Source organism: Suillus paluster (genome assembly GCF_016628075.1).
Source record: "Suillus paluster strain FC165 chromosome Unknown EDB91scaffold_11, whole genome shotgun sequence".
NCBI lineage: Eukaryota > Fungi > Basidiomycota > Agaricomycetes > Boletales > Suillaceae > Suillus > Suillus paluster.
The window spans coordinates 1-857,570 of record NW_024537571.1 but is presented as its reverse complement, the minus strand read 5'-3'; the positions used below and the strand labels follow the sequence as shown (position 1 = coordinate 857,570).

Below are 857,570 nucleotides of genomic sequence, written 5' to 3'. Positions count from 1 at the left end.
CATGCCCTCCGCCGGATTAAAATCCATCAAGCAGATGGCAGCGTGGTCGTTGACCAAGCTCATGCAATCGCCTGGCTAGTGGTAAGTTTCTGATTCCCGATGTTCTAATTTGCTCACCGACCCTTCACAGTCCACTGCCCTTCAGCAACATGGAAGAAATGCCTCGGTCATCTCACCGTTGCTGCTGTCTGCTGCGGCCGAGGTCAGAGCGACCATGAACCAAGGCATCGCCCCACAGTGGGCTCAGGTGCAGGATAATGATACTCGGATGGAGTCCCACCCTTTCTTCCCGAAGACCGTCGGATATGGTGAGTCGGCGGTCATTCTGTCTGTCTTCACAGCTCAACGTCTTGACAGTGGCAGGAGGCACACCCGAATCTGCACCTCAAGTCGCCCCAGCTCCAGCTCCAGCTCCAGCCCCAGCTCCAGCCCCTGCACCAATGTTGGTCCCTCCGATCGAATCGCTCCCTACCGCTGGGCACCAGCACAATCTTCTTGTGCCTGGCACGATGACCGGCAAGGGCAAACAGCCTGCCCGCAGGACTCGGAGATCCCGAGAGGACAGCCCAAGCGCTGAGACGGGCCGGAAGAAGTGCAAGGTCTCAAGGCCCTTGTCAAAAGCCTTGGTCTCCGACACCGAGGATGAGGACGGTCAGCCAGGAGGCACCATTGTGGTTGTAAAGCTGGCTGGTCCGCCAAAGTCCAAGGTAAGCACTTCGGTGAATTCAATATCGACACCATCGCTGACTCATGGACAGGGCGTGACCAAAGGCGTCAAGAAGGTGAGATTTACCTTTGCCCACCAGCGATCACCCCTCAACAATTCTCAGACACATGCCGAGGACACCATTGGTCGCATGCCGGTGAAGGGCAAAGGAAAGGAGAAGGGCAAGGAAGTTGCCAAGCCCATTAGAGGGCGCCCACTAGCCAAGGCCAATGCTGGGGCCAAGACTGTGAGTTTTTATCTCTGCTCGGTCACTGAGTACTCACCGTGTGATAGTATGATCCACCTTGCAAGAGGTGTGTTGACGAGCCTTGCCTTGTCATTATCGGCAAGAAAGGGCAGGTCATGAGGTCCTGCGCCAAATGCAGCCTCATGAAGGTGAAGTGCGACCGACCAATGTCGGTCAATTCCGACACTCCTGCGCCGATGGCACACCCAAGGACCAGGGCTGCACTGGCCTCCAAGAAGGTTCCCCCGACGGCAACCCCAAGGTCCAAGTCCAATGGTCTGCTCAGGAGAACCAGAGCAACCTCATGGGCACGTCCACCGACTCCCATCTTGGAGTCTGAAGAGGAAGCTGTCAAGGGTACCGGTAAGCAATCATTTTTTTTATGATAATGTCCTCTAACCTTTGCTTCTAGATGTGTCCATCACAGGTGATGATGATGCCGACATGGAGCCTGCTGCTGATGCCCTGGCTGAGCCCGCAGCAGATGACAAGATTGTTGTCGATGAGCCTCGGGTCATCGCATCTGCGGATGACTTCCCCACCAATCATTGGGTGGAGCCCCACTCCGATGACTTCGTCATTCCGACGGCAGCTCCTGCGGCCGGAGATGTTTCCCTCCCTTTGGCATCTCTCCCACCTGACCATCAGCGCCATCCATGAATGTGTGGTTTCCCTGGCTGCTAAGGTCACTGCCATGGAAGTCGCCAACCAGAATACCCTTGCCAGGGTCGATGCGGTGCAGCAGGACTGCAAAACCCGGATCTCCTCGATGCGTGCGGAGCTTTCCTCCATGCAGTTCGATCTCGGCACCACTGTCAGCCTCGTCAATGGCCTGACCAGCCTGGTGGAGAAGCTTCAGGAGGCACAGACTGTTGCCAACCCATCCTTCCCACCACCAATGATGAGCAACTTCGGTGCTACCTCGGCCACCCCACAGATGCAAGCGATGGGCATCAGGTACTTGAACAGTGTGTACAGCCCTTCGGTTGCTACCTCGGCATCTGCTGCAGGCCCTTCGGCGTCTCACCCTTTTGGTCGCCTTGACATGCACGGTGACACATTCACATCTGGCCAAGCGTCCTCGGTGTCAGCACATGCCGGTCCTTCATCCGCTCCTGCTGTAGTTGGACCCTGTTCTGCTGGAACATCACCTGCTTCGGCCGCAAAGTCTCTCCCCTGATCATTCGGCTCAATACATAGTTGTACATAGAGCATGCGTCCGTCAGCAGAATTACCCCAGTATATCACGGACTTGTATTATTCACTTTCAAATGCAATTGTTTGGCCATTGATTCCATGTATATTCACTCTCTTTCCTGTGATATAAGTACTGACAGCAAGTTGGCAGAGTGTATCTCGGTCATGTGTTGCAGTTGGCACAGTATCCTTCAGTTTCTTGTCTTTTCAGAATTGACCGATTTATACTCCATATGACCGATCGCCCGATCTCGGTCACTGCATCACGCATGCCGATGAGATTCCACGCAACTGAAACTTCACCAACTCGTACAATTCACCGATATCTTCTTGCCATCGTCTTCAGCTCAGCAGTCCTCCCCTCATCGCACCGCCGCTTCCACGAATGGAGCCAATGGCAACCATTCTGGCACTCCTATGCCAGATGGCCACTCGGTCAGGCTGATCGCCCCACCCAATGGCATCACCGCCACGACTCTCAATGGCACAGCACATCAACCGACAGACGTGCAGATGTCACCTCCTGCGGAACCTCCCCAGTCCAATCAGACTGGCTCACCAGCGTGTCTCAAGGCTGAGTCTCAGCACATTCTGGTATCTGTCCCACTCAGTAGTTACCACATCCCTATGAATGGCTATGCCACCCTGCCTAATGGCACCATCATGCAGGTGCCGCGACCGCCAAATGGCTTCATGCAGCAATGTCTTCTGACTGAGTCATATTTGACCGAGTCGTATTTACCCGAGTGTCTTTTGACCGAGTCATATTTACCCGAGTGTCTCTTGACCGAGTGTCTTTTAACCAAGTCATATTTGACCAAGTCGTATTTACCCAAGTGTCTTTTGACCAAGTCATATTTGACCGAGTCGTATTTACCTGAATGTCTCTTGACTGAGTGTCTTTTGACCAAGTCATATTTGACCGAGTCGTATTTACCCAAGTGTCTCTTGACCGAGTGTCTTTTGACCAAGTCATATTTGACCGAGTTGTATTTATCCAAGTGTCTTTTGACCAAGTCATATTTGACCAAGTCGTATTTATCCAAATGTCTCTTGACCGAGTGTCTTTTGACCGAGTCATATTTAACTGAGGTGCTCTTAGCATGTATCTTATGCATTGGATCCTGGTAGATCCCTCATCCATCATATTTGACCGAATGTCTGTTGACCGAGTTGTATTTGACCGAGTGTATTTGACCGGGGTGGTCTTGGCATTTATATTATGGAGCGATTCCTGGTAATCCCTCATCCATCATATTTGACCGAATGTCCTTTGACCGAGGTGGTCTTGGCATGTATATTATGGAAGCTAGTCTATGAACACTTTCGGCCCATCTGTATATATCAGTACCACTGCCCACTCGACCCACTTGTTTCCATCATACATATATATATAGCTCTTGTATATTGCCTATCAAATGCAATAGCAAACTCCACACTTTGGACTATCGGCCCACCTGTTGGTATCAGGTACATACTTCATACACTACCTACCAAAATCAATAGAAAAGTCTACACTTATCTACACTACATACTATGGGCCCACTGTTTGTATCAGATACACACTTGAGACCGGCCCACCTGTCGGTATCAGGTACATACTTCATACACTACCTACCAAAGTCAATAGAAAAGTCTACACTTATCTACTACACCACATACTATGGGCCCCCTGTTTGTATCAGATACACACTTGAGACTGGCCCACCTGTATTTAACACAAAGATACATTGATGGGCCCACGTCGGGTGGCCTGTGTAGAACAGGGATATTTCAACCTCGGCTGTATGTTTTATACAAGGGTAAAGTGACTGCAGTATGTGTGTCACTGTGCTGCCCTTTGTCTCGCCACTGCCCTCCCACAGCGACATCCACTACACTCGTACCTGCAGCACATCGCCAAGTACCAGAACACCTCCCATCACCATTCATCCCTTCACAATCTCACAGCTACCTACCAACTCCTCTCCAAGAACATTGAAATGATTGACCCCATTAACAGATCAGACAAACACTGACCCAATGTGTATCACTCCCACATTGCTAGAGAGGAAAAGGACGCTATCAAGGAGCAGAAAGAATTACTGGACAAAGTACAAGTGTTCACAGACAGCTTGGGACACAACAGAGGAATAGGAGCAGGCGGCAGTTCTGATATGAGAAGGACAAGCCCCACGCATCTTAAAGTACCACCTTGGCTCGGATCAAAAGCACACCATCTATGAGGCGGAAGTAGTTGGCCTCTCACTTGCAACGAAGCTCATTGCTATGGAAAGGAACATGACATACCCAGCATCAATCTTTGTAGACAATCAAGCGGCCATACAATATGGTGAGAGTCAGTACATGAACTCAGGCAGTTACTTAGTAAAACATTTCTGCACCTTAACAGTGCAGCTAGCTAATCGCAGAAACACTTGTGATCTCAACTTTGACCTCACAATAAGATGGATCCCAGGACACAAGGGAGTGGCAGGCAATGAGCTAGCGGATAAAGCAGCGAAGGAAGCAGCAGAAGGAGAGAGAAAGTCAAGCGCACATGAACATCTACCATCCTTCCTCCAACTCGGCAAACTCCCAGACAGCATCTCAGACCTGAACACCAGATGGTCAGAAACCTGGAAGAAATCACCCTGCTACACATGGGCATCAACCATTGACCCCAGCATGCCGTCCAACAAATTCATTAAGCTCATTGCCACTCTTCCTAGACGTCAGACCAGTATCATCACCCAACTGTGGACCCGCCACTCCCCCCTCAACCAGCATCTTCATTGCATAGGGAAAAGTGACTCCCTTCACTGCCTGTTCTGCCCAGAAATAGTAGAAACCGTCCCCCACTTCCTATTCAACTGCCTGTCAATACACAAGAGAACGCCACATCCTCTCAAATGCCCTATGCCACAAAGCAACCTCACTCACCTACCTACTTACCTCCAATGACGACACAGTCAGACTGCTCATGCGATATGAAAATGGCATAGGAAGATTTAAAACCACATTTGGTGAGATCCCAGAAACATAATCCTGTACGTAACTTAAGCACACTTCATATATCAACAGGAAAACAAACACAAATAGTTAACACACCAAGCAAATAGACCTCCAAGACTAGAGGGAAAGACTAGCGCTGGCCGCTAAGTCAATGTAGAAGAAGAGAGGTGAAAGGAGAGCATTTTGGACAAGCAGACACCAGGATCGAAGCTGTGACCAAGCCAAAGTCTTGCACAACATCTCACCAATACCCTCCCCAAGCAACTCATTAACTACATCATTCCCTCTGTATGAAATTGGTGTCGGCCCTTGCCCAACAACATACCAACAGAGTACGCATACTAGTATATCCACTCAACAAACATAGATTACCACAAATACGTACAATAGTGTAGTGGGAGTAAGCCCCCCATGTATAGGGTTATGTCCGACATAGGGTCATCAACCCCAAAGGACAATAAACATGGATTTTTTTTAAAAAACAAAAGTTTGTGGCTGAGCTCAAGGAATTCTGCACATATACAACCCATCGTTAGCAAGAACAATTTCAATACAGAGGAAAATATATATTAGCATGTTTGATATCTGATGCAATAATATTCTTCACAGAAAAACCATCCGTGGCAGCGTCAACACCAACTAAAAAGGAGTCAGCTTATCCAAGAAAGTAGACAACGATTCGACTTACAACAACAGCCAATGTCAAGAAATATGGCATTGGGGCACTCGCGACCAAGCTTTAGGATATGTTCATATACTGCGAAATTTGATAAGTTCAAACTGAGCACATTTCCTTTGAATGTGTCAATGCATAAATTAATTATTCACATACTGAAGAAAAACAAATGCATGGACACATGGGTATAGTGCAACCTTGCAGTAGCAGAGCATTATATAACCTACTGTGAGGTCCTCTGGGAATGATTTGCAATGTATGCTTTCGCTTGAACTTCCAGGATATGCCTTTTCAAGTCTTCATCATCATCAATACCAATTTGCGTCTTGAAGAATGCAGCTTGTTCAGCAGACAGACTGTAGAGGCTGGTGTCTACTGTTGGGAATGATGTGGATGTTATGTCGCCCAACAACAAATCCTTGTGTATAGAAGTGCCCTCCATCATGATGGGATGCAGTTTGTCCTGAGGTAGCATTTTAAGGCGACTGACTCTGAGGGTCTTCAGGGTTCTCCCGGCATCAAGAAAACATCCCAGGTCAAGTCTGTTGATATATGATTCCCCACTTCTGATGGGCGATGCACTGCAAGGCTGCGCAATCGAGTAAATAACTTGCAGTGAAAATTGGTATTCAATTAGTTAGACTGCATTCCTACCAGTTCCTGAACTAGCCTGAACTGCGAAGGTGTGCTGACACGAGAGGTGCAGGCAATGACTCCAAGTGATATACAGTCAATCGGACACTACCATGGTGGTCAATGCAAATGACTAGCTGCATATGGAGATTGCCCCACACAAAACTTTAAGTACTAGTTGCCAACGGGATAGTTGGCTGCCTACTGTGATGATTGAATATTGATCCCAGGGATGCTGTCTTTGGGCATCTGGTTCAGGTCAAACTGTGCCTTTGCTACCCTTGCCCTCGTGATGTGCACTGAAGACATTGTCATAGCACCCTGCTGGAGAGTAAAAGCCATATCTGCAGTGGTCGACCAGTCAGCCTTCTTCACAAAGTGAATATATGGAAGTCTCGCGTGTGCGACGAGGTGTCGTTTTTGATATACGCATACCTTACATTGCAATCTGTCAGAAACTATGGGTTATGAGAGAGAACTGGGGTTAGTGTAAGTGCCCAAATGCATGCAGGTGAATATGGTGTGAATGGTAGGGCCGCCATCAAGGTTTCCCTACTACCTGAACCACCTTCTTGGATTCACCCTAGCCTCTAGGAAACACTTGGTCACAGTATCTGTGATGCAGGTCAGTTCAGGAAATCATCCACTTTGTCGTTTTCTTGTTTACATTATCCACCATGGATCAATGAGTGTCACGGGACTCTATAGACATTGGTGTAAGTAGGTCAAGACTGTCATCCCTTAACCATTACACCAAAAGGCAGTGATAATGAAAGCTCATGCTTCATTATCTTGGACAGTATTTATGCTGATTATGGGAACTCAGGTAAGCCACCGGGCTCACAATTGGACAGGTAAATTATTGAGCAGATGGTATAGGGGTTGTGACTGAAAAAAACACCCTCAAATTTCAAATTCAGTCTCTCAATCGAAGGCATTCAGGCGCAAGCTGCTACCAGAATCCACAAGAACATGACACCTGCGGCACGTACGGCGCTAAGCACCACACTGCTGCATACATGCAAGGTAGACGACCCTAATTTCTACCATTACACTAACTGCAACTGCCAAGGGCATGCTTCCTGGAGCAGGGAATGCCCAACTTTCATCGAAAAGTGGGAAAACTACAAAAGACTCAACACCTTCGGCAACTACGGATGACAGCAGCAAGAAGAGGGCTGGCAATGCCAAGACAACAACAGCAACCCAACCCCAACCCCAATTCCAACCCCAACAACACCACAGTACTCAGAAACCAAGCTTGTGTCATGGACAACTGGCTACACCCTTCACAACCCCACATCAACACACCTGCACACCCCACGTCAACACACCCGCACACACCTCCACCACCCACTCATCACTCCTCAAACCACCCATCAAACCACTCCCCTTTGGTTCCCACCTGACTCCTCATCAAGTTTGAAATGCTAACACAGGCAGTCCCCCCACCTCAAGTGTTGACTGATCCAATACAACCGTAATGAACACCCTGAGTACAGATTTCAAATTTTGGCAGTAAAATTCATGCAAATCTTCCAATGCCTGGGAATACATGCCCAAGAACATCAACCCGACGATTGACTTCATATGCATTCAAGAACCCTATCTCAACCCAGTCAGCCTAGTCAATGCCTTAAACCTTTGCCATTACTGGGACATACACCCTGCCCTTGGGCCATGCCCATGTCAAACTTGAGCATGAAGAACTGAACTGATTCAACCTACTTCCACAGCTCTTCATCCCACTCCTTCATCAGTAAACTACTAAACCTTGCACAGTGTTTGCTAATTTTCACAGCTCTCACAGCACCACAGAACCTCACAAAACTCGGCAATGCTGATGTAAGTCATTGTTCAACTTGTCGAAAATTTCGGAAGTCTTTGTTCTACACTTCAACTCTTAACTTCTACCTGCACCACTGCCATCCTTCAAGTAAGTCTTTTATTTTCTTTATTTTCTTATTACTGCTTGCTTATGTTTACCTTAACCACCCTCTCCCACTCTCTTGGCACAGTTGGCAGACTCAGCACTAACTACTTTGACCTTAGTTGATCTGTTCTCCAGCACTGATGGGCCTTGCGCCCTCTCCTCTTGTGCTGTCTCTCATGCTTGTATGCCCCATCTCTCGTGTTCCCGTGCCCTGTTTCTCGCTTGTCTCTCATGCCCCATCTCTCGCCCTGTCTCTCTCGCCCCTTGTGATCTCTTGCCCCGTCTCTTGCCCGTCTCTCATACCCCATCTCTCGCCTGTCTTCTCACCCCATCTTTCGCCCGTCTCCCGTGCCCCATCATGCCCCATCTCTTGCCCATCTTTCTCGCCACTCGAAGGTGTGTTTTTTTATGTATGTATGTATGTATGTATGTACATTACTTACTAGTATTTTCATGCTTGTTTTGTGTTTGCGCTTGTTCGTTCGTGGCACGCACAATACTAACAACTTGTCTTTATGACAGTGCTATCATGACAATGACAGCGACTCAACAACATGACACGACTATGACTATGATGACAACCCGTTCTCTCACACTCTTGCACTTTGATTATCTCACATCCTTACTCACTGTTTGTATTGATGAGTCCAGTAGAGTAGTTGCTTCTTTTGCAATCCATTTGTTTAAATTTAATTTTACATGTTTGACTTGAGTTAATATAAAAATGAAAAAAGCGATTTCTAATATGTTTGGGAAGGTTCTGTGTAACTAGAGGGCTACTGTGGAGCTCTGGGAAGCTCTGTACAGAGCTGTACAGAGATGGGCCTGTTTGTGACAGTGGGACCAAGCTGTGGCTCTGGTGAACTGTACAGCTCTGGGAAGCTCTGTACAGAGCTGTACAGAGATGGGCCTGTTTGTGACAGTGGGACCAAGCTGTGGCTCTGGTGAACTGTACAGCTCTGTACAGACCATTGTGGTTTACTGATGTTCATGGTCCTGCTAGACTAACCCAAAGAGCATATGAATACGAACTATGACGCCAGTGAGTCATATGGTTAAATACGGAAACTATGAGTCATACTTACACAGTGAGGCCCATCGTTGCAGTGTATGCAGTCTTTATGGACTGAGCATAAGAAAGGACAATTGTCAGGGTCACTGGCGGGTATTGATGCTGTAGATATTGATGCTGTCAAACAATGGTGAGGACAAAGGAGAAACACATTGTTTGTAAAGATGTGATATGGGATCAAATAGATCTGAAGGGCAAGTAGGAAGACGGCTTACTTTTATATGCTGTATATTGTTACTATCCCTTACGGTCTATTCGTGATGGACCATCATTTCATGAGTCACACTTTTTGCGGTGAATTTTGTGACATACAGTTACACCATGTGACAAGCCATCACATTTCCATGCCAAAAACACCTGGGTTACCCAATAAGTAAGCCTTATTATACTGGGTGATTCGAGCGCCTCACCAACTATTACATAGCTTAGTTGCATTAAATCCCAACACCAGCATTAAACCCTGCCCTAAATAATGTGCAAGTGATTTCTCTAAGGCTTGTGCCAGAACCAAAATGGGTAAGCAAGGCTTTGTTCCCACACCATGGACAACATTCCTTGCATTGCCAAAATCTTCGTGCTTGCTGTGGGCAACAGCTGAGCTCAATAACTGCTGTATTTTACAGCATTTTCTTGTAGTTTTTTTTGTTGTACTATGTAATTATACATTCAATAACATCCATTTCGCATTTCCAAGCTCTAGTTACTACAAATTAAGTGTATATTAATGTAAAGTGAGTTCAGGTGAGCGGCACACAAAGTGGGAGCTAGTAGAATAAATATATCTCAGGCTCAATGAAAAGACCTAAGTAAGAGCGGGTAAAGTACCTAGTAGAATAAATATCTAATGGTATGTTAGCTCTGTAGAATAACACTAAAAATATATGAGACTTACATCTCAGGCTCTATGAAAAGACCTGAGATGTTCTAACGACTCGACCAGTCCTTTATAGTATGGATAGGATAGATAAGTAAATGATAAGTAAATTGTCTATTACTTAGAGATAGACATTCCAATATTGACGAGCCTCGGCCAACATCAACGCATCGCCTCGTCATACTCACTGGTTGCGCTCGTACTGTTTCACTCTCATTTTCTACAGGTCCGTCTTCTGTTTCCTTCGTTTCACCGGATTCCAACACTCCCCCTTGAGCACAAGGCTCTAAGCTCATCCAAGCATGTAGCTTCTGGAGGCGGGGATGGGGTAATGCGTTGGTGAATGTGTCTGTGACATTATCTTCCGTTGGGCAGTACTCGAGTGCAAATGTGCCGTTCTTGACATGCGCATGGACAAAGTGGTATCATAAGTCAATATGCTTGGTATGCGAATGAAACTTGTTGTTTGATGCGAGAGCTATTGCAGCTTGGTTATTGCAATATACGGGGGTGGGAAGTTCAACTGGTCCATAGAGTTCATCAAGGAGTAGCTGTAAGTAGAGCACTTCTCGTGCTACTGTCGTAAGCACAATATACTCAGCTTCTGCGGTTGACAGCACTATCAGCGGCTGTTTGCATGTGCTCCATGCTACGGGTCCTCCATTTAGCATAACAACATAGCCTGACATCAAGTGTCTGTGCGGCTGGGATGCCCAGTCTGCATCAACATATGCTTTGATCCCAGCATCTGTGCCTCCTAGGATGAGTCCAAGATTGGCTGTACCTTTAAGGTACCGAAAGACGCGTTTGTTGGCTTCCCAGTGCACTTGTCTGGGGTTGCACATGAATTGAGATAACGTAGCTACCGAGAATGCGATATCGGGGCGAGTACTGGTTGCAGCGTACATCAGGGACCCTATGGACCGCTGGTACAGTACATCTTGCATGGCTTCGTGTTCGGCGTGTGTTGCAGGGCACTGATCTGCTGACAGGACTGTTCCTACATCCATAGGCATTTGCGCAGTTTTCGCATCGGTAAGGTAGAACCATTCAAGGATAGTGTCAATATACGCTCGTTGAGAAAGAGTGATGGTCCGTGCCTCGCGGTCGCATTCGACCTTAAGTCCTAGAAGCCAATTAAGTTCTCCCAGGTCCGATATCTCGAAATGATCGTGGAGTTGGGCTTTGAAGTGCTCAATATGGCTGAGATGGTTAGACGTGACCGCCATGTCATCCACCGATACAGTGACGACCATGTGCTGGGTTGGGGAACGCTTGAAGTACACAGCTTGATTGACTTGTGAGCATGTGAATCCTATCTTCACAAATACCCCGGCTAACTCTTCCGCCCATTCAAATCCGGCTTGCTTCAATCCTGGCAAACTCCATTTCAACTTCAACACCTTTCTCTCATCTCCGTCCTTCAAGTACCCTGGTGGCGCCTGCATGAAGATCTCCTCTTTAATGTCCGCGTAGAGGTAAGCGCTCTTTATATCAACTTGGTGGATTTCCCAATCCTGCTGGGCGGCCATTGTAAGGACGGCGCGGATCATTGACATGTTGGATGTGGGCATGAAAGTGTCGAAATAATCAATGCCATATTGCTGACGCTGCCCATTAGCTACCAACCATACTCGCAGCTTCAATTTCTTGCCTCCAGGACCTCTCTTTGTTGCCAGGATGTAATGGCAGGGTATAAGGTTAGTGCGGGGAGGTGCATCTACTATTTCCCATGTTCCCAGCTTCTCCAACTGACTTATCTCATAGTCTATTGCTTCTTGCCATTCAACCGCATCTGGGCCATTGAGGGCTTGTTGGAGGGTCAGTTCAGGTTCTGCTGCGGCCGCAGCATATTCGTCTGCTAGGTCTGCTTCTGCAGGGTGGAAGACCAAGGATGCACTCTCCCCCTGGTGCAGGGTGGCGTAATATCCAGGCAGAGGTCGTGAGTGGGTTGCTCTGGGTGCTGGCGGCGGTTCGAGTTGTCGAGGTGCTTTGGGCGGTGTGGAGAATGGTTGGGGCACGACATTCTGGATGTTACTGTTGGTAGGAGCTGCTGGTGGCATTCTGGACTCCCCCTCATCCGGTATGTCTGCTGCCACAGTCACACTCACTGGGCTGAAACTGATGTTTCTCTCAATCGACACTCGCCTCTTCCCTGGCCAGTATACTCGATAGGCCTTGCTCTCCTCATCCACCCTGACAAACAGTCCTTCCTCAGCCCTAGTGTCCAACTTCCCTCCAGTCGTTATGTGAACAAACATGGTGCATCTGAATTTGTGGGCCTGCGAGAGTGATGGACGTCGTCCATGGACCAAGTCAAAAGGGGTGTGGTCTGGAATAGCATGCGAAGGTAAGTGATTCTTTAGCCAAGTGGTGTAGTTAACCGCCTCTATCCAGAGGAAGTTCGGGAGATCACGGGCAAGGAGCATAGCATGTGCTAGCTCTACAAGCGTGCAGTTGAGGCGCTCAACCACTCTGTTCTGTTGTGGTGAGTCATGCACCATTAACTGCCGCTGAATCCCCTCTTCCTTCAGGTACTTGTCAAATTCTCGACTCAAGTACTCTCCCCCGCAGTCAGACCTGAGGGTCTTGACGTGCATCCCATCGCGTTGTTGCAACAACCAGGCTTCATATGCCTTGAATGTCTCTAGTGCGTTGCTCTTGTGCGTGAGGAAGCTGACCTTAGTCTGCCGAGTAAAGTCATCAGTAAATGTCATATAATAAAGGCTACCACCCAGCCTCTCAGTTCTGGCTGGACCCCACAGGTCCGTGTGGATGACCTCACTGTACGTCTTTGCTCGACTCTCAGATTCCTTCGGGAATGGCTTATGCGTCGCTTTAGCCTTAGCGCATGTGTCGCAGAACTCCTGGCTTGGAGTTCAGGTCTAGGTTGACACCGTTGATTAGGTTTGAGAGACATGTCCTAGCATTCGGTGCAGCTCATAGACAGTAAGTTTTGTTCATGCGATGTTAGCATGGTGCTGATGCCGTCCAGCGACACTATAGAGACCCATGATCTGGGGGATTGTGGCGATAACGCTACACTTGGGGGCAGGCGACAAAATCTTGCACATCTTGTCCTCAAAATGGACGGCTGAACCTCCCATGGTGATCCTGTTAGTCGAGATGAGTGTGAAGGCCATCTTGGGACTATATAACACATCTTTGAGAGTGACCCAAGTGCAGTCTTTGCTGTTTGGTAAGTCCAACACGACATCTCCCTTGCCTATAGCGCTAATGGTGGATCCATTGGCCATATGCACGTCCTGTGCCTCTATGGGGACATAGTTGGTGAACTTGGACCGATCCGGGCAGAAGTGAGATGTGGCACCTGAATCAATGATGGCGCTGCGTTGCTCTATGGGGATGTTCAATTCCTTGGCTATGCTAGCCAAGTTAGACGTTGCAAACATGAAGTTCTCTGGTGGCATAGGTTCGGAGGTCGCTGCATTAGCTCCCTCCTTAGATGAACGGCTACCTTTCTTCTGGCATTGCTGATTTGGCCCTTGGCCCTCTTTGCCCCCTCCAGGTCTCCAGCAGTCACTTTTATAGTGTCCTTTATGATCGCAGTTGAAACATGTTACATCTGCGCCAGCTTGGTTCATTCCTGAGGGCTTACGGCCCTTCCCAGGTCTGTTCTTGGCCATCAGTGCTGCATTCGACCCTTTCTTGGATGTTTGATGGTCCGTGAGGAGACGATGCTCATATTCCTCGCTGATGACGGTGATAAGTTCATTGGGGGTGAGTGCCTTCTGCGTGATCTTTGCAGCGGCATTAATGGAGGATAGGAGGGGTCTATAGGATTTGGGGAGCAAGCCGAGTAGGATTGTGTGGAAATTACAATCCTCTATCGCCGAGCCCATGCCTGCCAGGGATTCACGCAGTCTCAGGAGTTCCAAGAAATGGGCTTTGACATCACCATTCTCTTCGCACCTTAAGTCCTGCAGCCTGCGGCGGAGGTCAATCTGGACCAACTTGGTCTTACCCTCATGGATATGGCAGATTTCCTCCCAAATCTTCGAGGCATCTTCGAGCTTCTGAATGCGCAGTAAGAGATGATCTGTGATTGTGCTGAAGATTTGCTGCTTCACAAGTGAGTCCTTTTGCAAATATTCATCTATTTTCTTCTCTATCTCCTCGATCTCCACTGGCATAGGCGTCGAGCCATCTGGCTTCTTGATGGTGCTTGTCGTCGGGTCAATACTATATTGTACTGGTCTCATGGCACGGCCGTCTGCATGTCGCATCATACCTCTAGCACTGATCGCAGTCAACATGTGTTCCTTGTAGGTAATCCAATTGCTGCCATCTTCGGCAAGCTTGGGGATGTTGAATAGCGCAGAAGTGGTGCTGGGGAGCGAAGATTCCATGGCCATGTCAGGGCTCATAACCTAAAGTGAGTTCAGGCGAGCAGCACACAAAGCGGGAGCTAGTAGAATAAATATATCTCAGGCTCAATGAAAAGACCTAAGTAAGAGCGGGTAAAGTACCTAGTAGAATAAATATCTAATGGTATGTTAGCTCTGTAGAATAACACGTAAAATATATGAGACTTACATCTCAGGCTCTATGAAAAGACCTGAGATGTTCTAACGACTCGACCAGTCCTTTATAGTACAGATAGGATAGATAAGTAAATGATAAGTAAATTGTCCGTTACTTAGAGATAGACATTCCAATATTGACGAGCCTCGGCCAACATCAACATGTTGCCTTTTCGTACTCACTGGTTGCACTTGTACTGTTTCACTCTCATCTTCTACGGTCCGTCTTCTGTTTCCTTCGTTTCACCAGATTCCAACATAGTGTACGGGTGCTGCAGAGGTACAATGGCACCTCCACCTCCATCTATAGGTCCCAGAGCATTGCTTCCTGGTCAGAAACATTCCAATTAATGATAAGAACATTCTCATATAGTAAAAAATGCGATATATAATAACCTAGGTACTGAGAAGGACATTCTGAGGGTTGAAATGGAGGTAGGAGGGGGGAAGAGGAGGATTATACAACCCCAAGCACCAGAGAATCATCTACAGAGGTCCTATGGACATCCTCAAGTAAGGGGGGAGTCAGTAGAGGGTGATAGAGTTGCAAAAAATGCGAGAAAGGCAGGAGGTTGACTGTGGGTAACACAAAAGTCATCAGGAAAACCACCGGCTGCTTTTTTGACTTATTTTACTTAATGTCACTTAATTTCTGAGGGATGAAACTTAGAACATCGCTTTTTACACTTAATAGACTTTCTGAAAAGTGAATTCAGGGAGTGCTCAATTCACAAGTTGCGACCATTCAAAAAGCGGCAAAAGTTGTATTCAGTCTAATAAGTACTACAGAAAAGTGAATTCAGGGAGTGCTCAAATTCACAAGTCACAACCATTCAAAAAGTGGTAAAAGTTCAAGTTGTATTCAGTCTAATAGTAAGTACTACACGAGCCTCATCTGGGTTCTGTTTTCGGGGGGTGTCAGTGCTGAGTTTTGATGAGTGAACGGGTGGAGTTGGTGATGAGTTCTGGCTGGATCATTCATCAGCAGGGTTCCTAGTAGTGGTATGTGTGCTTGTGGTTCATGGTGATCCAGAAGGACCGCACTATGGGAAAGCGGCGGTGCTCATTGTCTGAAAAAAGAAATTGTCGGGAAACACCGATAATCAAGTTGCAAGTATGAATAATAGTACAAGTTCAGACCATCCACTCACCTACAAACCTATACATCGCAAACTTGATTGTGACTAAGATGGGCCCTCAGGATGCTGTCAGTGGCCCACACATTGTGTAGATTGCGGATCACTGACACATTCAATAGATATTGGTCTGAATTCTGACTCTTTTGCCACCAACAAAACCACAGATCTATTGCGGACAAGGGCGAAGGTGGTCTGTCATGGTGGATTGGCCAGACGTGCCAGCGGATGTGAAGGATCAGCCAAACGTGCGAGCAGATGAGGCGGTTGGGCAAGGTGTGGTGAGGGTGGGGTTATGGAGGAGGCTAAGAGGGTTTTTGAGCCGTTGGAATCAAGCATTGCTCGAATGTATCCATGGTGTGGCATAATCCTTGAGCTGCCACAGACTGGACAAGGTATGAGGGTATATCTCATGTACAGCAGATTGGGGATTTACCTTTTCATGTTAGAACATGTTGCCGGGCGTCATGAAATGACTCGGCTTGCTGTATAAATTAGCGCTATATGAAAATGTGAACATCTGACAGTCGACGATGAGCGTGATCTTGACTGAGGGCGTTCTCAACAATAAGACAGGGCACACATAAGATTCGGAGCTGCAAACTACAGCAGGCGCGCAATATCCCTTATAGAGGGCATGTGGATGAAATTGGCGGGTGTAACAAGGCCGCACAGGTGCGGATCATATTCTTCGGGATGTGGGTGGATACCGCCCTGTTCGGATCATATTCTTCGGGATGGTGGGTGGGTACTGCTGCATGGTAGATTAGGGGAGTGGATGGACGGATCTGGCGAGTATAACAAGGCTGCCCCTGTTCGAATCATATTCTTTGGGATGGTGGGTGGGTACCGCTGCATGGTGGATTAGGGGAGCGGATGGACAGATCTGGCGAGTATAACAAGGCCGCCCCTGTTCGGATCATATTCTTCGGGATGGTGGGTGGGTACCACTGCATAGGGGATGCATGGGTGGATGAGGGGGCACGAATGAATCTGGCAAGCATAACAAGGTCGCACCTGTGTGGATCATATTCTTCTGTGAGGTGGTAAATGAGTACCACTGTGTGACAGCATCAAAAGAGTGTCTGTAGTTGGCCTTTGAGTACTTATTTGAGTCCGAGTCAAACAGTCCTACCTAAGATGCGATCTCGAATGCATGATGATCTGCAAACTTGTTTATATAGAATGCTCAGAAAGCATCATAGGAGTCATAGTGTTTGAGGTTCTGTGGGATGGCATGTGTTCCGTAGATTGGGATGAGGTGTGCGGCGCGGTAAATAGAATCAATATGAATGATTCCAACTGATGGAGAATGGTCAATATCATATGAAGGTTGTGCTATCCACATCCCAGTGTCCTTGTCGGGTCTATCATCATCAGCTTTGTTGAACCAATGCACCACAGTGCATGGGTATGAAACTGCTTTGAACATCAAAGAGAAAAAACACATCACACGTGCTATGTCCATCCCCCTCATCCCTTTGACACCTGCATCTGTGTTCACAAACACACAGTCATATCGCGGTGCCTCGTTTCTCCAAAGAGGACAAGCACAAATATGCTCCTGGTGCATGCCACCAATCCCGCTGCGGTCGCTAGGCGCATAGAATGTCGAAGACGCAGAGTTGAAGACTTGAATTTTGCCATCAAATTGAGGACAACTTGCAAGTGGGACTTCAGAGGGAGACCGCTGGTCATCTGGGTTGACTTGTTCGAATAGGAATCGGTGGAGGAGGTTGTAGAGATGGGGGATAGTGAGTTCTGCAGATAAGTCAGGTACAGTTCATGCACGTGTGCGTTCTGCGCAATGTTGAAAATCAAATAAGGTCTTCGCAGTCAAATATGAGCTGGCTTATGGGGTGTTTTTGCCAACTGAACATGGGCCTGCACCAGTGTTGGGCCGTCGATAATTTCACCCTCTTCATCGTTGCCCTGTATAGTGACGTTGAGGTCGGGGAGTGGCAGAATGCTATTCTCGTTGGGTTGGTCGGGCTGGTCGGCATTAGGCTCTGTATTTAACCGCAACCGCTCTAGTATATATTTCAAGTGAATAATAAAGATGATAGCGCTAAAGAAACTCACTTAATGCTCAAAGTGTTTCCAACAGACAGGTGCCATTCAGCATCCCATGGCTCTTGAAATCAATGTGTGAGGCCGCAAGTTTATCAAGACGCTGGTTTGTCACCAGCATTTGACCAAGGGCTTTGTAGCGACTTGAGCGCCTCCATGGTTCCTTTACGGCTTTAATGTGCTTTGTCTTGGTGATTGAGGAACAAAGACCATTGGGTGCACCAAACTGTCAGATAAGGAGGATGTAATGGGAACAAGAGTGTTGTTGAGGGAGGGAGAATGTGAGAACGACACCCATGGACTCAAAGATCTTCCTGTAATGATGGAATCGGTTGAGAGCATCCTGGATTTGAACCAGTGTGGATTCCATGATGATATTACACCATACAAGATAGCAGAATTCAAGAAATGCATGAAATGTGCGGACCACGTCCATTGGGACGTGACCTTCAATGGCAGGTAGATAAACCTGAACTGTTGTTAGTCTGGCAGTCACAATGTCCTAGAAATAATGTTGAATATACCTTCATAAGCGCTTTTGAATCATCGCCGGTCCATTGTTTGAATCCTCGACCTTGTGGAAAATGTCAAAGACCTGAGAATGAAGCAACCACAGCGATTCTTCCATGACATGAGCTTTGAAACATTGAATTTAGACAAAAGGACGTACCTTCAATCTATATTGTCTTGGATTTTCTCTGCTCCTTTCTTTCTGTGCACATGGTGCAGATATGTTCCAACCCACTCAACTAAATGATCCTTGAAGGTCCCCTTGATCAATTGATGTAGGAGGTCCAGCGTGATAAGTTCGTGAATATCAGCTCAAGGGAAGTCATTTGTAAATGGTTAGGAGGGATTAAATACTATGAACTGCAGTTCTATGAGAAGATGCATGACTTATGACGAGGTCATTTATGATCCCATACTCGTCCCACACACGATTGTGACACAACGACTCAGAGTCCAAACTTTTGCAGTGTGACATACACCTGTATATCAACAATGGTAAGGCGAAAGGTACATTACAATTACTGCTAGGAACATACCTTGGACACCAAGAGCGCACTATACACACTAATAGAACCTGCTCTTCATAATCTGCAATATATGGCCCAAGTCCATAGATTACACACCAATAGTGCCCATCACCAAAGCGCACAACCTCTGGTTTGGTCATGCTGGGTCTTAGGTTTGTAAGAATCTTTGAGATAGACGAATGAAAGAGTTGCCAGCAATATTTCCGATATTTTGGGCAGGAGGCATGCTCCTTCGTAGCTGCTCCACTGTAGTTAGCACAGAACAATAGTAATAGGATGAAGATTACTTTTTGCATAGCTAGGAAGCCAATGATGGCAACAGCGTCACAATGTGCACGCCGGACATTATTACAAACATTCCCGATTGATACATACAGTGGATAGTAATCGTTGGCGCCAATTGCCACTGAAACTGTCGTCTTGTCGCTTCCGAGTATAACCGGAACAAAGGTCAAGCCAGTTGTATCTGGATCTTTGGAAATAATATCCTACCAAATATCGTCAGCATGTATAGCCACATAAAACAAGAAAAGAGAAATACCCCTTGGTTCCAGGCCCAGTCGCTGGACATGAAGTCCTGCCATTGGCATTCATTGCTGTCAGTCGAGAACTCATGGTAGGGCTGGTAGTCCATCTCTGTGGCATAGTCTGGGTTTGCCAACATGTTCCAAATGACCTCATGGGGGTCTCGATACCAAATGTCATGAGATTGACCCATCCACAATGGTACATTGTGTTCCGGCTTCTCCCCATGTACTGGACCCTGAAATATTGCCATTTGACATCACCCACCAGTGTACTGTCAATGGTTTTATGTAAATCACGGCAGTCCGCAAACGGCGGCTTGTCATTATGTTTCAGGAGGGTTGCAGCCCAAAGATCCAATAAGACATTGATGTCCCCGGCAGACATCTGGTTGCATGTGTACAGGAATTTGGCAGTCTCAAATTCAACACGATCCCGGTATGGAGTCCAGTCATCAGGCGATTTGCTTGGAGGTGGCATTGGGAATGCTCCATCTTCAAGGAATTGACCTGTCGCATCACAAGGACAAGCTTGTGTAAATACCCACGTTAATTGCAACTAGCTGGAAAAGGACCAAGAAATGTACCATTTAGTTTTGGGTGATAGTTGCGGTATAATGTATCACCCGGCCCCACAAACTGCATGTCCAGATTATCAGGCTCATCAAGAGCCTGACCCGCGCCAAATAAGCCTGCGGAGAAGTCATCATGTCCTGCGAGGAAGTTGTTGTGTGGTTCTTCGGGTTCGTCTTCGACTGTAGCAGTATGCAAGACACTGGTGGTAGGAGCTGATATGAATGTTGGGTGTGAAGCATTCCAGTGCTTTTTGCACCCTGCCTGAGTCTTGAAGTAGCGGTTGTTACGAACTCAGTTGGTTCCGCACTAGATACCCGCAAGGAGCACCGATCTAGTGTTGCGAAGAGTTTCAAGGTAAGACTACTAGACGGAGAGTCTAGTAGAAGACGGTGTAAATGTGATAGAAGCGATGAAGCTTGCTATCTAGCTTTCGTGCTATCCCTCTATCCTGAGGCTTTAGGCGTGATACTGAGTAGATTCAAGTTAAGGACTACTACAGCGTACGGAGTCCTTTATATACGAAAAGCAGAAGATACCGGTTGAACGGTAAGGGTCAAGGGTAGTACCGACAATGCGGTAAGGGCATAGGGTATGAGTCAGAGATAATGGATAAACCAGATAAGCAGTGCGAGAATGATCAGCCAGTATGGATAAGCTGAGTGAACGGTAAGATGGAAGTCGCTTTAGCGGCTGCGAGCGGTAATGAAAAGATAGGCAAAAGAGAATAAGCTGGTCCAAGGGGTTTACGTAACGTCCCTGTAACATCACCTCCCGTTCTAAGGGTGAAGTCACCTGGCTTCATGCGTCAAGGCGGGCATCGTCTAAGAAAACATCGTCGACGTCTAAACCTTCGATCTCATTAACTTCAAGCCGACGGTCATCTTCGTCGTCATGGTCAGGGATAATGCCCTGGCGGGCATCATAAAAGCATTCAAGACGCGCGAGTTGCGCGTGGAAGTTAGGGTCGGAACGACTGCGACAAAGAATAGTGCGTCCGTTAAGATGTGGGCAGTATGAGGTGAAATGTCCTGGGGTGAAGACCCCGCAGATACGACAGAAGTACTGATGGCAATGACGATGTCTATGGCCATATCGTTTGCAGCAGCGGCAGATGAAGTTGGCGGGGTGGGTCTGCTCTGTTTCAATAGCTTCGAATTTGGCATGATGGATACGATCTGCGGTAGTAGTCATGACTCTTTCTGGTTCCCCTGTTTCGACAGTTGGGCGCTATGCCATGGAAGATAGGAGGGTATTTAACTGATAACGGTAGACCAAGCGAAAGGAGCATGGTGGTTCCACGGTTACGGCGATTTTGTTTACTGGGGGAGGTGGTACGGCCAGTTGGTTTGGGGACATGTAATGGTTTTCGTTCAGGAGTTTTCGGAGTAGGAGGTGGGGAGTAATGCATGATGGACGGTGTGGCAGTTCCATCTGCTTCTAAGAAATCTCCTTCAAACTCGCTTTCTTCAGCGATGAGATTAGGTAAGTTTTCTGCTTCAGGGGGTTCTGGAGTTTCAGCATGGGGTTCTGTGGGTATGAATGGTGCCAGTTCAATGTTTTCTTCATCAAGAATGCTCGGTTGGATAGGGGATGGTGTGGGTTGTGCTACAAATTCACCGTTGTTGATCTGATCAACAAGTTTGCTGAACTTTTTCGTGGCTAGGAGTGTCATGACAGTGTTTTGATTTTGGTTTGTGCGTAGCGAAGGGATACTGTCCCGAATGTTCCACATTTGCACTCCTGCATGTTGACGATGCAGGCGGTGAGGGTATCTGCGGTTCTGAATGCTGCAATGAGTTCGAAGAGGATAGGGTCGTTGCGGGCGATGATGAGGTTGTCGATTTCTATAGCATAATGGCTGTCTAGGATGAGTGCCTCCCAGAGGGCTTTGTCTTCGTTCATGGGTGTGAGATGAGGGTGGGAGGCAAAGAAGTTGGAGTCGTTTGATGAGTTGGACATGTTTGTTGGTTGCAGAATTGTCTTCTTAGTTCTTGCTAGCGAGTTTTCTTTTATACGTTGTCAGGATGTCGGATGAATTAGCCAAATCTGACTCGGTTTGCCAAGAGTTGTCCGATTCGGGATATCCTTTCCACGATACAAGGTATCAGCAGCAATTACCCATTCCTTTATGGGCAAGTATTGCTTCTATTTCGTATTCTTCTTCGCCGTTGATTACATCAGGTGGTGGTTCTTCGTAGTTCGGGCCGTGAACGTCGGTTTCGTGATAGGAGGATAGTTTGGAAGCGTGGAATGTGGAGTGAACTCTCCAGGTTTCCGGAAGTTTGATCTTGAATGTGATTGGTGATAAAACTTCTTCTATGGTGAACGGTCCGTATCTTTTCGGTGCGAGTTTCTTTGATGGGAGTTTTGTTAATAGATGAGCTGCGGATAGCCAGACCTTATCCCCTTTCTTCTATGGGGTGTACTTTCTTCCCTGCATTCTTTCTCCCATTCATTGTTGGGCAAGGGCGTGGCATGCCAGTGCTTCTTCCCGGATCTTTCCAAGGTGTTTCAGTCGTTTTTCTACTGCTGGTACCGAAGTTGCGGGGAACACCTGGGGTAGGCTTTTTGGTTCATATCCCATCATTAGGGCGAAGGGTGATGTATTTCTGGCGGAATGTTTCCTTGAGTTGTGGATGAATTCGGCCATCGGCAGATGTTGTGACCATTCGGCGGGGGTGGTGCGGCAGTAGATTCTGAGGTAAGTTTCTAGTTCCTGGTTAAGTCGTTCTGTTTGTCCATCTGTCTGTGGATGATAGGCTGTAGAGAGGGCTACTTGGTAATCCAGGATCCGTCCTAGTTCTTTGGCAAATTTGGAAGCGAATTGTGGTCCTCTGTCGGAGATGATTTTGTCATAGAGACCGAAGCGTGTGAACACCTTTTTAAAGAAAAGGTTGGCAACACCTTCTGCAGTAATGGTTTTCTTGCATGGACACAGAATTGCCCCCTTCATTAGGCCATGGTCGACCACGACCATAACAGAGTCGAAGCCATGGGACAGGGGAAGATCAGTGATGAGGTCAACGGAGACCTGCTCAAAGGGGCAGGTAGCAACGGAGGGGATTGGCATCAGAGGTGGGGTGATGGGGTGAGTGTCGGACTTCATTTGTTGGCAGATGGCGCACCCAGCAACATAGTTTCGGATGTAAGTGCCCATACCAGGCCACCAATAAGCTTTCTTGACATTCCATTCGGTGATAGTGCGGCCGGGATGGCCCGCGGTAAGGTGATCATGGTGGAGAGCCAGGACTTTCCAGCGAAGATCGGCCGGTACGTAGGCCCGGTCTTTATAAAACAGTACACCATCGGTGAAGGCCCAATCGGAGAGGGCAGATTTGATGGGTGGCGCACAGATACCGCTCAAAGCCTGGAGGGCGGTCTGGATGGTGGAGTCAGGTGCAGACTCGGTAAGGGATTTAAACTGGTGCGCGAGCACGCCATCGACCAGGTGGATGAAGAGGGAGTCTGGGAGTATGGTCACATTGGTGTTATCAGGGTCGCCAACGACATGGTCTGGTCGTCGTGACAGGGCGTCAGGGGTGGCAAGCTTTGCGCCAGGGACATGGTGGAAGACGAGGTCAAATTCACTAAGAGTAAGCTGCCACCGGGCTTGGCGACATGTCAACTGTTGCACCGATCGGAAGTAGAGGAGATTTTTATGGTTGGTGAAGACAATAACAGGGTGGGGGTTGCCTTCCAAGAAGTGTCTCCAACTTTTGAGCATGCGTATGACAGCTAAGAGCTCACGGTCGTAAATCTGATAATTGCATTCGGCGGCATTGAATGATTGGGATAAGTACCTGCAAGGGTGGTAGGCGCCATTTTCATCGGTCTGTAATAACACAGTGCCAGTGGCGAAGAGCGATGCATCAGTGGCAAGGGCAAATTGTCTGGTTGCGTCGGGGTTACGGAGCACAGGTTCCGTGAGGAAACTGTGTTTGAGTTTGTCAAAGGCGTTTTGGCAATGATCTGTCCAGTGAAAGGGTTGATCTTTCTTTGTTAGATCAATCATGGGTCGTGCGATATCCGAGTAATGAGCAATGAAGTGTCGGTAGAAGTTACAGAATCCGAGGAATGATCGCACGTCTTTGACAGTAGTTGGCATTTGCCACTGACTGATCCCTTCCAATTTGGCGGTGTCCATTGAAACTTTGCCCGGGCGGATGATCATCCCAAGGTATTCTACTTCTTGGGCGTCAAATGTACATTTCTCTGGTTTGAGGAATAATGTTTCGGTGCGTAGTTTTTGCAGGATGATTTTCGTTCGGCTTTGGTTTTCTTCTAGTGTGTCTGAAAAGATGAGTATGTCATCCATGTAGACAATCAGCCATCCAGCATCAATTTCATGCTTAAACGTCTCATTCATGTAGGCTTGGAATGTCGCAGGCGAGTTGCATAATCCGAAGAACATGACTTTTGGCTCAAATAGACCAAATGATGTGGAGAAGGTGGCTTTCCATTGATCGTCGGGGTGAATCAGGATATTATTATATCCAGACCAAATGTCCATTTTGGTGAAGTATTTGGCGTCTTTGAGTTTTGCGATCAAAGGGGGAATCAGTGGAAGTGGGTAAGCATTTTTGACTGTCCAGTCATTGAGGTAGCGATAATCCTGGCAGGGGCGGAGGGTTCCTCCTTTCTTTCCCACAAAGAAGAAGCCACTTGATTGTGGCGACGTGGATGGTTGGATAAAGTCTTTTGTGAGTTGTTCGTCGAGAAAGGCTTTTACTGCTTCAGTTTCTTTTGGGGAGAGGGGGTACATGCGGGTAGATTTCGGGACAAATCCAGGTTTTGTTTCGATACGATGATCTACGAGGTGTCGGCTTGGGGGGAGTTGGTTTAATCCGTCTTTGGCGAAGATATCCCGGAATTTGTGGAGGTATTCGGGAACGAGTTCTTCGAAGGTTTTCTTGACTTTTTCCTGGACGTCCTTCATCGTGAATTCTTGTGCTTTGTTACTGGTTTTCTGGGTTTCCTCAAGTTGTTCATGCAGGGATTGGGAGAGGATCCAGGTGTTCCACAATGATTCTGGTCTGCCGAGTTTTCTGATTTCTTGATAGGATGTTCCATCCCGTACCAGCGGGGAATCAGTGTCTAGGTTTTCGATCATTCAGATGGTTGTACCATCAAATGAATATTCAACTAGGACTTCATCATCTTCCAACTGGTAGGTGGAAACATCGGTGACTGGTTCAGCAAGATTAACTCATCCGAGCCAGGTATCCTCGAAATTGTCAAATATGGGGTCTGCTGGTTTATTCTTTTCTGTGGTTGCCTTTTTCTTTCATCGCCGTTTTTCTGCTATTTCTTCTAAAGCGTATTTTGAACCTTTGGGTAATTTCTTTAAAGGGGAGAAATCTTCAGGAGGTTCATCAGTTACGGTTGTTTTTCGAATCGGGGGAAATCTGTAAGGTTCTGCTCCGTTCGCCTGTCTTTCGTCATTGATCATTTGTTCGATTTCTGTCGATCGTTTTGTCCGTGTTAAAGAGATGGTATCGTTCTTCCAATCAATTTCTGGTTGCATGGCGGAAAGCCACGGCTTTCCGAGGAGGATGTCATCATTCCTGGATAGTTTCGTGATATTGAAATTTCCAAGCATGCATTGTTGGTCGATTTTGACTGCGAGGGTGCAGTAGTGCGTTACCCTTCCTGCAGTAGAGTTGCTTCCATCAACTGTTCGTATGTGGAAGGGGTCAGTGAGGGGGTAGGTGCTGATTTTATTTTTTCGGACGAAGAGGTGATCGACGAACGATCCTCCTGCTCCAGAGTCGATTATGGCAGTGGTGGCAATGGTTTTTGCGTACTTGGTAGAAAAAAGCATGATGGGAATGCGGAATTCATTGGATTTTCCAATGGCTTTAGTATACAGTACACAAGTAGAAGGTGCTGACATTGCGACAGTCCTTCGGTTTAAAAATCCATTCCTTTGGCCACTGAGATCTCCTTGGCTCGTATCTTGGCTACGGTGTAGGGAGTATCCCTACGCTAGGCTCGTATCCACTGTTTTTCCGTCCATCCGGCATCCATCCACATCCTATCCATTCCATCCGATACTCATCCGCTTTTCGGATGACATGCGGATACCTTCGGATCTCCTCCTATAGCTTGCGCATCCGCTGCATCCGTCCTGTTCACATCCATTCTACCTCATTGGTACGTACTCACACGCATTTTCTTGTTACTGACTGAACACAGACATATCCTCTCACACTCCAGTATTTTTCGGATAGCTTATGGCATGGTCTAGACTCGCTACCTATATCTCTATGTTCCTTGAAAATACTGTACCCTATAAGCATGGAGGTTTTCGAAAAATACTTACTTCATGTAACTTCCTCCCACTTTTCCTGCACCTTACCAGAAGGTCACTTTGACTTATACCCACTATCCATCTAACCTTTAATGAACTTCCTTTGACTTTGATTCGCATCCCGTCCGATCCGCAAGTGCCATCCGCTCCATCCGACGAATCTGTACATTTCGCATCCTATCCGTTTCATCCGCTTTTGTGGATCTTTCATCCTATAGGGTCGCTTTAGACAGAGACTAGTATTCCCCAGTAGCAATCCCCTTAAGGGTCGAACGCACTTGTTCCCAAGCAAGGCAGCAGGCAGCAAAGACCCAACTGTGTAGTAGATTGATTTCACTCTGCTGCACTTGTTGTACCCACAACGGGCATTTCTTCATCATCATCTTCATCATCAAGCTGGGTAATCCCAGACTGTCCCTTTTCCTCCTTCTCAGGCATGGTCTGCCTGCTTTTCAACGCTCCTCGTTTAGGGTGGAATCTTGGGTCATTGGCCCTATGTCCTGCTTTCTTGCAAGTGAAACAGAGTCCTTCCCTGAAGCATTTCTGCCTTTCTTCATCCATGCGGTCAATGTCCATTGCGTTTGGGTCTCTGGCTTCTCTTTTGGGAGGAGTGTATCGGGGGTTCCCAGTTCTTTTTTGGAATCCCCCGTTGTTTCGTCCTTCCCTTGCGGTGATAGCCAACAGCTGTTGGTGGTTGTTGTCTAGGTCAACCACTTTCTTCAAGAGTTTTTCAAATGTTTCGATGTCGCTGTTGTTGATCAGGAGTCTCCAGCGGAGTTTCTTGTCCAGGCCATCCAAAAAGAATTGGCGTAGTGCACCGTTATCGGTGATTCCTCCTCTCGTGGTGAGTTGTCAGAATGAGGCGAGGTATTCTCCAAGAGAATGGGTTTGCTTGAGATTCCTCATCTCCGTAATGGCTGCTCCCACGGAGTCTACTTCTTTGAATGCCTTCTTGAAGTCTTCAAGGAAGTCTTCAAGCTTGCCATATTTTGCCGTGTTGGTTGCATCTTGGGTGTGTTCCATAAAGTCGTCTGCCCAGGTGGTGGCTGCTCCCTTTGTCATGTATGACAGATAGAGGATGATTTTTTTCTTATCATCGTCGTAGATCTTTTCGTTGACATCAATGTAGGCGGTGATAGATCTTATCCATCGTCCGGCGTCTTTTCTATCTCCAGAGAATTCGGTGGGTGTACCGATCCGTATTTCTACGGGTTTGGCAGTGGTTCCTGATCCAGACATTGCTGGGTGGATAAGCGGGGGAATGGGTGGTCTAGGTGGGGGGTTTGTTCTTCATGGAGAGGGAAGTGGGCGAAAGTCTTCATATTCTGATTCGACGTCTTCTGACGCAGATGATGGGTCAGATGGTGTGGGAGCTCTTTCCCAAGTGTGATGAGGTCTTCTCGATGCTATCTTTTCTGGTCAATGGTACGCTCTCACGATGGAGAGACTGTTCGGGGTAGAAACTTGAATCTTATGTTACGAACTCAGTTGGTTCCGCACTAGATACCCGCAAGGAGCACCGATCTAGTGTTGCGAAGAGTTTCAAGGTAAGACTACTAGACAGAGAGTCTAGTAGAAGATGGTGTAAATGTGATAGAAGTGATGAAGCTTGCTATCTAGCTTTCGTGCTATCCCTCTATCCTGAGGCTTTAGGCGTGATACTGAGTAGATTCAAGTTAAGGACTACTACAGCGTACAGAGTCCTTTATATATGAAAAGCAGAAGATACCGGTTGAATGGTAAGGGTCAAAGGTAGTACCGACAATGCGATAAGGGCATAGGGTATGAGTCAGAGATAACGGATAAACCAGATAAGCAGTGCGAGAATGATCAGCCAGTATGGATAAGCCGAGTGAACGGTAAGATGGAAGTCGCTTTAGCGGCTGCGAGCGGTAATGAAAAGATAGGCAAAAGAGAATAAGCTGGTCCTGAGGGGTTTACGTAACGTCCCTGTAACAGCGGTCACATTTTAAGTACCCACATGGAATCTGAAGGGCACTGTGGTCCCTGTGAGCAGCCTTGGGCATCCTATGGTAGCCAAGTCGAAGAGCTGGTCGAAAACACGTGATAACACTAAGTTCAACTGTACTGTGTAACAAAGTCTGATTAGTGTGTGTACACCAGTCGGTACTTGTTTGGGAGCTTACGAGTTTTTCCAACTTCCAAGCCCGCCTTTCTCACTCCAGCAAAAGTTTTGCCCTTCATCTAACTTCCCAAGTCATAAACTCATCTCCTCAGTCATGTCTACCCAAGACACTCCCTGTTGCACCCGTCCATCAAATGCAACCGCTCGGCCTGGCCAGATAGTGCTTGACGCAAAGATCAAGAGGTGTACCAAGGCACAAAAGGCCGCCAACTGACCTTACCCTCAAGGAAGCACAGGAAGCACAGGAAGCACAGGTCCAAAAAGGGTTGGAGCGCTTAGCTGGTATGCAAAATGAGATGGAGAAAGTGCAGGAAGAATTACTCAACAAAAAGGCGATCCCTGTTTGGCCCAAGCCAAGGGCTCGTAAGGCGACTAAACCTGTAGTAAGGAGTGGTGATGATCATACTGACAACATGATGGAGGCTGATGAGGCAAACGACCTCCAGGAGGCTGTCGAGACCATGGAGGCTGTCGAGAACATGGAGGATGGAACCACAGGAGCAAAAAAGAGGAAGGTAACAAAGAAAGGCAGAAAGCCGCTGATAAAGGACGCTATCAGTAACATGCAGAAGAAGATCAACGAAGCACCATCAAAATTGGAAGGTGACACTGATAACGCCAATAATGTAGCACGTGTATCTGATGGGAAAGATACAGCCAGCACCATAAGGCTTCCTTTCTCTCACCATCTGATGTTACTTCTCACTGAATCAACATTGTATTTCCTCAATCTCACTTCCAGTTTCAATGCTACCACTCAGAAATTCGCATTGGGTGGCCAGGTGACCAATTGGATTTCAGGCAGTCAAGCCCAGAAAATCAGAAGCCCATGTCCTGCGCATCCAGCATTTCATTTTCAACTTGAGTGCCTCCAACATCAATTTTCTCACAAGGCACTGCCTCCACTGCAGCAACTTCGGATGCACAGGTCCCAATTCGCAAGCCTGTGGTTCCTGTTGCAGAAGCCCTCATTGGCGACTTTGCAGATGATATTGATGATACGTTGGAGTGCAAGGCCACTATTGCGCAAGGCAAGGGGAAATCGAAGGTGATCAGCTACTGTTTGATCATTGGTATCCGCGCGCTAATTATTTGCTTTGCAGGTGGCCTCGATATTCGAAGATAATGTGGACTTTGACAAGCCTAATGCTCCGGTAGGGTATGAGCCGGATGATGATTCTGTGACTTCATTTACAGAACAGGAATGGTACTTGCAGGGGCCTCAGGCTCCATTCACGCAGATCGACAATCACAGGATCCTCAAGCAGAAAGCTAGCGTGGATGACGTCTTAGATGAAGAACAGGAATAGGGCTCACAGGGGCCTCAGGCTCCATTCACGCAGATTGACAATCGCAGGACCCTCAAGCGGAAAGCTAGCGTGGATGACGTCTTAGATGACGACGAGGAGTCTATGGTTTCTGACTGGTCCATGGATATTGAAGGCCCCGATTTTGAAGACACATTCAAGCCTGAGCCCAAGCCTGAGCCTCCAGTGGTAGTGAAGAAGGAGAAAGATCCGTGCATGACATTTTCAGTAAGGACTCTGAATATAATCGCACTCACTCTGACACTCACACAGACATCGGTATCGGTTGTGACTTCTGTCGCTGACAGCAAATCACCTGCTCCCAAAAAAATCAAAGTCGGGGCACCCACTGCATGTGCCCATGGCACTCCCACCATCAAACGCCAGCTCAATGTGGACACTGTGCCGGAGAACATGAAACCTTGTAGTGCATATTGTAACGTTGATTTACCTGCCACGATGCAGGTAGATCAACGCTGGGCAAAGAAATATCTTCCTACCGCCATGTTATGGGCTGGAAGTTATGAAGATCTCTGGACTATCCCAGACGACATTCTTCTCCTTCATGCGCAGCTAATTTTTAACGCAGTATACAAGGAGCTCAACATCACTATTGTTCATGGTAGTGTGATTCATTCCCTCGTAAGTTCACTATTTTATATCGAGCTTTACTGACTGTACTCGTAATTAGACTGCGCAGCGAATTTCTGAATGGCGCAGCAACTTCAGCTCAATGGGCCTGGTCATTATTGTGGACTTTTTGTCATGAAACTCTGACTGCGATTCTGTTCAACTTGCCGCTTACCTTCTCGCAGACTATGCATTCCTATTCGAGGACCCTGACAAGCCAAGTCCCCTCACAACATACCGTTCTCCCTTCATATTACAGCTGTTGGGCACAGCGCATCTTAATGCCATCAGTGGGTATGTTGAGGTTCCCAACCTCGACACACACGCACTTGCAACAGGTGCCACCAAGATGTCGGGTGTTATTGCTATCTGTGCTGCAGCTGTAAGTTTGATTTTATGATGGTTTAATTCACATTTATTGTTTTTTTAGATCGAGCGTGCCCTGGGAATGTTCACAAACAAGAATTTGAAAGCCAAAGATATCTTGGTGTCCAGTGCGAGAGGCAAACTTGTCATCAAACTACTGAAAGTCCTCAACAAGGTCACCGGGAAGATGACTAATGCCCCATTTTTGTTTTCAGCAGCTCGCTGGGCCAAAGTCACCACATCATTCATCAAATCTATCTCGAGCAAGCCTGCTGGGTATGTAGAGACCACAGTACAGATGGCACATGCTTGTACTGCCTTAAATGATGCCATTGAATCACAGCAGGACTCACTTAACGACGACGAGTCGGAGGACGATGAGTGCGCTATGCTTTGTAAGTACTTGTCATTTCGGTTTCATCCAACTGACATTCATCATTGTAGGATGTTGTCTCTTCTACACCGCCGGTGGAATCCCGCTGTTGTATCATCATTTTCGCTGCCATTTTTTCCCCCACATGTCCACCATTTTTCCTGTACCCCCAGCTGGCTCTCGACTTTTTATATTAGAGAGTCTCCTTAATTTTATGCTTTTTCGTGTATGCCCCCTTTTTTATGAAAGGCTTGTGCCACTTTATCTGGTTTTTTAAGTGCAATAAGTGTGAAATAAGCGAAAATTCAGAGATGGAGTGGGCTTAATTAAGTGGTTCATGCTTTTTCACTCAAATGACTTAATGGTACTTTTCACGTCATTAAGTGACGAATTAAGTTAGAAAAGGAACCGGTGGTTTTCCTTATGAAACCTAAGGTAGCTACTCCCCAAGGAAGGGGACACACAAGTGGTGTTCAGAGAACATACCTGAACTCTCTTGGAGTAATATGAGCTGGTACTATGGGCAGTAAAATGAGTATTAGAGACACAGTAAAAAAATGAACTGAAAACATGAAAAATAAAGAGGATGCATACCAAGTGGTTCAGAGCGCAGCTCTGCTGCATACAATAGTGTAGAGAGTGCCCTTAGTCCACTAAGAGCAATAGTACTTATCAGGATAGGGAGGATAACAGGTCAGAAACAGAATTGGTCAAAAAAGCGAACCATGAGACTCACCAAGGCAAGGGAGGGATCACCATGTGTACCAAGGTAAAAATAAGGTCACAACCCGGTGGAAAACACCCTAGGATGTTATTATATCAAGGGGTAAGTGATATGAACAAGGTTTGGGCGAGTAAGAAAGAAAATAAGTTCAACAGGGGTGAAACCCACTCACCTTGTCAATACAGAAGGCCTGGAGATATATATTGACCAAGAGGTGTCAGAATAGTGTAGAATAGACCTGGAAATGTTAGCACAGCGGGTTTCAAGACAAACCAGTGAGTTGTGGTCGAGTTAGAGGGTAAATGAGTGGTTGAATGTCTAGTTGAACTTTGGTACACATAAGGCAACTGCACAGTATATTGCAAACTGCCCCTTAACCTCCATTTTCACTGTAACTCAACCACAACTCATTAATATGTATTGAAACTTGCTGTGCTAACATTTCTAGGTGTATTCTACTTATCTATGACTTCACTAGGTTATTATATACCTCCAAGGGCTTCTGTATTGGCAAGGTGAGTGATTTTCACCATGCTGAGCTTATTTCTTTGTAACTCGCCTTCACCTTGTCCATAGCACTTTGCCTCTGATATAATAGCACTCTAGGATGTCCTTCATCATAATATGACCATAGTTTCCCTTGGTACATATGCTAGGAACCTCCCTTGCCCTGATGAGTCCCATGGTTCGCATTTTTGGACATTTTTTGTTTCTGACCTGTTCTCCTCTCCATCCTCACAAGTCCTGCTGCTCTCAGTGGACTAGGGGAACTCTCTGCACTATGCAATACATCAGAACTGCGCTCTATACTCCTTGGTAAGTGTCTTCTTTATTTTTCATGTTTTCAGTTCTTTTTTCAGTATGTCTCTAATGCTCATTTTCTCGCCCATTGTACCAGCTCATATGACTAAAATAGAGTCTAGATATGCTCTATGAACACCGCTTGTGTGTCCCCTTTATTGGTGAGTAGCTACCTTAGGTTTTGTTGACCTGGAGTCAGCCCCCTGCCTTGGTCGCATTTTTTGCAACCCTGGCACCCTCTACTGACTCTCTCCTTACTTGAGAATGTATATAGGACTTCTATTGACGATTATATGATGCTCAGTGCAATATATTTCCTCTCCTCCTCTCTCCTACCCCCATTTCCCCCCTCAGAACGCCCTCCATAACACCTAGGTATTTTTATTTCGCATTTTATACTATAGAGGAATGATCTTATGGTTAAATCGAGTATTTTCGACCAGGGAGTAACACTCTGGGGCCTCTAGGTGAGGAGGAGGAGTCACTGTACCCTTTGCAGCCTTCACACATTCATATACACTTATTTTGTGGTCATTAGGGCTTTAAAATGCGAGATCAATGTTATTTAATGTATTACTACATAGTACAGTAAAAAAAATACAAGGAAATGTAGTGAAATACTGCAGTAGTTGAGCTCGCTGTGGGCAACAGCGAGCATGAAGGTTTCGGAAATGTGTGGAGTGCTGTCCGCAGTGTGGGAACAAAGTGTCGCTTACCCGTTTCAGTACATACAATACTTAACAGTTAGTAGTAAGTAATACAGTATTTAGCACAACACCCTGGGGTGACAATGCATTAACCATTATGATAGTAAGACAATGGTGATGCATGAAGGCTTACTACTTGTAACGCATAATCATGCATCAAGCCATTACACATTGTAAGACAGTCACCCGTAGGACACTCAGCACCCAGTACTTCTGAATTGGTCCTCGATCGGAAGGACCGGTGATGACAAGAATCGATCATGATGATGAGAAGTACCTTCCCCTCATAGGTACAGTTAGAAGAAGCATTTCCCCGCATTTCCATACAAAATAGACTGTCCGTGCAAAACATATATTCCGTGCAAAACATATAATCCGTGCCAAATAAATGTATGGTGTACATTACATCTCGGGGAGAGGCGGCGCTGAGAGATCCAGGAGGTCAGCATCATCATCTGAGTCTATGTTTGAGAGAGCTCTGTCAGATGATAAAAAGGGAGACCATAAGATCTGGAAATGATCCATAAACACCCAGCGAATGCTTGCCTGCTTGGTAGCATAAGCGCGGACGCCCTCAAGACACTCTACGTCCATCTCAGTATGCCAATGCCCCTGCTCAACCCACCAGTTGGCCTGCCACTCAAAAAACTTGAGAACACATCACATTTCCTCATGGAGTAGCTCGACCTCCTCGGCCCACCGCATCATGCGAGCTCGCGCTTTGCACCATTCCACCCTCACACCTATGATATATGTTAGTTAATCCTGTGATTCCAAACATTGCAACTCACCTTCGTCATCTGTGCCATCCCCATTACTATCCACGCCAGTCATGGTCCAAATCCATGTCAACTTCCGTCTCCCTTGCCCAGGCATGATATCCGGATCAATCAGTGGTCGTATATCATCGGGGTGCAGTGACCGAAGGCCACCTTGCCACCCCACCTTTCCAAGTTGTCGTGCCAGGGTATTTAATGCATCCCATGCAGCATGGTACCTTGCAGTGCATGCGGCTTGTCATCCAAGGACACGTTCCAAGGCATTCTGAGCCCTCGTATTTGCACCCTGCCCGCACACCCACACCTTCTTGTATGTCAGGAGTGATGAACATATACGTAGACATTGACGGAGCTCTTGTAGTGCGTTGTGTGCCTGGGCCAGGTGGAGTTCCCACTCGTAAAGTCGGAGGTGGGTGGGACATGGACGATTTTTGATAGCCAAAGGGAGCCAGAGCTTTGAGTCCTCTGCACACTCAATCACAGAGGTTGACGAGGTCGAAGTTGAGGTGGAGAGGATGCTCTGCACGATAGGCATGTACAGCGCTTGTGCTGTGCGCCACGACTCGATCTTGCGATGTAACACATTTCTCTGGCACTGCAACTTCCCTCTCTGTGTGTCTGTCACATGATTACTGAGACCCTTCGCAAACCTAGCGACCCGTCGTCTGTAAAATCCCTCAGCTTCATAATCAGGAGACAAATGCATGGAACTCACTGATCTTCTTCTAAGTCCAGCCCCAAGCCAATCAAAACCGCTGCTGAGACCTCAGGATGCAGCGATACATCTGCACCGCTTTCGAGTTCCCGACCCTCCAGTTCTGCTAGCCTCAGATGAGCGCCAGCCTGGGTGATTGCTAAAAATAAGTTAGCTCCTTCATTCACAAGTCTCGTAGCAGACACGTACCAACTGACTTCACCTCAAACGGATTTGGGATGCTCGTATTGGTTGGATTAGCCTCCCACTGTTCTACCTTGGCTTCCCAGGTTGTGCGATGTTGTTCAGTGATGGCTGTGTTGAGTTCTTCGAAGGCCACTTGGAAGCCAGCCTTCTCCCGCATTGCTTCTTTCATCTTATGTAGCAAGCTTGCACCTGAAAGTAGTTAGAGCTGCATCTTCGGGGGACGACAACCACTTACCTAGATTGACAACCTTTTTCCAATTCCAGTCTCCGAAGTGATTGTCCAAAGTGTCCCGTCGACTGCCCGGGCCCATCTCTTTTGTACTAGATGCCACAGGGTTGATATTAGACCATCCGCGCTCCGGAGCCTTGCCATCAGTGCGCCCAACCCAATGAGACCAGTTGAAAGAAAAAGATGTCTGACATTTTGCGATATGCATGGGAAGGTGGAACTTAGGGACAAAGAAGCGGATGTCTTTGGAAGTGTGATCAAGGTGGTAATCTTCTGGAAGTGTTGCCATTCTAGACCAGAGATGTTTGTGCCATTGGCACGCAATATCATATGATATGTTGAGAACTTCCACAGAGCGGTGGCTGTAAGGTCGAAAAGAACAAAAAATCCATATTAATATATCTGAGGTTGGTAAGTCAGTGATGCGAATACGCGAACATTGAAACAGTACATACCTCTTGCCTTTCTGCAAGTCACCCACACCAGTTAGGAAGTTTCATGTTATGGCGCGCACAATCGATTGTGCCAAGTCCTGTAGCTGCCAGGCCCTTCGATGACTTGGACTCTGCCATGTTCACCGCGTTGTGACTAGCGCATGAGCTTTTCTGCATTACATCCCATTAACATGAGCTTCTATGTAAGTTAAAAATTGAATACGCACCTCCTGGGTCTCCATGCCATGATCGTTCAGATATGACCGGTATGCAGTCTCGTCGACAAAATAACTCCACCCATTTGATAAGCTGGGATCCACGGTGTCTTTCGAGACTATCCATCTCTTGAGCCGAAAGTTAGCGTCGATGGTGAAAAATGAAGTGTACAACCATCTAGAGACATCAAGAAGTTGTTGACATAAATTAAGTAAGTATGTACCTCCTTGCTTTCGAAGCAAGTGTCCAATCATCCAGGGATGTTCTTCCCAGATTGAGGACAAGCTGGACATAATACCGAACAATCACCCTGCTGCGTGGCAGCGATGCCAGATGGGTCGTGTCCACGGGCAGCTCGCTTCAACATCTTGAGATGCTGAAATTCATGCACCATGCGCATGAATGCCTCATAATGGTCATTCCGCTTCAAAAGACCAGTATTGTCAGTCAAGCAAACCAAGGAGTGATAGAACTCGTAGGCAGAAACCTTCGATTCGAATGATAAAATGTGAAATTGACGGAGCACACGAAAAGTAGCCACGGTTCTCGGGTCGCTGGTTGTCGCAGGGAACCATCTGACATGTAAGAGTTGTTGAACGTGGGATTGCGCTTTATCACACCCGCAAAAGTCTATGGCGACAGGATGGATAGCTAGGGTGTCAACCAGAATAAAATCGTTGTTGTAGGCTCAAGTAGGAAGCAGACATGAGTCGCCAACCTTGTGACCAAGTTGGATGCGAAGACCGAGATCTTTGAGGGTTACGCTTTGAAAATAGGCACTGTTCCATTTCTGTGTTCCCATCAATCATGGGCAGCATCTCGATCGAGAAAAACACTCACCTCCACACGATGCACTGGTGAATGAGCATGAGCATAAATAATGCACGCTTGACATAATAAATCAGGGGCAAAACAATCTTTGCAGCGGTACAAGCCGACATTCATCCTGCAGGACCTGCATAAGTCGGACAAAGAATCATGGCCTCTTCCATCGTGACAGAGCATTTCAAGAAGGAACAGTTCACGGCCATGGTCTATCCAGCAATGGAGAGGATTATCCTAGAAAGGGTAAGTATGTGCAAGGCAAGTGGGAAGTTCTGCACGAACAGCAGGTGTGCGATCACGCTTGGCCTGATCTCCTATGTCCGCTTCAAGTGGTGTGTCTTCATCCATCGGAGAGTGATCATAATAGGGATGATCATAGTCGCTGATGTTAGTGCCGAGATCAGTTGCGACACAGGAGGGTACCTGAATCTTTGAAGACAGTCTGGCGAGATGTTAAAAGACCACGTGACAGGGAGGAAAATTTCACACTCTCGTGAGCAGAGGGCACACTAGATGAAGGAAGGACTACATATTCATTGAAACAAGATTGCATGCGCCCACACCCGCTACCACGACCAAGCTTGACGCCACATTGTCCACGTCCGCGTCCACAACCACGACTGTTAACTTCACGGAATGTCCAAGGCAGCATCCCGACTGGAACGACAGTTACTTCTGGTGGGGGTGGGACGGGTGGGACAGTTGGGATGGGTGGGATGGGTGGGACAGCTGGAACATCGCTGGAGCTTGACATCGTAGGGGAGGTCTTCTATGTCGTATCTGATGCAAGTGGGGCTGTCAGAGCAATGAGCATAAGGAATTGTAAGGGGGATCACTTACTGTACTTTAGGATCCTCCAGTGCGGGCTGTCGGAGCAATGAGCGTAAGGAATCGTAAGGAGGATCACTTACTGTACTTTGGGATCCTCTAAGTCTTATGTAGTGCGAGAACTGTGCTCGGCAGAGTTTGTCAACGTGAGTGTGATATAAGATGCGATTGAAACGAGATTTTACTTACCACTAGCCACCAAGCCCCTTCACACTTAGCATCATCCAGTCCTGTTCCCTCTTGCACCCCCATTCAATTAAAATGAAAGTTTTTCCTATGCTCATCAAGGAACAGACCTTCAGTTTGTCTGAATTGGTTACTGCGGTCGAGCTTCTGCATGATCAGCTTAGTAAGCCAGTGTAATAATACTTGCAGGTCAACACGCTGAAATCATTTTCAGCCCTCAAGGCGGCCCACAGTCAGGCTGATCCTGAGGCTGACCTGCCTGAACAGGTAGCGGAAGCGATTGCAGTCGGTTATTGCCCCACTTGTGTTTTTCGTGCTCACACACACACTTGTTATGTGTGTGAGGCTCAGATTCAGCATGGAGGTGTGTCTCAAGGAGGTAAGTGCTTACTTCCTCAGCTTTGACAGTTTCTAATGGAGGATGCCAGACAAGGTGCAGAGTGCCTGGACCTCTGTGAGCAGTTTAAGCTCCTTGAACACCACCATTGATGTTGGACCAGCTGGTGACACTGCTGCCAACACTGTGGTACCTAACGCGACTCCAGGCACTGTGACTCCAGGCACTGCGACTCCAGCCATTGCCACTACAACGGCTCATGGAAGCACTTCAGCTTCTGCCCGCTGGTACGTTATTACCGTCAGGCGGGAGACTGGTGTTTTTCAAGGATGGTATGTATCCTGTTCATTCATTCTAGCAGACTCACTAATTTTCTTATAGGCATAACGTGCATTCCCATGTCATTGGTGTGCCTGGTGCTTGCTTTGGATGGTACTCCTCTCATGCGAGTGCTGATGAGGCATATGCACAGGCTCTTCAAGATGGTACCGTGCAGGAGTTGCCAGTCTAATAAGCCCTTCTGATACCTACCATATGTATATACAAATTATGTACCCACTTGTACTCATCCTATGTGTGTTTTGCAAGTTTCTTGCCCAATAATGATGGTATATGCCCCATACATTCCAAAATTCAGAAATGTAAGCATCAGGCAGATTGAAATTGGTTGATGGTTGGTTGACGGCGCATGTTTTCACCGTTCATAGATGATTCTTATAATGGCAGCTGCACTGGATCACACGAATCAAGACTGACATTATTTCTATTGTAGACCTGTAGGATTTTTACCTGAATATGTGGTGAGGAGTGTGTTCAGATGTCAGGACAAAGTATGCTGTCAATTGACATTGGTGGGTTTAAGTCCTATAAAAGTCAGACGAAAATTACCGGTTGCAAAGCCCAAATCTGACCAACATTGACAGTCACAAGAATTTTGTTCTACTTCCGTTGTCATCCTCATGTATGGGTCGACCGAAACTGTATCATACTCCTGAAGAATGTAGAGAAGCCAAACGAATGCATGGACATTCATATTATGCACAGTATGTAAATATACACTTGTAGTTGATACTTGGTACGGGCTATGACACAGCTGATATTCTCACCTCAATCTCACAGGCATCAGTCTATCATTAATTTGAAGCGCAAATCCAGATATCACTCTCAACGGGCCAGGCAGGACAAGGGGAATGTTTCACTGAGCCCATCTTCAATGGCGTGAGTGACTCGAATCTCCTCATAAGTGCATTCCATTCTGAGCGCTTTTAAGGGATGGCGCACAGGATTCAAGTACCTCTGAATGTACCTCTGAACGTGATGTATCTATCAGTGGCGGACCGACGAATAAAACGCACCACAAGCAAGATTGTTTGACGACTTATCTTGGAGGCCAACCTCGTGAAGTTATTGGTGGCCTGTTGCTGGAGTACTTGGACACCAAGTCGTCAGAGAAACTTCAGGCGGTCATAGGAGTGATAGATGAGATATTCGTCAAGACTCAGCAGGTGGAAAATGACTTACTTGTGCAGGGAATTAGTACTGGCAAAAGGTATGCCAAGGTCAGTCTTGCCACAAAAACTGTCAAGGGCGTGCTCTCTGTGCTGGAGGATGTGTTATGTGATGTTCTGGTGGACGATACAGACTTGCGAGAGAAGTATAACAGTAACGGATTCTTATTTCAACAGCTATGGAACTAGCGCTCATCTACATATCACTTAATCACACTTGTTCATTGTTGCCAAGCATCAGCAAGTCCGGTGCGATAGGGTACTTCACACAACGACCATCATCTGTCCCACAACACCCCGAACGACCGTACATCGAATGAGCACATCTCACATTCAGCCATGCCCACCCCAACCAACTCAACAATGTCTAAAATCCACCATCATCAACTGTCAGCTCTCCAATCGGGCGATGGGTTGTGGTGGCTCACCTCTCCACGTGCTTTTTCTGCTGAACACAGCTCCTTCTTTTGATCTTTGGTCAGCTCCAAGTTCGACTCCCAGTCAGCAGGTCAGCTCTAAGTCCACCTCCTGCTGGTCAGGCCACAGTACGTCTCCGGGGCATTAACCACACATGCTGTTCGCGTGTTGGCTGCCACATGTTTGACATCTACTCAATTGCATCAGGCCAAGTTCTGGAGCGGGCATCAAACATACCTCCAAGTCTTTTTTGTGTGTGAGCAGGAGTGTGAAGTGCCTGAGTGAAGGTAGAGATTGAGTCGTGTTGATTGTAATGCATGACTTTGATACATTTCCTTCTTTCAGAGAACTCATTCGAATCAAGTGGGATTCACCTGCTGTTTCCATCCCGTGCTCATCGCCTCCCTTATTTGAATCAAGCGGGATTCACCTCCCGCGCTCATCGCCTCCAGGATTCACCTCCTACCTGTCACTCTTTCCATCCTGCACTCACTGCCTCCAATGACTCGAACATTTGAAGCACTAACGTCTCCAGCTCAACGTGCCTTTCTTGCTGAATGGTATGATGAATTCTCTCACACTGCTGCGAGCTGCTATGATGAGTTCTTTGAATCTATTTATGAGGCTTGGTTCACTTGGTGGCCTGAGTGCGATATGTACCTTGCCGGTATCATTTACCAGGGTGGGGAGCTGAAGATTAGCAGGTTGGGGGAGGCCATAATCCAGGCGCGGATACCAAAACTGCCGAGAGGTGTGGTTCAGATGTACTTGTACTGTAGTCCAGACTGTTGCTCATTTATTTGCAGTTGATCCAGAACTATTTCGTGTGCAGAAAGGCAGCCCACATTCGACAGTGCTTTTTCACCGCTAGACATATTCAAGCTCATGTAGATATACAGTGAGTGTTGCGGTTGTGTTCAGTGCGCAGTGCAGCGAATGACCTGCACAACAGCGGCCTCGGAGATGGAGAAACTACTTGGTGATGTGGCTGGATGCCAAAATTGCTTCTTTGTATGTAGATAGATGTTTGAAAGAGATCCTCATTTTGACAGCGAAGTATTTACATGGATACCGGTAATGTCACTAAAATAATGCATTAAATGTTATGTGCGGGTCTCCTGGTACACGAACCCCCTCCCCTCCCCCCAACACACTCTGCGGCCTGCTGACAGTGTGCTGTCCTTGACACAATGGCGCCCAAAAAGTGGACCTACTTGCGAGCAAGAAGCAGTCCTGCAGTCTTTGTCAGCTGATTATCGGACATGCATACCTTCGAAGAATTACTCACAGTTCTGGCCGAAGATCAACCAGAAATTCTTCGCTGAATGGCTGATCCACAAACAATTTTTCCCCGACGTCGAGAATGAGAATGATCTAACTGATGAACAAAAGGAGGTGATTAAGGAGCCACTGAAACAGCGAAAATTTGTGCATACCATTGTTACATTAACAAAGTCTTTGCTGACCACTAGTCGCAGCAAATCATGTGCTGGTATCGCTGGCAAACAAATCCAACGCTGTCTTGCGCATTCGGGCGGATCCAGGGGGGTCCTCAGCATTGAAGAAGTACTTGTAGGAGGCAAGAAAACAAAGGGACCACGGGCACTGAAGGAAGTGGAGGTTTACTCCCAAATGTACTATGCGGACAACGTCAAGCAGTCAGCCGACGAGGTGATTGCAAAGGGAAACATCACCTCTCATGGTTCCAAGCTCCTTGTACGTCGTGAGATCACCGCGGAGAAATACAAGGCAGAGTCGAGCACTGTAAAGGACAGAGTTAGGAAGAAGCACAAATTGTTGTGCAAGAAGTTTAGGAAAGCTCGCAAGATTGCGAGAGCCAAGATAAGGGAAGAGGTAGACGATGAGACAAAGATGAGGTATGTACCTTTGGTCAGGATATTCACCGCTAAATTGACAAGTGGACAGGGCAATCCACTGAGCTTCCGGGTGTGTTAGATCGCATATTCCAACACCTAAGCCACATGATGGGAGGATGGAAATTCTCGGTCCTCATGGGTGGCTGTGATACTGTTCATCAATTGATCAATTGATTGATTTGAAACAGTTACCACCTTGGAGAATGCACTACAGGAGGGCAATTCTCAGACTTGTATGATAGATATGGCAAGGTGCTTAGGGCATATGCGAGGTTTGCAGAGAAAAGTGTTGGTAAGTGGTGTGGGAGTCATATGAAGATTGCGAGACCTACTAACATTAAATGCAACTGTTAAGAGTATGAAGAAACTCTACCGGCTGTTGAGCAGGACAATGCCAGTGACCTTGATGATGACTCAGATGAGTCAAGCGAGGATGACTCTAGCAGTGAGGTTGGTGAGAGAGAGAGAGATGAGGTCGCTGAGACGGTAGGAGACGATGTTGGAACTGTGGGAGAGTCAGACTCTTAGGAATCACTTTATCAGCTGAAGGACTGGATTCCTGACAACTTTAATGCATCACAGCCAAATGGTGTGCAGGAGGTAAGCTCAGCCTCCATTACTAATAATACACATGACTAACATTGTTTATTCCTCTAGCATGAACCACGCACTGATGGTATTGACTATGACAGTCTTCAACGTGCCGACTACAACGCTGCATTGGCTCTTCTTGAGACATCTCTGAAAGACCTAGGTATGTATGACACACCTGAGCATGGAGACCGGTGACTTACAGTCGCCCATTGTTCCTCCAGGGGGATGTGAAGTGCTGATCCCTCCATCTGATGCGTCTGTGTCTCAGCCATCTCAGCCAGCCCCGTTGATCCCTGTGTCTGCATCCCAGCCAGCCCCGGTGATCCCTGTGCCTCCCTCTCCTGCGATCCCTGTGCCTCAGGCCTCCTATGCCTCCCTCTCCTGTGATCCCTGTGCCTCAGCCTCCTACGCCTCCCTCTCCTGCGATCCCTGCACCTCAGCCTCCTACGCCTCCCTCTTCTGCGTCTCAGCCAGCCCCAGTGATCCCTGAATTTGCGTCCCAGCCAGCCCTGGTGATCCCTGCACCTCAGCCTCCTATACCTCCCTCTCCTGCGTCTGCGTTCCCAGCCAGGCCCAGTGATCTCTGCGCCTCAGCCAGCCCCAGTGATCCCTGCACCTCAGCCTCCTATGCCTCAACCTCCCACACTTCCTACTAATCCTGCATCTCAGCCAGCCCCTGCTCCTCTTCCAGAGGATGATCAACCTGTTCAACGTACTGGTAGGGCATGCCCATCAGTCCCTTTTAACCGGTGCGAACTTGACAATGTCATTGGTGGAAACTCAAAACAGGGCAGCAAGCACAAAGGCGAGGATGTAATTCATGGGTCTAAAAAGTCAAAGACTTTGTAGCATATTTACTTCAATTGGAAGTATCGTACTTTGTGTATAATGAATTTAATTTTGTTAATAACCTCTGGATCATGGTGCACGTATGGACTTCCCAACATTCTGACTCTCGCCACTCTTGGTTGGAGGACTTGAAAAAAATTTGGGCACACAGGAAATGCTGTTGTCACAATACTATGGACTTCGTCAATTTTCAGACGTTCGGGAAATGCCAAGTACAAACTTGTGTTATTTAATGATAGAGCTCAGGAATGAAGGTATGGGGTATACGTAGCCAGGTCAAACTTTGATGTCGAAGCCAGGTACAGGAAGCCCCAATATTTAATAGTCCCAAAGGTAAGGGGTAACGGAAGCCTGCTCACCTTTTTGTATGGCTGTATTAGGCAATTATGGTAGCACCCCGAGCTGGAGCGCTAATGCATTAACACTCCCCTTTTTGTATGGCCAAATTGGGCAAATAGAAGCACCCCGGTGAGCTAGAGCGCTAATGCATGCGCTAATGCATTAGCGCTCCCCTTTTTGTATGGCCAAATTGGGCAAATAGAAGCACCCCGGTGAGCTAGAGCGCTAATGCATCACTGATGCATTAGGAATTTGCAAAGATTCACCAGCGTGCCTCAAAAGGTGCAGTAACTGTTCATGCATCATGATTGTCTTACAAATGTAATACAATCATGCATGAATATCACACTATGGGCTGTATTTAGGGCGAGGTTTAATGCTGGTGTTGGGATATAACGCAACTAAGCTATGTAATAGTTAGCGAGGCGCTCGATCACCCAGTATAATAAGGCTTACTTATTGGGTAACCCAGGTGGCCAAAAAGTGTGACTCACGAAATGGAGGCTCATCACGAATAGACCGTAACCGATAGTATTCAGGGCGATGTAGGAAGAACCTATCCACCTTCTCAAATAGATGATATCTGTAATACCAGATTGCCACCTAAGATCTTGAAGCAAGGTCAAATGCCAGCTCGAATCCGCTGTCGAGAACGCACGTTTCTTTTTCACGTCATCTCTATGACGCCTGGATTCCTGACGCATCAACTTGCAGCTCAACATCATAAAATTTGCTCAACTCCACCCGATATCTATAGCTTGTTGGGCGCACATCACTGACGGGTTGTGCACTCCCTAACATCTTATATCGCCTCTACACACTGTCACGACTCTGCAGCAGCAGGAGACTATATCGTTTACGGCTGGATTACTTCCGACAGGAGGTATCCCCGGCATAACATGCAGCTAAACGAGAATTGCAACAGTTTTCGAAAGGATATGACTGTTGAAATCGACTGTCACGATGGCATGTGTAAGTGCGAAGACGGAAAAATAATTGATTAATTTGTGGTTCGACCTGTGTCCAGTCAGGTTCCGCGCATTTTGCTCGTCAGCACGCGATTAATGGCTGCGTATAATATTCCCTTCACTGTACCCAGCGGCTCCGATGCAAACCCTCCGTTACTTACCCCATTCTAGCAGCTTCGCCCCGTTGCTGTGACACCCGGACGCATCATCAAAATGTTGCATAAATGAGCTATAGTATCTTTGTACGATGGCCAGATACGACCTGGCCTCGATGACTCGGAACCCAATGCCCACGTCATTGAGAAGTATACCGTGAACTCTATCGTACAACTTCGGCTTTTGGGAGTGACTCACCTTCCAATTTAAACCTCCACGTCCACAAAACTCGCAGTACCCGTCTTTATTCGCAGTGCAGCGCATCTTCTGGCTTTTGTCCATGCCCGACCAGAAAGGGCAAGCAAGTCCCTGGCAAATGACTATCGGACCGCAGTCCCAGAAAACGACCACTGGGAAGGTCGTGCACTTGTCGACTTCCAGGAAACTAAGACCTCAGACCCACACCCATGTGCGAGGACTCGAATAGTGCAGGTTCGGGACGAGCTGTCGGGGAGACTTTGTATTAGAACCGCCCGGAGCTGTCCTTCGCAGGATCTGAGGTTGCGGAAGGACTGCATGACGAATTACATTGGTGGATTTTGTTTGAGGGAGATATTGCATACCAAGTTAGTTGGTGTTATAGGATATAAGCGCAACAGAGTCATTTGCAGATAATTGGCATATTACCCCTGATTATTCTTATGTAGCATATGCTCAATTGATCCGCTTGTGCGGCACCCCGTGGAACACGTCCTATGCTCGAACTCCGAACCTGTTCAGATCGTGAGCGCGTAGAGTGAAAACAATACGACCAACAGGTTCCTCGGATATCCAGTAAGAAACCAAGATAAGAGTCTAAGGGTGGAAAACACATAGGTCACAGCCCACAAGTCGTCATCTAGACCTGGACGGATTCTAGTGGCCACGTCAGACAAGAAATTCATGTGTGCGATATGTCCTGATATGCATGTCGGAAATCACACGGAAGGAACATCGACCGCGAGACAGTTCTGGACGCACGTGCGGAGACTGACTGGCTTCTCCTTCTGTGACGAAACGGATCCGCGCTCGACCTTCGTCTGTATCTGGAATTGAACCACCGTGTGCGGCGGTCCGTCGCATGTTCGTCCGCTGAGCGCCCTCCCAGCCGTTGGGATGACTCAAGACAAATTCGATGCTGGTCTCGACATGGTGCCACAAGGTCTGGCCGTTGGCATGCGTGTCAATGATAAAACTCTTCGTGCAGCGGAAGAGACAAACAAGGAAGTCTCCAAAAACATCGACGGGAGTTTCATGGCGTAGCAGCGACCGGAGGCGAAGCTTACCGGTAGGAGTGTTAAATTTTGATCAATAATTGCAGGCAGGAAGGACTGAACGCACACAGTTCCGGTTGTATCCATTCCTCGTTTTGGGTTGGGGAAGAAGAGGGGTACCGCTGTGGTGGGGCCCCAACAATTTGAACTTGACAGCGTGCAAAGGCGATATGAGATGTTAGGGGGTACACAACCCGGCAGTGATGTGCGCCCACTGACAAACTATATCGGGTTGAGTTGAGCAATTTTTGTGATGTTAAGCTGCAAGTTGATGCGTGAGTTGTAGCTGAAAAATCCAGGCGTCATAGAGATGACGTGAAAAAGCTGTGACAGGAAACGTTGTGTTTTCCTGACAGCGGATTCAAGCTGGTATTGACCTTGCTTCAAGATCTTAGGTGGCAATCTGCTGGCATTGCAGTCTTCCGACAACAATATTCAGCACATAAAAGCAAACCATTTTCCTACTGTCTCCTTCAAATTTATTTGATCCATATCACATCCTCACAAGCTTGCAATGCGTTTATCCTTTGTCCTCGCCGTTTTTGCTGCTTTGACAGCATCAATATCTGCCAGTGACTCTCAGGCTGACAGTGAACAACCTTGTTTTATGTGCTGGGGTGGTTGTCCTTTCATGTGCTTGTCCCATAAAGACTGCGATCACTGCGATGATGGGCCTACTTGCGTGAGTATGAGTAGTTTGCATATTTAACCACATGACTCACCGGCGTCGTAGTCCTTCTTCATATGCTCTATGGGTAAATAGTCTCGCAGGATCATGAAGGAGTGAGATGAAGAGCCGCCAGAGGTAAGTGTTAGCGCCAGTGAAGCGGGCTACACATGTGACATGCCTGCAGGTTGAATCAGTTCAGTTCAGTTCTTCTTGCTCAAGTTTGACATGGGGATGGAAAAAGGGCAGAGTACTACCGTGACTAGTACAGTGTACATATATGTTTGAAGGTGTTGACAATCGTGTGTCGTGGAAAGTTAGATTATTACTATACAGTGTCACTGACCAAGGGACAGCAACTCCCCCTAGGCCGCAATTTTGATCCAAGAGTCACGCGAATTGGTTCCGAGGGATCAAACGTTTCGTCCTTACATATATTAGATGTGTGTAAGGATTACACATCGTTTACTGCCGGAAGTTGCCGAATTAGCGCTCACCTCAACCACCACCGCCGCAGCTCACCACCGCCGTCAACCAGCAAGTCCCCGTCTTCAATCTACCGCCAATTCTTCGTCACTACCAATTCGTTCGACCCTTAGCACCCTTTTCTCGTCATTATCACCCTATTCACGGTCATTACAGTCTGGACTTTGTATATAATTCTATATCTCTCTCGTCACTTCGTCAAATACCATACCCGTTTATATCGCCACTCACTTAATCCTTTCGTACCCTCTGTCTCTCCATTCTACTCTAACGTGTCAGGTGTGACACCACTCCCTTCAGCGTCTGTTGTCACATAATCAATTCTGCATAGCCATACCCCGACTTGCACATTAAAACTCCGGTACCGGCTTATACCGAGCAGCATACACATTAACAACGTAACATGTCCGTTGAAAACGGATTGGTGCGAAATGCGCGAGTCCGCATCACCACTCTTCATCGCAGATTTGTTGAGGTTCAGATTCCTCATACCGGAGAGATACATTGCTTGCCTCGGATCACGTTCACTTTCAATCCAGCACGTTCAAGCTGGACTGTAAATCGCAAACAGTTTCCTCTGCGACCTGCCTATGCAACGACATTCAACGGATGTCAAGGGCTGACGCTAGAGAAAGCCGTGCTTGACTTGCGCACAGATTCGTTCGCACACGGATAGCTATACACAGCGCTATCGAGAGTGCGATGTCGATGAGACATTCGATCGCTATTCGGAAGGGAGAAAGAGGAAAAGACAACGGCAAACGTAGTGTACAGACATCTCTTATTGTGATTGACGGTCGAAAACGTCCGAAGGTGTAAGGAGCACTTGTACACAGTATTTTTCAACTTCAATCAAATTTCAGTACTTCAGTTATGTACCGTACTGGCTCAAATTTTAGTAACGTTTGTACATTGCTTACTAATTACAATGGCTGCGCTCGGACTTGGTCATTTCCGAGTCGCAACTCAACAACGGTGAGGACAAAGGAGAAACGCATTGTTTGTGAAGATGTGATATGGGATCAAATAGATCTGAAGGGCGAGTAGGAAGACGGCTTACTTTTATATGCTGAATGTTGTTATTCAGGGCGATGTATGAAGAACCTATTCACCCTCTCAAATAGATGATGTCTGTAACACCAGATTGCCACCTAGGATCTTGAAGCAAGGTCAAATGCCAGCTCGAATCCGCTGTCGGGAACATTCTGCAGGTTTCTTTTTCACGTCATCTCTATGACGCCTGGATTACTGACGCATCAACTTGCAGCTCAACATCATAAAATTTGCTCAACTCCACCCGATATCTATAGCTTGTTGGGCGCACATCACTGTCGGGTTGTGCACTCCTTAACATCTTATATCGCCTCTGCACGCTGTCACGACTCTGCAGCAGCAGGAGACTATATCGTTTACGGCTGGATTACTTCCGACAGGAGGCATCCCCGGCGTATCATGCAGCTAAACGAGAATTGCAACAGTTTTCGAAAGGATATCACTGTTGAAATTGGCTATCACGATGGTATGTGTAAGTGCGAAGATGGAAAAATAATTGATTAATTTGTGGTTCGATCTGTGTCCGGTCAGGTTCTGCGCATTTTGCTCGTCAGCACGCGATTAATGGCTGCGTATAATATTCCCTTCACCCAGCGGCTCCGACGCAAACCCTCCATTACTTACCCCATCCTGGCTAGCTTCGCCCCGTTGCTGTGACACCCGGACGCATCATCAAATTGTTGCATAAATGAGCTATAGTATCTTTGTACGATGGCCAGATCCGATTCATTCGACCTGACCTCGATGACTCGGAACCCAATGCCCACGTCATTGAGAAGTACACCGTGAACTCTATCGTACAACTTCGGCTTTTGGGAGTGACTCACCTTCCAATTTAAACCTCTACGTCCACAAAACTCGCAGTACCCGTCTTTATTCGCAGTGCAGCGCATCTTCTGACTTTTGTCCATGCCCGAACAGAAAGGGCAAGCAAGTCCCTGGCAAATGACTATCGAATCGCAGTCCCAGAAAACGACCACTGGGAAGGTCGTGCACTTGTCGACTTCCAGGAAACTAAGACCTCAGACCCACACCCATGTGCGAGGACTCGAATAGTGCAGGTTCGGGACGAGCTGTCGGGGAGATTTTGTATTAGAACCGCCCAAAGCTGTTCTTCGCAGGATCCGAGGTTGCGGAAGGACTGCATGACGAATTACATTGGTGGATTTTGTTTGAGGGAGATACACGAATCGAGACGAAGGTCCGAGGAGATATTGCATACCAAGTTATAGGATATAAGCGCAACAGAGTCATTTACAGATAATTGGCATCTTACCCCTAATTATTCTTATGTAGCATATGCTCAATCGATCCACTTATGTGACAGCCCATGGAACACGTCCTATACTTGAACTCCGGACCTGTTCAGATCGTGAGCGCGTAGAGTGAAAACAATACAACCAACAGATTCCTCGGATATCCAGTAAGGAACCAAGATAAGAGTCCAAGGGTCGAAAACGCATGGGTCATAGCCCACAAGTCGTCATCTATGCCTGGACGAATTCTAGTGGCCACGTCAGACAAGAAGCGAATGTGCGCGATATGTCCTGATGTGCATGTCGGAAATCACACGGAAGGAACATCGGCCGCGAGACAGTTCTGGACGCACGTGCGGAGACTGGCTTCTCCTTCTGTGATGAAACGGATCCGCGCTTTGACCTTCGTCTGTATCTGGAATTGAACCACCGTGTGCGGCGGCCCGTCGCATGTTCGTCTGCTGAGCGCCCTCCCAGCCGTTGGGATGACTCAAGACAAATTCCTTCGTTCAGCGGAAGAGATAAACAAGGAAGTCTCCAAAAACATCGACGGGGGTTTTATGGCGTAGCAGCGGCCGGAGGCGAAGCTTACCGGTAGGTGTATTAATTTTTTATCAATGCTTACAGGCAGGAAGGAATGGACACATACAGTTCCAGTTGTATCCATTCCTCGTCTTGGGTTGGGGGAGAAGAGGGGGAGCTACTCGATCGAGGGTAAACCTTAATTCTCGACAAAACCTTAATATATGAGATACCTCACGGTACCGCTGTGGTGGGGCCCCAACAATTTGAACTTGACAGCGTGCAAAGGCGATACGAGATGTTAGGGCGTACACAACCCGGCAGTGATGTGCGCCCACTGACAAGCTATATCGGGTTGAGTTGAGCAATTTTTGTGATGTTAAGCTGCAAGTTGATGCGTGAGTTATAGCTGAAAAATTCAGGCGTCATAGAGATGAAGTGAAAAAGCTATGACAGGAAACGTTGTGTTTTCCTGACAGCGGATTCAAGCTGGTATTGACCTTGCTTCAAGATATTAGGTGGCAATTTGCTGGTATTGCAGTCTTCCGACAACAATGTTCAGCACATAAAAGCAAGCCGTTTTCCTACTGTCCCCTTCAATTTTATTTGATCCCATATCACTCCTCACAAACTTGCAATGCGTTTATCCTTTGTCCTCGCCGTTTTTGCTGCTTTGACAGCATCAATATCTGCCAGTGACTCTCAGGCTGACAGTGAAGAATATTGTTTTCTGTGCTTGAATGGTTGTCCTTTTTTGTGCTTGTACCATAAAGACTGCGATCACTGCGCTGATGGGCATACTTGTGTGAGTATGAGTAGTTTGCATATTTAACTACATGACTCACCGGCGTCGTAGTACTTCATGGTATGCTCTCCGAGTACATAGTCTCGCAGGACATGAAGGAGTGGGATGAAGAGTCGCCGGAGGTAAGTGTTAGCGCTAGTGAAGTGGGCTACATATGTGACATGCCTGCAGGTTGAATCAGTTCAGTTCTTCCTGCTCAAGTTTGACATTGGGATGGAAAAAGTGCAGAGTACTACCGTGACTAGTACAGTGTACACTGTACATATATGTTTGAAGGTGTTGACAATCGTGTGTCGTGGAAAGTTAGATGATTATTACTATATATGCATACATACTTGGACATGTAGCACCCGGGCCGGCGGTTACAACTTTCAAGAAGCGTTGTATATGGCATCCGATGAAGTCGCACAGCGTTTATCGATATCCATCAAGCTGCGGCATTCATTTATGCACTTAGTGGACAACTTGGAACGAGATGGGCTCATGGGGTATTGCTTTGCATTTGCACATGCTGTACAGTGACTGCAGTCCATCTGCAATGCACAACCTCATGCTCGTCTCCCATATGCGTGGCACTGAGACCTTATCTCTGGATGCTTTGCATCTGAACAATCTTATCGGTAACGCGTTCAACTACGATGTACAAGCGCTTGTCCGTCGGACTGTCAGTTTTCTAGTACTTATCAATCCGGATAATCTGCAACTTTTGAATAGCTGCTCAACAACTTCATATTTTCCCTCGAGAATTTACTGGTGGGCCCTCACTACTGGTGCTGGTGCTTCGGCGATGTCTTTACAGTTGACGTGACCTACCCAGCCCTGGGCCCCTCTCCCCGAGGCCCCAAGTTTTCTTGATGTGGTCACTGAGCAATGAGCACTGGTCGTACCCTTCTCTCTTCTGGTGCGAGCCTGTCTCTTTATCTCCCACTCGCAGTCATTGTTGACCGCCACACCAATGGCGACCGTGCCAGTAACGATGTAATTGGCACCCCTCGATATTACCGATCGCTCCATGCTGTTTGAGGCGCTCCACATCATTTTAATACGTCTTGATTCTGTAACCATAGTCTCAGAAGCGCGTCAAAGACCTGTTGAAACGCCAGATGATGGAGATGAAAAGCAAACGACGGAGACCCAAAGCCAGGCGGACGCCCTTCTGGCCTCGTAAGTCTCCTTCTCTGGTTAGAGAATGACAAGTCTAACGTGCATCTGCAGCAGCCAACTATTTCCCATCAGGCTGCACAACTCCAAACTTTCTGAACATACGGCTATTATATGGCCGAACATTCCAGGTCTTCGGTCAGACCGCCCAACAACCACGAGTTAATGAATATGAACGGTAAATCATACACCCACACATACATGATTTTGTTTTGATATCCCGTTAGCCCCGATGGCAATATATATAAGTAGTCGCCGCGTTGGAACTCCCAAACCATGGCCATCTTGGGCTCGATGAGAGTTGGAGAATGGTTGCCATACACCTCGGGTGCCATCTTTACTAGATGATCATTGCCGTCACCGTTCAACTTGGCCACTTTTTATCGACTGCATTGCTATACAATAAAATACTATAGGAGAGGACTCGCAGACTAGTGGTACACGGACATTCAGAGAGATTCAGAGCAGTGGGTGACGTGGAGACAGGTCTTGAGTTGATTCTCCCTGTCCTCCACTCCAACAAGTTGGATGATGCTCACTGAACTATGGCTATATTATATTTGAATCTTTCCCTAGTAGCATCATCGTACATGTACACTCTCAAATCGACTACAATGTTTACCTACAATCTCATCACTGACCATGTCATCACGAAGAATTGCATCCCGTGAATCGCAACTTCAACTAACTCCGTTTCTACCTTAACACTGCCCTTCTCGAACACCTCTCCATCCCACAAAGAGGACCAAGTCTGGGGAGAATGTGCGAATAACTGATGCACAGACCCCGATATCTTGGGAGTTACGATGCCTGTTTCGAGAGTTCCGACCTGTTCACCGCAAATAACGGAACCTGGCTGCGCAGATAAAAGACCCGCCAGTGCCCTTGCAAGGTGCAATTGTTTCTCCTCGCTGAATAGATGGAAGAACTTGGCAGCATTTATTGCGCTAATGCGCCCATGAAGGGGGTTGAGGGATTTCAACGAGGACAAATCGATAGCCGGGGCGGAAGAGACATCATCCGACCGCTCAGCTATGCAGAGAAATGCTGGATCGAAGACATCTCCAGGAAGGAAGCTCCCGGGGTAAGAAGCTGGTGTCGTTCTGAAAAGTTCGTGGCTTAGCTCGAGGAACCCTGTATATGAGCACGCATGATTAACAAGAATGATTCACAGAGGAAGCGAATTACCGTTGTTGATATCAGATGCAATGATGTTTTTCGCAGGAAAACCGTCCATCGCAGCCTTTCTGGCGTCGACACCGACTAGAAAGGAGTCAAGCTTGTCCAGGAAAGTAGATGACAGTGATTTAACGTACAACAACAACCAATGTCGAGTAATATGGCGTCAGGGCGCTCGCGACCAAGCTTGAGGATATGTTCATACACAGCGAAACGCGATAATTCCAAACTGAGCACAAGTTCCTTGTTATGTGCCAATGCATAAATTTACCGCTCACATACCGAAGAAAGACAAATCCATGAATACAAGGATATGTTGCGAGCTTTCAGTGGCAAAGGGTTATATAACTTATCGCGCGATCCTCTGGGAATTACTCGCCTCGTACGCTTTCGCTTGAACTTCCAGAATATGTCTTTTCAAGTCTTCATCGTCATCGATACCGGTTTGCGCCTTGAAGAATGCAGCTTCTTCGGAAGACAGACTGTAGAGGTTGGTGTCCACTGCTGGGATCGACGCGGTGTGAAATGTTACGTCGCCCAGCGATACTATGGAGTCCTCGTGCACAGCAGCGCCCTCCATCTTGATGGGATGCAATTTGTGCTGCTGCAGCATTCCACTTCCTTTTAACCACGACTGTCATCTTGAAACTTCTCCGGTCATTAAGAAAAAGTCCGGTGCCGTATAATTTGGCCTTTCTGAATACGAGTGAGGGTGCACAAGCGAGCAGGCAATCGCAATGACTCGCACTACAAGTCAGCAGTTCCTTGATTGGATTAGGTCCCTACCGGTCGCTGAGCCGCAAAGCCGTACTAACGCAAGATTAAGAGCATAAGTCACACCAGGCATGTTCCGCTTTTGAAGCTAAGACTAGGAGATGGAAAGTCCGCAGTCAATCAGGCGCTGCCGTCAAGCTGCCATGGTGATCGGTGCAAATGACTAGCATAGTATGGAGGTTGCCCTGACTAAAGCCTTTAAGGACTAATGCTATTAGCAAGACAGTTGGCTTGCTTGCTCACCGCAATGATTGATCCACAGTAATGCTGTCCTTGGTCGTCTAGTGAGGTCGGGTTGCGCCTTCGTTATACTCGTCCTCGACATCGTAGTATGCATCCAAGATAATATTGTCATAGTGCCTCACCGACAAACAGAGTTGATATCTGCAGCCTTGTTCACTAAGTGAATATGCGGAAGTCTACTGTGCTTCTGTTCACAACTTTGTGTGACGAGTTGTCGTTTGTAGACATGCGTGCGTCGGGTACAGGAAGCACCTCCTTCGAGGTGGCGCAATAGATCTCTTACATTGCAAGTCGGCAGGAACTATGGGTTACAAGAGAGGACGAGGGATTAATCTAAATGTCCGAACGCAGGCGGGTGAATGAGGTTCTATTGAGGCTTCCCGCGGGTCCAAGATGTAGGTGGTGCAGGGAATCATCCAAGGATCTGAGTCTTCGTCTTTTTCTTCTTCTTCGAGTTATGATTGAATGACCGCCATGAATCAACACGGGTTTCACGGGATTCTATGGACAAGTATTGGATAATGAATCATGAAAACGGTTATGACTGAAAAAATCACAGAACGTACCTTCCCATGATTTATCCTCCTCGGCTTTACGTTTCTTTGTAGCAACTTCTTCTTCCTTTTTCCGCGCTTCCAGTCCCTCGTTCGCAAGGTTCATCTTGATCGCTCTGCAAAAATTCCAACCCATTATAACCGCAAGCTCAACGGCGAAGAAAAGTCACTCACTTCCTCCGCCTAACCTCCTCCTCGATTAATAAGTCCTTCACCTTTGCGCGCAGCTGCACCTTGAAGGATGGGACAAGCCCTCGAAGTTTCGGATCATCATCCTGCGTGCTCGTAGAGAAACCGTGACTGCGGAGGAGCTGTAGACGCGCCTCTGCAATTGTGGCGTCGAGTGCTTCGCGCTTAGCAGTGTCGGATAGCTCAGATTCAGCCTGGGCCAAGAGTGAGAATGGGAATCCCGGAAGTATACCCAACAATAAAGTGATGTGCGAAGAAAGTTGACGTTCAAACTTCCATTGGAGATGAAAGAGTATTTTGAGTAACGGAAGATGATACACAAATGAACTCAGTAAGAAGTCGTGAATGGGAATATGAGGAGGTAATGATCATGAAAGGAAGAGAAACGCACCTTCTTGAGAAGGTCGAATGCATCTGGAGCACGAGCGTGGGGGGTCTTGTCAGGATGGATGACTGGGTACGGAACAACGTACGCATGCACAAATCCACCAGACAAGAAGTGATGCCACGGTTCAAGGTCAACCAGAATCACCAAACGAACAACCATAATTACGAAGGCGCAAATCCGTTAGCTATGTTCAATGAAGTGGAGAACAGGTGAAGCGAGACCGCTCACAGAGAGATAACTGTCGGTATCTGCGCTTGATTCCCTCGGGCTTTGAAGACTCGTCTATGTCGAGAATATCATATGGGCTGCGTTACAATGCTAAATGACCGATCAAATGGAACAGGTAGCCACGTACTTGAGCTTGAACGCCTTGAGAATTCGCTCGACCTCGAGCTCACGTTGGAAGGCAGATGCCTCCCGAGAGAGTAGCTGCTCTATATCAGTATCGCTTGTCGAAGTGGGCGTCTTCGAGCTAGAAGGTGTTGATGTTCCTGTCGACATTTGGGCGTCGTCGTCGTTGTCGTGGACGTTCCCGAATCCTTCGAAGACTCAGAAGGGTCACGTGTTTGCTCAATTATCGGAAGCGGAAATGTCTTGCTCACCATCTTGGACATTGACGGCGATGTCCTTCAAGTTGTTTGTGCCTCTCTTGAAGGCAGGCTGTAAGCCTCAGTTGGTGGGCGTGTTTTGTATGAGTCATTTTTGTCACACTTAACTTTTCATAGTCTGCTCATTACCACCCGGACGCATTCCTCCGATGCAGTTCATTAAGCCATTCATTGCACACCGTCAACAGTACTCATTTCGTAACCCGTGTTGGTAAAAGCGCACTCTCATGGTCGCCATCACGCACCCTACTTTGGCGAAAAATGACCACCAATTCACATCCCAGGAAACCTTTGAACACTAATTCACGTGCCCCACCATATGCATCTCGACAGTCAGTATACGCCGCCCGGAATCGTAATCTACTGATGTACTCCTCTGCAGTCGTACGCTCCCCCCAATTTATTGTCTTTATCTCTCATCTCATCTCTCTCCGACAGATTGTATTCGCAGTAGGCGTGACTTATGCTGCAGTCCCCCTGTACCGGATGTTCTGCGCAGCCACTGGCTTTGCCGGCACCCCAAACGTCGGTACAGGCCGGTTCGAACCCACGCGCCTGGTTCCTGTTGACGGAGCACGTCGCATTAAAGTTCATTTCAATGCTGACCGTGCTGAAGCGCTACCGTGGGCTTTTACTCCACAGCAGAAGTTCGTGACGGTACTTCCCGGAGAGACTAGTCTTGCTTTCTACAAGGCAAAGAATGAGAGCAGCAAGGACATAATTGGAATCGCCACGTACAATGTTACGCCTGATCGAGTGAGTACTGCACTAGATGTCAGAAGTCAGCAGCTATTGATGCTTGATTGTGCAGATCGCACCGTACTTTTCGAAAGTGGAGTGCTTCTGCTTTGAGGAGCAGAAATTGCTTGCAGGAGAGGAAGTTGATATGCCACTCCTTTTTTTCATAGATAAAGACATTCTTGATGACCCTGCGTGTAGGGGTATTGATGATGTGGTTCTCTCGTATACGTTCTTCAGGTGCGTTTTCTCAGTTGCCTGTCAGATTTAACAATCTCAATGACTGATTGTATAGAGCCCGGCGTAACGCTCAAGGCCATCTTGAGCCAGATGCAAGTGACAAGGACGTTCAAAACTCTCTTGGGTTCGGAGATTACGAGATGGCACCGCGTGCAGAAATCCGGAATGCGCGTCCAGGAAGGAGCTCGTGAATTATGCTCGATGTGATTAAGTTCCACAGAGCAGAGCAAGCCCCCTTCGCACTCCTTTGTATATCTATTCTACAGCATACCTACCAGTACTTGTCCGGACGGAACGCACCTTCCCCTGGATAACTCCAAGCAACCTATTATCCGCAAGTCCAGCACACATCTTGCGACATTGCAAGTGCAATGGTCAGACTTGTGGTCTTTAGTAATCAAAGTTATACATACACCCTGATCGGTATGTATTTTCATGTATCTTTTCAGCTGAAGTACGTGATCATTTTTTGTATGCACGTGTGCGAATTAACCTCAGTCCACATGAACCGTAGGCATGATGTGGCATGACTTGGTTGTCGGTACCCAACAGTGTATGCACTCTGCGTTGGGGTATATTGCCGATATTCTACCATTGTATTTTTAGCTTGCCCTATAGCGTCGGACAGTTCGATTTGGACTTCATGCTTTCACCCTGCCGTGGGCCTCCTGAGTATGCACGGCTGACATGCTACGTTCCAACAACCCGCGCACGTTATTTACGTTTGCTCAGTCGGTGATCCTTCTCCGAGACTAGCGCAAAAGAGTCAAATAATTCGCGTTAGTTGCAACAGCCGCACAAAGGATACACAACCAACCATGTCAATATCCAGATACTTCGTTCCAGAAGACTACTGTCGTGAGCAGATGAGCAGTCTGACGAGGGTGATTTGTTAAAGCCAGCAACTGCCGGGCTAACAGAAGACGTGCACTGTAAACGCGTCCTCGTGTGGATGTTGGTCTACGCGTTTCCAATGTTCCCGACCAGCAAGACTCCTGGCTGGTACAATTGACGTCCTGTCAACTCCTCAGGCCTCAGTCATTGAAGTTGAATTTGAAACATGGTGATGACGATCCGTTTCGGCGGTGACATGTTTCTTTCTGAATGTGATCTGACCGCGGGTCGTATTTATCCATAGAATTAAGTGCTACTGCACAAATATCTGCTGTCACAGCTAGACTGGAGACTAATATTAGACAATTGATAGTCAATCGGCACCCTGAGAAGCATGAAGTACCGCGGCATTTTCCTTATACATTCCAGTACGCTCTTGCCGGTAGACATCGTCACTGTGTCGGCTTTGACCAGCACATCTTCATAAGTACCGGCTTCAGCTATAAGTAAGTTTGCACTTGTCCCCATCTCTACATGAACGGCGTCCGCAGAGTACTCAGGACTACTAGTCTTCGCGCGAACTTGCGCTCATGCTCGAATCCTCCGACCCTCGCGTCTACGGCAGTACATCATAATCATCGGTTCCTCTATACCCGTGCTTTCTCAACTTCTGTAGACGTAGAACCTTCAGAGGCACCGAAGCACAAGCCAAAAGCCAGTACACCACTTCGTCGTAGTGCCTCTGCATCGATACCCATTCGCTCTAACCCGACACCTACTAGAAGTTCTATCAAGCCTGTTTTCACTCTTTCAACAGCAGAACGCTACCTATTGTCAAGATTGCGGTCCCGTCTTCCGGATGCTCAGACATTGCACGATGCCTGGTGGGTTCCAAGCTGGGGCGACGGGGGTGAAATTTTTGTCTTCTCGAATGGAAGTTTTGTGTGCTGGGGTCTTGGAGAGGAAGAAGCGCGGCGTTTTGCACGAGAAGTCCTCGCACCTAGTGAAGTTGGACGGTTAAAGGATCCAGAAACGGAGGAACTGGAATTTGTAACCGACCCGACAGAGTGGGTATTCAGTTCAAGCCCTCAAGCCCAACGGTAGTACTTACCCCCCTCCCAGAAAAACTCGAATACAAGGAGATTTAATTATACTTGGGCGGGTAGCACCACTCGAGTGCTCTGAAAACGCTCCTGCCGTACCACCAGTTTCTCCTGCACTCCCTGCAGATACCCTGTTGGCGCGATATACATTCTCCCAAGCACTATCACGTTCTACAGCACTTTCAGTTCTTGAAGAGTCACTTGAGGACTATCTCTCATCTGTGGCACTCCTCCCACACTCCCTCGAGAAAACGGGAAAGCCTGGTCTGAGCAGGGAAGCCCTTATCAAGAAGCTTGGAGCGCTCATGAAGTTCCGCCAAGGCCTTAACCTCAACAGGGAGAACTTCTCTGACACTCCAGACTTGTACTGGACCGAGCCTGGATTAGAAGGTGGGCGTAGCTCTCATGAATCCTCATTGACTCTAACATGGTTTGAAGGTTTCTTCAAATCGATGACGACCGCTCTCGAGGTGAAAGCTAGGACTAACGCGGTCAATGAAAAAATTACCTATGCCACAGAGGTGATACTCTCGACATGGAACCATTCATGAAACTAACCACCCTCAATTAACCAACCCAGGTGCAGTCAACTCTCCGTCAGCTACTTACGGAAGTACGTTATCTGATTCCAAACATTGTGGGCTGATGTTGACCTTTCTGTAGTCATCCACCCATCGGATGGAACTTGTTATCATCGCCCTTATTGCTGTAGAAGTTGTCATCGTACGTACCTCCGATGGTCATTCCATGTTTTCTATATTCATCTCTTGCACCTTCCCATATCAGGCTCTAATAAGGGACGGCCCTGAGCTCTGGCAAATGACTTTTGGCTCTCCTCATGTTGAACCAGTGGCTCATTCATAGGCAAATTAGATTCCGGTACCAACTTGACAGGAACGTTTCACAATCTGTGGGTGCTGTTCTGAATTCAGACTCATCATTCATGTTGACCAGTTAGGCATAGAGCTCAGTCAACCTTGCATCGCATTATCTACCCTACTCAACACTCACAAGCTGACACATATTTATCATTCTCCACTCAATCTACACTGTTACTTGTTTCCGAGCTTCCTGGGGGATGGGACAGAAATGCGAGTGTCGAAACTGCCTACTCGCTCACGTGACTCGCTCGGATCAATCTCTACGTTTTCAGAACGAGGCTCGATGAAGCATACGAAAAGTTTCGGTTGGCTGTGAATGTGATTAATGTAGCGTGACCGTTTAACCGGAAGTCACTTACATTGCCAACCCCGACGTAAACATCCGGTCGAGTCCTTGGACTCCCCTAATCAGACCATTAGAAGGAAGACAGTCGTTCATTCCAAATAATGCGCAACATTGCCAAAATGCAGTTACTTAAATTCTGCATTCAAGGCCTGAAGGAGAATGTTTTCCTGACGTAAATACCTTTCTGGGAGAAGTCCGCCTGCTCATTGTGTGGCGTTAATGTTTCCTGACTGACTACTAATCATGGATGGACGGCAGTGAGTACTCACTGCTACTTCACTGCAGTAGTGACTTGACATGAACGCTCGTGAACTCATTGGACAGGATTTTATTACGATGTTCTGAATTCTGACATAAGCATTCCGACATTCATGTTGACCGGATAGGCATATAGAACTGAGCCAACCTACAATATGTATTACACTAAGTACTCAACACTTACAAGCTTAATTACACACGTATATGTATCGAATGGTCATTCACCACTCAATCTTCACCGTTACGTCGCTTGCCATTTGTGTGGGGGCATGAAATTGCGAGCGTAGGAGTCGCCTATTCGCCCCTGTTACTCGCACGAATCAATCTCTCTGCGTTTGCAGAGCGAGGCTCGATGGAGTATGCGAAAGGTTTCGGTCGACTGTCGACGTGATTAATGTTGCGTGGCCGTTCGACTGGAGTCACTCACATTGATAACGCTAACCCCGCTGTAAACTCGGGCTTCACATCGATTTCACATCCAGTCGAGTCCTTCCTCTTCCTAATGCGCAATGTTGCCAAACTGGAGACAATGGAGGCCCAAATGCTCTGATCTGCAACATACAGTCCGGGACACTTCCGTCTGTCATATAGAGACCTTGAACATCAGTATTGAGCGGGAAAACAATTAAGCGCGGCGCACCGTCCAAAACCAAAGTAGGGGGATGTGATACCTTGAAGAAGTTCTCCGGTAGGTGACAGATGCCGTTCTGGTTTGTAGCTCATTGGATCCGGGAATCGTGTTTCGTCATGTGTCATCGCCCTGTTAACAGTCAAACCAACTTGCAAACCGAACCTGCGTAAGGCTTACCAAATGTTTGCAACAACATTGACGCCTGGAGATAAGTGTCGGTGCAATAGTCGGTGTCATAGATTGTATTCACACCTTTTGGGATGTAATATCCATTGTAGATATCGCTTGTACTCGTAGCATGCGGAAGGGCTTATGCATCTTATGAGCTCTTGGAAGCACAATTGCTTTTGTCTTGACTCACCCTTCGGAATTATCGGTTGCCACCGTAGAGTCTCGAGATACACTGCTTCGACATAGGGAAGCCTTTCTCGATCACTGAAGTCAGGGAGACGGCTGTTGCCAACCACTCGATCGATTTCTTCTTGCGCCTGGAAGAAAATTGCTCCAGCGAAAAGGGAGGTACATGTTCATGGACTGGACGAACCTTGATCTGAACCTCTGGATGAAGGACCATGACAAGTAAAAACATGGTCAAAACGGAGTCGGTCTGACGAGAGACACGTATTTGTGACTGAGAAACCAGAACATCTTAGACTTACAGATTCTGCTCCACCTTTGGTACATCTTTCCTGTGAGTATCATATCTCGCTGCGATTGTAAATAAACGCACCCAAGAATACAGTGGCAGCAACTGCCTTAATTGTCTCTTCGTCTTCAACGGTGACAGTGTTGTCCTTGGTCGCATATCTGCCCCAAAGATCCCTTACGAGGGAATGTCGCGTCGTGCCACCAGCCTGGGCTTGGAGTATGAGAAAGGGAACATCTGTCACAGAATAACATTACCATTTCAACTTTCACATACTCTACAGGATCGTTCAGAATGTCATGAGCAAGACCGCGGCACTCTCCAGCCCGGCGCTTGTACATCCCCCCAGGAAGCCATGACGGGATGTGTTGCACTAGGGAGATGAAGTTAGTGAAACTGTGGCACATCCAGGAAAGACTCACAAAATGGTATCGCTCCGGTCAATGCAGCGCCCTCGGGTGAGAGTGCCCTGAAAAAGATATTGATGAAACGTTCGACCTTGGTCACAAACGGATCTTCGGCCGGCGCAGGATCGTAACCGTATGTGATAGCCATGATAATTGCCACTGCTAACCTACGCAAAATAGTTATTCACGCTGAATGGAGAGTATTCGCGAGTGCGTACGTTTTTGAATGCGCAGAAAACTGAGTTGGGGAAGCAATGAGATTCTCCAGGAATTGGTGAACTTTTTGAAGCTGCATGGACTGATATTCGCGACAGGCTTCCTTGCTGAATCCTACGTGGTACATCTTCCGGTCTGCAACCAGATAATTCAAAAGTCGAATCATCGCAGTCAAACCGAAACTAACGTTGCCGCCATCGGTGCCCATAGGGTAACAATCCGGTGGTGAAATCCATCCCGAACCTGTGGGTAATTAGTGTTATTGAGGAAGAGCACAGTGATAAATGTTGACGTGCAGCACACTCGTGGAGACATATGGTCTTTCGGAATACACTCCGGAACGTTGGTCCATAAGAGTGTGCGCAAGCTCCTCAGAACTGATAATAATAAACTCCTGTCCGAGGATACTCAAATAGACAATATCGCCTTCGCACAGCGCATCATTGAGTCACGTCTTAGACCACACAACTGAGGCGTACCATGTTTCTTTGCCCAGTCGGTATATGATAACCAAGGCTTGGAAACATTGATGTCAAGCAGATTCCCGAGGATCGGCAGACCCTTCGGTCCTGGGGGGAGTGGCAAGCCCTTCCGTTGCCTCCGTTGCCTCCAGACACGGATGGAGACAGACAGCAGTAATAAAAATGTAGAGAATATCAGGAGCTCCGGTATTGTTAACATTTGTGAAGCGTTGGGGGTGGGAGTGCGTTGTAGGTCTCTCCGCAAGGTTAGGGTGTCGCTTTTAAAGATGGAGGAACAACAAAACCATTTCCTTTGGTTCATCGTGCCTCTGCATTCGCTAGTGGAAACCTTGAGGCTCCCGTTGTTGGATCGTCAAAGAAGTACGAATTAAGCAAACGTTTCAGAATAAAATTTTGAAAGACGAACTCATGTGTGGGGTAAGACATTAATTGCCCCCGCCGCGCGTTAAGGAGCATCAGATCATGCCAAAAGTCGTACACATGTCCTTCGCTAGTACTAGTGAGATAGTTCAGCTGGGAGTCATTATAATTCTTGTTTCACCCAAGCGGTTATAGTCCTGTCCATTCCGAAGGAGGTTTTCTTGGCGAGAACAAGTTCACTTGACGTTGACGAAGTCCACCGCTCATCGCGTGGGGCGATGTTTTATGCAAAGAATATGAGCAGTCATTTGGGCGCGTGCGAGGCTCCTAAAACACGTTCCTGTCATGGGGGCGTTAACGCTACATAGAGGCTGAGGCTCCTTGGTACCGCGTATGCAAACTTTTGGGTTTCGAGCGGGGCAGCCCGCACATGATTATCATTAGTTCGAACGCCACAATCTTTCATCATACGCTGTCAGTAATATGATGGGCAAGGCTCCCGATTGACTAGATCATAGATGGATGGCGAACCTTGATCTTCGCTCAAAGCATCAACGAAGGCTTTTAAATCTACACCATGATGTACCCGCTAAAGCCCGGCGGAGATTACTTCCTAAACGAGTCAATCACCGTAAGTCAACTTAAATCAGTACACCTAAACCTTACAGTTGATAGCAGATAACAATGCAGCCGTAGTACAAACTAGGTTAGTAACACTAAACCGTATAATCATTCGTCTCGTCCTGTAACGTCTCCTGCCAGATCGCGATGAGCACAGCACACCGGCACATGTGTCCATATTCTCATGCGCCGTGTATGGATGAGAGCGTTCGAACCTGAGAGGAATTCTGCAGAAACCGGGGGTAACTAACAGTGGGAGGATGTGAAGAGATCGAAACACAGGCCTGCCAATTTGTGGTTTTACTTGATTTCGTTGTGAAGGGCGCTGGTTTTCATCAGGAGCCTTCAGGTTTACACCGCTGCAAAGTGTCGTGTAAACGAGATATTTGATTTTTTTCGCCATCCTGCACCTCATGTATCTAAACAAACAGCTTCAGGGGATTTGAGCTTCCATAGGGAGATTATGTACGTCAATTGCACCCTACATTCTGCGTTCGAGTCCGACAAACGAAGGCGTGATAATAACTACGCCATCAAGATATTGATCGAACTCATCGTCTCTTGGAGGGAGGTTCATCCATAAAGTCCTCCTGCCGCTTTCCTCTTCGATCCAAAGCCAAAAGCCACCTTCGTCCGCTCCGAGGGCACAGGAGCACCAGTTTGTGTTGGTGTATCTGCAGCTGACGATATGCGCGAAAAACCTGGCTTCATAGCTGGGGGTGAATTCGATCCACCAGCGGGTATAACGGACGAAAAGCCTGATGGCGCAGGACTTTGTGAATTGAGGTGCGACTGCAGGTGTGGCGCTGGTAGCGTCATGAAACCAGTGGACTCGAGTAATTGTGCACCGCCGGCCTTCCCTAAGTCCTTCTTCTTGCTCTTTGCCTTTTCAGTTTTGCCTTTTGAAAGCGGCTGAGGGTCCAAGAATTCTGTCGCTTGAGGGACAGCACTATAAGGAGCGCAATCAGCGAAGGCAACAATGGGACAGACAAAGGATGAACGTACCCTCTATTACCCACAGACAGTACGAAGTGAGCTTGACCAGTTTTCTCCTGGCGGATCTGGAAGGCACGATTCATACTAAGCGGGGTATCACCACTTGCCATAGCTGCTTGTTTCTTCTCCTCGGCAATTTTCTTCAGCCTCTTCTCCGTCTTCATCTTCCCAGAGCCCTTGCCATGGAATTTGTGGGACAACGCTTTCCATGACTCCTTCGGGGTCAACACACGACCATACTCATCGTAATAAACAATCTCGACGTCAGGCTTGTAGTCCTTGAACAGCTCCAGCTGCGCGCGGGCCTCTTGTTGTTCTCGAAGTCGGTTCTCGTATTCTCGAGTTGCTTGGTCCTTGTTGCCACTGCGAGACTGTAGGCGATCCGTTTCGCGTTGGGCCTGTCGATGACGATATTCGGCGAGGAATCGATCCCTATGTAACTGAACATCCTCTCGCGCAGTTTGATCTGCCGATGGCATCGCCAATACACCCTGCTGCCGGAGAAGTGAAAGGGTGGCCGCCATACCAGAGCCAAAAGACTTTTCTCCTAACGTCCCGACCTCGTCATCGTCGCCAGCTGCGGCATTCTTCTCCTCTGCTTCAGTGACGTCTTCCATCATATCCTCGTACTCCTCTTCTTTAACAACTTCACCAGCTTCAATTTCGTCGAGAGCCTCATCGCCTGCAGCCACTGAAAGGTCGCGAGAGGGCGATATATGTTTAGCAGAGGTGGGCTCTATTGACGCCTCTGCCGGCTCCGTCTTCACCGCAGTCTGGTTAAACGAGATAGCCCGAACAAATTCTGAGGTATCGTCGAATGTCAAACCGTTGGCGTCGCCGTCTTCTGTGTCGTCTATTTCTATAATATCATTTGCTTGACTCGATTGCTCTCGATTGCGCTCTTCTGCGACTAAAAAGACAGTTACTCCAAGCCCTCAGAAGTAAGCGGTCCGGCTTACCTTTACGAGCAATCTCTTCCGGAGAGAGCTTCTTGCGTTTGTGGAGCTTCGCTCTTCGGGATCGAGCAAGGGCAGCTTGTAGCTCATCGTCATCGACAAAGTTGGCGTCTAACTCACGTGACCTAGGTACAACCGGTTTCTCATCAACCTCCATGACATTCTCATCGCCATCAATGGGGGCACGACGTGATGAACGTTTCGTTTTGGTCTAATGAGTGTGAATGACGAGTCAGATCAACCATAGGGTTAAAAAGGCAATTAATGCTTACCTTTGGTTTCTTGAAACCCACATCTCCTTCTTGTAGGTAATCACGCGTTTCCAGATTTTCTGGACAGATGATGTCAAAAAAAGGCATGAGGCAAAGTCAAGATGAAACATACTGGCATAATCTATTGATAGCAGAGCTTTGTTCACGCTTGCTAGTTCTTGTTTCACCTGAGCGCCATTGATTGTGGTAGACGTAACAGAACTGCCCAAACGGAAATCCTGAAACGTAGGCAAGGGATTAGTTGTAAGCTCACGTTCTGGATGAAATACGTACAGTTTCCCGAGTACCTTCAATATCCTCATCATATTTCGCCAGAATTGATCGCTTCATTCCGGCCTTGCCTTCCGAAAATTCGTCATCGTCATAGCCAGTGTAATCCCGTCTTTTAATCTTCAGCTCATTATTCTTGCGGTCGCGTTCCTCTTCGGCCATCTCAACATTCTGAAGTTCGTCCTCTGGATGGGTAAAATTTTAAACGGAAGGGTTGTAGTAAGAGTTGCAGTGAACGCACCTTCATTATCAAGAACGCGGCTGTCTTTCAATGTAAGTATACGGGCATCTCCTTCTCCAAGGTCTTCGAAGTCGTGGCTGACTTTGAGGCCAACCAAGTCCTCTGCAGATAGACTATCAGGCAAGTTGCTCTCAATAATACAGAAACTACACGCACTTTCTGTATACTCGTCACCCTGAAAGGCTTTGTCCAAGTTCTCTAACTCCTGTTGCCTTTTCCTCGCCAGCTCCTTGTCACGCTTCTTGGCTTTCTTGATCCATTTCAGGGTATCTTCTGTATCGCCTTCGGGGTCACCAAGCGTTGCACCTTTGAGGGAGGCATGGAGCTCTCGTCTGTTCCTCACCCTGTGGTTGCAAAAAATGAGCAACGACAGAGGATAGAGCCAGGATAAAGGGACTCACTTCGCTATCCGGTCAAATATTTGCCTGGAAAAGAAAAACGTCAATCAGAACAAGTCGTATACTCAGAAACGAACCATGTAAATACTTTGTTTCTCTCTCTTTCACCTCCCGCTCGCGCTGCTTTGCATAGTTATCCTCGGCTTGCTTCTCTTTGTCGTTGGCTGGTGCGGAGTCATCCGTAAGGGGCTTGAGACCGAGAGAGATACGGATCTTGTTTGTCTCCTCGAGACTAATACTTTCCTCCATAGACATTGTAGTTGAGAATGACGAGAACTGGGTGTGCACTTGTGACTTTGCGCTGCTTCATTAGTCATTGGCATGGGTTTTGCGTGGAAAAAGCTTTCTCAATTTGGTCTATACTGTGCCTAAATAGGAAATGGATCACTCACCCTTGATTTCTGATTTCCAGCACTACTTCAGACTATCTTATCTGCGTAGAACGATAGAAAATGATCCTGACTATCATAATATCAAATTTTTGTAATTTTAGAGAAGTGTTGTGTATGTCCATGAATATTTTGCTAGAGGGTCTCAATACCAGTATAGTGGGTCAGTCAATGCTAGCAAACCCACCCCACAAGCTCATGCAATTATTCTTGGTGGAGATCTTGTCAGACAGGATTCGAATTGATTCAGGTATATAGTTTTTTGTGAAGGAGGAGGCGAGGGCATAGTAGAGTGCTTAGGATACGTGGAAATCATACTTTTAGGCGTGACTTTGAGCACTTATTTCATGCCAACCTTGAGAAGTTCTTGACAGTTCAGCTCAAAATTTTGGGACAGTGACCTTTCGACTACGCTCTATGCGATGGCGAAAACAGCAAGTTAATAGCTACTGTGGTTTGCGAGAAAAACGCCGGGTGACCCACTACTGGGTGTGACCCGTAGCTTACTCAGCCACAATAAGTTATGTACGTTTTTGTTTTTTAGTTCACGTGATCTAGAGGTTGGTAGACCACTAACCGTACGGCGTAGAGACAACACGTTGCAAGCTCTTTCAAGGGTGCACAATCCAATAGTCCACGATACGGTATCCGATGACCCTCAAGCATAGCAAGGTTCCTGCCCACACGGCGATTTCCGAGTACTGAAGAATTTCAATCTTGGTGTTGCTCCTGGAGAGCTCTGGAGAGTCGTTCCTTCTAATGAAGTGTTCCTGGCGGTTTTCTGTCATATCGATTTCATTTTGTTACATGTGTCAATCGCATAACAACCAGGGTCCATAAGTCTGGGGTTACGGACTCAGTACTGTAGTAGAGGCGTACATCCTTACTGTCTATGACTGAAACGAGTTTCGTGTGCTAGATCGATTTTATATATACTCGCGAATCCTGGACCAGGTTCTGTCGGCCGATCTCCCGCGTTTTGTCCTACAGTGTATACGAACCCCGCTGAGATGTGACGGCATGCATATCCCCGCCGAAATTCGACCCGTCATGAGTGCAGCTGTTAGAGGGTACGAAAGTCGGAACTTTCATGATCCTGGTTCTAAATTCCATGCCAATTTGAAACAATCATATCCAAGCACAACCCAAGTAATTTCCTTGTACCTGCTATAGCCTGCTATGGGTTCGGTTGTAACATAATCATCTTCTGAAGCCTCCGTAATAACAACAGCCGAGCTCCCACAAGGCTCCCAAGGCACAATATCCTTGAAGCCCGAGTTCTTTTAAGTTTACCTCTTCATTCTTTTACCTTTTCTTCATTCGTTCCCTTTTTCCCCTTTTCTCCAGGCTTCATGTCTGTATCGCTGGACTACCGTATTCCAGCTCTTGCTGTCATATCTGTGATAGCATATAACCTCGTCAGCTCGTGGTCAAGTAAGAAGAGAAACCCACAAGGGCTTCCCCTCCCTCCAGGTCCAAAGCCACTGCCATTAGTGGGTAATGTCCTTGGTCTCAAGATTGATGAGCCATGGGTCACATACACCCAATGGGGTGCTACGTACGGTAAGACATTGGTCATGGTCTTGCATACTAATCCTCATCACCCATTTAAAGGCGGTTTGGTGTACTCTCGTTTGCTTAACCAAGAAATCATTGTGATTAACACTGAGAAAGTCGCGAGGGACCTGTTAGAGAGGCGCTCCAACAACTACTCTGACAGACCTGGTATAATGCGCCTGACCAACGACTTGTATGTTTAAAATCCCACATCTAATTTTCAGCCTTATCGAATCACGAGTCAGTTTCGGGTGGTCGTTCAATTCAGTTATGGTCGGGTATGGTGATCGTTGGAGGCTCCACCGACGATTGTTCCACCAAGCATTCCGCCCAGAAGCATCTTTTGCGTATCAGCCAATGCAGCTTCGCAAGGCGCGAGAGCTGTTGACCAACTTGTTCGAAGACCCAGTAAACTGGAGGGCGCATGTACAAACGTAGGAATGCTGATCCGGTCACTATTGTTTCGATGCTGATTTCCCAGATTAGGCACTCAGCCTCGATTATTATGTCTGTCGTGTACGGTTACGAAACTGCCCCGAGGGATGATCCTATCATCTCTACTGTTGAAAGAGCTGTCAAATTAGCGGTGTCTTCTATCACACCCGAGGTTGCTGCCTTCCTTGGTGCATTCCCATTTCGTGAGCTCCTTTGCTCTTTGTTGCGATCATTCGATATCTCATAGTTATCCAGTGCAGCACATTCCGCCTTGGTTCCCTGGAGCTTCATTCAAGCGGACAGCAGTCTTGTCCACCAGGTATGCTGAGGACATGATTGAAGCGCCATTTCTCTACGTTGAGAAGAACATGGTGGGTCCAAACATCTCTTACCTCTAATCGTTTATCTCGTCTTATATGAATTAGGCGTCAGGTTCGGCATCCCCATCTATGGTCGCTGACTCTTTGAGAAGAGCCGAGGATGAGAACGTGTCCGAGACGTATGTAAAGGCCATCAAAGAGTCTGCCGTAACTGCCTTTGCGGGTATGTTGATGCCCTCAATTTTTCTGTGCCAATCTCTCATACTATTGTTTCCTCCTCAGCTGCTTCGGAGACAGTAAGTCATGCCGTAGTCGTCGCTTACGAGGATGTCGTTAACAGGTTTCCTCTCAGACCGCCTCGACTATGTTTATTTTCGTCCTGGCGATGCTCCAAAACCCGGAGGTACAAGCCCGCGCGCAGGCCGAAATCGATTCTGTGGTCGGTTCGGTCAGGCTGCCGAATTTCGAGGACAGACCATCAATGCCATATGTTGAAGCTGTTCTCCGCGAAGTTCTCCGGTGGCACCCCGCTGTACCATTAAGTTCGTATCGTAGAAAACTATGTCGTCAGTGCCGGACTAAACATGAATGGCACAGGCGTTCCCCATGCTGCCACTAATAGTGACATCTATAATGGATATTTCATCCCACAAGGTGCGACACGTTTTAATAACTTTCGCTTCTCGATTGACACGCGGCAGGCGCTACGATTATAACCAACACATGGTGAGCATTTACAAAGCGATTAACCTTTGTCACGTTCTTGCCACTGATCAGTTACCAAAGGGCAATCACACGCAACGAAGCCAAGTACCCCAACCCAGAAGAATTTAAGCCTGAGCGCTTCTTCGGTGCCGACGGCGAGTTGAACGACGACACCATGAGCTATGCCTTTGGTGCGGGTCGCCGAATCTGTCAGTCTCTCGCAAAAATCTATCATGCTTCCTTGTAATCCTAACATCTCAAAGGCGTCGGGCGATATATCGCGGATGCATCTGTCTGGTCTGCGATGGTTTCGGTCCTCGCTCTCTTTGATATCAAGAAATGCAAAGACGAGCAAGGCAACGATATCAATGTAAATCCGAAATTTACTGCGGGCGTTACTTCGTAAGGTTCTTTTTTCGTGTGGATTTTTTATTCTGATACCTTCTTAGCCACCCTTTGCCCTTCCCTTGTCACATTGTCCCCCGAAGCAAAGGATTTAGCCCAGAAAAGCTGGCTGAGATGTTCTAAGGTTCGGTCGTCACGATATCTGGTTATGTTTGTCATCTTGCAGGCTTCTCTCTTTCTTGGACGTCCTCCATATCAAGATATGTTTTCGTATTTTACTTTACAAACACAGTCGCTCTTTGTTATACGTGTCCTGCTATTCATCTCTCGCTATCCGTTCCAACCGCACTCGTTTATTTCTACTCTCTTGGGACGTTCTCCCCTCAGTCTCTCAATCGAAGACTGTTATCCATCAGTATTTACCCACCCACCCACTTCCCTTCCTGACTATAGCTTCCCAAAGTTTCTCCCGTCTCGCTATCGTCTATGCTATTGTTGTAGTATTTGGTTTCTCAATCGAAGATTGAGCGTTTTCCCGTCTCTAGTCTGAGCCTATCTCCTCCATAGCTTTCCAACCCCATAAATTTCAATGCTAACGATATCTGACGTCCGCTCGTCACGAGGATACATTCATGAAGCACAAACACGTCTTGGAAATGATCATACAAACACCACTTCGCAATCAACTACATAGTATCAAGCCATGATGACCTTACCCTCACCAGCGGTGGTGCGACTGATAGAACTAGAGATGTCGGGACAGGATACGCTATCTGGAACGAAGCTCTTCTTAGGCAATCCTATAGGCCAGACAGGGACTCGTGGGACGGAGCCAGGGTGAACCCCACCGATTTCAGCAGCAGAGAAATCGCAAGGACTGGAGTTGCATGAAGCCGAAAGCGACCTTGCGTGCGACGTGACACAAGAAGAGGAAGACGTGTGTCCAGCCAGACTTGCAGTGAAGAGACCTGACGGCGACCAATCTGAAACGGAGGAGATCGGTGACGCAGGGGGTGTGGACGAAGCGAGTTTCTTGAAGTTGCGTCCTCCATGTCCCGGGATACGCGTGCCGTGGCTGGGACGAAGCGTGAAGACCTCTCGAATGACGGGATCGTAGACTACGGTCGAGATCTTGGCTGCGAACCTCGGTTTCTCCTGCCGCTTGGTTTCATGGGCAAGATCACTGGTGGAATAGCATTCCACGTTGACGTGCGGGGAGCTGGCATAGACGGAGAAGTCGAATAGATCGGCTGCAGATGCGATGGAGGGGACACCGTGGAAGTATGGAGCAAAGTACATGCTGCCTCGGTCGCCGAATGGAGAAGCGAACCGGTTCTCTCCTGCACCCTGCGAATAAGAGCAGTTTGGGCGGGTAGGCGAGAAAGATTGTTTTCCTTGAGGAGAGCTGGTCCATACTTTGAGGGAAGCGGATGACAGGGACGTTGACAGATCTGTATCATAGGGACTCGGAAGTGAGTTCTTGCCGGAGTGAATCTGTGTGTCAAAGACTGGCGGCCAAGAGCTGCGGGACACAGATTCATGGGAATGCTTCGGGAGTGCGTAGGACGAGGGAGGAGAAAATGAAGGCATAGGCAACTGCGAACGAACGGATAGGGGATGAGACAGTCGCGGAGATCCCCGGAGATTGACGACGTTACAACGACCAAGCTCTGGGTCGCTGGAGTTTGTAGACGATGGGATCTCTTGGTCAGTAATCCTGCATCTGGCGTCTTCAAGCCGCCGGAGGACGACATTCTGCGGCAGCACGAAAGGCTTCAACCGGTTCGGCTTCTGGGATGAGACAAGTTGAACGAAAGTAGAGAAGCTCTGGCCTTCGGTTCTTGGTGTATCGGTCTCAGCCGCTCGCTTTCCACGAGAAAAGAGGCTGAAGAACGAGTGAAACAGTCCTGTAATGAATGTCAAGGATTTGTGAATGAAGAGGACAAATATGTGCGGAATGGAAGACATATTCGCGAGCGCTGACGAGTAAGGACAGTGGCGGACTTGTTCACGAAGGACTTGGTGGTTAGGTCGCAAAGGGTGCAGCAGCTAGTACTTACTGTCACCGGCATATAAGTACTATTGCAGTACGGCGGCTGACATGTCGGGGAGTGTCAGCCTCCCATGCATTTCGTAGGCGGGCGAAGTTGGCTGGATTCAGAGACCACCGTGACTGCGTTCTAGGTCATTCAATAATAACAATAACAAGAGAAAGACCAATGCTTGGATAAGTTCCCTGCGCCACCTACTTAGTAAAGTTGTTGACCTTCTTCTCCTTTCGACTTCAGTATATAAACGCAGTGACTAGTAAGCACACATTAAGCATTGATGTGACTGTGTGACGAAGGCCCAGGCGTAGGCTCGTGACCAGCCTCTACTAGAATGACTTAATCATAGACACCAAATAGGACACCTGCCTTCATCTTCTGCTACACGCCATCAGATCTACGAGTCACATCTACCCGACAACATCAACTACGCCGCCTCATTTAGATCGTCTGTACATACCGATAGCTTTGAATAGGACGACCTCGTTCGCTTTCCCATATCTGTAAGTTCAAATAAGTATGTTTACCTCGGGTATGTATCTGGAGGGAATGCTGCATGAGCAAGGAAAGTATTCAGGTTCAATGTGATGTTATGTAACATTCTAAATTGCCTCTGCTTTTTCGTAGTAAACGAATTTGGGTCTGTGCGAATGAACTCGAACTCGATGTTGCATTCACCGATGCATTCACCCTCTCTATCGTGAAGGACGACCAAAATCCCAAGTTGCGGCACCGTGACAGTCTTACGAGTGATCGCGCGTCGTCCCCAAAACGCGTCTCGACTCTCGACTCTCTCGTCTTTCTAACTTGAATTCTACAGGGTTCGCGTTCATTCACTGTATGCTACCGCAAAATGGTTCCGCAGTGACGGCCGACAAATTGCGCTACTGATAAAAACCGGTGTGTGTGCAGTGCACACTGCAGTCAAATACTCTCCACGAGGCGACGACTCGGAGTTCGCGAGCGGCGGCTCAGATGAGATAATCCACTTATGTTCAAAGGACAGCAAACTGCTCATCGAGATCAGGGGCGATTAGGTGACGTCGTTATGTCGGTCGATTGATGGGGAGGACCTCGTCGTTCTTCGAGGACCTACCAACGCCATCACATCCCTTCGGAAGTCATTCTCTCCTGATGTCAAGAAAGTCAACCATTCTTCTCGTAGAGAAAGGCATCTTCTCGGAGTATCGCAGGCAGAGAAGCGACAACACGGATGTCTCGATTGGTCAGGTGATTGTTCCCGTCATTCTATCCGATTTAACATATAGTGAATGGCTCCTAAAGAGAGTTATAATGGAGCTGTAGAAGAGTCTGGTCTGTATTTGTCTATTCCTTGACTACGCATACAGAACTGCATTTACCCTCGCCCGCCTCATAGTGATAACTAGAACCTAGCGATTTGGCAGAGGGAGGAAATGAACATTTGTGTTGACACCTGAGATCTGAGACCGAACGGACAGGGATCATAGTCTTGGGAATGTTCGTCAGATCGTGACCTTCAACATAGTTCTCCATCCCCGTTTTAACACGAATCATAGGCCCGTTTTCACGATAGAGAGAATGCATCCGTACGGACCTAAACTAATGGGTGATCCACTCATGATCACTAGACGAACGGTTGTGTCGTGTGCAATTCCGGAGACTAAGTCACGACGGATCTAAGGTCGCTACCGAATGTTTGCGCTTCAATTCAATCATCATGGAGTCCTCGAGCGTTCACGATAAATTCGCTGGCAGAGTCCCCTGGTGATCAGCCAACAATTTCTAGTCGATCAGCTTACTATTATTAGAAGAAACGGCCAGCTCCGACGTTCTTCTACAAGTATGGCGAAGGGAGAATCAGTCAAGAAGTCTTTGCGCGTCGTCACTTGCTAGTTGGCTTACGGCTTCGCTGATATGTCTGGACGCAGAAGATGATGAACCGGTATCGAGATGTAAAACTCCGCTCGTCCTTCATTATGGAGAGAGTGATCTAGCATCGAGTACAGATGAACTGGTAGTACATGAGTCCATCATATGTGGGATTAGCTTGACCGATTCGTGTTAGAGACTCGCCAAATACATATTTGTGTACTGTGTCGCCTGGCCATTGACGTTGCTCGCCTTTATTACGACGGGATACTGTATTGCATGCGGCACTTTGAGCGGTTATTTGTACCCAAGAAATAAGTTGACTCACCTGACACGGCAGCACTATTCCAAAGGTTTTATCGTCATCTCCAGCTTTGCGTGCAGGGTGCCGTGGCGGTCTACATATATGGTTTTGCTACAGGAAACACGGTCAGTTTGGCAAGGGAAGAGTCACGCCGAAGGGACCTTGAGGGAGAATACTTACTCATCCATCGGCCAATCACCCAACCCGCACCAAATACTACTGGTAGACTTGCCGGGGTATCTTCGCGTTCTGTGTATCAGCCAACAAGGGAAAAAGGGATAGTCCATACGCATAATAAAAACCGTCAGTAAGTCTGCTTCCGAACGAGTCGGATCAATAAACCTACCCGTTAGGTACAAGCGCGCACGATGAAGTCATTTCTAGCCTTGAAGGTGCCGGGGTCACGCAACCAGGCAACCTTCTGCGGGCCTCTATCACGAACACAGCGGCTGGATTGACTGGAAGGCTATGCTCAGAAAGACCATACTCAACGCGCCACATCCCCTCCGGCGCCACATAAAAGCGCAACACCCATATACGTCCTGCAGGAAATGGCACGTTCGTATCAGTGTGAGGACCAGGCTAAAAGACATGGGCCACGTACCCGCGGCAACAAATTCCACGGCCAATTCCTGTGTAATGCGTAGGCGGGTCTGGAACATCCTGAAGCGGAAAGAAGCCACGAATTGGTTGTTGCCAATCACGTCATACGAATCCACGGACGCATTATCATCGAAGGTTTGGGGTTTGATATGCATCGTGGAGGAGCAAAGGAGAAAGGGGTCGAGGCGAGTCGGTTCATTGGAGAAAATAGGGGCCTGCCAAGCATTAATATTCCGTCGTCACAGAGAGAGAAATGCGGAGGCAGCATCGTCATTGACGCTGCCTGTCAACGCGGATGACAAGCACCCGGTGTTCATGCGAAGCGATGTAAGAAACATGGACGCGAACCACGGCCGAAAACAGTGTCGAAAGGATCCTCAAGGGCTGAACACCCGATCGACATAGTCTGAAGCCATCAGAATACACAGATGGGGTGTTATCAGCCCACGGGGGTTAATGTCATTGCGATCATCGTAGTGTACCGGCTGTCCGGCCCAGGATTCCCGATGAATGTAGTGCATTGGGAAGCGCGGGTATCGTGAACGCTCGACGACTCGCAGTGCAAGCTCCAGATGAACGGAGTTCGGAGATTGACGGAGAGGATGATGTGGTGGCCTTTGGGGGAACCGTGGTGGGCGTGGTGGGTGAAATAGACCTAAGTGAGAGAGAGTTGAGTGTGGGTAAAGGAAGGAACAGGGAGAAACATGCCTGGCCCTAAGCGCTTCACCATGAAAACCAGACGATAGCTATGGTATCCAATGCATTTCCACGCTTGTCTTCAGTGCGCAAAGTCGATTCTGAAGCGAGCGCGTTGGAGATCGCGACTATTGATTGGGCGGAGTGTGCGTACATGAGCGGGGTGGAGTCATAGAGGAATGAGTAAGAGAATCTAGGGTTCGTGCGGCCCAGGACCTCTCCTGCAATAGCTAATTGCCAATCGCCCAGCGGCTTCAAGAGCACTAGCCACTCTCAGCAGAGTTGTCGGATCTTGGGATGACGGTCCGGTTAGTTTAGCTTTCCAAACAACTGTGTAACACCATCTTGGACGGGTGTTCCTACATAAGTAGGGAACCAAATGTTAATGGGGCGGCCTCGCAGCTTTTAAAGCACTGGATCAGTTGGAACTTCTCGAATCGATTCGAAAGCATAGATTCAATCCTTCAAATCCCAGGCTCTTATTATATCCCCTTTGACCCCGTCAAATGACAATGAAATTTGCTACTCCAGAGAAAAGAGTCACTTTGCAACATGCAGCATGAATGCCGATGTAGCGCGGACTTGGGAGGGCCAAGTCAGTCGTGAATGTCACGATGTGAATCAAGGGTGTAAGTGACCGAGAGTCAACGGCACAAACCTGATATGTGTTTGGAGCAGCCTGGCAATAATCAGCCATCCATTCCCTGGCGTATTTGAATTACGACACTTGCTTCCAGCCAAATTATAAGGTTATGGAAACCTATTTGTAAATCCAACCTCATAGTTAATGTATTCCAATGTCCTGATCTGATATTGTCACATCCCAAGTGTGTACTGCATGAACACATTCTAGTGTGATCAAGTTAAAGCTGTCGGTAATCTGAAAACAAAGCACCTTCTAGTCTCCCGTAGGCAGAGATCGTCCCATTGATCATCCCAAAAGATATCTCACTTACGCCAGAGTTCGACAATACCCCAATGGTAAGTTTAGCTCCAAGACTGCCCCAGTTCGCAGTCATATGGCCGGGATGAGGTGCTCGAGCTACTGGAGGTAGGCTCTCGTGTCCCCGCGAGGAGGAGAAGCATTTGGAAGTCGACATCAAACAACAAAATTTAGACTAGCCTTTGAGGACATGTTGTATTTCCGCCAACGTACGTGGTGCACAATACATCAGCGAATGCGAGACGTAATTCCCATGATATGCTCGAAGTAGTCCAACAGTAGGACGATAGGGCCGTATCGTCATCTCCAGCTTTGCATGTAGCGTGTTATCGCAGTCTACATTTATAGTATTGCTACAGCAACAAAGTCAGTTCAGGTCACAAAACACGTTGACGGATAGAAACACCACTACGAGCACATCCGGCGACACGAATAGAGCAGAGGAAGAGTCAAGGGAGAACTTACGCAAGTCCAAGATAGTATCAGGCAGAGAATCAACTTCGTGTGTCCCAAACCCTCTTCTGCAACAGTTAGTTGGTGATTCAATGGCCATTCTCAGCGGAGGTGTGGGGCAGCGTCGTCGGATCTTGGGATGGTCCGAGTGGTTTTTCACTACAACTGTGGCACATTCCTTTCAGTGCTTGGATTGAAGAAAGGAAAATATGGCTGATACGGATGTAGAAAATTGCATCACAACAGAGAGGTGAGTAGTAACGACGTGCTATGACCAAATACCGTGATGGTCACACCCCCGGGCGTTCTGTCGCCCACGCTGAGCAAGGAAAGCTGTTGGCCATTCGGGATGTCTGGTGTGCTCATGGTGTCCCCGAGCCCGCAACGAGCATGGCCTCGTAGAGACATGGAAGAGTTGCATCGTGTAATACTGTATTGTATGTACCACATACTAGGAAGTTATTTGGCAAAAGCTTTCAATCCAAACAACCCTTGCAATGGTATATTTCACACGGCTTATGTTTGAGCAGTGTTATAATTTTCAAAGTGTTTTACTCGACTGACATTTTGTCATCCCGTTCTGAACAAGGACTGTACAAGGATATCTTCTGCGTTGAACGTTGATCATTGATCCCGTTCGAACTGTTGAACTGAGTCACGCCTTCATGATCAATGTAAAGCGGCTCTAGTTGTACGGATTCGAACACTTAGTACACAAACAAAAACTCGAACGAAAACTTTAAAGACGACTCAAGAAATCTACTTGAGGTACCAGGGAGGTCATGAACATGGCTATTGGGGATGTGTAGCTGAATGTGGTGTCGGTTCGTGTACTACTGGTTGTAAGAGGCATAACCAAGAGGATCCGAGGCGTAAATTGATGATAGCGAAGGCGTCGGGTAAATGCGGGGTTGTGGGGGAGGATGAAAAGGCTTGGATGATGTACGACAGACAAGTATTACCTCGGCCGTGATGAAATGAATAGCTGCTTAGTCGAAGGAATCATAGACTATCTGCGTATGCATATGGATCGTCAAGGGAAAAACGAAACCCGTTCAGAGATCCCCGGTCTTGAAGAAAAAGATACAGTTACAATATTTCTACGATCCTGACTCCGCTCATGATGTTGGGAATAGAAGTCACGTCTTTGACTTGTGCGATAATACTATAATCTGATGCAATCCTCGTGTATTCTCCGTTAGGCTGTCGTGTTAGTAAAAATGCCCCGAACGGCTGCCCAAGGCGAACCATCAGTCGCAAGGCTCGCGAGTGAGATTCTGAATCATCCAGCTCTTCTTCTATAAGAGAACCGCCGGGTGAGTCGTCTAACGGAGACTCGGGCTCGGACCACTCTTCAAAGCTCTCCGCATCGTCTCCAAGGGCAGGCAGCTCTGCAAAATCAGGCAGCTCGAGGAGACGACTGTCCCATGGACGGACAAGTAAGAATGTCTGCCGAGTAGGCTTTGCCCGCGAGAACTGAACCAACGACTCTTTCGTGGTGATCAGCAGGTTGTCAAGCCCGTCTGCCTTCACTCCATACGTGAAGCGGGTCTCTTGGGCTGGGCCACTTTTCCGTCTGAGTTCCGTGACACGGAATGCGATGCAAGGCAGATGCAGTCTGCAGTTCGCGAAGCGAGGGGTGCTTGTATTGTCAAGCTGGTCATAAAGTTTTACAGCCAATTCCACAGCCACGGTGTTTTGCAGCGAAATGACCGCGGTCTGGATTTCGTCTTCAGACAAAGATGGGAGGGTGCATGGTGGAGTTGCGTATGAGGAAATGTTGGCTGGAAGACAACTGTTGAACGTGGATGGTTGTCCGACCCAGTCGAGGGCAGTGATGTCGCCCGACTGAGCCACGATCTCCTGCAGGAGCCGCCCGACCGCATTTTGCCTATTCTCGCCATAATTGATAGGAAGTCGGACACCGAAAATGCCAAACAATGAGTATGCAATATCTTCTGGCCTAGTGGTGACGCGCGCAGACACCCATTGGAGTATATCTCGGGCGTCTCTCATCCCGGGTTGGAAGGCAACGAGGGCGCGTGCTTCTATGCCCGTTGCACTCTCCAACTCGTGCATGATCTCGACAGATTCTTTGTGGTTGGGGGAGTGGTCGTTGAGATATGGTGTCCAATCCTGTTGGTAGAATCGAATGACTTTAGGAGCTAGGAATTCCGGGACGGTCCATCCTCGGGTATTCCAAGTGCTCTTTGCCAGCGCGCCAGACGTGGACGAAGGCGAAACATCAGACAGGTAGACAGTCGTGAGCGCTGAATGATGATACCAGGCAAACATGGAATCCAGTGATGTTTGGACCTCGATATTGTTCGTCTGGTCGATGCAACACGAATCCATCCACGCCCAGTGATACTCCGCCTTACGAGCAATTTCGCAGAGTGACTGCAACTTCGCGAGACCGCCGGCCGGGTTCAACTCGTATATGTCCTTGTCCTTGACGTCATGCAGCAATGGCTCCGTCCCTTCCCACCTATGCGATAGCATGGTGCACCGGAAGTATGTCGCCACCACTTCTGTCATGTGCTCCATTCCGAGGTTAGGGTGCTTCATCGTCGATACCAGAAGCTCCTTGTACTCTGTTCTTGTTTCGAAGGCGCCAATCTGCGCTTCTCGGTCACATAAGAGTCCGGTGGCGGTGTTAAGTAGACGCAGCGGGGTAAGATTGAGTTGAATGTGGACGACCTTTCGAATGGCACTTGCTGCTTCGGAGAGACTGACATACTGTTCGCGTAGCTCTGCGGAAAGAGTTGAGTGTCGTGATATACGGGTTACTTAGAGCTTACTTCGTATTTGCGTGTCGGTAGCACTCTCCAATTTCAAGATCATCATTTCCAAGGCCTCAATGGCTTCATCGTAGCGCTGGGCTGCGTGAAGCGCTGTATGCTTCAATTCGTATCCAACGTGAGACGAAGGATTAAGTTCAATGACCTATGTATCGCCCAAGTGAGCATTGGCTACAAAACGGCAGATGTCATCGAACCTTTTGCGCATCGAGAACGGCATCGTCCCATAGCATTTTTTGCGACTTTGCCCTACTACGGTTTGCAAAGATAATGTCGTTTGCAAAATCTAGGTCGATAATCACTGAATACAGCTCGATGGCCCTGTCATAGTCACTTGCAGCGAGCGCTGCGTCTCCGTTGGCAAGACAAAGTACTCTACACTCTTGCGTGAAAGCTGAGTGAAATACGGGTGAGGATTCTAGCTTGCGGGATATTCACAAAAACTTACCAGTGGACCAGTCGAAGCAGCTGGCCTTCGTAGGTTCGTCGCTCATATCCATCATGTATTGATGTGATTCGAGGGCTTCTCGGAGTCTCCCTGCCCGGAGGAGGGCATCAGCATCGGTTCTGGTTTGCAATTTGCCATAATCTCTCGAGGTCCAACCCGAATAGCTATAAAAGCACGCGATTAGGGCATGAAAAGCGGGTTCGGTTATATCACATCAACGTACCACCACCAAGTCCTTGTACACAAAATGAATGATCCGACCCTGACAAAAAAGCGCTGGACTGGAATAGCGGCAGTGAAGTGGTCTGCAGGCTTCGTCGTGCCGCGAGCCATTCAAGGCACTGGTTCCGAGCTGAACACGTAGGATAGGCCTGACGCCGATCAGAAATCAGTTTCAATGCATGAAACCTTGTACTCGATTAAGGTACTCACTTCCACGACACGATACGCGAGAGTATTGTCATCTGGGCAGGCTGCAGCCAGCTGTTGGACAAGCTGCATTGCCTCCTGATGTTGATCTGCACCAAATAGTGCGATGACCTGGAAATCCGCGATGAAATAGGGAGTATGCGAGAAAAAAAATCAACATACCTGAATCAAGAGAAGAAAATGGATGATTTTTGACTCTTCGTTCGTGAACATGAATGCGATGTTAAATGCTGTCCTCGCGTCTTGGACCTGCCCTTTTCCGCATAGGGCGATGCCCTTGGAGATATAACCTATCAAGGAGGGTTGAATGGCGACGGACTATATCACAAAAGAAGTTAGTGGTTCGAAGGGAACGATGATGAGTCGGTCTATTTCACCTTGGTGGCATCTTCAAGCGCGTGGTCGTAGTCGTGTTTTCGCGCCATGATGAATGAACGATTGGCAAACGAGGTGTAGTCGCATTCATCGGCGTTGATCTCCTGTGTGAATACCTCTTCAGCGGTAGACAAGTCCCCCGCGATGCATGCATCATGGGCGGTTGCATTGACAGAGAGGATCTGTGACATGAAGCATGCTCGGAATTGCATCATCAGAGTCAGGGACAGAGACATGCCTTTGAATTTACGTCCTTGGGTGCCTCCCACTGTGAGATCATGTTATCATAACCTCCGCTGAGGATGTGCATGCCGTTCATGGAGAAAGTGACGCAGTACGTTGCAGAGGAGTGTTGGAAGATGGCGATGGTTTGTCGATCTGAGAGACGCCAGAGACGAGCATGAGTGTCATCAGATGAGGAGGCGACGTGGGTGCCCGCAGGATGAATGGCAATGGCACGGACACAGTGAGTGTGGCCCTTCCAGGGATCACCGACCTGCGTCCAAGTAGATGTATCCCACTCCCGTATGGTAGGATCGTTTCTATCGCCCCCCGAGAGAAGGCGTTTGCCATCGGGCGTCCACGCGAGTGAAAATTGGTTTGATGTGTGATCCTTGAAGCGTTCCCGTGTGCTTGAATTATAAATTTCGATACCGTTGGATGTTGCGATGGCAAGATGTTTGCCGGACGGCGAATACCGAACACACCAGACGAAGCCACTACATTGGATTGGATTTCCTTGAGGCTGCCATGTTTTGGTGTTCCAAAGCTTCGTCATTTGGTCAAATGAACCAGTGGCTAGCACCGTACCATCGGGTGAAAAGTCCAAAGTGTAGATCGAAGTGGAGTGGGCTTTGATAGGTTGGTTGAGAGATTCCCCAGTTTCTCCGTGCCAGGCGATGATCTCTCCGTTCTCATCACCGCTTGCTATCATTTGCCCGTTTCGTGATACTGCCAATCCCCACACCCCGCTGCTATGCCCCTCCATCTTCTTCAACACTGCACCTGTCTTCACGTCCCACAGACGAAGCGTCTTGTCGGGCGAGCTCGTGATCATTCGTCGTTTATCGGGGAACACTGCTGCACCCCATATGAAGGATGTATGATCTTTAAATGTTCGAATGGGTGTGGTGCTTGGGATGAGTTGCGACATTTTACTAGAAGTTGATGATGATGTTGATGTCGAGGTAGACTTGGGTGGAGGGTTGTGGGTTTATTGCTGATGCAAAGGTGGTGTACCATGCGTTTGATGCTGTTTCACTGTATTAACCTGCCTCGTGTTTCCGTAGACGCTCAGGGCATGAGGGTTTGCCTCCATTAACTGCTGCAAAAATACTATTTATGTCTTCCTGGACGACATCGACATAACACGCGGTGCCTTCATACTTCGGTTCGATGTATCTCTCCACACCTTCCAAAATGCATCGTCTTGCATTCAATTGTGATAGTCCAGTCAGTACCTTCTCGACTTTCGAATAGGGCTGGCAGTGCTTATGCTTCATCAGTGTCGCGGGGGCCGTCTGCTCTGGATGACCGCATGAATAATACATCTTGTATGGGTTATTTTCCCTCGTTCTCGTCTTATGCGGAAAGGCTTCTGCTTCGCGATGCACCAAGTCAAAACCCAGATAAAAACGTCCAGACGATTTACGACGAGCTCCCATCACATACATCGACAACCACGAGGTTCTCTGGCTCCACTTTCTATCTCACGATTGATTAATTGCCTTTCGCTGGAGTTTGGAAATCAGTCAACACGTACGATCTCATAAACAACTCCAGATGTCGGGGACACACTATTCAGAGAATTTCAGACGGTCGCAAAGAGTATATTCCGAGGCTGGTGTTGGTATAGCATGTATTTACCGAGGCAAAATGATGATCTGGACGGGCCTAGGTCTTGTGAGACCGTTTGATAAGGACCCAATTACAGGTATCGCGATCGTGGGTCGAATTCGGCCACACCTCTGATTTATGCTGGATTATCATGATAAGCTAGGTCTACTTTGCCTCAGATTATCCTTGCTGTCTCCCTTGGAACGGGTTCTGATTAGTTTCTCATTCCCGCAGTGAATATTGACCTTGCTTTGCAAAGTGATATTCTGTTCCACGCCAAATCGCCAGCCTGACTCGAAGTAGACCTTCAATGAAGTTCACGGGTAATCAAGTTATAGTCGGACTGTACGAACTAAGTTCTCAAGATCTTAGGTGGCAATCTGCTGGCATTGCAGATACCATCTGTTCGAAAGGGGATTTCAGGTGGATAGGTTCTTCCTACATCGCTATAAAGAACAATATTCAGCATATAAAAGCAAGCCGTCTTCCTACTGTCCCTTCAGATTTATTTAATCCCATACCATATCCTCACAAACAATGCGTGTCTCCTTCGTCCTCGCCGTCGTTGCCGCTTTAACAGCATCAATATCTGCAGCATCAATACCTGCGAGTGACCCTGATACTGAAAAATGTCACAAATATTGCAACTTAGGTGACTGCTGCCCTGGGCAGAAATGCGTGCCGCAGGGCTACCTTCTGTGGGTGAGTATGAGTAGGTTTCGTCCTAGATTAACCATATGACTCACCGGCGTGGCAGGTTGTCTTAATATGTGTGACTGAGTGAGTGGCATGTCGCGACAGTGAACTACAGTGAGTCGTGTTTCTGCTTTCGCATCTGTGCATTATGGTTGATCGCACGACGCATGAGTTACTAGCAGCGAATTATAGGGTCCTCCCAGGCGTGAAAGAAGTGGATTCATATAGACTTATTTTGTATATTTGAGAGAGAATGGAGAGAAAATGACAACTCAATGAGACGTTGAGAACGTGACGTGACAACTTCGAAGTGTAATATGATAGGGGAGGGTAAGTTATTATCGAATGGGGAGTGAAAACGAATGCTGACATGTACTTCGTGTGGACGACTCGGACGGACAGGTCAGGAGAACTTGTTTGAACTTATGTTTTTTAAAGGGCGCTGGGTAGTGGCTTTGATGAGGATGTCAAGAATTGATTGACCACCCCTGAACACGATCTTCTTCATCTCTTCGTCAGAGGTTTGGAATTCACGAATGTGACTTCCTTCAAGGTAGTATAGTAGGATGCGTACTCGGGGTCCATGAAGGGAATAACGAAGCCGATGACCCTCAAGAAGGCGCAAGACCCTTGCAGCGGTGCAGTGATATCGAAGATGGAGCAAGACGGCGCGAGCCATCATCATTGCAATCTGTTGCACGATCCGGATGCCGGTATGCCGCGCCCGCCACAACTTTTACTGCTGGTCTGTTTCGTCCACTCCTTAAGAATTTGTGAACGTACGAACGGGTGAAGTTAGAGATAGATGGGCAGATGGCCGCACCAGAAACTCGAACGCCTGTCCAACAAATGTTGCTGGAGGGCGCAGTCATTTGAAGCAAGACACCGACACCGTAAGCCTCCGACTCGTTCTATTTGCTCCACAGCACCTGTAAGTATTGCAAGTTGGCAAATGTACGCAGCGCTTTTTATAGCATTCCAACGCTCTGGATACCAAGGTCCTTTGTGACAATGCACCGGTCTTTTTCCCTCCCCTTTCCGCCCTCAAATGCCTTCATTAATGACTCCTGCCCCTCGTCGATCCTGTAAAAAAGGACGGAGGATTGGGTATTGCTTGATGATATAAGATTATAATTACCATTTCACAGAATGCGCAGATTTCTCCAGCACGACTTTAACAGTTGTCCACGAAAATCGGACCAAGGATGGAAAACCGAAAGTAGGGTCGAGTGAGTTCTTTATCCAACTTTGAGTTTTTGGATCTGCGATTGCGTTCAGCAAGAAGACAGAATTTTGTGCAACTCAAGTAACTGACCTGATGGATAGCCACTCCCGAATTCTCTGTTCCACTCCTCTTTTCGAGCTTTCCTAACCGTACTGCCGTCTTCTTCGATTAGTTCTTCGAAGGTCCAACCATCCACACACGCATCCCTTGTCACCTTTGCTGCCACACTAGCTGCTCCCACGATCTTGAACTTTGAATCTGCTTTCGTTGTTACGGTGAAACCGATTCCCGGGAATTGGGAAGAAAGATAGGCTTCATAAGTAGTCGTGTTTCCCAGAGCATCCACATATACCTAATCAAAGGGTGATTTAGTATTCATTCGAAAACGCAGAGTTCATGCTAACCTCGGACAACTGGAGCCCACTCTGAAGAACTTCACGTATGAGCAATACAGTTGCATCCTGTGATTGTTTGTTGAGATTCGTCGGTGGAACTCTCAACATCCCAGCCGATATGGCTTGCGGACTAGTCACCATAAGAAGTCTCGCAAAAGATAGAAGATGTATGCATACCTGATGACTCGGACAGACCATCCGAGATTCTGAGGATCAGAATTAAGGACGCCCAACAATTGAGCTCGCTTTTCCGATGTGAGTGTTTTTGAGTCTGGTAGAAGACATGGCTCGCGTCATGATGCAATTGGGCGCTTGAGATATGCTCACCAGCAAAGCCAAGCTTCTCTAAGTCGGTCTTCCAAGATGCAGGACAATAGGCAACACCATAAACGAGTGGCCCAAGTACAGGGCCACGACCAGCCTCATCTACACCAAGGATGTATGGCCCTGCTGCTGTGGGCGTTGGAGAATGGTAAGTATACGAGTTTGTGAGAGGACTTGATGGTCCAGGTGCTGAGGGAATAACAGAACCAGAAGGGGACATGCTTTGCACTGTTTTGTACAAGTCTTGTAAGTATCTTAACCAAATATTAACTCCTTAGATGCTTCCACAAGTCGAAGGTCACAAGAAGAGCGTGTTTACGCGTTATTTCTACTTGTTGATCTTTCTTTGGCTAGTAGTCCCCCCAATATTTGCGCGTAACGCGCCATCCTTCATTCCGCATCTAGCAGGTACCGGTACGCTGTAGCCACTAAAAAGAAATCCTCATAGGAAGACTATTCACGATCGATATTCAGTCGCCGCCGTTTGGAAGCCCTCCCCCCCCATTAAGTTTCAAACCATCCATATAATTTACATTCTGATGTTCAGTCTACTAATGGTTATATTGTGCATCCTGCTACCAAAGTCTATTGTGCATGTTTGATTTACTACGACACAATCAGAAATCACCCTTCTCCTGGAGGGTGCTTTTGGCGCGTTCTTGTGCTACAAAAGTCGTGCTTCAGGGCATTGCATGCTGCAAAAGATTATGCAACGCACCTGAATGCTTGGCCTTTTGCTTGTCAACCTCGTCCATTCCCTTAGTCTCTGCAATGCGGTCAATGAAGCCACCGGTCAGCGCCGCTCTACAAAGGGTTGTTTATTTCAGAGAAGTTCGAAACCATTTACATAATAATACTCACAACATTTCGACGGCCTTCGCATGGTTTGCGGGTTTTCCGTTAGCCTGGACGTGCTTCTCGTACGCTTTAGCAGCCTAAGGTGTGATCGGTGATGATGTCATGTTTAACAAACGCAAAAGACAAACCTCGTATGCCGCGGCGGAGGCAATGAGCTCGTGGCTCAGCTTGGCGGTGTGTCCACCAGTCACCTACACATCGTTGAGACGAGCGGTCAACCTAATACACCACTTCAGCTTACCTGTGCATGTGCTTGAGCCTCTGGAGAGTCGTGCGTGAACCACATAGTGTTTGTATAAAATGGGGGAAGTTCAATATAAGATGGAATAGGGAGAGTTGATCAAGAGGTGACGCCTTTTATACTAGCAGCATTGGCGGTGAGGTTATTTCAATGCGATGATATCACCGTGACACTGGTGGAGTGTGCGCCCCTGAGTTTTTTGGCGCCACAAATTGCGGACACTGTCCCCGCAGGTGCGTTTAACTTACAAGCCTGTCCGGCTGTTGCAATTTCTTTGGCCATAGTAGTCAGTTCCGCCAGCCATGATCAGGCCTTCTTCGGACTGCCGCCCACCATTAGGATGGACAGACCCTACAGTGGCGGCACGAAAAAAAGTATCTTTCCTTCTTTCTTGACCACAATTTCAAATGTTCTGGGCTACTCCTCTCTCTTCCCGATCAATGAACCGCATCGACGAATCGGACAGCACTGAAAAGTAAAAACCGCACTCCAATCGGCAAAAATTATTATGCGCCGCAGCGTATCATAGATTGGAGAGGATAAATGGGAACAGCTATTTTGATAGCAAAAACTGTGCCGCAGCTCCTTGGAGTCCAAAGGCGTCATCGACCTACGTCACCAGTATGTGCCTGTCAGTCTCATTCCTAGGAGCCGGGAACATTACCCTACCTTTCCGATTAGTATGGGAGGGTTTTATCGGATCGAAACGTTCTGACACCTGTCAGATTCTTGCTCACGAGTATGACGCAATTATTATTGAACGCCTATCGCAGGAAGTTTTATCGCTCTCTGTAAGGGCGAAAACAACCTGCCTTAACTGAAAGCAGAATGCGCTAGTAAAGGTAAGAGTTGTCATACGAACTGTTTCTCTTAGAGTGAGGGAATGCTCCAAAAGATGTCATCATGCATATGAAAGGCACGATGTGCACCTGTATGATGTGGGTGTGCTCGTTGTATGACGGAGACTCTATTGATAGAGATACGAGTCCGTCTTTTCTTCAAGCCGGGACTAGCGCTTCCAATTGAGGTTCAATTGGCGACCCCGTCCATCGACGGATAAGAAATATGAGAGCTGAACACAAAGTGAGCGAATACGAAATGATGCTACAAAAGTACCATCGTGGGTGGTAGGAAAGCCGTTTGAAACAAATTGTTGCCAGCAGAGTTTAGATACTTCTCAAGAATATGTTGAAGACCTCGTGGTAGTGAAGCAATGCGATTTAATGCTTGTCCAATCCGACTTGGACGTCGATGAGGCCCGGCATTTTCCGGACAATAGTCAGCGTTCGAATTCCTCACGCTTGCCATACCCGCTAATGCCATGGCACCTGGAAAGCCAGCCAAAGCTATCAGAATCAAGGTTCCGCGCCATGGTGCTCAAAGGATAGGCGCGAAATTCTCCGCGCATGTCGAAGCGCTGGCTAGGAAAGAGAAAACGCGCGTTGCCACTCACCAGCCCAACTATGACTCGAATAATGGGTTAGCTCAGGCTATTGTGAGTGCCATGTTACTTACACCAGGACTCTAACATTAGGAGGGCATTCAGGAGTCTGCATCGGACTGGAATTCATTGCTTATTACAGCTCGTGCTGAACGTGGACCACAGTGGGATGTTGGAACTCAACAGTGCGTCGTCTAGCTATGTCGTATTCAGAGGGAATTGAAAACTGTTCAGGTTTCTTGTGGACCAAGGGTCTGATCTCTACTATGACTCATCTCCACTGATGGAGTACCAGAAACGACAACGCGAGGAGGAACATGCCGCCGCTCGAACCTCAATGCAGCCTCCCGAATTTCGTGCACATGATCCTTCTCGTATCACTCGAAATCACTCGAACTCCTCAAATCATAACTATCCATATGTATCACAGAGCATGCCTCAAGTGACTCCACGTCATCCTAATCTTGGGGGATACTCGAACGTTCCATTTAACGGTATTTCACCCGGTCACTTCTACGGCACTGGAGTGGATGGGGCTTCCCCTGCGAGGATGGGTATGAGAGACAGCATGGGTGCCAGCATGTCCCCAGATGTGAGGAGGAGGTCAGCAAGAGGCATACCAGATGATGGATTCATTCAGCTGCATGGACCATGATCGCACGAAACCATTGATTCCCGCGTATGTTATTCAGTGCTATGTATATCATCCTTGTTCCTGCTGAAGTTACTACTTCCTAGTTCTACATTTCGTCTATTGCACCACTCGGCGTAAATTGACTACCCATGCATTATTTCACTCGAGCCATTTGTGTTGTCACAATTTCTCTTGCTCCGCCCTCCCAGTCTTCCCACGAAATAGCCAAAATCGCAGTGTCTCTTCTAGGCCCTTCCAGCAGATCGTTTTTCCTAGGTGTCTTTCCGAGTGTCTTCCCGACAGGCAACACCCTCACCCATATCATAGTCCCTTCGTGTTTGAGCCCCATGCGAGCAGCAAGTCTCAGGGATGCGTCATTGTCCGGATGCGCGTACCAATGTACTCTTCTTAACCCCAACCCGGATTCCGACTGGGATGGGCATGGCATGGAAAAGCAGTACTTGAGGAGTGCTCCCACTGCATGCGTTGCGATGTGTCTGCTGAAATGCGAGCAGAATACACAACACCCCAATCTCCACTGACAGGTTCGTCGGTGAATAATCCAGGAGTGCAATTGTCCCTGCGAGCTTTCCTCCCCACTCCGGATTTTCCGGGTCTGTGGTGGTCCTGTCGATGATCGCAAAGAGGATGGAGTACGGGTTCTGGCGCACGAAACCGTCCATGAACAGCAGATATGATCCAGGTTCTTCCATTCCTGGAAAGGGATAATAACGGTAGAAGTGTGTAGGGTCTGATATGGCTGCATGGTATTTTTCAGCGTGAATGGATGGGATGAATGGTGTTAGCCTCAGACGCAGGGTCTCCAGCTGAGTGGAGTCGAGCGGAAAGGCGACGTTGATGTCGTAGGGGACGGGACCGTAAAGCTTCTAAGCAGGCTTCGCGGGAGGGGGGGGGGTTCATAGGCATTGGCATACGCCATGTGAAAAAGATGGGGAATTCGAAAACACCTCGGGTCATGATGAATCGAATCCCGAGTCATAATATCACTTCCCCGGTCCGCTGTTCCGTCTTGCCCGGGCGCCAGATCGTAGCGGGGCTTGGGGTGAACGACATGAAAGCATTAAGTACTCATGCTTTAATTCACAAAGTACACCCAATTCTGAGTCTGACGAATCTGCCACCCCTTTTTTCTCTGGATATCAAGGTGTTGATTGCGACTTGACCCAAGTCCAGACAATTGGATTTGTATCAAACCTAAGATCCCCCAGTGATCTTCCATACCTCCATACCACCCTCGCCTCCGATGCCCGCTACATCCCCTACCCCGGTCCACCGCGAAGATCTCCATCCCATTCCACACCCTGAAGCTGGCCACAGTGCCTTCTGTGCTCCGCAGGTCCCACAGCCGTGCAGCGCCGTCATAAGCACCAGTTACTACCTGCTACTTGCCACTTTCAAATGGATGCAGCGAGGTTTCCATCAGCGAAATCGAGAAACGGTCGTTCGGGGACGTTCTGGTGGGTGAAGTATTCGGGTGGGTTCACACAGCGTAAATACAGGGCTTACAATCGGATCAATACGCACACCGCTCCCGACATCCCGGGTTCGCACCGTCGAGTCGAAACGGCAGCTGCATGCCTTACCTTTGGCAGGGTCTCCGTCAGCAAACAGTGCCTTTGATACGCGTGCAGTGTGCGATTTTAGCACTGCCATTGGTGCTTTCCTGTTTTGTATTTGCAGGGGCTGTCTTATGCCTGCTTTTGTTATTGCCTGTGGTTACTTGGTGGTCATCGGGAATTGAGGTGTCCCAAGATACCGACGAAGCCGTCCCACGAAGAGGTGCGGGAGTGCGAACTAGATATGGAGGATAGAGGGCTGATGTGTAGATCTATGGAAACGACAGTGGGAGATATAAGACACGCGGTGAGGTCATATTCTAGAATTCTGCTGTGAAGACGCGACGCAGACAAAAGTTATGAGTGCTTGATGCATGGAGGTGTCGAGGTCGGGATTTTGGAAATAGTCGAAGAAACGTAGGTGGCCGTCGTATGATGCTGTTACAGAGTGACAATATGTATAATCAGTTGAGCAGATGGACCGCAAAGTGTACACTAGCGGAACGTACTGCCTCGGTTATTCCACATGCTACTGAGGACATCCAATCTCAGACATAAGAGAGCTCTCGAAATACTCGATCTCCATTGACCAACTCACGTATCTTCCTGTTGTGATGTCATGATCAGTCTGTTTCTCAAACATCTTGGTCACTTCACTCGCTCTCCGACACCCCCTAAATATCTCGCCATGGACAAGGAAGTAATAGGTTTGGGGAGGTCCTTTGATGATGAGATGGGAGGGCTGGTAGAATCGGTATCATAAATATCGATGCCATGGTTAACAGTCACGGACGAACTTCACGGTAATATCTCGTACAGATGATATTGTTGTGCCATTATCGTAACTATAATGGTAGAACCCACTCAGCTGCTCTGCAATTTCCGTTCGTCGTCGTCGGTGACCGACACCAAAGTTGTTTATACACTCATCTGATGACGTACATAATTGCCTAATACTGTAACGATGTACCTTCTCGTCATCTCAACAACGCGAACAAGATCGACCCTTCCAATCAACGAACTTTTAATAATAATACTCACAACGGACACAGACTGACACTCGTTCACGAGCATTGGTTAGTGATGTGCTCTAAACGTGTCATTTCCATCTAATGCATGCATTAGCAAAGGTGATGCCGCAGCCCAGTTCAAAGAAAGCACCAACTCCGGTGCGAACCGCGGCTCCCTTTGCTCCGCACGAAGCCATGGTCGCCTCGCAGCAAGGTCACATAGAAAACTTAGTGCAGAAGAATCGGACACTGGAACACACCATCAAGAAGCTACACGATGAACGCGATATCGAACAAACTCGCGCCAAGGACACCGTCAGTTTCATAAAACAACAGTGGCGAGCGGAGCAAAAGGAGTGGCACGCTGGTTGCGATGCCTTGCAGGCGTGCCATAGGATTGCTCACCTCAGGACGGCATGTGCTTTGGACGACGAACGAATTGCGGTGCTCAAAGAGCGCGAAATTGCACGGCGCGAGAGGCTTGCGCGTATACAAAGGGATTATAAGATCACCATGTTCCAGGCTAGGGAGGCAGAACTAGAGAGTCAAATAGAGGACCTCCAGGCAGATCTCGACTATCAAGCGGCTCAAACGGAGCATTCGTTTAAATCTCGCGATGAGCAGTACCAGAAGACTATTCTCGACCTACGCGCAAGACACGCGACGCTTTCATCTGAGTTGAAGCTGAAGTCGGACGAAATTGTAGCAGCTCACAAGCAACGCGAAGATGTCGAGGTCTGCTCATTCAGCGTCAATATTCTTATCAGTGACCGGTGGTCTAACATAGTCGTAGGATCAACTGCGCCGACTCCGGGAATCACAAGCAGATGCAGACGCGACTACTGTTACAAATGTCTCCAAACTATCTCGGATAACCGTGCAACGTGATGGTCTACAAGCGAGGGTAACTCAACTCGAGCGGGAGCTTGAGGAACACAAGGACAATGCTACTAAGTTGCAACGTCAACTTGACAATTGGCAGGGTTTGAAAAAAGGCGACGATGCGGACCTGGAGGTATTACGCAAGAAGAAAGTCGAATTGGAAGTTCAAGTAAGGGAAGCGAAAGCAGACGCCGAACGATTTGAGAAAGCATACGAGAAAGAGAAAGGTCGAGTTACTAAACTTAAGGATGTCCTTAGTGACTGGAAGGTCAAATTTTCTCTACTTGTCAGTTCAGTAAACTGATTATTTGTAGACCGAAGCCGAAGAGCAGCAAACGTGTCGGAATCAGGCAGAGGATGAGGCTAAAGATGCGAAGAAGGCGGCGGAAAAGCTTGAGCAAGAGATATCAGACTTGAAGGCTCAGCTAACTGCTGCGCTCAAACCATCCGCTGCTCCAAAGGTAAAGAAAATTTTCATGCGCCTATGCCATGTCTTAACGCGTAATATTTCCAGAGCAAGAGAACATCTCCTATTATCCCTGTGTTACCAGAGGAGGAGGCTAACCAAAAGCGCCCGAAAGCAAAACCAGTCAAGCGCTCGAAGGCAGCTGACAGTGATTCTGTTGAGTTGGTTGAACCTTCTGCCAAAGCAAAGGGGAAACGGAAGGCATCTCAGGAAGACAGTGCCGATGAAAAACCTGCAGCAGAGAAACCAAAGCGTGCACGAGCAAAGAAAGTCAACGCCGGCGCCCCAAAGGAGAAGGCACCAAAGAAAGCCACCCTTGAATCCGAAGCCAAGAACCAGAAGAAAGCTACCGAGTCCTCACAACCAAAGGCATCAAAATCCGCTGCGGCTGCGGATAGTACCGCAGAAGACGAGCAAGATCCTGCACCCAAGAAGAAGAAGCGGAAGCTCAATGTAGGCATCTTCCCTTCTGCGCAGCAACAGCCTCCGATGTTTCAGTGGGATCAGGTGCGTTATACTAAACTTTCTCTAGTCGATGGGTTCGCTGAAACTTCGGGTTTCACCCCGCAGGGTGGAACCGGCCTGGGCATCCCTACCGAGCTCTCACCGGTAAAGGATGCGCATGTCCCCCGACGATTGCATCCATCAAGCTCAGGGCCAAGTTTCAACCAAACTCGCGGATGAAATCTGTCTCGGGGTGGGTGAGCGGCCGCATCGCTAAAGTCTTTGCTGTGATCGATGAATGTTGTGCTTCTACTTGGTTCTTCTCGGTGAGAAGTGACAGGCAAAACAGTGCGCTCGTTGCCATCAAGCTAGCTTTTATACACTACATACTATAATCCCCACGAACAAGAGCCTTCATTGATTGTACATCTACATATAAGCCATATGTATGATATTCTTCTCCTATTCAGGACGACAATAATTAGTCCTTTTCATGATATTTCACCCTTACAGAACAAGCACATGGATTTCTTCGATCGGCTGGTACTCATCTGCTCATGAGGTTATCAAATGCATTTATATATGTGGCGATCTGTACGGTTGAAGTGTAAATAATATTGTGGTGAGGAGAAAGGACTCGGAAAGAAGAAAAAAAAAAAAATTGTCGCCACATCATGAAACTCCTCTCAACGTGGATATTCGTGATTAGAGTGATTAAAGAGGCTCTGCACTGCTATAGACCATCCTGCGATAGATATACACGTCTCCTCATCCCATCGGTGAGCGGAACGCTTCCTGGAATGAGTGGTGAAAGGTGGTCAGGTAAACGGTGAAGAGAACAAGCTTACACAGCTTCGAGGAAATTTATAGGCTTCGGAAGGTGCCGGTGCCAAACTTGTTACAAGTACAAATCTTGAGGTTGGGACGTCCGACCAGCGTGTTCAATGGACTCATATATTATGTACTTTATCCGCCTTTCGACGAGCATCTACCGCCAGTTCAGGTATTGGTTAGACTGTTTCCTACTCAAATGGGTGCCCTCATCCCTCCCAACAATGCAACTTGGGCCTAATGGAAGCTCTCAGAATCCTACGATGGTGAGTTTTCAGTTGGTAAATTGCAGGCTGAAATCCAAACTGGGTCCTTCAAGGTACAATTTTTCACCTGGGATGCCCGGCACCCAGACATGAGCTGGTGGGAACATCTTGCGAAAGAAGCCCCGCAGTTGGCCGCACTGGGGTTTACGCAGATCTGGCTCCCTCCGCCAAACAAAGCAATGGAACCGGTGAGAGTCAGTGGCTCTGATGATATATTCACAACCCAATCGTGTCTTGCTATGATTGCTATAGACGGGTCGTGGATATGATGCTTATGATTTGGTACGGTGTCTCGTAACTCTTGTTTCAACACTCCTCTATACAGACATTTGTGTAGTGGGATCTTGGCGAATTCGACCAGAAAGGCTCCGTTACAACAAGGTGGGGAACAAAGGAAGAACTTCTGAGAGCTTGTGATGCTGCAAGGCAATGCGATATGAACGTCATCATTGATGCGGTTCTCAATGTAAGGGTGTTGAGTATACCTCAGAGTCTGCGCTCACACTCAGTCGTGCACGGTAAGCACAAACTCGGTGCAGACAGACAAGAAACCTTTCCTGCTGTACGCGTCGATCCATTAAACCGGCTGAAGGATATTGAGAACGAGAGACCAGTCAAGGTGTGATTCTCCTTGCCTGTTTTTGAGACCTCATCAATATCACGCATAGGGCTGGACTGCCTTTGATTTTGCTGGACGGCTTGGGAAGGTAAATTCAGCACACTAAGATTTCATCGGCTAGAGCTCAATATACAAACCAGTATAGTAGCATGCAGTGGAATTTCAATCATTTTACGGGTCAGTCCGTGTTGGCACTCTTTTCGCTTTTATAACTGAAATTACCTAAGGGTTGGACTGGGATGAGCTCGCGCAAACCAAAGGTGTATTCCGCATTTCATCAGAAAGGCACAAAGGCTGGTCAAAATGGGTAGACAATGAGAATGGGAACTATGATTATCTCCTTGGAATTGATGTTCGTCGGTCCGGTTCATTGAAGCGCTCAACTAATCATCTACCTGGTAATCGTAGATTGATCACCGTCACCCTGAAGTGCAAAACGACCTATTTTCGTGGGCCTCGTGGATCCTTGACGTATGTCTTGTCTCCATCATTTCTCAAGCGGTTTATTAAGATCGCTTTAGACCACAGGTGCCTGCGGATTTAGACTGGATGCTATTAAACACATGGACCGCAGATTCCTTCTTGAGTTTGTAAGCGGAATCTTGTCTTCATTCAATCCATGTGGTAACAAAGCCGCTTTACTATTGAAGATTCAAAGAAGTCGAAACCACCATGGCAGGAAGCAGTTATTTGCGGTGTCGGAGTACTGGTCAGCGAAGTAGGTTCGTCCTTGAATCCGTGGATTACAGGCCCCTGAATGAGAGCAGCTTGCACCTTCTAATCCCATATGTTCGGGCTTTCCGTGGCCAGGTGTGCACCTCCATGATACCACTGACTCGTGGCTTAATGGCGACAGACCTCCTTTTTTGACGTTCCACTACATGAGAACTTTTTCAGAGCAAGCAAAGCAGGTGCTTCATACGACTTGAGGACCATTCTAGACGGTTCTCTGGTGAAGTTAAGGCCAGGAGATGCTGTTACTTTTGTTGACAATCACGAGTGAGTGCTGGAACTGGATATTTATTGTTCCACGAGTGACTATTTCTGCCGATAGCACGGTAAGCAAATGTTTGCATGATCGCACATCATTTGGCCAATAATTGTATCAGCAAGTCGGCCAGTCTCTGGAGAGCTGGGTAAGCGGTATGACACTTCTCCGTAGCTTCCGAGTAAGTAACTTCGATTAGGTGGACACCAACTTCAAAGCTCAAGCATACGCTCTCATCCTATTGCGATGTCACGGATATCCGTATGTGTCATTTCGCACAACGTCGACCCTAACACGAGCGTCTTGGCAGATGTGTTTTCTATGGTGACCTGTATCCCAATGACGAGTGCTTTGACGAGGGCACCTCCCGAACTCTGAAACAGTTACTGCTTGCGCGGAAGTCGTTCGCATATGGGCCTATGGTAGATTACTTCGAGCACAGAAACTGCATTGGATTCGTGCGCATGGGCGATTCCAATCATGCTGGATGTGCAGTCGTGCTCAGTAATGACCCGAAGTGAGAACCTTCATGTCTTTTGGATAGACTCGTCTGCTAAACCATTTCCTCAAGGCTGGATCTATCTACGTCCAAAGTTAGAATGAACGTTGGCTCGGTAAGTCTTCATGTGGAATTATAGCTATAACTAATTTCTCGTATTCTTTAGCATCATGGAACAACGTTCCGCAGCTTGTTTGATGGCAACCGAACCGTTCCAATTGACCATGACGGTTGGGGAGCGTTTCCTTCTTCGGAAGATGGTGTTGAGATCTGGATCAAAACTGGAAAACATCAATAGCCAATATAAGTCAATCGATGTTCCAGGATACTGCGGGGACAGTGCGGTTCTCAGAAACCGTATGGCATCAATGACATTGTTTTGGTTGACTGGGACGGTTCAAGTGACTCCCAGAATCGTAAATTGCGCAGTGAAATACAGTATCGTGATGGTGGTTCCTCGTTTATCTAAATGCAATAGCAGATTCTTCTGACTGTGATTCGAGACGCGAATGTGATCCTAGAACACTACTCCGGACTCCACTGCGTCCCTGAAGTTCCAAATAGTTGTCTGGGCCGTCTTTCTCTAGACGGGGTGATCTAAGGTATGGTGATATACTGGACAAATCCACAGCAGCTTCACCCCTTCGTTCTGTGACATGCCGAGGGAGTTTTACGCCGTCAAATAAAGCGGCAGTTTCTTCAAGAGTACGACCTGAAAAAGAGTCCAGAGCCGTTCGACAAGGTAAAAGCAATGAAGTCACCTCTCGTCTCGACAATGAATACCATCACAAACAATAGCTCCAGGGCGAGCCATCCACAGTAAACAAGGTACTTTGCGAGATATTTAACGATCAATAACTTGAGCAAGTTCGAGCGACTCACGTATTTCCAACCCATGGAGTCGAGCGCCCACGGATTGACGAACACGTTAAAGCGTTGGTAAGATAGGCCGAAAAGTTCTGTGCAGGACGTTAGACAGTGTTCAGAGACAAAACACAAAAGGTGCAACCATAATTGCAAGCCCCTTGGCACGAATATTGTAAGGCAAGATCTCGAGCGTATACGATACAAGCATCGGCGTATACGCGAAGTCATAGAAGAAGAAGAACATAAAAATGAGCGACACAGTAGCTGTGCGAGCTTATCAACCACACGTGCATATAACAAGGTTTCGAACTTGCCGCTCGCAGCTGCAATATTTCCGGACTGGGTGAAAAGAGCGGTGGTAACTGTCCACATAGAGAAGACTGATCAGATAATATATTAAGCGAAACCTTTGATCAACACCATATAATAGTACTGACCGATCAGCATGCCAATGTTTGAAATCAGGAAAAGTTTCCTTCTGCCTAACTTGTCCACGAGCATTGTGCCCAATAGAGCACTGCTGAAATTGAAAAGCTATACAAACAGGATCAGTGTACATTCCAGCTTCTGAGAAGCCATGGATGAACCTGCAGACCGCCGTTAATGAGTGCTTTTGTCCGAGTCGTGGTTATGCCGCTGTTGAACCTTTAGCTCATATACTACCGCGACGACCTTGAGAACGTACACCCCCTCCAAGACAATGTTAATATAAGCGGAGACTAGACCATTGCCGCTGGAAGGAACATCAACTCCTGTGATGGACTAGAACAAGGTAGCCAAACCTCCATTGTGAGAATATTGCAATCGATATAATGATAAACATGCGCCGTCTATTGCCTGGAGTTGCAAAGCACGTCAGGTAGGATGATTTGAAAGTAATCTCTCGTTCAAGGTTTAAAGCATGTCGGATTTGGGCCATCTCGAAGGCTACTAGGTGGTCATGTTCGTCTCCCCCATCCGCATGATAGTGAGCGAGGATATGCGCAGCTTGCGATTCCTGTGAGAAACAAGAACAGAAATGCTTAAAATTGATCTACGGGAAAATTTCCTCATGAAAACTCACCAAACCTTTAGCCACTAGAAATCGAGGACTTTCCGGAATGAACCTAAACGCGATGAAGGATACTAAATCAAATTGAGCAAGTCACGAGCCAAGAGTTCCGACCATATTAACACCATTTGAATGACAGGAACAACAGCTTGGAAGAGTACAGGGACTCTCCATGACCATTCCGATGCCCCCGCTTGATTATAAGCGCCAACGCAGATCCAAGCCGCTGCAATACATGTGAGAAACCAAATCTGTGATGCTGATTGTCACATACAGATAATGCTGCCAAAATACCACATTGAATTGTATAGAGAAGTCAATTTCCCGCGCTTAACTGGGATTAGAAGCAACGAACGAAGGACGAGGTGATTTGACACACATGCGTTGGATAGCTAACTTCGCTGATGAGCAACGGAGCAGCGTTGATGGAGAAAGCTAAGCCTAAGCCAACTACAAAAAGGAAATGAGCATCCGAATGATTCCTTGAATGGGCGTCTTACTGAGCACACGAGCACCAATGAACATTTGCACGGTGGTCGATAAGGCTTGCGTGAGGACACCAGCTAGCATGATGGTCGCCCCGATGAACACAGTTGCTCGTCGTCCTAGCAAGTCAGACACATAAGGGAGAAAATGGAATTCCCTGAAGCCAATATGAGCTGGAAGTCATTTCAATGCACTGCTACAGCTTACGCTGAGGGCGCCAATGCCTTGGGCAGAATTTATGAGGCCTAGTAATCATGAATAGAGTGTTACAGGAAATGCAGGACTGCCTACCCAAGGTTTTCCCCTGCGGAGTATGAAAGTATTCTTGCCATCCGGGCAAAATCTGCAGACCTAAGGGAAGGTGAACCGACCATCCACGATAGTGAATGCTCACGACCGACCATTTAGTAACTGACGAATCAAGACCGTTCAGTGCTGATGATAGTAGTGGTAATATCAAACAGATATTTAGAACCAGGAGGCCTGCTCGCCGACATTGTCAAGCACATTATTTGTTCGACGCGCTTGACCAAGTTCGTACCACGATTCTTCCACCACGGCTCTTGATGAATGAAGTCAGGAATCGTCCATTCCGGGACTGCCATCAGATGGAAGGGTGAAGACGTTAAGTTAATGGGCAATTGAGGGGGGACGAGAAGGTGATTGGGTCTCATTTGCGGTGTGGCAAAAAGTTATAAGGTATAGGTGTTCTGGCACACTTGCCATGACATGTCACTCACTTTTGAGCTTCCGATCAACCGCAAGGTTCCCGTACCTTTGAAGCCAACTCGAAGGCTTGGCCATGATCGTACTTGGGGAAAATAGAGATGAAATTTCGCAGTTTGGTACATTTCTGCCAGAAGGAAAGACGTGGCGAGAGCGAAGGGCCTCGGCGAGTAGGCCGCGGCCCAAAAATCGATCATTAATACGCACCCCTGTGCAGTAAAATGTTTGTTAGATCGAGATATCGATGACAACTTGAAGTCGTAATTGTTCGTGCGCTTGAAAGTTTACCCCATCCCCCGGGGCGTATTCTTGTGTTTATTCTCACTATGATGCTAATTGCGCCAACTTAGCGCTTATTACATACGCTCCAACTTTTAGACTCTCGCACTCTCGCAACCACAAATTTTCCGGAAGACATGAATGGCCCAGACAAGCCAGACACTGTGGCCCAGTCTGAGACAAAGTACTAGTGATTATCGATCATTATCGATCGTTTATCACGAGGTTTGGGCCTATTAAATAAAATAATTACATATCTAGATTCATTCTCTCGGTGCCGCACTGACAACTTATCCACTGGCAACAGAAGGAACCACATCTGATAGGCAAGTTCCGCGATATGAGACATCGTCGACTGACCAAGCTTACGAAGCAACGTTTAGATCTTAGTAAGCGTTTCCCCCAATATCCCCGTGTGACGACTACAAAGCTTGCTTCGTGGCGGCTGCGGCTCTCTCAAAAGCTTCTTACCCTAGGAGCCTCGGTGGGCTCAAGTGGATTTCAAATTCTTTGCGAACTTTTACTTTTTTATCGACTAACTGTGGTGCGTGGTAGTCAGTGTTCACTTATCAACAGGCGCGAAAAAGTTGGGTGGACACTGAATAATAACTGTATCCTATCGATATTAATGACGTGACCACGGGCCGCACTGGCAGCAACTCCTGATCATGAGGTCGAGGCTGCAAGTCGCTGGCCTCGGAGCCCGATAGCCAGCTTCTGCCCCTCTGTGCCTTCTTGTCCCCATAAAAGATGAGACGACTATCTTCCTTATTTCAAGGTCTGACTACAGGAGACTATCTTGTCCCCATCCAACATATTGATAATCAACAGTAGCGACGGCAACTGGTCCAGTCAGCAGTTTTACAACTCCCCACCAAACTCGCCACTAAACGCTTCAGATGATTCTTTGAATTCGGTGTTGCTCTACCACACATTTTTATAGGTAGTGCAGAAAGATTCCATGATTTTTCTCGAGCTGTGCATATGATATTGGCCCTTAGTTCAAAAACAGAAGTTCGCGGCAACGCCCGAACTATCACTATCGCGGCGTTAAGTATCATTGCCTACTACTATTAACTTATAAGTTATGTTGTGGTCGTCGCTCCGTCCAGCAATCGCCTCCCTGATTCTTGGACGGAGTAGCTTCTTCCATCGCATCCAATGCCGTATATTCGACTGCTCTCGCGAAATCACCGCAGACCCTCACATTGGACCTGAACACCATCTCTAATGTCATTAACGAAGTACCTGACTTCAAAGCATTCATTAACAACCCGACACTATCTGCCAAAGATCGCTCTTCGGGTCTTGTTGCCGTATATGCTCGTTCAGAAAGCTGCAGTCCGAAGGAGTCCTGTCTCCGAGATAACCAAAAATATGTTTGCTGTCCTTTCGGATAATGGTAGACGTGGAGAGACGCAAGGTGCGATCGAGAGTTTCAACGAGTTGGTTTCAAAATATAAGGGAGAATTGGAGGTGGTTGTCACGTCTGCTGCTCCGCTGCTTAAGGATGTTTCCTCCTGGCTGGAGACCATCCTCGAGCAGTCTCAGGCAGCTCAACAGGCAAAGTCACTGAAGATCACAAATAAGGTACTTCGAATTTGTGATCCTTTCAAGCGGCTTCTGATACGTTTCAGGTCAACCCTTCGGTTCTTGGTGGTATTATTGTTGATTTCGGCGATAAGAGCATTGACCTGAGTGTCTCGTCGCGTGTCAATAAGCTCAACAATATTCTGCAGCGTATGTTTTACTCGTCTCTGTGTAATTTGGCGTCTGATCCCCGCACAAAATCGGTATAAATGTATACACGTCGCTGATGCGATGTGAGTACTTTGCCGAATAGAGCATGCTACAACGCTAGATAGTTACAGAAACAATAGATCTCTTGCAGCCCATGGCTCAGCGGCTCTGTATGTTCAAGAACATCGCATTCGACGCGTCTGTTTTTTTTTTACGTCTCCATTGCCACGCAGCGCAAGGTGACCATCCACGCAGATGTTCTCATAGGCAGAGGCCGACATCTCAGGCGACCACTCCCAACACCCGACCGATCATACAGGGCAACATATTCTCTGAGCCGTGTCCATTCCACATCCGGGGTGGTCTCGCGGTCGAGAAGCGTTTCTGCATTTGCCCCGACGAACAATTGTTACGAGGTCGTTCGTGTTGCGTTCGCCTATATCAAGTACCCTATCCCCCTGTTCACATTTCGGCTCACCCCTGCACACTAGCACCTTTGAAATATTTAACCGAAAGGAAGTTCCAGGGTGGCGGAAATGTAGCTGCTCATATTGTATCCAGAATACATGGTTACACCCTACCGAAGGGCGCAATATCGTACGATCAGCTACAAGCTCGACCGTGAAGTTTGCTTGCTAACCTACTACTGGAACTCTATGCAGCGAGACATGATACCAAAGGACACCAACTTCCATACTCATGTGTGTAATCGTCAAAATGCGACCATTCCTAGAGATGCAATCATTCAAGTACTCTTAGCAGCTTATATAGATTCGTAAGTAGTTAGTTTCGCAGGTTGACCGTTGAAGAGCGTGACGGCGCAACAGAATGAGATCGTGATGGTGCAACAGATGCAGAACGTGATGGGGCATAGTCATCCTCAGAGATGACCGGTTCATCTTCGTCGGTACGATGACCACTCTCGCTGTGCACGAAATATGCAGGTTCACTATAGACAGAATTAGAGATGTCACCGATCTTAAGGATTTTCACGTGCTACTTGGTATGGCAGTCGAACTCAGCAGATGTAAGAAAAAACACATGTTTAGGCTCTGCCCTTCCACTAAGTAGCGACAGGTCGGCGCGGGGAAACAGAGGACCGTGGATCATATTTCCACCTCGAACACGGCAAGGGTCGACAAATTCGTGACTTCGATGCTTCCTCGAAAACACCGTGGATTCCTTCACCGTCTTCACGCACTACAATGTGCACGTTCATAAGGATTAGCCCACATTCTAATGCAAATTTCACCAGATACGTACAATCTTAGGTAGCAATCTACTGATATCGCAGATATCATCTGGTCGCAAGGGAATTTCAGGTAGATAGGTTCTTCCTACATCGCAATGAAGAACAATATAAGCAAGCCGTCTTCTATTGTCCCCTTCAGATTTAGTTCATCCCACATCAGATCCTCACAAACAATGCGTCTCTGCTTTGACATTGCCGTTGTTGCTGCCTTGACAACATCGATATCTGTAGCTGCCAGCGATCCTGCCATTGCAAAAAAATTGTCCTTACGCGTGCGCGTTTCAAAAAGACTGCGCAAAATGCCCTACGAAGCCAGTATGTGTGAGTATGACTAGTTTGAGTCCTGCATTTAACCACACGACTCACCGATGTGGTAGAACCTCTTTGCATGCAATCCAAGTTGAACTAGTGTGGCAGTGAATCGTGTTTCTGCTTTCACATCGGTGCAGTATGGTTGATGGGACCGACGCGTGAGTTAGTAGTAGAGACTTAGGGGAGGACTCGGATGTGCTAGCTTCGCTGTCCTCGAGATCATGCAGGCGTGAAAGAAGTGGATATATAGCAGATACTTACTTTGTATGTCTGAGACAGAATGGAGAGCTGCTCAACACCGAGAAGTTAAGAACGTGACATGATACTACCTTCGAAGCTGGGGTGATGAATGAGAAAAACGTGATGTTATGTGGACGACTCAGGCGATAAGTAAGTGCAAGTGCACACATGCACAGCTTGGTGTGCGCTTGAGTGCATTGTATTTAAGCTTTTGAAGAAGCCAGGGAAAGATTGTTCAAAATGAGATCTTCGCAAGCCTTTTTCTAGATTGTACTGCTCATGCAGAAGTTAAACGCGCATCTTGCGATCGTGCCAGTGACGGTGATCATATGATAAAAAAAAAGAACGTTGGATGGCCCTAAGCTTGTTAGTATTACGTATGACAAATATTCCAAACGCTGGTAAAGAGGCGTGCTGTCTAAACTAGGACGAAACAGGAGGAAGAGATCACGAAACAGCGGGTCCAGGGGTTCCCGGAGGGCTGTTGGTATTCCAGGTATATCCAATATTTGGCGAGGTTTTTGCCGAAGCAGTCGGCCCGTCCGGACTCTTCCGGAGTCGTAGTACCGTTTTAGTCAAGATAAAACTGATGCATTTAAGCATGTTCATTTAAGCTTCCAACAGCAGTTGAGCTCGAGCAGGAGCGAGTCTGAGTCACTGCTCCACAGTATCAGACTGGTCTCAGAGCGAGTGAAACGACACTTGTAATGATGATGCAGCAAACGCCAAGATATAGCAGAGATAAATCATTCGGATCGTACGAAACACTGCACTACAACAGCAACGCGTATCCGAAGAGGCAGGAATGTCTCAAGGAACAAAAACGAGCGAATGAATGAGAAGGCATCATTCAATCAAAAGATATAAGAGCAATAGGCACGTAAGCCCAACGGTCGCACGAGGGAATATAAACGTCAGTGAGTAAACTCCAAATACTCCTAAAAGAAGACAGCTTAATGTACGATGTAGATGTCGCAGGTGAAATGATTAGCAAAAAAAAAAAAGCCATGAATGTCTCTGGAAGTCCATCGACTGGTATCCGTCTTTTGAGTTCAGAGGGGATCTAGAAAAGAAGGGCAGCAACAGCAACACCGACGACACCAGCAGCGCCAACGCGGATGACGTTGGCAGAGGCAGCACCGGAACTCGTCGAAGGTGAAGCGGCAGTGGACGTAGAACCACCGCTGGCAGTACTGCGGAAGGGATGTGATGTCAGGTCACGTTACAACTTGACAACAAGATCAACTTACCTGGTGGTCGTGGTATGAGAAGTGGTGGTAGCACCGGCCGCGGTAGTACCGGCTGGAGTAGTAGCACTAGTTGCAACGGTCGGGCCAGGGGCAACTGGGAAATGAACCATCAGCGGCGAATTGTTAAATTATACACAATAAGATACGTACGCGACGTGGTGTTAAGGCATGAAGTTGAAGCTATGCCAAGGTTAAGCCCGAAGCAACCGATCAACAAGGTCAACTGAAACACGCACATCCAGGGTTCACAGTGAAAGGTGCAGTTTGGGCGACTAAACCAGCGCTGTCGCGAAGGGTGAGACCAAGAGACGTCCCGGTGGCAATGTTACAGGTCCATGTCACTGAGGTGCTGTTTTGCTGTCCCAAGTTCTCAAGAGCAGCGCCATTGGGAGTCGCGCCTGGCAGGATACTGAAAAGTGGCATTAAGTAAGATAGTAGACACACATGGAACAAAGTTATTACCTCTGTGTAAGAGGGGGAAAAATCACCGCGAATCAATGGCTGACAACAAACCATGTTAATGGGAAGACACTGACCAAGAAATAAGGAGCTAGATCACGGTCAGACATGAAAGAGCGTGGAAAATGCATATTTGAATAACTCACCAGTTCCACCCGACCACGAGATGAGAGTGGGCTCGCACTCAACAACATTGGAACTGTTCCAAAAAAGCAATAAGACTTTGGACAGCCCAAGGTGAACACGAGTGAAATGACTTACGGAGTGTTGATTGTGAACTGGGCGAGAGCACCAGCAATGAAGAATACGAGGGAGGTAACAGAAGTCTTCATTGTGAGCTTGTCGTTGATGCACACGGTTACTAACTACGCGGGGGGAAAGAGAGTTGAACTGCGTGGAAAAAAGTTGTTAGTATTCGTATTTATTTGCCCGACTCTGTTTATTTACATCATCCTTCCAAACACGCCACGCCAACCCCACTGGTACAATATAATAGTAGCATATATTGAACGTTAACTAGCCTAGCCTACGTAGCCTACACTTGCGAAACTCTTCCTGAACCCAAGGCCTCCATTGATTTCTGTCGGGCAACACCATCATAACTTTGAATTTTCGTTTTTTTGTGCATTGACAACATTCGGCGTTCGTTGAATCGTTGTTCGGAACACTGCTACTCACGTAAAAATACGTCAGTTACCATCTGATTCGTCGTTCCGCAGTTCCTGAGTAGTGCGTCAGTGTTGTGGTCATGATAAGTACTGCACCCCGTCATTTCTCACCAGCTGGTCCTTCATTATCTTGTTAATCTTCCCGCACGATGCGCACGCGTGTCACCAACCCATAATGGTCGCTCACCCATTTGCCGTTCCCAATCGCTTCACCCATCCCTATTCTCTCTGGCTCTTCCACAATGAAGCCCTCTTGTCTGGTAGAGAGCACCTTGTCTAACCGGCCAGGCGCATACTCCTCCAGAGGCTGGTATCCCCAGGTAAAACCATCTTCGTCGTCATCACCTCCCTCCCATGCATCGTAAAGCCCGGCGTCCTCCGTGATCGTCTCGTCAGTGGGCACGATAGCATTCATATCCCCTGCAACAATGCCCCCGAGGAGTCCTCTCGCATGCAATGCGTTTCCGACGAGTTTTAATTGCCTGGGGCGTGCCTTGGCCCCGCTTGGTAAGGATTCGAGATGCGTGTTTGCAACGCGCAGGGTCACGATGCCTGCTGATAGGCGAGGTTCGTCCTCGTGAGCTGGGATGCTCAATTTAATATCAACGAATATGGCATTGCGATACATCTCAGAGTTGCTGAATGTGATGGTGGAGGCATTGACCACGGGAATTGTGCGGGAGACTAGCGTGACATTTCCATAGAATGCTTGCTCTGGCCACTTGTCCGGGCCAGTGGGAACAACTATGAAACACCGTCGCACCCACTCGGCATTGAGGATCTGCGTGAAAACTGACGCGTGTACCTCCTGCAAAAGGATGCAGCATGGTTCAGGTCGTTCGCTGGTGGTCCCGCAGCGGAGAACGCGGTGCTGTATGTAGGAGAGGGCAGCAAGGAGCCGCTTCTTCTTCTCGGAACTTTGGAAGTCGAGGTTCCATGTCACGAGGCGGATGGAAGACGGTAGGGGCTCCCTTACGCCTTTGGCGCAGTTAGAAGTCTGAGCCCATCGCTTCTTGCGAGATGAATAGCGCACTGCACGAAGCGGTACTTGGGCATCTGCCTCTGGCTCATGCCGCACACGCACTCTCACTGGCAGGGGAGGCGACTCTTCTGCCTCCGTATCATAGAAGTCGGAGGGCGGGGAAGGTATGAACGATTCATCGTTATCAGACATCGCTGATCGAGGACGATATAAGATAGATGGTCGGCACGTCTCAACGAGATGGTGTGCTACGCGATATTTAAGATGCAGGAAATGTCGAGTGCTTCAGCGTGATCAGCAGGAGAGACATGCAACGATAACAATTTAAGGAATAATAAGTAGCCACACAATCCATGATATGATCGGTTGTGGATCCGTCCTCGAGGCTCCTCGAGGCCGGTTTTATTTCTCCGACGACAAGTGTAACGTGTCCATAATAAGTTCAAACCTGCTGAAAGTGAACCTGCTTTCCTGTTTTAGTTCATCACCCGGCGTCTAAGTTAACGGTCTAACTAATTAGGATGATGACGTGGGTAGTGGAAATCACCGCAGCCTGGATTGGAGGCCCACGGAGGCCACGGGGGCAGTATTCCCGGCCAGTGGACGTGAAACTCAGATTATATAGATGCGGCATACAGATTAACAAAATGTGTGGGTCCTTCACTCTTACGATATGATCAAACGTGCAAACGTCAAAGCTCAGCCGTAGCTCTACCGATGACACTCTCAACCTTCTCCTGTGCCTCCTCCAGCTTTTGAACAACAAATGCGCTCAGGACGTTGGCCTTTATCTTAATCTCATCGAGCTTAGCAGGTGATATCGTGCGCTTGCTGAGAATAGAAGCGAGGCTGATAAGGAGATAATCGGTCCATGATCAGTTGAACGCCCACAGGTACGGCGAGTGGCTTACCGCTTAGATTCCTTCTCGATATAGGACTCACGGTCGTTTACGACCTTCTCCATAATACGGATGTAGTGTTTTGCCGTCTCGCCGAGCGATCCAGAGAGCGTCAAAGCTTCCTTGTAAATGTAAGCACGAGCGTCACCAGCAGCGCCCAAGAATTTCTGGGCAAGGGTATCAAGTTCGGCAATACGACCGGCCTAAACTTGTTCAGCTAATGTTTGGTTACCGGTTTGCACATGACTTACCTCATCGTTAAGACCGCCGCCAACGGCGCGCTGAGTTCCACAGCGCTCGTTGAGGAAAGCAACGAAGGCTTGTTCAGTGCGCGGGCCTTCATAGGCCTCAACTTCCTTTCCGCCACGAGGGAAGAACTTAATGGTAGGGTAAGATGACACTCCGTAGCGACCAGCAATCTCCTTGTTTGGTTGTGCATCGGCGTCAATGTTGGCAACAACGCACTGCAGAAGAGCAATGCTGAGGTGAAACAATAAGTAGATCATCGGATAGTACGCACGTTGCTCTCTGGTTTGAAGTCAATTGCAACTTGTGTGCATGTGTCAGGAAAATTAGCAGATGAATAAAGATTAATGCTATACCTTGTTCATAAATTGGCTTGAGGCTCTTGCAATGTCCGCACCATGGCGCGGTGAATGTGACAAGAACGTCTTTTGTTTCGTCCAATGCAACGTTATCGAAGGTATGAACGTCAAGGATCAAAGTTTCAGGGGGTGGTGGGGGCTTGATGTTCGATTTCACACCAGACTTCGTGGTGATGCTGAAAGAATACATTAGCACGGACAGAGCCCATAAATATGGTGAACACACAAAGAAGCAAGGGCATCAAAGTCGCGGCCGCCATCGTAAGGCTCGATATTGCCATTCGCGTCGAACCACTTCAAAGCTGCACTCAACTACTGAGTATGATATTGATGGAAAATTCATATGGGAACTTACTGGGGTATCCAGTGACACCGTATTTTTGCCCCAAAGGTTTGCCGACGCCATCAGCGTCGACTTTGGCGACAACCACTTTGTCCTTTGCGTGTGCAAAGGCATCTGCAAGCTGCTCGTACGTGGGTGCGAGGTTCTAGAGTGACCGTAAGTGCTTGCTCTCGTGATATTACAGGGGCACATGCCTTGCAGTGACCACTGTGGCAAGGTGTGTTCATCAACGAGCGTTCACATGAGAGTACACGACGTACCACCAAGGGGCAAAGCTAGAAACGGAAGTTCAGGAAAGGAGTTTTTGTTTAGGATGTACCGCGCCGAACTCACAATTCAACTAAACCAGGCTTCCCCTTGCCGATTTCACTGTCAAAATTGTCCGGGTTGAGTTCCACAACGTTAGAGGCACTGACGCCAGCCAACAGTCCCGCGAAAAGAAGCGACAATGACAACCTCATGATGTTTGGACAATATGAAAAACCTGGAGAGGCGACGTGGAGTTTCGAGTTTAAATTTAAGCACAAGAACCACTGGATGCTATTGCCTTAGTCAGCGGCTGTTCTACTGTAGATAACCACGTGGCTATTATCTTTTCGTTATCATCCGAGTCTTTCGCTATATTGCTCAGCTTTACTCAGCCGGAGATTTCTCAGCAAATTACAGCCATCTCCTCCAAAACTACGCCGACCACATCATCCAGAGGCTGTCGATGGCGGCACCTCACGAAACAGAAGACTATATTGAAGAGGAAGAAGGGGACGTGTTCATCGACTCGGGCGATGTCCTTGCAGAAGTTCCCGATGACGGCGACCATCTTATGGACGAGGATGAAGAAGCAGAGGACGGGGTTGGCAATCTTCCATCTGGGGATTCCGATGTGAAGGACAACTCGCTGCAGCACTTCACCACTCACAATGGCTCTGTATTTACTATATCATGTCATCCCACGGAACCGCTTGCAGTCTCCGGGGGGGAAGATGATCTTGGATACATATGGGATATCACGGATGGAGAAGTTATTGTGAAGTTGACTGGACACACGGATAGCGTATCCAGTGCGTCTTTCAGCTCCGACGGTCAGATGATCGCGACTGGAGGGATGGATGGAAAGGTGAGGATATGGAGAAGAGTTGGCACAGTGAACTTCAGAAATTGGGAGTTCTTGACTGAGCTTCAGGGTCCAGATGAAGTGATTGTAAGTGTATCGGTGTGCCCCGTCGATCATATTGACATACTGACAAGAATTCAGTGGCTACGCTGGCATCCCCGCGGAACAATTTTACTTGCAGGTTCCAACGATTCTACAGTTTGGTTGTGGCAATGTGTGTAAAATATATACCAGCCGCCCCTCGATCTACTGACGTAAATAGTGCCATCAGGAAATACCATGCAGGTATTCGCCGGACACAGTGGTCCAGTTCAATGTGGCGAGTTTACGCCTGACGGTATGTCCGATATTTTGGAGCCAAATAAAATAGCATCAACTTCTCGTTTCACCAGGCAAGCGGGTAGTTACCGCCTCTGAGGATGGAACTCTCATATATTGGGATCCGCGATCGCCAACGCCAATATTCAAACTTTCACCACAGGACGCCCGTTTTGATCTCGAGAACATTACATCCCTTGCAATTAATGCCTCTTCTACGCTCGCAGTTGTTGGTGGCACGTCGGGGAGTGTGCGTATAGTAAGTCTCAGCAAGGGTGAAGTCGTCGGCGCCCTTGGGGGACACGCTGAGGGGGAGAGCGTTGAAGCTGTGCAATTTGTCGATCTCACGGGAACGGGAAACAGTCCTGGTGTTGTAGTCACTGGGGGGACTGATGGAAAAGCGTGTGTATGGGACCTCACCACAATGAGACTCCGCGCAACTCTCGAGCATCAGGTAAATTGACGTTTGTATTGGAAGGCTGCTGCTGACACTCTGCAAGGACGCAGTAACTTCACTGTTAGCTCACCCGGCACCAAAAAGTCACTTGATAGTGTCAGCGTCCGCAGACAATACGCTCCGCACGTGGGATGCTCGCACTGGCACACTAGTCAAGGAGCACACTGGGCACCATGGTCCTATACTCAGCGCATCCCTGGGACTCCAAGGTTCGGTGGTTGTTAGCGGTGGGGATGATTCGGCTTGCCTAGTTTTCACCACGGAAGTCGACGAGTCGGGATAGGGGGTCACATTTACGAAGGACCTGCCACACAGCGGCACCATTTAAACGCATGTCACTAGAACGATACCTCGTACTATCCAGTGGGACTTACAAAGTGTTCGAGATTTGCAATATTGCTTTGAGAAGTGTGGTGGGGACGTACGAGGCTTCACTTCACATCGTCACTCGTAGGCAGACCAAATAGAAGTAAAATAATCGTTCCTTCAGGAATATTTATACAGGCGAACGCGGCCGCGGTCTGATCGGATAGAGGGCAGACGGCTCTTCGGCTGCGGATTATCCTAAGAGGGTCCCGGGGTGCAGGGCCCTATTTTGCTGCCTGCTGGAGGATATCTGCAACACCCTCTTGTCCGTAAAGAGCATGCCTTTGCTAGATATGCTTTTAGATAACCTTCACTCAAGCAGCATAAATCACCTACCTGAGTGCTGCAAGCTCCTTTGTCTTCCATCCATCCATCACGAATCTGCGAGCTCCATATTCCTTTGCCCATTGATGCCAGTGGTCCTTGCATGGTGATGTAGCATGAATGATCACAGTTTTTGAGCTTCCCATCAAAGCGGGAGCAGGGAAACGAGCTATAGTGCCAGCATCAGTCCGACGGCGCCCAAATATCATCAAGGGCTTCGAGAGGTTCACAGTCATACTCTGTATGGATTGTAACACCATTTTCGTCTAATAAGAAGTACCAAGGATCACAAGTGTAAAGAGCAACAGGCTTCGCTACTTGTAGTCGCTGGAGGAGGATGTAAACCAGGAACATTAATGACTTACCTACGAATAACGACATCAAGCACAAAATTATCATTTGCGTCATGAATAGCCAATATATTGGCCTACCTATCCCAGGCTGTTCTATAATGATATAGGCTGGGTTCCTCCACTTCCGAGTTATCTTGGCATTTGACTCGATGTAACCAAGCGCGGTGTCATACAAGTAGTCGACTTTGGACATCCAAAGCTACACGTCGCAATGCCGTCGTGTTATTTTGAAGGTCGATAAAGGTGTACGAATGTGCACTATCGATGCTGAGTCCTGACAATGTCCGTGTTTTTGACTGGCTTTCCCCACATGTCAACTCGTAGAGCCTCCAATGCCATCTGGGTAAACTCTCATCCTGTTTCGCATGGTGCTTTTTGCGCAAGGCGCACCGACAGTGATGTACGCGTCAACCTTTTGATCACATTATCAGCAGTACACTCTTCTTAACTTTGGGAACCACTCACGTTGTACATGATAAAAGCATCAGAATTAATACCTATGAATTCGACTTCTCTAATTACTGCTTAATCAGTTCCTGGGGGATGCTGATTTCCATGGTCTTGCTGGGAACGAAGGTGCCTTTGCGGGGGTCCGAGTCGTCTTCGTGAAATAAGCAGTTGAGTTGGATTGTGTCGGACATGTTTGATAGTCAATGAGCATGTCGAGTTCGAAAGAGATTTTACTAGTAGGAGTTCCGAGTACGAAATAAAGTTGAACAATAGTTTTTACTCCTAGTACTTTCCAGGATTGCCGCAGTCTGAGGTGCCACACATCGTGACCATCGAGCTGCGACTACCCACGATAACGTCCAGATTGTCACAACTCTCATCTGATCCTTTCCACTCACCTTTATACCATCTAACGTGATAGTCCAGGTGTTTATATTTGACGGACATGTATAACGGCTTCCAAGCTGAGACGTCTAACAACCCATTCTTGAATGATGCTGCACCCGCACATGCCCGCTTCCCCGATATCTCTGCATCGACCCTTCCCTCGTCGCCGACGCCACCGCAGGTGGGCTACCAGTCCTATGATGCTGGTTATCAGCAACAATCCCAGTTCCAACAGCAACAAATTCCACAGTTTCAAGGACAGACGCCCTATAACCAACCACAGCAATATCAACAGAACCAGTATGCGTCTACGTCTTACGGTTTGGGGTATGTAAATTGTGCATAGTATGTACTGTGCCGCAGGCTGATGTTATACTTCTCTTCTATGTCTCATCAGGCAACTCGGCCCACAGCCGACCGGCATGCCTTTTCAACCGTCTAGTCCTTTTGGACAACAGCTAGCGCCTCAAATAGACTTCCATCAGCCTTACCAGCAATACCCTAATGGGTACCAGAACCAGTATGCTCAGCAGCAGCAATACGGAGGTTTCCAAGGTGGCTACCAGCCTCAGCAGCAACCCCCAACTTCAAGTTACCTCTCTGAGTTCGACCCATACGCCGCCCCGCGTCCCTCGCCTTCACATAATAGGTCCCAGTCCCAGCCCACCAACCTTGCAAGCCAGAATCCCGGCGGTGCGATGCACCCTCGGGATTATATCCGCCAGCATAAATCAGAATTGGAGGCTTGGGATCCTTATACGTGGAAGCAGATGTCCAACGCCTGTGATGCACTCAGCGCAGCCTGGCTTGCACGCAAGCAAGAGGCAGAGAGGATGGTGCAGCAGATGGGTGGAAACAGCGAACCCGGTCTGTTTGACCCAACTGGCTATCAGGCGTATGGCAGTGAAGTTCAGAAGTGGAAGAAGGTAATTGCTTCCTCATCGAATGCTTTGGACTTGCTCACCCACTCCTCCAGATCGTGAAAGAAGCTAACTCGAATCATGGTAATATCTGCCGCCTACTGCGAGTATTGCTAGTATTCATGCTGCACTTTCTGCAGATACCATTGCAGCCTCTGCGTTCCAGCTGAAAGAGGTTCACTCCTCTTATAGACAATCAGGAGATGCTGTGAGCAAGCGACGCGTGCGCGAGTCCTGCAATGCTGCACTGACGAACTTGCCCGACTGGCCTGCACCATTAAATGCTAATCAGCCTTGGTAGATTTTCTCCACCTCACTATGGAATTATCAAAGGGATTTATGTTTTGGAACATTACGATCATTTACACATCATGCTGTTGTATTTCTAAATGTTGTATATCTTGAAGCTGCTAAGGTTGTTCATACTTTAACGATCTATTCTGGCGAACGGTTCTTAGCCCAAATACTGGGAACGTGAAAATCTTGATCCACTCCACAAAATCTACATAGACGCTGTCAGCCCACCTCGGCACCTCTATTGAATTTAGTACTAGTTTTACAAGAATATCTACCTCGCTCATCTTATAATGGTAATTAATGTTCATGCAACTTGGATCGGCAGCCCCATCGCAATTCGTGCAATAGGCTCTTTCACATCCGCATCGACACCCAAGCCAACGTATCCGGTGTTCGGCTTGTCCTTGACAAAGTCGGGAGGGTTGATGCCCGCGAGGAACGTCTCTGCTTGTTTCTTGACGTACTCGGTATTCATGGGCGTCTGTGGGACAGCGCCAATGTACATCACTGAAATACATCGGTTTGCATTGGGGTGATCCATAGATTCAAAATACAGAGCGTACCTGCTGAATCTCCGGTACCGGTGTGCTCTTCCTCGACGGAGTGCACGACATCCTGCGGGTAGCACTCGTATATGAAATGATGGAATGTGACAAAAGAACAACGTACGCAGTGCCAGAAAACCATATCTCCCGGGTTGACCTTGGGTACGGACGTCATTGTCTTCTCGAGCATGAGGTGCGGGTGCTGCTCTGGCGTCGGGCGCGGGCCAGTGAACCCGTTTTCCAGGACTAAGATACCGGGGAAGTCGGGGGTTGAGATGTCTTCCGATGAAGTCAGCTTGAGCTAATACTGTTCAAATAAGCAGACGTACCAAACACCCAGCTCTCTGGCTTGAGAATATCCTCCGAGTCGAGCGGGACGGTGGGGCGGAAGAATGGGCGTAGAATGGTGTACGCATTTGAGAGCATGAGGTCAGGGAACACCCGGAGCGTCCCCTGTGTCGGAGCAGCCTCGCTGAAATTATGACCACGTCAGGTTCGCTTTGCGGATAGGACAAAATTCCCGTGGGATACAAACCTCATGGCCAACCAGCCCTGGAAGGACCTAAATATCGTCGCCTAAAAATGAAGATTAGGTAGCCATACTTAGAGGGCGCAAGGGACCCCTACTTGTCCTGGTCTACCGTATAACGAGCTCCGGGCATCCAGACGACCCTCAAGCTCATACGGATCATGCGCGCGCCAGTTACCACTGAGAATATCAGCATAGCATTTACGGAAGCTTTCATCCTCCCAGCGCTCAATTGCACCACCTTGCATAAGCTCAGCTATTCCAAAGTTAAACGATTTTTGTATCTTGCAACGCACCATCGACGTGAGGCGGGAAATTGGTCCATCCTGGGCCAGGATGGCGAATACGGAATCGATCGGCATACACGAGGGGAACGCTAAGGTCAACACCCTCAAGCGGCTTGCCTGACTTGACGTGGTACAGGTTGTTTAGCCATGCGGAAGCTTTGAGGACATTTGGGTGTGCGCGAGCTTGCACTTGCGAACGCGTCCAACTAGTAGAGTGATCTTAACATCTTTCAAAAATTATTGAAGAACGTGCTTACTAAAGCATGAAGAATTGCTTGTCCTGCTCGGGGAATCCTGTTTGCCGAATCAATAACTTATTACTCGGATCATTTAATCCATACCTTGAATATGGGGATTGGCTTTGATGAAGTCTTCGAGGGCAGCCTTCCACCCGAGAGCTTCACCATCATCGACAACGTCCTTGATCACGACGGTACCCTTGCGCCGAATGATATTGATTTGCTCAGCAGAGAGTGTAGCAAGGTCCTTGTACTGGACTTGGGGGATATACTGTGTATACGGTCAACTTGCATAAGAGCAGGGATATAATGGATGCTCACATCCGGGCCAGCTTCTGCAATATCTGTAGTACGCCTGTCAAGCTCTTGGAGGAGATCCTTCCAGGATTCTGTAAGACGCTGCTCATAGTCGGGCGTAGCCTCGACGATCTGGCGCTTCAAGTCAACAAATCGCTCTGGCCAAGGAATACTCTGCATCTTGCTGCGGATAATGTAGAAGCTTGTAACAAAGACAGCTTTTGAAAGTGACCTCGAGCTTATATCCCTTTCATGATATGGGATGCTCGTGCTAATTATTGATAACGGACCATTTACAACGTCACGGGGACATATCGGGGTATTCTCGGTGCATTAACCTATAACTGGGTGCACCGGGCGAGGAGGATGAGTGGGGCACGGGATTACAGGACGCTATAACGTGCGGCCCGCTAGGCCATAAGTTAATCCGACATCAAGGTGCTGCACCTCACCATTCAATATTCATGGAGCAAGACATGCGTATCACTCCGGAGGGCTGTACAACATTAGTCACGGGCACCGAGCAGAAGCGCAGCTGAGGCGCTTGTGCAACGGCAAATTAATATGCACCTAGGTGATTTTACCCGAACATTAAACCGTCATACAAATGAGGTCCCTATCATCTGAGGACGTTCAATTTAGTTTCACGACACAAGAATGTGTGTTCCCTTGTTGGACGAGGACTCGGAGGACCAGCTTGAAAGTCGAACTCCGACTGTACTCAGAACTGTGCCACGTGATCACATGTTTGGTGGCTACAGCCTTAGGGGGCACGCCAAAGACAAGTCGTTGTGTCTTGTTCACCACTACAAACGCCACGAAAATGAAGTAGAATGCATCGGGCTCTGCTTATTTCAGAAGTCCTCTTGGACATATTCACGCATTTCAACCAAATTGCATCGTCATCTGCCGAATTGTCTCCCACATCCCTTAAGTCCCTTGAGGCACTTGCAACTTGTGCAAGGACGTGTAAAACTTTCCATGAGCCCGCAACGGATTGGCTTTGGGCTAACATGGATGGGATAGAACCACTGCTAGGCTGTGTACCGAGGCTCCATCAGATGATATACGTTGGCGACGCAAATGCAAGTGCAGACTCGTTATGCGGTATCCTTATGCTCATCTCTTTTCGTCCATTATCACACAAACCACCTAAACCAACTGTTGTTGCTCTGTACTCAAGGGCATCACTTCTGTTCCCAAGACATCAAACCGTTATCTGAGCACGAGGCCCGCCAATTTTTGCGTTATGCGGCCCGTGTGCGCTCAATGCATGTATTCACCTACGAATATATCCACCTTCCCGCGGTTCTTCCTATCGAGACATAGTTCTCAAGACTGCCGTAATTATCCTGGCTGGAACGACGTACAAATATCAGATACTTGCATCTCTTCCTGCCTCCTACGCTGCGTCATTGTTTTCCAGCCAACTTGCCTTTCGATTTGAAATTCATTGTGACCCGCTGTGCTGTCCTGAAGAGCTTATCCGTCGTGATCTGTCATTACACTGCAGATTACTTGTCCCGCTATCTGACGCCATCTATTCATGCAATACTCTCGCAACTCTTGATTGTCCACCGCCGAACTTGGTAGCATGGGAACATCTCTCAACCTCCCTACCCTTCTCAAAGTGGTGATTCGGGGGTTGGAGGGAGACGTCGAAGGTAAAGTCCTTTGCCCGTTGGACAATTTCGTACCTTTCCTCAACGTCAAGGATCTGCGGTTCAGAAGTGCCATGGATGTTATCACGGTCCATGCGACACTCTGAATTTTTCTCGCTACAAGTGTTCTCGACAACCGGTGATTTGTCTTGGGAAGAAGCTGAGCAGCTTTGCCATGCACTGTCACGGTGCAAAGTAATCCAGACTCTTCAATATATTAAAATCGAATCTTTTAGTGACCACTCAAGCAACTATGCGACGGTTACACACATTCTTTGTTTCGTACAGCTGCGTCCTGTTAATTGCTCCATCTACCTTGACAACTACCTTCTTTTGAAAGCCATGTCAAGTTGGCCGCACATCCAAACTCTGCAATTAGAGGGCCTGGCACATCTTCGTCCACCTACCGTTACATTTCGCGGATCATTCGCAGTACTCCGTCGATGCCCCCGCTTGCAAGAGCTGCAAATATCGGTGGATGGTGCGAATATCGACATCGACCCTATAGCCGAGTCATTTCAACATACCACCCTGCGCATATTGAAGTTGACATCCTCTCATGTAGCTGATGTTGAAGCTGTTGCTCGTATCATTTTTTACATGCTCCTTTGCTTAACCCGAATTACCTACAACGACTGCAGTTCAAGCCTGTTGGCAGTGACTGCCGAAGTATATCGGCACCTCAAATCGTTTGCGGTTCTCTACACCAACGGTTTTCAATTGCCTTTTGAAGAGGAGAGAAGGGGATCCAAAAGAAAAGCCAGGAGGGTCGACAGATTATCTACGTATCTCGTGCCTACTTAGCAACAAGGGAGTACGTTCGGATCTGGGGTGACTGCACGTCCGGACTGGACAGACACTGGACAGTCGATATCGGCAAGCGTGGCAGTACTCTATGTTCAAGCTTACGACGAGACTACAAAATTGTAAGTACTTCAGTCATATTTTATGTATTCAAATGTTTGAGATCCCCTCTATTCCAAGTTCTCCATTGTTCGAGCGACAGTGGAATTTTCAGAAGTAAGCACATTGATCAACTCAGCAACAAACTACTAGCAACTCGCGCATCGTGCCATCAACCACTGCGCCGATGGGAAAGCAGAAACGCGACTCACTGATACACTAGTAGCCAATGCATCCAAGGAGGGACTACCAGTAGTACCATGCCGGTGAGTCATGTGGTCAAATCCAGGTCACAAACTACTCATACTCACACATTTATGCCAGTCACCAGTCTTTGCATTCGCCAGCATGCAAGCAAAAGAGAGGTCATTTCTTGCTGTCAAAGCAGCGACAACGCCGAGGACAAAGGAGAAACACGTTATTTGTGAGGATGTGATGTGGGATCAAATAAATCCGAATGGGACAGTAGGAAGACCACTTGCTTTTATATACTGAATATTGTTATTCATGGCGATGTAGGAAGAACCTATCCACCCTTTCGAACTGATGATATCCGTAATGCCCATTGCCACCTAAGATCTTGAAGCAAGGTCAATGCCAGCTCGAATCCGTTGTCAGGGACCGACGAGGAGCCTGAGAGTGTATAAAAAGCTACGTTAATGAGATCTGACGAACTTTAGGTGACGATTGTATTTTGTCTTTTTCGTCAATAAAACTATGATTCGCAGTCACTGAGGGAAGTGGTGATATTGAATACCAGTGTCAATTGACACGGACCTGGCGACAGATCTCAATGCAAATTTCACATGGACACCTCCACTGGCAAGCCAAAGCCAGGTCGACGACGAACTGGAGGGGCCGGAAAGCTCAACAGAGGATGAGGTTGCAGCTGCCTTTGACGAGATTGAGCAACGCATTGCGGAATTCCTATCAGCTATTGATCCCCAGCTGGAAGGGTACGAGATCTTGGCGGAAAAGGCGTACGACATCACAGAGCTGGAACAGGTTGACAAAGGGATTATCCCCGCAGCTTTCGCAGATGATGTTCAGCAGGTGGGATCTGACTCAGAGGATGGTTTGTCATGGGATGTGCAGTCTCTGTTGACCATGAAGGGTATCTCGTCGATGTAATAATCAGTAGTAGTATGCAATGTGTCTGGGAGTTTTGCCAAGTTTTGCCAGTGCGCCAATTGCCAGTTGTGCCGGCAATTGGTCACAACTCAGCTCAAAGTAGTTTGGTGAGCGCGGATGTACATACTAGTACACAATATTATGAAAGTAGTCATTATTGCAGTATATAGAGCCGTGAGGGTATACAGATGGACCTGACAATTTTAACGACGCGTAATTCCAAATGACACAAAGGGATCAACCAACACGTACCTTGTACCCCAACGGAGTGACGCCAAGTTCAAGCTGTGGTATAGAACGATATTCCACAGCCTCGACAGTTGTGAAACCATCGGTGAGCTCGAGACGCAAAATAGCTCTCGGATATTTTGGGACTGGGCCCTCATCCTCTTCTGCATCCTCTTGACCCTCCCTCACAAGGCCGGCTAAGTCCGCTCGATCCACGCGATTCTGCCTCACGTTCATCAAGCTAAATGCAGTGTGGGCAACGTCGCTGATGGCACGAATTTCTACGAGACAGGGAGGACCTGAAACGCGACCTCTTTTGATGGCATGGATGTCTTGCGGGAGACCAGTATTTGGCAGGGTCGAGTCTGCGAGGCTAGACTGAAAAAAACTAAGTTACATGTGATTTAAACTGGGGAAAGTCTGTTGTAGAGGTTGGAGAAAGGGAGTAGGAGTCCGCAATCCATGAACAACAGTCACGAAGCCAAACCTGCGGGTGAATAAATATTAATGGAAAGGTAAATGCAAACCATTGATTGATAGTTTAGTGGACGAGGATGTTGTTCATTGATCCATTTAACGACGTTTGCAGGTGCGGCGGGTTCACCCATTATGATTAAGAAGCAATCATTGAATCAATACGCGTGTCAAATCATTTTATAATTGAGTCACGTGTACGAGAATATTGACTTTGCTCACCGCCGCGACTGGCATGATCTCAAGGACATCGTTAGGCGGCCGTATACCACTCTGATACCGCCCGAAGTTATCCCTGTTCATCGTCTCATCGAGGTGTGCTGGGTTGAGCACGATGGCAAAACTGCCGAGGTTACCCGCGCCAGACCTCCGGAAGACACTGGACCGCTACGGGCCGCCCACTTGCAGTCCAGTCAGCCTTTTCTGCGTGAAGACGAGGCACGTGGCCGCTCTCTCTTTGACGTCAGCTACGCGAAACGCGTTCAATGGGCAGATGACCTCGAGAAAGGCATCGGTCGCATTTGCCAGCGCAAACTCCATGGTATGTCCTTCCATTAATCCAACGCAAATTAATCCAACCCACCCTGCCTGCAGAATTGGATACTTGCTCGCCACACAACTGGCTAGACGATAATATTTGGACGACCTACGCCTACCTCTCATGGCGTGCCTCACTCCTCATTAATTCCAACTGGTGGCTACATTCATTAATGATTCCTCCGTACCCGAATCCATTCTGTGCGGTGACACTGCATCAGGTATAGAGCCCTGGCAGGTGCGCCGGGCCGCGTGTATACTGCATCGCGTCCTCGACTGGCGCGCCCGCATGCCCAACCAGCATCCGGACCCTGATACCACCCGCACCGGTGTCTGGCTTCTCACTAATACCTGTCGCTTGCCAAGAGCTGGAGCGAATCCCCTTGCAACCAGGAATCCGGTATCTGAGCATGTCTAGGACGTCACGCTCATGTTATGTGATTTTGTGTATACCGTAAGAGTCTGTGAGGATGATCGGACACCGTTGCCTGTACAGACCACTGAAAGCCATATACGTGCGGTAGCACTGGATGTCATCAACAGAATAGAGGCCGGGGAAAGCGCTGTACCGATTGGCGTCTTGACGTCGGATGACAGACCGTTGGACAGAGGTCAGTATGCTCTATATTTTCTTTCTGCGTAGTTGCATTCTTCGTCTTCTTTGTTGCTGGTTCGGTTACTAATTAACACATCTCCAACAGAACTATCAACACCTGCTCTCCCTTTCACCCACAATGCCTCCACCCTCCGCGCAGTTGATGAGTCTATCATGGCTCTCTCTTTCGACCACTACACCGCCATGCCATGGGATTACCCAACCCCTACCTCGCTGAGTTCTTCCCAATCCTCTCGAGCAAGCGTCCCAGCATTAGACTCCGACGCAGAATTCCACGCACATCTCCACAACATCCGCTCCCCTCCCCAAGCTCGGAACATATGGTTCGACAAGTGCCTGACCCTATCACAGGAACGCAATACGCGTACTGGTGCAATGGGCGAACAAACTCCTGTCGATGCGTTAGTGCCCAGCATCGTCTTTGAATACAGTGTTGCTGCTGGTATCGACACCTCAACATTCTCAGAGCCTGTGCCACTCCCTCTTACTTTAGAAGAAACTCGTTTGAGAGACGATGGTGAAAAGGGATGGACTCATTTGGATTGGGTGACCGACAAGCGGATTGAATCCCAAGTTAGAGAAGCGGAAGGACGGGCTCAGGCCTTAATTGATAACTCTGAGGCAGGGGATTTGGAGTTCGGGGAACATGGCGCTGATTGGATTAGCAATGGTGAGTTTGCGATTCCATATCATTTTTCTGGTGTTTTTCCCCTTTTGGAGTTGTTTTTTTTGCGGGTCTTGTGTTGTGGTGGACGTTTGAATCTTATATCGGTGAAGCTCGAGATTTTCCCCCTGCTGTGTCCCTTCTTTCCTCCGCCGCAAAGGTCACTAACCATTTCGCTATCAGCCCGCCTCCCACCTGACGCCTACACCCAACTTGCAATTCAACTCGCCTGGTACCGCTCACGCGGGATCCTCACAGCGACCTACGAGACCGCGCTCACGCGCATGTTCAATGCTGGCCGTACAGAGTGCGTGAGGAGTGTGAGTGTGGAAGGGCTAGATTTTGTGCAGGCTGCCAAGGAATGGGAACGTGGAGCTGGTTGTGTGGCGGAGGGAGGCCAACGTGAGGTGGAGGTGAATGAATTTTATACGCTAATATTGGCAAATGAATTTTATACGCTAATATTGGCAAAGGGACTTATGGATTTCTTCCTTATCTCCCTCTCCATGTGGTCTACTACGTTCGACCCACTAATCAGCCCCGCGTACTTCTTCCCCTCCTCTAGCGTGCCATCCAGACGCACAGGCGCACGAGGGAAGCTGCAACCGGACGTGGAATCGATAAGCACTTATTAGGGCTGAAACTGATGCTAGAAGGGCTCGCTGTGGATGCATCCACATCCGCTTCCTCCTCGGATTCTCCCTCGAGCTCAAGCACCACCTTCACTTCGGCAATACCCCCGCAAAAACAGACGCACCCTCTCTTCACCGACCCGCTTTTCTCTCGCTCTCAGGAGTGGAAACTCAGTACCAGTGGCTTGAGCGCTGGATACAACTTCCGAGGAACGGGCTTTGGATCACCCTGGGAGGATGGTTATGGGATTAATTGTGAGCATGAATTGTCTCTTTCAGAATCGCTTTGCAGGGTCGTCGAACATTAGCGGGGGTTGTACATGGTTTATCGTCTGCGTTCGTTGTTAATGTCGATGTCACCGCCGGTTGACCAGGTCGACCGACGTCGGCTCATTTCTGAATTTTTACGTTCACGCTTTCCCTTGACACCTACCGCAAGCTCACACTCACCCCTCACAGACCTCATAGCACCGAATCGCATCACATTCTGCGTCGAGTCCAGATTTTCATCCCCGCTCACCTCCGCGAACAAATTCAAGGAGTATATCGCGGATACAATCCTGGATATGTGGGCGATCTACGAGGCTGGAGAGCTCGAATTGACAGGTGGAAAGAATGAGTCAGTGGGTGGGGTAGAAACGCGGGCGCAGGCCCGATTATGATCCTGATGGCGTGGATCGAGGTCCGTGCCTTGGCTTATGAACGCGAGGGCCTGTTACTGATGGTGATTGATTGACCGCAGATAATCACTTGCGATCGGATAACATGCCGATTCATCAGAAGCTTGTCGAACATTCCACGAATTCTACACGATTTATAAATTGGATGTCTATGTCGTGACTTGTCCCCGCACAACTATACCTACTTATCGCATACCGCGCCATTCACCACTGTGACTCAATTGAAACGAGATTTCAATCCAAGAAAAACTTTAAAAACATGGATATCGTACAAGGTATTGTACAACCAACTGCATCACCGCGAAACCACCCAGTTCAGATTCATCACCTCCGTTAGTAACCTTTCGAATGGCAACTTTGCCTTCGGAAGCCCGTCTACATATCAATCCTCTCCAACTCATCCCTCTCCACCCAGTGGTTATCATAGTATTCTAACAGGCTCCCAACGAGGGATTCACAGCCTGCCCGTTTCATGAACTTCTGGCTCGTACAGATGATCATACCTTTTTTGCACCGAGTAAGCATGACATTAGTCCGGCGCAAATCAGCGAGGAATCCGAGCGCCGTAGACCGCACGAGTGAGATCACGATGTAATCCTCTTCATTACCTGCCGTGAATGAACCACGAACAGTAAGTGTGATGGTCACAATTTGTGTCACTAGACAAACCTTGAAACGAGTCAACATTGAAACACTTATTCTCCCAATCGAGCTCATGGGCTTTCAACCCATCTTCGATTGTGCTCCGCTGAGCATCATAAGGTGTGATGATCCGGAAGTGCTTCTTCTTCGCTTGCAACATGGTAGCAATGCAGATGATAGTTTGGCACTCTCCAAGGTTCTGTGCACGAGTGACGAGATTGATCAACTGCAAATGACTGAAAGGACATGACTCACCTTCCAGCTAGTTCCATGGGGCTGTTCCTCGCTGGGAATGTTGATAAAATGACAAGCCATCCTCTCATTTGTGATGGGGTGTTGTGGGTTTGACTCCAGTAGGCTATCATATATAGCAGCAGAGATGAACCCCCCAATTTGAGGGGGCATCCTGTCTACAATAAACACAATAAAATCAAGAACAGGGAGGTAATTAGAGGAAAACTTACATTGGGTATTGAGGAATATTGCGTGATCCTTGAGATGCTTGACCTCAAAGATGCTCTTGAGGTCCTGGATATCCTCCTGACCATAGGGTGGCACTGAAAATGTCAGAATGTGCAATGACATGCAGGGGAAAGACTTACATTGTTTGTCATCACCAATAAAACAAACCTTTCTAATGGTGGTGTGGGAGGTAAAGAGAGGAATGTAGTCACCAATCTCAATTTGAGATGCTTCATCAATGACAAGCATCCTCAGGGGTGCAGCAATAAAACCTCCATTCTTTCGAAACATGTAAGATGAGAGCATGGAAAGGGTACAGAGGATAACCGGACAGTTGTAGAGGTGCTTTTGAAGCAAACCTGGTGTGGCAAAGTCCTCGGAGATAATGATATTCGCCCGAATCCTAGCATAGAGGTGCTCATGCCTAGAGTATGTTAGTGTGCCTAGATTTGCATCCAAGAGTGAAAGGACTCACCAATATTCAAAAAACTCCTTTGAGACAAGAAGCTTCCATTTAGTCAAGCCAAAGTCAGCTAGTTTCTCGGCAATGTTCTTGACAGCAACATTGGACTGAGCAACAAGCCAGATGCCAGAGAGTCCACCGGCAATGGCAGTCTGAACAAAAGAGGCAATAACAGTGGTCTTACCAGTTCCAGGGGGTCCCTGGATGATAGTAACTCGTTCATCATCCAACTGCTGGAGCATCTGCTTCACAGCTTTGGTCTGGGATGAATTAAGGGGACGACTGACATGGTCAGCCCGGAATTTGACAGGAACTGCATCCTTCATTTCCTCCGTCCAGCTAGGGGGCCATTGGAAGTCATCCTTTGGAGAGGAATAGAAAATAAGCTGGACCCATGGGTTCTCGTGCTCGAGGTTGATGAGACCTTGGAGGATCTCAAGAACCTTCTGAGCACGCTGGGTCTCAGCCTGGGTAGGGTCATCACGGCCAATGATCTTGATTGTGCCGATGATCTTGCCAGCGAGGCTGAGATTGGTGGTGCCAGTAGCGAGTTGGGCGGCGCGACCCTGAGACTTGGCAACCTGACCATTGACAGTGAAGCCCCGCCCCGGGCCGTGACCCTCGCCAATTTCAATTAAGGCACGCTAATAAAATTAGGCGTGAGGTAAGGCACGGCGCGCGAATGACATACCTGTTGTTGACCCTTTCGAAGTTTGTCCTGGTATCGGTCTGGTTGGGCGTGGATTTTGTGGGTCTGGTCATCGACGGAAGTGGTGAACTCGCGCGTGACCTCCGTCGGCTTCTTCTGCTCGAGCTGGTATGAATCCTTCCAGCTCTTAGAGAGGAACTCTAGTGCCTGTGATTGTGATCAGTGCCGTCATTCGCGCAGAAAGCGGTGACTTACCTCGTCAGAAAGTCGAAAGGTGTCCACTGGGGGCACTTGCGCCAAACGGTCTTCCATCGAGGAGAGCTGCGAGATATAGTGTGCAATCCATGCACGAAGTGCAATCCATGGATGAAGTGCATGTAGAGTAGTTAACTTCTTAGCGGGGTGAGATTCGCTGATGGTATCATTGCAAAATGCAGTGTTGATATTATCATCATATACGTGGTGAAGATCACCGACGGCCTGTTTAACAGTAGCGAGCGGAGCGCGTGTTAGCTTCGGTCCTGCGCACTGCATATCAATCGCATTTGCGATTCGAAGGCCGAGCGTCTGAGAGAGCGCAAGGGCGATGGGAGCGATATTGAATGCATATAAAAACCCGGCGGTGCGGCGGAGGAGATTATCGGATAAAAACAGCCGAGCGGCGGTGTTGTCCACCTCACTGGCGGGTGTGGCAGGCTTTCCATCGTGTTCGTTGCCCTTGGTGAGACTGGTCTTCTTCAACACGAATTCGATAATGATAATCGTGGACGTGTCGGCGATGGCAAGCATCGCGAGCTCTCCAGTGGATGAATATGCGCCAGCAAGGCCAAGGGCACGTCCCTCGTTCCTTTCTAGCAGAGCGCGTAACTGATCTTGTTCTTCGATCAAGTCTGATTCAGAAATAATGTGGGCCGTCAACGTTCCGCTGTCGACTTGCACAAGATTTTGATAGAGCAGCCTTGTTGCTGAGGGCATGATGGCTTTGAAGGGTGATGTTGGTGAGTGGCAATGTGTAACGAATAAAGTGCGACTCGATTGGAATTCTGCAACGAGGCGGAAGAAGCCTCATGACTACGGGCGCTTGCTGAAGGCTGGAATTTCGAAGCAGTCCTCGTGGTTCCTTGTTCTCAGTCCCTTTGAGCGGCCTTCCGAGAGTATCATTGTCTATCGGAATCACAATCTCCCCGCGCCGCTTTTGCTTTGTCCAATGTCGTCACCCACACTCTTATAGAACCTCCTTACTATCTCCAGCTCTTTGTCTAGCTCCAGAACTCCAGTGGGAGGATCAAACAGTTTTTCACAGATTGTCGGCCTCGACTCGCCGCGTCCAATTTATTCTGTTATGCGCGCTGTTTGGCTCATCATCGATCAGCCTGAACCGTATCCGTTGTCTCCCTAACATAGATTAGTCGAAGGAAGATAGTTGTTCCTTTGTGTAGCGTGTATCTGGCATTCACTGTTATAGCAGATCGATTCCCTGATGTTGACGTGTCTATCTGACTACATGCGCTCCGCCTGTCATGTGCGCATTAAGCTCCTATCCGACTGGCATAATCATACGATATGGAGAACATACCCGCAGCTGAGCTCAACGCCAACGCATATAATCATGTCGAGCTCTCCCTCGACTATACGGTATTCTCAATCCCAGTGCTCGTCAATAGCTGCCAGACTGGCAGCAGTGTCCAACCATCGGCTCTGCCCACACCTTCTAAGCGTCGGTGCGCCGTATATAATGTGACTCGCCGTCACGATTGTGGATATCATATTACTACCTCGGAAGGCTTCAGTCTCTCGAAGTAGCGATGGACTTCTTGACGGGTGGTCAGTGTCAGACCTTAGCACCGAAGTAGCCTCCGTGGAGGTTAACGCTGACTGTCCTGTGAGCATCGAGCGCGCATAATACAATTTCCCATATGCATATGTACAGAGCTAGAACCAGTCTTTGCTATGTAGACCGTGACGTACAGCATGTACATACATCTATTACCATATAATAGTACAAAATGCAGTGCAATACACAAGAGTGATCCAGTCCCTGTCAGAAGATCATCCAAGAAGTACAATGTAAATAGTCCACGTTAGTTCAATTTTAAGATGCCATTGATAACGTCACGAGCATCCAGCCACGCCTCTGGGCCCATGGTAGCAACAAGCCGTCCGACCAGCGTGGCTGCTGCTTCACCCTTCGTCACGAAATCACGACTCGTGCAAATGATCATGCTTTCCTTGCAGCGCGTCAGCATGACGTTCGTCCTGCGCACGTTCTTCAAGAACCCTATGCCCTTGGAACGGACTAAAGACACGATGATGTGATCTTCTTCGTTTCCTGGGGCGAACGTCAGCCAGATCCTGTAGCATGTCAAGAAACAACTTGCCTTGGAAGGAGTCCACGTTGAAACACTTATCTGCCCAAGGGAGCTCTGCTAATTTAAGCTGCTTTTCGATTTCCGTCCTCTGAGCGTCGTACGGGGTGAGGATCCTGTACTGCTTGCCCTGCTTCACGTATATACGGGCGAGGTGGATAATCACGGCTATCTCTTGTATGTTCTGATGCAAAAGACGTGAGGCTGACATATCACGATTGCGCGGGGGATAAGCGTACTATCCAGCTGTGTCCCGCTTTCTTCTGCTGGCCCCGTTTGACATCCAGGAAATGACATACTGTCTTGCTGAAGTTACCGTGCGAGGTCTTCAATTTATTGGCGTATACATGATGGGAAATGAAGTTGCCAATGACAACTGGCATCCGGTCTGGATATCAAGTTGAGATGATGACGAAGAGATAAGGTCAAGATAAGAGCTTACACTGGGTATTCAAAAAGTGCGCCCGCTTTCGGAGGTGAGGGAACTCGAAAATACTTTGTAGCTTCCCAAAGTCATCTTGGCCGTATGGCGCCACTAATATCTAAGTCAGTACAGGTCGATGGAACAAATACCCGGGTCTCACGTTGCTTGTCATCACCGATGAACACCATCTTCTGGAGGCTGTGCTGGAAACGCTGAAGCAGCGGCAGGTAGTCTCCTACTTCGATCTGACTTGCCTCGTCGAATATCACGGTTTGTACCGGGACGACAGCAGTAATGAATTCGATACGCAGATTAGACATCATACTCAACGTGCAAAGTATGACTCTTGCGTCGAGCAAAAGGCGGGAATCACCAGCGATGTCGTCACTGATCTCGTCGGATCGTATAAAGCAATGTTCCAGTCGCTCGTAGAGGTGTTCATGCCTATAATACGAAACTTCAGGACGACAGGGAGCCGAGGAAGGTGCGACATACCAGTCATAATGAAAATCATAGGATACAAGAAGTTTGAATTCACGGAAGCCAACCTTGTCAAGCTTTTCTGCGATATTCTTGACAGCGACGTTCGAATGCGCCACAAGCCAAACCGTACTCTCCATATCGCCAGTCTTGATGATACTGTCGACACTAGCCGCTATGACTGTTGTTTTGCCAGTGCCAGGAGGACCCTGAATAAGCACCATACGGTCCTTGTTCGCTTGCGAAAGAATTCGCTCCACTGCTATGTGCTGTGAGGGGTTCAATGAACCGCTCGGATAGTACACGAACGGCGCGCTGCGAGTTTTCTGAGGAGCCGGCCATGGGACGTTTAACGTCGGTGCCCAGATACTACAGAAGAATGGATGTTCGGTGAATGTGATGGTGCCTTGAAGCACCTTTAGCACTACATCTTCTTTGTATGATTCAGCGGGTGTTAGGTCTCCTTTCCCGATAGTGGTCACGGAGAGAACCTTCCCCGAAGCTTGTACACCACTATTGTTAACGATAATCTGAGCCTGTTTTCCTTTTGGTTGCAATGCGCGACCAGTGATCGTTGATTTCTTATCTCCGACCAGCGTTTCGATGCGGACGACCTGTCAGTTCGAACATTTAGAGTTGGTGGCATGACGTCTCGTGAATTTACACACCTGATCGCTACCCCTCATGATACGAGTACGGAAGTGAGTGCACTCGAGATTGACGCTACCCTTCTTGGACTGGAAGTCTGCTTTAACATTGTTGACGACTTTCGTCGGCTTCGAAGACTCCAAAACTTCAGCGTCACGAGAGATCTTTGCCAGGGCACTCAGATGCTACATTGTGAATTAGAGGAAGAGGATATGTCGAAGACGTGACGAAGATTACATACAAGATCTGGCATTGTGTCTGTAGCGATTCGAGATAGGGCAGCATATCTCTTCGTCATGCGAGGAAGTGTGGCAGCGCGACATGCTGCCCAAGCCTGGAGCACCACGTCGTTCGTTGCCGCATGCCCTCCTCTATGACCGAAGAGGGTTTTCACGTTGGCCTTCTGAAGTAAGGTCTCGCCTCCCAAGGCGTCCATAATTGCCTGGAGGGAGCGCCGGCCGCTCTTAGTATTAGACACCGACAGGATGTCAACTGCAGCATTGATCCGAAGCGAAAGGTCCAGGAAGAGACCAAGTGCGATCCTGTCTATCCTGTACCCATAGAGTTTGATGACAGCGTCGCATAGAATTTGGTCTTGTATAAGGGTGCGTCCTCGGGAAACCGGAGGCTGTTCTTCTTGGGCTTTCTTCTTCTTCTTCCGCTGCGGATTCGATTTTTTCGAAGGAAAAAAGTGGACGACGAGCGCTCGAGTGAGCGTTGCAAATGCCAGACACGAAATAGTACAGTCAGTGCGATACGTGGCTGCCACTCCTACGGCGCGGCCTTGAGTTGAGTTGATAAAGCGCTGCAAGGCTGGAAGAGAAACGCTGTGCTCGTCAACGTCTTCGACAAGTATGGGATCATGATCAGCATTATAGATGTTCTGTTGGAGAGTGATGATCGTATGTGACATGACAGGAAGAGACAATAGGGAGTAAACGCACGATGCCAATGCGTCGAAAGGGAGGAGGAAGCAACGTGGTTCATAGCCACGGCTATTTATTGTTGGATGAGCGTCTACTATCAATGAATGGGAATCGGCGTTTACAGCAAGCCAGTGAAAGGGGGGCGAGAGCTAAGCTGTGTAAGAACGAAGCACGCTGGATCTGGGGTACTTTGTGTGTCCAGTATCCCACTTACTACTAGTTTCTAGAAATTCAGCGCTATTCAGTTTTGTATGGGCGACCAGATCGCATGCAATGCCAGGTATGACATTAAACAACAGCGAGAAATTGAGAAAGCAATCGAGGCGGTGATAGGTTTTCTCAAGAAACGCGGCAATCGCATTACAGCTGATCAAATTCCGCATAGCCACACCAGCTCTCTTCCTTCACTTCCTCATGGCAACCCCAGTTATTGTTGGTGTAAGGGCTATCACAGCTACCCTCGTGCGTAGTGGGATTATTGGCAAACGGGCAGTAGATCAATGGGTGAAGGGTGGTTTTAAAGCGAAGATAGATCGCAAGGAGGCTATTGCAATCCTTGGGCTCAAGTTCGCAGTTTCAGCACATTCTATAGTGTTGTTGGCAATACTACGCCATTGCGCCGCGCCAGTTTTGGCACTCTGGCAATTGCCGGCAAACTCGGAGCTATATGTTTTTACCGTGTGTTGAACTGTATCATTTGTACCGTCCTGTCGTGCATACCCCCTGCACTTGGGACATCTTAAAATGCTTGACGAAAAGCATCCTGGTGGCCGCCCACCAACCAGAATCATCACCGATAACTTCACGGAACTGGCCATCCTGTCCGACGAAAACATGCACACTCGGAACAATGGTGGAATTGTTGCTAAGATAATCATCAGTTGATGAAAATCAGTGTCGCTGGGCGACACTGAATCGCTCATTGACAAACAATGAATTTGATGCTAGAGCGAAGATCAGTGTCAGAGTGAAAATCAATGTCTGATCGAAATTCACTGTCATAGTAGGATTCAAATTTCCAAGATTCGGTGTCGCACATTATATCTTCCAGGTAACAGGCATGTGGTAAAAATTTGACATGAAAATATATTACAGTCCATAACTATGGTAGTGAAGTTTGGAGACCGAATCCTCGGAGTGCCGTAGAGTTCTGCAGTGTCTGGTGGGTCTTCGCTGGTAATGTGGTCTGTGTAAGGATAGTAAGTTATCCACGTCACGGAGCCAGAAGAACTCAGAGGGAAACACTTACCCTGACCATCTCGAGACACATCTCATCTGGAGCAAGCGCCGTTTTGAGGGACTCGTTGCTGGACTTGGTTCTTGACAGGTGATACCGTCGACATCGCGATAGTACTTTTCCGAGTCAGCTATGGAGGCGGCGACGATAATATCGCAATCATAATTTTCCGGGCTAACAGTGTAGATGGTAAGAGTGCCACAGCTGTAGCTGACACTGAGGAGACAATGTTCGGGGGCTTGAGGTCAAGTTTAAAGCGGAGAAGGCAGATCTGGTGTTCAGTCAAACCACTACCTTGGACGTGGCTGAACAACTAGTTGACTTACCTCCAGCCCTAATAAAACCTTCAGAATAACATCAGGCATTTTAGAGTGAGTATATGCGCGTATATGCGTCAAATTCTCTGCGAGTATGAGAAGAGAATCAAAACTTAGCAGCTTACCTTACGTGGCTTGGGTTGCGCACGTCCCGGAGGTGCAGCTTGAGCTCTGGGAAAATTGGCCAAGCAGAGCAATTTGTACTCATGTGCCAGCATGCTTGTGCAATCTGCAAGGCGGACCGCAGTTCTCTCGTGCTGGTAGTCCTTGGAGACGGTGGAGCAAGAAATCGCCATCTGACGAGTCCTTTGTTGATGCGTTATTTGTGGCATCACGTGACATTGAGTTACTCGAATGCTAAGTCTAAGGACTCTATGTAACAGGTGCCAGCATGCAACGCTTTGAACATTAGTGCCCCATATTGAGTATTTTCCTCTATTAAAGGACCTCTATTACCCAAGCAGCGGTGAAATTTGTCGAGACTCCAAGAATGACCATATTGGCCAAGTCAGCAAAGGACAACTCGTTGTGCCATGGCCCATCATGCATCAACCGCAACGCGGTGGCAATGCGAAAGCAGAAACGCGACTCGCTGTCCCGATGTGCCGCTCAGGATGCTAGCTCATCGGACTAGGAAGTATTGCAGAACTTGTACCGGCAGGCTATTAGCATTACAAGGCGCAAGGGGTGAGTACTTGAGTAACGTCTGTCTCGTCGGTGTTGAGCAGTTATTCTCTCTCCATCACTGTCTCGGATACACAAAATAAGTCTGTTATATGTATCCGCTTCTTTCACGCCTGGATGCTCTCGAGGACTCGAAGCTAGCAGATCCGAGTCCTCCTTTAAGGGTAGAGAGACTGCAGGCTTGGTTAAGACAAGTACTAATGTCAGTAGCTGAGCGGCGCGTATAACAACTGAAACGATCACTTAAGGAAGGCATGAATGCATGACGTCAGCCTGGTAGCTTACGTACGTATGCACATATGTTCATCTCGCCTTAGACACGTCTTCTCCTTAGCTTGTACCTACCGTCGTCGTCGTCATCCGCAATCCAGAACGTGGTTCTGTTTAGCTTCGCGTGTCTTTTCAGTGTTTCTCGTCGTTGGCCACGGCTTGTTTCCACAAGGGTAAGTCTGGCAGCCTGGCCAGGACGGGATGCTGGTGAGGTCGGCGAGGTATCCGAGCGTCGCAGAGGATGTACGGGGCATCCAGAGGATCAAGGGGAGACCGGTGAGGGTCGAGGGAGGCGCTGCAGGAGGATTCTGGATAAAGCCAGGCATAAGTGTTAGGTATGTGCTATATTAGAACATCGGCGAGGCCGGGTCTCTTAGACCATTAACTCTAACATAATAACACCGTCTGAGACCCTTTAAATAGTTCGGAGAAGTGCTGCCTGAGGTGCGGGGGTAATCGAAGGTCGTGGTGTCATCGAGAACTTCTATGTTCAAGCTTACGACGAGACTACAAAACTGCGTCGTACACGTCATATTGTATGTATTCAAGTGTCCGAGATTTCCCCTATTCCAATATCTCCATTGCTCGAGCGGCAGTGAAATAGCAAGCGCATTGATCAACTCAGCAACAAACTACTAGTAACTGACGGGTCGTGCCATCAACCATACTGCACCGACATGAAAGCAGAAACACGACTCACTGTAGTTCACCATCACGACACGCCACTGGCTTAGGACATACACATATCAGCGCCATATATCTACCACGCCGGTGAGCCATGTGGTTAAATTCAAACTACTCATAGTACTCACACTGGGTCTGCATTGCGTCCCAACGCAGCACACTTGCAAATAATGGCAATATAAAGGACATTTTACGCCAGTGGCAGGGTCAATGGCAGGTATTGACGCTGCAGATATTGATGCCACCAAAGCAGTAACGACGGCGAGGACAAAGTAGAAACGCATCGCTTGTGAGGATGTGATATGGGATCAAATAAATCTGAAGGGGACAGTAGGAAGACAACTTGCTTTTATGTGCTGAATATTGTTCTTCATGGCGATGTAGGAAGAACATATCTGCCTGAAATCCCCCCTTCTTCTGCCGACGAACTTCGACTGAATTGTCATTAATATTGGTAGAATGGCAGCACCGGTTCTACCAACAACACCATATGAATACCGGCAGTACTGGTGTTGATATATTAGGCGGAACTTGGCAGAACTCCACGCAGCAAGTCCAGAACCTATTTCCCAGTAGCTGTGCCGGCAGAACTAGCCTCCCCTAGCCAGACCCAATAGAAGGAAGATAAGAACTGACTTCAATGGTTCTGCCCCACTAACCGGCGACCCCTGCAATATGTAGCCGAGCCACGTCTTGCCACTTCAGCGCTGTAACCTTCGTGCCTGGCACTCGCCGCTGTGCGCGACAGCGAATTTGAGTACATCAGGAAATTACGCATTCACTACCATTTGGAAGGCTTCCAGATGCTACGGACGGGCAATGAAGTTATCTCACTATATGTTCGACGCGAGCCCCAGCAGCATTATACAGGTTGATTATAGCCCCGCGCGAGTCCTTCAATATGCGTGTGTTATGAATTATCATGTGTCTAATCTTCGATTGAAGCTAGTGAGCAGTGAGTATCGTTGCAGGAATCATGGCGAAACCTATGACACTATACCCTCGTGTCTGTCTTCCTTAGGTTTTCTATTCGAAATCCTGATCCAATAGCTGTCCTTCTTCGAGCGTAAAATCAAATCAATGACTATCTTCCTTCGAGGGGAGACTAGGAGGGGGCTGGTGTCACAGACCAAGAATTAAAATGAATAATTTTTCGCGTTATCAGTCCAATGCTCGCTCGGAAAAAAATAGGTTGAATGCTGCAGGTTCTGAGTTGAACGCTTCAGCGTTAGCTGTAGGTGCCACGTGATCATATTGTGTTTGGTGATGTTTCATCGATGCGAAATTCTTTCCAAGGCTACTTTTCAAATGTTGTCGCCATCGATATCAACGTTGAGCTCGACATTTTCCAGTTTGCTTTAGAAATGATCTGATGCTTGTGAGCCGAACTACTTGGAGTACTTGACAATTGACCTAATATCGCGTTGCTTATCCAGTCATAACCCTGAACACGATTACCTCGTGTCATCTGGAGTTATCCGATATTCATCGCAGCCTTGTTAAGGTGTCCCTCCCCCTAAATTTCGCCTCCCATTAACTCACACAACCTGTGCAACAGCATGTTTGAAGATGACGAAGACTCTCTCTTTGGCTCGCCGCCCCCGTCTCCAGTTAGAGGTAGGTCACCAGCGTTACCAGCTCAAGCAGCCCAAGAGAGGGGCACAGGCATAACACAAAATGTGGGGACCATTGCACTTCCTGGTTCCCATATGTCATGTTCTGAACTACCAGCCGAACTACCAGCCTTGCCGTTTGGTGGCTTTAGCACTCGCGAGCTTCCTCCCTCACATGCCCTGCCACTGCAGCTAGCGCAAAATAGCTTGCATTTGACGCAATCGCCTCGTGTTGCGTCATCAGGAGCTCCTTCGGTATCTCGTCCCTCTTCGAGGGCTGCGGGAAAACGGAAAATAACCAAATCAACATCTTCCATACCCCGTCCTCCGCCCCCTCCCATTCCGCTCCCAGGTCCAGATGAGCCGGTGCCTTCTAATTTCTTGCGGAACCAGGAAGCATTATTGGGCATAGCGGGCCTCGTCGGGAACGTGAAGCCCACCAGCCTTCCACAACAACGGGGGTCTACGCCTTCCAATCCAATCATTGTCGAGGAATTGGACCCAACGCGCGTCGCACAGTTCTCTCACCTGCCTTATTTCGATCCTAGTCAACTCCCTCCTCTCAACGGAGAAGATGCCATCACAACCCTCATGAGACAGAAAAGTATATCTCCCGTGTTATCAAGCATCTTGAAACTCCTGGGAAATTCTCCAGCTGCGTCTACATATCCATCATCTACCCATCATCACCCATCTTCGCCCCCATGCAGTGTGCCCACCACGACCGGTCCACCCCCGTTGAAACGTCGCAAACTCACAAGCGTCCCTGCTGGTGCGGTGGACTGGGACGTGCCCTATCCATTTCCTGAAGGTGAGGGGCCTGAGGCATATCACGCTACATGGGAGCGGGAACGGGCGAGGCATCTGATTACACAACTCTTGGAGTCGATCAAGACTGTATCCGATCCATCTCCGATTGATGTCGATCAGGTTCCACATTCTTCGCAGTTATCCATACACACCTCTGAATCCTCGAGATGCACGCTGTCACCATCTCCTGCATCACCTACAACTACCAATACCTTTCAGCATATAATTCCCGACTGCACCATTGATCCTGCACTTCTTGCCATTTCAATTCCACCATCAGCCACATACAATTCACTTTCCCAGCTTCCCGCACTCGTTCACTCTCCATTCACATCCACTGATTCGTCTGATGGAGCCCTCACCCCACCTGCATATAGTGACCAAGGTATATTGTTTCATAGTAGTTGGATCGCTAAATTTGCTCACCTGTTTCACGCGAATGGTGTAGATTCAGTGGCCGCTGCCAAAATGTTACTGCAGTTCGCTGCTAAACCTCCACCACCATCCTCTGCACCCTCACACATATACATCCCGCCGACAACACACACGCCATATCCTCAGGCTGGCCCATCTCATTTCTCGTCATTGCAACCATCATCTACTCAAGTTTCTCGCGCATCGTCTGTTCAATCCACACACAAATCGACCCCTACCGTTTCTCGTCGCGCTGGCGTCAAGGCGATTCATAAAGAAGATATTCTCCAGAAGGCACGGGAACGTCGGCGACAAATTGTCGGAGAGATTGAGCGTGCAAAGGTGGAGTTATGGGAGACGAGTGTTGAGGGAGGGGTGTTGGGCCATTTGATGAAGGATCCAACGCTGTCTTGATATTGGCTGGGTACTTACGATATTCGATGTGTATTGCGGCAAGTAATACATGAGTTCTGTTACTGCTCATGTGAGCTGGCATGGTGCATTTTCGGCGAACTAACTCTACACCTTCTCTACGTGATGGCCTAAACACATTTCCAGCCTCAGTATTTGGCACTCTTCCTGAACGACCACACGTCACTAATCAATGAATGCAGGGAGTTTTTGTGCCACGTGATCCCAACGCGTCGCGTTCGGCGACGTAAACACACCTCAACAAAGGTTCTGCACACCGCGAACGTTGTCACTGCTGCCTTCGGTGCACACGACCGTCGCCACCACAAAATCGCAATGGCGCCCGCTCGCAACCCTCAGCTCGATCAAGAAAAAGAGGAATATCGCGCTAGCATCGCCGAGGCCCTCCAGGAAGACGAAGACCCGCTCGCTGCCTACGACGATTTTGTCAAATGGACCATACAACAGTATTCTGCAGATGACATAACATCCGGTCTCCTTGAGCTGCTGGAGGAGAGCACGAGACGGTTCAAGGATGATCTGAGGTACAAGGGCGATCTCAGATATCTGAAACTCTGGTCGGCGTATGCGAAGCAAGTCGAGAGACCGACCATAATTTACTCATATCTCGTAAAGCACGACATCGGATGCGTGTATGCACTACTCTATGAAGAGTATGCTGGGGCACTGGAAAAGGAGGGAAGGTGAGTGGCTTGTATGCCGGAACGTGTAGTGCGAGTTGGGTGAACCATTTATCTGCATGATCTAGACACACCGAGGCGGACAAGGTGTTCCGTATCGGGATCACCCGTAATGCTCGTCCAATCGAGAGGCTGAAGAAACGTTATCGCGATTTCCAAGGCAACCCTTCCTCGTCCAAACCCACACCCATCACCTCCAAACCAAGTGGGTCCAAAGAAATCGATGCTCTTCGCAGGAATCCTTTCAAAAACTACGATCCGCAACCCTCATCGTCCTCGAGTACTTCAAACCCATCATCATCCTCTAAATCTAGTGCTCCACAAGCTTCCTCATCAAGTCCTAGAGCTCATGGTCGTTATGCCCCGATGCTCGCTCCTCCTGTCCCAGGGAGGCGCCCAGAGAAGCTACGCTTCAATCTCTCACTGCTTTTCACTGAGGATGGTGTCGAATACAGCGCTGCTGAAGTGCGCGCACGCTCCATGGGACTTCTCAACAAGAAGTGGGGCTCACTTCCGCCTTCAGAATCACGCGACTCCATCCGAGTGAACTTCAACGACGACGGCACACGAAGCACACAGAACATGGGGTACGGGAAGCGCAAGAGCATGGTGACTGTAGGAGAGCCAACAGTCACGATCAATACGAAAGAGGCGCTGGCAGATGTGTTTGGAATGTATAACTCCCCAGATAAGACCGTCAAACGGATGGTACCTGGGAGCAAGCATGCGCCAGTGAAGAGGATTGAGCCCATGACACCTGCAACAAGACAATCACCACCTGCTGTCCATGTGGAGAACGAGAACGCTAAGACACCGGGTAAGTGCATATTCATTTTGTCCTTGGGGCTCATTTGTAGTTCTATTCTTGAAAGGTGCATTCAAGCCCTTCGTGGACGAGAACGCAAATCGCAAGGACAATAGTACTCCTGCAGCAAAGGTACGCATACACTGATTTTTCTCATTCGATGCTAAATCTGCTGGTAGTTCAAACCATTTGTGGACGAACCCCCAAAACAAACATTCGTCACTCCTGACATGGGTCGGCGTGCTCTCACAACAAAGGACAGCACTCCCGCTGCCTCTTTCAAACCTTCCACCTCCCTCAAAGCCATCTCCGAAGAAAACTCGGGGCGAGAAAACGAGAATGTCAAACACAATGTTTTCTCGCGCGTGTTCACCCCTGTATCTCAGAAAGAGCCCTTCACCCGACCCAACTCACAAGGGACGAAGGCTAGCCCTCTAAATGAGAACGCAAGTGTCTTTCAACCTCCTGCTTCCAAGTCGGAGGCAGCGCCATTCGTTGCATTCGTCGACTCCAAAACGCCATTCAAGGTCTTCAGTCGCCCACCATCGCATGAAGGGAGTGAGAATGCAGGGCACGTCTTCACCCCGAAGCCGAGCACGTTCAAAGCATTCGTGGATAACAATGCCGTTGTCACGTCTGAAGACCAAGTGGAACATAATGTTCCTCTAGCGCCAGAGACACCGGCGTCCGAGACCTACACTGATGAATCCAGTGAACCCGCAGATGACCCTCAGCAGAACTTCTCCTCGAGCGACGAGCCTTTTGAGGATGGTTATATCGAGGCAGAAGCCGATGTACCCTTTTCTTCATCATCAAGCATCAGCGACCAATTCGAAGAAGAGTATGAGGAGGAGCTACCGCAGCCTCTTGGAGGTCGCTTCGGCAGGATTAACGTGATGACGCCCATCACGGAACGTACCTTTGAGTTTAGCACTCGCGGGTTCCCTACGCCGGGTGAGAATGGTGCAGTCGAGGCTGCAGAACGTCTCGCCGCAGAGCTGAGAGAGGAAGACGAACGTGAGCGAGGATACGTGCACGACGGGGACGAGTCGGACTCATCATTCGCTTCCTATGACCGTCCAGGACCGGTCCCGCAATACCACCCAGCAGAACTGGAAGTGATCGAGGAGCGCACGGGGACGCTCAGTCTCTCAGACGCTCTAGCAGTAGTGTCTGCCTTCAGACCATCAAATCCATGCAATCCCTTCGACCCTGCAATCATGTCCACGCTGCTTTCCATCCTGCCTGCAGACGAAGATTTCCACGACCTGCGAGGACAGGACTCAGGTATGTTCGAGGGTCTGCAGAAGTTCGCGGCCAAGAAGAGCAGGCGAGGGAGCGGCTCAAGCCCCAAGGGGTTCGATGACGATGCGTTTATGGTCACCCTAGAAGGAAAGAGACTGAAAGTGGTGGATAAACTGGGAGAAGGCGGTTTCGGGGCAGTATTTGCAGCTCGAGATGTTTCGTCCAAGAACGAAGATGACGAAGACGAAGACTTCGATGAGGAGGACGAAGACGAGGACAGTGCTTCATTGCTTGCCCTCAAAGTCGTGAAGCCTCGGAACCTATGGGAATTCCACGTCCTACGCAGAATCCACCGCACACTCCCCGAGCCACTCCGCCGCTCCCTCGTCCTACCGTATACCCTCTACGCGTATCGCGACGAAAGCCACCTGCTTATGCAGCTATGCCCACAAGGCACCTTACTCGACATCGTCAACCGTGCTGGCACTACTGGTATCTCGCAGCAAGGGGCATGCCTTGATGAGCTGCTTGTCATGTTTTTCACTATCGAGATCATGCGCTTCCTCGAAGGAATGCACAGCGCAGGCTTCATCCACGGTGATCTCAAGATCGATAACTGCCTTCTACGTCTCGAAGACGTCCCAGGCGGAGCATCTGCCCTCTCAAGCCTATACCAGCCCTCTGGTGATTGTGGCTGGAAATACAAGGGCATTAAAGTCATCGATTTCGGGCGAACACTGGACACGTCCCTCTTTCCTCACAACCAACAGTTTACGGGTGATTGGCCAACAGATGCACGAGATTGCTTTGAGCTAAGAGAGCACCGCCCCTGGACATATCAGACCGACTACTTTGGTCTCGCTGGCATCATCTACTGCATGCTGTTCGGCAAATACATCGAAACGTCATCCATCACGCCCCAACCCCCTTACAAGATCACGACGCCGTTTAAGCGCTACTGGCAGAATAACTTATGGATGAAACTATTCGATCTCTTGCTTAATCCTGGCCTCGTGCGTCCGGATGGCAAGTTGCCCCTGTGCGAGGAGCTTGTTGATATCAGACATGAAATGGAGGGTTGGTTGCAGCACCATTGCAATCGGAGTAGCAACACGCTCAAGGGGCTATTAAAAAAGATCGAGCTTTCAGTATACACTCAGTAGCATCTTACTTACTTCACCCATGATTCGTATGTTCATAGTTTAGCTGTTCATTCACGTTTCTGTATACATACTCTGACTCAAGTACTCAGTTGTCGGTCCGCATCATCAATTTATGATAACTCGGTATGCATTCGACATTTTTGGCTTTGCGCCAATCAGCTTAAGGTGCTTATAAGCAGACCTCAGCCAACCTCAGCGAACACTGATTTAACGGCTTCTTTCGCGCTTGCAACCTAAATGGCTCTGTTTTATGATGGTTACATATCTTATTGGAAGCCGATGATGTTGATGGCGCAGGAGAAGGCTTGTTACCAAGGCTGGCGCAGCGCCCTGGTGTTTGCGAGCGCCCAACGAGCGCCTGGTGAGATGCAAGCATTCTGTCCTCGGACCGCAGTCCCTCATCTAGAAGACCAAAACCGGACCGGACACTCGATGGACGCGTTTGTCTTCCTCGTTCATACCGCTATCGTCAACGTTCATTCTTCTCCTCTGCTATATGAGAATTGTTTATAGCACCGTGTTGAAAGAATCAAATTGAAATAAACCTACGGCGCCTCAGACATACATTCAATATTTCGCTAGTAATACGCTGAGCCTTACGCTCCTTCTCCTTATAGTCAGCAGCCGTCCGATCCAACTTAGTGGTGTAAACCTCCCAATCATAAGAAGTAGTGACGCCGAACATTTGCTCGTTGGCCGCGAATTGATCCTAAGATATGTTAGCGCTCGAGCCCAGGCCAAAGGTAGCCTCATCGCCGGCACTCTCGTGATGCGTCGCTGTCGGAGGCGGAGAGGTTGCAGCAGCAGATGGCTGCCAAGCTTGTATAGGTCCCGTTCGCAGACTTGTTCTTGTTGATATCCGCATCTGTTCGAAAAGCTAGTGCACAGGAAGTATCGAGGTCAGCATCAAAGATTTGGTGGAATCAACTTCCTGTTGGGGAACAGGAAGCTGATATGGTGTACTCACAGTCGCCATTGAGAACCAGTATCTTAGCGTCAGCAGGACCAGACTGCCAATTATCGATGTCTTTGAGGGTAACACCGGCGATATCACCCTCATACCGTTGAGCAGTTTCGGTGGTCAGGGTGATAGTTGTGCCCTAAAAATATAACGTTTGCCGCGAAGCATATCGCCCATCGCGAGGCAGTGGCAGACACGGAACTCGTCACGTATCCGCGGGGCCTGTGTTTCCTTCCCTGTATTCAGTTCACGCATTTCCAATACGACGGAACGACTGTCTTCCTTCTATGGGTTTGGCTATGGGAGACTACGCATTTCCCCGTGTTCAGCCCACGTATCACAGACCATAGAACCGTCTTCCACGTATTCAAACGACAGCGACAGGAACCGGCACCAGGAGAACCAATAAGAATAGTCCTAAGCTGTTGAGCGGGAGTCTTCCGAGGTGGAACGACAACCTTTGCTTTCTCCTAGAGCGCGTGAATTTCTCGTTTATTTGTGCTACGAGGTACTTGAGGTACTCGAGCTCATCGAGTCTGCCAAGGGTGCCATTTTGGGCTTGCAGTCGAGGAGGAACTTGAGGAAATTCGAAGACGTAAAATTCGAGATGGGCGCTCCCTGTCTTGTTATCTCGTTCTTATCCTTGATCAATCGTGTTCTGTAGAGGAAGGAGAGTAAGTATGCATGCGCGCTGCGGTGTGGGTTTCTGATGCAATGATAGTCGCACATCAAGCTTAAGTTTCATATCAATACTTACAATTTTGAGTTTTGAGTTTTTCCTTCGTGGTGTCATCGAGGGCTTCTACGTTTATGTACAACGAGACTACAAAACTGCGTCATTCATTGGTCGTACATAACATATTTTTAATATAAGTCGCGAAAGGCCACATCCGTGGCAGTGCCCGCTACCCTTTTCTTTTTTTGGGGGGGGTATGTTCTTTCCGATTTTGATTTTGAGTCGTTGTAATTAATGTTGGGATTGTTGTTTCCAAACGAGTCTGTCGTTCTAATGCCAATCAAGATTATTGGTGTTACAAGAATATTAGAGATACAGTTGAATGCACTATTTCAAGAAACATTGATAACAGTGATTACGGACACAGGAGCGAGAAAGAGCTGATAGTACAAAGATTGCAAGCGGCTGTCATTTTAAAGTTGTCAGTCATTTGGTACGGGACTTTTCTGAATCTTAAAGTCGGTCAGTGCTGTTGATGATCCTGCTCCGCATTTTTCAGTGGTCGAAAGCGTACCAATCACGACCTAGGACGACCGTGACCGGCAAGGTATCGCGAAGTGCGAACGGAAAATCAGTAGAGAACCGAATATCTCCTTCGAGCAAAGTCACAAGAGCCCGAAACACACCCTCTCGAGAACGAGCGAGTGCATGAGAATTCAAGAAAGACACAGAGAGTAGAGAAATTTGAGAAGAGTCGTCTCGTGCAACAGATACATTTATACCCTTAACCAAAAATGACATAAAGAATCTATCCATGAAACAAAAGACGACAAAATCGAGATGTGAGAAAAAACCACTGAATATATCCACATTGCACCGCCACTGCAAATCCTCGCTTTTTTTCTCTTTTCCACGTCCACAAATACCCAGCTACCTAAAGGTAGCGGGAATAGACATTTTCTCTATTCCATTGCGCGAGTGGCAGTGAAAATTTTCAGAAGCAAGCACGTTGAAAGTTGAAACTACTAGTAACTCGCGCGTTGTGCCATCAACCACTGCACCGATGTGAAAGCAAAAACACGACTCACTCGTGAGCTGCCGTCGCCCCAGCACATAAAGAAGTACTACAACGCCGGTGGGTCATGTGGTTAAATCCAGGACGCAAACTATTCATACTCACGCATCCATAGTACAGGTCACAGCCTTTGCACTCTCTCATATGCACGCAAAAGAAAGGACAGCTCTCACTGGCAGCATCACTGGCAGATATTGATGTTGTCAAAGCAGCAACAACAGCGAGAACAGAGGAGAAACGCATTGTTTGTGAGGGTGACTCGGTGTGGGATGAAATAAGTCTGAAGGGGAGAGTAGGAAGCCGACTTGCTTTTATATGCTAAATATCGTTCTTCATGGCGATGTAGGGAACCTGATATCTACAATGCCACCTAATTAAGATATTGAGAACTTGGTTCATACAGACGGGTCCGACCGTAACTTGATTACTCCAAGGTCTACTGGCAATTTTAGCGCGAAACAAAAAGTCACCTTGCGGAGCAAGGTCAATGCCAGCTCGAATCTGTCGTCAGGGGCCGACGAGAAGAGTGTATAAAAAGCTACGTGAACTGCCGAGTTCTAAGTCTATCCTCAAAGGGAACAGCTCCGAGTTATGTTCCTTCCTTCAATCATCCCTTCGACGCTGATCATGATCCTACTAAGTGCTGTCTTCCTTCGCAACCCTCACATCCCCAAATTTCCATACTTATGATGGCCATCACCTTCGCTCTTGCGGCGGGCGTTTGAAACATGGCCCTGTCTTTAGTCTCATCTTGTTAATGACAAATTTATCCTGCATCTCCTCTCTCCCTTCTATCACTTCGCAACTTACACCAAGACACTGGATGTCCTTTCGTGCATCGGTGTGCACTACCTCAGCACAATTTCAAAACCATCAAAGATCAAGTCTATCATCAAACAGAGTATGCATGTACTGTGGCACGAGCTCAACTCAAATCTCCATCTCGTCGAGACGGCCAGCATCTACGCTCTCGTTGTGGGACAGCCCATACATGGCACTCTCTTTAGACTCTATCCCTTACGTCGAAGACGACGTTCATCTCTAGACTTTATAATATATTCTCCTATCTCTCTATCTCCGTCACGGCCTGTATTTTACAACACTCTGAATTGTACACCAGTCGGTGTGCACTACCCCAGCTTATGGGGTCGATGACTCGATGACCTCCATCTCACCCAGTTATCTTCAGAATTAATTAAAATTTGCACTCCTCTCACCTTCTCGTCAATTTTCGTCCCCGTCACGAAAGTGACATCTTAATGCTCCAAGAAGTCCAGTATCCATGCCGTACTTCTTGTGGGTGGTCGGAGCACAGCGCCCCTTTAGAGTCCGTCCTTTGCATCTCAGATCTCATCCATGATGTTTATATCTGAGTCGGGACATATATTCCAGATCGTGTTCCGTTTCTTTTCTCCTTCCGCAGGACTCGTGCACAACCCACATCGTCGGATATATCATCCGTTATGCGACGCAGATCGGAAAGGCATGATTCAAATCGTTTGAAGGCACGATAACAATCGTACCAGTCATCAGAGAACTCCTGAGTCTACCCAGGGTACTTTACGTCGATTACGGCGTTTTACATAGCACGGCTCATCACATCACATTATACTTGACCGCGCTCGGCGCTTGCCGACACGGACTGTCGAAATATAGACAGAATGTGATTCATCAAACAACTCGAATGAATTTGACTACATCAATGCTTATCCCAGACATATCGGACGGCGCATACACCGTCATGGTCACCATCCAGACTCCTCCCAATAATATCATCGCATTCCATACACAATACCTCATCGATCCAGACTTAAGAGCGTTTGACGCGTCTGTCAAATAATCCACACCGAGCTCTCGACGAGACTTGACTACTGCACTACCCATTTGTCAGGCCTCTTCTTAGGCACCTCCAAGTGAGCGCAATGAAATGTCATATCCAACGTGGTTAGCCTGCTTAGACAGGACTGGAGAGTCCCTTCTCCAACTCGCGGATGCGAGCCCTTAATAACCCTCACAAGCCGCTTCGGCTTTTCTACGCGAGACACACCCTCCTTCGCTCAGGCTTATGCTCGAAGTTTCACGGTGAGTTTCCCCTTGCTCTCGTTCATCACCCGCTTGAGCACGGTTTTCAGTGAACATTTGCAGGGCGGCTCGCTGAGACTTGATGTCAACATCCTGCTCCTTTGCCAATTGGAACGCTGCGAGTCAAGGTCGACTTCTTCACACTCACGATTGGTATTACCCCAGTCGAGGTCGGGTTTTTTTGCCCTTGTCCTTCATGGAGGGACCTTCTCCCCTGGATTCAACACTGTCCTGGGAGGTGAGGAAACTAAGGACGCGTTCCCTAGCCTCAATTCTGTTTCAGTTAGTTTCCGTCAACTGATTCTCGGTTCCTAGCAGGCTTATGATAGAGGTATAACGCCTCTCTTCCGCTGTGTATTTTCAAAGCACACATCTGCCAATTTATGTCCAGCTACACCAACATGCTGCGGGTTTGTTGACAGTTTGTTGTCAGCTGTGCCAAGGCAAGCCTAACAGTGGTCTCTTCGAAGCTACGATACTCGCCAGACAGCACTGAATCACCTGCGTCAAAATATTTATCAAAGGATGTGTCATAAATCCTGTCCAGAACTTCTGGTGATGCTCCGTCAAGCGCCTCTTTTACGGATCCTATGATCACACCTTCCTCACACCTCTCGTCAACGGAGCGCATCAAAAGCTGTCATCAAAATCCTCCGAGATGGCCTGTATTAGTATCCTCGACTTCCAACGCATCGAGGGAAGCATCACGAAAGGCTTGGATGATGGAGGATTGGTCCATTGATTTTGCAAGTGTAGATCGCGTCGCGTCACGTCAATAGTGAAAATTATATTGTTTATTTTGTATTCTATGCTACAGCTTGAAAAAACCTGGTTTTTTCATTCGCTAAAGGTCACGTTATCCTGCGAATCTGCTCGACCTCCAAATTCAAAGCCAGTTTTACCAGTCCGTGTATCGACGGCTTGCCTCGTAGGTTTAACAGGACTGGTCACGAGTCTAAGTGAGAACGGTTCCGACTCTTACTGAAAAAGATCGAGCTTTCAGTGCACACTCGGTAGTATCTCGCTTCACCCACGATTCGTATGTTCATAGTTTAGCTATCCGCTCACGTTTCTATCCACATACCCTGACGCCATATCCCTCAAGTACTCAGTTCTCAGTCCACACATCAATTAATGCCAGAGATGATAGCTACAACATGAACCCAGAGGTCATCTGAGCTGTGAAACACAACAACAATGGCACAACTGCATGGAGACAGCGAACAACAGATAGCGAAAAGAAAAGATACGGACTCCATGCTACTCGTCACTCAATCATGCGTGGCCTACACCGCCCATTTGTGGAGGAGCCGGGCCAGCTTCGTATGGGTGGGGAGGACCATTCGGTCCTGCAGGCGGCATCATCATAGGGTAAGGGACGGCGTGTTGTACTGCAAGAAGAGTCCATCATCAGTCACAGCAAACCTGAGATTTGATCAGCACGTACATTGTGGGCTTTGGTGGTAGTATGCATGCGCGTGTGCGGGGATTGGAGTAGGCGGCATAGATGGGCGTGGGCCGGCACCGTTGGGTGGAGGAGGGTACGTGCCAGGTGGTGGTTGCATGTATTGCGGCGCTATGACGGATAGGTAAGCCTCAAGTCAGAGAGAAGCCAGGATGAATACGCACGAGGCATCTGGGGCATAGGCGATGCAGCGTACATGGCTGTAGGGCATCATTAGTCATAGTCCACACAGCAGGAAACCCTCCACTCACGTTGGCCATTCGGTGGCATCCCTGGTGGATACGCCATTGGTTGCATGAAAGGTGTTGATACATATGCACCAGGTGGGGGAGGCGCCATGCCAGGCATCATAGCCTGGGCAACATTTGAGCAGGATTCCATATACGGATTATAGATATACACACCTGTCCAGGGTAATAAGGGTAGTAGTAAACACGTTGTTCTCCGCTGTCTTCGTATACAGGGTGGGAGACGGGTGGCGGACCGGGTGGCGCAATGTGGACGGGTTGCTGAGGTGATTGGTGTTGCAGGGGAGGGAACATATTGATGTAGCGCTTGCCACTGTAAGGCCAGATAGCAGCTGCAATGGCGAGTTATCAGATTGTATCCTTAACGAGAGGGTGCGGCACGAACTAATTTGATTCGCTTCCACAACTTTGTTGTGCTTGAATGGGTTGAAATCATCCTTGATATGAATCGCTCCCTTCTTGATGACCTTGGTGCCAAAGAACGGATTGGGAGTGGGAGGAGACTAGGGGCTAGGTTAATCCATCATCCGCATTCAGAAACCAAATGATTCACCGATTCAGCAGGCTTAGTCTTCGGTGACGCAGAAGCCGACGTGGAACTCGGAATCGGAGATGTAGGACCCTATTCACACAGACGCAAACATCAAGTCAGTAACACGGGATCCGAAATCCAGCAGCCAGTATTACAGGAGTAAAAGCATTTGCCTTTGGATTGGGCCTGAACGACGAGGCATTCGCGTTGAGCCGGTTTGCGGTGCTAGTGGGCGACATGGGCACGGCAGCGCCGTTCGTGTGGGTCGCCGCGGCAGGCAACGGTGTGGTTGAGCGCTTGGAGCCTTTGAACGGGGGGATGGGCTGTATATACATACTAACCGAGGTCTTCTTGGCGAGCTCAGCGGGCTTCGTAGCGGTAGGTTTAGCGACAGAGGTAGAGGTACCAGCGACAGGTGCCTTTGCGACGGCAGGCGCAGCAGTAGGCTTAGAGGCAATGGGGGTGATCTTGTTAGAGGTGGAGATTGGCATGCGAGAGGCGCTGGGAGAGGGATTGAGAGTAGCGGTGACGCCGATAGCCCGAGCGGTCGTCGAGGCTGCATCCTGCGAGGCCTTCTCGCGAATCTGTCGCTGTTTATCCTCATCCTTGGCAAGAATAGGAACCAAATCATCCGGGATGGGCTTGTTCAGCTACATGGACCTCGATAGTCGAAACCAATGACGAGAGAAACACCACAACACTGACCTTGAATGTCTGGCTGAACTTCAGCAACTCAGCCTTCCGTTTGTCCATCTCACTCTTGACGAGCGCCTGCTTCTTTTGCGTCAAGCGCTGCCTCTCATTCGTCACAAAGTCACGGAACGCCGGCAATGGATCCGCCGGGGGCTATCATCGACCACAGCAAGGGCAAAAGAAGTGATCGTCAGCAACTCATCAGTCTCGACCGATCACAGGTAAAGCATCGCATCACAGCAATTCGAATTGAAACGAACAGATCAAGATCGAATATAATTCATGACAGATACATACCTTATTAGAAGCCGACGATGTTGATGGCGCAGGAGAAGGGGACTTGACAGCAGGAGGCGCCACGTCCTTTGCAGCAACAGGAGTACCGTCAGGACCATTGACAGATAATTTAGGAACATCAGTTTTCGAAGGCGGACTTGTTCCTAAAGCTGGTACACCGCCCTGGTATTTGCGAGCGCCTGGTGGAATGTAAGCATTCTGCCCTCGGACCACAGCCCCATATCTAGAAGAATGCTGTCAGCCAAAACCGGACCAGACACCCGATAGACGCACTTGTCTTCCTCGTTCACACCGCTATCGTCAACGTTCAAGTTCCTCTCCTCTGCTATATGAGGATTGTTTATAGCGCCCTGTTGAAAGAATTATCTCAGATTAAAATAAACCTACGGCGCCTCAGACATACGCTCAGTATTTCGCTAGCAATACGCTGAGCCTTACGCTCCTTCTCCTTATAGTCAGCAGCCGTCCGATCCAACTTAGTGGTGTAAACCTCCTCATCATAAGAAGTAGTGACGCCGAACATTTGCTCATTAGCCGCGAATTGATCCCAAGATATGTTAGCGCTTGAGCCCGGGCCAAAGGTAACCTCGTCGCCGGCACTCTCGTGATGCGTGACTGTCGGAGGCGGAGAGGTTGCGACAGGAGCTGGCTGCCAAGCTTGTAGTTCCCGTTCACGGACTGACTTATTCTTGCTGATATCCGCATCTGTTCGGAAGGCTAGTGCACAGAAAGTACCGAGATCAGCATCGAAGATTTGGTAGAATCAACTTCCTGTGGCAGAGCAGGAAGCTGATATGATGCACTCACAGTCGCCATTGGGCACCGGTATCTTAGCGTCAGCAGGACCAGACTGCCAAGTGTCGATGTTAGTGGAGGCGATGAAAAATGACTCCTTGAGTGGTGCGCCAGGCTTGGATATCTCTTTGACATCCTTGAGGGTAACCCCGGCGATATCACCCTCACCAGTAGTAGATGCTATGACACCCTCATACCGTTGAGCAGTTTTGGTGGTCAGGGTGATAGTTGTGCCCTAAAAATATAACGTTGGTGGACATATTCCTGGCACAAGAAGAGTGAAAACACACGGTAAGACCAGAAAGAATATGAAGAGGGCGCTCCTGCACGGGGTCATGAATGCGAGAGCCATTAGTCTGAGCACCTAGTGGTGGGAAGCCCCCCTGATTAGCTGAAGGAGGAAGACGCGCGGGATTGTTGGCAGGCGAGAAAGTAGGAGAAGCCCTAGCACCGGTCTGCCAAGCACCGGGACGGCTGAATGAAGAAGGGGTAAGGGATGCATTGGCTTGTTGTAAAAGTTATGATAGACTGACCGAGGAGGATCTGCCATTCCCTTCCCTCTTGCTTTAGGCTGGCGAGCGGTAGTTGCCATTTGTGAATCCGTAAAAAAGGAGAAAAAGCAATGAAAACAGGAAATAAAGTGAGAAGAGCTATGAAATGCAGCAGACAGATAGCGAGTAGGACGCGACTAAAGGCCGGCTTGGGAGTTGTTTCGACCTAAGCTCTGCTAGCAGGTTTTGTTTAGAAAAGAAAAACAGAAAGTAAGAAAAAATATATGCCTGCAGGTCTAGAAACTGGCAGAGGGGAAAAGACAAGCTGGCCAGAGGCTGCAACGTCGGAAACGGCGTCGACGGTGAGTCGTCAGTTCAAGAGTCGCTTTCAATACCAATTCCTTGAAACCCAATACAACATCTAACCCGCGGGAAGAATGCTTCCTTAGTTCCCCGGATACCCTAATCTTTTTAATCCAATACATAATTAATCTCAAACATCTTCCAGTCCAACTATCCCTGCCATACCACAGCATCATCTCTATTCAATCACCTCCTCCATCTCCGACTCGAATCATCAATTTCTCCTCGATGATCAGTCTCCCGCCCCCAACACAGCACACCCGGAGTTTGAATATCGTTCTCGGGGTCCTTGCCACGAGTTACAGGCACAGACCAAATGCTCTCTTGAAGCACAGGAACAGCAGTAGTTGATCCATGCACACAACGTGCTGTACGAGATTCACCATACAGATAACACCAGAACGCCATAAAGTGAAACGGACAGAGAGCACCCCGGCTCGCCGAGCGGAACCATTTTGATCCATCGCGACAGCGATCATTTCTCATGACGTGTCGCAAACCTGGATAAATAGTGAGTGATCACGGAAACGTCCATTGCGAAGACATACCGCACGAGTATAGTCGGTGTCGGGTGCAATGTCAATGAACTCGTTAGCGGGCTGCGTCGAACGCGTGCTCATAAAATACCTCGTCCAAAACTCACGGTCCAGACTTTCCACCGAGGGACCCTGAAAAGCGCGAGGGGTCCACAGCCTGGGTTTCAGGGTGTGACCGTTCCCTGACCGTTATCCCTGAGGCAACCTATCGAAAGGCCGCCAAGAGAGTCAAACTCCTGCTGTGACTGGATAGCCATCGGCCAAGCTGAAAGCGAGAACCCAAAGTCCTAGAGAGATAGCCATAACCGCCGACCTCGACATACAGGCTACGCTGAAAACGAACTTTCAAGGATATCAGTGAACCAAACATGCAGTGACCAGATAGAAGGAATGAGTGTGAAGAACAAACAGCAGCACCAGAGTTGCATCCACTTTGAAACAGGATCAACCCAAAGATAGAGAGACATTGCGTAATGGCACAGGCGTGCATGTCAATATATGGAATTTGGCTTGTTAAATGACGCCTTCGAAAAAGCCTCATGGCCTGAGGATGGTCCAGAAGACGCGAAGCTCGTTACGGACGTTCTTGAATCCATGGTCCTGCTACAATGGTATGCACGTTGCCTATATGGAGCCGAACACTAGGTCTCCAAACAATTAGCCAATGCTTGATATCGGAAGCGAAAGATACGGTTAGCTAGAGCGATCCAGTCCCAAAGCGGCGCAGGAGATGTAACTTTGAGAGCACTTTCACGGAACAAGGAGGTCCTACCAGCGGAGTACACAGCCGCTATGTCATTTCCCGTATAAACGCAATCAGAAATAAATCCTGCGCACTTAGAATCCCAAGGTGGCTTCTAAGAACCACGTGGAGGCAGAAGCGACGGTCGGGCTCCTGCCTGGGACTCCGAGATGGACCTTCTGCAAGGAGAGCTTCCGTGTTCTTCGATGGAAATCCAGCATCCAGAACTTTGAACGAACGAGCTAACCAAGGATACCGCTAGCCGCAAAACTTGCAGATATTTACACTATCCACGTAGATCCTGAGTAAAAACTCAGTCTTCTGACAGGATTCAAGTTTTTGTTCGCGTTTGTGCCCACGTCAAACATGACATGATGCATAAAACCGACAGGAATGTGATATGCCACATGTCAGTTCGTGCCCGAGGATGTCTGTCGCCGAGGAACATACACTGGAGGAAGAGCGGTCCGAGAAAATAGGTGGTAGACAGACAGGCTGAACCCTTGAACAGAATGGGTGGAACAGATTACTGCTACCTTCTGTGGGCGACCGGCGGTTGCCACTGCACTGTTACGCTGCAAGAAAAATAAATTCGCGCAGTGATCACATTTGAATGATCGACATCTACTACTCACCAGAGTCACTAGTCACTGATAGACTTGAAGCTTAAGGTAATGGAGTTTCCACGAATTTTTCTGGTGGTGTGGAAGAGAATCTACCGGTCGATGAGTCCTCGGACGTGGCTGAATGACATATTTCCGGTTCGTCATTGAATATTGAATCTCCATATGCGTGGGGGACCTTACAAGTGACTATCGACGTCGGGTAGGACGATAGAACTGTTCAGACGTTCAAATCTGTTTTGGGGACTCGAGAGCCTGTGGCACAATCTGATCATCACAGATGCCTCTTGACCAAACTGACAAAGACCATCAATTGTAAACATTTTAGGACGCGTAGTCTCACAGTGTTATGGAGAACGACCCCGCATGGACCCATTTTATTTCTGCCTTCTGCCACATATATCTATACATAACACCATTTGAGTGTGGAAGCAATTGCGACACGTCAGACGACTTCACCAGTCGCTGGCATCGCCAGCGACACGGAAGTTTCAGGAAGTTTCATCGGTTCATGTTCCGGATGAGGTTGAACGTTCAAGATCATACTCCAGTGAATAGGATGATTGCGGGAGACTCCAATGATACAAGGGTATTACCTATTCAATTGTTATTCCTAATCAGTAGCGGCACAACCCAATCCCATCCCCATCAGATTCAGCCCTTCAATATTCAATATCGACTTGGTGACGACGGAACATGCAGCTCTATTCTTGACTTCAGCGGGTCCAATGATCCTATACCCCACGGCGGGGTGCACTCGCAAACCCCATGACCTCTTAACATACGGGTGCTGAAACATGTTACACGCTGAACTTCATTCGCCGCGAGAGCTCAAGCCAATGGCGATATAGCATCTGTTGCGACTCACTCAACTCTGTCGAGAAGCCTCCTCGGAAGAAGGTCTTCGAACTTGCGGAACCAACTGTATCAGGGAACATACGTCGATCTTCAAATTCATAGCCGAAACTTTCAAACTTGGTCAAATCAGATTTGATCGATTGACACCTGCTACGTTGCGCTGCTTCCGGCGCTAGATACGAGTAAATACGTCTACCTGTATTTCTGAGTCTAGATCTGGTATAGCGGTCTTCACCTGGAATGGTAGTTTTGGCCTCATGGGTTTGAACTTTGCCCTGGCGTTAAAAGGCCTCGTCACATCCCTCCCCAGCTTTCCAAACCTCCCTCTTCCAAAGTTCCAACCATGTCACCTTCGAAAATCCATCTGAGCGAAATTGCGACAAGGCCTCGCTGGATGACCTCCTGGGAGAGGCTCAGACACAAGGAGGCACACTGGCTCGTAGAAATGATCGCAGAAATGGCATGCGCTCCTTTCTTTTCTGATATTGTCTGACTGACGTGCCACGAGTAGATGGGGGTGTTTCTCTACGTCTATGCAGGTCAGTTCACTTGACTAGAATTTTGACCCCCCCACTCATTTATTCTCGTTTGATGTGTAGGTCTTGGAGCCACCGCTGCATTCGTCGTCGGAACTCTCATCGGGAGCAATGGGTTAGGATGCAAGTCTCTACCTTTTTTTCGAGAATTTTGTCTTTGACGACCCCGCAGCGTTATATACTATTGGCTTCGCTTACGCCATGGGCATCGTGTTTGCGGTTTCGCTCTGTGGTGCGACGTCAGGAGGCCATTTCAACCCAGCCGTCACAATTTCCTCTGTAATTTTCCGAGACTTTCCCATGCGGAAAGCAGCGAGGTCCGTGATAGTCGCAACACCATGCCCGTCAACGCCGCTGATACATGATTTAGATATATCTTTGCACAGATTTTGTCAGGTTACCTCACCTGCTTGATCGTCTATGTCCAATGGAAAGATTTGCTTTTGGTACGTAGAGGACTTGGAATATGCTCAGTATTTGGATATCTTACCCCTCGAAGGTTGCAGAGAAAGTTCTCATTGAAAAAGGCCTGTATGACACCGTGATGTTCTCGAGCAGTGGCCCAGCTGGTGTGTTCGGCTTCTTTGTCGCCCCTGGGACGAACCTACACCGCGTGTTCATGAATGAATTTGTCACTGTAAGTATTTGATATTTAACTCCCAAGGGCACGCACGAGTTCATCTAACTGTCACCCTTCAGGACTTCGTCCTCGGCCTGGTCATTTGGGGCTGCCTTGACCCCACAAACCACATGATTCCGCCAGCAGCCGCACCTTGGCTCATCGGAATGGCGTAGTACGTACCACGACCGCACCTCCTGAACATATTAACGCATCTCCTCAGCGCCGTTGCCGCCTGGGGGTATTCGCCCACCTCAGGCAAGCCCTGATCATATTTGCGCATTATTATCATCTGACTTTGCAGTACAGTCGCCACTAACACTGCTCGTGACCTTGGTGGACGCCTCATGGCCATGACCATCTGGGGATCCAAAGCCTCAGGAGGAACATATGCAGCCATTGCCGCGCTGACGAATATCCCAGCGACGATTTGTGCTGCGCTGGTATATGAGCTATTCTTGGGCTCTGCAACGCGGAGTAAGTATTATCCCCTCACAGGTCATGCAATGCTGACTGTCGGTTGCAGCACTTACACCGCACCATATCAATTTCCTCCGTGCTCACAAGCACTACTACGAGGACAATAAGATCGCCCCATACGGGTACCTCGATGTGCTTGATATGCGACGTGGCCAATCGGAATCCTTCCAGTCCGACATGGACGAGAAAGTGCGAGAGGGTCGTACCGAGGAAGTGGAAGTATCTGGAGGCCGCGTTTAGTAACGATATGAGCAATGAGGAGCTCGGAACGCCTGAGGCTTTCGTACGTACTATGACGTTCATGCCCTTGTTTTGTATGACCGGTGATCAGTTTCGAATTCTGGTAAAGTTAGCTTTACAAATACGAGCCATCCCGATATTCAGCATGTACCCCCCTAATTCATGATGATTGCCGTACGAAGCATCCGGAAGGGTCACTTCAGAGACACATTTTAGATGCAGGTGCAACACGCAGTGCATGATCCGGCAACCAGGAAAAACCTCTGGAATCTGTAAAATGCGCTCGTCAGCAAAATGGTCCTCAAGTCGTTGTACTTGGCAATATCTGCCGAGCTATGTGAGTGAGGGACCATAGAATATCAGCGAGTACCATGGCACAATTTGTGATCGCGAATGGCCAACGAATGGCAGCACTAAGTTTATTGTATACTAGATGAAAGTTAGACAATAAGAAATCATATAAATTGACCAGCTCGGTGTCGGTTGAACTACTCAGTGTGGCTTGGAATGAAACACGCAGTTTAGACGAGGCAGGGTATCAGGATGCATCTTGTTGATCTACAGCTTCGCGAGCATAGCAGGCTCATCCGAAACTTTAACAACTCTAGATTGGGGTATCAGCCATTTGTACATAACGAGGCAAAGGCCAAGGAGAAGATACGCACAACTTTCCTGAATTTGCCCCAGAGAAGAGCATAGTTAGCGCATTGGGAGCATTCTGGAGTCCTTCCACAACATGGAATTTGCGCTTGATCGATCCATCAATCAATCCAGTTGCTATTTCCTGGATGGCCTGAGGATACTGCTTAACATAGTCGAAACTTGTGAAGAAAGTCAGTATGTCATATGACATGGTCCCACTCGCACGCACACAATAAAACCTTGTATCTTGGCACGTTGTGAGATTAGGTTCAGATACTGCATGAGACCTTTGGGCTGTTGAGCATCTAGTACACAAATGAGCCTCCGAATACATGAATTTTGTTAAAATACTCACTATACTGGGAGATAGCCCCTGCATTTTCACATCAAAGTAAGTCCTTTCTCCTGTAGAAGTGAGATCACGGACCACACAGAACAACCCTTGCATTTTGCTTCAACCTCGAGAGCGCTAAATCAAGCATCTCGCCTCCAACATTGTCGAAGTAGACATCTAGATACCCAACAGCCTTAACGAAATCCTTACGGAACGTAGGGCTTTTGTAATTGAGCACTTTGTCCACGCCTAACTCGTTCTCGAGCCAGGCGCACTTGTCTGTTGTGCCTGCGATGGCAACCACGCGTGCGCCTGCTCGCTTTCCGAGCTGGCAGACGAGAGAACCGACTGCACCAGCAGCACCGGATACGACTAATGTTTCACCAGCCTTCAGCTGACCAACTTCGTGAAGGCCCTATAACCTAATCAGTACGCTGAGACATGGGGCAGGAGCGGAACGGACAAAGTAAGCAGTCATGCCTGTCAGTCGTACTATGTCAGACGCACTAGGACGCATGCATAGTAGTAAGAAGACAGACCTGGCATCCCCAAAGTGTTCAAGAAGTCGAGGGACGTTGTTCCCGGTGGTGGCCTGTGATTCATAATGGTATAAAAGCAGAATACTGATGAGAAGCAAATCTCACGAGATCTTCTCCAACGAGTTGTCGTTCACAACCACATATTCTGTCCATCCTGCGTGTAACATAAGGAGTCAGGACGGGGATGGGAGAAAAGAGCCATTCTCGCAGACGCACCAAACGTCCCATGAACCAGGTCCCCCTTTTTGAACTTGCTCCCCTCGCCCACGCTCATTACAACACCAAGCCCAAGCCCGCGCATCACCTCCCCGATTTTCACAGGAGGGAGGTAGCTTCGCTTATCGTTGAGCCATCCACGCATGGCAGGATCAAGTGAGAGGTATGTCACTTGGACTAGAGCTTGATTCTTGCCGACATGGAGTCCATCGAACGCCTGGGTCTTAGACTCGAAGGTATTTGGGAGAATGTCTGCGATGGGGCGTTCGCGAAGGACAATCTGGCTAAAGGTTTTGGGTAGCATGGCGCCAATACGAGGTGAATTATGGTGGTTAGGAAGCAGAGAGCGCGTCACAATCTGTCAACGTGTCCTTGAGACCGTCATCATACTTATACATAACACCAGGCATAAGATTTTAGCCGGTTGGGGTTGGCTCACTGAATCACAGTATTTCCTTCCCTCCCGGGCGCACCGGTAGTATTTATAAGTATTACTAACTGTATAGCATCCTACAATATCAAAGTACATACATCGACAGTACATTAGTAACAAGTCCGCGTGAGACACGAGCTACTCGTAATTGCGATACTGAATCATGAGCGGTGAACTTTCGGGGCGGGAAGAAGGCCTAATAGTCCAAACGTGAGTGCATAAATGCCTGATGCTGAAACACAAAACTGAGATCACGGATGTAATCAGACTGATTGATGCTGAGCTCACCCCCTACTACTCCTTCTAGATATCCCAAACTAGACCACCTCCCGAGGGTAAAGGACAGAAGTGACCAGCCAACCAAGATCGCAACGGTCAATATTGGGATGACAGAAGAGAGTATCCCCGAGTCTCGCCAAGACTGGTACTGAGACGTTATCGATTATGTATGATGAAGTTGCTGCAATGAAAATAACTCACGTCTGGTTCGAGGCCGTGTATCCACGGTACAAGGAGAACGTAGAGAAAAAGTATGATCACAAGTGCTTCCAAACCAGTGGAAGCAAGGGCAAACAGTCTGGATTACGCGTGAATATTTATTGAGAAAACTGTCGATGGATGCCCACCTTGCCAACCCTTCTACATCTTGTCTGGTTAACAACTCCAGAAAGACGCGATGGGTATTGAATGCATACGTGATCACAGCTCCGGGGATGATAAACTTGAGCTGACGAACGGTATGGTTTGAAATCGATCTCCCGATAGATTTTATCCGGGGGATAGTCATTATGGTGTTAACAGGATACATGAAATCACATGCCAGCCCTAAACTATGATCGGGGCGGTATTCGGAAGCATTCTAGCTGAAAGTTGTCAAGTCACGTTCTTAACGTCCCATTGATCAGTCTCCTTGATACAAGTCTCGACCATATATATGTATCCTCGTCTTTCACGCCTGGATGCTCTCGATGATATCGAAGCTAGCAGATCCAATTCAGAGTCCTCCCCTATGACTCGCTACTAGTAACTCACTCGTCGTGCCATCAGCCATACTGCGCCGACGTGAAAGCACACTATTCAGAGCATATCAATAATTGCTACCACATCGGTGAGTCATGTGGTTAAATACAGGACACAAACTACTCATACACACGCAGGTTTTCTTCAAAGTGCAGCCTTTGCAGTCTTCATCATGATGGCACAAGTAACAAAATTCACTGGCAGCTACAGATATTGATGCTGTCAAAGCAACAGCAACAGCGAGGATAAAGGAGAAACACATTGTTTGTGAGGATGCGATATGAGATTTAATAAATCTGAAGGGAACAGTAGGAAGACGGCTTGCTTTTATATGCTGAATTTATTCTTCATAGCGATGTAGGAAGAACCTATCTACCTGATGATATTTGCAATGCCAGTAGAACGCCACCTAAAATTGTACGTACCTAGTGACATTTGCACTAGAATGTGGGCCGACTTTACGACCGTGCATATTTGCAGTGAGTAACGAGTGCCCTGTTACTGTTCCAGAATACTTCAGTTCCACAACTTGAAGCCCAAAGAATTGGACACCATATCATAATCGAGTGTTTGACTCGGAGTTGTGCTCGGAGATCCTGTTTCTAAATTAAAAAATGTGTCAGTAGTAGAAGTGGTCGAACAAATTTAACAGACTACAATTACCTGCCAGTGGTGGTGGCCGAGCTAAATCTACTTCCGGGCTGAGTGTATCACTATCAACGTGACTAGTAGATTTGCGACAGTGTTTTCGAGGTTTACTAGTAGCAAAGTCCTCCAACAGTGTGATTCCACTTTTGCAGACCGAATGGTGTACATAACCAATGTCGATATCAGCATCCTCCAATTTCCTCTCAGCTTCTGTAGCCTCGAACTCATAGAGTTTCCCAAGTGCAACATTCTGCTTGAGAACGGAGTCTGCGAGTGTCTTCTCTGCCAGGCAAACATCTCGCTGTGCTTGGGTCACATTCAAAACAAGCTGGGCCTTGAATTCCTCGCTAGCCCAGGTGTCATTGGAGTTAGTAGATTCCTGGGCAACATTATCATTTGAATCCTGAGCATGTATGGGTACCGTTGAACTTGCATTATTGCTGTCTTCACAGTCAGAGTTTGGCTCCGTTGTTATCGGGAATATAGGTGATGGGAGTTTTTTGTCCACGTTCAACCTACTAGTAGTAGAACGCACAACAATTGGTGTGGTCAAGTGACACAATAATGCAGGGGATTGGTTTCACAGAGCACCAATAGCCCTGGGAGTTCCAATGCGCTTCCAGTTAGGGTGCGAGATGCCTTGCATAGTAGTAGTGGGTACTGGGATAGTAGTAGATGTATGTTGAGCCTGAGCCTGATAGATGGACAAGGATGGGGTGTGGTGAATGGTCAATGGGTGCAATTGAATGGATGATGTGCTGTTCACAACTGGTCTATCTGTGCTCAGGTTGGAGACCTTAGGGGAAGGTCCTGCTAGTAGTATTGACTTTGGTGGTACCAGCACAAGTGTTCTGTGAATTGCTTCAAGTTGTGTTGGATGGGTCTGGGATTCATCATGATGTGAGTGTCTTCGATCGAGTGAAATCCCTCTAAGAGACGAGGCTGTCACAAGTTGGGCACTGGAGGACATTCAAGACTCTTTCAAGTTGTGCTGTTAACAAATTTTCCTGAGTCACGCCAACTCAGTGGTTAAATGTGATGTGACAAATTAGGTATACTGCTAGTACACGAATATCATGGTACATTCAGCGAGAAACATCCATAGTACTACGCGTGTGGTATCTAGATGAGTAGTAGTATGTTTTGTGTGGTCCTAGAAGTACAAGAACAAATGCGACATGAATGACAACAATGAGGAGATCAACAAGATAGTGAATTCAAACTTGAAGAGCAGCGCAACAGAACAAGCAAAGATGGAACTAAGTATGAGTACCAATCATGTAAATTGTCAGTGTTAGAGGAAATCAAGTCTAACGACAGACACTCACCTCAATGATCGACACGGCAAGAGCCTACTAATGACCCTTCCCCTTCCCATTCCCATTTGCCTTCTTCTTTGGTTTCGCCTTAGACTCTTCATGCTTTTCCTCAGGCTGGATCTTCGACTTCTTTGCTGAGCGCTCTGGCTGCACATCAAGCGATAACCCAGCAGAGGAAGAGACCATTGCATCAGATGAGGAAGTCATTGCACCAGATGAGGAAGTTGTTGGAATTGACGAGAATGAAGTACTTGTCAGTTGGGTGCTGGAGTCTGAGGATTGAACATCGACGTGCGTTGTCTTACACTTGTCGTATTTGTGGTTGCGCCAATCCAAGTAGCAGCAATAAGCTGTGAGGTATATCATGGAAGAGATAGAGTTGAGAGCCGCCATCCAAACAGGCTTGAAAACAGGATGGGAATCATGCACACTCTGAATTGCAGCCTCCTCAAGTGCCATACCCTCCATCAACGATATGATATACCCCTTCAAACTCTCAGCAGTGTCACTCAACATCCATTCAATGTCATCCATCTGCAACATAGGGTAAAGGGTCTGCAGGGGGCGAGTTGATATCAGAAAGTAGTACTACTAATAAGATGAATATACATGCACCCCCTCTGCGAATGTAGCAGCGTTCTTGTTGTTAAAATCAAAGCGACCATCTGTGCCATGCTTATACACAGTGTAGTGGACCTCAGAGATATTGATCCAGATGTGAGACTTGAGCTCCACCAATCCAAACCTCAAGCTCTTCTTGATATGGGGAGGGATGAACTCCTCATAATCCAATGCGGGAGCTGAGTGAAGTTGTTGGGCAGGGATGTTCTCTTCTTTTGGCTGGTGCCATTTAGCTCGCTCTTTGAAGGATATGATGAGAGCATAATCAATGTCTTGATGACCGTCACATGTGATGCTCAGCTTGCGCACCATGCAGTTCATATCTGAGGAAAGCCTGCATTCTCCAACCCATTTGGAAACTGGCTTTGCTATCACCATCTCATCTGACTCCATATCCTCCGGTGGTTGTGCTGTGACAGTAAGGTGTAGGTCTGGAATGTTCGTGGAGTCCTTGTTTTGGATATGGTGATTGAGGTGCATAGTGATGTTGATCAGGAGTTTGTCGTAAGGGATGGCTTCCGTGAACTTGTTGATGGCCTTTGCAAGGTGTGCAGCTGGTTGTTTGTGGATGGGAAGGGGGGGCATGATATGAAGATCTTGAGTATCCACAAAGTAGACAAATCTGTAGTAAGAGATGGGATGTGGTCAGTGTATTAATACAACTCAATTACTACTCTGAGGTTCACTTTGCTCTGACTTCGAAATCTCGCTCTTCTGATGTAAATGCTACCACTGCTGCATATTCTGCAGGCATAATATCGGCGATGACCTCAGATCATGGTAAAGATTAATCTATGACAAGTATAAATCAGCCTACAATTGTATTGGCTTGAGGATGTTGAAGTGCTTCAAGGACGACTGCACAGTGGTCTTTGTAATGATGAATGGTTAGGAAGAAGATTGGTAGGTAATAAGCAATCTGAGAAATACTAACCTAAGCTTAAAGAACCTTGATTATCCAAGTCTGTAAATTGAATGTTGAGTCTTGTCTTTATTGCTGTCTTAAGGTCTTCAAGAACTTGCTTGTCATAAAGTTCTGTGTCTGTTGGTACATGATGGTGCAAGGAACATGGGGTTTTTTTGACTTGTTCTTGTTGTACACATGGAGGAGGGGGGATCAAGTTGTGTGATGGTGATTTTGGGAGCCAAGACTTTGAACTCTTTGAGAACTTAGAATAAATAACTGGAAGAGCCATGATTGTGCTGGTGACAGGCATTGAGAGAGAGGTATGATGACAACAACCAGTGGCCTGCCAATCAGGGCCTGCCCAACTGACATTTAGATTTAGTCAGCTGAAAGCCATGTGCCTGAGGTAGCGCTGTACATCACTACACAGTGGATCCTTGCAGGATAGCGTACATTCCATGATGCTACAGTAATGTATAGTGATATATAGTGCCATACACTGAGTGCATAGAGCTGAACCATTGATATATTACTTTAACACAATTGAAAAACTACTACTACGACTCAGAGTTTGAGATAGCATAGTAGAAGTCCTTGTCAATGTATTTGTTCAAGAAGAACATCTGAGCAAAATGAGCACTATTTTCTGCTGTTAGACGTGAATTGGCAACACAGCCAAAGCAGGGGATAATGTGAGCCAGAGAATGAAGTTGATCTAGTGGGAGGATGTCACCAAAAGGAGTCCCTGCTGATTGCATTGCACGCTTTAAAACATGCATTTGCATTGTGTGTTCTAGTAAGTTGCCATGTTGCTGAGGCATGACATCCAACCGTTGAACATACATAAGGAAACGTGCAGCCCAAGAGGCACTACTAGTACTAGTTCCTTGTGGAGGAAGTGGTTGCATGATAAGGTGCACCTCAACAACAGCATGGCCTGCAAGTTGCTCAGACGTCAAACTTGGATATAATATACAAATGAACATTTGAAAAACATACCTTTAAGCCCACTAGTGGGCCATTGTTCACGTCTGGTGTCATCAACAGTGAAAATAGCAGCATCGTAGTGGCCATGCTTCCAAGTTGCGCTCGGGGAGATGCGTTGACCATGAGAGCAGGAGGAATGATCGATGGGGTATGGTACGATGCCTGCTGCACACGCACTTTGAACCAGACCATAAGGTCATCAAATGGAAGAGGTGCATCGGATGGTACTCGGTGTTGTCCCCCCAGCAAGTGGAATTTCTGAGCTGTAGTACCCTCTCGTTGAATATAGTTAGTGAGTGCTCCCTGCAAGTCAGGTAGAGATAGTTTTTCAGCAATGACATTGACTGGTATGCATCGTATGGAAGGATCAAAATTGAGGTGAATTGCTGTTGCACCGACCACGAATGTGCGGAGAGGTCTGGCTGCTTTGATGTCCAAAGAGACTTGCTCTGCCTTCCTGAAAAAATTGGTCACAACATGCTTTGGCCCCCAGAGATCATCCAAAACTGTCTGCAAATGAGCTTCATCAATATATGCCAGTGGACCTTCATCTGAGTCATGATGTTCAGAATCAGCATCCATCATTTGAGAAGCGGAGGCTTCAAGTTGTGACTGTGATTCTGACTGAGCGGTTATTGATGTCATGATCTGAAAGTTTCGACACTTTTCTTGGCGATCAAGAAACCGGCATATTTGAGCATCATAATTGATGTTGTTGGTGGAATCTGCAGGATCCTTGATAAGGGTGATGTGAGCATGCTCGGTGGTGTCGGCAGACCACTGCAAGAGAGAACCAACTTGACATATACTGGGCATGACACTCTGCATCAACTCCAGTTTGGGTATATGCCAGTTGTTGAGGACCTGTTTGTTCTTGGCACCTTGACACGTGCTGCAAGCAATTATATCTTGCTTGTGTTCATGGAATTCCTCGAGGGCACCCAGAATCTTTTGACAATGTGCTTGGTTGATCATTGTCGCTTGTGATAAGTAGCGAAAATCCATCAGCGCATGAATAGCTATGACAACGCCATGGGGGGCTGCATCTGCAATGAGAGCAACAATATAATGTTGCATGTCACGCTGGGCTCTTCCAGTGACTTGTTTAAGCTTTGAAATACCACAATGGAAGCGTCGGAACATCATGAGTGGCTGTAAAATGGAGAAGCGAAAGTCTAGTTCCTGCTCACCAACAGCTGCGAGACACCACTTAACATCATGGTCATAGAACTCATGGTGCCAGTAATGCAGGGATCCTGGAGTCAAAAACAGATGTGGATCTGCAAGTGGCCAATTGCGCCAGAATGGCTGGGCTACACCGCTCAGGCGGAAGGTGGCACATGCATTGAAGTAGCCTTCAACATCAAGGGGATCACAATTGATGCTTGAAAGCTGGCTGAGAGTCGTTTAGCTGTTCAAGGGGGGTGTTGGAAGGTGTCTCTGAAATTTTTGTACATAGTCATAGTTACTGGCGAGGTCTTTCCTTGAACACATGCGAGCATGCATGCCTCGGGTGTATCGACAATGTATGAGGCTAAGGGGGTAAAATAATATCTGAGGTTCCCAAGTGGGTCTGACATCATCCGCCCGATGCGTGCAGCTTGCTTGAGTGGCTCCAGCACAATATCTAGACATTGGTGGACTAAGCGGGCTTCGAGAACACTCTGCATCCACTTCACCAGATGCAAAAATTCAGCAATTGGAAGCAGCGCTGTCAGGAGGAAAGCATGGGAGGATGCCTTATTTCGAGTCGCCATCTTGATATTGGCAGGGCTGATCAGGAGTGGGTGAGCAACACGTCCACCAGTCATGTTGGTAATGTTGGTTTTATTGGAGGAAAGGATGACACCTAACAATGTTGCACCATCCAGAAATTGTGACTATGACAGGGTGTGAGACTTAGTAAAACGAGCTTGGAGATTGTTGATACTGTAGAGTACATACCTGCATTGACCATGCTGTGTCCCCCATCACCCATTCACTGTAAACTCATGATGTACGTTCCGCTGTATCATACACACGCTGAGGTGTGAGATCTATTTTGTTTGCAAAGAGCAGGTGGCTAAAAAGCGATTCGATGCAATCCAACAGATTGTGCCAGTAAAGATGTAGAGGTTTCTTTGTTGGGTGAGTCGTCGAGATGATGTGGTACTGCCACTTTGGAACAGAAGGCAGCAGCTCAGAATGACCACGTAACTCCTTGGCAGTACGAAAGGGGAGGGGCAATGCTTTAACCTTAGAAGAAATCAGCACTTGTGACAGCAACACACTCGCTAACTCAAGATGTACTAGTTCCAGCCCCAGGAACTCATCTATGGCTGCCATACTTAATGACGAGCACAGGAGAAAACTGCCGAGCTCCCAATCCTGACGGGATGCAAATAGATAGTACAAATTGTCTTCGTGATGTACTGCATAGGGATCCATGTTAAACCTATCTAGAAAGGTCTGGCCACGCTGATATACCTTCGCAGCATCCCTGAAATGCTTGATGTAAGGCTTCTCTGAAGCTTGGCTGCCCAAAGGCTCTTCAATGGACCCTGGCAGGTCATTCTCCAAGCCCACCATGCCTCTGTCATGGCCATAGAAATAGCCCGAGTCACTCATGCTGCAGTGAGCATCCACCTTTTCCCCACTGTCAACTTGAACTTGAAAGTTCATTAGGGAATCTTGAAAAGGACTTGGTGTTCTGGAATGATGAGGGTCAGATGACGACTCAGATGAGTCGGGAGTTGCGTGCTGGTCCACCAACTGTGAGTTTTGCAAAATTTGCACTGCACTCTCAAGCTGATCAATCCATCGTAGGCAGGATGTAAGGGGCTGGCTCAGGTGTTGCGAAACTGCCTGAGCACTCTTAAATTGTTTCAAACAGTTAGGGCAGTTGGCTGCCATTGAGTGGGGACGGAGGTACTACTAGTACTACTAGTAACATCCAAGTCAGCCACTGGAGTGTACTACTAGTACGTGATTGGTACGTAACATTAACACGCTGGTACAACTCGGACTCGGATACTACTACTACTTAGTAATTAAACATCGTACAGCCACATTTAAGTTCGATTTGCAGGTTCGATTTCTCTGTCATTCATCTAGTCGTGTGCTACCATGGGCTGACAGAAAAAGCAACGAGTCGGAGCCACATTGGTTCAAGTTGTCAAATCAGATGGCATCGATGACGATGAACCAGCGACATTGGTCCAACCTCCCCATCACCATACAAACCGACCTGGCACTGGCGCTGGAGGAAGGAATTCTCAGCTAGAGAAGATCGGGAATGCTATCCAGACTCCAGCCAGAGCACCTGGCAAATCAAATGTTCGGAATGTTGTTGTTCCCATTGATGAGCCCGAAAATGTGATGGCTCCGCTAGTGACAAAGAAGAAGGGGAGAGGAAAAGTGGCACCTTGCCAGCTTGAGAGTAACTTGAGTGTAATAGTAAGTACCCGCCTGGTCAATGTTCATTTCTCAGCACTAATATCTAGTATTCAGCAGGAGGCATCCGAGTCAGGCCCCACTGCCACAGGCCCCACACCTGCTCTACACATCACGGACCAAGGAAGGTTTGGATTTTAGGATCATCCAATTCCCTCAGCATATGTTGGTTCCAAACCGCTCCAGTCCCATCAAACAGATCTTCAGCCTGACTTGACAATATCTCCTGCCCAGCCCTATGTCCATGATCGCAGTACCTCTCAGGGTGCTTCTCACAGTACTTCTCATGGTGCTTCTTGTGGTGCTTCTTGCAGCGTCTCTCATGGCACCTCTCTTCATGACACTTAGGCTGATGGAATCAGAATTCCAGCCATCCAGCATCCCGTTGTTTCTTGTGACATTCATCAGTCTGTCAACACTCGTATTGTTTCTCACAAAGTTCCTTGGTCTGTCAGCGACCAATGCTCAGGCTCATCTATTCCCATTATCAACTCTGCCATTCAGCGTGAGCCATTGACCACCATAACACCCCATCACACCATTTCTCATACTCCTCCTGCTTTTGGTTCTTCCACTAGCCAAAACATGTTTGTTGATGGAACTGAAGAAGGTAACAAAGAGGCGAATCATGATGAAGAAGTGGATGTTGAAGAGGATGACATATCTAACAAGGGTGGAGATTTTGCAGAAGACGACATCAATAATAACAATACGGACTATGACTCGGAGCAGGATGTTCACAGGAGTGATGACATCATGCCAGCCCCTCAGACCACAATAATCAAACCTACCCTAGCAACAACCAAGTCAGATGCCCTGCACAAGTACCTGATTGAGGTGCATATTTGCAAGACGAGGATTATGACGACACGGGAGTGGCTGACATGGACCATGATCATCGGAATGATCGCACCACTAGCAGGAAGGGTAGAGACCAGAACATCAATGTAGCTCAGGTGCCAATGCGAGCGAGCCTGCAGAGCACTAACCAACGAGCTCCAGGTCATTCGGGCACTCCAGTAGTAGTTGTAAGCACTCACCCATTTTGTCACTGTGTATTGACACCTTTTTCAGCCTAATATTGATTATGATATCCTCCAGGCTCACCACACGAAAAACCGGCGGCCATGTTCTCCATCCCCATCGTATTTGAACAGTGTATGAAATCGCCACCCAAAGACTAAGCGTGCTCGCACAAGCAACTCCCTGTCAAGTGATGACTCCAATGACCAGCAGGACGACTTGGAAGATCTTGATGAGATCAAGAATACTGGGAAGCGCCGCCGCACCAAGAAAGCAAAGGGTACTGCTACTAATTGCAATGCAACTAATGTCGGGTTCTACCTGCCACTCTGGCAAAAACTTCTTGACCACACAAAGGCTAATTTCAGACTTCATCTCACTATTTCCGTCCCGTTTCCCAAAAAAGAGGAGTCCATCGGTAATACCGGAGTCTGCAGTGAAGTGATTGCAGAAGCAATTGTACAATGGCAAGAGCAGAAACACAAGCTTGAGAAAGGTATTTCCCCTTCTCTAACTACAATATTGCTACCCACTGACACGCCTACAAAGGTTTCTACCCTGAGTTCAAAACGGGGATGGCTACTGTGGTAGGTACTCTAAGTTGTTCTCACACATCAAGAAAAACTATATCTCTATATAGAGGACCATCCTCTATATAGCCCCGATAGCACACCACAGCTCTATACAGTCTATGGCAAGCTATCACAGCACTATAGACCAGTATAGACATCATGAAAGTCTATATATTACCATAAAGTTTGGTAAGTGTATTTAGAAGTAAAACATTTCAACAACTATAGACCCCAGTAGACCATGGGAACTTTTTTCGATGAAAACCAAAGTTGTAGTCCTTGTCTAGGGAAGTCTATCCATAGTCTAATGACTTCAATAGGTTAAGATCCTAGTGAGTTATAAGGAAAATACTCGAAATTGAAGGGTTCAAGAAAGCAACTTGACCATGGGAACTTTTTTCGATTAAATCAAAGTTGTAGTCCTTGTCAAGGGAAGTCTATCCATAGTCTAATGACTTCAATAGGTCAAGATCTTAGTGAGTTATAAGGAAAATACTTGGAATTGAAGGGTTCAAAAGTGTTAAGGTACACCTTATTTATGTAAGCAAAAATGCGAAAATTCACCTTATGTGTATTCAAAATCCTAATGCTAACAGTCAATTTCATTGTCTTTTTCTTACTGTCATAATCCTAGTCCTATTAACCAAAAACTCGAAAATTCACCAAGTCTTGTGTTGTGGCTTTGTTTGGCACTGCTTATGTAAGCAAAAATGCGGTCAACCAACAAGTCTTTTCCCATTCTTTCCTTCCCCCCCCACTGCCCCCTCATTAGATTATCTTCCATATTTTTCTTACAATTTTCGAGTTTTTGCCTCTCTTCTCTTCTTCTTGCTTCTCTATCCTTCTCTTGGTGTTGATGTTGTTGGTGCTGGTACTGGTGCTGGTGCTTTGAACTCTGGTAAGTCTCCCTCCATAATTTTCGCATTTTTGACTATTTGACTAATCTTTTTTCTAACCCTCTCCTTCTAGCTCTCTTCCCTCCTGCTCCTCCTCCCCCCAACTATTTTCGCATTTTTGACCATTTGGCAAGTCTTTTCTCTGACTCTCACTTCCTCCTGTCTGATCCTCTCCTTCTAGCTCCCTTCCCTCCTCTTCCCTCAAGAATTTTCGCAATTTTCACTATTTGGTAAGTCTTTCTTTTTTTTGTATTCATCTTTCCTCTCTGATTCTTCCTTCTAGTTCTCTTGCCTCTTCCTCCTGTAATTTTCACATTTTTGCCTGTTTTGTAGTTATTAGTTTACATGTATTGTAGTAGTTGAAATATAATTTGGAATTTTCGCTTTTTTTTAATTTTGAGAACACTATCATGGCAACAAACAGCTATTAAGAGAAATTTTTGCTTTGTGTTTTGAGCTATAATAGCTACAATAGTTGTGGTATGTTCCACCCAGCTATAGCAACTTTAATAGAGCTATATAGCACTATACACTGGTGTAGTAAGCCTGCACAATTGGGCACTTGGCTATACGAGCTATAGGGCTATGGAGTCTGTATAGCAGTCTATAGCGCTATGGGTGGCTATATAGCCTTACCACATTTTCCTGATGCATATGTCACTACGTCGTGCGGATCCAGGTTTTCAATGACACCATGACATTCCGCAGCAAGATCAAGTAGATTGTGCTAACCATTGTTCCGATGACATATGATCTAGCACTTGGCATTAGTGGGAATACAATCAATAGTGTCAAACTCAAGGCAGCCGCTTTGCTACAGAAAGCAATGTATTTGCGTGGCCATCCTGATGCTGAGGTATGTTCTTCGTTGTCTTCGATAATCAATTCTAAATATTTAGTAGGGCCATGCATCTAACTTTGCGAATGTTGTGATCTGCATCGTTTGCCATAGGTCATTTTATGACAATGATTTCAAATCACTGAAGCAATTCACCAAATTTCAGAAGACCATTCCGCCCCCAGCGCTCTTCCTCGTTGGGACTATCGTGAGTATTCCTGTAGCATGCTCACAGCGCGTTTACTGATTTCTACTAAGATTTGTAATGTGATTTATATCTACAGCAAATATGGCCAGGTAAATGGTGCCAAGCAGACACCCATTGAGGATTCAGAGACTTCCTATGACCGCATTTCGATGTTGTTCAACCGCACGAACAGACATGAGTATCACGGACTGAAACTACGTCAAATGCTCAAAGCTTGGGCATTGGAAGGCATGTAAGTCTTTCCACATGATTTTCGACAAAAGTAGCAGTATATTGACCATCGAGTTAGAAATGCACATGGCACTGGCCTTAGTACTAACGAAGGTGACAACGGCTGTTCTGAGTGGGACATTGATTTGGATTAGTTTTATATACTTACTACTACTACTACTATCACTGTTTTGCAGCATCATTTGAATAGAATCATCATTGACTTTGGTATTAATCCACATGCAAAATTCAGAATAATTGCTATATTAAAAGTACTGCTATGAAACACCATATGCTGCTGTATAACACTACATCGCAGGTTTGTACTACACAGTGTCATACAGCGCTACAGCGTCACACAGCGCTACAGTGTTGTGCAGGGTTGTACGATCCGGCAGTAGCTGTGCCGAACTGCACAGCATGACACATCTGAAGCACATGCTGTGGCTCGGCTGCACATGGGGGGACTTCCCTGTGAGCCCTGTGCAGTGCCACATACCCCATTTTGGTTTTGCTGATGTGGGCTTCTTCAGAAGCTTCCATGCCATTGAGACAGTGAGCTCTGTTGATGCCTCCCCCTTCTTAGCCGCCCCATGTATAAATGCATCAGTCTTGGATTTCCACTTAGCAATTGGAAATGCATGCTCTGAGACCGTCTCCTTGCCCATAGCTTTGTTGAAGGTCTTCAACGTCTTGAGACAAGCTCTCCATGCAGTGATTGGCAGCCCTGAGTTATCCTCATGGTCGATAGTGACAGTATTATCAGCAAGAAGAGAGAAAGCACATTCAAGCTACAGATACAAAAATTAGTAGGTGACAATCCACTTATGATTGACTTACTGAAACAGCACACAACCCCAATGCCCCAACAAAACCGTGTTTAATTAAACCATCAGTGTTGAGAACAGTGACATCAGCATGTCCTAGAATTCAAGAAAGATGCGTGGTCATGAGAAGTTCCTGGACAAACACAGAGTGGAAGGTTGCTGACTTGTCGATGTTGTCAGGGTTAGGGTATAAGAACACATAGTGCACAAGAAGGAGTTCTGCAAGTTCTGCTGGCATTGAGTCTTGATTGGAGGCACAAAAATCAATTGCGATGACAAGTGCTGTAGACCTGAAGTTGCTACGCCATTCGCCAACACATTGTGTGACCTGTAACATATCAGTAGCATCCCCCAAATAAAATAGTAACACAGACAACACCAAAAACGGACCCAGATGTAGTGACATTGTAGCGAATATCTAGATAGACAACCTTGAAAATTTCTTTGCATGCCATGAGCAACTTAGCATCAGCGATAACCCAGAGTTCCTCTTGTGCGCTGAGCCACAGAAAGACTGTCAGTAAAAAGACTTGAGCCCATTTTCCATCCTCATGACAGCCTGGCAGGAGGTCTGTGTTCAAATATGACAAACGCACCTTTGATACTGATTCTACCCAGGTGCCAGGCAATGCAGTCAATGTTCCCTCAGATTTAATGTTGCCCTCGAGTTTGGCATTTTTCTTGAGCTTCACCTTCTTTGAGGGAGGAAGAGGAGTCTTGTGAGTGGTGGTAGTGACTGAAGTCAGTAGTGAAAAAACAAAGAAAATAACGGAGGGAGATACAGAAGCTGTAGTGCATCTAACTTGAGTATTCTGACCCACTGGCTCAGGCTTGATATCAGCATCTGATTCATCATTTGGGCCATCAACCTCCATAAGGTCATCATCTGTGTTTGGAAACTCAGAGATCTCACTCTCAGAGAACTTGATGACCTCAGCGAGCTTCTTCCTCTTTGTGTTGGATATGGCTTGGGGTTGCATCGAAGGTGGTGGCATCAAATCCTGATTCTTCAGGCCAGGTGGAGTGCTGGGTGGTGGCATCAAGGTGCGATTCTTCAAGCAGGGTTGAGTGCTTGGTGGTGGTTCAAAGTCAGGATCGGTGCTAGTAGATAAAATACTAATGGTAGACTAGATTCAAATCAGCCTAAGAGGTGCAAACCTGCAAATCACAATTGAAAAAATTCACTCACCATCACTGGTTGTTTACCCTGACTCTTCAACATAAGTGCCACTACCTCCCGTTCAAGTGTTTTATCCAAGTCCTCATCTCCAAAAGCTCCAACAAGATCTTCAGTATCATCTGCTTTGCTGCTAGGAGGGGGAGGTGCACATGAACTGCCGGAGGTCCTCTTCAATACTTCAGAAAAAATTGTGGGTGGCAGTTGAGTGGCACTCGCAAGTGATCCTTGCTGGGAACTTAATGTCTCAGGCTTAATGTGTGTCCTTGTCATATCCCATACCTCCAGATCCGGAATTCCAGATCTACTTCATTAAAGTCCGGTCCTCCGTCTTACTATTCCGCCTGGTGCTCCGCCTTCATCTCCGCACTCACCCCTAACTCCTTTTAGATTAGCTATTGCTCTGGTTACCGGTTATGTTCTTTCTGCTATGCTTATTGATCCGTCCATTCCTACTTCATTTCTGACTTCACTGCTTTGATCCACTACACTTAGTAATAGACTTTCCACATGCTTCGTACATAGCCCTTACCTTTGCTGACTGATTTACTTACATGTTACCTACAGTATATAAACCCCTGTAATACTCTGGAACTCCTCAGTTCAAATATCATCTTAGTTCTGCTCATTCCTGCAATCTCCGGACTTGAGTCTCACCTCTTGTCCACCTCCGAGTCTTAGGGGTTAAACCTTAGGACTACTTCTCCGGCTCTACCTTAGGGTAGTCTAACCTCTGTTCAGTTTCTACTCCGGACTTCTGTAGTAGCCTTACTCTGTCCCCACATAGTCTTCCAGAGTTCTGCCAAACTCCCCCGACTTCTGTCCTCTGGAATTCCCCGGACTTCCGTCAGACTTCCCCTCTGTCCCCCGGAAATTAAGGGCACATACTCGGGTAAGGGGCGCAGCACACAAGCTGAAGCCGAAGCCCTTTGAGTAACCTCTCCCTTGAGCATGACCTTAACAGTCCTCCAGCTTTGAATGTGGCCACCTAGACTAGATTTTGTTCTAGATGCCTAGGTGAAATTGAGAAAATATAGAGTAGATTCAGTGAGCATAAACATCATCATAACAATTTGAGAGAAACATGCATGATAACGAGTTGCCTTTCTCATTGTTTGCATGTGCATTGTTGACATCTGCATCAATATTCTCTCTAACAGTTGAGATAGCCACCTTAAGTGTCTGTTTCCTTGACTTCTGCTTTGTACCACCTGGAATTCCAATATTGCTATGACCCAATGACTCATCTTCATCGAAAATCTGATCCTTCAAGCTTAATGTCTCACCAGGACCATCCATATTGCCAATGGTATACTGGCAACCTGCTAAGGAAAAAGGTTCCTCTGAGTGGCTGGTATGTGGCTGGTGGCCCTTTGGTGATGGTCGCAGTTTGACTGCCTTGGGCTTTTCAGTAGCTTGAGTCTGTGTAGCTTCCATCCGGACTTGCATTTCTGCCAGTCTGGTGAGCCCTGCCAGGGCATCCACTTCCTTTTGTGCCCTGGCTGCTGTCAAGCGGTCATCATCTGCTTGTTTTTCAGCTTTGGTGCGTCATTTTGGTTGTGCGTCAAGAACGATCTGACTAGGATGGGTTGTAGCATTTTTAGCATGTGTGCAATGAGAAGCCATGACAAGCGGTGACTCAATGAAAAGAAGGGCAGGACCAGGATGCACAGGCTGAGTTGTACTAGTGTGTGGGTGGTAGAAAGGAAAACAACTACACGGAATGGAAATTTGTAAGTGGCACCCTGTTTTGTCCAGAATGCATTAACCCTTAGCACTAAGCGCTTTTTGAACCTTAGTAGTCTTCGAACATCTCAGCTTCACTCCTGGCCATGTCACTACCTGTGATAATTCTCCTCCCGATGCCCAAACAGCAATCCTGCTGATGCTTCCTCCTGATGCCCAAAATACACTATCTGTGATGCTCAAACAGCAATCCTGCTGACACTTCCTCCCAACACCCAAACAGCAATCCTACTGACGCTTCCTCCTGACACCAAAAATACACTATCTGCCCCAACACCCAGATAACAATCCTCCTGATGCTGAAACTATGCCTGATACTATCCCTCGCACTCAGATTCAGCGCAGGGATTTTAACGCCTTGCAACTCCCATGTGGACATGCAGGGTGCAAGCAGTTTTTCAAGACAGGTTCAGGGTGCACAAAACATATCTTGTCAGCCCATCCTGTGATATCTTCCCCACCACCAGAGCAGGACATCAACATCAATGTCCCAGATGTCCTGTTGCAAGAACTTGAAAATTGGTACAACGGTCAAGATTTCCCCCTCCCACCTGATGACAAGGAACATGACTTTGGGCATGGTCATGATCACCATGCTGACGGGCTGAGGTCTTCCCCCTGCCTGATGTTGATACTGAGTTCTTTGGGCACAGAAACCATTTTTTTCGCAACTATCACACCCAACTCAATGGTTTGTTTTCATATCTCTCATTAAGTTAGCTACTAACATGGCTTACAGGACGTCCATGTGACGCCCATGGTCGTTTTCTCGATGATAATGTGCTGCCGCCATCTCATAAACCTCAATCTCCAAATGACTGGATGCCATTCTGTTAAGACCGTGCTCAGGGGTAAGACAGATCTGAGGGGCTTGGCTTCAGCTCGTGTGCTGCGCCCCTTACCCAAGTACATGCCCCTAATTTCGGAATGTAGTCCGACACAAGTTCTATGAGTTCTGACAGGACGTTGGAACGGGGGTCCTCTGAAGGAGGACTGATGGACTACTAGGTGAGCACAGGAAAGTCAGGCGGGGTTGTTCCACCCAACAGGAGAGAGGTCAAAGGCTACCGCAGTCAGAACCAACAGTAGAAGTGGAGCGGAACGAAGGGGACAGATGTAGCAGGGTGCTGGGATTAGTTCTGACATGTGGGAAAGGCAGCCGATGTGCGGGGAGTCAGAGGAACAGAGGAACAGAGGAACAGAGGAACAGAGGAACAGAGGAACAGAGGAACAGAGGAACAGAGGAACAGAGGAACAGAGGAGCAGGGAAGTGGCCGGCCTAGGGAGTCAATCCCCTAGGTCAGCAAACAGGTGTTTGACTCAGGTTAAGCCTAAGTCAAAGGACAGAAGAGCAGGGCTTAGAAAAGGTAATATTCAGACTGAGTATCTACAGACAAATTTACATAGGTTTATATACTCTAAGTAATGAGCATAGCATAGCAGAAAGCTATGTGCCGAGTGTACAGGATTACAAGAGGATGACTGAGACATACAAGAATATGGCTTGGAGAACAGTATGTACACAATGGTGTGGGTACAACAAGTGCAGCAGAGAGAAATTGGTCTACTACACAGTTGGGTCTTTGCTGCCTGCTGCCTCACTTGAGAACAAGCACGTTTGACCCTTAAGGGGATTGCTACTGGGGAGTACTAGTCTCTGTCTAAACGACCTTAATCAACCCTACCGCAAGTAGGATGAGGATCCGCAAAAATGCAGAACAAGCGGAACAAGTGCAGAACAAGCGGAACAAGCGGAACCCGAGCGGAACTCAAGCGGAATGGAAGGGAATGAAATGGAACTCAAACGGATACAATGCGGAACGTACAGATTCGTTGGAACTCGCAGGCGAAGTTGAAGGAAGTATATCACGAGGTTAGATTGATAGTGGGCATAAGTCAAAGTGGTCCTCTAGTAAGGTGAAGGAAAAGTGGGAAGGTAAAAGATGGGATTTGATAAAATACACCCAAGCCCTGAGTACCACTACTTAAAGGGAAGATTATTTTCAAGGAACACTGAGGTACAGGTAGTAAGTCTCTCAGGAAGCGGAAGTGAAGGCAGGCAGTGCACATGGGCGCAATACTCCGGAATAGGGGTCCGTGCCATAAGGGCATGTGTCAATTTGATCTGGATAATGTTAGGAACAATGGGAAGAGAGATACAGCGTACCAATGGACCTGGAAGGATGGGGACAGGACATGCGAAGGTTGTCCGATGATGTGTGGGAATATCGGTTAGTGCGGGCGGGTTCCGAAGGATGCGCGGGAATGTGGAACCCATTGGATGATGCGCGTGAAATGCGGAATGTGCGGAATATGCGGAACTGATGTGAGGCAATGCAGAAAGGACGGGGTTTTACACCTACAGTGGGGGAATTCCCCACAATGGATCAATAATCACTTGGGTATAGGGATTACTGGTGATCCAAAAGGCGGAACTATGATACTAAATGGGGATAGGACCAGTTGAGTGGTTCCTAGTCTAGGTGTGGACTGGTGAGGCAGTCAGGTGGACTAATCATCAGGTGGGGCAACATAAGCGGAACTGAAGGAACTGAGCAGGTCAGAAAAGCGGAGGGAGTAGGAATAGGATCAGGCGGACTGATAGGGCGGAGGAGCGGAACTCCAGATAGGGTTGGATGGAAAGGGTATAGTGTCAGAGGGAATAGGGGTAGTGTCAGAGGAGTGGAACAGAGTTGGGCGGAGGTAGCAGGTCTAGTCCTGCTGAGATGCACTTTGTGCATTGTTGGAAAAGGAGGGATGGAGTGGACGGGGAAACAGGAGGTCGGAACAGGGGTGGGGATGTTCACAGGTGGTATTGGAGGTGCTCAGATCCGGTATATGACACATTCCATAACCACACTGAATTTGAAACTGCCAATTTGTTCTACACTCAGAACCCAACACCTGCCTGGAAAATTGATGTGCACCTTGCCTTATGGGCGTCTACCTTGCTCAAACATGGTGATGCACCACCCTTCGCAGACCATCGAGATCTCTATGCAACGATTGATGCAATACCATTGGGAGAGGTCAAGTGGGAGAGTTTCTTGTGCTTGTATACAGGTGAGAAGCCTGAGGGTACTTATCCGCCCTGGATGGATGGTGCCTTTGATGTATGGTACTGAGATCCACATCAAGTGGTCCACAACATGCTAGCAAACCCCAATTTCACACATGAGATGGACTTTTGACCTTATCAAGAGTACTTGACCTTAGGAGAGGAGCGCTGCTATGGAGACTTCATGTCTGCTGACTGGGCATGGGATCAAGCAGTACGTACATGTCCATTGCTATGAATACTCTAGGTATCTAATGTATTATACTAGGACACCATTTCTGAGGATCCAGATACAATGGGCACCACCTTTGTTCCTGTCATCCTCAGAAGTGACAAAATGACAGTCTCTGTAGGAACCGGGAACAACAAATATTACCCGCTCTATCTGTCCATTGGGAACATCCACAACAACATCCAGTGTGTGCACCAGAATGCAGTTGCAGTCATTGGCTTTCTTGTCATGTGTCATATCCCGTACCTCCGGATCCGGAATTCCAGATCTACTTCATTAAAGTCCGGTCCTCCGTCTTACTATTCCGCCTGGTGCTCCGCCTTCATCTCCGCACTCACCCCTAACTCCTTTTAGATTAGCTATTGCTCTGGTTACCGGTTATGTTCTTTCTGCTATGCTTATTGATCCGTCCATTCCTACTTCATTTCTGACTTCACTGCTTTGATCCACTACACTTAGTAATAGACTTTCCACATGCTTCGTACATAGCCATTACCTTTGCTGACTGATTTACTTACATGTTACCTACAGTATATAAACCCCTGTAATACTCTGGAACTCCTCAGTTCAAATATCATCTTAGTTCTGCTCATTCCTGCAATCTCTGGACTTGAGTCTCATCTCTTGTCCACCTCTGAGTCTTAGGGGTTAAACCTTAGGACTACTTCTCCGGCTCTACCTTAGGGTAGTCTAACCTCTGTTCAGTTTCTACTCCGGACTCCTGTAGTAGCCTCACTTTATCCCCCATATAAACCTTCCGGAGTTCCGCCGAACTCCACCGACACTAAGTCCTCCAGAATTCCCCAGACTTCTGTTGGACTTCCCCTCTGTCCCCCAGAAATTAAAGGGCATGTACTCGGGTAAGGGGCGCAGCGCACGAGCTGAAGCCAAAGCCCTTTGAGTAATCTCTCCCTTGAGCACGACCTTAACACCATGCCAAAGAGTGAGTCAAATAGCTTCTTGTATTATGCAACATACTGATGACCTAGTAGCTACGAAAGAGCATGCAAGTGACCAACACTTCCAAAAATTCCACCGCCAGTTGTTTCATTCTTCACTTTCTAAGATTCTTGAAAGACTTAGGCCCAGAATGATGAAACCTGAGGTTGCAAAATTCGGCAATGGGCATTTCTGGCACGTCATCTATGGCCTTGGACCTTACATTGCTGACTGTGAAGAACAAGTTCTGCTGGCGTGTATTGTGTGATGCTGGTGTCCATGGTGATTGGCTCTTTTTTGCTTCTATATCTTTGACTTATGGTATATTCAAGATGTATGGCACCAAATCATGATCTTGATGCAGCCGGCGCACTTCCTCAATGTCAAGAGTACAGTTATCAATTGGTACTTGAGATGTGAAATTGAAAAATGAAGTACTGTACTTTTACAACACTTTATAAAAGCCCTGTTATATTTTTCCTACCAAGTAGTATATGTCAAAATTACATATCTGAAGTTTCAGAGAAAAATATACAACCATTTGTGTATGTCATTCAAAACGGTGAGGGGACCTCTTTTTTGCCCATTATCACTCCATGATACACGTGACTCATTAGCTAATCTTTGCTTATTGAACATTAGCAAAATTGTTATCAGTTGCTCACTCCGTCTCACCAGTGGTCTCCTTGCATCGATATTGAGTCCATTGATAGTGTTAATGGTCCAGTCTACACCAAGCTCATTCCCCACAACATTATCATGCTAACTGACAAGTTTCAAATGGTAATGTGTCTCAATATTCTTCAATTGACACTAATACTGATACAGTGCATGTACAAAGATTCTTGACTGCTGCCGTGGACCTGCCGGCTGCCTCAACATGTTGGGTTTATGAGGGTAAGTGTCCATTAACTAGTCTTCATCACTGGCATCTGAAATGCCATCAAGATCAAAGCTTTCCCCACCACTAGATACTGCATCCTCCTTGCATGCCACATTCAGTGCTGGCCTTGGAATAGGGCCATGCAACTTTCCCAAGACCGGTTTTGCCTCGCTGAATTTCCACCCCTCTGCCTTTGCCCTCAACTTATCCTTGTTCCAGTTCTCCAATGCAGTGTGGTACTGTGCTCTTTGGTCCTTGTTCTCTGTCTTGCGCTCATCTTCAAGATGTTTCCACACTGCCAGTCCTTTGGCCCTCTTCTCACGTTCTTCTTTCCTTGTCTTCTTCTCGGAGACACACTTTTTCTGCTCCTGTTCAAATTCAACAACTTTCTCATAGAACTCATCACCAGAAAGGAAACACAGCAAACTGTCGCCCATCAACTTTCCTTTCTCCTTCCCTTTTCACTTTTTTGCTTCCTGATTTGCAAGCTGTCCACGAAGGACCTTGCAATACCTCTCATTCAGGATATTCATGGCCTGAAGCTCGAGGACACGGCACTTTAGTGTAATGTTGGTGGCTTCTGTGTCGTGGAGCAATGCAAGCAGTAAAATCTCATTCAAGGTCTTTAGTTTGATGGTGAAAGGGTGTTTTTTTTTTATGGGGGAGATAAGGTGGGTAGTATTGTGTTCCAGTTGTGTCTCCAAAGTCAAGGGGACCGATGAGACGAGCCCTGACAATGAGGTCTCTTGTAGTTTTCCAATCAAGGACTCGATCTTGGATTGCATGGTTGTCACAGGTTGTCAAATACATGTTGCTGCAGCTTCATGTCATATCCCATACCTCCAGATCCGGAATTCCAGATCTACTTCATTAAAGTCCGGTCCTCCGTCTTACTATTCTGCCCAGCACTTCACCTTCATCTCCGCACTCACCCCTAACTCCTTTTAGATTAGCTATTGCTCCAGTTACTGGTTATGTCCTATTCCGCTATGCTTACTGATCTGTCCATTCTTACTTCATTTCCAACTTCACTGCTTTGATCCATTATACTTACTAATAGACTTTCCACATGCTTCGTACATAGCCCTTACCTTTGCTGACTGATTTACTTACATGTTACCTACAGTATATAAACCCCTGTAATACTCTGGAACTCCTCAGTTCAAATATCATCTTAGTTCTGCTCATTCCTGCAATCTCCGGACTTGAGTCTCACCTCTTGTCCACCTCCGAGTCTTAGGGGTTAAACCTTAGGACTACTTCTCCGGCTCTACCTTAGGGTAGTCTAACCTCTGTTCAGTTTCTACTCCGGACTTCTGTAGTAGCCTTACTCCGTCCCCACATAAGTCTTCCAGAGTTCCGCCGAACTCCACTGACTTCTGTCCTCTGGAATTCCCCAGACTTCTGTCAGACTTCCCCTCTGTCCCCCAGAAATTAAGGGCACATACTCAGGTAAGGGGCGCAGCGCACGAGCTGAAGCTGAAGCCCTTTAAGTGACCTCTTCCTTGAGCACGACCTTAACACTTCAGTGTTGTCGCCATCATCTCCATGGTTGTCATGTTTTGTTGACAGCTTCCCAAGAAGGTCTGCAACAATTCTCACGGGTGTCAATGGCATGATAGGAAGCTGACCCTCGCATGATGTTTCCTTACTAGGGGCCATCATCTCATTAGTGATGACATCTCAGTCGAATGGCGAGATACCAGTCTTCTGAAATGCAGTGTGAATAAGGTCTGGTGTGAGTGCACGAAGGTGAGCCCATCCATAAATTGACAAGAAGTTACTTTTTGTAACACCTTCTCCTTTTGTTCACTCCCACGTATCTCTTTCCTCACTCCAGTGACTCTTCAAGACTGCGAAAACAACCACATCTAAACCCTGATAGACATGTGTTGCATGTGCAGGATAGCATATCACGTGGATGTGATGGGCATGTGCATATTGGAGGAATCCTCTGGTATAGTGTGAATTGTGTCCATTGACGATGAGGAGACAATCGTGACCATCTACCTTGTCCTTGGTGCATCTATTGAAGTCTTGGATCCATGCTACACCAATCTCACCATCAGTCCAGCCTTTCTTCAAATATCCAAGGCTATCATCATCATCAGGTAAGGCTTATTCATTCACGCTGACAAGGACTACTCATGATGCATGTGCAGGTTATCTTGCTTCCATTTGACTTGGTATGCATTGCCTTTGAAGATGACTGCGGGAGAACTTGATGTTCTGTCGGCACATATTGTGACGATAACAGTCACGTTTTCCTTGCTTCCAGTTCTTTGCTGATACTGTGGCCCAGGTTTATGGCTCCCGATGACTTGTTCACCCTCGCCTGATTGTGGTGAGATCCCAATCTCGTCAACTGCATGTATGCAATCCTTGGCAATGTCATATTGGTCCAGAACACCCTCCAAGAGATCAAACCATGCCTTGTTTGTGTTCTCATTGACTGCGTGACCACATTTTGAGTTGAGCGGAGCTGACCATGATGTTTTCAAGTGTTTGGAGTGCTTTTCAGTGAAGCGGTGTGTCCAACACTTTCCAACCCCAGAAAGTCATTACCGAGGCGAGCACAGCATATTTCGTCAATGTGTTCTTGAAGTCATCGGTGACTAAGTGGAAATCCTCAATTATCTATCTCTTCTATGTATGCAAGTACTTGCTTGGTCTCTTCTTCAGAGAGCCATGACTTTGCAGCATTCATCTCTGCTAGTGACCTCTTGCCAGCTGTGAGGCGTGCAAGTGTGGTATGAGACAGCTTGATGTAGTTGCCTGTTGCCTCGAAATTCATTCATTCAAAGTCTTTGGCAATAGTCCGTAATCCACGATGTTTTATACCTGGCATTTTTGCCAACTCAGCACAGTATGCAGAGACTGCTTTGGACATGAGATCATCATGAGCCTCGCGAGCATCTTGCTGTTTTTTTGTGGCCAATTTCACTCGACCAGGCATTGTAGTAGAGTGGCAAGAGGTTTTGCAGACTGTGTAGTTACTGTCGAGCAGAAGACACACATGAACTGTGTCTTGAACTGTGTCTTGGCACTCTGAACAGTGGCGGAATTTGAAGTAGCTTACACCACCTAAGATCTACAGCACTGGGAACCTGCTGTGGATATATGTCAATAATACTTGTGAATGTGTATACAGCAGGCCTTCGATGTTCCAGGGCAAGCATAATTATGTCAAATGAGTTAGGGCTCGAGTGAGATTGTGCTGCAAAACCCAACTCAACTTTGGCCAAACAGCAGCCACACTTGCCAACACACTTTTCTTCACCACACACTTAATTCTCAATGTTGAACAGCTTAAATACTTGCCAATACAGTTATTATAGTTTTGTGTGCCATCACACTGTTGAATATTGAACACAATAGAATTTAAATTTTGAAAGACCTAAAACTAAGACTTCAGACAGTACAAACACACATCTTGAGTAAGAATTTGCAAATGAAGTTTAGGCAAAATTTGATGCCATGCAAGAGGCAAGGTCAATGAAGCTTATGGAGGTATTATTGAGGCCATAAAGTGAATTGTGGATGTGCGAGATGCATTTTGTATCATGGAGTGATAGTGTCTCAAGGACCGATTGATAACTGTATACAGAAGAACTTGTTGATGTGGGGACATATTTGGAACTGTGGGATGAGTTTGGAGTTGTAGCGGATCTTGTCATATGTCTTCTCATTTTTATCTTCTTTCTTGTTCTCACTACAATTTATATCCACAGCCATTCACTAACAATTTTCCTTGTGCTGATATTTGCCAGCTGATTGCACCCAACATCTTACATCAGCTCATTAAAGGCACATTCAAGGACCATCTCATGGACTGGGTCCATAAGTATCTCATACAAATGCATGGAGCACGTGACACGCAACACATCTTGGATGTCATTGATCATAGGTATGTTCATTTTGTATCTCATTTCTAATGTCTAATTCCGGCTCTACCTTCAATAGAATTGCTATTGTTGCCCCTTTTGCAGGCCTGAGACATTTCCTGTAAGGGCATGGCTTCAAGCAATGGACCAGAGATGATTCAAAAGTGCTTGTGAAGGTACGTGTCCCTTTACTTTTCACCTTAACAAAGCTAAAATCTATCAGGTTTATATTGCAGCCATTGAGGGACACGTCCCAGTGGATATCATATGCACATTCCATGCATTTCTCGAATTCTGTTCCATTGTATGGAAGAATGCTATAACCGAGCACACACTGGAGAAACTGCAAGATGCTGTTTCCCATTTCCATCATTATCACAAGATTTTCCTGGAAAGTGATACTATATCTACATTCTCTCTACTGTGACAACACTCTGTCTCTCATTACCTGCAGCTCATCTGACTCTTTGGCGCTCCAAATGGACTCTGCTTGTCTATTACAGAGAGCAAACACATTAAGGCTGTTAAAGGTCCGTGGAGGCAATCAAGCAAATATCAAGCGCTCAGTCAAATGCTTGTCACAAATCAACGGCTTGATAAACTTGCTGCCGCATGAGTTGACTTCACCAGCCATGGGATGTTAAATGGAACTTGCCTTTCAGCAGCCCTTGAAGCCCTTTGTAAGTTCTAAACCTATTTTCAGCTGCTTGAAAGCTAATTTTTAATCCCATAAGTACAACAAGATGGACCAAGTCACCATGCACCTGCTAATGATGCAATGGATAATGCTCAAGACGAAAACCTCAACACATCTGTTCCTGAAGATGATATTGACGGTGTGGATCATGGCCCAACAATTCTGCAAGCACATATGCAATTAGCACGAACCACATGCAAGTATATTCCCTCATTTTTGTGTGTCAATGTCTGATTTGATTTCGCATGCAGAGATGAAGTGTGCACACACCGTTTTGGCTCTCGCTGAAGAGCTGAATAACCCCCATCTACCTGAGATGGTCCACCACTTTCTCTTTCAACAGACATGTCTGGATGATCCACGAGATGCATCAGAAATTCCTATTGCAGGATGCCCTCAATATGAGGGCAAAATATTGGTATTCAACTCTGCATGCTCTCGGTTCTATGCCCCAAGCGACCTAAGTGGGATCGGTGGAATGTGTATCGAGCACATTCATACTTGTCCCATGTGGTGGAACGAGGCCCCTTATTATGACTGTGTTTTCGTCAATATTGGGTCAGAAGATGTGGGCATTCAAGGACTCAAAGTTGCAAGGATTTGCGCGTTCTTCTCATTCAATTATGGAGGAATAACTTACCCATTGTGGGGAATTCCCCCACTGTAGGTGTAAAACCCCGTCCTTTCCACATCATCTCACATCAGTTCCGCATATTCCGCACATTCCGCATTTCCCGCACATCATCCGATGCGTTCCACATTCCTGCACATCCTTCAGAACCCGCCTGCACTATCCAATATTCCTGCGCATCATCAGACAACCTTCGCATGTCCTGTCCCCATCCTTCCAGGTCCATTGGTATGCTGTATCTCTCTTCCCATTGTTCCTAATGTTACCTGGATCACACTGACACATGCCCTTATGGCACGGACCCCTATTCCGGAGTATTGTGCCCATGTGCACTACCTGCCTTCACTTCCGCTTCCTGAGAGACTTACTACCTGTACCTCAGTGTTCCTTGAAAATAATCTTCCCTTTGATGTAGTGGTACTTAGGGCTTGGGTGTTTTTTATCAAATCCCATCTTTTACCTTCCCACTTTTCCTTCACCTTACTAGAGGACCACTTTGACTTATGCCCACTATCAATCTAACCTTGTGATATACTTCCTTCGACTTGACCTGCAAGTTCCGACAACTCCTTACATTCCACATGGTATCCAGTTGAGTTCCACTTCATTCTGTTCCATTCCGCTTGGGTTCCGCTTGAGTCCCACTTGTTCTGCTTGAGTTCCGCTAGTTCCGCTTGTTCCGCATTTTTGCAGATCCTCATCCTACCTGCGGTAGGGTTGAATAGGGTCGCTTAGACAGAGATTAGCACTCCCCAGTAGCAATCCCCTTTAGGGTTGAATGTGCTTGTTCTCAAGTGAGGCAGTAGGCAGCAAAGACCCAACTTTGTAGTAGATCAATTTCTCTCCACTGCACTTGTTGTACCCACACCGTGCACTGTTGTGCACTGGTTCAATATCATTGGAGACTCGCCTGATGAAGATACTGGTATGTGGATGGTCCGTCCGGCCTGCAGCACTAACAATGCACCTATCTACAACATCATACATGTTGATTTGATCTATTGTGCGGCTCACCTTATTCCTGTCTATGGCAGACGATTTCTTCACCACGGTATCAATCTACATAACTCATATGACAGTTTTTGTACATTCTATGTCAATAAATATGCTGATCATCATGCTTTCAAGCTCGCATCATAGACATTTGCACTTATCTTTGTCACTTTAATCTAATTAATCGCATTTTTGAGCCTTATCATCTTTTTCCCCTTGGACAACTTGAAAGAGCTTAAGCTAAGTAACTCTTTGACTGACTTGTTGTGCCTTGGCGCGCATTTGCGAAGTTGCCTGAAAACTAAAGCTTAAATAAGCTGCTCAAAGTCAAATAAGGAATCTTGGGTTTTGCTGATGCATTCAGTGCCCTGTCATATGCATTAGTAGCAGGTGCCCACATCATAGACTGCCAACCCACAACACTTCCCCTGCCGCTCACAATCGTGGACAACTCAGAATGCCATGCCCGAGCCTCATCATATAGTTCTCTGGCCGGAGCACTCAATTTTGATGGGGTCTAGACTTTGCAAAAGATACGAGAAAAAATCATTATTACCACAGTAGCAAGTTAGTAGTAAATAAATTATCAAGATTAATAGCACAAAAATATTGAAGGAGGCAGCATTGCACATGACAAGGATAACATAGATGGGGACACTGATCTGCTATTAATGCATACAACAGGGCACTGAATATGCTGATTCGTGCTGGTGATGGCGGTCTGTGGAGCGAGAATGACAGGAACTCATCCATATCATTTGAGGTTGCAACTACTGGCTCTGACTCGCCATGTGCACATTGTACTGTCAGCATCGTGACAGCATGTGCCATAGAAGGCTGTGGGGGTGTGCCTCTCAATGTTTCAATTATCTACTAAAGACTATGGCGACATCTACTTATCTTTCGCAGACAGCTGGATTTTTTGCCGATGTATCTGTGGTGAGTAATGAGTTGTGGGCCTTCAGGGATGATCTAATAAACAAGTATAATCTCAGTCTCTTGAAAGAAGCTCGTCTAACAAGCTATGTACCTAATAAACAAGTATACTAGGGACTCGTTAGTTGTGTTCTTGTTAAGGTCATGCTCAAGGGAGAGGTTACTCAAAGGGCTTTGGCTTCAGCTCGTGCGCTGCGCCCCTTACCCGAGTACGTGCCCTTTAATTTCCGGGGGACAGAGGGGAAGTCCAACAGAAGTCCGGGGAATTCCGGAGGACTTAGTGTCGGTGGAGTTCGGCGGAACTCCGGAAGGTTATACTGGGATGGAGTAAGGCTACTATGGAAGTCTGGAGTAGAAACTGAACAGAGGTTAGACTACCCTAGGGTAGAGCCAGAGAAGTAGTCCTAAGGTTTAACCCCTAAGACTCAGAGGTGGACAAGAGATGAGACTCAAGTCCAGAGATTGCAGGAATGAGCAGAACTAAGATGATATTTGAACTGAGGAGTTCTGGAGTATTACAGGGGTTTATATACTGTAGGTAACATGTAAGTAAATCAGTCAGCAAAGGTAAGGGCTATGTATGAAGCATGTGGAAAGTCTATTACTAAGTGTAGTGGATCAAAGCAGTGAAGTCGGAAATGAAGTAGGAATGGATGGATCAATAAGCATAGCGGAAAGAACATAACTGGTAACCAGAGCAATAGCTAATCTAAAAGGAGTTAGGGGTGAGTGCGGAGATGAAGGCGGAGCGCCGGGCGGAATAGTAAGACGGAGGAACGGACTTCAATGAAGTAGATCCGGAATTCTGGATCCGGAGGTACGGGATATGACAGTTCTAATCAATATGTAGAGACTATTAACTCACATCTCAGTCTCTTGAAAGAAGCTGATATGTGCTCATGCTACTGCTGGCATTCTTATACTAAACTGGATAGAAATGAAATATATCAAATGAATAGGTAAGTTATTGCAGGACATGAGCTGACGTCAACACATCGCTTGTCAATGTCCTTTTTGGCTTGGGCTTGGACCACCTGTCACTCTCCCTCCTCAACCATTTCGGATCTGTTGGTCTTCTTTGTCTCTGATCGCTTGGATTGTTCGGACTCCAACACTCCCTCTCAAGCGCAAGCCAGGGACATTTGCCCTCATAGCTTTTGCAGGCGCGGTTGAGGTAGAGCCTTTGTGAATGCATTGGCAACATTATGATCGGTCAGGCAGTAGAAGAGTTGAAAAGTCCCATTCTTAATGTGGGAATGGATGAAGTGATACCATAGGTCGATGTGTTTGGTTTACAATTGGAATTTGCCATTTGACACAAGTGCAATTGCTGCTTGATTGTCGCAGAAGATGGGGGTAGGGAGTGGCATTGGTTCATGGAGTTCTCCAATGAGCAACTGAAAGTAAAGTACCTCTTGTGCAACACTCATCAATGCGATATACTCAGCCTCAGCTGTAGATAAAGTGATCAGTGGTTGCTTTCATGCACTCCATGCTATGGGACTGCCATTTAGCATGACAATATATCCAGACATCGAGTGTCTGTGAGGTTGTGATGCCCAGTCAGTGTCGACAAATGCCTCAATACCTCTGTCCGTGGAACCAAGGGGGAGCTCAAAATCTGCAGTTCCCTTCAGGTAACACAACACTCACTTGGTGGCCTCCCAGTGGGTCCTACCAGGGTTGTGCATGAACTGCAACAGGGTGGCAATGGCGAATGTGATGTCAGGTCGTATGCTGGTGGCTGCATACATGAGGGATCCAATGGCTCATTGGTAAGGTACATTGTGCATCGCCTCTAGCTGTGCTGCTGTGCCAGGAGACTGATTGATAGATAGGATGACACCAGCTTCCATTAGGTTAACGTGTTTTTTGCATCCCCTAGGTAGAACTGTTCGACTATGGTGTTCACATATGCCTTTTGGGAGAGAGTCAAGGTACATGCTTCGCAATCTCTCGTTACCTTGAGTCCTAACAACCAGTTAAGCTCCCCTAGGTCCGATATCTTGAAGAATTTGAGTAGCTGCGCCTTAAAGCGCTTGATGTGGGAGATATGGTTGGTGGTGATGGCTATATCATCAACAATGATTCTTGACACATGACACACACAAGAGCCTGCAACAGAACATTCATCCAGTTAAGCTGGTACTTGTTAAGGTCTGCACAGTAGAATAAATTGAAAACATACCTTAACAAACGTATCACACAGCTTCAGAAGCTCGTGTTCAAGGTCATTCACTCCACAACAAAACTCCTGCCTGCATGGCACAACATCTTTCAAGAACAGCAAAGGCCAGTTACCAACATCCCATGAGATGTGGCAACATGCTGGAATTCCATGTTTGACATGCTTGCATATGTCTTGAAACACCAAAAAGCAGTCAATGGGATCACACAGCAAAGAGACTCAGGTTTGAGAGATCTCAAGCTGTCGGATCATGAGTGGTTAATCATAGACCAGCTGTGAGACATTCTGAAGATGCATGGCATGTAGATGTAGCTCATTGTTTACTAATGAACCAAAATGGAACCCTAACCAGATTCTCAAAGATGCAACAATGTTTTTCTTGCAGTCAACACCCAATCTCCCTACCATCATTCCAGCAATGGATTTAATGGACGAAAAGTTCACAATGTATTCTAAGAACATTAACTATCAGCCCTCAATTTGTGCTGCCATTGGACTTGCTAAAAAACATTGGATTGCTACTATCAACTCACAGACCATTCTGAAGTGTACCACATTGCTATGGGTAAGTCCACTATTTGGAGTTCAAGTAGTCTTGCTCATGCTCTGGAAGTGAGTTAGTCATTATTGTCATTCATGTTGATGACTATACCATTGCAGCATCTTCAATTGATGCCATTGCAAAACTCAAAGACCAGATCCAAGTGCACATCAAGATCACTGATCTTGGGGAACTCCACTGGTTACTTGGGATAGAAGTATCACATAACTGCAACAAGACTATGCAGCTATGTGCCACATCCCATATTGCAAAGCCATTGGATCATTGATGTACACTTCTCTTGGTACTTGACCTGACATTTCCTATGCAGTCACATGACAACAAATTGGCAATCACTCTAACTAAAGACCATCAGTATCACACCTGTACAAAACACATTGACATCAGATTCCATTTCATCCATTGGGTTATCGAAGAAGAAAAGCTCAGACTCATCTTTTGCCCTACTATCAACATGATCACTAACACACTCACCAAAGTGTTACCATTGCCAAAGGTCAAGCATTTCACATCTCAACTGGGACTCCACACAGCTTGAGGGGGAGTGTTGGAAATGAGCAAGCGCACTCACAGTCGAGGCATACCATTGTTTGACCTTGTTCTTGTTCATTATGTCAGGCAATTTGTATGTTTCTTTTATCCACTCTTGTTATTCTCTTTTTATTGTACCTACTGAATCTATTGACCACATGGTGTTATAGGAAAGCCCGGCTTTCCCAACAGTGCACTTGATAGGGTCAATCCCGTGTCCGCTTTATGGAGCACCGAGACGATGGAAGACTGAATGGAGGCTGTCCATCCAGAATGACTGACTGAAGATTCAATGAAGAAGCTAGAGTCGTATATCACAAGTGAAGATCAAGTTAGAGAATACATGGTCTAACTACTGTGGTATATATAGGTATCGTCCTATGAGTTCAGGGTAGGCTTGGGTAGCCAGAAAGCGTCCCAACTAGGTAAGTGTCTATGTGAGTCATAAGGACTCAGAGATAAGAGTACCGGTTCAACGGTAAGGGTGCAGGGTATGGTACCAGCACAGCGGTAGGTGTCCAAGTCAGATAACGCTATCTGTCATGATAAGTGATAGGATAAATGATAGTCAGTACCGGTGTATCGGTAGGGGCGATAAGGGAGAAGCGTGCGGCTTCTATTGATCCCGGTCTAGGTCGGTTCCAGAGCTGTCCTACTCTAACAGCTGTCATGCTGTGCTCTGCAGTTTAGTCACGTGCCGGTGATGTCATCTGTCACATGTTGTGATGCAGTTGTGATGGCGATGTTTGGCGGAGACGATAGGGGTCTGAGAGTCCCTGTAACACATGGGCCAACACCATATATTCTTGGTCACAGTCTCAGTTACTTAATTTGTTCATACAATATCATCTCATCTATTTAGATAGCCACAGACTCGGACTGTCACCTCAGATGTTTGCCTTTGCACACACAATCTGAGGTAAGATACCTAGCTTCTACTTACATTCACCTATACTCACTTCTCATAGAGAGTCTGTTTGATCTAGACCTGCATAATTCTATTAACCTTTTAAACTGAAGCCATGAGAACAACAGCCACAGATATCCTGGACAACCATGCTAACCTCCTACTGATTCCACTACTCCTTCAGAATATCTGTCACCACACCACCCTCCATCTTGCCACCCTCCCACAACAACATCCACTGCATGCACACCTGCAGCACATCACCAAATATCAAAATACCACCTATCATCACTCATCTCTTCACAACCTCACAGCCACCTACCAAATCTTCTCCAAGAACATTTAAATGATTGATCCTATCAGCAGATCAGACGAGTATCAACCCAATGCCCACTGCACTCACATTGCTAGAGAGAAAAAGGACACTATCAAGGAGCAGAAAGAATTAACGGACAAAGTACAAGTGTTCACAGATGGATTGGGACATAATGGAGGAATAGGAGCAGCAGCAGTTCTGATATGAGAAGGACAAGCCCCATGTACCCTAAAGTACCACCTCAGCTCAGATCAAAAGCATACAGTCTACAAGGTGGAAGTAGTTGACCTCTCACTTGCAGCAAAGCTCATTGCTATGGAAAGGAACATGATCTACCCGGCATCAATCTTCATAGATGACCAGGCAGCTATACAATCCAGTGAGAGTCAGTACATGAAATCAGGCAGTTACTTAGTAGAACACTTCTGCACCCTAACAGAGCAGCTAGCCAAATGCAGAAATGTTTGGGGTCTCAACTTCAACAAGATGGATCCCAGGACACAAGGGAGTAGCAGGCAATGAGTTAGCAAATAAAGTGGCAAAGGAAGCAGCAGAAGGAGAGAGAAAGTCAAGTTCATGAGAATGCCTACCATCCTTCCTCCAACTCAACAAACTCCCAGACAGCATCTCAGCCCTAAAACAATGGCACAAATCAGACCTGAACATCAAGTGGTCAAAGACCTGGAAGAAATCACCTTGCTATGCACACACATCAACCATTGACTCCAGTGTGCTGTCCAACAAGTTTATCAAGCTTGTCACCACCCTTCCTAGACACCAGACCCACACGACCCAGTCAGCTTCCGCATCTGCTCCTATGGCTCCGCTTGACCGCCTTGTCAGTTGCCTTCCGCATCATCCATTCTACTGTAAATCCTCTTGCCCCATTTAGATATATACTTTCCCCATTTGCACTTAGTACTTACTTCCTGGATCACCGGTACTTCCTATAACCACTCAACTAACTGATCCGACGCGTACATATTGATATCCACTCTGACTTATGTTTTTCACCTGTATTCACTTACAAATTGTATACTTGGTACATAGCCTCCTACCAAGGACTAACCAGTCACTGCCTCCTACTTAGAAGTATATAAAACATATCCTGTACTTAGCTACACCCCAGTCTTAATATTACTTGTCTTCCCGCTGTCTCTACTAGTGGGAATTCTCCATAGGACTTTGCTCCCTCTCCAGACACAAGTATACCTTGTTGTCACCTCTGACCCTCTGCTCCGACTTTAAGAGCCGCGCTCTAAAGTGTTCGCTCTTACTTCTCTGACTTCCCCTGTTGTTCCCCTTGCTCCCCTCTGTTCCAATAAGCTTCCTCCACCTTCTCCACTCCACTCCTAGTCAGATTACCACTAGCAACACTTACCTCCCGACCCACCAAAGTGGACCAAAGTGGTCCACTCATCCTATCATTGGACATTGTCAGATCTGCTCCAAATTCAGGGCATGTACTTGGCTAAGGGTGCAGCGCAAGAGCTGAAGCCAAGCCCCAACCCTTCCGCTTCTTCATTCGAGCACGGTCTCTAACACCTACACCGCAAAGTGAATTCACTCACCTACTGTTAAGGTCGTGCTCAAGGGAAAGGTAACTCAAAGGGCTTGGCTTCAGCTTGTGCACTGCACCCCTTACCTGAGTATGTGCCCTTAATTTCCAAGAGGCAGAGGGGAAGTCCGATGGAAGTCTGGGTAAGTCCGAAGGTCAGACACAGAGGGAGTTTGGCAGAACTCCGGAAGGCTAGGAGCAAATAGAGTAAGACTACTTCAGACAAGTCTGGAGTAGAAATGGAACAGAGGTAGACTACCCTAAGGTAGAGCCAGAGATGTAGTCTTAAGGATTAGCCCTAAGACTCAGAGGTGGACAAGAGATCAGACTCAAGTCCGGAGAAGCAGGAATGAGCAGAACTAAGATGAGAGTCAGAGGTACAGTCAAAGGAATCAATCCTAAGACTCAGAGATTGACAAGAGACAAAGCTCAAGTCCAGAGATGCAGGAATGAGCAGGAATTATGGTGATATTCAAACTGAGGAGGTACCAGAGTATTACAGGAGTTTATATACTGTAGATATCATGTAAGTAATCAGTCAGCAAAGTAAAAGCTATGCCCGAAGCATACAGAAAGTCTATTAGTAAGTGTACAACGGATCAAAGAAATGAAGTCGGAAATGAAGTGCAGACGGACAGATCAGTAAGCAAAGCAGAAAGGTGTACAACCAGTAGCTGGAGAGCAGTATTCTAAAAGGAGATAGGTGTGAGTCTGAAGATGAAAGCAGAGCGCCAGGCGGACAACAGGATGGAAACCTGGACTTTCATAGGGAAGAATCTGGACTTCTGGAACTGGAGGTATAGGATATAGTGTCAGAGAAAATAGGGGTAGTGTCAGAGGAGCAGAATAGAGTCGGGTGGAGGTAGCAGGGCTAGTCCTGCTGAGATGCACTTTGTGCATTGTCGGAGAAGGAGGGATAGAGCGGATAGGGAAACAGTGGGTCGGACTAGTGGTAGGTGTCATATCCTGTACCTCCAGATCCGGAATTCCAGATCTCCCCTACTAAAGTCCAGTTCTCCATCCTGTTGTCCGCCCAGCGCTCCGCCTTCATCTCCATACTCGCAACTATCTCCTTTTAGAATAACTGTTCTCTGGCCACCGGTTATGTTCTCTCTGCTTTGCTTACTGATCCGTCCATTTGTACTTCATTTCCAACTTCACTGCTTTGATCCATTATACACTTACTAATAGACTTTCCACATGCTTCAGACATAGCTTTTACTTTGCTGACTGATTTACTTACATGATACCTAGAGTATATAAACTCCTGTAATACTCCGGTACTCCTTAGTTCGAATATCACCTTAATTCCTACTCATTCCTGCATCTCCGGACTTGAGTTTTGTCTCTTGTCAATCTCCGAGTCTTAGGATTGATTCCTTCCACTGTACCTCTGACTCTCACCTTAATTCCTGCTCATTCCTGCATCTCCAGACTTGAGCTTTGTCTCTCGTCAATCTCTGAGTCTTAGGATTGATTCCTTTCACTGTACCTCTGACTCTCACCTTAATTCCTGCTCATTCCTGTATCTCCGGACTTAAGCTTTGTCTCTTGTCAATCTCCGAGTCTTAGGATTGATTCCTTTGACTGTACCTCCGACTCTCATCTCAGTTCTCCTCATTCCTGCTTCTCTGGACTTGAGTCTGATCTCTTGTCCATCTCCGAGTCTTAGGGTTAAACCTTTAGACTATAAACTCCAGCTCTACCTTAGGGTAGTCTAACTCTGTTCCGTTTCTACTCCGGACTTGTCCGTAGTAGTCTTACTCTATTCGTCCCTAGCCTTCCAGAGTTCCGCTGAACTCCCCTGCGTCTGACCACCAGACTTACCTGGACTTCCGTCGGACTTCCCCTCTGCCTCTTGGAAACCAAGGGCACATACTCAGGTAAGGGGCGCAGCACACAAGCTGAAGCCGAAGCCCTTTGAGTTACCTTTCCCTTGAGCACGACCTTAACAGTAGGGATGTTCACAGGTGGTATTGGAGGTGCTTGGATCCGGTATATGACACCTACCTACTAACCTCCAACAATACAATCAGCCCACTCATGCAATATGTTAACAGCACGGGAAGATTTAAACCTATGTTTGGTGAGATATCAGTCACATAAATTGTACATGACTTAAGCACACTTCATATGTCAACATGAAACACATGCACATAAGCAACACATCAAGTAAATAACACTCTGAGACTGAAGGGAAAGATTAGCACTGGTTGCTCAGTCACTGTAGAAGAAGAGAGGTAAAAGGAGTACATGCTAGACAACAGGCACCAGGATTGAAGCCATGACTAAGCCAAGCCACACACAACACTTGATCGATACCCTCCTCAAACAACTCATTAACTACATCATTCCCTCTGTATGAAATCAGTGTTGGCCTTTGCCCAACAACATGCTGATGGAGTATACATATATCCACTCAACACAGATAAATCATCACAAATTTGTACAATAGTGTAGCGGGAGTAAGCCCCCCATGTATAGGATTATGTCCGACATAGGATCCTCGACCCCAAAGGACAATAAAATGGATATATATATATATATTAAAAAAGAAAGAAACTACGAAAAAATACATGAAAATGAAGTTATACTGGAGCCCACTGTTGCCCACAGTGAGCACGAACGTTTCGGCAACGTGCAGAAGCGGTCGGAGAGCGTTGCTTATGTAGCTTACCCAATTCGGTTTCACAGCCTCAAGGGATTTGGTGATTTGGGACAGTGTATTACTAAAACCGAGCCTATGAATAGTAGGTACGGCACGTAACAAACCACTATAGTAAGGCTTACTTATTGGGAAACCCAGGTGCCATTGAACAGTCTCCTCGATACAAGTCTCGATCATATGTATCCTCATCTTTCACGCCTGGATGCTCTCGATGACATCGAAGCTAGCAGATCCAATTCAGAGTCCTCCCCTATAACTCGCTACTAGTAACTCACTCGTCGTGCCATCAGCCATACTGCGCCGACGTGAAAGCACACTATTCAGAGCATATCCATATTTGCTACCACACCGGTGAGTCATGTGGTTAAATACAGGACACAAATTACTCATACTCACGCAGGTTTTCTTCAAAGTGCAGCTTTTGCAGTCGTCATTATGCCGGCACAAGTAACAAGTTTCACTGGTAGCGTCACTGGCAGCTACAGATACTGATGCTGTCAAAGCAGCAGCAACGGCGAGGATAAAGAAGAAACGCATTGTTTGTGAGGATGTGATATGGGATTCAATAAATCTGAAGGGGACAGTAGGAAGACGCCTTGCTTTTATATGCTGAATTTGTTCTTCATGGCGATGTAGGAAGAACCTATCTACCTGAAATCCCTTTTCGAACAGATGATATCTGCAATGCCAGTAGAACGCCACCTAAAATTGTACGTATTCAGTGACATTTGCACTGGAATGCGGGCTGACTTTACGAACGTGCACATTTGCAGTGTGCAGAGACGGTCAAGGAATCCACGACGTTTTCGCCGAAGTATTGGACTTACGAATTGTCGACCCTTTCCGTGTTCGATATGGTGCTATACTAGAGGTGACGACACGATTCCACAGTGGATTTTACGCCACGCAGGTGCAGCCCTGAACACGAGCGAACGCCGCGCCGATCCATGGTCCTCCGTTTCTCCAGAGGATTATGCGTTCTCCGCGCTGACCTGTCGCTCCTCAACCGAAGTGCAGAGCCTAAAGATGGTGTTTTTCTTACGTCCGCTGAGTCGACTGCGATTAATATTGGGGAACGACCAAGTAGTATGTGAAAATTCCTAGGACAGGTGACATCTTCAATTCTCTAATGAACCTGCATCTATCGTGTACGGCGAGAGCGGCCATCGTGCCGACAAAGATGAACCGGACGTCTCTGAGGATAACATAGCCCATCGCGTCCTGGATCTGTTGCACCATCACGATCTCATTCTATTGCGCCGTCACGCTCTTGAATTTGATATTCGTTGTCCTTGGATGACTTCAATGTGTCCGAACGGTTTGTCACAAGACTCAATAAGCTGCCTAACTCCACGCTGCGTGACGCGCTGAGAAAGATACATCCCGAAAGTACACCTGATATGAGCGGACGATCAAAAAACCGGTATGCTCGTGCGTTCTACTTTGTTTCTCAACTTACCTGCGTTCTTCTTGGCCTCGATGATGCATTGTTTGTGCAGCATTGTTCTTGACTTCGCGCCTTATATCATGCAAGGCTTGGAATCGACAGAACAACCTGAAGGATGATCTGAAAGACGTGATCCACATGCACAGAATCACTTTGCAACGTCTCACAACTTATTCTAATGCTTATCAAATCCTGTACTTACCCAGACTTGGAACCGCCCGATTTCACTGATAGTTCCAGTTCAGTGTCATTTTCTTTCTAATATTACATCCTGTACTTACCGTAACACGATTTGAATTGTCCACTTTGCTTGAATGAATCAAACGAGTTGGGGATGGGTACCGCCGCTAGTCGAGGAGCCTCGGCCTTGTCTGTCCGAAAACCCAAAAAGCTGTGCACCTCGGCTGCTTCCGCTTGGGTGCTGGGTGTCGACTGTGGACGTGCTTTTCGAGACGCAAAAAGATAACATATACATGTCTGTCCTTCTACGAAGAGCATATCGGCTGGCCGAGGAACGAGACCGAGCGGCGGTATGCTCCCTGCCCTGTGTCAGGGTGCACACTGGCAGTGTACGTGCTTATGCAACACATGAAGTTGAATTTCAAAAAATCAATAGGTACCAAGTGTAATCTCGATAAATTTTGCTTGAAGCTGGCATTATAATTATACCAATCGGAGTTGGGGACTTGGTGCCGGTCCACACAATATGAGTAGGTACATTTCCGCCACCCTGGAAGTTCCTTTTGGTTAAATATTTTAAAGGTGCTCTGCGCATGATCGCAATGGTTATAGTCTGATAGAAGATATAATGTGCAGGGATGAGTCGAAGTGTGAACAGGGGGACAGGGTACCTTCTATAAGCGAACGCAACATGAACGACCGCGTAATAATTGTTCGTTGGGGCAAATGCAGAAACGCTTCTCGACCGCGAGACTACCGCAGATGTTGAGGGGACACGGCTCAGAGAATATGTTTCCCTGTATGATCGGTCGGGTGTGGGAAGTGGTCCGAGTCGTCGGTCTCTGCCTATGAGAACACCTGCGTGGATGGTCATCTTGCACTGCGCGGCAGTGGACATGGAAAAAACAGACACGTCGAATGCGGTGTTCTTGCACACACGGAACCGCTGAGAGCCATGAGCTGCAAGAGATCTTTGTTTCTGTAACTATCTAGCGTTATAGCATTCTTATCTGGCAAAGTAAGAAAAGGCTCGCATCGCATGAGCGACGTGTAGCTCTTGTCGGAGTGTTGCGTCTGCGCAAGACTCAACACAAGTGGGTAGAGCCTTCGCGCGAAGCGTCGAGAGTTTCGCAGAAGTAGATGATACGGGTCAGCTCATCAAGGACAGTAATGTCAGGACAAAGGCAACGCACGGTTCTGAATACCGAAGGGACGCATCTTACCGTTGTTGGTAAAGGAGATGTGCATATTCCCCAAGTCTAAAATAACCTCTCTGAACCTCCACAAACATCGCGATGTATCCGATTACCTTGTTCTCCGTGTCAAATACAGTTACCTTAGTAGACGCATCACTGTCTCCCCCTCCCACAACTGCCGCAAGCTCACGCGTAGCAGATGATGTCTCTGGAACCGTCGAGGGTGATGAGATAACTATCACATAGTTACAGTTGGTTGTGGATGGATGATATGTACTGTGGAAGGCAAAGCATCAGCTCCCAGCACATAAGCTCGTACCAACAACCTACCTTCGTATGCATACGGGGGCTCCCTCCCCTGAGACCATACGCATACACTGCCTCGTCTCTCGTAGCACGACGTTCTCAGCAAGCCAATCCATCACCTACATCCGATGTCGTGCAGCAGGATGCTAGACCCTCCACTCCCTTTTCCGAACACGTGGCACGAGTATACCGAGTTCGTCGTCACAATGAACAGATACAAGTTGTGATTCAGGTATCGGTGTTAGTGGGAGGTTCTCGGGGCCGGTGATGGGTTCAGAGGAAGATTCATGGATGGTGCATGTCTTAGGGGAGATGTGGTAGGAGATTGTGTCTGATCCAACTACCTGTGAAGCAGCACCGTCCCGTTGGCCAATACGATGGCAAGGACAGTAGCGTAGAAGAAAGTGCAAAACAAGAGACCTAAATATCCAAGCTCACCAAATGAAACTCGAACACAGTGAACTACTCACTAGATAGGGCTTAGACTTATTGCAATGCTGAACCTTGGCAGATCTCAACAAAACTGGTTCATGGTTTCTCTTGTCCGTCTTCCCAAGGTCCCAAGTCGACAGCAAACTATCTCGTACCACGTCCTCCTCACTAATAGTCACCAACACACGAAGTATTCCTCTCCGCCGTGTGCGTTATCCGTTCTCTGACACTCGTGCGACTCAGCTCTCGATACAGAATCCCTGTTTAGAATGTGCACACAGCCATGAACATCCGCAATGAGCAACCCAGCACTGGAGGAGACGATGGTGGTAGTTTCTGAGGCGTTTTTGAAAATGTCGGGTGAGCTAGCAAGGTCGTGGTCAATGGACGTCCTTCGATGAGGGGGTACTCCCCTTCCAGATTATGTAGGTCAGATTCAGAATCAACGTATCCTTACCATCATACATTGATTCAAGTGGCTCTCACATTTCTCGGGCACCCACGCTACTCGAACAACATAGGTTCCTGCCTGGCGACCGTTCCACATGGCGACTCACTGTGTTGGCCTCAATTTACATTCGAGGTATGACCCATCCAAGTTTTCCTGCAAATTCTCATTGCCGGCAGCCACCAGCAACCTTGTTCGTCATCGAGACCATCTATTTCTTCTGAGAGGGTCGTTTCTTAAGCTGTAAGCCTATCACTGGCAGTATATTATCCATTGTGTTGTGTTCAGCTGACCGAGATATGAGTCCCACCATTGGGCACAATATTAATGTCACCTTATTATACTCTACACGCCCTCAGGCTATGCATGGTTTGTGATTATATTTTGCAAATAGTTTTCAAAGTCCGAGATAATTTATTCCGCATTGTTTTGCCTACGGATACTAGTCATCCGATATTCAGTAACTGCCCTCCCCAAACTATGATCGGAGCAGTATTCGGAAGCATTCTAGCTCAGTACAAATTGAAACTTTATCGATGTCGCTGTGGTTCAGGACTAGCTATGGACGGTATGGTATCCTTCACTGAAATTCGCCGTCTGTCAAATATGGCTAAAGGTGACCCTCTAGGAAATGCGGTGCGGGGGAACCGTCTAAACGATGCAGTCCTACCGCAATCATTGTTTCTGCGTAATTGATACTAGGCTGTTCACGGTTACGTGTGGACTTCGTACGGTCGACGTCCGCATCTCATACTGCCGTATACTGTATACGGTACGGTGAATAGCCCTAAATGATACTTCTCGTTTCTTAACAAACACGTCAAAGTGCAAAGTCTGGAGCTTAAGGCCACATCTCATTACTCCTGAGGTCCTCGGGAGTCCACAATTGTAATGGGTCTAGACTCCAGCTGGGCGCTCCCAGGCTCTTTCATCCGTGGTCCAGACCACCGGCGAGCAGTGATGAGGGACTTGTAGATACCGGCATTGGGCATAACGAACCAACCTGTCTTTGCTTCCGGTGTGTGCTATGTCCAGAAAGGATCACACCGCCTGATGCACTTACGTACCAGAGCAGAATAGTATTATTCCGGTACAATTACTCACTTCACTCTTCGCGAGTAATACACATGAAATGACACCTTAGAACGCCGGGAGAACTGCTATCGCGATGTTCTTGTGCCTTTTCATCATAGACTTTGCAACAGCTTTCAATCCTCCGGTACGATTTTAGCACGGCCTAGGCTGGTCTATTTTCTCGCAAGGGCGTCTTCGTTGCCTGAACTATGTGATTTACCCCGCTGACGTTATACACAGAGCTTTCCCTACAGCAACTGCACAACACGACAGCAGAAGCAATGGATATGCCTTCGCACATCCATCTCGAGATCCAGCCCCCGACCTGGACCATCAACATACTAATAAGCATAATCTTGCTGTAAAAGTTGTAACTTTGCTCGGGGTCTAGACTCCTTGGGCGCTTAGTCCAACAAATGAGTGCAGGGGTGTGATGAATGGTAACAAAACTTGTTTTGCCCCGCTTCTCTTATTGCTGCTTTGGCTTTCGGTTTTATTTTTCCTGTCTAGTTCTAGATCCATGGCCCACGAATGGTCTGGGCCAATGGGCCATTGTCGCGAATGTGGTGTATTTATCCATCAAATTCTTTCTGACATTCCGTCAGCGGGGGGAAACTGCGAATGTATGTATAATTTAACTACCTATGGGCTTTAATAAGTTCCCTCCGCAGCAGTTATTGGTCCCACACGCCATCGAGACATTCGGGAACTCTGTCTGGCTGCGGAAGTCATAGTTGCATTTCTCCTATCTGTATAAAAGTGTTCCAGACTTTTGGTTTCTTCACCCATTTCTTCATCTTCTGCGCGATGACGTTCCAGCGTAAAACTGTTACATCATCTCAAAACACGATTTTTCCTACTCCCCAGCTTATATCTCCTGCGCTTGCAAGAGACTTGGAGGACTGCAGGAAGACCTCTCTGAATCTAGTAAGTAGTCATGATGTTGAAATCCGCAGTTGCTTACTCTACCTCCTTCTAATAGCTCATGGCATTTCTAGCGTCAGTTCAATTGTGATGGTTGATTCCTGACGCTCCCACCAACAACGTGCTATCTCTGCAGCCTTCAGTCGATCACAGGATCTGGAGGCCTTACAGTGGCTACCCTCACGCTAATGCTATACACCATCAGTCTACACATCGCTACTAGCGTGGGCGCTTCTCATGTAAGGCGTTTCACGTCGTTCTTGCGCGCACAGCACCTAACACCAATCCCCACAGCAGCTCGGAGCGGTTATTTTTGGAATTTTGCATGTCATCCCAGCAGTTGGAATTTTTGCGGTGATGTCGGTGGAGTTGGCGTTTGCAGTCAAATCACCGGCAATGGCGATTTTAATCGTCATATTTTGTTTCCTTCCCACCATGGTTGCTATCTTTCAGTGCCTCCGCATGCGTTGCATGAAGGTAATCATGGATCAGCTCCCGATGGCCATCCCCGGGGACCTCCCGTCAGAAGAACCATCCATAGCGAGATTAGAGCTCACTATCTCTGCATAGTTCATTCCCCTTCCTTTCTTGATTTACCCCCTCCCCACCGGGAGGATCATACCCTCGATTACTTCTACGATCTGAACGACTCATACAAAGTAAATGCTTCAATAGTGATTTATAGATACATCCCTTGGCTATGTGAATAGTACATCTAACAAAACAGCATTATGTAGCATAACTTATCCTCTTCCACTAGTACCGATACACCAGTCGCTTACATATCCCACTCATCCCATATACCTTCCATCGGCGTGGTCGTCATCGGTGTCTGTGCAGAGCTGAATTCTGCGGTTTGAACAAGTTCTATTATCTTGTCACTGACTCCATCCTTGTCGTCCTTGGTCCCACGCATCGCCACGAGCAGCGTGTCATCGACCGGGTAAGATTTCAGGTTCGTGTGTAGCAATAGGCGAATGTCATTCCCTTCAATGACTTGGTCAAGCCTGCCCGTAGAGAGGCTCCGAATTTCAATGAACTCAGAGGAGAACAGCAGCACGTGAGACCCGCGATGGGCAAAAGACATAGCCTTCGTCTCCCAGCGGATAAACCCGCCTTTCCGAGAGGGAACGCCGTGCTTCGTGATGTAGCATCCGAGAGCTATGGAGGTACAATGAACGATAGTCACAATTCCAATGAAAAAGACTTACTGTCATAAACGACCAATATTTCGCCCGATTCGGTCCGAATTAAGCCGAGGGGCTTAGACTCCTCGCAGCGAGTCTTCAGGTTGGCCATGTCTGTGTTGGAAGTTGCACCGCTGAAGTCCGGGACAACCGAGACCATCTGTTTGGATGTGCTATGATGTTACATTAATAGAGCATACAGGACGAGTAATGAGCGGCATACTTGGTAGGATCAGCAATCACAATACCCTTCTCTGTGCTTATCGCAATTGTCTTGGCCAGTGGGGTAACAGAGTAGGCATCTTTTGGCACGTACAATGCCTGGATCGAAATATTGAGTATACGAAGCACTGATAATTATATCGACTCACTTCGCCGAACGGTCTAAATGATGATATAGGACCCTGAAAGCCTCCTCGTGACGGAGTGCGGCGAAGGTCAGAAAGGTTGCAGGCCTCCAATGCATGCACGGTAATTTGAAAGAATGATTTAAGAGCATAAACAACTGGTCAGAGATGTGAGTCCCCAGGTGCCATGTGAGTTAGGTTAAATCATACTGATTGTTCGCTGTTTTATGCGTCCTGCACAACAGAATAAGACGGTGCCATCTCCCCCTGCAATTTTCTCCAATGAAGCGTCCAAGCTACTTGGCGGGGCCTGATACATTGCGACTCTAGCGAGAAGATCCAAGGAATAGGCGAGCAGATAGCTCTCATGATGCACGATGAACTTATTGAATTCTTGTAACACTATGATCGAGGAAGGATTGCCGTACGACAATATCCTGCGGAAGTCTGGAGGCGAAGATCAGCGACACAGCAAGAATAATGTGTAAGCGATTCATACTGATATCGCCCTTTGAGCCAACATATATTCCAGTTGCGCAGCCGACCGCCATGAGCTTCTTTCCGCCGGCAGCAGCTAGACAAATTATCGACTGTGAACAATTGTCCACGAGAAAAGGGAACGAGGTCGCATACTAAAAGATACAGCATTGACAACCCTCCCTGATGCTTGAGATCCAAAGCCGCGGGAAGTGTGAGCTCCTGGTGACCGGAAAGTGCCATCATCAACAAGTTGCGGTGCAAACCACTAATCGCATGGTTGAATACGAGCATATCGTAATTATGGATGTACACACCTTGTTTGCATCTCGTCGCACATCATCTATTCCCTTGGCCTCAACAAGGGCATCCCGCCACTTCTGTCTCACCGACTCGGTCGGCGCGTACAGAGTATACCGCCGCACCAATTTGTCTGCGGAATGATAAACAGTGAATGGATATATAGATTTGTATTGCGCGCGTAAGCTGTCCAAGATCCCTCCTTCCTCAGACCGTTCCTTCCTACTTTCTGGCTGTGCTTCGAAGCTTCCTAGTTTGAGATATTCTAAGGGTATAGGCTACAGAAAAAAGTACACCCCAAATGTGAATGAAATCGGCGACAAGCGACTGGATGGCCTTACTCTAGACATAATGTAGCGCTTCATTATTCCTCCCGCCCCTTGCTCCTCTTTAGTGAGCAACACTGCGATTGATCGGTGATTTCAAGTCGAACGAGAGGCAAACAGAAGACTTACGATAGTTATCGAGTAGAGCAACGAATAGATCATTCCATGGATGCCAGTCCATTTCGGACTTGGACCTTCGTGCGAGGGGGCCAGAGTACACCAGTGACCGACTTTCGTCATACCAATCCAAATCCTGCACTCGATCAGCACAAGAACGAAAGGATGCTCACGTAACGTACAATTATTTCTCCCTTGGGCATCACTAAGCTTTCACAGACATTCCAATATTTTACTCTATTCTCTGCAGCTGCAATACCAGGTTGAGTGCTCTTGAGGAAGTCGCTCAAGATGCTTAACAGAAGCGGCAGGTCTTCAAGATCTGGATGGCCTGGCTCCGTGATCTTCTGAATATGCTCGAGGATCAGATTCAGGCGTGGGAGGCGAGTCACTGGTCGGGAAAGGAAGGTGATCATATCGCGCTTGCGCACCCGAGGATCTTGAGAACATCGTTGCATGAACGCTTGATAGTTTTTATTGCGACTAAGTTCAGTGCGGTGCCGCTCTTCTGCAAGTGGATAATGTTTGATGTAGGATTCGTACTCCCCTTGGAACTGAAAACAGGCTAAAAGACATTAAAGGTGAGCTATTGAGTATATTGCTCGCCAACTCACTTTCAAGAACAATGTCAGTCACGCTCTGTATTAGCGGATGCTGATCCAATTGGCGTTCAAAGAGCGCAGCCAGCATATGCTCATGGTGCACTAAGATCCGATCCAAATTCCAAAATACCTCTTGAACAAAGGGACGTAACTTGTCGGGAGCGATGACAGGGGGGTTGGCGAACTTCAAAGGCTCGATGAAAACCTGTGACAACATGTTAGCTGAATTCCAATTTCGCAGCAGCAGATATCACCTCCGTCACAAGTTTGAGATCTTCCACGTAGTTTCTTTCTGACTTGAAAACCTCGAACAGAACTGATTGCCGCTCGACCTCTTTTTTACCGAGTGCTTCCTGTGCCTCGTGAGGAACCAGTCTGTGCCATTCTTCATCCTTTTCTGCTAATTGACCGGCTTGAAATCGTCTTAAGCCCTCCTCGGATTGAAGGCTGTTTCTTATCGATGACTATTTCATTGAAAAAAATATCCCGGTACTCACGAAACATTGGATAGTTCCCGAGTCAGCTGATTTACTTGCGTGTCCCACTGTGGAGGGCATCAGAATACGTCATCGTTGGCGTGATATTTCACACCGTACATCGTCTTCCGGAAGGTAATCCATGGATGAAGCCGAGTCTGGTGTTAACGGGGTAAAGGGGGCACTAGTCGCATAGTCTCTACTCTGTGGCAGAGAGCCATGACCGTCATCAGACTTGGTGGGACGGTGGCGGGGTGAATTTGGGCGAAGGGTCGTTCTTTGAGAGGCGAATCGATGTATCTCCGGCTGAGGGAAAGATATAGCGGGGTGTACTGGTTCGTAGGCACTTCGAGCGCGACTGCGCGATCGTGGTTCACCTGGTCTGAGATTCGGATATTGGGCTGTAGGAGTACGATCCCATGGATTAGATAGGTCTCCGGATGGTGCACTGAGTTCAAATTCGTATGGGTATGCTTGTTGTGGGCTAGGGTTGACTGGAAGGACTCGCTCCAGGGGGGATCGTAACATATGGATGGGGTCGGTAATTATGCATAAGCAATGTGATCGCCGAACAACGTTAAGTGATTTGATCAAGTCCTACAAGGAAATTGTGAATTATAGATAAAACAAAGTCGAGTTTCAGAAGAAAATAACAGCAAGTTCTAATGCTGCACACCAAGCAAGGTTTCCCTATGTGAATGAAATTATATCACGTGACCGGTCACATAGAGGTTGTGTTCCGAAACCGGTGTCCGGGTCTACTCATAATTGTTCATCTTCCGGCTTAGAGATCACGATGGGATGAACCAATACGACCAGTCGTTATTCAATCATACAGTCTTCATACATAATGTACACGTCATACAAGATACCATGGAGTGAATGAAATCAGTAACATAAAAACGCTTTCAATAGTAGTGAGCATGTGTTAACCACCCACCGCCACTGCACTTCTTCGAACGACTCCCGCATTTCTTCCCCTTATCAAAACCCCTCCTTGTCTGCCTCCCAGAGCGCTTCCGCCCACCGCGCATCTTACACACCTCCCATTTCTCCCTCGACTCAGCCCAGATTTGCTCCATGTCCTCTGCGATCTCCTTGGCTTTCCCGCTGGCACGTGAAGCTCGGTTCACGAGAGCCTCCCCAGTGTCATAAAGCCATTTAGCCCCTTGATCCTTGAGCTCCCTTGCACGACGCTGCGCATGCTCATTACGGGCATTAAAAGCATCCCTGATGACCTCAAGGTCCGGAGCTCTTTGCTCAAATTGCGCTGTCGAATATTCGATGAGCGCATTGGTTTGGGCAATCATGACATGAGCTTGTCGGGAAATGGCTTGGACGAGGGAATCGAGAGCGTCGATAATATCTTGCATCTCAGCATTGACAGCAGCGAGAACAGCAGGCGCATATGCGTCCACGAATTTGGGCAGAGAGTCCTGCAGGAAACTCAAGCCAAGAGTAGAGGCTGTAAGTGCGGACGAAGACGCAGTTGGCACTGCCTCTTCCACATGAGGCTGTGAGGATGACATGCTAGGAATGACAGAGAGCGACTTGGTGCTTCCTTCCAAAGACACGAGGGAAGAAGTTGGACGGAGGATGACATCCTTGGAAAGCTTCAACTTCTCCGAAAAGGAAGACGCGCAGCGGAACCCCGATGTAGGGGTTTCCTTAGAGATAGAAACCGACGTAGAGTCTGGGTTGAACACTGACAGGGCGAAGTCTTTCAGAGAAGACTGGATCGAGATTGCTGTTGACTCAGTCTTTGCTGGAATCGATTCATATGAATGATTAATGACAGGGTGAAGGAGTGCCCAAAGGAATGGTGTTGAAGCGGCCGGTGCCATGGTGGTGACAGGGGTTGGGGTAACTATAGGCGTAGTACCACGGAATGTGGATCCTACCACGACGCCGAGCACAAGCGACACCATGGTAAATCTTGAACCCAAGAAATAGACATGGTGAGTTACAACAGTTGTCAATAACGCAAGGACGTACATCGTCAGAGTATGCGGCGAATTAATCGAGATCTTGACCGGTTTCTTCCTATCGCGAGATGAGATGCGATCGAAGGCGCGATACGCTCGATATGGATGAAGATTTTCAATCACATCGGCGTTCACAACGCATGGAGCAACTTCGTCGTTCAGTCGAAGGACCCTGTCACTAGGGACATTAAATAAGTCCCACTTCTCCTGCGCAGAATTGCGTATCGCATCCTCAGACTGTAGACCGTCTATAGTGCAAGGAACCGGAACAAGGACAGGAAGATACGATGTATGCTCCGGGAGCTGCAGAGGTGAAGATGGAAGGAAAACAATAGCCAAACTTGGGTGATCTGTGGAAAAATCGGCTATTGGCTACAGGGCGTTGCAATTAATCTTCAGGTGAAAAGGTGAATCAGACCTACATCTTCCCTGTCACTTTGAGTCGAGTTGGTCCGGTCGATAATTGTGACAACGCGAGGGTAAAACAGGCTCCGGTCCGTTCTACCCTCGATATTAAGTTGCCGAACAGCGCCGTTCATCTCCTCGACAGGTGTGGCAATGGTGAGACGAGCACCACGAACAGCTTTCTCGAGAAGTTTGGACACAAGGGACCATTTACGTGAATGATGGGACCCGTAGAGGAAAACATTCAGGTCAGAATTGAGTAAGGCGGGCACTGCATCATCAATGGTTATGGGCGCTGGAGAGCTCTCAGGCGTGTGAGACAAGTCTGGTGCCTCCGGTTCCGTGACATCGGAGTCTGGGTCAGCAAAAGTGACACCAGAGGAAAGTGATAATATGTCCTCGAAGGAAGTGTTGGAGAGTTCTTCATGCGAGCTGGTGATGGGATCTGGGAAGGATAGGCGTAAATCGCGCGATGAAGTAATCACTGTGGATGCGTGAACCGAGCTTGAACGAGAGGAGCTCAGAGTACTGATCATGCTCTGATCTAGACCCTCTTTAACTCGCTGCTCCTCTGTAGCATCGTCACCATCTTCGTCAGTCAGAGTAGTAAAGGAGCTTCGGTTGAAGGCGACTGGAGAGCTAGACGGGCGGACGACATCGGGTACAAGACCCTCGTCAGCACTGTCTTCAATTAAGCCTTCCCAAGCATCAACATCTCCGTCTCTTGAGCTTCCGTAGCTAATTGATGAGCGTCTTGACCTTGAACGGGAAGATGTTCGTCCTTGATCTGTCCCCCTGGACGAATAGATCGAGTCACTGTCAGACTCACGGCCACTAGCGACATCGAGCCACTCAGAGTCAGATAAGCTTTCTACTTCAGAAAGTGCCGAGCTGTCAGTTGGTTCATGTGTGTGTGCAGGCGAGTGCTTGGGTTGTATGGGATCCATGGTGATCGTTCAATTGAAAGGGGTGCAGGGCTTTTATAACGCCTGATTGGCTCTATTTGAGTGAAGTAGGCAGGCCACTCTCACGCAGCATGCGGCTGCGGGCTTACATACAAATCATATGGTTATCAAATTCCTCGTTCAAGTTGCCGATACTTAGTATTGCTTAGAGGCAAGCACCCCGGACTATGAGTCTGCTATGTAGCGCTGATAACTCTGCCAGGACGTATTGATTGCAATTTTCTTATGTCTGACTCAGTTGAGGACATTCTATCTTTTTGACACAGGCCCGGGTGAGTCATATGTTCTGTGATTCTGCTAGCGGCGGACACGTTGAATATGCATGGCGAAACACGTAGACGTGTCGTGGCTTGCATACTATAGGATCCGCAGTCTGGCATGTCTGGCACAAATCAGTCATTTACTTTGACTTGCCGTCAGATCTCCCAGGGGATGTCGTCGCCACTTCGTTCTCAAGCAATGAACTACGTGAGCAAGTGAAGAGCTCCCAATTTTTATCCAATGTATCGTTTCCTGATGCGATGCATTCTTGAACTGCAAATACTTCCAGGCGCAAAATGGTTGATTAGTTTTCAAGTTGAACGAAGCTCGCGGATGACGACTGTGAGTCTCTGGTCATTGCATGATATCAGCCATGCTGCGATCATCTATCAACCACAATTCCGCGGTTGCATCTTATTACATGCTTCCCGTGATAGGAAATCACGATTGCAGTTGGCGGGAGAATTTATGGTTACGAGCAAGTTTGGAGCTCACTTTTTCGCTGGAGGATCGTGCTGGAAACGCAACCCCGAAAACTGGGTTTCTTCGGGGACTCAAAATATGCGGAGATGTCGTGACTATTATTTTCATCCGATCTCAAGACAATGGCATGGAATGGGAGACGCGATTGTTGTACTTCAATACATGTACGCGCGCTGGGGTTGTTATTACTGGGCTCGATCGCGTGAGTCTAATACTTCCTCGGGCAAACGCTAACGGTTACTGTCAGTTTCAGTCTAATTCGTCATTTATGTTCTTCCCTGAGCATTTCGGGTTTCTCGCACCCAGTCAACCTCGAAATTTTATGTTGTAATTACCAAATATTGACCGCCTTGGTGAATTCGGGGAATAGAGGCTAACATTCCCCCTCCAGTGTCCTGGCTCAAGGATGAGCTTGCTGCCGTTTGCCCTGGGGGTTTCCACTTTTTTGGTCTTAATCACACATCAGAAACCCAGATGTTCATGTTTCGGGACATGATGAACTCAGGATCGTCGTTTTCTCCGACCTCGCACGCTAGCCAAGTCAAGGTTGGCAGCAGTGGATGCCGTGCAGTATGGAGGAGTGAATATGTCGAGGGCTGCACGTTGAAGAAGTTTTCCACTGCACGCATCATGTGTAGACAGGTGTTTTCAGACACCACAACGACTTTGATACCTTTATTCTCTGGCCTGCCGTTCAATCCACAAGATTGCCAGTTGCATGCATTCGACGAGGTCTCATGTCGGTCTTTCCTGGTTCGTCAGGGCAGATGTTTGCATTGGATTATTGAACAGACGTCTCTACTATTTTATTTGAGTCCATACTTATTACTCGCCGTGTTCTATTTACATGGCCCCCTGTGCAAATGACGAGAAGTTGGCTTATACGTAAGTCACGTGATGGGTTGGCAGTCATAAATTTACACTGCCACTATAATCGTGATCAGCTAGTCACAACACGGGGCATTGGCAAGGCTTGCAACGTTTGCTTTCGACCGTTTGCATTCTGGGACGACCTGCTCATCTTACAAAAATCTCTTGCTTTCATTCATTCTGCTCGTGTTCCAAACCAATTGACCGCGAGCATCCGGAGCGTGCCGTGTCTGTTAGGCGACGGCTACCGCAATGGAGGAAGAAATTCACCGTTATGTGGAGGCAATTCGTATCGCGTCAGAACCCTCGCAAGGTCATCTGCACCAGCAGGCCTTTGAGTACCTATCTAATCTCCGCCAAAATGCGAATGAAACGTGGCGACTGGCCTTGACAGCGTTCACGGACATGACCTCGGAGGGTCGTAAATACCCCGAATCAGTCAGGTTCTATTCTTTACGCTTGCTAGATGAGTTCTTTGACAATCGGTAAGTGCTTATGATTTTATCCAGTAGGAAAGGACTCCACTTGATCGTGTTGAGAATATTAATTATGACCACACCCCTTATTTTGCATAAATTGAAGTTTGGATGGCTCTGATCTGTCGCTCACATTACAGGTTTGAACCTCTTGATGAAGACTCATTTCGTACTCTGCAACAGTCCCTCGTATCTTATGTACAAACTGAATATGTCTATGGCTCGGCTGAATCTAATGCACCATGTATGAGCTCATCATACATCGATCCTTTTAGAAACATTCACAATGACTTGCAGATCTTCGCAACAAGTTTTCGCATACACTCACATTATTCTTCCTATGCACATATGTCGAACAGTGGGCAACATTCTTCACCGATCTTTTCTCTCTCATCCGTCTCCCGGAGTCTTCATCCCAGCCACAATTTAATCGCCACGTGTCACTTCTCCTTTTCCACATCATAACAGAAATATCTGGTGAAGTCGCAGACCAAACGATCAAGTCTGCGAGGACATTTAACCCCGTTCGGCATACACGAGACTCTCGCGTCAGGGATGCAGTTCGAGAGCGAGATGCACCGTTGATCAATGAAGCGGTATTGACGATCATTGTCGATAGCACGGAACGAATGGCAGCGCTCAGAAAAACGACGACATCTTCGCCGGAGCTTTCCGAGGCTTTAGAAATTGTCGATTGGGGCATCAGGACGTTTGGATCGTACGCAGGTATGTGATTAGTTGTGACATATGACTCCGCGCTGATAATGATGAAAGGGTGGATTGATATCAATCTGACTGTCACCCCAGTCACTATACCTCTCTTGTTTTCACTGCTCCCGGACCCTAATCTTGGCATTCGTCTTGCCACGTCAACGGCCTTGCTGCGCATTGTAGCAAAGGGTCTCAAGGAACCGGAAGACAAGCTGCAGCTCATCAAGGTATTGGCCCTCGGACAAGTTATTGACGTGCTCGAATCAAAAACACGCGCGGAACAAGTCGCCCGAGGATCCAACGAAGATGAAGGAGAAGAAGTCTTACCGAGAGGCACTCGGCCGTCTGCTGAATGTCCTTAGGCCTTGAGCTGTCAAAATTGACTGATGTAGTAAGTCTCCTTCAGAGTCTTTGGCACTTCGACAGACTTATCATTTTGCCCAGGAATCTGAAAAACCTGAGGTTGCGGCCGAAGCTGCGCGTCTATTGGAGCAGATTTTACCCGTCATGTTGCGATTTATGTCAGATAAATATGATGACACATGCTCGACAGTGTTTCCCTTGCTGCAGGCAGTCCTCGCAAGCGTGAGTCAATCTTTACCCTGACGAACCCTGCAGCGCAACTCATCGCTGATTCAGTACAAACGCGTCCGGAAAGTATCCACGGATTTACTTGAAGAATCGAAACGATCATTCCTTGTGTCTCTGCTCCAAGTCATTATGCAGAAGATGAAGTGGGATGACGAGGAAGATCCTAACGACTTGGACGACGATGATTATACTGCATTTGAAACGCTCCGCAAGGTTGCTTCATACATCACTTGCAGCTTCTAGTCCACGTTGACTTTCTTTACAGGACCTCAGATCGTCGATGGATGCCGTGTTCACGATTGACCAAGACCTTGTCACCAATGCGCTCAGAACACTGTCCGTACAGACCTTGTCCGCCTATCGCAGTGGGATATCGCTGAATTGGAATGACGCTGAACTAGCGGTCTATCTCGTGTACATCTTCGGCGAGATCGTTAAAAGTAAGGGTATATTTCCGTGGCTACTCAAATCCCTTTTCTCATAACTCAATTTCACAGTCGGAGGAAAGGGCCGCGCGGCCTTTTGCGTCGCTCCCCTCGTGCCAAAAGAGAAACGCCGCGAAGTAGATTATTCTGAATATCCACTGACCCCTCATGGGGAGATGCTACTGGCCCTGGTGCAGAGTGGTATATCTGCATTCCCTCACCGCTTAGTAGCCATGCAATTCTTCGAAACCGTGGCCCGTTATGGGGATTTCTTCAAGATCCGCAAAGAGTGCATTATGCCGACACTTGAGGCCATTGTTGATGCTCGGTAAGCACGAAGCGACATGCGGCGGTGTTCCGGTACTGACGTGTACTGGGTTAGAGGGCTTCATAATCCAGACAACACGGTTCGATCACGAACATATTATCTTTTCCATCGGTTCATCAAAGAAGGCAGAAACGACATTTCCGATGAACTTGCGGTCAACCTCGTGCAAGGCATCAGGGATTTGCTGACCATCCAAGTAGACTTACCGACTCTTGATAGTCCGGACGATGATCTCTTATCGGAGACGATAAAGAACCCTGGCTTGTTCGACTCACAGCTCTATTTGTTTGAGACTTTGGGCACGCTTATATCTTTGGTGTCGAAATCTCCTGATCAGCAAGCTAGCATGTTACTCTCCATTGTGACACCGCTGCTAGACGAGCTTTCCTCGAATTTACCAGCAGCACGAGGGGGGAAGGATGCCATTCCAATCCTTCGCATCCACCATAGTATCATGGCACTCGGCAATGTTGCGAAAGGATTTCCAGATTATCCTTCTCCAGTGCCAGAGGGATATTCTCTTCCATCATTAGACGTGTTTCGGCAGGTTGCGCAGGCTATTTTGGCATGTCTGGAGGCTATGAACATTTTCAAAGACGTTCGTGACGCAGTAAGTCGGCGTTTCGTTCTTGACACATCCGGGGCTGATTATCTGCAGACACGACATGCGTTTGCGCGAATCATTGCCACGACAGGCTCCAGTGTCACTCACTTAATCCCACCTTTGATGGCCAACCTTCTTGCACAGTTCGAACCCTCCGAACTCGTTGACTTCATGAACTTCATTGGGTTATTGATACACAAGCTTCAGGTGAGGATTGTGCTCTAGCTTGTACATTCATACCTGACTTTATGCCGACAGGGCGACCTTTTCAATGTTCTGGATGAGCTCATTGGACCTCTAAGCGCTCACATCACCCAGCTTCTCGTTCAACCTGTTACAGGCACTGACGACAGTGTTGCACATGCAGAAACTAAGCGTGCCTATCTGACGTTGTTGACCAACATCATGTCATCCGATCTTCATGACATTTTTATCTCTGATCGTAAGCTTCCCTGTGACTGCTGTGGGTTGGTCCTCACATTTGTATAGGCAACAAAGCCACTTTCGAACCCCTGTTAATCAGCATGAGTCGCTTGGCAGAGGATATCTTGGACTCGACCAGCCAGAAATCAGCTTTTGCATTCTTTGGCCGCTGTGTTCAGGTCTGGTGCCGACCAGCTACAGCAGGTGGCGGTCAAGCACCCCAGGGTGTACCAGGCTTTGAGCGATTCGTCTATGAGCGTCTCGTTCCCACAGCCTTCGTGGTGCTTTCATCACCCCAGTTTAATATCAAGGATGGGCAAATGATGGTTGTATGTACCAGTGAAGTGTTTGTCGCTAGTTTCATCTCATCTAACATCTGGTTTAGGTTCTACTGGAAATTGGCAATTTCCTTCAGATGGTCTGCAAAACTAGAGGGCAAGAAGCACAGGAATTCTTTTTGTCCGCGTTCCTTCCTTCACAAGGTTGGCCATCAGATACCGCCATGGAGTTCACGGGTAAACTTCGAGACCTTGATAATAAGGCTTTTCGGAAGTACTTTGCTGATTTCGTTCGTTCATCTCGATCGCAGGCATCCTCATAGCATTTCCGGGCAGTTTTTCTTTCTTGTCCAATTGTTACAATAATTACATCCGCATTTATCACAAGAATAAAAACCGTACATGCAGTTCTGAATTCATGGATACTACGGGAAAGTTGGTTGTGTGATGTTTGGCAACAGCTTCTGATTTCAATAGAGGCAAACATTACCGACTAGTTGGTCTTCCTTCTATGGTCTGCCTCGGGGAGACTACTGTGACATCATTACTACTTCTCGAATGATGGCTTCTAGTGGGTCACGAACCTTTGCATGGAGGGAATCTACTGAGCTAGTTGATTGTCAGCACGACGCACGGTGAAGACAAAAATCGTGCGTGTTACGTTCTGCCAGTCATGCATTCCTGATAACGAATCTTGATAGAAACCACCCCGCAAAGTAAGCGATCTGTGCGACGAAGGCTGCTGGCAGTTGATAAGCAATCTCAGCACGAATCAGAAGTATCATTGGATGAAACTTGGTCCCGCCTCTCGACGAACATCCGTGAAATCTACAACCAGAATGCATCAAACCTTTCATTTGAGGAGAACTATCGCTACGCCTACAATATGGTGCTGTACAAGAATGGTGCCGTCTTATACAAGGGGGTCTGCCAGCTGGTGGCGGAGAACATTGACAGGTTAGCACAAAGCGAAATCATTCCTGCTTTCCCCAGTGGCAGCAGCAAGGATCCTGTGCAGCAAAGCCAAGAAGGAGAGTCGCTACTGAGGGCTCTCAGACGTGTATGGGACGATCATACTGGGAATATGTCGAAGCTTCGAGATATTCTCAAGTACATGGTGAGCATTCAACCGTGGTGTTCATTTACAACTCACGCAGAAGCGTCCATAGGATCGCGTCTATACAAAGGCTAATGATGTCCCAGAAATATGGGACGCTGGCCTAGATCTCTTTTTGAAGCACATCATACGACCCCCAATACAGGACCACATCAGCTCCGCAGTGCTTAGCTTGATCCAAATTGAACGTGACGGATATGTCATCAGCCGCTCTGCGGTGAAGGAGTGCGTCGACGTCCTTCTGCAGCTGAGCATCGATCATGACGGCAAAACCGTCTACAAGCGAGATCTAGAACCAGCAGTGCTAACAGCAAGCGAAACCTTCTACTCCGCTGAAGGTAAACGTCTTCTGGAAACGTGTGATGCATCAGAGTATCTGCGAAGAGTACGTCTTCTATTCACTCAAATAATTCAGGTTACCCTTATGGTGTGCAGGTCGAGGAACGTCTCGATTCGGAACAAGCACGAACATATCATTACCTCTACTCCCACACTGGTGTTCCTCTCCGAAAGATTCTCGAGCGCCATTTATTGACACATAATCTTTCGACTGTCATTAGTATGCCCAATTCCGGCCTCGATGTCATGGTAGACCTCGATAAATTTGGCGACCTCAACCGTCTGTACCGTCTGTTTATCATGGTTCCTAGTGGAATGCCCACCTTAAAGAGGTCATTCAAGGATTCGATTTTACGGAGAGGAAGAGAGATCAATCTTGCTTCCACGAGTCTTGACACTGGCCAAGACATGGACGATGGGGATCTTAATGACGCTGAAATCACGAAAGGAAAAGACAAGGGTCAGGGTCGCGGTGCTACTGGGCTTCCAACATTGACACTGGCCCTCAAATGGGTACAGAATGTGCTCGATCTGAAGGATAAATTCGACTGCGTTTGGACGCAGGCATTCGAGAGTAACAGGGAGGTGGAGAGCTCATTAAATGAGGTCGGTGTTCTGTTCTGTCGTCCCTGTGTATCCTAACGAGGGTCACAAGGCATTCGAAGACTTTATCAATCTAAACGAGAAGGCACCAGAGTACATCTCGCTCTTTATCGATGAAAACCTTAAGAAGGGCCTCAAAGGCGTCAGTGATCCAACTCACAATTCTTGTGCTTGCTGATTCTGTTTAAAGAAAACCGATATGGAGGTCGATGCTGTCCTGGATAAGACCATCACGGTTTTCCGGTACATCACGGAGAAGGATGCTTTCGAACGATACTACAAGAATCATCTCGCCAAACGGCTGCTACTTGGCAGGTCGGTCTCCGATGACGCTGAAAGAGGCATGCTGGCGAAACTCAAAGTTGAGTGCGGGTACCAATTCACTCAAAAGCTGGAAGGCATGTTCCACGATATGAAGATATCCACTGATACCATGCAAGCCTACCGCAAGTACCTTGAAGGTGTCTCAGTAGGTGTCATGACTCCGCGTTTTTTGTGTTTATGTAATGGACTCTTAGGCACCTGAAGTGGAGATCTCTGTGACTGTGATGACGTCGACTTTCTGGCCGATGTCTCATTCTAGTGCATCTTGCATTTTCCCTGAAGTTTTAACCAGGGCTTGCAAGTCATTCGAGCATTTCTATTTTTCTCGCCACTCAGGACGACGCCTCGCATGGCAACCCTCACTCGGAAACGCCGACATCCGTGTTCAATTTAAGAACAGGAAGCACGATGTTAACGTGTCGACATTTGCACTCGTGATCTTGCTGCTTTTCGAGGATTTGACAGAGGATGAGTTCCTTACATACGAGGTTGGAGTCCTTACTAGCTTAAGATGCTCCGTTTCATCTGATGCTCCCATCAGGAACTAAAAACGGCTACTTCAATCCCAGATATCGAGCTTCAACGCCATCTACAATCCCTAGCCTGTGCGAAATTCAAGATCCTTAAGAAACATCCCCCCGGACGAGATGTTCATCCATCGGACTCGTTTTCCTTCAATAGTGATTTCACATGCCCAATGCAAAAGATCAAAATAAGCACGATATCCGCCAAGGTGGAAACCAACAAAGAGCGGAAAGAAACTCGCCATCGTATCGAAGAGGAAAGACACCATCAAATTGAGGTGAGGTTCACATCCACCCTCGTCATATTTCCTAGACTCTGACGACCACTGTCTCTTAGGCGTGCATTGTTCGCATCATGAAAGATAGAAAACACTTGACTCATAACGACCTCGTCAATGAAGTGACTCGACAACTTGCCTCTCGATTCCAGCCGAACCCTCAGAATATCAAGAAACGAATTGAAGGATTAATCGATGTGGGTACTGTTACTCGTTTACCTTACATGATTTTAATAATTTACATCCAACGCAGCGAGAGTATCTTGAACGCTGTGATGATCGCAAATCGTATAATTATCTTGTACGTGTTTGTCACCTGTCCATACGTGTTCCCATCTCACCATTGCTATTCAGGCATGAGCCATGAATTCACCATGTTCTGCAACTATTCTACGCGCCGTCATAAATAATGGTTCATGACAAATAATATGTGCAATTGCTGAGTGATGGGTCAACATTCAAATATTCTAGGTTGGCCTCAGCCTCTTCTGACTTCAGAGGCCAGGCGGAACAGTCAACACCATGACAGTCTCACTTGCGCGCATATCTTTGCATTTATAAATTCATTGCTACATACTACTACTTGACAAAGCAATACGCAGGCTCTGAAGGAAAACACGACCAAAGAGTAACCCTTGGAAAGGTGCCCTTCGGAGACTTTGGTCCTGGGTTAATTGATTTGAAGGTAACATCATGGGATTAAACCCATGAACATGCACGTCCTCGCAATCTACACCAAAACGTGATGCAATGCCCGCCTACGAGCATACTCATCACGATGGCTGCATGCCAAGGCACATGGAAAAACTAGCTGAAAAGTCTTCAGCACAATTGCACACCCCCAGGAAGTCTCAACTTACTGATGGCCAGCTTGAAAAGGCTGCCACAACTGCCGCAGACGAAGCAAACTCACTTCATCCATTATAAGCCCCAAGTCCACTGCAAAATTTATGAGATTTGCCAAAGATACCAACAATAGACCAACCTCGATGCAGACAAGGGGATACTCTGCCTGACTCATCTTCCAAAGACAATCCTGGCTACCAAACGCTATCCTAACACCCGGTCTTCCGTGGCGTAGGGACTAGCACTAAAACGACGGCTTTACAAGAACAAGTACTGAGTGAGACATTCAGTTAAAGTACAAAGAATACGACCAACCTCGTCCATGCCGAAGGGGTCCGGAACCGAAGAAAACCAAAACCGCATCCAGGCTCTCTTATATGCAGCGCGACCTTAGGGCAGGTCATGCACAGCACCGCAACGCTTGATTTGGCAGGTGATAATCTACTTTCACGCAAACTAACAAGCTCTCGGAAAAAGATAAATTACGACAAATTTGCCATTTATCCAAGAAATCTATAGCTCATCTCTATCGCGGTGACTTGATCCATAAAATGCCTCGGCGAGTTCTATGAAATGCAGTCAAGACCATGAACGATAGGGTTGGAAATCACTCACTTTGCCGAATATCTGAGCTGAGCTCAACAGGTAACACAACATTGTACTCTATAAAAAGGTCGCCGAAATTGTCTGTCTGATGCAGGGGCATCCCCTCGCCTTCTATAGTTTGAACATAACCTGCGATGAAGTTGAATACCACCCTGATAAATTAAGCGAATAAATGAGAGCAGCTTACTAGGTTGGGTCACTCCCTGGCGATTTATCTCGACGACGTGACCGTCGAGATGCGTGATATTACGTTGGAATCCGAGGAGTGCCTACAATTTAAGCAGGAACATAAGCTGTCGAAGAGGGACAATGTCAACAAAGCTTACCTCGTCAACGCCAATGGTCTCCCGCCAGTACAGGCTGCTCTCCTTCCGCGACCAGGCACCTTTGTCCTTCCTACTTCGCACTCTCAAAACAACGTCGCCAGCCTCCCAGTCTGGGTTCTCATCTCCCTCTCCCTCAAACACGACATCAAACCCTTCTGGTGTACCTGGTTGCAACTCCAGAGTATAGTGTTGTGTATGCTCGACCACCTTCTCTCCTTTACAGTGTGGACATAGTTTCTTGATGACTCTTCCCCGGCCACCGCAATCGTTACATGTCGACTGCGACTGTGCAAACATGCCGGGAAATATTTGCTGTTTGAAGGTTTTCACGCCGTGTCCACCACATCCTGAACAAGTATGGATGTCGCCGTCTGAAGCAGCGCCTGAGCCGCGACAGTGATCACAAAGTATCTTTTTCCTCATCGTAAACTGTTAAGGGTGAAGCGTCAATCCACTAGTGTAGCAACACGGAAGGTCAAGACAAACGTCAATATTGGCACCCATATACCTGCATAACTCATGAGTTAACCGTCGCAGAGACGTAAGGATACGAGCTTACATATCTGCGAGTGAAACCTCGAATTCAATGAGAGCAGTCTGTCCACGGCGCACTTGTTGCTGTGTATTGACTGCTTACTGATCAGCGCAAAGAGGCAGTGGCAAGGAATCACAAAACCCACAGGCACCACCGAAGACGTTGGAAAATATGTCGAAAGGATTGGCATGATGCTGTTGTCCACCTTCGTGCGCCCTCAATCCTTCCTAAACGAAAAAGGTGCGTGTTCATATCCATAATAATTTGTAGTGAGTCGATGATAGACTCACTTCACCATGCCTGTCATAAATTTGGCGTTTCTAAAATCATGAGTGGACATCAAGAAATACTTGAGAATTGTGCATACCGTGGAGTCTGAAAGGACTTCATATGCTGATGGAATACCATGAGGATACCATTCTATGGAAGTGTGTATAACTCGATTTACCATGAGCAATGTCAACGAACTTGTCCTCCGCCCCTGGATCTGTATTTTTGTCAGGGTGATACTTCCTGCTCAGGCGCTTGTACGCTTTGCGGATATCCTGCTCCGATGCATGTTTGGACACTGAAACCAGGTATATCAGTCAGACGGGCTAGTCCAAACCAGTTGGTACACGCCTTGGACTGACGCTCAAGAACTTTGTAGAGATCGGCTGCGCTAACAAGAACAGCAAAAAGCAGCCATAGAATGGCTACGTTTGACACCCAGTGCATTACGAACCAAGGTATTTAGGGAGAGGCGGGACTGAAGGCAGATGATTTGCAGCTGCCAGCAGGTCATATATTTTGCGGAACACGTATATCGCTCACTCACGTGACAAATAACCGACTTTCCTTTTCTAGTGTACCACTTCCAAGTTGCACTCAAATTTGGCTGCATTTGCTGTACGAAGCGTCCAAGAGCTTTGTCCAGCGGGTAGACTAATGCTGCGACGACGAGCACGAGCTGTTGCGCGCGATATTAACCGCACGTCTTCTCCACGAACCTACTCGCAAAACGTACCACAATATCATCCAAAAGTCAGAGGTCACCTGCATTCGTCTCGTACCTCCTGCAGTCTGCTGACCAGCATGTTCCAGCTATTCCATTTGCGTTTTCAAAAGAGGCTGCCATCAGACATGTTGGTTTAGCAGCTTCCGTAGGTTGCTTATTCCGCAACTTCCTTGGGTCGCTCGGTGCAAAGTATATCGGCGGAAACTTCCAGCCAATTCAACCCATCCGCATTCAACCAGTCTACTTTCCTGCTTGGTTCTTGGATTCAGAAGTCGAGTCATACATGAATGATGGGGATAGTGAGCGACAGGTATATTCAAGTCCTTCCTGCTACATTCATTTTACGCTGAGCCTTGCAGCGAACTGTCACCGCGTATTTTAATAACTGGTACACTAGTTCATTTATTAAGTTTCTCTGTAACTGATCATGTCCATATAGTTACTTACCGGGTGCGATATCTCTACAGCAGGCATACCAGCGAGGTTGATCACTTTCACAAGGCGCTGCATTTGACCTCCTCGGGAGGCTTGCTCTCCGAAATGACCAAGTCGAACCTAGTCTAGCTGTCCCATTTTCTCAGAGCCTTATCCATCAACACGGTTCTGACGTTGTATGTATGCCATACACTATCAATCCGCTCGACGTCATTAGTCGTGCACGGACCTCGTCCTTCACCTCTGATGAAGATGTGCGTTCTGAGCTACGGTTCATAAAAACCAATATAGTATGTCCTCTCCGATAATGTGTCCTTTTTTCCTTCTCACCCCAGGACAGGAAGCCACCTATCCCGTCCTAATTCCGCTTTACCTGGCGCAATTTCCAATGGTTCCGCCGTTTGAGTCTTCAACGTTCGTCATAGAGGCATACAGTCAACCCGTAAGTCTTTTAAGAATCGCGCTCGATACTGTTGACATCATCTTATGTACAAGGGCCGGTTTTTCATCCAAGTTGCTCAAACCCCCGAAGTATCAGAGGAGGACCGGTTCGACTTGGAGAAATACATCGGTTACGACTTCTTGTTTTTAGGCGATGCTCCATCATCCCATGCGGAGACCCGCGTCCTCGCTCCCGACTTCGATAAAAACGCATCTGCGAATGTTGCATCGTGGTTTGACAGGCTATTTAGCGAGCCTGGTGGTGCAGAGAAGCTGGTACATCCGGATGGGGCAGTAGGTGTTAACGCGCATATGGATGACCCCAGGGTACGTGAGTGGACTGCTGAGGAGGTCAACCCGGTTCGGCAGTGGATGAATCAGGGGCAAGCGATCGTGCAACTGAAAGATGTGGTCAAGGTTTGTTCTGAACACCAGTGTATACCTGTCGCGTGCTCATTCATAATTAGAATCTTACTTCCATCGAGAACCAGATGCAAAGTGGTGCTGTGGAGGTGACCCAATGGCCGCCGCCCCCAGAGTCAGAACCCAAGCAGGGAATAGAGATCGTCACTGCTGGCTTGGAGGCTTTCATTAAGTCAGAGCTCTCAAAGCTCGAAATGCTGGAGCAGACCCGTGCCGATACGGCGCCAGAGTGGTGGCGACAAAGAGAGGAGACCAAACATCAACCCGGCGGAAGCGAACCTATGTAGTACTTACGTATCGTCGATGTCCAACACGCAGATGTTAGCGCATCAGTCCTTGAGACTTTACGGATTCATAATTTACGGAGAAATAAAATCAAGTCCATTAAATAACGGAGGTATAGTACTAGTCAACCTTCCTTGCCCATTTTCTACCTGAAGGTGACGCGGTATGACGCGGTACAGGAGACTTTGGAGTAACGACAACATCAACTCTTCCCTGCCTCTCCGATGCCCAGTCTTCCTTTTCCTTCTCGCTGAGTGCTCCAATCTGCGTCTTTCCAAAGTCTTCTTTGTGGTCACTACCCCAGTACAACCACATCTGCGCACCGAGCACAATGTTGAGAAGGAGGGCAAGGGCAAAGCCAGCAGTGACGATGAGATCACCGACTTCGGTGGCGGTGGTGAACAAACGAGCAAGACAACCCGCGATTTGTGAAACGACAGCGAACGCAGAGAGCTGACCCGTGGAGCGGGCACGTGCGTTCTGCATGATTTGGGGGAGTTTGGAAAAGAGGGATAGTGGCAACGTGGCCATTTGCAGCAGAGACAGGATATCTTTAGGGAGAACATACAGCGTGACGACGGATGCGACGGAAGCTGCGCTGGCGATTGCCAGTCGTGGGCCAGTGGCCTGTACATTTCGAAGTGATGGAGGCGGGAAGTAGATGATTAGGAGAGTAATTATGGTATTCTGTATAGTAAGGAATAGATTCTCGCCGTATGTCGAGAATGGGAACTCATTTTGGTATGAGTATGCAGCCGTAATAGCATATGCGAGTGTTTCAAGAACGTATGCGGGTAAGGAGAGACCGCGAGCGGAGCGCCCGTTAAGAACTGGCATGTCATAAGCACCTAACGAGTTGAAGGCGCTCGACAGACTCACTCAGCATTAACTGGGGAACTTTCATGATAGAGCCTCCAACTACGATACCAATACCCAAGCCCTTGGAGAGCGAGTACTTGAGACAATTCACGTCCCCGACATTGAGGTTCTCGACCAGCGAGGAATAACATTTCTGCAACATATTAAGACTACCCCCGGCGACTGAAACTACAAAAACAACATACCTCACCAATTATTGAGATTCCAAGGTCTGATATAAATTTGGGCAAGTTTTGCGTAATTGCAGTCATGGTGAACAATTGAGGCGGTGGACAAGAGTCAAGCCTCACGAATAATCGCAGTTCGTTACACCTGTGGTGGCTATGCAGTTTCCTGTTTGAGCGACCGTAAAATTTCTGGTCTACAAGCCTCAAGGACCGTACATACCACCATGGCGGAATACGATCTATCAAAAACGATAATACCCTACCTGGATCGCCATCTGGCGTTCCCGTTGTTGGCTCATCTCGTCGAAACTTCGTTGTTCCCGGTCGAGCAGGTTCAAGCAGCGCAGTATGAACTTGCAAAGGGCACGAACATGCTGGATTACGCAGTCAGCTTGTTTGAGCAGCTGCACCCTGACGAGGAGATCCCTGAAGGTGCGTCATCATGTTGCAAGTTACATCAGTGTCGATTTATATGTGCCCGATCTTCCAGAGTTCTCGGGGAAGCGAGAGAAGGCTGTCTCAACAAATGAGCGCCTACAGCTGGAAGCTCAAGCCGTCCTTGATGTGATCGAGAACCCAGATGTTGCACAGGCACTGCGTCAAGATAAAAATCAGAATCTGCAGTACCTCAAAGATAACTACAACGTACGTTCTCGCCTACCGTTGACCGTTTGCAACATATTTACGTTTCATATAGCTCACCCTCGAACAAATCACTGCTTTATACAACTTTGGGCAGTTCCAATATACCTACGGCAACTACAGCGGTGCTGCAGACTATCTGTATCACTTCCGTGTACTTTCAACCGATAACGATCTCAACACTTCTGCCCACTGGGGTAAACTTGCTTCCGACATCCTCACTGGAAAATGGGAGACAGCTCTCGAAGAGTTGAATACCCTACGTGACGTCGTTGACTCACGCTCACCTTCAACACTCTTGACGGCATCTGCCGAGCCCGCAGCCCTTACGCAACTCCATTCACGGACATGGCTCGTTCACTGGTCTCTATTTGTTTACTTCAACCACCCTCAGGGTCGGACACTCCTCCTCGAGACCTTCCTCTCCCCCACTTACCTTAACACCATCCAAACTTCTTGTCCCTGGATCCTTCGATACATCGCCACCGCTGCCATCCTCTCTCGCAAGTCTGCTGCAGGTGGGACAGCTGCTTCTTCGCGTGTGAGACACTCGATACGCGAGATCGTCAAGGTCATCCAGACGGAAGAGTACCAATATCAGGATCCTGTTACATCGTTCCTGAAAGAGCTTTACGTCGAATTTGACTTTGAGGCCGCACAGCGGGAACTGACGCTTGCGGACCGTGTTGTCGGGGATGATTTCTTCCTTGGAGAGTTCAGAGAGGAGTTCCTCGATAATGCACGCTACCTGATTAGCGAGGCATACTGCCGTATACACCAACGCATCGATATTGGGTAAGTGAGGCATGTGTTTCACATTATTTTATTCTCAACCACGTGCTCAGCGACCTCTCGGAACGTCTTAATCTCTCACGAGATGAAGGCGAGAAGTGGATCGTCAACCTCATCCGCGAAACTCGTATGGGAGCGGAAGCGAAGATCGACCTCGAAAAGGTGCGGATCCCATTTCGGTGTCACTTAATAACGTCGTACTGGAGAGTTCATTCACTGATCGTCATCTTCTTTATAGAATGTCATCGAGATCCACCGCTCCCCATTGCCAGTATATCAATCTGTTATCGAGAAGACACGTGGTTTGGCGTTCCGGACGCAGGCTTTGGGTACTGGTATGCTCCACAGCCCGCAGCAGCCACAACAGACCCAGCCACAACCTGCTGTTGTTGAGGGAGCTCGGTGATCAGAGCTTATCTGTACTTGTACGTGCTTCATGGGTAGCTTCTCGCTACTCAAAAATCACCACTGTCGTATTCTTTGGCGACATCTTACGGTTGTAGATGTATCCTGTCTTCATACTTGCCCTGTTGTCCACTTGGTTTTGGTAGACATGTTCCGATCAATCTATCTATCAAGGTAAACTTGGAACGACTGCATACTCCGTATCGATATAACCAATCTATTTGTCTTTCCCGAGATGTGTGGCACTCCTCCAGCACCTGTATTTTGTCAGCACCGATATCATAGGGTGAGATAAGCAGGTGAACCCACAAGATCTCATAGCTTGTTGAGACGACGTGCTCTTGACCACCATATGCGACATTGCATCCCCCCTGTCAGGAACTCAGACATCATGAGATAGGTAGAATGAGAATACGCACAAGATGTTCTCCTGTCTTACCAGGAACCCAGGTCTGCCCCACGCGAGCCCGTGCATGATACAAATTCGTCCCATCCTCTTCATAACCCCCAGCAACAGGATACCGCCCTTGAGGGATACGACCTAGACTCGTACAGACCCATTCCATAGCATCAGGGTCAAATGGCAGAAGATCATACCGCCCCTGATGCTCTACCTCAGTGCCAGCGTATGGCACGCGGCAGGGAAACGGAAGATGAGGCGCGATCTTGCAGGGATGGACAGAGCTTTGGAAGATTGCAGATCCGATGAAGACTGGAGAAACGCCGTCTCCATCGTAGCATGGGGGTGCTCTGGTGGATCTGAGATCAGGGATGCGAGAGTTGAGCTGCAGCGGGATTCGGATGCCTGAGGGAGGCGGACGGGGGGTCGGGGTCATTGGAGTCGGATACGGCGGTGGTGGACCTCTGTCTGTCTTGTAGTCTTCTTCCATTGCGCTTGCAGGATATGAGTCCAGTCGATGTACTAGATAACGTCGCTGCGGGATTAAGTCGCGGTGAATAGTGTCTCCGTCACAGCACTGAATCAGCTGGGCGCTTGGGATTTAGGAAATTGGGTTGACACGCTGGCCGGCGCTCTGAGGCTCTGACGTATTGGCATTACATATTACAGTCTTGTCCGTAGATTAATATGTACAAGCGATCCGCTCGCCTGCGGACGGTGCGGCCTACTCGAATCTTTCTATCTACATATTGTAAGAAGGGTGTATACATCAGCCACATCCTCTCCCTCATTCGTGGATGACCTTTACAGCAGTAGTGAGGAATAAACTACGTTCCCCGTCTGTCTTTCTTCACTCGTTGCTGTAGCGCCAATGTACAGCCATTGTGCTCATTGCTGAGACGTAGAACATGGTCCTGCGAGAGCGCTGCTTTGAATTTCTCCCAAAGAGGCATGGCGGGATACAACAATACCGTGAAAAGAGCAGGAGGATGCCATGACAATTGAGAGAGAAAGGGTACGAAAACAGTGCAGCTACGGAGGAAAGGAGAACTGTTGACAGGGGCTCGATCACTTGAAACTGGATGCGGCCAAGATGGTGTAAGAACAGCGTCAGCAATAGAAACTCAAGTGGAACACACGCCCAAGTCAAAGGGGTCATGTGAAGCACGTACATGGCGGCTACGCGAATTGGTTCCGTGGGATCAAACGCCCCGTTCTTACAATAGTAGGCTAAATAGTAGGCTATTAGCAGCGAGGACTGTCCTCAGTCCCGCCTGACGGGCGGCGACCTTAGATCTCAGCTTGCCAGCCTTGCCTAATCGAATCTTGAATTCTTTCCAGCTGTCGATGGCACAAATTTTTGCCTGTGATGGGCGCTGGTAAAGGGGCAGTGAATATAAATTTAAAGGGGGTGAGTACAGGATGGGGGGAGGCAAGACCCGGCAAGTAAAATACTGGACTCATCTACATCTACCATCTATCTACATATCGTACATGTAAGGACGGAGCGTGTGGAAGCAATTCGTGTCGACACCATGTGCGCACCTGTAAAAAGACTGGACCAATAACATTGTATCAAAACAGCCGAGAAAAATACAAGAACTGGAAAACGGATATGACATGAAGACCCTCACATGATTTCACGAAGACCTGGAGAGCTTCAAGTTCAGACGAGGATGCCAAAGTGACAAGGTCATTGCAACTTACCGTAAGCTACAAATACGCTGAGACGATCTGTCGAGCATCCGGACCAGGAACCACCTGGACTATGCCACCGGCACAGGCGGGAGACTTCCTAATATGGTCTTGTACGACATCATTCCGTGCCATGATAAGTGTGCATCGCGAGCATCTGGACTGAATACCGAGATGCTTCGCGACGTGCCTCGGGATGCTTGCGATCTTCAGAGGTCCTGCCCTGGAGCACGAACTCCATCGGCACTCGACCTCTTTGACGTTGCACGCGACGCCGTGGTGTCGCCGGAGATGTGAGATAATCTCTTTGGGAGCGCCTTCAATAAACATAGCGCAAGGAGAATGTCCATCGTTCCAGGCACAACGATAGACTATGGGGGTGTCTTCGGCGGAGCAGCGCGCTTTCACAGCGGTGCTGGTCTCCACATCTATGATAAGGGCGTCGTGAGGGCTCGTAGAATGGCATGGACAGTTATGCAGAAAGCATCTGGGAGAACGCGACGCGTGAACAACGGGTCAAATGTCCATAAGTGAAGTCCTTTACCTGGATAATGAAGGATATTCCTGATGTGGAAATTCGGGTAGTAGGATGGGTGGTAAGAACGAACAGTCGGGGAAAGCGTTCATGGCTAGATACTACTGTGACCCTTGAGTGGAGAATAAGGCTTGAGAGATATGGGTCTCGGTGACATCCTCCTCTTTTGTATGCTCCATAGATTAAACCCTGTATCAGCTGCCAGCTGAAAACCTAACGAACGATTTGCCAAAAGTGCCTATGGAAAGCAACGTTTAGATCGCTCTGGGGTAAGCCTGTGGCTGCATTTTTAAAAATAATTACAAATCCGTACTATAGTGAAGGTGGGAATCCATCCGAACCTGAGCCAAGTTGCCAAATATCTGATTGGCGGGCAAGTGTGATAGACATCAGTCGGCTACTAAACCTTTGGCTTCCGTGACCAAAAGTTTAAATGGACACTGCGTCCATTTGGTTTGGAAGTAGCCAATCAGGTTTCCTGGGTAAATGAACCATTTGGTAAATGAACAGTGAGCGCTGCGTCCAGTTGGTTTGGAAGTAGCTAGTAAATGAACCATTTGGTAAATGAACAGTGAACGCTGCGTCCAGTTGGTTTGGAAGTAGCTAATCAGGTTTCCCGGGCAAACGGACAATACTTTTTATAAGTTTCCCGAACTTGAGCTTTTCAAGTATCTTATTGGCGGGCAAGTGTGATAGGATAGGGTCTACGAACACTGGGCGCCCATTGGTTGCATCGAGGACTGTCGGGAAACTTATAAAAAGTATTGTCCGTTTACCCAGGAAACCTGATTGGCTACTTCCAAACCAAATGGACGCAGCGTTCACTGTTCATTTACCAAATGGTTCATTTACCCAGGAAACCTGATTGGCTACTTCCAAACCAACTGGACGCAGTGTCCATTTAAACTTTTGGTCACGGAAGCCAAAGGTTTAGTAGCCGACTGATGTCTATCACACTTGCCCGCCAATCAGATATTTGGCAACTTGGCTCAGGTTCGGATGGATTCCCACCTTCACTATAGTACGGATTCGTAATTATTTTTAAAAATGAGGCCACAGGCTTACCCCAGAGCGATCTAAACGTTGCTTTCCATAGGCACTTTTGGCAAATCGTTCGTTAGGTTTTCAGCTGGCAGCTGATACAGGGTTTAATCTATGGAGCATACAAAAGAGGAGGATGTCACCGAGACCCATATCTCTCAAGCCTTATTCTCCACTCAAGGGTCACAGTAGTATCTAGCCATGAACGCTTTCCCCGACTGTTCGTTCTTACCACCCATCCTACTACCCGAATTTCCACATCAGGAATATCCTTCATTATCCAGGTAAAGGACTTCACTTATGGACATTTGACCCGTTGTTCACGCGTTACGTTCTCCCAGATGCTTTCTGCATGACTGTCCATGCCATTCTACGAGCCCTCACGACGCTCTTATCATAAATGTGGAGACCAGTACCGCTATGAATGCGCGCTGCTCCGCCGAAGATACCCCCATAGTCTATCGTTGTGCCTGGAACGATGAACATTCTCCTTGCGCTATGTTTATTGAAGGCGCTCCCAAAGAGATTCTCTCACATCTCCGGCGACACCACGGCGTCGCTTGCAACGTCAAAGAGGTCGAGTGCCGATGGAGTTCATGCTCCAGGGCAGGACCTCTGAAGATCGCAAGCATCCCGAGGCACGTCGCGAAGCATCTCGGCATTCAGTCCAGATGCTCGCGATGCACACTTATCATGGCACGGAATGATGTCGTACAAGACCATATTAGGAAGTCTCCCGCCTGTGCCGGTGGCATAGTCCAGGTGGTTCCTGGTCCGGATGCTCGACAGATCGTGTCAGCGTATTTGTAGCTTACGGTAAGTTGCAATGACCTGTCACTTTGGCATCCTCGTCTGAACTTGAAACTCTCCAGGTCTTCGTGAAATCATGAGAGGGTCTTCATGTCATATCCGTTTTCCAGTTCTTGTATTTTTCTCGGCTGTTTTGATACAATGTTATTGGTCTAGTCTTTTACCACCCCCTCCCCTTTATTCACGCCCAATCATGTACGAGCAAACTTCCCTATTTTCATGTAATCGCTTAGAAAAGTACGCACTTTTCGGAGGCTATATGAGTGCTCTCAAGGCTGAGAGTCCATCATCCTCCAGAGCTCAACTATGAATCTAGAACATTGCTACTCACAGTCATGTGACCCCCGTCATCGATGTTTTACCATTTGCTTTGTTGGTGGGGGAGCCAGTTCTTGGGACTCCCAATCAGCGGAAGACAGCGTCGGTATACTAGCAATCTGTTTCCGAGCGCCTGTCCTTAGCGGTGACGCTGGTACTTCGTGAGATTCATCGGAAGCGTTGTCACGGATCGATAGAGACGCCATGTTCCGATGGAGGAGTCTATGGCACGCAGTCAGCGAAGCAATGATTATGTAAGGGTGGCTGTACCTTGTTTCTCGACTGCGCGCACTGCTCCATATCTTGCATGCTTCCTTGAAGTTAGTCAAAATACCGGCCATATCATTGTAAAACTGTTAGAAAATCAACTTGATATCCACGAGACTGGGCTGCTGGTAACTCACCTTCAGCCCTTCGTCTAGATTCCGAATGATTTCTCTATAATGAGAATACGCGAAGTCAAGAAATTGAAGGGCATGTTCTCGATCCTTGACGGCAGGGTCTTCTTTCCTAGACTGAATGAAAGCGTCATTTGTGGACTTGGAGATTTTCAGGAATTAGTGGGAACGGAGCATTGACTAAAATGACCTTAATCGACGCAATAATCTCCACTTGTTTTTTCCGCCCCTCGGTCAGACCTTGGATAAATTTATCGTACTTGGCCAGTTCATTGTCTGAAACATCTTCAAACATAGCAGCGCTCATTTCTGTCCCGTGTTCTAACCTTGCCGCTGCCGTCAGCACCTTTGACCGTATGTCGTCGCTTTCCGCTCGTCTTTGGGCACGGACAACAAGGTCGTCTCGAGTGCGACGAATATCATCCAGAGACTCTAGTAAGCCACGCAGGGTGCGAGCGTGGATTTGAGTTTGACTAGTTGACACCGCCTTTCCTGCCATAGAGACTGTCGATGACGGCACCAAAGCTTCGAGCTCATCCTGTGCACTGGGGTTAGCATGTACTTATGCACAGTTGAGTCCTGTCTGCACCTCGTCGCGAGTAAGCTCGGTTATTTGATCTTCCCATTCCTCCCATTTTCTCCGCACGAGTTCGTCGCTTTCTGCTGCCTGAGTGAGGATGGACCGATACCGTTGTTGCTTCATGACAAGCTCTTGGTTCGCTTCATGAGATGGAGGGCGGTTCATTTGCATCTCTCTGCGTGCAGCTTCATCCTCAGAAGCCTCGCTGTCTAGAATGTCCATAGCCTAGAGATCCGTCCCATAAAAGATAATCTAGACGTATGCAGAAAAGACAATACCTCGTCGAGTATGGCGAGTACGTGTCGAGAGAGTCGCTGGACGTCGTCGATATAGACATCGATCTTTGTGGGCCCTTGCTCTAGACGTATTTCTTCAGCTTTCTTCAAGAGAGATGGGGGCAGCCCGACAGGACGTTCCAAGGCTTCCAATGATGACGGCAAGTTCAGAGATTGGAGCATCCTGCATTTGGTCAATTCGGGAATAGTGAAAAAGAAGCGCATCTGACTTATCGGCTTCATCGTTGAAATTCTGGGCTGGTTCAAGAATTTTCTCTTGAAGTAAATTTCCCTTGTTGTCATTGTATATATCTGAGTTGATCGATCAGCATGAGGAGTCATATCATCGCTTAACCTTGACTCACTGATAGCTTCCCGAGCACCCCATCCGAGCATCTCACCAAAGATTATGTTGTCATTTCCGATCACACTTTTGGGGTCTTGCAGCCCAGGTGGAATGATGCTCTGGACCATTGATACTTCTTGAATCGCCAGGATACCAGAAGGTGCGGGAACGTTCTGATGATATATCAGATCATTGTCTCTTTCGGCACGTGCGAGATTTTTCTGCACGGCGTCAAGTAATGACTGAAATGAGATGTCAAACACGGCGATTCCATAAGGCGCAGGACGGGAATGAACCTTGACATCTTCTAGGACTGCTTGAGCAACCCCAGCACGTTTACCGATGTTGAATCCCTTTTTAGCATCCGCTTCCGCAATCATTAGACGTTGTATCTCGTCACCGTACCTGTGAAAGTTTCAGAAAGGAAGGGACGCGTCATCTGTCACCAACCTGGAGGCCTCGAGCTCGTCGATACTTTTCCTGAATTGTGATGCTGCATTGAAATGATGTTGCTTTGTATCCAGGTGAGGAATCCAATTCTATTCGCTTAGGTCAATACACGCGGTAGAAGCCATGAGATTATGCTTACAGATGGTAAGGCATCACGGCTGTCCGCGGCGGCCAGGCGGATCGAAAGTAAGGAAGTGCTGTAGAGAGACGAAACTTTGGCCGCTAATTTTGCAATCAGGCCATTCTTGTAATGATCTAAGCCACTGATCAGATCTCTAGAATGTTTTAAGGGGAAATATTACCAGTGACGGCACGCTGCCAGACACATTCCTGGGCTTGAGCCAACATAAGCCATTCTAGACTTTTTACAAAATCTTCGGTCAGGTCGGAAGGCGTGTTTTCTGGGTCTACTAAGGGACCGAGTTTCGGTAGTGCTGACGTCGACAGGAAGGCCAAGACACCAGCGGCATTCTTCAGGTGCAGCATGAGGTAATTGTCATCTTCCAATCGCTTAACTTGCCTGATAATAAGCACTTGCACGCTTTAGGCCATCTTGACTGGATCTATCTTCGGAGGCGGCTAATTGGGAATATAGCGCTGCTATATTGAACAGGACTGAAGTCCGTTCAAATTCTATACTCCTCAGGGTCACGGGGAGGGTGGACAAGCTCGAAGAAAACGCATGTGCGTATGAAAATTCCAGATTGATCTAGGGTTGTCAGTACTGCGTAAAAAGAAGCATGAAGTTGACGACGAACGTCGGACGGTAATTTGGCTAGAATGAACACAAGTTGAGCGTGATAACTGCTTCTGGTCAGATTGCTCGTCGGGATGAGGTGGTGCACTCACTTTAACGCGGAGTTGACACGGTCAGCATGTAATACGCCCCCTGTGCCGACATCCCGCAGTGACTTCCATTGATTTATGTCACGAATATACGCATCCGGGTGATCTTCTGTATGATTTCGAATGTAATCGCGAGCGGCAGTAGGTATCGGGCACGAATACGTCTTCTTGAAAGGAATGCTGAGGTGGTTTGGCATAATGGATGCCCTATGTCCTCGTGGAGAAACTCTGAGGGATGGATTCGAAGAGATTCGAAGTCAATCAAAAGTCAATTGAATTATAGAGATCGTCACAAGTTCTAGTCAACGTGCTCTGATGCCCGTGTCTGTCAAGGGCTTGTGCAGTGTTGGCGGCTTGGTCGCGAATAACACGTGACAAGCAATACTTGCGGGGAACTTCCGAAATGGATATGTCCGAGCCTTCCTCACTACTCAGCGCTGCGGCTCGGCGAAAAAGCAGGAACGACTTCTTTTCAAGGTCTGACTACGGGAGACTAATACCCAACCAGGTACCAGCAACAAGGCAGCACAAGAACAACAGTGGTCTGATTCAGAAGTTCAAGTCCAGGCAGAATTAGCACTAGAACTCTTCGGAACTGCGCAGTGACTTCGCCGTTTCCTTTATCTTTACGACTCCATTGCGTCCCACTGTGACCGTTAATGCTTCGATCTTAGCTTCAGGCCCAGGTTCGCGTCTTATCTTAAATGAGTCAAGATTCTCAGCGATCATGGTCTCATTCGGCATCACCCCACTGATCAGAGCGTCGTATCACGGTTTATATGGATCTTATCGCACCACGTTTGCAGCTTGATGCAAGCGGTCACGCGAAATGATGAAGTTGTGTGATTCGTAATACTTCACATTTGGCACACATCGATTTAATAAGAGCAAGTTTTTATCTGACGCTTTATGCTTCTTTTTGAGCTGATATTATTGGCAGGTGCGGTCGTGCATCTTCAGTATGGGCTCTGAAGGTGGAATTCTACCGTTTCCCCAATTATTTCATTATTTCACTGACCCGAAAGGTTATAGATTATCGTGGCCTGGTTTGGTCCTGCGCTTCGGAGATGTATAGGTACCTTTGACCCCCTTTCTAGTCTTCAGGGAGCTCCAAATGTCTCGCCAAAATGCTCAACCCCACGAACGTCCTGAAAATGGCAGACGCGAAGAATTCATAAGTAGAAGTTAGTTGTCTATTCACTTTTCCTTGACTTTGTTGAGTATCGATAGAATCGAAATGGCTCTGTTGAAGTGCGCATTTGCGCAAACTTCTGGGTTGTGGGTTTCATCATTGGCGGCCTACAATTCGTTCGGATGATCAATTTGTTTTGGCCAAGTATCCAAATCTCTATTGATGCTTGTTTTAGCTCGCAGGCTGGGGATATGAAGTAGAATTTACCTCCCCAAGTGGGCAGCCACGACACGACTTTTTCAGGCCCACCGATGTTCGTTGCGGATGACTTAGGCATGTGGTGTGAGGGCATCTCACAGCATTATACTTTCCATTTCTGTCCATTGAAAGAGCCTTAGACTTCTTGTGCCCCCTACTATACATGTACCAGAACCTTCAATTCTCAAACCATTCATTGCAGCGATCAGAGCGGAAAATTGGCTAAGCCCAATACCTCAGAAAACCTGTTAGGCCATCACATGGCTACCATGAGTAAGGTGTCGGTCGGATATTCGGAGACGACTCTGGAGTCTGCACTGACATTTTGCGACCGCGTTCATGTTTGACATGCGGCCCAACAATGGAGGTGATTGGTTTAATTTAATGGGTAACACCAGGTGAAATTCGACTTTATTACCAGACTTTTTTTTAAAAAAAAAATACAGTTTATTGTCGTCTTGGGGCAACGCCCGATGTTGACAGTACCACAGACCTGACAGATTGGATCTTCCTTGTGCAGCCGAAAATCTTAAAAGAGGGTTCCGGACGCACAGTGACTTTACACAAAACGATGGTTCATCGTACCTATCGCAACTTCCTATCGAGCTCCTCGCCTCAGCCGCTTTAAGGGTGCTTTGCACATCCTACATCATCTTTCAAGTATGCGGCGGAAGAAAGCGAGTCTGCCTCTATTATCCACATGATAATATACATGGATACGTGCACACACATGGATACGTATACGACGCATGACGCGGCCCTAGCGCTGAGCAGTCACGTCAGTACTTCAGTACTTACGTCTCTGATCCTAAGCACTAGTACTAGTCAGTGTTGTTACTAACCCTGGACCGTTAAAAGGAGTTCATAGTACCCTGTTATCACTCGGACCTTACTCGGTTCCTACAATCTACATTAACAAAGGAGTGATGCATATGTGACCTGTTAGCATTCCTAAATAGATCGGCTCTCTATGTTTCAGAAAGCATGTTACCATTCGACTGACGTTATTTAGTAAAGGTTGGACCCCGCAAACTGTGTCGGAGAAAGGCCAAAGAAAGGCACGATTTTTATTTTTATTTTATTTTTTTCATTTATTATCGTCTTTATTGTCCTACTTGTCGAGCTCGCGGTCTTTGTGCGCAGCGTCCTCGACCTTTTTCTCCAATCCTAGTGCCCGTGAATGCCGCCATCTCTCTGCATCCTGCCTACAACCCTTGACATGAATCCTGCTCCTGCTCCTTCCTGCAGCCTGGCTAGGCCGTCGCCGCCGGTAATTTTTTTCGGAACAGCGCATCACGACCGGTAAACCAAAGACATGAAAATTTAAGTTGGTTCACAATTAAAATTTTATGATATGTAAAGAACAGAATACTGTCAAGGAAAGGCTACACCACACACCCAATTTCTGGAAGACTGTATGGGAGAGGGTGGGACACGAGGATGAGGAAGCTAAATTGGTGTATGGGGAAGTGCTGTCCAAAGGAATACGCTCAATCATGAGCGTCGGTGCGGTGACTCCAGTCGAGGTCTATCCGTCGGTACTGATGTCCGTAGGCTGTAGAAAGTGAAAGCGCGCGGAGGGGTTTGAGGCAGCAGCGGTGGTTTCTGTTGGAGGCGTCAGAGCTGGTATTGGTCGGGTAGCTCGGCGCTGGACGTTTAAGGGAGTGATGCGAACGTGGCAGAACAGCGCAGAATGGGTATGCGCGAGGGCGGCGAACTTGGACTTAAGAATGACGAGGAAATATGCTTACCGAGCGGTGGTTGAGGTCTTTGCCACTGATATAATTGATGCGTTCAGGGACTTGTGTTTCCCACCCTATTGGGAGCCGATCTACTTCAGAATGCTAGTAACAGGGCACACTCATCAATTAACTACCATTTATGTAACCCCGTTGACCCCACATCTATCTTTGAACTCGTCTTGAGACAGTGCACACCATACTTTTTCTGGTATTTATGACTCTCGGAGATGCGGGCTGGTAGTCCTCTCCACCAATGACAGCGCTCGCTTAAGGTTGACGAAAGCTAGGGAAAGCTTCAAATTGTCAACGTAAAGGGAGGCTCTCTCAGGTGCAGTTACTTCGCGGTTAATTCCAGGCGGGACACCATCTATAACCTATTTGGTTATAACCCGGGTTACTAGCAGCACTGGTACTAATCGTCGGAGTTCGACAAACCATTACAAATAAGGCAATTATTCACTCAGCGTTTGCTCAGCGTTAACTGACCCATGCAGCTAAGAGCCTCACCAGCTGGCAAAGTAGAAAAAGAAAAACGGAAGGACTAGTAAGACTGCGAAAAGGGTCATAAGACTGGGAAAGCCTGAGTCATACTGGATCATGGTTGTGGCTGACCATGATGCAGGATCCAGGTCACAGTCTTGAGTGGTATCGACGTACCACGTGGAGTGGCTGTCAATGGCTGTGTACGTTGGCTTTCGCTTCGCAAAGATGCATGGATGTAGTGTTGGGAAGATGCGTGTTGGGCGTTCTTGCAAAACGGTGACACTCGACAAATGCGGTGGAGTATCCGAAACACGCGCACCCGAAACAACACCATGAAGTTGGTAGGGCCGCCATCAGTGTTTGAACCTGTCGAAAAACTATCGTTAAACGATCCCTGACATTCCCTGTTTGGTATAATTTCAGGTGAACTGAATTGATTTCTATTGAGATCTAACACTAAAACTACGTGAAATTTCAGCCGCTGTTGCTGACATTTTCCCTGACAGATCGGTGAAACAAAGAGTACATACTTGCCGGCATGTCCAGCTGTCTGGATCCAGGGATTTCAAAATTCCCGCCGGATCACGAATCTAGTTAGTGGGGCCTTGCAAACTCTTAATTGCCGACCTCGTGGAGTGGAACGAAGTGCACCCCGACTGGCTTGGTCCGCATCGCTTCAAGTCTACCGAAGTATACATAATTTCCACTTCATTTCGTTTCGGTTCACCTCAAGGCTGGCAAATACTAATCTACACCAATACCGCATTTTTGTCGAAGGAATCATCTAGTACGAATATAGTAATTAGCAACTAAAGTAAATACATCGGCAAAAGGTAAATCCACGCGTCCAGTACAAGAAACCTACGCTGAGACTATCTGCCGAGCTCCTAAGGCAGGAACCAGCTGGACCGCAGCGTCAGCACAGCCAGGAAGCCTTCTAATATGGGCTCGAACGACGTCATCACGAGCCATGACAAGTTCACACCCCGTGCACCTGAAGTGGATACCCAGATGTTTCAAGATGTGCCTCGAGATACTCCCCATCTTCAAAGGTCCGTCTGCCGAACATGAACTCCAACGGCATTCGAGATTCTCGTTGGCATTGTGCGAGATACCATGGTGTTGTCGGAGATGGGAGAGAATGTCTATGGGTGTAGCTTCAATGAACAAGCCGCAAGGAGAATGTTCGCTGTCCCAGGTACACTGATAGACTAGGATCTCTACCGCAGCGTGGCGAGCTTTAACGGCAGTGCTAGCCTCAACGTTTATGACGACGGCATCCGGGGGGCTCGTAGAATCGCATGGGCAGTGGGGCAAGGGACATCTGGGAGAACCGCATGTGAATATTGGGATAAATGTCCACAAGACAGTCCCTTACCTGGAGAACATCATGGTGAGATGAATACTGTAGCGGGGGGAGGGGTTTAGATGGATGAAATTGACATATCGAGTTCAGTTTATATTACTTCGAGTATCGGGGCAGCAATTACTTAGCACGGGCGCTGCAAGCATGCATGACGTAAGAGGGGGGGCTCATCATGGCATATACACGGAGGTTCAAGAAATTAAAGCCCCGTTGAATATCACTGCAGAGATTGAAGAAAGAGCAACGTCCTTGGGTTGGCTCATATTGTTTCTTGGGCCGATTTTGAGCTAAGCCTAGTGCGATTTAACTTTGCGTAATTAGATGTCTCGTGATAGTCAGAGCAGCTAGATTGAGTTCATGGTTCGTCACAGAAGGTCAGGCCGTCGGCGGAAAAGTTCAAAGGGCTCACATTTTCCAGCGCGTGGTGGCGTCATTCAGTAAGACCGCCGGCAAAGTGAAATCACAGCGGTCATGATTCGGCTGCCAACATGATAATGAGTAGCCTGAGACCAAGGTTATTGATATGCACTTATGTAATGAATCAAGGGCATCACTTACTTGGCATGTAGGACTCCAAGTGTAGTGTAGACCTAAGACGAGTCAGGTCGATCAAGAGATGACGATACGGCCTTTCCCATCTCGTGTTTCCTGGAATATCTTTTAGAACGTCCTTTTAATGGCGCTTGACCCTAGATTTATAATTGTCATAAGGGTTTACCGGCATGCCTGCCCCCAGCAACGACCCTGTGGCTCTCCCGCAGCACGATTGCATGCTACCTGCGATGAAGGCAGCGCGGCGTCATCGCGGTGAGAGGACTGACATACATGACAACCCCTCATTGGAGAGAAAGACACTGCAAAGCTGCACCAGAAAGTCACATGAGAACTCGTTTCAAACAAACCATACACAGTGTACGCAACAATAAATTTGTGTGGCTCGCAGAGGCATCCCATAATGTGGTCGCGGAAGCCAAGCGAGTATAAAGAAAGCGTTTATAATTAACAACGGTCATGTATTTTTTGTCACAATCGCCGTGTTGTAAATCGTCATGAAGGTATGAGGGTCGGCGAAAGAACTTTAATTCCAGTGTTAGCACGGCGCACTGTCAACATTAACGCCCCAAAACACAAGAAGACACTGCTCCGGTTCACTCGAATGCAATAATACGTCCACCGATCATTGATTGATCACAGGGGGAGTTTCCTCATGTCGATGGCAAAGAACATCCTGCGAGTCCACTCCGCTGAGCGGCATGTCACCAGCGGGATGTGCCCAAGAACCGTCTGCGTATGGTATACGAGGAGAACCTGCCAATTTCCGCACACCTCGAGTGACGAAGCACAGCGGTAATCGAACAATCCTTGACGGTCGACGGATGACGTTTGGGTTCCAGACCATTTGGATGAGCCGAAAAAAAGTTCCCGCCAGGAGAAAAAAAAGTTCCTGGCCGGAAGTCAGTGCGGCTGCGCGTGGCTAGCTGCACGCAATGTTTACAACTTTTGGTTTGATCGAGGGAAAGAAAGCGGAAGTGAAATTCAGTTTGACGCCAGACTCATCGGGTGACTGAGGAGACTATGGTCAAGGCTTGAACGCTCATCACCGTCATAATCAGGTGAGGCCCTTCTGTACGGTATGAGCAGTATTTTGGGTGCAATACAGATGACCTACCTCTGTTAAGATCTGATGCGAAAGATGGGAAACGTGTTGTTCTAAATCAACACAAGATGTGAAACAGGTTATGAACATTGTACGACCTACAAACCTCGAGGCACTAGTACTGTCGTACACCACGTTGTTGTGTATAGTACAACAAGGGCTGATCACGATGTTCAGTCTCTTTCTGCTTAGTCAAGTCTGAATGCCCCCGGACACCTATGTAACTAGTGCCGCTGCCAATTGTTACTCTCTTAATTTACCAAGCCAGTGAAAGTTACTAGTTAATATTTTAATGGTTGTGAAACCCGTTTGACAAGGTATGTGTAATCTGCGAGGGCCGAATGGTCTACTTTGGGCCTGCAAAAGAGGCGCGCCGGTGTTTCACGGACATGGGTTATAAACCCTGCCAAAGACGACATCTGACTCATTTCCTTCTTTCTTGTAAGTACGCGACGCTGTAATTACCCTCATCATAACCTGAGATTTCCCAGTCACTGATCCAGATACAAGCACTCTGTTTGAAGGGACAATACCCAGAACGGTTGAGGAGATGGTAGGTTACTTTGTTTGCGTCCTCGCTAGGCCAAGCTAACCGTCAGTTGACCGTTCACTATTGCGACATCTATGTGGGCAAACCGGATGCCAGTCAGGGCGGTAATAGTCTGCCGTGTTCAAACAACCGCCCGCCACGACTCGTTATGTAGTAGGCATATGGCCAAGCCTCTACTAAGCTGACCACTTCGCCCTGCGCAGGTTCTGTCACGTGGTATTTCCCTTCTCGGGCAGTCGCTCTACCACCCCGAACGTCTGTTTGCTGTGTTGACTGTGATCCTATTATTACTGTACATCATCCTTCCTTTCAACCTTCATGCCTTGTCGAATGGAAGCACCTAGCGCTATGTATCAATGGTGTTACTAGCACATGATTTGTTGGGTTGAACTCCATTGCCATCGAGTCTTTGTTCTTTTGGTTAACTAATGTATCTTGACTAGATCTATCTTCGGAGGCAGCTAATTGAGAATATAGCACTACTATGTTGAACAAGACTGAAGCCCGCTCAAACTCAATACTCCTCAGGGTCACAGGCAGGGAGGACGGGCTCGAAGTAAACGTATGTGCGTATGAAAATTCCAGATTGATCTGGGGTTGTCAGTGCTGCGTAAGAAGAAACACGAAATTGGCAACTGACGTCGGACAATAATTTGGCTAGAGTGAATACGAGTTGAGTGTGATAGCTGCTTCTGGTCAGATTATTCGTCGGGATGAGGTGGCGGACGCGGAGTCGATACGGTCAGCACAGTGCCGATATCCCGCAACGACTTTCACTCAGTCGTAAGGAGCAATCCTTGCTACCCAAAACGATAAGGAAAGGTCATAGCACTACAAAGTCACCGGACGTCCCACAGTCATTGATCGAGCTGAGCGAGACATTGAATATGGAAGCTTTCCCACATGAAATCCAAATTTGATTGATGTTACGAATATATTCATCTGCCAGTGGGTGATCTGAGAGGCAGTAGGTACGGGCATGAATACGTCTTGAACGGAATGCCGAGTTGGTTTGGCATTCTGAAAGAAAGGATGCCCTATGGAGACTCGGGAGACCCTGAGGGGATCAACTACCTCACGGTGTTGGTGGATTGAACGTAGATCGAGTTCTCGTCGCGATTGGCACGTGACCAACGCATGCCGTGTTCCTGGCAAGTAAGTATCTCTTCGACTCGGGCCAGATGGGCACTAGCTCAACAAGACAGTACGAGACCAACAGTGGTCTGAATTTCAAGTCCAAGCAAGCATATTGGCACTGAACCCCTTTCAAACCTTGCAGTGGAAGTCACCAATTCCACAATATTAAGATCCTTGTTACACGTTGGCCTCCCGGTGGATCGGCCAGCACTGCGCTCTCGAGGAGAAGGAGGTCTTGGCTGTTCGTGGTAGTGGTGTTAGTTCAATACGTGTGTCTGTTGTCGTGACCCTTGGCACCGCTGGGCTTCTGCCACCTCTCGCTCTGCTCCTGACTCTGCTCTGCTCGCCTCTCCTGTTCCTGTCTGCTCCTTCCTGATCTGACCTGCTGGCACGTCCCGCCGGAACGCCCCGTTACACCGGATCAACAGGCTACGGATTGTCGTGACCTGGTTTGATCCAGCGCTTCAAGGGCCGTATATGGACCTTTGACCCCCCTGGTCTCCAGAGAGCTCTCGAACCGCAGAATAAATGTCTCGCCAACATGATGAACTTTATGAACGTCCTGAGCAAGGCGGTGTTGAAGAATTTGTAAGTATAAGATAGCTTTCTGTCCATTTAATCTTAACTTTATTGACTATCGGTAGAATCAAAACGACGCTGTTGAAGTGCGCATCCGTGCAAACTTCTGGGCAGTAGGCTTCGTAATCGGCGGCCTACAGTTTTTTTTCGTATGGTCAGTTCGTTTTAACTTTTGGCCCGATATCCAAATTTATATTGACATCTGTTTTGGCTTGCAGGGTGGGATATGGAGTGGAGTTTTCATCTCCAAGTGAGCAACGGCAACGCGACATCTTCGGACCCATGGATGTTCGTCGCGCATGACTTGAGTATGTAACGTGAGGGCATGTCACAGCCGTAGACCTTTCCTACGCCATGCCTACTGTACATGTACCCTGAGCCTTTCTCGAATCATTCATCGCTAGCGATCAGAGCGGAATCGTGATATGATTGGTCAAGGTATAGACCGATATCTCGGACAACGGGTCATCGCATGTACCGTCTTGAGTAAGGTGTCGGTGGAGTATTCGTCGTCGTCGATGCGGCTCTGCACGGACATTGCCCAGAATCGCCAATCTCAATATCCGTTTTCCCCGCAAGATGAGTCTCCCCTAACGACATGTTGCCTTACCACACCACTGATCGGCTTAATAAAAGGGTAAAACTTAACCTTGTCACAGCCTGCCAATCTTCTTTGTGCAACCGAAATGTTGAACCTTAAAGGAGGATTCCGGGTACAGCGCTTTACGCAAAATGATGTGTTCACCATACCTATTGCAACTTGCTGTTGAGCCCCTCACCTCACTGACCTCAAGGGCGCTTCGCACATGACACTCATCTCAAACACGAGGTGGAAGAGAACAAGTCCACCTCCACTGTCCTATACATGAATACGCACAGGTATATACGTACACGATACATATGCATGATGCATGATGCGGATCCAGCCATGCGCCTAGGCAGTTCGAAGTTAATGTTAGTACTTTACGTAGTAATTATAGTATGTGTATAGTAATTAGCGACTAAAGCACATCGTTGGCTAAAAGTTAGATCCACGTGTCCAGTACAAAAAACTTACGTCGACACTATTTGCTGAGCTCCTGGGCCAGGAACCAGCTCGACCACAGCGTCAGCACAATCAGAAAGGCCTCTAATGTGGGCTCGAACCACATCCTCACGAGCCATAAGTTCACATCGTGAGCACCTGAACTGGATACCCAGGTGCCTCGAGACATGCCTCGCAATACTACCCATCTTCAAAGGTCTGCCCACCGAACACGAACTCCAAAGGCACTTGAGGTCTTCATCGGCTTTTTGCACGATACCATGACGTTCTCGGAGATGGGAGATGACGTCTCTGGAAGTACCTTCAATGTACATTCCGCAGGGAGAATGTTCGGCGTCCCAGTCGCAGTGATACACTATGGTTTCTACCGCAGCATCGAGCGCTTTAACGGCAGTGCTTGGATCAACGTCTATGACGAGGGCGTCCTGCGGGCTCGCGGAATCGCATGGGCAGTGAGGCAAGAAGCATCTAGAGAATGATACGTGAATGTCGGGATAGACGTCCGCAAGACAGTTCCTTTACCTGGAGAACATCATGGTTAGATGAGTGCTGAGACGGGAGACTTTAGGTAGAACCGATGTGTCGAACTCAATTTATATCGAGACAGCAAATACTTCGTGGGAGGGTCACACTGTGCGCAGTGGATGGCGTAATGGAGGAGGCTAATCGGCACATGTTCACGGAAGTTCAAGAGAGCCAGATTCCGATTAATACCGCTGCAGAGGTCGTGAAAACATCGATCATTATTCGTCTACTCACAGAGTTCTAGTAGGCCTAGTTTTGCCTTGTGTAATTAAAATCGGGTGTCCGATGGCACCCAGATCTGAGCGCATGCTGCGTGAAAGAAGATCACATAGTAGATGGAAAAGTTGGAAGGGGTACTTGATATTTCACGTAGCACCGGTGGCGTTCGATAATCCAAGATCTGCCAAAGATGAGGATGAGTACTGGCCAAGCTTACCGTGACCCGGATCTGATACGTAGTTATGTAATGAAGCATGATGGATCAAACGTGGCGCGATTTCTTATTTGGCATCTAAAATTCCGATTCCAGTATACCTGAGGTCAAGAGACAGCGGCGATCATCCTTCCCCGGCTCATTTTCCCCCTGGTATCTGTTTTAGAAGGTGCCATCAGGTAATGGCTCTTGACCCTAGACTTACAATTGTCGTAGTTGGTGACGATTTTCTCTATTCCACAGGATTTCCCTATCCCTGCTCCAGGAACCAGTAACGACCTGTGGCTTTTCGGCGGGGTCATTGTTTGTCACCCGGAGATGAAGGCAGCGCGTTATCATCGCAGTGACGGGACTGGTATGGTCCATTCATATTCAATGTCATCCCCTCATTGGAGAGTTACGAAAAACACCTGACGAAAGCATACTAGAAAGTAATATGAGAACTCCTATCACAAAGAGGATCATGTCACAGTACACGCAACAATGATTGTGTGGATATGCGCTATGATCGCAGAAATGAAGCGAGTTAAAAGAAAGAGTTGATATTTAAGTATCAGACAACTTGAAGTATACCGTAAATATTTGTTTGTCACAAGCTGATTTGCGATCAATAGGGTCAGCGAAAGGACATTTACTTCCAGTGTTAGCACAGCGCCACGTCCGAGCCGATACTAACGTCCGCGAACACCAGATTGTGACACTGCTCCGGTTCACTCGAACACATCATTACGCCTGCCAAATTGCCGAGAGTGGATTGACCACGAGGGTCGGAGTTCCTCAGTGATGATGACAAATGACATCCTGTGGGCTGGCAGTGTGTTACCCGCGGGATGTGCCCGATTGACTCAGGCAGGGCAAGAACTGTTCCCGTATGGTACGCCAGGTAAACCTGCCTATTTCCACGCACGTCGAGTGACGTCGTAGGCGCGGCCGTAATCAAACAATCCTAAGCGATCGATGAATGACGTGTGGGTTGCGAACGATTTTAATGAACTGAAGAATGTTAAGTGTGGCTGCGCATTGTTACTAGTTAGAAGCCCATAACTTTTTAGAGCTTGTGAATTGATGGAAGGAAAGAGAACGGCAGTGGACTTGAGATTGACGCCAGGCTCATCGCGCAACCGAGGAAATTATGATCACGGCTCAACTCCCAGTAACGGTCGGACATGGGGTATTCCGCGCATCACGCAATAATGACGTTGTGTAGCTCGGAGGAATATCGTCGTGGAAGCCAAACGAGTATAAAGAAAGCGTTGGCATAGTCGCCTTGCAACGTCCTGTTTTGTAAAAATCGTCATAGATGTGCGATGGCCAGAAAAAAAGATCTTCAGTAAAAGTATGTCACAGTTGTGTGCCAAAATTGCAACGTGTTTTGTAAATCGTATGTAGAGGGTCAGCGAAACCACTTTCACTTCCGGTGCTAGCCTGTATTGGCATCCGCGAACACCAGAACACACTGCTCTGATTGACTCGAACGCATCAATACGTTTACCGGTTCTTGATTGACCACGAGGGGAGTTCCTCATATTGGTGGCAAATGATATCCTGTGTATCCGCTTCCCTGAGCGCGTGTCAGCAATGGGATGTGCCCCGAAATCATGTGGTATGACCCATTCGTGGTCGAAGAATGACCTTTTAGTTGCAGACCGCAGACCGTTTTAATAAACGGAAGAATGTTCTCGCCGGAGATCCTGCGTTTCCGTGGTGCAGCTGCGGCTGCGCGGTGCTAGAATTAGAGCTTATGAGTTGATCGAGGGAGAAATCGGCAGTGGGATTAAGTTTGATGCCAGACTCGTTGCGCACTAAGGAGATTCTGATCAAGGCTCGACATTCAATTTGGAGCGTGAATCAGATGATCAGGCAAGCGTCTGTGTAAGGCACTGAGCGATATTTTAGGTGCGACACAGATGGCATACCTCTGTCAAGGTCTGATGCGAAACCTGTTGTTCTAAATCAGTAAAAGATGTATGAAACGTTGTAGGACCAACAAACCTCGAGGCACTGTCGTGCACGTTGTAGAGGTCGGCACTGGCTGGTCGATTATTTTAGTAATTTTGCGCCACCTAGAAGATATTCTCAGCGTTTTGTTGGTCTTGCCACAGCTGCAGTTGTATTGCGCGCCGCATTGGCGGTATCTCTTCGTCTCCCCTCATTGCCTTCTTCCCCGCTTTTTCTTTCTTTTGTTGATACCCACAAATTTTCGATATCCAACAGGCTTTTTTTTTTGTTGCCAGGCTGCGCCGGTGATAGCTCAGGAAATCTATTAGGAAACCTCTGGCTTTTCCATCACAACACCCTCTAGTGGGTAGACTTCAAAGTCTATCCACGTCCTCGCTTCACGATTCAAGATCAACCCCCTTTTCCTCAACTTATCATGTCTTATGTCGATCAACCAAACTCCCCTGGCGCTGCTATGGGGAGGAGGCTCACGAACAGGAACACCAACCGCTATAGCGTGACCGCCCTTTTCAGCATGGCAGCAGAGCAGGATGTGGAAGTGGAGGATGATCTTGCTAGAGGTGCGTCGCAGCCATCGTATCTTACAAGTTCGTATTTCGAACGGCTCGCAAACAGCACAAAAACGCCTTCGTGACCTCAAAGGCAAGATATCCGCCCAGTCCAAGAAAAACTTTGTGCTCGAACGTGATGTCCGTTACCTCGACTCTCGCATCGCTCTCCTTATTCAGAATCGTATGGCCGCTGATGAGGTCCGTTCTCTCGTGCTATGTTGGATTGTACATTTCGGCTCACCTACATGGATTAGCAACGTGAAGTGGAACGGACGCTGGAGGAAGTGGATCCAACCGAAGGCCATTACCCCGACGATCGAAAATTGCAACAGTACTCCAACCTTTTCTTCCTTCTCCAGTCCGAACCCCGTCACATCGCTGCACTATGCCGACTTGTCAGCTTGTCAGAGATCGACACTCTCTTGCAGACGGTGATGTTCACTCTGTATGGAAACCAATACGAGAGTCGCGAAGAGCATCTTCTTTTAACGATGTTCCAGTCAGTGTTGTCCGCGCAGTTTGAAACAGCAACCGAATTTGGGTCGCTACTGCGTGCTAACACTCCCGTGTCGCGGATGATGACTACTTATACCCGACGAGGTCCTGGGCAAAGTTACCTCAAGGGGGTGCTGGCAGAACGCATCAATAGCTTGATTGAACACAAAGACTTGAACCTTGAGATCAATCCTGTCAAGGTGAGCCATGGCGGGTGCCGAGAGGTATGCCAACATCCCTGACGAGTACACAGGTGTACGAGCAAATGATAAATCAAATAGAAGAAGAAACAGGTACACTACCACCTAACCTACCTCGTGGAGTTCCGCCAGAGGTCGCCGCCGAGAATGCCGATGTTCAGGCTATCATTGCACCACGGCTTACAATGCTAATGGAAATCGCGAATAGCTTCCTCGTAACCATAATAGAAAGTATGGAAAGTGTGCCTTATGGTATTCGATGGATCTGCAAACAGATCCGAAGTTTGACCCGGGTCCGTTCGCTTGCATCCTCCCCTTCATTTAATGCTAATTCTCCGGTGTGTCACAGCGAAAGTACCCCGAGGCAACCGATTACGCTATTTGCTCATTGATAGGAGGCTTCTTCTTCCTACGATTCATCAACCCTGCTATTGTCACTCCCCAAGCATATATGCTCGTCGAAGGCGTCCCGGCTAAACACCCTCGCCGGACACTGACGCTGGTATGTAACCATTTTAGGGCTTCCGTTTTTCATCGTCGTAATTTCCATTATTAGATTGCGAAGATGCTGCAAAACCTTGCAAACAAGCCCTCGTATGCGAAGGAGATCTACATGATCACGCTGAACCCCTTTGTAGAAAACAATAAAGCGCGAATCAACCAATTCCTCAATAACCTCTGCGAAGTCGGGGATTTCTATGACACTCTTGAAGTACGTTCGAACATGCCAAATGCGTCGATGCCAGCTAACGTTTTGTCCTAGATGGACCAGTACATGGCTCTATCCAAGAAAGACCTGATGATCCACATTACCATGAACGAGTTATACAACACCCACTCTTTAATCCTACAGCACGTCGAAACTCTCGTAAGTATACCTCAATTATTGTCCTACTGGTTCCTGACGCGGCTGTGCGCCAGTCCCCAAACGACAAGCAACATTTACGTATATTGACTGATGAACTCGGACCCGCTCCATCACAAGTTCCACGCAAGGAGAACCGTGCCATCGAGCTGAATCTGTACAGCCGCTGGGAAACGCCTGTACAGGATATCCAGAGTGCTCTGATGGATTCGGTGTCAACGAGCGACATGCTGTACATGGAAACCAAGTCTATTCTTGTACAGCTCATCCGTTCCATACCGCACGCCGCCGAAAAGCGGCCGTACAACCTGGCTGCAATTGCTGAACGGGCGGCTACGACGAAGGATGCAATGCTCGTACGCAAAGGCATTAAAGTCAAGGAAATGCTTCGTGAATTGGAGGAGCAAAAGATCATCGAGGCGACGGATGGCTATAAGCTCATGCAGGATGAGGTTGCTGCTGAGCTCGCTCACCTTGGCAATTTGCGGGAGAAGGTGGTATTAGAAACGAAGTCGTTGGAAGCGGTCTACAAAACAATCTGCGACCATAACGCTTACTTGCGCTCTCAACTTGAGCAATACAAGGCATACCTCCAGAACGTTCGTCTGACCGCGTCGAAGGACAAGGGCAGCACGACTGGAGTGGGTGTCGTGACGGTTGGAGGCAAAGAGAGGAAACCGTCGAAATCTGCGGTTCTTGGCCCTTATCGCTTTACGCATGCACAACTCGAGAAGGAGGGGATCATCGTGGAAAGCAATGTTCCGGATAACCGGTACGTTGTTCCTCGGTCGCTTGATATGGCGTTCTGAGGTGCTTTTAGTCGACCTAACATCTACTTCAATATCACATCACCCACGCCGGGGACATTCATCATTTCATTGCACTACAAGGGTCGGGAGAAAGCCATTCTTGAAATGGATCTCAAGATTGACGACCTATTGGAGAAGGTTAGTTCCTCCTTCCAGATACACCATACCGATGCTCACATTGTCAACAGCAAAAAGACAACAAACACTTGCTGGATTTAGAGTACGTTCAGTTGAACGTACCGAAAGTCCTAGCGCTACTGAAAAAGGTGTTTGCCAAGCGGTGACATGATGGTTCGATTCTACCTATCTTTAAAACATTCATCTTTATATGTTCTATCCATTCCTGTGATACCACCTGTGACGCTCATTACAGTACCCCCCCTAGTTTCTCTTTTACTCTCGTCTATATGGCTTCTTCGTGTCACCACTCCGTGACTCTTTCAATTTCTTTCGGATGTATCACTTCGTGTAGTTATGTGTATGTCTGAACCACTGTTGTTCTATTCTGTAGACTTTGGTTTCGAAGGCTAAACATGTGACGTCAAAACAATTGTGCGTGAGGTTTATAACGGTATGGATAATCGATTCTAGGAGAATCAAAGATCAGGTTATCGTACCCGAGACCTCGTTCTTGGTTCTACTACATCGGCGTATGAATAACAGCAACCTGTACTTGAGCGGTGAAACATCTTGCGGAGTACTGTAACTATAGTCCGGACTCAACATAAGGACTTGGCCACCAATACTGCTATGAGAAGACTAGAAGCTTCTAAGTCAGTGCTACTAAAGAGAAAAAAGACGCAACCCACCTGGGGCCACTGCTTTCAAATGAGCTATGACCGTGACGCCACCATGAAGGGTCCTTGAGAGAGGCATCTCCAGCAGCATACTCGCTAAATCTTCCCAATTGCATATGTCATAAACTGCCCCGATTTTGAATGGGTCAAACTCGGCCTTCTCATTGTCCGATGGCATCTCCAGCCTTAATCCGACGACGGGACGACCCAAAGCAAGAGAGCAGCTGTTGATGATCAACTCGAAGTTGTCGAGCGCGCTACAGCAAACACATATGGAACTGCCTGGTAGAGAAATTAAGATCCGTTTGTCGCGTCTAGACTCTAGCTGCGAAATAGGAATGGGTCCTGGGTCTGCCTGCCATGATGGTCGGGGAGAGACGTTGGCAAGTAGGCAGCAGGCGTTTCATATTCCGAGTCCCGATAGTCTAAGTGTTGTCGGCATGCCGCCGGGCCTGATCCAGCCTTTCTCATCATTTCGTTATTCCTTTCTTCGGCCCTCCTTCCCACTTTTTTGGACTTTGAGTGCCCGAATGTCACTGTCGTAGACTCATCGGTACCTTGAAGAGCGCATAATGATTTGGTTTGCGACGGTTATTCTATTCCTTAGCTTTGACCCGCAGTTCAAAAATGCTCTCGCGGCTACCTTGAATCTTCCAAGTACATCCTTGCAGGGTGGTCCTGGACCTGCTATGCTTGCTGGACAGGCGTCAAATTCAACTGCACTCAACGCCTTTGGAATCTCACCGGTATCCCTCGCCAGCGATGGGTGAGTTTGCATCCCAAATATTCCTATGTTTTACTGGACCATGGCGCTAGGACATACTACGTTGTTCTCCAGGTTGGCCAAATCAGCTTCCGTGCTGCGCTCGACACAGGTATGAAACGTGCTTCTTTGACAAATTCCATGTAAAATCGTGTTACAGGTTCTGCAGATTTCTGGCTTACTTCGACGGAGTGCACTACCAGCACATGCACGTCTGTGCCAAGATACCCTCTCACTTATGCTAGTCCCACTTTTGTGTCCATCAACAATAATAAGACCACTTTCAACGTTGACTACGCTGATGGGACCGGTATGCGATGATCCGCTCATCCCACTCCGATGCTGATGGTAGCAAGGTGCATCTGGGTTCGTTGCTAGAGAGACTGCAGAGGTTGCAAATGTGACGGTCGCAGATCAGGCATTCGGTAAGCCTCGTCTTCAGTCTCGAAACATTCTACGTTTACATCTCTACAGGCGTTGTGACAAATTCTAATATTACGCTGGTCGACGAGGTCAGCGGTATCCTCGGCTTAGGGTTTCCAAGACAGTCAGAGATATCTACGAGCGCTACGAACGGTATGTTATCCGATGCGCAGCGTTGTGGGCGCAGCCTCACAGATTTGGTTCTCCTTGTGCATGTTCTAGCCACGCCGTTTTTTTCGACCTTGGCTCAGCAAGGCATACTGGACTATCCACTTTTTGGACTAAGTCTTACGAGAAACGCTACTGGAACGCTTACCCTCGGTTAGTCTCCGCCGGGTGCCTGACTTACATACGATGCTCATGTCCTTGTGTTGAACAGGGGCTATTGATGTATCTGTCGCGCAAAACCTCAGCCAGGTCGTATGGAATGAGGTCGTGCCGTTCTCTCCGGTTGGTACGCAAACCAATACATCTGGTTACTTCTACTGGGCGATCCCTCTGAGCAGTTTCAGCGGTAAGGCATTCGATGTTGCATTCATGATGTGAAATGATATTGACTTCTTGCAAGGTCAATGTGACTCAGTACACTCCCCAACCAACCTACCCTGGCCCAACTGGCAATACGTCGGTTGCTCTTTTGGATGTGTAAGTGATCGATGACATATCTACATGTGTACTTAGGTCTCTGCCACAGCGGCACTCCAGGACTGTATGGCCCATATCAAGATGTCAGCTCCCGAGTTTCTTGTCAAATGGCTCGTTTTCATGTTCTTCTAGGTAATACGACTGTACAGTTCGTTTCCCAGTAGCCGCCTAGTTGACGACAGTAAGTTATAACATTATCGTGATTCTGCTCGAGTTGACAAAGTGGCGGCAAAGGCGGTCAATGGGTCATCCCTTGCGATTCTTCAGCAACCATGTCCTTCAGCTTTGGGTGACTAGCGGTTGATTAAATAAGTCATGTACGCCGCTAAAACCTATCTTCCAGGGAAGGAAATTCGTTTGTTTTGGAACCTACCGATTACATCATTGGCCCAGCTGAGGGGAACCCGGACCTCTGTCTATCTTGGCCTAAAGCTTCACCTCCCAGTGCCGATGGAGTCGACTGGTTATTAGGTACGATAATCTACGGTATAATTCCTGTTGCTCAATATTACTGACTGGTTTACTTGTCCAGGAACCCCATTTTTGCGGACTGTCTACTCAATATGGAGGTATGTTTAACTCCTTGATATCTTTTCAGACAAATTTCATCAGCTGTTTATGCAGTTACGGCATCGACTACCAGGAACCCCCGATGATTGGTCTATATCCCCGCAACAATGCCTCAGCACCTGTACAACCTTATGCGGTCGTCCAATCCTCCCTTTCGTCCGAGTCTGCGACAGTTGCTACCACCCTACCTAACTATCCCCTCTCTACACCCTCCTACACGACGCCTTCATACGCATTTAATACTTCAGTCCCAGCAGTCTATGGCGAGATCGTACAATCAGAGCTCGCGACGAGCACATACAGTCCCCTCATAGGAACACTAGCCGTTAACGCCACCGCCCTCCCTCAGGTATCTGGTGCATACACCTTACTTGTTACGAATTCGAACGGTGCAGTGGTGACGTCGACATATCACGTCTCACAACCGTCAGTTGCACTGGGCGTACCCCCTGGGTGGAGTAGTGCTGCTGCCTCTCTGAGCGTTCCTGGGGCGGGGCTGGCTATTTCGATGGTGATCGCTCTTGTCGCTGGCACATGGATTCTATAAGGATTTTTGCATATATCATTTGTTTTGCAACGTCGCTTTGTACTCTGGTGTTACACCGTGGACGCCGATTTCTTGCCGCGCACAGACTATGTACTGTTCTGACTATTCATTACATCCCTTTCTTGGACATTACAGACTCTTCATAGCGTAGTACTTCTTTGTCTCATCTTGAACTTTGTCTGTTGTAGATAGCAAAATCTAATCCTTGTCACAACAGATATTGATACGATCGGGTATATTAGTGTGGCAGTCTAAGTCTTGGTGCTCATGAATCTCTGCCTACCCAGAGAGAATCTCCCCTGGGAGTACTGCACACAGAACAGGCGAGGTGTCGTGGCTCGTTGGCTCTGTATGACGATATCAAATGAATTCCATCGATCTGAAACTCATCACGGAAGGAAACGCACAATGTACATACAAGGCAGTTCCAACCACCCGGCTTATCTTCTGTCTTATCAGGTCTTGGAGCACTGGAAGTCTGTAATTTCTTAGTTACGGATACCTCGTCATCATCCACACGCCGATGCTTGCCGGGTCGGGTCGATGAACCGGGCTCTGCATTGGTAAACTGAGCAGCTCCGGGGATTTTGATTTTGTGAATGTTGTATGAATCCCCGGTAGTTCCTCCGGGGAGTTTGAAGTCCTCTGAAAAATCATATTTTTCTGCCTTCATTTCGTCGAGTTCTTGTCCTCCGACAGATTCAAGCATGGTTCTTCGACGGTCTTGGTCTGTTTCCAGTGATCCATAATAAGACTCGCTTTCTGAATCTGTTGTAGGTTCAATCTTCAGGCGCGAAGAGGATGCTGACGCTGAAGAGGCAAATGCGGCTGAAACGGAATACAAATATAATTCATCTGATGGAGTTGAACGGGAGGAAAATGACAAACCTTTGAGGGTCTGCATACGTCCCTCAGCAGCAAGTGCACGTTTTTCCCGTGCACGTTTACTAACCAACCATGAGTTCTCAACTTCTCAGCCATTGGAAACGTGAAACACTCACCTTCCGGCTTTCTTCCTAAATCCCGTGCCCGCTTCTTTCTTCTCGCCGATTGCACCCTCGTTCAGTGCCTTTCCCCCTGAGCCGAATGCATTAGCATTGGTGATCCTGGATCCGGCCTTACGTTTCTTTTCGGATTGGACACCAGTGTGCACAGAGGGCCCGTTAAATTTTGTAGTCCTTTTACGTCGTTGGTAAGAAGCAGGTCGGGCGCGTGAATGAGCTCCGCCACACTATTCACACTATCTAAGAGGCATAGATGAGAAAATGGAGGATGACTGACCATGTATTCAGGAAGGTCGCCCATTCCGATGCCTTTGCCAGCTATTGTCGCGGAATCTGCCAATCTGGTCCCGGAGGACCAATAGCCTGTAGACATGTGAGGCATATGGAAGAAAGGCTGCGTTGTGGTGCGTACCGTCGCCGTAATAGCCTTTGTTTTGCAGGGCACGGACGTCATTGCGCAGCTGTCGCCACAGGGCTTGGAAAGCAGGCCCATGATTCATGTGCTATGTCGCGTGTCAGGGTATCGAATAGTTGCAAATGGGATATGGCTGACCTTTATGTGGGCGAGCTAACGCGAGAAACGCGTCTAGTGTCAATGAGTCTGTCATACAAGTCGCGAAGGGATACTCACTTCATGGCACAATGTGCTCATGAGCCAGTGAATGGGCACAAATGAGCCGCTAGCAGACTTCAAAACCAGTTCTGTATCAATACCATCAGTAGAACTCTTGAGGACGTTCCGAACGTGGCTAGTGCGCGTACCAATGGTCTCTCCATTGCTCCAATTCCGCCCGGCAAACACTCGGTTGTACTCGTACTAGACAGTCTTGACGTAGTATTCCCAGCCTAGTGACACTAGAAGCACTCGGATACGCACCTCCTCGAGACTGTTCACGGTGAAACCGTGCTCCTTCATGACGGGTCTCACCTGCGCGGCCAGCGCCCGCATAAGCTGCCGAGCGTCGTCCTCGAGAGTGGCATCGACCATAGGCAGAACTGAGACAAAGTTGATGTGCGGATTCGGGTTAGCTTCGCGCTCGTTGATGCGGACGTGGACCATGATGCGTGCCCAAGTACTTGCCAATATTGTAGTGGATGAATATCAGGAGGCGTTTTACTTATAAGGTACATAGCACAAATAAATAGTTTGTCGCAGTTTGGATCATGACCACCACGACGTTACCCAAGAGATCACATTCTCTATTACCCCGCCGACTTCCGACTCGATTATGCTCTGCTGGTCTTCCTTTCGAAGCTCTTCTTGTAGCTCCACACGAACGTACGCAAGTCTGTTCAGTTCACGGATGCTGTTCAGTCGCTCCATTTCCTGAGTTCTGGCGTTGTCCTCTTCTAGGCGACGCAACCGCTGCTCCTTCTGTTCCTGTTCGACGGCCAATTTTTCCCTTTCTTTTCTCTCCATCTCTAGCTGTTCTTGCAGAGCGTCTACAACACGTCCTTGCTCCTGGTGCCTCTCCTCTATCGCACTGATCCGAGCCTCTAGCCTCTCCTTGGCGGCTTTGAACTCTGCCTCAAGCCGCTCCTTGTTGCCTTGTAACTTCAATATCTGCTCGTGCTTACTCTGAATCTCATCCTTAAGTTCCTCCTTCGTTTCTTGGTCCTTGTCTCGGATCGCCGCCTCCATATCTCTGCGCAACTGAGCCACTACTTCTTCGTGATACTCTCTCTGCTCATTCAGAACTCGTGTCAGCTCAAATCCTGCAGAGGTCTGTACGATATTCTTCTGCTCGTTGACCAGCTCCTTTTGAATGAGCAGCGTGGCAGGTTGGTTATGAATCAGGTATCGTAGAATGCGGTGCGTCGATTCTCGCGTGCCCTCATGTCTCAACATCCGCGCACCCTTGTTCAGGACAGCTTTGAAGAAATTAGTCTCTAACTCCTTCTCCCTCATCTCCCCGATGTCAGGAGCGACTTCACTCCACATGTTCGTTACTATCAACACGTTTCGCAGCGTGGACTCCCCACAGAGCTCTCGGAACATCTTGAAATTTCGTTTATTTGTTCCTCCCATCCGGAAATCTGATATGCGGTGCATGTATACGATGCCAGCAAGTTTGGCACCATGTTCATATCTGTATCGTTTAGATCAGACCAGGAAAATGCATGATAACGGATGACAGACGTCTGTGAGAGGTATGCTCCTATCATTGCTAAGATGTCCGTATCACTACGGCTGGTATCATCGAAGCCGGGAGTGTCGATCAACGTGACTTGCCGGCCGTTGAGCTCAAAAGGTTTCGTTGCTTGCACCTCACTGGTGCAACTTTCGAGACCCTTTCCGACTGCAAAGTCAGACCCGCTGGCTTCATTAATGACTGAGAGCGGTCGTCATTAGCGGTTTCCTTTGATAATTTTTCGCTTTCGCTGACGCACATGTCGTCTTGCCGCTTCCAGAGGGCCCCATGATGCTGCAAATATAAGGTCAAGAAGAGATCCGAGGGATATAGTCGGTGCATACGCTATTCTGATGCTCAGTGCCTTAGTCATGATTAATGTATGGAGGTAAGACAGAGGAGGGCTATTGCGCATCCAAGACAACCACCTTGTCTGGCTTATGAACCTTCTGAAACATCGTCCTCACCGAATCCATGCTGCAGTCGAGACACCGCCGGATCAATATGGCACGTGCTATAGAAGCGTGATGAGGGGGAAAAGGCCGAGCTTCGATGGGCTTTCTCTCTAACATTGAGATGTTGAAGACCATGTCATGAGCTCGAGTATGTAGCTGTTGCTCGAAATTATGTTTGCATTCGGTCAACATTCGGTGCTGCAGTTCTGTACTCAACTGCTTCGAGTCCCACGTAGTACAGTTATTGTGATTCCAACATGTACCATCAGGTGCTGCTCTCACTGTCACGTTCATTCATATAGGTCAATGTACAGCGGGTTTAAAACCTGTCTCGAAGATGCTTGAAGTAAGACCTTTGTCTTATATCTGTGTGGGTATTTATACTTGTGTGCCAATTGACTTGCTGTCGCAGGCGGCGCCAACCTGCGAGGGTCTATTACCACAGCCGTCCAACGATGTCATCCTTGTGAATCAGGCCTCAGGTTCAGATCTTGATTCTCCAGGTCGTGTGAGTTATTATGGTGCAAAAGACGAAATGTTGCTGCTGTCCTTGGGTCCGTTGATGTCGCAGGGAACCACCCGTGGCGAAGCAGTTGTTTGACATGCGTTTGGGGTGTTTCGCAACCGCAGAAGTCTACATCTATTCCATTCGTGTCTATCAGCACAAAGCCATCATTGAAAGCCTGCTGTGGGAGGATGCATCGTTGACCGATAGGATGCCCAAGTTGAACGCGAAGGCCTAATGTCTTCAAGGGGGTAACCTCCAAGAGCATGCCGTTCCACTTCTGCACGCGAATTAATATATTTGCATTTTTGTCTATAATATCACAGACCTGGATGCGATGGGTGGGAGACCGGACATGATTTGCTAGTGTGCATGTAGCGCAGTACAGCTGCATGTCATCAAAATCCTGACATCTGAATTGTCCAGGATCAGTGCAACAGCCGCCTGGACTGCACTACACCAAACCTCCTATGGTCCAAACCATGTGTAATACGATATATTGACTTCAAATATACTATACCTGACAGCTTCAGGTGACTGTAAGTCATCATACCTGTCTATGTACTAAAAACTCGAAAATTAGTGTGCAACTGTAAGATTGAGCATTGTACATTGATGCAAGAAAGCTAGAATCACTGCATATACATATGTACACCATTACACACTTGACCTATTATACTTGAAGACTGTCAAGTATAGTATATTTGAAGTCAATATATCATATTACACATAGTTTGGACCATAGGCTAGGTTTGGTGTAGTGCAGTATGACATGTTTTTATGTTTCTCTATATGTTTTCGCAAATTTTCCCACGCAGTTCCTATGTTATATTGCTTCTACAACACTTAGCTCATGGCTCTACATCCTGCGCTTGTAGTTCTAGTATTTCAGCAGTGTCTCTTGTTGAAGTCCGGATCGAAGTCCGAGCAGGAGATGTCAGAGTGAGACATTACGAGTGCTAGCCAACTGCGCAACCTACAACGAAGTGACGTCGGTCCGAGAATCTAATAAGTGACTGTCTATTTCCTATGTTACACTTTATTACTTATCACTATGCTAACCACCTTAAAACTACGAGTTGTCAGGAACATCTCAGTCCCCGCTTTACGTTACAACTAGAGCTAACATACCCATAGATATATTTTCTTATCAGGTACTACTATAGTGGTACTACCCGGTGAGTCCGTTTCCCGAGACTGAGATATATATTTTCTTATCAGCTCCCGTATCTAAGCCTCTCATCGCGAGATCTCTCACATATTACAACTGTCTGATTATAATATATCATGTTTGATCTGTGCAGAAGAGCTTATCAGTGAAAATAGGAGATACACGGTATCTAATATCTAATATATGTAAGGACGAAACGTTTGATCCCGCGGAACCAATTCGCGTGACTCTCCTGTCTGTGCTCCACATGAGCTCCACACGCTGTCCGATTTGCTTGAGCACTCGCTATCGTTGTGCGCTCGGCAGTCTCCTATTTGCGTGGGCGGTTCGCTCATCTGCGTGTCTCTACTCCTCCTTTTGCAATTGCACGTCACCGAGCTCCACATGCGATCGCACGTTTCTCTCCTAACTGTATTCCTCTGCTTTTACCACCATGGCGTCTGCATGCTCATTTCACAGCGTCGTTGGTATTCAAAATGCTACTCGTTATGCTTTGGAGTAGCATTTTGAATCGCAGAGTTGTCGAAGTTCAGATTCCTCATACCGGAGAGATACATTGCTTGCCTCGGATCACGTTCACCTTCAATCCAGCACGTTCAAGCTGGACTGTAATTCGCAAACAGTTTCCTCTGCGACCTGCTTATGCGATGACATTCAACGGATGTCAAGGGCTAACGCTAGAGAAAGCTGTGCTTGACTTGCGCACAGATTCGTAAACGTTGTATACAGACATCTCTTATTGTGATTGACGATGGAAAACGCCCGAAGGTGTAAGGAACGCTTGTATATCATTAATCTGCAGTATCTACGACTGATCCTGGCTGGGAAAAGGCATAATAGGCATGCTACTACAGATAGATAACTGTTCTGGATAATTTAAAAGGATATAAGTATCACAAAATGCGAAAATCATCTGTGGTGTACCAGGGGGAGACATTAGCCTGTATAGAAGGTTACTGTCAGTCTAGTGGTGCGGCTAACTGATTTATATACTCTAGATATACATAGTAATAAGCCCCCTACATTTCCTGAGGGCCAAAGTCCCAGAGAAAAAATTCCCAGGGGGGTGTATCAGCTGGAGGAGGTAGTGATACTAAACAGCAGGGACTGGTCCTACTGCTTAGCACTTCTGATATGTTATATATACTATATATTAGATGCTAGGTACCATATCTACTTGATGATATACCAATTTCCGAAAAAATGCGAACCAATTTAAGTTGCTAGGGGGGTAAACTATAGATCTTGATATAGAGCACTACAGAGGGTGAAACAAGCGGCAAAATGGCAATGAATATATGTTAGATGTGCTTAGGAATCATCCCCTTACCATCCTACAGCGCTATACCTGCAGGAAAAGTATTCCCAGGGATTGAACCAGCAGGAGGAGGGGGTTTTACTACACAACACAGCCGCAGAGAATATCGGTGGAATGTGATGTATCAATCGTTGAAGCAGCACTCCAATGGTACTAATGTATGACAAACCGCTGATGTATCAGTCCACATTTTCCATCTTAGCGCATTCATGTATCGCCATCTTGTGACAGCTACCGTATCATTAATGTATCATTCTCACAACATGGACTCCCGTGGTGGGGGAGTCAGTCACAAGTCAACTCGCAATGCAATACAGGTATTTTGCAATGACCGTGATATTCTAGATTGTGTTGCTCCGATAGTAGTAATGCAGCCTCCGAGGAAGACGAAGAAGTGTCCGAGGAAGATGAAGAAGGTGAACTCCCGTTCGAGGAAAACGAAGAAGGTGGACCGTCCGAGTCTGCCATTGATGAAGGAGTTGAATCAGAGATGGACGAGTATGGTTATGGTGCACTAGATCAGGAAGAGGACAACACTGACAACGAAGCTGATGATCGAGATGATGGCAGCGACGACGAAGACGACGAAGTTGATGATGACCTGGGACCTGAGGATGGAGAAGACGAGAACGACGAGGAGCTCGAGGGGTATGGAGAACTTTGATTCATTTGTATTCATGCAGCGACTCTGAGAAAAATAGTCAACAGTCAAGCAATAATTCCTTGCATACATACGAGTAGTTCACATGACTGGTGTAATACACACGTGCGTCCTGCCAGGCCATACCAGATAGCTATAAGGCTGTCGACATCCGTACAAGTGAGCACAATGCTGGTGTATAATGATAAGACTCGCGCCAGTCTGGTGTTCCATTGCAAGTCTACCGCCATGTCATACCTGACCAATATTAGTCGTACGTGATCATGTAAGTATTGCAAGCTCTCACCTGACCATACACGTTTTAGTTTTATTGATGCTTCGCAAGGCGATAAGCATATTACTGCACGCCAAATTGCCAATAGCCTTGCTTCACAAGGTAACGAAGTTATGGTCGGACCGTCTGTATGAGCAAAGTTCTCAAAATATTGGGTGGCGATCTGCTGGCATTGTAGATATAATATGTTCGAAAGGGGTTTTCGGGTATAGATCCTTCCTATATCTCCATGAAGAACAACATTCAGCACATAAAAGCAAGCCGTCTTCCTACTGTCTCGTTCAGATTCATTCGATCCCATATCACACACTCACAGACAATGCGTTTCTCCGTTATCCTCGCCGTTGCTGCTGCTTTGACAGCACAAATATCTGCCAGTGACGCTGACAGCGAGGGCTGTCCTATCGTTTGCTGGCATACTCGTGATTGCAGCACCCACTGCACTTTTTACCCGCAGTACACATGCGTGAGTATGAGTAGTTTGCGTCCTGGATTTAACCACACGACTCACCGGCTTGGTAGTTCCTCTTTTTTTGCGTCGGCTACTAAGTGTGGCAGTGAGTCGTGTTTCTGCTTTCACATCGGTGCGGTTGTTGATGGCAAGACGCGTGAATTACTAGTAGTTTGTTGCGGAGTTGATAAACATGCTTCCTTCTGAACGAATTTGACTTCCGCTCGAGTAAAGAAGATCTTGGAATAGAGGAAATCTCAAGTACTTGAATGCTTAGGATATGACCAAAGTACTTACGACACAGTTTTGTAGTCTCGTTATCAGCACCCTATTGAATAGTGGTATATATAGAAAATCGTCGTTGTCAATTTGCGAAAGCTCAAGATCCAGAAATGGCACTTGTGGGAGTAGTATGTCATGAAAGTCGATGCGAGTTACAAGGGAGGATTCGGATCCGCTAACTTCGATGTCCTGGGAACTCAAGAGCGTCCAGACGCGAAAGAAGTGCATACATATAGCAGACTTATAGTGTATGTCTGAGACGGAATGAAGAGAGAAAATGACCGCTCAACACTGACGAGGCAGGCGTTAAGAACGTTGAAGAATGTGAGTATGAGTAGTTTGCTTTGCATCCTGGATTCGTTTCTCAAATACTCACCACTTGTGCCCTGTAATACAAATAGCCCCGGGCTGGTACAAAGTTCTGCAATACTTCTAGTCCTTCGGAAGAGACGGGGTGGCGTACGATAGTCCAGAAAGAGTTGTGGCTAGTTATTTCCGAAACGGGTAGATAGGCCCCTATAGTGGGAGCGCCACTACTGAAGTTATCATTCATTAACTGGAGTTGCCGCAATGCTCTCTTGACGTCAATGATGGAGATGCGGGTGAGACGTATCATTCAACAATAAATGTATCTAATGGGCTCCCGAACGAGACTTGGAGCTGTAAGAGCAAAAGATGGCAGCAAAGGATTGCGTCAAATTCCCTTTCCGGGAGCTTGATGGGAGTCCCCTTCTCTTGCGCCTTATATATTGGATGACGCAACTTCAATCGAGTTTAATTTTTCCTTTACACAAATCTAATTGGCCGATACTTTAGACTTCTCCACGTGCGGGCCTACCCAGGGTCTATCCCATTGCCATTGTGGCACGCGCTCCGGGCGCTCTCGGCAGGACGCACATACTGAGCAATCTCTGTCTGAGCGGAGATTCTTTCCTTTTCTTAGTGCGCGCGGGCAATTAGGAGGTCATCGCCTCTTCTCATTTGCCTGTCGTCGCACTAGGTATGTAGACGGACGATTTTCCTATTTACCTCTTCTCACTTGCCTGTCGTCACTCTACCTGTTTCTTTTCGTCACCCTCCCTTAGTGTTTTCCCTGCCCTTGACTTATTTCACGCAGCTTATTTCACGCGCGTTCGCGCATCCTAGGCCTCGATTTATCTCTATCTACGTGACGGTCTTCACTGCTTTGTCCTTAGCTAGTTCGTCTATTCATCGGATTTCCCCGGACTCGCGTCCGGGAAAATCCTCTTGCTGGCTAATCCTCGTAGCCTGCGCTTCCGCGAGGCAAAGTGAGACCAATTAGCCACGACTACAACCACTACTCATAGAAACAGGAGACTCGAACAAACACTTACATCCCTAACAAGCATTGTTGGTAACGGTCGCAGATCAGGCATTCGGTAAGCCTCGTCTTCAGTCTCGGAACCTTCTACGTTTACATCTCTGCAGGCGTTGTGACAAATTCTAATATTACGCTGGTCGACGAGGTCAGCGGTATCCTCGGCTTAGGGTTTCAGAGACAGTCAGAGATATCTGCGAGCGCCACGAACGGTATGTTATTCGGTGCGCAGCCTCACAGATTTAGTCCTCCCTGTGCATGTTCTAGCCACGTCGTTTTGTTCGACCTTGGCTCAGCAAGGCATACTGGAATATCCACTTTTTGGGCTAAGTCTTACGAGAAACGCTACTGGAACGCTTACCCTTGGGCAGTCTCCACCGGGTGCCTGACTTACATACGATACTCATGTCGTTGTGTTGAACAGGGGCTATTGATGTATCTGTCGCGCAAAACCTCAGCCAGGTCGTGCCGTTCTCTCCGGTTTGTACGCAAACCAATACATCTGGCTACTTCTACTGGGCGATCCCTCTGAGCAGTTTCGCGGTAAGGCATTTGAACTCGCATTCATGATGTGGAATGATATTGACCTCTTGCAATGTCAATGTAACTTAGTACACTCCCCAACCAACCTACCCTTGTCCAACTGGCAATACGTTCTATTGGATGTGTAAGTGATCGATGACGTATCTATATGTGTACTTAGGTCTCTGCCACAGCGGCACTCCAGGACTGTATGGCCCATATCAAGATGTCAGCTCCCGAGTTTCTTGTCAAATGACTCGTTTTCATGTTCTTCCAGGTAATACGACTGTACATTTCGTTTCTCAGTAGCCGCATAGTTGACGACAGTAAGTTATAGTATTATCGTTGATACTGCTCGAGTTGACAAAGTGGCGGCAAAGGCGGCCAATGGGTCATCCCTTGCGATTTTGGTGTTACACCGTGTGGACGCCAATTTCTTGCCGCGCACAGACTATGTACTGTTCTGACTATTCGTTACGTCCCTTTCTCGGACATTACAAACTCTTCATAGCGTAGTACTTTGTCTGTGGTAGATAGCAAAATCTAATCCTTGTCACAACAGATTCCCGCTACGTAAGTAGTGGGTTTTTCCGTGCCATGGCCGTTTGGACCTCATTGACCAAATTTTTTGGTGAAAAACGCATTTCACTTCAAAATGGTGATTCGTTCACATGATCATATGACATTCTTTCTAATCCACATGTGTGGTCTGTGCGTATTATGTAGATCTTCCTTATTGTCGCCTACTATGTCTTTTGTCTGTCACAAAGTCCTTGGATCTTTTGCTGATGTTCCTGCTCTTATTCGTGTCAACAGTGCGAGTTCTGATTCCACCGTGTCCTTGCCTTTCCTGCACAATTGCAATGTGCCGCATTCTGTTTTCACACATAATGGGGTGGTTGTGGAGTCTAGTTCTGGTCCGGCACGTGTTCCTACATTGATGGTTGGTATAATTCTTGGCAGACCTTTCGCTCCATTTATCTGAATGGGTGCGACGTTGAACTTGGTCATGATTGGCTTTCATTTGTGAATGCGAGGTTCGATGGCTCTCGCTTTCTTCGACCTTCGGAGATGGATTTAGCGCAGCTTTCTGTTGGTCATACTTGGAATGTTCAGCCTGGAGGTGTGTGTTTTTCTAAATCATGTTGATATAGCTGAATTAATTTTTTAGACGATCTGTTTACTTGTTCATCCGCTATTCAAGCAGAATCATGTTTAGCTACCCAAGCGGGTTCATTGTCTGTTACCCAAGCGGGTTCATCATCTGTCACCCAAGCGGGTGTATCCTCATCAAATGATAATGGTCATGATGTGGATAATTTTTTTGATGGATATGAAAAATTATGAAGACCAGCTCTGAGTGCATTGGCGACCGCTCATGGACTTTCGGTACCTGCAAATTTGTCTATCGAAGAACTTAGAGAGATGATCTCTCATCATGTTGGTACTGGACTTTGTTCTTCTTCTTCACAAGCATTCGAAGGGTGTGGTTCACTGCGTGAACAATTAGGCATCGATTGTAAAGACGAAGGAGAGGTGCTTTCTGGCAGAATCGCATTTTTGACAGTTGTGTTGAATAATATGAAGCAACGTCCTTTAGAACGACTACTAAAAGCAAACGGAGTTGGATTTGAACCTGGATTAAAAACGGGACAACTACGTCACACATTGAAAAACATATCCAGTCCCTATGAAAAGCGAAGTCGAAATCCTCCAATAAAAATCAGACAGAAGCTCAACAGAATGATTGCAAAAATCATCATCAACAACTTTGTCGTGAATGGCCCCAGATTCTGTCGTCGGAATTGAAGCGTCATTTAGTGCAGATGTTTAGAGATGAAACTTCTTCTGAAAATCTGGCCATGTTTATGTGAGCGTCCTGCGCTGAAAGTGTCTTATGTTCGGAACATACATTACTATCTCTGGATGATTTTGATTCATCTCTTTTGTGCAGACCTGACCGACAAAATGATCAGCATATGTCAGATGATTATTTTGACAGAGACTGTCCTCTTCCTCGAATTCTGTTTGCAGATTTGAATAATCCGCTTAGTGATTTACTGCTTGAACTGTCTGGAGTGAAACCATGTAGTGATGGAAAATATCAACTATCTCTCTGCAGTGTATGCCACAAGAAGCTTGTGAAGGGAAAATGACCTGCTCTCAGTCTCGTGAACCGCACTTTTTTAGGAGACGTACCTGATGAATTGAAGGATTTGACGGTTATTGAGGAAGCTATGATTGCTCATTGTTGTGTGAAGTGCTGGATCATTCAGCTCAAGGAAGAAAACCAAAACCTGCAACTTTCAACTAATCAGTGCGGAATGAAAGGCCATATAATTATTTACCCTCAGCGTCCGGAAGGTATTGCTGCTATCTTGCCTCCAGCAGTCAATGACATTATCACTCTGATCTGTGTCATATTTGTTGGTTCAAATCCGCCGTCTCAAGCATGGCTTCAGGAAAAGGCCAAACCTTTAATAGCGCGAAGAGAAAAAGTGCGTGCCGCATTAGTTTGGTTAAAGAAACACAATTGGTTGTACAAGGACATTACCATTGATCACGCTGTATTAGATTCGATGGAAGAGGAGACATTGATGCCCTTTCATGTGGATCATATTCTACCTAATGATGTGCGTGAATCCTTGACCTCGAGATATGATGCAGACGAAGTGGTTCAATTAGAAGACTCACTCAATTGGTGTCACATTCTGTCGAATCTCAATCAATTTTTGAGAGTTTTGTGGTCACTGATGTCGATGGTCATGTGTCTGCGAATGAGTTGCGAGCAGTGGCAGTTCGTCATATAAAGAATAAGGGTGGTGGATATGTCCAAATCCCTCATGACCCTGAACATGTTAATGATTTTTTTCAGCCAGATCTGTTCCCAATGATCTATCCTACCTTATTTCTGTATGGTTTAGGAGGATTCGAAGATCACTTACGTTCCGAACCTTTGTCTATCAAGAGACATGTCAAACACTTGTTTAACCTGGCTGATCGTCACTTTCAGGAACATTATTCCTTTTTGTTCACTGCATTTAACATTTTACAATGACGGAAAATTCTGCTACATACCTCTTTAAAGGTAAAGTGAGACACCTTCCCGTCCATAGCTACTAACCTTGCCGCTGTATCACCATGGGCTGTGCATTGTGTCACAGAACACGTGGCTCGAGGGGATATAGTTTCTGCGAACAACAAGGATGAGAAAAGTGTTTTGTGCTTGATGAAGGAAGTACAAGTGATAACTTCAAATGTGCCAGGTTCTGCACATGCGAGAGCAAACATGCGAAATGAAATTCGTGGTTTAATGTGTGATTGAGGCTTACTGAGTTTCTATATCATGATCAACCCAGCAGACGTATAAAATCCTCTTGTTAAATTTCTCGCTGGCAATGAAATAGATATTGACAATCTCTTACCAGAACAAGTGCCGAATTTCCATGATCAATCCATTCTCATCACTCGAAATCCTGCTATTGCAGCCAAGTTCTTCAATATCTATATGAAAACATTCATTAAATGCCTTCTGCGATTTGAAGGAAAAGGTGTGGACCTTAATGAGGGAGTACTTGGCGTTGTTAGTGTGTATTATGGGTGTGTTGAGGCTCAAGGCCGAGGAACATTGCATTGCCATATGATGATATGGTTGGAAGGAGGTCTGAACCCTAACAAAATTAAAGACTGCATATTAAAAAACGACGAACAAAATTTTAAAGAACAACTTCTCCGATATCTAGAAGACACCATCACTACTTGCATTCTGGAATATCCAGAGGGAGATTTGTCTATGCATCTAGACAAAGGTCCCCATCCTTGTTCTACCCGAGGAGTCAATTTTCGGAATGTTGAAGATAACACACTGCAGATGATGTGTGAAAAAGACATGCATTTTCTTGCTAAAAATGTCAGACTCACCGACATTCAAAAACATGTTGGAAATACTGGAAAGGCCCACCAGAACTGAAGGAATGTCGTGTTGATCTAGATGAGAAAAATGTGCATCCGATAAGCTTCATGGATCCAGACATGGGCGAGATTACTTTGAAGTGTTTAGATGGTCTCGTGAACCATTTCAACGCGACAATACTGGAAGCTGTGAGATGCAACATGGATATAAAGTTCATTGGGTCTGGACCAGCTGCGAAAGCAATACTGTATTATATCACCGACTACATAACTAAATCTCAATTGAAGACTCACGTTGCATTAGCTGCTATGGAAACTGCAATACACAAACTAGAAGAGTACAATCCAAATGATGAATGCACACTACGAGCTAAGAAAATGCTGCAAAAATGTGTGCATTCAATGATTTCTCATCAGTAACTGTCTGCTCAACAAGTTTGTTCATACCTCATGGATTTTGAGGACCATTTCACAAGTCATGAATACCGTAATCTATATTGGACGAATTTTGAGAACTTTGTAGAAGAATGCAATCTGAGCCCCGAGTGCAACCAGCCATCAGATACCATGAAAGTGACTGACAACAATGAAAACGATACAGAAAAGACAATGGATTCAGCTGACAAGGATTCAGATCTGCAGCAAAAAAATGTCGAAGGATCCCTAGACGACGATGAGATCTATGTTGAACAACTTCAAAATGACAAAATTCGGATCGACAGTGATAACTTTGGGAATCTCGTACCGAAAGCTGCTCAAGTTATGGACTACCTTCACAGAGACAAGAAGTTTAACAACATATGTGTATGGGATTTCGTGGCTCAGGTAGACAAAGTGAAAAACAACAGGAAAAGTAAGAAATTGCAGGCTGATGACATAGACAGTGATGATGATGATGACGACGAAGATGATCTTGAAGAAGCCATGAATAATAATGAATTCAACAAAAACTTGCACATTGAAGAATCACCAATGACACTGGCAGAAACACGTCAACCTCTTCCAAAACAAGATATCCCTCAATCTCATTCAAAAACTCGGCCTTTTGGAGAGCTACAAGCTGGACACTATGAATTGTGAACTCATTTTTTGCAAGTAAGACGGCAGGAAAATCAACGCATACCTGTACCCATGGGACCTCGCATGCCTCATCGAGATCAAGCACCCGTATATCCTAAATATTGTCGCTTGATGCTCATTCTTTTTAAACCTTGGAGATCTGTCTCTGATCTTAAGCGAGGTACTCAGTCATGGACTGAAGCATTTAACATCTTCCAGCGCACATGTTCGAACACCATGACTTCGATCTTGAACAATATGCAGATATTGCATGAATGTAAAGACAGCCGTGACGACCATTTTGCAAACCGTCAACTTCGTCATAAATGAGCAGGGATATCTACCGAAATAATTAGCCACAGTGGTGCTTCTCATGAAGATGACATCTTTGCAGAAAATACAGACGAGGACATACTCACGCACTTAGAATCCATGGACTCCTGTCGTTCTATACGTCAATCCATGATGAACGACAACTTAATTTGTTGCTTACATCACATGGATGCATGCTGGTTTTTCGAAACTCTCTCACATGCTTCATTCCCAGATGATCCTATGCATAATGAAGCAGAGAATATTCAGACTGCAGAAGAGAACATTCAAGATACCTCACAAGAGAACAATTGGTGTGACTGTTATGAAACAAGACAGATGAAATGGAAGAAAAAACAAGTCATTGATGATTCTACTAAATCATGTCCACCTGCCAACAAAAACATGCCATTGATGACAATTGAAACACTTCAATCGAGACCATTTGAATCACATGAGATCCTTGTTCCTGATATTCAAAGCCATACTCACCCGATAGATCCATATCGTGATGTCAAAAGTTCACATGTTGCCAAAGAATGGACCTTAAACGACGATCAGGCCCGAGCATTCAAAATAATAGCAGAACATAGTCGTCTGAACAATTCTGAGCCATTAAGGATGTTTATTGGAGGATCAGCAGGAACAGGGAAGTCAAGAGTCATCAATGCTTTGAAAGATTTCTTCGTTAGATGAAACCAAGCATGACGGTTCAGACTTGCCTCGTATATGGGAGTAGCCACTCGAAATATTTCTGGTATGACTCTACATGCATCTCTTCTGTTAAATCAAAGATGTTCGTCAAATGCAAATACCCAGACAAAACGGGACCTCACTGTGATGTGGGAAGGAATCAATTACTTATTCATAGATGAGGTGTCCATGATTAGCTGCGACTTTCTAACTAAGATTCACAATGCACTAGTAGATGCAAAGGGGAATACTGCACCTTTTGGAGGAATTAACGTCATTTTTGCAGGAGACTTTGCCCAACTTTCTCCTGTAAGCAGAAAACAATTGTACGCTCATCTCAATACTCGACACTGTGGAACAACACAAGGTCAGAAGAATATATTTGGAAAATTGCTTTGGCTCTCTGTAAAAACCGTTGTACTATTAAAAACGGTGATGCATCAATCAGGTACTGAGAACGTACAATTCGTTGAATTTCTTTCATGACTCCGTCAAGGCAAATGTACGCAAGACAATTACTGACTTTTGCAATCCAGAATAATCACCGCTGGCGCTAGTCAGAAAAACAACTGCGAATGGAAAGATGCTCCTATCATTGTGTGTGATAATGAAAGTAAAAACAAACTGAATATCAGAATGACGATGGCATTCGCACAAAGGACTGGACGCACCCTGCATTGGTACTACTGTACGGATAAACATCGAGGCAAGATACTACGTGACAAGGCTCTTGTGAAAAACTACAGTGTTTAAATTCCAGAAAAACAAACATGCACCTTGGTAAGATTCTGTTGGTTATTGAAATGCCAATTCTTGTCTCCCAAAACTTTGACATTGAAGGCGGAATTGTCAATGAGAGTACTTAAAAAAGTTAGATACTCACTCAATGATGAAGGTCAACGAGTCTTGAGATCCTGCATTGTAGAAATCAATCATTCTTCAGATGAAGCGCTCCCAAATTTGTCCCCACACCAAATCCCAATAATCGAAGACTCCATAGAGCTCAAATTCACCCATCCAAACTCCAAGAAGACATGTCGAATCATGCGGACACAAGTACCAGTCCTTCCAGGCTTTGTGATTACCACTCATAAATCGCAAGGACAGACACTTGAAAAAATCATTGTTGATCTCGGTTCTAAATGGTGTCGAGGCGCCGAAAAGCCGTATGTAATGGTTTCGTGTGCAACATCTTTACAGAGTTTATTTGTTCTTCGCCCTTTCAATTACAACATAATATGCTCTCACCCTTCACAGGACGTCTGACAGGAAATGCTTCAATTAGATGTACTAGATCTCAATACCATCTTAAACACACCATACACGAGTGAAGAACAACAACAGCAAGCACGGAAAAAATTTCCTACCTTGTCCATGTCTATCACAGAAGATGAACCATGTGCTCAAGAACACCCAGCCGACACATTAGAAAACCTACAAGAGGCTATCGCATTCATCAAAAACACAGCAGGCACCCAAGCCAGGATAACACAACCATCCTTTCATCGAAAGAAAAGAAAGCACGTTGAAATTGACGAGAGTGAAGCAAGTGCACAGGTACCTCAACCTGCGCACATTCCTCCACAATGTACTAAATGTCGTAGGACGTCCTGATTGCTGACAAACTCAATATTTGTCAGTGACAGCACAAGCATTTGACAATGATGCATTGTAATGTGTGTCATACCCTTGTAATCTTTAACTCTGTTTATTTAAAGGCAGGTTCAGTACACTTGGAACCCCTAACTCCATAACTCAATCCACCACCATGTCATCACCCAATATCGAAGTGAAATGTTTTTCACAACGCGTTGCCGATGGTATATACGACCATGTTGCTGATGCTGTAACAAATCTTGGGAAGGACGGCTTAGGTGAGGCCGATTTTGGCATTGATTGGACCACCACTGTGCAAGACAACTACAGTGGGACCAACTGGTCTTATGTCAACACAAAGGACGGTCATCCATTCAGAACCAACATTGTTGGCCAAATCACTACTTCAGCGTGCGGCACCAAACATTCCACCAAAGGCACACACTTCACAAAAAAGGTATGTCTGACCTTTGCTACTGTATCAACATGATCTGACACTTGAAATGAGAACATGGCACTGAGTGACTCAGACACCGTCAAATGGAAATGGGCGCTTTCCAAACCCACACTCAGCTCGCCAAATCTAACCAACATTTGGGAGAATCAGCTAACATCCATCGAAGACTGGATCACCAAGGAAAAAAAGAGAGCAGTGACAGTCAGTTCTAAACAAAATGCTGCGACAAAAACTAATCAACTCCACAGGGTTCGAAAATAAACACGTGCATTGCCAAAAGCTCGAAAGACCTCCAATACGTGGACCTGATCATGTTGACATTGCAATGCATCTATGAGGTAAGCAATGAAACTACATATTCTACTTTGACAAAAACTTACCGCCTCTCACAGAAGCCAGAAGGCAACAACACTAATCAGGATATCACACCTCGATGAACAAAGCAGAAAAACGCGAACGAAGACAGCATGGCAGGACAGCAAAGCACGATGGCGTCCACGAGCTCCATAGTGAGCTCAAACACGACCTTGGACGTGCCGACACCTACTGCGGATAAAGGTATTCATGATCCTCACGCTCCTGCAGAAAAGCCACTCATTTGAGAATAGTCAGTCCAGGAGCATTATACGACCCAAGAATCCCACCTGACTACCGCAGGATGTATTTTCAGCTGCGACAGAACAAACTGAAGCAGCTGAATATCTATGAAACGGCTGAAAACGGTCTCAAACTCATACCTATGCACGAAACTTACTCGAAATTGAGACCAGGAATGCTCGTACTTGCCGTCTGCGATGCTCATGTATACAATATGGTACAGAACAGCCAGCTGACCAGGGTGCATACAAAACAGCGTCGTACGAAAAAAATACTAACGAACCCTTTCAGACTTTCCAACTCAGGATGCAAGCCATGAAGGTCCTCAATCCTTCAGATGAACCTGTCGAAGAACGCTTGATCCCCATCCTTTCCACAACCTCCGTTGAAATGTCTAAAGACGACTCTGCCATCGCTGGGTTCTCTACATTTGATGTCGCCATCAGCCCCGCCAAAAAAACGAAGCAAAATGGACAAAAGCACAGAGGAGGGAAAGGTAAAGAGAAGTTGGACTGACCATCTCTTCCTTTCATGACTCGAAGAAAACACCCAAAAAAACGACCTCTAGTGATCCACATTGACTTGAACCTTTTCACCATCCGCTTGTATTTGTCGCCTGCATCTTACGGTTGCGAATCGTCTGCATTAATCTTGACTTGTGCTTGCACTGGCCTCTGTCTCGTTGTAACACTTGCCTTCATCTCACGTCTGATCTAGGTTGCGACTCGTTGAGTTTGATCTTAGCTTGTACTTATATTTGAGTTGGGTTTATCTCTTTGTGACTTGTCTGCATTGATCTTGACTGATTGTACTTATATTTATAGCATGTAGCACTCGCCTTCATCTCAGTTTTGCGATCTTGACTTGTACTTATATTTGTAGCACTTAAAGTCTGGGTTGGATTGATCTTGTAGCTGTAGCACTTAGTGATGTGCATGGCCCGGCTTGAGGCCCTGGGCTGACCCAAGCCGGGCCCAAATAAGCTGGGCCCAGCCCAGGCCTAAGTCATGGCCTGAGGAAGGCTTGGGCCTGGGCTTGGGTTTCAAAAAGCCTGAGCTGCGGCTTTGGCATGTTCTCACTGGAGGTACATTTCCCGACTCTATTTTTGTCTTTCTAAGCTTCTGACTCCCATCACCTTTATCAGCTTCGACTCGAATCGCCTTTATCAGCTTCGACCTTCGACTCGAATGGTCCACATGTCACAGTGAGTTGCTATGCTTGTGCTTCGGTTGGTCAACATTACTCACATTGCAGTCAAAAAGCCTGCACTGTCCAACATATCCAGCAATCTATCCTCTTTCAAGGCCTTATTTCTTGTCTGTTGCTACGAAAAAGCCATGGTGAGTCGCCAGCACTATGTCCTGTGCTTTGTGAGCTTGACATAACTCACTCAAACCCAGATCTCAGTTGCGCAAATCAATATTTTTGGTAAATTGCGCACCCAGTACTATCTTTCAATCAATTTATGTTGGTATCAATGGTATGTGTCCCTCTAACATCCCTACCTGCTACCCACCCATGACAAACCCAAATGCCAAGCACCGTGTTGAACGTCCCATACACAAAACAAAACCTACAGCCGCCCTTCTTCAGCATGCCGAGAAGGCAGCACTGCCATCCCAAACCAAGGCGATTAATGAGTTCCACGCTGCGGAGGCTGCTAAACGTGCTGCTGAACATACCTCCACTTCATCCCCTACCGAAACCACACAATCTCCATCCACCTCTCCCATACCATCAGCGCCGTCTGCTGTTAACACCCAAAAAAGGGTTCACCCTGAAGACTCTGACAGGGAATCTAGTGATGACGAGCATGAAAACACACGTACTAATCCCAAGCCTCGAAAGCAGCACAAATCAGCTGCTGTTCCAACTGAACCAGAATTGGTTGATGCTGACGGTATTCTAATCGACATCGATGTTCAATCTCTCACGGAACCAGTGCCGACGTGAGAAGCCAAAACTGCTGACATTGATGCGTTCTTTGGTGCTACCTTTGATCATGCAGGGGCCAATGGGAAGGTGAAAAAGCACAGGAAGTGCAAAACGTGCCCGTAAGTCTGCTCACTTGTAGTAATACACGCTGATGCATGCTCAATAGGAAAGCATGTATTCTTGTTAATGAAATATCTACCCTCCATCGTCATGCTGAGGCAAAGTTCTCTGGCAAATATCGGAAATGGGCCAAAGAACATTTGTTCGAGTTGATGCTTCCTGGTGATGTCAAGGCCCGCAAGGATGATGTGGCACAGCAGAGCATTGACGCGCATCTGACTGAGTGGAAGCTTGCTGAGCGAGTAGTTTCATACTCAGATAAGTCGTTCAAACAGGCTGCAATTGAGTGGCTTGTGGCCACTGACCAGGTGCTACATCTCTCTTCCTATGGAATTGAATTGATGTCTCTTTGTGTAGCCAATTCAAACACTTGAGCATCCAAAGTTCAAGGAAATGATTGATGTTGCTGCTTGAGCAACCAACGGTGTCAAAATTCCAGGCAGGAAGGCAACTTGTGTGGAGATAATGAGAACATTCAAAACTCATCTTACGGGGCTCAGGAACACACTCAATGTAAGTAATATTTATGATATTGCTCTATCTACTCAACTAATGTAGACCAATGTAGGGCGCGACTGTTAAGGGCGCCATCAATACTACCTGTGACGCATGGCAGGCCGAAAATACTGACGGTTACTTTGCTGTCACAGGATATTGGATTGAAGAGAAGATTACCATGCAATGGGAACTCGAAAGTGTGCTGCTCAGATTCACTCAAGTCAATAATGCCCACACAGGCAAGCGTCTTGGTGGTGCTTTGTTTAAAATCCTCAATCGTGTTGGTGTCATGCACAAGGTAAGTTTGGTTTACTGCAAGTATATTTAGTAGCCTTATAAATCACTCTAGCTTGGACATGTCACTTGCGACAACGCCGCAAACAATGGTACCACCCTACAGCAATTTGCAAGGCTATATGAGGCTAAGTACGACGAGGAGTTTCCCTGGCACCAGCGGAAAATAAAGTACGTGCTTATGATCATTTCTTATTTAATGAAATCACTCATGTGACAATCTCAATAGCTGCCTAGCTCATGTTATCAATATTGCGACACAGACCTTGATCAGCTCGTACAGCAAGTCCCCTCATTACAACCTGCATGACCCAAAAGCTCACGAGCCATCCAATCAAGACGAAATCGGCCTCGTTCGTAGCATCTGCATTAAGGAACATTCATCTGCAAAGCGAAAGGAATTGTACTGGAATGTTCAAACCAAGGGAGGTGTGTCCCAGCCAACGCAGCTGTTAATCGACATGAAGGTTTGGTGGTCCTCGACTTATATTATGCTCAACCGTGCAGAGATGAATAAGGAACATGTCGACACTTTCATATATGAGATGGGTCGTCAAGAGCGTGATTTGGTTAGACACGCGAAGATTGACTTTCTGCAGCTGTCAGAAGTTGAATGGATGCATGTTGGGCAGTTTGCCGATCTTCTCTCAGTATGTTAATTTCTATTTATTTGAAGTTCACTACTTATCTAGGTTTTACAGTACGCTGATGTGGCCCAACAAGCTTTCTCATCCAAATGAGGTTCAACCTTACACTTGGCAATTCCGGCACTTGAAACTCTCTATAAGGCTTGGTCATCACATGCAGAAAGGTCAAAGTATGCGCAGTTCACTCCCGCACTCAAACATGCCGCAGCAAAAATGGATGAGTATTATGAGAAGACAACGCACTCTGCTGCATATGTATTGTCAATGTGTATGTTGTTTATTTTTTCATGAATGACTGCAAGTCTGACATTTGCACTTCAGTACTCAACCCCACAGGGAAAATGGCATATTTCAAGAAACATTGGCCAGAGGACCTGCATGATGACGTGCTTTCTACTGTGGAGACAGTGGTGAGTCATATTTTTTTTGTCGGTGTCAAGTTAATCTAAATGTGCTACTACTAGTTTAAAGCCCGTTATCTTGAGTTGAACCGAGTGACATCATCGACATCACAGCACGCAACTAAGCCAAGCAGAGCTGGCACTCTCAAGAAGTTAATTCGCAAAGTCCTCAGTGACTCCAAGGATGATTCGTCAACCAACCCAGTGCCTACTTCAACTGGTGACCCAACAAGACCATGGAGGGCTGAATTTTTGGCCTACCTCGAGACGGTTGAAGCAGCTCTGTCATCTGGCATGTCTACCATTCAATGGTGGGGTGTATGTATTTTTTCGCTACTCAAAAATTTCACGCTAATAATAATCTTGCTTAAGATCAATGCGCAGAGGTACCCTGTTTGGGCATCACTTGCACGGGATTATCTGTCTGTCATGTCGTCATCGGTCTCGAGTGAGCAGATGTTCTCACAAGGTGGCATCACCATCACCAAACGATGCAACCGGCTTAAGGCTGACATTGTCGAAGCACTCCAGTGTGTGAAATGTGCACTATGACACGATCTTCTGTTCCGGGAGCCTGAACCATTGTCTCTTGTTGAGTTAGAGTACCTGGACGACAATGATGAAGAAGTGGAAGCGGATGCAGAGACTGGTGACATTGTGGATGAAGAAGGTTGGGACATTTTACTTTTGGGTGATGATGATGAGGACGTGTTGGATGTTGAGATGGACATTTAGACACATTGTAATCATGCTATTGCTTGTCACTACTAGCCTACACTAATGCTAAAGTAGTCTCAAGCATCTGTTTGCTTATAAAAGCTGTGGCCTGGTTGGGCCCAAGCCCCGGCTTTGGGCCAGCTTGGGCTCACGGCCTAGGCTCAGAATTTTGTGAGCCTAAAGCCCCTCAAAGCCGAGCCTAAGCTGGGGCTTTGAGCCTAAGCCGGGCCAGAACATCACTAGTAGCACTTGTGAAAAAATTGATTTACGCTATGGCTCCAAAAAAGCGACTGTAGCGGGCCCTGCCGCGTGTGGCCTTATGCGTTATATTGATATGATCGGGTATACTAGTGTGGCAGTCTAAGTCTTGGTGCTCATGAATCTCTGCCTACCCAGAGAGAATCTCCCCTGGGAGCACTGTACACAAAACAGGCGAGGTGTTGTGGCTCGTTGGCTCTGTATGACAATATCAAATGAATTCCATCGATCTGAAACTCATTGCGAAGGAAACACACAATGTACACACAAGGCAGTTCCAACCACCAGGCTTATCTTCTGTCTTATTCCCGCTAACTTAGTTAGTGGGTTTTACAGGGTGAACTGGATTTCCACTAATTTTTCACTTTTATTGAATCGGGGTCGAAAATCTCATTTGCGGTGCTGTGGTGGTGTCCTCGACCTTTCTCAGCTCCCCTAGTAAAGGTGTGATCGATCGATGCACAAATAAAGACCATGTTGGTGTTTCGCCCTCCTTTCATGCTCAACGCTTTATCCTCGCCATGCAATCGTTCATCGGTCACTTCCCGGTTTCAGTGTCTTTCGATGGCGCACTTTTGAACACCCTAGTGTCAGTGGGTGTTGGTATTTCATTTGGCTGTCCGGTCGTCAGTTCTACGTTCACGGCTGTTCTGACAACAACCTATGAGGGACGGCCCCTAAGCACTGACGTGTTATTTGAGGTGGCCGCGGTGCTGCACGATGATGTGGTCATCGGTTCAGATTGGTTAGCTGCTTGGAGACAAGTAGGCCGTTTTGATCGTCAAGTGGCATGGCATTCCTCACGGCTCCTGGAAGTCGGTGAGTCTTCAAGATCCAAAAGGATATTCGCATACACTGGCTTCTTTAGAATTCTCGCCTCAGTTAGAGTCCTCTGCAGCCCTTGAAGTTTATCCTCATTCGGGAGGTGTTTTAAACCATTCGTCCCACGACAGGATTGTGCATGAATTTCGTTCTTGTTCTCCATCTTTGCTTTCTGCGAATGCAGGTCCTATTGAAAGTTCTTCAGAGGCAGGCGTAGTTTTGGCTTCATGTGCTCATTCAGAGTCCATTCTGCGTGATGTTGTTCTGGGCTCCTGTATTTTGGGAGTGCGTGCTTCGATTTTTGCTCCTGATTATTCTTCTTTGCATCATCAATGTAACCTTCATGGTTTGGAATGCGCACTACCTTCTCATATTTCCACTTTATGGGGCCTGTTAGTCATTCACATTCTCATGGGTGAGTGTGCGACAGGTGAACATCAACCTGGTCATGCGGACGATATTGCATGTCAACATATTCATTCAGGGTTTCTGTTAGCACATGAAATCACTGCCTATGTTATTGACAAACTGCTAACAGCTCCACCTGATGTTATGATGGTTGATAAGCTGTGCGCGGTAGCCGATGCTACTGGCCTTGAAGAAGCCCATACTTCCAGTTCACTGCATTGGTCTCGACACAAGTCGGTTAGTATCATCGAGACAAAGCACTTCATGCTCGCACTTCGAAAACAATATTGACTCTTTTTACTAGTTCCAAGCATCTCTCAAGAGGCGCGTTGCAAGCTATTGCTCTGTGCCACTCGTTGTCTTCAGAAGGGAATCACGATGTGTTGTTGGATAGGATTTTGGATCATGTGTCGAAAGGTCTGTGTGTCATGCACACAGAAAATGCCAGAGGTACTTGCAAAGACGTCATTGCTCAACATTGTGATCCTTCGTTAACTAGCAATCCTTCAAAAGATGGTAACTCCGGCCAAGATGTGATTTACCAGGCGCAGTTGACCTTGTTGGAATTTGCGCAGAAGAACAGTACACGGAAATCTCTAATTCGCTTGTTACATGTTCATAGCATTGAATTTGATCTGGATGATAGCCTGGGTCAAGGATCACTCTGAGATGCAATCAGAAGACGACCATGGAGGTATTGATCCAGACACTGACGAGGAAAAAGACCTTCATAAGAAGCCTGCAAAAGTCAAGGGTAAGTGAAACATCAGCAAATCCCCGAGTTCCTTCTCGTCCCTTATATTACTTAAGTTATTGATATTGTGGGTCTCGGAGGAGGTACGTCTTACCTTGCCCTATGTGCCGCATTACATTGCAGCACCTCCTACGAAGGAAAATTGTCTGTACAGAGTCTTCTGCTCACACAGAACACTGACATATGCATTGACAGTGGAGTATGCTGACCTTGCGATCATCGACATTTCGAAAGCCGTCACTGAAGAAAGTCGCGCAGGGCTCGCAATTGAATTAAGGGAGGCCCTCCTCAACAATGGGTTCTTCTATGTCATTAACCATGGGTATTCGAAAGCCCAAGTGAGCCAATTCTCTCATACCATGCAGATTTTTCAATCATACCTCGACCCAGACAGCTCGCATGTTTGACATTGCAGACGTACCCTTCTCAGCCATCACTGATGAGGAGAAGTAAACTTATGTTTCAACATGGAGAGAAACTGGGTCAGTCCAAGGATATACATTACTGCAGTACACGGTACGTAGCAGTTGTGCGTTTTATTCATGCAAATCAATTGAATTCAGGATATCGACAGTAGAGTGCGTGACCAGCTTGAACAATACTCCACATCAGGAAAACTCTCCTGGGCTAAATTTGTGTAATCTTGAAAGTTCATATAATTTTTCTTAATCACTCATATTTAGAAACAAAGTTGATAACAATGTAGCGGCAATATGAAATTGTTTTGCAACAGAAGAGAATTAGTGAGTATTAACTGAATATCGAGAAAGTATGTCTATCAATGTATGAGTTGACCCAAAACATGTTACAGTCCTCGAGAACGGTCTCGCTCGTCCATTCTCGTGGAGCCAAGTCTCCAAACTTCGGAATAAGGTGGATACTACGCATGATATCCACAGTCCATTGAGAGCGAGAGTGTTCAGAGGCGTCACCTTCAGCTTCAAAGTAAGCAGAGTAGTCAAACTGAGAGTAAGAGCGGTCAGAACCTTCAGCTTCAAACTAACCAAACTAACCAAAGAAATTGGCAAACCTTGGGATGCCCTGACTCAGGTGCGAAATTTTCGGTGGTTTCATTGACTGGATTTGGGTTTGTTTGGGAGCGTGAATTCCTGTAGAGTGCTTGACATCGGGAGTCACGGCTCTTTGCAAGATGCTGGCTAAGGCCAGTGACAGTGAAATTGTTACGGCCACATGCTGGGCATGTCTGGAGGCTCATACTAAAGAAAACGAGTGAATAAGTGGGTGAAAGCAGAAGAGGGTAAGCCTGAGGTAATCGTTTGAGAGTGCTAACCCACCTAGTAAAGTCAAGTCAGGGACAGACTGTGTCCGAGATGCGTGTGGCTGTACTACAAAATTTAGTGGCCTCCATTCCGAAACTCAAAATTATTTTACTCTTACCTCCATCACACTCCCTACCAGTCTCTGTCAATCACACTCCCTACCAGTCCCCAACAATCACACTCCCTGGCAGTCCGAATTTTCCGCTCTCTACTTTTTTTTTTAGTAATTCAAGTCCCAACTGAACGAGTTAAAATGACTGCACCTCAGAGTAAGTGCCTGTAAAGACAAGCACAGACACTGTCTCAAAGGACCTCCATAGAGTTGGAAACACTGGCACGTGGTGCAAAAACGAGGGCTTTGGAGAATGCAGGTGAGTGAGAGACTCTGGTGCCGACCGCTTATCTGCTGCTGATAGGAAATGAGCGACAGAGGTGAGAACTGTTGAATTTAAATAAGTTTTTTTTATCACTGTCCTTGATGCATTAGACTCCGACCTGGGGTGATGTTGGACGCAATCAAAGAACATCTTCAAGTAGATGAGCTGTATGCTTTACAGCTCGGTGCCTTGGTGAGTTGATTCAGTTGCAGCGCTTACCCAGGATATTTCTAATTGTCCTTAATTTATCTGAGGTGGATGCACGCATCCCAATAATGCGCTGCGAGCTGAAAGACGACGCTTGCACAAACATCGATGGCTACTTCCGCCTTGGGCACAAGGACTTCGCAAAGGCGAAAACATTGACAGAAAAGCTAGTTTACATCTATGCTATGAAGTTCGATGTGAGTCCTTTACACTTTCTCTGGCTGTCGCTGATAGTTGTACCTCTTTTTCATGTCAACAATAATGCCACACCCATCAGGAACAGGCCCTACCAGGGTGAACTCCTCATATTGTTGATATCTAACCACACAGGATACAGGCAGAAAGATACATCCATATGGCTAATAATCCTAAAAGTCCAATACATCCTTAGGTCTAGTTATCCACTCTAGAATACATCCGTTCTGTCTAGTTATCCACTCTAGAATATATCCATTCTGTATAGTTATCGATCAGCCAACCTACCGAACTTCTCAGTGCTCTCGGAAGGGTGGCCGTCCATCCCCGGTGAACATATTATTTTATTTTATATATCTTGCAATCTTGTTTTGTCGTCAGCAATCTCGCGATCTCTCCAGGTACCATATCACTAGGTACCATATCACTATTTAGGTTCTGAGATCAAGAAGCGCATCAATTAACATTTCACAATCACGGTACAATCACGGTACAGAAATGCTATTATTCTTCGGGTCCCTCGATATACTCACAAGGAGGCGCATCCAAAGAGACCCCTTCGACATCGTCAGCAGTTGAATCATCCAAATTTGAGGCCACAAGTTGCGGGACTCTCTTCCAATGTTCCGCAAAAGCTGCTAATAAAGCTCGTCGGATGTGAGCCTGGCGGCGAGCATACACAATCACGCCCTCCTTTTCCTTGGGTTGTTCAACAGTCGGTAGGGTTGCACACGACTCCCAGTAGTCTCCCTGCCATGTGAGAAAGGCTAGAATACGTCGCATTTCTTCTAATAAGAGCTGGACTTCCTCCAACCACCTATTACGATGTGCTCGGGCTTTGCACCATTCGACACGAAGCGCTGATGTAGTTCAGCATACGACAACAAAAAAGCGAGATCAAACAACTTACAGTCTTGGAGTCCCTCACTGTCATCAGAAGAAATTCTGTGAGTTAACCAAATCCACGACATAATTGCCGTGCCTTAAGTCTGTTGTCCGAAGTCCCCTTGTCTGTTGTCCGAAGTCCCCTATTGGTCTGAGATGTGCCTTCTTCAGAGGCTGCAATTTGTGCTCCCATCCTGTCCGATCAAGGTGACAAGCTAAGGAGAGAAGTGCCTCACGAGCACTTGTATACTTAGCATGGCTCAGCATAAGACGTTCCTCAACTACATCCATAGTTTTGCGTGCGCGGGTGTTGGGCCCTTGTCCACGTAGATGCTGGACCTTGAACTGATACAGCTGACGGCGCAGTCGAATATGCGAACGACACTCGTTCAGAGAATCAGTAGCTTGGGCAAAATGTAGGGACCATTCTGTTTCCAGGAGTGTCTTGTTGCATGGCACGGTATCACATATCTCGGAAGGCAGAAGCAATTGAAAGTCTTCTGCCTTTCCAGAGGTAAGATCTGGGACTGGACAGCCGCTGTCATCACTGTTGATGCCAGTTGGGAGGATTGCAGAGATTCGGAGGTTTGGAATCATTGGCATGTAGAGTTTTTGAATGTCGGTCCACGCGTCTAGGTGACGTTGCAGTACATTCCTTCGAGTTAAGACCTTAGTCCTCTGGATATCGGTTGCGTGCTGACCGAGCGTGAAGGAATCAACACGCAAACGGCGTCTAAGATAATTCAGTAGCGCTCTACAAGAGATTTGAAAAATGACTTACTGGGCATCTTCGAGGTCAATTCCAGTGCTAATGAGAACACTGCAGGTAACCTCGCTGTGGAGTGATATTGCTGACCCATCTTCCAACTCGTTTGCGTCCCGTTGTGCTAACTCTAACCGCACAGATGCCTGGGTCATTGCTGTGTAGTTGTGAGCAATAGCTCAGCATCATGAAGAACAACTCACCGCCAACTCTGGGCTGGAATGGATTACACTGCGAGCAGTCCATCTCCCAGGCTTCAATCTCTGTCCTCCATGCAGCGAGGGAAGCGGCTCCTACTTCAGAGTCATTGATAGAGCTCTCAAGTTCCCAGAGAGCAAGACGGTGCTCCTTCTCAGCGACGATGGCTTCCGTTATTTTTCATAGCATAGTTTTACCTTTTAAAGATGAGACTGGTCAGTACAATAATGTCAACATACTACACCAACACTCACCGAGAGCCGTAATCTTCTTCCAGTTCCAATCAGAGAACTGGTCGTTGAGTGTGTCGCGTTGGGCTCCAGGACCCATTTCCTTTGTACTGCCAGCCACGCGATTGATGTTTGCCCATCCACGCTCAGGTGCTTCTCCGTCAGTCCGTCCTACCCCTGGAGTCCAATTGAATGAGAATTGAGTCTGGCAGGATTCGATGTGTGCAGCGATATGGAACTTCGGCACAAAAAAATTAATGGTCTTGCCTTCTCAATTGAACTGAAGATGAGGTGGTAGCGTGGGCAAGCGATCCCACAATTTTTTGTGCCACTGGCATGCGATATCGTACGAAAAGTTGATTGTCGACAGGGTAGAGAATCTGGCGAGAGCAGAGAAAACAAGATAGTCCATATTCAAGTATCTATGATGATGTGAGTTATACAGACAGCGTGTACCCGATGATTCAACTTACTTTTCGCCTTTCTGTAAGTCACCAACGCCATTAGCTAACTTCATATCGTGGCGTGCACAATCCACGGTGCCCACGCCAGTCGCAGCAAGTCCCCTTGATGACTTCGTATCCGCGAGATTAACTGCATTATGGCTAACACAGTTACTTTTCTGTCAGGTGTAGAATAGTTGTCAGACTCAAAGAAGGAGAATAAAAGATATCTAAGAGCGCACCTCTTGAAGAGTTTCACCATTGGTGCGCAGGTACCGCTTATATTTGCTCTCTTCGACGAAATAGCCCCATCCTTTGCTAAGGCCAGGATCTCGTCGATCGGTCGACACCATCCAGCACTTGAGTCGAAAGTTGGCGTCTATAGCAAGAAAAAGTGCGTACTTCCATCTAGCTATTCATCAGTGAATTCATTGCGTTGTGATAAGGGAACGTGCGCACTGCTGATTTGGAGATGAAGTTTCCCAATTAGTAGGAAGGTTTTTCCCTACATGCGGGCAGGCAGGGCAGAGAACAGCCAGATCTCTGTCTTCAGTGGAATCTATTCCTGCAGGATGGTGGCCACGACCTGAACGTTTGAGCGCTTTGATGTTTCTCCACTCACGGACTATCCTTAGAAACACTGAATAGCGATCCTGACCTTCTGCGTAAGCATATTTGAATATATGATATCACAGAATACACCTACATGAATTGGCATGATTCCTGTGTTGTCAGTCCACCGCGCCAAGCTATGATAGAATTCAAAGGCGGATACCTTAGACTCGAAGGAAAGTATGTGAAAGAACTCCAAGACAGCAAATGTTGCCGCTGTTCTTGGGTCAGTCACTGTGGCAGGGAACAAGCGCGCACGGAGTAGTTGTTTGAAATGCAAAACTTCATGCTCACATCCGCAAAAATCGAGTCCTGTTGAATGCACACCATGGACATCAATAATCACGAAATTATTGCCAAATGCAGGCGATGGTTTGCGACAAGTGGTACCGGGGGGGTGTCCAAGTTGGATGCGCAGGCCCATAGATTTCAATGAAACAGGGTGGAAAAACCCACTCCTCCATTCCTATTTCTCATTAATATTATAATTGGAGAACAAAAGGAACATGCACCTTAATTCTATGGAGCGGGGAGTTAAGGTGCGATTTAACGGTGCATGACCGACATGAAAGATTGACAGAGAAACAATCCTGACACCGAAACACGGCATCCGCTGCACCACACACACATGGGGTGTCTGAATCCTCGCCTCTTCCCTCAAGTCGTAGAAATTCAGTCATGTACGTCTGACGTTCGTCCAGCCAAAGGGAGACGGGATCGTCCTACAAACAATCAACGACAGCATCATCTTTGTAACACCGGAGACTTACTCCTGCAGTTCTCCCACGTCCCTTTTTGGCCATTGGTGTCTCAGCGTCGTCCACCTCATATGCAGGGTCAAAGTGTTCCATCTCGTTCCAAGGATCATCTTCAGTGGGCATGGTAGGGTTATCGGCAGGCACAGTGTGAAAAGTTTCGTCCTCCTTCTCAGGCAGGCTGGCAGGAATGTAAGAAGTTCAAAGTGCAAGTTGGCCGCTAGGCTGCAAACTGAATATGCGATGCCTGTCAACATGATTTGAGGACTGATTGGTGTCGGGCAGTGTATGTCTGACGAGTTTTGGACGTTTAGAAGGACGGCCAGTGCGTCCAGACTGTGACATGGCTAGTGCTGCCTCTCTAAGCATCAACACATCAAATTTGACTACTAGGGTAGATTAGTGATACATCTAGTGGCACATATGCCAACATACATACCATATGCGCTGTTGGCAAATCCTAGAAGCTTGTTAAGAAGCACAAACGATGTATCGCCATGGACAATTGAAACTGACCTAAAATACCAGAGCAATGCAACTCTGCTTGTGCATTCCTCCCATAATCACAGATAACGGTATGTAGTATGAGCTGTATACCGATATTCAGGCCAGAGCTCATAGTGGTTCCTAGATGTCCAAGAGGTGGCAGCCCACACAGGAACAGCATGCATGGCTGATGCCCCACTTGACCAAATGGCAAGTGATCAGGTTTGATGCTGAACCTGCGTACTTGATGCTGATTCATAAGGAGTGGCTGGAGAATTGGCCTGAGGAAGATGCTGTGTGGCCTGGTCGTCCTATAGAGCAGAACACGTTGAGTGAAGACAAGAAGTCGGAGCTGTGTGTAGCCGAAAAGGAACGTAAATATGTGAGTTGTCAATACTATTCATAGCCTCTCAGAGTTATAATGACTGCGCACCTGATACAGACCCTAAAATCCTGGCTGACCTGGGCATGGCTTAATCCAAGATGCGCTTGTTCTATGTACAGGTGCTCATGGTGCATATTCCCTGTGCCAGATTTATCGGACTTTATTTGTGCTCGTCTTATTGCTATAGATCAAGAGTGACATGTACATATGATATTTACAATATAGTCTGTCTGCTACCAACGAAGCCGGTGTAAATTTAAGCTTGTGAAATAACAATAACTTAATGAAGCCGGTGTAAATTTAAGCTTGTAAAATAACAATAACTTAGAGACTTTGCGGTCAGCACATACAGTAAAAGACCTATAAAAGTCCAACGACACATGAACCAAAAATGGCGTACATGATCATTAACCTTTCTCAACCAAATTCCAAACTCCCCTTACAAATATACATACTGTTTGCACCACAATCACTACACTAGATCTGCCGACATGGGCAGACCAAAGCTTTACAAAACTGCCGAAGAGCTCCGGGAAGCAAAACGAATGCACAGACAAGCATACTATGCACGGTGCAAATTTATTTTGATACTGGAGGCTTTAACTCATTTCACACCAGAAACAAGAACACAATTAGTACAAAAATGAAAGCAAGATATCATGCCCAGGCTAGCACATCTTCCACCATGTAGGTCTTCCTTTTATCTCTGAAATATACACAATTGAACTGCCAGCATTCAGGAACAGCTCAGACCAATCATCCCCAGATCAAAAACACACTGTGTATGCTCAGCACTCATCTCTCACATCTCTTGCAATCTACTGACAAACACTCGGACGTACAGGAAAAAAAATCGCCTCTTAACCTACTTAGGTGCTTCACCTCACAACACACTTGACGCACTGTATACCGAGTATCTGGAGACGCGCTGCTCAGACAACATCCGCGATGTAATGGGCATTGTTCAGGAGATTTTATGGGAGCTCAAAGAGATCAAAGAGACTATGTCAAGAGCGAGAATTACGGGCCGAAGGTATAGTAATGCGCAGGACAACTCTAAACAGGCTGCAGAGGTACTGTCGGCCCTCGAGGATTTATTCTCCTGTGTGATGGTCGAGGACATGGATCTAAGACAATGGTATGCACATAAACACTTCCTGTTTCAGAGTCTTTAGGAGATCTCTGCGTATTTACTAGTACTTTCAATTTTGACACGAAGCTTAGTATATTGTGTAGCTGTATGATACTATCATAGTGTCCATGCATGGGACATTGGTCTCAATTTTACACTACATTTCAATATTCATTTCGCTTACTGCAACCTAAACGCCCAGTCTTGTCGATCAGCGCGTCAATTAACGTTAATGTATGTATCTAATTGATCTCATTGTATGCCGAGATGACTTAATGTTGAAATCATGAAAATAGATGGCGCCTTGTAAATGGACAACATCCGAGCAGGAGGTGTGGCTTGAACCGTGGTACCAAAAGTTCGCCGAAAAGCAGAGTGACAAGAGTAGAAACCACAAAAACTTCTTCACGGACCTTTATGAAAAATGGTTCGAGGAATTTCCGGAGCCTCGACCAAATCATATCACCAAATTGGGGCCGTTAACACTGGAAGAACACAACAACGCAACTGACATACGAAAAGCTGTAAGTTTCATTGAAATTGTCACCGACAACACTAAGAATGTTCGATAGAAATTACATACGTGATTTAAAAATAATTTCAGCGGTTCAAAGGTGGGGCGACAGGCAAAAGCCAATGCCAACGACGTCTTTGATGCTGTGGTGCGGAAAATAACTGAATGTGAAAAACCTACACAAATGCTTCAGGAACACGAAGCATACTCCAAGTTGTACTATGCTGATCATGTTCAGAAATCCATCCAAGAGACGCTGAAGGTCGCACAAGCAACACAATCACTCACCAATGGTCAGCGAGTAGCGCTTGTGAAAAAAGAGACTGCTGCTCTGTATGCAGGTGAGTCCGAGGATATCAAGGCTAAGGTGAAGGAGTATATCCACGCACAGAAGGAAGAGCGTGGTAAGGAAAAAGCTGAGCCTTGGAGTGATGAAGATCAGCAGCAGTACATCCTGCTCAAGTTCACTGCATAGTAGTATCACCTAACACGAACAAAGGAATCTTACCAAACTGGCCACCGTCGCAAATCAATTCCTAAAAGGCCTCGCTGATGCGACCGGCCTATCCTTCAGCCTTCTTGTTGGGGGTCCATCTGTCGAGCTAGGTGGAATGATTGATGTCTGGAGGTATGTTCTACATTAGAAACTCAAAAACTCGAGAGCCAAAATGACACTCACCTGGGCAGCTTCCACGTCGGGATGACGAAGCTGGGCAACAATTTTAGCCAGGCTTACCCTAAGTTCAAGAGTGAGATAGTGGGCCCGTTCCGAGACTATCTGTATCGTGTGTATCGTAAGTGTTATTTCTTATCAGACACCTTGGACAAAAAGGCTTACCGTTTTGCTAACAGCGGAGGCTGCAGCACTCAAAGACCGGAAGATGGGGGGAGCAAGCAGCTCCAGTTCATTGTGGGGAGACAGCTTGAATCAACCGTCATATCCTGTGTCAGATATGATGGACGAGCTGTCCAACCAGGATACATCTTTGTCAGGCACATTTCGATTACCGGATCTATCCGAGTTTCCTTCTTCGTCAAATGGCCCGGATTTATCCAAGTTTCTGCCTTCATCAAATGGCCCTGGGTCTCCTACACCCTTCAGCTCTCACAATGTTCTCTCTGGCGACAATCAACAAGACTGGCCGCTGTCTGATGACCTCGACGACTTCCTCGAGACATTGGCCCAGAACCTGCCAATGTCGGCTGTTGACCACTTGATGTCACACGTTCCTCCTTCGCTTGAGGTGCCTTTCATTCCTGCGGTTCCGGCCGCAGCTGAAACACTCTGCAATCCCCTTCCTGCAGCTGAAACACTCTGCCATCCCCTTCCACCAGTTTCTCCCCGTTCTGTCCATGGTGTTTCTATTTCCACACCTGAGCCGTTTGATGGTGTGCCCTCAGCCAACTCACTTCCTAGTGGATTCACACACCCAACTGCACACCTCCCCGGAAACGCAGAGGAGCCCAACAGCGACAGGCCAGATGCACACCCTGCATCTTCAGTGGCAGAAGACCCTACAGAGGACTCGTGCCCTTCATCCATCCTGACCCGCACTCCCCCTTCAGCAGACTCATGCTCTCCATCCATCCCGACCCGCACTTCCTCTTCGGCAGACTCGTGCCCTCCATCCATCCCATCCCACACTTCCCCTTCGGCAAACATTGCGAATGAGGCTCAAGAAAACGAGGTTCAAACAGAGGCTCAAGCGGACGAGGGGAATGACAGCGGCGGACCCCGTAGAACAAGGTGCGCGCACATCCCATCTACACGCAACACCATCACCAACTCGATCGGCAACTCATTGAACCTGGCTTCAAAACACAGCCATGGTACTGATTCATCCACTCGTGTGGGCCAGCAAACAAAGTAAGTCTCTTCTTGTTTTTTAAACCTCTTGTGCTCATTATCTTGCACAGAAGACCAAGGGTGTGAGCTATACCGTCTGCTCAGTTTTTCCCATATTGGCTTTCTTGCGTCTGTTTTTTGTCGCTTTCATTTCCCTTCCATACTGCTTATTTTCATGTGGTGTTAATGTTGACGCGAAACCGTGTTTGAAATTTACAAGTACTAGTACTAATGCAAAAATGCTATTGAATTGCTATGGTTCTAGAAGACAATCTGTCGTGTATGGTGCCAACTGACTATAGAGACCAGCACTAAAGTAGTGAATGGGGAAGGCATCAACTCTGAGCTTGTGCGCACATGGACCTTGCCCGCTCTCGCATTATCTCAAGCAGTACCTTGCGCAGTCCCGAGTATTGCACAACTGGATAAAGGTTGATATTGAAGCTTCGCCGGTACTGATTTTGAACGGACTGCCTCACTATCTACATACCGAGCCACATCGTCGTGTGATCGCAGCGAGCTCAAAGTACTGCCCAAAGTATTACAAATTTTGAGAACTGGTAAGACAAAAAATCTTAAGACTCACAGATTTAGACAACATTGTGACGTGTTGGAGAATATTTTGGTGGGCGGACGCCAAAGAGCTGGAGGTAAGGAGTCATGAAACTCGTTCTCACGGTTGAAAAACACTTTGGAGAACAGCAAAGTCCCAGTGCAGTGAGCGTGTCAGCTGTATTGCTTCTTGACAACATTGTGACGTGTTGGAGAATATTTTGGTGGGCGGACGCCAAAGAGCTGGAGGTAAGGAGTCATGAAACTCATTCTCACGGTTGAAAAACACTTTGGAGAACAGCAAAGTCCCAGTGCAGTGAGCGTGTCAGCCGTATTGCTTCTTGACAGGTACAAGAAGCGATCCCATCGTCAGATCCAATCGCTGTTTGCTGATCCCATCAAGGAGAATGAGGGAGACGGGGCAACGGCAGGGTATAAACGGGGGTGAACTGCCAAATATCCATATGGAGCATTCAACCCCCCGTAAAACAGTGATTTATAAGCAAAGGAAGCCGGCAGCGCGATTCTCACGTAGGATATATCCTGGATACATCCGGTTGGATAGTGGATGACAATAGAAGAGTATGTATCGGACTTTTAGGACTATAGTCCACTTAGGATACATCTATATAACATCATCGGCTGCTAACCAGCTCTTTCATAGCTCAAGGGCCGTTGGCGTGAAATTCGCGTCACACTTTGTCGAAATTGCCAAGAACAAGTCGAAGCGTCCCGAAATTCCGATACCCTTCCTCGCACTGGTGGCAACAGCGGTAGTGTGCTTGTCTTTACTCTGTGAATATGCTGCTCAACTTTTCATAGGTTTATTCCGCTCTTTTATGGAAGTCGCTTGGTTCTCCAGGGAAGTTCAACTTCTCTGGAAACCAATTCAGCGAAGTTTACAGCTACCACGTCAAGTCCCTCGAACAGCTGAAGCACGACGCACCTGGAAAGTTCCATTATATGATGGCAGATATTTACAAGGCTGCACAGTGAGTGTTCTTAGTCCTCGATGCTCATTACTGACTTGTCACTTGGCTTACAGTAAGTTGAAACGCAATGGCGCTACTGGGGATCACATCGAGCTGAACGCCTTCGAACTGCTTGACCTTGAGGGTATGGAGGAAGACTAGTGACGGGAATCTGTTCTTTCGGTGTACCTATGTGATTCAAAGATTGTCGAGACTCGCGGCATTGATTGATATGTCTCTATTCCAGTCATTACTAGCTATTACATACCCTTTTCTAATCAAAAACTAATTTGTTCATGTAATGCTGTCTGATGGCGGGGAAATTGGTGAACATTGTATGCCGAAATTTGAATGGATGGTCTCTCGAATGCTCGACAAATTAGTCAAATAGCTAATGGTTAGAAACATTTCTGTCAAAGTTTCTTGGGGTAACATAATCTATGCGATCCTTGAAATCAGTTGCTTTTTGAGTAATCCGTCAATAATTATCGATAATCACTGATATTTAGCCCAGGAGGGTTTTCCTGATGCAGTGAGCAGAATGCTTTCATTTTCGTTGACTCGCCCCACACCATTATAGCCAATCGCGATGTGACCGAGCGAAGACACCCAGAAGCCCTCCGTCCTCTTCTCCCAGAGATCCAAGAGTTTAACAAACACAATCACTTCAACATGTTGCATCCTATCCTGAGGTAAATGCCTATCGGTGTGCTCGGGATGTTTCTCTGATAGCATATTGTTTTCTCAGGCTTATTGCACACAGCCTCGAGCGGCCGGAAGATACGCTAGTGAACAACCATGACTATGACGCCGTCGGCGAGACAGCTGGTACATACGTTTCAAGCAGCTCATGCCGTCGCTGACTTATCGATCAGTCAGGTTCATCAAGTAGTGAGTTCTTCCTTGGATTTCTACTCTTCACAAGTTCATGTAGTTTAGCTACCCACGAACAGAGGAAGAAGAAATCGAAACAAAGAATGTCTGGCTGAGGGGACACACGGGTCAGTGACCTTGATCACGAAGAAAACATGTGCTTACAGAGTCACCAAGACTTGGGGAGCATTACGATTCTGTGGAGTCAGCCTGTCGCTGCACTGCAAATTCAGACCCGCGAAGGCGAATGGCGTTGGATCCGTCATCTGGAAAATGCACTTGTAGGTGGTCCCGTTCTATCTCTCGACTCATGACATAACGAGAGGCGTTACAAGTTGTCAACGCAGGTGATACAATGGAATTCCTTTCCGGCGGGTACTACAAGGGCACGATCCACCGCGTTGTGCAGCCCCCAGTGGACCAACGGAATTATACTCGCCTTGGAGTATTCTACTTTTCCATGCCTGACGACGATGTCAGGTTGGTGCCGATGGTCGAAAGCCCAGTCTTGAAGAGAGTGAGGATTCAGAGACGTTGCGACGACAGCGAGGCACCAACTATGGAACAATGGAGGAAAGCGAGGTCGAGGGCTTATGACCATTCAAAATTGAAGGGTGGAAATGAGAAGGGCATAGAAGACGAGATCATCGATGGGGTGGTAGTTAAGCATTACAACTGAAGCCTCAAGTTGTACTTGCAGTCTCACCATCCTTGGGCAACGAACATCTCCTCCGCGAGAATATATAAGGTCCAGTGCGAGAGGGCTAGCGAGTGTTAACACGAGGACGTCATCAAAGCCGCTGCGGAAGCGCGGTTCAATGCCAATAGCATGCGTCTATCTTGAGGTGTAGAAGAATGGGTGCAAGGTGCGAGTCGAGGACTCGGTGATGCTGCAAACATCTCAATTCGAATACAGAGTAGACAACAACACGAGCGAGAATGCGACAAGATAGCACAAGAGTAACATGGTAACCTACAAAACCTGAAGCAGCGAACGGAAGAGAATGGAATATCAACGACTTGGAGATCTGTACGAAATGAAAGCAATACGACATCATAGAACTACACACCGATATGCACGAAAACAATTTTCTGCTCCAGGGGTATTTTTTTCTTCACGGCGTTGGTAGCATAGTTGAGTGCCAGGGCTGCCCTTGTACAGTCAATGACGCCCTCCTTCTTGAACATATTCTCGTAAAAAGCTTTGACGACGTGTTCTGCGACAGCGTCGTCGACCCCCCAAAGAGTACCAATGACGCTCTTGAACCCGGAAAACTGCAGACCAGCAGCGAGGTGGATGACTTCGTCTGGTGTCTCCTCATCGCCGACGGCGGTATGACATGCCGATAAAAACGCAAATTCAGCCTGCGGAGCATCATTCTCCATGATGTCCAGCAGCGTGAGAGGTTTATCTCTCATTGCGAAACGTGAATTATAAGGCTGCTCACGGTCCTGCTTGCCGTGACAAGCGAGGTGCGCCCAGGTGTTGCATCGCAAAGCATCAAGTGCACCTGCCTGTGTAGCATCATCGCCAGAGAGAGTGGTGAACTTGACACTGGGGGGAATGAGTTTATGGACAAGCTCGAGCTCACCGTCGACAGCAGCGAGCACCGTGCCTTGCCCAGCACCTGGTTGACTTTGGCCAATCGCCACGAAGGACGGAGGGGCCACGCGGGTCTTCATCATCTGTCGAGACCTGATCAAAGCTGACAGTGTTGGCGTATACGAGCAGACATAAAGATCCTCCAGGTATGGTTCCTTCGTGCGAAAGGGGTGAGCTGCATGGAGAGGAAGGGATGTGAAGGCTGCTGTAGGACACAGCCATATTCGAGACCGGCGCCGCAGTTTCAAATCATGCTGGAGGACATTAACAATAGGTAGCATGATCACGTCCCATACTTTCCGCAAGAGTACTCGCAAATCCTTCCTCGGCTCCTCTGGGCCCATAAGAGCTGCGAGCCGTATCTCCCTGGCGAAGTCGTTCTTGAGCATCTCGAGATGTTCGAGAGTAACAGACGGGAAGTGAACATGGCGGGGCTCTCCTGATGTCGGGACAATAACAGCATTGCACGAGTAGCTGCTTGCGATGAGGATGATAACTGGGCCATGGCTCGCTGCCGCTTGCAAATCTTTGTACGAAGGTGGGAGCAGGAATCGTGAGAAATCTTGAACATTGCGAATTTTTGCCACCACAGCTTCCCATTTCTCCGTAAGTCTCCTGTACTCTCTTGCTGCTACATCAGCAGCAGCTCTGTCGGTGATGGCTGCAGAGCCCTGAGCAGCGGAAATGTGCTGACTGAGCTCCGAAAACTTGTGAGCCAGTTTCGGGTTTGCTGATTCGAGATCTTCAAGCGGAGTCTTAAGTCGGGAGGCCAGTGACCACTGCTGGCCACGGCCCTGCTCCGCCAGTTCGACGGCTTTTTGTAGGTCATGATGGCGCATGGCACACGAAGCGGCATCTACAGGGAGTGTTCTGGCATAACAGAAGGCAGCGGCAGCTTTGCGCCGCGAAGTGGTGGATGATCGTGTGGTGAGATGAGCATCAAGAAGCTCTAAAAATGTTGCGTAGGCTTCCAGTGCAGACTCATGATCATGCCCCTCCGCTACAACAGTCCAGTTAGATGCTGCAACAATGCGTTCCGGCAAGCCTGCAGTGGGATGTCTTGATGCCAGTCTGAAATTCTCCACTGCAAGTGACAAATCAGTAGAGCTGTGTTGCATCTCGTAGCGAGACAGATAGGCCTCCTGCAGCCATGTGTAGCTGGTGCATCTACCAGGGTGCAGCAGAGGCAAAGCCGCCAATGATTCTTGGCAGAGACTAATGGCTTCTTCAATATCTTCATTCTTCTGAGTTTGCTCGAAGCGAGAGCAGAGTGCCGAGCTCAAATTGAAAAGATTTTTATGGCGCTCTAGATCGTCATGTTGTGTTAACTGAAGGGATTCGCGATACAGATTTATGGCCTCGTTAAGATCCTCGCCGCCATCCAATTTGTCATATCTGATTTTGAGCGTGAGGGCAAGGTTGTTAAGTATGGTGTCACGACGTGGATGCCCAGGTGGGCACAATGCCAGTGCCTCGCGACGGAGGCTGATGGCTCTGTTGATGTCATCAATGTCACCATGTTCCTGGAAACGCGTGCGGAGGGCGCCCCCTAGGCTCGTTAATGAATCATGACGAGATTCATGCCCAACAGGGCACAGGTGCAGTGATTCTTCATGCAGAGAGATGACCTCGTCCAGATCATCAGGTCTGCCTTGGTGATTGAAGCGTTTCCAGATTGAAAGGGCTAGGTTATACAAGTAGCCATCACGGTCAGGGTGTCCCTTGGGGCACAGAGAAAGGGCTTCGCGACCAAGTTGTATACTCTCGTCTATCTCCTCTATGCTGCCCGATTGTCTGAAGGATGCGTCGAGTGCACCTGAGAGCTCAGTGAGGGCTCTTGGACGGCGGTGATGACCCAGAGGACATAACTCGAGCACGATTCGTCGAAGTTGGATGCCTTCATCAGATGTGTCCGTCGGAAGATTGTTGCACGCCGCGATCACATAATCGGCACCATTCTTCCCTACCGCGATGCTATGAAGATAGGTGCCCTCGGGACAGAAAGGCAGTAGCTCATGGTAGAGTCGGGCAGATTCGCGCATATCGGCGGTGGTACGTTGATTGCTATGGCGCCAGCGCAGCGCTTTCGTGAGGTGATAGAGAGATAGGGGATGATCGGGGTGGCCCTTCGGACGCGATGCAAGGGCGTCCCGGAATAGAGAGGTGGTAGAGTCAATATCTTGAAGATCCTTTCTAGTACAGCCTTTAAGGCGGGCCCACGAAAGGTTAGTGAGTGCGGCTGCATGGTCGGGATGGCCGACCGGACACCGGTCTAGAACCCCCTGAAATTGCTCCACAGCATCGTTCAGGTCAGAGACGCTCTTGCTGGTCACGTATTTGGTAAATCTCGTGTGTCCTGCATCCGTATCTCGAGCAGTCTCGCAGTCGATGATGGACTACAGTTTGCGTTCTATCAGAAAACGCCAACAATATAGAGGCTGAGTCACGCACATCAAACAGTTCACCGTCGTCGTTTTTGCAATCATTCACGGAAGTGGCCTTCAGCGTGAGAGAAGGACAGACGCCTCGAATGGGAGGGAAGGACATATCTACGACCAATAAGGAGATGTAGATTAATGTGAAGCAGATCACACACCGAATGGCTTGACTCCATGATCGAGGAGCTCATTCGAGAAGATACCAAGTTCTCCAATGAGTTCTCCCTGCCCTAGCATTCGACCGAGTTCAAAGGATGCACGGATCTCCAGTGATAATCTAGGTGACACATCTGTTGATCTGCAAGCTGACGATGAGTACTGTAATCGCGTCCGTGAGTCTCTGTGGAAGGCCTTACAAGGTCACGGTATTCCCCCAAGCTACGGAACTGTCGGATGATAGTACTCGGACAGCTGACTTCCAGCGTCTCGTCTCATCGAGTTTGATAGACACGTAAATGCCTGCAGGCATGCGAGTGGAAGGGACTTTAAGTTTTTTTCCGCCTACAACTGTGGATAAAGCGTGAAGACCATGAAACAGATCCCAAGGTCGTATGGAGCAGCTCACCTTCAAGTCTGATGCATTGGCCTTCCGAGCTACCGGACATGATGGCGTAATGAAGCAAATAACAAGAGATGGGGATGGGCTGAGTGGTGGGACAAGAAGGGGCGAATGGATATGGGGACTGTGGATGAAATTGAGGTGAGAGGGAGAAGATAAAGCGAGGGCATGCTGCACGTGTATTTCCATGCGGTCGATGGTTGTTCGGCACGATAGACGCTGGTCTAATTGCACTGAGCGCGGCTAAGACCAAACTAAGACGCAGACGGCTGCAGGAGACTCCGCTAATGAAGTGAGTTTATTCAAGAATCCAGCGCATTAAAGAAGGTCGCACTGGAACGAGAAGGAGACTGGGAAGAAAGGAGAGGGACAGAAGCCTGAGTAAGGGCAAAGAAGGAAGTGACGAGGGAAGGAGGAGACGAGGAGAGATCAGAAGGAGGAGGAAGGAGAGAAAGTGTATCATATTATACTAAGCCTGGACACCAAACGAGCCCACACGCACACCAAAACTCATCAAACGCGGACCGCTTGGCTATTCGTACTATACCTACATCCCTCACCCTGTTACAACACTCCCCAGCACAGCCCTAACAGGGCACCGCGTCTTAACAGCTCACTTTGTTTGTTGCGGTATATAAATATAGAATTTCTCTCTCTCTCTCCGCTAATGAAGTGGACAAATATTGTCGTGATGAGTCGTATCAGCAAAAGCGGCCTACGATGGGCCAGGATACTGGTACGGAGCAGTACTTTGCGACTCTCCCTCAATAAGAGTGGGGCACTCTCAGTTGTATCACTCATACTATCCATTTAGCGCACTATAACGCAAAACGTAGAATCCAGTTTATTTCATGGCGCTAACAATACGAACCATTCTATGCAAGTGTTGAGTTGATGCCATGGGAGAGAATGAACGAGAATCAGAGTGTCGTGAAAAGAAAGGCAATGGTTTGTGAGAGTATGACAGGTCGAAATTCCGTCGAATATAAGATGAGATAGCCTGACAGTACATGTACAACGAAAATGTGAACGTGAATGTGACTTGGAGAAAGCGTGGCCTAGGGACATAGGCGAGACTTTGAACATAGACAACCTGGGCGTCTAAAGTTCCTGAGGTACGAGAGAATATGGCGCTGGGTATTTATGGACGTGGATTTGCAGTGGCGGTGCAATGTGGATATATTCAGTGGTTGTTTCTCACGTCTCGATTTTGTCGTCTTTTGTTGTTAGCCTCATGGATAGATTCTTTATTCATTTATGGTTGAGGGTATAAACGTATCTGTTGCACGAGACGACTCTTCTCAAATTTCTCTACTCTCTGTGTCTTTCTTGAATTCTCATGTAGGTCGTGATTGGTACGCTTTCGACCACTGAAAAATGCGGAGCAGGATCATCAACTGCACTGACCGACTTTAAGATTGAGAAAAAGTCCCGTACCAAATGACTGACAACTTTAAATTTTAAAATGACAGCCGCTTGCAATCTTTGTACTATCAGCTCTTTCTCGCTCCTGTGACCGTAATCACTGTTATCAATGTTTCTTGAAATAGCGCATTCAACTGTATCTCTAATATTCTTGTAACACCAATAATCTTGATTGGCATTAGAACGACAGACTCGATTGGAAACAACAACCCCAACATTAATTACAACGACTCAAAATCAAAATCAGAAAGAACATACCCCCCCCAAAAAAAAAAAGAAAAAGGGTAGCGGGCACTGCCACGAATGTGGTCTTTCGCGACTTATCAGGTCTTGGAGCACTGGAAGTCCGTAATTTCTCAGTTACGGATACCTCTTCATCATCCACGCGCCGATGCTTGCCGGGTCGATGAACCGGGCTCTTCATTGGTAAACTGAGCAGCTCCGGGGATTTTGATTTTGTGAATGTTGCATGAATCACCGGTCGTTCCTCCAGGGAGTTTGAAGTCCTCTGAAAAATCAGATTTTGTGCCTTCATTTCGCCAAGTTCTTATCCTCCGACAGATTCAAGCATGGTTCTTCGACGGTCTTGGTCTATTTCCAGTGATGCATGATCAGGCTCGCTTTCTGAATCTGTTGTAAGTTCACTCTTCAGGCGCAAAGAGGATGCTGACGCTGAAGAGGCAAATGCGGCTGAAACGGAATACAAATATAATCCATCTGATGGAGCTGAACGGGAGGAAAGTGCCAAACCTTTGAGGGTCTGCATACGTCTCTCAGCAGCAAGTGTACGTTCTTCCCGTGCACGTTTACTAATCAACCATGAGTTCTCAGCCATTGGAAACGCGAAACACTCACCTTCCGGCTTTCTTCCCATAAATCCCGTGCCCGCTTCTTTCTTCTCGACGATTGCATCCTCGTTCAGTGCCTTTCCCCCGGAGCTGAATGCATTAGCATTGGTAATCCTGGATCCGGCTTTACGTTTCTTTTCAGATTGGACACCAGTGTGCACAGAGGGCCCACTAAATTTTGTAGTCCTTTTACGTTGTTGGTAGGAAGCAGGTCGGGCGCGTGAATGAGCTCCGCCACACTGTTCACACTATCAAAGAGGCATAGATGAGAAAATGGAGGATGACTGACCATGTATTCAGGAAGGTCGCCCATTCCGATGCCTTTGCCAGCTATTGTCGCGGAATCTGCCAATCTAGTCCCGAAAGACCAATAGCCTGTAGACATGTGAGGGATATGGAAGAAAGGCTGTGTTGTGGTGCGTACCGTCGCCGTAATAGCCTTTGTTTTGCAGGGCACGGACGTCATTGCGCAGCTGTCGCCACAGGGCTTGGAAAGCAGGCCCGTAATCCATGTGCTATGTCGCGTGTCAGGGTATCGAATAGTTGCAAATGGGTATGGCTGACCTTTATGTGGGCGAGCTAACGCGAGAAACGCGTCTAGTGTCAATGATGTGACGGGGCGTTCCGGCGGGACTTGCCAGCACATCAGATCAGGAAGGAGCAGACAGGGGCAAGAGAGGCGAGGAGAGCAGAGTCAGGAGCAGAGCGAGAGGTGGCAGAAGCCCAGCGGTGCCAGGGTCACGACAGCAGACATACGTATAACATAGTGGATCAAGCACAACCAGTATCACAACCAACACGACAACAGCAAGGTCTTCCTGAACGCAATGCTGGCCGGTCCAATGAGTCTGTAATACAAGTCGCGAAGGGATACTCACTTCATGGCACAATGTGCTCATGAGCCAGTGAATGGGCACAAATGAGCCGTTAGCAGACTTCAAAACCAGTTCTGCATCAATACCATCAGTAGAACTCTTAAGGACGTTCCGAACGTGGTAGTGTGCGTACCAATGGTCTCTCCATTGCTCCAATTTCGCCCGGCAAACACCCGGTTGTACTCGTACTAGACAGTCTTGACGTAGTATTCCCAACATAGTGACACTAGAAGCACTCGGATACGCACCTCCTCGAGACTGTTCACGGTGAAACCGTGCTCCTTCATTACGGGTCTCACCTGCGTGGCCAGCGCTCGCATAAGCTGCCGAGCGTCGTCCTCGAGAGTGGCATCGACCATAGGCAGAACTGAGACAAAGTTGATGGGCGGATTCGGGTTAGCTCCGCGCTCGTTGATGCGGACGTGGACCATGATGCGTGCCCAAGTACTTGCCAATATTGTAGTGGATGAATATCAGGAGGCGTTTTACTTATAAGGTACATAGCACAAATATATAGTTTGTCGCAGTTTGGATCATGACCACCACGACGTTATCCAAGAGATCACATTCTCTATTACCCCGCCGACTTCCGACTCGATTATGCTCTGCTGGTCTTCCTTTCGAAGCTCTTCTTGTAGCTCCACACGAACATACGCAAGTCTGTTCAGTTCACAGATGCTGTTCAGTCGCTCCATTTCCTGAGTTCTGGCGTTGTCCTCTTCTAGGCGACGCAACCGCTGCTCCTTCTGTTCCTGTTCGACGGCCATTTTTTCCCTTTCTTTTCTCTCCATCTCTAGCTGTTCTTGCAGAGCGTCTACAACACGTCCTTGCTCCTGGTGCCTCTCCTCTATCGCACTGATCCGAGCCTCTAGCCTCTCCTTGGCGGCTTTGAACTCTGCCTCAAGCCGCTCCTTGTCGCCTTGTAACTTCAGTATCTGCTCGTGCTTACTCTGGATCTCCTCCTTAAGTTCCTCCTTCGTTTCGTGGTCCTTGTCTCGGATCGCCGCCTCCATATCTCTGCGCAACTGAGCCACTACTTCTTCGTGATGCTCTCTCTGCTCATTCAGAACTCGTGTCAGCTCGAATCCTGCGGAGGTCTGTACGATATCCTTGTGCTCGTTGACCAGCTCCTTTTGAATGAGCAGCGTGGCAGGTTGGTTATGAATCAGGTATCGTAGAATGCGGTGCGTCGATTCTCGCGTGCCCTCATGTCTCAACATCCGCGCACCCTTGTCCAGGACCGCTTTGAAGAAATTAGTCTCCAGCTCCTTCTCCCTCATCTCCCCAATGTCAGGAGCGACTTCACTCCACATGTTCGTTGCGATCAACACGTTTCGCAGCGTGGACTCCCCACAGAGCTCTCGGAACATCTTGAAATTTCGTTTATTTGTTCCTCCCATCCGGAAACCTGATATGCGGTGCATGTATACGATGCCAGCAAGTTTGGCACCATGTTCGTATCTGTATCGTTTAGCTCAGACCAGGAAAATGCATGATAACGGATGACAGACGTCTGTGAGAGGTATGCTCCTATCATTGCTAAGATGTCCGTATCACTACGGCTGGTATCATCGAAGCCGGGAGTGTCGATCAACGTGACTTGCCGGCCGTTGAGCTCAAAAGGTTTCGTTGCTTGCACCTCACTGGTGCAACTTTCGAGACCCTTTCCGACTGCAAAGTCAGACCCGCTGGCTTCATTAATGACTGAGAGCGGTCGTCATTAGCGGTTTCCTTTGATAATTTTTCGCTTTCGCTGACGCACATGTCGTCTTGCCGCTTCCAGAGGGCCCCATGATACTGCAAATGTAAGGTCAAGAAGAGATCCGAGGGATATAGTCGGTTCATACGCTATTCTGATGCTCAGTGCCTTAGTCATGATCGATGTATGGAGGTGGGACAGAGGAGGGCTATTGCGCATCCAAGACAACCACCTTGTCTGGCTTATGAACCTTCTGAAACATCGTCCTCACCGAATCCATGCTGCAGTCGAGACACCGCCGGATCAATATGGCACGTGCTATAGAAGCGTGATGAGGGGAAAAAGGCCGAGCTTCGATGGGCTTTCTCTCTAATATTGAGAGGTTGAAGACCATGTCATGTGTAAGGGTATTATGTCCTCTACGCCCGGACCAACACTTCAGATCAAGGACGCTCGAAACCGGCCATGTGACTCAATGATGCGAAGAGCGTTACTCTTCGCATCCATGATCCGAGTCACGCGGATACAATCTTCCATTTCCTTTCATTATATCATACCTCATGCTCACATTACACAGTTCCCTATCTTTCCCGCTCAATTTTCGTTGTACCATGCGCTACGAATCCTTGTTCCGGCCTATTCGACTACTCGAAAACGTATATAAAGCGTTCATGTACTTTCGTATCCAGCAGCAAATTCTATATCCAGATCCCCGCTCCAAGCACAACCGCAAAGCCTCACAGAAAGTCTCCGTCTCAAATGTTTTCCTACTCGCCTCAATTACCTTTGCACTCGTCTCGTATCTACTTCGTTTCGTTCACAATTCCCTGCCGAACTCATACCCAGCCTTACACATGAGCTCGAGTATGTAGCTATTGCTCGAAATTATGTTTGCATTTGGTTTGCATTCGGTCAACATTCGGTGCCGCAATTCTGTACTGAGTTGCTTCTCCCACGCAGTACAGTTATTGTGATTTCAACATGTACCATCAGGTGCTGCTCTCACTGTCACATTCATTCATACAGGCCAATGTACAGCGGGTTTAGAACCTGTCTTGAAGATGCTTGAAGTAAGACCTTTGTTTTATATCTGTGTGGGTATTTATACCTGTGTGCTAATTGACTTGCTGTCGCAGGCGGCGCCAACCTGCGAGGGTCTATTACCACAGCCGTCCAACGATGCCATCCTTCTAAATCAGGCCTCAGGCCCAGATCTTGATTCTCCAGGTCGTGTGAGACCGTGCCAGAGTCACGGTGGATGGTGCAATCCCCGGCCACTGCATGGGGATCTACTCGGAACTCCTGGCCGTTGAGGCTTGCCACTGGGCCGGTCATATCAAATGCCAGTTCTCATGGTTTGGTGGCAGACCAATCTGGCATGCTACCTTTGAAGCCGCCGAGATAACGTTGACTGATAACTCTCGGCTGGCGAGTTCCAATCATGGCCGGTTGCTCTATGGGCGCTCCACGGGAACCCACAGCATCTGTATGCGCCTCTGGCCAACGTGTCGCCGGGCCATAAACCCATCACGCATCCTGGCTTGGAGTTACTCAATTGTTTCCGACAGTTAGCACGTCCAGTGGTATTCTCTTGTATTCAAGCGAGCGGCCTCGGACGCCACATCGTCGTGTTGGACGAGATACTGCATGCCTTTTTTACTCCAAGGAGCAACTGAACTGAAATAATGAACCGACCACTGGGATAATAAGATTATATATTCTACCTCGTGACCTAACCTCACACTAACCGGTGTCAGAGCGCCCTCAGAAGGTTTTAATTCCCCTTTGCCTTCATTATATGGACACGTCGAACGCGGCAAGCCAACCACCACACGTAGCTGCTCGTATAGGGCTTAATTACACGTCCATGGCCTCCATCTTCTCTCTAGAGCAAGGTATAAATCTCTTGATTGCAAGTCCAGACAACTCACAAGGCCTCCTCGAAAGTCCTGTCTTCAAAAGAAACACTCTCTGTTCCACCCTCATTTTTCCATCTTTCCAGGTTAACGAGGTACGCCGCGAACTTTTCCTTGGAGAACCGATATTAACACAACCTTCACTGAACCAGCTGCTGATTCAGTTCAACCCATACGGTCAAATTTGTTCGACACAATGGACTGCATTCCTGGTAGACCGACTTCATTCATTCGAGGGGGTGTGAAAAACATAAATTCCACTCGCTAAAGTACCCAGTGCGGTCAGCGAGTTTCCGCCGCGTGAATAGTCGTCTGCCCTGGCTGGGTTGCCAAAAGGTCACTGATGTCAGGTGGAATCACTCAATATTCGAGGCTTGAGAGGAGATTCTTGCTTGCACACGTAATTTTACTATATTTTGCGTCGTTGCATCGCTGATTACGGAGTGAATACCCCCATGGCTTGATTACTTATATGATCGGTTTTTGTAGTTTGTATGATTGAATGTTATGATGATGGCTAGCACGACCGCCCGACAGTCTGGAATTTGATCTCCAGGTCTGGTCATCTTTATTTTGGTCATGAGACTCAGATATAGGTCAGTCACTGGAAACTAGGTTCTAGACTTGCTGCCTCTGCCAAACCTGCTGGCAGAGCTCGGTAGTTCTGCCCACAACATTAGTACCGCCCGTATCTATTGGTATTATAGTGTTGTTGGTAAAATGCTGTCATTCAATTGCTGGCAGTAGGTCGGAGACCGTTGGCAGAAGTCGGTAGAAGTAACTGTGAATCATAGTTTTATGATCCAGTGTTGTTATTAACTCGTTACAAGGGTGATAACTTAACCCGGTTATAACCGATTAAGAGGTTAATTAAATGAATCTGCTGTTTTGGTAGGCTTTAGTAGGGTTAATACACCAGAAGTTATTTGGCGTTATATCAGGTTGGTCGGGGGTTCAGTGGTAAACTTTTAATCACTAAGGACTCAGAGGTGAGCTCTTTATCAAAAAACTTTTCAGTGATAGCTGAATCCGTATGTTTAAAGATGGCCTTTCTTCGCAAGGTGTTTGTCGGCACCAAGCAAAGTTTCGGCAACACCGGATAATCGATGTGCAGACGCGACCAAGGCATCTCGTTCCGACGCTGCATATGCTCTGCTTGACACTACTCGAAGTTGGATAATGCTTATATCCAAGTGTACTGGCAACAGCTGGGCCTCCAGCCTGATCTGAACCCTTGACTCTGGTTAGTATAGAATAGATTGATAATGCACTACTTATGTTCAGTTAGAAGTGGATGTTCCACATCCAGTACGCGTCCAATTGGTCCGTTGAGGTTAGATGGCATGAGTTTGGTTCCAGGACATGATAAACATGGAGAGTTTGTATGAGCTAATGCTGAGCTAGCTAATGTCACGCCCATCCGAGGATGCATCGACGGAGAGCCATAACACACTCAAGCTTAATGCAGGGATCACGCGAGCATGTCCGTCGAGCTCAGATTTGGCTCGAATGTGCCTATCAACAACTATAGCTACCGGCAACTACTCAGTCAATTAACGCCACTAACTCCGGTTATTTCGCGGTTAATTCCAGGCAGGATGTACCAGTTATAACCTATTAGAGCGTATTTGCAGCGCCCAAAATCAAAATCTCTTGGCCAAACAAGATAAACTTGTCGTTGCAAATACGATAACCCGGGTTAACGTTAACGTTACAGCTGTGTGCGAAACTAATGAAAATTTTAGGGCGCGCGTGACCAAAAGGGAAATCGATAGTCCCGGACACCTGGGGGACTTCCTGCAGCTCGTAAACAGTTTTCAGACAGTATTAGCTCTTCATACTGCATTTTCCACGCGTCATACACATATAACTCTATGGTAAATCAAAATAAAACCAATCCCGAAAGGCCAACAATTAAAATCCCGGCTAGACAGCCCCAAACTGCAGTTGTCGCTGTCGAACAGCGTAATGACGAATCACAAATCGTAGAACTCTTGTGCATCAAACGGACCTTCAACAGCACGTGTTGCAACATAGCCGTCTACCGTCATGGCAGCACATAGCGAATAGCGGTCTCCTCGAACAGATACATCACTAAGCTGTGCACGTTGTCCATAGGGTGCTCGTCCGTAACCCCACGCGTAAGTACGCTCGTTCTTGCTAGTTTCATCGAGGACGACAAACTCTGAGCCATCGCTGACGAGGTCATTCCGAAGACTATCTTTGAACGCTTGTTGACGGATATCATCACGTTCAGACGCAATCTTCTGAAGCATTTTGCGAGAGAGGCTAGCTTGATTGAGATTGCGTGATAAGGATGATGAGCTGATGATGATGTCGTGTTCGACTGCAAGCCACGTGCAAGCTTCATCGAGGAAAAGGTCTGAATCTTCGGCATAGAGGTCTTCGATCGCTGTCATGAGTGCTCGCGTGATCATTTGTGTGTGGCCGACGAGTGGAGAAGGGGGCCTAACAACAGTGCCGAGTTCTTCAAAGATCTTTCACCAACGAAAGCAGCTGGCCCGAGAAACACCGAGCACTTCGCAGAATCCAGATATCCTTGAGCTCCCAACCCTGATCCCAGAGGCTAAGTGCACATTCTTTCATATCTTTGCTTATTCGTCTGTTAACCATGTCGTATAGGGGATGGAACAAGGTAAAGGTTCGTCGTTTCGATATCTGCTGGCATCAAACGTCGTCTGAATGGCTTACAAGGGGATCTTCTTTTTGGTACGCGCGCCCAAAATTTTTCATGAATCTCATTAGTTTCGCACACAGTTGTAATAACAACACTAGTTTAATGTCTGATCATCACCAAAACACCATCAGATCTCGTCAATATAGCATTTTATACATTCTCCCGGTCGGCCCCAGATAGCGGATTCGAGCTGGCATTGACCTTGCTTTACAAGGTAATGGTCGGACTATCTGTATGAGCAAACTTCAGGTGGCAATCTGCTGGCAGATATAATCTGTTCGAAAGGGGTTTTCAGGTAGATGGATCTTCCAATATCGCCATGAAGAATAACATTCAGCATATAAAAGCAAGCCGTCTTCCTACTGTCCCGTTCAGATTCATTTGACCACATATCACACACTCACAGACAATGCGTCTCTCCGTTATCCTCGCTGTTGCTGCTGCTTTGACAGCACAAATATCTGCCAGTGACGCTGCCACCGACGCTGCCAGCAACGACTGTCCTATCTTTTGCACGCATGATATTGAATGCAAAGGCTGCGATGTTTACCCGCGCTATATATGCGTGAGTATGAGTAGTTTGCGTCCTGGATTTAGTCACATGACTCACCGACGTGGTAGTTCATCGGGGTCTGCCTCAGCTACTAGTGTGACAGTGAGTCGTGTTTCTGCTTTCATATCGGCGCAGTGGTTGATGGCACGACACGTGAGTTGCTAGTAGTTTGTTGCGGAGTTAATCAACGCGTTCGCTTCTGAACAACTTCAACTGCCGCTCAACCAATGGAGATCTTAGAAGTCTACGCTTGAATGCATGGGATATGACTGAAGTACTTACGACGCAGTTTTGTAGTCTTGTTATCGGTACCCCACTGAATAGTGGCATATATGGGAAATCGTCGTTGTCAATTTGCGAAAGCTCAAGATCCAGAAATGGCACTTGTGAGAGTAGTAGGTCATGAAAGTCGATGCGAGTCACAAGGGAGGATTCGGATTCACTAGTTTCGATGTCCTCGGCCCAAGAAAGCATCCAGGCGCGAAAGAAGTGTATACATATAGCAGAGACTTATTCGGCCCGGTGATTTCAGCATCTCGTCAGACGCTGTTGCAGACGATGGGAGTGGCAGTCCAGATGTTTCTGTAGTTGACTGTCTCTGTCAACTCTCGAGCTTGTTCGCATGCAGGTGGTTATACCCTTTCCGAAAATCATCGACCTTGAGTGGCTAACTTATGATTGTTTTTTCCCCGGGCATGTGGTATGTGTCACCATAGTCGGTTTCCTCGCGTTCAATAATGGCCTGGAGCATTCGATTGAAATATTCCTGAATGACGTCACCCGCGCAGAATGAACCTGGCTTTCCTATGACGTTAACAAGAGGTTGTTTGAGAATGGCGAGTTGAAGATCGGTGCCACATTTGAGCTCGATATTGTAGACGGTTTCGAGTAAGTAAGTCGTATATTTTGAGTGGCTGGACCCTGCGAATGTAAAGAGCATGATCTATAGTTAAAATTCAATTAGCGAGACGATCAGAGAGTTATACCGCAGCAGCATGCCTTGACCGTATTTCGTAGACACGCCCTACGTCGCCCTCAGCTACAGAATATGCAAACTCGGGCGACACCAAAGCATCACGGATGAATGCTATCGACTGAGCGAGAGCATGGTCACCCTTGAATGTTGTACTTGATTCTCGTGACGGCCATAGACTACCATGAGGGACGCCATTGCTCCATCACGACTCACTTCCTGCATGCGGTCTCAGCTTCGCGACAGAGCTTTGTTCTTTGGTCGTAGAATACATCAATGAGAACTCGTCATCTCCTTCTGTTAACCGCCCGTCCGCGTTACGTAGCCATGCATCAGTGATGGCTATATTACTGAGTAGTCTTGGTTTTCCCGCGTGCGGCGTGCCTGTGAGTTCGTCGAATTGGTTCATCCTTGTCGTCGCGGAGGCGGGATACATAATGCAGTAAGTCTGCAAGTATCCAGCTCAGATCCTTCAGCAAATCTAATACCGTATGAAGGTTGTCTCCTCGGTAAGATGCGCGAGGGCTGCGGAGTATGCGAACTCGCACAAGTGCATGGGTACTGGCACGAATGCGTTCGGAATGGGGAGGGGCGGTGTTATTGTCATGGGCACACTGCCTTCTGTTTCATCGAGCCGCACTACAAACTGCGACCAACAGCAAGCTGCCGCCGCCGCTGCTCCCAACAACCAGGAGGTTCCCCGTGTGCAACAGCAGCCTGGGACAGCCCAAAAGCACTCGTTCCCAGCAGCAGAAGTGGCAGCGGGAAGCAACAAAAAGGTACGCATCACTCGGGCACCTATCAATGCCGGACTGCTTCCCTGCTGTGCAGTTTGCCTCGGGAGGAACCCACACAGGACAATCGAGTGCGCGCTCACCCACATGTGGAATGGGAACCATGAAGCGTTCTCAGAGCGCATTACCAAGGCCTTGTGGACCAAAGATGGGAGACAGATATGCACCGCCTGGCAGCGGGACGAAGGATGCACAACGCCAAAGCACAACGCCAAGCACATGTGTTCAGGGTGCGGGGCTACCACTCATGGAGCCCAAAAATGTCCTCGAGCACAGAAAGCTGCACCCTCAGACGCCGTATAAAGCAGAGGCTTGGGAGCGCGAACTCCGACGCGCAGGACTTATCGATCGTTTTAGTAAGATACCAGAAGGTTTCCGTTCGGGCTTCAGAATAGATTTCCCACCTGTCCTCGCTGTACAAACCCCCCCAAATAAAGATTCAATTAACGAGTATCAGAACGAGTTCGATCTCATCATACAGAAAGAACTCGAAACAGGGAGATATGTAGGACCGTTCACGGCGGACTCCCTAGAGCAACTGATCGGTCCGTTCCAATCCTCCCCGCTTTCAATCATCCCAAAGCCGGGGAGACCCGGAAAATTCAGAATTGTCCAGAATTTCTCCTTCCCGCACTCAATCACAACAGATTTTCCAAGCCCATCCATTAACTCGTACATCGACGCTAACAACTTCCCAACAACTTGGGGAAAGTTCTCCATAATATATCAAATAATTGCCACGCTCCCCCCAGGGTCAGAGGCAGCCACGAGGGACGTCGCAGATGCCTACAGAACAGTACCCCTGCACCCGTCGCAGTGGCAAAGTGGGGTAGTACGAATCGCGGAAGACTCATTCTGTGTGGACACATGCACAGCATTTGGGGCTACCCCGTCAGTGGGCGTTTATGGCCACAGTCGCAGACGCTGGGGCAGAGATCTTCCGATACCACGGGATCGGCCCCCTCGACAAGTGGGTAGACGACCTATATCTTCTTCAGAATCTGTAGAGAGTACTTCGAAGAGTACAACCGAACGCGTGCCGCTTGGTCAGAAACTTTCGCCAGAGAAGGAATACACCAGTCAGGAAGCCACTTATGGTATGGAAAGATATGTCCGAACACCGGACAGCTTGAGGAACGCAGCAAGGACTGTGCTAATCCGCTAAAAGACTTATCAGAACACTCTCCCAGATCAGAGCATGATAGACAGTTCAACTGCTGCCTCCAAGACATTGACGAGGTATCAGAAGACATGGGCATCCTATGGAAGCTGATAAAAGATCAGCCGTTTCAACCGTCAACGATCTATACAGGTTGTCTCTGGGACATTAAGCTTAGAACGGTCTCACTAAGTTCAGAAAAAACTGACAAGTACCTCCTAACGATTCATGAATGGAGAAAGAGAAAAGCAGCACGTCCTACTCAACGTGCAAAAGCTATACGGCAAGCTATTACATACCTGCGCTGCAGTACCTCGAGGACGGGCATATTTAACAGGACTTGAAAGCATGCTGGCATTGTGCAGGAGCAAGCCGTTTCTCCCACACAGACCTGACAAAGGCATAGCCGAGGATCTGATGTGGTGGTCAGCACTGTTACAATCCTGGCGGAGCAACAAGGAACATATACCCATCACTCCTGCTCAGAGACCATCATGCATTTTCAGATGCTAGTTCGGGCATCGGGATTGGAATCGTCATCAGAGAGTTCTGGAGGGCTTGGAGACTCATACCAGGTTGGAAGACGCAGAACGGGAAACGAGATATCGGATGGGCTGAAGCAATCAGGATTTGAGTTCCTTATATACACTCTCGCCATTCTCCCTGGCTTTGACAGCAGCGTCCTCGTATGTGGGGACAACACAGGGATTCGTGGAAGGATGGTGGAAACGGCGTCACCGCAACACAGCCGTCAATGGCGTGTTTCGAAGAATCAATCAATTCTTACACGACTTACCCAACCGTCTCAAAATCACTACAGCCTACGTGGCCAGCACATCCAACCCAGCCTGACGAGCCATCCAGAGGCATCTACAGACCAAGCAGCCTACTTCTTCCCAGAATCCCCATTCCAGAGGAACTTAGCCCATTTGTCATTGACACCACCGAACCTCTCTCCCCTGCAGAAATCCGCCATCTGCACAATGGAAATTATTCCGCTCCAGCGACTAAGTTCATCAATCGAGCCTTCGTTAGACAACAAGCTGCAGAAAGAGCACTTGCCTCAAGGATTGAAGAAGACCACTTCATCAACAGCGCGCTCAGGGACGAATGATGCCAAACCTCGCTCCCGTTTCGGAGCAGTGTTACTGGCCACAAGCACGGTAGTGCCTACACCCCATGCCTACCAACAGAACCTCACCCCCCGCCCATGCGCCCTTCGCCTGCACTGTCTAGCATGAGATCGATTAAGATTATGGGTCCCAGCAGGGAATAGCTCTAGACAGTTAGAGCCGTCCGCAGAACCAACCACTCACCAAATCTCAGACGCGCAGCTCAATCGAATACTAGAAGTGATGGGGGTGTCATGGGTGCAAGCAATCAACCAAAGAGTTATATGGAGCAGGACTCCTTGTATTCCATGTCTACTGTGATTCGCAGAACATCATAGAAGAAAAGCGGTGTCCGATAGATTGGACACTGCTTCTCGAGTTCTTCTCGAGCTGTGCTGGATCATACTCGGGATCAGCGCTATCAAACTACGCAGCAGGGCTGAAAGCTTGGCACCTACTTACACGGCAAGGACTGGCAGATTCCCCATCCAGAACTGAAAGCCTGTGCTCGATGGAGCAACAAACCTCGCTCCCCAAACGTCAAAGAAACCAAAGAGAGTCCCTTTCACACCTGTTTTCATCACAGAAATACGTTCACATCTGGACCTTAACTCACCACTTGATGCCGCAGTTTTCGCATGCCTCACCACCACATTCTACTCCATTGCCAGACTGGGAGAATTCACCGTCAGCGCCATCAAAGATTTCAGCCCAAGAAAGCACATCACTGAGGGGAGGAGTATCAGAATCAGAAGACCACAATGGTCTTCCAGTCACGAAGTTTCGCCTACCGAGCACCAAGGTTTCTCCAATCGATGGAGAAGACACATACTAGGCAGCACAAGACGGGCCGTCAGACCCAAAGATGGCCCTGCAGAACCACTTCCTGTGTCAACCCAGCGGTCAACGAAGCGCACCTCTTTGCGTGGAAACATCCAAAAGGCACCCGCCCCCTATTGAAGAAGGAGTTCACCAAAAGAATCACTAGCGCAGCACAAGCAGCAGGCTTACCAGACCTCAAAGGTCACGGCTTGTGGATCGGCGGCACCTTAGAGTACCTACTCAGGGGAGTTCCTTTTGACATCGTCAAGTCTATGGGAAGATGGTCAGGAGACGCGTTCACACTGTACCTGAGAGACCACGCACTCATCTTAGCACCATACATCCAAGCAAAACCCTACCTCGAACCATTCACGCGCCATATGATGCCAGCAGTGCGCTAAAAAGCAAAAGTGAGTACACCTCCTAAAACCCGGGGCATCAAGCTTCGCTGTATGCGTCGCCGCACTCCTAACACATGGGAACACAGCTCACCTGACGCACAGGTTCGGACCCTTGTTTCGGGCCGTAAAAGCCCTGCCGGCCTTTCGCCCAAATACCCAACAAGTTCCTGAACTCCGACTTGATCCAGATGAACGAGTTCTCCCATAGTATTGAGTTTGATTGTAATCAAGCATTATTCTACCATTATCAAACTCACCAATCCTGCAAAGCGTCACTTAGCCGCTAACGCGCATAGACAGCAATTTTGCTCGGCACACTCTAAAATTAAAATTTTGATAGGAAATATAAACACGATTTCCACGGAGATTACGTAAATGTCCACTTTTGAGTTGAAATTAAAAAAGTCCCACATTACCGTCCCCAAATGCCTCCTCTGACCAAAAGGCAGAAACAAGCAAAGTGCTTCAATAATGCACTTATAGAAGACCTTTTAGAGGTCTACCTTGACCCAGATTAACTGCCAGAAGCAAATGACGAAAGTGATACTGACTCTAACTCCTCTGACTTAGACTATGGAACACTCTCATTCAGTCTCATTGATGAGGTAGAAGAGGTATCAGACAGCAACTCAGAGAGCATTTCAGAGTGCAAAGCATCTGTGGAAACTATGGTTAATATCACAGGAGAAAAGCAGAAGGAAAGAGAAGACATTCTCAATACACTGGCTGAGTTTGAGGCTGAGGAGACTATGCAGAGAAATGTGCACAAAGAGCAGTAGTATCTGCTTGAAAGTTTTGGGCAGGTATCATGGACTCAGTGAGTGATGTCAATTTCACACAGTCACCTATATTGAAGCATACACTTTCTTGGATACAGCAGCAGATAACAATGATGACAATGACAGTTTGGAGCCACCTCCTGTCATTGACATTGTCAACACTCTGATCATCAAAGCAAAGAAATTCAAATGATTCACCTCATTGATGCATTTGCATGCCCTCAAGCAATTCATTGAACTATGGGAGAAGTACAAGCATATTCCAAGAATTTGTGCACCCATGATAAAGGCCAATCATACTGTCGCAGTCTCCATTGGTAAAGGCCTGTACATGGCTTGAAAATTATGCACACTTTTGTATGCTGCCTCCAATGAGTGCTGGCAAGCACCATGCCCACCCATCTCTGCTTAATAATGAGTGGATTGCACAAGCCATATGTTGGTACCTGACAGTCCTTGCTGATGGAGAGGTGAGTTTGGGGCCAACAGCCATGAAATGTACAGATTGACTCAAAAATAATCATAGATAACACCACTGCTCCTGTCATATACCTGATCCGACTGCTCTGATATCAATATCCGCTCCGCCTTCCGACCACCTCTGCTCCATCCATCCTCCACTCCATCCAATCACAGTCTGCATCCGCTCCTACGCTTCCACTCAACTGCCCGACCGGTCACCTTCTAGAACATCTCCACTCAACTGGAACCTCTTTCCCCTTTTAGATATATACTTTCCCCTTTGGTACATAGACCCTTACTTCCAGATCACCGGTAACTCCTCTTACCGCTCGATTGGTGATCCGACGCATACATATTGATATCCGCTCCAACTTATGTCTTCGCCTGTGTAAGTACTTACAAACTATATCATTGGTACATAGCTTTACAACATAAGTCTCCTAATCACTGCCTCACACTTAGAAGTATATAACATATCCTGTACTTAGATATTTTCCCCAGTCTTAATATTACTTGTCTTCTTGCAGTTTCTACTTGTGAGAATTCTCAGTAGGACCCTGCCTCCTCCAGACACAAGTTTCATCTTGTTGTCACCTCCGACTTTCCGCTCCGACTTAGAGCCGTGCTCTAAGTCTCCCCCTTTACTTCTCTGCCCCTATCAATCATCCCCTTTGCTCCTATCCACCCTCCAGCCTTATCCTCCGCCTTCTCCGCTCCGCTCCTAGTCAGCCCACTGCTATTAGCACTTACCTCCCTGACCCTCCAAGCAGACCAAAGTGGTCCACTCGTCCTATTGTTGGACAACATTGGACCCGCTCCAAATTCAGGGCATGTTACGGCTGTGTTCTACTGAACTTCTTTTCTTCCTTTTCCCTTGATCCACGCTTACTACGCATGTCTCTTATCATGCTATATTTAGTTCAGTATTACTCAGACGCCTCATTGCTTACACATGTGCTTACTGATACATACCTATTATTATGTCATGCCCTGTACCCATACTACTATATAAACCATAGCTAGGTGACGCTGTTTCTTCAGCTTAACCTACACTGATTTTCCTTTGAACATTCTGACTTGATTCTAAGTCACCTCTTTGGTACTTAGCCTTACTTGACTTGGATGTTCTTAGACTTTGTCTAGAACATATCATAAGACCAACAGTCTTATTGTTGATTGTTTGCCTCCATTACACTTGGCATAACAGGGCACATACTCAGCTAAGGGCGCAGCACAAGAGCTGAAGCCAAGCCCCAACCCCTCTGCTTCTTGAGCCCGGCACGGTACCTAACAGCTCCTCATGAAACAAGTTAACACAGTAATCATTCTGTCACTTGGTCTTGATCTCAATGATCAAAAAATATCTGAGTCAACAGCATGGCACTGGCTAGTGAAACTTGGATACAAGCTGAAAGAAGTAAAAAAGGGTGTCTATGTTGATGGTCATGAGCATGAAGATGTGGTTGCTTACTGTCAAAATTTCCTGGAACAATTCACTGCAAATGAAAGGTAATGAGCATATTTTTTCACATCCATATCTTTGCTGATAAAGTCAACGACTGCAGTCATACCTACCAGGATGAGGACCTCGAACCAGTTGAACCAGTTCTTGCCCATGGAGAGAAGCTACATATACCCATAATGCATGACAAGTCAATCTTTTATGCCAACGACCTTTGACAACATGTGTACATTCATGACAGGAAGATGCCACTTCAAAAAAAAGGTCATGGGCATGCAATCCATGTCTCCAACTTTATTGTTGAGCAGACAGGGAGGCTCGTGCTATCAGAGGCTCAACTTCATCAAAATGCCACACTGCCTGAAAGTCAGTGACTGAAGCACACAGATGCCCATGAAATTATATACCCTGGAAAAAACCTATGACGGGTTTTGGACAAATGATGAGCTTATAGAACAAGTGCAGTCATGAATAATCATATGACTTGATTGGAGGAATGTACTTACAGTGCATTGAGGCGCAAAAAAACAATCCCGATTTTTGAACACATGTTTCCAAATGCTATTGCCGAGTTTACATTCAATCAATTGTCCACTCATGGAGCATTTGCAAAAATGCACTAAATGCAAGGAACATGAATGTCAAGCCAGGCAGTAAACAGAGAACAATGCATGACACCTGCATTCCAATGGACAATCCATGTCCAGGGCTTTGTGGATGGCATCAAACAATGAACTTTGCTGGTGACCTCACACCAGATCATCCTGACTTTGAGTTTTGTGGTCAGCCGAAGGGAATGTAGTGTGTGCTCAAGGAATGTAGCCTAATTTCAGTTTTGAAGGTGGCAAATGGAGGGAAGGCTGTTGGGGAGTGTCAGACATGCAAGTTGTTGTGGGAAGCTCAGGAAAAATTATGTCACAAGGTACAGGTGGCAACATTCACAGACAAGTGTGACGACTCTTTGACAATAATGTCCTAAAGCAATCAAACCAGGACTCAAACAACAAACAATAAGGGAAATGGAGAGGAGTCAACCAGAAGGTGAGTGATAGATGTCAAGTAGATTCCTACGGAAGGTACAAGAGGTTTAGACTAAGGAACTACTGACTACTGACTAGGTTTTATATACTATGAGAATCATGCATGGACCAAGACAAGAAAGGTAGTTCAAGGGTATAGGGTTTAGAAGAAGGAACATATAGATGGCAGTGGAAGATCTGAATCTTAATGGAAGAGAAGAGACGGAGATTAAATAGAAGATCTATCTGTGATCTTTAGATGGTGATCCAAGATCCAATGAGAGGAAGATTGATTGATGACTTGATTGGAGATGGAATTGGCGATGTGAAGGGAGAGATGTGGGTGTAGGGTACTGGTGCTTCTGTGACTAGTTGACAGGATGAAGGGTGATATATGTGACGTGCATGAAGAGGTGAAAGGGTCACACAACTTGGGCGCTTAGACTTAGACACCATGTTGAGGTAGGAAAAATGATTTGTTTGGGGAACTTGTGACATGCATGCTGACATTGTGCAGGAATCTTCATGTAACACCTGTTGCATGTGGAAGATGCTTGCAAATCAGCAAGACTTCAAAGATGAAAAGCCATACCTACAGCTCATCATTGAAGCAGCTTGTCATATACCGGATCTGAGCACCTCCAATACCACCTGTGAACATCCCTATCACTAGTCTGACCCCCTATTTCCCTGTCCGCTCCATCCCTCCTTCTCTGACAAATGCACAAAGTGCATCCCAGCAGGACTAGCCCTGCTACCTCCACCTGACTCTATTCCACTCCTCCGATACTACATCTATTTTCTCTGACACTATATCCCATACCTCCAGATCTGGAAGGCCAGATTCTCCCCTATGAAAGTCTGGGTTTCCTGTTGTCCACCTGGTGCTCCGCTTTCATCTCCAGACTCATACCTATCTCCTTTTTAGAATATTGCTCTCCAGCTACTGGTTGTACACCTTTCCGTTTTGCTTACTGATCTGTCTGTCTATTCTTCATTTCCGACATCTCTGGACTTGAGTCTGATCTCCTGTCCACCTCCGAGTCTTAGGGTTAATCCTTAAGACTATACCTCCAGCTCTACCTTAGGGTAGTCTACCTCTGTTCCATTTCTACTCTGGACTTGTCTGAAGTAGTCTTACTCTATTCGCTCCTAACCTTCTGGAGTTCCACTGAACTCCCCCCTGTGTCTGACCTCTGGACTTACCCAGACTTCCATCGGACTTCCCCTCTGCCTCTTGGAAATTAAGGGCATGTACTCGGGTAAGGGGCACAGCGCACAAGCTGAAGCCAAGCCCTTTGAGTTGCCTTTCCCTTGAGCACAACCTTAACATGGTTGGACACAAGTGTTGGTTTCTTCCAAAATTTCATTGCAAGCTGAATCCAATCAAGATGTACTGGGGATGGGTTAAAACTCATGTGTGCCACTTATCATATCACTGATCAACCAACTTGTGAATCACCAACTTTTTTCTCATAGATTTCTGGAGTGCTGCCAATGGGACATTCCTTACCATGAAACACCTTGTGCCTGAATTTCTTAATGCCTGTTCAATCAAAACAATACATGCATTTTTGTGAAAAAGTTAGTGGTACATGGGTGCTTACAGGTGCTAAACTATTTTACTATCTTAACAATTCTTTCTCACTTTTTTTTAGAAAAGGACTCAATGCATGTCAAGCTGAATTCGCTGTTAAGAAATACAAGTCAGCATCATTCATTGGTGTGGTCCTGAGTTAATGATGAGCCTTGGTATCCTTGTTGATTAAACAGGTAGTCCATGAACTCCAACAAGCTCCATATGAAGTTCACTTTTCAGTGACCAAATTTTCTACATCTTAGGTTTTTCAAAAAAATATTGAGATGGTCCTAATGTACTACTCTATTGCAGCCTGTCTGTAATATTTTGAAGGTGAAAGAGTACTTTATGGAGGTGTAGATAGGCTTGCAATTTTCAGGCTCACTAGTTGCTGGTTTTGAGTGACTCGCACTGTACAGTATAGGACTGGTCCTTTACCCACCCCCACTCCTTTACCCACCTCAGGTAAAACTCCTCATTTTATTTTATTTTTTTGTGTCAACACATAGAAAGGTATTAAAGATGTAATCCAAACTGACATTTCTACAGTATATGATAAAGAATTAATGTTGGTGATGTTGTGCATGACACAAATTGGTTAAATTTGCCATCTCTGTGAATTTTATGAAAGTTGTAGTAGCTTCAATGATTTTTTTGGGGCAAGACTAAATGGTAGGATATAAAGTATATAATTTGAATATCATTTCACCCTGCAACAGATTTCTGAAAGCCTGCTTTTTCGTGCTACAGAGTACATGGAGTGAACATAGGTAATTTATGAAGGTCTTATCTTGGTAAGTGTGTCCCACATCCCTGTCATGTGGTTCAGCTTTCCACATCTTGTGATCTTATCATTGCCTTTTTGAGTTGTTTTTGTTATGGCGCTGTGTGATGTGATGACTAAATTGACGTGGGTAAAGGACTGGTAAAGTCAAAGATAACACTGTTTTCACTGATCTTGTTAAGACCATGCTCAGGGGTAAGACGGAGTCTGAGGGGCTTGGCTTCAGCTTGTGTGCTGCACCCCTTACCTGAGTATGTGCCCCTAATTTCGGATTGTAGTCCGACATGAGTTCTACAAGCTCTGACAAGACATTGGAGCAGAGGTCCTCCGAAGGAGGACTAATGGACTACTAGATGAGCAAGGGAATGTCAGGTGGAGGTTGGTCCGCCTGACAAGGGAGAGGTGGAAGACTACTGTGGTCGGAGCTGACAGTAGGAGTGGAGTGGGAGAGACTGCTTGCATGAAGTCTGAAGCAGAACAGAGACAAGGAGGTCAGATGTACAAGAGTATTGGCCACAAGTCCGACGCATGGGAAAGGCAGCTGAGGCACAGGAAGTTGGACGAGTGGAGGAGGTGGCCGACCTAGGGAGTCAATCCCCTAGGCTGGCAAACAGGAATTGACTTGGGTTAAACCTAAGTCAAGAACAGAAGAGCAGGGCTTAGAAAAGGTAATATTCAGACTAAAGATCTACAGACAAATGTACATAAGTTTATATACTCTAAGTAAGTAGCATAGCATAGCAGAAGGCTATGTGCTGAGTGTACAGAATTATTTAGAAGATGACTGAGACATATGAGAAAGGGGCTCGGAGAACAGTATGTACGTGATGGATCAATAATCACTCTGGGTATAAGGATTACTGGTGATCCTAAAAGGAGGAACTATGATACTAAAAGGAGATAGGACCAGTTTAGTGGTTCTTAGTCTAGGGGTGGACCGGTGAGGCAGTCGGGCAGACCAATAGTCAGATGGAGCAACACGAGAGGAACTGGAGGAACCAAGTGGGCTGGAAAAGCAGGAGATGGTGGAGGGAGTAGGAGTAGGATTGAGTGGACCAATAGGGCAGGAGGAGCAGAGCTCCAGATAGTGTCAGATGGTAGGGATATGATGTTGGAGGAAATAGGGGTAGTGTCGGAGGAGCGGAGTGGAGTCAGGTGGAGGTAGTAGGGCTAGTCCTGCTGAGATGCACTTCATGCATTGTCAGAGAAGGAGGGATGGAGCAGACAGGGAAACAGGGGGTTGGACCAGTGGTGAGGATGTTTGCAGGTGGTACTGGAGGTGCTTGGATCCGGTATATGACAGATCTTCATACAACACACTAATGTTGTTGTTGATAGCTCTCAACATTGGTTCCATAGCATTTACATGTATATTGAAGTACCACCGTCTACTACAATTTTCGAAAAAATGACCTGTTGTGTGATGGGATGCATTTCAAAATGTGGTGGGTAAAGGACTGGTCCTATACTGTAAGCAACTTTTTGCACAAAGCATACTGGTAAAGAACTCTACAAAGTCAAAAAAATAGAAGCTACTTTTTTCAGTAGATCCCTCTACTCAAATGTGACTTATTCTCAACTTATTCTCAACTTTTTCACACTTTTTCTGCTTAAAAAGTATGATTGCATCTGTCATATACCTGATCCCACTGCTCCACCAATATTAATATCCGCTCCACCCAACATCCTACTTCCCCCATTATCCTACCACCTCCACTCTGTCCGCCCTCCACACAACTCAGTCAGCTTCCGCATCCGCTCCTACAGCTCCACTCGACTGCCTTGTCGGTTGCCCTCCACATCATCCATTCTACTGTAAATCCTCTTGCCCCATTTAGGTATATACTTTCCCCATTTGCATTTAGTACTTACTTCCTGGATCACCGGTACTTCCTATAACCGCTCAACTAACTGATCCAACGTGTACATATTGATATCCACCCCAACTTATGTTTTTCACCTGTGTTCACTTACAAATTGTATGCTTGGTACATAGCCTCCCACCAAGGACTAACCAGTCACTGCCTCCTACTTAGAAGTATATAAAACATATCCTGTACTTGTTACGCGAAACCTCTCAGATGAGATCTAGTGGCGCTCAACCCGCAAGGGGTGTTTGAAGTGTGGCCTTCAGCGCTAGCCCAGCAAGGAGCTTGCCTGTGCTTAGTCTGAGTAAGGGTTGAAGCCCTTACTTGTGTAGAGTTGATTGGAGTTTCTCAAGGATATGATCCAAGAGAACAGAGTTCAACTCAAGAGTATCATCTCAAGAGAAGATGGTTCGTTGTACAGAGGGAGTTCCCTTAGATAAGAGAAGTTCAGACCCAACAACAAGTATCAGATGAGAACCGAGTAGATTCAAGTTCAAGAATCTATCTACAAGAGAAGTGATATATATACATAAAGTGAGATACCGGTTGAACGGTAAGGGTACAGGGTAAGTGGAGGTATTACCGAAGTATCGGTAAGGGTCAAGGGTATGTATGAGTCACATACAGAAAAGGGTAAGTAGTACCAGTTGAACAGTAAGGGCAAAGGGCATGGGGAATCCCCATCAAAGAAAGAGAACTGGCATAGTGGTAAGGGCATAGGGTTCAGGAGAAGCCGCCGCTTCTCTGATCTAGGGGAAGAAGCAAGAGCTTCTCACATTTCAGGACAGTGGGATCAAAAGGAAAGAGATAGAAATAGAATTGTAACCATGGTCCAAGTCTAGATGAGTCTGAAGAATGAAATGACGTGTAACACTCATGTTACTGTAACAGTACTTAGCTACACCCCAGTCTTAATATTACTTGTCTTCCTGCAGTCTCTACTAGTGGGAATTCTCCATAGGACTTTGCTCTCTCTCTCCGGACACAAGTTTAACTTGTCAGCACCTCCGACCCTCCACTCTGACTTTAGAGCCACGCTCTAAAGTATTCACTCTTACTTCTCTGACTTCCCTTGTCATTCCCCTTGTTCCCTCCATTCCAATAAACTTCCTCTGCCTTCTCTGCTCTGCTCCTAGTTGGATTACCGCTAGCAGCTCTTACCTCCCGACCTGCCAAAGCAGACCTAAGTGGACCACTTGTCTTATCATCGGACATCGTCAGATCTGCTCCAAATTTGGGGCACGTACTCAACTAAGGGCGCAGCGCAAGAGCTGAAGCCAAGCCCTGACCCCTCCGCTTCTCCTTCCGAGCACGGTCTCTAACAGCATCAAAAAAAGTACAATACACCAACAAAAAAGTAGATGAAGTGTAGAAAAAGCAGACAAGCATAAGGGTGTAGACCAGCAGGAAGGTTCACAGTGAGTGATGCATAAATAGGCCTGTCCTCCATTCTTGCTTTCACTGCACCTCAGTCCTTGTTGTCATACACCTGTGAGCCAGCAACTTGTAAGTGAGCATGGGGACTGCATCTGTGTAAAAATCTGTTGCTGAAACCAAGGAGCTGTGATGAGGTCCATCAGATAATTGTGGTTGAGTTTATGTCATTCCAGTTTGCAACCCATCACATGAGTTCTCAGGGTTTGTGTTTGCGATGCACATTGTTCAAATTATTGTGATTGAGTTCACATTGTTCCTGTTTGTGGTTTATCACATGAGTTCTCAGGGTTCACATTCACAATGCATGTGTCATATACCTGATCCAACCGCTCCAATATTAATATCCACTCTGCCTTCTGACCACCTCCACTCCATCCATCCTCTGCTCCATCCAATCACAGTCTGCATCCGCCCCTACGCTTCTGCTCGACTGCCCAACTGGTCACCTTCTAGAACATCTCCACTCAACTGGAACCCCTTTCCCCTTTTAGATATATACTTTCCCCTTCAGTACATAGACCCTTACTTTCAGATCACCAGTAATTCCTCTTACCGCTCGATCACTGATCTGATGCGTACATATTGATATCCACTCCGACTTATGTCTTCGCCTGTGTAAGTACTTACAAATTATATCCTTGGTACATAGCTTTACAACATAGTTCTCCTAATCACTGCCTCACACTTAGAAGTATATAACATATCCTGTACTTAGATATTTTCCCCAGTCTTAATATTACTTGTCTTCTTGCAGCTTCTACTTGTGAGAATTCTCAGTAGGACCTTGCCTCCTCCAGGCACAAGTTTCATCTTGTTGTCACCTCTGACTTTCTGCTCCAACTTAGAGCCATGCTCTAAGTCTCCCCCTTTACTTCTCTGCCCCTATCAATCATCCCCTTTGCTCCTATCCACCCTCCGCCTTATCCTCCGCCTTCTCCGCTCCGCTCCTAGTCAGCCCGCTGCTATTAGCACTTACCTCCCGACCCTCCAAGTGGACCAAAGCAGTCCACTTGTCCTATCGTCGGACAACGTCAGACCCGCTCCAAATTTGGGGCACGTACTTGGCTAAGGGCACAGCACAAGAGCTGAAGCCAAGCCCCAACCCCTCCGCTTCTTAAGCCCAGCACGGTACCTAACAGCATGTCATTCAAGTTCATGTAAGTTCATGGTCCATCAAATGTTGTAGTCTGATTTCCTGCCCTTTTTCTGGGCTAGCATTTGTGTTGTCCACTTGGTCTTCTGGTTCTTCTGCGAGACAGATACTATTTAACTAGCTACAAGAGTAGAAAGTAAGCAAGTACTTAGAGGTAGAAGTGGTATACCAGTAAGGATTCAAACTTAAACAAATTGTTTGTATAGTTATTGGCAAACACCAATGCCAATTCAGGCTTAGCAGAATGCCTCTGTAATGTTTAATTGTTTGTCTTACATGTCGTTGACTCAAAGTCCTACCTTCACACTTAACTTAAGCAATCTGTCCTATCCTTCAGTTAATTCTGCTTGCAAAGTGTGTAACTTTTCTGTCTCTGGCTCTCACTCCCACTGTCTGCTGGTGCTATATCTCACTACCTCTACTAATATTCAGGACATCATTTATGTGGATATGAGTATGTTAATGCCACCTGGACTTGAAGGAGTACTAGGAAAGAATGGTGGCACTGGTGTGTGGGTTAGTCATGGACATTCAGAGCTGATGGGATGTGGTTAGATGCAGATGATGATGATGCTGGAGCCCTTGATGTTGCAACCATGCTCAGGTCATTGAGGAAGTTGAGGACTAGGACAGGAAACCATTCTCTTACACCAGGCATTACTTTGAACCTCAAGTAGATGCAGGCTGGGCATTGCATGAGGGGGAGACAAAATTTGAAAGGTAATCAAGAGGAAGAGGGCAAGGATCCATGGTTGCCCTTTGAAGATGACATAAGGAGTGTTCTCACTATAGGCCTATATCCCCATCATTCCCCATACTTGTCCAACTGCTCTACTCACATTTCAAGGCATTCTAGTCACCTTCCAGACAGTTGTGCTCATACCTGCACACTCCACATACCTGGTTCTGGTCTGCAACACACACACAACCCATTACAGTCACCCAGCTCATCCTACCATGTCCATCCATTGTCCAACTATCCCCATTGGTGCATTATTAGTTTTTTTTTGTCATCTTTGACCTCCTGCAGGTGTTTTACATATGTGTTCCCATACATGATGCTGGTAGAAGCTTATTACATACTGTCCTGCAGCACTCCCACTTGTGCATTCCAGTACCACCTACAGTGTTCCTATATCTTATAGACTACAATAAAAACCCATCACAGACTCACTATTACTTACTTCTCTACATCCCTTCCCTCTGAGTCAGTGTCTGGAGTCACTATCACTAGTTACATTGTTCTTTATCCTTGCACAATCAATTTCCATTCCTATTATCTTGTGTGAGTGATCGCAACCCTTAGCATGATTAACTTCTGGTAGTTCTTATAGTCTTTTACCTTGTTGCAAGTCCTGGAACAGATCCTGGCGTACTTTGCATAGTCCTGCATACCTTGTTGTACCCATTACCTAGTCTTGCCCATTACCCATCTACCTCGTATTATGCTATATGCACTCCACATTGGATCCACATCATACCACTGTCTTATCGCGCCATACCACACATCCACATCCTCCATCTGCAACTCATCCTTGTCCCACAACCCGTGCATAGCCACATCTTCAATCACAAGTCTATTCACTCTTATTCCCCTTCACACAAACACACAGAAGAGTATCTCTCAGTAGCAACCCCCTTGAGATGACTAGCAATACTCACCCTCAAAGGAACATCTAACTAGCTCACTAGTACCTACTTAGGATTCCTTTCTCACAATGCATAAGTGCTCAAATGTGCAGCAAGGGGATCAGGGATCTAAAGATGTCTGACTTACCAGGGAAGAGTGGGATTTGGCCCAGTGGTTCATCAAAAATCTTGGTCAGACATAGACTGATGAATTTTTGAAGTCACCAATAGTACATTGAGAGCATTGACTGAACTCACAATGTTGATGCTAGGACCAGATATGAAACTGCACAAAAGTCTCATTTCATAACAACTGCTCATTCTTGCAGAGGGTTGATGGGCTTCTACATGGACCAGGATGGAGTTTGTCAGAACCATGCCTAATGGGTAGGAAGGAGGTTATGGAGGGGCTTAGCTTCAGCTCATGCACTGTGCTCCTTAGGCAAGTATGGTGCCCTTAACTTTGAAGGACAGATAGAGGCAGCTGAAGATCAACTCTGACATGCTCTGACAGGGTATGGTTGCAGGGGACTATGTCTGATGCACTCTGACAGAGGTAAGACTACAAGGGACTAAGTCCAACGTAGAAAGTAATGCAAAGACTGTTGGAAGACAGAGGTAGAGGTCAGCAAAACTAGTCTTGAGGTTGGAATAGACAATGAGTAAAACTCAAGTCAAGTCAGAGGTTGTTAGGATAGGTTCAAGTCTATATTCATATTGTAGAAACACTACCAGAATACATGAGGATTATATACTACAGGGATCTTGGGCTATGTGGCACAGCATAGCAGAGTACAAAGTAATAACTAAAGGTACAACATACCATAGTGTACAACAGGTTAGATTGGAATGGAGAGTCAGATCATACAAGGTACCAGAACCAGACAGAAAGTGGAATGTACAAAGGGAGCTTATAATGGACTGATATGTACCTCATACCTTGATTGAGTCAAGGGTGGAGGAATGTACCTGACATTGGAGATACCAATTTAGAGGTGGAAGAGCATGGATGATGGCAGAGGACTATAATTGAAGGCAGAGTACTATGAATGAAGGCAGCATACACCAACTAAGGGTGGATGTCATATCCCATATTTCCAGACCTGGAATTCTGGATTCTCCCCTGTAAAAGCCTGGACTTCCGCCCTGTTCCCATCCAGCACTTCAATTTCATCTCCAGATTCACACCTATCTCCTATTAGATTACTGCTCTCCAGCTACCAGTTATACACCTTTCTGCCTTGCTTACTGATCCGTCTTTCTGCATTTCATTTCTGGCTTCATTTCTTTAATCCGTTGTATACTTACTAATAGATTTTTCATATGCTTTGGACATAGCTTTTCACTTTGCTGACTGATTACTTACTTGCTATCTACAGTATATAAACTCCTATAAAACTCAGGCTGTACTTCCTCAGTTCAAATATCATCTTAGTTCCTGCTCATTCCTGTTTCTCTGGACTTGAGCCTGTGTCATATCCCATACCTCCAGACCCAGAATTCCGGATTCTCCCCTATGAAAGTCTGGGTCTCCATCCTATTCTCTGTCCTGTTGTCTGCCTGGCGCTCCGCTTTCATCTCTGGACTCACACCTATCTCCTTTTAGAATACTGCTCTCCAGCTACTGGTTGTACACCTTTCCACTTTGCTTACTGATATGTCCGTCTGCAATTCATTTCTGACTTCATTTCTTTAATCCGTTGTATACTTACTGTTATGACTAACGTTCACCGAATGGTAAAGATCAGATCACAACCACTAGGACTCAGTCACAGATGACGATGAAACAAGATAGGATTGAGCGTGAACGTCTAAGTCTACTACAAGTGTAGAAACAAAGAGGTTAAGTCTAAGGAGTACTTACGCTAACTAACCTACTTTTATACATAACATTGAGTAGGAGATATCTGAGTCTGAAAGAAATCAGCCAATGAGAAAAGAGTCATATGATACTGCAGATGACTGAGCATGACGTCATGATATATAAGCAGATGAGTAAGACGGCAACTAAACAGAAACCCAAGATCCGACCGGTTCTTCTTTCGGAAGCGAGATTGTTCTAGCCCGTGGAGTAGGGGAGCCAATCGGAGATGTGATAGGTGAAGGTGTCACATGACCAGTTTGGGTACTGGAAGTAGCTGAAGGAAAACTGAGAAATGAAAAATGATTCATATTAGGAATTCGTGACATTACCCCCTTTCTAGGATGAGCGTCCTCGCGAATGTAAGATGGTCGGATATTTTTCTGTCTCCATTCAAGGAAATTCTTCACATCTTCTTCTGACTGCCATGTTGCTTCTTCTACTGCATATCCTTTCCATTTTACTAAATACTGCAACTTGCGTCTGTATAGGCGGCTTTGCAATATTTGCTCTGCTTCATATTCTGGGATTTGGTCAACAATCTCTGGAGGCGGACATGTTTGCGGCGGGCGGTCGACAAGTTGAGAGGTTTGATACGGGGTAAGTAGTGATACATGGAAGACCGGATGAATGCGATATTTACTGGGGAGTTTTAACTTGTAGTTTAGCTCACCAATCTTCTCTTCGATTTTGAATGGTCCAAGACAGCGGTCGGACAATTTTTGGCTTGGACGACATTGTTTGATGTTTGTCATGTCTAACCATACTTTGTCACCTGGTTTGAATCTTGGTGCGTCTTTTACCTTATGATCGTAAAAGTGCTTCATTCGATCGTTTGCTATTTCTAGCATCACCTTTGTCTCTTCTTGCATTTCCTTCATCTCAGCTAGTCTCTGATTGGCTTGGGGAATTGTGTTGGAAGAATTAGGGGAAATCGTGAACTCAGGATTATAGCCATAGAGACATTTGAATGGAGAATGTCCAGTAACCGTTATGGAATTGTTATGCGTGAATTCAGCAATTGGAAGCCAAGAAACCCAATCAGACTGACGATAGGATGTGAAGAGTCATAGATACTGTTTGACTTCTTGATTGACTCGTTCCATCTGTCTGTCAGTCTGTGGATGATATGCTGTCGACATGGACCACTTGGTTCCTAGTCTTTTTGAGACTTCCTGCATGAACTTGGACACAAATTGTGTTCCCCTATCTGAAATCACCTTCTTTGGTGTCCTGTGCAACTTCCATACATGATTGAGAAATAAGTCCGCTGATTTCCTTGGAATTTACATCCTTGGTGGTCGGAGCAAGATGTGTTTGCTTGGTAAAGCGGTCAACAACTACTAGAATACTGTCTTTTCCTTGGGAGATGGGTAGATCGACGATAAGGTCACAGCTAATGGTTTGCCATGGTCCTTCTGGAATTTTGTTTGGCTTCAAAGGCCCGTGGGGTTTCGACGGTAACACCTTCATTTGCTTGCATTGATCACATCCATCTACGTAGTCATTGACCCATTTCTGCATTTGAGGCCACCAGTAGTTCCGTGAGACAAGTTCAAGAGTTTTGGCACGTCCCATGTGTCCTGCTGCAGGCGAGTCATGGAAGATCTCTAGCACTGAGCGACGAATTTCCTTATTATTTGGAACGTAAACCAGTCCTCAGAACAAAATGAGTCCATCCTCCATATTTCACTCTTCCAATCCTCTTCTCAACTGTACAGGGGCCTTTTTCAGAGTTTCGATAGCATTTCAGACTTCTGGATCTAAATTGGTGCAGTTTCTGATATGCTTCAACAGCGATTGTTCCCCTTCTATCAGAATCTGACCTCTTTTTGCAGCTTTGATATGGAAAAACTTGGGTTTTAAAAGCATGCGATTGGAATTATCATTTTCTACCCCCCCTCTGTGGTCTGGCCTCCTGGACAGAGCATTGGAAGTGTCGTTAACCTTTCCCTGGTTTGTGTTGCAGAGTGAAGTTGTACTCTGCAAGGAACAAGGACCATCTCGCCTGTCTACGAGTTAACTTCTGGCTTGTCATGAAGTACTCGAGGTTTTTATGGTCCATCCAGATCTCTACCGGATGAGGTGTGCCCTGCACATAATGCCTCCACTCCTCCAATGCACGGATAATGGCTAAAAGTTCTTTGTCGTGAATGTCATAATTTCGCTCTGCATCCTGCATTGATTTGCTAAAAAAAAGGCCACTGGATGCCATAGTCCATCTTCTTCCAATTGAGAAAGTACACCACCAGTAGCGTAATTAGATGCGTCGCTCTCTATCTTCTGTTTCTTATTTGCATCTGGCATGACTAGCACTGGTGTGGAAGTGAAATTGTCTTTCAGAGTTTTGAAAGCCTTCTCTTGCTTGTCCGTCCATTCCCATGGTACATTCTTCCTGATGAGTTCATTCATGGGTCTGGCAATGTTTGAGAAACCGAGAATGAATCGACAATAAAAGTTCGCAAATCCCATGAATCATTGAATGTCCTTGACACAGGTAGGAGTGGGCCACATCAAACGTCCATTTTCGAAAAGAGCTTTGCACTGGAGAGCCAATCAATGAGATCTTGAGAACGAGGGAGAGGGTATGCATTTTGGATGGTTTTCTCATTCAACCTCCGATAGTCCATGACGGGTCTGAGCTTTCCATCCTTCTTAGCAACAAAGAAGAAAGGAGCTGCTACTGGAGATTCAGAATCTCTCAGTCGTCCCAAATCGTATTCTTGCTTCAACCATTTCTCACATGCTTCGTTTTCGGCGGGTGACAGGGGATATGCCTTCGCGTTAGGAGGAAGATCATTAGGATCTTTGAGGTCCACCTTGTGATCCCACTTTTTTGACTCAAGGAATTGAGTAGACTCTTCTTCAGAGAAGACCTTAAGGTAGTCATGGAGCCATTCTGGCACCATTTCTTCTACGGGCTTCTTTTCCTTCTTCTTCTTCTTCTCCTCCTGCTGCGCTAACTCTGATGTGACAGAGCTCTTGTACCTGATCCACACATTTCGTGATGAATCCTCATCCTCAACCTCCTCCATCTCAGGCACATTCTTGGTAGCTCTGTGTCCAACAGTAGTAGCAAGGTCCGATTGTTCTTCATCCTCAAGCCTGACATGTCCTCGCGATTCATGCAGAAAAGGTGATGAGTTGAAGCCTGTCGATTGACTCTGATGATGGGTAGAGGCTTCCTCAATACCCTCATCTTCATCATCTTCTGCTGGTATCAACTCGGGCAACACTGAAAGGATTGAAGAGTTCATGGCTCTTCGCTTCTTTGCCTTGGTCTTTTTGTCTTTGACCTTGGCTTCTTGACATTTTACCGGACAACGGTCTAATGCCACCCTTCCTGCATTCCAATTGATACTGGGATTGTGGTATCATAGCCAATCTATTCCAATGATGACATCATCAGTTCCTAGATCTGTGATCAGAAAGGCCACTTCTTCCTCATGATCCCCTATCAGTGAGCTTTAAATCTGCTGTAACTTGTAATCGGTCCGGCGGAATTGTCTGTTTCATCAATATTACAGGATTGACATTGCTCGCAACAACTGCTTGGTTTGGACTTGATTCTTTTTGACAAACTTTTCACTGATGAAGAGGTTTGTCGCTCCGCAGTCTACTAGAGCATTGACGGCTGCTTTCTTGTGTTTCCCTTCCAATGTAACTGGCAAGTAAAAATGATCTCGTTTATTCCCAGAATAAACTTCTGATACTTCTGCAAACATAATTGCCAAGTCACCAAGAATGGAAAAATGATTCTTCTGATCTAAGTTCGCAGTCAACTTTGATCTCCCTAAAAACCCTTTTGTTCCTCTTTCTTCACTGGGTTGTACATGCTGGAGAGGCAGATCCTCTTGTTGACGATGTGGTTAATATCTTCCAGTGTGAGCAGTTTCACAGCTGGAACTTCTTCTCCTTTGATGGCGCGGACAGCTGGTCCCTTTCCCTTGTCAAGAGGCTTTCCCGTGCAGTTACGAGCCATATGCCCATCTTCTCCACCACAGTAGCACTTGAATTCACATCCCGGTTGTCCTTGAGGTCGGGGTCTACCTCCTGTTCTGGTTGCATCAACGTCCATGGTGCTTCCTCCCTGTGACGTGGTCTTGGGTGCTCCTGCTGGTACGGGTGGTGCAGCAGCACCTTGCCAAGGTTGTCGGGGGGTGAAGTTCATCTTCCTCTCATCGTCTAGTTCCTCAAGGTTCTGCCCAATTAGGAGTGCCTCCCTGATCAATCCCTCCAGGGTGTCTTTTCTGTTAGGATGGATATTGGCCAAATAGTTTTTAACTCGTTGGTCCAATCCAAAGTGGAGTTTGCAGCATTAATTCGTAGTCAGAGAAGTGACAGAAAGCAAGTTTCTGATGAAAGATGGAAATATACTCTCCAATGGTACAATTGCCTTGTCGGAGAGCTTCCAACTCTCTTGCTGCCTTCTCCTCTTTGTTGACAACGGTCCACATGACTTTCATGTCTTTCTTAATGCTGTCATAGGACCCAGGGTGGCTGCTGAGAGCCATGGGGGTAATGCTTTCCGCCCATTTGGCTGCAGCGCTCCGACAGAAGGAAATGAGACAGGTGCATTTCTGTTGTTCTGTCGCTCCAGGGTAACCAGTGAAGTAGATGGCGAGCTGGGTGAGGAAGGTGTCGACATCAATGGAGTTTTTCTCGCCCGTGAAGTCCATTGGTTTCGCCATCTTGAGATCAGAGCCTGAAGTCCCAGATGTAGAGCCTGGGATCTTCATTGTAGACGAGCTCTGCAAAACCGTGATGGAGTTCTCTGCGATTGCAAAAGTGTTCTCCATGATCGTCACCCTGACCCTCAGGTCCGTGTTCTCGTCGTTGGCTATTACTAAACCGTCATTGAGGATGTTGATCTGCTCCTGCATGCGATCTATCAAGCATCTGGTGTAATCCCTTTCTTCTGTGACAATGGTGTTGATTGTGTCTGAAATGCTCTTGTGGGTGATGGTAGTCATCCCAGGCCCTGAGATGCCTTGCGGTGCAGAAGGGCCTTCGGTTGGGGTGGTGGATGATTCTACAGATGGAAATGGTGGGAGCCATCCCTGCGGCGCTGGAGAATGGATTGCGCTCCTGGGTGGAGTTGTTACTGGCTGTATCACTGCTGGTGCCATTGTTACTTCTATATCCTCTGAAGCGACAATCCCAGTTTCTCCTAGATTCTTGGACATGGAAGTAGGAGCAATGGGAATCCAAACAGGAAACATTGTTGTGTAATGTGTGAGCCCTAGCCTCGACTAGGCGGGATCTGTACAGCGGGGCAATGATGACAAAGGTGCGAATGCAATGTGTGTAGCGGTTCATCAACCTATGTAGAACTCGAGAGGAGTTCGCGAAGGACGTGGTGAACTTTTGGGTCTACTTTTAGCACCCTAGGTTCCTATTGTAAAGTATTTAGACTGTGAGAGGACAGTCGCGAGTGCCGTTCTGTTATGTAGAAAGCAGATATGTAGTGTACAGTTGGCAGGGTTTTGGGCCTAACTGCAGACGTGCGGAAACAGGACCTAAAAGTCACTGATCCTTATGAATTGGCGGCTCGTAGTAAGACGAGGGCCTGGTTCACTTCTACTAAAGAGTAATGTAAAGAGATTGATATAACAAAACGCGTCGGGGAATGGTGATTGAATTAAACGTAATCCGCAAGATAAATCTCAGCAGAATAGCACAGTGAAGTTTATTGAGAACGGCGACGTCCAAGATAAAGTTCGAGTTGGAGTGGTAAGAAGACTTAACCTAATGTTATGACTAATGTTCACTGAATGGTAAAGATCAGATCACAACCACTAGGACTCAGGTCACAGATGACGATGAAACAAGATAGGATTGAGCATGAACGTCTAAGTCTACTACAAGTGTAGAAACAAAGAGGTTAAGTCTAAGGAGTACTTACACTAACTAACCTACTTTTATACATAACATTGAGTAGGAGATATCTGAGTCTGAAAGAAATCAGCCAATGAGAAAAGAGTCGTATGATACTGCAGATGACTGAGCATGACGTCATGATATATAAGCAGATGAGTAAGACGGCAACTAAACAGAAACCCAAGATCCAACCGGTTCTTCTTTCGGAAGTGAGATTGTTCTAGCCCGTGGAGTAGGGGAGCCAATCAGAGATGCGATAGGTGAAGGTGTCATGTGACCAGTTTGGGTACTGGAAGTAGCCGAAGGAAAACTGAGAAATGAAAAATGATTCGTATTAGGAATTTGTGACACTTACTAATAGACTTTCCATATGCTTCAGGCATAGCTTTTACTTTGCTGACTGATTACTTATATGATACCTACAGTATATAAACTCCTGTAACACTCCAGTACCTCCTCAGTATGAATATCATCTTAGTTCCTGCTTCTCCGGACTTGAGTCTGATCTCTTGTCAACCTCCAAGTCTTAGGGTTATTCCTTAAGACTACATCTCCGGCTCTACCTTAGGGTAGTCTATCTCTGTTCCGTTTCTACTCCAGACTTGTCTGAAGTAGCCTTGCTCTATTCACTCCTAGCCTTCTGGAGTTCCACCAAACTCCCCCTGCATCTGACCTCCTGGACTTACCCAGACTTCCATCAGACTTTCCTTCTACCTCTCAGAAATTAAGGGCACATACTCGGGTAAGGGGTGCAGTGCATGAGCTGAAGCCAAGCCCTTTGGGTTACTCTTCCCTTGAGCACAACCTTAACAGCCTGACCTCTTGTCCACCTCCAAGTCTTCAGGTTTATTCCTTAAGACTATATCTCCGGCTCTACCTTAGGTGTTAGGTACCGTGCCAGCTCAAGAGGCAGAGGGGTCGGGGCTTGGCTTCAGCTCTTGTGCTGTGCCCTTAGCTGAGTACGTGCCCCAAATTTGAAGCGGGTCTGACGTTGTCCAACGATAGGACAAGTGGACTGCTTAGGTCCACTTTGAGGGTTGGGAGGTAAGAGCTACTAGCGGCAGACCAACTAGGAGCGGGGCAGAGAAGGCAGAGGATAACGGGGAGGGTGGAAAGGGGCTGGGGGAATGCTTGATAGGAGCAGAGGAGGCGGAGGGTAATGTGGAGGGCGGAAAGGAGCAGGGGGAATTCTTGATAGGGGCGGAGAAGTAAAGAGAAGACTTTAGAGCACGGCTCTAAGTCAGAGCAGAGGGTCAGAGGTGACAACAAGGTGAAACTTGTATCCAGAGGAGGCAAGGTCCTACTGAGAATTCTCACAAGTAGTAACTGCGAGAAGACAAGTAATATTAAGACTGCGGAAAATATCTAAGTACAGGATATGTTATATACTTCTAAGTATGAGGCAGTGATCAGGATAACTATGTTGCAAAGCTATGTACCAAGGATATAATTTGTAAGTACTTACACAGGCAAAGACATAAGTCGGAGTGGATATCAGTATATATGCGTCGGATCAGTGATCAAGCGATAATAGGAATTACCAGTGATCCGGAAGTAAGGGTCTATGTACCAAAGGGGAAAGTATATATCTAAAAGGGGAAAGAGGTCCAGTTGAATGGAGACATTATGGAAGGGGACCAGTTGAGTGGTTGAGCAGAAGCATAGAAGTGGAATGCGGACTGTGATTGGACAGAGCGGAGGATGGATGGAGCGGAGGTGGTCGGAAGGCGGAGTGGATATCAATATCAGAGTGGTCGGATCAGGTATATGACATTAGGGCAGTCTACCTCTGTTCTGTTTCTACTCCGGACTTGTCTGTAGTAGTCTTACTCTAGTTATTCCTAGTCCTCTGGAGTTCCGCTGAACTCCCCCTGTGTCTGACCTCCAGACTTACCCAGACTTCTGTCGGACTTTCCTCCTGCCTCTCAGAAATTAAGGGCACATACTCGGGTAAGGGGCACAGTGCACAAGCTGAAGCCAAGCCCTTTGAGTTATTCTCCCCTTGAGCATGACCTTAACAGTGGAGGAGACTTGTGTGGATCGTGGATATGACAGAGTTGTAGGAAGGTTACTGTACATGATAACCATGAGGATGAGAACAGAGCACCATTGCAAGAAGAGGTCAAACTCTGGAGCTGCAATCCTGTAGAGTGTGTCAAAGAGCTTATCAGAAACCCTTTCTTCAAGGTGGATATGGCCTACTCACCTGCCAGAGCATATACAGACCATGCAGGGCACCACTGCCAAAGAACTTCAAGTAACCCATATCCTTGTGAAGGTTCTGGCACATCCTCACCAGATAGTTGAAAAGATTGTGACAGCACATGGCACTGTTGATTTTCTCCCCACTCTGCAAACTTTCCTACGCAAGAGTCTCCCACACACCACCATTGTACCTGGTGTTCAAGACCATTTTGACGATTATTGTCAAGTGGTCATTGTGGCACCACCTGATCAACAGGTCAGCAACACACCAAAATGGTGGCACATTAGATCAAGGTCAGAAGTGGTAGCATCAGGCTGGAAGCCTGGTTGCACTGCTCAATTTAATATGGTGTTGATATCAGACGGGCTTCGGTCTTCACACTTATGCACTCTTGATGGTAATGTTTTTCTGATTTTTTTTGATGGTTGTATTTGATAGTGATCTGTTGCAGGTGTGTGAGTGGTTGTTATATACCGGATCTGAGCACCTCCAATACTACCTGTGAACATCCCTACCACTAGTCTGACCCCCTGTTTCCCCGTCCGCTCCATCCCTCCTTCTTTGACAATGCACAAAGTGCATCTCAGCAGGACTAGCCCTGCTACCTCCGCTCAACTCCGCTCCACTTCTCCGACACTATGTCCCATACCTCCAGATCCGGAAGTCTGGATTCTCCCCTACAGAAGTCCGGGTTTCCATCCTGTTGTCCGCCCGGCACTCCGCTTTCATCTCCGGACTCACACCTTTCCACTTTGCTTACTGATCTGTCTGTCTGCACTTCATTTCCGACTTCACTGCTTTGATCTGTTATGCACTTACTAATAGAATAGACTTTCCACATGCTTTGTACATAGCTTCTACTTTGCTGACTGATTTACTTACATGATATCTACAGTATATAAACTCCTGTAAAACTCCAGAACTCCTCAGTTCAAATATCATCTTAGTTCTGCTCATTCCTGCTTCTCTGGACTTGAGTCTCATCTCTTGTCTACCTCCGAGTCTTAGGGTTAAACCTCAGAACTAAATCTCCGGCTCTACCTTAGGGTAGTCTAAACTCTGTTCTGTTTCTACTCCAGACTTGTCCGTAGTAGCCTTACACTGTTCCCTCATAGCCTTCCGGAGTTCCGCTGAACTCCCCCGACGTCTGACCTCCAAACTTCCCCAGACTTCCTCTCTGCCCCTCGGAATTTAAGGGCACATACTCAGGTAAGGGGTGCAGTGCATGAGCTGAAGCCGAAGCCCTTTGAGTTGTCTTTCCCTTGAGCACAACCTTAACAGTGGCTCAAGTTCATGCTATATTTTCCCTTCCTCATCAGTTTGGCACATACTCCAGAGTCCTCACTTACATCAAGTGGTTCACACCTTTCAGACCACCAGACCCTTCCTCTCAATTGTGACAAGTCTCTCACTCGACACGCCAACTCCACTGCCATGCTGCTGTGATCCATGTCAATGAAATTGTACAACTGTGTCATCTGGTACTGAAGATAGGACAATCAGTAGATATGAAGTTGAGAAGTGGGAACACATATGAGGTAGCAAAGTGATTTCTATTTTAATGAGTTCATTGATGGTGAATTGTTTGGTGTGTCTGTCATAAATAGTTTGTAGATAGTAGTGTCATGTGGGTGCAACCTGTAGCTGCCAGTTGTTACCTGTAGCATGTAGTGAAGCTTTGGGTTATATAGCACTACATGGCTCAATATAGTGTAGTGTGTGCCTATATAGCACTACAGTGTTTATGAGTGCCTACACCGTGCTATATAGCTGCCACCAGGGCTATGGCAATATAGGGTTTTTCCTGATGCAACCAGTCCTAGAAACACCCCCAGTCCCTGAAACACTTTCTCTGTTACACTCAAACCCCTCATATTTCTGCCTCAAAATATGCATTATTGTCATATCCCGTACCTCCGGAACCGGAATTCCGGATCTACTTCATTAAAGTCCAGTCCTCTGTCTTACTATTCCGCCCGGCGCTCCGCCTTCATCTCCACACTCACCCCTAACTCCTTTTAGATTAGCTATTGCTCCGGTTACCAGTTATGTTCTTTCCACTATGCTTATTGATCCGTCCATTCCTACTTCATTTCCGACTTCACTGCTTTGATCCACTACACTTAGTAATAGACTTTCCACATGCTTTGTACATAGCCCTTACCTTTGCTGACTGATTTACTTACATGTTACCTACAGTATATAAACCCCTGTAATACTCCGGAACTCCTCAGTTTGAATATCATCTTAGTTCTGCTCATTCCTGCAATCTCCGGACTTGAGTCTCACCTCTTGTCCACCTCCAAGTCTTAGGGGTTAAACCTTAGGACTATTTCTCCAGCTCTACCTTAGGGTAGTCTAACCTCTGTTCAGTTTCTACTTCGGACTTCCGTAGTAGCCTTACTTTGTCCCCCGTATAAACCTTCCAGAGTTCCACCGAACTCCACCGACACTAAGTCCTCCAGAACTCCCCGGACTTCCGTCAGACTTCCCCTCTGTCCCCCGGAAATTAAAGGGCACATACTTGGGTAAGGGGCGCAGTGCACAAGCTGAAGCTGAAGCCCTTTGAGTAACCTCTCCCTTGAGCACGACCTTGTTAGGTACCATGCCGGCTCAAGAGGCAGAGGGGTCGGGGCTTGGCTTCAGCTCTTGCGCTGCGCCCTTAGCCAAGTACGTGCCCTGAATTTGGAGCAGATCCAATGTTGTCCGACGATAGGACAAGTGTACCGCTTAGGTCCGCTTTGAGGGTCGGGAAGTAAGAGTTGCTAGCGGCAGACCATCTAGGAGCGGAGCGGAGAAGGCGGGGAACGATGCAGAGGGTGGGTAGAAACCAGGGGGATGTTTGATAGGAGTGGAGATGGCAGAGGATAATGTAGAGGATAGGAAAAGGGGTGATAGGAGGATATTGATAGGGGCGGGGTAATAAGGGAAAGACTTAGAGCATGGCTCTAAGTCAAAGCGGAGGGTCGGAGGGTCAGAGGTGACAACAAGTTGAAACTTGTGTCCAGAGGAGGCAAGGTCCTACTGAGAATTCCCACAAGTAGTAACTGCGAGAAGACAAGTAATATTAAGACTAAGGAAAAATATCTAAGTACAGGATATGTTATATACTTCTATGTGAGGCAGTGATCAGGATAACTATGTAGTAAAGCTATGTACCAAGGATATAGTTTGTAAGTACTTTACATAGGTGAAGACATAAGTCAGAGCGGATATCAATATGTACGCGTCGGATCAGCGATCGGGCGGTAATAGGAATTACCGGTGATCCGGAAGTAAGAGTCTATGTACCGAAGGGGAAAGCATATATCTAAAAGGGGAAAGAGGTCCAGTTGAATGGAGAGGTTTTATGGAAGGGGACCGGTTGAGCGGTTGAGCGGAAGCATAGGGCGGAATGCGGGTTTTGTGATAGAGCGGAGTGGAGGATGGATGGGGCAGAGGGGGTCGGAAAGCGGAGCAGATATCAGTATCGGAGCAGTCGGATCTGGTATATGACAGACCTTAACAATTATGTATATACATGGCATTCTACCTTTCTGCAGCCCTAAGTCTGTGTGCAATTGGACATGAGGTTGTTTTATAATTCACAAGGTTTTGCAATTGAGAAGGAGCTTGTAAAATATAAATGACAAAATTATCACAAATATACATATGTGCATCCCTAGACATATTATCTGATTTAGAGGTAAGGTCCAAGTTTCTATTGCATATGTCTGCTTGCTAACAGAGTGTGTCCCTCGCATAAAATCATCAAGTTTATGCTGTTTCAAGTGGGAAGACGAGAACATAATATGTAACCCTAGATTAGGACTTCCTAATATGTTTCATCGAGTGGAGTTGCATGAAAAAGAGACCTCATGAATGTTGGCAGGCTAGCAATTGAATCACAACCTCTGTCTTTCTGAAACTTTGGTGGAGCATTTATGAGATGTATTTCAATCTAGGGAAATTATCATAATATCTAATTAATGTGTTGTGAGGGAGTGGTGAACAAAATACTGATTTTGTGTTTCAGGGACCGGTTGAAGACTGTATTCCTACGACTGTTGTGGGAATCACTGAACACCCTGCGGGCGTTGCCAACCCAATAAGAACGACTATATTTGTCTATATCTGGGAAAATTAAATTTCAGTAGACTTAGCATTGTCAGCAACACTGATCACAATGTTAATACCCGCAATGCCGGTATTCATTATTATTATATAGCATTGTTGGCAGAAGGCTGCCATTCTGCCAATGGTAGTAGGCTGCAGTAGGTTCGGAGGCCATTGGCAGAAGTCGGCAAAAGTCACCGTGAATCATTGACGAAAAATACAAAACACAACAGTCTAATCATCACCTAAACCTCATCAGATCTCAGTCAGCATGTAGCTTTTTACAAACTCTCCTCCTCGGTCCCTGACAGCGGATTCGAGCTGACATTGACCTTGCTTCACAAGGTGATAAGCATATTGTTTCACGCCAAATTGCCAATAGCCTTGCTTCACAAGGTAACGAAGTTATGGTTGGGCCGTCTGTATGAGCAAAGTTCTCAAAATATTAGGTGGCAATCTGCTGGCATTGTAGGATATAATCTGTTCGAAAGGGGTTTTCAGGTAGATGGATTCTTCCTACATCGCCACGAAGAACAACACTCAGCACATAAAAGCAAGCCGTCTTCCTACTGTCCCCTTCAGGTTTATTTGATCCCATACCACATCCTCACAAACAATGCATTTGTCATTTGTCCTCGCCGTCACTGCTTTGACAGTATCAATATCTGCCAGTGATGCTACCAGTGACGCTGCCAGTGATAAATGTCCTTACATTTGCCACCATGATCACGAATGCGAATTCTGCGGCAACAAGCACTATGGATGCGTCATCAGGAAAAAACCCTTTGACTACACGGAGCTACATAGTATGTGTATTAGCTGTAGCTCAATGTGTCAAGTCCTTACTACACACAGCTACATATTCACACGGCTAGCTACATAGTGCTACATATTCACACGGCTAGCTACATAGTGCTACATATTCACACGGCTAGCTACATAGCGCTACAGCCACTACTGTAGCAACCAGCTACAGGCACTATACCCTACTACAGACTAATACAGGTGCTATATAGTACAACAGGAGTAGCATATACAAGCTACAGCTAGCTACACAGTCCTACTACTATAGATCTATACATGCTACAGCTAGCTACACAGTCCTACTACTATAAATCACACTCGAACCAAAAACAAATGAAATCAATTATATTCAAGGTGCACAACCATGCATACACTCGCAAGAATCCAGCAGCCTCGTAAAACATTAACATTGACCATCACCGACTTGTCCATCTTCACTATCATCCCCTCACGCTTCCCGAGTCTCAAGTTCATACTCTCGTATTGCATCATCGAAAACCTCGTCTGCGAACCTATCAACATTCTCTCCTGTGCTGATCGGATTGACACCAGCATGGAACCTACCAATCAATATTAATTAGAATCACGATCCACACAAGTACCTAGACACTCACCGGGCGACGTCGAGAAGATTGTCAGTAATTCTACCCAGTAGTTTGTAGGCAGCCGTCCGCTCATCAAAAAGTCGCAAGGACTCGAGGTGCACCAGGTAGATGGGAGAATAAGTGATGGATGCGAATTTAATGTCTTCCCTCACTCCTGTGATCCACTCATCAATACAACATTCTATCTGTTAGAATTCAGCTGCCACGCCTAATATCAGATGGCTCGATGATACTGACCACTGTGAGTACAAGCGCCATCATCTTCACAGGCAAAGGCTCGAAGTATTCAGCATAGACTATGCCTTCGTCAACACGGTTCGCAAACCACATGTCATTTATCCCTGACTGGATTAAATCAGATTTGTATACGCCGGATTTCATTTCCCAATCCTATAACTTGCCTGGTCAGACAACAACTAACAAAGATCAAGCAGACATACCTTAAAAACAAAGGACGCCCCTTCCTTGAGTCGCTCGGCCAAGTTACGGTTTGCTTGAATCGCCCCGATAGACCGGCTTGCGCGGAAGCCGTAAAAGGTGGCTGTGAGACCCCAGCATTTTCGTCTTGAGTTCCCCGCGTACATGTGAGGTACGTCTCGTCATCTACACAGCAAACATAACATCAACCGGGGACACACAACGTGCTGATTGCTCACCATTTTCACTAATGAAGGCGTTAGTTGGACTGTAACTCCAGCCACAGCAGAACCCTCACGCCACGCACGCCTGGCTAGCTTAGTCTCGATGATGAGTGACTCGGGAAAAGGCGTTTGAGTGACGATTAGACACCGGTAAATGGATGTGGCCGTGGTGAGGACATCCTTAGTTATCTCGTCATAATCCCCGGCCCTCAATCGTCCGTTCGAACCTTTGATGATCTTGGGTATGGTTTCCTCAACGGTGTCCTCCTGTTTGAATCTGGGGACCTCCCAGATAGACATGGTACTTTCCTTATGGGTTTGGCTGCCATCGCTATCTTTGTCGTTGTCGTTGTCTTTGTTGTTGTTGTTGTTGTTGTTGTTGTTGTCACTGTCGCTGTCTTTGTCGCTGTCGTTGTCGCTGTTGTCGTCGTTGTCGCTGTTGTTGGCACTGTTGTTGGCGCTGGATGGGTGAACACGTAGAGAAGCTGCGTAAAGATAGTCAGTACAATTCCACCCCAGCTAAGATTGAGTACCTTTGTTCGAGTTGGTAATGGCCTTACTCGACTTTGTTGGTCCTAAGACGACAGGAGGTGTTTTGCTGGCACTAAATGTGAGAGCCCGCGGTGTCGGAGCTACCCTGCAATGCGAGAACTATTGTGTAATTGTGAGCACTTGAGTACGTGGAAGAATATGAACCTGACCATGGTGTCTTCGTCCTGGTCAATGTCGCTCAGCAGATCAGTGGGCTCAACTTCAAAGTCTTGAGGATTCGTCCGGTATTTAGTACGCAGCGCCTTTACTTTGTGCCTCTTCGCCTTGGCTTCTTCGGCTTTCTTACGGTCTGGACCTCGACGAGATTTTAAAACAGTTGAGTAGAGATAAGCCCAACATGCGTTAAGAAAAGACACAGAGTTGCTTACTTCGATAAGTTTCTTTTTCGGTTGGGCGACGGTGACGAACGCTTGCGGTGCGTCCAGCGGTGGATACCATCTCCGGCATAGGTCATGCTGGGCTTGCAAGATTGCCTGTTCCCTTCGAGAGGCGATATTTCCTGCCATGATTGAGGGTAGGAAGCAACAAAATCAAAACTGGAAAAAGTACCTTTTAAATACCCTTGCCACGGTGTGTGATCAACAGACCACATTGACTTCTGTTGATTTCGAAGTTAGAGTTTGCATCTGACCAAGCAAAGTCAACGCAACAGCATAAAAAGAGCGAGAAAACAATCGAAAACGAACACCCACACCAGACACTACCAAACGCACCAAAATGCCCCAATAGTAAGTGGCCAGCTCGTCAGAGACTCACCATGCATTGACCAAGGTCCCAGTTCGGTCTTCTCGGCACTCAGCGAAGATAAAGAAAATGTTCTTGAAGTCACCCAAAAGTGGGTTGCTCCGAGAAATGTCATGACCCGCGCTGACCATTGAGTAGGCTCGTACCTCCTCCAAGTCGGCCGTTCCATGTGGTCAAGGCTCCAGCGCGGGCTAAGGAGGTACCACGTCCTCCTGGTACACCAGAGCTTCATTTTCCATTGCAACCATTTCGTCAGACTCCAGGACCCATCATGGCTTCTCAGACTTACCTGCGAACCCTTGTCTTAGAACGCTGGGATGCGGAGATCAGGCGTTGTGATGACGCGTGCAAAGCACAACTCGCCGAACGCATCACAGGGCCAGTGACCTACCAGTCACTTATCCGAGAGTTGATAATTGGGCGCTGGTGCGCTGAGAAGCAGCGGTGCCAGGAGGCACGAAAAGTTCAACTATTGGAACTCCTCCTTGCAGCTCATGGTATTCACTACCCTGGTTTAGTCTGTAGCAGTTAGTCGGGGTTGAAAAGTGGTGTTAGTCAGGGTTAGTAACCTAGGCCAACAGGTATTTGAAATGAGAAAAAGTCCAACAGAAAAGCTATGCGAGGTGTTAGCACAAGAAGAATAAGTTAAAGACAGCGAAGGACGTCAACACCAGAAGGATAAGTTAAAGACAGCGAAGGTGGAGCAATAGAAAAGCCATGCGAAGCGTGAACAAGGTGGCGCAAGGCATTTGAAATGAGAAAAAGAGCAAAAGATAAGTCATGCGAGGCGTGAACTCAAGCAGAATATGCAAATGACAGCGAAGGACAAGAAAAAGATAAGCCATGCAAAGCATGAATGTAAGGAGGACGAGCAAAAGAAAAGCCATGCGAATCATGAACGAGCAAAAGATAAGCCATGCGAAGCGTGAATGAAAGGACGAGCAAAAGAAAAGCCATGCGAAGCGTGAATGTAAGAATGAGCAAAAGATAAGCCATGCGATGCGTGAACGAGGGGGCAAGGCGAACAAGAGCAATTGGGACCAGCGAGGCGAACAAGAGCAATTGGGACCTAACAAATGGAGTTGTGAGACAGCGAGGCGAACAAGGGCAATTGGGACTAACCAATGAAGGGTTAAGGCCTAGCAGAGTAGATGAGGGGAACAATCTAAAGGAAGAGGTCAAAAGGAAGTTGGATGGGGATTAATGATGACGCACAGTTATATCCGTGATTGCAGTCGGTGTTTGTAGTTGGTCATTACGTGCTGGTAAACAGGGTATTAGGATCTACATGGTGAAGTTTGCAACGACGAACCAATAATGTCTCACTGTACGTTTTGTGGTAAGGTAACATCTACGGCTGGGGGGCTCAAGAGGCATATCGTGGGGCATCCTGCATGCCGAAGGGAGTGGTTATCAATGATTGAAGACGCAGATGTGGAGGACTTCGACGCACCAGACACAGCACCAGGCGATGTTCACATGCGCTCGTCACCAGATGTGGACCACAACCCTACAGTTAGGAAAAATCGTCGGGTTACTGTCGAAGAAGTCGATGACGTGGACACAACATCACTCACCAATAATGGCCGGTATTTCGAAAACACAGCCAGGCGCGGGCTGGGCGCAGCACCAAGGGGAGACCGTGTTTGAAAGGTATAGGAAAGAGCAACACAAAGTGGGCGAAGAACCGTGGGCACCTTTTGAGAATGCGTGAGTGTTCAATCAGTGTGGCCAAGCATATACTGAAAAGACGACTCGCCAGAGAAGAGTGGAGTCTAGCCCAATGGCTAGTCAAAAATCTTGGCCAAACTCAGACCGATGAATTCCTGAAACTACCCATAGTATGTTCCAAGCGTTGATCAAAGATTTGAACTCACCATGTTGATATGTGTACTAGACTCAAAACCGCTCAAAACTTCCCTTTCACAACAATCGTTCGTTCTTGCAAAGGATTGATGAACTCCCGCATGGTCCAGCGTGGAGTTGTAATATGGTTACCGTGCGCGGTAATCGTGAGGACGAGAATGGAGAGTTATTGGAAGAACAAGTCGAACTATGGAGTCAAGATCCAGTTGAATGTGTGAAGGAGTTGATTGGGAACCCTTCTTTCCAGGCGGATATGGCCTATAACCCAGCCAGAGCTTTTTCAGATCCTGTGGGGGAGCATAGAGTTATTGATGAAATGTGGACGGCAGATTGGTGGGCGGAGAAACAGGTAAGCTTGTGCCATCGAGGAATAAAATGAACTGACCGGACTGACCTTTTGCTGTCATGGCGCAGAAAGCTTTACCTGATGGTGCCACAATAGCTCCCATCATTCTAGCATCTGACAAAACCTCGTTGTCCCAATTTCGAGGGGACAAGACTTCGTGGCCGGTGTATATGTCTATCGGCAACATTGCCAAAGCAAAAAGGCGTCAGGCGTCTGCACGAGCAACTGTGCTCATTGGGTACTTACCCGCAGGTAAACTCGACTGCTTTACTCCTGATGCACGCTCCTTAGCTGGGCATAGACTCTTCCATCATTGCATGAGTCTGCTTCTTCATCCTCTCATCGCCGCTGGAAATGATGGTGTGGATATGGTATGCGCAGACTCATGGATTCGACGTGTCTATCCGATTCTGGCCGCATATGTCGCAGATTTCCCGGAGCAGTGTTTGGTGTCCTGTTGTAAGGAGAATCGATGTCCGAAGTGCCTCATGGGAGCGAAGGAGCGAGGAGAGGTATTGGACTCAGAGATGCGTGATCCTGAGTCCACAAAAATTATATTGGAAAGGCGCAAGAACGGTCAGCACCCACCAGAATTCGAGGAGAATGGGCTATGCGCCATTTACAAACCGTTCTGGGCTGACATGCCTCACTCCGACATTTTCCTCGCATTCACACCGGATCTGTTGCACCAAATTCATAAAGGCGTGTTCAAGGATCACCTAGTTAAATGGTGTGTTGAGATTATCGGGGAGGAAGAAATGGACGCACGATTCAAGGCTATCCCTGACTATCCCGGACTTCGCCACTTCAAAAAGGGTATATCAACTGTGAAGCAATGGACGGGAAGTGAGCATAAAGAAATGCAAAGAGTTTTTATAGGCTTACTTGCTGGAGCAGTGCCTAGGTATGTGTGAGACGAGTCTTGATGATGCTTGTTGCTGAGCGCTGAGCCATGGCTGGCAGTCGGGTATTGGTGGTGGCGCGTTCAATTCTCGATTTCTCGTATTACGCTCAGCTGCAAATTCACACGGCCGATTCGCTTGAGGCTCTACAGGCTGCGTTGTCAGGATTTCACGCAAATAAGGATGTCCTCAAGGAACTCGCGATACGTGATCATTTCAATATACCCAAATTACACCAACTCACCCATTATGCCCAGTCCATTTCATTGTTTGGTGCAGCTGACAGGTTTAACACAGAACTCCCTGAGCGTTTGCATATAGATTTTGCAAAAGAGGCTTACCGTGCTAGCAATAAACGAGATTACAAGCAACAGATGGTTTTGTGGCTTCAACGCCAGGAAGCCGTCTTCTCACGCGGCAAATACATTGATTGGCTATTGCAAGAGCCTGCAGGTGGGACGGACTCGCGCTCGCACTCCGTTTCGGATTCAGATTCAGAATCGGACTCAAGGTTAGAAGAAGCAGAGGCTGCCATTACTCGTGCGACACCCGCAAATAAATTTGCAGCGACTCACATCCTCGCCAAGATACCTTCGCATCCACACCAATCCGTTCAAAATCTGGTCCACGCACATGGTGCAACAGATTTTCTCCCAGCTCTCCAATCATTCCTTGACACAAATCTCCCGAATAACACCATCGTTCCAGGCGTTCACGACCGTTTCGATATCTATAGTCAAGTCGTCATCGTGACACCACCTGCTTTTCAAGTTAGCGAGTTTTCAATGTCCAGCCGGGTTAGAGCAACACCAGAGAAACTTGCTTCAGGACGAAAACCTGGTATTCCTCCTCGATTCGACATGGCGTTGATATCGAATGGTCCTCACACTTCACACCTGCGTACTCTTGATGGTAAGCTTCATTCTGTGTTGGTTTGACGGCAACCTGATTATAGTCTGCTGCAGGTTTGCGAGTGGGTCAAGTCCGTGCTATATTCTCTCTCCCTCGTCAATTTGGCGAATACCGAAGAGCCCTAGCTTATGTAGAATGGTTCACACCTTTCCGAGCTCGTGACCCTTCATCTCGGATGCGACAAGTGTCGCGCTCGACACGCCAATTTCGCCGCAATGCGGCAGTCATTCATGTTGATGATATCGTGCGACCGTGCCATCTCATACCGAAGATGGGAGTGTCTGTGGCCCAGAGGTTGATAGGTGGGAATGCATATGAAGCAGCTAATGATTTTTATCTTAATGATTTTATCGACGGTGAAATGTTTTGTGCATCTGTTACAATTATTTAGAAATAACGATGTCATTGTATATTCAGTAGACCTGCAAATACTCGATGGTTGCGCTTGTAGGAACCCGGTAGCGCGGTGGTAAATTATGTAGTATCCTGTAGCTACATGTAGCACAGTATCAACTCTCGTAGCTACCTGTAGCTACCTGTAGCATAGTATTAACTCTCGTAGCTACCTGTAGCTCACTCGTAACTCCTGTAGCTACCTGTAGCTCACTCGTAACTCCTGTAGCTACCTGTAGCTACCTGTAGCACACTTATAACTCCGGTAGCTGTATGTAGCGTGGGTGTAGGATATATAGCGCTATATACCTCTATGTAGTCTAAATGGGGCCTATGTACCACTACAGTACGTATATAACTACCACCTTGACTACGACGATCTTGGTTTCTTCCTGATGGTGAGTATGAGTAGATTGCGTCCTGGATTTAACCACATGACTCACCGGCTTGGTAGTTCCTCTTTTTTTGCGTCGGCTACTAGTGTGGCAGTGAGTCGTGTTTCTGCTTTCACATCGGTGCGGTTGTTGATGGCACGACACGTGAGTTACTAGTAGTTTGTTGCGTAGTTGATCAACGTGCTTGCTTCTGAACGAATCTGACTCCCGCTCGAGTAATGAAGATCTTGGAATAGAGGAAATCTCAAGCACTTGAATGCTTAGGATATGACCAAAGTACTTACGACACAGTTTTGTAGTCTCGTTATCAGCACCCTATTGAATAGTGGTATATATGGAAAATCGTCGTTATCGATTTGCGAAAGCTCAAGATCCAGAAATGGCACTTGTGGGAGTAGTAGGTCATGAAAGTCGATGTGAGTTACAAGGGAGGATTCGGATCCGCTAGCTTCGATGTCCTCGGGCCTCGAGAGCATCCAGGCGCGAAAGAAGTGTATACATATAGCAGAGACTTATTGTGTGTCTCTGAGACAGAATGGAGAGAGAAAATGACTGCTCAACACCGACGATGCAAGCGTTAAGAACGTGGGGTGACACGAAATAAAAACGTTGAAGAATATTTGTGAGTATGAGTAGTTTGCTTTGCATCCTGGATTCATTGCTCAATTACTCACCCCTTGCGCCCTGTAATATTAATAGCCTGCCGGTACAAATTTCTGCAATACTCCTAGTCCTTCAATAGAGATGAGGTGGCGGACGATAGCCCGGAGAAAGAGTTGTGGCTAGTTATTTTCGAAACGGGTAGATAGGCCCCTATAGTAGGAGCGCCACTATTGAAGTTATCATTCATTAATCGCAATGATCTCTTGACATCGATGGTGGAGATGCGGGCGAGACATATTATTCAACAATAAATGTATCTAATGGGCTCCCGAACGAGACTCCGAGCTGTAAGAGCAAAAGATAATTGCGTCAAATTCCCTTTCCGGGAGCTTGACGGGAGCCCCTTTCTCTTGCGCCTTATAATGCGGTATTGGATTGGATGACGCACCTTCAACCACAACCACAACCACTACTCATAGAAACAGTAGACTCGAACAAACGCTTACATCCCTAACAAGCATTGTTGATATCTTCGCCAAGCAACATGCCTGGTCAGATAATCGCTCAGCCAAACCCTCCCCCGGACCCCTCTCATCTCCCCGACTCGGTTCGCGAGTATGCTGTTCAAATCAAAACGAGCAACGTCCTTACGGAGTCTGAACTCCGTGCGATTGAGAAGTTCAGGCGAGCAGTTAACTACATTGCTGCTGGTATGCAAATACCCTCAGAGCGTTGAAAACTTTTAAATGACGTCGATAGCGATGATTTTCTTGGAGAATAATGTCCTGCTTGAACGCCAGTTGACTTTTGATGATATCAAACCTAGACTTCTTGGCCATTGGGGTACTTGCCCTGGCTTAGTCTTAGTGTATGCGCACCTTAACAGGATCATTAAGAAGACCAATCTTGACTCTTTGCTGGTAGTCGGCCCAGGCGAGTTAAATTTCATTACCTTCGGTCACGGCCGTAATGCACCCCATTAGGCGCCCATAATCATGTTCCATACATGCCAATCACGTGATTGTGATGCATGCTCAGACATTTACTAACACCTTCTTTCAGGCCATGGAGCACCTGCCATCCTGGCGTCCTTATGGCTCGAAGACTCATTATCTCCCTTCTGGGAGCCTTACACACGTGATCGTGCTGGCTTGACAAGGCTCATCACAAAGTTTAGTGCGCCTGGAGGTTTCCCAAGGTTCGTCACATTCTGATTCCAGAGTCCTGACGCGTTGGCTTGGTCTTAGTATTATCTCACCATTTACCCTAGTCATATCAATGCCGAAACCCCTGGATCTATTCATGAAGGTGGTGAACTCGGTTATGCTCTCAGTGTCGCGTTTGGCGCTGTTATGGATAATCCTCATCTTGTCGTTACCTGCATTGTTGGTGACGGCGAGGCTGAGACCGGACCGACCGCCACTGCCTGGCATGGGTACAAGTTCATCGATCCCGCTGAATCTGGTGCCGTTCTCCCTATCGTGCACTTGAATGGGTTCAAGATTTCCGAACGTACCATTTACGGATGCATGGATGATAAAGAGCTCATAGCCTTGTTCAGGTCTGGGGTGAACTGTGATATGAATTCTTCAAGTCTAACTTGCTATTCAATTTAGTGGCTATGGTTATCAGGTCCGAATTGTCAGTGACTTGAAAAATATTGATCAAGATCTGGCCGCGTCTATGGAGTGGGCTCTGGCCGAAATATCCCGTATTCAGAAGGCAGCTCGCTCAGGGAAACCCATTGTGAAGCCGCGCTGGCCTGTTTTGATCCTTCGCACTCCCAAGGGCTGGTCATGTCCCAAGATGATGCATGGCGAGTTTATCGAGGGGTCGTTCCACTCACACCAAGTGCCGCTGCCGGAGGCGAAAACGTCACAGGAAGAGCTTCAAGCCCTTCAGGATTGGCTTCAGAGCTATGGTCCTCATGAGCTTTTTGCTACCCAAGGCGGGAGAGGCGTGGTGGATGGCGCTCCTATTGAAGAGGTGCTAAGCATCGTCCCTGACAAGAAAGATAAAAAGCTTGGTTGCAGGAAGGAAGCATATGCCGCCTTCCAGCCCATCCATGTTCCAGAATGGATCCATCTCGGGGTTCAAAAGGGGTCGCAGGCAAGTTGCATGAAGGTAGTTGGGACGCTGTTGAGGGATACGATTAAGGAGTATGTTTTTCAGCTACATGTCTAGCTCTTATTAATCATCCTCTAGGAATCCTACCACCTTCCGGATCTTCTCTCCTGACGAACTCGTGTCTAACAAGCTAGACGCTGTGTTTGATGTTACTGGACGCAATCTCCAGTGGGACGTTGCTTCCCGCGCTCAGGGCGGGCGCGTTATTGAAATTTTGTCTGAGCATACCTGCCAAGGCATGTTGCAAGGGTACACACTTACTGGCAGGACTGCGCTCTTCCCGAGCTATGAAGCCTTCCTTGGCATCGTACACACCATGATGGTGCAGTATAGCAAGTTCACGAAGATGGTCTGTTGATGTTCTAGATGGCTAACTAACACAGCTCATACATTCCCTCCCAGGCCCACGAGACTGATTGGAGACACGATGTTGGTTCCGTGAATTATCTCGAGACATCTACGTGGGCACGTCAGGAGCACAACGGCTTCTCTCATCAGAACCCGTCATTTATTGGTGCCGTACTCAATTTGAAGCCGGCGCTGGCGCGCGTGTACCTGCCGCCTGATGCAAATTGCTTCTTGTCCACGGTGGCCCATTGCTTGAGGGCGAAGAACTACGTGAACTTGATGGTTGGTAGCAAACAACCCACGCCCGTCTGGTTGAGCCCTAAGGAGGCGAACATGGTGAGGTGATCGCTCCTAATTCTTGCCCACATCTTGCTTATTGTCTGACAGCACTGCGTTGCGGGCGCGTCTATATGGAAGTTTGCAAGCGTCGACGATGGTGTAAACCCGGACGTGTAAGTATTTTACCTGCGGTGGTGCAACTTGGACTGATTTGACGTAACCAGCGTCCTTGTTGGCATCGGTGTCGAAGTGACATTCGAAGTTATAGCAGCTGCTGCGCTCCTTCGCAAGATGGCTCCCGCTCTGCGAGTGCGTGTCGTCAACGTAACTGACCTCATGATTCTCGGACCCCATGGCAGCCACCCGCATGCCCTGAACAACGATGATTTCGACACGCTTTTCACCAAGGACAAGAGTATCATCGTGAACTACCACGGATACCCCATCGAAGTGAAAGGTTTGATATTTGGTAGGCCAGCTGTGGACAGGATCACCATCGAGGGGTATCGTGAAGAGGGAACAACAACCTCTCCATTCGATGTGCGTCTCGTAGCAATCAGTTATTCCCATTTTTGACATAGCTTCGCCGCAGATGATGCTGTGCAATCAAACGTCTAGGTATCACATCGCCGCGGCCGCCATCCGGGCTGGTGCTCTTGTCAATCCGAAAGTTTCAACGGAGGCTCATGCGAAGGCAGCCTACATCATGCATATGGCCGCAAAGGACAAAGAGTACATCTTTGCTCACGGAACGGGTGAGTAATCGGCATCATTTTTCTTGCTCTCATTCCTGACACTGGATTCAGATCCTGAAGGCACCTTTGACACTCCCAAATTTAACTGAACACAACGCTTGACATGAATTTTCACCGGTCACCCGTGTATTATAGCTATGAGTTTGATTAATGTATCACTATCTGTATTTTCGCATCCTGTATTACTCGACGCCATGCATAAAATGCTTTCGGGCTCGCCGTGAACGCTCGATCGCTCGAATGTTCGAATAAGCAAAAAGCGACAGGCCTGGGACTCGAACCCAGAATCTCTAGCGATCACTAACCGGAAACTAGCGCGTTACCATTACGCCAACCCGCCATGCTTTCATCAACGACCTTGACGTTCATCACAGCCATCACGCTTTAAATTACCACGCCACCTCCGCCAGACTCATGCTCTTGGCTTAAACTGAATTGATCCTCGAACTGTACCTTTGCAATCTTCGCAGTTCCAATCGTTTTGAGACGTCATGTCATTCTTTGGGGCCAACACGGCAACGACGACAGCCGCGGCGCCCGCAGAAAAAGATATCGAAGTCCCGGAGCCGCCGTCTGACTCCATCTCTTCCCTAGCGTTCTCCCCTGCAGCTGACTATCTAGCTGTAGGAAGCTGGGACAATAATGTAAGTGGTTTAATATGTCTTTTGGACTAGGTTCGACGCGTAATCTATGTATCGATAGGTGCGTTTGTATGAAGTAGGCGCTGGAGGGCAAACTCAAGGCAAAGCAATGTATGGGCACCAAGGACCTGTGTTGAGTGTCTGCTGGAACAAGGTATGCCCGTACTCTTTTGATATCCACCTCACATGGCTGAATCGCCTCCAGGAGGGTAACAAAGTGATTTCGGGGGGTGCGGACAATGCCGCACGTATGTTTGATATCACGAATGGACAATCACAGCAGGTGGCACAGCACGATGCCCCTGTAAAGGTCGTGAAGTGGATCGAGACACCACAGGGTGGCATTCTGGCCACTGGCAGTTGGGATAAGACCGTCAAAGTGAGCCTCGTGCAGTTTTTGAGCCACGTGCATGTAACTCATGACGCTCGCCACCATAGTACTGGGATATGCGGTCGCCAACTCCTGTAGCCACCGTTCAACTTCCTGAGCGCTGCTACAGCATGGATGTACAATATCCGCTCATGGTAGTTGCCACGGCAGAGCGTCATATTCAAATTTTCAATCTCACAAACCCCAACACAGCATACAAAGTATGTTCACGAAGATGTACTTGGTGTCTACACGTGACTTATATCTGCCATTTAGACCATCATCTCTCCACTAAAGTGGCAAACACGTGTCGTTTCATGCTTCACCAGCTCCGCCAGCAGTGGGTTTGCTGTGGGCAGTGTGGAAGGTCGTGTTGCCATCCAGTACGTAATTCTCTCAGATAACTAGTTTTCAGACGCTCATAATTTCATAGATATGTCGAAGAGAAAGACAGCTCGTATGAGTAGTTCATGGTTCCCCTCATACCTCCACTCACGTGTTATACAGGAACAACTTCTCGTTCAAGTGCCATCGAAAAGACCAGACACCTAACGCCAAGGACCAGTCCCTCGTGTACGCCGTCAATGACATATCGTTCCATCCTGTGCATGGGACGTTCTCGACTTGTGGTAAGTCTTGAGTTCCATGTGGCTGGTCTCCAATAGTCTAATTCGGATAACCTAGGCTCTGATGGGACCATCCACTTCTGGGACAAAGATGCCCGCACACGACTAAAGAGTACTGCTATTCTGATTGCCGCCTTTTGGATGTACTAATCATACTTTCTTAGCTTTCGAAGCAGCCCCTGGGCCGATCAGTGCTACTACATTCAATCGCAATGGTACCATCTTCGCATACGCTGTTTCGTACGACTGGTCCAAGGGCCACAGCGGCATGACGCCAGGACACCCCAACAAACTCATGCTACATGCTTGCAAGGACGACGAGGTCAAGAGGCGACCAAAGAAGTAGTTGAGGCGACGGGATAGTTTTTGAGTTGACCTTTTGAGTAGTACGCTATCTACATCCATATGTCGATGTGTCGCATTAATAGCACAGCAGTTATGAGTTTTTGAGTATCTTCGTTGGCTTTCGAATTTATGGAACTTTGTCATGCGCTGGTAGCTGACTGCCGTACGAGCGCAAGCTTTAGCATCGTGGGATATGCACGCCACGTTATACGTACCCGAAGTTCCTCAGGACTGGTCTGCACGACCATGTACATCTGGTGTTCAGCTCGAAATCGTGGTGACTGACATACCCCCGAAGCCTACGGAGCACCGCATCAACATTATTTGACGATGACCTCTGAGACAACGACATAAGCACTGCTCCCCTGCACTGGACCAACGCAGTTGCGAGTTGAGAGTAGATGTCGACAGGGTCTTTAAGATGGAGGAAGTGGACTTGGCCCATGAATTCATGGAAGTTAATAAAGCTCTGAAGTTGAGGATCGGGCAAAATAACTCTTTACAAAATATTCCATTGATAGTCCAAGTGGTTTCAACGAAAAGGCAAGTATGTATGTAATGCAAAGACGACAGGTTATATGAAACGCATTAGCTTCAGCGAGTAGATGATCCATATGCAGCAGGCAAGGGATGCGTGACAGTCTATATTTGGATCATAAAATAGGTTGGCCGCGATCATCGTCTTCATGACTGCTTTTTGATCTCGAGCATAGGATCAAGGGACGACTCGGGCTGACGGTACGAACCACCGACACGATCTGCCCACGTAAAGTACTGGGTGGGGGTAAAAGGCGTTAGGAGATGATTATGAAAAAAGCATAAACGGTAATGCGTACCTGACCATAGTTCACCGTAAAATAGAGATGATGAAGTGTGTGATGGGCGGGTCCGTTTATCACCTTTTCGAGGGCGTGTCCGGTAACCATATCGGAGTCGTGAATCTAGTATTATTGACGTCAGAATGGTCCGATGAATCTGGTAATGCGAGGTACATACTAGAATGCTCCAACAATTGACAAAAACGAAGAGGCCGAGATATAAGCATCGATGAAGAGGAAATACGAATATGAAGACGTGATATGGGACAGATTGGAGGTACCCATCCACCGGGTGGAAAGCATGAGAGGCGAAGGGAGTTGGTACTATAAAAATAGTTAGGCGCACGAAGGTGGATATATGAGGCAGGGCAACATACTTATCCACTTGTGGTGAGGCTTGTGGAAAGTTTTATATATGCTAGGGTGATGCAATAGTCGATGCACCCAGTAAATTCCGTAGTCGGTGAAAAACAAGAAGCTAACAACACGTAATGAGTGGATATCGCAGTCGACACAAAAAACACTGACAAGGGTACTGATAGGCCAAGGTAGAGCCAACCATAGTCCTCTACACTGTCGTAGAGTCTGGAGTAACCCATGACCTCTGCTTGGAACCAAGGCAGGGTAAGAATGATCATCATGGGGAAGGCTCGTAGACTGCATTGTATCTCCTGCTTGACCTGGTTATCTAGAAAGCGTGGATGGCGCATCATGTCATGGTTGAAAATATATCTGTATGAAAGCCACGCGAACAAGAAATAGAGGCAGTGAATGCCAATGAAGGTGATTACGCTGAGAGAGATAATTTGTCTAGGAATGTAATCACGAGGCCAAGCAGACTGCGAAAAATACGGAACCGACGTGAAGTTTGCGGAAGTGGAAAGGTGTGCATATGGTGGGAGGCCTAGATGATCATTGAGAGGAAGTAGACGCGCCCATACTTTGTCGAGAAGATAGTCGTCTGCGAGGTGCAGAACAAGATCCATGGCGTCTAAAAAATAAAGAACAAACGGTCTTCTGCGCCTAAAATGCCACTTGACCTAATCAGCATGTACCGAGAACAAACCAAACTGTAGTTTGCTCAAACTTGTTATATACTACCTTGGCATCGAACCACTTTTTTACTACCACTGACCGACGGAATGACAAATCATCTAGAAATGGCTAATTTTAATTCATTCAAATTCTAACTCAGCGGCAACCGGAACCTAAATGCTGGCACTCTCTTCCAATGGATAGTAAGTATAACACTATTTGACAACAAGGGCGCTTAGCGCAGTGGTAGCGCGTATGCTTTGCACCAAGCATCCAATTTGTATAAGGTCCAGGGTTCAATCCCCTGAGCGTCCATTTTTTTTCTCTGGGTATTTTTGGCCACTTTTCACTTCCCTTTGCCCTTCCGTCTAGATTTCTGCTTCCAGAATCCAACCGATTGATCTAGACTACTGCACAACACAGCAACATTACATATGATCATACATGCATGGTAGTGGCGCGACTTCGAGACAGATTGGTACTACCATGAGCTGGCATGAGTATGCCAGCTCGTCCCGGTCGTGGTGACTGTGGGATCATTCCCGGAAATGCGGCGGGTGAGTCCCAGCTAACTATGGCACGTTTGGTGAGAAGGGGCTCACACCCTCTTGATAAGTAAGATTTCAAGAACCCGCGAAGCAAAACCACACGCATAGCAGTGCACGGAAGTCCGCAAACCCACACACGTTCCGCCGACGCTGGCTGTGTATACAAATACACGCGGCGATCCATTACTGTGGATTTGACGCGGCCACGTCCACGAGGAACCACCAAGGGTCGGCGGGGAACTACCGCATTCAGCATGTATTGTTCTTCTTGCGAGGTGCCATGGAACGTTGCCGCGTAATTCCCTCATGGCAGCGCCGTAGCAGCGATTCCTTCTTGTCGCCCACCCTAAATGCACGATCATGTGTTCAAGGTTCATCCGTACTCGTAGGACATTGACCATGCGTTTCATCTGAGTATCGTGTCTGGGTCATGCATGGGCACCGCCCTGCTGCGGCATGTCCATACTTAGTGCCACCTCGCTGCACTATCACGATCACAGTGCTGGAATGAAATGATCATTCTAGGCTGAGACCGATGAGCATGGCCTCCTCCTTGCGCCTTGACAATGCGACGAACACGTGTTGAACTGTAGGCTTCGTTGGTTCACGCAAACAATGCCTTTACTCCACTACACGATCTACAAAACCACGCATATCCAGCGTAGCACACGAAAACTACAGACACAGACATCAACTTCGACATCGGCATGGGTGGATGTCTCAGCTGCTTTAGTTCTTCCAGTCGTGGGTTGAAGAAACTCAGGGATCCCGAAGTAGCCCAGGTTGGTGCTGACCCGCAAACACGGGTTTCAGTGCCAGAGCTACGCCCAGTGTCGGAGCCACAGCCACAACCAGAGCCCAAGACCATTTACATAGCGTGCGTAGTCATCATCGAGATGTCGGGTGGTGATTAACCCATGGCCCACAGCGTAATGGGTGCGACGGGTAGTGGCAAAACAACGGTTTGGCAGTTCCCTGTACTCCAGTCGTCAATACTGATAAAGATAATAGTTTATCAACGTTGCATCTGGCTCAGGAATTGAGAGTCGGCATGGGGCTCGAGAGTTGTACGAATGAAGTACAGATGTCCCAACCGTTCCGGTTGGACGGAAAGCGCGTCGTTCTCGTCGATACACCTGGCTTCGATGACACGACGAAGAGCGACACCGACGTGCTAAAGATGATTGCTGCTTACTTGCAGACGATGTTCGTACTTGTCATTAACATTTTGGGTGGCCTAGTGCGCTGACGAATTGGCATTTAGGCACAAGCAAGAAAAACTTCTTTCTGGTGTCATCTATATGCACCGAATCTCTGACGTCAGAGTCGGAGGCACATCAAGACGTGATTTCACCATGTTCCAAGAGCTGTGCGGTAAAGAGGCATACAAGAACGTCCTCTTGGTCACAAACATGTGGGGCGAAGTAAACGAGGACCTCCTAGCGCGGGAACAAGAGCTGCGCGAAAAGGACATATTCTTCAAACCTATCCTCGACAACGGCGCTCTTCTCCTCCGCCACATGAACGATCAAGAAAGTGCGCACAAGCTCATTCGGAATCTGACTAAGATGGACCCCGTGGTGTTACGCATTCCAAAGCGAACTTGCAGCTGGGAACGACATCACTCAAACGGGTGCCTTTGCGCAGCTGAACCGCGAGCTCATGGAGCAAGCGGAGAGGAATCGTCAAGAACTGGAGAAGCTGCGAGTTGAACTGGAGGAGGCCGCTCAGGCGCAAGATGAGGAGACGCGCCTGGAGCTCCAGGAGGAGTCGGAGAAGATGGAGGCGGAACTTTTACGCATGCAAAACGAGGCTACCAGGTTAGCGTCCGAATATCAAGCAGAACTTCGGAGAATAGAAGAGGAGCTTCGTGTGCGTGCTGGGTAATTGGCGCAATTTAGTTGTCTTGGCGATCATTTGTCTGACGGATATTCCTGACCCCTTGCCCGTAGCATAGACTACAATTATGTTAGGAAAGTTACTTACCTATATCCATTGTTGTGTGACCGACAAAAACCCAGAAAATCAGATGTTCCTGAAGCTGTATTTTTTCAAACTATTTGCAATGTTTAAGGGCAGCCACCCAGCTTCACGGAGGCGCAACTCAAGAATGGAGTAACATTACGCTCAGCGAGGACGAAGCGAGGCCTGCTCCAGGTCCGATCAACATGCTCCCGGAGATCCATTCAGGTGATCTCGTCAAAGTAAGCTCCAAGCAACGAGGTAGGGCACGACATTCACTAGGCACCTTAGGGGCTGAGTCTTGAGGGTGGAAAAAAGTGGGTGCGCGATACGCCCGCAGGCGTATATAAACCATCGCGTTTCTCGCGTCATCCAAAGTGCCTGCACAACATATTGACTGTCCCATTATACAACTTTACACCCTCTTACATCGATCGAACATCTACTAATTACTGAGCTACAATGGCGAACCCAAACAGGGAAATAAGGATTGCGTGCGTACTTTCTGCGTCTTCGCGTTAACGCATTGACGCTCCTTCTAGCGTGATGGGTGCGACCGGCAGTGGTAAATCCACGGTATGTACAGTCTCTTTGCCCGGACCATGTGTTAATTATTCTCGTCGGACGCAGTTTATCAATAAGGCTAGCGGGTCGAGCCTTCCCGTCGGTCGTGGCCTCGAGAGTTGCACCAGCGAGGTGCGAACTTCACGGCCGTTCGTCGTCAGCGGACGTCTCGTCACTCTGATCGATACACCTGGGTTTGATGATACGTCCCGCAGCGACACGGACATTCTGACTATGATCGCCGCATATCTCTCCAAGACGTACGTGATTCCTGTGCAATGGATTTCCTCAGGCTAAGCGTTCCTCCAGGTACGAGCACGGCGCCAGGCTCGCAGGCGTCATCTACATGCACCGCATTTCCGACTTCAGGATGGGCGGGACGTCCAAGCGCAACTTCAAGATCTTCCGCGAGCTGTGCGGAGAGAGCTCCCTCAAAAACGTTCTCATCGTCACCAACATGTGGTCCGAGGTGAAACGCGAGATCGGCGAGGCCAGAGAGTCCGAGCTTGCGAGCAAGGACAAATTCTTTAAGCCTGTGCTCGAGAAGGGAGCTCGATTGCTCCGTCACGAGGGGTCCCTCGAGTCCGCACATACCATCCTCCGTTATCTGATCAACAGCCAACCGGCTACGCTCCGCATTCAACAAGAACTCGTCAACGAGCATAAGCCCATCGAGAAAACTGCAGCGGGCTCTGAGCTCAGACGCGCTCTCGACGAGCAAGCGGAAAACCACAAAGAGGAGATCCGTAATCTCCGAGTGGAGATGGAAACCGCCATGCGCGCCAAAGACGATGAGACGAGGGGCGAACTTCAAGAAGAGCTCGAGAAGAAGCAGCGGGAATGCTTGCGCATCGAGCAAACGGCTCAGCGTATGGCGGCTGAATTCGCTGCCGAACGCGCACGCCTTGAGGCTCGAATCCTGCAGATGGAAGACGTGCACCAGAAGCACCTCCAGACGCTGGAGGGACTTCAAGGTGAGGTAGCCAGAGTCCTGACTGAGAAGGAGCAGCAAGAATCCCTGCACATTCAAAAGCAGAACGAGATTCTTGCTGCCAAGCAGGCAGAGGATGAGCGACGAGCTCGCGAGTTGGAAGAAGAACGTAAGGCAAGAGCGCTAGCGGAAGAGAGTCACCAAATGCACCTCCAAAGTCTCCTGGAGGATATGGAGAAGACGCGCACCGCGAAAGAGATCGCCGACATTGCTCACGCCGAAGAAGTCCAACGGGAGCGCGAGAGGCTAGCAGCGCTAGAGGCTGAGCGACAGCGACAAAACTCTGCCATTGAAGCTGCGGAAAAAGAACGTGCTCGGGAGGAGAGGGAACGAGTGCGGCTACAAGAAGAGTTTGCACAGAGAGAGAGGGAATTAGAGGAAGTCAAGGCGTCTCACGCACAAAAGGAGGCCGAGAGTGCCGCAGCGAAGCAAGCTGAAGAGAGCGCACGAATCCTTCTCCTTGAACAGCAAGAGCTAGCACGACGACGTGAGGAAGAGTTGGCTCGAGTGCAACGGGAGACGGAAGAGGCGCACGCCACCCGAGAGCGCGAAGCTGCATTAGCTAGGAAGGCCGAAGAAGATGCACGCGCACGACTGCTCGCAGAGCAGCATGAAGCTAAACTACGCGAAGAAGAAGCTCACAGACAACAGCTTCAAGACGAGCTCCTGCGAGCTCAGCGAAAGATAGAGGAGGTCGCAATAGCCGAAGAGAAACGCAAGCAGGAGGAGGCAGCCGCCGCCAAGAAAGCCGAAGAAGACGCGAATTCACGTCTCGCGGAGCAACAAAAGTTGGCGAAGCAGCGCGAGGAGGAACAACAGAAGGCAGCGGAAGAACAAGTCGCACAAGCACGCAGAGAACTAGAGGAGTCGCAGGCAAGGGCAGAACGTGAAGCCGCTGCTGCTAGAGAGGTACAAGACTTAGAGCGTGCAAGACTCCTTGACGATTACCGAAGGCGAATGGAGGAAGAACTTTCTCGACTGAGACAGGCAGTTGCTCAATCGGAAGAGCAGAGCGCAACCCTAGCAGAACAAGCGCGTCAGCAAGAAGCAGCGGAAAGGAAGAAGAGCCAGCAGCTCGAGGAAGAACTGACAAAGGCGCGAGAGCGAGCTCAGGCGGCGAAGATAGACTACGAACGAAGATTGTCTGACGTTGAGGAGCGAAGCTCGCTCGAACACATCTCGCCCCAGCCAGCTGTTCTATTGCCGACTTTGCCATTCGTAGTATGGAAGGCAGCCGTGACGTGGTGGGGACTGACAAGGAAGTGAGTCTTGATCATGTCGCCCTGAGCTCTGCGATTAACCAGGTGCCGGCTCATTAACCTATTGAACTAACATGCATCATGTACGACACGTACTATTTTGTTACCTTACCTTCTGTATATATTTACCGTACACACTAGATTATCTTGGAATGGTTAGTATCTGGCCTATCGTGACGATGATGAGCTGCAGATGGCAAGTACATACTGTGTGCTACCGCCATGTCATTCAGGGTTCTGCCAGTGGAATGAGGCCTCGACGCCGCCCCGTAGTCAGCGAAAGTCAGGCGAAAAGATAATGGAATGCGAATGGAACTCCAGGAGATACGACTGCACACTGCAAAACGAGGCAACGAAATTAACATCCGAATATCAAGCAGAAAAGAAGAGGAACTCCATGCGCGTGCTGGCCCCTTGCCCAAAATTAGTATTATTGGACTACAATGATGCTAGGATTCTTACGAAAGGCACCCGTATATATATCCTACAATGGTGTATGACCGACAGAATCCCAGGTGATCAGCATCAGATTCCTGAAGCTGCGTTGTTCAGTTAAAGGACAGCCACCAAGCATCACGGAGACACAGCTCAAGAATGGACTGAGATTGCGCTCAGTGAGGACGAAGCGATGCTGCATCAAATTCTATCAACACACTCCCTAAGATCCCTTCAACGGTGATCTCGTCAAAATAAGCTCCAAGCAACGAGGTGGGGTGCAACATTCGTTAGGAACCTTAGGGCTGGGCCTCGAGGGTAAAAATCGTGCTGTTGCAAGAAGTGTCCCAAAGGCGTATTTAACCCCCATCTTCCTCGCATCATGCAAAGTGTCTGCACAATATATTAACCTGTACAACTGTACCTCCTCAGGTATCGATCAACACTTGCAAATTACTCGGCTACAATGGCGAACCCCAACATGAAATTCAGGATTGCGTACATACCTTCCATGTCTTCATGTTAACACATTTACACTCCTTCTAGCGTCATGGGTGCAACCGGCAGTGGCAAATCCACGGTATGCACATTCTCTTTGACCTGAACCATTAAGTTGATTATTCTCGTCAGACACAGTTTATCAATAAGGCTAGCGGATCGGACCTTCCCGTTGGTGATGAACTCGTCAACGAGCACAAGCCCATCGAGAAAACCGTTGCGGGCTCTGAGCTCAGACGCGCCCTCGATGAGCAAGTGGAAAACCACAAAGAGGATATCCGTAATCTCCGAGTGGAGATGGAAGCAGCTATGCGCGCCAAAGACGATGAGACAAGGGGCGAACTTCAAGAAGAGCTCGAGAAGAAGAAGCAGCAGGAATGCATGCGCATCGAGCAAATCTCTCAGCGTATGACAGCTGAATTCGCTTCCGAACGCGCACGCCTTGAGGCTCGAATCCTGCAGATGGAAGACGTGCACCAGAAGCACCTCCAGACACTGGAGGGCGTTCAAGGCGAGGTAGCTAGAGTCCTGGCTGAGAAGGAGCATCACATTCGCGAGTTGGAGGAAGAACGCAAGGCAAGAGCACTGGCGGAAGAGAGTCATCAGAGGCACCTCCAAAGTCTCCTAGAAGATGTGGAGAAGACACGCACCGCGAAAGAGATCGCCGACATTGCTCACGCCGAAGAAGTCCAGCAAGGGCGAGAGAGGGTAGCGGCACTAGAGACTTCGCAGCAGCGACAGAGCTCCACCATGGAAGCAGCGGAAAGGGAATGTCGAGGTCAAGAGCGGGTCAAAGTACTTGATGCAATTATGTCATCAATCCTAGCGGTGCTTTACCCCAACGGGAACGAGACTAGTACTCCCGTAGGGCCACACCTGATTTACCACGAAACCATGTCCCTTGATTCATGACAACAATATTATTGAGCGTTTCGATCAAGTTTCGATTCTCATCTTTGTCCGCAGCTCTTCGAGGGGTGGAACGGTTACCCACCCGCTGTACACCTTATAGACTCGACAGGCTATTCGACCATACAAACAGATGGCAGCTTCCATGGATAGGATCGCCCTTGGACATTTTAAAGATGTATTCGTGGGTAGTGAGTACTTATTCGTCTCCAGCTCTGACATTCTTGGTGCCTTGTAAGTCCTCACATTGATGGCGAGTCAAATGAATAGCTTACCAACTTTTACAGCGTCGACCTAAGATGAGCTAACTGCGCCCCGCTTGGTCGAGAAGCTGAAGATCCAATCACAGAAGAATGTCAGACAAGTGGCAGAGATTTGCGTACGTGTTGGTGGGCGAGTTCAAGGGTCTGTCCGTTCAAGAGGCAAAGCCCATTGCCTCGCCAACATTCACTTGGCCGGAGTATCAGTGTACTTCCCGTAAGAATAGAGAGCCCTCGCTTCTGACCGCTATTCGTTAGGATACTTTGCCTTTTCAACAGTGGCTCTGCCCTCTCCGCAAACTTGTGTGCAACCCTGGCGTACATTATTACCAATCTTGCGGCCAGCGTTGGCAGTTTTACTTATCGCCTTGGTCTACATCCTCGACAAAACGCTGCCCAAATATTGCAGCGTTCATCTTTCGCTCATCGGCGTCTTTACGAAGACGCTGCTTCTCTTCTTATGCCTATTGAGAGCCCAACCAGGTCAGGTGTCCTTGTACCTCGAATACTTACGCTTGTTGACTTGCTCGTGCAGGAAAACACGCTAGTAACTACGACATCTCCCGCTCTACTGGACAGACATCTTCTATGCCTAGAACCAACGGGACGCATGAAATTGCTGGACGAGCAAGTAAGGACGGCCTCATTTCCCCATATTTCTCCCATTCAATTTGATTCATCTTTAGTTCTGATGACCCCCAGAAACACTCCATTCCCATCTACCCTTGTCCATGCATCACCCTCGCTCATTTGTAGCACAATCAGACTCACAACTTCCCGCACGTACACACTCCAGCAACTGGATCTATTTCACAACTTTACAAGCTTCTTCTCTCTGTTGCAGTGTCCCCACTTTGTGGTTTTGTTGTAGATTCACGCACCACAGCTGGCGGACGGACCCTTGGCAAATTCGATTTGTTAATCTTATCGCTTGTGGAACCCGAAGTCACGTGACGACAACACGTGACTGAAACGGCGTTCGACAGTCTGTTTTATCAAAAGAGGAACTCCGTGTGCGTGGGTGAATGAGGCAATTCAATTGTCTTGGCGATCGTTTGCACACGGATATTCCTGACCCCTTGCCCATAGCATATCAGCATGATTGGACTACAATCATCTAGGATTCTTAGGAAAGGTAACCCGTATATACATCCTGCATCAGTGTGTAGCCGACAAAGCCCATGCATCAGCATCACATTCCTGAAGCTGTGTTGTTCAGTGAAAGGACAGCCACCAAACATCACGGAGACGCAGCTCAAGAATGGACTAAGATTGCGCTCAGTGAGGACGAAGCGATGCTGCATCAGGTTCTATCAACACGCTCCCTAAGATCCATTCAATGGTGATCTCGTCGAAATAAGCTCCAAGCAACGAGGTAGGGTGCAACATTCGCTAGGCACCTTGTGCCTCGAGGGGGAAAAAACGTGCTGTTGCAAGAAGTGTCCCGAAGGTGTATTTAACCCCCGTCCTCCTCGCATCATGCAAGGTGTCTGCACAACTTATCGACAGTGTCAGTATACGACTGCACCTCCTCTTGCTGCGGTCGACACCTGCTAAATTACTCAGCGACAATGGTGAACCTGAATATGGAAATAAGGATTGCGTACGTACCTTCAATGTCTTCAGGTTAACGCATTGACACTCCTTCTAGCGTGATGGGTGCAACTGGGAGTGGTAAATCCACGGTATGCACATTCTCTTTGCCATAAACCTCTATGTTAATTATTCTCGTCGGTCACAGTTTATCAATAAGGCTAGCGGATCGGACCTTCCCGTTGGTGATGGCCTCGAGAGTTGCACCAGCGAGGTGCGAACTTCACGACCGTTCGTCGTCGGCGGAAGTGTCGTGACCCTGATCGATACGCCTGGGTTTGATGATACATCCCGCACTGATACGGACATCTTGTCCATGATCGCCGCATATCTCTCCAAGACGTACGTGATTCCAGTGCTATGATTTCTTCTGGTTAAGTGTTTCTTCAGGTATGAGCACGGTGCCAGGCTCGCAGGCGTTATATATATGCACCGCATTTCCGACTTCAAGATGGGCGGGACGTCTAAGCGTAACTTTAAGATCTTCCGCGAGCTCTGCGGAGAGAGCTCCCTCAAAAACGTTCTCATCGTCACCAACATGTGGTCCGAGGTGAAACGCGAGATCGGCGAGGCCAGAGAGTCCGAGCTTGCGAGCAAGGACAAATTCTTTAAGCCTGTGCTCGAGAAGGGAGCTCGATTGCTCCGTCACGAGGGGTCCCTCGAGTCCGCACATACCATCCTCCGTTATCTGATCAACAGCCAACCGGCTACGCTCCGCATTCAACAAGAACTCGTCGACGAGCGTAAGTCCATCGAGAAAACTGCTGCGGGCTCTGAGCTCAGACGCGCCCTCGACGAACAAGCGGAAAACCACAAAGAGGAGATCCGTAATCTCCGAGTGGAGATGGAAGCCGCCATGCGCGCCAAAGACGATGAGACGAGGGGCGAACTTCAAGAAGAGCTCGAGAAGAAGAAGCAGGAATGTTTGCGCATCGAGCAAACGGCTCAGCGCATGGCAGCTGAATTCGCTGCCGAACGCGCACGCCTTGAGGCTCGAATCCTGCAGATGGAAGGCGAGCACCAGCAGCAACTCCAGACGCTGGAGAACCTTCAAGATGAGGTAGCCGCCAAACTACGCGAGGAAGAAACTCGCAGACAACAGCTTCAAGACGAGCTCCTATATGCTCGGCAAGAGATAGAGGAGGCTGCAAGATCTGAAGAGAGACGCAAGCAGGAGGAGGCAGCCGCCGCCAAGACAGCCGAAGAAGAGGCCAATTCACGTCTCGCGGAACAACAAAAGTTGGCGAAGCAGCGCGAGGAGGAGCAATGGAAGGCAACGGAGCAAGAGGTCGCACGAGCACGCAAAGAATTGGAGGAGGCGCAGGCACACGAGGGAGAACAACGGAAGGCAGCAGAGCAAGAAGTCGCACGAGCACGCGAAGAACTGAAGGAGGCGCATGCAAGGGCGGAACGCGAAGCCGCTGCTGCGAAGGAGGTACATGAATTAGAGCGCGCAAGACTCCTTGAAGAACTGAAGAAACGGGAAGAGGAGAACCGAAGGCGGATGGAGGAAGAACTCGCTCAGCTGAAACAGCTCGTCGCTCAATCGGAAGAGCAGAGCGCAAATCTAGCAGAACAAGCGCGTCAGAAAGAAGCAGCGGAAAAAAATAAGAGCCAGCAACTTGAGGAAGAATTGATGAAGGCGCGAGCTCAGGCGGCGAAGACTGACGATGAGGAGCGAAGCTCGCTGGAACGCGTCTCGCCCAAGCCAGATGTTCTATTGCCAACTTTGCCATTCGTAGTATGGAAGGCAGCCGTGAGGTGGTGGGGACTGACAAGGAAGTGAGTCTCGATCACGTCATCCTGGACTCTGCGATTAATCAGGTACTGCTCCATTAACTTACTATTGAGCTGACATTCGTCATGTACGACACGTACTAGTTCGTCTCCTTACCTTCTGTATATATTTACAGTACACATTAGATTGTCTAGTAGCTGGCCACTGTGACGATGACGAGGAGGAAACGCGAATGAAACTTGAGGAGATATCGGAGAAGATGTAGGCGGAACTTTTACGAGTGCACGCTGCAAAACGAGGTAACGAAGGTAGCATCCAAATATGTTGACCTGTGCGTTTACAACTTCAGCACACGATCTACCAAAACCACACATGATATCCAGTATAGCACACGAGAACCACAGAAGCCAACTTCGACGTCGGCATGGGTGGATGTATCAACTGCTTTGGTTCTTCTAGATGCACATCGAAGAAGCTCCAAAATACAGAGGTAGGCCAGGTTGATACTGAGCCACGGAGACGAGTTCCAGAGTCTGAGCCACAACTAGAGCCAGAAGTTGACATACCGTGCGTAGCCATCATTGAGATGTCGGGCGGTGATTAACCCATTGCCGTAGCGTAATGGGTGCCACGGGCAGCGGAAAAACAACGGCCTGTCAATTCCCTGTGCTGGTGGTCAACGGCCGCCAGTTAGTGTAAGTAACCTGCTTCCAGTGTTACCATGGGGCTTGGGGCGCGGGGCTTTCAAGCCTGAGACCTAGAGCGTCGAAGCTTCAAGTCGGCGTTAGACGCAGTTAAGTATAGGAAGACGAACGATCAAATGGCTTGGTCTTGCAGGATGTTAGAATATTGGGAGAACGTTCAGCTACAAACGTTCAGCCTGAAGTTCCACTTTTGAGATAAGTCCTGTTTGTAATTATGCCAATGTATTATACAGCTAATCATAAACAAATACTACCGTTTCTAAACCCAGAATTCTTTCGTGAGAGAACACTCTCTCGCCATCTCGAACTGCTCGTCGGTATGACAAACTAGCATCCTCATTCCTCCGTCACCCTTCCCGATATCCACAACAATATCATCGTCATCTTTGACTTGGGTATTCTTCGTCTCGTCAATTGCCGCAAACCCGAGGCACGCGACAGCTTCCCCGACAGCTCGTCTCAATTCAACGCTTCGTTCTCCCACACCCCCTGCAAAAACCAGCGCATCCACATCTCCACGGAGAGCCAGAAAGTAGGCCCCGGCAAAATGGAGGATGCGGTCTAACATGATGCGGAATGCCAGCGCATTTGGGTCTGCTGTGCGAGACATAGGATCAGAGAGTGCACTCATATCCGCCTTCTCCGTGATCGCCTTGAAGTCGGTTGTACCGGTGAGTGCCTTCCAGCCCGACTTGAAGTTGAGGATGTCCTCGGCCTGTCAAGAATGAGTTTCCAATCTTGCAAAAGAAAGGAGAGAATCGAACTTCTGTCACTTTAGTTTCCTTTGATAGGCTAGGGTCGTGGCTCATACAGGCTGGAGAACGACTGGTGTAGTGGAAAATTAGGCTCGCGTCTATGTCCCCAGCACGCGTGGCTCCAGGTAGCCCGCTGAGTGGGGTCAACCCCATAGTTGTGTCGATGGATTGGCCATTGCGGATGGCGCACATGGATGCCCCTGAACCAATGTGAAGAGTAATTATGTTTAGGGTATCGGGAGCCTGGGGACGTCAGCGTGTCACAATTGGACAACAAAATACCAGTTACCTTGCTGATCTGCGCAGCTACTGCCCGCAAGATGAACGCGTCTAGGAAGATATAGTTTCAGCGACCTTCAGCAATGACAGATGAGTGCATACAACTCAAACCATGAAAACCGTATTTCTTCAATCCTCTCTCTTTCGCTACTTGCTGATTGATCGCATAGGTAGCTACATGAGTCGGAAGATCCTTATGGAATGCACTGTCAAAAAATGCGATGGATTCCGCGTGCGGAAGGGCCCTAATGGCTGACTTAATGACGGAAAGAGCAGATCCATTGTGCCTACAGGCTTCGTAACGCAGTACTGAATGCAAGACGGGAGAGGACATACAAAGGAGCAAGGTCGGTCAGCCTTTCAATGTGGTGATAGGATTCTTCGGATATTATGACGGGGTTTGTGTAGTCACCACCATGCACTACACGATGTGCAATGTGCTTAATGTCAGTTGAGTCGACGCTCCCTTCTTCCCTGAGGCGATCCAGGAAATGCGTAAACGCCGATGCATGGTCACGGATGGAATCGACTTCTTCATTCAAAGACCTGTGTTGAAGTGCGACAGGACTAAACTTGAACTTGGCTGGAGGGGCAAATATGGATGATATGGATGAGGATAGGAGTAAAACTGGATTTGCAGCATTATTAGCAGAGCGGCGGAAAAGTGAAATCTTGAGCGACGACGAGCCAGCATTCACAGCTAACACGAGCGTCATGGTACTAGGTAACTGATTGTAAGTAACTCCAACCGACCTGCAGACTGCACGTTCAGAACGACGTCAGAACATGACCTAATACACGTGACCGCGTTTCCCCTTCTGCTGCTACTGGTAGTGATGCAGGATCGATCAATGGTAGTAGGATTGTAAGCGCCCATGTCGAACCATCGACGAAGATCCACAAAAACATTATTCAGACTCAAATACTGGAGAACTACAAATCTTGACGAGGTTATTTCTTCAGATGAATTATTTCCCCTCTACCACCGTCACCGGAGCTGCGCCCTTTTTGCCAAATCGCGAACAAGACCACCGATAGAACGCATTTTCATACCGGACCTTACGCGTGCGGTTCTAATCGTCCTAGCTCCAAGCTCTCATACGAAAAACAATTTTAAGCACCGGTTAGGAGCCTGCCCTGACTGCCCTCCAATGAGATGTTTGCGAAAGTCAAATCTGACGGGCCGCGTTTCGCATAGCATATCACACCATGTTGTACAGCCGTCGAACTCACTCAGCGACGCCCGAGGGGTTAGGCGGTTTTTCAGAGGTCGATTCACAGTCTACAAGGGTGCTGCAAACGCCTACGTCTACCGGTCGACTGCTGAGCCAACACATCTGATTATTGCAGCTCCTTCAGCCTACATTCAAACGTTGGAGTCAAGTATGTGTCTACTTACATACTTAGTATCATGTTCTTACGTTCGGTTTAAAGCTCGGGGCTAAACGCTCGTCCGAGGCGCCGCAGTGTCTATTGACAATTACTGTCTTCTTCTAGCCGCTCAAGCGTCATCATCCCCCAAGAGAGCGCCGACCGGTGTTCTAACACTTCATGTCTTTCACTCAAAAGTAATTCACTGAGAATTCGATATCCTTTTGCAGCCTTGCATGCACCTGATTTCCCTTCCGTTGCTTCTCCGAGGAACAATATCCTTATACACTTCTCCCGGTGCCGTGAAACACAGATTTGCTTCTCAGATCTTGTTCCCCTGACCAAGCTGCTACGGGTACAAACGAAATTCCAATATAGTGCGGCACGGAACTGATTGATATCTTCTTGCCAAGTGATAACGCAAAATTAGCTGCATGGCTTGATAGTCCTTATTTGTGACGCCATCAACCCGTGATCGATCATACACGAGGAGGATTGAATGTAATACTGTTTTATGCTACTGTCGGTGCCCGTCAATATCGTCTTCTTAGTCATTGGTGGATATCTCGAAGCTCCCGTGTGTTTTCAGTTATTTTTATTTTGATGGATGATCTACTGATTTGTGAGGGTTACTGAGATGCGGAGATAGAATTGTTTGTCTCGGTGGTTCCTCATCCGGTGCTATGGTTTTTATATTGGGACACTTGGATGCAACCGGTGGCCCTGACGAGTTTGGTGCATGATGCTACATGACGCCCTGAACATCACTTAGATTACTGATGTAAATATACAAGATAACCCCAAGAGAAAACTCGTCACTGCATAGAAATATCCGTGATAACGAGATGAGATGAATACATGATCAATAACTAGGCGGTGTAAGATAATCTGTCCAACTCTCAGGCATTCAAGTAGTTGGATTCCGTGGAGATAAGACGACCCGCAGGCTCCCTTTCGTGGCAACAAAATAATCCTTCAAGTCGCGTTCCCAGGAGTCTCGGTCGTATCCCTCAGCAAAGCTAAAGTTCAGTCGTTGCATCATCATACAAACTACCGTGCGCATTTCTTGACATGCGAGCTGCTTGCCAACGCAATTTGCGGGGCCAAATGAAAATGGGATAAAAGCCTTGGTATCGTGGACGATTGGGAATTTTTCGAGGCCTTTTGAATCAAATGATGAGAGCGCTGCTCGCTCTTCAGGTTTGAGCCACCGCTCCGGCCAGAAGGTGTCGGGTGAAGGAGAGAAGTTGCGAGGATCACGGTGAAGGGAATAAAAATGAACGAATGCGCTGGTACCATCGGGTAAGAAGCTACACCATGGAGTTAGATTCGCAAGGGTTGGTATATAAGTGATGGGCTTACTAAGGGCCGACAAACTTGCCGTCACCGCCTATCGGTACTCCGCGCTGACTTCCACCAAGAACGGGTGGGAAGAGCCGCAGAGTTTCGTTACTGGAAACCAGTATCAGCTGTCAGGAAGGTATTAAAAAAGAATCAAGCACGTGCATTACGGCATTCAGGTAACTCATTTGAGGGTGATGCACAGTAGAAAGTGAATCTTCGCCAGGAGGGAAAAATCTGTCGACCTCAGCTTGCAGCCGGAGGTATGTTTCTGGATTGCTCAGGAGCGACCAGAACAGAGAGCTTAGCGTGGTTGCTGTGGTATCAGACCCAGCTACTATAGCAAGGACCCCATCAGACGCCACTTCAGCAAAAGTTGGAGGAGAACTGTGACGTTCAAGCCCCGCCTCGTCAATCTGAGAACTGTCAATAAGGCTGGAAACCACGAGAAAATTTGAAATGATTACCAGATAGTGGAAGAGGTCTTTAGACTGAGAGCCTTGGGTACGCCTAAGCATAGCACGTTCTTGACAGAACATCCGGAATTTCTTGAGGTCCTCCCCAATTCCTGGCAGCTTGACATAGTATTTTCCGAGCCAAGGTAAGTGAGACAGAACCAAGGCAGTTCTTCAAGTAAAAATGTTTTAGTTTTCCATGTGGCAATACTGTCCTTCTCTTGTACTCACGGAAGTCCGCTTTCAAGCAAATGCCAAGTATTGTCCTTATCACCGTCGCGCAACATTTCTGATCCTCCGCCAAATCTGGGGAAATCGTTTAGTTCGATGAGAAACATCCAGACATAGTGGTACTCACGCCATGTCGCTCATGAAGTCAAACCTATGTCATTTGAGTCAGGAACAAAAAAGTAGAGAAGGGGGAATGCGCACGTGAAATGACTTATACACTGGGCAAGATTGACTGGCTTTGTCTGCTGCTCAAGCATCGTTACGAATTGTTGGACGCGCTTCCCAAGAATCTCTTCGTAGCCTTTCAGTGCGGCACAACTGAAAGCCCTGCCCCAAGGTTTTCTCCGCCGCGAGTGCTCTACAGGATCCCTCACCGAGATGAGTGCCCTGATTGCTGATTGCTCAGCCATGCGTCCGTCCCAGTCTGTGATTGTAAATTAAGCCCGGGCGCTACCTAATAGAGGCATCAAACCACTGACGAGGTCCTTTAGGCAACCCATTTGGGCCCATCAACGGAGCTATAGCATTGACGTCTCGTATTGATAGCTCATTAGGACCTAGTTTATAAAAGAAAAGGTTAGTGAGAAACAACCAATGATCATCGAGTTAATTGTCAACGCACCGATCCTGACAACGTCACCATACGTTTGGTGCAGCCTTGAGTAGTATTGGTGCTGCTTCCCATCGCGAGAGACCCATGCCATCCAGAATTTGGAGATACGGCATGGGATGGGGCCAGGATATCTCGCAAGTGGATGCCAGGGAGATAGACGGTACACTACCACGGAAACGATGATAGTAGAGTAATACAATAGACACACACAACCGAATGCGCGCATAAATATTGATGCGCTCGGCAAAAGCAGGGTCGTGAGCACAGCTGGAACTACGACAAGCAGCCCCAGATGTGAGAGCGGGCTGTCTGGTTCGTAACGTTTGAATACAAAATGACAGAGCTATCAACGACCCAGGGTCAGGGCGTGATATAGAATAGCGCGGGGTAGATTGGCCACTCACCAGGCCGGCGGCCACCACAACGGGAAGGGCAGCTTGCAGTGATAGGGCAGACATACTCGGGTTAATAGAGTATGTGGGCATTTGGACACATCTTATGAGCCGATATGTAACCTGTATTTAAGAGGCTGGCGAAATGTCGGAAATCGGGATCAAAAGAAGATTCGACATAATCTAGTGCACATATTGGCCAAGCATTAGATGGAGATTTTGACTCGCAGAAATCAACATCTAAACAGAGATGGCATGTCCGATGGAAATAGATAGCAAACACCCGGTAAGTCATCGGATATAGGTAGCATTTGGCCCCACAAGGTGCGGGTGGGAGTTCGATACTTAGTAGAACGGGTCGATCAAATGAAGATGGAGTAAGCTAACCTGTACGACAGGCAACATTATGGAACGTACGGGCAAAAATCGGTTAGGTTGAACGGTATTAGGCAAGCAAAGCCGCGGTAACGGAAAGCCACAAGTGCCGAGAAGATTGTAAGCTCACCTGAGTGATGTCCGTGGACTTAAGTTAATGTGCAGGGTTTCCAGGTCCTCGCGTGCCTGTGCCACCTTCCTACTAGGTTGGCTCTTCCGGGGGATCGCCATGAGCTGTGAGCTCATTTTGGTCCGGAACGATCACCTCTGCTGCAGAACAGGTGGAAACGATTGTTGCAGCCTCCTGCCTGTGGTAGGTCATTTAGTAATACGGATACCATTTTTCTACTGAGCGATACCTTTTTAGGTCTGGCACGGAATATGCCGCAACTCGGCTATTTTATGTACAAATGGTGTTTATCTTAAAACTTAGAGGCGGGGATGAAAGAGACGTATGTATGGGTACTTTGAACTAATGGGCGTTGCTATTGGAATTCAATCCGATATAATATCGTCAACCTGGGCTGCCAGGGTTCGGACCCTAGATATGGATCCTGTATTTCTAGATCTCAAGAGCCTATCAGCCTGAGGGATAGGCCGCCGAGCGACCAAGAGCCAAGAAACCGATTTTAACTAGTGACCTTCTGCCATTAATCATCGCAGTGACTGGCAAGCAGTGACGTCATTCTATAACGGGTGACCTCCCGCATGTGGATTGAGGGTAAAACCCGTCATCAAGACGTGTAATATGGCGAATATGGCGGCGGATAACAATGTGATAAATATTGCAGTGTTCCCTTCGCCGAATATGCGCTGGTACACCAGACGTGAGTACCGAACCGCATGAGATCATGAACGCTTATGCAACATTGTGGCAGTGGCAGAGTTACTGTTGTACGAATTGGAAGGGTAACAGAACAGAAGATTTCCCCTCGGCTCCGACAATATGCCTCGATCTTTGAAGGCCTCGAACATGCGGCCTGCGTGGGGGGGCCTGGAACTAGAATGACCCTGTGTGACTAAGTATGGAATTTATCGGATACCATTTCGGCTTATTGACGAGACAGTCAGGATGGGAAGCCTAACATATGAGACAAACTGCACCGCCCCAGATAGCCAAAATTGACTAGCCACGGTTTTGTGCCCTGATCTCTCCTGGGCTATAAACGCAAGCTCCGGAGGTGTCACCATCATAAACAGGCATCCCAGAAGCGTAGCATTGACGCAAGACCATGATGCCTGAAATTAAGAACAGACGCTCGACGGAATTTGGTCAGTTTTTCCATACAGAAGAGGAAACTCCTACTAACCAAGATTGACGGCAATATGTCTTCCTCAACCGCCCTGATAGTGCATCGTGGCATGCGGCGACAGGAACATAATACTAATCAGCGTAATCATATCTGCTGGTCGAGGTCCATCTGATAAGTGATAAGTCAGAATAATGAACTACACGAAGCGCTTACCAGACGCGAATAACGGTCAATGAAAGGGGGATTCCATGAAGGATGATCGCTCCATATCACATCATTCCATCGGATCAGGTTCTACCCCGTTTCCTGGATCGTCTCCGCTTCAATATTCATAAGTGGTACCCTGGACATGGTGTATCCTATATGGACCGTGGGCTTATCCGCTGAGTTGGCAGAGGAAGAAATCCGTGCAAAGCGCAGGGAAGAGCCTAGGGGGTTTCAGATCCGGGAAATAAAGCAACCAATGAATTTCCAACGGCGTTGTGATGTACCACCGAACTTTCCGAGGAGCAATAGTCATGATAAGCGGACGATTCTCGTAAGTGGGCTCCGGCATAATAATCAAATCATTCCTTTAGAGGGAGCGCCAGGGATCTTGAAGGTTCGCCACATTTCCATTTTTAAGGGGGAAAATGCGGTCGCAACGACGCAATACGCTGAACCCAATGTGACGCCGGAAAAAAGGTTCGTGTTTCAGTGAGGGAGCTGAACGTTCGGGGCCGCGGAGGACCCTGGAAAAGCTTACTGGATGTTGCGATGTGATCCAGTGGATATTGAACAATCAAACATTGGTTAGTAGACGCATTTTGTCTATCAAACTTAAAGCATAAAGATACGTATTTGATGCAGCGGGTCTGCGCGACTAGGTTCTCCTCGTGCGTGCCAAGGATGGCCCAACGAATCCAATTGGTAAAGAATGACAGTATGATTGTGGAACGTGATATGGCTGACCAACAGGCCAGAACGGTGAACCCTAAAGCAACGGATATAAAGAAACGAAGATCGTTGCCCGTTGGGGAAATGACAGGATATTATGATCTAGTCAGGGTTAATTCGGGGGACACTCCGAATGGAATAAGATGCCTACTTCCTGACAGCATAGATGTTTCTCCAGTAAGCAAGGAAATAATTCAGTTAAAGGCCTGGTCACACGTCCCGACCTGGAACATCTTGCAGACTTGACCCGCTCGATTTGACCAGAAAATACCCAGGGGGACAAGCGATGTCTCGGACATGGTGCGCAGCCAACGTTTTGGGTGACCGATCCATAATACAGTTTAACGATATGGTGTTTGCTGACTGCATGGATTGATTGAGCCCGGGTAGTGCTGTTGACAGCATCAGTACTAGCCTTTTTTCCTCTGAATTAAGTATACGACCATACACGATGTCGCGCCAACTCTATTCCACGCCAACCTGCGTTGATGGTGCGGAGACGTCTTGGAAGGCGAGGAGAAGACGAAATGAAGGGAGAGTGGGGATAACTAAAAGTTTAGCCAGTTTGTTCCAGCGAATCGCCGCGGTTTGCCAGCGAAGTCCGTATTATGCTTTGTAGTTGCGAATGTCTTCTGTTCATGCTCGCGCGACTTGTGAAAGCCTGTGAAAAGTAGTAGTACCAGGTACTACTGGACTATATGTAACAAAACTGCCGCGGAAGCAAAAGTCCGCGCGTTACGTCACAAGTCCCCGATATTCTCACGAGGTAACACTTTGGTTACAGGTCATACGCTGTTCAAACCACGTCTTGACGACCAAGTACTACGATTCACAAAAATGACCAACATTCTCCGTTTATTTTCAAAACATGCACGCTCATTGTCTAAAATTCCTACTCTAGCACTCAGGCGTTCTTTTCACTCGCCTTTCGTAGCGCTCAACTCCCCATTAACATCACCCGCTCCAAATGCGTCGCCAATGTCCGCATCATCCTACGAGAAACAGCATGACCATTCTCCTGAACCCCAAGTCTCGTCTGCTGGCACGCGCACTTACGTGGTCTCAGAGCCTGACCCAGCCAATACCCCTTATGCCGTGCCATCTGGTGCATATCCCACTACAGCACCTTATGTCAATTTCAAACCCACAGACCCACCCAACCCCGAGGGGAAATATAGCTCTAGTAGCGCGAGCCTTCCCCATTCTTTTACAACTCGCGCAGTTCCCAAAAATGCAGCTGGCGTTGGTGAGAGTGCCGCAGTGAGATATGGAGAATCACCCGGTGAAATGGGTCGCAGAGGGGGAAGCTATGGAGGGCTAGATTTGATGGATGAATCCAGCACACACAAGGGCCCCGCAGAACTTCCTGACAGAAATCCGTCCCCTGATTCGGACGTCGCCTTGCGTTGGTCTAAGTTAGGCGTTCAGGAGGCTTGGAAGGAGCGGAAATAGAATGTGGGGGCGTGCGGAGGAATGTCGCCATTCAGTCAGGCGATCGAACACGGTATCCAACTGCATTGACTTTTAATAATCTTGGAAGCTGTACGATAGTGTTATATATGGTTCTGCTGCAATGCGTTGTCTTGGAATTTGTTTTGAATGTATATTATTGCGTTGTTGTCGGGCTCCGGAATATGAATAGCTTGCGGATTCCTTCGCTTCGAGGAGATCTATACTGTCGGGTTATCAGATATCAGATTTCGAACGTGCTTTATTATATTAAAAAAATATTCCAGAAGAGCTACTCATAGCGCAGGATCGCCTTGTCCAGTCTCATCATACGGCAAACACCTGAATTGTCATCGACAATATGAACAACGATCATCCAACGCGGTATTTGATTCGTGCGCTCGAAAGCAACCAATATGTATTATTTCCCTCAACTTGGCCTGGCGATAGAAAGCTATCCCGCGGCGGAGTAGTTGGGCTAATGAATAACCTAAAAGAGTCTGTAGATAATACACATGGAAGCAATAAACAGGGAAATATCCGTCACCCAAGACCAGCCACAGGATCAGGCGGAAACTTGATGATGATGACTGTGACGAAATGAATATTTGAAACGATCGTGAGGGGTATGATGGCGGTGTGACGTGTTCGACCTGCGGAAACGGGAAAGCAACACGGAATCCCGAGGAGAAGCTTGCAAGATAGATAAGTATGTATGATAGCCATGATTGATAGATCGTGCACGTTGTCGTCAGAGTATCTACGTCCAATATACCTACAACCGGAGGATCAGATTAGTTGGAAATCAGCAGAACTTGTCTGGACAACTTGCCATTAAGCCGAAGAACCGCGGATAGCGACCAGCGCAGCACCATCCAGTGGTGGTTACTATGCCCGACAGCAAAACAGGCCGGATAAGAAGCCCTTCCGCTTAGGGTGCCTGTCATCATCCATGTCATCAACACCATGCCTTTGAGTCTCAAATGCAGTCATTCCACGCATCTGCCCAGCATCGCGGGTCAGGGTACCTGCAGTTGTATCCTCTCGCGAATTGGTCGGGTTTTTGGCGGCGTGAACCTGCGTGCCATAGAGGAACGAGTCTGAAGTGTCATTGCGCCCAGCGAAATTATTGCCATTGGTCACATTCGCAGCATGGGTGCCAGCAACAGGAGAATGCCTTCCATAACCGTTACTTGCCCGGTATCCCGAGGAAGTAGGCGCGGTGGCGTAAGGATGAGGAGGTGCGAGTCCCGAGGTCTCTCGGGGCGTCTGACTCGCGCGCCTGCTGGGAGCGATGGGCTGTACGCTGATATCAGCACGAGCGCTGGGGTCTCGGGTGCCGTGGCCTTCTCGGGTACCTGGACGTCTCGTGCTATTTTTAATGTGAGCAGGAGTAGGCGCGAGGACGAGAGGAGTAGAAGGCGCTGAGCCATCCGTAAGTTGCGCCCGTGGGCGGCGGGTTTCACGATGACGAGGTGTATGAGGTACGTTAGCAGTTGCGTGAGCCTGCGCTAGTAATGATGCAGGCGTCTGGAAAATATTGTGTTACGCTACACTTTGATAATAGGAATGAATTGCATACATTGCCGGCCTCCCAACCTTTACCGTTGTTGATTAACATCCAGTCAAAGATGCCATCATCCTGGTCGCCAATATTCTTCAACACTTTGGTGAAAAGTTCTCGGAGAAAGTCATAGTCAGGAGTTTCCTCAAAGCCGAGTTTGCGGACGTAGTTCATGTAAATTGCGAACTCCTCTGAATCAGTAAAGACAGATCAGTAAATCATGTTCTCTGGAGCGCATCTCAAAACGAAGCAAGCAAGCGCCACAACCACAACCCAGGCACTGGAGGATGATGAACTAGATGATGAACTAGACGAGAACTTACCGGGGAAACCCTCGCACAACTCTGCAATAGGTGTGGTCTGCTTCTTTTCACCGATCTTCTCATACTTCTGCTTGTTGGTTGCGGCCCGGAGGCCTTGCCAGGGAAGGCCGCCACGCAAGAAGTACATGAATACATGACCTAGTGATTCCAGGTCATCCCGGCGTGACTGCTCCCGGCCAAGATGCGTGTTGATCGACATGTACCGGGCAGTGCCTGAGAGGGACTTGCGTTCACGATAAGGAATGTGGACTTTCGTCTTGGGATCTCGGTAGTGCTTTGCCATACCAAAATCTACCAATGAAAGTTAGTGCGTTGCAACACAATTAACTGACGGAGATCTCCGCAAATTCAGGGACACGTGAATGCGATCGGAGGAGTAGAAGGACGTAAACTAGGAACAGGAGCGACGTGGAAAAAAACATACCAATGATGTGAATAGTGTTAGAGGTTTTCGTTCCAGGGACTCCGACAAGGAAATTGTCAGGCTTGATATCACGGTAAATGAGCGACTTGTCGTGGACGGACTGGATGCGAGATATCTAAAAAGGAGAGATGAACCACTGCAAAAGACCACGGAATGAATGAAGAAACAAAGAAAAAATTAACTACAAAAAATAACAATACTTGCCCGATGCATTTGAACAAACTTACCATCTGCTTGGCGGACATACATACAGTCTTAATGGTAAACTTCCGGCCACACATGTCAAAGAGATCCTCTAAATTTGGCCCTAGAAGGTCAATTACTAGGACATTGTGGAGTCCCTCCTGCCCAAAGTGGTGCACCTGGGGAACGCCGACTGATATGATAGATTAAGGTCGGGCGACGGAAATCACTGGCCATAGCACGTACCTGTACCATTCAGTGTTCGGTATGATCGAAATTCATCCCGTAATTGAGGAGCATCGGACTTTCGAGGTTCCTGTGTAATACGTCAAAATCAAGCCACGATCAGAAGCACCTCACTGCGAACGTACAAATTTGATGGCGACGGGTTGACTGGAAAGAAGCTTTGTGCCTGCAAGGAGCGGTGGTGAGTCAAAAGAACAAATGGCAAAGAACACCGGTAGTAAAATTTTGGTTTAAGGCAGCAAGTAAATAATTTCCGTTCTGACGCGATGCGCGGAGCTAAGTTGTTCTAGTTCCACTGGTACTAAGTAACCATGGTCATGATGATCGCCCACCGGCGAACTATGGACCGAAAAGCACCCTTCTACATGACATTGGCTGGTCGTAAGACGGGCGCTTAGAAGGTGGAGTGGCTTTTGGTATTAGACCATGCGACTCCAAATTTCTGGAAAAGTAGGAATAATTCCGGTGTACGATATACTGACCTTCAAATACAACACCGAATGAACCTTCACCAATCTTCTTCCCAACACGAAAGTGGTTTCCGACTATACCATTCGAAGTGGCAGTTTGAGAGTGGTGCCCCGAGGATGAGGCTATAACATGAGGGGTCGTCATCTGGATTTAAAGATTTTGAGGAAACACCAGTCCAGAAACGCAGAGGGAAGGGTCTAAGTGGGATGGACTGGCGTGCTTGTAAGGGACAAGGAGCGGATGCGAAAGAAAGCACCAACTAGCGGACTTTGAATTGCCTTATTTGTACTCGGCCGACACGTTCCTACCTTAACAGCGCCGGCGCGCGCTTCCAGCCTTGCTCCCTCTGCTACGACCGCAGTCGTTTACACGTTGCCTTACACGATGCAAGTTCTAAGTTGACAGTTTGCAGACCTTGCAAAATTCAATCGTATACTGAGAAGTGGGCATTTGTTTCGCGTTCTCCACTACTAAGCGCCAGCTCGAGCTCCGATATCAGACAGCAGGCAAATTTATTAGTTGAATCTCATGCAATCCTGCCTGTCGGTGGCCATATTTATCAGTGCCATGCACCACTTTCCAAGAAAAGGCTCGCAATGCGGTAGCCGGTCCATGACAGCATGTCTGATCATCGAAGTCAAGTGCGTTGTCGATGCCCGTGTTTCGACCATCGGCGTAAGGATCCGGGTCACGAACGCATGAACCACGGTATATTTTCCCCTGCATGCTGTTTTTACTCACCTTAGGAACACTTTCAAAGACGGGACCTGACGGCAGGCCCTTCATGGACGGAGCGTCACACGGAATGCAGTGGCCTACCATCTCGACTTTTCCGCAATGGGGGGAGCCTTATGAGCATTGAATCACATCAGGATCTAGCCGCAACATGTACTATCAGCTTCGCGGGAGCGTTCCAGATGCACTGGAGATGCTCCACGTATCATCAACTTCGCCGATCGAACATCTTCAACCTTCGAATCACGTGTCGGCCCCGTGCCCTCCTTTGATTATGATATATGCTCCCGCGAAGCATCCAGGACTCGTACACGTTTTTAATCTATCCAGTCTATCCACTCGGGTTCCCGGCGCCGCTGGTCAGTTCCCTCGGTCGATATACCAGATCATGTCTAGGCGACTATCCCGTCGCCCTTTGAGGCTGGTCGTTCGTTAAGGTTCATGTATTACAGCTAATGTCAAAACCCGAGGGAGATGGCACAAATATCTGATCTCCTTGATGAGCCAGGCCTGGGTGCATGGATGTTCTGCGCAGGCCATATTCAGTGACTTCTTGATACACAACGAACGTGACGACTACTTTACGTGCCGATATTTGTAGACCCACCCACATGCACAATCTCTCAATCGCAATCAAGGATATTTGTTTTCGCGGCCACGTCTAAGATCAGAAATCATCTTGGCATGCTGTGGCATGTCACCGAAGTCCCCGGGCGGCCATATTTTGGGATAATCATATGCGCTATGGTCACCCGGTGGACTAACATTTTCCATGGTTGTGAAAGTTGGATGCAAATAGATTAGCCATGTCAGTACTGGTAAGTCTGCAAACTGTCCTTCAGTGTCAAACTCAAAAGTCCTCTTCTTAACGTCATTGTCGATTCATTGTCGAAGACGTACTTCATTTGACAGCTACTAGGTAATCAGATATGCAGAACTGCCAAAGTAATCGTGATCTTTATCCGAGCTAACGTCACTCGCATTCTCCGAGGACTCTAGCACCAGAATCAATATGCTGAGTAGTACGAGCCCCACAAGAGCCGACAATCATACCCACACAGCTGTGTCATGGTCTAATCAAAGACTCGGATACTTACAGTTTATCATTTATCTCTAACCATGACCAGGAATATGCTAGTACACAATCAAGCACTGATAGAAGATGAGCTATATCTACTGGCCACTGAATATCATCATCTGATGTGCCACAGCAACTAGCGGCCACACGCCGTCAGCCCTCGCGTCTTCTTCGTATGCCTCCTTATGGCGCAGAATAAAGCTGTGTGTCACCGGCCACTTCGACGAGTCCCCATGATGGACGCCCCCACAAATAACGAACATTCCAACGGGGGCGCCAAGCCACATAATGTCATAGTCGATATGAGCTTCAGAGCCACTCAAAGGTAAGAGTTGCAAAGGGGGTAGGGAAAGGAGGGTTGCGGTTATGTCGAGCCGAGTACGCTTGATCGTGTCAAATGCTTAGGTACGAATATTTGGGCGTGATTGAGGGTACGATGGATGTCCGGAACGAACAACTTACGAGGTAATGGAGGGTGTAATTGAGGCAACTCGGGAGAGAAGCATTTTACTTCTCGATACGAGAAGCACGCATTACTAGAATACGCAGAAGCAAGACTTGCACGGTCCGAATCGAACGTCTGGAAATATCTTCGGAATCGAGTAGCGGCCCACGATAAGATTAAGATAATTCCGGTTGCAAATCCCAGGAACATAAGTTGGAAACACACCTTTCGAGATATTCCATCGTCATTTTGGAAATCTTTTCTTCTTCATCGGGTATTATCTCGATCATCGGAAAGGGGTTTGGAGGCTTGGACTGAGCGGGAACCTCTGCAGTCGGAGGATCGGGCTTAGGTGGTGCCTGAGGTTTAGAGCCTCCCGCAGGCGAGGATGATACAGATGGAGATGCTACATTCCTCCGTGGCCGTGGTGGGATAGGTAGTTTCTGTACATATGTGGATTGAGATACAACACCATCATCAGGACCAGTGACCGGAAGCGATACATGCGACTGCGAGCGGGAAGGTGTGTGGTGAAGAGAAACATGGCGCTGTTGGGCATTTGTTTGATGTGCGAGTGTAATTGTAGCAGCAAGATCGAGTTCTGGTTGCAAAGTGTCTGACCAAACTGGGACAACACTCTTCCTATCGGAATATGTTAAATGTTAACCACTTCATATCACATATGGAACTCACCAATCTACTATTATGCCATCATCTCTGCTAGGAATCAGTGTACGGTCCATCCAATGCAGTTCGACGTACCTGATAAGCAACTTTTCCGTTTGAAGTTTCAGACCCTCCATTTCACTTTGACACTTCTTAGCCCATGTCCTTCGATTCTGCTTGTGCCCAGGGTTCGAAGGCAAACAATTCAAAGGAAAGGGGGCAAAGCGCTTTGTCCCGGACACGACCAACTTTCGTTGGGGAGGCGGAGGGGATGGACTTTGTTCGCACTTCACCCTTACATCGTTATGATGGGCATCAGAATTCGAAGGCCTGCCAGCTGGTATGGATTGATCATCATAACGGGGGCGTTTCGGTGCCCTGTGACCTTCGGATGTCCACATCTTCGAGTCTAAAGAATATGTGGCAATCACCCAGGCTGACGCACAATATTTTCCTGGAAGACTACAGTGGCTACGTTGCAAGCTCCTTCAAATGTGGAGGGGCGGACTGAGAGGAGTTAGTTCTTCGGTACTGAAGAGATCGGACTTTACTCGGAAAATCCCGGGCACTGCTTTTAGCCTTTGTGCCAGTTCTCCTGACCTTTGCGATGCTGACTCCTTTATTCAAACTAGTAAAACCTAAAAGTTGGGGGCCTGAATGACGCTGCCACTGTAAACTATCCAACGTGCAGGTGTGTATTGAACTACGAGTGTTTTTTTTTAAGACAGGAAAGGAAATTTTGCTTACGTGCCTGCAAGTTGATTGGTCGAGGGTTTTGACACCTTCCTTTATTTTCATGGCGCCACGCACGGGAACAGTAACTGAATTCAATACCTGTAACGGGCACCTTGGGCAGTAGAGCACAAACTCGCCTAGGTTGTAACTTGTGCGAGGTAGAAGCGGCACACGTTTGCTGGTATCCCACCAATCACGCAATGGCAGCATGAGCGAAAATGGCATGAAAAATGCTCCAAGTTGGAGACCGTATGCCGCGTGCGTCTCCAGGGCCCGGATCACCAGCCAGGTCATAGTATTAATAGGTGGAATTAATATGAAAGATTCTCTAACTTCTCTTCATCGACATCGTCTACCAGCGTCTTCGTCAACGCCATGGCTGCAAAGAAGGTCCCCTTGAGTAGTGTCTCCCTCATCTTTGCGTACGTGATCTTGTTGATTGTTTTTCACCTTTAAATTGATAAGATCTTTCTCACAGTTGTGGAACTGCTCTGTTTTCTGACGGTATGAAAGTACAACGCATCTCTCTTCTATCATGAACTTGATTATTGTTCGCAGGTTATGCCAACAATGTCATTGGTGCTGGTAGGTGATGAATTCATGACTTGATGTGTCCATTTAATCAAGAATTCGACTGTCGTGCAGTCAATACTCGTGAGCGTTTATTGCCAAGAATTTCATTTCATTGAAGACTGAAGGCAAAATACAGTTTTAAAACGTATATACACCACTGGCATCACAACGAACTACAGCACCACACTCAGTAGTGTGGCCTTCGCAGGTGCGTTCCTGAGTCTTCTTCGTCGATTTGCAATTTATGCGTCACAGGCACCGTGGTGGGTATGCTCACCTTTGGCTACCTCTCAGATAAAGTTGGGCGCAAATTCGGTATGGTAAGTAGTTTTCGACTCTAATCAAGCAATCCACAGTTCTTACTCCCTGAACAGATGTACCGCAACTGGGATTGTTGCATTATTTTCTGGTCTCTCAGCGGCTTCGTCTGGTGCTAATCACAGTCTCGATGGCATGCTCGCTATGCTTATCGCATGCCGGTAAGTATGCCGGTCCGGTGATATATGCCACTCATTTTATTCATAATAGCTTCCTTCTTGGGATTGGCGTCGGCGCTGAATACCCCTGTGGTTCCGTATCTGCGTCTGAACAGTCCGAGGAAGATGGCATCGCAAAGAACACGCATCACCGATGGCTCGTGCTCGCAACGAGTGAGCTGATGTTCTGAAATGTCTTTATCACCAATAATCTGAAACACGCTCTGCTCAGACACCATGATCGATGTTGGATTCGTTGTTGGAGCATTCGTACCACTGGTACTTTTTTGGATGTCCGTACCGCCATTCACTTCCATATCTTGCAATCCATGACTAACAGTCACTACCAGATTCGGGGACAACCACCTCCGTGCCGTTTGGCGTCTCTCACTTGGGCTTGGTGTTATCCCTGCCGCCGCTGTCTTCATTTGGCGGCTGCGCATGGAAGAACCCACTCGTTACAAGCGCGATTCAATGAAGAATGTTCGTATCCCATACGGACTAGTCCTCAAAAGATACTGGCGTGGCTTGCTTGGCGTTTCACTCGCATGGTTCATCTATGACTTCATCACGTATGTCAACAACCGCGCACATGCATCCTAGCTAGTTCAAGTTGCTCACATATCTCCAGATACCCAGTACGCTGTCAGGCGCTCACGCAGTGCATTATTACTGATCATTTCTGTAGTTCGGACTTTACTCATCCACAATCACCAATACGTATGCATTTACAATTATTCTTTCTTGACACGAGTAGAATTTGACCATTTTGGCAGCGTTACCGGCGGCAACTCCTCCCTCTCCGTCGTCTTTGGTTGGTCTGTTGTGATCAAGTAAGCTTCCATTGCTCGTGATTCATGCTCTCTACTCACATGTGTCTTACAGCTTGTTCTACATCCCAGGTTAGTCTACTAGAAAACGATGAACTTGCAGAGCTCACATTCTGTCCGCAGGCACCGTTTTGGGCGCCTTCTTCGTTGATTATATGGGTCCCAAGACTACCATGGTGAGTAATATTAAGCACCTGTGAAGTCCTTTTCCAAAACACCCGTCAGATCACTGGTCTCATCGGACAAGCGATCATCGGCTTCATCATGAGTGGCCTTTATACTCAGCTGTCAAGCCATGTCGCTGCCTTTGCGGTATGTATATCTCTAGCACGAAGATAATCGATGCTGAACAGCGCATTAGGTGGTGTACGGCATCTTCCTGAGCTTCGGGGAGTTTGGTGCGTCGGGTTGCACACACACTCTTCGTCTTTTGACCTCATTTTACCTAGGTCCCGGAAACTGTGTTGGTGTATTGGCTGCAAAGTCCGGGCCAACTGCTGTGCGTGGCCAGTACTATGGTTTTGCTGCTGCTGTTGGAAAAGTCGGCGCGTTCGTCGGAACTTGGGGTATGGAACAATCCATACATTTTTCTTCGACGAGTGTACTGAGCGTTTCTCCTTATCAGTCTTCCCTGTCATCGTCGACGATTTCGGTGGCTCGAGTTCAGATAAAGGCAACACTGGCCCCTTCTGGATTGGCAGTGGTCTCGCCATTCTAAGCGCAATCATCGTGTTCTTCCTTGTAAAGCCCCTAGACCCCGACGGTATAAAGGAGGAGGATGCTAAGGTGCGCGATTGTCCCTCCTGTTGCCCGTGAAGTTTACACATCCCACGTAGTTCCGAGAATACCTCGAAGCGCACGGTTTCGACGTCTCACTCATGGGCCTTCCCGAAACTGAAACTGTATCATATTCTGATGAGAAAAAATCAGATTCAGTGGCCAAGGATTCGGATTCAGCAGTTAAGGTCACGGTTTAATTGTGGAACGGGCAATCTTGATGATATTTTACGTTTACGTTTGCGTACCATGATACTTTCTTACTCAGGACTTCTTGTACGAATACTTGCTGAATAACCTAAGATACATGGTCTTCAGAGATTCACACTGATATAATGATACGAGGAACACAATTCTTCCTGCTGAAAATGACGCGAATATGTTCTTTTCCAATTTTCATCAATGCCACTAGGTGATTGCTCAAGGGCATTTAGATTTATCATTAGCTTGGAGTTTCCTTGAGCAGCACGGTACAATCTGAAAATTCAACACTTCTGAAGAGCTCGAATCTAATTTACAGTAACTAGACGAGCGCATGATATCTGGCAAAGACGCAGATACGATGACATTACTGTATGTATGTATATTCATTTCAGAATTAGATCAGTCAAGATCAGTCGTGAATCATTCACGTCTCACCTTGACTGATCTAATTGACCTTGGATTCCTGATAGCCTTTGGCATAATTTTCTTGCATTTTCTTGCAGATTTAATGTTTTGCTCCTCTTCACGTTGACATTCTCTTTGTGCGTTGGACCTTCAACAGCATTTAGGATCCAGCGCACGAAGCGGTCGCCAAACGTTCATCATAGATGAGCGGCACTACATCGTATGGGCGGGATGTGAACTGCCCAGAATCAGCAACGACGGGCTATAGGCCACCAGCCTCGCGCTCGCGAGAGGGAAGGATGACATGCAATGAACAGATGGAATGGACAGATCTAATGGAACGAAACAGACATAACGGTATATTATATATGCTCACCTCTAGGACCTCTGCCACCTGCTGACTGTAACCTCCTCCTGCTCCACTACTCCCTACCCTTGCCCTACTGAGATGCAAAGGATGGACTCTAAAGGGGCGCTGTGCTCCGACTACCCATAGGAAGTGCGGCATGGATACCGGACTTCTTGCAGCATTAAGATGTCACTTTCATGACGGGGACGAAAATTGACGAGAAGGCGAGAGGAGTGCAAATTTTAATTAATTCTGAAAATAGCTGGGTGAGATGGAGGTCATCGAGTCATCGGCCCCATGAGCTAGGATAGTGCACACCGACTGGTGTACGATCCGGAGTGTTGTAAAATACAGGCCGTGACGGAGATAGAGAGATAGGAGAATATATTATAAAGTCTAGAGATGAACGTCGTCTTCGACGTAAGGGATAGGGTCTAAAGAGAGTGCCATGTATAGGCTGGCCCACAACGAGAGCGTAGATGTTGGCCGTCTCGACAAGATGGAGATTTGAGTTGAGCTGTGCCACAGTACATGCATGCTCTGTTTGATGATAGACTTGATTTTTGATGGTTTTGAAATTGTGTTGAGGTAGTGCACACCGATGCACGAAAGGACATCCAGTGTCTTAGTGTGCAAGTTGCAAAGTGATAGAAGGGAGAGAGGAGATGTAGGATAAATTCGTCATCGACGAGATGAGACTAAAGACAGGGCCATGTTTCAAACGCCTGCCGCAAGAGCGAAGGTGATGGTCATCATAAGTATGGAAATTTGAGGATGTGAGGGTTGCGAAGGAAGACAGCATTTAGTAGGATCATGATCAGCGTCGAAGGGATGATTGAAAGAAGGAACATAAGAGCTGTTCCCTTTGAGGGTAGACTTATTTTGGAGGGAACTCGGCAGTTCTGCCAGGACACCGGTATTCGTTGTGATAGTGTTGTTGGCAGAAGATCGTCACCTAAACCTCGTCGATCTCGTCAACGTAGCTTTTGATGCACTTTCCTCGTCGGCCCCTGACAACGGGTTCGAGTTAGTATTGACCTTGCTTCGTAAGGTGATGTTTTGTTCCACGCCAAGTAGACTTTGAAGTAATTAAGTTATGATCGGACCCGTCTGTATGAACCAAGTTCTCAAGGTCTTAATTAGGTGGAAATTGACCTGCTGGCATTGTAGATATCATCAGTTCGAAAGGGGATTTCAGGTGAATAGGTTCCCTACGTCACCATGAAGAACAATATTCAGCATATAAAAGCAAGTCGTCTTCCTACTGTCCCCTTCAGATTTATTTGATCCCATACCGAGTCACCCCCCACAAACAATGCGTTTCTCCATTGTTCTCGCTGTTGTTGCTGCTTTGACAGCATCAATATCTGCCAGTGATGCTGCCAGTGAGAGCTGTCCTTTCTTTTGCGTGCATAAGAGCTCGTGCAAAGGCTGTGACCCGGACTATTCATGCGTGAGTATTAGTTTGCGTCCTGGATTTAACCACATGACTCACTGGTGTGGTAGTTCTTCTTTATGTGCTACGGCAACCCATCTTCTTGAGTGAGTCGTGCTTCTGCTTTCACATCGGTGCAGCGGTTGATGGCACAACGCGCGAGTTACTAGTAGTTTCAACTTTCAACGTGCTTGCTTCTGAAAATTTTCACTGCCACTCACGCAATGGAGATATTGGAATAGAGAAAATCTCTATATTAAAAATATGTTATGTACGACCAATGAACGTTTGAACGATGCAGTTTTGTAGTCTCGTTGTAAGCTTACATAAACGTAGAAGCCCTCGATGACACCACGAAGGAAAATCTTAAATACTAAAAATGGTAAGTATTGATATGACGTAGTACTTGATAACTTAATGTGCGACTATTGGTGCCGGTTCGTGCCGCTGTCGTTTGAACACTTCTATGGTCTGTGATACGTGGGCTGAACACAGGGAAATGCGTAGTCTCCCGTAGCCAGACCAATAGAAGGAAGACAATCGTTCCGTCGTATTGGAAATGCGTGGACTGAATATGGGGAAGGAAACACAGGCCCCGCAGATACGTGACGAGTTCTGTGTCTGCCACTGCCTCGCGACGGGCGATATGCTTCGCGGCAAACGTTTTTATTTTTTAGGGCACAACTATCACCCTGACCACCAAAACTGCTCGACGGTATGAGGGTGTCATAGCATCTACCGCTGGTGTTACCCTCAAAGACATCGACAATTTGCAGTCTGATCCCGCTGACGCTAAGATACCGGTTCCCAATGGCGACTGCGAGTGCATCATATTAGCTTCCTTTCCCCAACAGGAAGCTGATTCCACCAAATCTTTGATGCTGATCTCGATACTTCCTGTGCGCTAGCTTTTCGAACAGATGCGGATATCAGCAAGAACAAGTTAGTCTGCGAACGGGACCTATACAAGCTTTGCAGTCATCGCTGCCGCAACCTCTCCGCCTCTAACAACGACGCATCGTGAGAGTGCCGGCGATGAGATTACCTTGACCCGGGCTCGAGCGCTAACACATCTTAGGATTAATTCGCGGCTGATGAGCAAATGTTCTGCGTCACTACTTCTTATGATGAGGTATACACCACTAAGTTGGATCGGACGGCTGCTGACTATAAGGAGATGGAGCGTAAGGCTCAGCGTATCTCTAGCGAAATATTGAGTGTATGTCTGAGACGCCGTAGGTTTGTTTTAATTTGATTCTTTCAACACGGCGCTATAAACTATCCTCATATGAACGAACGTTGATGATAGCGATGTGAACGGGGGAGACAAGTGCGTCCATCGAGTGTCCGGTCCGGTTTTGGTCTTCTAGATATGGTACTGCGGTCCGAGGACAAAATGTTTACATCCCACCGGGCGCTCACAAACACCAGGGTGCTGCGCCAGCCTTGGGAACAAGCCTTCTGCGCCATTAACATCATCGGCTTTCAATAATGTATGTAACCATCATAAAACAGAGCCAAGGCTTGGCGTCATTTAGGTTGCAAGCGTGAAAGAAGCCGTTAAATTGGTGTTCGCTGAGGTTGGCTGAGGCCTGCTTATAAGTACCTTAAGTCGGAATAAGCAAAGCAAAAAATGTCGAATGCGTACCGAGCTATCATTAATTGATGATGCGGACCGACAACTGAGTACTTAAGTCAGAGTATGTATACAGAAACGTGAACGAACAGCTAAACTATGAACATACGAATCATGGGTAAAGTAAGTAAGATGCTACCGAGTGTATACTGAAAGCTCGATCTTTTTTAATAGCCCCTTGAGCGTGTTGCTACTCCGATTGCAATGGTGCTGCAACCAACCCTTCATTTCATGTCTGATATCAACAAGCTCCTCGCACAGGGGCAACTTGCCATCCGGACGCACGAGGCAAGGATTAAGCAAGAGATCGAATAGCTTCATCCATAAGTTATTCCGCCAGTAGCGCTTAAACGGCGTCGTGATATTGTAAGGGGGTTGGGGCGTGATGGATGACGTTTCGATGTATTTGCCGAACAGCATGCAGTAGATGATGCCAACGAGACCAAAGTAGTCGGTCTGATATGTCCAAGGGCGATGCTCTCTTAGCTCAAAGCAATCTCGTGCGTCTGTTGGCCAATCACCCGTAGGCTGTTTGTTGTGAGGAAAGAGGGACATGTCGAGTGTTCGCCCGAAATTGATGACTTAAATGCCCTTGTATTTTCAGCCACCATCACCAGAGGGCTGGTATAGGGTTGAGAGGGCAGATGCTCCGCCTGGGACGTCTTCGAGACGTAGAAGGCAGTTGTCGATCTTGAGATGACCGTGGATGAAGCCTGCGCTGTGCATTCCTTCGAGGAAGCGCATAATCTCGATAGTGAAAAACATGACAAACAGCTCATCAAAACATACCCCTTGCTGCGAGATACCAGTAGTGCCAACACGGTTGACAATGTCGAGCAAGGTGCCTTGTGGGCATAGCTGCATAAGCAGGTGGTTTTCATCGCGATACGCGTAGAGGGCATACGGTAGGACGAGAACCCCCCCAGTGGATATTTTTCCGAGATTTCTATACCCTCTGACGAGTCTGATCTGGATTCAGAGTTTGAGGCCAAGAATCGTAGGACCACTTTCCGGATCATTTCGCCTTCTACTTTACAGGATGCTCACATGAGATCTAGCTCCTCGAACGAGATGGTAACAGGTGTGTGGTGTGTGGTGTGTGGATTTTGGGATTTCTATACAATGCTGGGGGAACCACGTGGTCATAGAAAGCCCCTCGAAGCAACCCATATTCTTCGAGGGTTGATTTTGCAAGATGCACCCACAGGCGAGGTCGGTTCTTCACCTGTCAAGTTGATATATCTGTTAGCTTATTTTTCTCTAGCATGGCCTACTTGCGATGGTGGACATTATAAAACAATATGCTAAGTTCTCTTCAGAGCTTGTCGACAAGCTAGCCACTGAGATCGATGCTTCTAGGAATGGGATAATGCATAACGGCGGGCTACAGGACATATTTGATTGGTTCGCGTGGTGCCTACATGCCATGGTAAACTCGGGACGACGTGTATTTTTCGGGTACTGATGCCCGAGTCAAGGATGACAAGCACAAGTATATTTTGCATTGGTTCGGCGATTGCTATGTGAAAGTCGCGTCAGGCACGGAAGTGTCCTTCCAGGATCGCTCCCAAGGTGGTATGGAGCTTCTGGACCTACGATTCATTGCATTGCATGCTGCGATAGCTCATGTCTTGCATATCAGTAGTGTGGCAGAAGTTCTGGACAGGATTATGACACATCCTTTGATAAATATTTTGATGCAGGTGATTTAGTGCTGTCTGGCAAAGCATTGTGGCTTCGAAGAGACCGCTGTCAGGCTTGCCTTGGCACAGCTCACAACAAATTATCATCAATCACCAACAAACCCTCAGCATGTTGGTGTAGCTGGACAGAAATTGGCGGATGAGTGCTTTGAAAATACGCAGCGGAAGAGAGGCGTTATACCTCTGTCATAAGCCTGCTAGGAACCGAGAATCAGTTGACGGAAGTCAACCGGAACAGAATTGAGGCTAGGGAACGTGTCCTTAGTTTCCTCGCCTCCCAGGACAGTGTCGAATCCAAGGGAGAAGGTCCCTCCATGAAGGACAAGGTCAAAAACCCGAGGTAATACCAATCCTGAGTATGAAGAAGTCGACCTTGACTCGTAGCGTTCCAGTTGGCAAAGGAGCAGGATGTTGATATCAAATCTCACCAAGCCGCCCTGCAAATGTTCACTGAGAACCGTGCTCAAGCGGATAGCTCGAGTGATGAACGAGAGCAAGGGGAAACTCACTGTGAAACTTCGGGCATAAGCGAAGGAGGGTGTGTCTCGCGTAGAAAAGTCGAAGCGGCTGGTAAGGGCTCGCATCCGCGAGTTGGAGAAGGGGCTCTCCAGTCCTAACCTATCTAAGTAGGCTAACCACATTGGATATAATATTGGATTGCGCTCAGAGGTGCCTAAGAAGAGGCCTGACAAATGGGTGGTGCAGTAGTCAAGTCTCGTCGAGAGCTCGGTGTGGATTATTTGACAGACGCGTCAAACGCTTTTAAGTCGGGATTGATGAGGTATTATGTATGAAATGCGATGATATTATTGGGAGGAGTCTAGATGATGACCACGACGGTGTATGCGCCGTCCGATATGTCTAGGATAAGCATTGAATATTGATGTATTCGAATTGTTTGATGAATCACATTCTGTCTATATTTCGACAGTCGTGTCGGCAAGCGCCGAGCGCGGTCAAGTATATTGATGTGTGATGTGATGAGCCGTACTATGCAATCTCGAGGGTCGAGAATTGCAAATTGGCGCAAGTGATGAATTGAACTTGAAGGAATCCGATAAGTACAGATAAAAATCGGGATGGTTACAACGCGAAGATACGGGCCATCAGCGAACTGATGAGCCGCAGATAAAGTCTTATATGACGATATATCGTCATATATAGAACTTCTTTCCTTTATATTGGAATATAAAGTCATATAAAGTCATGTAAAACACCGTAATCGACGTAAAGTACCCTGGGTAGACTCACGAGTTCTCTGATGGCCCCTGGTACGATTGTTATCGTGCCTTCAAACGATTTGAATCATGCCTTTCCGATCTGCGTCACATAACGGATGATATATCTGACGATGTGGGTTGTGCACGAGTCCTGCGGAAGGAGAGAAGAAATAAAACACGATCTGGAATATATGTCCCGGCTCAGATATAAACATCATGGATGAGATCCCGGCACTCCTTGCCACCTTGCCTGATGCGAGTATGTTAAATCTTGTTTCACGGCTGAGACTTGCCGATTTTGGGTTGCAGATTGACTCCGAAGAGGCAGCGCTCCGAGAGGTAGCTCGTCTTCTAATCCTAGTGGCAGTCTGGAAACATTGTCTCAAGGCTGAGTGAAATCAGGAAAGTGACCAAGATATGGTAGAGGAAGAACGTGCGACGGCGAAGAGGCTGCGTAAAAAGGAATGGTGGTGACATTTCCACCACCATGTTTTACGCGTTCTCCTTGCCTATTAATATTTGAAGATGATGGCTCAAGGGAATTGCGATCTCTCAGAGACTTTTCTAGGGAGACTACAATATCCTTGAGCAATCCAGTGCAATCTGAAAAATTCAATAGGAAGGAAACGTGCGAATAATGAAGCCTCTGAAGAGTTCAGGTGTATTGAGTATTTTACTGTAACTGGACGAGTCAATTGACAAAGATGCGCGCGGGTACGACGCCATTATTGCTGCATCGGATCTCCAGATGCTTTCCCTGACTTCGCAAGTTCATTCCTAGCCAAGCTATGCGTTGAGCACAAGTATCATCAAGACGAGGAGAACATCGCATACCGTAGCTGCACGCTGAACTCATCCTCGATGTCGTCATCGTCCCAATTATCCTCCCAAAGTTTATCCCCCGCTGACTTTGCGACGCCAGGCGCTGCGCCCTTCAAGTGCGCTATATCCGTACTGCGATCCTCCCAGTCTAGCAGACAACCACGATCAACATGCATCAATGACATGGATGATGAGACTGGATGGTCACCTGCAACTTGAAACTCTTCGAACTCGTCATCTTCTTCGAGGACCCCCAGGTGCGGTTGACTGTCCTCTTCCTTGGGTTTCTCTGGTACTTTGTCTACGGGTTTTGATGAGGATGCGGACGAAGACATGCTGGTACGTTGACGGACTCTGGGTAAGACGCGTTGTAGGCCGCGTCAGTACTTGTCACGACCGTGGGAAAGGAATGTGATTTCGTGAATATCCAAAGTTAACGAGGCGTACGGTCCATAAATACAATAAAGATAGTATACAAGACAGCTGGCTATATTATCACCCTCCTGTGGGAGGAAGTCCATATTGTGTAGTCCGTATGACAGGTCTAGGAAGTTCGCCCGCCACCTCATCACCAGACAACTCGGAAAGATCGCTTTCGTCATGTCCTATTTCCGTGGCGTCTGAAGGTGGGTAGTCCGAATGAGACAACAAAGGTGTCATCCGATGTTTGATGTGAGTAGTAGGGGGAGTGCAAGGAAATTGGATTGTCTTGATACCCCGCGGTGCAGGAGTGGTGATACATACCTCGGGGATGTAACGGCCTTTCAGGGGTGGAATTCGGATTGTAAGTTTCGAGCTGCCCAGCGTTATCTTCGGAGCAGATGAGGTGCTGATGTCCATGTTTTCCCGATGCTTGCTCTTGGGTTTCCGAGGACGAACAGACGGCGTGTCTAAGGCTTTGGGTTTCCGCTTTGAAGGGGGCTTTCCGGAGTTCTGGTTTTCTGTCTTTGGTTTCTTCTTCTTTGAAAGACCTGCATCTTCTGAGCTCTCTAAGTGAGCAACGTCCTCCTCACGTTTCCGCTTTTTCTCTAATGCGGCTTCCTTGTCGGCAGCTTCTTTTGTGATCTCTTCCATCAAGAGCTCCGCAAAACTTTGAGCATCTCCTTGTACCCACGCATCAAAGACACCATCCCATTCCCGTGTCGGCCCTGGAAAATCAAAGTTCAAATAGATGGATTTGATAGGAGAGTCGTCCGCCGATGTGGCTGATCCTTTGCCAGGGGAAGGTGACGGTGTCGCAAGACCTGTAGACGCAGATACTGTATCCTTCGACGAAGTGCATCCTCGGGCGCGTACCGCTTTCGAGAATTCACGCACCATGCGTTTGGTGCCTGGAACCTTTAAGCTCGTGCCAACCACAAGCAGAGCATCCGCGCCGCTCCGTCCCTTGCCTTTGGAGCTTCCAATAAGATCTCTCCTCGCGACTTCACCCACGCCCTCCCCATCTTTATGCAGCTCATTGTAAAGAACCACACTGGGTCGCAACTTTCCTACACCTCGAGCACGCTTTCCGACAAGTTGACGCGTCTCCTCCATTTGCGTGCATTCGGGGCAGTTTGGGGGTGTTCCTGACGTCAGCGAAGACACGTAATTCTCGAGTGGGAAGGTGTGCATGCAGGTTTGACAATGCAACGTTTGCAGCGTTCCATGCAGGGGGATGCAACGAGGGACTTCAACACCAGGAGACGTGTATCTCGATCCCGGAGTTAGTGGTGGGCTATCTTGCGGACAAGGGGCGCTGATAGAAGTCGCAGGTTGATCAATGGTGGGAGGCCCAATTGATTTTGGCTTGGATCTCGGTCTTGCTCGCCTCTTATCAAACTCCGGGACACCAAAGGAAAGACCAGATTTCAGCTCGATCGCATCGATGTTTTGGGTATAGACACGCAGAAGCCTGCCCCTGTCATCAAGTGATCGGAGTGCTTGATGAAAAGGCGTGGGGCTGGCTGCTTGCGAGAGCTCGGATAATTGAGCTATCATTTGGCAAAACATCGATGTCGTGTGTTCATTCTATTGAACGTGTGAGCCCGTCATCCATGAGTACAAAGCACGCGTAGTGGTTGAGGCAATAGAGTCTCTAGGTTTTCGCATGCGAAATCCAAAAAATCGAAGCTGAATAGAAGATGGTATATTTCACTCACGTTAAACACCGATGCATCGAACAAGTCTTTTCCCGAAGTCAATGATTCTTTCGGGTTGTCTCGTTTCAATGTTTGAAAGAGACCCGACTCTGAGCGAAAATCTGGAATTCCAGCGGAAACAGATATACCAGCACCTAGTACAAGGTTAGACGATGGTATCTTAAATTTCTGACGGTTGGAAAACGAACCACAAACGACAACCAACCGTTTGGCCTTTAAGATGGCCTTGATAGCTTTTCGCAGGTGCAAGTTTGGTGTTTCTGAGGGCACCAAAAAAGATGGGATTGGAGGAAGAGGAGCACTTGCCTCTAATGGAACAAAGAGGGTCATAATCCTACTGCCGATGTGATGGTGAGGAGCAGAGGAGGTGATGCGATTGAAAAACCAAGGGGGACGTTCCCAACCAGGTCATTTCACTAGCCAAGCGGTGGCGCGGGAACCTGATGCGTTATCGTAATTCTACAACGTAATGTACTTACTTTCATCTAACTTGCACCTTGTCTCGGTTTTTGTCTCAAATCCCTACTATCATATCATGGACGAAGACAGCGTTCTTTCTGAGCAAAGAACTCTGTGCGTCGCCCAATATTGGCGCGGTTACGACTCAAATGGTCAGCGGATGCCACTTCATTGGGCACTCTTCGCGATCTCCAATGCAAGTCCCGATTCACTCAGAGCTACCAGCTCAGGAAAAGAGCAGGCAGATCAAGTAGACCACTGGGGCACTTGTTACCAAGCAGTTGGTAACATCGACACCTTTACCTATTCTTGCATGGAAGACGAGTGCATGGAAATTCTTGCCGAAGGCTATCGTGGTTGCCTGGTAGTTGGAAAGATCGATTCTTTCTCAGCGGAGGAGATAAACACGTTGCTTCAGCAAGTGACTGTTTATCGAGGTAGAGAAAATTGGAATTGTCAGAATTGGGTGCTTGCCGCACTTGAGAGGCTCAAATCCTGCAACTATGTTGCGAGCTGCGTATCACGCGATGCTGTTCGCAGCGAGCTGGAAGATATCCTGCACGATTGGATAGAATGATCGAGATGCTACATCGCGATCCCCTACATGTGTACATGGTACGTTTCATTGTGCATTTTTCGCGCTACAGTAGCTCATGATATTTTAAAGATCAAGCAATTGTTGTCCGCTTGATTGAATAAGTATTAGGTGTATTGTCACATATGTACGTTACTGAACATACAAAGGGAACCCAAGGCTGCTTCTGTGCAGCTCTACATATCGTTTATATACCTCTTAAATTGTATCGAATACGGCTTCTCGAGAATCTCTCGGATATTCTGCCAAGATGACTGTGCCCGTGTATTCATGTCACATTGGATTGTATTCGAGTACGCCCTCGGGTCTTCCATTACTGTGTCACTGATTCGCAATTCAGTACGGTCAAATAGTTCTGGTGAGTCCAACTTTGTATACATTCTAAACAGTCTGGGATGCTTAACCGACCTAGGTTCCTGACCAGCCTGGCGTATACCACCGCCCATTACGAGTCTATAACTGACCAGCTTGGCAACTTTTCTCAGGTTCACAAAGACTGCTCACGCGGTCTCTTTACTTCTACCCAGACTCTAGCAGATCGCCAAGCTTTCGAATCATTTCAATGGGTCTTGTTAAGACGACTGCTAATGCGACCTGCAAGCCAGGCCCGACTGCAGATTTATGCGGAGCCACAATTTCAAGAAGCATGGTATGGCCATCGCAAAGCTGGCCGCCGTGTCCGGGTGAATATTCAACTTTCCAAGCCCTCAGCTGGCACACTTTGGCAAACCTACTTGGGTACATACCTGACAGTGGCCGATATAGTCCATGGACGAGATTTCTGTGGAACCACAGGAGTGTGGTAAGGCCATCGCAAAGCTAACCACCGCGCCCGAGTGGGACATTCAACTTTCTAAGTCATCAGCCGGTGCATTTGAGCAAACCCGAGGTGCTTCCCTGACACTAGCGCCTAGATAACGTTAGGTTAGGTCGTCAAACAGCATGGAGCAATAATAGCCTCCACGATGTGGCGATGGGGGGCCGATGGGTCAGTCAACAGTTAGGTTAGTGTAGTGTGGTATCGAGTTGCTCATACCATATGTACCTCTAATAGACTGAAACCCGGTTGACATGCACTGATAAACGTAGGATTAAAATTGTTTCCAATGAAGTTCGGTGGTTATGTAAATGCACTGAACTTCCAAACCCCTGAAGTTCAGTGGTCAAATCCACTGAAGAAATGTTATTCAATGCATTATGCACCGCAGTTCAGGGGATTTACTAGCCACAGTGTAACGGAACCGATGAATTTTGGGTAGTACTTCGATGCGTGATCATAGTTAACGGATCAAACGAAGTCTCAGATCTCATCACCTGAAACAGCCTGAAACCTACAGCTACCCATAATTGAAACAGATGCCTTTCGGAGAAAAAGGATTCCCATTCGCGCTTAAATCGACCGGTCAGATCTCTCAAAGGAGAAGCCTGTCGACTTGACCGATATCTCCGTTATGCACGGATACCTGCGTAGTGGTCAATTCTGTTGACGTATTGTACTAAGTCTAATTGGTAAGAGTTGGTAAGGGGGAATGAAGAGTTGGGCCAGGTCGGTGAATGACTGTCGAACTTCACGAGATAGGGCCGTTCACAACGGCAAACACGGCATGAGACGAAGGAGGTTAGGCCCGTGTAGATTGAAACAAAGGAATATTATGGATGTCAAACTCTATATAACCCGACCAGCGATGACGCCTACCTCTCGCTCATGGGCGGACGAGATAAAAGGAGTAGATACCACAGAGAAAACATACAAACACACGCTCACTGATACTTAAAGACAGCGATACGACATACAACGCGCAGAAAATGTGTACAGAGAGCAAAGGAAAGAAGTAAAAAAAAATGCAATAGGCCCTTCCAGCCGCGACAAACGTTAAAACTCCTACGTGAGATTGCGTGAATAGTCCTTGTATAATTAATTCAAGGGAAGACGGCCTGAACGCAGGAATTGAGGTGATGAAGCACGGTATAGGCGGTGAAGAGTGAAAGGAGTCGGTGTAAAATCCGTCATGATTCCACTGAGACGATTGACGCGCAGTCTGTCATTGGAGGTGTTGACGGGGCTTGAGCAATTTTCCGCAAGATCTACAAGCACCAAAAAATCAGCGAAACCGCACCCGCACGAGTTGATTAATGGACGGATGGCCAGAGACAATGACTCTTGCTCACCTGAAGGTAACACTCTGTGGATTGTACGCCTTTCAATGCCCATTTTCCGTCGATAATGATGGAGGGCACGCCGTTGACACCGCTCGCCCGAGCAGCGTCAATCATTTGATTGACGCAGTTCTTGCAATCGGTATCTTGCAAGAAAGTGGTAGCCTACACCGCGCAGCAATTTCTGTGTCATCATAACTGGTAGTTGAATTTGACATGGAACCACACCTCTGCCTTATTCATCAAATCAATTTTCTCCGCTGCATCGGCCAGCAACTCGACGTCACTGATATCCTGGCAGTCGACGAACACGGCTTGAAATATAATGTCGTTGAGTTTTCCTTGCATTTCTTGCCCGCCGACTTTATAAGCTTTTACAGATAGTCTGTGTGCTTGGGTGGACCGGGCCACAATCCCGTCTTCCGCCCTATTTCACATGGAGTCAGATCAAAACACTGACCGGGTGCTAAAGATGCTTACAGTGGTAAACCAGCTTTCTGTGCCAATTCTTCGACCATTTTCCACTTGGCTTCCGCTTGCTCTTTACCAAACTTCCGAACGAGGTAATCCCAGCGATTTGGCACCTTTTTCCCGTTCACCTCGGGTACCTCGGGCACTGATGATTGGCAAAGGAGTGTAAATGGCCGAAATTCCACGTCGAATCGTACATCCAAGTCATGGCATCCGGCGATGGCGTCTTGCAGAGCCTTGTTCCCGATGTAGCAAAAACTACAGACCTGTCAAAGCGCCGTAGAACGATGAGTCATGGGAAAATGGAATATGCAAGGAGAATAGGAAGACAGACGTACATAATCCGAGATGAATATTATTTTAATAGTGCGCTGAGGCTCTGGGGATAGCGTAGAGTCTGAATCGGACATCCTTGCGATATACGAGTTGATGGTCCGCTCTTTGACTTGAAGCGAACACGATCACTAGGAAGGGGGAGATAGACGGGAGGGCGGAGTAGATATTGCAGGTGAAGATAGAGGTCCACTGCCAGAATCAAACAGTTAGAATAAAAGGGCAGAAGGCAAGGCGAGTTGGCTGAGAAACCCGGAGGGCTCGGACAGCACCGAGGCTGAAAAGTGTGTAAGCTGAGGAGAATACAACCAGCCACATTTCATTGGACCCGGGAAATCTAATCCATTAGCAATACCAGCGTGACATTGATGGGTAAGCATCTCCCTGTGACATGGCGTGACAACATCCAATTGCAAATTCACCCCTCACACGTCACGACTGCTCCCAGTCTGACATTACAACAACTTGTGTAAGTAGGTTCGGCTACTAACCAGTCGTCCTTATGAACTGCATCTGGCGTCGACATAGCTGGCTCTTCTGTCTCAGGGAGGCCAAATTCTGCTTTTCTTTTCTCAGCCCTCCAAAACTCCTTCGTTCCTGAAGTCGTGTCACTTTTTATTAGTCATTTAGTACTCGTAGTTTCACAGACACCGGCCTGCGGCCGTGGATCTGGATCCAAGCCTTACTGTGCATAATTGAATTTCAAAGGGATCAAAAGCCTAAAAGCGGAGTGCTCTTCTCAGAAAAAATAGGCGCTTCACCTATACCAGTAAAGGCGTGGAAATATAAATCTGCTCCGTGAGCGAGGTTGGAGCCTCAACCTCAGGCTCCTATCAGGCGATTACACCACAATAATCAGCATGGTCGCATGACAAAGCTCGGCCGACGTACCGCTGCTCGCCTCGCGCACCCACTCGCTTCAGTATTCCACTCCTTTTTCAATAGGTAGAACTGCACTCTAACCCCCTTTGCCTCCCATTTTTCAATTTCCTTCAGTAACATTTCCCACAGGTCGCGGTTCTTGACCGCCTCCCCGCGACTTGTCTTCCACCCTCGCTGTTTCCACGAGGGTACCCACTCGCACACCCCGTTGACTAGGTACTCTGCATGAGTACCGATGACGACGCGCATGAACCCTTCACCAGGCCACATTCGTAACTGAAGAGCAACGATCGCAGCCCTCAGCTCAGCCCGATTTCTTGTGCGCGCATGACCAGGAATATTTTCAAGTTGCATGGAAAAACCCTTCGTCCCAGGCTCGAAGTACAAGCCGCACCCTGCCCTCGCGTCTGGAGTGTTTTCGTTCACAGCTGCACCGTCTACGAAAATCAGCACGGAGGCCAGGTGAGTGACGTCGGTGTGAATGAACCGTGGCGCCCGGATGGTGCACGCGTTGATGGCGGGTACGAATACATCTAACGGATGTGTGCCCTCATGCACGACGAACCGTCGCTGCGCAAGAGTCGCTTTTATCGGTGGCCCACTGAATCTAAAAACTTCAGGCATGGGCATAACCGGAAGTGACCGTATGTCAAACCTGTCGCCACCAAACTTCAGTCGCTGCAAATATATTATTTCTCTCAAACTTACCCATCTTCGTCATCTGATTCAAGTTCGTCGTCAAGGTTTTCACCGTCACCAGCGGCTCGTCGGACGAGGCGAAGATGCTTCAAAAACTCTTCGGTTTTATTGAACTCTTCGGCAGGAGGTTGTACAGCAGGATTGAAGGCCCGGCCAAACGGCGAAATTTGATAAGCCCAACGTTTCCGATCACGCATATCGTCATTTGGGTTCGTGGATGCAAAGGCTCGCTTGAGTTCATCCCAGCCGGATATGCCACCAGCGTCCTCGAGCGGGGCACAACCAACAGCTTCGAGGACTTTTAGTTCCTTGACGCCAGACGCGGACGTCTCCGCAGAAATCAGTGTTACCACATGATCCCAGTTGTCCTTGAACAAGGTGAGAGGTGGATCATCTTAAAGCTGGCAAATACATACCCCGAAATCATACAAGTAGTAGCATTTCCCCATAACCCCATCTTTCACGGCCATCTTGTGATACCTCCCGGTCTCCTCAAAGAAATTGTTCAATTTAACATCTTTCTCACTGAAGCTCGAGCGTGCAGATTCCGCCCAGTCGTCATCTTCCTCTTCCGCTGTTCCCATATGAATAGCAACAAGTTTTTCCCTATGATCCAGCGAGATGAAACGGCGCTCCTCGCGCCGTAGAGGGCGACGCGCGGGTTCAAACGTGAAATGATGCAGGTGGCATTCTTGCCAACCAAATGCCCACTGGATTGCTGCATGCAGCCGCTGGAAGGTCCAAGAAGCAGGAATCGAAAAAGTTCGAGAAATAACGGGGTTACGAGAACCGATGAGCTCGACTTTGAAAGTGTAGGTACGAACAGGCATTCTGAATGCGTTGCAAGACAGTTCTAGCTTCTGGTTGTCCACAGTCTTAAGCACGAAATCAGCGTTGTGCTGTAATTAACGTAAAGATAATATTGTGTACGTAAATGCGACTGATGCCGCGGAGTTGAAATTCCAACTGACAATCAAAACAACCCTGAACCAATGTAGCATGCTCGTCCTCGAGTCTAGCCAAGCAAGTGGATGTGGGTATGTAAACTTAGTAACGCACGAAGAGAGTAAAAGTCTAGAAGATCGAGTTCACGATGTCACCACCGATAGCGGCACCTGAATACAAATGGTTAGGATCATCGAGCAATTGTAAATAAAGGTCTCAGACGAACCAGCGCCGAAACCAAGGCCACCAGCAGCTGACTGTGCCATCTAAAGAAAAATTATGTTGAGGATCATTTTATCAACAAATTCTGCATAATTGGTAGACCTACAGTAGAGCCGAGATTACCGAAACGACCCTTCTTTGGAGGTTGCTGAGGAACTGGCTGAACCACTGGAGGATTTCCCGTATACGAATTATAAGGGGGTCCGGGAGGCGGATAACCACCGGTTGGAGGAGGGCCGAGTGGCGGGGGATACTGCTGCTGCACAGGCTGTGGGACAGAATACGGCGGGGAAGAATACTGTGGAGGGCCCAAAGGGCCTGAAGACGGGTACTTGGGCTCCGAGTTCAAACCATACTTCGAATCCACCGATGTCCTTGTCTTTGGAAATTCAGGGAAAGACGGTGGAGAGACGGATCTCGGCGCCAGTTTCTCCACATACGTCGACGGAAAAAGACCCTGCTTCCCCACCTTGTTTCTGCCTGTCCACCAATCCGCGTTTGTCTCTTTCACAATCTCTATGATCTCTCCGGTATGGAATGATAGATCATTTGGATCCTGTCATGGCTTAAGTAAATCCGCAGCACATACGTGCAGATGGGATATACCTCGCTCGCCCAATCCCAGATCGCACGAGCTTCCGCTTTGGGCGCCACATGCAAGCTAGCGTTGTTGCTAATCACGCTCTGATGGGGCGCTGGAGATATTGAAAGCCGCTGCGTATGCTGCGTAAGCGATACTATCGATCCCGCGACCCCAGCGCTAGGAAGCTTGAGCAAGATATCGCGGCCATCTGATGTAGATATCCTGTTATGAGACATCAACAGCTCGACATTCTGCCTGGTCTGTGAAATTATGTGGTCCAGAAGAATATGATCAGACATCTTGAGAGTAGAATACTTGCAAGTAATATCTGGCGGTGATCATGAATAAATGTGAATTTAGGCTGTGGCCAAGGTTCTTGGTTGTTCTTGCCTAATGCGGTACAGCTGACCAGGCGTACCAAGGACCCGACTCGGACCTTTGCGGCCAGGGTCCAGCTGCATCGTGCAGGTTTCCAGCGCTCACCACCACGTCTCAGCTCACCGCTTTGAGTCTCTTCTACTCGCTGGCTATTATATGATCCGATCCGTTATGTGAACATTCAATGGCCTGCACGAGCTCTGGGATCTAAAGACTACAATCAAGGATTGGGTATCCTTCTAGTACTACATAGCAGCAGCAAATACGCTGTACTGCTCTAGGTATTTTACAGTGGCTTTCAAAGTAAGTAAGTACGTCCTAATTAACGATGGTGAGTACTATCCTCATATTATACATAAAGCCGTAGTGACTGTGCAGCGCACGATCTGATAATTATAACCCAAGGCGGCCGCGCCACAATGGCACAAATCATAGAAGGCCCTTGCGGATCTCTCTGAACCGTCGGTCAAATAGCCCAGGTATATTGAGCTGCTGTGTAGTCGGGGCGATAGAAGGGTGGAATGCGCCCCCGAGAGGCGAAACTAGCCATGATAACCTCCTTGCTTCGAGGGACACGTCATTTGGGTTAGGATCTGCGAAGGCTCTTTTGAGGCCCTCCCATCCCATTACTCCGTGGCTGTTCTCGAGAGGTGCACAACCAGATACCTCGAGGACTGAAACTTCTTTGGCATTAGACATGACGGTAGATAGCAAGGTGATTTCGTGCTCCCAAGCATCCTGTCAAATCGTTTTAATCAACTGCCGAACGCCACAAAATGACATCACTTACACCAAAGTCGTATTCATAGAAGCAGCCCCCTAGGGTTCTGTTGTTGGTAACATGCTTGCGATACCTCCCGCTCTCTTCCCACACGTCCTTGAGCTTGACTGTTTTCTCATCAAGGACGATATCGTCTCCTTCATCATCCCGCCCCATCATGTCCGTATCTTGTATCGATACGACCTGGTTTCTACCCCCTCCAATTGGAATTTGGAACGTAAATACGTGGAGGTGCTCGTTCTGCCACATGAAGACATGCTGAATGGCAGCGTGAAGCTTTTGAAACGTCCATGATGCGGGTATGGAAAAGGTCCTCGAGATTTGTGGGTCTCGAGATTCAAGAAGATCAACTTTGAAGATGTAGGTTCGGGTGGGCATGTTGTGAATGGGTCTCGTTAGCGGTCAGACGACCATATATCTAAGCGTTTGAGAAGCACTGGGGTACTTAAACGCATATGAACTGGGCTTTTACGTCCTCGAACCCATCAGTATTGATCCTCGGGTACAGGACACGCCCATTACATCCGTAGAAGCTCCACCTCAGAATGGGGACAGTGCTCAGCAACGATCTTTATTGGCTAGTAACATTTCCTCGTTCACTGCTTCGCTAATCTACGGCGGTCCGGGGGTCGTGCGGTGAAGGTGTGGTATTGGAGTACACTGCCTGAGTCTACTGTATTAGATCTTCATCCCAATGTTAATGAGCACCGCTTTGACGTTGGTATAGCTGTCGGCTGGTAAGATCACGGGGTGTCGATCAGATCAAAAATTAACTTACTTCTCAAGAGCATATTCGCCCAGGTCTTTGCCTACGCCTGACTGCTTGAATCCACCAAATGGCAGTCCAAGGTCCGGCCAGTTAGTGAAGTTTACCTACGCACACGGAATCGGTGTGATCAGCTGATGAACATTTGCGGGAAATATCCCACACTTACCCACGCGGTGCCTGCCTCGATGTTACTTGCAACACGCATTGCTCTATCGATGTCCTTCGTGAAAACCGAGCAGGCGAGTCCATAAGTGGTGTTGTTTGCTTGTTCAATCACCTCTTTGACGCCGTGAAGTGACAGTTATTAACGGCAATGTGAAAGATAAGCGAACCTTCCTCCGTGGCAAACTTCATAACCGCTGCTACAGGACCAAATATTTCCTCCTTCACAATCTTCATATTGGGCTTGCAGCCCGTGAAAATAGTAGGCTGGATGAAATAACCTTCTGTTCCATGCCGCTTGCCACCAAGGTGAAGAGTTGCGCCTTCTGCTTGGCCAGATTTGATGTAATCCATAACGCGCTTACGTCGGAGTATCGGTGTCTATTAGAGACCGATATGTTCAGCTGCATGGCACTCACCTCAAATTGTCTCTCAGATATCTGAGGGCCCTGGAACGTGTCCGGGGAAAATGGATCACCCAAACGAAGATGCTGAGCGCTATGTGTGAACTTTTGTAGAAAGTCATCATAGATGCCGGCTTGCACGTAAATCCGAGACCCCGCAACACATATCTCTCCTTGGTTTGCGCTTCATGACCTTCAGGAACCATATAGAGAGGAATTCTGGAGACAGAAAACGCACAAAATACCACTAATAGCCCATTTGACAGCCTGTTCGACGTCTGCGTCGTCGAAAATTATGTTCGGACTCTTTCCGCCGAGCTCGAGGCTGATTTTCTTCAGGTTGCTTCTCGCGGCTGCTTCCATAATCTTCCTGCCTGTGAGAGTACTCCCAGTAAATGCGACCTTGTCGATGATCATATTTTCACAGATCGCTTGCCCCGCGGTGTCTCCATAGCCCGGCACGATGTTGATTACCCCAGGTGGGAAACCAGCTTCTTGGATCAGCGTGCACAAAAACAATGCGGAGAGGGGTGTGAACTCAGAGGGTTTCGCCACAGCGGCGTTTCCGCAAGCGAGTGCGGGGGCGAGTTTCATAACAAGCATGCTCACTAGCCGAAATGGGGTAAGCGCAGAATCGCGTTGTAAGCGTAAATACAAACGGGGAAAGTTCCATGGAACGATTGCGCCCTGGTCAGACGCTGGTGAGGACCTACTTAATTTACCACAAATTCACGACATTTACTCACAACAACTCCAATAGGCTCGTGGCGAGTAAAACCAATCTTGTCAAGGGTTGTCTAGAACTGGTCAAGAAGGATTTGTTGCAATTACCGATAGACATGCCTGGATGCTTTTGCCCTGTATCTTGTCAGCCCATCCCGCATAGTACCGTAGCAAAGAGACTGCAGTCGGTATATCCACCGCCTTTGCCGCGCAGAACGTCTTGCCTAGCAGAAGCAAATCAGTGGAATCCGATCAATAAGGAGTGTCTTACTGACCGACATTAAGGGCCTCGAGAGCAGCAAGATGTTCAATGTTGGCTTCGACAAGATCAGCGAGCTTATGAAGGAGTTTGCTTCTATCTGGTCCAGACACCTTCAAACCCCAGTGCTGTTTGTATGCTGTTCGTGCCGCTTGTACTGCAACCTCGATATCTTTACGGCATCCAACTGAAACTCGGGCGATAACCTTGCAAGTCGCTAGCGCACACTTTATCAACTTGATGAAAGCTATACGCTCAGGGAGTCATACCCGGATTGATCACACTGAATGAATCTCTGTCAGAAACATTGACCACTTATATTAACCACGAAGATACACACTCGATCGTCCCTTTATCAAGAGGGTCGACAAACTCACCATTGATGAACAGTTGTGTCGGGAAGGTGACTGCGCCCTTGTAAACGGGAGTATCGAACTGGTGCGTGAGAGTGGACGCCATCATTGTCACAAGAGGAAGTTGAAAACGAGGAAACCGGTCATCGCATACCTGGTTTATATGCACTCAAAACATAACGTATGGTGTCAAATGCAGAAAGGCTCCGAGATGTGATTGAAACATCCGATTACCATTTGAGTCCCCCGATGTGCTGCTCGGGTGGGCTTATGCATCGCTCGAGTCGCTTGTAAAATGGAGAATGAGTATACAACAGGGTATAACAAGGTGCTTGGGGTTAATATTGAGAATCTTGAGTTTGTATCTGCTGCACCGCGTGTGATGGCTGCATCTTTGTTGGTTTTTGTAGTTGGACTTGAAGCAATGGAGCCGAGCGGGATAACAGATGCATACCCAACTTGGTTAAACGCGAGAACGTAAGATTACGTTTCGAATGCTTGTCCCCAACGGCAGACAAACAAGCAAACACCATTGGCCAGCTGCAGCTGGGCTGAGGGTCAGTGAATATCCACGTGAATGAGACTTACCAATGCCAACCTTCGAAATAAGGCACCCATTCAATGCATATGGTGAATTCAAGCCTCTAGACGTGCAAAAAGAGTGCTGAAAACGCGACAAGGCAAGTGACTTCATTGAGGCGAGGAAGACGTTCTCAGTGCATGATTCAGCAACTATGACACTTCAAGGTGTTAGTGATCCGCCACGGTGCGAAAAGCATCCGAAAGTCATACTGATCTCGTGTACAGAGCGGTTCCGGTTCACGTGACGCATCGATGAATTTGTATACCTTGTCATATTGCATGACGGTAAGAGACAACGTCCCACTAGGTTGCATCGTATCATGATCATTTCGGAAATTCCATTCTACTCAGTGTTCTTTGGGTGAGTATGCAAAGTTTATTAGTCTCAGATTTAGGATGTCTCAGAACAACAAGGACTGTGTTTGTACTTGGCATACGAGTCAATAAACTTAGGTTTTCGTCATGTCACTGCGGCAGCTTACTGGAGCTCGTGTAGTCAGAGTTATCTAATATCGCCGTATGCTCTGGCTGCCTGGCGGTTGCCCCAAAATTTCAAGCAACTAAAGGCTGCTCTTTGAAGTTCCGACCTTTTTGGAACAGTGCAAGCAACGTGCCATTTCTAGCCCCTTACACCAATCAAAGGGCTAGCAGTGTCGGGAATCCTTCAAGCGCCAACGCGAAAGCCCACTCGTGCAGAAGTTCCTTGACGATGTTAGCGTGTGGCATAAAATTTGAAAGGCGCGTCTTTCCCTGGCAGCCGCTTCAAGGACCAACAAAGGCGCCGAGTGAAATCGCTGTCTTATGCACAGGTCAGTTGAAGATTCCTCGGAGGGCCTTGGAAACAGTGCATGCAGGCTGTATTATGCCGAGGCTGATTCATGCACGTATTAATCGCTTTCGCATTTAGAAGCTCCTTGCATAATTTAGGATAGTGCATAGGGTTGCTGTGCTTTGATTGCAGACATTTTTTGCTGATAAGGATGTGAGGTCGATGAGTAGGATATACCATGTGCTGCAGAGGGCTAATAGATCTATGAAAGATCCACAGGCAGTGAGTCGAAAGAACAGCATCAAAGACAGACCTTCCCATGATGCGGCGTGTTCACTCGAGATCGATGATAAGTAAAAGCGTTCCTGGGAACCTAGACCTGTACGATGAAGTTGCTGTAGGAGGGCACTGCACCAGAATTATCGTATCCTCAGGGGTCGAAGCTCTCCCAAAATAGATAGAACTAGAACGATCATACCGCGAGTAACGCTAATACGGGCACGAAGCCGGGCCCGGGGTAATTGCAGTACAATGAAAGATGCGACTACGAACGTAAATATTAGATCAACAAGTTGCAATTGCAGGCCCTAACCTTCACAATATCCACGACGATGGAAATAACTGAGAAAGGTTGAATCTGGGAGTTGGCAACCTGCTTTCCTGCGAAGACACAGGCCAAGAAAGATCATACCGATATCATGTGGATTCACAGCATAAAGATGCGCCACAATCCAGAATAAGAGTTTGGTCTTGTTTGGTTCTCGCGTGGCGTACATCAGCGTTATAATTGCTCGTGTGGAAGTTACGCTCATCATTCCCTCAGGTATCACCAAACTATCCTCTGCTTCCTTCCTTCCGGTTAGGCAAGTTCTTCCAAGTCTTAAATCTTTCTTGTTTACTTGATAAGCTATGTCGAGGGTAAGTGCTAAACTAACCATATTTGCGATCACCTACAAGAACTTACAACATGGCTGTGTTTATAGGCTCAGTTCTTGAGGGAGTATAAGCTGGTTGTTGTCGGTGGGGGTGGTGAGCGCCAAGCAGAAAATGCGACGAACTGCGTCTCATAACACTTGTTCCAACCAGGTGTCGGTAAATCTGCCCTCACCATTCAATTCATTCAAAGTCACTTCGTCGACGAATACGACCCCACAATCGAGGGTGCGGTGAATTTCTCTTTCATTCGAGTCCTTCACTAAATAGTGGCATAGACTCGTACCGCAAGCAATGCGTCATCGACGACGAGGTCGCATTGCTCGACGTCCTTGACACGGCTGGTCAGGAGGAATACGGGTAAATTATATTCCGCTGTTGGTAGTCCTTAACGCTCACACCCAACAGAGCTATGCGCGAGCAGTACATGCGCACTGGTGAAGGCTTCCTCCTCGTTTACTCTATCACCTCTCGCGATTCTTTCGAGGAAATTAGCACTTTCCATCAGCAGATTCTTCGTGTCAAGGATCAAGATTCGTTCCCTGTCATCGTCGTGGCCAACAAGTGTGATCTTGAGTATGAGCGACAAGTTGGAATGAATGGTAAGCCACGACTAATTTTTGGAATCACTCTTTTCCTAATAGTGAACAGAGGGTCGTGACCTTGCAAAGCACTTCGGCTGCAAGTTCATTGAAACATCAGCTAAGCAACGCATCAACGTTGATGAGGCGTTCAGCAACCTCGTTCGTGAGATAAGGAAGTACAACAAGGTATGAATATCCTCTCATTCTGACAAGTTTTATTCATGCGCTCTATCTTCGCAGGAGCAACAAACAGGCAGACCCGTGATGGCCAACTCCGGTGGCGGCGGACCTGGTGTCTACAGTGGTAAAGGCGATGCTAATGAGGGTGACCATGGCGGATGCTGCGGTGGTTGTGTGGTCGTATGAGAGCATCTATATACCTGCCTTTCCTTTTGCTTCCGGACACACTTCTACACCTCGCGCTCCCTACTGGCTGACATTTGGTATGCCTGTCACTTGTATGTCTTCTGCGGTTTTATCAATTCTCGGTAGGCCTATCAGTTACGATAAGTTGTATGGGCCGTTGTATATGTAATTTTATGATTATGGATAACAATTCTTTAGATGCTCATGCAAATTGTTTGTCTGAGTCCATTGTGGAATATACGTAGCATTCAAATGCCATGGGATGGATCCTTTTCTATCACTAATTTCATGGAGTCTTTAGCTCTCAATGCATCAATTCGAGTGAGAACCACTTACACGGAGGTCGCGTCACGTCTTCCTCATTCACTGCCCGAATGGAGTCAATGCCAAGGTCATAAGAACCTGAAACACCACTATTTCCCCCAAGTAGCGATATTCCAACAGTCCGTATCCGTTCGCGCATCATCGCAATCTGATACTGTACCATTTCACCCGTATTCGTCAGTATAAAGTTCTCAAACGGTATCTTAAAACATTGCGATCAGTTTGTGCAAATATCAGAGTATGAATTGGACACACGAATACATCTTCCCAACCACCATCATTCCGTTGGAAGTAGAGTCTATGCTGCCACAGGTCCGTCGTGATCGGCCCGTCGGTCTGTAAGTTCACAAAGTACGAGTTGCGCAACCGGGGATCACCGCCGAGGCGTAGCCTCAGGGCAAGGAATTGGTGATTCGAGACGTCGTCGACCATCTCACCAAAGAGTGTCGGGCGGGGCTAGCATAGACGCCAAGTAAAGTGGGTGCGATAGTATAGCTCGGAATAGCGTTTACCTGGGACCGGAAACCAGCATATCCACCTCTAATTCTCCCTTGCAGCTCCGGCTTGACATTAAGTCTCATCTCACCCCAAAAACGACCCGTAGCTGTGCTCCCGCTGCCCTTGTTACGTTCCGGGGATTCATCAAGCTCCAAATGAACCTTGGACGTGCCACCAATATCTGCGTCGCACCCAGTCGCGAACTGTTCGATATCCTGTTTAGAGTTCATCCTGAAGAGCGTTAAAGGTGCTCTTGAAGGCCCGTCTGCGCCCTCCATACGAAGTACTGTGTAAATAGCATTGTCAGTTTTGTGGTCATGATGTAACATTAAAAGACGCGTGCTTTTGATGCTGCTGTCTCTGATCAGCTTCGTTGACCTGTTCAGATATGTTGCCCAGTTGGATAGCGCCATGGTTGGTGCAGAGTTGGTGGCTTGTGCCGGGATATGAGAGCAAGAGAAGAGCAGGACTTTTAATACGTCATGTCTACCATCTTGGGTAAGTCCAATATTATTATTGTCGATCGAAGCAAGTCCGTTAAAAGTCGTTCAATTGCAAGAAGGGTCAAAAGAATGCTTAATAGTGAAAGGCGATTGTAATTAATTAGTATGTAAATCGTATCTAAAGCAGAGTCCAGAACGTTCAGTATCGTGAATCCATCCCTCATGTCCGCAACCAAGGCGGAAGACCCGACAGCTTTCCCGCCAAATTGCCTGGTAGAAGTGTAGGCGGTATCTGAACGCGACGTAGAGGAGGAACTTCCTGCCTCTTTGGAACATTCTCTACGCTTGCCTGATCACCCTTGACCGCGCTTGCGCCAAGAACAAGCGATGCATATGTAGACATGGCCTCTATGGCCGGAGGTTGACTTGTGGTAACAGCACTCTCCTGCGACCAGACTGTCGTCCATGTCGCTCTCCCACTTTGCAGAGCCTGCCTGCGGGTGCCGAAAGAAAGGGAAGAAGAGGATTCGGAATCGATGCTGTCCTCCCCTTCAATAGTATTGTCACGTGTCGGTGGAAGGCTCGGCAGGGCCTTCCCACTTCCTTCCTCGAATGTGTTGCTCGAATATGCGCTTTCAGGGCTGCTCAGAGAGGAAGATGTAGAAGATATGGATGAGAGCGAAGAGAGTGAAACATGTCGTTCATAGGAGACAGTGGGTGCAACAGGATCAGGGAGGCGGCTACGTTCACTTGAAGATGAAGATCCTACACTGTTGTGAGGGAATTGAGGTAACGGTCGGAGGACGGCGCGGGAACGAGATGTGGCATCCTTTTCCACTGGAGGAGGCAAAGCTCTGCGTTTCCCTTTATCGACCTTCTGAGAAGCCTTAACCTCTGTGGTGATAGCAGGTAGAGGTCGAACAGCAGGCACAATAGGAGTGATATCAGTGAGATCCAATGGGGAGGGTCTGCGTCTTCCAGCAGCGGTTATAGAAGGTACGCGGAATCGCGAGACAGATTTGTCTGTTGGACTCTTACCAGACGGGGACGCAGCAACGGGTGAAAGCGACTGCCCAATAGGAAGAGCGGAAGTCAATTTATCGCTACCTTTCGACCGTGGCCCAAATACGGACTTGCGTCTCGGGCTCCCAAAGGCCGCAGTGAACTGCCTCATGATGGGAGGAGGGTTCGTGGATTGGACAGGCGCAGATGTGATTGGAGAGGCGGTGAGCATTGATGCAACAGCAGAACGAGGCGCAGGCGATAGGCTGACAGTCACAAGGGTCGTTTTGGCTGTGTGGACCTCAGCCATAGGCAAGTCGAGGCGAAGGTTGCGACCCATGAGACTCCCTTCAGATGCGGCGCCGAGTTGACGGTTGAGCTCGGCAGCAGGGAGAATGGTACGAGGCAGAGACAGCATCGACTCGCCCTGCCTGACCCTCATATGGTGATACCTCGAGGGTTTCCTCTTGGTGCTCAGCAGTTGGGTCGTAGAATCAAGACTTGCGCTGGACGAGTTACGGGAGTGCTGTCTAACTACCGGAAAATCTGACAGCGAGACTGGGGATATTGTCTTAGAGTCATCATTATACAGGGGCAAAAGCGGTCCTTTGGGCATGTGAGCAGCCGGGGGAAGAATAGGCGATTCGTCGAAAGCGTCATTTCCAAAAGTCTTCTCTGTGTCGACCTGGATCTTTGGGACTGCCAGACCGTGGAAAACTGGACTGAGCACGCGGAAGGTGTTGTACAAGAGACCGACGTTAACAAGCCCTAAAAACCGATCAGTAATCACGACGCACTCAGAATTCCGTACCACCAACCAAGCATAAAGGAGCATACATGCGCAAAAATATCTGCTCCAAATGAAATAGTACGACCGGAGACTTGCGTCAGGTTTGCAACCGTGAACGGCAACAAGAGGAAGACAAATGCTAGACAAGAAGTCACAATGAAAGAACTCATACAGACGCGAGGTCACGAACCAATAGGGTACCTGCATTACACAGATGAATGATGTGGATAAGCAGTAATGCACAGGAACTCACCAAAACATCGACTTCGCGATAGCTCCTATGAAGCGTTGGTATTCCTTGGAGTCGTTCACAGCACACCATTGGGACTTGCACGTGATCTTCGTGCTCCCTTTGACATGTAGAATGCCCCGAAGATCAAGGAAGATCAAGGCGTAAAGAATGACCGAAAGTACAGACCCGAGGATGACCTGTTCACAATTTTTAGACCCTGAGAGCTCAGACTGAAATAAACCGTACTGGAAAAGCTTCGAGCCCAAATATCTTGCCGGGATGTGCCATCGTAACACCACAAGAGACGGTGATTGGGCCATAGACACCAGCCTCGCTGAGAGGTGCCAGTGCTACAGATATAAACATGAGACAAATCAATTGTTGACGTCGTACGCCGCTTACCAATCACAAGCGATATAATCCATCCAAAGGCGATGACCGCGACGCTCAGCCAGTTAATTTGATAGATGCGAAACACCAGAGAGTTGCATGTGTGGAGACCAATAGCAACAGAGAAGAAACAAGTGGACCAGTTACCGATCTGCATGAGGACAGCTGATCACAAGACCACTTAGTGTTTGATCACAGTATCGTTCGTTGGGATTACCTTGAGAAGAGCACATGAAACCTGATAGTTGTCAGTACAATGCATGTAGGTGGTGTGAAGACCGAAAACACTACCTTGATGAATCCCAGACTGTCTGACCCAGTAAAACTCCATGAGCCCAGCTGCGGTGAGGAAAACATTGCTCAAAACAAGGGAGGCAGCATAGTGGCCCAGTTGAGTACGGAAGAACAAGTTCTCCGGGGCTCTGCATATCGTCGCGTTACGCCGGAATGAGGGGATAACCACAAAACGGATACTCCTGAAAACTATGAAAGCGAGCGCTAAAGCAGATAGCAAGGCAAATACGGGAACAACCTAATTATGAGAATTAGACGCTATTCGCGATAAGGAATGCGGACAACTCACAATTAGTCCTTTTGCCTGAGCACCAGAGAAGGGCGTGAAAAGTGATACATTCGAAGGCATGATAATGAATGACGTCGTGTCCCTCAAGGACTCTTGAAATGAAAAAGGTCAAGTAAACGGCCTGCTGTCCCGGACAGAGGAGAATGAACGAAAGATGACGGACTAGCCGCGGAAATGTGCCTCTCAGAGGACGAAAGGTGGGACACAGTCCGCAGGAAGAGATTCGAAGATGAAACGATGACGAACAAACGAACGAACGAACGAACGACAGCGTCTTCGAAAGTTCATTTCTCCCTTCATATGACTGTGCCGGCAAGGGATTGATCGCGCAAGATAGCACGCTTGTTGCTTTGAATAACTGGCCAATGATAGTGACGATCAATCAAAACTGCCACAGACCACACCGCTTTCAAAAACAGATTACACACCTGTGCAAAAACCTGTGCACACGCTACCGATCCAACTCATTTGCTCGCAGAGGCGTGATTATCGTACATACATCATTATGGCTTTCTCCGACAGAACCAATCACTAAGGTGCCTACTTCTTGATGAAAAACTTTGCAATTCCCTTTGGTTCCACTTTCTTCCGTTTCGAGGATAAACCGCGAGATACAGGCACAGACCCGACATCGCTCTTTGCCAGATCCTGTGCGAAATGAAAGTCATCATGCTCCGATCGTAACGCTGCCAATCGCTGTGATACTTCGATGGGACCACCTGTCGCTTGGCCTCCTCGAAGCGCGATCGTCTTACTACATCGTGGACATTTGAATGAAACAGCCTCAACATCGCTCACCCCAGGTGGATCCTGGCTGGAGTCCTCGGCCGAGCCCAGATGCTCATCTTCCTCGCGTGGACGTTTAAGGGATGGTTGCTGTTGGGTGTCTCGAGTTGTGAAGAACCCTTCAATGCTTTTCTGGCCTATCTCAGCCTTCTCTAGGCCAGCAAATGCCAGCTGAACCGATGTAACATTGACGGTCTTGGTATCACCAGTAAGCTCTTTCCAGAGCTTATCCGCAGCGGTCGCAATCACGTCCACTGTCACGTTCCGGACGAAAGGAAATGTAGCTTGTTTGGATCGTGATGTTTCATATCCTAACATGTGCCTAGTTCAACGAGAAACATTCGGTTCTGTAAGATCAAATCACCTTTGCGAGTATGGAGCACAATAGTCTTCGGCCAGAGTGTCGGCATCGACTCCCTTGCATCATTGAGTCGCAACGCTAGCTCTGCGGCAAGGACTCGGATCCATTGGTGTCCATCCGAGGGTCGGGTTATTGGTTTCGGAAGGTTTTTGGACGCCAACATGCTCTTGAACAGCGCAGACTTTTCTTTGACTGCAACCTGTTTGTAAATGTGAAAGGGTAGCTAGGTTACATTGAAATACCTTCAGTGCGATCAATGCCACTAGTGTCGCATCATAGATAAACGTTCGCCAGCGATAGAAAACGGATATCTTACCGAAGAAATTCGTATACCCACAGCGCATTTTCACCGAACTTGCTTTGGATTTCGTCTGCCATATATAAGAAAACAGAAATGGATGGAAGTCGGTATTTCTTTTTCTCACCTAGTGACACTGTTCTGTCGTGGGGTCAGTAATGGGGAGAAATTGAGAAGAATCACACATTGCTTACAGCAAGTCACCCACAGTTGAAACATCATACTCTTTCGCTAGGGCGTCGCCGAGCTTTCCACCAAGGAAGCGAATCTGGCGTGTCTTGCGTCAAGACAGTCGACATCCCTCAAGCTTACAGACATACCTTTTGGAAGGCTAGAGGACGAAGATAATTTGGAATGGCATCATTCCGGAGGATAGTCTATGCATCTATATTTACTTATCGGTGCCAACACGGAAAGTAGAAAACTGACTTGACTGTTGGGCTTCTTGTAAGAGGCACAGAGCTGTGAAAGCAGACTGAGTGCAATCGACTGAAGCACGAGAAGCACAGACCTTCGCAAGGAACTTATTTCGAGCAATCCCCTGCATCATTCATTGCGCGTGAGATTGTCACGAGCTGACTGACAAGGACGAAAATCCGCCTACAGCAGAAGTTGTATAGCCTAGCTTTGAATGTATGTCTTCGCGAATCTTTTGCATCAGCTCTGCGGCAATTGATAACGCCACATCGTGCCATGTCGTGCTACTATCAGTTTCAAAATTAGAATGTTCACTAGCAGTATCAGTGCCTTCTGACGGCGTGACCGGGATGACACTTCCAAGACCATCCCAATTTACCGGAGGCGGTGGTGGTAGTGGGCTGTCTGACCCGTCCAGGGCATCGGCAGGAACTTGGGCAAGGTACGGATATCGTTCAAGTAACCTTTCTCTCACAGGACGGGTAAAGTCTATGAATGCTTCGTCAATGGAAGCTTTCTCTTGCTTTGGCGTTAGTCAACCATAATAAATAAACTTCATGCGCATCTCACCAACTTCACCGGTTGGAAGAGCCTCTTTAAACATGGTAATAATCTTGTTACTTTCACGTCGATATAGATCCAAGGAAACCTTTTGAAATATACAACACCCAATGGTCAACTTCTGGTCGCGTCCGTGGCGTTAGAGGATGCAAAACACACCTTGTGAGTACGCGTATCAACATCCTCCCAGTAGCCGGGCTCCTTTTCGCCCTCCTTGTAAGTCGCGACATGCACAGCAAGTAGATTGGGACATTTCTTCTTGGCATCTTTGATTTTATCCATGCGGGATATGCCAAATTCGCGCGCAGGGTAGCTCACTGCTATGAGACTCTCCCATTGTTGTACGACGATGGGTACGCTCGGGTCGAGCCCAAGTCGGACGCGTTCGCAGGCAGCATAGAATGCATCACTATCGCATAGGGCAACGACGCGAAGCGGATCTCTGACACCGAGGTTATTAGATAGAATGTGTCTGTAAGTTATGGTTGGTCGCAAGTCGTCGTAATCTTGGTTTGTGGCCTTTGCTTTGCCTTTCCAGGGAGAGTTCATGTTGGGCCTTGGTTAACGAAGCTGGCAAAACCAGGAAAAGATGTGCCACACAGAGGCCAAATCGGGAGGACCCCTTTTCTATAATACCACGCGAGCCGCTTGACCACCGTGATAGCGTTACTTGACCGCCTTCTTTTTGTGCGTCGTCTTCAAAGCCTTGTCAACTTCTTGCGATGGCCTTAAAGTATAACAAAGGAATTACTTCAGCGTTCGTGATTTCCTTTCTGCGATTTTCTGTCCTCCCATGAAAGTTTCCTACAGATGTCCCCAGCCTGTTCACCTCGGGTGACTGTTGGAATGACGTGGCAACATGAAGGATATTAAGCCTCTCGCCCAGCCATCTTTCCTCGCAATGTCTGCCAGAATGTATGTATAGTCTGCAAATGCAACTCTAGCAAACATCACGAATTTTTTCTCCTTCATTTTCGTCATCGGGGTCCCTCAGAACCTGCGATCACAATCCTAGTTTAGACCGCACACAAGTTACCAATTCTGCACAAAACAATATCAATATGTCTCATCAGAAGAGGCGACGCAGTGACCAGTCATCATCCATAATTACATCTTCAGCTTCTCGAACCTAGTATGCTTACATTTGCACTACCTCGAACAGAGGTTCTGCCATTCGATTCTGCCTATCTTACTTGAAGCAAATACCGGGTCCAGGGGTGCCCGTACTACGTAGGGTCATTGCGCATGCTAGAAATGTGAGATTGCTGGAGTACTATTCTAACGAGTCACCAAATCACATGTTCGATTGTACTGAACGTCAATTATTTTCTTTTTTTCGTCTTCTTTACATCAATTGAACCCTTGAACAGTTCTAGTGCACCCTCGTCTCGTGCGCTCTTGCATGTGCCGACCCTTGTGCACGTTATTGCACTGCACACCCGCGCTTCCCTCCCTCACCATATTACCCGATATAACTTCGAAGTTGTCACGTCACCTTCTTGACGTCTGCCTCGTCGGTGTTGAGCAGTTATTTTCTCTCTCCATTCTGTCTCAGATACACAAATAAGTCTCTGCTATACGTATCCACTTCTTTCACGCCTAGATGCTCTCGAGGACATCGAAGCTAGCCGATCCGATTCAAAGTCCTCCCCTATAACTAGCTAGCAACTCACGCGTCGTACCATCAACCATACTGCACCGATGCGAAAGCAGAAACACGACTCACTGTAGTTCACTGTCGCAACATGCCACTCACGCATTCACACATACCCAGAAGATCTACCATGCCGGTGAGTCATGTGGTTAGATCCAGGACGCAAATTACTCATACTCACCCCAAATGGGCCCTCTGGCCCGCAATCCGATCCAGGGCAGCACTTTGAAAAGTAGCACAACCAAGGACAATTTTCACTGCCACTGCTAGGTATTGATGCTGCAGATGTTGATGCTGTCAAAGCAGCAACAACTGCGAGGACAAAGGAGAAACGCATTGTTTGTGAGAATGTGATATAGAATCAAATAAATCTGAAGGAGACAGGGAAGACGGCTTGCTTTTATATGCTGAATATTGTTCTTCGTGGCGATGTAGGAAGAACCGATCTACCCTTTTGAACAGATGATATCTGCAATGCCAGCAGATTGCCACCTAAGATCTGTCTTGTGACACAAGGTCTATTGGCAATTTGGCACGGAACAAAATATCATGTTTGCGAAGCAAGGTCAATGCCAGCTCGGATCCGCTATCGGGAACAAACCAATGTTTCCTTTCATAGCTTTTTCATGTCATCTTGATTTTTTAGCTACAAACTTACGCATCAACTTGTCATCAGAATACTCCCTAACATCTCGTATCGCCTTTCCGCACCTCTCTGCACGCTGTCAAGTTCAAATTGTTGAGGCCCCACCACACCAAGCTGCGGTATCTCAGGCACGATATTGTTGACCGTGACGAACAGAACAATATTTTAGCTTTGAAGTTCTGCTCTAATTATTTTTACGTGGGTTTTGGTTAGCTTAACATGTTGTTTATCGACGACCATCCACCACATCGCTGGCTCCCTGTTTTGACGACAACGATTTACATTTCACTCACGGTCACCGTCATCGACCCCTGTCATTTTGCACCCATCGTCTGCAGTGGTCAGGGCACACGCGAATTTTGCAATTGCCGTTAATTTCGCCCACGCTGTAAATCAAATGTAGGGATCTCACTTTGGGTAGCTGCTAATAACCATTTGTGAGGATATTTAACAGTCTCCGCGGTCACTAGTATGAAGAGCCAATACTTACTATCGGGAGGTATGATAAGGTCGGATGTGTTGAACTTGAATCGAGCAAACGAGAGTTAAACGTCTTTAGCAAGCCTCAGCGCGACTGGGGTACATAGCATGTCGACGACGTAGTAGTTTATGTATCGAGGTTATTGGATAGAACGTGTCTGTCATTTATGGTCGGTCGCAAGTCGTCATAATCTGATGCCTTTCCAGCAAGAGTTCATCGAAGCTGGCAAAACCAGGACCACCCATAGGCCAAATCGGGAGGACCCCTTTTAGTACCAGGCGAGCCGGCGTTGCTTGAGCGCCTTGAAGTTTTCGCGCGTCGTCTTCCAAACCTTGTCAATTTGCGACGGCCTTCAAGTATGACCAAAGGAACTATTTCAGCATTCGTGGTTTCCTTTCTGCGATTTTCTGTCCTCCCATGCCAAAGTTTCCTACGTACTGATGTCCCCGACCTGTTCATGTCAGGTTAAGGCTGTCAGTTTGATGTGATAGAATGAAGGATGATCCTCTCGGCCGGCCGTCTTCCCTCACAATGTCTGCTCGGACGTATGGTGTATTGCAAATGCAACTCCAGCAAAAAACGCGAATTTTTGCTCCTCTATTTTCGTCATTGGAGTCCCTCAGAGCCTGCGATCACAATCATAGTTATAGACCGCCGCACCCCCGACACGGATTCTGCACAGAACAATGCCTCATCAGAAGAGGTGATGCAGTTATCATCCACAATTCCCTCCTGTTCCTCGAGCCTATGATTGCATTTGTATCACCCCGAATACAGGTTCTGCCATTCGATTCCACCTGTCTACAACATATGGCTCGTACAAGGAACTTTGCACCCTCGATTTTCCCATTTCTGGGTCCCCTTCGGCCATTTAAACACCTGTTCTCTTATCAGTTGTACGCCAGCACACTCCCAATTACCATCCGTACCAAGACCCATCCCATTGGTATGCTCATACTATCTGGGAGGTTGTAAAACAGCTCTTCCCAGATTGTTAGGGTGCTCTCATTACGTTTCCAAGGCAGAGAAGGTGGACAGCGTGGAGGTGATATGCGAGGAATATCGCATGGAGTGTGCGCGCATTGAAGACGAAGCGGAACAGAAGAGGAAGGCAGTGAGCTCTTCCTGAAATTAGTCTCAATATATTTACTTACTAGTTCTTCTAGATTTGGATGGAAGGCCGGGCCCAAGCTCAAGCAGAAGTTCAAGCACTGGTAGCAGAACTTCGAGCAGAAAGGGATCGATTGCAAGCGAAACTAGCCGAGTTGGAGAGCCGTTGAGCCCCGCGACAAGTACTCGATGGTATGGGCTCAGTCGTTGCCTATCTATTCCGTGTTTTGCCTTATAATCGATACCTCGTTGCCCTCGCCATCTTGTTTTCAACAGTGTAATGTACCCTGTGCTCTTTCGAGAATCGACTCCGATGGAATGTTCTTTGGACACGCCAATAACCATAAAAGAGTTTGTCGTTCGAGGATGGTATACACTGTTCCCGAGTAAGAATACGGTAGACCACCGCGCTGTATTGGTTTTGCCAGAATAGATGAACAGAACGTTGGCAGTGAGAACAAACAGTGGTCGGATGATATCTTCAAGCGTGAATACTTATAGGTATGGTCTGTGCAATCACAGGCAGCCGGATAGACTCTGTGAAGCCTAGGCGTTTAATTGCTGCAAAAAAAGGACTTAGCTCATCATGGGTTCGCAGTACTCGAACCAGACGTATGAAGGAAGTGATATCACGGCTGTCTCCGTTTGTCTATGGAAGTGTGACCAACACTTGACCTGACGACCTCCATCGACCGGCCACAGCAGGCGATGCAGTCGGAAAACTATCGTCCATTACTGGCGGTAGCATGTAGATTCGGTGCGTGTCTAAGAACTGCTGATATTGAATCAATCTCCTACAAATCTCACACTAATACATAATATAGTACCTTATGACCAATGGTTCATAACGCACTTGGACGATAACCAGAAGGTCAAGCAGGTCAAGCATTGGATACTTTCAAAATGTAATATCATCCAAACACCGCATCTCCCCGCTCAGCGCCCCGTTTCTCCTATCACATTTGCTTCCAGCATCAGGACTCGTACGTCAGTTGATAGTACGGACGACGGGTATAATGAGGATGACGAGTATGAGGAGGACTCGGATGACCCGGACGTTTCATATCGCCACCCAGAGCTTAGGCGTCAAACTATTTATTCTCGTCGACCTGGAAAGCTATTCGGTATCCCTGTTCCTTCATCACAGACCATTCAGCCTGGCAGTAGCCCAATCGTCGACCAGTATACACTAATTTCCTTTTCCACTGGAACAATTCTCGAGGATGACTATGCACTATCTTGGTACAACCTTCGACCTGGCGAACTTTTGGAGATGCACCGCTCAGGAAAGGTAGTTCAATTACCAAGAGAAGTCATGACAGAGTATGTCCAACCCTACTTCGAGTGTAAAGTCAGGGCTCTTCGCGCAGTATGGAGCCCGAAGGCAGGCCGATTCGAATCCCCTGTAGCCAAACGGAACAGCTTAAGCGCAAAAAGCAAAGACAAGATGTCTATCCCCACTCCCTTGCAACCCGAAAAGAAGAGAAAGAAGGCTAAAGTCGAATGGAAAGATCGATGGATAGTTATAAATCAGGGGACGCTGTCACTCTGCAAGGATTCATCCGTGTGTCCTTTGAATCTGCAGTTATCGTATTGCATGCTCACCCCGTAGCTGCCAGGTTGGCACCCCTTTGCATCATTTTCCGCTATCAGCATTACGCGCGCTTCGTGGCGCAGAGTCTCTTGCAAGCGCTTGTTCCATCATCGCAGAGCAACGCGTCGTTTGTCTCAAGTTTCGCAGCAAGGAGCCCGTCTCCGCCTCTTCACCGCCCATGTCTCTCCCCTCATCTCCGATTGCCGAAGACTGGAAGACTGACGTGCAAATTGAAGCAAGAGACATCGCCCCTCTACCGGAGAAGACCACTTTAACCCCAAAAGAACCTCCAGACATTCGAGATCACCATAGGAATTCCCCATCTTCCGACTATAGTCCGGAAGATATTTGCCGCGGGGAAGGCGAATGGCTCGTCCTCGATTTGCTTGATGATCATGGTACTCGATTTCATTCGCAACGTCCGTTCTCTCTGACTATTCACTCGCGCAGCTTTCTCAAACATTCTCCGCATCCTCCACCGCTACACTTCTCATCCAATATCATCTTCATTTCTCCCCACTTCCTCAATCATCACAGTCGCGAACTATTGGAACAACGTCCCTTCTCCCGCTCTCACGCCTTTTATCTATTCCTCCCCATATGACTCTCTTCCATACCCAGAATGGCGCACCAAGACCGTTGCGACCGCCCGTAAGGCTGGCATGGGAGATGTTGGAAAACCCCTTGCACTCGTGCTATGGTCCGAAAGTACCCGCAGAGACCCCTCGTTGCACGATATCCACAATCAGCGATTCGTCTTCTCGCAAGGCATAAGCTCCAAATCTTACACGAGTTCTTATGCACCATATTCAAGTTCAGTGGCGGGCGAAACCGATGGAGAGAGTGAGATGGAATGGGAGGGGTGGATGAGGGATCTGGAGAGGCAAGGAAGGGTGAAGCAATATCATCCTCAGACAACCATGCATTCTCCCAGCAACTCCGAGCACCAACCGCCTAGCCCTCTACCGCTATCCTCACCACCACTTTCAGACGCATCTTCTCAGGGCTCCCCGAGGGGCCACTCACCCCCGCACTCACCCTCCGCATACCCCACAATCAATAACGTTATCCAGAACGGGGACCCTTTTTCCCGTCCTTCTCTCGAATCACGTGTGCCTGGGAGGATTAAGACTACGACGGTTAGCACCGTGAGCGTGGGCACCGTGCCCTCGCCTCCGCGGAGACGGTCTTCGACACTCACTCCAGGAGGCCTGTCCAGGCTGATGAGAGACAAGGAAAGGGGAGATCCCGCTCGCTCATGGACTGCTGTCAATGGCTCGCGCCTGAACACGAACGCAGGAGCGTCATCGTCGTCATTGCGAGGCACCCATATCCGACACGCGCATTCAGGATCCAACCTTCGTTTGACCCCTACAGAGCACATTGCTTCTCAACCACATCGCGCCCAGGATGCGGAAGGTTCGAACGGTGGGAAGAGAAGGGTTGGCATTGTCAGGAGTATGTCGAAAACAGCGGAAAAACTTGTCAGGGGGCTGGACGCTGCGATAGACTTTGTTGATAACCATCCTTAGTATCGGGTGTCTGTTTGTCTTCTCTCTCTTTTATTTTTCTTTATAGGTTATTGATCCTAGTATTTAAACTTACCTTCTGTACTGTATATTAGTATGTATTCGCTCGTGCTGCAATTATCATATTGGTCTTTGCTGCCCACCGGCACAACCGATGTTAGATTATACTGGGGTTCGGCGTTGCCGACGGGACCTCGAAATGCTTCCCGATCTTCTTAAGAGATGATGTTCAATACAGTAGCATCGCACCAGCCAGATCTAAGTACGGACATACTCTGATGTCCAAGATTGCCACCTGAATGATGATATCGTACACTAAGAATCGGACTTGAATCAGACCCATCAATCCGACATTTCTTCCGTACTAGTTGCCCCGGCCATAGTCTGGTTGATTTCCCTCTCCTACCCAGTATATGTGGCCATCATGCTGCAGTGTCCACCTTCTTGATACTTTATGTGGTCTTTTGTGTTATATGGACAGCGGTGTGATATAACAACAGACAGCTTGGCAAGTTACTTACCTAGATATTTGTATTATCACTAACTAACTCATATCTGCCAAAGCTTCTGTCACAGTATGGGGGGGCATCGAATGTCTCGGTCTCATGACCTACTGGGCAGGGCTTTAGACCCAGCGGCCTGGGACTCAGTGATAGCTGGGGCGCCGTTGGCAGGGCAGTCGTGAGATGGATTAGCAATATCTGCAATGGGGGGCTTGTAAGTCCAGAGTACTCTCTTCTTGTGTAGTAATCCCATTCCTGGTTAACGACCCGATCTGAATAACATGCATTCAAGCCACAGAAGGATATTTACAGTTTGCCTGAAATCGAACTGCAGCCCCCAGGGGCGAATAGTAGCGCACTACAGCAAGGAGTGACCATACATAGAACATCAAATATACTATGATACGCATTGTAGAGTATCAGACATCATTATAGAACATCGGACATACACATTGCAGAATTGCTCATATTCCATCCACCATCTCGAGAGCCCATACTACGCACTAGTTGTTGTTGTATTGTCTTTATACTTATCACAGGTCCGGACCATTGTCATCGTCGAAACCAGCATCAAGTCAGACTATATTTTAGAGCTGTGCACAATATTACCTGTAGTATCATCTAATTATCGGCACACGGAGTAACCTGTGATTTGACGCAAGGTAACATAAGTATATGAAATCAAGATATCAATCACAAAGCAAGAGCAACAACGTGGGGGCAGATACAAGTTTAACAACGGATTGCATAGACAGACCTAGCAGAATGATATCAGCAAACAGACATTCCAGATGATCCAAAGAATTGAGAACTGGGATATCATGAGTATTTTACAACTGTAACTGACTCGCTCAGAAGAATGGGAAAGATGGAATCGGGGAAGTCATGGTTTCAACGTTCTGGTCTTCCTCTTCGTCATCATGGTCGAGGATCTTGTCTTCCTCTTCATCATCACAATCGAGGTCCTCGTCTTTTTCCTCTTCGTCATCACGGTTGAGGTCCTTGTCCTCTACCTCTTTGTCGTCCCAGAGCTTGGACAAAAATTCATCGTCCAATTTTCGCAGGCGCTCCATTCGGAAGCTACTAGGCTTGGTAGACGCAGGAGGTGGGCCGGACAACGATGATGGCGCCGGTCGGTAGGCCAGTTTGCGCTTCTTGGCCACATTGGCATGGTCATCTTCGGACTCCGATGACCAGACGTCGCGCTGATGAAGAATCGGTGTACCCGAGGGCGAGATGACAGTCTTGTCTGATGTAGTTACGGAGGCGGGAGATGGCCCACGGCCAGCACCCCGACCCGGACGGCAGGGCAAGGGTGGTTGGCCTGGAACCCTCTGTTGACACTGGTCAGTTTGATCAAAACACGATCATGAGAGGACTTGCCTCCAGCCTGTAGAGACAGATATCAAGACCGTCGGCATTCTTATCTTTCCATGCCTTTAAAAGATAAAGTATCAGTGCTCACATACGTTTTTAGATATGGGAAATGACGTCACCTTCTTAACGGTGTACAAGCCATCATACCGAAGCCCCTCCGCGGGTGCAAACTTGGACAGTCCTTTGTGACTCCGGATGACGCGCACGGGCTTGCCTGTATGACGAGATGTCTGTTGTACTGTCATTTCCCGATCTCACATTCAGAGATACAGAAACTCACACGAAGTGCTGCATTTCCCCGACCGCTCCAATCCTGGTCATGAATCTGCTGGCCTTGCACCTTGGGGATTTTGATGGATGGACATGCTATAGGAGCAAGAAAAGACAACTTACAGACCTGCCGCCTTTAACGATGATCTCGCGACCCCCTAACGATGCTACGTCGGCATACAATCTTGTAGCCCAGGTCGCGAATACACACCTGAACCTGCATAGTCGCTATATACGTAGGTCAGAATGCCGATCGCACTCTAAAATGAGCGCCCGTGCTAGATGCTTACATCGTGTCACCGAGATCCTTGTTATGTGCGTAGTAATTTGAAAGGACAACGGAGAATGCGCCCTCTCCCTTATTACCACATATGCCACCCTGAGTTAGGCGGTGCACGCCAGCAATAGAACACCCTTTGCTGCGAACGCATGGATAGATCAAGTAACGGATGCTTATCAAACGAGAATGAAGAATACGCACCGATTCTCCCACTTTGCCCCGACCTTTACTCCGGGGATCTCCCCGAAGCGCTGCCTGCAAATAAAGTACGTGAGTGTTGTAGTTGAGGGAGAAACACTGAGAAGCATCACTAACGCCGGCCTGCTACTACTTACCCGGACCTCCTGGCCCTCTTTTCTGGCTATTTCTTCTGGGCCAATCTCCATCTCCTCGTCCGAGCTACTGCTGATGTATTCGACTCCTTCTAGTGGGCTCAAGAGGTCCATCGTGTCGTTGGTGACTGTCAGGGTGATACCCAATGCCCATAGGGCGTGTTATGATCAGTGACTGCAATCGGAGTTCGAAAGACATGATCTTCGAAAGGTCAAACTTGGGCTGGGTCACATCTTCTAAGGTTTGATTCCGTCGACGACAACTCGACGACTAAACAAGGCTGCTAAAAAAAAATCAGGCCCCTGAACTCTGTAGGACTACATCCCTGGGTTCATGGCACGTCGACAGCGCCGTTGGTCTCAGCCAACATCAACACGCACCTGCTCCCGCGGGACGTGAAGTTGCGCACCATTTTAGCTCATTCTCAAGTGGGCTTTGGCCTAGTCCTGCGTCTATTTCTGAATCGCGAAAGCACAGAGATCTATAAATACACGTATTGACCTAGCAGAGCAGTATCAGCGAACAGACAGGATGACCCTCAAAGCAGGAAAGCAGAGCTGCGTGACTGACCCGTTCTGTTCGAAGGGCAAGGAGTATGAGAAAGGTGAAATCGGAGAAGCCGTATTTCGAGGTCCTCAAGTATCACGGATGCATTTGGACAAGAAATGAAAGAGTATAGCTGACTTCAGCCCAGTGGTAGCCGCAGCGGAGCTTGGACTGACTCATCCCCTGCCAATCTCCTGCGTTGAAAAACTTCAAGTACTAATACTTCCACCATCACTGGCACCATCCACATATTTACATCAACGCAAGGGCAATCAACCGAGAATCAGGCAAGAGCGATTAGTCGTGTATTTTCTAATGTCGTTGTTGTGGTGACAAGCTTCTGTTATTTATCTTAAGCTCGAGCAGCTGGGCTTCCAGCTGTAGCTTCACGCGGTGTTCTGTCACTAAATGAGGTTTGGATGGACTACATAGTATCCCCAGCCTCATTTGGTGAGTGCGATGGTAGATTATTGTCCTCTGAGTTGCGTTCCGTTATTCATGTAGATTGAATACCGTATTGATAACTCATCCATCAGTCATCCCATGGGTAGCTGGCGGTGCACGCCGCTCCGATACATAGCTGTCTATATCGAATTCCACACTTCCTCCAAAACACACAACTGTCTCATCTTTGGAATTTGGTCTCTACATTTTCGCACCTTTCTCTCCCTCCCGCATACCCTCTTCGTCTATCCAGTATCATGCGCCTGCACATTATTGCAATGCATATGGAACTCCGGCCCCATCATGTTGCTCGCTTGTACTATTGTCAAGCTACACTATGGACGTAGGTTCCCATTACATCTATATTTTGGACGTTTTTCATATGATTGTAAGCACATAGAAACTCGAATCTCAAAAGAAGCCCTGGTTCTCAGACTGTTACTCCTCCAGCATGAATATCTATACCCAGACTTTCACCGCCAGAGATATCACCGCCCCACCACCGATTAGTCTGCCTTCCCGCATCTTACGATCCAGAGCTTATACTGACATCAAAGTCGCTTATGAGTGGCTCATTACTTACTTTCTTTCATAGGCAACATTTGCAGACCAGAGGACCGACCCACCTCAGGTGCGTTGCTCGATCGTGATGTTGTTTTGTGACTCTGGTGTGCGAGTTTTTCTGGTGTACTTTGAATGCCACAGAGTGATGCTATTTCTTTGATCTCCGATCACATTCCCTTTGTTCGGGACAAAGGAAAATGGGAATGGAGGTCAAGGACATCATATCCAGGCAAGCGAAGGCATTGGTTAGTTTGGGGTACTCAGAAAAAATCGCAGCAGACCTGGTACATGAATATTTTTCGCTTGATCCGCTCATGGTGTTGATTCTGTCGAATGAGCAGGATCGCTTCTTTGTTGGGTTGAGCAACGCCAGCAAACCAGCCGTCCGTCTCTCACGAAACAGTACATCGGCAGCTCAAGTCGAATCGTGACGATGACAATATTATGGGCCAGGTCCAGGGTCCAGCCCGTTCCCTCTGATTAGGCGTCGAACTCCCAATGATAGCTAGGACTGCGACCAGCTCCCATTGAAGGCCCTAACCGAACGACCCGCTGACCTGGAGGTGAGCGAAATTTTACATTCATCCGAGGTCCGTCCTGTGAACACTTTGCTTGCATGAGAATGATTGAACCTCTGTGTGGATGATTCCGACGAAAATATATGTCAGTGCCAGTGTATTCCAACACCCACATTCTCTAGTGGTACTGAAACAACACGAGTGATATGTACACAAGCCATGATAGCCCCGTATCCACTTCATAGTCGTTAGAGCGCGACAGAAATAATAGAGAAGACGAATACTTCTCCCGATCCCCTTCCTCATAGAAGTAAGGATTTGAAATGTACGACGGGGCGCAGTTAAGGTGACCAGTCGTCGTTCATAAAGACCCATGAAATTGGGATTTCCCCGGTGTTGAGCGTGCTCAGTTGTTCAAAAAGGCCAGGAGACATGTCTGCGAACCGGATGTGACGAGTGAACGATCTCGGCCCTGAAAAAACAGCGTACCTAGGATTGTTGAGCTACAACTCTCGCATTTATCACGCGTTTTCCCGTACGCACTATTTCCGTTGTCGGTATTAGGTATTAGTGATATGAATCCGCTATGAGCGATATATCGATAAACATCCAACGGCCGCATTGCGGAAATAGGAGATAGCCTACCTGACTGCAGTGCCCTCCGGTGCCAAAAATCCCGGAAGAAATGGCGATTATAAGTTTGCTATCCTCATCCGTATATCCGCAGGCGCCGTAGCCAAATTCAAACTAGATACCCTTTGTTAAGAAATTAACAAGTAGCAAACAACTGTCTCTCATCAACACACCTCGCCTGTATATGTGGCGGCAGCCAAAAGGATGAAGACAATCGAGCATAGCGCAATTGCCGCTCTATACATGTTGGTGGTTGGTGATGGAACAAGATGACAAGCACGAAGACAGGGACGTTAGGGGGATGTCTACAGACCCATATATACACAGAGACAGGTTTTTACCAGACACCAGACATGCTCTTCAGGATATTCAATTTTTCTGTGCCAGTTTTAGACTGTCAGCTTCAGGCAAAGTTTTAGATTTTCTCCACTTCTACGAGTCGGAAACATCTTACCCTAAGAATAGACTATATTCATTCGTCTATGGTCTGTCCAGGGGAGACTGACCTTACCCCTAATGGGGGAGGGTTTTGTCGGATCGAAACGTTCTGACACCTGTCCGATTCTTGCTCGTGAGTTTGGCGCTTATTGCAGAAAAAATTCACAGAAAGCGGAAAGGGCTAGCGAAGGTAAGAGCTGCCATACGGACTAAGGGTCTATTCCAGAAGCTGTCATCGTGGAAGGCACGACGTGCACTGATTGATGTGCTCGCAGCATGACAGAGGCTCTATTGATGTCCAGCTGAGGTTTAATTAGCGATTTTGTCTACGACGCGCACGAGATACTGACGTGTCACAGAGTGAGCGAGTGTAACATGATGCTAAAGAAGGTAGTACAATCGCAGGTGCCACGTCGCACTGTGGCAGGTAATTGGTTTGAAGATCGAATCTGTCTCCAGGAAATTCTATAGCCTACTATGCGCTCGATTGTTGCCAGGACAGAGTTCAGACCCTCCTGGAGAATCTCTTGGATACCAATATCCTTCAGATACATCACCTTGTAGTTGAGAATGTTACACCCCCAACTTACAAGAGGCTAGCCATCCGATCGGATACTCAGTGAGATGCTAGAAGACAATGATCAATTGCGCAGTCTGCGTCCGACTCGGAGTCGAGCCTAGAGTCAGTAAAATATCACGAGCGTAGATAATACGGACAACTGTGTCAGTACTATACTGCGGTCGCGACTCGCAGGAACCAGTGGAGGAACATCATGGTGATGTACACGATAGCTGACTCACGCTGAGGCCTGAAGAGCCCACCAGTAGCCTACTAATGACTTGAATGTAGTATGTCACAGAGATCCCTGCGAAAAGCATGACGCGGTAACGTAGCTGGTGGACGCGAGCCTTCTTTCCCAGTCCTCATCCTCATCCTTACTATCCACTTACCTCCCTTTCTCACCAGACTAGCCTTGACCTTCCTGCCCTTGTTGCTGGCTATTTCTTCTGGGCTTTCCTCCATCAACTCATCCGAGCTACTGTGGATGACTTCGACTAGTGGGTTGAAGAGGTCAATTCTGTCGTTGGTGACTGTCAAGATGATATCGATAAGTACACGGGGCCCGTATTGGCTGCTACTGCGCCGGAGTTCGAAAGACAAGATCCACTTCGAAAGGTCAGAGTGGGGCCGGTCCCAAGCCGGACCGCCTGTTCATAGACGATTATGCAAGGCTGGTGATGAAAGCAGACCCTTTGATTCTGGAGGATGTCATCTCTGGATCTATGACGCGACGCGAAGTTGCACGCCTGGTCATCATTTTAGCTTACTTCCGTGCAAGATCCGGCAGTTCTGTGATTGTCCATTTCTGAATTCCGAAAGCATGGGGATCTACAAATACAAGTTTAACGACACATTGACCTAGCAGAGCAGTATCAGCGGACATAGATGATCCTCAAAGCAAGAAAGTAGAAAACCAGGGTATAAGGGGTATTTTACAACTGTGACGGGGGCAAGGGTGATACAAATGAAATCGGAGAAGCCGTAGTTTCGAGGTCCTCAGGAGTCAGGCATCGCAGGAGATCACATCTCTCTCATCATCTTCTTCTTCCTCTTCATAGTCACGGAACGTGTTTGCATCTTCGTCGTCCTCAGGATGATAGGAGGCATTTCGCACAGGGGAGCTATTGGGCTGTGCCTTAGTAGACGCAGGAGGTGGGCCGGACCGCATGCTCAGTGGCTGCCTTTTTACAGACGCTAGCTTCACGAGAGAACTCGTTTTTTGCTGCATGTCCTGCACCCGCTGCTTGTGTTTTTGCAGGATAGTTGGACCAGTCGCCGGGGAGGGCGCTAAACCAGCTTGCGGTTGCGTGGCAGGTGATGATGATGACGACGACGCGCATGGCAGCGGAGGCGGTCGGTCGGCGAGTTTTTTGCGTTTCTTGAGTGGGACATCAGCATGACTCGCGGGCGCAAATGGCCGGGTCTTGCGTTTACGAGCAGTCGAAATCCCCGGAGGCGAGACGACCGTGTCTGATGTAGCCACAGAGGCGGGAGATGACTCATGGTCGGCATCCTGACGCGAACGACAGGGCAAGGGAGGTTGACCTGGAACCCTCTGTCGACACTGGTCAGTCTCATCAAAGTTACAAGATGAGGGAGCCAACTTACCTCCAGCTTGTAGCGACAAATATCAAGACCTTGGGGATTCTTCTCTTTCCATGCCTTTGAAGATAAGTGTCAGTGCTGACACATTCTCTATAAATATGGGAAATAACATTACACTTTCGACGGTATACAAACCATCATACCGATACCCTTCCGCGGGTGCAAAATCGGAAAGTACTTTGTAGCTCCGGACGACGCGCACGGGATTGCCTGTGTCACGAGATGTCTGTTCTGCAGTCATTTGCTGATCCCACGCTCAGAGAAAGAGAAACTCACGACAAGCGCCTCGTTTCCCGAATCCGTCCACTGTTGGTCATAAATCTGCGGGCCTAGACGGAGCTTGGGAATTTTAGATGGATAGCTACAGGAATAAGAAAGCGACTCACACGCTTCCGAGGAAAGCCATCAGTGAAGCGTTTGCGACCCCCTAACGATACTACGTCGGCAAACAATATTGTAGCCCGGAATGTGGATACACACCTGCACCTGTATAGTAGCTATATACAAATATCAGAATGCCGATCGAACTTGAAAATGAACGCCTGTGCCAGATACTCACATTGTGTCACCTAAATCCTTGTCATCTTTGTAGTGACACGAAACGACAATTGAGAAGGCGCCCTTTGTCTTGTTGCCGTATATACCAGCCATGGGAGGGCGGTGCACGCCGGCATTGGAACATTCTTGGCTGCGAACACATAGATAATTGACGTAACTGATGTTATCAAACGAGAATCAAGGATACGTACCGAGACTTCCATCTGGCCCCAATCTGTACTCCAGGAATCCCCCCGAAGCGCTGCCTGCAAAGAATGTGTGTGAGTACTGCGGTTGAGGGAGAAACGCTGAGAAACATTACTAACGCCAACTTCTTGGTAAGACTGGCCCTGACCTCCCTGCCCTCATTGCTGGTTATTTCTTCTGGACCTTTCTCCATCTCCTGGTACAAACTACTGTGGATGTCTTCGACTTGCTCTAGAGCATCACCGTGGTCCATTGCGTCGTTGGTGACTGTCAAGGTAACACCAATCAGTAAATGAGGTTCGTATGTCAACTTGCTACTGCGTCGGAGTTCAAAAGACGTGATAAGGAGTTTGATTCCAATCGACGACTAGGCAAGGCGGCTGCCATTGGCTGATGACGAGACCACTAAGCCTCTGAACTCCGGAGGATGTCATCCATGGATCCATGACACATCTACAGCGTAGTTGATAACAGGCGACATCTACTCCCGCGGAACATGAAACTGCACGCCCAGTCTGATCATACACGTCAGCCCACTCTCATGAGAGCTCTGGCAGTCCTGCATTAAGGACCTGCATCTATTTCTGAATTCTGATTTGTTGTCGTACTTCGTGGGCAACAGATATTGGACGGCGTTATCTTTCGACGACACAAACCAGGAGAATGTATCATACGTAGGATAACGCTGGAGTCTCTGGCAGATCTGTATTCGTTGGACGCGTTCTTGATCGCGGATATTTACAATGAGTTATTCTGGCAGGTTACAGGCCCCTGTGAAATGGAAACACGAAGGAAATTATTCCCCGGCATCTTCGATCTCATCGCTTGTAACCGCTTGTTTCGGTAAAAATAACATATATTCCAGGCCGCAAATATTCACAGTCGCATATTTTTTCTGGGTGTATCTCACCATATCATAGCGTTCTCATCAATTCTTGTTCTCATCTCGTTCTTCCTTTGTACCACCATGTCGACCCGCCCCTTTAAACCGCCCCCACTGGCCAGGGATACCACTGGATTTCGATGCAACTCACTCTCCGCCTATGCATGGAAGCAATGGACAATGTTTGAGGCCACTTTCGCCATATGTGGTCTGGAGCCTTGGGAGAAGCTTGTCTTCGGTGAGTACTGAACCCTCAACCTCCCACCACTACTGACGGACATACTTGGATATCCAGTGATTGTTATGTCTTTACTCACTTTCCTGTTCTTCACTGGCTTGTCTCGGGTGATACCCCAATTGACCTCGCTGCTACCTCGCACTGCATACTATCTCTGGGGCGACGAGCGGGTATTGAATCACTGGATGGACCATGCGGCAGCCAGTGTGAGGGAGTTGTAGTGATTGGCGGCATGGACGTGGGTATCCTTTACGTTGTCTGGACTGAGGCACAAGGGCAGCATGACCTTGGCCTGTCAAGTACGTCTGTCCGCATCATGGTGTCCTTACAACACTCACGGTAATATTAATTAGGTCCTCCTCAAGATTCGTTGTTCAACTTTTGTCCAATTGTATTATGTCTCTCGTACATACTTTATTTCTCTTACCGCTTTCTTATGGATCTGATCCTCCGCTCACGTACTTTATTTTCTTGACACGCTGGAATACTTGTACAATGCCAAATCGACGACGCACCTTCCACTGGTCCGCGGCAAGTCCGCGGTGATGTCCGCTTAATTATTGCTGTGGCTGTCGGCATCTCCTAAAAAAAAGTGTGCGAGTGCGCATCACACAAATTTCGATCTGTTTCTCGGCAACGGGAGGGCCGCCTTGCAAGCGATACAGTTATCTATCAACACATCTCCCGCATTCACAACACACTTCATAGCCTCAAAAATACTTCCACAAGGATAATTGATCTTGCCTCTCACATGGTATCAAAATTTTTATGAACTTAATCAGTGAAATTGCTTTTGAGATGTGTATTTTCACGCCCTGAAGCCTTATTCTGAAATTTATAATCTATCTTATTCAACATTATTCAACATAAAACTGCTTTATCATGCATTAACAAGTATCTAAGCTCTCCAGAACATGTATAAGTAATAGCCGGAAAACATCATGATATAGTTGAATAAGCTAAGATTAGCTAAGAAGTCACGTGTCTCAAGGAACAATAATGGGCAGAAAAAGAGGTCCCCTCACTGTTTTGGCCGTTGTGCTCGAGTGGTTGGATATTTTTCTCTAAAAATTCAGATCTGGGGTGTTGAGGTAGACTACTTAACATGACAGAGTTGCTATCATGTGTTGTATAGGTGTGGTACATAAATTTTCAATTTCGCGTCTCAAATGCCCATTGATAATTGTATGAACACCGCTTAAGCGGGGCGGTTGCTAAGATGGGGTGCAAAGAACAAAGTGGATTCATATAGCCAGTACTAAGGCACGCACCAATTCTGAGATGCTGATAATGATTTTCGGGCACACCATAGCACATGGCCTCGACATAGCCAGATAGAAGGGATTGACCTTCCAACACGTGTCATGAAGTCGCTCCAGCTAAAATCACACAAGGAACATCGAGACACCGAAGGATGCCCGCTCCAGCAGCATTCAATAGGGGGAGATCTGTGATGCATGTCTGCCGCATCATAGGCACGACAAATCTAGCTCCAGTATCGTCATCGCCTCAGGCTGGGGTAATAGTTTTTCAAGGTTCGACAGGGATTCGACGGAAATAACTGTCATACTTATATATTGATGAACAGATGAACAGAAGGAGTTGGGCGGATCTAGAGTCCGGGGGGTATCATAACGTCCTATAACATCTTGAACGCCGGAAATTTGCTGGAAAATGCAAATGGAGTTTTGTTGTGACGTGGACGGTCCTGCAAACCCTTTTGAAAACAGTAAAATAACCCTGGCGTTGCTAGCGTAGGACCGGTATCCGTATAATCTGCCTGCGGCTGCTACGGTGCCTGCAACGAAAGAAAGATCAGTAACCGACGCCTACGGTTCCCAACTTAGGTGAGGGAACATACATGGGTCGGCGTGCTTGACTTTCTTGGTTCTGGTTCGTTAAGTATCTGGTTTTACAAAATACGGCGCGTTCAACGTTCAACGGTAGTCGAAATCGCGACATCCGACAAACGTGCGAAACGCACTCCCAGTGACGTGGTATTGCCCTGACAACGGCACGTGAGACTGTCTCACGTCACGTGATGATAAAATCAGTGATTTTCGATTTCCGCCGCCGCTTTCCGTCCTGTTGGGCCAGCAGCGCAGCGCATCAGGTATTCCTGGACCTTGCAACTGGAGGTGAATTTATACTCCAGTCTCTCGTTTTCTTTCGAGGTCGATAACGACATATCACTTTCTACTTTTTTCTTCTTCGCCTGCTCTTTTACTAATATCACTACTGAGCTTAGTTTTTGTCATGGTGAGGGACTACTTATGGAGGCAAAGAGTCAAGTTCGAGTCGACGTTAGCATTGTCTATGCTTGAGCCTTGGGAGAAAATTCTCTGCTGTGAGTCTCATCCCGTCATGAATTGCCAAGGGCTATGCTTGGAAATTTCGAGCATGCCCTTGACTTGTTCAGGTTACATCCTTGCAGTCACAGCACCTTATGCTGACTTTTCCATAGTGATCATATTCTCGCTTTTGACGATGCTGGTGATGATTGGATTGTTCCAGTATCTGCCGCAGCATGTCATAGTCATGCAACGACGCGCCATATATTACCTCTGGGGTCAGGAAGGAGACGTATTCCGCTCATGGGTGGAAACTCCAGGGCTGAAGGAGCTATAGTACCTGCCTGATACCTATTCGTGACTGGAGGTACGAGTGTCCTGATATTTCATTCGTCGTTATGCTTACCTACCCATATATTTGTCTTCTTAGTGCTTGTCCTATGTTATCTTATGGATTCATCTCCCCCATCTCTCTCGCTCACCTACGTATACCTTATTCTTTGTATGCTCATACATGACTCACAACAAATTCTGACTGCTAGACAATTTCAAAGTTTTGTGCGCGTTATCAGAGTGGTCACGTGACTGCTTGATAGCATTGCAAGTGATTGAATTCCAAACACCTGTTGAGTTTTCTTCTCTTCTTAGGCCATTGAAATATACCTCGATAATACTCCTCCCCCACGTTGGACTCCTACAAACCTAACACGCGGGCAGTCTTTACCGCACCAGTCCGTTGTATCATCCGCATGGCACGCACGCCCATCCTCTCGTACATACCGCCCGCCTTCTACACCTCTTCCTTCTGGAAATACGTATGGCGTTTCAAAACAGTCCTCGAGACCACCTTTGGAATATCTATACTGGAGCCTTGGGAGAAGCTTGTCATTCGTACGTTCAGCCAGTACTTGCATCCTCCATCGCGCCGTCCTGACTCGCCGGCGCACGCAGTAATCGTCATGTCATTCCTAACCTTTCTGTTCATCACTGGCTGCGTTCGCTACTTGGTACCTCAGTAGTTCGTTGTGATCCACGCTTGCTACCTCTGGGGTGATGAAGGAGGGAAATATGCGTTTGGACACTGAGTAAACAAAACCAGAGGGAGTGTTGTAGAGTGTTGGTACAATGACGAACCCGCCAGCTTCTGTAAGTAGCAGGTGTGGCGGCTACTTGTCCTTCTCATCTCTTACTTGTATTATATTATGAAACATCGAACGACTCTGCATAGGCAAATCAGAAGGGAAGGTTGCAGATGGTGCAGTACTACTCTTGAAAACGAAGGAACGATTGTCTTCTTTCAAGATCTGACTCTCACTACGAGAGACTGCTGTCGGGATAAAATCAATGCTGGGGTTAAGCTTTTAAAATTTTAAGAAGCATCACTGCGAAACTTTCGCGGAAGATTGTCGTTGTGGTGTACGTTGAGTTAATATTGGAATTTGGCAGATGGACTCGCTTCAAGCTTAAATTTGCACTACTTCTAGCAACCAATGGAGTTTCTCGATCGCTATAACGGTTCTCCGCCGCGGCAGTCATACGCACTCGTGAAAACCTCTGAACTTTCTGTATTGCCTCGGGTGAGTCTAGCTCGCCTCGGGTTTTGGTGCTTCCTTTCTCTCAAACCACGACGCAGGCTGCCACCGATCAACTTTTCGGATCCTGGCCCTAATACGAGCTTACATTACTTTGCAGGCTGACTCCGTCCTGTCAAGTTGAACTTTGGTCTTGCTTATACATGATCAAGGAACATACGCAATTTACATGTACACAGCTCTACGACAACGTTTCTGAACCAGTCTACGTTGCCTGGTTCTGCTCTAAACTCTCACCTCTGGCTGAAACCCTCAGTGCTAAGACGCCTGGATACTTCGATCGATACAGCGTACAGGATAGTCCGCCGCGACTTACCCAGAGGATGTAGCTCTAGTACTGAATGCTACCGTGGCCTGGACATGATTCGATCGATGGAGCCTGCAAGACGATTCACCACGACACACCCAGGGGATGCCGATGTATCTCTGGTGCCGATGCCTTCACTTAACGCGTGGTAATAGCATGATCTATGCGAGTCGCTGAGCCAGTCAATTACATGCATACAGGCTTTCACCAGCACGCGCACAAAACGCCGTCTTGCTCAGCGCGATGGCGTCAACAATGCTGCACGTACCTTTTCTGCGAACACGAGATCCTTTGTCACTTTGCACTAACATTTTTTACTTCACAGCTGCGCCCCAAGCTTACTCACAAATACGTCGCATTGCGCGATTGTCACATCTTCCGAAAGTTGGTTCCTGTGAATACTAAGGCTTGGTCTTGGACCCGCCGCTGTCAGCTTATTTGATCAAGTTATAATAAGACATACTCCGTAGCTCCCAGCAGATCCCCTAACCAACCCATCTAGTCATAGGGCCTCACAGCGTTCGTCCGCAGCATTCCCCTAGGGGCCAAAGCTTTTCGTTCCCAGCTGTCAAAATCCAGACACAATGCCGGCGTGGGTCTGTTCTCCAAAGAATTTCCAAGTGAATTCTTCACCAAAATGGATCAGCTTATTTATGCTGTATCGCCAACCGATTAATACTTGGCAACGGGACATAGGCGCTTTCCAAACGTCACTTGTGACGCCCCTCTGACATCCCTCTGACGGCCTTTGGAGCGTCTCCCGCTCCAGCACGCACTGATCTGGCTGGTCACTCAAGCACCCTTTATGGAAGACACAGATCATCAGACTCGCCCTCACGCAAGTCGGTACTATTATCGATGGTTTCGAGTGTGATAATGCTGTGTTGGATCAGCGACCGCATGTTCGCCTTTCCCCCATCCAGCACAGGGCCCCGGGGGCTACTAGTCTGTGGCGGCTAGGGAAGATGATTTTCCCTGTGATTTCTATCACAGGAAACTCGTTCCAGGTCTACATTCGATATCAGAATGTCATTCACCTCTTTTAGGTTTGACCCGATCTATAGTGCGTCGTGGGCTTTGAAAATATATCATTTGTGTGATAACAATATCTACAAGGATGGGTGTACTATGATAAGAATGAATAAGAGTAATGGATACAGTACGAAAATATATGTAGGTGTAGGCCGATCTATAAGTCCTTGACGTTCTATTGCACCAGCTGTTCAAAATGCGTCGAGTCGTGCGTGTCATTTGTTCGTGTATTCAATAAGTTAAATGCGTTACGGATTTAAGACGTCACGAAATGGTGGGTGAAGGGGCAAAGATGAAGATACCGTAAACATTATTTGGTTGGAAAACGCATGGAATAGAACGAAGAAAGGTGTAAAAACTTGATGCGTGTCATAGGCATGTTGGCCGTGAGTGTGGGAGTAGACGTTAACTAGGACGTGAAGGCAGGGGTAGATCATGATACCATAGATGACAGGATGGTGGAGCATGCGTCACGCGTCCAAGGCGTGGCAGTAGCCGTGATCCAGTCACTGGGGTGGCCCTTCCATCAGAATGATCGCCCAGCGGATCCGATAAGTGCGTTTCTTGCGCGATTACGACGGCATTCCGTAGCAGCCTGTGCTATATGACTGTGAGTTGCTTGCCTGATATAGATATTGGAATAAAGGATAGCGACATCACATGGCAGGATCCCCCCCAAGGCGGGATCCTCCATAAGTCCATGCAAGAGAAACAAACCATGCCTAACATTCTGAAGCGGAAATTATACCGCAGACGGACGGTCCCCTCCACCCCATTTTGTGTGATAAAGCGCATCATCTGGCTTAGTATCCGGGTGAATTTGAAGTCTGCCTTCCCAGAGGGCGGCAGAGGACTTGGAGGGATCATAACGAGCAGGGTCCGATAGAGTACCGCGCGACTGTGGTGCCCAGCCAGCTCCGATGGAGGATGCAATAAGTGTCGGCACCATGGTCATCAAGGAAGGGCTAGAAAAAATTAAGAAACGATCTCGCTAGACGAAAGCTCGAACACGCACAGAGGAACCCGTTTATCTTCATGTAGTCTAGCTTGACGACTCTTCACCACGAAGGAAGACGAGCGCAGCCGACCACCGCGCAGGTTAGCGAAGGTGGCGAGATTGTCACGCACAAGTTCAATCGCAGAGTTCCATTCAACGTCTGGGCGAACTTTAGGGAGACCGCCTTGGGACTTCGGCAGTAGGCGCATCAGGATGAAGAGGCGTTCAAAGGGTCCGTTGGGCAGCAAGCGGATGAGCGCGCCAAGTGGGATGGATACGAAGCCAAGGGCGAGTGAGATGCCCCATTCACGACCTCCAATCCGCGTGACCTGGAATGCGGTGCCACCGATGAACACAATGAGGACTTGCACCGTGATTTCTGCAGTACCCTGGTCGTGAGAGAAGTTCAAACGTAAAGTTTGTCGACTCACCGATGAGGGTTATAACCATGAAGTACCAATTATTGAGCATGCCTTCGAAGATGTTGAGCTTCCGGTCAAGCCGCCGCGAGTTCACCGAGTTGAATATCTGAGCAAAGACGAATGCGTTGAAGACGAGCGTCTGCACAATTGTATCATTACCCGACGTGTCTGCAAGGCCAAGTATCTTGATGCCAAGGAAGTGGAAAAGAAGGATGACGATGATCTGATATGTGGACTGCAACAGGATCTGCTTGTACATGTCCACGCTGAAAAGCGGTGCCGTCTGCTTATCAGGTTTCCGATCGAGTAGCGCAGGTGATGCAGGGTCCGTGGCGAGCGCAAGTGCGGCGAACGTGTCCATGATGATATTGATCCACAGAAGCTGAACGGCCGAAAGAGCCGACGTCTCAGAATTCGAAGCGACGGCGGTTACAAAGGTGATCACGACGGCAGTAACGTTGGTGGAGATCTGGAACTGAAGGAATTTCCGCACTGCGTCATTGACGCAACGACCCCACATAATCGCCTTGACGATGGAAGAAAAGTTGTCGTCCATCAGGATGATGTCTGACGCCTCTTTGGCGACCTCTGTCCCTGCAATGCCCATGGAGAAGCCCACGTGTGCTGTCTTGAGAGCGGGACCGTCGTTCGTGCCGTCCCCAGTGACAGCAACGATTTCGCCAAGTGTGCGAAGCTTCTCGACCAGCATCTTCTTGTCTTCAGGCGACGAGCGAGCGAGAACCTGAAGCCGTGGAACAATCTCGAGCATCTGAGATTCATCAAGCTGACGGAAAACGGGTCCCTCCATGATGATGCCACCAGCCGTATAAATACCACACTGCGTGGCAATCGATCTCGCCGTCAGCACATTATCACCTGTACACATCTTGACAGCAACACCGGCTTTGTGACAATCTGCGACTGCCTCCCTAACACTATCTCTGAGAGGATCTTCTATTCCGACGATTCCGATAAGGGTAAGGTCTTTGGCGATGACATCGTATGGCACCTACAACCAGGTCAGTATGCCAAAATATCGCTGTAAATTTACCCACATCATCAATTGCAGAGGCCTCCATTCCTGGTGGCGGCCAACACGGGAAGTCCTTGTGGCACAGCGCGATAGTCCGTAAGGTCTGGTTAGCGTAGAAAATAATGGTTCTCGAAATGTTCTCCTCCGAGACGCTATCAATCTCTGCGGTCTCGACATCGTCAGCATCGGCGGCGATGCTTCCACGCTGATGCACGACAACATGTCGGCTACACAACTTGGTGAGGATCTCGCTGGCGCCCTTGACGTAGAAACGATAGCCTTTCGCATGCTTGACGACGACGCCCATAGCTTTTCGTTCGCTGGAGAACGGTATCATCTGGATAATTTCCGCAGCGTCTCTTGTGTGCTTGTAGTCCGGCCAGTTTAATTCCTTGGCAAAGCTCAAAAGCGCAGTCTCCGTCTTGCTTCCCACGAACACGCGCTCTCCAGTTTCCTGCTCCACATCTTCGAATGCAGTCGAGTTCACAGCGATGGCTGCGTTGAACAAGGCGAGAAGCGGTCGACTCAGAAAGGTGTTAAGGGTGGACTGATCAAGGGAGAAGTCGTTGCAGGGAGCCGTCAAATCAGTGCTCCTGCGAGGACTTCTATTCGCGTTCGTGCGAGCCTGGTTGTCCTCGAGCTTGCGAACAAACTTGGCGTGAATCCCAACAGAGCCCGCGACGACAGACATAACATTGCGAGTGAGTGTACCGGTCTTGTCAGTGCAGATCACGGAGGCATTTGCCATCGTCTCGCAAGAGCCCAAGACGCGCACCAAGAGGTTTTCTTTCGCCATCCTCTTGGTGGCGAAGGCTAAGGCGAGAGTCACAGCGAGTGGTAGTCCTAATGAGGAACACATTGGTCAACGAGTAGCACGTTTGACGTAAAAGTAGAGCGTACCTTCTGGCACAGCAACAACAACCAAAGTCACCGAGATGATCAGAATTTGAACAAAAGCCATGCCATTTTGGTTGGCGTTCCTGTAACACGTGTAAGAAATGAAGCAATTGTGATAACTAAATATCGTCACCTGGCAGGCAGGCCTTGAGCGAGTTGCACAATGAATCTTATCATCAAAGCGGAGAAAAGTATAATGCCGGCAATACTTCCTAGCTTCGCGATTAATTCAGCTAGGACATTCAGCTTCAATTGAAGAGGGGTGTTCTCCGCATCCGTCCGGAGAGCTAATGGAGTTTGGGGTTAATCGGGCACTAACAACCAAAGACAAAAATATGCACCCATCATGATCCTGCCGTTGAAACTCTTTGTACCCACAGCAACAACGACATAGCTGCCGACGCCTTCCAAAACCTTGCTACCGCTGACGACGAAACAGTCCGTGTGCGCAGATACATGCTGTACATGGTCGTTGTGCTCCCCTCCAAGGGCGCCGCCTTCAGCGCGCACACCGCTTAGTGCTTGCTTCAGCGCCAGGCAATCTTGGTAAGACGCCTTTTTAATAGCATCTGACTCGCCAGTCGCCGCTGATTCGTCACACTTGACGTTGTGCCCGGATAAGAAGATGCCGTCGCAGGGGACAATTTCCCCGGGTTCCAATAATGCTACATCGCCGACTACCACTTGCTGTGGAACGTTACGTGACACGCAGGAAATGACATGAGACAACGTTGCATTTAAATTTAAACTGTCTCACTTTCACGTCAATCAGACGCTCGACGCCGTTGCGGATGACCTTGACTCCACGTTCTTCCTTTTTCTCGTTGAGAACCTTGAATTGCCGTTCCTTTTGCCAATCATTCAACGATCCAACAACGACCTGTAAATTTGAGCGTTAGATAAGATCGGGATGTTGCAGGTGGCTCAACTTACGACGATAAGAACGGCGATCATGATTGCAACACCTTCCACCCAATCAACCGGCGGTTCACCAGCAGGCAGGGTCGTTCCAAAATCTTGAAACAAGCCAAGTGCCAGAGAAACAACCGCTGCAATAGACAACAAAACCTTGCAAATACAAAGGGATGAAGATAACGTTTGACCGATTTAGAAAATACGCACGAGAACTTTATCCTGTAGTGCGAGCCACATGAGAGCTAGTAGGCTTTTGCTCGCTCGCTGTGGAAGAACATTCTCTCCAAACACGAGCCGTCGGACTTGCATAGATGCTGAGTAAGGATCGGAGTTGCCGTTAACAACGTCAACATCGTGCGGTGCGGTAATGGGGAGCCTCGAGGAAGGCTGTTCGGACCCTCGGTCGTGCCTTTGTGAAGCACCTACTCCAGCACCCGGAGTGTTGTCAGATGGTGCGGGACTGTCATCTATGATTAAACCTCGCGAACGGTGGGTTCCGAGACCCTCAAGAAGGCTGTCAACACCGCCAAGAGCCTCGAGGGCGTCAAGATTCTTCGGGTCGAGAAGACTTGCCAATTCGACCGGCCTGAATTTGAATGGATGGGGGTCCACCAAATCATCTTCAAGGAGTTCGGCTTTAGGCAAGTCACCGTTTGATTGGTCCGATTTATGGTTATCTGAAGCGGTTCCATTGGCCTGAGGCAAAGGAGTACTTGTGACGACATCCTCAATGGAAATTTCAGATTTAGCAGGATGAGACCTTGAGCGGACAGAGGCAAAGTCAACGTGTGTATGCGTAGGAGAAGGCATTGTGCTAGCAGGATCCGATCCCACAGGTTGAAGGGGTAGATATTCGCGACCGCCGTGGTCTGGTTCAGTTTCATCCAAGCTGCTATGGCCCTCATGGGAGCTAGCGAAGCTAAGCTTCCTATGATGAAGAATGTCTTTATCTGGACCGAGAAGGTGCAAGGAAGAATAGCCGCTACGCTCGTCTGGCTTGTTCTCCCGAAGGGATATAGAGGTAGCGAAATGTGCGGAAGACTGGGTAGATAAAGTTGGGGAAGGGGGAGGATTTAAAGAAGACCCGTCATTGGAGGAGACAAAAGTGGGTGTAGGTGAATGGGAACGCGAGTCTACAGACATGCGCTTGAATGGCCTAGAATGAGGGGACAAAAGAGTCGAGTCTGCCTGTGAACGCAGAGCGACGTGGGGGGAAGGTGAAGGGGAAGCGAAGATCGTCGTTTGAGCATAATTCTGGTTTATAGATTGATTTGAGGATAAGTCAGTAGTGACGATTTCTGGGATGTTGGTGGTCGCCCCTTCTGCCATTTAGTCCCAATCAACACGAAGGGGGAAAGTTCGAACTGAGGATTCGAACTGGCAATATATAAATGTACGTGACACTGGTAAGCAGTGAGGCTGTGTGTCCAGTGGAAGTTCTGCGTAGAACGTCCGATCTAAAGATTCAACAAGGCACCACTGTGACAAAAGGACGTTCGTCGTGTGTTCCTTCCACCGCCTCCTTAGACCCAAGAATAATCAATGACATCCCATCCAATGTAATAAACCACTGACCTCGATTCACTCAATGTTTAGGCTCAAAACACTACTTTCCTTTTCAGTGTTCATAGATCGTCGTCTCAAAACAATTTCCTTTCTAGGGGCAGTGCCAATACTAGCTACCGCAGTTTCAGCCAAGTCACTATGCCTTTGCAATTTAACCCGCCCGCCCGCCATCGACGCTGTATGTACCTCTCCGTTAACACTGCCTTAGTACCCAAGATCCGTCCTCTCATTCCCCCTGACTTACTTTACCGGTCACCTTTTCATCCCGGACGCTGAATCAGTGGGCTAACTTCTATTGCCGGATGAATAAGTATCTTCCTCGTAATCCTTGTACTACGGTCAAACATTTCCTTTAGCCATCATTAATGAGACGCTGCCACAATCAAGATACCTCCATTCCCAAAAAAAAAAGTATCCTACAGCTCGTCTTCACCGGCATAGATAATTCACTCACACTAATAAAACCCTGCTGCAAGGCTCCCATGCCTTCGATTATCATTACCTTATGTATCCCTCCTGCCTTTTCACTTACACCACCCATGATCATCATCTCACGCCAATGTGCTTACCATCAGTCACTTCACAATTCACTTTCCGAGGACAACGACGTCATTGATTCTATCCTTTCACAACTCGTCCATCCTCTCCTCAATTGACGTCTTCTCAACTGCGTAAATTACCTCTTTTTTACTCTTAATCTATATCATCTGTTCATCAAACAAGATCGCACCCCACCGCCAATGCACTCCGGATTCTCACCTTCTTAGAACATGCACAATCAATGAGGTCATTCCTCAAGACGATCTCCTCCTTAGCGCTGATTCCACAGGGGAACTCCAGCGAAGTCTTCTCTCTGTCAGGAATATTCCGCAGTATTCTGCCCACACATTCACCTCCGTCCTTTTTCTACTAGGAATTCTGACAGCCTTATTCGCCAAGCGCTTTTCCGCATGTTCGTACCATAATTATTAAATTTCCCTGCCGCCCCCATTCGGATAATCTGATAAGTTTTCCCGTCATGCGGTAACGGAAACTAGTCACCCCTTTGCTTACTTTGGCATCGGAACGTGTCTTGTGGCCACTTCAACTACATGCATGCAAGCCTCATTGATCCATCGCGGACTTCATTTTAGAAATCGTCTTATCCGAAACTGAAGCCACGGTCTATTCATAGATTCCCAAAGGCGCTTACTCGCGTGCATTTGACTTTTGCCTTCAAAATCAGTCAAAAGCGCCCAGAGCAGAGCGTTGTGGAGAGAGTCAAAGATCATCCTAGCGCGTCTACCCCTCGATCGTGGCACAACTTAAACGCTTCCTACTAATGAATAGGTGGGCGGCCGGCTTTCAACTACGCGGTAACGTGTTAGCGCACCACACAGCACGCACTTAGCACTCAGATACCCTGCTTATCATATTAGGCGGAACCATTGCCACGCTGACCACAAAGCCCGCTTCGCGCATAGAAAATCTCGAAACACCGGAAGGCGAGCCGAAAATACTAATTTGTCTCATATCGTCCGACGACGATGGCCCATGGAGACTGCCCTTGTCGTCTCGCAAGTACCGTCTGCGCTCCGGATCGATCGCCAACGGGCACCCTCAACCGCAGGAATGGTAGACAATTTGTAATGAAATGATGGCAAGACACTTGCGCCGTGGATCTGATCTATGGCATCTTGACTGACTCAGGCTAGGTCGCCGCCGCCGCACCTCTGCAATGAAACGCACGAGTGGCGTCTGTGGCATAGTGTATGACGTTTGGGGCTTGCACTAGTGTCTGACCACCGATTTGAGACGTTGCACACATCCCGCCACTACTTGCTGGCCCGACGTGAATTTTAAGCGGGTCCGACGCTAGAACTACGCGGTGCATATAATTTTTTAGTTGCGAAACGACTTGGCTCTACTTTCGCCGGAACAGACGTTCTGGAAAATTGCCTTTTAAAGGCAAGCCCACTGTCGGCTCTTTCCGCTTTACGCAATCGGTTGCCAAATTTAGTAAGACCCCGTCTCCTTCCAAACCTTGGCTAACTTCTTATTTGCAAAACTGCCAGCGCTCCTTTTCCTAAATAGGCAGGTCAAGTAGTACATGTACAGCCTTGAAGCTTTCCATTAGAACGTGGTCTGCGAATGTTCGAAAAAAGTCTCTGGAAGCCTTCGACCTTTTACCCTATCGCGCGGAATATGATATACACACTTCGCTAGCGGAACATCGACTCACTATCAAATATCGCACCGAAGTGCGTTATTAAATGGTACGCGCCAGCCGTATCATATGCCTGGCCAGCGAATGACTTCGAGAAACTTCCAACCACGAGAAAATGCGGTTGGCAGGCACAATGTCACGTCACCTATCAATATCATGGTATGACTTTAATCTACTCATGCGAGTCAAGAGTTGTTATCGACCAACAAGCCAAGATGTCAAGCCCATCTGATCTTTCCAGCACAGGCCTGGTATGATAGCGTAATTAGAATCTGGCTGGCAGGCCCAGGCAGGGGCCTTACCATATCTTCTGGCGCACGGGGTTGCTAATTAAATTCACCACAGCATGCACTGTACCCGCCCAATTGCCCTGATTTACGATCATATCGTCGGTGATACATTATCTGATCATTTTGAGCCAACGGCTGCGCATGTGATGGATATCAATGGTATCGTCGTTTGTGCTATCCAAGGATGCGAATCCTTCATATTTGGCTGTCCTCCCGCTGGCATGCTATTGTGTCATGGACCACCCCTGTACGGCCATGGAGATCTAGTCGGTGACCACCGTAGTTGAGACCATCAACCGACCCAGAGCGGACATGAGGACGCATCATGTGTCCGGGCACAAATGGTTTAGTGCAGGTATCGACGCTACATGAACTAGCACAGGACTGCACACGTCTACTGGTTGTTATTCTCATGCGTTGGGGGCATCGTAGAGGCGCGTAGTCCACATCCCTCACACATGACGTTAATGGATCAGACATTTGAAATTTTAGCGATCGCGGTTTCATCTGAATGGTGTTCAACGCTACCCTCGCGCATGGTATACAAAAACAACTCTATGTGCTCGGATATGAGGATTCCTATGGAGCCCGTGGACCCCTCTCGCGTTCGGCCCCCAAGGGAACCTATCTTTGCTTTCAAGAAGGAACCCTTGATAACACCTGCTCGTGCTGACTGACAGATACCCTGTGGTTGGGTGCAAGTTCTGACAACTCGGACGCAGAAAAAGCTGACAATCTGGTCCACCTTGAAACTCAATCTGACTCGACGTTTCACGCGTGTGGGTGGCGACTACTACAATTAGCGGTAAAGGGCGGAATTCGGCCCTCGGTTTCCTAACGGTGTTGCGCGTGCATTCTGGGAGTAATACATAGCCTTTGGAGTGACAACCGCAGGGATCATTCATGGGACTTGTCGGACTTTTCCAGGGAGGTTACCACAGACCCCTAGATCCTCCGACGTGAGTGACTAACATACAAAGGGACGTGATTGTTAATTGGCCTATGTAACGACAAAGCTACGCCGTACTGAGGTGGATTCTCAAGTGCATTCGATCAGGCGGATGACTCAACGTTGCGCATTGCGCCGACAAACACAGGAAGCATTCAGGAGCTTCGTCGTATGTCTCACGCAGACTATGCTACCATCGAAACAACAAGCACTGGATCTTGAGTTCAAACCTTCTTATTGTTGTGATGTTGAGAAAGCCAGGGTATGGAAATGCGTTTCAGCTGACTTCCCTTTGTTGTTGTGTCGTGTGCATTGTTGCCCACTGACGAGGAGCTTGGCATAACTGTAAATTCTAATGCCACACTTCACAATCACACTACGATCATGTGTCACCCAAAGAGAATGAGGGTGTTAATGCCCATGTCCTGCGCCCTGTTTCAATCTGCGTTAGAGGGCTTTTACTAGAGGAAGCTCTTGCAGAGATGCTCGGGAAGGATTTAGCTTCCAACGAAAGAAACCCTGAGCCGCTCGTGCTAAAACGAGCATCTCGTTGAGGACCCATGACGCATAACGGTTCTCTTTCATTTCTCAAAGGAACGGCGAGCAAATTTGCGCTTCTGTAGAAGGTCTACAAAGAAACTCGAACGTACGGGCACTCGGAGCGCCCAAGAAAACCCCTGACATTCCGTCATCAGTTCAGGTCAGATGTTTGCGCTTACCAGGCTGCCAGCTGCAGGATTCTCGAAGGTGTGCATAAAACGAGCGGAGGCGAGCATGCAAAAACGTGTTCACCTCATGCTACTATGTAGTACTTTATTCTCCATCGTCGTGTAATGTGCCACCCCGTCTATGTTCTAGAAAACCATTGAAGATATGGAATAATCATATGGAACAGCCAACAAACGGCACCCCAGGTCGAGCGCCAAAGATGAAACGCAATTATCCGACCCAATGCCTAAATAGAGGTTACTTGCCTTCCCAGATGTTTATGCATCTGGGCTTACCACCTGCGGCGTAGGCACTTGTCCGCCAACGAGGTCGCTACCTGGGCCTTCGTCATTCTTCGGCTTTAATTCGGCTTGACCCTCCTTGTCCTACTTCATCCTGCTTCAGCTTGCTCATTTCCTTGATGAAGCTCGTGCCCCAGAAAGCCGCGGAGTATTTGTTGACGTATTTGAAAAGTTTGCGGTGGTTCTCAGCACGCGTCTCTGTATCCATCGTGACAGCTTCGTGAATCGCGTCTGCGACCTGTTGAGAATCCCACGGGTTGACGACGATTGATCCGTTGAGACTCTGCGCGGCTCCGGCGAATTCGGAGAGGATCATTGCGCCCTGACGAGCCTGCTGGCAGGCAATATACTCGTACGAGACCTGCGTATTAATGACATCAATACGTCATCGCAGGTGAAGAACTAAGAAGATTTACCAGATTCATCCCATCCCTCGTACTTGTCACCAAACAAACATCGCTAATTGCGTAAAGGGCGCATAGTTCGTCAAAGGCCAGACTCTTGTGCATGAAATGTATTGGCATGAATTCGACTGTACCAAAAGCACCGTTAATGCGACCGACAAGCTCGTTTACCGTTGACCGCAGGTTTTGGTAATCTTCGACATCTTGTCTAGACGGCACGGCGAGCTGCACCAACACGACCTAACAGCGGATGCGAGTAAGTCAACCGAGCATTCACGACAACTCCCACACTAACTTTGCCGATCCACTCAGGGTGCTGTGTCAAGAAGAGCTCGAGGGCATGAAGTTTCTGGGGAACTCCTTTGATGTAATCGAGACGATCAACCCCAACGATGACTTTCACTCCATTAAAACGCTGTTCGAGTTGAGCTATGCGAGATTTAACGGAATCTTTCTCTAGGTTCTGCACGTTGTTTAAGCTTCAACGCCCCATGTAATTTTACGTCGTACATACCTTGATGAATGAAGAAGGTTCAATGCCAATAGGGAATGTGCCAACGTGAGCTAAGCGACCCTCAAACTCAACACCGTTAGGCATTGTGGGCAAGCCAAGGATGCGCGTGCATGAAGACAAAAAGTGACGGGCGTAGTCGTAAGTGTGAAAGCCAATGAGGTCGCAGAAGAGGATACCCAGGAGAATTTCACGCCGGACAGGGAGGATCCTGACACAGGGTCAGCGAGGTGATCGGCAAATAATGCAAGATCACTTACCTGTAAATTTCACTGCTGGGGAAGGGTGTGTGCAAAAAGAACCCGATCTTGACGTCGGGTATTCTTTCAGAAGAGGTGCAAACTTCCTCCTCGATACCCTCCGCAATCTTGGTCAGCTCTCGTTTCTGGTATTCACCTCCAGATGAGCCGTCAACGAGGCCGCGTAGTATCATGGGCAGGAGCATCAAGTGATAGTCCTGCACCCATACCATACTGCCGGGTGTGATTTGCGAGCGTACGGTCTCGGCAAACCGGAAGTTGGCCTGACGGTACATCAGCCAGTTCTCTTCATCGAAGTTCATCTCTCCGGGATGGTAGTGAAATAGCGGCCATAGGATGGAATTAGAGAATCCGTTGTAATGGCCCTCAGCGACGTCATCGTCAAGATATACGGCTTGACAATTGTACTCCTCCATGAGACGCTTGTCGACGTAAGCTCGGTCCTTCGGTGGGATGTAAAAACCCGGCCAACCGATCCAGGTGAAGCTTAATGATTTCTTGAAACCGGAGAGGGCGGATACCAGCCCTCCAGAAGACATTTTAAAGTGGTATTCGCCGGATGCATCTTTGGTAATTGTGATGGGAAGACGGTTGGCGACAACGATGAGGTGTTTGCCCTCCATATCTGCAAAGCTTTCGTCTGATGTGGGGAATATGGAGCTCGAGGAAGCCATGACGGAGTGAAATTTATAAGTGAGCAGATCTCTACGAAAACATGTAGGAGAGGCCGAATACGGGTGATTATCGGATCTCCTTCCAACGAATATGATATGAAGTTACGGATGGTTGTCGGAGCGAGTAGGCTGGCAAACGTTTGCGTGATCTAGTCACTATCGTGATAAACGCCTAGATCGTTGATGGCTGTTGAGGCTTGTCGATTAATCTTGGATTTGTTCTAGCTGTGCGCCCTATGCCTCCACTACTTGGAGTTGAAAGCGTCATAAACGTCATCCTATGGGAATCACAACCATGGTCCGCTGGTCCTGGAATTGGTCCATCGGTCCACCGATATCTGATCGTCGTCCCTGTAAAGTGCCAGTGAGAAGCACACACGTCGGATCGATCAACGTGTTGAGGGTTCAATATATATATGATCTACGTAGTGTTCGTGCCCCAGTATTCCTTCTAGAGTCTTACTTATATACTTATGGAAATCGTGTGATCAGAACGAGTCTTGCATCGTGGTCGCTTATCAGGTGCATGCATTAGATGATGTGCGTGACAGTAAATAACATGACACAACGAGTAATCTAGTCGAAGAGACCGAAACCCTGTAGACAACCGTGTAAGCACTATGATCTTTACGGATCATGAGCAACTTACCATATCATCATCAGACTCCTCCTTCTCCTCAGCCTTCTCCTCTTCCGCGGCCTCAGCAGCAGCGGGTGCAGCCTCACTGGCAGCAGGTGCGGCAATGGCAGCAAATGCGTCAGGGTTCTCCAAGTACTCCTTGGCCTATATTAACCATTAGCATCGTTGTTAAACATGTAAACTCATGGTAAATATTCAGAAACAAAATATTATGTGCATCCGTTGTAGTCAGCATTTTCAGTGTGTTATGTTTAAAGCATCTCAATAGTAGCCGAATTGAAGTTGAACTCACCTTCTGGGCACCCTCGAACATGTAGTCAGTGACCAAGCACAAAGCAATGAGGTTCTTGTACGAGTTGACAAGTGAGTGCGTGACCGAGACGATGGTAGGGTAGTTAAGGGCCAATGAGATGGCAGCAATGGACTTGATACCGGACATGAAGCGGTCAATAAGAACCTTCTCGTCAACATCGAGAACAGAGGGTTCGAACGCGTTTCCAGAGTCGAAGATCTGGACGACAGTCATACCGTACGTGAACGGCGAGATGTTCAACATGTTGAGGAGAGTAGCCTCGGATGTACCGACACGGCTACCAGCGGTAACGACCTGGATCTCGGTCGAAATTTCAATGGTACCACGAGCGATCTTGGTGGGGATACCGAGGGCCTGGAAGAAGGAGGTCTTTCCGGGCTCCATACCGGTGTTACCGGCAGGGACGAAGACATCCTTGGGGGCATAAGCACCGGCACGAGCGGGGGCGGCGATCTTGTTGGCAATAATGATCTCCCTAACCTCCTTGAGGTCGCCGTCGGTGAAGACGAAGCCGATGTTACCCCTGACGTGGGGAAGAAGACGCTCGAACTGAGGGTTCTCCGCAAGGATGGTACGGAGGGCACGGCGAACCATGGTGTTCTTGCCCATCAAGACGACACCTTTGCCACGGAGGGCAACACGGATCTGGTGCATCTGGTTGGAGCTAACATTGTCAACGTTGACGATGAAGATGGAGGCTGCAAGCGCATCAATAAACAAAGATTGTTAGACAAGTAGAATATTGAAGCGCACGATATTTGGAGATGAGCTCCTTAAGTTTGGTGAAGTAAACTTCCTTTTGCGCGCGAGTAGCACCCATTGTGATTTCTGATACACCACGCGTTCAATTATCGAGACAGGGTAATAAGTAGTGACTTACATGAATATACAGATGATTTTTTTTAGTGAAAATCAGTGCCTCCCGATTGACCTCTGCAAGCCTGTCAGTCAAATCACACATTCTGAACTCGCACCACTCACCAGCAGTGTGCCAATGGATTTTTCAAGGCGACCGACTGGATGAGGATAATATTGATATGTAGACCCAGCTCTCCTGCTAAAGTTTCGATCAATCCGGGAAATGCCTTACAGTTTAATAAATAAGGTTACAAATCCGCCGGAGAATGCCGCAGGTATGTTCAACCTGTAACGTGACGTTGTAACGCGACGTGTTCCAAATTCGTCCATGCCATGGAATGTTGCGATGGTGTGTGTCGACCGTCCGAGTTTTGGGCGGCGTCGACGGTTCTCAACAAATCAGGTTTGCAGCTTTTTTTCCATTCAATGCGTGAGTTTTGATCGTTATTGTAGACTATTATCTTCTGCTAGCGCCCATATCCAAGAATGCGTACCGCGCATTACCAGGACTCAGAAATTGCGGAACACGAGGAAACTGTCTCTTGGGACCTCAGATGATGATGGTCAAGAGCCCGGCACGTCTAATTCACGCACAAACACTCGGGCCATAAGTGCTCTTCAAGAGATCCTGACGTCGCCTCCAGTCGTTCCCGACCCTTCCAGGAGACCGACACCCAATACTATTCGTTCATTTTATATATCCGCAAAAGCCCGAGGCCAGTTGTCGCAGCTCGACTCAGGAATACTTAGTGCTTTGATTGGTCTTTTTGGGTCCTTGTCTGTCGACCCATCAAGAAGATGTGTGTATACTAGTTCACTCCTTCCCCATGTGAAAAATGGTCCCGTACCTCGTGACTACTGGGCATTCGCGAAGGAGGTTGTATCATTTAAGCAGGAGAGGGGCATGACTGCTGTCGCATTCGGATAGATATTGGATGATGCGGGCTGAGTTGGCAAGCATTACCCTCTCCAAAGATGGCCAGCTCGGTTGTAAGATAATCCATTGCATTCGTTAGTAGATTGGCCTAATTAAATCGAACAGATACGCACGCATCTAATCGCTCTCTTTTCCGCGCACGACAACAATATCTCCACCTTTCTCGGCACGTTTTCGATCCAGAGGTTCATGTTCCCTATTTGAAATCGCTCGTGTCGAGCACAGATCCCCGTCACAAGCAATGGGCTGTTGATGCGATGTCATCCATCATTCTCACCCATCCATTTCTCCATACAAAAGTGCTGGAAGTGTTGTGGGAGATCGTTCATGGCGCAGATGCTGTACTGTTGGGATCCATTCTATCAGCCTATTTCAACCCGGGTCACTCATTTTCCGTCGTCGTGCGGGGATACTCCATCACCTCATATTACAGCTGTACCCGTTGATGCTACCACCATAACATCCGCTCTTTCGACATTTCCGTTACCTGTACCAGGTGCCTCTGCGCATGCGAAGCCCATCACGGAGTTGCTGCACGAGGCTTTTTCATCCAACACTCCAATGGTTCACCGGCGGAGCAACCTACTCCTATGTTCTCTGCTGTACAGCTGCAACAGCAATGGAATTCCTATTTCATCGCTCGATTTTCCTCCGGATCGAGGTGCATCAATGTGGAAGACCCTGTTTGCCCTTGCGATTCTTGAAAAGGTTACGCGAGCCGCGGGTGCAGCTCATCTTCATGATCCTGCCCTCCGCGGACGTATTCAAGTGATGATACGTTCTCTTCATGAGTCTTGGCTGCACCTCATGCGCAATCGATCGTACCCCATTCCTCATTTCACGTGCTGTAGCGACTTCTATTTTTCGCCTCGCTGGTGCGGTAGCCGATACGAAACTAGTCGAAGCATGCCTGGAATCGAGTACAACCTTCGAGCTTTGGACCAGAAATTCTTCAGATGCTGTGGAGGAACCGCAATTGACAGCAATGGCAGCGATGCATCTTGCTGCCTTGGTGCAAGTCCGGGGGTGTAGAGCGGAATTGGTCATGAAGACGTTGAGTTTTTACTCGACTGACGTCAAGCACCATAGTGTCATCGTGTCTGCGGCTGTCAAGGATCTTATTCATCGTGATGTTGAGCTCGGCCGCATGTTGTACAACATTGCAGACCGTAGTGGACGCGACATCGACGTCGATATCGCATATGCCCTTGCCAGAGCACTCCCACCTCCTCATGCTGTGCGTTTCCTCAAGAATGAACGATTCTCCCGAGAACAAGTAGGAGGCCTCCTAAGCAGTATTGCTCGTGGCCTCAGGGAGATCAGGCATCGACGTTACGATGCAGATCTTTTCGATGACATTGGCGTTTCCCTCTACAACCTATACGCGACCTCACCTCCCCCCGATCACTTCCGTGGGCATCTCCAGCTTCTTCTAGCCGAGCAATGCACGCGAGGCAGAGGGTTCCAGACCACGGCTATTATCGCTAACGTTATCAAATTCCACTCGACCTTCTTTCAACCCTCGTTCTTGATGCAGCTGATTCGCCTCTTTTTGCACCGCAAGCAATTTGTTTGCGCGTCGAGAATTCAGAGAATTTACGTTGACGCACGCGAGGGATGTGTCGTCAACAGACGCCGCATGGTCATCGCACGCCTTTGGGCGGCAGGCAGTAGACGCCTATCCACGAATATTTATTTGCCAGGTCGCAAGTTAAATACCTTGTTTCGAGGTGGCCGTTTCTGGACAGCAGGGACTTTAACCAACAGTCCAACGAGCAGTGGCCCAGTGTTCAACAGAGTTCTTCAAAGTTTAATCTATGATAGGCGAGCGCATGCCGCAAGGGTCGCCTTTAGTCGTGCTGCAAGCAGGGTAGACGCGAAAAGTCGGACGACCCTAGGCAACACACTTTTACACGGTGTCCTCATTCGACCAGTCCCAAGAAACGGCAGACGCGTCCGCAAGCTTCTTGGACTCCTTGACAACCTCGTCAGCTGCCACCAGTTCGCGCCTGATAGAATTACCGTCAACATCATTCTCAAGGCGCTGATAGCCTGGAGGACTGCATTCGATTACCGACGCCTACGTGCACTGTTCGACCACATGGTCTGCGGTGGATACCCAGCGGGTGCTTATTCCCCTTCCCACCCGCCCTTTGGCACCCCGCCTCTGCGCACCGGCGGAACTCTCGCGCTGTCGAAGCTTCCGGCCTATATATCGTTTGAGAAGCATGCGAAACCGATGCTCAAGATGTTCATCAAGGGATTTTATCTACGGAATGATGTGGAGGCTGCGCGTACGGTGGTAGAGATTTTGAAGACTGAGCAGCAGAAGGCTACTTTGCAGAGAGAGCGGCGGTCGGCGGCACGTTTGAAAGGGCGGATGAAAGCAGAGAGTACAAGCCGAAGGGATGATACGACTCATGTTCATAATGATGAATCATAATAGACTTTTGCTTGTCACTTTTGAGAGAAACTATTAAAAATTTGATCGCCTGTTGGTTTATCGCACGGCATCGTATTGTGTCCACAGTCACTTCGAACGAAAGGGATCGGGTGGATTTTACTATCGCGGTGGCTGTGCTAGCTGTACTTCATTTGCAGTGTCAGTGGCACTCTCTGTCTTCAACGACCACCATCGACGTTCAACTTCATCGCTCGACATGACGATGGCTACAGAAGTTATGTCTGTTAACAGCTCAGATTCAAGCTCGACGAGTTCGTCAGTGTCTATCCGAGCTACCAAGGTAAGCGTAGCAACTTGACTCCAATGGGCCCCTACTGAGTAGCATGTCTTAGCGTAAATTCGATGATGCACTTCAAAGCCTCGACAGCGCTGTAGCTCCAGCTAAACCCGCATCTGAAAGACCAACACCACCCAAGCGACCACATATGACCCGCTCTCTCTACTCTACCCTCGCCAAGTACGGTATCAAGTCCAACGAACCAAAACCACCCGTCGAGTCAGTCAAATTTCGCGGTTTTCGACTTGGATATCTCTGAATTTGCTCTCGTCTCCTTCTATTCCTGTTTGCCCAACAGTACTGCGGATAAGCATGATATTTCCAAGACTGCCCCTCACCTTGCTGCGATCTTGGCCCGGACTGCGTCCCGCTCCAAGAGCCAAGGAGCTTCCCCTTTTGCACACCCTAGCGTTCCAGCATCAGCTTCACTCGCCTCAGAATACCGACCATCATCTACTCAGTCATTTTTATCCCGTCTGTCGACCTACAAGTTGGCGACATACGCAAACAAGCCACCCCAAATCGATGCTGTCGCTGCAGCCAAGTGCGGTTGGATAAATGATGGCAAGGACAGACTAGTGTGCGGAATTTGTGGTTTTTCATGGGTTGTCGCGGGGCGAGACGGCATGACACGAGAAGCTGGTAAGGTTTAGAAGGTAGGTAAAGGAAAAGGTACACTACTGAACGCTTTTCTTTCGTACCATAGCCAATGCGCTCGTTGAGAAACAGCGCATTCAGTTATTAGAGATGCACAAGGATGGATGTCCTTGGCGCACTAGGCAATGTGATTGTGAGTTGTTTTTCGAGCTGCACCTGGCCTCCTTGCTCACACAATTCATTAGCGTCGATTTATCGCGTGCCGCTCCAAGCACCTGCCGCCATGGCACGAGACATCAAGTCTAACACACTCACTCTAGAGCCCCTCCTGACAGACGTCGTGATTAAACATCCGCTGGTGAGTTAAACCACACCGTTTTGCGTCCATTGCTCATAGGTTTCATCAGTCGGCCTCCCAGCTTTCCTCGCTTCGTTCAGCAATTGCCTCAGTCAAGCCTACTCAGCCGCAGCCAGAATCTGAGGATGAGTCCTCAATGCAAGTCGATGCAGACCCTGAGCCATCTGATACTACACTCGTGACTGCCCTCTTCGGCTGGTCGTTGGCCCCGCCTTCTCCTCCCTCGGAACGCACTCGCACTACATCTCTTTCTCGAATAGCCACGATGTCCAGGCCAGCCTCCCCGTCGCTGTCTAGAGCTTCGTCAGTTTCACGCACTGTTCCGTGGGGAAGAGGGGATTCTCCGTCTCCGATGCCGTCTTCACCCCTTACTAGTATCTCGCAGCTGGGAGGTACACCCCCGCGTGCGCGCACCCCACGCTTAAGCGACATCGGGAGAAGCGCCCGGGACACATCTCTTCTGCACTGTTCTTTGTGTCAACGACGCGTTGGCCTTTGGGCATTCACACCCCAGTCCGCTCCACTACCACAAGACGGCAGTTTACCACCACGTTCGTCGACAAAGGAGAGGCAGTTTGATGTGCTGAATGAACATCGGTCGTATTGCCCATATGTTGTTCGCTCGACGATGGTACCGAAGCTACCTATGCCACCTATCCTCGCCTGTTTCTACGGATGCACCGGCAGATGGTGCAATAGAGGGGATGGCGTGCTGTGCTGACTGTTGTGCTCCGACACGGACTGAGTGAGCGGCAGCGTAATGCACGCTTATCATTGTCCGGAGGGGATAAAAACATAATGCACGGAGTTGACGGAGAGCTTGAGGGCGTGGAAGCTATGGTCGCAGGGGTGAAGAGCAAGGGGGTGAGTTTATGCTGGCAACACGACAATCTTGAATATAGACTAATCATGCATCTTTTGCAGGGGCGGGAACTATTGAAATATGTGAAAGGACTTTTGGGTTGATGTGTATTCTGAGTTCGTACTTGTTTGCTTCGCACCATTCCATCCAGACAATTGCCTGTATGTTTCCAATAACGAAGTTGACGTCTCCTGAGCGAAGCACGATGTCAGCTTGCAGATCGCTACAAGACGCAACTAGTTCTATTGGTATCATCTACGGAAATACATACCAGTATGCGAGCCTTGCACTACCTTGGCTGTTAATAAATTGAGCTATCATATTTGTCTACTGTCGTCCGATCACTCCAGATCGACGACCCAAGATCGACCTCAACAAAATCCACCGGTCTATCCGTTTCTATATCTCTTAAGGAGATATTACCACTTTGGCACATTCCGCGGAAAATTCCGCCCTCCATTTTGAAAAGATTAGATGGAGTGTCGAATTCCTGAAACTCATGAGAATGAATCGCTGAAAGATGCTCAAACAACCCACTGCGACGAGGCCAGCGTCGATGACCAGAATTCGGTCGTACGAAATGATAGTTCGAAGTCGGTCTGAAGTGTCATCACATTGCAGCATTGCAGAAGAGAGCAAAAACGATAAAACGCACGGGCAATACAAAGGAGCGTGTGGTCCTTGAATTGCGTCTGGATAGTGTGCTGGATCTTGTTATCGGTCTCAAGGTCGACAGAGGCTCTGAAAGAAAGTCAACATCATGCATCCAGGAGAAGAGTACGTAACTAACGTGGCCTCGTCAAGCACGACGATTTTAGAGTCTTTCACCAGAGCACGAGCTAGACTAAGCAGAGATCTCTCCCCAACACTGAGGTTTGCTCCCTCACTCTCAACGGTGCTGTCAAGGCGATGGCGGCTGGTGGAAGTTTGCTCCCCCCTGATGCCATCAGCAAGATTCGAGTCGGTGCCAGAGTCAGCAAGATAAGATCTATGCAACGCATCCCATAGCTCCGCGTCATTGTGTTGAGAGAACGGATCCAGGTTGGACCGTATGGTTCCTGGTGATTTTTTAGGGCTTCAAACAAGTGCATGTAACTTAACGACACTAACCGCTAAAGAGAAGAGGCTATCGAGTTTGTACATCAGTCCTGTGTTGTGTCGCAGGTGCAAGGAAATTTCACAAACATCTTGTGGAATGATAGAAATCTTGGAGCGAAGGTCTTTAAGACCAATCGTAGATATATCGATGCTGGACAGGGTGAAAACAATATTCGTCACGAGCGATGACCAACGTACCCATCGATGGTGATCGAACCACCGGACAGCTCGACAATTCGGAGTAGCGCGAGCATCAATGAAGATTTTCCGGCACCAGTCCTGATGGGACGCCGCATCAGTATACATGTGTGGATCCAACGAATCAGCTGACCTTCCAACAACACCTATCTTTTCGCCTCCCCTGACATTGACCGAGATACCCTTCAATACATTGGGGAGGCCCGGCCTATACGCCATCTTAACGTTGTTGAATTTGATGGCGCCATGTTCGGGCCATTTCGCCGGGGGCTTGCGTTCTTCGATCTCATGCGGTGCCTCGCGAGGTATCGCGTCCTCATCGACGTACTGTACCACTGAGAAGAGTAAGTGAGAGTGGAGGTATCGTAGAATTCGCGACTCACCTCGTTCTACTGCGTTCATGTGATTCTGAGGCAAACGACAAGTGAATAGCTAGTGATGTAAGATAAGAAAAGTCCTACCTCGACGTCTGCGGTCTGTCTTATTACGTTACCACACATCTGTGCCAACGAGACTTTGGTACGAAAAGCTTAACAATGTAGACTGTTGTGGCAACATAGGGAGACCCACTAGTATACGTGAGTACCAACCCTATCTGGGCGGCGTTGATCCCGGAGACGTCGTTCACTGCGAGAAGAGCAACCTATCGAGATCGCAATGTTGGGTGAGACTGAGGTATTTGCCATTGAACAGACACTTACAACGAGGACTAACAAGCTTCCCATGAAATCCAACCTGAGGGCAAGCCATCTGAGGGAAGGAAATAAGCCAAGGCCGCCGCGAAATAGGTATAAGACTACTTGCCTCTGGTTTGTAGCCACGAGGGATAGAGCTCTATCCTCCAGATCGATGTAGTATCTATTCGCGACAATGAACCGCTTCATGTCTCCGTAGCTTCGGATGGTAGGAAGGCCGGTCAAGGTCTCGGAAAAGTGGGCATACATAATAGAGCGAAGCATAGATTCTGATGGTCGATATCAGAGACTTTCTGGGTCAGAAATACAACAACGAACCCAGGCGCTTGACCTCACGAGCACTGCCTCGATAGAAGGCAGCGAAGTAGTTGAAACCGATCGCGATGAAGACAAGAGCAATAGCTGCACAAGGGTGAGCTATATCCTTGGCAATGACACCAATAAACTGACCAAAGTATGGTTCAAGGATAGTGATAATAATGACCGAGCCCATAAGTGTAGCCAGCGAAATGACACCTGGATCCCATAGTTAGTGTCCGTCGGCGATGCCTGCGGCTGACATACCCAATTTCATGGCAACTGGACGATGCATAAGTAAGATTTCACTATGGTGACAGAGCACTCACTTCCTAATTGATTGTCAACATCTAAACGAAAGATTTCAGCAAAGCATAGCATAACACAAATTAGAGAGATGCTGACTGTCGATATCTTTGCCAAGGACGCTCAGGATTCGGCCCATAGGCTGTAGGAACATAGTCAACATTTGTGACTATGCCATCATAACTACTCACCGTAGTGTCGAAAAAGGACATAGGTGCATAAAAGACGTTGCGTAAGGACTTGTGGTATAGGCTTTGAGACACGTAGAAGGCCATGAAGTCCATTGTAGCACCACTGAAGCGAGTTGCGTTGAGTGAGCTCGCTGCCATCTGCGATAGCAACCGACTTACAGCAAGAATTGGGAGACCGTTTGACTAACCCCGAGGCAACCATACAGCGTCTGATAGAACGAGGTTGGTCTGTCAAATTTGCTGCACCAGGATGTCAGAAATAGGATCAAGAAGTCGGTAAAACGACACTGACTTGCTCTCCCACCAAACTAGTGTATACGAGTTCAAGATCTGACTTGCCTGCATCCCGATGACGAACAACAGCACTACAGGCCCTGTGATCAGACCGCGTCCCGCAACCAAGTAGGTCCAGTACACTGTGAAACTGTCTCAATCTGGGGAAACCTAGGCAGGCGAACTTTAACGCACCTCTCAAGGACACAGAGCCCGTCGATCCGCTTTTCTTTGCTCATCAAGCGACCTTCGAGTTTACCACTGCCAGTAGCCTTTTCTCTGGCTCTTTCTGACTTCAACTTGACATCCTCGATGGTGACGCCTGTCTGCGGAGTGACTTTCTCTGCCTGGACATCATCTTTGCCCTCAGACGCATGACCGCCGAACTCCAGGTCCAAACGCGCAAAGTCCCCGCCGTGGGAGATCAATTCTTCGTAGGTCCCGCTCTCTGTGATCACACCGTTGTTCATGGTATAAATGTAATCTACTTGAGGGAGAAAGTGGATCGCGTGCGTGACCAGAATGACGGTGACACCGCGATTGCACAAGGCTCCCAAGATGGCATCTTGGAACAAGGACTTTCCAACGTGAGCATCCACTGAAAGGGCTTTCGTCAGTACAACACACCTCATAAACCATGTGACTCACCTGCTGAGAGTGGGTCATCAAATATGACAATATCAGGCTGGAAGTACAGAGCACGAGCGATGTTAACCTGAGCGGAAGATAAAATTAGGGTCTTAAAGCGAAGGCATGTCATAAAACTTACTCTCTGCTTTTGGCCACCGCTGAGGTTGATAGCCCTTTTCTCCAATCTAAAAACATCATAAGCGGACGATATGGAGTTGGATTCATTCACCATACCTCAGTCAAATCCCCATCAGGGAGTAGTTGGATATCTGGAAGTAGACAGGCGGTTTCCAGAACAGCGCCAATATCTATCTTCCTCGAAAGGGCGACCAAAAATGATATTATCACGCTGGAGTAAAACGTGAGATGTATAAACTTTTTGAGAGCAACGCAGCTCACCAAGGTTGCATTCTGAATCCATGCGGTCTGCGGACAATAACCGACGCGACCGCCAAACGAAACATGCCCGGAGACCTTCCTCATCTCCCCTATCAAACCTTGCAACAAGCTGGACTGTTCATGGGTCAGAAGTAGTTTCAAAAATTCGTCCGGCGAGATCACCTTGCCGCTTCCGATAGGTCCGACTACAGCGACGAGCTGGCCTCGTGGGATGGTCATGGTCACATTCTTCACCCTAAAGAGCGGTGCGTGCTGTCCGGGAGCGGGCTTGTCCTTCACCTTGTCCTCCTTCGTGCTCTTGTCCTTACCGCTGCTACCGACTCCACCCTTCTTCGAGCTGACAGCTTCACCTGAGTCTTTCTCGAAGGATTCCCACTCAAACGTCGCGTCCTTAACCAGAAGCGCCGGCTCTTGATCCTTGTCGATCACGAGTGCGTCTTCAGACATGAGCTCTGCATAGAATATATGCGTGAGTCGCTGGATCGCGCTGGATGCGTCAGGGATAGACGATAATGCCCGGGGCATGAGTACCATTGGTTGCTGGAGAATCTATTTGCCGCTTAGCTGCATGATTATGTACGCTGCTCGAAAGGATCTCACGCGAAATAGACTCAGCGAGGAGAAGAGGACGGCAACGTTGAACTTGGGCGTTATAAGGGTGTATGTGACAAAAGCGAGTGTAGAAGCGAGAACTGCAGGGCGACATAGCGAGCGCCAGCCTGGAGTAGATCGGATCAGTAATGGATCGCCACGCCATGCACATCTGAACTTACTGCGCCGAACTTGAGTGAAGAATCTGTCGGATACTACGCAATTCTTGCTTTCGAAGCTCGAAGATCCCTAAACGGCGTTCGTGAGCGTGATTTTAATGGCCCCTGCCCTTATTGCTCACTTTGAAGGAAGGGAACCTCATAGCAGAAATACTTAACCACTCGCATGGCGCCTGTGCACCCCTTCAGCATCCTCGCTCATTCCAGCGGCTCCAAGGTTACGTACCGAGTACCTCGAGCAAAGCCTTCGCTCGTTGATCAGTCCACTTCATCGACCGCAAGCGCATACGGCGGTGCTGCGCCATCAACCGACTTTGAAATGGGAAGAAGATAATGAATAGCGAGAAACCAGCGAGCGCAGACTGTCCGAGCTAATTTCAAGCGGTGTCAGAACGAAATGGATTCTTCGTGACGTGCAACAAACCATGGTTAGAAGAGTGATTAGACAAACTATGATCTGGATAGGTGCAGTCCAAGCTTGAAGATCATGAACATTTCGAAATCTTCAAGCCAAAGGAGCCGCATATACTCACCTGCATGCTAGTAGCGAGAAGGTCAATCTGCGGTTAATCGATATGAGCGTATGCTTAAGTTTGCGACTCACAAACCACTGAGCGCACGCGTCGATCCTGCTCACGTCCGTAGAAATATGGTTGACGAGTGCGGCGTTGCTGAGTTTGACACGCGCTTTGCCTGTGAGGTTCACTCCACGCTCGTAGATACATGTTATCAGGGCGGCTCTAACTAGTACGCCTGTCAGCATTGAACGCCAGAAGAACTTGAAATGCGTCAGCTCAGCCGAGTTCACCTTCAACTCACATAAGTTGACAAACCTGATGAGTGCAGACGCTGGCTATCACAGTAAGTGCGAAGAGCCCGATAGCCATGGCGATACCACGACCGGCATTAGGGGTAGGTTCTCCAGCAACAATTGCAGCGGAACGCTCCTCCGCAAAGATGACGATTTCCTGCAGAGGGACAAAAACATCAGAGATTACCACAACCGAAGACGGCTTGCTATTCACCCGAAGGACGAGGGGTGCCATAATTTGACCCAGATCACCAATCACCTGAGTGACTTGTAAATTCATTTGACAGTGACAATGTATGAGGAAGACCATGCCTTGAATGCACCTCCGATCCAGAACAACCTACAAAAGACATCGTTTAGAGCCCAAGCAAGGCTGGCCTCTTTCCGCCCTTCGCATTCTCGCCAATGTTTCTGAAACGCAGCACGTCGCTCAGACCAGGTCGCGCCTTGTATCTGCCCTCTACTGGGAATTGCCCGCAAGGCCCAGCCGGTACGCTTGAAGAAGGATGGCCTGAGCTCTCCACTCTCAAGACGTGCATTCCAGTCGGCTGCTGCCTTGACACGCCGCTGCCATGCAGCTTCAAGTTTAGCAGCAAGTACGGCTGACTCTTGTGATGTGTCCATTTTGTATAGATCTGAGGCTTGTAGCGTGCGCTGATATCCGAGAACCTAAATTTATGCGTTGGAACAGTATACTTTGCGATTCGAGGTTCAATGACCGACCATTATACCGGTTATCCAGGTGTAAGTGAGCTGAGAGAAAATTGAAGCATTAGCCAAAGGTGTCAGCTACAGAACGCGATGTTATTAGGATGGTCCTTTAGCAAATTAGTAGAGGGAGGTTCGCGCACCGCTGCATCCTCTAGGGACGGGGGAGCTGGAGGTGGTGGGTCCTTAGGTAACCTACCCGTGGCTAATGAAGGAGGGCATTGTTGCAAACGCAGCTTCACTTACCATAACTGCCACCACTTTTGACGAACATTGACATACTCATCGCCAGTATCGAGCTGAAGATTTAAAGGTTGGTAATTGACTATGTTAAGCTCCTCGAGCACTTCTTCGATTGAGACTTTGTCGTCCTGTACAGATTTTTCTGAGCGTTGGGATGACATAGGGACAGACGGAGGGGTAGCCCTGGGCCAAATTTGAATGGCGGGGGGTGGCAATCATGTGTGAAGTTATACTCGTACCCTAGATCTGATTCAGTGTCATTGATCCGATATTGAACATCGCAATCGCTACCACTGCGTCGGGATCAGTAACTGCTGGCAGAGGCTGGCAGTCAACTAAACCGTGGATTCGTCCCCGATATCCTGTTTGGCGATAGATACGGTGAGAGCACGTGCTAACCGAAGAGTTTGGTTTCATGTAGTCATGGCGTATGTGCGCTTCTGAGATCTGACCATTCCTGCAGCGCGCGTAGGATGTTAAAATTGTCGTCCCCAATCCCTTACTCCAGCGGTTTGCGCCAAGGATGTGCCACATACATGGATATTACATTATTTAACATTTTGACAGGCGTTAAGTATCTGTCAATAACAATAAATTACAGTATTCGAAGCTTTGATTTACCATTTTGACACGTCATCCGTCTTGGGAGGCGGAGTTGGAAACAATTCCGCTGGCAATGATGAGGTTACCGAGGGACAGTGGCCAGTGGGAACGGAACAGAAATACAAGAAATCGTAAGTATTTTATTCTAGGTCTACATCGTTGTAGATTGGAAGTGCCGACGCGGCACGCGCATCACAGGCACTGACAAGTCCAACAGTACTGGTACACTGCTCACTGAAAGCACGCCCTACCACTGGGCCAAAATGTCTTCGAGCAACTGCCCAACGCGGACGTCTGCTCTCCCCAACGCGGTCACTGCACTCTCCTTCCTCAAATTGGTACGACGGACATGTCCACATCGACTTCTACACTCATCCGGCCTCTGGTCTTCGTCGATCTCCTCGAAAAACGCGTCCCAAGGTCCCGGCGCTCGAGACGTCGTAGACGTGCCATGGCGTATGCAAAGTTTTGCAGTCGAGTATTCGCCGCGCTCGTTGAAAGTCCGCGACGCGAGTTTAATGATTTATCCACCAGGTTCCAAAATATTATCTTGGTATTTAATCAGTTACTGGTTCCACACGCCAATATACGCTCATTCACGAACGAAATAAAATGTGATTGAGTGGGGCTACTGGTACTTACTAGTCACTGGTAACCCGTGCGCGTGAGTCGTGGGTGATTATGATGTGTCAACTTCAAGGTTACGCTTGCTAGTATTAGTGGTCCTCCGTAATAGTTTATCTCCTGTAAGAATGATAAGTAAAACTGGTCTATAGCTTACGCCTGGGCGGTCGTGAAAAGGGTCCTATATTTATGTACTAGTAGTGGGGATGATATGGGCTGACACAAAAATTAGTAACAATGATACTGGCAATTAGCCTAGCTTTAGTCTATTATTATACCTAGTGACCGAATCTGCACCGTGCTCTAGACTTAGTTGCGTTTACAGGCTCGTCGGACCCAGCGGTGAGCTGCATATCCCTGGCACTTACGACCTACGACGTTCGGACCTTGGGGTAGATGCCCATCACATCCGTAAAGTCTTTCGACGAGTGGTTCAACACGCCGTTCACCATGAGCGCTGAGCATGATCGGAATGTTTACCCCTTCTCCTGTTACTCCTCCCCATGGCACACAGCACAGAAAACTAACACAACTACCCACCCTCTATACAACTTATCGTTTCGCTCATGGTCTGGTGCACATACTACGACCGCAACTCTCTTCTCATACCAGACCTCTGTTATGGAACACAAACCTCCCCTCAGCGCTGTCATGTGCATACCAGCGTTGCCTCCCGATACCAGCTGCCCATCTCGTACCAAAGCTCAACCGTAACACCACCCCACAGTATAACTATGTGGCGCACTTTATTATGCAAAGAATACACAGTTTAGTACGTCACACAATCTTTTTGGTGAATTTCTAACGCGTTTGATGAACTTGATGAACGAGTCGTTCGAGCCGAAGAAGATTGATAGCACCGTTGAGGGCTGTGGTCAGCGTCGCCGTAATGTCGCCAATATTCATGCTGCACAAATATGCCGACGATACGATCAGGATTATTCGATGACGACTCGGGGGCTCGCTCGTGCGCTTGCATGTGCATTCAAAATTTCTGCAGTAGCATTTACCCTTGCCTGAGCACGACGGGGAGAACTATGAGCAATTATACCTCACACTCACACAGCACTGCTTGCCTAAAATCCGGCAGACATCAGCTGCAAGTCTGGGCAATGTCATGAAAGCTCTGACAATCGCGCAAAGATCCCTATCTCAGATGACGAAGGTGAGGAAAACGAGGGTCACCCTAAATACAGAGTGTGTCCACTCGTAAAAATCTGAATGGCAGTACAGTGACACGATGTAATCAAGCCTGTAACAGCTAGTACCTGCGCCTATTTTACATACCATAAAAGCCGTGGCTCGAGGGCCCGGCTCGGGCTTGCAGATCCTTCGAGCCGGACCTTGCACATCACTAACTGTGAGTGCATCATATCAGCTTCATGCTCCCCCACAGGAAGTTGATTCCACCAATCTTTGATATTGATCTCGATGCATTCGTATGCACTAACTTTCCGAACAGATGCGGATATCAGCAAGAATATATCGGTCCGTGAACGGGACCTACAAGCTTGGCAATCATCTGCTGCTGCAGCCTCTCCGCCTCCGACAGCGACGCATCGCGAGATTGCTAGAGATGAGGCAGAAACATGTGTCCCGGTGTGCCACTCAGGATGCTAGCTCATCGGACTAGGAAGTCACGGATTGCAAACCTTTGTACCAGCAGGCTATTAGTATTACAAGGCGCAAGGGTGAGTACTTGAGTAGTGAATCCAGGATGCAAAGCACACTACTCATACTCACATAAACATTCGTTCAACACAGGCCATCTGGGATCTATCGGAGGCATATTCTATGTTCAAGCTTATAACAAGACTACAAAACTGCGTCGTAGACAATATATTCCATGTATTCATTAAATGTTCGAGATTTCCTCTATTCCAAGATCTCCATTGCTCGAGCCGTAGTGAAAATAAGCAAGCACGTTGATGAACTCAGCAACAAACTACTAGTAACTCACGCGTCGTGCCATCAACTACTGCACAGATGTGAAAGCAGAAATACGACTCACTGCCACATTACCAGCTGACGCAAAAAAAGAGGAACTATCACGTCGGTGAGTCTTGTGGTTAAATCCAGGACGCAAACTACTCATACTCACGCATCCATAAATGTACACTTTATCACAGTATTTGCAGTCGCCGTCATGCACGCAAAAGGCAGGACAGTTCTCACTGGCAGCCTTACTGGCAGATATTAATGCTGTCAAAGCAGCAACGACAGTGAGGATAACGGAGAAACGCATTGTTTGTGATATGGGATCGAATAAATCTAAAGGGGATAGTAAGAAGACGGCCTGCTTTTATGGGCTGAACATTGTTCTGTGAGAAGAACCTATTCACCTGAATTCCCCTTTCAAACAGATGATATCTGCAATGCCAGCAGATTTGCCACCTCATTAAGATCTTGAGAACTTAGTTCATAGTATCAGACGGTCCGACTCCTTATCAGAAGGAACGACTACGTATCTTCATTCTATTGGGTCTGGCTAGAGGAGACTAGGTCCGACCATGACTTATTACCCTGTAAAGCGATGTCTACTGTTTGGCGTGGAGAAAAATATGACCGAAGTAAGGTCAATGCCAGCTCGACATTGGAATCCTGGTGGTTCTAATCAAAATCATGAGAAAAAGAGCTGACGCTGAAAGTTGAACTGGAGCTTGTACTGAAATCGCACGTAGTTAATTTCATCGGAGTCCTTGACACGGGTCAATGTCACCCGAAACGAGAAAGTGATCCGACGTGTTCGACAGAATTCTGAAGCTAAATTCGACGAACGAAGGGGCCGAAAAGGTTGGTAAACGCCGTCTCTACACAATACAGTCTCGGTGGCTTCGAATAAAGTTTGAGGCCTGGACGTCGACCAGAACCTTCAGGATGAGCACGGGTTTACCCATGGGGAAATCACCGAACCCCTAAGTACCCGCACAAACCGCACCCGCCACGGTTGGGGTGTACACCGACCCACAAATTTCATGGTTATAAGGACAAAACCAGGCCGCCTGGTCTTGCTACTGGTTTCGTTTGAAAACATCACCAAATTCTGCAAGAGTACTCAGTCAATTCGCAATTACCTACCTGAGGAATTGTAGCTTACTGCGTCAACAATGTGTAGGTTCAGCATCCTTCAAGCTTGTCTGTGGAACTGAGTCTGAGTACCTAGATAGTGTGTGGGGTGTGGGCGCACAATACGAGGTCTAGGAAAGATAGCACTGCTGACACGCCTTGGGAAGCCTGTCGACTGTATGAAATTACTCGTACATGATATCTAGCATCGGATATCCGCGATTGATAAATCTGAACTTAGAGGTTCATGCTAGAGAACAACGCTCCAAGATTCACCCAGCATCGCCCACATTGTTCCATATACTTGTCCACCGTCTTCGACATCGCTCTGAGGAATGGGTCATTATTTGATGCAACAGCGTCGATTTCCTCTGCATCCACAAGTGTCAGACGTCTCAACTAGTTGATAAACTGCATCAGCACTCACCCTTTCTCGCGCTGCCCTGTGCTGCCTTGACGATCTTCTCAATGTCAAACAGCGTCGCAAAATACCGGAGCTGGGTGTACAACTCGGTGTCCCCATACTTGAACTGAACTCTACCTTTGCAGCCTCCCGGCGCTCCGCACCGCCAGCCATACATCCCCATCGACCGCGTCTCATACCCACACGCCGGATCCTCGCAGACAACCCACCCTTCGTAGTACTTGGCCACAAATGACCGAATCTGCACCTCTAATTGCGTCTGTAGGCTCGCCGAACCCAGCGGTGAGCTGCATGCGGGACAAGTCGGCCCCGATGGCAATAGGATCGACGCCTGATTCATGTCAGACAGTCCCAAACAACACAAAGCGGGATATGGGGCACATACATCTCGATCGTAGACCGGGGAAAATGCCATCTGTCCAGCACATCCGCGGCAGCGTACCAGGAACGGAGCCACGTCGCGGTACCGTTCTGCCTCAGAGACAAGGGAGTCTAGGGATGTGAGTGCTGACCCAGCCTGCGTGCTTCCACTAAGGCGATAACGTCCCGGGTCCAGTCCTTTTGGAAACATTGAGTTCAGTTCACAGGGATCAGTGGTTCAACGCTCACCAAGACACTCAGCCAACCGTGCCCTGTCTGTTCCTTCGATAGGCTCACATAGTCGCTCAATGGGCGGCAGGACCTGGTTCGCAAGGTAGTGTTCATAGTCCACGACGAGTTCTCCTGCAGCCTTCTTGATCTCGTCTGGATGCTTGGCACGATCTGCTTGAGCGGTCTTCACGGTCTCTTCACCAGGCGCGACGCAGAACACATAAGGTATAACGTCGCCGTTGCGGGCGCTTCCACCTTTTGCTTTCAACCTCAAAGCGACTTGTACGTGAGGTTGAGATTTAGCATCGGGGTAGTCCTCTGGGTTCTTGCCTAGGCGCTGAGTTATGCGTGAGTTGAATCAAAAAGTGTTGAAACGAGGGTTTAGAGGGCACCTTGAATACAATGAAGTCCTCCAGTTTGATCTTTCCTCCACGAACATTTTCGCCGATGGTGGTTAGATACTCATGAATGTTCTCTACCACAACCTCCGTCGGTTCGCCGGACAAGATTTGGTCCAAAACGTATCTGTGAAGTACACGAGTTGAGCGTTCCAAACAAAAACGCAAAACTCAACGTACTGGGAAACGCTCTTAGATAAAGCGCAGTATTCTCGGCGCTTCATATCTAGACCTTTAACTTCTGTGGACGTCCGTGATCCCTCTTCCACCTTCAAAGCTGCATATTTCTTTTTCTGCAGCAGCAATAGTCGCGCAAAGACGCCGTCAAGATCAATCTCGAGAAGCTTATATCGGTCGTTGACAGCTTTCTTGAACTCGGCAGAGATTTTCAGCGCTTCGGAAAGCTCTGTCACGTTGGAGTTCACGAAGACCGAGTCAGTGTCGCCGTAGACGACCTGTGATGGGTCAGATAAATCCCATTGACAGAGATGCGAGGTGTGCTCACGTCTAGTTGTAAGCTCTCGGCAAGCTCTCTGGTGTGCGTCAGGATCTCACGACCCTTGAAAGTGGTTAGGGCAGCCAGGGGCTTGGCGTAGAATCGCGAGTATTCGAAACCAAGACAGCCGTACATACTATTCGCTGTCAGTTTCAGTGCTTGTTGCTTGATGTCATACTGTGGCGAAGGCCGAGTGTAAGCAAGCAATCAAGGGTATGGCATCGACTGGCAAACCTGCAGTAGTTTGGCGTGCGATATCGAACGATCCTTCATCAGTGACTTCACCTGACGCCGTCGGTTGACGAGGGTCGCGATAAGTCGTGGAAGGACGCCCTGAGGCACCTCAGGTGGCGGTGGGTCTGGTATTTTATCGTCATCATCCTGTATTTCAAGTGTCAGCATCAAAGTTAGAACCACAAAAGTCCGGCCACTTACATCCTCCAGCGAGCGCTCGACGGTGGTGAAGTCAATATTATACTCCTGGATGATACTCGGATACAGCGAGTTGAAATCCATCACGAGGATATACTTGTCCCAAAGCCCACGTTTTGGCTCGAACACGAGACCACCCTTGAATTTGTCCCGTTTGCCTTTGCTCGACTTGCCGCCGCCGCCACCACCACCACCACCACCACCACCCTCGCCGTCCGCATCGTCTGCTTCAGGCTCTGCTTTTGGCGCTTTCTTGCCGTAAGTCTTGTCAGGACAGATGTACTTCAGACGATGGAACTCGTGCAGAAGAATATACTCGTTCCGCTCAGCCCGACCACCGTTCAGCGTCTTGTTCCTGAAAACAAGTTCCATAAAAGTTCAAATCGTCAACCGAAGAAACTCACCATGCATTGCCTGCAAGATTTGTGAGCTGCCTTGTCAAAGGCAGGATCTGAACCTTCGATGCGATGGCCATTTGGTAATGAGCGTCGAGCTCACAGTGTCGCACGAACGTCATAAGCATGTCTGGGGACGACACGGTGCCATCGAAGTACGCTGCTGTGTCATCTGGGTCGATGTCCTGCCTGTCAGACTTGAGATGAGTTTTACACATCTCGGTGAGGGACCATGTCGTCGAGGCGATCATACTCTGACGGCGATCCATCAGTCACTGCATCGCTGAAGCTGACTTAGGACCTACCCGTGCGCCGTCGCTGGCAAGGTCACAGAGCAGGCGCCCAGTCAAAAAGCGCATGTTTGTGCCCTGCCGTCCGATGGGGGGCCACTTCGAGCGCCTGAACCGTCCAAGGCGAGACCAATGCTCCGCCTTGAGGTCCTTCATTCTGCCAAGGAGGACATCAAGGGAGACGCCGAGGAAATCGTGACCGACAATGACATCGGGATCTGCTTTGTGCAGCGTGACTGCAAGACGTCCGGTCAAAAATCAAGAAGCAGCGCAACTGAAAGATAATGTTACCAAGCAAGCTGTTAAGGAGCATCCGCTCGTTCTTCATCGGCGAGATCATACCCTTGCCATTTGCTCGCGCTTGGGCTTCGAATTTCGCGGGGAAGCGGTCGAGTGGACGGACGAGCGTGTGCGCAGAACATGGGAGCTGCTCAGGGGGTGTAGGATCATCAAGTTGGACTGCGTATATGCTATCCAGTCAGCAATTTTCTTCGGCGGAGGCGCAAATAATTGACCATCTTGCCATATGCGACCGGTGGCACAGACAACTTCCCGCTTGTTCTCGCGGTGATTAACGACTGTGCGTACTGCGAGACTCATTATTGTTAGAGGGGGAGGCTCTGCAGCGCCGTCTCCCATGGGTGTCACGTCCTTGGGGTTTGAGACGGTGGCTTCGAGTTTGCACCACGAGATCTACAGAAAGACATGTTAACTGGACATTTCCAATGAATGTTGGACGGAAGGACTTACGCCCTTGTTCTCGACAACTGCATTAGTTATGGTAAGCCAGCATGGGCCCATGATCTTACGCTTGAGCACGAAAAGCTCAAACGCGCTCGTGTTCGTACCTAATATACGAGCAATATTAGGCGAGCAGGCATTCATAGGGACTTGGGGCTCTGCCCGTGCACAGTGAGCATTTCACGAGAGCTTGGCACCTGAGGATTACCTTCAAAAGAGTACAAAACTTTCATCCATTCACCCTCCTTCGGTATGTCCTTCTCATCAAATGCGTGGTTTCTCCGCACCCATCTCCCCTTCCACCCCTTGATACCCAGTTTCTTCCGTATCCGCTCGAAATCTTCGTATATATCCGATTTACTAGGTACGACGTCAGTCTCGTGCATGGCATACTCGCCTTCTTCGGTCTCCTCTTGCTCGACGCGTAGCGGACGTGGGAGCAGGAACAAATTGCGCTGGAGTCCCTCGATTGCGAGGCATGCGGAGGCCCAGGTTGAGGAGGTTTTGTCCTTGACTTTACCAGTGAGGAAGAGTTTACCATTGTGCTCGAGACAGTCTAGCCAGAAGAAGCGGAGAGTGCCATCAGGCTCGAGAGCGTCAACAGAGGATTTTGAAGTTGACGAGGAAGAGCCAGAGCCTAGTGTTTCATCAGAAGTGACGGCAAGGGAGTCGTAGACAGAGAGCCAGGTTGGCGCTGAGGGCGGCTCCGATTTGGTTGTTGCTGAGGCAACGTTAACTTTGGGTTTAGTTTCCAAGCCATCGAGAATAGACTTCTTCGCATTGGCGGGCTTGATATCAAGATCTTCGTCATCGACATCCATAAAAGCATCCATATCCATGTCCTCAAAGTCCATTGAGTTGTCAAAACCGTCTTCCGATCCGCTATGAACACCCAGCTTGCCCATTCGCTCGATTGCGGGAGTGATTGCACCACTTGCCACGCGTGGCTTCTTCTTAGGGCTCATCATGGTCGAAAAGTCGTCTTCGAAATCACTTGATGGCAGATTGAATACAGCATCATCCACGGGAACATCAGAAGAATCGCCGTTTAGGTCTTCGTGATCTGATAACGGAGATGGCTTGCGTTTTTTTGGCCTCCTTAGAGCTGGGGCTGGGACGGCATCTAGACCTCCAAGGAGATTTGTCATGAAGTCTTCTTCCTGCTCTGCCGAGACAGCTGGGCGATACACGCTGATAGAGGGCTTGACTGTGGGTGGTGGTGCTTTCGGCTTTGCTTTAGGCTTTGCTGCAGCATCCTTGCCCTTCTTCACTGGACACCATAGTCAGATATTATAATGCGTAGATGTATCATCAAACTCACCCTTGTTCTTCTTCTTCTTCGTCTCGTACTCATCAGAGTCTTCTTCTTCTTCCTCGTCTTTCTCAGCACCCGTCCAGTCATCCATCCCATTGTCCATATAACCGCTCACGCCATCGTCCACGACAAAGTCATCCTTCTGCAATCTTCCCCGAACGATGCTCTTATACTGATCCTCAGTGACCTCATCATAGATATCCACATCCTCCTGAGCCTGTGAAGACGCGTTCGAGGACCGATCTTAAGCTAGATGGCAATGGATGTCGCACCTTCCACTTGCGCGTGCCTCCTTCGCGAGTTCGTTTTAGTTCTGCAAGAGCAGCAAGCCTGTCTGCGCGCTTTGTTCTATCCGACATTGCTTTGGACGTCGCGTTCGGCGGTGAGCTCGACTGTGCGCGTCCTTGCGATTGACGCGCTTTTCCCACTCCGCTGGAAACGCGTGGAGTCACATGTCACGCGTCACAGTCACGTAGGTTTCTCCTGTAGTATTACGGCTGTGCATCGAAAGGCCAAGTAACGCAGTGCTCAAGCAGTGCTGATCATTAAATCTCTTTGCTTCATGTCACAATCAAAGGAACTTGGGACGCTAGTTGTCGTCGTCCTCAAGGCTCGTCATCTGCACCAACCTTCTTTCTACAAGCAGGACCCATATGCGCAAGTGACCCTTTCTGGTCAGAGTCAGCAAACCAAGCCAGATCCCAAGGGCGGACAGCATCCTGTGTGGGATGAGGAGTTCCGTTTTCCGGTTCTCGCCGATTCTGGCAAGGACAAAGTGAACAGAAAGATGGAGGTATCTTGCTGGAAGGATGAAGTACGAAGCGAGGATAAGCTCTTGGGCAAAGGCGTTGTCGATATCGAATCTACTTTGAAGACGGGCGAATTTGATGGTGAGACACTCCTAATACTGACTTAAGCTTAATCAATGCTTATCTCCTTAGACTGGGTTCCGCTCGAAACATCAGGAGGAGCGAGGGGCGAGTTATATCTTGAGATGACATTCTACGCAAATGCACCACCTCCTCTCAATCGTCGTGCAACGAAACTCAGACCCTCAGACCGTCTTGCACGGCCGCTGTCGTATAATCCTGTACCAGTCAAGAGCGGACAGCCATCTGCTTCTTTAAATGCGTCATCGCTATCTGTCCCGAACACTAATCCTGTGCAGCTCCGTGATTCAGGCTATCTTCCCCCCGCTGCGGTGCCTGCATCTTTGCTTCCTACAAGAGGCCAGCCCCAAACCCCATCACCATCTTCTTCCCCGGGCCGACAATCCGCGAAGAGTAAGACTGAGGTACTCCCCCCTCTTCCCGAGGAGGCTCCGGTACCTCAGAAAAAGCCTCCCGGTCATTTGCCAACCATTCTGCGCCCAGGACCTGGTGGACGTGCAGGTCGTTTTCGGACTCCCTCCGGGAATAATGCAAACACGAGTGACTCGTCCTCGCTCTATACAACTCCACCGACTCCAATATCATTGTTACAAACTCCTGTCCAAGAGCGCCCTGTTGAAGAACTGACAGGAGCTCGCACGCCCTTAGTCATAATGAACGATCTGCTAAATGAGCATTACCAGCCCTCATTTCCTATTGCGCAACCCCATACCCCAGAGCCACAATTTCACCAGGAGCAAGGACAAGGGCAATCTAACCATTACGTGTCATCCGGCCAGACTCCCCAACAATACTATCCCGCGCAGCAAGGATACGTTCCTCAACAAACTTTATCTCCGCCCCCTCAACAATATCAGCAATCTTATACGCCTCAGAATTATGCGCCGTCCTCACCACAGCCACAGCAATACGCACCATCTTCCCCGCATCTTCACCAGTATCAGCCTCAGCAGGCTCCGCCTCCCGTCCCGCAATATCAGCCGTCATCATCTCCTCATCAAACTCTCCATATGGCACCACAATATCAGCCGTCACCATCCCCTCATCCCCAGAGCTTCTCACCTCAACCATACCCAGGTCCTCCTCCAGCGCCTCAGTCATACACCCCAATTCCTAGCCAGCAACCATATCCCCCTCAGCCTCAGCCTCAGTCTCAAGCATACGCTTATCCAGCCCAACAGCAACCTCAGACATACGTTCCCGCCCCGCCCCAGCAGCAGCCATACCAACAACAATCCTATTTCCATCCTCCCCCTCCACAAAACCCAGTCCCTCCTCCTCCGCAAAGCCCAGTCCCTCCTCCAACTCAGCCCCCTCCCAGGGCACCGTACTTTTCACCGCCTCCGCCACCACCGCCACTCCCTGGAAACCAGCAGGGAACGCCTGCAGTGCCACGAGTGGAGCAACAGTCGTCTCCGGTGCAAGGATATAAAAACGCCGCACCGACTGCATCAGCGGCGCTTGGGTTGGGAGCTACTTCAACGTCCCCTTCCCAGACCTCCCCGGGCCAGCCACTTTTTTCGTCTGCTGTACCTACGGTCCCAGAAGACGAAAAGAAACGCGAAGAGGATGAACGTGCCAAAGCTGAGGAGGAACGCACCAGGGATGAAGAACGGACGGAAGATGGAGGATGAACGGAAGGCTGCTGAGGAGGAACGCACAGGGATGAAACGGACGGATAGAAGATGAACGGAAGGCTGCTGAGGAGGAACGCACCAGGGAGAGAACGACGGAAGATAGAAGATGAACGGAAAGCTGCTGAGGAGGCGGAATTGCGGAGGCGTGAGGCGGAGGAGGCTGCTGCGCCGAGCTGCCGATGAGAGGAAGCGACAGGAGGAAGAGGAATTGAAGAGGAGGGAGGTTCGAGGAGCAGAAACGGCGTGAGGAGGAGCGATTGAAATGGGAGGCAGAGCAGAGGAAGAGAGACGATGAAGAGCGACGGCGACGAGACGAGGAAGAAAGACTGAGACGAGACGAGGAGGAGCGTAGAAGAGTTCAGGAAGAACGGCGCAAAGCAGAAGACGCTAGACGTAAACAAGAAGAAGAGGAGCGGATCAGGCGCGAGGAGGAAGCACGTCGGAGGCTCGAAGAGGAGCGTCGGAAGCATGACGAGGAATTACATCGAAAGCTCGAGGAGGAAGCGCGTCGCAAAAGAGAAGAAGATGAGGCTCGTCGGAATCGCGCAGAAGAAGAAGAAGCCGAACGAAGGTGGCAAATCGAGCTTGCTCGCATCAAGGCGCGTGCTGAGCAAGAGGCTGCCGACGCTGCTTTCGCTCGTGCTCAATTCGAGGCGGAAGAAACCGAGCGTCGCAGACAAGAAGAAGCAGATCTCGCTTTTGCGCGACGTGCGCATGAGGAAAACGAGAGAGAGCACAGGGCCGCTGAGGAACGGCGACGGCAAGAAGAAATAGACAGTGAGCTTGCCCGTCGCGAACAGGCGCATGAGGAAGAGTTGGAACGGAAGCGCGTGGAGGTGCGCAGGAGGCGGGTGGAGGAGACGGACAGGGAGATGGCTAGGAAATTGGACATGGAGCTGAATCTTGAGCCTGGTAATGGAGACGCAAGTTCTACGAGGCCATTTACGGCCCCACAGCTCCCTTCTCGCAGGAGAGCGGGTAGTCCTGATGCCCCTGGAGGGTGGTAGCTAAGCTTCACTACGACGCTATACACAATCAATGATTTACATTAATGATGTCCGCCTTTAAATTTATGTAGACAGCAGACCAAATCAACAGCCTGAAGTATCGCGGGTGTAACACATACATGAATTTGAATCATAAAGAAGGAACGACTTATCTTCCTTCTATTTGGCTGCCTACAAAGCTACAAATTTCTTAGGTAGTATTGTGCCAACCACCGACGGTAAAGAAACAATGACAACTACAGTTGAAATGCTCATATACATAATATTATGACCGAGTGCTTCTTTGACGTGGCATCATCTTCTCAACAACATGTGCTCCGAAAGATTCGTCGGCATCAGCATAATCAGGCAATACCTGGTTTTTGAAGTTTTGGTGATGGAATAGTAAGTGCCACAAGTCTATTCTATGTGCAGGTCCGAAGGCTAGTGGATTGCTTGTCTAATATATGTAAGGACGAAACGTTTGATCCCGCGGAACCAATTCGCGTGACTCTAAGATAGCAGATAAACTAGCTTCCTGTGATGTTCAAACTGCTGCGTTTCAAATACACACACATGCATCTAATTTGTGGCAAAAGCAAGTGCATATAAGATCATAACCTGCTAATGTAGTCTGTACAGGATCTATAGGTATCAAGTATTACGCCGTGTGTTTAAATGCAGAAATAATATCGTCGAGAGTAATAGAGGATCGTTCGCACATTCCGCGGAATATACCATCCGGCATGGCGAAGAGATTAGCAGGGGTATCGAATTCCTAAATGAAAGGTCAGTGCGGAATAGGACAGTTTCGAGTCATGTAGACGCACAGCAATCGTACCAGCATCCATTACGCATATCCTGTCATATCCGATGATGGTCTGGAGACGATCTGCATATGTGGTGTATATCAATGTAAAGTGAGAGGTCTTCTCCAACTTACGTGCAATGCACAGGATCGTGCGCTCTTTAAATTCATAGGCGATCGTATCCTGGATCTTGCGGTCGGTCTCATAGTCGACGGAAGCTGCATAGAAAGTCATTAAAATGCATGCACTAGAATAAACATCGTAATTACCCGTAGCCTCGTCAAGAATTAAGATCTTGGTGTCATTCACGAGAGCTCTGGCGAGAGAGACAAGAGAACGTTGCCCGATCGACAAATTGCTGCCTTCGTCGTCGATAGGACTTTCAAGAGTAAATCGAGGTCCCGGCTGTCCTTCATTAGGAGGTAATGCAGAGGTGAAGGGGAGATCCCTGTTTGACTCCACAAGATGCGCCCGCTTCATTGCATCACAAAGCTTGGCATCATCGTGTAGCTCAAAAGGATCGAGGTTAGTCCGAAGAGTACCGGAGACTAGAGTGAAAAGGTCAGTTGACCTATGTTAAGATCTAGCGCGTCATCACGCACAAAGGAACTGCGGATATGTCACACAATCAGTTGATGTTCAAACAAACACATGCGACTTACAGCATCTTGAGGAATAATTGACAGCCCTTTTCTGAGCTGCGCTAAACCCACGGTCGAAATGTTCACGCCATCGATGGATATCGACCCGGATGCCAGTTCCACCATACGATAGATAGCAGTCATGATGGACGATTTCCCGGCACCAGTCCTGCATCCCATCAGCAACAGGAACTAAGAACAAAAGAGTATACTTGCCGCCCAACGACACCAATCTTCTCTCCAGGGGAGAGAGACATACTCAGTCCCTTCAGGACAGGCGGTAACTCTGGGCGATATCTCAAGACCACATCCTTCATGACGATCTCGCCCTGCGAAGGCCAGTCAGCCGGTGCAGGACTGTTTTCGACCACATGCGCGGCCTCCTGTTCGACCTCTTTCGCATAGTGCATGACACGCTCCACGGAGTTCATGCAGTTTTCGACTTCAGAAAGTTGGCGGACCATATATGTGAAAGACTGAATCGACAGGGCATCAACTACAACTCGAACAACAAGGAATAACAAAGCACTACCTGTTGCACCATGACGATATACGAGAGCGCGACGCCAGTTTGTCCCGGAGAGATGCTGAATCGTGTTCCAACAGTCAAAAGCGCGACGGTGAGAGTCAGCAACGCGCCTAAGAATTCAAGACGCATGCAGAGCCATCGCTGATTCACAACCGTCAACCAGTAAGCACTGAAAGAGTCGAGACATCAGTGATGATTAAGTCACATGGAATTACAGCTAATATTACCGATTCTCGACATCAACGAGCTCGATATTTTCTGCGCGGAATCGGTCGAGTTCGCCGTAAGCGCGAATGGTAGTCAAACCCGATAATGACTCGGAAAAGTGAGAATAAAGCGAGGATCGCAGGAGTGCATCCAACCGCTGTAAAATTGTGCGTCGGTAGTGATTCGACGAACTTGATCGAAACCACCGACCTTCAGCTCACGTGCACTCGCACGGTAGAACATTGTAGCATAGCAATAGCAGATCAAGATAAAGAAGGCTGCGATGAGGAAATATGGTATGATTATGGATATGAGAATGATTGCGCCGATGATTTGTGATGCCGTTGATATTAGCATCCTGAGAGAATCTGCAAACACAAGATTTACCCTGGTCAGAAGCGATTCACAAAAGGACTTCGATGCTCACCGCCAAAAAGATTATCGACGGTGTCGATATCTACCGGTCTGTGTCAGAAAGCAGAAAATCCGGACGATCAAAACCTATAAGTTTCAAACTTACCTTTGGCAAAGCGATTCATAATGCGACCTAAAGGCGTAGTCTCGAAGAAGCTCATTGGAGCATACAGAACTCGCCGCAGTGATATCTACCGAATGGTATTAGGGTCAGCAGCCACTGATACACAATGATGCACGTACCCTATGCAACTGTTGAGAGGCATAGTAAGTGAGTAGTGCGAATATAGCTCCCATTATGAACATGGTCAACGCTTGGGAGACACCGAGAGTAGCATAGATGCCAGTCTGCGTTGTACGACTATCAGTGTGCTTCAGTCATGTGCAACATAAGAACTCACGTAAAATCCTGACGATTGGTGCCATTTGCTATAAAAGTGCTGAGCACATATATATATAGGGAATGCAGCATGCACATACTACTCTTGCCAGTAAACCAGCCTAACAAACCACGTCAGCGAAATGACCAGGACATATAAAAATCACACACCAATACGAAGACATGACATTGGAGACTTCCATGAGGACCAAAGAGAGCAGTAGCAGAGGTACCATAACAGTGCCGTGAGCTGCTGTGAGATACTCTCGATATACTCGCCACTTTATGACACCAGTGTTGCGCTCTTCCTCCTGCATCATCGCTTTCCCAGTCATCCCTATCTCGTTTTTCTTCTCATCAATGCCTGCACCATCAACTGGCTTGTCTTCTTTCTTCGTAGCATCCTCCCTTGACCCGAATTCCGCGACGAAATGGGAGAATGCGCCATCGTTAGCCATGAGTTCGGCATGTGTGCCGCGTTCGGCAATGCGCCCATCCACAAGGGTATATATATAGTCGACCTCGGGAAGAAAATGGAGGGCATGGGTAACAAGAATGCGAGTTTTTCCTGTGCTTCTCTTCAACACATTCTCGAATACTGCCTTCCCGACGTGTGCATCTAGAGCAGATAGTGGGTCATCAAATATTTGAATGTCAGTATTGCAGTAGATCGCGCGGCATATGTTGATACGCTGCTTTTGGCCGCCAGAGAGTGAGATGCCCTGTGCAAAAGCATCGGTTGATAATTCTGCAGGACGAGAAGCTAACATTACCTTCTCGCCAACTTCTGTAAGGTCGTGATTGGGTAACATCTCCAAGTCAGTTTCTAGACACGCGTCTCGGACAGCCTTCCAGTATCGCTGCTCGTCAAATGGACGCCCGAAACAGATGTTGTCACGAATGGTTGTGTTCTATTTCTCCCTTAGTCACCGATGCCGGTGGGCTAATCAAGGAGCCTACCTGGATCCAAGCAACTTGGGCGCAATAGCCCACGGAGCCACCAAATTTAACCTTACCAGAAGACCGCCGCATTTCGCCAATAAGCCCCTGAAGTAGGGAGGTTTTCCCCATCCCGATGGCTCCCACGATGGCAACGAGTTGGCCCCGAGGTATTTCCAAGTCAATGTCCGTAACTTTGAAAATATTTGCATCATCTCCAGGAGCTGGTAGAGGCGTTGGAGGGCCCTTGCGTATGTTGCCGCCTTTCCCCTTCTTCTTGGGATCCTCAGGTGGAGGGGGGGGACTATCCCAGGTGAAGCTGGCATCTTCAACTTTGACGGCGGCATTCATATCGTTATGTGTGACGAATGCTTCGTCAAGCGTTTCTGCGTCGAAAACATTCACCAGTCTGTCACATGCTGTGGCCGCATCAGCAATGCTGCTCAGGGACATGGCTGGAAAATCCGTGAGATTACAGACGCAAATGGCAATAAACAACACACGTAAGAATATCAAGGGCAAGCGGACCAACTGGAACAGAGTCAGCGACGTGAATATATTCGCCGCTGTAAGATTGTAACCAGCCAACGCATATGTGATGAAGGCAAGGACAGAAGCGAGAGCTGGGAGAGAAAAAAACAAAGCGTTCATCGCAGCTCTCAAGATCAGCAGGGTGCGGATATATCTGAAATGAGAAACAATTGTCAAACCCGACTAGTGCGATAAGAAATGTTTGCGTACGCCATTTCATTCTGTCGATATTCAGAAATGCGCTTCAAGAATGGAACTTCCCAGGAGAAGAACTTGATGACACGCATGCCACTGAGGACCTCTTGCAAGATCTTGGAACGCTTGTCTGTCCAAACCATGCTTTTCATTCGGAGGGAGAATAGACGACCTATCCCATAGATCTGTATGGGCGTCGCCACGACGAAAAGCGCAAAACCAGCGAGTGCACTCGGGCCGAGATTGATCAAAAGCAAGATCAGGCAAACAGTGAGTTGAATCGGAGCGGCCCATGACATATGGAAGTATCCCATACAAAAATCTATCCGCGAGACATCAGTGGATATGTGGTTGACCAATTCGCCATTGCTTAAAGTGACGCGAGCTCGTGCGGTTAGACGAAGTGATTTCGAGTATATTGCCGTGATAAGACCTCCACGAAGAAGGACACCAGTGCCCATGCTACGGTAGGAGAAATGATTGTTGGACCATGACGCGATGAGTTGCAAAGTTAGTAAGCCAAATGCAAGCCCAATTCCCTGGCCAATTGGAGGTGTCGGTTGACCAGTTTGATGATTTGTGTATGATTCTGTGGCAAAAGTGATAATGGCCTAGGCAACGGTTGAGTGCTTTGGGAAGTCATTTCGTAGAAGAATTCTAACCTTGACCAGAAGGGGACTAGTGACTTGTGCTGTGTCGCCGATAATCTTCAAAATACCAGCAGACCAAAACCACCAACAGACACTGTCATTCATCGCCAAGATGAGACTTGCTTTGCGCCTTCCATCCTTTTCCCTCCATTGCTTCTCGCGTTCTGCGCGAACACCCCGTACGGACCACCACAAACCCCTCAACCCCGGGCTGATTTCACCCTTAGTCAAGCGCTCGTTGTATTCGGCAGCCTTCTCCCGCCGAGTCTCGTACGATTTTAAAATTGCATTGGCAATCTGCGAAGCACCTCGTTCTTCCTGGAGCTTGTAAAGATCTGACGACTCAAGTGGACGAGCATAGCCAAGGGAAAGCAGAGGCGTCATCCAGCCGAACCATAGAAGACTGACGAAGCCTGCTGTGGCTTCAGGAGTTAGATCCGCGTCGTGGATGTATTTCTTTGGGGGAGGAAGACTATCATTCTTCCCGAACGGGAAGAGCCTAGAGAGAACAAAGAGCAGAACGTTAATGATGTAGCCGTATAGCCACTGTAAATAAGACTCTACACACGTAGAGGAATATGGAGCGCACGATCTGGCTGAAGTCGTATACTACTGGTAGTAGCCTACAACAGCAGTCACAGAATAGGTCTAGTACTCACCAAGATATGGACGACTGCATCGTTCGACCAGTGGCAGTGGTCTTCGACACCTGAACCTGCTCAGCGGTGTCGACCTCGGCATCTTCAAACAATGACGGCGTGGTTCGAGTTGACATGGTCTCCAACACCTGAACCTTCTCAGTGGTGTCGAGCTCGGCATCTTGGAACTTGACTTGTGCAGGAGGCACCATTGTAATGCGCATAAACGAGATGACCGACGCTGGTCACTGGGGAATCAGAGGGAATCAGGGATGTTATGTACCTCATCATAACGTAGGCACGCGTGCGCGTCACCGGCACCGCATGAAGCTACAAATTGTCATGGCTGCAGGATGAGGCAGGAATGGCCCTATTCCCATGCAATCTCATGATGGTCTCATGGAGATCCTCTGGCCACGTAGTCTCGATACCAGACGTTCTGGGAACCCCAGATGAATATTTGAATCCGGACGAGCACTCTAGTTCATCCGAGACCATGAGGGCAGTCCTTTCACAGCGAATTTTGGGGTCCGTGACCAGGGGTACTTGCCCCAGGCTGCCCGCTTACCAGACTGAGGAACATGGGTAGATTTAGATGCAACTGGTTCGAATACAAGAGAACTGCACGACCGCGGGTAGCAAGCCAAGCCTCATGTGTGCTGGATTTGTGTGAGAGGAGCTGGAATGTGAGAAATGTCGCCGTCAGAATCATTTCCGTCGTGCAAAGTCATAGGCTAGTGCTATAGGCGGACGTGATTTGAATAACTTCAATAAGGGTCTGTGTCGTGGAACGGCGGAGTTTTCCGCTTCCTACAACGTCTGGTTTCAAAATTCGAGCACAGACGAATCAATGAATTACCATTTAGACGAGGCGCTACTTTTCGCACTCTTCGAAACCAGTAGTGTCTCTTTTACGGCCCATCCTTCAATGTCTGCCTCGCCAATACTATCTGGTGACGCCTTCGAGGCCTTCGAGACAGATTTAAACAATGCCACGTTTCTGCGTCGCGGAACAACACAGCTGTAAAAAGCTCCGCGACAGAAATGCTACAGGGAAGACAAATTATAGCTAGCCTTTGGCACACATGTTGCGTCGTTCAAACGTTCATTAATTGCAGATACGGCCTGGCTGACTGTACATCAATTTAGCCGACCCTGACCCGGGGGTAGTACTAGTACATTCGAGTAGAATGGAAAACAGAGTCAAAAGCGATATTGCTGAATATGCGTCAGTCAATTCGATAGTCAAAATATGAGGTTACATGAGCATCTAAGTACTGATTTGAGTGGCTCAAGTGTCGTAGCGAGACGATGAAAGAAAAGAGCTCAAAGTCAATCGCGATGTCATAGCACGGTGTAAGTAGGTCGGACTGCCGCACGCGCATAACGGTAGGATACTGAAAGCTTAGCTTTTTCAGTATCAGCGACAGTATATATACTGAGTATGGGAACTCAGGTAAGCCAGCGTGCTTACACACGGTGTGCAATAAGGGAAGTGATGGTGAAATGGTGAAACGTTACGAGTCTGTAGTCAGAACTCCTTTATTACAAGTCATGTACCTAGTTAAAACAATACTAGTGACTCATTAACTCATTGTATCGCGTCTGTAAAATAACGGGTACTCACATCTCAGTCTGTAGTCAGAACTGAGATGCTCGTATGGACCAGCTCGTAACTTTATAGTACGTAGGATGGAAACGAAAATAAAACGATCGAGAGACGGAATATTTAACTGGTACGAACCGACGTCAAAGCGTCGTTCGTCCATCACTCCTTTTATTGCGCTCGCACTGACATCTCGGATCCTTCGGACAGCGCAACTTATCATTCGGATCGTTCGGAGTCCAACATAAATATGACAGCAACCTGTGCTGGGACAGCTGATGAGGCAGGGTAAGTGCTGTGGTTCATCAGCTTAATGCAATCATGCACCGGCTAAACACTTCTCGGCTGAATCAGTATCCTTCACGGCACCTGGAAAGACTTCGATATCTTCTTGAGACAGGGGGCTTCTTGCAGCGTTGGAGCTGCGGGTGGCTGGTGGGCCTGAATCGCCTTTTTGGCCTTTTGGGCTCTTTTTGTCAGGTGCTTTTCCTGGCGCCATATTCTATGAAATTTAGTGTCTTGTATATGTTTGAGGTTTTTTAAGGGTTTTTGATTTGAAGTTGAGTCCTTGGGTGACGCCGTTGGGCGGCGTCGATGCTGTTGAACGCGATGACCTGGTATGGTGTCCGCGGTCCTGGTTCGGGGTGCCGCTTAGTGTGAACTAAGAGGCGGATCGAATTAACAGATTGTTATTGTTATTAACAAGGCTACAAATAATCAGCAGTTCAGATGTTCCGGCTTGTTTATCCGCTGACTCTACAGACTGACAGTGGTTCTGCCTATACTCTCTGCCTGAAGTCTGCCAGGCGCACCGATTCTGATAGAACTGCCGAGTAGTTCGCAAAAAAAAAACAATTTCTAGGACTTAAAAGCAAGCCGTCTTCCTACTGGCAGTATCAGAGCTATCATTCGAGATCCCCTTTGACGCATCTCATATTACCTAGCACAAGCCATGCATTTCTCATTCCTCCTCGTTGTTGTCGCTGCTTTGACAACATCTATGTCTGTTGGTGCACAATGCCTAAATTCAGGCGACCTTTGTCACTTCAACCATGGGCATTTAAATAAATGCTGTGCAGGTTTCAAATGTATACGGTTGGTGAGTATGACCCGTTCGCTTTGCTTCCGGAATTCAACCTCATGACCACCTTGTACCAACAGCCTTCTGATGGAGGTCCCGCAGACGATAGGTGGTGCCGCCCGACATGAGACTGAGGATATCGCGACAGTGAGTCGCGTTGGCACAGTGGTTGATCACACGGTATGCAGTTCGTCGCGGATTTGATCAATATGCTTACTTTTGTGCAAATTTCCCAGCTGCCTCGCCCAGACTCTTGAATAATAACCTGAGTAACAGAACTTGATCGTGATCTTGCGGTGTTTTGGGTGGGATGAGAGATGAATTGGTTTTGAGGTCGGGATAGAATCAACTTAGTCACGTCCATTGTAGTTGTTTCTAGCTGTTTGGAAAGCGCGATGAGGTCGTCCTTTGACCACGATTCGTAGGTTGGGGTTATGACGCGAAGATGGGCTTGGGATGATAGGAAACGGTACGTGATTCCGAACATTCCAAAGCGCATGGGTCTGCGGCAAAATCTGCTGCGATTTCAAATATGCAAACGCGGCGGCGTAAGTGATGTTTAGCGATTTTGAAAGTCAACCTGGAGATTTGACTTGGAGTAACGACGGTACCTTTAATTTTCCAGCAAGCCCCTGCAGTAAGCTCTGCTGCGAGTTTTGACGTGACATGAGTGGCGTTTGCGTTAAAAAGGAGTCTTGTGTGCGACAATTTCATCCCATTGCATGCTCAGTTACTGGATTTCCAGGGGCTGGTCTTTAGTAGACTGATCGAATGCGTTAAAAATGCAGAAGCTCAGCCGCTTGAACTCTTCCTCCGAGGTTGTGCCGGTGTCACCGGACACAGAAAGTTCATCGAGCGGTGTGCGAAAGCGCGCCAACTGGGTCCAGAATACTGCACGACCTTGCTCCACTGGTTATACAGCAGTCATCAACGCACCACAACGAACACTGCACGAGAAAGCATCCGTGGCAACGGGAGAAGTGGCCTCCCTGACAACATCGAAGTGGCGTAATGATGACGACAAAAGAGTAACATGCTGATCCAGAAATCTCAAGGTAGTTTGATAGGCAACTAATGCAGAGTTATGGTTCAGCTCCTTGGCGGACGTTCCCCATGACTTGGCAGCATTAAGATCGAAGATCGCAGCTGCACCAGCACTCTCTCGACATCCCTTCCCTGACTAGGGCCAAGACGTTTCGATATTTGTGACATCGGCAGAGGGCCTGCAAGTGCAGATATGCCAGAGTGGGGTCGATGCACGTGGAGAGGATACGGCCGTATAGCTTGCATACCCCCGTTCCTGGTAGAAGTTCGCTCGTTAGTTCGAGCATGAGCTGGAGTCGATCGTGGGGATCATGGTTTCGGTCATCGATGAACTTCATCATCGTAGATGCAATGGTGAAACGCCTGCCCGCTCGGCTTGCCAGCCGTGCAAGTTGATCCATCGACGGCTATGGAAATTCAGCATGACGAGTTTGCAGGTCTCTGAAGGAATGTTGCAAGAAGATATAGATGTCATGGTCGACATCTGCGCCGTCTAACGAGAGGGTGGCAGTAACGCCCTCGCCATAAATCTTCACTAGAATCTCGCACACGAGCGGGCGCATATCTTCTGTCTGTATGGCTTTACAGATACGCTCTTCTGAGCGACTCGTGAGCAGAATATGGGTGACGGGAAGATCAGGTTCACGAAGGGCCAAGCAGAGATGAGGTCAGCGAGCTCGCCTTCGGAGGTGAATTCATCGAGGGATTGAGATTCGAGTGATTTAAGTGTGTATTCATCAAGGGCGTCGATAACGAATGCCAAAGGCGGACACTCACGCAATTTGGATTGAAGCTTCCGCAGAAGTTGGAGAAGAAACGCCTCCATCTGGTCACGAAGAGACTTGTCGGGGTCTAGAAGGGCAGGATTGTTCACCAAAGCTCTGTTCACGTCCTTCCTGATGACGGAAAAGTTGCTAGCCACCTGATAGGCATGCGTCACAAATAAATAGCAAGTCGTACGGCGTTTTGTGTGCTTGCGCGAGAAAAATAGTAATGTTCTCGCGAGCTGCTTTTCTGCTTTCATCTCCTCTGCCATTTTCAGACCTCTCATCCTTTCCGCCTGATCGATGGCGAAGTCGACACCGACGTCTCCAACTGATCCTTCATAGGCTAGTATCTTTCACCACTTCATCTGCGGGGGATACACAAACGACGATTACCGCCTCGTTGTTTGGAAGTCAAGAAAGCCAAGCATCCGTATCGTGGATAAATTCACCTTTGCACAATATCACAGGCAGAAATTTGAGCAGATGCACATCTCGAAGGGTCATGTGAAGGTTCACGTCGTCATATTCGACCCAACAATTAAGGAATGGCTCCTGGAGAGAGTTATAACAAAGCTGGAAAAGAGTCTGGTACGAATTCATTCATTCCTCGAACAATAAATGACTACGTATATAGAACTGGAGCCTCGTAGTGATAATCAGATTCTATGGATCTACAGTGTGAGGTGGCACCCTGATTCCGTCACGAGAGACGACAGATAGAGCATACTGGAAGGTTATAAAGTTCAGCAACAGCACATGTGAGAGTTTATGCATTGCCCATATTGAAATCACTGTCCATGGTACTGTAAGTAGATGTGCAGTCAACCAGTAATCCAGTCAGGTGCACTGGCAGGGCATCGGTCACAGTGTCCGAGTTGGCGTGGACCGTCGTGCCAAGTTGACAACTCCTAGCAACTAGCCACTTGGCTACTACTGAGTACTACTGTCTGATGCACCATGTTTCGCCACAGACCTCTCCCGGTTTGCCAGCAATTGCCAGAGTGGCAACAAGTACTGGCGCGCCGGCAAAATGGCGCAGTATTGTCAACAACACTACTTCTAGTACCTTCGAAATATCTTTCATCGATTCTGCCATGTCAACGCCACGCTGGCAGGACATGGATCTGCCAGCTGGCAGAACCTGACAGAGTTGCGTCCAAACAGTTTTGCCCGCAACACCACCAGGGACTTTGTTGAACAAGATCACAAGGTAACTACAACAATGTCTCGTCGTGAAACAGATCTCCTGGACTCGGTGTCTGCTGAACTCTCTCAGCAGCTCAAGGATCACGTAGATCAAGTCCTGCTGGAGATTATACGGCCGAACTTTGCATCTCAATTTGCACAGGATGCTCCTGAATTGGCAAAATTCCGAGAGGCCATCGCGCAGAGCGACTCGAAAGAAGATAGTTGACTTCCTACGCAGCTTTCGAGAATTCATTCCCATCACAAACTACGAACCTTACAGGCCATTTATAGCAAAGTTTTTTGCGATCCCTTGCATGGAGGCTGACGTGAGGGATATGTTCGCTCCAGGACTGCCCTACTTCCTAGCCATGACCAGCATGACATCTAGGAAAGTACCAAAGATGTTCCCAAAGTATCGGCCTCCCCCGCACCTTTTGCAACAACTCTCATATGCGGCGCCTCCCCCGTCAGAGGGTACCACCTTATCACCATCCTCTTTGAGGCATTGGCAAGTCCTAAAGATAGATTGTGAGGACGGTCAGAGCTCCAAGGAGGTGGCTGTCTGCTCGATGAGCATCGGTATTTTGCGAATGGGAATGAACTGGGACGTCAAGCATGACAAGGATAGACTCGGATCTGTGGGGTAAGCCCGTGGCGCCGATTTCCTTGTGCATGCTGATCTCTAGGCAACTTTCAGTTCCGGGAAAAACGGATCCATATGCGATGTCTTTGGTTAAAAGCTATCGCACTTTCTTTATTCTGAATGCGCTATTTGCATTGGCTGGACCGTCGAGTGACAACCATCCGCTTCTTATTTGCCAATGTATTCGTGCATTTTTATGCAGTACGTGGAGGATGAATGGCCTTTACTTGTCGAGTGCATCGAGAAAGGTGTCATCCCAGACGTCGAAGACCTAGGTGATCTGCGAGCACCTTTAGAGGTCATAGTTTTGTTGATTATTACATTACATTAACTCACAAGTTCTCTCAGGAACATTTTACTCCCAACCCTTTTCGCGCTGCCGAACTTCGCGAAATCGGGCCTCCCCGCATTGAGGGCTGGGCAATCCGCGTGTGGCCTGACTTGAAACAGTTCATTGGGATCACTGGAGGTCAGGCTGCTATTTCTGTTCCAAAGGCACGTCAAGTGTGGAAGGTTTACTACTCAACTGATAGTTAGCGACACAAGGTTACTCACCTCCTCGGACCTTCTGTCCCCATCCAGTCTCATGGGTATGGCAGTGCAGAATGCGGTGTCGCCAAGCCATACCATGAAGGCAACCCTAATACTGACTTCAAGGTAGGGTTTAGAGATGGGGTCATCGAGTTTCTGGACGTGCGCTCCGATGAGCCTTCGGAACGTGTATTGTCCGTTGTATGAACCATTTCACTGCATCTCACCTTTGTCTGCTCATCCCCGCCTTAGTGGGAACTCGCAATTGGTGGGCATTACGAGCCTGTCGTAACGACCCGCAATGGCTTGTGGAGATACCGCCTTGCTGATGTTATCACCGTTAAAGGCTTCGCTCCAGATGACGGCCTGCCTGTTATCAATTATCTTCACAGGCGAGAGTGAGTTGCGATGTAATCAATTCTAGGCTTAGCAGCTGAAATGCCTGCCGAGGAAGTGACTCGCTTGGAGTGGCGTTTGGAGTATCGTGTACAGAGTCGCAGTTGACGGACGCGATCATCTCTGCCGCTCAACGATCGATCGGCCAGATCGTGGCTTTCACTATTGTGCTAGATGATCGAGACACACCTATTACTTATGGGTATCTGGTAGAGCTTGCAGGGGATCTAAGTTAGCGCTTGCTTCAAAGCTCTTTCACGCCACTATACTAATTGATATTCACAGGAGAGGACGCGAGAATGGCGACAAAGCAAACTTTTGAACACCTCATCACAGCAAGTGATGATTATCGCCTCGTTGTTTGGCAAGGCAAGTCAAGAAGGCCTACCATCCGTATCGTGGATAAAGGTACCTTCGCAGAATATCACAAGCAGAAATGCGAGCGGATGAACGTCACGGTGGGTCAGGTGAAGGTTCCTGTCGTCGTATTCGACCCAGCAACCAAGGAATGGCTCCTGGAGAGAGTTGTAAAGGAGTTGTAACACTTATTGGCGAGTGAAATCACAGCTGTGCTTTATTTAGTATTTCAGTCTTCAAACTCGAAGCCTAGAGTTTGTTTGGAACAAGTCTAGTTTTCAGTGAATTTAGTCGTCGTACATGCAATTCAATCGAACTATATCACCATTGTGTTTGAAGGATCGTCGCTCATCCTCATCAAGGGTATGTATACAAACCGAAAACCTGTCCCTAGCACGAAATGTGGTGTGCACGAGCAAGTGGTAACCAATAGTACGTCATCATTGCCAGCGGAAACTCCGATGGATGACGCGTCAAAATATTACAGCTACTTTCATATCGATAGACCAGATTTCATTCTCTACCTTGTGGAGCTCGGCAAACAAAAGGGTACGGCGTATTACGACCCCCAGAATGACAAGGGAGTGCACACCCGAATTCTGTCCTTAAGGATGGCGCAACCAGGCGCATGCCTTGAAAGCCGCCGTCAGACACAGCGATGAGACTCAAATCAGTCTTCAAGGTTGCAGACTCTTGGGGTATGCCGATGCCCGAACTTCTCGTAATAAGCTACTTAGACCCTTGAACCAAATGAAATCTGGTCTATCAATATGTAAATCAATAATTATTACATACTTGTTTCATGACGGATAACGCCAAGTCAAAATGTTAAATAGTGCAGGGTCGATTGATCACCCATGTACGTGGCACATCTTTGGCGCAGACCGCTGTCTAATCTTTTTGCTTTATGTAGGTTTGAAAGAGGACGACAGCGTTGTGTGAGTAAGGGATAAGTCTTCGGGATGAAGATTTCAGATCTCAGCAACGTACAAACCCCATGAGTAAACCTTTTGGTTGGCACACGTGCTCACACCATCATTCGAACAGGACATCTGGCACGAATCCATGGTTTGATCGACTGCCAGCAGTCACTAATGTCGAGGCCTTGGTAATGATTGCGATGTGTAATACTGCATGAAAATATCAAGTCACGTCGAGTATCTCGTCACCCTCTCTCTCCACTTCATAATAGCCACCCTCTCCCAGCTAGCCGCCATCCATCTAGGCTGCCCCTGCATCCGTCCGTATGTCATGCAATCACTCGGAAAAATCGATTGTAGAGGAAGAGAAGGTCCCAATCGAAGAAGAGCTCAAGGAGGTTAACATAGTCAATTACCAACCTTTAAATCTTCAGCTCGATACTGGCGATGAGTATGTATACTTTCGTCAAAAGTGGTGGCAGTTGTGGTAAGTGAAGTTGCGTTTGCAAGCAATGCACTCCTCACCGGCCGCGGGCAGGTTACCTAAGGACCCACCACTTCCAGCTCCCCCGTCTCTGGAGGATGCACTGGTGCGCGAACCTTCCTTCGTTAATTTGCTAAAGGACCCTCCAAATAACATCGTGTTCTGCAGCTGACGCCTTTGGCCAATGCTTCATTTTTCTCTCAGCTCACTTACACCTGGATGACCGATATAATGGTCAGATATTGAATAGTGTTTTCAAAATACACGTTCCAACGCATATATACAGGTTCTCGGATATCAGCGCACGCTGCAAGCGTCTGATTTATATAAAATGGACACATCCCAAGAGTCAGCCGTACTTGCCACTAAACTAGAAGATGCATGGCAGCGGCGTGTCAAGGCAGCAGCCGACTGGAATGCACGTCTTGAGAGTGGAGAGCTCAATCCATCCTTCATCAAGCGTACCGGCTGGGCCTTACGTGCAATTCCCTGTAGAGGTCAGAGACAATGCGCGACCTGGTCTGAGCGATGTGCTGCATTTCAGAAACATTGGCGAGAATGCGAAGGACGGAAAGAGGCCAGCCTTGCTTGGGCTTTGAATGATGTCTTTCATGGAATGTTCTGGACCGGAGGTGTATTCAAGGCAAGGGTCTTCCTCATAAATCGTCACTGTCAAATCGATTTACACACCACTCAGGTCATTTATGATATGAGTCAACTCATGGGTCCTCTCGTCCTTCGGGTGAATAGCAAGCCGTCTTCGGTTGTGGCAATCTCTGATGCTTCTGTCTGCCCCCCTGCAGCAAATCGTCGTCTTTGCGGAGGAGCGTTCCGCTGCCATCATTGCCGGAGAACCTGTCCCCAATGTCGGTCGCGGTATCGCCATGGCTATTGGGCTCTTCGCATTGACTGTGATAGCAAGCGTCTGCAACCACCAGGTTTGTCAACCTTTGTGAGAAGTGAACTCGGCTAAGCTGACGCTTTTCAAGTTCTTCTGGCGTTCAATGTTGACAGGCGTACTGGCTAGAGCTGCACTGATAACATGTATTTACGAGCGTGGAGTGAACCTCACAGGCAAAGCGCGCGTCAAACTCAGCAACGCCGCACTCGTCAACCATATTTCCACGGACGTGAGCAGGATCGACGCGTGCGCTCGCTTGTTTGTGAGTCATCAAGTTAAGCATACGCTCATGGCATCGACTAACAGCAGCTTAACGCTCTCACCACTAGCATGCAGGTGAGTATATGTGACTCCTTTGACTTCAAGATGTCGAAATGCCTTACTATCTTCAAGCTTGGACTGCACCTATCCAGGTCACAGTTTGTCTAACCATTCTTCTAACTATGGTTTGTTGCACGCTACAAATAATTCATCTCGTTCTGACGACACTTGAAAATTAGCTGGGACCATCTGCGCTCGCTGGTTTCTCGCTATTCCTCTTCTTCATCCCACTTCAAAGTCGATTGATGGCACTGCAGCGCCGTATGCGCTTGGGATCGATGAAGTGGACTGATCAACGAGCGAAAGTCCTGCTAGAAGTACTCAGTACGTAACCTTGGAACGGCTAGGAAGAGCGGGGATACTGAAGGAGTGCACAGGCGCCATGCGAGTGGTCAAGTATTTCTGCTACGAGATTCCCTTCCTTCAACGTAAGCAACAAGTCGAAGCACCATTAACATCACGCTCACGAACGTCGCTTAGGGATCTTCGAGCTTCGAAAGCAGGAATTGCGTAGTACCCGACGAATTCTTCACTCAGGTTCGATGCAGTAAGTCCAGATGTGCATGGGTGGCGACACGTTATTGATTCGGTCTACTTCAGCCTGGCGCTCGCTATGTCGCTCCCAGTTCTCGCTGCTACGCTAGCCTTTGTCACATATACCCTTATAACGAAGGACTTCAACGTTGCCGTCATCTTCTCCTCGCTGAGTCTGTTCCAGGTGAGATCCTGTTGAGGAGCGTACATCAACATGCAGCTAAGCTATACATAGCTTCTCAAGAAACCAATGATGTACATGCCCCAGGCACTATCGTCTATCCCTGACGCATCCAGCGCGATCCAGCGGCTCACGCATATATTCCATGCAGAGCTTATTTCTGAAGATGCACTTGTGATCGACAAGGACCAAGAGCCGGCGCTTCTGGTGAAGGACGCGACGTTTGAGTGGGAGTCCTTTGGGAACGACTCCGATGAAGCTTTCAGCTCGAAGAAGGGTGGAGGCGATAGCAGTGGTAAGGACAAGAGCGCGAAGGAGGACAAGGCGAAGGAAAAAGAAAAAGAAACTCCTGGAAAAGACGCGTCGCTCTTTAGGGTCAAGAATGTGACCATGACCATCCCACGAGGTCAACTCGTCGCTGTAGTTGGGCCTGTCGGAAGCGGAAAGGTGATCTCGCTGGACGAATTCTTGAAACCACTACTGACCCATGAACAGTCTAGTTTGTTGCAGGGTTTGATAGGGGAGATGAGGAAGGTCTCTGGACATGTTTCATTTGGCGGTCGCGTTGGTTATTGTCCGCAGACTGCATGGATCCAGAATGCAACTTTGGTGAGCAGTGTTGATCTCAGAGAATGAATATATCTGATATTTTATTCCAGCGTGATAATATCACTTTTGGCCAACCTTTCGAAGAAGATAGATATTGGCGCATTGTGGAGACCGCTTGTCTACTTCCGGATCTCCAACTGCTCCCTGATGGGGATTTGACTGAAGTATGGTGGATAAATCTGACTCGATAACACGGCTGATGATCTTTTAAGATCGGAGAAAAGGGTATCAATCTCAGCGGTGGCCAGAAGCAAAGAGTGAGTTTATGACGTGCCTTCGCTTTAAGACCTTAATTCTATCTTCCGCCTAGGTTAACATTGCTCGTGCCCTGTATTTCGACCCTGAAATTGTCATACTTGATGACCCACTCTCAGCAGGCGAGCCATATGCTTTATTTCACGTTTGTTATACTGACGAAAGCCCTTTCAGTGGATGCTCACGTCGGAAAGTCCTTATTCCAAGATGCCATCTCGGGTGCCTTGTGCAATCGCGGTGTTACCGTCATTCTGGTGACGCATGCGATCCACTTCCTCTCGCAAGTAGATTACATTTATACCATGAACAACGGGGTCATCACAGAGAGCGGGACCTACGAAGAATTGATCTCCCGCGGTGGAGATTTTGCACGTTTAGACCTAGAGTTCGGCGGTCATGGATCTGAGGGGAAAGATGATGACCAGGCAGAGAAAGTGACTCCGCAGACAGGCGTTACTATCGAGGATGTCAAGTCGAAGTCAGAAAGAGCCAGAGACAAGGCCACTGGCAGTGGTAAACTCGAAGGTCGCTTGATGAGCAAAGAGAAGCGGTCGACGGGCTCTGTGTCTTGGAGAGGTGTGTTCAGGTTCGCCTGCCGGGGCTTCCCCTCATTGAAACAGTTTCACAGTGTACTTGACCTACTTGGTTGCGGGACGCGGTTTGATAACAGGACCTCTGGTTCTTTTGTGCACCACCGCGATGCAGGCGAGTCAGGTCATGAACTCGTATGTACTAGTTTGGTGGGAGAGCAAGTCAGTTTCGTTTTATCGACTTCTTGATCCTATTTCTGACATCCTGGTGCAGCAAATTCGACAGACCAAACTCATTCTATCAGACGCTGTATGGTTGCCTCGGGGTTAGTCAAACGGTCTTCACATTCTTGCTGTAAGTCGGTTCCTATCGCCGATGGCAGCACGCTCACTTAATGTAATTGGCTGTAGTGGTATCACAATGAACTTCATCGCCTTTTACGTGTCTCAACACCTGCACTACAAGTCCGTACGCAATGTATTTTATGCGCCCATGTCCTTTTTCGACACTACGGTGAGTAGTTATGAGGGCATAATAACAGATGTCGACTATGTTCCTGCAGCCTACGGGCCGAATCATGAGCGTCTTTGGCAAAGATATTGATAGTCAGTATCTCGTTAATTTGTACTATGATGTGCTTTGCTGAAACTTTTCCATCAGGTGTTGACAATCAACTAGCAAGTGAGTCGTCTCAGGTCTGTCACCATGGTGAGATGTTACTCATGCATGTTCCAGGTGCAATGAGATTGGGTACGTCAGCCGTACACTTCTCTTACAAAGACTAACTGTAGGGATCCAGTTGCCATTACGCTGTCCGAACTTATGGGCTCTGTGATCATCGTTACTGTTCTTGAACCATACTTTGGTAAGTATGTGGGAGTCATTTCCGAGGATGTGGCTCACCCTTCTCTAGTAATTGCTCTTTTCTTCATCGCGATCGGTTTCATCTACTTCGCTGCCTTTTATCAAGCTAGTGCCCGGGAGGTCAAGCGCCTGGGTTCGTTGCTGTGTCTCTGACCTAGAAACTCTCTGATATCGACCATCAGATTCTCTCCTTCGCTCTATTATGTATGCCCACTTTTCCGAGACCTTGACGGGACTTCCTACCATCCGAAGCTACGGAGAAATGAAGCGGTTCATCACCGCCAATAGATACTACATCGATCTGGAGGATAGAGCTCTATCCCTCGTGGTTACAAACCAGAGGCAAGTATTCTTATATGTATTTCACGGCGGTCGTTGGCTCATCGCCTTCCATCAGATGGCTTGCGATCAGGTTGGATTTGATGGCAAGCATGCTAATCCTTGTTGTGGGTGTCTGTTTAAATGGCCAACACCTCAGTCTCACCCAACATTGCGATCTCGATAGGTTGCTCTTCTCGCAGTGAGCGACGTCTCCGGGATCAACGCCGCCCAGATAGGGTTAGCACTCACGTATGCCAGTGGGTCTCCTTATGTCGCCACAATAGTCTACACTGTTAACCTTTTCGTACCAAAGTTTCGCTGGCACAAATGTGCGGCGGCGTGATAAGACAGACAGCAGACGTCGAGGTAGGGCTTTCCTTGTCGTACCTTACTGGCTATTCAATCTTCGTTTACTTCAGAACAACATGAATTCAGTAGAACGAGGCAAGTCGCGAAATTTACGATACTTCCACTCTCTTATTCTTCACAGTGACACAGTACGTCGATGAGGACGTGATACCTCAAGAGGCACCGCATGAGATCGAAGAACGCAAGCCCCCGGCGCAATGGCCTGAGCATGGCGTCGTCGAATTCAATGACGTTAAGATGGCATATAGACCGGGCCTCCCCGAAGTATTGAAGGGCATCTCGGTCAATGTCAGGGGAGGCGAAAAGATAGGTATTGTTGGAAGGTCAGCTGATTTGTTGGATCCAAAATGTGAGCTGATTCGGCGTCCCATCAGGACTGGTGCTGGTAAATCTTCGTTGATGCTCGCGCTATTCCGAATTATCGAGTTGTCCGGTGGTTCGATCACTATCGATGGGTACGCTGGTCATCGCTTGTGATGAATACCGTTTTCACCCTGTCCAGCATCGATATATCTACGATTGGTCTTAAAGACCTTCGCTCCAAGATTTCTATCATCCCACAAGATGTTTGTTGGTTTTCCTTGTGCCTGCTAACACAAGACTGATGTACGAACTCAATAGCCTCTTCTCTTTAGCGGTTAGTGTCGTTAAGACGTACTTCTTTGGAGCGCTAAAGAGTCAACAGGGACCATACGATCCAATCTGGATCCGTTCTCCAAACACAATGACGCGGAGCTATGGGATGCGCTGCATCGATCTTATCTTGTTGACTCTGGCACCGACCCGAATCAGTCAATTCCCAGGAATGGCATCAGGGACGAGCAAACTTCCACCAGCCGCCATCACCTTGACAGCCCCATTGAGAGGGAGGGAGCAAATCTCAGTGTTGGGGAGAGATCTCTGCTCAGTCTAGCTCGTGCGCTGGTCAAAGACTCCAAAGTCGTCGTGCTTGACGAGGCCACGTTGGTCATGTGCTCTTCTCCTGGATGCGTGATGTTGACGTTTTTCAGAGCCTCTGTCGATCTCGAGACCGATAACAAGATCCAGCACACTATCCAGACGCAATTCAAGGGCCGCACGCTCCTTTGTATTGCCCGTGCGTTTTATCGTTCTTGCTCTTTGCTGTATGTAATGTGATGATCCTTCAGACCGACTTCGGACTATCATTTCGTACGACCGCATTCTGGTCGTCAACGCTGGCCTTGTCGCCGTAGGTTTTTTTGAGCGTCCTTCAGCGGTTAAAACTCATACATACTCTCAGGAATTCGATACTCCATCTAATCTTTTCAAAGTGGCGGGCGGAATTTTCCGCGAAATGTGCGAGAGGAGTAATATCTCCTTGAGAGATATAGAGATGAGTAGAGATTGATTTCTTTTCATGGTACATAAGTACAACGTCAGTGATTAGATGACTCACCATTGACGCGCCATTCTACGTATCCTCTATCTTCTGTGGTTCAGTTGAAGAAACTAGTTCACAACGATGATGGCTCAACATGTGAATAGTGAACGTAGTGTGGTACGCAAGGCTCACAACCGTTTTATATTTCCGTAGATGATCACCAATAGAATACATCCCTCTGGACCCCTCCTCGCGAATCGCGATCTGTAAGCTGATGTTGTTCCACTGCGCCCTCAAGCTTTCCGTCAACTCTAGGCAGCGATAAGTGTGCGTGCGATCGCTGAACGAAACGAGGAAAGCTGGGATGCTGACTGATGAAGCACATGAGCACTGAACAGCAAATAGTGTAGTCTAGCTATAGGTAATCAGGTTACTATAAGATTGTTATGGTCATGGATCACTTTCATGAAGACTGACGCCAGGTGGCCAGAGGTCACCGCATGAAATGGAATTCCGTACATCCATTTCCAAGCCTATCAGCGAACTGATGAGCCGCAGATATAGTCTTATATGACGATATATAGAACTATTTTCCTTTATATTGGAATATAGAGTCATAAAGTCATGTAAAACGCCGTAATCGACGTAAAGTACCCTGGGTAGGCTAGACTCACGAGTTCTCTGATGAAGCTGTTTTTCGTCATTTTCGTGCACATTTTTCCAACATCAAGATGAAGATTCCGTTGCATCCGCGATGGAGTTTCGTAGACTTCGACGTTCGACCAACACTGGTATCAGTGTCAGGTCGGGGTAACCCAAGGATGACCCTAATACCAGTGTTGGCCGAGGTTATGTTGATGCCTATCATGTCCGAGTCAGAGCTACCAAACGTGCGGCGCGTGATTCTCGTGTGAGCATCAGTATGTAAGGCTCGATTGAGTTCTAAGGGGAATCAATTCGGTGAGATGCGATTTGAGGAGAAGGGGTTCGTTATGAGAGTAGATAGCAGTGAGAAGACTAGAGATCAGTCGGTGATGCAAACAGAGACTTTGGCTTTGACGGAACGTTCGGACGGCTGCGAGAGTGCGGATCACTAAGAGGGAATCTAATTGACTAAGTAAATGAGAAATACATGCGGATTTATATATGTCGAGAGCACGGACCAAGCGCTGTCAAGGCGCGAGTGGCGTCGTCAAAGCGTAAGTACAAGGAATGAAGGGGAGTTATGAATCTGATGATAGATAAAGACAAAGGCTAATAGCGTGAATATGTGAAATGATAGAAGTATAGACAGAAAGGGAAACAAGAGGAGAAGGCCGTGCGTGATATGTCACGGTCGTTGGGATATTGGTTGAAGCGAGCTTTCATCGTCAAAGGCGTAGCCTTTCTTACAAGTAAACCGGTGAGCCGCCGATATTCCCATATTTTGTAAGTTGTCTCTTGAACGTTTGAACGTTAAAGTACTTCAAGTGATGTTTTGATCAGTGACGTGGCACAAGACAGCACACTGGCATATGGGAAAGGGACTAATTATCCTGCTGACGTGAGGGATCTCCGCGGGTAGCAGAGATGGTGGAAGGCACGCGAGCACAGTGCGAGACATGCAGGTGGACTACAGCTCCGAGCTCAAGATATGCATATATGTATACTTATATGTTGTAGATTTCATGAATTTCAAGAATAGTACGTATGGAACCTATAGATTCAAACCCAAATTGTAATCATCCCATGACATGCTTCCGAGCACTGTAGTAATGTATGCAAGATCATAACCAGCGAATCTATATCTATGTGTAGTCTAAATGTCATCACGCTGCATGTTTAGATGCAGACAGAATATCGTCGAAAGTGATAGAGGATCGGTCGCACATCCCGCGGAATATACTATCTGGCATGGCGAAGAGATTAGCAGGGGTATCGAATTCCTTAATGGATTTTGGTCAGCACGGAATTAGACAGCGTCAAGGCATGTGGACGTACGGCAATCGTACCAGCATCCATCACACATATCCTGTCATATCCAATAATGGTCCGGAGACGATCTGCATACTTGGTGTAAGTCGATGCAAAGCGATGAGTCTTCTCCAGCTTACGTGCAATGCACAGGATCGTGCGCTCTTTAAACTCGTTGGCGATCGTATCCTGAATCTTGCTGTCGGTCTCGTAGTCGACGGAAGCTGCGTAGAAGTCTATGAGAATGCATGCACTACCAGAACAAACACCATAATTACCCGTAGCCTCGTCAAGAATTAAGATCTTGGTGTCATTCACGAGAGCTCTCGCAAGAGAGACAAGAGAACGTTGCCCGATCGACAGATTGCTACCTTCGTCGTCGATAGGACTATCAAGAGTAAATCTAGGTGCCGGCTGCCCTTCAGCAGGGGGTGATGCAGAGGTGGACGGGCGATCCCTGTCTGACTCCACAAGATACGCCCGCTTCATTGCGTCGTAAAGCCTGGCATCATCGTGTAGCTCAAAAGGATCGAGGTTAGTCCGAAGAGTACCGGAGACTAGAGTGAAAAGGTCAGTTGACCTGTTTTTAGATCTAGCGCGTCATCACGCACAAAGGAACTGCGGATATGTCACACAATCAGTTGATGTTCAAACAAACACATGCAACTTACAGCATCTTGAGGAATGATCGACAACCCTTTTCTGAGCTGCGCTAAACCCACGGTCGAAATGTCTACGCCGTCGATGGATATAGACCCAGATGCCAGTTCCACTATACGATAGATAGCAGTCATAATGGACGATTTCCCGGCACCAGTCCTGCACCCCGTAAGCCACAGGAGCGACTTAGAATAAAAGAATATACTTACCGCCCAACGACACCAATCTTCTCTCCAGGGGAGAGAGACATACTCAGTCCCTTCAGGACAGATGGTAGCTCCGGGCGATATCTCAAGACCACATCCTTCATGACGATCTCGCCCTGCGAAGGCCAGTCAGCCGGAGCAGGACTATTTTCGACCTCATGCGCAGCCTCCTGTTCGACCTCTGTCGCATAGTGCACGACACGCTCCACGGAATTCATGTTGTTCTCGACTTCAGCAACCTGGCGGACCATCCATCCGAAAGACTGAATTGACGGGTCATCAACCACACCCCGAACGATGATGAATAACAAAACACTACCTGTTGCACCGTAAGGATATACGAGAGCGCGACACCAGTTTGTGCCGGAGAGATCGTGAATCGTGTTCCAACGGTCAATAGTGCGACGGCGAGAGTCAGTAACGTGCCTAGGAAATCAAGACGTATGCCGAGCCATCGTTGATTCGTAACCGTCATCCAGTAAGCACTGAAAGACATCAGTAATAATCAACATCGCATATCATTACACCAATTACCGATTTTCAACATCAACGAGCTCGATATTTTCCGCGCGGAATCGGTCGAGTTCGCCGTAGGCGCGAATGGTAGTTAAACCCGATAATGACTCGGAAAAGTGAGAATAAAGCGAGGATCGCAGGAGTGCATCCATCCGCTGTGGAATTCCGCGTCGGTAGAAGTTCACGAACGTGATTGAAACCACCGACCTTCAACTCACGTGCACTTGCGCGGTAGAACATTGCAGAATAGTAATAGCAGATCAAGATGAAGAAGGCTGCGACAAGGAAATACGGTACGATTATGGATATGAGAATGATTGCGCCGATGATTTGTGATGCCGTTGATACTAGCATTCTGAGAGAATCTGCAAACGCAAGATATACGTCAAAAACTATTCACAAAGGACTTCAATGCTGAAGCGCTCACCGCCAATGAAATTATCGACAGTGTCGATATCTACCGGTCTGTGTCAGAAAACAGAAAATGCGGGCAATCGAGACCTATGGGTTTCAAACCTACCTTTGGCAAAACGATTCATAATGCGACCTAAAGGCGTAGTCTCGAAGAAGCTCATTGGAGCATACAGAACTCGCTCCAGTGACCTCTGTCAAAAGGTATTAGGGCCAGCAGCCACCGATACACAACGATGCACGTACGCTATGCAACTGTTGGGAAGCATAGTAAGTGAGTAGTGCGAACGTAGCTCCCATCATGAACATGGTCAACGCTTGGGAGACACCGAGAGCAGCATAGATGCCAGTCTGCGTTGTACGGCCATCAGTGTGCTTTAGTCATGTGCAACACAAGAACTCACATAAAATCCTGACGATTGGTGCCATTTGCTATAAAAGTGCTGAGCACATAGATGTATAGGGAATGCAGCATGCACGTACTACTCTTGCCAGTAAACCAGCCTAACAAACCACGTCAGCGAAATGACCAGGACATATAAAAATCACATACCAATACGAAGACATGACACTGGAGACTTGCATAAGGACCAAAGAGACCAATAGCAGAGGCACCAGAACAGTGCCGTGAGCTGCTGTGAGATACTGTCGATATACTTGCAACTTTATGGCACCAGTGTTGCGTTCTTCCTCCTGCATCATCGCTTTCCCAGTCCTCCCTATCTCGTTTTTCTTCTCATCAATGCCTGCAACATCAACTACCTCCTCTTCTTTCTTCGTAGTATCCTCCTTTGATCCGAATTCCGCGACGAATTTGGAGAAGGCACCATCGTTAGCCATGAGTTCGGCGTATGTGCCACGTTCCGCAATGCGCCCATCAACTATAGTATATATGAAGTCGACCTCGGGAAGAAAGTGGAGGGCATGGGTAACAAGAATGCGAGTTTTTCCTGCGTTTCTCTTCAACACATTCTCGAATACTGCCTTCCCGACGTGTGCATCTAGTGCAGATAGTGGGTCATCGAAGATTTGAATGTCAGTATTGCAATAGATCGCGCGACATATGTTGATACGCTGCTTTTGGCCGCCAGAGAGTGAGATACCCTGTGCCAAAAAGCATCAGTTCATAGTCCTGCAGGACGAAGAGCTAATATTACCTTCTCACCAACTTCTGTAAGGTCGTAATTGGGTAACATCTCCAAGTCAGGCTCCAGGCATGCGTCTCGGACAGCCTTCCAGTATCGCTGCTCGTCAAATGGACGTCCGAAACAGATGTTATCACGAATGGTTGTGTTCTGTTTCTCCCTTAGTCGCCGATGCCAGTGAGCTAATCAAGGAGCCTACCTGGATCCAAGCGACTTGGGCACAATAGCCCACGGAGCCACCAAATTCAACCTTACCAGAAGTCCGTCGCATTTCGCCAATAAGACCCTGAAGTAGGGAGGTTTTCCCCGTGCCGACGGCTCCCACGATAGCAACGAATTGGCCCCGGGGTATTTCCAAGTCAATGTCCGTAACTTTGAAAATATTTGCATCATCTGCAGGAGTTGGTGGAGGCGTTGGAGGGCGCTTGCGTTTGCCCATCTTCATGCCCATTTTTCCGCCTTTCCCCTTCTTCTTGGGATCCTCGGGTCGAGGGGGCGGACTATCCCAGGTGAAGCTGGCACCTTCAGCTCTGACGGCGGCATTCATATCGTCATTTATGACGAGCGTCTCGTCAAGCGTTTCTGCGTCGAAAACCTTCACCAGTCTGTCGCATGCTGTGGCCGCATCAGCAATGCTGCTCAATGACATGGCTAGAAAATCTGTGAGATTACAGACGCAAATGGCAATAAACGACGCACGTAACATCATCAAGGGCATGCGGACCAGCTGAAAAAGAGTCAGCGACGTGAATATATTCGCCGCTTCAAGGCTGTGTCCGGTCAACGCATATGTGACGAAGGCAAGGACAGCAGCGAGAGCCGGGAGAGAAATTGCGAAAGCGTTCATCGCGGCTCTCATGATTAGGAGGGTGCGGATATATCTGAATGAGAAACAACTATCAAAAAAGACTAGTGCAATATGAAATGTTCACGTACACCATCTCATTCTGTCGATATTCAGAAATGCGTTTCAGGAATGGAACCTCCCAGGAAAAGAATTTGATGACACGCATGCCACTGAGGACCTCTTGCAAGATCTTGGAACGCTTGTCTGTCCAAACCATGCTTTTCATGCGAAGGGAGAAGAGACGGGCTACAGCATACGTCTGGATTGGCGTCGCGACGACGAGAAGCGCAAAACCAGCGAGTGCACTCGGGCCGAGATTGATCAAAAGCAAGATCAGGCAAATAGTCAGTTGAATCGGAGCGGCCCATGACATATGGAAGTATCCCATACAGAAATCTATCCGCGAGACATCAGTGGATATGTGGTTGACCAATTCACCATTGCTTAAAGTGACGCGAGCTCGTGCGGTTAGACGAAGTGATTTCGAGTATATTGCCGTGATAAGACCTCCACGAAGAAGGACACCAGTGCCCATGCTACGGTAGAAGAAGTGATTATTGCACCATGACGAGACGAGTTGCAAAGCCAGTAAGCCAAATGCAAGCCCAATTCCCTGGCCAATTGGAGGTGTCGGTTGACCAGTTTGATGATTTGTGTATGATTCTGTGGCAAAAGTGATAATGGCCTAGGCAACGGTTGAGTGCTTTGGGAAGTCATTTCGTAGAAGAATTTTAACCTTGACCAGAAGAGGACTAGTAACCTGTGCTGTGTCACTGGTAACCTTCAGAATGCCACCAGACCAAAACCACCAGAAGATACTATCATTCATCGCCAAGATGAGACTTGCTTTGCGCCTTCCATCCTTTTCCCTCCATTGCTTCTCGCGTTCTGCGCGAACACCCCGCATGGACCACCACAAACCCTTCAACCCCGGGCCGATTTCACCCTTAGTCAAGCGCTCGTTGTATTCGGTAGCCTTCTTCCGCCGAGTCTCGTACGATTTTAAAATTGCATTGGCAACCCGCGAGGCACCTCGTTCTTCCTGGAGTTTGTAAAGGTCTGATGACTCAAGTGGACGAGCATAGCCAAGGGCAAGCAGAGGCGTCATCCAATGGAACCATAGAAGACTGACGAAGCCAGCTGTGGCCTCAGGAATTAATTCCGCGTCGTGAACGGATTTCTTCGGGGCCAGAGGAGGACCACTCTTCCCGAATAGGAAGAGCCTAGGGAGCACAAGAATGTTAATGATGAAACTATATGACTACTTCAAATGAAAATCTCCACAAGCGTAGCGGAATGTGGAGCACACTATGTGGCGGAAACTGAATATTACTACTGGCAGTAGCCTACGAGCCTACAATAAGCAGTCACACGATAGGTCCAGTACTCACCAAGATAGGAACGATTGACCGGTCTTCGACACATCGGTCTCCGACACATCGGTCTCTGACACCTGAGCCTTCTCAGCGGTGTCGAGCTCGGTATCTTGGAACTTGACTGGTGTAAGAGGCGCCATGGTGGTGCGCAGTCAGAAGTCCCCTGGATCTATAAGAGGGTGTTTTGTACCCTACGCATGCACGCGTGTGCGTACTAATTATAATCCTCGTCCGTCAAATCATGCTTACAAAATACCAAAAAGAGTTTAGCCTCGTGTTGGCCTCGAATCCCGCTTACGATACTCCGAGGACCGGTCACATCGGAGCAGAGTTCATGATGACACAGGATGACATATAGCTCGAACCGCGCCTAGCTGCGGAAAAATACCTGGGTCGATACAGAATCCAGATCTTGTCGACCTCAACACTGATAATTAGTAGACTAGTCATCACCTGTCATCACACGGTGTATTTCATCACTTGTCAACGTCAATCCACTTGTTGACACCAGGGTTGCTGAAAACTATCGTGTGTACGCGTCGCGAAGGCTCCGCAGAGATATCTATGAAACGCGTGTCTGCCACTTGCACTACGTAAAAATAAAAATTGTGCATACTGACCTCATATGCTGATGAAAGCGAAGCCGTGTCTTTCTCTGATATTCTGATCCGTTGGACCCTTTCCAAGTGACCGGCGTTTCTTAACATAGATTTGAAGTAGTGTGCCTAAAAGCTCGTTTGAGTGAAAAAGGCACAGCCTGGTCTCTTACGTGACATACCTCCTGTTCTTCGACCAACGTCCAAGCGTCTCCAGTTCTCCCTGCTCGAGCAGTTCGACCGACTCGGTGTACGTATTTTCTTATATCCACCGGTGCATCATAACTCACTACGTGTGATACATGGCTGATGTCGATACCTCTTGATATGAGATCCGAACATACAAGTCTAAAATCTGGTCAGTACATCAAGCTGATAGAAGATATGTTGAACTTTCAGATGGACTTCTTGTGTCTTGAATTTCTCCAATATAGTCCTGCGCTCGTTAGTCGGAAGGTCACTCGAGTATGACCGAACGGCAATCGGATTGCCGGAGGAGGTAGCGGCCTCGAAAAATTCGAACAGACGGACGAGACGAGACGCCGACTCGGCCGATTTGGTGAAAACAAGTGCGTTGCGGACGGAATGGTTGTGCACAAGATGGAAGAGCATCAATGGTTTCTGAGGGGCTTCACATATTATCATGTGCTCCTGTATTTCATGGGTAAGCTTCTGACAAAATGAATTAATTCGTTGTTAACGTACCTTTAGTTCTTCGGGCATGGTGAACCGTTCCGAAATAACATTTGGAATACCATCAATTTCTGATTCTTCAGATTGACCTTGCACAACGAAGTATTTTGGTTTTCGGAGGTCCAGGGCCGCAAGCTTTCCCGGGTCACTTGTAAGTGTCGCAGAAAACAATAATTTCTGACATGACACGTCTTTCTTTTCATCAACCTCGGTGTGTAGGTCTGCTTCCCTGTGAAGGTGAAGAAAAGTGGGAGCAAGAGAATCGCAAAGGTCTGAGACATTGGTCTCAGTAATCTGAGGGACAATTCTGGGAGATGGTCGCGTAGCGGCAAGAACTTGAGCCAGCCAATCTTGGAATGACTGAGCAATCAATCGGTCGGCTTCATCTATTACCTAGCAAAAACGCGATCGATTCAAGAAATGCCAGATAGACCGATGGAGACTGACCAGGAAGCGGAGGTGTTGTAGAGAAAAATTGGGCGTTCCGTTGAGATGATCGATGAGGCGCCCCGGTGTACAGATCAAGATGTCAACTTTACTCGATCCACCAGAGAGTCTTCCACAAACGTTAGTACGACTACGAAGTTCGGACTGATGTCCAGCAGGGAACGTACTTTTTCGACATGTCCGCAACTAATTGTGACTGCTCATGAGCAAACGAGTGCTGTCCGGTGGCTGCGCCGATCTAGATTCAAATTCGGGATGAGAACAGGACAAGGATGAGACAAAAACCAGTAAACCTTCAAACCCCGTCCTTTTGCTATCGCTTCTAATGTTTCTCGAACTTGCGTGACTAAGTCACGCGTCGGGAGAACGATGAGGGCACGGAGATGAGTTACAATTCTTGTTGACAGAATCTGACCCCGTTCAATCGGTCAATCGAGACTTCTGAAAATTGCTAGCGTCATTACCTCAACGATTGGGAGCACATACGCAAGCGTTTTCCCACTTCCAGTTGGGGCAGAAACACATACATCCTGTAACGGGTCAAACGGTGCGTACAGGGACCTCCGCATGACGGAGGAACCTAGCAGAAAAGGGAGAAGCGCAGTCTGAACTGTAAAGTTTTCAGGATAGGTCAGCATGGAGAATAACAGCACTGACCAGCAAATAGTTCAGTAATCCCTAGTTCTATGAGGCGTTTTCTTGTCCTCTCGGATAGACCAGTGCGAGTATCATCTCCATTGGATATTATCGGTAGTCGAGAGGAGGGATTGACAACTTCAGCTTCAACTAAAGCTTGGTCAAGACCTTGCAATGCGAGTATAGATTTAGGCGGTGCGTCAAGTAAAGTCGGAAGGGGGAATACTGCCAGGGACATCTGCGGTTCTGGGGACTTGGAGATTTGCGGCGCTGCAGCGAGGCCTAGCGGAGCTTCTACTTCGTTAGCCACTTCCACTACCTCAACGTCTGACATGCAATCACCCCCTTCCTCAGGATGTGACAATGACAACTTCCGTTTCTTTTTTGGTCTCTCTTCTCTCCCGCCCTCCTGTGTCCCTTGCAGCTTCTTTGACTGGCTAGCATCTGGAAGTTGTTCTCGAGGCGCATTGTCTTCGCTTTCAGTGTTATTGCTTTCCTCTTCGTCAGTCTCTTCCTGACGGTGTGCCACATTGCTAGCCTGTTTTGGGGCCGCAGATTTTCTAGCTTTTCGTCGTGATTTTTTACGCTTCAGATACCGCGTTTTCGCCTTGGATTTCCCCTGCCGATGCGGATCATGGTTTACAAAGGGAGCTTGTAGCATATACCACACATACCTTGGGATCTACCACTGGGGTTAACGAGATGCCATCCATCATTCTGTGTCCGTCGGTGCTTGATGCAAGAACTCAAAATTACCGTATATCTCACGTGATCGAGATCAACAACGGACGGCGGTGCAAGCAAGGTTGGTATATCCACGGCGGTCTCGTGCCGGGAACTATGTTTAAACTTAATCAAATAGTTGCAACAACGTTGCCGCCGGAGAGGGTTCATTGGAAGGATGAAGCCTGGTCATTTTGAAATTCAAGAAGGCCGCCACCGATATAATATTTGACCCATGCTGCGGATCTCTGCAGATGTTCTGATTAGATTACTAGCGTACCTCGATTCCGCCAAAATATGATAAAGCCCAGTGACTTAAGTCTATCCACTGCGTCAAGTCAAAAGCACCTCGAGCATGAAGCACAATATCAAGCAGGGATGACACCCCATAACCTAAAGTCCCTACTGCTCGCGCCGACAGAAAACGATATTTGGCCGTCAGGTTTGCGCCAGCCTTGAGCGGCGACGTCCCAGATAGACAGGTCATAGCGCGAGAGCGTGATCGAGATATGCTTCGTGTCATACGGTCCGATTTCGACGTTTGTAAACCCCTTCAGGACTGAAGGAGGTTCGCCAGCTGAAGACGGGTGGTGAATGTAGAGCTGGGGGATCTATTCGAAGTTGAGCGTAAGGGTATGAATGAACGGTTTCACAAACCTCAGTCCCAGACACAGATCCAGTGTTAGTGACCTTGAAAGTGACCTGGAATGCGGGCTCATGGAGCCTGGGAGTGATATCAACCTGCAAATCTGTCACTGGTCGTGAAGATCTCACCAAAGCGCAATAGAAGACCCTTCGGCGATGGGTGACGCCTCCCCGTTCTCCCACCCAGCGATTAAATCCTCCTGATCAATGTCTAATGACTGAATATTAGCCACGAAAAGGTCGGAGTACGAGAACGTGGTATAGCTCAAGCCGAAGCCAAACTCGAAGCGTGGTGTGACATTCGCCTACAGTTCCCCTTATTCAAGACGTGAAAGCGAAAAACAGATTCTGGGAACTCACTTGATCAAAGTGGCGGTAATCGATGAACAACCTGCAAAGATCGTGAAGTCAATCCAAATGGTCTTGGTCAAGTGCACATACCCCTCGGTATAATCAATGCTCAAAATCTCGTTTCCCGAACCACCAGTGATGAGTTGTGCGGGATAATCGGCAGGATCCTTGGCAATAGTATACGGTAGTTTTCCAGAGGGGTTGTATGCGCCATAGAGCACATCAGCAATAGAATTACCTGCTTCCTGTCCTTGGATGCCAGCCCAGACGACGGCGGTGATGTTAGGGTGCTCAATCCAGGGCTCCACAATAAGCGGGCCGACGCTGTTCACGACGACCACGGTGTTGTTGTTCTGTGCGGCGACAGCAAGGACGAGATCATCACCGTTATGCCAGGCAGTGAGGTTCTTGCTGGCAGGAAATGAACATCACCGTCGCTTGAAAATGAGAGAAACGTACCGATCGCCCTCATTGCCATCAATAGTAATATAACCCTCGCCAGAGTCAGAGTTGGTGAAAACCAGAGCGACGGCCTGGCCAAATGCCATATTACCTGCTAGAGCAGTGTTCCAGTCGTCAAAGTCCCAGAACACACTACTGCCGTCCCGGCGAGCACGCTCCTGGATACCCTCGAGGGGCGAAATAAGGTAGGGGAAGTTGCCAGTCCTATGGGGCGCCGCCAATCAGTGTTCAGGAACAATACCAAGTATTTCTGAGAGTCAACATACCCAGATCCCCAGCCCATGGCTAGAATGCCATCGGTGCCACTCGTGTGTGAGAACTCGTTAGGTCCGGATTTGCCTGGACTCGCGTCACTTCCGATAAGCACCAAGTTCCTCGGCTTGTTCAGTGGTAGCGCGCCATTTTGATTCTTCAAGAGGACCATCCCAGCCGCGCCAATCTGCCTCACAAGCTTGTAATGGTCCGCCTGCACATTCGCATGCTTGTTGTTCACTTCATCATTCGCATTGAACGCGTTGAGATTCGTCGCAGGGTAGTTCTCGTCCTGGTGCAGGTAGTACCAAGCAGCGACGATACGCGTTGCCATATCATCCAGGCGAACCATGCTAATGTAGCCGTCGTTCACATAGTCTGTGAGGTTACCCCCGAAGTAGGAGTCACCGGAGTCAAAGGTGATATCGCCGGGCATAGTCATGTCAAGCCCTGCGACAGCAGAGAGGGTCGTCATGGTCGCCGACCAGTCAGATTGAACAAAACCTTGGAAACTATACTCCCGCTTCAAGATATCGTTGAGCATCTTGTCATTGTTGCATGCGTAAGTGTCATTGATGAGGTCTGTGATTCAGACCTCAAATGATCTGAATGGCATAAAACACGATCGAGGCTTACTGTAACTGCACATGACGGACGAAACGCCAGCCATGACGCTGCGCAAGAATGGATGCGCGTAAATCTCGTGTTGAGTCCGGTCATCGACGTTTGAGGATTCCTCAGTGCGGAAGTGCTCCTGTTCGCTAGGAAGACAGGTGGGTGCAAGTGCAAACGGGTGCAATGGAAGACAAACTTGTTTATGAAGTGTTTGGCAGTGGCTTGTACTCCACCTTGCTGTAGGCCTAAGATTGTCTCATACGCAGATTCGCCGGTCAGAAAAGGGTCGGCACCAAAACCCTCCCAATTGCGGCCACCTTGAGCGATGCGGCCCATATTCATCATAGGGCCAAGGGCAATGTTGACACCATTACCCTTGAACTCTTGTCCCAAAGCCAGCCCACGAGCACGCATCAGAACGCGATTCCAGCTGTAACATATGGTAGACATATTACGTTAGCGAGATTGAAGATGACTAACGTGGACGCGACCTGAATTCCAGCTGGGAACACAGTCGCAAAGTGGGCAAAACGGACGGCGAGAGGCGAGTCCTAGCGAATCATGAGACAAACACCTCACACACTCAAGCTACGCACCTCAAGACACAATCCAGGAAAGTTTTTATTGGGCGGGATGTTACCAACGCACAAGCCGTTCCCCCAACCGACCCCAGTGGTAATGTTGACTTTTTCCTCGATGGTGTAATCCGACAACTGGCGACCAGGCATATTCAGCACGAGTCAACATAGTTCATTATAGAAAGTTTTTGAAGATTCAGGATGAAGCTGGAAAGACAATAAATCATTCAAAAGGATGCACTGACAAGGTTCTTGGCCTTTTGGTAGGCAGTGGCCCACGCAGGCCCAAAATTGGGCACAATTTGCATATCACTACTGACATCGGGAGGGCTCAAAGGATCAGTTGCAGGGAAAACCGGGGGGCGAGGGTTGAGAGTAGGTGTAGGGTAGGGAGTAAATGGATAGCTTGAGAGCGGAATGGTGATAACACCAGTTGTGATGGACGCGCCTGAGGTGCTGGCGGAAGCGGAAGACGTTGTAAGGCTTTTTGCAACAATCGATGAAGAACTAGACGAAGTTATCACCGGCGAATATAAGCCAGCTAAAGTAACGCTAAAACTTTCACCACCTGGAATTTGGGGTCTTCCAGCAGGAGTAGAGGACGGACCCAAGGCCAATGCGCCTAGGACAAAGGGAAATATGCACATCAACGACAGCAGCTTGGATAGCATGGTGACTGCACACGAGGATAATCAAATAACCAGTTGGAAGAGCCGGTAAAGGACACTGGGACATGTTATGAACAGGCTGGAACTTTGTACTTAGTAGCTCGAGCCGAACACGAGCCCCGCCGGGGTTGATCTAAACTTGAAGAAGCACTTCCGGTTATGATCCATTGAAATCCACATTACGACGGGGAGTACAAGTGAAGACAGACATTAATTGTTGTAACTCGAGGCTCGCCGAGCATGAAATGACAAGCAAGCTGCAACATTTCTGCCCAATGTGGCGCTTCCCATCAATTGCAATGCTGACCGTACTTTTCTGTACTACCACTTCCACCGAAGTCGTTCCAACTAGACGAACAACTCATAAGCTACCGAGAGAACGAGAAGCAACTAATGATTTTTGTGAGAGTACTAAAATTAATGACAAACCTACGACCTCTGTAGCAAGTACCATCAAAATTCACGAGATAACGGTAACTTCCAAGGGCATCTGGAGACCTTCATGCATCTTACCCTCAACCATGGGTGCCATGAGTCCAGCATTCAATCGAATAACCTCGACACCTGCGGGGAATCGGTACTCGAAATTCTCGATAAGCTCCACGAGCACGGCTTGCATCTCAAGAACTCTGTAATCATGAGTGAGTAATGGTCGGTATCTCTGGTCCTGAACTTACGCAAAACGCCAGCTAATCACAGAAAAAAATCAGAATCACCAATATCATTCAAAGACCATTTCGCTTACCCGATGCAAGCACGAAGGCCAGCCGCTTTGATTTGAACATGTAAGGTTGATTTTCAAGAGAGCAAGGGCATAAATAGCTTACAGAAAGTCATTCTGAGATGTCGGATTATATTAAATAATGACAGATTGTAATAGCTAAAAATACGCACAGATTGGCGAAAACTCCCAACGATGATCTTTCCCTGCTGTCGTCCAGGAAACGGTTTGGGTTCCACTCGTCCGCGTCTTCTCCCCAAACGCTTCGAAGTCTGAGAAGTATAATGTGAGCGAGGGAGCAATTCATGAGCCAATGGCAACCAACCTGTTGTAAGTGCAAATAGATGCTGAAATGCCTTGGCCTTTCGAGATGGGTATTTCGTTGATGATCTTTCCTGACTTGGTCTCAATTGGTTGAGCAAGTGGTATAACATCGTCCGAATCTGCTTCCCGAAGCAAGGTAGGAACTATCGGATGCATCCTAAGTCCCTCCTGGGAGACAAATGAAGTTGAGAATGAAATGAAGGAAACAAGCGTTGGACAAACTTTGATGACGGCATTGGTGAAAGTCATATTATTGAAATCGTTGGGCAGCAAATCATCATCGCCACGAGCTTCTGCAGTCGCTCGTGCTGCTTTAATCTCCTCACGGATGCGCTGCTGATCCTCAGGGTGCTTCGAGAGCTCATATAGCAGCCATGTGAGAGATGAGGCAGTAGTGTCATGTCCAGCGACCAGAATGGCGCTAGAATGTGGCAATCACTAACTGGCATATACTTTCTGATGCTATCACTCACGCTATCTGCGATAATATTTCTCTCTCACTTAGCTGAGATCGTGCGTCTTCCGTAAGGTTGGACTGTACTGAGACACCAAGGCTCATGAGTGATCACGCATTAAGAATACCTCGGCGGGGAACATACCGAGGATGCTGATGATGTCTTTGCTGCCCTTTTCGGTACCAGCTGCCTTTTCGTTAATGATGGTCTTTCCTGTTTTAATGGCTGTTTGCAGGTATGTCGCGAATCGGCTATACTCTCTGGAAGGCAAGTACTTCAAGCAGTTTAGAATCGGTTGAGGAAGGAATCTCCAGATTGACTTGAAGACAATATCCCATGATGATGGGTTCAACAGCGTGTCGACACTGAATGTGAATGTTAACATATGACCTGGCGCAGATAATTGCAAGACGTACAACAGGTTATTGAATGCCTGGACCAGCTCGTTATCGGCTCCGTTGTCATTGAGGACCCCGAAGCGGTGGTCGAAACCGACTGCGGTTCACAGACATGAATTTAGAACCTTGTAAGACAAACGGCGACTACCCACCTTCGCCGATGACATCTAAGGTCATCCTTGATAAAGTCTCATTGACGTTGAGTATATATCCATCAGACTCTTCTCTTAATTGAATCGTGTCTTTCCACTTCTGTGAGAGCTAAATGAAAACATGAAAAAGGAGGTTCCTGTGAGATTTCTTGACTCTCTTACTCGAGCTGCCGAGCGGCGGAAAACAGGCAAAAATGTTCGAAGTTGGGCAGCTCCAAACGCAGGATTCATGATCTTTCTGTGCCTTTGATGATCAATGGCTAGAAGACATTAGCTTCGTACCACAGTAGCAAAGGGAAAAACTCACAATCCGTGACTAAAATACTCTCCCCCGTGAAGAGGCGTGTCGTCTCAGTGGCAACAGTGCTCTTGGAAAACCTATAACCAGATGTATGAAAGACATATTGCAGAGCACGGGGGTCAGCGGTCCAGAGAACCTCCTCCTGAGGCAACTCATGAGCAGTGAAATGCTGGAGGGACGTGATGATATTACCCCCAAACATCCTTTAGTCACCCAAGTTGGACCATATTCACGAGCCCATTGAAACTCTAAGTCCCCCACTTGTTTGGCGTTTCGTAGAACTTTCTCGCTACCTGAAAATGTATATGAGAGATGTCTACGCCTTTGACACGAAGATGTGTTACCCAACCAGAATGACTGCGAAGGAGGCCCACGGATATCTTTCAAAGTATGGCGTCGTGAGTTACGCCATGTTATGTAGGCGATAAATGCGGCCAAGGAGAGAGCTACGCTGGATATCATGCTTGCGGATGAACTAGCTGTTGAACGGCTACGATGCTTTACAGCGCCCCCTTTATCAGACTTTCGACTCCGACGGTATGTGTAAACATTATTCCCCGACGGTTGTACTAGTCGTACGCTCCGGTGGGAAGTACTGCGGGGATCCTAGGCTGTTCGCATAGCCCACCATGGGGATTCCGGTGGGACGGCCTCGCACGATACACGACTACGGAAAAGAAAGATTTTAAACGTCGTAGATTAAATAAGCTCACAGGATTGGCATGATGACATGATCCTGAGAACAAACGTCGCCTCTCGGCAGGCAACGACTTGCCTGGTGGCTTTTAAACGATAAGACTAGTACTTGGCGATATCGTAAATCCAAATTGTCGAATCGAGTCAAACGACGGCTTTTGGTAACACGGGACATAAGTTGAACCAACGGGCACAGGACGATAATTAGTGAGCTGTCAAAGGAGTATATTAATAGATCATGGGCCAAATTATAAGTACTTGGATGCGGTGTACCCTCAGCGAGTAGTGAATATTACGAGCGGTAGGTCAGTGTCGGAGCTAGGTAGATGAAACAACGTTGATCGTTTCAGAAAAAATGGGTCCGATGTGGGCGGAGCATATATCCAAACAATCAAGGTCTGTTATACAGAAGTGGTAGACAGCTAACCATTTTACGATCCAGTAATAATAGTACTTGTTCATATTGTTCTTCCTAGACTATCCAGATCAGTCCGAAGTAAAGAGTCTTTTAAGATAATCGGCTGCCTGCCTGACGCACAGAGCCATCTACCACCGGATTCGCCAATACATCCGTTGCGAGTTGGGCTCTGTGCTTGACATTAGCTGTCTCCTTTGTGTGCTCCCACTCGGCAGCTTCTCTTTCCAGTCGAGCACGCTCGGTATCTCTACGAGTAGCACTGTCTCTATCTTCCCTTTCCTCTCGTCTCCTCAGGTATTCCAACTTCAGTTTGCTATGCTGAACCTGCGCTTGCAAAAGCTGCAAGCATGCAGCCATCATGTTTTGTGGTAAAGCGAAATTAACAACCGACGGGTCATTGGATGGCGATGATTATGCTGGGGAAGACGGCGCGACTCGGGGTATTTGATGGTCCTGCTTCCTGTACCAGAAGCTCATGGGCATTAGTTTTATTTGCAATGGAGGATTGTGGTGTGAAAACGAAAGTAGGAGGGCGTGATTGTGATTGAACTTGCGGTTGCTGAACTTGAGGGTAAGGATGAGACGGTGTGCTCTGAGGTTGAATTTGAGGTTGAAGAATTGGAGTCGGTTCTATTATTTCCAACGGATCGTCATCATCATCTTCACCGCCATGGGAATTTGTTGCCCCTGGGTTGTTATTCTGGCGGTTTGCGGGTCGTGTAGTGGCGGGATCGCCGTTCCATCTAGTCACGATCTCCTAAATCAACCCGCAATCAAGCGAAAAGTAACTCACCTTCTATAGAACAAATCGTACCAGCCTGACTTATGCCAGTGGTCAATCGTCTTGGCACCCACGTTACCGACGTCGCAGCCACCTTTGCGAGCAATTTGCAGTCGCCGTTCATATTCTCGCAACCTGTCTCCTTCAGTCGCAAAGCTGACAAGACCATTCCCCAACTGCGCATGGAAACTCTCGAATGCATAGATCTGCTTAAATAAATTGAAATTTCGTTCGTAACAGCCCTTCAGCGCCTGGTAAGTCTTCTTGCCGCCAAATACCTCGATGGCACACTGTCGCCGAGTGAGTAAGATGCTATCGCACCATCTAGAGTACACACCTCGCGAAGACACGAGTTTTTTGTAGCTCGAAGCGCATTCCAGTGGTCATCTTCCGTCGCGCCCATGAGCCAATTGAATAATTTCGTCTTCTCATCCTCAGTCCAGTGTTTGGAACCGTGCACAGCGTCGGTGTCAAAGGGGTCACCGATGTCGTCCCCCTCTCGTCGTCTTTTACCCGGTTGTGAATTACCATTGGCTGTCATACCATCGGTCTGCTTACGCTTGGACCCACTCGTACCTGGAGTTTCGTTGGCTGGGAGTCCCTGAGAACTCGTGAATGGGCGAAGAATGAGAAGGGCCGGCTATCGGCTGGGCAGATCGTGGAGCACAATTCGGATCCATGATTGTTGGCGGTGAATCAGAAAGTCTGTATCCTCCGCCATCATGGAATGGAGGACGCCCACTGATAGCAGGGGCAAGATGGGAGCCCAGCGCTTGATTCAAACTCTGTATGACGATATCGATATGATATCAATGGCTTTCTTCGTAGCAAGATGTAGCTTACCGAGACATTGCTGACATTAGTCGGCAGGTTTGGGTCTCGCTGAAGATGTCCAAAAGCCATGCTTGGGTCGCTGTGCGGGCATAAGCATCAGAGTTGACATCATGCAAATGGGGGACCGCAGACAAGCGAAAGGGGTGTGGCCATGCATGGATGTTACGAGATAGGACTCACCTGTGAGTTTCCATAGGTCAGGCTGTGAACCACAATGAACCGGCGTGAACCGCTCGCGCTTGCGCTGTGGCTCGGCTTGAGAAAAGGGCGGGCTGTTTGGTTCTAAAGTCGCCGCCAAACAACCGGTCACACAACAATTCGCCTTGTGCCAGTTCGCCTGGGTGGACCAGGTTAGGCAGATCCAGCTCACATCGAGATATATTCTTCCGCTTGATTCCGGCAATACAGCAAGGAACGTACAAACAGTGTAGCAATACGACTAATGGTCATGATATACTAGCAGTAGTGACCTGAATTCATGTAGCACTTCATCCAACCTCGTCGTCTGGCTCGCCCTCAGCATCCAGATCAGAATATTGATCGAGATCGTTAGATAGACCTGCAGCGGAACCACTGGGCACTGAGTCTTGACCAGCACTTTCCCTCCCGGTAGTTTGAGAAATAGGCGAGTGCGCGGCCCTGATGATATCAGAGCCTGCAGAGTCCTTACTTCCTACCCCGCTTGTAGTCTCCACTACAAACAATGTGTCGTCGCTTGGTACGCTGTGCCGACTGGTTATGCCGGTGAGAGGCGTATCCGCCTCCTCCGACTTAATCTCGTCATCCGGTGGTTGCGACCGAGCAGGTGAAGATCGTGTATCTAATTCTGACATTGACGAGGTTGTCTCCACCCGAAGAGAATGAGCACCATTGTTGATGGGACCAGATGATCCGGGCGAATGGTGAGAGACTTGAACATCCTCCTTCTCATCAACTCCATTGGTAGGGGTAATGCGACCGTTGGAGTGGGTAGGACCATCAGGCGGCTCAGCATGGTCTTCCAAACGCTCCGAAGAGGCTTCTGATTCAGGCGTCTCTATCCTCCTGCGTTTGACTCGAGTCAAGGGTCTTGAGGGTGACAGCGAAGCAGTCATCCGCCCGGACTCGGATACTGCCGACAACGCATCATCTGGTGGCTTGATCCATGCACGTCCTCGCCGCCGTTTGGCAGGAATATCAGGACTCGATTGTTCTACCAGCAGCGGAGCAGTATCTTCATCAGTTTCGATGGCAGCACCGTTCACCGCACCATCGATGCCAGTGATAGGGCGAGCCGATGCAGAACGTGCATGTCGCTGGAGGGCAGTGCGTGTGATCGTGTTGCGACTCGACTGCGTTCGCGAGAAGACGGATCGAGGCACCTCGCCTCCTTTTACGCGACTTCGCAACTGCTTCTTTGGTGCAAGAGCTTCAGGGTTATCGGCTATGAGGTCATCAAACAGGCGCGCTGCAGGAGAGTCTGAGGCTTCATGGGTTTCAGCAGGCGATGCCTCAGACTCATTAACGGAGGGCTCTGCAGTTCCAGGGGCCGGAGTCTGATCCTCCATCGGATCAGCGACAGGAGCTGGTGTTTCTGCAACGCCGCTCAAGGCACCCATGCCGGCACCCAGCTCCGCTTGCAGAACTTCTCCACCAGCTTTCGTCCGTGCCAGGACAAACGGCGTCCACTTCAACCGTTCCGGTTTCAGCTTCATGTACCCTTTCTTCTCCCACGCTTCAAGGTAGCGTTCCACCTTCTCGGGATCCCAGGTGATTTGGTATCGCGTAGGGGGAACGAAGGGCGTATTGGCCTTGCTTCCGGCCTCGTCCTCCTTGTTGAGCGTGCTCTGCCGCTGAAGGTGACGGCGCGCAATGCCGTTCTTGCGCCCTCGCGGGAATTTGATGGCTTGTCCTGGTGTAGGTCTCATAGGCGGTGTGGCAGATTGGACAGAGATCATTCCCTGGTCCTGGAGGGTATTATAAATATCTTCAATGGTCATAGATGTACCCTTGCTGATAGCTGTTGATAATGAACGTCAACGCACTCCGTGTTTCAGGAAGGTGGGAAACAAACCTTCAAGGGTCGGGTTATCCGGTGATGTATGAAGGTACCGCATGAGTGCAAGGGTCCAGTAATTCCTGTACCCTAGTTGACCAAGCCCTGAGAGTGGTTTCTCAGGTGACCCGGCGCGCTGTTCCTTCTTGGAGAGAAGGTAACCTGAAGTCAAGTGTCAACCTTGTACCATTGTGACCCTACTTTGAGTGCTCACTAAAGTCGATCAAGAAATTTCCCCATCCCTGTCTCTGCCTGACAGGCAGCGCCATGATACAACTAACGTTGTAATCCTTCGGAGAACACTTCTCCTTGCTGAAGTACCCCACGAAACGCGCACCAACGTCATCAGTCTCCGTGATAACGTAGAACAAGAATGGTTCGACGTCGTAGAAGAGCGACTTGTGATCTAGGAACATCTTCGACAGTAAGCAAAGATTTTGGCAGTATATTTTGTTCTTGCGCCCATCCACTTCGAAGATAGACATTGCACCATCGCGATAAATCTCATCGCCTGGTGGATGTCGTGCTTTGCATTTCATCTACCAAGCAGTCAGCACTTGTATATCCCCGTGTCATAGGTCTAACTCACGCGATGTCGACCAAAAGCAAAACCACTTCTCATATATTTGAGGCAAAATTCACAAAACCACAGTCGTCCATCCGGAATGTTCGAGAACTCTTCAGGAAAGGGAGCATCATACCATGGGTGGATGTCGTACTGCCCGAAGCGAATGGTCCGGATACGTAACGTGGCAGAAGGCACTGGGAAACCCGACGGGGTGGCAGGTATAGTAGAAGGTGTGTGCGGAATCGCACCAGGTGTAGAAGGCCCTGGCGAACGCGTCGGTATCGAGGGAGGTATGGTTAATTGTTGGAGAGTGTGAGACCGTAGGGGACGAGATGAAGGGCCGGCTATCGGAGGATCAGGTGTGTCAGCTGGCGGTGCTGACGGAGGTGGAGGTGCGAGTTTTTCCTGCGAAGAAGAGTCAACTCATTGTTCATGCACATTGAGAGCATGAGGGCAAACCTCAGCGGCAAGGCAACTTTTATCAAATCGTGCTCTGTCAGAATCCGCAATCCCTGTCTTTGACATGTCCCTATCAGCAGGGCTGAGAAGATCCTCGAAGATATTTCTGTCGGGGTCCTCTTCTCGCTCCTTGCCCTTACCCTTCGGAGGTATTCGCAGGCGCACAACGAGTGGATGTGCTGCGGGGGAGCGCAGGCGGATGCGCTTGAGGGGCCGTGGGGTCGGCTGTTCGATTCGGCGCTTTCGCGGCTTCTTTATGTTGGGTCGCTGACGGGGTGTTGGTGCTTGGACAGTATTGGTGTCGTCAGATTCAGAGTCAGACTCCGAAGAGTCTTCAGATGAATCGTCGTCACCATCGTCACCTTCAACGTCCACTTCCGGCTCAGCAGTTGCCTCGTCTGTGTCTTGGGCATCGGTATTTGGGGTGGATGCGACTTCGGACTCCAAAGGAAAGAGTGATGGGGGGCACATTGGGCAGTGCCATGTTCCGGGGGGCATTTCTTCCAATGGAGGTCGCAAACAATCCATATGCCACCCTGATTGATTTGGTAAGTCGTTGTCATTTTCCAATATAATGACGTATGAAACACACCTCGATCGCAAAAGTCGCATAGTAGAATTCTCTCCTGTATCACAATGAATATGAGCTATTTCTGACAATTGTGGGAGCTTACTCACATCATCACCTTTTTCTTGACAAATTTCGCAAGTTTTACATTCCATGCACTTCCAAGGATATGAGCATATAGTGTCTGCGATGGCACCAAGTTGCAAGCAGCTCGGATGTCCTGGTTGTAAGTTTTGTCATCACTTCAATTTGGCCTGGACAACTACACGCACCACTGCGACCGCATTCTTCGCAAGTGAGCATGACCTCCGGTTCACCCTGCTTGTTCTTCTTGTCATCCCCCTGACAAAAGCCGCACTCGAGTTCTCGACGGGGTTTTCGCTTTCTCTTGGGCGGTTTTGGAGGTAGTGGAACGATTTCTTCTGGAATATGCAGATAAGGTGCAGGAGGTTGAGGCGCAAATGGATCGCCACGGGGACCTTGGTCATATTGCGAAGGCTCCTGAGAGTAGTGTCGAGGGTGTGGCGGAATGAAATCCTCTGGAATATGGACGGGTTGGCCCTAATTACAGTGAGTGAGTGGACTTGCAGAAGAAGTTCTAATTACAACACGCGACGCGTTTGGCGCCTGCGCGGTATGACATATTCGGTCATCAAGCATAACTAACCTGCTCCGAAACAATTAATTGAACGGCTTCGTCGCCCATGATAGCTGGGTCTATGAGTGGTGGACCGGCGAGGGCAGGATCGATAGGAATATCGGTAGCAGGACTGAACGGCGTTCCATGTTCACTTGGTACTTCGTTGTCGAAGGTAGCAGCTGCTGGAAATGGAAGACTCCGCATAATTGCATCTGCTTCGCCGACAGCAACGATGAGCTGTGTAGTAACAAAAGGAGGTTTTGTTCGCAGTCGACGTCGTCCACAGCGAGCGACGGCTTCTGTGACACATGCGCGTGACGAGTGGTCAATAAATTATGGTCACGTTTATTAGTAAAATGTATAAATCTAAACCATTATTAGCAAGGTTTAGAATAAATATGAATATAATCCTATATCAATCCTAATATGGTATCTCCTATTCCAATTTTTGACAGATCTCGACCTTGGCGCAGCACAAGTACCGCGTCTCCATAACAAGGTTTCTTGATGCGGCATAGCCTATGATTCAGCTGGGCCAGTGACTTGGTCATTTCGGATCCTTCAGGTGCCATCGGCACCCTTTTACCGTACCACCTGATGTTGCTTACCATTTATCTGTTTGAAGGTCTGAATGAACGATTCCACAGCAATTCACGGAAGAACTTTTTACTTCATCCTTAGCTCTCACGGGTAGGAGTCATGCCGTGAATGTCATCGGCGCGGTTCAGTGGTTCAAGATCATAGGGTTGGTAATACTTAAGTGAATTCGTCAAAGCTGTCGTGGTCGTAAGCGGGACAAACGTGGACCTAAAAACAGGAAGGGGGGATATCGATTTGCCCATGACACGGTTGAGTGACTTGACTCAGTCAGTAACCCGATATATATATATAAAGCGGCGACAGGACGATAGCTCGACTCCGAAATAGCTCCTCGAGCTAGCTCAGTGATATGCCCTCATGGTCAGATACCCTCTGTTCTGGTGAATGATAGCGCGGAATGCCGGGTAATGTTTGAAATGAATAATGACCTTATAAACATAGCAAGCCTGTAAAATTCTAGCAGAACATTCTGCAAGGAGCCTTAGAAGGCCCCGGCACACCGCAAGAGTGAAATTTGGTTGGCGAACTGCTGTCCGTGCGCTGTGTTGTGTCGAGTGGCTAATACTAATTTCTTTTACTTTTGGTAACAAATAAACCCCAACAAAACTAACATTTCATCCTGTGTGTGTTGCGTTCTCAAAGTGGTCGACCGTTCAGCTCCTACGCTGGCTTTCAATCTCCTTCCCTTACAATTCCTTTTCTCTTCTCTACCACCACCACCACCACGGCTACAACATCAGTTTTGACGATGCAGACCGCTCTGCATCGTCAGCTTGCTCCAATGCTACCTCAATATCTTCCCCAATCTCTTACTCTCAATGGCTCAAGGGCCCTCCCAAATCCCACAGTAATGCCAACTCCTCCAGTTACTTCAAGAAAGAGGAAGCGCGCGCATCAGTATACAGTGAGCTACAGTGAAGTTCAAGAGGTCGACGAGGAAGGCAGGGTCCGTGAAGTCATAGTAATTGAGGACACTCCTCCTCCTTCTACAATATCACCAGCAACAACCCATACAAATGTCTTCTCAGCTTCATATCAACCTCCAGTCTATTCCGCCCCAATACGGACGAGAGCCCGTGCCGCTGCCGAGGCACAAACCCTTTCGGCCAGCACTTCGTCCGCTGCGATCGTGGCGCCAGCGCCTAAGAAGAGAAAACGGGAGCCTGCTGATGACTCCCGTGGAATTCTCACAAAGAAGACGGCCGCTGCACTGCACCAGCAGCAGCCCGTGGCGTCGACCAAATCGTGGGCCAGCGGCAGCGGGGCTGCCACGGCTGATGTACGTAATCATCGTTTCATTCCTTCAGAATCGCTTCCATTGTATACTCACGTTCCTCTTCCAGACTGCCAATGGCAACATTCCTTGTGACGATAAGGAAGGCCATTACATTATTGTCCCAGATGACATTATTTATAATCGATGTGAGTCGGCCTGCTTTACCGCGATCATGTACTTTCAACTGATAAACTTCTATCTTGTAGATCGTACTGTTCGTCTGTTGGGGCAGGGAACCTTCGGTAAGGTTGTAGAAGCAGTGGATATCCATAACCAGAACCGGGTAGCGATCAAGATTATCCGCGCTATCCCGAAATATCGCGATGCTAGCAAGATCGAGATTCGCGTACTTCAGAAACTGAAGGAACGTGATCCAACAAACGTCCAGTGCGTATTGGTAATAAATCTTCTACTCGTTTTAAACGTATCTTTCAGCAAATGTATCCATCTATTGCACTGGTTCGACCATCGAAACCATATTTGCCTTGTGTCAGAACTACTTGGCATGTGTGTGTACGATTTTTTGAAGGAAAACGAATTTGCGCCATTCCCTCGAAACCATATACAATCGTTCGCCAGACAATTGCTCGGCAGCGTAGCTTGTGAGCGCTTCGTCTCCTTTGTCTCCTCCAACAGACAAGCTCACGTTGCGTCAGTCTTGCATGACCTTCACTTGATTCATACGGATCTTAAACCGGAAAATATCTTGCTTGTGCGCAACGATTACAGACCAGTTATGGTCCCTGTACCTGGCAAGGTAAGATTTGACGCGACCAATGAGTCCGAGCCCTATAACTTTGCTTGCTTTGTCAGCGCAACGCACCCCCACGGACGAAAAGGATACTCTCTTCAACAGATATTCATCTTATAGATTTTGGATCGGCAATCTTTGAGGAAGAGTACCACTCAACCGTCGTCTCCACGCGGCATTATCGCGCACCTGAGATTATTCTTGGTGAGTGAGACCCTATTCAGGATTCCTCCGACGTGTATTTACACATCAATTCACTCCAGGTTTAGGGTGGTCATACCCGTGTGACGCCTACTCATTAGGGTGCATTTTGGTTGAATTCTACACTGGGGTCGCTTTGTATCAGACGCACGACAACCTGGAGCATCTTGCAATGATGGAGATGGTCATGGGTAAAATGCCCGATCGGTTCGCCCGTCTTGGAATGCGGGGGAAACCTGAGTTCTTCAAAGACGGTGCACGACTGGACTGGCCGAAGCCGAAGGCTTCTCGGCAGAGCAAGAAGGACGTACGAGCTACCCGACCACTTCAGGTAGGACGACCAGTTGTGGGCTGGCTGGGCTTCCCCTAACGACTCCTCACAGGACGTGATACCTCCAACGGACCAGATCAACAAACAATTTGTGGATCTTGTGCGGCGATTACTTGCATTTGATCCTGCACAGCGAATCACTGTCCGAGACGCATTACACCACCCGTACTTTTCTTTTAACATTCCCGAAGAGTTGTAGCCTGTTATCTATATCCACGCTGTAGACTTCCTTAACCTGATCGCGCACTCCGACTACCATCCTGCCGGCCTACGCACTCCACCGCCGTCATCTCACCCTCACAACACTCACTCATTCATCTCACACATTGGAATTGTTATTATGATAATTCAAATCTTGGTCATGTACAACCCTCACCCATCCACCCACTCTCATTCCTGCCTGTTGATTCCCTGGTTTCTCTCTTTTCGTTTTTACCATCAGGTTTCAATCAAGTGTGTCTAACAAGTGCAATAATGTTCTCTACCGCCTCCGTCAAGCAGTATCTTATGTCCTACTCATTTGCACGCGGCGTCTTGCTACACATGTAACATGCTACTTCCACCACCTCGCTCGGAGTTCATGAAGAAAGTACTGCGCAGGAAAAATGACGGAGAATACGACGGTGCAGGCGTTCCTTCACGTCGACCCGTTGATTAATGATTGTCGGCCATCCATTGGTTAGCCCCTCTGGTCCCTGATTTGGCAATGGCTACGGCGGCAATCATAGCGAATGCAGTTATTTCAGCGTGGGGTCATGCGCGTGAGTAGTTGCAGGTTGGTGACCTTTGCTGTGGGCTCTACTGACCGTTCCTGACGCGGCTTACTAGTCTCGCTTACTCGAATCGCCCCTGATTGGTGACAAGTCCTCCGATGGAGGCTCATGGGCCACGCTACTTCCTGATGGTGGGACCATAGCTATAGTCTACCACCTGATCATTTGAAGGGTGGATCCGTGTGGTGAGGTTGTGTGAGACCCTGTGGGTTGGTGGTTATTAAAAGTGAAGCCTGAAAGTGTTGTCTAGCCGAGCTCTTGCTAACGTACTCCTAGATCCTAGTGCAGAGCCCCTGTGACAGCACGTTAACGTGGGTAATGCTAGAAACAAAGATCGTGTTTACGGTGTTCTTGAACACATGTACTGCTGAGTGACAGACGTGTGCGGACTCCCCAATGCCTGTGAGCATAGCAACCGCTTCGGTGGCCACCTGTCTGTGTCTGCTTGCAGTCCACAAGCGGACAATGACCTCGACTCTTGAGCACACAAGCGCATATCATTAATTTGATACGACACCGCAGAGTGCTGCATATGATCAACCCAAGTGGTGTTGCTGTGCGAACATATCATATTTGTTTTGCTTCGATCTTGGCGCTACACAGCCCATAAGCGACGTCTAGCATCAAGGGCACGCTGTTCCCTTGTCTTCTTCTGAAGGGCACCAGTACAGGTTTTTTGTCGCCAACAAATGTAACGCTTCGTAGCCGTGAAATATTCCATAACCATGTCCAATTACCGGCATCCAGTCACATATGCACGTTGCAAGGGTGGGCAAGGTCGTTATCACACGCAACATCAAGAGGAAGCCTTAGCTTGAAAGGCCGAGCACTTTCTCTCTGTAAAGGCATGTATCCTCACAGCCAGGCATCCGTGTAATATGCGTGGTTTGTCGGTTCTTTAGCCACACTGATCAGCATAGCCTCAGTCGGATCATCTTGTTGCCTGCTGTGAGTCTAGGGCAAGTTTTCACGGACTTGGAACATGTACGTGTCATACTCAGGTATGCGATATGTACATGCGTCCAAAAGCGACTGCCAGCCCGATGTTCCAGGCGTGTTAGGGGGTTCAGCACTAGTCTGGTCTCGCATACAAAGGTGGTTGTGCAAATGTTTGGAAAGCGACACGCTAGAGTGTCGACTGGATATCTGGCCATCCTGGTTTCGGTTGTGTTTTCTCACTAGAGCACACTGAGAAGAGGGGAGGAACAACTCGTCTTACATTCGTCTAATGTCCGCCTAGGGAAGGCTGACCGGTGAGAAGTGCTTTGGCCAATTACCAAACACATAACGTACCTGATCTCCACCGGCAGCTATTGCATCTCCCTTGGGCATGACAAGTAGGATGCGTACAATGAAACACGAGTTCTAAGCTCACTGCCAAGGTCCGCCAGCACTGCAAGCCCTGGAAACGGACCGCACAGTACTCTACAGTACTGTGTGCAACCATACATCAGCGAAATATGCTGGCATGTATTCTTCTAGTACTTTTCGCTGTCGTTTGGGTATGCAGGCCTGGGGAGCGGAAACGGTATGATGTGCACCGCGACGAGCCCTGACTACCACCGCACAGGGCATAACGGGTCATCGGAGAGTGGAAATATCGGCGAGGGCGTGTGATTCGAAGGAGAGTGCGGGAAGTGTAAGCTGGGACCCGAACGGCCACCCGGTGGTGCAACAGAATGATCATAAGACAGCATATGTTCCGAACATACGAGTATACCTTAACCAAGACAAAGATAGCAAAAGTTGTCTCATCCTAAAGACATAACAATCCACGACTTCACGCCGTGTAGTTTCAGATTCGAACAACCAATGAAGAAACCAGTGTTTAGGTGACAGGAACCATGAAATAGCCTACTTGACCCACTTTTCCCCAGCCATGTGGGGTCTAGTACCATCCGCGAAAAACAAAGGATATCGGCGACATCTCGAGCACCAGCATAGGAGCGACAAAGGGGGAAGAACTCAACCTGCTCGGCCATTGACCGCCGCTTAACGCATACTCAAGGGCGGATATTATCTCGGAAACCACTGGCACCCACGGCTTGGCGGAGGAACGTATGCCAGGCTTACCCACCTCATCGCACGGTCGGACCCGCAGAACAGAAGAATGGGTTTCGCCCGGTTCGCAATCTTGCCGGAAGTCAAGGATGGCATCAAAGGTCGCTGCGGGATGAGGAACAAATCCCCATTCATCGTATACAACGTATTCGCGGCAGGTTGTCTCAAACTGTGAAAACTGTACGAGCCCAACAAGATCACGCGTGGCGGGGCCCCATTGGGAGACAAGCTTGATCATCTTGGGCACCTTGTCAGGTCCAAACACGGCATGGCCGCGCGGAATATTTCAGCGTGCTCATATTCAGATGAAATAGCTTGTCACATACGCAAGCGACACGAGTTCATCATTTGGTCATACATCCATTATGACACGAAGTCCATGTCCCCTAATCGATGTCTTCCGCTGCACACTCCGAGATGATGTACTAGTAGCATGTATGATCCGACTATTGGCATCGAATAATGTCATTGCCAGTGTCGCTATAACGTTGCTTGAGTTGGACAAACAACAAATGTCGGAGTACTTCTGAAATGGAACTCGGATATACTCGCTGTGAACCGAAACGCCGCCATCGTAAATCAGAAAGTATAGATTAGGCAGGACATGAAGTGTATTGGGTAGATCAAGTGACATGCGATGCAGAACAACAAACAGGAGGAATAATGTCTTGCCTGTGGAAATGATGCCTTTGTCAGGGGGCAAGTAAGGGTGGAAAATACACTGCGTTACTAACCAATTCCAGGACGTCCCTGGAGAGAAAAATACCGCGAGTATGACGGCTCATGAGAGTGTGCAAGTCAGTGCAGTCAGGTATCTGTGCAATGATGTGGAGACGAGTTGGGTCTATGTCATTGAACTCTTCTGAGACCTCCTTGTAAGAAGGGAGTTTATCTGCAAAGTTGGACAGTTGACCGAGGGAAATTGCGCGATCTGCGAGAGTAGTTGAACATCCATATCCGGTTTCCGCTATAAATCCAGGTACTTGGGTAGGCTTTTATTGCAGAACTCGCCTTCCAAAGCACGATATTTTGTGACCAAAGTCCATGGAAAGGGCCGTGCTTCGCCGTTGCATGAATATGATTCTTCAAATGGGATATGGTAGAATGTTAGGGTAGATGAACAACGAAAGGATTGATGTCGTCTTCAAGTAGACACCAAAGGTCGATATTGACGTCCATTGTAAGGATGAAGTTGGAGGCAGAAGGAGTTCAAGTTGTGAAGGTGTGGCAAAATCTTATATCACTGCGAAATAAGCACTAATCAACCTACTATGAATCCCTGCAGAGGGTATCGAGTATTACTAGTTGCCATGCAATGTTTCTTCTTTGAACATGGTTTCTGCATGCAGTGACCAGCCGGTGCTTCACTTAACCTGTATGGACACTGGACAGCCTGTATTATAAGTCGGTGCACATGTGAACGTGAGAAACCTGCCCTAGAGTCAAATTTCATAGGAGACGTTGGTGCCGGGCTTTCAACGTCTTGAAACTGACCGTCGACCACATTTACGCATCTTTCTTTCTTTTATCTTGCTTCATCTAATATGCGTCCTTCGACTTACATTGCACGCGGTCTGAGCCTTGCCACCCTGTTGATGGCGCTGGGAGTCTCCGCTTGTGAGTTTGCTCTTACTCCACCGAATAAGTCTGAGAATTGATTTCTTGTGCAGCTCCGGAAGATCCTGAAATACTTATTGAAACCACTTTCCCAGAGAGCAACCCATTTGGTCGTACGTCCTGCACTTCTTACTCTGGTTCGCGAGGTTTGACACGTAGTTCACAGACGTGGTGAACGGAGAGCGTAACCAGATTTTCCTCGTGGTTGAGAATAGGTCTGACAAGAACGTGACCTTGCAATCGGTTGCGGGGTCGTTCCATCATCCTGAGACTGGAGCACTTATTAAAAATGTTCGTCGGCGCCATGTCGTGTCATTTTATGCGCAGCTGCTGAATATTATATCGTCAGACTTCTTCACTGACGTATGGTTTCCCACTACTTGAGGGTTCAAAACTACAGATTCCTTACTCTTTCTACTCTGAGTGGGTTATATTCTGCTCTTTCTTTGCAAGTGTCATGTGCTGACGAGTTTCATTGCAGATTCAAGGTATGACCATCCCAATATTTTTCGTTCCCATTTTTCTCAAGAGTGAATCAGACAGGAGACTTGAGACTCAACATTTGGCTGGAGCACACCTCCGATGTAAGTGCATCAAATTCACAACTTCAATGCTTACAAACATATCTTCCAGGACGACAAATACCGCGTGACAGCCTACGACTCAGTGGTGACGATTGTTGAGCCAGAGCCATCGTGGTTTGATTTCAAACTGTACGAGAAATCACCTCAAATCTGTCGGCCTTGGTGCTTACCGTTCGTCCATAGCCTTTCTACTTACCTCATAGTTTTCGCGGCATTCGTGGGTCTCTCGTATGCAGCATATAATGCCTATGTTCCTTCGTCGAAGCCGAAACGCAAACGCCCAGCTGAGGTCGGTGCGCCTGTTGGCACAGTGACTGCCACTGGTTCGAGTGGCTATCAGGAAGAGTGGATTCCCGAGCACCACCTCAAGAAGACCAAGGGAAAGAAGACCAAGGCTGAAAATCCTGCGAGCAGTGAGGACTTGAGCAGTGGTGAGGTCAGTGGTATGGATGCAAAGAAGACGAGGAAGGGGAAAAAGCAATGATGGGCGGAGCAAACCAATTGTCTACTACTAGACAAGCACCTTTGCATCTTATTCGGAGTAATTTATACAGGGATGGTGATCCTCTTGGCAGCATGCAGCGTATGGAAGTGTCCCAACCATGATGTAGTTCCACCACCCACTTGAACACTGACGGCACATCAGTCAATGCTGTGTAGTTTGAGTGGTCAATTCTAAGAGGCACTAGGATAGTAAGACGATCTAGAAGTCAATCTTTTTGTAGCCCTTGACCTATGAATCCCCCATTCAGTGGTAACAGTAAGGATATGCGGACACCACGTACCTTATTCTCCTTGAGCATCGACGCATACTTGTCTGACAGCCATTTGCAGTTCTCCTGGTGGTTGACGCCCTCATGCCGGTGACATTTCACGAGCTCGTCGCGCACAAGCCGAGCTTCCATGGCTTTTACCCAAGACTCACGAACGAACTCTTCGCGTTCTTGGATTTTTGCTGGTAGATTGGATCGCAGGTTAGTAGAAACTTTGGCTAAAGAGTAGACTGAATTCATACATTTTATGAGCTCAGCTTTATCTGCGTACTCGGACATGGTCGCGGTAGAGGATTGTTTGGGTATTGTTTGTACCTCCAAGCTTCCGGTTCCATAATGATCCGTGTAACAGCTTGGCTGCGTCCCTTATAAGCCCTGGCTTCCATCATTGTCTTCCCTTGACATATTCGAAACACCCAAAGCAATTCGAAACTGAGACATGGATCATTCTATGTTCCTTTGGTGCCGGTTCTTGCAATGCGAGCTGAGAAATAGCGCTCCGCAATGTCGCACTTGCATTAATATTTAGTCGTTTTGTTCCTTCCGCGCCCCTGCTCTTGTCATGATCTTTCTTCCTGAACGTTGATCTAATACATTTCTGTATGTTTCTTGGTGTCTTGTCTCACGGTTCACATTTCCGATTATATCTGCATTCCGATCAACGCAAGATCAACGCCACCTTTGTCCCCGTTAGAGATATTAATTTATGGATTCAGCGCGGTCCACAAGGCGCGGTATCATTTAAGGCCAGTATCAACGCGCGCTTGAGCATTCGTCGCCATGATGAGCGCCCCTCACTATCCAGAGCCGACATGGATGCGTGTATCTGGTCGCAAAACCCCAATCTACACGAGGTATTTGTGGTTTACAATACCCTATACCTTTATCCTGATGTTTTTGTCTAAAGGCCATTGCTAGGCTCTGAGCTATTCGACGACCGAACCAGTGTTTTGCTTGATGGGTAGCGCCATTAAAATCATTTATCGCTTAGTTGTGCTCACTCTTCCTTTAGTATGACCGATGCATGTGTTGGCTTCACCTTTCGGAGTCTCTATACCGCGGATGAGGTGAAGCAACGTGCACGCAATGCCTTCGGTAGACTTCGGTAATGGTTCTTATGTCTTCAATGCATGATATGTTCTCACGTGAAATCAGGTTTGCATGTCCTATCATTGCAGCCAGCATGGTGGGCGATGTTTCCGGTCCTATGCCGAGATCCTGGGTATATGCGCCTGTACAAAGCCTGTCGGAGCTCACACACTGGATGAATAATGCATTTTGTACCGTGCAACGTGGAGACGATCTGGATGTCAACGCTTTCGTCGAAGATATCAGCCAACGTCGTCTCCCTTACGAGCTCCAGAACGCAAGTCCCCTCTGGTTCCGTTGCTATCTTCTCTTGGGCAACAGAAACAGATATGGCCTCTATTTTCATGGTCCTCATGCTATTATGGACGGCGGTCCGACACTCAATGCATTCGCACTCATGTTTCAATGGATGACGAATGATACCATCGAGCCTGCAGAGAAATTACCCTGGGGGACAGAATGGTACAATCTGCCCCTTGGTCCTGTTGGTGCCACAGGTGGTCCGCGTGAAGATTGGGATATTGCAGGCGTCGAGCTTCTGAAGCAACTTTCAGACTCCGAAGCGGTCCGCACGGTTAGTTTTCGTACGTGCTTAAGCCGTTGTCCCCCCTTCGACCAAGATTTCTGCAGGTACCTTTGGATACACACCCGTCTTGGATATCTCAGAGTGCCATCGGAAAGACATGTAGACTGGAGCGAGTTTTCGACCCGGCATTGACGCGTAGGCTAGTCAACAAAGCGCGGATCGTCGATTGCACGATGTCCCATTTGTTTGAGGCTGCACATTGCATGGTGCTGCTCTCCCGCAACCAACTTCCACAATCTATGTGGGACGCCTACCACTTTTCAGCCAACTCCTCCGCGTGAGTACCCCTGACTACGAGATGTAGATTTGCTGACGAAATATTAGCGCCTCGCTGATTCCGCACCTGAGACTACCTTACGATACGAAGACACATTTCATCTCCTCCCGCACGCATTTACCAGTCCAAGTTCCCATGGCCGAAATATCGTCTATAGTTTTGCCCAGCAGGCAACTCTTGCGAATTGCCCAAGCCCTGGAGCAAAGATGCGCTAGGTTTGCTACACATCCTTGTATACCCCACGTTCAGGCTGCAAGGGCATATCAACCCGACGCTCTGTCAGAACGACCAGCCTTCGTGAGTTCCGTCAACAACGTTGGCCCCATCGAGCGGCGACTGTCGTTGTTGTGGAAAGGAGGGCACGACCCTGAGCCAGTGATTGAGCTGGAATCCGTGTTGTTTTCGGTCAGGCTAACTTCTTTGGCTCCGTAAGAAGTTTGCACTTCTACTCATTGGGTGTGTCTGAACACATTAGCAGAATAATCCATCTATGGACCATGAACGACAGTCTACATGTTCAGATTCAAGTACGCAAACATTTCCTACTTCTTGTTAGGGGAAGAAGCTTATAAATTTTACAGGCAAATGACGCCTGGCCAGAAGCAGACTTACAGGACCTTCTGGACGACATCTGTTGCAGAGCATGTCTCGTTCTTGAAGACTTCCCCCAGAATCCAGAGAGCCACTCATCTGACATGTCCTTGAATGAACGAAGCAGACTTTGACGTTGTGAAGTCCCTCAGATCACCTTTCTGAGCGATATTGCCACGTACGCGCGAGTACTATAAATGCTGCAACTTACTTCCTGGACCATTGGATTGTGCCAACTCGCCGAAGCTCCTTCATTCCGCGTCGGTTGAACTTTCGGATGGTAGATGTTTTGTCGGAGGGAGCATTCTCCATATGCAATGTTCGGGTCAGCGGACTAGATGCATGAGATGTCGAGATGCACGAACTGGCGATAACCAATAGTACCCACTTCTGACGTAGCGGGAATTCAAAAGAGTCACAGATTTCTTTGCACCTATACACAACTCTGAGTCTATATACAACATATGGGCGCTGTCGCATAGACCCCTTGGCTCTTTGCTCCCCGTCCAACAAACACTGACTCACTGAGATTCTGCCAATATAATATACCAAGAATTGTTACTATTATCTCCCTAATCTCATCTGCACCGACCGAAGGTCTTCGCTTGTATATACACTACTATAGCTCCTGGAGAGCAACAACGTTTCAACGCTACCCGACCCATTAATGACAGCCATGTCCTTGTTGACAGTGGCAACGCAGCCCTCAGCGTCTCCATCACTCCTGACCATTTGAGTCTTAGCTTATCCGACGTCATGCAAATGCATGCGCTTCCAGATTTGCAGATCAGGCTCCAGGAATACGCTGAGCGGCACACTCTCAACGCCAATGGGATCTTGTAGGAGTTCTGCATCAAGGTGTGGGCAAAATTCCGTATTCGGCTGCGCTCGTCGTTTTGTCCATCAATTACCTAGCCCAGCTAAGTTGTCCAAGCGCCTCCATCAGATGTCCTTCAGTTTAAAAATTGTGATGCCGTGGTCTTGAACATGGACCAAAGCATTGATAATCCAGGCTGTAGGTATTTTGCGTGCTCGTGGTATGTGTACTGACGTCCATATAGATTCTGTCGCCCAAGTTCGCGCCGTATTTCAACTGAGTCTGCATTCGCAATCAAACGGCGAGCTTTCTGGCTTCCTGTCAGACCCCCTGATTTATGTCTGACCATTCCGTATCGTCGCCCGACCAGAAGACCTCTCAGACACCCGACTGTGGAAGCTCGAGAGAGCTTTAATCAATATACCATCTGCTGGTCAGCCGGTGGTGGCCGTGGCCCACGTAGGGTTTGTCGCTCCTTTCAGGGAGGTGGGTCGAGCGGTGGAGCTCGTGCCAGTTTACGGTGCAAAGGCAGATCGCAATGTCACATCGTCGACGTCTCAAGAATTATACGACCAGTTTTACTTGAATAGTTACGACAAGGAGCTATACAATCCTCGCATGAATCTGCAGACATGATAGTGGAGTAGCTCACTCGATGACGAAGCTTTTCTCTCATGTGCATGACAACGTTTTCTCTAATCACGATGTTTTCTGTGTTCTGGGCGACGTCCAGTAATGCGTAGGACATGATAACACTATTCACCCGGGATGTCATAGGCTTTGCGGGGGAACTATCGGGATTGCCCGATATGACGCTACCTACCGAGACCTAAATTAAGCAGTTGACCTCCTGACATCCTTCCCTGACGGCTTCCGAGTCTTTCGGAGTCGTGAAACCCAGAAGCGTCGAACTTGTTTTATAAAGCTTTGTAAATTAGGAGTCATGTCGAGCGAGATATCTTTCCCGCTCTCACTTCCGACAGTGGACTCGCTACTGACCATCACACACCGTGAGTGCAAGTCTTCGTATGCGTGTTCTAACAGAGTCTGAATACCCAGGATGCATACAGCTCAACAAGGAATCTGGATAATTGAACTGCACAATGGACAGGATTCCCGCCTGACAACACGAATGATCGACGAGGCATTGCGGCCTGCATTGGACGTGGTTGAACGCAGCTGGTGCGCTATGCGCGACAAACAAACAAGCGACGGCAAAGATAAGGATAAGGGATGCGGTACTCTTATCATTGTTGGAAGGAGAGACCAGGACAAATTCTTCAGCAACGGATTTGACTATGAGACGGTTAAGGGGAACTCATCCTTTTTCAATGGTATGTATGCACACTGCATTTGACTTTGCTCAAGCACGAACCATATCATAACAGACACTGCGAACCCCTTATTCGCACGTCTTCTCACATACCCAAGTGCGTGGCTGGTTCGATTCGTAGCGTTCTGTCATTCACCTGTCTCATTGCAGTTCCAACTATAGCAGCGATTAATGGTCATGCATTTGCTGCTGGGATGATGCTCTCCCTCGCTTGCGATTACCGAGTTATGACTGACGGCAGTAGGCGAAGGGCGTGGATGTGCATGAATGAGGTAATGAAGCCAGGAGACTAATCCTCCAAATTGCTTATAATTCTCAGATTCATTTCGGCGCACCAATGCCTCTGAGTTTCACTGCAATTATCAACGCAAAAGTGGGCTCACCAGTGATGCGCAGGCGGGTTGCGCTCGAGGGGCATCGTTTTACGCCATCAGAAGCTCTGAAAGCAGGGATAGTCGACCGCCTTGCGACCTTCACTGGCACAGGTGTAAGAAACGGAACGGAGAAAGTCCTGGAGGAGGCAATGCAAATGGCTAACGAAGTCAAGGTATTAGCGAGCCAAGGTGTTTGGGGTGCAATAAATGTTCGTAAGATAGCAATTCGAGCCTCATTTTGCTGACACGACAATTTTTGCAGACGAATTTGTACAAGGATTGCCTGGAGGCTGTACATTCCGATGATCGAGCTCATAGAATGTTACCGAACAGAGAGGCAAAGCTATGATATGATTTGTCACCCACAGTACGACTATGAACGTTGTGATATTGAGAATCGATGTTGGTGGTGAGACTGTGGGGTACTGGATGTAGGTGCTGGTGGCGGGCTGATGTCCAGATGGACGTGAGAGGGCGCTAATCCGCCCTAGGGAACAATCCGCGCCTACATCAAATCTACGCATGGCAACCACTTATTATGCCTTAGTCGCAACAAGACAAAGCTCTTGATCCCACAAACAGCTGAGCTTAACATTTCCGTTCCTAAAAGTCGGCACCTAACGCGTCTGTCTTTGAACTTGGGACTACTCAGGAACAAGAAAGACAAAAAGGCTGTATGTACTCTGGCCGTTTGTTAGTTGTTCCTCGTCTTCATGTATGAAAGGACGTCTCGGCAGTATCCAGGTCCCCATCGCGGGCTGTCGGGTCCGTGACAAGGATCAGCATAAAACGCGGTCACATTTTGTTCCAAGAGTAAATGGTGGCAACATACCTCGGAATCAGAATCTTGAGCCTTGGCATCAAGATGAGGGTTTAATGAGACAAACGGATGGGAAATCGATCGGAATTGACGGCGTTTCATTTGTCACCTGTTCCTCTGGACCGACCTTCAGCAACACGTCCTTGGGCAAGGTGAGTTGAAAAGAAACGGGAAATGAAGGAGAACTTACCTCTGAAATCGATCCCCCTCCACCTTCGTCCAAACTGTTTTCTGGCCAGCCAAAACCAGATGACTTGTCTGAGTCTGCAATCATCTCCCTCCATACCACGCTTAATCTTATGGATACTTCCTTTCCTCTCTTCGAGCGCTATCGGGTCACATTCGCACTCCGCAACATCGGGACGCCAGCAGCCGTGGACGCACTGGCATCAGGATTCTCTAATGACAGCGCACTGTTGAAGTCCGCTTCTTTTCAATTTTTGGCTTCTTCACAACGCTGATTCCTGAATCACCCACTCCAGGCACAAGATCGCCTTTGTTTTCGGCCAACTCTTGAGCGCACATTCCGTCCCCTCGTTGCTTAAAGTCCTCAAGGACGGATCATTTGCTCGTGCCACACCGATGTCCGTTTCACTCTGACGTCAATAATTCCCATTGCACTCTACACCCTCAGAGTGAGTTTAAATGGAAATCTTAAACACTACGGAAGACTAGGGAAGATTATCTAACATAACTGCATATCGATCATTTATCCCGGCCGCTCCTGCAACCTGCTCGAAGATATCATCATCATCCAATTAAATTACCCTTACCTCTTCCTCCTCAGATTTCGCCCTTTTGGCAGCGCTTAGACGATCTCTCCGATGAACGGCTTCGTGACCAACGTAATGGAGGCATTCACATATATCACATCCCAACAGACCTGATCCATCCCGCGCGGTGGTTCAAAGAGCGGATACTGCGACAAAGATCTGTTCTTTCACTGTCCAAGGGTGCGAGACACCGACGACCAAGGAATGCTACCCTTGCAATGAAGGCAAACCCAGATGAAGGACTCCAAATCATGCCGATACAAATGCTCGACATCACCACTCAGAGTTTGTCTCATATGAAGATCAAGCGACATGAACGGAATCGTGCCAATGCGTTCTTTACTTTCATGACAAACGGAAGTAGATAGCGAGGCGAGGTCAAAATCGTTCAATATACCTATAGTTCTGCCGCCCTCGGTCCTGTAGAACATCAAGTTGCTATAGTTGACATCATGATGGCAAACACCCCCTTTCCAGAGGTCGCGATGGCCTAGAGTATACACCAGTTCAGCAGTAGATGGGGAATGCGACGGAAGACGCACAAAGGATGCAATCTCGTCATACACTTAAAAGCTCATTGCCCTGAAGCTCCTTGGTTAGGCGAAACTTGCAAAATATTGAGCATCCGTCTACCTTTGGTGGGCTCTGGGGTACTTAGCGCTTGATGAAAGACGACGAATGCGCAGGCTTGTGAGACCAAACCAAATTCTGCTGCTCCTAAGTAAAGTTCAAAGTGTGCCAGGAGGTGTTTGCCATGGTTTGTGTAGCTGATTGGTCAGCAGTGTATGGCATTAAAACATTGAGCTCATCGACTCGTCAGAGGTAGGCTGAGCCGCTCTTGATCTACACCGCTCCAGCACTGCCGCCACTCGGGAGCTTACAGCGGTCCTATTTACCAGCGTGTACAGACTCGGTAGGGATCACAGCGGATCGGCCTGAGGATACAGCAGCTATGACGCTAACAATATTCCCTTATCCTGCCCTGCTTTTTTGATGGGCCAAAGGCACATACGCATGGTCATAACACTGCCTTGTTTATTCGCCAGGTCCGATCTATTCCTACGCACTTCCCTCGTCGGGCACCAATTGAGTTACAAGTGCTACGGTAACGTAGAGCAGGACTTCAAAATAGTCACCATCATGATCATGTCTGGCATGTGCATGTACAGCCTGGCTTCCGTGCGATGTCAAGTGGGCTCGAAGGGTACTGTATGCATATATAACCTTCGGCGTTACACTGCGAAGTTTTCTGCGCGCTTTTACAATGTCGACATCACTCCTCCCTCCCCCGGGAACAAACTATCTTGCAACTATTCAGTCATCTATACCATTTTTACTGACCGGCACGGTATTGTCATCGCTCCTTATACCGATCCTCATTGCCTTGCTCGTGTTCTCGACTCCTGACACTCGCCGTCATCCGAACTTCGTCCTCAACGTTCTTGGAATCCTTCTGGGCCTAGCGGAGGGTGCGGTCAACATCTACCTTATGGTTTGATACTCGATGACCTTTGCAAAGAATATACTGACGACTGAGGAAGGTTCATACCATGCTTTCCCCGACAGTGCCAGAGACAACGGCAGCTCTCACATCGATGCCCGCTCTCACTTTCTTCGGGCCTCTTGTGGTCGAGAGTACGCTGGTGATACGTCTCGCCGCAGTGTATCCTCGGAGATCAACTCCCAAGGTCAAATTCTGGTCGATCCTACTTACTACTATCAGCTTGAAAACAATTCGCTCCGTCAATGTATTCATCTTTCTCCATCGTTATGTTATTGCAATCAGTGGTGCTGGAAACCCAATCTCCGCAGGCGACTCTTTATGGGGAAGCTGGCAAACGAAGCTCGAATGGATCCTGCAGGCTGTCGACAATGCGTCAGTCAAATCATGTAATTCTATTTGTGTATATTAATGTCGTCGATTCAGATTCGTGTCATTCATGTTTCTACGTCGTCTGCCTCGCAATACAAGCGATTCTGAAGGAGCTGTCCGGTCAAGTACGATGTTTGGTTAAACCATCTTCCGCATATCCTAATTCATTTAATAGAGGCATTAGCTACTCGCCTTCGAGGACTCTTCCTCATCGCACTGTCCAACTTTGTGTTCCCCGTTATCCTCAATCTCATCCAACTCGGCCTTGTTTTTGGCTCGAAAGCCTCGTTCTTCCAGACGAGTCTTGTGTACATGGTCAATAATTACGTCAATATCATCGGCGTCGTGTTTGCCACAATATGGTCGATTGGCTCACGTAGATTGGAGGAATCCCAAGCTCCTCCTAGATTGTGGGCTAGCGAAGCCAGTACCATTACTTCCAAGAGGGTGCACTCCCCTCGGGGTAGCCAGAATTTCAAACCAGTCAACTTGGCGGAGGGCTTTGAATTTGGGGTCAAGGAGCCACGGACAGCACCTTACACTGCATCTCAAAGTGATGATGGGCGTGTTTAAATTTTTCGCTCTTTAATGCATAATTTATTTCATTTCATACTCAAGATAGAGCAGGGATGTATGATCACTCGGAGTTACATCCACCATCCACTCTTTAATGCAGAATTTATTACATACTCAGAATAAAGTGGGGATTTATGGTCACTCGAGAGCGGGATCGGCTCATTTGCTCCAGGAAACTTGGTCACGGATTCCACAGACGGACAGGCAAAGACGTCTGGCGAGCGGGCAGCCTGTCATCCGTGGTGATCAACAGGTCATTGAGCTCGTCTGAACTTTTCGGGAGTGAATCAAGGCAGGGTAGACTCTATCCTGATTTCACTTCCAAAACCCCTTGTTCGCAAGTGTTCTCACATACCCAAGTACGTGGCTGGTTCGATCCGCGGGTTTCGTTACAGTTCCGACGATAGCAACAATTAGTGGTCGTGCATTAAGCTCTGAGAGTAGGATAGTCGACAGCCTTGCGGACTTGTCCGGCACGCCGGGTGTAGGAAACGGAACCCAGAAAGTCCTGGAGGAGGTAATGATGAAACTTTTATCTGGCTAATGAAATCAATATATTAGCGAGCCGGGGTGTTTGGAGTGCAATAAACGTTCGCAAAATACAGTAGTGCGAAGCCGATAGACGTACCTGTACATGATATTCCGATAGTCGAGCTCATGGAGTGTTGCTAGACAGAAAGGCAAAGCTATCATATGCATCCATCATCCGTAATATGATCGCCGTGAACGTTGTGATCAATTGGTCACTGCCAGTGATGTACGGGAAGCCATCGATGTGCCAGGGCGATCAGACTGTCACTGAGAGCGGTGTTGCTGACGATATTTAGTGACTCGTGTGATCCAGGGATTGTTATATGTATCATGCCCACGCTGATGGGGAAATCTGCTCCTACACATGTCGTTCTGAATACCATATCTTGGTCAGAAAAAAAACACGCAACTCGGTTGGCTAGGATATGCCATAGGCTAGCATTCCCAATTCCAACAAGCGGCAGCCTGGAGCCCGTTGTCTTTGCGTTGTTTTGTTGTTACAGTAACGTGGTGCTGCGAGGTGCTGCGGTGCTACCGTTGCGATCTTTTGGGAACAAAGAAGTTCGATCGCTTATGTGATGGTGCCACGAAAGACAAAAAGCTTGTTGCGTATGTTTGTTGTATATGCAATTGCAACAACAACGTATAAGAGTCTTCAAAGATTGGCATATCCATGAAGTTACCCACTTTAAATTGCGGTTCACCCAGACATCTTCTACCTCTGGCCTGGCGCCGTACTGTCCTTCATTCTTCTAATAGTTCGCCAGTCGATCTCAAGTTCTTTCCGTTTCGCTAGCTGTTCTAGTTGTCGCTAGTCGACGTTGCTTTTACTGATTATTTTCACTCTTTTGATTTTTGCAAGCAAGTCCTTCACGCGTGATGCAGCTGTCGATCATTTTCGCTGTGCTATTGTCATGCATTTTGAACAGCACCCCCTCTGATGCAATCCCTGCAATGGCGCGTCACCAGGTACAGGGCCGGGCTAACCCAATGATGGTTACAATGCCGCTGAAGCGGTTATACGTTCCACGGACCGACGTCCACCCACAACTAGTAAGCGAATAATCATTGCCTTCCCTGGATAGTAGCCCCTGACCCCTTGATGGTACAGATTCTTCAACAACACATCAATCGGGGCAACAAACGTCTTGCGCGTATGACTGGGCGTTCAGAACCTGCTGAACATGAGCTCCGTGCAGAGATGCACAAGAGGATGTACCTTCTCGAAAGCGGTCCGGGCTCACGTAGCAGCGACACTACTGAGGCAGGAAGCACTTTTAGCAGACGGCATTTGCGTCATTCCAAACCTGCCACAGATGCAGCAAGCAATACTTCCGTCAGCAACACTGGTACTAGTGTCGTTTCCCCTCTCGACATCCAGGCTGCTCAAAATGGTGGTCTCACTGCTGCTAATAAAACCACTGCTAACAATACTCTTGGCCTCGCTATCGAGTAAGTTCAGTCGTTCTTCCGCCTGGCTTCATAAACTCATGCTCGCGCAGAGCGGATGATGTTGGGTACATTGCAACTATCCAGATTGGCACTCCTCCCAAGAACTTCAATATTCTCATGGATTCTGGTTCCGCTGACTTCTGGGTCGGTAGTGAAACTTGCCAATCTCAGCAGGGTGGTGGTTGCGTAAGTTCATGCTAGTAACAGTCGCTATAAACAGCTCACATAAATTCAAGGGGAACCACACTTTTCTTGGCTCTCAGTCGTCAACCTCCTTCGTTCAGTCCAGTCAAAATTTCAGTGTGACTTATGGGTCTGGTGCCGTTGCTGGTGTTATTTGCCAGGACAACGTCAACATCGCAGGCTTGCAGCTCAACAACCATACCTTCGGCGTAGCGAACGAGGAGACTGTACAGTTCTCTGCTGACACCGTGTCTTTTGATGGACTGATGGGCCTTGCTCAATCAGTAAGTCCACTGGTTGATGAAGCGCCAACATAAAAATAATCACGGATTTTTTTTACAGACACTTTCCAATCAAAAGGTCCCGACTCCTGTGGAGTCTTTGACGTCCCAGGGTCTCATTTCTTCGGCTATAGCTTCCTTCAAGATCTCACGTCTCGCTGATCAACTCAATGACGGTCAAGTGACTTTCGGTGGACTTGACTCCACTAAATTTATCGCCAGCTCCCTTGTTACTATCCCCAATGTCAACCAGCAAGGGTTCTGGGAGGGCGCTATGGATGCAATCACGGTCAATGGACAAAGCTCAGGCTTGACCGGGCGCACTGCCATTCTCGACACCGGCACCACCCTCATCATTGCCCCGCAGGCAGACACCCAGGCAATCATGACTATGCTTGGTGGTAAATGTGATACTCAGCAGTGCACGGTCCCATGCACAACGAATGCAAGCGTCGCGCTATCCTTTGGCAATGCGTCCTTTACTATTGACCCCAGAGACATGGCGCTGCTGCCTGTCGACCTCAACGCTCCGACTGGTGACTGCACAGCTGGGATTCAGGCTGGCACCATCGGGACGAACACGGAGTGGCTGGTATGTGACCCTTTTTCAATTGTATGATTGGTCAACGAATTTTTTTTGGCAGGTCGGAGATGTGTTTTTAAAGAATGCTTATTTCTCCGCGGATACTCAGAAGAACCAAATTTCTCTGGCCAAGCTTTCTACCCCGTGAACGACCATTGGGCATGGGGCGTATTTGTTTTCTACCAGCAGGACTGGTTCTGCTTAGATTCTGGAAGAAGGCATCGAATTATCTTCAAGCTGTATACTAGTAGTCATTATCCATTGCAATCATTGATGCAAGATATCAATTGCCTGAAGTCTGAACAAAATAAGAACAAAATCTACACCGTACATAATACTGCAACAAAATAAGTTTATCTTTTACTTTTTTCGCAGGAGTTCCTTTGCGATTTCCTCATTGTCCGCCGACTGGTCTGGGAGCCAAAAAGCCTGTAGAGGGCGCCGTTAGCACAGGATACATAGATGATAAAGGATGCGAGATATTTACCAATTCCGCCCCCGCGGATACAATCATAGCTAGCCTGGGATTGAATCTCACACACCTGGACGGACCAGGATGGCCATCAAGTGTTGTAAGGGGCTGAAGACGTGTTGGATGTGCCTTGAGATCAACAGGGCCTGACCGCACGGGCAAGTTTTGTACATCCCATATCACTATTTTCCCGTTCAAACTGCCGCTGACAACATACTTGCTATCTGGCGTCCAAGATACCTCCTCGCCACTGTTGCCCTTGGAAGGGTCAATAGTCTGCGGGGCATCGATCCGTCGCCGCTCCAACCCAACGTGACCCTCCAATTTCGCCAGCAAATGACCCTCGAACGCGTCCAAAATATAGTGTGCGTCGCCGGAACAGCCGACAAGAATGTACTTTGCGTTTGACGAAAATGAGAGAGATGTCATGTATATTGGGCGAGGTGGATAGCTGACTAGAGCGAGGGTGGAATCCTCCAGCGTTATCGTCAAGAACGGGTCCTTGTCGTAGTTCGCTTGGTCGTACAAGAGTATCCGTGAATAGTTATTCACGCCCACTGCAAATACCAAGCCGCTGGAATCGTACGCGACGATGGGTGAGGCGGGTAGGTTCAACAGCCCACGACATGACGGGGCGCGAAGGTCCCATAATCGAACCGTCTTGTCCAGTGAGCCGGACATGAAGCCGTCATCGATGGGCGAGACCTCTAAGGAGACCACGCGTCCGCTGTGCCCCTTGAAGTACTGCAAGTATTTGTTGTCGTGAAGTGAATGATACCGAATTGTGTCATCCTCCTTCGTCGAAGCGTGTACAACAGTGGTGTTCCTGTGTGTAAAACGAGGAAGGTCGACCCCGTATTTTTTAGAGTACAGCGTTTTGAGATGCCTGTACACAATGTTAGTCACCAGAAGGAGATACAGTATGCCAAGAACTTGCTTGCCCGTCTTGCAGCTGTACAACCGAAAAGTCTCATCTTCAGCTGCAGTCAAAACCTGATCTCCTCGGTCATCGAATGTGATGGCAGTGATGTGTCGTGGCCCTTGATGTGATCTAGCAACAGGTGTTGATGGTGGTGTTGGTTCAACTGCTCCCTTGAAGATTTTCGCGGGCTTCAACTTTGTCTGGAGCAAACTCGTCAGCACACGTTCAAGGAACCATATTCTGGGCTTACCATCAACGCATTTGAGAGCGGTATTGTCGATGGCGGAGGTGCTGCAGCATTGCCGTTAGAGGTCGTTGGTGGAGGCGGCATTGAGAGGTTCGTCAAGAATATCACATTGGGTGTCTGAGTTTCAATACCACTTTTGCCGGCTACTCCCCTCACTTGAAGTATGTCTGAGGACGAAACTGCGAAACTATGGAAGGTCAATAGGACAATCCACGAACTTGTAAAGGATAGGGTACGAATTCACGATTCTTGCTGTATTGGACCATTTTTAACGAGCTCTGGCTGAAGGGGTACCAAGTCTCGGACGATGAGATCAACATGGACCTGACCACATTCAGGCAACACTATGCAAACAGTGGAGGCAGCGTAGAGTCAGTTACGCTCTCTATGCAGAACTGCGCACTTGCAGATTTTGACTCGCATTTACAGTCGAAACCAACTCAATTTCTTCACGAATTCAAGAGAAAACCCAACCGACCAGATTTTTATCTTCTTTTCAGAGGAGAAAAGCGTCGGCGTAAAAACCATGCGGAAGTTCGTCTATGTACGCCCCTTGTGCCCGTTGGTCTGATGAAGGGTGAATACACAGGCTTTTGGGTATCCTCGAGGAGAAGTCTATCATGCGGGGGATCATCATCTTTCCTGGCAACATGACTCCCTCTGCACGAAAAGTTCGGGCTTTGATTTTTATTTTCACAGTAGCAATCTTACGCATGCTTTGCAGGTAATTGCGGCGATGTCTGCACAATATCGGCTTGAAGAGTTCTCAGAAGCCGACCTACTTGTCAATATCACTCATCACACACTGGTCCCGCGGCATGAGGTGTTGACGGTTGAGCAGAAAAAACAGCTCCTTGAGAAATAGTGCGTTTTATCCTCGAACAACTTGAGGACGTATTCTTACGCTGTGATCCACTTAGTCGGCTGAAGGAGACCCAACTTCCTCGAATACAGCTGGCTGACCCCGTGGCACGATACTATGGTCTTCGGAGAGGCCAAGTCGTCAAAATCACTCGTCCCAGTGAAACCAGCGGTCGATATGCCAGTTATCGTATATGTTTCTAGAGAAATATAGTGATGGTTTGCATAGTTTTTCCATTACTATATTCACATGTATACTAGCGAAACAATCCACGCGCAGCCCGCGGGTACAAAATATTTCAATGTTTCGTTGTACGCGATGTGGTGGATGTACCAGGGCTACCGCGAACTTGTTTCGAGCTACTTTGGGACATCCACCACATCGTTAGAACACCGGATGAGTCCGGACGAGCAGTTCTAGGAAGCGCCTGCACCGGAATTTTCTTTGGTTTCAGGCTGTCCTTGCTTTGCAGGATGCTGATTTCCACTTTTCTTTTGAACTCGAACTTTCCTTGTCCTTCACTAGCACTTGTTGTCGTTGCCCTGGATCGCAACCCAGCCCTCAGAGTCAAAAGCCTCACGGGTTTTGTGCTCGGGCCAGGTGCTAACTTGCTTGTCATACGTAGTATCCCGATACAAAGATAATTTACTTCGCAGGAGCGACATTGCCGCACTCCTTACACTTCCTCAATTCCTCCGTCGTCATCCAACGCTGGATAACGGGCTTCAGTTGCGTCCCGAGGTCAGTGACGTGGAAAGTCTCCTTGTGAATGATAGTTGGCTTGGTATGAGAAGGATCACGACAGTACCATTGCAGGGAGTCTGAATGCGAAGAAGCATCAAGAAACTTTGTTCGTCATAGCAGGGATGAGTACGCACCGTGAGATGCATCCGGACGAGCAGCTTCGATTACAATTCCAATTGTGTCGGCGAAGCGGACTGGGTTGTGGGGTGTGTTCGCTAACGCGAGTCTGGTGAGAATAACCGACTCGTCTTATAATCTTGAACGCACCAGGCAGTAAAAACATCTCTCCTTCTTCGATCCTGATATCCTTGAACTCATCCCCGTCTACCACTCTAAGCAGCATACCACCCTTGTACTGATAGAACCATTCCTAACATGAAATCGGTACATTTTATGTATACTAGTGATCGTGGAAGCGCACTTCGGTCTCGTTCACATGGTAATCATTTCTCTCGTTTGGGCCGCCTACAGCCATCACCGTGAAGTCCTTCTGCCGGTATAGGCAGAAGTTGTTCACAGGAGGCTTGAGTAGGTGCTGGTTTTCGTCGAGCCAGCGCGGGAAGTTGATAGGCGGGAGGAGAGGCATTGCGAGATGTGCTTGTTGTCTGGTAAGAGGCAAGCAACGGCGGCGTGAACTTACAAATCCTGGAACCGGTTTAGCGTTTATAGGCACATCAGATCTTTCTCAAGTTCACACATAGCCCCTAATATACCTTACCGTTTCATCTTACGGAACTACTGGACGCTACGTAACAAATACTTTCGAGTGGAAGAAGGTAGCTGCATTCTTAATTGAACCTGTTCACGATCCCATAAACCGCATCAATAGCTCCGTCAAGCTTTCCCGCAATTTGACACCCAAACCTCAGGCCTCAACCTTCATCTGAGACGGACTCTAGTGAATCAGGAATTCCGGTTTCCGGCATGTGAGTTCAAGCCTTAGGCCAATTGAATTTTTACCCGGCTCCATTACGCAGAGAGGTTTTTTCCATCCGAGGTCCATGCCAGGCATCAAATGAATCATTCGAGTGTTTTGAGCAGGCAACTGAGTGAGCGTTTTTTCGACGCAGAGTCGAGTTGGGAGGGAAGTAGCTATTTAAGGTGCGTCTTTCTTGCTTTATGCTCGCGTTCACAGCTTGAGCACGGGCTGTGCAGATCAAGCGTCCAAGTCTCGTCTTCTGACAATGTTTCTTCATCGCCATCGACATCTGAGCATCGCATCCGGTACTCTTGCTATCAAGTAAGCCCGCATATCGTGTTTCTTATCAGATTCTTCTCTCCATTATGATGCTGCCAGATTACAAGTTTGGTTGGTTGCCTTCAAAGGGCCTTACAAGCCCTTACAAGGCATCATAAGGGGCGGTCTCGAATTTTCAATGTAAGGCCATCAAAAGGGCGCTTACAAGTGCCTTTCAATGCCCATTAAAAGATTATCATACCCCATTATATTGGCTTATAAGTAATGACATCCACCCGGTGGGCCCTTAAAATGTATTGTATGGTCTCGTAAGCCTGGAAACTTTTTTCCGACATTATCTTTACTCTATAATACAATGTAATATATAGCATAATAGCTGCTATAGCATCCACCCATTCTCAATTGTCATCATCCACTTTCCACCTACTACTGAAGTATAAGAGTAGCAAATAGTCTTGATCTTGGTCTTCATTTCTCTCGAACCCTATTTTTCGCATTAGCAAACAACTACCGAAGGAACGACTGTCGACAAGGCAATCAAGGGGACAGCAAATTTGGAAGTAAATTTCTCCCCGGTCTCGGACATGATGCTGGGTGCACTCCAAAACATCGTAAATGCCCAGTTTCATAGGCACTCGCGTCTGACTTAATAATGTTCATTCGCTTCAGCTCCCAGGTTTACAACTTGAAGTGACAGTATGTACATCCCCTCAGATAGGATGTTATTTTATTGATGATATGACTAGATCCCAGATCTTGAAACCCCCAATACCGATCAGTCTATCATTCATACTAAAGGCCGGCCTGACCTCATTAGCGCCATCATCAATGAGCGCCAGCAGCAGTTAGATGCAGTTTTGCACGAGATCTCAGATCAGGAAATCGTTCTTCCGCAACTCGTCAAAAAGAAGGGCAGGATCACCCAGTCCTTGAATCTACACAAGGGTCTCGGATCGGCTCTCTGGCGCTTGCCAACTGAGGTCCTATCCCACATTTTCGTTTACTGTCTCCCGGAAGACGAGCAGTTCTCACCCGAACCAGACCTGGCCCTCATGCTACTAACCAGAGTATGCCGACGATGGAGGGAGGTTGCTGTGGGTCTGCCCAGTTTATGGTGCAGACTGTATATGGAACTCGACGCCAGTGACTCGCTGCGGGCAGCTTTCTGCTACGACTCGTGGCTCAAGCGGTCCCGAGGATGTCCGCTCTCATTAGCACTCGACTGCCACGCCATCGACTCAACCAAGCTACGAAGCCTTATTCAGCCTTATGTCCATCAAATCTCGTCTCTCTCTATCCCAGACCCCGACCAACCAGAACTTCTGTTAAACAACCTGCCAGCACTTCAGGAGTTGACCATAGTGGGGATCGATCATCGGCTTCCACCTATTGCACCATTCATCTCACGACTCCCGTCCACTCTGCGCAGTCTGCGTATTAAGGAGGCGTGGTTCAACGTCAGGGACATATCTTCTTTCAATCCCGTGTGGGCCCAACTCACAAAGGTCGACATCGACATAGTTCGTTCGAATGTATTGCTCCACTTGCTCGAGCTATGCCCCAATCTCTCCTCGTTAACGGTTCGCGCAGATTATGACGGAATACCAACCTTGGAGCCATTCACGCACACGGCAATTCAATCCATCGACATCTATTTTTTCCATTATGCCACTTTATCTGGCCTGTTCGATGCTCTATCACTCCCCAATTTACGAGTGCTTGTAGCTAGCCATGCGCGAACATGGCCTCATGAGAAGTTCAAGGCATTTTTGGTACGGTCAAAGTGTTCCCTGGAGAGCCTGACTGTCAGAGCCGGTCTAGAGAGGATGACGCATGAGCAGCGTGCAGAATGCGTTGTCCTTTATCCTTCCCTCAAAATAAACGTATTTTAATCGCCAATCCTTTGCATAAGCCTCAGTCGTTACACACTTCCTGACATGATGATGATGGGCTGGCAGTAGTAGATCGTATTGCATGTAAATACGGCACTACCTTATAACGGTTCGTGTATCATTATGCATTTGTTGAACTTTGTGCTTCACGGACATGACCAGTCAGGGAGGAATCGTTCGACGGTCTTTCGTGGCGCGTGCGTTAGCATGACTGACGGCGACCACATCTTCAATCGGAGTTTTAGCTCCTGCCAGACGGATGGTAATGATGGCGTATACGGTATGCTATCATTACTCCCATTCGCTGCCTTTCACTACTTGGTGCACTTGTAGTAGTTCCAACGCCGAACGAGTTGTCGAGCCTTCCAGATGTGCTTTCGAGTCAAGCCCATCAAACTCTTGACTTAGATTTTCTCGCTGAACCACCAACAACTTGACCGTTCCTTCTTGTACTTGGTTGTTTGCGAATGCGAGGATTAAGGTTCGAGGAAACTCATTTTGATACTTAAGTGTTGACTGTGTCGATGACAAATGTCGTGATTGTCACATCTACAAGTTTACGACCTTGTCCATACCCTCCATGGTGTCGTTGGTTGCGATATTGAGATTCACTTGCACAATGACACCGGCATGGCCATCACCAAAGCTTACTGCACATTGAAGGCTGGTGCAACAAACATTGATACCTGTATGTCTCTTGATGCTACTGGCTAGTGCATGGCTAAATCTCCTTTGGCTGTCCTTGGCATCAGGGAGCGTATCGGCATCACGCCTCTCGGTGGTCTCATAGCATGCATGTACGCTGCCGACTCCGAATACGTCAAGGCCAAGTACATACAACTTCCCCATGTTGCATCGCAAAGACAGTGGAAGTCAACGTGCCATTCATGAACCCGATCACAGGTTACTGTGCATTCACACCCAAGGCTGGTATCCACGCTAAGGCGATCTTGAACAACCCCAGCACATATGAAAATTTCAAGCCTGAAGAATTTGGTCTCACGCGATACGTCTCAATTGGGTGCGTACTTTTTCTTTTTTTTTAGCCATCATGAGTCGAGTGAAGCTGATGTTGTAATCAGACTCCGTTCCACTGGCTGGAACGCTTCAAGTCAAGAGTCGAGCAGCTCGAGCTCAAAGTCACCGATGGTGAGGTCTACTATATTATCGTTGCCTCACCTAGTCACAGTCCATTTGTATGATTGTAATAATAAGTCGAGGATGCCACCGCCAAGATTAAGGAGCTTACTGATGTTTGTACGCAATTTATGGATGATGTCGACTCTATGCTGCGCGCATACCACTCCGGCATTCAGTCTGGAGAGCTCACAGTTGGCCAGAAGGAGGCGCTCGACCGACTACTCCAGCAGCACCGCGAGTCCTCGAGAGAACGTGTGGAGCCAGAGGCTCCTGCCGCTATATAAAAGAAATTGTCGTTGTAGTGTCACAGAGGTCGTCTTAGTACAACAAGAAAAATGTTGACCAGACGGTCATCCTGTATTGTATAGATCTGTCTGCTACTATCTAATGCGTTGTGTGAAATATATTTTGGTGTGAGCCCCTTCAAGGTTGCTAGGTGTATCCAATAACCTCCTACAAATCTTGTCAATAATATATGCAGATTTTATCACCAACATCTGAGTGTTGCCAGTCTTGTGCGAGTCCGGTTCGAAAGCCGGCAGTCGCAAGTTGCACACTTGCCATAGAACATTTGAAAAAGGAACAAGAAAAATAAATATTGAGACCCGTAGGTCTACCACTCCGGGAAAGCGTGTCATCCTTGTGCAGGGGCCATGCTAATCTTCTCTGTATCGTTCCAATTTTTCGTATGTCACCCCGAAGGGGACACTTACCTGTAGTTGGCTAAAAGTGGTGGCGACACAATTTTGCATTTGCAAGGAACGCCTGGGTTTGGATGATTACTTGAAATGGAAGGCGGTGTGTAGTACAGAAAGGGTTGTAGACGCGTCAACAAGCAACAACAAACGCGTTCACAGTGCACACTGCAAACGGCGTCAGACGCTCGTTGCTCTATTATCTGGAGCTGCGTTTGCATATCCGCTATCCTCTACCTACCTTTCCGTGAATACCAGGGGAGTTAACCGTCACGCGTCAGATCAGCTCATGGAGACTCCATTAATGATCATTGGCTACAGTAAAAAATGAGCAGGCTCAGGGGCTCATTCGATGCCGTCGCATGACATCTCGGCTGATACTACTTACCAGTCAATCAGACGCAACGAACAACTGACTTATCTCATCGTCGAGTAAACAAACGAGTTGCAAAAACGGGTAACAGTTAACTCTTGGCATCAGAGTGAAGTCCTTTGGGGTCATCATAGACCCTATGTTGGATTAGAACTCGTTATACGTGTTCAATTGTAGTACTTGCGAGGAAAACTTTTGTGACTGAGACCACAGTCACATTGTGAATACACCGGGAAGTATACAGCTAGATGTTCGAAAGTCGAGTCTTCTCCAAGGGTTTGGCGTTCAGGAGAGATGTCATACCTCATCATTACATATGACATTTCAATAGCATCATAACCCCCCGTACCGCATGCAGACACGAAGAGCATGCTCAAAAGATGATTTGAAATCGACGCGTCTAACTTGAAGACGCGCCGACCGCTTAGCAGCTGTGAAGCGGGATGCAAGCGACGAGTAAGCCTTGCTTAACTATTTAGTACACACAGCCGTATGCCACAATCTTGTAAACCGCACCTAGGAGGTATTCAGTTATTTATGCTAGTCTGCACACGCCACGAAAGACGGCCGGATGATTCCTCCCAATAATGGGCATACTGTGTGAAGCACATCCAAAAATGTATAATGATACATGATCGACTCGGAATTGACTATCATCATAAGGTAGTACCGTATTTACATGCCCTGTGATCTACTGCCAGTCTACTATTATCATGTCCCGGGGTGTGTAACAAGTGAGGCTTATGCAAAGGATTGGCGATTAAAATACGTTTATTTTGAGGGAGGGACAAAGGACAACGCATTCTGCACGCTGCTCATGCGTCATCCTCTCTAGCACCGGCTCTGACAGTCAGGCTCTCCAGGGAACACTTTGACCGTACCAAAAATGCCTTGAACTTCTCATGAGGCCATGTTCGCGCACGGCTAGCTACAAGCACTCGTAAATTGGGGAGTGATAGAGCATCGAACAGCCCAGATAAAGTGCCACGAAGGAAAAAAGAGATGTCGATGGATTGAATTGCCGTGTGCGTGAATGGCTCCAAGGTTGGTATTCCGTCATAATCTGCGCGAACCGTTAACGAGGAGAGGTTGGGGCATAGCTGGAGCAAGTGGAGGAATACATTCGAATGAACTATGTTGATGTTAACCTTTGTGAGGCTGGCCCATATGGGATTAAAAGAAGATATGTCCTCGACGTTGAACCTTGCCTCCTTAATACGCAGACTGCGCAGAGTGGACGGGAGTCGCGAGATGAATGGCGCAACAGGTGGACGCCAATTATCGTCCCCCATTATGTTCAACTCCTGAAGTGCTGGCAGGTCTTCTAACAGAAGACCCGGTTTGTCGGGGTAATGGATAGAGAGAGACAAGATTTGATGAACATAAGGCTGAATAAGGCTTCGTAGCTCGGTCGAGTGAGTTGCGTAGCAGTCGAGTGCTAATGACAGTGGACATCCTCGGGATCGCTTGAGCCATGAGTCATAGCAGAAAGCTGCCCGCAGCGAGTCACTGGCGTCGAGTTCCATATACAGTCTGCACCATAAACTGGGCAGACCCACAGCAACCTCCCTCCATCGTCGGCATACTCTGATCAGTAGCATGGGGGCTATGTCTGGTTCGGGCTCCAAATGCTCGTATTGCGGGAGACAGTAAATGAAAATGTGGGATAGGACTTCTGTTGGCAAGCGCCAGAGAGCCGATCCGAGACCCTCGTGTAAATTCATGGACTGGGTGATCCTGTCCTTCTTTTCGACGAGTTGCTGAAGAACGGTTTCCAGGCCTGAGATCTCGTGCAAGACTTCGTCCAACTGCTGCTGGCGCTGATTGATGATGGCGCTAATGAGCTTAGGCTGGCCGTGATGAATGATAGACTGATCGGTATTGGGGAACCTGGAGTACGGGGTTTCAAGATCTGGGATCTGGTCATCATCAATAAGATAACATCCAATATTTATATCTGAAGGGACATACGGTCACTTGTAAACCTGGAAGCTGAAGCGAATGAACGTTATTACTTGCAGACGCGAGTGCCTATAAAACCAGGCACTTACTAATACGACGTTTTGCAATGCACCCATGATGTCCGAGGCCGGCCCGGAGAAATTTACTGTCGAATTTGCTGTCGTCCGCTTGACTGCCATGTTATTTGCTAGTCCAGGCAGACCCAATAGAAAGCAGATAGTTGTTCCTTTTGTAGTTGTTTACTAATGAAGAGTAAGGTTCCAGAAAAATGAAGACGAAGATGAAGACGATTTGCAACTCTTATACTTTAAATACTATGTGGAATGTGGATGATGTTGCAATCTACCAAGTATACAGCACAATAGCATCTACCCATTAGAACCCACCGTGTCCACCCATTCTCAATAGCTAGATACACTGTACATTCTCAATTGTCAGGCACCGGAAATTTCAAATCAGGAATACGATCCACGGAAAGTAAGTTCGTATATTTGTTAAGTCTCATCAAGTCGCTTGGGATCACAGCACTAATGCAACTTCGAGTGAAGGACTAAGGGCAATGTATTCCACTCGCTGCTCGTCTGTCATGCTCCCTCCAAAACGTAAAATCAGGGTCTCCAGGGCACAATTCGACCGTACCAAGAATGCCTTGAACTCTTCATGAGGCCATGCTGGAACTCTGCAACCTTCGAGTACGCGTAAATTGGGGGGTGAGAGAGTAATGAACAGGTCACATAATGGGTATCCGAGCCCCGGAATGTGCAAGGATTGAAGTTTGGTGTGAGTGAATGGCTCCAATACCTGTATTGGATAGGGTGGTATGCCAACCGTCAAAAAGCTCGAGGAGAGGTTGGGAGCTAGGTGGAGCAAGTGGAGCAATGTATGTGGTTGATTTACGTTGATGTTGACATTTATCAAGTAGGCTCATACGGGATTGAACGAAGATAAGAGCTCGAGGTCGAACATGGGGGCCAGCTCTGATGCGGGCAGCGGGCGACAAATGCGCGTCTTCCGGGAGACAACAAACGAAAATGTGGGATAAGACTTCAGTTGGTAAACGCCAGAGAGTCGAACCAAGTCCCTTGTGCAAATCCATGAACTGGGTAATCTTGTCCTTCTGTTCGACGAGTTGATGGTGAAGATTCTTGATACCGTCCATGACTATTTCGAGGCCTGAGATCTCATGCAAAACTGCATCCAGCTGCTGCCAGCGTTCAGTGTTGATGGCAGTAATACTCTGGTCTGTGCGGACTGCAGAGAGCAAGTTACATCGCCCTGAAGACAACCTGAGGATGTTGACATGTGGGCTCATGCTTAGCTGTGGTACTTACATGGTACAAACGGCGAGTACTACTTACTGTTCCAGGTACACGCACCTCTGCGACTTAATTAAACCAAGTCATCCACGATCTTGTACACCACGTGTAGGAGTTATTCAGTTTCGCTAGTAGTCTGCGTAATCGCCACGACAAAGACAGCTCCTCAAACGATTCCAAAGTCCCTGGCTAGTCATATCATGATATAGATCTCGTAAATGATACACAATCGACTTGGAGATGACTATTGTAATCATAAAACGTGCACTAGGTAGTGCTGTACCTACATGCAATGCTTTCTACTACCAGCTCATTATCGTTGTTTCGCGAAATGTGTAACGGACCGAGTCTTATGCAAAGGATTTACAACTGGGACCCCAGCACTACTTCGAGGGAAGGAAATAGGACAGCGTATTCTGCACGCTGCTCGTCCGTCAACAACACTGAGCGACATCAGGGTCTCCAAGGGACACTTTTACCGTGCCAACAATGTCTTGAACTCCTCACGAGGCCACGTTGGTGTATAGCTAGCTTCTTCAAACACCCGTAAATTGGGGAGTGATAGAGCATCGAACAGGTCAGATAAGGGCGTGTGTCCGAAGAGACAGAATAGATACATATGGATCGAATTTCGGTGTGCGTGAATGGCTCTAAGCTTTGCATTTGGATGAAATCTGTGCAAACCGTTAACGAGGGGAGGTTGGGACATAGCTAGAGCAAGTAGAGGAATGCATTCGGATGACGTATGTCAATATCGACATTTGTCAGGTGGGTCCATATAGGATTGTAAGAAGATATGCGCTCGATGTCGAACGACCACCCAACGATATTGAGACCACAGAGTGGACGGTAGTCGCGAGATAGGTTGTGCAATAGATTCTGGAATGTCCAGATTGAGCCCCCCAAGTATGGTCAGCTCCTCAAGTACTGAGAGGTCTGTCAACAGAAGTTCAGGTTGGACCGCGTGTAGGGACAGACGGATAGAGAGAAACGAAATTTGATCGATGTAAGGCCGAAGAAAACTTCGTAGCTCGGTTGAGTTATTTCCGAAGCAGTCGAGTTTTAACGAGAGCGGAAACCCTCGCGATCGCTTGAGCCATAGTAGCAACCTGCCCGCTGCATTGAGTCACTGTCGTCGAGTTGCATATACAACATGCACCACAAACTGGGCATACCCACAGCAACCTCCCTCCATCGCCGACATATCCTGGTCAGCAGCATGGGGGCCAGCTTTGATGTGGGCGACAAGTACTTGACTTCCGGGAGACAAGGAAACAAAAATGTGGAATAGGAGTTCAGTTGGCAAGCGCCAGAGCGCCGACCTGAGTCTCTTGTGCAAATCCATGGACTAGAGTTCTGATCGACGATTTGCTGGTGAAGATTTTTGATACTGTCCATGACTATTTCCAGGCTTGAGATCTCGTGGACAACTGCATCTAGCTGCTGTTGGGGTTCGGTGATGATGGCACTGATGCTCTGGCCTTCGAGCTCGACGGCAGACTATGATAGAGAGGTTCATACTGGGGAGTCTGGCTCGAGTTCGAGGTCTAGAATCTGCTAACCATCGGGTACTATCAGCTGTTAGACACACGATTGCTTGTGAATGCGGGAGCTGGAGTGATTGATTAGTATTCGCGACACTGCTTTTCACTAACTCGGCACTTGCGATATTTTTCAGCACACCGATGATGTCAGAGAGAGTATCATACTAACCCCAGGTTCAAACATGTGTAAATAATGAAATAAATATGCTCTCGGAATTGACAATCATGACACTAGGTAAGTATCTCTCCGAGATCGACCAGTCTGACTATGTCGAGTTCCTACCGTCTCAAAGACGTAGTCCAGACTGGTTACGAGTCTACTCTTTCACTGAACTTTTCCAATTTTCGGTAACCCCCGCCAAAGTCAACGAACTTCCCATGTATTCTCACTGAAATACTAGTACACCTGACTACCATTTAAAAGTGAATCAGTAACAGAATAATTAATTGATTCCACTACCCACAGTGATATAGCCATCCGATCGGCAGAAGCCCCGAAATAGTAAGCAATTTAGGTTTATACAATCGTTAGCCGCAAAGCTCAGCCTAGCTCAGTTAGCATCTGCAAAACCACTGAAATGAACGCTTACGACTTCAGTAGCGCACTCATGAGATCGGTGAACACATAACCAAAAATTTGTGCTTACGAACGCAAACCTGAAAAGCGAACTGCTCAAAGGCACTTTGAGAGGAACTTCGACCAAGTCGGCTTTTTAGATGCCCGCCTAGTCTAGAGAGAACCTTAGCATTTCGCAGACCGGGGAAACTTGCGGGGAACCACAAAAATGTATGCGTGAGATCGGCCAGCGCAGACTCGCAGAGCCGAGGTGTAAATTTCTCGAGATAAGTCATTTGTATCGTGGCTGCTACTCTGACTCTGAAAGGACTCTCCGCAGACTCGGAGTCTGGTGCAAACATAATGAAGATTCTTTGCTGGCAGACGACTTGAGCCCGGGGTGGAGGTATATAAGTTCACCATGCGGCGGACCCACTCTTCCAGTTAGCTGTCATTCAAGTCTAGTCCCGCCTCCTTCCATATGATGTCCCAGCGAGCTGCGCAGGGCGAAAAGGTCCCAGGCGAACAAGAGCTTAAGGAGGCTTAACGCAGACAATACCGAACCTTTCAATCTTCAACTCGATACTGGCGATGAGTATACAAACTTTCGTCAAAAATGGTGGCAGTTGTGGTAAGTGAAGTGAAGGTTTACAAGCATTATTTTCCTCATCGAGCCTCGGCTAGGTTACCCAAAGACCCACCAATTCCAGCTCCCCCTTCTCTGGAGGATTCAGCAGGTGCGCGAACCACCCTTCGCTGAATCTGTTAAAGGATAATAACACTGTGTTCTACAGCTGACGCCCTTGGCCAATGCTTCTATTTTCTCTCAGCTCACTTACACCTTGGATAACAGGTATAATGGTCAGTTATTGAACATCGATCCCAATATACTCTGTTCTCACACATATGTTCAGGTCCTCGGATATCAGCGCACCCTGCAAGCGTCTGATCTCTACAAATTGGGCGCACCTCGAGAAGTCAGCCGTCCTTGCCAGCTAAACTGGAAGCTGCATGGCAGCGACGTGTTAAGGCAGCAGTTGACTGGAACTGCACGTCTCGAGAGTGGAGAACTCAGGCCGTCCTTCGTGAAGCGTACGGGCTGGGCGTTACGCGCAATTTTCAGGCAAGGACAGAATCAAGGCGCGACTTGGTCTGAGCGGCGTGTTGCGTTCCAGAAACATTGGCGAGAATCCGAAGGACGGAAAGAGGCTAGCCTTACATGGGCTTTGAATGATGTCTTTGGCAGTATGTTCTGGATCGGAGGTGTATTCAAGGCATGGGTCTTCATCTGTCACTGTCATGATACATTTAACACCTCACTTAGATCTTTGGTGATATAGCACAACTCATGAGCCCGATCGTCCTTCGGGTAAATAGCAAGCCGTCTTTGGTTGTGGTAAGCTCTGATGTCTTCTTCCCCCCTCCAGCAAATCATCGTCTTTGCGGAGGAGCGTTCCGCCGCAATTATTGCCGGAGAACCTGTCCCCAATGTCGGCCGCGGTGTCGCCATGGCTTTTGGGCTCTTCGCGCTTGCTGTGATAGCGAGTATATGCACTCACCAGGTTTGTAAAAAAATTGTGGATCGAAATCCAAGCTTATGCATTTCAAGTTTTTTTGGAGGTCAATGACAGCAGGCGTGCTGGCTAGAGCCGCACTGATAGCATGTATCTACGAGCGTGGAGTGAACCTCACAAGCAAAGCGCGTGTCAAACTCAATAACGCTGCACTTATTAATCATATTTCCACGGACGTGAGCAGGGTTGATGCGTGCGCTCAGTGGTTTGTGAGTCGCAAACTCAAGCATACGCCGGTGCCTTCAACTAACCACAGCTTGACCCTCTTACCACTAGCATGCAGGTGAGTATATGTCCACTCCTTTGACTTGCAGATCTCGAGATGGCTTACTATCCCAGGCTGGACTGTGCCTATCCAGGTCACAATTTGTCTAATTATTCTTCTGAGCGAGGTTTGTTGCACACCACGACAAATTAATTTTGTTATAACAAGACTTGAAAATTAGCTCGGACCGTCTGCACTCGCCGGTTTTTCGCTATTCGTCCTCATCATACCAATTCAAGAGCGGTTAATGACACTACAGCACCGTATTCGCTTAGGCTCAATGAAATGGACTGATCAACGAGCCAAAGTCCTACTAGAGGTACTCGGTACGTAGCCTTGGAGTAGCTAGGATATGTAGAAGTGCTGAAGGGGTGCACAGGGGCCATGCGTGTGGTCAAGTACTTCTCGTATGAGGTCCCCTTCCTTCAAAGTAAGCTATGATACCAAGAACCGTTAACATCACGCTCACGCACGCCACTTAGGGATCTTCGAGCTTCGAAGGAAGGAACTGCGTGGTATCCGACAGATTCTTCACTCAAGTTCGGCGAAGTAAGTCTAGACGTGTTTGGCGTGGTGACGCGTTATTGATTCGATATACCCAGCGTGGCTCTCGCTACTACGCTGCCAGCTCTCGCTGCTACACTAGCTTTCGTCACGTACACTCTTACAGCGCACAATTTCAATGTTGCCGTCATATTCACCTCGCTGAATCTGTTTCAGGTGAGATCATTTACGGTAGATAAACATGTACCTAACCGATATGTAAATAGCTTCTCCGGCAACCAATGATGTGGATGCCCCGCGCTCTATCAGCCATCCCCGATGCATCCAGCGCGATCCAGCGGCTCACGCACTTATTCCGCGCAGAGCTTATTTCCGAAGATGCACTTGTTATCGACGAGGACCAAGAGCCCGCGCTTCTGGTGAAGGACGCGACGTTCGAGTGGGACTCCTTCGAGAAAGACTCTGGTGAAGCTTTCACCTCGAAGATGGGCACACGCAGCGGCGGCGGTCCCCCGAGGGCCAAAGGCAATAGTGCGAATGAGGACAAGGCAACAGAGAAAACCGCTCCTGGAGGAGATGTACCGCTCTTTAGGGTCAAGAATGTGACCATGACCATCCAACGAGGTCACCTAGTCGCCGTAGTCGGGCGTGTCGGAAGTGGCAAGGTGACCTTGTCGAATGAATTCTTGATGCTAATATTGACACACGAATAGTCCAGTTTGTTACAAGGACTGATAGGGGAGATGAGGAAGGTCTCCGGACATGTCTCTTTTGGCGGTCGCGTTGGATATTGCCCCCAGACTGCGTGGATCCAGAATTCAACCTTGGTGAGCATGGCGTCACTCTCAAAAAATCAATAAAGATAACATTTGACTTCAGCGTGATAACATCATTTTTGGCCGGCCATTCGAGGAAGATAGATATTGGCGCGTTCTGGAGACCGCTTGTCTACTTCCAGATCTCCAACTGCTCCCCGATGGGGATTTGACTGAGGTATGGTAGATGAATCCAACTTGATGACACGGCTTATGCTCTATCTTAGATCGGAGAAAAGGGTATCAATCTCAGCGGTGGCCAAAAACAAAGAGTGAGTTTGTGACGCGTCTCCGCTCAAGACACGATTTTTATCTTCCACCCAGGTTAACATTGCTCGTGCTCTGTACTTTGATCCTGACATTGTCATATTTGATGACCCGCTCTCGGCAGGTAAGCTGCGTATATGGTTCTCTCAGGTATCGTACTGACAAATACCTTCAGTGGATGCTCACGTCGGGAAGTCCTTATTCCAAGATGCCATTGTGGGAGCCCTGCGCAATCGCGGTGTCACTGTCATTCTGGTCACGCATGCAATCCACTTCCTATCTCAAGTAGATCATATCTATACCCTAAACAACGGCGTCATCACAGAGAGCGGGACCTACGATGAATTGATCTCCCATGGTGGGGACTTTGCGCGTTTAGACCTGGAATTTGGCGGTCACGCATCCGAGGGGAAAGATGAAGATCAGGCAGAGGAAATCACTCCGCAGACAGGTGTTACCATCGAAGATGTCAAGTTGAAGTCAAAAAAAGCCAGAGAAAAGGCCACTGGAAGTGGTAAAATTGAAGGTCGCCTGATCGTCAAAGAGAAGCGTTCGACAGGTTCTGTGTCCTGGGGAGGTGCGTTCAAGTCATTTGTCATGGGTTCCCTAGCTTGAGTCATTTTCACAGTGTACTGGACCTACTTGGTTGCGGCACGCGGTTCAATAACAGGACCTCTAGTTATTTTCTTCATGCTCGCGATGCAGGGAAGCCAGGTCTTGAACGCATACACCCTTATTTGGTGGGAGAGCAAGTCAGTTCGTTCTACTGACTTCTTGGTTCCTTTCTGAAATCCTGGTATAGCAAATTAGACCGACCAATTTCGTTCTATCAGACGCTGTATGGTTGTCTCGGGGTCTCTCAAGCGATCTTCGCATTCTTGCTGTAAGTCGGTTCCTATCGCAGATGGTGGCGCGTTTACTCAACGCAACTTGTTGTAGCTGTGCTGGAATGGACTTCATGGCCTTTCATGTGTCCCAAAACCTGCACCACAAGTCCGTGCGCAACGTCTTCTATGCACGCATGTCCTTTTTTGACTCTACAGTGAGTAGTTGTGAAAGTACCAAAACACATGCTTATTAGGTTCTTATAGCCCATGGGCCGAATCCTGGGCATTTTTGGCAAAGATATCGACAGTCAGGATCTCGCTAATTCATGCTATATCTTATTTTACTGAAATTTTTCGCTCAGATGTAGACAATCAATTAGCATGTGAGTCTTCCGTCACCAATGATTAGATGTTACTTATGCATGGTCCAGTTGCAATGAGATTGCGTACGTTACCCGCACGCTTCGCTCGCGGAGACTAACCATGGAGATCCAGTCGTCCTTACGCTGAGCAACTGCATTGGCTCTATTATCATCATTGTTTTCCTTGAACCATACTTTAGTCAGTATATGGATGTCATTTGCCAGGATATGACTCACGGTTGTCTAGTTATTGCTATTTTCTTCATCTTGATCGGTTACAGCTACTTCGCTGCTTTCCATCGAGCTAGTGCTCGCGAGGTCAAGCGCCTAGGTTCGTCGTTGTGTTTCTGACCTAGAAAGCCTCTGATATCGACCACCAGAGTCTATGCTTCGCTCTCTTCTATATGCACACTTTTCCGAGACCTTGACAGGACTTCCTACCATCCGAAGCTACGGAGAAATGAAGCGGTTCATTGCCGCCAATAGATACTACGTCGATCTGGAGGATAGAGCTCTATACCTTGTGGTTACAAACCAGAGGCAAGTTATTTTATACATATCTCGTGGCGGTCGTTGGCTCAATACCTTCCCTCAGATGGCTTGCGATAAGGTTAGACTTCATGGGAGGCATGTTAGTCTTCATTGTGAGTATCTATTTAACGACAAAGATCTGAGGCTCACATAATGCTGCGATCTCGATAGGTCGCTCTTCTAGCAGTTATCGACGTCTCCGGGATCAACGCCACCCAGATAGGGTTGGTACTTACGTATACCAGTGGGTCTCCCAATGTTGTTACCACAATATGCAGGTTAACCTTTTCGTATCAAAGCCATGCTGTCACAAATGTGTCGTCAGGTGACCAGAGAAGCGGCGGACGTCGAGGTAGGGCTTTCCTCGTCTTACATCGGTGGTTATTCAATTGACATTTGCTTCAGAATTGCATGAACTCAGTGGAACGATGTGAGTCACGAGTTTTACGACACCTCCACTCACGCTCACTCTTCACAGTGGTACAATACGTCGAAGGGGACGCAATCCCTCAAGAGGCGCCGCATGAGATCGAAGAACGCAAACCCCCAGCGCGATGGCCTGAATATGGCGCTGTCGAATTTAATGACGTTAAGATGACATATCGACCAGGTCTTCCCAACGTATTGAAGGGTGTCTCGATCAAGGTCAGGGGAGGCGAAAAGATAGGTGTGGTTGGAAGGTTGGCTGAGTTATTAGATCCACATATCTGTGCTGATGCGGCATCCCCTCAGGACTGGTGCCGGGAAATCTTCGTTGATGCTTGCGCTGTTCCGGATTGTCGAGTTGTCGGGTGGTTCTATCACTATCGATGGGTATGTTGGTCATCGCTCGTGATGAATATTGGGTTTCACCTTTTCTAGTGTCGATATATCTACAATCGGTCTTAAAGACCTCCGCTCCAAGATATCTATCATCCCGCAAGATGTTGGTAAAGTTCCTTGCACAAGTTGCATCAACTAACATAGGACTGATCACGAACTCAACAGCCTCTTCTTTTTAGCGGTTAGTATCGTTGATTTACATGCTGTTGTTTGAAGGGCTAAAAGCTCACCAGGGACCATGCGGTCCAACCTGGATCCATTCTCCCAACACGGTGACGCGGAGCTATGGAATGCGCTACATCGATCTTGTCTTGTTGATTCTAGTACCACCTCAAAACACTCATCTTCTAGCGATGACCTCAGCAGTGAGCAAATCTCCACCAGCGGCCACAACCTTGACGACACCATCGAGAGCGAGGGAGCGAACCTTAGTGTTGGGGAGAGGTCTCTGCTCAGTCTAGCTCGCGCGCTAGTGAAAGACTGCAAAGTCGTTGTGCTTGACGAGGCCACGTTAGTCATGTGCTGTTCTCCTGGATGCTTGATATTGAATTCATTACAGAGCCTCTGTCGATCTCGAGACTGATAACCAGATCCAGCAGACTATCCAGACGGAATTCAAGAACCGTACGCTACTTTGTATCGCTCGTGCGTTTTACTCCTTCCGTTCTCTGCGCAACGTTGTAATGTGACGATACTTTAGACCGTCTTCGAACTATCATTTCATACGACCGGATTCTGGTCCTCGACGCTGGCCTCGTTGCGGTAGGTTGCTTTGAGCGTCTTTCAGCGGTTAATCCTCACACATATTCCAGGAATTCGACACTCCATCTAATCTTTTCAAAGTAGAGGGCGGACTGTTCCGTGGAATGTGTGAGAGGAGTAATATTTCCTTGAAAGATATAGAGATGAGTAGGCAGGTGTAAATGCTGGATTTTGAGGTCGATCTAGATTAATTTCTATTTGATGTCGTTCGTAGGGCTCGTTATGCATTTCCGTAGATAATATAATACTCATAGAATAGACCCTCTAGACCCTTATTAGGGCCCGGGCTCGAGGCAACAAAGGGCTATGAACAGATTTGAACAGAGACATAAAAAGTGACAGTAAGATTGCATTAAGAAGATCTAAGCACTGAGACAACTTGATCATTGTTACATGCAAACGCGAGTGCCTATAAAACTAGGGCACTTACGATATTTTACAGTGCACTTGATGATGTCTGGGACCGGGGACAGATTTGCTTTTGAATTTGTCGTTGTCCCCTCGATTGCCTGTATGTCGTTTGCTAACGTGAAGGTAGGAAAATGAAGACGTTGATTATGATATATATTCGCTACTCCCACGCGCGAACCTGATGGTAGTGTCAACGGTTCTCACAAGTCTCTGGCACAATAATGATGACTGTTGACGAGGCCCATCTTCTCAATTCCTGGGGGAAGGTCCTTAGATGGGAGTACTAGGACTCCACAAATGCAGGAGAACATGGCTCGCCTGATTATGGCTTCCTGCAAAGTCGAGGAGCTGGATCGGACAAAACTGCTGCAGAGCCTAGTGAGAACGTCGAATGAGCTCATTCTTGTCGTCGCGGAGACAAAATAGGAAATGTAGCAAGTCGGCGAGGGTTCAGTTGAGATCCTTCAGAAAATCCAATACAAGATAGAGCTCGTCTCTGGCAGATCGTGGCGACGCACGCAACTTTTTGGCGGGTTGATCTCCGATTCGCAAATTTGCACATGTGAATGGGCACTGGCAGGCAGATGAAGTCCAGAGTGTGGGCAGAGCGTTTTCCGAGTCGTGACCTCGTTGTCGTTTCTTGCGTGGTGCTGGCGGGGGCGAACGCACGAACTGAGGATTTGGAAGTGAGGGGGTGTGGAACACACGGCAGGGAAAGTGGTTGACAAACAAAGCATAACTGGTAGAGTGAATTGTATGGGGACACGCTCGGCAGCGGAATGGTTAAAGAGGGTGCTGTATTATATGGCCATCACGTCCCACTGGCAGAAGACTAGTGTAGGCGTAGTACACCAAACGCGTTCGTCTGAAACTAGGCAAGTCACAGGAGTGGCTAGCAAAAAACTTTGGGTCCTCGAATGCTGCATTACGGTATCTATCCCTGCAAGCTGCAAATGCATCTGCATCCGTGCGCACTGCGAAAGTGGTTTCACAAAAAAACTACGTGCAGTTATAGTAGTTACTTACACTGACAGCCCCTTATCATCATTTCGCAAAATGTATAACGACCGAGTCTTACTAGTCTGAAAAACAGGGGTTACGTTTGATATACAGTACTTACTATTTCGAGGGAAGGAAAAAGGGCAGTGTATTCCGCACGCTGCTCATCCGTGATCGTCGCTATACGACGACCGCTGAAAATAAGGCTCTCCAGGGGACACTTTGACCGTACCAATAATGCCTTGACCGCCTCATGAGGCCATGGTATTACCTCGCAAGTTTCAAACACCCGTAAATTGGGGAGTGACAGAGCATCGAACAGGACAGGTAAAGAATGCGCGCCCAAAAAGACAGAATCGATGCCTAAGAATCGAAGTTTGGTGTGTGTGAATGGCTCTAATGGTTGCGTTTGGATTTGAGGAAAATCTGTGGAAACCGCTAACGAGGAGAGGTTGGGACATAGCTGGAGCAAGTGGAGGAATGCATTCGGACGAATTATGTCGATCTGGACATTTATGAGGTGGGCCCATACTGGATTGGAAGAAGATATGTCCCCGACGTCGAACCACGACTCTCCAACAAGGAGACTGCGCAGAGTGGACGGGAGTCGTGAGATAGATTGTGCAATGGGTGGATCATCATGGTTCCACCATATGGTCAGCTCCTGAAGTGCTGGGAGGTCTTTTAACAAAAGTTCAGGTTGGGTCCCTGGTACGGAAATTTTGATAGAGAGAGACGAAATTTGATTGATGTAAGGCCGAAGAAGGCTTCGTAGCTTGGTCAAGTCATCTGCGTCGCAGTGGAGTTCTAACGAGAGGGGACATCCCCGCGATCGCTTGAGCCATGAGTTGTAGCGGACAGCTGCCCACTGCCAGTCACTGTTGTTGACGAATTCCATACACAATCGGCACCATAAACTGGGTATACCCAGAGCAACCTCCCTCCATCGTCGGCATATTCTGGTCAGCAGCATGGGCGGCTCTGATTCGGGCGACAAGTACTTGGCTTCCGGGAGACAGTAAACAAAAATGTGGGATAGGAGTTCATTTGGCAAGCGCCAGAGAGCCGATCCGAGTCCCTTGTGCAAATTCATGGACTGGGTGATCCTGTCCTTCTTTTCTACGAGTTGTTGATGAAGATTTTTTATACCATCCATCACAGTTTCCAGCCCTGAGATTTCGTGCAAAACTGCATCCAACTGCTGCTGGCGCTCGGTGATGATGGTGCTAATGAGTCTCTGACCTTTGGGAATAGCAGTCTGATCGGTATTGGGGAGTCTGCAGTATGGGGTTTCAAGATCTGGAATCTGTTCATCATCAATGAAACGACATCCGATCATATACCGGAAGCGACATACGGTCACCGATTGTGAACGTGCGAGCTGAAACGAAGGAAGATTATTATATGTAGACGCGAGTGGCTATAAAACTAAATACTTACGATATTTTGCAGTGCATGAATGATGTCCGAGACCGGGGAGAGATTTGCTTTTGAATTTGTTGTCGCCCCCTCGATTACCTGCATGTTGTTTGTTAACGCGAAGACTCGGTACTTGAGGCTTAAGGTTTGAGGAAAGTGAAGACGACGTTGATATATGCTACTCCCACGTGCGGTGACGTCAGACGGATGACTGGCCCACTGTCAGAAGACTAGTGTAGGCGTAGTACACCAAACGCGTCTGTCACTGAAACTAGCCTAGTCACAGGAGTGGCTAGCAAAAAACAAAAACTTTGGGTTCTCGAATGCTGCACTACGGTATCTATCCCTGCAAGCTGTAGATGCATCTGCATCCGTGCGCACTGCGAAAGTGGTTTCACAAAAAAAAAACTACGTACACACAGTTATAGTAGTTACTTATACTGACACCCCCATCAGGAAAAAGCCGGCTGACTACATAGTACTATGTAGGCATCAGGTAGCGCTACCAGGGAGTACTAAATACTTCGAGGGAAGGAAAAAGGGCAGTGTATTCCGCACGCTGCTCATCCGTGATCGCTATACGACCGCTGAAAATAAGGCTCGCCAGGGGACACTTTGACCGTAGCTTCCACGCTTTCTTTCCTTAACCAAACCTCTGCACAGTCCTCGTCGCCCTCTTCTTGAAACCAGCCAATGGCGTCAGCCACACCCTACCACTACTATATTACCTGTATGCTTCTTCCACCAACACTTATCCATGCGTCCCTTATTCTCATTCCTCGCTTCTTCCACAGGTACTGCCTCGTCGGAATCGCCATCTTGTTCACAGGCGTGCTCGTAAGATGGAGGGGGCTCGTACTCAGCTTAACGCGCTCTTCTCCAAGCAAGGCCGTGTCAACCGCTTCCGGACAAAGACAGTACGATGTATAGCATACCTCGAGCGAACGCGTATGAAGGACACATTACAGTATTCACCTAGCGAGTTCCAAGAAGCACAGGAGTCGATCGATTCAGAACTGAGCGGTCGAGCGTTGCGATTGCCTGCTCGTATTGAGTAGCCTTACTGGAGTTATGCTCCCACAGACCCCCTCGGTGGGCGCGTTGCGAGTTTTGGCTGGCGCGCACTCCTGCTGGCGCACATCCCAATGCAGCCCCATGCTCCCTGGCATAGAATATTAGTCGAAGCCTCAAATGTACAATTCAAATCTCACCCTGTCTTCTGAACAATGCCTTTGTAGAAGTTGAGAGGTGTCTGAGTTTTTATCAACGTTACACTTGGAAAATTGAAGGTAATTACAATATGCTTACCGAAAAGTCCATGCTCGTCGTGGGTTCACACACCAGTACATGCTATTATCGACGTAAATCTCCATGACTGGAAACCGTGAAGTGACCCTACCAATGTGAGCTTGGCCATCCTATCAGCAAAACGCAAAGAGTCGTTCTCTGCGTATTGTGAGGTGTTGAGAATTGAAGCAATAATAGGTAACATACGACGTGGACATCCACCACGGAATTCATCTTCATCCTCCCCTATACCATGCGGTGGTGAATCTGTGATAAGGATAGCGACCTTGGTAGCTTCATTCTTCCATTCCGCATCCAGGACACGAGCGAACACATCACGCTGAGCTTCGGGTCCGTAATCACCACCGTCTGCTTACAGATTCGCCAGATTCGCCTTAATAGCCAAAACGTCAGAGACGAAAGGGTATTGGCGGGTGATGTACGTGAAATCTTGCGTGGGGTAGTCGCGGAATGCTATAAGTCCAAATCTTAAATCACCACCTGACCATTTTCCAGTCGCAACAAGGCGTTCGCAGTGCGCACAGCGACTGGATGGTGTCTCTTACAGGGTGTGGACTTAAAATTTAAAATTTAGCGCTGAGCCACTGTGGCGGTATTGCCAACATTGATATTATGTAAGAGTTCAGCACAATCCTAATCTACGCGTCTCGCTTCAACTTGAAACTCCCTTGTCTTTAACTACCCGCCACGCACGTATTTTTGTCGTTGCCAGAATCTGCAAATGTTCGTGCTTGCACTCAATGAGTCTGTGCATTCAACTAACGTCACGTAGGGACGAGTCAGCCACGGTTGATTTCTTTGCCGTGCTGGGTAACGAACTTTACCACATTTCAGTATCTGCAAACAGTAGAATCGCGGATATCTTCGAATACCTCAAGTCCCGATATCCCGAAACTCATCCTGTCCTGAAGAGGATCTCGCACAAGCGATGCAAGTTCTACAAATTCAAAAACCCTGTAATAATTTCCGACGATGACTTGGACGACACCGACGTCGTCCAACAATGTCTGGATGAGCATAATTGGACAGAAGTGTCACCGAATAAATCTTTGAAAGCACTGGGATCAGAACTAAGAAACGATCATGTCTACTTGGTGATCAAGCCTCCGCAACTTGAAGGTACGCCGCTGCTGTATCTGCTGACAATTGACATTCTCATTCTCTTCTTCAGATGATACAGATCCAGCCATTGAGAATGTGCGTAAGCAAGACGAAGAGCTTTTTCGCCACTTGCAGGTCACCATATCAAAGCTGCAGTCATGGACCACGCAAGACGTTGGATATAACTTGGACGGTGGTACCTGGCTGATTACTAGCCAAGAACGACCAGATTCAATCGCTGAGATAGAGGATCGACTAGATCGAGCGCGTATATATGCTGTACCAAACACCGACCCGCCGTCTCATGCGGACCCCCATCCGAGGCTGTTATCAGGCTCAAACCCGTCAACCACTCCGATCGCATCCAGTAGATTGAACCCCCTCCCGGATGCGACGAGGGACCTGGAAAATGCCTCTAGTTACCAGGCACTTTTTGATAACATATTTGGGCCCACTTTGTTCGCGCCCACTGAGGACAACCCCGTCGATGTGAAGGATACCCGAGAATTCGCAGCCTTCTTCAGCGTCCTCCGGTCTTATCACCAAGACTCCGCTCTTCTTGAGAACGACTCCTCCTCCTCCCAGAAGGCTAGCAATTTCACTGTGCATTTTATATCACCACCTTTCTTTTCCCGTCGTAGTGAACATTTTAAATACAAGGAGTAAGTGGGATCAACTCGTTACAGTCCAACTAGCCATCATGGATTTTTCAGGCAGACGCCTTGGGGATTTCCCATCTTCCTGAATACTCGGGATAATTGCAACTCCTGGTGCAAGTTCCGCCCGACCAACGATTGCATGGTTTCGTCTACTTCGTTTCTGTGCCCTTTCATGATCTGTGAAGTGGTTTCACAGAAGAACGAGTCTGATCGATGCCGCATGCTAGTTCAAGGCATCGCTCTTGCGCGCGTAGGACAACACTTCATGTCAAGCGGAGAGAAATTCTTCGTTGTGGCAATTTATCTCCGTGCAAATTTGACTGTTGAAAGATATATCATTGCCCAGCCTGGTGAGGATAGAAAGGTCTGTCGCTCTGTCTGTCGTCGCTTTCTGTTTCTTATGCAGAGGCCAGGTATTCATTGCCCAGAAAGACTTTGACCTTAGAAAGGCCGAAGAGGCAGTCACATTCCTTCGTGAGATGTACAACCTCGCGGAGGAGCTCGACGATCTAGCAGGCAAACTTGATCCAAAGAACGAGAAACGCCTTGGCAACATCAAGGATGCTGCTCTCAAGGTGATTTCTCTCACGTCACAGGCTCAGCACAACAAAACACCTAGAACGACACTGGCCTCAGTCCCCGAAGAACATCGTGAAGCCAGTGGCGCTCAGGATGATCTCGGCGTCTTTGATGCTGATGACATTCAATATATTTTGAAAGAGATGGATTACAACATCTCGTTCATTGTGTTTGGGGTGTGTACCACCGCAATTTGTAATATGATAACATTGACAATACATCTTACAGCATCCGTTCCTAGCCTTGGTGTCAAATATCAAGGATGATTCTCAACAAGGATATCTGAAATTCGTGAAAGAGGGGCAAAGGGAGATCGAGATCTTGCGATACCTCATGGGAATTGAATCTCCTTCAAACTACACCATCTCGCCAGTCCAAATCTGGCCGGTGCAAGGGGGTAACGTCATATCAATGCCTATGGCTGGCAGCCACCTTACAAGCCTATACAACCCTAGCGCGCACCTATGGCCTGTTGCCAAGCAGCTGTTCGAAGCTGTTGACTTCATGCATCAGCATGGCGTGGCGCACCTGGATCTGAAGCCTCCAAATATCCTCCTTTCCACCGACGGCGGCCGCCTGTCTATAATCGACTTCAACAGATCCGTGCGCGTCAAAGGCACTGAACACATGTTCCACGGCGTCGTTGGAACCACCGGATATCTTGCGCCTGAAGTTGCGGCTGGTCAAGGCCTCTATAGCGCAATCCGTGCAGACTTGTGGTCCTGTGGAAAGACATTGGAGGAGCTGTGTTCCCTTTGTGGGTCATCCAGGGATCGCAATGCGCTACTCGAAATAGCTCGAGAGCTCATGAATGAAGACCCGAAACAGCGACCGATGATGTCAGATGTCTTGAAGAGGCTGGCGTATTACAAGGTCGATGCCAATACAGGACCAGGTTACTTCAGGTAAGGTGTTCCATTCTTGGCGTGTATGCCGCACTGTATGCGAGCATCCGTTTAATTGTTCTGGGCAATTTTTCCTCTGTCGCACCACCGGAAGTACACGCTTGAGCTCGACCCGCTTGTATACTACGTTTATCCCCAATTCTAGGCAAGAGCAGAAGATAATTCGACGGACAGCTCGATGGCCCAAGTATCCTGCATACCAGTTATACCCTTGTGTAGAAATGGGAATGTCGATCATACCGCAATAGCAGCCCAATGTACCTATACCTTTGCTCTGTCAGATGTTCTTATTAAGTCCGCTACGCAACTATAGGGCCGACCAAGTGCTGACAGGTACTAATCAGATCTGAGCAGATACATGCCGACCGTAGCTCGAGTTTCGCAAATACGTACCTAAGTTGAACTACTGTAACCCACCAATGTCATGCAACCCATTCCTATGTAAGTGAAGCTAGCCGCCAAGGCATATTCGGCGGTGCAATTTTCAAAGTCTGGATCAAACCGCTTCTAGAACATAGCTAGGAAAGTGCTTGTGTGACTTCCCAAAACGTCTTGCCAGTGGTCGAGACTCTAAGACCATCGTGCGATCATCATGATGGTTCTGGAACCACAAAATCAGTGAGCGTATAACATAGTTACCACACAAAGTCCTTTGGGGCCGAACTCAAGCCCTCCATTTTCACCTCGTACTAACGGAGCAATAGTTGCAAGGACTCCATCTCCTCATGAATGTTTTTAATCCTCGCATTCTTGATGCCAGCATCCGCGATGTGACGGGGTGTCTATCCGACACTCAAAAGGCTGATGTTATGCTCCACGCCTTGCAGCATTTGCCGTCCGAAGGGTACGCGTCCTGCTATTACTCTACTTATATAAAATCTAGATTTGATGTGCATCACAGACTGTTCATCATCAATGAAATGACATACGGTCACCGATTGTGAACGTGCGAGCTGAAACGAAGGAATATTATTACATGCAGACGCGAGTGGCTATAAAACTAAACACTTACGATGTTTTGCAGTGCACGAATGATGTGTAATGCTGGGTATGAGTTCGACGGAAATTGATGGATCACAAGTGATGAAAGATGAGTGAGGGGGAGTTTATTCACTGAAGATACAGAAGGTAAGGAGAGGCTTTTATATCTAAGTGAGTGGCGGTACAAGTAGTCAGCGGAGTAGCACTTCGAACCGCAAGTGTTGGCTGCTGTACTTGCGATTCGAGACGCGTCTCTGTCACAATAATAATACGTTTTTACATTTTGTTGGTCACGGACCTCGGAAATTCGTTTGGTGGGCAGCTCTATATTAGAGACTCTACTTTGCAGTGGCATGCACACCTCGAGGACAGTTGAATCAAGTTTACGCATCGCTGTTGCATCTATCATACAGTAAGCTTTACATATACACTCAATGTACTCTTAGATTTATGCAAACACAAAGATACCAACACCTCATCTAAACAAAAAGCCATCGTCCCAGACCATCCGCCCACCCAGAAAGTTCAGCCGTCGCCTTACCAGCAAAAGTATCGCGCAACAATTCGACAACACCAGCATCGTCGGCACCTTCGGGAGGCGTCTCGGGTGGTGTCGCAAGTCGTTGAGGCTGGTTGTACGGCGAGAGGATGCCGAGGCCGCTGCCGCCGACTGATGTGAGGTAGGGCACGAAGCTGTTCGTTGACAGCGCTGCCATCAGCTCGCGAAGACTGGATTCTGAGAGGTCTTTGGAAGAGTGAGTGGAGGTCAAGGATGAGCAGAGGGGACTTACTGTCAGGGACCAGTGTGACTGCGCACCCACCACCTCCGGCACCAGTGAGTTTTGTGCTGAGTGCATATGGAGGGGATGCGGTCTTAGAGCGGATGGCTTCAAGAGAGGGATGTGATACCCCGAGCTTGACGAGATGGCCGTGGTTCTCATCGATGAGAGCCTGGAAGCGCGAGCGTTATCTTTTGAGAGTTCTGGAAAGGAATGGGGGGACGTACAGACAGAGCTGACAATAGTGTTTCTCGTGATAGGTTGGGATCAGCAAGCGCTCGCTGCGCCTCGTCGCTGATGCTCTGTATGGCATTGAGCAGCCCATCGACGAACTCGGGCTCTTGCTCTTTCAAGGCAGCCACACCAGCCACAAGCTGCTTCGTGTTCCTCGGTACCCTCGAGTCCGTCAGGAGGAATTTCAGAGACTTGAATCTGAAAAGCAAGAAATCAGAAACTCCACAAATTAGATCAAGTAGTGTGAGGCATACCCCTGGATCGGGATCATGCCCGATTTCCTGCCAAACCCTGCTCTGGTGTATGACAGTGCGCCGCCGAATACCGCAACAGAGTTATCTACGCCACTTGGGTTACCGTGCAGGATTTTCTCGCTCACGAATGCCCATCGGTTAACCTCTTCAGCAATCGCAGGCGGTATTGCGCGCCGGCCCTGGTGGGAGATATGGATGTGACCAGCAGTGGTCGGGGCGGGCTGTGCAGGAAGCTGAATGCGTGAGTGCAAAAGTAAGAGAGCGGTAGCTGCGCAGGCGGAGAAAGATGCGGAGGACCCGAGGCCTGCTCCGACAGGAAGCGTGGCGCGAGCGGAGAAGTTGAAGGAAGGTCTGACGACTTTTGATGAATCATCGAATGAAATTCATGTAGCGGAAGACTCACCTGATCCCGCGTTGTGCCATGATCATGTACATGTACAGGAACGCGACGCACGCCTGCCGTGCACTTGGATTTGCGAGAACTTCGGGTGACAGCGCACGAGTAGTGATTGCATCAACGAGCTTGTGGTCCAGAGAGTCAGGGTGTGCATCACCGACTCGCACAGGAGTGACGGCATCCCAAGGGAGATCATCCACTTCCCACTCTTGCGTGAAGTTATCGATATCGATGTAGTGCACACTGACTTTGCCATCGTGGCGAGGGTTCGTGACGCCATAACACCGGAGATCCACACTTGCAGCAACTGCCGTCTGCAACATCTGTCAACGAACGCGCAGAGAAGAGAAGGTAGGAAAGCACTCACAACACCGTGCACCACGGCGTGTTCGCCGAAAAGGATAACTTTTCCTGGGGCGCTAACGAACCACTCTCTTTCCTCATTGTCGAGCTCTGTCGCGTGTCCCGCAGACTCATTGAATGCGAGTTTCTGGACGGCGCGGGAGATGGCAGTGCCCTCGGAAGGAATGGTCCGAACGTAGCGCTGGTGTGAGTCCGCCCCTGCGGTGAGGGTGATCGCTCCAGCCTCGAGCAGGGCACGTTCAAGGTCGTCGAGGAGGTCAGCGGGGTCTTCGATACCAACACAAAGTCGAATCAGGTCCTCCGGCAGGCCACGCTCAGCACGCGTAGCAGGGTCAATAGACGCGTGTCTAGAGAATCATCAGTAAAATCGTCGAGGAAAATTTAATAAAAGAAACATACGACATGACGCATGGCATGCTGATGAGGGAATTCACGCAACCAAAGCTGACGCTAATGCCCCACAGACGTGTCGCGGCGACAATGCGCTCGCTTACAGCCTTGTCGCCGGTGGTAAAACTGAGGACGGCGCCATAGCCGTCCGCAATTCGCTCGTGTACATCACGGTTAGGGTGGTCTGCAAGACCGGGGTAGTGGACTTTGAAACCAAGGCGGTCGAGCATTTGAGCGACAAGCATGGAAGTAGCTTGCTGGCGATCCATGCGAATAGCAAGAGTCTTTGATCCTCGTAGAAGGAGGAAACAGTCGAAGGGAGTGAGCGCATTTCCGGCAGCGTTTACGATGAATGACATTTGCTGATTCGGATATGAGCAAGGGTCATAAAGCAAAGGCTGAATCACATACCTTGGCAAGGTCATCCCTGTTGCAGGTAATTACACCGGCCATAAGGTCATGATGTCCACTGAGATATTTAGTGGCGCTATCATAAACGATATCTGCGCCATGCTCGAGGGGGCGTTGCAAGTAGGGACTCATCATGGTATTGTCGACCACAATGACGGCATTGGGGGCGCGTTCCTTGATATCGGCAGCTATGCGTGCAAGGTCGACGATTTTGAGAAGAGGGTTAGTTGGACTCTCGAGGAGGACCATAGCAGTCTTTTCAGGATTGACGTGAGGAAGGAGAGTGTCAGGTTTGGTAGTGTCTACATGGTGCACGGTGATACCGCCATGTGTCTTGAGATAGGTAAGAATGCGATTAGTACCACCGTAAAGGTCATCTCCTGCGATGACTTCATCACCGGGTTTGAGCATGCGCAAGATGGTATCGAGGGCAGCCATGCCAGAAGACACAGTAAGGGCATGAGTTGCAGATGATATCTTTGCAAGATGATGTTCTAGACAGTATATTGAGGCTATTAGCGGGTTTACGATGGAATTGAGACTGACCTAGATGACTGCGAGTTGGGTTTCCACTGCGAGAGTAATCGTACTGTCCATTGATACCTTTAAAAGTTGAAGTTTGGTATATTGGTACAGAGCTAGAGCCATATTGATCTTTCTGAGAAGGATTCTCTACTGTCGCACAGAGGGTAGAAAAACGGTAAGGCTGGCGAGGTCTACAAGGAGATTCTGGTTCTGGAGTTGGTAGATCTTGTACAAATATCTTGGGATTAATAGTCGGAGTCATCTTGAAGTGGGATTGAAAGAAAGAGGTGAGACGATGACCTGCTGTCTATTAACTTTCCTCAAATCTCATCATCTATGAGACCATTTTCATCACGTGACTCCTATATTATCCTTATCCGGTTCCGAATAACTCATTTTCGCCATTATTTGCGAAATTCTTTCTATAAATGGATTGTTTATCAGATTGCGTGCTCGGATAGCTTCACTGGTCTGATCTTCATGGCACCGAAGAAAGCAAGAGAGCAAGGTATGTATGCTCTGCTGTTCCAGTGAAATTCATTGTTAATGCCACCAAAGCTTTAAGACACGTCAACGCCCCGAAGCAGATACTCGCCCCAGACGTCATTGCAAAACGCACCAAACGCCATCTAGAAGAGCTCGAGGTGACAGCTCAAATACAACCGTTCATCTCCAGCCCTAAGTCTAACCATTTTACAGCGTTCCAATTATACAGAACCTTCAATCACCCTTGACGATGATGACGAGGCGGCCATAAGTGGCAAGAATCGCGTTCGCCAGATCGTCTCTGACAAACGCCACCTCAGCGACCCTAATGCAAAAAAGAAAAAGTCGTCCACAAAAGTTCGAACCGCACTCCTATACCGCAAGAATCTCACAGCTTTGATTGAAGAATCGGTTGGTGGATCTTCTTTCCAGACTCATCTCCAATACTGAGATTATATTCAGCGCATAGCGCATCTTCCTTCCCACGTCCCAACATATTTAACAGCTGCCGCTCCTCCCCCTCAGGTGCCTCCACGTCTTCTATGCTCCGTGTGTGGGTACAAGGGCGCGTACAAGTGCAAAAAGTGTGCCATGCCATACTGCGACATGAACTGCGAGAGCGTCCATACTGAAACACGCTGCGAACGTCGCGTCATCTGACACTCCCCATAGTGATATTGTCGACATTTCGTCCACATCTTTTATTCTCTGGGCGAGCTTCTTCTGCCATCGCACACAGGAAAGCCAGAGCTATCGAGTACCGCTACAGTTAGTGTAAGCTCTTAGCTTCCCTCAACCTCCAAGCTTGTTCCATTGATTTGGTATACCAAATTGGATCAGACAGTTTTCTCCTAGCTTTGACAGGCGTTGCGTCACCGACTTATGAAGGGTGGTAGCTAGTAATTCCTTCCTGCAGTCTTATTCGGTGATGACAATGGCGCTGTTACCGTTGGAACCCGATTGTAGGAGGAAATTTAGCCAACTTGTTATGGCTTACATAGTTCCTCGTATGTCTTCGGCGTTTAACCGTCGTTTCGTGGAAATAGTGCGTGTCTCATTGTTTCCACAAATCGACCATGAAACACAGAAGAATATGAGGACCCCCTCCCCACAGCACTCAGATAGTCAATTCAATCTATGAGATAGACCACGGCGTGCTAGTAGTTTGTCACCTTCGATGCAGAAAAGGTTGTGGGCAGTTGAAATGGTCTCGTGCGTGAACTAAAGCTTATCAAGAGAACACATGATGGTAAGAATACCATTGTCTAACTCTCACCAATTTCCGAAATTCGAGCATATCCTTTCATACATATACGAAATGCACCGCATCCAACCGTAACAAATAAAATACATGGTCTAGTACCGATCCGAAAACAAATGAAACGTGCGATCAGTGTGAAGGAAGTGCTCTTGGGATGTGTTATGTATGCAACAAAAGGGGTCGAAAAAAACAAACAAATGTCGATGTCAAACGTGGATATCTGGTCATGTCACTATGTAAACGGTGTAATATATGTACGTGAAGCAAGTCTGTAGATGGGCCTACAGATTTGCTTGAACAGTATCACGAGAGCCCTATCTTGCGGAACATCTCTTCGAGCGTTTTGAATGCTACTGGTTTGACGAGACTAGAATGAATGAGATGTTAAGTACTGCAGGAGGTTGGAGAAATGACGACCATGCTTACTATCCGCTCATACCAGCTTCGAATGCCTTGCGTTTATCTTCGAGCGATGACATCCCAGTCAAGGCTAGGATGACGCTTGGCTGCCGGCTTTCTCGAGCCTTTTCAAGCTGGCGGATCTCGACGGTGGCGCCCAGCCCTGAGAAAATGTGAGACAACATTTGAATAAGTCGGACGCTGAACACACCATCAAGGATGGGCATAGACAGATCAAGAAGAACGACGCTACATTTGGGTGATCAGTCAGTCGCAACCATGCAAAGAATATCGCCCTACTCGAATGGTCCTTCAGATTCAAACGTGTCGACTCCCTGTCGACCATCAACTGCCTCGCGATAGTCAAATCCCTTGTATAAAATGAGTCGATTATTTGGCTACCAGATGGGTAACGTTACCTTCTTTGTCAACCACTTGATACTGGGGGGGCTCATCAGTTAACAGCAGACACAGCAGACTTGAGCCACGCACAGTAAACTTCGTAAGATATTGTTGTCCTCAACTACAAGCACTTTTGGATGAGGACGATCTAAATCCAGGGAACGAACCGACGACTCCAGGAGCATCCCGTCTGTACCGATAGTCACCGTGGAACTTGACATGCTTGAGATTGAGCCTTCAAGCTCAGTGTCCTCCGGAGAGGATGGTACCTCCTCGAAATCCGGCGAGGGAGGAGCAGTATTGTCAGGTGCGGAGATGGGAAATTCGAGAGTTGAGCGGCTATGTGAACCCCAATCAATGCTCCTTCGGCGAAGCCGGTCTGGACTCGATAACTCGTCTGTGAGCATGGAGGAGTGCAGAGAGATGGTATCATCTGAGAACCTAGAGCTGGCAAAGCTTGGCAGACGTTGTTGACGTCTTTGCCTGGCTCGAAGTAGTTGCTTCAGCGCAGCGCGCAGTCGGAACGGTCCACCTGGTTTGTGAACGATGCGGCAAAAACCACCAAAGTTCTCGTAGGCGCCGCAAATCCCCATGACCCTCGGGCTGCCTCTGCTTGAAGACAAGATAATGAACGACCGACGGTAGTCCATTTTCTCAAGAGCGGTAACAACAGGCGACGAGTCTTCGTTTATGATCACGATGTCGCTCAACTCACCTCCGTCAGTCTGCACTCTGAATTTCCACCAGTCCTGGAGGTACTTGCGAAGCACATCACTGAGCATCTGAACACCCTTACTCTTCTGCTTGAACCCAAGGAAGGTAACGATTGGGGCAGCGCCGTCGAACATGAAGGGTGATTGTAGAGGACTTGCACCATCTTCCAAAGCCTCTGCTTGGAAGGTGATCTTGATATCTGTACCAACGTTTTCTTCGCTGGATACTTCCACTTTTCCTCCCACACTGGGAGACTGGACAATGCTGTTGACGATCGCGAGGCCTAAACCTGTTCCAGCTTGTAGAGGGTTCTCCTGCGAAAAGGGATGGAACAGGTGATTCTGAATTCGCCGTCAGTGCATGAGGGTCTTCAATCTGTCAAAACAGTCACCTTTAGGAAGTTTTGGCTAATACCCTATAGCAAATGTCAGTATTTGAACGAACCACTGCACCGAAATCAATACCTTTCCCGTATCGCTGACGCACAACTCCACCATACCAGGCTCATCATCTGGCGCTTCGCGTAAAGATACGTGAACGTATCCGTCCTGCACAGCCATTAGGAAGCACTCGTAAGATGCATTTAATCATACTTACAGTCGTGAACTTCAGGCTGTTTCCGAAAAGATTCATCAACACCCTTCGAATACCACCTTTGTCGCACTTCAATATCCATCCCTGCACAAGTGTCAGTTGTCAATAGGAGAGGACGCCTCGGAGGACTTACGCTTTCACGACGGTCGATGTCGACAATGATCTCCACGTGCTTCGAAGAAGCTGGAGCAGCCATAACGCTTGCAGATCGCTGTTCCATAGCTGGAGCATAAACACTCCCAATTTCGGAGTCGCGAATGGAAGATGTGCGGGCACAGTGTCCAATCCAAGATCCGTCGATTGCCTCTTCGACGAGTTGTTCGAGATCCACTCTACAGGCCAAATCATAAGCAACAACAAGTACAAAAACCTATCCTAACTCACGTGCTCCTTGTGATAACGTTGTCCACGCCACCTGCCTTCATATTGCCGCTGAGTTTCGTGAAGTCGAGGACGTGGTTCACCGTTTCGACAAGTGATGTCCCACACGCCTGCACAGTGTGCAGGAAAGAAGTCTGACTATGGCTTAATGAAGTATCGGAAAGCAGTTCAGCCGCAGCCAGAATCTACGCAGAACCATCAGGAGGAAGGCATGCCGATAAAAGCGTCAAGCCTTACCCCATGCAAAGGAGTACGAAGCTCGTGAGAGATGCTGTCAGGAGGAATTAGTAAGTTGCCCATCAAAGCGAAGCATGCACCAAACTTGGAGATGAATAGACTTTTCGCTTGATCGGCCAGCATCATCCTCCTCTTGAGGACAGCAGAGAGAATGATGACACCTATCCTCTCTGAGTAATTGAGATGAAACTCAACCAACCAACCAACCTATAGCACGGAGATAAGACAGTTCATGTCCTTCAAGCTGAGAATGAAGTCAGCACAGAGATATCTTACTGAACTAGCTGGATCCTTACAAATCGTCGCGATGGATCAGTGGCATTGTAAGCACAAATCAAGGCAAATGGCCTTTTGTCGATATTGAAGACAGGAACAGCTAGTGAACGTAATTAGTGGACTAGAAGAGCATCAAGATAGAAAAAGACATACTAAGTGCATACTGTATATGCGTTGGGATAAAGGGACGGAAGCAGACTGGTAAAATGCCTTCAGAGACCTTGCCATCAGGATATTGGTCAAAGAACGCATTTAGCTTGTGGTATTCATCCGCCGTCAGCGTGCGAGACGTTGGTCGGGAATGCGGATCCCCACGATGCATGACAACAGATATCGTTGCTTCGGCACTGAGCGTCTCCAGTACTTCGCAGTGTGAAACATCCATAACTACCACCTCCTCGACATCTAAAGTGCGCTTGACAAGTCTGGCGGCACGATCGTACACTCTGTCCATGGACGCATTAGCGTAAGGATCGTCATCTAAGCTTCCGTCTTTCTGGTCAATCTCAAGGCACTCTCGACTAAACTGCTCCATCTAAGATGCGGTGAGTTCATGTACAGCGGATGGTGCTAAGGAAGGTAGTGCTCACGGAGGTTTGAATTTTGTCACGTATACGCAGTTGGATCTGGATTGAAGTAGGGTTAATTCAGGGTGTAAGACAGCAGCTGACCCAACTCACTTTGTCACGCCACAATTCCATCTCACGCATTACAACGGCCTAGAGCTCGTGTCAACAGATTCAGAATCGATTGAATCGAACCCACGTGCCGCAAATTCCTTCAAAGTGTGTCGTTGACGAGGGGCGAAATCCTGACGCGGCGAATCATCGATCAAAGAAAGACTGCAAGGCATATCAGGTCAATCGCTCATGCCACGTGGATAGGGACTCCAGTTACCTCCCAATGTTGAATCCGTCGGATGTTCTCAGCGGAGCCCCAGCATAAAAGCGAACGTTCGGAAATTCGGTAACCAGAGGCTACGCCATTCGGTACATTCGTCAGATGAACGTAACAAGGTTTCACTTCAACTAACATTCTTGGCAAACCGCCAATCTAACTTTGTGTCCAGGATAACAGTCGGTTCGTCACCCCTGCAGACAATAAAACACGGAGTTATCAGAAATCAATAGATCCGCACCTTTGCAGTATAGCGTGTGCACAAAAGGACGTCAGTCTCGCACTGCGCTTCAACGTCATCCCACCTGCAAAAGATTGAAGATACACGTGGGTGACAGTAATTGAGCACCCTACACTGTGATTTGAACCATCTGTAAAGGTGATTACCAACAAATTCACGTGGAACTCAGACTAATACTCACTGCTCTGTGCCGTCGATTAGGGATATGTACACGCATTTCGTGTTGAACACAAGTTTTACCAGATGTGCAATGCGATCGAAGTTAATATCGGGACCAGTGTTCCAGAGGTTAAACCTATTTCATATGCTTCCTGAGCTGACCTTCAAAGGTGAAAAACGAATATACTTGTATAGAGCGCGTCTTCGCTCGAGCTCGTCCGGAGGGTTGGGCGGAGCTAAATAGCCAAGTTCTAGGAACATTTGCTCCTCCTTTGCAGACCGGCCAGCACGAAAACTATTGACTGTGTCTGAGACTGATCGTCCTCCTGGCAAGCCACGATCTCTGCCGTAGCTGTCGGGTAGGGGAGAAGAAGTTTGCCTTGTCAAGCAAATCCTTCGTGGAAGAGGAGGTGCCGTACAAACGGCGAGTTCCAGTGACCCGGAATCACGCCTATGGTTTACGTACTCCTGCCAAAGTTGAGCGGGGTCGGGGGTTGAGGAATCTTTATCTGAAGCGGATGTACTGACTGCGGTGAAGTAATCGCCTTCTTCTGTCGGCTCAGGCGAGTAGTTACGCTGCAGTGTAACAGAGGCTGGCGGTGGAAGAGTCAGAGACAGCTCTCCCTCGGCTACGTTGCGTAATGGGGTTCTGGGTAACGATCCGGGTAGGGTGGGCACGCTTAATTCATCTTCAACGTCTTGTGTACCCTCCCAGAAGCTACCAGTGCGGATGCGAGACATGCCGGGCGTTGTCGGATGGGCGGGGGGGCTACTGGCAGTCGGATGTGATCCTGGTATTGCCGCATGCACACCTCGCATTGGATCTGTTAGCTCATGCTCAGGAGAGGGCAACGCAAGAGGAGCCAAATTAACGCGGGCTGCTGCCCATCGCATAGTTGCAGCTGCAGTAGTTGCCTCCGGACTAATGCTGAAGGGTTGTGCCCCATCTAAATGGAGATGCATCGGCTGCGCTCCTGTTGCATGTCGTAGATCTGTGAACGACTTGCGGAATCTGCGACCGCTGAGCGACAATGACTTCGGTGTAATCTTTGATAATAACTTGTTAGGGTATATGGATGAGGGAAAATCAGAGACAATCACTACTTTCTCGGGAGCGTACTTGAAATCTGTCTCATTGATACCGCCATAGGATACCGGAGAAGTAAGAGCCTGATAGGCGGGCGATACAGAAGCCGAAGCCTGCCCAGAGAGCACTGATTCGACGATGATCGGAGCGGGATCACGTCTCATCACAAAATCGTTTCGTCCGGAGCCCTCCCGCATAAGAGGAGGGGACATTGCTGAACGAGGATGACGAGGCGTTTGATGAGGATGCCACTGACCCGATGCGTAAGCGGTCATGAAGGTAGCCCAATCATGCTCGCCTCCATCTATATCGGGAGGAGTATCACCAGGAGTACTTGTCGCCGCCAGGGTTTCAAAAGTACTACCAGAGGGAGCTGAGTGAACTGACACTATTTAGAGGACACTCAGAATTTACGTGGATCGGAACGGGGAGGCACACACCCATGGCCGCAGGGCATGCTCCAAACGACTTCATGGATAAATCATCGGTGTCCTGAGAATTATCTACGTCCTTTGGAGAAATCTGTCACGGTGGTGCAGTGACCCTACAGTATCCAAAAGATATACTTACACGAGGATCCAAGTTCCTGGTGGTGTGGCCATCAAGTAAACATGGTACCTGGGGCGCAGGGGGGAGGTATGCTTTGATGCACTCTGCCACAGAGGCAGTTGCTGGTCGTGGAAGCCGGGGGTTCTTCTCCTTCGCCTTTGGCAGACGTGGAATGGGCATTTGAAATGAAAAGGGCTTTGCGAGAGGTAGAGATGATAACTGTGGATCTAGGGCTGTGTCAGTTATTGTCGAGGACGGCATGGTAGTTCGACGTGTTTATGTAGTATGGATGCACTGTGACCTTCTAGTAGCCGTGAAACAATTACTAGGTGCAGCTACGCGACGATCACTGACTGGAAACTGTAGTCATTACCCGGAGGATGCTGAAACGGGAAGTCAGCCAAGATTCGGACGAAGCGATAAATGATATTCACGAACAACAGTACCAGTAGTGAGGTTGAGGACAGAACGTCCAGCCCGTCGTCGGTGGTGATGGTCAAGAGTAAGGATGACTTGTTAAGTCGGTCTCCCTCATCGAAGAAGGGTTATTGACCTGCTGACTAAGCGCCCCACCAGCACACCCCGTGCCTCAGTTGACGTCAGGACCAATCAGGAACCGAAAGGACAAATCCAGGCCTTCCAATTTTGTTGGCATGTTTAATGAATTGTTAAGATGAGGAATCGTCTTCTGTCAAGTTCGTAATGCTAATATCCAATAATAACGTATGTTGGCAACGCTACACATCGACAGCCACAAGGAAACTCCACATATACAACGGCAGAGTCAAGTTATCGTTCTGCTCTGACAGGGCCTCAAGCGCACATGACAGAGTGACCACAATGGTATAGCGCAATGTCTGCGGTTTCATGAGGCGTTACAACGAGGGGAATCGGAAGCAGACGAAACTCACCGAAAATTCCTCCGTAAGCCCGCAGAGTCTCAGAAGCCACGCGCTACCCACGAGGGACAGCACAAATGCGGCACTACCTTCTAGGGTCTTGGAGGATGTTGAAGACCAACGGTGCCGACCAATGCGTTTGCCAATAATAGATGCCTGAAATTCAATTGACCAAAATAAAATACACTCCAAAAATCAATCAAAAGAAAAAAAACTAACCAGAGCGTCGCCAATACCCAAAGCGAGGATACCGGTATATTGTAGCAACCGCGATGGCCTACAATAGTTTAGATCTCTGCTTGGCACGTTATTAAGATCCAAGACGTACTCTTCAAGCCACAGTGAGCCCGCGCAGCCAGTAAGCAGATAAAAGTGACTGAGGATGGCAGTTCCGCTGTCCTTTTGCTCGAGGAACTCGTTCATGAACAAGTGTACAGCAGCACCGAAAGGATAAATGGCGAAGTATCTGACATATTCTGCAAAGATAAAGAGCGCAAAGGCTGCGCTGAAGGCCAAGTGAGTGAATGCGGGCTACAGATACTCGTGAGACCACTGATAGTATGGGCAATAGAAGGCTACTGACATCAACAGCTACACCAGGCAGAAACATGACAACGGCCAACGCGTGGAAAAACTTGCGCCTTGCGTTAATGCCAAGCGTCGGAACATGCTTATCTGCAGCATCCAACAATTCGGTGGCGACTTGCGAACTATTGGACAGATTAGGGAGATTAGCTAAGTTGGGGAATGTAAGCCCAAGAGCAGTAGTGGGAGCGGACGAAGTTGCTGGAATCTCCTGTGGTTTCTGATTCGCGGCGAATGGAACGATCACGTTATCTTGGGTACCCCCACTCGTATTTCTATGCCTGTACCGTCTTGACCTTGACAGTTGTCGGTTCCATCCGGCAACACTGATGCTTCCAAGAAGGCCCCAGTATGCAAGAAGCATGGGTCGACTCCACTTCTTACGCCCCTCAAGGAGCCAAAAGATAGTCCATAACCATGGGTTCCTACGTCCGAGGTTCCACCACGTCCACGAACCAATGATTCCTACTACAATGATTACGGTTCCGACGTAGAAACCCGCGGCAAGGGCACGTCGATGCCGTTGCTTCTCCTGTGGGAGTCGAAGACGTCTCACGGGTCGTTGTGCAATGTGCCTTGATAGGGCGAGAAGTGGAGAAAGCAGGAAGCCAGTAGTGAAGGAACCTGCGATCAGCGCAATCTGGAAAATCAGCAAGGGTGTCGGCAAGCGGTATGTCTCGATGAATGGCGCTGTTTTCGGCCATATCTTAGGAAGAAGTCAGTGCGAACAATTTTTCGGGATTAAATCTTAACCGACCCTCGCTCTAGTCAATCCCAACAGTTCCGTGGCCAAGGACAGCCCGCCGAAGCAGACAACAGCCAATTCACCTAGGGTGAACCCACCGTGCGCTAGGCGAAGGGCAAGATATAAGCACATTTGATAGAACAATGAACCGATGCCAATATCGAGATAGCTGATATCTGGTAAAATCAATGTAAACGTCTCCTGAGAAAAATTAAAGATGGAATTAATTCACTTCGCCATATAGGAATCTCTGCTAGCGCAAGAACATATCGAACTGTAATGGCCAACATAGTCATGCCGAAAGTGAAGAGCACGTAAAACCACGTCCTGCGCATTTCACTGCGAGGAACAGAGCCGCGCTCTCCCTCAGGAACACTAGGACGTCCGCGATAGCGTGTCTCAATGATCCACGAGGAACATACTTGGGCCAATAATATAAACGAACACAATGTGGAATAATCCACCAGACCACGACGAGACTGCACGAGGGCCTCGATAGCGGAGGCAGGTGACCGAGGGTTATGGAGTACACTGGGAGCTTCTATCAACCAGTGAGGGGGAAGAAGATTGGGATCAGACGAAGGGGAGTGAAGCTGCCGCAAGGCTGAGTACAATAGTGCTAGTGTAATCATGGGTGGGAGTAGGAGCCCTGTGAGGACGCCATCATTCGAAGACTCCCTGTGGGGAGTTCATTTCAGTGAAAATGAAAGCCTAAGGAAATGGACATGCCTGTAATTTTTTGGAACACTCATCCAAATGAAACTGAAGCGCGGTTTAACTGTAGGCGTTAACAGGGAACCAGTGCGTCGGATTTCCCGAGTTTCAGTACGAGGGGATGCTGTGCGACGAGACTCTAGAGCAGTAGGTGGAGTGGCGTTGGAGTGCGGTAGTGTTGTGTGCGCCCGTATAATATAAATTATAGCTGTAATAAGGAGGATATACATTTCTGCGATTGTAAATTAGTACTGAGACAAACCTTCACGGATGTGCAAATAATATATTCACCTGCGGACATTGATGAATCGATGGTGTGAAGAGTGTCATCAGAGAGTTTCTCGTTGAAAAAAGCTAAAGACCCGATGAGGAGAAGTGATTCTCCCATATATCTAGTGTCCATGCAAAATGTCCAAGTACCAAGGGAAGGGAGGGAAAGGCTGGCAGATATCATTGCTGGCAATAGAGTGTGCACAACTGGAGGCGGCTTGTGCCGCTGAGGAAATGCAGAAGCGCCAGGTGGCGGGTGTGTTCCATTAGTTGCATTGTTGAAAACTTGTGGGTGAGGTGATCGAGACCGAGTGAATGATATTCTTCGCTGTAAGGAACTGATTTGCTTGCCCTCGTTGGAGCAATCATGAGGCATATGGCCAGACGTCTGTTGGGAAGGAGACGTTGGATGCCGCTTCCTCCTGATAGAATCTCGAACGTCCTTTTGCAGGCTTTTTTGCGAAGGACGACGCCCTCGAGCCCCATTGACATGAAGCTCGTCATCCGAATCCTCCTCAGCTGTGTCACTAATTGACTGATCGCTGGGTTGAGTATGGTGTGTGAGCCCCATGATTACTTAGTAAGGTGAGACAATTCCTACCTTGAAGATCCTGCATTGTAGGTTGAGCTCAAGTCAACATTACTACGGTCCGGTTGAACAGCTGCCGCTGTGACTCCAACCGACCCCGGATGACGTCTCGCAGGTCTGGAACTCAAGAATTGTCTTCTTGATGAATCCGTGCGCCCATATGGATTTGGTGCAGACGGCGGCGAAGGTGAAGAGTTTGAGCGCGGCAGTTTGGCGGAATGTCCTTGGAAAAACTATAGACTATGTGTGAACGAACCTGGGACGAATGAAACAAGGACAAGCAAAAGACACCGAAATCGCCCGTTATGGCATAAGCAATTAACGCAACGCGACTCCGCGAGGGTCCGTGTCGCGTCCGTTCGCTAGACCCAATTGCGTTTCTCTCTCTCTCATTTTCTTTTAGCGTCATGTCTGATGATAAACGCGTCGTTTATCTAGAAGACGTCGAAACAGCAGTGCTGTCGACTGCGGATACTAAAAATATAACTGTTACGCCTAGTTCATCGCAAGATGGCTCAGTCAAGGCCACAGTGACGACGCAGGCAACAGGCACGCTCAAAAGGCAGCGCACCCTTATGGATATGATTTCTGGACCACAGAATTCCAAAAGTGCAGAACCAGCGACTAAGAAGCTGAAGTCGTCGTCAAGCTCCGGCTCTGCCAAAATTGCCGTGGTCGGAGTCAACGTTCAGCGCTTGAATGCGATACCTTTCTCCTTGTCTCAATACATGGAATCTATTCCGGAAGATCACAGACATTTGCTAAAGCTAGAAACCGAATGCATGGGCAAGAGTTGGTGCGTAAGGCGTTCACATAACAACGCTGCGGTACATCCTGTTCTGATAAGACGCCGCGTCAATATATTTTCCGCTGACGCGAACCATTCTTCAGGTTGAAACTTCTAAAGGAAGAGATCAAAAAACCATATTTTATTTCCCTCAAGAAGTTCCTGTGGGAGGAAGGGGTCCATGGGCCTGAAGATAGCGTTAAATCTCTCAAAGTATACCCTTCACGTATGTTATCCTTCGCGAAGAGATCTAATGAGCCGAGCACTGAGCCGCGAGCAGCAAAAAATATTTATGCGTGGTCCAACACGCCTCTTGGAAAGGTGAAGGTCGTAATCATTGGCCAGGACCCCTACCACGGTCCGAATCAAGCCCATGGTGAGCCGTCCATATACCGCTCTTATGGTCAGTCCCAGCTTACATGGGCGTCACACGACTTTCAGGCCTCTGTTTCTCCGTCCCCAAGGGCGTCACTGTGCCACCTTCTTTGAGAAACGTGCGCAATCTCTCACCGGTAATTGATTGTCATGCCTGATTGCTCCATTCTAGATCTATGCTGAGATTAAAGCCGAGTGCCCGGAGTTCGAACCTCCTAAGCATGGGTAAGCATCAGATAAGGTCGAGGTCCGAATGATGTATGTACTGACAAGGGCTTCTGGACAATAATCAGTAATCTAACGGCGTGGGCTGAGAACGGTGTCCTCATGTTAAACACCTGCCTCACTGTGAAGGCAAACCAAGCAGGATCCCATTCCGGCAAGGGCTGGGAAGAATTTACTGACAAGGTCGTCGACGTGGTTGACAAGTATGGCGGTGCCAATCTTTCGTCCGGCGGTGATTCCGACATGAACGGGATTGGGCGCGGTGTGGTATTCTTGGCTTGGGGGTCATGGGCCGCAAAGCGGGTGGCCAAACTTAACAAGGTGAGTTCATCAAGACCCACATCGGGTGGCGTTCGAGCGCTGACCGGAAACGCCCAGACAAAACACTTGATTCTTACTAGTGCCGTGCGTCCTTGGAGGCTTGTTTGGTTGTGTTCTTGGCTGACTTCTGAAATAGCACCCTTCGCCCTTCAGTGCTCACAAAGGCTTTCTGGGCAACGGTCATTTCGAGGCTGCGAATAACTGGCTCGAGAAGAAATATGGACCTGGCGGCAGAGTCGACTGGTGCAATCTGGACTAATTGAACTAATCAGTGCGCATACGATACCACACTTGTTAATATACCTACAGGACACTGCCTGTACATATTGTATACACCGCGTAGTTTTCGCTAGTGGGTCTCAAATTGTTGGCGCTCGAGAAGGACACTGCATAAGGTGAGTCACCGTGACATGGCGAGAGAATCTAGTTAGCGCCTCTTGTGAGTGCAATAAAATATTTATGCATATGCTTGCAATATGCTTGCACAGATCTTCAAGAATCTCAGAAGTTCTCACGATTGATCGCGGTCGGAAATAATCACATGCCGATACCCACCGATGGATACCACCATCCATCAGATGTGCTGGACGAAGGATTTTTTTGTTCCGATGCGGTTCATGCTGTCCCATGATGCGTCCTCGGAGGCGGTCGCCAGCAAAACACGAAAAGGTTTCCTTGGCGTGGGACCTTTTGTGCAAGTACTATATTTGGCTATCTGTGGTCGTACCGGCTCGTGGCTGTACTGTGCCTGTCACCTTAATCGCTTAAAGAGGAAATTTGGTAAACTTGATTCAATTATGAATGAGTCATCGTCGATACGAACAGAATCTTCTTTTTCTAACCGACTCAAGCACAATATTGGGTCGAGCTGGATCGTAGCCGGGCATCGGGATTGCCAGCACTGCAACAAGGATTAAAGCTATTACATGGAAAGAATAGTTTACCATATAGCTGTGTGTACATCTATTGTAAAATTGACTAGGTGAACCAGAGGGAGTTCGCGAACGATAGCGATACAGACGTTGATAAAATCATTTAGCAATGAGCAATGAGAATCCCGAGGTGGTGCGAGGAAGGGGCTGATAGTACAAAAGATCAGAATAGTTACAACGAAAACGGAAATTAAGAAGTACAGGAGACAACAACGATAACAATTGAAAGGTCACCGAAGAGCGTTAGGATGCTTGCCATGAGAGGTATAATGAGACCGTGGATCCTGCACAGACGGAATTGGAGGCGATGCTAGGCGCACCGCCTGCGAGTGCGGTGGGGGACTCGGCAGGTGCAAATCGGTGCCTAACGGTCTAAACCCTGTAGGTTCGTTAACTGAGCGTCGTTGTGGGTACGTTATTGACGGATGTGGCAGGGGTGTGCGCTGTTGATGATGATTTTGGGGTGGATGAATAGCATGCTGGGATGGTGGAGACATGGCATGATCCGGATTGAACTGCGGTGGTTGATATGAATAGGGATAATGTGCGTTTTCTCGGACGTCGCATAGAAGGTAGTTCATATCATTATAACCGGTGGCAATGGGCCTATCAGCAGTATGTGGATAGCTTGGTTGTAGGGGATGGGCAGAGACGTTACTTGAAATCATAGAGCGGGGTGGAGGCATGGGATTTGAAAAAGTGAATTGATGGGAGCTTTTCTGCGACATAGGCGGGGGAACTGGGCGAAGACTATAGGAAGCGGATGACGAAGATGATACATGAGATCCCTGTGACTGCTGATCACTCATCATAAAACTTTCTTCCCAATGACCGTCCATGACTGGAGGAGTACGCATGTTGCCGCTGACGACGGACGGAGAAGCAGAGTCTGAACGTCCAGGAGACGGTGATTCTGCAACAGGCGAGGACTCGCGACTTTTAGAAGAGGTAGATTGTGCAGCAACGGGTGTTGTTTCAAGAGACTTTGATTTGTCCTTGCCTGTCGGACCTTTCCCGAGCGACGGGCGGTTAGCTGCGGGTAGATTGAGTGCAGCTCTTAAGCAATTATTCTCTTCCTCCAGCTCCGATACTCGCAACTCAAGAGCCTGGAAAAGGAGTGAAATTAGATGATGGATTGGAAATAGAAGTTGGATAAAAATGCCGCACTTGTAGATGGGCAGCTCTCCTTGCACGAAACGCTCTCTGGACATCCCTAGCTCGATTAGGAGGGAGGTTATCATTGCGTTTACGACCACGCTTTGAAGACATTTAAATTCAAAAGGTGATTTGAGGATGAAAAAAATAACAAGAGGAGATGACGGCGGGGAGGAAAGGACCTAAAGAGAGGGAAGGTAGGAGAACATATAAAAAGGGACCACTTCATCGGGGAAGCCAGATCTTTGTGTATCACGTCCGCATTCGATCCCTATTCGATCAGTCACAGGCTGGGCCTTGGCTAGGGCCAGACCTAACTTTTTTGGCTCCGAACCGATCTCCGCACAAACTCAGTCTCATGCCGTTTTCGGCAACCCTAAAATGGTTGACTGATGACAAGTCTTTCATCGTTGTCATGATTCGTTTTACTCTTTAGCCACGTCAATTTTTCATTGTGAGCTGGGTTGCAATCCTTTGTAGTGACTCGTGTAATATAGGTGATGAGTAGTTGAATAAAATAAAACAAAACCCTTTATTCGAAGCACCCCAGGTCCAACTTTTTTTTTTTATCTGAGTTTGGTACCTTTCAATGAGTCTTCGATCCAACTATAGTCAGGACTTCAATCCACGAGTCTCGTTCTCTCTGGAAGTACCCTTTTGGAAGAGAACTTCCTCATTTTGACGAACTCCTTCAAATCACAGGGGGTCGATACGGTTTTAGCGTGACCCACGCAGTAAACTATCTAAGATCCGCTACCGGTCCAGAGCAACCAGCCCCAGTCACCTGTGTCATATCAACCAATGCGTCATCGTCCACCGAACCTAGCTTCCCATCATAGAAAACTATGCATTTTCAAGAAACGGTGGCGTTAAGGAACCCTATGAGTCCATGACAAATTACTGAAGCTTCAGCAACGTGACAACTGTGGAACCCGCGGGCCCACCCCTCCAGTTCCCTTGATAGCACTCAAGTGCGCCCCATCGCTCGCTGCTCTTTTCGCGCGGTGGCTTTGTCCTTATCGCGGCGGGAAAACAATTTGTGGCGCGGTGCCGCATCCCGCGCGAGTTTCTTGTTGGCCGATTTATTCTGCTCGACATATGACATGTGCTGAGCACCACTAAGGGCCGTAAGAGATCCTGTCGTCCGCTGGGCTGCAGGAAATCTTGTAGGGCCAAAGTCTTTGGATGTCACCGTTCCTGCCAAGTCCCCCTCATTCCCGCGTATATCTGTCCCTAGATCGGCCTCGCTCTCGTTGGCCAAGAGCACCGATGATATCAGCTCGATTTGTTCATCCTTGGTCTTATAAACTAAATCTTCGAGCTCCTCGAGTCCGTCCAGGTGTGTAATGACCTTGAACGCATAACCCTGGTCGATAAGAAATTGCTGACGTTTCGTGCTGTAAAACATCTCCTGGGTATCCTTGGAAACAAGGGAGTAAAAGAACGCGTTGAAGCCCTCGTCATTACGCCGCTTCGCTCGTAAGATGCGACCTGTGACATCACCGTCAATTGTCAATGTACTTGTAAAACATTGCATCAACATACCTAAGCGCTGGGCTTCCTGTCGCCTGGACCCAAAGTGTGAACTGATTTGGATGAGGCACGTGGCCTCTGGCAGATCTATGGATGTATCACCAACCTGCGCAAGAGAAATCAATGGAGTCTCTTTCTAATCAATACCGTAAAACCTACCTTCGACAGGAAGATGGTGTTGACGTTAGAGTCATGCTGGAACCATTGCAACACCCGCATCCGTTCAACTTGGCCTGTACCACCATGGATATAAGGTTTCCCAAGTTTTTTGGCGTATGCCTAGAATACTTGAGAAGACGTACTTCATGACGTAAAACGACCTTACCTCGAGCGCAAAGACATTGTCAGAAAAGACAATGACCTTGTCTCCTCTTGCCTCGTGGAATTTGATGAGGAACTGGCACGCTTGGAACTTCTTTGGGTTCATACAGTAAAGCAGCATACGCTTCCGAGATTGCTCCCGGAGATACTCCTTGTAAAATTCAGGAGTCATAGGACACCAAACTTCGGCACACTAGTAAAGGGGGATTATATCAGGTCCAGTAAACTCGTGGAAGGTACAGGGGTAAAAAAACCTTACCTGGACATTAGCTATATGTCCCTTGGCAGCAAGGTCCATCCAATTAGCCTCGTATAACTTAGGCCCAATCATGTAGTTAAGATCCGCAATTTTGTCGTCCTCACGCACAAGGGTCGCTGAGATCAGAATGAAGTTAGTGACCGGGGCTGCATTGTTCAACGCCACTGAAGCAACCCACCTGTCAAGCCAAGCTTCGAGTGCGCTTTGATTGTTGTAACAACGCGGCGGAACATGGCGGCCGGCACGACGTGCACTTCATCTAACAGAATGAATCCCCATTCACGTGAAGTCAAAAACTCCATCATCTTCTTGGACTCGTGGGACCTGTTGTGCGTATTTGCGACCATGGAATACGTCGATACAACAATACCACTCTCTCCAGCGAACTACACGAAGTCGTTGTCATCAGATAACCAAGGGAAGGTACATGTTATGGCAGAGACTCACTCTCTCCTTCTGGTCTGCGGTGAAAACGGCAATTTGGCGATCGGTCACATTCGACCACATCATGAATTGTTGCTTCCATTGCATGACGGACACGCTGCAAAAAAGACTTGTGATGAGAACATCGAGAACCACAGCATTAGCGATATCAGACGTACGAGGAAGTGCACAGTACCAAACACGACTTTTTAATCGTGCAGGCTGCGGTAATGCCGACGAGCGTTTTCCCCGCCCCACACGGAAGTACTATAATTCCAGACCGCGCGCGGCTGTCCACAAGTCAGGGGAGACCTAGATCATTAAACATCGCAACCGTACCCGTTTCCGAACATCTTGCTCAAGCTTGTCTCTTGATACGGTCGGATGACAGTTGCCGGTTTGAGGTCAATGTCCAGATTTGCGTTGACCGTATCATTCCGGAAGTCATACTCTTCGAGCATTGGATATTCCAACTCATTACACCGCTTCTTCACGTCCTGAAAGAAACCGTGAGAACTCATTAAGGAGCTATTTATTCTAGAACTCACGTCAATTTTGGCATCGTCAATCTCAAATGCGTGAACATTGTCGTCGTCTTCATCGATTTCATCTGCGGAAATAACGATGAGAAGCTCCGGTAACAAAATCCACAAACTCACCGTTGTCGACACCAACAATTGAGGTAAAAAGGTCAGCATCCACGGTTCCTCCCGAAACGGATGTTCCGGGCCTAGTGGCCGCAGTCTCGTCCTTCTTCTTCTCGGCCTCCTTTGTTCCAGGGATCACAAGATTACCCTTCACAGGGGCTTTGGTTGTCGTGAAGGTGGCAGCCTTGATACTATTGTCTGTCTGCTGAGTAACAACTCGTGCTTCGCGTATCACCTTATCCTTCAACAGGAGCTGAAGGGTTTCTGGGTGGCTGCTCTCAACGAAATACTTGTTATGCTTGAGCACAAGCTTCACTTTCCCGTAAGATAGTGTTCGCTCCCGGATGAAGTTGATGATGGTATCTGGCACTGGGACCTTGTAACTTCATGAAGCTCAGTTGGACTACATGTCCCGCGAGACACACCTTGGACAGCCGGTTCAACACCTTGCAGGATTAAATGTATCAGCACACTCAAACGGCACAAGGACCTCAGTGCACACGAACTTCAATGATATCCTCGGTCTGCAACCCGACCGACACGGCAGCGTACAGCGAATAAGAAGTGAGTTTGTATTCGTGGATAAAGGCCGGTCTGATGATATGTCTAGACGTGTAGATTACACAGCAGGAATCCGCGTACCTGCTAACAGGTTCACTGATAGCTACAAGAAAGTCCTGAGCCTGCTCTGCAATCGGTGAAAAGGCCTCGAGAATAATATGGCCATCGTCAGGACTAATCCATAATGGCCGCGAAGCATGGTCGGGCTTAAGATGGAGCCAAGAGAAATCCTGATCCATGAAGATGTGTGACACTAGTGCATCTTGCTGCCGACGATGTGCGTCTAATGAGCTTTCTTCACCGTCGACGGGTTTGGCTCTCCTGGCTTCGGCGAGTTTCCTTGTTAGCGCACTAAAGTTGATTGTCGCACCCCTAGGAACGAAAGCGGCGTTCGCATCTTGTTCACTTTGATATTCTTCGTCGAGATTATCCTCATTATCCTCGGCCCGCCTCCGTTTCGATGGTCCAGCCTCTTGAGGGCCTGTGAAATACATGAGCACCTCGCGTTTGAACAGTCCTCAGAGAAAAACATACCGTCAAGTCCACGTTTTGAGGTCATGGTGTTGCGCTCAGTGCAGAGTAAACGGAGTGGCAGTCACTGAACAAGATGTGTCAGTGAATTCGCGGCACCGAACGCAGTGTCAAGTGCTGATTTATCAGCAATACTTTTCGTAATTATTAGTCAGCAATAAGTTCTCGTTAGGGACGAGAAAGTGTCCCTATAGGTACATCCGAATCTAACGTTGGCCAAAAAGACTGGAACCAGGTTTTACTTTCGGGCCACCACATAGTTTTGACAAAGATGTATGATATTAAAAGACACAACCATCTGTTGCGATTCACCAGTAACAGCCTAGACAGACTCGGAAGGTATGTGTTTGTGGATGGACATATAGGCGTAGTGCTAGGAGCAGACAGGCATAAGTACAACCAGAGGTCAACCACTGGGCTTGCGACCAGCCGCCTTACACGACGGTGACGAGTCGCGCGGGTAGGTAACGTTCAATCCCTCCACCCTCCACCAACGAGCGAGAAGAAATTCACGCAAGACAAGGCGGCTGGTAATGAGACTAATCAACGACTAACAAGAACCTAGCTTAGTTCGCGTTTGCAAAACGATGGCTATGTTCCTGGTAGTCCTCTGCGTCGTACAAGGTCGTTGAAGCAAGTACTAGTTCAGCTGGATACGGGGACGTTGCTCGAGATATAACATGGACTATACATACCATCAACAAGCGCGCGCTTGCACTTCGCCGTTGACGCAGGGCTGTATTGCGTATGTCCAAGAGTTTTCCTCCGTATGCTGTTCAATCGTATGAAAATTCACGAATTGCATCCACCGCTCGCGATATTTTCTCATGGGATCAGGATGTCGGACAGGGAGATCGGACGTAATATGGGGTGAATGATGTTCTGGTTCCCGAACCTGAGGCCTGGGGGTACTCCTGAGTGATGGTAACTGGCCGAATGTCACACAAGGGTAGTGGCGAATTTTTAGCGCCTTCTGTTTCATACATTTGAACCTTGGTACATAGGCTCGGCGCGTAAGGCAAAGACTCCGAGAGATTGAATAGAGATGCTCACTTACCGTCGCCACCTCCTTGGAGTCCACGGACCCATGTCCTCCGTGTTTATCTCCAGAGAACCACAATCAAGCCAGGGCCAGCATACTTCACAGTGTGAGTTTTTAAGACTATGTGATATTTCTTGCTCAATTGTGGATGATTGTTCCTAACCAGGATTGGGGCGGAGTTGCCCCATGCAAAAGATGGTACGAATTGCTGCCACTCCCCGCGGTAATAAGTCAGACAGCCATTTGAGCATGAAACTCACTTCATCTATTTGTGACACAGCAGTTGCACAACTCAGGCAAGTACTCTTCCCCATATCGATGCAAGTTCCGTGTACATACTGCAGAGTCCAAACATAGTCCCTGCAGCTGGGCACTCGGAGTCCGCCGAGTCAGCTGCCTAGTTCATTGATTACAGTTCAGCCACCCAAACCCAAATATGGACACACATATTGTCGCCATACCTCGACGGCGACAAAATAACGCTGGAAGTCAACTAGAAGTTACGACGCCATGGTGAGTAAACCGCGCTTGCTTTGCAAGTTCGCCTAAGGAAGTTCTCGATGCAGGCCGAACAAAAAACAGCACCCACCAACCCCATGAAGGAGCTGAAGATTGACAAACTCGTCATCAGTGCGCCTCTTTTCTTGTGTTTCTATTCTGTACTAAGCCAGCACCCATCTAGACATCTGTGTCGGCGAGTCTGGTGATCGTCTCACACGTGCATCTAAAGTCCTCGAACAGCTCACCGGTCAAACACCCGTCACATCGAAAGCTCGCTACACCGTCCGTACATTCGGTATCCGTCGTAACGAGAAGATTGCTGTTCACGTCACCATCCGTGGGCCTAAGGCAGAGGAGATTCTTGAGCGTGGTCTCAAGGTGAAGGAGTACGAACTGCGCCGGAAGAATTTCTCGGAGACCGGCAACTTCGGTTTCGGTATTCAGGAGCACATCGACCTTGGTGCGAGATACGATCCTGGTATCGGTATCTTCGGTATGGACTTCTACGTTGTGATGGGTCGCCCTGGTGCCCGTGTTGCCAGAAGAAAAGAGAGACGGGCACGTATTGGGTTCCAACACAGAGTGAGGAGAGATGACACCATGGCTTGGTTCAAGCAGCGGTTCGATGGTATCATTTTGGTGTGTCCCCTTCCTTTGCATATTGTGGTGGTTGTATTAATGTGATCACCTTAGAAATAATCATTTCCATCCCTCTCTGCGCCCTTTCCTGAGCGGCAGGCATCAGGAATAGTCTACATATGCTTTTCATCACCCCCAATGCACTTATTTTCCCTGTAGCCAGAAAAGAATACAGCTATGCAAGTCCTGCGATACAACTTGACCAGCAAGGGAAGTTGGTTCTTGTCCTCAGGGCCACAGGATTGGCCTCTGCATGACAGAAGATCGAACTAGGAATCCCGATAAACAGGAAAGCCTTTATTGTAAATCGTCATTATGAGCAGAAAGCAACGGAAGGTTTAGGCAAACATATCCCACTGTACTAGGGGTGGTGCACGTCTCGCGCATGACCGCGTCAGACATAGAAGTGCCATGCGTCCGTGGACAGAGTACATTTTGGACTGGATGATCGAGAGTTTCTCCCAGAGTTCGGTTGTTTATGTGTCTCGTGGGCAGAGTGCATAGAGTCCCCAAGTCCCCCCATCCTATCATGTGAGTGTGAACTACTCTGCTCAATAGGTGGCACCTTTGAGCAATATTGCTAACGCCGAAAAATAAGCCAGATCCGAGACTTGGCATCCAAAAATGCTACTTGGTATGTTAACCGTTGACGATGTTATCAAGTCCGTAGGGAAAAAATTCGTCGCCTCTGGCTTCGTGGAATTTGAAGAGGAACTGGCGCACTTGGGTTCATGCAGTAAAGCTTCCGAAACGTTGTCGCAGGACACCGAACCTCAGTGCACGACATAGTCAAAGTCAGGTCCAGCGAAAGTCGCGGAATGTATACAAAAGATGTCCCTTGGCGGAAAGGTCAACGCGATGCTAACTTAGGTTTAATCGTGTATGTAGTTGAGACCCTGATTTTGTCGTGCTCGTGCACAAGGGCCCCAACGTAAGATGGCTAAAGCGGAATAGTTGTCAGCCTTCATGGAATGTAGCAGATACTGGCAAGGGATAGTGGGGGGAGATCACTGAAGATGTCTTTCCCTGCGCACCAGAGATTGAGAAGCAACGTTTGCATATCGGTGGGACAGCGCGCGCGGGTGGCCGAGAACTCAAAACATGCTTATATTTCGTGGATGCACATTGTGTATTAGTAGACAGAGCGAAGATCTCATTCTGTTTTGACTTTCTTCTTGGGTTTCTTCTTCCTCTTCTCCAGGGCTGCTTCCTCAGTGTCCGCTTTACGCTTCTTCGAAGGTTCAGCCTGAGGCAGCACAAAATTCGGTTCTCGGACGAAGCATGAAACAAAAAAGCCATTCGTGCCATCTTCGCCGGGGGAGCATCGAACTAAGCTATCTGCATCACCTGAAAACGCGTATTAAATTAATCCACATGCATCAAGTAGAATGAGAATTGACCTGTTCCAATCATCCCTTCTGCCTGTCCTCGGCGATTCCACTTCGGCAGGACGTCGTTCCGAGGTGCAAGCTTGAAACTACCGCTCTTGGCCTCGTCCGACTGAAGGGCACGGCTAACGACATGTTCGTTTTCTGACGCGTGGATACTACAGGTCGAATAAACGATTCTCTGTACGCGTGGAACTAATGACGAAATAAGCCATCATACGTTCATCGTTCCCCAAACTGCTCACATTTCATGGCGTGCTTAATTATCATAAGTTGGAAAGCAGCAAGCTTGTTCAACCGGTCTTCATCTACCACTTCTACCTCTGCGGAAGGGTCAGCCAGGTTGAGCTGCAAGGTACATACAAGGAACTCGCCGTCTTCGAGCAAATAGTCTAGACGATTTACGATACCTGAACCACTGCAGGAGGGATCAAGCAAGCTAGCAGAGGTGAGTAGAAATTGAGGGTATTTGCAGTAGAACTCACATATGCGTCGCTAATGAATATTTAGGATGGGACGGATCGATGGTGAGAAAATCAGCGTTGACGGCTTCTACATTCCGGCAAGCAGCCTTGGAGAGCATCATTTTCAACGTCGAGAAGCGCCTCTTGTCCCTCTCAAAAGCATATAACTGCGACGTCGTCAATAGGTTTTTATTGGAAGCCGGGGTAAAGGACATTACTTTTCCCTTGTTACCCATCAGTGCGCTCAGATGTGACGTTTTGTTTCCGGGGGCGGCTGTCGCGTCTATCACGACAGCATTTGGATCGTTACACGGAGGCGATAGCACAAACGCAGAGAAACATGATGCCTTATCTTGCAGAATGATTTTGCCAGTTTTATAGGAAGGATCGTCGCGAAACTGTAGGGCAGGATTGAATGCCAGCAAATCCGGTATGTGCTCGTCAATTTCGAACCCTTTGCTGAGACAAGCGAACGACGTCAGCACCCAGGAACGTTCCAGGAGACGCGACTGACCTCGATGCAAAGGGACCTTGCAGTTGAAAACCACGTTTGGTATAGAATTGCATGGCTTCCTCCGTCGACCACATTGAGGTATTGACACGAACGTAACGAGGGATTTTGGCTGTCAAGATGGTTCACCAAGTGCACATCTCTACTGGCTGTGCTCTGACCTGCTCTGTCGTCACTGGTCTGAGCCAACTCAAGATTAGACTTGACACCTCGTTTGATCTTGATTCGCTGAAGTTCGCTCCTTAACCTGGTTTTGTGCCTTAAAATGGCTTGTTTGATGGGACCGTCCCCGGCTTGAATGCCATTGACGAGCAGTGTATCATGCACTAATACAAGGGCTAAATTGAAAGAAGTAATTTTCTTCTTTTCTTCAGTGAGGAGCTTGGATGCCTGGATGACATCGGACAGAACAGATTTGTCTGATGCCCGTGAATGCCCATCTAATAGCATGATACATGCAAGCTTACATTTAAGCGTTTCAATGACAAGCGCAGTTGTTCTCGCTCTGTTGTTCTCGGGCAAAGTCGCTAGGATGCCTTTGATGGAACCCTCTTTTGCGTCGAGGCGATTAAGTACTTCAGAAGCCTCAAAGTAGAAGTTCATTGCAGGGCGCTATGTACAAGTATGAAGGCATCAGTGCCAGAAAATCAAGAACGAGAACCTATAGGGAATGGGAGGATAAGCATGAGGATACGAGTGAGTATTGAACGAAGTCAGGATTGAATGCTCGTCATTTCTGGGCAAGCCCAGTTAGACAATGTAGATAATGATTGAAACATCATTCTGGAAAAAGAGAAGCAAGAACTGCAGCTCACCTATCCTAGTACATAACATACACTGAGCAACACAGGCAGAAACAAAGCAGAAGAGAACCAAGCTTTTTTTTCAAGCTTGATTGTTTGAAACTCCGAAGCGCGTCTTCCCAAAACGCGCGTGTCGCGTTTGCCGTGTCCTTCCTCCATCTCGAAACAGTAAAAAAGTTGGTTTTGGCTGGCTCTCTCTGCAATTGACTTCTGACAGTTATACAGTGCCTGTAGATACCGAGCTTTATGATCTTCTAGGCGTTCCACCGTCTGCTAGTGAAGGTACGTCCCACATACGTTGTTCTGATGCACTGGACCTGAACAATTTATACCAGACGAAATCAAAAAGGCCTATCGGAAAAAGGTGGGAGTTCTCACTTGATCCATTAATAGACTCTTAAACTGTCACAGGCCAAAGAGCATCATCCCGTGAGTTCCTTGCTACGTGTTCTCCGAAATTGACTGATCACTGCGTTTGACAGGACAAGGTTTGTTTTCATGCAATTACTGCTCTCGTCGCTCACGACTGTTTATAAACTAGAATCCCAATGACCCTCAAGCTGCTCAGAAATTCCAGGAGATGGCTGCCGCGTCCGTCCCGTCTCTTGTTTTCCTCAAACTCGCCTGATGGTCACACCTACCTTTCAGCTACGAGATCCTCAGCGATCCAGAGAGCAGAGCCCTATATGATGAAAATGGGATGGCTGGCCTAGGTCCTGGGTCACGGGGACCAGGTGGCATGGCCGATGCCGCAGACCTCTTTGCTCAATTCTTCGGTGGAGGCGCGACTTTCTTCGACGTGGGTGGAGGGGGCCCCCGCCGAAACAAAGGTCAAGATACCGAGGTTCCCTACAATGTTACGTTAGAAGATTTATACAACGGCAAATCTGTAAAGATGAATATGGAGAGAGAAGTCATTTGCAACACTTGTCAAGGGTACGTGGTGCGAGCTTGTTCTATATCGCCTGTTGATCAAGGCATGTCAACCTAGTTCTGGTGCCCGGGGTAACGCAAAACCCAAGGAATGCGTCAACTGCGAGGGCAAAGGCTGGTCGTTTATCCAAACGCAGGTGCGAACCTTTGCTAACTCCGCGAACAATTCATTGGACATGTTCCTTTGAGATCTCTGCTTCAACTTATGGCACAGCACGGACGAAATGTGCCGAGTGCAACGGTCAAGGTAGTAAATTGAAAGAGAAAGATCGGTTTGTCCTCCTATACATGTGCATTTGTGGTCATTCATGATAGGTAGGTGTAAAAAATGCAAGGGTGAAAAGACAGTTCAAGAAAAGACTCGACAAGAAATCTTCATAGAGAAGGGCATGCCAGATGGACATCGGATTGTCCTCGCAGGCGCAGGTGATCAGCAGGTAGGCTATGCCCTATTTCGTGGATTGTTGACTGATTGACGCACGACAGCCCGGTATCCCTACGGGTGACGTGATTTTCAAACTCAAAACTACTCACCACGAGTCTTTTGAGCGCTCAGGCAGCAATTTGTTGACACATGTCAAAATCACGCTATCCGAGGCACTTCTAGGTTTCTCCCGCATCTTGATTAAGCACCTCGACGGGAGGGGCATTCGTGTCTCCAGTCCCCCGGGTAGGATTATTCAGCCAGGAGATTCGATAAAGCTCGGTGGGGAAGGCATGCCTACACACAAACATCCAGATCAGAAAGGCGACTTGTTTATCGTTCTCGACATAGAAATGCCTGACGCGCAATGGCTGCAATCCGTGGATAAGCCGGTATGTATTTGTATAAATATAGAAGCTATCTGCTGATTGCTTGGTCTTGAAGGCATTGGAAAGACTTTTGCCGCCAAAGAAACTAGATATGGACCCAATGCCTGAGATTGTCGATGAAGTCCCATATGAAGAAGGGGACATTGTGGACGTGCGTGCCCGGTCTTTCCCGGCTGGTTCGGATTTCTTTGATCAAGGGTTTGCATCGCAGTTCGGAGATGGAGATGAAGATGACTGGGAGGATGAAGACGATGACGACTATGACAATGACGACATGGGAGGCGAGCCAGAGTGCAGACCTCAATGATATCCCCTCTAACAGGAACACGCATATTCCATTCCGCACTCTTCTTGATCATGCCCTCTCGCTCTGCATGTACATGTCATTTCCCAGGCTGTATACATATCATCGCTAATCGAAACACACTGCTCTCGCTCACGTCTCAGGACGTACTACCAACATTGCCGTTGGCGTTAAATGCTTTCGTGGTCTTCGATTGCAGCACCCACTTGATACCGCCCATGACGTGACCCAAGAAGAGGTCATCCTGGTAATGTTTTCTTTACTTTCAACCCAAGACGAGCATGATAATCAGACTCACGCTCCATATCTCGATACAATGTCCGAGCCCAGTGAACCAGCTGCGACCGGCAATCCCATGGCCTTCAACGCCGGCACCCCGTTCCTGATACCAAGCTACGACGGATCGCACAGGCGGATCGATACTGCTCAGGTCAAGTACTCACCAATTGGGTGAGGAGATCCATGGCGCAAAGTCTTCTCTTTTGCTTGAGGATCTTTAGAGTCGTTGATTATAGCCACTCCACGCATTTACTCGGTTCATCAATATTACCTTGGTAGCTTGACTCGTCGGCCGTTAGAAGGACCTTGGCCCCGACGGCACGAGGATCCGACTCGAAGTTGTACCTTCCAGAAGTCAGTAAATTTCAAAAGACACTGCTAAACAATCATACATCTCGTCCAGCAAGCGCCATTTATCTGGTAGCATGATGGTACTAGGGTGCGTCTTGTCCAAGACATCTACGACCTCAAATGACAGTGTTCGTGAATAAGCGAGTGACCACGAAGCCTGCTACGACCTACTGATTCCTGGATGTCAGGGTGGTAGTCGAAATAGGCACCTAGCATATGTAAAGCCTCAAAGTATCAGACCTTGGTGTCTCAACGTACCAAGCTGTCTCCCGAAGAAAGGTGAGTCACGAAGGGCATCTGCAGCGCAGTGAATAGCGATGAAGTTGCCGCCGAGATTGAAATAGTTCTGCAGAGCAGCTTTCCCCGTATCATCAAGGACTGGTACAGAGCCATCAGTTTTCATTCCCCTAGTCATTTGAATGTAGACTGTACCAATGCCGGAGTTGTTCAAGAACAAGATGGCATCATACTGAGACAGGTTCTCATCCGTGAACTTTGACTTGTCCTCTGTGAAGTCAAATTTCACATCGAGGACAGATTCCTTGGCTTTGAGAGCCTCGATGGAAACCTCAATGCTGTCATGTCTGAATCCCGCTGTAGCGGAGTAGGCGAGTATGCGAGGAGGCATCGTGGGGTGGTCTGGTCAAGAGCGTAGACACATGGTGCGATTCCCTCCCTTTATGAACACGTCTCGAAGAAGATAAGACTGAAGACTTGTTGGCTGTTAGTGGGAAGTTTCGGAAATCCCGGGCCGTATGACTGGCCCGGGGCGGAACTCTCGCGGATGCAATTCTAAAGGTTTTGAATGTGAAGCCATGCGGTATATTCACAAAACGCTGACTGCCACTTCAGAAGTGTAGCCAGTAATATACTGTATAGAGGTAGGACAGCCGATTATATATGTATATATTGATTTATCAACCTATAAATCCATCGAGATCGAAGGCACAGACGTGGTGTTGCTTTCACAGTTGGCGGGATAATAAAAGGGATGCGCCCAACGCGAGGAACACGGTAAAAGACAATTAATACTTAATAAACCAGTACTTCTGGAGGTTGCCATAGTGGGGATCCATCATCACATCACGTCTATTGTCTCGCGACTCCCGTCCAGTCTGCGCAGTCTCAATATTATCGGGTCGTCGGTTGACATCGAGCACTTATCTTCTTTCAATCCTGTCCACCTGATGAATGTCGCAATCGCCACACGGCATCCAAATGCATTCTTCCACTTGCTCCAGTTTTTTCCCAACCTCTCTCATCATTAATGGTTTGCGCAGAATTCAACGAAACACAAACTCTAGAGCCATTCACGCACACAGAAATCCGATCCACAGGCGCTCTTCATCTGGTGTGTTCAGTGCTCTATCACTTCCCAATTTACGAGTGCTTGAAGCCCGCCACATACGAAAATTATGAGGCGTTCAAGGCATTCTTGGTGCGGTCAAAGTGTCCCCTGGAGACCCTGATTTTCAGCAGTGATCGAGTGACGGATGAGCAGCGTGCAGAACACGTTGTCCTTTTTCCCTTGAAGTAATCGTGGATCCCGATCGTCCTTTTGTCTAAGGCCTAGTCATTACACATTTTGCGAAATGATGGTAATTGGGCTGGCGGCAGGAAGCGTTGCAGTTGCAAGTGTGCAGCTTCACATTTAGCTGACGAAGAAGAGCTGTCGAGAGGTGACAACGTGCCATCCCGAACCCAGTCGTAAGATTCTCGGATCCATCATCAATTCCGCGCTGAGATGGTGAGGTATAAGGTATTGTGAAGGAGGGGTATCAATAACAGCATTGTTTACCATGACATTGATACCGATTCCCGGGGTGATTGTAAGCACTTATCATCCGGAGTATTCTAATAGGTGGTTAGGATGATGCAACTGGCCAAGGCAAGACAAAAGTATTTGGCAATTCTCGTAACAGATGGTGTCTGGTGTACACCCGGCCGTCTGCAGACAAACATTGCTCCTCCTGTTGGGTGTCTCGTTCACTCCACCTCTTCGCATCATGTTCAGCAGTCCTTCTTCACAGTCGCTTTTTTCGGACAAGGTTGAGACTTATCTGAAGACTTCCCGTTCTTCTGATGCCACCGCTAGCATGTCAACCAAGAACAATGAACTGCACAATATCCAGAAAGCACTTACAGTGTGATACTGACAGAGCACTGTTGAGCCGTCGCCATTGATGCCATTGTAACTACCGGCCTATCAGTCACTTTGTTAAAAGAAGATGTATGGGTGACGCACACGCAAACTGTGACCTGGTCGTCTGGGAGGGTAGCGGATAGTTGAATGCCCTTCACTGTGGCTGGGCACTGTACACACGCATTGACGCCAACGAGGAAGCTGAGCAGCGCAAAGATGATGGAGCGGGAAGTAAACATGATGGATTATGTGGAAGGGAATGAAGCAAAGCCATAGTGACAGGCAGGTGTTTTATAGGCTGAAACTTCCAGGCGTTGGCCGCCCTCGCTTTGCTGCTGAGATGGCCTACTCTAGGCCAAAATAGTTGAGCCAAAATGCAGGATAATCTCTGCAGACTCGAGAAGAACTGTGAAACCGTTGATGTGGCAAGTACTCAAAGGAGATGTGCGGCACGATGCGGTCATGGGGCACGAATGAATCTCCGGTTCCTGGGCAGCCTTGGTTTCGCGTTCGCGTTGCTCGTCAGATGTGTACGTTCATCGGACGTTGTGACTTCCCAAACAACACTCTCCGTGGTATCGATGAAGCTCAGCACGGTCGCCTGGAACGGAGAGGAGAAGGTTTGGGCGAACCTAATACCACTGGTCGTTACCGTGGGAGTTACATTGGTAGCGGATATCGATAGTCGACAACGCCTTCATTTTCTTCGAACCTTGCTCTTCGCGTCAGCAAACAACCGTATGCAGGAATTCGAGGGAACAACAACAAATTCAAAAGCAAAATTTTCCCCGGTCGCGGACGTGATTGGTGCTGCACTGAAAAATATCGTAAGTGCCCAGCTTTATAGACACTCTCGTCTGCAGGTAACAATTTCAACCCCTAGGTGCACAAGTGACCGTATGTCCCTCCCCATATGTTATTTTATTTGATGATGTGACCAAATTCTGAATCTTGAAACCCCATACGCCAAGTTCCCCAATATTGATCAGTCCATTGTCATTAGCGCTAACATCAATGAGTGCCAGCAGCAGGTGGATGGTGTTTTGCACGAGATCTCAGGTCTAGGAAACGTGATGAATGGTATAAAGAATCGTCATCAGCAACTCGTCGAAAAGAAGAAAAGGATCACCCAGTCTGTGAATTTGCATAAGGGACTCGGTTCGGCTCTCTGGCACTTGCCAACTGAAGTCCTATCCCACATTTTCGTTTACTCTCCCGGAAGCCGGGTGCTTGTCTCCCGCATCAAAGCTGGCCCCAATGCTGTTGACCAGAATATGCCGACGATAGAGGGAGGTTGCTGTGGGTATGCCCAGTTTATGGTGTAGGTTGTATATCAAAGTCGACGACAGTGACTGGCAGCGGGCAGCTCTTTGCTACGACTCATGGCTCAAGCGATCGCGAGGATGTCCGCTCTCTTTACAACTCGACTGCTTTGCACATGACTCGACCAAGCTACGAAGCCTCCTTCAACCTTACATCAAACAAATCCCCTCTCTCCCTATCCATTATTTCCGAGCACTGGACTAACCTGAACTATCGCTTAAAAAAATCCCAGCACTTCAGGAGCTGACCATATGAATTTCCAATTTTAATTTTAAGCCAGCTCTTGCACAATCGATCTCACGACTGTTCACGCTGTACAGTCTCAGGACAGTGGGATTGTTCGACCTCGAGCTCTTATTTTCTCTCAATTCCGTCTGGGCCCACCTGACAAATATCGGGATCGCCATAGATCATCCGGATGCATTCCTGCACTCGCTCTAGCTATGTCCCAACCTCTCCTCGTTAACGGTTCGTGCAGAATTTGACCAAATGCAAGCCTTGAAGCCATTCACGCACACAGACATTCGAACCATACGCATCAATTATTTCTCTTTGCGCCCAGACTTTTTATCTGACCTGTTCGATGCTCTATCACTCCACAATTTACGGGTGCTTGAAGCTTGCTCCACACAAACCTGGCATCAGGAGAAATTCAAGGCATTCTTACTACGGTCAAGGTGTCCCCTGGAGAGCCTTATTCTCAGCGGTCAACTAGTAATGATGACGGCTGAGCAGCGTGCGGAATACGATTTCCGTCGAAGTGGTATTCGATCCCAAATGTATATCCTTTGCATAAGACGCAGTATATAATTCGCGAAATGATGACAATGGGCTGGCAGTAGATCGCATTGCATGTAGATACAGCACTACCCAAGGCACGTTTGATGAGGATCCACGTCGATATTTTTTGATACTACTAAGTCGATGACCAGCCAGAGAGTAATCGATCGTTCGTATGACTATCTTTGTCGTAGCGTATACAGACTAGCATAATGGTTTGCAAGGTTTGAGTTTATTGAAGTAAGTTGCAGTGCGTGTACTAAACACTGAACAGTACTCGCCGCGTTTGTATCCTGCTTCACGGCTGCTCAGTGGGTTGGGATGATGCAACTGGCTGAGGCAAGGCAAGACTATTTGGCAATTCACGCGCGTAACTTAATAGATGGTGTTGAAGTACTGGCGTACACCGGCTGTCCAATACATTAATATTGCTCCTTCTGTTAGGTGTCTCGTCTCCCCCACCTCTTCACACCACGTTCAGCAGTTCACGTTCAAATTCACAGTTGCTTTAGCCGGACAAAATCTCTGCACTCCTATCGTCCTTCCTGACAACTTGCCGTTAACCTGATATGATCGCTAGCATGTCAAACGAGAACAACGAGCTGCACAATATCCAGAAAGCACTTACGTTGTCATACTGACAGATCACTCTTGGGTGCTCGTCACGCACGTCACTGTAACTGCCGGCCTATCAGATACTTTTTCAAAGAAGATATGTGAGTGCAACGCACTGGCAATACATGGCCAGGGCGTCTGGGAAGATAGCGGATAGTTGAACGCCGTTCACTTTGGCTGGGCACAGTACACACGCATTGGCGCTAGCGATGAAGCTGAGCAGCGCAAAGATGATGGAGCGGGAAGTAAACATGATGGAGTTTGTGGAAGGGAATGAAACAAAGCCATAGTACTAAGCAGGTGTTTTATAGGCTGAAATTCCTAGTGTGAACGCAAAGGCGTTGCTCGCTTTGCTGTTGAGATGCCCTACTTTAGGAGACTTTAGGCCAAAACAGTTGAGCCAAAATGCAGGATAATCTCTGCAGACTCGAGAAGAACTGTGAATGTCATGAGAAATTTATGTGGCAAGTACTTAAAGGGAGATGTGCGGCGCGATGGGGTCGTAGGGGCACAGTTCCTGCCAGGCGGCTTCGCGTTCGCATTGCTCGTCAGCTATGTAGCTGAAGAAATGAAGATGCATTGTCATGATGAGTCTCATTCTCCGCTACATATTGACTTTGCTGCCCGTTTCTCTTCCTCTTCCATGAGATCCGTGCTGTCTCCCGATCCGTGCTCTTGTCGGTCCGGCCTTGTATTAGTGAACACAAAGTTCAGCAGCGCACTTTCAATGCCCGAAGTCTGCGCGCTCGGTAATGTTTTGAAAGATGGTGGACGGTAGCACGGATCACTTTCACGGTCAGTTGGGAAATCGGGTGGGTGCGATACTAATCCCATATCAGATCTTAGCGGCGCCAATCCCCGACTCGTGCTTTTTCCACGTTATATTTCGGTACCCGATGACTGGCTATTGGCAAGACTTGAACTGACCCGTACTTATCATACTGCGATTGAGAACAGACGACACAAACCAACCCAGCAGTCTAGAGCGTTCCTTGGAAGTAGTCCTTTATACACGAGAAACAGACTTCACGACTCACCGGCTGTGGCCATTCCGAAACCACATGAGCGTTTTACTCTTAGTCCGCCACATAATTTTTGATTTTCACGTTTTCACATTTTTTGTTGGCAAAGTTTTGCAGAAGAGAGTGAGCCCATCCTACATTACCTCGCACGAGAAACAGCAATCAAAACAAGACAAGAGGAAATTAGATCGCGAGCTGAGAGTGAGATCAAATGAAGTGCCAACGTGAAGAATAAACCAACATCGCCAAGAGACAACAACACGCGAGTAAAGTTGCGTATGAGCTCCAACAACGCCTGCGCGTAAGCCTTCTTTGAACGGCCAGAGACTGAAGGGACGCAATCCAGATGAAACTTTCCCAGTGCCGCACGAAGCTGCAAGGTAGATAATTTAGACAACCTGTTGACCAGCAAAACAGAAGCCTATCCGAATCCAACCAAGGCAAAGCGGAATCGGCATCTTCTGCACCAACAGATACATTGCGAACACGAATGGCAGCCATCATCTCCTCTTCGCAAAGGACATTGAAGTGCTTGTTGATGGAAATCAGGCGAGAACGACAGCAACAATCCTCAGCCACAGGAGAAGGCGACTCGGACAACAGCGCCTCGAGCTCCTCTTCAGTCAGAGCATAGACATGGGTGACCTGTTTGTTTTAAAAAAAATTGGCGATACAATCCAGTCAGCTTTGCAAGTACCGTTCGAACGAATACGCGAACGTCAGATACACGCTCGCAGCTGGACAAGAGTGAGTAAAAAACACGCGCAAAATCACTGGCAGTCCAGGAAAACCACAAGGGATCACCAGCAATAACTTCAGACAAGCCGTTCATAACACAAGCGAGTTCAAAAAACTCGAAAAATATGATCCGAGGCGTCGTCGTGAGCGGAAGCGTCAACGAAGAAAGCGAACGGTGCGTCATTCACTTACCAATGATTAATCAACCCCTCCACCACATCTAAAGATCACGATCTAAAAAAGACCCTCCGACTCCAAAAACTGATCGAAAATTTCACATATGGATAAAGAAAGCGTATCCGATCCCGAACGGACTCCCACGTTTCGACCCCGATCAACCCCAGTCGGGAATACAACAACGTATCGTGTTCGTCGAACATCGTGTACGTGAGTAATTCACTGTTAATCAAAAAAAGAGACTGAAGCATATATGATGAAATATAACGCCTTGTATAAGCCTCACAAGGTCTTATATGCTTCGGGCTCTTTTGTCAATGCGGCCTAATATCCATTATGTGATAGGCGATGGAGCGATGTCAGTCCATGCGGAATCTGGATGAGAACATGAACGTCCTTCATCATTGACTCTTATCCATTTTTTTGGTGTTCCTCACACCAAGAAGACTCACCTGTGACCTCACTTGACTTGGTAAGTTCCGTTACCGCCGTCTGTAAACTCATGCCGTCGGCTGACAATCGTCAAACCATGTAAGTCAGGACGCTAAGGAGACACTGGAACAACTGGTTATCTTGTGGCACGTTTGCTGAACCGGTTCAACCTCCCTACTCGCTTTATACAGTGATAGGGCAAGCGTTTTTTTTCTTACGGATTCCGTACTCGGTTTTCTCATTGCGAGGTTCTCAGAATCAACCTACTTTGACTCTCCGGGTCTTCAGAACCTCCTGTCCTCTACTAGTACACCATCCATCATACTCCGAGATCACCTAAGCGATCATGATAGCCATCTTCAACCTGGTACCCCTTGCTATGTCCTCGGCAGAGAGCCTGGCACATCCACGATCGAAATCAGCCTTATTTATGATCCTGTTCCTGCCCTCCGTGACTGTAGCCAGGCCTATGTTTTGCAGCTATGAAGTTGTCCAGACAGCGGAGACGGCCCTGCACGACTACAATTTTTCACAATTTCCAACAGGGCAAATTACGGAGCGACTTTCTAACGGTGCTATAAACAGTGAACAACCGGAATATTTAACATCCGTGAATAAGTATTGACTTTCAAGCGTACCCTACGAAATTCCGTGTTGTTCACCACGAAGCTTCTGCGTAAGACCTCAACTCAAACGCTGCGCAGGAGTTTTGGCATCTATGAGGCAGCCGTGTTGAGCTTCATCGATTTAAACGGAGAGAATTATTTGGGAAGTCACAACGTGCGATGAACGTGCACATATCTGACGATCACCGCGAAGCCAAGACCGCCCAGGAACCGGAGATTCATTCGTGCCCCGCGATCCCATCGTGCCGCACATCTCTCTTTGAGTACTTCCCGCACCTACTTCTCATCACGTTCACAGTTCTTCTGCATTTTGGCTCAACTGTTTTGGCCTAAAGTAGGGCATTTCAGCAGCAAATCGAGCAACGCCTCTATGTTTACACTGGAAGTTTCAGCCTTACAACACATACCTACTACAGTAGCTTTGCCTCATTCACTTCCACAAACTCCATCATGTTTACTTCCCGTTCCATCATCTTTGTGCTGCTCAGCTTTCTCGCTGGCGCCAATGCGTGTATACGGTGCCCGGCCAAAGTGGATGGCATTAAACTATCCTCTACCGTCCCAGACGACTGGGAACATGTCACAGTTTGCTAGTGCGTCGCACCCACACATCTTCATCGAACAAAGTAACTGATAGGCCGGCAGTTACAAGGGCAAAGGCGTAACAGCGTTCTGCCAGTATTACACCGTAAGTGCTTTCTGGACATTGTGCAGCTCATTGTTCTCGGCTGACATGCTAGCGATGGCATCAGATAAACGGCGAGTCTTTGGATTTGTCTCCGACTTGTCCGCGTAAAGCGACTGTGATAAAGGACTGCTGAACGTGATGTGAAGAGGCGGGGGAGACGAGACACTCAACAGGAGGAGCAATGTTCGTCTGCAAACACCTGTTACGAGAATTGCTAAATAATCTTGTCTTGCCTCGGCCAGTTGTATCATTCCAACTCCCTATTAGGGTACTCCCGATGATAAGTACTTACAATCATCCCGGAAATCAGTATCAATGTCATGGTAAACAATGCTGTTCCTGATACTCCTCCTTGATGGATCCGAGGATGTTACGACTGGGCTCGGGACAGCACATTGTCACCTCATTCGACAGCTCTCCTTCGTCAGCTAAACGCGCACTCGATCCAACGCTTCCGTCCTTCCTACGCGGACGGGGAAGGTCGCAATCCAAAGCTCAAACGCAAACGCAAACGCCAGTCAGATGAACCGACGGAGTTCACAAACCGCATCCACACAGCGAATCTGATAGTCTGAGGAGGAGTGTGAGACTGACTGTAGGGAAGTTGGTTCGGTTCGATTCCTTGATCAATTGACAATGTTAGCCAAGGCCGCGTTAATACACCGTCGTGTCGTGGCGATCAAGACATCATTGAGACAGCATTCCGTGCTGGATGAGACTGTATGACGGTGAGATGGTCAAAAGTGGTGAGAGGTACACAAAGAGACGTGTAATGGCACTCAGGTGGTTCACCTCAATATTGCGAAGGAATCGGACAAGTCGAATCAGATTGGTGGGTAGTATGTGCGTGTCCAACGGATCATGATGCAACAGATGTCTGGGGGGGTCGACCCAACATGAGCCTGCAAGGCCATGGCCTCCATTGACAAGCTAACCGATACGCCTGCTCCAAGTTCCTCGTCCATCACTCTGTATTGAACAAGTGACTGGAGAACAAAGTCAACGGCGTTCAACCCAATATCAGCATGACGACTTCATACTGCTTGATATTTGAAATTGGAGGATATAGTAGGTTCTTAGGGAACTTATATTTCCCGCAATTGCAAGAATCAAGAGTGTGCATTCGCGTAAACGCTTGACCTAGACTAATTATTTTTTGGTCTCATCCCATATCAGATCTGGGACCGCCAAGCGGATCCGCAGGGTGCAAGGCATCAGGAAGCAATTTGACAGGCGACGTAATCAGCGGGGCTCGGAGAGACGGGAGGACTGGTCTTGAGCTTTGGAGAATTTGGCAACCGGTGAGTATTGTTTGAAAAGTGGGCATGCGTCTGATTTGTGACGTCGGAAAAGCTACCCATTCTGGTGGGTGGAGAAAACTCAAGAGGAGGCGAAAATTGAGGAATTCTTGTACGACGATACGACGATGCAGCAGGCAACTTCGCCAGAGAAATTTCAGACGGCCGTTGACAAGACTGTAAGATGCAACAGAGGGAAGGGTTGAAAAGGTTTCCGGGATCTTGAATGAGATCTAGATAACTGTAGAGAGTCGCGAGTCCCGGTGAGGGGTGACAAAACATAAGACGAAGGCGGAAATGCAGACAAGAACGAGTACGGGACGACGGTCATGTTGGTAGCGCCAACAAGCCTTAGAGACGGGCCAAGATTGATACCAGAGGTCGTCCGATTGCTTTGAGTACACAAGTTACGAGCGCAGAAGCTACTGCCACTAGCGTTGCACTTCTCACAGAAGTCACTTAGCTGTCCATAAATTGGGATACCTTCTGCACTATGCTCGCTGGAGAAACTGAACAAAGGCCATAGAGCAAGTAAGCTGCGCTTGGAATGGAGGTGCCTGAGCAGTCGAACTCTTACCCGAACGAGGAACCGCAGAATAAGAATTTGAAGAACACTGCTTGAACTGTCGATGCAGTTCAACTGCAGCCAGCAGTTGGTGCATGGATGATGCAGCTCGGCATTGCCTTGCCGAGTTGAAGTCGAAGTCAGATTTGTCTCCCATACAGGAGATCCAAGACATCCGACTAGAATCTGCGGCAAGAAATGGTAGAATGAGTTGCCTTCAGATGAGCAGCTTTGAGAGAAAGAAGGCCAAGAGTTCGGTGAAACATCATGAGGGGAAGTTGCCTAGGAATTTAGCGAGCCAGAAACAAGTTTCACTGCAAGAACTCGAGCCAGCAAAACTAGCAAGGTGATCAGGTACAGCGGCTCGTGAGACCGTGAGACTATTAACAAGTCGACTATGATCCTTGTTCCTAAGTTTTAACGCTGTTAGCAAACATGCAGGCAATCGAGGAGACAACAGCAAATTAAAAAGCAAATTTCTCCCCGGTCTCGGACATGATGCATGATTGGTGCACTGAAAAACATCGTAAGTAACTGCCCACCTTTATAGACACTCTCGTCTACTTGTAGTGATGTTCATTCGCTTCATCGCAGGTGCAAGTGACCGTATGTCCGTCCCCATATATTTATCAGATGCTTATTTTATCTGATGATGTGACCAGATTCCGAATCTTGAAACCCCGTGCTCTAGGTTCCCCAATACCGATCAGTCTACCAGTCATAAAGGCCAGCCTAGCCTTATTAGATTAGCGCCATCATCAATGAGCGCCAGCAGCAATTGGATGCAGTTTTGCACAAGATCTCAGGTCTGGAAACTATGATGAATGGTCTAAAGAATCTTCATCAATAACTGGTCGGAATTTGGGAAGAAGGACAAGGGACTCGGATCGGCTCTCTGGCGCTTTCCAACCGAAGTCCTGTCCCACATTTTCGTTTACTGTCTCCTGGAAGCTAAATACTTGTCGCCCGCATCGGAGATGGCCCCTATCATGCTGCTGACCAGAATATGCCGATGATGGAAGGAGGTTGCTGCGGGTATGCCCAGTTTATGGTGCCGGATGTGCAGGGAATGCGACGTCAACGACAGTGACTGGTAGTGGGCAGCTGTCTGCTACGACTCATGGCTCAAGCGATCGCGAGGGTGTCCGTTCTCGTTTGAACTCTGAACTCTATACGCAGATGCCTCGACCAAGCTACGAAGCCTTCTTCAGTCTTACGTTAATCAAATCTCTATCCATTTTTCCGTAGCAGCGGCCTACTCTGAGCTTTTGTCAAAAGCCTTCCCAGCACTTCAGGAGCTGACCATACCGAGGACCCATCATGATATGCCACCTGCACAATATATCTCGCGACTGCCGTCCACTCTGCGTGCGCAATCTCAATGTTATGGGGTGGTCGTTCGGTGACGTCGAGGATTTATCCTCTTTCAATCCCGTATGGGCCCACCTGACAAATGTCGAGACTGACATGCATTGCCCGAGTGCATTCCTCCACCTACTCCGGCTGCGTCCCAACCTCTCCTCGTTAACGGTTAGTGCAAAAATTTACCAACTACCAACCTTAGAACCATTCACGCACACCAAAATTCACTCCATACGCATCAATCATCTCTCTTCGGTCACACACCCTTTATCTGGCCTGTTCGGTGCTCTATCATTCACCACTTTACGAGTCTTCAAAGCTTGCTCCAGACACACGTGGCCTCATGGGGAGTTCAAGACATTCATTGGATAGCCTGATTTTCAGTGGTTCGATTAGTGATGACGCAGCGTGCGGAATATGTTATCCTTCTCTCGAAGTAATATTCGATCCCAATCGTACATCCTTTGCATAAGACGCAGTCTACAATTCGCGAGATGATGATAATGGGCTGGCAGTAGATCGCATTGCATGTAGACACGGCACTACCCAAGGCACGTTTGATGATGATCCAAGTCGATTTCTTTTGATACTGCAAAGTCGATGACCAGCCAGGGAGTAACCGTTCGTATGACTGTCTTTGTTGTGGCGTATGCAGACTACCATAATGCCCCCTGGCGGTTTACAAGGTTTGACTTTGTTTAAATAAGTTGCAGTGCGTGTACTAAATACTGAACAGCACTCGTCGTGTTTGCATCCTGCTTCACAGCTGCTCAGTGGGTTGGGAACTGGCCGAGGCAAGGCAAGACTATTTGTGATTTCTCGTGACAGACACGACGGTGACCCGTCTAAAAACAAGCGGTGGTTCGATAACTATCACTAGCATGTTAACCGAGAATAACGAGCTGCACGATATCCAGAAAGCACTTACGGCGGAATAATCACATTCAATTGATGAGCCGGCGTTGCTATTCTGCCCAAGGTACCTGCCGGCCTACCAGTTACTTTGTTCAATGAAGATGTATGGGTGCGACGCGCCTGTAAAATAAGATCAGATCATCTACATCTGACCTGGTACTGTTGGAGTGGGCTATGCCCGAAGACTCTGCTATCGAATGACAACGAAGACCTAAGACCTGCTACTGCCCCCGACGACTCTGACAACGCTACGCTCGGCTAACTCCGACCCAAACACCGCCAAACTCTCTCTTCCTCTCACCCTCTGCCTAGGGGTCCCCTACTCCATGTGCCCCCCTTTAAAACAGCGACGACCACGTCGACATTGGAACTCCTCTGGTGTCTCATTCATTGCACTCTGTGTTTCCTTCGTCCTCCTCTTCTATGTCTCTTTCTTCCTCCTCTTCGTCTCCTTTTCTTCTGCCGTTCTCTTCGTCTTCTTCTCGTCTTCTTCATCCGCGTCTTCTAGATCGTTTTCTTGGTTTTCTTCGTCCGGTTCTTCATCTGTTTGTTCTTTTCCTATCTCTTCTTCCTGGTTTTTCTGTGCTTCTCTCTCTCTCTGCTCATTTGCCAGCTCCATGCCTTCTCTTGGTATAAACACTCTTAATCTTCTCGCGTGGAATTCTCCAGGCATTGGTTCCCCTTGGGTCGTTTCTAGACAGTACGAGTTCCTTAGTTGTTCAGTGATGCGATGCAGTGGTGACCATTTGGGGAGTATCTTTCTTCTTGCTTCAAGCGTGTTATGTGCACCACTGTAGAAAAATTGAACGAGCTGTCCTTTTTCAAAGATCACTTCCCTTGGCGAGCGTGCTAGTACGTGTTTATTGAACACTGCTTTTTGCTTGATGGTGTGTTGCACTGTGGCTTCGTACCCGTCTAGATGTTGTTGTGCAATGTATGCCATGTGTACGTTGGCGTCTGACAATCGTGTCACTGATGTGCTGTTAGCCAAGTCTGTTTTAGGCATATTGATTACCATTCCCAATAGCAGTTCCTTCGGCGAGAATTTCAAGGTGGGTAATATCTGATAGTTCAAAGCTGTGACTGCCTCGTCAAGGTAGTCAGGCCAAGTGCCTGGTAAGGTGTCCCATGATATTGCTTCATAAGAGCCAGTTTGTCAATGAGATGTTGATGAACATCTGGCAAAATAACATCATGTGCGAAGGTTGTCGGCTTGGGCCGTCCTGAGGGTCGGAACTTGAAATCTGAACCTTGCTTCATGTTTCACCTATACATTTTATCATCATGAATTCATATCCCTTGGACGATCAACATCGTAAACAGATCTGCACTTGGGCAGCCACTATTACCGCCATCTGTGCCCATTATACAACTGTTCTCATGGCCCAACCAGTTCAGGCTGTGTTATGACCAACATTCACCAATAATGATGAAGGCGAGCACACAACCACTAGGACTCGGTCAGAGAGGATAGCGAACAAGATGGTATTGAGCGTAAATGTCTAGGTCACTACAAGTGCAGGAAATGAAGAGGTTAAGTCTAAGGAGTACTTACGCTAACTAACCTACTTATATACATAACATTGAATAGGAGTCTGAAAGAAATCAGCCCATGAGAAAAGAGTCGTACAATACTGTGGACAACTAAGTATGACATCATGATATATAAGCGAATGAGTAATATGGCAACTAAATAGAAACCCAAGCTCTGACCGGTTCTTCTTTGGGAAGTGAGATTGTTCTAGCCCGTGGAGTAGGGGAGCCAATCGGAGAAACCACGGGTGATATGTGAAGAGGTGAAGGTGTGACAGGGTGAGAAGTCACGTGACCGGTTCGGGTATTGGAAGTAGCTGAAGGAAAACCAAGGAATGAAAAATGGTTCGTATTTGGAATTCATGACAGGCTGCCAACAAGGCACAATGGAATGACCTCGAGGTTAACGCGCTACTCGACTACCTGATTATAAATTGTGCAGAGGGTGGTGACAGAGGAAATTTTCCACAGGAAACTTTCAACAAAGGGGCAGCTTTCCTGAATGCTAATGAAAAACTTGAATCAGTGGGGCCGCTGAAGACTGGGAAGAAGGTGAGGACTAAGTGGACAACGGTAATATGTTATCTTGATCTTAATCTATTACAAACTAATGGTTGTTTTTAGCTCAAAAAAAATTCTCTAGCATTGAGACGTACCGCAACCAATCAGGTTGTCACTGGGACAACAACATGGGAGCATCGATTGAAGGTACAGACGCGGGAGTTGTGTGGAAGGCCTACATTGATCAGCAGGTAAGCTATCATGATTGTATGTGTCTCATATACAGGGACTGATTACAATAGTGTCATGCTTTGGTGCGTCCCTTCCAGAACAAGGGCTGGGTGTTCTACAACAAGATGCTGGAGATCTTAGGGACAAACAGTGGCGCTCGTGGAAGGCATGCCTTCTACCCTACCTCTGCAGGTTCACCCCCCACCTCATCAGCCAATGCACTCGAAGCCGAAGAAACAGGGCATATTATTCCAACAGCTGCCAGAATGGGTCCCATTGGGGACACTGTCAGCACCGCCCCACATGCAAGTGATGACATCATATTCCCACCTAGCACCATCATCCATGAACCTCCTCTTTCCACTGTTACTACAACCTCTCAGTCCTCCGGCAACAAGCGCTTGCACACTGACACTTTTCTATTCGACTCTACTGACTCAACATCTTATGCCTCCATGGCTGCTCCAACTAGTTACTCTGACAGTCCCCAGCTATTGTCCCTCCCGCTTTCCTCGACCCTGGTGTCGTCTGCACAACCAGCCATAAAGAAGGCCCGTGCGTCCAGACACAGTGGTCAGGAACTCATGAGCAGTGCTGCCAGGGCAGCCAAGATCACCCCTGCAGCCGCTGTCATGGGTATACAGGGTGCAATCAACCACCTGACTGATGTTCTTGAGAAGTCATTGACTACCCCATCCATGTCTTCTGCACCATCACTCAATGCCAGCACAAACACCATGACCCGTGCCTTGGAGATTATGCATATCCAAGATGGACATCTGTCGGTCATGGAGAGAGCAACATTGATGCAGATCTTCGGCTGTCAGGGAAATGAGAATACTCTTGCTGCTTACATTTCGCTTGATGGGGACTTTGAGACACGTTCTCAATATATCACCTTGCTCATGGCGAAGCCGTAGATATCATGTACCGCTCATGTTGTGTTTAACATGTCTCATACTTGTAACACCATGTAGTTCCTATATCATGTACCGCTCTCATATCATGTCGCTCGTACGCTCGTATCATGGTGCTCGTATCATGGTGCTCGTATCAATGCAATCAATTTCGTGCAAGTGCCAGTTACATGTACTCGATGTTGTCTATTCTAGAACCAACCCAATCCATCCTCCTCATCCTCCAATAAAGCCTGGTCTGATAGATCATCGTCCAAACCACCTTCAAGAACACTTCTTTCTTGCAAAACTTGCTGATAATCTAACCACATCTGCTCCACAATGTGATCATGAGATGCATGAACATCTGCATCAGCAGGTTCATGGTCATCTGCTACCGCCGGTTGCTCCCAGTCTCCAGTGCGCACATCACCAAGGTCATTGTCTGCATCAACAGGGATGGGGCCTTCTGTAGGGTCATGGAAATGGATAAAGTTATGTAGGCTGCACAAAGTGGCGGGGATCTGTGCCTGAATCTCCATAGCATATGACGGCGATAGAAGGAGAATGCGGAAGTGTTTCAAGACGCCAAAGATGCGTTTGATGACATTGCGTGCTGATGCATGATGCAAGTTGAATAGTTCTTTTTTGTTAGCTGGTCTGTAGGCAAAAATTAGTACGCTCCAGTGGCTGAAAAAAGAAATCTCACCTTATGCTCGCGCGGCCCCATTCCGTGAGGTGGTAGCGGACACCATGATATGGTACAAGTAACTCAGGCCATAGAGGAAAGCCAGCATCTGCAAGAAAGTACTTTCCTGGAGGTATGCGAAGGTCATTAGCACGGGCATCTGTGGCCAACCCTTCCCAGCCAGTAAGCGCGTATGTAAAGTTCATCCTGAAGTCACAAGCAAAGAGACAATTTTGAGATACAGATCCCTTGCGATTATGATAAGGCCCACGTTCAAACGCACAAGGTGACGCGTGAATATGGCTTCCATCGATGGCCCCAATGGTGTGGGTACAACAAGTGCAGCAGCGAGAAATTGATCTACTACACAGTTGGGTCTTCGCTGCCTGCTGCCTCGCTTGGGAACAAGTGCGTTCGACCCTTAAGGGGATTGCTACTGGGGAATACTAGTCTCTGTCTAAAGCGACCCTATAGGATGAAAGATCTGCAAAAGCGGATGAAACGGATAGGATGCGAAACATATGGATTCGTTGGATGGCGCGGATGGCACTTGCGGATCGGACAGGATGCGAATCAAAGTTGAAGGAAGTTCATTAAAGGTTGGATGGATAGTGGGTATAAGTCAAAGCGATCTTCTGGTAAGGTGCAGGAAAAGTGGGAGGAAGTTACATGAAGTAAGTATTTTTTGAAAACCTCCATGCTTATAGGGTACAGTATTTTCAAGGAACATAGAGATATAGGTAGTGAGTCTAGACCGTGCCATAAGCTATCCGAAAAATACTGGAGTGTGAGAGGATATGTCTGTGTTCAGTCAGTAACAAGAAAATGCGTGTGAGTACGTACCAATGAGGTAGAATGGATGTGGACAGGACGGATGCGGCGGATGCGCGAGCTATAGGGGGAGATCCGAAGGTATCCGCATGTCATCCAAAAAGTGGATGGGTATTGGATGGAATGGATAGGTGTCGGATGGACGTCGGATGGATGCCTGATGCATCGGAAAAGTGGTGGATACGAGCCTAGCGTAGGGATACTCCCTACAACAGTATCCTTGAAAAATGGCCAGAACTTGGGGTTCTTGCGAATTTTGCATGGAATAGATGCATCCGGCAAGCGAACATATTTCAAATAGAAGGGGGGGGACGAAAAGATAAAGAGCATCCTGCGAAAATAACTATGTACAATGAGATATAGCGCACAATTAAAAATATCACCCTCACCAAGATATAGTCTCATTCAAGCGTTGAAATCTTTCACCAGTGTGTCTGATAGGTAAGCCCGTGACTACTGCATAGAGGAAAATTGCTAGTTGTTCCTCTAGCAAGACGAACTTGGAGTCTGTGTGCCCAAGGGTACAAATCTCTGAGATGAGTTCTGTGAAGACATGCGCATGTACACCAAGCTCGCATCATATACGCTCAGGGTGACCAGTTAATAGTTCTATGACCCACGCTTCTCCTGAGAGAGCAGATGTGTGATATGGTTCTGGATCTTTTGGATAGATTGAGTGTAAGATACTAGTTGTAGCGCTAATCAAGATGCTGATCAAAAGGATCGTGTATCGTATGAGACGTTGCTGGACTTCGGGACGATGGGGCATGAATAACAGGACATCCAATCGAAGGTCGATGGGAGCAGGGACTGCTGGTAGAGCATCCATTGTCAGGAATATACAGTACATACATTGTACTAGTACTGCAACGGCTAGATAGTATGTTCAAGTTCTGACCCTCAGGACGGCCCAAGCCGACAACCTTCGCATGTGATGTTATTTTGCCAGATGTTCGTCAACATCTTGTTGAAGAACTGGCTCTAATTGTCTTCGCCCAGATTTGGTGCGCAAAGTCTTCTGAGCACGTGCAGCAAGATCTTGTTCATTCCTTCTACAAGCCCATTGATCCATGGTGAGTAGGCTGCCACTACATGAGTTTTACATGACCACTTAGCACAATAGTTTCAGACTTCTGCGTTGTTGAAGTGCTTTCCTCCATCAGACATAAACGTCTCTGACGGCGTGAAGTTTTTGAAGATCTGTGATAGACTATCAACCGTTGTCCGTGCGGTTCCTGAGTTTCTATACTTGAAGACCCATACGTGTTGCAAGAAGGTGTTGAGGTACACACCTAGCGTGTGGTAACCTCGTCCTTGTGGGAGCATCAGGTAGTTGCTGACCAACAGTTCGAATGGGTGTCTGTGTGTTATGGGTTCTAATAGTGAGTGCAAGTGTTGTGAACCAAAATTTTTGCACTTAGTGCAATCTGTTATAGCTTCCATAATTGATGCATCGAGTTTTTCACTGTGTATTTGGTCTGTGAGTGCTATCTTGATCGCGTCTCGTCCCCAGTGTCTGTTTTGTTCATGCTGTTTGACTGCTAGTTACCTTGCTTCCTCTCGTGTGACACACTCTGTCTTGCTTCGCACTCGAATTGTCGTCCCTCCCCATAACTTCCATAGTTTCCCGTCTTCGATGAGATACTCAGATGCTCGGTGGCATGCTTTCTTTTGGTCTCACAGTGGTTTATTTGAACTTATTTGTGCTATTGACTCTACGACTTCTAAAAAAACAGGTTCATTAGCAAAATGTTCTTGAAGATTCCTTACCGTTTGTTCGTCTATTGACGTTATCAATAGTATGTCATTAATCAAACCTGTTGCTGCCTCCCAGTCTTCGCTTACTGTCCACGCACTGCCATCTTCTAGCCCATCATCTCGGGGTTGGCCTTCCCATTGCCTGCTGAGACCGTCTGCTATGACATTCAATTTGCCTGGGATGTGACGCACATTGACTATGTTGTGTGCAATGATTCCATCTCTCCATCGCGCATGTGCTGCATTGAGGTGGTCGTTAAGTAGTACGTCTCGTAACACTTGACAGTCGGTCTCGATTTCCACTGGAAATCCCCAGACTACATCTGAGAATTTGTCTAATCCAAACTTCAGGGCCGCAAACTCCAGCAGGAACAGTTTGTATTTCTGCTCCATGCTTGATGTTTGTTTGGATGTGAATGCAATGGGTAGCAGTCGCTCTACCCACTTCCCGGATGGTCTCTGCATGCGTATTCGCTGGGACAGTACTGCTGCTAAGCCTTCTTGACAGCCATCTGATGTTACCACGAATGGTGAGCCATCATATTTGGGTGCTTGCAAGATTGGTCACGATACTAATGCTGCCTTCAAGTCTAGGAATGCCTTTGTTTGCTCCTGTGTCCATCAACCATCTAATTTGAAGTCTCATAAGGTGCGTCAATATGTGTTCTTGGTGTACAGGTGCGTTAACGGTGCTTCTTTCACTAGGTTGCGTAGTGGTCCTTCACGCTTCGCATATCCTAGTACGAGGTCTCTAAAATGGCTAGTCAGTCCTAGGAATGATTCTAAATTGAGTGCATCTGCTGGTTGTTTCCAGTTTACGATGGCTGTTAGTTTTTCTAGGTCCGGCTGAACTCCTAATGGTCCTATTGTTGCTCCTGCGAAGGTCGTTTCCGTCATGAAGAGGCGGCACTTTGTGGGTGATAGGGATAGTCTCCATTCTCAACAATGCTGAAAGATTCATTCTAACTTTTCTAGCATTTCCTTGAACGTGTCTCCTGCACTTCCCCCGTCATCCACAAAAAGTTCCATGGTCATATCGGCAATTAGATCATGCAGATGGGTGGCCGTCATCTCGCAGAATGTTGTAGGCGCTCCTGTGAGTCCCATTGGCATACATTTATACCAAAAATAACCCCGGCCTTCCGCATAGAAGGCCGTATACGGTCTGGATTCCTCTGGAACTTCAACAGCATAGAATCCCAATGCGAAGTCGAATACCAATATGTACTTGTGTCCACTTAGCCTTAATTGCTTAGCCCGTATGTCTCCTTGCGGCATTGGTGCAATGATGGTGTGTCTGTTGACCTCAGTGAAATTTTGGCAGATTCTCCACTTCTGCAGTTTTGCCGTTTGGATTTCTGGTTGCACTTCTTGGACTTCTTGCTCAGGTAGTGTGAAGGCTGGGGGTTGTCCTTGCTGTGCGTACTGCTCGTTGACCTTGTATTGCAGTTCTTCTAGTGTGAGTCTGCCTTGTTCGTGTGCCTTCTGTGCTAATACTGTGGTGGTGCAACACTTGACCCATTCTGCTGGGGCCTTCTCTATTATTCCTGCGGTGAGCATTTCGTCAATTCGTCCATGTAAGAATTGAGTTTGTGGTGGTGTGAGGGCTCGCTGATGGACTCGTAGATTGAATGTGGTGCCTTCTGGAATGTTCAGATGGTGCTCTGCTCCTGGGACCAGTAGGACTTCCGATAACGAGCATGCGAATATGTCGGCATACTGTGAGATGAGCTTCTTGACCATTTCGCATTCTTCAGGACTGAGGTCATCACCAAGCTGTACTGCTTTCACAATGTGGGCTACTCTTCTTGGGTTCATTGGGTCTGACACCCTCATAAAGATTTCTGCTTCGTTGTCTAGGAAACTTGCTGATGCGATGCCTTGTTGTGTTTCGGTCTTGTCGATCGTTTTCACTTCTGTAGGTGTGGCTTGGTTCTGGTTCTGGATGGTTGCTGAACCTCCGTTCCCTGTTATATAGACTGTGTCAGTTTTGTATTCATGTATAGCCTTAAATGCCTGTAACATTGGTTTCCCAAATAGAAACTTCCATCCCCCTCCACTGTCGAAAACTTTGAATTCTCCTTCCATTCAGACGCCTGCTATATCAACTTCGCCTTTCCATGTCGCTTTTGATGGGACGAGAGTACCATTGGCCATACGCAGTCGTTTGGTCGACTCCTCCCAATTTCCTAAGTGGTGCTTTACTTTGTCGAAGACCGTCGCGCACATAGCGCTGACCATTGCTCCTTCGTCAAAGAGTGCTTTGACTCGTACAACTTCTCCTTGCAGTCCTGCAAATGAGATGTGTTGCAGGAAGTGCTGGCAATTGTGATGGTCCTCTCCACTTCCCATTGAATACAGGTCAACAATATCCAATTGCTCGCTAGCAGATTGTATAACAACACGATTTGTGCATCCGACGGGGAAAGTAAGCTGGTCCTCGTGTGGCTCCTCCTTACACACAAGGACTGATTGTCCTGCTAACTGAGGTACTATATGTTCATGGGTCGTTCAGTTGTCCTCTACACCAATGACCCATTCCCTTTTCCCTGATCTACCGTCTTGTCTATGACAAAATTGATTTGCAGAGCTATAGCTCTATTGAATGTACCGAGGATTCGTGTGCAATTGCTGCACCACATACTCTTGTTCTTCGGCAATTGGGCATCCGGTGGTAGAGGGCACATTGGTCTGATATGCCTGTGCGTACCACATCTAAAACATTCGCCCGAGCAGATTTGTGCTGTCCCTGGTGTTAGCGGGAATGGTGTGCTCTCTGTGCACCTAGCGCCTTCTCCCCACTTCACCGTCCACTGCCTCAATTGCTCCCTATATGCCTCATGTCCTGCGTCCGTCTCTGCATTATGCTGCAGTTCGTTGATGCGAGCCCGCATTGCATCTCTCTCTTCCTGTGTAGGAGGTTGTCCTCAAGGGCGTTGGTTGATGGACGTTTGGTTAGCTGCGACATAGCGTACTGGTCGCCTCAATGCTGGGTTACTGGGTGCCATGTTTCCGACTGTCCTCGCAGGTACTGCTGTTCTCGCTGGTGAGACATTGTTCCCAATTGATGTCTGCTGCATCTGTAGTCAAAGGACTTCCACCGGGTCCTGACGACTCTCCAATCGTGCGATACAGGCGTTCTGGGCTCTCTCTACTTCTTTCCTTTCCTTTGCCCATTTCACCTTTTCTTGTAAGGTGTCCACATTAACGTTCAAGATTTTGTTCAGGAAGATGGTCCAATCTGCTGGTGCCACCGTCATTAAGTCTCGTAGTGCTCGCGGAAGTGCTTCATGGACTGGTTGGATTAGGACCGGTATGCTCTCCACTCTGTTACAGTAACATGAGCATTACGTGTCATCTCATTCTTCGGACTTGTCCAGACCTGGACCATGGTTACGACTATTCTATTTTCATCTCTTCTTTTGATCCCGTTGTTCTGAAACTGCAAGAAGCTCTCGCTTCTTCCCCTAGATCACAGAAGCCACAGCCTCTACCAAACCCTATGCCCTTCCCACTGTTTCAGTTCTCTTATTGATGGGGATTCCCCATGCCCTTTGCCCTTACCGTTCAACCGGTACTACTTACCCTTTCCGGTATGTGACTCATACATACCCTCAACCCTTACCAATACTCCGGTACTACCTCTGTACCCTGTACCCTTACCGTTCCACCAGTATATCACCTTTACGTATATATATCTCAATTGTACTGTAGACAGATTCTCTAACTTGAATCTACTCGGTTCTCATCTGATCTTGTCATTGGGTCCGAACTTCTCTTACCTAAGAGAACTCCCTCTGTACAAAGAACCATCTACTCTTGAGACAAATACTCTTGAGTTGAACTCCGTCTCTTGGATCGTATCCTCAAGAAACTCCAGTCGACTCTACACAAGTAAGGGCCTCAACCCTTACTCGGACCTAGCGCAGGCAAGCTCCTTGCTGGGCTAGTGCCGAAGGCCACACTTCGAACACCCCTTGTGGGTTTAGCACCTGCCGGATCTCATCCGAGAGGTTTAGCGTAACACACTCCTGTGTCTTTCACGAGAGCTGCTAACTTGTTGTGAAAGTGAACATGTGCCCAAGTTCGTGATTCCTGCTACTGTGATGCGTTCCCCAACTTCCTCTTCCTTGAAGTGTACCTCAAGCAACTCTTTCTGGTACTCTCTTTGGGTTTTCCTTGCCACGACTATCACTGGCCATTTCATCAAAAAGGCAGCTTTTGCCAGTTACCCATGTACTCTTCTCTTGAGTACCTAGGTTCGTCCACCACACATCTGCGTCTGAGCCCACAGAGATAAATGTATTGAACAGTAAGATCTTTGTCGCCTCATCTGTGATATGGTTGATGACTATGTATCCTTTGAAACTCCATATGAAGTTTGCCGAGTTCTCATCATCTCATCCATGGAACACTGGCGGTGGGTTACCTGCGGGTGCTGACATTGGCTGATTGCTCCTCTGTGTCTGTTTAGGTGCGGTAGCTGGTTTTGCTCTTGGCTTGGCTGGCGTTACCGCTGATTGTACTGGTGGTATGTATAGGAGGACTAGGTGGTTGCGCTGATGGGAAAGGGAGGTTGTTCAATTCTGCTGGGGTAGGGTGGTTGTGTGCCATTGTCCCACTAGAAGACTGTTAGGAGTATTGCGGATGGCTCTGGTGCTTCTGGTAGCGAATCTTCATCATCATCTCTTAAGTACTTGCTAACTTCCTGTTCCAAGTTGTCACAGTTCTCCGGTTCTTCCTCGTCTGTGGTAAGCTGCCGTTCATCTGCCTCCGGTGTGTCAAGAGGCGATGAGGCTGATGATGTGTCGCTAGAGCCTCCAGCTCCCGAGAGGGATTTGGATATAAACCAGCCTCCTGGTCCCCTAGGCAGGTAATGTCTTTTTCTTAGCCAGTTTGTCTGAAGGAACTTGGTCATCGTTAGTATAACTTTTCAGTTCAGGAATAAGAAAGGCTATGCTTTGCAACGTGTTCTCCTTGTGTTTCTTGACTCTTTTGCGCTTGTCTAGTTGGATCATCTACATGTGTACTCCACGGGGCTCCGAATTTCTGCATTTGGACTCTAAACTCTGGGCTCTGAACTCTAGACTCTGGGCTCGAAGAACAAAGAAGGGGGGTTGACCAAGTTAAAAACTTGGTCGAGACGAAACTCGCTCTGTTCACCAGTTGGAGTGGGCTATGCCCGAAGACTCTGCTATCGAATGACAACGAAGACCTAGAGACCTGCTACTGCCCCTCAACGACTCTGACAATGCTACGCTCGGCTAACTCCAACCCAAACACCGCCAAACTCTCTCTTCCTCTCACCCTCTGCCTAGGGGTCCCCTACTCCACTGTGTAGTTTAATGCCCTTCACTGTGGCCGGATACTGTATACACTCATGGGCGCTAGCGAGGAAGCCGAGCAGCGCAAAGATGATGGAGTTTGTAGCAGGGAATGAGGCAAAGCCATAGTAGCAGGCAGGTATTTTATTTGAGTTTAATCTTTTTTACACAAGTCTAATTGGTTGATACTTATGACTAAGCTTTCACATGCGGGCTTACCTTAGGGCCAGTTCCCTTTGCCTTTGTGGCACGCGCTCTGGGCGCTCTCGGCTTGTCGATCATGCCGAGCGATCTCAACGATCTCGACCTCTACCTGACATGACTGAGCAATTAGGAGGCAGCCCCCCTTCTCATCTGCTCGTCGTCGTGTCAGGTATGTCGCTGGTATCAATCTCTAGTTAGCGTCTCTTCTCATCTGCTCGTTGTCGTGTCAGTGCTTAACTTTTCAGCTACCAAATTTTTATCATCGAAATTCAATTTCTCATCAATGACTGATAATGCTGAAGCATCATCACAAACCCATCATTCCTCACCAGGAAGTGACTACCATTCCGACAGATCTGAATCCTTTAATTCAGAAGTCGTCGAACAATGTATCAAATCCGTCGTCAACTACCAAAAACATAGAATATCAAAAGGTGAAGCAATACTCCACATTCATTGGGAGCTTGCAATCACGACCGAGAATGAAGATAGCGCCACCTTTAAATCCGGATTCAATCACTATCTTGAACTCCTCGACGACACCCGGAAGGATGATGAAATCAGGGAGAATGACCGACAACATGGACAGACATGTTCGGAACATGACGACGAAATCTCTGAAAAGGGGTCGAGCTCTCAACGATGAATTCGACAAGGATTTGTTGGATCAAAAGAGACTGAGATTGACGAAAACTCAGACATCGAGTCTGGAGAGGAGTTCGCGCAGCGGAGGAAAAGAAGAAGGATCTCCAGTGATCAGACCAACATCTTCCTGTGGCTCAATCCTGACAAGTTCCGACACTGTACACCCGACGAAAGCCTCAAACTTACCCTTGAGTGTTATGAGGAATGGTCGGAGGACCCTAAGTTCTTTCGTACCAAAATCACAACTACTCCTGGGTGTCCGAGCTTACCATCCTCCCAATGGCTCCTTCTTCTCGAAGGACGAGCCCTTGATCTTGACAAAGTCTTCTTGGGCCATTACTCAACCGCCATTGATTCAAAACAAACCCAAGTGCTCGGAAGCGGGTTCGAACTCACTCTATCCCAACCTACAGCTACTCAAAGGGTCAAAACCTTTGGAGATTGGAGCATCGCTACCGATCTCTGGACTGAAGCCCTTGTATTCATCATGCCCTGGAGAGAGAGAGAACTCAGAGAATTTCGCAAATTTATGTCTGACATCTTCAGGGACGATACATTACTCAGCCCATGAACGAGTTCTCGACTTTGATCGAGCCATTTGGCTCCTCATCGAACAGCAGAAGTATTTGCGGTTTGACAGTTTCAGGACGTTTCGAAGGACTCAGAGCTAGTCACCTCTCATCCTTTGGAATGGTTGCCATCAACCAGCTCTCTAAGTCAGGGTCAGGCGCATCCGAACTGAGGCGGTAGATCTCAAGGTGGGGCTAAACGGCCCACTGGAGGTTCCAGGTTCGGAGAACCGTGTCATAAATGGAACAGGGGTCAGTGCGAAAAGGAGGCGAGAGACTGCCTCTACTACCACGTCTGCGATAGAGGAAATTGCAAAGGAGCTGCACAGGCGAGCGGAGTGTCCTTTGGCAAAGGGAACTCAATGAGCGGATTGCTAAGGGGCAGCGCTTTAGGCAGAGGATGGTGTGGGGAGAGAACTCACCTGTTTTCAGTCATACTGCAGTCTGGACTGAAACTGCACAACCCCTTCCTCGTCCTCCTCAAAAGGAGTTTCAAAACAAACAAGTGTTGCATACAATCGCTACTCATTCTGATTTGTTTCAAGTGTCAACTCCAATCCATATCAATATCTTTGAATCTTTACTTATCTCTTCGGGTCATCCCAATGTCCCTTTTTATCAGTCAGGTTTGTACGGGTTTACGAGAGGGCTTCTGGCCCTGGCCGGATACTCATTACAGGACTTACCCAACGACTTTGGATGTTCGCACACCAGAGCCGAAGACAGAGGCAGAGTTCTGCTTCCTTCATGATCAGATCTTGAAGGAGGAGGCAGTTGGGAGATATTCGTGTGATTTCGGTCACGATCTTTTGCCAGGGATGTATTCAATGCCCATTCACGCTGTACCGAAGGAGGGAGGAAAGTTTCGCTTAGTTACGAACCACAGCGCGGGTGAATACTCGCTTAACTCAATGATCGCGAAGGAAGACATTGCTGGCATTACTCTCGACAATGTTCAAGACCTCGGAAACGCTCTCCATTGTTATCGGACCACTAACCCTGATCATCCTCTCACGATTTGGAAGGCCGATGTATCAGAGGCATATCGTCATATGCCCATGCATCCATTATGGCAAATAAAGCAAATTGTATCGTTCAATGGACAAAGACGGGTTCGATTGAGCAAACGTCTTTGGCGGGAGAGCGTCCCAGCGCATATTTCACGCCTTCATGTCCTTAGTCATTTGGCTCGCGGTTTTTCGTGCGGTTCATTCTCGCTTACATTTACGTTGACGACTCCTTCTTGTATGCAGAAGCTGAAGATTTCGCGTTCTATCACAAATATCAAAAGATGCTCCCTCGCGACATGGTCAGATTGCTCACACTATGGGATGAGCTCAGAATTCCCCACGATGAGCGGAAACAAATTTACGGATCGCCCCTTCCAGTCATTGGTTTCGACAGTTGATCCAAATCAAATGCGGATAACTTTGCGGGACGAATCAAAAACTCGCCTCATTTCGGAATTACGGGAATTTGCCCATCACAAAAGTCGACGCACCTTGTGGGAATGCGAGCAGATTGCAGGGTCGCTTAACTGGGCCCTCAACATCTGTCCATTGCTGTGTCCAGGGCTTTCGGCCCTTTACAAAAAAAATGAAAGGAAAGGTTAACTCACAGGGGCTCATTTGGTTAAACCGAGACGTGGTTAGAGAGGTACTTTGGGTAGCGGATCATCTCCAACAATCGGATGGAGTCTACCTCCTCAAGTCTATCTCATGGGACTTTTCGCGCATCACGGATCAAGCGCTCAAAGTATATTGTGACGCCTCAGGAACTGGAATGGGGTTCTGGTATCCATCTTTGAACCTCAGCTTCCAGTCTTCACTCCCATCGCAAGCTCCTGTTCGTGACATATACTTCTTTGAAGCTCTCTGTATCTGTTCGGCTATTCAAGACACCGCCTCTTGCCTACCTTCAGGAGGAAGATTGGCTGTCTTTACTGACAGCCTGGATTCCATCGCAATGTTCAATTCATTGAAGGCTTCACCGGGATTCAATTCGCTCCTCATTGTCTCAATTGACGTTGTTATCACAGCCTCAATTGACTTTCGCGTGTTTCACATTTCAGGAGAGCATAACATCATTGCAGATCATCTTTCGCGTAGCAGGTTCCGGGAGGCCCTGAAGTGTAATTCTCACCTTCGAATCTTCCCTTTTGAACCCCCTCGGAATGCGCTGGGGGGAGGGAAAAAATGATGTCACTTTCGCGCAATGCCAGGCAACCCGTTAGGGAAGCCTGGTCTCTCGAATGACTCAATCATGAGCGTTCGATCAATCTCAGAATGACCCTCGAATGCTCCACCAATCGCACATACTCTTCTGCCCTTAACTCTTATGTCACTTTTTGTGACCTACATCAATTCTCGGTTGAACCTACACCTGACACTCTCTCCTACTTTGTCTCTTACATGTCGGCTCATATCAGCCCATGCTCGGTCGATAACTATTTGTCGGGAATTTGTAGTCAACTCGAGGAGTTCTATCCAGCCATTCGCTCAATTCGTCACTTGCGTCTGATTTCGCGAACTCTCAAGGGAGCAAAACGACGATATGGGGTTCCAGTTAAATGAAAACTCCCACTCACGCGCACAAACTTGCAGCAAGTTCACAGCGACCTACCTCATCCCTTCTCTCATGACGACAAGTTGTTCCTCGCTCAACTATTTGATGGCTTCTATGCGCTCCTTTGTCTTGGGGAATTAGTCTGGCCCGACGACAAAAAATTGCAGAATAGGAGAAAATTGACGCAGCGCACCTCGGTTGTATTAGAAGACCATCATCACTCCTTCATTCTCCCGTCCTACAAAATGGATACACAGTTTGAGGGAGCGACTGTCGTTGTTCATCACACTGATTCCTTGCTGGACCCTCATCAGGTCTTCAAGGAGTACTTAAAATCGCGCGACTCATCATTTCCCTTTCATTCAACTCTATGGCTTCGAGCGGATGGTTCGGTACCGACTCGCAGTTGGTTCATTCGGAAGTTGCGTCAATTCTTCCCTACAACTATCGCGGGGCATTCGATGAGAGCCGGGGGAGCTACTTCACTTGCAGCCAGTGGAGTTCCAGCGTCCCATATTCAAGCCATCGGCCGCTGGTCCTCAGAGTCCTTTCGGATATATATCCGAAAAAATCCTACTCTTCTTCACAGTCTTATCTTTAATGGTCGGTCCGCACGCGATGGACGTGATCCGTTCGCGTCCATCCCTTAATTTTTATTCAGAACTTGCTCCGTTTTTATGTGCGTGTTTCCCATCATTTACACTCAAAACTTTGCCTTTTTACTTATCTACCCAACTACACCTACTTCCAGTCACTTCCCGTCTACATCACTTCCCCATTAATTTCCTACCCTCCCACCCAAAAGTAACACCTTATAGCACTCTCCACGCACAAATTCTGCACGTCTGAGATTCAAGTTCTCGTTTTCTCTCATATTCCGAGTTTCCCGTCGGTTGCTGCTTTGTACTTATTTACGTTGCACAATTTTTCATAGGGTCCTTCGCTGCCCTCGCACGAAGGGCCCTCTTGCTGGCTAATCCTCGCCGCCTGCGCTTCCGCGGGGCTAAGTGAGACCAATTATACTAGATTGAAACTTCCAGTGTGGACGTAAAGGCGTTGCTCGCTATGCTGCTGAGATGCCCTACTTTAGGCGAAAACAGTTCAGCCAAAATGCAGGATAATCTCTGCAAACTCGAGAAGAACTGTGAACGTCACGAGAAGTTGATGTGGCAAGTACTCAAAGGGAAATGTGCGGCATGATGGGGTCGTATGGCACGAATGAATCCCCGGTCCAGCGAGGAATGTGCAGCGTGATTGTTAATTAGGACAACAAAAAAATGTCATCTTTATAAATTTCGCTCGATCCTCCATCTCACCGACCATACCGTCCGCCCTGTTGTGAAAGATGGAGGAGAGCCTGCATGAGGAGCTTCTCCAGCGCGCAATCGGTTGTGTGTGGACGAGCTGTGGGGGAGGGTGACAGCACGGGTGTGATTGTAGTAGGAAATAGCATTTCTTCTGCAAAAACATGAATCAGCCTCAGTTACGAGTCTCGACCGCGCCTGTAACCTCAGTGCTTAGCATCGAATCAGAAATGTTTCACATGCACCGAGCCCCAGCGAGTCAGATCAACCGTCCTGCAGCGCGCACGGGGAGGTTAGACGCCTTCTCTGTGCTTCCGTTCCCTGTTCCCGAGTTTCCCTTCCTTCCCGAACACCGGGACTTACTGGCAAGCAAATACGGTGGCTCCATTGGTCTCTTATGTCACTCCTGTTGGGGTATATAGTGGCAGTCCCAGATCTGATATGGGATGAGTATTGCACCGAACAATTGTGTAGGTCCAGCGTTTACGCGAAATTCACCCTCTTGATTCTTGCAATTGTGGGGTAAATAGGTTCCCTACAGTTGTATGGCTTCCTTCCTTCCCTTCCACAAACTCCATCATGTTTACTTCCCGCTCCATCATCTTTGCGCTGCTCTGTTTAAATAAGTTGCAGTGCGTGTCCTGAGCACTGAACAGCATATCGTCGTTTGTATCCTGCTTCACAGCTGCTCAGTGGGTTGGGATGCTGCAACTGGCCGAGGCAAGACCAAGACTATTTGCCAATTCTCGTAACGGATGGTGTTTAAGTACTGGCGCATACCTGACTGTCTGCAAACGAACATTGCTCCTCATGTTGGGTGTCTCGTTTCCCCACCTCTTCACATCACGTTCAGCAGTGGGCCTTCACAGTTGCTGTACGCGGACAATACTGAGACCCAGATATAAACTGGCCGTTGTCCTGATACCATCGCTAGCATGTTAACCGAGAACAATGGGCTGCACAATATCCAGACAGTACTTACAGTGTCATACTGACATTGTAGTAATGAGCCGCCGCCATTCTGCCCATATTGATAGTAACTGCGGGCCTATCAGTTACTTCGTTCAATGAAGATGTGTGGGTGCGACCACGTGCAAAATGTGGCCGAGTCGTCTGGGAAGGTTTTGTTTAGTTTGGAGCCATTCAGTGTGGCTGGGCACTGTACACACGCATTGGTGCCAGCGAGGAAGCTGAACAGCGCGAAGATGATGGAGCGGGAAGTAAACATGATGGAGCTCGTGGGAGGGAATGAAGCAAAGACATAGTAACAGGCAGGTGTTTTATAGGCTGAAACTTCCAGTGTGGACGCAAAGGCGTTGCTCGCTATGCTGCTGAAATGCCCTACTTTAGGCCAAAACAGTTCAGCCATAATCTCCGCAGACTCGAGAAGAACTGTGAACATCATGAGAAGTTTATGTGGCAAGTATTCAGAGGGAGATGTGCGGCACGAATGAATCTCCGGTTCCTGGGCGGCCTTGGTTTCGCGTTGATCTTCAGATATGTTCACGTTCATCGGATGTTGTGACTTCCTAAACAACACTCTCCGTTATATGTCCATCCTTGAATCGATGGAGCTCAGCACAACCGCCTCATGGATGCCAAAACTCCTGCGCAACGTTCGAATTTCGGTCTTCCGCAGAAGGTTCGTGGTCAACAAGACGAAATTTCGTGAGGTACGCTTTAAAAGTCAAGGTTAATAAACAGGTGTTGAACACTCCGGTTATTAACTGTTTATAATACTGTTAGAAAGCCGCTCCGTAATTTGGCCTGTTGGTAATCGTGAAAATTTGTGGTCATGCAGGGCCATCTCGGCTGTCCGGACGACTTCATAGCTGCAAAATTGAGTCCTGGTTATCGTGGCGGAAGGGATGTGTAGGATCATAAATAAGGCTGATGTCGATCGCGGACGTGCCGGGACTTTCTGCCGAGGATATGGGGCGGCAAGGGGTACCAGGCTGAGAATGGCTATCGCTTTAGTGACCTCGACGTAGGATGGATGATATACTAGTAGAGGGCAGGAGGGTTGGATCGGAAGACCCAGAGGGCTAAAGCAGGCTGATTCCGAAAAGCTCGCAATATGAAAAAAAAATGTTGAGAGTACTATGTATGGAATCCGTAAGACAAAGATAATTGCCTTATCACTGCATCAAAGCGAGTGGGGAGATTGGACCGGCTTTTCGGAAAAGAATCAGTGAACGTGGCATCAGATGTACCAGTGTTTAACAGTTGCTCCAGTGTCTCCTTAAACCTACATAGTTGCGATTGTCAGTCAGCGCCATGGATTTACAGACGGCGACAACGGAACCCACCAAGTCAAGTGGGGTCACAGGTGAGAGGAACTTCAGAAAATGTATAAAAGTCGATAGTAAATGTTGCATCGATGAGTTATTGTGGACAGCACTGGCGGTGAATGGCCCTATGTTGAGGATGCGTAACGACGCTTGTGTCTGGGTCAAGAACGATGTCGATGTTCCTATCCGCATGGACTGATATCGCCTGTCAATACTCATGTACTCGATGTTTGACGAACTTAAACATGATGCGTTATTGGACATACTTATCTGATATGGGATGAGTATTGCACCGGAAAAACCTACCAACCCGAGTAGACGTGTAGGTTAACAAAAAGCGTTTCATTCGAGGTAAATAAGTTCCCTGAACCTATGTCAAACCTACCTATGATGCATACCTCCAAGCGCGTTTTGCGGAGTATGAAATAGTCGTTGAACTTGTTCTCCTGTGATCAATCTCGAGCGCCGCCCTCGTTTTTCGTATGGCGGTCTTTGCGTATGCTCTGCCGTGGGTATTCTATCCACTATCATTCTGTACCATCGTATCTGCACGCCCCCTCTCAACCACCCAGTCATATGACACTGAACCGCTGATTATTGCATGCCCGGTCATCTTTCTAGTTTTGTTGCTTCTTCTTGCTGTCAAGCTTGTTTACGCGCAACACCGTCGACTCAGTGTCATTCGCTCTCGAGATATCCAGTCAACTCTTGACGTTTCACTGAACTCTCGGTCTTCCATTCTGTCTCTCAAAGCCGCTCAACTGAAGGCAACTCGTTTTAAATGCACGCCATTTCTTGGGATTTTGGTTGGATGCCTCGGATCTCCTGCATGGGAGACCGACATCGAATCTGACTTCGACTCCAATTCGACAAGGCAACGCCGAACTGCATCCTTCATGTACCAACTGCATCGACAGTCCAAGCAGCGTTCTTCATATTCTTACTCTGCGGCTCATCGTTCGAGCAAGAGTTTGACTGCTCAGGTACCTGCATCCCAAGCGCAGCTTACTTGCTCCACGTCTTTCTTCAGTTTATCCAGCGAGCATAGTCCAGAAGACGCGACCAGGAAGCCCGGGTTCCGTCCTCCGCCAAATATCCGAGTCCTCACGTATCCTACCAAAGCACGGTCGAGAAAGACTGCCACCATCCAGAGGTATTCATTACTCATCGATAATCCAATTTCTGGACAACAATGTGACTTCTGCGAAAAGTGTAACGCCACTGGCAGCAGCTTCCGGGCTCGTAACTTGTGTACTCCAAGTAATCGGACGACCTCTGGTGTCGATATTGGCCCGTCTCTAAGGCTTGTTGGCGCTACCGACGTGACCGCCGTCCCATACTCGTTCTTATCTGCATTTCCGCCTTCGTCATATGTTTTGTCACCCCTCACCGGGACTCGCGACTCTCTACAGCTATCTAGATTTTATTCAAGATCAACTCGGAAACCTGTCCCTCCGCTCCCGCCGTTGCCATCTTACAGTCTTTTGAATGAACGATCGTCTGATATTTCTCTGGCGAAGTTGCCTGCTGCATCGTCGCGTCCTCCTACAGGCTTTCCTCAAATTTTGCCTCCTCTCGAGTTTTCTCCACCCAACAGCACAGGTAGCTTTTGCGCTGTCGCTGATCAGGTGCCTGCCCACTTGTCAACCAATACTCCATTATTGCCCACCGATTCTTCAAAGCTCGAAACTAGTCCTCCCGTTTCTGTGGGCGTCGCTGATTACGTTGCCACTGTCAAATTACTTCCCGATGTCTTGCACCCCTCAGATCCACTTGTATTCGCTGTTCAGAAGATGAAGAGAAAGACGACACACAAACGCTCCCCTACTATCAGATCACGTAGCGGAACCATACCCGGTGCATCACCTCTACGCATCATGGCGCTCCCAGAGGATATGTCAGACCGTAAGCCCGTTGGAGATACGCCCACCGGGGATAAGGAGAATTCTACCCCTGCTACTTGCACGAGCAAGGCTACCGACGATGGTAAAATTCACCGCTCGCTGAAAGATGCCTCAAATCGCCTTTCTCTTATTCTGAACCTGGCTTCTCCAGATGCACAACTCGAGCTATCTACTCTAAGCCACTCCGCCCGTTCAATCAAATCCACAAAAAGCCTCGCCCGTTCTGACGCCGAGGGGTCTTTAAGCGACTTGTCATCATTGCAAACTCCGAAGTCTGATCGCCTGGACGAGGTAGACATCAGCATGCTGGGGCTTGATCGGTTCCACTGGTCTGAAGAAGGCGAGGAGTTGATCAAGTCTCATATCAAGAATGATAGCGTGGCGTTGATTTCGTTTTGGGAAGAGGGGCAGTGGATGCGAGAGAATAATTAATGGTGGGAGTGATACTTAGTTTCTGGTCATGTTCAGGACTAATGAGATGCATCACGCAGTTCGGACGCTGGAACTGCGCGGTAGATGTTGGATTAATGGATTGTCGCATTGATGTTTTGGTTATGTTCTCTCGGTTTGTCTTGTTATCACCTTGTAGCTTGTTGTAAATTCGAACGTCTTGTACGGAAGTTGTCATCGGAAGGAATTAATTATGGGATCAACCTTGGGTCACTCTCAAGCTGCATACTGTAGGAGTCAATCAGCAATATGAGAAGGTGGGGATCTACTTGGTGGGGGGCGAGTGTTGCAGACTAGCAACAGCATAGTGTACTAGATTCAAATATCTACACGAACGAGTCCGCGAGCGTTGGCGTATCGTTTTTTCCTTGCCTTGTCGCAGCTGTAGCAGAGTCGTAATTCTTTGATCATATCAAGGCTGTGTGCCATAGGCCGTCTATTAGTTATAGTGATAGAACTCTCATCATATAGTATTCGAACATCGTACTGGTCGTTTACATGTCTGGCCGCATAGCTGAGTCTAATAGGTCAACGATAATAGGTTGAAAGCCTGGACCGCCGCATGGGATTCTTTGACCACCCGGTCCAATCGCCTGACGCCCGAGGGGCTGGTTAGCTGCATTCACCATTATCGTCTCTCTTGCTCCAGACGCGGGAGGAGTTGTTTCTTTTGGATTCGAAAGCCCTTCGTGTTCATTTCCCTGCAACCAGGGATGCCGCGTGGCGCCACGTGCCTACAAGAGCTCGCGTATAAGACTCTCTGAAGTGTATGTAACTCAAAAACTTACTTCGTGTATATGCCCGAAGACGTGGAGGAGCGGAGGACTTTGCATCTTGGAGAGGTGCTCAAGCATCGCGGGGCATCCAGCATGAACCTCGGAAAAGGTTGTATCTAGAACGTTGTACGGAGGGCCGTGAGTCAGGCTGAAAACTAAGTTTAGTACGATTTCGTCTGCAGGATGTTGCCAGGTACATACAGAATGTCGACCTCAGGTATTTCGGCAACAATTTCTTGACCAGAATGAGTGCCTTCGAAGGAAGGAGGAGACATGACATACCAGGAGCTTCATCAGACAGGTAGTTAAAAGCCCAGCCTCCGAAATAGGGTTGCCACTTGAGTTTGAGAAGGTAAGGCAAAAGACCAGGTAGGTTGCGAAGGACAGTGACTTACTGGAAAGCCATACACGGACCACTCCCTTCCACCTTCCTTAGTGCGGAAGGTGTATAGTTCGTCCTGCAAATAGATTAGACCTCGATCACGATTTGCCTCCGAGTCGTTGTCGACGAGCTTTCTTATCGCAGTTGATGACTACATATGCACGTAAGAAGTGGTTCCCGCTAGCAGAGCAAGATAGCGCACCTCCTTCTTGTCGTGGAAGCCGTAGTAACCTTCCTCGTACCACTCTTGGTGGAGAGGTAGGTCGTGGTTTCCCGCTATAATACTGTGCATCCAAGTTAGACTTCCGGCTATGCGATAAGAACACGTGCAACGCACATTTTGACCCCATGGTCCAGACTACGCAACCAATCTATAGTGACTCGAATCTCGCCTTCCCTACCTAGTCGGCTGAGATCACCAGAGTGAAGCAGGACATCCCCAGAGGGAACACTGAAAGTACAAGAATGTGTGTCGCTGATGCACACAAAACGAGTCCAATCTGGACCCGGATGAGCTGGTGGATTTGCGGGGTCGTAGGAAATATGAACTTGGGCGCTAGGCGTGTGGAAGCCTTCTTGTAACTGCGCATCTGATTTGGACCTCATGTTCGCTCTTGCTTTCTGCCCCGATTTATTGTTAGCGTCACTACACAAGCTGGCGATTTGGTTAACAGACGCGCACTTGTAGAAGCAACATTTTGAATACCGTAGTTGACGAAGAAAGTTTACTTGAAACAATATTAATATTGGTTCACGGTGGTATCTGTATAAGTACTAGTGCCCCTATTTTTCCGGATTCGTCGATGCTGACTGGGAACTCTAGAAGCGGCTTTTACGGAAGCCTGCTCCGGTGCTACATCATGGTCACCAAGGCAGTCACGGTGGCGGCTAGTAGGTGGCCCTTCAGTTGTATGCTACATCGCAAAAATCTCAATTATTTGATACCGACCTTCCGACTTCAGACACGAACTCGACCATCGGCCATGTCCTTGAAGACGATCGCAGTCTGCAGTGAATCCGAGCTACAGGATGGTCAAATGTATGTCAGGGGGGTTGGAAGTTCATAATGATCGTCATGATCCATTTGATTCCTCAGGAAGCAAGTAGACTTTGAGGGAGAGGGAAAGGTGGTTTTGTATCGTTTGAACGACAATATCCATGCGACTAGTGCCTTTTGCACTCATTATGGTGCGCCCTTAGCCAAGGGTGTGCTAACGGCGGATGGTAGGGTTGTCTGGTGCGTCTTTCTGCATTCGTAACTCTTACTAGATTACTGAGTTCATGATCGATAGTCCTTGGCACGGAGGTAAGTTCACGCGGATGTGTACAGCATAGCTGAGATTCAAAGTGTAATAGCTTGTTTCCGTGTTTGCACTGGTGACATTGGTCAGTGTTTGCTCTGGGGACTCGTTGTAAGGATACTAAATTGCTATCTAGAGGATGCGCCAGCTCCTACTGCAATTCACTCCTTTAAGGCGGAAGTCGTGGACGGCAAGATCAACGTGACCGCTGATCCGTCGCAGACCCTCAAGAGCAACATGAGTCGAGCACCCAAGCTCTTGTCGACTGGCGCTGCTGGGTCTGGGAAAAGCGTTGTCATTATCGGTGGAGGGTCCGCCACTTTCCACGCCATCGAGAGCCTGAGAGAGGTACGAACAGTTGGTTGACCAGACGTTGGTTTTAACCACTCGCAGCATGGATATCCTGGAAATATCACCGTTCTTTCCAAAGAGACACATCCCCCAATTGACCGGTACGAGAACAAATTATAAACGATAATAGTTGTTGACATATGCCTACAGAACGAGGTTGAGCAAGACTTTGGTCACAGATCCGTCAAAACTTGAATACAGGACGGCCGCTGACCTCAAGATTAAGTATGGTACCACTCTCCGCACTGGCGTGGTGGGTATTTACCTTGCTGGAGAGTACACATTCTAACCGTTGCCAGACTGTGACTTCCGTGGATACGTCTTCTAAACAAGTCGTATTTGATGGAGGAAAGGAATCTATATCCTATGAGACGCTGATTCTCGCTATGGGTGGTGCTCCTCGTCGTTTACCGGTTGCTGGATCAGACCTTGAGAACGTATACACGTTCCGTGGCATCGAGGACTCGAAACACGTTGATGCAGGTAATATTATCCACTCTTGATCATGAGTCTTTCTCAATGCTTTGAAAATTTCTAGCGGCTCAAGAGGGAAAGCGAATGGTTGTCATTGGAAGTTCCTTCATCGGCATGGAGCTTGTAGCTGCTGTCGCTAAGCGGGGACTTGCGTCCATCGATGTCATCGGCATGGAGGAACACCCGTTCCAGAGCGTACTTGGCAAAGAAGTGGGCGAGGGTCTTCAGAAGGTTGCGACGTTTACTCTTTGATTATTGTCCTCAACCTCAACCCTTTTGGTCACAGTATCATGAATCTCAAGGTGTCAAGTTTCACATGAAAACTCAGGTCGAGAGGATCGTGCCATCGGAGAACAACCCTTCACTGGCTGCTGGTGTTGTCATCAATGGGGAGACTCTCCCCGCCGACTTCATCGTCATGGGAGTTGGCGTGACTCCAGCGACTGAATTCTTGAAGCAAAGCGGCTTCCAGCTTGAGAAGGACGGGGGAATCAAGGTTGACGAATACCTGAAAATTCAAGGTCAAGATAACATTTACGCAGTCGGTGCGCTTGATAGTTCCCTGTTCCACTCGTTGACCATGCCGACATTTAGTACAGGCGATATTGCTTGGTACCCTCAGCAAGAGACGGGAGAGAGCCGTAGGATAGAACACTGGAACGTAAGCATATACGCATCCTCACCTCATGGAATTACCAAATTCCGTCGCTCACGCTTCTCCACAGGTTGCGGGTAACCATGGTCGTGCTGTTGGTAAGACGATCGCAGGCGACCCACAGCCATTTGAGAAAGTGCCAATCTTTTGGAGCGCCCGTATGTTTAGTAAATCGAATTAGGGACTTCACTTACGACATTTCGTCAGAGGGACAGCAGCTCCGTTACTGTGGCATTGGAGCAGATTATGACGATGTCATTATACACGGTACCCCGGGCGAGATGAAGGTACCACATGTGGAACACTCTGACCGCAGTCTGCTGACGTGTCTCAAGTTCATTGCGTACTATGTCAATAGCGGCAAAGTTGTCGCTGTAGCCAGGTAAGGCGTTCCCTTTGAACTGCTGGTCGCTCGCTATAATGCTCACAACGACAGCATGCAAAATGACCCAGTGGTCAGCAAAGCATCTGAGCTCTTGAGACTTGGGCTCATGCCGTCTCCCGCCGAGCTGAGGGAAGGAAAGGTGAATAACGGTCCTTTAAGTTTACTGCTCATTGATGATATGTGTCTCTAGAACCTTCTCGGTGTCGATATCTCCACGGTTTCCACAAAGGCACGTGTCGAGTCCATCTGAAATATCGTTCTTGAAAATACAAATTGTACATTATTGCTAGTGGTAGGCGCTGCGAATTGACTACTTAGGTCTCCATCCTCTGGCCGCGTATCAATGGACATTCTGTCTGCACACCACCTGAAGTGCATGCGAGCAGCATCCACTAAATTGATTTGAACCATTGCCCGTATCATATTCTATCAGTTGCATAGCCTCGCAGTAGTTGAATAAGCTGCCAGCTGCGACGTGAATCAGGTCTTGAGGAGTATCTGTGTCAGACTCTAACTCCAGTCCGAAAAGATAAAACAGCGTGTAGTGGGAAATGTATATCGTTGTCCAGAAGCCCGGTGTCCCGGTGTCTTCTTAGCCCCCACCAAGAACAGGAATTCACTGGCAGTTGGCAAGCGCCAGAGAGCTGATCCGAGCCCCTGGTGCAAATTCATGGACTGGGTGTTCCTGGCTTTCAAGGCCTGAGATCTCGTGCAAAACCATATTCAACCGCTACTGGCGCTAATGAGGCTCGGGCCTCTGGGAATGGTAGACTGATCGGCATTAGGGAACCTGGAGTACGGGGTTTCAAGATCTGGAATCTGGTCATCATCAATAAAATACTATCCGATATATATGCCGGGAGGGACACACGGTCACTTGTGAACGTGCGAGTAGTGAAGGAGCATTATTAAGTTGCCAACGCGAAGAACACGGTTCGAAGAAGGCGTTGCAAGTCATACTGTAGACGATTTCATACTCGGCAAAACGCATCTAGGTATGCAACATAGCCAGGACGCTAAGGAGACACTGGAGCAATTGTTAAACTATGGCGCATCTGAATCTTGAGAGTGTCAAAACCATGGGTCGATGGAGTAGCGATGCCTTTGTGCTATATCTTCGGCAGCATGCGGTAGTCCTGGCTCCTTATCTCCAAGACAAACCAATACTGAAGCCTTTCATGTGTTTCACTCCGCCATAACTTCATTCGCTTTCATTTTGTAAGTCTTCGCACACCTCCTTTGTTGTTTTGGGGCTTAAGCTTATGCTGGATGCGTCGTTCTTGCTCCTACTTATAGGGTATCTCAGCTCACTCTTGCCCCCTGCAAAGGCATGTTTCGGTCGAAAGCCCACGGGCTTTGCTCAAACAAAGGTTTACATATTCTAGCGTAGTTTTCTCAATCGTTTGTGTCGCGTCTTAATGCCATACATTTGCCTTCCTTGACTTCACACTTCGAGTCAAGAACAAAGATCTACCATAAGATGCATGTGGGAACGAAATACTAAAATAGGGTGCACGTGCTGTAGACACCTGCGCAGCGCCAGTGGCCCAAGCACCTTTGCAACAAACATTGAACCTGATTCCTGTCTATCCACGTCATGGGTCTTTTGTTCTCTATTCCCCTCGCTGGTCCGCTGGGGACCATCGCAGCATCATGTCTAGGAGGTCTGGCGTTCTGCTTCACTTCAACAGCTGGTGGGACTTGTCTCCAATTCTGCACATGTGGAACTTCGACTCATATTTCTCAGCGTCCATGTTTTGCAAGTCTTGTAACTGCAACTCCTCAATAGCGACGAGAGTCGGTTTTGCAGTGAGTAAACCTAGTCGGAGTTTGAACGAGTTATAATCATGGTCGCCTAGATGATCTTTATTTTGAACTCGCTGTTAGCATGGCTCATGAAGACACCATTCGCAATCCACAAGATCGAGCAATGGAGTTATGACTACATAAAGATGGACTGCGACGAGGGCAAGTGTTATGGTGTTCTTGCGGTGCGTCCAACGCAACTCGTGGTGACTTGGTGTTGACCCACGTGAACCCAGGTCCATCGTATTTGTTTCGCATTATCTCTATTCCATGCGATCTTGAGCTTGTCTCTGATCGGCGTCAAAGAGTCCAGGGATAAACGCGCCGCAATACAGAATGGGTAAGTAACCCCTGTCTTGCGTTGAACACATGCTCATCTGAGCTAGCTGGTGGGGTCCAAAGGTTCTGCTGTGGATGTTGCTCGTCGTAGTTTCGTTCTTTATACCAAACGGGTTTTTCATGTTCTGGGGCAACTACGTTTCTCTTATAGGTGCCACCATATTTATCCTCCTCGGTTTGGTTCTCCTCGTCGACTTCGCCCACTCATGGACGGAAATGTGTCTAGAAAACTGGGAGAACTCGGATTCGACTTTGTGGCAATGGATCCTCATAGGCTCTACCGCTGCCATGTATGTGGCGTGTATCACCCTGACCGGCATTCTATACGCCTATTTCGCAAGTTCCGGATGCACTCTCAACCGGTTCTTTATCTCATTAAACCTGGCCCTTTGCATTGTTATCACTCTTATGTGCATACACCCTGCCATTCAAGAGTCGAATCCTCGATCGGGCCTCGCTCAATCCGGAATGGTCGCTGCATACTGCACCTATCTTGTTGTCTCCGCCGTCAGTAATCACGCACACCAATCTTGCAATCCACTCAGCCGGACTGACAAGACGCGGACTACCACAGTTGTTCTTGGTGCAGTCTTCACATTCTTGGCTATCGCCTATTCTACCAGTCGCGCGGCGACGCAAAGCCGTGCATTGGTGGGCAGTGGAAAGAAAGGTGGTGCAGTTCAACTTCTGGTCGATGATAGTGAGCCTGCGGAAATGAATATAGTTAGCACTCAACCGGGAAAAACGGAGTCGCCGAGATATCAAGCTCTCCTCGCTGCCGTCGAGGCTGGGTAAGTGATAGTACTATAGAATCGGCATATTTGGGTAGTGATAATTTGCCAGAGCAATCCCTGCATCCGCTTTAAACGAAGAGGACGATGAGGATGAGGATGAGGACTACGGAGAAGCCAAGGATGATGAACGTACCGGCACGCGATACAACGTGTGTATTTCGCAACTTATTCCACATCAATTGCCTTAACACATGCATAGTATTCCTGGTTCCATATTATCTTCGCTATCGGGGCAATGTATGTTGCCATGCTCTTGACTGATTGGTAAGTCGCCTTCAATTATATGCAGAGCCTTCCGCCCATTTTTTCTACGTAGGAACGTGGTTTCCACGGAACAGGGTTCTGATGAGTCCGAGGAGGTTGTCCGTATCGGCCGCTCGGAGACCGCGATGTGGATGCGCATCGTGAGCAGTTGGGTGTGCATATTATTGTATATGTGGAGCTTGCTCGCACCCGTGTTGATGCCAGATAGGCAAGTGATCTCGATTGGAGTGTCGAACTGGCCTCATAACTTTTACAGGTTTGGAGAGATATGAAGTCCAACTTTTCTACTTCTTTATTTATTTCGTCTTGATATGGATTACCGATTGAACTTTGGATCAATGATGTGCCCCTTGATGTACTATGTTCACTTTCGTGCCCATAGTTCTACGGTTCGGTTTGGATACGTCTCTCCTATTCAGAGGACGCGTGCGTGAGCCTTTTGATGTTCGCAAAACAGTAGCTTCGTTTCCGTGATCGACATTTCGGACGGCTCTGATGGCTGTTGACGCGAGATGGCCCGGTCAAGTCAAGATCGACTGGTGACGTGAGTCGAGTGCCTTCGTCCTCTGAGGCGCCTCTTGAAGAAGTGTGCGCCACAGGCAGTCGTATCCGAATAACTACGGGTGCGGCGTCACTCCGGGCTGATGCGAATGATTCTGTCTCCGGTGACTTCTTTACCAACATTCACATTCCAATGATATGTTTCGCTCTGCTAGTTTCGTCACTATTGGAGGTAAGCTTAAAGTAGACTTCATCGGGACCACAGGCGTGTTGCTGACAAGCGCAATACTTTTGAAATTGTTCATTGTGTTGATTCCTGGGCGTTATGATATGATGTTGCTGGAATACGAGCTTCAAGTGACTTAGTACAAGGTATTGTACGAGACTGTTACGGTGCCGCGGGGGCTGCGGTCAAATTAGGGCCGTCGAAAGAGCTTCCTAGACTCCTGCCCTATTATAACGAGCCTATCTGCCAAATGGGCCAAGGCTTGAATGAATTGTAAGTTAGAGCCTGGACAGCTGCCGTTTATTTCGAGTTTATTTCTCAGTTTGTTTCTGTATGTGGCGTGGCAATGTGTGACTTGCGGTGACAATGAGTGACGCATTCGTGACATGTCCATGAGATTGGCTTGCGGCGGCGCTGGGCAGCGCTGTCATCACGATCAACTGCGACCAACAACAAGGTCCAATTCACAGCCTTCGTGCTTCGCTACTCCAAACTGTTCATTATTGGCCATCAGATACTATCTATTTTGTTCACTGTAATAAATACATGCTGAATGATTTTAGTCCATGAGAATGTACAAATTTTTTATTGAAATGGTAGAATACTTGAGCTCGCTGTTGCCTACAGCGAGCACGAAGGTTTTGACACCGTGTGGCGTGAGGTCGCGCAATGTATCCAATTTGGTTCGTAACGCTGGACGGTGGCTTGTCACATTTATTTGTGCATGTTGTGGTAAATGAAATAAACTGCGAAATAAACTGCGAAATAAACTGCGAAATAAACGGCAGCTGTCCAGGCTCTTATCGTACAATAAACCTGGAGAATTTTTGGACCTGAATCACCTGCATACAGCAGTGGAGCTTGGGCAACTCCAGTTTGTTACTTCTTCGGAAGTAAGGTACCAATAACTCATCTATGAGAATCTTGCTGGAAGCATGCGAAATGGCTGAATGCTCTTCACTCTTTTGCACGGCTTGCCAGTGACGATGCAGTTCTTCCCGAAGGGGATGTCGTGATTACCTTCCGCTGCTACTATCTTGGGACAGAGTTGATGCGCGCCGGAAGTACGCAACTCAGGGCGGACGCTCTTCTGGGTACAATCTTCGTGAATGACCGCACTCATCATTGGTGCATTGGTGCATTGGAAGACTTGACGTTTCTTTGCCGATTCGCTGTAGCACGATCATCCTGAGCTGTGTGGATAGACGGCTATATAATGCACCTCGACCCTCCGTTCAGAGGCCAACTGGAGCAGCTCACTCATCATGATCAACTCAGTCACTCGTCTGCTCTTCACTGTTGCCGTCGCGGTTGTCCCCTCTGTTTATGGCCACATTGCCTTCTGGCACCCCAGCATGTGGGGCTTCAACGTCACGGACAAGGATCCAGCTTATTCTTACGATAACCGCCCTGTTGTTCCCTTGGCGCGTATGACGTTCGACGAGTGGTGGTTCCACAACCACCTTCAGTATCCTCCGCACCCAAACGATGCCTTTGAACTGCCCGCCGGGAAAACTGCCATTGCAGAACTCGGGTGCAACAAGGGCGCGACGACGTGGTGGAACTCGTCCGAAGGGTTAGTTATCTTATTACATCTTCAATCAAGTCGTATGCTGAGTTCAATGGTAGCGGAGACATTCGTCAGGGGGACTGGCCTTGCCCTAGATCTCCTTCTAGCCAGTTCCACACCAAGGACATCGACGACGTTAAGGGTTGCGCACTTGCCATTGTTCAAGAATCGAACGTCAGCAAGATCAAACCAGAGGACTTCGTGGTCTTTAGTGTCAATCAGACTTGCGTCTGGCACAGATTCACTGCCTTCCAGGTACATATTCCTACGACGACCGAAGATCTGCTGAACGCATTTTTTTGCAATCATAATTATAGGTCCCAGCTGAAATGCCTTCCTGCCCCGGCGGAAAATGTACGTGTGCATGGTTCTGGATCCACTCTCCCGATAGCGGCTCTGAACAAAGTAAGACGATTTCCTTTCTTGTCCGGTCATTCTGACTCGGTGCCTTGCAGTGTATATGAATGCCTTCCAATGCACCGTAACGGGTTCTAAACACGATGCACCAGCTCTCATGAAGCCTCAAGTTGCAAGACGTTGCGGAGCAGATCCTGAACATGGAGTCAACCACACCACCCCTAGCAACTGTACGCACGGAGCGAAGCAACCATTGTACTGGCTGCAAAATGAAGGCAACAACGTGAGCATTTTGAAACCGTTCAAGCGATACTGAATCTGAATCTGATTTGGTTAGATGTTTGAGGATTACATGGGTCCTCCGTTGTACAACGATCTTTACAATTTTAAAGATGGAGCTCAGAACGACATATTCGTAACGAGCACAAAAGACGGCTCAGAAGCGGGATACATATCAGCCGTCTCGCTTCTCAAGGTTTTGGATGAAGAACACTATACTTTGAGGGAGGCAACCGTAGAGGACATTTAGGAAGGGGTACATCGAGTTCTTGACTCACCTTTTGGTTTCACTTCGGATTTCACGCTGATTAAAATGTGCTATAGCTATTTCACAACGACATGCGATCTGCTTCTGCAGTTCAAAATAGATTTCGTCTGTCGGCGGTCGAGCGCGACCACTGAGTCAAACTTGAATAAGTATATTTTGCATATTATGGACCTGTGGGAGGGGACAGCTGCAAATCCAACGCCGAGGATAAGACGCCATGGCTAATTTTGAAGGTACACCAGGTCTTTGATCTCTGTAAATCAAATTGAACATCGTATGAAGGGAAGACTACTCAGTAACTCACTGTTGTCCTTGAACGGAATACTTCTGCAACGTGTACTGAGAACGGGCCCTCAGAATCAGGTGCATCTTTCATCTTCCACAACCAGAGGGTACAATCTGTCATAAATGTAAATGAAGGGCCCAAAGCAGGTTTTCTGATCGTCGATGCAAATGCGGAACGTGGATTGAATGGTGCAGCTGCTGATGTTCCGTTGATCACCTAGATAATATAAGAAGTAGGTGCGAATTCGTGTAAAAACCTTACGATGATAGTTATCCTGAAAGTCTGAGCAAACTCCCGCAATTGACGCATAAACGTGGTCATCATGGCATGTCCTTGAGAAGATACCGCGCTTAAGGAAGGTAGCAGAAGTGGGGTTATGGAGTCAAGAACGATACATTGAACTGTCGGTCCAACAATACAAGAGCTCTGTGATACATGGGATAATCGGGGAACGAATCGAGCGCAAAAAGAGATGGACGCTTACCGAAAGCGAAATACGCAGTGATTCAAGGACATCGTACACAGCCTCGATATTGAAACCCAAGGATACCTGCAGTCTCTCTAGCACTTTGTCGGATGTCTGGGAGTCTTTCATTAGGTTCTCACCGCTAGATTGACGATGAACTTTACCGCCATGTCAACATGTCGCACTAACTGAGCAGTCTTCTCTGCGGAGAAGTCACCGGATGTATCAATCCATAATGCACACGAATCTGCATCAGCGACAAGACGCTGTATCACTACCTGCAGCGCAAGTGCCTGTCATCTTCGTTGTAAACTGTTTCTCGAGGACAGACTTTAAGTTATCTGACCGTTTTACCTGATCCTTTATCACCAGATATTTCAAAAACTCGAGAGCCGCCGAAGCCACCAACAAGGTCATCTAGTTCCTTCACACCACAGCTAGCTTGAGAATGTTTCTCAGATATCCGCCCTAGGTCAACAAGAACCTCGTCTCCCCGATGTCCAGGGGCTGATGCCTGTTCTGCTACCAGTTCGGTGAACTTTTGCAGGTCCGAAAGTGTTACAGTCCCGAGTGGTAATTTCTTGATGATGTCCAAGCTGGAACCAAAGAAGAGGAGATCGGTGTCCGTTCGGATGCCACATGAATCGTCAAGTGCTGCTACTAGTTCTGTAGGAATTGAGGGAACCAATGATTCTAAGCGCATGACGACGAGCTAGGGGACGCGACTTGGGGTAAGATCAAAGAACACAAAGACCAAAAGAAGGAAGACAGTCATGGATCCTTCTTTATTATGATGGCGCACTTGACAAATTATAACTGTCCTTTTATTCCACAACCTTGCCTTTTGGGGTCGTTTCACCATCTTTGATCAGCATCAATTCTCGACCATCCAAGCTGGTCGTGCGGACGATATCAATTGATGGCCGAGCCTCCCCAGACTGACGTTTCCCGTCCCTCGGCATTGCCCACAGCCAAGTTACTACAGCGCCCCGCTTTTAATCAAGCTCTCGTCGATCAGAACTCAGATGAATATCTTGATGCAATCGAGGAGGAGTGGAACAAGAAACTAGATGCTGAAGTGGATATATTGGTTGATGGTATGGTCGATATCGTTAGTCTCGCATCGGTAAGCGTTGTACGCGCTTTCTCGAGCTATAACTCTGAAAGCTCTGTAAGATCGGAGACAAGGACAAGTTTCGAATCGCACAAGAATCATTCCAGGCTGAGTCTCGCGCCGAGTCTATGGTATGAGGAAAACAGTTCTGAAAAACGACTTGCTCATTCTCGAGATCATCCAGGTCCGTGCAGCTAATTCGCTGTTGTCCATAACACATTCCTTGAAGTTGCTGCTTCTCTTGTCTGACGAGGCTCAAATCGCTCACCGTCGGGATGCAGAACTCAAGCACGTACAACAGGAGAAGAATGAAGCTCGTCGGAAAGTCGCCGAACTTCTCGATCAGTTGATGAATTCAAAAGGCGAATCGTCACAGTGAGACGATAATTCACTCTATGCTTTCCTGGCTTTGTGGTCACGCACATAATCGTGTTCACTGGTTATTTTGGCCAAGTATTCCGAGGGGAAGCCCCGACATGAAACTCATACCTCGCCGCGGAGCTTACTCTTTCACGAAGTTCTTATGGACCATTGTTCGGTTGTTTGACACCCTTGCATAAATCATTGATGTCTGGACAAAGTGCCCTTTAAAGTCCCTAAAGTTCCCTTGCTCTGAGTTGAGTCGAATATTGCTCTCCCAAGTAATACACGGGTGTATCAGGGTAGATCTACATCCAGAAATTTCAGTCGTAGATTCTAGCAAGACGTGATTAAATACTACCGTGAAACCGTCGTCGGGCGTCGGTCCACTCGTTAAGTTTGAACCAGCTTGCCTATGTAGCAAGGATTATCTGACCCGCTGTTTTCCATTCGCGAAGACTCAAGACTCACCAGATGAGTACACCAGTCAATCCGCAATCGATAACGGTGGAGTACCAATTCTCGTAGGTCGTGGTCTGGTTCTGGTCAGCGTAGACACCGAACTCTTCCATCAGCACGGGTTTGTTGTAGGTGGCCTGAGCGCTGCGGTGGTCCTCGATCCATCCCTGGCCCCAGGTCATCGCGCTGGCAGATAATGAAGCTAGGAGCAAAAATGATTTGCGTGGATTGCGTGCTTACCTCGGAGTTTCCTCACCCCAGCTGTACTAATTCAGCATGGAGGTTCCATAAATTATGGTGTGATCATAGACAACAGTGTTCAACCTACAGGGTATAGCTGTTTTTATTTCCGACTTCAGTCGGGACTAGAATAATAAAGAAAAAGAAAAACGACATACATGAAAAGTTCCAAAGTCGATGGTGTCAATGGCCAAGTTGGCATCAAAGTCGACACCCTGAGAACCACTAGGTTGGGTCAGCAAACAGTGTTTTCGAGCCAAACGTTTACAATCAACGTACTCGTATGTATAATCGGTAGAGTTAGACCAGTTAAACCAGCCCTCATCTCCGAGGCCAACAAGATGGTTGCTGTCGCAAGACTTAATGTAGGTAGACATAGTCTTGACCCAGTCGGTGATCGTGGTGGTGGTGCAATTGCCTGAGGTCGCGCTGTGCTATGTCAGGCAAAGGTCATTGTTTATTCGAAAAATACTTAAAATACCTTGTCGAGCCGGTGCAACGCGGTTCGTTTGCTGGAAATACCAGTAAGCGATGGAGATGGATCAAAGGAAGAGGTGCCACTCACCCAATTCCCAGCCGAGGATGGTGGGTTCGTCGACGTACCTCTCAACCCACACCCTCACGTAGTTTTGGAAGGCGGCCTCCACAACCGCAGAGTCAGTGAGAAGTATTGTCGAATACATGATATACACGTACAATGACCTCGGGGTTAGAGTAGAAGTAATCGTGGGGCTGGCCCTCCCCGAGAATCTGGTTAACGTAAACGTCCATTCCACCATAATCTGACCAGTTATTCGTGCTAAATCATAAGGTCAGTCGTAAGATATTATGCAGAAGTTCCTAACGCACAGTGTAACAATGAGGCGAATGTTGTTTGCCTTGGCAGCAGCCACAATATTATCTTACACAAGATGCTGAATATTAACCTGTAGGAGAACTAAACCAACTTAGCCCACCGAAGTTTCCAAGACCAGTTGAACCGTAGTTAATGGTAGCGGTGCTTCCGTTCCAGAGCTGGTAGTAGTTCCCCGTTAGCGGAGGTGACCTCGTTAAAGCCCCTGACAAGGTCGTGTCAGCAGACCCTCATTTCATATGAAATTAGCAATAAACCATGTGCGGACAGTGGTCCCACCGGTGGTGGCAATGTTCTTGAAAACAACATCCATCTCATCGGTGGTGAGACCAGTCAAGCCAACCCAGTAGGAGTTGGAGCTGCAAAAACCGCTTTCGCATGAGGCCCTGTATACACGTCGGCTGTTCTCCGTACCCAAAGACACAGTATGGTTGGCCATCGAGGGTGAAGCTTTGGCCCTCAGCCTTCACGAATGAGGTCGACCGCCCAGCCATAGGTTTAGAGAACTCAAGCTGCATCAGTCAGACGTCATAACAATGTGATCAACCCGCTCACCGAGACAGTGGCCAAAGCCAAAGTAGGAAGAAAACTTGCCTTGAACTTCATGTTGTAACCCAGGATACGACGCAGACAAAAACCTATTCAAATTATTTGTCCGATTCGACCTTTTAAAACATATATACGGGGGGCGACGCGGAAATCTTTGCGTCACAGGTTAATCACTAAAATTAACTAGACAATGGATAGCGCGAGATTTCGCCGTTCGGACGAGTGTTTTTAAATTCTTGACACGACACGTCACTGATATGCACTAGGATCCAAAGATTCATTACCAGGAGTCTGGTACTTAACTCGATGATATCACAACAACATACTCTGGTTCATAACATTACTAGCGGGAGTAAAGAACACTCGCACCTTGTTTGCTATGGAAAACAGGCCTTCGTCCTAGAGGGAAGGGCTTTCAACAGACAGCAACCACATAAATTGAGCTGCTGGTGTCACAATGAGAGCCGAGTGTTTGAGAACTGACGTGGCACATGCCGTTGCTTCTTTTCTGTCCCTGAAGGAGTGGACGAGATCTATCCCCACGATTCCGAATGCTTTATAAATTTGAGAGGCTATTTGTGACCTACTTGGGTAAACCAAGGTAGTCAGCGTCATCTCACCGCATGGGCGTTCTAGTATTGAGTGTGAAGATGGTGAGGGGAAACTTGGGAATAATCAGCAACGAAGCAAGAGAATCGGAAAGAGCTGAGAGACACCTCATCAATTCTTGAGGGATTGATTGATTTTAAATTCACGTGGACAATTCATCGCGTGCTTTCACGATGGACGGATAAATGCGGACTGTGCATGTGATGATTGTAATACAACAAATTTAAGCACGTTACATCCTACAGCGCTTTCTCACTGGCAATCAGTTCCTCAAGTGTGTCGACATATGGACCGCTAAGTTGTGCGACAGCCATGAGTGGCCGTCGGACGTGAGTTTCTCCATATCCGAAATGCTTTGAGATCAGTGTCTTCATAGCACCAATTCCTCCGGCCTTGCGTGTTGCCCAATCACCCTGACCTAGCTGAGCCTGAATGTTCATAGCCTCATCGATCTTTCCCGCCTGATAGAGCGCGTACATCTTCATGTGTAGCTTAGGCACGAGGTTCGGGAGCGCGGCAATTGCGCCAGCACTTCCGGAGAGGAGGCCTTGTAAGAGCACCTCGGAGACACCGGCAAGAGTGCAGAATTCTGAGGGAGGCTTGGTAGAAGTGATTCGGTGGAGCTTTCCGATATTTCCGCAGGACAGCTTAGTGCCTACAATGTTGGGGTGCTCTGAGAGCGTGAGGATGATATCGGAATCCAGGTCGATGCCAGCAGTGACGGTCGGGAAGTTATACACCATGTATGGCAAAGGTGAATGATCTGCCACCTGGACGTTCACAATGATGAGAAATTTTATTTAGTTTGATCAGTTATCTGGAATGCTCACATCACGGTGGTAGCGGATGATGTTTTCTTTCGTCATATCACCAGGCCAGACGGAGGGCGTCAATACGAGCACAAAGGCAGCGCCAGCGTCCTTTGCATCTGCGCAGAGCTTCTTCGTCTCTCTTGCGGATTGGGCACCACAGCCTGCAATGATAATAACGTTCTGGAAACCGTTCTCATCCAACGTCTTGCGAGTAAGGCTAATTGCCTCTTTACGCTCGTCGTGTGACAAGTGTTGAGCCTCCCCATTGCTTCCCTGCACGACGATACCTGTGACACCTCCCTGAGCAGATTGAAATGTTATCCACCGACATTCAGGATTCATAGGTTTGTTCGTACCTGAGCCAGCCGTAATACATGAGACTTTATAGCAGGGACATCAAAGTCTTCGTTCTCTTTGAAGAACAAGACAGCAGGGACGTAAATTCCGGCAGGGGGTACCGCAGCTTGCATGTTGCAGATCGTCGACGATGCAGTGAAAAGTAACAGCGGCTGCTCTGGCAGTTATATATGATCTGTCCCGCGACACCATCTTCAATATTACCTCTGGCGGAGCTCCGAGAGCACGACAGATGTGACGGTCAGCTGTCTCAGCTTCGAGGTAGCGGGCCGATGTGTGTCTCACGTGCCATCTAAGAAGTAAGGGAGAACGGAGGATTTCACACTGTCGGGTTAGAGAGTTAGAGGGTGCGCGACACGCGCTGACTCAGCATGTCACGTGCTCCCTGGCCATAATAGACCATTGCTGTGACTTAGCATCAAACGGCCAAGTCGTAACTCGACTGTTCACGATATTTTCTTGTTTCCTCAAAAGACTTGGTCTGTACACGGCCAGACGCGGCAGGGGCGGTTGTCGATCCAGTCACACCTGTATTCTATTTACCTTCTCTGAGCCCAGGATTACAGCATCATCGACACGTTACCATGTACTCTTCGTTCCGCCGTCGTATATCTGCTAGCTTGTCACCCAGAAAGGTCGTAACATATGGCCTCAATGCCAGCAGAAAGGTTGCTGAATTGCAGAGGCCCGTGCACCGCCAATTCGGCACGCTGTTAACCTCCTCACCGAGCTCTGTTCGACTGCGGCAACGGTATGCATCCCAAACCCCTGCCGCCTTGCGTAACCTCCACGTCCGCGCCATTTCATACTCGTCTATACCTCGCTTTGTTGCCCGAGCATTTCGTGTACCGGTAGCTGGTGCTGCTCTCGGAGCCGGCGGGCTTGGTTACGCCAATTACAAGTTTGAAGGTGAGCACAACTACGCCATACGCTCATATGGGCTCATCTTATTGCTACAGAACTGCGCAACAAGTCGAATGCTTGGATATCGTCTGTTCAAGATGCAGCCTCAGATTTTATGGACTCGGCTTCGGACGGCATCAAGTCTGTCTCGTCTCGCATATCTGCGGTCCAATTACCAGACATCGAAACGCCTCAGTTCCTAAAGGATTTATTTGCATCTATGGAGGCCGGTGAGAAGTCGCGAGAAGATAGCTCACAGGGGGAGTCCTCGACCCCACGATCGCCGGAAGAGAATACTGCTATAGCAGCTCTGATTGCTGCAACTATGTCTTCCCCGTCAGATTCAAAGGCATCTGACGGGTCTGACGGAAATGGATTCGACTCAAAACAAAACCAGCTTATGCATCTCACGAGAAAGCTTATTGAGATCAGAAGCATGTTGCTGAGCATTGATCAGAGTGACGCGCTGAAGCTCCCAAGTATTGTCGTCATCGGCAGCCAGAGCTCAGGAAAGAGCTCAGTGCTAGAAGCCATTGTGGGGCATGAGTTTTTGCCAAAGTGAGAAATTGTATTCCTCAATAGGCCTATGCTGATGGCGATGCAGGGGCAACAACATGGTTACTCGCCGTCCTATAGAGCTCACCCTGGTCCATACACCTGCCAAGGCTGATGGCAAGACTCCTGAAGAATACGGCGAGTTCCCGGCTCTTGGCCTGGGGAAGATCACCAACTTCTCCCAAATTCAGCAAACCCTCACTGACCTCAACCTTGCCGTCCCGCCTTCTGAAGCCGTTTCCGATGACGCCATTGACCTCCGCATCTATAGCCCCAATGTTCCTGACCTCACCCTCATCGATCTACCTGGCTACGTACAGATCTCATCCATGGACCAGCCAGAAACACTCAAGGAAAAAATTGCAGGTCTATGTGAGCGGTACATCCGGGAGCCAAATATTATCCTCGCAGTTTGCGCAGCCGACGTAGATCTCGCAAACTCGCCTGCCTTGCGAGCGAGCCGAAAGGTTGACCCTTTGGGCCTGCGGACAATTGGTGTCATCACGAAGATGGATTTGGTGCCCCCTGAACAAGGCGCGACGATCCTTGCAGGGAACCGCTATCCCTTACACCTAGGATACGTAGGTGTCGTTGCTAAATCGGCAGGGAAGAAGTCCCACTCGCAGTCCGCAGGCGCCGTTGCAAAACGGAGCGAGAATGATTATTTTGGCAACCACCGTGATTACTTTGGTGCCTCATCCTCGCTGATGGTCGGCACCGATACGCTCCGGCGGCGCTTGATGGAAGTGCTCGAATCTTCTATGGCGTCTTCGCTGCACGGGATCACCAATGCTGTGCAGCTCGAGCTCGAAGAGGCTACCTACCAATTCAAAGTCCAATACAACGACCGGCGCATCACCGCCGAGTCGTACGTTGCCGAGACAGTGGACATGCTGAAGTCTCGGTTCAAAGACTTCACCACGCAATTCCGGAAGCCGCAAGTCCGTGAGAAGCTGAAGATGATGCTAGACGAGAAGGTGATGGATGTGATGGAGCAGCTGTATTGGCTAGACAAGCGGACGCCGGAGCTGAGCGCACTTGCTGCGGACTCGAAGGTGAAGCCTCAGGATGTGGAGCCGTATTGGCGACATAAACTTGATGCGGCATCTTCCTTGCTCACGAAATCTGGCGTTGGCCGCGACTCCACTCTTCTCGTTGCTGACGGCTTGCGTGCTCTGATTGATTCGATCGTCTCCGGAGACCCTTTCACCTACCACCCTCGAGCGGCTGAAAGGCTGGTGCAGTTCTCGCATATGATATTGCGGGAGCGTATTGGTGTGACGTCGGACCAGGTAGAGAACTGCATCAAGCCGTTCAAGTACGAGGTAGACGTTGATGAGCGGGAGTGGGAGCAGGGACGTGGGCGTGCAGCGGAGCTATTTCAGAAGGAGCTCACGATGTGCGAGAGCAAGCTGAAGGAGATCAGGAAGAAGGTTGGCGGGAGTCGAAGACTTAATAACCTTCTAGGTTATGTCCGGGGCTTGGAGGAGAAGGCGAGAGAGAGGAAAAACAAACGGTTAGCAGGAGAAGAGGACGCGCAGGAGGAACCTGAGTCGTATCGGTATCCCCCAGGGCAAATTCTAGATGGTGAGATTCCATGATGGGTCGTTGGATCGTACGCTGATGATGCATTTACAGCCCGACATGCTATGTTGTACAGTGATAGGCTGTCCATTCTTAAGCTTCGCCTGGCCGCGCTCAAGTCAAAGCGGTGTAAAGCAGGCCCCGAGAGCGATGCACTATGTCCTGAAGTTTTCTTGAATGTGGTCGCCGACAAGCTCGCGCATACCTCCACTATGTTCATAAACATCGAATTGTTGGATCACTTCTTCGACCAGGTAAATTTATCAAATTAATGGTGAAACATGTACTGACTGTACGTTCAGCTCCCTCGAGGAATTGATTCACGTTTGATATATGACCTCGACCGGAAGGAGATCGAGGAGTTTGCTAGAGAGAACCCCGTTGTCAAGCGCCACCTCGACTTGCAAGGGCGTAAGGACAAACTTGAGGAGGTGAGTCTACCAACCGTTTTATTCACTCAATTGACTGATGACGTTGTCAGGTTATGAAACAGCTGAATAGCTTGTCCACTCTCCGGTCAGATACCCAACCCGCTCCACGTCGACAGCGTGGGCTTTTTGGAGGGATGTTCTGAGTTCATATGGACTTTCCACCTTTGTAACTTAGACGGTTATTTCACCTGTCTAAGACCAGGATTTTCATATACATAATAATCACCGCTCCACGTCTACACATTGCAGGTGCGCCAGGATGAAGGACAAAGACAACAAGAACTAAAAAGTCTAGAGCCTCGGCTTTAATTGCAGGAATATAATTGCTCACCTCAAGGACTGCGTCGAATTCCATAGCCAGCATCATATGATAATTATGACGCTTGATCTTCAGCTTGCCATCCTGGAAAGCTTTTTGACTGTTCCACTGTTATGCCACTTGTCATCTGAATCACCTCAACGTACGGTCCTCGCCCGAAGCAAGCTTTGAGAACGTGTCGTTTGTTATACGAAGTGTGATGCCCATTTCAGGAGACATCCAGATCAATCGTCCAGACCGCCTCCTCGCCATGGTCATTCGTTATCCGGAGTTTGAAGATGTCCTTGGTCTGTAATTGTTGCGTTAGATGAGTGATGTATGGTTCGCGGTACGCACTTTCTGTATTTGTGTTTGTCTCCGTACCTCGGTGAGGCCGTCTAATGCGCGTTTTAGGTCGATAATGATATCTGAGGCTCGGAGGGGTGTTCCCTTTGAGGTCAGTCATGGTAATGGAGGATGAGGACCAAAGATGGGTGCTGTCTTATGAGATCTCAAAAAACATCACCCATCTTTGGTTCCAAGATATCAGCACCTTTGCCTCGTGCTTCGGACGAACTGCGAACGTTGATCATCGTCACGGACGCCCAAAGACCTTGTCCTCGTCAGATGTCGAATTTTCTGAATATCTGCGCGGAGTCGTGACTACTTACTATTTCGTTTTTGAAACCCGACGTGCTACGCCCAGCGTTCGTACCTGCGTGTGCGTTTGTTTAATATGACAGAAAGTTATTGAAACCTATACCCTAACGACGACGAGTGCCGCTTGACCGACACCCTGAGCCATAGTCAACCGGTCAATTTTGGTGATCATGCTTTTTGTTCATAGGACCGGTTATGGTCAGCATGTTCGGCTCCGGTTAACCGCAATTCTGTGCAGGTATTGAATTGAAAAACAATCGTTATTAGTCTATGCTTCCGTAGCTTGTGGCTGACAGGGGATGAGTGAAGACAAGTCTCTTTACCGGTGAGATACCGGTGATTGTTAAGAGGTTGCAATCATCTGTACTTGACGTGCATCCCGGGAGAGGCAACGATGCGTGTCACTTCCGCATCATTAACATAGTATGGTCCTCACTGAGGCCTGAGGAGGGAGTGACTTGGGGATTTTGTCGACGAAGAACGCAAGTCTTGGGAGATTTTTCTTATTGGTACCTGCCGTTGATCAAATTGATGTTCAGAATCATAGCACAATCGTCCGAGCGACAGTGGTGATTGAGCGGAAGTGGGTTATTGAAGTAGGCGACTGTGTGACATCTCGGGACCTGGAAGACTCGGACAAGGACAAAAGAGCGGATAAATATGTGACGGTACTCAACGTTCACTACTGACGTGGGCTCCTTACCTTCCAAGCTCAGAGCTTCAGATAGATAAGCTACACGATTTTCATACATGAATAATTATAATCACCACTCTACGTGGAAGGATGGTATCCACGATACAAGTTACAAGTATAAGCAAGAGGAATAAAAGTCTAGAGTTTTGCCTTGCCCTTGGCCATCTAGGGAACGAGTCAGTCGTGGCTTGAATTATTAGGAATATAATTGTTCACCTCAAGGACAGCGCCAAGTTTGGTGGCCAACATAATATTACCCTTGGTCTTCAGCTTGCCAGTGAGGAAAGCTTTCTGACCATCCAGCTGTCATGCCATGTGTTAGTGATTCATATATTGACCGCTTATAGTACGAACCTTGCCCGAAGAAAGCTGCGAGAACGTGTCGTCCGTCATGATGAGTGTGACGTCTGCTTTGGGCGAGGCGGGTCCTTTGAGGATGACGCCATTCTTTTTGAGGTCAATCGTCCAGATGGCTTCCTGCTTTTCGCTATTCGTTATCCGGAGCTCGAATATGCCCTTGGTCTGTAATATATTGGGTTAGATGATACCAGAATCTGGTGTACGGTACGCACTTTCTTTACTTGAGCAGTTCTCTCTGCATCGGTGAAACCGTCGAATGCGCGGTTAAGGTCGAAAATAATATCTGAGGCCTAGTTCCAAGTCAGTATGCGAAGAGGACAACTAAAAGAAATTTTATAGTGACCTTGAAGCCGTCAACTTTGAGGTCGGACATGGTGATGGTACGAAAGGTGAATGTGTAACGTTTAGCGCTTAGCGCTGTCAATAGTCACTAGTCATTTATCATATGAAACTTGTCACGCCGTTTCAAAGCAACCTTGCTTAAGTGGCAATTGCACCCGAACTTTCGTGACGAACCCCACTTGAATAAATATATATGCGGTGGAGATAACATAGTACTTTATAAGAACACCCTAGTCGTAGAATCCTTGCAAACAAGTGCTTACTAATTGAGTGAGCGCGCCAGATGTGCGTGTCGCGTCTCGATATCATCTTCGCTCACTCGAGTCTTTTCTCACCAACACCCCTGATAGTGTTCTGGTACTTGGGTAGCGTCGTGCACCTGTTTTTCGCCCCCATATACCTCACACTCGAGGTTATTTCGGTCTGACCCTTGTGGTCTAGTTGTCTTTGACTTCTTCCGCTGCCCGGAACTATCCCAAAGGACTTCACGCATCTGATGTGTTCTATCGCGTCACATCTGATATATGTCTTCAGATCACGTGACTTGCATTCAAAACACCCGTGTCTACTAACCTCGAAGTCCCAGAGCCTCAGATAGCGTCGTTATCCGCACAGGACCCATTGGAAGTCTGCTCAAGACTCACTTCTCGGCTAAAGCCGATCAGCTAGACCGAAAATCCCTCCCCCCAACTTACGAAAGTCGCACCTCGTCTTCACTGTGTTTTACTTGGCCTTGGAAGCCCACAGAATAAAACCCGTCGCAAGCAAGCGCCTGATATTGTTTAGAGCACACAAAGTGGTTAGCTCACGTGAGACATTCGCTCAACCACATTGTGTCTCACATCTCTAGCTAAAACGAAGTCATAGTAAGCATATATGTCATGCAAAGTATAATACATGAACCTATGCAAGGTGAATCCGATTAATGGATCAAGCTTCAAGCTGGTTCGAAACGTGTTGAACAAAGTATAAAGCAACTGAAAAGTTAGAAGGCAAGTATAAGCTGTGCCACAATCCAGGAAAGGGAATTGTAAGACATACGGTTTACACACCGCTTGCCTCGCTACATTCCTCGCTCCGTCCCTTTCGTCGCCGCCGCCAACGACGATCAAGTACTCTTCGATATCGTCTTTCACGACTATGAAATACATAGAGTTTCCTGAGTTATCACGCCTCTCGCAGGCGCTTACACACGAGGGCCCCGAATGCTCCGTGCATACTCGCATTGAAGCATATAGCTGCAAGAATATCAAACGCGACAAGAAACTATTCAAGTCCCTCGAACACGCCTACAATGATGAACTCTCCCATTCCCCACCATTTCCTTCATGGCTTGACCGCGAGCCTGAGCTCACCCCTTTTGGCCCTATGGATAAGCAAGCGTCCCGCAAGACCCTTTACCTTCTCATAGCCACTCTCAACATTGCCTTCCCTGACCATGAATTCTCAGATGTGCGACCCGCCCACTTTAACAAGGAGAAGAATGGCGCGAGCGTGCTTAATTCACTCAGCACCACCCTTCTCTCTCCTCACCGTGCCGGCGTGAGTGCTCCACGCACGTACTCTGCCTATCCTCCCACGTCCTCCACTTTCTTCCCTTCTTCTGTGCCAACCACCTCTTCGTCACCTCTACACCACATGGTGTCGAGCCCTCACGCACCTCCGCAGATAGTTTCTGGTACACACCCAACATTGTATCGCATAGTGGATGAGGTCATTGGTCTGGCAGATTGTCAAGTCTTCTCATATTCCCCAGATATCGACTCTGACCCCCATGCCAACGACTCTGACGACGAAGATGATGTCGCATCTGTTGCTGATGAGGACTCGTCCGACGACCCAGACGATGAACCCACTTTTGAGTTTGATGACTATGACGTCGACGACTTCTTCCCAGATCCTAGCAGCTTGCGACCCACTTCCGTGTCCCTCCGACACCGAATACCCTTCCGGCACAACAGCGGGAGCACCAGTAGTGGTGAATCGCCCGAGCGGAGTACCTTTGCCCATGTGCGGTTAAAACGCCGCTGTGGTGCATTGTTGTGGTCATCGCACTGGTTTTTCCTAACCCTAAGCTGAAACGAATATTATTCATCTCCGTCTGGGCGCACACGAAGAACGCGCAAATGAGATGGGATGACGAAGAGTGGTCCGGGATAGGAATGGACAGTGAAAGCTACAGTAACGCTGGCTCTGCACCGAAGAATGAACGCTTCTTTGGATGGGAAGGTGGTGTCGGGGCAGGAGCCCGTGCGATGGGTCTCAGCTCATCTTTTTGATTGGTGAGGCCCTATACTGGCAGGATTCCTGACTAGCGCTCATCCTTCAGTCAGCATCCCCATGCTTGCTCGATTGACCCTTGAACATGTCCTTACCAGTTTCTTTTCCGACCTTCTTGTGATACGAGTTTTGGTCATCAACTGGCCTTTGAGTCTCATCAGCAGCCTTTGATGCCCTGTACGATATTGTCGTTTACGTTAGCTTCTGCATGCACGGCTCGAATGAGTCAGTGGATTCGCATACTATGCTCCTTACTTTATGGTTTTATGCTGCCGCGGTGCTGGCGAGTGTGTAGTTTGTATCAGTATTTATGACCTAGATTCTTGATGCCCTCCTGGCTGATTTGAGTAGCAAGAGCTTAGAAGCAAGAATGAGATGCGAAAATGGGGTATAGGGTATGAGTCAGGGTCGGACTCCAAGAGTGACTCGGTAGGGTTAGCTAACACATCCACATCACCTTACGCCTCACAAGCAGCTCGCACTTCAGTACTAAGTACTCAGTGTTCATACCCTTATAAGGTAGCCTGGAAAGTAGATAGGTTGATCAGTCAATAGTCGAATAGAAGGAGGTCCGCACTTTGTGAGTCTGATGATGTTCGCAGGTCATCCTCAGTCTTCAAACATCACAGATCTGTCCAACCAGTCTAAACCCCACCACATCGCGCAGAGTCGCGATCCGCCCTACCACTGCACGCGTCCTCCGAGTCTCAGATCGCATCTGTGAGATATCCCGTCGTCACAATTAAACATAACTGGATACGATGACAAGAACGACGTGAGCGATGAAAAAGTTATGAAGAAATCGATCAGGAATACGATTGTGATTTTGTGAAGGGGTTCGCTAAATTTTGGTGAGTTCATAGATATGCGCATGCTCAATCGGGAAGGTGCTCGAGGTCGGGGAGCGGAAGCAAATGTCATTCCGTTTGGCAGGGGGTCGTGACCCCCTGTAACAAAATGGTTATTGTACGGCGTTCATCAAGACATCTAGGTAGATATAGATACTGTCCGTTACTACTCTGACCTTTGAGCTCTATGGCAGAGCGGTTCGTACTGCGGAATGTGGTTTACGCAAATCAGTCGTTAGTGACATACGGTTGTTTTTGAATTAATTATTATTCGCAGACACCTCAGCGTTCCCCCACTGGTGCTTACGGAAGTAGTCTGCATATGCCACGCCATTTGAACGACTCCGAGTGTCCCGCAATGCACAAACATGCATGAATGGTACACGGTCGACTCAGATTTAGACTATCATCAAACATGCCCTTGTAGAAAGGTGTAACTGCAAGACGCTGCTAGAGACATATTATCGTAAGAGTCCAGCTGACGGCGTGCAAGCGAACCGCTGAGGTGCAAATAAGACGACGAAACACAGTTATAAGGTATTAAGTACTGAGTCCGAGATGAAAGAAGAAACGAGAATGAAAACTAACAGTGTCGACGTTGTAGTCCAGCAGCCCTGGGTAGTGTCGTATCTGCCTGCAATGTGATATACCACCAGCCCCTTGTCTCATGCAAAGAGTTTAAAATTCGGATCCCGCTACTACTTCGAGGGAAGGAAAAAGAACAGCGTATTCCGCACGCTGCCCGGCCGTCATCACACTTCGATAACCGTTGACATTCAGGCTCTCCAGCGGACACTTTGACCGTACTAGGAATGCCTTGAATTCCTCATGAGGCCACGTCCGTACATAGCCAGCTTCAAATACCCGTAAATTGGGTAGAGTGAGAGCATCGAACAGGCCAGTCAAAGGGCGCGTGACCAAAGTGACAGGACTGGTGCGTAAGGACCGAATTTCGGTGTGCGTGAATGGCTCCAAGGTTCGTATTTGGTCAAAATCTGCGCGAACCGTTAACGAGGATAGGTTGGGGCATAGCTGGAGCAAGTGGAGGAATACATTCGGATGAACTATGTTGATCTCGACATTTGTGAGGTGGGCCCATACGGCATTGAGAGAAGATAAGTGCTCGACGTCGAACCACGACTCCATAACATGGAGACTCCGCAGAGTGGACGGGAGTCGCGAGATGGATTGTGCAATAGATGGAATGTGGTGGATCCCCGCTATGGTCAGCTCCTGAAGTGCTGGGAGGTCATTTAACAGAAGTTCGGGTTGATCCGGTGTTCTGGAAAATTTGATGGAGAGAGACGAAATTTGATTGATATAAGGCTGGAGAAGGCTTTTCAGCTTGGTCGAGTCATTTGCGTGACAGTCGAGTTCCAACGAGAGCGGATATCCTCGCGATCGCTTGAGCCACGAGTCATAGAAGAAAGTTGCCCGCTGCAAGTCGCGGTCTTTGATATACAACCTGCACCATAAATTGGGCACGCCCACAGCAACCTCCCTCCATCCTCGGCATATTCTTGTCAGCAGCATGATGCAGGCCAGGTTTGATGCGGGCGACAAGCACCCGGCTTCCGGGAGACAGTGAACGAAAATGTGGGATAGAACTTCTGTTGGAATGCGCCAGAGAACCGATACGAGTCCCTTGTGCAAATCCATGGACTGGGTGATGCTGTCCTTCTTTTCGACGAGTTGCTGACGAACATTCTTAACACCATCCATCACGGTTTCCAGGCCTGATATTTCGTGCAGAACTGCATTCACCTGCTGCTGGCGCTCGGTGATGATGGCGTCAATAAGGCTTTGGCCTTCGGGAATGGTAGACTGATCGGTATTGGGGAACCTGGAGTATGGGGTTTCAAGATCTGGAATCTGATCATTATCAATAAAATAACCTCCGACATATATATGGGGAGGGACATACGATCACTTGTGAACGTGCGAGCTGAAGCGAAGGAATATTATTACATTCAGACGCGAGTGCCTTAACACTGGGCACTTGCACTTACGATGTTTTGCAGTGCACCGATGATGTCCGAGACATGGGGAAGAGATTCTTTTGAATTTGCTGTCGTCCCCTCAATTGCCTGCATGTTGTTTGTTAACGCGATGGATGAAAGGTTTGAGGGAAATGAACTTTGAAGACAAAAGGCGTTTGTACGAGTCTAGAATGAAGTCAAGTCAACGAGTGGGGAAACTAACGCTATATTAGCAAGTACCTAAAACGAGTCAACTAGCATCAATTAGTACGAGTCAAGCGTGTAGTACTGAGCTAGAACATACCTCAGCGAGTGGGGAAACAAATGCTTCAGGTTGGAACTACGATGAGAGACCCATTAAGAGTGGAGACGAAGCGACGATTAAGGAAAACGAGAAGCGGTTGGGGTACTGGTGGCTAAGATACCCCGGTAGAGCCATGTGGTGTAGAAGGTGCAACACAAGAAGCAAGATAAGGTGCGCTAATATGACCATTGCATCCACTACGGAGTCATGCTGTGCGGTGCATTTGCAATTCGGTGCTCCGATGATGATTCCGTGCCTACTCTAGATCGCGGTAACCTTCCTGCCATTTTCACTTTCAGTGGAGATGCTGCATCCGTTAACTTACATCATCCACTGCGTCAAATGCATTAAGTCAATATTGCTCCTGCTATGACAGATGACGGTCGCAGTACTCAATAGTTGCCAACGTCTCACTGTCGCTTGCACCATTCTCGACTTCCGCACAGATTTCCTTGCGCAGTGCGTACCGACAACTCTACATATAGCACGTGCGCCGTCATATAACACCTTAGCTCTTTTCTCCCCATCCAACAAAAACTGACTCACCGAGATTCTGCCAATATAATACACCAAGGATTGTTATCATGATCTCATCTGTACCGACCGAAGGTCTTGGTTTGTTATCATTCAATAATATCGATATCCGCTACTCCCATGGTAGTGGTAGTTCGAGAGTTCGAGGCTGGTAAGAGTCTGCGACGCGTGAAGCCCGACGAATCATCACCTTGTGAAACAATGTGTAACCCCTTGGTGTTGTGCAAAGCTTTACGACGTTTGGGACCGTGGCACTAATGAAACTTCGAGGGAAGGAATAAGGGCGATGTAATCTGCTCGCTGCTCATCTTCACTCTAGAATCCAAGATCAGGGTCTCCAGGGGACAGCTCGACTGTGCCAAGAATGCCTTGAACTCCTCATGAGGCCATGCTCGAACACCGCAAGTTTCAAGTACGCAGTAAATTGGGGAGTGACAGATCATTGAACGCGTAAGATAGTACTAGTTCTCCCATGTCCCTGGATGCAAGTTTGGTGTGAGTGAATAGCTCAAAGACCTCCATTCGAAGGCAGGAGTGTATGCGAACTGTCAACGAGGAGAGGTTGGGAACCTAGCTAGCTGGAGGGATGATGTATGAAGATCTCTACATTTATCAGGTGGGCCTCAGTGTCCTCGACCGCGAATGACACCCGCATAAGCGTGGCATTTTTCAGTAGGGTTTATCACGTGTACTTTCAAAGTTTTTAAGCTTTCTTCTCTCAACCACCAACATCAACACTTAGGGACAGCAATAATGGATGACGGTACGTTTTCAGCATCAGTCCCAAACGACGACAGTCAATTCTGTATTCAATATTTTCTTCTGTTCCGGCACAACCGCTTCGTACACACCAGCACTATTTTTCTCGCCTGTCTCATTCCGTTCTTGAAGTCAGATGTCACTTCACCACCAAATATCGGTTCAAGGCTGATAACCGCCTGCCTACCTATATAAAAAAACTGATGCGCAACTCGAGCTCTCTCGACTTCTCATACATAATGCGCCCTCAGTCATTCGTTCGCGTGCTATATAATACGCATGCGACGCAGTATAATCGCCCATTCCTCCTCCACCATTCTACCCGCCGCCATGAATCGATATTGATCTTCTTTTCACCCTTTCCGCCCATTCAGCCTGGCAATCACAAGATATTGCACCTTCAGGGATTAGCATTCCCACGCGCGAGTCCAATATGAATGCCGGACCTGCTGGTAGGGATGAGCAGAGTTGGAATGGGAGTGCTCGCTCGCCCGGTAGGGACCGTGGGGGTGATCCTCCCAGGCGCTCTAGCCGCAGCAGGAGTCCGGTACGGGACGATAGAGGGTGAGTGGTGTTAGTGTCTTGTCATTCTTCATACTGATCATGTTGGTAGTCGGGGTGGCGGTGGTGGCGGTGGTCACAACCCTGGAAACAATCTTCACGTTTCAAACTTGAGCCACCGTGTTGATACCCGTGACCTTGAGCATGCGTTTACTAAAATTGGCCGTGTGCGTGTCGTGCCATTTTGTGGAGTCTGCGTACTGAACCATTTGAAATAGGTCAAGAAGGCCTCGGTCATGTACGACCCGCATACCCGCGAGTCTCGTGGGTTCGGATTTGTCACCATGGAGACTTCTGAGGAGGCGGATGCTGCCATCACCGCGCTCAATGCGACTGAACTCATGGGGAAGACTGTCACCGTAGAAAAGGTACACCGCACTCTTTGGGATTTTACCAACGTTTGTTCATTCGGTTCTTAGGCTCGTCGCGGACGTGCGCGTACCCCGACGCCTGGGAGGTTTCACGGTCCTCCAAAGCGCAATGACAGTGAGTGTTACCAGAGTATCATTTGCGCGCTCACTCAGCTCTCGAATAGATGAGCGCCCGTACGACCCGCGTCCTTACGATAGCCGTTACTCCCGTGATTACGATGATCGCCGTCGTGGTGGAGGAGGTCGTCCTGATGATCACCGGGGAGGTGGTAGGGACCACGATCGTGGTGGCCACCGTGACAATGACCGCGGATACGGCGGAGGTGGAGGCGGAGGCGGCGGTCGTGACTATGATCGTGGTGGCCGCAATTACGATAGGAGACACTAAATGTACCTGTTCTGAACTCGGACCGACTATCTTTGCGTTGCGTTTTGCTTTCGTTTTTGTTCCATGTATTCCATAAGTAACTTGTTCGTGGTGAATTAAACTTGTTGCATGATGGACCATGTGTATACATGATGATTATTATCGGACGGGCTTTCAGAATAAGTAGTGCGAAAAATCAAAAGCCGGTAGCAGGGGTATGTACTTACCTTCCGCATGCCGATGAAAGAGTCGATTCATTTCGAACCGAGCTTGCAAAATTTCAATACCCATTTCCAACGCATCTCTGAAATGGCCGATATGATCAAGTAGCGCCTCCAGTGAAGGTGTTGGCCACCTTGAATTCACCAGGATTTCATACTAAATTGCAATGGAGGTATGTGCATATGTTCAGAGAGTCTATTTACCCCGCAATTGCAAGAATCGAGGAGGTAAACAATTTCTGTTGACCTACACTACTCCAGCTGCTCGGGTGGGTAGATTTTTTCGGGGCAATACTCATCCCATATCAAATACGTCCAACAACGCATCATGTTCGTCAAACATAGAATACGTGAGTACTAATATTTATTGACAGGCAACAGAGGGATATCAGTCCAAGCGGATAGGAACATCGACATCGTCCTTGACCCAGATACAACCATCGTCACGCATCCTAAACATGGAGCCATCCACCCACCGCCTCCAAGCTATCCGATACGCCTTCTCCAAGTTCCTCGTCCATCGCTCCGTATCAAACAAGGGCATGGTATCTCTGTTGAGGAAAAGACACCGTCGCAAGTCAAGCAGGTCTCCACTTGCTTCCACATCGCCATTAGGTTGCACTGTGTAATGCATGCTGTTCCCTAGGGCCACCGCGCGTTCTTCGTATTCTTCCCTACTGGACACCACCATGTACTCGCCAAACCCCGTAGCACTGGCCAAGCTCGCAGCTACCCTAGAAGACATCTTATGCCGATGACTCGGCCAGGCGCAAGCGATCAATGGCGTGCTCGACCAGAGCACGCTGGATGACCGACAGTTAATTTCAACCTTGCGGCGTGTGCAACAACTCACTCGGCTGCTACAGTATGCGCGCTACACTACATGGACAAGTCAGCTTCGTACAACGAGCATTGATCACCAAAGACTCACTTCGGACGTGTCAAGAAAAAGATCCGGAACTCGGCATCGGTAGATGTGATGGTCTTTCGCAGTCACATCCGTGAATCTGATGCGTGACGCTATCTCGTCGCTTGCCCACGCCTTGGCAGTTTGAATTAGGTGGGCTTCCCCAGCAGAAGGAAATCGCAGTAACCAAAGAATGCTATGTGGAACACGGGCTAAAATGCGAAGCCATGTTGCAAATATGTCCTGATACGAAGTCAGCGACCAGTTTACGAGATCAAATACTACTAGAGACTCACAGGATCGATCTGTCGAGTCGCGGTCTGTCAGTGGTTCGTGTATCATAAAAATGCAGTTCAAACCTTGTACAGCTTTATAGCCAAAGCATAAGTCAACTACGGCAGTGAAGGACCATAAACAGGGCACGTACTTGATTGAAATTGGCGAAAATGATGACATCTCTGGAATAAGGATGACTATGAGGGGCCGTAAGAAGTGGTAGCACCACCTACAAGGGTAAATCAGGAAACAAGGCTCGTCTCAGGTCCGTCCTACGTTTGATTTCATCGTTCCAGAGTGTTTTCGCTGGCGTCCGAGTACGCTCCTCGACCGAAAGACCTTCGTGTCGATAAGACTGTTTGTGGTCGGTGACAAAATATGTGTGCTAACGAAAGATAGTTAAAGATGCCTAGGCAACAGTAAAACAACTGACTGGCATATATATTGGACACTCCGTGCTGAACACACGTTAGCCTCGATCTGATCTGGGTGTTTGAAAGGACGTACTAGATCCAATCAGGAGAGGGTGATTCTGGATCACCCTCCTCTCCTACTGCAACACCGAAATCACTGTTCTGGCAGCATTGATTCTGGCTTCGCTTCCGATATGATTGAACCCGTGCAAATAGGTCGACAGGACATGTGATGCTATCGCACACGAGATAGTCGCACCAGCCTGAACAAAATAGCAAGCCAGGGTAGCAAAGATCAGGATTGTATGTGGCAAAAACTCACTGGCTGCTAGGGTTCCAGCATAACCCATTAACGAGACCTGAATGGGACTTGGTCTTGCAGCGAAGATTTCGTTCCTCGCTCCCTTGGTATACCCACCCAGGTCAACAACTATGCCGTTTATCAGCAAAACGTGCTTAGGGAGGTATGATGACATACGGATATGTATGTGATCCTCCTCGATTCTATTGACGATGTCTACATTTGACCAAGAAGAGACATCGAGAAAGTTGAAGTCGCCCTGCTCAAAGTACATTCGGAAGACCGACCCATCTGACGGGCTCGTCGCATAGAGGAAAATGCAGAACCGGTTCCGGTTGTGCAGCTGAAAAACCGATTTCATCAGATGGCTTAAGGGATGGTCACTGCGCTAGGTCAGTATCACCATGAGAAACAAAGTATCGGCTAGATGTACCTAAAGTCGCTGGACACATAACCGACATTAATGCACCGGTTTAACGGAGGCGGCGGCGGCAGTGGCACTTTGTCTGGCGATATCTGTGTCATTATAGTATGTGACGCACGAAGGGCATTTCGGTGTGCAATGCGTCGAATGGTACGACTGGGCAATGGAAGCGTGAACTTGATGAGAATACGTGAGCCCAAAAAGACATATTGATGTGAACCTAACATACTGTATGAAAAGGGAGTAAGGTCGGAACCCTCTGTAAGGACACTGAGGAAAGGACAAGGCCGAACGGCCTCGCAGCAGGAGCTGCATCCGGTGCAGAAGCCGACACCTCTTCGCAGTAGAGTGTTTCTCCGTAGGTTTCAAGGTAACGTCGGTGTTGCATCCTAGTCCGGTACCAGTCGATAAGGCGCACAAGGAAACTTCCTTCGTTAAGGAGAGGTTGTCGCCCATCAGAAACATTTGCAAAAAGGCAAAACCGGTGAACCCATTTTCTTAAGTTGTGGTCACATTGTGGTCTCGCTGTAGCCAACGCCACGATAAGAAGCCAGGCATCAACACTCTTCTCGGCGAGGACGCCAATGTTCTGGCGATGAAGTTCCGAAAGGTGCTCTTCACATATCGTTATTACGCTCGTCAACCAACGGTCTACAGAGCGTTGAGGTGGTAATTAGCGCTAGAAGGTCAAAAATTACCTCGGCCGGTCCAATTGCAGATAGCATTCATCGACATGCTCAATCCACAGTAGGCGTCTACCAGGCTCGGATTGATAGTTACAGCCTTGATGTAATAAGGAACTGCATCTGCAGAACGATTCTACGACACCAAAGACATTTTGATACAGCTAGCTAGCATGGGAAGGAGAAATGCCTACCATATCCTTTAGGGTATTTGCCATGTTGACAAGAGCAATGTCTAATTCAGGGTGTAGTTGCAGAGCGTAGTTGAAAACTCTGTCATTTTCTATGTGTATATAAGTCTCAACTGATGGCGGTACGACTCACCCAATTGCAGTAGGTAGGATGGCCGGCGTCTTTCAGCAACGAGCCGAAATTTGAAAGTAGATGAGGATGCGTGGAATCGATTTGCAATCCTTTCTCGTAGTAAAGGCGGGCAACATCCCTTCCAGATGCGACTTGTGGAGTATTGGTGGCTGCACTGCTGCTCAGGCTGCACAGGACGACACCAGTATCATTGAATGCAGAGGCACTTGGAAACAATGATAGCGCAAGATAGTGAAGCAGGAGAATCAGCCCATTCTTGGAACAGTGCGGAATATCAAGCCCGAGGTCAGCGATCGATGCGCCCTCCTGGATGCGCCGTGCAAGGGTGAGTAACGCTGATGAGGTTGCAGTCTTCACTTGGTATGTTGATTGACTGGAGTGAAGCACAGCCCACATATCAGAAGTGATACGCGGGGAAGCGAAAACGACGGCCGACAACATCTGCGCCTGGTCTGGGAATAGCACCACATTCGGCAATGTTCCGGTAGTGGGATCCAGCATAGCATTAATGAAATCGTCACTGGCATCATGGACTGCGTGCACCAGCGCCAAGCTGGTGGCTTCGAAACGTGGAAGATGGTTGGTGCTAGCATGATCTTGGATTGCGTCCAGAATATTATTCGGTTCTGGCGATGGCGGTAGTGTGGAAAATGCAAATGATGCAAACCAGCTGGCAAGAATGATGTCTCGGAATGTCAACCTATTTCCCGAGGACAGCGGTGGTGAAAGACGGATACCCGCTTCAATCGCATTAACGTAATGGCGTAGAGTGGACGATGTGTTACCATCTACTTTTTGTTGGATGTTTGCGACGGATGTGAAGACATTCAGCAAGCGATGGGCATGCTGAGGGGTTACTGACGCAAGCAGTCTGTCGTTTGCCGCTTTCAAATGGGCACATAAATCACGGCAAAACAGTAACGCTTGCTCTGACAATGTCGGTAATATCATGAGTTCTGACAAAAGTGCATCCTGCTTGCCCACGTAATTAGAGAACCAAGAACTATATTAGCAACATACCAAGAAATCCCAGTCCGGGGGATCATTCTGCAGGCATGCAAGGAGGGTATTACTATTGGCGTTATAGGTTGTAGACCTCATCGTCAAGGAAGGTAGTCAAGTTGCGTTTCAAACGTTGAAAGACGCTTGTGGTGCAGAGCTCATTGGGACATTTCGCCCAATCAAAAAGAGGGTCATGACACAACCGCGCGTCTTGCGTAAGGCTTCCACCCAGATGTTTTCTTATGGTTCGACGTATTGTCCGCTGTGGGAGACTGTGGAGAACGAAGCCTCGGCATTTCGGCATCTGAAACGCATCTGTATATTCAGACGAATGATGGAAGAAACAGGCACCGCGAGCCTGGAAGCGTTACTTTCTTGGGCAGGAGATCGGCACCATTGGAATTAAGAGGAATCGCGATTTGGGGCTGCGCATATACCGTGTATGCCGAAGACAACGTGGGAGTAGAAACTGAAGACCTACAACGACATCTCGTCTACGCTCATCAACCTACGCTCATCGCCACATCTGCACCTGGTTTACCCACTTTGGGCTTTTTGGAGGTTTCTAGGACTTTGGTCTTCAGAGAGACCATCATAGCCCGGAAAGCTTCCTCGCCACCGGGGTAAACCTTTTCCAACGATCCGCAACAAAGGTCCGACTCCAAGGCGAGGTTCAGCAGTTCAATTAAGTGTCCGTTTATGGGATCAATGCTCAGTGCCTTTGCAGCGACGGTTAGGAATAAACCACACCAGAGACAGCAGCGTACCTCGTGATATTTGATAATTGCCTTGTCAATCTCTCCAAGGTGATGATATACCATGCCCAGATAACCAAGACCCTGAGGATGCTGGGGTTCAATTTCCAACACACGTTGATAGTTGGTCTTGGCCATCTCATAATTCCTGCAACAAGTGCGTCAGTTTGCACGCTCCCGAGCACCCTAGACTCACTTCAGCTTTCTATAGCAAGTTCCGAGATTGAGGTATGTTGTCGTCCATGATATCTGGGAGCTTTGAGTCACTTGAGCAAGTTCGAGCGAACGTTGGAAAAGATCCGCTGCTCGTTGGTAGCTGCTGATTCCATCAGCACGAGCCTCAGAAGATTCGCCTGGCACTGGGCTCACTCTCCGTGCGTGAACGCCATAACTCCCAATTCATTGATAAGAAGAGGGTCTCCATCACATGCGGCGTAAGCAGCGTTCAATGCTTCATCGGCTAGCAAATGATTGGATAGCATAATTTGCTCCATGCCTACAAATAGCAAAGGTAAATGGGAACTGAAGTTCTTCAGCACGCTATCATGACTCAGCTGATCGAAAGCAACCTCACCCTGTAAACATGCGAGCACAGGTTGAATATGCGGTGACAGCATGATCATGTTCGCCTTCCATTGCGAATGTATGGGCAAATGCGATCCATGCAGGTCCAAACCGTGGATCCATCAATGATGTTTTACTGTGGATATTTGACAGGCGTCCGAGGAAAGAAGACCTGATGGACTCACCTGAAATACTGTCGGGCTTGCGGCCATTTCCCAGACGCAAGATACCAAACTCCAACTGCATACCAGCTAATGGGATTCTCAGGCTCCCGTTCCACAAGTTCATGCGCCAAGATAAAGAGTTTTGAGTGAAGATGGTTAAGATGGTACATGCAAGCAATGTGCAGTGGCATGGTAGAATCGTGAATAGAAACCAGCCCCAATATTCTGCAAAGCCATTTGAGACATTTGAGATGGATTCAAGCTCGTGGCGACAGGCATCCTGACCTTGTCGTGATGGCATAACAGTCTGCCCAGCGGAATTGAGCATAGAGTGCATCCGCGAAACTGAATAGCACATCGGGATTATCAGACAGTCCAAATTCCTCGACTAGACGTCTCCGGGTCAGGGCATGCTCTTCTGCGTGTTTGTACTTTCGCAATTGAGAGGTGTATATGAGCTGCACAAAATCGGCGTCTTCTTGCGTTTGCTCCCTGTAAGCGAGACCTTGAACGAACTCCCATTCTACAGTAGTCAAATACCAGGTAATAAGCGATGATACTTGGGGGTCTAACCTTCGTCCAGAGTCATCATTTCGCCACTGACTAGTTGGTCGAATGCATCGTAACATTTGACATCCAAAGTTAATGCCTCCATGAAGCAAAGCTTTGCTTGGTCCCCACGATTCAGCTTGAGCATAAGTATGCCACGCAAATGGCACATGGAAGCTTCGACCTACATAAGCAAGCAAGGGTCAAACTCTGTGGTGAAAAATACACATCCGCTCACCTTGATACCACCATCAACATTCGGCACGGCGGGTCCACTCCTTGCTGAATGATCTATTAGTGGATGGCAAAAGCCGCGTACGATTGATATCAACCTGAATGACGGAATGGATTCGCTTCGCCGAGCATCTCTGTCGCATCTGTCCAATTCCCTTGCCGCACCTGACACTGCGCAGCAAGATATCTGCACGCTACGCTCATGTCCACAAGCCTTGATACCGAATCCTGTAACTCTTCAGGAACTTGCATCAGGCCAGCGTCACCCATAGGAAGTTGAGGCATTAGCCTTGTGTGAGGGTGTTCCTCCTTCCCTTTTCCTTTTGTGTCTGCAGTTAGACTACCCATTGTAGTGTCGTCCGCTACCCCGCGTTCAAGGCCATTCAAGGTCACGTTTTGCACTTTTGGTGTCATAGCAGGAAAGGGCCTAGTCAACAGTCTCTCAGCACGCGCGTACTGATGAGTCATAAAGTAAGTCTGAGCAAGCCAAAACGCGTCATTTGGGTCATCTGCGCGTCACGGGGGGTGGATGAATGAGAGAGAATAATGAGAGTGATGGCAATCATCGAAGCAGCGCGACTTACTGGTCCATGACAGTATCTTGTCTCCCCAAAAGGCAGCAGTTTCATAGAGATGCTGCATCAATGCATCGTGCCGCCACAGCCTCATCCGGTCAATCATCCCCCACTCGCCATCCCCGTTGTCAGATTCCATCTCAGTATCCTGAAAAACATCCATAGAGTCATTTGCAAGGGGATGGCGGCCCATGCTCTCCTTCGCTCGCCGGTATCTCCGAAGCGAGGACCTTGGAGAGCTTGGAAGCATAGAACGATTCGGATCAAGTGCAATGGGTCGAGAATGCGTGGAGCCACTCATATCCGCTGCAGGGAACGAAGAAATCATCGGTTGCGGGCCAAACGAAAAGGATGATCCTATTGACATCCGATTACGAGAACTTGCTGTCGATGGCAGATGAGGTATTGGCGGGACAACAAAAGCGCCAACAGGCGGGGGAGTTGAGGTCATGCTACAGTCAATATCAATCACTGACTCAGTGACTGGTCTAAGTTAACCACAAGGCCACAACGAAGGGCAAGGTGTGCTTACGTAAGAAACATGTGCTAAGTTTGAAGTCAGCCCCTTGATCAGATTCAATGAATCTTCGCGATTGCGATCTATTGCGATCCCCTTCGAAATAACCATCAATATGGTCCTGCTTCTACCTTCCGTGTGACCGTCTTGTAAATGCATGAATGCGCAACTCATGTTCTGCAACCAAACATCTACTACCCTGCTTCTCACTCTTCTAGCCATTTGAGTTTCCAATGCTATCACGCGTTGTATGGAATGATTGCAGACAGTTATTAATATCGAACATATAGGATGTTAGGCAGAGTAGTAACGCTCCTTGTGTTCAGATTGATTATGTAGTGTTTTGTCGTAAAACTTCCGTCTCATGTCGCATTCCGCGCGTCAATGCCAACAGGATATTCTCGATACGAGCCTGACGGTCCTGCACAAGGGTTTATTACCTCAAACCACCATGATGCTATGTTCACTCACTTGGAGCTCTTTCATCTCGTCCTTCAGTTTCCGGACCGGTAAATCACGACAGTCTTCTAACAGTACTTCAATTCGTTTGATGGAGGAGTCCAACCTATCCACATCCGCGATCTCAGATGCCGGTGGAGCAGATAACGGGAGGTTTAAACGTTGCGAGTATAGCCTTGTGATTTGAGTGGACGTATTCAGGTGCAGGATCTTTCCCGTGCTTGATGGCTCTGATAACGGGGGCAATGCGCTGACCTTTCGAGTCCTGGGAGGTTGTGATTGTGACTTCTTTGAAAGTGAGATGAGACTGTTGCGACGCCGTAGTGCAGATACGGATGATGACCCGGTCTTCATTTCTATATGCAAGTGGCGACCGCAGACTGGACTCGTCCTCCTCCGAGTCATCAAAAAGACCAAAATCCCTGGAATCCTCTACCTCGAAAATCGCCTCGTACAGATCTGCTGATTTTGAGCCAACAAAATAATCGACAAAAGGCATATTCTTGATGTGCCTTGGGATGCTGTGATACAGACTGTGGGCAGCACCCTTGCCAGACTCACGCAGCCGCTGTTCAGAAGCTACGTGACGTTCATAGATGGCGATAGCGATCAAAACAGGGAATGACTGTGGTAAAAACGCGGCCAGATAAGTTCTGGCTTAGGAAAATACAATGACGCTTACTGTAAGTCTGATTAGGAACACGTTCGCAGAGTGCAAAGAGCGAGGCGAAAGGATGTAACTTGCAGGTTTGAGTATGATGAAGGCGAGAACATTGAAAGGAGGCTGGTAGCTGAATAGAGCATCTGATTTTACGCTGGCGAAAAATTTAGCTAGTGCATCACGCTTTCAAGCATCATTGCAGGCGACTTACCCCTGGATGGTCGATATAGAGCATTGGAAAAGAAACTTCACACCGGATTAGACAACTGATCTACTGACCGACATTCAGTGGTCCCCTTACCTCTTGGGTAGCATTCTGAGAATGTAATGTTATTGGAGTGCAGGATCAGCGACTTGGCGACTCACTTACCGCATCAATTCGAGCAGCGGTATTTGACAAAATACAGATGAGAACTAGCATGTCAACTCAACAACGACCCTGTCATGATTAATAGTGAGCACGCACTAGTCAAGAGAAGGGTGCCTGACAGCGCCGCGAAGCATGTCATTAAAATGGGACCGAATACCGGGTGGAAGCTGGTTGCTTGACCAAAACTGAGGTATGTGTTGCCGAACCAGATCTGAACCATCAACCAAGCAATACGGCGGATCGTCCATTTACCCGAAGCTATGAGAGAACGGTCAGTAGTTTCAATTTTGTGATGCAAGTAATTTACCCAAGGTATACAGGGTCAGCAGAATACCGGAGAAACAAACCGCCGCTATGGCGATGAAGAAAATAAATTCAGCTATCATTGCGCGCAATGCCCTTTTAGTAGAAATGTTAGCATGAATTACGACACGAAGAAAGTCACGATTCACAAAACAACAACGTTGTTGGATATTGCATAGAAAGCTAGCCTGTGAAAGAAATTCAGAGAGGCCATAATGTATAAGCGCTCCAGTCATACCGAGGGACAAGAACGCAACAGCCACAAGCCAGCAGGTCAAAAGCGAGCTGAGACACCTTTGCTAATAGCAATTTTCACTTGAGAGTCCCATGCACCATACTGGAGCGATGCAACTAACCGTCACCGTCCCATAGCCCCTTCATTCGCAAAAGCAGATAGCCAAGAAAGATTATGACAAACGATGTGTCAAAAACGTTCCATATCTAAAACAGCGGCTTCAGCCAGGGAGTGAACTCAAAGATGAGCTTACGTTGGCAATGTAAACTGCACAGGTACGTCAGAAATTCAAATGTGACAGTTGAACGTGTACTGACTAGTCCACCCGTACTCCTTAGAAGCCGTGTATTCTTGTAGTGTAAAGGAAACTGCAAAACCCAAGAATACAGACTCCCACAGGGTCACATGGGAGACATCCTGCGCTGAAAAAAATGATTGGCTATATTGACCCACAGCTAAGCTGGGAAACGTACTCCATAAACATGCAAGGAAAATCATCAGAAGAACAGCAATGTTGACGAAGTGCAAGATTGCAGAATATCGTGGAACTCTCAATCTGACGATAGAGTGTGAGCTCGAGGTAGAAAGCACAAGTGTCTGGTGGACCTGTAATGATCAAGTACGGGCGCCGTACGTGGGTCGTACAACATGACCGCCTTTTGCTTGTAATTATCTGCCACCATCGATCTGTTGCCAGCGATGGAAACCACGATGCGCCCATTGTACATATCATTCACAACGCTCTGAACAAGCGGGGAAGCCAGGAAGATCTTTGCCTTCGTGGCGATTGCCATCTTATCGAAGGTTATTGAATGAATATATATATAACTGGAACTGACCTCAATGGCGCACTGAGGGTCATTGACATACTCGTCTTCCCCACCGATAGCGTCTTTTACCTCCTCGATCACATCGTCTGGTGCCCCTGTTAATGGACACCAGAGTGTCGTCAAAACAACTACCAACTGAATCTTGCTCGACGCAAAGTGGCTCAGAAGCTTCAATGCCATGATCTCACACAGGGTGGCGCGCGAAAACATCACCCCGGAGTGAGCCAAGTCTGAGCCTGACTGCGCTAAAAAGTATGAGCGAGTAACCATGCACGCGTACACTATAGCCATGTTCCTGAGCCTCGCATACTTCAGGACCAAGGGGCGCACTATGGCGAAATTGATGTCCGAGGCCGTGAGTTGCCTGCCATGAATAACTCAGACTGAGCTACCGTAAAATATAGCAACATTAACGCACTCCCAGCTAAGCGGACTATCTGAGACGCTCGTTAACCACGTGTATCAATAATGCAGGCATAACAAGAAATTCTCTCACCAACAGTGTTCTGCGCATGCATTGATGTCAACCAAAGCGTCAATCATAACACGTGCTTGAGCTTGAGTTATAGACTCACGATTACATCTTTCTTCAAGTAAGGAATAAGCGGGAACACTTTCACAGACGCCAAAAAGTCCTGGGAAGGAGCCAGCAACCCTTGAGCTATTTGCTCCTCTGCATCCATGTCGGCCAATCAAATTGCAGGCTCCTTAGTTGGTAAAAAAAAAGTAGTTCCTCCCGAGCGTCCTGATCGCTCACGCGGGTTATCAACTCGGAAGGTGGCTTGAACACCAAGCAAATCGTCAGGTCCCAGAGGATTAAGTACGTGAACAAACGTCCAGGAGAATAATATTACGAGTCGTTATTATTTATGCCGTAAATATTATAATAATAGTTATCCAGAGTCCAATGGTTCCTTATCGAGATACAAAGTCTCCAAGTGAGCAATATCCTTTTGTTTTTTTTTCTTTCAATAAAGTTCCCTAAAATCCTCTGCCGCTCGTTAACCTTCAACGCTATCCTGTGATGAGCCATGGGATGCTGTTTTTCTGAACCTGTGGATTTTGATTCTGAAGTTAATCTCTTTCATTTCGACCTCCATAGAGCAGTGGGTAAAGGCGCTTTCGGCAAGGTCGGCCATCTTTGTTTCCTTCTTTCACCCTTTGTATGGCTACTCATAAACCAGTGACTGTTTAGGTCAGGGTAGTTGAACATAAGCGTTCCAAGAAGCTTTATGCACTCAAATACATTGATAAAGCGCGATGTATCAAGCAGAAGGCTGTGGCAAACATCATACAGGAACGGAAACTACTGGAGGAGGTGCGTCGTGGCTTTATTTATTGCAGTTGCATGTTCAATTTCTCATGCTGATTTCTTTTTAGATCGACCACCCTTTCATAGTCAACTTGCGATACGCATTTCAGGATGATGAAAACTGTTTCTTCGTGCTCGACCTCATGCTGGGTGGAGACCTCCGATGTGAGTAAATCACAACCTTGTTGGTTTCTTGTGTTTCTAAATCGTGTTTTATGATCAGTCCATTTGGAAAGTAGAGGATGTTTGAGTGAGAATGTGGTCCGATTTTGGGCCGCAGAGCTGGCATCTGCTCTCGTTTATTTGCACAAACAGCGCATCATACACCGGTAAGGTTTTTCTGAGGCAGGGTACCTTCGTCATTAACTGGAGCCTCAGTGACCTCAAACCGGATAATATTGTGCTCGATGCACAGGGCCACGCACATATTACTGACTTCAATGTCGCCATCCATTATTCGGAGCGTCGGTTACACACTAGTGTCGCTGGGAGTATGGCTTACATGGCTCCCGAAGTCGTTGGAAGGAAAGGATACACATGGTGTGTCGATTGGTGGAGTTTCGGTATTACAATCTACGAGTTATTGTTCCGACGACGTCCATTTGATGGACGCACATCTGAGAAGATGACCAACTCTATCATCAAGGATCCTCTGAGGTTTCCCGATGACGCCAACAAGAAATGCAGCCCGAATTGCATGAAGTTTGTGCAAACAGTAAGGCCGATACTCTTCAGCATCCGTGTTTTGACCTCGTCACAGTTACTCGAACGTAATGTCAGTCAGCGTCTAGGTTGTCGACCAAAAGGTCAAGGCTTCCAGGACATCAAAAACCATGCATGGCTGCTGGGTGTAGATTGGGAAAGTATCAAAACGAAAGAAGCTCAGCCTCCTTTTGTTCCTGACGTAAGTGTTGCTGTGAATTTATAAGTCCACCTCATATTTACCCCCCTGCAGATGAAGAAAGCTAATTTCGATGTAACCCATGAACTCGACGAATTCCTAATGGTTGAAAAGCCACTGACCCACACGAAACGCAAGGCAAATCCGGACTTAGCCAAAATGAAGCCGGAATTTAGGCAGTTGGAAGAGCAGTAGGTTCAATATACAGGTTACGATGACATCTCTAACTGGCTATCGTCACTAGGTTCACCGTTTATGACTTCATGTCCACCCAGCGCAGGTCGTATTATCCTCATAATGAGCCCATCACTACAGTTGTACGGAGCTTGGACTCAGACCAAATTCCGGTCGTTCAATCGATATCAAACACTCTCCTTCCGACCACGACAATGGGCGAGAGATCTCAAGCCGGTTCTCCAGCTTTGGATATTACTTGGCATCAACATATGCCAATACCTCTTTAGCACATGGCTGTTTTTATCACCTTAATATCAACGGTCCGTCCTTGTCATCGCTGCTTGACTTGCGTCTAATTCGTGTTTGACTTTCCAGACGCCCAATGCGCACTTAATGTTGTATTTTCTAACCGAAGCATTCATGTCATTTATTTTTCCTGGAGACTTTGCATTAGCCAATTTACGCACATTCGCACTTATTCTCATTGTGATCATTCATGTAGTATATCATTGCTACCAGTGCTCTAGTCTGTTCCAGTGTGTCTGCATTCATTATGCATGATGGTTAATAGGGTTAGGGTTACGAATGAGGCTTCTAGTAAGAACGCGTCACTGCTCATCAACTGCTCGTCGCGACTTCACGTTCCACTACCAGTATCCAAGATGCCGCTCGAGGCTACTATGATCATCATCGACAACTCGGAATACATGCGCAATGGAGACTATATCCCGTCCCGCTTCGAAGCTCAGTCCGACGCTGTCAAGACCATCTTCCAGACCAAGATTGACTCAAATCCAGAGAACACCGTCGGCGTTATGACCATGGCTAACAAAGGGTTCGAGTCAGTAACTTACCCAAACTGTGGTTGTACTAATATTTCATGCAGGGCCGAAGTTCTTGTAACGCATTCCAAGGACATCGGACAGATCATCAAGGCCTTGCATGTTACATCATCGAAAATCGGGGGGTCAATCGACATCCCTACCGCCATTAATATCGCTCAGCTTGCCCTCAAACATCGAGAGAACAAAAATCTACGTCAGAGGATAATAGTCTTTGTTGGATCTCCGTTAGAAGGTCAGGGTGCGGACGAGCGGGAAATGGTGAAACTCGCAAAGAGGCTGAAGAAGAACAACGTTGCTGTCGACTTCGTTGCGTTCGGCGACGGTGTTGAGGAGGATACTAATGTTCTCAAAGTTTTCGTAGACAATACAACAAGCAGTGATAACTCGTGAGTGTGTCACTGCATCGAAAAGTGTCCGTATATTGACGCGCATGATATTTAGACATTTGGTATCTGTACCGCCTGGCTCACATCTACTGTCCGACATGATAATTTCTTCTCCGATTCTGTCGGAAGACCGGGGGGTACCACCAGAGGCGATGGGAGACGTTGGTGGTGCATCGGGTTCTGGTGGTGCCAACTTTGAATTCGGCGTTGATCCGAGTTTGGACCCGGAGCTTGCAATGGTGTGTTTCTCAGTCTGCTTTGAATATGCGGTTTATTGATACTACTACTACTTAGGCTCTTCGTATGTCCATGGAAGAAGAACAAGCTCGGCAAGCCGCGGAAGAGCAGACACGTCAAGCGACTGTCGAGCCGCAGCTGGAACCAGCGGTTGACAAGGATGACGAGGCCGTCATACTCGCTCAAGGTCTTGCCATGTCCGAACGCAATGACATAGAAATGGGTGAAGACGAAGACGAAGAAGAGGCAATTGCTCGGGCAATCCAAATGAGTATGAAGCAGGAGGAGAAAGAGCAGTAGTACTACGCCTACATATTTCCACTTGTAGTTTTCATTTATACACTATGTTTTCTCAAACAGCTGTTAGTTTGATGTTGGCGCTAAGTGTATGCTTAGCGCAATCAGCACAGCCACTTTGACTTCATTCCGAGTTCGTTTCGTTTCCTCGAGCTCTCGACGTCGTATATAAATCTTCCATGCCATCCTCACTCACTGCATCCCAGGAGGAGCTCAAGGCCGCGAAGGTGCCTCTCGCTTGGAGAGACCAGTGTTCAGCGTACGTCTCGTTCTACTCTTCCTATCAAAAGCGTCTGACCCACGACATTTTGTGTGTGATCCTTCAGACTCTTGATACCTTTGAATACCTGCCGGAGAGACAACTATTATCTACCTTGGACTTGCGAGAACGAGCGTCACGGGTACGAAAAGTGGGTCATTCTCTAATTGCGCTCTTTCTGTGTCTGACCGATGCACACTCACCAGGTGCCAATATGACGAGTATGTGTTCCAACCACGTGTCTAACCATCTAATACCCATTTTTTTCCTATAGCATGATGCGCAGAATGAAAAAGATGTCAAAACTGAAGCAGCAGCAGGCAGATGAGGTTGCTGAGGCCGCCGAGGCTATCATTTAGCTTTCTTAGGGACATGTCCTATCAACCGCTTTCGAGGTATTAGACTTAGAGAGTGGTGTGATATGCCTGAATTCAAATGCTATGTCTGCTGGAGTCCTCGAGCCTTCTACACTATCCTCCCCGTCTCCTTTTCATACTCCAAGATCTCCTTCTTGACCCGCTCGACGACTTCGTCTGACGTACTACTCTGCCCAAACGCCTCTACAAACTGCCCGTTCGGATCCATGAGGTACACGTATATTGAATGGTCGACGAGGTAGTCACCCTTGGGATCTGCGTCAGGCGGGGTCGAGAAGTAGACACGGTAAGCTTTGCATGTCGATTTCACGGTTGCGTAGTCGCCCGTGAGACCGATGATACGAGGGTGAAAATCAGCAAGATACGTCTTCATTTGAGCAACCGAGTCGCGTGCAGGGTCGACAGAGATGAACACGGGCTGGAAAATTGCCCCGTAGTCCTTCTCTGTGTTTGATAACGGTGAATGCATGAACCGGTTAGAGTGACGCATGAACACGTACCTAGAGGCGTCAAGACTGCGCCGATCTTGTCGAGTTCGGCAGGACATATGTCGGGACAGTTGGTGAACCCGAAGTAGACGAAATTCCATCGACCAAGGAGGTCTTTATCAGAGAAGGGCGTGTTCTCGTGAGTCGTTAGTGTGAACGGACCGCCGACGTGAGCTCGTCCGACGCTTCGGGATTCAAGTTCCTTTTCTATATAGACATTTTTTCGGTGAACGCGTTAAGGTGGAATGCGGAGGACGTACGACGTTGTTCGAGAAGCTTTTGCTTCTCGTAGCGAAAGTAGTAGAATAGACCAACGCCGGTTGCAACGAATAGCGCTGCAGCTTTCGGCGTAAATACCTAAGACTAGACATAAGAATATGAAGAAATGCGGGTAGGTAGTCAGACATACCCCGACGGTGGCCCTATCCCGGGCTCCCGACGTAACATAACGACGCCTGTCGAGTGTTTTTGCTGCGTTAGAACGCACGAGGAGGGACCGAGTGCTGCGACCTGATAAACAAGGCCGCAGTGACTGAAAATGCTTGGACAACATTGTACAGTCGCGTTCCAAAAGCAGTCTATGATACTAATTAGTGACAAATATTGTTTTGCATGATCGCTTACCCCACAACCACTCAGATCTATACTCTAAACCAAATGCCCAATCGAATTCAGTTGCAAAATATTCATACTGTGGGCCAACTATTCGCGAATGCTGCAATCCAGGACGTCGACAAGGCTATCTATCCACCCAAACAATCGCTTCTGAGTCGTGTACATCTCTAGTTAGCCAGTAGTTACAGTGCACTTATGAAGCCCTCTCTTCTAATTCTTGCACAAGTCAAGGTGACATTACTCAAGTCGAGGTGGACGCGATCGTCAACGCTGCGAATTCGACATTACAGGGTGAGTCGTGGCCCATATTCTACGGGTCATTTGCTGAGCGCTGAGTCCTGATATGTGTAAACAAACCATAGGTGGCGGAGGAGGTCTGTCGAACTCCCAAGTGTGTCTGTAATTTGAAACTCATACAGGTTAGTGGATGGGGCAATCCATATGGCTGCTGGACCGGCACTCGCCAATGCGTGTACGATTTGCTCCCCCTAACAGCGCCAGCAAAACTCTCACCTTGTCCAATTCATTTAGGCAGAGAATTGTATCCTGGGCGACGCCCTTGTCCAACTGGCGATGCTAAAATAACCCCAGGCTTTCAGCTCCCTTCGTGAGTGCACCTTTTAGCCCTCGTTGCGCATCCTCATTCCAATAATCTGTGCATCAGGAAACATGTTATCCATGCTGTAGGACCAAGATGGAGCGCTTCTTCAGATGAGCAGACATTGGCTAGTCAGCTCGCATCTTGCTATAGAATCAGTCTTCAGTTAGCTGTAGACAACAACTGCAAGAGTATCGTGAGCCATCCATAATTTATTATGGCAACCAAGGTCATCAAATCATTCTGATTGACGCGCAGGCCTTTCCCCTGATTTCAACTGGCATCTATGGTTACCCCATCGAAGAAGCGACTCACATCGCGCTCAAGGAAACACGCGTTTTCTTGGATGGCAATACCGAGGTGATCGAGCTCCTTTACTGATTCTGGAATGACCATAACTACAAATATTTCAGTTGGACCATGTAGTATTTGTTATTTTTACTGGCAGGGATGGCGATCAGAAGATATACGAGTACGTGGCGATAATGTCTCGGCATGGGTCTTCATCATGAGGATTCTTTCAGGAAACTCATCCCATATTATTTCCCCCTTGGACCAGAAGGTGTTCCAGAGGGCGCCGCAGAAGATGTTCCAGAGGGCGCTAATCCTCTGTCGGGTGCGAAAGGTTCTGTAGATGAATAATTTCTGCGCTTTATTTCTTGTACTCCCGACACTTTGTTCTCAGCACCTAATGAAAATAGTTTCTCGGTGGTCCTCTTGTCACACTGACAGATGTTGGGAAGATGCAGTGTTGACCTATCCCTGCCCCCTGCAACGGGACTTGTTTGCCGGTTGTAAGATGATGAGTCTCGATGGGGGCAGATACAACATCTGTAAATTTCGTTGATTATGTTGTTAGATCCGTGATGAATATGCGATGATGGTATTGTAAGAACGACCTCTATACGTTGCGGTACTCGAAGGCGGGGCTTTCAGGTTCGGAGGACTCTATGATAGTGCGCGTGAAACCAGGACCCTCTCTTTGCAACGCCTCCTCAACAGAAAAGACTTCCACATCTTCTAAGCTTAAAGACTTCTTCAGATACGGCATCAACTCCCTCAAAATATCAGACTCGGAGAATAACAAGGTTCTCCGGAATGCAGCATTGACACCGATTTCGGACATTCGTTTCTGAATTTCAGGATGAGATAAACCAGTAAAGACAGCAGCGGCAACATTAGCCTTACCTTGAAATCCTGGATGAACGGCATGGCACGCTTATCCTTGATCAACGATTTCTCCGTCAGGATCTCGCGCACTTTCGCGTCATTTACCTTATCGTCCGGTCTCGAGTACGAGTCTTTGACAGCCTGCACGCACGTGTCCTTCCACTCGGGGAACTTGGTCGCCACATAAATACGGACGGCCTTGGGTTTCTTGGGGTCAAACAGCGCATCCTCCCCACCCTTGCCTTTCTTGCCCTTCTGCATCCTCTTCAACAATGCAATCTCCGCATCACGGATCGTCTTCAGCGTTCCACGCATGTACATGCCTGTCTCGATAATCGCCCTGTCCGCGGTGCGCCCTGGGTCTGGCCACGATGCCAGCTGCACTGAACGGGGCTCCTTCAACAGCTCCGTCCAGACATGCTCGGCAAAGTGAGGAGCGAAAGGTGTGATCATCAGGGTAGCAACACGGATCCAGTATTTGACCAAATCTGCATGCATCCCGATGTCGGCGGTCACTTCTCGGTACCAGTCTCGGGCACTCTGCAACTCGTAGAAGCCAAATTTCAGAGCATCCTTGAAAGCGGTTCTGATGCAGACAATTGAGATAGATGGAGAGCAAGCTATGGTCGAGCGGAACTCACGCGTCATAATGCCTTTTTGTGACGTTTATCAGGTCGACGATCTCCTCCTCGAACACGCGGTCGTGGTAGGAGTTCTTAGGACCAGTACGCAGGTTGGACTCATCCTTGAACATTTCCTAATGGCGTCCTTAGTACGTCGTCTGGTAGAGAGCGAAACATGCATACCTCACACCAGGTCATCAACGTATGCAAGCGCAGGATATTTGCGTTGGCAGTTTTCTCGTCAAAATTGGCATCTTCCACACCATCTCCAGCATCCGCCAACGACAAACGCATCGCATCAGCGCCGAACTTCCGCACGCCCTCCCTCAGTGTCAGCGAGTTGCCCGTGCTCTTCGACATCTTCTTGCCATTCAACATCAAATGCCCGTTCGTGCGGATGCCCTGGGGCCACTTGTCTTCAGGGAAGATTGCAGCGTGGTTATACAGCAAGAACGTCAGATTATTCTGGACCAAATCTTTGCCCGAGGAACGCATATCGAAGGGGTAGAAGTAGTTGAATTCGTGCTTCAGTGCGTCGGCTTTCTCCTTCGGGAATGGCTCAGGATTTGGCCATGGTCCGTTGCAAAAAATATGTTCCCAGGCCTCGTCCGTCATCTGCTCAACGGTGATGCCCAGAGGGCCAGGTGTCCGACCGAAGATGTCGCCGCCTAAGTGAATGTGGTCAGTGAGATGATAAAGATCGATTGTGACACCTACCATGCAACAAATGTGCGACAGTGTAGTATGCCATGTAGATAGTGGAGTCGCTCAAACTTTCAACCATAAATTGGGGATCCCAAGGCAACTTGGACCCCAGACCGTATGTCCGAGCACACGCCCACTTGTTCAGCCAGGCCAAGGTGGCTTCGAACAAGTTCCTAGTCTCGACCGTCCAGGTCTCCATCTTTGCCAGCAACCTGAAATTAAACTGGGTAAGCAAAAGAAAAGGGATAACACAGAACTACGAGCCTCTCAGCTTGTGCTCTCCACTCAGGTTCTCCGTAGTCCATATACCACTGGTCCATCAGAGCAACGACGCACTCATCCGCGCTGCGCGAGATGACCAAGTTCTCTGGCTCGGCATATGCGAAAGCCAATCCCTGTTCGATCATGCTTGCGCGAACTTTGGGCTTCGCCTCTTGAACAGACAGACCCTTGAACTCGCCCACCAACATGGTTCCACTATAGAAACCCTCCTTGTACGCGATCTCCTTCGCCTCTGCCAGCTGCTTGACATCTTTCTGTGACTGGATCTTCAGCTTCTCGACCAAGCGGGGCGCAGTCAGCTCGCCATAGGTCGGAGTCGTCAACACGGGGATTGGATCAATAGATACCCAATTGCGATCAATCTTGTAAAACTCGGGCTTCTTGCGCAGATCGCTGACGGTCGCAAAGTCATCTGGGGAGTCTGAGGGCACAGATGTGACGATACCGGTACCCTAAGATAATGTCAAAAAGATCTACTGCGAAGGTACGAAGACTGACCTTCGTGGCCAAAACATTGTCCATGGGCAACACGTACACCTCGGAAACCAGTCCGAACGGTGCTTTGATCTTTGTGCCGATGATGGCCGCTCCATCTATCTCCAGTAATTGTTGAGTCTGACCGCGCTCAGGCGACAGACCTTGGAAAGCCATATTACGTGCTGCACGATGTGTGCACACAAATGCTTCTGTGTCGTTGATCGCAAAGACACCATATTTTATGGAGGTCCCAACGAAGCAATTGGTTTGGCCATACCTGAGGATGTACTAAGACATTATGTGAAGATGAAGATAAAAAAACTAACATGGTCTCGGGACGCAACGTAGCAGCCACCAAAAATACTTTCCGCCCACCGACTTGACCTTCGATCGCCTTCGCAGCTGGACTCCATTCCACAACCTCCATCTTGACGCCAGTGTACTCTTGGGGATTGACACCTTCACCATCGGACCGATCATGGTCCATACAAGGTTGTCCATCTTTTGGGCTGTAGATGGTGTATCGCTCGCCGAACTTCACTTTTCCCAGTGCATGCAACTTGTTCATTTGCCATCGAACGAATGAATCATAGTAAGGGTTCAGGTCGGTTGTCACAAATGAACGTCTCCAATCGATACGATTTCCCATTGCGTTGTTATCTTCCTGTAGTATACAAATGAGAAACATAGCAAGTAAATTGACGATTAGTCTGCACACCATGCATATCGGAGGAAAATGTTCCAGCCAGTGATGGGGATCGGCGAACTTCTTGACTTCTGTGCGAGGGACGCCGATTGACAACATAATCTGGAACTGGTATGTCAATCCCGTGGATTTGGCGGCGATTTTGCCCTTGGTTGCTTTTCCGACTGCCGCTGTAGGTGCGGCTGGGCCGTTTGGTGCCGCTTTTGTAAGTTTGTCCTCTTGCGCCTCTTCATCAAATTGTTCGAAATCTTGGCCGAACATCTCCATCTCGCGGATAATTTTGTCAGCAGCCGCCTTTACACAAAACAATCAGATCAAAAATGCTTAGATGGTTAGGATTACTCGCCTTGATCGGCATGCCCGTTGCATGCAAACCATGAGGAAACAAGACACGCTTTCCCAACAGTCTCTGGTATCCGGCAGCAAATTCGATTTTGGAGATGGTAAACGCGTGACCCAGATGCAAAGAGCCGTTCATGTACGGGTAAGGGAAGTTGCCAAACCACTTGGGGTATTTCTCCTGCACTTCGGCAGGTGACAAGCCCTTCAGCTCGTCGGGTGATGGAGCATTAACTTCGAACAGACATTCTTCCTGCCATTTCTTTTGGTATTTCTTCTCCAGTTCTATCAGCTGATCTCGTTTGCCCTGTCTGTTGTACATCCGTCCTGTTAGTTGGGGTATGCTGTAGAGACTGAATAATCAAGAACACACCTGGGCCAACTCTATGGTGTTCGCCATGTTGTACGACTTTCCTCGCGAATATAAAGATACAATACAGCGCCTGAAGGGGGCGACGGTGCGCGAGAAGTCGTAGAATTGTTGTAAGATGATCAATGATCAGTCCTGCTTAACTTTTTGGGCTTCAAATATCAATTCGAGTCAAGATGCTGTTTCGGACCAAAATAGGAAAGACAATTTATGCTTCGTCAGGTACAAAGTTATACAGTAGCCGCTATTCCTCACCTGGCATCCCGACGATGACAAGGGATGTCTCCTCAATTTGTGGCTCTTCCTGTTGAGGTTCGTATTTTATTTTATTTCAGTTTTCACCGATACTAATCAATATTTAAAATTTATCCAACAGCTCCTGTACGAGATACAACTGTTCTCCGTGTCTCCCTCTCTCCCTCTGGCGTGCAAGACACTTTACGAAATCTTCAGCGCATCTCCATCCTCCTATCGTGCACAATATCTTGTCGCGGCTCTAGAAGCCGCACGCATCAGGGATGATATGATTCCTTCGAAACTATTGCGGTACCCAATTTGCACAGTGGACACCTTAGAAGCGTTATTTCGAATATCAAGCGATATTATATCTTTGAGCTGGGCTCCAGAGCTTCCAAGACGCCTCTTTCGCTCGCTCACCCCAAAGTCACGGGCAAAACCGCCTTTGTGGACAGATCAAGACCATCCGCTCCCCTTCCTATATTATTTATTCACTTGTCCAAAAATCCATCCCCCAGACGTCAACTCACACGAGGGCTATGCTCTCACGAAAGCTGTCCAAGTGGGCTTTGTGCCTCTAGTTCGCTTCCTCCTTGATCATGGCGCCTCCCCTCGCTGCAAAAACAGCATGCCAATCCTTGTTGCCATTCACCGCAAGGATCTCTCGCTTGTGCGACTGCTTGTGGAAAGAGTGGATGGGAAATCTGGTTCAGGGGGACAGAAACAGAAGGGGAAGAGGCGAAAATTGGAAGATCGCGCCCAAGTAACACCTGAAATGCTCAAGGCTGCGGTGAAACTCGATGCGCGAGATATCGCGGAATATTTTATGAAAGAAAAAGGATGTGTGCCCGATTTGCAGACTCTACTAATGATGCGGTGACTTGGGAAATCGGTATATGATTCGCCATGTAGTCTCATCACCTGCGTTCAAACTTCACGCTACATAGACCCACATTTATGTTGAAGGCACATCAAATAATAGGGATACAGTCAGGAGAATCAATACAAGTCATGCGATTGAACTAAATGACTACATCCATTGATACACACTGCCAGTACACTGCTAAAATCACATCTAATGAATTCATGACTGGTGCCCGCAGGAGTACAATGTATAAGATGTGTTGAAATGGCCGATACAGAATATACTAAAGATACAGCCAAGTCAGCACCACCGTCAGCCGGTACATAATAGGCTTGCACTTACAAGGATACAGGGTTGATACAAGGACGGGATTAAATGTCGTCGATATCGACCTCCCCCTCGTCGCCGAACTCGAAAGTACACTCGCCATCTTCCTCGGGGAAGGTGTCTGTCTCGTTGATTTTTGCATTCTCTGGCAGCTCGCCGTAGGCCTTGACTATGGGACATTGTATGAATTTTCGTATACATCCGATGAAAAGAATGGTACGAACGGTTTCTCGCCTCATCAGCCGTATACTTAACAATGACATCTGCCTTGTCATCCTGGAAGTCCCGCAGAGAAAGGAGCACAATGTCTCCCTGATTGATCCACACCTAGAACGGCGACCTCAGACGAGCGCTTAGATATACAGCACATTTACTGACCTTCTTTCGCATCTTGCCACGAATGTGGGCTAGCCTCTTCTCGCCATCGAAGCACATTGCCTCGAGACGACCATTACCAAGCATCTTCGTTACTTGTGCGTATTCTTGCCCATCTTCACGGAAGACTAATTCACGCTTGTCGTCGTCATTCTCGTTCTTTCCACGTCTGCGATTCTTTCCACCCTGGATAACAAAATACGCTGTTTAGCACTGGGCTTGCTCTATAATTACTCAGGAGAGGATGTGACCTTTCCTTTATTCTGAGGGAGATGATCAGCTCGGGTGATTGCAGGAGGATGGTGATGGACATACCTTCGGCATGACTGAAAGCTGCTTTCTGCAGTGGTTCTGTCTCTATCGCTAGATATGGATAGCGAGGACAAGAAGCGAAAGGGCAAGATATGAGATCACAGTACTTGCTGAGCTGGATGCCGGTGACTCTAGTGGAGAGGTGGGCAGTACTTATCGATTATAAATTTTGGACTTAACCTGAAAAGGAAATATCGGGCCGGAACTTGTAAATACCCTCCGCTCTTATCTTAAGGTAAGGCTACGTAGTGGCTGCAAATGAGATCCTTACAGTCAGCTTAGCTGCTTTTATAGCACCTCATAATCTTTGGTCGCATGGCTGAAACGCTCCTGGCAATTTTGCTCGTGACCTCGTCAGCCAAGGGGCCAAACGTTGTCTATCGGTGGCCACCGTCTGTGGAGAGTACTAGTAGACCCAGACTCTCCCGTCCGCGTCCACCTCTTGATGCTCTCGAGTTAGATAACCCTTGGCGTGCAGCACATTACTCAGATAATCCAAATGGCTTGCCCGAAACTCACATGCAGGGTACCGTAGATGAAATAGATGACTACACTTGGAGGAGACCCACTGAGAGTCGCGACAGATCCATGTCTTTCTCGCGTTCCACTCTCCCGGCATCAGGCCGCGACTCTCCTTGCAACGAAGAGCGAAGAGAATTCGACCCCGTCGCGAACGAATACCAATATTTGTTCAACTACACTGCCCAATTCCTGGCTGGAATGCTATGTCCTCAGAGACATCTGTGCCACCAGAAGTTTGGGCTTGTCATTGATAATCTCGTCTTCATTGGGCACCCTGTCTTCGCGGAACCCGATGGCATGTGGCGCTTCAAGCCAGAGAGATACAAACCTGGGTCACGAGGTCGGGGGTCTCGACATCGGGAATCCAGTTTACCAGAAAAAGATAGCTTTGAAGTCTCTCTGGGTGGAGATATACGCTCTACCACGACGGCCAAAAGCTCCTGGTTGCACATGTTTCATATTGTGCTTGTGCTCGACCTACCAGACCCGTCATCATCAGCCTCGGGCAATATTGCGAGGTATTTCGACACGATCTACGAGCAAATTGCGTTCACAGTCACTGCTGTGCTCTTTCAAGAACAAGTCCTGTCGAACTTTGTAGAAATGGAGTGCGATGCCATTGGTTCGCTTGAAACCGAGTATATGGTAAAAGGTTAGTTGCGGGCACATTGCGGAACACATATCGCTGACGTGCATATCTAGGAGAGCGTTTCTCTGACTTTGCATCGCACGCACAACGAGTGTCATCCATTGCGACTGCAATGAAAATTCTCTATGACGCTATCAAGTCATCTAACATGGCCCATATCACTCTCAACGATCTCCCCCTTGAACTGCAGCTCCCGCCTTATCTGGATCACTTACTGCACAGCGAAGAGGAATTTGAACCTGAATTCATAGGTCGTCTTGAGAATCAAACCGATTCTCAGCTGTGGGGCCGCGAGCTCGGCTTTGGATGGCGTCTGCCAGCCCTTGTGCCTTGGAAGAGCTTACTGCTTCTTGATACTGACCAGGAACTGGATCCGTACGTGAACTTGAGAGGGTCACACGTGCACGCCGACGAGAGAAGCTTGGCGGAGGGCCTGATCAAGTTTCTTGAAACCGTTTCTGTCACATTATCGTGGGTCTATTTTTGTGTCATGGCGGCTCAAGATGACAGTATTTTCAGACTTGCAGACATGGCAAGTTTGCTTGACTGGGACCTACATTCCCAGATATACCCCACTGTCCGTTGGCTGGTCCATCATCGACGAGCCAAGATTGTTGACACAGTCCACAATGGATTGAAGACCATCTTTTCGCTTGCTCCTAAGCTTGACAAACCGTTAGTATTTATTACCGCACACTCCTCTGTCCTGTAGTTGATCGATTGAATTGCAGGCTTTCCGTCCTTGCTACTGAATTCAAACGTGATTTCCCACAGCCATCCATTCCACCACTCCCTACGCTCATGGCTACGATCTCCAACTCCAACTCCAAGCAAGCAGATAACCACTTTTTTGCAACGGTCGTGCAGTCCAAGGATCTCATATCTCTATATCACGAAGTCGTGCTTTGGATGTTGAAACGCGACCTCCTTATCACACTGCATCTGCACGTGCGCGTGGTGACGACTGCTGAGCTCAAAGTTAGCGTCCGACAAGCGCACGAACGGAAGTTGGAGCAACGGGCTAGTAACCATCTCAGCGAGCGCCGGAGAAGCAGCCGCAGGGGCGACCATGGCGCGGGTGATGCACACGAGCATCCACGAGGAAGCATGCCTTGGTTGTCACTTTCGCCCAAGGCTACTAGGCGATACTCGAGACGGTCTATGGATTCGGGGCAGAGCAAGCCAAGCGATGCATCAGGGTCGATCCTGCTTGAGGATCCTGAAGACGTCTTCGAGGAAATATCTGACGAAGATTCAGGAGAGGAGAATATTGGTTGGGGATCGTCTGAGGACACCCTTGAGCCTTCGATGATTAGCGATCCTGGAACAGCGAGCCCGTTGGAGCGCAAGTGGTTAGCAGCCATGTCGGAGGGAAAGGATGAATATATTGCACGACGATTTGCACTGTCAGTTTACGATTTACCAGTTCTCTAACATTCCTTTGACACCTTATCAGAATTAACCAGTACTTTGACGGTAAGCGAACGGACGACGAGATCCTCTACACAGCAGAAATATCGCGCAAGCAGCTTCGAGAGGTGCTGCATCATTATGAAGAATACGTGGGTTACACATTACGTTGATTGCCCCACACTGATGTGTTGCATAGCTACAAACTTTCTTGCATCCCGCATGACCATATTGCGCGCGCCCCATGACCTTCGTGCCACCGTATCTGTCAAATTCAGTGATATCATCGAAGGTCGTGCTTACACATAGTCCTTGTGGAGTAGTGGTGCTAGTCATGTGATAGATCATAGAAGGCAGAAGAGAACGAAGCTTGAAGCCATCAGGGTTTCCTAAACCCACAAACTATTATGCAGATGGTGTCGGACGCGGTATACTTATATCTCTTCCTGATCTATGGAGGAGAGAGTTATAGCGGTGTCGGCGGAGGGTTCGAACCAGACCCACCAACGTGTGCACGCGTCTCTTCTTGGAATAATGTGAGAAGATTGATAAAACATCATAACCTCTGCAGCAGTAAGCGCCATTCCCGACTGTACAGTAGCAGCACGGTGCTAAACTCAATTTCCTATTTTCAACGCGTGAGAAGTTTCGACGGAAGTTCCAGTGATCGGCCACCAAGTACTTACTAACTCTGTAGGAAATATAGGTTACTAAATTCTAAGGATTAATTGCCAGTATTAGTGTAATACAGTGACGATGTCGATGTCCTTCGAGATCCCGGGCAAGCGTATCTTGTCCAGTGCGCAGTTGGCTGCGTTTCAATCGTCTGTTACTTACAATACCCTCGTATCGTACATCGAGGCTCTGAATGCTTCTGTGGTGGGTGTGAAGCTTACTGATCCTTGCTCAGAATCTCTAGTGCGTCTACTCCCCGAAATACATCGGATCCATATATCTAATCCGTTCTTGCGCAAGTTCAGGGAATCAAGGCCATCCTCCACTTGTTAGATCGAACAGAACAACTAGCTCGTGAGACTCCCCCAGTCGAGAACAAGGCATCGAGATTTGGCAACCCTGCTTTCAGGTCGTTCTATGACAAAGTACAACAAGTTGGTCTGGCGATTCTTCTGCTTTTGTGTCTCTGCTGACCCCCACTGTCTAACAGCTGGCGCCATCGTTGCATGCCGACGTCCCTAACCTAGATCAAAATGCTATTCCAGAATTATCCACATATTTTACGCAGGCTTGGGGAAATCGAGAACGCATTGACTATGGGAGTGGTATGGAATTAAATTTTATCTGCTGGTTGTAAGTTGATTTTTTATTTTTATCTGCTTGACCCTGATGTATGCTCACAGGGAATGCCTGGAGCACCTGCAAATTGTCGCGGCAAGCGATCATACTGCGCTGATTACTCGCGTATTCTGGAGGTATGTTCGCAAGGTGACCGTTTATTCCCTGCTCATTCCTCAGGTATATCCAAATTATGCGCGTGCTTCAATCGACGTATTGGCTAGAACCCGCTGGATCCCACGGCGTTTGGGGTCTCGACGACTATCATTTTTTGCCTTTCCTCTTTGGTTCTGCGCAACTACGAGGTATGACACAATTGATTACAGAGCGCACTGAGTCCTGACATTTTTCCACGGCAGGGCACAAGTTTGTAAGACCAAAGGCAATACATGATCACGAGATCGTAGATGAACTATCGAAAGATTATATGTACTTCTCTTGCATAAAGTTCATCAACTCCGTTCGTATTTCCAAATTGTTTTATTGAGTTGCGATCTCAAGAATTGGTCATAGATAAAGACAGCGTCACTTAGATGGCACTCGCCGATGCTGGATGATATATCAGCCGTGCGTGTTGTGGCCCTCGGTGAATATTTCCTCCTGATTACTTGTACAGGTCAGAACTTGGGAAAAAGTCAACTTCGGCATGATAAGATGTATCAAGCAGAAGTTTTAGGAAAGCTCCCTGTCATTCAACATTTCCTGTTTGGATCCATTCTTCCATACGAAGGACCTCCCGCTTCTGATGAATCACATCGTGGTGACGGTCATGTACACGAAGGATGGGGTGACTGTTGTGGCATACCCGTACCCAGTGCATTTGCGGCAGCCCAAAAGGAACGAGAGCCGGGAAAGGGGATTGAGGGTCCAGGTATTCGTCCGGTGCCGTTTGATTGAATGTGGGAGAGTGTTTCCCCAAGTCACGACAGAGCGTCTCTCGCACACCGTCAGTACTCATGAATGAGACAGTTACACAGTATCTGACATATACATTCATGTGTCGAAGTTCGTGCTTATGTATAATCCGTGTGGACCCAGCCAAGAAGGCGCTCAGCTTTACTACAGTCGTAGAATCCTTTCGCGCCGCTCTCGACCCAGCCAGGTTTTATAGGCACGTCTGGGAAGTACTCCCCTTTTAGTTCCAGCCACTCCTCATCAGCGGCTAGCTTGAGGTGCGGCAATGAAAAATCTCTCGTGCCCTGTCCACCGACCCTTCTCCACAGTCACTGCACGTAGGAAAGCGTCTGCAGCCGCGTCCATCTGGACGTAGCCCCAAAGGTCACCTCTGGCCCGGAAGTAATCCTTTCTATAAGCACGTGTCCGCGTAGGGACAAACCAATGGATACGAATGCTTGCAACTCGCATGGATGTGTATCTTCGGACGATGGTATCTGCTTGCGTCTCAGCAATTCTGGTAGGATTTGGTCAGGTTCTATTGCTATTTCCTCGATGATACTTGTATTTGATATTAATTACAATTTGGAAAGCCCATAAGGTTCGTCAGGTTCGCATGGGTGATTCTCGTCGATCGGAAAGTAGTGAAAGATGGGCTCAGTGCTGTACACCCCACGCAAGACGTTGACCGAGGACGCCAGTGCGACACGATCTATTGCTAACTGAGGATATTAGTTGATATCGATATTATCTGCAGTATATTATCTGAGTTACCTCAGCAGCTGCACGCAGGACATTCCAAGTGATCACGACATTGCTGCGTATGGCGGTTCACTATTTTCAAGGCTATGACTGAGAGAATATGTCTTACTCGTTGTGTACTTTGACCATGTAGTCCATTGGTTGTGCAAAAGCTGCCAATTGGATGATTGCATCACAACCCTCGAAAATCTGCAAAGCGGCATCAAAGTCCCTCAGGTCCACTTGATGGAAAGAGAAGGCAGGATTGTTGTAGAAGCCAGTATCTTGTGAAGCAACATGGTCTACGCCGACTGCGGTGTGCCCTTCCTTTAGCACCCGAAGTACGACATGTCTCCCTACGCTCCCGTTGCATCCGGTGACAGCAATCTTCATGATCAGGGTGGTCAGAAAGAAAGAGAGGGCAAACTTGGAAGTGTGTTCACTGTTATCAAGTCCCAATATTGTCAGGAGGACAGGACCCGGGCCGGCTGCTCCCTAGAACGCCAATAGAAGCACTTTGCTGACTTCGGAAGCAAAAAATTGAAACCTTGGAGAACATGCTATCATGTAGAGCAGTCGTGAACCTATTCATGTTCGCTGTCCATGTCAACGGTTGTGTACATGTGTCAGTAGGGACAATTTCTGTGGGCGCCTCTCATTATTCTTAAGCTGTACCCAGCACAATAATGCGATCAACGTGACGCTGCTGAGCTACATCGATCATCTCCATCTCGGAGAATCACAACAGATTGAGATAACGTTTCAAAAAGTGGGCAAGCAAGACTGTTGGTCTGTAATCGTCGGGGAAGAACTTGGATCCAACCAAACCAACTCTCACCCATGCATCAACCATGAAGCTAGCCCAAAAGACTACCCAAACCCAAGTCCACAACAAGCCCAAACATCCATTTACACGTACGCCCGTACACCTCTTCCACATGCCTTCAAGAATAAGCCCGATAGCTTGCATGATAAAGAATCCAAAGACAACGACAGGGTGACCGCCTCGTTCCATTGCCTTCAATCCAAAATAGTGCAGAGCGCCTGAGATAAGGAACGCGCCAATCACTCCTCCGGTGCGACCAAGCAGGTATGACAACGGCCGAGCACCGACTGATATGAAACACTCCCTGAATAATTGATGCCACTTGTGACCCCACAGACTGGCCAGTGATGTCGAGAGCCACGGAGCATCAAACAGGGGCGGCCATTGAGACGGTACTTGTCTAAATAGTAAGACGAATTCGATGGTGTGTATTTGATACACCAATTCGATCACGAAATATGCCGTAAAGCCAGAGAGGATTGTAATGACGGCAGACTGGGTATAACGGCTGAGGGGTGAGAGTGATGCGTCGAATATTGTGCCCCCTTCGACTGATCCAGATGTTCCCAGAGAAAGCTCGCGAGCGGCTCCCGAGGTAGCATCAAATGCAAGCGCATAAAATAGTAGCTTTGCGAGAGCGCTGAGCAGGAATTCTAATGTTGACTTTTTTCCATGATTGCTGTTTGGAATGCGTAGGCCCTGCGACCAATCCCACCCAATCCCGCGAAGATTGACTGATAGATCCCATGCGTTCCAGAGAGCGGTGGATAGTGGGGTATCATTGGTCAACTGATCGTTGGTGCTGCTTGACAAAGTATCACTGTTGGATGCTTTGTTCGGTTGCAAAGTGTTCCGTTTATATGGTTTTTTTGCGAAAGCCCAAGCGGTCGATCGCATCGAGAGGGTGAACATGGCGAGCTGAGTTGTAACACTGGGATGAGTTCTCGGCTCTTTACGATGGATAAGGTATTCTGTGCACTCACAGCTAAGCCATGGTTGAGGTAACGGTAGTTGGGAATACCAAAAGAAAAATCGAGCGACGAACCAGCACGACATGCGCACAACAAAGTGACTGGGAGCAGCGCAACTCTGATCATTGCCGTGCGTTTCCGTTGGACCAGCACGCCCATTGCAAAGTACAAGACAAAGGCCGGCAAGAAAAATGTTGAAAATGTCGACGCTGACAACGCGACTCTTTCCTGGGGTACAAGTAACCTACTGAGGCTAACCATGCTGAGAGGTTTTATCAATGACGAGCTGCGATGATATGGCAAACACGGCGTACCCTGTGATGCCTCAACGAGCTCTTTACAGATTCGCTGAAAGAAAAAACAACCACCGAAATAGCAACCGGACATCACTAGCCGCTAGCGCTACGGCATCTTGTCATGAGGAGATCCCTCGAGCGCATATCACCATGAGAATTTTCGCTTTATTCGTTATATGCTCTGTCTATTAGACTACTCGGTTACCCTGGTTGCATCGTTGAACCGTTCAAGGTTGTTCATGCGAAGTTCAGCTCATTTCCGACTCAGAGGTTAGTAAATCAAGCGTTCATGCTGATGACTCAAAGAACAATCACGCTCGACAACAAAATAGTTCTATCCGCTGAAAGCCGCTTTCCGCATCGTGTCTCTCACATACCATCGTTTCCTCGGATCACCCTCATAACGAACACTCCAGCTTCCGGGATAGCCCAGTGCGTAGCCCACGCATTTTCCTCGTTGATTAGAAGCTGGCCTCCAATAAGCAGGTGATGGACGTTCGTAAGACCGCTTCTTAATTGCTTTGGCGCGTGTCTTGTGGTGTGGCCGTGAATCCTGAGAAAGAACGGTGGGTAAACAGATGCAGGTCGCCCGCAATGAATGCGGGGAATCGAGGGCACTAAGTATCGATGGTCTCAGTGCCTGCCTGCGCGCTGTTCGGTGGCGAAGACATTCGGTGACCATCACTGCAGGGTGAGGATCTGGTAGATTGCCTCTCATGTGGACAGCTTTCTGGTTGTCTTGTACAGACGGCTGAATTGGAGGGATTTCTACAACGTTGAAAATCTGTATGTGCTATTACGCACCTTGAAGTTCTTTTGGGACTGTAAATCTAGCCATGCGAAGTCCACGGCTACAGACTGAGCGCGTCTCATCCGTTCATCAGCCTGAATGGCATTATCTTCGCAATCGGGTGGCCGCGTTCTTCGGAAACGAAAACATTCATGAGTGAAAGAAAAAGACCATAGAAAACGAAGCACTTTGGCCTGGGTGGAGGTTTCGGGGCAATCGATATGATCCTCGGAGGTCCTGCACTGGAAAGTAGACGAAACGCTACATGGATGAGCCGTTATCAAGGGTCGATTCTTACTTGGATACATACATGTTAGGGAATCCTGTACGTCCAGTGGCGTCTCGTTCCCATCCCGTCGCTTTTTCTTCCTGGGAGCATCACCAGAAGGCGGTTGACAGACACGGGCCAAACTCTGAGTACAAGGAGCTTCGTGCAGCTTGCGCTTCGAGGTCGTGACCTCGACATCGGATGAACCACCTGCGTCCATAAGATCGTCCGCATCAGACCCTAAGTTGCCTTCGAGATACAAGCTCAAAGTTTTGACCCCAGAGGTGCGGATTGGCGAACTTTGGAATCATGAATCAAGCGTTGTCAAAGTGTTGTTGTGGTTTGTTGAGTCGAAAGTCCCTCTTCCTCGTCATATTTGCTAATAGGTTAGGCGAGGCGAAACTTAAACGTCCCAAAAACCATTGACATGGCCCCAAAAACGTCTATTTCAAATCCTGGTAAACGAGCAGCCTTTTCTACCCGACTACCTTCCAAGGCAAAGTCGATACCGGAACCTGTGAAGGAACCTGACGCGCCAGAAAAAAGTGGAGGCTCGGATGCCGAGCACCTGTACGGTTTCTCAACGGACGAGGACGATTCCTCCGATGAGGATGACATTGCTGGTGAAGAAGTAGATATCGGGAGACTGCCTACTGTCGCAAAGGATGACGCGACAGTAAGGATGAAACTTGAGAAAGCCAAACGACATCCAGTGAGTCTATCGAGCAGTGACAGGCTCTGTCTGACAGTGGATCAGACTCAAGACCGAGGTGTGGTATACATGGGTTGTCTACCACACGGGTTCTACGAAGATCAGCTGAAGGGATATCTCTCTCAATTCGGGGATGTAACAAGGTTGCGCATTTCACGGAACAAAAGGGTACTTGAAATTGTTGCGGTGGTGTATTTCAGCTGACGGCGGAGAAGACTGGCAGGTCAAAACACTACGGTTTTATCGAGTTCGACTCAGCATCTGTCGCGCAAATCGTTGCAGAGACGATGGATAACTACCTGTTGATGGGACATATACTTAAATGCAAGGTAATACCCAAGGAGAAGGTGCACCCCGAGTTGTGGGTAGGGGCGAATAAAAAATGGAAGGTCATCCCAAAAGACCAAATTGTGCGAAAGGAACATAACAAGGTCTGTCGAATCAAAGTTCACTGACAACATGACTCAGTACTATTTATTGGTAGCCGCGAACTCAAGAAAGCATACGAAAAGCCGAGAAGCGTCTGATCCAAAGGGAGCACGAGAAGAAGCGAAAGCTGGCCGAAGTTGGCATCACATATGATTTTGAAGCTGTCAGCTATGTAGGTCGTTTTCTCAACACGCAAGTAGCCGTGACTCATTACATGTTGTCACACAGAAAAAGAAGCCCAAAAAAGTAGTGTCATAATTACGCCTCTGATTGATACAGCGAACCGGAAAATGTACCCTGTTGACTTATAGTTCCTTATCTTAGAGCTTCTACTTCTGCTTGAACAGCTTCATCGTATCGTCCTGTGAATTCCCCTCTTGGTTATCGATTAGGTCCCGGTGCAAGCTGAGGTGGTTTGAATAGCTCCGCGAAGGCTGAAGGTGGTGGGTTCTCTCCTCCCGGCTAGCAGCTGTATTTCTCTCCCACTGGTATTTTGCCTTTATGTCAGCTTTTCGAATATACCAGTATTGAGGGCGCTGAGTGGCATTGTAGATTGCGCAGCGTATTTGCTGGCGAGTTTGATTTGAAACGACTTACTTTGCTTGAAAGCCGTGGCGAGGTGATCAAACCGCCAACTAGTGCTTCACTTAACAATACCACTTCGAGAGATTTCACCTGTCCGTGGATCGGAAGCGTAATACAAAAATCAAATGAGGATCCAAATTTTCATTAATGCACCAATTATTGGCTATTGAAACGAGCAGCTTGTACTGATACAAGTTAACTGAGGAGACATAGATAGTATTCATAAATACTGGATGTGGCCCACGGCTACGTGCTCAAAACGTTTTCACGGTACGCGGTGCACAGTATTATCCGCTTAGGATGCCACGACAGGAGCCCCTTTGATGTAGCCTTCCTGCTCCTCGTTCGAGATGTCCTCAAGCGTTCTTTGCTTTGTTTCGGGGATGAGAAGTGTAGAGAAGATACCGGTCAACATGAACAGAGCGAAAATCTCCATACTAAAAATCAAATTTAACTTCTGGACAAATTACAAATTCGTGCTGCTCACATATGTTTCACGAATTTGTTCGTGCCACCGATGTTCACCAGGCGAGCAAAGCCAACCTGGGAAATCACAGCACCGAGTTTGCCCGAGGCGGCAGAGATACCGTGTGCTGTCGAGCGGTAACGAGTTGGGAAAGCCTCTCCAGGAATAACGAAAGTCGTAGTGTTAGGGCCGAAGTTTTGGAAGAAGTTGGTGAGGCAGTACAGGAAGACGAAGGCGCCCCTGCCCGAGGTAGTGGCGTTCAACTTATCATAAGCGAAACCTGCCCATGAATTGTCAGTCTCATGTATATTATAACTTATAGCGGTAGGATGTACGAACCCATAATGACGAAAAGGACGGTGAGTATCGTGAAGCCCATCAATTGGATGGGCTTGCGGCCCCAGGAGTCTATGAAAAGGAAAGATACCCAATATCCTGGAATCAAACCGGCAACCGAGAGGATAAGGTTGCCGACACAAATGTTGTACAAGTTCTCGTAAACGTAGAGTGACGTAGTTTTGTTGCCGGTGGGGCTACCAAAGTTGATTGCCGTCAAAATGATCGAGCTATTGAGACCAAGGCCATAGAAAGCGATCTGCACGCAAAATTTTAACTTATAACTTCAAAGAGTTAAATTAAAACTTACATCGAGAGCAAACCAGGAATAGGCGGTGCCGATCAAGATTTTCATGTTCTTCCACTGACCGAAGTATGCAGTAAAGTCTGCGCGGGTTGCCTTCGGGGCTTTGACACGCAACACCGGGGCATCTTCGTCAACGACATACTTCCCGGATGTCAACACGTTTTCAATATCTGCAGTAGCCTGTGCAACATTGCGCTCGATATCCATGGTGAAACGAGGAGTCTCGGGAATAGTGAGACGGAAGTAGAGTGCGATAACACCAGGGACGCATCCAAGACCTATCAAGAGCCGCCAGGTATGATCGACAGGGTAAACGCAAGGGAACGGAGCCTCCAGGATAGCATCTTTATATGCTTCAACAACGATGATACCAACGAGGGCAGCGGCTGCATTGGGGATTCATTAACGACATCTTTTTTTGAAGAGGTAATATCGACCAACAAAATTGACCCCATCCTTGTGCAGCAAATACGGCAGTCATCAGACGACCGCGTGAACGTGTAGCGGCGAATTCTGAGGAAATGATGGCACTCAATGGGTAATCACCACCGATACCGATCCCCATCTATGGATATGGCAATGAGGCATACACGTTTTTCATAAGTAGATCATCGTGCTTACAATGAAACGCCAGACGATAATAACGGCAAGAATGTTCACCGCTGGGGCCTGGCCTGCGAGAGCCTGACCGAAAGTCGCGACAATCATGATCATGAGCTCGACGCCATCTATCACAGCATGGGTTAATGCAGATGGTCGGCTCGGACAAAAAATCACACTTACACATCCGCTTACGGCCGAGAATATCTGCGAGCCACCCAAACAGCAATTGACCAACCAAGTTACCAACAGGGGTGGCTACTTTTACACCCAAAGATTGGTTGGTACTGAGCTGGTTATCTGGTACCAATATTAATGCCACGCGACACCCCGGAAAGGGAAGCAGCGGTATACTTACTTGTGTGACCGTAGACATAGCCCAACATTGTGGCGGCGATGTTGATGGCAAAAATGTCGTACCTGCCGACAGGTGAGCGGGTGTGATTGCCAACGATATACGAACTTACGCATCGGTAAAAAAACCTACACCAGCGACTAGGCAAACCTTGACGTGGAACCAACTAGGGGCGAAATGGACTTGAGAGAATTAAAGTGATTTTTTTTTGCGAAACTCACGAGAAGGGTGCGTTGTCGATTTCTGCCAGTGCAACACGGCGGCGCTCGTCAAGTACGGCGACGGCAGTCGGCCCCTTTTCAGGGTACGATTCTTGACTGGAATGTTGTTCAGGGTTTGTAGCCATTGCAAGTTACGGGGGAAAGGTCCCTAGATAATCTTGACTACGGTAGGAATTGGGGGGAAAGCCTGCAACTAGTAAGTGCGCACTTAGCATTTTATAACGTTGGCGCTGGATCGGCCAAGAGCCTGGCATTCTAGGTGCAACTCCTTAACTAAAGCAAGCCCAGGTTCCTTACACGTTCTTTACAGCATCCAATCGAAGGTGCGGCATTGATGACTAATCTTTCCTTTCTCGTTCCCTCTTCTGCACGTTCAATCTCGCGATCATATACTTTGTTGAACGTTTTTTCCTTCTAAGGTACGCCGAGCTTTTGGCACATTGGATCTACCGTATAGTGCTCCTCCAGACCGTGGATTAGTGAACCGGCGAGTTCTTGATTATGTAGATTGCCGTAGTTTTACATGATCATCTATTCCAATATTAATGTGACGAAACGCGAAACTATATGTGATTTTATATCGTAATATATGACAATATCTTCTGATGCACCGCGTCAGTATCACCGCATATTGTTGAATGTTATACAACAGCACACAGCTCAGGTTTTTTCCCATCAGATTGCACAGCTAGGACGCGCCGTGTTCTTTTAGGACAGCTGAAATGGCATATGCGCTGTGCCTCGCGATAAGTTAGACAGCCGCATGTCACGCGTCACGGACGGCATGAATCATTGAGGTTATGTGCTGCGTTCCATTTGTTGGCCGCACATGTCTGCGAACTTCGGGGTCCATTCCAAGCATCTACACACGGTTGAGCACGGGTAATTATTCGTCGAGCCTTGGTCTCGTGATCCGAATTAACACGACGCGCTTACCCTGCAGATGCTTGTTCCCTCCTCAATCTGAGAGACGGCCTAGTTTACGTTCACATTTGAAACTTTCTTCAGCCATGTCATTGGTGGAGAGGTACTTAGGGGACAGTGTCCCTGAACTATCCCAAAAGTGTCGCTCTGAAGTGTCTCTCAAGACGAGTCCAAACATAGATAGGCTGTAGGTTGCAATCAAAAAGGAAATCATACGAACTTATGGTTGTGACGTATTGTGGCAGCTTGGGCCGTGCCTTATCACTGTCAACTCAAGAGTCTTGGAGAATTTTCATTTTTCTGGGACAGTCCAACGAGTGCATCAGTTTCTGTCATAACTTAGTCCAGCCTGAAGTAGTGCTCACTTGAGCATCAAGAACGCTTCAAGCTTCAAGATCAAGTCAGCAGAAAGCTTGATGCCGTAACATGATGACAGGGACGTCCCTACGATATATATAGTAACTGCAAAAGCACCTGGCAGGCACTTACATCATTTGACTCCGCTCGTAACAGTACTTACGAGTCCAAGCACGTTGCAAGACGACGACGTTTCGGCCAGAGATGGCTTCGAAGGCAACTCGACTCAGAGCCCTTGCACTTTATAAGGAACTTCACCGATTGGGCAGAGATTATGAACCTTCGTATGCCACGTCTACCTTGTCCACCAAAATTGATTATCCACATCCCCACTTTAGATATGACTTCCATGGGAAGCTTAGACGCTTGTTTGAAAGTGGGCTGACTTTGCATATCTCGCTGTACGACCTTATCGATGACTTTCATTTCGACAGAGAACAGAAACCTCACTGATGAAGACGAGATAGAGAAGGCGCTCAAGCTCGGAGCATATATCAAGAACGGCGAGTCGAGGTGGTTACAAATTTGTTGCTCAAACTCATTCAATGTGCCAGAAACCCTTGCGCTGTATTCCCTCCGCAAGTATCGACACCTGAAGCGGATGTATCCATCAAACTCCACGTCCGATCCTTGACATATTGTCGGCCCTAAATCACTGTATTTTGCTCTGGTCGAACACTATTACCACCGGCCGCATTTTCCCTCTTCTGACAACGGACGTTGGAAGAAGAGTCCAGAAGAATAGGCGGGCTGTGTGAGGCGCGTGCGGAGAAAGTTGAATATTTGCACTAACACCACTGCGCATTGCTGCGTCAGTGGTTTCATCGTTATCTGGTGTCATATCGTTCAAGTTGACCTACTAAACCATGAATTGACTCAATTGATGGTCATAGAATCGATCATCGCACGCGGTCGAATTGTGCGGAGCCTGGGCAAGAAATTGTTCAGGTACCGCCGAGGAACGTTTGTTCAAAAGTTGCGGAAGGAGACTTAATACGAAGGAACGACTGTCTTCAGGCTAGGAAGGAGAGACCATTTCCCTTGGAGGGTTAGATGAAGGGAAGTCTGTATGTGCATGTTGGTGATCATGCATCCAATCAAACTGCTACCGATATAATCATGCATTCCCAATGCTTCCCAGTGGGATTACCTGCATCATCCCTCATATTTCTGAGTTTAAGTTCTTGTCTGTTGTTCCCGGCTTGCTTGTTGTCAAATTGGACAGCGGTTCCGAGTAGGATTTCAAGACGTTTGGTAGAGAATCACTTGTCTAAAGTCATTGACATGTCCGAGATGCGCTATAGCATCGCTATAGGAGTCGTAGTTTGTGCAAGGCACGTCTGTCCGCACATGATGCACGAGCAGCCAAAACGCTACACACTTAGGTGCAGACACTAGTAAGATCTCGTATGCATGTACATAGTGCATGACGGACGTTATAATAATCATGGTGACGTAAGTAGCCTTTGTCAAAAGGCAACCCTGAACAAGTCTATTTCAAGTTGATAACCTGCTATTCATCTCCAACTCACACAGCGGTTTCATTCGGATTCACGATGGTCATTTCAATGAAGGATTGGGTCGTGCCGTTATCCACAGGTGTTACACTCCAAGTCACCGCTTACTATCCGGCACCAGAGCTAAATTCCACAAAACTGGCGATCCTCTTGCATCCCTGGTCGTGGCTTGGGGGTGACATGCATGAACCGTCAGTACCATGCCAGTGGATGAGCCCTTGCAAATGCTGATGGTGAGTGCCAAGGACTCTGAAGGTGCTGACTAGATTACTCGAACACAAGAGCTACCACGTGATACGGTATAATTCGCGAGGTGTTGGCGAGTCCAGTGGATGGCCTTCCCTGACAGGCAAAGCAGAAGGCGAGGATCTCAAGGCTTTAGTGCAGGAGTTCCTGGCAGAGAAACCCGAAATCGATTCTTTGACAATTATCGTAAGCACAACATTCTGCAACATGTCAGTACACGCCATGATGCAAGCATGCAGGGATATTCTCATGGCTCTCTGATAGCCTCTCTTCATCCAGTCTTGAACCCGAACGTTAAAACATCACATATACTGTTATCCTACCCCCTCAGTCCAAGAGGACTGTTGACCATGTTCCACACTGGCACATACACTTCGGCATTACGTGACCTGTTGTGCAACCCTGACGCCAGACTACTTATCATTTACGGAGACAATGACGAGTTCACGAGGAAGTCCAAATATGACGAGTGGGTTGATACACTCAGGCGAACAGATGACTTGAAGGCTACGTTTGACGTTGTTCAGGTGATGAATGCAAATCACTTCTGGCAAAGTCATGACGCTAGAATTGCATTAGAGCAGGCCGTTGACAGCTGGATATATTGATGCATCATGTCAATCTTAGCTGGATATATGTTGTCTTGCTTGTATCATTGATTATTACTACTAGCTGTATCTTGGCTGTGTCTTGAATCTTGTTTGCCTTGCAATATATTTAGTGCTACCAAAATCGGATGTTGCTCATTAACCATCATCTTGTGTCTGCTCACCACTTTTCACAACGTATCTGCCAGTCAGGTCTTTCCCTCGCTCTGTAAATTTCTTTCTTTTCCTTCGTTCTCTCTCTCATTCTAATAACATTCGTCAGGGCGCGCCATGTAAGTCTTTTGTGTTCGCTTCTAACGTGTCCTCCGAATCTGATGGATGATATCGTACAGGCCTCTGCCGGATGAGAGACCTCGTCAGAGTGTTGCAAATCTCATCGGACGCTTTGAGCAGCAGAACAAACGCCAGTCGTCTTCTGCTGCGCCTGCGATCCCACGCAGCTCCAGTGTCTCGTCACAAATAGCCGGTGATCCCGCGAAAGAAGAAACAAAGGAGAAGAGGGAGTGGCCGCCTAAATCCGTGGCGTCCCCGAGCGCAGATAAAAACGCGCTCTCACTGTCCTCTTCCTCTTCCGCTGCCCAGAGCAAGTCGCCACCCATGAGCCCTCAGCTCACGACAGAGAAGCCGGCAGAAACTATCACTGCAGCACCTGCATCCCCAGAGCTTGTCAAGCCGCTCCCCACGAAGAAGCAAGTCACTGCAAAGGCTACCCCCACCATTGAGCCACGGACTATTCCAACTTCACCCGCAAAACCACGTCCCTCTACTGCATCTGTCAAATCTCCAGTGAAGTCTCCACCCAAACCGTCGCTCTCTTCCTCTATCTCTCAGCCCATCAAGCCACAACATACTGGACAATCAGTTGCTTCCAATACTTCCACTGTTCGTAGCCCTCCCAAGTCGGTTCCCAAATCCACGCCTGCCACTCCTTCTCGACCGAAAACGCCCGCCATTCATGCGTCTCATGCATCTCGTCCAAAGACGCCTTCCTCGGGGTTGTTTGCGCCCACAGCAGCCTCCCTTGCACGCTCTCGTAATGCCCTTCCACCCGCTCCTCCGCCAGTGAAGAAGATGACACTAAGCAGCAGTGCAGCAGAACGATTGAGCAAACCTACTGCTGCATCCATGTCGAAGGCACGCGCTCCTCCGCCTATGGCCAGCCCTATGCGTACCGTCAAATCTACATCTGCAGGTTCCACTCCCCGCGGTCCGTCGAAACTCAGGGTAGGATTAGCACCTGCAAGGACGAAGGAAGCAAAGGCACGGGAGGCTGCAACAAAGGTTGCTACCAACGATGTTGACCATGAACCTGATCATCTGGAGAACGGATATGCCGAGAATGGGCATGAACCAGAGGAAGCAGTGGTTTCAGAAGGAGTCGCCGATTTGCACGACGAAGATCACGATCACGTCGACGAGGTGGCAGGTGTAGAGGATGTTATGGAGAGCGTCGTGGAGAGGTCGTTCAGGGTGTCGTGGAGAGTGTCGTGGAAGTCTCCCCAGATCCCGAGGTAACACATCCTGTTGACGCAATGGCGGTGGTCGACGTTCCCCAAGTTGCTGAGCCCGAGGTGCACGCAGAAGCTCTGGTCGAAGAGCCACTGGCCGATGGGAATGTCAATTCCAATGACCCAGTTGAGTCCCAAGAGGTTGTACCTGTCACAGAGGAGATTGTGCCTAGCGCAGTGTCTGAGCTTCCTGCAGTTGGCAACGATATTGAAGACATGGTGGTCATGCTGGAGAGTGTCTCGTTATCGAACCATCGACCCCAAAACATCACTAGCATCCCGGATGAGCACGGAGAGATTCCTGATGAGGACCAGTCGTAACGACCTAGGTCCGCGTATTGTAAATGAATCCATTGTCTGTCATATACACATGGTTGGTGGTAAGTGATGACCTCTGTCGCATAGATCACGGCGCTGAAATCCCATCGCACAGAGACTCCGCCTGTCAGTCTTTTCTCATACGTTCCTTTAGTGGTTCTGCATTGCCGATTTCTGACTTTTCTTCCTCGTTATTTTGCTCTGACACTTTGCTTTGCTCCCTTTTCTCGACTTCTGCCCTGAATTTTCTTGCCGCCGCTGCAGCTGACGCGTGTTACTTACTGTGCATCATCACACCCATTTCGTTACGTCCCTCCCGAACGCATCCATTTCTACATTACATCTGGCTCCGGGATACAGTATACCCTGACTCCCGCACATACAATCCGAGGAACAAATCGAAATTGCAATAGCACATTTCAATGAAAGCAAAAATATATGAATGGTCACACTGGATGATTTTCCATAGGCTCGAAAAATGTTGATTAGAACCACTGCGGAAACAAGATTTAGAACCGACCGGAATAGTATATGTTTAGAGGCTATAAACAGAATGTAAACGGACAAGGCAAAACAAGGATATTTCTACTCATCCAGATCGAAAAAGGGGCTCGTTTGAGAAGCAAAACCGCCTCTGAATTGTAAGGATTTTCAGGGATAGGGTTGTTACCTTAGCGTCTAAACCGATGCGGTATCAAATCAGGTTATGAGGATCCGCACATCCACTTTGTGTCTGCATTTAAGAGAAAACAGATCTGCTTCTATTCTGAATAGGCATGTAATATATCAGAGAACCGTCCTGCTAGCTGTGGCGTTGGCTATTTAGCGTGCGAAGCCCGAAGGCAACGACACAGAGAGAAGAATGCTTTCGGTCGAATGACAGGGTAAAAGTCTGGGATTCGGGGGTCCAGAAAACACTAAGGTAACTCTAGTACTCCGACTCGTATATAAGTAAGTGCGGCTAGGGCTATATGAGACTCAGGATAAACAGGGAGTAATCTAATGAGATAAGGAGTAGCTAAGTTACTCAGATTGAATAAATAAGAGATATATATCAATGTCACAACAACAGACAGATATTGAATATAAGCACATATTCGAGGGGTAAAGTTATAGGTCAAAAGAAAGACAAACAAATCAAAGGGACGTGGTACATGCTGGTTAAATGCAGTTGTTACATCTCCCCCTCCAGAGAGGACCCAGCTCTCTCTCTCTCTCTCTTCTTGTTCAACCTTCTTAAGTGAATTGGTTGTTCATCGCTTCATCAATGGGGAAGTCGTTCTGTGAGTCAATTGGCATCTCAAGTGGAGTGGTTAGGTCGGGCGCTTGAGTAGTAGGAGCAGCGGGGGTGGTGATGGTGGTTCTCGAAGCAGATGCGCTAGGAGCTGTGAGTGCAGGAATAGTCGTCTTCCCTAACCCCTTTCTAAAGAGCTTGCGCTCGTTCTTCTTCTCGTAGTTCTGCATCTCTTTCCTCTGCTGCTGCTGTTTGGTGATTCACTTGCATTGGACCACCACGGAGCTGGCGGTATGCCAAAGCATCTTGTTGACCTGATCCATTCGATCAGCGGTCAAGGAAACAGTTTGTTCTTTGTCATCGACAAGATCAGACATCTGAATGGCGGACCCTTCAGACACAACCTGCCCCATGGTCTCGTCCAGATAGGAGGTTTTGGATTCTAGACTGGGCTCGCTGTTGAATGCATCAATGAAATGATCGTATCCAATGGGATAGTGGGGATGTTGCGCAATGGTTCAGTTGTGCAGAGTGTCACTATAGCCAATGTAGGCTCTGATCTGCTCGCGAGACATGAAGCAGGGGGCAAAGGTAGTGTCCTGGGCTGTGAATGGTGAAGTCCTGGCCATGAGCCTTGAAATAAACAAGGGCGATGTTCTCATCTAGAGGCATGCCAATTGAAAAGAGTGATATTGGTGAGTGGGGTGTGGGTGATGCAGATCTTGAAGGAAAAGTAGAACTGGGAGACAACTTTATAGTTGTTGTTTCTCCAAGTGTGATGCACCCAATAAACAATCGGTGGTCATCGTGAGGAGACATTCTTAGCCCATCTGTCAAGTTGCTGACGTCAGATATACCCAGCAAATCAAGGTACTCAGCTAGTGCATCAAGATGCAACACTTGTTCAAATGGCAACCAGGTAATGTCGCCAGTGCGCCACTGTATTTGGAAAGTGGCATTCTCCCCAGCACCCAAATGAGATTATATCTTGTCTACTGCCCATTCAGGCTCTCATTCTTTGCCAAAGTTGAGGACTTGGGCGTCCGCTTGACCTGGGAACAGGCGGTTATCATTGGGTACATGTATCCGTAGTAATGAAGAGTGGAAGACTGGGTGTATTCCTCATTGCCGCAGATGGCTGGGCAAATCCATTTTGAAGGAGTTATTGCCGTAATCGCAAGTCAACTTGTAGGGTCTGATGTATTTTGGGATAAACTTACGCACAAGTCCCTTGGGTAAGGACATGTTCTTTTTCGACACGTATGCCAAGGTCTCCTTCTTTAAAAAGAGCTAGTTGACGCCTTCTATTAGCATTACAGGTTTGCTTGACTCATGCCTCCAGCATAGAATCATACGCTGTGATTAGCATCTGCTTCATCTTCTGGGTGTATACCCTCACACTTGGATACTCATCTTTGGTGGGGTTATTCCAGACCATTGCATGAGGTGTTCGGCCTGTGTTAACTTCAAATGGTGAGATCAAGGTCGACTCAGAGCTGGTGAGGTTGATGGCAAATTCTATTGCAGGGAGCCTTGAAACCCAATTGGTCTGCCGGGGCGATATGCAGGGGTGCAGCATCTGCGTTACTGTCCAATTTGCTCGTTCTGTGGCCCCGTCTGATTCTGGATGGTAAGTGCTAGACATCTGCTGGTTCACCCCTAGCAGGCTATTGAAGTTAGTCCAGAAAGCGCTTGTGAATAGCATGTCTCGATTGCTGATTATTGATCTAGGCAATCCATGGTGTTTGTATACCTCTGTGAACACCAGCTCCGCGACTTTGCGAGCCTTGTAATTGACTCGGCTCAGTACCAAATGGACCATTGAAGTAAGTCGGTCTGTTATCACAGTGATAGCATCATATTTACCATTTCTGTCCTTAGATAGAGGCAAAGGCCCAATAAAGTCTATTCCAATGGACTCCCAAGGTCTCGAGGGTACTTCCGATGGATTTAGCAGCCCATATGGCTTCTGATTCAATGGCTTGCTCTGTTTACAGGTTATGCATGAGGTGCAAAACATTCTAACATTGTGCGCTATGCTCTTCCACCATATGTGGTCCCGTAGGTATGTGAGCATCTTTGCAGCCCCTAAGTGGGCTAACAATGAATGCGCTTGGGAGATCACGATCTCTCTAATTGCTTGGTTGTTTAGTTTGACGTCTGGCACACACAACAGTGTCTTGTCTTGCAGGTGAAGATGGATTAGACCATTCACGACCTCAAAGTTTCTATACTCATTTGGTGAGTCCAATATGAGCTTGAAGAACGGATCTTTGTCATACTGATTCTTGATTCCGATAATTAGTTCATCCTCATCTGGGTATACTGCTGGGAATGGAACTTGTGGTTCCTCAAGTTCCTTTCTTGTGGGGTGATTTGCAGGTGCTTGCCCTGCTTCCTCCCCCTCCTTTCGTCCCTTTGGGCCTCGAAGGACGAAATGACCAGCCATCTGCTTGGCAAATTCCGCAGCCATCTCAGGCTGCCCAGTCTCAGCAGCTGCCACCAGTCGCCTGCTGCGTGAAGGAGGCTTAGGCATAGAAGGAGAGCCAAGTGCTTGGGGATTCAAAGGTGTGTCCGATAATACGGTCTCAATGGACGAACTGATTGATGATGTTGTTGTTGGCCCTGACAAACCGATTGATGGTGTTGGCATTGATTCCTCGGTTGATAAACCAATTGATGGTGTTGTCGTTGAATCTGATGAACTGATTGATGGTGTTGTCATTGATTCCAATGAACCACCATCCCGAGGGACTCAAGCCGTCTGTTTACGACCATAGGTGTGTGGTTCCTTAGCTGCAAGCTGTGTGCTGCGATGCACAGCCTGACCCAGGGGATACCGCCAGTGCCTCAGTACCAACCAATACAGGCATCAATATGACTGCTGCCAGTGTCCCAGTGGGTGTGCCCGCGATGTCGTCATATTCAGTAAACTCCCTGGGGGCACATACCGTCCCCAGAGGATCAAACAAATACATCCGGGACAGGGCGTCAGGTAGGACATTTTCAATCCTGGGCACATAATGAATCTCAAAGTTGAAATCCCCCAGTTTTTCCAACCAGCGAGCTTGCCTGCCGGAGAGGTCGCGCTGGGCCAACAGGTGGACCAGCCCCTTGTGGTCCATCAGCCAGATGAATCAGCAGCACCCTGTAAGATGTTGTGATGGCGCAACATGCCTTCCATCCCTGCTAACATCTCCTGCTCGTGAACAGGATAGTTCTGCTGTGTGGGACATAACTTAGCGCTATAGAAAGCTGCTACTTTCACAGTTTTCTAGTCGACACCTTGGGTGATCATGCAGGCAACGCCTTTCTCACTGGCGTCAGACATCAACCAGATAGGGTCCTGCATTCGGGCCATATTGCAGAGGCACATGGGAATGTTCTGCACAATTTGCAACATACCATTTGACTTTGTCAAATGCACGTTGCTGAGTGTATTCCCACTGGAAATGTACTGTGTCCCCTGTAATTTCCGATAAAGTACCCATTGGGATCCTAACATTATAAATATCGTCCGCTAGGAAGCCCACGGCGCCCAGGAAGCTTCGCAAAGCGTCCCGATTGACTGATGTCTTCCAGGCCAAAATCTTATCGACTTTTGCGGGGTCCATCCAGATTCCATCGTCGTCGACAACCCATCCTAAGATCTTAAGATTCTTACACAGGAACTGCAGCTTTCCTTCACTCAGGTAAAGATGTTTGCGCTCGAGAATACTTAACATGGTCCTAACATGCTGCATGTGTTCCTCCAGGGTGTCCAAATAGATGATAATGTCATCCAGGTATACGTCCATCCAGCAGCCTATAAACTCACCAAACAGGTGATTCATTAGTGCTTGATAGGTTGCCGGGGCTTTGCAATCCCCCTGTTGCAGCACTGTACTAACTAGGTTCCCGTCAGGGGTAGTGACCACTGACTGTTCAACATGCTTGGGTATGATTCATATTTGTTTGTATGCATCCTGGCCATTGACGATCGATTGGTAGCATTTGTGGGCAACGTGGCGCAGGACACCATCAATATCAGGTAAGGGTGGGGACAGTTTTCGTGTATTTTTGTTGTGCTCATGTCATATCCCGTGCCTCCGGATCCGGAGTTCCAGATCCACTCCATTAAAGTCCGGTCTTCCATCCTGCTATTCCGCCCGGCGCTCTGCCTTCATCTCCGCACTCACCCCTAACTCCTTTTAGAATAGCTATTGCTCTGGTTACCTGTTATGTCCTCTCCTGCTATGCTTACTGATCCGTCCATTCTTACTTCATTTCTGACTTCACTGCTTTGATCTGTTACACTTACTAATAGACTTTCCACATGCTTTGTACATAGCCCTTACCTTTGCTGACTGATTTACTTACATGATACCTACAGTATATAAACTCCTGTAATACTCCAGAACTCCTCAGTTCGAATATCATCTTAGTTCTGCTCATTCCTGCAATCTCCGGACTTGAGTCTCATCTCTTGTCCACCTCCAAGTCTTAGGGGTAAAACCTTAGGACTAATTCTCCGGCTCTACCTTAGGGTAGTCTAACCTCTGTTCTGTTTCTACTCTGGACTTGTGTCATATACCTGATCCGACCGCTCCAATACTAATATCCGCTCCGCTTTCCAACCCCTCCGCTCCATCCATCCTCCGCTCCGTCCAATCACAAGTCTGCATTCTGCCCTACGCTTCCGCTCAACCGCTCAACCGGTCCCCTTCCATAACCTCTCCATTCAACTGGACCTCTTTCCCCTTTTAGGTATATACCTTCCCCATTGGTACATAGACCCTTACTTCTGGATGACCGGTAATTCCTATTACCGCTCGATCACTGATCTGATGCATACATATTGATATCCGCCCCAACTTATGTCTTCGCCTATGTAAAATACTTACAAACTATATCCTTGGTACATAGCTTTACTACATAGTTATCCTGATCACTGCCTCATACATAGTAGTATATAACATATCATGTACTTAGATATTTTTCCTCAGTCTTAATATTACTTGTCTTCTTGCAGTTACATCTTGTGAGGATTCTCAGTAGGACCTTGCCTCCTCTGGACACAAGTCTCAACTTGTTGTCATCTCCAACCCTCTGACCCTCCGCTCTGACTTAGAGCCATGCTCTAAGTCCTCTCCTTATTACTCCGCCCCTATCAAATATCCTCCTTCGCCCCTCTGCATTATCCTCCGCCTTCCCCACCCCTACCATCATTCCCCTGCTCCTATCCACTCTCTGCATCACCCCTCGCCTTCTCCGCTCCGCTCCTAGTCGGCCCGCTGCTAGCAGCTCTTACTCCCCGACCCTCAAAGTGGACCATTCGTCCAACCGTCGGACAAGGTCGGACCCGCTCCAAATTTGGGGCACATACTTGGCTAAGGGTGCAGCGCAAGAGCTGAAGCCAAGCCCCAACCCCTCTGCTTCCTGAATCGGCACGGTACCTAACAACTTGTCTGTAGTAGCCTTGCTCCGTTCCCACATAGTCTTCCGGAGTTCCGCCGAACTCCACTGATGTTTGTCCTCTGGAACTCCCTGGACTTCTGTCAGACTTCCCCTCTGCCCCTCGGAAATTAAGGGCACATACTCGGGTAAAGGGCACAGCGCACGAGCTGAAGCTGAAGCCCTTTGAGTAACCTCCCCCTTGAGCATGACCTTAACAGCTCACGTAAATCTACTACTGTTTGTAGTTTATCCGTCCCTGGTTTATGGATAAACAGCATAGGCACTGTATTTCCGGCGCTGGTCATTCACCAGCACCCCGTGGCTAAGTACACTTTCTGCTTCTCTCCCCACTGGGGTTGAAGTGGTTCAGGACAGCACAATGGTCTCCACTTGTAGACCTGCTCTGTATTAATGAGTGGAATGGTGTGATTGATGGCCCTGAGAGGAGGTAAGCCCGTTTCACTTGCTTTAGCACATAATGGCTTAGCCCATTGGTATAATTGCTGACGTGCCTGCTCCAGATTCTCCTCATAGGCCTCTGCAGCCCGTGATTCCAATATGGAGACCTGTTCGCCTTTGATCGGTAAGGCTGAAGCGCTCCTGACGACGACCCAGGACGGGTTGAATCCGACCATTACCTGGTGCTGGAACAAAAATGGTGTTCCAAGGATGAGGTTGTAGTTTTGTAAGTTGATAATATCAAAGAAGCAATCCTCACTGATCTTCTGATATTCTAGTCACACCTTTGCACCAAAATTGACTTTGGAATGTGACCCTTGTACCGCCAATTGGATGATGAGGGGCTTTTCTAACGCAATTTTCTTAACGCGTAGTTGTTCCGCCAGGGTCTAGGACATGAAGTCCACTAATGACCCAGTGTCGACAAGCACACAAGTGGGTCCGTCCATTTATATGCACTACTATGACCACAGGCTTTGGAATGAGGCGCTTGAAGTCTCGCGTCACTGCTGCATTCCGTTGGATCACAGGGTATGTACCTGGGGCCACTTGCTGCCCATTGAGTTCTACTAACTGGAAGTGATCTGGTGTTTCAGCGAATCACACATCTGGGATCATGAATAGCTGCTGTACAACTTCCTCAAGTGCACAGTTCAGAGAGCTCATTGGTCCATTGTTGAGCAGCCTGAAATGGTTGTTCTCCCATTTGATTTCCTTCTTGAATAAGGCATTACTTAACTGACGGTAAGCTTTCATTAATTGTTTGGCGTACCAGCGGGTGATGTTCAGCTTAGGGTTGTTAAGATAGATGTTGTTGGCCCATATACTAAACATTAAGTCCCTGTCCCGGATCTCAAAGGTGATATCATCCTTGTATGTTGTTCACTTGCAATGAAAGCGGCTGAGGGAGCTGCAACCAGGTAAGTTAGGCTCGTTATTTAAAATTTCGCACAGACATGTCGATATTGGGTCACCCATGCGGCTTCGCCAATGCATGAGCCGTATATATTGTTTTGGTAAGTCAAACTGTTGTGCTAGTCAGGTGGTATACCAGTCGCTGATAAAAAAACATGGGCTGCCATAATAAAGAGGATGGGGCTAATAAGTCCTCCTTGTTCCTGCGAGCCTGATCAACAATCACATGGTGAGTATCTGATGTCTGGTAGACCCAGAACCGCTGACCTGACAGAGTCTCTGTTCTACTAAGGTCATCCCCGGGATATGGGGCATGTATTGCTAGCAACTGTTCTGTCCTTTGAGATATGGGATCCCCCAGAAGTATGTCTTCCACGTTCCAGGTTTCATAGGGAGGTTTTTCATCACCTATTCCATAGGACACACACATGCTCCTGACAGTGAGGGTGTTGATCATCTTGGTACTGTCAGCTAACTCGTGTAATCGCTCGGTAGTGTTCATGTCAACAAGAATGGCATAGCTGGGTACCCCAGGAGGCCTATCCCATCTAGCTGACGGTACATTGGTTCTCTTAGGGCACTGACGGGACATATGCCCTGCTTCTCAGCAGATAAAACAACACCCTTGTCATATACCTGATCCGACCACTCTAATATCAATATCCGCTCCGCTTTCTGACCCCCTCCGCTCCATCCATCCTCCGCTCCATCCATCCTCCGCTCCATCCAATCACAAGTCCGCATTCCGCCCTACGCTTCCACTCAACTGCTCAACCGGTGTGGGTACAACAAGTGCAGCGGAGATAAATCAATCTACTACAAAGTTGGGTCTTTGCTGCCTACTGCCTCACTTGAGAACAAGCATGTTCGACCCTAAAGGGGATTGCTACTGGGGAGTGCTAATCTCTGTCTAAGCGACCCTATTCAACCCTACTGCAGGTAGGATGAGGATCCACAAAAATGCGGAACAAGCGGAACTAGCGGAACTAGCGGAACTCAAGCGGAACAAGCGGGACTCAAGCGGAATGGAACAGAATGAAGCGGAACTCAACTGGATACAATGCGGAACATAAGGAGTTGTCGGAACTTGCAGGTCAAGTCGAAGGAAGTATATCACAAGGTTAGATTGATAGTGGGCATAAGTCAAAGCAGTCCTCTAGTAAGGTGAAGGAAAAGTGGGAAGGTAAAATATGGGATTCAATAAAAAAACACCCAAGCCCTGAGTACCACTACTTAAAGGGAAGATTATTTTCAAGGAACACTGAGGTACAGGTAGTAAGTTCTCAGGAAGCAGAAGTGAAGGCAGGCAGTGCACATGGGCACAATACTCCGGAATAGGGGTCCGTGCCATAAGGGCATGTGTCAGTTTGATCCGGATAACATTAGGAACAGCGGGAAGAGGGATACAGTGTACCAATGGACCTGGAAGGATGGGGACAGGACATGCGAAGGTTGTCCGATGATGTGTGGGAATATCGGATAGTGCGGGCAGGTTCTGAAGGATGTGCGGGAATGCGGAACCCATCGGACAATGCGCGGGAAATGCAGGACGTGCGGAATACGCGGAACTGATGTGAGACGATGTGGAAAGGACGGGGTTTTACACCTACAGTGGGGGAATTCCCCACACTGGTCCCCTTCCATAACATCTCCATTCAACTGGACCTCTTTCCCCTTTTAGATATATGCTTTCCCTTTCGGTACATAGACCCTTACTTCCGGATGACCAGTAATTCCTATTACTGCTCAATCGCTGATCCGACGCGTACATATTGATATCCGCTCCAACTTGTGTCTTCACCTGTGTAAGTACTTACAAATTATATCCTTGGTACATAGCTTTACAACATAGTTATCCTGGTCACTGCCTCATACATAGAAGTATATAACATATCATGTACTTAGATATTTTCCTCAGTCTTAATATTACTTGTCTTCTCGCAGTTACCTCTTGTGAGAATTCTCAGTAGGACCTTGCCTCCTCTGGACACAAGTCTCAACTTGTTGTCACCTCCGACCCTCTGACCCTCCGACCCTCCGCTCCGACTTAGAGCTGTGCTCTAAGTCTTCCGCATTATCCTCCGCCTTCTCCACTCCTGCCAAACCTTTCCCCTGCTCCTATCCACCCTCCGCATCACTCCCCACCTTCTCTGCTCTGCTCCTAGTCGGCTTGCCGCTAGTAGCTCTTACTTCCCGACCCTCAAAGTGGTCCACTTGTCCTATCGTTGGACAACGTCGGACCCGCTCCAAATTTGGGGCATGTACTCGGCTAAGGGCGCAGTGCAAGAGCTGAAGCCAAGCCCCGACCCCTCTGCTTCCTGAGTCGGCATGGTACCTAACAGCCCTTCGGACATCAACTTATCGTGCTCATCCTTGCTGAGCTTCTCTTCTCATGGTGCATCCTGCCTTTTGTTATTGAAAGGCCAACTTGGTCGATCCTTGCGCTGAGGCATGAACTTAGGCTTGCGCTGATTGCTTCCCCAGGTTGGGCCTAACACGGTGTTGTTCTGAGCCTCTGAGGTCTTGGATTGTCCTTTGGGCTTATCTCTTCCTGACTTCCTGGCCCTGCTGGGGGCCTTCCTCATGGTTTCTCAGATCCATGGTCGCCGAGTTGGCAAGTTCAACTATTTCAGCAGTGTGTTGCACCTTTCTCAATGATGACACTTGCAGGTTGAGCTGCATTTTGTACAGCTCATTCTGGATTGTTCGGATTCAATCCGAACCAGAACTTCACCACTTTTTCGCGGTCCGGTACGTTCCCTATCATCATCCATAATTTGTTTAACTCAAATAGGTAGTCTCTTACTCAGTTTATCGCTGTTAGGTACCATGCTGACTCAGGAGGCAGAGGGGTCAGGGCTTGGCTTCAGCTCTTGCGCTGCGCCCTTAGCCGAGTACATGCCCCAAATTTGGAGCGGGTTTGGCAAGGGCCCTGATAGCGGAGCTGCGTGGAGGACATTTCTTCTCGGAGGAACTGGTGGAGTTTGTTGAGGTCTATGGCATATTCGTGGGCATGGGCGGATGAGAGGTCGTGCTCTGGGTGAACGGAGATGTTCGGATGGTAACCTTTATTTGCAAAAAATGGAGAAACTCCGGTGGTTGCGCTAGGCGCGTTGTTGTAGGAGAACTCTGCCAATGGAAGTAGTTCCGCCCAATTGTCCTGCTGATAATTACAATATATGCAGAGGTATTGCTCAAGGGTCTGGTTAGCGCGCTCGGTTTGTCTGTCACCTTCTGGGTGATAGCCAGAGGTGAAGTGGAGATTAATATCCAGTGCTTTGCCCAGGGATCAGAAAAAGTGAGAGACGAACTCCGTTCTGCGGTCAGAGGTTACATGCGTGGGTACTCCATGCTTAGAGAACACATGCAGTAAAAAGAGTTGGGTGAGGTCAGGGGAAGTAATGGTATCATGGGTTGGAAACAAACACCTGCTTGCTTGGATAGGCGGTCGATAACTACTGAGAATGGCGGTAAAGCCGGCGGAGGGCGGGAGTTGTTCAATGAAATCCATGGAGATGGAATCCCATGGTTTCTTCGGAATGGGGAGCTGTTTGAGTAGGCCGTAGGGTTTGTGTCGGGGGACCTTGGCACGGGCGCAAGTGGTACACGATTTTACATAGTCTCTGACATATGTGCGGATACCCAGCCAGGTATATTCCTGACAGATGAGTTCTAGCATCCGATTCTGCCCAAAATGGCCTGACAGGGGGTAATTGTGCATGTTGCGGAGTACGCAGAGGCAGAGGTCATTAATATCCGGGACATAAATGCGGTTGTTGCAGCAGAGGAAACACGCTTGGTCTACTGCCCAGTGGGGGCTGGTGGGAGCGGTCAGATGGAGGGAAGCAATGGGGTTGGAGGGAAGGGCGGAAAGGATATCTTGTCGGAGCCGCTCAACGTCCATTAGTATTGCGGCGTGCAATACTGGTATTTCTAAGGAAGAGGCTCATAGGGACGAAGTGAGCTGTTCATTAGTAAATACCAGGTGGAAATTATGAGGGTTAACTCGAGCGTAGTCCTTATCCCCCTCTTTGGATAGATGTCCCAGTGTCTAGTGAGGGAATCAGGTTTGGCTCCGAGCTTGCCGGGGCAGGAAGCGGATGATGAGGTTGAACTGGTGGAGGTACTCTGACCAGCGGGCTTGGTGGTGGGAGAGGAGCTTGGTAGTAGCGAAATACTCAAGATTTTTGTGGTCAGTTACCACGTCAACGGGATTGGCGGAGCCCTCCAGGTAGTGCCGCCAGGAGCGGAATGCCTCATAAATGGCTAGGAGTTCTTTATCATGAGTATCATAATTAAGTTCCGGCGCCGACAGAGTGCAGGAGTAAAAAGCTACCAGGTGGAGCTCCTGGTCGGGGCATACAATGGATAGGATGCCCACTATGGTGTAGTCGGAGGCGTTGGTCTCAACGACTATTGGTACGTCGGGCATCCAGTGCGTGAGGATTGGGGTGGAGGTGAAGGATTTTTTAAGGGACTCGAAGGAGCGGCGGCATTCTTCAGAAAAATTCCACAGAGTGTCTTTGTGGGTGAGGCGGGTGAGCGGGACTATGATGTCGGAGTAGTTAAAAATGAACCGGTGGTAAAAATTAGCAAAGCCCAGGAAGGATTGAATATCCTTAACCTTCCTTGGTTCGGGTCAGTCGGAGATAGCTTGGATTTTTTTGGGTGACATGGTAAGTCCGGTCGGAGAGAGGAGGTAACCAAGATACTCAACAGAGTCGGAGTGGAATTCGCATTTTTCTGGTTTGGCATATAGTGAATGCTGTCGGAGCCGCTGGAGGACTTCACGGACATGTTCCTTGTGAGCGGTTAGGTCGGAGGAGTAGATGAGGATATCGTCCAGATATACGATGACGCAGATATCGAGCATATCCATGAATACACTGTTAACAAAGCGCTGAAAAGCCGCTGGAGTGTTGGTTAATCCCTCCGGCATCACCAACCATTCATATAAACCATAATGCATCCAAAAAGCGGTCTTCCACTTGTCTCCTTCGGAGATGCGGATGAGGTGGTAAGCCAATCGGAGGTCAATTTTGGTATAGATCTTGGCCCGACTGGGGGAATCTAGGAGGTCGGCGATGAGCAGAAGCAGGTAGCGGTCTTTCTTAGTGATATTATTGAGTCCTCGAAAATTGACGCAGAGGCGGAGGGAGCCGTCCTTCTTCTTGACAAAAGGACTGGTGCCCCATGGGGGGAGGATGAGGAGCGGAGGAGACCGGTCGCAATATTCTCATCTAGGAATTTGCAGAGAGCTTCAAGCTCGACCGGGGAGAGGGAATAAATGGTGCCGATAGGTGGAGTGGCTCCGTCCTCCAGATCGATCTTGAGATCATAGGGGCAATGCGGAGGAAGTTCGCCAGCTTTGCCTTTGTCAAAAATATCCTGCTGAACTTGTGGTAGTCGGAGGGAACACCAGCGAGGTTGACTGGTTCTGATGATAGAGTAGCGGAGTGGAGGCCGACACCGGTGGGGCGGAGGTAGATGCTGAACTGTACCGATCCTTCTAATTTGCAGGCCCTGACAAAATGCGACTGCATTTATCAAGGAAATATTGGGAGGGGTATTATCAGGCGGAGGCGCGGAAAGCGGAGGGGGAGGCAAGGTTGGAGGTGGGGGAACTGCCTGTACTGAGGGAGGTGACATTGGGGGGCATGGCATTCCATGTGATGTCGGTCGGAACTGTATGCTGCCCAAAACCCAGTCAATCAACCGATTGTGTTGGGTGAGCCAGCTATATCCTAAAACGATAAAACAAGATGAATCCAAAGGAGTTACATAGAACGTATCAGATGTGACCTCGCTGGAGGGAAAATGGATAAGTAAATCTACTGCTTCAGTAATAGTCGTGTTAGAAGTACCGTCAAACAAATGGAGCGGAAGTGGAGGAATGGTATACATAGGGATTTTATGTTTTCTAATAAAGTCAGTTTCTATAAAACAGTGAGAAGAACCGCAATCTAATAAAGCGGGAAAAGCGGTAATGTCGGAATAAGCGGAAAGGGAAACAAGTGGTCTAAGAGAAGTCAGATTTAAGAGAGTGGCAGCGTTGAGGCAGAACTCCTGTGCATGGGCGGAGCCTACGTGATCCTCCCCCTGTGCGGAGATGGAAGGATCGCGGCCTATTTTTTTGCTTTGGCGGAAGCCTCCTGTTTGGCATCAGGAGTCGGGGCAGCGGAGCAGACTGCGCGGGAGATCGACTTGGTGCATTTTTTGACGAAGTGTCCGGTCGCACCACAGAAGAAGCAAAGGCCTGTGTTCATGGTGGCGCTTATGCTCTTCATGGGTAAGTCTGCTGTCCGCCCTCAGCTTCAGAGGAGGATCGAGGATATCTGAGATGGGAGTTTTAGGCATGATGTTTCAGAAGCGGGATAGGGGTTATTTCTTATCAGTATACTTCGGCTAAGAGGAAGTCTTAATATGCTGTTAGGTACTGTGCCAACTCAGGAGGCAGAGGGGTCGGGGCTTGGCTTCAGCTCTTGCGCTGCACCCTTAGCCGAGTATGTGCCCCTGAATTTGGAGCGGGTCCTGACCTTGTCCAACGGTAGGACGAATGGTACTGCTTTGGTCCGCTTTGAGGGTTGGGAAGTAAGAGCTCCTAGTGGTCGGGCCGACTAGGAGTGGAGTGGAGAAGGCGGGGAGTGATGCAGAGAGTGGATAGGAGCAGGGGAATGTTGGTAGGGGCAGGGGAAGGTGGAGGATAATGCAGAGGGGCGAAGGAGGATGTTTGATAGGGGTGGAGTAATAGGGGAAGGACTTAGAGCACAGCTCTAAGTCAGGAGCGGAGGGTCGGAGGGTCAGAGGGTCGGAGGGTCGGAGGGTCGGAGGTGACAACAAGTTGAGACTTGTGTCCAGAGGAGGCAAGGTCCTACTGAGAATTCTCACAAGAGGTAACTGCGAGAAGACAAGTAATATTAAGACTGAGGAAAATATCTAAATACAGGGTATGTTATATACTTCTATGTATGAGGCAGTGATCATGATAACTATGTAGTAAAGCTATGTACCAAGGATATAGTTTGTAAATATTTTACATAGGCGAAGACATAAGTTGGAGCGGATATCAATATGTACGCAGTCGGATCAGTGATTGAGTGGTAATAGGAATTACCGGTCATCTGGAAGTAAGGGTCTATGTACTAAAGGGGAAAGTATCTATCTAAAAGGGGAAAGAGGTCCAGTTGAATGGAGAGGTTTACAGAAGGGGACCGGTTGAGTGGTTGCAGCGGAAGTGTAGGGTGGAATGCGGGCTTGTGATAGGACGGAGCGGAGGATGGATGGAGCAGAGGGGGTCAGAAAGCGGAGTGGATATCAATATCGGAGCGGTTGGATCAGGTATATGACAATCGCCCTGAGAGCAACAGTATAATTTCTTCCTCTGCTTCGAACGGAAGTCCAGAGGGAAGCAATAATTGAACAATCCAGTAAAGAATTCCCTCAGTCTCCATTTATCTGGTTTATCTGACACTTTCCTCATGTAGAAGTCGTGAGCCTTCCATTTGAGGTAGTGCAATAGCACAAATACTTGTCACTTTCTGGTGACATTGCCATCTTGCATGTATGCTGTTCCTTTGGTGATAAATCGATGGAATGCCCGGGAGTCAACTGATCCATCATATTTCACGGGCAGGATGGGTCTTAGCGTGACCCTCCCCCTGTCCGATTTTTTATCTGACCTCTGTTTCTTAGAGCGATCACACTTTTTCTTGGACACCTTCTTCCTTTGAGCATGGGGTTCACTCTCTGAGCTATCTGAAGACGGGCTATCCAATGTCTCATCCAAGGAGTCAGTGGAGCTCTTGGACAGGGATGATGATGAAACAGACGACTCATCATCTGAAGGCTCTGATCCTCTATGTTTCTTTCTAGGTTAAATTTGCTCAAATGCCCAGCCCAAGTAGCTTCTTGGAGCTATCTGGGCCATGGAGTCCAGCACTGCTGGTGAAGCCCAGGTGGCTCTCCTCTTTCCCTCCCTGTTCACCGCCCTATTGACTAGTTTTTCCACTGGGTTTCTAGTGGCCTTGTCGGTCTTCTTTCTGGCAGGTAAGTCCGCTGTCTTGGCTAGGATCGAGTCCTTCTTCCTGATCTCACTTTGCAGCTGATTGATCTGTTTTTCATAGTTCAGGGCTACACACTTCTCCATGGCCCAAACTGCTCATTCAATTTCAGTCTCAGGGGGTCTCACAGACCCTTGGTTGGATTCCTCAAGATCAGATTCCTGTGGTTCCTTCCAGGACCAATCATGGGCAGCTGCCCATGCATTCAAAGCCTTTTCCTGGGCTTCTAGGTCTATCTCAGACTCGTTGATATCTACGTTTCCCCAGTTTTGTGGGTCCATGCCCTTTCACTTGGACGGTCCTTCTTCCAGGGATGATGTTTCCCCATTTTGGTGTTTGTCTGCCTCAGCATTCCTCTGGTTGGGGTGGTGCTGTTTCACTGCTTCAGTAGGCCTAGTCTCGGCCTTCCTTGCTCAGTCAGTCTTTCGGGACTGTTCCTTTTCATATTGATGATGTGCCACCTTCTTGGTCTTTCTGCGATGGCACTCTGTTGTTGTCCAGGGCACTCCATCATCCGACTCATCAGTTGATTCGCTCATGCTCTCAAGGGGGCTCTCTAGTGTTCTAATAATTTTATTAACAGTCTCTTCCAACAGTTGGGTATCATAACGGGTATTAGCCAGTAGCACTAGGGATGCTAGCTGAATGCGATCCAGCACCAGGCTGGGGTGATTTGAGCCTCATCCCTGCCACATCGCTGTACGAGCGGATGGGCTTGTGCAGATGGTCTCGTCAGCTCGAGATGGGGATCTCTGAGCTGACGAGGGTATGGGGGTATCATTAGTTTCGATTGATTTTAAAGGGGACTCACTCAGAGCTCCAGGAATGGTATCAACACTGGTTAGAACTGAGCGTTTTGATCGAAGGTTGTATTGAGCAGACATGGTGTGTGATATTGTTGATTGGTTCGTAGTGGTGGGCCTAACCAGTTACTTCCAGGGTCGACAAGGTATCAGTAGATAAGGTTGTTAAGTTCTAGGATAGACTTCTGTATGTCAAGAAGAATGTGGTGTTGGCTATTTAGCATGCGAAGCTCGAAGGCAATGACACAGAGAGAAGAATGCTTTTGGTTGAATGACAGGGTAAAAGTCTGGGATTTGGGGGTCCAGAAAACACTAAGGTAACTCTAGTACTCCGACTCGTATATAAGTAAGTGGGGCTAGGGCTATATGAGACTTGAGATAAACAGGGAGTAATCTAACGAGATAAGGAGTAGCTAAGAGTCTGTTCGGCGACTCTTATTTACGCAAGTTAGAATTTGGATTACAGGAAGATTTGGCTTTGTAATGGTCGGAGCTTCAACCAGATGTCATGCTCTGATAACGCCTAGCAGCAGCCTGTCCTATCAATCAATACAATGCTCGATGATCCTGATCACGATATGGACACCAACTTGGATGACTACGATCCTGTTGAGATGGAGGATACGGACTATGTATCTGGTGATGCCAAGGAGAGTGATAAGAGGTACCTATCATGGATCATGCAGGCTGCCATGCATGCTATGCGCACAGTGATCACCGTAATCAATGCAACAACCGTCGCACTCGAAGCCTATTCCAACACCTACTACGATAAACAGCTGTACCATACCTCCACATTGTCGGGGACTGCATGGGTTGCTGAGCTACTCACCGGTCACCCCGAATGCATTAGATGCGAGCTTGGAGTCCACAAGCACGTTTTCTATGTCCTTATCAACCTACTTCGGCAAACAGGATGCAGAGATTCGAGGCATGTACCACTTGAAGAGCAACTTGCTATATTCCTCTATGCATCTGTTACGGGCCTTTCAATTCGCCACCTTGGTGAATGCTTTCAGCGGTCAAATGAAACGATATCAAAGTATGTATGCTGTTGCTGTCCTGCTATCAAGCTTGATCTTTTTTCAAGGTATTTCAAACGGATTCTTTGCGCATTTTCCTCCCCACCAATATATACGATGTACGTCCGCCTACCCAACGCAGATAGCCCTCCTGCCCCCAAAATCACCCAAAACCCGAAGTTCTTCCCTTTCTTTGTGGACACTATCGGCGCTATCAATGGTACGCACATCACGTGTCATCCCTTTGGCAAGGATCGCCATGCCGCCCAAGATCGCAAGGGCAACTTCTCTCAAAATTGCCTCACTGTGTGTTCGTTCAATCTATCCTTTACCTACATGTTGAGTGGTTGGGAGGGGTCAGCTGCAGATGCCTGTGTCTACCATGATGCTCGCACTACTGACTTCAATATCCCCGAGGGAAAATATTATCTTGCAGATGCTGGATTCGGTTCGTGCGACAAGCTACTAGTCCCATACCGGGGTGTGCGTTACCATCTTGCAGAATGGGGCCAAGCCAACACTTTGTAAGTATTTTTTACTAGTACCGTTTATACTTAGTATCTTCATGTTATTATATAGGCCTCGTAATTGCAAAGAACTGTTCAATTTGCGTCACGCCATGCTCTGAAATGTTGTTGAGTGCATCTTTGGTGTTGTCAAGCGCCAATTCCGCATTCTTCTCCTTCCACCAGAGTACAGCATGGATATACAAGCGCGCATCCCTCCTGCATTGTGTCTCGTGCACAATATTATCCGAGTTCATGATCCGAATGACATGTTGGAGTATCGCAACGTGTTAGATGAGCACCTTTTGGCTGATACCGGAAGCCTTGCTAATGGTCCTCCTACTGAACAAGCACGTACTCATGTGAACCTTTGTCGTGACCAGATTGCTAGTGAGATGTGGGAGGATTACAATGAGGAAAGGATTCGGAGGGGGGAGCAAGCGATCATCGAATCAGCAGTATCATAGTCATATCACGCTCTTCACGGCAGCTACCAGTGTAGTAGAAACACAGTAATATTATACAAGTACATGAACACGACATCATCAAAACGACACGAACATGAAATGAAACAACACGAAATGACACGAACGTAACAATGAAAGCGAAACAATGCGACAAAAGCGAAACAGCACAAATGCGATACAACGAAAGCAGAACTACTTTGAATGCTGCTCTAGAAACAACTTCCTAAGACTGGGTTTCTCAATAGTGAGATAAATGTCAACTATGGCGATGTTGTTCTGGAATTTATTCAAGATGTTCAGTAATTGATGGTCCTCCAGATCCTCATTCTGCAATTGCAGCACCACCTTCTGCCTACACAAAGGGATAGGATCCACTGATCGCGCTAAGGTGTTTGAGGTATTGGCTTCGAAAGCGTTGGTTGCACGCTCAAATGTTGAATTGAGACCGTAGAGATTGGATCCCATCTGCTGGATAGCCAGCGGCATTGTCAGGCGTGCAGATTTCCCCGAATCTCCGGATTTCGTTGAATGTGGGGGGCGGGTAACAAGAGCAAGTGTGCTATCATCATCTTCGGTAGCTTTTCGCTTGCCACAAGCAGTTGATGACAGTGCGCTAGCAAAGACAGATGAATCAAGGGGGGGTTGCTGTGCAGCATTAAACAGTGTGTTGCCGGTGGGGCCTATGACATTTGAGCTTGCACGTTGATCAGCCACAGTAGTACCACTGAACTCGAGTGTATTGAGCGCATCTCCAAGGTCTGTCATATGAACTTCGTCGAAGGAAGGGGAGGTGACCGTGCTGCTGGAATTTGAAGGAATGTTGGTGCCTTGCGTCGCCATGGTGGGAAAGAAGGAGTTGTTGTTGCCTGTCTTGACCGGTACAACATCTTTCAACGACTCATAATGCTTCCAACCTCTGTCTCTGAGGCCTTTGGCCTTTGGGTTTTTCTATCAGTACATAGTAATTAGCCTTATCATAGTAGTGTGATGCAAATTTACCTTGACGAAATCAGTCCACATATTTTCCGACTCTGGAGTGATTGCCGCCCCATGTTCCATGCTGTAAGATAGCCCAGAAGCGCTGACCACTTTGTCGACTACAGTAAAAGTAGCTCAGAGCTAAAACTTGTTCATCAGTGAAGATCTGACCAAGGGTGATATAGTACATACCCACCCCCATTTTGATTGACATGCACTCGCCGTCTTCTTTGCACCTGAGTAAGGGTGTTTCGCCAATTCAGCAGCAGCAGCGACCCAGAATGTGTTATCAAAGTTCATGCCATCACCACCTTGTGAACGGTTGATGACGATATACTCAATGAGCAGAGTTTCATCCCCTTCTGTCCACAAACACTGATCCTTTGATTCTGTCGGCTCCACACCACCACGAGCACTTTTTCGACTGCGCGACGCTGACATCCTATAACAATTGCAGCGATGGATGGATTGTTGTCGAGTAACAGGCATACTGCACTCGCCCAGTGACCAAGAACTGATTGAAGCCGGTCACACTGTGACCAGCCAGCAAAGCATGATTATGAAAGCCGAATTTTCTGTAATCCAAATTCTAACTTGCGTAAATAAGAGTCGCTGAACAGACTCTAAGTTACTCAGATTGAATAAATAAGAGATATATATCAATGTCACAACAACAGACAGATATTGAAAATAAGCGCATATTCAAGGGGTAAAGTTATAGGTCAAAAGAAAGACAAACAAATCAAAGGGATGTGGTACATGCAGTTAAGCGCAGTCATTACACTAGCCCCCCCACAGATGCTCCCTGGTCCTTGGTAGTATCCTCCACTGCCCTGCTCAGCCATCATCAGTGAACTGCTGGAGACCTGGGAAGGGCATATATTCCATCATATAATCAATAATCACCAGCATCTGTATAATTCTGCTATGAGTTATCACAATGTCATACTTAGCTTTATAGTTGAAAGATGAGTTTTTAATCAACGTGCACAATTTTGCAAATTGCCAAAAAGTCATAGACTAGTTTCACTCCAAATCACATTGTAGATGTAGCAAAAGCTAATGGTCTGTCTCAATGATTCACTGCCCCCACTTCAGGACCAACGTCTACTATTTGGACGGTAAGGCCAGAAGCCAGTATCTTGCGGTCACCAATACTCTGTGCGCCAATCACACAAGAACTAAGTTATACAAACCTTTGTGTTTTTTGACCGTATGTTTTGAATGTGCAATTTTGGTCAGTGGAGTGTCATTGGATACTCCATATGAAATTGCTTTAGATTTACATCAACAACACATTTCCATGGCATAGTTACTTCACTAGAGGATTGCCAATAGTAGGTCTTGGTTGACCTTAGCACCCCATTTTCCATTTGATTCACGTCTTATCTACTGTGCAATCACCAGTAAAGTTGAATGTGTTTTGCCGCACTACAGTACAATTTTGGAGTGGGCATAGACAAGGTAAATATCTTGACTCTCCCATGTATAATGAGTGGGGCTGTGATGTCGCTATATTCAACCATTGCTGCGACCTCGCAGACCTACAATTTTATTTATTCTCACCTCATTATCTGTGAAATTGGTGGTCTGTGTGCCCTGCTGAAGTAATTGTTTGTGTGGGCATTTGGGAGCCTTGGTTATTCCATTTGTCGATGGGACAAATATTTCATCGCTGTGCAATCCTAGGCGTTGGTGCCAACCTCCCAATAAGTGAGAAATTGACTTAGAAGTCTGCAGATGAAAGATCATATCCCAACTACCTCATGTGTCAACTGCATTTTGTATCATTACACATTGACAAATCTCGCCTGTGAATAGGAATGGTGCGTCGAGAATTTTGTCATCACACTAATACATATTTCCTGTGTGCGACCTGAATGAGGCTAGGCAGTACATAAATACATATTATGGTGCTGCATTTTATATAATCACATGTCAACAAATCTCACCTGCGAATAGGAATGGTGTGTCAAGAATTTTGTCACTGTGCTAATACACATTCCTTCCACATATCACCATTCTTGCGCTACTTCCCCTCTCCTTGCACCTCCATACTTTCCATCTGTAGATAGGAATGATGAGTAGGATGATATCACTTCGGATTTGTACAATATTTTCTCTTTTTATAGGAATGAAGTCCATGACATACATGTATCACCACAGTCTTGCTGCTTTTTGTGACTTCTTGAGTCCATACTCACTGTCTGTGATGTGAACGGTGAGCAGCAAATACGGATATCACCACTTCCATGCTGTATATCCACAATTCAGATGTTCAAACTATATACACATGGATCTGACATCTCCAGCCTCAGTTACATCATTCATAATACGTCCATGAATTAATAAGATTGTAAGCATGGCTCTCTCCCATAGCGCAAGGGCAAATAGTATATCTAAGCCTAGTGATCCAAGGCCTGAGAATAATATATCACATCTCAGACACATTATACAGCACCAGAGGGAGCTTCACACTACACAAGCATTTTGAAAATCATCACATTAAGAACAGCAAACTGCAACTACATTAATTAGGTATACTTGATTGTCCAGATGTCTAAGAAAATGACGGTTAAGGTGATATCAAAAATACCAAGGTAGTAGACGTCGCAAAGTAGCTGGCATGAGAAAAAAATCAGTCTGAATCAAAAGTGGCATCATCCATTTGCACTCGTTGCCTGGCTAGCACATTTACGGACATCTTAGCCTTCGCCCCATCACTGAGTTCTGCACAACAACTTGTTCCAAAGACCTTCCTGACTCGGAGAGACAGAAATTAGTTGAGGACTGTTAAGCATGTGAACAACGCACCTTGTCCACCATGTCAGGAGTTGCTCAACTTTTTGGTGTGCTGCGCAACCAGGGGGCCGTTCAAAAAAGTCTACGATGGTTTGCCAAAATGGGATGTAGTCGAAATCACCATCGATAGAGTGCCATGAGGTCACAGAAGAAAGGGCGAATTGCAGCTAGTTACCCAATATTAGTGCTTGGCAAGGAATTAGACAAAGCCTCTATTACTTACTTGACATGACACATAGGCAATTGAACAGGGAGTGACTTTATGCATCTTGATTATTTGCACTACGTGTGTCTTAACTTTCTTGCCAGAATACAAATCCTTATTGACGCGTTGGTTATTAGCAATAATATCGGCCTCATTACCTTCATCCGCGACCTCCTTGGCAGAGGAGGAAGACGTGAATATAGCTTTGAAAACCTGCTAAATGTTAGATCTTTGTTGAGCTCTAAACCGGATATGACAAACCTGAACTAAAAGACTGCTCTTGCAGAGGCCCTCCTCCAGATTGTCCTGATCAGCCATGTACTTTTCATACAGGAAAGCTGGCCAGGACATTTCCGTCACGACATAGCCGTCTGCACGATCCCTGATTCCTGTTCTGACACTGGTAGACAGTCAGTATGATGAAAAAAGTTGAATAAGATAGTTACATTGGGTTGCTCCCAGCTCAGTTGGGCAAAGTAGTCTACCACATGCATCATTGATGAATCTGCGACAGCTTTTGTCATCAGGGTCAACTGGGGGATTAGGTTTCAGTTCACGATTAACCCAGTCAGCAACGAGGCTCTTGAGCTTCAAGGTGTCATCTCCTCGAGCACCATCAGCCCCCTTCCGACCACCTCCACCCCATCCATCCTCCACTCCGACCAATCACAGTCCACATCTGCTCCTACACTTCCGCTCGACCGCCCAACTGGTCACCTTCTAGAACATCTCCACTCAACTGAAACCACTTTCCCCTTTTAGATATATACCTTCCCCTTCGGTACATAGACCCTTACTTCCGGATCACCGGTAACTCCTCTGACCGCTCGATCACTGATCTGACGCGTACATATTGATATCTGCTCCGACTTCTGTCTTCACCTGTGTGAGTACTTACAAACTATATCCTTGGTACATATGTAGCTTTTGTTAGGTACCATGCCGGCTCAGGAGGCAGAGGGGTTGGGGCTTGGCTTCAGCTCTTGCGCTGTGCCCTTAGCCGAGTACGTGCGCCAAATTTGGAGCAGGTCCGACATTGTTCGACGATAGGACGAGTGAACCGCTTAGGTCCGCTTTGAGGGTCAGGAAGTAAGAGCTACTAGCGGTGGGCTGACTAGGAGCAGAGCGGAGAAGGCGGGGAGTGATGCGGAGGGTGGATAGGAGCAGGGGGAATGTTTGGTAGGAGAAGGGAAGGCGGAGGATAATGCGGAGGATGGGAAAAGGGACAAGGGGAATATTGATAGGGGCGGAGGAATAAGAGGGACACTTAGAGCATGGCTCTAAGTCAGAGCGGAGGGTCGGAGGTGACAACAAGTTGAGACTTGTGTCCAGAGGAGGCAAGGTCCTACTGAGAATTCTCACAAGAGGTAACTGCGAGAAGACAAGTAATATTAAGACTGGGGAAAATATCTAAGTACATGATATGTTATATACTTCTATGTATGAGGCAGTGACCAGGATAACTATGTTGTAAAGCTATGTACCAAGGATATAATTTGTAAGTACTTACACAGGTGAAGACATAAGTTGGAGCGGATATCAATATGTATGTGTCGGATCAGTGATTGAGCGGTAATAGGAATTACCAGTGATCCAGAAGTAAGGGTCTATGTACCGAAGGGGAAAGTATATATCTAAAAGGGGAAAGAGGTCCAGTTGAATGGAGATGTTATGGAAGGGGACCGGTTGAGTGGTTGAGCAGAAACGTAGGAGCGGGTGCGGACGATGATTGGACGGAGCGGAGGATGGATGGAGCGGAGGTGATTGGAAAGCGGAGCAGATATTGATATTAGAGCAGTCGGATCAGGTATATGACAGCTTTACAACATAAGTCTCCTAATCACTGCCTCACACTTAGAAGTATATACATATCCTGTACTTAGATATTTTCCCCAGTCTTAATATTACTTGTCTTTTTGCAGTTTCTACTTGTGAGAATTCTCAGTAGGACCTTGCCTCCTCCGGACACAAGTTTCATCTTGTTGTCACCTCCAACTTTCCACTCCGACTTGAAGCCGTGCTCTAAGTCTTCCCCTTTACTTCTCCACCCCTATCAATCATCCCCCTTTGCTCCCATCCACCCTCCACCTTCTCCACTCCACTCCTAGTTGGCCCACCGCTATTAGCACTTACCTCCCGACCCTCAAAGTGGACCAAAGCGGTCCACTCGTCCTATCGTCGGACAACATCAGACCCACTCCAAATTTGGGGCACATACTTGGCTAAGGGCGCAGTGCAAGAGCTGAAGCCAAGCCCCAACCCCTCCACTTCTTGAGCCCAGCACGGTACCTAACACCTGCCCCGATTCCAGCACCTGTAGTTTTTCTCCTAACTTGGTGATTTTTCACCTTTGGCGAGCACCCTCAGATGTCAGCACTGATATTGATTGTGATGATCTTTGGGATTGGGGGAGGTCCTCCACCATGCTTGGCTGGGACATGGATTCAGACTTCCACAGTGAGAAGGGAACGAAATATCAATCAAGCTTACTGGAGGTGAGGATATGAGGCAGGAGGTCCAGATAGGCAAGTTGATGCAGCTCCTGCCACCGTAGCTTTATATGGTTGCTGTCTGACTTGGATGTCAAGAAAGGCAGTTATCAAATAAATATATGTTGGAGTCCATCGAGTCAGTGGGATGATGTGAACTATGAAGTTCTTTGTAGTGAGTGGAAGCACAGTAGCAGAATTGAGTATGGTACTGCCAGTGGCATCAGGACTCAGCAGACTAGTTGTAACAAGCTGTAATGGGCTGTAGCTGTAGCGCTAAGCTATTTAGAGTTAAAATGTATTTTTAATCAGATTCACGGAACCGGGAACCGATTTCGGACTCAAGCGCTACTCATCTTCACTTCATAAATGGAGTGGATTGATCGTTCAAAAATGAGAAAACTTATATTAGAGAATATGGAAGATAGATCTGATTGTGAATGGCAAAGCAAACTGCGTAGTAGAACTACAATAATGCCAGAGGTGCTCTGCAAACCTTAAGCTCACCGTGGGGATAATCAACAGAATATGTAAAGATGTAGGGAAACACCCTGCACAGCACACCATCAGCACATTTCAGGACAAGACCATGCCGATATGCAAAAAGAAAGTTCTCGTCAAGCAAAATTTCTCAGCATCCATGAAACAATTCCTGGCAGCAGTCAAATGAGAGCCTGGTCTGTCTAAAATGGCTCAGTAGCGAAAAATTAAGGTTTTCAAACCTATCTTAGCCATAGGGTAATGTGAACTAGTATGAAGTCCTTTGTAGCAGTGGAAGCACTGGCGGTAACAGTCAAGTACTACAGAATCAAGTTGTAATAGGATATAATGTACATAAACAAACATCATTTTCAATATCATTATTGTGATCTGTTAGGTACCGTGCTGGCTCAGGAAGCAGAGAGGTCAGGGCTTGGCTTCAGCTCTTGTGCTGCGCCCTTAGTCGAGTACGTGCCCCAAATTTGGAGCAGGTCTGACGTTGTCTGACGATAGGACAAGTGGACTGCTTAGGTCCGCTTTGAGGGTCAGGGGGTAAGAGCTACTAGTGGCGGACTGACTAGGAGCGGAGTGGGGAAGATGGAGGATAATGGGGAGGGTGGAAACGAGCTGGGGGAATACTTGATAGGAGCGGAGGAGGTGGAGGATAATGCGGAGGGCGGAAAGGAGCAGGGGGAATACTTGATAGGGGCGGAGAAGTAAAGAGAAGACTTAGAGCACAGCTCTAAGTCAGAGCGGAGGGTCGGAGGTGACAACAAGGTGAAACTTGTGTCCAGAGGAGGCAAGGTCCTACTGAGAATTCTCACAAGTAGTAACTGCGAGAAGACAAGTAATATTAAGACTGGGGAAAATATCTAAGTACAGGATATGTTATATACTTCTATGTATGAGGCAGTGATCAGGATAACTATGTTGTAAAGCTATGTACCAAGGATATAGTTTGTAAGTACTTTACACAGGCGAAGACATAAGTCGGAGTGGATATCGATATGTACACGTCGGATCAGTGATTGAGCGGTAATAGGAATTACTGGTGATCCAGAAGTAAGGGTCTATGTACTGAAGGGGAAAGTATTCATCTAAAAGGAGAAAGAGGTCCACTTGAATGGAGATGTTATGGAAGGGGACTGGTTGGGTGGTCGAGCGGAAGCGTAGGGGTGGATGCAGATGATGATTGGACGGAGTGGAGGATGGATGGAGCAGAGGGGGTTGGAAAGCAGAGTGGATATTAATATTGGAGCGGTTGGATCAGGTATATGACATGATCCCTGACATCTAACAGCGACTAGAAGTGCACCCATTCTGACGTATCAGCAGATTGAATTGAATCCGGAGGTACCGTTCTATAGCAGTGATTCTTCAGAAATGAAATAGGTCATTAAAATAACTCACCTCATTCATTGTTCACCGCCAGTGAAGTCCATCTGACCACCATGACAATTGCGATAAACATAAAATTTGAGTGAGAAAGTTTTGGTAGTGGGCTTTGCCTCTGAGTCTGGCTGGTGGCCAGGCTATTACATAAGCAAACCCTATATAACAGCCATATATACTCCTATAGGCTAAGGTACGGTACCGTCAACTCAACATCAGCAAAAGCAGCTGAGATTTCCTGCAGTTTAAGTGTTAGAAATCAATTCAGTTCACCTGAGACTATACCAAACAGGGAATGTCAGGGATCATAAAACAATAGTTTTTCAATGGGTCCAAACATTGACAAAGCCTCAAGGTCTAAACAGCCAATGGTACAGGTATGGTGACCATATCACGGCCCTGTTTTGAAAGTCTTGTCGTGTCAACGTTCGAACAAGGGAGGAACGAACTCTGCTGTCGGACTGAATACTGCGAGTCCGAAATGCATCCAAACTTTATCATTACTAGTCTGAATGATATGAAAAAAACACATCATACAAAACATGATTATGGTAGTAGTGCCCCCTCAAAACTTGAACTACCCTCCGAGGCGCCCCAGCCTGCACTCGAACCTGATGTAAAATTGAAATGGTTATTATGCTGCAGGTCATACTGCATCAATGGTGGCAGATCACGATGATCCAATGTTTCCTCTCCGTAAGAGTGTGACTCTGGCGGAATGTGGTCATGGTATTCAGGTTGTGGCTGGAAGCCCGAAGGCGTTTCACCACTGTAATAAAAGCCCTGCGAACTGCCATCGGGAACACATGGTGCGTATTGTGCAACCTGAGGGGAATCTACAAATCCATGAGGCTTGGGGTACCACAATGCATTAGACAATGAAGATGAAGACGATGCAAGTGTGTTTTGAGGTGTTAGTGATGGTACTGAGTTGGAAGATGGTGTTGATGCTGAGGTACTCATCACCGATCAGTATAGTTCCAATGAGGAGGATGGGACATATATATTGTATTTCTTGATAGGTGATGCTTCACCTGTGCGAGATCGAAGAGCCTTTCTGTAAACATAGCATCAATATATATATATTTGTGTCTTAGACACACTTACAAGCATTGTTTGTGGTGTGCGGTCATGCGGGGCAAGAACTCACCTTCATCAAGCTCAGGGTTGTCTAAGTATTTTCTCATTGCATTCCGGATCCCAATTGCAACAGGTTGAAACTCATGCGTAGAGAATGGCAGTACATTTTTAGATTTAGATAGCTGGCCTGTTGCAGCATGGCAAATAGCACAATTTAACTAGTGTCAACAGTGCATCAGTATCTGGTGGGTTTTTGACAAACAGACTCACCATAGCACCCGAGAGCTCGTACACGTACCACGATAGGTTCAAGATCCTTGACATTGGGACATCGAGAAAAGGCGAGTTCCTTCCAAACCAAAAACCCTGATGAAAGTTGAAATAGGTGACGGCTGAAAACATGAGAATTTTCCCGCGGTCAACATCCCAGCCATGTAAAAAATAGTTCCGGAGATCGTTTTCGTTCAACATGATGTTTGCATGTGTGGCTACTATGTCTGCCATCTGGTCTTCTTCAAACATATTACCATCAGGCTGGAGGCCAATGTTAGGTACCGTGCTGACTCAAGAGGCAGAGGGGTCGGGGCTTGGCTTCAGCTCTTGCGCTGCACCCTTAGCCGAGTATGTGCCCTGAATTTGGAGCGGGTCTGACGTTGTCCGATGGTAGGACGAGTGGACCACTTGGGTCTGCTTTGGGGGTCAGGGAGTAAGAGCTGCTAGTGGTGGACCAACTAGGAGCGGAGCAGAGAAGGCGGGAACGATGTGGAGGGTGAATAGGAGCAGGGGGAATGTCTGGTGGGAGCGGAGAAGGCGAAGGATAATGTGGAGGATGGAAAAGGGTCAGAGGGGAATATTGGAAGGGGCGGAGAAATAAGGGAGAGACTTAGAGCACGGCTCTAAGTCGGAGTGGAGGGTCGGAGGGTTGGAGGTGACAACAAGCTGAAGCTTGTGTCCAGAGGAGGCAAGGTCCTACTGAGAATTCTCACAAGTAGTAACTGCGAGAAGACAAGTAATATTAAGACTGAGGAAAAATATCTAAGTACATGATATGTTATATACTTCTATGTATGAGGCAGTGACCAGGATAACTATGTAGTAAAGCTATGTACCAAGGATATCATTTGTAAGTACTTTACATAGGAAAGACATAAGTCGGGGCGGATATCAATATGTACGCGTCGGATCAGTGATCGAGCGGTAATAGGAATTACCGGTGATCCGGAAGTAATGGTCTAAGTACCAAAAAGGAAAGCATATATCTAAAAGGGGAAAGAGGTCCAGTTGAATGGAGATGTTATGGGAGGGGACCGGTTGAGCGGTAGAGCAGAGCAGATACAAACGATGATCAGGCGGAGCGGAGGATGAATGGAGTGGAGGGGGTCGGAAAGTGGAGTGGATATTGATATTAGGGTGGTCGGATCAGGTATATGACAGCCAAGAGCCAAGAGGTAGTTCTTGGCTTCCTGAACCAATTTTCCCCGTAAGTTTGATAGTTCATCCAATATAAGCTTGATGGATCCAGTAGTAGGTGGAGTAACTATATATGAATAAATATGCATTCATATCAATGCAAAAAAATATGTATGGTGGCCGCTCCTCGCGCATGCTGAGGAGAGGCACTCCATAGCGATGGCCTCTAGTGTGCTGTGATCATCCTCCCAGCCAGTTTCAAGTAGCATATCAAGCACCGCGAGTTTTTGTGCATGGTAGATATTGCATTTGTCGTTCTCGCTGTAGAATCCCATTCTTGTGGAATTTATTACGCCCAGCTTTGAGCCATGCTTTGCATGTTGTGAATGGTTGCTGTCGTCACCGAGGTCATCCAGTGACATAGTGCTCACTGAAGCCCTCGACGATGTTCACTGGCTGGAGGTGTGTGAGGATGGAATTGTATATGGTCTAAGGCATTCTTGCGCCAGTCCGAGTCGACGAGAAGGCTGACTCTCATGCTGCTGCTGCAATTTGTCGAAATTGTAAGCATTGAACTGAGAACACATTGAAGCAAGGCATACTACGTACTTGTATCATACTGGTGTTATCAGAAATGCGATGTTCCATTGTGATTCCTGAGTTTGACTCATTCAGGCTTGCGGCTTGGAACAGTGCTACTGTGACCATCGGTTGAAATGAGGGGATTAATCCTCCAGTGAGTCCATGATGTGCGTCAACTTGAACACCACCATGACTGGCAGGTTCGGAGTCACCAGCCTGAGAGGTACTACTAGTACGCCCATATTTGCATCCACCCTGGCCACTGCCAGCGCGAGGCATTCAATAGTGGTAGTGGTGGTGGTGGTAGTGTTAGAGATGATTGTAAGTTGAATCACCCGATCAAGTGAAACCTGCACTCACCTTTAAATAAAGCATAGTCAAGGCTGGTTCAGCCTGTTCATGGGGGTAGTGGTAGACAAATGAGCAGCTCCGAGTCAAATTCAAAGTGAACTTGCGGCAGGCACTCCATCGATCGCAGCACGAGGCATGACTCTCGTACAGTGATTAATTTGAGGGTTCTCTGCAATATTTTAGGCTGACTCTCATTCTAGACTGATGAGATCATGATTATGGGATGATAGTCAAGGTAAGACTCAGAGTCAGCCGCCGCATCAGAAGACACAGGAAATACATTCAAATTCGCATAATCGTACTGCAAGAACTAGTAGTGGTACTACAAAAGACTACATATGTACATATGTAATCTATAAACAGTTAGATAGAGTAATTGAACTCAAGGATTCAATTGAATGGTGGAGTTGCTTGTTAGTAATTGTGACTCCTCACGCCTCAGCTGCCCCCCACTTGTCATCAACACCGCCATCGCATCCAGAAGAGACCGAAGAGTGGTAAGGGTCACTGCTGTCATCAGCCTTGTGGTCTCGGCAACCAGGGAACAACCTGCTATTTCCGAGATCCTTCTTGGCGTCTTTTCTCCCTTTGCTCCCTATTACTGCCACTCCTGCATCGTAGAGGCTGTTCCAAAGTGAGCCTATTTGTAAATCGGTCTCAGTCAGATGCGCCTGGGACTCCTCCATTTCATCCTTCATGAGGGACATCATTAGTTCTAGTTCTTCAGCACATAGACGCTGGTATTCCATCTTGGCGGTGAAAGTCCGGCAGCTGACACAAGAGAGCTCAAGCATGCAGCTGGTTGAAATAAATTTCTGAATCAGAGGATTGATCACAAGTGAACTAAAAGACATCAGTTTTGAAATGCATTCAGATTAGGGTGACATACTGATGTAAACAGCTTGGATTTCTTTGTGTGAACATTCTTGCAGTCATCAAGTTCATCACCTGACAGTATGCTATACTGGTATGGCCTCTTGTGAGAACCATATCTGTGGGCTACTATGGGGTTACCCTCATTGGACATGGTGGTCAAGAGAAATGGAGCCTTTGCAGTGGGAGAGTTGCCCCTCAGGATAGGCGAGCTACTTGGTATGGGGGAGCTACTCCTCAGTATAGCAGAGCTAGTAGGTGCCTCAAATACAGGAGGCAGTGATCCAGTAGTGGATACTCTGAGAAGCCTTAGTCAATACCCATGCTACATAGCTCATATTAAACAGACCTAGGTTTGGTTGGGGTCACTGGGGAAGTAGCCCTCAAGCATGAAGAGGTATAGCTCTTCAAAATGGGAGCAGACACTTCGGATGTGGAAGGCTGAACACTAGAGTTCATAGTATGAATGGCCCCTCATGTGATACACAAATGGCCCTTGATGGATAAACATACCTAATATGTTTATTTGGGGTCACTGGGGGACTAGCTCTTAAGCTGGAAGAGTTACTCTTCAAAATGGGAGAGCTATTAGGTGCCTCAGACGTGGGAGGTGATGAGACACTGGAGTATGTAATCAGTGAATCAAACACTCAAGTAAAGTGGTTTCTAATAAAATCAGACCTAGCCTTTAAGCTGGAAGAGCTACTCTTTGAAATGGGAGAGCTATTAGGCACCTCAGACGTGGGAGGTGACAATTCAGAAATACTGGAATGCAATGCATAGTGAGTCAGTTACAGTGAATGGGCCACTCGGGCAAGATAGCTCCTGATAATAAACAGACCTCTTGAAGGACCTAGTGCTCCCTGACACAACTGAACTGCTAGTGCTGCTTGTGCAAGGCATAAAACTGTTGAACAGCATGCAAGGGTACATGCTTCAAGTTGTTGGTGAACTTCTACCTGGTTCTCAGCGAATCAACAAATAGAAAACTCACACAAGTGTCACCATTGGGCAAAATTTTTCACTAAGTCCAGTGATGCTCCGCAATGAGCCCCATGACGGTATCAGAGTTCTTGTTCACAGTAACTTGATTTGACCTGCAGAACTAAGCCTGGTACTACTGACACTCAGTACTCAGGAGGTGGGTGCTTGAGCTATTAGTGGAACTCAAAATACAATTTGAAACTGTTGAAAGCTTGCCTAGAAACCTGCTAAATGCTTTCAACTCGCGGCTAAAGTTCAAAAGAACTTGTGTGAGATGCTTGGTGCACGTTGGCGCACAGTTGGACTTTCAAACAATACTTGTAATTTTCAAAGTGTGGGAAACTAGTAGAGTAGGGGAACATACTTTGTATTTCAAATGACAGTGTTGGTAAAATTACTTGAAATGCTATAAGTATACCTAAACATCATGTAACTACATTATATAGTGAGTTAGTTTATTCGCCTATGTCTCAGACTTACACAAATCCATGTTGCTGACGAGCCTATTATGTACAGTATAAGCAGACTGCAATCCATGTGGTTCAAATTTCTTTGGATCTTGTTCCTTATTCTTTTGATGGTGTCCTGTGGTGCTCGAGGTTGTTCATGGAACAAGGCAATGGACTCTACCTGAGGACTTAGTAGGCATCGTGCAAGTTGTCATTTTTTCAAGATGTCCAGCATCCTTGCAAGCCAAAAGAGAGTCCAACGAGCTAGGGATGCGACATTGGTGAATTTAGTTCCAAAATTGTCAGTAAATGCATCACAAGTGAGTGGTCATTTACAGTGAAGTGCACTCAAGAGAAGCAACTTGAACTCATGTGTGTAGAAATCATTACCGGCAAGACTCCCCAGGCATGCAGTGAGGGTCTATCCAAGATCAAATGCTCCTCGCAAACCTTCTGCAGCTCGTATGTTATTTGATCCTCCCAGTCCCGGGCCCTCGCAGCTCCCCCTTGATGCAGACGCAAACTTAGAAAGGGGAGAAAGTTGTTGTCCCACTACCATGGACTTGGAAATGAACTTAGAGGGCCTGTTAAGACCGTGCTCAAGGGTAAAGTGGAGTCTGAGGGGCTTGGCTTCAGCTCGTACGCTGTGCCCCTTACCCGAAGTACGTGCCCCTAATTTCGGAATGTAGTCCGACACAAATTCTATGGGTTCCGACAGGACGTTGGAACGGGGTCCTCTGAAGGAGGACCGACGGACTACTAGGTGAGTGCGGGAAAGTCAGGCGGGGGTTGTTCTGCCCGACAGGAGGGAAGCGGGAGACTACTGTGGTCGGAACCAACAGTAAAAGCGGAGCGGAGGGAACTGCTTGAATGAAGTCTGAAGCAGAGCGGAATGGAGGGGATGATGTGAGAGTGTGGGGTCTAGTTCTGACACACGGGAAGTTGGATGAGCGGAGGGGACGGGGGAATGGGGGAACGGGGGGAATGGGGGAACGGGGGAACGGGGGAACGGGGGAACGGGGGAACGGGGGAACGGGGGAACGGGGGAACGGGGAACGGGGGAACGGGGGAACGGGGGAGGGGGAACGGGGGAACGGGGGAACGGGGGAACGGGGGAACGGGGGAACGGGGGAACGGGGGAACGGGGAACGGGGGGAACGGGGAACGGGGGAACGGGGGAACGGGGGAACGGGGGAACGGGGGAACGGGGGAACGGGGAACGGGGGAACGGGGGAACAGAGGAATGGGGGAACGAGGAGCAGAGGAACAGGGGAATGGAGGATGGCCAACCTAGGGAGTCAATCCCCTAGGCCGGCTTAACAGGAGTTGACTTAGGATCAGGCCCAAGTCAAAGAGCAGAAGAGCAGGGCTTAGAAAAGGTAATATTCAGACTGAGTATCTACAGACAAATGTACATATGTTTATATACTCTAAGTGATGAACATAGCATAGCAGAAGGCTATGTGCTGAGTGTACAGGATTACAACAGGATGACTGAGACATATGAGAATAAGGCTTGGGGAACAGTATGTACATGACAGATCAGAATCGCTAGAGTATAGGGATTACCGGTGATCCGAAAAGCAGAACTATGATACTAAACAGGGATAGGACCAGTTGAGTGGTTCCTAGTCTAGGAGTGGACCGATGAGGCGGTTGGATGGACTAATAGTCGGGTGGGACAAGATGAGCAGAACCAAGCAGGTCGGAAAAGCAGGAGGGAGTAGGAGTAGGATTGGGTGGACCGATAGGGTGGAGGAGCGGAACCCCAGATAGGGTCGGATGGAAGGGGTATGGGGTCGGGGGACATAGGGGTAGTGTCAGAAAAGCGGAATGGGGTCAGGCAGAGGTAGCAGGGCTAATCCTGCTGAGATGCACTTTGTGCATTGTCGGAGAAGGAGGAATGGAGCAGACTGGGGAAACAGGGGGTCGGACCAGGGGTAGGGATGCTTATAGGTGGTACTCAGATCCAGGTATATGACAGGGCCCCAACTTTGGAAATGGATCTGAGCCGCATGTCTTATGTAGGCCTGTTTTAGCCCCTGGATCTGGATGTTGCTAATGATTGCTCGACTTTAGCAGCACCCACACTTCCTAGGAGAAGGATTTCCAGGCCTTTCGATGATATTGAGCATCTAGCTGAGGACCTGAATGCCTCTAATGATGTTGATGATGTCCCCAGGCCATCACTCCCACACCAGAAAAAAATTTGACGAATCATTTTAACACTATGGGACACCATCTAGACTGCCTTTAATTCATTTGGACTCAGTTGACTGTACCCTCGTTGTCCTTCCTTCGAACCCGATAAATTTATTCCATCTGGATTACTCACAAGAACATGTCCAACAGCAGTTCAAGGAGCAGACTCCCTGGGCCTCAGGCTGCCCGATGTCTTGCCTCCACCCTACCCCTTCCCCAATATGTCCATTTATTGGCTTGTATCCTGGATGAATTCAGGCAGCCACAGGAAATCAGAAATGGAGATCCAGCGTCTTGTTAAAGATGTTTTACAGGCCGATGATTTTGACTGTTAAGGATCTTGAGGGCTTCTCGGTGAGAAGGAGCTTGCAAGAATTGGATAAGGATGAGTGTGGGAAGAGAATTGCATTTCAGATGATTGGGTTGAGGCTGACATTACTATCAACATTCCGATGAAGTCCACCAAGGAAGGCCCTAAAGAATATACTATTTGTGGACTCCACTATTGCCCTCTAGTCAAAGTAATCCGCACAGCATTCACGGATGTCCAAGCCTGTGCGTTCCATCTCTTGCCCTTCAAACAACTATGGAAGGATCCATTGGACGGCCATCAGGAGCGCATATTTGATGAGCTCTACACCTCAGATTCATGGCTGGAGGCTCAGGACGATCTCCAAAAGTTGCCAAAGGAGCCTAATTGTTCCTTGGAGCAGGTTATAGCAGGACTTATGTTCTTTTCTGATGCAACTCACCTAGTGAACTTTGGAACCACAAAAGCCTGGCCGCTTTACCTCTATTTTGGAAACCTGACAAAGTACACTCAATTGTTACCTCAATCAGGGGCATGTCACCCCATTGGGTTCTTGCCTTCAGTGAGTCCTCCTTGTGCATATGCCTATCAACTGGTTATTGATACTGATGGCCTTGTTAGCTTCCCAATGGTATCAAAGATATTTTGAGTGGCCTATCGCACATATCAAAAACTGGCATGGCATCACTTCATACTCACTGCTGCCAGGAATTGTTTCATGGATGCTGGGAAATATTGCTTGACTGAGGACTTTCTTTTTGCATATTGGCATGGTCTTGTCCTGAAATGTGCTGATGGTGTGCTGCACAGGGTGTTTCCCCGCATCTTTACATATTCTGCTGATTACCCTGAGAAGTACTTTCGCTTTGCCTTCATTAGTAAAGTTGTCAGATCGCTCATCAAATTCCATGGTTTTAATTGCGACCATCAAAGATATGGGCTCATGCGCTTGCCCTCACTGTCTCACCCCAAAAAGCTTGTTTGGCTCTCTCGGTCTCGTCAAGGACATGTGGAGTTGTATACAAAATCTACGTATATATGCTATGACAAAGGTCCTCAAGGCTCGTGAGTATATCTACAAGTGGGGGAATATGGTAGACAGTTTGAAGGTTGAAGATGCCCTTGGCGAGGGTTCATGGGTACCCACTCTTGTAAGTGCATATAGATCCTTCCAGTTACCTGCAGAATCGATTTGTGCAGAAGCTTGGACTGTTCAGCCTCGACCCCTTCCGCATGCTCATGGTCGACTTCATGCATGAATGTGAGTTGGGTACTTGGAAAGTGCTACTAACCCACCTCATCAGGCTTTTGTATGCTCTTCCTAACGGTAGTCAGCTAGTTGCAGCCCTTGATTGCAGGTAGGCAGAATTTGCCCAGAGTTTTATTACTTGCTAACAATTCTCGATCTCCCCATAGATTTTGCCAGGTTCCAATCTTTCGCAATGGCATACTCCAAAAGTTCGCAAACAATACTTCTGAGATGAAAAGGTTAGCAGCATGGGACTTTGAAAATATCTTACAGGTTTTTGCATGACTCATTTTTATGCATTCGCCTTGCTAACATGTTCTCTGTTATCAGTGTGCTATCCTGGTTTTTGAAGGGCTGTTCCCTGTGGAACATGATATAGTTGTGCAGTCTTTGCTGTATCGGTTTGCGCAGTGGCATGCACTTGCCAAGCTCAGGATGCACTCAGACTCTATGGGGACTTTTCTCGAAGATACATTTAAGAAACTCTCTTGGAAGTTGCGGAAATTTCAATGTGACACCTGCACTACCTTCAATACTACAGAGTTACCGAAAGAGAAAGTGGCTTGACAATGAAGGTTCACTCAACAGAGAAAAAAAATTCAATCTCAACACATACAAATTTCATGTGATGACGGATTATGCAAGATCTATCTGATTCTTCAGGACTATGGATTCCTTCAGTACTCAAATGGTATGTATATATTGTATTTCCACTATCTATGGAAGTTGAATTCGGCCAGGGGGAACTTGCACACAGAGCTCTCAAGGCATTTTACCCATTAACCAACAAATTGGACACCCTGACGCAGTTAGCTAAGCACAAACAAAGGTGCTGTGTACTTCGACGGGTTGCGGAAGAAGGAGGCACATCTTCTGACAGCCTATCACCTGCTGACGCTCCCCCTTCAACATCCTCCAACGTACATCACCATATCGCAACCAATAGGGATAGTCCAATCAATCAATCCCAATTCCTTTAAGATCATGGTGGTGATCCGGCAGTCAAGGTAGACATGCAGCGGGAATGCACCTTACACTTTTCTTACAACTATTATCAGAACTTTATCCCGAAACTCAAGGACCACATCCTTTACTGGCTGCGGAAGCTGGATATCAGCTATTGTGATCACAATTCGGTTATTATTCCTAATAATATGATCTATTTGGTCCAAACTATGCAGGTATACTACACCACATATGACCTCAGGTGAGAATATGACACCATCAGCCCTAGAACACACACTGATATTATGGTACTTTCGGGGGAGATGACACCTAATCACCCATACTGGTATGCCCACATATTGGGTATTTACCATATGGAAACTTGGATCAACAATGGAGTCCAACCTGATCGGCAGCACCTCGAGTTTCTCTGGGTCAGGTGGCTTGCACCATTGCGGAATCACAAATCCAGTATGAAACACGCTCGCCTTCCGAAAGTTGCATTTGTAGATGAATCAGACCCTGACACATTTGGGTTTCTCGATCCGGGGCAGGTGGTTTGCAGGGCTCACCTAATTCCTGCGTTTGTCTCAGAGCGTGGTACAAGCTTACTTCAGTGTGGAAAATCATTAGTGCACCTGTCATATACCAGATCCGAGTACCCCCAGTACCACCTATAAGCATCCCTACTGCTGGTTCGACCCCCTGTTTCCCCATCTGCTCCATTCCTCCTTCTCCAACAAAGCATGAAGTGCATCTCAGCAAGATTAGCCCTGCTACATCTGCCCGACCCTGTTCCGCTCCTCCAACACTACCCCTATGTCCTCTGACACCATACCCCTTCCATCCGACCCTATCTGGGGTTCCGCTCCTCCACCCTATCGGTCCGCCCAATCCTACTCCTACTCCCTCCGCTTTTCCGACCTGCTTGGTTCTGCTCATCTTGTCCCACCCGACTATTAGTCCATCCAACCGCCTCATCGGTCCACTCCTAGACTAGGAACCACTCAACTGGTCCTATCCCTGTTTAGTATCATAGTTCTGCTTTTCGGATCACCAGTAATCCCTATACTCTAGCGATTCTGATCTGTTGTGTACATACTGTTCCCCGAGCCTTATTCTCATATGTCTCAGTCATCCTGTTGTAATCCTGTACACTCAGCACATAGCCTTCTGCTATGCTATGCTCATCACTTAGAGTATATAAACATATGTACATTTGTCTGTAGATACTCAGTCTGAATATTACCTTTTCTAAGCCCTGCTCTTCTGCTCTTTGACTTGGGCCTGATCCTAAGTCAACTCCTGTTAAGCCGGCCTAGGGGATTGACTCCCTAGGTTGGCCATCCTCCAATCCTCTGTTCCCCCGTTTCCCACATTCCCTCAGTTCCCCCGCTCCCCCGTTCCTCCGTTCCTCCGTCCCTCTGCTCCTCCGACTTCCCAGTGTGTCGGAACTAGACCCCACACTCTCACATCCGTCCCCTCCTGTTCCGCTCTGCTTTGGACTTCGTCCAAAGCAGTTCCTTCCTGCTCTGCTTCTACTGTTGGTTCCGACCGCAGTAGTCTCCCGCTTCCCTCCTGTCGGGCAGAACAATCCCCGCCCGACTTTCCCGTGCTCACCTAGTAGTCCATTGGTCCTCCTTCAGAGGACCCCCATTCCGATGTCCTGTTGGAACCCATAGAATTCATGTTGGACTACATTCCGAAATTAGGGGCACATACTCGGGTAAGGGGCAGCAGCATACGAGCTGAAGCCAAGCCCCTCAGACTCCACTTTACCCCTAAGCATGGTCTTAACAGCGCCCTGGGGGGGAGCTGGACAACTGGGAAGAGCATTATGTCAGCATGTGAGTGTCAATATTCTGTCTAACAGTGCCGTCAACTCATGAATTTAGGTCAGATTTGTGGACTGAGATATGTTCATGTGCTACACCCAAATTGGTGTCAGGCATCCAGTGATGCTGCGGAGGATGACTAGGGAATGTCTTAGCTGTGATCTAGTAGCACCGGATGATGCCATGGATGTCAGTCAACAGTGATGCAGACCACAGGTGACAATGATGGTGATGGTGAGGGTCATCAAGAAGGTAATGATGAGCAGGAGGCAGATGATGATGATGATGATGATGATGATGATGAAGATGATGAGGAGGATAGGAGAGATGAGGAGGACATGTTGGATGACCTTCCTTTTTTAAAAAAGTCAGAATTGCCTCTACTTATTACTAGTACATCATGATCTTCAAGTTCTACTCTATTGCTTCGACTCCTCTAGTAAGAGATTACCGACTTGGACTCGTCTTTTTCTGACTTGGAAGTCAGCCCAGGTGTCTTGCAGTGAGGCCAGGACGATGGCACCATTTTCAAACTCCTCCACCACTGGCAGAACTTCGAGTCCTACTAGTACTCTCTAACAAGTTGGTACTATTGTTGACATCCTTTGCAGATGATGGATGCTCTTCGGCTTAGGCTATAATCAAGCCGTTCTCCGTGACAAGGAAATTCCATCTGTCCATCTTTCTCTACCTCTCCTCACCACCAAACTTCTACAAGCTGCAAAAGAGCATTATGTGCATGTGAGCCCTCATTTAGCTAATAAAGAGCTGGAGGTAGAGTCAATTCAAGTCAGCATAGCCACTAGAGAAGATCTCAGTGCTCACCGTCGGGCTCTTGTTGATTGTGGATGGGCTTGGGGCAAAATGGGCAAGGTCTTTGGGCATTACAGAGTCTTGATGCTTCAAGTTTTGATGGTCAAGGTGTGCTACTATACTTTTTTTTCTTGGATCACCTATTCACTCAAGCATGATGTGCACGCATCCAGTCCCAGAATCACTCTCAGTGTCACTTCCATCACGTTACGTTTGCATCCACGACTCCGTATTCCAATGCGCATTATATGTGAATTTTTGCTCATCGACACTGTCTTTCCAGGCATATGGTAATATCACAACCTACAAAAATGTCGATGACCCGAAGCCACAGACTACCTTGTTTTTGCAAGTTCACTCGGCAACCGGTGGTGGCGGCAAGCTGGTGACGAAGGTCCATGGCGCTGTGTCTGGTTGGCTACTGTATGTGTTAGTCAAGTCTGGCACACCTTCGGACATTTAATTGAGACACCTACCACTACCTACTATTCATTTTTGGTAGTACTTCTTGTTATTTGTGCATCTCACAATGAATTCTTCTATATGATTTTCTAAGGGGCGAACCCATTGAAATGGTACTACTGTGTCTCATAATGATTGTCTCAAGCCAGTGACAGAATTACTCCCTAGTAGTACTTAGTAGCAAGTTGACCATCCGAGAGTCATACTAGTCACGGCTAGTACACTAGCAAGGTCCTTCAACTTGTTGAAGGAGTGCTGGGAGTAGTAAAGACACAAAGTTTCCATAGGATGAAGCCTTGAAAATGTGTGCAATGTCATGCACAGGTGAGGGTATAGCCTGAGTATGAGCATCTTCAATAAAACTGGCACATCTGGAGTAGTGTCTCATGATTGTGGCATGTCATACCATTGTCGAGAACTGGCATGTGCTCTATATTTGTTCGCTGGATGTGAAAGACACTTTCTATCGGAAAGCTTTCAAAAATCATGCAATGTCACACATAGGTGAGGGTATACAAGCATCTTCAATAAAACTGGCGAATATGGAGTAGTGTCTCTTGTCTGGAGTGATGGCAACATGTCATGTTGTTGTTGAGAACTGGCATAATGCTCTAGAATTGTTTGTCAGATGCGAAAACCACTTTCCACCGGAAAGCCTTCAAAAGTCGTGCAATTTCGGTAGCAATATGACGTTGGATTACATAGCCATCCCTACAATCTCAAGGACATGACAAACGAGAACATACATCAAGGTTGAGATAAGTGCGCTGCTATCCATTTGTTCCTGTGATTGCGCTCCCCTACAGTCTCATAACAAACTCCAATTGTACTCCCATATTTCGATATCATTCATATCAAAAAAAAATTTGTATATCTATAGTATTACAGAGCAATAACAAGATTATGCTTTATTACAATAGCCATAGCTACAATACTGAGGACTCAGCGGTTCACTGATGATGTACGAGTTCCAAGGCCAGCCTCAGAGATGCCCTAGCGATGCTCCTACCCACATTAATGCATGCGATTATCAACAACCAGCAGGAGAAACATACCCTCTACAATATAATACACCCCAGTCCCATATATCTCTGCTGAATGTTGGGAACCAAGCGGTGCCACAGTTGCCTCAATGTGATGATTTCTTCAGCCCTGCACCTCAATTTGGCATGGGCAACATGCAGCAGGGCGATCACAGTGGTGTATTGGCTGTAGGGTACTGCACGGGTATGGGTAACCCGCATGGGTCACAGGTATGGGTATCACTGGGGTACGGGTACAGGTCTGGGGTCATGGTACCCATACCCCTACCCATACCCCCACCATGGGTTTCGATAAAAATGGGTGCCATGTGACTGATAAATTTCGACTACCTAAACAAGGAACAGTATAGATGTCATTTACTACAGTATCTACTCATCCATCAACAACTCCCAAGCATTTGTCCCCAGACTGTGCCAACAGCTGTCAATGTGATGGCAACTGGTCGGTTTCGCCCATTCTCACGTGCATTTGGTTGCTTGTGAGTGTTCCTGCTTACCTGCACTCATTTTCACTCATTTTCACTCACTTTAGCTCATTTTTTCATCTCTGTGCACATTCTGCACTTGTTTGCCCATGCCTGCACTTGTTTGCACTCATTCTCACATGCCTTTGATTGCTTGTGAGTGTTCCTGCTTACCTGCACTTGTTTTTACTCATTTTTACTCATTTTAGCTCATTATTTTCATGTCTGTGCACATTCTGCACTCATTTGCCCATGGCTGCGCTCATTTGCGCTCGTTCCTGTGCACATTTTTGCTTTTTCTCGTGTGCTTTTGGTTGCTTGTGAGTGTTCCTGATTACCTGTGCTTATTTTCGCTCATTTTCACTTGTTTTTCATGTCTATGCACACATCTGCACACATTCCCATCCCTCAACCTCGACATCTCAATCGAGGCACCCTGCACCACTCCTCATTCACAATCTGACCCCCCATCTCAGCCCACCTCCTGCAGCCACTCCTTCTCCTATTCTGGTGCCTTCAGGTGCCATTCGCACATGTTCAGGCCATGTCAGCATTCACTGATGTGTGCTGGGCATGTGCGCTAAGCACTGATGGCTGTTGGGATTGGGTGGAGGTAGTACATGCTTGCACACCCATGGGTATACCCTTCATGGGTATGTACCCGCTGCTACCTGTACCTGTACCCGTCACCTACCCGTACCCTTGGCGGGTATGGGTTGACCTCAGGACACCTGCAGGTTTACCCGTGCGGATCCCTAATTGGCTGGCCCTGCATATCAAGATCTGATTCAGTTGAACGATACCCCAGCACTTCATTCCTCCAGCCCACAGCACTCACCGGCACCTCAGGATATGCATCAGCCATCTCCATCTCCCTACCCTTATTTTGGTGCCCACCGGCCACCTCCACAGTCCATGCGCGCTGGTAGTATGCCTCAAAATATCAGCTCTACCCCATCCTCTAGAGGAGAAACACCATACCATACTGGTTCCGGTCATCATCCTTTTACAGGAGGCTCAGGAAGTGAGGTGTCTTTGTGGGCACCCTCTGTTGTTCCTGGAAGTGACAAATATCAAGCTATGATGTTATACTCGATGGCTCAACAGCCTGCTCACCTTCTGCACATGAACCAGAACATGTATTGGCAAAATGGTGCTGCGTTACCAACAGATTTGCATGACCAGTCAACAAATCTCAACACAATGGTTGTGCATCTTGTCACAGAGGTCAAATGACTCACCGACCATGCCCAGCATACTGATAAGCTGCTTTCCACCACAAATGAACACATCCAGAAGCTTGAAGACATCAACGAGTCTTCATCGAAAACGAAAATCCAGAGGCAGTTGAAGAATGTCTCAAATGATCATCCTGCATTAAAGGTAAGCAAAAATGTGTGTGGACATTAGATCATTGAGACTGGCTTACTATCTTCAAATAGCCCATCATCCACATGCAATTTTTTTAATTCTGCGGTGTGGATCAGAGTGGGAAAAAGACCAAACGAGCACATACATTATGAGAGGTTATGCCGCTAAAAAATGGCTGGGCCTATGAGGAGATTGATACCAAGCAGATATGGCATCCAAATTGGATGGGGAATGTAGACGATGAGGTGAATGGACAGTTCATCAAGGAAATCATCAACTTTATTGTGGACAATGAGAAGGTGTGAGCATTTGGTAGCATCTGACATTCATTGACCAACCTTTTTTTGCAGCGCTTGCATAACGGTCCAATCCCAAAATCAGATATCCCAGATGCAGATTTCAATACAGGGATAATCACTGAATGCATGAAGGGGTACTTTAGGAACATCCATCAGCAGGTTTTTAGTCAAAAGGATCCAACAAAGGTGCAGAAAGCACAGGAGTGAAAGGATGAATCACGTCAGTGAGCACATCGTCAGATGGTATGTCTATTTTTGAATCAAGCACAAGACATTTGCTTACCTTCGTTACATGAATAGGTGACCAAGAATCATTGCAAAATAGCAGCCAAATACTCTGAGGGCGAACTTTCTGAAAATACCTTGGAATGGTGAGACAAAGCTGGTGTTGGGAAGTCAGCAAATATGGTTGTTGGGTATGAATGGCGTGGTTTGGGTGTAAGTACCATATTCAAATTTGCAGAAGCATGAAACAAACTGACACAATACCTTGTAGTATGTTGCTTTCTTATGTTTTCTCACTTTAAAATCTATGAAGTCAGATGTGCTTGACAAAGATGAAGATAGCACTCTGAATGGAGATTCAGCATCAGCAGCCACTACAAAAGTAAATCCTACTGAGGGGGAGGCAAACAGCAAGAGGCCATGGAAATGCCACAGGACAACTGCGGGACAACCCAAGAAGCCAATGAAGAGGGTTTTTAACCTTGATCCAACACAGATGAATAGTGACGAGCCAAAGTTGGGGAAAAAAATGAAGCCTTTCAGGAACATGGTTTCTGATTGGTGGATGATTGATCATCCAGATATGCAGGTACTTGATGGTGTGCCCTGGCTGAAAGGTTTCTACACGAGGCTGAATGAGGATGATGTGCTGAAGGAAGACTGGGATTATCTGATGGAACTTGATGAGTGGCACAGGAAGCAGCGCAATGGAGGATTGGGTGAGACTAACAGAAATATTCAAGTTGCAGGCCTGTTGACTCAGGTTTAGCAATTGTGAAAGGTTCCAGTAGTATTTTGTTTGATATGCGAGTCTTGATGAGCCCTGATAGTACCATTGTTACTGTATCACAACCAGATGTGAGATCATGTACTACATAGACTTGAAAAAAAAAACCCGATACCTTGACAATTTTGATTGATGCCCAGACCTTTGTCCTGCTATCTCTGAGAGACATGGTTGTCATATCCAGCTGTCTGACAATCCAATCAGGGTCAATGAGTGGGGGTAGTTGGGTGTCTCGATCCCGGTACTCCCCAAGCTCCCAAAGATGCACACTAGAACATGCACTAGATCATAATATTAGATCACACGACACCATTAAATTGATTAACTCACAAATCAGTCCACACCTTTTCACATTCTCCATCCCATGGGACAAACTAACGCATCCGCACCAACCATAAAGGAGTGTCTTCATGGTGAAACCTTTGGTCAAATTGAAAGATTTTAAGAATCTCACCATATGTATGCTGAGTGGTTGTTGGGCCAGGAATTGTGACATGTACAAAAGAGGAGCAATTGTATCCAGCGGTGCTTGAACCATAATACCGCTTGCCATCAATTATCACATAGTGTTAAGACCGTGCTCAGGGGTAAAGTGGAGTCTCAGGGGCTTGGCTTCAGCTCGTGTGCTGCGCCCCTTACCCGAGTACGTGCCCCTAATTTCGGAATGTAGTCCAACATGAGTTCTATGAGTTCCGACAGGACGTCGGAATGGGGGTCCTCTGAAGGAGGACCGACAGACTACTAGGTGAGTGTGGGAAAGTCAGGCGGGGGTTGTTCCGCCCGACAGGAGGGAGGCAGGAGACTACTGTGGTCAGAACCAACAGTAGAAGCAGAGTGGAAGGGACTGCTTGGACGAAGTCCAAAGCAGAGATGAACGGAGGGGACAGATGCAAGAGTGTGGGGTTTAGTTCTGACGCACGGGAAGTTGGATGAGTGGAGGAATGGAGGAATGGGGGAATGGGGGAACAGGGAAGCAGGGGAATGGGGAAATGGGGGAATGGGGGAATGGAGGATCAGAGGATCAGAGGGGGCCGACCTAGGGAGTCAATCCCTAGGCCGGCTAACAGGAGTTGACTAGGATCAGGCCCAAGTCAAAGAACAGAAGAGCAGGGCTTAGAAAAGGTAATATTCAGACTGAGTATCTACAGACAAATGTACATATGTTTATATACTCTAAGTGATGAGCATAGCATAGCAGAAGGCTATGTGCTGAGTGTACAGGATTACAACAGGATGACTGAGACATATGAGAATAAGGCTCGGGGAACAGTATGTACATGACAGATCAGAATCGCTAGAGTATAGGGATTACCGGTGATCCGAAAAGCAGAACTATGATACTAAACAGGGATAGGACCAGTTGAGTGGTTCCTAGTCTAGGAGTGGACCTGGTGAGGTGGTTGGATGGACTAATAGTCGGGTGGGACAAGATGAGCAGAACCAAGCAGGTCAGGAAAAGCGGAGGGAGTAGGAGTAGGATTGGGCAGACCGATAGGGTGGAGGAGCAGAACCCCAGATAGGGTCGGATGGAAGGGGTATAATGTCGGAGGACATAGGGGTAGTGTCGGAAGAGCGGAACGGGGTCGGGCGGAGGTAGCAGGGCTAATCCTGCTGAGTGTTAAGGTCATGCTCAAGGGAAAGACCACTCAAAGGGCTTTGGCTTCAGCTCAGTGCGCTGCGCCCCTTACCCGAGTATGTGCCCTGAATTTCCAGGGGGGCAGAAGGGAAGTCTGATGGAAGTCCAGGAAGTCCGGAGGTCAGACGTCGGGGGAGTTTGGTGGAACTCTGGAAGACTATAAGCGAAACGGAGTAAGGCTACTGCAGACAAGTCCGGAGTAGAAACAGAACAGAGGTTAGACTACCCTAAGGTAGAGCCGGAGATGTAGTCCTAAGGTTTAACCCCCAAGACTCAGAGGTAGACAAGAGATGAGACTCAAGTCTGGAGATGCAGGAATGAGCAGAACTAAGATGATATTTGAACTCAGGAGTTCTGGAGTATTACAGGGGTTTATATACTGTAGGTATCATGTAAGTAAATCAGTCAGCAAAGGTAAGGGCTATGTATGAAGCATGTGGAAAGTCTATTAGTAAGTGTAATGGATCAAAGCAGTGAAGTCGGAAATGAAGTAAGAATGAACAGATCAGTATGCATAGTGGAAAAGGACATAACTGTTAACTGGAGCAATAGTTATTCTAAAAGGAGTTAGAAGTGAGTGCAGAGATGAAGGCGGAGCGCCGGGCAGAATAGCAGGACAGAGAATCAGACTTTAATAGAGTAGACCCGGAATTCCAGATCCGGAGGTATGGGATATGACACTGAGATGCACTTCGTGCATTGTCGGAGAAGGAGGAATGGAGCGGACAGGGAAACAGGGGGTCGGACCAGGGGTGGGGATGTTCACAGGTGGTATTAGAGGTGCTCAGATCCGGTATATGACACGTAGTCAAAAAATGTAGTGTTGCGATCAAGGGGCAGACTGTTGGAGATAATAGGGCAATCTGAGCAGCAATGAACAGGGCTAAGGGGATATCAATAACAAATTGTGTGAGTGAGTAGTCGATAAGTTTCTGTGGACATAGCTTGAGTCTTGTGTTGTGGACTAAGGGCATAGGCTTGACCAGCTGATGTTTTTATTTAGATTAGTGGAGAGATTGATGCAGATAAACATAACACACCATCTAGTTGAGCATCATCGAGGTCTTTTGACAGTGCTGTAAGCCCAGCAACAGTACCCCTTTCCCATTGGAGGTCTTCAGCACAATTTCAGCCACTTCACTGGAAGTGACTCCTTTGGAAATTGCAGTAAGCTGTATGTCTACATGGAGCATCAGGCAATAGAATCAGGGATCTGAATGACACTCACCAGCCTTCCAATTTCGCATGTCCTGTGGAACTCCCAGAAGAACATTGTCTTGAGCTCTCCATTCCTGTCATATACCTGATCCGACCGCTCTAATATCAATATCCACTCCACTTTCCAACCACCTCCACTCCATCCATTCTCCACTCCATCCAATCATCTTCCACATACGCCCCTACACTTCCACTCAACCACCCAACCGGTCCCCTTCCATAAAATGCCTCCATTCAACTGGAACCACTTTCCCCTTTTAGATATATAATTTCCTCTTCGGTACATAGACCCTTACTCCCGGATCACTGGTAATTCCTTTTACCACTCGATCACTGATCCGACGCATACATATTGATATCTGCTCCGACTTATGTCTTCACATGTGTAAGTACTTACAAATGATATCCTTGGTACATAGCTTTACAACATAGTTATCCTGATCACTGCCTCATACATAGAAGTATATAACATATCATGTACTTACATATTTTCCTCAGTCTTAATATTACTTGTCTTCTTGCAATTACTCTTGTGAGAATTCTCAGTAGGACCTTGCCTCCTCTGGACAAAAGTTTCACCTTGTTGTCACCTCTGACCCTCCACTCCGACTTAGAGCCATGCTCTAAGTCTTCTCTTTACTTCTCCGCCCCCATCAAATATTTCCCCTACTCCTTTCTGCCCTCCGCACTATCCTCCACCTCCTCCGCTCCTATCAACCATTCCCCCTGTCCCTTCTCCACCCTTCCCATTATCCTCCGTCTTCTCTGCTCCACTCCTAGTCAGTCCACCACTAGTAGCTCTTACCTCCCAACCCTCAAAGCAGACCTAAGCGGTCTACTTGTCCTATCGTTGGACAATGTCGGACCTGCTCCAAATTCGGGGCACGTACTCGGCTAAGGGCACAGCACAAGAGCTGAAGCCAAGCCCCGACCCCTCTGCTTCCTGAGCCGGCACAGTACCTAACAATTTCCATGATTATTTGTTTTGAATGATTTCAGAACCTTATTGAGGTGCTCAAACAAAATGGTCCAAAAATTATGAATGGGACCAAAGTTGTGTGCACAGGCACTGACATGAGTTGAGAAATGATGGTTAGGCTTGAGGACGCTAGAACCATAGAGCTGAAAGGGAATATGAACCAAAGAGAAGAATGCAGAGAAACTAGATAGTGTACATGTATAAGCTCCGTGTTGTACTCTTGAAGCAGCTTATCAGCACAATCAATATCATTGTCAGATATTTGACATCTAATAAGAATCTGAAGGGCAGTGCATAGCTTTAAGAAGTTATCCGGGTCATCGGGGTGGAGCGAAAACTTAAAGTCCTCAGTTCTGTCATCCGAATCTGCAGACACAGATGCTGGTATGGTGCCTGGTGCTGGAGGAGACAGTTGTATCTGACCCTCCGGGAGGTCATCAACAGTTTGCACAGAGGCCTTTTGTTTCTTAGATGCCTAGTTATCTAATAGTTAGTAGTATAGTACACTGTATATGGAAAGTAACAAGTCACCTTTTGTTTGGCAGCATTTGCTTTCTTCTCCGCAGCCAACCTCACTTTTTCAGCCTGCTCAGCAGCAGCTGCTCTCAGCTTCCTCTATGTCTTTGCTTCTGCTGCTGCGAGTTTCCCCTGTGAAATCTGGGCCTTTTCAGCATCAAATGCGGCCTTGCCCTTCTTCTTTGCCTCTTCAAGGGCTTTCTTCTGTTCAGACTTGTGGTTGTCTGCAGTCTCCTTCTGATTCTCTAGTTGCTTAATCTGGGTGACACACTGACACAGAATATCATTGTCTGCATCAGTTGGAAGACACGTGCTCCATAGCTGTGGGATCTAGCAGCACATCATAGTTAGTACATAGTGAAGCAATTATAAACTTACAATGATTGGACCATAAACCATTGCAAGAAGTAACAATTGATCTGCTGTCAGCGCATCCCCTGATTGTCATGTACTGGATCCAAGCACCTCCAATACAACCTGTGAACATCCCTACCGCTAGTCTGACCCCCTGTTTCCCTGTGGGCTCCATCCCTTCTTCTCTGATGATGCACAAAGTGCATCTCAGCAGGACTAGCCCTGCTACCTCCGCCCGTCTAATTCCTCCGACACTATGTCCCGACCATCTGACCCTATCTGGAGCTCCACTCCTCCGCTCTGTCGGTCCACCCGATCCTATTCCTACTCCCTCCACCATCTCCGCTTTTCCAACCAACTCAGTTCCTCCAGTTTCTCTTGTATCAGTCCACCCGACTATTAGTCTGTCTGACCACCTCACCAGTCCACTCCTAGACTAGGAACCACTCAACTGGTCCTATCTCCTTTTAGTATCATAGTTCCTCCTTTTGGATCACCGGTAATCCTTATACCTGAGTGATTATTGATCCGTCGTGTACATACTGTTCTCCGAGCCTCTTTCTCATATGTCTCAGTCATCTTTCTAGTAATTCTGTACACTCAGCACATAGCCTTCTGCTATGCTATGCTACTTACTTAGAGTATATAAAGATATGTACATCTATTGGTAGATCTTCAGTCTGAATATTACCTTTTCTAAGCCCTGCTCTCTTGTCCCTGTTCTTGGGCAAAACCCTTGACAACTCCTGTTTGCTGGCCTAGGGGATTGACTCTCTAGGTTGGCCACCTTCTCCACATGTGCGACTTCCTGTGCCTCTGCCACCTTTCCCGCATGTCAGACTTGTGGCTAAAACCCTCATACCTCTGCCCTCTGTGTTTCCATTCTGCTTTGGACTTCGTTCAAGCAGTCTCCTCTGCTCCATTCCTACTGTTAGTTCCGACTGCAGTAGCCCTCCAACTCTCTTCTGTTGGGCGGACCAACCTCTGCCCGATGTTCCCACACTCATCCAGTAGTCCGTCGGCCCTCCTTTGAAGGACCTCCACTCCAATGTCCTGTTGGAGCTCATAGAAACTCGAGTCAGACTACAACCCAAAATTAGGGGCACGTACTTGGGTAAGGGGTGCAGTGCACGAGCTGAAGCCAAGGCCCTCAGACTCCGTCTCACCCCTGAACACAGTCTTAACACTAATGACATACCAATATTGGTCAGCAGCTTCCCGCATGATCCAGGGACAATAAACTAAATGAATCTGTCAGCTTGATGTATCTAGACCAAAAATGAGCTTACATCTACTATGGAGAAGCCGAGAGGTCGGGGCTTGGCTTCAGCTCTTGCACTGCGCCCTTAGCCGAGTACATGCCCCAAATTTGGAGTGGATCCAATGATGTCCAACAATAGGACGAGTGGTCCACTTTGGTCCACTTTGGTGGGTCAGGAGGTAAGTGCTGCTAGCGGTAATCCGACTAGGAGTGGAGTGGAGAAGGCAGAGGAAGCTTATTGGAACGGAGGGGAGCAAGGGGAACAATAGGGGAAGTCAGAGAAGTAAGAGCGAATACTTTAGAGTGTGGCTCTTAAAGTTGGAGTGGAGGGTCGGAGGTGACAACAAGGTATACTTGTGTCTGGAGAGGGAGCAAAGTCCTACGGAGAATTCCCACTAGTAGAGACAGCAGGAAGACAAGTAGTATTAAGACTGGGGTGTAGCTAAGTACAGGATATGTTTAATATACTTCTAAGTAGGAGGCAGTGACTGGTTAGTCCTTGGTAGGAGGCTATGTACCAAGTATACAATTTGTAAGTGAACACAGGTGAAAAACATAAGTCGAAGCGGATATCAATATGTACGTGTCAGATCAGTTAGTCAAGCGGTTATAGGAAGTACTGGTGATCCGGGAAGTAAGTACTAAGTGCAAATGGGGAAAGTATATACCTAAATGGGGGAAGGAGATTTACAGTAGAATGGATGATGCAGAAAGGCAACCGACGAGGCGGTTGAGCGGAGCCATAGGAGCGGATGTGGAAGCCAACTGGGTCGTGCAGAGGGCGGACAGAGCAGAGATGGTAGGAGAGCGGGGGAAGTAGGATGTTGGGCGGAGCAGATATTAATATTGACAGAGCGGTCGGATCAGATATATGACATACTAGCATATCATGAAATGTATTGAGTTCATGATTTGCCCAAAGAATTTTCAACTGCACCCAGATATTATAAAGTGCGTTTTGACTAGACCTAAAGAGTGATATATAGTTAGTCAGTGTAATATTTCATGATAAAATAACTTACCTAGAAATAGATTGTGCATTGGATCAACTACAATTTGCTCGACCAAGTCAAAGTATGGGAGACATGAGAGTTGGGTATATCGAGTGGTGTACTCCTTTACAAAGACCTTCTGGGCGCTTGATGTCCCAAGATTTCAATAATGTTCACCCAAGTCCTGCTGTTCTGTGTTCGTGCGGGGTTGAAATGCTATAAAAATTGAACATCTAATATTAAAAATGTTAATAGTACAACCATGTGCACCTCCTTTCTGAAAGGATTGAGGTTTATCCTTGTCTTCGTTCTTGATCCAGCAGCACGTACAAAAATGTGTGTGGGAATGAGATACAAACCCTCCGATTTTGTGTGCAGCTGGTTTGTTACACACAACAGCCACCAAGATCACACAGACAAGCCGACCTGAAAGATAGGGTAATCAGTGATTGTGATTTTAATGAAGCAAACATTACCTTGTGGGCATGATTCCATAGGTAACTGGACCCCAGACTTCCAGAGGCGAAGCAAGTCTGAGACGATGGGGTGAAGGAATCTTTGAATTTGATCTGGGTTCTGCTCTTTCGGACTAGGGAGAATGCTAGTACACATTAGATTAGATGTTCGATAACTTGGAATGGTATTCAGTGAGATGTCTAGTATGCAGAGTATGAAGATATACCAGTATTCCAGGGGAAGATTGCAAACTGAAAATGAAGTTGGACAGGAGGAATGAGACGGTGCTATGTTGCTTTGAATATATGAGAACCTGGAAGGAGACAATTTAACTGTGGATGATTGTGATGAAAAATGATGCACCAATCAACTCCAAGATTGACACCAATTTGAAGCTCCCCGTCTGGACCATTTTTCTCATGTGGAAGGTTCAAAAAGAATATCTTACCATCCACACCTTGGAGCTTTGTATGATACATGTCCCCATTGAAAATATCAGTATATTCACCTGGATTTCGAGGTTTTGATTGCCAAGCATTGAGATTAGCCTCCAGGTCCAGAACCTTCAGCAATGATTTGAGTTGCTCTGAGAGCAGAAGGTAGTGATACTTGACGACAGGTGATCTTATAGCACGAAGATTCCCGTGTTTCATTAGATCCGGAAGGAATAAGCTGACATTGCAAGTTATACACATATCATGCGACTGTGGAGATCCTCCAGGGGAATAAACATCTCGGCAAATAGGGCAAACAGGTAGTGTATATGCAGACTTGTCAACACCAAGGACACGGTTGCTTGACTGGAGAGTGATGAAGGATGTTTTGATTGCTGGCAAAAGCAAGATAAGGATGCATGCAAAGATGGTTAGCAATGCATTACAAGCCACTCTTGGTAGGTGGAACTGCAAATGTAACCATGACACCACCATATATATGGTGAGGAGGTGGGGGGGAATGTCAGTGAGGTCCCTGTTGTCTTTCAAGTCAAGAACTTCCTCCACAATAAATGGATTGGGTTCATCCTCATCTGGTCCAGTATTCAAGGTAGTGATACTGTGATCTTCATCATCATCTTGGTCATCAAAGATTGCATCAACATCAATGTTGACATCAAGATCATCCCGTCCACTTGATCCACCTGTTGCAGTTCTTATTCTTGTATCTCATCAAATAGATTTGCAAGCTGTCAGTCAAGCATACACCACTTGGGGTTGATAGGAAGACAATGAGCCTCATGAGCTGTCAGGGGCTGTCCACCAGCTGCTGTAGCTGTGTTATATCCATCAAAGTGGTCAACAGCAGTGAGAAGAGCCTCCAGGCTGTGGAAGTTAGGTCTGAGATTCGGTAACGCCCTACCGTGAGTCATGATATCAAGGTCCTTGCCAGTAAGAAATCCAAAGTCTAACATCTCCTGCTCCACTGTGGAATCTGAGATGTGAGGTGGATCATGGAATTCAACATCCAGGGAAAGGGGAGGCAGTGGCTCGTGTAATGGAACTGCGAATCCATGTGAAATAGGACCCTCATCTGCACGAGCCCCAGGCATGATGTGTCCACCGACGTGCCTAAAATTTGCCTGTGAAGAAACACTTTGATTGAGTAGATCACTTCACTCATGAGTGTGAGTGGTGTGTGATAGTACAAGAGCACTGTTGCAGCTGTGAACCTTGCAGTAGTATTGTGTGTGAGGCATGTTAGATGGTGCAGAGGGTGTTATCTTAGATATGTCAGGACTCAGTACTTGACAGAAGGACACTCAAAATCCAGGGGTCACATGAGCGCATTACAGCATCCCTACTTTACAAAGCCTACTACAGAAAGTAAAATTGTCTGTGACACGTTGAAGGAACGTTTGAGGGATCTCATTCTTTGATTCATCTAAGCTTCATATGGTGGCCGTTGCTCGGGTTCCGACTCTGGTTTCATCACACTATCATCAATGACCTAGACAGCAGATACTAGTAAGCACTCAGACACCAATAAATAAAGCAAGAAAAACTCACAACCTTCTGGGCCTCTCCCCAGTGATTAACGATTTCTGGCCTCTGTGTTTCTGTGTCGCTGCTGTCCTGCAGCTTTGATCATCTGTGACCTTGACCGTTTCAGAGACTTTTGGATGGCGATTTCGACAGTCTATATAGAAGTATAAGTTAGTCATTCATATAAGAGAGATATTTAGTACTTACTACAGGTCCAGGTGTACTGGTTTCAAATGTGAAACTGAATGCTTGAATTTGCGCAGGAAGTTCGAGTTTGATGTTGTTCATGGCTCGTCTTAAGGGACTTAGGCGAAATTTTCAATGAACTTTGTCGGAAATTTCATAAGTTGGTTGCAACAGTGTGCCTGTGAGACTCGGTTTCAACCGTATTGATACCGAGTCATGATATTGAAACCTAAGTTCTATTCTTAGAACCCATTAGGAATATTTATACAAGAGTTGCATCATTGTAACTGATTTGTAATATTGATGCTGGACCTAGACCCTTGGTACGTCAATTGCAATGCTGTAGCCAGCTGTTAATTCAGATGCCGCACCATCCTCTCAACACCCCTTCACCAACAACTTCAGCCCTCATTAGTATCTTCTGTTCTCCTTGTTACAGTTCTGATTTGTATAATTTCATTGGCAGATCTGCGCCTTTTAAATGTCATTAGTCTGCTGATTCACTTACATATTTCAGATTCTGCAAGCTTTGTATACCCGACTTCACCCTCCAGTGCTTCTCCATCAAAGTGCCGCACCATCTGCTGTCTTGAGAGGTGATTTTACACCCATTTTCACTAACAATTCATGTAAGTCTCATCACTGTCTCTGATGAATCTGATGCTGATATGTGTCTGTCCCAGTTTCAATATCATATTAGATGCCTGCTGATTTGCAACGATCCTGTGATTATTGTGGCCGATCCTTTCATCGCCAAGGATTCCGAACACATGAAAAGGCTTGCCAGAGGCGCTCTGAACAAAGAAGAGAGGATTTGGAGCTTGCTAGGGCCATTCGTCAAGGTACATCTACTATATTACTAGCATCATTTTGATTCTACACTAATGTTAATTAATTGTAGAGCAAGAACAGGCACATCAGGATAGCATGTTCACTGGTGTCCAACCATCTGTCAGTGGCTCAACATCTCATAAGCCATCACTTTCGTTTGTCCTTGATCGCCAACACTGACCTGTCGTGCATTGACGCAAGCTATCAACAATCACTTGGAGGGTGATGATTTTGATTTCAACAACCAGATAGACTACCAACATGATGCCGATGTGGGACGGACCAATTCTGATGGTATGTTTTCGTCATTTCTTTGTATCATCATGTTTTCAACTTATGTCTATACAGGTGATCCGCCACCATCTGGAACAGTATCGCCTGCACCCCAGTACAACATTGACGATATCAAAGTGGAATACCACCCCAGTAGTGGTATCCCCACCAAAGTGTACCACTTCGAGGACTATGGACGCGGTCCTGGTGCCCCACCAGCAGTTCCAGAAGCAGATCCTATGCCCTGGCAGCCGCTTCGCACTTGTATCGACTTTGAGGTTGCAGAACTCGCTCATGACGCTGGACTCTCTCATGAACAGCTGGACCGGCTCATTCACCTCATTCATCGCAGCAGGATTGAGCTCTTTACCCTCAAGAATTGCAAAGATGTGAGAGACATGTGGGATGCAGCATCATTCAAGATGACACCTGTGTGTACCATTCACTAACTTCGTATATACTATGCTTATTTTGCTTCTGTCATGTAATAGTTTACAAAGGAGGAAGTTATTGTGCCCTTCCGAGGTGTTGATCGAACATTCCCGCTATTTCATCGTTCACTGTGGGACTGGGTCACTGATTTACTTCAAGATCCACAAGTAGGTCCGAACTTTGTCTTCGATGCGCAAAGGCTGTCAAAGTTCAATGGCAAGAAGTTCGTTTGGTTCATTCATGAACCATGGACTGCTAATGTGTTCTGGGAGTATCAAGTAGGTCATTTTCTTATTAGTATCATGTTAAGTGTCTGCATTGTAGTATATACCATTGACTGATTCAGACTATCATAGTCGAAAATCCCACCAGACGCAAAACCTCTTGCATTCATTTTGTATGCCGACAAAGCAAAATTATCATCATTCGGTCATGTGAAAGGCTATCCAGTAGTCGCTCGCTGTGCTAATCTTCCTATTGCGATTTGCAATGGAAAAGGCTTGGGTGGAGGGCACATTGTTGGTTGGCTGCCTATTGTTCGCTCTACTCTTCCTTATAACTACTGATGAGTTCATTATTAACACTCAGGACAGGTAAAGGAAGACAAGCAGCATTCTGGAAAGCCTGCTTTTGTCAACTTCAAGAATGCAGTGTGGCATGCCTTGTTTCTGAAGATTCTCGACTGTCTGGCACCGCTATCGAGGTTTGGTTCCGCCATCAAATGCTGGGACGATGTTATTCGCGTCTTCTATCCAATTGTACTAATACTATCTGCAGACTATGAAGAACAGTACGTGTACTCTAGTTCCTGTAACTATTAGATTTCTCTGACATCTCAATGTGTTCACTGTTGTAGGGCTGTAATGGCATTGATTCATGGTTTAATGGGCAAATTTCCTTGTCCTGTCTGTCTAGTGCCTCGCGACGAGCTTTCAAACACTCTCAAGGTATTTCCTCTCCACACATGCACAGAAACTAAGGCATTGCTTGCTCGAGCGCGAGAATCTTCTACATTGGATGCAAGAGAACAGATCTTGAGTTCCCAGAGCCTCCATGATGTCGATGTGAGTCTCGCTCTTATCCTTATCTTTATCTTACTCAGTCTATTATTACTGTTTCGTTTTCAGAGTTCATTCGGTGTTCTGGAGCACACCAACGTTCACAGGGCTCTATCGCACAACAAACTCCACTTCAACGACGAGGGATTGTTCCGTGATCACACCTGGTCCGAACTGCAGAAATGGGTTGAACGTTTGGGTCGACAGGCCGCTGTCCAGATTGACAACTTGTGAGTCATTTTTCCGCTGTACTTATGTAGGTTTTCATCTATATTGTCAGCTTTCAATCAATTCCGCATTGGCGAAACCTGAATCACTTCAATCAAGTTATATCAGTATCATTTACCGACAGAACAAAATATGAAGACATCTCTAAGGCGAGCCTAGATCATTCACTTTAATATATCATTCACATTGTTTTAGCTTATTGTATTTGCAGCACATAATGTATTCGACCGTGATATGGATCTGGAGGCATATCTCCTGCTCCGCTGTATCCGAAGCTATGTGGAGTTCAATATGTATGCTTCGTTAGAGGTTCATACTGAAGATACCATCAATAATGGCCGGGAAGCGTTGTCAAAGCTCACTGGATTGATGGATGTACATATTTTTAGTTCAATTCTAATTCATTGCATTGAATCCAACTGTTTGGTCAGAAATACATCAAGTGTTAGGTACCGTGCCAACTCAAGAGGCAGAGGGGTTGGGGCTTGGCTTCAGCTCTTGTGCTGCGCCCTTAGCCGAGTATGTGCCCCAAATTTGGACCAGGTCCAACGTTGTCCGATGATAGGACGAATGGACCACTTTGGTCCGCTTTGAGGGTCGGGAAGCAAGAGCTGCTAGCGGCGGGCCGACTAGGAGCGGAGCGGAGAAGACAGGGGATGATGCAGAGGGACAAGGGAGAATATTGGATAGGGGTGGAGTATATGGAAAAGACTTAGAGCACAGCTCTAAGTTGGAGTGGGGGATTGGAGGGTTGGAGATGACAACAAGTTGAGACTTGTGTCCAGAGGAGGCAAGGTCCTACTGAGAATTCTCACAAGTAGTAACTGCAAGAAGACAAGTAATATTGAGACTAAGGAAAAATATCTAAGTACATGATATGTTATATACTTCCATGTATGAGGCAGTGACCAGGATAACTATGTAGTAAAGCTATGTACCAAGGATATAGTTTGTAAGTACTTTACATAGGCAAAGACATAAGTTGGAGTGGATATCAATATGTACGTGTTGGATCAGCGATCGGGCGGTAATAGGAATTACCAGTGATCCAGAAGTAAGAGTCTATGTACTGAAAGGGGAAAGTGTATGTCTAAAAGGGGAAAGGGATCCAGTTGAATGGAGAGGTTTATGGAAGGGGACCGGTTGAGCGGTTGAGCAGAAGCATAGGGCGGAATGTGGGTTTGTGATAGGACTGATCGGAGGATGGATGGGGCGGAGGGGGTCGGAAAGCGGAGCGGATATCAGTATCAGAGCGGTCGGATCTGGTATATGACATCGAGGATACAGCAGAGATGTCTGAGAAGTCCTGGAATTTCCCCAAGAAACATCTTTCGGCCCATCTCTTTGACGACATCGAGGCGAAAGGTGTTTCTCGAAACTACAGCACCAAGCCGAACAAGAAAATGCACGGCCCATTGAAAGATGCCTATCAAGATCGCACAAATTTCAAGAACTTCGATGAACAGGTAAGTGACTTCTGAATCTGAGTTCGCATATATATGACTAACAATGAATTTTTTTTAAGATCCTCCGATACAACCATGACAGCTTGATTGCGCAATACATTCGCAACAAGTTGGATCACCTTGACACTCAGAATCTCAGCATATCTGACGACTTAGAAGACCAACCCGATACTGCACTCCAGGAGACTGACAACTCAGATGATATTGATGTTGACTCGATGGAACCTACTGATGCCCAACATTTTACTCTCGGTTCAAAGCAGGTGGCAATGTCATTCACACTCATCGAGGCAGGTAGTCCAGGTAATCCAGCGTTTGATAGATTTCAAATCAAGCTAAACGACTTTCTGAACCATGCATTTGCTGCCAACAGCATACCGTTTCCAGGTGGACGACGGATTCAACTCATTGTGAGCGACATGGTAAGTTGATGATGTTCAATGCTCCGAAATAACATAATCTCTGAGTCCTTTTGAATTAGATCGTGGAATATTGATTCCTTAAAGTAAATTTTGAGTCACTTGTCGACTGGTGAGTGTCCACGGACTACCTTCGATGCACTCTGATGTTCCATGGCTCACTGCGATACGATTGCGTCATCTTGCAGACCAACACTGGCATCATCTTTGGCAAACTAATGTTGATTCTCACATGCACAGTAGGGGATGTTCAATATCCTGTCACACTTGTTCTCCCATATGATTGACCGGTCAGCATTCATCCACAAAAGGACAAAGACTTTCAGTTTTGGCGCGTTAAGAGAAAGCCTAGGGCTTCTGCAGAGTTTTTCTCGGTTCACTCAATTGTTTGGGGTTGTATGATAGTAGAGGATGTCAGCAGACCTGACAAGTTTTTGATTGTTGACACTATTGATACAGATATGTTCCTTCGAATGCAGGACATCTGCAGCCAGTGACTCTTATTACTTCCGACCTCCTTATTTCCCTGCATCTGCCTTCGACTATTAGCAATGTCAGTCCTCATTATTAGGACCATTTGATTAATTTCTTACTACTATTGCAATCTTCTTCTATCTTAGTATGATGCACAGCGCCTGTTACTAACTCATTGATTCAGATTCAGAGGGTCATGCTGTGTCACAATGGCCTGCCTCATGTCAGGTAATACCCAACATCTGCTCAAGATTCAGTCAAGGACCTGATGAACATTACCAGATCTTTAGTTGCACGCTCAAACTGAGCATTGAGAATCGCCATTGTTGGCCCTTACCACAGAACTCTTCGATATCGAAGAAGTCAAGTATGAGGAGCAGTGGAACAAGAAATACGCACCCAGACCTGTGAAACAAGGTGTGTCAACCAAGTCTTGACCTTCCTCTCATCGAGATGGGTGATCATGACACATTCAAGGGCAAAATCACCAACGACCCTGGTCCTGTTTCTGGAGAACTTCATATCCTTCCTACGCCCTACCCCCAGGCATTGAGGATGCTCACAACTCCTCCCTTGCTCCACAAACTGGACTCTTTCAGTGTTTCATGTCATGGGGCGCAGTAGAGCTTCAATCTGATGTGAGTAACACATCTGCCATCCTTTGCCAGTTACTGACCTGTCTTTAGCCTCAAGACGGGGCAGATTGCATCGTCCCGCAGGTGCCAAAGATGCCACATAAGGGCAGGAAAGTTGCAGCTGTCGGCCTCATCCGCATGCTCACACAGAGCATGATCATGCTTATGCCTCCTAGTCCCTTGTTTGCGCAACCCGTTACACCAAACATCCCCGCCAGTTCCTCTGAGAAAGAAAATTTTGGCAACATCACCATCATGAAGCCGAATCTCACCATCACCACCACGAAGCTGGATCTTTCCTCAGGCATGTCCACCGCATCATCATGGCCCTTGACCTATGGGATCTCACACTTGAGCAACAGCATATAACAGCTGTGGAGGGCATCGTGCCCACATTGCAAAACAAGGTTGCTACAGTTAATCTCGATTGTCGTCTTGACCTGAAGACCATTGCATTGCATGCCCGGAATGCAGAATATAACCCCAAGGTTGGTACTACTGTTTGACTACGTGTCGTTGCACGCCAATGCACTTTGCACGATAGCGTTTTGCAGCTGTCATCATGCGTATTCGTGATCCCAAGACAACTGCACTTATCTTCGCCGAAGCTTGGCTTTGGTGCCAAGTTTGCCAAGTTCAAGATTCAAGACATCATCGAAAGCTGTGACGTGAAGTTCCCCATTCACTTGGAGGGTCTTGCTTATAGCCATGGACAGCTCAGCAGTTATGAGCCTGAGGTATGTTGGCGGCAGTTGAGGACTGTTGTTTACTCACATCTGTTTAGTTGTTCCCCGGCCTCATCTATCACATGCTCAAGCCGAGGGTCGTGTTATTGATCTTCGTGTCGGGGAAGATAGTGTTGACTGGTGCGGTAAAGACTTTCATTATATCTTCTCGCGTCAGTGATTCTTGGATTACTCCAAGATGAGACTGAGGTGTTGGTGGATCTGGTTCGAACCCTCTGCTGACACTGTTATTGTTCTCTTCTCCACTAGGTCAGGGAAGATATTTATACTGTGTTCAACACCATCTATATAGTGCTGTGCGAGTTCAGGAAACCTTGATGTTGTCTCCAGTTCAAAACTCATTCTCTTCTTTCTGCCTTCTATCATCTTACGGCTCACACTACACTGCTTGCTGATAGGGCCACCCTGATCTTGACGACTCTCTTCGATGACAGTAGTGAGCGAGACCTATAAAACATCTTTACTGAGGGTCGAAAGACCGGGGAGCAGACGTAGTGCACGGATATTCCTCCTCCTCCCTCTTCACTGATAATATATCTCCATCTACTCAATTTTAATCACAATTGGAATCATCATTCATGTTTTTGAACATTTTGTTTGTCTTGTGTAGATATCAAAAATTGTCAATGTGATTACATCAGCATTTGATTGCATTTCTCACTAAGTCGTTTGGTTGAGTTTACTATTGTAACCAAGTTGCAACTCCTGAATCTCAGTCTGAAGCCAATTGAGACCACGACTCGAGCACAATTCAACAGATGTCAAGCAAGTGCAGGTGAGTCTGGATTGCCACTTATTAATATCAATAGACTGCCTAATATTGTAACAGGTTCATTGTTTAAATTGGACGCCTGGCTGCCACTGTCCGATCTTTTTTATTACGTTGAGAGCAGCACACAGGTAAGTGAATATTACCTCGTGTCATATTGACATCACCCGCATGCTGATTCAATTAAATGTAAGGCCATCATTCACAATGTGATTTCCCTCGTGTTTTCTTTCCTCATGTTCGGTCCAAGTTGCACAGCCAAGATTGACTATAAATTGTGGTGGGTCTGTTGATATTTTTCGCACCGTGTTTTACTTGACTTGTTGTGATACCTCAGTGTCCCATTGTGCACCGTGACTCAGAGTCCGAGTTAGAGTACCATGATGCATCTGAATTGGATGTACCATCGTCTTTTGTGGCGGCGACCGCATCAGCCACCACTTAGTCATCGGCCTCTTTGCAGGGTGGAGACATGGAGGTAATGATGCCTTCCTTCGCTCGCTATGATTTATTAGTAGCTCTAACTTCATGCATCTCAAGATCATTCAGCGCCTGCAACTTGAAAACCAGTCTCTCAAGAACAATAATTGGATGCTGGGCGAGAAGAACAAAGTCTTGGCATCCAATCAACATAGACGTTCGAGTGCGCAAGTTCCTGACGAGCTGAAGGCCTTCAACATTGAGCTCTCGACCTTCACTCACAAATATGGTGTTATTGCTAAGATGTTCCCACCTGAGCACCACATTCTAAGATTGCTAGTGCCAAACCTGAGCCCGTCATCATATCCCCTAGTCATTACGCAACTAAGGGTGCCAAAGAACTTTGCCTTGTGACAGAGGTGTATTTGCTTCTACTGGATCACCTCCATCGTTTCATACCGACCTCTCATTTTCAATCATTGGTACATTGGTTTATATGCTTTGTCATCCCACCAAATACTAACTGATATCTTATTTAATAAATATTGCAGCTAGAGCACCATCTCCAAGGTGGACGCTCCAGCGAGATCGGCAACAATGTCCACAGTTTTTGGTAACTGGGAACCACTCGCGAAGGTAATTTTTAAGCTTTACTCCGTTCTTTAAATTGTGCTAACGGATCTATTACATAGGCAATTAGGATCATGATGTTCAGAAAGAATTTGCTAGACATTCCTGGCTGGCCATGCGCTAAGTGCAATGCTCGAAAATGGGGCACAATGTCCTGCACTCCTGGCCTTCTTGCATGGGGTTGGGTCACAGTGAGTTCTATTTCTGCTATCATTGATCCTCTAGATCAGCATCTAACTACTATTCTCTAGTTGATCTTCATCCTTTCTTCCAACACTTCATTCACGAAAGCTGGAGTTGGCGCGAAGTCTCGGCTACCATATGCTGCCATGTTCACGGCTTATAAGCAGTTGTGGGTAACCCTTTGGTGCCAGCCTCATATTTGCACTATCCGCAAAAAGATTGATGCCTACGTCTGGCAATCATCCTCGACTTCCAATATCGCAACGTCCAATGCTGAAGGTGAAGATTTTACCTCTGATCTGATGTGTTTGGCCATCGCAAATGCAGGGCATAAGGAATCCGACGACTTTCCTGGACCTCCGACTACCGACAACAACTCTGTTAATGACATTCCTGGACCAGTCACGCCTACTACACCCATGATCGCTCCTTCAGCACCGGCCATTGTCCCTTCAGCACCTGGACTGGCCATTGTCCCTTCAGCACCAGCCATCGTGGCGCTTGCCCCTGCAAATGCTACCACCGCTCCCAATCCTGCAACCCCCTTGCCGGCTATTCCAGCCCCTGGACCACCTGTGGCATCTGAGCCTGCAGGAGCAGCTGCTGCCACTGCGGCCTCTGAAGACTCTGGACCTTCAGCAATGGCTGTTGATTTAGAGGTTCCTGGAGTACCTGATGATGTACCGGTGGTAGTGAGTGCCCCATCTTCTGGTCGTTGGGGCCGAGAAAGGAAGGCAGGGATGCTAGCACCTATATCTAGTGGACCGGCAAGTGAGCAGGCTGCAGGCCAACCAAAGCGCACTCGGAAGAAGTAGAACCGCTACCTACAGACTGCTACTTTACATGTTCGTATTATTTGATATGTTTTGTTGATTCAGAGGATCACAGTGCTGGTTTGCAATTGAATTTACTTGCTCTCAATCATGTTTCAATTAGAATGAAACCTGCCTGTGTGTATTCCAATGTCATTGAAACTCAGTTAGGATATTTAGATAAGCTTTTGAATCTAGATCTCAAGGTACCAAAAAATCAACTTGGACAGTTGCGGCCGACGGTCAATATTGCGAACTTTGTTGAAACCTCATTGGAATTACCATTGTGACATAAACTTAATATTGTAACGTGAAATGTAACATAAATGTAACGTCACACTCTTTTATTGCAACCTATTGGGACCTCGACTTGTCATTGGATCATTGCAACACGTTACAAGGTGACGAAACCCGATTAGGAAATTTCTGACATTACCTGAAACCAACTTCTAGTGTAATCCAAAGGCCATAGAACAAATATCCTGGGCAACTTAGTGTGGTATTAGGTGGTATTTGGGTTGGAAAATTTGAGAGCACAAAGTCTGGAAAGGGTCTGTTTACAATTGCTGCCTTCCTAGGATCCTTCAAAAGTTGTACCATGTTGACTTTAGGTTGGAATTACTGTTGAGGTGGGTTTAGGTGTGATTATACAAGCTACACGCCTTGGAATAGACTAGGATCATTTTCTCATTTCTGCAGTGAATATCATATCATAAATCTGACTACATTAGGAAGGTGTGCCACAATGCTGCTGTTCATTTGAGCTGAATTTGCAAATGTATTTTCTTTGCCCCCTCTTTTAAACCTTAATCTATTGCCCCCCCCCCCCCCTGCAGACTTGACTTCCTTCTGTTTTAGGCCACTAACGCCAGTGATATTTGCTGACATAATGAGCCTTGCTCAACGTGCGTGGCACCTCTTGCAGTCATACAAAGGTACATCATCAATGTTTGTTGACACCTCTATCTCCCTATTCCTTTTAGACAATAATACCAAGTCCTCTATATGAAATTACCACTTAACAATGCTGTCTCCACCCATGCCTCCGATCTCACCCTATCTGTCCCAGTGCCTACCTCCCACCAATCCTCACCCTTCATCAATGAAAATTTCCTTACCATCCCTGTATTTAGGGTTGGCTCGTTCACGATCACTACATGCTAGGCTGGTGTACTTGTGTTGCACTATTACCAGTACAGGGTCCTTGCATTTTGCTTTTTTTCTATGAAAATACCCACCCTGTTAAGACTGTGCTCAGGGGTAAGGCAGAGTCTGAGGGGCTTGGCTTCAGCTCATGTGCTGTGCCCCTTACCTGAGTACATGCCCCTAATTTTGGATTGTAGTCTGACATGAGTTCTATGAGCTCTGACAGGATGTTGGAGCGGAGGCTCTCCGAAGGAGGGCTGATGAAATATTAGATTGAGCACAGGAAAGTCAGGTGGGGGTTGGACCACCTGACAGGAGAGAGTTGGAGGATTACTGTGGTCAGAACCAACAGTAGAAGCAGAGTAGATAGGACTGCTTGGATGAAGTCCAAAGCAGAGCAGAAACAAAGAGGACAGGTGTACAAGAGCACTGGCTCAAGTCTGACATGCAGGAAAGGTGGCCAAGGCATGGGAAGTCAGACAAGTGGAGCGGGTGGCCAACCTAGGGAGTTGACTAGGATCAAGCCCAAGTCAAAGATCAGGAGAGCAGAGCTTAGAAAAGGTAATATTCAGACTGAGTATCTCCAGACAAATGTACATATGTCTATATAATCTAAGTAATGAGCATAGCATAGCAGAAGGCTATGTGCTGAGTGTACAGTATTACAAGGGGATGACTGAGACATATGAGAATGAGGCTTGGAGAACAGTATGTACATGATGGATCAATAATCACTCAGGTATTGTCATATACCAGATCCAACCACTCTGATGATATCAATATCTGCTCCACTTGACTATATCCCTTCTGCCTTACCCTTCTTCCTGCTCCACCCATTCCCCACCCTAGCGCTTCTGCTCCACCACCTCATTGGTTGCCTCCTGTATTGGCTCCATTCAACTGGAACCATTTCCCCATTTAGGTATACACTTTCCCCTTCGGCACATCACTCTTACTTCCTGGATCACTGGTAATTCCTATAACCGCTCAATTACTGATCTGTCGTGTACATATTGATATCCACTCCGACTCATGTTTTTTCTGTAGTAATACTTACAAATTGTATACTCAGCACATAGCATTATGCTATGGACTACTGATCACTGCCTCTGTTAATGTCATGCTCAAGGGGAGGAGAATTCAAAGGGCTTAGCTTTAGCTCATGTGCTGCGCCCCTTACCCAAGTACGTGTGTCATATACCTGATCTGACTGCTCCGATGATATTAATATCCACTCTGCCTGACCATAAACCCCTCCCGCTTTCCCATCACCTCCACTCTGTCTGCCCTCCACTCGATCCAGTCGGCTCCCTCATTGGCTCCTGTGCTCCCACTTGACCACCTCATTGGTTACCTTCTGTATTGTCTCCACTCCACTGGAACCTCTTTCCCCATTTAGGTATATACTTTCTCCATTGACACATAGAACCTACTTCCCAGATCACTGGTACTTCCTATAACCACTCAACTAACTGATCTGACATGTACATATTGATATCTGCTCTGACTTATGTTTTCACCTGTGTTTACTTACAAATTGTATACTTGGTACATAACCTCATACCAAGGACTACTAGTCACAGCCTCCTACATAGAAGTATATAAAAACATACCATGTACTTAGCTACTCCTCAGTCTTGTTAAGGTCATGCTCAAGGGAAAGACAACTCAAAAGGCTTCAGCTTCAGCTTGTACACTGCGCCCCTTACCCGAGTACGTGCCCTTAATTCCTGAGAGGCAGAGGGGATGTCGGACGGAAGTCCGGGTAAGTCTGGAGGTCAGATGTAGGGGGAGTTCAGCAGAACTCTGGAAGGCTAGGAATGGACAGAGTAAGGCTACTGCAGACAAGTCTGGAGTAGAAACAGAAACAGGGTTAGACTACCCTAGGGTAGAGCCGGAGATATAGTCCTAAGGTTTTAACCCTAAGACTCAGAGTTAGACAAGAGATCAGACTCAAGTCTGGAGAAGCAGGAATGAGCAGAACTAAGATGATATTTGAACTCAGGAGTACTGGAGTATTACAGGAGTTTATATACTGTAGGTATCATGTAAGTAAACCAGTCAGCAAAGTAGAAGCTATGTACGAAGCATGTATGTGGAAAGTCTATTAGTAAGTGTATAATGGATCAAAGCAGTGAAGTCGGAAATGAAGTACAAATGAACGGGTCAGTAAGCAAAGTGGAAAGGACATAACTGGTAGCCAGAGAACAGTTATTTTAAAAGGAGATAGGAGTGGGTCCGGAGATGAAAACAGAGCACCGGATGGAGAATAGAATGAGAGAAGCGGACTTTCGTAGGGGAGATCCAGAATTCCAGATGCGGAGGTATGGGATATGATAAGTCTCAATATTGCTTGTCTTCCCGCAGTCTCTACTAGTGGGAATTCTCTGTAGGACTTTGCTCTTTCCGGACACAAGTTTACCTTGTCATCACCTCCGACCCTTTGCTCCAACTTAGAGCTGTGCTCTAAGTATTCACTCTTACCTCTCCAACCCAACCAATCAATCCCCTTACTCCCCTCTGTTCCGATGCACTTCCTCTGCTTCACCTGCTCTGCTTCTAGTCGGATCACCACTAGTAGCATTTACCTCCCAACCCGCAAAGCGAACCAAAGCAGTCTGCCCGTCCTATTGTTGGACCTGCTCCAAATTTGGGGCACATACTTGGCTAAGGGTGCAGCGCAAGAGCTGAAGCCAAGCCCTGACCCCTCTGCTTCTCTGTCTGGGCACAGTTCCTAACAACATGCCCTTAATTTCTGAGGGGTAGGAGAGAAGTCTGAGGACACAAGTCTCACCTTATCATCACCTCCACTCCTCTGCTCCTCTGCTCTGACTTAGAGCTGTGCTCTAAGTTGAACTACTCTTACTTCCCCCCACACCATATACCAATCCCCTTATCCCTTTCTGCTCTGACTTACTTCATCCGCTCCATCTGCTCTGCTTCTAGTCGGCCCGCCGCTGGTAAGCCTTTACCTCCCAACCCTCAAAGCAGACCAAAGCAGTCCACCCATCCTATCATTGGACAATGTCAGTCCTGCTCCAAATTTGGGGCACATACTCGGCTAAGGGCGCAGTGCAAGAGCTGAAGCCAAGCCCCAACCCCTCCACTTCTCTGACCGAGCATGGTACCTAACAGGTATAGGGATTACCAGTGATCCAAAAGGAGGAACTATGATACCAAAAGGAGATAGGACCAGTTGAGTGGTTCCTAGTCTAGGAGTGGACTGGTGAGGCGGTAAGGTGGACTAATAGTCAGGCAAGCTGACACATAGAAACTGAAGGAACTGAGTGGTTGGAAAAGTGGAAATGACATGGGGAGTAAGAGTAGGATCGGGCAGACCGACAGAGTGGAGGAGTGGAGCTCTAGATAGGGTTGGATGGTGGGAATATAGTGTCCAAAGAAATAGGGGTAGTGTTGAAGGAGCAGAACAGAGTTGGGCGGAGATAGCAGGGCTAGTCCTGTTGAGATGCACTATGTACACTGTTAGAGAAGGAGGGATGGAGTGGACGAGGAAACAGGGGGTTGGACCAGCAGTGGGGACATCTGTGAATGGTATTGGAGGTGATTGAATCTGTTAAGACCATGCTCAGGGGTAAGGTGGAGTCTGAAGGGCTTGGCTTCAGCTCATGTGCTGTGCCCCTTACCCAAGTACATGCCCCTAATTTTGGATTGTAGTCCAATACAAATTCTACAAGCTCCGACAGGACATTGAAGCAGAGGCTCTCTGAAGGAGGGCCCATGGACTACCAGATGAGCGCAGGAAAATCAGGCTGAGATTGGTCCACCTGACAGGGAAGAGCCAGAGGACTACTGCAGTTGAAACCAACAGTAGAAGTGGAGTGGGTAGGACTGCTCGGATAAAGTCTGAAACAGAGCAGAAATGAAGAGGACAGATGTGTGAGAGTGCTGGGCTCAAGTCCAACACGTGGGAAAGGCAGCCGAGGTGTGGGAAGTTGGATGAGTGGAGGGGGCGGCCGACCTAGGGAGTCAATCCCCTAGGCCGGCAAACCACATACTACAGTGACCAAACTCCATCTTAGATGGGCTAGCCCAGGGACATAATGCATCATCTTAGATGGGTTAGCGGACCATGGGCCGATGTAATAATATCCTCATTGAGGATTGGTGGGCCAAGAGGCAAATTATCCCTGATGGAGATGGGTGGGCCCATCTAGATAATATCTAGAGTAGAATACAGTAGATGAGTTGGCTGAGGGTGATGGATCATAAAGATGAGTGGGCTGAGGTATTAGTATATTATATGGACGGATGGGCTGAGGTGGATGTGAATCATATGGATGGATGTGCCAAGATAGATGTATCATATAGATGGATGGGCCAAGGTAGATGTATATCTTGTAGATGGGTGGGCTGAGGAAGATGCATATCATATGGATGGATGGGCTAAGGTAGATGAATCTCATATGTATGGATGGGCCAAAGTGGATGTATATCGTATATAGGTGGGCCAAGGTAAGACATATATCATATAGACGAATGGGCCGAGATAGATGGATCTCATATGTATATAAGATGAACGGGTGGGCCGAGGTGAATGAATATTGTATACACCGGTAGGCCGAGGTGGATGTGTAAAGTATATATGGGTGGGCCAAGATGAATGAATTCTGTGAGGATGGATGGGTTGAAGTAGCAATAAATCAGACAGATCAGTTAGGTGATGTAGGTGCATCAATGATTATCAAGGATGGAGGATTGAATAGCAAGAATCATCAGATAAATGAGTATTGAGTATGGCAAACGGAGCACCAAGTACCAAGTACTAAGTACCAAGGATCAGGGATGGCGAACCAGGCAGTGAGGATCAAGTACCGAGGGTTGAGTACCAAGAACTGAGTACCAAGTACCAAGGATCTAGGGTGGCGAACCACAAATCAAGTATTGAGTACCGAGAACTGAAGACCGAGTGCTCAGGTTTGGGGATGGCAAACCTGGCACCAAGGATCAAGTACTGAGGATCAAGGACTGAGAACTGGCAAACCTGGCACCGAGAACTGAGTACCAAGGATCGGGGATGGTGAACCATGACCCGAGTATCGAGGACCAAGAACTGAGAACTGAGTACCGAGGATTGGGGATGGTGAACTGCAACCCGGGTGTCGAATACCGAGAACTGAATACCGAGTACTGAGGGTTGGGGATGGTGACCCAGACACCAAGTATCGAGTACCGAGTACTGAGAACTAAGTGCTGACTGCCGAGTAGACTGAATACAGAGAGCTGGGCACTGGGTGATAAATATCATGTATCGAACACCAAGGGACATACATAGTACCAAGGTTAAACAAGTTCAAAAATCAAACAATCATGTCCACAAAACTCACAGTTTCAGTTCCATTGCATGTGAGATCCAGCCAACAAAGACTTGATAGCACAGATGCACTCATCAGAGTGAGGTTCTTTGAACAATTGAGAATGTCAAAGGTGTCTGTCATGATTTGAAGAGCAAGTTGTATGAGTGAGTCTGAGTTTGTGTTTAAACGTAGCAAGGAATGGGAAAGTGTTAGTTAGTATGAGTTTGGTGCATCACTGAGTACTGATCAGTAATAAAGTAATTGTTGAACTTCTGCATCATATTGGCCACTGCACACCTGCACATGTAAACCTGAACCACTAATAATAGTCCTACCTATCTCGCTGATGCTAACATATTCACTTTTATTGCCGCTCAAGTACAATGAGCTCTTGGATTGCATGTCATCATTCACCCTCTTCATGCCATGTATAATCAAACAATAGAATTGTCCACAGAGTACTCTACTAAATAATACAGGCTTGTAAATGGTCAGCTCCATCACAAAGTGCATCATCCTCATCAGCCTCAATACTCCTAGCACCCCTTAAATCTTCCATCATCTCATCTGTGTCCCCACCTCTATCATTATCAACACCTTTTGTCTCCATGCCCCTCGATCCAGAGTAACCAGAGAGTTCATAAATAGCATGAATTCTGCTGTGATGCACATCATTCACTCATCTGTGCTCATCATAAATGCAAGAGATCTTGTGTGAGAGTGTCGGATCTGATTTGAATAATGATTTGAATGTTGCTTTCAAGTAGGCATCTTTGTGATCTACCAAAGTGGATAGTTGTGCAACTTCAACATTGAGACATTGAACTTCTTCATCAGCACATTGAATCTTGAAGAAATTGTTCACAACCTCGCAATTTCCTTTGGATGCCCACAGCTTCTCAAGTATACAATGCCGTGAATGCTTAAGAAGGTCAAACTTGCCTAGCCAAGCATATGATGCAACTTTGCTGAATTCTAAGACTTCTCAACAGCATGAATAAATTGCTGGTTGGTAAGATATGCTAAACCCTCCTGATATTTTGTGTCATGTGGCTGTGTCATATACCTGATCCGACCGCTTGCAATATTGATATCCGCTCCGCTATCTGACCTCCTCTGCTCCATCCATCCTCCGCTCTGTCCAACCACAAGTCTGCATTCCGCCTCTACACTTCCGCTCAACCGCTCAACTGGTCCCCTTCCATAACCTCTCCATTCAACTGGATCTCTTTCCCCTCTTAGATATATACTTTCCCCTTCGGTACATAGACCCTTACTTCCGGATCACCAGTAATTTCTATTACCGCCCAATCACTGATCCGACGTGTACATATTGATATCCGCTCCGACTTATGTCTTTGCCTGTGTAAAGCACTTACAAACTATATCCTTGGTACATAGCTTTACAACATAGTTATCCTGGTCACTGCCTCATACATAGAAGTATATAGCATATCCTGTACTTAGATATTTTCCTTAGTCTTAATATTACTTGTCTTCTCGCAGTTATATCCTGTGAGAATTCTCAGTAGGACCTTGCCTCCTCTGGACACAAGTCTCAACTTGTTGTCACCTCCAACCCTCCAACCCTCCACTCCGACTTAGAGCCGTGCTCTGAGTCTTCCCCTTATACTCTGCCCCTATCAAATATTCTCCCTTGTCCCTCCATATTATCCTCCGCCTTCCCTGCCCCTACCAACATTCCCCTGCTCCTATCCACTCTCCGCATCACTCCCTGCCTTCTCCACTCTGCTCCTAGTCGGCCCGCCGCTAGTAGCTCTTATTCCCCGACCCTCAAAGCAGACCCAAGCGGACCATTTGTCCTACTGTTGGACAACGTCGGACCCGCTACAAATTCGGGGCACGTACTCGGCCAAGGGCGCAGCACAAGAGCTGAAGCCAAGCCCCGACCCCTCTGCTTCCTGAGTCGGCACGGTACCTAACAGGCTGCCATCTTGCTGTAACTCCCATGCAGTGCTCAATATTATCAACAATGTTCATTTCAAGAACCAACTTATGATGAGCTGCATGGCATTCAGCTTCTTGAGCTCTTGCAGAGGCTTGTTGGTTTTTTTGGAGACCATGAGAGGGGGCAAAATATGCAGGAGTATAAGTCAGAAATTGTACCATTGTAGCACTACCATATGGAGCTCTGAAATAACAGAGGCATCAGCACAATTTGAAATTTTACTGATGTGACTTACTTGGTGTTGGTAAGCAATTCTAATGCCTCTACATATGTCATAGCCTCAATGTCCTCCTTCGTTTCCTCTGTCAGGGTCTTCAGAAATTCTAGCTCTTCCATATTCCAGCTCTTGAAGTGCCCATCCAAAATCTTCAGTGCTAACTTTAATTCCTTGACTGCAGGACTTAGGTGTCATATACCTGATCCGACCGCCCTAATATCAATATCCGCTCTGCTTTCTGACCCCCTCCGCTCCATTCATCCTCCGCTCTGCCCGATCATTGTTTGTATCCACTCCGCTCTACTGCTCAACTGGTCCCCTCCCATAACATCTCCATTCAACTGGACCTCTTTCCCCTTTTAGATATATGCTTTCCTTTTCGGTACTTAGACCATTACTTCCAGATCACCGGTAATTCCTATTACCGCTTGATCACTGATCTGACGCGTACATATTGATATCCACCCCGACTTATGTCTTTCCTATGTAAAGTACTTACAAATGATATCCTTGGTACATAGCTTTACTACATAGTTATCCTGGTCACTGCCTCATACATAGAAGTATATAACATATCATGTACTTAGATATTTTTCCTCAGTCTTAATATTACTTGTCTTCTCACAGTTATATCCTGTGAGGATTCTCGGTAGGACCTTGCCTCCTCTGGACACAAGTCTCAACTTGTTGTCACCTCCGACCCTTCGACCCTCCACTCCAACTTAGAGCCGTGCTCTAAGTCTGTCCCTTATTACCCCGCCCCTATCAATACCCTCCTATCACCCCTTTCCCTATCCTCTGCAATATCCTCCAACATCTCCACTCCTATCAAATATCTCCCTAGTTCCTATCCACCCTCTGCATCGTTCCCCGCCTTCTCCGCTCCACTCCTAGTCGGTCTGCCGTTAGCAGCTCTTACTCCCCGACCCCCAAAGCGGACCCAAGCGGTCCATTCGTCCTATCGTTGGACAATGTCGGACCCACTCCAAATTCGGGGCACGTACTCGGCTAAGGGCGCAGCACAAGAGCTGAAGCCAAGCCCCGACCCCTCTGCCTCTTGAGCTGGCACAGTACCTAACATTATGTCATCAATGATCACAAGCGCCTGCTTGTAGTTGTTATACAAAAATTTACCTAGAATTGCATCAATGTTAGGTACTGTGCCGACTCAGGAGGCAGAGGGGTCAGGGCTTGGCTTCAGCTCTTGTGCTGCACCCTTAGCCGAGTACGTGCCCCAAATTTGGAGCAGGTCCGACAATAGGATGAGTGGACCGCTTTGGTCCACTTTGAGGGTCGGGAAGTAAGAGCTACTAGCGGCAAGCCAACTAGGAGCGGAGCGGAGAAGGTGGGGAGTGATGTGGAGGGTGGATAGGAGCAGGGGGAAGGTTTGGTAGGAGCGGGGAAGGCGGAGGATAATGCGGAGGCTGGGAAAAGGGACAAGGGGAATGTTGATAGGGGCGGAGGAATAAGAGGGACACTTAGAGCACAGCTCTAAGTCGGAGCAGAGGGTCGGAGGGTCAGAGGTGACAACAAGTTGAGACTTGTGTCTTGAATATATGAACTTTGTTAGGAGGAATCAAATAGGATGTTTTGAAGACATCATTATCAGTGTGTCCAGAGCCATCGACCCATTTCAATGAGCTGTTGCCATCCATACTGTCCATCCTCACAGGGATCAATGTCAGTTCATTCTCTTGCTGTAGCATGGTTCATTTTCTCTTCATCATATAATAATAAATGTACCTTGTAATTACATGCAGGGCATGAGTGAAGCATGCACCAATGAGGGCCATCATGTTTCAATGCAATGTTGGCTAATTCTTGAACATGTTGTAAGATATCAAGATACACATCAAAAGCAATTGTGAATTGATCCTGCAGCACTTGAAAATATGAGCACTAGAATGTGATATTATAAATACAATACATTTAGGTACATGATACAAAAAATGTACGTTGTGAAGGGCACAGAGTACTTTGACCATGGCTTGTACACTAAAGGATGGTTTGTGCCAGCAGATCTGATGATAGGACTCGAGGCATTGAAGGGACACGGCAATCTTAGGCAGAATGGGGGAACACTGTTAGGAACCGTGCTCGGGCTGAGAAGCGGAGGGGTCAGGGCTTGGCTTCAGTTCTTGCACTACACCATTAGCTGAGTATGTGCCCCAAATTTGGAGCAGGTCTGACAATGTCCAATGATAGGACGGGCAGACCACTTTGGTCCATGTTGCAAGTCGGGAGGTAAATGCTACTAGTGGTCATCCAACTAGAAGCGGAGGAAGAGTGTTGGGATGGAGGGGAGCAAGTGGATTGATTGGGTGGGTTGGAGAGGTAAGAGTAAATACTTAGAGTGTGTGTCATATACCTGATCTGACCGCTCTAATATCAATATCTGCTCCACTTTCCGATCACCTCCGCTCCATCCATCCTCCGCTCCGTCCAATCACAAGTCCGCACTCCGCCCCTACGCTTCCGCTCAACCGCTCAACTGGTCCCCTTCCATAAACATCTCCGTTCAACTGGACATCTTTCCCCTTTTAGATATATACTTTCCCCTTCAGTACATAGACCCTTACTTCTGGATCACCAGTAATTCCTATTACTGCTTGATCACTGATCCAACGTGTACATATTGATATCCGCTCTGACTTATGTCTTCACCTGTGTAAGTACTTACAAATTATATCCTTGGTACATAGCTTTACAACATAGTTATCCTGGTCACTGCCTCATACATAGAAGTATATAACATATCATGTACTTAGATATTTTCCCCAGTCTTAATATTACTTGTCTTCTCGCAGTTACCTCTTGTGAGAATTCTCAGTAGGACCTTGCCTCCTCTGGACACAAGTTTCACCTTGTTGTCACCTCCGACCCTCCAACCCTCCACTCCAACTTAGAGCCATGCTCTAAGTGTCCCTCTTATTTCTCCGCCCCTATCAATATCTTCTTTGCCCCTTTTCCCATCCTCCTCATTATCCTCCGCCTTCTCCGCTCCGATCCTAGTCAGCGCGCCACTTGTAAGCAGTTCACTCGCCCTATCGTCGGACAATGTCGGACCCACTCCAAATTCGGGGCATGTACTCTGCTAAGGGCGCAGCACAAGAGCTGAAGCCAAGCCCCGACCCCTCTGCCTCTTGAGCCAGCACGGTACCTAATAGTGTGGCTCTAAGTTGGAGCAGAGGGTTGGAGGTGATGACAAGGTAAATTTGTGTCTGGAGAGAAAGCAAGTCCTTCCGAGAATTCCCACTAGTAGAGACTGTGGGAAGACAAGTAATATTAAGACTGAGGAGTAGCTAAGTACATGGTATGTCTATATATACTTCTATGTATGATGCAGTGATTTAGTAGTCTTTGGTATGAGGCTATGTACTGAGCATAATTTGTAAGTAGACACAGGTGAAAAACATAAGTCAGAGCGGATATCAATATGTACGTGTTGGATCAGTTAATTGAGCAATTATAGGAAATACCGGTGATCCAGGAAGTAAGTTCTATGTGCCAATGGGTAAAGTATATACCTAAATGTTATTTGTGGTGATTGAGCACCCTATGGTGCAAGTTTTTTGTGTTATGATGTTGATCACTCTATTGGACTCTCACTTAGCATGTGAATACTTACTTAGGTAGTGTTTACACTTGCTTACATAGACTCGCCCATAGGTAGCAAGTCCTGTGTTGCTTGCTCTTTAGCAACTGACACTGGACTATAGTCCTGTTCACACTCATTAGCTCACTTGTGGCTTGGTCCTCACAGTTATTCTAACACTAAATGGGGCAAAAAGGTCATGGTGGAGTGGAGACGATGTTGAGCGGGAGCGTAGGAGCAGATGTGGGAACCGACTGGATCAAGCGGGTGGTGGACAGAGCGGATGTGATAGGAAAGTGGGAGGAGTGTAAGGTTGGGTGGAGCAGATATCAATATCGTCGGAGTGGTCGGATCAGTAAGCATAGCGGAAAGGACATAACCAATAACCGGATCAATAGCTATTCTAAAAGGAGATAGGGGTGAGTCTAGAGATGAGAGCGGAGCACTGGGCAAAATAACAGGACGGAGGACCAGACTTTAGTGGAGGGGATCCGGAATTCCGGATACGGAGGTATGGGATATAACAGTGGTGGTCAATGAGCAGAAGCTTATGATAAGTGTAGTGGTGGGAACTGACAGCGTCAAAGTCTATTTTAGGTGGTGAGGCATTAGCTGAGGCAGTGACGACAAACTCAGACTTATCCGATAGAGTCTTCCGGTTATAGTAGACATCTGTGGCAGTAGAAATCACCCAAGTGACTCCTGAGTGCTGGTATTTGGTCCACTTTGAGGGTCAGGAGGTAGAGTGCTACTAGCGATGGACTGACTAGAAGCAGAGTGGATGGAGTGGGGGAAGTGAGTCAGAGTGGAAGGGGACAAGGGGATTGGTTTATGGTGTGGTGGAAGTAAGGGTAGTTAAACTTGGAGCATGGCTCTAAGTTGGGGTGGAGATGACAACAAAATGAGACTTGTGTCCGGAGTGAGTAAAGTCCTATGGAGAATTCCCACCAGTAGAAACTGAGGGAAGACAAGTAATATTAAGACTAAGGAAACTAGCTAAGTACATGATATGTTTATATACTTCTAAGTAAGGAGGCAGTATTACTATAGAGAAAAACATAAGTCGAAGTGGATATCAATATGTACATGACAAATTAGTAATTGAGCGGTTATAGGAATTACTGGTGATCCAGAAAGTAAGAGTTATGTGCCAAAGGGGAAAGTATATACCCAAATGGGGAAAGAGGTTCCAGTTGAATGGAACCTATATGGAAGGTAACCAACAAGGAAGTTAAGCAGAAATGCAGAAGCAGATGGGGAGGTCGACTGGATTGAGTGGAGACAGGTGGAGCAGAAATGGGGGAAAAGCAGAAGGGTTATGGGGTCGGGCGGAGCAGATATTAATATTGTTGGAGCGGTTGCACCTGGTATATGACATTCTTCCTCTAATGTTAGGTACCGTGCCAGCTCAAGAGGCAGAGGAGTCGGGGCTTGGCTTCAGCTCTTGTGCTGCGCCCTTAGCCGAGTACGTGCCCCGAATTTGGAGCGGGTCCAACGTTGTCCGACAATAGGACGAGTGGACCGCTTAGGTCCGCTTTGAGGGTCATGAGGTAAGAGCTACTAGCGGCAGACCGACTAGGAGCGGGGTGGAGAAGGCGGAGGATAATGGGGAGGGTGGAAAGGGGCTGGGGGAATGCTTGATAGGAGCAGAGGAGGCAGAGGATAATGCAGAGGGTGGAAAGGGGCTGGGGGAATGCTTGATAGGGGCGGAGAAGTAAAGAGAAGACTTAGAGCACGGCTCTAAGTCGGAGCAGAGGGTTGGAGGGTCGGAGGTGACAACAAGGTGAAACTTGTGTCCAGAGGAGGCAAGGTCCTACTGAGAATTCTCACAAGTAGTAACTGCAAGAAGACAAGTAATATTAAGACTGAGGAAAATATCTAAGTACAGGATATGCTATATACTTCTATGTATGAGGCAGTGACCAGGATAACTATGTTGTAAAGCTATGTACCAAGGATATAGTTTGTAAGTGCTTTACACAGGCAAAGACATAAGTCAGAGCGGATATCAATATGTATGTGTCGGATCAGTGATTGAGCAGTAATATGTAGTAAAGCTATGTACCAAGGATATAGTTTGTAAGTATTTTACATAGGCGAAGACATAAGTCAGAGCGGATATCAGTATGTATGTGTCGAATCAGTGATTGAGCGGTAATAGGAATTACTGGTGATCCAGAAGTAAGGGTCTATGTACTGAAGGGGAAAGTATATATCTAAAAGGGGAAAGAGGTCCAGTTGAATGGAGAGGTTATGGAAGGGGACCGGTTTGAGCGGTCAAGCGGAAGCGTAGAAGTGGAATGTGGACTGTGATTGGACGGAGCGGAGGATGGATGGAGTGGAGGTGGTCAGAAAGTGGAGCAGATATCAATATCGGAGTGGTCAGATCAGGTATATGACATCTAAGCACAGTATCTAACAATATCTCAGTCTGTATATGTCCATATACTGGACCTTTCCCTTTCTGGATATCCCCTGTTCCTCCAGCTATTGGTTATATACATTCCCATCCTTCTTTTTGTTCTGTTTCCCCTATTCATTTTCACTTTCATCTCTAAGCTATGTTCTGTTCTCCTAGTTCATTTCTAACTTCATGAATATGATCCATCTTTTGTGTTAATCAGCTTTCCATGTGCTCTGTACATAGCCTTGGACTTTGCTTACTGATTCTCCTACTGGATACCTACAGTATATAAACCTCCTGTAACACTCTGTATGTCCTAAGTTCAAATATTATCCTAGATTCTGCTTATTCCTGTTCCTCCTGGATTGATCACATAATACAGTGAATACTTCCCATATTATATGGACACCCAAAGTTGAGATTCTGCCAAGTAAGATGGGCCATCCAAGATAGGTCCAGGTGTAGGTGTGCCCAGTAGAGTTGATTGGCCCACAGGCATCAGGGTACATACTCAGGTAAGGGGCACAGCACACACAATGAAGCCAAGCCCCTTGGACTCTGCCTGACCCCTGAGCATGGTCCTTAACACCTCCTTGTTTCCATTCTGCTTTGGACTTCATCCGAGCAGTCTCATCTGCTCCACTTCTACTGTTGGTTCCAAGCACCTCCCCTGTTGGACAGCACAACTTCTGCCTGACTTTCCCACACTCATCTGGTAGTCCGTTGGCCCTCCTTCAGAGAGTCTCCCCTCTGACATCCTGTTGGAGCTCATAGAACTTATGTCAGAGTACAATCCGAAATTAGGGGCATGTACTCAGGTAAGGGGTGCAGTGCACAAGGTGAAGCCAAGCCCCTCAGACTCCACCTTAGAGCCAGTTCGGTAACCAATATTGAGCCAAAATTTTCTAAATGCTAGTTGGCGGCATACAACCAGCTGGTGCAGAGTCTGAAATTTCTTTCTTTCCGACCATGACTACACTCACTACTGCCAAGGATCATATCGACCATCAATATTGAAAGCATATCTATGCAGCTGTTGCTGCTATCATACTCTGTACACAATTTCAGATAATGCAGATCGCTCAAGAGGAGTGTCAATCCAAGGTGCCAGCAGCACTGAAAGTCATCTTGAATGAAGCAGAGATTCATGGTTTACTGGACTATCTGATCAAACACAGATCGAAGCTTGCAGGAACTACCTTCAATCTCGAAACTTTCAGTTTAGCTGCAATAGATATTGCCAGCAAGAAGACACATGGCCCCATGAACACTGGGACACATTGTAAGAACAAATTTTCCTTGGTATGGTACCTCTCTACTCAGCTACTAGCGCCACACTGACCCACTAATTGTTAGAATAACCAAGTGAACCAAGCCACAAGTGAGCTAATGAGAGTGAACAGGACTATAGTCCAGTGTCAGTTGCTATTGTGTTGTATAAACTAATGAGTGTACTATACCTATAGTCCAGTGTCAGTTGCTGAAGAGCAACCAACACAGGACTTGCTACCTATGGGCGAGTCTATGTAAACAAGTGTAAACACTGCCTAAGTAAGTAAGGAATTCACATCACATGCTAAGTGAGAGTCCAATAGAGGAAGCAACATCATAACACAAATAACTCGCACCATAAGGTGCTCAATCACCACAACTAACAAGGCATTGGTGCCAGACTCCCTCGACGCAATAGGCAACCTCCCAGAGACTGGTGGAAGCTCTCTCCAGCTCAGCTGACTGATGTTGTTGATGATGAGACTGAGGATGCTGACTTTGCTCAAGGATTTGAGCTTGCCTTGTCTACCAGCTCTTCCACCGAGCCATTGTCTTATAGGGAGGCATTGACTCGACTTGATGCAGAGCAGACCACCAGACCAGACATTGCCTACGCTGTTGGCTGTTTAGCTCGATTCAACTCCAACCCTGGCCCTGCCCATTGGCAAGCTGTCAAGCACCTGCTTCGCTATCTGAAAGGCACTGCAGACTACTCCATCACCTATGCTCCTGATCCCAATTCCATCGAACTCTTCTCCACATTCTCTGATGCTGATCATGGTGGATGCAAAGACACTGGTCGCTCCACTGGTGGCTACCTGGTCAAGATTGGCCTTGGTACTGTCTCCTGGTCGTCAAAGCTTCAAAGCATTGTGGCCTTGTCCACCACTGTGTTAGTTGTGGTGATTGAGCACCTTATGGTGCGAGTTATTTGTGTTATGATGTTGCTTCCTCTATTGGACTCTCACTTAGCATGTGATGTGAATTCCTTACTTACTTAGGCAGTGTTTACACTTGTTTACATAGACTCGCCCATAGGTAGCAAGTCCTGTGTTGGTTGCTCTTCAGCAACTGACACTGGACTATAGGTATAGTACACTCATTAGTTTATACAACACAATAGCAACTGACACTGGACTATAGTCCTGTTCACTCTCATTAGCTCACTTGTGGCTTGCTTCACTTGGTTATTCTAACAAAGATTCTGTTAGTTGTGGTGATTGAGCACCTTATGGTGCGAGTTATTTGTGTTATGATGTTGCTTCTTCTATTGGACTCTCACTTAGCATGTGATGTGAATTCCTTACTTACTTAGGCAGTGTTTACACTTGTTTACATAGACTCGCCCATAGGTAGCAAGTCCTGTGTTGGTTGCTCTTCAGCAACTGACACTGGACTATAGGTATAGTACACTCATTAGTTTACACAACACAACAGCAACTGACACTGGACTATAGTCCTGTTCACTCTCATTAGCTCACTTGTGGCTTGGTTCATCTGGTTATTCTAACAGATTCATTGGAACATCTAGAGTACACCAATATGCGGGTATCAATGACATGTTCTTGGGTATTGTTGGGAAGAGTCCAAATTTGCACAAACAACAACATGATTGGGGTACTGTTCAGGGCATGCTTATCCTTGCCGAATGATTGTAGTAGTGCCGTCCATGGGTCCATATCATATATGTATACATTTTCAACAAAGCAACCAAGCGCTGGGACAACAAGCAAATCCACGGTGTATGTCATATACCTGATCCGACTGCTGCGTCAATATTAATATCCGCTCCACCTGATGTCCTACTTCCCCCGCTCTCCTACCACCTCCGCTCCATTCACCCTCCACATGGCCCAGTCAGCTTCTGCATCCGCTCCTATGGCTCTGCTCAACCGCCTCATCGGTTGCCTTCCACATCATCCATTCTACTGTAAATCCTCTTGCCCCATTTAGGTACATACTTTCCCCATTTGCACTTAGTACTTACTTCCCAGATCACCAGTACTTCCTATAACCGCTCAACTAACTGATCTGACGCGTACATATTGATATCCGCTCCGACTTATATTTTTCACAACTTGGTACATAGCCTCCTACCAAGGACTAACCAGTCACTGCCTCCTACTTAGAAGTATATAAAACATATCCTGTACTTAGCTACACCCCAGTCTTAATATTACTTGTCTTCCTGCTGTCTCTACTAGTGGGAATTTTCCGTAGGACTTTGCTCCCTCTCCAGACACAAGTATACCTTGTTGTCACCTCTGATCCTCCACTCCAACTTTAAGAGCCACCCTCTAAAGTGTTCGCTCTTACTTCTCTGACTTCCCCTATTATTCCCCTTGCTCCCCTCCGTTCCAACCAAGCGGACCAAAGCAGTCCACTCATCCTATCATCGGACATCGTCAGATCCGCTCCAAATTCAGGGCACGTACTCGGCTAAGGGCACAGACAGCACAAGAGCTGAAGCCAAGCCCCAACCCCTCCCCTTCTCCATTCAAGCACGGTCTCTAACAGTGTACACGCCAGCAAAGGACAAAATGAAATCAAAGATATCCCTGGATGTGATATATAAGAACCAACATTGACAGAATTCCACTTCTAACTCACATTTCAACGAGCTTCTTCAAATGGTTGACACTTGCAGCAACTCTCCCCGTAGATCCGCAGGAGCAAAGAACGATCCCATGAATGAATGGCCTGACAATGAAGTTGTTATTTAAATTTTGAATTGCTTGGCACCACGAGAGAAGGTGAACTCTCAAGTAATTTTCCAGGAGCTAGGAGAGGGACAATGAAGAAACTTGAGAATTGCTGTAGGGTATGTGGTTGAGTGGCTTACCTCATGTACTGGTACTGAAGTTGAGTTAGTCACATTGCCAGAAACCACAAGATCCCTGGTGTTGGTGTCTGAATGGGTGTCAATGAACATGAGCAGGTTGCGATGGTATTCGAGGCTCACAAGCCACTCGAAATCAGGCTTGACAGTGTTTGGACAGTTATTTCCACCTTTAAGTTTGTGAGTGGCTATCCTCAACTATGGGCATGACTTTCAAATACAATTTGGGTGATAATATTGAATGGCTTACCCTCATGGGAACAAGGTGGAAGTGTTCCTGGAGGGTCCGTCAGACAACATCCGCAGTGTATTCCTGATTGAAGCCGCTCCATGACAAGAACACAGAAAGGAGGGGGAAGTAGTTGCGGTGGATGAACTCCTGTCTCACCGCATATCCTTGAATCTTGTACTAGGAACATTCAAGGTCAACGAGCACATTTCATCAATGAGAAATCAACGACATACGGGGAGTGGCAATGACTGTGCAGGATAACATTTAGGACACCGAAAGGTTGTCTCATCCACCTGGACCTGACCTGTGAGCTCTTCTGGGAACACATCAACACATCCATGATCTTCATTAGCCTTCACAACACAAACCCTAATCTCACAACCTTTGCTCATACACTTCCATATGTATGAGCCAACATCGTGACAATACATACAATGCTGTCCTACAGGTTATTAGTCACACACTACAATGATTGAAAGAATACATACATCAATGGCATCCTGGATTCCACGTGGCTCTAACTGCTGCCCAGTATCAACTTCATCATCCATAGTCATATCGATGTCATTGTCCCGGTCAGTAAGAATGGGAGTCAGCTTTTCATATGGGGAATGGAGTGACTTGGCCTTTGGGGTATGCTTTGTTGTAGTTGGGCGAGAGTAGTGACCTAAATGACCAGGAGCAATCATGTTGAAGCTATGGATAGATGGTGAGTGGAAGAAAGAGTTATGCACGTGATCACAAAAGGTAGGGTACTTATCATTTTCCTAGGGCCATATTGTGAACCTGTTCCACCAACATTGTTTCACAATGGATCTGTCGAAGTACTCCACCGAGAATCCCATTGTTCTTGAATTACAAAAGCACACACTGAAAGTGATAGACACCATATTGGCTTACAAATTCTCATTGGCCCAGGCTGGCACTACCCTGACACTCTACATCAACAACAAAAAGGTGTGTGATCTTGTGTGCAATGCCCCTTATTGGCCAATACAATGGAAGTACATAGGTGACTGTCCCGAATCAATGCTATGTTGCATTATGGCTACTGCTTCATCACATTCATATATATCAGCGTACCTGCCGGGCACTCCTTGAGCTGGAGAATTCACCTGAATCTGTCTGCACCACCTACAAGTCAATCATGTATTACTACTGTGAGGTACTGCTGGCATTCTGCAAAGAGGTACAGGATGATGCCCCTGGTTCAGACAAAGCATGGTGTTCGGCTCATCTCGACTACCATTTTACAATGGCATTTAACAGCAACGTATTCAATAAGAAAATGCAGCATGTCAAGCTGAGACGGATGTAATGCACATGGACTGATTTTAAAACAAGCAGAAGATCTATGCACCTATCAAGACACGTGCATGACAGCCAGATACTTGACAGTTTCATTCATGCTGATCCATCATTCATTCAGTCCTACAGACTACCATACATTATCATGCAAGGACCAGGACATGTGTGGTGATACGACCAGGATGCACAAGGCTTCAGTGGAAAATATGATTGACAATGTAGTAGGACAGTACAAATCCAGCAGTCCAGTGGTGGGCACATTGGTGAAGCTCGAGAAGGCAGTTCAATTCGATCCTGGTGTTCAGGAACAGAAGGGAAAGGTGACCAGTAGGACCACCAGAAAGGTCAAAGCAACTGTGGCCCCTATAGGGTCTGCAACATCCTCAGGCACTACCTCTCACCTAGAGGAGGATGATATTGACGAGGCTGCAAATTTGTTCCATATCAAGCAGGACAGAAAAAAGACACCTAATGATAGAGGGCAGCCATCAGGCAAAGGTTGGTCTCAGGGAGATCAACTGACCATGGCAATCCCATCAGTACACTTATTGATTAGGATGTTCGCAGAAGCGCCACAACACATGCCACTACTGACATAGTACATATTCACTGATCGACTGCATGCACATGTACTAACTTCCAAATACTCAGCAGGGTCAGGCTCGCACGAAGCGTCCTACAAGGGCTGTCAGCGCCAAAGGAAAATCAAAAGAAATTGTCGAGTCTGAAGAAGAAGTCTGTGTGTCCATATGCAAATGCTATCTTGTCTAATGCACCGTGTCTACTAGGATGTCGACGACAATGCTGCCACATATTCAACACCTGACATTGTGTGTAACGACCTATCGATGTTATTGAAATGATCTAACACAGAGAAGTATGATACAGATGGGGGAAATCAGGGCATGCAGACCATGCACAAAGTGAATGTCTTATTGACCGCAAATGGACGATCAGCATTTGACTCAGAGACCACAAATAAGATGGTATGTCCCACTAGGACGACAGAATTATATCAACTAACAACCTGCAGAAAGATGTGCTATCACAGAAGCAGCCCCATAAGGTTGTGTTGAGAGGCGACAAGGTAAGGTCATCGTTCGGTGATTCTGGACTGTCAATTCACTGCATCAATTAGGCTGATGTAGTCCAGGATAAATATAATCTCAACACTGGACACACCACAGGCACCGTTGTGAGTCTGCCATACCTCTATATAAGACAATGTGCAGCCTAACATGAGGCAGGAGGATCCACGGGAATATGATGATGTTGAGCTCCCACCCACCCTTCACAACTGGGAGAAACAGGATTGTGTTTGAGAAAGGAAACTCACACATTTTCTTGAAGCTTGGGACATGGATCCTGCTTTGATTGCGACAGGTGGCAAATCATCCAATTGATGGGGATGTCGACGGAACACTTATTCCTGATAGTCCTGGGTGTCTTGAGATTAATGACGGCACCAATTTCAATGATGCAGTAGGGATGGACCATCTGTATTCCATGCTTGTGCACATCGACACGCATCCTCAATACTTAGCACATATTTTCCATGAGCTGGGAAAGGCGTCATATGAAGAGCAACTCGGAAGTAGTCACCCTAACTTTAGGCCTCTACCAGAACTACCGACTCCTATTCATAGGTATGTGATTGGCTGGGAATATTGCCTGACTAACCCTGACATTAGCATGATATTGCACGACAAGTTGAATTGGTTGCAGGTCTTGTCACATGATGATGATGATGAACATGCTGATTATGTGGATGCCAAAGGAGATGTTGATGATGATGATGGTGATGATGATGATGGAGATGTAGCAGGGGCCCTCAATGATATGGACATCTCAGAGTCGACTGACCTTCCAGATGGAACAGATCAGCAAAAATGGAAGAGGGCCATGTCGAGCACGTTCTCTCCCCCAAAGGTAATGTATCTGTTCTGTCTGAACTGCCCACGTCTATCTGACCTTCTTTCACACCATTTCAAACAGAGTCAAGGCGGACGGGGCATCCAAAGTGTTCCAAGAGCAGGATAGCAAAGCTCTTTAATCGTCCCTCATCACCTGTTGTGTCATCCATTGGCAAATTTGCAACAGCCCAGTGGATGCCATTCACATCTCGTGTCATGCATGACCATGATATGGAAGGTGGCTCTTCCTCAACGAGTCAGCCCCCTCTCACACAGGACAGTCCACACAAGGGTAATATCAGCGAGAGTGATAGTGATTCTGAGAATTCTGGAGTAGATCCACCCAGGATGCCTACTCACTCATTGAGCGACATGTCTATTGGGGGTCTTACATGAGGTTCAAATGTGAGGACTTGTTGCTTCAACACCAGAATGACTTCACAAATTCCCCAGTGTTGGTTTATGTGCATGAGCAGTACATTGAGGTGTTGTTATCTCAAGTGTTGAAATAGTGAATCCTGCTTGAATCTTGGACAGGATGACATTAATTGTGTAAAGTATTGTATCGCAGAGGCCGAGTCATTTACCATGTCACATTATGTAATGTCAATGATATATGAATTCTTCGCTTTCAAGTTTATGGTGGATGTGGAAGTGTAGGTATGTAACTTACTGTGTAGCATGATAAAGATGTGAGATGTGTAGCATGTGTAATATCTATTAGTACAGTAGTTGCTGCCCAGTTCAATTAGATCATGATTGCTCTCAGCACAAATGTGTGTGATAAAGATTAATTGGCCCTGCATTTCAGCTGTACACTGTACCATCACTGACGATCTACAATAGCGACATGCACATAGCCCTATCCAAGCACACTGAGCAGACATGTCGGCTGCAAGACCACATGACTTGACAATCGGATTGTTGGGGACAGAGGTCCCAAAGAATAGTCCTATTGTACAATGGAACTATGGACACACTACAATATTGCCAGCAGTGTATGACAGTCACAATATCAATGTCTGCAACACTATCGACATCCCAATCATCAAATACCTTGCTCAATGTCCAGCGTCTTCACTGGATTCAAAATATGTGGTTCACATCTCCAATAATGACCTTCCAATACACAACATGCTGGATCCAATCAGCAACTCACTGAGTAAAACAAGTCAGTCACTATTAGAGAGATTGGAAATCATGCTGTCGGCAAAGAATTGACAGCAGAGTTTCTGGATAAATACAATGCAATCTCGCCAAATAGGGCTGTATGGGTGCATGGTAGTGCTTCATTGTCGACCAAAACACATGCTGGAGACTGATTGCATGATCAGATGTCATGGCCCATGCAATCGATCATACAAGGGTAACTAAGGCGGGGCTTCTCAAAGATTTCTTCAAATTCATGAAGGATCTAGAAGCGATACAATGTGTGTTGGACATTCCACTCATGCAGGCATCACTCCCAGATGCCTTGAAGTATGTTTCATTCCATCTCCCACCTCTCCAATGCAACTAACAACAAGGATAGAAATCTCGATCATGGCCTTATTCATGGGTGGAACCACACAACATATAACATCCCAATCTCATCCAAGGTACATCCAGAAAACTTCACTGTCAAGGGGTGGGCTCTCCTACACCACGCTGGATTCTTGACATATCCTCATCACAATGTGGAGGGGGCCTTGACATGGGTGAGGATGGAAGTAGGTGTCAAGTTTTGGGTCGTATTTTGGCTAAAGAATTGACACGACAATCACAAGCATTTACAGGAAATTGCAATAAGGTTAGGAAATCACAATGGATCAGTAATCGGGTGCCTATAGGAATAATTGGTGATCTGAGAAGTAAGAGCTATGTACCAAAGGGGGAAGTATATACCTAAATGGGGAAAGGGGTCCAGTTGAATGGAACTGATACAGGAAATAAGCTGACCAAGGTGGTGGAGTGGGTGCACTGGGCAGGGAACAAGCAATGTAAAAGTAAGGTGAAAGCAGATGATAGGATCAGGCGGAGCAGATACCAATGATGCTGGAGCAGTCAGATCTGGTATATGACACCTATCCACTTCTCCGCCCCATCCACCCACCTACTAGTCAGCCTGCTGCTAGTCGTCATTACTTCCCTGACCCTCAATCAGACCAAAGCAGTCCAACCATCCTATCATTTGACAGCATCAGTTCTACTCCAAAATCAGGGCACGTATGCGGCTAAGGGTGCAGCACAAGAGCTGAAGCCAAGCCCTGACCCCTCCACTTCTCTGTCAGAGCATGGTATCTAACAGCTACAGACCTGGCATACAAGCCTTTCCCACCAGTATTGTTCCTAGGATTAAAGGAAGACAAGATACTGAACACTGCATTAGGTAACTGGGAGCTATAAGCCCATGTAAGTCTTCTGGCACTCTGGTTTCCTCTCTGGATCTAAACCTAACCTTATGCCTATCTCCTTTAAGACCTCATTTTCTCTGGTTACTGGTTATACACTTTTCTGCCTTGCTTACTGATCTGTCTCTGTATTCATTTCTGACTCCATTTCTTTGATCTGTTATATACTTACTAATAGACTTTCTACATGCCTCATACATAACCTTTCACTATGCTTACTGATTACTTACTTGATACCTACAGGATATAAACTCCTGTAAAACTCCATACCTCCTCAGTTCAAATATCATCTTACTTCCTGCTCATTCCTGTTTCTCTGGACTTGAGTTTTCTTCCTGTCCATCTCTGAGTCTTTGGATTCAATCCTTAGACTATATCTCCAGCTCTATTTCTACTCCTGACCCTCCGGAGTTCCGCCAAACTCCCCCTACATCTGACTTGTGGACTTCCCCAGACCTTGTTGGACTTCCTTTCCACCTTCCAGAAATTAAGGGCACATACTTGGGTAAGGGGTGCAGCTCACAAGCTGGAGTCAAGCCCTGTGAGTTCTCCTTGCCTTAAGCACAACTTAACAGCTTCATAGCCCATTTCATAATGAGGACTTTCTTGTGGTGGAAGAAGAGATTCTTGTAGCTGATATGAGATTTCTTCCCAATGCCAGAGCTTGAAAATTCTGTGTCAGGTGAGTGTCATATACCTGATCTGACCGCTCCGATATTAATATCCGCTCTGCTTTCTGACCCCCTCCGCTTCATCCATCCTCTGCTCCGTCCGATCACAGTCCGCATTCCGCTCCTACATTTCCGCTCGACCACTCGACCGGTCCCCTTCCATAATGTCTCCATTCAACTGGACCTCTTTCCTCTTTTAGATATACACTTTCCCTTTCAGTACATAGACCCTTACTTCCAGATCACCAGTAAATTCCTATTACCGCTCGATTACTGATCCAACGCGTACATATTGATATCTGCTCCGACTTATGTCTTCACCTGTGTAAGTACTTACAAATTATATCCTTGGTACATAGCTTTACAACATAGTTATCCTGATCACTGCCTCCTACTTAGAAGTATATAACATATCCTGTACTTAGATATTTTCCCCAGTCTTAATATTACTTGTCTTCTCGCAGTTACTACTTGTGAGAATTCTCAGTAGGACCTTGCCTCCTCTGGACACAAGTTTCACCTTGTTGTCACCTCCGACCCTCTGACCCTCTGCTCCGACTTAGAGCCGTGCTCTAAGTCTTCTCTTTACTTCTGTCATATACCGGATCCGAGTACCCCCAGTACCACCTATAAGCATCCCCACCCCTGGTCTGACCCCCTGTTTCCCCGTCCGCTCCATTCCTCCTTCCCCGACAATGCACGAAGTGCATCTCAGCAGGATTAGCCCTGCTACCTCCGCCCGACCCCGTTCCGCTTTTCCGACACTACCCCTATGTCCCCCGACCCCATACCCCTTCCATCTGACCCTATCTGGGGTTCTGCTCCTCCGCCCTATTGGTCCACCCGATCCTACTCCTACTCCCTCTGCTTTTCCGACCCACAGGGGTCCTTCAGTTCCACTCGTATTCCCCCACCTGACTGTTAGTCCGTCCGACCGCCTCACTGGTCCACTCCTAGACTAGGAACCACTCAACTGGTCCTATCCCCGTTTAGTATCATAGTTCCGCTTTTCGGATCACCGGTAATCCCTATACCCTAGCAATTCTAATCTGTCACGTACATACTGTTCCCCGAGCCTTATTCTCATATGTCTCAGTCATCCTATTGTAATCCTGTACACTCAGCACATAGCCCTCTGCTATGCTATGCTCATCACTTAGAGTATATAAACATATGTACATTTGTCTGTAGATACTCAGTCTGAATATTACCTTTTCTAAGCCCTGCTCTTCTGCTCTTTGACTTAAGGCTTAAACCCAAGTCAACTCCTGTTTGTCGGCCTAGGGGATTGACTCCCTAGGTCGGCCACCCTCCATCCCTCCATCCCTCCGTCCCTCTGCTCCTCCGACTCCCTGTACATCGGAACTAGACCCCACAGTCTCACATCCGTCCCCTCTGTTCCGCTCTGCCTCAGACTTCGTCCAAGCAAGTTCCTTCCACTCCGCTTCTACTGTTGGTTCCGACCACAGTAGTCTCCTGCCTCCCTCCTGTCGGGTGGAACAACCCCTGCCCGACTTTCCCGTGCTCACCTAGTAGTCCGTCGGTCCTCCTTCAGAGGACCCCCGTTCCGACGTCCTGTCAGAACCCATAGAATTCGTGTCGGACTACACTCCAAAATTAGGGGCACGTACTCAGGTAAGGGGCACAGCATACGAGCTGAAGCCAAGCCCCTCAGACTCCGCTTTACCCCTGAGCACGGTCTTAACAACTTCTCCGCCCCTATCAAGTATTCCCCCTGCTCCTTTCTGCCCTCCGCATTATCTTCCACCTCCTCTGCTCCTATCAAGCATCCCCCCAGCTCCTTTCCACCCTCCCCATTATCCTCCGCCTTCTCCGCCCCACTCCTAGTCGGTCTGCCACTAGTAGCTCTTACCTCCCGACCCTCAAAGCGGACCTAAGTGGTCCACTTGTCCTATCGTCAGACAACGACGGACCCGCTCCAAATTCGGGGCACGTACTTGGCTAAGGGTGCAGTGCAAGAGCTGAAGCCAAGCCCCGACCCCTCTGCCTCTTGAGCCGGCACGGTACCTAACAGTGAGAGTAAAAATATTGCCTGCAAAATACATGAGGACTTGAGCTGTCATTAATTATACTGCTGCCTTACAATAACTGCTGCCCATGCTATTGATCCTGGTGTGACTTAACAGACACTCAACTTGAAAGAGTTGGTATGTGCACTGCTACCACTTGACCCTTGGTGGAGCAAGGTGATGCCATGCAACAAAGCTGTCAGAATATAAGTAGTGATTCATAGTAAGATAGATCATTAACACAAGAAGGTCCCCCACCTGCCTAACATATGTGGCTGTGCCTCAATTTGACCCAAACCCAATACTGTAGGGACCTGTCCTAGGGTTTTTCAAGTGTAGGAATTGATTGGGAATGGTCCCAGAGCATCCCAAGGTTGTCTATGGTGTTATATGGTGGGTGAGCCAAAATAACAGTATTTCGGCCATATCTCCATAACCAAACCACTGTTTGTCTTAATTCTTGGCTCATATCATTCCTGGAGGTACCCTCTATGAAATGTACCAGCCCAAAAGGAGATATTTTTTTTTGCAAGTTTGAAACCTATTTCTGTTTTGACCTTATAAGTCTTTCTTATTGTATTCCTTATTCTTAACCTTGTCCTTGTCCTTGTCTTTTGCTTGTTTTCTTGATCTTTGCTGTCATAGTCTTTCTTATCGTATTGCTTATCCTTATCCTCATCTGGGGTGATGCGTGGGCCAAGGTCAAAACCTTGTTCTGACTTGGCTTGATTTTGCTTGATTTTTGCTATTTTTTTTTTGCTATTGGGATGCTTGATTTTGAGGTCAAAACCTTGTTTCAACTTGGTTTGATTTTGCCTTATTTTTGCTATTTTATCACTCTGGTGTTGCTTGATTTTGCTTGCTTTCTTATGTTGTATCGTATCATATCCCTTATCCTTGTCCTGGTCTTTTGATCTTGATTTTTGCTATTTTATTGCTATGGTAGTCTCTTGTTATCATATGGCTTGTCTTGCTATGGCATGGTACTGAGAAATGAGACACTGAGAGAATATGTTCTTAGCCGATGTAAGCTGCCACATTTTTTATACTATACAGAGCGCTAACTAGACATAGAATACATTCTCTTGTCAGGTACTATACTTGTGCTATGGAGTTTCTATTAGATACTGAGATAATACATTCTCTTGCCAGCTCACTCTCTGCGTCCAGTCAAACTTATAACTAAATCTTCCACATTGGACATTGGCTGAGGCTCTTGATCTGACGCCCCCATGATTGAATCATAAGATGTGCAATTTGTATCTTTGTCAGCAAACCGTTGAATCCAGGGGTATTTAGTCACGTGAGGTATGTATGACTAATATGTTCTGGCACAGGGATTACTATGGTCGGGTCAGAGTTGTGAAACACCTCATAACACACACAACAATACATCTCAAGTCCCCTACTCTTTGATGTAAGACTTTAAAACATAGACCCATAGTACTGTATAGTTTCTGTTAGTTATTGACAATCAATCATGACTGTCAGAGAATGCTCAAACGTGACAGTTTACAGTGGAGAACTAATTTTGCAGGTTGCGGCAGTGCAGCTGCGAGCGATTGCCGATCACTTTGACTCTGAGATTGTGTGCAATTGCTGTCTGGGTTCAAATTTGTTTGTGACACAGTGTGACACTAGTGCCAGCAAGTGCATGAAAAATATTGCAACTCTGCATTGGCATCCCTCTGGCTGCATTATTTGAACACTCTTTGTTCTTCAGCAAACTGGAACTCTCCCGCAACACAAGTGGCTACAGTTGCATATAATTTAGTCGTCTTTATGTACAGTATTCAGTGAGACATGAAAATGAGGTCCTCAGATCTTACAATAGTATATCGCTTTTTAATACAAAGTGTACATTAGAAGTGACCTTAGTTAATATAAAGGTAACATCAGGTACATTGCAGGTAATCTATTAGACCTCAGTTAGTGGGGTAAACTGTTGTAAGCAAGGAAGAAGTTCTGCTCTATCAATGAGGTCTCTTACATCCATTTGGTCTCCTTTATAATACTCCCTAACTGCCAATTTGAATGATATTTTTGTGGAAATGCTTAATGATGGTTGTGGCAATGGTGAGCGCTTGGGGGGTGCTGCCTGTTTTCAAGATCATAGTGCATTGATTGTTTCCAGCTGCAACATATTTTTCCCACTTTATGATTATTATACACAGGGCCATAAGTGACCTGTGGTATAACTCTTTTGATGACGTTGGAGACGTTCATCGTGGACATGTATATCACTTACTAACACTGGGGGATAGTCGGGGCAAATTTATGACTAGCCATTGCAGCATTTCAATGGTTTGCTCATGGACTTGGTTAGTTAACTTCTTTTACATTTACATAATGCGACAGTTCAGTCAAATGCATGCACTCACAGTTGTAGAAATGACCGCTGGTTGCAAAAGATGGTTCTGGTGTGTAAACTGCATGGTATAGTCCAGGTGGTTGAAAGCTTGCAAATGTGAGCTAAGGATAAACAAAAGTGATATGAATGTGAACTTACAAAAGATCCCCTTTTGGAGAGCCTTACTACTTCAGAATACCAATTGGATTATATCTCCTTGTGATTGAGTGAGACATTCGTTAACAGCATGGATAGTTTTAGGAGGTTGGTATGCAAAATGTTGGGGTCCTTTGGCCAATGGGGGGCCCAAAGTTTGTTGCCTTCTATCATTTTGAGATACATTAGATACCCGTCAGCATCATGATGTATGGGCGTTGGAAACCCAGGTTGGTGAAGTAAAGCCCATGAAAGTGAGAAGAAAATGTCGGGATGGTAAGTTTGGTCATGAATGCAGGAGTCAGTTAGGGTTTGGCTCCATGCATGGATGGTGCCGTGGTTGATAAGTCTGAGGAATAAGTAATGTGATTGAGCATGAAGAAATGGAGCCTCACTTGAGTTCTTGTGGTAGAGCACCTTGGAGATGTGGTAGATCAAGCATGCACTGAATCTTAGATGGGTTGTTTAAGGCGTTGAAGAACTGTTCAATTGAACAGCTCATGAATGGATGGTCATATGTCTCTGTCCATTTTTGGAGGTCTATTGGAGGTGGTTGGGTAAAATTTGGGGAAGTGTAAAAAAGCATGTTAGCTTACCATGTGCAATCACACTCATCTGAGGTGATATACCAAACTCTTTGTCGAGCCTTTCAGCAGTGTTAGGTACCGTGCCAACTCAGGAAGCAGAGGGGTCAGGGCTTGGCTTCAGCTCTTGCGCTGCGCCCTTAGCTAAGTACATGCCCCAAATTTGGAGCGGGTCCGACATTGTCCGATGATAGGACAAGTGGACCGCTTAGGTCTGCTTTGAGGGTCGGGGGGTAAGAGCTGCTAGTGGCGGGCCGACTAGGAGCAGAGCAGAGAAGGCAGGGAGTGATGTGGAGGGTGGATAGGAGCAGGGGGAATGTTTGGTAGGAGCGGGGAAGGCAGAGGATAATGCAGAGGATGGAAAAGGGTCAGAGGGGAATATTTAAAGGGGCGGAGAAATAAGGGAGAGACTTAGAGCACGGCTCTAAGTCAGAGTGGAGGGTCGGAGGGTCGGAGGTGACAACAAGTTGAAACTTGTGTCCAGAGGAGGCAAGGTCCTACTGAGAATTCTCACAAGAGGTAACTGCGAGAAGACAAGTAATATTAAGACTGAGGAAATTATCTAAGTACATGATATGTTATATACTTCTATGTATGAGGCAGTGATCAGGATAACTATGTTGTAAAGCTATGTACCAAGGATATAATTTGTAAGTACTTACACAGGTGAAGACATAAGTCAGAGTGGATATCAATATGTACACATCGGATCAGTGATCGAGCGGTAAAAGGAATTACCGGTGATCTGGAAGTAAGGGTCTATGTACCGAAGGGGAAAGTATATATCTAAAAGGGGAAAGAGGTCCAGTTGAATGGAGAGGTTATGGAAGGGGACCGGTTGAGCGGTTGAGCGGAAGTGTAGGGACAGATGTTGACGATGATTGGACAGAGTGGAGAATGGATGGAGTGGAGGTGGTTGGAAAGCGGAGTGGATATTGATATTAGAGCGGTTGGATCAGGTATATGACAAGCAGTGAGTGCCTGCACTTGAGTATTACCATCTGCACAAATGACAATGCCTTTTCCTGTGTGGAGTCCTGCACAGACACGTTCACGTAGTTCTTTTGGGCACGAGCACCAGTCAGATGACCTTAGATGGATGATGTGCTCCAAGTCGGGAGTTGATTTGGGAAGCTGAGCTAGGTATCTCACTATGTCGACGTTGTTGGGTTCACATTTATTTTTCCCGTCCTCTCAAACACATGGCAGGACCGTAGTGCATCCGTTAGCTCATGTAATTGTCTGTGATTGTTCAGGCACTTGAAATCTGATGAGCCCAGCTGCCAAGTCCATGTTCTGCTCAGCAAGTGTCGACAAGATGGGGGAGGGAGCTTCGGTCATGACAGATGCATCTTGCGTGTGATGGGTTTCGGTCGTCACCATGACTTTGCAAGTACGGGGAATTTCTGTGGTCCCCTTGACATTTAGGGATTGTTGTGATAAGAGTTTTGGATCTATGGGGATTGGAACAGGTTGAGCGTCGGGGGAAAGGGAGGGTTCTGGGAGGTTGGATGGTCATGCAGCAGAGTCCATGGTTACTGCATTGCAGTGCCGCTTGGCAGCAGGCTGTCCTTCAATGTCATCCTGTGCATTTTCCTTGGCTTGTGCACACTGTTTCCGTTTGTTTTCTGCATTGAGTTGGCGCTGTCAGTCTTGCTTCTCCGGGTCGTTCATGACTTCTTGGCGCCATGGCTTTTGAAACTCCCTTTGCTTCTCTTTCGAAGGTGGTATACTGGCCAGATCAGGGTGTTTGAGGTTGCAAGCCATGGCAGGTCAACAATGAAATTTCAGAGTTGAGATGCGAATGGTGAGGAGTTGAGAGATAATGTAGAAACATACATGAATTTGTAGTGGAACGTGGATGTCATAATACAATAGCTTAACTTGTGCGTAGACCACCATCTGTGGACATTTAGAATTGTGTGGACTGACGAAATGTGATAGGAGATAATGTGAGGCTTGAAATGAATTAAAGTATAGAAGTGAGTCCCGAAAGTGTGGCCTTGAAGTCTGAAAAGTGAGTCCCTGAAGTGAGTCCTGGAAGTGAGACTCGAAAGTGAGTGTTTACAGTGACTCCCTGAAGTGAGTCCCAGTGAAAACCCACTATGGCGTGGTACAATGGGTTATGATTATTTTATGTCTGTACTGTAGTTAAAGTTTGGTCATAGGTTGGATATATGCGCACACCAATTGAATCTGTTAGTGTCATCTCTGACCTGTGAGCTTGATTTCAACATCGTGAACATTTTGCTTGTCGGCATAAGTTTTTGTTTTGGTGGGTTCATATCAATCAATGTGTTCACAGCACATATATCCACTCGCCAGTCTTGAACCATGACTGGAAAGCTCACAAAGTTTGAGTTGTGGATGATAATACAGCCCTTTTGCATATTTCAAGTCATCCAAAGTAAGATTTTGTTAGTGGGTGTTCCATTCGCAGACAGGCTATGTTTCTTTTTTATCAATGGGTTCGCATCAACATGGTGTGGGGTCCAGAAATGTCAATGCCAAGACTATCACAACATAATCAGTCCTAGGGTCCGTTGAATGTGTCTCGGATGATATTTTTGTGATTGCTAACGTTAAAAATTGTACTGTACTGAATGGTACTGTCGCCAGGGCAAATGAACATCTTCACTTGACTTCTCTTCCCGTCCTATGTGACCATGCCAAAATATATACAGTGTACAATGGATAAAAATACATTCTAGCCCCTCAGTCAACCCTCAGTCTAATTGCAAGCCACTGCACCACTTTCTCAGATTCATCTGAGTCTGAGTCTGATTTCAATGTGCTACATTAGTACACAAGTATGTTGATTTGAAGAAAAGCTTACTCTTGACCCTCTTCCTGGGCAGTGGCTCCATCTCCACTATCTCAACTGAGGAGTCTGAGTCCAAGTCTGATTCTGGTCCACTAGATCAGTAAATAAGTGAGTAGGATTGAGGAAAAAACATGCCTGTAAGTGGGTCTAATAAGGAGTAGTGTCTGTATCTCTTTGCATACTCTTCCTCCTCTGTAGCAGGAGTAGCACTTTGGTTTGTTAGGACATGGGCAGTTATCCTGCCTCCTTGGCGCAGGTGCACAACTGCTTTAGAGGGAATTACAGAGGTTGTTGGCATTTGGAAATGATGGGGGCCTGGAACTGACTGTTGGGGGCACAGATGTGGTTTACTTCTTAGTGATGCGCTCACCATGAAAGGGTTGTACACGAGGTGCTTCGTCGCTCTTGCACATCAGGCAGCATTCTGCAGACTGCACTTTGTTACCTGGAAGCTATCCATGCAAGGGTTCCAGAGCTAGTCACGCAGGAGAAGGGGCATTCTGGATCCACTTGCGAAAAGGTTAGGTTGAACATATCATTCAAGGTGGACGGTATTGCCCCAAGCTATAGAAAGGTCGGATGGTGGGACTCAGGCAGCTGACTTCCAGCATCTCATCTCATTGAGTTTAATAGACACATAAATGCCTGCAGCTATGCGGTCAGAAGGGACATTGAGAATCTTTCTCCTTGTGACTGTGGATAGAATGGGAAGATCGTGAGATAGATCCAAGGTCATATGAAGTAGCTCACTTTCAAGTCTGATATATTGACCTTCCAAGCTACTGAACATGATGGCATAATGAAGGAAATGATGAGAGACATGGATGGGCTGAGTGGTGGGACTAGAAGGGGCAATTGGATATGGGGACTGTGGATGAAGTTCAGGTGAGAGGGAGAGGATAATGAGTGAAGGTTCAGGGCATGCTGCACATATATTTCCATGCCATTGATGGATGGCTAATCAGCATGATAGATGCTAGCCAAAATTGCACTAAGCGTTAAGACCAAACTATGACACAAACGGCAGTGGGAGAGGCTCTGCTAGTGAAGTGGGTAATGTTGTGATGATCAGTCATCAATAAAAGTGGCCTATGATGAGCCAGGAAGCTGGTATGGAATCAGCTGGAGTGTTTGTGCGAGTCCCTTCAATAAGAGTAGGGCACTCTGAGTCGTTCTCCGCTTTCATCACTCATATTTTCCATCTAGCATGCTGTAAGGCAAATGTAGAATCCAGTTCATTTCATGGCGCAAACAATGAATACAAACCACTGAAAACAACACAAAGCACACAGAAAAGCCGATTTATTCCATGTCCAGTTGAGTTGATGCCATGGGGGAGAAAAACCCAGAGCCAGAGTGTCATGGAAACAAAGGGGATGGGTTGTGAGAGTTGAATATAAGCCTGATGCAGCAGACAGTACAACGACCAACGAAAAAAGTAAACGTGAATGCAGCTTGAATGTGACTTGGAGAAGGCATTGAAAAGGGGTCTGGGCAGAGATGAGACTTTAAACACAAACAATCTGTTGGCTGCAATGAGCTAGCATGTAAAGTTTCTGAGTGCTGAGCTGTGAGAGAACATGTACCTGTGCATCATTTTCTGATTCGTCCAGTCTACATGGTGCAGTCCTTTATACTGGTGGGGTGTGCGTATTGGAAGGACAAAACATGCACCAGTGTTTGCTGAGGCTTAACCAAAATTTGTCCCACTCATTGCACTGGCAGACATGTCCGGCATGACTGCTAGCTCATCCGCTACAGGCCAATCCACATAAACCACTCCTGCTCGTAGGACTATCAGAATGGATATGAGACTTCAGTGTCATATACTGGATCCAAGCACCTCCAATACCATCTGTGAACACCCCTACTGCTAGTCTGGCCCCCTGTTTCCCTGTCTGCTCCATCGCTCCTTCTCTGACAACGCACAAAGTGCATCTCAGCAGGACTAGCCCTGCTACCTCCGCCCGACTCTGCTCTGGTCCTCTGACACTACCCCTAATTCCTCCAAAACTATGTCCCGACCATCCGACCCTATCTGGAGCTCTGCTCCTCCACTCTGTCGGTCCACCTGATCCTATTCCTACTCCCTCCACCATCTCTGCTTTTCCAACCCACTCGGTTCCTCCAGTTTCTCTTGTATCAATCCACCCGGCTATTAGTCCATCCAACCGCCTCACCGGTCCACTCCTAGACTAGGAACCACTCAACTGGTCCTATCTCCTTTTAGTATCATAGTTCCTCCTTTCGGATCACCGGTAATCCTTATACCTGAGTGATTATTGATCTGTCGCATACATACTGTCCTCCAAGCCTCTTTCTCATATGTCTCAGTCATCTTTCTAGTAATTCTGTACACTCAGCACATAGCCTTCTGCTATGCTATGCTACTTACTTAGAGTATATAAAGATATGTACATCTATTGGTAGATCTTCAGTCTGAATATTACCTTTTCTAAGCCCTGCTCTCTTGTCTCTGTTCTTGGGCAAAACCCTTGACAACTCCTGTTTGCCAGCCTAGGGGATTGGCTCCCTAGGTCAGCCGCCTTCTCCGCTCGGCCAACTTCCCATGCCTCCACTGCCTTTTCCACGTGTTGGACTTGTGGCTAAAACCCTCATACCTCTGTCCTCTGTTTCCATTCTGCTTCAGACTTCGTCTGAGCAGTCTCCTCTGCTCTATTCCTACTGTTAGTTCCGACTGCAGTAGCCCTCCACCTGACATTCCCACACTCATCCAGTAGTCTGTCGGCCCTCCTTTGGAGGACCTCCCTCTGCTCTGATGTTCTGTTGGAGCTCGTAGAAACTCGAGTCGGCCTACAACCCGAAATTAGGGGCATGTACTCAGGTAAGGGGTGCGGTGCACAAGCTGAAGCCAAGCCCCTCAGACTCCATCTTACCCCTAAGCATGGTCTTAACATCCAGCTATTGAACCTGTGGTGTCTGAATCAATCTTCGCATGGATCTGGGGACTCCTCTACCATGCTGCACTGGATGGCAATGAAGAAGTTCAACTGTTTGGATCTCAAGGCTACATGTGGAGACAATTGATCAGGATCATTAGGGTCATCATCAGGAAAAATATAGCTGACAAGCGCTGCAACAAGCCAAAATGACCTTGGTAAACAGATGCATCAATAGCCACAGTGAATTTGATGTCTTCCTTCAGGCCTTGCAACCACTCATCAATACAACATTCAATCTATCAATAACCAGACATTTTCAGTGCCATTGACTTTAACATAAGAATACAAGACATAACTCACAGCTGTAAGCACAAGTTGTTTCATTGTTGAATCCAGGGCTTGTTGATTTTGCGGAATGCAGGGCTAAATGCTGTGTTAGACAGAGAATGATAAAAGGTATGAACGTACTGTCACAATATATTTTCACTGTCATGGATACTTCCAACTCAGCCAGAAAACAGTACAGAGCTCAAGTCAAATACTCACCATGCTCTGACAAATATTACAGCCCAATGTCACCATCTGCTCAGGCTACCTGTAAAGATAGGAAAATTGGTGTCAAAAGGTGAATTAAGTTACCCCTCCTCATCATCCCAAAATACTCACTTGCTTGCAGGCTGAAGCTTGAAGTGCCTGATGCAGAGCCCAGCATACCAAAGCATGAAGTGCCCAATGCAGAGCCCATGTTCCACTCCTTCCATTTTGTCAAACACCTGGCCCTATCTCTGTTTCTCAGACATACTTGTGAAGACTCATCTTGGAGTGCTGGAAGGCAGAACTGAAGGCCTGTGAGAAAGCAAAATAATTGCAACTGTTAGAAATAGTGCCTGCCAGTGGCATGCCCGGCCATACAAGACTCATCACTGACTGCTGGGATGCAGAAGCGAAGCATTGTGAAGAGGCAAAGCGGGTGCAACTGCTAGAGATACTTCTCGCTGCCAATGACATTTCCAGACTAGTGTAGTGCCATTATCTGTGGTGTCAGCGACAGGACCTGGAAAAAAGTGCATGTAATCAGTGATGTTACTTTCGCTTTTGCACTTTGTGAGGACATGTGTGGTTAGTCATGTTGATGATGAACACGGATATGAGTCTGAGTCTGACTCAGACTCTGAGATCAAGATATAGTAAGTGACTCAGTTACTCTCCCAAGCTTGAGGTCTTACCTTGATACTGTAGACTTGTGAGTGGTTCAAGTTCATATCATATTCATGCTGCCTCGTCAGTTTGGGACTTACTCCCAAGCTCTGGCTTACATTGAATGGTTCACTCTACTTAGAGAGCCAGACCCCTCTTCTGGCCTGTGTTAGGTGTCATGTTCGACTCATCGACTGCAACGAAATGCAGCTATGATAGATGTTGATGAAATCATTCATCCATGTCATCTGATTCCAAAGATGGGACAGTCTGTTGACCGCAGGTGGACAAGTGCAAACGCCTATGAGTTGGCGAGTGATTTCTACTTAAATCCATATATTGACCTTGATACATTTTGTGTGGCCACTATGGTTGATTAAAATTAATACTTGTCATATACCTGATCCGACCGCTCCAATATCAATATCCGCTCTGCTTTCTGACCACCCCCACTCCATCCGTCCTCCGCCCCGCCCGATCATCATTCCGCATCCGCTCCTATGCTTCCGCTCGACCACCCAACTGGTCCCCTTCCATAACATCTTCATTCAACTGGAACCTCTTTCCCCTTTTAGATATATACTTTCCCCTTCGGTACATAGACCCTTACTTCCAGATCACCAGTAACTCCTCTTACTGCTTGATTGCTGATCCAACACGTACATATTGATATCCACTCTGACTTATGTCTTTGCCCATGTAAGTACTTACAAACTATATCCTTGGTACATAGCTTTACAACATAAGTCTCCTAATCACTGCCTCACACTTAGAAGTATATAACATATCCTGTACTTAGATAATTTCCCCAGTCTTAATATTACTTGTCTTCTTGCAGTTTCTACTTGTAAGAATTTTCAGTAGGACCTTGCCTCCGCCAGACACAAGTTTCATCTTGTTGTCACCTCCGACTTAGAGCCATGCTCTAAGTCTTCCCCTTTACTTCTCCGCCACTATCAATCATCCCCCTTTGCTCCCATCCACCCTCTGCCTTATCCTCTGCCTTCTCTGCTCTGCTTCTAGTCAGCCTGCTGCTATTAGCACTTACCTCCCAACCCTCAAAGTGGACCAAAGCGATCCACTTGTCCTATTGTCGGACAACATCAGACCCGCTCTAAATTTGGGGCATGTACTCGGCTAAGTGCGCAGCACAAGAGCTGAAGCCAGCCCCGACCCCTCCGCTTCTTGAGCCCGGCACGGTACCTAACAATACTACTACAAGCTACAGTACTACATAATACAATTGTGTGCTACAGGATCAAGTATTTACTAGTTTGACTCAAAGCACCTCCTGTAGCTTTATATAGCCTGGCTGTCAGCTACATAGCTGATGTATTATGCCACTTCATTGTTTTGAGTGCTCCTAGTAAAAAATAATTGTATCGTACATATATATCTATTGTAAAATAATGATGAGGAATGGGTGCACCATGCAGGAGCTGGGAATAGGTGTGAGAGCATGCGGGAGTGGGCACAGGAAAATTGAGGTGGGAGGCAGGAAATCTGTATCAATGGTACAAAGCTGGCGGGTTCCGATGCATCAGTAATGTATGACTGATGCATCACTGGTGAATCCATAGTGGTTCAGTGATGCATCATATATGCTTCACACAAGTGTTGCACCACAGTATGCGCTGCAACTGCAGCAAAATCTTGCATCAATATGACAGTATGGCCTGGGGCACAATCTAACTTTGCTATTTGAACTACAATATGAAGGAGAAAATGACAGAGTTGAGGTGGAGCTTGTACATGGCATCAACAGATTGATTATGCAGAAATAAACCATTCCTCCATTAATATTGAGAAGAGGTATGATATATATGAGCTCACCTGATCCCAACTATCCTAGCCTAACCACCCAGAATGAAGTTCAGGCCCTAACAGAAGAACAAGGTGTGCAGTTGAAGAGATGAGTGGTGCAGGGAGTAGACTAGAGTCCCTAGAGTGAGATGTAAACAGCTGAGTGCAAGAAAACAACATAAAAAAAAGATACAGATGCACCTTGTCATCCTCCTCCCTCTAGAGTGCCCAGGTTGAAGATTGGGCCATAACTTGAGAAGAAGAGGTGCAGGCAGTGAGATGAGTGGTGTGGGGAGTAGATTAGAGTCCCTAGAGTGAGATCCAAACAGCCAAGTGCAAGAAACTGACGTGAAAAAAGATATGAGCTCACCTTGCCATCCTCCTCCCTCTAGAGCGCCAAGGAGGAGGAATGGGGAATAGCGTTGGATACAGAGGTCTGGGCAGCGAGATGAGTGGTGTGGGGAGGATATTAGACTCCCTAGAGTGATATGTGAACAGCTGGTTGCGAGAAACTGACATGAAAAAAAGATACGAGCTCACCTTTCCATCCTCCTCCCTGTAAGCTGTCGAGCAGTTTTGGCCCGGGAGACAAAATAAGTAGTGTGTGAGCGAGCTGTGAGTGTGTAGAGTGAGGTGGCAAAAGCTGGAAGCCAGGTGCTGCATTGAAAAAAAGATTTGGACGAACCTTCTCCTCCACCCTCTCTAAGCTACCTGGAGTGAGGTTTGGGGGCATAAGTCAAGCAGTTTTGACCTGGGAGACAAAATAAGTAGCATGGGAGCGAGCTGTGAGTGTGCAGAGTGAGGTGACAAAAGCCGGATGCCAGGCGGTGCAATAGAAAAAAAGATATGGACAGATAACCTCCTCTGCCTGCTTGGAGACCAAGAAGGACAGATAACCTCCTCTGCCTGCTTGGAGACCAAGAAGGACAGAGTTTAGGGCATAACTTAGCAACTACTGAGTACTGATCCAGGAGGGAAATTCTTGGTGCGGGATCATTGTGGGCTGCATAAAACGCAGCCCAGGATGTGTTGACTTCTCCAGGGGTTGTGTTGAAGAGCGACGAGTGGAAGAAGGTGGTCCAGTAGGTGTGAGAACTTAAGGAAGGCACAATGGGCTTGGACTAGTATATATATACACTCATTCACCATCATTTGCATCTGCTTTGCCTGACAGTGGACACTCAAATTTGATACTATCTCATGTAACTTTTTTACTCTACTTATCATATGAGTTACATGCACAACTATATATTGGTAGTAATAATAGGCATAAAAGACCTTAGACAATTATGTGATGTTATGTTATGTTACCAGATTTTCACTATTTTATGTCCCTGAAAACAAAACAACTAGAATCAGATTCATAAACTAAAGAAATACATACATGCACACAACCTCCAAACATATTACTGTTCTATTCCACAAGTGAGTCGACAAGTTTGTATGTTGCCAGAACGCTGCCGGTGGAGGGTGTCTCGATAGCCTCTTATCAGTGTCATCAAGTGAGATCCGACAAACACAGACTTGATATGTGATACAAGCGAGCATGTTTGATGAAAGCGTGGAAAGAGGAAGATGGGAAGCAGCTGGAGAGAAATGAAGCGCACAGGCAAGAATTTGAATACAAGGAGGAGCTGAGGCAGTGGGAGGAAGAGCAAGCAAAGGCAAAGTTGGAGAAACGACGCTTGAGATATGTCAAACCGAAGCTCAGGAGACTTGAGGTCTCACTCCCAAAACCAACACTCACTCACATTGATGAGGAAGAGCCAGAGGAGAATGAGTCAGATGAAGATAGCAAGGAAGAACATTGATACAACATGGTGTATCTTATCTGCGGGACTGGGGAATAAATCTGCCTTTTCGGGTCAGCACAAATGATGGTGGACGTACGATAACACCCAGAATAACAGACTTTTTATTGCAGAATAACATCTCATTTCATGTTCTTCAAAACTACATACCAAGTAGATTAGCTATCTATAATGACCATCCTCAAAAGTGATTTTCGAGATTGTGTCTGGTTGTGATGTAGCAGACATCCGAAAATTCCAAACTCAAATGGTGGTGAATGTGTCATATACCTGATCCGACTGCTCTGATATTGATATCTGCTCCGCTTTCCAACCACCCCCGCTCCATCCATCCTCCGCTCCATCCAATCACAGTCCGCATTCCGCTTCTACACTTCTGCTCAACCGCTCAACTGGTCCCCTTCCATAACCTCTCCATTCAACTGGACCTCTTTCCCCTTTTAGATATATACTTTCCCCTTCAGTACATAGACCCTTGCTTCCGGATCACCGGTAATTCCTATTACTGCCCGATCACTGATCCAACGCGTACATATTGATATCCACTCCAACTTATGTCTTCGCCTGTGTAAAGTACTTACAAACTATATCCTTGGTACATAGCTTTACAACATAGTTATCATAATCACTGTCTCATACATAGAAGTATATAACATATCCTGTACTTAGATAATTTCCTCAGTCTTAATATTACTTGTCTTCTTGCAGTTACTACTTGTGAGAATTCTCAGTAGGACCTTGCCTCCTCTGGACACAAGTCTCAACTTGTTGTCACCTCCGACCCTCCGACCCTCTGCTCCGACTTAGAGCCGTGCTCTAAGTGTCCCCCTTATTTCTCCGCCCCTTTCAATATTCCCCTCTGACCCTTTTCCATCCTCCGCATTATCCTCTGCCTTCCCCGCTTCTACCAAACATTCCCCCTGCTCCTATCCACCCTCCACATCACTCCCCGCCTTCTCTGCTCTGCTCCTAGTCGGCCCACCGCTAGCAGCTCTTACCCCCTGACCCTCAAAGCGGACCTAAGCGGACCACTCGTCCTATCGTCGGACCCACTCCAAATTTGGGGCACGTACTCGGCTAAGGGCACAGCGCAAGAGCTGAAGCCAAGCCCTGACCTCGCTGCTTCCTGAGCTGGCACAGTACCTAACAGAATGACTGTATGGGATGAGAGAGCAAGCATGAGAAGCCCACTGTTAAGGTTGTGCTCAAGGGAAAGGTAACTCAAAGGGCTTGGCTTCAGCTCATGTGCTGCACCCCTTACCTGAGTACATGCCCTTAATTTCCAAGAGGCAGAGGGGAAGTCCAACAGAAGTCTGGGTAAGTCCAGAGGTTAGACGCAGGGGGAGTTCAGTGGAAACTCCGGCAGACTAGGAACAAATAGAGTAAGACTACTTTGGACAAGTCTGGAGTAGAAACGGAACAGAGGTAGACTACCCTATGGTAGAGCTGGAGAAATAGTCTTAAGGATTAACCCTAAGACTCGGAGGTGGACAGGAGATCAGACTCAAGTCCGGAGAAGCAGGAATGAGCAGAACTAAGATGGAGAGTCGGAGGTACAGTCAAAGGAATCAATCCTAAGACTTGGAGATTGACAGGAGACAAAGCTCAAGTCCAGAGATGCAGGAATAAGCAGGATTTTAGGTGATATTCGAACTGAGGAGGTACCAGAGTATTACAGGAGTGTATATACTGTAGGTATCATATAAGTAAATCAGTCAGTAAAGTAAAAGCTATGCCCTGAGCATGTGGAAAGTCTATTAGTAAGAGTACAACAGATCAAAGCAGCAAAGTCAGAAATGAAATACAAATGGACGGATCAGTAAGCAAAGCGGAAAGGTATACAACTGGTAGCCGGAGAGCAGTATTCTAAATGGGGATAGGAATGAGTTTGGAGATGAAAGCAGAGTGCTGGACAGAGAATAGGATGAAAACCCGGACTTTTGTAGGTGAGCATCTGGAATTCCAGGTCTGGAGGTACAGGATATGACACCCACATGAGGAAGGCAGCTTGTTCTGGACCCAATGGCACAGTGGTTCCAATAAGCATTTTGCTCGGGGTTTCAATATTCAATTTCAATTTGAACCAGTCCCTCAGCACAAAATGTCCTTCAACTTAACCCACTGGCTCATACACCCCCTGAGCCTCTTCTGCCAATATGATTTCTGAAGAGAGTTGTCTTGAAAGGAATGCCTGGGATGGCCATGTCTGGTCCAAGTTGGTAAGGATATCCTGACCATGTTGACAAGTTCTACTATATCACAGGCCCCCATTCTATAACTATAGGTTGGAAATAAAGGTGGATGCTCTTTTAGGGCTCTGCTATGCATTGTTCAGTAGCTGTAGCTTTGAATTGATGTTGACGCACTTGGTTGTTGTCATATACCGGATCCAGGCACCTCCAATACCACCTGTGAATATCCCCACCCCTGGTCCGACCCCCTGTTTTCCCATCTGCTCCATCCCTCCTTCTCTGACAATGCACGAAGTGCATCTCAGCAGGACAAGCCCTGCTACCTCCGCCCAACCCTGTTCCGCTCCTCCGACACTACCCCTATGTCCTCCGATACTATACCCCTTCCATCCGACCCTATCTGGGGTTCCGCCCCTGCGCCCTATTGGTCCGCCCGATCCTATTCCTACTCCCTCCGCTTTTCTGACCCGCTCGGTTCCTTCAGTTCCGCTCGTGTTGCCCCACCCAATGATTGGTCCACCCAACTGCCTCACCAGTCCACTCCTAGACTAGGAACCACTCAACTGGTCCTATCTCCATTTAGTATCATAGTTCTGCTTTTTGGATCACCGGCAATCCCTATACCCAAATGATTTCTGATCCATCGCGTACATACTATTCTCCAAGCCTCTTCTCGTATGTCTCAGTCATCTCTCCTGTAATCCTGTACACTCAGCACATAGCCTTCTGCTATGCTATGCTACTTACTTAGAGTATATAAAAATATGTACATCTGTCTGTAGATCCTTAGTCTGAATATTACCTTTTCTAAGCCCTGCTCTTCTGTCCTTTGACTTAGGTTTAACCCGAGTCAAAACTCCTGTTTGCCAACCTAGGGGAATGACTCCCTAGGTTGGCCACTTCCCCGCTCCTCTGTTCCTCCACTCCTCTGTTCCTCCGCTCCTCTGCTCCTCTGTTCCTCCATTCCCCCATTCCCCCACTCCCCCATTCCCCTATCCCTCTGCTCTTCCGACTCCCCGTGCATTGGCCACCTTTCCTATGCATTGGAACTGATCCCCGCACTCTTGCACATTCGTCCCCTCTGTTCCGCCCTGCTTTGGACTTCGTCCAAGCAGTTCCTTCCGCTCCGCTTCTACTGTTGGTTATGACTGCAGTAACCCTCAACCTCTCTCCTGTTGGGCGGAACAACCCCCACCTGACTTTCCCATGCTCACCTAGTAGTCTATCGGTCCTCCTTCGGAGGACCCTCATTCTGACGTCCTGTTGCCTGTGACGACCCTTCCTGCACCAACAAAAATGACCCGGCAATGGGTTTTGAGTATCGTGGTCAGCTGGGGGTACCAGGTATATCATCTAAATGGGATGCAACCGGCCTCAGATGATAGGGTAGAGAAACTCCTCCAGGACCACTCAAATGTATCTGGGAGCTACAGTGAGAATGAGTTCAGCTGTTATCTATTTAGAAAATAAATTGTTCTGCAGATTGGGAGGGTTGGCTGAAGACAGCAACCCCCATCATGAAAGGCTTACATGGGAACATGCATGACCCCATAAAGCACCCTCTGGATTGGCAATGCATATTGCTAGAGTCCAACCTCAGCAGGAATCCACCAGCACCTATGGTGGAATCCAACCTGGCCAGCTGGCAATTATGTTTGGAGACCATGATTAAAGAGCTGGATAAGCGTCAGCCTGGTAGTTCCCCTGAGGTGCCCATGGAGGTGGATCCCCTGACCATCCAACCAAGCTTATTCAAGCATCCACATGTAAGTGTCCATGAGGAATACTTCCTCTAGGGATAGTCTGTAGATCTAAATTATTTGTTAGTCCCCTGATGTAGCTAAGTCCTCCCAAAACAAAAGAAGTCAACTACCTGAGGTATGCCTCCAGAATCTTCATCTTATCCTTATTAACTGGTCTCCAGGAAATATCAGGTTTCATCCAGGTGTCATACATCCAAGAGGACAGGCCCTCCTAGTAGGTCCACATTTGACCACCCCTGATGTACTACCTGACGCTGCCAGGCTATGCAGCCAGGGCAGCCAATAGCTTCAGGATCTTTGGTGAGAAACTGCCCCGAAGGCCTCGTCTACCGCAACTGAGACTTATTTTTGTTTGAGGTAGTCTGGGAATGTCAGTGAGCCCAATGTCCCCCCAGCTCCTTCTTCAAATAGTGAGGGAAATGTAACTCTTGGGGAGTCTGGTTGACCCCAGTAGCAGCCTTGAGTGAAAATGAGCTGTGGGAGCCAATTGAAGAAGGGGTTGAGATGTAGGAACCAATTGAAGAATGGGTTGAGATGCAGGAACCAATTGAAGAAGGGGTTGAGCTGTGGGAACCAATTGAAGAAGGGGTTGAACGGGGGGAACCAATTGAAAAATGGTTTGAGATTTAGGAGATGTTTAGGAAGCAGAGCTACTGCCAACAACATGATCAACAACTGTGAGGCCAAATATGTGCCTTGCAGTTGCAACCATCCGTAGGTTGTATCATCTAGGTGGGGAGTTTATAGAGTTTCTCTCCTTACCCACATTAGTATATTTTCATCTAATGGAGTTTGTCTACCTGGGTCGGTACATACTTACCACATGGTCACTGTAAGTGTCTGATAATGACTTAGCCATTTTCATATACATCCTATCTTTGAAACCTTTCTTAAGCTTAAGGCAAGTTCCAATAATTATTACATGCATATGTGATTAGTCCAGAATTTTGAATACCAGTCATCTGCTAAGACAGGCCACGTTCATACTCTGGTTCATCACATGACTTAAGAGGTCCAAAAACACATCTTTGCCTCATAACTCTGCAGCAACATACAAGTAGCAAAGACTGTTCTGTGATTTTGCAAATGTGACTGTCAAAAGCTCAGAATGCAATTGGTGGAAGAAAATCAGTCAATCACACATAGGTAGCAGTATAGAGCATTTCCATTCACTGGTGTCAGATATCAAGGGTATATAACCCAACATCTCTACAGAAAACTGCTCAGTTGGTTCACTGTGAGATACATCAAGACATTTTCGCCATTGCCACTGCCACTGCCAACTCCGCTATTATTGTCTCCGGAAGCACACAATGACCACAACATTGCTTTGGCGCCCACATGGCCTGCTTCCCATTGAGGCCCTTGTGGTAGGTGTCCATAAATCTAAGTGAGCATGTGGAGAATCTGATTTGAAAGGATCAAAACTTGAAATCAGAGTAACAAGAAAACTAAAGAGTCAAAAAAGGCTTCCCATCAAATAGCTTCTAGTGGAACAGCCAGAAGGGCAGCAAGAACATTCCATTCAAGATCAGCCTCTTTTGATGACACTGGAAGTTCATGGTAGACTCGCTTCGAATAACCCCAACACTGTTCAATAAAATCCAGTTCACAGTGGAATTTTGGAAAGAAGATTGTGCGAAAGCCCCTGATTTCACATGTGATCTCCAGCAATGACTTAACATTGATGAAATCAAGTTCATTGTAGAGCATCTGTCGGCAACAACAGCAATTTTCTTCATTTCCATCTCACCCATCTCGGTATGTGGGTGGCCCTGATGTCACTTGTTTTGCACATTTAAGCTTTTTGATCACTGTAATGCTTACTCATTCCTCATTTTCTCGATTTAACTCTTGAAAATTATATGGGTGTATTGCTACATACTCTGCGCACATAATTATAGAACCATTTTCAATTACACTTTGTGTACAGTGAGCTATAGGTGAATTCAGTGAAATGTTGCACTACAGTCACATGATAAACCAGAAAATATGGAAGCAGATTTCACCGGCAGATCAATCACCTTAACTTGTGTATCTAACTGTCACCTATCGTTTCAACACCTGTACTATATCATGGTAAGTTTGGTCAAGTGATCCAAATCCAGGTCAATGCTGTTGGATTGCAGGAGCCCATGTTGTATGAGTGTTCCAGTTGCCATGCCTGGCCTCTCAGCCAGCATTTTGGGTTTCACAAGAGGTACAGACACCACCAACCCCTGCAGCAGATCAAGGACCACCTGGATCAAACTCCTTGGCTGCCAGCTTTCTTAAGTTGATTCAGGAACATTTCCAGTCCCTGATGTGAGTGATATTTGTGATCTTACAGGGTTGCCTACTCACCTATGGGTCAGATATTGGGATGTCTTGTCAGCACCATGATCCTGATACAATCATCGCCCTAACATAACACAAGCTTAGTGTTGCACCAGTGACTTATTGCCCATCAGGACATGCGGCTTGTGTATATTACATGCTGAGTTCAGCCATCAACCTCAACCTTGGGGTCACTAAATGTGTCCTGTGTCAGTCTCCAAATGTTGTTCCTGGGGGTTGTCCTTTCATCTATCTTCGGTAGACCCAGGACTCTGTTGTGTCCCTGATGGAAGGAATCTCGCCTGGGTGTTCCAAGACACTCCTCCCAAAAATCCAGAATTAAGGTCATATGCTTGTGGAGCTTTGTGAGATGATTGGCAATGAAGAAGCAGGTGATTCCATTTACGACCCATTGCCAAAGCAGGATTGTTCTCACTCAGGGTACAGGGTCGGTTGTCTCCTCATGCATGACATCCAGCAACTCTGGGGTCCACTGACCTTCACAGAGGCAAGGCACATGGTCTCATTGGCCAGACTTCACCTACAGGGGGAAGGTGTTGGTTCAGCCCAGCTCCCAATGTGAGCCCGTCTTGGTCAGAATTTTTTGGTGTTGTACTCACCAGATTACACCATGCAGTGAGATTGATCAGCCCTCCCCTTCTGGTGACTGAGTGGCTTACCAACCTCCTAGGATCTGTCAGATCTCATTGAAAAGAGGAAGGTCATTTTACTGTGTCCTCAGCTTGGGATCTGGTGGTTTAACCAAGTCTTACACTGGAACGTCAATATCTTTACTTTACACTGGCTGAAACTGAACCTTACATAGACTTTCAAGGTGGTTACAATAAGCCAATAGACTTCATGATCACATCTTTCCCGACCGTCATCCATACTCTTCAAACACTCGCTGTCCCACCACTAACCTGATCCGTAAATCCATCCTTTCGACCTCTTTTATGGTAGACTTGAATGAAGGTAGGTGTTTTGAAAATATCTCCAAGTCCTCGCTATCTAGCATAGTACTCATGCTGTCATGATGGCAGACTGCAACACAATCAAGCTTGAGCTACCTATGCAACTGAAAACTTTCAAATTCACTTTCAAGTGCAGAAAACCGGGACCTGTAGTGTTGAAATTTCAATGTGAAAGCCTCTCAAGCAATCGAGGTCACAACCTAATACTTCAGAGGGTCCGACGACAGAAAAACACGAACCAATAAGCCGGAAATCCTTACGCACTGGTTGGAGGTCCAGAATATGGTAACTTTTTCCTATGTTCATTGATCTGTGTTACTGAATAGACATCAATTATTTCTAGTGCCAGCCATTGAGGCAGGCACCCAGGTAGTGGACGACAGTAAAACCGAGCCAGAGTTGGAACCTGATACTAAAGATCTTGTGCATCAGCAAAACTGTCCCTCCAAGAGGTGAGTCACTTCATTTGACATTTTATGAGACATCTGCACTAGTACTTGCTTCCCTAATGTGCGCCAAATCATCCCGTGAGGTCTGCTGGCCGATGATGAAGTCTTGACTTATGCATGGAACCGAGTTTTATTATTATTACCTGCTTCAAGTTTCACTTACAAGCCCCCATGCACTCACTGCAGTTAGACACAGACTGGAACAAATTTTGCATCGACAGTGGAAGGGCCCCCTTCGTTCAACATCTCAAATGGTTCTCTGTTTGGTAATGGTTTGATAGCTATCAACACTTCTACTTGCTTTGCCTTGCCAAGCAACGGGTCTACACCACACAGCTCAAAGAAAATTGGGTGAATGAGAGGCTATTCAATATTATTTGGTGAGTCTTTGTTGATGTTCAAACAATTGCTGATTTACCTTCCAAGATTGGATGCTTGCTCAAAATGTTCGGGGTTGCAGCCTTCTTGGGAGGTTTGCCCTTGTCTGCACCTTCATTTTTGAGCTTCTCAATCTTCTTTTCTGCTGCATCAAGATGCTCCAAGACTTTTCAAAGGGAGGTATTCATTATTGCATCTTGATTAGTATGCTGATCTGAGGTTTTAGTCAGTTGGTGCATTTGAGCTATGACCTGCGCAACCATGGAATGCAGATTCATGGATGGATCAGACGAACCTTGCAATGTTAAACCCCATTGTTGTATGGTGTCCCTTGTGCTGATGATGTCCCTTGATACAGTGTTCTCTGGCCAGATTGATATGGTGTCCCTTGGCGAGATTCTGACAATGCCGACCTCCCATGTACCTGACGCCCAAACACATACAGGCCATCATTGGTCTATCTATGATGAGTATCTGGTGTTTTCTAGTAGAGTGTCATATACCTGATCCGACCACTCCAATATCAATATCTGCTCCGCTTTCCGATCACCTCCGCTCTACTCATCTCAACTGGTCCCCTTCCATAAACATCTCCATTCAACTGGACCTCTTTCCCCTTTTAGATATATACTTTCCCCTTTGGTACATAGACCCTTACTTCTGGATCACCAGTAACTCCTATTACCGCTTGATCACTGATCTGATGCATACATATTGATATCCACTCCGACTTATGTCTTCACCTGTGTAAGTACTTACAAATTATATCCTTGGTACATAGCTTTACAACATAGTTATCCTGGTCACTGCCTCATACATAGAAGTATATAACATATCATGTACTTAGATATTTTTCCTCAGTCTTAATATTACTTGTCTTCTTGCAGTTACCTCTTGTGAGAATTCTCAGTAGGACCTTGCCTCCTCTGGACACAAGTCTCAACTTGTTGTTACCTCCAACCCTCCGACCCTCCGCTCCAACTTAGAGCCGTGCTCTAAGTGTCCCTCTTATTTCTCCGCCCCTATCAATATCTTCTTTGCCCCTTCTCCCATCCTCTGCATTATCCTCCGCCTTTCCCGCTCCTACCAAACATTCCCCCATTCCTATCCACCCTCCACATCACTCTCTGCCTTCTCTACTCCACTGCTAGTCGGCCCATCGCTAGTAGCTCTTACTTCCCAACACTCAAAGCGGACCTAAGCAGTTCACTCGTCCCATTGTCGGACAATGTCGGACCCGCTCCAAATTTGGGGCACGTACTCAGCTAAGGGCGCAGCGCAAGAGCTGAAGCCAAGCCTTGACCCCTCTGCCTCTTGAACCAGCACAGTACCTAACATAGAGCATTTAAATGGATTTACCATCACTTGTGGTTCAAGGCTTGCATCCTGTTGTCCTGCGCTAAAAAAAGGATCCATCTGCAGCAGCCCACCATCATTTTTGAGAGGGGAGAGCTGGTGTTGCAGAGGTGGCAGTACAAGTGGTGCTGCAAATGGTTTGTGTTGCTGCTGCCTTTGAGTTTCTTGACCTAACTGGCTATTAGGATCGCTGGGCCTTCTCTCTGTGTTCTGGGGCACACTAGTACTGCACCTTGCTATGGAGAACAGTTAGAAGAGTGAGAAGGAGGACCTGGCATTTTTGGGATGTATGGAGGATCCATAGAAGCATGTAATCCTAAGGCCATGTGAAAATAAATATCTCCAGGACTACTTTCTTAATAGAAAGACATGCAGTATAAGAAATACAACCAGATGTGATAATCCATCCAAAGTGTGATGTATGAATTGAGATTCCGGTGAGCCAAAATGTGGCACTAAACACATGTGTCAAATTTAGAGTCTTAGCACTGAAGACCTGCATGGTCAAGATCAGTGTTGTCACTAACCTGTTGAAAGAGTTATAACTCAACCTGGTTATAACGGGTGAAGAGGTTAGTTAAATGGATCTGTGATTTTCAGAGGGTTAGTAGGGTTAGTTAATTGGGTTAAATGGGGGGTTGGAAAACTTTCAATTATTATCGTTGATCTCTCAGATTCTCTCTCTCCCATTCCCCCGGAACTGTATTGCCTTCCAATTTCCAAAGCTTCTCCAATGGCTAGGGAGAAGTCCTGGATATGGGAACATTTCCATCAGGGGCCTATAAAGGTTGATAAAGTGCACTGGCAGGCACACTGTAAATGCTGTGTCAAGGTGAAGGCTAAGGGATCTTGGGAACACTGATCAGCAGGTTGTTGCACATGGAATATTGCAGGCTGTCAGAAATTGTGCAATTTTGACGCAGGAAGGTGAGTCATTGTCAATTGATGTGTTACATAAATCATTTATGTCTCATTTTCGGCTGTCACATCAGGGTTATCAACATTTAGGACAGGTTTAAATGTTGTGCATATGAAACTTAAAGTTTTGCCCAAAAAACCAACATTAAAACCTTGTCCCAAATATTGATAACCCCAATGTGTTGCACTGCAGTTGTGGCAAGATGCCGACAACAACAATGACAATTACATGTCTGGGTTAGGAGAAGTCATTGAAGCTGAGGAGAACATCTCATGCCCTGCAGCAAATTCACTGCTTCTTTGGTCAGAAGAGGATGTTTCGCATATGGGACATGTTCAATTGGTCTGTTGAGGTTGGATGGGACAAGTTTTTGTTCCAGGGCATGAAAAACATGGAGAGTGAAGCATAATTCTATGAGCTAATGTCAAGCCTGCCCAAGGATGAAGAGTTGCACACTGGTGGGAATGTACTAGGGGAGTCATTGGGCATGGGAAGTGGTCCATCGAGCTTGAATATTCCAATTGTTATCGATAACTCGGACTAGCTAGTGCCTGGTAGCAATTAACTGTGATTTGACCCCATCAACCCCAGTTAATTCAAGGCAGGATGCACCAGTTATAACCCGGGGTTAAAAACAACACTGGTCAAGATCATCAACCTGCACTACCTCAACAACTTGAACACCTGCCTTATAATTTACACTAGCACTCAGGATTAAGAACCTATCATCATACCTTACTATCACATAGTCAACTGTAGCATTACTTGCATATCTTCCCACACACTTCTATCATTGTGTCTAATTTTGCAAAATATGATGAAGATATCATTGTGCATCTCACTTGTGTTGGGTTGCTGGTGTATACACAGTTGTGTGGAGTATGAAATGGTTCAATGGCAGGGTGTGACATAGTATGACAAAAACGGGGACTCTTGAGCTGGCTACATTCCTGTGTCATTTGGACAGTGAGAATAGGGTCCAAATGGTGGATATGCGACAGAAGGACATTGTAATCCTCCGGACCCATTTTTGATGGGTTTGCTGACAGCAAGATGGTATAACAAGTTTGACATCACAGGCGACCCAGGAAAGGCTTCACATCCAAAGCACTCCCCCAGGTCTGGTATGGTCCTGTCGGCCCCATATCTCATGGTGCAACTGACAGCAAGATGGTATTAACAAGTTTGACATCACAGGTGACCCAGGAAAGGCTTCACATCCGAAGTGCTCCCCCAAGTCTGGTATGGTCCTGTCAGCCCCATATCTCAGGACACAACAGAGCAGATGATGGCGTGGGAGGTCTAAAAGAATGATATATACCTGTATTCAAACTCAGATTCAATCAGAAGCATGTTTAAAGCTCCATTTCAATAATTGCACGGTGTTTTTCATGGTTGTCACAAACATTTCCCAATTTACTATTGCACTCCTATGAAACTGAAAAGTGGAAGTGTTGTATAGAGTAATTTATGCAAGAGGTCTGCCAGTAAGGACCGGTCCTAACCACATCTCCGGAAAACGACAGAAATATAGGCAACAATATTCATGTAGATATGAGGACAAGGATGAGACTTATAGTAGATTTCTAGTAACTCACTTCAAGTGAGATATCATAACATTGAGTGTGTTTGCATAGTGTAGATTTTAGTATATTGTTGTAGCTCTCAATTGACTTTTTGCATATACCCACATTGACATGAATGGACCAAAAACAATGCATTGCGAAAATGTTACAAACACATTACACAATAATACACCCCATCCCTGCCTGTACAACTGAATGCTATACCCACTCCAACACATAGCTCTGCCAATGAACTTGGTGATGTTGCTGCCCTTGTTCCCAGTCCACATTCCGTCCTTGATCTACACAGGTCACGTTAGTGTATGCTCAACCCGTACTTACCAGTGTCAGCACCTCGATCTCAGTATTTCTACAGCAATGACAGCTAAAGTACAATAGAAACTATGAAACTTACCAATTAACTAATGATCTTGAGCCACTGATCTGGAAGTTTCTAGTGTAGTACCAAACAGTTAGTGAGTGAATCCAAAGACCAGACAGACACTGTACCTTCCATTCTTCGTTGTAGTAGTGGGCTGAGGAGTGGTCATGGTTGACATAGTCCATTGGCTGCAAGAGAAAGTTGGGCGTCGGAAGGAGCCACCAGTGACAAGCAGAATTGATCAGTATTAGCAGCCTTGAAGGATGGTTGAAGACAGCAGAGGGCAGAGATTTGACTGATTGGGAGGAAAAGAAAGTGGTGAGCCATATACTGCCCTGCCGCCCCAGCCTTCTGCTATAGACCCATGACTTGAAGAGCCAAGTGGATCTGCATAGAGGGAGAACGACTATCTCAAGAGAACAGGATTCAGCGCTCAGCATCGTGAGAAGTTTCAAGGTTTAACAGACAGGTTGCTGTCCAGACTGATCGGTGATCACCCGGGGTACCTGGAGATTGATTAAGGTACACAGGGTAAGAGCAAGATAGTGTGAACGAGGGGTGAAGCAGAGAATCTTGACGTAGAAGTACAAAATGTTGGCCCGCTACAATACATACATACCCATGGCCTTTGTACATATATGGATAGTCCATGTGCACATGTAAACCACATGACTCTCACTTGGACCCAGAATGGAGTGAATACCCACTTCCAAAGCTTCTCTTGTTTGTATTTTGCAAATATTTATCTGGTCTACTACGTAGCTCATTGAGTACTAGGAAGCCTCATCACAAGGCTTGACATTACATACAGTGGCTCAAAAAACTGTCCGCATGTTTTCACATTTTTCACTATCTATGATATTGTGTGAGAATGTACAAACACATCAAGGACATGCTGGTACCATATTGTAGTACTACTTCAGGGCTTCCAATTGAGCCCTATGGCGTGGGAATTTGTCGAGATATGGTGGAGATATGAGGCTTACAAAATGATGACTCATGCGGACAGTTTTTTGACTCAAGTATTTTACAGTGATAATCAGGTATTCTAGTACATTGTGTGACCTCCCTTGGCTTTAATTACTGCCTCTATCCTTCTAGGCATACTCTCAATCAATTTCTGGCAATATTCTGCTGTAATCCTTGCCCATTCCACTGCTACTCTCTCCCATAGCTCCTATACTCCTTTAGGGGGGGTTTCATAGGCTTGAAGCATCTTCTTGAGTATTCCCCAGAGATGTTCAATGACATTGACATCAGGGGACTGTGCTGGTCAGTCAAGAACATTGATATTATGTTCTTTAAACCATTGTCTGGCTCTCCTAGATGTGTGCTTGGGATCATTATCCTGTTGGAAAATGATGTCTTCTTCATCAATCCCTGAGTCAGCTATGCTAGGCAGCAAGTGGTCATTTAGAATGTCCACATACTGCTCAGCATCCATCCTCCCCTCAACTTCAGCAGGCATACCCACACCATTCCATCTCATACAGCCCCATACCATTAGAGAACCTCCTCCAAATCTGACAGCCTCACTAACCTCTCTGTCTGTTAGAAAATCCCTCTTCTTTTTCCATACATATACCTTCCCATCTGACCCAATCCTATTGATTTTGGTCTCATCTGAACATATAACATGCTTCCAGTCCTCTACAGTCCAGTTTTGATGGGCCAAGCCAAAGGTAGTCTTTTCAGCCTATGTTTAATAGAGATAAGAGGCATTTCTTCTTTGTTACTGCCTTGAGATGAGCTGCCTTGAGAACATTCCTCACAGTTTGTGAAGAGACAGTGGTGGTGATGGTGGAATTGGTATAATGGGTGGCTTGGAGGGCATTATTAGCCTTTCCTGTAGTGATATGTTGGATGATAGCCCCCTTATTAGCAGAGGTGGACGTCCTCCACAAGAGTTTTCCTTGTCCAGGTGGCTTTCTTTGATACACTTGGCTGCAGTAGACTTGCATACTTCAGTTCTAGAGGAAATTTGATGAGCAGAGAGGCCAGCATAGGACAAAGAGAAGATATTATCCCTTTGAGTAGAGGAGACGGCTTTCATGGTAATTATGACCATAACACATGAGACATTCTGATTTATATAGTTAGATATAGTTTTAAGAGTATGCCTAGAAGGATAGAGGCAGTAATTAAAGCCAAGGGAGGTCACACAATGTACTAGAATACCTGATTATCACTGTAAAATACTTGAGTCAAAAAACTGTCCGCATGAGTCATCATTTTGTAAGCCTCATATCTCCACCATATCTCCACCAATTCCCACGCCATAGGGCTCAATTGGAAGCCCTGAAGTAGTACTACAATATGGTACCAGCATGTTCTTGATGTGTTTGTATATTCTCACACAATATCATAGATAGTGAAAAATGTGAAAACATGCGGACAGTTTTTTGAGCCACTGTATGGTAGACCAGTGCCCCCTCAGCCAATTTTGCAGGACTGTAAGGAAATTTCGATCACTTGGCAAAAACACCCTCTATTGTCTGTAGAAACTGTGATCGCACCACCATTGATTGGACCAACCACTACAAGCCTCCAATACACCCCCAGTTAAATGCAGGCAATCACGTTTCTCCAAGTTGTTGTGTGTTAGCCGGTTTGACCTGGGTGTTACCTAATGCCTCGCTGGACTGGTTGGACTTGAATGTACTGCATCAGTGGACCGGTCCCAGAGCTGAAAGACCGGCGGTGCTGTTTGACAGCATGCAAAGTCCTGATTGGTATACCCATACAAAACATCGATATCCATGGATACCTCATGAACTAGCTGGGTTTCAATGGCACCGAGGGCATGGTGACCCATCCCTGAGCTGGGATGATGAAGTGTGGGACTGGAGAGAAAACATAGGGTTGTATGTCCAGCATTGTATTCCAGTCTACTATCCTTGGACTGTATCTGCAGTGGATGATCCCACCTTGTATTGCTTGTCCCCCCGCCTACTTGTTATCCCAACCTCACAATCTTGAAACTTCCTTGCCTACTCCAGGCATGGATTTTTTTCCAGCCGCTGATTCCCGGTCAGCAGGGCTCAGCCATAATAGCCCAGAAGCTACCCCCTCTCCAGCACCAGGTGGTGGACTTTGAGGGTTGGCTACCCCGATCCATTTCTAAACAGACAGCCCATTGTTGTTTCCAGTCATTTTATTTTGAGAAAAGGTTATCCATCTGGTCAGACTACTATAGAACATTGTTTTCTGGCTATAACATTGTCCTTCCTGCTTCTCATAGTTGTGTGCCTAACAAGGGAAGTTGCCTATATTAGGTGAGGTAACGCCTCCGAATGGAGCTCGGGTCTCATGAATGCAGGTGTCACACTGACCCAGCAGGTTGCATCCATACACACCGGTACATTTTCTTTCCACTCTGTGGAGTGCTTTTGGCATAGCTTTGTGCCTCTCTTCACAACCTCCAGTAAAATGGTCAAGCCACTCTTTGCCCCATCAAGAATATTGCAAAACCCATGGTAGCATGCCAGGGGCATGGCAGGATCAGGCATCTGGTGCAGGATGAATCAGCCTTCGATGAGTCTCGAGGCCAGAGTGGTATTAGCCCAGAGGGCTGGTTCTTGACATCAGGAAAAATATGGATGAACATATAGCACTCTGTAGTGTACATACCATGTGTAGCTCTATCGCCATCCCCCCAATCTTACAGTAGTGCCACATAGCACCTGAGGCTTCAACATAATGCTATCATGTGCTACATGCAATGAGAGGGCGTAACATATTACCCGTATCATAGGAATATGTAGCACTATATAGATCTATTAGTAACTTGGTATACTAGTAGGGAACATCCTCGGAGCCTCCTAATCATGCAGAATAGTATGATGCATGCACCTCACAATGACAGACTTGAATTTTACATTCAAATAACACAAACATGTATATTACCAATGAACCTTCAATTGATTCATTCGCCCTCAGCCCCAGCCCCATCTCTCCCTTTATATTCCTCATTCTCCGTATTGCGTGTTTGCAATGTGCCATTGCTTCCCTCTGCTGACCTCCTCGATACCCTCACTAGGGGAAATCACCTCATGATGCTTGTTGGTAGCACCATCTACTATCAGAGACCCATCTGCATCCATGTTATATCCTTCTGGCACATGGGTCTTGCCAGACATGATATGTTTGAGCACCACCTCCTATGGGGCCTTGTCATTGACTCCATCACTCTCGACCACATCATCTTTTGGTAAGGATACTTCAGTACTATCTGCTGAGTCATTGTTGCTGCTGGTTGCAGCGGTGGTGCTGCGGGGGGGATGTTCAGACCAGACAAATAAACTTACTAAATTATATCAATGTACCCTTGTGTTCAATATCCTGCCAAGATACTACAGAAAGGTAGAAAGAAGTCAGATATGTAGCAATCTCTGTTGTCGACTGGGGATCAATTGAGCAAGCATAGAGTCAATCTGACTCGGAGACTCCAAGTCCTTCAATGTAGTCCAACCACCTTGGCGAACCTATCTTAAGTTCGTCACAGGTTACAGTGGTGAATGAACATGCGAACCTTGACCCCCACGAACCCAAGATTGAATGTATACAGTAAGACAGAAAGACGAGAAACACAGTCAACCAGAACTTTATCCAAGAGGGTCAATGAATTTGTTCTAGAACCCCCTCGCTATAGTAGAACCATCTCAGGTGGTCATTTAGCCTGGAAGGCACACACTTTTCAACAGACAGTGCTTCACATGAGGAAAGCTCACTGAGAACAGTACAATGACAGTAATTCACATCTGCAAACTCACCTAGCACCATTCACAGTGACACTTCATACAGTGCAACAACACTAGGCCATACTCAGACATAGTATGACAGCCTTGACAGGCACCCAATGTCACTGGTTGCTGACTTGTTTACATGTCATGCTCCAATCAGGTGAGGTTGCTAACTCTACAACTGTGGCAGCATGTCACACCCTACTCTTGGTTGCCTCCATACACAAATGGACAGTATATGGGATGAGAGAGCAAGCACAAAAAGCCCATGTGATGAAGGTGGCTTGTTCTGGACCCAACAGTGGGTGTTTCCAATAAGCTTCCTTGGGGTTTCAATTTAAATTAGAACCAGTTCCTCAGCACAAAATGTCCTTCCACTTAACCCACTGGCTCATACACCCCTGAGCCCCTCTGCTGATATGATTTCTGAGGAGAGTTGTCTTGAAAGGAATGCCTGGGATGGCCATGTCTGGTCCAAGTTGGTAAGGATATCCTAACCATATTGACAAGTTCTACTATATCACAGGCCCCCATTCTATAACTATAGGTTGGAAATAAAGGTGGATGCTTTTCTGGGGCTCTGCTATGCATTGTTCAGTAGCTGTAGCTTTGAATTGATGTTGACGCACTTGGTTGTGCTCCCCCATGAAGCCATCACTGGTAGTGAATCCTAGTCTGAACTGAAGGATAGACCACAACTCTACAACCCAGTGTATATATATCAATAAGTTCAATGCCTTAAGTGGGAAAGTTACAATCTGTCATGATCTCATCATGGCATGTACCTCCATTCACTGCGGAAGCGAGATTTTAGCTCCACCGTAATCCGAGGGTGTTTAGGTGTATAACTTGATGTGGTACAGACACAAGACCTATTCCAGACCCAAACTCAATGTGGACGAAATTTGAGCATAAGGTTACAATTTGGATTGTCGTTTTATTCATGGGTATATAGCACTAACTAGTAGCACTACTCTTTTGATCAGAATTGCTTATCTATAGCACATATAGTCACACCACCAGGTCAAGTAGCTGTCAAGTACAAGTGCGTGCTTTCCATTATCTGTGTTTCTCCCTTCTGCTAATGTATCTGTTGAGCCCAGAAGTAGGGCTCCAGAGTCCAGACGACAAGGTTACATCTATCTGATGTCTGCTTGGCAGGTGGGCTGAGCTTACTGGAATTTGGTCTGATATGCTGATGGGTGCATGCAGAATTGATCATTCCTTGTTAACTATGTTTGCAGATCAACAAATAGTGGTGACGGGCAAGGTGCTAGTTGTAGCAGGGCACAGTGAGGTTCGATCATCTGCCATTGACTATCCTGATGCATTCCTCCAGTACTTTCAACTGCATTTGTTACTGCACCACTGGGGCGGTGTTGAGAACCTTGACTAGTTGTGAACATTGGTGCTGGAAAGAGGGGAGGGAGGGAAGGTATCAATTACTACCCAGGATGGTGCACCATGGGAAGCGCGAATCCCTAGAAGCATCATAGAAGACGTGTTGTATATCTCTACCTTAATCAGACTTCGATTTACCTGATATTCAGAAGCAAATCAGACCTAGCTCACTCTAATATTCAGATCAAAAGTGGATCCCCATAACCAGTATCCAGATGTGATTCTGATATTGGGTTAGGTGCTAGGGCAGCCATCCCATCCTAGCACATGTTGCCTAACTCACCTCGGGATTGAGGCCGGAATGGTCACCTTTCTCAACTCTAGGCACTGGAGATTCCCACATTCACAACTATCTGGTTATGGTGTGTTTATCGTCACTACTTCTACTTCAACCCTATAGGGATAAAATCTCGTTTCTGCAGTGATTTCATGAGTATTTCACCAAAGACCATGGTGTGATAATATTTACTACTTCCTGGAATTTACACCAATTGGCATTCGGTTCCGCCTTCTTCAAGGCACCAAAATTGGGCAACTGGATCTGCGTCCCTTAACCCTAATCCAATCATGGAACCCAAGCCAGCCAGCTACCATTTTGGGTCGCACAACCCAAACATGTTTCTCCATCCTCTCAAGTCATGTCGTGTCGCATCCTGCAAAACTCCATGCAGAGTGGGATGGATGAGTCTGATTCAACAGTACCCACCATCTACTAGATCTGCTGGATGGTGCCCAGAACCTTTTGTCTGTGGAAGGTATGAGCCAGAAAGAGATTGGTTCCAAGTGCTCTCTGCAGATTGGGAGGGTTGGCTGAAGATGACAAACCCCATCATGAAAGGCTTATACGGGAACACGCCTGACCCCATAAAGCACCCTCTGGATTGGCAATGCATATTGCTAGAGTCCAACCTCAGCAGGAATCCACCAGCACCTATGATGGAATCCAACCTGGCCAGCTGGCAATTATGTTTGGAGACCATGATTAAAGAGCTGGATAAGCGTCAGCCTGGTAGTTCCCCTGAGGTGCCCATGGAGGTGGATCCCCTGACCATCCAACCAAGCTTATTCAAGCGTCCACATGTAAGTGTCTATAAGGAATACTTCCTCTAGGGATAGTCTGTAGATCTAAATTATTTGTTAGTCCCCTGATGTAGCTAAGTCCTCCCAAAAAAAGAAGTCAACTACCTGAGGTATGCCTCCAGAATCTTCATCTTATCCTTATTAACTGGTCTCCAGGAAATATCAGGTTTCATCCAGGTGTCATACATCCAAGAGGACAGGCCCTCCTAGTAGGTCCACATTTGACCACCCCTGATGTACTACCTGACGCTGCCAGGCTATGCAGCCAGGGCAGCCAATAGCTTCAGGATCTTTGGTGAGAAACTGCCCCAAAGGCCTCGTCTACCGCAACTGAGACTTGTTTTTGTTTGAGGTAGTCTGGGAATGTCAGTGAGCCCAATGTCCCCCCAGCTCCTTCCTCAAATAGTGAGGGACTTTCATTCAGTGAATATAACTCTTGGGGAGGCTGGTTGACCCCAGTAGCAGCCTTGAGTAAAAGTGAGCTGCAGGAACCAATTGAAGAAGGGGTTGAGATTTGGGAGACCATTAGGAAGAGAGCTACTGCCAACAACAAGATCAACAACTGTTAGACCCCTCCAGCTTTTGAAACATATATTTCCACTTCATTTTGTGACTTTCACCAGGTTTTGCAGTCCTGGACCCTTACTACTTTGTTGATCATCTCCATCACCATGCCCAAACAAAAGACCTTTCTGTTTAAGTAAGTCCAACCGCTCTTCAGGGATATAACCTCATAGATATCCTGTTCTTGAATAGATGTCACAGGTGCTTTTCTCATCAAGCATCAGCACTCGCAGAAGAGCAGGAGATCACACTGTGGTAAGGATTTGTTAGCTCATTAACATATTTCATTTTCTAACAAGACGAAGCACCAGCGCGATTTATTTCACAGTGTCATGACTCCAACAACATCTGCCAATGGCCCAGGCACTTCATTGGCCAACCCCTATGTGAACAACATGTTTGCCACCACAAGATGTAGACTTGTGCGCCTGTCCATCAGTACTCAGGCATCTAGTAGCTGCATCACAATTTAGTGTACCCTGACTACCATCTCCCCTTCACATGTATCTTAAACACCCGGTTTGATGTCCTGTATCAAGCCGTCTTCAACTGTAAGGAGTTGTATGTGCCCCAAATTTGGAGCGTGTCATATACCTGATTCAGCCACTCCCAACACTGTTCATAGATGTCCCTACTATTGGTCTGACCCCCTGTTTCCCTGTCCGCTCCATCCCTCCTTCTCTGACAGCTCTTCTGTCCTTTGACTTAGGCTTAACCCAAGTCAACTCCTGTTTGCCGGCCTAGGGGATTGACTCCCTGGGTCAGCCACCTTCTCCGCTCATCCAACTTCCTGCACCTCCACCGTCTTTCCCGCACATCGGACATGTGGCTAATCCTCTTGTACCTCTCTCCTCCATATTTCCATCCTGCATCGGACTTCATCTGAGCAGTCTCCTCCGCTCCTTTCCTACTGTTAGCTCTGACTGCAGTAGCTCTCCGACTCTCCCCTGTAGGGCGGACCAATCTCTGCCTGACATTCCCGCGCTTATCTAGTAGTTTGTTGGTCCTCCTTCAGAGGACCTCCACTCCGATGTCCTGTCGGAGCTTGTAGAACTCGAGTCAGACTACAATCCGAAATTAGGGGCACATACTTGGATAAGGGGCACAGCATACAAGCTGAAGCCAAGCCCCTCAGACTCCGTCTTATCCCTGAGCATGGTCTTAACAGCTACGGAAGTCCATGAAGTCAGTGAAGAAGAGCTATGAAAGTAAGACCAAGGAGGTTCCATAGAATAGTAACTGTGTAAGGGTGCCCCAATGTAGCAGCTAACCTCCAACCTAACCAGCTAACCCCGAGATGGAGAAGAATATAACCCCTGGACAAACAGCTAACCCCCCACTAAGCTAACCCCAAGAGGAGAAGAATATAGCCCCTATGCTAACAGCTAACCTCTAACAGAGGGAAGAGGTGCAGAATAGTGATGTGGTTGTGTAAAGAATGATAAAAATGCATGAAGTTCAGAATCATTAGTGAAGAAAAGATATAACCTCACCTGTGACCCTCCTCCTGCCTCCTGCCATAAAATTTTGGTCATAACCTTCACCCCAGAGCAGCGGCCAGCAAAGTCTTTGTTGTGGTTGGAGCTATGAACCCATAGAACATTATGAGAACAGCTGGGGTTGGTAGGATGTGGGGAAAAAAAGTTATGACTTCACCTTTGCCTCCTCCTCACTGCAGAGCATGAACGGTGGTTGTTTAGGCCATAACTCAAGAAATAGAGATCCAGGAAACAAGATTTTTGCTGCAGGTTCATCATGGGCTATGACTTACACAGCCCAGGATGTGTCAAGGTTGTTGGATGTTGTGATGGAAGCATACAAGCAACAGAATTCCTGGGCACCATCTGAAAAAGTCAACATTTGATGGTATCTATTACCACATGCAAAATCCACTATCTCCGACTGGACTTTTTCCCGGGATCTGAGGAGTCATCTCCTTGTAATAATTGTTGACAGATTAATTAGCCTTTCATTCATGTTTTGAAAGGGATAGCATGTTAAAATTGAGGCATTTCCGCTAAGGAAAATGATTCATGGCTCAGAATAATTGGAAATGCCTTGAAAATGAAAGAATGTACCTGTTAAGGTTGTGCTCAAGGGAAAGATTACTCAAAGGGCTTTGGCTTCAGCTCGTGCGCTGCACACCTTACCCGAGTACATGCCCTTTAATTTCTGAGAGGCAGAGGGGAAGTCCGACGGAAGTCCAGGGAAGTCTGCAGGTCAGACAACAGGGGGAGTTCGGCGGAACTCTGGAAAGCTAGGAATCAATAGAGCAAGGCGACTACAGACAAGTCTGGAGTAGAAGTGGAACAGAGTTAGACCACCCTAAGGTAGAGCCGGAGATTTAGTCCTCAGGTTTAACCCTAAGACTTGGAGGTAGACAAGAGATCAGACTCAAGTATGGAGAAGCAGGAATGAGCAGAACTAAGATGATATTCAAACTTAGGAGTACCGGAGTATTACAGGAGTTTATATACTGTAGGTATCATGTAAGTAAATCAGTCAGCAAAGTTGATAACACCCTTGAATACTTTGTGGTCTGTGATACTGCTCCGAGTCTATGTGCACCTGAAACTGACCATGTCCCAATCCTTAGCACCCTGGACCTTAAACTGCCCCAAGCCACCTCCAGCATCAACCTCAACTAATGTGAAGTCGACTGGGAGAAATTCTCAAAATGCCTCAAAGACCAACTCTGTCATATACCGGATCCGAGCACCTCCAGATACCACCTGTGAGCATCCCTACTGCTGGTCCAACCCCCTGTTTCCCCATCTGCTCCATTCCTCCTTCTCTGACAATGCATGAAGTGCATCTCAGCAGGACTAGCCCTGCTACCTCCACCCTATCGGTCTGCCCGATCCTATTCCTACTCCCTCCACCTTTCCAACCCACTTGGTTCCTTCAGTTCCGCTCATGTTGCCCCACCCGATGATTAGTCAGCCTGACCGCCTCACCGGTCCACTCCTAGACTAGGAACTACTCAACTGGTCCTATCTCCGTTTAGTATCATAGTTCCACTTTTCGGATCACTGGAAATCCCTATACTTGAGTGATTTCTGATCCATTGTGTACATACTATTTTCTGAGCCTCTTCTCGTATGTCTCAGTCATCTCTCTTGTAATCCTGTACACTCAGCACATAGCCTTCTGCTATGCTATGCTACTTACTTAGAGTATATAAACATATGTACATTTGTCTGTAGATACTCAGTCTGAATATTACCTTTTCTAAGCCTTGCTCTCTTGTCCTTGTTCTTAGGCAAAACCCTTGACAACTCCTGTTTGTTGGCCTAGGGGATTGACTTCCCGTGCCTCCACTGCCTTTCCTGCATGTCAGACTTGTGGCCAATCCTCTTGTACCTCTATCCTCCGTGTTTCTGTTCTGCTTTGGACTTCATCCGAGCAGTCTCCCCAGCTCTGTTCCTACTGCTAGCTCCAACTGCAGTAGCCCTCCGACTCTCCCCTGTAGGGCAGACCAATCTCCACCCAACATTCCCACACTTATCTAGTAGTCCATTGGACCTCCGCTCTGACGTCCTGTCAGAGCTCATAGAACTCGAGTTGGACTACAATCCAAAATTAGGAGCACGTACTCAGGTAAGGGGCACAGTGTACGAGCTGAAGCCAAGCCCCTCAGACTCTGCCTTACCCCTGAGCACGGTCTTAACAAAACTCCATGTTATTCCCCCACCCCAACCAATAGTGGTCTTTGAGGAATTTAGTCACACAGCCAAGAACCTGGCAATGGCACACCATGATGTGATAGAGGAACTAGTACTGAAAATGGAGCCAAATCCGCATGCAAAACACTGGTGGACCAAGGAAATATCCCAAATGCTGAAACGGAAACACGAACTAAGTGGCCTATCATATAAATTCAGAGAACTGCGAGACCACCCCCAGCCAAAAAGGAACACTGGACCCAATTCCTAGAGGAAGCATCACAGTGCAAAATATGGATCACTAACAAGTACGTCACATCTCCTAGCAGCGATGGTGGGAAGGCCCACATCCCAGTACTTCACACCAAGGACATCAATGGCAATGACACCGAGGCAATCTCTGATGACGACAAAAGCACCCTCCTCATGAAGACATTCTTTCTACCGCCACCAGCACTTAGCACAATACACAAGTACTATGAATACCAAGACCTGTCATATCCCGTACCTCCAGATCTGGAATTCTGGATCCCCTCCACTAAAGTCCATTCCTCTGTCCTGTTATTTCGCCTGGCGTTCTGCTCTCATCTCCAGACTCACACCTATCTCCTTTTAGAATAGCTATTGCTCTGGTTACCGGTTATGTCCTTTTCCGCTATGCTTATTGATCTGTCCATTCTTACTTCATTTCTGACTTCACTGCTTTGATCTGTTACACTTACTAATAGACTTTCCATATGCTTCGTACATAGCCCTTACCTTTGCTGACTGATTTACTTACATGATACCTACAGTATATAAACCCCTGTAATACTCCGGAACTCCTCAGTTCGAATATCATCTTAGTTCTGCTCATTCCTGCAAATCTCCAGACTTGAGTCTCATCTCTTGTCCACCTCTGAGTCTTAGGGGTTAAACCTTGGAACTAATTCTCCAGCTCTACCTTAGGGTAGTCTAACCTCTGTTCTGTTTCTACTCCAGACTTCCATAGTAGCCTTACTCCGTTCCCACATAGTCTTCCGGAGTTCCGCCAAACTCCACTGACGTTCGTCCTCCGGAACTCCCCAGACTTCTGTCGGACTTCCCCTCTGCCCTCAGAAATTAAGGGCACATACTCGGGTAAGGGGCGCAGCGCACGAGCTGAAGCCAAAGCCCTTTGAGTAGTCTTTCCCTTGAGCACAACCTTAACAAGACCCAATTGTCCCATTCGAGCAGATCACCAAGAAACACATCAAAGACGCCATCATGAACACCAGTCCCTACAAAGCCCTAGGCCCAGATGGCATCTGCAATATAGTATTCAAACGAAATATGGAAACTCTGACTCCCTACCTCTACCATCTCTTCAGGGCTGTTTTCACACTGCAAACATACTATGAACCCTGGTGTGAATTCACAACCGTCATCCTATGGAAACCAGGCAAGGCTGGCTACTCAGTACTGAAAGCATATCGACCAATTGTGCTAAGCAACACAACATGCAAGCTACTAATGGCTATAGTCACCCGACAAGTGACCCACATCCTTGAAAGCCACCAGCTACTCCCTACAACCCACTTTGGGGGACTCCCAGGCAGATCAACAACAGACTCCGTCCATCTACTGGAAACCATAGTCAAAGATGCATGGAGAAATGGCAAAGTAGCATCAGCTTTGTTTCTTGACATTGAAGGTGCATTCCCCAATGCGGTCACTGATCAATTGCTTCACAACATGAAGCGGAGGTGCCTACCACCGGAGACCATCACTTTTACTGAACACATGTTAATGGGACGCAGAACTCGGCTCAAATTCGATGACTTCCTCTCAGAATGGTTCCTGGTCAACAATGGAATAGGTCAAGGTGACCTGCTCTCAATGATATACTACCTGATATACAACTCGGACCTCATAGAAATCGCCAGAGGACGTATCGGAAACCAACAAGAAGAATTTGTGCTAGCTTTTGTTGATGACACTGTCTACGTAGTAGTTGCAAACACCTTCGAAGAAACTCACACCATCCTCAAGGACATGGTCAAACGTGAAGATGGAGGATACCAATGGTCAAGGGAACACAACTTGAGATTTGAAACAGGCAAATTTGCACTCATTGACTTCACCCGCAGCAAAACTAAGGAACGACAGCCCATCAACCTCACCGGTATCCGTATTGCACCCTCGCATCATACACACTTCCTGGGTATCATAGTCAATCAAGAGCTCACATGGAAGGAACATGCTGCCTATGCAGTTGCCAAAGGTACCAAATATGTTCTCCAGATATGACGACTCTCCAGAATGGCAATGGGAATCCTGACAAAACTAATGGGACAACTGTACCAAACAGTAGCCATCCTGAAGTTCATGTATGGCATGGACATCTGGTTTTGACCAATATTCAAATGAGGATCAAACACCATGCAGCAAGGTTCCAAAGGTACAGCAAATCATCTCACATCAGTACAACGAGTAGCCGCCCTTAGCATAATAGGAGCAATGAGAACCACTCCAACAGACTCACTTGAGGTGCATGCAAACCTGCTTCCCATCCCCCTCCTTCTGCAAAAAGTCTGTCACTGAGCCATAGCCCGACTAGCAACTCTTCCTCAATTGCATCCCCTATACCAAAGGCTCAAATAGATAGCTGGACATGATGTAAAGAAACATTGCTCCTCCCTACACAACCTGATACACTCCTTCCATGTCTACCCCAAAAGTGTACAGACCATCAAACCAACATGCAAAACCCAAGTGTTAGGAAGCTGAGTATACAAAACATGGGTAGCGAAATTGAAGAAAGAAGCAATGCGAGACCATGACCAACTCACTGACGCTATCTGTCATATACCTGATCCGACCGCTCCACTTATTGATATCCGCTCCACCTGACAATCATACTTCCCCCGCTTTCCTACCACCTCCGCTCCATTTGCCCTCCACTTGTCCCAGTTGACTCCTGCATCTGCTCCTACAGCTCCACTTGACCACCTCGTTGGTTGCCTTCCACATCACTCAGTCTACTGTAAATCTCCTTTCCCCATTTAGGTATATACTTTCCCCATTTGCACATAGTACTTACTTCCTGGATCACCAGTACTTCCTATAACTGCTCAGCTAACTGATCCGACACGTACATATTGATATCTGCCCTGACTTATGTTTTTCACCTGTGTTCACTTACAAATTGTATACTAGTTACATAGCCTCATACCACGGACCAACTAGTCACTGCCTCCTACATAGAAGTATATAAAACATATCCTGTACTTAGCTACTCCCCAGTCTTAATATTACTTGTCTTCCTGCTGTCTGTACTAGTGGGAATTCTCCGTAGGACTTTGCTCCCTCTCCAGACACAAGCATACCTTGTCATCACCTCCAACCCTCCACTCATGCAAAATGGACAGGAACCACAAATACTGCGATATCACCTTGGCCCTGATGAAGAACACATGGTATATGAAGCGGAAACCCTAGGACTCACTTTAGCGGCTCAAATCCTATTCATGGAAAGGAATGTAACATACCCAGTGTCCATACTACTTGACAACCAAGCAGCAATATGTTGCGGTGAAGCAACCAGCAGAGATGGCAGTGGCTTCCTATCAGACCAATTTGACAAAATGATGAGGTACATTGCAAGATGAAGGAAAAGCAATGGAAATGATGACTTTAAACTAACGATCAGATGGGTACCAGGACATGAAGGAATTGCAGGTAACGAACTAGTGGACCAAGAAGCCAAGAAGGCAACCGAAGGACCAAGAAACAACAGCGCCAACCACCAACTACTGAAATACCTACAAATGAACCCCCTCCTCCTGCAGTGCACCCACTCTCCTCGCAGCGCAAAAGATCAAGCTCAGGATGCAATGGAAATCCCTATGGGAGAAGTCACCAAGATATGGATGAATGGGAGTAGTTGACCTGACAATGCCCTCGGCAAAATTCCTCAAACTTATGAATGGACTGCCCAAACACTCATCCAGCATGTGCATACAACTTTGTACCCCGGCACATACCACTGAACTACCACCTACACCACATAAGTATAGCTGAATTCCCCGCACTGCCCGATCTGCCCCGACGTGGACAAAACCATTCATCATTACCTCTTTGACTGTCCACAATACCAAAGAGAACACCACATCTTTGCAAATGCAGTCTGCCACAACACAACATCCATAGCGCATATCCTCACCTCCGAAAAAGCCATGCCTCACTTTATTCGCTTCATCAACTCCATGGGCCACCTCAAGCCACCTTCAGTGAGCTGTCCTATATGTAAAAGAACATCACTACAGTAAAATTGTACAGATTGCACATACTGACCCAACCTCACCCACATACTTCCTGTCGAAAGGATAGATGGCCATGATGTCACTAACAAAACCAAAGGAAACAAGTGCTAACAGAGAAGGGTACATCCTTAGTCAATGAGAAGTACCGGCAAGCACCCCTCAGCTAAAACAATGTTGAGCTCAAACACTACCATCTCTACTAATGAACCCTCCTTATTTGCAGCACTCCTTTTATACCTGCCACCTAGCATGGCAAGGTATGAGTCTGTCTCAACCATCCAACAGACTCAAAACCAACAAAATAAAGAAAGAGAGCTTAAAAAGAAGAAAAAAAAAACCCAAATACATCAAAACTCTCAGTGACAAGGATAGGACAGATGTGCTACATGCTTGCTCGCTTGTCTATATTCTTACAGCAACAACACTAGTGCCATGATAATTACAGCTGGTATAAGCTGTGGGAAGACCCTTTGTCTCATCATTCCTATGCTGCTTTGTCCAGACACTATCAGCATGACAATTTTACTGCTTAAATGTTTCCAGAACATGCAGGTGAGATTTAATTAAGCAATTCCAAACTACTTTGTGCAAGAATGGGCTTGCAGTAGGTGAATGAATGCTCAAAATATGGTATTCCATTTCAAATATCATTGTTGAGGTCATGCTCAAAGGGAGGGGAACTCAAATGGCTTGGCTTCAGCTCATGCGCTGCACCCCTTACCCAAGTGCATGCCCTTAATTTCTAGAAAGTGGGAGGGAAGTCCGACAAAGTCCAGGGTAGTCCAGAAGTCAGACATAGGAGAATTCCAGCAGAACTCCGGAGATTCAGTAGATGTAAGAGCAAGGCTACTATGGACAAGTCCAGAGTAGAAACAGAATGGAGGTAGACTACCCTAAGGTAGAGCCAGAGATATAGTCTAAGGAGTTGATCCTAAGACTCGGAGGTGGACAGGAGAAGAGACTCAAGTCTGGAGGAACAGGAATGAGCAGGAACTAAGTTAATATTTGAACTGAGGAAGTACAGAGTGTTACAGGAGCTTATGTACTGTAGGTATCATGTAGGAGGATCAGTAAGCAAAGTCTGAGGCTATGTATGGAGGATGAGGAAAATTAGGGGCTATGTGCAGAGCACATGGAAAGCTGATTAACATAAAAGATGGATCATATAAATGAAGTCAGAAATGAACTAGGAGAATGGAACAATAAGAAGGAACAGGAATGTACATAACCAATAGCTGGAGGAACAGGGGATATCCAGAAAGGGAAAGGTCTGGCTTATTGACTAGAAGGAAACGGGGCTGATGAGTGTGGGAACAGGAACCAGAGATATGGGCATAGGCAGCCTGAGATATGGACAGAGGTGGACAAAGTCCAGAAACTGGTGGAGGAGCAGAGAGGTGGAGGAGCGGAGGAGCGGAGGAGCGGAGGAGCGGAGGAGCGGAGGAGCGGAGGAGCGGAGGAGCGGAGGAGCGGAGGAGCGGAGGAGCGGAGGAGCGGAGGAGCGGAGGAGCGGAGGAGCGGAGGAGCGGAGGAGCGGAGGAGCGGAGGAGCGGAGGAGCGGAGGAGCAGAGGAGCAGAGGAGCGGAGGAGCAGAGGAGCAGAGGAGCAGAGGAGCAGAGGAGCAGAGGAGCAGAGGAGCAGATATATGGGATATGATAATCATAAAGGACTGCAAAAGTTCCTGATTGGACCTTGGCCAGCCCAGATTCATGTTGTTCAACAAAAATTGATGTGCTGATATTGATATTGTTGTAGCACATGACATGTGGTCCTCTCACAATCCTATGTGCCCATTTGATGCATTGATCGGCAAGGATTTTGAGAAGTTTGAGGAGCAAAGTGAATGATATACACAGGCCACACTTATGAAATGCTTCAATAGTTTGACGTGAGGCACTGTTCATCAAAAGAAAGAGCATAAATGGTGCAGAAAAGAAAATACTGTGGTATGAGCACTGTACTGCAAGTTGTGTAATGATGACATTGCAGGCCTTGAGTATGAGACACAATGATTAAAACACAATGAAACATGGATGGATTGGTGGTCATACAATACCACAATCTTTAACTTTATTCTTCACCTTCACACATTTGGTCTGAGCAGCACTTGCAATAATTTCACAAAGTACAGGTCCATGTTCATGTACAACAGAGGAAAGAGTTGTTTCAACATTACAGGCAAGGAGTTCAGGAGTGATAATATTGAGCATGACATGGAGGCACTATTTGACCTGGTCCATTTCACTGTACACAGCATCACAGACATATGAGAGGGCATGCAGATGCATCCACTCAAGAATACATGCTGTAGGAAGCCGATTTCTACTGAGCTAGTATCCCCTATCTTTCTGATCCTCTCCGACCCACTTTCCCATGCTGCCGCTGCACATTGATGTTGGCCGACAATTGGCCCAGTTGGTCATGATTGATCCAAGTCGGCCATTGTCTGCACATGCAATCGGTCACCGTCCATCATCTCATGTCATTGGCCCATCATCTACTGATAAGTATATCTCTTACTTTGATTGCTTTCCATCCCCATTCGCATAATTGGACCACTTATCAGTCTTTTATCACCCCACCTCACACCTTATTACATGGACACAGAGAAACAAGTATTTAGCAATCCATGAGGCATCTTAAGCAACCTGAAGTTCCCCTTCATCGCTTAGTCTCATTTACTATATATTCCGCCCATGTTCTTAGTAGTTTCTCGAGCAAATTCTCACTTGGAATGATTTCTTGTGTGATTTCTCATTGGGTTGTCGGCCAACTCTCTTAAATGTTTGTTCATCGTACTATGCACACACCTCTTCTATTCCACTCATTCATCACTCAGGAACGCTCAGGACCACTCCACTTCACTCAGTTTCACTCTCCCTTCGCTCCACTTCGATCGGCTGAGTTGGCATTGGCATTGACATCAACTATTAGGTTGGACAATACGACTTGTTGTTCGTGGTTTGCATTGCACTGCTTCCCCTATAGGGTCGAATGCACTTGAATTGGCCGCAGTCATGCTGATATCACAATAGCAACCAAAACCCACAATGCATGACTTTGGGGATCCTCCCATAGAAAATCCAGCACCTTCTCCAACCTCCCATTTCCCAATTGCTTCTCAGTTGCCAAAGGCATGTACATGCAATCATGATAAGTCAAGTACAACATCTGAGATTGGTCAACTATCTTCACAAGTAAATCCAGAATAGATATCCAACTGTCCTGCAGTATTTTCAGTGTGCTGCTGATTTGTTTGCATGTAGACATCCGGCTGTCTCTGGTACTTGAATAGGAGGTTTCTGCAGGAGCTTCCACAGTGAGGTCAACAAATCCAGAGTCTATAGACTGGTTGATATTGTTAAGGTCGTCCTCAAAGGGAGGGGAACTCAAAGGGCTTGGCTTCAGCTCATGTGCTGCGCCCCTTACCCAAGTATGTGCCCTTAATTTCTGGGAGGCAGGAGAGAAGTCTGATGAAGTCCAGAGGAGTCCAGAGGTCAGACGCAGGAGGAGTTCAGCAGAACTCCTGATATTGAGGAGGAGCTAAAGTAAGACTACTACAGACAAGCCCAGAGTAGAAAAAGAATGAAGATAGACTATCCTAAGGTAGAGCTGGAGGTATAGTCTAAGGAGTTGATCCAAAGACTTGGAGGTGGACAGGAGGTGAGACTCAAGTACAGAGAAACAGGAATGAGCAGGAAATAAGATGATATTTGAACTGTGGATGTTATGCCAAGTGTAGTGCAGGCAAACAATCAATCAACAAAACAGTCAGTCTTGTGATACTGTTAGGTACCATGCTCAGATGGAGAAGCAGAGGGGTCAGTGCTTGGCTTCAGCTCTTGTACTGCCCCCTCAGCCAAGTACATGCCCCAAATTTGGAGTGGGACTGATGTCGTCCAACAATAGGATGAGTGGTCCACTTTGGTCCACTTTTGTCATATACCTGATCTAACCACTCTGATGATATTGATATCCACTCTGCCTGACCTTACACTCCTCCCACTTTCCTATCACCTTCGCTCCGTCCGCCCCCCCCGCTTGATCCAGTCTGTCCCCACATCCGCTCCTACACTCCCTTGACCACCTCATCAGTTACCTTCCACATTGTCTCCACTCCACTGGAACCTCTTTCCCCATTTAGTTATATACTTTCCCTGTTAATACATAGAACTTACTTCCCGGATCACCGGTACTTCCTATAACCACTCGACTAACTGATCCGACACGTACATATTGATATCCACTCCGACTTATGTTTTTCACCTGTGTCTACTTACAAATTATGCTCAGTACATAGCCTCATACCAAGGACTGCTAATCACTGCCTCCTACATAGAAGTATATATAAACATACCATGTACTTAGCTACTCCTCAGTCTTAATATTACTTGTCTTCCTGCAGTCTCTACTAGTGGGAATTCTCCATAGGACTTGCTCTCTCTCTGGACACAAGTTTACCTTGTTGTCACCTCCAACCCTCCACTCTGACTTAGAGCCATGCTCTAAGTATTTACTCTTACCTCTCTGCCCCAACCAATCAATCCCCTTGCTCCTCTCTGTCCCAACACTCTTCCTCCACTTCCCCCCGCTCCACTTCTAGTTGGATCACCACTAGTAGCATTTACCTCCCGACTCGCAATGCGGACCAAAGCGGTCTGCCCGTCCTATCATTGGACATCATTGGACCCACTCCAAATTGGTAACCAATGAGTTGGTCGAGTGGAAGCGCAGAAGCGGATGCAGAGGCTGACTGGATCAAGCAGAGACAGGCAAAGTGGAAGTGGGACAAAAGCAGAAGTGGTATAGGGTCAGGCAGAGTGGATATCAATATTGTTGGAGCAGTTGGATCTGGTATATGACAGATATGTTCTAGACAGATGTCTAAAGAACATCCGAAGTCAAAGTAAGGCTAAGAACCAAAGAGGTATCTTAGAATCAAGTCAGAAGTACCAGAGAAAAATCAGTGTAGGTTAAGCTGAAGAATCAGTGTCACCTAGCTAGAGTTTATATACTAGTATGGGTACAGGGTATAATGTAATAATAGGTATGTATCAGTAAGCACATGCATAAGCAATGAGGTGTCTGAGTCATACTGAACTAAATATACACTGATAAGAGACATGTGTAGTAAGTGTGTCATATCCCGTACCTCCAGATCCGGAATTCCGGATCTCCCCTATGAAAGTCTGCTTCTCTCATCCTATTCTCCATCCAGTGCTCCGCCTTCATCTCTGTACTCTCAACTATCTCCTTTTAGAATAACTATTTCTCCAGCTACCGGTTATGTCCTTTCCGCTTTGCTTACTGATCCATCTGTTTGTACTTCATTTCTGACTTCACTGCTTTGATCCGTTATACACTTACTAATAGACTTTCCACATGCTTCACACATAGCTTCTACTTTGCTGACTGATTTACTTACATGATACCTACAGTATATAAACTCCTGTAATACTCCGGTACTCCTCAGTTTGAATATCATCTTAGTTCTGCTCATTCCTGCTTCTCCAGACTTGAGTCTGATCTCTTGTCTACCTCTGAGTCTTAGGGTTAAAACCTTAGGACTATATCTCTGGCTCTACCTTAGGGTAGTCTAACTCTGTTTCGCTTCTACTCTGGACTTGTCTGCAGTAGCCTAACTCTGTCCATCCCCAGCCTTCCGGAGTTTCCGCCGAACTCCCCCTACATCTGACCTCCAGACTTCCCCTCTGCCTTTTGGAAATTAAGGGCATGTACTCAGGTAAGGGGTGCAGCACACGAGCTGAAGCTGAAGCCCTTTGAGTTGTCTTTCTCTTGAGCATGACCTTAACAAAGTGTGGATCAAGGGAAAGAAGAAAAGAAGTTTGTGGAACACAGCCATAACATCACCCCCTTCTTATGTGGAAAGTCCCAGACTTTCATCTACAATCCTGCTATCCTCCAGTCCTCTGAGTCCTTCAAGAGCTTCGGAGAATTCATGCTCTTCCATTATAATCAATGTTAATTGTTGGAGGTGTTCTTTGATATCCTTGATGCTATAGTCAAGGGAGAACAACTTGTCCTCACGGCAGTCACCATTGTACCTTTCTAAGGTATGTTTGAGATGGTCACTGAGGTGGTAGAGGTCATAAAGTGCATTGAGAGTAGGTTCAGTATCAATGACTTCTTTAATGGGATTCTTGAACAGCTGTGATGACAGCATGATCCTACAATGAAGTCTATGATCTTCAAGATCAGACAAATATGGATCAGATGCTACTCTCCAAGGACATGCTCATCTACGAGCTGACCCACAGGCACAATTACACAAGGTTACTGGACTAGTGTTAAGACCGTGCTCAGGGGTAAGGCTGAGTCTGAGGGGCTTGGCTTCAGCTCATGCACTGCACCCCTTACCCGAGTACGTGCCCCTAATTTTGAAATGTAGTCTGACACGAGTTCTATGAGTTCTGACAGGACGTCGGAACGGGGGTCCTCTGAAGGAGGACCAACTGACTACTAGGTGAGTGTGGGAAAGTCGGGTGGGGGTTGTTCCGCCCGACAGGAGGGAATCGGGAGACTACTGCGGTCGGAACCAACAGTAGGAGTGGAGCGGAAGGGACTGCTTGGATGAAGTCCGAAGCAGAGTGGAACAGAGGGGACAGATGCGAGAGTGCGGGGTCTAGTTCTGACGCACGGGAAGTTGGAGGAACGGAGGAATGGGGGAGCGGGGGAGCAGGGGAGCGGGGGAGCGGAGGAGCAGGGGAGCAGGGGAGCAGGGGAATGGGGGAATGGGGGAATGGGGGAATGGGGGAATGGGGGAGCGGGGGGAGCGGGGGAACAAGGAAATGGGGGGAATGGGGGAACGGAGGATCAGAGGATCAGAGGATGGCCAACCTAGGGAGTCAATCCCCAAGGCCAGCTTTAACAGGAGTTGACTAGGATCAGGCCCAAGTCAAAGGACAGAAGAGCAGGGCTTAGAAAAGGTAATATTCAGACTGAGTATCTGCAGACAAATGTACATATGCTTATATACTCTAAGTGATGAGCATAGCATAGCAGAAGGCTATGTGCTGAGTGTACAGGATTACAATAGGATGACTGAGACATACGAGAATGAGGCTCGGGGAACAGTATGTACGCAACAGATCAGAATTGCTAGGGTATAGGGATTACCGGTGATCTGAAAAGCGGAACTATGATACTAAATGGAGATAGGACCAGTTGAGTGGTTCCTAGTCTAGGAGTGGACCGGTGAGGCAGTCGGACGGACTAATAGTTGGGTGGGGGAATATGAGTGGAACTGAAGGACCCCCGCATGGGTCGGAAAAGCGGAGGGAGTAGGAGTAGGATTGGGCGGACCGATAGGGCGGAGGAGCGGAACCCCAGATAGGGTCGGATGGAAGGGGTATGGGGTCAGAGGACATAGGGGTAGAGTCAGAAGAGCGGAACAGGGTCGGGCGGAGGTAGTAGGGCTTATCCTGCTGAGATGCACTTTGTGCATTGTTGGAGAAGGAGGAATGGAGCGGATGGGGAAACAGGGGGTTGGACCAGGGGTGGGATGTTCACAGGTGGTATTGGAGGTGCTTGGATCCGGTATATGACAACTAGCCAGAGTATTGATGAATGTAGGGATGACAGGTTCAGAGAATATCTGTGGTAGGGTAGGTGCAGGAGTGGGAGAACCGGTCAACAGCAACAGGGATTCAGGAAGCACAAGTTCTGGGGAATTCCTTTCACTAACAGTCATGTAGTGAGGACATCGGGAGAAGAGAGGGAAACAAAGATTATGAGTAGGCATGTGAGGTATGCTGTCATAGGCAGTGACTTCAATAGGATGTCCACCGGTGTTAGGCATGTTTGAATGGTTGGGTGAAGGTGATGGTTTGAGTTAAAGAGAAATTGAGTCGATGTGCCTGCTTATATCTATTCAGAATTTCAGAGGAGATGATCAAATCAGACTCCGACAACCATTCATTGTCAGCCAATGGATAGCCCTTCCATTTCACAAGGAAGCATCTTTGTGAGAGAGTTTCTTTATGTTCAAGGATTACTTTGACCTTGTGTTCTTCTTCTTCTTCATCGATAAGGTCAGGAGGTGGTGATAAGAAGTTCAGACCATGTTCTTCATTTTCACAATAAAGGGTTAGAAGTGCTGTGTGGAAAACTGGATGAACATGCCATTGGTTTGGGAGTTTTAGGCGATATGTGACAGGCCAAAGGACTTCTGAGATAGTGAAAGGTCCTTCTCTTTTGGGTGCAAGTTTCCTATTGAGGTAGCTGAGTTGGGGATTCTTTGCTTCTAGCCAAACTTTGTTGCCTTTCTTGAATGGGGGTAAATGAGTGGGTGATTCTTTGCTTCATGGTTTGTCTGGTGAGTTCATGGGATGATAAGGCTTCTTCTCAAGCCTTCTGAAGTTCTGAAATTCTTGTTTCAATGGCTGGGAGATCTGATTTCTCGGTAGCCAATGGAAGTGCTTATAGGTGATATCCCATCCTGAGGTAGAATGGTGAGGCATTGTGTGCAGAGTGATGGTGGGAGTTATGCATGAATTCTGCCATAGTGTTAAGGTCGTGCTCAAGGGGAGGAGAAACTTAAAGGGCTTGGCTTCAGCTTGTGCACTGTGCCCCTTACCCGAGTACATGCCCTTAATTTCCAAGGGGTAAGAAAGAAGTTCAATGGAAGTCCAGGTAAGTCCAGAGGTCAGACACAGGGGGAGTTCAGGGGAACTCCGGAGGGTCAGGAGTAACTAGAGTAGGACTACTATGGACAAGTCTGGAGTAGAAATGGAATGGGGGTAGACCATCCTAAGGGTAGAGCTGGTGATATAGTCTAAGGGTTGAATCCAAATACTCGGAGATGGACAGGATGTAAACTCAAGTCCAGAGAGACAGGAATGAGCAGGAACTAAGATGATATTTGAACTGGGGAGATATGGAGTTTTACAGGAGTTTATATCCTGTAGGTATCAAGTAAGTAATCAGTCAGTGCAGTGAAAGGCTATGTATGAGGCATGCAGAAAGTCTATTAGTAAGTATACAACAGATCAAAGAAATGAAGTTGGAAATGAATACAGAGAGATGGATCAGTAAGCAAGGTGGAAAAGGTTATGACCGGGAGTTGGAGAGCAGTGATCTGAAAGGAGATAGGTGTAAATCCAGAGATGAAACTGGAGTGCCGGACAGAATTTAGGATGGAATTTAGGATGGAAGTCCGGGTCTAACAAGCAAGGATCTGGAGTTCCGGATCCAGAGATATGGGATATGACACATAGGAAGTTTGTCTGCCCATGAGGTTTGATCGTCCACACAGAATATATGAAGATACACTTCTAGTTCTTGGTTAACTTGTTCAGTTTCTCCATCAGTTTGAGGGTGGAATGTGGTCGAGAGAGCGATTTTTTATCCTAAAAGTCTTCCTAGTTCTTGTGCAAATTTAGCTGTGAACTGTGGTCCTCTGTCAGAGATGATCTTGTCATAGAGTCCAAATTATGTGTAGACATGTTCGAAGAACATGTCAGCTACTCCTTTTGCATCTATTGTCTTGTTGCAAGGCATAATTACAACCCCCTTTGTAAGCCCATGGTCTACCATGACCATGATAGAATCAAATCCTTTTGATGGGGGTAGATTGGTGATAAGATTAACCGAGCATTGAGCAAAAGGGTGGGACAATGTCAGGGGCGGGAATGGGGAAAAGGGGAGATGCGGTTGGGTGGGTGTTGACCTTGTTCTGTCAAAAAACTGTGCAGCCTTCAATGTATTTTCTGATAAAGGTAGGCAAACCTGGCCACCAATAGTCACAAGAAAGTATTTCTTGGGTTTAAAAATGACTGGGATGGCCAGTGGTAGGACTGTCGTGGTGAAGGGTGAGAAGTTCTTTGTGCAAGGGACCAGGGGGAACATAGGTGCGACCTTTGAATGTCAGGATGTCATCAGCAAATGTCCAGTCAGACAGGGCAGTTTTCATAGGGACAGGTAGGGAGGGATTAGATAGCATGTCGATAGTCTTCTGAACCATGACATCAATGGAAGAAGAGATGCGGAATTTGTCCTGCATAGCAGTGTCGATTAGGTTAATAAACAGCCTGTCGGGCAATATGGTGATGTCTGAATTGTCAGTTGCACTGAGTGGGATATAGTCTGGTCAATGGGATAAGGAATCAGGTATGGAAAGATCCTTGCCAGGTATGTGTTGAAGTTGCAGATTGAAATGAGATAGAAAAAGGAGCCAATGAGGTTGTCTGCAATTCAGCTGTTGGGCTTGGCAGAAGTAGGTCAGGTTCTTGTTGTTAAGACCATGCTCAGGGGTAAAGTGGAGTCTGAGGGGCTTGGCTTCAGCTTGTACGCTGCGCCCCTTACCCGAGTACGTGCCCCTAATTTCGGAATGTAGTCTGACACAAGTTCTATGAGTTCTGACAGGACATCAGAACAGGGGTCCTCTGAAGGAGGACCGATGGACTACTAGGTGAGCGCAGGAAAGTCGGGGTGGGGGTTGTTCCGCCCGACAGGAGGGAATCGGGAGACTACTGTGGTCAGAACCAACAGTAGAAGCGGAGTGGAAGGGACTGCTCAGACAAAGTCTGAAGCAGAGCGGAATGGAGGGGACAGATGCGAGAGTGCGGGGTTTAGTTCTGACGCATGGGAAGTTGGACAAGCGGAGGAACAGGGGAATAGGGGAACGGGGGAGTGGAGGATCGGATGAGTGGAGGAACAGGGGAATGGGGGGATTGGGGGATTGGGGGATTGGGGGATTGGGGGATTGGGGGATTGGGGGATTGGGGGATTGGAGGATTGGAGGATTGGAGGATCAGAGGGTGGCCGACCTAGGGAGTCAATCCCCTAGGCCAGCTAACAGGAGTTGACTAGGATCAGGCCCAAGTCAAAGGACAGAAGAGCAGGGCTTAGAAAAGGTAATATTCAGACTGAGTATCTGCAGACAAATGTACATATGCTTATATACTCTAAGTGATGAGCATAGCATAGCAGAAGGCTATGTGCTGAGTGTACAGGATTACAATAGGATGACTGAGACATATGAGAATGAGGCTTGGGGAACAGTATGTATGCGACGGATCAGAATTGCTAGGGTATAGGGATTACCGGTGATCCGAAAAGCAGAACTATGATACTAAATGGGGATAGGACCAGTTGAGTGGTTCCTAGTCTAGGAGTGGACCGGTGAGGCAGTTGGACGGACTAATAGTTGGGTGGGACAAGACAAGCAGAACTGGGCGGGTTGGAAAAGTGGAGGGAGTAGGAGTAGGATCGAGCGGACCAATAGGGCGGAGGAGCGGAACCCCAGATAGGGTCGGATGGAAGGGGTATGGGGTCAGAGGACATAGGGGTAGTGTCGGAAGAGCGGAATGGGGTCGGGTGGAGGTAGCAGGGCTAGTCCTGCTGAGATGCACTTCATGCATTGTCAGGAGGAGGAATGGAGCGGACGGGGAAACAGGGGGTTGGACCAGGGGTGGGGATGTTCACAGGTGGTATTGGGGGTGCTCGGATCCGGTATATGACACCCAGTCAATTTGTGGATTTTCATTCTTGAGCCAGGGAAGTCCAAGAATGATATCTTCACCTCCTAGAGATGTAATAAGGAAGGTGGTGAACATAGTGTGGCCACCAGCAGAGAAGAACAGATTACAGGCCTTTGTAATGGTTCCTGCTTTATTCTTTGTTCCATCCATGTTCTGGACTTCAATTTGTGATGGGAGATTGTGAGTGCTGAAGTTGTTTTTTTGTATGTATTTCCAGTCAATGAAGATTCTGGTGGCACCTGAATCAATTAGGGCAGCTGCCTCGGTGGTTTTATCAGACTTACAGGATTCAATTGAAATAGGAATGCACATAGAATTTGAATCGCCTACAGAAGATACAATGAGTCCAATAGATGTACTAGGGGTTTCTGTTGAGGTTGTGCTCAAGGGAAAGGTAACTCAAAGGGTTTTAGCTTCAGCTCGTGCACTGTGCCCCTTACCAGAGTACGTGCCCTTAATTTCTGAGAGGCAGAGGGGAAGTCCAATGGAAGTCCAGGTAAGTCCGGCAGTCAGACACAGGGGGAGTTCGGCAGAACTACGGGAGACTAGGAACAAACAGAGTAAGACTACTTTGGACAAGTCCAGAGTAGAAACGGAACAGAGTTAGACTACCCTAAGGTAGAGCTGAAGATATAGTCTTAAGGATTAACCCTAAGACTCGGAGGTGGACAGGAGATCAGACTCAAGTCCAGAGAAGCAGGAACGAGCAGAACTAAGATGATATTCCAACTGAGCAGTACTGTTAAGATCGTGCTCAGGGGTAAGGCTGAGTCTGAGAAGCTTGGCTTCAGCTCATGCGCTGTGCCCCTTACCCAAGTATGTGCCCCTAATTTCGGATTGTAGTCCGACTTGAGTTCTACGAGCTCCGACAGGATGTCAGAGCAGAGGTCCTCTGAAGGAGGGCCGACAGACTACTGGATGAGCATGGGAAGGTCAGGCGGAGATTGGTCCGCTATACAGGGGAGAGTTGGAGGGCTACTGCAGTTGGAGCTAACAGTAGGAATGGAGTGGAGGAGACTGCTCAGACAAAGTCCAAAGCAGAATGGAAACATGGAGGACAGAGGTACAAGAGGATTGGCCACAAGTCTGACACGTGGGAAAGGCAGCGGAGGCGTGGGAAGTCAGACCAGTGGAGAAGGTGGACCTGACCTAGGGAGTCAATCCCCTAGGCCAGGCAAACAGGAGTTGACTTGGGTTGAGCCTAAGTCAAAGGACAGAAGAGCAGGGCTTAGGAAAGGTAGTATTCAGACTAAAGATCTACAGACAGATGTACATATGTTTATATACTCTAAGTAAGTAGCATAGCATAGCAGAAGGCTATGTGTGTACAGAATTACAAGAAAGATGACTGAGACATACGAGAAAAAGGCTTGGAGGATAGTATGTACACAACGGATCAATAATCACTCCGATATAGGAATTACTGGTGATCCAAAAGGAGGTAGGACCAGTTGAGTGGTTCCTAGTCTAGAAGTGGACCAGTCAGGCAGTCAGGTGGACTAATAGTTGGGTGGACTGATACGAGAGGAAATGGAGGAACCGAGTGGGTCAGAAAAGCGGAGATGGTGGAGGAAGTAGGAATAGGATCGGGTGGACCGACAGAGTGGAGGAGCAGAGCTCCAGATAGGGTCGGATGGTAGGGATATGGTGGAGGAGGAAATAGGGGTAGTGCCAGAGGAGCGGAGCGGAGTTGGGCGGAGGTAGCAGGGCTAGTCCTGCTGAGATGCACTTCATGCATTGTCAGAAAAGGAGGGATGGAGCAGACGGGGAAATGGGGGGTCGGATCAGTGGTGGGAATGTTCATAGGTGGTATTGGAGGTGCTCAGATCCAGTATATGACAAGTACCGGAGCTTTACAGGAGTTTATATACTGTAGGTATCATATAAGTAAATCAGTCAGCAGAGTAAAAGCTATGTCCAAAGCATGTGGAAAGTCTATTAGTAAGAGTATAACAGATCAAAGCAGTGAAGTCAGAAATGAAGTACAAATGGACAGATCAGTAAGCAAAGCAGAAAGGTATACAACTGGTAGCCAGAGAGCAGTATTCTAAAAGGAGATAGGAGTGAGTCTGGAGATGAAAGTGGAGCGCCAGACGGAGAACAGGATGAAGACCTGGACTTTCATAGAGGAGCATCTGGAATTCTGGGTCTGGAGGTACGGGATATGACAGTTTCCAATGCCAGTCTGGTTTCCCCATTTAGAAATCCTTCTTTGAAGAAGGTGTCTTGGACACTTTCCATGCCTTCCATGCGAGGAATTCCTGATATTCTGCATCTTGATTGTCTTGTTCAATCTTGGTTTCCGGACAGGTTGTCTGGCCAGTTTCTGCCAACCGGGAGCCAAGTCTCTATGGTTTGGGCAATCTTTCATAAGCCCTTTCTTTCTGCATTTAAAACAGAGTCCTATTTTGCAATGTCTGTCTTGTTCGGAGCGTGAGAGTCTAGTGGTTCTGATGGTTTGGTCTTTGTCTTTGTCTTCTACCCTGATGCAGTCTATGTCCATTGCATATGGGTCACAAGTCCATAGGACAGTCTTGTGTTCACTCATAGATACAAGCTGTTAGGTACCGTGCCGGGCTCAAGAAGCAGAGGGGTCGGGGCTTGGCTTCAGCTCTTGCACTGCGCCCTTAGCTGAGTATGTTCCCTGAATTTGGAGTAGGCCTGACATTGTCTGACAATAGGACGAGAGGACCGCTTTGGTCCGCTTTGAGGGTCGGGAGGTAAGTGCTACTAGTGGCGGGCCAACTAGGAGTGGAGCAGAGAAGGTGGAGGATAGTGCGGAGGGTGGATAGGAGCAAAGGGGGATTATTGATAGAGGCAGAGAAGTAAGGGGAAAGACTTAGAGCACGGCTCTAAGTCAGAGGTGACAACAAGATGAAAATTGTGTCTAGAGGAGGCAAGGTCCTACTGAGAATTCTCACAAGTAGAAACTGCAAGAAGACAAGTAATATTAAGACTGAGGAAAATATCTAAGTACAGGATATGTTATATACTTCTAAGTGTGAGGCAGTGATTAGGAGAACTATGTTGTAAAGCTATGTGCCAAGGATATAATTTGTAAGTACTTACACAGGCAAAGACATAAGTCGGAGCAGATATCAATATGTACACGTCAGATCAATGATCGAGCGGTAAGAGGAATTACTGGTGATCCGGAAGTAAGGGTCTATGTACCAAAGGGGAAAGTATATATCTAAAAGGGGAAAGAGGTTCCAGTTGAATGGAGACATTATAGAAGGGGACTGGTTGGGTGGTCGAGTGGAAGCATAGGAGCAGATGCAGACGATGATTGGACGGAGTGGAGGATGGATGGAGCGGAGGTGGTTGGAAAGCAGAGCAGATATTGATATTGGAACGGTCGGATCAGGTATATGACACAAGCTGTCTTCTGGATTCATATTCTCTAGTGGCATCAATCCAATCAGAGGTATTTTCGGGGAGTTTTTCCCTAACAAGGATTGCTTCTTGTACTTCTTTCTTTAATGCTTGTCGGAAGCAAGCTGCTTCAACATCTCCATCAATGCATGTAGCTTCCATGGAGATTCTTTGGAAGTATGTGATATAGGCGGATACTGTGGTGGTTTGCTTGGCTCTCATGACCATTTGAACCATGTTGAGCATCTCGTTCTTTGGGTAGAAGATGTTTTTAAAAGAAATGCTAAAGGCTTCTGTCATATACCTGATCCGACCACTCCAACGATATTGATATCTGCTCCACTCAACCCTACACCCCTCCCACCTTTCTGTCACCTCTGCTCTGTCCACCCTCCACTTGATCCAGTCAGCTTCCATATCTGCTCCTGCGGTCCTGTGGTCCTGCTCAACCACCTCATTGGTTACCTTTCATATTGTTTCCATTCAACTGGAACCTCTTTCCCCATTTAGGTATATACTTTTCCCTTTGACACATAAACCCCACCTCCTGGATCACTGATATTTCCTATAACTGCTCGATTACTGATCCATCGCGTACACATTGATATCCGCTCCGACTTATGTTTTCACCTGTGTTAATACTTACAAATTGTATACTCGGTACATAGCCTCATACTATGGACTACTGGTCACTGCCTCCTACTTAGAAGGATATAAAACATATCACATACTTAGCTAGTTTCCTCAGTCTTAATATTACTTGTCTTCCCACAGTCTCCACTAGTGGGAATTCTCCATAGGACTTTGCTCTCTCCAGACACAAGTTTCATCTTGTTGTCACCTCCAATCCTCCGCTCCAACTTAGAGCCATGCTCTAAGTATTCACTCTTACCTCTCCGACCCAACCAACCAATCCCCTTACTCCCTCCACCTCAACACACTTCCCCTGCTTCACCCACCCCACTTCTAGTCAGACCACCACTAGTAGCCGTTACCTCCTGACCTGCAAAGCGGACCAAAGCGATCTGCCTGTCCTATTGTTGGACATTGTTGGTCCCACTCCAAATTCAGGGCATGTACTCAGCTAAGGGCGCAGTGCGAGAGCTGAAGCCAAGCCCCAACCCCTCTGCTTCTCCATCCAAGCACAGTACCTAACAGCTTCCCACAGCCCTAGTTGTTTGTTCTCATGTTCTTTAGTTAGCCATGCGGTGGCAAACTGGAGTTTGTGTCCTTTATTCAGGAAAGAAGTGCAAAAGGCAATCTTCTTTGTGTCTGTGTTATAGCTTGTGGCATTGATTGTTATGTATGTGGAAACAGCCATAAAAAAGGCCTTCACAAGTTTCTGGTTTCCATCGAAAGGAAGTGGTTTGTTCAGGTTAAGTTCTGTCATGTTTTCTCTGGGTCTTCAAAGCCTTCTTTGGAATGATGAGAGGGCAATGAAGGTAGTGGGTTAGAGGGTTCTGGTTGATCTGGTCTGTATCCTTCAATATATTCTGAGTTATCTTCGTCACCACCTTCTGGGTAGTGTTCTGGTGGGTTTCTATAAGCCACAATGTCTGATGACTATAGTGATAGCATTGTGGGTGTAGAGAGCTTAACCTTTTGTTACACCAAGTGTAATGCAGGCAAACAATCAATCAACAAGACAGTTGGTCTTGTGATACATTCTAGACAGATGTCTAAAGAACATCCAAAATCAAAGTAAGGCTAAGTGTCATATACCTGATCCAACCGCTCTAATATCAATATCCGCTCCGCTTTCCGATCACCTCCGCTCCACCCATCCTCCGCTCCATCCAATCATCATCCGCATCCGCTCCTATGTTTCCGCTCAACCGCTCAACCGGTCCCCTTCCATAACGACTCTATTCAACTGGACCTCTTTCCCCTTTTAGATATATACTTTCCCCTTCGGTACATAGACCCTTACTTCTGGATCACCGGTAATTCCTATTACCGCTTGATCACTGATCCAACACGTACATATTGATATCCGCTCCAACTTATGTCTTCACCTGTGTAAGTACTTACAAATTATATCCTTGGTACATAGCTTTACAACATAGTTATCCTGGTCACTGCCTCATACATAGAAAGTATATAACATATCATGTACTTAGATATTTTTCCTCAGTCTTAATATTACTTGTCTTCTCACAGTTACCTCTTGTGAGAATTCTCAGTAGGACCTTGCCTCCTCTGGACACAAGTCTCAACTTGTTGTCACCTCTGACCCTCTGACCCTCCGCTCTGACTTAGAGCCGTGCTCTAAGTGTCCCTCTTATTTCTCCGCCCCTATCAATATTTTCCTTGCCCCTTTTCCCATCCTCCGCATATCCTCTGCCTTCCCCACTCCTACCAAACATTCCCCCTGCTCCTATCCACCCTCCGCATCACTCCCTGCCTTCTCTGCTCTGCTTCTTAGTCGGCCCACCACTAGTAGC

General features: G+C 47.7%; 246 protein-coding genes and 2 non-coding genes across 248 annotated transcripts; 115 read left to right on the top strand and 133 right to left on the bottom strand.

Annotated features, from left to right (window-relative positions):
• Positions 1 to 41: 41 nt before the first annotated feature.
• EDB91DRAFT_1079866 (uncharacterized protein) lies at positions 42 to 2,133 on the top strand (the record flags this gene model as incomplete). Its single annotated transcript, XM_041315177.1, has 8 exons — positions 42 to 81; positions 131 to 308; positions 358 to 707; positions 759 to 782; positions 831 to 953; positions 1,001 to 1,316; positions 1,366 to 1,505; positions 1,546 to 2,133. Coding segments are annotated over 8 exons (1,759 nt in total), but the record flags the coding sequence as incomplete, so codon positions are not given.
• Positions 2,134 to 2,785: 652 nt separating this feature from the next.
• On the bottom strand, positions 2,786 to 3,268 carry EDB91DRAFT_1079865 (uncharacterized protein; the record flags this gene model as incomplete). Its single annotated transcript, XM_041315176.1, has 1 exon — positions 2,786 to 3,268. The coding sequence occupies one exon, from the start codon at positions 3,266 to 3,268 to the stop codon at positions 2,786 to 2,788; it is 483 nt and encodes a 160-aa protein (XP_041180273.1).
• A 2,453-nt stretch (positions 3,269 to 5,721) lies between these two features.
• Positions 5,722 to 6,196, bottom strand: EDB91DRAFT_1036017 (uncharacterized protein; the record flags this gene model as incomplete). Its single annotated transcript, XM_041312808.1, has 3 exons — positions 5,722 to 5,783; positions 5,833 to 5,924; positions 6,048 to 6,196. Coding segments are annotated over 3 exons (303 nt in total), but the record flags the coding sequence as incomplete, so codon positions are not given.
• An 11,005-nt stretch (positions 6,197 to 17,201) lies between these two features.
• Positions 17,202 to 20,124, bottom strand: EDB91DRAFT_1235985 (uncharacterized protein; the record flags this gene model as incomplete). The annotated part of the gene is made up of 12 exons (XM_041321394.1): positions 17,202 to 17,773; positions 17,929 to 17,944; positions 18,033 to 18,040; positions 18,122 to 18,308; positions 18,372 to 18,551; positions 18,607 to 18,656; positions 18,749 to 18,752; positions 18,803 to 18,903; positions 19,115 to 19,349; positions 19,407 to 19,607; positions 19,661 to 19,882; positions 19,912 to 20,124. 12 exons carry the CDS (start codon positions 20,122 to 20,124, stop codon positions 17,202 to 17,204), a joined length of 1,989 nt encoding a protein of 662 aa, XP_041180271.1.
• Positions 20,125 to 28,959: 8,835 nt separating this feature from the next.
• Positions 28,960 to 31,677, top strand: EDB91DRAFT_1079861 (uncharacterized protein; the record flags this gene model as incomplete). The annotated part of the gene is made up of 9 exons (XM_041315175.1): positions 28,960 to 29,278; positions 29,569 to 29,723; positions 29,779 to 29,952; positions 29,995 to 30,210; positions 30,256 to 30,624; positions 30,674 to 30,724; positions 30,872 to 30,994; positions 31,043 to 31,373; positions 31,601 to 31,677. The coding sequence occupies 9 exons, from the start codon at positions 28,960 to 28,962 to the stop codon at positions 31,675 to 31,677; spliced, it is 1,815 nt and encodes a 604-aa protein (XP_041180270.1).
• Positions 31,678 to 33,985: 2,308 nt separating this feature from the next.
• On the bottom strand, positions 33,986 to 37,103 carry EDB91DRAFT_1235984 (uncharacterized protein; the record flags this gene model as incomplete). The annotated part of the gene is made up of 15 exons (XM_041321393.1): positions 33,986 to 34,093; positions 34,115 to 34,231; positions 34,271 to 34,326; positions 34,375 to 34,528; positions 34,613 to 35,027; positions 35,078 to 35,216; positions 35,267 to 35,452; positions 35,499 to 35,854; positions 35,976 to 36,097; positions 36,154 to 36,319; positions 36,366 to 36,372; positions 36,425 to 36,793; positions 36,848 to 36,921; positions 36,979 to 37,029; positions 37,057 to 37,103. 15 exons carry the CDS (start codon positions 37,101 to 37,103, stop codon positions 33,986 to 33,988), a joined length of 2,367 nt encoding a protein of 788 aa, XP_041180269.1.
• Positions 37,104 to 38,056: 953 nt separating this feature from the next.
• On the top strand, positions 38,057 to 38,829 carry EDB91DRAFT_1079859 (uncharacterized protein; the record flags this gene model as incomplete). The annotated part of the gene is made up of 5 exons (XM_041315174.1): positions 38,057 to 38,144; positions 38,196 to 38,248; positions 38,327 to 38,360; positions 38,410 to 38,650; positions 38,700 to 38,829. 5 exons carry the CDS (start codon positions 38,057 to 38,059, stop codon positions 38,827 to 38,829), a joined length of 546 nt encoding a protein of 181 aa, XP_041180268.1.
• A 452-nt stretch (positions 38,830 to 39,281) lies between these two features.
• On the top strand, positions 39,282 to 43,563 carry EDB91DRAFT_1079858 (uncharacterized protein; the record flags this gene model as incomplete). Its single annotated transcript, XM_041315173.1, has 17 exons — positions 39,282 to 39,361; positions 39,438 to 39,536; positions 39,649 to 39,980; positions 40,062 to 40,075; positions 40,309 to 40,371; positions 40,451 to 40,495; positions 40,868 to 40,994; positions 41,050 to 41,096; positions 41,165 to 41,254; positions 41,534 to 42,120; positions 42,309 to 42,412; positions 42,476 to 42,606; positions 42,664 to 42,720; positions 42,778 to 42,874; positions 42,936 to 43,066; positions 43,116 to 43,226; positions 43,282 to 43,563. The coding sequence occupies 17 exons, from the start codon at positions 39,282 to 39,284 to the stop codon at positions 43,561 to 43,563; spliced, it is 2,397 nt and encodes a 798-aa protein (XP_041180267.1).
• A 2,438-nt stretch (positions 43,564 to 46,001) lies between these two features.
• Positions 46,002 to 46,262, bottom strand: EDB91DRAFT_1265028 (uncharacterized protein; the record flags this gene model as incomplete). Its single annotated transcript, XM_041324487.1, has 1 exon — positions 46,002 to 46,262. A coding segment is annotated over one exon (261 nt), but the record flags the coding sequence as incomplete, so codon positions are not given.
• A 6,589-nt stretch (positions 46,263 to 52,851) lies between these two features.
• EDB91DRAFT_1235983 (uncharacterized protein) lies at positions 52,852 to 53,988 on the bottom strand (the record flags this gene model as incomplete). Its single annotated transcript, XM_041321392.1, has 5 exons — positions 52,852 to 53,363; positions 53,418 to 53,492; positions 53,546 to 53,637; positions 53,691 to 53,731; positions 53,788 to 53,988. 5 exons carry the CDS (start codon positions 53,986 to 53,988, stop codon positions 52,852 to 52,854), a joined length of 921 nt encoding a protein of 306 aa, XP_041180265.1.
• A 578-nt stretch (positions 53,989 to 54,566) lies between these two features.
• Positions 54,567 to 56,103, bottom strand: EDB91DRAFT_1117289 (DnaJ-domain-containing protein). The gene is made up of 6 exons (XM_041318015.1): positions 55,912 to 56,103; positions 55,785 to 55,861; positions 55,560 to 55,621; positions 55,154 to 55,362; positions 54,992 to 55,095; positions 54,567 to 54,926 (listed from the first exon to the last, which is right to left on the bottom strand). The coding sequence occupies exons 1-6, from the start codon at positions 56,055 to 56,057 to the stop codon at positions 54,838 to 54,840; spliced, it is 687 nt and encodes a 228-aa protein (XP_041180264.1). The 5' UTR covers positions 56,058 to 56,103; the 3' UTR covers positions 54,567 to 54,837.
• Positions 56,104 to 56,425: 322 nt separating this feature from the next.
• Positions 56,426 to 57,333, top strand: EDB91DRAFT_1048646 (cytochrome c oxidase assembly protein CtaG/Cox11-domain-containing protein; the record flags this gene model as incomplete). The annotated part of the gene is made up of 4 exons (XM_041313419.1): positions 56,426 to 56,548; positions 56,603 to 56,920; positions 56,976 to 57,142; positions 57,198 to 57,333. 4 exons carry the CDS (start codon positions 56,426 to 56,428, stop codon positions 57,331 to 57,333), a joined length of 744 nt encoding a protein of 247 aa, XP_041180263.1.
• A 1,233-nt stretch (positions 57,334 to 58,566) lies between these two features.
• On the top strand, positions 58,567 to 59,943 carry EDB91DRAFT_1235980 (uncharacterized protein; the record flags this gene model as incomplete). Its single annotated transcript, XM_041321391.1, has 6 exons — positions 58,567 to 58,600; positions 58,653 to 59,043; positions 59,099 to 59,469; positions 59,518 to 59,600; positions 59,660 to 59,692; positions 59,743 to 59,943. 6 exons carry the CDS (start codon positions 58,567 to 58,569, stop codon positions 59,941 to 59,943), a joined length of 1,113 nt encoding a protein of 370 aa, XP_041180262.1.
• Positions 59,944 to 60,858: 915 nt separating this feature from the next.
• EDB91DRAFT_1245687 (cytochrome P450) lies at positions 60,859 to 63,145 on the bottom strand (the record flags this gene model as incomplete). The annotated part of the gene is made up of 14 exons (XM_041322582.1): positions 60,859 to 60,943; positions 60,992 to 61,144; positions 61,205 to 61,324; positions 61,373 to 61,397; positions 61,448 to 61,504; positions 61,557 to 61,683; positions 61,740 to 61,802; positions 61,855 to 61,868; positions 61,926 to 62,049; positions 62,099 to 62,214; positions 62,264 to 62,415; positions 62,467 to 62,707; positions 62,768 to 62,890; positions 62,944 to 63,145. The coding sequence occupies 14 exons, from the start codon at positions 63,143 to 63,145 to the stop codon at positions 60,859 to 60,861; spliced, it is 1,602 nt and encodes a 533-aa protein (XP_041180261.1).
• Positions 63,146 to 64,500: 1,355 nt separating this feature from the next.
• EDB91DRAFT_1048681 (SART-1 family-domain-containing protein) lies at positions 64,501 to 67,315 on the bottom strand (the record flags this gene model as incomplete). The annotated part of the gene is made up of 10 exons (XM_041313423.1): positions 64,501 to 64,876; positions 64,933 to 65,833; positions 65,883 to 66,090; positions 66,152 to 66,210; positions 66,264 to 66,369; positions 66,425 to 66,606; positions 66,663 to 66,764; positions 66,819 to 67,006; positions 67,064 to 67,087; positions 67,149 to 67,315. The coding sequence occupies 10 exons, from the start codon at positions 67,313 to 67,315 to the stop codon at positions 64,501 to 64,503; spliced, it is 2,313 nt and encodes a 770-aa protein (XP_041180260.1).
• A 1,115-nt stretch (positions 67,316 to 68,430) lies between these two features.
• On the top strand, positions 68,431 to 71,438 carry EDB91DRAFT_1117264 (cytochrome P450). Its single transcript, XM_041318014.1, has 13 exons — positions 68,431 to 69,012; positions 69,064 to 69,199; positions 69,252 to 69,440; positions 69,493 to 69,644; positions 69,697 to 69,812; positions 69,867 to 69,984; positions 70,044 to 70,057; positions 70,114 to 70,303; positions 70,359 to 70,415; positions 70,463 to 70,487; positions 70,548 to 70,675; positions 70,730 to 70,868; positions 70,916 to 71,438. The coding sequence occupies exons 1-13, from the start codon at positions 68,802 to 68,804 to the stop codon at positions 70,992 to 70,994; spliced, it is 1,554 nt and encodes a 517-aa protein (XP_041180259.1). The 5' UTR covers positions 68,431 to 68,801; the 3' UTR covers positions 70,995 to 71,438.
• On the bottom strand, positions 71,324 to 72,779 carry EDB91DRAFT_1245684 (uncharacterized protein; the record flags this gene model as incomplete). Its single annotated transcript, XM_041322581.1, has 2 exons — positions 71,324 to 71,460; positions 71,528 to 72,779. 2 exons carry the CDS (start codon positions 72,777 to 72,779, stop codon positions 71,324 to 71,326), a joined length of 1,389 nt encoding a protein of 462 aa, XP_041180258.1.
• A 2,171-nt stretch (positions 72,780 to 74,950) lies between these two features.
• On the bottom strand, positions 74,951 to 75,914 carry EDB91DRAFT_76899 (uncharacterized protein). The gene is made up of 5 exons (XM_041328340.1): positions 75,619 to 75,914; positions 75,361 to 75,556; positions 75,195 to 75,263; positions 75,039 to 75,125; positions 74,951 to 74,980 (listed from the first exon to the last, which is right to left on the bottom strand). Exons 1-4 carry the CDS (start codon positions 75,770 to 75,772, stop codon positions 75,053 to 75,055), a joined length of 492 nt encoding a protein of 163 aa, XP_041180257.1. The 5' UTR covers positions 75,773 to 75,914; the 3' UTR covers positions 74,951 to 74,980; positions 75,039 to 75,052.
• A 2,462-nt stretch (positions 75,915 to 78,376) lies between these two features.
• On the bottom strand, positions 78,377 to 82,915 carry EDB91DRAFT_1345292 (uncharacterized protein; the record flags this gene model as incomplete). The annotated part of the gene is made up of 9 exons (XM_041325842.1): positions 78,377 to 80,462; positions 80,511 to 80,655; positions 80,708 to 80,904; positions 80,959 to 81,048; positions 81,182 to 81,329; positions 81,391 to 81,498; positions 81,550 to 81,705; positions 81,765 to 81,944; positions 82,013 to 82,915. 9 exons carry the CDS (start codon positions 82,913 to 82,915, stop codon positions 78,799 to 78,801), a joined length of 3,591 nt encoding a protein of 1,196 aa, XP_041180256.1. The 3' UTR covers positions 78,377 to 78,798.
• Positions 82,916 to 85,184: 2,269 nt separating this feature from the next.
• Positions 85,185 to 86,550, bottom strand: EDB91DRAFT_1117220 (ribonuclease H-like domain-containing protein). Its single transcript, XM_041318013.1, has 6 exons — positions 86,242 to 86,550; positions 86,092 to 86,185; positions 85,924 to 86,044; positions 85,610 to 85,871; positions 85,433 to 85,556; positions 85,185 to 85,377 (listed from the first exon to the last, which is right to left on the bottom strand). The coding sequence occupies exons 1-6, from the start codon at positions 86,456 to 86,458 to the stop codon at positions 85,263 to 85,265; spliced, it is 933 nt and encodes a 310-aa protein (XP_041180255.1). The 5' UTR covers positions 86,459 to 86,550; the 3' UTR covers positions 85,185 to 85,262.
• A 116-nt stretch (positions 86,551 to 86,666) lies between these two features.
• EDB91DRAFT_76660 (uncharacterized protein) lies at positions 86,667 to 87,606 on the bottom strand. The gene is made up of 6 exons (XM_041328332.1): positions 87,586 to 87,606; positions 87,338 to 87,509; positions 87,225 to 87,287; positions 87,100 to 87,173; positions 86,957 to 87,042; positions 86,667 to 86,902 (listed from the first exon to the last, which is right to left on the bottom strand). Exons 2-6 carry the CDS (start codon positions 87,380 to 87,382, stop codon positions 86,856 to 86,858), a joined length of 315 nt encoding a protein of 104 aa, XP_041180254.1. The 5' UTR covers positions 87,383 to 87,509; positions 87,586 to 87,606; the 3' UTR covers positions 86,667 to 86,855.
• A 971-nt stretch (positions 87,607 to 88,577) lies between these two features.
• EDB91DRAFT_76708 (uncharacterized protein) lies at positions 88,578 to 89,529 on the top strand. Its single transcript, XM_041328336.1, has 4 exons — positions 88,578 to 88,832; positions 88,884 to 88,963; positions 89,013 to 89,457; positions 89,517 to 89,529. Exons 1-3 carry the CDS (start codon positions 88,659 to 88,661, stop codon positions 89,431 to 89,433), a joined length of 675 nt encoding a protein of 224 aa, XP_041180253.1. The 5' UTR covers positions 88,578 to 88,658; the 3' UTR covers positions 89,434 to 89,457; positions 89,517 to 89,529.
• A 37-nt stretch (positions 89,530 to 89,566) lies between these two features.
• EDB91DRAFT_1264992 (uncharacterized protein) lies at positions 89,567 to 91,158 on the bottom strand (the record flags this gene model as incomplete). The annotated part of the gene is made up of 3 exons (XM_041324486.1): positions 90,655 to 91,158; positions 89,935 to 90,299; positions 89,567 to 89,909 (listed from the first exon to the last, which is right to left on the bottom strand). Exons 1-3 carry the CDS (start codon positions 90,793 to 90,795, stop codon positions 89,567 to 89,569), a joined length of 849 nt encoding a protein of 282 aa, XP_041180252.1. The 5' UTR covers positions 90,796 to 91,158.
• An 806-nt stretch (positions 91,159 to 91,964) lies between these two features.
• EDB91DRAFT_1117197 (uncharacterized protein) lies at positions 91,965 to 94,305 on the top strand. The gene is made up of 6 exons (XM_041318012.1): positions 91,965 to 92,065; positions 92,115 to 92,734; positions 92,793 to 93,149; positions 93,196 to 93,342; positions 93,396 to 93,854; positions 93,918 to 94,305. Exons 2-6 carry the CDS (start codon positions 92,123 to 92,125, stop codon positions 94,029 to 94,031), a joined length of 1,689 nt encoding a protein of 562 aa, XP_041180251.1. The 5' UTR covers positions 91,965 to 92,065; positions 92,115 to 92,122; the 3' UTR covers positions 94,032 to 94,305.
• Positions 94,306 to 94,695: 390 nt separating this feature from the next.
• On the top strand, positions 94,696 to 97,493 carry EDB91DRAFT_76387 (glycoside hydrolase family 13 protein). The gene is made up of 19 exons (XM_041328321.1): positions 94,696 to 94,888; positions 94,942 to 95,076; positions 95,141 to 95,170; positions 95,226 to 95,354; positions 95,412 to 95,507; positions 95,557 to 95,595; positions 95,648 to 95,684; positions 95,735 to 95,859; positions 95,916 to 95,978; positions 96,029 to 96,097; positions 96,158 to 96,225; positions 96,275 to 96,317; positions 96,364 to 96,506; positions 96,562 to 96,565; positions 96,617 to 96,643; positions 96,695 to 96,756; positions 96,806 to 97,012; positions 97,067 to 97,109; positions 97,161 to 97,493. The coding sequence occupies exons 1-19, from the start codon at positions 94,736 to 94,738 to the stop codon at positions 97,290 to 97,292; spliced, it is 1,605 nt and encodes a 534-aa protein (XP_041180250.1). The 5' UTR covers positions 94,696 to 94,735; the 3' UTR covers positions 97,293 to 97,493.
• On the bottom strand, positions 97,456 to 100,124 carry EDB91DRAFT_1235971 (uncharacterized protein; the record flags this gene model as incomplete). Its single annotated transcript, XM_041321390.1, has 18 exons — positions 97,456 to 97,706; positions 97,756 to 97,825; positions 97,888 to 97,953; positions 98,004 to 98,125; positions 98,176 to 98,241; positions 98,299 to 98,395; positions 98,549 to 98,594; positions 98,644 to 98,858; positions 98,925 to 98,967; positions 99,027 to 99,163; positions 99,268 to 99,362; positions 99,413 to 99,508; positions 99,534 to 99,555; positions 99,606 to 99,643; positions 99,690 to 99,741; positions 99,811 to 99,881; positions 99,940 to 99,996; positions 100,118 to 100,124. 18 exons carry the CDS (start codon positions 100,122 to 100,124, stop codon positions 97,456 to 97,458), a joined length of 1,551 nt encoding a protein of 516 aa, XP_041180249.1.
• A 1,509-nt stretch (positions 100,125 to 101,633) lies between these two features.
• EDB91DRAFT_1245674 (ATP synthase delta subunit-domain-containing protein) lies at positions 101,634 to 102,202 on the top strand (the record flags this gene model as incomplete). The annotated part of the gene is made up of 2 exons (XM_041322580.1): positions 101,634 to 101,993; positions 102,041 to 102,202. 2 exons carry the CDS (start codon positions 101,634 to 101,636, stop codon positions 102,200 to 102,202), a joined length of 522 nt encoding a protein of 173 aa, XP_041180248.1.
• EDB91DRAFT_76372 (uncharacterized protein) lies at positions 102,118 to 102,806 on the top strand. The gene has a single exon (XM_041328320.1). It carries the CDS (start codon positions 102,298 to 102,300, stop codon positions 102,766 to 102,768), a length of 471 nt encoding a protein of 156 aa, XP_041180247.1. The 5' UTR covers positions 102,118 to 102,297; the 3' UTR covers positions 102,769 to 102,806.
• Positions 102,807 to 102,833: 27 nt separating this feature from the next.
• EDB91DRAFT_1264952 (uncharacterized protein) lies at positions 102,834 to 103,645 on the bottom strand (the record flags this gene model as incomplete). The annotated part of the gene is made up of 4 exons (XM_041324483.1): positions 102,834 to 103,139; positions 103,185 to 103,343; positions 103,407 to 103,422; positions 103,485 to 103,645. 4 exons carry the CDS (start codon positions 103,643 to 103,645, stop codon positions 102,927 to 102,929), a joined length of 549 nt encoding a protein of 182 aa, XP_041180246.1. The 3' UTR covers positions 102,834 to 102,926.
• A 1,294-nt stretch (positions 103,646 to 104,939) lies between these two features.
• EDB91DRAFT_1117147 (uncharacterized protein) lies at positions 104,940 to 106,050 on the bottom strand. Its single transcript, XM_041318011.1, has 6 exons — positions 105,918 to 106,050; positions 105,803 to 105,855; positions 105,734 to 105,747; positions 105,348 to 105,608; positions 105,198 to 105,291; positions 104,940 to 105,140 (listed from the first exon to the last, which is right to left on the bottom strand). Exons 1-4 carry the CDS (start codon positions 105,986 to 105,988, stop codon positions 105,417 to 105,419), a joined length of 330 nt encoding a protein of 109 aa, XP_041180245.1. The 5' UTR covers positions 105,989 to 106,050; the 3' UTR covers positions 104,940 to 105,140; positions 105,198 to 105,291; positions 105,348 to 105,416.
• A 1-nt stretch (position 106,051) lies between these two features.
• EDB91DRAFT_1117144 (Endonuclease/exonuclease/phosphatase) lies at positions 106,052 to 107,717 on the bottom strand. The gene has a single exon (XM_041318010.1). The coding sequence runs from the start codon at positions 107,496 to 107,498 to the stop codon at positions 106,458 to 106,460; it is 1,041 nt and encodes a 346-aa protein (XP_041180244.1). The 5' UTR covers positions 107,499 to 107,717; the 3' UTR covers positions 106,052 to 106,457.
• Positions 107,718 to 107,842: 125 nt separating this feature from the next.
• On the bottom strand, positions 107,843 to 109,670 carry EDB91DRAFT_1117141 (protein disulfide isomerase). The gene is made up of 10 exons (XM_041318009.1): positions 109,487 to 109,670; positions 109,414 to 109,428; positions 109,348 to 109,360; positions 109,166 to 109,298; positions 109,037 to 109,112; positions 108,808 to 108,986; positions 108,726 to 108,754; positions 108,457 to 108,669; positions 108,218 to 108,408; positions 107,843 to 108,155 (listed from the first exon to the last, which is right to left on the bottom strand). Exons 1-10 carry the CDS (start codon positions 109,612 to 109,614, stop codon positions 107,999 to 108,001), a joined length of 1,134 nt encoding a protein of 377 aa, XP_041180243.1. The 5' UTR covers positions 109,615 to 109,670; the 3' UTR covers positions 107,843 to 107,998.
• Positions 109,671 to 109,710: 40 nt separating this feature from the next.
• Positions 109,711 to 111,617, top strand: EDB91DRAFT_75849 (ribosome biogenesis protein Sqt1). The gene is made up of 5 exons (XM_041328305.1): positions 109,711 to 110,351; positions 110,406 to 110,478; positions 110,527 to 110,601; positions 110,657 to 111,036; positions 111,083 to 111,617. The coding sequence occupies exons 1-5, from the start codon at positions 109,866 to 109,868 to the stop codon at positions 111,320 to 111,322; spliced, it is 1,254 nt and encodes a 417-aa protein (XP_041180242.1). The 5' UTR covers positions 109,711 to 109,865; the 3' UTR covers positions 111,323 to 111,617.
• EDB91DRAFT_1245669 (uncharacterized protein) lies at positions 111,599 to 112,275 on the bottom strand (the record flags this gene model as incomplete). Its single annotated transcript, XM_041322579.1, has 4 exons — positions 111,599 to 111,692; positions 111,742 to 111,898; positions 111,960 to 112,094; positions 112,161 to 112,275. The coding sequence occupies 4 exons, from the start codon at positions 112,273 to 112,275 to the stop codon at positions 111,599 to 111,601; spliced, it is 501 nt and encodes a 166-aa protein (XP_041180241.1).
• Positions 112,276 to 112,832: 557 nt separating this feature from the next.
• Positions 112,833 to 114,347, top strand: EDB91DRAFT_1117128 (uncharacterized protein). The gene is made up of 4 exons (XM_041318008.1): positions 112,833 to 113,246; positions 113,317 to 113,845; positions 113,896 to 113,923; positions 113,980 to 114,347. The coding sequence occupies exons 1-4, from the start codon at positions 112,978 to 112,980 to the stop codon at positions 114,138 to 114,140; spliced, it is 987 nt and encodes a 328-aa protein (XP_041180240.1). The 5' UTR covers positions 112,833 to 112,977; the 3' UTR covers positions 114,141 to 114,347.
• Positions 114,348 to 114,440: 93 nt separating this feature from the next.
• Positions 114,441 to 116,213, bottom strand: EDB91DRAFT_1048770 (uncharacterized protein; the record flags this gene model as incomplete). Its single annotated transcript, XM_041313427.1, has 10 exons — positions 114,441 to 114,643; positions 114,700 to 114,751; positions 114,806 to 114,960; positions 115,011 to 115,153; positions 115,217 to 115,257; positions 115,309 to 115,451; positions 115,507 to 115,703; positions 115,755 to 115,791; positions 115,839 to 116,007; positions 116,058 to 116,213. The coding sequence occupies 10 exons, from the start codon at positions 116,211 to 116,213 to the stop codon at positions 114,441 to 114,443; spliced, it is 1,296 nt and encodes a 431-aa protein (XP_041180239.1).
• Positions 116,214 to 116,828: 615 nt separating this feature from the next.
• Positions 116,829 to 117,442, top strand: EDB91DRAFT_75817 (uncharacterized protein). The gene has a single exon (XM_041328304.1). It carries the CDS (start codon positions 116,867 to 116,869, stop codon positions 117,254 to 117,256), a length of 390 nt encoding a protein of 129 aa, XP_041180238.1. The 5' UTR covers positions 116,829 to 116,866; the 3' UTR covers positions 117,257 to 117,442.
• Positions 117,443 to 119,965: 2,523 nt separating this feature from the next.
• On the bottom strand, positions 119,966 to 120,564 carry EDB91DRAFT_1235965 (uncharacterized protein; the record flags this gene model as incomplete). The annotated part of the gene is given in 3 exon segments (XM_041321389.1): positions 119,966 to 120,334; positions 120,354 to 120,443; positions 120,484 to 120,564. The coding sequence occupies 3 exon segments, from the start codon at positions 120,562 to 120,564 to the stop codon at positions 119,966 to 119,968; spliced, it is 540 nt and encodes a 179-aa protein (XP_041180237.1).
• A 200-nt stretch (positions 120,565 to 120,764) lies between these two features.
• Positions 120,765 to 123,541, top strand: EDB91DRAFT_1235964 (Choline/Carnitine o-acyltransferase-domain-containing protein; the record flags this gene model as incomplete). The annotated part of the gene is made up of 10 exons (XM_041321388.1): positions 120,765 to 120,837; positions 120,864 to 120,971; positions 121,025 to 121,168; positions 121,189 to 121,298; positions 121,386 to 121,578; positions 121,669 to 122,253; positions 122,431 to 122,630; positions 122,813 to 122,911; positions 122,999 to 123,134; positions 123,339 to 123,541. 10 exons carry the CDS (start codon positions 120,765 to 120,767, stop codon positions 123,539 to 123,541), a joined length of 1,851 nt encoding a protein of 616 aa, XP_041180236.1.
• A 622-nt stretch (positions 123,542 to 124,163) lies between these two features.
• EDB91DRAFT_1048480 (P-loop containing nucleoside triphosphate hydrolase protein) lies at positions 124,164 to 126,087 on the bottom strand (the record flags this gene model as incomplete). The annotated part of the gene is made up of 7 exons (XM_041313406.1): positions 124,164 to 124,400; positions 124,457 to 124,611; positions 124,666 to 124,758; positions 124,804 to 125,087; positions 125,139 to 125,770; positions 125,818 to 125,982; positions 126,031 to 126,087. The coding sequence occupies 7 exons, from the start codon at positions 126,085 to 126,087 to the stop codon at positions 124,164 to 124,166; spliced, it is 1,623 nt and encodes a 540-aa protein (XP_041180235.1).
• A 1,429-nt stretch (positions 126,088 to 127,516) lies between these two features.
• On the bottom strand, positions 127,517 to 130,680 carry EDB91DRAFT_1117104 (P-loop containing nucleoside triphosphate hydrolase protein). Its single transcript, XM_041318007.1, is given in 9 exon segments — positions 127,517 to 128,320; positions 128,342 to 128,344; positions 128,360 to 128,361; positions 128,381 to 128,529; positions 128,584 to 128,676; positions 128,726 to 129,009; positions 129,061 to 129,659; positions 129,714 to 129,878; positions 129,935 to 130,680. 9 exon segments carry the CDS (start codon positions 130,604 to 130,606, stop codon positions 127,975 to 127,977), a joined length of 2,313 nt encoding a protein of 770 aa, XP_041180234.1. The 5' UTR covers positions 130,607 to 130,680; the 3' UTR covers positions 127,517 to 127,974.
• A 110-nt stretch (positions 130,681 to 130,790) lies between these two features.
• On the top strand, positions 130,791 to 131,390 carry EDB91DRAFT_75810 (uncharacterized protein). The gene is made up of 2 exons (XM_041328303.1): positions 130,791 to 130,945; positions 131,005 to 131,390. Exon 2 carries the CDS (start codon positions 131,034 to 131,036, stop codon positions 131,304 to 131,306), a length of 273 nt encoding a protein of 90 aa, XP_041180233.1. The 5' UTR covers positions 130,791 to 130,945; positions 131,005 to 131,033; the 3' UTR covers positions 131,307 to 131,390.
• Positions 131,391 to 133,176: 1,786 nt separating this feature from the next.
• On the bottom strand, positions 133,177 to 133,692 carry EDB91DRAFT_1117095 (uncharacterized protein). The gene has a single exon (XM_041318006.1). It carries the CDS (start codon positions 133,451 to 133,453, stop codon positions 133,214 to 133,216), a length of 240 nt encoding a protein of 79 aa, XP_041180232.1. The 5' UTR covers positions 133,454 to 133,692; the 3' UTR covers positions 133,177 to 133,213.
• Positions 133,693 to 135,113: 1,421 nt separating this feature from the next.
• Positions 135,114 to 137,142, top strand: EDB91DRAFT_1117081 (uncharacterized protein). The gene is made up of 3 exons (XM_041318005.1): positions 135,114 to 135,189; positions 135,248 to 136,619; positions 136,683 to 137,142. The coding sequence occupies exons 2-3, from the start codon at positions 135,371 to 135,373 to the stop codon at positions 137,060 to 137,062; spliced, it is 1,629 nt and encodes a 542-aa protein (XP_041180231.1). The 5' UTR covers positions 135,114 to 135,189; positions 135,248 to 135,370; the 3' UTR covers positions 137,063 to 137,142.
• Positions 137,143 to 137,271: 129 nt separating this feature from the next.
• EDB91DRAFT_1117077 (uncharacterized protein) lies at positions 137,272 to 141,109 on the top strand. The gene is made up of 4 exons (XM_041318004.1): positions 137,272 to 137,763; positions 137,829 to 138,577; positions 138,633 to 138,697; positions 138,745 to 141,109. The coding sequence occupies exons 1-4, from the start codon at positions 137,396 to 137,398 to the stop codon at positions 140,971 to 140,973; spliced, it is 3,411 nt and encodes a 1,136-aa protein (XP_041180230.1). The 5' UTR covers positions 137,272 to 137,395; the 3' UTR covers positions 140,974 to 141,109.
• A 266-nt stretch (positions 141,110 to 141,375) lies between these two features.
• Positions 141,376 to 142,189, bottom strand: EDB91DRAFT_1245661 (uncharacterized protein; the record flags this gene model as incomplete). The annotated part of the gene is made up of 5 exons (XM_041322578.1): positions 141,376 to 141,465; positions 141,539 to 141,682; positions 141,736 to 141,838; positions 141,937 to 142,073; positions 142,130 to 142,189. 5 exons carry the CDS (start codon positions 142,187 to 142,189, stop codon positions 141,376 to 141,378), a joined length of 534 nt encoding a protein of 177 aa, XP_041180229.1.
• Positions 142,190 to 142,322: 133 nt separating this feature from the next.
• Positions 142,323 to 142,727, bottom strand: EDB91DRAFT_1334933 (uncharacterized protein; the record flags this gene model as incomplete). Its single annotated transcript, XM_041325474.1, has 2 exons — positions 142,323 to 142,556; positions 142,692 to 142,727. Coding segments are annotated over 2 exons (270 nt in total), but the record flags the coding sequence as incomplete, so codon positions are not given.
• Positions 142,728 to 146,720: 3,993 nt separating this feature from the next.
• EDB91DRAFT_1117056 (uncharacterized protein) lies at positions 146,721 to 150,678 on the bottom strand. Its single transcript, XM_041318003.1, has 16 exons — positions 150,577 to 150,678; positions 150,331 to 150,521; positions 150,088 to 150,271; positions 149,810 to 150,032; positions 149,406 to 149,719; positions 149,276 to 149,352; positions 149,003 to 149,225; positions 148,718 to 148,858; positions 148,186 to 148,662; positions 148,034 to 148,102; positions 147,866 to 147,983; positions 147,637 to 147,812; positions 147,484 to 147,586; positions 147,397 to 147,432; positions 147,215 to 147,343; positions 146,721 to 147,158 (listed from the first exon to the last, which is right to left on the bottom strand). Exons 2-16 carry the CDS (start codon positions 150,387 to 150,389, stop codon positions 147,043 to 147,045), a joined length of 2,445 nt encoding a protein of 814 aa, XP_041180227.1. The 5' UTR covers positions 150,390 to 150,521; positions 150,577 to 150,678; the 3' UTR covers positions 146,721 to 147,042.
• Positions 150,679 to 153,539: 2,861 nt separating this feature from the next.
• On the top strand, positions 153,540 to 155,546 carry EDB91DRAFT_74979 (aquaporin-like protein). Its single transcript, XM_041328273.1, has 10 exons — positions 153,540 to 153,870; positions 153,922 to 153,949; positions 154,010 to 154,069; positions 154,119 to 154,263; positions 154,317 to 154,392; positions 154,446 to 154,583; positions 154,646 to 154,740; positions 154,789 to 154,823; positions 154,875 to 155,042; positions 155,092 to 155,546. Exons 1-10 carry the CDS (start codon positions 153,754 to 153,756, stop codon positions 155,283 to 155,285), a joined length of 1,056 nt encoding a protein of 351 aa, XP_041180226.1. The 5' UTR covers positions 153,540 to 153,753; the 3' UTR covers positions 155,286 to 155,546.
• Positions 155,547 to 155,647: 101 nt separating this feature from the next.
• Positions 155,648 to 157,460, bottom strand: EDB91DRAFT_74942 (uncharacterized protein). Its single transcript, XM_041328268.1, has 9 exons — positions 157,017 to 157,460; positions 156,906 to 156,954; positions 156,801 to 156,853; positions 156,725 to 156,741; positions 156,355 to 156,676; positions 156,283 to 156,300; positions 156,157 to 156,232; positions 155,951 to 156,106; positions 155,648 to 155,889 (listed from the first exon to the last, which is right to left on the bottom strand). The coding sequence occupies exons 1-9, from the start codon at positions 157,318 to 157,320 to the stop codon at positions 155,844 to 155,846; spliced, it is 1,041 nt and encodes a 346-aa protein (XP_041180225.1). The 5' UTR covers positions 157,321 to 157,460; the 3' UTR covers positions 155,648 to 155,843.
• EDB91DRAFT_1117018 (uncharacterized protein) lies at positions 157,457 to 158,262 on the bottom strand. Its single transcript, XM_041318002.1, has 4 exons — positions 158,076 to 158,262; positions 157,930 to 158,026; positions 157,738 to 157,876; positions 157,457 to 157,681 (listed from the first exon to the last, which is right to left on the bottom strand). Exons 1-4 carry the CDS (start codon positions 158,255 to 158,257, stop codon positions 157,611 to 157,613), a joined length of 489 nt encoding a protein of 162 aa, XP_041180224.1. The 5' UTR covers positions 158,258 to 158,262; the 3' UTR covers positions 157,457 to 157,610.
• Positions 158,263 to 158,985: 723 nt separating this feature from the next.
• On the bottom strand, positions 158,986 to 159,763 carry EDB91DRAFT_1245657 (uncharacterized protein; the record flags this gene model as incomplete). The annotated part of the gene is made up of 3 exons (XM_041322577.1): positions 158,986 to 159,071; positions 159,133 to 159,632; positions 159,702 to 159,763. 3 exons carry the CDS (start codon positions 159,761 to 159,763, stop codon positions 158,986 to 158,988), a joined length of 648 nt encoding a protein of 215 aa, XP_041180223.1.
• Positions 159,764 to 160,736: 973 nt separating this feature from the next.
• EDB91DRAFT_1030434 (uncharacterized protein) lies at positions 160,737 to 161,829 on the bottom strand (the record flags this gene model as incomplete). The annotated part of the gene is made up of 3 exons (XM_041312704.1): positions 160,737 to 160,991; positions 161,052 to 161,679; positions 161,744 to 161,829. Coding segments are annotated over 3 exons (969 nt in total), but the record flags the coding sequence as incomplete, so codon positions are not given.
• A 692-nt stretch (positions 161,830 to 162,521) lies between these two features.
• Positions 162,522 to 165,843, bottom strand: EDB91DRAFT_1235953 (uncharacterized protein; the record flags this gene model as incomplete). Its single annotated transcript, XM_041321387.1, has 16 exons — positions 162,522 to 162,901; positions 162,964 to 163,039; positions 163,072 to 163,254; positions 163,291 to 163,710; positions 163,750 to 163,759; positions 163,784 to 163,859; positions 163,893 to 163,997; positions 164,034 to 164,051; positions 164,073 to 164,103; positions 164,146 to 164,231; positions 164,271 to 164,347; positions 164,530 to 164,831; positions 164,896 to 164,932; positions 164,969 to 165,179; positions 165,222 to 165,491; positions 165,633 to 165,843. The coding sequence occupies 16 exons, from the start codon at positions 165,841 to 165,843 to the stop codon at positions 162,522 to 162,524; spliced, it is 2,493 nt and encodes an 830-aa protein (XP_041180221.1).
• A 4,641-nt stretch (positions 165,844 to 170,484) lies between these two features.
• On the bottom strand, positions 170,485 to 172,407 carry EDB91DRAFT_1245654 (uncharacterized protein; the record flags this gene model as incomplete). Its single annotated transcript, XM_041322576.1, has 5 exons — positions 170,485 to 170,582; positions 170,630 to 170,921; positions 171,103 to 171,285; positions 171,332 to 172,084; positions 172,147 to 172,407. The coding sequence occupies 5 exons, from the start codon at positions 172,405 to 172,407 to the stop codon at positions 170,485 to 170,487; spliced, it is 1,587 nt and encodes a 528-aa protein (XP_041180220.1).
• A 4,715-nt stretch (positions 172,408 to 177,122) lies between these two features.
• EDB91DRAFT_1245653 (uncharacterized protein) lies at positions 177,123 to 177,524 on the top strand (the record flags this gene model as incomplete). Its single annotated transcript, XM_041322575.1, has 2 exons — positions 177,123 to 177,152; positions 177,207 to 177,524. 2 exons carry the CDS (start codon positions 177,123 to 177,125, stop codon positions 177,522 to 177,524), a joined length of 348 nt encoding a protein of 115 aa, XP_041180219.1.
• Positions 177,525 to 179,021: 1,497 nt separating this feature from the next.
• On the bottom strand, positions 179,022 to 179,777 carry EDB91DRAFT_1245652 (uncharacterized protein; the record flags this gene model as incomplete). The annotated part of the gene is made up of 2 exons (XM_041322574.1): positions 179,022 to 179,418; positions 179,458 to 179,777. The coding sequence occupies 2 exons, from the start codon at positions 179,775 to 179,777 to the stop codon at positions 179,022 to 179,024; spliced, it is 717 nt and encodes a 238-aa protein (XP_041180218.1).
• A 16,332-nt stretch (positions 179,778 to 196,109) lies between these two features.
• On the bottom strand, positions 196,110 to 198,971 carry EDB91DRAFT_1079814 (uncharacterized protein; the record flags this gene model as incomplete). The annotated part of the gene is given in 12 exon segments (XM_041315172.1): positions 196,110 to 196,230; positions 196,323 to 196,418; positions 196,513 to 196,537; positions 196,592 to 196,854; positions 196,931 to 197,370; positions 197,430 to 197,595; positions 197,714 to 197,962; positions 198,017 to 198,111; positions 198,463 to 198,568; positions 198,612 to 198,684; positions 198,704 to 198,837; positions 198,928 to 198,971. The coding sequence occupies 12 exon segments, from the start codon at positions 198,969 to 198,971 to the stop codon at positions 196,110 to 196,112; spliced, it is 1,812 nt and encodes a 603-aa protein (XP_041180217.1).
• A 1,782-nt stretch (positions 198,972 to 200,753) lies between these two features.
• EDB91DRAFT_1245649 (uncharacterized protein) lies at positions 200,754 to 201,440 on the top strand (the record flags this gene model as incomplete). Its single annotated transcript, XM_041322573.1, has 4 exons — positions 200,754 to 200,873; positions 200,929 to 200,945; positions 201,007 to 201,109; positions 201,165 to 201,440. The coding sequence occupies 4 exons, from the start codon at positions 200,754 to 200,756 to the stop codon at positions 201,438 to 201,440; spliced, it is 516 nt and encodes a 171-aa protein (XP_041180216.1).
• A 174-nt stretch (positions 201,441 to 201,614) lies between these two features.
• Positions 201,615 to 205,397, bottom strand: EDB91DRAFT_74648 (uncharacterized protein). Its single transcript, XM_041328266.1, has 15 exons — positions 204,823 to 205,397; positions 204,724 to 204,770; positions 204,481 to 204,673; positions 204,239 to 204,431; positions 203,807 to 204,189; positions 203,637 to 203,760; positions 203,523 to 203,584; positions 203,199 to 203,459; positions 203,038 to 203,149; positions 202,904 to 202,978; positions 202,615 to 202,851; positions 202,429 to 202,562; positions 202,281 to 202,378; positions 202,082 to 202,230; positions 201,615 to 202,031 (listed from the first exon to the last, which is right to left on the bottom strand). The coding sequence occupies exons 1-15, from the start codon at positions 205,228 to 205,230 to the stop codon at positions 201,649 to 201,651; spliced, it is 2,859 nt and encodes a 952-aa protein (XP_041180215.1). The 5' UTR covers positions 205,231 to 205,397; the 3' UTR covers positions 201,615 to 201,648.
• Positions 205,398 to 205,504: 107 nt separating this feature from the next.
• Positions 205,505 to 208,088, bottom strand: EDB91DRAFT_1116983 (uncharacterized protein). Its single transcript, XM_041318001.1, has 3 exons — positions 207,110 to 208,088; positions 206,698 to 207,059; positions 205,505 to 206,637 (listed from the first exon to the last, which is right to left on the bottom strand). The coding sequence occupies exons 1-3, from the start codon at positions 208,037 to 208,039 to the stop codon at positions 205,611 to 205,613; spliced, it is 2,319 nt and encodes a 772-aa protein (XP_041180214.1). The 5' UTR covers positions 208,040 to 208,088; the 3' UTR covers positions 205,505 to 205,610.
• Positions 208,089 to 209,752: 1,664 nt separating this feature from the next.
• On the top strand, positions 209,753 to 213,973 carry EDB91DRAFT_1116967 (armadillo-type protein). Its single transcript, XM_041318000.1, is given in 15 exon segments — positions 209,753 to 210,156; positions 210,288 to 210,391; positions 210,445 to 210,873; positions 210,922 to 211,142; positions 211,165 to 211,201; positions 211,221 to 211,249; positions 211,303 to 211,443; positions 211,498 to 211,662; positions 211,715 to 211,889; positions 211,947 to 212,202; positions 212,257 to 212,812; positions 212,861 to 213,013; positions 213,065 to 213,248; positions 213,296 to 213,558; positions 213,615 to 213,973. The coding sequence occupies 15 exon segments, from the start codon at positions 209,924 to 209,926 to the stop codon at positions 213,828 to 213,830; spliced, it is 3,162 nt and encodes a 1,053-aa protein (XP_041180213.1). The 5' UTR covers positions 209,753 to 209,923; the 3' UTR covers positions 213,831 to 213,973.
• Positions 213,974 to 213,999: 26 nt separating this feature from the next.
• EDB91DRAFT_1198793 (Cullin) lies at positions 214,000 to 217,219 on the top strand. Its single transcript, XM_041320630.1, has 13 exons — positions 214,000 to 214,078; positions 214,132 to 214,157; positions 214,209 to 214,223; positions 214,274 to 214,624; positions 214,677 to 215,009; positions 215,060 to 215,569; positions 215,619 to 215,708; positions 215,757 to 216,035; positions 216,085 to 216,378; positions 216,432 to 216,692; positions 216,752 to 216,889; positions 216,946 to 216,993; positions 217,047 to 217,219. The coding sequence occupies exons 1-13, from the start codon at positions 214,066 to 214,068 to the stop codon at positions 217,050 to 217,052; spliced, it is 2,364 nt and encodes a 787-aa protein (XP_041180212.1). The 5' UTR covers positions 214,000 to 214,065; the 3' UTR covers positions 217,053 to 217,219.
• Positions 217,220 to 218,051: 832 nt separating this feature from the next.
• Positions 218,052 to 219,722, bottom strand: EDB91DRAFT_1048858 (DnaJ-domain-containing protein; the record flags this gene model as incomplete). Its single annotated transcript, XM_041313432.1, has 11 exons — positions 218,052 to 218,104; positions 218,154 to 218,273; positions 218,332 to 218,413; positions 218,471 to 218,899; positions 218,957 to 218,978; positions 219,030 to 219,099; positions 219,151 to 219,232; positions 219,296 to 219,325; positions 219,373 to 219,398; positions 219,454 to 219,573; positions 219,638 to 219,722. 11 exons carry the CDS (start codon positions 219,720 to 219,722, stop codon positions 218,052 to 218,054), a joined length of 1,119 nt encoding a protein of 372 aa, XP_041180211.1.
• A 130-nt stretch (positions 219,723 to 219,852) lies between these two features.
• Positions 219,853 to 221,624, top strand: EDB91DRAFT_74212 (uncharacterized protein). Its single transcript, XM_041328254.1, has 8 exons — positions 219,853 to 220,035; positions 220,089 to 220,312; positions 220,362 to 220,390; positions 220,442 to 220,452; positions 220,504 to 220,727; positions 220,778 to 220,879; positions 220,933 to 221,295; positions 221,346 to 221,624. The coding sequence occupies exons 1-8, from the start codon at positions 219,933 to 219,935 to the stop codon at positions 221,586 to 221,588; spliced, it is 1,299 nt and encodes a 432-aa protein (XP_041180210.1). The 5' UTR covers positions 219,853 to 219,932; the 3' UTR covers positions 221,589 to 221,624.
• An 82-nt stretch (positions 221,625 to 221,706) lies between these two features.
• EDB91DRAFT_1048837 (uncharacterized protein) lies at positions 221,707 to 222,716 on the bottom strand (the record flags this gene model as incomplete). The annotated part of the gene is made up of 3 exons (XM_041313430.1): positions 221,707 to 222,416; positions 222,466 to 222,598; positions 222,651 to 222,716. The coding sequence occupies 3 exons, from the start codon at positions 222,714 to 222,716 to the stop codon at positions 221,707 to 221,709; spliced, it is 909 nt and encodes a 302-aa protein (XP_041180209.1).
• Positions 222,717 to 222,777: 61 nt separating this feature from the next.
• Positions 222,778 to 224,629, top strand: EDB91DRAFT_74168 (eIF3 subunit 6 N terminal domain-containing protein). The gene is made up of 5 exons (XM_041328253.1): positions 222,778 to 223,064; positions 223,123 to 223,277; positions 223,330 to 224,069; positions 224,120 to 224,228; positions 224,305 to 224,629. Exons 1-5 carry the CDS (start codon positions 222,857 to 222,859, stop codon positions 224,470 to 224,472), a joined length of 1,380 nt encoding a protein of 459 aa, XP_041180208.1. The 5' UTR covers positions 222,778 to 222,856; the 3' UTR covers positions 224,473 to 224,629.
• Positions 224,206 to 225,528, bottom strand: EDB91DRAFT_1198784 (uncharacterized protein). The gene is made up of 3 exons (XM_041320629.1): positions 224,891 to 225,528; positions 224,781 to 224,842; positions 224,206 to 224,728 (listed from the first exon to the last, which is right to left on the bottom strand). The coding sequence occupies exons 1-3, from the start codon at positions 225,359 to 225,361 to the stop codon at positions 224,689 to 224,691; spliced, it is 573 nt and encodes a 190-aa protein (XP_041180207.1). The 5' UTR covers positions 225,362 to 225,528; the 3' UTR covers positions 224,206 to 224,688.
• A 2,552-nt stretch (positions 225,529 to 228,080) lies between these two features.
• On the top strand, positions 228,081 to 229,133 carry EDB91DRAFT_74076 (uncharacterized protein). The gene is made up of 3 exons (XM_041328248.1): positions 228,081 to 228,426; positions 228,484 to 228,958; positions 229,015 to 229,133. Exons 1-2 carry the CDS (start codon positions 228,344 to 228,346, stop codon positions 228,950 to 228,952), a joined length of 552 nt encoding a protein of 183 aa, XP_041180206.1. The 5' UTR covers positions 228,081 to 228,343; the 3' UTR covers positions 228,953 to 228,958; positions 229,015 to 229,133.
• Positions 229,134 to 229,299: 166 nt separating this feature from the next.
• On the bottom strand, positions 229,300 to 232,362 carry EDB91DRAFT_1048499 (BRO1-like domain-containing protein; the record flags this gene model as incomplete). The annotated part of the gene is given in 15 exon segments (XM_041313407.1): positions 229,300 to 229,492; positions 229,541 to 229,623; positions 229,675 to 229,809; positions 229,859 to 230,206; positions 230,258 to 230,473; positions 230,527 to 230,707; positions 230,754 to 230,835; positions 230,889 to 231,111; positions 231,166 to 231,274; positions 231,320 to 231,408; positions 231,459 to 231,574; positions 231,622 to 231,819; positions 231,836 to 232,028; positions 232,078 to 232,123; positions 232,169 to 232,362. The coding sequence occupies 15 exon segments, from the start codon at positions 232,360 to 232,362 to the stop codon at positions 229,300 to 229,302; spliced, it is 2,406 nt and encodes an 801-aa protein (XP_041180205.1).
• A 4,047-nt stretch (positions 232,363 to 236,409) lies between these two features.
• EDB91DRAFT_73979 (uncharacterized protein) lies at positions 236,410 to 237,468 on the bottom strand. Its single transcript, XM_041328247.1, has 3 exons — positions 237,271 to 237,468; positions 237,159 to 237,185; positions 236,410 to 237,104 (listed from the first exon to the last, which is right to left on the bottom strand). The coding sequence occupies exons 1-3, from the start codon at positions 237,318 to 237,320 to the stop codon at positions 236,642 to 236,644; spliced, it is 540 nt and encodes a 179-aa protein (XP_041180204.1). The 5' UTR covers positions 237,321 to 237,468; the 3' UTR covers positions 236,410 to 236,641.
• Positions 237,469 to 239,067: 1,599 nt separating this feature from the next.
• On the top strand, positions 239,068 to 239,668 carry EDB91DRAFT_1116920 (uncharacterized protein). The gene is made up of 4 exons (XM_041317999.1): positions 239,068 to 239,244; positions 239,295 to 239,354; positions 239,404 to 239,503; positions 239,557 to 239,668. The coding sequence occupies exons 1-4, from the start codon at positions 239,145 to 239,147 to the stop codon at positions 239,624 to 239,626; spliced, it is 330 nt and encodes a 109-aa protein (XP_041180203.1). The 5' UTR covers positions 239,068 to 239,144; the 3' UTR covers positions 239,627 to 239,668.
• A 2,571-nt stretch (positions 239,669 to 242,239) lies between these two features.
• On the bottom strand, positions 242,240 to 242,461 carry EDB91DRAFT_1019751 (uncharacterized protein; the record flags this gene model as incomplete). Its single annotated transcript, XM_041312545.1, has 1 exon — positions 242,240 to 242,461. A coding segment is annotated over one exon (222 nt), but the record flags the coding sequence as incomplete, so codon positions are not given.
• Positions 242,462 to 245,097: 2,636 nt separating this feature from the next.
• EDB91DRAFT_1116905 (Rho GTPase activation protein) lies at positions 245,098 to 248,457 on the top strand. Its single transcript, XM_041317998.1, has 10 exons — positions 245,098 to 245,591; positions 245,647 to 245,780; positions 245,837 to 246,277; positions 246,331 to 246,570; positions 246,627 to 246,779; positions 246,834 to 246,989; positions 247,041 to 247,145; positions 247,199 to 247,914; positions 247,963 to 248,089; positions 248,140 to 248,457. Exons 1-10 carry the CDS (start codon positions 245,447 to 245,449, stop codon positions 248,233 to 248,235), a joined length of 2,313 nt encoding a protein of 770 aa, XP_041180201.1. The 5' UTR covers positions 245,098 to 245,446; the 3' UTR covers positions 248,236 to 248,457.
• A 738-nt stretch (positions 248,458 to 249,195) lies between these two features.
• Positions 249,196 to 251,912, top strand: EDB91DRAFT_1116898 (acid protease). Its single transcript, XM_041317997.1, has 12 exons — positions 249,196 to 249,514; positions 249,565 to 249,623; positions 249,672 to 249,821; positions 249,868 to 249,936; positions 249,986 to 250,087; positions 250,157 to 250,255; positions 250,314 to 250,462; positions 250,503 to 250,579; positions 250,803 to 250,868; positions 250,923 to 251,050; positions 251,112 to 251,148; positions 251,204 to 251,912. The coding sequence occupies exons 1-12, from the start codon at positions 249,321 to 249,323 to the stop codon at positions 251,694 to 251,696; spliced, it is 1,623 nt and encodes a 540-aa protein (XP_041180200.1). The 5' UTR covers positions 249,196 to 249,320; the 3' UTR covers positions 251,697 to 251,912.
• EDB91DRAFT_1219372 (WLM-domain-containing protein) lies at positions 251,913 to 253,760 on the bottom strand (the record flags this gene model as incomplete). The annotated part of the gene is made up of 10 exons (XM_041320876.1): positions 251,913 to 252,043; positions 252,104 to 252,524; positions 252,585 to 252,643; positions 252,698 to 252,927; positions 252,978 to 253,063; positions 253,113 to 253,203; positions 253,254 to 253,268; positions 253,332 to 253,402; positions 253,463 to 253,517; positions 253,578 to 253,760. 10 exons carry the CDS (start codon positions 253,758 to 253,760, stop codon positions 251,962 to 251,964), a joined length of 1,293 nt encoding a protein of 430 aa, XP_041180199.1. The 3' UTR covers positions 251,913 to 251,961.
• Positions 253,761 to 253,791: 31 nt separating this feature from the next.
• On the bottom strand, positions 253,792 to 255,401 carry EDB91DRAFT_1116887 (P-loop containing nucleoside triphosphate hydrolase protein). Its single transcript, XM_041317996.1, has 3 exons — positions 255,092 to 255,401; positions 254,841 to 255,033; positions 253,792 to 254,790 (listed from the first exon to the last, which is right to left on the bottom strand). Exons 1-3 carry the CDS (start codon positions 255,120 to 255,122, stop codon positions 253,863 to 253,865), a joined length of 1,152 nt encoding a protein of 383 aa, XP_041180198.1. The 5' UTR covers positions 255,123 to 255,401; the 3' UTR covers positions 253,792 to 253,862.
• A 344-nt stretch (positions 255,402 to 255,745) lies between these two features.
• Positions 255,746 to 256,396, bottom strand: EDB91DRAFT_1219367 (uncharacterized protein; the record flags this gene model as incomplete). The annotated part of the gene is made up of 2 exons (XM_041320875.1): positions 256,121 to 256,396; positions 255,746 to 256,072 (listed from the first exon to the last, which is right to left on the bottom strand). Exons 1-2 carry the CDS (start codon positions 256,184 to 256,186, stop codon positions 255,746 to 255,748), a joined length of 393 nt encoding a protein of 130 aa, XP_041180197.1. The 5' UTR covers positions 256,187 to 256,396.
• A 1,944-nt stretch (positions 256,397 to 258,340) lies between these two features.
• On the top strand, positions 258,341 to 259,627 carry EDB91DRAFT_1116885 (uncharacterized protein). The gene is made up of 3 exons (XM_041317995.1): positions 258,341 to 258,969; positions 259,017 to 259,179; positions 259,229 to 259,627. The coding sequence occupies exons 1-3, from the start codon at positions 258,833 to 258,835 to the stop codon at positions 259,595 to 259,597; spliced, it is 669 nt and encodes a 222-aa protein (XP_041180196.1). The 5' UTR covers positions 258,341 to 258,832; the 3' UTR covers positions 259,598 to 259,627.
• Positions 259,628 to 261,397: 1,770 nt separating this feature from the next.
• On the top strand, positions 261,398 to 262,119 carry EDB91DRAFT_1048508 (uncharacterized protein; the record flags this gene model as incomplete). The annotated part of the gene is made up of 5 exons (XM_041313409.1): positions 261,398 to 261,500; positions 261,556 to 261,669; positions 261,713 to 261,831; positions 261,901 to 261,955; positions 261,992 to 262,119. Coding segments are annotated over 5 exons (519 nt in total), but the record flags the coding sequence as incomplete, so codon positions are not given.
• A 4,053-nt stretch (positions 262,120 to 266,172) lies between these two features.
• On the top strand, positions 266,173 to 266,802 carry EDB91DRAFT_1245635 (uncharacterized protein; the record flags this gene model as incomplete). The annotated part of the gene is made up of 1 exon (XM_041322572.1): positions 266,173 to 266,802. The coding sequence occupies one exon, from the start codon at positions 266,173 to 266,175 to the stop codon at positions 266,800 to 266,802; it is 630 nt and encodes a 209-aa protein (XP_041180194.1).
• Positions 266,803 to 266,853: 51 nt separating this feature from the next.
• Positions 266,854 to 267,111, top strand: EDB91DRAFT_1048659 (uncharacterized protein; the record flags this gene model as incomplete). Its single annotated transcript, XM_041313421.1, has 1 exon — positions 266,854 to 267,111. One exon carries the CDS (start codon positions 266,854 to 266,856, stop codon positions 267,109 to 267,111), a length of 258 nt encoding a protein of 85 aa, XP_041180193.1.
• Positions 267,112 to 267,507: 396 nt separating this feature from the next.
• EDB91DRAFT_1048651 (uncharacterized protein) lies at positions 267,508 to 267,789 on the top strand (the record flags this gene model as incomplete). Its single annotated transcript, XM_041313420.1, has 1 exon — positions 267,508 to 267,789. The coding sequence occupies one exon, from the start codon at positions 267,508 to 267,510 to the stop codon at positions 267,787 to 267,789; it is 282 nt and encodes a 93-aa protein (XP_041180192.1).
• Positions 267,790 to 269,554: 1,765 nt separating this feature from the next.
• EDB91DRAFT_1245634 (uncharacterized protein) lies at positions 269,555 to 270,276 on the top strand (the record flags this gene model as incomplete). The annotated part of the gene is made up of 4 exons (XM_041322571.1): positions 269,555 to 269,839; positions 269,891 to 270,040; positions 270,088 to 270,177; positions 270,232 to 270,276. 4 exons carry the CDS (start codon positions 269,555 to 269,557, stop codon positions 270,274 to 270,276), a joined length of 570 nt encoding a protein of 189 aa, XP_041180191.1.
• Positions 270,277 to 270,327: 51 nt separating this feature from the next.
• Positions 270,328 to 270,952, top strand: EDB91DRAFT_1245633 (uncharacterized protein; the record flags this gene model as incomplete). The annotated part of the gene is made up of 3 exons (XM_041322570.1): positions 270,328 to 270,397; positions 270,448 to 270,677; positions 270,728 to 270,952. 3 exons carry the CDS (start codon positions 270,328 to 270,330, stop codon positions 270,950 to 270,952), a joined length of 525 nt encoding a protein of 174 aa, XP_041180190.1.
• Positions 270,953 to 272,526: 1,574 nt separating this feature from the next.
• Positions 272,527 to 272,905, top strand: EDB91DRAFT_1048679 (uncharacterized protein; the record flags this gene model as incomplete). Its single annotated transcript, XM_041313422.1, has 2 exons — positions 272,527 to 272,799; positions 272,849 to 272,905. 2 exons carry the CDS (start codon positions 272,527 to 272,529, stop codon positions 272,903 to 272,905), a joined length of 330 nt encoding a protein of 109 aa, XP_041180189.1.
• A 4,468-nt stretch (positions 272,906 to 277,373) lies between these two features.
• Positions 277,374 to 277,931, top strand: EDB91DRAFT_1116874 (uncharacterized protein; the record flags this gene model as incomplete). Its single annotated transcript, XM_041317994.1, has 5 exons — positions 277,374 to 277,434; positions 277,486 to 277,628; positions 277,681 to 277,739; positions 277,764 to 277,806; positions 277,854 to 277,931. Coding segments are annotated over 5 exons (384 nt in total), but the record flags the coding sequence as incomplete, so codon positions are not given.
• Positions 277,932 to 278,040: 109 nt separating this feature from the next.
• EDB91DRAFT_1245630 (uncharacterized protein) lies at positions 278,041 to 278,506 on the bottom strand (the record flags this gene model as incomplete). The annotated part of the gene is made up of 2 exons (XM_041322569.1): positions 278,041 to 278,253; positions 278,321 to 278,506. 2 exons carry the CDS (start codon positions 278,504 to 278,506, stop codon positions 278,041 to 278,043), a joined length of 399 nt encoding a protein of 132 aa, XP_041180187.1.
• A 1,328-nt stretch (positions 278,507 to 279,834) lies between these two features.
• Positions 279,835 to 283,160, bottom strand: EDB91DRAFT_1235939 (uncharacterized protein; the record flags this gene model as incomplete). Its single annotated transcript, XM_041321386.1, has 13 exons — positions 279,835 to 279,906; positions 279,950 to 280,209; positions 280,447 to 280,967; positions 281,016 to 281,154; positions 281,201 to 281,362; positions 281,450 to 281,687; positions 281,826 to 281,847; positions 281,899 to 282,047; positions 282,111 to 282,276; positions 282,328 to 282,529; positions 282,571 to 282,938; positions 282,978 to 282,992; positions 283,042 to 283,160. The coding sequence occupies 13 exons, from the start codon at positions 283,158 to 283,160 to the stop codon at positions 279,835 to 279,837; spliced, it is 2,433 nt and encodes an 810-aa protein (XP_041180186.1).
• Positions 283,161 to 288,641: 5,481 nt separating this feature from the next.
• On the top strand, positions 288,642 to 289,423 carry EDB91DRAFT_1116868 (uncharacterized protein). Its single transcript, XM_041317993.1, has 4 exons — positions 288,642 to 288,732; positions 288,815 to 288,923; positions 288,973 to 289,142; positions 289,196 to 289,423. The coding sequence occupies exons 1-4, from the start codon at positions 288,719 to 288,721 to the stop codon at positions 289,281 to 289,283; spliced, it is 381 nt and encodes a 126-aa protein (XP_041180185.1). The 5' UTR covers positions 288,642 to 288,718; the 3' UTR covers positions 289,284 to 289,423.
• A 280-nt stretch (positions 289,424 to 289,703) lies between these two features.
• EDB91DRAFT_1048750 (uncharacterized protein) lies at positions 289,704 to 290,673 on the top strand (the record flags this gene model as incomplete). Its single annotated transcript, XM_041313426.1, has 6 exons — positions 289,704 to 289,813; positions 289,870 to 289,949; positions 289,997 to 290,012; positions 290,061 to 290,122; positions 290,172 to 290,279; positions 290,330 to 290,673. Coding segments are annotated over 6 exons (720 nt in total), but the record flags the coding sequence as incomplete, so codon positions are not given.
• A 191-nt stretch (positions 290,674 to 290,864) lies between these two features.
• Positions 290,865 to 294,744, bottom strand: EDB91DRAFT_73357 (CHAT domain-containing protein). Its single transcript, XM_041328228.1, has 5 exons — positions 294,601 to 294,744; positions 294,392 to 294,542; positions 294,194 to 294,333; positions 294,049 to 294,146; positions 290,865 to 293,993 (listed from the first exon to the last, which is right to left on the bottom strand). The coding sequence occupies exons 1-5, from the start codon at positions 294,638 to 294,640 to the stop codon at positions 291,057 to 291,059; spliced, it is 3,366 nt and encodes a 1,121-aa protein (XP_041180183.1). The 5' UTR covers positions 294,641 to 294,744; the 3' UTR covers positions 290,865 to 291,056.
• A 1,822-nt stretch (positions 294,745 to 296,566) lies between these two features.
• EDB91DRAFT_1264658 (WLM domain-containing protein) lies at positions 296,567 to 298,256 on the bottom strand (the record flags this gene model as incomplete). Its single annotated transcript, XM_041324482.1, has 9 exons — positions 297,991 to 298,256; positions 297,876 to 297,930; positions 297,746 to 297,816; positions 297,432 to 297,446; positions 297,292 to 297,382; positions 297,157 to 297,242; positions 296,871 to 297,106; positions 296,752 to 296,828; positions 296,567 to 296,685 (listed from the first exon to the last, which is right to left on the bottom strand). Exons 1-9 carry the CDS (start codon positions 298,171 to 298,173, stop codon positions 296,567 to 296,569), a joined length of 933 nt encoding a protein of 310 aa, XP_041180182.1. The 5' UTR covers positions 298,174 to 298,256.
• EDB91DRAFT_1116832 (P-loop containing nucleoside triphosphate hydrolase protein) lies at positions 298,205 to 299,814 on the bottom strand. Its single transcript, XM_041317992.1, has 4 exons — positions 299,590 to 299,814; positions 299,505 to 299,539; positions 299,254 to 299,446; positions 298,205 to 299,203 (listed from the first exon to the last, which is right to left on the bottom strand). The coding sequence occupies exons 1-4, from the start codon at positions 299,658 to 299,660 to the stop codon at positions 298,276 to 298,278; spliced, it is 1,227 nt and encodes a 408-aa protein (XP_041180181.1). The 5' UTR covers positions 299,661 to 299,814; the 3' UTR covers positions 298,205 to 298,275.
• A 3,519-nt stretch (positions 299,815 to 303,333) lies between these two features.
• On the bottom strand, positions 303,334 to 303,852 carry EDB91DRAFT_1048553 (uncharacterized protein; the record flags this gene model as incomplete). The annotated part of the gene is made up of 1 exon (XM_041313412.1): positions 303,334 to 303,852. A coding segment is annotated over one exon (519 nt), but the record flags the coding sequence as incomplete, so codon positions are not given.
• Positions 303,853 to 305,275: 1,423 nt separating this feature from the next.
• EDB91DRAFT_1048632 (uncharacterized protein) lies at positions 305,276 to 305,768 on the bottom strand (the record flags this gene model as incomplete). The annotated part of the gene is made up of 2 exons (XM_041313418.1): positions 305,276 to 305,551; positions 305,595 to 305,768. Coding segments are annotated over 2 exons (450 nt in total), but the record flags the coding sequence as incomplete, so codon positions are not given.
• Positions 305,769 to 305,859: 91 nt separating this feature from the next.
• EDB91DRAFT_73057 (uncharacterized protein) lies at positions 305,860 to 306,779 on the bottom strand. The gene is made up of 2 exons (XM_041328224.1): positions 306,459 to 306,779; positions 305,860 to 306,401 (listed from the first exon to the last, which is right to left on the bottom strand). The coding sequence occupies exons 1-2, from the start codon at positions 306,594 to 306,596 to the stop codon at positions 306,063 to 306,065; spliced, it is 477 nt and encodes a 158-aa protein (XP_041180178.1). The 5' UTR covers positions 306,597 to 306,779; the 3' UTR covers positions 305,860 to 306,062.
• Positions 306,780 to 312,410: 5,631 nt separating this feature from the next.
• EDB91DRAFT_1079789 (uncharacterized protein) lies at positions 312,411 to 313,758 on the top strand (the record flags this gene model as incomplete). The annotated part of the gene is made up of 7 exons (XM_041315171.1): positions 312,411 to 312,619; positions 312,676 to 312,762; positions 312,814 to 312,938; positions 313,280 to 313,373; positions 313,406 to 313,494; positions 313,554 to 313,613; positions 313,691 to 313,758. 7 exons carry the CDS (start codon positions 312,411 to 312,413, stop codon positions 313,756 to 313,758), a joined length of 732 nt encoding a protein of 243 aa, XP_041180177.1.
• A 7,171-nt stretch (positions 313,759 to 320,929) lies between these two features.
• On the bottom strand, positions 320,930 to 322,419 carry EDB91DRAFT_1079788 (uncharacterized protein; the record flags this gene model as incomplete). The annotated part of the gene is made up of 10 exons (XM_041315170.1): positions 320,930 to 321,096; positions 321,252 to 321,264; positions 321,313 to 321,323; positions 321,496 to 321,533; positions 321,597 to 321,642; positions 321,789 to 321,799; positions 321,825 to 321,975; positions 322,075 to 322,107; positions 322,190 to 322,229; positions 322,300 to 322,419. The coding sequence occupies 10 exons, from the start codon at positions 322,417 to 322,419 to the stop codon at positions 320,930 to 320,932; spliced, it is 630 nt and encodes a 209-aa protein (XP_041180176.1).
• Positions 322,420 to 337,497: 15,078 nt separating this feature from the next.
• On the bottom strand, positions 337,498 to 337,822 carry EDB91DRAFT_1048787 (uncharacterized protein; the record flags this gene model as incomplete). The annotated part of the gene is made up of 2 exons (XM_041313428.1): positions 337,498 to 337,677; positions 337,730 to 337,822. 2 exons carry the CDS (start codon positions 337,820 to 337,822, stop codon positions 337,498 to 337,500), a joined length of 273 nt encoding a protein of 90 aa, XP_041180175.1.
• A 3,313-nt stretch (positions 337,823 to 341,135) lies between these two features.
• EDB91DRAFT_1048856 (uncharacterized protein) lies at positions 341,136 to 343,846 on the top strand (the record flags this gene model as incomplete). The annotated part of the gene is made up of 5 exons (XM_041313431.1): positions 341,136 to 341,270; positions 341,327 to 341,644; positions 341,710 to 342,545; positions 342,605 to 343,469; positions 343,499 to 343,846. The coding sequence occupies 5 exons, from the start codon at positions 341,136 to 341,138 to the stop codon at positions 343,844 to 343,846; spliced, it is 2,502 nt and encodes an 833-aa protein (XP_041180174.1).
• A 1,392-nt stretch (positions 343,847 to 345,238) lies between these two features.
• On the top strand, positions 345,239 to 348,596 carry EDB91DRAFT_1327847 (XFP N-terminal domain-containing protein). The gene is made up of 11 exons (XM_041325262.1): positions 345,239 to 345,556; positions 345,606 to 345,779; positions 345,909 to 346,044; positions 346,117 to 346,407; positions 346,463 to 347,005; positions 347,052 to 347,322; positions 347,376 to 347,657; positions 347,709 to 347,773; positions 347,825 to 348,140; positions 348,193 to 348,355; positions 348,407 to 348,596. Exons 1-11 carry the CDS (start codon positions 345,391 to 345,393, stop codon positions 348,442 to 348,444), a joined length of 2,445 nt encoding a protein of 814 aa, XP_041180173.1. The 5' UTR covers positions 345,239 to 345,390; the 3' UTR covers positions 348,445 to 348,596.
• Positions 348,597 to 348,615: 19 nt separating this feature from the next.
• EDB91DRAFT_t49 lies at positions 348,616 to 348,695 on the bottom strand. The gene has a single exon. It is a non-coding gene; the product is annotated as a tRNA-Arg (tRNA).
• A 10-nt stretch (positions 348,696 to 348,705) lies between these two features.
• EDB91DRAFT_1116787 (WD40-repeat-containing domain protein) lies at positions 348,706 to 350,528 on the top strand. Its single transcript, XM_041317991.1, has 9 exons — positions 348,706 to 348,999; positions 349,058 to 349,150; positions 349,202 to 349,375; positions 349,435 to 349,587; positions 349,643 to 349,749; positions 349,800 to 349,823; positions 349,874 to 349,995; positions 350,051 to 350,104; positions 350,157 to 350,528. Exons 1-9 carry the CDS (start codon positions 348,847 to 348,849, stop codon positions 350,336 to 350,338), a joined length of 1,062 nt encoding a protein of 353 aa, XP_041180172.1. The 5' UTR covers positions 348,706 to 348,846; the 3' UTR covers positions 350,339 to 350,528.
• A 223-nt stretch (positions 350,529 to 350,751) lies between these two features.
• EDB91DRAFT_1116784 (C5-sterol desaturase) lies at positions 350,752 to 352,287 on the bottom strand. The gene is made up of 5 exons (XM_041317990.1): positions 351,684 to 352,287; positions 351,533 to 351,633; positions 351,334 to 351,479; positions 351,174 to 351,278; positions 350,752 to 351,111 (listed from the first exon to the last, which is right to left on the bottom strand). Exons 1-5 carry the CDS (start codon positions 352,139 to 352,141, stop codon positions 351,022 to 351,024), a joined length of 900 nt encoding a protein of 299 aa, XP_041180171.1. The 5' UTR covers positions 352,142 to 352,287; the 3' UTR covers positions 350,752 to 351,021.
• A 132-nt stretch (positions 352,288 to 352,419) lies between these two features.
• On the top strand, positions 352,420 to 352,505 carry EDB91DRAFT_t50. Its single transcript has one exon. It is a non-coding gene; the product is annotated as a tRNA-Ala (tRNA).
• Positions 352,506 to 353,641: 1,136 nt separating this feature from the next.
• Positions 353,642 to 354,577, top strand: EDB91DRAFT_72861 (uncharacterized protein). The gene is made up of 3 exons (XM_041328216.1): positions 353,642 to 353,700; positions 353,750 to 353,944; positions 354,003 to 354,577. Exons 2-3 carry the CDS (start codon positions 353,790 to 353,792, stop codon positions 354,448 to 354,450), a joined length of 603 nt encoding a protein of 200 aa, XP_041180170.1. The 5' UTR covers positions 353,642 to 353,700; positions 353,750 to 353,789; the 3' UTR covers positions 354,451 to 354,577.
• Positions 354,578 to 355,077: 500 nt separating this feature from the next.
• EDB91DRAFT_1116778 (uncharacterized protein) lies at positions 355,078 to 357,816 on the top strand. The gene is made up of 4 exons (XM_041317989.1): positions 355,078 to 355,194; positions 355,243 to 355,276; positions 355,331 to 355,524; positions 355,574 to 357,816. Exons 1-4 carry the CDS (start codon positions 355,163 to 355,165, stop codon positions 357,519 to 357,521), a joined length of 2,208 nt encoding a protein of 735 aa, XP_041180169.1. The 5' UTR covers positions 355,078 to 355,162; the 3' UTR covers positions 357,522 to 357,816.
• A 314-nt stretch (positions 357,817 to 358,130) lies between these two features.
• Positions 358,131 to 359,285, top strand: EDB91DRAFT_1116773 (uncharacterized protein). Its single transcript, XM_041317988.1, has 4 exons — positions 358,131 to 358,367; positions 358,456 to 358,549; positions 358,613 to 359,032; positions 359,098 to 359,285. The coding sequence occupies exons 2-4, from the start codon at positions 358,532 to 358,534 to the stop codon at positions 359,248 to 359,250; spliced, it is 591 nt and encodes a 196-aa protein (XP_041180168.1). The 5' UTR covers positions 358,131 to 358,367; positions 358,456 to 358,531; the 3' UTR covers positions 359,251 to 359,285.
• Positions 359,286 to 359,508: 223 nt separating this feature from the next.
• On the top strand, positions 359,509 to 360,558 carry EDB91DRAFT_72771 (uncharacterized protein). Its single transcript, XM_041328215.1, has 5 exons — positions 359,509 to 359,590; positions 359,644 to 359,833; positions 359,896 to 360,099; positions 360,152 to 360,247; positions 360,303 to 360,558. Exons 2-5 carry the CDS (start codon positions 359,710 to 359,712, stop codon positions 360,485 to 360,487), a joined length of 609 nt encoding a protein of 202 aa, XP_041180167.1. The 5' UTR covers positions 359,509 to 359,590; positions 359,644 to 359,709; the 3' UTR covers positions 360,488 to 360,558.
• Positions 360,559 to 361,148: 590 nt separating this feature from the next.
• EDB91DRAFT_1116767 (P-loop containing nucleoside triphosphate hydrolase protein) lies at positions 361,149 to 363,049 on the top strand. The gene is made up of 4 exons (XM_041317987.1): positions 361,149 to 361,301; positions 361,358 to 361,551; positions 361,600 to 362,776; positions 362,832 to 363,049. The coding sequence occupies exons 1-4, from the start codon at positions 361,272 to 361,274 to the stop codon at positions 362,844 to 362,846; spliced, it is 1,416 nt and encodes a 471-aa protein (XP_041180166.1). The 5' UTR covers positions 361,149 to 361,271; the 3' UTR covers positions 362,847 to 363,049.
• An 833-nt stretch (positions 363,050 to 363,882) lies between these two features.
• Positions 363,883 to 365,563, bottom strand: EDB91DRAFT_1116762 (Acetokinase family-domain-containing protein). Its single transcript, XM_041317986.1, has 5 exons — positions 365,022 to 365,563; positions 364,788 to 364,972; positions 364,696 to 364,736; positions 364,416 to 364,649; positions 363,883 to 364,366 (listed from the first exon to the last, which is right to left on the bottom strand). Exons 1-5 carry the CDS (start codon positions 365,399 to 365,401, stop codon positions 363,911 to 363,913), a joined length of 1,296 nt encoding a protein of 431 aa, XP_041180165.1. The 5' UTR covers positions 365,402 to 365,563; the 3' UTR covers positions 363,883 to 363,910.
• Positions 365,564 to 366,760: 1,197 nt separating this feature from the next.
• Positions 366,761 to 369,364, bottom strand: EDB91DRAFT_72572 (cytochrome P450). The gene is made up of 10 exons (XM_041328211.1): positions 369,101 to 369,364; positions 368,706 to 369,039; positions 368,563 to 368,640; positions 368,285 to 368,507; positions 368,211 to 368,234; positions 368,084 to 368,158; positions 367,865 to 368,024; positions 367,563 to 367,813; positions 367,419 to 367,508; positions 366,761 to 367,366 (listed from the first exon to the last, which is right to left on the bottom strand). Exons 1-10 carry the CDS (start codon positions 369,179 to 369,181, stop codon positions 366,964 to 366,966), a joined length of 1,719 nt encoding a protein of 572 aa, XP_041180164.1. The 5' UTR covers positions 369,182 to 369,364; the 3' UTR covers positions 366,761 to 366,963.
• Positions 369,365 to 372,393: 3,029 nt separating this feature from the next.
• Positions 372,394 to 373,362, top strand: EDB91DRAFT_1116750 (uncharacterized protein). Its single transcript, XM_041317985.1, has one exon. The coding sequence runs from the start codon at positions 372,490 to 372,492 to the stop codon at positions 373,102 to 373,104; it is 615 nt and encodes a 204-aa protein (XP_041180163.1). The 5' UTR covers positions 372,394 to 372,489; the 3' UTR covers positions 373,105 to 373,362.
• Positions 373,363 to 373,818: 456 nt separating this feature from the next.
• EDB91DRAFT_72353 (kinase-like domain-containing protein) lies at positions 373,819 to 376,576 on the bottom strand. The gene is made up of 9 exons (XM_041328205.1): positions 376,324 to 376,576; positions 375,967 to 376,007; positions 375,842 to 375,911; positions 375,640 to 375,788; positions 375,413 to 375,527; positions 374,989 to 375,279; positions 374,684 to 374,856; positions 373,934 to 374,631; positions 373,819 to 373,876 (listed from the first exon to the last, which is right to left on the bottom strand). The coding sequence occupies exons 1-8, from the start codon at positions 376,454 to 376,456 to the stop codon at positions 373,990 to 373,992; spliced, it is 1,614 nt and encodes a 537-aa protein (XP_041180162.1). The 5' UTR covers positions 376,457 to 376,576; the 3' UTR covers positions 373,819 to 373,876; positions 373,934 to 373,989.
• Positions 376,577 to 377,864: 1,288 nt separating this feature from the next.
• EDB91DRAFT_1116741 (uncharacterized protein) lies at positions 377,865 to 379,773 on the bottom strand. Its single transcript, XM_041317984.1, has 5 exons — positions 379,333 to 379,773; positions 379,264 to 379,287; positions 378,796 to 379,212; positions 378,588 to 378,715; positions 377,865 to 378,525 (listed from the first exon to the last, which is right to left on the bottom strand). Exons 1-5 carry the CDS (start codon positions 379,635 to 379,637, stop codon positions 378,221 to 378,223), a joined length of 1,179 nt encoding a protein of 392 aa, XP_041180161.1. The 5' UTR covers positions 379,638 to 379,773; the 3' UTR covers positions 377,865 to 378,220.
• A 573-nt stretch (positions 379,774 to 380,346) lies between these two features.
• EDB91DRAFT_1264561 (major facilitator superfamily domain-containing protein) lies at positions 380,347 to 383,036 on the top strand (the record flags this gene model as incomplete). The annotated part of the gene is made up of 20 exons (XM_041324481.1): positions 380,347 to 380,393; positions 380,450 to 380,475; positions 380,530 to 380,556; positions 380,617 to 380,625; positions 380,681 to 380,752; positions 380,800 to 380,859; positions 380,963 to 381,023; positions 381,073 to 381,194; positions 381,253 to 381,313; positions 381,371 to 381,592; positions 381,652 to 381,658; positions 381,709 to 381,740; positions 381,797 to 381,853; positions 381,906 to 381,922; positions 381,974 to 382,026; positions 382,076 to 382,162; positions 382,212 to 382,248; positions 382,300 to 382,416; positions 382,476 to 382,636; positions 382,687 to 383,036. 20 exons carry the CDS (start codon positions 380,347 to 380,349, stop codon positions 382,825 to 382,827), a joined length of 1,416 nt encoding a protein of 471 aa, XP_041180160.1. The 3' UTR covers positions 382,828 to 383,036.
• A 2,543-nt stretch (positions 383,037 to 385,579) lies between these two features.
• EDB91DRAFT_1245601 (uncharacterized protein) lies at positions 385,580 to 385,928 on the top strand (the record flags this gene model as incomplete). Its single annotated transcript, XM_041322568.1, has 2 exons — positions 385,580 to 385,639; positions 385,698 to 385,928. 2 exons carry the CDS (start codon positions 385,580 to 385,582, stop codon positions 385,926 to 385,928), a joined length of 291 nt encoding a protein of 96 aa, XP_041180159.1.
• Positions 385,929 to 386,791: 863 nt separating this feature from the next.
• Positions 386,792 to 387,795, bottom strand: EDB91DRAFT_1345234 (checkpoint serine/threonine-protein kinase BUB1; the record flags this gene model as incomplete). Its single annotated transcript, XM_041325841.1, has 2 exons — positions 387,271 to 387,795; positions 386,792 to 387,237 (listed from the first exon to the last, which is right to left on the bottom strand). Exons 1-2 carry the CDS (start codon positions 387,518 to 387,520, stop codon positions 386,792 to 386,794), a joined length of 696 nt encoding a protein of 231 aa, XP_041180158.1. The 5' UTR covers positions 387,521 to 387,795.
• Positions 387,796 to 390,304: 2,509 nt separating this feature from the next.
• Positions 390,305 to 390,736, bottom strand: EDB91DRAFT_1245599 (uncharacterized protein; the record flags this gene model as incomplete). Its single annotated transcript, XM_041322567.1, has 2 exons — positions 390,305 to 390,356; positions 390,414 to 390,736. 2 exons carry the CDS (start codon positions 390,734 to 390,736, stop codon positions 390,305 to 390,307), a joined length of 375 nt encoding a protein of 124 aa, XP_041180157.1.
• A 60-nt stretch (positions 390,737 to 390,796) lies between these two features.
• EDB91DRAFT_1116722 (DHS-like NAD/FAD-binding domain-containing protein) lies at positions 390,797 to 393,032 on the bottom strand. Its single transcript, XM_041317983.1, has 3 exons — positions 392,731 to 393,032; positions 392,543 to 392,676; positions 390,797 to 392,411 (listed from the first exon to the last, which is right to left on the bottom strand). The coding sequence occupies exons 1-3, from the start codon at positions 392,870 to 392,872 to the stop codon at positions 390,897 to 390,899; spliced, it is 1,791 nt and encodes a 596-aa protein (XP_041180156.1). The 5' UTR covers positions 392,873 to 393,032; the 3' UTR covers positions 390,797 to 390,896.
• On the top strand, positions 392,702 to 393,844 carry EDB91DRAFT_72056 (uncharacterized protein). Its single transcript, XM_041328194.1, has 2 exons — positions 392,702 to 393,616; positions 393,669 to 393,844. Exon 1 carries the CDS (start codon positions 393,012 to 393,014, stop codon positions 393,576 to 393,578), a length of 567 nt encoding a protein of 188 aa, XP_041180155.1. The 5' UTR covers positions 392,702 to 393,011; the 3' UTR covers positions 393,579 to 393,616; positions 393,669 to 393,844.
• Positions 393,845 to 395,098: 1,254 nt separating this feature from the next.
• Positions 395,099 to 396,634, bottom strand: EDB91DRAFT_1235925 (thioredoxin-like protein; the record flags this gene model as incomplete). Its single annotated transcript, XM_041321385.1, has 5 exons — positions 395,099 to 395,154; positions 395,756 to 395,918; positions 395,982 to 396,180; positions 396,234 to 396,490; positions 396,563 to 396,634. The coding sequence occupies 5 exons, from the start codon at positions 396,632 to 396,634 to the stop codon at positions 395,099 to 395,101; spliced, it is 747 nt and encodes a 248-aa protein (XP_041180154.1).
• Positions 396,635 to 397,238: 604 nt separating this feature from the next.
• EDB91DRAFT_71759 (MM3350-like domain-containing protein) lies at positions 397,239 to 399,453 on the bottom strand. The gene is made up of 6 exons (XM_041328188.1): positions 399,412 to 399,453; positions 399,310 to 399,349; positions 398,555 to 399,253; positions 398,148 to 398,506; positions 397,449 to 398,094; positions 397,239 to 397,387 (listed from the first exon to the last, which is right to left on the bottom strand). Exons 3-6 carry the CDS (start codon positions 398,966 to 398,968, stop codon positions 397,319 to 397,321), a joined length of 1,488 nt encoding a protein of 495 aa, XP_041180153.1. The 5' UTR covers positions 398,969 to 399,253; positions 399,310 to 399,349; positions 399,412 to 399,453; the 3' UTR covers positions 397,239 to 397,318.
• Positions 399,091 to 400,292, bottom strand: EDB91DRAFT_71679 (SH3-domain-containing protein). The gene is made up of 4 exons (XM_041328187.1): positions 399,912 to 400,292; positions 399,412 to 399,861; positions 399,310 to 399,349; positions 399,091 to 399,253 (listed from the first exon to the last, which is right to left on the bottom strand). The coding sequence occupies exons 1-4, from the start codon at positions 400,185 to 400,187 to the stop codon at positions 399,213 to 399,215; spliced, it is 807 nt and encodes a 268-aa protein (XP_041180152.1). The 5' UTR covers positions 400,188 to 400,292; the 3' UTR covers positions 399,091 to 399,212.
• A 1-nt stretch (position 400,293) lies between these two features.
• On the bottom strand, positions 400,294 to 401,578 carry EDB91DRAFT_71678 (MM3350-like domain-containing protein). The gene is made up of 2 exons (XM_041328186.1): positions 401,057 to 401,578; positions 400,294 to 401,004 (listed from the first exon to the last, which is right to left on the bottom strand). Exons 1-2 carry the CDS (start codon positions 401,423 to 401,425, stop codon positions 400,696 to 400,698), a joined length of 678 nt encoding a protein of 225 aa, XP_041180151.1. The 5' UTR covers positions 401,426 to 401,578; the 3' UTR covers positions 400,294 to 400,695.
• Positions 401,579 to 401,725: 147 nt separating this feature from the next.
• Positions 401,726 to 403,823, bottom strand: EDB91DRAFT_1245592 (putative 1-pyrroline-5-carboxylate dehydrogenase; the record flags this gene model as incomplete). Its single annotated transcript, XM_041322566.1, has 11 exons — positions 401,726 to 401,774; positions 401,826 to 401,920; positions 401,983 to 402,095; positions 402,149 to 402,359; positions 402,398 to 402,566; positions 402,621 to 403,069; positions 403,129 to 403,179; positions 403,214 to 403,329; positions 403,381 to 403,581; positions 403,634 to 403,647; positions 403,705 to 403,823. The coding sequence occupies 11 exons, from the start codon at positions 403,821 to 403,823 to the stop codon at positions 401,726 to 401,728; spliced, it is 1,587 nt and encodes a 528-aa protein (XP_041180150.1).
• A 2,023-nt stretch (positions 403,824 to 405,846) lies between these two features.
• On the top strand, positions 405,847 to 407,167 carry EDB91DRAFT_1198697 (ras family-domain-containing protein). Its single transcript, XM_041320628.1, has 7 exons — positions 405,847 to 405,986; positions 406,052 to 406,097; positions 406,155 to 406,229; positions 406,280 to 406,361; positions 406,410 to 406,603; positions 406,653 to 406,771; positions 406,826 to 407,167. Exons 1-7 carry the CDS (start codon positions 405,978 to 405,980, stop codon positions 406,949 to 406,951), a joined length of 651 nt encoding a protein of 216 aa, XP_041180149.1. The 5' UTR covers positions 405,847 to 405,977; the 3' UTR covers positions 406,952 to 407,167.
• Position 407,168: 1 nt separating this feature from the next.
• EDB91DRAFT_1198694 (complex I intermediate-associated protein CIA30) lies at positions 407,169 to 408,282 on the bottom strand. The gene is made up of 5 exons (XM_041320627.1): positions 408,117 to 408,282; positions 407,788 to 408,059; positions 407,531 to 407,731; positions 407,288 to 407,477; positions 407,169 to 407,231 (listed from the first exon to the last, which is right to left on the bottom strand). Exons 1-5 carry the CDS (start codon positions 408,184 to 408,186, stop codon positions 407,200 to 407,202), a joined length of 765 nt encoding a protein of 254 aa, XP_041180148.1. The 5' UTR covers positions 408,187 to 408,282; the 3' UTR covers positions 407,169 to 407,199.
• A 154-nt stretch (positions 408,283 to 408,436) lies between these two features.
• EDB91DRAFT_1245589 (uncharacterized protein) lies at positions 408,437 to 411,273 on the bottom strand (the record flags this gene model as incomplete). Its single annotated transcript, XM_041322565.1, has 9 exons — positions 408,437 to 409,986; positions 410,037 to 410,147; positions 410,199 to 410,209; positions 410,274 to 410,437; positions 410,487 to 410,590; positions 410,643 to 410,795; positions 410,848 to 410,868; positions 410,922 to 411,162; positions 411,214 to 411,273. 9 exons carry the CDS (start codon positions 411,271 to 411,273, stop codon positions 408,437 to 408,439), a joined length of 2,415 nt encoding a protein of 804 aa, XP_041180147.1.
• Positions 411,274 to 411,753: 480 nt separating this feature from the next.
• On the bottom strand, positions 411,754 to 414,185 carry EDB91DRAFT_1048614 (uncharacterized protein; the record flags this gene model as incomplete). Its single annotated transcript, XM_041313416.1, has 12 exons — positions 411,754 to 412,310; positions 412,364 to 412,552; positions 412,603 to 412,622; positions 412,677 to 412,731; positions 412,786 to 412,799; positions 412,853 to 412,926; positions 412,979 to 413,035; positions 413,088 to 413,120; positions 413,170 to 413,199; positions 413,263 to 413,594; positions 413,646 to 413,724; positions 413,796 to 414,185. 12 exons carry the CDS (start codon positions 414,183 to 414,185, stop codon positions 411,754 to 411,756), a joined length of 1,830 nt encoding a protein of 609 aa, XP_041180146.1.
• A 2,763-nt stretch (positions 414,186 to 416,948) lies between these two features.
• EDB91DRAFT_1245587 (uncharacterized protein) lies at positions 416,949 to 417,697 on the top strand (the record flags this gene model as incomplete). Its single annotated transcript, XM_041322564.1, has 3 exons — positions 416,949 to 417,363; positions 417,416 to 417,531; positions 417,584 to 417,697. 3 exons carry the CDS (start codon positions 416,949 to 416,951, stop codon positions 417,695 to 417,697), a joined length of 645 nt encoding a protein of 214 aa, XP_041180145.1.
• Positions 417,698 to 418,054: 357 nt separating this feature from the next.
• Positions 418,055 to 420,839, top strand: EDB91DRAFT_71315 (uncharacterized protein). The gene is made up of 4 exons (XM_041328181.1): positions 418,055 to 418,284; positions 418,352 to 419,091; positions 419,147 to 419,519; positions 419,572 to 420,839. The coding sequence occupies exons 1-4, from the start codon at positions 418,236 to 418,238 to the stop codon at positions 420,651 to 420,653; spliced, it is 2,244 nt and encodes a 747-aa protein (XP_041180144.1). The 5' UTR covers positions 418,055 to 418,235; the 3' UTR covers positions 420,654 to 420,839.
• Positions 420,840 to 421,705: 866 nt separating this feature from the next.
• On the bottom strand, positions 421,706 to 423,694 carry EDB91DRAFT_1116611 (PUA-like domain-containing protein). Its single transcript, XM_041317982.1, has 9 exons — positions 423,396 to 423,694; positions 423,282 to 423,335; positions 423,091 to 423,219; positions 423,012 to 423,028; positions 422,924 to 422,958; positions 422,811 to 422,870; positions 422,650 to 422,760; positions 422,537 to 422,590; positions 421,706 to 422,487 (listed from the first exon to the last, which is right to left on the bottom strand). Exons 1-9 carry the CDS (start codon positions 423,524 to 423,526, stop codon positions 422,005 to 422,007), a joined length of 1,074 nt encoding a protein of 357 aa, XP_041180143.1. The 5' UTR covers positions 423,527 to 423,694; the 3' UTR covers positions 421,706 to 422,004.
• A 2,132-nt stretch (positions 423,695 to 425,826) lies between these two features.
• On the bottom strand, positions 425,827 to 426,232 carry EDB91DRAFT_1048860 (uncharacterized protein; the record flags this gene model as incomplete). The annotated part of the gene is made up of 3 exons (XM_041313433.1): positions 425,827 to 425,921; positions 425,975 to 426,069; positions 426,093 to 426,232. Coding segments are annotated over 3 exons (330 nt in total), but the record flags the coding sequence as incomplete, so codon positions are not given.
• A 1,818-nt stretch (positions 426,233 to 428,050) lies between these two features.
• EDB91DRAFT_70943 (PUA-like domain-containing protein) lies at positions 428,051 to 429,816 on the bottom strand. Its single transcript, XM_041328170.1, has 9 exons — positions 429,587 to 429,816; positions 429,473 to 429,526; positions 429,283 to 429,411; positions 429,204 to 429,220; positions 429,110 to 429,150; positions 429,000 to 429,062; positions 428,839 to 428,949; positions 428,727 to 428,780; positions 428,051 to 428,673 (listed from the first exon to the last, which is right to left on the bottom strand). Exons 1-9 carry the CDS (start codon positions 429,718 to 429,720, stop codon positions 428,122 to 428,124), a joined length of 1,155 nt encoding a protein of 384 aa, XP_041180141.1. The 5' UTR covers positions 429,721 to 429,816; the 3' UTR covers positions 428,051 to 428,121.
• Positions 429,817 to 430,434: 618 nt separating this feature from the next.
• On the top strand, positions 430,435 to 430,809 carry EDB91DRAFT_1245583 (uncharacterized protein; the record flags this gene model as incomplete). Its single annotated transcript, XM_041322563.1, has 2 exons — positions 430,435 to 430,588; positions 430,646 to 430,809. 2 exons carry the CDS (start codon positions 430,435 to 430,437, stop codon positions 430,807 to 430,809), a joined length of 318 nt encoding a protein of 105 aa, XP_041180140.1.
• EDB91DRAFT_1334885 (uncharacterized protein) lies at positions 430,646 to 431,285 on the top strand. The gene is made up of 2 exons (XM_041325473.1): positions 430,646 to 430,887; positions 430,942 to 431,285. Exons 1-2 carry the CDS (start codon positions 430,821 to 430,823, stop codon positions 431,061 to 431,063), a joined length of 189 nt encoding a protein of 62 aa, XP_041180139.1. The 5' UTR covers positions 430,646 to 430,820; the 3' UTR covers positions 431,064 to 431,285.
• A 1,559-nt stretch (positions 431,286 to 432,844) lies between these two features.
• On the top strand, positions 432,845 to 433,216 carry EDB91DRAFT_1048516 (uncharacterized protein; the record flags this gene model as incomplete). The annotated part of the gene is made up of 2 exons (XM_041313410.1): positions 432,845 to 432,935; positions 433,053 to 433,216. The coding sequence occupies 2 exons, from the start codon at positions 432,845 to 432,847 to the stop codon at positions 433,214 to 433,216; spliced, it is 255 nt and encodes an 84-aa protein (XP_041180138.1).
• Positions 433,217 to 436,552: 3,336 nt separating this feature from the next.
• EDB91DRAFT_1235918 (Ca-transporting ATPase) lies at positions 436,553 to 441,217 on the bottom strand (the record flags this gene model as incomplete). Its single annotated transcript, XM_041321384.1, has 10 exons — positions 436,553 to 436,775; positions 436,826 to 437,186; positions 437,239 to 438,238; positions 438,285 to 439,105; positions 439,163 to 439,242; positions 439,293 to 439,446; positions 439,501 to 439,846; positions 439,917 to 440,039; positions 440,093 to 440,227; positions 440,282 to 441,217. 10 exons carry the CDS (start codon positions 441,215 to 441,217, stop codon positions 436,553 to 436,555), a joined length of 4,179 nt encoding a protein of 1,392 aa, XP_041180137.1.
• A 4,629-nt stretch (positions 441,218 to 445,846) lies between these two features.
• Positions 445,847 to 448,325, bottom strand: EDB91DRAFT_1116558 (glycosyltransferase family 20 protein). Its single transcript, XM_041317981.1, has 6 exons — positions 447,271 to 448,325; positions 447,014 to 447,221; positions 446,795 to 446,962; positions 446,512 to 446,739; positions 446,184 to 446,456; positions 445,847 to 446,152 (listed from the first exon to the last, which is right to left on the bottom strand). The coding sequence occupies exons 1-6, from the start codon at positions 447,942 to 447,944 to the stop codon at positions 446,072 to 446,074; spliced, it is 1,632 nt and encodes a 543-aa protein (XP_041180136.1). The 5' UTR covers positions 447,945 to 448,325; the 3' UTR covers positions 445,847 to 446,071.
• On the bottom strand, positions 448,326 to 449,985 carry EDB91DRAFT_1327828 (ribosomal protein L10-domain-containing protein). The gene is made up of 6 exons (XM_041325261.1): positions 449,879 to 449,985; positions 449,778 to 449,830; positions 449,651 to 449,725; positions 448,877 to 449,595; positions 448,594 to 448,728; positions 448,326 to 448,541 (listed from the first exon to the last, which is right to left on the bottom strand). Exons 3-6 carry the CDS (start codon positions 449,715 to 449,717, stop codon positions 448,521 to 448,523), a joined length of 942 nt encoding a protein of 313 aa, XP_041180135.1. The 5' UTR covers positions 449,718 to 449,725; positions 449,778 to 449,830; positions 449,879 to 449,985; the 3' UTR covers positions 448,326 to 448,520.
• Positions 449,986 to 450,071: 86 nt separating this feature from the next.
• On the top strand, positions 450,072 to 453,160 carry EDB91DRAFT_1116556 (uncharacterized protein). Its single transcript, XM_041317980.1, has 6 exons — positions 450,072 to 450,158; positions 450,209 to 450,668; positions 450,706 to 450,745; positions 450,798 to 451,033; positions 451,059 to 451,470; positions 451,544 to 453,160. Exons 1-6 carry the CDS (start codon positions 450,094 to 450,096, stop codon positions 453,133 to 453,135), a joined length of 2,805 nt encoding a protein of 934 aa, XP_041180134.1. The 5' UTR covers positions 450,072 to 450,093; the 3' UTR covers positions 453,136 to 453,160.
• Positions 453,161 to 453,221: 61 nt separating this feature from the next.
• Positions 453,222 to 455,459, top strand: EDB91DRAFT_1345212 (C3HC zinc finger-like-domain-containing protein). The gene is made up of 7 exons (XM_041325840.1): positions 453,222 to 453,436; positions 453,489 to 453,652; positions 453,732 to 454,075; positions 454,140 to 454,223; positions 454,276 to 454,388; positions 454,438 to 455,252; positions 455,313 to 455,459. Exons 1-6 carry the CDS (start codon positions 453,353 to 453,355, stop codon positions 455,107 to 455,109), a joined length of 1,461 nt encoding a protein of 486 aa, XP_041180133.1. The 5' UTR covers positions 453,222 to 453,352; the 3' UTR covers positions 455,110 to 455,252; positions 455,313 to 455,459.
• On the bottom strand, positions 455,296 to 462,030 carry EDB91DRAFT_1264452 (ABC protein; the record flags this gene model as incomplete). The annotated part of the gene is made up of 40 exons (XM_041324480.1): positions 455,296 to 455,441; positions 455,522 to 455,548; positions 455,596 to 455,740; positions 455,788 to 455,849; positions 455,906 to 455,991; positions 456,041 to 456,308; positions 456,361 to 456,376; positions 456,436 to 456,499; positions 456,547 to 456,627; positions 456,680 to 456,881; positions 456,930 to 456,954; positions 457,008 to 457,022; positions 457,070 to 457,189; positions 457,248 to 457,510; positions 457,560 to 457,643; positions 457,692 to 457,757; positions 457,806 to 457,820; positions 457,868 to 457,888; positions 457,944 to 457,986; positions 458,036 to 458,138; positions 458,195 to 458,275; positions 458,328 to 458,459; positions 458,504 to 458,906; positions 458,957 to 459,023; positions 459,078 to 459,116; positions 459,173 to 459,451; positions 459,500 to 459,886; positions 459,938 to 460,056; positions 460,111 to 460,177; positions 460,230 to 460,280; positions 460,341 to 460,478; positions 460,532 to 460,564; positions 460,641 to 460,667; positions 460,712 to 460,885; positions 460,941 to 461,075; positions 461,133 to 461,185; positions 461,263 to 461,587; positions 461,642 to 461,707; positions 461,770 to 461,821; positions 461,873 to 462,030. The coding sequence occupies 40 exons, from the start codon at positions 462,028 to 462,030 to the stop codon at positions 455,296 to 455,298; spliced, it is 4,638 nt and encodes a 1,545-aa protein (XP_041180132.1).
• A 515-nt stretch (positions 462,031 to 462,545) lies between these two features.
• On the top strand, positions 462,546 to 465,322 carry EDB91DRAFT_1334878 (uncharacterized protein; the record flags this gene model as incomplete). Its single annotated transcript, XM_041325472.1, has 12 exons — positions 462,546 to 462,603; positions 462,638 to 462,810; positions 463,118 to 463,136; positions 463,404 to 463,438; positions 463,865 to 464,063; positions 464,187 to 464,293; positions 464,348 to 464,456; positions 464,559 to 464,695; positions 464,730 to 464,787; positions 464,861 to 464,944; positions 465,083 to 465,152; positions 465,235 to 465,322. The coding sequence occupies 12 exons, from the start codon at positions 462,546 to 462,548 to the stop codon at positions 465,320 to 465,322; spliced, it is 1,137 nt and encodes a 378-aa protein (XP_041180131.1).
• Positions 465,323 to 466,399: 1,077 nt separating this feature from the next.
• Positions 466,400 to 471,603, bottom strand: EDB91DRAFT_1245576 (uncharacterized protein; the record flags this gene model as incomplete). The annotated part of the gene is made up of 17 exons (XM_041322562.1): positions 466,400 to 466,533; positions 466,590 to 466,917; positions 466,972 to 467,144; positions 467,196 to 467,514; positions 467,570 to 467,702; positions 467,756 to 468,030; positions 468,081 to 468,248; positions 468,306 to 468,452; positions 468,507 to 468,858; positions 468,908 to 469,152; positions 469,204 to 469,424; positions 469,480 to 469,647; positions 469,704 to 469,881; positions 469,939 to 470,087; positions 470,138 to 471,199; positions 471,251 to 471,461; positions 471,517 to 471,603. The coding sequence occupies 17 exons, from the start codon at positions 471,601 to 471,603 to the stop codon at positions 466,400 to 466,402; spliced, it is 4,350 nt and encodes a 1,449-aa protein (XP_041180130.1).
• A 203-nt stretch (positions 471,604 to 471,806) lies between these two features.
• EDB91DRAFT_1048529 (C2 domain-containing protein) lies at positions 471,807 to 472,319 on the top strand (the record flags this gene model as incomplete). Its single annotated transcript, XM_041313411.1, has 2 exons — positions 471,807 to 472,134; positions 472,186 to 472,319. Coding segments are annotated over 2 exons (462 nt in total), but the record flags the coding sequence as incomplete, so codon positions are not given.
• Positions 472,320 to 473,877: 1,558 nt separating this feature from the next.
• Positions 473,878 to 474,923, top strand: EDB91DRAFT_1264444 (uncharacterized protein; the record flags this gene model as incomplete). Its single annotated transcript, XM_041324479.1, has 2 exons — positions 473,878 to 473,994; positions 474,041 to 474,923. The coding sequence occupies 2 exons, from the start codon at positions 473,878 to 473,880 to the stop codon at positions 474,776 to 474,778; spliced, it is 855 nt and encodes a 284-aa protein (XP_041180128.1). The 3' UTR covers positions 474,779 to 474,923.
• A 495-nt stretch (positions 474,924 to 475,418) lies between these two features.
• Positions 475,419 to 480,998, bottom strand: EDB91DRAFT_1327824 (ABC transporter; the record flags this gene model as incomplete). The annotated part of the gene is made up of 22 exons (XM_041325260.1): positions 480,711 to 480,998; positions 480,064 to 480,550; positions 479,417 to 480,012; positions 479,179 to 479,360; positions 478,697 to 479,130; positions 478,510 to 478,647; positions 477,908 to 478,458; positions 477,838 to 477,858; positions 477,759 to 477,786; positions 477,601 to 477,705; positions 477,464 to 477,548; positions 477,371 to 477,400; positions 477,154 to 477,311; positions 476,964 to 477,100; positions 476,740 to 476,905; positions 476,424 to 476,683; positions 476,229 to 476,376; positions 476,169 to 476,175; positions 475,836 to 476,114; positions 475,701 to 475,784; positions 475,588 to 475,649; positions 475,419 to 475,535 (listed from the first exon to the last, which is right to left on the bottom strand). The coding sequence occupies exons 1-22, from the start codon at positions 480,911 to 480,913 to the stop codon at positions 475,419 to 475,421; spliced, it is 4,278 nt and encodes a 1,425-aa protein (XP_041180127.1). The 5' UTR covers positions 480,914 to 480,998.
• Positions 480,999 to 486,083: 5,085 nt separating this feature from the next.
• Positions 486,084 to 487,229, top strand: EDB91DRAFT_70071 (uncharacterized protein). Its single transcript, XM_041328145.1, has 3 exons — positions 486,084 to 486,397; positions 486,464 to 487,018; positions 487,073 to 487,229. The coding sequence occupies exons 2-3, from the start codon at positions 486,537 to 486,539 to the stop codon at positions 487,110 to 487,112; spliced, it is 522 nt and encodes a 173-aa protein (XP_041180126.1). The 5' UTR covers positions 486,084 to 486,397; positions 486,464 to 486,536; the 3' UTR covers positions 487,113 to 487,229.
• Positions 486,889 to 488,631, top strand: EDB91DRAFT_70005 (GH3 auxin-responsive promoter). The gene is made up of 8 exons (XM_041328144.1): positions 486,889 to 487,018; positions 487,073 to 487,316; positions 487,367 to 487,513; positions 487,556 to 487,750; positions 487,802 to 487,947; positions 488,004 to 488,176; positions 488,231 to 488,314; positions 488,366 to 488,631. The coding sequence occupies exons 2-8, from the start codon at positions 487,197 to 487,199 to the stop codon at positions 488,485 to 488,487; spliced, it is 987 nt and encodes a 328-aa protein (XP_041180125.1). The 5' UTR covers positions 486,889 to 487,018; positions 487,073 to 487,196; the 3' UTR covers positions 488,488 to 488,631.
• Positions 488,632 to 489,168: 537 nt separating this feature from the next.
• On the top strand, positions 489,169 to 496,356 carry EDB91DRAFT_1327823 (ABC protein). Its single transcript, XM_041325259.1, has 40 exons — positions 489,169 to 489,303; positions 489,350 to 489,709; positions 489,761 to 489,812; positions 489,875 to 489,940; positions 489,993 to 490,349; positions 490,404 to 490,448; positions 490,510 to 490,644; positions 490,696 to 490,869; positions 490,937 to 490,943; positions 491,001 to 491,053; positions 491,108 to 491,252; positions 491,306 to 491,356; positions 491,409 to 491,475; positions 491,529 to 491,646; positions 491,698 to 492,090; positions 492,139 to 492,252; positions 492,303 to 492,416; positions 492,465 to 492,509; positions 492,563 to 492,629; positions 492,682 to 493,083; positions 493,136 to 493,259; positions 493,312 to 493,392; positions 493,449 to 493,551; positions 493,601 to 493,643; positions 493,699 to 493,788; positions 493,838 to 493,903; positions 493,952 to 494,035; positions 494,085 to 494,244; positions 494,300 to 494,348; positions 494,408 to 494,480; positions 494,537 to 494,589; positions 494,643 to 494,667; positions 494,714 to 494,915; positions 494,967 to 495,047; positions 495,095 to 495,175; positions 495,261 to 495,554; positions 495,603 to 495,688; positions 495,741 to 495,802; positions 495,854 to 496,111; positions 496,162 to 496,356. The coding sequence occupies exons 2-39, from the start codon at positions 489,549 to 489,551 to the stop codon at positions 495,959 to 495,961; spliced, it is 4,431 nt and encodes a 1,476-aa protein (XP_041180124.1). The 5' UTR covers positions 489,169 to 489,303; positions 489,350 to 489,548; the 3' UTR covers positions 495,962 to 496,111; positions 496,162 to 496,356.
• A 1,386-nt stretch (positions 496,357 to 497,742) lies between these two features.
• Positions 497,743 to 503,188, bottom strand: EDB91DRAFT_1245568 (ABC transporter; the record flags this gene model as incomplete). Its single annotated transcript, XM_041322561.1, has 21 exons — positions 497,743 to 497,859; positions 497,915 to 498,111; positions 498,166 to 498,444; positions 498,499 to 498,505; positions 498,559 to 498,706; positions 498,757 to 499,016; positions 499,073 to 499,238; positions 499,288 to 499,424; positions 499,477 to 499,634; positions 499,697 to 499,726; positions 499,790 to 499,874; positions 499,927 to 500,031; positions 500,085 to 500,112; positions 500,164 to 500,184; positions 500,234 to 500,784; positions 500,838 to 500,975; positions 501,025 to 501,476; positions 501,525 to 501,706; positions 501,762 to 502,357; positions 502,409 to 502,895; positions 503,064 to 503,188. 21 exons carry the CDS (start codon positions 503,186 to 503,188, stop codon positions 497,743 to 497,745), a joined length of 4,269 nt encoding a protein of 1,422 aa, XP_041180123.1.
• A 383-nt stretch (positions 503,189 to 503,571) lies between these two features.
• EDB91DRAFT_1235906 (DEAD-domain-containing protein) lies at positions 503,572 to 506,133 on the bottom strand (the record flags this gene model as incomplete). The annotated part of the gene is made up of 12 exons (XM_041321383.1): positions 503,572 to 503,610; positions 503,669 to 503,773; positions 503,827 to 503,963; positions 503,989 to 503,992; positions 504,038 to 504,295; positions 504,350 to 504,730; positions 504,785 to 504,893; positions 504,952 to 505,022; positions 505,078 to 505,194; positions 505,249 to 505,364; positions 505,442 to 506,039; positions 506,095 to 506,133. 12 exons carry the CDS (start codon positions 506,131 to 506,133, stop codon positions 503,572 to 503,574), a joined length of 1,974 nt encoding a protein of 657 aa, XP_041180122.1.
• Positions 506,134 to 506,315: 182 nt separating this feature from the next.
• Positions 506,316 to 509,717, bottom strand: EDB91DRAFT_1327822 (glycoside hydrolase family 3 protein; the record flags this gene model as incomplete). The annotated part of the gene is made up of 13 exons (XM_041325258.1): positions 506,316 to 506,754; positions 506,801 to 506,867; positions 506,918 to 507,093; positions 507,149 to 507,179; positions 507,230 to 507,550; positions 507,599 to 507,805; positions 507,868 to 508,435; positions 508,490 to 508,614; positions 508,665 to 508,898; positions 508,949 to 509,019; positions 509,065 to 509,181; positions 509,292 to 509,553; positions 509,650 to 509,717. 13 exons carry the CDS (start codon positions 509,715 to 509,717, stop codon positions 506,512 to 506,514), a joined length of 2,490 nt encoding a protein of 829 aa, XP_041180121.1. The 3' UTR covers positions 506,316 to 506,511.
• Positions 509,718 to 509,887: 170 nt separating this feature from the next.
• Positions 509,888 to 512,748, bottom strand: EDB91DRAFT_1116384 (cytochrome P450). The gene is made up of 15 exons (XM_041317979.1): positions 512,410 to 512,748; positions 512,258 to 512,358; positions 512,072 to 512,207; positions 511,927 to 512,024; positions 511,765 to 511,873; positions 511,631 to 511,709; positions 511,359 to 511,579; positions 511,233 to 511,299; positions 510,982 to 511,180; positions 510,761 to 510,927; positions 510,609 to 510,707; positions 510,542 to 510,552; positions 510,460 to 510,484; positions 510,392 to 510,403; positions 509,888 to 510,343 (listed from the first exon to the last, which is right to left on the bottom strand). Exons 1-15 carry the CDS (start codon positions 512,525 to 512,527, stop codon positions 510,175 to 510,177), a joined length of 1,611 nt encoding a protein of 536 aa, XP_041180120.1. The 5' UTR covers positions 512,528 to 512,748; the 3' UTR covers positions 509,888 to 510,174.
• A 288-nt stretch (positions 512,749 to 513,036) lies between these two features.
• On the bottom strand, positions 513,037 to 519,615 carry EDB91DRAFT_1334870 (uncharacterized protein; the record flags this gene model as incomplete). Its single annotated transcript, XM_041325471.1, has 20 exons — positions 513,037 to 513,079; positions 513,189 to 513,238; positions 513,300 to 513,518; positions 513,646 to 513,922; positions 513,973 to 514,250; positions 514,298 to 514,466; positions 514,537 to 514,701; positions 514,804 to 514,873; positions 514,975 to 515,131; positions 515,215 to 515,250; positions 515,292 to 516,793; positions 516,848 to 516,991; positions 517,044 to 517,368; positions 517,419 to 517,802; positions 517,857 to 518,392; positions 518,449 to 518,482; positions 518,535 to 518,644; positions 518,697 to 518,985; positions 519,092 to 519,301; positions 519,547 to 519,615. The coding sequence occupies 20 exons, from the start codon at positions 519,613 to 519,615 to the stop codon at positions 513,037 to 513,039; spliced, it is 5,067 nt and encodes a 1,688-aa protein (XP_041180119.1).
• An 899-nt stretch (positions 519,616 to 520,514) lies between these two features.
• Positions 520,515 to 522,422, top strand: EDB91DRAFT_1048598 (kinase-like domain-containing protein; the record flags this gene model as incomplete). Its single annotated transcript, XM_041313415.1, has 8 exons — positions 520,515 to 520,943; positions 521,008 to 521,086; positions 521,147 to 521,327; positions 521,376 to 521,542; positions 521,597 to 521,697; positions 521,754 to 521,895; positions 521,955 to 522,223; positions 522,276 to 522,422. The coding sequence occupies 8 exons, from the start codon at positions 520,515 to 520,517 to the stop codon at positions 522,420 to 522,422; spliced, it is 1,515 nt and encodes a 504-aa protein (XP_041180118.1).
• Positions 522,423 to 523,851: 1,429 nt separating this feature from the next.
• On the bottom strand, positions 523,852 to 525,295 carry EDB91DRAFT_1079739 (uncharacterized protein; the record flags this gene model as incomplete). The annotated part of the gene is made up of 7 exons (XM_041315169.1): positions 523,852 to 523,950; positions 523,972 to 524,073; positions 524,290 to 524,319; positions 524,372 to 524,398; positions 524,446 to 524,552; positions 524,864 to 524,998; positions 525,070 to 525,295. The coding sequence occupies 7 exons, from the start codon at positions 525,293 to 525,295 to the stop codon at positions 523,852 to 523,854; spliced, it is 726 nt and encodes a 241-aa protein (XP_041180117.1).
• A 1,306-nt stretch (positions 525,296 to 526,601) lies between these two features.
• On the top strand, positions 526,602 to 527,742 carry EDB91DRAFT_1245561 (uncharacterized protein; the record flags this gene model as incomplete). Its single annotated transcript, XM_041322560.1, has 8 exons — positions 526,602 to 526,674; positions 526,728 to 526,787; positions 526,841 to 526,965; positions 527,024 to 527,097; positions 527,156 to 527,162; positions 527,214 to 527,258; positions 527,308 to 527,387; positions 527,442 to 527,742. The coding sequence occupies 8 exons, from the start codon at positions 526,602 to 526,604 to the stop codon at positions 527,740 to 527,742; spliced, it is 765 nt and encodes a 254-aa protein (XP_041180116.1).
• A 133-nt stretch (positions 527,743 to 527,875) lies between these two features.
• Positions 527,876 to 528,547, bottom strand: EDB91DRAFT_68724 (NADH-ubiquinone oxidoreductase 12 kDa subunit). Its single transcript, XM_041328105.1, has 3 exons — positions 528,274 to 528,547; positions 528,044 to 528,213; positions 527,876 to 527,991 (listed from the first exon to the last, which is right to left on the bottom strand). The coding sequence occupies exons 1-3, from the start codon at positions 528,308 to 528,310 to the stop codon at positions 527,962 to 527,964; spliced, it is 237 nt and encodes a 78-aa protein (XP_041180115.1). The 5' UTR covers positions 528,311 to 528,547; the 3' UTR covers positions 527,876 to 527,961.
• A 57-nt stretch (positions 528,548 to 528,604) lies between these two features.
• EDB91DRAFT_68611 (uncharacterized protein) lies at positions 528,605 to 530,625 on the top strand. Its single transcript, XM_041328097.1, has 8 exons — positions 528,605 to 528,777; positions 528,837 to 528,885; positions 528,939 to 528,992; positions 529,044 to 529,136; positions 529,187 to 529,694; positions 529,751 to 529,983; positions 530,031 to 530,510; positions 530,565 to 530,625. The coding sequence occupies exons 2-7, from the start codon at positions 528,848 to 528,850 to the stop codon at positions 530,413 to 530,415; spliced, it is 1,311 nt and encodes a 436-aa protein (XP_041180114.1). The 5' UTR covers positions 528,605 to 528,777; positions 528,837 to 528,847; the 3' UTR covers positions 530,416 to 530,510; positions 530,565 to 530,625.
• A 1,561-nt stretch (positions 530,626 to 532,186) lies between these two features.
• Positions 532,187 to 533,596, top strand: EDB91DRAFT_68634 (ClpP/crotonase-like domain-containing protein). Its single transcript, XM_041328099.1, has 6 exons — positions 532,187 to 532,401; positions 532,462 to 532,725; positions 532,780 to 532,821; positions 532,875 to 532,996; positions 533,044 to 533,307; positions 533,361 to 533,596. The coding sequence occupies exons 1-6, from the start codon at positions 532,335 to 532,337 to the stop codon at positions 533,445 to 533,447; spliced, it is 846 nt and encodes a 281-aa protein (XP_041180113.1). The 5' UTR covers positions 532,187 to 532,334; the 3' UTR covers positions 533,448 to 533,596.
• Positions 533,597 to 534,103: 507 nt separating this feature from the next.
• EDB91DRAFT_1048501 (uncharacterized protein) lies at positions 534,104 to 534,518 on the top strand (the record flags this gene model as incomplete). Its single annotated transcript, XM_041313408.1, has 2 exons — positions 534,104 to 534,339; positions 534,401 to 534,518. Coding segments are annotated over 2 exons (354 nt in total), but the record flags the coding sequence as incomplete, so codon positions are not given.
• Positions 534,519 to 534,936: 418 nt separating this feature from the next.
• EDB91DRAFT_1002811 (uncharacterized protein) lies at positions 534,937 to 535,179 on the bottom strand (the record flags this gene model as incomplete). The annotated part of the gene is made up of 1 exon (XM_041312260.1): positions 534,937 to 535,179. A coding segment is annotated over one exon (243 nt), but the record flags the coding sequence as incomplete, so codon positions are not given.
• Positions 535,180 to 535,479: 300 nt separating this feature from the next.
• On the top strand, positions 535,480 to 537,569 carry EDB91DRAFT_68536 (uncharacterized protein). Its single transcript, XM_041328095.1, has 4 exons — positions 535,480 to 536,183; positions 536,233 to 536,567; positions 536,619 to 536,689; positions 536,740 to 537,569. Exons 1-4 carry the CDS (start codon positions 535,956 to 535,958, stop codon positions 537,135 to 537,137), a joined length of 1,032 nt encoding a protein of 343 aa, XP_041180110.1. The 5' UTR covers positions 535,480 to 535,955; the 3' UTR covers positions 537,138 to 537,569.
• Positions 537,570 to 538,307: 738 nt separating this feature from the next.
• On the top strand, positions 538,308 to 540,458 carry EDB91DRAFT_1116306 (acid protease). Its single transcript, XM_041317978.1, has 6 exons — positions 538,308 to 538,724; positions 538,783 to 539,123; positions 539,174 to 539,309; positions 539,360 to 539,590; positions 539,649 to 540,179; positions 540,232 to 540,458. The coding sequence occupies exons 1-6, from the start codon at positions 538,551 to 538,553 to the stop codon at positions 540,316 to 540,318; spliced, it is 1,500 nt and encodes a 499-aa protein (XP_041180109.1). The 5' UTR covers positions 538,308 to 538,550; the 3' UTR covers positions 540,319 to 540,458.
• Positions 540,459 to 541,917, bottom strand: EDB91DRAFT_1116303 (WD40-repeat-containing domain protein). Its single transcript, XM_041317977.1, has 4 exons — positions 541,815 to 541,917; positions 541,580 to 541,764; positions 540,658 to 541,528; positions 540,459 to 540,599 (listed from the first exon to the last, which is right to left on the bottom strand). The coding sequence occupies exons 1-4, from the start codon at positions 541,893 to 541,895 to the stop codon at positions 540,531 to 540,533; spliced, it is 1,206 nt and encodes a 401-aa protein (XP_041180108.1). The 5' UTR covers positions 541,896 to 541,917; the 3' UTR covers positions 540,459 to 540,530.
• A 57-nt stretch (positions 541,918 to 541,974) lies between these two features.
• Positions 541,975 to 542,876, top strand: EDB91DRAFT_1048623 (RNA polymerase; the record flags this gene model as incomplete). Its single annotated transcript, XM_041313417.1, has 6 exons — positions 541,975 to 542,043; positions 542,100 to 542,182; positions 542,241 to 542,345; positions 542,401 to 542,482; positions 542,536 to 542,675; positions 542,732 to 542,876. 6 exons carry the CDS (start codon positions 541,975 to 541,977, stop codon positions 542,874 to 542,876), a joined length of 624 nt encoding a protein of 207 aa, XP_041180107.1.
• Positions 542,877 to 543,189: 313 nt separating this feature from the next.
• Positions 543,190 to 544,112, bottom strand: EDB91DRAFT_68327 (3-hydroxyanthranilic acid dioxygenase). Its single transcript, XM_041328085.1, has 4 exons — positions 543,839 to 544,112; positions 543,685 to 543,787; positions 543,552 to 543,632; positions 543,190 to 543,494 (listed from the first exon to the last, which is right to left on the bottom strand). Exons 1-4 carry the CDS (start codon positions 544,001 to 544,003, stop codon positions 543,319 to 543,321), a joined length of 525 nt encoding a protein of 174 aa, XP_041180106.1. The 5' UTR covers positions 544,004 to 544,112; the 3' UTR covers positions 543,190 to 543,318.
• A 1,087-nt stretch (positions 544,113 to 545,199) lies between these two features.
• EDB91DRAFT_1079730 (uncharacterized protein) lies at positions 545,200 to 547,931 on the top strand (the record flags this gene model as incomplete). The annotated part of the gene is made up of 8 exons (XM_041315168.1): positions 545,200 to 545,226; positions 545,285 to 545,311; positions 545,362 to 546,498; positions 546,670 to 546,787; positions 547,064 to 547,195; positions 547,333 to 547,528; positions 547,590 to 547,656; positions 547,743 to 547,931. The coding sequence occupies 8 exons, from the start codon at positions 545,200 to 545,202 to the stop codon at positions 547,929 to 547,931; spliced, it is 1,893 nt and encodes a 630-aa protein (XP_041180105.1).
• Positions 547,932 to 549,316: 1,385 nt separating this feature from the next.
• EDB91DRAFT_1345187 (uncharacterized protein) lies at positions 549,317 to 550,998 on the bottom strand. The gene is made up of 3 exons (XM_041325839.1): positions 550,767 to 550,998; positions 550,687 to 550,707; positions 549,317 to 550,634 (listed from the first exon to the last, which is right to left on the bottom strand). Exons 1-3 carry the CDS (start codon positions 550,854 to 550,856, stop codon positions 549,531 to 549,533), a joined length of 1,215 nt encoding a protein of 404 aa, XP_041180104.1. The 5' UTR covers positions 550,857 to 550,998; the 3' UTR covers positions 549,317 to 549,530.
• Positions 550,999 to 552,238, bottom strand: EDB91DRAFT_1116279 (uncharacterized protein). The gene is made up of 2 exons (XM_041317976.1): positions 551,226 to 552,238; positions 550,999 to 551,154 (listed from the first exon to the last, which is right to left on the bottom strand). Exon 1 carries the CDS (start codon positions 551,987 to 551,989, stop codon positions 551,408 to 551,410), a length of 582 nt encoding a protein of 193 aa, XP_041180103.1. The 5' UTR covers positions 551,990 to 552,238; the 3' UTR covers positions 550,999 to 551,154; positions 551,226 to 551,407.
• Positions 552,239 to 552,538: 300 nt separating this feature from the next.
• On the bottom strand, positions 552,539 to 553,699 carry EDB91DRAFT_1116277 (uncharacterized protein). The gene is made up of 3 exons (XM_041317975.1): positions 553,660 to 553,699; positions 553,270 to 553,605; positions 552,539 to 553,244 (listed from the first exon to the last, which is right to left on the bottom strand). The coding sequence occupies exons 2-3, from the start codon at positions 553,336 to 553,338 to the stop codon at positions 553,056 to 553,058; spliced, it is 258 nt and encodes an 85-aa protein (XP_041180102.1). The 5' UTR covers positions 553,339 to 553,605; positions 553,660 to 553,699; the 3' UTR covers positions 552,539 to 553,055.
• A 985-nt stretch (positions 553,700 to 554,684) lies between these two features.
• On the top strand, positions 554,685 to 560,983 carry EDB91DRAFT_1245548 (ABC protein; the record flags this gene model as incomplete). Its single annotated transcript, XM_041322559.1, has 38 exons — positions 554,685 to 554,724; positions 554,778 to 554,830; positions 554,888 to 555,358; positions 555,418 to 555,462; positions 555,521 to 555,655; positions 555,703 to 555,876; positions 555,924 to 555,950; positions 555,982 to 556,059; positions 556,114 to 556,258; positions 556,312 to 556,362; positions 556,415 to 556,481; positions 556,535 to 556,652; positions 556,703 to 557,101; positions 557,150 to 557,263; positions 557,316 to 557,429; positions 557,479 to 557,523; positions 557,576 to 557,642; positions 557,694 to 558,095; positions 558,147 to 558,270; positions 558,321 to 558,401; positions 558,458 to 558,560; positions 558,610 to 558,652; positions 558,708 to 558,728; positions 558,777 to 558,791; positions 558,841 to 558,906; positions 558,955 to 559,038; positions 559,088 to 559,338; positions 559,410 to 559,482; positions 559,538 to 559,590; positions 559,644 to 559,668; positions 559,717 to 559,918; positions 559,971 to 560,051; positions 560,100 to 560,172; positions 560,226 to 560,241; positions 560,294 to 560,570; positions 560,620 to 560,705; positions 560,761 to 560,822; positions 560,873 to 560,983. 38 exons carry the CDS (start codon positions 554,685 to 554,687, stop codon positions 560,981 to 560,983), a joined length of 4,392 nt encoding a protein of 1,463 aa, XP_041180101.1.
• A 1,338-nt stretch (positions 560,984 to 562,321) lies between these two features.
• EDB91DRAFT_68185 (uncharacterized protein) lies at positions 562,322 to 563,998 on the bottom strand. The gene is made up of 2 exons (XM_041328082.1): positions 563,673 to 563,998; positions 562,322 to 563,613 (listed from the first exon to the last, which is right to left on the bottom strand). The coding sequence occupies exons 1-2, from the start codon at positions 563,754 to 563,756 to the stop codon at positions 562,330 to 562,332; spliced, it is 1,368 nt and encodes a 455-aa protein (XP_041180100.1). The 5' UTR covers positions 563,757 to 563,998; the 3' UTR covers positions 562,322 to 562,329.
• Positions 563,999 to 565,615: 1,617 nt separating this feature from the next.
• Positions 565,616 to 568,538, top strand: EDB91DRAFT_1116248 (uncharacterized protein). The gene is made up of 6 exons (XM_041317974.1): positions 565,616 to 565,682; positions 565,732 to 566,078; positions 566,131 to 566,722; positions 566,774 to 567,083; positions 567,133 to 567,474; positions 567,527 to 568,538. Coding segments are annotated over exons 1-6 (2,274 nt in total). The 5' UTR covers positions 565,616 to 565,680; the 3' UTR covers positions 568,208 to 568,538.
• On the top strand, positions 568,539 to 569,364 carry EDB91DRAFT_1116238 (uncharacterized protein). Its single transcript, XM_041317973.1, has 2 exons — positions 568,539 to 569,047; positions 569,105 to 569,364. Exons 1-2 carry the CDS (start codon positions 568,929 to 568,931, stop codon positions 569,145 to 569,147), a joined length of 162 nt encoding a protein of 53 aa, XP_041180098.1. The 5' UTR covers positions 568,539 to 568,928; the 3' UTR covers positions 569,148 to 569,364.
• Positions 569,365 to 569,598: 234 nt separating this feature from the next.
• On the bottom strand, positions 569,599 to 572,841 carry EDB91DRAFT_1198616 (Cys/Met metabolism PLP-dependent enzyme-domain-containing protein). Its single transcript, XM_041320626.1, has 9 exons — positions 572,559 to 572,841; positions 572,013 to 572,506; positions 571,611 to 571,963; positions 571,216 to 571,558; positions 570,855 to 571,162; positions 570,452 to 570,802; positions 570,191 to 570,395; positions 569,976 to 570,135; positions 569,599 to 569,929 (listed from the first exon to the last, which is right to left on the bottom strand). The coding sequence occupies exons 1-9, from the start codon at positions 572,797 to 572,799 to the stop codon at positions 569,664 to 569,666; spliced, it is 2,721 nt and encodes a 906-aa protein (XP_041180097.1). The 5' UTR covers positions 572,800 to 572,841; the 3' UTR covers positions 569,599 to 569,663.
• A 156-nt stretch (positions 572,842 to 572,997) lies between these two features.
• Positions 572,998 to 573,784, top strand: EDB91DRAFT_67958 (uncharacterized protein). Its single transcript, XM_041328077.1, has 4 exons — positions 572,998 to 573,045; positions 573,096 to 573,181; positions 573,237 to 573,434; positions 573,486 to 573,784. The coding sequence occupies exons 1-4, from the start codon at positions 573,018 to 573,020 to the stop codon at positions 573,681 to 573,683; spliced, it is 510 nt and encodes a 169-aa protein (XP_041180096.1). The 5' UTR covers positions 572,998 to 573,017; the 3' UTR covers positions 573,684 to 573,784.
• Positions 573,785 to 574,274: 490 nt separating this feature from the next.
• On the bottom strand, positions 574,275 to 580,769 carry EDB91DRAFT_1198610 (uncharacterized protein). The gene is given in 28 exon segments (XM_041320625.1): positions 574,275 to 574,651; positions 574,711 to 574,846; positions 574,895 to 574,932; positions 574,984 to 575,054; positions 575,103 to 575,124; positions 575,176 to 576,140; positions 576,191 to 576,214; positions 576,264 to 576,347; positions 576,397 to 576,477; positions 576,527 to 576,725; positions 576,778 to 576,959; positions 577,012 to 577,045; positions 577,097 to 577,172; positions 577,219 to 577,255; positions 577,308 to 577,387; positions 577,441 to 577,822; positions 577,878 to 577,913; positions 577,968 to 578,006; positions 578,024 to 578,129; positions 578,185 to 578,264; positions 578,321 to 578,378; positions 578,426 to 578,489; positions 578,539 to 578,555; positions 578,607 to 578,720; positions 578,772 to 580,059; positions 580,112 to 580,193; positions 580,242 to 580,603; positions 580,655 to 580,769. The coding sequence occupies 27 exon segments, from the start codon at positions 580,479 to 580,481 to the stop codon at positions 574,588 to 574,590; spliced, it is 4,599 nt and encodes a 1,532-aa protein (XP_041180095.1). The 5' UTR covers positions 580,482 to 580,603; positions 580,655 to 580,769; the 3' UTR covers positions 574,275 to 574,587.
• A 188-nt stretch (positions 580,770 to 580,957) lies between these two features.
• Positions 580,958 to 584,004, bottom strand: EDB91DRAFT_1048558 (uncharacterized protein; the record flags this gene model as incomplete). Its single annotated transcript, XM_041313413.1, has 9 exons — positions 580,958 to 581,077; positions 581,132 to 581,275; positions 581,339 to 581,396; positions 581,448 to 581,650; positions 581,703 to 582,410; positions 582,462 to 582,625; positions 582,682 to 583,123; positions 583,175 to 583,395; positions 583,455 to 584,004. 9 exons carry the CDS (start codon positions 584,002 to 584,004, stop codon positions 580,958 to 580,960), a joined length of 2,610 nt encoding a protein of 869 aa, XP_041180094.1.
• Positions 584,005 to 584,345: 341 nt separating this feature from the next.
• Positions 584,346 to 586,102, top strand: EDB91DRAFT_1116204 (uracil-DNA glycosylase-like protein). The gene is made up of 8 exons (XM_041317972.1): positions 584,346 to 584,818; positions 584,914 to 585,035; positions 585,090 to 585,185; positions 585,251 to 585,303; positions 585,357 to 585,409; positions 585,478 to 585,730; positions 585,788 to 585,814; positions 585,867 to 586,102. Exons 1-8 carry the CDS (start codon positions 584,430 to 584,432, stop codon positions 585,987 to 585,989), a joined length of 1,116 nt encoding a protein of 371 aa, XP_041180093.1. The 5' UTR covers positions 584,346 to 584,429; the 3' UTR covers positions 585,990 to 586,102.
• Positions 586,103 to 586,474: 372 nt separating this feature from the next.
• Positions 586,475 to 588,089, bottom strand: EDB91DRAFT_1116199 (uncharacterized protein). Its single transcript, XM_041317971.1, has 2 exons — positions 587,830 to 588,089; positions 586,475 to 587,768 (listed from the first exon to the last, which is right to left on the bottom strand). Exons 1-2 carry the CDS (start codon positions 587,929 to 587,931, stop codon positions 586,893 to 586,895), a joined length of 978 nt encoding a protein of 325 aa, XP_041180092.1. The 5' UTR covers positions 587,932 to 588,089; the 3' UTR covers positions 586,475 to 586,892.
• A 353-nt stretch (positions 588,090 to 588,442) lies between these two features.
• On the bottom strand, positions 588,443 to 592,189 carry EDB91DRAFT_1116196 (P-loop containing nucleoside triphosphate hydrolase protein). Its single transcript, XM_041317970.1, has 15 exons — positions 592,096 to 592,189; positions 591,643 to 592,042; positions 591,507 to 591,594; positions 591,426 to 591,446; positions 591,013 to 591,376; positions 590,902 to 590,963; positions 590,693 to 590,850; positions 590,533 to 590,643; positions 590,378 to 590,471; positions 590,109 to 590,316; positions 589,931 to 590,046; positions 589,676 to 589,864; positions 589,510 to 589,629; positions 589,363 to 589,456; positions 588,443 to 589,308 (listed from the first exon to the last, which is right to left on the bottom strand). The coding sequence occupies exons 1-15, from the start codon at positions 592,118 to 592,120 to the stop codon at positions 588,785 to 588,787; spliced, it is 2,574 nt and encodes an 857-aa protein (XP_041180091.1). The 5' UTR covers positions 592,121 to 592,189; the 3' UTR covers positions 588,443 to 588,784.
• A 1,357-nt stretch (positions 592,190 to 593,546) lies between these two features.
• Positions 593,547 to 594,543, top strand: EDB91DRAFT_67436 (60S ribosomal protein L11). Its single transcript, XM_041328054.1, has 4 exons — positions 593,547 to 593,647; positions 593,701 to 593,764; positions 593,817 to 594,274; positions 594,329 to 594,543. The coding sequence occupies exons 1-4, from the start codon at positions 593,645 to 593,647 to the stop codon at positions 594,332 to 594,334; spliced, it is 531 nt and encodes a 176-aa protein (XP_041180090.1). The 5' UTR covers positions 593,547 to 593,644; the 3' UTR covers positions 594,335 to 594,543.
• Positions 594,544 to 595,361: 818 nt separating this feature from the next.
• On the bottom strand, positions 595,362 to 597,489 carry EDB91DRAFT_1116182 (S-adenosyl-L-methionine-dependent methyltransferase). Its single transcript, XM_041317969.1, has 10 exons — positions 597,453 to 597,489; positions 597,105 to 597,249; positions 596,799 to 597,056; positions 596,641 to 596,749; positions 596,345 to 596,585; positions 596,148 to 596,293; positions 596,037 to 596,101; positions 595,908 to 595,985; positions 595,675 to 595,857; positions 595,362 to 595,621 (listed from the first exon to the last, which is right to left on the bottom strand). The coding sequence occupies exons 2-10, from the start codon at positions 597,238 to 597,240 to the stop codon at positions 595,428 to 595,430; spliced, it is 1,410 nt and encodes a 469-aa protein (XP_041180089.1). The 5' UTR covers positions 597,241 to 597,249; positions 597,453 to 597,489; the 3' UTR covers positions 595,362 to 595,427.
• On the top strand, positions 597,361 to 599,493 carry EDB91DRAFT_1245535 (uncharacterized protein; the record flags this gene model as incomplete). Its single annotated transcript, XM_041322558.1, has 12 exons — positions 597,361 to 597,386; positions 597,658 to 597,722; positions 597,776 to 597,804; positions 597,852 to 597,869; positions 597,923 to 597,928; positions 597,982 to 598,031; positions 598,089 to 598,376; positions 598,432 to 598,510; positions 598,563 to 598,645; positions 598,693 to 598,810; positions 598,860 to 599,189; positions 599,242 to 599,493. 12 exons carry the CDS (start codon positions 597,361 to 597,363, stop codon positions 599,491 to 599,493), a joined length of 1,344 nt encoding a protein of 447 aa, XP_041180088.1.
• Positions 599,494 to 599,629: 136 nt separating this feature from the next.
• EDB91DRAFT_1245534 (ThuA-like domain-containing protein) lies at positions 599,630 to 600,748 on the bottom strand (the record flags this gene model as incomplete). The annotated part of the gene is made up of 8 exons (XM_041322557.1): positions 599,630 to 599,734; positions 599,789 to 599,883; positions 599,934 to 599,984; positions 600,041 to 600,114; positions 600,162 to 600,235; positions 600,292 to 600,329; positions 600,379 to 600,498; positions 600,553 to 600,748. The coding sequence occupies 8 exons, from the start codon at positions 600,746 to 600,748 to the stop codon at positions 599,630 to 599,632; spliced, it is 753 nt and encodes a 250-aa protein (XP_041180087.1).
• A 1,224-nt stretch (positions 600,749 to 601,972) lies between these two features.
• Positions 601,973 to 602,574, bottom strand: EDB91DRAFT_1116146 (uncharacterized protein). Its single transcript, XM_041317968.1, has 3 exons — positions 602,366 to 602,574; positions 602,264 to 602,315; positions 601,973 to 602,199 (listed from the first exon to the last, which is right to left on the bottom strand). The coding sequence occupies exons 1-3, from the start codon at positions 602,500 to 602,502 to the stop codon at positions 602,131 to 602,133; spliced, it is 258 nt and encodes an 85-aa protein (XP_041180086.1). The 5' UTR covers positions 602,503 to 602,574; the 3' UTR covers positions 601,973 to 602,130.
• A 105-nt stretch (positions 602,575 to 602,679) lies between these two features.
• Positions 602,680 to 603,516, top strand: EDB91DRAFT_1116144 (uncharacterized protein). The gene is made up of 2 exons (XM_041317967.1): positions 602,680 to 603,090; positions 603,147 to 603,516. Exons 1-2 carry the CDS (start codon positions 602,737 to 602,739, stop codon positions 603,156 to 603,158), a joined length of 366 nt encoding a protein of 121 aa, XP_041180085.1. The 5' UTR covers positions 602,680 to 602,736; the 3' UTR covers positions 603,159 to 603,516.
• Positions 603,517 to 608,385: 4,869 nt separating this feature from the next.
• Positions 608,386 to 608,873, top strand: EDB91DRAFT_1116132 (uncharacterized protein). Its single transcript, XM_041317966.1, has 3 exons — positions 608,386 to 608,569; positions 608,622 to 608,664; positions 608,729 to 608,873. Exons 1-3 carry the CDS (start codon positions 608,427 to 608,429, stop codon positions 608,795 to 608,797), a joined length of 255 nt encoding a protein of 84 aa, XP_041180084.1. The 5' UTR covers positions 608,386 to 608,426; the 3' UTR covers positions 608,798 to 608,873.
• A 23,753-nt stretch (positions 608,874 to 632,626) lies between these two features.
• EDB91DRAFT_1245523 (uncharacterized protein) lies at positions 632,627 to 634,480 on the top strand (the record flags this gene model as incomplete). The annotated part of the gene is made up of 1 exon (XM_041322556.1): positions 632,627 to 634,480. One exon carries the CDS (start codon positions 632,627 to 632,629, stop codon positions 634,478 to 634,480), a length of 1,854 nt encoding a protein of 617 aa, XP_041180083.1.
• A 369-nt stretch (positions 634,481 to 634,849) lies between these two features.
• On the bottom strand, positions 634,850 to 636,430 carry EDB91DRAFT_66947 (Metallo-dependent phosphatase-like protein; the record flags this gene model as incomplete). Its single annotated transcript, XM_041328042.1, has 8 exons — positions 634,850 to 635,232; positions 635,287 to 635,422; positions 635,476 to 635,509; positions 635,557 to 635,611; positions 635,670 to 635,807; positions 635,859 to 635,940; positions 635,994 to 636,311; positions 636,363 to 636,430. Coding segments are annotated over 8 exons (1,071 nt in total), but the record flags the coding sequence as incomplete, so codon positions are not given.
• A 76-nt stretch (positions 636,431 to 636,506) lies between these two features.
• Positions 636,507 to 639,230, top strand: EDB91DRAFT_1116111 (uncharacterized protein). The gene is made up of 17 exons (XM_041317965.1): positions 636,507 to 636,695; positions 636,753 to 636,893; positions 636,949 to 636,962; positions 637,013 to 637,042; positions 637,094 to 637,305; positions 637,351 to 637,409; positions 637,459 to 637,561; positions 637,608 to 637,791; positions 637,847 to 638,013; positions 638,069 to 638,327; positions 638,382 to 638,443; positions 638,508 to 638,595; positions 638,645 to 638,724; positions 638,773 to 638,819; positions 638,874 to 638,961; positions 639,013 to 639,051; positions 639,113 to 639,230. The coding sequence occupies exons 1-17, from the start codon at positions 636,517 to 636,519 to the stop codon at positions 639,116 to 639,118; spliced, it is 1,758 nt and encodes a 585-aa protein (XP_041180081.1). The 5' UTR covers positions 636,507 to 636,516; the 3' UTR covers positions 639,119 to 639,230.
• Positions 639,231 to 640,375: 1,145 nt separating this feature from the next.
• On the top strand, positions 640,376 to 642,718 carry EDB91DRAFT_1116103 (serine incorporator/TMS membrane protein). The gene is made up of 9 exons (XM_041317964.1): positions 640,376 to 640,516; positions 640,570 to 640,631; positions 640,682 to 640,813; positions 640,865 to 640,968; positions 641,015 to 641,758; positions 641,811 to 641,910; positions 641,961 to 642,025; positions 642,078 to 642,233; positions 642,282 to 642,718. The coding sequence occupies exons 1-9, from the start codon at positions 640,420 to 640,422 to the stop codon at positions 642,295 to 642,297; spliced, it is 1,476 nt and encodes a 491-aa protein (XP_041180080.1). The 5' UTR covers positions 640,376 to 640,419; the 3' UTR covers positions 642,298 to 642,718.
• An 819-nt stretch (positions 642,719 to 643,537) lies between these two features.
• On the top strand, positions 643,538 to 645,314 carry EDB91DRAFT_1345164 (uncharacterized protein). The gene is made up of 5 exons (XM_041325838.1): positions 643,538 to 644,328; positions 644,382 to 644,577; positions 644,640 to 644,727; positions 644,778 to 644,962; positions 645,017 to 645,314. The coding sequence occupies exons 1-5, from the start codon at positions 644,018 to 644,020 to the stop codon at positions 645,206 to 645,208; spliced, it is 972 nt and encodes a 323-aa protein (XP_041180079.1). The 5' UTR covers positions 643,538 to 644,017; the 3' UTR covers positions 645,209 to 645,314.
• EDB91DRAFT_1116097 (P-loop containing nucleoside triphosphate hydrolase protein) lies at positions 645,308 to 646,782 on the bottom strand. The gene is made up of 6 exons (XM_041317963.1): positions 646,325 to 646,782; positions 646,143 to 646,271; positions 645,997 to 646,092; positions 645,774 to 645,938; positions 645,531 to 645,728; positions 645,308 to 645,479 (listed from the first exon to the last, which is right to left on the bottom strand). Exons 1-6 carry the CDS (start codon positions 646,679 to 646,681, stop codon positions 645,390 to 645,392), a joined length of 1,035 nt encoding a protein of 344 aa, XP_041180078.1. The 5' UTR covers positions 646,682 to 646,782; the 3' UTR covers positions 645,308 to 645,389.
• Positions 646,783 to 646,897: 115 nt separating this feature from the next.
• Positions 646,898 to 647,471, top strand: EDB91DRAFT_1048741 (surfeit locus protein 5 subunit 22 of mediator complex-domain-containing protein; the record flags this gene model as incomplete). Its single annotated transcript, XM_041313425.1, has 3 exons — positions 646,898 to 647,104; positions 647,155 to 647,223; positions 647,277 to 647,471. The coding sequence occupies 3 exons, from the start codon at positions 646,898 to 646,900 to the stop codon at positions 647,469 to 647,471; spliced, it is 471 nt and encodes a 156-aa protein (XP_041180077.1).
• On the bottom strand, positions 647,398 to 649,610 carry EDB91DRAFT_1264242 (glycoside hydrolase family 5 protein; the record flags this gene model as incomplete). The annotated part of the gene is made up of 15 exons (XM_041324478.1): positions 647,398 to 647,760; positions 647,814 to 647,865; positions 647,924 to 648,097; positions 648,152 to 648,177; positions 648,240 to 648,248; positions 648,310 to 648,376; positions 648,431 to 648,580; positions 648,633 to 648,663; positions 648,717 to 648,792; positions 648,848 to 648,950; positions 649,001 to 649,052; positions 649,108 to 649,209; positions 649,284 to 649,363; positions 649,419 to 649,516; positions 649,560 to 649,610. 15 exons carry the CDS (start codon positions 649,608 to 649,610, stop codon positions 647,689 to 647,691), a joined length of 1,143 nt encoding a protein of 380 aa, XP_041180076.1. The 3' UTR covers positions 647,398 to 647,688.
• Positions 649,611 to 650,326: 716 nt separating this feature from the next.
• On the bottom strand, positions 650,327 to 651,655 carry EDB91DRAFT_1334832 (uncharacterized protein). Its single transcript, XM_041325470.1, has 3 exons — positions 651,331 to 651,655; positions 650,993 to 651,274; positions 650,327 to 650,932 (listed from the first exon to the last, which is right to left on the bottom strand). Exons 1-3 carry the CDS (start codon positions 651,442 to 651,444, stop codon positions 650,402 to 650,404), a joined length of 927 nt encoding a protein of 308 aa, XP_041180075.1. The 5' UTR covers positions 651,445 to 651,655; the 3' UTR covers positions 650,327 to 650,401.
• A 260-nt stretch (positions 651,656 to 651,915) lies between these two features.
• On the top strand, positions 651,916 to 654,947 carry EDB91DRAFT_1048717 (P-loop containing nucleoside triphosphate hydrolase protein; the record flags this gene model as incomplete). The annotated part of the gene is made up of 6 exons (XM_041313424.1): positions 651,916 to 652,240; positions 652,291 to 652,792; positions 652,839 to 654,376; positions 654,428 to 654,627; positions 654,676 to 654,804; positions 654,855 to 654,947. The coding sequence occupies 6 exons, from the start codon at positions 651,916 to 651,918 to the stop codon at positions 654,945 to 654,947; spliced, it is 2,787 nt and encodes a 928-aa protein (XP_041180074.1).
• Positions 654,948 to 655,331: 384 nt separating this feature from the next.
• On the bottom strand, positions 655,332 to 655,907 carry EDB91DRAFT_1079699 (uncharacterized protein; the record flags this gene model as incomplete). Its single annotated transcript, XM_041315167.1, has 5 exons — positions 655,332 to 655,412; positions 655,460 to 655,552; positions 655,624 to 655,678; positions 655,774 to 655,817; positions 655,866 to 655,907. The coding sequence occupies 5 exons, from the start codon at positions 655,905 to 655,907 to the stop codon at positions 655,332 to 655,334; spliced, it is 315 nt and encodes a 104-aa protein (XP_041180073.1).
• A 473-nt stretch (positions 655,908 to 656,380) lies between these two features.
• EDB91DRAFT_1116084 (sterol-binding-like protein) lies at positions 656,381 to 657,291 on the bottom strand. The gene is made up of 5 exons (XM_041317962.1): positions 657,160 to 657,291; positions 657,029 to 657,106; positions 656,811 to 656,978; positions 656,673 to 656,759; positions 656,381 to 656,621 (listed from the first exon to the last, which is right to left on the bottom strand). The coding sequence occupies exons 1-5, from the start codon at positions 657,187 to 657,189 to the stop codon at positions 656,595 to 656,597; spliced, it is 390 nt and encodes a 129-aa protein (XP_041180072.1). The 5' UTR covers positions 657,190 to 657,291; the 3' UTR covers positions 656,381 to 656,594.
• A 1,007-nt stretch (positions 657,292 to 658,298) lies between these two features.
• On the top strand, positions 658,299 to 659,437 carry EDB91DRAFT_1245512 (Maf1 regulator-domain-containing protein; the record flags this gene model as incomplete). Its single annotated transcript, XM_041322555.1, has 2 exons — positions 658,299 to 659,168; positions 659,234 to 659,437. The coding sequence occupies 2 exons, from the start codon at positions 658,299 to 658,301 to the stop codon at positions 659,435 to 659,437; spliced, it is 1,074 nt and encodes a 357-aa protein (XP_041180071.1).
• A 1,527-nt stretch (positions 659,438 to 660,964) lies between these two features.
• EDB91DRAFT_1245511 (uncharacterized protein) lies at positions 660,965 to 662,379 on the bottom strand (the record flags this gene model as incomplete). Its single annotated transcript, XM_041322554.1, has 3 exons — positions 660,965 to 662,158; positions 662,211 to 662,231; positions 662,296 to 662,379. The coding sequence occupies 3 exons, from the start codon at positions 662,377 to 662,379 to the stop codon at positions 660,965 to 660,967; spliced, it is 1,299 nt and encodes a 432-aa protein (XP_041180070.1).
• A 1,765-nt stretch (positions 662,380 to 664,144) lies between these two features.
• Positions 664,145 to 665,186, top strand: EDB91DRAFT_66302 (uncharacterized protein). Its single transcript, XM_041328024.1, has 6 exons — positions 664,145 to 664,426; positions 664,476 to 664,590; positions 664,642 to 664,791; positions 664,843 to 664,909; positions 664,959 to 665,015; positions 665,075 to 665,186. The coding sequence occupies exons 1-6, from the start codon at positions 664,296 to 664,298 to the stop codon at positions 665,092 to 665,094; spliced, it is 540 nt and encodes a 179-aa protein (XP_041180069.1). The 5' UTR covers positions 664,145 to 664,295; the 3' UTR covers positions 665,095 to 665,186.
• A 584-nt stretch (positions 665,187 to 665,770) lies between these two features.
• EDB91DRAFT_1048788 (glycosyltransferase family 41 protein) lies at positions 665,771 to 669,661 on the bottom strand (the record flags this gene model as incomplete). The annotated part of the gene is made up of 14 exons (XM_041313429.1): positions 665,771 to 666,185; positions 666,236 to 666,261; positions 666,314 to 666,532; positions 666,699 to 666,747; positions 666,799 to 666,950; positions 666,999 to 667,023; positions 667,073 to 667,241; positions 667,301 to 667,408; positions 667,457 to 667,662; positions 667,713 to 667,879; positions 667,933 to 668,354; positions 668,402 to 668,522; positions 668,581 to 668,657; positions 668,707 to 669,661. The coding sequence occupies 14 exons, from the start codon at positions 669,659 to 669,661 to the stop codon at positions 665,771 to 665,773; spliced, it is 3,111 nt and encodes a 1,036-aa protein (XP_041180068.1).
• A 334-nt stretch (positions 669,662 to 669,995) lies between these two features.
• EDB91DRAFT_1116045 (uncharacterized protein) lies at positions 669,996 to 673,060 on the bottom strand. Its single transcript, XM_041317961.1, has 11 exons — positions 672,563 to 673,060; positions 672,077 to 672,487; positions 671,983 to 672,026; positions 671,769 to 671,928; positions 671,481 to 671,718; positions 671,217 to 671,420; positions 671,042 to 671,167; positions 670,837 to 670,989; positions 670,664 to 670,783; positions 670,480 to 670,615; positions 669,996 to 670,431 (listed from the first exon to the last, which is right to left on the bottom strand). Exons 1-11 carry the CDS (start codon positions 673,002 to 673,004, stop codon positions 670,216 to 670,218), a joined length of 2,250 nt encoding a protein of 749 aa, XP_041180067.1. The 5' UTR covers positions 673,005 to 673,060; the 3' UTR covers positions 669,996 to 670,215.
• A 54-nt stretch (positions 673,061 to 673,114) lies between these two features.
• EDB91DRAFT_1116028 (uncharacterized protein) lies at positions 673,115 to 676,766 on the bottom strand. The gene is made up of 16 exons (XM_041317960.1): positions 676,500 to 676,766; positions 676,347 to 676,365; positions 675,938 to 676,292; positions 675,705 to 675,892; positions 675,572 to 675,654; positions 675,416 to 675,520; positions 675,102 to 675,162; positions 675,013 to 675,051; positions 674,868 to 674,959; positions 674,629 to 674,818; positions 674,589 to 674,604; positions 674,402 to 674,436; positions 674,212 to 674,344; positions 673,911 to 674,154; positions 673,542 to 673,885; positions 673,115 to 673,491 (listed from the first exon to the last, which is right to left on the bottom strand). Exons 1-16 carry the CDS (start codon positions 676,609 to 676,611, stop codon positions 673,402 to 673,404), a joined length of 2,106 nt encoding a protein of 701 aa, XP_041180066.1. The 5' UTR covers positions 676,612 to 676,766; the 3' UTR covers positions 673,115 to 673,401.
• A 99-nt stretch (positions 676,767 to 676,865) lies between these two features.
• On the top strand, positions 676,866 to 678,903 carry EDB91DRAFT_1116017 (kinase-like domain-containing protein). The gene is made up of 9 exons (XM_041317959.1): positions 676,866 to 677,058; positions 677,124 to 677,246; positions 677,309 to 677,405; positions 677,464 to 677,569; positions 677,619 to 677,955; positions 678,001 to 678,144; positions 678,196 to 678,332; positions 678,386 to 678,638; positions 678,694 to 678,903. The coding sequence occupies exons 1-8, from the start codon at positions 676,960 to 676,962 to the stop codon at positions 678,603 to 678,605; spliced, it is 1,263 nt and encodes a 420-aa protein (XP_041180065.1). The 5' UTR covers positions 676,866 to 676,959; the 3' UTR covers positions 678,606 to 678,638; positions 678,694 to 678,903.
• Positions 678,904 to 680,140, top strand: EDB91DRAFT_1345152 (uncharacterized protein). The gene is made up of 4 exons (XM_041325837.1): positions 678,904 to 679,153; positions 679,205 to 679,549; positions 679,605 to 679,788; positions 679,844 to 680,140. Exons 1-4 carry the CDS (start codon positions 678,981 to 678,983, stop codon positions 680,084 to 680,086), a joined length of 945 nt encoding a protein of 314 aa, XP_041180064.1. The 5' UTR covers positions 678,904 to 678,980; the 3' UTR covers positions 680,087 to 680,140.
• A 65-nt stretch (positions 680,141 to 680,205) lies between these two features.
• EDB91DRAFT_1116010 (NADH-ubiquinone oxidoreductase B18 subunit-domain-containing protein) lies at positions 680,206 to 680,747 on the top strand. The gene is made up of 4 exons (XM_041317958.1): positions 680,206 to 680,342; positions 680,410 to 680,493; positions 680,549 to 680,563; positions 680,617 to 680,747. The coding sequence occupies exons 1-4, from the start codon at positions 680,263 to 680,265 to the stop codon at positions 680,699 to 680,701; spliced, it is 264 nt and encodes an 87-aa protein (XP_041180063.1). The 5' UTR covers positions 680,206 to 680,262; the 3' UTR covers positions 680,702 to 680,747.
• A 1-nt stretch (position 680,748) lies between these two features.
• Positions 680,749 to 681,803, bottom strand: EDB91DRAFT_1198543 (SCO1/SenC-domain-containing protein). The gene is made up of 4 exons (XM_041320624.1): positions 681,617 to 681,803; positions 681,468 to 681,564; positions 681,220 to 681,414; positions 680,749 to 681,163 (listed from the first exon to the last, which is right to left on the bottom strand). The coding sequence occupies exons 1-4, from the start codon at positions 681,758 to 681,760 to the stop codon at positions 680,808 to 680,810; spliced, it is 792 nt and encodes a 263-aa protein (XP_041180062.1). The 5' UTR covers positions 681,761 to 681,803; the 3' UTR covers positions 680,749 to 680,807.
• Positions 681,804 to 681,817: 14 nt separating this feature from the next.
• Positions 681,818 to 683,143, top strand: EDB91DRAFT_1345149 (A1pp-domain-containing protein; the record flags this gene model as incomplete). The annotated part of the gene is made up of 9 exons (XM_041325836.1): positions 681,818 to 681,992; positions 682,049 to 682,113; positions 682,185 to 682,196; positions 682,247 to 682,294; positions 682,354 to 682,429; positions 682,487 to 682,616; positions 682,679 to 682,780; positions 682,834 to 682,892; positions 682,945 to 683,143. Coding segments are annotated over 9 exons (785 nt in total), but the record flags the coding sequence as incomplete, so codon positions are not given.
• Positions 683,144 to 683,321: 178 nt separating this feature from the next.
• EDB91DRAFT_1115993 (uncharacterized protein) lies at positions 683,322 to 687,282 on the bottom strand (the record flags this gene model as incomplete). Its single annotated transcript, XM_041317957.1, has 11 exons — positions 687,096 to 687,282; positions 686,730 to 687,029; positions 686,396 to 686,677; positions 686,004 to 686,341; positions 685,699 to 685,954; positions 685,171 to 685,652; positions 684,931 to 685,130; positions 684,397 to 684,881; positions 684,232 to 684,347; positions 683,609 to 684,176; positions 683,322 to 683,552 (listed from the first exon to the last, which is right to left on the bottom strand). The coding sequence occupies exons 1-11, from the start codon at positions 687,120 to 687,122 to the stop codon at positions 683,322 to 683,324; spliced, it is 3,285 nt and encodes a 1,094-aa protein (XP_041180060.1). The 5' UTR covers positions 687,123 to 687,282.
• Positions 687,283 to 687,349: 67 nt separating this feature from the next.
• EDB91DRAFT_1115992 (uncharacterized protein) lies at positions 687,350 to 688,300 on the top strand. The gene is made up of 2 exons (XM_041317956.1): positions 687,350 to 687,404; positions 687,469 to 688,300. Exons 1-2 carry the CDS (start codon positions 687,372 to 687,374, stop codon positions 688,207 to 688,209), a joined length of 774 nt encoding a protein of 257 aa, XP_041180059.1. The 5' UTR covers positions 687,350 to 687,371; the 3' UTR covers positions 688,210 to 688,300.
• Positions 688,301 to 689,449, bottom strand: EDB91DRAFT_1115991 (eukaryotic translation initiation factor 1A). Its single transcript, XM_041317955.1, has 6 exons — positions 689,212 to 689,449; positions 689,148 to 689,159; positions 688,900 to 689,082; positions 688,746 to 688,848; positions 688,537 to 688,690; positions 688,301 to 688,477 (listed from the first exon to the last, which is right to left on the bottom strand). The coding sequence occupies exons 1-5, from the start codon at positions 689,218 to 689,220 to the stop codon at positions 688,566 to 688,568; spliced, it is 432 nt and encodes a 143-aa protein (XP_041180058.1). The 5' UTR covers positions 689,221 to 689,449; the 3' UTR covers positions 688,301 to 688,477; positions 688,537 to 688,565.
• Positions 689,443 to 692,455, top strand: EDB91DRAFT_65470 (nitrogen permease regulator of amino acid transport activity 3-domain-containing protein). The gene is made up of 5 exons (XM_041328004.1): positions 689,443 to 690,382; positions 690,433 to 690,850; positions 690,899 to 691,054; positions 691,111 to 691,785; positions 691,836 to 692,455. Exons 1-5 carry the CDS (start codon positions 689,524 to 689,526, stop codon positions 691,960 to 691,962), a joined length of 2,235 nt encoding a protein of 744 aa, XP_041180057.1. The 5' UTR covers positions 689,443 to 689,523; the 3' UTR covers positions 691,963 to 692,455.
• Positions 692,456 to 692,551: 96 nt separating this feature from the next.
• Positions 692,552 to 694,250, top strand: EDB91DRAFT_1264176 (Phosphotyrosyl phosphatase activator; the record flags this gene model as incomplete). Its single annotated transcript, XM_041324477.1, has 8 exons — positions 692,552 to 692,707; positions 692,770 to 692,898; positions 692,955 to 693,097; positions 693,148 to 693,219; positions 693,263 to 693,387; positions 693,442 to 693,542; positions 693,596 to 693,649; positions 693,704 to 694,250. 8 exons carry the CDS (start codon positions 692,552 to 692,554, stop codon positions 693,977 to 693,979), a joined length of 1,056 nt encoding a protein of 351 aa, XP_041180056.1. The 3' UTR covers positions 693,980 to 694,250.
• Positions 693,920 to 695,284, bottom strand: EDB91DRAFT_1115979 (NAD(P)-binding protein; the record flags this gene model as incomplete). The annotated part of the gene is made up of 6 exons (XM_041317954.1): positions 693,920 to 694,271; positions 694,294 to 694,493; positions 694,559 to 694,698; positions 694,751 to 694,793; positions 694,848 to 695,212; positions 695,234 to 695,284. The coding sequence occupies 6 exons, from the start codon at positions 695,282 to 695,284 to the stop codon at positions 694,096 to 694,098; spliced, it is 975 nt and encodes a 324-aa protein (XP_041180055.1). The 3' UTR covers positions 693,920 to 694,095.
• Positions 695,183 to 696,944, bottom strand: EDB91DRAFT_1115978 (membrane bound O-acyl transferase family-domain-containing protein). Its single transcript, XM_041317953.1, has 4 exons — positions 696,829 to 696,944; positions 696,527 to 696,776; positions 695,265 to 696,461; positions 695,183 to 695,212 (listed from the first exon to the last, which is right to left on the bottom strand). The coding sequence occupies exons 2-3, from the start codon at positions 696,773 to 696,775 to the stop codon at positions 695,457 to 695,459; spliced, it is 1,254 nt and encodes a 417-aa protein (XP_041180054.1). The 5' UTR covers position 696,776; positions 696,829 to 696,944; the 3' UTR covers positions 695,183 to 695,212; positions 695,265 to 695,456.
• On the bottom strand, positions 696,922 to 698,222 carry EDB91DRAFT_1115975 (uncharacterized protein). The gene is made up of 5 exons (XM_041317952.1): positions 698,146 to 698,222; positions 697,911 to 698,117; positions 697,789 to 697,861; positions 697,615 to 697,732; positions 696,922 to 697,561 (listed from the first exon to the last, which is right to left on the bottom strand). Exons 1-5 carry the CDS (start codon positions 698,177 to 698,179, stop codon positions 697,145 to 697,147), a joined length of 849 nt encoding a protein of 282 aa, XP_041180053.1. The 5' UTR covers positions 698,180 to 698,222; the 3' UTR covers positions 696,922 to 697,144.
• A 3-nt stretch (positions 698,223 to 698,225) lies between these two features.
• EDB91DRAFT_1115971 (RNA-binding domain-containing protein) lies at positions 698,226 to 699,554 on the top strand. Its single transcript, XM_041317951.1, is given in 6 exon segments — positions 698,226 to 698,378; positions 698,391 to 698,580; positions 698,626 to 698,748; positions 698,796 to 699,011; positions 699,065 to 699,181; positions 699,238 to 699,554. The coding sequence occupies 6 exon segments, from the start codon at positions 698,296 to 698,298 to the stop codon at positions 699,265 to 699,267; spliced, it is 759 nt and encodes a 252-aa protein (XP_041180052.1). The 5' UTR covers positions 698,226 to 698,295; the 3' UTR covers positions 699,268 to 699,554.
• A 165-nt stretch (positions 699,555 to 699,719) lies between these two features.
• Positions 699,720 to 702,228, bottom strand: EDB91DRAFT_1115965 (major facilitator superfamily domain-containing protein). The gene is made up of 10 exons (XM_041317950.1): positions 701,880 to 702,228; positions 701,771 to 701,824; positions 701,662 to 701,723; positions 701,487 to 701,603; positions 701,325 to 701,431; positions 701,145 to 701,268; positions 700,707 to 701,089; positions 700,400 to 700,655; positions 700,082 to 700,340; positions 699,720 to 700,031 (listed from the first exon to the last, which is right to left on the bottom strand). Exons 1-10 carry the CDS (start codon positions 702,002 to 702,004, stop codon positions 699,890 to 699,892), a joined length of 1,629 nt encoding a protein of 542 aa, XP_041180051.1. The 5' UTR covers positions 702,005 to 702,228; the 3' UTR covers positions 699,720 to 699,889.
• A 1,136-nt stretch (positions 702,229 to 703,364) lies between these two features.
• On the top strand, positions 703,365 to 703,794 carry EDB91DRAFT_1235856 (uncharacterized protein; the record flags this gene model as incomplete). Its single annotated transcript, XM_041321382.1, has 4 exons — positions 703,365 to 703,444; positions 703,499 to 703,536; positions 703,595 to 703,663; positions 703,715 to 703,794. The coding sequence occupies 4 exons, from the start codon at positions 703,365 to 703,367 to the stop codon at positions 703,792 to 703,794; spliced, it is 267 nt and encodes an 88-aa protein (XP_041180050.1).
• Positions 703,795 to 704,716: 922 nt separating this feature from the next.
• Positions 704,717 to 705,666, top strand: EDB91DRAFT_1264156 (Alpha/Beta hydrolase protein; the record flags this gene model as incomplete). The annotated part of the gene is made up of 3 exons (XM_041324476.1): positions 704,717 to 704,868; positions 704,923 to 705,109; positions 705,163 to 705,666. 3 exons carry the CDS (start codon positions 704,717 to 704,719, stop codon positions 705,529 to 705,531), a joined length of 708 nt encoding a protein of 235 aa, XP_041180049.1. The 3' UTR covers positions 705,532 to 705,666.
• A 24,471-nt stretch (positions 705,667 to 730,137) lies between these two features.
• EDB91DRAFT_1015092 (uncharacterized protein) lies at positions 730,138 to 730,646 on the bottom strand (the record flags this gene model as incomplete). Its single annotated transcript, XM_041312477.1, has 3 exons — positions 730,138 to 730,206; positions 730,263 to 730,457; positions 730,506 to 730,646. Coding segments are annotated over 3 exons (405 nt in total), but the record flags the coding sequence as incomplete, so codon positions are not given.
• Positions 730,647 to 735,151: 4,505 nt separating this feature from the next.
• On the bottom strand, positions 735,152 to 736,156 carry EDB91DRAFT_1079682 (uncharacterized protein; the record flags this gene model as incomplete). The annotated part of the gene is made up of 4 exons (XM_041315166.1): positions 735,152 to 735,457; positions 735,640 to 735,662; positions 735,756 to 735,903; positions 735,956 to 736,156. The coding sequence occupies 4 exons, from the start codon at positions 736,154 to 736,156 to the stop codon at positions 735,152 to 735,154; spliced, it is 678 nt and encodes a 225-aa protein (XP_041180047.1).
• Positions 736,157 to 738,459: 2,303 nt separating this feature from the next.
• EDB91DRAFT_1245484 (uncharacterized protein) lies at positions 738,460 to 742,144 on the bottom strand (the record flags this gene model as incomplete). The annotated part of the gene is made up of 6 exons (XM_041322553.1): positions 738,460 to 738,843; positions 738,918 to 739,200; positions 739,251 to 739,349; positions 739,415 to 739,522; positions 740,992 to 741,624; positions 742,032 to 742,144. The coding sequence occupies 6 exons, from the start codon at positions 742,142 to 742,144 to the stop codon at positions 738,460 to 738,462; spliced, it is 1,620 nt and encodes a 539-aa protein (XP_041180046.1).
• Positions 742,145 to 747,493: 5,349 nt separating this feature from the next.
• On the top strand, positions 747,494 to 748,151 carry EDB91DRAFT_1079680 (uncharacterized protein; the record flags this gene model as incomplete). The annotated part of the gene is made up of 2 exons (XM_041315165.1): positions 747,494 to 747,796; positions 747,972 to 748,151. The coding sequence occupies 2 exons, from the start codon at positions 747,494 to 747,496 to the stop codon at positions 748,149 to 748,151; spliced, it is 483 nt and encodes a 160-aa protein (XP_041180045.1).
• A 958-nt stretch (positions 748,152 to 749,109) lies between these two features.
• EDB91DRAFT_1079679 (uncharacterized protein) lies at positions 749,110 to 752,321 on the top strand (the record flags this gene model as incomplete). Its single annotated transcript, XM_041315164.1, has 12 exons — positions 749,110 to 749,403; positions 749,589 to 749,672; positions 749,726 to 749,813; positions 749,867 to 749,977; positions 750,134 to 750,366; positions 750,450 to 750,884; positions 750,912 to 751,040; positions 751,184 to 751,327; positions 751,379 to 751,513; positions 751,653 to 751,765; positions 751,791 to 751,822; positions 751,870 to 752,321. The coding sequence occupies 12 exons, from the start codon at positions 749,110 to 749,112 to the stop codon at positions 752,319 to 752,321; spliced, it is 2,250 nt and encodes a 749-aa protein (XP_041180044.1).
• Positions 752,322 to 756,787: 4,466 nt separating this feature from the next.
• Positions 756,788 to 757,087, bottom strand: EDB91DRAFT_1245480 (uncharacterized protein; the record flags this gene model as incomplete). Its single annotated transcript, XM_041322552.1, has 2 exons — positions 756,788 to 757,018; positions 757,067 to 757,087. 2 exons carry the CDS (start codon positions 757,085 to 757,087, stop codon positions 756,788 to 756,790), a joined length of 252 nt encoding a protein of 83 aa, XP_041180043.1.
• A 2,143-nt stretch (positions 757,088 to 759,230) lies between these two features.
• EDB91DRAFT_1079678 (uncharacterized protein) lies at positions 759,231 to 762,018 on the bottom strand (the record flags this gene model as incomplete). The annotated part of the gene is made up of 10 exons (XM_041315163.1): positions 759,231 to 759,271; positions 759,326 to 759,352; positions 759,473 to 759,511; positions 759,626 to 759,721; positions 759,772 to 759,884; positions 760,115 to 760,889; positions 760,952 to 761,327; positions 761,755 to 761,815; positions 761,844 to 761,884; positions 761,938 to 762,018. The coding sequence occupies 10 exons, from the start codon at positions 762,016 to 762,018 to the stop codon at positions 759,231 to 759,233; spliced, it is 1,650 nt and encodes a 549-aa protein (XP_041180042.1).
• Positions 762,019 to 763,070: 1,052 nt separating this feature from the next.
• On the top strand, positions 763,071 to 767,120 carry EDB91DRAFT_1235854 (uncharacterized protein; the record flags this gene model as incomplete). Its single annotated transcript, XM_041321381.1, has 12 exons — positions 763,071 to 763,451; positions 763,512 to 763,730; positions 763,809 to 763,988; positions 764,046 to 764,242; positions 764,309 to 764,516; positions 764,580 to 764,740; positions 764,791 to 764,887; positions 764,934 to 765,113; positions 766,019 to 766,204; positions 766,264 to 766,630; positions 766,741 to 766,892; positions 766,935 to 767,120. 12 exons carry the CDS (start codon positions 763,071 to 763,073, stop codon positions 767,118 to 767,120), a joined length of 2,514 nt encoding a protein of 837 aa, XP_041180041.1.
• Positions 767,121 to 768,055: 935 nt separating this feature from the next.
• On the top strand, positions 768,056 to 768,796 carry EDB91DRAFT_1235853 (transcription factor TFIID-domain-containing protein; the record flags this gene model as incomplete). Its single annotated transcript, XM_041321380.1, has 4 exons — positions 768,056 to 768,220; positions 768,341 to 768,469; positions 768,517 to 768,603; positions 768,728 to 768,796. 4 exons carry the CDS (start codon positions 768,056 to 768,058, stop codon positions 768,794 to 768,796), a joined length of 450 nt encoding a protein of 149 aa, XP_041180040.1.
• Positions 768,797 to 769,775: 979 nt separating this feature from the next.
• EDB91DRAFT_1245475 (uncharacterized protein) lies at positions 769,776 to 771,295 on the top strand (the record flags this gene model as incomplete). Its single annotated transcript, XM_041322551.1, has 5 exons — positions 769,776 to 770,023; positions 770,085 to 770,157; positions 770,223 to 770,303; positions 770,360 to 770,488; positions 770,549 to 771,295. 5 exons carry the CDS (start codon positions 769,776 to 769,778, stop codon positions 771,293 to 771,295), a joined length of 1,278 nt encoding a protein of 425 aa, XP_041180039.1.
• Positions 771,296 to 777,263: 5,968 nt separating this feature from the next.
• EDB91DRAFT_1079675 (uncharacterized protein) lies at positions 777,264 to 777,894 on the bottom strand (the record flags this gene model as incomplete). Its single annotated transcript, XM_041315162.1, has 3 exons — positions 777,264 to 777,390; positions 777,441 to 777,679; positions 777,784 to 777,894. 3 exons carry the CDS (start codon positions 777,892 to 777,894, stop codon positions 777,264 to 777,266), a joined length of 477 nt encoding a protein of 158 aa, XP_041180038.1.
• A 538-nt stretch (positions 777,895 to 778,432) lies between these two features.
• EDB91DRAFT_1048569 (uncharacterized protein) lies at positions 778,433 to 778,735 on the bottom strand (the record flags this gene model as incomplete). Its single annotated transcript, XM_041313414.1, has 1 exon — positions 778,433 to 778,735. A coding segment is annotated over one exon (303 nt), but the record flags the coding sequence as incomplete, so codon positions are not given.
• Positions 778,736 to 790,338: 11,603 nt separating this feature from the next.
• Positions 790,339 to 790,838, bottom strand: EDB91DRAFT_1079674 (uncharacterized protein; the record flags this gene model as incomplete). Its single annotated transcript, XM_041315161.1, has 4 exons — positions 790,339 to 790,458; positions 790,515 to 790,676; positions 790,715 to 790,723; positions 790,770 to 790,838. The coding sequence occupies 4 exons, from the start codon at positions 790,836 to 790,838 to the stop codon at positions 790,339 to 790,341; spliced, it is 360 nt and encodes a 119-aa protein (XP_041180036.1).
• A 253-nt stretch (positions 790,839 to 791,091) lies between these two features.
• On the top strand, positions 791,092 to 793,642 carry EDB91DRAFT_1079673 (uncharacterized protein; the record flags this gene model as incomplete). The annotated part of the gene is made up of 10 exons (XM_041315160.1): positions 791,092 to 791,238; positions 791,360 to 791,595; positions 791,711 to 792,187; positions 792,241 to 792,328; positions 792,378 to 792,419; positions 792,590 to 792,676; positions 792,728 to 792,784; positions 792,973 to 793,235; positions 793,281 to 793,523; positions 793,585 to 793,642. 10 exons carry the CDS (start codon positions 791,092 to 791,094, stop codon positions 793,640 to 793,642), a joined length of 1,698 nt encoding a protein of 565 aa, XP_041180035.1.
• A 745-nt stretch (positions 793,643 to 794,387) lies between these two features.
• EDB91DRAFT_1079672 (uncharacterized protein) lies at positions 794,388 to 795,253 on the top strand (the record flags this gene model as incomplete). Its single annotated transcript, XM_041315159.1, has 3 exons — positions 794,388 to 794,673; positions 794,837 to 794,981; positions 795,034 to 795,253. The coding sequence occupies 3 exons, from the start codon at positions 794,388 to 794,390 to the stop codon at positions 795,251 to 795,253; spliced, it is 651 nt and encodes a 216-aa protein (XP_041180034.1).
• A 16,541-nt stretch (positions 795,254 to 811,794) lies between these two features.
• EDB91DRAFT_1079671 (uncharacterized protein) lies at positions 811,795 to 812,221 on the top strand (the record flags this gene model as incomplete). Its single annotated transcript, XM_041315158.1, has 3 exons — positions 811,795 to 811,835; positions 811,864 to 811,912; positions 811,952 to 812,221. 3 exons carry the CDS (start codon positions 811,795 to 811,797, stop codon positions 812,219 to 812,221), a joined length of 360 nt encoding a protein of 119 aa, XP_041180033.1.
• Positions 812,222 to 814,775: 2,554 nt separating this feature from the next.
• On the top strand, positions 814,776 to 816,686 carry EDB91DRAFT_1245467 (uncharacterized protein; the record flags this gene model as incomplete). The annotated part of the gene is made up of 9 exons (XM_041322550.1): positions 814,776 to 814,948; positions 815,005 to 815,088; positions 815,305 to 815,587; positions 815,635 to 815,845; positions 815,896 to 816,179; positions 816,241 to 816,390; positions 816,438 to 816,476; positions 816,538 to 816,586; positions 816,634 to 816,686. The coding sequence occupies 9 exons, from the start codon at positions 814,776 to 814,778 to the stop codon at positions 816,684 to 816,686; spliced, it is 1,326 nt and encodes a 441-aa protein (XP_041180032.1).
• A 3,415-nt stretch (positions 816,687 to 820,101) lies between these two features.
• EDB91DRAFT_1079669 (uncharacterized protein) lies at positions 820,102 to 820,743 on the bottom strand (the record flags this gene model as incomplete). The annotated part of the gene is given in 4 exon segments (XM_041315157.1): positions 820,102 to 820,238; positions 820,334 to 820,459; positions 820,589 to 820,717; positions 820,737 to 820,743. 4 exon segments carry the CDS (start codon positions 820,741 to 820,743, stop codon positions 820,102 to 820,104), a joined length of 399 nt encoding a protein of 132 aa, XP_041180031.1.
• Positions 820,744 to 827,141: 6,398 nt separating this feature from the next.
• Positions 827,142 to 828,654, bottom strand: EDB91DRAFT_1079668 (uncharacterized protein; the record flags this gene model as incomplete). Its single annotated transcript, XM_041315156.1, has 5 exons — positions 827,142 to 827,358; positions 827,487 to 827,635; positions 827,872 to 828,024; positions 828,146 to 828,217; positions 828,535 to 828,654. 5 exons carry the CDS (start codon positions 828,652 to 828,654, stop codon positions 827,142 to 827,144), a joined length of 711 nt encoding a protein of 236 aa, XP_041180030.1.
• Positions 828,655 to 831,225: 2,571 nt separating this feature from the next.
• Positions 831,226 to 832,307, top strand: EDB91DRAFT_1079667 (uncharacterized protein; the record flags this gene model as incomplete). The annotated part of the gene is made up of 4 exons (XM_041315155.1): positions 831,226 to 831,738; positions 831,861 to 831,947; positions 831,995 to 832,033; positions 832,095 to 832,307. 4 exons carry the CDS (start codon positions 831,226 to 831,228, stop codon positions 832,305 to 832,307), a joined length of 852 nt encoding a protein of 283 aa, XP_041180029.1.
• Between the last annotated feature and the right edge of the window lie 25,263 nt (positions 832,308 to 857,570).

What these genes read in the sequence shown, in the direction of transcription:
- EDB91DRAFT_1116306 (XM_041317978.1), top strand. Translation starts at nt 538,551, where the DNA reads ATGCAGCTGTCGATCATTTTCGCTGTGCTATTGTCATGCATTTTGAAC. An exon ending in CTCAGCAGGGTGGTGGTTGC is followed by an intron (nt 539,310 to 539,359) that starts GTAAGTTCATGC and finishes CATAAATTCAAG; the next exon opens with GGGAACCACACTTTTCTTGG. An exon ending in GGACGAACACGGAGTGGCTG is followed by an intron (nt 540,180 to 540,231) that starts GTATGTGACCCT and finishes TTTTTTTGGCAG; the next exon opens with GTCGGAGATGTGTTTTTAAA.
- EDB91DRAFT_1116967 (XM_041318000.1), top strand. Translation starts at nt 209,924, where the DNA reads ATGGAGGAAGAAATTCACCGTTATGTGGAGGCAATTCGTATCGCGTCA. An exon ending in GACGTTTGGATCGTACGCAG is followed by an intron (nt 210,874 to 210,921) that starts GTATGTGATTAG and finishes TAATGATGAAAG; the next exon opens with GGTGGATTGATATCAATCTG. An exon ending in TATTGATACACAAGCTTCAG is followed by an intron (nt 213,014 to 213,064) that starts GTGAGGATTGTG and finishes TTATGCCGACAG; the next exon opens with GGCGACCTTTTCAATGTTCT.
- EDB91DRAFT_1117289 (XM_041318015.1), bottom strand. Translation starts at nt 56,057, where the DNA reads ATGTCGACAGGAACATCAACACCTTCTAGCTCGAAGACGCCCACTTCG. An exon ending in CTCAAGGCGTTCAAGCTCAA is followed by an intron (nt 55,862 to 55,911) that starts GTACGTGGCTAC and finishes ATTGTAACGCAG; the next exon opens with CCCATATGATATTCTCGACA. An exon ending in GAGGAGGTTAGGCGGAGGAA is followed by an intron (nt 55,096 to 55,153) that starts GTGAGTGACTTT and finishes GAATTTTTGCAG; the next exon opens with AGCGATCAAGATGAACCTTG.
- EDB91DRAFT_1345164 (XM_041325838.1), top strand. Translation starts at nt 644,018, where the DNA reads ATGATCAACTCAGTCACTCGTCTGCTCTTCACTGTTGCCGTCGCGGTT. An exon ending in TGGTGGAACTCGTCCGAAGG is followed by an intron (nt 644,329 to 644,381) that starts GTTAGTTATCTT and finishes GTTCAATGGTAG; the next exon opens with CGGAGACATTCGTCAGGGGG. An exon ending in TGCAAAATGAAGGCAACAAC is followed by an intron (nt 644,963 to 645,016) that starts GTGAGCATTTTG and finishes TGATTTGGTTAG; the next exon opens with ATGTTTGAGGATTACATGGG.
- EDB91DRAFT_1345187 (XM_041325839.1), bottom strand. Translation starts at nt 550,856, where the DNA reads ATGGCAGTCAAGCGGACGACAGCAAATTCGACAGTAAATTTCTCCGGG. An exon ending in CATTGCAAAACGTCGTATTA is followed by an intron (nt 550,708 to 550,766) that starts GTAAGTGCCTGG and finishes CATTCGCTTCAG; the next exon opens with CTTCCAGGTTTACAAGTGAC. An exon ending in TTCCAGGTTTACAAGTGACC is followed by an intron (nt 550,635 to 550,686) that starts GTATGTCCCTTC and finishes GATGATGACCAG; the next exon opens with ATCCCAGATCTTGAAACCCC.
- EDB91DRAFT_1334832 (XM_041325470.1), bottom strand. Translation starts at nt 651,444, where the DNA reads ATGCAAGCTGCGGTACCCCCTGCCGGAATTTACGTCCCTGCTGTCTTG. An exon ending in ATGTATTACGGCTGGCTCAG is followed by an intron (nt 651,275 to 651,330) that starts GTACGAACAAAC and finishes CAATCTGCTCAG; the next exon opens with GGAGGTGTCACAGGTATCGT. An exon ending in TCATCCGCTACCACCGTGAT is followed by an intron (nt 650,933 to 650,992) that starts GTGAGCATTCCA and finishes GTGAACGTCCAG; the next exon opens with GTGGCAGATCATTCACCTTT.
- EDB91DRAFT_74648 (XM_041328266.1), bottom strand. Translation starts at nt 205,230, where the DNA reads ATGTTACGATCCCCCCTGGAGCGAGTCCTTCCAGTCAACCCTAGCCCA. An exon ending in TGGCTCAAAGGGCGATATCA is followed by an intron (nt 202,852 to 202,903) that starts GTATGAATCGCT and finishes CTTCGCCTCCAG; the next exon opens with ACTTCCGCAGGATATTGTCG. An exon ending in GTGATTGCTGATCCTACCAA is followed by an intron (nt 202,231 to 202,280) that starts GTATGCCGCTCA and finishes GTAACATCATAG; the next exon opens with CACATCCAAACAGATGGTCT.
- EDB91DRAFT_1116111 (XM_041317965.1), top strand. Translation starts at nt 636,517, where the DNA reads ATGGTCACCAAGGCAGTCACGGTGGCGGCTAGTAGGTGGCCCTTCAGT. An exon ending in TGTTTGCACTGGTGACATTG is followed by an intron (nt 637,043 to 637,093) that starts GTCAGTGTTTGC and finishes ATTGCTATCTAG; the next exon opens with AGGATGCGCCAGCTCCTACT. An exon ending in GTAGGATAGAACACTGGAAC is followed by an intron (nt 638,444 to 638,507) that starts GTAAGCATATAC and finishes GCTTCTCCACAG; the next exon opens with GTTGCGGGTAACCATGGTCG.
- EDB91DRAFT_76899 (XM_041328340.1), bottom strand. Translation starts at nt 75,772, where the DNA reads ATGCATATCAAACCCCAAACCTTCGATGATAATGCGTCCGTGGATTCG. An exon ending in TGCGCGCTTGTACCTAACGG is followed by an intron (nt 75,264 to 75,360) that starts GTAGGTTTATTG and finishes GCTGATACACAG; the next exon opens with AACGCGAAGATACCCCGGCA. An exon ending in GGTGATTGGCCGATGGATGA is followed by an intron (nt 75,126 to 75,194) that starts GTAAGTATTCTC and finishes TGTTTCCTGTAG; the next exon opens with CAAAACCATATATGTAGACC.
- EDB91DRAFT_68724 (XM_041328105.1), bottom strand. Translation starts at nt 528,310, where the DNA reads ATGTCCGAGTACGCAGATAAAGCTGAGCTCATAAAAT. An exon ending in TAAAGCTGAGCTCATAAAAT is followed by an intron (nt 528,214 to 528,273) that starts GTATGAATTCAG and finishes CCAATCTACCAG; the next exon opens with CAAAAATCCAAGAACGCGAA. An exon ending in CGATGCTCAAGGAGAATAAG is followed by an intron (nt 527,992 to 528,043) that starts GTACGTGGTGTC and finishes GGGGATTCATAG; the next exon opens with GTCAAGGGCTACAAAAAGAT.
- EDB91DRAFT_67436 (XM_041328054.1), top strand. An exon ending in GATTGACAAACTCGTCATCA is followed by an intron (nt 593,765 to 593,816) that starts GTGCGCCTCTTT and finishes GCACCCATCTAG; the next exon opens with ACATCTGTGTCGGCGAGTCT.
- EDB91DRAFT_1117264 (XM_041318014.1), top strand. Translation starts at nt 68,802, where the DNA reads ATGTCTGTATCGCTGGACTACCGTATTCCAGCTCTTGCTGTCATATCT. An exon ending in GCACCCCGCTGTACCATTAA is followed by an intron (nt 70,304 to 70,358) that starts GTTCGTATCGTA and finishes TGAATGGCACAG; the next exon opens with GCGTTCCCCATGCTGCCACT. An exon ending in ACGATTATAACCAACACATG is followed by an intron (nt 70,488 to 70,547) that starts GTGAGCATTTAC and finishes CAGTTACCAAAG; the next exon opens with GGCAATCACACGCAACGAAG.
- EDB91DRAFT_1116832 (XM_041317992.1), bottom strand. Translation starts at nt 299,660, where the DNA reads ATGCGCAATAGCCCTCCTCTGTCCCACCTCCATACATCGATCATGACT. An exon ending in TGGAAGCGGCAAGACGACAT is followed by an intron (nt 299,447 to 299,504) that starts GTGCGTCAGCGA and finishes GACCGCTCTCAG; the next exon opens with TCATTAATGAAGCCAGCGGG. An exon ending in GGAGCATACCTCTCACAGAC is followed by an intron (nt 299,204 to 299,253) that starts GTCTGTCATCCG and finishes TAAACGATACAG; the next exon opens with ATACGAACATGGTGCCAAAC.
- EDB91DRAFT_1117077 (XM_041318004.1), top strand. Translation starts at nt 137,396, where the DNA reads ATGGCGCCCGCTCGCAACCCTCAGCTCGATCAAGAAAAAGAGGAATAT. An exon ending in CGAGAACGCTAAGACACCGG is followed by an intron (nt 138,578 to 138,632) that starts GTAAGTGCATAT and finishes TATTCTTGAAAG; the next exon opens with GTGCATTCAAGCCCTTCGTG. An exon ending in ATAGTACTCCTGCAGCAAAG is followed by an intron (nt 138,698 to 138,744) that starts GTACGCATACAC and finishes ATCTGCTGGTAG; the next exon opens with TTCAAACCATTTGTGGACGA.
- EDB91DRAFT_72056 (XM_041328194.1), top strand. Translation starts at nt 393,012, where the DNA reads ATGTACTTACTTTCATCTAACTTGCACCTTGTCTCGGTTTTTGTCTCA.
- EDB91DRAFT_1334885 (XM_041325473.1), top strand. Translation starts at nt 430,821, where the DNA reads ATGGACGTGGGTATCCTTTACGTTGTCTGGACTGAGGCACAAGGGCAG. An exon ending in GCATGACCTTGGCCTGTCAA is followed by an intron (nt 430,888 to 430,941) that starts GTACGTCTGTCC and finishes AATATTAATTAG; the next exon opens with GTCCTCCTCAAGATTCGTTG.
- EDB91DRAFT_68536 (XM_041328095.1), top strand. Translation starts at nt 535,956, where the DNA reads ATGTCGACATCACTCCTCCCTCCCCCGGGAACAAACTATCTTGCAACT. An exon ending in CGGTCAACATCTACCTTATG is followed by an intron (nt 536,184 to 536,232) that starts GTTTGATACTCG and finishes CGACTGAGGAAG; the next exon opens with GTTCATACCATGCTTTCCCC. An exon ending in CTGCAGGCTGTCGACAATGC is followed by an intron (nt 536,568 to 536,618) that starts GTCAGTCAAATC and finishes TCGTCGATTCAG; the next exon opens with ATTCGTGTCATTCATGTTTC.
- EDB91DRAFT_71679 (XM_041328187.1), bottom strand. Translation starts at nt 400,187, where the DNA reads ATGTCTGATCATATTCTTCTGGACCACATAATTTCACAGACCAGGCAG. An exon ending in TCTGGGATTGGGCGAGCGAG is followed by an intron (nt 399,862 to 399,911) that starts GTATATCCCATC and finishes AAGCCATGACAG; the next exon opens with GATCCAAATGATCTATCATT. An exon ending in TCGGTAATCTCGGCTCTACT is followed by an intron (nt 399,350 to 399,411) that starts GTAGGTCTACCA and finishes ATTTTTCTTTAG; the next exon opens with ATGGCACAGTCAGCTGCTGG.
- EDB91DRAFT_71759 (XM_041328188.1), bottom strand. Translation starts at nt 398,968, where the DNA reads ATGCCTGTTCGTACCTACACTTTCAAAGTCGAGCTCATCGGTTCTCGT. An exon ending in ACTACTTGTATGATTTCGGG is followed by an intron (nt 398,507 to 398,554) that starts GTATGTATTTGC and finishes ACCTTGTTCAAG; the next exon opens with GACAACTGGGATCATGTGGT. An exon ending in GGTGCGCGAGGCGAGCAGCG is followed by an intron (nt 397,388 to 397,448) that starts GTACGTCGGCCG and finishes ATCGCCTGATAG; the next exon opens with GAGCCTGAGGTTGAGGCTCC.
- EDB91DRAFT_1116384 (XM_041317979.1), bottom strand. Translation starts at nt 512,527, where the DNA reads ATGATATCCAGCGTAGCTCTCTCCTTGGCCGCATTTATCGCCTACATA. An exon ending in TTCGCAGTCATTCTGGTTGG is followed by an intron (nt 512,359 to 512,409) that starts GTAACACATCTT and finishes ATACATTTTCAG; the next exon opens with GTAGCGAGAAAGTTCTACGA. An exon ending in TCTATTTGCACTTACAACAG is followed by an intron (nt 510,708 to 510,760) that starts GTTGGTTGCCAT and finishes TATACTTCTCAG; the next exon opens with ACTTCGAAGCGTTTGGGGAG.
- EDB91DRAFT_1116722 (XM_041317983.1), bottom strand. Translation starts at nt 392,872, where the DNA reads ATGACCCTCTTTGTTCCATTAGAGGCAAGTGCTCCTCTTCCTCCAATC. An exon ending in ACGGTTGGTTGTCGTTTGTG is followed by an intron (nt 392,677 to 392,730) that starts GTTCGTTTTCCA and finishes ACCTTGTACTAG; the next exon opens with GTGCTGGTATATCTGTTTCC. An exon ending in TCGATGCATCGGTGTTTAAC is followed by an intron (nt 392,412 to 392,542) that starts GTGAGTGAAATA and finishes CACGTTCAATAG; the next exon opens with AATGAACACACGACATCGAT.
- EDB91DRAFT_71678 (XM_041328186.1), bottom strand. Translation starts at nt 401,425, where the DNA reads ATGCCCACCCGAACCTACATCTTCAAAGTTGATCTTCTTGAATCTCGA. An exon ending in TCTATGAATACGACTTTGGT is followed by an intron (nt 401,005 to 401,056) that starts GTAAGTGATGTC and finishes ACGATTTGACAG; the next exon opens with GATGCTTGGGAGCACGAAAT.
- EDB91DRAFT_73979 (XM_041328247.1), bottom strand. Translation starts at nt 237,320, where the DNA reads ATGATGAGCCCCCCCTCTTACGTCATGCATGCTTGCAGCGCCCGTGCT. An exon ending in GCTTGCAGCGCCCGTGCTAA is followed by an intron (nt 237,186 to 237,270) that starts GTAATTGCTGCC and finishes CCCCCGCTACAG; the next exon opens with TATTCATCTCACCATGATGT. An exon ending in CTCACCATGATGTTCTCCAG is followed by an intron (nt 237,105 to 237,158) that starts GTAAGGGACTGT and finishes CGGTTCTCCCAG; the next exon opens with ATGTCCCTTGCCCCACTGCC.
- EDB91DRAFT_1116010 (XM_041317958.1), top strand. Translation starts at nt 680,263, where the DNA reads ATGCCATCCTCACTCACTGCATCCCAGGAGGAGCTCAAGGCCGCGAAG. An exon ending in TGGAGAGACCAGTGTTCAGC is followed by an intron (nt 680,343 to 680,409) that starts GTACGTCTCGTT and finishes GTGATCCTTCAG; the next exon opens with ACTCTTGATACCTTTGAATA.
- EDB91DRAFT_74168 (XM_041328253.1), top strand. Translation starts at nt 222,857, where the DNA reads ATGGCGGAATACGATCTATCAAAAACGATAATACCCTACCTGGATCGC. An exon ending in ACCTCAAAGATAACTACAAC is followed by an intron (nt 223,278 to 223,329) that starts GTACGTTCTCGC and finishes CGTTTCATATAG; the next exon opens with CTCACCCTCGAACAAATCAC. An exon ending in CGAAGATCGACCTCGAAAAG is followed by an intron (nt 224,229 to 224,304) that starts GTGCGGATCCCA and finishes TCTTCTTTATAG; the next exon opens with AATGTCATCGAGATCCACCG.
- EDB91DRAFT_68611 (XM_041328097.1), top strand. Translation starts at nt 528,848, where the DNA reads ATGCGTGTATCTGGTCGCAAAACCCCAATCTACACGAG. An exon ending in AATGCCTTCGGTAGACTTCG is followed by an intron (nt 529,137 to 529,186) that starts GTAATGGTTCTT and finishes ACGTGAAATCAG; the next exon opens with GTTTGCATGTCCTATCATTG. An exon ending in ACTCCGAAGCGGTCCGCACG is followed by an intron (nt 529,695 to 529,750) that starts GTTAGTTTTCGT and finishes AGATTTCTGCAG; the next exon opens with GTACCTTTGGATACACACCC.
- EDB91DRAFT_1116887 (XM_041317996.1), bottom strand. Translation starts at nt 255,122, where the DNA reads ATGGGGCCCTCTGGAAGCGGCAAGACGACAT. An exon ending in TGGAAGCGGCAAGACGACAT is followed by an intron (nt 255,034 to 255,091) that starts GTGCGTCAGCGA and finishes GACCGCTCTCAG; the next exon opens with TCATTAATGAAGCCAGCGGG. An exon ending in GGAGCATACCTCTCACAGAC is followed by an intron (nt 254,791 to 254,840) that starts GTCTGTCATCCG and finishes TAAACGATACAG; the next exon opens with ATATGAACATGGTGCCAAAC.
- EDB91DRAFT_1198610 (XM_041320625.1), bottom strand. Translation starts at nt 580,481, where the DNA reads ATGCCGTCCTCGACAATAACTGACACAGCCCTAGATCCACAGTTATCA. An exon ending in GTGACAAAATTCAAACCTCC is followed by an intron (nt 577,823 to 577,877) that starts GTGAGCACTACC and finishes ACCGCATCTTAG; the next exon opens with ATGGAGCAGTTTAGTCGAGA. An exon ending in GTCTATGCCCATCCTTGATG is followed by an intron (nt 574,847 to 574,894) that starts GTGTGTTCAGCG and finishes ACATTTTCTCAG; the next exon opens with GGCTGGGCGCCACCGTCGAG.
- EDB91DRAFT_1198543 (XM_041320624.1), bottom strand. Translation starts at nt 681,760, where the DNA reads ATGTTGTCCAAGCATTTTCAGTCACTGCGGCCTTGTTTATCAGGTCGC. An exon ending in GGGATAGGGCCACCGTCGGG is followed by an intron (nt 681,565 to 681,616) that starts GTATGTCTGACT and finishes GTCTAGTCTTAG; the next exon opens with GTATTTACGCCGAAAGCTGC. An exon ending in CGCAGTCTTGACGCCTCTAG is followed by an intron (nt 681,164 to 681,219) that starts GTACGTGTTCAT and finishes TATCAAACACAG; the next exon opens with AGAAGGACTACGGGGCAATT.
- EDB91DRAFT_68327 (XM_041328085.1), bottom strand. Translation starts at nt 544,003, where the DNA reads ATGCCTCTCCTCCCGCCTATCAACTTCCCGCGCTGGCTCGACGAAAAC. An exon ending in ACCATGTGAACGAGACCGAA is followed by an intron (nt 543,788 to 543,838) that starts GTGCGCTTCCAC and finishes ATTTCATGTTAG; the next exon opens with GAATGGTTCTATCAGTACAA. An exon ending in AGAGATGTTTTTACTGCCTG is followed by an intron (nt 543,633 to 543,684) that starts GTGCGTTCAAGA and finishes GACTCGCGTTAG; the next exon opens with CGAACACACCCCACAACCCA.
- EDB91DRAFT_1115991 (XM_041317955.1), bottom strand. An exon ending in GTGGCAAGATGCGAAAGAAG is followed by an intron (nt 688,849 to 688,899) that starts GTCAGTAAATGT and finishes TCGCCGTTCTAG; the next exon opens with GTGTGGATCAATCAGGGAGA. An exon ending in GGCTGATGAGGCGAGAAACC is followed by an intron (nt 688,691 to 688,745) that starts GTTCGTACCATT and finishes AATGTCCCATAG; the next exon opens with TCAAGGCCTACGGCGAGCTG.
- EDB91DRAFT_1116248 (XM_041317974.1), top strand. An exon ending in CAAGCCTCCGCAACTTGAAG is followed by an intron (nt 566,079 to 566,130) that starts GTACGCCGCTGC and finishes TCTCTTCTTCAG; the next exon opens with ATGATACAGATCCAGCCATT. An exon ending in GAACATTTTAAATACAAGGA is followed by an intron (nt 566,723 to 566,773) that starts GTAAGTGGGATC and finishes TGGATTTTTCAG; the next exon opens with GCAGACGCCTTGGGGATTTC.
- EDB91DRAFT_1116773 (XM_041317988.1), top strand. An exon ending in AAGAACGCAAGGCAAGAGCA is followed by an intron (nt 359,033 to 359,097) that starts CTGGCGGAAGAG and finishes GAAGACACGCAC; the next exon opens with CGCGAAAGAGATCGCCGACA.
- EDB91DRAFT_1117147 (XM_041318011.1), bottom strand. Translation starts at nt 105,988, where the DNA reads ATGAAGACTTCTGTTACCTCCCTCGTATTCTTCATTGCTGGTGCTCTC. An exon ending in CAGTTCACAATCAACACTCC is followed by an intron (nt 105,856 to 105,917) that starts GTAAGTCATTTC and finishes TTTTTGGAACAG; the next exon opens with TTCCAATGTTGTTGAGTGCG.
- EDB91DRAFT_74979 (XM_041328273.1), top strand. Translation starts at nt 153,754, where the DNA reads ATGTCACCTTCGAAAATCCATCTGAGCGAAATTGCGACAAGGCCTCGC. An exon ending in CGGGAGCAATGGGTTAGGAT is followed by an intron (nt 154,070 to 154,118) that starts GCAAGTCTCTAC and finishes ACGACCCCGCAG; the next exon opens with CGTTATATACTATTGGCTTC. An exon ending in TGGCTCATCGGAATGGCGTA is followed by an intron (nt 154,741 to 154,788) that starts GTACGTACCACG and finishes GCATCTCCTCAG; the next exon opens with CGCCGTTGCCGCCTGGGGGT.
- EDB91DRAFT_72572 (XM_041328211.1), bottom strand. Translation starts at nt 369,181, where the DNA reads ATGCCCACATACTCTATTAACCCGAGTATGTCTGCCCTATCACTGCAA. An exon ending in TTGTGGTGGCCGCCGGCCTG is followed by an intron (nt 369,040 to 369,100) that starts GTGAGTGGCCAA and finishes GGTCGTTGATAG; the next exon opens with CTCTGTCATTTTGTATTCAA. An exon ending in AAGACCTCTTCCACTATCTG is followed by an intron (nt 367,814 to 367,864) that starts GTAATCATTTCA and finishes GACAGTTCTCAG; the next exon opens with ATTGACGAGGCGGGGCTTGA.
- EDB91DRAFT_1117197 (XM_041318012.1), top strand. Translation starts at nt 92,123, where the DNA reads ATGCCGCAGCCCAGTTCAAAGAAAGCACCAACTCCGGTGCGAACCGCG. An exon ending in ATGTCCTTAGTGACTGGAAG is followed by an intron (nt 93,150 to 93,195) that starts GTCAAATTTTCT and finishes GATTATTTGTAG; the next exon opens with ACCGAAGCCGAAGAGCAGCA. An exon ending in AACCATCCGCTGCTCCAAAG is followed by an intron (nt 93,343 to 93,395) that starts GTAAAGAAAATT and finishes TAATATTTCCAG; the next exon opens with AGCAAGAGAACATCTCCTAT.
- EDB91DRAFT_74212 (XM_041328254.1), top strand. Translation starts at nt 219,933, where the DNA reads ATGCTGCGACGACGAGCACGAGCTGTTGCGCGCGATATTAACCGCACG. An exon ending in ATATCATCCAAAAGTCAGAG is followed by an intron (nt 220,036 to 220,088) that starts GTCACCTGCATT and finishes AGCATGTTCCAG; the next exon opens with CTATTCCATTTGCGTTTTCA. An exon ending in AACTGAAAGATGTGGTCAAG is followed by an intron (nt 221,296 to 221,345) that starts GTTTGTTCTGAA and finishes ATTCATAATTAG; the next exon opens with AATCTTACTTCCATCGAGAA.
- EDB91DRAFT_75817 (XM_041328304.1), top strand. Translation starts at nt 116,867, where the DNA reads ATGCATCGGGCTCTGCTTATTTCAGAAGTCCTCTTGGACATATTCACG.
- EDB91DRAFT_1327828 (XM_041325261.1), bottom strand. Translation starts at nt 449,717, where the DNA reads ATGGGTGCTACTCGCGCGCAAAAGGAAGTTTACTTCACCAAACTTAAG. An exon ending in GGAGCTCATCTCCAAATATC is followed by an intron (nt 449,596 to 449,650) that starts GTGCGCTTCAAT and finishes ATGCGCTTGCAG; the next exon opens with CCTCCATCTTCATCGTCAAC. An exon ending in AGGAGTCTGATGATGATATG is followed by an intron (nt 448,542 to 448,593) that starts GTAAGTTGCTCA and finishes GGTTGTCTACAG; the next exon opens with GGTTTCGGTCTCTTCGACTA.
- EDB91DRAFT_1115992 (XM_041317956.1), top strand. Translation starts at nt 687,372, where the DNA reads ATGTCTCCTCAATTTGTGGCTCTTCCTGTTGAG. An exon ending in TTGTGGCTCTTCCTGTTGAG is followed by an intron (nt 687,405 to 687,468) that starts GTTCGTATTTTA and finishes TTTATCCAACAG; the next exon opens with CTCCTGTACGAGATACAACT.
- EDB91DRAFT_1116199 (XM_041317971.1), bottom strand. Translation starts at nt 587,931, where the DNA reads ATGTCTTCAAAGCGTGGTCGTAAACGCAATGATAACCTCCCTCCTAAT. An exon ending in GGAGAGCTGCCCATCTACAA is followed by an intron (nt 587,769 to 587,829) that starts GTGCGGCATTTT and finishes CTCCTTTTCCAG; the next exon opens with GCTCTTGAGTTGCGAGTATC.
- EDB91DRAFT_76660 (XM_041328332.1), bottom strand. Translation starts at nt 87,382, where the DNA reads ATGTGGTTCACGCACGACTCTCCAGAGGCTCAAGCACATGCACAG. An exon ending in AGGCTCAAGCACATGCACAG is followed by an intron (nt 87,288 to 87,337) that starts GTAAGCTGAAGT and finishes AACGATGTGTAG; the next exon opens with GTGACTGGTGGACACACCGC. An exon ending in CCTCCGCCGCGGCATACGAG is followed by an intron (nt 87,174 to 87,224) that starts GTTTGTCTTTTG and finishes ATCACACCTTAG; the next exon opens with GCTGCTAAAGCGTACGAGAA.
- EDB91DRAFT_76708 (XM_041328336.1), top strand. Translation starts at nt 88,659, where the DNA reads ATGGCACCTGGAAAGCCAGCCAAAGCTATCAGAATCAAGGTTCCGCGC. An exon ending in ATGGGTTAGCTCAGGCTATT is followed by an intron (nt 88,833 to 88,883) that starts GTGAGTGCCATG and finishes GAGGGCATTCAG; the next exon opens with GAGTCTGCATCGGACTGGAA. An exon ending in TGGGATGTTGGAACTCAACA is followed by an intron (nt 88,964 to 89,012) that starts GTGCGTCGTCTA and finishes AAAACTGTTCAG; the next exon opens with GTTTCTTGTGGACCAAGGGT.
- EDB91DRAFT_1115975 (XM_041317952.1), bottom strand. Translation starts at nt 698,179, where the DNA reads ATGATTCCAAAGTTCGCCAATCCGCACCTCTGGG. An exon ending in CGCCAATCCGCACCTCTGGG is followed by an intron (nt 698,118 to 698,145) that starts GTCAAAACTTTG and finishes TGTATCTCGAAG; the next exon opens with GCAACTTAGGGTCTGATGCG. An exon ending in AGTCCCAAAAGAACTTCAAG is followed by an intron (nt 697,562 to 697,614) that starts GTGCGTAATAGC and finishes CCTCCAATTCAG; the next exon opens with CCGTCTGTACAAGACAACCA.
- EDB91DRAFT_1116558 (XM_041317981.1), bottom strand. Translation starts at nt 447,944, where the DNA reads ATGGCTTCCTCGAGCTCCATATTCCCCACATCAGACGAAAGCTTTGCA. An exon ending in AACCTTCTTCATTCATCAAG is followed by an intron (nt 446,963 to 447,013) that starts GTATGTACGACG and finishes AACAACGTGCAG; the next exon opens with AACCTAGAGAAAGATTCCGT. An exon ending in ACCCTGAGTGGATCGGCAAA is followed by an intron (nt 446,740 to 446,794) that starts GTTAGTGTGGGA and finishes ATCCGCTGTTAG; the next exon opens with GTCGTGTTGGTGCAGCTCGC.
- EDB91DRAFT_1117144 (XM_041318010.1), bottom strand. Translation starts at nt 107,498, where the DNA reads ATGTCTGATAACGATGAATCGTTCATACCTTCCCCGCCCTCCGACTTC.
- EDB91DRAFT_76387 (XM_041328321.1), top strand. Translation starts at nt 94,736, where the DNA reads ATGGACTCATATATTATGTACTTTATCCGCCTTTCGACGAGCATCTAC. An exon ending in GCTCTCAGAATCCTACGATG is followed by an intron (nt 94,889 to 94,941) that starts GTGAGTTTTCAG and finishes GGGTCCTTCAAG; the next exon opens with GTACAATTTTTCACCTGGGA. An exon ending in GCCAGTCTCTGGAGAGCTGG is followed by an intron (nt 96,644 to 96,694) that starts GTAAGCGGTATG and finishes AACTTCGATTAG; the next exon opens with GTGGACACCAACTTCAAAGC.
- EDB91DRAFT_1117018 (XM_041318002.1), bottom strand. Translation starts at nt 158,257, where the DNA reads ATGTATCCTGTTAACACCATAATGACTATCCCCCGGATAAAATCTATC. An exon ending in GATGTAGAAGGGTTGGCAAG is followed by an intron (nt 158,027 to 158,075) that starts GTGGGCATCCAT and finishes CGCGTAATCCAG; the next exon opens with ACTGTTTGCCCTTGCTTCCA. An exon ending in TCTAGAAGGAGTAGTAGGGG is followed by an intron (nt 157,682 to 157,737) that starts GTGAGCTCAGCA and finishes TTTGTGTTTCAG; the next exon opens with CATCAGGCATTTATGCACTC.
- EDB91DRAFT_70071 (XM_041328145.1), top strand. Translation starts at nt 486,537, where the DNA reads ATGCTCCTGAATTGGCAAAATTCCGAGAGGCCATCGCGCAGAGCGACT. An exon ending in GATAGACTCGGATCTGTGGG is followed by an intron (nt 487,019 to 487,072) that starts GTAAGCCCGTGG and finishes GGCAACTTTCAG; the next exon opens with TTCCGGGAAAAACGGATCCA.
- EDB91DRAFT_1117104 (XM_041318007.1), bottom strand. Translation starts at nt 130,606, where the DNA reads ATGTCACATACGATCATCACTCTCCAACAGAACATCTATAATGCTGAT. An exon ending in CATCGGTGATGACAAGCAAC is followed by an intron (nt 128,677 to 128,725) that starts GTGAGACCCGGG and finishes CTTAGATATTAG; the next exon opens with TGGCGCCATACGGCCAAGAT. An exon ending in GCACTTTTTGAATACCCAGT is followed by an intron (nt 128,530 to 128,583) that starts GTAAGCTCTTAT and finishes CTTGATATCCAG; the next exon opens with ACCGGATGCCAGTTGTCATT.
- EDB91DRAFT_1116303 (XM_041317977.1), bottom strand. Translation starts at nt 541,895, where the DNA reads ATGCCGCCTCCACCAACGACCTCTAACGGCAATGCTGCAGCACCTCCG. An exon ending in TACAGCTGCAAGACGGGCAA is followed by an intron (nt 541,529 to 541,579) that starts GCAAGTTCTTGG and finishes CATTGTGTACAG; the next exon opens with GCATCTCAAAACGCTGTACT. An exon ending in TATCCGCGGGGGCGGAATTG is followed by an intron (nt 540,600 to 540,657) that starts GTAAATATCTCG and finishes CGCCCTCTACAG; the next exon opens with GCTTTTTGGCTCCCAGACCA.
- EDB91DRAFT_70005 (XM_041328144.1), top strand. Translation starts at nt 487,197, where the DNA reads ATGTATTCGTGCATTTTTATGCAGTACGTGGAGGATGAATGGCCTTTA. An exon ending in ATCTGCGAGCACCTTTAGAG is followed by an intron (nt 487,317 to 487,366) that starts GTCATAGTTTTG and finishes AAGTTCTCTCAG; the next exon opens with GAACATTTTACTCCCAACCC. An exon ending in CTGCTATTTCTGTTCCAAAG is followed by an intron (nt 487,514 to 487,555) that starts GCACGTCAAGTG and finishes ACTGATAGTTAG; the next exon opens with CGACACAAGGTTACTCACCT.
- EDB91DRAFT_1115965 (XM_041317950.1), bottom strand. Translation starts at nt 702,004, where the DNA reads ATGGCTACAAACCCTGAACAACATTCCAGTCAAGAATCGTACCCTGAA. An exon ending in ATCGACAACGCACCCTTCTC is followed by an intron (nt 701,825 to 701,879) that starts GTGAGTTTCGCA and finishes TTTCGCCCCTAG; the next exon opens with TTGGTTCCACGTCAAGGTTT. An exon ending in TTATCGTCTGGCGTTTCATT is followed by an intron (nt 701,269 to 701,324) that starts GTAAGCACGATG and finishes CCATATCCATAG; the next exon opens with ATGGGGATCGGTATCGGTGG.
- EDB91DRAFT_1198784 (XM_041320629.1), bottom strand. Translation starts at nt 225,361, where the DNA reads ATGGAAGAAGACTACAAGACAGACAGAGGTCCACCACCGCCGTATCCG. An exon ending in GTAAGACAGGAGAACATCTT is followed by an intron (nt 224,843 to 224,890) that starts GTGCGTATTCTC and finishes AGTTCCTGACAG; the next exon opens with GGGGGATGCAATGTCGCATA. An exon ending in TCAACAAGCTATGAGATCTT is followed by an intron (nt 224,729 to 224,780) that starts GTGGGTTCACCT and finishes GACAAAATACAG; the next exon opens with GTGCTGGAGGAGTGCCACAC.
- EDB91DRAFT_1116238 (XM_041317973.1), top strand. Translation starts at nt 568,929, where the DNA reads ATGAATGTTTTTAATCCTCGCATTCTTGATGCCAGCATCCGCGATGTG. An exon ending in CAGCATTTGCCGTCCGAAGG is followed by an intron (nt 569,048 to 569,104) that starts GTACGCGTCCTG and finishes TGTGCATCACAG; the next exon opens with ACTGTTCATCATCAATGAAA.
- EDB91DRAFT_70943 (XM_041328170.1), bottom strand. Translation starts at nt 429,720, where the DNA reads ATGGACCACGGTGATGCTCTAGAGCAAGTCGAAGACATCCACAGTAGT. An exon ending in AGTCTTACCAAGAAGTTGGC is followed by an intron (nt 429,527 to 429,586) that starts GTTAGTAATGTT and finishes CATTCTTTGCAG; the next exon opens with GCAGCGCTTCGGGGGGATTC. An exon ending in TTTGTCGCTACAAGCTGGAG is followed by an intron (nt 428,674 to 428,726) that starts GTAAGTTGGCTC and finishes CAGTGTCGACAG; the next exon opens with AGGGTTCCAGGTCAACCTCC.
- EDB91DRAFT_1117056 (XM_041318003.1), bottom strand. Translation starts at nt 150,389, where the DNA reads ATGGCAACTACCGCTCGCCAGCCTAAAGCAAGAGGGAAGGGAATGGCA. An exon ending in ATATTCTTTCTGGTCTTACC is followed by an intron (nt 150,033 to 150,087) that starts GTGTGTTTTCAC and finishes TTATATTTTTAG; the next exon opens with GGCACAACTATCACCCTGAC. An exon ending in AGACTAAGCCTGCTGAATCG is followed by an intron (nt 147,984 to 148,033) that starts GTGAATCATTTG and finishes CCTAGCCCCTAG; the next exon opens with TCTCCTCCCACTCCCAATCC.
- EDB91DRAFT_1116028 (XM_041317960.1), bottom strand. Translation starts at nt 676,611, where the DNA reads ATGGATGCAGAGGAGCAAATAGCTCAAGGGTTGCTGGCTCCTTCCCAG. An exon ending in TGTTGCGTTCTTGTCCCTCG is followed by an intron (nt 675,052 to 675,101) that starts GTATGACTGGAG and finishes TTTCTTTCACAG; the next exon opens with GCTAGCTTTCTATGCAATAT. An exon ending in TCCAACAACGTTGTTGTTTT is followed by an intron (nt 674,960 to 675,012) that starts GTGAATCGTGAC and finishes TTCTACTAAAAG; the next exon opens with GGCATTGCGCGCAATGATAG.
- EDB91DRAFT_1116204 (XM_041317972.1), top strand. Translation starts at nt 584,430, where the DNA reads ATGTCTGATGATAAACGCGTCGTTTATCTAGAAGACGTCGAAACAGCA. An exon ending in GAATGCATGGGCAAGAGTTG is followed by an intron (nt 584,819 to 584,913) that starts GTGCGTAAGGCG and finishes ACCATTCTTCAG; the next exon opens with GTTGAAACTTCTAAAGGAAG. An exon ending in TCTCAAAGTATACCCTTCAC is followed by an intron (nt 585,036 to 585,089) that starts GTATGTTATCCT and finishes AGCCGCGAGCAG; the next exon opens with CAAAAAATATTTATGCGTGG.
- EDB91DRAFT_1116045 (XM_041317961.1), bottom strand. Translation starts at nt 673,004, where the DNA reads ATGACCTCAACTCCCCCGCCTGTTGGCGCTTTTGTTGTCCCGCCAATA. An exon ending in TGTGCTCGCATGTTTACAGG is followed by an intron (nt 670,990 to 671,041) that starts GTGAGGTTGCTT and finishes GAAGAACTTCAG; the next exon opens with TTCCCATTTACCTTTGCTAT. An exon ending in ATGGCGTTCACGCACGGAGA is followed by an intron (nt 670,784 to 670,836) that starts GTGAGCCCAGTG and finishes TGGAATCAGCAG; the next exon opens with CTACCAACGAGCAGCGGATC.
- EDB91DRAFT_1116905 (XM_041317998.1), top strand. Translation starts at nt 245,447, where the DNA reads ATGTCTTATGTCGATCAACCAAACTCCCCTGGCGCTGCTATGGGGAGG. An exon ending in GGAGGATGATCTTGCTAGAG is followed by an intron (nt 245,592 to 245,646) that starts GTGCGTCGCAGC and finishes GCTCGCAAACAG; the next exon opens with CACAAAAACGCCTTCGTGAC. An exon ending in ATTTCTATGACACTCTTGAA is followed by an intron (nt 246,990 to 247,040) that starts GTACGTTCGAAC and finishes GTTTTGTCCTAG; the next exon opens with ATGGACCAGTACATGGCTCT.
- EDB91DRAFT_76372 (XM_041328320.1), top strand. Translation starts at nt 102,298, where the DNA reads ATGGCTCAGCGGCTCTGTATGTTCAAGAACATCGCATTCGACGCGTCT.
- EDB91DRAFT_68634 (XM_041328099.1), top strand. Translation starts at nt 532,335, where the DNA reads ATGTCGAGCGAGATATCTTTCCCGCTCTCACTTCCGACAGTGGACTCG. An exon ending in CGTGGATGTGCATGAATGAG is followed by an intron (nt 532,997 to 533,043) that starts GTAATGAAGCCA and finishes TATAATTCTCAG; the next exon opens with ATTCATTTCGGCGCACCAAT. An exon ending in GTGTTTGGGGTGCAATAAAT is followed by an intron (nt 533,308 to 533,360) that starts GTTCGTAAGATA and finishes CAATTTTTGCAG; the next exon opens with ACGAATTTGTACAAGGATTG.
- EDB91DRAFT_1116279 (XM_041317976.1), bottom strand. Translation starts at nt 551,989, where the DNA reads ATGAGCCCACATGTCAACATCCTCAGGTTGTCTTCAGGGCGATGTAAC.
- EDB91DRAFT_1116556 (XM_041317980.1), top strand. Translation starts at nt 450,094, where the DNA reads ATGTTGCGATGGTGTGTGTCGACCGTCCGAGTTTTGGGCGGCGTCGAC. An exon ending in GACGGTTCTCAACAAATCAG is followed by an intron (nt 450,159 to 450,208) that starts GTTTGCAGCTTT and finishes TCGTTATTGTAG; the next exon opens with ACTATTATCTTCTGCTAGCG. An exon ending in AGGAGAGGGGCATGACTGCT is followed by an intron (nt 450,669 to 450,705) that starts GTCGCATTCGGA and finishes ATGCGGGCTGAG; the next exon opens with TTGGCAAGCATTACCCTCTC.
- EDB91DRAFT_75810 (XM_041328303.1), top strand. Translation starts at nt 131,034, where the DNA reads ATGGCAACCCCAGTTATTGTTGGTGTAAGGGCTATCACAGCTACCCTC.
- EDB91DRAFT_1115971 (XM_041317951.1), top strand. Translation starts at nt 698,296, where the DNA reads ATGGCCCCAAAAACGTCTATTTCAAATCCTGGTAAACGAGCAGCCTTT. An exon ending in GCATTTCACGGAACAAAAGG is followed by an intron (nt 698,749 to 698,795) that starts GTACTTGAAATT and finishes ACGGCGGAGAAG; the next exon opens with ACTGGCAGGTCAAAACACTA. An exon ending in ATTTTGAAGCTGTCAGCTAT is followed by an intron (nt 699,182 to 699,237) that starts GTAGGTCGTTTT and finishes GTTGTCACACAG; the next exon opens with AAAAAGAAGCCCAAAAAAGT.
- EDB91DRAFT_1345212 (XM_041325840.1), top strand. Translation starts at nt 453,353, where the DNA reads ATGACGATGGCTACAGAAGTTATGTCTGTTAACAGCTCAGATTCAAGC. An exon ending in GCGCACTAGGCAATGTGATT is followed by an intron (nt 454,224 to 454,275) that starts GTGAGTTGTTTT and finishes ACAATTCATTAG; the next exon opens with CGTCGATTTATCGCGTGCCG. An exon ending in TCGTGATTAAACATCCGCTG is followed by an intron (nt 454,389 to 454,437) that starts GTGAGTTAAACC and finishes AGGTTTCATCAG; the next exon opens with TCGGCCTCCCAGCTTTCCTC.
- EDB91DRAFT_1198616 (XM_041320626.1), bottom strand. Translation starts at nt 572,799, where the DNA reads ATGACTCCGACTATTAATCCCAAGATATTTGTACAAGATCTACCAACT. An exon ending in ACGCCGTGGTGCACGGTGTT is followed by an intron (nt 571,163 to 571,215) that starts GTGAGTGCTTTC and finishes CAGATGTTGCAG; the next exon opens with ACGGCAGTTGCTGCAAGTGT. An exon ending in CACTATTGTCAGCTCTGTCT is followed by an intron (nt 570,136 to 570,190) that starts GTACGTCCCCCC and finishes TCGCGCTTCCAG; the next exon opens with GCTCTCATCGATGAGAACCA.
- EDB91DRAFT_1116787 (XM_041317991.1), top strand. Translation starts at nt 348,847, where the DNA reads ATGTCATTCTTTGGGGCCAACACGGCAACGACGACAGCCGCGGCGCCC. An exon ending in ACCCCAACACAGCATACAAA is followed by an intron (nt 349,588 to 349,642) that starts GTATGTTCACGA and finishes TCTGCCATTTAG; the next exon opens with ACCATCATCTCTCCACTAAA. An exon ending in TGGGACGTTCTCGACTTGTG is followed by an intron (nt 349,996 to 350,050) that starts GTAAGTCTTGAG and finishes CGGATAACCTAG; the next exon opens with GCTCTGATGGGACCATCCAC.
- EDB91DRAFT_1116132 (XM_041317966.1), top strand. Translation starts at nt 608,427, where the DNA reads ATGTTTACTTCCCGTTCCATCATCTTTGTGCTGCTCAGCTTTCTCGCT. An exon ending in GAACATGTCACAGTTTGCTA is followed by an intron (nt 608,570 to 608,621) that starts GTGCGTCGCACC and finishes ATAGGCCGGCAG; the next exon opens with TTACAAGGGCAAAGGCGTAA. An exon ending in CGTTCTGCCAGTATTACACC is followed by an intron (nt 608,665 to 608,728) that starts GTAAGTGCTTTC and finishes CGATGGCATCAG; the next exon opens with ATAAACGGCGAGTCTTTGGA.
- EDB91DRAFT_1198793 (XM_041320630.1), top strand. An exon ending in CATCAGAGTATCTGCGAAGA is followed by an intron (nt 215,010 to 215,059) that starts GTACGTCTTCTA and finishes TATGGTGTGCAG; the next exon opens with GTCGAGGAACGTCTCGATTC. An exon ending in GAATTGAAGGATTAATCGAT is followed by an intron (nt 216,890 to 216,945) that starts GTGGGTACTGTT and finishes CATCCAACGCAG; the next exon opens with CGAGAGTATCTTGAACGCTG.
- EDB91DRAFT_1116767 (XM_041317987.1), top strand. Translation starts at nt 361,272, where the DNA reads ATGGGTGCAACTGGGAGTGGTAAATCCACG. An exon ending in CTGGGAGTGGTAAATCCACG is followed by an intron (nt 361,302 to 361,357) that starts GTATGCACATTC and finishes CGTCGGTCACAG; the next exon opens with TTTATCAATAAGGCTAGCGG. An exon ending in GCCGCATATCTCTCCAAGAC is followed by an intron (nt 361,552 to 361,599) that starts GTACGTGATTCC and finishes GTGTTTCTTCAG; the next exon opens with GTATGAGCACGGTGCCAGGC.
- EDB91DRAFT_74076 (XM_041328248.1), top strand. Translation starts at nt 228,344, where the DNA reads ATGAACGCTTTCCCCGACTGTTCGTTCTTACCACCCATCCTACTACCC. An exon ending in GAATATCCTTCATTATCCAG is followed by an intron (nt 228,427 to 228,483) that starts GTAAAGGACTTC and finishes ACGTTCTCCCAG; the next exon opens with ATGCTTTCTGCATGACTGTC.
- EDB91DRAFT_1116611 (XM_041317982.1), bottom strand. Translation starts at nt 423,526, where the DNA reads ATGGACCTCTTGAGCCCACTAGAAGGAGTCGAATACATCAGCAGTAGC. An exon ending in GTAAGTAGTAGCAGGCCGGC is followed by an intron (nt 423,336 to 423,395) that starts GTTAGTGATGCT and finishes CTTTATTTGCAG; the next exon opens with GCAGCGCTTCGGGGAGATCC. An exon ending in GGGGCAAAGTGGGAGAATCG is followed by an intron (nt 423,220 to 423,281) that starts GTGCGTATTCTT and finishes ATGCGTTCGCAG; the next exon opens with CAAAGGGTGTTCTATTGCTG.
- EDB91DRAFT_1116196 (XM_041317970.1), bottom strand. Translation starts at nt 592,120, where the DNA reads ATGACCTCAAAACGTGGACTTGACG. An exon ending in TTGACGATGCCAAAATTGAC is followed by an intron (nt 590,851 to 590,901) that starts GTGAGTTCTAGA and finishes GGTTTCTTTCAG; the next exon opens with GACGTGAAGAAGCGGTGTAA. An exon ending in TTGGTACTGTGCACTTCCTC is followed by an intron (nt 590,472 to 590,532) that starts GTACGTCTGATA and finishes TCTTTTTTGCAG; the next exon opens with CGTGTCCGTCATGCAATGGA.
- EDB91DRAFT_1115978 (XM_041317953.1), bottom strand. Translation starts at nt 696,775, where the DNA reads ATGGTTAGCCTCAGTAGGTTACTTGTACCCCAGGAAAGAGTCGCGTTG. An exon ending in ACCTCAACCATGGCTTAGCT is followed by an intron (nt 696,462 to 696,526) that starts GTGAGTGCACAG and finishes GTTACAACTCAG; the next exon opens with CTCGCCATGTTCACCCTCTC.
- EDB91DRAFT_72861 (XM_041328216.1), top strand. Translation starts at nt 353,790, where the DNA reads ATGGGGCTCGAGAGTTGTACGAATGAAGTACAGATGTCCCAACCGTTC. An exon ending in GCTGCTTACTTGCAGACGAT is followed by an intron (nt 353,945 to 354,002) that starts GTTCGTACTTGT and finishes ATTGGCATTTAG; the next exon opens with GCACAAGCAAGAAAAACTTC.
- EDB91DRAFT_1116144 (XM_041317967.1), top strand. Translation starts at nt 602,737, where the DNA reads ATGAATCTCCGGTTCCTGGGCAGCCTTGGTTTCGCGTTCGCGTTGCTC.
- EDB91DRAFT_1116146 (XM_041317968.1), bottom strand. Translation starts at nt 602,502, where the DNA reads ATGTTTACTTCCCGCTCCATCATCTTTGCGCTGCTCAGCTTCCTCGTT. An exon ending in GACCAGGTCACAGTTTGCGT is followed by an intron (nt 602,316 to 602,365) that starts GTGCGTCACCCA and finishes ATAGGCCGGTAG; the next exon opens with TTACAATGGCATCAATGGCG. An exon ending in TGCTCTGTCAGTATCACACT is followed by an intron (nt 602,200 to 602,263) that starts GTAAGTGCTTTC and finishes CGGTGGCATCAG; the next exon opens with AAGAACGGGAAGTCTTCAGA.
- EDB91DRAFT_1117128 (XM_041318008.1), top strand. Translation starts at nt 112,978, where the DNA reads ATGTATAACGGCTTCCAAGCTGAGACGTCTAACAACCCATTCTTGAAT. An exon ending in AAGTTCAGAAGTGGAAGAAG is followed by an intron (nt 113,846 to 113,895) that starts GTAATTGCTTCC and finishes CCACTCCTCCAG; the next exon opens with ATCGTGAAAGAAGCTAACTC. An exon ending in AGAAGCTAACTCGAATCATG is followed by an intron (nt 113,924 to 113,979) that starts GTAATATCTGCC and finishes CACTTTCTGCAG; the next exon opens with ATACCATTGCAGCCTCTGCG.
- EDB91DRAFT_1116097 (XM_041317963.1), bottom strand. Translation starts at nt 646,681, where the DNA reads ATGCGCTTAGAATCATTGGTTCCCTCAATTCCTACAGAACTAGTAGCA. An exon ending in CACTGCGTATTTCGCTTTCG is followed by an intron (nt 645,939 to 645,996) that starts GTAAGCGTCCAT and finishes CATGTATCACAG; the next exon opens with AGCTCTTGTATTGTTGGACC. An exon ending in CTTTCAGGATAACTATCATC is followed by an intron (nt 645,729 to 645,773) that starts GTAAGGTTTTTA and finishes TATATTATCTAG; the next exon opens with GTGATCAACGGAACATCAGC.
- EDB91DRAFT_1116750 (XM_041317985.1), top strand. Translation starts at nt 372,490, where the DNA reads ATGACCAACATTCTCCGTTTATTTTCAAAACATGCACGCTCATTGTCT.
- EDB91DRAFT_72353 (XM_041328205.1), bottom strand. Translation starts at nt 376,456, where the DNA reads ATGACGACCCCTCATGTTATAGCCTCATCCTCGGGGCACCACTCTCAA. An exon ending in GTATGTCCGCCAAGCAGATG is followed by an intron (nt 375,528 to 375,639) that starts GTAAGTTTGTTC and finishes TCTCCTTTTTAG; the next exon opens with ATATCTCGCATCCAGTCCGT. An exon ending in AAGGTTGGGAGGCCGGCAAT is followed by an intron (nt 374,632 to 374,683) that starts GTATGCAATTCA and finishes AATATTTTCCAG; the next exon opens with ACGCCTGCATCATTACTAGC.
- EDB91DRAFT_1116778 (XM_041317989.1), top strand. Translation starts at nt 355,163, where the DNA reads ATGGCGAACCCAAACAGGGAAATAAGGATTGC. An exon ending in AACAGGGAAATAAGGATTGC is followed by an intron (nt 355,195 to 355,242) that starts GTGCGTACTTTC and finishes CGCTCCTTCTAG; the next exon opens with CGTGATGGGTGCGACCGGCA. An exon ending in CCGGCAGTGGTAAATCCACG is followed by an intron (nt 355,277 to 355,330) that starts GTATGTACAGTC and finishes CGTCGGACGCAG; the next exon opens with TTTATCAATAAGGCTAGCGG.
- EDB91DRAFT_1116868 (XM_041317993.1), top strand. An exon ending in TCGCACTGGTGGCAACAGCG is followed by an intron (nt 288,924 to 288,972) that starts GTAGTGTGCTTG and finishes AACTTTTCATAG; the next exon opens with GTTTATTCCGCTCTTTTATG. An exon ending in GATATTTACAAGGCTGCACA is followed by an intron (nt 289,143 to 289,195) that starts GTGAGTGTTCTT and finishes CTTGGCTTACAG; the next exon opens with TAAGTTGAAACGCAATGGCG.
- EDB91DRAFT_66302 (XM_041328024.1), top strand. Translation starts at nt 664,296, where the DNA reads ATGAATGCCGGACCTGCTGGTAGGGATGAGCAGAGTTGGAATGGGAGT. An exon ending in CGTTTACTAAAATTGGCCGT is followed by an intron (nt 664,591 to 664,641) that starts GTGCGTGTCGTG and finishes CATTTGAAATAG; the next exon opens with GTCAAGAAGGCCTCGGTCAT. An exon ending in TTACTCCCGTGATTACGATG is followed by an intron (nt 665,016 to 665,074) that starts ATCGCCGTCGTG and finishes GGTAGGGACCAC; the next exon opens with GATCGTGGTGGCCACCGTGA.
- EDB91DRAFT_1116182 (XM_041317969.1), bottom strand. Translation starts at nt 597,240, where the DNA reads ATGAACTTCTACTTTGAGGCTTCTGAAGTACTTAATCGCCTCGACGCA. An exon ending in TGTCATTGAAACGCTTAAAT is followed by an intron (nt 597,057 to 597,104) that starts GTAAGCTTGCAT and finishes CACGGGCATCAG; the next exon opens with ACAAATCTGTTCTGTCCGAT. An exon ending in TGATGGGTAACAAGGGAAAA is followed by an intron (nt 596,294 to 596,344) that starts GTAATGTCCTTT and finishes ACGACGTCGCAG; the next exon opens with TTATATGCTTTTGAGAGGGA.
- EDB91DRAFT_1116762 (XM_041317986.1), bottom strand. Translation starts at nt 365,401, where the DNA reads ATGACGCTCGTGTTAGCTGTGAATGCTGGCTCGTCGTCGCTCAAGATT. An exon ending in CGGTTTTCATGGTTTGAGTT is followed by an intron (nt 364,737 to 364,787) that starts GTATGCACTCAT and finishes ATATCTTCCTAG; the next exon opens with ACGCGTTCATCTTGCGGGCA. An exon ending in TAGCTGCGCAGATCAGCAAG is followed by an intron (nt 364,650 to 364,695) that starts GTAACTGGTATT and finishes TGACGTCCCCAG; the next exon opens with GCTCCCGATACCCTAAACAT.
- EDB91DRAFT_1117141 (XM_041318009.1), bottom strand. Translation starts at nt 109,614, where the DNA reads ATGAGGTTGTCATTGTCGCTTCTTTTCGCGGGACTGTTGGCTGGCGTC. An exon ending in ACTTCAAACCAGAGAGCAAC is followed by an intron (nt 108,670 to 108,725) that starts GTGCGTACTATC and finishes GCTCTTCTGCAG; the next exon opens with TGCGTTGTTGCCAACATTGA. An exon ending in ATCGAGAAGGAATCTAAGCG is followed by an intron (nt 108,156 to 108,217) that starts GTAAGCCACTCG and finishes TCTCCTTATCAG; the next exon opens with CCTCGCTTCTATTCTCAGCA.
- EDB91DRAFT_71315 (XM_041328181.1), top strand. Translation starts at nt 418,236, where the DNA reads ATGCAGTCGGAAAACTATCGTCCATTACTGGCGGTAGCATGTAGATTC. An exon ending in GGCGGTAGCATGTAGATTCG is followed by an intron (nt 418,285 to 418,351) that starts GTGCGTGTCTAA and finishes TACATAATATAG; the next exon opens with TACCTTATGACCAATGGTTC. An exon ending in CACTCTGCAAGGATTCATCC is followed by an intron (nt 419,092 to 419,146) that starts GTGTGTCCTTTG and finishes CGTAGCTGCCAG; the next exon opens with GTTGGCACCCCTTTGCATCA.
- EDB91DRAFT_73057 (XM_041328224.1), bottom strand. Translation starts at nt 306,596, where the DNA reads ATGTGCTTGGCGTTGTGCTTTGGCGTTGTGCATCCTTCGTCCCGCTGC. An exon ending in GGTTCCCATTCCACATGTGG is followed by an intron (nt 306,402 to 306,458) that starts GTGAGCGCGCAC and finishes ACTGCACAGCAG; the next exon opens with GGAAGCAGTCCGGCATTGAT.
- EDB91DRAFT_68185 (XM_041328082.1), bottom strand. Translation starts at nt 563,756, where the DNA reads ATGCAGGTAATCGAGGGGGCGACAACAAATTCAAAAGCAAATCTCTCC. An exon ending in TTCATGCACTGCAAAATATC is followed by an intron (nt 563,614 to 563,672) that starts GTAAGTATTTAG and finishes CCTTCGTTTCAG; the next exon opens with CTCGCACGTTCACAATCGGT.
- EDB91DRAFT_67958 (XM_041328077.1), top strand. Translation starts at nt 573,018, where the DNA reads ATGGCACCGAAGAAAGCAAGAGAGCAAG. An exon ending in GCCATCTAGAAGAGCTCGAG is followed by an intron (nt 573,182 to 573,236) that starts GTGACAGCTCAA and finishes ACCATTTTACAG; the next exon opens with CGTTCCAATTATACAGAACC. An exon ending in CAGCTTTGATTGAAGAATCG is followed by an intron (nt 573,435 to 573,485) that starts GTTGGTGGATCT and finishes GATTATATTCAG; the next exon opens with CGCATAGCGCATCTTCCTTC.
- EDB91DRAFT_74942 (XM_041328268.1), bottom strand. Translation starts at nt 157,320, where the DNA reads ATGCTACCCAAAACCTTTAGCCAGATTGTCCTTCGCGAACGCCCCATC. An exon ending in AACTCGTTGGAGAAGATCTC is followed by an intron (nt 156,854 to 156,905) that starts GTGAGATTTGCT and finishes TATGAATCACAG; the next exon opens with GCCACCACCGGGAACAACGT. An exon ending in GGGGCAAATTCAGGAAAGTT is followed by an intron (nt 155,890 to 155,950) that starts GTGCGTATCTTC and finishes ACCCCAATCTAG; the next exon opens with AGTTGTTAAAGTTTCGGATG.
- EDB91DRAFT_1198697 (XM_041320628.1), top strand. An exon ending in GGTTGTTGTCGGTGGGGGTG is followed by an intron (nt 406,098 to 406,154) that starts GTGAGCGCCAAG and finishes TGTTCCAACCAG; the next exon opens with GTGTCGGTAAATCTGCCCTC. An exon ending in GCGACAAGTTGGAATGAATG is followed by an intron (nt 406,604 to 406,652) that starts GTAAGCCACGAC and finishes AATAGTGAACAG; the next exon opens with AGGGTCGTGACCTTGCAAAG.
- EDB91DRAFT_72771 (XM_041328215.1), top strand. Translation starts at nt 359,710, where the DNA reads ATGTCAGACAAGTGGCAGAGATTTGCGTACGTGTTGGTGGGCGAGTTC. An exon ending in CCTATTGAGAGCCCAACCAG is followed by an intron (nt 360,100 to 360,151) that starts GTCAGGTGTCCT and finishes TTGCTCGTGCAG; the next exon opens with GAAAACACGCTAGTAACTAC. An exon ending in TGAAATTGCTGGACGAGCAA is followed by an intron (nt 360,248 to 360,302) that starts GTAAGGACGGCC and finishes ATTCATCTTTAG; the next exon opens with TTCTGATGACCCCCAGAAAC.
- EDB91DRAFT_65470 (XM_041328004.1), top strand. Translation starts at nt 689,524, where the DNA reads ATGGCTGAAACGCTCCTGGCAATTTTGCTCGTGACCTCGTCAGCCAAG. An exon ending in AACCGAGTATATGGTAAAAG is followed by an intron (nt 690,383 to 690,432) that starts GTTAGTTGCGGG and finishes GTGCATATCTAG; the next exon opens with GAGAGCGTTTCTCTGACTTT. An exon ending in ACCGTTTCTGTCACATTATC is followed by an intron (nt 690,851 to 690,898) that starts GTGGGTCTATTT and finishes CAGTATTTTCAG; the next exon opens with ACTTGCAGACATGGCAAGTT.
- EDB91DRAFT_1116885 (XM_041317995.1), top strand. Translation starts at nt 258,833, where the DNA reads ATGATCGAGATGATGGCAGCGACGACGAAGACGACGAAGTTGATGATG. An exon ending in TTTGTATTCATGCAGCGACT is followed by an intron (nt 258,970 to 259,016) that starts CTGAGAAAAATA and finishes TTGCATACATAC; the next exon opens with GAGTAGTTCACATGACTGGT. An exon ending in AGTCTACCGCCATGTCATAC is followed by an intron (nt 259,180 to 259,228) that starts CTGACCAATATT and finishes GCAAGCTCTCAC; the next exon opens with CTGACCATACACGTTTTAGT.
- EDB91DRAFT_1345152 (XM_041325837.1), top strand. Translation starts at nt 678,981, where the DNA reads ATGCCGCTCGAGGCTACTATGATCATCATCGACAACTCGGAATACATG. An exon ending in ATGACCATGGCTAACAAAGG is followed by an intron (nt 679,154 to 679,204) that starts GTTCGAGTCAGT and finishes TATTTCATGCAG; the next exon opens with GGCCGAAGTTCTTGTAACGC. An exon ending in TGGACCCGGAGCTTGCAATG is followed by an intron (nt 679,789 to 679,843) that starts GTGTGTTTCTCA and finishes ACTACTACTTAG; the next exon opens with GCTCTTCGTATGTCCATGGA.
- EDB91DRAFT_1116084 (XM_041317962.1), bottom strand. Translation starts at nt 657,189, where the DNA reads ATGTCCGACCTCAAAGTTGACGGCTTCAAG. An exon ending in TCAAAGTTGACGGCTTCAAG is followed by an intron (nt 657,107 to 657,159) that starts GTCACTATAAAA and finishes ACTTGGAACTAG; the next exon opens with GCCTCAGATATTATTTTCGA. An exon ending in GAACTGCTCAAGTAAAGAAA is followed by an intron (nt 656,979 to 657,028) that starts GTGCGTACCGTA and finishes AATATATTACAG; the next exon opens with ACCAAGGGCATATTCGAGCT.
- EDB91DRAFT_1116983 (XM_041318001.1), bottom strand. Translation starts at nt 208,039, where the DNA reads ATGGATCCCATACAACCCAAGCACTCGCCTGCACACACACATGAACCA. An exon ending in CTCAAAGTGACAGGGAAGAT is followed by an intron (nt 207,060 to 207,109) that starts GTAGGTCTGATT and finishes AACGCCCTGTAG; the next exon opens with CCAATAGCCGATTTTTCCAC. An exon ending in TCGCCGCATACTCTGACGAT is followed by an intron (nt 206,638 to 206,697) that starts GTACGTCCTTGC and finishes CTTGGGTTCAAG; the next exon opens with ATTTACCATGGTGTCGCTTG.
- EDB91DRAFT_1116898 (XM_041317997.1), top strand. Translation starts at nt 249,321, where the DNA reads ATGATTTGGTTTGCGACGGTTATTCTATTCCTTAGCTTTGACCCGCAG. An exon ending in TGGAGTCGACTGGTTATTAG is followed by an intron (nt 251,051 to 251,111) that starts GTACGATAATCT and finishes TTACTTGTCCAG; the next exon opens with GAACCCCATTTTTGCGGACT. An exon ending in ACTGTCTACTCAATATGGAG is followed by an intron (nt 251,149 to 251,203) that starts GTATGTTTAACT and finishes CTGTTTATGCAG; the next exon opens with TTACGGCATCGACTACCAGG.
- EDB91DRAFT_1116103 (XM_041317964.1), top strand. Translation starts at nt 640,420, where the DNA reads ATGGGTCTTTTGTTCTCTATTCCCCTCGCTGGTCCGCTGGGGACCATC. An exon ending in CGCGCCGCAATACAGAATGG is followed by an intron (nt 640,969 to 641,014) that starts GTAAGTAACCCC and finishes CATCTGAGCTAG; the next exon opens with CTGGTGGGGTCCAAAGGTTC. An exon ending in GTACCGGCACGCGATACAAC is followed by an intron (nt 641,911 to 641,960) that starts GTGTGTATTTCG and finishes ACACATGCATAG; the next exon opens with TATTCCTGGTTCCATATTAT.
- EDB91DRAFT_1327823 (XM_041325259.1), top strand. Translation starts at nt 489,549, where the DNA reads ATGTCATGCAATCACTCGGAAAAATCGATTGTAGAGGAAGAGAAGGTC. An exon ending in CAAGCGTCTGCAACCACCAG is followed by an intron (nt 490,645 to 490,695) that starts GTTTGTCAACCT and finishes ACGCTTTTCAAG; the next exon opens with TTCTTCTGGCGTTCAATGTT. An exon ending in CATGAATTCAGTAGAACGAG is followed by an intron (nt 494,668 to 494,713) that starts GCAAGTCGCGAA and finishes TATTCTTCACAG; the next exon opens with TGACACAGTACGTCGATGAG.
- EDB91DRAFT_1116277 (XM_041317975.1), bottom strand. Translation starts at nt 553,338, where the DNA reads ATGGATTTGCACAAGAGACTCAGGTCGGCGCTCTGGCGCTTGCCAACT. An exon ending in AACTCCTATTCCACATTTTT is followed by an intron (nt 553,245 to 553,269) that starts GTTTCCTTGTCT and finishes CCGGAAGTCAAG; the next exon opens with TACTTGTCGCCCACATCAAA.
- EDB91DRAFT_73357 (XM_041328228.1), bottom strand. Translation starts at nt 294,640, where the DNA reads ATGTCCGGTAGCTCGGAAGGCCAATGCATCAGACTTGAAG. An exon ending in TCATGGAGTCAAGCCATTCG is followed by an intron (nt 294,147 to 294,193) that starts GTGTGTGATCTG and finishes TATTGGTCGTAG; the next exon opens with ATATGTCCTTCCCTCCCATT. An exon ending in ACGACGGTGAACTGTTTGAT is followed by an intron (nt 293,994 to 294,048) that starts GTGCGTGACTCA and finishes CGCAAACTGTAG; the next exon opens with TCCATCATCGACTGCGAGAC.
- EDB91DRAFT_75849 (XM_041328305.1), top strand. Translation starts at nt 109,866, where the DNA reads ATGGCGGCACCTCACGAAACAGAAGACTATATTGAAGAGGAAGAAGGG. An exon ending in TACAGTTTGGTTGTGGCAAT is followed by an intron (nt 110,479 to 110,526) that starts GTGTGTAAAATA and finishes TGACGTAAATAG; the next exon opens with TGCCATCAGGAAATACCATG. An exon ending in TGGCGAGTTTACGCCTGACG is followed by an intron (nt 110,602 to 110,656) that starts GTATGTCCGATA and finishes TCGTTTCACCAG; the next exon opens with GCAAGCGGGTAGTTACCGCC.
- EDB91DRAFT_1116017 (XM_041317959.1), top strand. Translation starts at nt 676,960, where the DNA reads ATGGGATGCTGTTTTTCTGAACCTGTGGATTTTGATTCTGAAGTTAAT. An exon ending in AACGGAAACTACTGGAGGAG is followed by an intron (nt 677,247 to 677,308) that starts GTGCGTCGTGGC and finishes ATTTCTTTTTAG; the next exon opens with ATCGACCACCCTTTCATAGT. An exon ending in AGCCTCCTTTTGTTCCTGAC is followed by an intron (nt 678,145 to 678,195) that starts GTAAGTGTTGCT and finishes ACCCCCCTGCAG; the next exon opens with ATGAAGAAAGCTAATTTCGA.
- EDB91DRAFT_1116784 (XM_041317990.1), bottom strand. Translation starts at nt 352,141, where the DNA reads ATGGATCTTGTTCTGCACCTCGCAGACGACTATCTTCTCGACAAAGTA. An exon ending in CTTGGCCTATCAGTACCCTT is followed by an intron (nt 351,634 to 351,683) that starts GTCAGTGTTTTT and finishes ACGTGTTGTTAG; the next exon opens with CTTCTTGTTTTTCACCGACT. An exon ending in GCCTCACCACAAGTGGATAA is followed by an intron (nt 351,480 to 351,532) that starts GTATGTTGCCCT and finishes CTATTTTTATAG; the next exon opens with TACCAACTCCCTTCGCCTCT.
- EDB91DRAFT_1117081 (XM_041318005.1), top strand. Translation starts at nt 135,371, where the DNA reads ATGTTTGAAGATGACGAAGACTCTCTCTTTGGCTCGCCGCCCCCGTCT. An exon ending in ACCTGCATATAGTGACCAAG is followed by an intron (nt 136,620 to 136,682) that starts GTATATTGTTTC and finishes CGAATGGTGTAG; the next exon opens with ATTCAGTGGCCGCTGCCAAA.
- EDB91DRAFT_1117095 (XM_041318006.1), bottom strand. Translation starts at nt 133,453, where the DNA reads ATGCCTGGCTTTATCCAGAATCCTCCTGCAGCGCCTCCCTCGACCCTC.
- EDB91DRAFT_1198694 (XM_041320627.1), bottom strand. Translation starts at nt 408,186, where the DNA reads ATGGCGCTATCCAACTGGGCAACATATCTGAACAGGTCAACGAAGCTG. An exon ending in ATGCTGGTTTCCGGTCCCAG is followed by an intron (nt 407,732 to 407,787) that starts GTAAACGCTATT and finishes CGTCTATGCTAG; the next exon opens with CCCCGCCCGACACTCTTTGG. An exon ending in AGACGTGACGCGACCTCCGT is followed by an intron (nt 407,232 to 407,287) that starts GTAAGTGGTTCT and finishes CCATGAAATTAG; the next exon opens with TGATAGAAAAGGATCCATCC.
- EDB91DRAFT_1116741 (XM_041317984.1), bottom strand. Translation starts at nt 379,637, where the DNA reads ATGTGGACATCCGAAGGTCACAGGGCACCGAAACGCCCCCGTTATGAT. An exon ending in ACGATGGAATATCTCGAAAG is followed by an intron (nt 378,716 to 378,795) that starts GTGTGTTTCCAA and finishes TCGATTCCGAAG; the next exon opens with ATATTTCCAGACGTTCGATT. An exon ending in ATTACACCCTCCATTACCTC is followed by an intron (nt 378,526 to 378,587) that starts GTAAGTTGTTCG and finishes TTCGTACCTAAG; the next exon opens with CATTTGACACGATCAAGCGT.
- EDB91DRAFT_1116920 (XM_041317999.1), top strand. Translation starts at nt 239,145, where the DNA reads ATGGTCTACTTTGGGCCTGCAAAAGAGGCGCGCCGGTGTTTCACGGAC. An exon ending in GACTCATTTCCTTCTTTCTT is followed by an intron (nt 239,245 to 239,294) that starts GTAAGTACGCGA and finishes GAGATTTCCCAG; the next exon opens with TCACTGATCCAGATACAAGC. An exon ending in CGCCCGCCACGACTCGTTAT is followed by an intron (nt 239,504 to 239,556) that starts GTAGTAGGCATA and finishes CGCCCTGCGCAG; the next exon opens with GTTCTGTCACGTGGTATTTC.
- EDB91DRAFT_1117220 (XM_041318013.1), bottom strand. Translation starts at nt 86,458, where the DNA reads ATGTCCCCTTCTGGTTCTGTTATTCCCTCAGCACCTGGACCATCAAGT. An exon ending in CGGGAGTGGCTATCCATCAG is followed by an intron (nt 85,557 to 85,609) that starts GTCAGTTACTTG and finishes ACGCAATCGCAG; the next exon opens with ATCCAAAAACTCAAAGTTGG. An exon ending in TCTGCGCATTCTGTGAAATG is followed by an intron (nt 85,378 to 85,432) that starts GTAATTATAATC and finishes CCTTTTTTACAG; the next exon opens with GATCGACGAGGGGCAGGAGT.
- EDB91DRAFT_1327847 (XM_041325262.1), top strand. Translation starts at nt 345,391, where the DNA reads ATGCCTGGTCAGATAATCGCTCAGCCAAACCCTCCCCCGGACCCCTCT. An exon ending in GCGCCTGGAGGTTTCCCAAG is followed by an intron (nt 346,045 to 346,116) that starts GTTCGTCACATT and finishes CATTTACCCTAG; the next exon opens with TCATATCAATGCCGAAACCC. An exon ending in CATCTTTGCTCACGGAACGG is followed by an intron (nt 348,356 to 348,406) that starts GTGAGTAATCGG and finishes CACTGGATTCAG; the next exon opens with ATCCTGAAGGCACCTTTGAC.